Consider the following 879,444-nt stretch of genomic DNA (forward strand, 5'->3'; position numbering starts at 1 on the left):
CAAGTGAGTGGTGTGGCCAGGCACAGAAAACACAGACCAATCACGCTATTCCACGGAAATAGTTAACCAACCAGTTTAGAAATACTAAATTATAATCTTTTTCATGCTACAGCATAAACCCTGTACAGGAGCCACATGCTTGGAGGGGTGGGGATAGACAATTTCAATTTTTTTATTAATCCTTTCATTCCTTTGCTCCAAGTGCAAATGATGTGAAGACTCTTTGCAGCCCACCCATAGCACCAGTATGTGCTGCTGGCCCGCTGCACATAGACAGGATTGCTGAGGAGTGACACCTTGGGTGAAGTGCAATAAGGGTGCAAGAAAGGATTATGTAGTGCAATGGACACCAACAGAAATGGGTGAGATGACTACACTTTACTCTCTCGAGATTGCTGGCCTCCGATCTGCTAACATGGTGCTCACCTGCACTTCCATGGTTTTATCTGAACTTTGGCTGTAGTGACAATTTTCTAAGGTGTCTCATTTGTACTCCTTTATTGTGAATAAAACCCTTTGGGATTTTTCTTAATTTTTCTAACTATTATTTCAAAGAACCCAGCTGTTCCAGGCACCCACAAGTAACCAACTAGTATTTCGAAGATCTTGGATATTCCAGGTGCCCACTCGTCTGTCCTGCACAGTCTGGTGTCACATCAGTAGGCCAAGTCCCTTCCTTTAGTGCAGAAACAGTTATTTCCTTATGGCTAGTTGTCGCTACTGTTCCTTGTTGGCATGGTCAGACACATGCCACAACTTTAGGCACAGCCTGTGGCCGTACCTGGCTCGAAATAGCCAGCTGCATTCCACCACCATTGCACACACAGCACACACACACACACACACACACACACACACACACACACACACACATACATACTCACATGCCCACTGTGAGAAGGTTTTTTTCTGGCCTCCACTTCCTTCCACCCAGCCATGGCTGCTACTGGTCAGGCGCTGCTCCCTGTAACGTCACCTGTTGCTGCTGTGGTGCTGCCCAATGCCAGGCTGCAATCACTGTTGCTCTCGTTTGTTCCTGTCGTCGCTGTGAAGGTCTAGGTGTCGACGCCATCCCATCATCACTATCATCAAGCTGCCACCTGACCAAGGGTCATGGGATCCACGCTATAGTGATGCATCACTGCCGGCACTATCTCCACACAACACTACTAACGTGACTGACGCTAGCCACTGCTTTTGCATCCTGTCGCCGATCTGCTGGAGAATGTGCTTGCTTCCATAGCAGCCAGAGGTAGTAGGAAATTTTTTTCCTGCACGATCTCCCTCCTTTTTTGCTTTGGTCTATTGTTGTTTACTGTTGCCTGCTAGGAGTCCTTTTTGCTACAATGATGGTTCAAAAGGCAAGATCTAAGAAGGAAAATGTTGCTGAGAGTGATGGAGAAGACCTTGTTGTATCAATGCAGCAACAAATACAGATACTTATGGCCAAAACCGTAGAGCTGCAAGACCAGAACAGTGGTACGCGAAGACAAGCAGCTACATCCAGGGCAGACCTTAATATTCAGGTTCCTTCCAGTGGAACTAGAGGGTTGGAAACTAGCATGGCTGTTTCACAACCTACTGTTGCCAACAGATTTCCAGCAGTTAATTTTATTCCTTCATTCTCAGTAAAATTTTCAACAAAATGTCGTGGTCATCATTTTTCATGGTGGAATTGTTTTCTTTTGAATATGGCACGAGTAAAGTTGACAGGAGAAGCGTGCCTTGCTGCGGAATCAGTTCACACATTAAAGAATGCAGATGAGTTTGAAATCCTGATAAAAGGTTTAGCAGAGAAGTATTCTGATAAGTGGGATGTTAGTTACTACAGTGGCAAATAGTCCACCCCAAGACAAAGCCGGGGAGAAATTTTGAAGAATTTGCTGACCAAATAAGAACTATCTTTTTCTCTCCTGGCGACAGATAGCCATTAAAACCGAATCACTTTCGTATTGGTAGTTTGAGCACCGAAGTCATAAAGTATGCAGGTGCATATTCACTAAATTTTACAATAAATGGCAACTAGGACTGTTGATAGTTTTAAAAATATCGAGAATCGATTTTATACATATTTAAAAAAAATATTATTGTCGGCTCTCCACATATCAAGAAAAGTATGAATATATCGATGGAAAAAATTTCGACGTACCGACCTATAAAAATATCGGCTGTATATTGTGAATACACTGCCGGCGTTAGAGCTGTATATTTAAGTACTGATTTATTGTTATACATTCTGTACATCAACAGGCTATCAAACTGCCAATCCCCCCTCCCCCCTTTAGAACAAGAACTGAAAGGAAATCGATCCAAGTTCGCACTTAGGCAATAACCGCTTTGCTGACACTGGTCACTCCAGGTGAGTAGTTCCAACGATCGGTTTCGTCACATGTTGGATTTGTCTGGAACACTTAATGTCGACTTACCAGGTTTTTTTTTCATTTCTGCCAATGACAGCGACCTAGAAGATGTAATATCAAAATTGCATGGTGAAGCTAAACCTTGCCACTTCTGTTGGAAGCGCCGAGCGCCGCCTACATCAGTATTCCCTCTCACATGTCTCTGTCCACCACAAAAACCAATCGGATTGTCATTTAGATTTTTGTTTATCATTTCCAGTAACAGTTTCTGAAGAATGCCGATGTGAAGAAATAGCACACTAGTTACATTAAAAATCATTTTTAGCACAACTGATGTGGCATTTCTTCACATTGGAGATCGTGTTATTACATTCACGCCGCCATCCCCCTTTTCAATTGGGCTTCGTCCTTTGTGCCATCTACACTTGCTTCACACAGTCAAAGTGAAAGACCTAATGTGATGATAGCTCAAAAAGCAGTAATACTTCTTTGCGTAGCGAAAGTAAAATTATGGTATACTACAATTTCAAAATAACAGCTTCAAATATTTACAGAAAATTGTGAAAAAATATAACATAAAATAAAAATATCGGCGCTCGATATTACCATATTGATATCGATATATTGTGGGAAATTTTCCCCAATATATATCTATATTTTTTGAAAGAATACGTCGATATTCTCCCAGCAGCCTTAACGGAAACTTTTATGTGTTAGAAAAATGGATGCTGCTACCAGCGTATAATTGACTGTAGGATGCAGTCTGTTGGATTTGGTGCTGCACATAATTGTTTGAATGGCAGCTGCACCATGAGAAACATGGGAAAAAAAGCCTATTTCTCGAGTTCCGAATAAACTGCGTACTATGGCATTGAAAACCAACGCCCCTGTGACAATCATTGCTGGTAATGGAAAGTTTCTCTGGCTGACCATCAAATCCAAGATCTGTTCATCTAAAATGATATTCTCCATAGAATTCAGGAGCATATAACAAGAAGTTTGTGCACAACTGAAACTGGAGGGATGAAAGTGTGTATCTCACTGAGTGCAGATAATTTTGATGTGTGAGACGTAGTAATATCGTCAGGAACTATACTGGTCAATGTACAGAAAATAAGTGAGGCTGAGGAACTCTGTGCTGAAAGGACAATTAAGAGAAAATGCCAACAAAAGCCATTACCTATCCGAGAAGCCTACAGAGTGATGCTAGCTCTCAAACGACAGTTGCAAAGTAAGCTGTCACATATTACTGAGTTTGAGTGGAATCCATTGTATCTGGTTTTGATGGTACATTCATGGTTGTTTGAGGAAATGCTGTACTTCCCCTCTACTGATCTCATTTACAGTAAAATATCTACTGGAAACAACAGACCCTAGTGCAGAAACCATACCAAATTCCATATCAATTTCAGTCTGTTGTGAAAGAGACAATCCAGCAACAGCTTGATGCAGGAACAATTCAGCCATCTGCTAGTATATATAAAAACTCAATCAATGGTGAGGAGATCTATTGTCTATGTGTAGGCATGAAGGCAGTAAGCAAGGTTATTACAGTTGATACTTTCCCCTTGCCACAAATTGGTGAAACACTGAACAGCTTGGAGAACTGCAAATTTTTCGTTTCTCTTTATATGCTATCAAGCTACCACCAAATTAAAATAGCCTCCAAAGACTGCCCAGATTTGGGTTGTAAGTCGGCCATACCCTTTCAAAGGAACCATCCCGGCATTTGCCTGGAGCGATTTAGGGAAATCACGGAAAACATAAATCAGGATGGCCAGATGCAGGATTGAACCTTTGTCCTCCCGAATGCGAGTCCAGCGTGCTAACCACTGGGCCACCTCGCTCGGTGACTGTCCAGAGACAGATTTTGCTATACCCTCAGATTTATATGAATTCTTAAGGATGGATTTGTGGCTGAGATATGCACCTGCCATATTCCAGAGATTTGCTGATTTGTTATTATGATGCTTGAAATCCATCACCTGTTCAGTACACTGAGATCACATGACAGTGTTCTCTCAAAGTATGAAAGAGCATGCTGCACGACTAATAAATGTATTGGCAGTGTTTCAGAATGCTCTCTTAATTTTGATGTTGAAAAATGCTCATTTGTAGAGTCACAATTTCAGCATTTGGGATAAATTTTTAGTTTTGCTGGAATAAAGGCAGTTCTGTGGCTGACAGAATCTGTAGACAACTTTCTTACCACTACAAATGTAAAATAATTACGGAGTTTTCTGGGGCTGACAAATAACTGCCTTGACTTTCTAAAAGACAATGCTACTGTGACTAAACCTTTGATGAGGAGCAACTTATGAAGGGTCCACTGAGTGTGAAACTGTGACAAGGCAAGACAATGAGATACTAACAAGTTCGCCTTTGCTCGGGTACTCTGACCTTGAAAATCCATTTATAGTATCATGCAATGCCTCTGATTTCTCATAGGCTACATTCTGAGTCAAGACTACACTGGCGAGGAAAAACCTATTGGTTATGCTTTTCACTAGCTCAATGAGGCTGAAGTTAACTACAGCACCACAGAAAAAGAGTTGCTCACTTTGATGTTTGGTGTTAACTATTTTAAATGTTACTTACACAGCAAGAAAACTACCACAGTAACTACTCACAATGCCCTCTTATGGCTTTTCAATATAAAAGACCCCAGTAGCCACCTGATGTGTTGGGCTTGAAAATTAGCTGAGTATGACTATGAAGTGCGCCATAACCTGGTAAACCACATCAGACTGCAGATGACCTAAGTAGAAGGCCCAAGTGATACAAGCAGATGAAGTACTTATAGCAACATTAAAAGACATTCAGAGAAAAAATACAGATTACAAACAATATACTACACAGCCTGATTATATGTCTGAAGACAGTGTCTTAAACTGCCATACTCCTTTTGGTTATGGGTAACTAACACAGGAGTTGCTCCAGACTCATATAATCTCCTAGTGTCATTATAGTATCCAAGCTTGTTACAGTGGCAAACAGGCCACAGATGCCCATGCTACTATTCACTGTTGGTGGCCAGATCGGCTCTGTGACATCAACAAATATATACACATGTGCTTGTCATGCACACAGCAGACACAACAGATATGTCCATGAATTCTGTTGCAAATCATATCTGAAGGCTCTAGACCCTTTGGGATTGTGGCAACAGACATAACAGGACCATTCTCCCAGACAAAACAGGAAAACGAATATATCTTGTCAGTTATTGATTACTTTTTCCATTACCTAGTGCTAGTAGCACTTGCTGATTTCATGGCGGAAACTGCAGTAAAGTCATTTGTCAACCACATAATACTACCTTCTGGCAGTCCTGATGTTATATTAACAGATCAGGGAACAAATGTTATGTTTTCATTATTTGTAGAAGTGTGTAGACTACTCAGAATCAAAAACTGGAGGACTATGCCCTTCCACCCAGAGATGAATGGCTGTTCGACTGGGCCATCAAAATATCATTTGTAAGTTATTGTATTATGTGAATAAATCACTTTCTGATTGGCACCAGTATATTGTATATGCCCAATCTGCTAGCAGTAGCAGAATTCATGAGGCAACTGGATACATCCACTATGAGGTGGCCTATAGTCGTACTATGAGATTACACTTTGAGGTAGACAACCTGCATCCAAGTGTGGATTCCAAGGATATAAGAAACTTGGCACATGGAGCCAAAATGATGTGGAAATGAGTTCAGTGAAATACGCTGAATGGCCAAAGAAACTGCCTAATATCATGTAGGGCCTCACGACCATACAGAAGTGCAGCAACACAACATGGTATGGACTCAAACAATGGCTGAAATAGTGCTGGAGGAAACTGACACCATGAATCCTGCAGGGCTGCCATTAAATATATAAGAGTATGAGAGGATGAAGATCTCTTCTGAACAGCACGTTGCAAGGCATCTCAGATATGCCCAATAATGTTCATGTCTGGGGACTTTAGTGGTCAGCGGAAGAGTCTGAACTTAGAAGAGTGGTCCTGGAGCCAATCTACAGCAATTCTGGATTTGTGAAGTGTCGCATTGTCCTGCTGGAATTGCTCAAGTCTGTCGGAATACACAAAGGGCATCAATGGATGCAGGTGATCAGACAGGATGCTTACGTATGTGTCACCTATCAGGGGTCCCATATCACTCCAACTGCACATGCCCCACAACATTATGAGCCTCCACCAGCTGAACAGTCCCCTGCTGACATGCAGGGTCCACTGATTCATGAGGTTGTTTCCATACCCATACATGTCCATCTGCTCAATAAAATTTGAAACGAGACTTGTCTGACCAGGCAACATGTTTCCAGTCATCAACAGCCCAATGTCGGTGTTGACGGCCCCAGACGAGGTGCAAAATTTGTGTTGTGCAGTCGTCAAGGATGCATGAGTGGGCGTTCAGCTCCAAAAGCCTATATTGACGATGTTTCGTTGAATGGTTTACATGCTGACACTTATTGATGGTCTAGCTCTGAAATCTGCAGCAATTTGCGGAAGGGTTGCTCTTCTATCACATTGACGCTTTTTTCAGTTGTCATTGGTACCATTCTTACAGGATCTATTTCCAGCCGCAGCAATGTTGGAGGTTTCATGTTTTACCAGATTTCTGATATTCTTGGTATATTCGTGAAATGGTCGTACAGGAAAATCCCCATTTCACCACAACAACGGAGATTCTGTCTCCCATCGCTCATACACCGACTACAGCACCATGTTCAAACTCATTTAAATCTTGATAACTTGCCATTCTAGCAGCAGTAACCAATCTAACAACTGCGACAGACAATTGTCTTATATGCGGGTTGCCGACCGTATTGCCGTATTCTGCCTTTTTACATATCTCTGTATTTGAATACGGATGCCTATACCAGTTTCTTTGGCGATTCAGTGTAATACTAAACTCATAATCAAGTAAGTACAGGGAGTAAATAAAAGAACAGTATTATCCTCTTTATTAACAGAATGACTGGGTACTGATGCGAAACACAGTATTCAATAATGGAAAGACAAAGAAATTTATTCCTACTTATGAAAATTCTTATCAAATTATGCTTTTAACATCTCCTGTCAAATCAGAGATACAATCAGCTGACCACTCCATGGTAGTTCTTTTTGACAGTTGAATAGCTTATCAGGGGAACACAGTGCTAACCCTGCCTGATGGCATAATAGAGCCACCAAGAGACAAACTGCACATTGATAAAGCAGTGTTGAAGAGGAAAAGATCAGCACCCCTGTCATGACCAAGATATCCTCTGCATTGAGAGTATCCTTATGCACGATGATCACACAGTTAGCAGCAGTCTATTGCTCCCATTAAGAAGGTTCAGAGCCATTATTTTCTAGGAACTCTTGCATTTTGCATTAAAAAAATTTGGCTCTCATTTAATTATATGGCCAAAGGGTCAGCCATCAGGAATTGTGAAGTGAACCCTGTTGTAAAGTACTGGATGCCACAAAGGGCGCAGATTCACTAGGAGATTGGGTAACTCACAGACGTCTATTGTCTATTGAGACCTAAGCACTGTAATGTACGAGTGAGACAGATGAGAACCTACATCATAGGGAAACCCAGTAGAAGGCTTTGTGGTCAAGGAGTCGTAGCAGTGTTAAATAAGGCGGACCTAAGATCGGCCATAAAGGGAAACATTTATGACAACTGCTTAATTCTGTAGTAGTCCAGGGAATTAAGCCACAGTTATTTTAATCTACCATCCTTCATAAATTTCATGGTGATCCCAATAAAACTTAAATTTTGATCGTCTCTATAATAGTTAAAAAGTGAAGTTAACAAGCCTTTTCAACAAAGGCCTGAATGCTAAAATCTGAACACTTTAGTCGATATTAACGATCGACATTTCATACAGAAGCGCGTCATCAAAATAACGATGTTGTAAATATGATCATTGTTCCTTCATTTGTTTAAAATATATACTAAATTAAAATTATCAGTATTTTCAGTTAAGCATCAGATAATCATTTCCTCCACACAAAACACATTGAATGGTGACAGCATGACACCTTATTGAATCATTACGTAACAGAATATTTGTTGTAAAGTTTAGTGCATAATAGTTACTTTTGTTCTTTATTTATTTATCAGAAAGCACGTTGGTGCAAGGCTACTGGCCGTGACATTCAAAGTTAAGAAGGAAATTGTATGGTTTTATGTAGAAGAATTTAACGTTTATTATGTAATGGATATTCTTGTTACTTTATTTGGAACTTGAAAGTGATCAAGCTTTGATTATTTAAGTACGTTAAAATGTAAAACAATGTAGAATAAGTTGTAGCCAATCAGATGAACGGCTTCAGGAAAGGGAACTGCCCTAGTCAATTGAGCGGATATTCTGCGCGCAGGAAACGCGGCTGGGGACGAGCCGAGGAAGTACTGGAGGAGACGCGAAAATGGACAGACGGTCGGTCTTTGGGAAGTAAGTGAAACGACTTAGAAAATTTCGCGTTTTGTGGTATCGCGGGACCTAGTCTTTGAGCGGTGAGCAGCCGCAAACCTGGTGTGAACTCTGACTTTTCGTGTAGCTAAGGAGCCGGAGTATTGAACTTGTGTTTAGCGATGAGATTGTAAATGATTGAACTGTGTCAAATGGATATGCGCTCGAGTGTAACAGTAACTCTAAATACGATCACTTTCGCTGTTAGTTTACTTTCTGAATAAACATTACTCTAACCAAATCGCAGCTGTGCGGCCTAAATCATTTATGGGTCGTTAATTTAGTTCCCGATATTCTTATTACTGTTATTATCCGTAATATTAGCTTTGTATTTCGCAAAATTTCCGTCAGCCAGACAATTTAACCAAAGGGTCACAAGTGTCTAATTTAATGTGTGTAATGAACCACGTGCGGATCAACCCCTACACGAGTTTGAGCCAAGATATTTCGACAAAGAGGAACCGCATGTGACCCCGAACATCTCTGGGATGTTAGCTCGTAAGATGTAGCTGACGTTCACTGAATACTCCTACCTGGTTATAACAGTATTTCCTTTTATTTTTTTGTTGTGACCTTTCATACCACCTGTTATCCCTCCCCTGGTGTTGTTTCAGCGGAGGCCTTCACCTTGGCGATATGATCTCACAAACCCCTTGATCAGTTGCAGTGGATGATGATGTGTTATGTTATTATGTTTATGGGTCGCCATACTCCAACTATCGGTACTTGCTGATATGCTTCTCTGCTGCCTGGACCAGCTGCTTGTTTTCCTTTTTCAGGGATGGATCAATGTGATGTCGTCATATGTCTTACATTGCTATGTTGTGCTGCACTGTGCCACTCACATGTGGGATATGGACACCTTAAGATTGTATATAATTTCGGTTGCAGGTTTTATGCAATGTTTTTTGGACTAAAAATGTTAGTAGAACAGTCTCGATCACAACCGATGTTTATTTTGGTTGTCATCCAGTTTTGGTCTATAATTTAGACCATCTTCAGGTTGTAGGACCCATGATGGAAGTTGTAGGCGGTAGATAGAGCAAGATCATAAGAGCGCGAACGTCAACTGCTCAATGTGATTACGTAGGCTTTCGCGGCGTAATAAGTCTATATAGGACGTCGATTTGCAACCTGGCGTCAGTTTTCAGCGCGACTCATCAGCAGAAGCAGAATTTTTCTGAAGATGGCGACCAGTTGGATCGCCGAAACATCGAGTCAAGTTGATTTTAGGATCCGGCAGCAAACCCGAAGAGACTTTCAAGAGGTTAACTGCTCATGTTACCACCATCATGGTGTCTGAGGCCCGAAGATGGTCTAAGTTATAGACCAAAACCAGTTTCCAACCAAAATAAACATCTGTAGTGCTCAAGACTGTTTCACTAATATTTTAAAAATATTCACACCGATCACTGTTCATTTTCCACTGAAAAAATGCTTTCTAAAACTTCGATCAGTTGTTGTCTTTGTTTATTCTAAGGAAGTAAAAGTGAACTGTTTGCTGTTTTGAAATGTTGTCCTCCCTAATGTGAAATGTTATGTTGTAACTGTGGGGACAGTAAGTTCTATGACAAGATTATAAGTATTGCTAGTCTTCTACAGGAACTGATAACACCTCACCAAGCACGTCTTCATGCACCAACTTGTAAGCCATTAGTATGGCTAGTTACTACCATTTGTAGGGTGAATATGTGCCAGTTATACTGTGCTGGCTTTATTTGTGAATTTTTCTCAGACAAAAGTGGATATAAATGTTACATCATTAACATGATTAATTTCCCCCCTTATAGCTCTGTAATAAACTTGTCAACAAATATTTTCTTTGCTGAAGTTTAAAGGTTTTGAATGCGGAAGTAATCTGAGTAATGAACATTTACAAGATATTTCACTTAAGCTAGAGACCAGGTTGGAGCTACAGTTCGAGGAAGTTTTGTTTTCAAAAGATAAATTTCATATATGCCACTAAGTATGATAAAGAATAACACAGCATGACTGAGGACTCTACTGACAGCCTTGTGCTCTAAACAACAATAAACTTCATTATATATATTTTTTAGTGTTTCTGAAAAGGTGTTATCCAGCACCCACTGAGATTCAAAGTTAAATATGTGGCCCTCGTGGTGTAATAATTTGCTAACTCCTACACTAACTAATACATCTGCCTCTTCCTTCTGGCACTACTGTATGCAAAGACGATCAGTGTTATTGTTAGTGTGTTTATATTAACCAATGTCTGGGTGTATCGGTACTTACTCGAATGAAGGCTTCACCCTTTAACTTTAATGTTGCCCGAAGTCCCCCCATCAAGCGCATTTCAAATGCATTTTCTTGCGTATTTTCCTGAAAGGTGAGAAGACTGCTGTGAAGTAGCATTACGAAATAGTATTGGAATTGTATGTGGCTGGAAATTACACTACTGGCCATTAAAACTGCTACACCACGAAGATGACGTGCTACAGACTCTAAATTTAACCGACAGGAAGAAGATGCTGTGATATGCAAATGATAAGCTTATCAAAGCATTCACACAAGGTTGGCGCGGATGGCGACATCTACAACATGCTGACATGAGGAAAGTTTCCAACCGATTTCTCATACACAAACAGCAGTTGACCGGCGTTGCCTGGTGAAACGATGTTGTGATGCCTCGTGTAAGGAGGAGAAATGCGTGCCATCACGTTTCCGACTTTGATCAAGGTCGAATTGTAGCCTATCGCGATTGCGGTTTATCGTATCGCGACATTGCTGCTCGCGTTGGTCGGGATCCAATGACTGTTAGCAGAATACGGTATCGGTGGGTTCAGGAGGGTAATACGGAACGTCCTGCTAGACCCCAACGGCCTCGTAACACCAGCAGTCGAGATGACAGGCATCTTATCCGCATGGCTGTAACGGATCGTGCAGCCACGACTCGATCCCTGAATCATCAGACGGGGATGTTTGCAAGACAACAGCCATTTGCATGAACAGTTCGACGACGTTTGCAGCAGCATGGACAATCAGCTCAGACACCATGGCTGCGGTTACCCTTGACGCTGCATCACAGATAGGAGCGCCTGCGATGGAATACTCAACGACGAACCTGGATGGACGAATGTCAAAACGTCATTTTTTCGGATGAATCCAGGTTCTGTTTACCGCATCATGATGGTCGCATCCGTGTTTGGCGACATCCATGCACATGGGGAGCGTGTATTCGTCATCGCTATACTGGCGTATCGCCCGGCGTGATGGTGTGGGGTGCCATTGGTTACATGTCTCGGTCACCTCTTGTTCGCATTGACGGCACTTTGAACAGTGGACGTTACACTTCAGATGTGTTACGACCCATGGCTCTACCCTTCGTTCGATCCCTGCCAAACCCCACATTTCAGCAGGATAATGCACGACCACTTGTTGCAGGTTCTGTAGGGCCTCTCTGGATACAGAAAATGTACGACTGCTGCCCTGTCCAGCACATTCTCCAGATCTCTCACCAATTGAAAACATCTGGTCAATGGTGGCCGAGCAACTCGCTCATCACAATATGCCAGTCACTACTCTTGATGAACTGTGGTATCGTGTTGAAGCTGCTCCTCATTAGTTATGTGATCTACCCATCTTATCTTCAGCATTCTTCTGTAGCACCACATTTCGAAAGCTTCTATTCTCTTCTTGTCCAAACTATTTATCGTCCATGTTTCACTTCCATACATGGCTACACTCCATACAAATACTTTCAGTAATGACTTCCTGACACTTAAATCAATACTCAATGCTAACAAATTTCTCTTCTTCAGAAACGCTTTCCTTGCCATTGCCAGTCTACATTTTATATCCTCTCTACTTCGACCATCATCAGTTATTTTGCTCCCCAAATAGCAAAACTCCTTTACTACTTTAAGTGTCTCATTTCCTAATCTAATTCCTTCGGCATCACCCGACTTAATTCGACTACATTCCATTATCCTCGTTTTGCTTTTGTTGATGTTCATTTTATATCCTCCTTTCAAGACACTATCCATTCCGTTCAACTGCTCTTCCAAGTCCTTTGCTGTCTCTGACAAAATTACGATGTCATCGGCGAACCTCAACATTTTTATTTCTTCTCCATGGACTTTAATACCTACTCCAAATTTTTCTTTTGTATCCTTTACTGCTTGCTCAATATACGGATTGAATAATATTGGGGACAGGCTACAATCCCGTCTTACTCCCTTCCCAACCGCTGCTTCTCTTTCATGCCCCTCGACTCTTACAACTGTCATCTGGTTTCTGAACAAATTGTAAATAGCCTTTCGCTCCCTGTATTTTACCCCTGCCACCTTCGTAATTTGAAAGAGAGTATTCCAGTCAACATTGTCAAAAGCTTTCTCTAAGTCTAGAAATGCTAGAAATGTAGGTTTGCCTTTCCTTAATCTATTTTCTAAGATAAGTCATAGGGTCAGTATTGCCTCACATGTTGCAACATTTCTGTGGAATCCAAACTGATCTTCGCCGAGGTTGGCTTCTACCAATTTTTCCATTTGTCTGTAAAGAATTCGAATTAGTATTTTGCAGCTGTGACTTATTAAACTGATAGTTTGGTAATTTTCACATCTGTCAACACCTGCTTTCTTTAGGATTGGAATTATTATATTCTTCTTGAAGTCTGAGAGTATTTCGCCTGTCTCATACACCTTGCTCATATGATGGTAGAGTTTTGTCAGGACTGGCTCTCCCAAGGCCATCAGTAGTTCCAGTGGAATGTTGTCTACTCCAGGGGCCTTGTTTTGACTCAGATCTTTCAGTGCTCTGTCAGTATCGTATCTCCCATTTCATCTTCATCTACATCCTCTTCCATTTCCATAATATTGTCCTCAAGTACATCACCCTTGGATAAACCCTCTATATACTCCTTCCACTATTGTGCTTTCCCTTCTTTGCTTAGAACTGAGTTTCCATCTGAGCTCTTGATATTCATACAAGTGGTTCTCTTTTCTGCAAAGGTCTGTAGGCATTTTCCTGTAGGCAGAATCTATCTTACCCCTAGTGAGATAAGCCTCTACATCCTTACATTTGTCCTCTAGCCATCCCTGCATAGCCATTTTGCACTTCCTGTCGATCTCATTTTTCAGACGTTTGTATTCCTTTTTGCCTGCTTCATGTACTGCATTTTTATATTTTCTACTTTCATCAATTAAATTCAATATTTCTTCTGTTACCCAAGGATTCCTACTAGCCCTCGTCTTTTTACCTACTTGATCCTCTGCTGCCTTCACTACTTCATCCCTCAGAGCTACCCATTCTTCTTCTAATGTATTTCCTTCCCCGTTCCTGTCAATTGTTCCCTTATGCTCTCCCTGAAACTCTGTACAACCTCTGGTTTAGTCAGTTAATCCAGGTCCCATTTCCTTAAATTCCAACCTTTTTGCAGTTTCTTCAGTTTTAATCTACAGTTCATAACCAATAAATTGTGGTCAGAGTCCACACCTGCCCCTGGAAATGTCTTACAATTTAAAACCTGGGTCCTAAATCTCTGTGTTACCATTATATAATCTATCTGATACCTTATAGTATGTCCAGGATTCTTCCAAATATACAACCTTCTTTTATGATCCTTGAACTAAGTGTTAGCTATGATTAAGTTATGCTCTGTGCAATATTCTACCAGACAGCTTTCTCTTTCATTCCTCTCCTCCAATCCATATTCACCCACTATGTTTCCTTCTGTCCCTTTTCCTACTCTCGAATTCCAGTCACCCATGACTATTAAATTTTCGTCTCCCTTCATTACCTGAATAATTTCTTTTATCTCATCATACATTTCATCAATTTCTTCATCATCTGCAGAACTAGTTGCCAGATAAACTTGTACTCCTGTAGTGGGCATGGGTTTCGTGTCTATCTTGGCCACAATAATGTGTTAACTATGCTGTTGGTAGTAGCTTACCTTCACTCCTATTTTTTTTCTCATTATTAAACCTAATCCTGCATTACCCCTATTTGATTTTGTATTTATAACCCTGTATTCACCTGACCAAAAGTCTTGTTCCTCCTGCCACCAAACGTCACTAATTCCCACTATATCTAACTAGAACCTATCCATTTCCCTTTTTAAATATTCTAACCTACCTGCCCGATTAAGGGATCTCACATTCCAGGCTCCGATCCGTAGAACACCAGTTTTCTTTCTCCTGATAACGAAGTCCTCTTGAGTAGTTCCCGCCCGGAGATCCAAATGGGGGACTATTTTACCTCCAGAATATTTTACCCAAGAGGACGCCATCATCATTTAACCATACAGTAAAGCTGCATGCCCTCGGGAAAAATTACGGCTGTAGTTTCCCCTTGCTTTCAGCCGTTCGCAGTACCAGCACAGCAAGGCCATTTTGGTTAGTGTTGCAATGCCAGATCAGTCAATCATCCAGACTGTTGCCCCTGCAACTACTGAAAAGGCTGCTGCCCCTCTTCAGGAACTACATGTTTGTCTGGCCTCTCAACAAATACCCCTCTGTTGTGGTTGCACCTACGGTACGGCCATCTGTATCGCTGAGGCACACAAGCCTTTCCACCAACATCAAGGTCCATGGCCTTGTTCCTACTGGGCACTGAAACGAAACCAGCCTTTGCTCTTTTCACTTCATCTGAAGTTTTGTACAGTCCGCTGTTAACAGGCTGTGTGTGCAGTACAGACCCTGACCACCTTATTCTTTTCTGATGAATCCCATTAGTGTTAGCTACATTTTTCTTGAGCAACTGGATTTGTTTCACACATGAAATCACTTGTTGCAGTGCATCACACACCATTCATCAGTAATGCCATCACTGTATAGGTGGAGCCACCCCACCACACACTCCACTGCGATGTAGTCAGTAGTGAAGCAAGGCACATGGTTAGTAACTGACATCCTCCATTTATGTCATCCCAACCTCTGTTGCACATCTTATAGACTACACCTCAAACAATAGAAACTCCAGGTATGAATATCAACAATGTAGGAAAAGACACATTATCTGCTCACTGTATAGAAGATAGGTAAAGTAGCAGACAGGCACAATTAAAAAACACTCACATAAAGCTTTCGGCCAAAGCCTTCGTCAATAAAAATTGCCATTCCAGCCTGAGATGCTGAAGTTGGCAGTCATGTGTGCGTGGGGAATGCTTGTGTGTGTGTGTGTGTGTGTGTGTGTGTGTGTGTGTGTGTGTGTGTGTGTGTGTGTGTGTGTGTCTCTTTTTACTGTGTGTGTGTGTGTGTGTGTGTGTGTGTGTGTGTGTGTGTGTGTGTGTGTGTGTGTGTGTGGTTGTCTCTCTTTTTACTGACTAAGGCTGTGGCCAAAAGCTATGTGTGAATGTTTTTAAGTTGTGCCTGTCTGTAATTTGGCAAGTGTCAATTTGCAATTTGTCTTTTGCTGCATTGTTAACATTACAGGCTATACCTGTCATTCATACTATTCACAGTCCTTGGTACTTGCACTATGCTAGGACAATGTGTAAGCCCAAGAGGACTGAGATCAGCCCGGAATACCAGGGTCAGCTCCAAAGTAGCCTACCATCAGTAAAAGAAAACTTATAATAAATTCCCAAATTTGTCCATTGAACTCTACTATCTTCCCCAAGGCTAATAACCTGGGGACATTAAGTCTGGAAGTGGTAATGTGAATCAGACACAGTACCTGTGCAGCTACATTCACAAGTTTATTACACAAGATGAATAAGGTGTTATCAACCATGTTGATGACACCCTCTCCACTACACCGGTTAATCATGGGTGGAACTATCAGCCACTCTGAAGGTCAATATGCAGTGACTATTCTGGGTTTAGACCATGCACCTAACGTGAGTGTCATTAAGAGTTGTTCAAGTGTGCACACGTTGTACCTATACGGAGAGAGGCATCCTACAGAACCATGTCCAGGAAAGCTGTTTACTGGAATACATTATAGTGATGTATACACTTTGATCACTCGTTACTGCATTTGATAAAGACAAACAAATTAAATAAAAAAGTGCTTAAACATTTTACCCTTTTTCCTTTGGACTTCTCATCATGTGACAAAGCAAGCTGTGATATTTTACTTCCCCTCTTGTTTTGCCATCTGATTCCTTAAAATTCAGTTTTCCATGTCTGACTAATTACTATTAACATACTTGAGTATAAGATGCATTTTCATAAAAGAGAAAGTTTGGCCCTCAATTTTAAAGAATATAACACCAGATCTAATTTTGTGCTTAATTTTAGGTATGTAATTGATTTTCTAATTTATTTCGACTATTCCTAGTTAATATCTTTTGTTATAGGGTGAAATAAATAATTGTTTAGTACTTAAATTCTATTGTTGACTTATAAACAGATATGAATTCTGTATTAATTATAAACATTGGGAGGACAAAACAATAGCATTGTTAAAGTATTTATTTGGCTCTATTCGAATACATGTTAGCAAAACCAGCCCTAAATTAATTCGAAATTAATTACCAGTTTTATCAAAAAGTATTGTTTGCGTAACTATATCTGTTAATTTCATCTTTTAAACAAAGAATTCAGCTTAAGCCTCTCGGTAAAAGAAACTGTTAAAAAGAACCAATTTTTCGATGTATTCAGTTAATTTAATGAGTGATGTTTTAATTGTAATTTCTGTAAATTAAACATCAGTGTAAATTAAACATCGTGTATAGTTTCAGTACCTATTATTGTGATGATATACAAAGGCCCGAAGTTTGGTCTTGATATAATCATTTAAGGCCGTCAGTGTTGATCTTCCACCCCCCTCCCCATTTTTCAGCCAGTATAGCAATGCAGGGCGTCGACACCAAGGACAATCAATGAGAAAATAAAGCATGCAAACGTCAGAACCAGATAACTTTTTACGTGGGGCCTGAGCTGTCATGTGGCCCACTATACATTACACTGGTACTGAACAAATAAATAAACACTGTTTGCTACACACTACAGATCTTGCTATTACACATAAGTAATGGTTTTTAAATATCAGGTAAGTTTCTTAGCCTTTTATTTAACATATCCAATCTTTCATAACCAAGGGTATGTTGCTAATGTCAATGTATACCTCGAGAGACATGTGGATGAGAAAATCAGACCTCCTCGAATGACTACTGTATTTTGCTGCTATTTAGAAGTCATGGCTTTAATACTGGTTATGCTATAGTGAAGTGAGCTATTTCCTTGACGTTAACTTAGTCAGTTTTAAGAAGGCCACTGATTCAACCAATCCAGATGCATTCCAAGCCCCACTCTTCTATTGGAGTTAGTAAACATGTGTGACACCCGTGTTTGTGGGGGTGAGCAAAAGAGGTAGCAGTACGTGAGCCCACAATGGGTCTCACCTTTCTCCCTGCCATTCATGTGTGTTGGAATCCTAGCCCAGGCCAAGTATTTTGGTATCTTATCACCCCCTCCTGCCAGGTTACTACCTTCAGTAGAGGGAGCCTGCCTGCTGGGTCTCCTGCCAGACATTTTCACGTTGCCTGTACGTCCTAGAACGATCCACAGACATCTCAATTAACACAATTTTACCTATATATATGCAAACAGTATTTACCACTACAGTTGTGATTTAAGCTATCACCATGTTTTCACCTAGCAGCATTGGGATCACTGTGGAAGTGAACTCTGGGTGCATAAAGAATGCCACTTCTAGTAACACTTCATGCATTGCACATATAATTTTACATCTGGTGTGCGTGCCAAATAAATGTGATATTGACAAATTGGTGCAGGCCATATCTGGGCCTATGGTCATGATCAAAACTGTCCCTGTTACTACTCTCCTGTTAATGGTAATGATATACTTTATGCCACAGAAAGCACTTTATCTATTTGGCCTTACCATTAAAGTTACTTAACGTATGCATAATTATGTGCATCTCTGGATAATTTTAGTCTTGCTGGTCTTAGTCTCAAACATTTTAATGATGCCACCATCAAACAGCACTGGAAAGTATGACTGGAATTTCTACAGTGTTTTTGGCTCTTTTGGCTACTACTATTTCATATATTTTCCACGAGAGCTATTCCACGAATTTTGTTCTCTGCATGTTATGGTATGAATACCTTCTTTATATTGTCTTTTGTAACAATGTTATAAATATAGTCCTCTGTCACCTGAGCAGTGCCTCTTTTGTTCTACAGTGTGTTTTACAAGACAATATTTATATATTCATACCTATACAGAGAATATATGTGTGATGAACTGTACATCTTAATTACAAGACAGCTGTGAAAAACACATCCACAAGTTCTCAGTACATTTCATATGCTTCCATGGTTTCTCTACTTAGGGGCATTGTATTGATTATCAATCCACCACAGTTTCCTGCATTAGCCAGAGTCACTCACACTGTGTTCAGTTCAGCAGCAAACTCAACCAATCACTGTCTCTATTTCCTTCCTTCGTAGATAAGTGGAAACTTAAGGTTCGAGTTTATCTAGCTCCTAATATATCAGCTATGGAGCATTGTTCCAGTCTGAGCTGTCAAATTCACCTTAGTCATAACCTTCTAAATGATATTATACATCCAGATATAAAATTTAGATCCTGGTGCAACTGCATTAGATATAACTGCACCATTAAATGTTGATTTTCCCCGCCATGGCTCTGCTGCATCTATCCTTATGCCAATAGGTAGACTGTGTGTACTGGTTAGAATTTTTAGCAGCTAGCACACTGAATATGAGCTTTAACACTCTATGCAATGTGCAGTTAATACTGACTCAGTGATCATTTCATAACTTTATTTAATTTGGACCACTCTTATGTGCAAAATACAAAGAAACATCCATAAGATAGACAACACTGTACTCTCTTTACTCTTATTTGGACACTCCTTTCTATCCAGAGGTGAATTGCTTTTAGAACTTACAAAGGTGAGATTTACATCTACCTTGGGATGGTTTAGCTATGCCAGTTGGACTAGGTACTGAGCCATGGAATGAGCTGTCAGCAACCACACTGCATGTGAGCGTGCACCACTGCGTGGCAGCCTCATCTCTTACCGTTGCTATGTAGCCGTGACATGAAAAATTACTATGCTCTGTCCTAAAGACTTCTGTATTTGTCCAGTCTTTTAGAACAACTTCATATAAGCCACTTATTCTCTTTTCTTTATTCTATGGTGACTTATGTCCTGAAGGTTTCACAGAAATGTCTTGATATCCCCTTTAGCTTCTCTGCATATGTTGAAATGAAAGGCCACCCCAAGCAAAGTGATCCACAATAAATGGCGACTGTTCTAACTCCACCATATTTCTGGCTGCCAGCTTTTCCATTTGATCTAGTAGTATTGGCCTGGCTGCCTGCTACCAGAGCTGTTCCCGCTTTCATTATGGATTAGGGTATACTTTACCAGGAAGAAGTAGGCCAGCTGATAGCTAAGATGGTTTATATTTATATGTGTAGTGTCCAATAGCACAGATACCACTCACGAGCCTGCAGCCATATATACATGATGAAAGAATAATTCTGAAATAAGCTGCAATCTGGCAAAGAAATAAATCAAGTGGTGACAAGTGAAAATTTGCGCCGGACAAGGACCCTAGTCTGAATTTCCCGCTTATTGCGAGTGGTGGTCTTGACCACCTTGGCTATCTGAACACACTTCCTATCCGACCCAATGGCTCAGTACCTAGTCCAGCTGGCGTAGCTACACCATCCCAAGCCAGGTGTACATCTAACCTTTGTTTGTTCTTAAATCAGTTCACTACTGTATTAAAAGGAGTGTCCAAATAAGAATAAAGAGAGTACAGTGTCAGCTGTCCATTATCCTCATTGTTTTCAGCCTCACATGATGTCCACTATCCACACAGATGGTATCACTACTTGATGTTAAGGTGCATATATTTATATGAGTGGTGTCTGTTCTTTTGGACATGTTTGGAAGAACAGACTCCATTCATGATCCAGCAGCCATATATACATGATGAAACAGAAATTCTGATCTCAGCTGCAATTGGGGACTGAAATAAATCTAATGGCGACAAGTGAAAATTTGTGCTGGTCTGGGACTTGAACCCAGGTTTCCCACTTACCACAAGTTGGGACCTTAACAATCTGAGCATGCTTCCTATCTGATCCAAATTCTCATATGTTACACACTACATATCTTCACTGTTCACAGTGTCACCTGATTCTTGCTAGAGGTCTAACAAAGAGTGCATCCACACAGAAGGTATCATTATTTGCCATCATGGCACATGTATTTATATGTGTGGTGTCTGTTCTTTCTGACAAGTCTGCTGAAAACGGAGGAAGATGTCTGTGATTAAGTATGAGGACACCTAAAATTTGCCTATTATTACTCTTTGATTTCTTATGAAGATATGCTAACATCAGTCAGCTAACGAGCAGTGGCAAAAGAAGCCCCTACATGGACTTCCACCAACGCATAAGTAATGTATTGGCGATAGCCTAGCTAATTTCATGATTATCAGATGTTATATGCTTGCCGTTTACAGTGTTAATACTTTGCACATATTATATAAACCTCCATTTCTAGTTAACCGTCTTCTTCTGAAACAGTTTAAGGGGACATGCTCGTGAAAATTATAAAAAATTTGAAAAACTTTTCTTGGTCTATAGAAAAGGGAATTTCATGCAGACTTCAAAAAGGTATAGTTTATGGGCATTATCATGTTCTGTTCATTCTAAAACTGAGGTTGAACGTAATGTTGCACCGGGGCCACACCCGTCTGTCAGTTTGAAGTGCATCAGAATACGTGATGCACTATTTTATTTTTCCGTTTTTTCCATTGCTAGTAATTGATCGTTAACACAGGTGTACTCTAGAATGCGCTGACTCCTGGAACCAAAGTACAGGCATGTCTAGAAGGCTAGGTTCGAATGTAAACAAAAATCTGAGAATATACGATTTCGGAATTTCATATGCGTTTGGTTTTGTAGTTATTGTGTCTTCCTGTGCGTGTTTCCTGTGCTACAAATGCCGAGGGTAAAGAAATTTAGCCCCAAACGAAAGTTTCGCGGCACCAGTTCCAAACACAACTGAAAAATACACATCAGTTGCTTCAAAAGTGGCCCACTGAAACTATGTCTACAGGCGTAAACTTTCGCTTTCTGAATGTAATAAGAACGATCCTAGTAGAATTGTGAGCAGCAATAACGAAGGAAATGTTATTGTGAACCTAAATATGCTGTCAAGACTATTGAAGAGTGCTGTGAAATTTAATTACTGCAATTGTGAAGATAGTATTGACGTTCCTGAGGACACTTCAGCAAGGCAGGGCCTTTCAAATCGGTTTGTGATTGCCGGTAACCCCTATAAGATGCACAGTGGTACTATGACATCGCCAGTAACTGACAGTCGACATTATAGCTTGCTTAATCAATGCAATGTATTGGAAGGGGAAGGAGAGCTGCCCTGACTTTTTGTGCAGTGATGTATTTGACTCCACCTCCACTGCGGTTTGACAGACACAATAAATTAATACATAATATTTTATGCGGTGTAGGCGAACATTCAATGAAAAGAGCAGCAGAAGAAGCAATAGCCTTGTCTGAGAATACAGACATTGGAGCAGCATTTGATGTGTAGTAACCTATTTCTGACAATCCATCCTTGCTACTGTACCCACTGACAGAACTGTACACGATTCTGGAAATCATTGCCATGCGATTCTTGATGTAAGTGTACATGGTAAGGATGATACCGGTGACGTGTAAGAATACGATGTACACTGGTTTTCGGAGTGGCAATCTCATGTTCCAGCTGTCGTGTGCTCACATGTGGATTCGTAGCAACGGAAGCGAGAACAGTAACTTCGGCAGCTATGTCTGTGCGAGTGCTACGACGATTGCGTCGGCGTGGGTTGAAACTTCCCGTTTCCTAAAGCCTCGCAGAAGACGAGAAAACATCTGTCGGGGAGGTGGGTTCTTGTCAGGGTATCGCTCTATGTACAGTTCCGCTGCCTGCATAGCATTTCGCCTACCTTCAAATGGCTCTGAGCACTATGTGACTTGACATCTGAGGTCATCAGTCGCCTAGAACTTAGAACTACTTAAACCTAACTAAACTAAGGACATCACACACATCCATGTCCGAGGCAGGATTCGAACGTGCGACCGTAGCGGTCGCTCGGCTCCATACTGTAGCGCCTAGAACCGCACGGCCACTCCAGCCGGCTCGCCTACCTTCAACAACAACAATAATAACAGAAACCTTATGTCGATGCAGTTTGCAGGAAGGGCAACCTTTATTGTTTGCCTACTCTACACACAACTGTATTTAAAAGGACTAAACTGCTGTACTAAAATTACCTGTATATAAGGAAACAGTATTGCAGTTACTGTACTGCTAACTTACATTCCCCAAAGATGAGTAGCATTTCTACCTTCTCTTCGTTGGTGTACATTCTACTCACACAAACCTTCAACTGACGACGATTGACGGAATGACAGGTGTGCATTCGACATTCGATGTTTAACATTTGTCCTCTGTCACCGTCAGCACGTGGATGTGTTCCATTACCCTGAGCACCTGCACTAAGCACTGGGAGCGTCAACGTCAGTGTTGTGTTATGTAATTAATAACGTTGTGTTTCAGTGAATGGTACACTGTGATACATTTTTGCATCGGTCTTTAGGAGAGGAAATGAATTTCCGAATAAGAAATACAGGGTGCCATTTAAAAAAGTCATACCACTGTTCATATCTTTGTAAAAAACAAAGCTACAACGAAGGCAGTCAGCATGAGTGACGTCCCCTTGACGGCTAAAGAACATTTGCTTGAAACATTTTGTAATTTCCGTCTGGACAAACAGTTATTTAGGGTGGTCAAGATAAATGTGACACCCCGTGTATAGGGATCTGGGAAATAAAAATCTACTAAGGTAATATATCTCAGAATGCAAATTCAAGGTTCAACAGCTGTGTGTATGTGAGAGAGAATACCCAAAACTGTATTTGTTGGACTGACAGTGCTGAAGATTGGTGTAATAGATGCAATAATAACATTCAGTGATGGTGCAATGTCAAGGATCAATGTTATAGCTCTTTGGAGCAGGGTGTTTTTCCCGATAGACTGAAATATGCCATTGTAAAACCATCGCATAAAAAGGAGGATACGTCAGATGTCAACAACTATTGCCCAATTTCTCTTCTGACAGCTCTATCAAAAAATTTTGAGAAAGCAATGTATTCAAGAGTAGTCTCCCATGTTGTTGTTGTTGTTGTTGTTGTTGTTGTCTTCAGTCCTGAGACTGGTTTGATGCAGCTCTCCATGCTACTCTATCCTGTGCAAGCTGCTTCATCTCCCAGTACCTACTGCAACCTACATCCTTCTGAATCTGCTTAGTGTACTCATCTCTCGGTCTCCCTCTACGATTTTTACCCTCCACGCTGCCCTCCAATGCTAAATTTGTGATCCCTTGATGCCTCAAAACATGTCCTACCAACCGATCGCTTCTTCTAGTCAAGTTGTGCCACAAACTTCTCTTCTCCCCAATCCTATTCAATACCTCCTCATTAGTTACGTGCTCTATCCACCTTATCTTCAGTATTCTTCTGTAGCACCACATTTCGAAAGCTTCTATTCTCTTCTTGTCCAAACTAGTTATCGTCCATGTTTCACTTCCATACATGGCTACACTCCAAACAAATACTTTCAGAAACGACTTCCTGATACATAAATCTATATTCGATGTTAACAAATTTCTCTTCTTCAGAAACGCTTTCCTTGCCATTGCCAGTCTACATTTTATATCCTCTCTACTTCGACCATCATCAGTTATTTTACTTCCTAAATAGCAAAACTCCTTTACTACTTTAAGTGTCTCATTTCCTAATCTAATTCCCTCAGCATCACCCGATTTAATTTGACTACATTCCATTATTCTCGTTTTGCTTTTGTTAATGTTCATCTTATATCCTCCTTTCAAGACACTGTCCATTCCATTCAACTGCTCTTCCAAGTCCTTTGCCGTCTCTGACAGAATTACAATGTCTCCCATATTTGTAAAAATAAAGTAGTACCAAAATGTCAGTTTGGTTTTCAGAAAGACTTTTCAACAGAAAATCCTATATACGCTTTCACTGATCAAATATTAAATGCTCTGAATAACTGGACATCACCCATTGGTATTTTTTGTGATCTCTCAATGGCCTTTGATTGTGTAAATCATAGAATTCTTTTAGATAAGCTAAATCATTATGGTTTGAGGGGGGCAGTGCACAAATGGTTTAATTCATACTTAATTGGAAGAATGTAGAAAGTTGAAATAAGTGGTTCATGTCATGTTAAAACAACAGCTGACTCCTCAAACTGGGGGGGGGGGGGGGGAGGGCTATCAAGTATGGGGTCCCACAGGGTTTGGTCTTAGGTCCTTTACTGTTCTTGATATACATTAATGACTTACCATTCCATATTGATGAAGATGCAAAGTTAGTTCTTTTTGCTGATTATACAAGTATAGTAATAACATCCAAAAACCAAGAACTAAGTTATGTAATTGTAAATGATGTTTTTCACAAAATTATTAAGTGGTTCTCAGCAAACAGACTCTCTTTAAATTTTGATAAAACACAGTATATACAGTTAATGCCACAACTCCAGTAATAAATATAGACTTTGACCAGAAGTCTATAGCTAAGGTAGAATTTTCAAAATTTTAAGGTGTGTCCACTGATGAGAGGTTAAACTGGAAGCAACACATTGATGGTCTGCTGAAATGTCTGAGTTCAGCAACGTATGCTATTAGGGTTATTGCAAATTTTGGTGATAAGAATCTCAGAAAATTAGCTTACTATGCGTACTTTCATTCACTGCTTTCGTATGGTATAATATTCTGGGGTAATTCATCGTTGAATAGAAAAGTATTCATTGCTCAAAAAACGTGTAATCAGAATAATTGCTGGAGCCCACCCACAGTCATCCTGCAGACATCTATTTAAGGATCTAGGGATCCTCACAGTATGCTCACAGTATATATATTCACTTATGAAATTTGTTGTTAATAATCCAACCCAGTTCAAAAGTAATAGCAGTGTGCATAGCTGTAACACCAGGAGAAAGGATGATCTTCACTATGCAGGGTTAAATCTGCCTTTGGCATAGAAAGGGGTAAATTATGCTGCCACAAAAGTCTTTGGTCACCTACCAAACAGCATCAAAAGCCTGACAGATAGTCAACCAACATTTAAAAATAAATTAAAAGAATTTCTAGATGACAACTCCTTCTACTCATTGGCTGAATTTTTAGATATAAATTAAGAGAGGGAAAAATCTAACTTAAACATTAGTGTCATGCAATATTTTGTGTAATGTAATATCTTGTACAGACATCTTTCATTAACCTGACACGTTTCACATCATTACGAAGTGTCGTATTCATGATCTATGGAACAAGTATTAATCTCATCTAATCTAATCTATGAAGAAATTGAACATCCAGACGATAAGGAATATGGCTTCAGGACTAACTGCTATTGGTAAACGGCGGGTAACCAAAGTAGAGGCAGCTGTAGAAGCTCTTACCAAGGAGTCAAGGATAAAGGAAAGAATGAAGTGAAACATTATGGAGGATAAGGAAATGGAAAGGCAACTGGTGTATGCAGCTGGAATTTTCTAAACGAGCATAGTGATCAGTTAATAAATCTGTAAATCTTCTTTTGCGATGTACCGAAAACTTGAATTTTCGTCAGTCAGGCACACTTTTCTCCTAAATGACTGAAGTTAAAGTCACAAAAATTGGTACAGATACTTAGAATGACCTCCTCTAACTCCCTTGCCTACTGTTTCCTGAAAACTTTTTAACATGAAGATAATGTCGGTGATACTTGAGCTACATTTTTAATATTTTTGTTGTGGCACAATAAATTACTTGTCTTTTTCACAGTCCGGCATCAGGAAAGAAAATTGGAGGCATAAAACACTTATGTGAATGTTGTCTGTACTCTGACTCTTTTTCCAAGCCATGCAGTCAGTTGTTCCAAAGAAAATGGTACCACAGTGAAATAGTGTTCCATTTTTATACTATTATAAATATTGTCGTCAGTATCAAAATGTAACAAATATATCAAAGATTTTGTGGGAAATACTTTGACTAAAGTCTGCCCCCGGTAGCTGCAGGCGTCAGTGCGACAGACTGTCAATCGTAAGGGCCCAAGTTCGATTCCCGGCTGGGTCGGAGATTTTCTCTGCTCATGGACTGGGTGTTGTGTTGTCCTTATCATCATCATGCCATCCCCATCGACGGGCAAGTCGCCGAAGTGGCGTCAACTCGAAAGACTTGCACCAGGCGAGCGATCTACCAGATGGGAGGCCTTCGTTACACGCCATTCACTTTGACTAATGACCCTGACTGTGTGTGTAAGAGTTTTGAGCTATCTCTCATTTATACACTACGTGATCAAAAGTAAATGGACTCCTGACTGAAAAGCCGTGCGGGATTAGCCGAGCGCACTTGGGTGCGGCAGCCATGGACTGTGCTGCTGGTCCCAGTGGAGGTTCGAGTCCTCTCTTGGGCATGGGTGTGTGTGTTTGTCCTTAGAATAATTTAGGTTATGTAGTGTGTAAGCTTAGGGACTGATGACCTTAGCAGTTAAGTCCCATAAGATTTCACACACATTTGAACATTTTGAACACCTGGGTGAAAATAACTTACAACTTCGTGGCGCCCTGCATCGGCAATGCTGGAATTCAATATGGTGTTGGACCATCCTTAGCCCTGAAGAAAGCTTCCACTCTCACACGCATACGTTCAGTCAGGAGCTGGAAGGTTTCTTGGTGAATGGCAGCCCATTCTTCACGGAGTTCTGCACCGAGGAGAGGTATCAATGTCGGTCGGTGTGGCCTGGCACGAAGTAGGAGCTCCAAAACATCCCAAAGGTATTCTGTAGGATTCAGGACAGGACTCTATGCAGGCCAGTCCATTACAGGGATGTTATTGTCGTGTAACCACTCCGCCACAGACCGTACTTTATGAACAGGTGCTCGATCGTGATGGGAAATGCAGTTGCCATCCCCGAATTGCTCTTCCATGGTGGAAAGCAAGAAGGTGCTTAAAACATCAATGTAGGCCTGTGCTGTGATAGTGCCACACAAAACAACAAGGGGTGCAAGCCCCATCCATAAAAAACACGACCACACCATAACACCACCGCCTCCAAATTTTACTGTTGGCACTACACACGCTGGCCGATGACGTTCAACAAGCATTCGCCATACCCACACCATGGCATCGGATCGCCACATTGTGTACCGGATTCGTCACTCCGCACAACGTTTTCCTACTATTCAATCGCCCAATGTTTACATCCCTTACACCAAGCGAGGCTTCGTTTGGCATTTACTGGCGTGATTTGTGGCTTATGAGCAGCTGCTCGACCATGAAATCCATGTTTTCTCAACTCCCTCCTAACTGTCATAACACTTGCAGTGGATGCTGATTCAGTTTGGAATTCCTGTGTGATGGTCTGGGTAGATGTCTGCCTATTGCACATTACGATCCTCTTCAACTGTTGGCGGTTTCTGTCAGTCAACAGACGAGGTCGGCCTTTACGATTTTGTGCTGTATGTGTCTCCTCACGTTTCCACTTAACTATCACATGGGAAACACTGGACCTAGGGATGTTTAGGAGTGTGGAAATCTCGCGTATAGACGTATGACACAAGTGACACCCAGTCACCTGAACACGTTCGAAGTCCGTGAGTTCCACGGAGCGGCCCATTCTGTTCTCTCTCGATGTCTAATGACTACTGAGGTCGCTGATATGGAGTGCCTGTCAGTAGGTGCACAACGGACTTAATACGAAAAACGTATGTTTTTGAGGGTGGCCGAATACCTTTGATCATGTATTGTAGATCAGTTGCACTATGAGGGTGAAGATAATTCTAAAAATACAGCCCACTCAGGGGCGTGTCCCCTTACGTACTTCCGTGTTATGGATGACTATTGTATGTTCATGCCCGTATACTGCCTGTTCCACTTAACTTTCCAGATCCCTGCCATCTATGGTGCCTGCTTTTCCCATGCAACTCGCACATGGTTTACTACAGTGCTCAGCCAGTACAGGGATTTAATCCGATCTACACTTGAGTGAATGTAATCCCTGAAGTAGCAAGCGACCTTTTTCTGCCTGTTTTTAAAGACATTTTAGGCTACACTGTTTCTATACTGTAACAAGATGTTCAGTTTCAGTGACCAATTGTAAACTCTAACTAAGCAGACAAAGGGGTTTCACTATCTGTGTGAATTTAATCATTAGCTTACAGAACATGTACATCTTATATTTTCCAGCCGAACTGAGTATCTGTATATTAAAGGATAACATCCTAAAGGCTTCCTCACACTGCTCTACTGGCTACACTACATACACTCTCGTTTGGCACCAGTCAAACAAAAGGCTATTTGCATAATCTGAAGGAATCTGCAGAGTAATTTGGACTGTATATGATAAACATCGAATACTCTTAATCTGATACTGCCTATGCACAACCATTTTTACACACCCATGTTGCGTACATCTTGCAAGAATATAATGGAGGAATTCTCCTCCATCATTCATTTTGAATTATACCACATTGGTTAGCCATGTAACATAGGGTACACACACTAGCAAATGTGACTGTCAGAATCTGCTGGCCTTTTGTGTTACCGCTATGAGAAACGAGTAAACTGGGAGGCTGAAGAACAACAGAAGAGACTGGCTATGATGTACTTTTGGTGACCCAGTATCTTCCTCTACCAAGGGGGCACGATCACAGTAGTAGTAGGGCAAGGTTCGTGTCACCCCACTCTCCATTGTTGCCAAACTTATTCAAGATGGCGGCGATAACGTCATTCAAGATGGCGGCATGTAGACTTGGCAACAGCACATGACGTCATCCAAAATGGCGGCTTTTGGCCGGAAAATAGGCCAATCGTGTTATGTCCACTAACCTAACCACAAAAAAATGGCGGGAATTTTGAATTTTGGCGGGAAAATAGACCACACATCTTTGATATCGCAGTGCAGTCGCCACGACGTCCGCGCTCCAACTGAATTAGTTCAAATCGTCGCCACCCCCTGGCCCCGGCAGCCAGCGTGGACCCACTGCCGACGCCTGTCGCCTGGGGCGGCCGCTCGCGCTGGACTGCTGGTGCGCTGGGGGCCCAGCGATCGCTCCCACGTCGTAAACACGTTTTCGCTGGACACGCTGGAACTTGCCGAGTTTTTATGTCACAATGATCCCTTGTCCGCTCAGCACGAGTATTCGTCGCCTCCGCACGTTTTGCGCCTCGGAGCTGAATCACACAACGGTCGGCTGTTCCCTGACACGCTTTTGGCGCCAAAGTTGTTTTCGTGGGCACATTCAAACCTGTCGATGCCGACCGCTCACCGTCCACCATGTGTCCTTGTACGATCGAGAATGCAGTGCCACAATTTTGGCGCCGAAGTTTGCTCAACAGTGGAATCCGCCATGACTGTATGACAGCACGTTTGGTCTCCACTAGAACGCTCGCTAATTGACTCTCTCTCGCACGCACGTTATAACTGGACACTGGCCACGTCGTTACCTCTCTTACATCACACACCCTCCATACAAGTGATAGACATAGTCTTCTATAAATATGCTAACTCTCACATCGCTCATCTAACCTATCAATTAACTAAGTACTTAATTCCATTTCAGTTTTAATCATATTAAATAACTCAATTTACAATTTCAAATATGTATGAAAAAGTGTTCAACTACCTAATTTCAGCTGGCAGGTGCGGCCGAGCGGTTCTAGGTGCTTCAGTCTGGAACTGCGCAACAGCTATGGTTTTCAGGTTCGAATGCTGCCTCAGGCACGGATGTGTGTGATGTCCTTAGGTTAGTTAGGTTTAAGTAGTTCTACGTTCTGGGGGACTTATGGCATCAGATGTTGAGTCCCATAGTGCTCAGAGTCATTTGAACCTAATTTCAACAACTTTTCGAGGACCAGACAGCCACCTCTTCCTAGGAACCAGCGCCGAGTTTGAATTCTGGCAGTAAAGAAAGGTCACTTCTGCTTTCTCTACCATCCTAAGAAAATTGTTGAAAAGAAAGGGCACTTGTACTAACCTCAGCCACCTGACCTCCACTTCCTCCTAGGAACCAGCGCCAAGTTTGAAATCTGCCAGTAAACAAAGCTCACTTGCACTTCCGCAACCTAAGAAAATTGTTGCAAACAAAGCTCATCACCACTAAACTAAGCCACCAGGACTCAACCTCTTCCTACACGTTTCGGGTAAAAGGACTCACCCTGCACAAGGCCCATGGATGGAGAAACGAATTTACTTTATTTAGTAATGGAGTATACGTATCACAGCGACATGTCCCACACAATACAAACCTGCAAAACACTCCTACATAACTCATTTCTAATGCTCCAGACACCCGATTGCTAAATGTAAACAGTTAAAAATAACGCATAGCACAGATTACAGACATGCCCTGAACCCTATCTTGAGGCTCATATATCACCCCACAAACCATGTCCATCAATCAGTTTACGATTCTCATCCCCTCTTTTCGAATTATAAATATAGCCTCTATCTAAACACCAATCAACTCATCTTTCTCGCACTTTCAACAGTAAAATTAATTTTACACACACCCAGAAATACCGAACGCAATTAAAGAGTCCACCTTATATACAGAGCATCAAGCACATACGACACTCACACCAATATTCAAAGCCTGGTCCATATTTACTACCTCCACATTGAATTAAATATTATAACCATTGACGCAACATTCTGCCAGCACTCGATTTAGACCTATTTTTCCGCTCTTAACTGTTGGCACTAGCAGTCGAATATCACTATCTATTGCAATAAATTTCCACATAAAAAAATCTCGCGCCGCCATTTAGAGACTCCTATATCCGAACACATAGCATCATTCAACAACTATCACTTGCTCTTATCTAATAACTCATCCATCAGGTCTGGGGGCAAGGTCACTCCTTTCTTTCTTTCTTTCAGCAGCAGACAGATATTTTTTACAGTGGTAGCTAAATTGCGCTATCAACTTAACATCACCAATCGCAAAACATATCTTCAAATATGTAAAAACTCTTACTCAATTACACAGCGTTCCCGCTGAGGACATGACCTTCAATATTACAGTTCTTAATCCAATAAGCACCAAAACAAGTACTAAATGCTCCAACTAATCCCATAGCGCATTACAAGGGAATCCAACGTCATTCACCCTTCGCTGACAATTTCCACTCACAAATCTTAAACATTCGCATATATAAAACCATATTCACTCCTGCCAAAACTCACTTAATAATTAAAAAAAAACATAATCCCTTTCTAAGCGTAGATGAGTATGCATTTATCTTCACCCATCTGATCTCTGCAGTTTAAATCGGAGAAAGACATATCTATTACGTCCTGCAGCCTGCCGGCAGTACTGGCCGAGCGGTTCTAAGCGCTAAAGTCTGGAACCACGCTACCGTTACGGTCGCAGGTTCGAATCCTGCCTCGGGCATGGATGTGTGTGATGTCCTTAGGTTAGTTAGGTTTAAGTAGTTCTAAGTTCTAGGGGACTGATGACCTCAGAAGTTAAGTCCCATAGTGCTCAGAGCCTTTGAACCATTTTTTTTTCTGCAGCCTGTCCATAAACAGAACGACCTCAGGTACTTCAACAGGACCTTGTTTTGACCACTCGCCGGTAACGCGCGCAATGTTGTAAGCCTCAAACTAGATACAAGTACAACAGATCCTCAACAACGTATCATCTTTATTCACTACCATCAAACAGTGAAAAAAATTACCAGCTATTAAAAACTATTCATATTTACAAGCCACGAAGGCACCAATGCGATCCACCTCCAGCGTGGACAAACGAAATTCACAATACTCTCCCCGGATAACTGAGAGTGCGACCATCCAAGAATTCCTAACAGCTCGCCAAGTCCTACACGTCAAACTGCAGATGCCTATATGAACAAGATCATATTAAATATACACACGCTGCAGAGACCACTTTAAAGTTCGATCACCCATTCTCTAAGCGAATGAGAAGCTACCTCTGACCCTTGTTCTAACAGTGTTTTCTAACACGTTTTTGCACACTGACGAACATTTCGTCTTTCTGCCGCGACTTCGAAGTCAGTGTCTGATTGTAAACAGACATTAATACGGACTGATGCACGGCCTCTGGCAGGAAACTATACCTTGCACCTTGTAAATCGTATTCTTACAGTCGATAGCATAACACTGAATGATTTTAAATAAAGGACAGCCACAATACAAGGAAACTAGAAGAGCCTGGTGGCGTTGTGGCGACTTTCCAAACTACCCCTCGAAAGTGATCGACCGCCTCTACATTTAAACTCATATGTTGCAATGTCCGAATAGTTGATAACTCTGCGTTCGAGTTCTAGTGATTGGTCATTTTTGCACACATGTACTGGAGCACCGTTTTCGGTGCTAGCAACCCCGGAAATTGCGGTCCAACAACCAAAATTTGTTCCCCAACTCAAACAAGCATTGTCAGTCAATCATTTTGTCGTACCCAATGCACGGATAGGATGGATAAGACACCACCGATCTACTGTAATATTATCCATCACAGCTGATATCGCGAAAAATTTTACAGTAAGTCCAACACTGGCCAATCATGTGACAGCTTGTTTTCCTAATTTCAGTATCATAGCTAAACCATACGTCCTCTACTTTGCAAGAATCATTGCGAACATTCATAGATGACTGCTCAGCACGTCCATTCACACTTAATTCTCGAACACATAAAAACGATCAAAGTATACCAGACAAAGCTATACATATTTCTAAGACCTCGCACATAGTACTCGATCAATCTCTCTGCGTATGGCGGTCACAGACCAATCTCGCCCTCTTACGTTAAAAGACCATCCTCACCTCGGCATTGACCAACCTACCCCGCAACATCGCTACCCAGTTATTCCTCAACCAAGCAGCACTCCACCTCTCTTGACTGAATAGACCTTTCCTAGTCCTAACCCCTCCAAGTACACCACTTTTCTCGAAATGTAACCAAGTGTTGGAGCTTAGCACACCATATTGATCTATAATAACAGATCTCAAAGTGCCTTAATTTAATAGAATACAGTTAAGAAGAACAAGAATAGAGTGATATTTATACACAACGTAGTTCGACGCATTTTTACCTAAATCGTCCAATCTATCATGTGTAAAGTATTGTTCTAGAGCTGGGATCGGTGCACCGATGGTTCTGGTAAGAGAGAAAGAGAGAGAGAACATAAACACACACACTCCTAAGACTAGAACGTTCAGCACATAAAACGAGCGATAATCTTAGATCACCTACTTTTCCGTCCTGTCAGACATACATCCTTCTTCCTGGTTCCCCTACGCTGAGCTATCTCTCCCCCAATAGTAAAACCTTTCCTTTCTATGATACGAGCCCGATATAGCCCTGCGGACACGTCTAGTGCCCACTGCTCACATCCGATCACGAGTCATAAATTACACTATTACTCCATCAGGTCTATATAAAAATGATAGTTAATATCAGGTGGTACATCCTACAAGCAAACAGATACGCATCACAGCAGCGTCCAACATATGAAAATTACTAGTCATCCTGTCACCAACTCTGTAAACAGCCCATCTGTCGGGTGTGTATACTATGATTACAGCCTTTCACAAATACCCACAGCTAACTTAGTTAAGGCGCTAAAGTCTCGATTATACACCAAGCATGCGACAGGGTGGGGATCGCGTAAATCAACGTGCGTTTAGAGGAATGTGTCTACTTTCATCACACATGAGATGGAAGTCCTCTGATGACCGACGGATTCACCGTTAACGATCGCAAGTAGACAGTGCTTTAAACCACATACGGAACACGTAGCTGCGTACGACTAGAGCGCAGGCTATATCACGTGACTAAAGCATCCAAATAGAAAACTGGAAGAAATTGACCTTCAGCAACTTGTCCTTCTCTAGAATAAATGAGTCATCGTTTAAATTCTACCTAGTTACAACTCTATCTCAATCGATGATCCCGTACTCTCTCTGTTATCCTTTAACACAGATGTGAGTAAGTTTAGACGTGAATGATGCTCTGTCGTCCTGAAAAGCATCAAATACAGTATTCAACTCCCCTGTATCGCTGCTACCTCAGTAGACATACACTATAATACGAAGTCAACGAGAAAAAATTGACTGCCTCCTTGATTCCGCTCGCTTCGATGTAATCGTTTTCCTACATTCCTCTTGTTACCGCATACTTGACTCCACGTACAAATTGCTCCATGCGAACCAGAAAATAAGCAAGTACGTCCTCATTTTCACCGCATTTCGGTGTATATTAGGTTATTTTATACGTATGCGCTAATCAGTTTTCGCATTTCTTTCTATTGTATGCCATATCCATGCATGCACTGGCTACATAACCTATCGTTCTGTGTTCTAAAATTGCGTGTAAATGTACAAGAAAGAAAGAAAGAAAGAAAGGAGTGACCTTGTGCTTGATGCTCTGTATAAAAGGTTGACTCTTTAATTGCGTTCGGTATTTCGGGGTGTGTGTAAAATTAATTTTACTGTTGAAAGTGCGAGAAAGATGAGTTGATTGGTGTTTAGATAGAGGCTACGTTTGTAATTCGAAAAGAGGGGATGAGGATCGTAAATTGAGTGATGGACATGGTTTGTGGGGTGATATATGAGCCTCAAGAAAGGGTTGAGGGCGTTTGCGTATGTTGATGGTGGGACAGGTTTGAGGTTAGGTGCGGTGGGAGGAGTAAATTAAATTTTGATTTGCAAAAAAAATGTAAAGGAAGAATAATATTGAGAAGGTTTTGGATGGTGTTCACGCGGCGACGAGGCGAGAGCAGGGATGTGTAGTTATGATTAGTTAAAGGGCTGTGTAATGTCGTGTTAGGAGAAATGCGCAGTGCGCTATTGTGTCATAGGAGGTAAAGACATGTGCTGCTATGATGTGTCTAGCGTATGGAGCCTGCGCTTTGGAATTATGCTACGCTGATATAAAGCTGACTTTCACCCGCGTTTGGTGGTCGCGGCTCGGGATTTCGGTCCTGGACGGACGTATGTGTGTGCTTTGACCGCTGACGAGCGCGTTGACTGCGCCAACTCACGCTTGAGGAAGCCGAGCAGGTGCTGTGCGAGGTCTGAATTCAGACGGATGCGTGACTTCACGATCCTGTAGGCAGGGTGCGGAGAAGGGTACCTGCGCACGTCTGCTGAGTTATTTTGCGAGCGGATCTGCAGGCTCTGCTATGCGTTATCAGGATAGTTTACGAGTACTGAGCGTATCTACACATCTGTGTGAAGAATTATTTAGTAGCAGTTTGCTATTGTGTGTAGTGAAATTATGATTGAGTGTGTGTGTGTGTGGGCTCCGGGGCATTAGAAACGTGCGGAGGCGACGAATACTCGTGGTGAGCGGACAAGGGATTATTGTGACGCCAAACTCGGCAAGTTCCAGCGTGTCCAGCGAAAACGTGTTTACGACGTGGGAGCGATCGCTGGGCCCCCAGCGCGCCGGCAGTCCAGCGCGAGCCGCCGCCTCACGTGACAGGCGTCGGCAGTGGGTCCGCGCTGGCTGGCGGGGCCAGGGGGTGGCAACGATTTGAACTAATTCAGTTGGAGCGCGGACGTCGTGGCGACTGCACTCCGATATCAAAGATGTGTGTGCTGGCTGTGTTGGAGAACAAGTGATGACCGTCGTGCTTGAAATAAAGTCTTCAGTCCCTCCCCCCCTGCAAAATCAAATGACGTAACTTAGGTTACTATAAGTGCACTTCATTATTTGACGGGATTCTGATAGGTTACCAGTGAAAAAAGATATGTGACGGAGAAAGTTCGTATGTGTGGTCGATTATGGTGTTGGGATTTGAACTTGTGATATAATAATAAATGATAATGAATGATAATAAATGAAGATGAATAATAATAAACAAAAGTAAGGTTTTGCAGCCATTATTGTGCTGGAATTTGAATTTGGAGGGAATTTTTTAGTGGAGGTAGGTCAATAATAATAAACGATATTAAACGATAATAAATGATAATGAATAATAGTAAATGATAATGAATGATAATAAATGAAAATAAATTATGATAAATTATAATAAATGATGATAAAGACAAGTACAGATTTGCATGTGTTATCCTGCTGGTATTTGTATTTCGCGCCTATTTTTTCTGGACGCTTAGGTTAGTGGATGCAGCCCAATTGGTCTATTTTCCCGCCAAAATTCAAAATTCCCGCCATTTTTTCTGGAGGTGAGGTTAGTGGACATAGCACGATTAGCCTATTTTCGCGCCAAAAGCCACCATCTTGGATGACGTCATGTGCTGTTATCCAAGTCTACATGCCGCCGCCATCTTGAATGAATTTGGCAGCAGTGGAGAGTGGGGTGACACGAACCTTGCCCTACTACTCACAGGTGCCTGTTCAGCCAGTCTGTGTCTTCGATTAAGCTCGGCGGGCGAGTGCCGTTGGATGTTACCTGGTTTTTTTTTGCTGCCACTTTTTAATTCTTACTCTCCTGCTGAGCTACACATGCTATACTTTATTTGGTGAAGGAGAGTAGTTTTGACTCTCTCTCTCAACTGGGGCGGTTTGCTATCCCATCTGTTCCAGCCAATTACGTCTTCCCTCTTATTGTGTCAAGTTCTGTCGTGAGTAGTGAACTGTCGCCAAATGCTCCTGTTTGGTATGCAATTCGTACCATTACTTTGTGCCCAAGCTCTCATTAACTTTGAGCTAACACTCTGCTGTGGTCTGCACATTGCCACTCATGTATATCCTCCACAAAATAATTGTATAGGGAAACTATTGAATACCTCAAGAAATTTCTGTCACCTCCACGGTGCCCAGATAAGTAGCTGTTTCAGACGAAAGGAAGAGGACCCTTGGATCAGAAATCTAGCCTTGTAATGTCGGGAGCTATCCCACACTCAGCGTTGTATTATGTCAACTGTTGCCACTTTGTTGCTAAAGACTTTTGCTTCTTCAACACCCACTTCCATTGGGACAAAACGTTCTGGCACACTTCTCATTTCGTGCATTTGTGTCGCCATCTGCATCCGCCACTGTTTCCGATTTGCAGTGAGAAACTTTCGCTGCACTGCTATCCTCCGTCGGCTGCTGTGGCCGTGCGGTTATAGGATCTACAGTCTGGAGCCGAGCGACCGCTACGGTCGCAGATTCGTATACTGCCTCGGGCATGGATGTGTATCATGTCCTTAGGTTAGTTAGGTTTCATTAGTTCTAAGTTCTAGGCGACTGATGACCACAGAAGCTAAGTCGCATAGTGCTCAGAGCCATTTGAACCATTTTAGCTATCCTCCCATGCCACATTCACCCACAGGAAGCTAGTATATCCATTCTAACTTGCACTTGTCTTGTCAATTCCTGCTTCCGGACCAGTGCGACTCAGTAATGTCTCATAGATCACATCATGTAGATTGACTGGGAAGCTTTGGTTTGGATGAGACGTTACCTATTTTCGCCCTATTCAAAAACGGTTTCTTCTAATTACCAGTGCAACCCTCCACAAGCAAATTCCTAGCCTCACCTTGCCCTAAGTTTAGTGTGAAATCAGCCAACCCAACTTTCAGTCAAGTATATGGTAGCTGTTATTTTGTGTTTTACTTCTTTCCGTGTCAACCAGTAATAATGGAAATTAAAATCTGCACTGTAATGATTTCAGGTTACGAATGCCGATTCTGGTTTCTTGCAAGAGCTGCTGACACTCCAATCCAGTCTCACTGCACTAAAGCGTCCTCTTACGTCCTCCACGCCATAGAAAAATCGGTGAGTTGATGCCCAACAGCAGTTCCAAACTAACAGTTCTTCTGAGCAGAGAACTTTGTTTGCTTACACCTCCAAGAACTCAACACCATTGATCAATGGTTGACCGTCAGTCTGCGCCGCCATCTAGCTGCTAAAAGTCAATCCCCGCCACACCTACCGACGCATATAGGTGATTACACACGCCTGTTTCCAATATGGGATTACATAATGTGCGTTATCCACTTCATATTGGGCCACAACATAAATCTCGTCCTCCTAAGTGGTTGTGTCTATCGTCAGCTTCACTGACTGCATTCCCTGTCTTTTGGTCTCCTCATCAATTTACTGACAGCTATGTGGGACTCAATTTTTTCTGCCCTTTTTAACGCATGAACTGCCTTACCAGTGCATCATATCGAAGTGTGATATTTTGTTTCTTTTTCTGACCGCCATCGTCGTAGTGCCAGCATTCCACGTCCAGTATCAGATCAGGTGTATCATTTGAACATACAAGCAACCTGCTGCATACACCTCGCCATGCTATAATTTTTGGAAAACTGAAGTATTCACTGCCCAATAACGAAGAAAATAATTTTCAATGTGCAAACGAGAAGCTGATAAAATGTGAGTCTGTCATAATGCAACCTGAAACTCTTTGGGCCTTACAAAATCTGATCACAATGTTCATTAACTGCAAACAGTTATAGGGCATCGCTGATGACATTCCATCGTCTCGAGTGGTGGTTCAGTGCTGGAGGATCAATTTTTAAAACTCTGTTTGTAACACATACTCATGCAGACGCAAGTTGATGGTATATATCCATCTTTCATCCGCCTCTCTTGCAGCTAATAGCCACGAAGTTCTCGTCCGCCAGCACTTGAGGCTGTCCCATTTATATTTCGTGAACAATGGCGGTCGAGTTTAGTCTTGTCCTGCACACCTACCCCACGCTTTTTGCGACAGCCAATGAGCATTCTGCGGATTGTGGTGTGAACGTTGTAGCCAATGCGAGCATTAAACGTAATCGTAGCGAGTAATTTAGAGAATTTTAATTCCATTTGTTGCGAGTTGGCATTGCTGTTGGTATTGTTATGCGACGAACTATACACAAGCAAGCGAGAGACTTAATTTGTAAGATACTCTCATTCTTCAAGCTCAGAGCATGTATGCGCAACTGTGGGCGTCCACATAAACTTTTCCAAGAGGGGACAAGATTCAGAACTTGCCAGTCTGATATAACCGTCTCGGAGAGTTTGCAAACGAGTCGTGCCCCAAGAACTAAAAGTGACAAGAAGTCCACAAAACTTATTGTATCTGAAGAAAATCTACTTAGCACTTTTAAGGTAGATTATCTTGGTACCTAAACGATAAGCACATTTCAGTTGCACACCTTTTTACGTTATTGATGTGAATGTGGATGACACTTCTTGATTCAACGATCTGAAATTACATCCTCATATTAAATCCAGAACATCCGGAGAGCAATGAAATACAGCTAGAAAATATTCACAAAGATTATTTGTTCATATCCTAATAATGTTAGGCTGGAATTGCAAATTAAAAATCTCAAATAGCAAGGGGGGGGGGGGAAATAACTAAATGAGAAAATACTGTTGGATGTCAATAAAAATGCCACGTTAACACCCTTCGAACTAGAGAAAACTTTTATGAAGGCTTATACCATTTTGGCACTTTCTGTAAGACTTCTTTTGCTCACAAAACTTAACGTGTGTCACGCTAAGATTGTTACTGCATTGTGACAACTAAAAATGAGTGGAGACACAGACAATAGCTACTAGAAATTCGAGAGAAATCTATCATGAATGAAAAATCTGTACCCATATTCCAGGAGGGGGAAGTGCCCCCCCCCCCCCCCCCCCCCCTTACCACCAGTTGCGGGCTTCTGTAACCAAAGAAGCCGAAGTATCTGGTGTTTCAAGAGGCACTGTATCGGAGATTTATGCCGCTCACAGGGAAAGCCGAAAAACGTCATCCGTTAAGTTACAATGTGTTAAGTGATAGCGGCTCTGAGCACTATGGGATTTAACAGCTGTGGTCATCAGTCCCCTAGAACTTAGAACTAATTAAACTTAACTAACCTAAGGACATCACATACATCCATGGCCGAGGCAGGATTCGAACCTGCGACCGTAGCAGTCGCACAGCTCCGGACTGTGCGCCTAGAACCGCAAGACCACCGCGGCCGGCTAAGTGATAGCGACAGAGAGTCGTTGAAGGAGATTGTGGCGAAAAATAAGAGGACGACAGCTGAAAAAGTCACTGCTGAGCTGAATGTCGCACTTGTGAACCCTGCCAGCACCAGAACAATATGAAGGGAGCTCCTTGAACTGGGAATTGCAGGGCAAACTGGAATCCCACAACCTCTCATCAGTGATGCAAATTTACATAACAGGGAAAAGTTGTGCTGAAGCCATAAAACCTGGGCTATGGGGCAATGGAAGGAAACAATTTCGTCAGATGAGTCTTGTTTCATACTGTTTCTAACTTCTAGCTGAGTTTACGTCCCGAGAGTGAAACATGGCGTGGGTCCAATGATGACTTGGACTGCCATATCATAGTATGTCAAAGGCTCATGCTTGCTCTGCAGAATGGCGTTACATATGACCATCTTAGCTGACCAGGTCCATCCCATGAAACAATGTTTGTTCCCCAGTAATGATGCTATGTTCCGAGACGACTGCCCCATATTCACAGAGTTCACCTTGTCCAGGACTGATCTTGTGAGCACAAGGATGAATTGTCGCATATGTCCTGCCCACTACAGTCACCAGATCTCAATATTGGTGAGCATTTGTGGTCTACTTAGGGAAGAAGGGTGCGTGATCGCTGTCCACCTCCATCATCATGACCAGAACTTTCCGCTATTTTGCAGCAAGAATTATATAATATTCCCTTCAAAATCATACAGAGCCCGTATTTATACATTCAGAGATGACTAGTAGGTCTTTTGAATAGTCACAGTTTTCGTACACAGCGCTGGGTATGACAATGTGTTGTCTTTTTCGCTGTTTCCATATTTCTGTACATCCTCTTTTACGCTGATTCAGGAATTGGACTTGTATACAGCAAGGTAAGTATCTTAAAGGACAGTGTGGCCATGTCTGGAGCACCAGAGACAGTCAGCAGGCAACCACTCTTGCAGCTTCCCATTGTCACAGCAGCACTGAGAAGCACGCTCAGAATGCTGTGACCAAATTCAGGAATTGTGCTTGTATACAGCAAGGCAAGTATCTAAAAGGACAGTGTGGCCATGTCTGGAGAACCAGAGAAATTAATGTCTTATTCAAGAGAAAGAGCTTCACAAAATGAACTAGTCAACAATGCATTGGCCAGCAATGGCTCTTTGGTAAGCAGTTATTCGGCAGGGCACCGACTGATATAGTTTTTGGATGTACTCCTGGGGGACATCGTACCAAACTATGTGCAGCTGTCGTGATAGACCGTCACAATCCAGAGATGTTTGGAGGGATCGGCACATAATGCTCCAGATACGTTTTCCCTGGGCATTGGGGCTCAATTCGAAGCGGCACTCATCATTCAAGACGATTCTTCTCCAGTCAATGAGAGTATAGGCCGAAGCCGTATCTGGAGACGCCGAAGACAACGGTGGGGTACCAACCTGAATGACGCCCGCCATACGGCCTCACAGACAGGAATGATGGTATGGAATGCCACCAATTCATTTTACTGCAGGACCGCCTTGGTAATCGTGCACCGCACCATTAGATAACAACGATATTCTGTGCCCTTTTATGTTGCCCTACATGGCAAGCCATCCTGACCTTACATTTTAGCATGATAATGCCCGCCCGCCCGCACACGGCGAGAGTTACTACTGATCGTCTTTGTATTTGCCAAACCCTAGCTTGCACAGGAAGGTTCCCGGATCTCTCTACAATTGAGCACGTTTGGAGCATTATGGCAGATCCCTCCAACCATCTCGGGATTTTGACGACAATTGGACAGAATTTGACAGTGTATCTCTCAGGAGGACATCCAACAACTCTTTCAACCAATGTCAAGCCGAATAATTGCTTGCATAAGGGCCATATGTGGACCAACGCATTAGTGACGTTTTCAATTGCTGAAGTTGTTTCTTTTGAATAAATCATCCAATTTATTTGAATTTGTAGTCATTTGTCTGTCTGAATGTGTTCGTCACATCTCCGAATTCCTTCATTGGGTGTCCTTTTCTTTGTCTTAGAGTGTATTTTTCGAGATAGAAATTGTAATGAACCTTAAGAATGTCCTCTGAGAGCTTCTCATACAATATTTATGCGTGGATTAAAATACTGATGATAAAATTCACTTTAGACGCCAGCGACAGTTTAAGACCAATGGTATTGTAGGTGACTGCAAGGTAGGTCCACATTTTCTCCTGGCAGATCATGAAGTCACTGTCCATAAGGACTTCATTCAGCACACTCATCCAGAGTTACTACAGGGTGCGTCCCGCAAGTAAGACGGAGTGTGTTCATAAATAATGGAGATACAACACGTTTCAGCGGCACTGTCCGATATGCACTATTTCGGCTATGGTAGGTGGGTAGGTGGATGGGTGGACACGTAGGAAAGGGCCAGTTCCATGACCTGCACATTCCTCAGACCTTGTTTCTTTTAACTGTTAACTGTGGTACCAAATGGTTTGCGCAGAAGAGACTTCGAATTTAGAGCCTCCAACACAGTGTCATGGAGGTCTGCGAAACCTTTTGAAACCATCTGAGAATGATTTAAGAAGTGTGCAATCTATGATTCAAATACTGCATGCCTGCATAAATGCAAGCGGTAGACGTTTTGAACATTTATTGTCGTTTTATACTTGAAAACTTTGTGAAATGTTATTTCATTAACAACTCAAAACGAAAGATGTTCTGATATATATATAGAATACGTTTCATTGTTTTGGGGTGAGAAGTTCTCTCACAAAGATAGTAAAGGTGTCTTTGGTGCACACTATATATCCTCCGGCACGTAATCTGACATCACAGACAGGGTGTTCAGAGCGCTCTGGAGAGTTGCAAATACGAACGGGATTTTACAAGTGTCTCGCCACGCATTAAGCCTGTATAAATATTGTCGGTAAGAATTACTCTGTCAACGAATACAGCCGAAAACATTGTTCCCAAAAACTCAAATACGTAAAAGTAGTGTGTTTCATCATATTTCTTACCTGAAGTTATTTGCCAGCGTAAAACAACCGATTATGGAACTCAAAGACGGTGAATGACGATCTTCATGTGGCGAACTCGCACGCATATTAATATTTCAAGGGTGTGTGTCACGCGACTGGCTTTCGGTAAGAACCTGGGGAATTTTTAAGATTTAATGCGTACTGCGCAGCGTAGCGTCTTCTCTTTGTCTTCCAAACGGACGGAAAAAATTCATTACACAACACACGTGTTAGGCACGAGAACACTCCCGTCTTCATTTTGCATAAGACTAATGTGATCCGCTCGATGTTTCACTGTCCTGCGTTTTCCAGTGACGAGGAGAAAAAAGCAAAAGATAGCAATTTAATATTCCTGTACAGTGTAAAAAAGGACAGCTATATTTCCCCCTGAGAAATAAAAATGATTCGCTATTATCTTCTAAAATTAACTGGAAAATATTTCATACAAGAAACAATTATTTTAAAAATGAAAGCAAACAAATAATATTTAATTATTCAAATTTTATCTGATATAGTTGTAATCTTGTAGTTCACGTCCATATTGTTTTACAAGTGTTGTGTTGGAGTTTCAGGTATTACACTGAAGAGCCGAAGAAACTGCTACAACTGCCTAATGTTGTGTAGAGCCCCAGCGAGCACGCAGAAGTGCCGCAACACGACGTGGCATGGACTCGACTAACGTCTGAAGTAGTGCTGGAGGGAAATGACACCTTGAATCCTGCAGGGCTGTCCATAAATTCGTAAGAGTACAAGGGGCTGGAGACCTCTTCTGAACAGCACGTTGCAAGGCATCTCAGATATGCTCGATAATGTTCATGTCTAGGGAATTAGGTGGCCAGCGGAAGTGTTTAAACTCAGAAGAGTGTACCTGGAGCCACTCTGTAACAATTCTGGACGTATGGGGTGTCGCATTGTCCTGTTGGAATTGCCCAAGTCCAAAGAATGCACACAATGGACATGAATGGATGCAGGTGATCAGACAGAATGCTTACGTACATGTCACCTGTCAGAGTCGTATCTAGACGTATCAGGGGTCCCATATCACTCCAACTGAACACGCCTACACCATTACAGAGCCTCCACCAGCATGAACAGTCACTTGTTCACGTGCATGGTCCATGGATTCATAAGGATGTCTCCATACCCGTATACGTCAATCAGCTCGATACAATTTGAAACGAGACTCTTGAGACCAGGCAACATGTTTCCATTCATCAGCTGTCCAGTGTTGGTGTTAGCGGGCCGAGGCGAGAAGTAAAGCTTCGTGTCGTGCAGTCACCAAGGGTACACGAGTGGCCCTTCGGCTCTGAAAGCCCATAGCGATGGTGTTTCGTTGAATAGTTTACACACTGACATTTGTTGATGGTCCAGCACTGAAATCTGCAGCAATTTCCGAAAGAGTTGCACTTCTGTCACGTTGAACGAGTCTCTTCAGTTGTCGTTGGTCGCGTTCTTGCAAGATCTGTTTCCCGTCGCAGCGATGTCGAAGCTTTGATGTTTTCGCGGATTCCTGATATTCACGGTACACTCGTGAAATAGTTGTACGGGAAAATCCACACTACATCGATCCCTCGGAGATGCTGTGTCCCACCGCTCGTGCACCTACTATAACACCACGTTCAAACTCACTTAAATCTTGATAATCTGCCATTGTAGCAGCAGTCATCGATCTAGCAGCTGCGCCCGATACTTGCTGTCTTATATAGGCGTTACCGACTGCAGCTCCGTATTCTGCCTGTTTACATACTTTTGTATCTGAATACGCATGTCTATACTAGATTCTTTGGCGGTTCAGTGCATAATTTTAATAATCCCTTCATTGTACACTACGTGATGAAAAGTACCCAAACATCCCCAAAAACATACATTTTTCACATTAAGTGCAATGTGCTGCCACCTGCTGCCAGGTACTCCATATCAGCAACCTCAGTATACATTAGCAGAATGGAGCGCCCCACGGAACTCACGGACATCGAACGTGGTCAGGTGATTGGGTGTCACTTGTGTCATACGTCTGTATGCGAGATTTACACACTCCTGAACATCCTTAGGTTCACTTTTTCCAATGTGGTGGTGAAGTGGAAACGTGAAGAGAGATGTACAGCACAAAAGCGTACAGGCCGACCTCGTCTGTTAACTGACACAGACCGCCGACAGTTCAAGAGGGTCGTAATGTATAGTAGGGACATCTATCCAGACCATCACACAGGAATTGCTAACTGCATCAGGATCCAGTGCAAGTACTATTACAGTTGGTGGGAGGTGAGGAAAGTTGGATTTCATGGTAGAGCGCCTGCTCATAAGCCACACATCACGCCAGTAAATGCCAAACGACGCCTCGCTTTGTGTAAGGAACGTAAACATTGGACGACTGAACAGTCGAAAAACGTTGAGTGGAGTGACGAATCATGGTACACAATGTGGCGATCCGATGGCAGGGTGTGGGTATGGCGAATGCTCGGTGAACGTCATCTGCCTGTGTGTGTAGTGCCAACAGTAAAAATTTCGGAGGTGGTGGTGTTATGGTGTGGTCGTGATTTTCATGGAGGGGGGGGGGGGAGCTTGCACCCCTTGTTGTTTTGCGTGGCACTATTAGAGCACAAGCCTACATTGATGTTTTAAGGACTTTCTTGCTTCCCACTGTTGAAGAGCAGTTAGGGGATGGCGATTGCATCTTTCAACATGATCGAGCGCATGAGCATAATGCACAGCCTCTGGCGAAGCTCTTACATAACATCTCTGTAATGGACTGGCCTGCACAGAGTCCTGACCTGAATCCTATAGAACACCTTTGGGATGTTTTGGAACGTGGACTTCGTGCCAGGCCTCACGATCGACATTAATACCTCTCCTCAGTGCAGCACTCTATAAAGAATGGGCTGCCATTTCCCAAGAAACCTCCCAGCACCTGACTGAACGTATGCCTGCGAGAGTGGAAGCTGTCATCAAGGCTAAGGGTGGGCCAACACCATTTCGAATTCCAGCATTGCCGATGGAGGGCTGCACGAACTTGTATGTCATTTTCAGCCTGGTGTCATACTTTTGATCACATAGTTTATGTCTTACCTATTATTACAAATTTCTGTATGCTAATTGCACTAGGTGTAATTAATATTTGATTATACCAAACAGATAACTCTATATCTACATACCGAGCGAGGTGGCGCGTTGGTTAGCTGACTGGACTGGCATTCAGGAGGATGACCGTTCCAACCCGCGTCCGAACATCCTGATTTAGATTTTCCGTGATTTGCCTAAGGCAAATGCCAGGATGGCTTCTTCGAAAGGACATGGTCGTTTTTCTTCTCTGTCCTTTCGCAGTCCGAGTTTGTGCTACGTCTGTAATGACGTCGATGTCAATGGGACATTAAATACCAATCTCCTCCTCTTCCTATACTACACTGGTGTACAAAATGAAGGGCGGTGACCTAACTACACGGTGGAAATGAATGAAAGTGCAAGAGTGTGTTGCCAGAGGTCTCACGACTCACAGAAAGCTGTACGTCACATGGCGTGAACTCAGCGAGACTATGGCGCCAAATGCGGCTGGCGCCGCCAATGGAGGCAGTTGAAGAAACGGAGAGAGGGAGCGCGTGTCAAAGAGCGAGCTGTTACGGTCCGCGGTGGTGGTGTTCTTCGTTACATCGTGGCTCTGGGACAACATTTGGATGATTCAACACGGGGAAGAACCATTGGGAAGATGGGAGAAGGGCGAAGTGTGAGGAGTGTAGCCCTGGAGTTTGGCGTTGCTGACAGCATAGTTTCACGTGCACGGGGAGAGTTCCATTCGACAGACACTGCTGCCAGAAGAAGAGGAGGTGATCGATCACGGTCGACTACAGCAGCAGATGACCGCCACAGGTGCTACAGGCATTAAGGCACCCACGCCAAACAGCCGAGGCACGCAATCTCACGCTCCACAGTGGCAGGGAGACTGTGTGGGGGTGGTCTCTTTGCCCAACGTTGTACTCCCTTGACACCCGCTCATCAGTGGTATAGTTTGCGATGATGCGAAGGGCACAGGGATTGAGCCAACGAGCATTGCGGTCTTTTGCTCTTCTCTGATGAGAACAGATTCAGTCTGTGCAGTGATTCTGGACGTACCTTCATACGAGGAGAGGTGCGAACACTTAATGCACCCATAACATTATCGGACATGATCTTTTTGCTGATACAGATGTTACGGTGTTGGGAGACATAAGGCTGCATAGACTTACTGACCTCCACGCCTTTGAACACGTTACACTTAACGGTCAACATTACTGGACACTGTACTCCTTCCTCATGTGCGTCTTTTCAGCGGTACGTTCGTCCTGACTTCATTTTCTTGCACGGCAATGCGCGACGCGATCGAACACCGCAGGTGGAGGATCTCTTGGAACGAGAGGCTCTTCGGCGAATGGACTGGTCTGCCGGTTCTACCGATTTAGATGCCAACGATCATCAATCACGTGCGGGATGCGGCGGGACGTGCATATGCGCCAACGAGCATCCAGCAGTTGCCAACCGCTTTGGTGCAGGAATGGGACCACCTACAGCAAAAACTGCGTACCAGCCTTGCGGCCGCCGTGGCACAGCGTTGCACTATTAAGAACCACCGCGCCCTTTTTACGAGGCGTATTTTTTAAGTAAGTACCGTTTTGAAATTAAAAAAAGACGTGCTAAGATATCTCAATTATTTTATTTTTACATGAAAGCCTATACCTTAATCTACTTTTCTACATAATTTCCGTCAATACTGAGGCACTTGTCATAACGTTGTACCAGTTTTTGAATACCCTCCTTATAGAAGTCTGACGCCTGACTTGTTAACCACTGCATCACCACTGTTTTGAATTCGTCGCCGCCTTGAAGACGCTGACCACTCAGGTGTTTCTCCAAGTGCAGGAACAGATGGTAGTCACTGGGCGCAAGATCGGGGCTGTACGGAGGACGATCTAGAGTTTTCCGTCGAAAAGATGTGATGAGATCTTTGGGCTAATTCGCCACATGCGGACGGTCATTGTATTGCAGCAAAATGATGCCCTTGCTCAACTACCATGGAGTGTTGCTGTGATTCTATTGTGACGTAGGCCACCTATGTTTCATCGCCCATAACAATTTGGCTAAGAAATCATCGTCGTTGTGGTACCGCACAAGGAAAGTCAATGCACTGTCGAAACGTTTGGTTTTGTGCACATCGCCGGCCGCTGTGGTCTAGCGGTTCTAGGCGCTTCAGTCCGGAACCGCGCTGCTGCTACGGTCGCAGGTTCGAATCCTGCCCCGGGCATGGATGTGTATGATGTCCTTACGTTAGTTAGGTTTATGTAGTTCTAAGTCTAGGGGACTGATGACCTCAGATGTTAAGTCTCATAGTGCTTAGAGCCATTTGAGCCATTTTTGTGCACATCCGTCAACATTTTCGGTACCCAACATGAACACAATTTTCGGTAATTCAAGTGCTCGGTCACAACAACATACAAAACACTACGAGAAACATTAGGGAAGTCATCCTTCAAGGAGGAAATCGTAAAGCGTCTGTTTTCTCTCACCTTATTGTCCACTTCCTGCGGCAAACTTTCATTAACGACCGAAGGGCGCCCACTCCGTTGTTCATCATGCACATTTGTGCGGCCATCTTTAAATGCTCTCACCCACTTTCTTAGCATTCAATCACTCACAATGTTTTCTCCGTAAACTGCACAGATCTCACGATGAATATCGATCGCTTTTAGGCCTTTAGCACTAAGAAATCTTATAACAGCCCGTACTTCAAAGTCGGCAGGACACAACGATTATCACCGAGCGAGGTGGCGCAGTGGTTAGCACACTGGACTCGCATTTGGGAGGACGACAGTTCAATCCCGTCTCCGGCCATCCTGATTTGGGCTCTCCATGATTTCCCTAAATCGTTTCAGGCAAATACCGGGATGGTTCCTTTGAAAGGGCACGGCCGATTTCCTTCCCAATCCTTCCCTAACCCGAGCTTGCGCTCCGTCTCTGATGACCTCGTTGTCGACGGGACGTTAAACACTAACCACCACCACCACCACCATCAACGATTATCGGAGGCAACTTAAACACTAAGTACACAACGTAAACAAGGAAGAAACAGACTGTAATGGCGGCAGCGCGTAGATTAAGGTACAGCCTTTCATGTAAAAATAAAATTGAGATATCTTAGGACGTCTTTTTTTTCAATTTCAAAACTGTACTTACTTAAAAAAAAAAAACACGCCTCGTACAATGTCAAGGGACATAGTAAATCACGGTGGCTTCAGTGTAACTATTGTCTTTGAATAACGGTGTCATTTCTGTTCATCTCATTGCGTGTTTGTTTTAGTTACTTTGGGGGCTGTACTGTAGCACTTCTTTCTGTGCACGGTCCGAGTTTCATCGAGCTATGCTGCATACCAGTGACACATCATGCAAAAGTTACTTTTGTCCTTAAGTTGACACCCGCACATCAGCGCCACAGTTTGCGATGGTATTAACAAATGAAGAGAATAATAAGATTTTTGTTATTTTCATACACGGCGTTATTTTATTTATAGAAAAATGTTTCCAGAATGAAATTTTCACTCTGCGGAGGAGTGTGCGCTGGTATGAAACTTCCTGGCAGATTAAAACTGTGTACCGGACCAAAACTCGAATTCGGAACCTTCGCCTTTCGCCGTCAAGTGCTCTACCATCTGAACTACCCAACCACGACATTTTTTAATTGAAAAACGTGTTTGTAAAGTAGAAATTAATTTCATCAAACTGTATTTGAAATAAAATGCAGGACCTAAGTATATAAATTACTGTAATACACTCCTGGAAATGGAAAAAAGAACACATTGACACCGGTGTGTCAGATCCATCATACTTGCTCCGGACACTGCGAGAGGGCTGTACAAGCAATGATCACACGCACGGCACAGCGGACACACCAGGAACCGCGGTGTTGGCCGTCGAATGGCGCTAGCTGCGCAGCATTTGTGCACCGCCGCCGTCAGTGTCAGCCAGTTTGCCGTGGCATACGGAGCTCCATCGCAGTCTTTAACACTGGTAGCATGCCGCGACAGCGTGGACGTGAACCGTATGTGCAGTTGACGGACTTTGAGCGAGGGCGTATAGTGGGCATGCGGGAGGCCGGGTGGACGTACCGCCGAATTGCTCAACACGTGGGGCGTGAGGTCTCCACAGTACATCGATGTTGTCGCCAGTGGTCGGCGGAAGGTGCACGTGCCCGTCGACCTGGGACCGGACCGCAGCGACGCACGGATGCACGCCAAGACCGTAGGATCCTACGCAGTGCCGTAGGGGACCGCACCGCCACTTGCCAGCAAATTAGAGACACTGTTGCTCCTGGGGTATCGGCGAGGACCATTCGCAACCGTCTCCATGAAGCTGGGCTACGGTCCCGCACACCGTGAGGCCGTCTTCCGCTCACGCCCCAACATCGTGCAGCCCGCCTCCAGTGGTGTCGCGACAGGCATGAATGGAGGGACGAATGAAGACGTGTCGTCTTCAGCGATGAGAGTCGCTTCTGCCTTGGTGCCAATGATGGTCGTATGGGTGTTTGGCGCCGTGCAGGTGAGCGCCACAATCAGGACGACCGAGGCACACAGGGCCAACACCCGGCATCGTGGTGTGGGGAGCGATCTCCTACACTGGCCGTACACCTCTGGTGATCGTCGAGGGGACACTGAATAGTGCACGGTACATCCAAACCGTCATCGAACCCATCGTTCTACCATTCCTAGACCGGCAAGGGAACTTGCTGTTCCAACAGGACAATGCACGTCCGCATGTATCCCGTGCCACCCAACGTGCTCTAGAAGGTGTAAGTCAACTACCCTGGCCAGCAAGATCTCCGGATCTGTCCCCCATTGAGCATGTTTGGGACTGGATGAAGCGTCGTCTCACGCGGTCTGCACGTCCAGCACGAACGCTGGTCCAACTGAGGCGCCAGGTGGAAATGGCATGGCAAGCCGTTCCACAGGACTACATCCAGCATCTCTACGATCGTCTCCATGGGAGAATAGCAGCCTGCATTGCTGCGAAAGGTGGATATACACTGTACTAGTGCCGACATTGTGCATGCTCTGTTGCCTGTGTCTATGTGCCTGCGTTTCTGTCAGTGTGATCATGTGATGTATCTGACCCCAGGAATGTGTCAATAAAGTTTCCCCTTCCTGGGACAATGAATTCACGGTGTTCTTATTTCAATTTCCAGGAGTGTAGTTATACAGAAAGCGCCGAATATCCCGTTAGAAGTCGACAACATTCAGTATACTATCAGACACGCGTAAACAGTCCAGAAACTATTCTTTTTTTTCGTGTTAGAACAAATTTTCTACGTTTGTCCACAGTACGTTACCGCTGAGAAAAGAGCATACCACCACAGGTTAGGGACGTTTTTGTTAGTAATAGGTCGCCTTCAGTCACGATATTTTATTTTGCCCTTTTAGTCTGTATGACACTGACTCCTTTAATAATCGTAGAGTCTCAAATTAAATCGTGTCATTTGAATGATATCGTACAGCAATAGATCTGTCATATCGTTTAAAGTGTAAGCGCAAATACAGTGGCTTTTCACCGAAGAAGAAATGAACATTTCGTGGCCAAATGAACGATTAATAATACCATAGTAATTTCGTTTATCTTGTTTGAGCCTTTTTTTAAAGTAACATTAACACGTATGTCGTTCATTTACTGCTAGGTAACAAACTGATAAATATGTAACACCAAAAGAACACTAATATAGGTCTCCCAGATCTAAAACTCTTTGAAAATAAACTGTTGTGAGTGAAAACAGCATATTACTAAGAAATTTTCCTGACCTGTAAGTTACAGTCACTGACAGAAATGTAGGGTCCCCCTGAATAGGCCAGGCGTGCACTACACGCAGGAAGCGACTGCAAGGGTGGCGGAGTTCATGTGGAGAGCACGTGTAGGTTTTTTAGGTTAGAGAATTCCCTCCCTAGGCCCAACAAGACTCCTCTTGAGACGCGACAAGGTAGCAGTAGGCAAAACGCAACAGGGAAGACAATATTAATGTGGTAAAAGTAAACTGCAGGAGGATCAATAGAAAGGTCCCAGAACTGCTCTCAATAATAAACGGCCACGATGCCCACATGGTACTAGGGACGGAAGGTTGGCTGAAACCACATGTAAACAGTAACGAAATTCTAAACTCAGATTGGAATGTATACCGCAGAGACACGATGTAAAGTGAAGGGGAAGGAGTATTTATAGCGATAAAAAGTGCAATAGTATCGAAGGAAATTGACGGGGATCCGAAATGTGAAATAATTTGGGTGAAGGTCACGGTTAAAGCAGGCTCAAACATGGTAATTGGATGTCTCTATAGGCTCCCTGGCTCAGCAGCTGTTGTGGCAGAACACCTGAAGGAAAATTTGGAAAATATTTCTAGTAGATTTCCCGACCGTGTTATAGTTCTGGGTGGAGATTTTAATTTACCAGATGTAGACTGAGAGACTCAAATGTTTATAACGGGTGGCAAGGACAAAGAATCCAGTGAAATTTTTGTAACTGCATTATCTGATAACTACCTTGAGTAGTTAAACAGAGAACCGACTCGTGGCGATAACATATTAGACCTTCTGCTGACAAACAGACTAGAACTATTTGAAACAGTTAACGCAGAACAGGGAATCAGCGATCATGAAGCGGTTAGAGCATCGGTGATTTCAGCCGTAAATAGAAATATCAAAAAAGGTAGGAAGATTTTTCTGTTTAGCAAACGTGACAAAAAGCAAACTTCAGAGTACTTGACGGCTCAACATAAAATTTTTATCTCACGTACAGATAGTATTGAGGATCAGTGGACAAAGTTCAAAACCATGGTGCAAATATGCATTAGATGAGTATGTGCCAAGCAAGATCGTAAGAGATGGAAAAGAGCCACCGTGGTACAACAACCGAGTTAGAAAACTGCTACGGAAGCAAAGGGAACTTCACAGTAAACATAAACATATCCAAAGCCTTGCAGACAAACAGAAATTACATGAAGCGAAATGTAGTGTGAGGAGAGCTATGCGAGAGGCGTTCAACGAATTCGAAAGTAAAGTTCTACGTACTGACTCGGCAGGAAATCCTAAGAAATTTCGGTCTTTTGTCAAAGCGGTAGGTGGATCAAAACAAAATGTCCAGACACTCTGTGACCAAAATGGTACTGAAACAAAGGATGACAGACTAAAGGCCGAAATACTAAATGTCTTCTTCCAAAGCTGTTTCGCAGAGGAAGACTGCACTGTAGTTTCTTCTCTAGATTGTCGCACAGATGACAAAATGGTAGATATCGAAATAGATGAAGAGGGATAGAAAAACAATTAAAATTCCTCCAAAGAGGAAAGGCAGCTGGACCTGATGGGATGCTATTTCGATTTTACACAGAGTACGCGAAGGAACTTGCCTCCCTTCTTGCAGCGGTGTACCGTAAGTCTCTAGAAGAGCGTAGCGTTCCAAAAGATTGGAAAAGGGCACAGGTTATCCCCATTTCAAGAAGGGACGTCGAACAGATGTGCAGAACTATAGACCTACATCTCTAACGTCGATCAGTTGTAGAATTTTGGAACACGTACTATGTTCGAGTATAATGACTTTTCTGGAGACTTGAAATCTACTCTGTAGGAATCAGCATGGGTTTCGAAAAAGACGATCCTGAGGAACCCAGCTCGCGCTATTCGTCCACGAGACTCAGAGGGCCACAGACACGGGTTTGCAGGCAGATGCCGTGTTTCTTGACTTCCGCAAGGCATTTGATACAGTTCCTCACAGTCGTTTAATGAACAAAGTAGGAGCATTCTGTACAGCAGAATAGGCGGCGATTAGTAGCGTATCTGACGACAGAGTACAATGCTGGTGCCGGCAGAAGTGTTTGCAAGCACACCATTCAGGTCCACAGCAGATGCCTCTACATGTTGCCATGTTGGCCCAACGGAATCATCATTTGAGTGCAGTGGGCATGTGATCATAGAGAATGGATCTTGGATCAATGGAGACATATCACGTACTGGATGAACCACATCTCTTGTTACACCAAGTTGATGGTTATACCCAGATACGCTGTTGGCGAACAGCTAGTCAAAATATGCAACACGTCACAGACACAGGCCGATGGGGGCAGTATTATGCTATAGAGGAAAGTCACCTGGATTTTCATGGGACCCCTGGGGATAACCAAAAGTATCGCGAAAGCTGTGGACTATGTGAACATTACTACCAATCAACTGCGACGACATCTTCCAGCAGAATAACTGCCCATGTCAAAAGGCCGGGATCACGCTAAAATGGTCTGAAAAGAATGGCAGTGGACGCACATTTATGTTTCCCACAAAATTCATTTGATCTGGACATGATGTGACACTTCAGACATGCTATCTGGCGCAAGCTCTAGGTCCACAAATCACCAGTTTGCGATTTACGGGAATTGTGTGACGTGCGTGGACACACTTCTGGAAACGTACCAAGTATTTATCGAATCGACGCCACGCAGAATCTCTGCTGTATTTCATTCCAAAGGTGGACCAACTCGCCATTAAGCGGCTGATCACCATGGTTTGGCTCATTAGTGTATGCACTGAGGTGACAAATTCCATGGGATAGCGATATGCAAGTATACATGTCGCAGTAGTATCGTATACTCAAGGTATAAAAGGGTGGCGCTTTTACAGAGTTGTCAGGTGCACTAAGGCGATTCGTGCCAAACGGTTCCGGCGTGATCATTGCCGCACGACGGGAATTAAGAGCGTTTGAAAGCGGAATGGTAGTTCAACTAGATGTATGGAACATTCCAATCCGGGAATCGTTAGGGAGTTCAATATTCCAAGATACACAGTGTCAACAGTGTGCCGAGAATAACAAATTTCAGACATTACCTCTCAGCACGGACGAGGCAGTGGCCGACGTCCTTCACTTAAGGACCGAGAGCAGCAATGTTTCCATAGATTTATCAATGCTAATAGATAAGAAAACTGCGTAAAACAATTGCCGAAATCAGTGTGGGATGTACGAGAAACAAGTACGTTAGGAAAGTGCGGCAAAATTTGACGTTAATGGGCTATGGCAGCAGACTATCCATGCAAGTTGAAATTACAATGAAATGAATACCCTTAGCTGCATGCAGGCGTTAATATAAGTCAATGGGGACAGCTGAAAATGTGTGCCCCGACAGGGACTCAAACTTTGGATCTCCTGCTTACATGGCAGACGCTCTATCCATCTGAGCCACCGAGGACAAAGTGGATAGTGCGACTGTAGGGACTTATCTCTGGCACACCTCCCGTGAGACACACACTCGCAGCTTATTGTCCCACACTATATTCATACTGCCCCTGCCCGAAGATGATCAAATGACCGGTGAGCCATATATAATGAAAGAAACTTCCACATGGGAAAAATATATTAAAAACAAAGATTCCAAGACTTACCAAGCGGGAAAGCGCCGGTAGACAGGCACAATAAATAAAATACACAAACACACACACAAAATTTCTAGCTTTCGCAACCGACGGTTGCTTCTTCAGAAAAGAGGGAAGGAAAGGGGAAGACGAAAGGATGTGGGTTTTAAGGGAGAGGGTAAGGAGTCATTCCAATCCCGGGAGCGGAAAGACTTACCTTAGGGGAAAAAAAGGACAGGTGTACACTCTCGCACACACACACACACACACACACACACACATATCCATCCGCACATACACAGACACAAGCAGACATTTGTAAAGGCCTGTGTATAACTTTACAATCATTCATAGTTGAGTCTCGTTCTATTTTCTACAGATTCTTCTACACGTATTTGTTGTTGCTCCAGAGAGGGAGAGAGAGAGAGAGAGAGAGAGAGAGAGAGAGAGAGAGAAACAACATGGATTGATTCTGTGATAATTACACTACTGGCCATTAAAATTGGTACACCAAGAAGAAATGCAGATGATAAACGGGTATTCATTGGATAAATGTATTATACTAGTACTGACATGTGATTACATTTTCACGCAATTTGGGTGCATAGATCCTTAGAAATCAGTACCGAGAACAACCACCTCTGGCCGTAATAACGGCCTTGGTACGCCTGGGCATTGAGTCAAACAGAGCTTGGATGGCGTGTACAGCTGCCCATGCAGTTTCAACACGATACCAGAGTACATGAAGAGTAGTGACTGGCGTATTGCGACAAGCCAGTTGCTCGGCCACCATTGACCAGACGTTTTCAATTGGTGAGAGATCTGGAGAATGTGCTGGGCACGGCAAGAGTCTAACATTTTCTGTGTCTAGAAAGGCCCGTACAGCACCTGCAACATGGGGTCGTGCCTTATCCTGCTGAAATGCAGGGTTTTGCAGGGATCGAATGAAGGGTAGAGCCACGGGTCGTAACACATCTGAAATGTAACGCCCACTGTTCAAAGTGCCGTCAATATGAACAAGAGGTGACCGAGTCGTGTAACCAATGGCACCCCATACCATCATGCCGGGTGATACGCCAGTATGGCGATGACGAATACATGATTCCAATCAGGGTTCACCGCGATGTCGCCAAACTCGGATGCGACCATCATGATGCTGTAAACAGAAAGTGCATTCATCCGAAAAAATGACGTTGTGTCATTCGTGCACCCAGGTTCGTCATTGAGTACACCATCGCAGGCACTCCTGTCTGTGATGCAGCTTCAAGGGTAACCGCAGCTATGGTCTCTGAGATGATAGTCCATGCTGCTGCAAACGTCGTCGAACTGTACGTGCAGATGGCTGTTGTCTTGCAAACGTCCCCATCTGTTGACTCAGGGATCGAGACGTGGCTGCACGATCCATTACAGCCATGCGGATAAGATGCCTGTCATCTCGACTGCTAGTGATACGAGGCCCTCCTGAACCCATCGATTCCATATTCTTTTAACAGTCATTGGATCTCGACCAATGCGAGCAGCAATGTCGCGATACGATAAACCGCAATCGCGTGAGGCTACAATCCGACCTCTATCAGAGTCGGAAACGTGATGGTACGCATTTTTCCTCCTTACACGAGGCATCACAATAACGTTTCACCAGGCAACGCCGGTCAGCTGCTGTTTGTGTATGAGAAATCGGTTGGAAACTTTCCTCATGTCAGCACGTTGTAGGTGTCGCCACCGGCGCCAACCTTGTGTGAATGCTCTGAAAAGCTAATCATTTGCTTATCACATCATCTTCTTCCTGTCGGTTAAATTTCGCATCTGTAGCATGTCATCTTCGTGGTGTAGGAATTTTAATGGGCAGTAGTGTATCTCTTGAAGAAGGCTTGTAGCCTGAAAAAGCAAAATCTACTTTTACTCTAGAGGCGTGGTAGAAACTCGGGATATTCGAGCGATGCCACTAGAATGACATGGAACTTTGGTCACACCGCTCCAGTGACGTTACTTTATTGCTTGTATCGCATTAAATACAGTAGAACTGACCAACTTCTCAGTAAATATGAGTGTGCAAGATAGCTGTTTGGGACATAATGGTTAATGTGCAGTTATGAACCACTAATGACTTCAGTATAAAATATTGTTCTAGTTAGTAGGAATCTGCTTGCTCAATCAGATTTCTACTAACTAGAACAATATTTTATACTGAAGTCATTAGTGGTTCATAACTGCACATTAACCATTATGTCGCAAACAGCTAGCTTGCACACTCATATTTACTGAGAAGTTGGTCAGTTCTGCTGTATTTAATGCGATACAAGCAATAAAGCAAGCAGTAAAGGAAACAAAAGAAAAATTTGGAGTAGGTATTAAAATCCATGGAGAAGAAATAAAAACTTCGAGGTTCGCCGATGACATCGTAATTTTGTCAGAGACAGCAAAGGACTTGGAAGAGCAGTTGAACGGAATGGATAGTGTCTTGAAAGGAGGATATAAAATGAACATCAACAAAAGCAAAACGAGGATAATGGAATGTAGTCGAATTAAGTCGGGTGATGCCGAAGGAATTAGATTAGGAAATGAGACACTTAAAGTAGTAAAGGAGTTTTGCTATTTGGGGAGCAAAATAACTGATGATGGTCGAAGTAGAGAAGATATAAAATGTAGACTGGCAATGGCAAGGAAAGCGTTTCTGAAGAAGAGTAATTTGTTAACATCGAGTATTGATTTAAGTGTCAGGAAGTCATTACTGAAAGTATTTGTATGGAGTGTAGCCATGTATGGCAGTGAAACATGGACGATAAATAGTTTGGACAAGAAGAGAATAGAAGCTTTCGAAATGTGGTGCTACAGAAGAATGCTGAAGATTAGATGGCTAGATCACATAACTAATGATGAAGTATTGAATAAGATTGGGGAGAAGAGAAGTTTGTGGCACAACTTGACTAGATCTACATCTACATCTACATCTACATCTACATCCATACTCCGCAAGCCACCTGACGGTGTGTGGCGGAGGGTACCCTGAGTACCTCTATCGGTTCTCCCTTCTATTCCAGTCTCGTATTGTACGTGGAAAGAAGGATTGTCGGTATGCTTCTGTGTGGGCTCTAATCTCTCTGATTTTATCCTCATGGTCTCTTTGCGAGACATACGTAGGAGGGAGCAATATACTGCTTGACTCTTCGGTGAAGGTATGTTCTCGGAGCTTTAACAAAAGCCCGTACCGAGCTACTGAGCGTCTCTCCTGCAGAGTCTTCCACTGGAGTTTATCTATCATCTCCGTAACGCTTTCGCAATTACTAAATGATCCTGTAACGAAGCGCAGTGCTCTCCGTTGGATCTTCTCTATCTCTTCTATCAACCCTACCTGGTGCGGATCCCACACTGCTGAGCAGTATTCAAGCATTGGGCGAACAAGCGTACTGTAACCTACTTCCTTTGTTGTCGGATTGCATTTCCTTAGGATTCTTCCAATGAATCTCAGTCTGGCATCTGCTTTACCGACGATCAACTTTATATGATCATTCCATTTTAAATCACTCCTAATGCGTACTCCCAGATAATTTATGGAATTAACTGCTTCCAGTTGTTGACCTGCTATTTTGTAGCTAAATGATAAGGGACCTATCTTTCTATGTATTCGCATCACATTACACTTGTCTACATTGAGATTCAATTGCCATTCCGTGCACCATGCGTCAATTCGCTGCAGATCCTCCTGCATTTCAGTTCAATTTTCCATTGTTGCAACCTCTCGATACACCACAGCATCATCTGCAAAAAGCCTCAGTGAACTTCCGATGTCATCCACCAGGTCATTTATGTATATTGTGAATAGCAACGGTCCTATGACACTCCCCTGCGGCACACCTGAAATCACTCTTACTTCAGAAGACTTCTCTCCATTGAGAATGACATGCTGCGTTCTGTTACCTGGGAACTCTTCAATCCAATCACACAATTGATCTGATAGTCCATATGCTCTTACTTTGTTCATTAAACGACTGTGCGGAACTGTGTCAAACGCCTTGCGGAAGTCAAGAAACACGGCATCTACCTGTGAACCCGTGTCTAAGGCCCTCTGAGTCTCGTGGACGAATAGCGCGAGCTGGGTTTCACACGACCGTCTTTTTCGAAACCCATGCTGATTCCTACAGAGTAGATTTCTAGTCTCCAGAAAAGACATTATACTCGAACATAATACGTGTTCCAAAATTCTACAACTGATCGACGTTAGAGATATAGGTCTATAGTTCTGCACATCTGTTCGACGTCCCTTCTTGAAAACGGGTATGACCTGTGCCCTTTTCCAATCCTTTGGAACGCTTCGCTCTTCTAGAGACCTACGGTACACCGCTGCAAGAAGGGGGGCAAGTTCCTTCGCGTACTCTGTGTAAAATCGAACTGGTATCCCATCAGGACTAGCGGCCTTTCCTCTTTTGAGCGATTTTAATTGTTTCTCTATCCCTCTGTCGTCTACTTCGATATCTACCATTTTGTGAACTGTGCGACAATCTAGAGAAGGAAGCACAGTGCAGTCTTCCTCTGTGAAACAGCTTTGGAAGAAGACATTTAGTATTTCGGCCTTTAGTCTGTCATCCTCTGTTTCAGTACCATTTTGGTCACAGAGTGTCTGGACATTTTGTTTTGATCCACCTACCGCTTTGACATAGGACCAAAATTTCTTAGGATTTTCTGCCAAGTCAGTACATAGAACTTTACTTTCGAATTCATTGAAAGCCTCTCGCATAACCCTCCTCACACTACATTTCGCTTCGCGTAATTTTTGTTTGTCTGCAAGGCTTTGGCTATGTTTATGTTTGCTGTGAAGTTCCCTTTGCTTCCGCAGCAGTTTTCTAACTCGGTTGTTGTACCACGGTGGCTCTTTCCCATCTCTTACGATCTTGCTTGGCACATACTCATCTAACGCGTATTGTACCATGGTTTTTAACTTTGTCCACTGATCCTCAACACTATCTGCACTTGAGACAAAACTTTTGTGTTGAGCCGTCAGGTACTCTGTAATCTGCTTTTTGTCACTTTTGCTAAACAGAAAAATCTTCCTACCTTTTTTAATATTTCTATTTACGGCTGAAATCATCGATGCAGTAACCGCTTTATGATCGCTGATTCCCTGTTCTGCATTAACTGATTCAAATAGTTCGGGTCTGTTTGTCACCAGAAGGTCTAATATGTTATCGCCACGAGTCGGTTTTCTGTTTAACTGCTCAAGGTAGTTTTCAGATAAAGCACTTAAAAATATTTCACTGGATTCTTTGTCCCTGCCACCCGTTATGAACGTTTGAGTATCCCAGTCTATATCCGGCAAATTAAAATCTCCACCCAGAACTATAACATGGTGGGGAAATCTACTCGAAATATTTTCCAAATTATTCTTCAGGTGCTGAGCCACAACAGCTGCTGAGCCAAGGGGGCCTTTAGAGACATCCAATTACCATGTCTGAGCCTGCTTTAACCGTGACCTTCACCCAGATCATTTCACAATTCGAATCTCCGTCAATTTCCTTCGATACTATTGCACTTCTTATCGCTATAAACACGCCTCCCCCTTCACTGTCCAGCCTATCTCTGCGGTATACATTCCAATCAGAGTTTAGGATTTCATTACTGTTTACGTCTGGTTTCAGCCAACTTTCTGTTCCTATATGGGCGTTGTGACCGTTTATTAATGAGAGCAGTTCTGGGACCTTTCTATAGACGCTCCTGCAGTTTACTATTAGCACATTAATATTGTTATTCCTTGTTGCATTTTGCCTACTCCTGCCTTGCCGCGTCTCAGGAGGCGTCTTGTCGGGCCTAGGGAGGGAATTCTCTAACCTAAAAAAAACCCATGTGCACTCCACACGTACTCCGCTACCCTCGTAGCCGCTTCCGGCGTGTAGTGCACGCCTGACCTATTCAGGGGGACCCTACATTTCTCCACCCGATAGCGGAGGTCGAGAAATTTGCACCCCAGCTCTCCGCAGAATCGTCTGAGCCTCTGGTTTAAGCCTTCCACTCGGCTCCAAACCAGAGGACCGTGATCGGTTCTGGGAACGATACTACAAATAGTTAGCTCTGATTCCACCCCGCGAGCGAGGCTTTCCGCCTTCACCAACTCCGCCAACCGCCTGTACGAACTGAGGATGACCTCTGAACCCAGACGGCAGACGTCATTGGTGCCGACATGAGCAACAATTTGCAGTCAGGTGAACCCAGTGCTCTCCATCGCCGCCGGCAGGGCCTCCTCCACATCTCGGATGAGACCCCCCGGCAAGCAGACAGAGTGAACACTGGCCTTCTTCCCCGACCTTTCCGCTATTTCCCTAAGGGGCTCCATCACCCGCCTAACGTTGGAGCTCCCAATAACTAATAAACCCCTCCCCCCGTGTGCCTGCTCGGACCTTGCTGAAGGAGCAGCCACATGTCCACTCACAGGCAGAGCGGGCGATGCCACACGGCCAGCCTCCACATTGACCCTCCGCCTCGTGCGCCGCGAACGCCGCTGAACCCGCCACTCCCCTTGGGGAGAAGGTGGCCCAACCGCGCCCGGTACCCGCGAAGATGTCTCGACAGCAGGGACAGTGGGTGAAGCATGTAACACCTGGGGTGTACCTTGCGACGCACCAGACTCCCCACTGCCGCTACACTCCGAGGCAGCAGCCTGAAGACGGCTGACCGCGGCCATCAACACGCTCAGCTGTTCGCGAGGGATAGGTTGGTAGGACATGTTCTGAGGCATCAAGGGATCGCCAATTTAGTATTGGAGGGCAGCGTAGAGGGTAAAAATCGTAGAGGGAGACCAAGAGATGACTACACTAAGCAGATTCAGAAGGATGTGGGTTGCAGTGGGCACTGGGAGATGAAGAAGCTTTCACAGGATAGAGTAGCATGGAGAGCTGCATCAAGCCAGTCTCAGAACTGAAGACCACAACAACACAACAGTAGAAATCTATTTGAAGTGCAGACTTTTGCATCAAGTTCTCATCTAATTGGGCTCAAATTTCACCCATGGCCCATCTCAACAACAAATCTACACTACTTGAGCACGTTATAATTTATTTTGTAGTCGTGCCTGTTTAGGACGTGTTCCCCGAATCGTCCCCGTATTTGAATACGAATCCACTGCTACAGTTCTCCAACCGTATCGACAGCAGTGCTGTCCAATTCATTTTTATACCATCCCAGAAAGACGTCGTGCGATCTCCGAAGCCAAGAGGCAATCCCTACTGGACCCATCTACCTTGGAGTATAATGGTGCTTCAGATTTCGTCCTAGACCAACACTAAAATGTATCGGTGTTCCACACTGCATTTACTACATCTACATACACACTACACAAGGCACTTTTCCTGATCCATTCGCTAATAGATCGTAGGAAAAATGAACATCTACATGCCACCATAAGGGCCTGAATTTATTTAATCTTATCTTAGTGCTCCTTACGCGAAATGTACGTTGGCAGCAATAGAAACGTTCTACAGTCGACTTCAAATGCCGACTCTCTACGTTTTTTCAAAAGCCTTTTGCGAAAAGAACGTCGTCTTCAGTCCAGGAATTCCCACTTAATTTCACGAAACATCTCAGTAATACTTGCATGTTGCTCTAACCTACGAGGATCACTCCAAAAGAAATGCACACTATTTTTTTAAAAAATCCATCCTTTATTCTACATGTTTGAAAGTTTTATAGTGTGTAGATACATCCTTTAGGAACAATATTTTCATTTCTCCACATAATTTCCATCCCTCTCAACTGCCTTACGCTATCTTGGACACGCCCCTGTTTACCCGCACGGTAAAATTCTGGTCCAACCTGTTGGAGCCACTGTCTGGCAGCGTGCACAAGAGAGTCGTCATCTTCAAACTTTGTTCCACGATGAGAGTCTTTCAGTTTCCCAAAGAGATGATAGTCACACGGAGCCAGGTCAGGACTGTAAGGCGGGTGTTTCAGTGTTGTCCATCCGAGTTTTGTGATAGCTTCCATGATTTTTTGACTGACATGTAGCCGTGCATTGTAGTGCAACAGCAAAACATCCTGCTTTTGCCAATGTGGTTGAACACGACTCAGTCGAGCTTGAAGTTTCTTCAGTGTCGTTACATATGCATCAGAATTTATAGTGGTTCAACTTGGCGTGATGTCCACAAGCAAGAGTCCTTCGGAATAGAAAAACACTGTAGCCATAACTTCCCCAGCAGGAGGTGTGGTTTTGAATTTTTTTTCTTGGATGAATTTGCATGATGCCATTCCTCTGATTACCTCTTCGTCTCTGGTGAAAAATGATGGAGCCATGTTTCATCACCTGTCACAATTATTCCAAGAAATTCATCTCCACCATTCTCGTACTGTTCCAAAAGTTCGCTGCATACTGTTTTTCTTGTTACTTTGTGAGCCACTGTCAACATCCTGGGAACCCACCTGGCACAAACCTTCTTAACGCCAACACTTTCAGTATTCTGGAAACACTTCCTTCCCCTATCCCAACGTAGCGCGGCAATTCGTTCACTGTGCTGCGTCTGTCAGCAGTCACCAATTCGTTAACTCTCTGCACATTATCTGGAGTGTGTGCAGTACGGGGCCTGCCACTGCGAGGACAATCCTCAATATTGCCGTGCCCGCTTTCATCACGTAACCTGCTTGCCAACCGACTAACTGTACTGCAATCGACAGCAGCATCTCCATACAACTTCTTCAACTTCTTGTGGATGTTTCCCACTCTCTCGTTTTCACAGCACAGGGATTCTATGACAGCACGTTGCTTCTGACGAACGTCAACTGTAGCAGCCATCTTGAAGACATGCTGTGACGGCGCCACTCACAGGAACAGGTAGAACTAAGTTTGAAAACAAGCGGGAACGATGTATCTACATACTGTAAAACAGACTTTTGAACTGCTTCGATGTCTTCCTTTATTCGTACCAGGATGAGGGGGGGGGGGGGGGGGGGGAGGCTGCCAAACACTCGAACAGCACTAGCAGCGTTACATACGAGTACGAGTCTCCTTTACAGATAAGCTACGCCTTCCTAAAATTTTCCCAATAAACCGAAGTCGACCATTCGTCTTTCCTAATGCTGGTTCCATTTCACATTACTTTGCAATGTTACAACCACATATTAAATGACGTGACACTGCCAAGCAGCACACTGCTAACGCTGTATTCAAGCATCACTAGTTTCTTTCTCCTACTCATCTACGTTTATTTACATTTTTCTGTGATTAGAGCAAGCTGTCATTCATTACACCGACTAGAATTTTACTCGAAGTTATCTTCTATTCTCCTACAGTCGCTCAACAACGACACCGCCCCGTATGCTATAGCCTCATTGGCAAACAGCCACATGTTGCTCCTCACCCCATCTGTCATATCGTTGATATAGACAATTTTTACTACATTTTGCAACCATGGACCATGAGTGAAATTTTAATCCAGTTAGATGGCGACTCAAAGGAAAAGTTTCTGTTTCAAATACAGTTCTGCTAACCACGCAGTCCAGTCACATTAATCTTACCACCACATATGTTCGAGATCAGCCGGCCGCTGTGGCTGAGCGGTTCTAGGTGCTTCAGTCTGGAACCGCGCTGCTGCTACGGTCACAGGTTCGAATCCTGCCTCGGGTATGGATGTGCTTGATGTCCTTAGGTTAGTTAGGTTTAAGTAGTTCAAAGTCCAGGGGACTGATGACCTCAGATGTTAAGTCCCATAGTGGTTATAGCCATTTTAACAATTTTTTTTGTTCGACGTCAATATACCGGTACAATAACCACGCACACAGGGCAGGTGGAAGCACTAGCAGTGGAGGGATTATAAGGTGCTGCATTGTCGGAACAAGACACAGCCAGGGAAAAAGCACCACAGGCGCAAAGATGCCAAAGTGCCATAAGGACTCGCCACTTGGGCGAGTTCTGCCAGCGCCACAGGCGGCGCTGAGGATGAAGATACCGACCTGGCCTCGGCCAATTGCCGACCGAGTACAATCCACCAATGACCGGATGACAACGGGCAGAAGCCTACTCGGAAGACAGAAGAGCAGCTCTCACCCACTTGGTTATAGATCATCGTCCAGGGCTGACTTAAGACAAGGAACGTCGTTTAGTGAACTCTCAGAAGTGAACTGACAGTTGTTATAAATTGTATTTTCTATGTACAGAGAAGTTTACCTTTGATTATTTGCACTTTGCCACGGAGGGCCTTTTCTGTGTTATATTACATGCGGTGTTACAGACTTCATTATTCAACAAATCACTAAGATAAGTAAACCTTTTTAACTAATCTCTGTGACTTTGTTACTAATTTGTTGGAGTGTTGTAGAACCTTCGTTCTCCTATACCCCTTACTTGACCCTGGGGCAGAGCTGTGTAATACTAACAGGGAGAAGTTGTCTTAGCGGTGTACTGCACCAGAAGCCGTTTCACGAACTCACACTCGGCCTACCCTAACAACAGTGGCAACTCGGCCTCCCCAGCAGTAGCGACGAGGCCTTTACAAAACACGGCGTTTCAAAGGAGATGAGGATAACAATACAATCATTGTGATGTGGAAACAGAGTGATTTATGTCACGTCCAAAAGGGCATGATCATCACCTTTTGGGCCTATGGTGGAAGCATTTCCGAAACAGCTAAGTTTGTAAACTATCTGCAGCTGCCGCGGTTAAAGTACCCCATCCATGGCAAAATGCCACTATTCAGAACCAGTGCTAAGGCAACTGCAGTGCACCACGGTCCATAGATGACAAGGGTGAACGACAGCTGCAGAGATGTGTATGGGCGAACAGATGTGCAACTGTTTAGCAACTGAACGCCCAGATGAACCAGGGGGCTACCAGCAATGTCTCGTCAATGACCATTCAACGAATGGTGCTGTGTATGGGCCTCTGCAGCAGGTGCCCGGTTCAGACACCCATGTTGGTTGCTGTTCATCGGAATTTCCACACCAGTGCCACTACTGAACGTCCACTGAGCGCCGACTTATAACCTTTTCAGGCGAATCAATTTTTATGCTCCAGCGGACAGATGGACGACACTCTGCAACAATCGTCAAATGGTCCAAGATGAAGGAGGGAACACTGCCGTCTATGGAATGTTTTCGTGGTATTCCCTCGGTAATATCGTCGTTATGGAAGGCACAATGGGTCAACACAAATATGCATTTATCCTTATGGACAATATGCTCCCCTACATGTAAGTTTTCCTCAGCACGATGGAACTACTAGCATGACAATGCAATGAGTCACACAGCTCACAGTGCACGTGTGTGGTTCAATGAGCACCAGGATGAGTTTACCGTACCCCCCTGGCCCCCAGGCTCCCCATATTTAAACCCAGTTGAGAATCTACGGGACCACTTCGATCGGGCTGTATGTGCAATGGATCCTAAACTGATGGACCTAGTGCAGCTGTCCACACTACTAGAGTTGTCATGTCTCCACATCCTTGTCTGTACCTTCCAGAACCTCACTAACTCTCTTCCTGCACGTCTTGCAGCGGTCTGCTTCAGGCTTTTGATAGGTGATTACATTAATGTGACTGGACAGGGTAAAATAGTACATCATACCGAATTCATAAGTGGCTAGTAAATGCTTATTTGGAGACAAACGTTTGCTGGAATGTTGTTGTCTATTAACGTATTCTTTGGCCTGTGTCAGTTTCCTCTGTTAATTTCGATTCATCCTGTATTTACACGTGGAAACTTGGCTGATAGCAAAAACACACTGATGAGCGCAAAACATTACGACCACCTGCTTAATAGCGTGTTGCTGCAACTTTGAAATGCTATCACAACAGCAATGACTGTGTGTGGCACGGATTCGACAAGATGGCGCCAGATATTTTACACACAGTTCATGCAGTTCCCCTAAACTACAGGCCGGTGGCTTATGAAAGTGGAGCTTGCGCTCGATATCATCCCAGATGTGTTCGATCAGTCTCAAATCACACGAATCTGGTGACCACGACATCAACGAAATTTCAGTGACATGCTCCTCAAAGCATTGTAGTACGATTCTGACCTCGAGACACGGACAGTTATCCTGCTGCAAGATACCACCGCCATTGGAGAGACATCAAGCATACAGAGATGCAGATGGACTGCCATAATGTTCTCGTAGTTCATCGATTACTACCGCAGATCTCAAGGATGCTCAATAACTGTTTCAAGCAGTCATTCGCCTGGATGACTGCATATCAGGAAACGAGCATAGACATGGTACAACAAGAAAAGTGACTCGTTCGACGTGATTCAGGAGACACGTTTCCCTTAATCTGTAGTCAATCACGACGATCCTGTGCCACCTGCAATCATAACTGACGTTATCACTGGTTAACATGTAGCCTGCATTGTCGCCACGGTAACCCCTTATTAGTATCTCTTCCCCTGAAACACTCTCCTCACAGCACTACACGCTCACAGTGTTACCAGGAGGCCAAACATTCAACTATTGCTGGCCGGGTATGGCCTGCCTTAAGTCTGCTGGAGGTACTCCAATAAAGGTCACCCGCAAAAAGACGTCTCAACACACTGTCCTTGTCAGCCGTCTTCAATCTTACATAATAACAACTTTTATCCTCCTGATAAACATGCAGGTTATGGTTGCCCATTGGTCTGCCTGTGCTGCTTTTGATCAGCACTAGTGTTCAAATAACATACTCATCTTTCGGAACAACTTCTTATGCTTTCCTGAACAATTATTACTTATGTGATTTCCCTGTAAATTGGGGAGACCCATGTGTTACTATTTTCGTTATTAGCGAGATAACTAGAGGATGTAACAGAAAGGTAGAGCAAAAGTTTCGGGAGACTTAATTCGTATATATAAGTGGAAAATATGTTAAACACGTGATATGGGGAAGGGAGGCAGCTAAGACAATGCTCGACACAATTTGCGATGTTCAAGCAGTGACCGTCGGCTGTGGTCGAGCGGTTCTAGGCGCTTCAGTTCGGAACCGCGCAACTGATACGCTCGCAGGTTCGAATGCTGCCTTGGGCATGGATGCGTGTGATCCTTAGGCTAGTTAGGTTTAAGTAGCTATAACTACAGCTGTTACGGCGCCTTCCATGACCATCAGCGCGTACGTCGGCCTCACATAATGCCACCCCAAAACAGCAGGGAACCTCCACCTTGCTGCACTCGCTGGGCAGTGTGTTTAAGGCGTCCAGCCTGACCGTGTTGCCTCCAAACACGTCTCCGATGATTGTCTAGTTGAAGGCATATGCGACACTCATCGGTGAAGCGAACGTGATGCCAGTCTTGAGCAGTCCATTTGGCATGTTGTTGGGCCCATCTGTACTGCTTTGAATGGTGTTGTGGTTTCAAAGATGGACCTTGCCATGGATGTCGGGAGTGAAGTTGCACATCATGCAGCCTATTGCGCACAAATTGAGTCGTAACACGACGTCCTGTGGCTGCACGAAAAACATCGTTTAACATGGTGACGTTGCTGCCAGGGTTCCTCCGAGCCATAAACCATAGGTAGAGGTCGTCCAATGCAGTAGTAGCCTTTGGGCGGCCTGAGCGAGGCATGTCATCGACATTCCTTTCTCTCTGTATCTCCTCCCTGTCGGAACAACATTGTTTTGGTTCACTCCGAGACGTATGGACACTTCCCTTGTTGAGAGCCCTTCCTGGCACAAAGTAACAATGCGGACGCGATCGAACCTTCATATTGTCCGTCTAAGCATGGTTGAACTACAGACAACACGAGCCGTGTACCTCCTTCCTTCCTCGTACAATGACTGGAACTGATCGGTTGTCGGACCCCCTCCGTCTAATAGGCGCTGTTCACGCATGGTTGTTTACATCTTTGGGCGGGTTTAGTGACATCTCTGAACAGTCAAAGGGACTGTGTCTGTTATACAACAACCACAGTAAACGTCTATCTTCAAGAGTTCTGGGAACTGGGGTGGGGCAAAACTATTTTTGATGTGTGTATTTAATTAATGAAAAGTAGATTTGTGGTTTTACAACAGCTCACTCAGTTCTAAAAAAAATTGAATATTAACGCAATGCTTTCAGTAGATACAACAGATATTCAGAATCTAGAACATGCCCTTAGGATTTGGAAAAGAACGTAATACGATTTTTGGTGGCAGTGTTATTTCACATTCAGTGTAGCTTTTAATAAAGTAAATCAACAGCACCACAGTCTTTTTATGGTACTTGCACGAAGCGTAACTCCAAAATTCGATATAAAGTAAATTAAAACTTTCGTAGCATTTGAGATGCAAATGTGAAAATATTAGCTTCTAAATTAGTATTTAGGGCATCATGAGTAGTATCTAACATAGCACACAAAACTTTGAAACTACTTTTCAGAACACGATATAGGCCTAACCATCGTAAAGATGTCCACATTGAAGTGTCACTTATAGTTTTACTTGAGCCAGAATTGCATCTTTAATGTGAGTATCTGATTTGTTAATAGAGCTCAAATCACAAGCCTGGGCAAGCACTCGGAATCTGTTTTGCTGAATTTATTAGAAGTTGTGGAGACATACATCAGTTAATCTTCGATGACTGTCATTCAGCATATGTGTGAAAGACATAGTCTGGAGTAAGATACCCTTAACATCGAAATCACTGTAAAGAGGAAACACAGGTGTATAGCACATTTACAAACTGCTTCATGGAACAGAATAACCAACCTACTGGCATAAAAATACCAGTAAGTAGAAACAATAATTTGTAGACATCTAATGTCCACCTACCATCACTCAAAAAAATCCACTAAAGCAACTTTAATCATAAAATACGCCATCTTCGACACTTGAACAAATTATTTTTCGAGTTTATAATCCACACCTAAAATTTCTGATAAGGATTTTGCCTGCTTGTGGTTTGCCATACACCTGCGGTTTCAGTCCATAGATTCCAAACTATATCCTAATCATATTTTTCATTTTCAGGATGCCACAGACCATGCCTTTGAGTTAACTTATCAGTTACTCACAGTCCATGCTTCGTGTCATGTTGGCAATTATGACCGTAAAAAACAAACTGATTCAAATTTCACCGATTGTCATCCGAAATATGTACGTTCGGCGATGAGATTGGCTACATTGTCACTGCGCCCGCAGTGACGTACTGATTCGAAAAGATCGGCCGTATTCGGACGGTGTCGGTCGTCGGCGGAATCCACCGATATCAGGGCGACTGTGACCGCAGACTAACGGTAGGTCACGACACTAACACGCTACAAACAATGCAAATCCAACAGCGCACAGTCTGAACACGATTCCCACAAAGTTGGGTACCCATATGGTAAACAGTTCTTCATCTACACTGCCTTAGGTAGTGAACGGATAATTATAGCCATCTAGTACGTCATAACAAAATCTTTAACACAGTCCAAGCATCCTGCCTTGGGCATGGATGTGTGTGATGTCCTTAGGTTAGTTAGGTTTAAGTAGTTCTAAGTTCTAGGGGACTGATGACCTAAGATGTTAAGTCCCATAGTGCTCAGAGCCATTTTTGAACAGTCCAAGCCTAAAAAATTTTTCTCATCAACACGTTTCTCATTCTAACATTACCTGAAAACAGGCTTCACCGCTAAAAATATCACTTTTGCCACTCTCCAGTAGCATATAGTACGGTCTTGTTGTATTAGTATTCCGAGAACAACCTCAGTACTGTAAGACTGTTCTCAGTATTTAATGCACAATTATAATTAACTTGACACTTGCGTTACAACCAGTGTGTTACAACCAGTATTGACTACTGATTAATCTTGAGACTTCTTCTACAACAGGGTCACACATGGGTGACAAAAATAGCAATCACATGATCTTTTTCTGCCAGGCAAAGTTTCATAAGCACAACTGACCTGTAATTAGCCCCATATGTTTCCCTTTGTCAGCAATCTGTCATTTTCATATAATCGCTAATTTGCTTAATGCATATGGATAACTGAAAGATCAAAGTCATGGAAAGTACACGAATTTTACAGCTGTTAATATGCAACAATATTCCACTCAAGCAGCTGTTCCAAATCAGCTGTTCATCTGTTGTTGCTGCCAGGTGTGTACAGGCAGCAAATCACATAATGCAGGTATTCTATCTGAAATGTCAACACAGCAAAGCTTTTTACTGGCGCGAGACACTCTCGCTAAAGGACCTGTGGGAACAGGAACATCGCTGATCAGCAACAGCGACTGTGTGGATCCTCTCAGGCTGTTTGGTGCGTGCAGTCATATCCGGGTGTTCTGTATAACTTTGTGTCAATAAAATCATTACTACTCTGTATAGGTATTGCTTACGCCTACAACGTGTATTCGAACATCGCCCAAGGCCGACAATGCAGTGCAGCTTTGGTTTTTCACCCTATTATCAGCGCCCAGGAAATGGCCCACCTGGAAATATCTACTTAATGTGTTCAATGCTTTGCCGTGACGCACCAGCAGTTTCTGTGGGGGCAAATATCCAGATACGGAATGTCAGTGCATTGCTAGAGAGTCTCATACTACCCAACTACTTGGGCAGCACACACGAAACGACGCCTGTGCCACATCCGTGTCACGCTTGTTTAACCAGTTTTCTCCACGATAGTATTTCTCAGCCTGCTGAAGAGCACTCACCCTACTATTTCATGCAGTCGAAGCTTAAACTCGCACAATTTCATTCAACCATCACCACCCTTGACACCCTCGCTTTGATGCCATCCCAGCTGACCGAGGTATCACAATTTCGCCTAACAAGTGACGAAGAAGCCGGTAGTCCCTCTCCAACTTAACAGCTGTCTGTGACATACGTCCCCACCCGGTGACACCAAGACGGCATGACATAACTCAGCTCGATTGTCGCAGATCAGGAGGTTGCCACTTCTCAGCAGCAACCTTTCGTGCAGGGGACACTAATTCTCTGCAGTTACGTACAAGTCTATGTTGGTTCCACCTGCACTTTGGCCTCTCCACAAGGAAGGACCGGCAGCTGTGCACACTCCACCAATGTCATGCCATCTGCACCGAATGACAGATGCAATTCAGGACATCCACCTACTAAACTAAACAACTACTGACACACGGATGTAAACAAGTCACAATAATGATGTACTGCAGCGATTACGTCCCCTAGAGAACCATGACACAGCTTTAGTAAACTTAGTTCCACTATGTGATGGTTATACCACTGCAGTAAATGAGATATTTAACCTCCAAGATGGGACTCATACCTACGAGAAATAGTTCATCTGTGCTTGGTGCCTACCCCAGCCATGACACGGTTGATCAGAAGAGAATCACACCTATGAGAAACAGTCCAGCCACACCTGGTTCCTACCCCAACAATAGCACATTTGGTCTGGCACACCTGCGCAAAGACAACGACTCATCAGCAGAGTCTCTCCCCCACCTGGGAACAGCAACAACGCTGACCAGCGAGATTGACTGTGTGGGCTCACTCTGTTTAGTGTACACTGTGCCTTGTTCATATCTGGATGCTCTGTGTATTCTTAGGTCAATAAAATTATTAATACTTTATATACCGGTCACGTAGTGTGTATTCTAGCCTATCCATATCCGAATTCGCTTAGATGGTTCAATATTTACCGACTGAGTTACATTATCCTAAATGTTACTACTTTGAAATAGGAAACCTGTAAAAAGAAAAGACAACACCTACACACAACTTATGGCAGTGGCAGTGGCAGTGGCAGTGTGGGGATGTTGCCAACAACTGACCATGATGTAAATAATTAACACAGTTCCTGCTCTACAGTTGACAGGTTTTTGCATGTACTCTTGTCGGCTCAGTAAATTAATTATCCTCACAAAGCGAACATTTCATAACAGAATGTTTGTGTTAATATGAATGTCAAGTAATTCCCAGCATTCAGCAGACATGGCCAACATCTGTACACTATGCTGCTGCTGTAAGTAAAATTTAACTGTTATATTTGCTTATACACTCCTGGAAATTGAAATAAGAACACCGTGAATTTATTGTCCCAGGAAGGGGAAACTTTATTGACACATTCCTGGGGTCAGATACATCACATGATTACACTGACAGAACCACAGGCACATAGGCACAGGCAACAGAGCATGCACAATGTCGGCACTAGTACAGTGTATATCCACCTTTCGCAGCAATGCAGGCTGCTATTCTCCCATGGAGACGATCGTAGAGATGCTGGATGTAGTCCTGTGGAACGGCTTGCCATGCCATTTCCACCTGGCGCCTCAGTTGGACCAGCATTCGTGCTGGACGTGCAGACCGCGTGAGACGACGCTTCATCCAGTCCCAAACATGCTCAATGGGGGACACATCCGGAGATCTTGCTGGCCAGGGTAGTTGACTTACACCTTCTAGAGCACGTTGGGTGGCACGGGATACATGCGGACGTGCATTGTCCTGTTGGAACAGCAAGTTCCCTTGCCGGTCTAGGAATGGGAGAACGATGGGTTCGATGACAGTTTGGATGTACCGTGCACTATTCAGTGTGCCCTCGACGATCACCAAAGGTGTACGGCCAGTGTAGGAGATCGCTCCCCACACCATGATGCCGGGTGTTAGCCCTGTGTGCCTCGGTCGTATGCAGTCCTGATTGTGGCGCTTACCTGCACGGGGCCAAACACGCATACGACCATCATTGGCAGCAAGGCAGAAGCGACTCTCATCGCTGAAGACGACATGTCTCCATTCGTCCCTCCATTCACGCCTGTCGCGACACCACTGGAGGCGGGCTGCACGATGTTGGGGCGTGAGCGGAAGACGGCCTAACGGTGTGCGGGACCGTAGCCCAGCTTCATGGAGACGGTTGCGAATGGTCCTCGCCGATACCCCAGGAGCAACAGTGTCCCTAATTTGCTGGGAAGTGGTGGTGCGGTCCCCTACGGCACTGCGTAGGATCCTACGGTCTTGGCGTGCATCCGTGCGTCACTGCGGTCCGGTCCCAGGTCGACGGGCACGTGCACCTTCCGCCGACCACTGGCGACAACATCGATGGACTGTGGAGACCTCACGCCCCACGTGTTGAGCAATTCTGCGGTACGTCCACCCGGCCTCCTGCATGCCCACTATACGCCCTCCTCAAAGTCCGTCAACTGCACATACGGTTCACGTCCACGCTGTCGCGGCATGCAACCAGTTAAAGACTGCGATGGAGCTCCGTATGCCATGGCAAACTGGCTGACACTGACGGCGGCGGTGCACAAATGCTGCGTAGCTAGCGCCATTCGACGGCCAACACCGCGGTTCCTGGTGTGTCCGCTGTGCCGTGCGTGTGATCATTGCTTGTACAGCCCTCTCGCAGTGTCCGGAGCAAGTATGGTGGGTCTGACACACCGGTGTCAATGTGTTCTTTTTTCCATTTCCAGGAGTGTATGAATATATCTCACTTTTGAGTGTGTGTGGCATTCAGACATTATTATGGGAGTACTCTCACTGGTGAATAGATTGTAAACTGCAGAATTTAATATTGCATCTTTCTATTTGCTGTTATGGCGGCGATGAAATCCACACCAACACAATGGATCCATCTTTGAACTAAGCTAAGCTTATCCTTGGCCTCTTCCGCCATAGCCAGTTCTTTGTGAGCCTTGCTTGTCTAAAGTGGCGAATAAATGAACTACTGCTAAATGGGGGTTGTTAGGTGTAACTAACCCGAACTTTCCCCTCACTTGTGACCCCAACATGATAACGTCTTCCGTTTTCGCCGTTTCACTGTGTCTGCGGCCTCTGCGTCGGTTAGTTTCGTGTGTGTTACATCGACACAGCATTCGAAAAATGACTTCGGCACACCGCCTAACGTCGGATTTTTTGATCGACATGCATCGTGTTGCGCGCGATGTACACCCGCAAGGACTGCAACACAATGCCTCTCACTCGACGATTACGTCGATTTCGCCGGACGTTTTCGAGCCTGCAACAATAAGTGAGGTTAGGAGTGTGCATGACTCCAGATATCAAACGCCTTTGTTCCCACCACATGTGCCCTCCCTCATCGACTGTTCAGTTACCTCTTATGGATCCCTGTGCAGTGCGGGACCAATGACGTTGTTTGCAAATGCTTCGTTCGACAACCTACCACTGCCAGGACAACAATTTGCCTCGTCGCAATCCATGCAGTACCACACAGATACCTGCCACATGGCTGGAACTGCTTCGTTCACAGGTCAACCTCCTCAGCATCCGACTACGCCCGCATCTGCCTCGGTTCAGCATCAGCACATGGCTTCCTATTTCAATACCTAGGCCCGCAAAAGGAACAATAACTTGTTATCTGTGCCTGACCTCCACCTCCATCCCACTGCTACACCTCAGTATTTTGTACCACGAAATTCATCTTATCAGCACACTTTTGAGTGGAGTGACTATGAACAGTGAACATTCGCACATTCTGTCCCATGTTCGACATCATTTCCCACACTGTGCTTTTGGACAGCCCGCATCTCTGCAGCCTCCCTGCAACACATGTGGCCCTGGCTCTGACCATACCTGACTAACACGCGTTCTCAAACTTTGAACTTTTTCTCACCTGTCATCCTCGCACCAGCTCCAGTCGAGCTTCTGCTACCATTCTCAGCACATCTCGGTGCCTCATCCACATCAGTCTTCTGCGACGCACCAATCCGAACAAACCCACAAAGTGTTGAGCTTTCACAACCGCAATCGACACATTAGGTGTCTCACCTGCGTCTGCCTCCCGCGTTGCGGCAGATCGTGCTCAACCACAACGTGTCACCTTCAAGCTGTCACCTGAACAGCCATTGTTGCCATATCCCCTAGAGGCACACTCTCCTGGAATACTGCAGCAACAATGGCTCGTTTCAGGCAGTGCTCCGACGAACTCAACTCAACCTGTTCTTTCAAACATTCTCCAATGCTTACTGACGCTGCCGCCTTTTAATCCCGACAGAGCAACAACCTGGTTCAAAACTGTGGACGAAGTGTTTGACCATTACAAACTCGACTAGTCAACTAGGTTTCTGTGCCTCATCACCAACCTGCACGACCAGGAGAACTTGATTGCTGACCTGGTCGACGCCCCGGACTCACCTACCCGGTACACGCGGGCTTGCACGCTTAACTGAGGCAGCAATACGGCAAGTGCTCCACGTCGAGCACCTAGGCAACGACAAACCTTTCCAGCTCTGGAGACGGCTATGTGCCCTAGTTAGCGCTCCTGTGCGCCGCCGTGTGACCACCACTGACAACACAAACAGTGCACTTGCGCCAAATGTTTCGACTGTGACCTTGCTGCTGCAGGCCGTGCCCTCGGACAATGGCTCTATCGAGCTCACTTGACCATGGTGCCACTGCTTCGGCCCAGCGGCCATCTTGTCTCGTTGACTCCTGGGACATTTCACTCCCTCGGCTCCCATCGGAATCGCCAAGTGGCTCCGAACACCACGACCACGCCTCGCCTGCCCCACATGTCAAACATTGTAAACAAACTGCCTCCGATGCCGCCGGCAACATTTCCGTCATCACCAACGGCACGGTTCATAAGCTTCGCCACATGCCAGTTCCCCCGATCTTCAGTAAACCACGTCGACTTTGTCCCGAGCACCTCTCCAACCTTAAAAAAAGATTTCTGAACTACTAAGCTCCGGCGTCACTGAACCTTCTGCCAGTAGCTGGTCTACGCAAATACATATGGCACTCAAGAAAGACAGGTCCTCGTGCATGTGCGGAGACTACCATTGACTAAACACACGAACAATTATGGTCACCTACCCCATACCCAACATTGCCGACTTTGCCAGTTCCCTCGCAGGTGCGACCATGTTCTCTGTCACTGATTGCATAGGGCCTACCACCAGACCCCCATGGCGCCTGAAGACATAGAGAAGACAGCAATCACCACCCCGGTTGGGTAATTTCAGTTTCGATTCATGCCCTTCGGCCTGAAAAATTCAACCCAGACCTGGCAGCGCTTCATCAACGAAGTGCTATTCGACCTGAAATTCTTCTTTGCATATCTTGAGGACATTCTTGTGTTCAGCTCCTCAGTCGAGGACAACATTTGACATGTGCAAACTGTTATGAACGCTCTCACGTCAGCAGGCATCGAGACCATCCAAGACAAATTGCAGCTACATCAACCCGCCGTCACTTTTGTTGGTTTTCGGGTCTCTGCCGACGGCATTTCACCACCCTCTGAGAAAGTACAAACAATACTAAACCTACCCAGACCTTCGTCATTCAAAGAGCTGGGGATCGTTAATTATTATCACCGACATCTACCTTGGGCTACGGAGATTCAGGCTCCACTGACGGACGCCTTGGCATGCACCAACACTTTTGGATCTTAGCCCATTCGATGGATCCCTGCTATGACTAACTCGTTCACTGCCTCAACAATCTTCTTGCCGAGGCCTGCACCATAGCGCATCCTGATCCCAGTGCGCAGTTTTTCATCACCACAGATGCGAGCGATACTGCCATTGGGGCTGTCCTTAGCCAGACAATCGATGCAGTCTACAAAGTGATTAGCCATTTTAAGACTAACGTTGAGGGAAGTCCTTTCTATGTTTTAACGGACCACAAACCCCTGGCTGTGGTCATTACAAACCTGCCAGCTGACCTGCCTCCTCGCCACTTCAGATACATGGACTTCATATCTCAGTTCACCACCGATGTCAGACACATAAATGGTGCTGACAATGTAGTTGCTGATTTCCTTACACGAGTCGACGCTGTCCACTCGCTGTTAGACCTCTCTGAACTGCCTAACCTCCAACCTGCTGACGAGGAAACACAAAACCTGATTTCAAACCCTACTTCTTCACTACACTTTGTCCGCACCACCTTCCCTGGCATTTCTGGTGAGATCTGGTGCAACGACAGTATGGGCACATTACGCCTCCTCATCCCAACCATGCTCCGTGCTGTCTTCAATGCATTGCATAATTTAGCCCACCCCGCTGTGTGTGCGTCTGCCCGGCTCGCAGCAGAGCGCTTTGTGTGGAGAAATGTCAACAAGGACTGCCAGCAATGGGCACGCTCCTGTGTCACGTGCCAATGTTGCAAAGTATACAAGAATACCTCACCCCCACTTAGCGCCTTTTCCATCCCTCATGGGTGTTTCCAGCATATTCATATTGACATTGTTGGCCATCTCTCCCCCTCTAACAGCTTTCGTTATGTTCTCTCGTCTATCGACTGAACAACTCGCTGGGTCGAAGCTGTTCCCCTCCCCAATAATATGGCAGAAACTGTTGCTCGAGCTTCCGTCGAGTCATGGGTATCGCGTTTTGGAGGTCCATCTATCATCACGACTGACTAGGGCAGACAATTTGAGTCACATTTGTAACATCTGGCGCATCCATACCACAGCATATCACCCACTAAGTAACGGGCTAGTCGAGTGCTGGCACCGCACTTTCAAGGTGGCTCTTTGATGCCACGACACTCTATGGACGGAGGCCCTTCCCCTTGTGCTACTCGGCATTCGTGCGATCTATAAGGAAGACCTCAAAGGCGCAATAGCTGAGTTCGTTTATGGCCAGAACATTGTTCTCCCTGCCGAACTTGTGAACCCTTCTGCTTCTCTCCCTCAGGCTGAATGTGAAGAATGCCAAGTCGCACTGTGGTTGTTAAACTGTAGTTCCAACTATAATTTGCTGGGTAAATCAGCTCAAGAGGTCAGAGGAAGGCAAGACCATACCACTTCCAGTATGACCATGTCAAATAAAGCATTGTGGCGTTGAACACAGCCTTCTGTGTGAGGACACATTTACTATTTGACTTACATAAATTACACAGCATGAAGACAAGTATACTCTAAGTGATAACAAAAGGCCAACAGTAGCTTCCCAGCATCATAGTTCATTCGATAACACCAGAAAATTATGGGTCAACAATTAAAGAAAACCTGTAGTTACTGTTCAGATCCTGATAATGACAGCATGAAGAGGCAACTAGGAGTGAAAATCGAACTCTCAGCAGATCCTTCTGAAGATTACAGCACAATGATTTTGGTGTGACCTAAGCTCCCTTTATATGGACACTAAAGTCCATAAAAGTCAGCTGCTTGTATTATTGTGCACTTAACGACATAATTAATGAGTGTGGTTCTGCTTTTCTGTGAAGCATGGCAGCTCAAAATCATGTATGGGATAAAGAAGGAAACTTAGTGTTTGTCAATGGATATGGTATCTCTCTGTGATTTTACTGCATGATTGATTATTATACTCAATATTAGTGTTTTCTAGGCATCTCATTTAAGCTGCACTGTGATACAAATGGTAAGTGATATGATTTCAGTTGAAGCCACACTGAAAACAGCAACATCATAAATTTGTTTGGCATCTAGAAATAGAATCTCGTGGTGACAATTTGGTCTGAGCCTTCATGCCACTTGTTGTGGTGTCACTGCAATTGTATTTGGGAATGAAGCCTTATGCAACTGAAGAGCAAGCTGTGAATACATCTGATCTCACATTTCTTGTTTTACAATGTTGAAGATAATAGCAGTGGTTATTAAACTGTGGCCTGTGGGCCAGATTTGGCATGAAAAGAGTATACATGTGGCCCCCAGATCTTGGCCATACTTTATAATAATATATGCATCTAGCAATTAACAGCTTTCCTGCTAAGTAACGAACAAAAATACTTACACTCACAGTAATGTTTTAAGATGTGCTTAATTTTAACTGATGTTGGCGAATTTGGTCATAAACAAGCTAGCCATTTACCTCAAGAGAGACAGTATATAGCATAGCCAATGTGGGGTTAGAGGACATGAGACAAGGAATGTTTTATTGTTTGTATTCCAATACTGGCAACTTGTAGAGTTGTGTGAATCTTGCTGATCAGGTCCTATGGTATGCACACTATGAAGATGAGCAAGGTGTATGAAACTAAATTAAGGTGGTTGTAATACAAAGCAATGAATAGCCAAAAAATAAAAATAGGCTTTCAAAATATTTAGTAAATATTTGTGATCATGCCTCCTATTCTATAATCTATTTAAATATAGGGCAATTACTGTTATTATCGCTCACCCACTCACACAGGCAACACAGCAGCACATTGTCAGGTAAGGTACTTAGTGTCACAACATTAGAGTTGCTGAAAATATCTGGAACAGACACCAGCCGACAGAATTCCTTTGAATGGTGCTGCCTTTTAACAATATATATTTGGGGCTGGCAGCCAACTGATTGTGTCTTTAATATAGCTAGTTTATTTGGAGGTCATAACACACTCATTTATGTAAGTTACCATTCAATAATAAGAGCAATATATATGCAGCTTTAGGTCCTAACCCACAATGGCTCTTGATCAAAAAAAGTTTGATAACCACTGATCTGTTGCATCAGATTTGTCATTCTGACGTGTACAAGATCTAATTTCATGCTTTGTGTTAGGTATGAAATTGATTTTCTAATTTACTTTGGTGATTACTTGTAAGTCTTTTGTTATAGTGTGAAAACAGTAACTGTTTTGTAAGTTAAATTCTTTTGTTGACTTATAAACAAATATAAATTCTGTACTAATTATAAACATTTGAAGGACGAACTTGCAGTATTCTTAAAGTATTTATTTGGCTCTATTCAAAAACATGTCAGCAAAGGTGGCTCTTAATTAATTCCAAACTAATTAACAGTTTTATTAAAAGTATTTCTTGCGTAATTTTTGGTTACGAGACAGTCAGTCCACGGGTGAGTGTCAGATGAGGAACCTGTGTTGGTTAGAACGACAACAATGCATCAAGTTAACAGTGTAATAAGTGTTACACAATTAGGCCATGTGTTAAAACAGTGACAGTGTCTGCTCCATATGTAACTTTGTTCTTCAAGAACTGTGAACTTTGTGGTTAGGTTTTTACTGCTCGTAGATGTTTAATAGTAAACTATTGTATCAGTATGTGGAGGTCTGCCTGCAAACTATTAATGAGGCTTATCGAAAGTTAAACAATAATGCACTGGCCATATAACTGTGTGTTATTAGGAGGTTGTGAACAGTGAAATTAAAGTACTGTGAAATGCAACTGTGCACCTGTCTGCTACATTATTTACAGTAGTCAGTGTCGAAATCATTGCTAGTCCAAAATTATTCTCTAACGTCCAGCAGGTAAAACTCAGCTTTAAAATCATACACCAGAATCTTAGTGGTCTTGGAAATAAGCATAATGATCTAGATGTAATTTCACGGATTGACAAACCCGATATATTAGTTCTAACTGAACATTGGTACAATGAAGCTCTAATAAGCATTAATCAACCAATGTGTATGAAATATCACAAGACTGGGGGAGGTGTAGCAATTTTCACTGTAAATGAAAGTAATTTTAATGTTATTGATGTGAGTGCCTTTTGCTTGGAAGGAGTCTCAGAATTTACTGCAATAAACATAAAATGGGGTAGAGATAACATAACAGTTATCAGTGTTTACAGGCCACCTGCAGCTAATACAGATACTTTTTTTGTAAATCTTTCTGACTTTCTGAGCCAAATGGTCATGTAAATATTATAGTTATAGGGGACATAAATATAGATTTATTAACAAATGATGTCAGCACCAAAACGTTACATCGCCTGAGTGATGAATTTAACCTGACCCCACTCATTCGGAAACCCACTAGAGAAATTGGCAATAGTAAAACATGTCTTGACAACATAATAACAAACATGATCCACCTATCCCACAGTGCATCTGTTTTAAAACTAGCCATCTCAGATCACCATGCAGTACAGCTTAAACTGGACCTCTATGAGTCCCCCCTCTATCACCACAAAGCAACAGTTTGTAACTAAAAGAATAATTTATAATGATAACATAAATAGACTAAACTGCATGCTAACACATAGAAAATAGTTTGAAAATAATAGCTTTTCATATGATAGCTTTGCTGCTGACTTCTATTACTGCTTTGATACCACATGCCCAGTTGTAATCACAAAAATGAAACAAACAAAAATATAAACAAAAATATTTGGGTAAATAGTAATGTCACTGAAGCTAGGGAAACATTAAAACTACTCCATAGTGCAATGCTGAATAATAGAGAGATTCCTGAGCTAAAGGAAGCCTTCAAAATATATCAAGCACACTATAAGGACTTACTCACACAGACCAGGAGCAACTATGTTGCAAATAAGCTTCAAAACTCACACAACGTAGCTGCTAGCATCTGAGCAGTCAAACAGTTTTTAGAACCTCCAATGACAAATCCTGTATGGACTTTACTATTAACCACAATGGCATGCTCATAAAAGACCAACTGGAAATTACAAATATTTTTAATGAATATTTTTCTTCCGTAGGGGAAACCATAAATGACAAACATAAAAACATGCACTACAGTTTTAAAGATAATACACGTGACCACAGTATGTATCTAGCCCCCAAAAACTGTGTAGAAATAATGGGCATCATAAGCTCTCTAAAACCCTCTAATTCAGCTGGGCATGATGGCCTAAATATTAATGTTTTAAAAGCCTGTAGCCAAAATGTCTCTGTATCTCTGTCTGTAGCAGTCAACAATATAGTAGAATCAGGCACCAGACAGACTAAAAATAGCACAGGTAACACCCATATTTAAGAAATGTGACAACAACAAAATAGAAAACTACAGACCAGTCTGTTTCTTTGTACATGTGCAGTGTACCATTTGATGTTGAATAAAGCTATTATTATTATTATTATTATTATTATTATTATTATTATTATTATTATTATTATTATTTTTTATTATTATTATTATATTTTCAATTATTCCCATTTAAGAGAGCATTTGAACTTGAATACCTTTGTGATGATTGTTTATGTTTCTTCTGAGCCCAAATTTTCTTCATGTGTTCACTGTGTTGTTTCTTTCTCTCTGCTGTCCATTTGCATCCTGGTCTCTTCTGTGTCGTGGTATCAAATTTATGTTTTTTTTGATGATGTTCCTGAATTCAGTTCTATTTTCTGCATCATTTACTGTTACGTGTGCTTGTCTGAGGTCCTCTTCAACTTCTTTTATCCATTTTGTTTTTCCCTTGCCTGAGTAGATGACTTTAAGAATTTGCTTTGAAATTCTGTTTTCATTCATCCTGTGGATATGTCCGTAGAACTGCGTTCTTCTTTTCCTTATTGTATCTGTAATCTTGTCTGTGTATTTATATAATTCTGATGCTGGTCTCTTCTTCTAGACTCCTTGCTCTTGTATCGGGCCAAAAATTTTCCTGAGAATTATCCTTTCTTGTTTCTCTATTTCTTTGATTTTAGTTTGCCCACCTATTTGTGTTGTTTCAGATGCATACAGTGCCTCCGGAAGTACGGCAGTGTTGTAGTGCCTCAATTTTGCGTTAATGGATATGGACTTTTTGTTATAATAGTTCCACGTGAGTTTATATGTTTTCTGTAGTTTTTTTTATTCTTTCCTCGTTGGCCTTTAGGTTGATCCCTGATGGCTGGATGATTTCTTCCAGGTACTTAAAATGTGGTACTTTTATGATTTTTCCCATGGGTTGTCACAATAGGCAATTTATCTTGTGGCACTCTTTCTATGTACTGGGTTTTCTCATATGACATTTGCAGGCCAGCTCTTTGTGCAATTTCATGTAACTTCTCTATGGCGTTAGTGGCTTCTTTTCTATTACTTGTGAGGATTGCAAGGTCATCCGCAAAATCTAAACACTTGTATTATTATTATTATTATTATTATTATTATTATTATTATTAAATCCACAACCCATTTTTCAGCCCATGTAGCAATGCAGTACATCGACACCAAGGGCACCAAATGTAGAAAATAAAGCAGGCAAAACCACTGCAAGGTACATGAACCACTCCCCACTGATGCAGTCAAATTATGCTCTTCTGAGGATCTTTGTTTCAGTGACATCTCTATTTATGTTCAAATGGCTCTAAGCACTATGGGACTTAACATCTGAGGTCATCAGTCCACTAGCCTTAGAACTGCTTAAACCTAACTAACCTAAGGGTATGACACACATCCATGCCCAAGGTGGTGTAGAACTGCTGCCAGATAGTCATGTGACCCTCACTGCTGGTATAAATCTCAGCAGTGAAGCAGCAGGTTTATGCTAGTCGCTTATGTGGGTAGCTGATCCTAGGGGTGGAAGGGTGACTACTATGTCAGGATTCAGGATGGCAGACACCGGAGGCTGAGACAGGGTAGTAGACGGGTGAAGGCCCAGAAAGATACTACTGTCAAAATTAATATTTTATTTTCTACTCATACATTAGCACTGCATCAGTGGGGGATAGTGACAACACCCCCACTCCATGGGAAGAGGACTGGGCAGTGTGCAAGATGTCAGCCAATGTCAGCAAGATGTAGCAGCCAACCGAGACAGACGCAGCAACAGGGTAGTAACAGCTTTTGTGACATTTACGAGTTCCTAACCAGGAGTGAATTTCATTATATCATCTGCGTGTTTTAATAGTTTAGTTTCTTGAGTTTCTGTGTGTAAATTTAATATCTAATATCCACAGTTCTCACATTTCCTCTGCATTGGAAAGTAAACCAATTTTGTGACATATTTCAAGTTCCTAATCAGGGGCAAATTATTTAGTTTCACCTGAGTGCTTCAGTAGTTAGGTTTTTGAATATCTGCGTATTACTAGACACAGTTCATGAGTTTTTGTCAGGGTCTACAGTAGAGTTGTGCAACAGATGCCGATATTCCGTTTATCTGCATAGTTCAGTTTTCCACGGTCTTTAGTATGGACAGGGACTGTGATGGGTAGGGGTAGGTGTGGAGGAGGGTAAATGGGCGGGGCTTGTGCAAATGTCCGGGGTTGTCGCTAACGTTTCCTCAAGAAAGAATCAATGCCTTGTCTGCACGATAGCAATGGAAATACTATCAAATACAGTGCTGCCAAAGCAGAGTTACTAAACACACCCTTCCGAAATGCCTTCACAAAAGAAGACGAAGTAAATATTTCAGAATTCGAATCGAGAACACCTGCCAACATGAGTAACGTAGAAGTAAATATCCTCGGAGTAGTGAGGCAACTTGAATCACTTAATAAAAGCAAGTCTTCTGGTCCTTACTGTATACCAGTTAGGTTCCTTTCGGAGTATGCTGATGCATTAGCTCCATACTGAACAATCATATACAAACGTTCGCTCGACAAAATATCTGTACCTAAAGACAGGAAAGTTGCACAGGTCACACCAATATTCAAGAAAGGTAGGAGGAGTAATCTACTAAATTACAGGCCCATATTGTTAACATCAATATGCAACAGAATTTTGGAACGTATATTGTGTTCAAACATTATGAATTACCTCGAAGAAAACGTTCTATTGAGACGCAGTCAACATGGGTTTAGAAAACATCGTTCCTGTGAAATACAACTAGCTCTTTCTTCACATGAAGTGCTGAGTGCTATTGACAAGGGATTTCAGATCAATTCTGTATTTCTGGATTACTGGAAGGTTTTTGACATTGTACCATGCAAGTGGCTCGCAGTGAAATTGCGTGCTTGTGAAATATCATCTCAGTTATGTGACTGGATTTGTGATTTCCTGTCAGAGAGGTCACAGTTTGTGGTAATTGACGGAAAGTCATCAAGTAAAACAGAAGTGATTTCTGGCGTTCCCCAAATTTTTATCAATTAAACGGCATATTAATTAAATGCCCGCACTTCAGTTATGTATAAACAAGCATGAATTTCGAAATAAACTAACACTAATTATGAATTAAACGCCATATTAAATAAGTGCCTGCATTTCAGTTATGCATAAACAGTTTTTTGGACAAGAAATAAAATTTTTAAATGCGCTTTCACTGATGTACGATTTTGTAAGCACTTCTTGTGCCACCCACTGAGCGCTATGTCGCCTTCTTGTTCTAGTTTTTTCTGTCACACTACACATACTCACATGGATTTTCGCACAAAGTACTGATCAACTCATATCAGTCTTTTGACCAAGTGCCAAGAAATCGTGTCTGCCTCTGAATTCTGAGTTCCACCGTTTATCGTGACATATCAGTCTACAACAAAAACCAAAAGTAGAAACCCGAAAACAAACCATTTCCCAAACCCAACCATGATCCTGGCTAAAGGTTCACTCCAGCAGAAAATGATACGTTAGGAACAAAGTCACAAGGCAAATAACTGAATAACAGTAAGCTCAAATTCCCACAAGTTCTATTTGATTGACTTTAATAAATCCTTCCTACCTCCATGCACCAAATATTGCATGCACATACAATTACTATTTTAATACCCTTCAAATTAACCACTAAATTCTTTCCCACACTGATACAAAGCATAAATCAATACTTTTTTCCTTAAATCCATGAGGTCACTGACCTCCATGCACCCTCAGTGCCTAAACTTCCCCTTTTGCACACGCACAGAGTGACAATAAACTACCAAATTACTAATGTATCCCCAAATAAGCATATAAATTTACCCCTCCAAAATTACTACCACTAATTACAAATTAGAACAGCTTTTCATTTCTTCCATTGCTGTATATACAGCCTCAACTCCATCACATTTCTTAGATCCAAAGGTTTTCCTGAGACAGGGTATTTTAAACAGTATGCATTTGGGTGAGGGCACTCTGCCACAACAAATGGTCCATAGCATAACTCGAATAATTTCTTAATCTCCCCGTCCACTTTGCTAGAATGCTATTTGGTGCATACAAGCACTTTGTCCTCCACTCTGTACTTCATTGGGTGTATCACCCATTGTCGTCGTCTTTCTTTTCAGCGGCTAACTTTTTCATGTGGGCTGTTACTGCCTGCTCTCTTTCAGCAGCCAATTCAGCTTTTGGTGGCAGGAATTCTACTGTTTCTGTGAGTAGGAACTTAAGTTTCACCCCGGTCATGATTTCCAAAGGTGAGTACCCCGTAGCATTACTTTTTACGTCCTCAAATGCACCCACGTACTCCACCCACTTGGAATGATGATTGATCCTACATAAACGTCCTACTTCCAGCATATACCATTCACATGGCTTGCTTGCTGGGTGGTAGACGGATATGTTGCATGCTCTGGCCATTCATGAACATGTTCCAATCATTCAAAGTAAACTGTGATCTGTTTTCAGACAAAAGCCTTACTGGTTTTATAATATGCTTGAAGAAATCCTTCTCCAGTTTGGCAATCAGAGTTTTATTATTCGTTTTCTGTATTGGATACAGTTTAATGAACTTAGAGAATACGTCCACCACGACAAAGATGTACTTCATGCTACCGCGTCCTGTGGGTAGTGGGCCAAAATTGCCCACAACCAGTAACTCGCCCACTTTAGTAGGTATAATGTTTTGTATTTCCCCCCGTTGCGCAGTCCTGCAGTATTGGACCCGTTGGCAATGGTCACACACTGCCAGCTACACGTGGACCCGTCTGGACAGGTTATTTACATGGCCGATGATTTCGGTGCACTTTTTTGGCCCCGTAATGTCTGACTTAAATGCATCTAGTCTATTAACTGCTTCACATACCTATTGGGAAAACACAATCTCCATTTGTCCATCTCTTCATCCTTCCACCGGAATAAGACTTCCTTGTGTACCTTAAAATATTTTGGTACTGTCTTGTATCCCTTGCCGTCGAAATTCATCTTAATGTGTTTTAGCTCAGGATCATCATTTTGTGCTCACCGCATATCTTTTTACACCGCACATTCACAGGAGCTCAGTCCGTCAGTTCACCTGATGATGGCGACATGTTTGATCGCCGAAATATTGTGCCCGGTGGACACTATAGACCGGCAGTACACCCGTGGATATTTTGAATTTAAATCACTTTTTATCTGTTTGCAATTCATTTTCACTAGTGATACTGGACTCTTATTTTATGTTTAATTTTGCCCACTTCTTTCTCCCCCTCATCTACACGAATGTAAATGTCACTAATTGCTATGTTTATATCACTTATGAGCATCTTGCACTTTTATACAATCGCTTACCTTACCCCCCAATTTCTGTCGGTTTCTTATCCATTTTTTTCCCCAAGATATTTTTCCACTGATTTGATTTTAGATTTTGCTATTACAACTTTGTAATTTTCCCCGGATTCACTCAGACACATTTTAATTTATCATCAATTGCTTTTTCAAGGTTACTCATAATTTTTTCAACTTTCTCTTTCATAGCAGAACTTATTTCAGTTTGCATTGTACCCATCTCAGTCCGAATTGTATCTATAACTGTTTGCAATGTGCCCATACCTGTTCACAATGTACCCATATCTGAACTGCACTGATAATATTTGACATTCCCTGGATCATTTGCATTAGGTGAGACATATCTCTCCCACATTCATTCCCCTTGCCTGAATTCCTACTAGTTATACTTTCAGACTAACCAGTTCACTTTTGTGTCCAGAATTGCACAAACTAGGTGACTGTTTTATATTTGTGAGATCTATAAGTGGAGCTTGAACTTCAGAGATAAACACTATCTCACTATTTGCATACACACTTATCTGATCTGAGATGGTTCCCTCTGCCATGGTGATGCCGTTGGTTGTAGTGGAAGATGACAGTGAAGACTGCCCTGGAGTACTTGAAGACGCTGCCATGGTACTGCTGTTGAACTGCGTCTGGCTCTGGAGAAGTCGCTTGATGAAGTCGCTTGATGTAGTTGTAGCTGCTGCCGGTTACCGTGTGTGCCATCTGTCTCTGATACCTCTGTCCATTAAATGCACTAACCGCTACTGTTCCCTACACTCAACCTACTTAGACTGAGCCCCATGCAAATTGCCTTTAACATGATAGATTAGGACCTCTACGGATGGTGTGTGTTAGTTGGGAAAATTACAGTGTAATTTCACTATTTCCAGAAACCTACAGAAATCCAGAAATCTCTACTAGGTTTGCAAAGGTTTTTACATTTCACATAGTACGCTGACTAACAGAGAGCAAAGGAATTACCACTTCACAGTACACAAATCCTGAATGAGCCCCAATTCTAATAAAAAGAATGTAATGAAATGTGGTATGGCCCTCAAGTACGTACCCTCAGAGTTGAAATATTAAAAGGTATCGGCTGGTTTCATTGTCTAGGGGATTGGGATATGTAGCTGCCGCATTACAAGCTAAATACTGCTGAGTCTACAGTATACAATGTGAATATACACAGGAATCAAATGGTTGAAGGGTCCTATCACTCAGCAATTGCGAATTTTGAAAGTTATATAGAAATTTATAAATGAAAGATTGAAATTAAATAAAATCTGCAGGTACTATTTTAATGACTTTAAATGAGGAGTACAATAGCAGAAGTACCTTTAAGAATGCTTTATTACTGTATAACACTTACTGGTGTCCATGGTCCAGCAATTAAATAAAATATAATTTGAATAACAGGGAAACAATAGATTCCTACTTCATGTAATTAGTTATGAACAACAACATAGTTCATGAGATATTCACTTCTAAACGCATACTACGTCTTCACTGCAGAAGCCACGGAAATCTCACAAATGCACAAGTCGGACTATGAAACATTTCTATCTCCCACAAACTGCTATACTCTTCGACTCTTTCCCGTGACCATGTGTCCATCACACTGTACTCTCCAGGATTCTCTCCCGTCCTCTCCCGAACTGTCCCTCGTGCCGCACTGTTCGAACTGCCTCATGTCCTCCCCGGAAACGATGCTCCTCCCAAACCTCCATACGTCTCTTCACGTGTCCTTTTTGAAAATGATCACTGTCACTGGCTAGAGTGCTCCCGTCCTGTCTTCAAGCCAACATACACTCACAAACATAATGAAACACATTCAAAATACTGGATTTACATTTCAATAACTTGAAATTAAATAAATGTGCCTACAGCTGGACCATAAACACGCTCTAACACACAATATTAATAGGTAAAAAAATTAAACATATATCAAAGGAACAGAACAGAAGTAAGCCAGTAGCCTATTGTCTCTGTGCTTTCTAAAATACAGTAAATAATTGACCAATTTCTTCACGAATTTTATATATCAGATATAAACAAAGACATGGATGAATAAATATATTTATAAGCATGCTACTACTGTTTTTTCGCGTAACTGTGGAGTACTTATGGCCTGATGCGATTGTTAGTAATCGGTCACTTTGACTTCCCGTAACTCGTACTATTCAGGTGACGTGCCTGTAATTTATACCAATTTAGGTTTACACTAAAAGCTTTCTAAAGACACACCAATCAAGAAAATCAGATGACCTGTTTAGATTTTGGAAATTCATTGCTGGGTGTTACTTGTATAATTTACCATCAGATACTAAACTTTAAAATAATAAAGATATTTAAAATCTTATTACACCATGAGAATCGTCATGCAAATAATAGTAACATTCATGTTTCTTTTTGAGGTATCATGAATCAGCTGGCTAATATTAATTCCTATACGAACTGTGAAATGTCTGCCATTAAGGTTTCACAAAGTCCACCATCTCTGGCACTCCTGGCATGTGTCCTTCATCGACACAGTGTCACCATGGAATTCCAAGCCACACGTCGGCTGGACCATGTGCTGGGGCTAGCCCTCTTGCTCAGCTAATGTTCGGCACCACATGGTTGCTGCCAGGCCCCGGCTTGCCAAGCAGCCATGCCAACTCCAAACTTAGAATATTTTAAGTGCACCACAATTTGCCCGTTACCTCACATGTCACTCACATCATTATTTAATTACTTTTGATTTGTTGAAGACATGACAAAATTTATATCTGGTAGCAACTGTCAGCACACTGGCACGTGCAGACAAGTTTATCAGATTGTCACTCAGCTGCCATGTAATCATGACTGACTTAGTTTCATTACTGAAAAAATCCTCCACTCACACTTGTTGATGCAAACATGGATATCACTTCTGTAGCCGTATCATGGAGATGTAGAAACTCTTCCAAAGAAAAACCATCTTAGAACTCTTGGACAGTTTTAATGTAAAAGAATTTATCTTTTAATCAGGAATTACACTGTAGACCCATCAGCTCAATCTGCAAATGAACAGGTGGGCACTATCAACTGTTATGGCAAATGGACTCAAAAAGCCTCAAAAACAGATGTGTGAGGTTGGCACTGTCCTGAAAATTATTCGAAAACTGTTCCTGTGTTTATTATGAACTGTCCAAAAATTCACATTTTCTTGAACATTGGAAAACTTAGAGAAATAGATGGTGTACTTTTTCATAACTTGTCTCTTTCACAATGTGATTTTCATTTTAAATGTACCCACCTTTCCTATTAAATCACATACTGATTGCTTCTTACCTTGTTCCATATTATTGAGTGTGTTCAAGTGTGCAGTCATGTCAATGACAAATGCGAGGTCTGCAATCCATTCTGTAACTTCTAACATTTGTTTCTGCTTTTCTTTTTACTTCACAAATTGAACAGCAGCAGGACTTGACTCAAAATCATTCCAGGCATGGCCTTGGCATAAAAAGTACGTCACAGTAGCAATTTGCATGTACATACTGTTCCTGCAGTTCCATCATAAATTATTTAAACTGATGATGTAATAATCTATGTGACTTTATCATTGGTTGATCGTTGTAGCTTTTTGCGTAACAATGCTATGAGCCCTATTTGTGTACACACATAACTAGCACTCCTTTGCCAGTAGTAAGTGAGATCAACATGTTCTAATTCCAGCCAATGACTTCAACTGACTCTTCAACTATTTTTACCATATCAATCCCTGTAGTTGCGTCTTTCATTGGCACCAGATTTAACAGTTTTGTCACATGCAAATTGCTGTCAACTCCAAGAATGTAAATCACAAGTTGTACCATGTCCAAAATGTTGATCAACACGTCCAAAGCAACCGAGAATGCAATTAACTTGCTGGGCTTAATTAACACCTGCTGCCTTAACAGCTGTAACATGAGTTATTGTTTGTTGCAAAAGACTGATTTCGGAAACCTTCTGCACCTCCAAAGGTGTCATGAATTTCACTGCCCCCAACCATTCACTCTTTAATGAGCTTGCCATTGCTGAAAGGCTTATTAGATCTGGCAAATTTCAGCTTTATTTTGTAGTTTGCATTTAATGATGAGCTGCTACAGTTTTCTGCTGGTTAAAAATAAAGAAAGTAAAGACAGTAAAAAACACAGGATTTCTGCAAGCAAATGGGTATAAAACAGAAACTAATGATCACACTGAGAAAGGCTTGCTGCGCTGCACTGCACCTTTTTAGATCTTTGAATTCTTTGGTTGGTTTGTTAGTTGGATGATTGACGGGACCAAACTACTAGGTCATCAGTCCCTTTTTCCTCGAACACAGAGGTCTATATGACTGTAGATAGAGAGAGCATACCACGTAAAACCCAGGGGAAGAAAACCCCAAGGTCTACCAAAGGTCAGCACAGCTGAGGCAAGAGACAAAAAGAAGAAAGGGAGTCAGAGGAAGTGCCTCACACAGCGAGCACCCGGAAGCCTGAAAACAGTGCAATGATGATATACATCCCCAGTCCTTGCCATTTACCAGAGACACTCCACTCAGAGATTGGCTTGGAAAGACTAGCAACACAGACACGACAAGAGAAGCTCAGAGACAAAAAAATGAATGAGTCCAACAAAGTATGTGGGAGGGGGAGGGAGGGAAGAAAACTGAAATAGCAGGTAGAGTGAGGACAGGTGGACCACCAAGCCCTATCTGGGCAGAGGAGGCAACAGAGTTCTGTGAAAACCTCAATGAGCTGGTAAGATTAAGTGCACCTCTCTTAAAGGGAGTGGTCAAATCCCGTTTCACGAATGAAACTTAAAACTAAATCAGCTGCTGAGCCATCATCTCCTAACACCAGGGGCAGTGAGTCAGGGAAATTAAGAGTCCGCTGCAGGGCAGGCAGGTTGGGACAGTCCAGCACAATGAGGCCTAACTCCAAATGGGAACGACAACAACAGTGGTGTGGGTCCTCACTATGGAGATGAACTAGAGACGGCCAAGTATGGCCGATGCGGAGCTGGCAAAGGATGGTAGACTCCTTGCCTGCACGGAGGACTTCCATAGATTCCCAATCTCCTTTAACACCCGTAGTTAGTATGGTGAAGTTAGAGGGAACCATTCTGTATTCCAGGCACCTACAACTACAATCAGGTTTGTTTCCAGAATACCGATCTCAAGAGTCAGCTTACAGGTAGCCAGTTTGACCAGGCTATCAGCGAGTTCATTCTCGGGAATCCTGTCATGGCCTGGACCCCAGATGAAGGTCACTGAGCATCCACACTGTTAGAGGGCACATAGGGAATCCTGGATAGCAATGACCAAGGGATGGTGAGCGTACACTGGTCGAGAGCTTGCAAGCTGCTCGAGGAGTAACTGGAAACGAGAAAGGACCCACCAATGCAGGAAGGAATATGCTCAAGAGCACGAGAGAGAGCTAGCAACTCCACAGTGAAAACACTGCAGCCCTCTGGCAAGGAGCACAGCTCTATGTCCCCTGTGAGTATAAGCAAAGCTTACATGACCAGCAACCATGGAGCCATCAGTGTAGACTACTTTTGATCCCTACGATTCACCAAGGATGGAGAAAAATTGGTGGTGGAGGACCTTGGGATGAACCAAGTCTTTCGGACCTTGTGATAGGTCAAGACGAAGCTGTGGCCGCTAAACGCACCATGGAGTTGTATGGGAATACATCTTGAGGAGAGGTGGAAGACAAAAACAACAGAAGTTCAGAGAGGATAGACCAGATGTGGGTTGCAATCCTAGGCCCTGATCTTGGCCATTGCTACAGGAGCTGGAGTACATCTACATCTACATCTACATGACTACTCTGCAATTCACATTTAAGTGCTTGGCAGAGGGTTCATCGAACCACAATCATACTATCTCTCTACTATTCCACTCCCGAACAGCGAGCGGGAAAAACGAACACCTAAACCTTTCTGTTCGAGCTCTGATTTCTCTTATTTTATTTTGATGATCATTCCTACCTATGTAGGTTGGGCTCAACAAAATATTTTCGCATTCGGAAGAGAAAGTTGGTGACTGAAATTTCGTAAAAAGGTCTCGCCGCGACGAAAAACGTCTATGCTGTAATGACTTCCATCCCAACTCGTGTATCATATCTGCCACACTCTCTCCCCTATAACGCGATAATACAAAACGAGCTGCCCTTCTTTGCACCCTCTCGATGTCCTCCGTCAATCCCACCTGGTAAGGATCCCACACCGCGCAGCAATATTCTAACAGAGGACGAACGAGTGTAGTGTAAGCTGTCTCTTTAGTGGACTTGTTGCATCTTCTAAGTGTCCTGCCAATGAAACGCAACCTTTGGCTCGCCTTCCCGACAATATTATCTATGTGGTCCTTCCAACTGAAGTTGTTTGTAATTTTAACACCCAGGTACTTAGTTGAATTGACAGCCTTGAGAATTGTACTATTTATCGAGTAATCGAATTCCAACGGATTTCTTTTGGAACTCATGTGGATCATCTCACACTTTTCGTTATTTAGCGTCAACTGCCACCTGACACACCATACAGCAATCTTTTCTAAATCGCTTTGCAGCTGATACTGGTCTTCGGATGACCTTACTAGACGGTAAATTACAGCATCATCTGCGAACAGTCTAAGAGAACTGCTCAGATTGTCACCCAGGTCATTTATATAGATCAGGAACAGTAGAGGTCCCAGGACGCTTCCCTGGGGAACACCTGATATCACTTCAGTTTTACTCGATGATTTGCCGTCTATTACTACGAACTGCGACCTTCCTGACAGGAAATCACGAATCCAGTCGCACAACTGACACGATACCCCATAGCTCCGCAGCTTGATTAGAAGTCGCTTGTGAGGAACGGTGTCAAAAGCTTTCCGGAAATCTAGAAATACGGAATCAACTTGAGATCCCCTGTCGATAGCGGCCATTACTTCGTGCGAATAAAGAGCTAGCTGCGTTGCACAAGAGCGATGTTTTCTGAAGCCATGCTGATTACGTGTCAATAGATCGTTCCCTTCGAGGTGATTCATAATGTTTGAATACAGTATATGCTCCAAAACCCTACTGCAAACCGACGTCAATGATATAGGTCTGTAGTTAAATGGATTACTCCTACTACCCTTCTTGAACACTGGTGCGACCTGCGCAATTTTCCAATCTGTAGGTACAGATCTATCGGTGAGCGAGCGGTTGTATATGAGTGCTAAGTAGGGAGCTATAGTATCAGCGTAATCTGAAAGGAACCTAATCGGTATACAATCTGGACCTGAAGACTTGCCCGTATCAAGCGATTTGAGTTGCTTCGCAACCCCTAAGGTATCTACTTCTAAGAAACTCATGCTAGCAGATGTTCGTGTTTCAAATTCTGGAATATTCCATTCGTCTTCCCTGGTGAAGGAATTTCGGAAAACTGCGTTCAATAACTCCGCTTTAGCGGCGCAGTCGTCGATAACAGTACCATCGGCACTGCGCAGCGAAGGTATTGACTGCGTCTTGCCGCTTGTGTACTTTACATACGACCAGAATTTCTTCGGATTTTCTACCAAATTTCGAGACAATGTTTCGTTGTGGAACCTATTAAAGGCATCTCGCATCGAAGTACGTGCCAAATTTCGCGCGTCTGTAAATTTTAGCCCATCTTCAGGATTTCGCGTTCTTCTGAACTTCGCATGCTTTTTCCGTTGCCTCTGCAACAGCGTTCGGACCTTTTTTGTGTACCACAGGGGATCCGTTCCATCTCTTACCAATTTATGAGGTATGAATATCTCAATTGCTGTTGCTACTATATCTTTGAATTTGAGCCACATCTCGTCTACATTCGCATAGTCAGTTCGGAAGGAATGGAAATTGTCTTTTAGGAAGGCTTCTAGTGGTACTTTATCCGCTTTTTTAAATAAAATTATTTTGCGTTTGTTTCTGATGGATTTGGAAGAAATGGTATTGAGCCTAGCTACAATGACCTTGTGATCACTAATCCCTGTATCAGCCATGATGCTCTCTATCAGCTCTGGATTGTTTGTGGCCAAGAGGTCAAGTGTGTTTTCGCAACCATTTACAATTCGCGTGGGTTCGTGGACTAACTGCTCTAAATAATTTTCGGAGAATGCATTTAGGACAATCTCGGAAGACGTTTTGTGCCTACCACCGGTTTTGAACAAGTATTTTTGCCAACATACCGAGGGTAGGTTGAAGTCCCCACCAACTATAACCGTATGAGTGGGGTATTTATTTGTTACGAGACTCAAACTTTCTCTGAACTGTTCCGCAACTGTATCATCGGAGTCTGGGGGTCGGTAGAAGGAGCCAATTATTAACTTAATTCGGCTGTTAAGTATAACCTCCACCCACACCAATTCGCACAGAGTATCTACTTCGACTTCACTACAAGATAAACCACTACTGACAGACACCAACACTCCACCACCAATTCTGCCTAATCTATCTTTCCTGAACACCGTCTGAGACTTCGTAAAAATTTCTGCAGAACTTATTTCAGGCTTTAGCCAGCTTTCTGTACCTATAACGATATCAGCTTCTGTGCTTTCTATTAGCGCTTGAAGCTCAGGGACTTTTCCAGCGCAACTACAACAATTTACAACTATAATTCCGACTGTTCCTTGATCCAAGTACGTCCTGTAATTGCCAAGCACCCTTTGACATTGCAGCCCATCCCGCACTTTCCCGAGGCCTTCTAACCTAAAAAACCGCCCAGTCCACGCCACACAGCCTCCGCTACCCGTGTAGCCGCCAGCTGAGTGTAGTGAACTCCTGACCTATTCAGCGGAACCCGAAACCCCACCACCCTATGGCGCAAGTCAAGGAATCTGCAGCCAATACGGTCGCAAAACCGTCTGAGCCTCTGATTCAGACCCTCCACCCGGCTCTGCACCAAAGGTCCGCAGTCGGTTCTGTCGACGATGCTGCAGATGGTGAGCTCTGCCTTCATCTCGTAAGCAAGACCGGCAGCCTTCACCAAATCAGATAGCCGCTGGAATCCAGAGAGAATTTCCTCAGATCCAAAGCGACACACGTCATTAGTGCCGACATGTGCCACCACCTGCAGCTGGCTGCACCCTGTGCTCTTCATGGCATCCGGAAGGACCCTTTCGACATCAGGAATGACTCCTCCCGGAATGCACACGGAGTGCACACTGGATTTCTTCCCCTCCTTAGCCGCCATATCCCTAAGGGGCCCCTTTACGCGCCTAACATTGGAGCTCCCAACTACCAGTAAGCCCAACCTCTGCGATTGCCCGGACCTTGAAGGCTGAGAATGATCCTCTGAAACAGGGCAGGCAGCTGCATCTGGCTCAGCCAGAGACAGTGCCTGAAACCGGTTTGTCAGACGCACCGGGGAGGCTTTCTGGTCAGCTTCCGGGGACGCCTTTCGCTGCCTGCCACGCTTTGGAACGACCTCCCAATCAACCACAGGCGAGGGCTCAGCCCCACTGCGGGCAGCAACCGGGGCAACCACAGCGGCAGACCGATCTGGGGACAGACGGGATGAGGTTGACATCCCCGTGATACCCGAGTCCGGCTCCCCACAGTGGTGCCCATTGGCAACAGCCTCAAGCTGCGCGACCGAAGTCAGCGCCGATTGCAGCTGTGAGCGAAGGGATGCCAAGTCAGCCCTCATCCGAACACAGCAATCGCAGTCCCTGTCCATTCTAATCGATGTTTAACAACAGTTACTGAAACACGAGTCGGTGCCTAGATAACGCAAGCGGAACACGCAAAGAATGTATCAACTAACCTGTACAAATGCCTACAATCTGCTGAATTTACGATTACAGTAACTAAAACTCGAAATTGCACCTCCTATACGAAACTCACACGCAATTTGAATAAGAATCTACGAAGTAAACACTAAAGCGCGATGCTACAACTGTCAAATACTATAATACGCCCGAAATATATGAATTAAACAATGCAAGTACCCAAAAACACGCAAAGAAATTAATTAAACTATGTAACAAATAAGTAAGCTAGGGTTATACGACTTGCTGCTGCAGCTGCTTATCCAACGGCGGCAGGGAGCACACTGACTGGCCAACCGACTCTGGCCGTTCACAACAAAAACAGAAGACAGACGACTACGCAAATTTGCACTATTCAGGTACTAAGGCGCGATGCTACAACCCTCAAATACTATAATACGCCCGAAATATACGAATTAAACAATGCAAGTACCCAAAAACACGCAAAGAAATTAATTAAACTATGTAACAAATAAGTAAGCTAGGGTTATACGACTTGCTGCTGCAGCTGCTTATCCAACGGCGGCAGGGAGCACACTGACTGGCCAACCGACTCTGGCCGTTCACAACAAAAACAGAAGACAGACGACTACGCAAATTTGCACTATTCAGGTACTAAGGCGCGATGCTACAACCCTCAAATACTATAATACGCCCGAAATATACGAATTAAACAATGCAAGTACCCAAAAACACGCAAAGAAATTAATTAAACTATGTAACAAATAAGTAAGCTAGGGTTATACGACTTGCTGCTGCAGCTGCTTATCCAACGGCGGCAGGGAGCACACTGACTGGCCAACCGACTCTGGCCGTTCACAACAAAAACAGAAGACAGACGACTACGCAAATTTGCACTATTCAGGTACTAAGGCGCGATGCTACAACCCTCAAATACTATAATACGCCCGAAATATACGAATTAAACAATGCAAGTACTGTGTTTGGAAAGAGGAAAAGGTAGTTTGGATGCTTAAGGGAGATGTGAACATGGGTAGCACATCTGAAAAGCTGTTGTTGGCACCTGATTCACAATGGAAGGACCCCGGCCTCCACATGTGAGCTGTTCACATGGCTAGTTCGATAACTTCTTGTCACAAGTTGAAGGTAGTAGTGGTGTATCAGATCCAGTATCTGCAATGCTGAGAGTGATGTCGAATCATGTGCCAGACTCCTCCAATCAGGTCATTGTAAAGGGGTAGTGCTATCTGCACCTTGGCTGGCATTATTCCGGCAGCAGAGTATATTAAGGTGCAGCCAGCAATGTTGCTGAAGCTGGTGAAGATTGGTCCACATCAATTGAAAATCTAAGAGCAGTCCTAAGAAGTGATAGGTCTCCATCACACTGAGCAGTTGCTTGTTGATGGCAAGTTCTAGTTGTGGGTGAATGGTACTATGTCAACAGAAGTGCGCGATGCAAATTTTGGCACCTGAAAAAGGGATCATGCCTTGCACTTGACATTCAGCAATTCCCACACTGGAGGAACAATAGTAGAGGCGAAAGTCATCAGCATACAAGAAGAGTGATACTGAGGATCCCCACAGCTGCTGCTAGACCACTGATGGCTACTAGAAAAAGAGGGACACTCAGTATAGATCCCTGCAGGACCCCATTCTCTTGGACATTGGGAGGGGGGAAGATGTTTTTACTGTGGGAAGCACTAACTTGAACACTGGAACACATGGTGTGATAGGCAGTTCCATATGAAAATCTGAAATGGGCCCTCGAGACCCCACTCAGGTAAGGTAGCAAGGATGTGGTGTTACCATGTGGTGTCTTAAGCCATTTGCAGGTCGATGAACATGACTACAAGGTGTTTAGGTTGTGCAACGGTTATCTGGGTGACACACTAGAGATAAACTGGATTATTAGTAGTAGAACGGCCCTGACATAAACCACCCTGGGATGGAGCCAGAAGACTCCGAGACTTGAGGAGCCAACACAGCTGCCAGCTCACCATGTGTTCAAGCTACTTACAGAAATCAGTGACGAGACTTATTGGGTGATAATTGTCCACCTCTAGAGGGTGCTTACCTGGTTTCAGTACTGGAACAATGATGCTTTCTCGCCATGCTATGGGAACTCGTCCTCCCTCCATGTGCAGTTAAAGATGGCAAGAATATGACACTGACAGTCTACTGGTAGGTGCTTGATTATTTGGTAGTGGATACAGTCTGGCCCTGGGGCTGTATCAGCACAATGGTCTAGGACACTGACGAATTCCCACTCACTGAATGGAGCATTATATGGCTCCAGGTGGTGTGTTGTAAACAATAATTGCTTCCATTCTACCTGCTGTTTTCAAACACGAAAGAGAGGTTGATAATCTCAGATGCTGGGGCTTGAGCACAGTGCAGAGCAAAATGTTCAGTGACAGTAGCTGGGTCAGTGTAGACAGTGCCATTCAAGTTAATACCAGGTACACCTGCAGGTGTCTTATCTCTAGAGATGTCTGATCTTAGCCCAAACCTGCTAAGAAGTACACAGTCTGATGGTTGAAGTGTACCATTTGAAGCATTCTTGCTTCAGTCTGTTTATTGGGTGGTTAATCTGGGCACAGAGTCATATAAAGGCAATGAGGTGCTCCAATGATGGGTGGCACCTATGGTGTTCAAGAGCCTGCCTACAATCTCTGATGGCCTCTGCGATTTCTGAAGACCAGCCAGGTACTGTCTTCTGTTGGAATGGGTCCAGCGAACAGGACATCACTAAATCAGCTGCTGAAAGAATGGAAATAATTGTACTCTAGACTGCCTCACTGATATCTCCATGCGGCGGGGAACCAAGATCAACAGCAGAGGCTAAAGCAATCCAGTCAGCACTGTTGGGAGCCCATGTGGGCAGGCGCCCACAGGAGTGACACTGAGGGAGGGCAGGAAGATAGCGAAGTGGTCAAAAACACACAGGCCATTGTGGACCCTCCAGTGGGCGGTTGGGTGGGTGTATGGTTGGGCAGATGGATAGGAGAAGAAAAAAGCTGCAAATGGAATAATCAAAGGCCAAGTAAGTTCTGTGTGCCACACTGAAGAGTGTGGTGGTACCAGTATTCAAATGCAAAGGTCACATTGAGCCAGTAAATTTTCAAGGTCTCTATCATGGCCAGTGATCATGGTTATACCACACAGATTGTTATGGTGGACACTGAACTCATCCACGATCAGGAAAGATTTGGGGGGAGGGGGGGCGGGGGCGGAGCTGAGAAACGAATACGAACAGTATGTTTTGACACACTTCACCATCGGAGGGAGGTAAACATTGCAGATGGTAATATCCTGAAATGCCTTTACCTGAACAGCTAAAGCTTCTGAAGGAGTATTAAGAGGCATAAATTCACTATATATTGTGTCTACAACATATGTGCAAACTCCACCCGATATCCCATCATAGGTAGCATGATTCTTATAGTATTCCAAGTATCCAAGGGAGCCTGGAAAGTGTGTGCTTGAAACCAGGTCTCCTGAAGGGCAAGGCAGAAGGCAAGGAAAAAGATTAAAAGATGATGTAGCTCAGCCAGGTGGTGGGAAAAAACCTGTACAATTCCACCGGAGAATAATGTTGTTGATTTACAGTGTGGTCTCCTCTGTCGGGAAAACAGTGCAATCTCGTGAGCAGGGTGTTTTCCACAGTTGACAGATGGGGAAAGGGCACAAGGTGCATTCACATGTAGCAGTTGTGCACAATCTCTACAGATTGGGCTACCCTTGCAACACACTGACATGTGCCTCAATTTCAGACACATGGAACACCACACGGGGGTGAACATGCAGTTTCACATCGCTTCAGTATACCACCACCTTTACCTTTTCAGGGAATTAATTGTCCTCAAAGTCCAAGATGAAGGCATTGGTAGTGACCCTATTGTCCTTTGGCCCCCTATGTACACGATGGACAAAGCATATAACCTGTCACTCCAAGTTAGCGTGTAGCTCATCAGATTGTTAGAGTGGTTCTGTGTAGAAAATGATGGTCTGAACCAAATTTAGACTATTATTGGGAGTAAGGGTCACCAGCAGGAGACAACTTCATCTACTTCATTTGCAGCTCATGCATCATGGTGCCACCCACTCCAAACAGGGGATCTCCCCATGGGTACCACATAGCCTCAGCAACAGCTACTCAGTTGCTTGGAGTACCCGTGCCCAAGTCATGACGGGCACATACTCCTTAGCATACATGTGGAGCTTCCAGCTCACACGCCAACAGTGCAATCCCAGCATGGTCACGGGGCTACCACCTTGCAGGTAGTAGGTACTTGATCCCCACCTCAACAGATGGTTCCTGTGCTGGATTTTAGTTATATTACTGTATTAAAGGGAAGGGTGAAAAATGGAAAGGCACAAAGGTGGGGCATAAACTGCATTCGGCGACCTTCCCTACACAATCCGTATTTCTAGAGAATTTTGAAAATTGGTGGCATGTCAAACCCAACAATGGGGACCAAATGTCTGTTTCATGAAAATTTGTAGAATACGCTGGAAATGAAATCTCAAGATCCAATCATAAACCGGATCTAAGCAGAGCTGGCACCAAGAAAACCATCCAATGGAGGGGCAGAGGGGAAAGGGATATTGGAACTACAAGCTTGCAGCACAGAAAAGAAGTAATGCTGCAAAGCCTGGAGCCCTGTGATAGCCAAGCACATTCTCACAAAAGAGTTGTGAGCCGCATTGAGGAGAAGGAGAGGGGGGGGGGGGGCGGCGGCGGTTAAATTTTTGTACATTGTGGGGTATTGCCATTCTATACCACATCTGCAGTATTTGGCAGTTATGCAGCTGAGTAACAGACACTGAGAACTTTCATCCTTTCCTTCAAGAAAGTACTGTAGCTCCCACTTATACTTAAATGGATGTGACAATATGTCACTAGACTGCCTCTTTTTGAGTGTATGGGCCATTGTAACAACAACTGTTATTTTACATTTCCTTTAAACCACAATGAAAAGCGAGGAATACACAGCGATGACACTTCGAAAAATAAAGCAGCAATGCCAGAAGAAAAAGGGCTGCATTTCTCTACTACATGAGATGTCACATTGTACTGAGTACTTCTACAAAGGACCAAGCAAGGCCGAGACACTCCGAGCCTTGGCCTACACATCATGCGCATGTGCAGTCCAGTACACTTTGGTTGGCCCTGGTTTACACAGAGATAAAAATTTAATGGATAATAAAATTAACTTCAGATACAAATTGTAATCATCCTGTGTGTCAACTTCTTATTCTCCACAGCAGAACTTCTGAATGTGTAGGTGCTGTAGCAAGAGCATCATTCCATGTCAAATCGCCTAATTTTTTAGAACATTTCCTGCTCGACCATCAAAGATTTCAATGAAATTGTGTGATTGTTTGCACATATCCATGATGAACACTCATGAAATTTAATGTTTGTCAAAGCAATACTGGACAAGATATAGTAAATTGTTTGACTCCATGCACAACTTTATCCAAAGTGAGTGTAAATTTCTGGCAACTTTTGGCTGTTGTATCTCAGGCAGAATTTTGTTGGAACAGATAAAATTTGGAATTCTTGTACAATTGTAAACGGTCTCAAGACTAAAAATGAGTAACTTTACAAGCCACATTAAGACAAAATTTTAGACAAAATCACCCTAAAAATTTGAAAGCTACTGGGGCTACAGGTCCTGCGAATGTCAAAATTGACATTTAGTAAACTAACAAAACTAGAACTTGGGACCTTTGCCTTTTGTGAGCAAGTGCTCTAACAACTGAGCTACCCAAGCACAACTCATGACCCATCCTCACAGCTTCAACTCTGCCAGTACATGATCTCCTACATTCCAAACTTCACAGAAGCTCTTCTGCGAACCTGTGAAGTTTGGGAGGTAGGAGACGAGGTACTGGCAGAGTTGAAGTTGTGAGGACGGGTCGTGAGTTGTGCTTGGGTAGTTCAGTTGGTAGAGCACTTGCCTGCGAAAGGCAGAGGTCCCAAGTTCGAGGCTCGGTCTGGCATACAGTTTTAATCTGCCAAGAAATTTCATATCAGCACACACTGCAGAGAGAAAATCTCATTCTGGAACCTAACACAAGGTTCTCAGACATAAGGGTTCATTTATGTACCACATTCCAATACTGAGTAAATTAAATGCAAAGTTGAAGATTTTGTAAAGGTCAAAAATGCACTATTTTTGGCCCGACTTTGCAAAAAAACTGTTCAATAAAACTCTCCAAACTGAGCTCATTAGAAAGGCAATGGTTTTAACTACCTATGAAACTAATTATCCAGCACGACACATACCAGATAATTTGAATCAAAGTTGGGCATGAAAATTGCAGCACAAAAATGTAAACTTTGGATTCTTATATCTCAAAGAGTAAACGTATGCTGAACATGAAACTTAATATGCGATAGCTCAGAGGCAGGATGTGGACTACAAAACTTCATGTACTGTTTTCCAATAATTAGCAAATTCATTGAAAAGATTGAAGATTTTTGTAGTAAGGTGAAAATAATGTATAATCAATACTTCTGTTACAAATACTGTTTTATATTAAAACCTCAAAACCAGTCTCATTTGAAACCACTTACAAGGGGATGCCATCATGTTTGGAACGGAGAATTACTGTAAACTTCGAACACACTTAATACTCCATTAGGACAACAAAATGTGCAAGCAGTAGCGCGCACTTCTTAAGCGTTATTTAGGAAACCTCAAGATAATTTGGTTCATCAAATACCACCAAACATATACCTGAAACTTCCTGGCAGATTAAAACTGTGTGCCAGACAGACTCGAACTCGGGACCTTTGCTTTTCACGGGCAAGTGCAGGAGAGCTTCTGTGAAGTTTGGAAGGTAAGAGATGAGGTACTGGCAGAATTAAAGCTGTGAGGACGGGGCATGGGTCATGCTTGGGTAGCTCAGTCGGTAGAGCACTTGCCTGTGAAAGGCAAAGGTCCCGAGTTCGAGTCACAGTCCGGCACACAGTTTTAATCTGCCAGGAAGTTTCATATCAGCGCACACTCTGCTGTAGACTGAAAATTTCATTCTACAAATATATAACTGTGTGTGGCCGTTTTTACCATGAAGCGTCGGTAGTCGAGTGGTTAGTGTTCAAGCCCCATAATCGCTGGATCGAGTCCTGCTCGTCAGTTTTTTTTAATTTCTAACACACTCATTTTCTTTCCTATTTATATTACAATTGATGTAATGGGGAAAAATATGTAATCGGATGAACTTTTATTAAATTTACAATGTTATTCGGCAGTCTACAAATTCTTATCACCACAAATAATGTAATATTCATAACTACCGACTATTAAATGGCCAAATGCATAAAGTGATACTGAAAATGTATGCTTGTCCGTGATTTGAGAAATCCATTATGTCTGGAAGGAACCCAAAACAACTTGTTACCTCCAAGTTTTCACCAGCACATACTGCTTCCGAAATATGTACAATTAATTGTCGCTCTCGACATTACGAGTACAAGTTGCGGGATGATATTTTACATAAAAACACAACAAACAAAGTTAAATGGCACCAGCTGCATTGAATAAATGCTATGTTTCTGCACACGTAAGGTCTCTTGTGGTTTTCCGTGGAAACCTCTCTTTCAGCCGATAATTTGGAAGCAAGCTATGCATAACGCAGCATTTCCTTAAATATCGATGCTGATCATTGGTCATGCAGTATCGAGTGTGTTTAAATAGTGTCTTCACAACAAGCAATTTCTCTTTCTCTTTCGATTTTCGATTAAATATGAACAATTTTGAAGGCATGGACACGCATACATTATCAGTATCAATTCATGCATTTGGTCATTTACTAGTCAGTAGTTATGATTATAATATTATATTATTTGTGACAACAAAAATTTGTAGACTGCCAAATAACATTGTAAACTTAATAAAAGTTCATCTGATTACACGTATTTTTCCCATTACATCAATTGTAATATAAATACTAAAGAAAATGACAGTTAAAAAAAATCCCACCTGACGAGCGGGACTCAATCCAGTGATTACGGGGCTTTAACGCTAACCACTCGGCTGCTGACGCTTCATGGTAAAAATTGCCACGCATAGGTATATATTTGACGACCCAAATTATCTTGCGATTTCCTCAATAACACTTGAGAAGTACGTGCTACTGCTTACAAATTTTGTTGTCCCAATGGAGTACTACGAGTGTACGAAGTTTACAGTAAATCTGCATTCCAAATGTCATGGCCTCCCCTTGTTAGTATAAGCCTCCAGAACTCTGGGTGTAATTTCCAAGATGGGTTACAGTGCAACATAAATTGAGGCAAACTAGATGGAAAAATGATGCAGTGAATAAAGATTTACGTTTAGCTTCTTGTAACTCACAAGAACAGGTAATATTTAGATTGTTTTTAGAAAATTGTTTTCCATAAGTTATTTCAGACTAAGCACAGTTAGAAACAGCATGTTCTCAAGCATTAAAAAATTCTGTACAATTTTCGAGTGTCTTCTAACAATACATGAAAATAAATTTGAGGGAACATAATACAGCAACAGGCTGTGTTTCAGCAACCTGTTGTTTGTGTTTTGTTACATTTATTTTATTTTTAAACTGACAAGTAATATTTTACTATACTGCACTGATCAGTGGTAACATTGGTATTACCAGTTCAAGAACAGGAACTGGCAGCCCATTTCCATGAGGTTAAACCTGATATCTTCATCCCAATTCCCAAGCCTCTAATTTATTTCTTAATTTAGGTTCTGAAGCCTTGTGGTGGTAATTTTGATTTTAAACTTCTCAACACTACAACATCACTGACATAGCAATGGAACAAAAGGATGCATCTCAACACCTGGCCAATTTGTTTTACTGTTTCTAGACACAGGATGATTGTTGAGTATCAGAACAACCCCTATTTCCACATTTTCTGTCCTTTGAATATTTTCATCTGGTTGACAGTATTAATTTCCAGAAGATAAAAATTAGAAAAATGTAAATTGCAAGATTACAAAGTTTAAAATAAAAATTGATATTTTTGGCTAGCCACCTACGTGCGATACTCTTACAGATTGGATAATCAAAGATAAGGTATTTAGTAAATGGCCTAGTAAGCAGTCAGGTACCACCACAGGTTTTTTTTTTTACTTAAATTAAGGAATCAAATTACAGACTTGGAGACCTCAATGAAGAAACCCACCCATGGCCGATACTGCACAGCTATTAGGCATGACCCCTATGGCGTGGTTTGTTTTGTTTTGTTTTAAGGCACAAAAACAACTATGGCCATACACAACCATGTCAGAACAGAAACTTGTTAAGCCCAAACTGACTGGAGGAAAGACAGTTAAAAACAGGGATTTGGAGAACGGACCATGAAACACGTCATAGACAAACAGACGTTATGAACTAAAGATTCAATGTTCTTTGCCATATTGCTATAACAGATAAAACATTTTAAGGCATTCTGTCAGGAAACGGCAAACTGTCAGAGGTTGACAACTAAACAGAAAGTGCCCAATACGCAACCTACCTTAAATTTATCTCCCCATGGTGAAAGGGCCAAGAGATGGTCATCCAAGCCAAAGGGAGACGCTTCATTGCCCGGAGCTTGTTTCCATGAAGGAAGGACAAATGGTGATGCCTAAGTGACACCACCTTCTGACAGTTCGCAACACCTAGTTGATCGGAGGAAGTGGAACAACTAGTGGGCCACAGTACAAGGACTGCAGCCTTGGCAGCAGAGTCAGCAGTCTCATTTCCCATTAGACCGGTGTGACCAGTGACCCACATAAATATCACAGTGGCTTCATCAAGAGTGAGCAAGTGACAGCTTTCCTGGACCCCCTGCGCTAAGCGCCAGACTGTGTACAGCACACACGGGCCCTGAAGGGGCACAGAGAGTTAGAGCAGGTGACAATTGAAAAGCCTGTGTTGTTGGGTGTACTGCGTGGCCTGATACAGGGCCAAGAGCTCTGCTGTAAATACTGAGCAGAGTTCTGGAAGCCAATACGGAAAAACATCAGTACCAATTAAGATGTACAACCGATACCAGAGTCAGAGCCATCAGTGTACAAAAATGTACTATGGTGAAGTTCCCTGCGAAGGTCATGAAACTTGTGGCGATAGAGCGAGTCTGGAGTAGTTGGTTGGTTGGTTTAAAAGGTGACACGTACCTCTCCCAACACCCCTGTTTCTGTTGTTTTATAAGCAGGTGAATGCAGGCACGGAGCTGCTTAAAGGCTATTAGGTGCTCTACAGAAAGGTGCCTCTTGTGTTGCTGCAGAGATTGCCGATGCTCTTTAATTGCCACAGCGATTTACGGTAACCACCAGGAGACTGTCTTTCATCAGGGGCACCTTAGAGAACAAGGGATCGCATTTTCCGCCACAGAAATTACCATTGTAGTAACCTGTTCAACCACAACATCAGTGGTACAACATGGGGGAGATTGAACTGTGACAGCAGAGGTGAAGGCTACCCAGTCTGTCTTGTTTAAACCCCGTCTGGGTAGCCATCTGTGGGCAAGGCACTGGAGGAGTGAAAGGAAGATGGGGAAGTGGTCACTGCTACACATGTCGTCATGTGCTCTCCAGTGGATAAATAGGAGGAGTCCTGGGCTGCAAAATTGATAAATCAATGGCTGAGTAGCTACCATGAGCCACACTGGAATGTGTGGCGACCCCAGTATTTAAGAGGCAGAGGTCAAGTTAGAAAAGTAAATTTTTGACGTCTCTGCCATGGCCAGTAAGCATGGTGCTACCCCACAAGGGGTTATGGGTGTTAAAAATCTCCGAAAAGTAGGAAAGGTTTAGGGAGTTGATCAATCGGTGCAGCCAGTATGTTCAGGGGTACCGCATCATCTGGAGGGAGATATAGGTTGCAGTCAGTTTATTTCCTGCATCATCCATATCCTGACAGCCACAGCTTCAAGAGGAGTTTAAAGGGTCACAGGTTCACTGCATACCAAGTTCAGGATATAGTTGCAAACTCCACCTGACACTATTATATTCACTATGGTTCTTTTAATATCCCCTATAGCCGTGAAGGGCAGGGGGGTCTGCATTGCCGGGAACCAGGTTTCCTGGAGGGCAATGCAGAAAGAGGGAGTACAGCTTAACAGTTGCCTTAGCTCAATCAGGTGGTGGAAAAAACCGTTGAAATTCCACTGGAGGATGACGTGATCATTTGACTGGGAAGGCATGAAACACTCAATTAGGTAGCTTCAGGGTCATCTGCTGCCGCCAACTTATTTCCTGAACAGGCTATATCCATTGTGTGAGGGTCTGGCAAGCTCTAGGTCTTCAGCAGATCCCAGAATCCTCACCTATCCTCAGATGCAGAGCTCGTAGGCAGCAGTGGTGTGGGTGCCCCAGCTATTCTCTTGGTCTTGGGGGTCTTCTTTCTGGATTTCTCTTGCTGACCATTTGGTTTCTCTGGCTGGGAGGGCTTCACTGATTCAGTCTGCAGGAATGAGGATGATCGTGAAGCCCTACAACCAGCTGCAGTGCTGGGCACTTGAGCCACTGACGGTGTCATCTTTCCCACTAGCAGAAAGGTTGGTTGGTTTAAAGGAAGGGGGGGGGGGAGACCAAACTATGAGGTCATTGGTTCCTTGTTACCAGTGAAATAATTACACATGGGAAAGAATAAACGAAAGGAGATGTACAGCACAATGAAAGGAGAATTGGAAAAACCAAAACAACAACAGAAGGACAACCAACAATACTATGGGCAAAACAGGAAAAGAAATGCAGGTAACGAGGTTTCCTGGAAAAGGCAATGCAGAAAGCAGCTGTGAAGCTAAACAGTTGCCATAGCTCAGCCAGGCAGTGGAAGAAACTGCCACAATTCTACTGGCGGATGACATGATCGTGAGACTGGGAAGGCATGGCAGTTTATGCCTCAGGGTCACCTGCTGCCACCGACTTATTGCCTGAGCATTCTACATCCATTGCATCTGAGGGTCCGGTGAGATCTAGGTCCTTAGTGGATGCCAGGATCTCCACTTCATCCGCAGATGCAGAGCTTGTAGGTAGCAGTGGTGTGGGTGCCACCACAATTCCCTTGGTCTTGGCCATCTTTATAGATTTCTCTCACTGCTCCTTGGGTTTCACTGGCTGGGAGGTCTTCACTTGTTCTGTTTCTGGGACTGAGGATGGGCATTAAGCACTATAACCAGCTGCTTTTGGGCTCTTCAGCCAATGGCAGGTGTGATCTTTCCCACTTTCAGAAACCTGGGAAGGGAGTGACCCAGGGGACCACTTCCTAGTGAGAGGAGGCGAAGAAGACTTGCACTTCTCTGGCACAGAAGTGGGGACAGATATCCCTGATGGTTGAAGGGGGGGGGGGGTGTTACTCCTGAAGCAGGTGGTGCAGGAGCAACAAGGATGGAAGTGAACTCCCACCATCAAGGGGGCAGGTATAGTCTTCCTGCTCTGAGAGGTGACTGGGGTTGGCGGAGCTGATGCGGCTAGAACTGTTGTAGAGGCGGCGTAAGACGATGTCATACATACAGGATGTATGTGTTCAAATTTCGTCTTAGCCTCAATGTAGGTCAGTCGGTCCAGGGTCTTGTAATCCACGATTTTCCTTTTTTTCTGGAGAATTCTGCAGTCAGGTGAGCAAGGCAAATGGTGCTCTCCGCAGTTGACACAGATGGGAGGCGGCGCACATGGAGTATTGGGATGTGACGGGCATCCACAATCTTGACATGTGATGCTGGAAGTACAGCGGGAAGACACATGGCCAAACTTCCAGCACTTAAGAGAACCGCATTTGGGGAGGGATATAGGGCTTTCATCACAGTGGTAGACCATGAAGGCACTGGTGGCAACCTGATTATCCCTCGGACCCCGGTGGACACACCAAACGAAATGTACACCTTGCCACTTATTGTCAGACTGCAAAAGAAGGTCCCTGTGAAATATGATATCCTGGACCGTATTTAAGCTATTAAGGGGCGTGACGGTAACAGAAACATCCCACAGCTTGTCACAATGTGAGTAACGCCCTTGACTGGGCAGAGGATGCTGTTTTGATTGAGTGACTCAGATCTCATTTTGGACAAGCCCTCCACCTCCTCAAACTTGTCCTCTAAATGCTCAACAAAAAACTGAGGCTTCATTGTCATGAAAGATTCTCCATCAGCTCTCTAACATACAAGGTACCGGGGTGAATAAGAGCCACTCCCATCCTTAGCCTGAGATTCCTCCCATGGTGTGGCCAGGGAGGGGAACAATTTGAGGTCGTACTTCTGTGCATCGAATTGAGCCCATGAACGCATAGGGACTGCTGGTGTTTGACCACCAGCAAGAGATGATGTACTACGCTTTATCGAGAGTCATCCACCCTGATGCCATCCACTCAGAACAGGGGCCCTTCCCACAGGTGCCACCCAGCCGCAGCAAAGGCCACCTGGCAGGATGGCTGTTGCCAGGAGTCCTGATGCCACAGGGTGACAGGCACCTACTGCTCGGCATACGTGGAGAGTTAACGGTGCAGGTATCAGCTGAGCGATCCCTGTGTGGTCAGGGGGCTACAACCAACAAGGTACATGGCAACCCCACCACAATGGACTGGCTTCCATGCTGGATATCAGGTGCAACCAAGCAAACGAGTCCATTATCATCGTCAGTGTAGAAAACTATACTGCACAGTAGATGGAAAAATACGCACCCAGGAGGGTAACCTCACCCAACAGTTGGAGTACGAGCAGAAGTACAGATCCACATCGAGGAAGGATGTGATAGATCTCAGTGCGTGATGGACACGATGCGCCATGTAAGGCACCCTTCACCAATTGGCTCGCTCTTCAGGAAAATTTTTAAAATGGTCAAACCCTACAGAGAACCAACACACAAACGTGTGAGACTCTTTTTGGTTGCCTCTTACGACAGGCAAGAATACCTTGGACCTATTCTAACCCCCGGGCCCGCAGGGGGTGGCGGGAGTAGTCTCTTTATGAAGTGAATCGAGGCCAAGATGAACATAGGCCAACACATGAAGCGAAAGTGGAGAAGGGCTCACAACCATCAGGAAAATGGCAGGTTGTGTAAAGTTAAGGTGCTGCAGCAAGAGCCAAAAATGAACTCCAGGAGGTAACAGTGGATGGGTAGCCAGGTATGGTAGACGAATGACATGCCTACCTGTTGAGGAGGAAGTCAAAGTAGTATGACAGCGGTAGTTTGGCAATTTCTGCATACAGACTCAACCGAGCTAGTGTAAAAGGCACCAATGGCCAAACGGATACCATGACGGCAGACAGTATTGAGATAGTGCAAGAGGGATGGATGGACAGATGCGTAAACGAAACACCCACAGTCTAGTTTTGAATGGACAAGGGACTGGTACAAATGGATGAGGGCAGTCTGATCCCTCGCCAGGAAATACCTTTGAGGACATGCTGGACATTGAGGCACTGAGGACATGCTGGACATTGAGGGACCGCGTTCAGCAGGTGGCTAGGAAGGGTTTCCTATCAAGCATGAGCCCTAGGAATTTTGTAGTGTCAACAAATGGAAGAAGAACAGGCACAAGATGTACAGACAGTAGGAAAAACCAATTGAGCCACCTGAAATTCCCACAAACAGTTTTGTCAGTGGAAAAGTGAAAGCTATTGTCGATGCTCCACGAGTAAAGATTGAGACATCACTGAAGGTACCGCCCAAGGAGACAAGTTGGTGGAGAAGTGCAACAGATTCCAAAATTGTTAATGAAGAGGGAGCTTGAGACGCCCAGTGGGAGACAGGCCATAGAAGGGTTATTGGTGATAGAAAAGTGGATGACGCTCAAGCTGGAAACGTGAGCATGCTGTTTTCCTGGATAGAGGTGTCCAAAAGGCAGAACCCACACATAGCTTGAAAGCTCAGTCTTAAGAATTCCTACAGGAAATGGGGCATTCTCCTATGAAAGCCAAATCCATAGAAAATATGGAGGCTATTAGTCCTCCAGCAGGTGTCTTACACTTTTTCCAAATCTAAAAACACAGCCACAGTCTTATTTCCGCAGAAAACCATTCATGATATGGGTTGACAAAGTGACGAGATGGTCAACCGCAGGCTGGCATGCAGTAAATCCACACAGTGCAGTGGTTAGTAAATGGCAAAACTCGAGCCACCAAACCAGCTGGGAATGAACCCTATGTTTCATCGCCTTGCAAATACAGCTCGTGCGAGAAATGGGGCAATAGCTAGAAGGATGGCATTTGTCCTTACCGGGCGAAGGTATGGGCATGGCAGTGGCTTTACACCAGCCCTCTGCACAGATGTGACTGTATATATGAAGGAGAAAGTGCAGGCCTGAAAGAGAGAGATTCGGGAACATCATCTGGCCCTGGAATGGAGGATTGGAAAGCAATGAGAGCATCCTCTAGCTCCCTCATAGTAAAGGTGGCATTGTAACACTCTTGATTCTGGGAAGAGAAGGGTATCACACGAGTCGTCTCCACTCATTTCCGATGGAGGAAGGCAGGGTGATAGTGGGTGGAGCTCAAAATCTCTGCAAAATAGCCATCCAAGAAGTAGCAGATAGCAGTGGTCCACAATGACATCTGCTACTATCAGGCTGGAAAGTGGGGAATGTACCTTTATCCCAGACAACCATCAGAGGTTGGTCCATGTGACTGAAGACTGTGTGTAACTGTTAAAAGAACTAGTAAAGGAAATCCAGCTAGCTTTTCTGCTATCCTGAAGAACATGATGACACTATGCATGCAACTGTTTGTTACTAATGCAGTTGGCCATCACAGGATGACTGTTAAAAAGATGAAGACAACATCTCCGTGCACAAATTGCTTCGCAGCACACCTCAGTATACCAAGGGACCAGGAAACAGCGGAAGTGCAAGGAATGGAACATTTTGTGGCTGTAAGATATTCTATCTGGCCATCGCAGTTGGGGAAATGTTGCTTGTTGTAGGTCACCAGGAGGAGTAAAACCTTCAGTTGGCCTTTGAAAGCTGCCATTTGGGTATGCACACTTAGGTGGAATATGAGTTGGCAATTGGATAGCACACGGGAAATCGTTGCTCAAGCACATGTCAGGAAGAACGGACCACTCAAGATGATGGGCAAGCTGGGCAGTGCAGAAGCAGAGGTCAAAGTGGGAATAGGTGTGAGTGGAGTCAAAGGAATGTGGGTGTTCCAAAAGAGTTTAAGTTGACTGAGGCCAGCCAAGAGGTCACCTCTCTGACAGGTTCTGGGTGAGCCCAAAAGGGGTTGGTGCACATTAAAAACATCGAGCAGCAGAAAGGGATAATGGAGTTGCCCCAGAAGCTGGAGGAAGTCTGCCCTGGTGACACTGAATGACTGAGGGATATAAACAGTACAAAGAGAAAAGGTCAAGTGAGGAAGGAAAATGTGGACTGCAACAGCTTGAAGGCGTGTAGTCAGGGAGATGGGTTGACTATTAATGTCATCCCAGATGTGCAGCCCGATTCCCTCTTGAGATGGGATGCTGTTCTCGAGAGGAAGGTAAAAACGGACTGTGAAGAAATACAAGAGCTTATAGCGGTTGTGAGGACAGTTTAATTTCCTGGAGGCAGACAACAAATGGACACTGCAATTCTAAGAGCAGACCAAAGTCCTCTTTGTTGGACTGAAGGCCACATATGTTCCAGTAGAGGAAACTTCTAACAAGGAAAGGGAGCAGGGAAAAAAATGAAGGGGTCTCACCTCTGCGGCTGCCGAGAGCCAGCCTTTGAAGACTCACTCCTACAGGGCGCAGAGGCTGGAGGATTCTGGTTCATGAGATCGACAGAGGAGTCAGCAATCTCTGTCAATCTGCGGAGTCCAGGGCAAAAAAAAAAAAAAAAAAAAAAACTCTGGTGTGCACCGACAACATGGAGGTTGGCCAGGCAAGGGTATCATGTGATGACACCGTCAAAGAGGATCTCCGAAGATTGTTTGCCTTTGTTTGACTTCTTGGAGCCTTTCCAGATGGCAGAGAAAGACTCAGATGTTTCTTGGCTGGACGGGCATAGGAAGTCTGACAGAATACTGCTTCTGTCCCCTTTGGCCCACTGGTTGTGTAGCAGGTGAGTTTACCCCATGAGGTGCAAGTTTGGTGGCTTGTTGCACAGCTGGAGGAGGATACATGGATGCTACCATGACACTGGACAATTTCACAACCACAATATTGAATCTGAGGTCGCATGGCCATGTCCTTCGGGGAGAGGTGTAGCAAGAACAATACTGTAAGTGCCGGATGCTAAAATGCAGCGTTTCTGACTAGCCAACAACTTGTGAGCAACTGGTTAAGGTAGTTTTTCCTTCACCTGTATCTCCTGGATGGCCCACTCATCAAAATACATGGGACAATATTAGGAGAGCTGGCATTGTTGCCATTGCAGTTGATACAGCAGGGAGAAGGAGGTGGGCATTCTCCCTCGTCAGCTCACTGTGAGCACGGACAATGGCGTTTTGTTTATGGCTGATTTCTCTTTGCAATGTGATGGACATGGCTTTTATTCATGGATCTGCAGTATTTCACACGTTTCATTCTTTGCATAACTGCAGCCAACCAGAAGCCTGTGTTGTGCCCTAGTGTGGCCAGAGAAAGCACTTATGTTCACAGTGACAATTCTTGCTTGTGTGAATGTGTGTGCACAAATTCATTCTAAAGAAGGCTGTGACCAAAAGCTCAGTGTGTAACAAACATTCTTTTCATACAACTCAGTGTGTCTTTACTGAAGTAGCAACCTATCCTTTTCATAACACTGTTGATATTCCAACCTGGACTTCTCATTGTTAAAATAAGAACAATATTTACCTTCTGAGCTGCTCCAAATGCCACAGCCATCCACATCTTACATACTTCAATTATTAACATCTCAGCAAAATTCTCAGACGTACTGCATGCTGAACACCACCACACTAGATGAATATTTTCTTGCAAATGCCTTTCACAAGCACTACAGTGACAAGATTCAAAATGAATTCACATTAAACGTTTTCTGTATGTAGTAGACAGGTATTGCTGTGAATATTGCTCACATAGGACAACTGTAACTATACCTGCAGTTCAGTCTTGCCATATGCTGATGTATGCTGCCTCAAGTAGGAAGCAGCCTAGGTAGATTGCAGGTACAACTAAATGGGTGTGTATAATAAATATTTGTGATTTTATACAATGCTCATATTTAAAGTACCTGTAATAGCAAGTTACAATCAAAGTTGACACATCGTCATTTATAGCAAGCTAAGTCTAACTGGCACACTTACCCATACAGAAAGAAGATGTAGGTTTGCACTGAGCCACTATTAAATGAAAGCAATATTTTCTAACATATTTCCAAAGGATTGAAGACTTCCAGCAATTGACCTTCCAAAAATTACATTTGTGATTGTAGCTCCCAGAAGTAAAGAACAAGTTAAAAATAAATAAAAATGAAAAAGAAAAAAAGAAATAATTTTGCTAATTTTTATGAATGTGTGGTGAAAATTTGAAATTTGTGCCACCCCAGGACACACACACGTCCTGCTCACAGGGATCAGTTCACTATTCCATTTCAGTGGATTTAATTCATTTCACATGCTACTTTTACTTTACATGTTCATGAACTTCAGGGATGACAAACTAACAGATTCTCTTCCACGTACATGGTTTTTATTTACAAAAGAAAAGAAAATGAAAATATCTCTTAAATGTTTCCATATACGGTATATTCTTGGGGGAAGTATACAGCTTATAACATTATTAATGTTATACAAAAGCCAATATACTTACGGTATGGTACGTGTCACAACAAATTTCTAAGGTTTCAGAATATTTGATACTTTTGCATCATTAGGATCCTTCAATTGTAGACACACACACACACACACACACACACACACACACACACACACACACACACACACACACACACACACACAGCTTTACATCATATTCAAAAGCAGGTCTACATCCTTAAAATTCATGATGGAACCTGAGTATCGACAGTCCATTTTGTCATTACAATATTTTACAGATAGCACTGCTATAATGTCAAGTTTAATTACAGAGTCTCACAAACAGAAGAGCATCACCATACTTCTCAGCACGTACTGAGTGTCAAAATTTAAATATTTATCTTATACAGCTATATTGTTGAAAAGCTACAGTCGTAAAATTGCCACACTGCTCAACACCAGTCCCCCTACATTCTACAGGAGAGTGTATTTTTATCTGACGCATATGAGTGTCCCGTCCATTCTGGTGATTGCTAATCACTGCTATCTGTATCATAAAAGTCCGTATAGGTTCATCATTAATGTCTTTGATTGGAATCAGAACCCACCCAGTAGGCTCATTCAAGTCAACTACTTCCACTTCTTGGAGATCGTTGAAGTTGGTTCCAGCTCGTATTGAAATCCTGAAATAAAAAAAAAAGTGAACACTTACACTTTCAAGTAGTAAATTACTGATATGCTCTCTGTTAAGTAAAAAACTTAGCGAATGATGCAAGGGATAAAATAACGAACACTGATATTTGTTGTTATAACAATGATCAAGTATCACTATTTGAGATGTAGACCTATTCAATTTTGCAGCTTCACACTTCACACACAATACTATTTTCACCTAAATCTGTTTCTAGTTTCAGCCTTCACACACCTATCTCTAATCACCTTTCTGCAGTTTCAAGAAGAATAACTACTTTCAGTAAAAAGAATTGTATTGTGCAGTAGGGAAAGGGGGGGGGGGGGGGAGAAAAAGTTCACAGCAAGCAACATACTAAGCTCATGTGTTGCAGCATATGTGCTATCCATGCTTCCATTATCATACGCAGTTTAACTGATCTTTTTACTTCATTGCCATATAGTTTACAATTCTTAATAGACTGGTAATGTTCTGCAAAAAATACCATTGATAAAGTGTTAATTCTATCAAACTAACACACAAAAACCCCATCTCAAGATGGAGATTTGATTTGCCTTTAGAACTGACTAACTCATTTCCATGAGAGTTTAATTTACTGGGTAAATGGAACAGAACCCCCTGAATAATGCATATTGTTTCACAGTTTTAGTTGGATGATAACTGAACACCTCCCATCTGTGGAGTCACTTCATCTAAATTGCAACTCTTAAATTATCATTATGTTAAAGTAATCTCAAAGCCACTACAAAAACCTGTTGTTCTTGGCTCAGTTCTGGGTTTGCTGAGGGCTGGAGACTATAGAGTACCATAATAATGTGGCAAAGCCTATACTGGCCACACTCCATGCATACTTCACGAAAGAAGTGTGGAACATGATGGCCACACTCATTTTGAAGACCAGTAAGTCAATCATAGCTGATTATTTTATCAGCACAGAATGTGCTGTGGATTATTCTGCCACAAAAAATACTGGTCATGATGTGATCTTTCTGGGATTAATCTTTTTAAGGAATTTGTCAAAATAAATTTGATAAAATTTTATGTGATGGTGATTTCCAAGCGGACCAGGTTTGGGAGCCACTACTAACATCTTCAGGAAGGCAAAATTTTATGCTTAATGATTTGTAACGATTTTATTATTTTGGTAACTAAATTTTAACCCAGTAGGCCTACAAAAACAGAGGGTGTGCAGTATCATTTGGGGTGCGCAAGTGCACTTCAGACGGAGCAATATTCAAGAAGGGTTGCTGAACTTTAAAGAGTGTAGCCTTGCAACAGAAGCCTATGTGTATGCTCCACCACGCCAACTTTTGACTAGCGCCAGCAACATCCATTGTTCTGGGAAAATTCAAGAATAAGGAACTAATGAAAGTTAAAAGAAAAACACCAAGTGGTAGCACACCAATATTCAAAACTTCTATTTATTACAGCACATCTAATTTCAATTGAGTGATGTTTTCTCCTAACACATTTCAAGATAAAACGAATTTAACCTCTCACAATTAGTAAATTGCAAGTATGATGTATTAATGATTTACAGAATTATCCTTTCAAAAATTAGATTTTTTGAATGAATATCCCAAAATCTAAATACCATTTAAAAATGAACAGTTTCTAACAGTCACCACTCCACTGTTTTTTGTATACCCATTCACATATTGAAGTGGTATTAAACTTTAACCACTTCCCTATTCAACACAGTTTTTCTATTTTTAGATGGAAAGAACATAAAAATAGCTCTTGACTGATTCTATATACTTGTATTCTTGGCTAAGTCAATATTTGTTTACATTATTAATGCCTTACAAACCCCAACTGGAAATGCACCTAGGACAAACAGGAACAGATAGCAAAACACCATGGGGACAAGAGACTTTCGGTTTTTAAGGATGGGGTACACATCACAGGAACATATCTTATTGCTCTCTGACAAGAGGCGACAGAGAAACTGGAGTTCAGAGTAGATGCTGCATGCAAACTGTGACTGAATTCATTCCTGAGCCTCTTTTGTGGGAGGTGGATCTCCCTACCAGGAAAAACGACATACTACTTCGGATGCTTCAGGGAGCAGTGAATGTGTGTCACATAGATGAGCAGGAGTAGTTGGTCGTTGATTTGTAGAGAAGGGTCCCCTGCCTCTGCAAGTAGGCTGTTCACAGGGCTGGTCTGAAAGGCACCTGTCTAGTCTGATCTCATGATCGTGTATCAGCTCCACCATACACAATGCTGAAGGTGATGCTCAGACACATATCAGACTCCTGTAATCAAGGTGGGACAGGATCAGAGCTTTTGTAAATGGTGGATATGGTGTTATGGGCACTCAACAGTGTAGTCTTTAGCGCCCGAACGGTAATAACGGACGAGTGTCACTAAAACGCAGCAAGTGCAAAAATACAACTAAAATTAAAGGTGAAGTCTACATAGACAGTGTGCACGTCAACAGTAGCCAAGTGGAAAGCAGCACATAAAGAGAAGAACTGCAAGAGAACATAGGGGAAGGGGTTAAAATGAAACACATAGCACATGTTTGGAACTGGCCTATTACAAGAATAAAAAGGAGTGGTCAGCCACTCGGCAACACACTAAAACTTCCAACCTAAAATTTTAGGCTGAAGCCCAGAAACATCACAGTACCTTAAAACTTTCTTGACACTCGCCACGTCATCGGCTAAAATCGATGGCAGACCCCCACTAATATTAACTTCCGCCCTAACAGAACGATATAAAGCACACTAAACTAAAATGTGGCGTACAGTGATTTGTATGCCACAGGCATCACACAGCGAGGGTTCCTCTCGCTGTAGTACGAAGGCATGTGTAAGAGGACAGTGCCCTATGCGAACAGGTGTAAGGGTCACTTCGTCACGCCTAGGTAACCGGCAGGACGAACACCACGGTTGGATGGTGGGTTTCACCAACCGCAGCTTATTTTCCCTCACCGCCAGCCATTCCTCCTCCCACAATTGCATATACTTCCGCCACAGCACAGAAACAACACCTTGCAAAGGAATAGAACAGTGTGTCACCTAGGGTAATCTGCAGGCGTCCTTGGCAGCTCTATCCGCTTGTTCATTTCCCCGTATGCCCACATGCCCTGGCACCCAGCAAATGACACTTGCTTGCCCTGTCGTTGGAGGATGTACAGTTGGTCGTAAATCAGCTGTTCCAACTTCTACGCTGGATACAGGTTCTGCAGTGACTAATGCGCTAAGTGAGTCAGAGCAAATTAGGAAGTGTTTGCCCCGAGTACACCGTATCTGCTCCAATGCTTTCAGGATCGCGTGAAGTTCTGCGGAAAAAACACCATATTCTCGGGGAAGGTGAATCTTGATGACACGTTCGGGGAACACTACTGAGCAGCCAAGAAAATCCCCCTGTTGGGATCCATCAGTGTATACTACTGTAAAATCATGATGCCTATCTAAAATGTTAAAAAACAAAAATTTGAAAGTAAAATCTGATGTACTGTCTTTCTTAAAATTTGCCAAATCTAAAATCAGTCTCGGCCTCTGGAGGAGCCAAGGTGGATATCTGCTCCAACCTTGACGTGAAACATTAAAACCGGCCACACCCATCTCTAAAATGCAATCCTTTGCACAAATCCCATAGGGCCTTGTTGCTCGTTGCCGGTTGCGCTAAAGCCTTTCCAGTGGAGGCTGAGCAACAGTGTGGTATGCAGGTGAGTATGGTGTGGATTATGTTTGATAGGCCTGGTGCACAATTAGTAGATGCCGCCGGAGGTGAAGTGGCGGTTCACCTGCCTCTGCACAGAGGCTCGGTATGGGGCTCGTTCTGAACTCCCCAGTGGCCAACCGAATCCCCTCATGGTGCACCACATACAACAGCTTCAAGTAAGTGGGTCTTGCAGACCCATACACCATGCATCCATAATCAAGCCGGGACCACACGAAGGCTCTGTAAAACCGGAGCAGACAAGTCCTGTCTGCTCCCCATGTGTGGTGACTAAGACATTTTAAAATAGACAGCACCTTAAGAGACCGTTTTTTCAGTTCCTTAATGTGTGGCAGCCACGTAAGCTTAGAATCAAAAGTGAGGCCCAGAAACTTCACCGTGTCTTTAAAATTCAGAATGATGTCCCTCATCCTCAACTCAGGCAAGTAAAAAATGGAACGAGAATGGTTAAAAAGAACACACACACACACACCGACTTATGAGTTGAAAACTTAAAACCACTCTTCTGTGCCCATTCATCCAAACGTCGCAGAGTGAGTTGCAACTGACGAGTTGTCGTTGCAAGGCTTGAAGAAGAGCAAAATACAGATAAATCATCCACAAACAAGGAACACTGCACAGGACCTTTCACAACAGACATAATACTATTAATAGCAATAGCAAAGACCGTCACACTTAAAACACTACCTTGAGGGACACCGTTCTCTTGTTCAAAGCGGCTAGACAGTACGTCTCCGACTCGGTACGGAAAATAACTTGGCGACAGGAAGGACCGAATAAAATTGGGAAGACATCCACGAAAACTCCATTCGTGGAGCTGCCTGATAAATGCCTCCAAGTAGTGTTGTATGCCTTTTCAATGTCAAAAAATATTCCCAAAAGGTGATGCTGGTGCCTCCAGGAGGGCCAGGTTATCAAAGGTGGAACGATACCTCCTGAACCCACACTGAAAGTGACTAAGGAGTTGTCTGAATTCTAACATCCAGACAAGGCAGCGGTTGACCATCTGCTTCAAGGTCTTTACCACGCTGCTAGTGAGGGCAACCCTACGGAAACTACCCGGGCACGTGCGAACTTTCCCAGGTTTTAAAAGAGGAATTAAAATTGCTTCACGCCACGAGTCAGGGAAGTCACCGGACATCCAAACTAGATTAAAAAGTCTGAGGAGGATTTCTTTATTTCTCCCTGTGAGGTGCCGCAGCATGCTATAGTGGAGTCTATCCTGACCAGGGGATGTCTCATGAGCCCCAAACAATGCAGAATCCAGTTCCCACATGGAAAACGGGCAGTTGTACTCTTCTGTATTGGGTGAGCGGAAGTCAAAACTGCTCCTCTCAGCAGCCACTCTGTGGGCCTGGAAAGCTGGATTCTGACTGGCGGTTGCAGTAATAGCTGCAAAATGAGCCGCCGTAGACTGGGCAATATCTTTTGGGGTCATGTGGAGAGTACCATTCCACATTATAGCAGCCATAGGGCACCTCCCACCTCTCCCATAAATCCTCCTTTTTGTCTCCCATACAATGCAACTTCATGTAGAATGATTAATGGTGTTCAGGAACTGCTGCCACGACCTCCTCTTGCTCTCTCGTACAATCCGACGACACTTTGCCCTCGCCACCTGAAAGGCTGCAAGGTTCTCTACAGTTGGCCGGCATTTGAACCTATGCAGAACTGCCCACCTAGCCCTGACTGCAGAGCAGCATTCGTCACTCCACCAAGGGACAGGCTGCTGCTTCGGTTGTCCCGTGGACTGTGGGATGGACGCTTCAATGGCGCGGTGGATCACTTCAGTAATATGATCCACCCATTCCTGGACACTGACCCGATGTTCAAACTTGGCGAGTTGACTATACAGTGCCCAGTTGGCTCTACCGAGCACCCATCGAGGCAGTTTCCTTTCTGGTTCCACTGCATGTGGCAGGTGAATCCGGATGAGGAAGTGATCGCTGCCATGTAAGTCATCAACCACTTCCCATGCAGCAGTGTGGGCGATGACTGGAGAGCAAAGCGATAGATCAATGGCAGAGAACGACCCAGTTGCAATGCAAAAATGCGTGCTTTGACCTGTCTTTAGCAAATGGGCACTGGTAGACAGAAGAAGCCTCTCAATTGCTCTACTCCTGGGGCAAGTACTCACAGAGCCCCAAAGCATATTGTGTGCATTAAAATCACCACAGAGGATAGAGGGTGAGGGAGCTGCGTAAGAAGATCACTGAGAGCCTCTTCATCGAGCACATCATGTGGGGGCAGGTAAAGCGAACATACTGTTAGCATATGACGCACATGTACTAATATTGCAACTGCCTGTAAATTCGTTGTGAGGAGGAGAGGTGAGGAGTGGTAGTTGGTGTTGATGAAGATACCTACTTCTCCTTGAGCTCTGTCAACTCAGGTCTTCCTTTTTGTGGATGACATAACCACGTAGCTCAGGGGTGTATGTTTCACTGAAATTTGTCTCTTACTCTCTCTCTCTCTCTCTCTCTCTCTCTCTCTCTCTCTCTCTCTCTCTCTCTCTCTCTTTCACACACACACACACACACACACACACACACACACACACACACAGACAGACAGACAGACAGACAGACACACACACAGGCAGACAGACAGACACACAGACACACACACAGACAGACAGACAGACAGACAGAGAGAGAGAGAGAGAGAGAGAGAGAGAGAGAGAGAGAGAGAGAGAGAGACAGAGAGAGAGATCTATTCTGAACCAATAGATGTAGTTCCTCCACATGTGTCCTGAACCCTTGCAGGTTCCATTGTAATATGGGAGCCATCACGGTGGTTGTATTTTCTGCCTCTCTTTCCGCAGAGGTGGGGAGACTGCAGTGGGTGGAGGCTCAGTCTTCGGGCGAGATGATTGCCCCATATTCTCAGACTCCATCAGCTCTGGGGAAGAGTGTGATGAATCATCTAGTGGAACCACATTAACATGATCCGAGGGTTTATCAGCCGATTTAATCTGTTGGTGGTGCTTGATGTATGCTTTCCTTTGTTTAGGGGGCTTTGCTGTAACTGGAGCTGGGGTGTTTATGACCATGCTGGGCTTTGGAACAGCCTCAGCAATCAGATGCCTGGGGCTCTTCAATGTTAGCTACTGTACCTTACTCTGCTGTTCGAGGAGGGGCTACAGGCTCTGATACACTTGCTGCCTTGCAAGTGCACTGACATGTGCATGTGTTCGTGCCAACACTAACAACCTCCGTCTGTGTAGATGCATCGACTTTTGGAGGCGGCTTCTGAACAATGGAAGCAAAAGACTTAACGAATGTGGGGGAGCTGCATGGTCTTTAAGATCTTTTTGGCTTCCTGTAGGGGATACACTTAGTTGTTTTTATTTCTTGTATTTTACGTTCCTCTAGGAAGATTCTAGAGTCCCTACTACAAACAGGGTGGCTTTCAGAACAGTTTATACATCTGACAGGCAACGAACAGTCAATTCTGTCATGGGAGGCCTTACTACAGTTGCCACACATCGCTTCTCCTTTACACCCGAGAGTTGTATGCCCAAAACGCTGGCACTTAGAACATCGCATTGGGTTTGGGACATTCAACTGTACGTTTAGGCGAAGAATTCCTGCCTTGACGTGTTCTGGGAGTTTGGGGGTATTGGAAGTAAGAATGAAGGAGTCAGATTTCACCAGGTTCCCATCCACCCTTTTCATGATGTTCTGAACGTCAACAATTCCCTCCTGAGCCCACTCTTTAATTCTGCTACAGGAATGTCAACGAGATCCCTACAGGTAATAACACCCTTACTGGAGTTCAGGGTGCTGTGAAGCTCTGTATCGATTGTGTATTCCCCAAGCTTTTAGCTGTTTGAAGGTTAACTGCTTGCTGAGAAGTTGATGTTTCAACAAGCAGTGTCCCATTCCGTAAACGCTTCACTTATTTTAAAGTTCCAGCTATTCCTTCTAGACCCTTTTGGATATAGAATGGCGAAACCTTTTCAAAGGAACCCTCTTTTCTTTTTATTATTAAAAACACATTCTGGTTGTCAGTATGTGCTGTATTACTCTGAACTGCTGTACGTTTGCTGACGCCCAAGTCAGGAGGACTGGCTAACCAAACCCTCTTGTTGGATTGGGCGGTAGTGCCTACCAGTGGTCCACCCATCCCACTGGCCAGCGAAAAATTAGGAGGAGGAAAAGAGGAAGAATTCGTGGTATCCATGGTCGTCCCACGAGCAGCTAGGGAAACTTATGTCCATCCAGGCAGAGTCCCGCATGCCTGGATAAGCCTTGTACAAATGAGATGCGGCAGGTTCCCCAGAGGTTGCCCGCTAGCGACTGTTCCACCTCAACAGCCATGCATCTTATCATCGCGCAGCACACCTTAAGATTGAAGGGGTTTTATAGAGGTATGTACCGTCCTCGTGATCCAGGCAATCAAGCCAAGATCCCCAGTCCCTACAACAACGTTCCACAACTGCGCTACACGGTGGTCGCTGAAGCATGCCCAGAGCTTATGGTATCAGCAGACTGGCGTCGCACACCAGTCCACAGCTCGAGGACCCCGGGTTCGCCAAGCCCGTACCCAGCAAACAAATGCTGAGCCTCCTGAGGGAAGAGCTTTGTAAAGTTGCACAACTTTTGAACCAAGCATCACAGAACAGCAGCAAAAAGCAATGAGACTATAGCACATTGAGCAATTTGTTTGCATGGTAGAGTTTTGGTGGTAGATGAACAGTGTGGTGGTGACAGAAGTGTGTAACGTATGGCTTGGCAGCTAGAAACCAGAAGCCACTGGTGAGAGTCCAGGACTGCACCTTCCATATGGAACCCTGTAGTCAGTGTTCAGCAACAGCCACAGTGGAGGAGCAATAGCAAATACAGAAACAGTCAACATACATGAGCAGTAACACAGCAGGTCCCCACACACAATACAAAGCCCTGTGGGATCCTATTCTCTTGCATATGGATGATACTGCAGGAAGTACCAACTTGAACCAAGAATGTATCGTGTGACAAGAAGTCCCAGAAAAAAATCTGTCGTGGTCCCCAGAAACCCAATGCATGTAGGTGGGCAAAAGCTGACCATACGGCAGACTTTAGACACTACATTCTAACCTACAGAACAGCCTTGGCAAAAGCCACCCTGGGAGAAAGCCAAAAGACCCCGAGTCTCAAGGTACCAACATAGCCACCTGCTCACTATAAATTCGTGCACCTTGCAAAGAATATTAATAAGACTAACTGGGCAATAGCTCTATATCAAGGGGGTGTTTACCCAGTTTCAGTATGACTATGCTTTCTCACCATTACGATGGGTACTCACCCTCACTCCAGATACAGTTGGAATGTCAATGACATGCTGTTGGTACTCCAACAATAAGTGTCTGAGCATTTGGTTGTGGATGAGGTCTAGCCCTGGAGAGCAAAGGGCTAAGGTACTGAGGAACAAGCAGCACTTGTGTGCAACTGATGTCCTTGATCTCTACAGATGGAGTTCATGATACTGCACAAAGACGTGCACCTGAATCTCACACATTTGTAGCACCACATGGGAATGGGAACATACACTTTCACATTCCATTAATATGCCATCACCTTGTCTTTCTCTGGCATCAAGTTACCTTCAGGGGCCAAGATGAAGGCCCCAGTATCAAGCCTACTGTCATTTGGTACCTGCTCACCATGGCAGACATAATGCACACCTCACTGTTCCAAACTGGCAGGTAACTCACCTGTAGGTAGAGGACATGGTGGAAGAAGATACCTTGTACCAACTAAGACTGGTATGGTGGTAATCATTACCAGAATGTCACCCAGCTTGTCAAAGGCAAGCAGTGCTTGTGACAGCACGGAGTGCTGTTTAAATCATAAATAAACCACTTTTCATTTCTGAAATCGCTGCTACTTCCCAAACATGTTCTCAAGGTGCCAAACAAAAGAAAAACAATGACTTTCTGGTCCAAAAGTGATTTCTGTAGTTATAGAGCAAAGTAAGTATTGTATTTTTCCCTTGCCTCTAGCCCTGTGTTCCTCCCACAGCATAGTCAAGGAAGGGAATGTGGTGGTGGTATGTTCTCCACGTTTTAACTGTCCTTTCCTTCAGGAGATACTGTTGGAGCCTCCAGTAGAAGAAAGTTTGATATGCTTCATTTGCATAGTAGTCCCTTGAATCGCTAAGGAAACAAATGTCAACTCAGAGACAGCCACATGTGTGAGCAAGCCACACAACACTGGGGGCAGCAGACGCCTCAAAAGTTTCCCAGTGACGACTGTTTTTCCTCAACAGCTACTCATATCATCAACACATAGCACAGGTAGGTTTTTTAAAAGAGGCATGTATCTTCTTTGCAGTGCAGGCAGTGAAGCCAAGGCCCCCATTCTCTGCAAACACCTAATGTCCCATCACTAATGATGGTATCTGAAGTATGCCCAAACTTTATAATAGAAGAGGTAAGGTGTCACTAGCCAACCTCCAGCCTAAGAAACAGCCTGGGTCACTGCACATGTTCACAACCATTGCTGATTGAGCTCCCTGGGAAAAACAAAGCCTTCTGTTCCCTAAAATAAACTAGTCTCCAAAATCATAAACCAAACTGAAATATGGTCAACACCAAGAAGACCGTTCAATGGAAAGGCAGAGGGGGGAAAGTAACTGTAGAAGGATAGACTTGCAGCACACAAATGTGCAAGGGCTGGGGCCCTGTTTTCATCAAGCATGCACTCACAAAGGCTATGTGAGCTCCCTGAGGGAGGGGCAGTGTGGGGGGGGGGGGGGGGGGTGGTGGTTTACGGGGTGATTCTATATTAAGTGGTCTTAGGTAGCCCACTAACAATTCAGATTTTAGCCAAATTTTGTGTATGTATTTGTTACACAAAGAAAGTTTTAGAAATTTCTGGCTCCAAAATTTCAATACTTCATGAGTAGGGATCTCTAAAGTGGGGGTTATGCAAAAGCTGCAGTGGCATTTCAAAAATTTCAGCTGTGGTCAAACTGCACCATGGTGGTGCAGTGTATTTGAAATGGACCGTTTATGCAGAAGGTGCTTGAGTACACGATGGTAGTCTATTGTGGGACGTTTATGTTTCCAAACTGTATGCGAGTGCTGTTAGTGATGCACTTGTCTTCAGTGCTGTTTGATTTTGGCAGTTATAGGCAACAGATTCATTTTCAGGTTTGGGATTATTAGTGTGGAGTGTTTTTTCTGGTTGAAGATTAGATCTAATTTTGTGTGTTGTGTTTTTATTTGTTATAGATACGACAATAAAGCTCGACAGTAGCTCCCAGCATGCTGCCATGTTGACCACTGAGACAGAAGTTGGTAACTTGCTAACTTCTTTCTTTCACCACCACCACCACAACCACAACCACCACCAATACAAACATTGTTTTTAAGCTTTGTTGTATGAGAAATTAAAAAAATTAATCTTAATACTTATGTGTACATATCTTGTAAACTCACTTTTCACACTTCAATAAAACAATCATTCAAATGATGTATGGAACACAACTAAAAAAACTACTTTTGATACATATGCACAGGAAATATGTAATATGTGCATAAATATTTTTAAGTATTGCTTAGATAAAGTTCCATTTAAATTTATTATCCAGTTGTGTACACTGAACATGCTGATTATAATTACATAATTACTTCTACCGGAAACTGTATTAATTAAAAGTTTTGCTGCAATACACATGGGAAAACATTGTGAGCTAACCAGCATATGAATATAAAATGACACTATTATTAAGACTAGCATGCCACATTAACAATAACATTTTATTTTGTTATAAACTAATTAACTTCTGAGGAAACTAACACTAAAGTTTGTAATTAGCTACCTCTTTCATGACAGGTTCTGCCTATATGCTTCTTATATTTTGAACTTTGACAACGCACGTTTGTTACCTTTTTTTTAAAAATCAGACGAAACCCTTCAATATTTAATTAAGTCACTAATTAAGATTTTGGATAATTTAACATACCGGTAATATAAAGTTATTTTCAGGTTTGAGGCCATACATGTAAGCACGCTATTCCCAATGGGGAAGCATACTGGTTCAGCATACTTTTATAATTTACTAATCTTCAACAATTTTCATATACCAGCAAACAGTTATGTATCATAGACCATTCAAAATAGCGTCATTCCATACCAAGTGGTCTAGTGGCCACCAAGGTGAATAGATTTTTTATCTATCCAATTAAATAAGTTTGTCAAAAATTTTTTGTTTTTGTTGTGACAAAAGTTTCACGATCACTAAATCAATACGTCCAGAGTAATAGTCATTTGTTTGACCTCAACAGTGCACCCACGAGTTTTCACAACTTTTGCACATAATGTAACTTGAAATAAAAGGTGCGATTCAGAAGTTTCAAGATAGATTCATTTCTGATTAGTGGACCAGTTGCGCTGGATGGAAGTAGTGGGGGGTCTCAGGGAATGAACTGATGCTACAACAGTTTCCTCAACCCTGGATCATGTGCATCACTTTTAGCATGAGTATGTATCATTGACCTCAGGCAAAAAGCGGAGGGAGAGGCAAAAAGCGGAGGGAGAGGCAAAAATGGAGCAGCGTTATGCGATTAATTTTTATGTGCAACTGAACAAAACAGCCACAGAGACTCTCGTTATGATTCAAGAGGCCTTTAAGGAAGAAGTTGTGTCCTATGCAATGTTTTTCATGTGGTACAAATATTTCAAAGATGGCTGTGGGAATGTTGAAGACTACCACTCTGGGAAGCCATCATCAAGCCAAACAGATCAAATGGCGGAGAGAGTGCGAGAACTTTTAAACAATGACCATCGTCTTAGAACTAGATTAACTGCCGATGAACTGGGACTCAGAGTACGGTGTGGAGGATTGTGACGGAGAATTTGATGATGTGAAAAGCGTGTGCCAAACTGGTGCCAAATGTTTTGTCGGTGGATCAGAAAGAACGGCGCATGCATGTTTGCCACGAAATGCTCAAACAATTTAATGTTGATCCAAACCTTCTGGAGAAAGTGGTTACTGGTGATGAGACATGGGTCTACAAGTACGATTCTGAGTCGAAGCGTCAAAGCTCAGAATGGCATGCTGCTTCCTTGCTGAAGCACAAGAAAGCTTGTATGAGCAAGTCTTGTGTGAAGTGCATGCTGATAGTTTTTATGGTAAAGGAGTGATTCACAAGGAGTTAGATGCTCGTGGACAGATTGTCAGAGGTGACTCTTCCGCTGGAGTGCTCCATCACTTGAGGGATTGAGTTCACCACGTCCGCCCAGTGATCAACTGCAATTGGATTCTCCACGACGACAACACGTTCACTCACATGTTGCGCACCGTCACCAAAGTTTTGGTAAAGTTCAATGTGACAACACTACCGCAGCCACCCTACAGCCTTGAATTGGCTCCAAGTGACTTTCCTCTTCCCCCGACTCAAGACAGGCCTAAAAGGCAAGCGATTCAACTCCATCGACGCCACCCAGCAGGCTTTGACGAGAGCCCTTGACAGCATGAAACCCGAGGCCTTCCAGAAGTGCTACGAAAAGTGGAAGACATGCTAGCAGTGCTGTGTTGATGCTGAAGGATCATATTTTGAAGAATTTTAGTCTGCTGGGCTTAAATGTCCAATAACTTTCCAGTTCTGAGTCAAGTCTTGAAACTTTTGAATCACACCCTGTATTCTCTTAAGAGAAACAAAACTATGGCATCCTCTAGAACTTTTTGCACTCGCTTAAGCAAAGTAATAATAAAAAATTCCCTGAGCCATTTTCATGTGGATAACGTGAAGCACAGTTGGTTGGAAAAAAAAAAAAAAAGAAAAAAGAAAAGATCAAGAAAGAGGTGTCCTGTCACAACTCCTCATGACTTTTTGTCTAGAATAAAATTGGGTATAAACGTTGCACTTCACATTTCATTACCAAGTCAGTGAGAACCACGGTAGTGAAACTATTGCATAACAGCTGAATCAAATCATCTAAATAGCCTTCAGGTTTTACATCATTGTCACATCGTGTAAATGTTGGTGACATTCATAGCAGTCTTTCTTACATACTTTGGAACAGAATCATGTTATATTTATTAGTATGTCTATTGTGTAATGCTATTGAAATGCTAGATTAATTCTGGTTCAAGGTGCAGGGTGCTTCAGGTTAGTGCAGTTTGTTGTTTATGTGGGACATTAGGTACCGATGAATTGTATAAATGTGTTTTGTGGTCCATGGAGGCATAAGCACTATTACTTTCTTTTAAAATGAGAAAACTAGTATCCCCATTACCACAGGGGCCACACCTGATAGCTGTGCAACAGCAGCCGTGGGTGGGTTTCTTTACCAGAAGTTCGCCTATCTGATGAGGGTTTCTTTACACAGGATCCCACACCTGGCGATACATCTATTTAAGAGTCAGAGGCCAAAGCTTATGTTTGCTTCAAGCAATTCAATTTTTTACAGGTTTCATTTATTTGTTGTAGAATGTCATGAGGAAATCTGTACAGCCAGCCAGATGTCACTGAGGGGATTGTTTGGGAAGAAATTTTGATAAGACACACTCAAAAAATTACTTTTTACCCATGACCGTTTAAAATTAATAGAGCCACAAAAAGTCTTGTTTTTTTTTACTGGAACCCTTATTCCATTTCATTTTTTATAAAAAGAATTTTGTAGAGCTGAATGCTGTAGAGATGTCTAAAAAGAGACTACTTATCTGCAGTTTTTCTGACTCATGATCATTTCTTAGTCATCAAGACTTCCAATACTATCTTCCACAGATAGTACTAAACACTTGCACATGTGTGTGTGTGTGTGTGTGTGTGTGTGTGTGTGTGTGTGTGTGTGTGTGTGTGTGTGTGTGGACGAAGGCCTTAATGGTCGAAAGCTTGCTTTACTTTATTTGTGACAGTCTTTTTGTTGTGCCTATCTGCGACTGCATCTCCACCATATGGTGAGTAGCAACTTTCCTTTTCATAACATTGTTATCCATCCTGGTATTTTTATGAGTTGGTCAATTCCAACAGTGACCCATTGACTTTAAGTCAAAGGAGACAACATTTTTGTTGTCATGTGAAGTGCACAATTTTACATTTCTGAACATTGAGAGCAAAGCTGTCAATTTCTGCACCACATTCAAATCTCATTGAGACAGACTGAATACTTATATGGCTCCTTTCAGATATTACTTTATTATCGATAACAGCATCATCTGCAAAAATCCTGATTTTACTATTAATATTGTCTGCACGGTCATTAATATACAATATCACTAGCTAGGGTCCCAAACAGTTTCCTGAGGTGCCTGAAGTTAATTCTACATCTAACAATGACTGTCCATCCAAGATAACGTGCTCTGTCCTCCTTACCAAGTTTTCAGCCCAGTCGTAAATTTCACTTGATACCCCATACGATTGAACTTTTGAGAATGAAGATGGGTGCAGTAGTGAGTCAAATGCTTTTCGGAAATCAAAAAATACTGCATCTACCTGGTTGCCGTTAATCCAAAGGTCAATGTCAAATGAGAAGAGTGTGAACTGGGTTTCACGTGATCTATATTTTCAAAATCCATGCTGGTTGGCATTGAGAAGATCATTCTGTTCAAGATACCTCATGTTTGAGCTCAGAATATGTTCCAAGATTCTACAACAAATCAATGTCAAGAATATTGGACGGTGGTTTTGTGTATCACTTCTTTTGTAAACCTTCGTCACCAGTATTGCAAAGGCCTCTTTGCTACTGCTTTGGAGGTTGAGTTGTCAGTGTTGTTACATTAGGCAGAGTTTGTGAAATGGCTTCTGGTGCAGTACACCGCTAAGACAGTTTCTCTCTGCCACTATTACACAGCTATGCCCCAGGGTCAGGTAACATGACAAAAGAACGAAGTTTCTACAACACTTCAACAAACCAATAATAAAGCCACACAAACGAGTTAAAAGGTTTACTTATTTTTGTGACTGGTTGAACTGTGAAGTCTGCAGCACTGCTTGTAATATAGCACAGAAAAGGTCCTCATTGGCTAAGTGTAGGCGTAAATAATTGTTGGTACACTTCACATTACATAGCAAATGCAATTTACAACAACTGTCTGTTCACTTCTACGAGTTCATTAAACAATGTTCCCTGTCTATGTGATCCCTGGACGATCATCTATACCCTAGTGCATGAGAGCTGCCCTTCTGTCTTCCGAGCAGGCTTCTGTCTGTTGTTTAGTCAATGGCAGTTTGTACTTGGCCCTCAACTGGCCGAGGCAAAGTCGATATATTCATCCTCAGTGTGCCTGTGGCACTGGCGGAACTCATCCAGGTACTGAATCTCTATGGTACTGGCACAAGTTCATATATTAAACACCTGTAGTGTTTTTGTCCTGGCTGTGTCTTGTTTGAATGACACAGCAACTTTTACTACACTTCCTGTAGACAGCTGTGACCCGTGCCCTTTTCAAAGAACTGGGAAGATACAAAAGGAACTAAATCAGCCACAAATTCAGTATAGAATCTGACAGGGATCCCATCAGAGCCTTGAGCTTTGTTCAATTTTAACAATTTCAGTTGTTTCTCAACACCACTTACACTAATACTTATTTCATTCATCTTGTCACTGGTACAACAATTAAATTGGGGCAATTCTCCTAGGTTGTCCTTTGTAAAGGAACATTTCATTCCAGCTTTTGTTTTGCAACCCTCAATTTCAGGTCCTGTCTCATTTGCCAGGGACTGGACACCACATTAGTCTCACTAACAGCTTTACATATGACCCGAATTTCTTTGGGTCCTGTGAAAGATCACTTGACAGTATTCTGCTATGGTAGCTGTTGAAGGTATCTGGATGGTCATGCAGGAAATTTATTCGAAATTAGGCCACTCTGTATGGAATGATCCAACAGTGAAACCTAACCTAGCCAATCCTAAAAACATTACGTAGTTTCCAAGATCAACCTGCATGCTTGTCTAAACAAACCTACTCACCCCAAAATTGCCAATCTGTGTCTCAACATTAAACTCCTAACTACGTATCTAGAAGCCTGCCGCACGCACAGACAAACCAACTATGTTGGTGGGTATGAGAAAGTCTGCATGGTCCAGTCATCATGTTAACATATGCACTAAACTCAGGGTTCAGATAGCAACCATGTAACAATGCATCTTCCATACACTGGCACAATACTAAACAAGCAATATCCGAATGGAACTCTTCAATAAACCTACTTACTGGATATGTCAATTTTAATAACTGCTTTCTATACAACAATAATGTGTGCACTTTTTTGTGGTTTTAGGGCACATAACTACAGTCGTCATTAGTACCCAGACTAAATTATGAATGCACTGCGAGGCACAATGTTAAAACAGCAACTAAAAAGGACAACACTATAAAAGGCACATAAACAGGCAAGGGAATAAAAGAAAACAGCATAATCTAATGTCCTTAGACAGGTTTGTCAAGTGGATAAAACGAAGAACACGAGCAACTGCTCCTGGGTCATCCGCTAAAATTTCATCCAGAGTACATGGCAGGCCAAGATCAATGCGCAGTGTATTAAAATTCGGACAGGAAGTTAAAATGTGGCGCACCGTCAGCAATTGCCCACATGGACAGAACTGTGCCGGCACAGCCGTCAGCAGATGCTGGTGGCTGAACCAGCAATGTCCGATCCGTAACTGGGCCAAAACATGCTCCTCCTGCCAAGAAGGGCATGAAGAGGTCGTCCAAGCCATGGGGAGAGATTTCAAGGACCGAAGCTTGTTTTCAGTAAATGTAGACCAATCGGCATGCCACAGCGATAAAATGCGCTGACAAATGACCCTGCTAAAATCCGATGAACGTACATAACAAGAAGCTGTCCGAGGCTGGAGGACCGCAGCCTTGGCTGCGGCATCTGCAGCTTCGTTCCCAGGGATACCGGCATGGCCAGGAACCCACATAAAGGTAATTGGCTAACTGTCGTCCACCAGCTGCTGAAGAGAGCGTTGGATCCGGTGCATGAAAGGGTGAACCAGATATGGATCACTGAGGCTCTGGACGGCACTCAGGGAACCAGAGCAGATGACATAAGCAGAATGTTGGTGGTGGCGTATGTAAAGAACAGCCTGATAGAGGGCAAATAGCTCAGCTGTGAAGACCGAATAATGGCCATGGAGCCGGTATTTGAAACTGTGTACCCCAATAATAAAAGAACACCCTACACCATCATTGGTCTTAGAGCCATCTGTATAAATGAAGATCAAATTAATGAACTTCGAACGAAGTTTGACAATCCGCGAGCAGTATACCGAAGCTGCGGTAACCTCCTTTGGGAGCGAGCTGAGGTCAAGGTGAACGCGAACCTGAGGCTGGAGCCAAGGTGGCGTTTGGCTCTCGCCCACTCTAAAGGTTGCAGGGAGTGGAAAATCAAGTTGCCGAAGGAGGCGACGGAAGCAAACTCTAGGGGGCAGCAGGGCAGATACATACATCCAGTATTGACGGTTGAGAGAGGCGTTAAAAAATTAACGATAAGCCGGGTGATCGGGCATTGATAATAGCCGACAGGCATACCAACAAAGCAGTAAATCACACTGGAAGATGAGTAGCAATTCACTGGCTTCAGCATGAAGACTCTCGACGGGACTGGTATAGAATGCTCCGATCACAAGACGTAATCCCCGATGATGTGTACAGTTGAGGCGGCATAAGATGGACGGCCGTGCAGAGGAGTATACAAAGCTCTCATAATCCAGCTTTGAGCGGATAATCGACCGATATAGGCGAAGTAGGACGGTTCGAATCACTCCTCACGACATACCACTGAGAACACAGAGGACATTTAGGGAACGGGTACAATGGGCAGCCAAATACGACATGTGGAGATTAGCCAAGTTTCCTGTCAAATGTAAGACCTAAAATTTTTGTTGGCTCATCGAATGGGAGAGCAACGGGACCGAGATGTAAGGACGGTGGGAGAAACTCTTTGTAGCACCAGAAGTTAATACAGACCGTCTTCTCGGCAGAAAAACTGAAGCCATTGGCGACACTCCAGGAGTAAAGACAGTCAAAGACAACGCTGGAGACAGCACTCCAGGAAACGTACGCTGTGCGCTGCAGTAGATGGTAACATCGTCCACGAAAAAGGAGCCTGATACATCAGCTGGGAGGCAATCCATTATTGGATTGATCACTATGTTGAAGAGAGCGACGCTCAAAATTGAGCCCTGTGGGACCCCATTCTCCTGGTGAAAAGCCGTCGGACAGGACAGAACCCCACATGTACCCTGAACTTTTGGTCCATTAAAAATGCACGAATAAAAGGAGGGAAGTGAGCACGAAGGCCCCATGTATGCATGGTGCAGATAATGCCCGCCCTCCAACAGGTGTCTTACGCCTTCTCCAAATCAAAGAACACATCTACTGTCTGGCGCTTCCAAGGTCAACAAGGTAACCAGATGGTCAACAGCAGAGCAGCGCCTACGATATCCACATTGTACATTGATAAGTAGGCGTCGAGATTCAAGCAGTCAAACCAAATGAGAGCACCGCTGCCGCTATCAGTAGGTGGAGAGTCATTGCCCATTTTTTCAATACATTCGTCGGCCACCATGTTAACATGGTCGGGAGGAGGAGCTTCCTCCGCCGGTGAATGGCCAGATGTTCGGCTACCAGCAGTGTGGCCAGGCGAAACGGATGACGGCCTGGGGCGGCAAGCACTGGGTGGCGCAGGAGAAGAAACGCGCCGTGGCACAGAAGGAGAACTTTTCTTCCAATGAGCCTTCTTGGAAGGTCGTTTAGTCGAAGTACTGGTCGATGGCTGGGAGTTCGGGGTACATAAGAAGTCTTCACGGGACGGTTCCTTCTTGAATGCCCATGCATCTGACTTCTGGGTCTTAGTCTTTGCAGAAGCTGATGAAGGTGCTTGGATCTTAGAGGTGACGGGAGGAAGAGGAGATGTTGACCAGGCGATCTTAGCACTGGCCGAACGGACGACCGTAGCGCTAAAGGTCAGATCGCTTGTCGGCGTCGATACCACCCTGGTGGGCAGAGGAGAGGTGAGGATAGTACTGCATTTCCCCGCTGGGAGAAGTGTGGGCTTTCTACTAGCAAAAAGCTTGCGAGCAGCCGAGATGGACACTTTCTCTTTGACGCGAATTTCCTGTATACTGCATTCATCCTTGTAGATGGGACAGTCAAGAGGATGCTGCATGGTCACCCTGACAGTTCACGCAACGAGAAGACGGAGGTGGACAGTCACCCTCATGGGCATCCCTGCCGCCACAAGAAATGCATTTAGCCGCATCAAAACAAGACTGGCAGGTGTGGTTAAAATGCTGACACTAGTAGCAGTGCATAGGTGTCGGGACATAGGGGCAAACAGAAATAACCTCATAGCCCACTTTGAGGCCCAACGGAAGCTGAACACTATCAAAGGTTAAGAAACGTGTCCAGGTCAGTACAAGGTAATTGTCGACCTTTTTCATGACCCTATGGACAGCTGTCTCGCCCCGCTCAGTGAGGAAAGAATCTCCTCGTCATTCAATCTGTCGAGTGATCTAGTAGATACCACACTATGCGATAAATTCATAGTGCAGTGAGCCTCCACCCAGACAGGGAATGTGTACAGGAGTGTGGCCCGAAAGAGTTTTTGTGCCTGAAAGGCACCCTCAGTTTCCAACAACAAGGTATTTTTACGTATCCTGGTACAAGACTTGACAGGTCCGACTATGGCATCTAAGCCCTTCTGAATAACGAAAGGGTTGACAGATGAAAAATCCTTTGTCCTTAGATCTAGAAACTATAAGGAACTTTAGGAGCAGGCAGTAGTACTTTTGTCATTGGTAGGTGGTAGGTGGTCAAGTTTCCGTTTTTGGGCAGAAGTCGAGAGAGAAGGAGATAAATACATTGCGGGTGAATCCCCTATGATTGCCAGCGTCTCCGATGGTGCGCTCCTTCCTTGTGGGGACTCTCTCAGAGGGCGCTCCCGCCTCTGATGAATGTTTACACCTCAGGTCACACCTCCCGAGAAACGGACGGAGGGACCAATCGGCATCGTCGGAAGGTGTCAGCTTGGGCAATCACCCCTCCCTGGGCCTGGCCTTTACCAGGGGGTACGCACGGGCCCTACTTGTCTACCCATGGCGGGGAATTAAGCTTTACCCCGTCACCGGCTATGCGTGCGAACACATGGGTCGGCCTTCAGGCACGCACAGGGAGGAAAGAAGAATAGGAAAAATGAAAAATGGAGGAGAGAGAGAGAGAGAGAGAGAGAGAGAGAGAGAGAGAGAGAGAGAGAGAGAGAGAGAGAGAGAGAGAGAGAGAGAGAGAGAACAGACTGTCTCAAATGCCGAGACGGAGACCATAGGGTGGACAAGAAGGCAAGGAGAAGGAGGTAAGGTAAGAAGTACAGAAGACAGTGAGAGAGGGAGAAGGACAAGAAAAGGAACAAAGGAAGGAAGAAACCAGATTAAGCAAAAAACGAAAATGACCACAAATGTAAGTTGCTGAACTGTCCGTCTCCGGACCCAGGTGCAAACTATCCCCTTGAGGGGGAGGGACTCCTTTTAGTCGCCTCTTACGACAGGCAGGAGTACCCTGGGCCTCTTCATACCCTGGACCCACAGCAGGAAATGCATGCACTGTGTTTGTGATTAAGTACTGCCACTACACCAGGTGTTTGTGATGTCCAAAGAGCAGTGTGTTATGGAATTAAAACCAAGTTATTGTTGAGAAGTTTATGATAGGATATGCATAATTTTCTTTTCCTGTAACAATCATTTATTGTATAGTTTGAAATGGCCATCAACATTTTCTGAGTGCAATAAAGTGGGAAAGAAAGACTTAATTTCAGTTACAGTACTTTATAGATCATTTGGCACTACACTTTCTATTCAGGATATCACACCAAGATACGAGACTTCAAGATGAGTAGAACTAAGTGCACAGCAGATATCGGAAAGGTCGCACCATGATTAAATTTCTGTAGTTAATTGGTTTAGTTGCTGAGTATGAAGTGTTGCACCAGCGACCAGTGTATAGGGTGTTGTCAACTGGACAACATCTGTAGGCCCTAACTGTATCCCCAAAGGTTCCTGGTTTGAGAATTCTACGCTGGTAGTTCGAGAGACTGTGTTTATGATGATTTTGTATCACTCGATTTGTGTGTTGGCTGACTTGTTGATAAATATGTTTTATGGTTTCATTTTTTATTGCGTGTATGGTATGTGAGTTTAAGTGCATAATTGTGTGTTTTTGTATAAAGAAATTGGTGTTAACGCGATTCACAAGTTTTTAGGTTGTTTCATTAGTTCTTGGTAAACATGATTGGCAGGTATTGTGGAGCTTGCATTACCTACACTGGTGAGGATAGGGCAGTTTTGGGATTGTTGTAGCACAGAATGTTTAAGCTACAAACATCAAGTTACCTGTTCGATACCAGACTGTCAAACTGTGTGCAATTTTGTGTTATCGTGGATTTCATTTGTTTTATACAGGTGAAATGAAGTTTCCAATACGAGTTTTTCAATTTTGTTTTTAATGACTATCTTGAGGATTCTAGTTGCCTCATTTTTGCATTAGTATTATTTTGGCATGTCTTCATTATTAGGGTATCACTGAATTGGTTTGTCTCCTCAAATTACCTAATACACACAATAGTCCCATTAGTTTGAGATTATTTCTGCAATTAAAAATTTTTCAAATTATTTGTGTCTGTTTACGTGAGTAAGGAGCGATGTCACGGTTACCATATCGTAGAACCTTCAAATAAGAGTATGTGCCATCTTGGCGACTTAGGTCAAACCCACGAGGGTGATAACACAATGTTTGATTTTGCTAGATAACCATTCAATGTTTGGAAAACTCTCCTAAATTCTCCAGAGGCTTGGGAACCTGTTTAAGAAATCTACAAAAGGCTTGACAACCTTTATAAATCAACCCTTCAGCAAGCTTGGAAATATGGATAAAGTCTCCCACCCACAGCTGGACTTGCCTGGGTATCAGGCATTCCTTAGTTATCTGATGTGGCAAGAAGCCAAAATGCACCAACTCACATTTAATTGAGGCACTGAGAACCACAAGGGCCCAAGACAGACACACAAAGTCTTGAGAAAAGTAAATGTTTGTAACAATTAAAAATGGATGCAAACCACCAGTCTAAGGATTTGAACTTTTTCAAAAAAACCATGTCAATTTCCTATATTTCTGATGAAAGAATGACAGGACATGCATACGCACTACAATTTCAAAACTTATGAGGTGTCCCCGTTCGGTTCTCAGCACCTCAAATTGTGACATAACTAGGCCTAATTTGAAAAATCTTATGGTTTCTGATACTCCAAAACAGTGACTTGCATGATAAACTTTACTGACTTTTTGCACATCTTCAAAGATAAAAGCATTCATGGAAATTTGCTATCTGGAAGAAGGATACTCTTTTAAATGGCCATTAATGCAAGTATGGTTTAGCTATCCTGCAATACAAATCAAAATGACTAACTTTGGCAGTAAATTTGCTTGTGGGGCAACTGAACTCTTGTCTCTCAAAAACTAAGCCCAAAAGTGGTAAAACTTGTTGGGCTATTAAACACACTGCAAGGCAGTGAGATCACAAAAGATGTTTACAAACCAACTACGTGGAGAAGTACAGCTACTTCACCTAAGGAGAAACTTTGTTGTGGCAAATTTCTTCGACAACTTCGAGGAAAAATAGTGAGCTAAATGACATAAAACTTACAGAATATGCAAAACGTAAACTGTTCAGTTATCTTGACATGTTTTGCGGCTTTACCACAACTATCCACTAATACAGAGCACTATGAAAATAGCTTAAAATGTTTGCCAATGCCACCATGTCATTTGCATATTCTTCCCTTAAGTTGACTCTATATGGAAAGTAGCAAAATTGTGAATCTTCCTTTGGTCATATAGTACATATGCACATCAAATTTGAACAAGATCTGAAAAAGGTGAATGGGGACCATCTTTGAAACAATTTTATTATGCAGAAACACTGATGGTCAACTGTCATTTGCTACAGGCCTACAGTATTACTGTAGTCCCCAATTACCAGCAAGAGAGAGGAACCAATCTGCCAGTGCATATTTGATAATGTTGATTACAACAAGCTGCAATTATTTCTATTACCCTATTTGTTAGAGACAATTTTTATTTCGTATGGGCAGAAACAAAGATCAGGAGTATATTATTGACTGCATGTCTCAGCGAGACTTTTCCGTAAACTATTTCAATCACACCTGAGCAAAAGTGGAACCCCCCACCATACAACACTGGAGTCTACTAAAGATACTAGGTTCACCTCCTTCCTCTACTTCTAGCTTTAATAGTGACATGCTTAGATATGATGTAGGAATTTATATAGTTAATATGGATATATCCTGAACTTACTTTACATTTTTAACTAAAAAAAAAATAAAATAAAAAAAATAATTCAGTTCATATGGAGGGAACATACACCATTAGGCAATTTTACAGGATTGGCCTTTTACCACAATCTTTATTTAGCCAACATGTGTAGACTTCACCAAATCAAACCCAAGGTGTTAAAATTAGGTAGGGAAGGATCTTCTCATTATTCATAGTTTATATACATATGCGGGTAGGTATATTACGTCCACAAAAATACTCTGCCAACCAATATCTAATACAGGTTTTCTGAACTCATCTCTCAGTTTGTTCTTATAGCTAAGAGCTCATTGAATATGGTGCGAATGTACACATTCTGGCAACCTTACAGATAAATTACAACATTTCACACATGCATCTGACAGCTCCATCAATTTGCTACAAAATAATCACCTTTCAACCTATCCTAGATTCTGGGCTACATTACTGATCAACTTGTCACCACAACCAAGATTTGAAGGAGAGTTCACAACTAGACTCTAGACCAAATAGCAACTGCACAACCGAAATTAGACCTAGGGTTATATAACATTTGTGTCACCGTAACCAAGATTCCAGATGGGGATAATTATCAGAACCTAATGATACTACATACTGCATATACAAAAACTTGTTTGCAACTATCACTTTAATTCTGTTAACAGGTACCTTCAGTTGTTGAACTGAGACAATCAGCCACACACACTAGTTTCACTAAAAATGATCTTTTGTACCTTTCTTAACACACGCTTACATTACAAAGATTGGTCTGCACCGTGGCTCTCCCCTCCGTTTACTCATTCAATGTGAAAATGCTGTAACAGTTGTAACATACTGATACGAATTGTAACCAATGGTTTATTTTCGCTCCATATTCATCATGCCTTTTAGTTACAAACAATTTTAAAAATAAATACGCAGTATTGTGGTGCATATTATGCACATATATCTTACACAAACGATCAAAAATAAAAAAGCCAAAAGGTGTATTGCGGGGGGACTGGGGGCGCTTTGCGGTACTACGCAACTCTTACCATTTACTTTATTTTCAAATTACCTGCTTGGAGTGTAGCTCTCATCAAGTTTGTAATCTGTAAAAATACAGATATCACGGACAGTTGTTTTGCGGCGAAACTGTATGTTCACAAGATGTGGTAACTGTCCATCAGACTGCCAGTAAGTGTCCATGCAGTCATCACGAAGCTGGTCGACACCGAAACCTTGAATGTTGGGAAGAAAAGAAAGATATATGTATGGATTATTACGGCAGTCCTATTTACTGGCAGACAATTTAGGATCAACATACAAACTGCCGAAACTTCTCTTCGAAGATGATATATTACCGAACTAAAGTACGACAAAATGACAACGGCATTTGTCCGCGTAACTATAGCAACGAAACACAAATGGGGCAAAAACGACATGACAAAAAATCATTGTTGTATGCGTTTTAAACTGAACATAATCTATACCTGGTTTGCAAGACGACAGACTCCAAATTGCCTGTGACCCAACTTCCCTCACTTTCCCTGCACGTTCTTCTTTTATGGGGTCAACAGTTTCTGCTCCAGTTCTGGTGGACATGGCGCAGAAAACTATATAAACCCAAATTGCTAACACTACTCACGAACATAAGAAACACACCCCAACAAATCACCTTCGCGCTGATCGCAGCTGTACTACATACATCTATGGCCAACGATGATTATTTGCCAAAGATATGATCTCCAACTCATGGAAAGTAATTGGAAAGTAATCATCATGGAGGTAAAAATGGTAATTATGGCCGCATGGAATAGGGAGTTTCTTGCGCCAGTAAAACGCCTGGCTGCACTGATGTTTTGGACTGGTAATTAACATCAATTGACCTTGCATACGGTAGTTATCTAGATTTCGCTTTTAGAATGAATAAATCTTAATAGTTTTAGCTTCGCTCGGCCGATGATGTCAATGATCCATCTCCAACAGTGATACAGACGCCTAGAAAAATGATTTTCGTGACACACACCAAATATTAACAGAGAACTGATTATGAAATATGAACGTTGTTTATTTGGTTTAGACAATTGTACAACGTTAAAGTAATTTATAGGCATAGACATCTCTATAAATTATTGACTATTGTGTAATCGAGAGTCGACTCTTACAAAGGAGTCACACACATGTTCCAAAAATTGCAGACACATGCTTTTTGTCTGATGAAACTTCTTAAGTACAACTAAAATGTAAGTAGCAACGTATTTTCCCTTTTAATAGCAGTCAGCTATTTAAATATACTCACAAATTTTTTTAGTGCATATCCATAACTGAGGAACCAAAAGGAGCAGAAGTGCGTAAATTATATATATATATATATATATATATATATATATATATATATATACAACAATATTCAATTCGAACATAAAGGTCCGAGTCAGTTGTTCACCTGTCATTGCAGCCACGCGTGTACAGCAGCTAGTGACGTGATGCCTGTTTCTGGTCCGAGACGTCAGCGCAGCCAGTTATTTTACTGGCGCTAGAGACTCCTCCACGGAGTATGTGGCTGGAGTAATTCATTTCTGTACCCTGTGAAGATCTGACAAACGATACTGGACATGTGTAGGTCCCTTAAATTAGATTCAGAATACAACTTAGTAGTGATACTAAGTTTTCTCAACAAAAAAGCCGATCCACATACCACAATTTATCTTGACATGTCTCATGAGAGCAAACAAATTGCAGTGTGAGGATGGTAAATTCGCACAGCTTTTAAGCGTGCAGAAATCCGAAAGTTGGATTTGCAAATCTGAACAAAAATAACTCAAACCTCTTGGCACAGAACACGTGGAACGGAAATCATCGCAAATCTGACTCTTTAAACATGTGTAATTCAAGTATTTGTTCCGTCTAATGTTTCTCGTCGTTACGTGGTCTTATACACGTGAGTGCTGTAGAGAGAGCTAAGAGTTTAATTTATTGAAATATTAACGTCGTTTCTCTCTTGCTGGAACGGGCTGTGAGAACATTGCACAACTAATTTCAAGTGGCAGCATTCACATAGGCACTCAGTGGAATGGAACAAGGGGGAACAGAATGGTATGTCAAGGTTTCTCGAGAAGAAAGTTTTGACGGTGGTGGGAATGGCATCGTCGCCGACTACCAGCAGAAGTTAACCTTTTTTCGCTGCTCATCTTATATTAGTGGATTTTGAGCTTTTGCATTGTCTTAGCCGTTATTATTTTGTTTCCATGACACAGTGCAAATGTTCCATGATATCGGGAAGTAAACCTTTATTTAGAGCTTACACAGCAAAACCGAAAAGGCCTACACTATGTACAAATAAGAACATTAATCGATAAATTAATTTTCATTAAATAATTTTAAATAGAGAAAAAGTCAGGTATCTTGAACCAGAAAATATAGTTATTTGGTATTTAGGAAAAAGGATACACAATATGTAACGTAAACAGGATTTTTGTATTAGTTCATAAATTTCATTTGACGTGTTTGTAAGTATAAAGGCCTATTTTGGGGAAGAAAATAAATGTCGATGTTTGAAATGTCTGGATGATACTTTTGCTGTTGATTCCTTCAAAACAGTTTATCACACGAGCTTACGATCTGAGCGCTTCATTATTGGTCTTCCAGGCTTATTGTTCGCTTTTGGTTGTAATATATATTGTGTATATTACCCGTCTTTCCCTGTAGCTTACCTTTATTTCTCTAAGAATTTCGAATATCTTGCAGTATGTGACATTGTCAACACTGGTTGTGCGATAATTTTCGCATTTATAGGGTGTTCCTATCTTCAGAATTGTGTAGATGACATTTTTTTACAAAAGACTGATGGTATATCGCCAGTCTCACATATTTTACATACCAGTGTGAACAGTCATTTGTTGTCATTTCCCCGAATGATTTCAGACATTCCGGTGGAATGTTATCTATCCATTCTGCCTTATTTCATCTCAAGTCGTCCAAAGCTCTTTTAAACTCTGATTCTAATACTGGACTGTCTATTTCTTCCCTGTTGACTCCAGTTTCTTCTTCCATCACGTCATCAGACAAGTCATTCCTGTCATGGAGACTTAATGTATTCTTTCCACCAACCCCTCTTTCATCTGCATTTAACAGTGGAATTCCCATTACACTCTTAATGTTACTGGCCTTCCTTTTGATTTCACTGGAGGTAGTTGTGACTTTTCTGTATGCTGAATCAGTCCTTCTGACAATCATTTTTCCCCATTTCTTCACATTTTTCATGCAGCCTTTTCACCTTAGCTTTCCTGCACTTTCTATTTTTTTCTTTCCTAAATGACTTGTATTGCTGTATTCATGAATTTCCTTGAACATTTTTTCTTCCTTCTTTCATCGGTCAATAGAAGTATTTATTCTGTTACCTGTGGTTTCTTCACAGTTACCTTCATTGTAACTATGTTTCTCTTTCCAACTTCTGTAATTGTCCTTTTTAGAGAAGTCCATTCCTCTTCAGCTGAAATGCCTACTGAGCCACTCGGTATTGCAGTATCTATAACCTCAGAGAACTTCAAGCGATTATCTGCATTCCTTACTACTTCCATATCCCACCCTTCACAGACTCATTCTTCTTAACTAGTGTCTTAAACTTCAACCTACTCTTCTTTGTTACTACATTATGATCTGAGCCTGTATCTGCTCTAGGGTACACCTTACAATCCAGTATCAGATTTAGGAATGTCAACCTGACCATGATGTATCCTACCTGGAATCTTCCAGAATTTCTCTTTTAATTCTTGAATGGAGTATTTACAATTACTAGCTGTGATTTATTGCAAGACTCAGTTAGCCTACTATGGAACCAATTTTCTCGGGTAACCCTCTTTTCTGTTCCTTTCCTTATAATCACATTCCAATCCCCCATGATTATTAGATTTCTGACTCTCCTTTTTCATCAACCTTATGCATTGCTACTTTGTGTAATTTCCATAGACAGTCCTATGTCAGTCATAAAAAACATTGGAATTGACGAAAAGTCGAAACGCCTAAGGTCCATTAAAAATAAAAGTGTGCTCAAGACATAAATAAAAATATTAAAAGTGCATCCAGATGGCCACATAGTCTCACAGCATTTTCATGCAAATTGCAGCAGATACATCACAGAAGTGTGTGCTATATTAAGACCATTGTGGGCGCACCAATGTCATGTAGGCCAAGACACCTTGCCCCTGATCGTTCTGCTATTGCCAAGGCATAATTCAATACTGTGCTGAAGGAAGGCTTCATGCGCCCTTCTATTATCCTGTGGTTGTCGCCTCTAAACTTGAGCTCCGAAAAGTGTGGCGTGTGGCACCCATGCAGTGATTACTGCGCCCTTAACGCTAGAACGATACCAGGTCGTTATTCTGTACCCCTGTTGCAAGGCTTTAACTACGCTTAATGTTGCACAACTACATTTAGCGCGCTAGACCGTGCTAACACCTACACACAAATTCCTGTGGCTGATTAGGACGTACTAAATACGGCGATACCATTTAGCCCCTTCCAGAGTCTTAACATGATGTTCAGTTTATGCAGAGCGCCACAGACTTCGCAGACATATATAGAGTCACAAGGAATGCCTTGATTGCGAGGTCACAAAGCACCAATGATGGTATTCAACACTGGCTGCTAATGGCAACAGGTTGAGGGACTAGATAAATAATGGCATGATAGAAGGCTGGCACCATTCGTTAAAAGCCACACTCATGTGTCACCATTCATATTGGATAACAGCTTTACCATTGGTCTTGCTCGGTTTGCAAAGAAATTTTACATCCGACCTGGGCTCTTCGTCTGCCTAGCTCATTTATGGCGATGGGCAGAAATTCTCTGGCGAGGTTATTGACCTGCAATACAGATGGATGAGACCAATCGAGCAGATTTCATTTCTCACCAGAAGGAACGGATGACGCAAGTCCAGCCTTATCAGGCACTGAGGCATGGAATTCCCCACTCCCCTTTTTGCACTGAGAGCTACAGTCATGAACAAATGTTATGCTGTGCACAGATGGAATGAAACTTGTACTAACAACTCCAGACATGGGCCCTCGTCGTGTCTACGAAGAAGCCTACATGTATGGGCACACCAAATCCAACTGCCACCCAGTACAGAAGAACTCGATCATCTGTTCTCTGGCTATCTGCACTCAGTGCCCATGTGATGCTCACAACATAACACCTGGGCTCAAAATATTGTGAATAAAGTTCTTGGCCAATGGTATAGACATAACTCGATTCACACAGCTATGACAAAGAACAAAAGAAAGCAAGATAGGCAGGAAAATGACAAATTACAGCCAGCAGCGCACTTATCCTACATGAATAATGTCACTGACCACATTGGTAAACGCCTTTGCTGCATTTATGTCCAATCTGTGTCAGCTGCAAGATCGAGGATATGCTAGGCTATACCAAGGACAATGTAGATGCTACACTCGCTGATGTAGTGTAGAATGTGGATAGTGTGGAGAAGTATATATTGCTGGGACCAGCAGACTTGTACCTACAGGGTGACAATTATTGAACTATACGAAAAAAACCTAAATTAGTTACAAAATACGGTGTGCACACAATCTATTCAACATGTAAACGTCACAACAGATCATCGTATTTAGGTTATGACATAGTCGATGTGCATGGCATCATTGGCGATGATGTAGCGCAGACGAATAGCGAAATTCTGCATGACCCGCTGAAGGGTCGGAACATGGATGCTGTCGATGACCTCCTGGATAACTGTTATCAGCTCAGCAGTGGTTTTGGGGATATTGCTGTACAACGCGTCTTTAATGTAGCGCCACAAAAAGGAGTCGCATGTGTTCAGATCTGGAGAATATGGCGGCCAATCGAGGCCCAAGCCAGTGGCCTCTGGGAACCCCAGAGTCAGAATGCAGTCCCCAAAGTCCAGGACATCAAACACCCTCCTGCTTCGACGGGGTCGAGCTCCGTTTTGTCTAAATCGGAGTCTCTTTGGATAATCGGGATGAAATCATCTTCCAGAACCTTCACAAACCGTCCGGTAATCACCATGCCATCAAGGAATATCACATCGATTATGCTGTGACTGGACATTGCACACCACACAGTCACCCACTGAGAGTGAAAAGACTTCTCGATCAAGAAATACGGTTTCTTGGTGCCCAAAATGCACCAATTTTGGTTATTGAAGAACCCATCCAAATAAAAGTGGGCTTCATTGCTAAACCAAATTATACAACTCCATACAATTCCCATCATGCCCTGTGCCCAACCATGCAGTTTGAACGTCCTAACGCAAACCATTCACAATTTATAACGATTATATTTCATATAGTTGAATAACTAGCACCCTGTACAAGCATATGTGAGCATAAACAATGCACTCATCTTGGGCAGCTCAGGAAATCTGCAGTGGCTGAATACAGGAAGACTGTGGCAAGGAAATAAACTTAACCTGCATACTTGCCAAGTGGCTGGGTATGGTGAAACTCAAGATCACAGAAATCACTGAAATATTAAAATACCAAAATAGCATAAATAGTGAGGATGGACACAGGCTTCCATCAGAGCAAGCGATATCAGCGAATAGCTGCAGCCATGGGGCCTGTATCCCCCAGGAGGAAAACAGTAGCTGACATCTCATTCACCAATGATTGGCAACCATGTCACACTCCAACAACCAACAGTAGACCCACACGCCTTTCACCACAGCAATCTATTACAATACAGTTACCAATCTTACCGCTTCAAGAGACCAATGACATCAACCTTTTTTCGAAATTATGATATAATGTCACTCTCAGTGAGCAATCCTGACAAAATACAAGTGAGTGTGGGCAGCAAAAATACACCAGCAGACACAAGAAGGCACTTAACTGTTGTCGAAACATTGGTTTCATCTCTAATACTTTTTTACAGAATGGAGTGGCGCATATACAGATAACTTTTATATCAATATGTACCGCATGTATAATTGGTCATAACCACCTGTATGTGTTCTGTAGCACTGGATAACAAATATTAAAAGTTTTAGTTCTGCTAACCTCACACCGATGTCTGCAGTCACCTCACTTCGGGACCTGGTGCTGGTGGATGCAGTTAGCAGCCAGCCACTCTTCCCAGAGATCCATTGTTCGCTTGTACAGCCCATTAAGAGAACATTGCTCCTTACCTGAATCGAAATTCATAGAGAGCGTGAACTTATGGATCTCAAAAAATCGGCAGCGCTATACCATAAATATTGTATAACTTCACATTTGTGACATCAAGGTAAAAAAGAACGTCGTGTTGACCTTTATTTGCAAACACTGAAGTCGATATAGTTGCGGATATTCCAGACGGGACAACTTTTCCGCCTCTGACTAGTTTGTGAACGCGTTGTTTTTGGCTGTGAAAATGTGTGTTTGATAGGCGATGCATAGAGTGCAGCACCTGTACACACAGCGGAGTCTGGTTTGCCCTTGATCACTTTGTCATCAAATGGGGACATTCTTGTGTTTGACAAACTGCCAATTGGCCTCTGTCTCGGGTTCTTCGGTCACTCGTGCTGGCAAAACGTCAGTAAAATCATTAGATGAACGTCGGTCGAAGAACCCAAGACAGAAGCCAATAGGCAGTTGGTCAACAAGTGGCCACGAAAGCCTCAACATTTTTGTATTCTTGTGTTTGTTACTGTGTGGAGCGGACAGGAAATGGAGCGCTGTTCTTGGGAGGAAAGAGCAAACATACACTATGCTTATGGGGAGGAGGATGAAAATGCTCACACTGCCCAACGTTTGTACGTTCGGCGGTTTACAAAACGTCGAGTGCCAGATCCACTCACGTTTACGGTCATCCACGAGAGACTGGTTCACTCTTGAAGTACGTTTTCCACTGGAACGTTCTCGTTAGTGGTACAAGTGCCTGCTTCGGAACCCAGTGTATTTATTTTGTCTTACAAGTGCGAATACCTGGTGGATGCGTTCGCCAACGCACATGTGTATACCAAGGCTTGAAGAGGAGGTGTTAGCACTGTTGAAAAACTCACCCTCAACAAGCTGTCGGCGTGTTGCACGGGAAGTGGGTGTAAACCATTCGACAATTTGGCGTCTGTGACATGAAGATGATTCGCACTCATACCGCCTTCGGAAGGCTCAAGCGTTTAACTCAAACGATTTTCCATGTCGAATTGAAGTCTTTCAGTGGTTTTTGCGAAAGCGTCCCATTCTACCTGACTTTCCTAATCGTGTACTTTCTATGGATGAGGTATCCTTTACACGAGAGAGTATCTTCAACAGCTATAATCAAGACATGTGGGCACGGGAAAATTCTCACACGGCCTTTGTTCGTGGTCACCAAGATCGCTTCACTGTCAACATCTGCGCCAGCTTGGTCGGGGATAATCTGATACGTCCATACTTATTCCCCCAGCGGTTGAATGCAAGCAGATACTTAATCTTTTCACGAGAAACTTTTGACAGAATTGTTGGAACACGCCCCACTCAACGTGCGACAGCGTATGGAGTGCCAATAACGATGGTGCACTTCGCACATGTAGTGCGAATGCACTTGTATGAAACCTTCAGTGAGAACTGGGTAGGGTTCAGTGGGCCAGTGGTGTGGCCTGCACGTTGCCCCGACTAGATGCCCTTTAATTTTTTCTTCTGGGGCCACCTGAAATCTGTTGTCTACGAAATACCCATTGAGACAGATGAAGAGGTGATAGCGCTCATTATGGCATCCACCAATGAAATTTAGATTTTGCCAGGAGTGTTTGAAAGAGTGTGACACCACTCCTGCATTGTTGCACGGAATGCATTTCAGTAGGAGGGCGTAATTTCGAGTACTTGTGTAACTGTTTTCAAATAAGTGTCCAAGATGAGGCAGGTCATATTTATAGCACATAAGAACTATGTATTTTTGGTGGGTTGGCCTTCTTCCATTGGAAAATCAGACAATAGCGGAATGCTATGGGAGTCAAGAGGAGACTGAGACTTTTTGAGTGAAGAGCTCAAGGGAGCGATTCTGGGCACTTTTACGTGAATTCTGAAAGGAGGCAGACCTGCCTGCAGCTACAAGTGGTATTCGGTCGTAGACATGTTTAATTCTGGGCAGTGAACGGGTGCTACCATTCTTTAACTGCCTAAAGGACTTCATATTTTGAGAGGTCTGAAAGTGCTCCAGAGTATGACACTAAGTTTTCCTCCTTGTATTTCGGAACTGAGGATAGATAAAGTATGAGATACTATTCTTTGTATCGAATGTGTTAATTTGTGAATCATCATGTTGAACTCTGAACTATTTTGAGCAGGCGAATATATTGTATATTGTGACCATGAAATGGACTTAGCTTTCGCACACCCTTGATGAGTATTTATTTTGAGGATTTTTCTACCATTCTCACGATGGTCTCAACATAACTTTAGTGCATTTAATAAGGGTATTTTCTGTCAATTTTAAATGAATATCGTAAGACCACTACTCTTTTATGTGAGATGTCCTTTCTTGAATAAACATTATTCAACATAATTCTCAGCTGTATACATCAATTACAGATGTTAAAATAGAATCGTTATTATTGAATCATTCATTTGACTTTTATTTTGTATTTATGTGTATTTTATTAACCTGCAATCGTAGCCATTTCATAGATTATTTGGCTGCAGTATCACAGCTACAGGCTATTATTTGCAGTGAATTAGCGGTGGGTCATGAAAGCAGACGTGCTCAGCTAGACCCTATGAATAAAACAATCTATTATTTTTAAACGCAGAGTTGTGCATAGACCAAGTATCTAAAGCACGGGTAACCACAGGTAAAGGCGCAACTGGTTTGCTCTGTGAGATGCTGTTAGGAAGAGCAACTCAGCAACAGTAACCATTAGGTACTATTGCACTGTCTTAGAAGTAAAAGGGGGTTGACAACCCCCTTCAGTCTTATTTTTGGAGGTCTTAGGTTCAAGACGTTTTAGTTAGTTCCATTTATGTTACAGAATCCATCATTTCCCTCTTTTTTTAAGAAGTTTCCTACACTAAACCACAGGCAAGGATTTGTCATTGATCTGTTCCAACCTTTCAACGACAATTTCCACTTCTTGCACTGGACGATCGACCAATACAGTTGTTGAAACAGCTTCCATCAGTTCCAGCCTGAAGCTTAGGTGCTTGAGATTTCATCAAGTCCCTCAGGTTTTGTTTTGTTCTGTTTTCACCATTTTTGTCTCATGAGAATTGAGAATTTATTTTATCAACACCACAGAACCCCAAGCAGCGCAAGGATAATTACTGAGGGAAGTTGCCTTGTACCCTGAGGCTCCATCAGTGACAAATCTTCCCATATACCATGCACCCCTCAGTATGGATCACACCACATCTTGAGTTGGGTGTCAGTGGAAGGAGTAAGGGCTATTGGTGCGGATATGGAGGAGATTGAGCGGTTTTGGACACCCTTCATCTGGTTCTACCACTAGGACTGTCTGGCATGGGAGACCCCGCCAACAGCACAGTTACAGCTGACATAGCTCTCAGCCTGATGTGAACACACAAGTCTCTTCGCCCTCAGGGTCAATATTTTGACAGGATGGTGCCCCTCCCTCCCTCCCCCCTCCGCAGAGACGAATTTGTGGTACAACTTGATTAAAAGAAGGGATCAGTTGAGAGTACACATTCGGAGGCATAAAGGAATCGTCAGTTTGGTAATGGAGAGAAGTGCTGGGGTAAAAATTGTAGTGGGAGACCTAAGGATGAATACAGTAAGCAAGTTCAAATGTAACTAGACTGAACTCGTTATTGGGAGGCAAAATGGCTTGTTCATGGTAGGGTAGCCTGGAGAGCTGCGTCAAACCAGTCAGAAGACTGCAACAACAATAACATTATGTGGAAAGATTCTGAATTTAAAAAACAACACACCTTCTGTCATATATTCTGGAGGTTGAAAATCTTCAAAATAAAATGTTAACATTAACAAAGATATGGTGATATACGTTTACTTTGCCAGTGATAACACCTAAAGGTGTGGACGTTGTCCATTGATATAACACAAGGTGCCAAGCCAATGGAGTGTTACAGTACATGTCAGAGACAGCTCCCTATCCAATACTATACTTCTGGCCATTCAAAATGCATCGCCGAGGAGGGAAACAAATACACATATTTTATTTTACTGAATGTATACATCTGTCAGGAATAGTGTCTTTAGTTTGGCTGGGCATCGAGATGAACTGATGTTGGATGAGAGATGTGGATATGTCATTCGATGCTGCTTCTTTGCCAGAGTTCATCAATCACAGTGGTTATGAGTTGTGGCCTGCCAGTCTCCTGGGAACCCATACCCACGATTTTGGTGAAGGAGAGATTTGGAGAACTTTGTTGGCAAGGGCAAGAGTCGAACACCCTTTGTATCAAAACAGATCTGGACAGTATAGGCAACATGCAGTCTTTGTGTTGTCTTGTTGAAAGATAATGTCGTAGAGACTTCAGACATAGGGTACATCTGGGGGCCTTAACACATCTGGAATGTAATGGCTGCTGTCCAAATTACCAGCATACTGTGGAAAATTTAAATATTGAAGACACTGTATGTTGGGAAAAATTGTAAGATAGCGAGGGTGGTAAATTAAAAAAAAATGTAAGTGGTTCTGACAGGAAATATTTTTCAACTAATAAAAGTTTAAGATGGTGGTAGCAGGAAAAATTCTACAGCCACTTGCAGTGCAGTATATATATATCATATGTATAAAGCAGAGTGTATATGTGTATACCTGTTATCTCCTACTACACCCCTGGATCAATTCCAAAATCGCACAGAAATGGCAGGCTTCATGAATAACAGCACTGTAGTGTTATAAGCTCCCAGTTCGAATAGGGGTGGAGGTATGACCAAACTCGTAATTTTCCCCAATTTGTGGTTTATAGACTGCCCTGCACGACAGGCATGTTGTGTAGAAACAGTACTCGGCTACCAAATCAACTTATTTTGCAGGGCAGCCTACATGTCAGGGGAAAGAAATGATATCCAGGTTATATATGTAGGCTGCCCTGCATGGCAGGCATATTGTGTTGGGGTGGTACAGGCCTGCTTTATCGACCTGCTTTGCATGGCGGCCTGTACACCGGGAGCAAATAAATGTTTTTCAATGCCTAATATGTAGCCTGCCCTGCATGACAGGCATCCTGTGAGCGTATTATTGGCCTGCTTTATTGAAATCTATTGCAGGGGCTACACATGGTGATGGGCATCACTAGGGTCATGTTGAGATAGAGAGAGGAGAGGGTGGACAGAGGAGGAGGAAATGGGAGGAGGAGGAGGAGATGTATGAGACAGGTAGAATATGGAGAGAAGTGGTGGTCTGATGGAAAAGGAGAAAGGGGAGCCAGAGATGGAAAGAGAGGGGGAAGCAGTATATGTTCAAGTGGAAGGTGGAGAAAGATATGGGCAGACAGAGAGGTGGAGGAAATTTATGTAGAGAGGAGTAGAGGAGATGAACAGAGAGTGTTCACTACTGCGAAACACATCTACTCTAGTGAACAAGTTCTCATAGTTCTTAAGGTATGCATTTTAGAGCCCACGTTTCCTAGATATTTTTTTCTTACTTTTTTCCTTACATTTTAGACCGTCCCATACTGCCGTTTAATGAAAAAAAAGCTTACGGAGTATCGGAGAAGACCTGCGATTGGACTCAAGACTTTCTTGCAGACAGAACTCAACACGTTGCTCTTACCGGAACTAAATCGACAGATGTGAAGGTAATATCCGGAGTACCACAGGGAAGTGTGATAGGACCGCTGCTGTTTACAATACGTGTAAATGATCTTGTAGAAAGCGTCGGATTCTCTTTAAGGCTGTTTGCAAATGATGCAGTTGTCTATACCAAGGTAGCAACGCCAGAAGATAGTTAGACTTTGCAGAACGACCTGCAGAGAATTGATGAATAGTGCAGACTCTGATAGCTGACCCTGAGTGTAAATAAATGTAACACATTGCACATACATAGGAAAAGAAATCCACTACTGTACAGCTACACTATTGATGACAAACAGTCGGAGACAGCGTCTACAGTAAAACGTCTAGGCGTAACTCTCCAGAGCGACCTTAAGTGGAATGACCATAGATAGTGGGAAAAGGAAGACACCAGACTCAGATTTATCGGAAGAATCTTAAGGAAACGTAAATCATCCACGAAAGAAGTGGCTTATAAGGCGCTTGTTTGCCCAATTCTTGAGCATTGTTCAGCTATCTGGGATCACTATCAGATGCGACTGACAGAGTAGATAGAGAAGATCTAACGAAGAGCGTCGCGTTTCGTCACGGGATCATGTAGCTGGTGACAGACCGTTACTGAGATGCTAAACAAACTCCACTGGCATACGTTACAAGAGAGGCGTTGTGCATCACAGAGACCTACTACTGAAATTTCAGGACAGCGCTTTTCAGGAAGAGTCGGACAACATATTACTTCTCTTCCACATACATCTCGCGTATTGACCACGAGGAGAAAATTCTAGAAATTAGAGCCAATACAGAGGCTTACCGACAGTCGCTCTTCCCACGTACTATTCGCGAGTGGAATAAGGTTGGAGGGATCAGATAGTGGTACCGAAAATACCCTCCTTCGCACACAATTAGGTGGCTTGCGGAGTGTTATGTATATGTAGATGTAGTGACTACACAAGAATGACAATATGTGAGATATACGTCTTGTATGCATTAGCTGTTGACATTTGGAGAATGTGATGTTCTGCGAAGCATCTGCATAATGAAATAGATGTAAAAGATGCCATAGATCAATAAATAAAATACATACAGATATGTATCTTTCAGAGATGATATCTATAGTGCAACCCTATCATCTGAGATACTGTTTTTTGAAATCGCATGAAGCTATTAAAAGATGTCAATTCAGAGGTTCCTTGCGCATATGTTTATTCATTGTGAAATACCGTATTAATTTCTGTAGTTTTAAAGATATTGAAATAGTATTGTGTTACTGGATGCATCTCATTTATCTAATTCAAATTTACATAAACATGTAACTGTGATTTATTGCCGAAGTTTAGAGATCGGTAAGTTAGCCATCTTTAAGAGTATCTGACACTCTGCCATTTCTTGATGCGTTGACTGTCATCCTAAGCGATTGTCCGCTGACAAAATTCCCCGCACTGGGGTTAAGCCATATCTGGTGGTTTGCTGACGCACCTGGCTCCCTGGAGCGGCCGTGGCGTCCCGGCCTGAGCCCGGGGCCCACTAGCATTCAGCCGCACATCAAACACACCTTACTTCGTCACAATTCTGGGGGGCCGCCTACATACGTTACTACAGGGACTAACCAAGTCTTACGCTAAACGGACCAAGAAAAAGCTGAGGAAAGAAATGGGGAAACAGACCTATAGTACTGCAGTCTCGGGTTGTAGGATGGCAGTTATCCAACAGGGATATCCACTGATCAGCGTAGCCTCACAACAGGTGGAGCTTGTTCAGACTGTTCGCTTTGAGACTACTGGGGCGGGCGGAAATCCGGACATCAAGTTCAGGAATGACTATCTGGACAGATATGCTCACATCTTCGTCTGTGAGGGACTGGTACAGTGTTTTGGCTTAAGGAGATGGTGCTCAAGATATCTCCGTGGGAGGAGGAGAAATTACTGGTCATAGAAACGGCTGATTCTGCAAGACCGGAAACATGTCAATTTGGGTATCAAAACTTCTTAAGGATGTTCCTCTTAATACTCTGTTCGGGAAAGAACGGGTGTAGGACCAAAAGGCCGTGACAGAGCACTGGAAGGAAATCAATTGAAAGGCCGTATTTGACGGCCAGTCTCTTATGGTGGAAGTCAGTGAAAAATCCCTGACGGCAGTGCGGGAACAGCACATGAAATTGTACTTAGGTTCTCGCAGGTTGCCGGCAGGATAATCAGACATCAGTAGCGACAATGTCACTATGGGACTTAGCATCTGAGGTCGTCAGTCCCCTAGACTTAGAACTACTTAAACGTAACTGAAGTAAGGACATCACACACATACATGACCGAGGCAGGTAGAAACTGCGCGGTTCCGGACTGAAGCGCCTGGAACCGCTCATCCACAACGGCCAGCTTTGCAGATAAACCTGCAACACAGTAAACGGGCAACTGCCACCCTGAGTTGTCTTCTGGGAAGACAGGAGGCGCCTTCTGCTCCAAGGACTTAGTGACTATCAGAATGAAACAATGTGAGTAAGAACGATATCAACCCCGTGTTCCTAATAAACTGTGGAAAACACGTAAAGCCCCGCCTGGCCAGATTCTTCAACTGGTAAACTACCCAGAGAGCTCAAACGAAGAAACATAATAGCCATCCTAAAACCAGGGAAAGCAGCAAACTACTCGTATCTGAAAGCTACATGCCTATTACATTATTATCAGTAACATAAAAGTTACTTGAAAAACTCATCTACAACAGAATTTCTCACAAAATATTTGCTGTAATACCAATCGAACAGGCAGGTTTCAGACCAGAACAAAGCTGCGCTGACCAATTCTCTCGCTTTCACCTTATAGTGAAGCGAGATTGCGAAGAAAGCTCATTGATTTATCAGCCGCCTACGAGAAGGCATGAGGTATGAATTACTTTCTGTGATCCATTGTAAACTAAAAGTTCGTTTGCTAAATGACATGCTGAATAACAGAACTTTTCAGGTTATCATAAGACTCGACGCGAGCTCACCAAGAAAACTCAAGAACAGCCTGTCAGAAGGATCGGTATTTGCACCACTCATTTTCAGCCTATATATCGCAGACATGCCAGAGACGAGATCTAACAAGGACGGCTACGCTGGTGACTGGGTTCTTGCAACCAGATGTAGCTTATTTTAAAAATCAGAGAAAGCCCTTACAGCTGACATAGAGAATTTGGAAAGGTACTTCTGAAAATGGCGCCTCCAACCAAGCGCCAGCAAAACAAAGGTTACATGGTTTCATCTGAAGAACAAATTTGCCAAAAGGGAGCTTAGAATATAGTTTGAGAACACATGGTTTACTCACAAAACACCACAATATCTGGGTGTGACACTCGATAGAACTTCACATTTAAAGAACATTTAACACAACTAGCAGAGAAATTAAAATCCAGGAACAATATTATACAAAAACTCTGTGGAAGAACATGGGGAGCATCAGCTTCTGTACGCTCATCTTCTCTGAGCCTTAACTTACCAACTGCTGGAAATTGTGCGCCCGTGTGACTTAACAGTCCTCATAGTTGTAAAACTGAAGCTCAATTCAATAACACTATGAGAATGACCGTAGGAGTCATCAAATAGTGGTTCCCGGTGGTGAGCCATGCACCACCGCCAAATCTGCGTCGTATAAACCCACTCATGAGAAAGTTCAAGAAGATCTCGAGCAACTATAACCTACCAGTACACGAGGACACTGAATACGCCACCCATATCGCCTTTGATATACACAATGTGATCAAACATATCCGGACGCTTGGCTGAAAAAGACTTACAAGTTCGTGGCGCTCTCATTCGGTAACAATGGAAATCTATATGGTGTTGGCTCACCCTTAGCCTTGATGACAGCTTCCACTCTCGCAGGCAATCACGTGCTGGAAGCTTTCTTGGGGAATGGCAGCCCATTCTTCCGGAGTGCTGCACTGGGGTGAGGTATCGATGTCGGTCGATGAGGTCTGGCACGAAGTCGGCGTTCCAATACATCCCAAAGGACTCAGGTGAGGGCTAGGTGCAGGTCAGTCCACTAAGGGATGTTACTGTCGTGCAACCACTCCGCCACAGGCCGTGCATTATGAACACGTACTCTGTCGTGTTGAAAGATGCAATCGCCATCGCCATCGCCAAATTGCTCTTCACCAGTGGGAAGCAAGAAGGTGCTTAAAACATCAGTTTACGGCTGTAATGTAATAGTGCCACACAAAACAACAAGGGGAGCAAGCCCCCTCAATTAAAAACACGACCACACCACAACACTGTCGCCTCCGAATTTTACTGTTGGCACTACACGCACTGGCAGTTGATGACCAGGCATTCGCCATGGATGCACCCTGCCGTCGGATCGCCCCATTGTGTACCGTGATTCGTCACTTCACACAACGTTTTTCCACTGTTCAGTCGTCCATTGTTTACACTCCTTACACCAAGCGAAGAGTCGTTTGGCATTTACAGGCGTGATGTGTGGCTTATGAGCAGCTGCTCGACCATAAAATCCAAGTTTTCTCACCTCCCGCCTAAGTCTCATAGTACTTGTAGTAGATCCTGATGCAGTATGGAATTCCTGTGTGATGGTCTGGATAGATGTCTGCCTATTACACATTACGATCCTCTTCAACTGTTGGCGGTCTCTGTCAGTCAACAAACGAGTTTGGCCATTACGCTTTTGTGTTTTATGTGTCCCTTCACATTTCAACTTCACTATCACATCGGAAACAGTGGACCTAGGGATGTTTAGGGGTGTTGAAATCTCGCGTACAGACGTGTGACACAAGTGACACACAATCACCTGACCTCGTTCGAAGTCCGTGAGTTTCGCGGAGCGCTCTATTCTGCTCTCTCACGATGTTTAATGACTACTGAGGTAGCTGATAAGGAGTTCTTGACAGTAGGTAGCAGCACAATGCACCTAATATGAAAAATAAATGTTTCTGGTGGTATTCGGATCTTTTGATCACATTGTAGGTGTGGTGTGCATACTGTAAGATCTTCGGTGCACACACCATCAGATTATTTGACTTGTCGCTCTAACGAAGTAGGCGAGTGTCAGCAATATGTCTCTTGGTCTTATCGTGGCGTGTTTGTCTTCTGCTGTTAGGTCAGAGGATAGAAATGCCACTTGCACGCTTAGAGTAGCAGATTGATGGTGACAAACTTTAAACAGAACTTGATTAATTTTCACACACATTTATTAAAATAATAACAAGCATAAAAATAACTTAACTTGGTTCTGGATGCTATTTACAATTGACAATCTGAAGTTCCTTTGGTCTTGATACGTTAATCTTATTCTCACATATCTCTGATACTTGACAAAGTGTCTATTCATTTATCTTCATGGCTACATACAGGAATATGATAATCTTATTAGGCGCAGACTGAAACTTGACTATCGAGTGGTACAGACAAATGCAGACTAATGCAAACTGACCAATCGGAGGTCTGTACACTCGTTATAATACCTCGCGCATTCAGGTATCACTGCGTGAGTGTGATCCTGATCTGCGAGGAGAAAAGGTTCTATGTTAGCAGCAATCTCATTGGCTGCATTACATATTAATACGCAGATCGGTGGAAGCAGAATTTGGTCCGTCTCTAAGGCAGCGCCATCTCGTAGTGCGGAGACGGACGAGTGCTGCGCCTGCGCTGTTGTGCTTAGCGGGCGCGCTCTATTGGGAAAGTTGTGTATGCGCTGACCACGTGGCACTATGTTCACAACAGTAAGGAAGCAGCCTACTCACGCCATATAGAATTCATATGCTTTCCATTGTGTCCCAGCCTAGTCCGCTGTAACTGACTAGTCACAAATGTTGTGCAATACCTTAAAAGTAAAGTAAATAATCTGAAAAGTTAATAGGATGGCAGGAATGATGCTAGAATGGTAATGTGTTAAGTTTCAGATTTGTAACTTTAACAGTTTTCGAAATTTGGACATATTACACAAAAATCATCGGCGCAACAGGAAGGAGCTAGAAACTTTAAAATTTATATTCGGATTCCTTTTTCATTGTAAATCCTCAGAGTAATGAACGTCAATGATCAATAACTTTATTTCTCTATCAAAGTGGGCACAGTGAACTTTATAGGCTTTTTTTTTGTTAGTCACTTTCTGGTTGCCAACATTGCAGTTAGAGAGATTGTGTTGAGAAGGGCAACAATACAATGTAATATAAATTTTCCACCCACCGCCCCGCAACATAGTGTAGAAAGACCCGATCGAAACGGTAATTGCAGCCACAGAGGAAAAATTCAGCTTGAGTAAAGCTTGAAAATGGACCACAAAGCAGAGTAACTAAATTTCATGTATTACCCAAAAGCCTCCGGGTTTTGAGTCGCCGCTAAAAACTCTGAACAGAATACGGATTCAGCTTGGTAGATGTGCTTATTTCCTGCAGAAATGGGGCAAGAAATCGACGTCCTTCTGCGAATGTGGTGAAATCCAAATCATGAAAAACATCATAGAATAACGCCCTCAGACCGTTTATGAAGAGAGAGCTGAAGATCTCCTGATGGCAACTACAGAAGCAATATCTTATTTAACTATGTTACATGTTTGTTTATAATTATTTCCGTTTTAAGTAACTGCATTGTTATTTGTCTCTCACTGCCATACGGTAAATGAATAACGTGAATAAAGAAGGACGAGTGAAGCTGTGTTGACCTCTGTTTAACTTCCTTGAGAGGACGGTATTCCTCGTTCATAGGAAGTGAGGTGACTGATAGAGAGCTGCCTACAGCAGAATAAATAACTTGGTTGCTTGTCATGCCCGTGTCCGCAACCTGGTGTAGGAAGCAGTGACAACGACAGTAGGAATGAGCACTTATTCGAATATCTACTAGAGGCCGGCCGCGGTGGCCGAGTGGTTCTAGGCACTTCAGTCCGGTACCGCGTGACTGCTACGGTCGCAGGTTCGAATCCTGCCTCGGGCTTGGATGTGTGTGATGTCCTTAGGTTAGTTAGATTTAAGTAGTTCTAAGTTCTAAGGGACTGATGACCTTAGATGTTAAGTCCCATAGCGCTCAGAGCCGTTTGAGCCATTTGAATCTACTAGAGGATAATTTCGGAATATTCAACAGGAGTAACGAATCTGCCTTCAGGAACAGAGGGGGAGAAGCAATTGACCTAATTTTGGATGCACTATAATGAATAGTTACGTCAAACAGTGACACTTGGCGTAGACGAAATCTTTATCTAACCATATCTAAATTAAATTTGAGGTACAAGTGGGTGTTAAACAGACCAGGGCTTATAGGAATCCAGGAAAACAGACCGAGACTAATTTAAGGTAGATCCAAATTCACGCTCATGTGAAGTCAGAACTCTGATTAGGAATTCAGTAATTTTGAGGAAATGACAGATACAGTGAATCTGCCATTACGACCTCATACTTAGGAAACTGAACAGACATCATAAATGTACAAGCAGAAATGTACCTTGTTGGAACAACAGTCTGGAACTGCAAAGATACGGCGACTGTCCAATCTTGTAAGAAAGAAAGACCAGTGGGCAAAGCTGAACCTAGCGATCAAGCAAGCGAAGCTGTCATCCTGGAAGGTATTCTGGGAGGAAGTGGAAGGTACAGTTACCTGCGCTAGAATTCATAAAACCATCATTAGAATACCAACGACATCCATTAAAGATGCAAGTGGCCATAGTAACATAATTTCATTTCTCTGTCACAACGTTAACAAAATCCTCAATATATTATGGGCGTAAAATTCCTTGAAGTCTGAAATTAAACAAAATTATTCCAAAAACGTACAAACAACTGTAGTTCTTCAATGCCAAACAAAGTTCCTGACTCCCAAAACAAATAATTAAGTTGCTAAACACATAGAATTAATCACAACACACTTTAAAAGTTAGCCAGATATTGAAATGTGTATACAGTTAAGCTTGGCAGCAAGCAAGTTCCTAAGTTTTTGTGCTTAAAAACTAAGTTCGCACTCTACTGTAGGTCGCGGAAACAAAATACTTGAGAAAAATCGTACGGTAGTACTTCACAGAAGGTGCAACGACAGTTAAACAGTTTAGGAAAATTTATATGTTCAGGAATAGTATACACACAAAGTAGCGTCTTGGCACTATCATGTCTGTGAAGAAAACAAAGAGCAGAAATTATACCAAGTCTCAGGTAGCACGTCACCAATTACACTCCAGGTGGAGGAGGTGGTATGGTGGTGGAGTCCAGAGCGAGGCGCAGGCATCTTCTGGTCGCTTGCTAGCAGCGACGGAACTGCACTATTAGGCAGCCACCTTTCTTCTTGAGGATATTTTCTTCTTTCTTCGTCGGTTGTTGCAGCTCGAATGTGAAGTTACTCCTGCAGACATTCTTTGGAAAAGTACATGACTATCCATATACATTCACTTTTTCGTTGACTACTTTTATTTTGTTGCATGATTTTTATTTATTCTGTGCTTTTTCAATGAATTTTTTTTACACAGACATTCAAACAATCATTATTTGGGTAATGCACTTCTGGAGTAGGGAATATTTGCAGCGGGATTTATAAAAACTATTGAGTTGTCTCATTAGTTCGTTCGTTTTGCTATCGCGTTCCATCTATAGCGCCTCCACCTGCCGTGCACTCCAGGGTAACACAGTTGCCTTCCAAGATGCTACTCCCGGCGGATGTAAAATGAATGTGCGCAACAGAAAACACTGAACGCGAAAATGAAGATTTGGCCCTGTCTGACTACCCCCTGAAGTAGACCTTAGGACCTCGAAATAGTGATATTATCTCCTCCTTCTTGCTCTTAAACATATGAATTACAACATCAACATAAATGAATAATTAAGGGAACCAGTAACTGCAAATGATAAATGCTGTTTCTGCTTATACATTTATTGTGGATTAAAAACCCTTTATATATTACAAATGTTTTTATATCAATGTCCAATGGACATAAAGTGATACAAATGGATTTCCTAACTAATATGATTGATCAGTTGCCCAAATCTGCCCCTTTTTATGGCTACGCTATATAACATAAAAAATGCGAGATGACTGACATCACCTACGTACCAAACACTAGAAGACACTACTTTAAAAGATGATCTACAGCGGCGTGCAACCTCATTGGAAACGTGAGTAAAGGCAGAATAGTGCTCTCAATAACTAAACGCTGCGTGCTCAACGACGATTCTCTAGCAGAAGTTGAAGTCCAGAATCGTATAAATTCGCAACAGTACAGTGCCTGATCGTTCTAACTATAAAATCTCCTGAGAGCAAAGGCAGCAAGTGCGTCTGTACTAACAAAAGCTGATGCTGTGCGACTGTCAAACACAGGCGCTCAAAACGGAAGAGCTCTTTCTCTTCACCACTGGCTTCCCAGCAAAGCTCGGCTCCCCTCCCTTGTAACCGCAGAAGGCGAATCATCTTCTCGAAACCACGGAATAATCTACCTCTGCAGATTCTTCCGAACGTCGAGCAACCATATTTTAGTCTTTTGTCGTCCAGCGTGGAAAGTTTGCTAGGAAATACCTATCCTCGTTAATTAGGAATACATGCAATTCTACGCTTCTCAGAGTAAAAATCCTCGGAAATAACCCAGTCTGCGTGATTTCCGACGTAATGCTTCCTCGTTCCTCTCTGCTGGGTCCAAGATTCTCAGAGTTTCGGATGAATTATCTAGGTATGCTTCAGGCCCCAGTACAAAACCAGCCGACCGCTGCTGTATTGTGCTTCAGCGCTCAGGTGCCCCGACCGTCCGCCTCGGCTACTTCCTGTGTTAAGTAGGACCAACACACCTGTGCGGTCTTTTCCACCCAGGGCTTGAGTTACACCTGCTGGTTCATTTCCACCGGCGTTCCAACTTCTACTAGTATAGGCAATCTTTCATTACGCCGTGTTGATGATAAAGGCACTCCGTCACCTTTCATGCAATAATCGTTAACAACTATTTACAAAGTGTACGTAACAATGTCAGTCTTTTTTAAGTATTCATATATAAGATGTGCCACCTATCAAATGATACCTAACTCCAGTTGTAAATCACGGCCAAGTATGCAGATGAGTGCTTGTAAGGTTCGAAATTATAGCCACCTTACAGTACTCTCACCTAATGAACTATTTTGTACTAGGATGGGGTAATTCTTATAGTATTATCTCATCCAGTACAAAATAATATAACCATCAATTGTGTGTACTAGTGAACTACTAATAATATGAGGCAGAGACAATTGAATCATGATATGTTCCCTACAGTCATTCTGCATTCATTCATGGGCTTACTGCCGTAAATTTATTTACTTCAGATTTGTTATTTAATCTGTCTGCTCCTTATGTTCAGCACAATTTTTCAACACATGATGTTATCAAAAATAATTTAACTAACATTAAAAAGTTTTATGCTCTTTCTAAAATGGCAATTCCCATCTTTCTTTAGACTTAAGGCTCATGCTCTCTGTCGTTCACCCATCCCTATGATATAGGTTCAGGCAAGAAATAGTAAAGTAGCCTAATCTTCAAAGTGGTCGTCCAATAAATAGCCATTAATATGCAAAACAAGCAATGTAATTTATTCTAGAGGTTATCTATTGGTCATTATATAATTATATAAAATTCTGTGAAACATCCTGCATAATTTTACTTGGTCATATTTATGATCTTGGCTTGCATTAAAAAAAATCACTTCAGAAACTGATTGACCAAGAGTAGTGTTTCCATAACATGTATACTCTTTAAACATTTCAAAAATCTTATGTTCTGAAGCGTTCTTTGACAAACTGCACTTACATTTACTTTGAGAACTAGTATTTGTAATAAGAGTTTGGATCAACCACCAATTTTAACTAATGTTCTTGTTCACAGTGTATAAAAATGTAATACATAAAACGTTAAAACCCATAGCATCATTATCAAAGGAAATCACAAAGAATAATTTTACATAAATAAATACACAAATATTTAAAAACAGTGAAGCACATACCATAATTATCAAAGAGAATGACAAACAATAATTTTACATGAATATATACATAAACATTTTTTAAGGTTACCATGAAAAATAAGTACAAGATGTTTTCAAAATGATAAATATATCGGAAGCTGTTAGTTTGTGGGTGTAACTGTTCAGTATTCATCAAATTATACACCCTTTTTATCAAGATGCGGATTTCACAACACACTTTCATCTTCATTTGTGTACAGGTATGGAAGCTACAGTTTTTGTGAAATTTAGGAAGCGATGATTTGTTCAACAACTTGTTTGAGATCGGTCATGGTGACTTTGCAAGTCAGTCTTTGGACACTCAGCCCATTGTTGATCCTGTCAGGTTACAAGTCTCTCACAGAGTTGATGATGTGGAAGGATCCTCAGAATATACAGCAAGGGAAGTGGTTGTTTTGAAACAGCCAAGTTTTAGTATGAGAGAGGCATAGTCAGGTAGGATCTTTAGAGGTCACCTAAAATTCTTCAGCGTCAGCTAAGAGAAGTGTAATGGTATCTAGTCTTCAATTCTTCATTTTTTTCTTTTTACTATGTCTGTGTTCCTGCTCTTCTGTTCATCATGTTGCTTCTTACTCTTAATATAAATATTGTATTTTGGAAAAGGATATCGGTATTGTGGGCAGGTAATTTATGTGTTTGGTGACATTATGTATGGAACGTGAGTCATTGTGTGTGACTCAGATTACTCAGAAGCACTGCCAGGTGGCTGACTGCTACAGATTATGATGTTTATCACTCTCTATCTGGCAGAGAACAGCAGAAGGAAAAGCAAATAGAGTTCACAGTTCCGTACGGCTATTAGCAGTTGTACTGTAGGATTAACTGACTGTATCATGTGTGCAATTTGCTTATCTTGTCTCCATTGTGTAGTGCAACAGTGGAGACAAGTCATTAGTGGCAGTTCAAACACCCATTTTGACCCTACCCATCAGGTCTACCGTGGATTGCCACACTACCTGCTCAGTCGTTGCCTGCCGGCTGAGGTCTTCAGAGAGCCGCATTTAAATTGGCCTGCCGTTTGCTCACGTCCGTGACATGGCTTTGGCATATAGAGGGTGTCCCTTGCTTCTGCTTTTCTATGCAGCTGTGCCGTTAGCCTCTCGTTCCATCCGCGCATCGCTTTGTTGCTTCCGGTGTGCCTCGCAGAACTTTTTTTCAATACAATTAGTTTCTGATTTACACAAATACTATAAAATACATAACACAAAATTATTGACATGTTTCTGTTACGAAATATTTTTTTTTAGATGTGCTAACCAGTGAGGTCATTTATCTTTACACTTATTATTGTTCTAGTTGTACAATCAGGCAACATGCTGACTTATTTACTCTTGTTATTCTGATCAAAATTTCATGTACAAAGTTAACGTCAATTATAAAACAACATATTCCTCAACCTATATAATTTAATTATTAAATATCTGTCGGCACCTGTATACCTATGAAAAAAATGCCCATAACAGTAGAATTATGATCATCACCAGATCCCAATGTTTATATTTGCAAATTCTACTTGTTAAACTATTGGCCAGTAGGACGTTTATACTAGTCTACCTACAACCATATTCAAAGTACTACACTGTCGTTGGGTATCACAAGATCGTCAAATCTCATGGCTCTTTGTTTCATCATGGATGTTGTCATAAATATCTGTGAACAAGAGAGTGTACATCTGCACAAACATACACAAATGAATGATTAGGTGGGCCTCTTCTTTATTTCATGCTTCAGCTTGCTTTCTGTGGATAATCATAAACTACATAGCAAGTTTAGTACAAAATTACTGATAGCTTCTTTAATCACACTGTCACCCACCATCTTTCATGTTTTTGCTCAGTACTACCTTCTCTGTCGCTGTCCTTTTTCCAGAGCTGCTGCTATTACCTTTATCTGTCATTAACTCTTCCTTTTATGTTAATAAAGCTACATTTTATTTTGTATGGTATCTTAATCGGGGGCCTAGAAACAAGCTCCATCCCCGCCGCAGCCGCAGTGGTCCACAACCTCACGACGGCTACTGCAGTCCATTTCACCCCTTTGCCACCACACACGGAACCACTCTTTCAATGTTATTGTGCGGTTCAGCCCCCAGTGGACTGCCCCCCCCCCCCCCCCCGGAACGTCTCACACCAGACGAGTGTGACCCCTTACATTTGGGTGGTAGAGTAATGGTGGTGTATGCGTACGTGGAGAACTTGTTTACACAGCAATCGCTGACATAGTGTAGCTGTGGCGGAATAAGGGAAGGGTAACCAGCCCGCATTCGCTGAGACAGATGGAAAACCGCCTAAAATCCATCCACAGATTGGATGGCCCACCGGATCTCGACACAACTCCACTGGGCGGATTCGTGCCGGGTACCAAACGCTCCTTCCCAATCCGGAAAGCAGTGAGTTAGACCGCATGGCTAACCGGGCGGGCTTACATTTTATTTTACTAGTGGTACCTGCAAATATATAGATTTTAGTGCCTCTTATAAAATCACTGCTTATCAACATGACTGCCTGCCCTTATGTATTACCAATGATGTCACATGCTTTGAACGTATAGCATTTCTTAGTTTCCTTTATTAATTTTTATGTGTCTATGTCTCCTTATTACTTCCATTTCATGTCGTTATAACACTCAAACAATATTTCGGTGCGCTCATACGTTGTTCTGCAGAACTGGCCAACATGTACATAATTTTGGTATCTTTCTGAACAGACATAAATACAACACTTCATATACAAATAACGGTGCTCTCTCGCTTAGGCATAAGGAGCTGGTCACCTAGTGAACTTTCGTTTCTCTGAATGGAGACAAATCACTTGGACGACACACCTGCCAGTTACTGCAAAGCATTACTAGAAAATCACTAATTTGGGATCCCATTGCTAAACATGGAAAATAAGCGCTGATTTCATAAACTAACTCTACAAATGCTGACATTGTTTGCTAATACGTTCCACATCAGTTGGATAACAAACTTACCTGTTCACACATCTTTACAACATCTGTTTTATTCCTTTTTTTTCAGTACCATACGTTTCTCATTTTTACTTTATTCCTTCATGGATAGATAGCACATCATAAACTCCAAATAATTTTAAATTTCATGCCCAGCCTGCTGTGTAGATACACTCCTGGAAATTGAAATAAGAACACCGTGAATTCATTGTCCCAGGAAGGGGAAACTTTATTGACACATTCCTGGGGTCAGATTCATCACATGATCACACTGACAGAAATACAGGCACATAGACACAGGCAACAGAGCATGCACAATGTCGGCACTAGTACAGTGTATATCCACCTTTCGCAGCAATGCAGGCTGATATTCTCCCATGGAGACGATCGTAGAGATGCTGGATGTAGTCCTGTGGAACGGCTTGCCATGCCATTTCCACCTGGCGCCTCAGTTGGACCAGCGTTCGTGCTGGACGTGCAGACCGCGTGAGACGACGCTTCATCCAGTCCCAAACATGCTCAATGGGGGACGGATCCGGAGATCTTGCTGGCCAGGGTAGTTGACTTACACCTTCTAGAGCACGTTGGGTGGCACGGGATACATGCGGACGTGCATTGTCCTGTTGGAACAGAAAGTTCCCTTGCCGGTCTAGGAATGGTAGAACGATGGGTTCGATGACGGTTTGGATGTACCGTGCACTATTCAGTGTCCCCTCGACGATCACCAGAGGTGTACGGCCAGTGTAGGAGATCGCTCCCCACACCATGATGCCAGGTGTTGGCCCTGTGTGCCTCGGTCGTATGCAGTCCTGATTGTGGCGCTCACCTGCACGGCGCCAAACACGCATACGACCATCATTGGCACCAAGGCAGAAGCGACTCTCATCGCTGAAGACGACACGTCTCCATTCGTCCCTCCATTCACGCCTGTCGCGACACCACTGGAGGCGGGCTGCACGATGTTGGGGCGTGAGCGGAAGACGGCCTAACGGTGTGCGGGACTGTAGCCCAGCTTCATGGAGACGGTTGCGAATGGTCCTCGCCGATACCCCAGGAGCAACAGTGTCCCTAATTTGCTGGGAAGTGGCGGTGCGGTCCCCTACGGCACTGCGTAGGATCCTACGGTCTTGGCGTGCATCCGTGCGTCACTGCGGTTCGGTCCCAGGTCGACGGGCACGTGCACCTTCCGCCGACCACTGGCGACAACATCGATGTACTGTGGAGACCTCACGCCCCACGTGTTGAGCAATTCGGCGGTACGTCCACCCGGCCTCCCGCATGCCCACTATACGCCTTCGCTCAAAGTCCGTCAGCTGCACATACGGTTCACGTCCACGCTGTCGCGGCATGCTACCAGTGTTAAAGACTGCGATGGAGCTCCGTATGCCACGGCAAACTGGCTGACACTGACGGCGGCGGTGCACAAATGCTGCGCAGCTAGCGCCATTCGACGGCCAACACCGCGGTTCCTGGTGTGTCCGCTGTGCCGTGCGTGTGATCATTGCTTGTACAGCCCTCTCGCAGTGTCCGGAGCAAGTATGGTGGGTCTGACACACCGGTGTCAATGTGTTCTTTTTTCCATTTCCAGGAGTGTACTTTACTTTCGCCATAAAAGTTCACTTTAATTCTTCCTACTTATTCTATAAAGGGCTTGAGATGACTCACATGGTGGAGACCCAAAGATTTATCTGATGTCGCAGACTCAATTTCAACCGCATTTGCGTGTACGAGTCTTCTTATACGTACAGGGCCGCTGTATCTCTTGAAGAACTTTTGACATAGCTTCATTTGTTTATTGGACAACCTATAAGACTTAACTAAGACTTTTTGTCCAACTTCAAATTAAGTTGCATGCGCCTTTTGGTCCGCACACACCTTGCGCTTCTCTCCAGCTACCCAAATATTGCCCAAAGCCTCCTCCACTATGACTTTATGTTGTCGACGCGTCCTATGTGGAAAATCGATCAGTCCTCGAATTTTATCTGGAGGGTCCCTATTCTTCAGAACCATCATAGGTGGAGCTCGTTTATCACGTCCTGAAAATCTAAGAAATACATTCCAGCTAGCATGATTCTTTCCACAGGAAAGTCTACATAAATTGCCCAAATCTTTCATAGTTCTCTCCGCGTGGTTCAAAATCAGATGAAATCTACTAATAAATATGGGCTTTATTTTATACCTTCTTAGTGTTCTTTTCCATACCTCAGATTTGTATTAAGGTCCATTATCTGAGATAACACAGTCTACAGTTCCCACTTGGTTTATGAACTCCCTGCACAAGACTCTACTCACAGTTGCATCAGTTGCCCTTTTTAGTGGTGTCAGCATCACAAATTTGCATATCAGCTCCAATACTACCAATATACACTCCTGGAAATGGAAAAAAGAACACATTGACACCGGTGTGTCGAACCCACCATACTTGCTCCGGACACTGCGAGAGGGCCGTACAAGCAATGATCACACACACGGCACAGCGGACACACCAGGAACCGCGGTGTTGGCCGTCGAATGGCGCTAGCTGCGCAGCATTTGTGCACCGCTGCCGTCAGTGTCAGCCAGTTTGCCGTGGCATACGGAGCTCCATCGCAGTCTTTAACACTGGTAGCATGCCGCGACAGCGTGGACGTGAACCGTATGTGCAGTTGACGGACTTTGAGCGAGGGCGTATAGTGGGCATGCGGGAGGCCGGGTGGACGTACCGCCGAATTGCTCAACACGTGGGGCGTGAGGTCTCCACAGTACATCGATGTTGTCGCCAGTGGTCGGCAGAAGGTGCACGTGCCCGTCGACCTGGGACCGGACCGCAGCGACGCACGGATGCACGCCAAGACCGTAGGATCCTACGCAGTGCCGTAGGGGACCGCACCGCCACTTCCCAGCAAATTAGGGACACTGTTGCTCCTGGGGTATCGGCGAGGACTATTCGCAACCGTCTCCATGAAGCTGGGCTACGGTCCCACACACCATTAGGCCGTTTTCCGCTCACGCCCCAACATCGTGCAGCCCGCCTCCAGTGGTGTCGCGACCGTCGTGAATGGAGGGACGAATGGAGACGTGTCGTCTTCAGCGATGAGAGTCGCTTCTGCCTTGGTGCCGATGATGGCCGTATGCGTGTTTGGCGCCATGCAGGTGAGCGCCACAATCAGGACTGCATACGACCGAGGCACACAGGGCCAACACCCAGCATCATGGTGTGGGGAGCGATCTCCTACACTGGCCATACACCTCTGGTGATCGTCGAGGGGACACTGAATAGTGCACGGTACATCCAAATCGTCATCGAACCCATCGTTCTACCATTCCTAGACCGGCAAGGGAACTTGCTGTTCCAACAGGACAATGCACGTCCGCATGTATCCCGTGCCACCCAACGTGCTCTAGAAGGTGTGAGTGAACTACCCTGGCCAGCAAGATCTCCGGATCTGTCCCCCACTGAGCATGTTTGGGACTGGATGAAGCGTCGTCTCACGCGGTCTGCACGTCCAGCACGAACGCTGGTCCAACTGAGGCGCCAGGTGGAAATGGCATGGCAAGCCGTTCCACAGGACTACATCCAGCATCTCTACTATCGTCTCCATGGAAGAATAGCAGCCTGCATTGCTGCGAAAGGTGGATATACACTGTACTAGTGCCGACATTGTGCATGCTCTGTTGCCTGTGTCTATGTGTCTGTGGTTCTGTCAATGTGATCATGTGATGTATCTGACCCCAGGAATGTGTCAATAAAGTTTCCCCTTTCTGGGACAATGAATTCACGGTGTTCTTATTTCAATTTCCAGGAGTGTATATTGATAGCCCCTTGGTGTGTTGGATAATGGTACCATTAAATCCGTGAAAGTCGCGAGCTCTACCTTCTTATCTCGTGTTTTCTACTGAAAATCTCGTGCTTGTACTCTTGTTAACTTTACTATTACAGAGATCGCCAACACATTATTTTTTTTTAATTGGTCCTGTGCGCAACAAATAACTTACTTGATCTTTCTGCTACCACTGCTTGATCTGCTGCATTCCATTATTTAACAAAAACATAAAAAAACCTATTATTCATGCTGAGTGCAATGCATGTTCTGTATGGCGGCTGCTGCTGTTGCTGCGGCTGCTGCTGCTTACTACAACTACATATAATTCAAGAGAAAGGCTTTGGTCAAATCTGAACTCGATAAATGATAACCCAAACAAAAAACTATATTCTGAAAGCAATTCTTTCTCATTCAATTAACGAAACGCTAGAAGCTCTTTGAACAATCGCTTCGTTTGTAAATCTGCCTCCAGTGGCATTAAAGTAATATTACAAATTAATCAAACTCTTGAGACAGACTGAAATACTTCTCAGTTGAACATATAGTGAAACAATTCCCTGACAATTACAAAAGAAATAAATGACAAAAATCAATACTTAATCTAACAATGGTTCCCCCTTACGAATTCAACTCCTATAATTATCAAAATTACCGTCTGCTGCTACGCACATACACAAACCCTTTTCTTTAAATTAATAAGCGATCTGAAAATTATAAAAAATATCAACTAAATACCAAATCCTGTGTTGCTGCTGGCGGACACGGCAGTACGGCAGCTCGGCGACGACCCCTCGCCCAACACACGTGCGCGCCACACCAGGTGGGCTCCTACACTGGCTTCAAAACTGCCACTAGTTAATCCGTGCGCTGCGAGGCTCGACATCAATATCTTAGATTCCAGAGCTTGTGTATGCACGCTGTAGCCAACCTTTACATCCCACGAGAGTATTGCCAACTCTCATCCGTCGCTGCCATATGCCTTAGTTTCTCAGGAATAATTGATTATAAAGGAGTCTGGGTCCCTACTGTTGCGGATTTCGCCTTTTGGCAGTTTTTGCAGATGGCCAGTACTTTCCTTATACGTTTCTCCATGTTTTTAAAAATAGCAGACACTCCTCATTTTCATAAAACATTTTCGGGGACCGAAATGTGATTAACTTTCGTGTTTATTCCATATAAGCTTATTTATTCATTCATTTGGTACGCACACCACCCACAACGAATCATTGACGTTGGCCTATAAAACAGAATCCCTTTTCTCAAGAGGTTGTGCTGTCTTATGCAGGCCTGCTTCCGATCCTTCCATTTTTCCTTTATTTTGACTAAATCTGAGTCCTTATACTGCATATTCTGGATATTGCGCATCGTTACAGAGACGAAGTTTTCAAATGCAACCCCTTTGAGGTAGAACAACGAAAAGTGCTCTTGATCTAATGCTTCAGCCATCTCTTCTGTTATCCCAACAGGTGACCGGGACTGTGCGTCAGCAATGACGTTTTCGGACCAGGAACATAGACTGTTGAAAACTGGTGTTCTTGAAGCACAGCTACCCATGTTGCTAGTCTTCCACGTGGAAGTTTTGCGGTTAGGAGAAATTTAGGACCCTATGGCCCGTATAGAGTTTTCTTTTTCTGCCGAACAGAAAGTATCCAAACTTTTTAAGTCCCCATACTATTTCAAGGGCTTCAAGTTCGGTAACAGAGTAATTCCTTTCACTTCTGGATAGTACTCTGGAACCGAAGGCGATTGTTCTGTGTGCTAATTTGCTGTCTAATTCACATTCCTGAAACAGCATAACTCCCAAACCGGTCTTAGCGCTGTCAGTGGCCATACAAAAACCCTGTGATAAGTCAGGATGTGATAAAATATGAGCATTGACGAGTGCCGCCTTCCAATTATCAAATTCTCGGTCCGCACACTCATCCCACACCTAGGGCGTTCCTTTTCCCTTCAGTTGGCAGAGTCGGGGACTAGCTAATGTTTCCACATAGATAAACTTTTTATAAAGATTTATTATCCCTAGGAGCCCTCTCAGTATTTTTCTGGTCGTAGGAGTGGCAAACTTTGCAACTGCTGCCATCCTCTCTGTGTCGGGACAAATCCCTTCTGTTATCACGTTTCCCAGAAAGCTAACCTTAATGCTCCCAAAACAAGACTTATCAATATTTGCAGTCACCCCTCACTTTTTCAAACTGCTTCACACTTCCTCTACGAGTTTGTTATGTACCTCCCAGGTATTTTCTGCTCTCAATATATCGTCTACATAGCACGTGATCTTCTCTTTCAATTCCTCATTCAACATTTTACTAAAACCCCTGATAAATGCACCCGAAGGTATATTCAATCCATAAGGGAGCCTTCTGAATTAAAAACACCTTCCGAAGTCAATACAGGCCCTGTATCTTCTGAAGTCAGGACCGAGCTCTATCTGCCAAAAGCTCGATCGCAAATCAAGTGAGGAAAACACCGGAACCCCGTGAACTCTTCGAAGCAGTTCCTCAAGCCTTTCAGGTGATCCGTCTCTGGCACAGTAATGGTATTTATTTGGCGTGAGTCTAATATCAGTCGAATTCCACCGTCCTTTTTGTCTGCTATGGGTAGTGGACTATTATACTCAGATCTCGCGGCCTAAATTACGCCTTCGTCCTCCATTCTTCGTAGTTCACCGAGGACCCTTTCCCACTATGACCATGGAATGGCATAAGGAGGTAGCCGAAATGGTCTGTTTCTTTACTTCAAATTTATGTTGATACCCCTTAATGCATCCGGTTTTAGGTAAGAAGATCTCTGCGTTATATTTGAGTGCAATCTTCTACCCTTTCCTGTCCATATTATACATGTTTTCCAGATTCTCGAGTTTCAAATCAATCTTGCTGTTAATTTCATTAATCTGCTTACGTCCTGACTGCTCTATTCTCATTATGTTTTTTTGCGCTCTACCCCCTGAACTGTATGTTGTTCCGTGAATAGTAGTTTTAAACAGCTAGCTAGAATTTGAGCTTTATTGCCTTCTCATCAAAACTTGATTTTTATTGTATTCTCTTTCCCTAACGTTAACTCCCGTCTACCTAGCTTTCTGCGCCGAAAGAAAATCTACACCGATTGTTGTACCAGCTGTTAGTTTCGGTATTATGAACAGATTTTCAGTCATATGGTGTCCTTGGCATTCAAACTCTAGACGTGTGTGTTGACATATTTCCATATCCTTCCCAACTAACGCACCTTGTACCTTTGTTTTTTGTACTATGAGCATCGGAGAGTTAACTGAATCCTTGCATTTAGCGAACAGTCTATCTGAAAAAGCTGAGAGTTCGCTTACACTATCTATTACAGCAGTACCCATAATACCTCCAATTTGTACTTTTAACAACGGGTCAATTTTCTGTTTGGGGAACGCTTTCTTTTCTTCAAATGATATCTATCTCATGTCCTCAAATTCTATAATATTTATGTTATTTCTACCGAGACGGTTTACGGGTGCATTTTCACTAGTGCCCGTCGTCTGGTCTAGTCATTGCTCACTTTCCATATCATTTTGGCGTACTCTCCCAGGGTTAGGAGGTCTAATTTCAATTGATTGTTCCCGGTTTCTGTTGTTATTCATTCCATCCCATCCTTGGTCAAACCGTTGACGAGTTTCTTCACTGTCGCTCCATGATGCGCCATTATTTTGTGGCTCCCATCTGCGTTCATTCTGTTGCCTATATGCCATAGTTCTTCCACTGTACATTGTTCCCACTACGATATTTATGGTCCACGATTTGGTGAGGCGGCCGATTTACGTTGTTTTGCCAATTGTGGCCTCTATTATTCCCTCCGTTGTTCTCCCTTCTTTCACTTTGCACTTCTCTCTGATTATGTTTTTCTCACGTCTGCTGCTCGTTGAAGGCGAACTCCAACTCTCTTAGGATATCCTTGAACCCTTCTACATCACTTCCACATCTGCCGACGAGCGTTTGCTGGTAGGAAATTGGTAACTCCATGTAACACAATCTTATAATCTCAGCCGATGTTCATGGATCGTCCAAATACTGATTTTTCTTGGTCAAGTTTTCGAAATACTTCACCGGGTGACGGAAACCAGAACTCTCCAAGTCTCTGCTCATCATTCTTTCGTGCTTGATCCTGTCCTGTGTCCCGTTGGACCAGTATTTGTTTAAAAATGCGTCACGAAATCTTCGTTTGATGTGCACGTTTTTGCAATGTTCCGCATGCATTCGGCCGATGTTCCCTCGACATATGAACATACGAGGTCCAGTTTGTACATCAGAGGCCAGTCGGGAGGTAACGGTAAAACAAATTGTCCAATAAAAGTTTTTGAGTGTAAAATATTACCCTCGTCTTTGTAATGCTGGAATTTTCGTACAGAGATAAAATGCTTAAAATTGAAAATTTCATTAGAATTTCTTCCGGCTCGGCCTTCCACATTCTCACTTGCCGCTAGCGTTTCCTGTCTACCGTTACCCTGGGAGTCCTCTCTTCTGCTCCCTATCGCGTTTTCATCACTGGAAAAATATTCCATGGTGCGCATTATCGGGTAACAATTGTGCATACGAAATATCTCATTGCTGTTCTCCGTATTCGCAATTTGCGACCCAGTCGTGCCCTGGGTAGATGCGGGGGTCATATCTCTAGCGATATTACGTTGCTGGAGTTGACAAGCAACTCTTACATTCGAGCACATTCTAGTATCGTCTGGGCTTGGACATGATCGCGCTGAGTTTGAACTGGCTCTTTCGGTTTCTGTTACTTCCAAATTGCCTACTATTTCTTTTCTGAGATATAATTTTTGACTAGGATTCGACCTGAATTCCTGAGATAATTGTTTAATTTCGCTTTCTGTGTTTTGTTTAAATTGTGAGAGCTCCTTATTTGGCGTAGTTTCTGTCTTTTGCAGCTGCGTTGTTTCTACTTGTTTCACGCGCCTCTGCAACTTCGTTGATGCACCTCTACCTATCTTTGTCGTATTTTCTGTCTCCTCTAATGTTGCGATCCTCACCAGTAATCGTGCCTCGTTCGCGGTTCTTGTAACTTCCGCAGTCTCTCGTTCTAGTTTTGTTCGCAGCGTCACTACCTCATTTTTCACTTTCCTCGTTTCATGTTTTATCGACTGAATCTCGACACTAACGTTTTGACTTTTAATTTCCATTTCAGCACTAATGTTTTGAATTTTACTTCCCATTTCAGAGCGTACTTCATCAGTCCCCTTTTCTACTTGGCTTGCCAATTCAGAGTTGACCATTTGAATTTTACTTCTTACTTTACTTCCCAGTTCAGAGCTGACCTATTGAATTTCATTTCCCATTTCACTTCCAGTTGCTTTTAGGTATACAAGGATGTCCTGTACACCTGTGTTATCTAAATCTTCTCTTCTACTGTGACTTTTTCTTTTCTGCTCTGAGGTAATCTTCTTCCATTTTCCCTTTCTATTTCTTGGTATTCAAAAAAGTCATCACCGCGCGCTTCTGATGTGCTGCCTAGTGGCGATGTCACTGACGGCGATCTACCACGATTCTTAGTTGTTCCGCGGTCACTTGGACTCCCTACATTATAGTTCCGTATATTTACGATTGCCTCAGTGTGTCTCTGTTCCTCATCTTCGCTATCAGATTGCTCACCACTGGCTTGAATGTGTACATCATACTCAAAAAGTTCCCTTGGATCGGTATTCCCCTCACTCGTGCCTTGTGCTGCTAACAAAGCTAACTCTTTCTCATCCCATAGGCTTTCTTGACTGCCCCGTGTATCAGCCATTTCTATATTGTTACAACTACTGATCTGTTGTGCTACTAAGCGCGCTTTCGCCCTAGTTATCATGGAGTGATCCCTGATAACAGTTCTCTCTTAAAAGTACACACAGTTTACACTACTCACATTTATTATGTAACGGGAATGTAACATAAAATATCTACAACAAACAAGCTAAACTAATGGCAACCTCGTGAACGAGTAGTGTTGCTACAATACAAACAAAATACAACGACAAATGACATAGCATAAGTATAAAATAAATTGCGGCCAGTGGGCTGAAGCGCAACACATCTGAAAAGAAATACAATAAAAGACATTAATATTATTTTTAATGTTATCGCGTGACTTTACCACTGCAGACTACACGCGCGAGCTGGTAATCACTATCAATGACACCTAAACATTATAAATCGGAAAAAAAAATTTTGAAAATTTCTGAGGTTTCAAACCACTTTATGACTACTACTAGAAAACTCTAAGAAGGATCCTGGCAGGGTAAGCCATATCCAAGATCTACTCCAGGCTGGTGTAAAATGAATGTGCGCAACAGAAAATACAGAACTCGAAAATGAAGATTAGGCCGTGTCTGACTTCTCCCTGAAGCATCTCTTAGGACCTCTTAATGGAGATTATCTCCTCCTTCTTGCACTTTAACATATAAATTACAAGATAAAATAAATGAATGATTGAGGGACCTAGTAACTACCAAATGATAAATGCTGTTTCCGCTTATACATTCACTGTAGATTAAAACCGCTCTATGTATTACATAAGTTTATATATCAATGTCCAATGGACATTAAGAGATACAAATGGATTTTCTAACTAATATGATTGATCAGTTGCCCAAATCTACCCCTTTTTATGCCCACGCAGTCTAATATAAATAGCGCGAGACGACTGGCATCATCTAGGTACCAAACACTAGAAGACACTACTATCAAAGACGATCTATAGTGGTGTGCAACCTCAGTGGAAATAAAATATACGTGGTCACAGGTGTTAAGCTTTATAGACCTAATAAGCCGAAGCAATATCACCGTATGTACTACATCTGGTGCGTCTGCTACGACGAAAAAACTCCAGCCACAAAATATATTAAAAAACTCATTCAAACACTAGGACGGCACAAGACGATCCTCTGACCAGTATAATCTAATACTGTGTTCTCCTCTCTGTGTTCTACAGACAAGAAACGCGAACTCGCAGCCACAACGGACTTCAGACAACATCTCAACGTGAGTATAGGCAGAAGAAGTAGTCTCAATCACTGAACGCTGCATACTCAACGACGACTCCCAACGAAGTCCAGAATCGTATAAGTTCGAAACAGTATAGTGCCTAACCGTTCTAACTATAAAATCTCCTGAGAGCAAAGGCAGCAAGTCGTCTGTACCAACAAAAGCTGATACTGTGCGACATCAAACAAGGGCGCTCAAAACGGAAGATCTCTTTCGCCCCGATGGCTTCACATCAAAGCTCCGATCCCCTCCCTCGTAACTGCAGAAGACCAATCAACTTCTCGAAACCACGGAATATTCTCTCTCTCTACAGATTCTTCTGAACCAGACCAACCATATTTTAGTCGTTTGTCGGCCAGCGTGGAAAGTTGACAAGGAAATACCTACCCTCATTAATTAGGAATACATACAATGGTACGCTTCTCAGAGTAAAAATCCTCGGATATAACCAAGCCTGCGTGATTTCTTAGGTAACGCTTCCTCGTTCCTCTATGCTGCGTCCAAGATTCATAGAGGTTTCGAAGTATTATCCGATTATCCTGCCGACCCCGCTACAAAACCTGCCGGACACCGCTGTATTGTGCTTCAGTGCTCAGGTGCCCCGACCGCCGTCTTGGCTACTTTCTGTGTTAAGCAGGACCAACACACCTGTGCGGGCTTTTTCACCCAGGGCTTGAGTTACGCTTGCTGGTTCATTTCCACTTGCGTTCCAACCTCTACTAGTATAGGCAATCTTTCATTACGCCGTGTTGATAATAAAGACACTCCATCACCTTTCATGCAATAAGCGTTAACAACTATTTACAAGGTGTTCATGACAATGTCAGTCTTCTTTAAATATTCATATATACGATGTACAACCTATCAAATGATACCTAATTCCGGTTGTAAATCATAGCAAAGTATGTAGATGAGTGCTTGTAAGGTACGAAATTATAGCCACCTTACAGCCTGACCGCCCCTACGATGTAGATGTCGATAACGTGGTGGGCCATTGAATGTTTCAGCGTGTGTTTGTGCCATTCATTGGATTGAACCGCGTGAACGTGTGTTTAGAAGCTGTGAAAAGCAAGAAGAAACGTTTCCGACATCTCATGCCGTTTTACCATCGCAAGGGGGAAACCGCTTCACAATTCTATATACGGGGATCCAGTAACGGCTGCTACTGTAGCTACTGCAGCCAGGAACTTGAAGAAGGTGGGTCCGTTAATATTCGCGAAGAATGAGTTCCTCACGAACTGAGTGAAGCGAATTTGATTCGGTGCATGTCCATCTGTAACTCCTTATTGTGACGCAACCGAAAGTTCCTTTTCTGGAGCGGCTGGTAACTGGAGCTGAGAAGTGAGAAGAAATGTGGCGCAAGACAGGGCTACCACCACTATCGCTTCCTAAGCCAGGGCTGCATCCGAGAAAGTTTCTGCTATGGGTATGGTGGGATTGCAAATGCGTCCTGTCTTACGAACGTCTTCCTAACGAGACTATCACTTTTTAGACATACTAATCGCAGTTGTATCGCTCAAGGCAGCCACTGATGTGAAACGACCGAGTTTGAGGTACGATGTCGTCTTTCACCATGACAACGCTAGGCCACATACCTCTTTGGTGACCTGTCAAAAGCTCCATTCTTTTGCGTGGTATGTACTACCCCAACCACCATTTTCGTCACACATTGTCCCTTCCGACTTTCATCCCGTTCCCTGCATAACTTCCCGAATGCAAACGCCTCGCGTTCTTGGAGGACTGCAGACTGAACCTTGACGAGTTAACCAACCTGAAAACCCCCACATTTTTGAAGGATGGGGCTTATAAACGTCCAGAGAAATGGCAATATATTGTCGACAATAATGGTTCATACAGCATGAAATAAATAGTTTGTTTACAGAACCGACTCGCCAGGCGCTCTTCATGATTGAACTGTAACGAAAAGCGAACTAACTTAGGAGACAACCGAATATTTGCATTCAGGGGGTGGATTTGGAATAGTTAGTATTCTTGGGAGAGGTGGGTGTTGTCTGCACCGTCTTCTGAGCTCAGAAGCTCTGGCCACCGTATGTAGTACTGACGGTTGTCAAGGTCGGCTTTGAGTGGGTTGGTTGCTCCTTGGATCTTCTTGTAAAAGGTTTGTGATGTTTGTCAGCTCATGGAGCCCGGTGGTTGGTAAGTTCCAAAGCAGGTGGAGGGCACACTTCGGCGCGGTTCTGGACTTGTTGTAGCTGTTCTATGTTTTCTTGTCTCTGCAGCGTATTCAAGGACAGGCTGCACCAGTGCGAGGTAAAATGTGATTCCTTACTCTTATGGGAGTACGAAGCTGGGACTGAGGAGCGGTTAGAGTTTCTACTGTCTGCCCATGGCCTTCTTGTGGACGTTATCGACGTGTTTTTCGTGAAGTATCGATCTAGCGTTATCTCTAGGTAGAGTACGATTTTTCGCTGGGACACTGGGGTGCCGCGGATATCTATGCATGGGAGGTGCTCGGGGAACTTCCTACTTCAGAAAGTAATGATTTGCGTCTTGGCTTTATTGAGAGCCAGGCGTCATTTCGTTGCCCAGTTGCAGAAGTTGTTGGCGGCTCTCTGCAGTCTGTGTTGGACGTGTCTTGCACTTCTGCTCCTGGTGTGTAGAGTCGTATCGTCTGCATAGAGTGCAGATTGAACTTTTGGTGATGTGGGGAGCTTGCTAGTGTCGAGAGTATACAAGATAGGGCCAAGAACACACTCTTGTGGGACTCTAGCTCAGATGCAGCATCACGACGATTCTCCCTTCTGTATCCGCACGTGGAAGATGCGTCCATTCAGTTCTGATTTCAGTAATTCTGCTTGTGACACAATTTGCATATGAGGCCGTCGTGCCATACTGAGTCAAACGCTCTTGGTATATCTAGGAAGACCGCTGCCAGGAATTGCCGACGAATTGCTCTGTTGAGCTCGTGCGCCAGCCTAAATAGGTGCTTAGGGGAATAACACATGCGGACCTGTTTACGGCTCATGACCCCTGTGCCGTCGCCTTGCACGTCGCCTGATGGCCTGGCTGGAATACTGTTGTCACCACCTGCTGGTCCGGTCGCGGAGTCTGTTTCGTTGGAGGCGAAGCTCGCGGCAACCCAAACGACTTAGAAGTTGTGCGGGCTGCCGTCGGCGCCTAATGTCTTCGGTGCCACGGCATACTTTAAATAAGGAGGATAATGGGTATACAAGGAGAGCGTGTGAGATGCTGTATGTGCTCCTCAGACTCATTTCCACCCATGCCCTATGGCAGTTTACATCAGCATCTACATGTAGAAGAAGAAGCCCCTAAGTGTACGAGGCGAGGAGTATGAAACCGCACCACACCTAATCGTAAAATGCAAAGCATTGATATCAAAAGACGCATTAAGTCCTGAAGAAATCGTGTATAATAAACAACCAGTAAAGAGTCTCCTACTACTCTTACGGCACCGATTGGTTTGACTAGAACCACAGGGAGTGAAACGGCACAATAAACTCAGTTTCGGAGCTGGCAACAGTGGCCTAAGACCACTCTTTTATATATATGCTATTTCGGACATGTCCTAGAGAACAGCTAACATCTTCACATAAATAAGGAAGTTAAGTCCCATAGTGCTCAGAGCCATTTATTACGGGAATCCGTTGATTGACTGCCTCGAGTAATGAGTATAGTGGGCAGGGACACTACAAATGTAGTGTGTGGACAGTAATTTGGAAATGTGGGTCTCACGTGGAACGTGCTAGAGACAAGTCCCTGCAAATCGCAATATCCACTGTGTCCTGTGGGTCAGTTGGACATAGTGCCTGCCATGTAAGCAGGAGATTCCGGTCGGGGCACACATATTCAGCTGTCCCCGTTGGTATTTATCAACGCCTGTAAGCAGCTAATGGTTTGGATTTCATTGTAATTTCGCTCTTGTTTTTGTCCCTCTGCGCTAATCAAACCAAATCAAATCAATGTGCCTCAAATTATTTTTTCCCCAGTCCGATTCAGTACCTTCTTATTAGTTATGCGATCTACCCGTTTACACTTAGGCATTCTTCTGTAGTACCATATTTCAAGAGGTTTGACTCTATTCTTGTTTGAATTATTTACTGTTGACTGTTTCACTTCTGCAAAAGTCTACACTCTAGATAAATACTTTCAGGAAAGACTACGAACATCTAAATTTAGTTTAGACATGAAAAAAATCATCTTTTTCAGAAATTCTTTTCGTACTGCAGCCAGTCTGCATTTTACATCCTCTCTATTTCAGCTATCAGCAGTTATACTGCTGCTAAAATAAGAAAATTCTACTATTTCTAGTGTTTCGTATCCTAATTTAATTACCTCAGCATTACCTGATTCAACTGGTTGCATTCCATTACTCTTTTATTGATGTTCATCTTGTACCCTGTTTTCAAGACACTATTCATTCTATTCGACTGTTTCAAATCCATTACTGTTTCTGTCAGGATTACAGTGTCGTCGGCAAATCTCAAAGTTTTTGTTTAATTTTCTCTGAACTTTAATTCCTTCTCCAAATTATTCCTCGATTTTTTCTCTGAACTTTAATTTCCTCTTCAGATTACTCCTTGATTTCTTTTACTGCTTCCATAAGAAAAGAAAATAAGTTAGGGGAAAGGCTATAGCCCCGTCTCACTCACTGCTTCTCTTTCATGTCCTTCGACTCCTATAACTACAGTATGGTTTCTAAAAGAGTTGTAGAGAGCGCTTCAAAGAGTATGTTCCAGTCAGCACTGTTATAACCTTTCTCTAAATATACAAATGTTATAAACGTAGGTTTTTGTTTCTTTAACCTATCTTTTAATATAATTCGTAGCATTAGTATGGCTTTGCGCGCTCGTACATTTCTGTGGAACCCAAACTGTTCATCCCCAAGGTTGAATTGTATGAGTTTTTCAACTCTTCTGTAAATAATTCGTGTCAGTATTTTGTGTACATGACTTATTAATGTGATAGTGCTGTAATAGTCACATCTTTGAGCACCTGTCTTGAAGTTCGTTTCCCTTGTACACCCCTTCTACAGATTCCTTCTACCTTTCAACTTCACCTTCTTTGCTCAGTACTGGCTTTCTGAGCTCTTGATATTCACACAGCTGCTTCTGTCTTCTTCAAAAGTCTCTTTAATTTTCCTAAAGATCGAATTTTCCTGTAGATTGTATTTATCTTTGCCCTAATTATGCTTTTCACTAGAGTTACATTTGTCTTCTTCATTTGTTAAACATATCTCCCAGTCTAGTGGTTTGCGAGAAACCCCAGGTCGTGTATTGGGCCTTGAAAACATTCACAACAAATTCTGAAAGAATGAAATGTTCATTCTGCAGCGGAGTGTGTGTTGATGTTTGTACTTGTGCATTTACATTTTGTATGGTTTACTTCGACAGTTGGATATTAGGAATCCTTTAGATGGAGACGCATTAGCTGTACTAACTCGTGTGACAAATGTATTGTGTGTGTTGCTTATGGTAACCCGACTAAATAAACCTTCAGAAGTTGGTTGATATGGCTGTCTTAACTGCTCTTCTATTCACTGACGAGTCGAAATATTACGACCACTGTTAACCACGCAACTGAATGCGTCTGGAGGCAGCGTGGGCACATGACACGACGAAGCATGTGTATAAGCGGAACACGAATGGAAAATCATTCTAGCGACGATACGGCAACGAACGAGGTAATCATCTGACGTAACTGACTTTGACAAAGAGTGGGTTGAAAAGGCCCATCATCCGAGAACGAGGGTCTTTGGGACGGCGAAGCTAGTCTGCTGTCCGCGTGCTACTGTCGTGAGCATCCACGGAAAATGGGGATGAACGACAGCGAAACCTCGAGTGTTCGGCAAGGTCCATACCTCACCACAGGACGCAGAGGTCGGAGGCTTGGCCACTCCGTAAAACAGGATAGGTGGCGATCTGTGGCAGGATACAACGCTGGTGCAGTAAAATTGTTTCAGAGCACACCGTTCAGGGCTCAGTGTTGAACTTGGGGACGCCCCCTACATGTTCCCACGTTGATTAAACGACATCGTCAGTTTACGACTGCAGTGGGCACAGTGTGATGTGAATTAGCATTTCCATGGCCCGCTCGAATTTCCGTCTTCCCCTAGCAGTTGCAAAGGCACTGCTCATGTTTCCTGACGTTCCAGAAGGCGCGCATATCTGATAGTCGCCAACTGCATCACGTTGGGGAGGTGGAAGTGGTGTGCCGTCGGCACGAACCTCACTCTCATGCACGTAACGGGAAGTGCAGCTTCACCTACGACCAGCGTTGGGCCACTGTGTGTAGCGGCTGACAAGACTTCGGTGTGTCGCTACGGCCATGCGTGATGCAACGGCTGGGGCTGTTTGGGTATCGGCGTTGACAGCCCAGAAGTCTAAGCATCAGCATGGTTTCATACAGACGCAGGACAGGCGGCCGCTATCGCCAAAGGGAATAGGTATCAGCGAAGGTGTCAGTGAAGCAGAGGGACTTGGAATCGGCTAGCAAAAGTGGAAACAGGTAGTACGTTGGAGCTGGAGAGAGGCCACCGTGAAATGATGCTGGACATGTAGCAGAGCAGCAAAGCAGTTGGGCTGATGGGTGATCGACACCGGGTGAGGATTGTTGTCAACAGGAAGCATTGCTCCATTTGGCACAGCAGGCAGTGTTTGCCGTATACGTGCAGGGGACATGGTGCAGCTGGGAGTGAGGAATTGTTAGCTAAGTGTGACTGCCATTACGACAAGTGGAAGGCGGTTTGTAGAGGTGACTTGTGCTATCCTGCTCTATAAACCATTGAGCCTCTGCTAGAGTAATTAGGTAACTAAAATTATGCGTTGGTGAAACGTGGTAAGACCGCTGCTTGGCCTGGAATTTGTAGAGTAGCGCTGGAATTTGCAGAATAGTGCTTTATCTCATTAATTTGTATTTTGTGTTAATTTGGCTGTTATCGATGTTGTTTTTCTTTGTGTCCTTGCTGTATGAGGTACATCCTTTTACGTATTACTGCAGACTGGGTTTCTTTGTGTAGTTTGAATGGGATTTGCTTAAGGTTATCAGTCTTGACTGGGTGCATATTAAGACTAGGTTCTCGAAAAGAGCTATGCTTGTGTGTCTTTGTCTTTGCCTGTTGAAACGTGCATTGTTATTTTATGTGATAATTAGTGTCTACTTTGAAAATTCCTGGCAGATTAAAACTGTGTGCCTGAACGAGACTCGAACTCGGGACCTTTGCCTTTCCCGGGCAAGTGCTCTACCAACTGAGCTACCCAAGTGTGACCCACGTGCCGTCCTCACAACTTTACTTCTGCCAGTATCTCGTCTCCTACCTTCCAAAATTTACAGAAGCTGTGAGTACTGAGCGTGAGTCGCGCTTCGGTAGCTCAGATGGTAGAGCACTTGCCCGCGAAAGGCAAAGGTCCCGAGTTCGAGTCTTGGTCCGGCACACAGTTTTAATCTGCCAGGAAGTTTCATACCAGCGCACACTCCGCTGCAGAGTGAAAATCTCATTCAGTGTCTCCTTTATTCTAAGGTCTTCATCTCAGAAGGGCGAAATATTGATTTCGATATTGTATATTAGGTTAAGGCTTTCTGATTTCGCATGTGTGTCTGTACCACTTTTCTAAAGTTGATTATTTCCATAGGACAACAGCTTTGTAGAATATTATTTTATTATGCTAGGCATCGACATCATGTGATAAATTGAGCGTTAGTTCTTGGTTTGTGTTTTCTCGCTGATTCACTCTGAATTATTTAACGACTCACATTGTTTAATAAAACTGACTACCAACTGGGAAAGCGTCTACTCCCACTGTTCTCCTGTGCCACAACTGGTAGCAGTGCGTGGTTGTGAGTTGATTTGCCATGGTGATAGTGGTAGTATGAAGATTCTGATATCTTTTTGTGTGTCCTTGCAGTCTTTTGTTGTAGTGTTTCTGGAATTGTAGCTAGGGAAGTCCCAGACACCTGTCGGCTGAATAAGGACGAGTTGGCGTATGAAGCCTCCATTCCCAGGCAGGTCTCTGCAGGTGCTTTGTCCGAGTCAACCCAACAGCTTCACCAGGTGACAGGAGGGGCCATTGTGGCTAATGCAGGACGCGATTAATGAGTTCGCTACCATACAGTCAGGTCTGAAATACTTTTATGAGCAAAGTTAAGAAGTTTGCAGGTAAGGGTGACCCATTACATGAACCAGTTGAGTAATTGGAAGGTTTTAAGTAAGGAGGGCATAAATAATGATGGGAGGGATGAATTGCAGACCAGGGCTGATGAGATAGATGTAATAATAGGTGATATGTTTTCGGTTACATTATAACAAGGTAGCAGAGTGAATCCAAACATAATGCAGGACAGGGGTAGCAATCACGTGAGGCAATAAGGAGCTCCAAATGTTGAGATTTGATACTAGGGTAAACAATTCGCCTCGTTACCTCATCCTCAGTTAGGGATGATGAATGAGCGAGAGTTTTCTGTGGATTCGACGTCGGATGTGGAGAAATACTTGGTAGATTTGTATGGTCAGAAAGACGTTTTCAGCATAGGAGGAATAGAAACCAGTATCGCTAGTTGGCTGTTTTATTAGGGCACTGTGGAGGATGTTTGTTCAGTCGTTGCCCTAGGCATCAGCAAGGCAGTTCCTGGCTCCTGGCCAGCGCCCCCCCCCCCCCCCCCCCATTAAGCCGGTATTTAAGCACACTGAGAAGTTTGTTTTGTTCTACGCCTCGGTATTAGGCACTAAGGCATTGGTATTTTCTCGTACTATGTTCGTTGCATCATACATTGTTTTTTAACCGCAACTGTTTGCAGTGCCGCTGCACCCCTTTGTATGGTAGCGGTGGTGGTCAGTTTTGTGTGTACGTGGGGGGTGGGAGAGGAGTATCTTCCATGAATTAGCAACCCCCATCCGGCCTAGTAGTTGCACCAGAACTGCTAATGCTTTCCTGATACAATGGAAGATACGCTTACCTGCTAGGCATCGCGCTTACTGCTGCATCGAGGCGAGAAGCGATGTACTTGCGTTTTGTGGGAACTACGTTTCAGATTCTAGCAGCACAAACGCGTTCCAATCCCCCAAAGATGCCTGGAAGTCACACACTTCGAATCTAGGCATTTTATTTCAGCAGTTACGCCAAGTGATTGTATTCCTTCCAGAAAATGATTTTTCCTCCATATGGAGCCACAGTCATATGAAACTTACGGCAAGATATTACCGCCGTTTGTCTGTATGACATACTTTATTACACGATCCAGCTTTCAGCCTGTGACCATCTTCAAATATTACAAATGGCAAAAGTCACTTGACTTGTGTATAACACAAGTCATCGTAAAAGTATATTTGTCTTCGGTTGTACAAACATGATGTTTTATAAGCTAAAGTGAGAGCATTTTTCTGACACGTTAATTGGCTGGCGACTTGCGTGACTTATTGACAGGGTAAGGCTGTGATTTGGCCATCCGTTTTATTTCACATCCTTATCCTGTTAATAAGTCACGCAGGTCGCAAGCTAATTAACATGTCACAAAAATGTTCTCACTTTTACTTACGAAACATCAGGTTCGTATAGCCGAAGATACATATTGTAGCTACTGTACCCCACCTAAGTTCTACATTCCCCTCCAGACGTTCGGACGCAATGATTTCTGCATTGCTTCCCGCATCGGCTTACCTTCCCCTACAAGGATCCTTCGCAATCTCATCAAATTCCCACCTCTCCTCACTCACTCTGAACACCTCCGAATAACTTGCACCAACTGCAAACTCCACTCCAGCAACGTTATTGTGTCTCCTCTCCTTTCCAATCCTGGTGTGGTGTCGTGTCTCTGCCTACACATCCCACCAACCCTCCACCTGCACACCGTTCGCGTCCTCTCCAAAGAAATTTCACCCTTCCTCCGGACCACGAAATACGCCTCAAAATACACCTATCCCACCAATTCTGAGTCCACACCATCTTATCCTCCCCCCCCCCTCCCCTCCCCACCCTGCCGAGCGAGGTGGCGCAGTGGCTAGCACACTGGACTCGCATTCAGGACGACGGTTCAATCTCGCGTCCGCCCATCCTGATTAAGGTTTTCCGTGATTTCCCTAAACCGCTTCAGGCAAATTCCGGGATGGTTCTTTTGAAAGGATACGGCCGACTTCCTTCCCCATTGTTCCCTAATCCGATGGGACCGATGACCTCGCTGTTTGGTCGCTTCCCCCGAATCAACACCCCCCCCCCCGTGGACTCCCTCCTCGTCCTCCCCCCAAGCCAGACCTCCTTTTTCACTTCCCTGTCGCTCCCCACCAACTTTTCCTTTCAGATTTACAGATTCCAATGCCAGCTCCTCTTTCTCCCTGTCCTTCACAGTCGCCCCTGTCTTCACTGCCAGTCCTTAATTTTCATCATCACCACTCTCCTATCCTTCTCTATACCGATCTTCGTTTTCATCAACAGTCAACCACGTCAGAGCAGGTCCTTTTCCAGTTTCAGTGAAAGTCCACCGCTTTTAATGATCCTTACCTCATCTCTCGTGTTCAGTGTTTTTCAAGTATTTAGTGTACTTCCAGCGATTTTCAGGAGTTCGTAACTGTGCTGTGCATCCACATTTTTGTCACTGTATCACTGTTTTTAAACTATTCACGAAGACAACTTCATTTCTTGCATTCTCCCCACTACATCATCATTTTTAAAAAATATTGAATTGATGGTAAATGTGCGTCTTGTTTTGTGTTTAGCATTTAAGTTAGTGAATAATGTCTACCGGCTCAAGAGTGGGTTGATTTTACCGCTGCCAGTCCGACATTCCTGTCTCCCACCCACATAACAAAAAACGAAAAAATTAACTATGACTTGTCTTCTACTTAAGTCAGATGATTTTTGACATTTGTAACACTCGAAAATGGCCTAAGGCTACATCGTGTAATAAAGCATATCATGTCACTGGTGGGTATATCCTTCCACAAGGTTCGTGAAGTGCGTGGTATGTCCGCGTCATCATCTGTGTTGCCTCATTTCGGCCCGTCGTTGACTGTGCCTTTGCTCTCCCGATTAGGTTTGATGAAATAATACTGTATGCTGCTGCTACAGAATAGGTTTTAATTTTAATTTTACTCTTTCGTCTTTGATTTATTTTCATAATCTGTTGACGAATATGAGGCACATTTAGATATAGTAAATTTCCAAGAGTCTCAATCGTTCCAATGTTATCGACTAGTCCTTCTAAGTAGACATTGTAAGAACTGCAGTCGGTTATTCTATTTAGCCGGCGCTGTCGTGCGTCAGTACTAGTACTCAAATTCCGTATTTAGTGGATCATTAAGCGCGTGCATAAATTATGATCTAGCAGACACTTTAGTGTTTCCCCTTCCAGGGCATTATTTGGCATTTCTGACTGTCAATCTCTTATCTGCATTCAGATTTGTTTCCATGTCACCTAGCCTTTTTCTGGCCATGCTGGTGTGAAAGAAAAGACTTTTTGCTTTGAGATGAAAGTAGTGTAGTTTATCATTAACAGCATCTGCTTATGATATATCTGATACACAGCGATTTTTGAAAGTAAAGAAGTACACATCGATGGACCATGTAAAATGTATACCGATGAATAAAACATCTAACATGTATACCGATAAATAAGAAGACTGTATATGTGCCGAATAACTAACTTAGGTGACAATAGTTGAATCTATTAAAAGCAATTTTATTTTCCAGTTACCGCTGTTTGCAAATCTTCACTGAAATAAACCTCGAAAGTTTATGTTAGTGCAAGGCATTTGATGCAGACTCATACTATTTCACAAGACTAACAAAACTATATCTTCCTCTTGAATGAAGACCAAACCTCTTGCCAAATTTTATCCTATGCATAGACAGTTCTTTTTTTTAACAGGCGACAGTTAACAGAATACATCTACTTGAAAAATGCAGCACACATTATGCTTTCTTGCTCACATTCATTTATTACGACAGGTTTCGGTCTTACCGCAGTATCACTTGCCGTAGATAGAGCCACTTTGCTTTAGTACTGGGCACTTACGACGATGAGCCAAAACATTGTGACTACTGTCCACCGCAACGTCGGATGCCGCTCGTGGCGTTGTGAATACGTGACGCCGTAACAAAAGTGTAAAAGCGAAGCAGACACGGACGGGTCATCACCCTAGCGAAGACATGTGCTGCAAATGGGGAAATCCATTAAGATAAGCTACTTCGACAAAGGGGACAGTTGAACTACCGATAGACGCTGAATGATTGGACGTCCACGACTCCACTCTTCACAGAACGTGGAGTTCGGAGACTTGTCTGCTCTGTAAGTAGGATAGGTGGTGATGTGTGGCTTCTCTGCGGGGAAGAGCACAATGCTGGTGCATGTACAAGTGTTTCGGTGCACACCGTTCATCGTACATTGTTGACCACGGAGCTCCACAGCATTGTTGACCCAACGACATCGACAATTACGATTGCAGTGAGCACGGGGACGACGGGGATTCGACCGTCGATCGACGGAAACGTGTCGGCTCTTCGGCCGAATCACATTTTTGGTACACTAGGTCGATGGTCGTCTTCACAAACGCCGTCATCGAGGTGAGCGGTGGCTCGAAACGTGCAGCGCGCCAAGGAAGCAGGCTGGCGGGATCAGTTTTATGCTATGGGAGACATTCTCCTGCGCCTGCATAGGACCTGTGGTAGTAATCGAAGACACGCTGACAGCTGCGAACCATCTGCATCCTTTCATGTTTGATGTCTTCCTCGACGGCGATGTGATCTTCCGTGTCTCGGAGCCAGAACCGTGCTCCTGGGTCTGAGTACCACTGATGTCTGGGCGACCAAATTCGCCTGATGTAAATCCTATGGAACCCATCTGGGTCGCTGTCGGGAGTCATCACCGCGTACGCAAATCAGCGGCCTGTTATTTACGCGAATTACGTGACCTGTGCATAGACAGCTAATGCCACATACGTCCTTCAGAATCAGTGATGTATTTCGTTCCAGAGACAGGCAAACATGCTATTAAGCTGGTGATCATAATATTTTGGCTCGTCAGTAAATGATCATTATTTCACATATTTTGACTATGCTCAATTTATTTTTCGTGTGTGAAGATATGTTTGACTTCCTATGTTGTGACTTAATTTTTCCTATCGTGAAGATGGTCAGTGAACGCGTTGTGGCGTAGCTATCTGACCAGTAACACATCACCTCATTTCGACTGCGGCAGTTTCGTCTCAGGAACAACTACACAAGAAAGAGTCCAAGTGTAAGAACCATTTACTTGAGCACCAAATCTCGTAAGAACGGAACACAGTGAACGAATTTGTAACAGGTTCCTTAGCATCTAAGTACAACAATGGTGGGAGGAAATACTCCGAGAGAGTCCAACGTTAAGTCCATAGCTACCACGCAAACTTTCGAGCGGACGTCCGGAAGAACCTCGGCAGTGACGCTCGATGTAACTCCGGCTGCAGACCCACTGAATACTGCCCCGTAGGCCCAGCGAGGCCGGTTATAATAAATAGCACGTGGAAGGATACACTCGCCCAGCGGGATTAGCCGAGCGGTCTAAGGCGCTGCAGTCATGGACTGTGTGGCTGGTCCCGGCGGAGATTCGAGTCCTCCCTCGGGCATGGGTGTGTGTGTTTGTCCTTAGGATAATTTAGGTTAAGTAGTGTGTAAGCTTAGGGACTGATGACCTTAGCAGTTAAGTCCCATAAGATTTTACACATTTTTTAAAACTAAAACTATGTGCACAGCAAGCTGAGCATGCAATTTAAAAACCCACATTTGAACTTTTTTTTATATACACTCGCTCTGCGTGACTGGCTACTGCTGCTCTCTAATTGGCTCACGAGGTGAGATGATGTCATCTCCCATTTGACTAGTATATTAGAAGGACATGGTAAAGTAGTTCCCCCGTCTGTAGAGCCCTCTGTAGGAGGCCGTGGATCCCTTCTTCGATGAGTGGCCGCGCCTTAGAGGTAGGCCACTGGTGGTAATCTGACGTGCACAGGGATGACGTCCGACAGGGACTGGAGAACGTAACAGACCGAAACTAAACATACAAATATTTTCAAGCTCGTCGCACACTTTTGCGAGTATGTCTGTAGTTACTGCATTCACAGAAGTAGCTATGCAGCGTCGGAGTTAAGCTTAGGTTACTGGGAGGAGAGGAGTGTTCTACAGCCCCCCCCCCCCCAAAAAAAAAAACGTGATATGAGGTAACCTTGATCCATGCACCCTTTACGCTGCAAGACAGGCTGTTTCACTCGAGTTCCCACACGGGGCCAGCATGATGCCCACGGGCACAGGTGGCAGGGTGAGGAAAACAGTTGATGCGTGTGCACTCTTGCTGTTGGTCACGGCGTGCATGCGGGCTGGAATGGCCAAGTTGCTCAAATGGTTCAAATGGCTCTGAGCACTATGGGACTTAACAGCTGAGGCCATCAGTCCCCTAGAACTTAGAACTACTTAAACCTAACTAACCTAAGGACATCACACACATCCATGCCCGAGGCAGGATCGAACCTGCGACCGTAGCGGTCGCGCGGTTCCTGACTGAAGCACCTAGAACCGTTCGGCCACCCCGGCCGGCCCAAGCGACTCGCTCATGCGCAGAACAGTATCTGCGCCTGCCCATGAGCATGCTAGTGCACCGAGAGTAACACTTGCCAAAGAGGGCAGCAATGGAGAGGCCTGGCTGTGTTCTCATCGAAAATTATGGCAGTGTAGCCTTAACTGAAATGCACCTGTTGAAACTGAGAACGCCAGATGCCTTTTGTTTCCGTGATACTGGCGCCTTGACTCAACATATGCTCGGTGATGAACTAGCTAGTGAGCCAACTTGCTAGACTGGAAAGCTGCCTACAGTATACCCTATGAGATGGCAACTAACAACTGGTGCACAGGTAAACGTTATGATGAGATGTGTAAGATAAAAACCGTCGTAAGTTCCTATCCCAACATGTGCTGTTCTGCTAGTCGATGGACAACACTATGAAAACACCAAGAACACAACACGTTATCCTCTATGATTTTCAGACAAATGTTATACCGTTCTTCCTGCCACGTAGTGGCAAGTTCTGGTAACGATGATGGAGATGGATAGCTATCACGTACCCTTCTCTCTGCAGTAGGCCATGAAGGATCAATAATATTGAGACCTGGTGACTGTGGTCGCCAGGGCAGATGCGGCAATTCATCCTGGTGCTCGGAAAACCACTCCTGGACGAACTCCTGAGTGAACAGAGGATCTGTCGGCTTGGAACACAGCAACCCCATTGGGGAAGAAATAGCGAAGCACGGGATGGACATGGTAAGCCAAGACGGACACATAATCCTTGACAGTAAGAGTAGCTTGCAGAGTAACCAAGGGGCCCATGGAATGCCGCGTTATGGCTGCCCAAAGCATCGCCGAAACTCCGCCACGTCTTACTCTTGGCAACGAGAAGCAGTCTGCATCGTAGTCTTGGGACGGCGTACACCAGAAGTTGGAAATAGTGTGCAGCGAGACTCATCCGACCAAATGGTCCTCTTCCATTGCTCCAGAGTTCTGGTTTTACGGCTTCGGCACCACGTTGTGCTGTTAAGGACATTTGCGTCACTGAAGGGTGATTTTCGGATGCGAGCTTGCCCAGCAAGTCTCAGATTACGGAGCACTTTTCGCATTTCAGTTAACAACTGAATTTCCGTGAGTCCATGCGTTGTTTTGTATATCTTGTGCAGAAGGCACTGTTTCTTAAGATACTTGTTGATATTGCCTTTAAACTAACATTGACATCTAATCTGCCGGGTATACATTACCCTAGAGCTTGGACGACCATTTATTTGAACATCAATTAGAATTTCCCTACGTATTCTCTGACAGAGACAGTTTCTAACTACAGCTTTCTGCTCCTTCCAGCATTTTATGTTTTCTTTTCTATTCCTTTGTTCTCTGGTGCCGATTGTTCCTAAAAATACATCCCAGTATCTGTACAAATATCCCTTAAGAGATCGGATCTATCTGTTGCCAATAAGTGTGGTATTTAAAATTATCCCGTCGCATAGATTATTCTGTGAAATTTTGGAAGACTGACATCTAGCACTTCTCCCGAAATTTCGGGGAACAGGTCCATTGACTTTTCATTGTGGGTAGAGAGGCATACCGTTTGTTGTAGGTCATTTCCAGGGACACACTTTATTACTGTTTCGCAGAGGATTTCTCTCCTCCACCATTTATGAAGATGTAACGTCAAAAACCTCCTCCAGCTATTACATAACTGCTCGGGAACATAAGAAATACAGAACGGGCATTTTCTCTGAAGATATCACTGATTACGGTGTCCCATAGGATGACGCAACTTCAGCTTTCATCTCAACAGGGACTGTTATACGTACACAAAACATTTTGGATAGAGACTGAGGTTCTATGTGAGCTGATCTAAGATTCAATCATTATTTTGTTAGTAAACACTGCTGTGGCACTGAGACAAATGGTTTTTGGAAGTTAAGAGTACTGCGTCTACCTTTTTTCTTTCGGCCACGGTTTTCGTGATGTAATGTGAGACGCGTTCTGACCCTACGACCTATTTAAAAGATATGGTAAAGAAAGACAAACTTACGTTTTGGAAACTGTGGATTTAGAGAAAGCTTTTGACACTATGAATTGGAATACACTCCTTTAAAATTCTGAAGGAGGCGAGGATAAAATAGAAGGAGCTAAATGCTATTTACAACTTTTACAGAAACCAGACTGAAGTTATAAAAGTCGAATGACGTGAAAGAGAATCAGAGATAGAAAAGGGAGTGAGACAGTGTTGTAGTCATTCTCGAAGCTTTTCCAGCTGTACATTGAACAAACAGTAAAGGAAACTAAGGAAAAATTTGGAATAGGAATTAAAGTTCAGGGAGAAGAAATAAAAACTTAGATTTATGATGCAAAATTCCCGAATTAACTGCCCACCACGAAGCTTCTTGCACTCAAATTATTCTCGAGTCCGAGAGATGGTTGAAACCCTAAGAACAAAGCTCCAAGATATTTAGCGATTCATTGATCGTACACCGTAAAGACAAATGAGACGCCATGGGTGTGTTAATTGCAGTTGACAAAAATATTGTCTCTGCTTAGGTCGAATATGAATCTGACAGTGAAGTTATCTGGTGGAGTATAACAGGTATAGATGAAATCAAATTAACTGTCAGATGTTTTTACCGGTCACCCGAGTCGGTTGTGAAGGTTTAAAGTCATTGACAGAAAGTCTATGGTAAGTAGTGCAGAAATAGCCAGGCCATTCATTATTAGTTGGAGGCGACTTTAACCTACCGAATACGGGAATATGGACGACTATCGATTCATTGCAGGGGGTACAGACAGACAGTCTTGCAAACTTCTTTTGAATACGTTTTCCGAAAACTGTCTTGAGCAGACAGTTCGACAGCCCACACGCTATGGAAATAATTAAGATCGCATACCTACAAACATGCCTGATCTAACCGACGGCGTCAGTATAGATGCAGCGATTAGTGACCATGACGTCATTATAACAGTTTGGTTAATAAAGTTAATAAATCAATCAAGAAGTCTGGGACAGTATTTCCGCTAGTAAGAGCAGATAGATAGTTAAAATCCTACATAGACAATGACCTGACATCATTTAGTTCCAGTACGATGGACGTAAAGGAACTGTTGTCATGGTTTAACGCATTGTAAATCATACTCTGAAGAAGTATGTACCGAATAAGTGGATTAAGGAAGGAAAAGCCTCATCGTGGCTTAACAAAGAAATTCGAAAAAAGCTCAGGAAGCAAAGGCTGTTGCACTCCCAGTTGAAAAGTTATTGCCGGCTGCGGTGGTCTCGCGGTTAAGGCGCTCAGTCCGGAACCGCGTGACTGCTACGGTCGCAGGTTCGAATCCTGCCTCGGGCATGGATGTGTGTGATGTCCTTAGGTTAGTTAGGTTTAAGTAGTTCTAAGTTCTAGGGGACTGATGACCACAGATGTTAAGTCCCATAGTGCTCAGAGCCATTTGAACCATTTTGAAAAGTTATTACTGTGAAGGACATAGTAACAAGCATCGCTGGTGCAGAGAAACATCTGAAATAGTTGAAAGCAAATAAGTCACCACGTCCTGATGGAATCGCAGTTCGGTTTTACAAAGATTACTCAGCAGCCCCTTACTTAACTTGATTTTGTTGCGAATTTCTCGTGCAACTCAAAGTCCCAAGCGACTGTAATAAATAAATAAATAAAACCGCAGGTGACTCATATATACAGGGTGTCACACTTACCTTGACCACCCTAGATAACTGTTTGTCCATATGCAAGTTACAAAATGTTTCAAGAAAATGTTCTTTAGCCGTCAGGGGAACATCAATCATGCTTTCATGCTGATTGCCTTCGTTGTAGCTTTCTTTCTTTTTTTTTTTTACAAAGATATGAACAGCGGTATGACTTTTTGAAATGGCACCCTGTATTTTTTATTCGGTAATTGATTTCCTCTCCTAAAGACCTATTCAAAAATGTGTCACAGTGTACCATTGACTGAAACACAACGTTATTAATTGCATAACACAACACTGACGTTGACGCTCCCAGTACTCGGGGTAATGGAACACATCCAAGTGCTGACGTTGACAGAGGACAAACGCAAACACAAGTAGAATGCACACCCGTCATTCCGTCAACCATCACCAGTTGAAGAGTTGTGTGAGAAGAATGTACAACAACGAAGAGAAGGTGGAAGTGCTACTCATCTATGGGGAATGTAAGCTAGCAGAACAGTAATTGCAATACTATTTTCTTATGTATGGGTACATTTAATACAGTAGTTTAGCCCTTTTAAATGCTGTTGTGTACAGTAGGCATACAGTAAAGGCTGTCCTCCCTACAAACTGCATCGACATAACGTTTCTTTTATTGTTGTTGTTGAAGGTAGGCGAAATGCTGCGCAGGAAGCGGAACTGTACACAGAGCGATATCCTTACAAGAACCCATCTTCCCGACGGATGTTTTCTCGTCTTCTTGTGACGCTTCACGAAACGGGAAGCTTCAACCCATGGCAACACAATCGTCGTAGCACTCGCACAGACGAAGCTGCCGAAGTTACTGTCCTCGCTGCCATTGCTATGACTCCACAAGTGAGCACACGGCAGCTTGAACACGAGATTGGCATTCCTGAAGCCAGTGTACATGGTATTTTTGCACGTTACCGGTCCCATTCTTAACATGTACACCTACATCAAGATTTGCATGCGAATGATTTCCAGAATCGTGTACAGTTCTGTCAGTGGGCACAGCAGCAAATCATCGCCAACCCGAACTTCAACAATGTTCTACACTCCTGGAAATGGAAAAAAGAACACATTGACACCGGTGTGTTAGACCCACCATACTTGCTCCGGACACTGCGAGAGGGCTGTACAAGCAATGATCACACGCACGGCACAGAGGACACACCAGGAACCGCGGTGTTGGCCGTCGAATGGCGCTAGCTGCGCAGCATTTGTGCACCGCCGCCGTCAGTGTCAGCCAGTTTTCCGTGGCATACGAAGCTCCAACGCAGTCTTTAACACTGGTAGCATGCCGCGACAGCGTGGACGTGAACCGTATGTGCAGTTGACGGACTTTGAGCGAGGGCGTATAGTGGTCATGCGGGAGGCCGGGTGGACTTACCGCCGAATTGCTCAACACGTGGGGCGTGAGGTCTCCACAGTACATCGATGTTGTCGCCAGTGGTCGGCGGAAGGTGTACGTGCCCGTCGACCTGGGACCGGACCGCAACGACGCACGGATGCACGTCAAGACCGTAGGATCCTACGCAGTGCCGTAGGGGACCGCACCGCCACTTCCCAGCAAATTAGGGACACTGTTGCTCCTGGGGTATCGGTGAGGACCATTTGCAACCGTCTCCATGAAGCTGGGCAACGGTCCCGCACACCGTAAGGCCGTCTTCCGGTCACGCCCCAACATCGTGCAGCCCGCCTCCAGTGGTGTCGCGACAGGCGTGAATGGAGGGACGTGTCGTCTTCAGTGACGAGAGTCGCTTCTGCCTTGGTGCCAATGATGGTCGTATGCGTGTTTGGCGCCGTGCAGGTGAGCGCCACAATCAGGACTGCGTACGACCGAGGCACACAGGGCCAACACCCGGCATCATGGTGTGGGGAGCGATCTCCTACACTGGCCGTACACCTCTGGTGATCGTCGAGGGGACACTGAATAGTGCACGGTACATCCAAACCGTCATCGAACCCATCGTTCTACCATTCCTAGACCGGCAAGGGAACTTGCTGTTCCAACAGGACAATGCACGTCCCCCTGTATCCCGTGCCACCCAACGTGCTCTAGAAGGTGTAAGTCAACTACCCTGTCCAGCAAGATCTCCGGATCAGTCCCCCATTGAGCATGTTTGGGACTGGATGAAGCGTCGTCTCACGCGGTCTGCACGTCCAGCACGAACGCTGGTCCAACTGAGGCGCCAGATGGAAATGGCATGGCAAGCCTTTCCACAGGACTACATCCAGCATCTCTAAGATCGTCTCCATGGGAGAATAGCAGCCTGCATTGCTGAAAAAGGTGGATATACACTGTACTAGTGCCGACATTGTGCATGCTCTGTTGCCTGTGTCTATGTGCCTGTGGTTCTGTCAGTGTGATCATGTGATGTATCTGACCCCAGGAATGTGTCAATAAAGTTTCCCCTTCCTGGGACAATGAATTCACGGTGTTCTTATTTCAATTTCCAGGAGTGTATTTACCGATGAACGTTTCTTCTCAAACAAAGGACAGGTATATACAAGGAACTTGCGTTATTGGTCCAGCGACAACCCACGATGGAACATGACAGGTGGAATATCAGCGTCAACGGAGAGTTAACGTTGGTATGGGATGTTTGGTACTACAATTATTGGCCCTTATTTCATCAATGGTAGTCTAAGCGACACAGCGTATGCCAACTTCCTCAGACAAATTCTTCTTCCTCTTCTGGATGAAGTGCCACTAAGAACCAGAGTGCATGTAGTATCAACACGATGGATGTCCAGCACATAAAGCCTTGCGTGCAGGTCGTGTTCTGAACCGAAAGTAGCCTACCAGATGGATTGGAAGAGGAGGAACAGTTACTTGCCCTGCTAGGTCTCTTGATTTAAATCTTCTGGACTTTTTTCTTTGGGGATGCATTAAAGACGTATTCTAACAACTAAAGAGGAAATGCAGGAACGTATCGTGCTTGCTCGTAATTCTCTTCAGCAGGCAACACTGTAAGCAGTATATAATTCTTTTATTCAACAAGTGCACCAGTGTATCTGGACAAACAGTTATTAGGGTGGTCAAGATAAATGGGACACTTTGTATAAGAGATGTAAAAGAGTGGACCAGCAAAATTACAGATCAGTATGCTTTAACGACAGTTCCCTGCAGAATCCTTGAAAGTTTTCTCAGATATTCAAAAAAAGTCCTGGAGAGGGAAAAGCTTCTGTCCACATATCAGCGGCGTATTAGAAAACATCTCTCGTACGAAACTCAGCTTGCCCTTTTATCCTGCGAACCAGGAGAGTTGCGTGAAGCATTTGACACGATGGCACATTTTCGATTTTTAACGGAGGTACAAGCATACGGAGGAGGTTCCCAGATATGTGAGTTACTAGAAGACTTGTTAAGTAACAGAAGCCAGTATGTTGTCCTCGACGGCCAGTGTTCACCAGTGCAAGGGCATCGTTAGGAGTGCCCCGGGGAGAGTGATAGAACCGCTGTTACTCTATATGTACATAAACGATCTGACGGACCAGGTAAGTAACAATCTGCTGTTGTGTACGGGAACCTCTAGTTGTTGACTGACTGTAGGAGAATAACGTAAATAAAATTTATGGTTGGTGTAATTAATCGCAGCTAGCTCTAAATGTAGTGGAATGTAAGTTACGCAGACGAGTAGGTAAAACTCGTGATGTCCTAATACGGCGTTAGTAGAGTGCTACTTGACACAGTCCAGATAGGTTAAATACGTAGGCTTAACGCTGCATAGCAGTATGAAATGGAACGAGCGTGCAAAGGTTGTAGTGGGGAAGGCGATTCGTCGACTTGAGCTCATGGAAGAGTTTTAGGAAAGTGTTTTTCATCTGTACAGGAGACCGCATATAGGCTGGAAGCCAAGTGCGACCCATTCTTGGGTGCTGCTCTAGTGGCTGGAATCCCCACCAGAACAGATTGAAGGAAAACATCGAAGAAATTAAAAAGGCGGCCTGCTAGATTTGGTACCGGTAGGTTCGATCAACGTACAAGTGTTACGGCGATGCTTCAGGACTTCAAATGGAAATCCCTGGAGGAAAGCCGACGTTCTTTTCGACGAGCAGTATTCAGAGAATTTAGAGAACCGGCATTTGACTTGACTGCAGAACGATTCTAATGACGCCAACATACATTTCGTGTAAGGACGATGAAAATTTGATTAGAGAGACTGGGGCTTGTAAGGAGGCGTGTAGACAGGAAAGGAAATGCTTAGTAGTGGTACAGGGTATCCTCCGCCACGTACCTAACGGGGGCTGGCGGAGTAACTATGTAGATGTTGATGTACGGTAATTCTGCCAGAGACAGCAAAGGACTTGGAGTAGTGGTTGAACGGAATACAAAGTATGTTGAGAAGGGGGGTTAGAAGATGAGATAAACAAATTAGAACATGGCTAATAGCGTGATGTCAATGTCCATTATGAAGAAATCAGTGTGGAAAATGAGAGTCTCGCCATTTCCGCAGCAAGGTAAAAGATGACAGCCGAAATAGAAACGACATAAATCGCCGATTGACCACGGCGGGGAAAGCATTTCTGAGAAAGCGGTAGTTTGTTAGCATTTAATATAAAGTGTTAAGAAATCTTTTCTGAAGGTATTTGTGAGTGTAGCCTTGTATATAACTGAATCTTGAACGATAACTAGTTCAGTCAAGAAGTGAATATTTTCAAATGGATTAAAAACAGTCTTGATAGCAATAAAATTGTTTGAGCAGTTGGCGTTCATTGAGCGACAACACCTGCTCCGTTCACACCCATTGCCTGTCAACGTGTGATAATTGTTCTGAAGATGGCACATTCTGAACGAAACCGGTTACCATAGCAAATAAATATTTTATTGCGGTCAAGATTGTTTTCAATCCATTTTAAAGTATTTTAGCTAGACCGATGGTTTTCTCTACAGAAAAATTTCTCAAAAATTACTTAAGAAGATAATACGAAATTGGAGTGCCTGTGATATTCCGAATTACGAAGCAATGTTCCTTCGGACATGAATGTGCGACAGGAAATCGAGCCAGGATTTCCCGTTTATCGCGAGCGGCCGCCTTTCCATTAGGCTATCCGAACAGGACTCACGGCCAGACCCAAACTTCCCTACGTGTGTGTGTCCCAAGGAACAGTGCATCGTAATTTGAAATAACACAGGCACTGGAGTATCGTATATATCCACCGATACGGGTAAGAGACTTTCAAGTAAAATGTCTTCTTTATACGGGAATAACGGATGTACGAGTACATGTTATAGACACCTGGGTGACGACATGTGGAAGTTTGCTTGACTAAAAGAGGTGATTGGCAGATAGGGCACATCCTGAGGCCACAAAGAATCGTCAGTTCAGAAATGGAAGTCTGAGACGGTAAAAACTGTAGAGGAGGAAGATCAAAGTTAATTGCAGTACGCAGTTTCAAACGTGTATAGGTATCAGTATTATAAAATGGCTCTGAGCACTATGGGACTTAACTTCTGAGGTCATCAGTCCCCTAGAACTTAGAACTACTTAAATCTAACTAACCTAAGAACATCACACACAACCATGCACGAGGCAGGATTCGAACCTGAGACCGTAGCGGTCGCGCTGTTCCAGACTGTAGCGCCTAGAACCGCACGGCCACACCGGCCGGCTATCAGTATTATAACTCTGGATTCGGTGAGGGTCAGAGGTGGGATGAGTGGACTACTGTAGCCTGTTGTGATGTTGTGTACCACTGCGGGCTACGGCGAGGACGAAGCCTCTCCATCGTTTCTAGGTCCCCAGTTTGTAATGGTTCTTTATTTACGGGACCATTACAGCACTCCAACCCCAGTTCTCGATACCAGTAATATCGTACTACTTTTCTGCGAAGTACAGACATATTTTTGTGACAATATTAACATTTGGTTTTATTAATGTATAGGTGCTCCGATGTATCGATATATTACAGTGATATTGTTCTTGTGTGTACCCATTTCTGTGAGACTGTCATAATCTTTGACTTACTTGTAACCGTTTTGGCGCGAATGCGCACAGAGCAGTCTTTATATCGCTTTGCAGAAGTTAAGTTGCTATTTCCCTTTGTAAAAGAACAGTCAAGTCTTGGGTTTGGTTAAAGTGGAAATTAAATATATGAAAATTGATACAAAACTGTTTTCTTGATTATGTGACAATTAAGAAGAAGTATATATCAATTTACAAGAAGTTTAATAAAAATGTGGATCGTGAACACCAAGTCAAAAATTATTTCTACCATACCATTGTTCTGATCTAGGATTGTTTGATCATTAACAATTTCCTGAAAAACGCATTTGTTAGGTCTTCAAATATTGGTAAAATACAGATCTGGACCTTCCAGCAGTCAAAGTGGAATCACCCTAGAATCAACAAGATGAGCCATAACAACTTCGACGAAATCTACGTGGGAATCCATTCAAGATAAGGGCCAAAATTAATGACTTTTTTTTTACAGTGACTTCATTATTTCCATTCTGACGGTACCATTCACAGTCAATAACTTTCTTGTTGCCCGATAAAACGAACATATGCCGCATGAGCAACATTATTAATCTGATTTCTAACCTACTTTGCAAGTGGTGGTACTGTTAGAAGTTCCATACAATACAATACAATGTATCGGTATTTATAAAGGGATGAAGAACCTTGTACAGGAAAGATAAAGTACAGTGGAGAGCTGCAGCAAACCAGACTCCGGACGGCTAGCAACATGTGATCGATCTTTACTCATTCGCATTGAGTGGGACGAACGAACTTTCCCACCGCGCTGGCGAAGCAGTAATCGAGCGAGAATAACTGTGGCAAATGTGTTGAGGCTGATAACGCGTGTGGACCAGTTCTCGTAGACGCGGAGCTACAGCGTGGGAGCGGTGCGCAGAGAAGCGCGCGCTACGTAAACAGGCGACTGCGCACGCGCGAGGCGGTCGTTTCGAGCTCAGTGGCGTCGGCATCGGGCCGGCCGGTCAGTCGGCTGCCGGCGATGGAGGCGCCCGCAGCTACGCCGGCGCTGCCCGACGCGGGGGCGGCGGCGCCGCCCGCCTGCCGGCTGTACGCGCGCCGCTGGCTCATGCTGGCCATCTTCGTGCTCTGCTCGCTGTCCAACTCCATCCAGTGGATCCAGTACTCCGTCATCACCAACATCGTCACCGAGTACTACCGCGTCGACAGCAACGCCGTCAACTGGACCGCGATGCTGTACGAGGTGCTCTACATACCGCTCATCTTCCCCGCCTCGTGGATTCTCGAGAAAACAGTAAGTCCATTAGCAACCCTACTGGATACCCTACAAAACAATTGGGATCATCCTATCCCCTTAAAAACATAGTTCGCAAAATGTTGCTTCAGTACGATATAATTTGTCGAAAACGTAGCATATGGTAAATGTTGTTTTGGTTATCAACCATAAGGTTCGTCGATGCGCTTCACCAGTGTTGGCACTTGCTAGGCATCCCTCGATTTCAGTGTTACATGCAAGGTAACCTATGTTTTATTGTAAACTTCAGATCGCGTTTGTTTCTGTTTATGTATTTCAGTTTTTGCCTGCATAAAGCTATAGCCTGTTCTTTTTTCTTGCGTCCCAAAGTATAAAAATCTGGAATTATTTAACTGGAATTCGAGATTGTATCTGATTCTGAGCATTCTTCAACTTTCTCCTATAATATTCAATTTTATTCTTATGCTATCTCTCTCAAACAAAAATACGAGACCCTGATTTAATAAATATAATTGATCGGTGTTTCCTGTTGAACATAAAGCAAAGTGTTTTTCTCGATCTAGTTTGACTACCTCGCAAGTTGGAAACAACCCATATCGAACAGTGACTCCGTCTGTTAACTGTAAACAGCGAAACAGAAACAGCTCCTTTCTCCACTTCAATTAATACAGGAGGAATTGTGAGCATTATGGTTGCATCCTCGTGACAAGTAGATAATAGGTGTGTCGAGCACCATTTCCTGTTAGCTACTTCCAATAAAGCCGAGAAAGGAAATGTGAAATGCATTCATTCACACATTCCATACGAATCATGTGGCGACCGCTCAAACAGGTGGTTCCTTGCGATGCTGCTTCATGTCACGGAAGGCGCAATCTAGTACTTACAGAAAATTGCGTAGAACCTACAAAAGGTCGAGTACAACAGAGTAAATTACGATGCCAGATTAAGTAATATGAAACTGTTGTTTCCATTTTAGGGATTGCCTGCTGATATGATGGCCTGAAAAAGTGTTAAAGTGCGCGATTTAAAACCGTTGTATACTCGGTAAGGAACTGCTGAAAACTGTGTTTATGAATACCGTTACTTCAATTTCAGAAATATTTCTGGGTAGTACTAAAGAAAATGTGTTGTAATGCGATTACATTAGGTACTCTTATTCGTTTATAAATTATGTGATATTCTTATATGTTGAATGTTTCCCTTGTTTTACTTTAACAGTAATTACAAAACCCTCATAAAATTTACGATTGCAGCAAGGTATAAAACAGTACATTACCTACTTAATTTCGTATGTAGCATACCACTGGCGACAAATAATTGTAATTAATAATGTGTAGCCTACAAATTATACTTACTCTCAATAAAATGTGGAGTAGTAAACTTTACGATTGTTTAGTAGCAACCTAACATTCTTCTCCTTTCAGTGTTCCATAGTTAATACATCGCTGTTGAAGCTTATACTGCATTTTGATATTTAGAAATTACCAATTTGATATGTCTTCTTCACTCATTTCTCTAGAAGAAGATTATTGCAGGTACACTACAGCGATCGCTAAGCAGAATTTAAACTACGTAGTTAGAAGTGCTTGTTAATTAAACATAGCAATTTCTTATGCGTAGCTTCAGGTGGAAGGCTTTTTAAAAAAATCTTGTCATCTCATTGTCATACTGCTTTTTGTTACCATGACGTTTCGGAGGCTACGTTGCATCTTCAGGCAGTGTAAATTTAACAACTCAAGCACGAGTTTATCTGTTTCTGATCGGCAACTACAGAAGCTCTAGTTGTGAGACAGCGGCCTTCCATTCGAAATAATTCCATCGCTTTCCTTCTTACTCGGGAAAGATTAAATTTTCTTCCTCGTGTTGCAAGATATATTGTTGGTTGATGGCTTACTAGTGCACATCTTACGTCAAAGGGGTGCACTGGGTGCACCCGACTGCAAATTGTTGCTCATGTCGGCACCAATGACTCTTGCCGTCTGGGTTCAGAGGTCATCCTCAGTTCGTACAGGCGGTTGGCGGAGTTGGTGAAGGTGGAAAGCCTCGCTCGCGGGGTGGAATCAGAGCTAACTATTTGTAGTATCGTTCCGAGAACCGATCGCGGTCCTCTGGTTTGGAGCCGAGTGGAAGGCTTAAACCAGAGGCTCAGACGATTCTGCGGAGAGCTGGGGTGCAAATTTCTCGACCTCCGCTATCGGGTGGAGAAATGTAGGGTCCCCCTGAATAGGTCAGGCGTGCACTACACGCCGGAAGCGGCTACGAGGGTAGCGGAGTACGTGTGGAGTGCACATGGGGTTTTTTTAGGTTAGAGAATACCCTCCCTAGGCCCGACAAGACGCCTCCTGAGACGCGGCAAGGCAGGAGTAGGCAAAATGCAACAAGGAATAACAATATTAATGTGCTAATAGTAAACTGCAGAAGCGTCTATAGAAAGGTCCCAGAACTGCTCTCATTAATAAACGGTCACAACGCCCATATAGTACTAGGAACAGAAAGTTGGCTGAAACCAGACGTAAACAGTAATGAAATCCTAAACTCTGATTGGAATGTATACCGCAGAGATAGGCTGGACAGTGAAGGGGGAGGCGTGTTTATAGCGATAAGAAGTGCAATAGTATCGAAGGAAATTGACGGAGATTCGAATTGTGAAATGATTTGGGTGAAGGTCACGGTTAAAGCAGGCTCAGACATGGTAATTGGATGTCTCTATAGGCCCCCGGGCTCAGCAGCTGTGGTGGCTCAGCACCTGAAGAATAATTTGGAAAATATTTCGAGTAGATTTCCCCACCATGTTATAGTTCTGGGTGGAGATTTTAATTTGCCGGATATAGACTGGGAGACTCAAACGTTCATAACGGGTGGCAGGGACAAAGAATCCAGTGAAATATTTTTAAGTGCTTTATCTGAAAACTACCTTGAGCAGTTAAACAGAAAACCGACTCGTGGCGATAATATATTAGACCTTCTGGTGACAAACAGACCCGAACTATTTGAATCAGTTAATGCAGAACAGGGAATCAGCGATCATAAAGCGGTTACTGCGTCGATGATTTCAGCCGTAAATAGAAATATTAAAAAAGGTAGGAAGATTTTTCTGTTTAGCAAAAGTGACAAAAAGCAGATTACAGAGTACCTGACGGCTCAACACAAAAGTTTTGTCTCAAGTGCAGATAGTGTTGAGGATCAGTGGACAAAGTTCAAAACCATGGTACAATATGCGTTAGATGAGTATGTGCCAAGCAAGATCGTAAGAGATGGAAAAGAGCCACCGTGGTACAACAACCGAGTTAGAAAACTGCTGCGGAAGCAAAGGGAACTTCACAGCAAACATAAACATAGCCAAAGCCTTGCAGACAAACAAAAATTACGCGAAGCGAAATGTAGTGTGAGGAGGGCTATGCGAGAGGCTTTCAATGAATTCGAAAGTAACGTTCTATGTACTGACTTGGCAGAAAATCCTAAGAAATTTTGGTCCTATGTCAAAGCGGTAGGTGGATCAAAACAAAATGTCCAGACACTCTGTGACCAAAATGGTACTGAAACAGGGGATGACAGACTAAAGGCCGAATTACTAAATGTCTTCTTCCAAAGCTGTTTCACAGAGGAAGACTGCACTGTGCTTCCTTCTCTAGATTGTCGCACAGTTGACAAAGTGGTAGATATCGAAGTAGACGACAGAGGGATAGAGAAACAATTAAAATCGCTCAAAAGAGGAAAGGCCGCTGGTCCTGATGGGATACCAGTTCGATTTTACACAGAGTACGCGAAGGAACTTGCCCCCCTTCTTGCAGCGGTGTACCGTAGGTCTCTAGAAGAGCGAAGCGTTCCAAAGGATTGGAAAAGGGCACAGGTCATCCCCGTTCTCAAGAAGGGACGTCGAACAGATGTGCAGAACTATAGACCTATATCTCTAACGTCGATCAGTTGTAGAATTTTGGAACACGTATTATGTTCGAGTATAATGTCTTTTCTGGAGACTAGAAATCTACTCTGTAGGAATCAGCATGGGTTTCGAAAAAGACGATCGTGTGAAACCCAGCTCGCGCTATTCGTCCACGAGACTCAGAGGGCCTTAGACACGGGTTCACAGGTAGATGCCGTGTTTCTTGACTTCCGCAAGGCGTTTGACACAGTTCCCCATAGTCGTTTAATGAACAAAGTAAGAGCATACGGACTATCAGATCAATTGTGTGATTGGATTGAGGAGTTCCTAGATAACAGAACGCAGCACGTCATTCTCAATGGAGAGAAGTCTTCCGAAGTAAGAGTGATTTCAGGTGTGCCGCAGGGGAGTGTCATAGGACCGTTGCTATTCACAATATACATAAATGACCTGGTGGATGACATCGGAAGTTCACTGAGGCTTTTTGCAGATGATGCTGTGGTGTATCGAGAGGTTGCAACAATGGAAAATTGTACTGAAATGCAGGAGGATCTGCAGCGAATTGACGCATGGTGCACGGAATGGCAATTGAATCTCAATGTAGCGAAGTGTAATGTGATGCGAATACATAGAAAGATAGGTCCCTTATCATTTAGCTACAAAATAGCAGGTCAGCAACTGGAAGCAGTTAATTCCATAAATTATCTGGGAGTACGCATTAGGAGTGATTTAAAATGGAATGATCATATAAAGTTGATCGTCGGTAAAGCAGATGCCAGACTGAGATTCATTGGAAGAATCCTAAGGAAATGCAATCCGACAACAAAGGAAGTAGGTTACAGTACGCTTGTTCGCCCAATGCTTGAATACTGCTCAGCAGTGTGGGATCCGCACCAGGTAGGGTTGATAGAAGAGATAGAGAAGATCCAACGGAGAGCAGCGCGCTTCGTTACAGGATCATTTAGTAATTGCGAAAGCGTTACGGAGATGATAGATAAACTCCAGTGGAAGACTCTGCAGGAGAGACGCTCAGTAGCTCGGTATGGGCTTTTGTTGAAGTTTCGAGAACATACCTTCACCGAAGAGTCAAGCAGTATATTGCTCCCTCCTACGTATATCTCGCGAAGAGACCATGAGGATAAAATCAGAGAGATTAGAGCCCACACAGAAGCATACCGACAATCCTTCTTTCCACGTACAATACGAGACTGGAATAGAAGGGAGAACCGATAGAGGTACTCAGGGTACCCTCCGCCACACACCGTCAGGTGGCTTGCGGAGTACGGATGTAGATGTAGATGTAGAGAAGAGACGAATTTCGAACTGCCCAACCGTACGATTTTAAGTTCATGATACACAACTTCCGGGCAGTTGCGGTGAATTTAATACACTGACAAGCGGCAATATCTATAATGAAATTTTAACTCTACAGCGGAGTGTGCGCTGATATGAAACTTCCTGGCACATTAAAAATGTGTGTCGGACCGAGACTCGAACTCGGGACCTTTGCCTGGAAGGTAGGAGACGAGGTACTGGCGGAATTAAAGCTGTGAGGACGGGGCGTGAGTCGTGCTTGGGTAGGTCAGATGGTAGAGCACTTGCCCGCAAAAGGCAAAGGTCCCGAGTTCGAGTCTCGGTCCGGCACACAGTTTTAATCTGCCAGGAAGTTTCAAGCGGCAATATGTTTAAATCTGCAGACTGGCCGTGGACTACGAAACCACTGATAAGTTGAGTGGCAGTCACTGGTTGCTGTTCTATTCTGCTCAAACGGTTGTGGTTTAGACACGGACTCTGATTACAGAGAACTGCAGCTTATTTTAAAGGTTCCTAGAAGATTAATACTGTGTGCTCGACCGAAACTCGAACCTCATTTAAGAACAATCCTCTTCAGGCTGCGGTAAACCGTGTCTTGGCAGTATCCTATCTTCTACAAGTGCTAGTTTCGCAAGGCATGCAGGAGAGCTTGTTTGGAAGGTAGTAGATGACGTACTGGCGAGTGTGAAACTGTGAGAGTGAGTCGTATTTGGACAGTTGAGGCGATAAAGCACTTCCCCGTGAAAGGCAAAGCTCCCAGGTTCGAGTTCAGGTCCGGCACAGTATTAATCTCTTTTATTATTATAACTGTTTATTGACAAATTTAAAGTTCACCGATAAGTTCTAACAGTTTCTGGGCGCTGTCCCAAGTTCTTCCTATCAGTTTTTCTCTAGCGACTGTGGATAACCGACTGACAAGCATTCCAATCAGGTATTTGTTCATAAATACCTTCATTTTAATGTTTTGACAGATAGAGATGCTATTCCTGTAACCCTCCGCGTCCTTTTGTATATGCCTTGCTGCAGTAACTGCAACCTTAGTCTCTTCTGTCCACCCTCCGGCCAAAATGTTGACTTAAACTCAATTTTAAACTTCTCGTAATACTCGTATCTGTCTATGGTCAACAGCCCCCACTGTAATGCACTGTCACAAAACGTATCTTTCTTCTGTAGCCCAGATACGTATCCACAAAAGGCTTTCAGTAAAGGTCCTACTAACCAAATAGGTTTTCTGCTTCTCTTCTGAACGTCTCCCCCTTTACGCCACAAGTTGTGCGAAGATCGAAACTAAGTGGTGCAGTTCCCCCGACTATTCATGGACTTCCAGACATCCATAAGAAATATGTTCCTATGAGCCTAACAGTGAGTAACATTGGCTCTTCAACCTATGACTGTGCGAAACACTTCCGCCTCTTGCGGGAAAATGAGCTCATCACAAACGCCACTGCGCGGACCTCATTGTCAAGGTAAAGTCGCTGAAACTGAACAGTTCTGATGTGTTAGCCGGCTCCAGTGTCGTGTTTTTATTCACAAACGTTCCACTTTCATAATTATTTCTTACTGGAACAGTTTTCATAAAGATATTTTAGTTTTTTTCAAATATGTAGTGACCTTGTCATACTTTTGATCCAACAACGAATTTTTTAAACATACTGACGGTGCCATCGTGGTTAGTCTCTTGTCACCTCTGATGGCCAATTTATTTACGAAGTATTTCGACGAAAAGATTCTGAAATCTGCTGTCTTAAAACCCACAGTATTTTGGAGATGTATTGACGATACGTTTGTTGTGTACCTCCGTGGGGAAGATAAATTAAAAGAATTTTTGAACCTTCTGAATTCGATCCATGCACAAATCCCTTTTACAGTGGGAACTGAAAAGAAGGGATGCTTTTCATTTAAAGACGTTTCGGTTCGGCACAAAGTTGCCACCTTGTGAAGTACAGTATATCGGAAACTGACGCATACAGTCTTGTATTTACGTGCAAGTGGCTGCTAACAGTTTGAGCGTTCTCAGACCTTTGGTTCATAGAGCACCCATCACTGTTGCAGGATGAGCTATTGTAGGTGTGTGTGTGTGTGTGTGTGTGTGTGTGTGTGTGTGTGTGTGTGTGTGTGTGTTTGTTTAGCGCCCGTAAACCTCAAACACACACACACACACACACACACACACACACACACACACCTACACCTACAATTAAAGAGTTTTTGAAGCCAAGGAGTAATCTCCAATATAGATATGTAAGGAGCTACGATTGAAAACAAAGGTGGACACATCTTATGTAAGACAAAGATTTGAATTGCTTTCTCGCCATATGTGGGAAGCCTATCGTCAGAAATAGGACGGATCCTAAGCAAGCACAGAGTAAAAGTGATCTTTCGTCCTCCACTGAAGACAGCAGCCCTCTTGGGTTCCGTTAAAGATGGTTTGAAGCTCCAGAAGGCTGGAGTTCACTAGATGACATGTGAATAATACCTTTCATGCATCGGACAGACGACTTGTACAATCCATGAAAGATGTACGGAACGTAGCGGGTACATCTACGTCTACGTAATCTTTCTGGGACTCGGTAGTGAAAGAGGCAACTGAAATTCGTTTGGCGATGGATTTAATTAATAGAGATAGCGGCTTCAGTTTGCATAAGTCACGGAAACCGGCGCTTTCTGCAATAAACTTACAAAGACGTCGCGGCAGTGCAGCTCAGAGTGATACATAGACATCCCAGCGTGGACTGACTGCGCAGTCACAGATATAATTAATGCACAATGTACTACTTTGCCGGCGATCAACGTCTCTGGCGCCTTGTCCATCAATGGTCGCATGCGCAGTGGCGCGGTCCGCTGGTTTAAAAAGGACGGAGCGAGTGCTGAAGCGTCAGTGTCTCGGCTCACTCTGAAGATGGCTGAACTATATACAGCCGAAATATTAGAAGTTGAATGTATGTAACTGCACAGCCGAAAGATGAAGCAGTTATTGCGCCGCGAAAACATGGAGATGGTTCCCTACTTGTCTAATCGTCTATTGTAACAGGTTACGAACATCTTAAAGGAATGGGTATCTCACCACTACCCTGAGCGTTCTTCCTTTTTCCACTCTGCCCACAAACATCCACATTTGTCACACTCACGCTATCCATAGATAAATAACATTCTCTCCTTCTTTACTAAGCAATTTCTGCAACTCTGAAAAATCATTCAGTTAGTTCTCTAACAATTATAGCCCTCCTCGGACACTTTTATTCTCAAGTTCCCTAGTCCAGTGTTGTAATTTTTAAGTCCCTCCTGTCTTCTTTCACGATTCGTTGCGATACCGTCTCATTCAAATACTCCACTTGATTATTGATTTTATCTATCTGTTTCAAAATGATACTGCACAGCTTGCTTAAACTCTTCTTTACATTTCTACGATTCAACAGGTAGTTCTCTTTTTAAGTTATCCACCAACATTCCTTTCTACTCTTCGTGTTTTGTCAAATCTCTTTTTACATTATCTAATAACTTTTAATATTTTGCCAGCAAACGGTTAAAAAATCTCTTTTTCATCGTCCCTGGCCATTTTGTTGAAACTGAAAAATCACTCGCAGATACAGAAAATAGCATTATTAAATAAAATAAATATTTCTAGTTCTACCAGAGCCATAGTATTACGGGAATACTATTTGAAAATACATAGCTTAAAATGATATTTTGTGTCTCAAAGTTAAAAAGAAAGTTAATGTATCTGAACTTGAAAACTACTACAGTGACTAGCGGAGGCCAACAGATGTACCAATAACGTTTACTCTTCACAACAACACTCTGACTACGGTCAGCACATCCATATGCAAAAAGAATATTATTTTTCTTCGAACACTTTATCTTAGGCCGTAGCTCCTTATTGTAGTCACTCTCTGGAAAACGGTTATTAGTTAATCTCCGCCAGGCAGTCCCTTTCCTTTTTCACCGACGACGACGTTATGAGTCCCTCGTCAGTCCTCAGTACAAACGTATCCAAAATATATTTGTCAGCTAGAGGTATCACATTCACCTGCAAACAGGTTACTTACGACAGTATGGATAGTAAAATAGTAAATTCTCTTTTCGTAACTAGATTGGAAACTGCCCAGTTACTTTTATAGATTTGATAGGACGAAATTAATTTTGTCCTAACGGTAGCCAAAAATACTAGTGCACAAAATGACAACGTACAACGGAGTACGTCCGTGAGGCGACCGACATGTTTTAAGTACTGTGTACTTAAATTTGATCGTAAGGATACCGATTGAAAACCTGTATGCAAAGTAAATGAAGGTGGTTTGCTGTTGTAACGTAATGTGAGAGAAAGTTAAGACATGGGTTTCATGGAATAGGTGATATTTAGTTTTTATAACTGCAAAAAAATATTCAAATGTGGGTGAAATCTTATGGGACTTAACTGCTAAGGTCATCAGCCCCTAAGCTTACACACCACTTAACCTAATTTATCCTAAGGAAAACACACACACACACACACACACACACACACACACACACACACACACACACACACACGAGGGAGGACCCGAACCTCCGCCGGTATCAGCCGATCCTTTGAAAGTATGTTGCAGTTCCAACGTTATCGCGGATATGTCTAATCAAAATCATCCGGCTAGAACGTCCTCTCGCTGTTGAACTCATAATCATACAAGGGAAATAGAACGCAATCATACATAATGTGAATTACTCTTGTGCAATGAGTTTCTAGTTTTACCTACTCGAGCAGATATCGTACCGCGCTTCTGTCTGAAAATAAAGATGTAACCGCTCTCATGTGTCTGATTCACAACAGCTTAAGATAGCTCTCCTCCCGAACAGGCCATGAAGGCCCAACGGCACCGACCGGCCACCGTGTCGTCCTCACCCCATAGGCGTCACTGGATGCGAATATGGAGAGGCAGGTGGTAAGCACACCGCTGTCTCAGCCGTATGTCAGTTTCCAAGACCGGAGCCGCTACTTCTCAATCAAGTCGCTCCTTAGTTTGCCTCACAAAGGCTGAGTGCACATCGCTTACCAACAGCGCTCGGCAGACCGGAAGGTCATCCATGCAGGTGCTAGCCCAGCCCGACTCAGCTTAAGATACTTTATAGGCAAATCTCTCTTGTACTGATTGATAAAAACTAAAAGCTTGCCATTCAATTTTTGCAAGAGAAACAGTCTGCAATCTCATTAATGAAAGGAAAGAAATATTACTTACATCACATTTTAACATTCCAGTTAATCAGCATACATTCGTTATTAGCATTGTCTCGAAAGTTTTAGATGTTTAGTTCTTTCCTTCTTAAAATCTCACAAAAAATTCCCTTTTCGGTGTCCATAATCTCACAGATATTTTTAATTATTACTCCAGAAGGAGAGAGTAAGTTTCCTTACTCCATTCAAGAAGCAAGAACGTTCTTGAGGATAATTGTAATTCTCTCTCTCCCCCCCCCCCCCTCCCACCCCGTCTCCCTCTTCATCGTTTGCGGCGTGAGTACAGAAATAAAAGCCATTTTAACTACTAGTTCCTCTTTACCTACTTTTATTTAAAACACTTTACTTAAATTATATTTCATTTGGGCTCTACGAGAAATTATGCATTGCTAGTGAATGAAACTCAAATGAAAATACTTCGCCTACCTCAGTTACGAAAGACCCCACCATACGAGCACCAACAATCTGCCCTCATAGGAGTTCACGTACTTCAGACATAACGCACTCACAGCTACACAGAACGCTGCTATGACTACGGCTGAGTCTTGAACCGTATCGAGGACATTCTATTCGTGGTGATATACAACAGCACACCTTGCAGTGATGGCTACCATCTGCATTTATGTTCAACTTTCATTTCTTGCGGCGTTTCACGAAATGAGACAGTTAAAGATAACGACGGAGTTCTGCTGTTTGGCCAGAAAAATAGGTGACAATGGTCGAAGTATATAAGATGTAATGTGCAGACTGGCTATAGCATGTGTTTCTAAAAAGGATAAATTTGTTAACATGTAATATAAAGTATTAAGTTGTCTTTTCTGAAGGTACTTGGCTAGTGTTAAGCCTTTTACGGAAGTAAAACGTAGACAATAAGGATTTCAGACAAAAACAGAATAGAAGCTTTTGATATGTAATGATACATAAGAATGCTGAAGATTAGGTGGGTTGGTATAATAACTAACGAAGCAGTATTGAGACGAACTGGGGCACACATTGACTGAAAGGATTCTGAGGCATCAAGAATCGCCAGTTTGGTAATGAAAGAAAGTATGGGGTGCCTAATAACTGCAGAGGGAGACGAAGGCTTGTGAGCAGTGATGAGCCATGCATAGAATAGACTAGCTCGGAAGACAATGAACAGAAGAAAATAGAAATGCTAACGCCACTTCATTGCTTCAGGGCATCGACTGCTAATACTAAACAGGATGGTGCAGTGGGAAAAGTCACAATCTTAAGGAAGGGATCCAAACCTCAGTCTTGGCGTGCTGATTTAGATTTTCCGTGGTACCTCTGGGTCACGCCAGACTACCGGCAACCGGTTCCCTTCCCCAATGTCAACTGCTGTCGATGGCTTGTTGAACTCTGAACCTTTTATCAACGAATAGCTGCGAGTAAAAAAAAAAAAAAAGTAACTTAGTTGACAAAGCCAGCAGCTGACTCAAATCCTATGGCTGCCTAGGCCTCTGCAGACTGACCATCTGTCGTTACATCTACAAACACTGGGAGTCTTCCATTAAAAAAGAAGAGGCCTATATTTTTACAAATGACAGGTAAACCGGAAAAATGTACAATAAAAATATGGCAGAGAGAGACATAAGCTCACTAGACAAAAAATTACTCACCTCTAGAGCAATCATTACGAATACATTTTTCTACTGTGTAGTTCCGGCCGCTGACTTAATAACTACCTGGATTCGGTTAGGAAGTGAACCCACAAAGTTGTACAGGAACGTTGCATGCAGATTAAGACACTCGCTGAGGATCTGATCTTGCAGTTCCACCAGATTGCGGGGATGCTGATGTCGGCGTTTTACCCACTGTTCTAACTTTCTGTGGGGTTCAAATCATATGATTCTGCAGGCCAGTCGAGATGTTAAAGGCTGGGGGAGAGTTCACAAAACTAGTCAGTTATTCTTCCAGCCCTATGATCTCTGCTGTTGTCTTGAAAAATAGGGGTACCATCAGCATACTCATCATGCAGATGTTGAGTGAAAGGCAACACTCCAACGTTCAGAATGTTTAAATAAGTATGCTGGCTCATGTTAGTGGCCACCTCAGTGAGCGGACCCAAATTCATGATAAGAAAAATACCCCCAAAACGTCGCCCACATTCAGGATAAAATGCCTGATTTGCCCTGCACTAGCCGATGTGCGTCATTTGTGAAGACCGGCGACGACGTGATTCGTCAGACCACATTACGTTCCGCCAGTCAGCTACTGTCCACGTTCCATTATTTCTAGCCGACTGAAGCATAGCTTTGTGTGTTTGTTGTAAGTAGGCTGTTTAGGTTTTTTTATTGGTAACGCCGCCGCCACGTAGCGCTCTGTATGAAAATCACTGGCTGTGCCGTGTGCAGTCTGTGGCTGGTTTGCATTGTTGTCTGCCATTGTAGTGTTGGGCAGCGGCAGCTGGATGCTAACAGCGCGTAGCGTTGCGCAGTTGGAGGTGAGCCGCCAGCAGTGGTGGACGTGGGGAGAGAGAGATGGCGGAGTTTTGTAATTTGTAAGACTGGATGTCATGAACTATCATATATGTTTTGACTATTAAGTAAATACAGTTTGTTCTCTATTAAAATCTTTCATTTGCTAACTATACCGATCAGTAGTTAGTGACTTCCGTAGTTTGAAGCTTTTAGTTAGCTGGCAGTAGTGGCGCTCGCTGTATTGCAGTAGTTCGAGTAACGAAGATTTTTGTGAGGTAAGTGATTTGTGAAACATACAGGTTAATGTTAGTAAGGGCCATTCTCTTGTAGGGATTACTGAAAGTCAGATTGCGTTGCGCTAAAAAAAAAAATATTGTGTGTCAGTTTAAGCACAATCATGTACAATTTTTCTAAGGGGACGTTTCACTGTCTGAGCAAAGGGCATTTGCGAGGTGACACTTCAAATACAGGGTGCCCAGAAAGTAAGTATCAATTTTCATTTTCCAGATGTGCTAAGACAAAATAAACATATTTAGAGAGAGAGTAGCTAATACTGTTCAACATGTCCGCCTTCATTGGCAACACACTGTTCCCATCGCCTTGTGGTTGCATAGAAAGCGCGCTGTAGCATTTGCGGGGTTATTAGCAAGCACGCATCTCGTATTTGCCATTTCAGTTAATTCAATGTGGCACCCTGGTATCATAAACTCGGCTTTTGATGAAACCCCACGCAAAGAAGTCCAGGGGAGCAAGGTCGGGGGAGCGAGCAGCCTACATGCGACCTGCAGCTCTTCCTATCCACCTGTTAGGAAAGGTTCCGTTCAGGTAGTCCTGGACAATGTTAGCGTAGTGAGGTGGTGCCCCATCTTGTTGGTACATGACAGAGGCAAGAATACCATCCCGTTGCAACTGTGGCTCCAAGAACAACTGCAGCATGTCCAGGTAGGTTGCTCCGGTAATTGTCTTTTCAGCACACATAAACGGCCCACAGATCCTATCTTTTATGAGAGCAACCCACACATCGGCTTTGGGAGAGTCCCTTTGCCAGCCAGTGAATTCATGGGGATGCTCCTCAGCCCAGATCCGGCAATTATGTTTGTTGACGATGGAGCAGACATGAAATGTCACTTCGTCGTTGAACACATGATTCATCAGGTTGTTCTCGGCTACAGCCTCCAACAGATCGTGACACACGGCTGCTCGTGCCGCATCGTCTTCATACTCTGGCTGGTGAAGCACCTGGATATGATATGCCTTCTTTTTTATGGGTGTAGTGAAGCACTTTCCACACCGTCGATTTCGGCATGTATAGTGTAAACGATGTTCCAGAATTGTTATTCGTTCGGCAATTGTTAACATTGTGATGTCTCTTCACGGTACGTGTAGCAGAAATAGCCCACATCTAAGTTTTCCGCAAAATTGATAGTTACTTTATGGGCACCCTGTATTCATTGCAATAATTTCTCGCTGACTGGTGGGGATGGACCTTCATTCACTGCCTGCATCAATACCTGTCGGGTTTGGAAGCGATTTTGATTCACAAGACGTGAAACGCGTCACCGGTCCGTCAGGGTCAGCATCTTTTTAGGCAACAGTTGTGACATCTTTAGTGGCTACGTGTGTTACACTGCTGGTTGTAGACACGTTGGAGCAGTTCTCCGCAGAACACCAAGAACTCCAGCAACTTCACACACAATTGACGACTCTGCCACGTCCTTAAATTTTCCAACGTCTACCTACAATGTCGGCTTGAAACAAAAATATCACGCCTAATGCTCTCGTAGAGGCAGTGCTGGCACTGATCAGCACACGTGAGTCGATCGCTGCCCCATCTGTAATGGCCTAACGACTTACCTGCGCCTGCGCACAGGGGTGACTAATTTTTCGTACGGTAAGCTTACTTGTTGAGGTAAGGGTCGTTCTGTATTATCATAGTCTTTTAGCACTACAGGAAGTTCGCGGAGTGCTTTCCAATCGTCTTTACACATCCCAACCTACCATCTCAAAGCATCATGAACTTGTGCGAACACACTTGGATGTCTTCCGATTTCTTCAGAAGCATGCAAACTATAGACCTATATCTCTGACGTCGATCTGTTGTAGAATTTTAGAACACGTCTTTTGCTCGCGTATCATGTCGTTTCTGGAAACCCAGAATCTACTCTGTGGGAATCAACATGGGTTCGGGAAACAGCGATCGTGTGAGACCCAACTCGCTTTATTTGTTAATGAGACCCAGAAAATATTAGATACAAGCTCCCGGGTAGATGCCATTTTCCTTGACTTCCGGAAGGCGTTCGATACAGTTCCGCACTGTCGCCTGATTAACAAAGTAAGAGCCTACGGAATATCAGACCAGCTGTGTGGTTGGGTTGAAGAGTTTTTAGCACACAGCATGTTGTCCTCAATGGAGAGACGTCTACAGGCGTTAAAGTAACCTCCGGGGTGCCACAGGGGAGTGTTATGGGTCCATTGCTTTTCACAGGATATATAAATGACCTAGTAGATAGTGTCGGAAGTTCCATGCGGCTTTTCGCGGATGATGATGTAGTATACAGAGAAGTTGCAGCATTAGAAAATTGCAGCGAAATGCAGGAAGATCTGCAGCGGATAGGCACTTGGTGCAGGGAGAGTGGCAACTGGCCCTCAACATAGACAAATGTAATGTATTGCGAATACATAGAAAGAAGGATCCTTTATTGTATGATTATATGATAACGGAATGAACACTGGTAGCAGTTACTTCTGTAAAATATCTGGGAGTATGCGTGCGGAACAATTTGAAGTGGAATGATCATATAAAATTAATTGATGGTAATGCGAGTACCAGGTTGAGATTCATTGGGAGAGTCCTTAGAAAATGTAATCCATCAACAAAGGAGGTGGCTCACAAAACACTCGTTCGACCTATACTTAAGCATTGCTCATCAGTGTGGGATCCGTACCAGGTCGCGTTGACGGAGGAGATAGAGAAGATCCAAAGAAGAGCGGCGCGTTTCGTCACAGGGTTATTTGGTAACCGTGATAGCGTTACGGAGATGTTTAGCAAACTCAAGTGGCAGACTTTGCAAGAGAAGCGCTCTGCTTCGCGGTGTAGCTTGCTGTCCAGGTTTCGAGAGGGTGCGTTTCTGGATGAGGTATCGAATATATTGCTTCCTCCTACTTATACCTCCCGAGGAGATCACGAATGTAAAATTAAAGAGATTAGAGCGCGCACGGAGGCTTTCCGGCAGTCGTTGTTCCCGCGAACCATTTGCGACTGGAACTGGAAAGGGAGGTAATGACAGTGGCAAGTAAAGTGCCCTCCGCCACACACCATTGGGTGGCTTCCGGAGTATACATGTAGATGCAGATGCTACACTCGCTACCAAATCGTGTATACGTTGTCGATGGGTATGGAAACATCTGTGCAAGTAAATGGCACCAAGAGACTTGATAAAGTAAGTTAAAAATGGCGTTCCTCGCCAAGACCATTGACCAAGGGCACCATTGTCAGACTGAGTTCTGCTGCGGTACGCATAACAGTTGTCTGACAGTGTGAAATAGCTCGGGAACTGGAAAAAATGCTTAGGTTTAAATACACGGGACAGTAAGATTCTTGTGGAAAAACTTCTAAATCGCACACAGATTCATTGTGAAATTCGGGCGGCAGGTGGACCAAATGCAATGACGCGTCCAGCTGTAGGGAAATGGTGCCAACAGTTTGACAAAGCCCGCTCAGACAGAATGATGCCGATTGGAAATGAAGGCCATCGACAAAAGACAATAGCCAGGCAACCGAGGAACTGATTCGCAGCAGTCGCACGGTGATTATCGCGGTCATTGTCCAGTAGATGCGTATCACAACATGCAGTGCTCGTTCCATCGTCCTGGATCGTCTGCAGCATATTGAACTGCGCTCACTCTAGGTTCCGCGATCACTGTCTCACATGCAAAGGCGCAAGATTTACGGCGTCTCTGGATTTCGTAGAGTGTTCCTCTGTAGAGGGCAATGATTTCGCGTACGTGGAATGGAGATACATCACCTCGCCTTTGTGAAGTGGCGCCATCAGCAATTGAGGTCGTGATCACCACTTTCGTCAACTGTGCACACACAGTTTACGACAGAGGCCACAACAATTAATGCACGTTAGTACAGTACTACACTGTCTCAGCTGCAAAAACTCTATGCAGAGCGAGGGGAGTTGAAAACTAAGCAGAGACATTTTTCTTCGCACGACAGTGCAACACCCGATAGGGCGCCCAAAGCGCAAGCTTTGCTCCAGCGTTTTCTGTGGGAAGTTTCGAAGTATCCATAATACAGTCCAGATCTTGCACCAAACGATTTCTATCTTTTCGGCAACCCGGAAGAATATTGGAGGGGAGGGGGGCCGGGACTGCCTAACAATGACGACGTTCGGACAGCGGTTCTAGAATAGCTCTGATATTGGGAGGCATCGAGCCACCATACATTTGGTAATGGAGGGGAGTGTTTCGATAAAAATTGGAGAATGACGATCGAATACAGTAATCAGGTTAAAGAGGTGGACAATATAATTTGAACACCTGACAAACACACAATTTTTATTTTATTACTAAGGAGTTGGGCCACTACTGGCTTTGAGAATGGCTGAAGTTGTTCACGGAATAAGTTCGTAGAGTATCTGAATTGTTCCCAACGAAATGTTATAGCTTTCTTGTACCAAACCATCCACCAACTGCTTCAGAGATGTTGGAGCTTTGTGTGTGTGTGTGTGTGTGTGTGTGTGTGTGTGTGTGTGTGTGTGTGTGTGTGTGTGCGCAAAAAAGTTAAGTCATTTTGAGAGCTGGCGATTGTGCAGGCGGCCGCCCGCGATGGCCGAGCGGTTCTAGGCACTTCAGTCCGGGGCCTACCCTACTGCTAGGGTCGCAGGTTCGAGTCCTGCCTCGGGCATGGATGTGTGAGATGTCCTTAGGTTAGTTAGGTTCAAGTAGTTCTAAGTTCTAGTGGACTTATGACCTAAGATGTTAAGTTCCATAGTGCTCAGAGCCATTTGAACAATTTTTGATTGTGCTGGCCAGGGGACGTATCTGAAAATATTCTGATGCTCCACAAACTACGCCTGAACATTTTTGCCTGTGTGTAAGGACCCTTCCTCATCTTGGAATATGGCAGCAAAATGTTAGTCATAGACGCACCTAATTTTCAAGGATGTCTAGATATTCATTCACAGTAATCCGGCTAGAGAGGATAACGAAAGGACCAGCTGAATACCACAATATACCCCCCAAAATCATAACGGAACCTCCCTCATGATTGACTGCAAGAAGTAGGAAGGGCTGATCGTAGACTTCATTTGGGGTTCTCCATACATAAACCAGGCTGTTTGTAGGAAATAAAGTAAACGATGATTCATTGGACCCTATCTCATTCTTTCAGTCATGAAGTCTTCAGGTTTTATGATCGTAGCACCATGCCTTCGGCAGCTTTGCATTGGCTTCCGTTATCAAGTACTGCGCAACTGCAGCCCTCCCATGGATGTTGGCCTTGTGAAGCTGCCGCCGTTTTTCTCGACACAGTATTGCTAAAGTGAGTGTACATTTCTGTAGTCACTTCTGCCGCGGAAATTTTGTCTGTCCACAGTCATTTTTTAAAGCTTGTCGGTGAAGAGTCCACCCTACTGTTTTTCTCGATAGAGCATTATTCACGTGAGTGTAGAGTTCCGGAGTCACTTTTGCCGCGGAAATTTTGTCTGGTCGTCGGTCTCTGTCAGTTAACTTCACCTTTCGCCCACTAACCGTCATCGCTGATGAATTGCCATGTTTTTTGTATGCTGTCATTACCGTGGATACTGTTGCTCGTGAAGCGATAAACAATTCAAATGTTTTCGTCACAAATGCACCGATAACCGCGCACCAACAAGTTGCCCTATTTGCAATTCTAAGAGACCACACATTTCACCGATCACTTGTGTTGAAGGTCGCAGTACAATGCGTATGATAAACTGAAAGATAACCTACAAGACCTGGAACGTTAGCTACGCACTGCAGCCGCGTCGCTGTATTTACACGCACGCGGTGGTGCCACCTTCCAGCAAGATGCACTGTACTCCATGGTGTTCATTTTAGTTTGTCCATACCCTGTAGTCTGCAATAATTACGCAGGGATGGAGGGAACTGCACAGACTAGACTAGCGTGGAGAGCTGCATCAAACCAGTCTTCGGACTGAAGACCACAACGTTCATCAGGGCTCGAACTGGCGACTTCAGAGATGAGTGCGTACGGTAGTGACCTCCGCTATGAAGCGTGGTTGGTTAATCACCAACTGCTTAACGAAGAATGTGAATCGTCATAAAACTACGAATTAGTTATTGCCTCATGTACTATTCTTTTATTACTTTCCGATTTTTACTCGTTCTTACTTTTATTTCTAGAGTTCCGTATCTCAGTCGGTAAAAACAGAAACCTTATAATATCACGTTGTTGTCCGTCCGTGTGTGTATCTGTGTATTTGTCAGTTGGGCCGACTGTTGAGAACCCTTTCCCTCTGGAACGGGTAGAAGTATCAAGTTGAAATTTGTCTCTCTAGGTCTACGGTCCCTTACCGGTGTACATAATTATAGCTTATAAGCCACTGACATCAGATACGGCCATTTATTTCACACATTTTGGTACTCGCAAACTCACTCATTAAAACCTATAGCGTACTTCCAGTCACCTAGAATGATGAATTCTGCCAGGAAGCAAGGATTCACGGTACACGTAAAGGAAAAAGTCAGAGAAATGTTTGTTTGTAATTACATACACGAAATTGTTTGTCATTTGTTGACCGTCGGCCTGTCCGTTAGTCTTTTAAGACTCCTTTTTCTTAGGAACACGTAGGAGTATAAAGTTCAGATGTATGTCACGTACTAACGGCTACAGTCCCTTGGTGTGTAAAACATCTAAGCTAATACAATTTAAAAAAATGGTTCAACTGGCTCTGAGCACTATCGGACTTAACTTCTGAGGTCATCAGTCTCCTAGAACGTAGAACTACTTAAACCTAACTAACCTAAGGACATCACACACATCCATGCCCGAGGCAGGATTCGAGCCTGCGACCTTAGCGGTTGCGCGGTTCCAGACTGTAGCGCCTAGAACCGTTCGGCCACACCGGCCGGCTACAATCAAATGATACGGCCAATAATGTCTCATGTTTTGAAACTCAGACTCGTTCATTAAAACCTATAGTGTACTTCCCGTGAACTAGATTCATGAAATTCGCAAAGAAGCGCGGTTTCATAGTAAAAGTAAAGGAAACAGTCCGAAAATTGTCATTATATTAAACACAACTATCTTTTTGCCAATAGAAATTACATTGAGTTAATCATCCGTCAAAATCACAATAGAAAACATTAGTAAGAAGTCAGTTCCATACAAACCTAATTATAAATACACGGAACCCTCAGACTGCAAGTCGCTCTTAGCCAGTTTTCATTATTACTATCTCTTTGTTTTGTGAGGTGGTGTTGGTTTTAGGGATTTATTTGGAGATGGTTGTTAAAGCGCCTTAACTGAGACTTTATTTTCCAAGATACTGGTTGTATGTAAAGTACGCTAGCGACAAGACGCAATCAATGCCTTCCCTGCGCGATGGAAATGCTATCGACGACAATGCTGCTAGAGGAGAGTTACTAAACACAGCCTCCCGTAATTCGTTCACCAAACAAGACGAAGTAAATATTTCAGAATTCGAATCAAGAACAACTGCCAATAAGAATGACTTAGAAGTAGACATCCTCGCAGTAGTGAAGCAACTGAAATCACTTAATAAAAGCGAGCCTCCTAGTCCAAACTGCATATCGGCTACGTTCCTTTCAGTGTATGCTGACTCAATAGCTCCGTACTTAACAATCATACACAACCGCTCGCTCGCCGAAAGGTCCGTACCCAAATCCTGGAAAGTTGCACAGGTCACACACACATTCGAGAAAGGCTGCCGGAGTAATCCACCAAATGGCTGACCCGATATGCAGCAGAGTTTTGGAACATACACTGTGTGCGAACACTATCTGTTACCTCGAAGAGAACCGTCTCTTGACACACAGTCAACATGGACTTAGAAAACATCATTCTTGTCAAATTTTACTCACACGGTGTTGAGTGCTATCGACAAGGGATTTCCAATTTATTCCTCATTTCTAAATTTACAGAACGCTTTTGGCGGCTTACCTCACAAACGGCATATGATCATATTGCGTGCTTAAGTAATATCGGTTCAGTTTCACTACTGGATTCGCGATTTCCTGTCAGGTGACAGTAGTAGCTGGCTGAAAGCTATGAAATAAAACAGAATTAATTTCTGGCGTTCCCCAAGGTAGTGAAACAGGCCCTCTGCTGTTCCTTATCTTTATAAACGATTTAGGAGACACTTTCAGCAGCCGTCTTAGGCTGTTTACAGATGATGCGATTGTTTATCGTCTACTAAAGTCATCAGAAGATCAAAAACAATTGCAAAACGATTTGGGTGATATTTCTGTATGGTGCGATATTCGGCAACTGATCCTAAATAAAGAAGAGTGTGAGGTCATCACGAGTGCTAAAAGGAATCCGTTAAACTTCGGTTACACGATAAATCAACTAAATACCGAGGCATTACGAACAACTTAACTTGGAAAGAACACACACAAAATGTTGTGGGGAAGGCAAACCAAAGACTGCGTTCCATTGGCAGAACACTTAGAAGAGGCAACAGATCTAGTAAAAAAAGACTGCCTACGCCACGCTTATCCGTCCTCTTTTGGAGCACTGCTGCGTGGTGTGGGTTCCTTCCCAGATAGGACTCACAGAGAACCTCAAGAAATTTGAAAGAAGGGAGCACGTTTTGTATTATCGAGAAATAGGGTAAAGAATGTCATGGACATGATGCAGGATTTGGATTGGAAATCATTAAAATGAAGGTGTTTTTCGTTGCGGTGGGATCTTCTCGCGATATTTCAATCACAAGTTTTCTGCTCCGAATGCGAATGTACTTTGTTGACGCCGACATTCATAGTTAGAAAGTATCACCATAACAAAAAAGGAAATTAGAGCTCGCACGGAAGGTATAGGTATTCTTTTTCCAGCTCTCTGTTCCAGAGTGGAGTAATAGAGTTAGCAACACAACCTGAGGAAGGCGTCTTGCAACAGACGCCGAAACGTTGGAATTTTATAAATGACAATGCGGTCTCTAACCCAGAAGAATTTTAGTGACAATAGAGAATTACTGTGAAAGTGGTTCGATGAACCCTTTGTCAGCCGCTTCAGCGTGATTTGCAGAGTAACCGTGCAGATGTAAATGAACGAGTGCAGACTAGCCTGTACCACCGGATATTTTCTAGAAGTCTCAGGACATTTGTAGAGCCAGTGGTAATGCAAGAACAAGCGGGTTTCAGACCAGGAAAACGCTGTACATCTCGGTTCCTTAATCTCACGCAATTTATTGAGGGTGGCTTTGAAATGCGGAAAATTACAAGAGTAGCTTTTATCGATATGACGGTTGCTTATGACACTGTAAATCGCCGTGTACTGTCACAGATGGACTGCGGGATAACAAGAGATGGTTTTACCAAACTTTTCAGAGTTTACTCCAAAACAGGAGATACTATTTGAACTTCGACGTAGTCGATGGAGAGATCAAAGAAACGGCTTACCACAAGTAAGTGTTCTTTCGCCACAGTTGTTAAGCATTTGTACCAATGAGCAAACACTTCCGGCGTACAAATTTAGTTTCCTCCCAGTCAATGGTCTTTTATTAGTTAGTCAAAGGGAATGTTTTGATGTTGAAACTCACCTGACAGGTCCATTGAGAGAGTTGAGTGTCTGTTACACTGAAAATCAACTTCGTCCAAACCAAGCGAAAAACCCAGCTGTGTGCATCTCGTCTAGGAAGAATCAGACATGTCACAAACTTAGGGTCACATATTAGTAAATATGAATCATTCGAAATATTTCCATAGTCAGTCTAGTCGCATTCTGAAACATTCAGAGATATAAAAAAGCCAAGGGCGTCGTTGCATTAGTCCGGTCAAAAATGTACTGCAGAGAGACTTCTTATTCTTTTGCAGAGACACGTAAACCTGCAGAATAAGGCGCTGCGGTCGGCAACGCCTATATAAGACAACTCGTGCCTGGCGCAGTTGTTAGATCTGTTACTGCTGCTACAGTGGGGGGTTCAAATGGCTCTGAGCACTATGGGACTTAACTTCTAAGGCCATCAGTCCCCTAGAACTTAGAACTACTTAAACCTAACTAACCTAAGGACATCACACACATCCATGCCCGAGGCAAAATTCGAACCTGCGACCGCAGCGGTCACGCGGATCCAGACTGTAGCGCCTAGAACCGCTCGGCCACCCTGGCCGGCTACAGTGAGGGGTGTGAACACGGAGTCACAGTCGGCGCACGAGCGATGGGGCACAGCATCTCCGAACCAGCACAGAAGTCGAGATTTTTCCCGTACGACCTTTTCACGACTGTACCGTGAATATCAGGAATCCGGTAAAACATCAAAGCTCCGACGTTGCTGTGACCGGAAACAGATCCTGCAAGAATGGGACCAACAGCAACTGAAGAGACTTGCTGCATATTTCAGTGCTGGGCTATCAACAAGTGTCAGTGTGCAAACTATTAAATGTATCATCATCATCATCATCATCATCATCATCATGGGTTTTTAGAACCTAAGGCCCAATCGTGTATCGTTGTTGACAGCACCACACAAACCTTTATGCGTCGCCTGGGCCCGTCAACACAGTCATTCGACTACTGATGACTGGAAACACGTTGCCTGGTAGGACGAGTCTCGTTTTAAATGGTATCGAGCGGTTGGATGTGTACTGGAATGGAGATAACCCGATGAATCCATGGACGCCGCATGTTAGCAGGGGACTGTTCAAGCTGGTGGAGGCTCTGTAATGGTGCAGTTGGAGTGATATGGGACCCTGATGTGTCTAGATACAACTCTAACAGGTGACATGTACCTAAGCATCCTGTCTGATCATCTGCAGTCGTTAATGTCCATTGTGCATTTAGACGGACTTGGGCTGTTCCAGCAGGACCATGCGACACCTCACACATCGAAAATTGTTACAGATTGGCCCCAGGAAAGCTCTCCTGAGTTTAAACACTTCCACTGGCCACCAAACTCCCCAGATATGAAAATTATTGAACATATCTGCGACGCTTGCAACGTTCTGTTCAGAATAGATCTCCACGCCTCGTACTCTTACGGATTTATGGACAGCCCTGCAGGATTCATGGTGTCAGTTCCCTCCAGCACTACTTCAGACATTAGTCGAGTCATGCCACGTCGTGTTGCGTCACTTCTGCATGTTCGCGGGGCCCTACCCCATATTAGGTAGGTGTACCAGTTTCTTTGGCTTCACAGTGTATCAATGCAGGAAATAAAGTCCTTAAAGGAGAACCTTCATTGACGGAGTTCCTTGAACGGGTACCAGTAATCTAGGGATCAGTTCTGTCTCGTCAGTCATAGCAGTCGGTCACACTGTTATTTACTTGCGTGCTCTACTCTGTGTCTACAGGATACAGCCAGATTTTCTTAGGAGCAGGAATTTTTAATCGCGTGGTAAGTAATGTACCTGGCTTTTGTCCCCTCAGCGGTGACAAAATAGTGATCATGTTTTCCGACAGAACGCAGTGCGTAGCGCTTCACGTCAGCCGTGATGCGTTCTACGGTGCGTTCTGATGAAGCAATTGCTGCAAGCCAGCTAACGTTCATGTGCGGTGTGACTACAGAAAAAGTACTAATAATCCGCAAATTTGTTTCAGTACTGAGGAACTGTTTGTTGATGCGATTTCAAAAACATATTGCTGACTTTTCCTCTGCGCTTTGTAGTGCGAAGGACCGAGTGTAAGAAGTAATTGTGGTGAAGCGGTCAGCGTTCGTGCGTTGCAAGAAGATCGTGAGTGAAGCGACGGTTGGAATCCCGTTAACATTTTTTAATCTATATTTTTTCATCACTTGTCACATTATTTAATTTGTGACATTTGAAAGGAGGAAGCTATTGTCTGTTCTAAAAGATTATGGAATAGGAGGCAAACTTTCGCAAGCAATTAAAGGTCTTTACATGGATAGTCAGGCAGCAGTTAGAGTTGACGGTAAATTGAGTTCATGGTTCAGAGTAGTTTCAGGGGTAAGACAAGGCTGCAACCTGTCTCCACTGTTGTTCATATTATTTATGGATCATATGTTGAAAACAATAGACTGGCTGGGTGAGATTAAGATATGTGAACACAAAATAAGCAGTCTCGCATATGCGGATGACTTAGTTGTGATGGCAGATTAGATTGAAAGTTTGCAAAGTAATATTTCAGAGCTAGATCAGAAATGTAAGGACAATGGTATGAAGATTAGCATCTCCAAAACGAAAGTAACGTCAGTGGGAAAGAGATATAAACGGATTGAGTGCCAAATAGGAGGAACAAAGTTAGAACAGGTGGACGGTTTCAAGTACTTAGGATGCATATTCTCACAGGATGGCAACATAGTGAAAGAATTGGAAGCGAGGCGTAGCAAAGCTAATGCAGTGAGCGCTCAGCTACGATCTACTCTCTTCTGCAAGAAGGAAGTCAGTACCAAGACTAAGTTATCTGTGCACCGTTCAATCTTTCGAACAACTTTGTTGTATGGGAGCGAAAGCTGGGTGGATTCAGATTACCTTACCAACAAGGTTGAGGTTACGGATATGAAAGTAGCTAGGATGATTGCAGGTACTAGTAGATGGGAACAATGGCAGGAGGGTGTCCACAATGAGGAAATCAAAGAAAAGCTGGTAATGAACTCTATAGATGTAGCAGTCAGGGCGAACAGGCTTAGATGGTTGGGTCATGTTACACGCATGGGAGAAGCAAGGTTACCCGAGAGACTCATGGGTTCAGCAGTAGAGGGTAGGAGGAGTCGGGGCAGACCAAGGAGAAGGTACCTGGATTCGGTTAAGAATGATTTTGAAGTCATAGGTTTCACATCAGAAGAGGCACCAATGTTAGCACTGAATAGGGATCATGGAGGAATTTTATAAAGGGGCTATGCTCCAGATTGAACGCTGAAAGTCATAATTAGTCTTAAATGATGATGATGATGATGATGATGATGATGATGATGATGATGATGATGATGATGATGATGATGATGATGATGATGAAAAAGACCACGGGCATTTTCATGAAATTGTAGTGATTTTCATATTTTGTTTGACTGTTTATTATTCGTAATTCGAGGGACAGGCTTGGAAAGCTCAAGTGAAACCTCGATATGCGAATGACGTTATTCACAATCAGTAATACAGAAAGTCACGAGGTACCACACCAAAAGAGTAATATGCAATAACTCGTCGGATGTGCTCTCGATATCACACGTTGCAAGATGCTATTTATCATACAGATATGGGAAACGTAAGTTGAAACTTGATGCAAATACTTAATGCAAATACACGTTTTTTTTCATTATATTACCTGGGAAATATCATATAAAATAAATACGTCCAGTGATGAAAAAATGGATTAATAGTTAAGTGGGAGTCGAACCGTCGCCTCATACACGTTCATTTTACGAAGCTCAAACACCAGTCACTTGAGGAGCATGAATTCTAACGATCGGCACCTACGCACAGATACATCAGTTACATAACAGAGGCGTAAAACTTCTCTTGAGATTTTCACCGATTTGCTTGAGTAGTGCACCTTACTACCAGCACACTATGTAGTTTTAATGGCCTACTAAAGGTCTTCAAAGTTTGAAGTAAATCCGTGATCCCAGCGTCGTGGACTCCCCTTGCAAGTTTTGTGTGCCTGCTGACACAGAATGCCCCATCTGCACGTGCGGCGCAAAATAGCTGCTCCTAGGAAGACCCGGATTTCGTTGTTACTCAGTCTCGCGTAGCTTCTGTTACAGAGCAGCATTACACGAAAAGTGTTAGTCTTTACACTTTCTCACATGTGCGAAAATGTTCCAGACACAACTATGTAAACGTAGTCGCGGGAGAAAACCGTGGGCCACGACAACGAGCGGCCAACATCTCTAGAAATTCACAACTCGGTAACTATCCATGTGAAAATAACGAGAGGTCGAACAGATAGTGAGCAACGTACATCTAACGAGTCGGCCTACTACATCAAACTTTGCCCTTAGCGTTTGAGCGAGTAATCCACGCGTATTCCGGTAGCTTTCAGTTAACGTCATCGACAGGCTCTGTCTTGAAGTTTGCCGCCAATCCAGTAAAAAGCAATTTGACAGATCTAAGTTTTTTACGTTTCAAATTTCTCGCTCCGTGGTACGCACACTGCAGAGAGAAATGAGTTATCATCTGTGTGCTCTACAGGAGCCCATAGCATGGGCAGTGTTCCGAATATGTGTTCTGTTATTCTCGGATATTTGCCGAATAACGTCCTCTTCAAAGTCAAGAGCACGAAGCGTCCGTAGAGCACCAGTCAAACTTCGTGGTTGCGAACGTATCAGCTTCTAGCGGGCGTTATCGTAATAGGATGAAAATTGTATGTCGTGTCGTAATTACTGAAGACAGCGCCCGCCTTCTTCTCAGCCAGCGCGCGTACCGTGAAGCGGAAGATGTAAAAGTGATCTGATCTCCAAACTTCCCTCATACCGAACATGGGATCCTCACCAAAACTAACCACCAAGCATCCCCTGAGCCAGCGCGCTTACTGTGAAGCGGAAGATGCAAAAGTGATCTGATGACCAAACTTCCCTCATACCGAGCATGGGATCCTCACCAAAACTAACCACCAAGCATCCCCTGAGCCAGCGCGCTTACCGTGAAGTGGAAGATGCAAAAGTGATCTGATCTCCAAACTTCCCTCATACCGAACATGGGATCCTCACCAAAACTAACCACCAAGCATCCCCTGAGCCAGCGCGCTTACCGTGAAGTGGAAGATGCAAAAGTGATCTGATCTCCAAACTTCCCTCATACCGAACATGGGCTCCTCACCAAAACTAACCACCAAGCATCCCCTGAGCCAGCGCGCTTACCGTGAAGTGGAAGATGCAAAAGTGATCTGATCTCCAAACTTCCCTCATACCGAACATGGGCTCCTCACCAAAACTAACCACCAAGCATCCCCTGAGCCAGCGCGCTTACCGTGAAGTGGAAGATGCAAAAGTGATCTGATCTCCAGACTTCCCTCGTACCGAACATGGGCTCCTCACCAAAACTAACCACCAAGCATCCCCTGAGCCAGCGCGCTTACCGTGAAGTGGAAGATGCAAAAGTGATCTGATCTCCAAACTTCCCTCATACCGAACATGGGCTCTTCACCAAAACTAACCACCAAGCATCCCCTGAGCCAGCGCGCTTACCGTGAAGTGGAAGATGCAAAAGTGATCTGATCTCCAAACTTCCCTCATACCGAACATGGGCTCCTCACCAAAACTAACCACCAAGCATCCCCTGAGCCAGCGCGCTTACCGTGAAGTGGAAGATGCAAAAGTGATCTGATCTCCAAACTTCCCTCATACCGAAAATGGGCTCTTCACCAAAACTAAGCACCAAGCATCCCCTGCAGCCCTGTAACAGTAATTGTGAAACACTCTGTCTATAATATATATTGTACTGTACATGTGTGAACGTAGTTGTGCGCGTCCTACTGCGTAAAATATTTATACAGGATGGTTATAATTAACCTAACACTATTTCAACCAGCGTGGAAGGTAAACTATTTTCCTGTGGATACCCACCTTCCAGCAATGATGCTCAGAATGTGTGCTGCACTATTTGTGTTGTTAGCCGTGCTGCTCATGACTTGACGTTAGGCGTCGGTACTGGAACAGCGAAGTAGGGTAGAAACATGAAGTCAGTGCACATTACAATTGCAGACAGTCAAAATGGGTCTGGACAAAGTGGGCAGGGCTTGACTTTTAAAGCTGTTTTATGTGTATAAAAAAGGCAATGGTGCTGTTGATTTTGGTGAGTATTGTGAGTTAACGAGCATTGCGCTCTCATTTAAATATATGGCCGAAAGAGTTAGCCTTCAGGAATTGTGAAACGAGCCCTGTCGTCCAGGACCAGATGCCACAAAGTGTGCAGATTCCCCAAGAGATGGGGAAACTCACAGGCGTCTGTTGTCTATTGAGGCCTAAGCACTGTTATGTGCGAGTGAGACAGACAAGAACCTAAGTCATGGGGAAAGCCAGTTGAAGGCTTTTGTGGCCAAGGAGACGTAGCAGTGTTAAATATGGTGGACGTAAGATCTGCCATAAAGGGAAACATTTATAAAAACTACTTAATTCTGTACTAATCCAGGGAATCAAGAAACAGTTATTTATACCTGCCATACTCCATAAATTTTCATCGTGATACCAATAAAACTTGAATATTGGTCACATATTTAATAGTTTAGGATTTACTGTTAAAGTGAAATTCACAAGTTTTGTAACAAAGATCAGAATGCTAAAATCTGAACGCTTTGGTTGATCTTAACGATCGACATTTCATATAGGAGCGCATCATTAAAATGACAAACATTGTAAATATCAACTCTGTAACTTTATTTGTTTAAAAGATACAGTAAATTTAAATTATCAGTATTTTCAGTTAGGCATCAGAGCGTCAATTCCTCTACACAAAACACACTGAACGATGATAGCATGACACCTTATTGAATTTAGGTAATAGAATATTTGTTGCAAAGTTTAGTGCATAATAGTTAATCTTGTTCTTTATTTATCAGGAAGCACAATGGTGCAAGTCTACTGGCCGTGACATTCAACAACAACAAGAATCCAACATTTATAATGTAATGGATATTATTACTTTATTTAGAACGTGAAAATGGCCAAGCTTTGATTATTTAAATATGTTAAAATGTAAAGTAACGTAGAAAAAGCTGTAGCCAATCAGATGGACGGCTTCAGGAATGGGAAGTGCGCTAGTCATTTGAGCGAAGGCGTGTGGCGCGCGGAAAAAGCGGTCGGAGACGGGCAGAGGGCAGTTCTGGTCGAGACACCCAAGGGGACAGTTCGGATTGAGAGGTGAAAGCGGAAAGTCGGCCTATAGGCAGCTAGGAGGTGAAACGACTTAGAGAATTTCGCGTTGTGTGGTATCACGGGACTTAGTCTCTGAGCGGAGAGTAGCCGTGCACCAGGAATGAGCTCTAACTTTCGTGTAAATATCGAGACGGAGTATTGTGTTTCGCGATGAGATAGTGAATGATCGAAATGTCAAATGGACATGCATTCGAGTGTAACAGTAACTATAAATGTGACCACTTTCGCTATTAGTTTGCTTTCTGAATAAACATTATTCTAACCAAATCGCAACTGTGTGGCCTACATCATTTATGGTTCGTTAATTTAGTTCCCGATATTATGATCACTATTATATGTTATGTTAATTTTGTATTTCCTTAACTTGTCATCAGCCAGACAATTGAACCAAAGGATCACAAGTGTGTAATTTAGGCAGTGTAATGCGACACGTGCGGTTCAACCCCTACACGAGTTTGAGTCAAGACATTTCGACGAAGAGGTACTGCATGTGAGCCCGAACATCTTTGCGATGTTAGCTCGCAGTATCGGTTCGTTAAAGGAATACGGAAAAGCCCTCTTTCTGCAGTGGGGTTGAAAAACGTGATTTGGAAGTTCGAATTAACTGGCGCTTTGGAAATTGCTTATGGTAAGGGCCGAACGGCCAATTGCACCACGTTTTGTTGAAGAAGTTGTAAGGAGTGTGTCAGAACTCTCCATTACATTGAAAACAATAGTGTTAACTTAACGCTATTCTTTGCATTGTATAAGCACTAAGATATCTATAGTAACAATCTGAGGGCGAACCATGGGAGTGCGATTGTAAGCGCTGTTGTGATATGAGGTCTGTCTGCGAGAGTGGAAGTAGTTGTGTCGGTCGAGAGCTCAGAGACAGAAGGCGTGTCATGCTGTCCTCACGTTGGTGATGGCAGATCTTACCACACCCAAGGTCTGATTTCATTTATATAGCCAGGAGAGATTTAGATGGCTTAACTACGCTTGAAGATGGAATTCAAGGTAAAATTCGCAAGCATAGTGCAAAAGTAATTGCAGGGTTAGGCTCATGATTGTTAGTTTGCAATAATCCCATGTTTTCCTTGTTAGTTAAAGACGACCTCATTATTCTGCAAATAATAATTATTCTCCACATCTAAATAATATGATGTGGTTACTAAATATTAATGTAATTGTGACATCGCAATAATTGGTTAATCTGACACTCAGTCATTATTGACACATATGTCATTGTTATTATTAATACTTGCTTATGATGATTCTGAAGTTTTAAGTAGGCTGAATTAATGATATCCCTCCTCAAGTCATTTAGTAGTTAACAGGACCGAAGCAAACTCCTTTTTATTAAATTCATTCTTAGTAACAATAAGCTTTAGCCGCTGCTGCAGCATGCTGCTGCGAATTGCTGTAAACCACATGGAAAGAGGCAGTCATTTAAAGAAGTGAATGCAAAACTTAGGACCAAAACAGAGGCACTGAGACACCACAACATGTCATGTTCTCTAGTCCAGTAAATTCCGTTGCACAAGTCAGATCCTGTATCACTTGTAAATTTTTGTTCAAATACGCAGTCAGATAGCTTACCCAAATGTAAGTTTTAAGTATTTCAAGTAACGATCTGTTGAGAGCTTAAATGATAGTGAAATTGACACTCATACAACACGCACACAGTGTTATGCAGGTTAGATTTCGTTTACGGATAGTTCAGGTTGCTTATCGAGTCCAGTTTCATAGACTAACATAGGTACACTTGTTGTAGCTAAGCTACGGAGTTGGTCGTAGCTACGTTACATATTAGTTGCATATACGTTACTAAGTTATCGTTGCCATGGCTGAGAATTCTGGACGCAGTGTGCGATCTACAAGCAGTGTACGAGCCGTGTCACGACATCTGAACCGTCCACCGTTCGGGAAGTGCTGCGAACAGTTGCGGAAGGGTATCTCTGGTGCGGTTCCACGCTGTCTTGGATGCATACGGTCGTCACATTGAACAACGTTTGTAACCTGGTCGTAAAAATGGTACCCAATTAAGAAATTTTATCCTCTCACGTGGAAATTAGAATATTCCTTTCAATGGTTTATTCGTTACGTCTCTTCCACAAGCCCTCACATATGTTTCAAGGTCCTATGATCACCCGTTTTTCATAGGGGCCCTCTAAACTAGCGAAAGTCCAATTATAACCACCCTGCATATCTATTACATCATGCATTGAGAATGACGGTTTCAAATCCATTTGAAAATGAACTGGACGTGATGGACGAAACTGGTCATCGACTTAGGTAAAGATCATGTTAGCAACCGGAGCGGTTATAAATTAAGTATACAGGTACGAAGCAATAGCAGTCTCTAAACAGGTAGAAACTGGTAATTTCTATTTTGTTAATTGCTAAACTGATAAATAAATGTTGAGTGACTTGCACCCTGCTTCGTATTACTTATCAATTTCGCTGGTTTTAGGTCTATGTAAATAAAAGCGACCAACATGGAACATTGTACAAGGGAGTGATGAAAAGCAGTGCCTCAGAATTTGTCAAAAATCTTAAAGCTTTTTAAATAAAACGTTATTAACATTCTACATATTGATTCTTCACATCTAGACATTTATTTGTCAAGATAGTCACCCTGGAAACAAACTAGTTTCTCTCAGCGAGAAACCAGTTTGTTGACATCATCCCTACAGAATTTTTGAATATGTTGACGGAGCCAAAACCTCGCCCTTACTTGCATAGCTGCATCACTATCAAAGTGACCCCCTCGAAGATGGTGTTTAAGTTACGGAAACGGATGAAACTCGGATGGGGCCAAGTCGGGACTGAATGTAAAGGATCAATGACAGCGAAACCCAAGGTGACGGTGTCTGTCTGTCATTGTCCTGTTGAAGGAGTGAGAGCTCCATGTATGGACGAATTCTTCGCCTTCGAAACTCTGTTACAGAGAGCTTCTCCTCAGGCACCGACATAGTTTCATTACGAGCTACAGTTCGGAGCCATCTAGCGGCAGAATATGTAGACATTAAGAATAAAGACGTAAAAAGTATAAATGTAAGGACAGGTCTGGCGCAAAGTGTGTCACCAATAACGCATTGTGTGCCAGAACTGCCTAATCCTCCAAATGTGGTGTTAAATAAAGGCACAATTGTTCGTCCTACACAGTTTACACTTTAACTTAAGATTCTGTTGACCAAACATAAACAACTGTTTAACCAAGGGGAACTATTTAACTTTGAATGGAAATGCACAGTGCCCTGACTGTTGTAAATAGCCCTACAGGTCCCTTTGTCCTAACATCTCGGGTTCTGGCGTCATGGTACAGCTGCGCCAGTATCCCACATATCGGTTTCTGACGTCATAAGGCTGCACTCGTATGCCCTGGTCGTCACGATCGATCGCTATCTTGTATTTCAGGCCGACCATCTTCGATTCTCATGTCATACTAAGTCTGCGCCAGTGTCCCAGGTCTCGGATTCTGACGCCGTAGAACTGCGCCAGTATTCCAGGTCAGCCAGCATGATAATGTTCCACCTTTGATTTCCGATCAGTTTTTACTTAGGACCACAACCCTGCTTCCACAGGAGTGCGAGAACACACTAGATAAATTGGGGTATTTTTTGAATTTCCGAACACTTTTTAATTTCCTGCCAAAATTAGGATTTCCCACCAATTTATACACAAGCAAATTAGCCTTTGTTACATGGGGAGGGGAGAGGGGTGGAAAAAACCTATGACTCATTGATGACGTCATTAATGACACACTTTGAGCCAGAGCTCTCTTTATGTATCTACTGTAGTACGTTAATAACATTTTCTTTATTTAAAAAGCTTTAGGAGTTTTCTCATGAAAGCTGGTAGACATTACTTTTAAGCGCGCCATCCTATTGACAAATGAAGGGTTCCATTGGCATGATACTGATATCGCCAGCTACCTGACGGAGTGGATTTCACACCGAACAGTGTATCGCCAAACAGATGGCTAGTTGGCAACGAGTGTAATTGCAGGACAGAGGCAAGCGGCATATAGATTATAACACTTATCTTGCAGCTGCTAGAGCAAGAATCATATCGACTTTCGGGCACCCAGATCTGGATTTCCTCTATGTCACTTAAGGGGAGTAAGAGGTCAAACTAGCTGACTTGGAGCAGGAGAGGCACAACAGGACACTTTAATTTCCACTGTCTATACATTTACAAATACATTTATAAAACGTTGTCAGCATGACCAGGAAGGATTCAGGATTTTCACTCATAGCAGCGTAAGTTTCAAATCATAACAATTCTTTACGTGTGAAATTTCATCATTTTTTAACTTACTATTGGCTGCATTTGTTGCTATAGGTACACTTTTCTTCATTAGTAAGAGATTCTACGATGAATTTTGCACAGCACACAAAAGATACTTAAAAGTGTATTAAACCGATTAAATAAATTTCTATAAGAATATACAGCCTACAGTTGCAGGTTAACTTTATCGTTTACCTAGATGTCAACGTTAGTAATAATGTCTTCTTCAGAACCCGCAAAAAAGTTAATACTATAATGGGCTAGTAAATTATATCAGATATGGTCATCCTACAGGATGCAATGTGTAGTAATTCCATAAAATATTATTTCAATGTTTGCCTAAAACAAGCCATGTCGTAAGTCAACTTTGTAAAACTTGATGCATAACCATAAGGTTTCGTCACTTCTATTAAACAAGCTGTGGCAAATTCACTTTAAGCCCGTTGTGTGGGCCTCGTCGTGTGACTAGACTGCGGACCGCGAAGGCTTCGCGGTCTGCCTCGCAGAGGCGGCGCTCATGCTCGACACTTACAGAATCAAACTCTTTATTACGCACGCGTCAGATAACATTTTTACCATGAATTAATTTTATACTTCACTACTGTAAGTTAAAGTATCCAGTATGACTACGTTTTACACTCTACTACAGAGCCTTATAAACTGACCAACCAATTTCGTATGAACATCTGCAGGAAAGGTTCTATAATTACAGAAACTGTAGTGGTTATATGTATTATGAATTACTGTAAACCTAATACAGGCTGGAAGCTTTCGAAGTATGCCCAAATTTTTAGATATAGTTGATCGTTCAGTAGATTGCCTCTATCTGTAATTAGGTGTGCATAAATTTGTAGTTCCTCAAGGGTGTCGAGTGTGTATCCCTTAACTTCATGATGTAGTAGCTCTGTCACGTAAAGGTTTAGGTGTATGAGCCATTTGCACCAGATGTTTCGCAGAGGCTGACCCCGTGTTCTTACGCCCTTTATTGGAAGATGTTCTTTAAGCCTTACTGCTATAGCCCTGGCTGTTTGACCTATGTAATAACATGCGCAATCATCACACATAATCTTATATACGCCTGATTTCGCTGACTTATCAGTATTTCTCAAGGGAATGATCCAAATTTTGCTTTAAACTATTACTCGTCGAGAAGGAAATTTTAAAACCTGAATTTTTCAACAGGCGCCATATCTTGTAGGAGCCATTACCTATATAAGGAACCGACAACCATTTCTTGGTCTGATCTTGGGTTTGAGTATTTGTGTTTACTAAAGTTGTTGTCCTTTTTCGGATTTTCTTGTGATATAACTGCCTCACTATCTTTGTATCATAGCCATTATTCTGTGTAATACTCTCGAGAATTTAATTCTTTTTCGAGGTTGACATCTGACAACGGAATAGAAATCGCCCTATGGATACTAAGAAAAACACCATTTCATGCGCTAGGGGGTGGGTTGCATCGGCCGGGATGATGATGTCTGAATAAGTTGCCTTCTGGAATATGTTGAACTCTGTTTTAGCATCTTTAGTAGTCAACGTTAAATAAAGATAATTTAGTGATCTATCAGCTGATTCCAACTCTTGTGTGAATTTTATTTTTTCGTGTAGACTGTTAAACGTTGCGAAAATTTGCTTTATTCCTTCTGGAGAATTATTAACCAGTAGAAGAATGTCATCCACGTATCTCGCATAAACGATGATGATGTCCACTAATTCCGGGTAATTTCGAAAAAAAAAAACAATTCCAGAGAATTTATAACAATTTCAGACATGATACACGCAAGTGGACTCCCCATAGCTAGGCCACATGTCTGTGAATATAATCCTTTATTGAATGAAAAATAATTGTATTTAAGAGTCGTTATAAGAAGTAACATTAGCTCATAAATTTCTATGGTGGATAATTTTTTGTGGTACTTTAAGTTTTGTTCCAGTGGATCAGACTTTGAACATTATAGAACAAACAGTAACACCGGAACCTGCCTTTATGTATTCTTGTTGTTGTCTTCAGTCCTGAGACTGGTTTGATGCAGCTCTCCATGCTACTCTATCCTGTGCAAGCTGCTTCATCTCCCAGTACCTACTGCAACCTACATCCTTCTGAATCTGCTTAGTGTACTCAACTCTCGGTCTCCCTCTACGATTTTTACCCTCCACGCTGCCCTCCAATCCTAAATTTGTGATCCCTTGATGCCTCAAAACATATCCTACCAACCAATCCCTTCTTCTAGTCAAGTTGTGCCACAAACTTCTCTTCTCCCCAATCCTATTCAATACCTCCTCATTAGTTACGTGATCTATCCACCTTATCTTCAGTACTCTTCTGTAGCACCACATTTCGAAAGCTTCTATTCTCTTCTTGTCCAAACTAGTAATCGTCCATGTTTCACTTCCATACATGGCTACACTCCAAACAAATACTTTCAGAAACGACTTCCTGATACATAAATCTATATTCGATGTTAACAAATTTCTCTTCTTCAGAAACGCTTTCCTTGCCATTGCCAGTCTACATTTATATCCTCTCTACTGCGACCATCATGAGTTATTATACTTCCTAAATAGCAAAACTCCTTTACTACTTTAAGTGTCTCATTTCCTAATCTAATTCCCTCAGCATCACCCAATTTAATTTGACTACATTCCATTATCCTCGTTTTGCTTTTGTTAATTTTCATCTTATATCCTCCTTTCAAGACACTGTCCATTCCGTTCAACTGCTCTTCCAAGTCCTTTGCCGTCTCTGACAGAATTACAATGTCATCGGCGAACCTCAAAGTTTTTACTTCGTCTCCATGAATTTTAATACCTACTCCAAATTTTTCTTTTGTTTCCTTTATTGCTTGCTCAATATACAGATTGAATAACATCGGGGAGAGGCTACAACCCTGTCTCACTCCTTTCCCAACCACTGCTTCCCTTTCATGCCCCTCGACTCTTATTACTGCCATCTGGTTTCTGTACAAATTGTAAGTAGCCTTTCGCTCCCTGTATTTTACCCCTGCCACCTTTAGAATTTGAAAAAGAGTATTCCAGTCAACATTGTCAAAAGCTTTCTCTAAGTCTACAAATGCTAGAAACGTAGGTTTGCCTTTTCTTAATCTTTCTTCTAAGATAAGTCGTAAGGTCAGTATTGCCTCACGTGTTCCAACATTTCGACGGAATCCAAACTGATCCTCCCCGAGGTCTGCATCTACCAGTTTTTCCATTCGTCTGTAAAGAATTCGCGTTAGTATTTTGCAGCTGTGACTTATTAAACTGATAGTTCGGTAATTTTCACATCTGTCAGCACCTGCTTTCTTTGGGATTGGAATTATTATATTCTTCTTGAAGTCTGAGGGTATTTCGCCTGTCTCATACATCTTGCTCACCAGCTGGTAGAGTTTTGTCATTACTGGCTCTCCCAAGGCCGTCAGTAGTTCTAATGGAATGTTGTCTACTCCGGGGGCCTTGTTTCGACTCAGGTCTTTCAGTGCTCTGTCAAACTCTTCACGCAGTATCGTATCTCCCATTTCGTCTTCATCTACATCCTCTTCTATTTCCATAATATTGTCCTCAAGTACATCACCCTTGTATAAACCTTCTATATACTCCTTCCACCTTTCTGCCTTCCCTTCTTTGCTTAGAACTGGGTTGCCATCTGAGCTCTTGATATTCATACACGTGGTTCTCTTCTCTCCAAAGGTCTCTTTAATTTTCCTGTAGGCAGTATCTATCTTACCCCTAGTGAGATAAGCTTCTACATCGTTACATATGTCCTCTAGCCATCCCTGTTTAGCCATTTTGCACTTCCTGTCGATCTCATTTTTGAGACGTTTGTATTCCTTTTTGCCTGCTTCATTTACTGCATTTTTATATTTTCTCCTTTCATCAATTAAATTCAATATTTCTTCTGTTACCCAAGGATTTCTAGCAGCCCTCGTCTTTGTACCTACTTTATCCTCTGCTGCCTTCACTACTACATCCCTCAGAGCTACCCATTCTTCTTCTACTGTATTTCTTTCCCCTATTCCTGTCAATTGTTCCCTTATGCTCTCTCTGAAACTCTGTACAACCTCTGGTTCTTTCAGTTTATCCAGGTCCCATCTCCTTAATTTCCCACATTTTTGCAGTTTCTTCAGTTTTAATCTACAGGTCATAACCAATAGATTGTGGTCAGAGTCCACATCTGCCCCTGGAAATGTCTTACAACTTAAAACCTGGTTCCTAAATCTCTGTCTTACCATTATATAATCTATCTGATACCTTTTAGTATCTCCATGGTTCTTCCACGTATACAACCTTCTTTCATGATTCTTAAACCAAGTGTTAGCTATGATTAAGTTGTGCTCTGTGCAAAATTCTACTAGGCGGCTTCCTCTTTCATTTCTTAGCCCCAATCCATATTCACCTACTATGTTTCCTTCTCTCCCTTTTCCTACACTCGAATTCCAGTCACCCATTACTATTAAATTTTCGTCTCCCTTCACTGTCTGAATAATTTCTTTTATTTCATCGTACATTTCTTCAATTTCTTCATCATCTGCAGAGCTAGTTGGCATATAAACTTGTACTACTGTAGTAGGTGTGGGCTTCGTATCTATCTTGGCCACAATAATGTGTTCACTATGCTGTTTGTAGTAGCTTACCCGCATTCCTATTTTCCTATTCATTATTAAACCTACTCCTGCATTACCCCTATTTGATTTTGTGTTTATAACCCTGTAGTCACCTGACCAGAAGTCTTGTTCCTCCTGCCACCGGACTTCACTAATTCCCACTATATCTAACTTTAACCTATCCATTTCCCTTTTTAAATTTTCTAACCTACCTGCCCGATTAAGGGATCTGACATTCCACGCTCCGATCCGTAGGACGCCAGTTACCTTTCTCCTGATAACGACATCCTCCTGAGTAGTCCCCGCCCGGAGATCCGAAAGGGAGACTATTTTACCTCCGGAATATTTTACCCAAGAGGATGCCATCATCATTTAATCATACAGTAAAGCTGCATGTCCTCGGGAAAAATTACGGCTGTAGTTTCCCCTTGCTTTCAGCCGTTTGCAGTACCAGCACAGCAAGGCCGTTTTGGTTAATGTTGCAAGGCCAGATCAGTCAATCATCCAGACTGTTGCCCCTGCAACTAATGAAAAGGCTGCTGCCCCTCTTCAGGAACCACACGTTTCTCTGGCCTCTCAACAGATACCCCTCCGTTGTGGTTGCACCTACGGTACGGCCATCTGTATCGCTGAGGCACGCAAGCCTCCCCACCAACGGCAAGGTCCATGGTTCCTAAAACTTGATAATTTTTAGTGTCAACTCAAAACATGATCTGTCAACAACCAGCTGGTTGGCTTGAAAAGCATAGAAGTTTTAAAGATCCTGCTCTAGTGGAAATCATACGGCATACATCTCCCCAGAAATGAGAATTGTAAGAGGGAAGGGTGTGATACGTCGTCTTCTGACATGTGAGCAGCACTTCCACTTGTGCGTAAGCTCTACATCCCCCCCTTCTCTCTCTCTCTCTCTCTCTCTCTCTCTCTCTCTCTCTCTCACACACACACACACACACACACACACACACACACACACACACACACACAATCCCGCGCAAGCACACATGAAAAGAACATGTAACCAAATGGGTCAACTCATTGGTTAACGCACTGAACACTCGCATGTGGGAGGACGTCAGGTATATCGCTGGAGACAAATTCCGGGATGGTTCCCCCGACGAAGGCGCGACCCATTTGCTTCCCCATCCTTTTATAATCAGCTCCTGTGCTGCGTTCCTAATAACCTCGCTTATTGACGTCTACTCTTCCTTCCTTTTTAACAAAGCATATCCTATAGAATCTTAAATCTAGGGTTTACAAAAAACTGCTGCAAACAATATGTACTGTAAAACATGTAGGAGTAACCATCCGGAGCAACCGTAACAATTATTCGTCCCAAGCGCTATTCGCTGGTGGAACAGGGTTGGAGGGCTCAGTTAGTGGTAGAAAACTACCCTCTGCCACACACCATTAGGTGGATTGTGTAGTATGATGTAGACGTAAGTGAAATGACTATATGAAACAAATAATGGGAAAAGCAGATGCTAGAGGAAGAATCTTAAGGAAGTGTAACTCATCCACGAAGGAAGTTACAAAACATGTGTGCGACCGAGTCTTGAGTATTGCTTGTTACTCTGGGACGCTTACGAAGTGGAACCATTAGGAGGGAAGATCCAACGAAGAGCAGTGCGTTTCGTCACAGGGTCGTTTAGTCGGTGAGAGAGCGGTACAGAGATGCTCAAGAAACTCTGCGCTTCAAGGGAGGCGTCGTGCATCACGTATTGGTTTCCTTTTGAAATGCCGAGATCGTTCTTTCCGGAAGGTATTACTTCCTCCCAGATGTGTCGCGAAATGACACTGACGACGACCACGACCACGAGACAATTCGAGGTATTGGAGATGAAACAGAGGTTCACCAGCAATACTTGTCAGCACATGCCACTTGCGAATCGAAGGGGGAATCGGATAGTGATACCAGGACTATCCTCCGCTACACACCGTCAGGTGGCTTGCGGAGTATTGATGTAGACGCAGGTTTAAAAAAATGAAATGTACATCCACGTGATACTCTGCAATTCACACTTAAGCCAAGACAGATAGTTCATCGAACCACTTCCACTCTATTTTTCTGCCGTTCCACTCCTGAACCGCGCTCGGGAAAAACGAATACTTCAGTCTTTCCGTGCGAGATCTGACTTCTCTTATTTTGTGGAAGTTATCATTTCTCCCTATGTAGGTGGGTGCCAATAAAATATTTTCGTATTCGGAGGAGAACGTCGGAGATTGAAATTCTGTGAAAAGATCTTGCCGCTGCCTAAAACATCTTTGTTTCAATGACGGCCACCTCAACTGGCGTATGATATCCGTGACACTTTCTCCACTATTGCTCAATAACAGAAAACGAGCCGCCCTTCTTTGAACTTTTTCGATGTGTCCCGTCAGTCCTACGTGCTAAGAATCTCATAGCGCACAGCAATACTCTAGCAGAATACGGGCAAGAGAAGTGTGGGCAGTCTCTTTATTTATTCCTGTTGCATAGACCTGTTGCATCTTCTAAGTGTCCTGGCAATAAAACGCACTTCTTGGTTTGGCTTCCTCACAACTTTAAAATTATATCGTCCTCTGCCCGGGCCTGAAACGATGAAAGTGATTAGTTGCTAATGGCGTATTTACACTGCTGTCCACACTTCAGCAGAACCTGTAGCAAACGAGTTGTTACGGCAGAGGACGGCCGATGATGACGTAGTTAAGTGTCTCCGGCGCTGCGCTCGTACAGATGTGATTCAGACCATTGCAGCCGATGAAGGTGCTGTTACGCCACCCATGCGTGTCGGGGGACATTCTGACGTAGTACTTCATATGATAAGTGCTTCAGTCATACCACGGCCGTGATGGCATTGTTCTGGACTTGTATCCGCATAATGCCGTTCCTTTCGCTATAAAAGAAGCAGTAAGCAGTTCCAACTGGCTCTTTCTTTGCCCCACTGCGTACTGCCCCCTTCGCAACTGTGTTGAGAAACTCCATGCTCTTATGCCGCTTTGCTCCGTCTACCATCTCACAAATGGTCTTTTTACAACGAAGTAATTCTGCCGCTTGTTCTACAGAGCGGCTCACGAAAAACCGATCCGGGAACGAGACTGGTAATTGTCGCCCGCCAGTTGTCGTCCACTGTTTTGAAGCTGTTGCGACTACGTTTCGTATCGTCAGTACGAAAGATGTTGAAACTTGGTTAAGACGTCTGAAGCAAATATCTCAGCGAAATGTATCCTCTTCAATGGAGAATCGCAATAGTGGAGGCGTACGTGTCTACAGGTTCATTTAAGGAAACGGGGAGACAGTTTTGCAAATAAATTCCCTGGCGTTTCCATACCGGCAAAGAGCAGTATGCAGGATTTGGTAACTAAGCCCCGTTCGTTGGTACACGCGGTGTGATCGCTATTATTCGAGCACGGATGATCCATAGTCCAAAGAAGTTGACAAGTAAATTGTTTCAACAAGCCAATGTTTCGTAGAAGTCTTGCAAACCTGTTTTACAGCATACAGGGATGAAGCTCTACAAAATGTCATGTGTCAAAGACCTGAAGAAGGCAAAACGTGCGAATTACTGTACCTGGCTGCGTCAAACAGTTAAGAGTGGAATGTTTGATCCACTGCTGTATTTCTTGAGTGCAGCATCTCACAGGACACGTGAGCTCGCAGAACATCAGACAGTGGTCAGCAAACAGTCTCTGCACGATTAATGACGAATCTCTTCACGCTGGAAAAAGTCGGATTAAGGTGTGTCGTATCAGCAAGTGCGATTGTGGGTCCCATATTTTTTGAAACTACAATAAACATCGCCGTGTGTATACGAGTCTTTGGGGAATTTTACGCCCTGTTGACCCCACAATGAAAGTACGTATGCTGTCTTTTAACAGGATCGGGGTGACCTATCACACTTCACGCGATTCAGTCTCACGAATTTGAGGAATATTCGCGGAAGAAAGGACTGTCAGCAAAAGACAGCGGCTGCTGCGTTCGCCATACCTAACAACTTGCGACTTTTACCTGTTGGGCCGTAGAGGGAATGTCATCCGCGTGTTTACTCGACTCATCCGATCTGTTTCCGAAAGCACCTGCGCCCTAATCTAATCTTATCGTCCGTTCCCGCTGCCCGGTCCTAGTGCAGGTGGCAGGCATAGTTGCTACGATTTTTACGAAATGTCTGAATAATATGAGTACACAGGGCATTTCTAAGTTTATACAACACGAAGGAAATAAAACTAGGGTTTAACGTCCCGCCGACGAGGAGGTCATTAGTCAAAGCACTTGCTACGAGAGCATGAACAAAACTCGCCTATCCTGTTCTGCGGAACCAGACGTGCATTTGGCTTAAGCGATTTATGGAGAGCACGGAAAACCTAATCTGGTTGGTTGTAAGGAGATTTTAAAGCCAGTCCTACTTAATGAGAGTCCACGGACTTACCACAGCGTCACCTCGCTCGTTTTTGTGTAACTCACTTTGAGGGCTTCTAGTTAAGTCCAGAAAAGTGCTGTTTCCATACGATGAGAACAATCAATCAAGGTACTTCACTTTCCCACGTTCTATGGGTAAAATAGCAATAGCAGTCAAGTGTAAATCAGTTGGTCACAGGTGTAACAATTAACAAAAAGCAGTACAGTAACATCCATCTGCCCTCCTCTGATATGTCAGACTTGCCCACATATTCACGACAACTGCACAAATATAGTTTGCAGTTGCGATTAAAATGTGCACCTACGGTGGCAAAGCAAGACATGAACAACATGTGTGTAGCGTCTTCCTTCGTGCCGACCTCCAGGAGGAACACCCGTGCGTCCCCGCTCGAAACACACAAGTGTTTATCGCAGTGCCATTGATCTCGTGCAAGGTGCCGGCCAGGCCGTAAGCACTGAAGGATATTCTGATCATATCTCGCTCGCTAATCAACACTTCAGAAATGCGGAAGGACATGAAAGTTCATCTTATCGGGATGCATGTGACAGCATGAGTAAATATTTTGTTCCAAAACGCTATGTACAAAAACAGTTCTTTCCGGTGCCCATACCTCGGGTTCCGTAAGTGATAAAAGGATAGGGACGGTGTTTTGGAGAGCCCATGGGCTAGGGATCATTTGTATACCCAACAAGAGGGCTTGTCTTAGTGTCACCATCATATAGCACATGGTCAAAGTATGAACACTATACTACTGGCCATTAAAATTGCTACACCAAGAATGAAGGCAGGTGACAAACGGGTATTCATTGAACAGATATATTATACTAGAACTGACTAGTGATGACATTTTCACGCAATTTGGCTGCATAGATTCTGAGAAATCAGTATCCAGAGCAACCAAAAATGGTTCCAATGGCTCTGAGCACTATGGGACTTAACTTCTGAAGTCATCAGTCCCCTAGAACGTAGAACTACTTAAACCTAGCTAACCTAAGGACATAACACACATCCATGCCCGAGGCAGGATTCGAACCTGCGACCGTAGCGGTCTCGCGGCTCCAGACTGTAGCGCCTCGAACCGCTCGACCACTCCGGCTGACGCGACCAGCAATGTCGCGATACGATAAACGTCAATCGCGATAGGCTACAATCTGACCTTTATCAAAGTCGGAAAGGCGATGGTATGCATTTCTCCTCCTTACACTAGGTATCACAACGACGTTTCACCAGGCAACGCCGGTCAACTGCTGTTTGTGTATGAGAAATCGGTTGGAAGCTTTCCTCATGTCAGCACGTTGTAGGTGTCGCCACCGGCGCCAACCTTGTGAGAGCCAATGATAGTGAGAGAAAGTGACAACAATGAATGGAGAGACAGGGCAGTGAGAAGAGACAGAAGTGGCAGTAGGAAGGAAGGAACTACACAGCTGCAATGAGAGAGAGCAAGAGGGAGACAATGACAGTGAGAGGAGACTTCTTCAGAAACGCTTTCCTTGCCATTTTACTTTTCATATCCTCTCTACTTCGACCATCTTCAGTTATTTTGCTCATCAAATAGTAAGTCATATGTTACTTTGCCTCATGTCCTAATCTAATTCCCTCAGCATCATCTCATTTAATTCGACTACATTCGATTATCCTCTATTTGATTTTGTTGACGTTCGTCGTATATCTTCCTATGTCCATTCCGTTCAACAGCTCTTCCAGGTCATTTTTGAGCTCTGACAGAATTACAATGTCTTCAGCAAACGTCAAAGTTTTATTTTTCCCCGTGTATTTCAGTTCCTACTCCAAATTTTTCTTTTGTTGCCTTCCCTGCTTGCTCAATATACAAACCGAATAACATCGGCGATTACGCTACAACCCTGTCTCACTCCCTTCCTAGCCACTGCTCCTCTTTTGTACCCCGTGACTTTTGTAACTGGCATCTCGTTCCCGTACAAATTTAAATAGCCTTTCGCTCCCTGTATTTGACCCCTGCCATCTTCATATTTGAAAGAGAGTATTCCAATCAACATTGTCAAACGCTTTCTCTAAGTCTACAAATGCTATAAACGTAGGTTAGCCTTTCCTTAATCTATTTTCTAAGATAAATCGTAGGGTCAGTATTGCCTCACGTGTTCTAACATCAAACTGGTCTTCCCCGAGGTCAGCTTCTACCACTTTGTCCATTCGTCTGTAAAGAATTCGTGTTAGTATCTTGCAGCCATGACTTATTAACCTGATAGTTCTGTAATTTTCACACCTGTAGACACCTGCTTTCTTTGGGATTGGATCACACATCTTGCTCTCCAGATGGTAGAGTTTTGTCGTGGCTTGCTCTCCCAAGGCTATCAGTTGTTCTTTTGCAATGTTGTCTACTCCTGGGGCCATTTTTTACCTTAGGTCTTTCAGTGCTCTGTCAAACTATTCATGCAGTATCATATTTCTCCATTTCATCTTTATCTACGTTGTCTTCCATTTCCATTATATTGTCTTTAAGCACATCGCCCTTTTATAGGCCCTCTATATATTCCTTCCCTCTTTCTGCTTTCCCTAAGACTGGGTTTCCATCTGCGCTCTTCATATTCATATAGGTGGTCCTCTTTTCTCCAAAGGTCGTCTTAATTTTCCTGTTGGCAGCACCTATCTTACTCCTAGTGATATATGCCTCTACAGCCTTACATTTATCCTGTAGCCATCCTTGCTTAACCAATTTGCACTTTCTGTCGATCTTATTTTTAGACGTTTGTATTCCTTTTGCTTGCTTCATTCACTGGATTTTTAAATCCTCTCCTTGCATCAGTTAATTTCAATATCTCTCTTGTTGGCCAAGGAGTCCTCCTGTCCCTCGTATTTTTACCTACTTGATCTTCTGCTGGCTTCACTATTTCATCTCTCAAAGCTACCCATTCTTCTTCTACTGTATTTCTTCAGCTATATTTGTCAGTCGTTCGCTAATGATTTCTCTGAAACTTTCTACAGCCTCTGGTTTATCCAGGTTCCATCTGCTTAAATGCCTACCTTTTTACAGTTTCTTAAGTTTTAGTCTACAGTTCATAACCAATAAATTGTGGTCAGAGTCCAAATCTGCCACTGAAAATGTCTTACAATTTAAAACCTGGTTCCTAAATCTATCTTACCATTGTATAATCTATCTGAAGTCTTCCAGTGTCTCCAGGCCTCTTTCGCGTATGCAACGTTTTTTCATCATTAATAAACCAAGTGTTAGTTATGATTAAATTATGCTCTGTGCAAATCTCTACCAGGCGGCTTCCTCTTCAATCCTCACCCCCATTCCATATTCACCTACTACTTTTCCTTCTCTTCCTTTTCCTACCATCAACAAGCTCTATTAAGAAAATAATGGTAATTTTCTTGGTTTGATCGAAATGATAGCAGAATTTGACCGTTTTGTAGCAACATTTAAGGCGGCTAAAAACTCAAATTCATGATCGTTGTCTTCGGAAAAAACATTAAAATTAACTCATAAATTTGTTTGCCAATAAAGTGAAAAAAGTATTGTTAATTTTATAAAAGAAAGTAAATATTTTTGTCAAACTTATTTGTAGTCCCGATACAAGCCACAATGAACAAACTAAATTGATATTTAGTTTTGTAAATTTATCAGAAGACGCAGTGACTGTAGAAGGACTAAGAAAGTTTGACTGAATCATTTTTGTCGAAACCAGATCAACTAGGACTCGTATTCTTGAATTGCAGAGGTCAAAGTTACACGATAATGGTGCAAGTATGAAAGGTTTCGAAGTGGTACATTTTATATACATGTGCCGGCAACAGTCTTAATATTGTGTTATCAGGTGCTGCAAAATCAACAGCAAATGCGCTCATATTTTTTGGTGTAATTTAAAGAATATATATTGTTTCCAGTGCATTGATTCAGAGGTGGGAAATCTTTGATCAAGGTACAACTTTGACAATGAAGAAGCTTTCAGATACTCGATGAGTAAGTGTGGTGGGGAGTGACAAAGCTATAAGGTACCAGACAAGATGACAGATGCCGTTTTTGAGGTGAGCAACTGCGGTGTTTAATCGAAAACAAAAAGCGAAGCACACTCGCTAACTGTGAACGATTTAGAAAGCTTCAAGTTTATTGCAGGCATTGTCATATGGTATGACCTTCTCTTTGCCATTAACGCAGCAAGTAATACACTTAAAGTAGGAGACATGGAAATGAAAGTAGCAACTAAATCCCTCGAAAGTATAGTGAAGTTTACTGAGAAGTTCTGTGAAGAAGGTTTTGTTACTGTGCAGATAACAGCGAAAGGAAAGAGGTAGCTGAAAATTTACAGAGTGAACCAAAATTTGGAGAAAATAGAACTGGCATGAAGGCGAACCTATTTGATTATGAAGGTGACGACATGGTTTGCAGAGCTCAACCTGCAGAGGAGAAACACAAAATCTATCTTTTCTACCCTGCCGTTGACAGTGTCAAAATGTTTGAAAGAAAGATTTGGCCAACTGGCTAAGTATTCCAAAACATTCCGCTTTTTCTTTTCTGCACAAAGCTTAAAATACATACTTGTCGAAGAACTTGAAAAGCTGTGTAAAAAAAAAAAAAAAAAAAAAAAAAAAAAAAGAGAGAAAGTGCTAAGTGGAAACATAAATGATGAATATTCGAAAGACACTGTTGCATTCGGCGTTTTGATAGAAATTAAAGTGTTCAGAGAAATCGTGCCCGGGCATGTGATAACCCCCTACGGTAATATTGCAGTACCTGAATTACTTTGGAAACCCATTTCCCAACATTTATATTGCCTACAGAATTTTGTTAATCATTCCAATTTCTGTCACCTGCACTGAAAAAAGCTTTTCACGCTTGAAGCTTGTTCACGCTTGAAGCTTGTTCACGCTTTGAAGCTTGTTCACGCTTTGAAGCTTGTTCACGCTTGAAGCTTGTTCACGCTTGAAGCTTGTTCACGCTTGAAGCTTGTTCACGCTTGAAGCTTGTTCACGCTTGAAGCTTGTTCACGCTTGAAGCTTGTTCACGCTTGAAGCTTGTCAAGAATAATTTCAGAAGCAGCATCTCGCAAGAACGCCTTTCTTCTCTTCCCATGCTGTCAGTGGAATATGACTTGGTTTCAGAATTGAGTTTTGGAAATATTATTGATGAGTTTGATCGTCAAAAAGCAAGGATGTTTCCCATAAATTATGTAGAGCAGAAAACCCTTAGTATTTATAATCTACAATTTATTTAATTTCCTGTAAATATAGAGAACAGTCAAGTGACGAAAACACATAAGTGTATATCCTGAACACCACGTGTGAACCTTACTTGATTTTGAATTTCATTAAATTAGGAGGATCCCTATAGCTAAATTAGTTTTTATTGTTAACATTTTGTTAATTACCATACCTACTGAGATTCTTTCTCTGATTATTTTCGTATCACACCAGTAGTCCTGCTGTAGTAACAGTTTTTTGATACATTGGTAGTACGTCAATGACGAAACTTAGAATTCCTTTGAACGTGACGAAGGTGTGCAATCTGTGTTAGAGATGCGGTTGAGAGGGGCGGGGGGGGGGGGGGGGGAGGGGAGGAGAGATATAGCCCTGCGTGGAAGCTTTGTACATGGCCCCCCGCGCCAGCTAAGGCCGGGCCTGGTAAAACAGCGTGCGCAGACTCTGGTATGATGTAATACGGTGTCTGTTTATTCTCTGTCCTACTTTGGTTAGTCATAGCGTGAGCTGATATTTAGTGACCATGTGTCGGGCATCACATTCCCTGTAATTCGTAAAGTAACTAGAAAGGAAACCAAGAAAAATAGGCGGTCTTATGATTCTGTTCTAAGATTTTGTAACATACCCGTATTTACCTGTACACATGTCACGGGCAGCTGCGCCTTATCGAATCTGGCTCAGAAGCTGGTGTTGTGGACAATCTACTACTACTACTACTACTACTACTACTAATAATAATAATAAAATAATAATAATAATAATAATAATATGGTCCACACAGGGCTTGTAGAGTACATACTTTAATTGGCCTTGGATGTTGACTGAACAACTATTTATGGCCAGATAGTCTCGTCTATTATAACTTATAAACAGTTAACCACTTACTACACTCAACTGATGTTATATGTTGTGACTGTTAGAGTACAGTGACGTAACACAGTTGTAATTAAACAGAAACATTAAAATGTGGAAAATAAATCATTAATATAAGTACCGAATAAAGTTCTCAAATGTTCTTGAAATCATAGTCATACAAATAGGAAAACGATGTGCACAGCAAGTAACTTTTAAAAACAACACTGTTAATATTTTCGCTTCTACTGTCCCAGCAGAAGGCATTACTGAAGATGAACACAGTTCATGAAATTAATTAGGGAAATGTGGGGTAAAGTAGCCAGGATGGTAAGAGTGGCCATAGGACATTTTTTGCCTTCAGCAGTGGTGGTGCCTACCGAGAAGTGGTCAAACTAATTCTAATATGCATCGTTACTGCTGTTAGTGAGTTTGACAAAGGAAGTTATTCCGTTATATTTTAGTAAAAACTTTTCTGATTTTCAATAGTCTAATGCAATATAAGAGCGTTATACTTGTTACCTCGATTATATTTCAGTAATAGTTTTAAAAAATATAAATTTTAAATAAAGTCTTTTGGGCTACAAATGTAGTTCCTTGTGGTTTGTTTGCGTTTGATAGTTTCATCTGTGATCCATTAATGCCGGCATGGTGTCCGATAGGGAAAAGCGGCCAACTTGTTTACCCTGGTAAGCGTCAGCATATAACATGCATAATATTTCAAGTCACACTTACTTCGAACTCATTTTATACAAAAAGCTATCTTCTGTCACACTGTCTCCTGAATTAATTCATATTATTTTAATCTCTCTCCGTTCTATTATATGTAGCGTAATACAAAAATCCGATTGAAGACGATGTGGCCAATATGCGTCGTATTGTCTCAGATATTTAGAAATAAAGATATGTAAATATTATGGCCGAAAGTCAGACCAACAAACATGGGATCCTATTGCAATGGAACTGACAACATTAACAGCCCAGTTAAGGAAAAGTGGCCACTTCGAAAGCCTTCAGTCATACAGCTCCAACATATTGTTTTCGTTTTTACTTACAAATATTTGGTATGGTATCTTCTAACATTCTGCTTGGTGTCTGTTTGTTCTAAGTCGTGTCTCCCTACCACTTTCGCGCAACGACGCTCTGAGCGTGGTTTTTAGGGAATTGACTAGTTTGAACCTGGGACCTGTTGCTGGTAAAGAGACGCCAGACCACACATGACATGTAGAATTCAGAAGAGTTCAGTGAGACTAGCGATGATATAACCAAATACTTAATGATCTCAGCGTCAGCTCCACGGCACTCCCTGTAAAAGAATCTTAACACTAACTAAATTTAGTGGAAGGGGTTAAAGTATTTCGTATTTTTAGTTAGCTGGTAAAATAATATCGAAAAAGCAGTTAAGTTTACCATTGGAAATTTTATTCTACTCAGAAAACATTGTTTATAAATTCCACTATTGATAAAAGGAAATATTTTAATACAGGATGATAAAAACCAACTGCATGTCACAAAAATGTGAACGAATATTCCCTGAGTGGGTTTCCAAGTTCTACAATGGATCGAAGGATGACCTATGCCATATCACATCAAAGTGGTTCAAATGGCTCTGAGCACTATGGGACTTAACATCTGTGGTCATCAGTCCCCTAGAACTTAGAACTACTTAACCCTAACTAACCTAAGGACATCACACACACCCATGCCCGAGGCAGGATTCGAACCTGCGACCGTAGCAGTCGCGCGGTTCCGGACCGAGCGCCTGAACCGCTAGACCACCGCGGCCGGCCATATCAAATCTATAACCTAGATTTAAGTTAAGTTTCATAAAAGAGAAAACTATCAAAATGGTCTAAAGTGACCCTCAATTATCTATAATTACTTATCTATCTTGTCGTAAATTACAGTGGCTGATGTGGCTTCTTAATAACCATATAACAGAAAAATCATCGCGTTTCAGATTTTTAATTCAAGTGGTAAATGTGAACACCATGAGATTTAATTGACGATCGACACTAGTATTACGTAAAAAGGGGATGTAACAGATGAGACTTCTGCAGTTCTGGTGAAGCTTTATACGTGTTTATGCAGCATCGCGTGCGTTCATTACCTTGTCGGTGGTTGGTTAGCGTCAGGGAGCGGCGGTCGGCACAGCTCCACGCATCTCGCCGTCTCGGAAGCAACTCCCCCCTAACTTCTGCTTACTACAATTTACCGAAGTTGGTTTAAAAAAAAAAAAAAAAAAAAAAACTGTCTGGCTGTGTTTTCACCTGACCAGTCAGGGTCTCAATGTTAACCTTAAGCTCCGCCTACAAAAATTCTGTCTACCCAATGAGAAACGTTATACTTTTCGTGGTGGGGCAATGTTTTTAACGTTTGCAACGTAACAGTGACGCGAAAAAGTCTCACGATAAAACTTGCGGCTGGTGTGGCCCTTTTAGTGTTATCGTAAGATCTATACTGTTCTTCTGGAGGGCTCTAGCTTTTAACATGGGCTGGGGGTGGTCCTAGTGGCTAGCTGGACTCGTGGGTGTCCGTCGCTTATCGTAGGACCTTCTAGCTTAACACGGTTCTGTTCTCTGCTTCTGTTCTTGTTTCTCCACTCGGAACTGCGTCTGTCTCACGGTGGGAAGGTATGACATGCATTTAGGCATTCTTGCGTTAGTCTGTGGTATTTCATTTGCTTACTCGTTACTCATATTATTTTGGTTAATTTAATGTCACGATTTATTCGGAGCTATGTGACATACTACTGGATTTGCTTATCATGTCAGGGTTTTCATGGAAGGTGTTGGATTTGCCTGACACACCTTACAATATGTAAATTCAAAAAGTGTAGGCGTTGAGCTTCTATTGATAACCACCGCTTGGTGAAAATTCAATTTAGAATGGCCACTTTACTCACCCCCTCCCCCCCGTCCCCCCATTCTCCTACCAGTTCAGTAATTAAAAACAGTCAATGAATAAACTCTCGGACACGAAATTTTGATCAAAAACAATTCATTCTCCGACTTAACTTACGCTAAAGAGTTTGCGGTACATTTCCACAATTTGGTGCACACAGATCTTGCACCTCTCACAATCTTCCGCAGACTGACTAAAATAGCTTCTGATGAACCTGATTTTGATGGCCTTAGCTGTTGTTTGCTGGCTTTTCACAAATTGCCATTAGAGTTAGATATTTGTATCCCAGACTGATTGAACAGTGAAGAAATACACGTTTTGGCTATCCGACGGTACCTAACGATTACTGCTAGTGTAGTTGTTTTCCTATACAGCACGAGCATCCCGTCGTGTGTTTACCTGCAGTTACTCGTACTTTAGGTACATGGGCTACGCACAGTTCTGTTTAAAAGACTTAGCTCCTTGTAGTCACCAGGTCGAGGCACACAGGTCTGCTTTCATGCCTTGCAACTAACTCGCTGCATATAATAATCTATAGCTGTAACTCTGCAGTCAAATGGTCTATGCATCGGCTAGAATTACAGATTAATAAAATATACAGGAATACATCAAATAAATGTTTGAAGAATAATTCAATGAAAAGGGTTCCATTCTAATGCCTGTAACTGATGTAGAAAGCGGAGAATTATGTTGAACAATATTTATTCAAGGAATGATGTCTCAAACAGGAAGTGCTCCTACGATATTCAATTAAAATAGAGATAGGAAATACCCTTATCAAATGCAATAAGGCAACATCCAGAGCGTTATGAGAATGGTAGCAAAATCCCCAAAGTAAATACTTCTTAAAGATATATGAAAACTAAATCCATTTCATAATCGTAATACACGAAATACTCATCAGCTCAAAACAGTTCAGAGTACAGCATGATGATTCACAATCTGACACAGGTGATACAAAGAACAGTAACTCGTGCTCTGCCTATCCTCATTTCTGTAACACAAACAGAAAAAATTAGTCCTACACTGGGGCATATTTGGACCTCTCAAAGTACAAAAGCCCTTCACAAGATAAAAGCATGGTCACGGGCATTCACTGCCCAGCATCGATCACCCACTCTTTCAAAGAACCCATGATACCACAGACAGGTCTGTCTTCTTCCAGCATAAACGTAAAGGTGTTCAGAATGATTCCCTTAAGCTCCCCATTCTAAAAGTCAGTCTGCAGTTGATCAAGTAGTGTTCCGCTACTGTCCGCTTTTCCATTGATTGAAGGCTGTCCCCTACCAGAAATACATCGTTCTCAAGCTCTGCAGACATGATTTGACTCAACATGGCCACTTCTCAGACCAAACTAATGTACTGAAACAATATTTAAGGTCAGAAATTTAATGAATATTCGGTTACACTTCGCAAATAAATAAGCCAGTATTCTTGTGAAAGCGCATTCACCTTAAAGGACGACAAATTGTCGTTAGATTTTGTTTAAAACATTATTTATGCCTTCTTGACAGAAGAGTCTTTTGGTTCCCTTTTCAATTGTGGTGTCTGCTGACATATGCGATCGACAATTTTTAAATTACAGCAATTTTTTAAAACCACTTGCAATTAACATTGGAATGTGTAGAAGATATGGGACGGCAGACTTTGTGAACAACATCCTACAGGCATAAACCGCCCACATCACCGTCCACCTCGCTCACGGACAAGTTCACTTTTCAAGAGGGAGAAAAAAATGCCAAAGATCAAATAGACCAGCAGTCTACCACCAACTAGTGGCTGTGAGAGCCACAGGCTTCCGTTTGTAGAAGAGGATGATTCTCTGCCGTCCCAGAAGCCAGGACAGGATAATCCCCCCAGATACAGAAACCTGAGACAAAATGGAAAAACTGAAACTGAAACCACACTCTGCACTGCTGGTGGAAAAAATCTCCATCTCAGCGTTGAACTTGATATTATTGTGCACATGTTCACATGATAAATTAACAGATGAAACTTCTTATCCATGTGGCCAGATCACAAATGTGTGAGAACATAATGAAAGTAGAAAAACGGACTAAGGGAAGGTGAAGCGTGTTCTTTGAAATGCTCCGTATAGAAATCAGTCACCGCCGGAGGCAACTGACAACCCATGGCTGTTCCTTCAGTTGTATCATAAAATGTACCACTATACAAAAAGTTGGTGGTTATAAAGTAAGGTGAAACAGTCCGATCATCTTGGGAAGAAAGTGGTCGTGTAATATGTATCCTAATCAGGGACTTCCGTGAACAAGGATATCAGATCCAAATTGACCATAATTCCTTTGCAGTAGTTCTGATTTATTAAATTCTATCAATGGCTATTCGTATGCTTTGATATGATGTTCGCAGTAACTGGTGGCAGTAAGTTGGTTAGAAACTTAGCTAGCCAGTAGGTTGGATACGATTGATAACACAATAGCTAGTAGGAGACAGCTTTCGCAGATTCTTTATCACATTCAATGGAGTGCCAGAATTCTTCAGTAGTTTCGCCGGCTTCTATTTAGAGACGACGTAGGACCAGGTGACAAAGCTTTGTAGGTATTATCTTCCAAAAGTAAGGACACATTATATTGTTGAATTAAGGGTGAGCGTGGCACTTCCCCTCTCAGCGGGGAGCACTGTAAGATCTTCGTCTCTCCACAGAACACGCTATCTTTCACTCTCTGCTGTACCAGTATTATACTTAGGAAAAAAATATGTGTGAAATCTTTTGGGACTTAACTGCTCAGGTCATCAGTCCCTAAGCTTACACACTACTTAACCTAAATTATCCTAAGGACACACACACACACACACACACACACACACACACACCCAAGCCCGAGGTAGGACTCGAACCTCCGCCGGGACAAGCCGCACAGTCTCGGAGACCGTTCGGCTAATCCCGCGCGGCTATACTGTGGAGGCTTGGCTGTTGATAATATGTGACCTATAGAGAGTCTCATGGCATTGGCAATGTCCTACGAGAGATTCCGTCCTTCCTGTTCCACTCGAATGATGATATCCACAAGGGGTAGTGCGCGTGGAGCCTCTGGGACGTCTGGTCAGGGCTAGGATGGTCCCTTAGGCAAGATTCTTTTTGATAAGCTCTCGACCGTGCATGCTGATTCGCTAAGTAACACTCAGCATGGCGCTCAGATTTATTTGTTTTGCTGTAGTTTTCTGAGATTAGCTCCTTCCTGGGCTGCCGTGCTTATATCAACCCATTACCAGTCGGAACCTGAGAGGCTTGTAAATAGAAAGAGATGACAAATATATAAATTTCCGGCATTAAAATCCAGTAAGTTTTTCAGGCATGATCTACACCTTGGTGTATTGGAACGAAAAGTACAACCAACCTAATGCAATTTCTCGTAGTCATTATCAGCTGCTAGACTAGTTTTCGCGAAACATTGTTTAATCTAGCAGACTAAATAATGTTTTGCAAACACACGAATCAATCTCCTCACATTTTGCGTCTTTACACTGAGTAATATCTTATGGGATAATTTGCTGCAGTAACTCATCACTTCGAAAGTGTGTATTGCACAAAAGCGAGCAGTAAGAATAATACTTGTGGTATGTGGCGTTCACTCGTAATCATCTTGAAGAGATAGGTATTGTAACTGCATATTCACTACAGACATAACATTTCTTCCCAAATTGTAAAATTCGATATAAATAATCCATAGCAGTCTGGAAAGAATAGTGAATGTCCATACCTTCATCAATACAATACACATTATTAAAACTGTCAGTGGTTCAGAAAAGGTTTCATTGTCCACCAACAAACATTTCTGGTCATTTGCACGATAACATAAAATGTCTGACATGTGGCACAGCAAGTTTTGAATCTGGCCTAAAATCATTACTTCTGGGCAGCTGGACAGCTCACTGTATTCCAAATACGAATTTTTATTTTGAGACTGGTAGTCTGTAGGAGAAGAAAAGGAAATTTCTTGATGTATGGGAAGAGCTGAAAAGAAATATATCCATAAGTGTTAAAACTAATCACGTATATGCATCCCTTAAACAGAGTTATTTCACATTTCAATTTAAAAAATCGTGCAGATGATCTGTGGAACATGTAACTAACTAACTAACTAACTAACTAATGACAGAAAACTTGGACACCACGCCAACCCGAACTGATGACCTCAGATGTTAAGTCCCATCGTGCTCAGAGCCATTTGAACCACGCCGACCTCTACATCGTCGCAGGAATACCAAATTGCTCCACAGGTAAGAATGGTTTGCGAGCAGCTTCTTTTAGAAGACGTACTTTGCTTTCAACGCCCTCCTTACAGAGGAAAATAATGCGAGAACGTAGTTTTTAGCGCTGACATTATGGGATAAATGTTATCCGGTGTTCTTGCCGCTTCAGACTGGTTTTGCATATTCAGGATTTCGACATCTTCCTCTGTCGTCGTCGTCAGCAGCCTCGTACTAATAGCAAAATCATCTACTTTCAGCGTTTCATTTCCTAACCTAATTCCCTGATGGTTGCCTGAATTACTTTGACTGCACTCCAATACCTTGTTTTGATTTTGTTGATGTTCATCTAACAACCTCTTTTGGAGACAGCATCGATTCCGTTCAAGTAACCTTCCAGATATTTTACAGTGCCATGCAGAACTAGTTTCAACACGGACTTTTATTTCTTCTCCTTGAACTTTATTTCCTTAGCCAAATTTTCTTTGAATTGCTTTCAATGCTTTCTCTGTGTACAGTATGTGTAATTATGGCTGATAGGTTACAAGCCTGTCTCATTTCCTCCGCAATTAGTGCCATTCTTTGGTGGTCTTCTGCTCTTATTGCTGCAGTCTTGTTTCTGAGCAAGTTGTAGACAGTCTTTCGCTTCCTGTACAATACGCGAACGCAAAAACTTGTCCCCTAATAGTGAAACAGGTCACTAAGTACGTGCTTAGCATTGCTAGAAAAGCTTGCGAAAGCGTTAATCTCAACTCAACCGGGGTTATCTACTGGAAATCTGGGTCAAAACCTTATGCCGAGATCAGAGTGGCGGACAGAAATCGAAGTTCGAGGTCAGTAAACCTCTAGTGCCAGCAGGGAAGCGCTTGATTCGGGGCCCGCTGACTTGGGCCGCGCCAGCTCAATAAATCAGTATCTGCTCGTCGGCGACCTCGGTAGTGGCGGGGAACTGTGTGAAGTCCCGCACTGACCACGACACATGGCTGCTGGCACCTGCCTGTGTTTAGCGAAACGTCGCGCTCGTTTTTTTGCAGCATCGCCGTGAGACTGATGTCATGTGGAGATTGCGAGGTACATCGCAAGATAATTACGAGAAAAGGCAAGGTCACTCGTAGCGGACGGTTCAGGATCTAACGGTAGGCGGAAAACGTTCGCTTCTTTTCCGCTAATCACTGTAATCCAAAGGTGTCCGGCCGGTTCTGAAGTCAAGCTATCGTGACGTCATCTGCTTACGAGCGTTAATCCGCCGGTATAAAAACCGGAACTGGCACATTGAACCTTTGAGGTAGCTCGCGAAGCGCTTTCGCATTGCTCAGTTGGAAGAGCGTTGATAGCGAAGCAAAGGTGGGTTAGAGTTCCGCTGCGGTGAGGCAGCCAGTGGTGAACCTTCGGGGAAGTGTGAAGTGTTCCGCAGCGTGAGTGGAAACACTACCTAGTCGTGGACGTCGGGTATTTATGAGGTCAGCTCACGAGGTGTACACAAGGATGAACCTTCTACGCTCTCACGCGACATAGCAATACTGCTGTTACTCACAAGTCTAACATGTGGTAGGAATACTTACCACATCGGAGCTATGTAGGCAGCGCAGTGGTTAAGGCACCTGTAACAAACTAGGTGGATTCCACCCAGATGTTCCGTTTTTCTTACCACCGAAATTACTTTCCTGTGTGAACATCTGCGATATGGTCATTTATATGGGATGTGTACAGTACCAAAACTCTTGAAGGCTTAGCAAACTTAACTTTACTATCTGTTACGTTCTTCTGGTAAATTTTGATCCATAAGAGTTGTTAATTTACCTAAAAACCGTGTTAGTTGCAAACAGCAGTAATTTTAAATGTCGATGTCGTTGTTCATTGTAAACATGTATGCAACTACTAACTTCCTGTTAAAGTAGACGAGAAAAATAGGTAAATAACTATTCCATTTATACAGCTAATGCTGAAAAAATGTTAGCAATATATTACCTCTCACCACGGACAACGCACTAGCCGACGACCTTCGCCTTACAACTGATAGCAATGGTGTTTGCTTGGAGTAGTCAGTGCTTCAGAAAAGCAACATTGCGTGAAATAACCACAGGAATTTCAAATACGGAGAAATACTGTTTCTGCGTGAATACCTTGACCCATAGCGTTGAGAAAATGAGGTGAAAAAACTGGGAGTTGGATTTCACGTGGTCGATGTTTTCGGAATCCATGCTGCTTGATACGGAGGAGCTACAGCATTACATTTGAGATCAGAAAATGTGGTAAAATTCTACAACAAATAGATCTTGAGGATAGTGGCCGTTAGTTTTATGGTTCAGTTTTCTTACGCTTCTTGTGTATGGCTGTAAGCTGTGCTTTCTTTCAACCACTGGGCACTGTTTTTGTTCGAGGGATCTATGACGGATTATGGTTACAAGGAGGGCTAACTCAGACGGAAATATGGTATAGAATTTAATACATATTGCATAGGGTGCTGAAGCTTTGTCAAATTTTAATGGTTTTAGCTATTCCTCAACACCCCTAATTTTTCTATCGTTTATCTTTGCGGTAGTGCGACAATTCTGCAGGAGCAATAACCTTGCACAATTCTGCAGATCATTATCGTTATTACTAAGTGGAAGATACATTTCCATTACAAAATTCTGTATTAAGTAAGATTCACTAAAAGAGTAGTAGTCACAACTTATGTAAGACCATAACTTACGTAACAAAAGAACAGTTATTTTTCAAGGTGACAAAGCATAACGATTTTTCATATTAGGACAGAGTATGCACTGTATGTTACTGATGACAGTGCCATTAAAGGGGAGTCACTAATTCTGGTTTTCCGAAATTTACCAAATTCACCAAAGAAGGCGAAGTAAATATTCCAGAATTCGAATCAAGAAAAGCTGCAAACTTGAATAACTTCGAAGGAAATATCCTCGGTGTAGCGAAGCAGCTCAAATCACTTAATAAAGGCGAGTCTTCCGACCAAGGTTGTATACGAATTAGGTGGTTTTCAGAGTATGCTGATGTAATAGCTCCACTTTTAGCAATCATAAATAACGACTCGTTCGACGAAAAATCCGTATAAAAATCCGGAAGTTGTTACACAGGTCTCACCAATACCCAGGAAAGTAGACAGGAGTAATCCATTGAATTACAAACACGTCACAGACGTCAATTTACAGTAGGATTTTGGAACGTAATTATAATTTATTTTATGTATAGAGGCTGAAGTGGTGAGTGGAAATTTGTACCAAGGTCAGGAATATAACTCAGGTGTCCTGCTAACTAGGTAGGTGCGTTGGCCACTAAAAATCATATCTGTATGATACACCAAGAGGAGTCGTGCCAGGGTAATTCTTGCAGTTGTATGAACTGCTGTGGATCGATATTTGCGTCAGTTTCCCAGCCAAAATAAATAAAGTACAGTAACCTAACCTTCCTCTTCCGCATCTGAACAGTTTTCATGTGTTAGGGGGTGCACTCGGACTTTCCATCCAGGAGCACCAGGGTTAAAGTCCCAGGAAGGGCACTGCCATTTTTAATTTCCCATCCACTCAAAGTGCCTCTGGTTTGTGTTAGAGGGCTGCACTTGGACTTTACGCCCAGGAGGACTAGGGTTTGAGTCGCTGATACATTGTGTTTTTTAATGTGCACACAGTTTTTGTGCACTATATTATTTTCAGGTGTTTAAGTGTTGTGAGTGTGTTTGTATAGCCTTACACACACATTATTTCGGTATTTACGAGTTATTTGCGAGTCTGAAGTAGTTTGCAGGTCTGTAGACTATTTACTGCGACCTTAAGCGTGTCGGGTGAGTGTTTTGTGAAATCCGTCCTGAATAAACTTTTCAAAAATAAATAAAGTACACTCCTTCTTTACAGCAGCCCAGAACAGGCTGAGCCCTTTTCCCACCATTTTTACCTTCGACTGTCAGCTTGAATTATGTCACAGGAGGGATGGTGGCGCCCTCTAATGGCAATTCTCCTATTGGCTGAACTGCAAAATCACGTGACCTATCGTGGCGCCCTCTAGCAGTGAACTCGCAAACAAGCTCAGTTCTTTGGTCTGCTGGATTGGAGGCAGTGGCTCTTTTGGCGTGGGAACTTATATATAGGATTTAGAAATGACAGACAGTTCCAGCAAAGACAGATGTTTCTATTCATTGTGCAATGCGTCGTTAATGCATCTCGATGCAAAGCATTTATTTGCAGGATAGTATTCTTCCTCTTCATACATTCAAGCATTAATGCTCACTTCCATTCTTCATGCAGTGAGCTGTTGATGCAACCCTCTGCTGAATGAGTGCATACGATGGGGGATCTAAAAGTAACCGGAATCGTAATGCTGCACATCGTGTACTTGTAGTAGCAGGTTGCGCCGCCAGAAGGTTGTAGTAGGAGCTCTTCTGAGTCATTCTGCCACGCGGCGTCACCCAACATTGGGAAGTGTGGTTTCTTTGGCAATTCTTTGAGTGTGCGTACAATGCAGACGTGACACGAGGAAATGGCTAGTTCTTACAAGCAACGTGCGGCAATGGGTTTTGTTTCTTGCTCAGCAAGTGGTTGAAGATCAGCTCCGTTCCGGTCGACCTTCAACTGCGAAGACAATATCGACGAAATCCGTGATCTCACCAGTGAAGATCGACGCAGGACAATCGACCAACTCGAGAACTTGTCCGGGTTGTCCTGGAGCATCTCGACCATCGGTTTGGTGATGCGAAGAGTGGCAGCAAAATTCGTGCCGATGCTTCTTACTGGAGATCAAAGGCACCTGTCTCGAAATGAAGGACGCATTGAAAGATGATCCACATTTTTTCAACAAAATCATTACAGGTGATGAGTCATGGTGCTATGGGTACGATCCAGAAAGTAAACAACAGTTATCACAATGGAAGTCACCTGGCTCACTTCGACCAAAAAAGCTTGACAAGTGAAATCTAATGTGAAAACGATGTTGATCTACTTTTTTGACATCAAATGGATCGTACACTCTGAATTTGTCCCTGAAGACCAGACAGTAAACCAACAATTCTATTTGGAGGCTATGAAACGGCTTCACAAAAGTTTGTCGCGAAAGTCTTGGTTACTTGCACCAGTTGCGAATGGACTAGGGGAGGCGGTCAATCACAATGCTAACAGATATACCCTCCTCAGCACGTCAGTTTGTGACTGACTTGTGGAGTGTACATGTAGAATCCTGTAAGGCCTACACACAAGACAGATTTCCTTTTTTTTTATTCATTAGAAATGATAGATGAAAGCCTGCGACTATTAGAAGAGCAACGTGTTTGTTTATGAAACAAGTTTCTGCTACCAATAATCATTTTATTTTTATTATATTTTGAGCGAGGCATTTTGGAAAACTATTCCCATTCCCAGGTGCATTTTTCGTGTGCTACGCAGTTTGCGCACCTGTGTCGTTATGTTTTCGATGTGTGAGGTACTTACTGCCTTGTTTTGCTGAATTACTGTAGCAACAAGCAATTTTTAATTAATGATTGAGCTTCATCTAAAGTTAACGGTGACTTAGAAAATGACTTCTACTTACAGCTTTCTTGTATTCATTCGTACAGAAACTCACGCATACAATAACAAAGCAGCGATAAATGCTATTTACATGTAGTCAAGAATATACGCAGCAGAAATTGGCAGACTGTTCCGTACCAGGTACACACAACAGCAGCAATAGCTACACACGTAAACAATACAGGACACCCATTGGGAAAAAGTAGAGCAAAATGTCAGAGTGCTCCAACGACGAAATAGAGATCATAACATGGATTTGTTGAAAGAACTGGAGATGCATCCACATAAAAAAAATTTGAAAACCTAAAAATAAAAACAGTAAAGTGAATCAGTGAATATATAATCACTTTATTAAGCTAAAAATCCTCCGTACAAAAGAATAGTATACACTATGTGACCAAAAGTATCCGGGCACCTGCCCGAAAATGACTTGAAAGTTCGTGGCGCCCTCCATCGGTAATGCTGGAATTCAATATGGTGTTGCCCCACACTTAACCTTGGTGACAGCTTCCACTCTCGCAGGTATACGTTCAATCAGGTGCTGAAAGGTTTCTTGGGGAATGGCAGCCCAGTCTCATCGGAGTACTGCACTGAGGAGACGTATCGATGTTGGTCGGAGGGGCCTGGTACGAAATCGGCGTTCCAAAACATCCCAAAGGTGTTCTATAGGATGCAGGCCAGTCCATTACAGGTATGTTATTGTAGTGTAACCACTCCGCCACAGGCCCTGCGTTATGAACAGGTGCTCTTCAACAGTGTGAAGCAAGGAGATGCTTAAAACATCAATGTAGGCCTGTGCTGTGATAGTGCCACGCAAAACAAAAATGGGTGCAAGCCCCCTCCACTAGAAACACTACCACACCGTAACACCACCCGCCTCCGAATTCTACTGTTTGCGCTACAGACGCTGGCAGATGACGTTCACCGAACATTCGCCATACCCACACTCTGCCATGGGATCGCCATATTGTGTACCGTGAATCGTCACTCCACATAAAGTTTTTCCGATATTCAGTCGTCCAATGTTTACACTCCTTACACCAAACGTGGCGTCTTTTGGCATTTACTGGGGTGATGTGTGGCCTATGAGCAGCCGCTCGATCATGAAATCAAAGTTTTCTCACCTCCCCCTAACTGTCATAGTACTTGCAGTGGATCCTGATGCAATTTGGAATTCCCGTGGGAAGTCTACCTATTACACATTACGACCCTCTTCAACTGTCAGCGGTCTCTGTCAGTCAACAGACGAGGTCGGCCCGTACGCTTTTGTGCTGTACGTGTCCCTTCACGTTTCCACTTCACAAACGCATCGGAAACAGTGGACCTAGGGATGTTTAGGAGTGTGGAAATCTCGCGTAAAGATGTATGACGCAAGAGACACAATCACCTTGACTACGTTCGAAGTCCGTGAGTTCCGCCGAGCGCCCCATTCTGCTCTCTCACGATGTCTAAGGACTACGGAGGTCACTGATACGGAGTACCTGTCAGTAGGTGGCAGCACAATGCACCTAATATGAAAAGCGTATGGTTTTGGAGGTGTGCGGGTACTTTTGATCACATAGTGTATGTACTCTCTCGACCACCTCTAGCGTTATCCCTGTTAAACTGCGCATGTTTTTACAAGGTATCATCTCGCGTATCAAAATGAAGGGTGTCAGTATTCACGGGTGAGACAGGAACTATTATTCAAAGCAAAAAGTCTAGATAATGTGGTTTCTAAAACGCATATCTCAAGAGATACGAACACTTCTTCAGGAGAAGAGACGTTTCACAGCAGCGAAGATCAACAATTACTGATAGTTCTTAAGGTATGCACTTGACAATCAGTGTTTCCTTGACATTTCTTGGGCTGATCCATTCCACCCCCTCTCAAAATGTTTAAAGCAAAGATCATGCAGTAGAAGACATTTGTTTCACGTTATCGAAGAGGAGGAGCTGATTACAGCTCTGAAGTATATATTTCACAGCCCATGTTCACTACAAGTTTTTGCTTCGAATGACTGATAATATTACAGGTCTGAGTATTGACCTCTCCACCTGGGACACTCTGTACGATAAAAAGGAAATCGTGACAAGGAGCAGAAAAAGTTATTTTATAAACAAAGAAGTCAGTTTGAGGAATAGAAATAATCAGTCGTCAGCTGCAAATTTTTTTAGTTAATTTTTAACTTCTTGAGTAGTTTCGGTAAATTAATTTGCCATGCTCAGATCATCATACACTTAAGCTTACATTGCAAAGCAATCGTTAAGCAAACTCTTGAAATAGGCCTTCGTTAATTTTTTTTTTTTTGCATAGTACTGTCAAGCACTTACAAAGTAACGTAAAAAAATGCGAATAGGGGACCGTATCTCATTTGTGCAGCTGACGACTGACTATTTCTGTTCTCAAAACGTGCCTCACAGCTGCTGATTGACAGCCAAGAATAAAATTTAGTAAAGTTTATTTTGTTCGTGACGATATACCTAAGAAAATGACCGGGCACTTCCTAACGCCGAATTCTCGAATTCGCCACAACGGCGTGCGATTGGGAACGCGCTTCCAGCGGACCCCATCAGCGGAGGAGGGATCCACGGCCGGGGTTATCTGCTGTCCAGACCACCGCACTCAGCCACGCGATAACCGCTAGTGGGATGGCGAGGTGGTGGGGGTAGGCTAGGCTGAGCAGAGAAGCAGGGGGGCGCATGCGATACAGTGTGTGGGCAAGCAAACGGCAGGGGCCCGTGTCCTCTGGCCACTAGCTGCCTTGTGTGACAGGAGCAGCTTAGCCGTGGCGGCGCTGCACGTTCTGCAGGCGGCGTGAGCATGAGTTGTAGTCCGTATGCACCACTGAGTGTTTCAGAATGCCACTCAAGACGGAAGTCGTCGTCCAAGGTCGAATCGTTTAAACTTTAAAAAAAGCCATATTAAAATACGAAAAGTATCTCTTCTACACAGATCAAGGTCTCTCATCTTTATAATTCTGCATTTGGGTGCAAACGACTTTGAAGTTTAAAGAATCTCCGAACTACATGTCGTTGAGGAAACAGTACCATATAATAAGCAGTTGTGTGCAACAGATTCACAAGAAGTTTTATGCGCCAAAAGCTATACATTTGCTTGAAACAATATATGTTAACATATGCAGCATTTATAGTCATAGTCCCTTTGGTACGGTATTTCCTTTGTCTTCATGACAATACAAATGTGGACATTCAGTGAAGGTGAGCATAACAATGATTCTTTGCTCAGTTATCATTAATACTCAAAAAGACTAATAATCAATAGAAAAAAGCCGGACAATTGCGAGGGCAACTCGGCTCGTATATACGGTATATGTATTGATCGGGAGTTTGCAAATATCAAAATATGTGACATACCACACACCGGCAAGGACACCATATTTGTTTACGAAATAGTATACATGTGATGTGTTACGATAGTGAAAGGAACATGTGACCATTGGAGACAGTGCCACAAGTTTCTACAAAACGTCGTAAAACACACACACACACACACACACACACACACACACACACACACACACACGCACACACGCACGCGCGCGCGCGTCATAATAACAAATGTAAATCCACCTGATATAACAGTAAACTTGATGTTTCATTTAATGTGACGCAAGTCGAAAAACGGCATTTTTATTACTTGTCACTGAAAAATAAGTCTTAAGTGTCCCAAATGCACGAAAAATATAATGGAAATTACTGCCAATAATTATATCGATTTAGGAGCTGAAACGTTTAACATCCCAGAATATTCGACGTAGGTTTCTACTTAATATCTCTACCTGTTTTTGAGAAAATGGTGTCATGGCATACAGCTAACAAAGTGATCTTGTGAGGCTTCCGTTTTCACTGATGAGGAGCAGAAACCTGTAAATGACCTGATATTGGACAAAAATAGCAATAAAACCTTTCAATGTACATATTATGCAGAACTCATATATTCAAAGAACTGTGACTGACGGCCGAACAACGACTGACATGCATTAAACTAGAAAATAGTGCATTGACAATGGCTACGCACTAGACGAAGTCTAGATCTGCCAAATAAAACCTGAAAAAAAAGGAAGACTGATTGGTGCGCTCTATAATTTATAAGTAATGAATACAGTTAATTTCTTTAAATGGCAGTCTGCTGCTAATCTCGCTCGAAGAAAAGATGATAGGTGTTCAAAACAAGTACTAAACTGAGGGACAATTTAGCAAAATGGACCGGACAGTTGGGACAGAGGCTTAAGAAGGCGGCCTAAATTGGATTGGCAACAGGAAGCTCAAGGCAGGCAGAAATGGAAGAACTTGCAGATATCCTATGTTGCGCGCCGACTCAGGGGCCACATCATCAAGTGACCTAACTGGCTAATGATCATGGTATTCACAATTATCATGATGATTCCTTCCAAAGAGCAAGCGGCGTCCCTCACTGGTATGACAATACACTAAGACGGCAGCTCCAGCTCTAGTCTGGCCTTCCAGATTTGGGTTTCCGTGATTTTACTAACTCATTTAAAGTGAGTGCTTCTCTTCTGATGTCTTGGCAGATTTCTTTCCCCATCCTTCGTCATTATGAACTAGCACTCCGTCTCTAACCTACATTACTGGCCATTAAAATTGCTACACCAACAAGAAATGCAGATGATAAACGGGTATTCATTGGACAAATATCTCATACTAGAACTGACATGTGATAAAATTTTTACGTAATTTGGGTGCATAGATCCTGAGAAATCAATACCCAGAACAACCATCTCTGGCCGTAATAACGGCCTTGATACGCCTGGGCATTGAGTCAAACAGAGCTTGGATGGCGTGTACAGGTACAGCAGCCCATGCAGCTTCAACACGAAACCACAGTTCTTATAGAGTAGTGACTGGCGTATTGTGACGAGCCAGTTGCTCGGCCACCATTGACAAGGCGTTTTCAATTGGTGAGAGATCTGGCGAATGTGCTGGCCAGCGCAGCAGTCGAACATTTTCTGTATCCAGAAAGGCCCGTACAGGACCTGCAACATGCGGTCGTGCATTATCCTGTTGAAATGTAGGGTTTCGCAGGGATCGAATGAAGGGTAGAGCCACGGGTCGTATCACATCTGAAATGTAACTTCCACTGTTCAAAGTGCCGCGAATGCGAACAAGAGGTGACCGAGACGTGTAACCAATCTCACCCCATACCATCACGCCGGGTGATACGCCTGTATGGCGATGACGAATACACGGTTCCAATGTGCGTTCACCAAACACGGATGCGGCCATCATGATGCTATAAACAGAACCTGGATTCATCCGAAAAAGTGACGTGTTGCCATTCGTGCACCCAGGTTCGTTGTCGAGTACACCATCGCAGGCGTTCCTGTCTGTGATGCAGCGTCAAGGGTAACCACAGCCATTGTCTCCGGACTGATAGTCCATGCTGCTGCAAACGTCGTCGAACTGTTCGTGCAGATGGTTGTTGTCATGCAAACGTCCCCATCTGTTGACTCAGGGATCGAGACGTGGCTGTTCGATCCGTTACAGCCACGTGGATAAGATGCCTGTCATCTCGACTGCTAGTGATACGGGGCTGTAGGGATCCAGAACGGCGTTCCGCATTACCCTCCTGAACCCACCGATTCATTGGATCTCGACAAAAGCGAGCAGCAATGTCGCGATACGATAAACAACAATCGCGATAGGCTACAATCCGACCTTTATCAAAGTCTGAAACGTGATGGTACGCATTTCTCCTCCTTACAGGAAGCATCACAACTATGTTTCACCAGGCAACGCCGGTCAACTGCTGTTTGTGTATGAGAAATCGGTTGGAAGCTTTCCTCATGTTAGCACGTTGTAGGTGTCGCCACCGGCGCCAACCTTATGTGAATGCTCTGAAAAGCTAATAATTTGCATATCACAGCATCCTCTTCCTGTCAGTTAAATTCCGCGTCTATAGTAAGTCATCTTCGTGGTGTAGCAATTTTAATGGCCAATAGCGTGTATTCGGGTCACCGCTTCATTCGCGCCCATGTCACAGCTTGTGTAATTCATAATGTTCTAACGAAATGTATGTGAGTGTATGTGAATTCCTAAGGTACCTATCTGCTGAGGTCATCGGCCCCTAGACTTACACACTACTGATACTAACTTACGCTAAAAAGAACACGCACACCCATGCCTGAGGGTGGGCTTGAACGTCCGGCTGGAGGAGCCGCGCAAGGAAATGTATGTTCCAATATGCTGCTCCATATCGATATTAATGATGTGGGCCTGTGGTTTACTGGATTACTCCTAATACCTCTCTTGAATATTGGTGTCACCTGTGCAACTTTCCAGTCTTTGGTTACGGATTATTCACCGAGTGAGCGGTTGTATATGATTAAGTATGGAGCTATTGCATCAGCTTACTTTGAAAGTAACCTAATTGGCATATAGTCTGAACCGGAACACTTGATTCTATTAACCGATTTAAGTTGCTTCACTACTTCGAGGATATCTACTTTTCAGTAATTCATGTTAGCAGCTGTTCTTGATTATAATTTTGGAATATTTACTTCGTCCTCTTTGTTGAAGGAACTTCGGAAGGCTATTTTTAGTAACTCTGCTTTGACAGCACTAAATATAATTTGAATACATAATTGTTGCGACTTCAGCATGCATGCCCCGAATGAATTAGTATGCGCATTCATGGTTTGGTTTACAGATGAAGCTCAGTTTAATTTGGATGAGTTCGTCATAAAACAAAACTGGGGCATTTGGGGGATTGAGAAACAGCATTTCGCGATCGTGAAGTCTCTTCACCCTTAAAGTTTGACTGTGTGGTGTGCAATGCCCAGTCACGAAATAGTCGGTGCCATATTTCTTGATGGTATGGTGGCAACTGAACGGTACGCGAAGGTTTTGGAAGATGATTTCGTCCCGATTATGCACAATGACCCTGCTTTCGACAAGATGTGGACCATGGAAGACGGAGCTCCACCCCCATGGAAGCAGGAGAGTGTTCGATGTCCCGGAGGAGCACTTTGGGGACCGCATTCTGGATCTAGATACCCAGAGGCCACTGACATGGGCTTCGATTAGCTGCCATAGTCTCCGGATCTGAGCACATGTACAGCAATAACCTCAAAACCATTGCTGAGCAGAAAACAGCCATTTAGGAAGTCATCGATAACATCGGGTCATGCACAATTTCTTTATTCGTATGCGCCACATCATCGCCAATGATGGCAGGCACATCGAACGTGTCATAACCTAAACCCGAATATCTGTAGTTACGTTTATGTGTTGAATAAAGTGTGTGTCCGCCGTAGTTTGTGTGGTGTGCGTACTGTAAGACCTTCGGTACACACACCATAAGATTATTTAACTTGTCGCTCTAACGAAGTGGGCGAGTGTCAGCAATATGTCTTGTGGTCTTATCGTGGCGTGTTTATCTTCTGCTGTTAGGTCAGACGATAGAAATGCCACTTGCACGCTTAGAGTAGCAGATTGACGGTGACCAACTTTAAATAGAACTTGATTAATTTTCACACACATTTACTAAAATAATAAAAAGCGTAGACATTACGTAACTTGATTCTGGATGCTGTTTACAATTGACAATCTGAAGTTCCTTTGCTCTTGGTACGTTGATCTTATTCTCACATATCTCTGATACTTGACAAAGTGTCTATTCATTTATCTTCATGGCTATCTACAGGAATATGATAATCTTCTTAGGTGCAGACTGAAACTTGACTATAGACTGGTACAGACTAATGCAGACTGGTACAGACTGACTAATTGGAGGTCAGTACACTCGTTTAATATCTCGTGCATTCAAGGTATCACTGCGTGAGTGTGATTCGCGAGAAGAAAAAGTTCTATGTTAGCAGCAATCTCATTGGCTGTGTTACATATTAATACGCAGATCGACGGAAGCAGAATTTGGTCCGTCTCTAAGGCAGCGCCATCTCGTAGTGCAGAGATGGACGAGCGCTGCGCCAGCGCTGTTGTGCTTAGCGGGGCGCTCTCTAGTGGGAAAGTTGTGTACACGCTGACTATGTCACCCTGTACATACTCTGCAAGGAACCATATGATGCGTGGCGCAGGGTACCCTGTACCACAACTAGTCATTGCCTTTTCTGTTCTACTCGAAAATAAAGCGAGGAGAAAAACGACTGTCTATGTGTCTCTGTAAGAACCCTAATCTCTCTAATCTTATCTTCATGGTCCTTACGCGAAATTGCGTTGGCGGCATTAGAATCGTTCTGCAGTCAGCATCAAATGCCGGTTCTCTACATTTTCTCAGTAGTGCTCAACGAAAAGAACGTCGCCTTCCCTCCACGGATTTTCGTTTAAGTTATCCGTAATACTTATATGCTTTTCGAATCTACCAGCAACAAAACTAGGAGCCCGCCACTGAAATGCTTCGATATCTTTCTTTGATCCGACGTGGTGCTGATCGTAAACACTCGAAAGGCACTCAGCAATGCGTCGCACCAGCGTCCTATACGTGGCCTCCTGTACAGATGAACTACACTTTCCTACAATCCTCTCAATAAACCGAAGTAAACTATCGTTCCCTTCTACAATCCGCAAATGCTCGTTACATTTCATGTGACTTTGCATCGTTACGCTCAGACACTTATGAGACGTGACTGTGTCAAGCATCACTCTACTAATACTGTTTTCGAACAACACGGGTTTGATTTTTCCTACTCAACTGCCTTTACGTACATTTTTCTTTATTTAGAGATAGCCGCTATTCATCAGGCGGTCCTATCACACTTCCGTGGGCACTCCTGACGATATCCTTTTCTCTGATCATCAGACCTAGTCGTGGACGGGTGATATGACTTCATATCGTGTTAGTTAGGTGTGAAGACATTGGACACAATTTTGCATTGCTTAAACGTACGATCAAGGTCCCTTATATTTTCCGTTGCGCTGTGAAAATCCTACGTACTCCGATTACCTCACAAAACGAATTCAGGTCTAGTTAATATTCATTTATAGATCAAAAGCTTCTATACGAGGGAAGTACATTCAGGGCATGGATGTTGAAGTCGCAACAATTATGTATTCAAATTAAATTTAGTGCTGTGAAAGCAGAGTTACTAAACACATCCATCCGAAATTCCTTCACGAAAGAAGATGAAGTAAATAATTTCAGAATTATAATCAAGAACAGCTGCTAACATGAATAACTTAAAGGTAAATACTCTAGGAGTAGTGAAACAGCTTAAATCACTTAATAGAAGAAAGTGTTCCGGTTCAGACTGTATACCAATTAGTTCCTTTCAAAGTATGTTGATGCAATAGCTCCATACTTAACAATCAAATACAACCGCTCACTCGGCGAATAATCCGTATCCAAAGACTGGAAAGTTGCACAGGTGACACCAATATTAAAGAAAAGTATTAGGAGTAATCCAGTAAAGCACAGGCCCACATCATTAACATCGACATGGAGCAGGATATTGGAACATATATTTCCTTGCGCGGCCCCTCCCGCCGAAGTTTCGAGTATGGGTGTGCGTGTTGTTCTTAGCATAAGTTAGTTTAAGTAGTGTGTAAGTCTATGGGCCGATTATCTCTGCAGTTTCGTCCCTTAGAATTTCACATACACACATATACATTTCCGTCGAAAATTATGGATTACACAAGCTGCGACATGGTAGTGAATAAAACTGTGAACCGTGTATAAAATTTTATTATGAATTACCTTGAAGAGGACGGTTTAATGACACACAGTCAACACGGATCGAGAAAACATCGTTCTTGTGAAACACAACTAGCTCTTGATTCTCACGAAATTTTGAATGCTATTTTAAATTGATTTCGTATTTCTAGATTTGCAAAAGGGTTTAAACTCAGTACCACACAAACGGATTGTAGTGAAGTTGAGTGCTTATAGAATATCGTCTCATTTATGTGACTGGATTCATGATTTCCTGTCAGAGTGATCACAGTTCGTAGTAATTAACGGAAAGTCATTGAGTACAACAGAAATTTCTGGGGTTCCCAAGGTAGTGTTCTAGGCCCCCTGCTGTTCCTTATCTATATAAACGATTTAGGAGACAATCTGAGCAACTGCCTTAGGTTGTTTGCAGATGATTCTGTCGTTTATCGTCTAATAAAGTCATCAGAAGATCAAAACAAATTCTAAACCGATTCAGAAAAGATTTGTATGGTGCAAAAATTTGCAATTTATCGTAAATAACGAAAAGTATGAGAATCCACATGAGTGCTACAAGGAATCCGTTAAACTACGGTTACACAATAAATCAGTCAAATCTAAAGACTGTAAAATCAACGAAATACCTAGGAATTACAATTAGGAACAGCTTAAATTGGAAAGAACACACAGAAAATGTTGATGGGGAAGGCTAAACAAATATTGCGTTTTGTTGCCAGAACACTTACAAGATGTAATAGATCTACTACAGAGACTGCCTGCACTACACTTGACCGTCCTATTTTGGAATACTGCTGCGAGGTGTGGGATTCTTACCAGTTCAGAGAAGGACAACACGTTTTGTATTATCGAGAAACAGGGGCGAGTGTGTCACGGACACGATGCTGGATTTAGGGTGGACATCATTAAAGCAAATGCGTTGTTCGTTGTGATGGAATCTTCTCAAGAAATTTCAAAATAAGTTTTCTCCTTCGAATGCGAAGATATTTTGTTGACACCGACCTGCTTTGGACGAAACGATCATCATAATGAAATCGGGGAAATCAGAGCTAGTTTTTTTCCGCGCACTGTTCGAGATGGGAATGATAGTGTTATTGTGAAGATGGTTCAATGAACCCTCTGCCTGGCACTTAATGTAATTTGCAGAGTAGCCATGTAGATGAAAGTTGAGGAGGAGTAGGAAGCTTTCAGCTTAGCGGCTTACGGTTGGTGTAGCTTAATCTCAGGCACTCCATTTGATCATAGAACCACCCCAGGGGGCTCACGGTTCTTTTGTGAGCTCGTGCGTGGCGCACACCGGGCCCCGAGCTATTGCAGCTCATTCTTCAAGCCCTAGCTGAAATTCCTTTACTCTGTCCCCCCTCCCTCCCTATCCCCGCTCCTTCCCCATTGCCACCTTCTTCCCCTCTCTCGGTGTTCTATGTCGACCTGACTATTCCACTCGTTTCCTGTATTAGTTGCAATTTTGTTCCTTTTGCCTGCTCTTTCGCCCTTTTGGCGTTTCGGGCCCCACTTGAGATTTGACCTCCACTTCAAAATTTTCTCTTTTTAGTGTGAGCCATAAGAGGAACTCCCTCCATAGCCACTCCCGTTCCCTCTCCTTTCTCCACTGTAGTCTCCTTCCACCCTGCTAGGTCACCAGCACGTGTAGCGAGTCCGTGTGGTGGTCCTGTTATGTACCCATATGGCTGAGCCCCTTGACAACACAGGGATCATAGTACTGATACCTGAGCTGTTCTCTCCCCGTGTGTTCCAATGAGCGGTTGCTTATCTTCTTGGAGCATCGGAACGCTCAGCAACGGCCGCCGTGCCAGATGGCCCTTGCTGAAGCTGGGTGGCGTCTGTGGGGAGAGCCCCTGGTCCGAGTGGGTGGTATCAGGGCGGATGCTTGGCTCATGAGCGTATCAAGCTGTTCAGATCTGGCCGTTCTCACATGGCCATCTCTTCGAATGATGAAGGATCTTTAAATGCTGCCTCATATGACCTGGCAGCCTTCCTTTCCCTGGTTACACCATGGGAGAAGGGCCAGACTCGCCGTCTTGGGCTGAAACCCTTTCCTCATTGCCTCGTCTGTAGTAGGACAGATGGGAGTACTAGAACAAGTTTGGTGAAGTGGAGTCTATTAGTAAGATGCGGTCGGCCTCCCTGTTCTGCCACCCAATCCGCAGCTCTTCGTGCCTATAATCGTCTTGGCAACGTTCCAGCGTCCATCACTCGTCATCAATCTCTGAAAATGGTCCAGGTGGTCATTTTTCACAGGGACCTCATCCCGCAAACTGGTGCGGAACTGTGGGCTAATCTGGAGTGGCGTGGCGTTGATTTTGTGCAGAAGGCTCACAAAGAAAACTGCACCGATATTGGCGCCTTCATTCTGGCTTCTGAGAGGGATACCCTCCAAGAGTAGGTCAAGGTTATGTGCTACAGATGTGGCGTGAAGCCATACATCCTTCTCCCTATGTGGTACTTTCGGTGCTTGCGTTTTGGGCACATGTCCTCCCGCTGTATGGTGGACACTTTGTGTAGTGACTGTGGCCACCCAGCCCATGAGGGAAGCCCTTGTGTTCCGCCGCCTGTGTGTGTCAATTGTGCTGAAAGCAATTCCTCTCGTTCGCCGGATTGCGTTACAAGAGAGAAAATAAGGTACAAGAATAAGTCTCTGGATCACCTGTCTTACACTGAGGCTCACCAAAAGTGTGAGAGACTCCAGCCGGTGTCACTATATTCAGCTTTTGTATCTGTTACTTCCTTTCCCCTCCTCCTCCTCCCATCCCTACCCCTACCCCAGCCCCACTCCACTATCTCATTCACCGCCCCTGCAGCTCCATGACCTCCCATCAGGGAGTCAGTCCCCCTCCACTGGCTCCCCTTCTTCAGCATCTGCCAGTGATTGGGCTCCCTCCCAGGACCCCTTTCCCCAGCGTCTCTCAGGTCAGAAAACACTCACCACCACTTGGCCACAAGGCGCACCATCTGTGAGCCCCAAGGTCGCCCACACTCTTTCGGTTCCCGATCTTGCACACACCTGAACTCCTCTCGTGTCATGCCCCTCTCCACCTAAGAAACAGAAGAAAAAGAAACATAAATCCCAAGAGAAGGCGCCCTTGGAGGTGCAAACTCCTTCCTTGCAAACTGTCTGACATCTATAGATGTCACCCCACACTTGTCAGTGATGACTACTGGCCAAGTGACTTGACCTCCTCTTTGGCTCCTTCATGCCTAACGTGGACTCATGCCACACTATCATCCAGTGGAACTGCAATGGATACTGTCGTCACATACTGGAAATTCAATGTCTTGTCTCCTCTTAGTCTGCGTTCTGCCTTTTTCTCCAAGAAAAGCATTTCTGTGATGACACTCTCACACTATACGTGGTTATCAGGCATTCTGTTGGAACCATGCTGGCCCCGGAATAGTATCTGGTGGGGGGTCTCTGCTTTGGTTCACTCCGATGTCCTCAGTGACTGGGTCCCCCTATGTACCACCTTGGAAGTGATAGCAGTTAGAGCGAAAACAACTCTGGCAATAACCATTTGCAATGTCTACCTCCCATCAAGTAGGCCACTTGCTTGTGTTGCACTATCTACCTTAATCCATCAACTCCCCCTATTTCTCCTCCTTAGGGTTTTCAGTGCCCACCATCGACTGTTGGGGAGTGTCACTTCACTGGGTGGGGTATCCTAACCGACCAACTTATCACAGACTTTGTGTCTCTTCAACGATGGTTCCTCTAACCACTTCAGTGCTGTTCATGGCACCTTCTCAAGATCTCCTCCCCTGCCCTCGTTGTTTCCCTACATTGGTCATCCCATCATGACCTTCGTGACAGTGACCCCTTTCAAGTGACAGTATCGTTCCCCAGCTGTCGCCAGGCAGGCAGGCCCCCACATTGGGCATTGTGCAGGGCTAATTGACCTTTGTACATTTCTGCTGTTCGCTTTGACACCTCCCTCTCGAATTCCATTGATGTAGTTGTGTAAGGCACCTCTGACACTCTTCTTCATTTCGCTGGCCCTGCTGTCCCTCTATCCACAGACACCTCCCCCCCCCCCCCATCCGCCGGCCGGGGTGGCCAAGCGGCAAGCAGTTCTAGGCGCTACAGTCTGGAACCGCCTGATCGCTACGGTCGCAGGTTCGAATCCTGCCTCGGGCATGGGTGTGTGTGATGTCCTTAGGTTAGTTAGGTTTAAGTAGTTCTAAGTTCTAGGGCACTGATGACCTCAGAATTTAAGTCCCATAGTGCTCAGAGCCATTTGAACCAATTTTGACCCTCCCTCATCCCCGTCATCGGATGGTACCATGGTGGACCAAGGACGTCGCAGTCGCTGTCCAGGACCGCCGACAGGCGCTGCAGCAATTTAAGCGACACCCCTCCCAGACCAACCTCCTCACTTTTAAGTGTCTCCATGCTAAGGATTGTTATCTTATTAAGAAGATTAAAAAAGGAATGCTGGGAGCCCTACGTTTCCTCCCTGGGGACGTATGCCTCTTCACGGCCAGCAACAGTAAACTGTCTTGGGTCTGAACCTCTAAGGGGCATTGTGCACTGATCAATTGATCGTTGCAGAACACCTTGCGACACATTTTGTGATGGCATTGTTGTCTGCTTCCTACCCTCTTCCTCCAGCAGAAACGCAGAGTTGAACAGACCCCTCCATTTCATCCTGCACCATATTGAGCCCTATAATGCACCTTTCGCTAAATGGGAACTGGTGCAGGCTCTTAGCTCTTCACAGCCACAGGGCCAGATTCCATTCGCAATCAGAAGATCCAACACTTGGACGTTCCCCAGAGGCAAAAGCTCCTCAGGGCCTTCAATCACATCTGGCTCACGGGTGATTTTCCATCACAATGGCAAGACAGTATAGTTATCCCCGTCCTTATGCCCAGGAATAACCCCATGTCTCTAGACAGCTACCGCCCCAGTAGCCTTACAAATGTACTTTTTAAACTGCTCGAAAGTATGGTAAACTTGAGATTGTGTTGGGTACTAGAATCTCGGGGCCTTTTGTCACCATATCAATGTGCCTTGCGGGCAGGGCGATCTCCAACTGACTATTTACTCAGATCGAAATGGGCCATCCGACAGGCTTTTACTCACCACCAGCACCTTGTCGCAGTTTTCTTTGGCCTACATAAGGCGTATGAGGCGGATTGGCTTCAACACATTTTAGTTACCCTCCATGACTGAGGCTTCCGTGGTCTTCCGATTTTTATCCGCTTGTTTTAATCTTACTGGCTCTTCCGTGTTAGAGTTGGCACTTCACTCAGCACCCCGCAGAGTCACGAGAATTGTATCCCACAGGGTCGTCCGCTAAGTGTCAAACTCTTCCTCATTGCCATAAATGGGCTTGTGACTTCTGTTGGCCCTCTGGTTACCCTGGCGTTGTACATTGACAGATTTTTGGATCTAGTGCAGCTCGCACTCGCAGACATATGCTGAGCGCCAGCTCCAAGGCTTCATCCAACTGGCCTCTGCGTTGGCCACAGCCCATGGCTTCAAATTCTCTCCCTCCAAAACGCGGCTTATGCGTTTTTGTCGTCGACCCACAGTACACCCCAATCCAGAACTTTATTTAGGCAAGAAGCTCCTCAGTGTTGTTGCATAGTCCCGTTTCTAGGGCCTTATTTTTTATAACTAGCTGACATGGCTATCCCACATTCACCACCTAAAGACTACAACATGCATGTGGAAGCTTAACACCCTCCACCTCCTGGCTCACACATCTTGGGGAGCAGACTGTTCCACTCTTCTCTTCTCTTCCTTACCGTGCTCTGGTCTTGTCCAGACTAGATTATGGTATTCAGGTTAATGACTGTGCAGCTCCTTCCACTATGAAACTCCCTGACCCTGTTCATCATTGTGGGGTGGGTCTGGCTATTGTTGCCTTTCGCACTAGTCATGTTGTAGTCTTCTTATAGAAGTAGGGATTCCCCCTCTACACGTCCGACAGAGCCAACTCATTGTTTCTTACACAGTCGCTATTCGCCAATTCCCTGACCATCTGGTGTACCCCGAGCTCTTCGCAAATGAGGGGTGTCTCCCACCTACCACCTGCCCATTGGTGGGTCTACTGGTTGGCATGTGTCTCACTACCCTCTGCTCGGATCTCGATCTGCACTCACTGGACTGCACGCTGTATCATTCCTCCCATACCCCCACTTCCCCCCTCCCCCCTGGATGGTTGGATGATGCCTAGACCACAGATTAGGACTGCTCTCTTCCAGGGTCCTAAGGTCTCTGTTGCTCCTATGGTTTACCAGCGTCTTTTATGTGCCATCCTTGAAGAGACCAGGGTGCCACCATCTTTGACACTGATGGTTCTAAGACTACTGATAGGGTGGGATACGCTTTCACATGTCCTACCGTCATCGAGCACCATTTGTTGTCAAGATCATGTAGTGTATTTACAGCAGAGCTTCTAGCTATTCACAGGGCCCTCCTTTTTGTTTCTCAGGCTTCCCTCAACAGCGTTTTAATTTGTTCCGACTCATGAGCAGCCTGCAGGCTATCGACCGATGCTACTCTCGTCACCCCTTGGTCTCTGCATGTTCAGACGTCTTTCTCTGGGTCCCAAGTCATGTGGTAATCCCAGGGAATGAATTGGCTGACCGTTTGGCTAGACACTCAGGTACTTACCCTATTTCCTTTCACGATTCCAGCTGCGGATATGCGGATCTACGTCAAATCTCTCTCAGTGGAATGCCATCTGGAGCGCTACTGCCCATAGTAATATTACTCCGCACAATCAAGGAGTCTACTGCAGTTTGGCGCACTTCTTTTTGCCCCTCTCGTAACGAGTGCACCGCCGTTTACGCACTGACCATACCAGGCTCAGCCATTATTTCCTCCTACGTAACGACCCATCCTCACAGTGTGGTTGTGGCGCCAGACTGACGATATCTCTCATATTGGTGGCCTCTCCCCTTCTTTCGGCCCTTCGTGTTAAGTATAGTCTTCCTGCTCGCTTAAATTTACTATTGGCAGACGATCCACGGATGGTTGACCTGATCTTCGATTTCGTCAGTGAAAGTCGTTTTTATTTCCAGATTTAAGGTTCTCCTTTAGTCTTGGAGCAGGGGCGGGTTGGTTGTGATTGGGACTCCTTTGGCAGTCTTCACGGTCTGTGACCCCATGACCGCCCCCATTTTTTCCAGTTTTTAGATTTGGTCTCAGCATTTATGCTTTTATTGTGTGTGTTTAGTGTTCATTCTTTTACAATTTGACTCCCCTGACTGAATCCGTCCACTTTTAGCAGACCCTCTTTCTCCCATAACCCACTTTGGAATCGTGGGACTAATGATCTTGGTCCCATACTCTCTCAATCAATCAATCAATTTTATCATAGGAGAACTGTCGCTATGCACAGACAAATATCAGCTGTTTGAAGCGCAGCAGGCGTTTGTGTCGCGCGGTAACACCTAAGCCCACAGATCTGTTCCAGCAGGGAGAGTGTTTGGGCTGGCGTTTAGCTGCGGGCCCCGGCGGAGCGCGTGAATTGCGGCGGCCTTGGGTCGGCTCCTCCCGCAGCTAGCCTGCCGTGTCCCGTGGCTTCGCGCTCATACAGAATTCAGGCCGCGTGCGGCGACCACTCGACCGTCTCCGTGGTGTCAGCTCGGCGCGGTGCGGCGCGGCGCGGCGGAGCGTCTCACGTATTCCTGTACGTCCCGTCGGTCGGCAGGAGACCGGTCTCTTAATTACAGCAACACACAGCCAGCAGGCACCAGTATCAAACGTTCTGCATAATCAGTGAATGAGACCATATTTCTCGACAGTAAGTCCCAAAAATAATAGAACGAGGTACGGCTTAACCATACGCTATTAGGTACCTAGTGGTTCTCAACTTTCTAATGTAAACAGATATAAACCTGAAAGAAACTATGTTTAACCAAAATAACATTTTCGTCTATATCAGTACGAGTCGTCGTCGAACTAGGGCCCGCAGGACGCATGCCGGCGGAACAAAGTATTTCTGTGACCAGCGGTTCTCAGCAATATTTTAGAATTACCACTGCCCCGCCATCTTACCCACGTTTAACAATTACCTATAAAAAACGGCAGATTATGTATTTATTCCAATCTTTTATTAGTCCACCTTCTCCACCACGCCCACACTGTCCTCATCTCCTCCTCCTCCTCCTCCCCCCCTCCCCCTCCCCCTCCTCCCCCCGTGTCTGTTGTTACCCTGATTTCCCATCACTCTGTCCATCTCCTCCCTTTTTCTTTCTCTGTCCATCTTTTATTGTTTTCTTTCTCTGTCCATCTTTTATTGTTTTCTATCTCTGTCCATCTTTTATTGTTTTCTATCTCTGTCCATCTTTTATTGTTTTCTATCTCTGTCCATCTTTTATTGTTTTCTATCTCTGTCCATCTTTTATTGTTTTCTATCTCTGTCCATCTTTTATTGTTTTCTATCTCTGTCCATCTTTTATTGTTTTCTATCTCTGTCCATCTTTTATTGTTTTCTATCTCTGTCCATCTTTTATTGTTTTCTATCTCTGTCCATCTTTTATTGTTTTCTATCTCTGTCCATCTTTTATTGTTTTCTATCTCTGTCCATCTTTTATTGTTTTCTATCTCTGTCCATCTTTTATTGTTTTCTATCTCTGTCCATCTTTTATTGTTTTCTATCTCTGTCCATCTTTTATTGTTTTCTATCTCTGTCCATCTTTTATTGTTTTCTATCTCTGTCCATCTTTTATTGTTTTCTTCCTCTGTCCATCTTTTATTGTTTTCTATCTCTGTCCATCTTTTATTGTTTTCTTTCTCTGTCCATCTTTTATTGTTTTCTTTCTCTGTCCATCTTTTATTGTTTTCTTTCTCTGTCCATCTTTTATTGTTTTCTTTCTCTGTCCATCTTTTATTGTTTTATTTCTCTGTCCATCTTTTATTGTTTTATTTCTCTGTCCATCTTTTATTGTTTTATTTCTCTGTCCATCTTTTATTGTTTTATTTCTCTGTCCATCTTCTATTCTTTACTTTTTCTTCCCATCTCCTACGCTTTCCTTTCTCGGTATATCATCTCTTTTTTCTTCTCTGTCCGTCTCCTCGATCCCTTTCGCTCTCGAAGTCATCACCTACACCGTAATAGGAATCTAGTGATTTTTACACTCCAGTATTACTTTCCAGATCGTAATTAACGTGTACCAAATTTGGCTGGATGAGTTCTTTACCTGCAGTTTAGACTGCATACGAATGTCACATACACTGTGATCAAAAGTATTCAGACACCGCCCAAAAACCTACCTTTTTCATGTTAAGTGCATTGTGCTGCCACCTGCTGCTAGGTACTCCATATCAGCGATCTCTGTAGTTCAAGCGGCTCTAAGCACTATCGGACTTCACATCTAGGTCATCAGTCCCCTAGAGTTAGAACTACTTAAACCTAAGGATATCACACACATTCATGCCCGACTGTTTAAGTGGAGCCGGCCCCGGTGGTCTCGCGGTTCTAGGCGCGCAGTCCGGAACCGTGCGACTGCTACGGTCACAGGTTCGAATCCTGCCTCGGCCATGGATGTGTGTGATGTCCTTAAGTTAGTTAGGTTTCAGTAGTTCTAAGTTCTAGGGGACTTGTGACCTAAGATGTTAAGTCCCATAGTGCTCAGAGCCATTTGAACCATTTTGATGTGATATGGCATAGGTCATCCTTTTTAGTTTAAGTGTATCGTAATGTATAGTAGGGACATCTATCCAGACCATCACACAAAATGGTTCAAATGGCTCTGAGCACTATGGGACTTAACATCTATGGTCATCAGTCTCCTAGAACTTAGAACTACTTAAACCTAACTAACCTAAGGACAACACACAACACCCAACCATCACGAGGCAGAGAAAACCCCTGACCTCGCCGGGAATCGAACACGAGAACCCGGGCGCGGGAAGCGAGAACGCTACCGCACGACCACGAGATGTGGGCGACCTTCACACAGAAATTCCTAATTGCATTAGGATCCAGAGCAAGTACTATGACAAGGATTTCATGGTCGAGCGGCTGCTCATAAGCCACACATAACGCCCGTAAGTGCCAAACGACGCCTCGCTTGGTGTAAGGAGCGTAAACATTGGACGATTGAGCAGTGGGAAATCGTTGTCTGGGGTGACGAATCACGGTACACAATATGGCGATCCGAGGGTAGGGTGTGGGTATGGCGAATGCTCGGTTAACATCATCTGCCAGCGTGTGTGGCGCCAACAGTAATATTCGGAGGCGGTGGTGTTATGGTATGGTGGTGTTTTTCATGGAGGGGGCTTGCAAGCGTTGTTTTGCGTGGCACTATCACAGCACAGGCCTACATTGATATTTTAAGCACCTTCTTGCTCCCCACTGTTGAAAAGAAATTGGGGGATGGCGATTGCATCTTTCAACACGATCGAGCACCTGTTCATAATGCACGGCCTGTGGCGGAGTGGTTACTCGACAATAACATCCCTGTAATGAACTCGCCAGCACAGAGTCATGATCTGAATTCTATATAACACCTTTGGGATGTTTCGGAAAGCCGATTTGGTGCCAGGCCTCACCGACCGACATCGATACCTCTCCTCAGTGCAGTACTCCGTGAAGAATGGGCTGCCATTCACCAAGATACCTTACAGCACCTGATAGAACATATGCCTGAAGAGTGGAAGCTGTCATCAAGGCTAAGGGTGGACCAACATCATACTGAATTTCAGCATTACCGATGGAGGGCGCCACGAAGATGTAAGTCATTTTCAGCTAGGTGTCCGGATACTTTCGATCACATAATGTATCATGTGTATGTAATATGTTTCACACTTATTTGTAAACATACTTCATCTACATCTCCAGCGAATTCCGGCATGCAGTTTCGTTTTCATGCAGCTCGATGTTGATGACGTCCATACCACCCCACGGGCGTCACTAAGTTGGTGACGGTAACGAAAGTTTAAAAAAAAATGGTTCAAATGGCTCTGAGCACTATGGGACTCAACTGCTGTGGTCATCAGTCCCCCTAGAACTTAGAACTACTTAAACCTAACTAACCTAAGGACGTCACACACATCCATGCCCGAGGCAGGATTCGAACCTGCGACCGTAGCAGTCGCACGGTTCCGGACTGCGCGCCTAGAACCGCGAGACCACCGCGGCCGGCTCGAAAGTTTCTTTTAAACGCCAACAGCAAGGGGATCTGCTGGATCCCACTATGCGCGCCCGCCGAGCCACACCTGCAGCAGCTATGGACTGCCGCCGCGATGTAGGACGGCCGGCAGTGGAGGCCACTGAGCCCAACCACGATTTGAGCCTCGTCTCTGACACCACAGCTCTTGCTTCGTACAGCGTCCTTCATCCTAGTTGCTATTGTATGAGCTGAACCCTAATTCTTGGTGCAATATTTCTAATGAGTCTTCACACACTTGGAGAAATACAATTTAAGTAAATATTCTTTTTACTGTGTTATCTTACTCACTAATAGTATCTGATACTGTCCAAGTTTCCTACGAAGACATTTACTGTACCACCCCGTGGCTCACATACCCTTGCCGTTGTGTACAAAGACATACACAACACGTACTTCCTGAACTGTGTGTCGTACAATGATATAATTTTTCTAGTACGTTCTGTGTTATATGTGAATATTGTCCACAAAATGTGTTGCGAATGCAGTCGCTAGTAAAGAAGTAATAAGTTGAAACGTCATACTTTATGCAGCAGTTTTACTGCATGAAGAGGGAAATGTGTTCCAAGCGATAAACTTTTCTATTTTCAACATTTTGTGGCGATTGTTACCAAGAAAATGTTTCGTAATGGCTTGAAGTTACTCATAAAGTTCGTTGCAAAGTCCCGAAGTGCTTTGATTCTAAAAGAAACTGGATGAACACGTAATTGGCATTCTCTCCTCGCGGCTACACATCATTTTCACATCTCCACCTTTCATAGGTAGGTATAAATAAGAGCTTATACCTTGAATTAACACACAAGCTATCTACACTCCAAATTTCATCCAAGTCCGTCCAGCCATTTCAGCGCGAAGGACACACACTTTCCCATTTCTTGTGTATAATATGCTTCTAGCTACTAACAGCTGAATGTAAAAACGTCAACTAACGTTAAGAGATTCTTAAGAGCGTATGCTCACGCTCAGTAAGAAACAAAGGTAATTGCAGCTGAGAAAATATTTTAAGATGTGGTTAATTGTAATCGACGTTGCTCAGTTTGGCGCATCCGGTTATCCTGATTTAGCTTTTCCGTGATTTCCCTAAATCGCTTCAAGGAAATGCCGGGTGGTTCCTTTGAAAGGGCACGGTAGACTTCCTTCACTAATCCGATGGAACCGATAACCTCGCTGTTTGGTCCCCTCCCCCAAATCAACCGCCCATCAAATTGCCCGTGAGCTGAGTGAAGTTCGCCGCAATGGGGTAGACGGTTCTGCAGCATGACCATTGTGTGGTTAGAGGATGTGAGAGGGGGAATGTTTTGTGGTTTGCCTTCCATTGCTGACAACTCACGGGCGAGTGTGCATCACATCAGCCAGCTGCTATGGTATAAATTTTGACACAGAAGCAACAAGTAGTCATAAATACACATTACACAGACGGTCGTATTCAAATGTGGTACTTATCTGTAGCAGGGAATAGTAAATTAATTAACGCTGTTGTAATATAATGCAGTGAGTAGAAAAAAAACTGGAATGCAAATAATTTATCAAACTTTTGTTGTGGTGTCTCAAACTCAAAAGATAACCTAAATACAAGTACAGATACTATTATTAATCACATAAACAATTCTTCACCAGGCAACTAAGTGTCACAACAGTTACATCGCTGAACTTCGCAGCAATCGAAAAGTCATTAAGTAAAACAGTGTTTTCTGGTGTTCCCTGGGTTGGTGTTATAGGTCCTCTGCTGTTCCTAATAAAGTCGCCAGAAGATCAAAACAAGTTGCAAAACGATTTAGAAGAGATATCTGTATGGTGCGAAAATTGATAGCTGAACCTAAATAATGAAAAGTGTGAGCTCATCCACATCAGTGCTAAAAGGAATACGTTAAACTTCGGTTACACGGTAAATCAATCAAATCTGAAGACCTACGAATTACAATTACCAACAACTTGAATTGCAAAGATTACACAGAAAATGTTAGGAAGCAGAACCAAAGACTACGTTTTATTGGCAAGACTCTAGGAAGATGCAACAGATCTGCTAAAGAGATTGCCCGGACTATGCTTCTCCGTCCTCTTCGATGGTGCTGCTACACGGCGTGGGATCCTTGCCAGATAGAATTAACAGAGGACATCGAGAAAGTTCAGAGGAGGACAGCACGTTTTGTACAATTGAGAAACAGGGGAGAGCGCGTCACGGACGTAATACAGGACTTCGGTGTACGTCATTAAAACAAAGGCGTTTCACGTTGCAGCGGGATATACTCACGAAATTTCAGTCACGAACTTTTTTCGTCAAATGCGGAAATATTTTGTTGACGGCGAGCACAGGACGAGACGATCATCGTAGTACAATAAGGGGAATCAGAACTCGCACGGAAAGATATAGCTTTCATTTTTTGCCGCGCACCATTCTGTTGTTGCTGTTGCTGCTGCTATTGTTGCATAGTGAGGGCGCTCAAACCGCGGCGAACAGCACCCGTACGTTGACTGTAACAGTGCTAGAGCACACAGAACAAGAACGGCCTAAAAACAACGTAAGACCACAGATGCTACCCTTGTACTCTTTTTTCCCATGAACACTCACGACACCTCTTAACAATATGACGGAGTAAGCGAGTCAAAGCAAATCATTAAGAAACAATGATATCAAATCTGAACGGCCACTAAGAGAAACATGAAAATTGTAACTCGATAAGCCAGTCGTTCTCTAGTACACTAAAAGCTTCGTCCTAAGAGCTTAGGTAGAAGGGAAGACAAAACACAAAATCGTGAATCACATCTACATCTACATGGTTACTCTGCGATTCACATTTAAGTGCCTGGCAGAGGGTTCATCGAACCATTTTCACACCACTTCTCTACCATTCCACTCTCGAATGGCGCATGGGAAAAAGGAACACACAAATCTTTCGTTCGAGCTCTGATTTTATTATGATGGCCATTTCTCCCTACGTAGGTGGGTGTCAACAAAATATTTTTGCATTCGCAAGAGAAAGTTGGTGATTGAAATATCGTAAATAGATCTCGTCGCAAAGAAAACCACCATTGTATCACTGACTGCTACCCCAACTCGCGTATCATATCAGTGACACACTCTCCCCTATTGAGAGATAACACGAAACGAGCCGTCCTTCTTTGTACTTTTTCGATGTCCTCCATCAATCCTACCTGATAAGGATCCCACACCGCGCAGCAATTCTCCAGCAGAGAACGGACAAGTGTAATGTAGGCTCTCTCTTTAGTGGGTTTGTTGAATTTTCTAAGAAAATTATTGTGAAGGTTGTTCGATGAGCCCTTAAGTGTGATTTGTAGAGTACTCATGTAGACGTAGACGTAGATGTAGAATCTGAAACAGATCACAGTGACGCGTGGGAATGCCACGTGGCCTTGGGCGCCTTGCCACGGTTCGCGTGGATGTCCCCGTCGGAGATTAGAATCCTCCCTCGGGCATGGATGTGTGTGTTGTCCTTAGCGTAAGGTAGTTTGTTAGATTAAGTAGTGCGTAAGCCTAGAGACCGACGACCTCAGCTGTTTGGTCGCATAGGGACCACAAATTTCAGATTTCCTACAGATCAGTCAACAAGGACACAGAGCGAGATGGCGCAGTGATTAGCGCACTTGACTCGCATTCGGGCTGGACGATGGTTCAAACCCACCTCCGCCCATCCTGATTTAGATTTTCTGTGATTTCCCTCAATCATTTCAGGCATATGCTGGGATGGTTCCTTTTAAAGGGCATGGCCGATTCCCTTCCCTAATCTGAGCTTGTTCTCCGTCTGTAATGACCTCGTTGTCGACGGGACGTTGAATACTCATCTCCTCCTCCACCTCCTCCTCAGTCAAAAAGATGTGTTCCAAGTGGTGCCGACTATTAACGATCAGCACTTAGTCACCAATAGCCAAGTTACTGCGCCCTTAGCATAGCTAGCCTATTGGAGGCTCACATGACGCTACCATGTAGGCTACCAATTAATAATAAGATACACATTTGCAGCCCGAAATGCCACCCACTGTGTTAATATTGGCTCTCGAGCAAGAGTGACAACCGCTAATCTACACTCTGCAAGCCATCTGCAGTGTTCACAGCCACGCCGGTACACAGCGACCGCACCAGAGTGTGCACCGAGCAGGCGGCCTTCAAGCCCAGTGTCACTCAGTTCCGTTCTGTCGCCACCCAGATGGCACTCGTAAACTGGAACCAATTTACCCAGACACCACGAGACATTGCAATAGCAGACTCCGTAGGCCTAGAGTGATCTCACTCGCCACAGAGGACGTCGACAAACAACGAGATCGTAATATTATTCTACCCGTCTCGTATAAATGCGGACGCACCACACACACTGGGTTTATCGCTTGGTTTTGTTTGTTTTTTTATATCTCCTGATTAGGTTTTTTAACTTTCCTGTAGGCTGCAGAGCCTGGGGGATGGGGAAACGAAATCCAATAAAGAAAAAAAAATACATGGGGCCAGTCCCTGGCGCAATTCCAGTGGCTGGTAGTTACAGTCTACTTCCATCGTCTGCCAACACAGATCAGTTGTCGCCATTATAGCCAAGCTGTATAAACGAGTGTTCGTCGGATAGTAAACGCAGAGCTTACTGTGTGTAAGCGACGTTCAGATCAGTGACAGACTTATGGACTGTTAGATACAGCACTCAAGGCTGTAGTTATATACATCAGATAGTTCTGTTCCTCTCAGTTAGGTTAGTTTAGCGTATAGTATATCAGCTACTCACTCATGCGTTCTCCATCACTCAAAGCTGAGTATTTCATTCTGTGTAAATTCTTTTAATAAATATCAATATTGCGTGTTTTATTCTCTGGTGCTCATATTGCGTATGTTTTAGATATCACACTACCGTGCAAGCCAGCTACCGTAAAATTGGATGAATACAAACGGTTTCACATTTAAAAGTAAAAATTGATAGTTTTAAAAAGAAATACGACAAACAAAATTACATGAAATGTTAGATGTTGTGCCTAATTTTAAACTTGTAATTAAATCTGGTACCTAGTTAATGTTTCCACAACATTAAAAAAATTAAAATAATTACGTGGTGTTTCCATTCATTCCACAGTGAAGCGTGAACAAAAACTACAATGTCACTCGTATTATCTATTATTGGTACTTGGGGTGAAATAGGGACATGTCAAAGTTTTGTTTTGGATTAGGAGAATGAAAAAATTTACCTACTTAAAAAACTAAAATTGTTCATAAGAATATTGCAATAACTCTGGGCACTTATTCTCTTTTGCAAATAAAAATCGTTATATCTGTAATTACTTTATTGCAACATTAAATTGATAAACTTGATAAGTGTGGTATTACATTAAGTCTCTGACATCACGCTTAAAAAGGACGTCTTCGAATCCACAAGTCGTCTCATCAGAAGTAACTAACAGCTTTCGAACATCTCCTTGACTAAAAGAATGACTCCTAATTTTGATTTTTATAGTATAAATTTTGTTATATTTCTGAAGGATTCTATCCAGTATTTTACTAATGAGATATGTAGGACTGTCTGTACTGGCTATAATTATAAAGCAATGCATTACACCTATGACAGGATACGAAAAAAGCATGTGTGGTAACGAACCCAAAAATACTCAGACTACGTGGAAACCCAAAATTAGGTACACCTTACCTTCATTTACAACCTTGCCGGTTGTGGATAATATAGACAGTCACACATATTAAAAAAAAAGAAACGCAACATAACCTTTGCCTTCCAAATAACAAATTTTACATGCATACAATCTAAATGACTGTTTACTTTTTGCAGAGTCTTTAATCACAGCATAATATGAGTTGAGAACAGTGGCGGATCGTTTTTCCTTTCCGTCAAACTACTCGTCCTCTTCTCAAGAAACACTGAAAATTGTTTCTTCTCACGACACAGTCCGAAAACACAATCCTAAACTGTTGGTTAATGAAACGGCATTGCAGATTTACTTACTACTTACTTAAACAACACCGTTTAAATTGATACTTACAAATAAAGTTCAAAGGTCGGTCATGGAGTGCACAAAAGTCATCTGATAGTGTCGCCAACCTTGAAATTCCTAATTTAACTGAGAGATTGGTTCATTACCAACCTACATAAACTAATCTTAGCATGATATTCCCATTTGTCTACCGACACGATAGCACAGATCTTTTTTACAAGTATCGTTTCTGTTCACCCCAGTTTGCGGTACCATGATGTACAGCATCATGTTGTCCGTAGTAGAAGACTGGCTCCCCGCTGTCTTGGATGATGGACGTAAGAGCTGTTTTCGAGAATACACCACCACGTTACGTGGTGTGTAGTGGAAGCCACCTAATTTTCCAGTCATCTGCATTGCCTCTCCCCCTCTCCACCCCCCTCCCACTCCCCTATCCCCTTACCTGTTCTGCTCGCGAAAGGAGCGTGGGAAGAAGGACTGTTCGCCAGCCTTCATACATTCTCGCGATGTGCAGAGTGAGACAGTTAACGCATGCCACCCAAATTATACCCAAATGGAGTTCATGTATGGAGGCCTGGTCTTGGCAGAGCTACAGCGAATAGCGCATCGAATTTTCCGATGTACGCAAAAAACTTTTAACGTTTATGGCTACCGAATTACGAAACGGACGTAGTTTTTTTCAATGGAGCTGTACATCCGTTTTCTGTGGAAAGCGAATTCGAAGAACATTTCAACACCGTAAATGAAACCTGATCAAATAATCCATACAAATCATAAAAATGCATGCACATACATATGTATGTTCCACATCTCCTAAATCACTGTAACGCTTTCTACTAACTTGGTACACACAACATTCGCGTATAGAAAGAATCGCTGTGGGCGTAATAACGACCCACCTATCAAAGGGGTGAAACAGCAGTGTAGCCCACGACACGAAAATACAAAACACTTCAGTGATCCAGTATTTGTGAATGAAAGCACTTAGAGACTTCCAACAAACTTCACGCATAATTTTAACCCTCTACGAATATTTTTCTCGCTGACGACACCCACATATTAATGAAAGGAAAAAGTTTATTGCGTGCTACATTTTCGCTGTGCATACAGTAAAACTGCCACATGAAGCATGATGTTTTAATTTATTACGTCTTTACTACTAAGTGCAATCATGACACATTTAGCAGACAGTATTCACATATGCTACTGAATGTACCAGAAAAATTACATCATTGTACGTCACTTAGCCCAGAAGGTGAGACGTCATAAACACTGACTGCATGAAAAACTACTGCATTGTGCAAGGCGTTTAAATTCATTGCTACGTTTTTACTAACTTTATTCGCAACACTTCTCAGAGTATTCACACATGCAGCTGAAAATACATCATTGTACGACAGTACAATGATGTTTTTTAAGACGACATGTCTTAAACATTGAGATGAATGAAAAACTGCCGTATCACGCATGTCTTCTTAATTCATTATTTTTCTACTAACGCTATTCACAACACAGTTTGCACACGGTAGACACATGTAGCACTCGAGGTATCTGCAAAACTATATAATTGTACAGCACATACTTTTGGAGATACTGCGTCATGAATATTGAGCTGCATGAAAATGTAACTGCAGGGCGCAATTCGGTAAACATACAGGTGAAATATGTGAACAAATACGCATGAAATTTATAAAATGTGTGTGAAATTATTTGACATGTGAGTGTGCGAGTAAATCCACATGTAAGAAGCTCATCCTAAACCCTTTGAACGATTTCAGACAAATTTCGTCATATGTTGGTTGCAATCTGGAAACAAAAGACTATGGGAGTAAGAACCTCCAGCCTCCTATTGGGATGAGTGTGATAATATGTAGAGAGAAGGGAGGATGAGGAGGTAGATACACAGCGATGGAGGAGGAGGAGGAGGAGGAGGAGGAGGAGGAGGAGGAGGAGGAGGAGGATATAGGAGTTAGGCGAGAGGGAAATCAACAGTGAGAGGGGAGAGGAGGAGATGGACAGATAAATTGGAAAGGAGAAGATATATAGCAAGGAAAGGGGAAGAGGTGAGGAGACAGTGAGGGAGGGGATGGGTGGGGACAGTGAGGGAGGGGATGGGTGGGGACAGTGAGGGAGGGGATGGGTGGGGACAGTGAGGGAGGGTATGGGTGGGGACAGCGAGGGAGGGGATGGGTGGGGACAGCAAGGGAGGGGATGGGTGGGGACAGCGAGGGAGGGGATGGGTGGGGACAGCGAGGGAGGGGATGGGTGGGGACAGCGAGGGAGGGGATGGGTGGGGACAGCGAGGGAGGGGATGGGTGGGGACAGCGAGGGAGGGTATGGGTGGGGACAGTGAGGGAGGGTATGGGTGGGGACAGCGAGGGAGGGTATGGGTGGGGACAGCGAGGGAGGGTATGGGTGGGGACAGTGAGGGAGGGTATGGGTGGGGACAGCGAGGGAGGGGATGGGTGGGGACAGTGAGGGAGGGTATGGGTGGGGACAGCGAGGGAGGGGATGGGTGGGGACAGCGAGGGAGGGGATGGGTGGGGACAGTGAGGGAGGGTATGGGTGGGGACAGCGAGGGAGGGGATGGGTGGGGACAGCGAGGGAGGGGATGGGTGGGGACAGCGAGGGAGGGGATGGGTGGGGACAGTGAGGGAGGGGATGGGTGGGGACAGTGAGGGAGGGTATGGGTGGGGACAGCGAGGGAGGGGATGGGTGGGGACAGTGAGGGAGGGTATGGGTGGGGACAGCGAGGGAGGGGATGGGTGGGGACAGTGAGGGAGGGGATGGGTGGGGACAGCGAGGGAGGGGATGGGTGGGGATGGGCAGAGAGAGCAGAAGGTAGGTAGAGGCAGGAGAAGCAAGCTGACAGGGGGAAGGAGGGGGGAGGAGATGGACACAGAGTGGGAATCTGAGGAGGTGGACAGAATGTGGGGTAGTGGGGAAGGCAGTGAGAAGAGGGAGGAGATGGACTAAGAGAAGACTGGAATAGAGAGAGACCTAGGCAACGCCAGCTTTGTCACCGAGTAACAAGATAAAAGCGCTGCTAACCATAGTCGCGCCGTAAGGAAGAGAGGTCCCTCAAACGTGTAACTGAGGCGAAGTTCGTATCTTTATTATAATTACCGTCATATCAGGTGTTCGAAATGATTAGTGATACGAACGATTCTGCATAGACAGTACTGCACGTTTAGTTTTGTCTCAACTTCTCACAACACACACCCGTATTATACGGCATATGCCATCTAGGGTGTTGCTGGTGATTCCTTGTAGACGTCTTGTTATAATCTTCCCCACATATAACAGCTCGGAGATGTTAAGTCTGGCAAGGCGCAGATCAATTTGTGTTTCGCAGATGACCAATGGAACGAGCTAGAAATTTTCGTTAAAATCTATAATTATCTGTGCATCTTCGACGGGACATCCGTCATATCAGTGCCAGCGAACTGCCTTAAGTCCAGTGGAATGTCTCAATAACTGCAGCAGCATACATGTTTATGATCTTTACATACCTGGGGCTATGTAACACTACCATCAATTACCAACGGATCAACATGCAGTTCCTGAAAAGACCGCCCACGTAATGTCAGACTAATGTCTTGTTTATCTATTTCTCTCATCCAGCGCTATCAACTGACGAGCAGTGCATATTGCCGTCGATTTGGAAAGGCCATTCATTCGTAAACAAATGCTGCATAGAAACGTCATCACTTCAAACTAGTATAGTCTTAGGAAGATCGGACAATGAATTAATAAAAGGTTCTAGCCAATTCTGTGTCACTAAACTTTCAGATGTAGGTGCTTTTTTCCGTCCATAGTCAAATCGTTATGACTGGCTGTAACAGGATACGTTCGAACATAGAACCGCACTGCTGCTCTAAAAGTCTGAAGACATTCACCAAATCGAATACCATTTCGACTGTGAAAGTCTGAATAACTTCAAGAGCAAGTTGTCTGACGGCCACAAAGCAGAGCTCGGATTCATACACTACTGGCCATTAAAATTGTTACAGCACGAAGGTGACGTGCTACAGACGCGAAATTTAACCGACAGGAAGAAGATGCCGTGATATGCAAATGACTAGCTTTTCAAACCATTCACACAAGGTTGGCGCCGGTGGTGACCCCTACAACGTGCTGACATGAGGAAAGTTTCCAACAGATTTCTCATACACAAACAGCAGTTGACCAGCGTTGCCTGGTAAACGTTGTTGTGATGCCTCGTGTAAGGAGGAGAAATGCGTACCATCACGTTTCCGACTTTGATAAAGGTCGGATTGTAGCCTATCGCGATTGCGGTTTATCGTATCGCGACATTGCTGCTCCCGTTGGTCGAGATCCATTGACTGTTCGCAGAATATGGAGTCGGTGGGTTCAGGAGGGTAATACGTAACGCCGTGCTGGATCCCAACGGCCTCGTATTACTAGCACTCGAGATGACAGGCATCTTATCCGCATGGCTGTAACGGATCGTGCAGCCAAGTCTCGATCCCTAAGTCAAGAGATGGGGGCGGTTGCAATACAACAACCATCTGCACGAACCGTGCAACGACATTTGCAGCAGCATGGACTATCAGCTCGGAGACCATGGCTGTGGTTACCCTTGACGCTGCATCACAGACAGGAGTGCCTGCGATGGTGTGCTCAACGACGAACCTGGGTGCACGAATGGCAAAACGTCATTTTTTCGGATGAATCCAAGTTCTGTTTACAGCATCATGATGGTCGCATCCGTGTTTGGTGAACTCATATTGGAAGCGTGTATTCGTCATCGCCATACTGGCGTATCACCCGGCGTGATGGTATGGGGTGCCATTGGTTACACGTCTCTGTCACCTCTTGTTCGCATTCGTGGCACTTTAACCAGTGGACGTTACATTTCAGATATGTTACGACCCGTAGCTCTACCCTTCATTCGATCCATGCGAAACCCTACATTTCAGCAGGATAATGCACGACCGCATGTTGCATGTCCTGTACGGGGCTTCCTGGATACAATGTTCGACTGCTGCCCTGGTCACCACATTCTCCCGATCTCTCACCAGTTGAAAATTGCCGGGTCAATGGTGGTCGAGCAACTGGCTACTCACAATACGCCAGTAACTACTCTTGATGAACTGTGGTATCATGTTGAAGCTGCATGGACAGCTGTACCTGTACACGCCATCCAAGCTCTGTTTGACTCAATGCCCAGGTGTATCAAGGCCGTTATTACGGCCAGAGGTGGTTGTTCTGGGTACTGATATCTCAGGATCTATGCACCCAAATTGCGTCAAAATGTAATCACATATCTAGTATAATATATTTGTCCAATTAATACCCGCTTATCATCTGCATTTCTTCTTGGTGTATCAATTTTAATGCACAGTAGTGTATGTTCTAAGCTCATAGTTACACACACGAACCGGACCTATGTCACGTGTGTTTTTACGTGAGAGTCAGTCAGGGCGGGACAGTGCTCTCCCGAGCTACCTTGTTACTATTCGACTAAGTTCCACACATATATCGTTCGCGTTCTTTTCGATCGCTCTTGCAAATATCACAGAAAATAAGAGTTCCTTCAAAAACTGATGTCATAATTCGGCAGCTGTAAATGATAAAATTGCTTGTGTACCTCATAAAATTTGCTATAATATACTGAAAACGACATACAGATATATTTATTGGTTTTGGACATACTTTGAGTCGCCAGTCTTAGCTGGCTCTCTCAGAAAATGAAACAGGAAAAACAGGGTGATCCATTTGAGCTGTCGATTAATTACTTCTTCCATAGTTAGCTGAATGATTAGTGTAAACATTAATCAGCACACTATAGTATTTTTTAGTCCTGCTCGTGCAACTATCCCTAAAAATAAGGCGGCATTTTTTCTTCAAGCTACCAGCTATAAAATGGGAATTCGTCCATAGAAGTAATTGCTCAGGAGAAGCTATTTTAAGCTTTGATTTAAAACTTCTTTGCTACTTATCAGACATTTTATGTTATTGCGTAACAGGTAAAAAAATTTTCTTACTGCATGATGATGTCTTTTTTGAGCCGCTGATAGCTTTAATAATGGGTAGTATGTCATTTTTCCTCTAGTTCTGTAGGTGTGGGTATCATTTCTAGCCTCAAATCGTGATGGATTATTTACGACGAATTTCACTAGCGAATATATATTGTGGCGGTGTTGTTGAAGAGCAACAAACGTGACGACAGCCGGTGAACACAATTATGTTGACTTCTCGAGTTTGTGCAATCAATACTTGCTTTCTAAATACCGTTCGCAGCTTGTGGTTTTGGGGTAGCATTCTCGCTTCCCGCGCACGGGGTCCCGGGTTCGGTTCCCCGTGCGGTCAGGAATTTTTCCTGCCTCGAGATGACTGGATGTTGTTGTCGTCTTCATCATCATTCAACCCCATTACGGTCGGAGGAAGGCAATGGCAAACCACCTCCAATAGGACCTTGCCTAGTACGGCGGTGCGGCTCTCTCGCACCGTCCCCTACGCTCCTCGGAGTATGGGACCTCCTCATTATTCTAAATACCGAGCTGCCGCAGGAAATTATTCAATAACATTATTGAGCCGAAATATGTAAAATATCTAAGTTGATTCGTTTATTTCTAAGACTAGTAATTGTACAAAGAGTAAAAGTAGCCGACCTTAATTGTCTGAGAAGTTTAGTAATGTGCTTCTTCAAATTCAAGATTTCATCAATGTATTCACCCAAAAATTTGAAGTTTTCTACCTTCTTTACTGACTCCTGTTGATGTGCTACATTAATTTTTAGTACGATTATTTGTTGTACAGAACTGAATCTAGCATGTTTGTCAGAATTTAGGGACAGTCCGTTTTCTGGGAACAACTTAATAATTCTTAAAAAAAGAATTTACAATTCTTTTGTGGCTTTTTCCTTAATGGGACTTAAAATAAAAATATTATCTCCAAAAAGTACCAATTTTGATTGCTTAATCTCAAGTGGAAGATCATTCACATCCATAAGAAATAAGAATGGACACCAAATTGAACCCTGTGGGACTCCGTTTGTAATTTTTACCCAGTCACTAAAATTTTCTACACATCCTGCAGTTTTTAATTATCTAGCACAACTTTCTGCTTATTGTTTAAGAGAGTAAAAGGATCTGCAGAATCAGCGCAATCACAAAAAAATATCAACTGGCGATATTTTATTAATTGAGGCTTGTAATATTTTGTGAGAGAATCTATGAATAGCATTCTCAGTCAAGCTACTCCCTTGGAATCCAAACTGTAATATGCTAAGTAAATTGTTTCTACTTCAACGTGAGAGAACTCTTGAGTAGACTAGTTATTCAAATAGTCTGGAGAAGGTTGTCACGTTTGTCGTGAAATGGCTTAACAACTGCATATTTTAATCTGTCCAAAAATTCCCTATCCCAATGATGCATTAAATATATCACGAAGGTCAGTACTGAATAAGTTAAAGCAACTTTTCAGAATTCTGTTTGAAATTCCACCAACTAGGAGCTTTTCTTTGTCTCCGATACTTCGCGAACCGCTTAACATTCCGTACTTCTGTTTTTCACCCTCATGAATTGCGAAATAATCCTCGCTGAAAAGGCGCATACTCTCGTTTCATAGTTACCTTAGTTATAGAGATATCTGTATCAACTTTGCTTTTTACAGTGAACTACAGTTATATATTGAATTTTTGTCTATAATGGACGCAGCTGAACTCCATGGCTGTTCTTCTGTAGAGTATAGAACAGTAACCACTACCAGTGACAGAGGAAGGACATTTTATTTCATGCATGTCCGGTTGCGGGCTTGTACCCATCTTTAGGTGATTTACATTCGATTACATGTTTCAGAGCTCAATGTTGGAGATCACAGTTTAAATAAAAAACAAATAATGTGACGACTAAATAGATCCAACTACAACATTTGGAAGTTGGTAAGCGACTTGCGTATTAAAGTATTAAAATAATTACGTACTGATGGAGTATCCATGTCGTTTCAACATCACATACACCTCATACATCAGAAAAAATCTGGAGAAAACTTTGATTTGAAACCAGAGCTTTGAAAGACAGGTACGGCACGTCGAAACCGAATGGACCTCTAAAACTGAGAACTGATGTACTGGGTACCTATAATTAAACTTTCCCTATTTAATACATTATAATACGGAAACGACTTACCGTACGAGGACCAAACTGGGTAGCATTAATGTCAAGGACAAGGAGAACAAAAATAATGCAGAATTAATTCAGTTCAAACACTTTTAATGTGCTGCTACGGTACATCTTAACATTACAGAGTGCTACAAAAGGGGGTCAATATGGCCGCCATCAGTGTCCAGAGGAGTCCGCAAGCACAGGATTGCATTCTGCACAGCAGAACGAAGCATGTCCTAGGTATGCTGGTTACGTCTCTTGATACGCTGCGCTTCAGATAAGTACATGTGTGAATGAGTGTTCCCCTGTAAACCCTGTCCTTCAGGTAGCCTCACAACCAGAAATCGCAGGGAGTGAGTTTAGGTGATCGTGCTGGCCAAGCATTTGGAAACGATCAGCTGATAATTCGATCGTTTCCAAATGTCTTTCGGAGAAACAGCGATGTGTGGTAGGGCCCCATTTTGTATAAAAACTGTTGTGTTCAATGCGTCTCTCCACTGTCGGGCGGGTATGAGATGCTGGCAAAGCATATATCAGTAACGCTGGCAGTCACAGTGTAAGTCTTTGGTCCTTCAGCGCCAATCTTTTCAAAAAAGAATGGGCCAAAGGTGAACGTAACCGTGAAGCCACACCATACGGCGACACGTTCGCCATGCAGAACAACTTCATTCACATTGACTGGAAGTGAAGACCGCCACGCTCGGCAAACGTGTGTGTTCAACTCACCCGTCAGAGGAAAGTGAGCTTCGTCTCTCGATAGGATGATACAGGGCCAGCCCTCGTCAACTTTAATCCTTGCGAGAAAGTTTAGAGCGAAGTCAACACGCGGTTGTGCGTCCTATGGTGCAAGCTGCTCTACGATATGGATCTTTTACGGATACCATTTGAGAATGGTTCGAAACACTTTCCGTACAGTGGGCCACCGGATGTTCAACGGTCGTGGGCCACGGGATGTTCAACTGTCGTGACACAGCACACGCGCTCCTTGACGATCGGGAATTGCGCGCAGCGTTGTCTGCCATAACAAGAGCGATTTAGTCAACTGCCTGTGGTGCAACCCGTCGTTGCTCTCTTCCCGGAACGACGACCAGTTCTCCAGTTGATTCGAACTACTTCAGCATGATCCGAATAGCAGGTAGAGAAAGAGGACCCCCTCTGTAATCCAGCCAGCCGGCGAGATTCTCTGAGTCTTTTGATAATAGAGCTTCACCAATAATTCGCTGCTCTTTTCGTCCAAGCTTATGTTGACACGGCAAGTGCACTGCTACTGGTCAGGTGTGCGTGACTATGAATCACGATGACTGATCACGGCACCTGTTGGCTATAGTTGGAACTGAACGGTGGCGCTGCGACACCTGAAAATCATGCACCCCAAACTCTGGACATTAATGACACAAAGTTTGGTGCTTGTACGGCAATTAGTTTTCGTGTTACAAAGTTCCAAACAGGAAAAGTTTAATTATAACCACTCGGTATAAACACTGTTAACAAATAGCTTCGCAATCATAAGTTTAATGACCAGATACACACTTACATTGCAAAACTATATCAGTGTCCGAAATGGCCAGCGCCTACTGCAGTAACCGTTTGCAATCGCAGGTGCTAGGACTTGCGGACAGAGTAAAGAGATTCCTTCCTATCAATACCTATGCTGCGAAAATCTCTGGTCGTAGGAAATTATACATAGACTTCATCTTTGAGTTTACACTAGAGAAAGAAGTCCAACGGCGTGAAATCGTGCGAACGTGAAGGCCAACAGCTGATAAAAGTTCCATACAGCTACTAGGAAAGACCTGGGTGAGCGCTTTCCTAGCGAGTAGTAGTAAAGCTAGCACCCGCCACGCTGTACCACGTACATTTACGTACTTCAATCGCTGTTTTCTCTAGAAGATCCGGTAGCACTCCGTACAAAATTATATGTTTTACCCATTAAGATTTCTTCATTGATAGAAGACCAATCACATAGTCTCCACAGATGCTACGTCAATCGTTCACATTCTACTAGCGCTGATATCAACTTGCCTCAACCACTGCGCATTCTCAGCGATCCAATAGTGAATATTTTTTACATTCAGCTTTCCATAATTTTAAAGGTAGCTTCATCGATAGCGACAGTCATTTGAAGAAAGATTCTATTGTCTTGATGTCATGTCAGAACCGATCGACAGATTTTCAAGCATCTTCTGCAATGCCATTGTCCAATCAGCTGGTGAAGTGACACGTGGTAGTGGTGGAAGCTGTTTGGACGTAAAATGTGAACAACATTGGGGAAACTTACTCCACACACACTTGAAGTTTCTGTGTAATTAACATGTGGATTATCACCAACAGCTGTCTTAACGTTTGTTTCATTGACTCGGCATGTTGTAAGCTTGCTCGTTACCCTCTGGGTAATAAAGTCGTGAAATTAAAACTACAGTAAAAATTTGGTGAAGCTTTCCACAGATGTGTTGCACTGTGTCCCTAGTACGCTTGTATATCGTGTCATGTCACACTTACCCGTTCTAAGCCCAATGTGAGCACGTAAAAAATGCCTGCAAAGTAGTGACTCTCGCCAAGTTTGAAGTTTTGCTGATGGGTTTCGCCTGATTTCATGCAAACCACATAACGAAGCTGTCACGCGTTTCCCCCTCCCTGAAAATTCTCGGCTACGTACTGCAGGTGCAACTAAGACGCTCCTGTAAGGTTTTCGATGGCAAGTGATTGAGCACCCAACATACTGTCTGGACTTTGTTCCGTCCGATTTTCAGATCTTCATTCACATAAACGGCTGGTCACGAGGACAGCGTTTTGGCACAGACAACGAGCTATGGACCAGCGAAAGGAATTCGCGAAAGTCACAGGCAGCTGCCTTCTGTTACAAGGGTACTGTAAAGTTGGTACCATGGCAACTGTGTAGAGAAGTAGTTGGAAGGTGTAGCTTAATGTTGCAGATGAAACGTTTTTGATTACCACTGTGGTTTCTATTACGCGAGTGATCCGAGCTTGGAAAAAAAGTCCATCATACTTCAGTTCTCTTCCAATTATAGTTTTTTAGAACATTCACTGAGTAGCTGTTCTTGCTGGTGGACCGAGAGAATAGTCTATTGAATTAACGTACACAGTGCATTTAGTACTGATAGACATTCATCTTTTACAGCTCTCCACTGCTGGGACAGAAGGTATCATGCGTGGAACTAATTCTACAGATATGACTCTTGTGTGCCAAGTAGACAAAGACGGACCCCAAGACACTGAGCCGTGTGATACGACACCTATATCTTTCAGTGCAAGCTCTGATTTCGTTTATACACTCCTGGAAATTGAAATAAGAACACCGTGAATTCATTGTCCCAGGAAGGGGAAACTTTATTGACACATCCCTGGGGTCAGATACATCACATGATCACACTGACAGAGCCACAGGCACATAGACACAGGCAAGAGAGCATGCACAATGTCGGCACTAGTACAGTGTATATCCACCTTTCGCAGCAATGCAGGCTGCTATTCTCCCATGGAGACGATCGTAGAGATGCTGGATGTAGTCCGGTGGAATGGCTTGCCATGCCATTTCCACCTGGCGCCTCAGTTGGACCAGCGTTCGTGCTGGACGTGCAGACCGCGTGAGACGACGCTTCATCCAGTCCCAAACATGCTCAATGGGGGACAGATCCGGAGATCTTGCTGGCCAGGGTAGTTGACTTACACCTTCTAGAGCACGTTGGGTGGCACGGGATACATGCGGACGTGAATTGTCCTGTTGGACCAGCAAGTTGCCTTGCCGGTCTAGGAATGGTAGAACGATGGGTTCGATGACGGTTTGGATGTACCGTGCACTATTCAGTGTCCCCTCGACGATCACCAGAGGTGTACGGCCAGTGTAGGAGATCGCTCCCCACACCATGATGCCGGGTGTTGGCCCTGTGTGCCTCGGTCGTATGCAGTCCTGATTGTGGCGCTCACCTGCACGGCGCCAAACACGCATACGACCATCATTGGCACCAAGGCAGAAGCGACTCTCATCGCTGAAGACGACACGTCTCCATTCGTCCCTCCATTCACGCCTGTCGCGACACCACTGGAGGCAGGCTGCACGATGTTGGGGCGTGAGCGGAAGACGGACTAACGGTGTGCGGGACGGTAGCCCAGCTTCATGGAGACGGTTGCGAATGGTCCTCGCCGATACCCCAGGAGCAACAGTGTCCCTAATTTGCTGGGAAGTGGCGGTGCGGTCCCCTACGGCACTGCATAGGATCCTACGGTCTTGGCGTGCATCCGTTTGTCGCTGTGCTCCGGTCCCAGGTCGACGGGCACGTGCACCTTCCGCCGACCACTGGCGACAACATCGATGTACTGTGAAGACCTCACGCCCCACGTGTTGAGCAATTCGGCGGTACGTCCACCCGACCTCCCGCATGCCCACTATACGCCCTCGCTCAAAGTCCGTCAACTGCACATACGGTTCACGTCCACGCTGTCGCGGCATGCTACCAGTGTTAAAGACTGCGATGGAGCTCCGTATGCCACGTCAAACTGGCTGACACTGACGGCGGCGGTGCACAAATGCTGCGCAGCTAGCGCCATTCGAAGGCCAACACCGCGGTTCCAGGTGTGTCCGCTGTGCCGTGCGTGTGATCATTGCTTGTACAGCCCTCTCGCAGTGTCCGGAGCAAGTATTGTGGTTCTGACACACCGGTGTCAATGTGTTCTTTTTTCCATTTCCAGGAGTGTATTATTATGATGACCGTTCCTCTCTATGTAGGTCGATGTCAACAAAATATTTTCGCATTTGAAGGAAAAAGCTGGTGATTGAAATTTCGTGAGAAGATTCCGCCACAAGCAGGAACGCCTTTGTTTTAATTATTTCCACCCCAAATCCTGTATCTTGTCTGTGACACTCGCCGCTGTTTCTCCATAGTACAAAACGTGCTGCCCTCCTTTGAACTGTTGATACTGTCTGGTAAGGATCCCACTCCACGCAGCACTACAAAAGTGGACGGACAAGGGTAGTGTAGGCTGTCTCTTCAGCAAATCTGTTACATTTTTAAGTGCTCTCCCAATAAAACGCTATCTTTGATTCGCTTTCCCCACTACATATTCTACGTGTTATTTCCAATTAAAGTCGTACAGAAGTGTAATTGCTAGGTATTTAGTTGAATTTACAGCGTTTAGATTTGACTGGTTAATCTGTAACCAAAGTTTCACGGATTCATTTTAGTACTCGTGTTGATGACCTCGCACTTTTCATTGTTTAGGGTTAGTTGTCTATTTTCGCACCATTTCGTAGGATGTTCTGAGGCATCAAGGGTTCACCAATTTAGTATTGGAGGGCAGCGTGGAGGGTAAAAATCGTAGAGGGAAACCAAGAGATGAATACACCAAGCAGATTCAGAAGGATGTAGGATGCAGTAGGTACTGGGAGATGAAGAAGCTTGCATAGTATAGAGTAACATGGAGAGATGCATCAAACATGTCTCAGGACTGAAGACCACTACTACCACCACCACAACAACGATGATATCTTATCCAAATGGGCTTGGAATTTCTTTCGATCTTCTAATGACTTTATAGATGATGAACTATAGCATCATCTACAACAATCTAAGACGTCTATCAAATTGTCTCCTTAAACTTGACGGGCCTACAACACTACGTTGGGGAACGCCAAAAATCACTTCTGTCGCTCTGTCACTTTTTGTCAGTTACGACGAACTGTGACCTCTGACAGGAAATCACGGATCCAGTCACATAACTGATACGATATTCCATAAGTACGCAATTTTACGACAAGCCGCTTCTGTGATACAGTGTCAAGAGCCTTACGGAAATCTATAAATACGGAATTAATTTGAAATCCCTTGTCAATAGCACTCAACACTTCATGCGAATAAAGAGCTAATTATGTTTCAGAAGAACGATGTTTTTTAAATCCTTATTGAACATGTGCCTCTTTATTTGCTCTGCCCTAAAAGATACACAAAGCCAATAAAAATCGACGAGTGCCCCCTCGGCTAGGTTTACTTGTCAGGACACTGGGTCACATACCGGTCGCGATGCCACCGTCTGCCAGTGCTGACCGCTATTTCGAGCGACAGCGCTGGTTGAAGGTAACTGGCTGGGTTTCCGCTAATCCGGCTAATGGGTGCTGGCCTGGTGCGGCTGGGTGGTCTTACGAAGTGATTGTGTTTCCTACAGAATGGCTGGCGTTTCCTAGCACCCTTTGTGAAACAGACTTCTCAAAGTGTCGGAAAGCAGGAGAACTTTGCGTACGTGCTCTGTGCATTGTCTGTAAATGGCCAATCGTAGTGACTACATTCTGCTCTAGAGGCCGATTGGTCGAAATGTAAGCATGCGAAAATAATGTCTTACAGCTGTGGAGTCGGCGGGTGGCAGCAGTCGGGTGCAGGAGGCGAGTTGAGACCTCTGGGGCAGAGGTGGTTTGGAGGCGTATTTCGAAAGTCAGGGCCCAGTAAGGCTATCCTCCAGATGTGGGAAGTTCAGATGTGTTCGTAAGTGTGATCCCCTTCGCACGCATGAGGAACGTCTTAATCTTTTGCTGGTTTTGTAGGAGGGTGTTGGTGTCACCGAGCGTACACTGACTGTCAAGTAAGAGGTCGCCTAACAGTTTGTGGAGCAACTCGATAGCTGGAGGCGTAGTGTACCGCACGAAGCGGACTAGGCGAGGGTTACTAGGAGAAGATTAAACTGAGTTTTACTCCAAGTGTGGAGTTCTTGTGTATGTCGTTACCCTCTTTATATTTAGACCAGTTGTCGCTAAACTTTTATACTCAAGAGCCAATACTGACATTGTGGGACGGCATCGGGCAACATATATACCGATCTCATTATTAGTTGGTGAGATCCCGTGCTATACCCGCAGGACCGGAAATGTAGTTTAATTTGTGGAAAGGGGCCAAAATGAGTGGCTGTCAGTTGCGCTCGAACACACTACTTCATTAATTTGACAAACATTACAAGAGTACAAAAATTAAAAACAAAGCAAGCCAAACGTTAATTTTTGAACTTCATTGTCGGCTAAATGCGCCATTGAATCTCACGCCTCAAGGGCAAAACAATTTTAACTTAAGAGACCGGCCTTCAGCCGGTTTTAAGACTCAAAACAAGAATTTGAATTTTTAAAGGCAGAAGGCCTCATGTTAAAACATTTATCTAAATTAGGCTGAAGGCCCAAACAATCTCTCGCCTTAAGGGCAAAACAACTTTAATTTAAAATCGTCTAGAAGCCATACATAAACCAAAAACAAGGACATATAAGGAAAGGCAGCACATTAAACGGCGCTCAAAAGTTTCCAAGGGTCACTCTGGAATTCAAACACTAACGCTCGCTTAGGTGAGACAGGCAGTTGGCCCAACAATTCTCAATCCGACTGCAACCCAACCGACAGTATACCTTCTATTCCACCCGACCAGCACACAACAGGGAGTTAATGGAACAACGCAGAAGGTATCTGCGCCCACAACGAAATACACATTCAGCTGTAAAACTACACGCCGTGCTGGACAGCCACAACACGACGAGGAAAATAGACTGCCTGAGATTCCGTCAACAGCCAGGGCAGGTAACCGGAACGTTAACGGCCACAAGGCAAAAGATTCCGCTGAAGCACTTCAATTAAAAAATAATCAAGTCAACTCTGCAGGAGGGCGGCTAGAATTTCGGCAACTTGAAGACACACGTTGTTGCTCGCGGGAATGTCCCAACAGCCCACAACGAAATTCAAACTACACAATTTGAACAGTTGGGGCTGGCTGGTAGATCAAGTGAAGACTCGTGTCCGGGATCGGTGAGCCACGGACCTTGCAACAATGGGAACAGCGCCTCACACTCCGAACGCGCGTGGACGCTGCCAGTGGCCCTCGGCTAGACACGCGCCACGGAGACTCCTCGCTGCTCCACGCCAACCGACCAACTGCACGGACACGGCACAGCCGGAAAATACAGTACTAAGGCAACAATAAGGATTACAGCTGCCCCTGTACGCACTAGTTGCCTTTGTACATCCTTCTTTCCAACCAGATCTTCCTCATTTCCTAGTATTCTTAGCTGATGCAGTCCCCTTAAATTTCCTTTCCTCAACTCGTATCAAAAAACATCTATTGTTGTACACCTAAAAATTCTTTTATCTCCCACTATCATTTTTGTTATTACTGTTAATATTATTATTATTGACTATTCAGACACACAAATCATTTTTATACTACTTTCATATTAAAATCGTTATTTCTTAGGTAAGTATGATGTAGAAAAGATACGGTTTGTATGAAACTATGATCCGATGTGAGAGAGGGCCTGATGGTTCTAATCACATCAGGTAAAATAAATAAATGAATAAATAAATGAATATGAACAACAATGTCCCGACTTTTGTAATAACCTCGGAATCTATCATAAACCGCGGTGTTCTAAGCGTAATTATTGTCTTTGAATAAACGTGTCATTTCTGTTTGTCTCTCTGCGTATATCTTTCATTTACCTTTCATTCTGCACTGTAGCAATTCTTTGTATATATCGTCCATGATTCATCGAACTGTTACATGGCAGTTACATATCATGTGGAAATGACTTTCGTCCTTACCTTTGCACACCAGTGAAGTCAAACCGGAAAATGAAACTATTTCTGTGCCTTCACGCTGAAAATACATTAAAAGAAAACAGTTTTGCTTCAGAATATACAAAACGAGAAGAGGCAGTTCCAGTAGCCTCTGCGACAGCGGTTCAGACAACTTATAGCTCGAAAAACGATGTTTAGCGGACTCTTTCGAGCACTGCAGATTTGACAACCATTCCCAGACGTCTAATGATGTCTGTTTCGAAGAAATCGTCACCAGCGCTCTTTGTATCGCGGCAAAAGACAGCTATATTAAGCATCGTGAGGTAAAGGAGTGGGTACCAGCATCACATATGAAGATATGCATTATTCCTGTGCAATATCCTGAACGTAGTTCTTCTATTGAATAAGATTAATGAATGGTGGGTGCCACATTCGTTCACTACTTACCATACCCACGTGAAGACAGCGTTTGTAAATGGAGTTGGTAAGAGCTGAGAAATATTCCGAAAGGTTTGTCTTTATTGCGTGACTGTATTACACTCTAGGCCCTATAACCTCACGGAGACAAAACTGCAGGCTGGCAAACAGGATAGTCCTCCTGAAACTAGAAAAAGAAGAGTTTCGTCGATGAGAAATCCGTGAAGTATCTTTCGTCGTCCCGTACCCCTACCCCCTGCGCCATCCCCCCCCCCTCCTCCTCTTTCATCGTCTCTCTCTCTCTCTCTCTCTCTCTCTCTCTCTCTCTCTCTCTCTCTTAAAGAAATGGCCAGATACATCATGCAAAGAAAGTGCTCCGGCATCTCCCGAATTTTCATAGCCAAACAAGCAGCGAAATATGGACAAATGAGGGGTAAATGAAGTGTCAAACTGAATCACAGCATAATTTGAAACTTCTCTGCTTCCTCTTGATATGTATACTCTTAATGATAATAGAATACCGATCGATATTTAAAGATATCATATTTCATGCTTTGTGATCAAACTATAAAATAAAAGATAAAAAAATTCAGTTGGTCTTCTCCTTAGGTTACTGACGTTTCAGCATCTCAGTTGCTGCAAATGATTCCGAGCATCATGCAGAGGGGTGTCAAATGTTTTTCAAATGTGTTTTATGTTTTACTTTGAAACAAAACGCTTTTCAAAATATTGGAACATCTTTTCTTCCCTATCTGCCGTCCTCACGATTGGGTTCAAAGAAATTTTTCTTTAGATTCTGTTAATTTTTTTTATTAGGCTCATTGGCGCTGGTTTATTTCTAGAAAACGTTATATTTTTCAACAGAACGTAAAGTGATGCACATGAGCCTGCAAAAAGTACTATGATCAGCTCTTCAGTAACAACGCTGTTGATGCGAGGGGCACTTGTCGCTATGTAGTCGTTTTCTATTGACATTTGCGTCTTGTACGGTATAGCACAGCCAAAATATCGTGGAGAGCAATGCAACTAATACCGGTTAAAGGTTATCGGTCTCGTGTCGAGGCCTGACACGAGCTAGGCAGGTCACTGCCACGAACCACGTGGTGCGCAGAAACCACGTGCGTGTGACGATAAGCTGAAGGCCGAAAACACAGTTTCGAGCGAATACAAGGTAATGACTGCATGTACCGTCGCATCAAATCAGGTTGGATGAACAAAGCCAGAATGTTTGTAGACAGCAACTCGTACAGTCACAGTTAAAATTCAACACAATCAGAGTTACAATTGAGGAGCTGGAAGAAAAAGCGATACAAGTGCCATTTCAGAAGCAGCTGATACAAACGCACATTTGAATAGGTGAAGTGTGTATCTCTTCCGAGTAAAAGATTATTAGCACGGACTGTGGCACTACGCAGGAGGCCTAAGCCGAAAGCTGGACTGTATTTAGAATACAACTCGTGCAAGTGAAAGTGCAGACAAGAGGAGATTTGTTGCTATCTTTGATAAAGGTTTTTTTTAAAGAACAGCATTAGTCTAATGTGTACGCCTTTAAGAGTGCTTATCGTTATATTTAATGCATTTTTGAAGAGGTCGTATTTTCAAGTACCGTTTGTACATCTTGAGGCAAAAACAGCATTTTGACACAATAGCCCATAAGGTCATTGCATCTGACAATACACGTATGGAATCTGATAAAGATTTTGATCTTTCTGAAAAGGCAAAGAGGTACTCCAAACACGTACTTGTTCCCCAAGATAGGACGGAAGCAGTGAAGCAGGTCAGCAAAATATTTTCCGTAGTGGAAATGCAGTCGTTGCGCCAAGATGAGTTTGAAATAAAATTTGAGAAACAGAAAAATGTTCAGGAGATAATGATCTAGATCCCTTTACTTTATAATGAATTCTATAGCAAAATATATCTCATTCCCTGACGGCAGTTTCCACAGGTGTATGAGGAAGGACTGGCCAAACAAGAGTATCATCGAACTAGAGGACGAGGAACACTGAAAACTGCACCGTGCAATGGTACAGCATCACTAATCATCTCCAAGAAGAACGTGATTCACATTCTACCGGCACTGACTGAGTGGATTATAGGAAGCGGCTATGAATAATATCTCGCCTGTGTTGGAACTACATCAATATATTTTCGTTTGGGTATTTTACTTTTATTTGCTATTCACTTACTGTTTTTCACCTTGTCATACACTGAAGAGCCAAAGAAACTGGTGTACCTGCCTAGTATCGCGTAGGGCCCTCGCGAATACGCAGAAGTGCCGCAACACGACGTGGCGTGTACTCTACTAATGTCTCGAGTAGTGCTGAAGGGAATTGACTCCATGAATGCTGCACGGCTGTCCACAAATCCGTAAGGGTACGAGAAGGGGAGATCTCCTCTGAACAGCACGTTGCAAGGCATCCCAGATGTGCTCAATAATGTTCATGTCTGGGGAGTTTGGTGGCCAGTGGAAGTGTTTAAATTGAGAAGGGTGTTCCTGTAGCCACTCTGTAGCAATTCTGGAAGTGTGGGGTGTCGCATTGTCCTGCTGGAATTGCCATAGTCCGTCGTAATGCAGAATGAACATGAATGGATGTAGGTGATCAGACAGGATGCTTACGTACGTGCCACCTGTCAGTCTTATGTAGACGTATCAGGGGTCCCATATGACTTCAACTGCATACGCCCCACACCATTACAGAGCCTCCACGAGCTTTAACAGTCCCCTGCAGGGTCAATGGATTCATGAGCCTGTATCCATACCCGTACACGTTCATACGCTCGATACAACTTGAAACGAGACTCGTCCGATCGGGAAACGTGTTTCCAGTCATCAACAGTCCAGTGTCGGTGAGGACAGGCCCAGGCTTTACGCCTAAGCTTTGTGTCGTGCAGCCATCAAGGGTACATAAGTGGGATTCTGAAAGCCCATATCGATGATGTTTAGCTGAATGGTTCGCACGCTGACACTTGCTGATGACCCAGCATTGAAATCTGCAGCAGATTGCAGAAGGGTTCGTCTTCTGTAAAGTTAAACGATTCTCTTTAGTCGTCGTTGGTCCCGTGCTTGCAGAATCTTTTTCCGGCCGCAGCGATGTCGGAGATTTGATGTTTTACTGGTTTCCTGATATTCACCGTACACTCGTGAAATGGTCGTAAGGGAAAATCCCCTCTTCATCGCCACCTCGGAGATGCTGAGTCACATCGCTTGTGCGCCAACTATAACACCCCATTCAAGCTCACTTAACTCTTGATAACCAGCCATAGTAGCAGCAGTAACCGATTTAACAACTGCGCCAGACACTTGTTGTCTCATGTAGGCGCTGCCGACCGCAGTGCCGTATTCTGCCTGTTTACATATTTCTGTATTTGAATACACATGCCTATACCAGTTTCTTTCGCATTTCAGCACGTTAACTTCGCCTTAATTACACCAATATCCTTGCTTTTGTAATGAACATCTATTGTATCATGTATCTCATCTCTGCAGTACCGTAAAATCTTCAAAATACGTAATTTTCTAAATAGAAATTGGCAGTCATTTACTCAGTTTACTTCAGCATCACTGGTACTCTCGGCCTCTCAGCTCAAAGTGAAGGTAGAGAAAGTGAGATATCAGAGTGCCGATGCGTCAGTGGCGAAATACCAACTACTGGTTCACCCGATGGGGACGGGTATTCACTTCCTCCTATAGAGGACCAACGGCCATCCCATGGATCCTGTTAGTCGCTACCCCTGAAGCAGCAGAAGCTGAAACCAGAACTACATGCCTCGAAAATAGAAACATCCCTACCTCTCTGAGTCTGTCCTCATATCGCTGGAGTGGCGGGATGTTAAGACCTGTTGGAGTGACGCCACAGTTCTGTGATGCCAGATATTGAGAAGTAAGTGGTCTAAGACTTCATTATCTACAGTAATTTATACGAAAATATTGCTGCGACCTGTGCTGCAAGTCTGTGGCGTAGCGGCTAGCTCCGTAGGCTGGAGTACTGTGGGTCTACTGTTCAAACCTGGCCACCAGCAATTATTAATTATTTAGTATTTATCATTTCTGGAAGGTTCTCGAACTTATTTATGTTTATTATGTTTGCATATTCTGGAACATTCGATGTTTGTGCAAACAGCAGCACTCTGTCCAGAAGTTCAGATTTCTTATGGTTGTACACTGGTGTTACTTAAAAATGGTTCAAATGGCTCTGAGCAGTATGGGACTTAACTTCTGAGGTCATCAGCCCCTAGAACTTAGAACTCCTTAACCTAACTAACCTAAGGACATCACACACATCCATGCCCGAGGCAGGATTCGAACCTGCGAACCTGCGACCGTAGCGGTCGCGTGGTTCCAGACTGTAGGTGTTGCTTAAAAACGTGCTTTCAGAGCTGAGTGTTGTGCTCCGTTGACGGCTCGGCTTCCTGGTTTGGACATGACTGTGGAAACTGGTAGAGGTAACTGCCAGATACTTCACAGCGTCTACATCGCTGTGACTCCAATTAGTCAAAATGAGTAATTTTCTACAGGGATAGGAACCTGAATACCAACAGCACATCGCCCCCCCCCCCCCCTCCACACACACACACACACACACACACACACACACACACACACACACACACACACACACACACATATATACACATATCCGTATACTCAGTTGACCAGTGAATTTCGAAGCAGCAAGTCAGCTGCACGTTAGGCAGCCATTAATATTTTGTGGAAACGATGGTCAGTAAACGATGAAACGGCTGCAACGAATCGACTGGTTTGCCAGATACAAAAGGAGTGATGGCATGACGTGTTTGGCAAATGTATTTTCTTGCACGACACAGTAAAGAAGAGTAGTTCTGTAGCTGTGGCAAATACTACGCCGAACTGAAGATAACGTTTAGAGCCAAGTAGCAGCAAGTCCATTTTGCGCGCCTGTTGTTTGTTACATTTTTTCTCTACTGTAAGGGCGATGACGACAAAAAAGAAAAAAATTGTGGCCATAGACGTGAAGTAAAGGAAATTTATTCTATATTCCGATGACTGTTCAATTCGCGACCATGTAGCAGCTTGTGAAAATATGGACATGCAGACAGACTACTGGAAGACCAATGTTTACAAGACTGCCTTCATATCTCTCGATGGCCTCTGAGTTCAAAGTTATGCCGTTTAGACATTGTGACACGTTAGCGGCCGTCGAATATACGACAGAAAAACTGCTTGGATATCTCAAATGGTCAACATGTCCTTGCTATCCGGATGATTTTTTTTAAAGACTGGAGAATATCTAAGCTGCCTGAAGTGTGTTCAGACTTCAGGACGCCCATTGAATTTGAAAAAGTGCTTGTTCGCCATTGAAGAAATAAAACTCTTAGAGCCCCCTAGTGAATGGTGTTGGTCTGTCCCGATCGAGAGAAAATAAGACCAGCCACAGATTTTCTGACTCCCTAGCACATTTATGACGTGATTTATTTTCTTGTAATGTGCTCATATTATCAGCGATTCATAATGAACGTCTGCACTAAGGCATGCTCCTTGTATGAAATACTGCCAGGAGGTGCCAATTTTTCCTGGACCAAGGTGCAAGAAATATCTTTCCTTGTCCTTGAGAAGGTGCTAACAGCGTCCCCAGTCCCAGCAATGTATGATAAGAAAGCTGAACACAACACCTATGATAGTGGTTATGAGGTAGGTGCAGTTCTGGTACTCATTTAGGACAGGACGGTGCTGCAAAGGTGATGGCTTTTGTTGCCAGAATATTCTCCAAGTCCAAGAGGCCTAATCATTATCGTGATGCACCACCATACTGTATGGTGGCTGAGTATCCTGAAAGATCCTTCGGGTCGACTGGCACTGAGGGCACTAAGACCTCACGTGTATGAGGTCACAGTGGCACACAGGAATGGAGGCAAACACAAAGATTCTAACTATATTTCAAGAAATCCTTTGGCAGAACACAGCAGCTTGGTCGAAAACTCTGGTATCACTGCTTTGAATGCCTTTGCTGCTTAACAGAGAGAAGATCCAGATATAGAAAGAAGCCTTGAAGAATGAGGAAAATTTTTATTAGTAAGTGGAACCTTGTATAAAGGGAACTATGATCTGATGACATCTCAGCTCATCTATGGCCAGTCATCCTGAAGCTTTCTCATGACGCTCAAAATCTGGCCATTTAGGATTCATGAAAACTATATACAGAATGAGATACAGGTATCACTGGGCAGGTCCTTACTGATGTATTAGACAGTATGAAAGCCACTGTAAAGAATGCTAGTTATGAAAGCACATGCCACAATTACCTCCGGGTATCTGGTAGCAATTCCACCAACAGCTGTATCATTCCACCAAATTGGAATCGACCTCTTCGGGAGGTTTCCAGAGTCAGCAGATGGGAATCGATAGATAACTCAACTGACACCTCACCTGTCACATCAAAGCTGCACAGGCCCCTTGTAGAAGACATCATTTCGAAGCACAGCACCATAAGTGATGATCGCTGATCATAGAAAAGTTTTCCAGTCTAGACTAGCATCACCGGCGATTTTACATTTCAACATTATAGACAAGTTGACAACTGCGTACCATACATAGACAAATGACCTCACAGAACACTTTAGTCAGACGTTGACTTACGCGCTCTCGATGTGCACTGATGTCGAGCACAGACATTGGGAAAGAATACTGCCTTTCATGACATTCATATACAACACAAAGAGGCAAGACACTACAGGCGTCACATCATTGCTTCCGGTTTTCGGTTGTGAGGACTAGACGACAATGAATAGATTGTTGCTGTCTCAATTGGATGATTGAATGATTTCATGAAGAATCCGATACAAGGGCTGAAGAAGCAAGACAACTGGCTGGCGTATGGACCCTAGACGCCCAGGAAAAAGACCAAGAGTGTCACAATGCCAAGAACCAGCCAGTGAGATAGAGCCTGGGAGACTTTGTATGGACTTTTGTGCGTGTGCGGAAAATGGGACCATGGGAAATGTTAGTAGGTCTCTAGTTTGGACCATGTCATATCCTTCATCACTTGTCGAATGTCACATAGGCTGTCGAGAATTAACACTTCACCAAGGAGACAAAATCGTAGAGACATTGTCCATGGCCTCTGTATGAAGCCCAACTACGGTATTGAAGTGAAAATCGATGATGGGGAGCTTCTCGTTCAAGGAAACTGAAGATGTACTCGACGATCGCATTGCTCCGATGTGAGGACCTACCTTCGCTGCTCGTCATAGTGAAGAGGATGTGACAATACGGCCAAAATGAGACTACCCTCCAGTGCTGGCATGCACAGGACCACTGACAACATCTAGATCTAGTTTACTGTAGTCAGTTCCAGGAAGAACTTGGGAAACGCCGGATCGCTGTTCCTTTAAGAGAGGAAGCAATTTCTCAAGCTGTGCTGCATGAAGTGACGTTTCGGTTAACAGTGCTTGTTGACTTGCTGCAGTTCGTCAATTCAAACCAGTCCACTGCCAATCATTCCTTATTTAGTTCATTTAGGATATTTCTTTTGTGGAAGTTTTTCGAAATTTATTATATTTACGATGTTTATGTATTTTGAAGTATCCGTCTGTCCTGGCTGTACGTTGGTGTTCGTAATAAATGTGCTTTCAGTGCCAAGTGTTGTATGAGTACTTTATTGACGACCTTGTTTTCAGATTTGGATTTGATTGTGCATACAACGTGACGTTTTTTGGTGGAGACGTTGGCTACTTCAAAACTTGTACATCACATGCTAACTTTCGTACATATGTACATGAACAAGTGTAAGATCGATCTGTAGCTACTCATTACAAGATTATGAACGTTGACGACCGTGCTACGCACAAATAGGCATGGCGTGTGATATTTTGACGAGATGAGGACTTCGTATCCAGACCTGTTGTTGTAGAAGCACGTGAAAGTGAGCCACGCCCGAAATCATCAGTGCGAAGTAAAGTATTTTAAAATACAGCCCAGTAGAATAATTTCTTCCATCAAATTTATCGAGGCTGTGGTACCCACCCAGAGAAAATGGGCTTAGATTTATATGTAATGTTAACTGCTTTCTCTCTTTCAGAAACGCTATTATGGCTGGCGTCAGTCGGTATTTAATGCTCTCTTTACTTCGGTCATTGTAAGTAATTTTGCTGTCGAAAAACAAGTCATCTAATGCGTTTAATGGGTCAATACTAGTACTGTACTTTTAAATATATCGGGAGTCTGATACATCGATATTTAAAAAGCATCATTACCGGCGCTCGACATATCGAAGAAAGAATCGATTTTCGACGAAAAGATATCGACGTACTGACCTATGAAAATATCGACTTCATATTGTAAATATTCTGCTGGTTTTAGATCTTTGTATTTGAGTATAGATTTATTATTAGATATTCTGAACATCAACGAGCTAGCTGCCTGCTTACACCCCCCCCCCCCCCCTTTCTCCTTACAGCAAGAATTGAAAGGAAAACGATGCACGTTCATGCTTGGCGATAACCACTTTGCTAACAATGGTAACTGCATGTAAGTGGCACAATAAAAGGTGTCTCATGGGTCCATCGTTTGGTTTCGTCACATTTCGGATTTGTCTGGAAGACTTAATGCGAACTTCTGTTTCTTCACTTCTGCAAACGCCAGCGACCTAATAGCTGTAGTGTCAAAATTACGTGGTGAAGCTAAACGTTGCAGTTTGTTGGTAGCCCCGAGTGCCGATAACGTCAGCATTTCCCCCTCATACGTCTGCGCCTGCCGCAAACACCAGTCTCGCCATTTAGATTATGGTCATCTTTCTTCAGCAACTGTTTTTGAAGATTGCCGATGTGAAGGAATATCACACTACCTGCGTTAAAAAATGTGGTGCCTTTTTTACGCGACTGGTGGGCCATTTCTCCATACCGGAAATCACTAATGGGAGCTAAACCGCATTCACGATGTAGAAGTAAAAATACGTTCCACTGCAATTTCAAAAGAACAGTTTCATGTATTTATTGAAAATTGGGAGCTAAACCGCATTCACGATGTAGAAGTAAAAATACGTTCTACTGCAATTTCAAAAGAACAGTTTCATGTATTTATTGAAAATTGCGAAAAAATATAAAATAAAATATAGGCACTCGATATTGTCATTTCGAATCGATATATCGGGGTAAAAAACATTTCCTACGTATATCGAAAAGTTTTGAAAAAATATCAATGTATCGACGTTTTATCAACAGCCGTTGTCAATACATAATATAATTCCCTCAACATCACCCGGTTTAATAAGACATCAGTCCATTACTCTCGTTTTATTTTGATTGCTGTTCATTTTATAACCTCTCTTGAAGATACAATCCATTCCGTTTCACTAAACTTCCAAATTCTTTGACGATTCTGCGAGAATTATACGTCTTCAGCAAACCTTGAATTTTTTGTTTCTTCTCCATGTGAGTCAGTTTCGCTTACAGCCTTTTGTTTGGTTTCCTTTACTGCTTGATCAATGTACAGGTTACAACCCGGTCTCACTCCTCAATTGCTGCATCCCTTCCATATCCTTCCGACTCTTACAACTGCAGTCTGGTTTCCGTACAAGTTCTCGATAACTTGTCACTCCCAACGTTTTATCCCTACTACCTTCAGAACTTCAAAGGGGGTATCTCATTCAGCATTGTCAATAGCTTTGTCTACATCTAGGGATGCTATACAAATAGATTTGTGTTCTACTTTTTTTCCAAATGGTTGTTATTGCCTTGCGTGACATTTATTTATCGTGGACCCCTACTGATCTTCTCAGATAAATCTGTACCAGTCGGTCTATCCTTTTATAAATAAAGTGTTCGTATTTTGCAACGGTGACTTAATATTGCTGTTAAACACACCGGTAGAGCAGGAAAGTTTACCAAAATAAATTGTACACTTCGATTACTGTCTTATAAAGTGAAAAGTGGGCATTCTCGCTTTGGAAACAATTACAGGAGGACTAAATTAGGCATAGCGGCTAATAGTACGCGTATTTATAATTTGTTTGAGGCAATAGAGAGCATTGTCCCACAAATTAAATAAAATAGCTGCAATCTCCCGGTTCCGATCATGGTTTTGGGAGGTTTTTCTTGGTTGTCAGTTAAATGGCGAAACTGGTAAGCGCCTCCCATTTACTGCCAATTGGGAACTCTCTCTGCCTCATTACCAGCAACTGGCTGAAAAGAGCCGCAACGCCATAATGGGCCGGATCTAAAACAGACCGCTCTTTTTCTTAGAGTGAAGAACGAAAAGTGACAGCCAAAGTACGGCGTGGCAGCACAGGCAAGGCTAACTTACGTAGACCAATATATCTCAGTACTTCTCTATGTCTGTCCCTTGTATGACTTGGCGATAAGGAGAAATTTATCAAACATGAGAGAACACGCTCGTTAGGAAACGATGGATGGATGAGGGGATGGCTCTGAGAATAATGAAGACTGTATTCCAGCAGAAGCAACGCCGAAGATGTGCGATATGCGTGGACAGTGTCTCTTCTGATCTTACCGAACTGGATATCAGAGGATGAATGAGGAAAACACGAGAACAGAAATCGTGAAGGCTGGTAGTTGAGGAGGCCAAGATCCGTAAAGGAATGTTGTGTAAAACAGAGAAAATTTTCAGGTGTTTTTTGTCTTCGGTGCTACTTCAGTGTAGTAAGGTTAGTCTTCAGAACCGCTAAGATGCGGCACGTGTCCTACCAATTCCCAAGCTGAAATGCTGGATACGCTCTCGATACACAGTTATTGGATACATTTGTATCGGCTTTCGCACTGATGGATTGTATTAAATACTTACAGTACGTGGGCAGTCATTTCGGCGTCCCATTTCTAAAGCTATAAATTTTCCAAAGCACTCTCTCAGCCATGATGATGACGATGACGATGTTATCGAGCCTCGATCACTAGAACTCTGGCAGTGAAGGAATAATTTTATGAACTTACTTTCCCCACAATCTGCAGGGTGAATTCGATGTCCATCGACAAAATTTCGGAGGTTCTTCAGCGACATTTTCTGAGTACTTTGATACTACAGAATCTTCTTACCGGTGGCTCGTTACAGAGCACTCACCAAATTATATTTATTTGGTTTGTTACTTGAATTACTTCTGTTACTTTGAAGATTCGTACACAGTAGCGAAAAGCCTGTCGTATGCTATCAACAAAACATAAAGCACAAAACACACAGTAATCCAGACCAATCGATTGTTCTGAAAACCATGCATCAGAGCGGTCAATAACATAGAGTGCAAAGTGAGCTGATGCTCCGTCATGCTGGAGCAATATAAGCTATTTGAATTCTCAGTGACACTTGTTATTCTAGGAACGGTGTGAGTACATGTTGGAGGAGCGTTTTGTATAAGACCTCTTTCAGTTCATCGGGAAGTACGGAGTTCGAATAACATGATTGCTGAAACACCATCCGGCAAATGCAGAGCGAACGCATATTGATAGGAGCGACAAACCAGTGCGTCTGGGTTGTCGTGAAGGTATAAGTAGCTATTCCTACTGTTCTACTCACCCCCTCTTGTAAACATGGTCTAGTTTCGAGGAAAAAGAATCAGGATGTTTGCGGTTTCCTACCCACTGCTGTGTATCAGCATACTCTGAAAGAAGCTTAATTGATTCACACATGACCATGCGGTGCATTTGACCTGCGGTCGTCGCACGGTGGCACTGGAAGCAGCCCACATGCGCAGAGGTGTGTGTTGGTGCATTTCAGAATTCGGTGCAGCGAGTAAGTGTGCAGACGTTTTCACACGTGCTAATGGTGACTGTGTGTTGAAAATGGCTCAAAGAACACATTTTGATGACGTTATGAGGGGTAGAATACTAGGGCGACTGGAGGCTGGTCAAACACAGCAGGTCGTAGCATGGGCCCTCCGTGGGCCACAAAGTGTGATCTCAAGATTATGGCAGACAGGAAACTTATCCTGGCGCTACAGTACGGACGTCCGCAGTGTACACCATCACATCTCACCATCAGAGCCCGCAGCCGGCCGCGGAGTACTGCAGGTTGCCGTGCTTAGGACCTTACCGCAGCCACTGGAACAGTGTTAAAGACGACTGAACAGACATGGTTTATTCGCCCAGAGACCTGCAAGGTGCATTCCACTGACGTCTGGTCACAGGAGAGCCCGTGAAGCCTGGTGTCAAGAACATAGCCTGGGACCTCTGTTCCAATGACCATGTACTATGTTCACGGACAAGTACAGGTATAGTCTGAATAATTCTCGTCTGTTTTTCATCTCTCGTGAACCAGATATCAACCTCTTAATGTTCTTGAAAAGGACCTGCATCGAGGTCGTGGTTTGATGGTGTGGGGTGGGATTATAATTGTTGCACGTACACCACTGCATGCGTTTGACAAAGAAACTGTAACAGGTCAGGTGTATCGGGACGTCATTTTGCACCAGTGTGTCTGCCTTTTCAGGGGTGCACCGGGTTCCCACCTCCCTCTTAATGGATGATAACGCACGTTCCAACCGAGCTGCCATCGTGGAGGAGTACCTTGAAACAGAAGATATCAGGCGAATGGAGTGGCCTGCCTGTTCCCCTGACCTAAACCCCATCGAGCACGTCTGGAATGCTCTCGGTCGACGTATCGCTGCATTTCTTCAAACCACTACGACACTTCAGGAGCTCCGACAGGCACTGGTGCAAGAATGGAAGCCTATATCCCAGCAGCTGCTCGACCACCTGATCCAGAGTATGCCAACCCGTTGTGCGGCCTATGTACGTGTGCACGGTGATCATATCCCATATTGAGGTCGGGGTACATGTGCAGCAAAGAGTGACGTTTTGTAGCATATGCATTTCGGGACTGTTTTCTCAACTTATGACCAATACCGTGGACTTACAGATTTGTGTCGTGTGTGACCCCCATGTGCCTATGCTGTTAGCGCCAGTTTTGGGTAGTGCCACGTTGTGTGGCACCACACTCTGCAAGTATCCTTAATTTATGAGCATCAGCGTATTTGCATGTGGGACCGCAACTTCATAGGCATTATTTTCAGACTTAGCGCTGCAGGATTTGTCTTGTTAGTAGTTTTGGTGTCACGAGTTGCAGTAATGGCCGTTGCTGGTACGGCGACGGAGGAGGAACTCTTACGCCCCAGGACCAAGGACATGCACCGTGAGGGGCATACGCTACTGTGATCCGCTTCTCCAACGTGTGAGCCCTGCTCTACGGAAGAGAGGTGCTTTTGACTCATCTGTTTTGATGCACTTGGTGACCTCACTTAGTTATTTCGTAACGCTTTTGGAGAAAACCGAACCATTAGCGTGGCCACCTAGATCACCAGCTTTGAAGCAGAGTGATTTCTGGCTGTGGAGTTTTCTGAAGGACAGATTTTATCAACAGGACACTAACACACGTTGGAGGATGAAGATGAGCATAGAGGAGGAGGTAGTAAACATGCCACCTGAGATGTTTCGGCTAGCACTAAAGCATTCTCTACGGTTTCAGGATGTATTGTATGCAGGTGGTCGTCACACTGAGTAAAGTTTGTAGCCTGGGACATATATGGTACGCAATTAACAAATGTTACTCCCTGGCATGGAAATCAAATTGTATTTCTTTCAGTGGTTTAGTCGTTATTTCTCTTCCGCGTGTCTTTACAAATATTTCCACAAAGGTTCACCTTCCTACTATCTCTCGGTTTTCATGGCTGCCCTCTCAGGCAGAGGAAGTTTAATTACAACCACCCTGTACAATATATACCGGAACACTTGCCTTTATAACAGACTTCAGTAGTTTCCCTACACATGGGTCATCTACTTCTAAGCTACTCATTATCGCAGCTCTTCTTGATACAAATTCTGTGATATTTTCTTTTTATTTGATGAAGTAACTTCGGAAAGCCGTGTTTAGTAACTCCCTTTTAGTGGCACTCTCATAAGCAACATTACCACAGCTACTGCGCAGCGAAGGTATTGTCTCCTGCGTCTTGTTGCTGGTGTAATTTACATACGACCAAAATTTCTTTCGATTTTCTGCCAGAGATCGAGACAGTATTTCGTTGTGGAAACCAGTGAAAGCATCTTGCACTGAAGTCCGCGCTAAATTTCGAACTTCTGTACAACTTTGACAATCTACTCGACGGTCGAGCAAGGGAAGGTTCTGACATACGGGTCACCGATTTTGATCAAATTTTGCAAGACCTTATATACAGAAAATAGAGAGACGTATTTCGTTGTTTTGCTAGACTCTCCTGGTTTTGGAAAAAAAGAAAAAGGTCAAAGTTGATGACGGAAAATCGTGTTTTCAATACTATAAATCGACAGATCGTCTAAAAACGAACATTTTTTGTTAATACAAGATGGATTCGAAACTTGATAACGTTAGAGTTATTACAGTTTTTGTGTTCTTACACTACGCTGTACCTTGGGTGTGTGTCATTCAGTGTGTCCAAAGGAGTGAGGCCAGTGGTCGTGCAGTCAGGGAATCAATCCGCCAGACAGCTGGTCCGTGTTAGATTCTTGTTCGTGGCATTTTTTTCGTTGGATTTTTTTCGGTGCATCTGATAATATTCTGATAATCGAAATACTTTTCCTTCCTTTTTTCTGAAGTAAAATTTCGATAAGTGGCCCACTTAAACAATTCAGCGGAAATATCTCTGGCCCAACAACAGATACTGGAAAAGGACTTTCACAGGTATGAGAGTCAGGCAGAAGCTCATAAAAGTAAATACTATGAGACATTCTAAAACTAAGCAAATAAGTTTCAACACAAACTTATGCTTTTTTTAAATAGATACCCTTCATTATTTCTTATGCAATCAACAGCAAGAAAAACGACAAAAAGAACTGCGTTGGTTGCATCGCAATACGAAAAGTACCGCCGGAGAAATTTGCAAACTGAAGCTGACGCTTGAACTAAATGAAACGCGCCGCTGTTGCACGTCCCGAGTCGCAAGCGTGATCCCCACGTATCAGTGTTTGTTTCAGGAAGCCCTATTACTTTCGGCTCCCGCGACGAGTAAGATTACGTACGTCAATCACATCGCGGTTATGAGCAACGTGGTGTTCACGCCTGCACCTCGAAATGGGCAATAGAGGCGCATTTCGTTTGTTTCAAGCTTCATATCCGCTGTACCATTTCTCGGAATGTAACTGGCGTATTGCGATGCAGCCAACGCCACTCTTTTTGTGATTTTCCGTGTTATTGATTGCATTAGGAAAAAAGTTTGTATTGAAACTAATATTTGCTTACGTTTTAGATTGTCTGATAGTGTTCATTTTCATGAGCTCCTGTTTTACATTCATTCCAGTGAAAGTCGTTTTTCGATATCTGTTTTTGTTCCAGAGATATTTTCGCTGAAACATGTAACTGGACTACCATGTGTTTTGTAATGTATTGATAGTTACTTTTCATCGTGATACGTAGTAAAAAAATACACAAAGTATATTACTGCGTAGTCCTAACTGATCGTCCATACGCGAGGGTTTTCGCCATCAGCGCTGTCAAACGAATCGCAGACGCATGTCAAACGTAAACTAGTTCTGACACCGTCCGCAGCACACGAACGAAATTTCGCCGTTTTGACACTTGCTTTCCGGGACATTATTCGTAGAAAACATTTGTGATTCACTTTGCTAAAAACAGAGCTAACAAATATCACCTGTGATACATACAAAGTGTAGAAAAGCAGCTGTGGACAATTGGTTATAGAGCAACGCATGAATCTTAACGATATCCCTCTATCTCTTAATTATACACTCTACTGTAATGTAGCAAGATTTTGAAGTCGCGCAATGAAATCCTTTACCTGCCAGAAAAAGTAAACGTCACACGACTGACAAAGAGACGTACATTCCGATGGCATCCCTTTCACGATGAAAATAACTGTCACGACATTATTTATATTTTTCGATTATTAGTCTCACCTCCCGATATTTTACTTCAATTAAAGGAATGAAATGTATTCCAATGTCAGTATACTATTAGATACGTCGAAAAAAAATCGAAAGAAAGGCATGGCTAAGAATCGAGCACAAAGCAGCAGTTTGTTAGTCTCATGCTTTGACCGTCCGACTCGTGACTTCGCTCTGCTAGACACACAGAATGAGGGTAGCCAAGCTACAGCAGGAAAACACAAAAAGGTTAATAACTCGAATGTTATTAACGTTGGACCCCATATTATATTGAGAACTGTTAAGATTGCAGCGCGTCAGCAATCGTGAATAATTTAATGATTATAAAGAATCCGCCTCGAGTTTACTTAGAGTTTCCCTGAGAGCCCGCGGCCCACCGAACGTTGACTGGGGTGAGGAAGCACGCTTCTGATGTTTGAGGTAAGTACAGCTATTGACATGGTACGCGCGTACCGTTTAATTTAGATTTCATGCGAGTCTTTTGATCTTTTGGGCGTTCTGTATTAATGTTGGACCATGCATCTTTAGGCAGTTTGTAGTTTTAGTGTGTTCCGAAAGGCGTGGCTATTCGCGACGAAACCTAGATCAAAATCCAGTTTCAATTTGCAATCGAGGCAGATTCTTAATAATCATCAAATTACATTAATTAAAAATGTTTGTTTTTAGGCGATCTTTTGAAGTGTAACACTGAAAATACGATTTTTCTTAATCACCTTTGATGATTTTTTCAAAGTTAGGAAGTGTGTAGCAAAATTCAGAAATACGTGTCTCTTTTTTTCGGTACTGAACGTCCTGCAAAACTTGACCAAAACGGGTGTCCACATGTCAGATGCTCCACTTGTGAGCTCTGCTGAGCGCCCTCGGGCTAAGACGGCTTCTCCAGCTGAGTCCGCTGGTCGCAGCCTCGGCAGCGCCGTATCAGCGGATGCGGAAGCGGCTGACGTCGCAGATAGCCGCCTCACGGCCCAGGAATGCGGGCGCGATCGGCCAGGCTGCAGGAGCGGCGGCCAGAGGAGGGCGTGTCGGCACTTGGAGGGTCGCTCTCCCTCCAAACCAGCCACCGACCCTCGAGTCTGGTGTAGAGCTCCAGTGACAGAACATCGGGGGTTGTTCAGGGAAATTTTCTGAACATTCTGGTATAAGGGTCCCGAGTTCTACTGTGGCCCATTACAAAGTGACAGCATTTCGTTCGAGTTTTCACCTCCCATGTAATGCGGGATTGAGCACTACATCTCACAAGAGTTAGCACCGCAAGTACACTACTGGACATTAAAATTGCTACAGCACGAAGATTACGTGCTACAGACGCGAAATTTAACCGTCTGGAAGAAGATGCTGTGGTATGTAAATGATCACCTTTTCAGAGCATTCACACAAGGTTGGCGCCGATGGCGACACATACAACGTGCTGACATGAGGAAAGTTTCCAACCGATTTCTCATCCACAAGGAGCAGTTGACCAGCGTTGCCTGGTGAAACGTTGTTGTGATGCCTCGTGTAAGAAGCAGAAATGCGGAACATCAAGTTTCCGACTTTGATAAAGGTCGGATTGTAGCCTATCGCGATTGCAGTTTATCGTATCGCGACATCGCTGCTCGCGTTGGTCGAGATCCAATGACTGTTAGCAGAATATGGAATCGGTGGGTTCAGGAGGGCATTACGGAACGCCGTGCTGGATCCCAACGGCCTCGTATTACTAGCAGTCGAGTTGACAGCCATCTTATCCGCATGGCTGTAACGGATCGTGCAGCCACGTCTCGATCCCTGAGTCAACAGATGGGGACAACAACCATCTGCACGAACAGTTAGACGACGTTTTCAGCAGCATGGACTATCAGCTCGGAGACCATGGCTCATGGCTGCGGTTACCCTTGACGCTGCCTCACACACAGGAGTACCTGCGATGGTGTACTCAACGACAAACTTGGGTGCACGAATGGAAAAACGTCATTTTCTGGTCAGGTTCTGTTAACAGCATCATGATAGTCGCATCTGTTTTCGGCGACATCGCGGTGAACGCACATTGGTAGCGTGTATTCGTCATCGCCATACTGGCGAATCATCCGGCGTGATGGTATGGGGTGCCATTGGTTACACGTCTCGGTCACCTCTTGTTCACATTGACGGCACTTTGAACAGTGGAAGTAACATTTCATATGTGTTACGACCCGTGGCTCTACCCTTCATTCGATCCCTGCGAAACCCTACATTTCAGAAGGATAATGCACAACCGCATGTTGAATGTCCTGTACGGGCCTTTCTGGATACAGAAAATGTTAGACTGCTGCCCTGGCCTGCACATTCTCCAGATCTTTCACCAACTGAAAACGTCTGGACAATGGTGGCCGAGCAACTGGCTCGCCACAAGACGCCAGTAACTACTCTCGATGAACCGTGGTATCGTGTTGAAGTTGCATGGGCAGTTGTACCTGTACACGCCATCCGAGCCCTGTTTGACTCAATGCCCAGGCGCATCAAGGCCGTTATTATGGCCAGAGGTGGTTGTTCGGGCTACAGATATCTCAGGATCTATGCACCCAAACTGCATGAAAATGTAATCACATGTCAGTTCTAGTATAAATTTGTCCAATGAATACCGGTTTATTATCTGCATTTCTGCTTGGTGTAGCAATTTTAATGGCCAGTAGCGTATAAAAGGAGGAGCGGAAAATGTTGCCTGTAGAACGAAAAACCAATCAAAGTTATAAATTTTTACTTTTTGTTCATTCGCTGACTGGTTTTGACCCGAGACCCATTTTCAAATTTGTTGTAATGGTTTGAAAGTGGGTCTCGGGCCGAAACTAGTCATCGAATGAAAAAAAAGTAAAAATTTGCAGCTTGGACTGGTTTTTCGTTCTACTGATTAACAGAAGTTGCTGACTCAAGCTACTCTAACATGGTGGAAGTTTGGAAATAGTGTTGACTTGCTGTTACGAGAGGACGTCATAAATCATCTAGCCAGGAATGAAGAGGAACAGCGTCCAGAAATGCGTAGACTCCTGTACCTCAGACCAAGGATGTGGTGTTATATAGCTGTGGAGCAAGCTGTTGTTTCGGAGTATGTGTTATTAGGGTTATGTTTACTTTTTTATACTAGTTACTTTTAAGAGTTATTTACAACTTTCACTTCCTTTTACTGCCGAATTGCAGCACGAGGGTATAGCTCAATAACTAACTAGGTAGGATCCATCAGTCTATCAGCATAATTAAAACTGCGGGTATAGAGAACTGGCAGGAACGTCGGCTGAATAGCTAATCAGTTACCCATTACATTTCAGTTGATGTTTGAAGGATTATCGGCGTTTCATGTTACATGTATATTGACCGAATTTTCTCATGCTGAAAAATTAGGAGCGCTCTGTTTTACTTGATAAAGTCAAGATGGCACAAATATTTCTTTATCTGGAAGCAGCCGGTCAACAACAATTGTCTGCAAGACAACTTGCCGCGAGGTCTGACTCAAAATGAACACATTTTATAACATAAATTTTTGAAGATTTGAAATTACAGCAAAGTTTGTCGAAACCGGTTGCTTGCAAATAAATAAATATTAACGCGATCCTAGCTTTATTAAGCTTTTAATGTGTACATTGATTATGGGTCGCTGTTAAATATAATTCTCACAGCTCTTACAGAAACTATACTAAATTTGGCCACAGCGCTAATAACAGTGAAATGTTAAAGATGTACTTTTGCAAACTCAACTAATATGTAAGCCGTATATTAGTTTAATTTCTGGTGCTTTTCGCTTAGTGCAATAAGTGTAGGGCAATGAAATTCAAAACAATAGTAACAATAGTAAGCGTGACTTGATACATTCGTTTACTCTAGTACAAAATATTCCATTTGAGAAAACTGAGAGAAAGGTAACAAAGTTTTATGTGAGATTGGAAAAAACTTCTCGATATGTGCAACGTTTCTTCAGATACTGACGTGGTCTCTAGCAGTTTTTAGTGTGAGAATGACTGATTACATTTCCACAAGCCTTGCGATTGTCGTGTATCTATAACGTTTAGTTTTGTGTATAACATCGCTTTACAACGTACTGAAAAGTACAAAACAACTGCTTCATGCAGATTCCTAATCCCGTACATACAGTCCTGAAAATTTGTTCTTGTCCTTTTTACTAACGCTAACAGTACTTGTACAAATAAAACAAAAAACTTGGGACGTAAGTAATATTTCATATGCCTCAGGTTTTCCGTTTGAAATTTTTACTAGTCCTGTCATAGTTATTAAACATTCACAAGCGCATATTTTTAGGACTATCGTTGAGGATTTAGGAAACTGTAGAGTCCAGAGAAATTATTCAATACTTTTCAGTTTCTCTTCCTCTGAGTTATCTAATATATTGCGTCGTATTACACACATGTCACGAAAAGACCGTGCAGGTAAAAATTAGATATTCCACGTCACATGGACGCTTGCGAGCAGTCGTTCTTACCGCCAGTATTCGTGACTGGAGCTAAAAAAGGGAGGAATAGCAGTGGTCCACATACTACCTGCAACTACATACCACACAAGAAGGAGGGCTCATATTGCACTGTCGTCTGGTTCTGAGCTATGATGAAAGTTTCAAGTCTCTTGATAATTCAGAAGTCAGTTTATAATCGATTTCTACCAAACATCAGAAAGAAAAACAAAGTTCCCTCCGCCGCCCGTAACACAAGAAGGAAAGTTCCTACGTACTGCGTAGTCATCCGTTTCTGAGCTATGTAGAAAGTTTCAGGTCTCTATCTCATCGGGAAGTTAATTTGAAATCAACTCTGTGGAAACCCCTTACGACTGACGGTAATTTCGTAGAACAACGAAAATACTTGCTTCACGCCAGCATCTGTCGTCTCTGGAAATATCACCGTCTGCTACGACCTGCTGGAGTCCGGCACACAGTTATCGACTCAGAGGTTACCTATAGTGACAAGTCACAGAGGGAAGGAACTGCGAGCCAAAGTAACTGCCATAGAAAAATAATTTATAGGTATTTTCATCTACTGAAGTTTATTCCCATTGAAGGCACGCAGTGTAACAACTATAGCTGCCACAGAAAAATAACGTATACTCATCTGCTGACGGTTATTTCCATAGTGGCACGAATTCCGTATGGGCATTCTACGTAGTAAGATAGCACGAAACCGAGATACACACTTCGATCAACAGATGGCGTCCGTGTCTGACATTTATTTCCATAAGCTATCGAACACCTCGCCAATGGCCTTGCAGCAGCGGCAACGCCGGTTCCCGTCAGATCACCGAAGTTAAGCGCTGTCGTTCTGGGCTAGCACTTGGATGGGTGACCATCCCGTCTGCCGAGCGCTGTTGGCAAGCGGGGTGCACTCAGCTCTTGTGAAGCAAACTCTGAGGAGCTACTTCTCTGAGAAGTAGCGGCTCCGGTCTCGTAAACTGACATACGGCCGAGAGAGCGCATCCCCCTCCATATCCGCATCCGGGGACGACTGTGGGCTGAGGATGATACGGCGGCCGGTCGGTACAATTGGGCCTTCGTGGCCAGTTCGGGCGGAGTTCAGTTTTGTAGAACATCTTACAGATGGTCCGTCCCTCTGCTCTCTTCAGTTATCCGTTGTCAGATCTCAGATGACGCGAAAGCGCAGTACTCGCGTCCGTAAACAGATGGCGCCACTCACTACTGACAGTTATTAAAACATCTCCCAGTAACATATGAGAGGTTATTATAACCTCTACATACCAGTACCTGGTAATTTCTAACAGCTAAGTTATTTTTTATCTTCAGAGAAGCAGTACCAGCAAAATGAGTCAACCAGCAGAGCTCAGTGACTTCCGGCGTGGAGGAATTATTGGATGTCCCTTGAGTAACGAATCAGTCAGGGGATACGTCGACTCTCCTAAATCTGTGCAAGTCGACCTTCAGTGAGGTAATTGTGAAGTGGAAACACGGAGCCCCGAAAACTGTTTAACCAAGACTAGACAGACATCATGAGTCAGCAGACAGGGACCGTCGAGCACTTCGAAGGTGTTGCAAAGCACTGCATGAAGTCAGCGGAAGGAATCCCTCTTGAGGTTCCAAAGTGCTCCAGCAGTCCAGCTAGCACAGTGACTGGGCGCAGGGAAATTAAGAAAATTGGTTACAATGGTCAGTCAGTTCCTCATAAGCAACACATTGTTTGTGGGCAGCAGCATTCCTGAAATACACTGAGCTGCCCTGGGGTGGCGACCTGAACTCCACTGCACCATGGAACACCTATGGGGTGAGGTAGGACGCTGACGTCCCTCCAGAACCCAGCGTCCAACGTCAAAAGCTTCTTCGGTTTCGGCGCATGAGGGGAAAGTTGACTGCCGTTCCATGATAGACATTGACACTGAAAGAGCACCAAACAAATTTAAGGCCATCATAAAGGCGAAGGTTAGACACGCGCCTTTTAAATGTCCACTAGAATGTATCCCGATACTTTGATCATATACGACATCTGTTCTCCCGAACCGGGCGTGTCGCCGAACGGTTCTAGGCACTACAGTCGAGAACCACGTGACCGCTACGGTCGCACGTTCGAATACTGCCTCGAGCATGGATGTGTGTGATGTCCTTAGGTTAGTTAGGTTTAAGTAGTTCTAAGTTCTAGGGGACTGATAACCTCAGTAGTTAAGTCTCATAGTGCTCAGAGCCATTTCAAACTTTTTTTTTCGAAACTCTGGCTACAACATTTTTCTACCCTTACCTTTCGCTTACTGTGCATTCTATCCTTCGAAATACTCTCCTCAACAATCAGTACTCAGCTCCCAACGACGTTTCCACTTCCGAAGCAGTCTTGGTTCGCCTGTTGCTGGATCGCGATTGTTGTACCTCCTCTGTCGCTGCAAATCATCTACTTTTAACGGGGTCTCCAACTTTGGGAATAAGAAAAAGTTCGAAGGGGCCAGGTCTGTAGAGTACGGTGGAGGGGCAGCACAGTGATTACGTTTTTTTTTTTTTTTTTTTTTTTTTTTTTTTTTTTTTTTTTTTTTTTTTGCAGGTGTCACGCACCGACAGGGATAAATGCGCGGGTGCGTTATCATGATGCAAGAGGCAAGAATTGTCTCGCCACGTTTCAGGTCGTCTCGCATTTTCTCGCAGGCGTCGCAACACGTCCCGATAGTACCATAAGTAACAGTATACCCCTGTGACAAAAATTAATGATTAAATAATTCTTCAAAGTCAAAGAGAGCTATCAGAATGGCTTTGACATTTGAACTGACCTGACGAACCTTTTTTCCCGACCCATTACGAAGATTGAGCCTTGGTCCCAATATCACAATCGTAGACCCACGTCTCACCAGTTATGATTGTCTTGAGTATCACCTCGTTCTCATTTGCGCGATCGAGGCGAAGGTCTTTCTGATCTCGGCTCATCATTCGTGGGATGAACTTGGTATCAACAGGATGCATTCCAAGATGACGTCAGAATTTCGTCGTGGCTCCAACTGAAACGTTACATTCTTCTGCAGTCTGTCGGGCAGTCTGTCTTCGATTGGCGCACACACAATTTCACAGACGTTTCTCACTTGAGCGTCGCCGGTAGATGTTGAAGGGTGTCCTGAACGAGGGTCATCTTAAATTTCCGTCCCTCCATTTGTAAAACGTATGAACAGTTCGTAACACCGAGTAGAACATTCACCACCGTAGACTTCCTGCGTCATTTGGTGTGTCTCTGAAAATATTTTCTTGAGTGTCACTCAAAATTTAATACAGACGCTTTGTTCCTCTAACTCTGCCATCTCGAAAGTTGCGAACTGTGCGACACAACGTTCTTCTCAATACAGCACTGAACAATAACTAATGGACATATACAATGAAACTTCCGTTTGTTACACATTAAACACAGACGTGTGCAGGAATGCTAACCGCATTCCGCCCCAACACACCACTGGCGCGAAATTACGGATGTTGTGGAACTTCTTGAGCAAATCTCGCAGCGTATGACTGACATTTAACAGTATGCAAGATATAACATGTAAAACGGCTTCATTTCACTTCCCAATGTTAAGGAAACATTCTACAGGACTTTTCATAAAACCCGTGTAATTAATTACGGCAGAAATTCGTAACGTACTGAACTTATCAAGAACATGTCAGACTAAGTTGTATTAAAATGCAGTCATGTTCGTCTTCTACGTTCTCAGTCAGTGGGTTATAATTAAGAGTCCGACTTCAAAAGGTGAAAATGTATAACAGGGTGCAGTCATATCGTCACTTCTACCGAACAGATTGCAGTGATGTACAAAATTAGAATATCTAGTCCTGCAGAGATGTTCAGTTCTCCCGTAAAGAAGCATTATGGGCTACTGAAAATGAAGTGTCGGAATCGTTGTAGCCAATAAACAATCTTTGTGTGAATGTTTGACTGATGGCATTCTTAGTCAGTCTACTAGGGATCCTCGGATTCTTTGTAGGAGGAAAATGAAGTTAATGTTCCCTGAATTGAAGAGAAATAAGGCTTTTGCTAGAAACTGAAACTGCTTACATTTTAGATGGATTAAGTTTCAAAACCTATATTTTGTGCCGAGTGTGATAAGGCAAGTATTTCATCATTTACGTGCCCGATGGCTATAATAATAATAATAATAATAATAATAATAATAATAATGAGACATGAGGAGCAAAGCCTGTATCACGCATACCATGAAGAAGTAAACCCAAAGTTACTTCGTTCCCCGTGGATGAATTAAGAGTTTACCGGCCTACATGTTCTCGACCCAATATAAAGTTTTTTTCCGTAATATGTGCGAATTTATTTTGTTAGTAGCTAACGGAGCTGTAGTGAATCGAAACCTTTTGTGAAAGTCTATGAACACGGAATCCACAGGCTACTTCAGTCTATTACTCTTTGGGATATCGAGTGCCCTGTCGATGCGTCCCCTTGCTCAGAGAGTCACACGAGCGCAGCTCCAGCTGCGATACACATCTTAGGTCCTGCGGCTCCGCTGTTTCCGACTACCTGCTACACAAAGGCGCTTTCTGCGGCACAGGGAAGCTTGAGCAACCCCCGACCACCCAGGCAAAGCCACGTGTAGCCGCCTGGCTTCTTCCAGCAAAACCTGTTGCACTGCTGTGCACGTGCGCACCAGTGGCCAGTTGAGGATCTTCGCAGTTGCAATGCTCGTCTTGTTTCCTTCATAGCTGATCGACCGCGTGGAGTTGTCATCGCAGAACTTACTTTTCTTTTACAGGAGAAAGGACATTTAACTTCTCCTCTACTTGTGCAAACAAGGTGGTTATAATGAAACTATGGCTACTTGACTGGGCCCCCAAGAAAAACGAGTGATAGTAGGGCAATGAAACATTGTGGAAACGTTTGTAAGTCTATGTGGAAGAGATGCAACGAATAAACCATTGAAAGAAAGACATTTTACTTCCAGCATCAGAGGGTAACATTGGTCAGTTGCGTACCTTGCTTAGGTTCCATGTTACAAACGTTGCTCAATGTGACGACCATCTGCATCAACGAGAATCAGCAACCGCGCTTGATATACCACAACTGTTCGTAGCACTTTTCGAACGGTGGACCGTGGAATATTCCCTTGTCGTGACACAGGTAGTGTACTGCTTAAAGATCGCACATTTTTCAACAATTTGTGGCGCTCTAGGACGCCGGTTTCTCCCAGGAGAAATTCACAAATCGTCAGTTAATTCTAACTTCAAATCATATTATTCATTTCCGGCATGAAAAGAGGACGTCCCGGCATTCCTTTAATGCGGCCATACTCGGGGAGATGTAATAAATCTCGCCTCCTTACAAATTATCGATTCCCTATAAATTTCGGCCTGACTTGAGTTAATTTTTAAATTATATATTCCAGACTAAAAAATGATTTTGCGTATATTTGATCACCAAAAAACTATTTTCTGAGAATATAATTTTACTTTTCATATCGATCCATTTAGGAACATCGACCTTGGAACATGAGAATTTACCGAGCGAGGTGGCGCAGTGGTTAGCACACTGCACTCGCATTCGGGAGGACGGCGGTTCAATCCTGCGTCTGGCCATCCTGATTTAGGTTTTCCGTGATTTCCCTAAATCCCTCCAGGCAAATGCCGGGGATGGTTCCTTTGAAAGGGCACTGCGGACGTCCTTCCCCGTCCTTCCGTAATCCGATGAGACCGATGACCTCGCAGTTTGGTCTCTTCCCCCAAACAACCCAACCCCAACCCATGAGAATTAGTAATAACAATCGTTAAATGAGTCAAAAATCACTTTACGGTGGAACTAATATTATTATACTTTAGTTTCCTTGTAAACAAAATTTCTGTTTTCAGTTTGCATTTTTCGAATCTTACCATCAATATTTCAGTCTACTACTATTAAAAGACAAGAAGGTTATAAAACTTCCTGGCAGATTAAAACTGTGTGCCCGACCGAGACTCGAACTCGGGACCTTTGCCTTTCACGGGCAAGTGCTCTAGCAACTGAGCTACCGAAGCACGACTCACGCCCGGTACTCACAGCTTTACGTCTGCCAGTATCCGTCTCCTACCTTCCAAACTTTACAGAAGCTCTCCTGCGAAACATGCAGAACTAGCACTCCTGAAAGAAAGGATATTGCGGAGACATGGCTTAGCCACAGCCTGGGGGTTGTTTCTAGAATGAAATGTTCACTCTACAGCGGAGTGTTAGCTGATATGAAACTTCCTGGCAGATTAAAACTGTGGAGCACTTGCCCGCGAAAGGCAAAGGTCCCGAGTTCGAGTCTCGGCCCGACACACAGTTTTCATCTGACAGGAAGCTTTTGGCATTAACCTACATTGCAAATAACACGGCAACCGTTCTCGCTTCCCTCGCCCGGGTTCCTTTCTTTCAGGAGTGCTAGTTCTGCATGTTTCTCAGGAGAGCTTCTGTAAAGTTTGGAAGGTAGGAGACGGATACTGGCAGAAGTAAAGCTGTGAGTACCGGGCGTGAGTCGTGCTTCGGTAGCTCAGTTGGTAGAGCACTTGCCCGCGAAAGGCAAAGGTCCCGAGTTCGAGTCTCGGTCGGGCACACAGTTTTAATCTGCCAGGAAGTTTCATATCAGCGCACACTCCGCTGCAGAGTGAAAATCTCATTCTGGAAGAAGATTATAGTTTTTATACTGTCTAAATTTGTAACCTTCAGTATTTATTATTAGAAGCATACATCTTTATATAAGTAATTACTCCCAGAAAACGTTATGTAAATTGTACCTGAAAAGTAATTTCAATTAGGACAGTCATAAAATTAATTTGAGCTACATCTTGTTCTAGAAGTATCTGGAAGTTATGAACGTAATACTTCAAGAAATTTTAGATGCCATGCGCACTATAATAGCTTCAGTTGTTGAGATTGGTCAACTTAACTACCAAGTTCCATGTGTTCTGCTGAAATGTTCCACAATGCATTTACTGAACAAGTGGTGGTGTAGAAAGTGTCAAGTACTTATGAATAAATCTTGATGTCAAAAAGCAGCAGTACTCTAGCTACTTTTACTCAAACAAAAACCTTTGGACGTATTAAAAGGGTAAATAGGAAGCGACACCCTACACATCGAGACAGCCGTAGCAAGATAAGTAACTTTTATCTACTTATATAATGTTTCCGCACTTACGAAATTATATAAACGTTGACAACACTAGAATAGTTAGGTCAACGAAGGATTTTCACTTCCTGTATATCTACGAACATTTCGATAGTAAGGGACATGTAACAATACAAAGATGAGCAGCACTATAACTGTTTTGAAAAAAAAACAGCTTTACGAGTAAAGTGGTGTTCGCCTTGTCAAAAACCATGTTCACTGTCTGCAGCTGTGGTCTACACAGGTGTTTTCGTTTTAACACTACGTCACCTTACCAGTACTGACATCTGACGAAAGATCATGGCACTCACACTACCAACAACATAAATCCTGCAGCGCCCGGGTACCCACACTACAAATAGTTTTCCATCTACACTGGTTCAAGTATCGGAAGTTCAGTTATAACCACACAGTACAGCACTCCGCAAGCCACCTGACAGTTTATGGGGACGGCTGCTCTTGGCGCGTGGAAAGAATGACTGGTAGCCACTGTGTTAGCCCCATGTTATCGAATTTTCTCCACTTTTCCAGGAACGAAGTTTCCATCGGAATTTCAACGTCCTTGTCACAGCGTCTGCCACTGGAGCTTGAGTATTTCTGTTAACTCTCTCGCGCCGACTAAACGATCCCGTGGCTAAAAGCGTCCATCTTCTTTGGATATTGTCTCTCTCTTCTATTAATCCAACTTGGACAAAGAAATAAGTCATCTACGAAATTAGTATATACCACTAATTTCGTAGATGAGTTACATTTCTTTAAGATTCTTCCCAAGAATTTCTCTCGCATCTCTTTTCCTTCTGTTTGTTTTATGTGGTCATTCTACTTCAGATCTCTTAATCCTAGGTTTTGTTTGCTCCAAGTGAATAAATATTAACGCACTGCTAAAGTTAATGTGATATCAATACATATTATAAAAACATGAAGCAGCCCTCTAACTTCTTCTGTCTGTATGTGAATCATCGTCTCAGGAGCTACAGTAGGGAATATAATTGGGGTTTTCACTAAAATATAAACAGGAGAGGAAGATTAGCGTACGTAATTTATATATTATTCGTGCATGCTGGTTGAAATGTGGTGAATTTGTCTCCCGCCACGTTTTTTTGTCCGTATGTCAAGGGTAACACGAATAACTACTGCAGGGATTTTGTTACAGTTTTCTCTAATACACGTACTGATTTACGTAGAAGGTTTGTGTACGTAATTTATCACCGCTATTCCAGAAGAGTCATCCGACCATAAGTAATTACTGCTATACGTGCAAACCAGACTGGCCAGGTAGTACTCTCTTCTTAAGGTGTTTAAGCAGTATGAAACACGTGGCTGCGAATGTGAAAATCCTAATCCAATCTACGTCTGTTTTACTGTCCATGATAAATCCCATCTACCCCTGTTCACCGTCGCAGATAAATCCAACATATGTCTGTTTACACTACCAGATAAAACCTTTTTAATGTTGCTGTAGGAGAGAAAAACAATGTTCAATAACTAATCCGTTTCTGCACAGCCACAAATTGAATGTTCATCTTCTAGGTCCTTAATTTCTCATTTTTTAAATTTTTTTTATCGGACGTTACCAAAGCGATAAGAGACCAATAGCAGTACACAGCGTGAGGCAACGAAGTCCAACCACCTCAAATTTATCCACAACGTATTTCGATATTCTATAGAAGATGTGCGGCGAATCTTATGACATAAGCGAGTAATTCTCAACGTATGTAGGTGCCGAAATATGACATAGACTTTCTTTCTATAACCGTATACGTTTTCCTGTGGCAATGGGAGACTACTACTACGAGAGCATTCTTCCGGTCATAACCTATAGAATATAACAAGTACCATCATGAAAGTATAACTAAGAAACGAACAATAACTACATCGGTTAATATATACATTTCGAAATAAAACTCTGTTTGGGTTCATATTTAGGTTAGTTTGCGAACTAATCCATGATATTTAAAATCATGCCCCAGCTTATGCCAAACAAGTATTCGCCTAGTAAACAACGCTTCCGCACTGACACACACTCCTCTCCCTCTCCTTGTGCAGTTGTTCGAAGTCTACTTTAGCGAATAGTTTCCTCTCTGTTTTCGAAGGCTATGAGTGGTATTTAAGTAATATAGGTCGAAAACGTCGCGAAACTACAAAAGAAGGAAGATAATTATGATTCAGGTTGTTTCGAAAATGCTACGGTCGCAGGTTCGAATCTTGCCTCGGGAATGGATGTGTGTGATGTCCTTAGGTTATTTAGGTTTAAGTAGTTCTAAGTTCTAGGGGACTTACGGCCTCCGCAGTGGAGTCCCATAGTGCTCAGAGCCATTTGAACCATTTTGTTTTGTTTCGAAAAGCTAAATCTTTTGAAGAAATCGGAGAAACCAAAGGCAGACATACCAGTACAGTGAAGACAATTTTATAACTTGCCACCGCACTTTAAACGCATACAGGGCAGAACGTTTCATCACAGATTGTAAGAAATGTGCTTCACGAAACTGAGTATAGAGGCCGAGCAACCCATATAAAACGATACATCGTTAAAATCAGCAGAAGAAAGTGAGCTGCATTTGCAAGAGAACATAAATCCGATGGATTTGATTTCTGGAGGAAGGTTGTATTTGACTAGAGTCGATAGGAACTGTTCAATCGCAGGTTACTAAACACCCATAAAATATAAGACTGCAATTGGCACCAGTTCACAGTTGCCGCCAATCTGGTATTATTAGTATAGGCTGTAAGACAGGACATACACTACTTACTTCGTATGTGTCATACCGTTGCAGATCTTATACTCTTAATTAACTAATGCATGAACTGTGAGTTACGACTTCCTTTGAATAAAACGTTGTTGTCTTCAGTCCAGAGACTGGTTTGATGCAGCCCTCCAGGCTACTCAATCCTGTGCAAGCTTCTTCATCTACGAATAACTACTGAAACCATTCTTCTGAATCTGCTTAGTGTATTCATCTCTTGGTCTCCCTCTACGATTTTTACCCTCCACGCTTCCCTCAAATACTAAATTGGTGATCCCTTGATGCCTCAGAATGTGCCCTATCAACCGATGCCTCCTACTAGTCAAGTTGTGCCACAAATTCCTCTTCTTCCCAATTCTATTCAGCACCACCTCATTAGTTACGTGATCTACACATCTAAGCATCAGCACTCTGTAGAAATAGATTTCGAAAGCGTCTATTCTCTTCTTGTCCAAACTATTTATCGTCCACGTTTCACTTCCGTACATGGCTCCACTCCATACAAATACTTTCTGAAAAGACTTACTCACACTATCTATACTCGATGTTAACAAATTTCTCTTCTTCAGAAACGCTTTCCTTGGCATTGCCAGTCTACATTTTATGTCCTCTCTACTTCAGCCATCGTCAGCTATTTTGCTTCTCAAATAGCAAAACTCCTTTACTACTTAAGGTGTCTGATTTCCTGCTGTAATTCCCTCAGCGTTGCCCCACTTAATTCGACTACATTCCATTATCCTCGTTTTGCCTTTGTTGTTGATCATCTTATATTCTCCTTTCAAGACACTGTCCATTCCATTTAACTGCTCTTCCAAGTCCTTTGCTGTCTCTGACAGAATTACAATGTCATCGGCAAACCTCAAAGTTTTTATTTCTTCTCCCTGGATTTTAATACCTACTCCAAATTTTTCTTTTGTTTCCTTTACTGCTTGCTCAATATACAGATCGAATAACATCGGGGAGAGGCTACAACCCTGTCTCACTCCCTTCCCAACCACTGCTTCCCTTTCATGTCCCTCTACTCTTATAACTACCATCTGCTTTCTGTACAAATTGTAAATAGCCTTTCGCTCCTTGTATTTTACTCCTGCCACCTTCAGAATTTTAGAGAGAGTATTCCAATCAGCATTGTCAAAAGCTTTCTCTAAGTCCACAAACGCTAGAAATGTAGGTTTGCCTTTCCGTATCTATTTTCTAAGATAAGTCGCTGGGTCAGTGTTGCCTCACCTGCTCCAGCATTTCTACGGATTCCAAAGTGAACCTCCCCGAGGTCGGCTTCTACCAGTTTTCCATTCGTCTGTAAAGAATTTGTGTTACTACTTACAGCCGTAACTCATTAAACTGATAGTTTGTCAATTTTCACACCTGTTAACACCTGCTCTTTGGTATTGTAATTATTATATTCTTCTTGAAGTCTGAGGACATTTCGCCTGTCTCATACAGCTTGCTCACCATATGATAGAATTTTGTCAGGGCTTGCTCTCCCAAGGCTGTTAGTAGTTCTAATGGAATCTTCTCTTCATCCGGGGCCTTGTTTCGACTTAGATCTTTCAGTGCTCTGTCAAATTGTTCACGCATTATCATATCTCCCATTTCACCTTCATCCAGGTCCTCTTCCATTCCAATATTATTTCCCTCAAGTATTCCGCCCTTCTATAGACCCTCTGTATACTTCCTCCACCTTTCTGCCTTCCCTTCTTTGCTTAGAACTGGTTTTCCATCTGAGCTTTCGATATTAATACAAGTGGTTCTCTTTTATCGAAAAGTCTCTTTAAATTTCCTGTAAGCAGTATCTATCTGACCCTCTCATCCCTAGTGATATATGCCTCTACATCCTTACATTTGTCCTGAAGCCATCCCTGCTTATCCATTTTGCATTTCCTGTTGATCTCATTTTTGAGACTCCTTTTTGCCTGCTTCATTTACTGCACTTGTATCTTTTATCTTTTCGTCAATTAAATTCAATATTTCTTCTGTTACCCAAGGATTTCTACTAGCCCTCGTCGTTTTACCTACTTGATCCTCTGCTGCCTTCACTATTTCATCTTTCAAAGCTACTCATTCTTCTTTTACTGTATTTCTTTCCCCCGTTCTTGTCAACTGTTCACTAATGCTTTCTCTGAAACACACTAAAACCTCTGGTTCTTTCCTTTTGTCCGGCTCCCATGCCCTTAAATTCCCACCTTTTTGCAGTTTCTTCAGTTTTAATCTACAGTTCACAACCAATAGATTGTGGTCAGAGTCCACATCTGCCCCTGGAAATATCTTACAATTTAAAACCTGTTTCCTAAATCTCCGTCTTACCATTATATAATCTATCTGAAACTTTACAGTATCTACAGGTCTCTTCCATGTATACAACCTCTCATGATTCTTGAACCAAGTGTTAGCTATGATTACGTTATGCTCTGTGCAATATTCTACCAGGCGGCTTCCTCTTTCATTCCTTATCCCCATTCGATATTCATTTACTACTTTTCCTTCTCTTCCTTTTCCTACTATCGAATTCCAGTCTTCTATGACTATCAAATTTTCGTCTCCCTTCACTATCTGAATAATTTCTTTTATCTCAGAATACAGTTCTTCAATCTCTTAGCCATCAGCGGAGCTAGTTGGCAAATAAACTTGCACTACTGTGCGAGGCGTGGGCTTCGTGTCTATCTTGGCTACAATAATGCGGTCACTATGCTGTTCGTAGTAGCTTACCCGCACTATTATTTTTTTTAAATTCAGTATTAATCCTACTACTGCATTACCCCTATTTGATTTTATATTTATAACTCTGTATTCACTTGACCAGAAGTCTTGTTCCTCCTGCCAGCGAACTGCACGAAAGAAGGATGGGTGGGGGAGGGGGGGGGGGAGGGGGCAGGGGGGGTGTGGTTCAAATGGTTCATATGGCTCTGAGCACTATGGTACTCAACTACTGTGGTCATCAGTCACCTAGAACTTAGAACTACTTAAACCTAACTAACCTAAGGACATCACACACACCCATGCCCGAGGCAGGATTCGAACCTACGACCGTAGCAGCAGCGCGGCTCCGGACTGGAGCACCTAGAACCGCACGGCCACCGCTGTCGGCCCGAACTGCACTAATTCAAATTATATCTAACTGTAACCTATCCATTTCCCTTTTTAAATTTTCTAACCTACCTGTCCGATTAAGGGATCTGAAAGTCGATGCTCCGATCCGTAGAACGCCAGTTTTATTTCTCCTGATAACTACGTCCTCCTGAGTAGTCCCCGCCTGGGAATCCGAAAGGGGGACCGGTTTACCTCCGGGATATTTTACCCAAGATGATGCCATCATTATTTAACCATACAGTAAAGTTGCATGCCCTCGGGAAAAATTACGGCTGTAGTTTCATCTTGGTTCCAACTATTCGCAGTACCACCACACCAAGGCCGTTTTGGTTAACGTTACAAGGCCAGATCAGTCAATCATGCAGTCTGTTGCTCCTGCAACTACTGAAAAGGCTGTTGCCGGTCTTCAGGAACCACATGTTTGTCTGGCCTCCCAACAGATACCCGCAGCTATGGTTGCACCTGAGGCACGCAAGCCTCCCCGCCAACGGCAAGGTCCATGGTTCGTGGGAGGAGGTTGAACAAAATATGGAATAGTAAAATTTTGATTGTTTATTGGCAATGTAACATTTTTTCTCCTTCAGTGTTGTAGAGTTAAGTCACATGAGCGATTAATAGTGTGGATAAAAAGGAACTGTGAACTTAGAAAAATAAGAGCCTTAGTTAATCGTGGAGTAGGTTCAGTAGTTGTCTGGAACTGCACGAGTATAAATGTTGTAAGGGATTTGTATTTTAGTGATGAAACTGTGGGTCAAGAGGTTTACATAACCATCGTAAAAACACATCTATCCAGAAGTGTGAATAATGTGTGTCTCTCTGGAGAATTATATTTTGAAACAAGAAAACTGTCCAAAACATGCAGCTCTTGATGTAAGGCTGTTGCTGTTGTATAACACTCCCCGCTGGATGCCGACACCACTGAAATCCCCAGACATTAATCCAATACCGAATTTATGGAATGTTCTCGACAGAAATATGAGGAAACAGCGGAAGCTCAATAGCAGCGACCTAAAGAACACTCTACTAGAGGAGAGATTTAAAATTACAGTGCAAATAACAGAATCTCTGGTAAAACTCGTGCTAAAGAGAATGGAAAAGATCATAAAGAGGAAATGAGGGCCTACTAACCGTAAAATTACATGTTCAGAGTATCATTTTCAGTATTGCAGACGAATACTTATTTTGCATCATAAATCGCCTATGTTTACTTTGAATGTTTAACTGCGTTCACGTAAATAGAAAGGTAAGTCTCTTTATTGTATTCTTGTTTTCACCGATTAATAAAAAAACTCCGTGTCTCTGCTGTACTTTGTTCTGACAATTTTTCACTATCTGTTCCCCATTAAACATAAACTCATGTATTAGGGGGATATTTTTTGAATAACTGTAACTTGTGTGGCACTATGAGACAGAAACAAGAAAATAGCGCCACAAACAGTTGTTGCGCCGTCAGAAGATGAGATGAGGTCCCACTATCGTCTACGACAATGTACCAACTGTAAGCAAACATGAGACGCAGGTATGGTTCGTGTGTTTATCCGCGCGCTTGAAGGCTGGCAGTCGACCAAATGACATACAAGTCAAACTATTCAGACTTTCACACTGTATAGTGTCGAAAATATCGATATGACTTTCTTTCGCAGGGAATGTCGTCAAAGTGATGGAGTAGCGGGACGGCTGTAAATACTCATTGCGGCGCAGGTGCAAGTACATAACGTCCAGGGCTCCCTCCCCGTCTTGCACGTCTACCGCTATCCCACCCCATGTACGACTGATACAGCCAGCCCCACATCCCACTACTGAGCGAGGTGGCGCAGTGGTTAGTACACTGGGAGAACGACGGTTCAATCCCGCGTCCGGCCATCCTGATTCAGGTTTTCCGTGATTTCCCTAAATCGCTCCACGCAAATTCCGGGATGATTGCATTGAAAGGGCACTGCCGACTTCCTTCCCCGTCCTTCCCTAATCCAATGAGACCGATGACCTCGCTGTTTAGTCTTTTCCCCCCACACATCCCACTAATCCCTCACATTACACCACTCCCGGCAGCTCTCCTCCCATTTGAATCTTGAAGTGAAATGAGAGAGGTAAATTAAAAAAGAAAAAGCGTCATAAAACGCAGGCTACCGCCGTCGGAATTTGGCTTGTTGCTGCTATTTATTTTAAGGGCATTAGGCGGTGCTCCAAGGCGTAATTCTCTGCCTAACGTTCCTTCTTCAGTTGCTAGAGACATCAACATGGGATTTAACGATTCAGAAAGCACATACTCAGTTGCTTCATGGACTGCGACCTAATGCCCGTAAAACAAATATTAGCAATAACTGTGAAGCGAAATATAATCTTAACAAGTTTTCACTTGTCTATCAATACGTAAAACAGGTATTTGTCCCTGCTCGTAATAAATATGACACACTACCCCAGCGGCATTTTAATTAAATGCAAAATCAAATTGTTTTTATGGGTCTCCGTATCTCACTAAGACAATCTTTTTACGTTCAAAATAAAAAGACACTAAAATAGTATTAATCAGCCCCGAATAATGTGAAATAATACTCAATACTTCATTATTCTCGGCCATAATGGCTTTGTTTGTGAACCGTGACTGTATGGGATAATCATTTATTTGTAATTTCTGCTAACAGCCACTTTTTTAAGTATCTGGTAGCAGAAATTAGAAATACTCAGTACTTTAGCGCAAGATGAAACAAGAACGAATAGATAACTTCAGCAAAAAAGATATGGTTGAGTATTTGTTTGGAAACGTAAATTGCAATTGAAATCTCGGTGCTTAGTGATCTAAGTTCTCGTCTTACTTCAGTGATCACACAATGCAGACTTTAAAGGGCTGTCATTTGCGTCATCCGTGATTTCTGTTTTGTGGGCATTACACTAGGGTCTAAAGCCTGTTCTGTGCCCAACGTTTAGTTCCCTAATGCTAGAGACACCATTGGAAGCTGTAAACGCCCAGATAACAGTTTGAAGCTGAACCAACCTCAGAGAGCGCCTGCTTAGATAGCTGTTGGGTCAGCGCGGGAGATTGTAAACGGAATGAGCCAGAGTTCGATTCCCGGCCAGGTTGCAGATCGTGTCCGTTCGAGGGGTGGGTGTTGTGTTGCCCTTATCTACGTACCGCCATAACTGACACGAACGTCGCCTACACGGCTTCACATGACAACTCTAAGCATATTTAGTTTCATACAAGGGTACGTCTTAATCCTCATGAATATTCTGAATTGTTGAGACACACTGCCGGATCTTCCACTGTGAAGATAGTCGACAGTCAGTGAACCGAACTGTTCTAATGTATCCGCGTAAGTGGTGGTCCGTTCCAGACGTCATTAGACGGCTGCCTTAAATCGTGTTGTCGCGCCGGCCTGTGTGGTGGGTATTGGAGTGCCGAAGAGTTCCCACTTTTTTTTTAAATTTAGAACTAGGGCCGACAAAACATTTTCACTCCAGTCTTTCCACTTTCCTTTTCAGTTGCTTTTTTGTTTTTCAAGGATTCTCTAGGTCAACATCTACGTTGTTATTCTGCAAATCACACTTAAGTGCCTGGCAGAGGGTTAATCGAACCATTTTCATACTACTTCTCAACCATTCTACTCTCGAATGGCGCGTGGGAAAAATCTTTCCGTTCGAGCTCTGATTTCTCTTATTTTATTATGATCATTTCACCCAGCGTAGGTTTGTGTCAACAAAATATTTTCGCATCCGGAAGAGAAAGTTGGTGATTGAAATTTCGTAAATAGATCTCGTCGCAAAGACAGCTTTTGTATCAGTGACTGCCACCCCAACTCGCGTATCTTATCAGTGACACTCTCACCCCTTTTGCACGATAACACGAAACGAGCTGCCCTTCTTTGCACTTTTTCGATGTACTCCGTGAATACTACCTCTTAAGGATCTCACACCGAGCGGCAATATTCCAGCAGAGGACGGACAAATGTAATGTAGGTTGTCTCTTTAGTGGGTTTGTCGCATCTTCTAAGTGTTCTGCCAACAAAGCGCAGTCAACAAAGCGCAGTCCTTGTTTTGCCTTCCCCACAATATTATCTATGTGATCTTTCCGATATAAGTTGCTCTTAATTGTAATTCCTAGGTATTTAGTCGAACTGACAGACCTTAGATTTGTGCGAATTATCGTATACCCAAAATTGATCGGATTTCTTTTAGTATCCACGTGAATCACCTCGCACTTTTCTTTGTTTAGTGCCAACTGCCACTTTCCGTACCACACAGAAATTCTCTCTAGATGATTTTGTAATTGGAATTGATCGTCTGATTTTCATAGACGGTAAATTACAGCATCATCTGCAAACAATCTAAGGGGCTGCTCAGATTATCACCTAAGTAATTTTTGTAAATCAGGAACAGCAGAGGGCCTATGACACTACCTTGCGGGAACGCCAGATATCACTTCTGTTGCACTCGATAATTTACCGTCTATCACTAATGTGACCCCTCTGAGAGGAAATCACGAATCCAGCCACACAACTGAGGCAATATTCCATAGGCATGCAATTTGATTAACAGTTGCTTGTCAGGAACTGTATCAAAAGCCTTATGGAAATCGAGGAATAGGGAATCAATCTGAGATCCCTTGTTGACAGCACTCATTGCTTCATGGGAATAAAGAGCTAGCTGCGTTGCACAAGAAACATATTTTCTGAATCCCGTTGCACCACCGTTCCTCGTGGTCTCACGTACTGAAGGTGGTCAGTCCTTTGTCACGGTAAATCCGTTTATTATTCTAAAAGGTGTTGATGCAGTTGCTGGTCCTGTGAAATCCTGCTTTCGTTTATGGAATGACACTTTGCTTTTAGAGACCTCATCTGATTCTCGACCCCAACAAATTCTTAACCGAGGCCGAAATGCAATCTTACCTCTCTGATCCGGGTGACATTGCTGTCTATCGTGTAACGAAGAAGGTAGATTCCACCTTAGTGCCCACCCACATTCTCTCACCTTTGATAGAGTGGTGCATTCGTCCAAGATCAAAGCAGGCTATGAACTTATCATAGTACGGCCGTACATTCCGAACCTGATGCGCTGCTACCAGTATCGTCGTTTCAACCACAATAGTGTGTCTTGTCGACATCCGGCCAAATGTGTCACCTGTGATAGGAATGAGTCCGACGGCGATTACCTATCTTCTCCTCCCTGCTGTGTCAACTGCAATGGCAGTCATACTCCCTCCTCTCGGAATTGTCCCATGTATCTTGATGAGTGAGCTGCCCAAGAGATCTGGGTAAAGGAAAAAGTGCCTTACCCAGTCGCTCGCAAATTACTGTCTAGTCGCAAACCCTCCGTTCTCCCATCTGGTTCTATTGTTCTGTTCTTGTTACCCCTCGCTCCATGAAGGACATTTCCACGCAGCCATTCGACCTCCAATTAAACTCTGAGGCTGTGAAATCGCACACTGTCAAGGTAGCATCGCCATCCCCCCATCCAGCTGTGCAGCAAGCTGTCAAACTCTCGCCTCAAGGGGCGAAGCCACCAGCCACACAACCGGTAGGCTGGAAAGGATAGGAGTACTCCCATGAAGACTTCCTCCATCCCTCAAGCCAAAGAACACCGGAATCGTCTTCTAACCGGAAAGGCTCGAAGAAGTCCACCAAAGGCAAATGGTCTTCTCCTTCGCCAACTCTAAGATCCTCTTCGGTGGTGTCGCCATGTGATACCTTGACCTGTCCGGCCTCTGTGTCGCTGGTGTGCACCAACAACCGTTTTTCAGCGTTGGACGCCACAGACAGACCGCAAAAGCAAGCTGATGCTTCTATGGACCCCATGGAGCATGATCCTCCCGCTTCTGTGCCTCTTTCCCGACTGTCACTCGGCAGCTGCCACAGTAACATCCCTACATCTCTTCCTCACAGTGACTCTCCTCCAATGGAATGTTCGCGGCCTTCGGTCCTACGAAGAGGATTTACGGCTGCTTTTAGCATCGCAGCGTCCCCATGAACTCTGCCTTCATGAAACGAAATTGCGCCACCATGACTGCTTTGAGTTTTCACATTTCCTACCGCTTCGTCTTGACCTTCCCCCTGAGGTCGGCATTCCATCTCATGGGGCATCACGCTGCTCAAACAGGATGATATTCATAGTAAACCCATCTCTCTGACAACCCACCTTCAAGCTGTTGCAGTTCACCTTCTCCTTCCCCACCTGACTTTTTCCCTTTGTACCATTTATGTCCCTCTGTCATTTGATGTCACCAGGGCAGACATCTTTCAGCTTATCTGTTTGCTGACTCCTACCCCATCTGCGTGAATGCCCAAATGGCTGCAACTTTACTCCTCCCTGGCGACCTTAGAAGAAAAAGATTTCCCCAGTTGTGATGACCAGGTGGAATATCTCAAAAACGTTATCCTTCCTTCTGCAGAACGTTCCATTCCCCGCACTTCCCCTTTACCACGTCATGTCCCAGTCCCTTGGTGGACTGAGGGATGCCGCGACGCATTTAAGGCACGGAGACGTGCTCTCGTCGTTTTTAACCGCAATCCTACGATGGAAAACTGAATTCATTGTAAACAGATCCGTGCTAAGTGTCGTTGCGTCGTTCGGGATAGCAAAGAGCTCGCTGGATTTCAGTTACTAGTTATATTAACAGTTTTACCCTTCCTCTGTCGTGTGGGCCAACCTCCAACTGCTCTCTGGGACATCGATCCATTCCCTCATTTCCTGCCTGACAGTAGCTGACGATATCATCGTGGACCCTATTGCTATCTCCAACACCTTGTGCCTCCCTCTTGCGGAAGTTTTGAGCTCTTTCCACTATCACCCTGCCTTCATCCATCGGAAACGAGAGGAGGCGGCTCTGGCGATACCCTTCTCTTTTCCGAATCGTGAGTGCTACAATGCCACCTTTGCTATGAGGAAGCTCTGTTTATCCCGATCCTCCGCGCCAGCGACAGACGCCGTCCACATTCAGATGTTGCAGCACCTTTCTCTTGCGGACAAGCCTCTCTCCTTAACATGTTGAGCCGTGTTGGAGTCATGTTACGGGTTGGTTTAAACCTTGGTTCCTATTGTGTTTGGTTTCCCGTGGTTATCGCGATTATGCTGCTGTTCGCTCTCTCCGTGAGAGGCAGTAGCTGTGTGTATCGATATTCGCACCTTGCACTGTCTTTGGTCTGGTGCTTATAGTTTCCAGCCGTACTGTGTGCGAGGAGTCTGTCGGTTGGCGTGGAGCAGCGAGGAAATCTCCGAGGGCGCGTAGTTTGGCCAGGCCCACTGGCGATCTGTACGCAGTGTCGGAGTGTGTGGGGCTGTTCCCATTGCTGTGTGGTCCGTGGCGCACCGAACTGGGACATGAAAATTGAGTTTGGATTTAATTTACCAGCAAGTCAAGACTGTTCATATCGTGCCGTTTGGTTCCCGTTAGCTGTTTGGACGTTCGCGCGAGCAACAACGTGTGTGTTAGAGTTTTCGAAGCTTTAGCCACCGTGGAGTCCAACTGTATTTGTTTATTTGCAATTGAAGTGCACCAGCGGGAAGTTCTGCCTTGTGGGCCGTCAACGTTCTGGTTACCTGCCCTGGCCGTTGACGTAAATTTAGGCAGTGTCCTTTCCTCACCATGTTGTCGCTGTCCAGCACAGTGTGTAGTTACACAGCTTAATGTATGCTTGGTTACGGGCGTCCATGCCTTTTTAGGTTTTGCATTTAGCTCCCAGTTGTGTGCTGGTCGAGTGGAGTTAGTGTTACCTTTGAAACGTCCCCTTAGAACAATTGTGCAAAACTTTGCTTAAACTGACACACAATATTTTTAGCGCAACGCAATCTTTCAATAATCCCTACAAAAGAATGGTCCTGACTAACATTAATCTATACCTTTCACAAATCACTTACCTGACCAAAAATCTTCGTTACTCGAACTACTGCAATACAGCGAGCGCCACTACTGCCAGCTAAATAAAAGATTCAAACTACAGAAGTCACTAACTACTGATAGGCACAGTTAGCAAATGAAAGATTTTAATAGAGAACAATCAGTTTATTTACCTTAATAGTCATGTATATCAGTTCATGACATCCATTCTTACAAATTTCAAAACTCCGCCATCTCTCTCCCCACGTCCACCTCTGCTGGCGGCTCACCTCCAACTGCGCAGCGCTGTTAGCATCCAGCTGCCGCTGCCCAACACTACAATGGCAGACAACAATGCAAACCAGCCACAGACTGCACATGGCACAGCCAGTGATTTTCATACAGAGCTCTACGTGGCGGCGGCGTTACCAATAAAAAAACCTAAACAGCCTACTTACACCTTGTTGGTGGGACCCACTATCTGTTGTTGGGTTGTCGTCGGATCGAGAATGGTTCGGCCGACTGCCTGCGTCACCTAAGTGAACGTTAGTATTTAAAGTGCTGGCCGACCCCCGAAACTTCTAAGCGCCTTCAGCTGCACTTCTTTTCTTATTTTCTGTTGTGTGTATTTGTGTGGCTCATAGCTGATGGTTTCGAATCAAAGTTGAATTGTTTTTAGTGGTATTTTTAAGTCATAGCGCCTTCAACCGTTTTTAAATTAAGGAACCTTGTCTTTCGAGCATCAGACTGCTTGGGGTCTTCAGCCTAATTGAAGATAAGGCCTTGAGCCTTGTACTATTTATTTAATTTTAACTTGAGTCTTAAATCATCGGCCTTCAGCCGTCTTTAAATGGAGGTTGTTGCTTTTCAAGTGTTAGATTTTTGGGCCTTCAGCCAAATTATAGAACTTTCTTAACGCTAGGCCTTCTGCCTTCTAAATGTTCTTTTTGGCGTCTGAATTTTGAGTTAGTGGCTTTTAGCCTTTTTTTAAAAAAATGAAAGTGCTTGTGCTCTAAAGGTATAAGATAGTGTGGCGTATTCAGCCGATAACTTTTGAAGAATTTGTACTGTAATGTTTGGTCAAATAAATAAAGTTCGAGTGTAACTGACAGCCGCTCATTTTGACCCATTTCCACAATTCTAACTACCTGTCCTGTCCTGCTGGCTTAGCAGGGAGTTTCACACGTACAGCTTCATCTGGGCAGAGGACACATTTCCCAGACGCTGTAGTGAAGCCACCGTCTTACCTATACCTATGCCCAGTAAGGACAAAAACCTTCCTTCTAACTACCGCCCCCATCTCTCTTACCAGCTGCATTTGCAAGTTGATGGAACGTGTAATTCATGCCAGGCAGGTATGGTGGCTCGAGTCTCGCAATTTACCGAAGAATGCACAGTGTGGATTTTGACGCGGCGTTCTGCAGTTGACCATCTCGTTACTTTGTCCACTCATGTCATGAATGGATTTCTGCGGAATTCCCAGACTGCGGCCGTGTTTTTCGATTTTGGATTAGGCCTACGACACCTGTTGAACTGGTATCCTCAGTACTCTTTACATGTAGGGCTTCCATGGGCGCCTGCTCTGTTTCCTTCAGGCATTTGTAAAATACCGAGTTTTCATGGTGTGTGGGGGTTCTACCTTGTCAGACATCTTTATCAAGGAAAATGGTGTGCCTCAGGGTTCCGTCCTGAGCATCGTCCTCTTTGCTATCGCCATGAACCTTATAATAGCCTGTCTCCCGCCGGGCATCTCTGGCTCTCATTTTGTTGACGATTTTGCTATCTATTGCAGTTCTCCACGGACCTATCTCACTGAGCGGTGTCTTCAGCACTGTACTGATCGTCTTTACTCCTAGAGCATCGACAATGGCTTTCGCTTTTCCCCTGACAAAACCGTCTGTATGAATTTCTGGCGGCGCAAATGGTTTCTCCCACTGTCTCTACATCTTGGGCCTGTTGCCCTTCCGTTCATTCGAAATACGAAACTTCTTGGGCTGATGCTCGATAGGAGACATGTGTCGTACCTGGCAGACCACTGTAAGTGGTCCCTCAGTCTCCTGTGTGTCCTCGATGGTGCTTTATCGGGTGCCGATCGAACCACTCTCCTTTGTTTGTACCGGTCCCTTGTTCGCTCGCAAACTCGACTACGGGTGTTTCGTTCATGCGTCTGTACCCCCATCCCTCTTACGCCGTCTCAACACTACCCACCATCGTGGCATCCGTTCAGCCACAGGCGCCTTTTACACCAGTCCAGTTGACAGTCTGTATGCTGAAGCTGATGAACTACCACTGTCCTACCGCCGTGAGTTTCTCCTCAGCAGGTATGCATGCCGTTTGTCTGCCATGCATGGCCACTCCTGCTATGCCTCCGTCCTTCATGATTCCTTTGATCGTCAATTTGGGGCTCGTCTCTCTCTTCTCTGTTACTTCCTGGAGTCCGCTTTCGCCACTTGCTGCGATGGCTTAACTTCACGCTACCTGCAATACTCCCAGTGGGTGTCAACCCTTCACCATCCTGGCTTCGTGAAGCGGCCTATGTTAACCTTACCGTTTATTCGCTTCATAAGGACACTACTACAGCCTAGGTATATCCCCTTCAGTTTCAAGACCTGCACATGGAACTTCGCAATAGTGCCTTTGTCTACACTGATGACTCGTGGACTGACCATGGGATCAGGTGTGCCTTCGTCATTGGCACCCGTGTCTTTCGATATCAGCTTCCGGCACACTGCTCAGTATTTACAGCCGAACTCTTCGCCTTGTATCAGGCCACAGGGTACATCTAGCGACACAGCCTTTCCAATTGTTGACATCTGCTCAGACACACTCAGTGCCTTCCAAAGTCTGTGTGCGCTGTATACTGCTCATCCTTTAGTGCAACGGGTCCAGGAAAATTGTCACTTGCCCACTCTTCGTGGACCCGGTGTCATGTTTCTGTGGGGCCCTGGTCACGCCGGTCTTCCAGGAAACGAGGCTTCTGACGCCACTGCCGAGGGTGCAGTCCCCGTACGTCAGCCCGCGAGTACCTATATTCCCTCCGATGATCTCTGCGTTGTCGTCTGTCATGGGGTAGTGTCCCTTTGGCATCACCAAAGGGACACCACGAGAATAGGCTTCGGCTGATTAAGCCTCTCCCAGAGTCTTGGACGACCTCCTCTCGGGCCGGCAAGGGTGGCAGAGAGGTTCTAGGCGCTACAGTCTGGAACCGTGCGACCGCTCCGATCGCAGGTTCGAATCCTGCCTCGGGCATGGCTGTGTGTGATGTCCTTAGATTAGTTAGGTTTAATTAGTTTTAAGTTCAAGGGGACAGATGACCTCAGAAGTCAAGAGCCATTTGAACCTCCTCTCGGCCCTTCCGCCGGGAGGAGATTATTTTACCTTGGCTGCGTATAGGATATTGCCTATTTAGCCATCCTCATTTGAAAAGAGGCGCTACCTCAACACTTTGTTCACATTGCACCCAAGTTTTAACTGTCCGCCACTTCCTGCTGGAATTCCCGTTTATTAACAATTGACGTTCCAGCTTGGGTTTGCCTTCTGAGTTATCGGCTGTTTTAGCAAATGACGTGCGGGCTGCGTTTGCTTTTTATACGCCAAAGCAATGTGACGAAGCCCATTCAATTTTTAGTTTTGGATCTCAGTTTCAGTATGGTGCCTTTTTTAGCTCTTTCTGCACGTGCCTGTTTTTAGCTGTCTTCGTTTATGTCAATAGGGACTTACGTATAGTCGTTTCTTACCTCTTCTCTGTGTTCGTGTTCCATAGTTTTTACTTGGCGCGTATGACTCCAGTTGTTTTTTGAGCCCTTAAGAAAACCAAAATCAAAATCTAGGTCCTGTATTATGTCCATGACACACTCTTCCCTATTTCTCGATAATACAGAACTGCTGCCTTTCTCTGAATTTAGTTGATGTACTCCGTAAATCCTTCCTTGTAATGATCCCACACCGCGCAGCAGTGCTCCAAAATAGGACGGTCAAGTGTAGACTAAGCAGTCACTGTAGAAGATCTTTTAGCTCTTCTAAGTGTTCTGGCAATAAAACGCAATCTTTGTTTTGCCTTCCCCGCAACATTTTCTGTGTGTTCTTTCCAACTTCAGTTGTTCGTCATTGTAATTCCTAGGTATTTATTTGAATCTGCCTCCTTTAGATTTTACAACCAGATTCCATTTGACACTCACTGGGATGACCTTACACTTTTCATTATTTAGGCTCAATTGACAATTTTCCCACCATGCAGATATAATATCTAAGTTGTTTTGCAATTTATTTTGATCTTATGATGATTTTGCTAAACGTTAAAAGACAGCCAAGTGCGAGAACTTAAGACGGCTGCTCAGATTGTCTCCTAAATTATTTATATAGATAAGGAACAACAGAGGACCTATGACACTACATTGGAGAACGCCAGAAATCACTTTTGTTTTACTCCCCCACTGAGACGATATTCCATAATCATTCAGTTTCACTATAAGCTGCTTGTGTGGTACTGTCAAAACCTTTCGGAAATCTACAAATACGGAAACCTTGTCAATAGCACTCAACACTTCGCGTGTGTAACACACGTAGTGTGTGTTCTCTTCGATGTGATTCATAATGTTCGAACACAATATATGTCCCACAATTTTGCTGCATATTGACGTTAATGATACGGGCTTGTAATTTAGATTACTCCTATTGATTTTCGCATATATTGATGTGACCTGTGCAACTTTCCAAACTTTGGGAACGGATCTTTCTCGAGCGAGCAGTTGTATATGATTAAGTATGGAGCTATTGCATCAGCACACTCTGAAATGAGTGTATTTGGTATGCAGTTTGGACCAGATGACATGCTTTTATTAAGTGATTTAAGTTGCTTCACTACTCCGATATGTACTAAGTTTACCGTTAAATCTGTTTTTGTGCTCCCTGAAGGTTTCAAAGTATACAACTTGTGTGTGGGCTTAGTGCTAATTAAAGCAAACAGCGCCAGTTAGTCCGCATTACAGGCTCCTTAACACAAGTCGACGTGACTACGTGAGCATAAGCAGTTCGGCTGTGTGAGCTTGTTTAAGTTTGAAACTGTTGTGTGAGTGTTTACAGCCTGTGACGGTGTCTCCAGCAAAGGAAGACAAAAAAGTCCACAGAAATATACCTAAGACCATGTCCTGACGACCATGAAACTATAATCATGTAAATGAATTTTTTCCCATTCTTGAATGTACAAAATTGTCGATCTATATACATACAAATGTAAATGTTCGGTCGTTCAAAACCTTGTATCTCTGAAAATTGTTAACTGAATGCTTAGAAATTTTGACGCAACGTTCATTCTAATACGGGCTTCGTTTTAGGTACCTGATTCCTTAATTATGCATATTTTTAACATTTTATATTTTTAACATTTTATACTTTTATAAATGGAAAACATTCTTACCAAAAATTTCAAAATGTACCAATCTGGTTTACTTTAAATTTTTACACTTTACTGTAATAAACGTTTATCCACACATACATATGCACCTTTTACTATATAAATAAATATTCAAAATATTCAGCACTGAAACGTTAGCAAACAGGAAAGTTGTATTTATGGATTACTGGTTTATGACATTAGAATATGAATTTGAAGTAACAATAAAAAAAAGCTCAACGTCAGAGAGGGGGCTGGGGGGAGACCTGATGAGCAGAAGTGGGAGGAAATGGACACAGAAAACGGGAAGTAGGAGATGGCAGAGAGAGGAGCGAGGAGGAGGAGAAGATGGGGAGAGAGAGAGAGAGAGAGAGAGAGAGAGAGAGAGAGACAGGAGAGGAGGAGGTGGAAGAGGAGGAAGGGGGAGAGATACAATATACAAAGAAAGGAGGGGGTGAGACGGACATGGACAGGGGGGAAGAGGAGGTTAGGACGTATATCCAATTCCCGTACATGTTAGCAACGTGCATTTTGTCTTTCGTTTCTTTTCCATTTAAGCATAAAGCTAAGCATGGCCGGTTACAGTTAGTGTTTTATAAAAATCTGTATTTCGTGCTCTTTCTGTTTCTATATAAATTTACCCACCAGCATCACCTTTACTGTGCGTGGCAAAGGACACTTATTACTGAACTATATAGTAAAGCCCGTTGCTCTTCCATTCGCGAATAATGCATGTAAATAATGACTGCTTCTACGCCTGGTATCATTTGCACGATCGCCACGGCGCTCTTGCGTAAGGGGCTGAATATCTGTGGTTTGTTTGCTGGGACATGGGTCTTGGAGTTTTCCAAGCATCTTCTTGAGGGATTTCCGGCGTCTTGCTTAGAGTTCGACGAGCAAGTTAGGATTTTTTACCATTTCTCTTAAGCCGTCCTCCTCCTTCTGAAACTACTTACAAACTCGACAAGCATTCATCATTCATTATAAAATCTAAATATTAAAAAAAGAAGTTGGAAAAAGGATGGTCAACCTTTACAACAGCCGTGGTCTCTGTAAGACATGGGACGTCAGTTATTAAAGTTTCAGGTTCGAACCGCTGTAGAAAGAGAACCACTGCTCAGAATGACGTCAAATTTCAACAGCATATTATTGGCTCGGGGGGAAAACGTCATGGATTAAAAAAGATAATTTTGCCAATAGATGCGCTGTAAGCGTCTTAAAACGAATGAGGTCGGCTAGAAATGACAGATGAATCGCTATGCGACAGCTGTGGTTTGTTGTGGATTTCGCCACCCGCACTAATCAATGTGCACGAGTTCCACTGTCAACAGTTGGGGCACTCTTAGTTGGGTAAGCTCATCCACCACGGCAAGGTCGAACAATATCGTATGGGAAAAAATCTGTTTTTAACTGTCCTGAGGCCAAAAATTGCATACAAAGCAAAATGACTTCAGTTTTTAATCATTACAGGGCCAAAAACTGAATAGAAAAGAAAATGTAATAGGTTTTCATTAGTCCTGGAGCAACAATCCGCATAAAAATCAAAATGAAATCGGTTTCTAACTTTCGTGAGACAGCTGCATGACATGTTTAACATGCTGTCCACCGTTTTCTGCCACAAACTGAAATCGAAAACCAGTATGTTCCACAATAAATCGGAGTGTCTCGGGAGTCACGTTCAAATGCGTTGCGCATTGCGTGTCTTGCATTCATCTAGGTTCGTAATTGGAGCGTTGAACACGGCATCCTTCCGATAACTCCACTGCCTGAAATCACACGGATCAAGATCAGGTGATCAGGATGTAACATTTCCGCAATGCCTCTGCAATCGCTTCACTGGTTTTACGATGTACGGAGGAGCGCCATCTTGCATAAAAATGATCCTATCGACACAACCGCAATGCTGATGGGTTGGAGTGAGGATGGCACGCAAAAAAGACTACCACGGCGCTTACCAGTGACGGTACAGGTAACAGGATTCATCTCCTCGAAAACATACGGCCCTACCGTAAACAATGCCGTAAAACCGCACAGCCACCTTTGCAGAATGAAGCTGTACAGACATCGAACCAGTTCCTTTTATCCTGCCTTTCAGGGTGCGGAACTTCTGCAAGGCGACTGGCGCACAGCGATCGTTCTCGTGAGAGAGTTTCGTCAGCAGCGCACGGTCCTTCATAGCGACAGTCATGCTGGCGTTTCGGGCGCAAACTGAGGAACAGCCGGGTGCCGCTCGTCTGTTGGTGTGCGTATTCTGACGTTTACAGCGCTATCCTTCAGTCAGATCTTCTTTTTCTCCCCCATGATGATCTCCCCTGCTCCAATAATACTCTGTTCAAATAATACTCTGTCTGTTCAAATAATACTCTGTCTGTTCAAATAATACTCTGTCTGTTCAAATAATACTCTGTTTAAATTTGAGCTCCTTGTGAGCTGATAATCTCTTTCTGCAGCGTATTGAAACTGGAAATTTTAATTGTAGGTACTCTGTAGATCAGGACAGCTTTAACCCCCACAATAGCAGGGCGGAGGGCTGGGGAAGGTGTACCTTATGCCCAACTTTTGAAGATATTGTAATCTTTTCAATTACTTTATATTGTAAAACTTTAAAAAAATATATATATTTTTTAATGAATTTTTCTACCAGATTCTATAAATGAATTAAATTTTTTATTTGAACTTAAAAGTTTACATCTTAGTGGTAGATGCCACTTCCTCATCTTAAATATTTTCAGGTTGAGTACCTTACGTACAAATAAACATATTTTTTGATAGTGTATTGAGTAAAAGTCAACAACAATTAACAATTTTTGGTTTTTAATTTTTTAGTGTTAGCATAAAGTGTCCCTGTCAACGGCCTTTCCACGGTGGATACACCGGTTCCCGTGAGATTACCGAAGTTAAGCGCTGTCGGGCGTGGCCGGCACTTGGATGGGTGACCACCCAGACGCCATGCGCTGTTGCCATTTTTCGGGGTGCACTCAACCTCGTGATGCCAAATGAGGAGCTACTCGAAAGAACAGTAGCGGCTCCGGTCAAAGAAAACCATCATAACGACCAGGAGAGCGGTGTGCTGACTACTTGACCCTCTTATCCGCATCCTCTCCTCAGGATGACACGGCGATCGGATGGTCCCGATGGGCCACTTGTGGCCTGAAGACAGAGTGCTTATAAAGTATCCCAACCCTTGAAAATACGTGTTATGGAAATAGTCTTTATTTTAAAGTCTTTATCACCAGCAGCTGTGGTGCGAACAGAGGAGAAATGTTCTGAGGAAATGTCATTGAAAAATTTTTGTGCTTTATTTTCGAGAGCTTAGTCACAGGCAGTATTACAACGTAAACGTTTATACGATACATCATTCCTTATCCAGATACTTACTGGCGAATAAGTGTTGCCAATCACAAGTTATTACTACAGGCCCCTTCAACGGGATCTGTCTGCCCCTCGCCCTCTTAACAACGCTTCTCGAAGTGATTCGCGGCTGCTGTTATTCGTTTGTTAGACAATTTGCATTCAGCGGCCCACATTTCACAGACGTAGAAACATTCGTCGAGAGGATGCTACTTTGATAACAGCTATTTCTGTCCGACGTAGTTTTTGCGTGGTTTACGCCAAATCACTTGAGTCAAATGCCGGGATAGTTCCTTTGAAAAGGATACGGTAGACTTCCTCAGCACCTATCCTTTACCTACCGGAGTTCAAGCCCCGTCTCTAATGACCTCGTCGACGGGGCCTTAAACCCTGATATCCCACCACGCTACAGTTAGTTCGTCACATTCCTTACTCGTAGGAATCAAGTTTGTCGGAGCCTTAATAACGTAAATTAATCTCCCTTTCCTTGTATATGTTCAATTAACTGAAATTCTTACTCTAATGCTGATTTATCTTTGACCTCAGTAAAAGAGGTAAATTGTAGTTACCATATCGTTACATTAGAATGGTTTAAATGATAATCTTTCATTATTTTAGCTCAATGAAAGACTTCTCTTGACTGACCGAGGAGACTAATATTAGTACTTTTCCTTCCCATCTTAATCTTTTCCCTCTTTTTTTTCAGAGGCGCCTTATCCAGGGGGTATTGCCCAAATCGTCAAAGATTGTTTACTCCCCATTTATTATCGCTAGATAGTCTCCATAATTGTGTGGTGATTTTTTTTTTCCGCATATCCTCTTCCAAAAAACCACAAGGCAACCGGATATTTGTAATTTTTTAAAATTTAAGTTCGTCGGGTTCAAAACTCAAAATACGTCTTGCAAAGCAGTTAAATGCACTTCTTAAAAACTCGAGAAAATCAAATCAAATATTCCCACAATTTTTAACATGTTGAACGAAGGTGGTTTTCCTGCAGCAAGCAGTGTGGCTATGTGGTAGAGTGCTTACTTGACGCCTGGGGGGCCTGGGTTCGAAACCCAGCTGAAATTTTTTTTAAGCAGACTTACATGTTGCATGAGCATTTACCTGAAGCGTAAAATTCAGAAAGATAGGAATAAATATAAACTACATTTTTTAAGTTAAATTTTAAATTGTTAAAATTGTAATCTTGATTATCAGTCTTTTATAGAAAAGATTAAGAATTTTTATTTGCAACGAAAATTGGATTTTGTGTGAAAAATATAATTAAAAATATAACTACAAGTACTTTCGTAAAAAGTCAATAGGATGTATCAACTGGCATATATTTGATGAATTTTCTAGTGAATGATGTAGGGATTCGAACGGAACGAAAAAAGACAAAATTGTGATCGAAATGAGACTCGACCTGATGATTGCCAGTCTCGTGCTTTATGTATCCTACGCTTCACAAAAATGCTCATAGAAAATGCACTTTTGTTTAAAAAATTGATTCAAACTGAAATCGAAACTTTTTCTCCAAGATAATGGTGTATCTTTTGTTTATTATAGTAACGTAAATTGCTTATGGAAGTATCGTTGGCACGTCAGCACGGTATCAAGAAAAGAGGGCTGACGGGTGTAGGGAAATAGGTGGAAAGGAAAAACAATGGAATGAGTTAACAGCATCTTTTTTCATATAACAGAAAATTTATTTGTTAAATAAACGCAACAAAGAGCAAGGAGAAAAATTCACAATACATTTAGTTACCATTTGTTGTTGAAAACTTTCTTTCGCATTTTTTTGTTTCTTCTCCCCCCGTGAACCATAGACCTTGCCGTTGGTGGGGAGGCTTGAGTGCCTCAGCGATACAGATAGCCGTATCGTAGGTGCAACCACAACGGAGGGGTATCTGTTGAGAGGCCAGACAAACGTATGGTTCCTGAGGAGTGGCAGCAGCCTTTTCAGTAGTTACAGGGGCAACAATCTGGATGATTGACTGATCTGGCCTTGTAACACTAACCAAAACGGCCTTGCTGTGCTGGTACTGCGAACGGCTGAAAGCAAGGGGAAACTACGGCCGTAATTTTTCTCGAGGGCAGATCTCTTGGGTAAAATATTCCGCAGGTAAAATAGTCCCCCATTCGGATCTCCGGGTGGGGACTACTCAGGGGGACGTCGTTATCAGGAGAAAGAAAACTGGTGTTCAAGGGATCGGAGGGTGGAATGTCAGATCCCTTAATCGGGCAGGTAGGTTAGAAAATTAGAAAAGGGAAATGGATAGGTTAAAGTTCGATATTGTAGGAATTCAATACTTTCAGCATTTTGCGGCCCTGTCAGCAACTGTATAAATATTAAATTCAAAATTAACAGCCTCAGTTGCGGAGTTACCTAGATTTACCTAGGTTTCAATTGGGATAACCCAACCTTCTTCAAAATTACACTTACTAATGTTTGTATTTTTAGTTTGACAATGTCCATTATGGACAAACATTAGTAAGTGTAATTCTGAAGTAGGTTGGGTTATCCCAATTGAAACCTAGGTAAATCTAGGTAACTCCGTAACTGAGGCTGTTAATTTTGAATTTAATTGTAGGAATTAGTGAAGTTCGGTGGCAGGAGGAACAAGACTTTTGGTCAGGTGAATACAGGGTTATAAATACAAAATCAAATAGGGGTAATGCAGGAGTCGGTTTAATTATGAATAAAGCAATAGGGATGCTGGTAAGCTTCTACAAACAGACAGCGAACCCATTGTTGTGGCCAAGATAGACACAAAGCCCATGCCTACGACAGTAGTACAAGTGTATATGCCAACTATCTCTGCAGATGACGAAGAAATAGAATAATTGTATGATGAAAGAAAAGAAATTATTCAGATAGTGAAGGGAGACGAAAATTTAATAGTCATGGGTGACTGGAATTCGGTAGTAGGAAAAGGGAGAGTAGGAAACGTAGTAGGTGAATATGGATTGGGGGTAAGAAATGAAAGAGGAAGCCGTCCGGTGGAATTTTGCACAGAGCACAACTTAATCATAGCTAACACTTGGTTTAAGAATCATGAAAGAAGGTTGTAATCATGAAAAAAGGTTGTAATCATGAAAAAAAGCCTGGAGATACTAAAAGGTATCAGATAGGTTATATAATGGTAAGACAGAGATTTAGGAATCAGGTTTTAAATTGTAAGACATTTCCAGGGGCGGATGTGGACTCTGACCACAATCTATTGGTTATGAACTGTAGATTGAAACTCAAGAAACTGCAAAAAGGTGGGAATTTAAGGCGACGGGACCTGGATAAACTGACTAAACCAGAAGTTGCACAGAGTTTCAGGGAGAGCATAAGGGAATAATTGACAAGAGTGGGGGAAAGAAATACAGCAGAAGAATGGGTAGCTTTGAGGGATGAAGTAGTGAAGGCAGCAGAGGATCAAGTAGGTAAAAAGACGAGGGCTAGTAGAAATCCTTGGGTAACAGAAGAAATATTAAATTTAATTGATGAAAGGAGAAAATACAAAAATGCAGTAAATGAAGCAGGCAAAAAGGAATACAAACGTCTCAAAAATGAAATCGACAGGAAGTGCAAACTGGCTAAGCCGGCATGGCTAGAGGACAAATGTAAGGATGTAGAGGCTTATCTCACTAGGGGTAAGATAGATACTGCCTACAGGAAAATTAAAGAGACCTTTGGAGAAGAGAGAACGACTTGTATGAATATCAAAAGCTCAGATGGGAACCCAGTTCTAAGCAAAGAAGGGAAAGCAGAAAGATGGATGGAGTATATAGAGGGTCTATACAAGGGCGATGTACTTGAGGGTAATGTTATAGAAACGGAAGAGGATGTAGATGAAGATGAAATGGGAGATATGATACTGCGTGAAGAGCTTGATAGAGCACTGAAAGACCTAAGTCGAAACAAGGCCCCGGGAGTAGACAACATTCCATCAGAACTACTGACATCCTCAGGAGAGCCAGTCCTGACAAAACAATACCATCTGGTGAACAAAATGTATGAGACAGGAGAAATACCCTCAGACTTCAAGAAGAATATAATAATTCCAATCCCAAAGAAATCAGGCGTTGACAGATGTGAAAATTACCGAACTATCAGTTTAATAAGTCACGGCTGCAAAATACTAACGCGAATTCTTTACAGACGAATGGAAAAACTTGTAGAAGCCGACCTTGGGGAACATCAGTTTAGATTCCGTAGAAATATGGGAACCCGTGAGGGAATACTGACTCTACGACTTATCTTAGAAGATAGATTAAGAAAAGCCAAACCTACGTTTCTAGCATTTGTAGACTTAGATAAAGCTTTTGACAATGTTGACTGGAATACTCTTTCTAATTCTGAAGGTGGCAGGGCTAAAATAGAAGGAGCGAAAGGCTATTTACAATTTGTACAGAAACTAGATGGCAGTTATAAGAGTCGAGGGACATGAAAGGGAAACAGTGGTTGGAAAGGGAGTGAGACAGGATTGTAGCCTCTCCCCGATGGTATTCAATCTGTATATTGAGCAAGCAGTAAAGGAAACAAAAGAAAAATTCGAAGTAGGTATTAAAATCCATGGAGAAAAAATAAAAACTTTGAGGTTCGCCGATGACATTGTAATTGTGACAGAGACAGCAAAGGACTTAGAAGAGCAGTTGAACGGAATGGACAGTGTCTTGAAAGGAGGATATAAGATGAACATCAACAAAATCAAAACGAGGGTAATGGAATGTAGTCGAATTAAGTCAGGTAATGCTGGGGGAATTGATTAGAAAATGAGACACTTAAAGTTGTAAAGGAGTTCTGCTATTTTGGTCGAAGTAGAGAGGATATAAAATGTAGACTGCCAATGGCAAGGAAAGCGATTCTGAAGAAGAGAAGTTTGTTAACATCGAGTATAGATTTAAGTGTCATGAAGTCATTTCTGAAAGTATTTGTTTGGAGTGTAGCCATGTATGGGAGTGAAACATGGACGATAAATAGTTTGGACAAGAAGAGAATAGAAGCTTTCGAAATGTGGTGCTACAGAAGAATGCTGAAGATTAGACAGGTAGATCACATAACTAAAGAGGAAGTAATGAATAGGATGGGGGAGAAGAGAAGTTTGTGGCACAACTTGATTAGAAGAAGGGATTGGTTGGTAGGATATTTTCTGAGGCATCAAGGGATCACCAATTTAGTATTGGAGGGCAGCGTGGAGGGTAAAAATCGTAGAGGGAGACCAAGAGATGAATACACGAAGCAGATTCAGAAGGATGTAGGTTGCAGTAGGTACTGGGAGATGAAGAAACTTGCACAGGATAGGGTAGCACGGAGAGCTGCATCAAACCAGTCTCAGGAGTGAACACCACAACTACTTTTTTTCATTTTTATGATAAAAATCCGTTTTGATTGTCTTCTGGTTGTCTATTTCAGGTTCACTTCAGTCGAGACTTACATGAACGGCCCAGTGTTTATGTGCTTGTTTTGCTACCAACAATATCAACAGGAACGTTGTTATACCACTAGACATCCACAAAAAAGAAAATTTTAATAAACACAGTAAAGATGAAAAATATAAGTATTTGGCTGACTATATACAATATTGAGAGTTTGTGGTGGTAGATTAAATGATTTGTAGTTTACACACATACATAAATTATGAAGATGGAATCCAAAATTTTTCGTGGAGCAGACAGAAAGGAGACAGATATTACATAGACAATTTTAAAACAAACAGTTGAAGCAAGTGGAGCTGTTGTATTGCAGGGTACAATAAATTATTAAAAATTACCAGGACATTCAATAAGCATAACACTAATATAAGGAAAGACAGGGCACATAAAACTGGGACACATTAAATCGACATATCAAACATGAAAATAAGGCAGTCAATTAATGTGCAAAGCTGGTTGGATAACAATAGGTAAAATAATATTTAACAAGATCTACACTCCTGGAAATTGAAATAAGAACACCGTGAAATCATTGTCCCAGGAAGGGGAAACTTTATTCACACATTCCTGGGGTCAGATACATCACATGATCACACTGACAGAACCACAGGCACATAGACACAGGCAACAGAGCATGCACAATGTCGGCACTAGTACAGTGTATATCCACCTTTCGCAGCAATGCAGGCTGATATTCTCCCATGGAGACGATCGTAGAGATGCTGGATGTAGTCCTGTGGAACGGCTTGCCACGCCATTTCCACCTGGCGCCTCAGTTGGACCAGCGTTCGTGCTGGACGTGCAGACCGCGTGAGACGACGCTTCATCCAGTCCCAAAAATGCTCAATGGGGGACAGATCCGGAGATCTTGATGGCCAGGGCAGTTGACTTACACCTTCTAGAGCACGTTGGGTGGCACGGGATACATGCGGACGTGCATTGTCCTGTTGGAACAGCAAGTTCCCTTGCCGGTCTAGGCATGGTAGAACGATGGGTTCGGTGACGGTTTGGATGTACCATGCACTATTCAGTGTCCCCTCGACGATCACCAGAGGTGTACGGCCAGTGTAGGAGATCGCTCCCCACACCATGATGCCGGGTGTTGGCCCTGTGTGCCTCGGTCGTATGCAGTCCTGATTGTGGCGTTCACCTGCACAGCGCCAAACACGCATACGACCATCATTGGCACCAAGGCAGAAGCGACTCTCATCGCTGAAGACGACACGTCTCCATTTGTCCCTCCATTCACGCCTGTCGCGACACCACTGGAGGCGGGCTGCACGATGTTGGGGCGTGAGCGGAAGACGGCCTAACGGTGTGTGGGACCGTAGCCCAGCTTCATGGAGACGGTTGCGAATGGACCTCGCCGATACCCCAGGAGCAACAGTGTCCCTAATTTGCTGGGAAGTGGCGGTGCGGTCCCCTACGGCACTGCGTAGGATCCTACGGTGTTGGCGTGCATCCGTGCGTCGCTGCGGTCCGGTCCCAGGTCGACGGGCACGTGCACCTTCCGCCGACCACTGGCGACAACATCGATGTACTGTGGAGACCTCACGCCCCACGTGTTGAGCAATTCGGCGGTACGTCCACCCGGCCTCCCGCATGCCCACTATACGCCCTCGCTCAAAGTCCGTCAACTGCACAAACTGTTCACGTCCACGCTGTCGCGGCATGCTACCAGTGTTAAAGACTGCGATGGAGCTCCGCATGCCACGGCAAACTGGCTGACACTGACGGCGGCGGTGCACAAATGCTGCGCAGCTAGCGCCATTCGACGGCCAACACCGCGGTTCCTGGTGTGTCCGCTGTGCCGTGCGTGTGATCATTGCTTGTACAGCCCTCTCGCAGTGTCCGGAGCAGGTATGGTGGGTCTGACACACCGGTGTCAATGTGTTCTTTTTTCCATTTCCAGGAGTGTAATTTAATAATTAAATGAAGCCCAGTTTTCGATGGGAAAATGTCGGTGAGACGAACACTTAACGAAACAGAGAGAGAGAGAAAAATTTTCGGGTCCCTCAAACAGCGAGCGGGGACCATATCACAGAGCTGTACTGCTCCTTATATTAGTGTACTAAACGTGGCTGGAAAACTTCGAAGTCGATTTTATCGAGAATTTTGTAGCATTATATCGAAGTGTTTTGGAAATGACTTCAAGGGCTATAAACAAGGAAAACTACAAAAATCCGATTGGCGTGTGGTCGGTCCGTTTTCTTGGAGTAAGCAAACATATGACGGTACGCAGTTGTCAACAATACGGGGATCCCTGCAGTGGACCACGTCGTTGCTCGGCGACAGTTTCAGACGGGGCGACTGGTGCGTAACATGAACGTATCAATTCCCAGGCAGCACAGTACTAAGAAACCCGTGAAAAGCAGCAAGAACATGGGGCACCGATCGCAAGCAGGAGGTAAGCCATCTACAAACATCAGCGTTCCGCCAATGTGTACCAATCCAAACACGTGTGTGGAATCGACTGCAGCTTGACGTATGACATATATTCTGATCTCTCAATGTTTCCCGGCGCAATTAACTGTGCGCTTCCGTGTGTTTTTTCCCGGTTGTTGTTTCCATTTTATGCACTTCTCAATTTTATGGAAACAAGAAGTCGGCAGAACAGTCGGTAGCCCATTATAAAAAATGGCCCTGAGCACTATGGGACTTAACATCTGAGGTGATTAGTCCCCTAGACTTAGAACTACTTAAACCTAACTAACCTAAGGACATCACACACATCCATGCCCGAGGCAGGATTCGAACCTGTGACCGTAGCAGCAGCACGGTTCCGGACTGAAGCGCCTAGACCGGCTCGGTCACAGCGGCCGCCTAGCCCATTATCAAATATGAATTCTCACACCGTGTACGTTTATTGAATACGGATAAAATTCCACGCTGGTTTTCAAAATCAAATTACCATGAATATAACTCGTCATACAGACTGTTTATCAGGGTCTATCAGAGGCACTTTCTGTTTCAGAAGAGTTAATTTTACAAATCTTGTAATTACAGGAAAATCGGAATACTATAAATTATATTGAGAAAGACAGCTGTCTATATGCCTCCGTACCAGCTCTTATTTCTCGTATCTTATCTTCGGGATCATTACGCGAAATCTATGTAGGCGGCATTGGAATCGTTCTGCCGCCACCTTCGAATGCCGGTTATCTAAATTTTCTCAACAGAGTTTCGCGAAAAGAACGTCTTCTTCCCTACTGCGATTTCCACTTGAGTTCGCGAAGCATCTCCGTAATACTCGCTTGCTGACTGAACCTACAAGGCCGGTCGGTTTTGGCCGAGCGGTTCTAGGTGCTACAGTCTTGAACTGCATCAGTCCCGAACTGCGCGACCGCTACGGTCGCAGGTTTGAATCTTGCCTCGGGCATGGGTGTGTGTGTGATACCCTTAGGTTAGTTAGGTTTAAGTAGTTCTAAGTTCTAGTGGACTGATGACCTCAGATGTTAGGTCCCATAGTGTTCAGAGCCATTTGAACCATTTTTTTGAACGTACAGGTAACAAATCTAGCAGAATGTATCTGGTTTGCTTCGATGTCTTCCTTTAATCCGACCTGGTGTGGCTACACCCAATCTTTGGTGCTGGTTCCATTGTACATCGCTTTGAAACGTAGCCTACATCTAGATATTTTAGCGACGCGACAGTGTCGATCAGTATTCTAATAATGCTGCATTCGAACATTACGGATTTTCTTCTCCTACCCGTCTGTATAAACTTACATTTGTCTACATTTAGAGTAAGCTGCAAATCACTGCACCTACTAGAAACTTTGTCATCTTGTATCCTCCTACAACGAAAACCAACTTCCTGTCCGCCACAGCATCATTAGCAAACAGCCGTAAATGACTGCGCACCCTGTCCTTCAGCTTATTTATGTACATATAGAATAAGAGCAGTTCTAAGAACATCCATGGGGCAGTCCTGACGAGACCCTTGCCTCTGCTGAAGACTTGCCGTCGATGATAACGTACTAGTTGGTAATTTTCAAGGATGCCTATAACGAATCACATCGAACGTGCGATCGTAAATCGATCATGCGACGCTGGTGGCAGGCGTTGTGAGTATTTTTACGTTGGTCACTACATCAACGACAAAAGAAGAGGGTTAAGAAAATACTTGCAATTACAAAGGAGACGACTCACATTACTCGTCGTCGGTGTTGCCATGTGAAAGTCCATTACGGTGGTCTGGATGGATAATTTGGAAGAGTCGAAACATGTATTCTTCTTGATATTCGTTCATTTTCCGCACTGTTCGCAATAAAAGTGTAACGGAATTTCAGCATCGAAACTGCTCTTACGAAGTTTTACACACTTCGCACCACCACGGTCTACACAGTGCCTTCTTTCCTCGTCCGATAGTACTACATATTTGCGACGAAAAGTCGAACAATTTTATACGCTGGATAAACAAGGAATTAGATTCTTCCATGTGAGACAATCTGGCGAAGAAACGTCGAGAACACTAGACATCCCACTCACTAACGTCTGGGTTTCCCTAGCAACTTAGCAATAATTCGGGGAGGTATGTAATTTAGAGCAACTAAGAGAACGAGGAAAACAGATAAAAATGACGATCACAAATAACTGATCACAACGCCCGCCACCGGAGTCACATGCTCGATTTACGATGGCACGTTCGATACGCATCGTTTGGACCCAGCGGCATCGATACGCAATCATTCTTGGAAATTACCTACTAGTTTCTACTACTTGAGAAGTCTAGCAGCCATTCGCATATTTAGGAACCTATTCCGTATGCTCGTACCTTCATTAAAAGTGTGCAGTTGGACACCGTGTTAAAGCTTTAAAGAAATCCAGCACCACGGAATCTGCCTGTTGCTCTTCATCCGTAGTTCGTAGTGTATCATGTGAGAAAAGGGCAACCTGAGTTTCGCACGAGCGATGCTTTCTAAAACCGTGCTGATTCTTGGACATAAGCTTCTCGCTCTCAAGAAAACTTATTGTATTCTAACTGACAATATGTTCAACGATTTTGCAGCGAACTGACGTTAAGGGTATAGGTCTGTAATTCTGCGGATCCGTTCTTTTACACTTCTTACATACAGGAGTTACCTGCGCGTTTTTTTCCATTCGCTTGAGACTTTGCGCTGGCAAGGGATTCCCGATAAGTGCAAGTTAAGTAAGGAGCCAATGCCATATAGTGCCCTTTGTAAAACTGAAATGACATTTCATCCACAACTGGCGATTTATTTGTATTCAACCCTTTCAATTGCTTCTCTACGCCGGGGATGCATATTACTATGTCCTCCACACCGGAGTCTGTATAATGTCAAATGACGGTAGGTTTGTCCGATCCTCCTGCGTGAATGATTTCTTAAAAGTGCGGTTTAAAACTTCAGCTTTCCTCCTCCTCTCTTTTACAGCCACACCAGACAGGTCAACGAGTGACTGGATGGAAGCCTTGGAACCACTTAGTGATTTTATGTAGGAACAGAATTTTCTCGGGTTCTCGGCAAGATCTTTTCCTAAGGTGGCAGTCGTTATGTTTCGCGCATCATTCTTTTTACAGATGCACGAATTTCTACTAACGTTTGACTGTCGTCATTTGATAATTCTTTTCAGCCGACAGTGCTACAGTCTCTGCTTCCTCAGCAATTTCCAAATTTTGTAACGAAAACAGGGTGGGTCTTTCCCGCCCTTAACCCACTTACTCGGCACGCATGTCTACCAGACGTTTTATTTCGATGGGTAGACCGTCAAATGGTTTTATAAGTGCATGTTTCTCGCCTTTCTGTACAAAAACCAGATTCATTACAGGGTATTGCAAATCATTTTTCCTACTAGAGTTGTACTAGTGAATTTCTGTTACTTTTTAGCTCAGATGAGTTTTTGACAACCAATTTCATAAGCGAAGAAGATCGTGTAAAAAGATGTCTGCAAGGTATTGGTGTGTCCATCACTCTGATAACTCTAATTGCCTAAGTGAGAGTTAGCCTAGAATGTTATCATGCAAGGCATCAGTCAATGAAAATATGACATTTAAATATAATTTTGCATTAATTTGGTCACAAAAACATTTTCCTGGCAATATAATTTTATTCTTCATATCGATTGATTTAACTACATCGATCTTGAACCATGAAAATTATTGATCACAATTGTAGATTCAAATGACTCAAAAACCACTTTTATTATGCTTTAGTTTTCATGTAAAAAAATTCTTTTCATTTTTAACTTTTCTGACTTTTGATATCAATAATTCGATCGACAATTATTCAAAGACAGGAAGCTGACAGTACTTATATTGTCAAAATTTGCAACCTTCATTATTTATTATTAGTCTCATAAATTTTTATACAAAATAATTATTTCCAGAAAACATTATGTAAAGTATATCCAAAAAGTAATTTCATTTAAGACAGTCATGATAAAATTCATTTGAACTACACTCTGTTCTAGAATTATCTAGACGCCATGTACAGAAATTTTAGAGGCAAACACGCCAGAATAGTTTGTTGTTTATGAGATTTGTCAATATAAGTATCAAGATCTTTGTGTTGAAATGTTGCACAATGCATTTACTTAACAAGTGGTGTTGCAGAAAGTGTCAAGTAATTGTGAATAAATGTTGATTATGTCAGAAAGCACCAATATTCCATGGACTTTAACTGTAACAAAAAGCCTTGGACCCATTTATTGGAAAGCATCAACATGAGCCGACACCCTAGACCACGGGACAGCCATAGCAAGATAAGTGACATTATCTGCTAATATAAGGTTTCTGTCCTTACGAAATTATGGAAACTTCGACAACACTAGAAAGACAAGAGTACTACAAGAAGTTCCTACTCGACGATCGGTTATCAACACGACGAGGAAATCTACAGATGACGTGACTGTGTACGTATTGGCAAGTGGTCTTAATTTTGCTTCTACATGGGTCACTAGTGGATTTTGTCAGTTCCATCGAAGATGATGTGCGACGTCTTACAACAGAGGCAGCAGAAATAAATGGTCCGAAATCTTCCCGTGTCCTGACGAGAGCCGCACCATCGAAGAGCAACGTAACTTAGGAATAGCCATGGATGCGGTAGTACTGAAGTCAGATAAGGGTAATGCTACAGTCCTTATGCCACCGAAGGACTATATTAATAAGATCAAACCTTTGTTGTGTGACCCAAATCGATAAGGATCCTGCTAACCGTGTGATGCGAAAAACAGTAGAACTTTAGACGAAAGTTTTCTTGCAAAGGACTCCATTAAGCGACTGAGACCGAATAGTTCAGTTCCACCTAGGTTGTATGGACTGTCCAAAATCTATAAAGGTCTGTCTTTACGTCATATAGTGAGCAATATTGGAGTAGCCACCCTCTGATTTCGCCAAATACTTGGCGTCTTTACTACGAGAACCCATTGTAGGCAAGTGGCCACATCATATAAGAAATTCGAGTGATTTATCAGCAGAGTCCAGTCATTCAAACTCAAGAGCACCGATTTGTTGGTCAGTTTTGACGTCGTTTTGCTTTTTACAATGTGCCTTTGGTGGACTCATATCTCATAGCGAGAGGTCTGAGGCTGACATTACTGCGCTGTTTAAGCATACTCTCTCCTCGACGTTCTTTTTATTCAACAACGGATTTTTTGAACAATCGGCTGACAGTGTCGCCATGGGAGTCCTTTGTCTCCCCTAGTTGCCAACTTTCTCATGGAAGAATTTGCCGAGCGAGCACTCGACTCAGCTATTATGAAACCAACAGTATTTGGCGATAGCTGATGACACTCCTTTAATTTGGTCTTATGGTGTGAACAGTCTGCAACATCTGAATTCCATACATGAAAAAATAAAATGTACTGTGGAGGCGGATAGAGATGGTTGCTTGCCGTTTTTAGACGTCTTTGTGCGACGTAAGAGCGATGACACAGTGGGCATCCAGTGTTTCGAAATACCATTCATACTGACCTGTATTTACAGTCTGCCAGTTGCCACAGTCCTGCACAAACGATAGGTGTTTTAAAGAGCTTGACCCACAACGCCGATTCGATCTCAGATGCCGATAGCCTGCAAACTTAAGTGGGACACCTGCAAAGTGTGTTCCTGAACAACGGACACCCGTATCAGCAAGTTCAGAGTCTCTAAAGACGTACAAATGACAGACCAAGAAAGATGTTGAGGCCTTCAAAACAGCAGAATATTAAGAAGACAAAGAGTAATCTTTCGACCTCCTTCAAAAATATCAGCACTTTTGAGATCTATTAAAGACGATTTAGAGTTAAGCAAAGCTGCTGTATACAGGATTCCGTCTGAATGCGGAAAATCTTATACAGGGCAAACAACACGCACTGTGCACGATTGCATTATAGAACATCGGTGACAAAGTCGCCTTCTCCAAGCAAATAAGTCAGCTACCGCTGAACGCTGTACGTGTACTTACATTAAACATTCGACGAAATATAATGTAACAAAAATTGTGGTCCATGTTTCAAAATTTTGGAGCTCAATCAATCAATCAATCGATCAGTGGAAATACGACTCTCTGAATCCATTACGGATCGAGATGGCGGTTTCCAAGTAACTTCTGCATGGGACCCGAGTATAGGAAAAACTTCGTGCTCTGCGTAATCGGCGCCACCCTACGATCTTACTGCACGAAGACAATCGTTCTGATATCGAAGAGGCGAGCTATTACGGCGGAGGGCGCGCAGAACAGCACACAGACTTAGAGCACAACCGCATATGCTCAGGCAACGCATACGCAGTGCCAACTAGGACACCTCGCATGTGTCAGTTGGATGTTAAACAGGGGACCTCAGTGCGTTACTCGTCAGTATTCACCTGAAGATGGCCAGAAGACTCTGCGCCGAAATATCGTACCAGCATGTCACAGAAATCCGGCAGTTCTCCCGAAATTTCTCAGGACAAGCTAGAACAGCTAGTTCAACTTAAAATGTCATTTGGGTGGTAAGGGATATGTAAAGCGATGCGTGGAAGAGATTGAGTATCTCGTTCACTTCCTCAGTGCTTCGTTCCCGTGAAAGCGCAAGCTACGATTTTCGCAGAACACTCCGTTTTTATGTATCCTGTGGCAACACCCATGCTTTTCGCACGTGGATGATCAATTTTATGAAACTTCGATATTACATAAAATGAAAGAAAAACAGCAGACGTAGTGAAACGGAAATTTAATATTACACTTTTCGTGTGACTCTTGTGCATAAAATCATGTAAAACTGTTACAATAGGCACTGAAAGAATCCTACAATTTTCAAGCTATTTTATATCATTTAACATGACAGTAACACGTTCGCTAATGTCGCTACACTTACACAATATTATAACAAGAAGCGCTTAAAAGTGACATCTAATCGCCTGTTGCTGTTTGACTATATTCCATTAATCTTGTTTGAGTTTTGTTCATGTGTAGAAGGTGTGTTCAAATTAAATGGAGATTATAGTTACATGTACAGAAATTCTAATAGCAATATTGTAATTACAGTTAATGTGGGACAGTATAACTATACATAAGTGCCATTGACAATGGTATGCCGATCCCTGTGCGTAGGAAGGAAATACATCGCTTCAGTGCAGAAACGCTTAGGTTACTGACTGTTCCAGTTGTCCATGTTGGTCTACACTTCCTTGTCACAGGAGAACTTCTAACATTTCAGAGACCGTTTTTAGGGGCCGAAGGTACGAGAGTCACGTGGCAGACACGTGGCATGTTCCCAGACCTGCCATCGAGATACTTGAAGCACTTAGAGGGTCTTCTAGGACGCATGTGGGCTAGCATCGTCCTGGGGAAGCACTATCGAATTCGAGAGTTTGCCTCTGCACTTGTTCTTGATGTTCTGTTTGAACCTCGGCAATGTGTCGCGTTATTGATCAGCGTTAACGGTTGCGCCCCCTGGAAGCCAATCTAAGAGGAGAGGTCACTCTTCGTGCAAAAAGAAACCGAGGATCACCTTTCGGAATCCGGGGCCGAGTAGGCCTTTTTTGGACAAGGGGAATCATGGTGAGGACCCTTCACGCTCATCCGTTTGGAGGTAGTAAAAAATGGCTCTGAGCACTGTGGGACTTAACGTCTGAGGTCATCAGTCCCCTAGGACTTAGAACTACTTAAACCTAACGAACCTACCAGGCAGAATTCGAACCTGCGACCGTAGTGGTCGCGCGCTTCCGGACTGAAGCGCCTAGAACCGCTCGGCCACAGCGGCCGGCAAGGTAGAGTCGATGTGGTGACACCACGTTTCATCAAATGCCACAATTTGAGCAATGATGGGTCAGTCAAACACCCGTTCTCACAGACTGCTGGTTCTCTGTAAGATATGGGCGCAAAGAAATTGGAAGACCGCTCTTTGTGCTGACCGAGTGGAGTCCACCATGCTAGGAAATACGAGAACAACTCTTCAGAAATGAGGAAGTTGCCGCAAAACCTTTAAACCTGCTTGTGCAACTGGAAAATACTACCATACCATCTCTCGGCAGACACATTCGTGGGATCGCTTGCGACGCCATTACAGCGAAGGTCTTCTTCTCAGTTGGGCATAACTTACATACAGGATGATTATTATTAACTTACCGAACGACCGAACGAGGTGGCTCAGTGGTTACCACACTGGACTCGCGTTCGGGAGGACGACGGTTCAAACCAGCGTCCGGCCATCCTGATTAAGATTTTACGTGATTTCCCTAAATCGCTCTCAGCAAATGTCGGTATAGTGCCTTGTGAAAGAGCACGGCCAACTTCCTTCCCCATCATTCCTAATCGAGGACCCATAACCTCGCTGTTTGGTCCCCTCCCCCCCCCCCCCCCCTCACAAAAAATCAATCAATCAATCAACCAACCAACCTCATTAACCCACGAAGCGAAATAGATGAAACTGAGATAATTAATTTAATGTAAGACATATCTGGCAGCAAATGTCGGGAAATGAGTGACAAATGTTTTATATGTGACGTCACCAGATATTGTACCTTGCTCCACATGCAGCGGTGGAGCCTATCGAGCCGTTGCACCTGTTTATTCCAACGCAGCCTAAGTATCGACGTCGATGTGGGTCTGGGCCTACGAGCGCGGCTTTATCCCTGGGGCTCGGGGTTCGTCTGGCAAGCAGTACTTTTTTCCATTGCGTTAGACAATTATGTCTTTACATTGAAGTAAGGTACATTATCTTATTTACCGGTCTCACCGTCTCCGCTGTGTTATTGCAAAGTATAGTATAGTATAGTACAGTACAGTACAGTACAACAAAAACCTACCGTATTGCGCCACAAGTTAATGGGAATGAGCTTCCGAACTGAGTCGTAATCAGTAAATGTCCTATGTTTTCTTTAAAAATTACTCCATTCCAGTGTGGCAGGATCCTACAGCAACGAATTCCGAATTATTCTAGAATAAAAACAATCCTGGCTGCGGAATTACTTAATATCAATGACGCGTTTCACCCTTTTGGGACATCACCAGATTGTGTAAAAGTAGCTGCTTACGTAACTCATTCGTCACACGGTCATATAAAATGGACACTACAATAACTGGATATGTAATCCATCTTCATCGAAACGATTAAAATGCAACATAGACTTTCAGCACACCAGGTGACTCCTCCATTGCAGTACAAAAAATTTCCATCTTGCCGTTTGTGCTTTTTATGACGGATGGATAACACACAGAGTTACTGTTGCGTCTGTTTTCGATTTTATATGGCTTCGAGGCGGATGGTTTATATATCAAGCTACTTTTTACACACACTAATGATGTCCCTAAAGGGTGAAACGAGTCATTGATACTAAACAATTTCGCAGCGAAGACTGTTCTTACTCTGTAATACCTTATCTTTACAATATAAAATTTACGAACAAGAAAAGAACGGACAAAAAGAGAGAAATACAAAATAAGAACAGGCGTTGCTTCGTTACAGCGAAGACAATGATAGTAATTTCTACGTCAATATGTGTTAGTAATTTGCACCGTTCGCTCAGATGCCAATATAGAAACATGTTATCATCGCTTCATGGCCGGCCGGTGTGGCCGAGCGGTTCTAGGGGCTTCAGTCTGGAACTGCGTGACCGCTACGGTCACAGGTTCGAATCCTGCTTCGGGCATGGATGTCTGTCATGTCCTTAGGTTAGTTAGGTTTAAGTAGTTCTAAGTTCTAGGGGACTGATAACCTCCGATGTTAAGTCCCATACTCCTCAGAGCCATTTGAACCATCCCTTCATGGACGAGTTCGAAAGTATCCTCCGTAGTTTTGATCACCGCAGCAGTAACAGCTAAGCGGGCTATGAGGCTCATTCGGGACTGTACTGGAGCGCTGCAAACTAGCTCTCCCCCCCCCCCCCCGCCCCCCCCCCCCCCCAAAGAAAAACAAGGTAGTGGTGTTAAATCGGGCAATCTTTCTGGCTATCGAATTAGACCGCGTCGACCAATCCACCTATCTCGATACACCTGATTTAACTAATATCTTATTGCGATGGCACGCTATGGCGGCTGAAGCCACGTGTTTGCTCTTACTTCCTGAGGAAAATCTTAAATTAGCATCGAGTCAGCAAATGTTACTTTTGGCGTCGAAGATTCTTTCTTCATCAAACGTCACTTCGTCGGGGAGCATAACCACGAAATTAAAGTTACGGTGCTGTTGTTGTCGCGTACGAAACCATTCACAAAATTAAATACCGAGCGAGGTGGTTAGCACAGTGGACTCGCATTCAGGAGGTCGACAGCTCAAATCCGTGTCAGGCCATTCTGATTTAGGTTTTCCATGATTTCCGTAAATCGCTTCAGGAAATGCCAGGAGGGTCCTTTGAAAGAGCACGGCCGACTTCCTTCCCCATCCCTTCCAAATCCGATGGGACCATCCAACCAGCCAATGAACGAAATTCACTATGAGAACATAATCTCTTACGTACAACTTGCGCACTTTAGCCCTGCGGTACCCTAACGTGCCTTCTCCGTTCTACACATGCTATACTGTTGACTGCGAAACACGCAACTGGTCCGTAACCTGTGGTGTACTCGTTACAGGGTCCTGCTGCACTCGAGTCAAAGCAGCTTCCGCAAGGGCGAGGCACAGCAATACCGGCATGTCTGAGACCCTGGAAAGGTGGTGGTTCAAATGGCTCCAAGCACTATGGGACTTAACATCTGAGGTCATCAGTCCCCTAGACTTATAACTACTTAAACCCAAGGACATCACACACATCCATGCCCTAGGCAGGATTCGAACCTGCGACCATGTGATTCGGGACGGAAGCGACTAGAACCGCTCGATCACAGTGGCCGGCTCTGGAAAGGTGAAATTAACAATAAACGTCCACGTGCGACGGTAACATCTTGAATAACGTACAGTATGAATGTAAAAGTTGCGATGAGTTTAATGTTTCAATACCAGAGACAAAAACAGGGTTTTTAAGCTACTAATTTACAGAACAGGGTGTCATAGTGTAACGTAAAAACCTATAAAACAAATAACGACAAAGTATAAATAATTTCATACGTTAGATCTTCTCTGACAATCTTGATTTCCGTGCCTGATTATTGAGTTATCATCCCTCAATACACTTTTTGCCTACAGTGTCTACCTAAGCGCAGCATCCCTGTTTCACTCATTCGACTAGCCACAGTGGCAGACAATATGTCAGAACGTAAAACGCGCTGTGGGAAAATTTGTGTGTAAATGCGTAGAGCTGGTAGCGCATTGAACTTAGCTGAACCCTAAAAGAGATGCATGTCTGCAGGCTCATTAAGTGTAAACGGAATCATCGTAGCCTTGTATTGCCACTGCTGCAAGCACTACCACACTGGAAAGTGCAAGAAGGAAAACAGAGTAGCCTATAAGGGCGGTGTGTAGCACTGACCGCTACCGGCGAGGGTGAGACCGACAAGTCCAACTCATTATATGTAAACCGAAGGTGGACAGGGCGAGACAAGAGAGGAAAGGGAGGGGATCGCTCCTGTCAGCTGCATCGGGACATTACACGAAATCAGCGGCGACGAGTGAAAGTGTGGAGCGGACCGGGATTCGAACCCGGGATCTCCGGCTTACTAATCATGGGCGTGAAACCACTTCTCCAACCGCGACACTGCGCGGACCCTCTTGACACACTTAAGGCCGATCTACATTCCCATCGATCGCCACCTATCCGCAGTCTCTGTGCATTTCCTCAAAGTTCGCTACTCTGAGATTCCCACAGGATGTCGGACGTATTTGTACATCCGCACTGAAGAAGGTGGATACATTGCCAAGCTACGCGTATCAGTTATACGAAAGCATGTTGTACTCCGAAAGAACAGACAGCATGCATTCAAAAATGGTTCAAATGGCTCTGAGCACTATGCGGCTTAACTTCTGAGGTCATCAGTCGCCTAGAACTTAGAACTACTTAAAACTAACTAACCTAAGGACATCACACACATCCATGCCCGAGGCAGGATTCGAACCCGCGACCTTAGCAGTCACGCGGTTCCAGACTGTAGCGACTAGAACCACACGGCCACGCCGGCCGGCAGCATGGATTCGAATAAACACAACCCCTATGCTTGGGGGCTAGTTACGGATGTGATGAGGTCACATGTTCTACATTGCTCATCGAAGTTTGGGTAATTTCCCGACATTTGCGGCCCCATGTGTCCCATGTTAAATTACTTGTCTCAGTACCATCTACGTCGTTTCGGTTTTTTTAAGCATCAGTAATGCGTGATAACGTTACCATACATGTAAGATATTTTCGGTGTTAGTTCATGCTGTTATTTACGGTACTGGCCATTAAAATTGCTACACGGAGAAGGAATGCGGATGATAAACGGGTATTCATTCGACAAATATATTATAGTAGAACTGACATGTGATTACATTTTCACGCATTTTGGGTACATAGATCCTGAGAAATCAGTACCCAGAACAACCACCTCTGGCCGTAATAACGGCCTTGATACGCCTGGGCATTAGAGCTTGGATGGCGTGTACAGGTACAGATGCAAATGGAGCTTCAACACCATAACACAGTTCATCAAGAGAAGTGACTGGCCTATTGTGACGAGCCAGTTGTTCGGCCACCATTGTCCAGACGTTTTCAGTTGGTGAGAAATCTGGAGAATGTGCTGGCCAGGGCACCAGTCGAACATTTTCTGTATCCAGAAAGGCTCGTACAGGACCTGCAACATGCGGTTGTGCATTATCCTGCTGAAATGTAGGGTTTCGCAGGGACCGAATGAAGGGTAGAGCCACAGGTCGTAACACATCTGCAATGTAACGTCGACTGTTCAAAGTGCCGCCAATGCGAACAAGAGGTGACCGAGACGTGTAACCAATGGCGCCTCATACCGCCACTCCGGGTGATACGCCAGTATGGCGATGACGAATACGCGCTTCCAATGTGCGTTCACCGTGGCGTCGCGAAACGCGGGTGCGAACATCATGATTCTCTAAACAGAACCTGGATTCATCCGCAGAAATGAAATTTTTCCATTCGTGCACCCAGGTTCGTCTTTGAGTACACCAGCGCGAGCGCTCCTGTATGTGATGCAGCGTCAAGGGTAACCGCAGCCATGGTCTCAGAGCTGATAGTCCATGCTGCGACAAACGTCGTCGAACTGTTCGTGCAGATAGTTGTTGTCTTGTAAGCGTCCCCATCTGTTGACTCAGGGATCAAGACGAGACTGCACCATTCGTTACAGCCACGCGGATAAGCTGCCTGTCATCTCGACTGCTAGTGATACGAGGCCGTTGGGATCCAGCACGGTGGTCCGTATTACCCTCCTGAATCCACTGTTTCCATATTTTGCTAACAGTCATGGGATCTCGACCAACGCGAACAGCAATGTCGCGATACGATAAACCGCAATCGGGATAGGTTACAATCTGACCTTTATCGAAGTCGGAAACTTGACTATACACATTTCTCCTCCTAACACGAGGCATCACAAAAACGTTTCACCAGGCAACGCCGGTCAACTGCTGTTTCTGTATGAGAAATCGGTTGGAATCTTTCCTCATGTCAGCGCGTTGTAGGTGCCGCTACCGGCGCCAATCTTGTGTGAATGCTCTGAAAACTAATCATTTTCATACCACAACATCTTCTTCCTGTCGGTGTTATTTCGCGTCTGTAGCCCGTCATATTCGTGGCGTAGCAAGTAGTGTAGTTAAGATACCATCCGATAATGTTTAATTTACAGATGTCCCGCCATAATTCAAGTTATGCCTGTACGACATTGGGACAGGTAGTAGCAGACAGCCAGTTGCGAGGTGTGTACAGCACGTGTGGTGTTCCGCAGGGCCTGCGCGTGTGCCTGCTGGCGGGCATCTTGGGCACGGCCTTGGGCGCCTGGGTGAAGGTGTTCTCGGTGGGCCGACACCTCTTCTGGGTGGGCTTCGCCGGCCAGAGCATCGTCGGCGGCTCGCAGATCTTCATCCTGAGCCTGCCCGCGCGCATCGGCGCCGTCTGGTTCGGCCCCGACGAGGTCTCCACCGCCGTCTCCATCGGCGTCTTCGGCAACCAGGTCAGTTCGCGCGCAGACCAGCTGCTACCTGCCTACAGCGATGGTGGTGTTCTGCCTTGTTCGTCGAAGCTGCTCTGCTGTTCCGAAAGCGCGAGGACACAGTTCGTTTATTTACAACCTGATATGAGTGCAGATCAAAACCTGGTTCCTTCTGTAAAATTGAAAATTTGTGGTAAGTTCCTGTGAGACCAAACTGCTGAGGTCATCGGCGCCTAGGCTTTCACATTATCTAATCTAGTTTAAACTAACTTATTCTATGGACAAGACACACACCCATGCCCGAGGGAGCACTCGAACCTCCGACAGGGGTGAGCCGAGTTTACCGTTCTAAGGCGCCTCGACCGCGCGGCTACTCCGCGCGGCGCTCCTTCTGTCCAGGGAATTCGGACGGTAAATAGTTAGACAAGGAAACGTCCACAGAAAGGTTCACAGCGTTGGGGCCCGACTCTTCAAAACCATCTATACGACGATCTAGGTTAACACTGTGGTGCCGGCCGATGTTGCCGACCAGTTCTAGGCGCTAGGCGTATGTCCACATTTTCTGGGGTGCAGTGGGACCCACCTTCCTCCTGATGGATGATAACTCAAGGCCCCACCGAGCTGCCATCGAGGAGAAGTACCTTGAAAAAGAAGATATTACGCGACTGGAGTGGCCTACCTGTTCTCCAGACCTAAACCCCATCGAGCACGTCTGGGATGCTCTCGATCGACGTATCGCTGCACGTCTTCAAACCCCTAGGACACTTCAGGTGCTCCGACATGCACTGGAGCAAGAATGGAAGGCTATACCCCAGCAGCTGCTCGACCACCTGATCCACAGTATGCCAACCCGTTGTGCGGCCTGCGAACGTGTGTATGGTGATCATACCCCATATTGATGTTGGGGTACATGAGCAGGAAACAGTGGCGTTTTGTTGCAGTTGTTTCGGAACGGTTTTCTCAACTTATCAATACCGTGGACATACAGATCCGTGTCGTGTGTGTTCCCTATGTGCCTATGCTATTAACACCGCCACGTGGTGTGGCACCACATTCTGCAATTATCCTTAATTTATGAGCATGACTGTATTTTGACAGGTACATAAAAATAAATTCAAGCTCACAAAGATTCAAAGTGGAAAAAGAATGATAGAAAGGAAAATGAGAGCAATTGAAAAAGTTAATGCATTTTCAAAATGATGTGACAAAAAAATAGAAACAAAAATAACTACATTTAAACGTATTAATTGAATAAAAATAACGATCAGAGTGCCGACCGGAGTGGCCGAGAGGTTCTAGGCGCTACAGTCTAGAACCGCGCAACCGCTACGGTCGCAGGTTCGAATCCTGCCTGGGGCTTTGATGTGTGTGATGTCCTTAGGTTAGTTAGGTTTAAGTAGTTCTAAGTTCTAGGGGACTGATGACCTCAGATGTTAAGTCCCATAGTGCTCATAGCCATTTGAACGATCAGAGTCATTAAAAAAAAAATGCAACTGAAACGTTCGAGCCCGCGTCCTTTTGCATGTGAGGACTTCACCTTAACCATTACGCTGCACAACCAGTATGTATAAGGCTCCTTTTTTAAAGCTACAGAGCGTCATGTGAAATTCCTATTTATTTTTCTCGTCGATTAGTCAGAAATGAGGGCCCACCAGGGTGAATGGTCACTGGGTGTGATACCTAGGACCTTAACTTATATCGCCACATAAACTGTCTTAAAAAGTAGATTCCACCGCCCGGGACATCTCCGTATTCGGTAAGTTCCGGCGTCTACTCAGATCCATCCCAGTCTTATTAAAATGGTCAGTTTGCGTTTGGAGTCCAACAGGGAAGGCTATTTCTTATGCATCCAGCCAATGGCACTGAGTTGGCCACTTGTCGGCCGTCACTGCAGGTGGAGCCAACGTCCGTGGAGAGAGAGCGGGGCGAAGCGGGGTGTTTCGATAGATGTGCGGAGTGTGATCTGAGTGCAGGTGGAATGTATTGACATTTGTACGGAACCTGCGAAATTTCAGGTAATGGACTTCGGAACAGGCTGTTTCAGAAGTAAGAGTACGATATACTGGCCCGTCCGCCGCTGCCTGCGACGTGTTACTGGAAAAGGTAGCTTCAAGCAACCAGTTTGGACAGTACTCTACACTTCACGCAAGCGATTCTTAACCTGTCTGTCCCCCTACCATCCAGGGGGGGGGGGGGCGTGGTAAGACTAAATGAGGGGCGCGACCACGGTTTTCCTCATCAGCTAGGTGAATACTGGGCTGGTCCCCACGTTCCGCCTCAGTTCCACAACTCTCAGACGTCCGCACTATTTCATGGCTTACACCAGACGCAAGCAGCTGGGGTACACTCCTTACGTCCCGGGGCGTTCGGGGTGGTGGCAGGAAGGGCATCCAGCCACTCTCTGCAACTAACGCTGCCAAATCCGTACCAACAAGGCCGACCCCCCCCCCCCCCCCCCCCCGCGTGACCTGAGACAAGGCCCAAAGAAAAAAGAAAGAAAGAAAACTGGTTTTTTCCGAGAAGGAGCTAGCAAAGCCGAGAAGGCCAAAACTTAAGCCGCACGCCGCCCGCACACACGGCACGCGTGAAGTTAATCACGCCGAGGCCGACGCCTGTACAGATAATAAAGTTTGTGCGGAGTAGTCAGAAGTTGCTTTCGTTTCGCATCATACTTCCAGAGCCACACAGCCGTGACGGAGAGCCGCAGCCCAGCCTAGGTGGCAGCAGCTGCTGCACGAACGGCCGTTGGTCGTGGAGGTACTAGTGTGCCATCGCTGCGCGGCTGGTCGTAGCGTTCTTCTGCAGTTTGCTTCTCGCCGGTGGCTGTGGGTAATGGCACGCCTTTACCGCCACTCACGACGGAGCCGAGGAATTCATACTTTGCGATAAAACTAGCCGCTAGAGCTATAAGGGAATAGAACTTTACCTCCAGCCTACAGCTTTACAATCCAGCGGTAGCCCGTTCTTGTACATAGGGGCAGTCGGAGAGCGGATTGCTTTCTTCGTGTTACCTCTGTGTTCGCGTCAGGTGGTGTCTACTTAAGCTAAGCTAAGCGTCAGAAACAAATGGGAAACGTTCTAAATGCCAAATCTGGCATTTCACAGGACAATGAAAAGGTAGTGTATCTGTTTCTACAAAATTGATTTGTATCCAAACAATTGAAAAATTATTCCGATGTTGCACAGCTATGCTGCTCTCCGTATCATGCAAAAAAAAGGAAAAGCAATATTTTTTAAGAATGTTCTAAATTCCACTCCAGGAAACGGACTGGTGAAAGCTGTTAATGAGAGAGATTTTACAAATCCATTCTCCCAAAGAAGAAGACCAACCACTACCAACAGCGCTATTTATTTACACAAATTTCTCCGGCGCCGGTTTCTAACTGACAGGTTCATCTTCAGTCAGCTCATCACGTTTATATTGTTTGTTGCTGTTTACTTTAGTTGCTGACTACGTTTATCCGACAACTAACGTAAACAACAATGATAATATAAATGTGAACAACAGTCTGAAGATGAAACTGTCGGTTCGAAACCTGAGACGGCACTATTTGTGTAAATAACTAGGATTGGTAACAGTTGCTGGTTGCTGTTTCCTTCTTTGTAAGAATCAACATGTACTTCGTAGACAACAACGGTCTCAAAAATATCAATATTCGACAAAAAGCAGGAAGGATGTTTTGTTCCAAGTGCCAGTAATGCTGAGGCACTATGTTTTATTTGTGATTATACAAGTACAGAAATATGTAGCATACTAGTGAAGAAAATCCAGTTCTGACATATTTCAAATTTTGAAATTGCAGGTGGAAAAAGGTTGGCGCGAAGACTACTCGTATGAGCCGTGTGATAACGAATCTCTGAACGACTTTATCCGCCGTCTGTCACTTGCATCAAGTCTAGGAACATGAAACAGAGCACCGAGAACACAGCAGCACTGAAAACACGTTTTGTAGGAAAAAAAACTCACTCAAAACGTTTCCCATTTCCACTCGCCAATTAATTCCTGACCTAATGGGTAATGTAACACACACCGTGTTCTACTTGCAGGCAAAGGTGTTTTATGGATTCGTTTGCCATCTCATTATATCCGAGGAAGCTATACGCAACTATAAGAAGTGAAAACAAACAGGAAGATTGGTCATTACTTTTGTGTTGGTAGAAGAGCCAACACCGTGTTACGAGTGGAGGCCGAAATTAGCACGCGTTTTAGCTCACGCAGGCTGGCGTTAAGAGGGAAGAAGTATACTGACGTGAGGTCTGGAACATGACAAGGAATGAGAATTCAGAAAGCGGACGTAATTAGTTCGATACTTACCTTTAATCCCTTAATGATGAACTTCGCCCTGGACGCTACATGATTCACATTATCTGTTCAGAATACATTCTTCAAGTAGCTGTAGTAACTGAATATGGCGCCTTGCTAGGTCGTAGCAAATGACGTAGCTGAAGGCTATGCTAAACTGTCGCATCTGCAAATGAGAGCGTCTGTAGACAGTGAACCATCGATAGCAATGTCGGCTGTACAACTGGGTCGAGTGCTAGGGAGTCTCTCTAGACTAGACCTGCCGTGTGGCGACGCTCGGTCTGCAATCACTGACAGTAGCGACACGCGGGTCCGACGTATACTAACGGACCGCGGCTGATTTAAAGGCTACCACCTAGCAAGTGTGGTGTCAGGCTGTGACACCACAATTACAGCTGATCAGTATGTTCTCTTTACAGTTCCGCATCTCAGTCACTAAAAACGGAACCCTTGTAGGATCGCTTTGCCATCTGTCTCTACCTGTCAGACTGTTAGAAACCCTGCTTCTCAGATGCAGACAGACGCATCAAGTTGAAAGTTATGTCGTACTAAGGTTTATGGTCCCATAGAGGTGTAAAAAATTTAAACTTGTACATCAATGCAATCAAAAAATACCGCCATTTACATCACATATTTTGATAGTCGGAAAGTCTCTCATCAAAACCAATAGGGTACTTCCCGTTGATCTGGAACGCTGAAATTCTACAATAAGCAACGTTTTCATAGTATAAGTAAGAGAAACAACAATCCGAAAATTGTTACCAGACGAAAAATTTGTTTTGGTCATTTGTTAACCTAATGCCTGTGTGTCCGTCTGTTAACACCTTTTTTCCTCAGAAAAGGGTGGACATTTATGATACTAAGGTCTATAGTCCCTTGGCAGTGCAAACAATTTAAGCTTCTATGTCAGTGCAATCAAATGTTATGGCCATTTTTGTCAACTAATTTGATATCTTTGTAGTATCGATATCAATAGTCTTTCAACAAAAATGACTGAAATACTGGATTCCCGTGATGGATATCTACGTACATACATAATTGAGTTTGTGCGGAACCTTGGATTCGCGAGCTGTGCTCGCACTTATCCCGATTTATTTTTGTACAATCTCGATCTGTAGTACTAAAATGCAGGCTAAGGTTCTAGAAATCTGATATTAGAAACAAAGATTTTTCTCGCATACAAATGGTGGTATTGAAGCTCAAGATTTGTCTGCGCCTTGATGGTCGGAGAAAAAGACTTGGACAATGAACGTAGATAATTCCAAATTTCTACGGATCGAGGGAGAGGGAGGTCGACATGAGAGGAGAGAAAGCCAAAACCGTCAGTGATCAGCTGGTGTACGGGCGACGACAGCCTGCTGTCTGATGAAGCGTCCGGAGGCTCTTCGCTGCAAGCAGTGCCTATATACAACTGGTACCTACCTCTGCGTAGTTGGCGATTGAATTTCTGCAACCTTGTTGGTCAGAAGATGGTCTCAGACAGAGCGGCATTCAGTTAATATATCGGGAAACTCGGCTACAATGGCTGTACTAAAAGGAATACTCCTACGATGTTCTTATTCGATGAAAATACGGCACCGTGGTCCGGCGTTTGAGAAGACAAGAACTGCTATATCTTGGAGAGAAGAGACTACTTTGTGCTGGCAGTCTCCTCGGTAGGTGCTGGGAACTCCGCTCCGTAGTAAGTCAACCGACCGCCAAGATTGTCTTCTATAGTGTCTGGAGGCTGCTGAAGGCATGCCTGCCACAACGTTCCCGTTCAAAGCATCCTTCTGCGAAAATCATAGTAGTAAACATATCGAACAGGGCGACGACGACTTAACGGCTGGCATACTTCTTAACTAGAGGATGAATTAACAACGATTACTGTGTTTTGAAGTCGACACTCTGTGATGACCTCAACCCACAGGAAATATAATTATCAAAATCTGAACTGTGAAGTCATCCAAAATTATAGTTGGAAAACCACACTCTTTGTTATACTTTTCAATTGGTCACGATCCCGCTTTGTTTATGAACCGAAAACTCTAATATTCACGAGAAACTGCTCTGAAATTAACCTGAACCGACAAAATTGTGTAATATATTCTCTGAAACTTCAAAACATGTAAGACAATAACTGAAAGGAATTAGAAACAGTGACAAAATTTCGTGAATCACACACAATGCTTTTAATAAGTACATGAACATGGGGAGGTTCACCATACATCTACCCACTTTTGAGTATAACCAGTGTGTCTTAGTACTACGACTCGTTGCAATACAATATCAAAAACCTTTTATTACTGGGTAAACAGTCCATACGTGATTTGTCAGCTAACATTTATAATTCATGCTCACGTCAGGGAATGCACCAAATATGGGAATAGCAGCTTTTACGTTATTGGTCAGAACGCAAGCAATTATGACGGTCGCCGTAATTTTGACGCGACGTCATATTTCGCGACAAAATACTCTTCCACTGTCATATATCTTGTCCCATAACAATACATAAAACTACATAAAATAACTACAATAATTTTGACATAAAAGGAGAATTAGTTCTAATGAGAGGAAGAAGTTTATATTTACTGGTGTTTCAACAATGACTACCAGACAACGTTGAATTCACTGATTGTAATTTTATTTTCGTTAGCAGAAAGCAAACATAAACTAAACAAAGAATTTATTTGAATAGAGTCTGTAATTCTTATACTTTTAATAGAGAAAGTAAGTTTCTATGTCAGGGGATAGCGTTCGGCGAAATCTCTTAACTTTTTGTTGCATACGAAGCGTTGTGTTGGGCAGCACGATGTCAGAGGGTTACGATGATGAGAGCAGGATACAGGCTGTTCCGCTGGTTAATCTTCTCCGGCGAAACGCAAATAAATTTCCGGCACAGCTGTATCATTAACCCCGTGGTGATTAACAAACCACAAGACGCCAGTATACGACCGTTGTTGACATGTCCTCTCTTTCAAAGTACATTAAGTAGATTTCGCTCGTTTTTACACTTAATGCACTGTCCGTGACGCTATCGTCCATAGTTACATAGTTCGTCACATTCATATAGTCTTAGCCACAAATACACAGGTCATAGAATTGTTCTTGTGTGTGAAACACACCGTAAACAATGTCCACTCTGTTCTCGCATCTCAAACTTCGACAACGTCACTGAAAGTCATTTATGTTGCACAGTTAATTAGTCTTCACTTTCACGGCTTGATAGAATGTTATAGACAACCCTTCCACCACCCAAAACCAATACCAGCGCAGTTCATTCGCATAAAAGCATTGTTCGTGTCGGCCACAACAAAGTATTGTTAGCGGCACTTTCACAGTCCGGTTTATTTGCTCTTAAAGTTCGCTGGCGATGGCATTACATACCGCAGTGGTTAACAATCTATCACTATCGCTGTCCCCTGTCTATAGATGTTGCATCGTTATCGTAAATTACATAAATCTTTATAAATGTTATTGACTGCATTTTTCACAATTAATAATATTCCAAAAGAGAACTTTACAAACTTCTCCACAGGTACAAAGCAAGAAAAATATTTATCCATTGGCAAACGAAATAATCACAATTACATTTATACATTTAAAAACCACAGTAGAATGGTACATAATCACAATTAGAAATGCCCATATGAACAAAAGAAAATGAAAGAAATCTAAAGAATATCACGAAAATTTTATATGCGTAAATAGCAATGCCTTCACAACACACAGTCACTACAGTATGTATGGGTCACAATAGTTACACTCATTGCTCTCTCCTAGATCGAGAAGATACATTTCTGCGACAAAAAATTTAGAGTTAAGAAAACTGAACTATGCAAAATCCAGATACTACTATAAATGTTGATTAATGCCCATTACATTTGACACAATCTGCGTAAAGGTTATTGTTCTTGGCCGGAGACAATAAAATGTATTGAACCCTTTCTTTTCGTATGCATGAAATCTGTAGGATCCAGTGACATTAAGGCGAACATGTGTCAAGAACCTAAATAACCACCTTGTGCAGCATGGACGTGGAGGAAGCGTGTCAGTGATGTTCTAGAAGGTACTGGTCGTGGAGCCATGCCGACTTCAGTATCGTATGCAACTGTGCTAGGTTGCACGTTTGACGATCCATGGCCCGATGGAGGTGGTCCCAGATTCTTGATTCTGTTTAAGTTGGGGCAATTTGGTGGGCGGCGAGTACGGTCAACTGGCTCACGCACGAACACTGCAAGCTGTATTACACGTTTCATTGTTTCGTTGTCCTGCTAGTAGTTGTCGTCATGCGAAGAAGAAGAAGAAGAAGAAGAAGAAGAAGAAGAAGAAGAAGGGAAAAAAAGAAGCTGCAAGTAGGAGCGTACATGGTCGCCAAGGACAGATGAATACTTTTGTTGATCTATTGCACCTTCCAGAATGACGAAATCAGCCAGGGAGAGGCACGAAAACATTCTTCAGACCATAAGGCCTCTCCTCCGACCTGTATCCTTCCGACGATTGTTACAGGGCCGTAAACATCAACGACAATCTGTCCAATGCCGCATAAAATGTGATTTATCAGAAAAGGACATGTCTCGCCATTCAGCGGACTCCCAGCTGCGGCACTGGCGTGCAAATTCCAGCCTTCGTCACCAATGAACAGCATTCAGCATGGGTGCACGACCCAGGCTCCTGCTGCGGAGACCTACACGCAGCAAAGGTCATTGAGGAGACACTCATGGTAGCCCTTATGGTCGTCTGGGCGGTCAGCTGCTCAACAGTTGCACGTCTATTCACCCGTAGACATCTCCGCGGCCCCGACGTCGGAGGTTCGAGTCCTCCCTCGGGCATGGGTGTGAGTGTTGTCCATAGCGTAGGTTGGTTTAAGTTGGATTAAGTAGTGTGTAGGCTTCGGGACCGATGACCTCAGCAGTTTGATCCCTAAGCCACAAACTTTCCACATCTCCGCAGCCGTCGTTCACCTCTGTCATCGGTGGCCCGAGGTGCACAACAGGAACTTAGGCGCCGGTTTTCGACAGCGCCTTTTTGCCACGCACAGTATGCTTTAACCACGGTGGAACGCGATCATTTTACAAACGTAGCCGGGTGGGAAATGCTTCCACACTTGGTCCGAAAGCCAATGATCTTGCCCTTTTGGACTACAGACAAATCGCTCCGTTTCCGCGTTAGAGCGGTTCCACTGTTTCGCGCTTGCCCCCGACACACTTTATACAGGGTAGTCCATTGATAGTGACAGGGCCAAATATCTCACGAAATAAACGTCAAATGAAAAAAATACCTAGAACGAAACTTGTCTAACTTGAAGGGGGGAATCAGATGGCGCTATGGTTGGCCCGTTAGACGGCGCTGCCGTAGGTCAAACGGATGTCAGCTGCGTTTCTTCAAATAGGAACCCCCATTTTTTATTACATATTCGTGTAGTACGTAAAGAAATATGAATGTTGTAGTTGGATCACTTTTTTTCCTTTTGTGATAGATGGCGCTGTAATAGTCACATGGCTCACAATTTTAGATGAATAGTTGGTAACAGGTAGGTTTTTTAAATTAAAATACAGAATGTGGGTACGTTTGAACACTTTATTTCGGTTATTCCAATGTGATACATGTACCTTTATGAACTCATCATTTCTGGAAACGCATACTGTTAGAGCGTGATTACCTGTAAATACCACATTTATGCAATAAATTCTCAAAATGATGTCCGACAACCTCAGTGCATTTGGCAATACGTGTAACGACATTCCTCTCAACAGCGAGTAGTTCGCCTTCCGTAATGTTCGCACACGCATTGACAATGCGCTGACGCATGTTGTCAGGCGTTGGCGGTGGATCACGATAGCAAATATCCTTCAACTTTCCCCACAGAAAGAAATCCGGGGACGTCACATCCGGTGAACTTGCGGGCCATGGTATGATGGTTCGACGACCAATACACCTCTCATGAAATATGCTGTTCAATACCGCTTCAACCGCACGCGAGCTATGTGCCGGACATCCATCATGTTGGAAGTGCATCGTCATTCTGTCATGCAGTAAAACATCTGGTAGTAACATCGGTAGAGAATTACGTAGGAAATCAGCATACATTGCGCGATTTAGATTGCCATCGACAAAATGGGGGCCAATTATTCTTCTTCCCATAATGCCGCACCACACATTAACCCGCCAAGGTCGCTGATATTCCACTTGTTGCAGCCATCGTGGATTTTCCGTTGTCCAGTAGTGCATATTATGCCGGTTTACGTTACCGCTGTTTGTGGATGACGCTTCGTCGCTAAATAGAACACGTGCAAAGAATCTGCCATCGTCCCGTAATTTCTCTTGTGCCCTGTGGCACAGCTGTAAAAGACGTTCAAAGTCGTCGCTATGAAATTCCTGATACATAGAAATATGGTACGGGGGAAATCGATGTTGATGTAGCATTCTCAACAACGACGTTTTTGAGATTTCTGATTCTCGCGCAGTTTGTCTGCTACTGATTAGCCGCGGTAACAGCGAAAACACCTACTTGGGCGTCATAATTTGTTGCAGGTCGTGGTTGACTTTTCACTTGTGGCTGAACGCTTCCTGTTCCGTTAAATAACGTAACTATCCGGTGAACGGTCCGGACACTTGGATGATGTCGTCCAGGATACCGAGCAGCATACATAGCACATAGCCGTTGGGCATTTTGATCACAATAGCCATACATCAACACGATATCGACCTTTTCCGCAATTGGTAAACGGTCCATTTTAAGACGGGTAATGCATCATAAAGCAAATACCGTGCGCATTGGCACGTTTGTGACTATTACAGCGCCATCTATCACAAAGCGAAGAAACTGGTCCAACTAAAACATTCATACTTCTTTACGTACTACACGAATATGTAATAAAAGTGAGGGTTCCCATTAAAAAAAAATGTTGATATCCGTTTGACCTATGGTTTCCCCCTCAAGCTAGACGAGTATCGTTCTTTGTAGTTTTTTTCGTTTGACGCTTATTTCGTGAGATATTTGGCCCGATCACTATCAATGAACCATCTTGTATACCCTTCACCACTACTGCTGCCACGTGCCGTCCGTGAGTGATTACTGCACGTTGACATCGAACACAGGAGGTGATGGCATTAATGTGGCTGCACCGTGTTTAAGATAATTGGTGTTTGTCTCGATGGTTTCCTCTGTGGTTGCATATCTAGATGGTCTTTCTCGTGGTTCATACGCGGGAGAGGTTCGGCCATGTTTCCATTCATATCTCTAATCCTTCATTGTTTAAACTTAAAGAACAAACACCTTATAAAACGTCTGCAACAATGATCAATTTTCCTTTGTTGATAACTACTGAAAACTTTAAGAGAAACACACACACACGTCTCAAAAACAATAAGAACAGAACTTTCCCACAGTTAAGCTGATCCATGATTTATGCTACCGTCAACTTTTTACTGCAAGCAAAATATCTATACGGCGAAAGATTGCACAACAGCACTTCAGGTCGAATTCTTTAGAACAGTCTTCTTACCACAGCCAAGCAACAAAAATAGCAACAATCAATATACAAGGGGTATCTGTTCGAACAGACAAGTCTTAAGTTCAGTTTTTAAATGAAGCAAAATGGTCGGTAGATGTTTCAAAATTATTTCTCGCTGTAGTATTTTTATCCTGGTTTTTAATTTCTTTCTATCTATTCACGGTGTTTTTTTTTGTTTGATTTTTATGACCGACTGAGTCCCAGATCCAAATTGTTTGCAAGTTAGTCAGACACCGAGAAATATGAAACAGACGCGTTTGAAAGCGTGCATATTATTTTTTATAGGACAGCCAGCTACAGTGGGATTTTAATGCTACAAATCGTTTCCGCTTCGCTCTGAGCTTATTTTTGCTGAAAGGCAGTTCCAGACTAGGAGTGTAATGGAATGACAATAAACATCGCGGAATACGGTACCCCTGTTGACATAACTCTCTCTACAGGACGCAAGACTCGGTCTTCAGAAAAACAGTTCCACAGCGATTAGTACGAACGGAAACTATGTTGACGTGACTCACAGCAGGGGAAAGAGCTAATATAAGGCAACCACTAACATCAGGATCTCTACTGTACGTAACTAGCCCCGAGATCGACGTATTCAGACAGTTACTAATCTTGTTTGCACACGGCTTCACAGCCTTGATATATTTTTCAAAAAGAAAAAGAAAAAAAGATTGTCCATTGCGGGCTGCACAGTTCCCATGTGATTTGTTATTGGTCAATTTTGACTGTATAATCGTTATCAAACAATGTACAGATCATCTCTATACCAAATGCCGCACAGGTGCGACATATAAATTACTCCATCAGCTCACATTTGGAAACACAGACATTAACAGGAAGTTTATCATGTGTGTGGGAAGACTGTATATAATAGTAGTTATGTACGTATTTGACATCCATCCTCTGAACATCCAGCTTCTTCCATAAACGAGCCTCATCTTATTCTTTCGAAAGTTCTTTATGTGTGTATTAGCAGTTCTGGTTTATGGTGGCGAGACGTAGTTTTAATACGAAAGCAGTTAAACGACTTCAGTATTGTTCAGCTAGCAATGGAGAGATATATCTTAAAAGACTAGGAAATACATGAAGACAAACTAGGGGATCAGGGGAGCAAATGGAGGAAAAGACTACAATGGATAGGATATGTAGCCAAGTCCACAGGTGGCAGATGGACCGAGAAAGCTGTTGGCTGCATATTAAGACATAAGAAAAGGCGAGACGTCTATCTGAATGATATTAGGAAACGTGCAACAGCAAAGTAGGTACCTATACTTGAAGTCTGTAATGCATGGAAACCTCTATCGGAGGCATTTATCCAGCAGTGCATGTCAAATAGCCAATGATGATAACCGTGACGAATCTTCTTGTGTACTCGCTGCAGTAAAAAAAAAAAAAGCGTCAGCAGCGATCTGTGGTTGCTTGCTGATGACGCGGTGGTGTACGGGAAGAGTTGATGTCGTTGAGTGATTGTAGGATGATATGACTCACAGAACATTTTTAGGCGCTGTGATGATTGGCAGCTAGCTCTAAATGTAGAAAAATATAAGTTAATGCAGATGAGAGAAAAAATCTAACCCGTAAGTCGAATACAGCATTGCGTTCTGCTTGACACCGTCAGTTCGATTAAATATCCAGCGCAACGTTACAGAGCGATATAAAATGGAAAGAGCATGTAAGAACTGTAGTAGCGAATGTGAATCGTCGACTTGGATTTATCGGGAGAACTTCAGAAGAGTGTGGTTCATATGTAAAGGAGACCGCATTTAGAACACTAATACGACCTGTTCTTGAGTACTGCTCAAGTTTTTGTTCTCCCCACAATGTCGGATTAAAGGAAGATATCGAAGCAACTCAGAGGGTGACTGCTAGATTTGTTACAGGTAGGTTTGAACAATACGAAAGTATTACGGAGACCGTCGGAGGTTCAAGCTCTCCCGCGTGTGTGTGTGTGTGTGTGTGTGTGTGTGTGTGTGTGTGTGTGTGTGTGTTGGTAGATCTACTGTGTAAGTTTAGGGACCGATGACCTCATCAGTTTGGTCCTATAAGACCTTACCTCAAAGTTCCGTCTTTTTTTAGGGAGATGCTTCGGGAACTCATATGGGAATTCCTGGAGGGAAAGCGACGTCCTTTTCGAGGAACACTACTGAAAAAATTTAGAGACATGGCATTTGGAGCTGAATGCAGAACAGTTCTACTGCTGCCAACGTACATTTAGCATAAGGATCAGGAAGATAAAACAAATTAGGGCATACAAACAGTTCTTTTTCCCTCTCTCTATTTGCGAGGGGAACACGAAAGAAAATGACTAGCAGTGGTACAGAGTATTCGCCGCCACGCACCGTACTGTGGCGGAGTATGTATATAGACACAGACTTAGATGTTTTTTCCAGTTCTGAATATAATTTTTGATTCGTTCGTTTTTAAATTCCTTCAACACGTCTTCATTCCTTTTGTATCCCATTCTATGTAACCTGCTGTTCATGTCAAGAATCTCTTTTCACAGGCTGTTAGTATTTTGCATATTTTGTCCTTATTGTCCATCGCAGCACAGGTGTCGCTAAGTACTTAAAAAGGTGTAGTCTGCTGTGCTTCTTGACTAGTGGAAGTTTCATTACATTATTTATGACTTAATTGTTTATATATACTTGAGGCTTTTCCAGCTGTCTATTTCTTTTAGAAAAGGCACTTTATAGCCCAAATATGTGAATATGTCTTGAACTTTTTCAAATAGATCTTACTTTGTATTGGTTATTTTCGGCAGAAGGCTGTAGGTATTTTTTTATCATTCTTTTATTATTACTGGTGTAAATAGTGCATTTGTCGGATACTACATGAGAATTGTGTGCAGGCTATCCTCTGAACATGCTAAAAGAGCTAAATCATCTGCAGAAATAAGAGCATCTAGTTCTGTGTTTCTGTTGATCTGAATGAGACCAAACGGCATTTATCTGCATTCGTGGATGATTTTATTCCTATCACCCACCTTCCGACTGCAGTGATAAATCTCCCATGTTTAAGAGTCTTAGTTAGACCTGTGACATATACCCGTAACAACTGGGAGATTATTCAAGTTTGAAGGTTACAGAATGGTGTTACTTACTACAACACTACATTATACAGCCTGGGGTTGTCGTCAGCATCACATTACCCGGAGACTTGATAGTGCAAGAGGAAAAGCTCGTCTTGCCAAAATATTTCCTAAAAATTCAGCCTACAGTCGTTGAAGACCTTATTGTCGACGGCAGACTGAACGCGACTCCTGCTGATTACCTTGTTTTGGTTTGGCCCAGGATTCCCAGTGCTGGTCATGTCTTTAGTTCGGAGTCGGCCCCACTGCTCACCTCACAGCTTGTCCTTGGTGTTTGTCGCACCACTCTAGACCGTGTTTACCCACTCGTAGAGCTGGCATTTAGCCCAACACTTCCAGCTGTGGCGTTTAGACGACTGACGTGCAATTTCACACAGTTTAACATCTTCACCAGTTGAGCTCCTGGCTGAGACGTTCTAATGGAGGTGCTACAGCAGCGGTAGACACATCACGCTACTTCGGGTACTGGCGCTCGGTCAGTGGTACAGCGACGAGAGGTATTGGCAGACAGAACGCGACACGAACGTTTGGGGAGCCCGCCAACAGTGTATTACACGCACGCTACTGTCTGCAGTATATATATATATATATATATATATATATATATATATATATATATATATAATATGCAGTAGTCGGAAACTTATCAGTCAAAAGAGAGAAATCTAAACAGTACAAAGATTGAAATTTCTCTTAAGAGGCAGTTTTTTTAACTGAAACTTATTACGTAGGTAGGTACGCTGTTAATAACAGAATTACAATACTCCTAAGCTAGCCTGTGCTGAAAACCACCTTTATCTGATTGTGGTACTTTGGCTGAAGTTGAGTGCTTCTGACTCCCTTCATCCACATTCACGTTGTCTAGCTCTATCGTCTATCTCCTTCAGATCGCAGTCTCCATACAATATGTCCAAACCATCTCAACACACCTTTCTCAATGCTCAATACCACACCTCCTTTTACTGCACAACGTACCCTAGAATTAACATAATAAACATAACTTACAATTTTAAGTCTTAGCCAAACTACAGGTACATTGAATAAAACTTGGTGTGATACCTAATTAACGATAAAAAAAATGTTTTTCTGCCGATTATATGAGTCAGCAACACTATTTCAGGCCTAGAAAATAAACGTATTTTGCTTCTCGAAGTATTTCTAAGCCGATCACTTTCGCTGTGAACGTAGTTCACATTTGTTTTGCTACAATATTTCCATTTCGAGCACCACAATTCTATGTTTTTTAAGTCCATCAAGTGCAGTTTTTTTGAAAGTGTAGCTTTACTTCCCTGTTTCTGAATTTCTGAAAGCTGTTGTGAAAAGCTTCACTTACATTCGAAAATGTTGTTTCGAAATATAAAATGTCAAAATCAAAATTATGTTCATAGCGATGTTTCAACAAGCTTGGAAAGTGAATTACTGTTCTTCATTGAAAAACCTTAGCAGAAAGAGAGAATTAGTTTTCGAATGAAAAAAAAAATGTTTCCTTGGTCCTGTAGCTTACGATTAAGCTGATAGAGATGAAACGTAAAGTCTAGCCTGAAATAAAATTTTTTGATTCACTGATCGTTCCTTAGTTTTGGATATTGAAGACACTCTTCAAGGAGAAATGCTTTAATTTCTGTTAAAGAGAAAGTGAAACGTTCCAAAACGTTTTCTATTCATAACCAACTTACCTTGTTATGTAGCAGAACACCTGCGTCTCACTCGCAATTTCAACTATTTTTTTTTAAATTGTCGATGATTAAGAGCTTTGTTTATAGTGAAACTGGTAATCTTAATCCACAATTCTAGAATTTCGCAAATTTATTCTGGAAATATGTCTAAAAAGCGCTTCTTGATGAATGCCGTTATGGTAAGTAAGTATCTCACGATTAATTTGTTTCTTTCAAAATTGTAACAATCCAATATGTCACGCCAATCATACTTTTCTCCCTGTCTGTTAAAACTGACCATGAGGCAATATCATACAGTGTATTACGATGCTTTTCAATGCACTGAGTTTCAGTATTTCCTATTTCCTCTCCAAATGTTTCACCTTTGAGTGACTATCCCTTTCTCCTTTAACACCTGCATATGAAATTGTCCAAAAAGTGAAACTTGCAACGTATAATTTGTCACAAAACTCGTCATCTCCTATTGATGAAGCTGAAACGAATTTAAAATCTTCAACTTGCTCTTTGGTTACACTCGAAGACATCTTGTCCATTCTATCGTTCATCGCTTTATCAGACAATGAGAACCACTGAACTTTTTTTTTTGGTAGAATATCTGCTTAGTTTTTAAAATCCTGAAATAGCTCTTCAGATGCATTAGTAAAGCAACTTTCATGTATTCTACGTCTGTATATTATTTTCCTCTCTTCGTAGTCTCTCTACTAACTTCAAAACTTCAGTTATTGACATTCTTGGAAGATTGTATCAAGCAATTAAATACAGAACTTGATTTTTCTTGATTCTTCTGAAGTTCCTTTCCTGCTTTTTTCCTTGTGTTACCGACAGTACATATAGCATTGAATTCCATGTATTTGATTGCAAAGTGACACTCCAAATTTGATTTTTTGTAATGAGCCAATTTTTGCCGATAAGTAAGACGGGTCGGGAGGACATTTAAGTTACGAATAATAGCGAATGTCTCGGTTCATTCAACTTTAAATTCGTGGTTTCCGTCTTCTTTTTTTCTTTCTTTGCTTTGTAGCCATGTCTAACAAGGCACTTAAAATGTTTCATTTCATAATAATAGTCAACACAAAATAATTACAATCTGATGACAAAAATACCTGTAGTATTTTCAGCTAGTTGGAAAAAGTAGGGACTGGCTCACCCAACTCTTACTCGAATCCCAAGCGCCTCCTCCGAGCATACAGGCCGACTGAAGTTTCGTGGCCCTTAAATGTGAAGAACAACAGCGAATGAAGGGGAAAGTGCCGCTGGTGGGTCAACGTTGGAGGGAAAGCAAATAGTTTCGGACAGAGGCAGGTGAAATTCCCAAGCGCGTGGGGTGCTGATATTGACTACAATAGTACTCCTTTGGGCATGGACGCAGGCGTTTTAATCAGACTGTACATGCGCCCCCGCACTTCGTTATTTTGTTGCAGAGCCAGTATAAAGGGCCCAAAGAGCCGCTTGTGGCTCGCTAACCGCGGTTTGCCGACCGCTGATCTAGTGGATGACGTGGAAACTCCATGAGGCTGTTCGTGAGATGACGCTGTTGTTTGTAAGGCTGCAGCAACGGTAGAGAGCAATAGTGAAATGCAGGAAGACTGGCAGACAACCGGTGATATCTGCTTGGTCTGGTAATTGACCCTTAATGTGAGCAAATATAACAAATTGCACATAGACTCTTAGATTGCGCTGCTGATGAAAAATCACTGCACTCAGTGACACCCGCAAAATACCCAGTAATGACTGAATGAGGTGACGCGGTGTTTAGCATACTGGACTAGCATTCAAACCCGCGTCCAGCCATCCTGAAATACGTTCAGTCATTTCCCTAAATAGCTTAAGGCAAATGCCGGGATGGTTTTTTTCTAGGGCAAGACCGACTTCCTTCCTCATTCACCCCTAATCCGAAGGGACCGTTAACATCGCTGTTTGGTCCCCTCCCCAAAATCAATCAACCCAGAGATGACCGTCCAGGGAAGCCTAATGTTGAACGACCACACGCAACAAATTTTAGGAAAAGTAAATGTCAACTAGATTTTCACTGCAGGAATCTTAAGGAAGTGCAATTAGTACACGATAATTGTGATTGACAAAAAACTTCAGACAGAACTTGAATATTGCTCATTAATCGGAACTTTATCAGGTTGACTTAATAGAAATGATAGAGGAGATCCAACGAAGAACGGCACGTTTCGTCACGAGATGGTCTAGTAAGAATGAGAGCGTTAATGCGATGCTCAAGAAAATCCACTGGTTAAAAGAGGGACGTTCTCTATAATCAAGAGGTTTTGCTGTTGATATTCCGAGAGCGTACTTTCCAAGAAAATTAGGCCACTAGAGATCAGAAGTGAGCTCCGTGAACCCTCTCTAAACTATCCCGCGGATACAGTGACGTCATATCCGAACTCTCCTGGTGAATCCCCGCCGCTGGTTGTTTAACTGTTGGCCGGCCGCTGTGACCGAGTGGCTCTAGGCGCTTCAGTCCGGAACGGCGCAACTGCTACGGTCGCAGGTTCGTATCCTGCCTTGGGCATGGATGTGTGTGATGTCTTAGGTCAGTTAGGTTTAAGTAGTTCTAACAAGGGAACATCCCCATCGCACCCCCCTCAAATTTAGTTATAAGTTGGCACAGTGGATAGGCCTTGAAAAATTGATCACAGATCAATACAGAAAACAGGAAGAAGTTGTGTGGAACTATGAAAGAAATAAACAAAACATACAAACTGAGTAGTCCATACGCAAGATAGGCAACATCAAAGACAATGTGAGCTCAGGAGCGCCGTGGTCCCGTGGTTAGCGTGAGCAGCTGCGGAATGAGAGGTCCTTGGTTCAAGTCTTCCCTCGTGTAAAAAGTTTAATTTTTTATTTTCAGACAATTATTATCTGTCCGTCCGTCCGTCTGTCCGATGCGAGGTAACTGCGCCGTAGTATATGGACGCTACACCTAAACAGACATCCAAACAAAACATATGTTTTGACAGATCACAGTTAAAACTGTGTGACTGTGAAACTGTTGTATTCATTTGTTGCAGTTTGTGTGTCTTATGTTTTCATCACTTTTTTGGGAGTGATTATCACATCCACAAGAAAACCTAAATAGGGCAAGGTAGAAGAATCTTTTTACCCAATCGCCAAATGTGCAAGTTAGGTGGGTCGACAACATATTCCTGTCATGTGACGCACATGCCGTCACCAGTTTCGTATAGAATATATCAGACGTGTTTTCCTGTGGAGGAATCGGTTGAACTATGACCTTGCGATTAAATTCTTTCGGTTCCTATTGGAGAGGCACTTCCTTTTGTCTACTAATCGCACGGTTTTGCGGTGCGGTCGCAAAACAGACACTAAACTTACAACAGTGAACAGAGACGTCAATGAACGAACGGAGAGATCATAACTTTGCGAAAATAAAGTAAATTTTTCACTCGAGGGAAGGCTTGAACCAAGGACCTCTCATTCCGCCGCTGCTCACGCTAACCACGGGACCACGACGCTCCCGAACTCTCACCTTCATTGATGTTGCCTATCATGCGCATGAACTACTCGTCAGTTCGTATATTTTGCTTATTTTTTTCATAGTTCCACACAACCTCTTCCTGTTTTCTCGATGATCTGTGCTCAGTTTTTCAAGGCCTATCCGCTGTGCCAACTTGTAACTAAATCTGAGGGGGTTGCGATGGGGAGGTTCCCTTGTAAGTTCTATGGGCATGATGACCTCAGACGTTAAGTCCCATAGTGCCATTTGAACCATTTTGTTTAACTGTAGACTCGTTGTTCGAGGCTGTTCTGGGTGCAAGTGGAGTATACCGGCGCGGAAAGGAGTGCGAGTGCACGAGTTCGCAAGTATAAAAGAGGATTCGTGACATTTTCGCTACAATAGCGCCTGTTGGGCATGACGATCATTGTGTACCATTACAGTGAGTGATAGATTGACACTTATGTGCGACTGGACCATATCGGATCACACAAAGCTATTAAGTTTTAATCTACGAACTTTCCAAACATCTCTCATTTAATATCCGTGGATTATTATTCTTTCTCCAGCCCACTTTATCCCTCTCCGCTGCTGAGTAGATTCTCTGGCAGTACTTACGTTTGTCAGTTCTTTGTCGATATATGTTTCTGCTGAAATGTCTGATAAATATGTCTGATAAATATGTCTGATACATGAGCCTTTTCTGAATCCTCTTCTAGGTGGTTCAGTCTGGAACCGCGCTACAGCTATGGTCGCAGGTTCGAATCCTGCCTCGGGCCTCGATGTGTAAAATGTGCTTAGGTTAGTTAGGTTTAAGTAGTTCTAAGTCTAGAGGACTGATGACCTCAGATGTTAAGTCCCGTAGTGCTTAGCCCCATTTGAACCATTCTCTTCGCCCTTCGATCCATTATGTGGTTGTAATACCACTTTATATTCTACTAATTATCCCTGCACAATTCTATGAGTGAATTACGTTTCCTTCTTGACCATCTATATACTCGCAGAATCGATGCTCAAAGTAGTACAGTACTATCACTATTCCATGAGCGCATAATTCTCTTTGTAATATTCTCTCTGATGTGTTGAGGGGACTTCTAGGATCTTCTCCGTGCCGAATAGCCGCATTGAATAATTGTAATTTTGCTATCGAGATTACTAAAGAAAGAAATTGAAAATATATTGTATGGTACTGAAGAAAATATATATACTGAGCATTTACATCAAAGGTGTGTAAGGAATTTCATTATATATGTACTCTTTAATTGGAAATTTGCACGGAGGTGGCGTTTCGTTGGCAATCAGAAGGGAACTTCCGATGAATTGGAAACGAACCTCCAATTATTAGATCCAAGAGCTCCACTATTTCATCGGATAATTAAACTCAATCAAAGCAAACTTTCCGCTATACCTGAGGTTTCCGGACTGACTACCCAACGTAAGAAAACCAAAACATTTTATTTACACAGCATTGCAGATCCCTTCGAATCACCGAGACTGCGGACAAGGAGAGTCATCGTCCGTTTCTGATTAAACATGTAAAGCTTAATTATAACTTTCTTGAGCGACTGTGATGGCTGTGATACGGCTGCTTAAGAATGAAATCATTAATAAAATACTAATAACTAACTTTCCTGCTTACCAGCAACCAGTATAAACACAATATTAATTAAAATTATATGGTTTTGATTGTATATTTGTAGTGCATATTTATTACTTGTGCACATCCCCGTCTCCCCGTCTCTCTCCCAACATAACCCAGTCTGTGTATAAGAAAACACTACAAAAGCACCGGCCGCGGTGGTCTCGCAGTTCTAGGCGCGCAGTCTGGAACCGTGCGACCGCTACGGTCGCAATTCGAATCCTGCCTCGGGCATGGATGTGTGTGATGTCCTTAGGTTAGTTAGGTTTAAGTAGTTCTAAGTTCTAGGGGACTAATGACCACAGCAGTTGAGTCCCATAGTGCTCAGAGCCAAACTACAAAAGCATGAAATGTGTTCAATTACTAAAAATTTCAATTACTAGAAAAAAATATAACACCACCTTCAAAACAGTTACAGCAATTAATAATAAGCTACATAACTTACTATTAGCCCATAAACATAAGCTGCCATGACGAAACAAATACTATCCGAAGAGGACTTGAAGCTCCATCGGTACGGACCAGCAGTCATACCATCCTCAGCCCTTGGTGACACCAGTGCGGATATGGAGGGACATGAGGTCAGCACACGGCTCTCCAGGCTGTTGACAGTTTCCGTGACTGGAGATGCTGCTGCTCAGTCAAGTAGCTCCTGAACTGGCCTCACAAGGGCTCAATGCACCCCACTCACCAACGGCACTCGGCAGACCTGGATGGTGACCCACCCAAGTGCTAGCCAAGCTCGGCAGCGCTTAACTTCGGTGATTTAACAGGAATTCATGTTACCACTGCGGCAACGCCGATGGCTGCCAGGACCGAGAGAACACACAGATACTCACTTTTTGGTCGTAGGGGCATAACAGTGACAGTGCTCTCACCCTGTCTTTGATGAAGGTTATATGTTTGATCATGGTCAAGGTGGAAGAAACAAGAATACAACCACATTGTTTCTTTTGAACGAACTTAGTATGTTGTTAGTCTGAAGCGTAGTCTGGATCATCGAACCTTCTCCAGACATTATTCTTTCTGTAATTGGGCACATCGGCAATCGTATACACTGCATCATTTAATTTTTCTATTGCATTCTCTACAGCCTCACAAAACACAGCTTTGTTAGAGGCCAACTGACACCAACAATCGGTGCTACGTTAGTACAGTAAGATTGTGCACTCAACTTCAGTACTAGGTCACAACTTGTCTTACACACCACCACGGTTCAGTAAGAGAGAAAACTACACGAGAAGAAAGCGATCGCGGTGCCAGCGTCTTCAGACTCGCCATATTCACAGAGATACGGTGGGGAGGAAGGAAGCCAGCAGAGTCCTAACTTAAGAGTGGCGCCTTGATTTGTAAAGTACGAGGGTCGGTCAAAAAGTAATGCCTCCCATTTTTTTCTACTTAAAAAAATTAAGTTAAGTGAAAAATTTGAATTTGGCGCCATTCCTCAAACCTTCTTCTGCAATCCACTGCAGTAGTAACTTTCTGTGTCAACAGGTGGCAGCACAGCAGAAGTTTGTAGGATGGCCGACATCGATGTTCGTTTGAGACAGCGTTGTGTGATTGAATTCTTGAATGCAGAAGGTGAAACGCCCATACGCATTCATGAAAGACTGAAGAAGGTGTATGGTGTTGTGACAGTGGATGTCAGCACTGTTAGACGATGGGTTCGTCGTTGTAAGGAAGCTGAAGGGCAAACACCGTTGACTGACGAAAAGCAGAGCGGCAGGCCGGTGAGTGCAGTGACTCCACACAACATTCAGCAAGTTGATGACATCATTCGTGGTGACCGTTGGGTGACTGCAGATGAAGTGTGTCGCATTATTTCTCTTAGTAAAGGCAGTGTGATATTAAACAATTGGGGTACTCAAAAGTTTGTGCACGGTGGGTTCCAAGAATGTTAACCGATCAGAATAAAGAGGCAAGGAAAACAATAGCCTCCCAACACTTGCAGCGATTCCGTTTGGAGGGAGATGAGTTTCTGAAAAAAATTGTGACCGGGGACGAAACATGGGTGCATTTTTTGAACCCGAATCAAAGAGGCAGTCAATGGAGTGGCGTCACACAAGCTCGCCGAGGAAGAAAAAATTCAAAACTGTGCGATCGGCAGGGAAAGTTATGGCAACAGTTTTCTGGGATACAGAGGGTGTGATTCTGGTTGATTTTTTGGAGCAGGGATGCACAATAAATTCTGTTCAATACGTCACAACCCTCAAAAAACTTAAAGCACGTCTTCAGCGAGTTCGCCCAACAAAATCAATGGCAGATCTTCTTCTTTTGCATGACAATGCAAGACCACACACCAGTCGTCACACCTCTGACGAGATTGTCAAAATTGGATGGGAAGTTTTGCTTCATCCCCCATACAGCCCTGACCTGGCACCATCAGACTTCCATCTGTTCGGGCCACTAAAAGAAGTTCATCGTGGGATTCATTTTGAAGATGAGGAGGCCGTCAAAACATCCGTGCGTCAATGGCTTAGGAAGCAGAGCTGTGATTTTTACTGTGCTGGGATACATGCCCTTGTTCAAAGATGGACCAAAACTGTAGAGATGGGCGGAGATTACATTGAAAAATGACAAAATGATCCTCAATGTTGTGGTTTTCAACCTATGTAATTGCATTTAAATTTCCTGACAATTAAATGTAGAAAAAAAAATAGGAGGCATTACTTTTTGACTGACCCTCGTATGCAACCCTCAACAGAAGTCTCGGGATGTGCTTCATTTCTGGTCTCTGTTGGTCGCTTTATTCCTCTTCTCACAACTATCTTGTGAAATGACCTTCACAAGAAAATCAAGGAAATCAGAGCTCATATCGCTGTTTATCAAAGCAGTCTTCCCTTGATACACTTTTAAATGAAAAACAGGGGGGGTGGGGTGGCTATATCACCCTCTGCTACATACCGTAAACTATCTTGTAGAGTCGGCAGCTCGTGGTCTCGCGGTAGTGTTCTCGCTTCCAGAGCACAGGGTCCGAGGTTCGATTCCCGGCGGGGTCAGGGATTTTCACGTGCCTCGAGACGACTGGGTGCTTGTGTTGTCCTCATCATTTCATCATCATTCATGAAAGTGGCGAGATTGGGCTGAGCAAGGACTGGGAATTTTCATGGGCGCTGATAACCGCGCAGTTGAGCGCCCCACAAACCAAACATCGTCATCATATCTTGTGGAATATAGATGCCAAAGTGGATGGCGTAGACCTGTTGAATGGAAGGAATAGTTCATAGAGTACAAAATATGGATTAGCAGCCAACAAAAAGAGAGAAAAATATCGAGAAGTAGCAGAAATGTGCTTAGGACTAAACTGGATGTAATTAGAGGGACAGTTTGGTAGACAAAGTGAAGTCTTAATTTTGTGGAATATGCATGCAGCTCAACTGTTCAGACACCGCATGAATTTTATACGCTGCTTGACTTAAGAAAGCGCAAAACCATACAGTCGAATGGCAACACTGATCGAGATTCAATACATTGTATCTGATGTGGCAAAATTCTATTTAGACATTTACTCAAAAAAATTAAGTCCCTGAAAAATGTAAGAATTTGGAATTTATTATTATCTAGGAAGGTCTGATCTCTGACAGTATGTATGCCTCCCCAGAATCCTAAGACGTTTCGAGGGCCCTGCCCATAAAGCTCCAAACGTTCTCAATTGACCAGAGATCCGGCGACCTTGCTGGCCAAAGTAGGGTTTGTCACGCACGAAGACAAGCAGTGGGATCTCTGGGCGTGTGCGAGCGGACATTATCTCACTGAAATGTAAGCCCAGGATGCCTTGGCATGGAGGGCAACAAAACGCGTCGTCGAATGTCGTAGACTTACCGCCATGCTTGACATAGAAATAGGCCCTGCTCTGAAATGAAATGCACCCCAGGTCATCAGTCCTGATTCTCGGGCCACACGGCGGACTACAATCACTCTGATATCCAACCGCTGGTCAGGGCCTCGCCTTCGCTGGTTATCGGAACTCGTCACCGAAGACAATTCTACTCCACTCAATGAGATTCCAGGCCGCAGACGTGTCTCAAGACCCCGGATAGCGGTGAGACACCGACCTGATTATCGCTCGCCATACGTACAACCCGACAACCAGGAGTGATTCTCTACCGTGCCATTCCTTCTTATAGCAGAACCGCTTTGGTTGTCAATTGTGTCCCTTAAAGCACAGAGGTATGTCGACGATATTCTATGCCCCATTCTGTTGCCCATCATGGCAACCAATCCTGAGCTTACATTTTAGCAAGGTAATTCCCACCCGCACACATCGGAAGTTACTATAGCTTGTCTTTGTGCTTGAAAAATCCTGCCTTAGACTGCAAGGTCGCCGGATCTCTCCCCAATTGATAAGGTTTGGAGCATTTGGGCAGGGCTCTCCAATTAGCTCGGATTTTTATGGTCCAACACAGCAGTTGGAAAGAATTTCGCACGATAACCCTCTGGAGGCCATTCGATAACTCCATCAATCAAGGCCAAGCCGAATAACTGCTTGCATAAGGGCGACAGGTCGACCAACACGTTATTGACTGGCTCCACTTGTGTATCTTTCTCTTGAAGAAATCAACCAGTTTTTCTGAAATTTTAATTATTTATTTGTCTGTACATGTACATCACATTTGCTGATTTCCGTCCCATTCAGGTAATTCCTTCGTGGTGTGTCGTGCTATTTTTGTCTTAGTGTATATGTCCAATTTGAAAAACACCCTTACCAATGCAACTAACGTTAGAAATATATATGGCTGAAAGCCGTTGAAGCGTGCCGTGATAGTTAAATTAGTCAACAGTAACTGACACAGAAAACCGAGTTTCACTTACTCAAACAAAAACACATTATTCGTTAACTGTACTAATGCACAGGTTATTACCAAGGCACGCTTATGCAATCCCAAACAGTAGTTCCAAAAACTGACATACTTTACAGCTCTAATGTAAAAGCAGCTTATCTATTTTACTTCTTACTTTGGATGTGCTGAGAACAACGAATGTATTGAATGATAACTTACAGACTTCGAGCTCTTGAAGGAACGCGGTTCGCACACTCAACACTTACCGGACTTTGTCGCTATGAGGATCAAATATTCTGAAACTCATCCTTCTACAATATTTCCTGTGTTGGTAGTAACATCATTTCACCTCATTCGTTACTGACTAGTAACTTCACTTTCAGAAGAGTACCTCACAAGAGAAAAATAATAATAAGAAAGATTTTGTTAGTAAGAGTTCAACTAGACTATCTGTTTTGATCAGAATGTGAAGGAAAGAGCAAAATATGAACCATAAAAATATTTGACCACCTCCTTTGTGAATTAATGATGCTGGTAGATAACAAAAGTCTTACAAATAAACGGAAATCTTTTCTGTTTGACAGATGGTTCTGTATGAATTTCTGAGTCGATAGTATCATATTTAAAACATGCAGTTATTTATGTGTGAAGCATGTATCCACGTTTCAACAGATGTATGTACCTTACCTGTAACATTATTTACAAGTTACATGCAAGTTGCCGCGAATATGTTCCACATACCATGCACAGAACTAAAGCAAAATAGTACATGGATTCACGGGAGCAAATTTCCACTTCAAAGTTACGAAAACAAAAAGTAAAAACATATACAAAATTATACGCAAATAGTTTTCAAAATAAAAATGTGGTCATTGTTCAGATGCGAAAGTTATTTATTTTTGCCTAACTTAATTTTCAGTGAGAAAGTTCTTCCTTTTCCGGCCTCTTGTTGTACTCCATACGCAATTCTTCTGATCTGGAATTCACTTCTCTCGAACCTCTGTGTCCTGAAGTTACAACAAATGCTGATCAGTTTCCTTGACTTTATCAAGCTACAGGTAAGTTGTCACGTTTATAATGAGACTTCTGTCTGTGGATCGGGAAAGTGAATGAGCCGTCTGAAAGATTCGTTGTAAGTATAGCGCAGAGTGGAAACGACGCGCATTGTCGGACGTTCTTTTGCTATACTTCTTACCTGAATATACATAAATCATCTGGAGTAATAATCACAAAAATAGGTCAAGACTTCTCGCGTCGATACCAACTGATAGGAATTCGTAACCAGAGTACACATCCACGCAAGACGACCGCCTACAACAACGCTACCTCTGCCACTCACCTCGTCCTAAAGCTGCTCTCTAGCCTTTAATCCTTGTTCCATCTCCTACTGACAGAAAACTGGGCAACAACGTGTATCCTTCAAGCCAGCGTTTCTGGAACACGGACGTTACCTCATCTTCCATGCCTTTGATTTTGGGCCTCTTTAATAAATTCTGTATTGCGTGTTGCGTTTACGTGGTCGACCCGTTAACCGCTTCTGTATTATACAAGACGAACAGCTACCTCTCAGCGGGAGTAAAGCCGTAACACGTATTCTGATGGTACATACGAATGAGTGTGCATTACACTCGTATCGTAGCGCCTGGTACAGTTGAGATTCGTACAATAACTGTAGACTTACACGCTGGTAAGCACCCAGATGGAGTGTTTAAACGATCATGTAATAATACGTAATAAAATTCCGCATTACTCTCGCTTGTAAAGCTATGGACCCATCACTCCTAGTGATGAGAATATGACGTCACTGTTCACCTTGATGCCGGCCGGTGTGGCCGAGCGGTTCTAGGCGCTTCAGTCTGGAACCGCGCGATCGCTATGATCGCAGGTACGAATCGTGCCTCGGGCATGGATGTGTGTGATGTCTCTAGGTTAGTTAGGTTTAAGTAATTCAAAGTTCTAGAGGACTGATGACGTCAGATGTTAAATCCCATAGGCTCAGAGCTATTTTGTTCACATTGACAGCTTCCATTCCGCCAGCCAGCTAATCTCCCTTTGTCGTTTGTTTACTTTGCCCAACACTGGGTTGTCCTGCCGTCACACCAGTAACACAGTGTCACCTGACACATTCCACACAGTATAACATGTATGGTGCCACGACTAATTATGTTAGCAATGACAATTTTTAACAGCCAACCCGGCCTCTTTTAAAAACTTTCAGCGCTCTCTCACTATAATTTTTTTTCTTTTTTTTCTTTGTAGATACAGGCTAATTTTAAAGCTTGGCTCTGTAACTGCAAGTAGCACCTACCAGTAATTTGTCCTAAATGAATGGAGCACGTCTTAGTTACCTTTCGTTCCCCATATTGTTGAAAATATTCACTGAATAGTAAATTTTGACTAAGAGCGATGGATGGGCCTATGATCGTTCAACGTTGTCAATATATTTTAGACATTCCTTTATTAATCTTAATATCCACAAAATGTGGTGACGGCCGGCCGCGGTGGCCATGCGGTTCTAGGCGCTCAGTCCGGAACCGCGCGACTGCTACGGTCACAGGTTCGAATCCTACCACGGGCATGGATGTGTGTGATATCCTTAGGTTAGTTAGGTTTAAGTAGTCCAAAGTTCTAGGGGACTGATGACCACAGATGTTATCTCCCATAGTGCTCAAGCAATTTGAACCATTTGAATGTGGTGACACTGTACTTCTCTTTTTACGATGTAGGCTGCTCCATGTGATGAGGCTTTAGACCGCGAAACCGCTGGCATTTTAATAAACAACAATTTAACAGCTGTTAGCGGAATTCTTCCGAACCTCCTTTTGGCTGGCGTCGTGCAGAAACTCGACGCAGCACCGACTCAACAAGTCGTTGGAAGTCCCCTGCGGAAATGGTGAGTCATGCTGTCGCTATAGCCATCCATAGCTGCGAAAGTGTTGCCGGTGCAGGATTTTATGCATGAACTGACCTCTGGATTACGCCCCACTAATCTTCGATTAGACTCAGCTGGGCATTTTGGAGGACAAATCATTCGCTCGAACTATCAAGAATGTTCTTCAAACCAATAGCGAACAATTGTGGACCGGTGACATGGTGCATTGTCATCCATAAAAAATCCATCGTTGTTTGGGAGCATAATATCAATGAACGACTGCAAATGGTGTCCAAGCAGACGAACATAACCACTTCCAACCAGTGATCGGTTTAGTTGGACCACATCATTCCATATAAAGACAGCCCACACCATTATGGAGCGACCACCAGCCGGAGCAGTGCCTCGTTGGTAATTTTGGTCAGTGGCTTCCTGGGGTCTGTGTCACACTGGAATCCTATCATCAGCTCTTACCAAATGAAATCGGGACTATACTGAACAGACCACGGTTTTCAAGTCTTCTAGGGTCCAATCAATATGTCTAGAGGCGATGCCGACGATGTCGTGCTGTTAGCAACGGCATTAGTGTCGGTCATCTACTCCATAGCTCATTAACGCCAAATTTCAGTGCACTGTCCTAATGGATATATTGATTTCTGCGGTTGTTTCACGCAGTGTTGCTTGTCCTCGACCACTGCGCTCTCCGTGGTGAGAGGTAGTAACTGAAATTTTGTATTCTCGGCACACTCTTGACGGTGTCTATCTCGGAAAATTGAATTCTCTAACGATTTCCGAAATGCTAAGTCCCATGCTACTAGCTCCAACTACCATTCCTCGTTCAAAGTCTGATGATTCTCATTGTGCGGCCATAGTCGCGTAGGAAACCTTTTCACATGAATTGCCCGAGTTCAAATGACAGCTCCGCTAATACACTGCCCGTTTATACCTAGTGTAAACTATACTACCTCCATCCGTCTATCTGCATATTCCCATCTCATGACTTTTGTGATCTCAGTCTATGTATTTAAGAGTAAATCTCGTATCAGGCTCCAGTTAGGCGAGAGTTCTGCTGGCGTCATAACTCTAGAACGAAGTGCCGAATTCTGTTAGATAAAAAACTTCACTCTGCATCTACATCTGTACTCTCAGAACCGCTTAGAAGTGCATGGCAGATGGTATGTCCGATTGTCCAGTTGTTAGAGCTTTTTCCCGTTCCATTCTCCTAAGGAACGCAGGGAGAATGTCGATTAAATGCCTTTTTGCATGCTGTATTTAATCTAGTCAGTCATCATTGAAAGTTTAAGGAACAAAGTTTGTTAGTAGACTTCCTCGGGATATCTTCAGTCTATCTTCCAGAGTCACTAATTCAGTTCTTCAAACATCTGTGTGACTCTAGTACGGGTCAAATAAACCTATGATCATTAGTTTTGCCCTTCTCTGTTTACGTTCAATATCCTCTGTTGGTCTTACTTAATAGCGGCCTGCCGCACGGAATGGCCGTGCGGTTTGATGCGTCATGTCACGGACTACGCGGTCCCTCGCACCGGAGGTTCGAGTCCTCCCTCGGGCATGGGTGTGTGTTTTGTTCTTAGCATAGGTTAGTGTAAGTAGTGTGTAAGTCTAGGGACCCATGACCTAAACAGTTTGGGCCCTTAGGAATTCACACATTAATATGATTTAAGATTCTATAACACCTTTCTTTCTTTCTTTCCTTTTTTTTCCTATAGAGACGCACGATATATCATAGTTCACACAGGGGCTAACTCCAGCTACATACCAGATATTCCTTAAGTCCTGTTTTTTTTTCGCGTACCACGTGATGGTGCAAAAATGTAAAATGTTCATCGTGAACGGCCTTCTGAAATGGAGCACAAACAGAGCGAGTGGAGTTTCAACGAACCGGCGCGCCAACTTTGTGTTGGATCAACGTAGTTGAAGTCCGATCTTCCGATTAGTCCTAATACGCTATCACGAAACATCGCCAATAACTGTAAAACATATTGGCATCAGTTATATAGGTCTGTAGTTCTCCTCATCTGGCCTTCCCATTAATCCGGTCAAGCTGTGCCTTTTCCCACTCACAGAGAACTCTCTGTTGTTCCAGAAATCAATGTACGCGAAACAGTTTCTAGATAAAGGGCCAGGTCTTTCTTAAATTCGGTGTGGAATCAGACTACCAACCGTTAGGTTCAGTAGTCTTCCTTCTATTTAGCAACGTCACTTAATTTTCGATTTCTGAACAATTTACATCTATTTCTGACATTATTTCTACAACTACATCTACTTACATACTCCGCAAATCAAAATTAAGTGCCTGGCAGAGGGCTCATCGAACCATCTTCAGAATAATTCTCTGTTATTTAAATCTCGAACAGCGCGCAGGAAAAACGAACACCTGTATCTTTCCTCACGAGCTCTGATTTTCCATAACATGTTGATGATCAACAAAATATATTTGCATTCGGAGGAGAAAGTTGTTGTTAAGATTTCGTGAGAAGATCCCGCCCTAACGAAAAAGCCTTTGTTTTCATGACGTCCACCACAAATCCTATCTATGTCAGTGACACTCCCTCCCCTATTTACCGATAATACAAAATGTGCTGCTCTAATTTGATCTTTCTCAATGTACTCTGTTACTTCTATCTGGTAAGGATTCCATACCACGCAGCAGTACTCTAAAAGAAGACAGACAAGCGTACTGCAGGCAGTCTCTTTACTACGTGTTACATTTCCTAAGTGTCCTACCAATAAAACGTAGTCTTTGGTTTCCCTTTCCCACAATATTCTGTGTTCCTTCCAATTCAAATTGTTCTAACTATAGCTCCAAGGTATTTAGGTGAATTTACGGCCTTCAGATTTGATTGATTTATGGTGTAACCCAAGTTTAACGATTTACTTTCAGCACTCATGTGGATGACATCCCACTTTTAATTATTTAGCTTCAATTGCCAGTTTTCGCACCATACAGATAATTTTTCTAAATCGTGTTGCAATTTGTTTTCAAAAATGGCTCTGAGCACTATGGGACTTAACATCTGAGGTCATCAGTCCCCTAGAACTTAGAACTACTTAAACCTAATTAACCTAAGGACATTACACACATCCATGCCAGAGGCAGGATTGGAACCTGCGACCGTAGCGGTCGCGCGGTTCCAGACTGTAGCGCCTAGAATCGCTCGGCTACTACGGCCGGCAATTTGTTTTCATCTTATGATGATTTTACTGGGCGATAAACGACATCATAAATTGCAAACAACCTAACACTGCTGCTCAGATCGTCTCCTAAATCGTTTATATGCAGGTTGGGTCACTAACTATTGCCACCTAGAATAACTCCGAAAGTATGTTAGGAGCTGAAAAGTTTGTGGGGCAAATGTTGCATGGGACAACGGGGAGAACAAAATATAGGTTAGGTTTCGACACACATGGTCAAGCACAGTGGCCCCATATAAAGACGCTACTGTATATTATCGCACATATTGTGCTAAATGCATATTTTGTTTCATATATTAACATACTACACATTATACCTACAACATTTTCAACGGAACAGACCTTGGTCCTATTTACAAAAATTCTCGCAGATGGCAGGACTATCTAGGGATGAGAGCAGGTGGGGTTCAGTTGAAGCCACTACGTCAGTCGGATGAGGAAAAACTAAAAGGCTAGGTGGACTCAAACGAAGCCATTATGCCTCACAGGGATACAAGCAGAAAACCGTGCCACCAGCTCCGGCAGTCAGTGGTTTTTACTGCTCACGACGATGGCGGAGATAGCCTTCGTAAGCTCGGGTGTTTCATTCCAAATGACATGGCCTGAAAACCTAAAAGATATTATTCAGCCACGTCGCCGCGAAAGACTCACAGGACACAAATCTTCGTCATGTTGAAAGAACGTTGACGAGATCCACAGCTACTTTTTCACATTCTTCGCTATCGCCACGATTGTAATAACCCGTTCTTCCATAAACAATACCGAGCGAGGTGGCGCAGTGGCTAGCACACTGGCCTCTCTTTCGGGAGGACAAGGTTCAATCCCGCGTCCAGCCATCCTGATTTAATTTAGGTTTTCCGTGATTTCCCTAAATCGCTGCAGGCAAATTTCTTTGAAAGAGCACGGGCGACATCCTTCCCCGTCCTTCCCTAATCCGATAAGACCGATGACCTCGCTGTCTCGTCTCCTCCCCGGAACTCCCCAATCCCTTCCATAATCAAAGCCTTCACTTCTCTAGCGTGTCACAACCCGATACGTCACAGAGAGAGACCATCCATCATTTTGTTCTTCGTCAGTTGGACTTGTCTGACCACATGACCACTATGGAAGCGTCTGCGCAACCTCACCACTGTATCATACGATGATTTGGGCACCAGCCCAAGACAGACAACTGCAACGTCACTCCCGTTAACATGCAGAAAACGAATTACTGCATGAGACTCAACTTCATCAGTGGACTTTCGTCTTATCCGTCTAGCTACAGTACTGTGCAGTGCGTCGTACTTAATCGTGTACCTGGACTGCATATATGCATTTGCAAAGAAACCGTAGATTAATTGACTTCGTTCTTCAAGATGGTAATTAAAATGTTTTGTCTTCTACATCGTACTGTTCCTTTCTTTTGTGTTTCGGTCACCTCATTGTAGATCTATATTTGGACTTCCATAACGCAAAAGGGAATAACTTACGTTAACACAGCAACTTCTTTTTTGAGAATTATGACTCTACGTATATCGTGTGTCAACTTACGTTGTTTTGAAAGCAATCTGCAGAAGGAGCTGGTTTGAACTGTGAAATAAAAAGGTACAAGCGCTGCCCTCTCTAACAGCTTAGTACGCAATATTCCACACAAAATTTGGCCACTGCACACGGTACTAACACCATAACATTGAAACAACACCGCAGTGTATCCCTAATTACATTTGTTAAATAAGAGTTGCATGATTATGCGAGAAGTTGTAGGAAGTAGAGTTCACAAATGCCGGTAGACTTACGTTATCAAACTTTTTTCAAATAAAATTAAAAAAAAAAAATGAACTCTTGTTGCCAAGATACTCTTGGGAAAAAAAAAAACGCGGAAGACTATCATGAAAACCTCACGCTAATTATGTGGGACTATGAATTTCACTCTCAGGAAGGCTGAAAGTAGAATAAAACCAGAGTTTCTCATTTGCACAATTTAACACGAGAAATAACCCAGTTACCTCCGAGGCCAAGACGCACAAAGCTCCAGTTACATTTGAGCTGCTCAGAGTGCGGACTCAGAAATGTGAAATTAACGCCTCACGCCACGAGCAAAGGCGACACTGCAGAGTCAGCACGGGACGACAGCCGGGAAGCGAATGATAAGACTTCAAAGTCCCCTGTCCTCAGCTCAGAGTCCACTGGACCCGGACGGGAGCCACAGCACGCGCACCGACGACACACAGGACGCTACAAGTCTGTGTTGTCAGTTGCTATGTTGCTGACAAACACACACGAGCGTGTCGGCTTTTGGCCTCAGTACTTGCCTGGACAACATCTGTGATAGGCATTGTCTGTTGTTTGGCATAGGCCTACAACCACAGTTCATCAAGAGTAGTGACTGGCGTATTGTGACGAACCAGTTGCTCGAACGCCATTGACCAGACTTTTCAATTGGTGAGAGATCTGGAGAATGTGCTGGCCAGGGCAGCAGTCGAACATTTTCTCTATCCAGAAAGGCACGTACAGGACCTGCAACATGTGGTCGTGCATTATCCTGCTGAAATGTAGGGTTCGCCGGGACCGAATCAAGGGTAGATTCACGGGTCGTAGCAAATCTGAAATGTAACGTCCACTGTTCAGAGTGCCGTCAATGCCAACAAGAGGTGACCAGACGTGTAACCAATGGCACCCCATACCATCACGCCGAGTGATATGCCAGTGTGGCGATGACGAATACACGCTTCCAATATGCGTTCACCGCGATGTCGCCAAACACGGATGCGACCATCATGATGCTGTAAACAGAACCTGAATTCATCCGAAAAAATGACGTTTTGCCATTCGTGCACCCAGGTTCGTCGTTGAGTTAATCATCGCAGGCGCTCCTGTCCGTGATGCAGCGTCAAGGGTAAGTGCAGCCATGGTCTCCGAGCTGATAGTCCATGTTGCTGCAAACCTCCAACTGTCCGTGCATATGGTTGTTGTCTTGCAAACGTCCCCATCTGTTGACTCAGGGATCGAGACGTGGCTGCACGATCCGTTACAGCCATGCGGATAAGAAGCCTGTCATCTCGACTGCTAGTGATACGAGGCCGTTGGGATCCAGCACGGCGTTCCGTATTACCCTCCTGAACCCACCGATTCCATATTCTGCTAACAGTCATTGGATCCCGACCAACACGAGCAGCAATGTCGCGATACGATAAACCGCAATCGCGATAGGCTGCAATCCGACCTTTATCAAATCGGAAACGTGATGGTCCGCATTTCTCCTCCTTAGACGAGCCATCACAACATGTCGCCAGCTAACGCCGGTCAACTGCCGTTTGTGTATGAGAAATCGGTTGGAAACTTTCGTCATGTCAGCAGGTTGTAGGTGTCGCCACCGGCGCCAACCTTGTGTAAATGCTCTGAAAAGCTAATCATTTGCATATGACAGCATCTTGTTTCTGTCGGTTAAATTTCGTGTCTGTAGCACGTTATCTTCGTGGTGTAGCAATTTTAATGGCAGAATTTGGAATCGATGGGTTCAGGAGGGTAATACGGAACGCCGTGCTGCATCCCAACGGCCTCGTATCACTAGCACTCGAGATGACAGGCATCTTATCCGCGTGGCTGTAACGGATCGTGCAGCCACGTCCCGATCCCTGAGTCAACAGATGGCGACGTCTGCAAGACAGCAACCATCTACACGTACAGTTCGACGACGTTTGCAGCAGCATGGACTATCAGCGCGGAGACCATGGCTGCGGTTACCATTGACGCTGCATCACAGACCGGAGCGCCTGCGATCGTGTACTCAGCGACGAAACTGGGCTCACGAATGGCAAAACGTCATTTGTTCGGATGAATCCAGGTTCTGCTTACAGCATCATGATGGTCGCATTCGCGTTTTGGTGACATCGCGATGAACGCACATTGGAAGCGTGTATTCGTCATCGCCATACTGGCGTATCACCCGGCGTGATGGTATGGGGTGCCATTGGTTACACGTCTTGGTCACCTCTTCGTCGCATTGACTGCACTTTGAACAGTGGACGTTACATTTCAGATGTGTTACGACCCGTGGCTCTACCCTTGATTCGGTCCCTGCGAAACCCTACATTTCAGCAGGACAATGCATGACTGCAAATCGCAGGTCCTGTACGGGCGTTTCTGGATACAGAACATGTTCGACTGCTGTCCTGGCCAGCACTTCTCCAGATCTCTCACCAACTGAAAACGTCTGGTCAATGATGGCCAAGCAACTGGCTCGTCACAATACGCCAGTCTATACTCTTGATGAACTGTGGTATCGTGTTGAAGCTGCATGGGCAGTTGTACCTGTACGTGCCATCCAAGCTCTGCTTGACTCAATGCCCAGGCCTATCAAGGCCGTTATTACGGCCAGAGATGGTTGTTCTGGGTACTGATTTCTCAGGATCGATGCACCCTATTTGCGTGAAAATGTAATCACATGTGAGTTCTAGTATAATATATTTGTCCGATGAATAGCCGTATATCATCTGCATTTCTTCTTGGTGTAGCAATTTTAATGGCCAGTAGTGTATATACTTGTATACTGTTCTGCAAGATAATGACCGACTCTTTGGATCTACTTATCGTAATTGTGTGTCACACGCCACTGATTCTTCAGCCGCTTATATTTTTGCAGTCTTTAAGTTCGTTAGCCTTAAAAAAAATTACGTATTTTTACACAAAAATGACCTTGATGACTGCAAAACTTAAATTTCCGTATTTTAATATTTTTTCGGTTTCAGGCGTTCGTTCTGCAGAGTACAGTCCTTGTAAGAAGCAATAAAAATACAATAAAAACTAAAATTCAGTATTAAAGGCAGCGAATGTAAGACTCAGATTTGTTGGCAACTATCTAAGAAACTGCTGTGCTGCTGTCAGCCAAACTGAATGTACATGCCACTAACTGAATGCACATGCCACTAACTGGAGGCTACTACTCCGCCATAAGGAGTCCTTAGCAAGCAGATGCGGCAACAGAAATCTGTATCAGAAACAGAAACTCCGTCCGAAAAGGCTTTGAATGCCTAATGGTACCTACCGACCATCATGTCATCCTCAGCCAACAACCGTCATTGGATGCGGTTATGGAGGGGCATGTGTGGCCAGCACACCGCTCTCCCCCCATTGTCAGTTTTTGTGACCTGCAGCCGCTACTTGTCAGTCATCTAGCTCCTCAGATCGCCTCACAATGGCTGAGCACATCCCGCTTGCCAACAGTGCTCTGCAGACCCGGACGGTCACTCATGCAAGTGTTAACCAAGCCCGACAGCGCTTAATCTCGGTGATCTGACGGGAACCGGTGTTACCACTGCGGCAGGATCGTTGACTGTATCACAGACAGGGCGCTGGAATAGTAGGCAGGCTGTACACGAAAATGTGACAGTTTGTGTACCATGGAACTGTATCGGGGAATTTTAGAGAAATGGTATTCGATGAAGCCTGAGCAGCAGTTCTGCTTCCATCTACTGAATATCTGACGTAGAAATCATGAAAACGTGGTAGGACACAGTGGGGCGCGTACCAAGGGATACACACTGCCTGAGAAAAAAGTGAAGTCCTAGGAGGCATAGGTGGGTGTCAATGTAACTTCGTACACGCTCACAACGGCTACGAACTGTAGTTGATTAGAGTCATAATTCTTTGTGACAAACGGAATGACTATCAACGTTCATTAGTGTTTTTCGTGTTTAGTGTTGTCACGAGGCTTGGTAGGATGTATAACGGTCATGAACTGCATCAGATGTTGAGTGATCACCGTGGTGAGCACGGGGCTCCTGGGTACTCCTGTGAGACTGCGTTATCAGCATGCGTACAAGTTCGGAAGCGCCCTCATTGTGGGTCTTCATTGGCCGGCAGGTCACATCGCGCAATATACAGATGTGTGGGGCATTCGGATGTGACAGTGGCTCGAGGTTGGACTGCATCGAAACGTCTGCAAAGCTCTGGTCGAACACGTGCGACCACAACAAGGAAGGCTCGCGGTATTGTGGGCCTGAGCACGCTGTAACCCCTTCACATTTGGATCTGGCATCCTTGAGAAAGAACAGATTCCCTGCAACGTACCACTTCATTCCGCACTAATGGTCGGAGAATAGTAGCAGTCAGACTAGGAAATTGCCGTCCCATGCCTAGCTTGCTGTTACCATAACACAAAAGGTTCCGTTTGGAGGGCGGCATAGCCTATAACGCATGGACTCCAGATACAGAGGCTTACTGACAACCATTCTTCCAACACGCCATTCGCTGATGGAACAGGGAAGGGGCGTTCAGGTAGTGGTACCAGAAGTACCCTCCGCCACACATCGAGAGGTGGTTTGCGGAATATTGATGTAGTGTAGGTGAATGGAATCATATGTTCAGTGATGAATAGTGATCTACACAACTCTGGCTGATCATAGTCAGCGAGTATAACGGGTATCTAGGAAGAGATCGCTTTCGCCCAGTGTTTTGGAGAGGCGGTGCTGCGACTCCTCCCGTCAAGGTCTGGGGAGCCTTTGGGAGTGGCTTCAGGGTTCGGCTGTTCGTGGCTCACGACGCTCTGGCAGCTCAACGGTGCGTCACGTACATCTTGCGTCCTCATCTTCATCTCTCATCCTACATTGTATTGGTGCCATTTTCAGCAGAACAATGTACTGCGTGTGTGATGTTGAGCTACTCCCGCGGCCAGCAAGATGCTCAGACCAGTCCCCGACAGAACGTCTTCGAGACCAGCCCGGATGTGAACTCGGTCACAGTGACAGTATCCTGGATCTCGAGGACCAGTTAAAACAGTTGCGCACCAGTTTCCCCGGAGAGTGGATACAGAGGCGGTACGGTAATCTTTCCAACCGCATCAGTGCGTGTATATATGTCAGAGAGCGGTGCAACGTCATATTGAAAAGTGGGTCCATACTGCCAAGGTCTTTGTAAATTCCACTTTTTCCGGGTAATGTAGATAGTCATCTTTCGTTCGCACAATATGCGAAATATACTGTATGTAGATATAGGTGCAGAATTGCTTTTCTGTATGTCATGTGTGTCCATATGTATAGCTGTCGTCTTGATGTTGTAGACAAAAGTGACATTTAGACCGCACTGTTGTTAAATTCCGTGCAGGGTGGAAAACATTTGGACACGAATGGTCATGAGCTAACCCAAATTTCATGCTCCGTTGTCATGTGGACAGCAGCAGTTATTTTCCTGTCTTCTCAGCGACTAATCTTGGATTTTCCTCACTATATTAAGCTTTTTGACAAAACCACATTTTCCTATTCCACATGTTACGTTATACGGGAATATGTGCACACACGCTAATTTCGCTTCCATTCTCGTAACCATCCAGTATCGGTGTTACCAATTTTCGTTTCTCTAAAGCAACGTTTGTATCATAATTTGCTGATGTGTGCGTTGTCTTCAGCGCTCTGTAAGAACATCCTTGATGAGGGAGGTGATAGGGTTTGCACAATCGAAACATATCAAATGATATCGAGTAATATTTTGTGCTTGCTGATAGCTGTGAACCACAGCTAGTAAATGTCATGGTGAGTAGTGCGTCTACATCTGAGAAAACAGAAGCGATGCGCTGAGTTACGGATATCTGCAAATACTGTGCAGAATTCAGTTTGAAATCACCTCGTTTATGTGTACGATAGAGGGATTAAACAGTGCTGTGTGACAGGTAAAGTTGGTAGCGACGCAAAACAGTCATTTTCGGTCAGGGTAATTAGATTTCTATCGAATTATCTGTTCCGAACAGAAACACCACAGAGCGTCTCATTAAACGAGCTCGGTCAGTTTCCACCGTACTTTCATAAACAGTTACTGCCTGTTATTCCCGTGATCACAAGCTTCATTTCATTGAATTGTTGCTGATAATAGTTATATACACAATGTTAGTTCTATAACAGCAACAATTAATTTACACTGCTGAATGTTTGCGATCAATAGTGTGTATGTATTGGGTACAGTTGAACAGTACTGGGTAATTACGAGGTGTAATGACAGTTTACGCTGTGCTGAAATTCAATAGTTTGCATTGCATGGAGATGAAGTTGATGTTAGTGAAGAAACAAGATGAAGAAATATTTTACCGGTCAATCTTTTTCAGATGATTCGACACCAAATTAATGTAAAAGTGTGAAGCGAGAACACTGTATCCAAACTACACTTTAGCGATAGACTGAGGCCAAAGACTGTAAAAGCAGATTGTAGATGCTCAGCACACTGTCAAGTCAAGAAAGTCGTGACAAGTGGCTCATTGAAATGTCTTTTATTGCAGTTTACTCACTAAGATAGCCGGTTTCGCTCGTTCGGTCCTGGTAAACATTTTTCACAGGTCTGCTGAGGGTGGTTGTGCATAGCTACGTGTGGACGGAATTAGTTACGTATGACCACGCTTGGCACGTCTGTTATTTATTTTTATAGATCCACAGCTGTTGTGTAATCGCACGGAACCGATTATCATTGTGAAAAAGTGCAACGGTAGTCTGAAATACAATATATGTAAGCGGAAATTGATTTCTACAGATGAGTAAATCTTTGACGGCAAAGTGGCAGTATCCTGTGTTATTTAAGAGTAATGCAGGTCAACGTTGAAATGCTGTGTATTCTCCTCTGTATTCAGTATCTAACATTTTGCAAGAGAAGTATTCTATTCCTTGTCGATAGAGACTGTAACACTTCGAACTCTGTAAATAATTTCTCGTGGTCACGTTGCGGCTAGCGGTTACTTTCACGCTTTGAAAAGTCACGTCTTCTGCTTCTGTCGATAAATTAGTTGAAAACTAGTTGATAATGACCTAAACTGTGAGTTGAAGTGTGGAGTGCACATACTGTGACTTCAGAGACGATCTAATTTAAAAAATAGGAATGTCACATCCTATAGAAGGGACCGAAGTGGAAAGTTGTCACGTTTCGCAGAGAAATGGCTAGAGTACGGTTCCAGTGACAAAGAAGACAGTAGACACCAGATAGCACTACTACTGCTATCGTGAGCAATAACGACAGACACGTTATTGGTAGTATTACCCTTGTACTTGTATACCTGGTACAGGGTGTTTCAAAAATGACCGGTATATTTGAAACGGCAATAAAAACTAAACGAACAGCGATAGAAATACACCGTTTGTTGCAATATGCTTGGGACAACAGTACATTTTCAGGCCGAAAAACTTTCGAAATTACAGTAGTTACAATTTTCAACAACAGATGGCGCTGCAAGTGATGTGAAAGATATAGAAGACAACGCAGTCTGTGGGTGCGCCATTCTGTACGTCGTATTTCTGCTGTAAGCGTGTGCTGTTCACAACGTGCAAGTGTGCTGTGGACAACATGGTTTATTCCTTAGAACAGAGGATTTTTCTGGTGTTGGAATTCCACCGCGTAGAACACAGTGTTGTTGCAACAAGACGAAGGTTTTAACGGAGGTTTAATGTAACCAAAGGACCTAAAAGCGATACAATAAAGGATCTGTTTAAAAAATTTCAACGGACTGGGAACGTGACGGATGAACGTGCTGGAAAGGTAGAGCGACCGCGTACGGCAACCACAGAGGGCAACGCGCAGTTAGTGCAGCAGGTGATCCAACAGCGGCCTCGGGTTTCCGTTCGCCGTGGTGCAGCTGCGGACCAAATGACGCCAACGTCCACGTATCGTCTCATGCGCCAGAGTTTACACCTCTATCCATACAAAATTCAACCCCTCAGCGCCGCTACGATTACTGCACGAGAGACATTCGCTAACGATATAGTGCACAGGATTGATGACAGCGATATGCATGTGGGCAGCATTTGGTTTACTGACGAAGCTTATTTTTACCTGGACGGCTTCGTCAATAAACAGAACTGGCGCATATGGGGAACCGAAAAGCCCCATGTTGCAGTCCCATCGTCTCTGCATCCTCAAAAAGTACTGGTCTGGGCCGCCATTTCTTCCAAAGGAATCATTGGCCCATTTTTCAGATCCGAAACGATTACTGCATCACGCTATCTGGACATTCTTCGTGAATTTGTGGCGGTACAAACGGCCTTAGACGACACTGCGAACACATCGTGGTTTATGCAAGATGGTGCCCGGCCACTTCGCACGGCCGACGTCTTTAATTTCCTGAATGAATATTTCGAAAATCGTGTGATTGCTTTGGGCTACCCGAAACATACAGGAGGCGGCGTGGATTGGCCTCCCTATTCGCCAGAGAGGACACTTGAAAGACCAGGTGTACCGCCTGAATCCAGAAACAATTGAACAGCTGAAGCAGTACATCCCATCTGCATGTGAAGCCATTCCGCCAGACACGTTGTCAAAGGTTTCGGGTAATTTCATTCAGAGACTACGCCGTATTATTGCTACGCATGGTGGATATGTGGAAAATATCGTACTATAGAGTTTCCCAGACCGCAGCGCCATCTGTTGTTGACAATTGTAACTACTGTAATTTCGAAAGTTTGTCCGCCTGAAAATGTACTGTTGTCCCAAGCATATTGCAACAAACGGTGTATTTCTATCGCTGCTCGTTTAGTTTGTATTGCCGTTTCAAATATACCCGTTATTTTTGAAACACCCTGTATCTACCGTTGTTCCATCCCTCCCACTGCGCTCTCTCTTTCAGGTTGTCTTTACTATGTTAAAACAATGATGTTATCACTTTATCTTCTTCTTGCTCCTCAATCGGAAAACTGGTTGACATCATTTCTCCTACTCCACCCCTCTGTTCCCTGTTACTCTTCACTTCCTTGGGAGTAGAATGATTGTATTTCATTAAGAGAAGCTAAATTTAGCATTTAAGGTACCTTAGAATGTGATGAGACCTACTTCGTCCCCTGTGACTGTGGTGCAAACAATTCTGGTTTATGGCGGACAAGACACATTCCGCTAGAGCAGTTCTGTAGGGCAGTCATGAAAATAATACAGCGGAGTATTTGTTTTAACTGTGGATTTCTTTTTGCCCAATTGGATGCATACAATAGACTATAAATGGCGCAAAATGACGAGATTACTGACACTGTAGAGAGGCAACGTACGGAACGTTAGATCGTGACCCAGACGACATAAATCTGAGCTAGTGAACTGTGATATACAGTAGTTTTGCGTTGCCAGCAAGTGCCTGGCGGCGCTGTAACTGAACCCCCTTTCGGATGGTCGCCAGTTCAAATAGCCTGTCTAGCTTTACAGATATAGTTTTTTTGAGTCGTCAGTTCCGACTCGTTTGATGCGGCCCACCACGAATTTCTCTCCTGTTCCGGCCTTTTCATTTCAGAGTAGAACTTGCGACCTACGTCCTCAATTATTTGCTGGATGTATTCCATTCTCTGGTCTTCCACGGAAATTTTCACCCTCTACATTTCCCTCTAGTGTCAGGGAAGTCACTCCCTGATTTCTTAAGATTTCCTATCATCAGTGCTTTGCACACATTCCCTACCTCGCAGATTCTGTGTAGGCCCTCATTCCCTACCTTATCAGTCAACCTAGTTTTTAACATTCGTGTAGCTCCGCATCTCAAATGCTTCGATTCTCTTCTGTTCTGGTTTTCCCAAAGTCCAGGTTTTCACTACCATATCCAGTTGGATATCCTCAGAAATTTGTTCCTCAAGTAAAGACATACGTGTGAGACTTCTAGACCTCTCTTGGCTAGGAACGCCGCCTTTGCAAACGCTAGTCTGTTTTTTATGCGCTCATTGCTCCGTCTGTCTTGGATTATTTTGCTGCCCAAGTGGCAGAATTCCTTAACTTTATTTACATCGTGATCACCATTTTGGACGTTAAGTTTCAAGGTATTCTTATTTCTGCTACTCCTTGCTTTCTTCGATTTACTCTCAATGCATATTCTGTACCCATGAGACTGTTCATTTCATTCAACGGATCCTGTATTTATTCCTCACTTTCACCGAGTGTAGCAGTGCCATCACCGGATCTTATAATTGATATCCCTTCACTTTGCATTTTGATCCCACTCTTGAATCTTTAGTTTCGTTCCGTCAGTGCTTCTTCGAGTACAGATTCAATAGTAGGGGCGTAAGATTACTCCCTTGTCTTACACCCTTTTTAATCCGAGCACTTCATTCTTGGTCTTCCACTCTCGTTATTCTCTCTTGGTTCTTGTACGTATTATACGTCACCCGTATTTTCCTACCAGCAAATGATTCATGGAATATTTATTTTGTCATCTCGTCACAGCAGTTACTTTGATGAAAAAGTGGAGGGAAGTAACATAGGGTCCATATTTTCATTGCGTGAGTGCTCTTGTTGCTGGCTCCTTTCTCTGGAATATTCACGTACTTCAAAAATTCACCGAAAACTTTTTGTAATTTATAGCAGTAAGAATATTGTATAGTTGTCTCGGCAAATAGTGCTGCTTGCTACAATTCAGTTTTTATTTCGTCTTTAAAGGTGAAATATAGAAATTATGGTAAAAGTCACAGTCGTAAACCATAACATAAATGTCCATTCTCTATTTTGCAGTAAGTTCATTAGCGCTCGTTGTGTGATGCGATATTCGTCTTGATTCCTGAAATTGCGCAAGTGGTGTTAATGCTTCGATCGCAGCTAAATATTTGTTATAAACAACACACAGTCGGAAATCGGGACATAGTCGGAATAAGCAGTGAAGTATTTCTGACAAGCAACGCGAGAAATATGTGTGCTGATTGTTTTACTCCAGCAATTTAAGCTCAATCTGTTATAAATGCGAAAATGAAAAAAAGAAAAAATGAATCTTGCAGGATGCGAAGCTGCTTCCTCCGACACCATAAACACAAGACTACGCCTTTCACATACTGTATAAGTTTGGCCTTAGTATCGATCTCCAAAAGACTTTTTATCGCTGATGTTGTAGGAATGGGAAAACCCGACCAGATGTCTTGGTTTGTCTTTGGTCTCGGTTATAAAAGGTATTTTTATGTTTACTAATAACAGGGTAAGAAAAAGAAAACCGGAATATCAATGAGGCATAGCGGCAATGCTAAATTTTTCCGTTATTAAATAAACTTTTTCGAAAGAACTAGTAATATTTTATTGTAAAATGTACATTGCTATCTTAATACCAATGCCGACAAAAAGGAGAAACAAACAAGTGGCATAAGAAATGGTACAGCACTGCTGCGACAATACTGTACCTGTTAACATGTCAGATGGCCTGTTAGACGGTGAGACTTGCCCCCACCTGGTCTGTAAAATTAGTAGTTCCTCTGTTTTGTCGTCAGATGTCGGTTGCATTACAGAAAGGCAATATCTCTACTCTGAAAGTATTTTAGAAGTGCTTTGTTAACAAAGTACAATGCTTAATTTGCTTTAAAAGATTAAAAGCAGGAGGAGGCACCGCCAAACTTCAGACACAATACGGAGAAATCTTATAACTTAACAGTTCATTCGTAGTTTACATCAAAAGAAGCAAACATCTGATCTGCTGCCAGTGACTGTACATCATGCCTTTATCGACTCGTAGCCCTTGAAAATGAATAAATGAACACGAAAAACAATTCTTCACTATCGGTTTTCACCCTTCAGCACTGACTATTCGTAATGTCCCGAATAGAGGTGTGAGCCCCGATAACGAAGACAGGGTTTTTGAGCAGAATTTCGAAAAATTAGAATCAGTACAAGAATATTGGTGATTTGTTGTGGTAGTTAAGCACGTATCAGTTTCCTAGAAAAATGACGAAATGCCCATGGACTAAGTTTTCTTTCATTTGTATATTTAATTTAACATTTTAATTCCGTGTTTCTTGAAACCGAGGGAATCATAATTTTTGAATTCTTGTTCCATTTCTACCTTCATTACAGGAAATAACAGGAACAAAAAAAGACTTGTTTCAGAAATGTTTTTTTTAAGCGGCTTTAACAGTCCGGCTAAACTGGCGTTGAAAAAAGTCGATTAACCGAAAACCGGTTGTTTCAGCGATAACCTCCATCCCTGCGATGTCGCCTTAACTTATATTTAATTGTAATAAATCGTAAAGGAGTGACATTTGTGATAATTCTTAATGGGCCATTGCCTTGAAACGGCATACTGTCGTAACACGCAAGTTACAACACAGTAACAAATGACAACGAAATCCAAAATGGAGTCTGCGAAGTAGCAAGGGAACGACGTCACGAGGGCCGACCCGAATGGTATTGGTTATTCTTGTTCCGGGCCGAGCTGCGTACTTCCACCTGCGAGCGGACACTGGCGGCGCGACACAGCAGGTGTCGCCGGCAAGGCCAGTCCACGTGGGCGCTGAATACCAAGCGAGCTGCTGCAAGACCCGCCACTCACTCTGCGTCGTCTCTCTCTCCGAATTCCCTCGCTGTCTCACGGTCTGTGGCCCTGTTGTGATTAGAGCTCGCTAAAGCCAACGTAGGCGTAACACTTCCCACAGGGTGAGGACAAAAATATCGAACTACCACAAACGCAACACATTACTGTGCCTGATACATTGGAGGAAACCTGCTCCCATTCAAAACAACTTCGACTAATCTCGGAATGGACAAATACAGGTCCTGTATAGTTTTCAGTGGAATTTTACACCATTTTTCGTGCACAGTAGTGGCTACTTCAGTTAAAAAAAGAAAAAAAAGCGTTGTATGGTAGCAACGGCTGCGAGACCCCGAAGTACACGTTCAGCCCCCACAGGCACCTTTCCTTCCGGAAACATGAAAGTTGCGCAAGTGTGTCTGTTAAGTGTAGATGAATACAATGATTTGTGTGTCGTGTTCACCTTAGAGAGGGGACTAGGGAGATGGCAGAGAGCGAAACCTGGTGTCAGAATATTGCTTACTCCTGCCGAAAAGCACCAAGTTGGCCACAGAGCTTAACTTCTCCATCCAATGGTTAGTCCAGGTAACGACCATGTATATGGATAGAGATCATGTAACCTTCTCTCCAAATTAGGCCACAAAGATGCAATAATACTGTGATTTGGTAACTCTTGTGACAAAGGGAGATGCGACAGTTACTCTTCATGCTCATAAAATCAGTCCTGCACAATGCGAGCTGTGTAGAGAATCGTCCTGTCGTCTTGTAACACAGCTTCGCTACTAGGAAACAGGTATTACACCATGGGATGGGCCTGGAATGGTGACATAATCCTTGCCAGAAATGCGATCTTGAACACTAGCCAAGGGGCCTAGGAGTACCGCTATGTGGCTGCACAAATCATCACTGAACTCCTGCCATGTTTCGCTCCTCGGATGTCAAATCTATTTGAAGCTGGAAACAGTGTGAAATAAGGGACTGCAGATTTCCAAGGCGAAATTCGATGATGAAGTCTTCTCGGGTTATTAGCGGAGTCAAGGCGTCTTTCTTGGGGAACGTCTTGACAAGAAAAATAAAAGCATAAAAAAGACGACGATCAAGAAGAATACACACAGCGTCTAGTGTTCGTTCCGTGCTTGGACCATCCACTGCCACGATTGCCAGGATACTGGAGAACAACATTAAAACCATTTCCCGCTCATCGACAAAAATCAACAAAGTGCGTGGCTCAGTGAAAGACAAACCAGGGCTACGAACACTAGGAGTGTACAGCATCAGTCGCAGATTTGGCAAGCAGGATATCGGCCAGACGCAAAATGTTGCTCAGAGCATGTCTGAAACGTTCGCCTCGGCGAAGCTGACAAATCTGCAGTGGCTGAGCACAGAGTGGACAAAGCTCATGTGTCTGATTTTCAACAGACAGAGGTGTTGTGCCGGATGAAGTGGTTCTGGGACTCGATTGTCAAAGAGGCAATCGAGATACGGGTCGATGATGATGTTGTAAACCGAGATAGCCGTTTCCAACTGAAAGCTCCGCATCGCAAGTGACACTAGCAACAATACGTGAAGAGCGCTCTGATGTGGAAGTGGTGAAGGCAGCTGTTGGAATAGACAGGCAGCACCAGGACCCTACGCCAGGAGCTTCTAACAGGCCACGAGATGTTCCCACCATCGTCCACGACACATTTTCCGTAAGCGCGCGATTGGCCCAGCCTTTGTGGACGATGCAGAGCAGCCTGCGGTCCAGCGTCTGTAAAGATACGCGAACTGTACATGGACCCGCAACTCGCGTGAAGCTGACAAGTAGGAAACTTGTCGAAACGTTGCCGCAGAAAGACCCCTCGACTCATGTGATAACCCTAGAATACTTAATCAGTCTGAAATAAGACTCAACTGGCCAAACTATATTCCTCCATTCCTCCATTGCTACACTACTAGCCACTAAAATTGCTACACCAAGAAGAAATGCAGATGATAAATGGGTATTCATTGGACAAATATGTTATACTGGAACTGACATATGATAACATTTTCACGCAATTTGAGTGGATAGATTCAGAGAAATCAGTACCCAGAACAACACCCTCTGGCCGTAACAACGGCCTTGATACACCTGGGCCTTGAGTCAAACAGAGCTTGGATGGCGTGTACAGGAACAACTGCCCATGCAGCTTCAACACGATACCACTGTTCATAAAGAGCAGTGACTGGCGTATTGTGACGAGCCAGTTGCTCGGCCACCATTGACCAGGCGTTTTCAATTGGTGAGAGATCTGGAGAACGTGCTGGCAGGGCAGCAGTCGAACATTTTCTGTATCCAGAAAGGCCCGTACAGGACCTGCTACATGCGGTCGTGTATTATCCTGCTGAAATGTAGTGTTTTGCAAGGATCGAATGAAGGGTGTAGCCGCGGGTCGTATGTTGTTGTTGTTGTTGTTGTTGTTGTTGTTGTTGTTGTTGTGGTCTTCAGCACTGAGACTGGTTTGATGCAGCTCTCCCTGCTACTCTATCCTGTGCAAACTTCTTCATCTCCCAGTACCTACTGCAACTTACATCCTTCTGAATCTGCTTAGTGTATTCATCTCTTGGTCTGCTTCTACGATTTTTACCCTCCACGTTGCCCTTCCTTGATGCCTCAGAACATGTCCTACCAACAGATCCCTTCTTCTGGTGAAGTTGTGCCACAAACTTCTCTTCTCCCCAATCCTATTCAACACTTCCTCATTAGTTATGTGATCTACCCATCTAATCTTCAGCATTCTTCTGTAGCACCACATTTCGAAAGCTTTTCTTCACTTCTTGTCCAAACTATTTATCGTCCATGTTTCACTTCCATACATGGCTATACTCCATACAAATACTTTCAGAAATGACTTCCTGACACTTAAATCTATACTCGATGTTAACAAATTTCTCTTCTTCAGAAACGCTTTCCTTGCCATTGACAGTCTACATTTTATATCCTCTCTACTTCGACCATCGTCAGTTATTTTGCTCCCCAAATAGAAAAACTCCTTTACTACTTTATGTGTCTTATTTCCTAATCTAATTCCCTCAGCATCACCCGACATAATTCGACTGCATTCCATTATCCTCGTTTTGCTTTTGTTGATGTTCATCTTATATCTTCGTTTCAAGACCCTATCTATTCCGTTCAACTGCTCTTCCAAGTCCTTTGCTGTCTGACAGAATTACAATGTCATCGTCGAACCTCAAAGATTTTATTTCTTCTCCATGGATTTTAATACCTACTCCGAATTTTTCTTTTGTTTATTTTACTGCTTGCTCAATATACAGATTGAATAACATCGGGGATAGACTACAGCTCTGTCTCACTCCCTTCCCAACCACTGCTTCCCTTTCATGTCCCTCGACTCTTATAACTGCCATCTGGTTTCTGTACAAATTTTAAATAGCCTTTCGCCCTCTGTATTTTACCCCGGCCACCTTCAGAATTTGAAAGAGAGTATTCCAGTCAACATCGTCAAAAGCTTTCTCTAAGTCTACAAATGCTAGAAACGTAGGTTTGCCCTTCCTTAATCTAGCTTCTAAGATAAGTCGTAGGGTCAGTATTGCCTCACATGTTCCAATATTTCTACGGAATCCAAACTGATCCTCCCCGAGGTCTGCTTCTATTAGTTTTTCCATTCATCTGTAAAGAATTCGCGTTAGTATTTTGCAGCTGTGACTTATTAAACTGATAGTTCGGTAATTTTCACATCTGTCAACACCTGCTTTCTTTGGGATTGGAATAATTGTATTCTTGTTGAAGTCTGGGGGTATTTCACCTGTTTCATACATCTTGCTCACCAGATGGCAGAGTTTTGTCAGGACTGGCTCTTCCAAGGCCGTCAGTAGTTCCAATGGAATGTTTTCTACTCCGGGGGCCTTGTTTCGACTCAGGTCTTTCAGTGCTCTGTCAAACTCTTCAAGCAGTATCGCATCCCCAATTCATCTACATCTACATCCTCTTCCATTTCCATAATATTGTCCTCAAGTACATCGCCCTTGTATAGACCCTCTATATAGTCCTTCCACCTTTCTGCTTTCCCTGCTTTGCTTAGAACTGGGTTTCCATCTCAGCTCTTGATATTCATACAAGTGGTTCTCTTATCTCCAAATGTCTTTAATTTTCCTGTAGGCAGTATCTATCTCACCCCTAGTGAGAGAAGCCTCTACATCCTTACATTTGTCCTCTAGCCATGCCAGCTTAGCCATTTTGCACTTCCTGTCGATCTCATTTTTGAGACGTTTGTATTCCTGTTCGCCTGCTTCATTTAGTGCATTTTCATAATTTCTCCTTTCATCATTTAAATTCAATAGTTTTTCTGTTACCCAAGGATTTCTACTAGCCCTCGTCTTTTTACCTACTTGATCCTCTGCTGCTTTCAGTACTTCATCCCTCATAGCTACCCATTCTTCTTCTACTGTATTTCTTTCCCCAATTCCTGTCAATTGTTTCCTTATGCTCTCCCTGAAACTCTGTACAACCGCTGGTTCTTTCAGTTTATCCAGGTCCCATCTCATTAAATTCCCACCTTTTTGCAGTTTCTTCAGTTTTAATCTGCAGGTCATAACCAATAGATTGTGGTCAGAGTCCACATCTGCCCCTGGAAATGTCTTACAATTTAATACCTGGTTCCTAAATCTCTGTCGTACCCTTATATAATCTATCTGAAACCTGTCAGTATCTCCAGGCTCCTTCCATGTAAACAGCCTTCTTTTATGATTCTTGAAACAAGTGTTAGCTATGATTATGTTATGCTCTGCGCAAAATTCTACCAGGCGCCTTCCTCTTTCATTTCTTAGCCCCAATCCGTATACACCTACTACGTTTCCTTCTCTCCCTTTTCATACTACCGAATTCCAGTCACCCATGACTATTAAATTACCGTCACACTTCACTATGTGAATAATTTCTTTTATTTCAGCATACATTTCTTAAATTTCTTCGTCATCTGCAGAGCTAGTTGGCATATAAACTTGTACTATTGTAGTCGGTGTGGGCTTCGTATCTATCTTGGTGTTCAGTATGCTGTTTGTAGTAGCTTACCCGCATTCATATTTTCCTATTCACTATTAAACCTACTCCTGCATTACCCCTATTTGATTCTGTGTTTATAACCCTGTAGTCACCTGACCAGAAGTCTTGTTCCTCCTGCCACCGAACTTCACTAATTCCCACTATATCTAACTTTAACCTATCCATTTCCCTTTTTAAATTTTCTAACCTACCTGCCCGATTAAGGGATCTGACATTCCACGCTCCGATTCGTAGAACGCCAGTTTTCTTTCTCCTGATAACGGCATCCTCTTGAGTAGTCCCCGCCCGGAGATAAGAGGACGCCATCATCATTTAATCATACAGTAAAGCTGCATCCCCTCGGGAAAAATTACGGCTGTAGTTTCCCCTTGCTTTCAGCCGTTCGCAGTACCAGCACAGCCAGGCCAAGGCTGCTGCCCCTCTTCAGGAACCACACGTTTGTCTGGCCTCTCAACAGATACCCCTCCGTTGTGGTTGCACCTACGGTATGGCTATCTGTATCGCTGAGGCACGCAAGCCTCCCCACCAAAGGCAAGGTCCATGGTTCATGGGGGGTCGTAACACATTGGAAATGTAACGTACACTGTTCAAAGTGCCGTCAAGGCGAACAAGAGGTGACCGAGACGTGTAACCAATGGCACCCCATACCGTCACGCCGGGTGATACGCCAGTATGGCGATGACGAATACATGCTTCCTATGTGTGTTCACCGCGATGTCTCCAAACACAGATGCGACCATCAAATTGCTGTAAACATAACCTGGATTCATCCGAACAAATGACGTTTTGCCATTCGTGCACCCAGTTTCGTCGTTGAGCACGCCATCGCAGGCGCTCCTGTCTGTGATGTAGCGTAAAGGGTAACCGCAGCCATGGTCTCCGAGCTGATAGTCCATGCTGTTGCAAACGTCGTCGAACTGTTCGTGCAGATAGTTGTTGTCTTGCAGATGTCCCCATCTATTGACTAAGTGATCGAGTCGTGGCTGCACGATCCGTTACAGCCATGAGGAGAAGATGGCTGTAATCTCGACTGCTAGTGATACGAGGCCGTTGGGATCCAGCACGGCGTTCCGTATTACCCTCCTGAACCCACTGATTCCATATTCTGCTAACAGTCATTGGATCTCGACCAAGGCGAGCAGCAATGTCGCGATACGATGAGCTGCAATCGCGAAAGGCTACAATCCGACGTTTACCAAAGTCAGAAACGTGATGGTACGCTTTTCTCCCCCTTATACAAGGCATCACAACAACGTTTCACCAGGCAACGCCGGTCAACTGCTGTTTGTGTATGAGAAATCGGTTGGAAACTTTCCTCCTGTCAGCAGTGTCGCCACCGGCTCTAGTCTTGTGTGAATGCTCCGAAAAGCCAATCATTTACATATCGCAGCAACTTCTTCGTGTCGGTTAAATTTCGTGTGTGTAGCACGTCATCTTCGTGGTGTAGCAAGTTTAATGGCCAGTAGTGTACATAGTGTAGGTTTTATGCCTCCGGCACGACACGACATTTGCATCACTTACGAGTGGCTTTGGAATTCCAGCTCGCCCCGGAATTCACTGCTTGTGGACCTCCGTTAGTGTTACTTTGGTTCTGACAAGATAAGGGAGTGCTATATGCAGTTTTGCAGTGACATTTCGATATGTCTTCTTCATCACAGTCTTGGTCAAAAGCCGTCCGTCCGTCACTGTCACTCAAAATATTCTTTCGGTCACGTTGTGTCTTTGCGAACCATGTTTCTTCCCGTTTCACTGTTTGCGGTACAAACCTTCGATACCGTGCCTCTGAAACGCCGAATACTTAGACCTCCTTGATTACGGAAGCACGTAACGCACTAGTACCTACAATTTACCCACGTTCGAATTGACTGAGCTCCGGCATAATGGTTTTACAGCTGCACAGAGTACATTCGTGAGCGTGACGGATACTTATAACTTTATCAGGAAATTGCAAATATGCGTTCGGTATCAAATACAACAGGGCAGTTCAGGCTTGGCCAATATCTGCATGTATGCTTAAGCACGCCTTCCTCGCGGTGTTTACGTATTTTTATCCAACCCCTGGATGTGCCAATACCTTATGGCTGTCCGGTTATATAAGGCGTCCATGCAACTTTTTCATCGCATCTAACGAAACTAGGTGTTCAAAAGTATCGGACTCCACCAAAAACATACGTTTTTCATATTAGGTGCATTGTACTGCCAGGTACTCCATATCAGCGACCTGAGTAGTCATTAGACATCGTGAGAGAGCAGAATGGGGCACTCCGCGGAACTCACGGACTTCGGACGTGGTCAGCTGATGGGGTGTCACTTGTCATACATCTGTAAGTGAGATTAACACACTCCTGAACATCCCTAGATCCACTGTTTCCGATGTCATAGTGAAGCAGAAACTTGATAGGACTCGAACAGCACAAAGCGTACAGGCCCACCTCGTGTGTTAACTGATAGAGAGGGTCGTAATGTGTAACAGGAAGACATCTATCGTGAGCATCACACAGGAATTCCAAACTGCATCAAGATCCACTGCAACTACTATGAAAGTGAGGCGGGAGGTGAGAAAACTTGGATTTTATGGTCGAGCGGCTGCTAATAAGCCACACATCATACCGGTTAATGCCAAACGCCGCCTCGCTTGGTGCGAGGAGCGTAAACACTGGACGATTGTACAGTGTAAAAACGTTGTGTGAAATGACGAATCACGGTACACAATGTGGCGATCCGATGGCAGGGTACGGGTATGGCGAACTCCCGGTGAACGGCATCTGCCAGCGTGTTTAGTGCCAACAGTAAAATTAGGAGGTGGTGGGGTTATGGTGCGGTTTAGTGCCACAGTAACATTCGGAGGTAGTGGTGTTATGGTGTGGTCGTGTTTTTCGTGGAGGGGGCTTGCACCCCTTGCTGTATAGCGTGGCACTATCTCAGCACAGGCCTACACTGATGTTTCAAGCACCATCTTGCTTCCCACTGTTGAAGAGCAATTCGGGGATGGCGACTCCATATTTCAACACGAACACGCAGCTCGCTGTATTCGTCTATAATGAGCGCCGTAGACGAAGGCGCTCAGGTTGGTACCGTGTTTCTTGACCTCCGGAAGGCGCACGACCCAGTTCGACACTGTACTTCAGCGGAAAAAATACGAGCTTGTAAGGTGTCAGGCAAATCCAACACCTTCCGTGAAAACCCTGACATGATAAGAAAATCCAGTAGTATGTCACATAGCTCCGAATAAATCGTGACATTAAATTAACCAAAGTAATACGAGTAACGAGTGAGCAAATGGAATACCACAGACTAACACAAGAGTGCCTAAATGCATGTCGTACCTTCCCACCGTGAGACAGACGCAGTTCCTAGGGGAGAAACGAGAACAGAAGCTGAGAGCAGAACCGTGTTAAGTTAGAAGGCCGTACGATAAGGGACGGGCACCCACGTCGCCAGCCTACCGCTAAGACCACACCACCCGCACGTTTTAGCGTGAGACTTTTTCGCGTCTCTGTTACGTTGCAAACTTTAAAAACATTGCCCCACCACGAAAAGTATAACGTTTCTCATTGGATAGACAGAATTTTTGTAGGCGGAGCTTAAGGTTAACATTGGGACCCTGATTGGTCGGGTGAAAACACAGCCAGATAGTTTTTTTAAACCAACTTCGGTAAATGGTAGTAAGGAGAAGGTAGGAGAAGAGAGTTAGTTCCGAGACGGCGAGCTGGATGGCTGCAGCGCCTGCCGCTGCCCCCGGAAGCTGCCTAACCGACGACAAGGTACTGAACGCACGCGATGCCGCATAACAGCGCATAAAGCTTCACTCAGAACTGCAGAAGTCTCATCTGTTACACCCCCTTTTTTTGCGTAATACTAGTGTCGATCGTAAATTAAAGCTCATGGTGTTCACATTTGCCACTTGAAGTAAAAATCTCAAACGCGATGATTTTTCTGTTAAATAGTTATTGAGAAGCCACATCAGCCACTGTAATTTACACAAGTTAGATAAGTTATTAAAGATAATTGAGGGCCACTGTAGACCATTTTGATAGTTTTCTCTTTTGTGAAACTTAATTTAAACCTAGATTATAGATGTGATATGGCATAGGTCATCCTTTGATTCATTGTAGAACTTCGAAACCCATTCAGGGAACATTCGTTCACATTTTTATTTAACGCAGTTGGTTTTTACCATCCTGTATTAAAACATTTCCTTTTATCAATAGTGCAATTTATAAACAATGTTTTATGAGTAGAATGAAATTTCCAATGGTAAACTTAACTGCTTTTTCGACGTTATTTTACCAGCTAACTAAAAATAGGAAAGCCTTGAACCCCTTCCACTAAATTTAGTTAGTATTAATATTCTTTTACAGGGAGTGCAGTGGAGCTGACGCTGAGATCATTTAGTATTTGGTTATATCATCGCTAGTCTCACTGAACTCTTCTGAATTCTACATGTCATGTGTGGTCTGGCGTCTCCTTACCAGTAACAGGTCCCAGGTTCAAACTTGTCAATTCCCTAAAAAACACGCTTAGATCGTCGTTGCGCGAAAGTGGTAGGGAGACACGATATAGTACAATCAGACACCACCATGAATGTTTAAAAGCTTACCCAGTACCCAACCAGATCTGGGACTGGACGCAAAACCTTCTAAGGGATGCAATTCAATCTACAGTGAAATAATTGTTTATGGATTACCCGAAGAGAGTGGTATAGGACTGTTACTCTTTTCAGTATGTAATGACCTGATGAATAAGGTCGGAATATCTACAACGGTTTTTTGGTATGTTACTTTTGTCTCCAGGAAGCTTGCAACGTAAGAAGACTAATGCTATGCAGAAGCTCGTGCAGACGAGCAACGATTAGTGCAGGGATTGGCAATGTTTCCTGACTATAAATAAACGTACCATACTGCACATAAACAAGCGAAAACATTCACTACAGTACAGTTACACGGTTGGTGAGACCGTTACAGAGATTCTCGACAAACTCAAGTGGCATACAGTACGGGAGAACACCGGGTGATAACACTATTGCACAAATAATGAAAAAGCATGCCAAATTTAAATGTACGCAAAATCTCCGACGTTGGCGACCTTCTACATAAGCTTGACTTGAATGCGAGATGCTTATAATAGCACAACGAAACTTCATCTCGAAACCTGGCAGAATATCCAAAGAGATAATGGTCGGATGCGATGTATGCTAGCGGTAAGTTAGTCACTGCCTTCTCTGCGCGATAGAAATGGAAATACTATACACAAGAGTGCTGCCAAATCATAGCTATTAAACACAGCGTTCCAAAATTCCTTCGTCAAGGAAGACGAAGTACAAATTCCAGAATTCGCATCAAGAACAGATGCCAACATGAGTAACATAGAAATAGGTTCCTCGGAGAGGTGAAGCAACTTAAATCACCTAATAAAAGCAGGTCTTCCAGTCCAAACTGTGTACCAGTTAAGTTACTTAAGAGTATGCTGATAGAATAGCTCCATACTTAACATTCATATACAACCGTCCGCTCGACGAGACATCTGTTCCCAAGGACTGGAAAGTTGCACAGGTCACACCAATATTCAAGAAAGGTAGTAGGAGTAATTCATTAAATTACAGGCCAGTATCATTAACGTCGATGTGCATCAGGATTTTGCAACACATATTGCGTTCGAACATTATGAATTATTTGGAATAGAATGGTCTATTAACACAGTCAAGACGGATATAGAAAACACTGTTCTTGTGAAACATTACTAGCTCGTCACTCACATGAAGTGTTGAGGGCTATTGACAAGGGATTTCAGATTTATTCTGTATTTCTAGATTTCCAGAAAGCTTTTGACACTGTACCATACAAGCGGCGTGCTTTTGGAATATTGTCTCAGTTGCGTGACTGGATTCTTGATTTCCTGTCAGAGAGGTCACAGTTCGTAGTAATTGTCAACAAGTCATCTGGTAAAACAGAATTCTGGCGTTGCCCAAGGTAGTGTTACAGGCCCTTTGCAGTTCCATGACACAAACTGAGCAGCCATCCTAGTGTATTTGCAGATGACACTGTCATTTATCGACTACTAAAGTCATCAGAAGATAAAAAAAAATTGCAAAACGATTTAGAAGAGTTATCTGTATGGTGTAGAAATAGACAATTGACCATCAGTAATGAAAAGTGAGGTGACTCATTAGTGTTAAATGGAATCCGTTAAACTTCCGTTACATGATAAATCAGTCAAATCTAAAGACCGTAAATTCAGCTAAATACCTAGGAGTTACAACTATGGCCAACTTAAATTGGAAGGAACACACAGAAAATGTTATGGGCGAAGCTAACCAAAGACTGCGCCTTATTGGCTGGCCACTCAGGAAATGTAACAGATCTACTTAAGATACTAACTACCTACACTGCTCTTGTCCGTCCTCCTTTACAATACTACTGGACAGTGTGGGATCCTTACCAGATAGTGTTGATCGAGTACATCGAGAAAATTCAAAGAAGGGCAGCACATTTTGTATTATCGCGAAATAGAGAACAGAGAGTCACTGAAATGAAAAAGGATTTGGGGTGGACATCATTAACACAAAGGCGTTTCTCGCTGCGACACAATCTTCTCAGGAAATTTCAGTCACCAATTTTCCCCATCAAATGCGAAAATATTTTGTTGACGCCGACATACATAGGGAGTGCTGTGGCGGGTTCTGCCACCGAATGTAGATGTAGAAGACACCAAATGTAATGGGTGGGTGAGAGGAGGTGCCATATTAAAACTCGGCGAGAGGTTTCCAAATGATTTCTTTGCTTCACTACAGTGCTCCGTTCACCTCGTTTCTGCGTCACAGGGGCCCGCAATGCTGAGGAAGCACCCCAGCGGCCTGTGCAATGCAACGCTGTGTCGTGCTGGCCTTGGCTATCCCGCTGAGTTCCGATCATGTTTGGATGGCCACGCCAGCAGATGACTCAGTGGCCACCACCCCTGTTGACTCCGCACTGCCCTGCTGGGAGCTGTAGTCCGACACCACTGCTGCTTCTTCCTTGCTGGTGTAGCTGAGAATGCGGTGGCAACGACTGCCTGCGATCCAGCGTCCGAATCTGTGGCCCTCACCTCGGAAGTTGGTGGTATGTGTCGGGAGCTGAGACGACTGCCCGCGGTCAGCTGAAGAGTGGCCCCCTGCTGGCTGGCTGCGGACCCCGCATCAGCCTCAGAGGGTCGAACCAATGACCCACTATGGGCTGGGACGCTGGCCCCCCATCTGTTGCTGCGTGCAGCCCGGTGGTGTGATAAGCCCCGCCATCCAGGAGAGCTGCCACGCTTTAATGAATCTCGTTAGAAAGCTGCACCTATTTATACTCGGTTGTGTGCCTCTGTTTGTCAAGCAAGCTGCTGTGCGTCACGTATGCATAAAACTTAGGTTGGCCAGTGGCCCTCTTCTGCCGGTGACTTGGGCCATGGGAACTGCTGGGTGCACCCTCTACTCCCCCGTGGCGTCTATTTGCCTTCACAATTGCTGGTATGCGTAACTTACTGCAATCTGGCCCGCACCTGGCTGTAACTCGTGCTCTGAATATCGCATGAAACTAACTTTCCCTATCCTAAACTGTGGTGCCACATGAGGGAGAAACTATCATAATACTAAAATAAAGGAAATTAGAGCTCGCACAGAAAAACAAGTGTTGGTTTTTTTTTCATGCACTGTAAGAGATGAATAATAGAGAATTATTGTGAAGGCAGTTCAACGAACCCTCTTCCTGCCAATTAAATGTGATTTGCAGAGCACCCATTTAGACATAGACGTAGATGCAGATGTAAAAGTAGAGGCGGTGTGCTCCATTGAGATGGTTATGCTGCTGAAATTCCTAGAGCATGCATTCAAAGACGACTCTAGCAATATACTGGGTGGTTATAACTAAAGTGCAGCTGATCTTGGATGACCAGTGTGTACTATAGGTACCGTATAGCAGCAAAAGTCGCTAGATACGATAATACCATGTGGTATGGTTACCAATTTTGGCCATCAGGTGCCAAGCTGGCGCTGTAAAGCATCTCGTCAATGTGTCCTTTGTTCATGCTGAACAAATTGTGTAAGCGTTGGTTAATAATAAAATAAAAAATATGCCTCTCTAACTTGGTTGACCACCGTGGTTCGAAATTTCCTGCCCACGTCCTGTTCCTAATCCATTACATATGGAAAAATTTCTATACGTCTTTCTTGCATTCACAGCGACAGATTAGAAAATGGTGGCAAAAATTGGAACTAATTGTTTTCCAGCATAAATTGGTTCCACATGAGGCATTAGACTAAGTTCTACGTTTTGCTGTCATATGGTAATAACGGCCAATTCTGCAAATTCGTGAGTAGCTGCACCTTTATTCCTGCCGCACATGTCTCGTGAAATGTCCACAGACAAAGAAAATCGGAGAAATTATCACTCATACGGAAGTTCATCGACAGTCGTTCTATACAGGCATCATCGAACATGGAAGGGGAGAAATTACAATGGAACCAGAGGTGCTCTTTGCCACTCAACGCAAGGTGGATTGCCCGTATAGAAGTAGTGCCAGATGTAGATGTACAATTATTAATGCTATTTGTGATTAATAACCTGAGGCAATTCAGGATGAAATCTGTAGTTTTGGTCTCTCTCGGCGTGATTGGTTAATAGTCTGCTACCAGATGTTGGAGAGAGTTACTGCTTCCAGTCATAGGCACGATATTTTGACGCCAGACCATTTTGTCTTCTTTAGATACTGCGCGAACTGTATTGTTTGTGCACTCGTTGCCAGGACTCCAATAAGAATGTGGACTATTGCTGGTGCAGCAGCGGTGTTTATAGCTGAGCTCAACTACGCCCTTCGATGCCCATTAATTTTCCGCAGCCCGCACTGATATTCAGCGAAACGCACGTTATCGCGCCGTTTTCCGACTAAAGCGACCAACTATATCTGCCACCGCCGAGCACTGCTTCGAACATAATCACGGCAGGAAATATGGCGAGACCGGTGTCGTGTTGCGAACGCTAACTTTGTGGAACAGCGTAATTAAGGAGTCCACCCAAATGAAGATGTTGGAAAAGCCAACAAACCGGGATGGAGGTCTCAATTTAATCAAGACTTGCAGTCAGGCACTCAATTTATTACGATCTCACCGGCCATCTCGTCCATCACTGTAATGAAATCTGTACAGTTGAGGTCCCACAACTCTACTTTCGTGTAAGCCCAGAACTTTACCGGTGTACAAAACTAAAGGACGAGGACACCTTTCGCGTGACGTATCACTCACTGCTCGATGGACGATGTACAGGGTGGTCCATTGATCGAGACTGGGACAAATATTTCACGAAATAAGCGTCAAACGAAAAAACTACAAAGGGGGAAACCAGATGGCGCTATGGTTGGCCCGCTAGATGGCACTGCCATAGGTCAAACGGATATCAACTGCGTTTTTAAAAATGGGAACCCCCAGTTTTTATTACATATTCGTGTAGTACGTAAAGAAGTATGAATGTTTTAGTTGGACCACTTTTTTCGCCTTGTGACAGATGACGCTGTAATAGTCACAAACATGTGGCTCACAATTGTAGACGAACAATTGGTAACAGGTAGGTTTTTCAAATTAAAATTAAAAACGTTTGAACATTTTACTTCGGTTGTTCCAGTGTGATACATGTACCTTTGTGAACTTATCATTCCTGAGAACGCATTCTGTTACAGTGTGATTACCTGTAAATACCACATTAATGCAGTAAATGCTAAAAATGATGTCCGTCAACCTCAATGCATTTGGCAATACGTGTAACGGCATTCCTCTCAATAGCGAGTAGTTCGTCTTCCGTAATGTTCGCACACGCATTGACAACGCGCTGACGAATGTTGTCAGGCGTTGGCGGTGGATCACGATAGCAAATATCCTTCAACTTTCCCCACAGAAAGAAATCCGGGGACGCAGATCCGGTGAACGTGCGGGCCATGGTATGGTGCTTCGACGACCAATCTACCGGTCATGAAATATGCTGTTCAATACCGCTTCAACCGCACGCGAGCTATGTGCCGGAGATCGATCATGTTGGAAGTACATCACCATTCTGTCATGCAGTGAAACATCTTGTAGTAACATCGGTAGAACATTACATTTAGATTGCCATCCTCACATAATGCCGCACCATGCATTAGCCCGCCAAGGTCGCTGATGTTCCACTTGTCGCAGCCATCGTGGATTTACCGTTGCCCAATAGTGCATATTATGCCGGTTTACGTCACCGCTGTCTTCGTCGCTAAATAGAACGCGTGAAAAAAGTCTGTCATCGTCCCGTAATTTCTCTTGTGCCCAGTGGCAGAACTGTACACGACGTTCAAAGTCGTCGCCATGCATTTCCTTGTGCATAGAAATATGGTACGGGTGCAATCGATGTTGATGTAGCATTCTCGTCACCGACGTTTTTGCGATTCTCGATTTTTGTGCCATTTGTCTGCTACTGATGTGCGGATTAGCCGCGACAGCAGCTAAAACATCTACTTGGGCATTATCATTTCTTGCAGGTCGTGGTTGACGTTTCACATGTGGCTGAACACTTCTTGTTTCTTTAAATAATGTAACTATCCGGCGAACGGTCCGGACACTTGGATGATCTCGTCCAGGATACGGAGCAGCATACATAGCACACGCCTGTCGGGCATTTTGATCACAATAGCCATACATCAACACGATATCGACCTTTCCGCAATTGGTAAACGGTCCATTTTAACACGGGTAATGTATCACGAAGCAAATACACTGAAGTCATCGCAATTCATGGTGGTCCCCTGGACGCTGTAAAAGGCGGGTCATGCTTCTCAATACGGCACGTGGTCACCACGAGCAGGAACGCGTGCTGTGCATCGCCCACCCATGCTGGCCTCTAGTTGGTAGGGAGTTCTTGTGATAGGGGCGTTCCATTGCTCCTCCTCCACGGTTGACAACTGCTGTAGGGTCACTGGCGCACGTGGACACGGTGAAATACGTTTCTCCAACGCATCCCATCTGCATCTACATCGATACTCTGCAGATCACACTTAAGTGCCTGGCAGAGGCTTCACCGAACCACCTTCACAATAATTATCTACTATTCCAATCTCGCACAGCCCGCGGATAAAAACGAACGTCTGTATCTTTCCGTTGGAGCTCTGATTTCCTTTATATTAATATGATGATCGTTTCTCCCTAAGTAGATCGGCTTTAACAAAAGATTTTCGAAATCGGAGGAGAAATTTGTTGATGGAAATTTGGTGAGAAGCTTTGTTTCAGTGGTGTCCACCTGAAATCCTGTATCATGTCATTGATACACTCTCCCCTATTTCGCGATAATACAAAACCTGGTCTTTGAACTTACTCGATGAACTCCGCTAATCATATCTGGTAAGACTCCCAGACCGCGCAGCAGTACTCTAAGAGAAGACGGACTAACTGTTTTGCCAACAAAACACTGTTCTTGGTTTGCTTTCTCCACAACATTTTATATGTCCTTTCCCATTGAAATTGTTCATAATTGTAGTTCCTGGGTATTTAGTTGAACTTACAGCCTTTAGATTTGATTGATTTAACATGCAACCGAAATTTAACAGACCTCACACTTTTCATTTTTGCTCATTTTCGCACCATTCACACATCTTCTCTAAATCGTTTTGCAATTTGTTTTAATTTTCTGATGACTTTACTAGACTATAAACGACAGCATCATCCGCAAACAACATAAGACGGCTGTTCAGATTGTCTCTTACATCTTTTATATAGATAAGGAATAGCAAACGGCCTGTAACACAACGTCAGAAATTACTTCTGTTTTACTAGATGACTTCCCGTCAGTTACTACGAACTTTCGCCCTTCTGACAGGAAATCACGAAATCCAGTCACATAACTGAGGCGATATTCCATAATCACGTAATTTCACTATAAGCCGCTTATGTAGTATAGTGTTAAAAGCGTTCTGGAAATCTAGAAATGCGCAATCAATTTGAAATCCCTTGTCGATGGCACTCAACACTTCGTGCGAGTGAAGAGTTACTGTGTTTCACAGGAACGATGTTTTCTAAATCCATGTTGACTGTCTGTCAACAGAACGTTGACTTCCGGGTAATTCAAAATGTTAGAACGCAATGTATGTCCCAAAATAATGCTGCATATCGACTACCATCCTTGAATATTGGTGTGACCTGTTCGACTTTCCACACGTGATCCATGTTTCTCTCGGTGGAACGGGCAGGTCAGAGCGTTCGCCGAATGCCCTCTCGTTAGAAGATCTACAGCGACAGTTTTCTGCTATATTAGCCTATATTGCCTCCATTTCGTACTATCCATTGCTTCCTTCTTAATGCTGATGTATGTGCTGTCGTCCATCACATCATCCAGAATCTGAAATCTCTTCATCCTTTCCAAGTACCCCTCCAAGACTGTTCCTGTAAACCCTTCCTTCTTTCTTAATATATGTCCTGTCCAGCTTCTCTTCCTTCGTTTTATTACATTAATTAATTGCCTTTGCTCTCCCATTCTCCTAGGTACCGTCTTATTATCTACTCCATCCAGCCAACTTATTCTTCCCATCCCCCGCCATGTCCATATCTCAAAAGCCTACAGCCTTGCTCTATGTGTCTTCCACACGGCCCAAGATCCAGCACGATACAGGAGCACACTCCATACCAAACATTTCATTAGTCTTTTCCATGCATCTTTTTCCATAATGACGCAGAAAATTCTAATTTATTAGTAATTAATTTTTAAAGTAAAAACACCAACCAGTAACTGTTAAATACTCTGTTCAAAAAATACTTCCGTAACCAGTTTCGAGTAAATTGGTTAATCCTACGTCCATATAAGCTTCATTTTTTGGCTTTTCTGTTTACAGTAACATATTAGCGGTTTACTGTCGTGGCGAAAATTTCCTGGAGAGTCATTGTTGTTTAAAATCCTATGTCATTTCTCAGCCTTTGATCTCTGTGGCGAGGATGTACTAAACAGGGTGAAAATTATGTAAAACGACAAACTCTAGGAGACTGCATAGGACACCAAACCAAACATTTTTCTCTTATGTCATAATTATCTGTAACCATTTTTTAATCTTATAGACCTGGAACATTGTCAAATGCATCCTAAATTTCCGTACTGTCCGTTGTTTACAGATAAAGCTCAAATGGTTCAAATGTCTCTATGCACTATCGGATTTAACATCTGAGGTCGTCAGTCCCCTAGACTCAGAACTACTTAAACGTAACCAACCTCAGGACATCACACACATCCATACCCGAGGCAGGATTCAAATTTGCGACCGTAGCAGCGCGGTTCCGGACTGAAGCCTTAAGAACCACGTTAGCGATTGAGCGAGGGGGGCGGGGGGGGGGGGGGGGGGTAGGGGCTTCAACATCCATAAATCACATTTTATGAGTGAGGTTAATCCACCTGCCACAATTACTCGCGCTAATCAGTTGCAGTTCTCCTTGAATGTGTGGGCAGATGTTGCTGACTGTTTAACTGGGTCATATCTCCCACCTAGACCATAAAATGACAGACACCATTACAATTTCCTCGCCAGAGTTGCTGGGTGACGTGCCACTCGCTACAAGATAACGCATGTGGTTCTACTATGACGGGGCGCCCGCATATTTTCCTGTGCGTCGATTTTTTGAAGAGACAGTTTCAAGAAAACGTGGACTGGTATAGGTGGTCCTGTACCACGGTCTACTCGATCCTCTGATTTGATCGTCTGGGCTTTTTTTGTGTCGGAAGAGATGCGCAACCTTGTTTACAAGATCAAGGTTTTCAGGTCTGGTTTCCCGGTTAGCAGCAACAGGAAAAATTAAGGACTGGACCGTGTTAGATAGCACATGACCCACAGGTGAAACCTCTGTAAGTCGGTGTAGACATTTTTGAGCCTCTGCTGTCACTGAAGTAATTGCATTGTGGTAATGTTGTTGTCGCTTGCCAATAAATAATTAAAACTTGTTTGTGTTATTTTTTTGTCCTCACAAGAAAACACATTCGAAAAAGTGTTTTCATTTTCCCGTTAAATCTCCAAGAGTTTGTTAGATTAACTAATTTTTATCCAGAAAAAGCTCCCTCTACTGGTATAAGTAACCCTCACAGGAATATATGACATTGGGGGTAATATTTGTTTCAGTCTCGTGTGCAACCTCCCAGGGCGTGGCGGTTTAAGTAATTTTGACGCTGTATGTTGCACAGAAATGCAAACTAAAAATTCTAGTTTTCTCTAGCACTGTCGAAAACACATTTTGTGTAGATTCTAACAGATGTCTCAATACTCCAATTCACTGCAGTCGATGAATGTGGAACAAAAGTAGTTAATAGAGGCTGATTGCTGTTTTAACTTTCAGGAAGGAACCGCTTGTATTTTCAACAGCCACGTTGTAGTCAGAACCCATTCAGCCTGACTGTAATAGCTCGTCACTGGAATTTTGCTGCGTTCGCCTAATGGGTCGCACAAAATGTCATCAGTCACTATCAGCTGACACGGCAATGCTGGGTTAGTTGACCGTCGCCTCATGCATATTCAAACGCAGCTCTATGGACTCAGCAGCGCGTTGCATTGTCTCGCTGCCGTACTAGTCACGCTTCCGGTTGTAGCCATATTACACTTAAGTCAGTAAAGTACGCGTAGGATGAGTCTGTTATTAGTGATGATGACTAATCTAGTGAGTAATTCACTAAATTGAGATCATAGGGAGTGCTGCCAAAGGTACATGTTGGTGTGCCAAAAATTAGCAAAATTGTAATCTGTCCAACACATTTGATCCTGTAGAGAACATTTTTCCACACAAGCAACTCTTAATTTGCCCCTTCCCCCCTATGCCTAACCCGACATCTAAAAGTCAATTTTTACTGCTATTTGGGATACACAATGAACACAAATCCTGCACTCTCAACTTGACACCCCAAGTGGCCGCTACTATACTCTGATCGTCGTAAGAATAAACTTGATGTAAACATTACACCAAGTATTCTTCCGCGTTTGATTGAATCTCATTGCATTTCGTTTCACGTGAAGCAGAAGCCAAACTGTCTCCAGTACAGTCAAGTACGATCGTAAGGATACGTTGTATGCTGAGTTACACGCGCATAGATCTGAGCGATAACGCGAGACAACAGATTTAGCGGCGCATTAATCTCGGACAGCACAGGCCAGCCAACTGTCCAAGTAACCTTCAGTGGTGTGAGCAGTTGCAATTCAGAGGTAAAAAGAGACGAGCAAAGAAACATATATCTTCGAATGTCATTTAATTTTGAAAGAGAATGGAATAATATTCGGAGAAACTCCAGCACTACCGCGGGATTCTAAGGTGACTAGACGGAAGGCATGAAATGCACTCGTTCTCACCTGACATGGTATTGTAACTGCAAACAAGACTGATGAAAATTCCTAACTTAAACACAGGGTAATTTTTCTGAGGAAGCTGCTATGATGCATAAAGCATATTGCAGGCATTTCACCGTATTGATGAATACTGAAGCCACTGACTGTATTAATTACAGTCAGTCGTCTGGTAATCTCTCAGCTCCTTCCTTATCCGAATCCGAGAAATACCTTTCACTTCTGGAGCTGTTGATAATGAGTCGATCAACAACAGAATCCATGAAGCTACCCAGACGTCGCATTTTCCGCTCTTCTTTGATGACGTGCCTTTCTACATCCAGCCATCTTTCGGCAGTGACATGTGAAGAGGCTGCGTGCGTTAGTTCCAATACTTCTGGCAGCTTAACAGTCTTGTTATTTCTCGTGACAAATCCCTTAACTTGCCTAAGATCCGATCTGTTAGGTTCACATCGTAATGCTACAGTGGCAAATGTAAGAAATGCAGCATCTGTATAGTGTGCTCGATGCCGTGAAATAGATTGTTTTTCGTGTTTCTATGACGCTTTCCGCTCTGGTACGTGTGAGACTAAATCTCTGATGTAAAACAATGGACATAGTCCAAAGAAAAGAGTATTTGGTGTTTAATTTTGTCTTAAATAATGAAATTTTTATATTTTATTAATTTAAGCAATGTTTGATAACAATCTGTCATAAAATTGTGGATAATTAAGAATTTGAAATGAAAAGAGGAGTTTCACTTGCAATGTGTAATTCGAAACAAGAGGACGTGCACTGTTCATAAAAATGATTGTGAATTTTACAATTACGAGATGTAGGTATTACAAATGGAAAGAAAATAAATGACTAACTTGAGACTTCATCCAGCGATCCATGAACTGCATCAGGTTATGAACAGACTGCGCTACCGATTCCGCTATATATCCAATGTGCTTTTGTATCTCAACTGTATTAAATAAAGTCCCTCGAAAAACTTCAAAGCCGATTTTTATTTTAAATTTATGAAAACATCAGAAAAACCTTTTTCTGGGCACTTTTTTACTATGTTCCAAACGCGTGTTTCACTACGGAGCAGAAAGCAGTCTCAGCCATTTTCATACTGCGTACTCTCAGCGTGACGATCGGATTACAAGAGTACAAAGATTGTGACTGTACACGATTTCTTAAATAAAAACTACGTAGTTAAAGCATGATTAAGGATAGCGTTGATAGCTGTCAATGCATTATAATATGTTAAAGTTTCATTTAACGCAACTAAGGAATATGATATCTAATACTTCCAAGAGCGTAACAACGCAATGTATATGTGCTACGGCTTCTGCTCAGTCATGGCGTTCAAGTTTGTTTACATCAGGTTTATTGTTATGATGAGCAGAGTATAACTGTGATACGTTCCGCAGAGAAATTTTACAGCCATGGCGGTAGCTTTTGTCGCTTGGGCCTTAAACCTGTTCTGAGATCATGGCGCTAGGTATAACAGACAGCCAACCAGTTGCAATAATTGGGGTTTTCACATAACCTTCACCATGGTTTCGAATGATTTAAACCCGTCGTCCTCAAACGGGCAAACTAACTTCGCATTAGAAAGCAGTCAGAAAAGCTGTCTCCATATGACATGTATCGGCAGCTGTCTGTATGCCCATATATAAAAATTAAGGTCCCTGTAACCAAGGGTTTGTCACATCAGTAAACGCAATCTTTTAAAGTAACAGACCATTCTAGTAGCTTCATGCTGACTTCAGCATCTTTAGCATTTATTGCAACTGGTTGGCTGTCTGTTATATCTGCTGTTCCTTAACCGTTGTTGTAGTGCAGCCATTGTTCAAAACATTCATCATGACACTGTTTAAAAAAGTATTACCAATTCTGGAGCTATATCTGTTACAAACACTGATTTAAATGATAATTAACAAAAACAAAAATAACCCAAAAAGTTGTGCTAAATCATTCAAACAATTCACTGACATGAGAGAAATAGCGAGTGGAGTGCAACGGAGCTCAATCGTGAACGTATGCGTATACGTCACATAAATGAATAACTTTCCCATTAAGATACATAACGCTGTTTCCGTATGTTCTGGAGATGCCATATATGTTACAATTAATCAAGTCACAGAAAAAAAAATTAATAACGTTTCTCAAAGAATTAAAAGCTATTATCTGCAAATAGACTCCCTCTTCTTCTGGGAAAAACACGCGAAATTCAGTTATGTTCAACGAGTAGAATAATGCCAACAATTAAAGCAATACATGAATGGCAATTGCTAACTAGAGTAGAATATTCCAAATTATTGGATGAGTACTAGAAAATTTGAGATGTAACGAAGATGTTACTGTGTTTCTGAAACGGTTGAGTTCAGCAACTTTACATGCGCTTTACTGCAGTTTTTAAAATACGTTTTAGTAAATGGCTCTGAGCACTATGGGACTTAACTTCTAAGGTCATCAGTCCCCTAGAACTTGGAACTACTTAAACCTAACTAACCTAAGGACAACACACACATCCATACCCGAGGCAGGATTCGAACCTGCGACCGTAGCGGTCACGCAGTTCCAGACTGTAGCGCCTTTAACCGCTTGGCCACCCCGGCCGGCAGTAAATTTAGTATTTGTCCACCCATTACGGACTTGGAACTTAGGTTTCTGAAGTACTAAAACGAATCCCTTAAATTTCAGTGGCACGATAAATAATACAAATTTAAAGATTGTCGATTCAACTAAATACCGAGGGATTACAATTACGAACAGTTGAAATTGGAACCATTGTATAGAAAACACTATGGGGAACGCGAAGCAAAGATTGAATTTTATTTTCAGAACTCTTAGAACAAGCGGCGAACCTACTGAAAAGTCTGCCCACGCTACGCTTGTCCGTTCTCTGCCAGAGTATTGCTCTGCGGCATAAGATCCTTACCAAAAAGGTTTGGCAGAGAGCATCGTAAAGTTCGAAGAAGATAGCGGAGAGTGTTGCGGATGTGATGCGTGAGTTGGTGTGGCCATTGATAAAACAAAGGCATTTTTCGTTGCGGCGAGATCTTTTCACAAAATTTGAGTCACCATCTTTACCCTCCGAATGCGGAAATACTTTGACTTCCATCTACGTAAGGGAAAACCGCATCGTGATAAAATACACTCCAGGAAATGGAAAAAAGAACACATTGACACCGGTGTGTCAGACTCACCATACTTGCTCCGGACACTGCGAGAGGGCTGTACAAGCAATGATCACACGCACGGCATAGCGGACACACCTGGAACCGCGGTGTTGGCCGTCGAATGGCGCTAGCTGCGCAGCATTTGTGCACTGCCGCCGTCAGTGTCAGCCAGTTTGCCGTGGCATACGGAGCTCCATCGCAGTCTTTAACACTGGTAGCATGCCGCGACAGCGTGGACGTGAACCGTATGTGCAGTTGACAGGCTTTGAGCGAGGGCGTATAGTGGGCATGCGGGAGGTCGGGTGGACGTACCGCCGAATTGCTCAACACGTGGGGCGTGAGGTCTCCACAGTACATCGATGTTGTCGCCAGTGGTCGGCGGAAGGTGCACGTGCCCGTCGACCTGGGACCGGACCGCAGCGACGCACGGATGCACGCCAAGACCGTAGGATCCTACGCAGTGCCGTAGGGAACCGCACCGCCACTTCCCAGCAAATTAGGGACACTGTTGCTCCTGGGGTATCGGCGAGGACCATTCGCAACCGTCTCCATGAAGCTGGGCTACGGTCCAGCACACCGTGAGGCCGTCTTCCGCTCACGCCCCAACATCGTGCAGCCCGCCTCCAGTGGTGTCGCGACAGGCGTGAATGGAGGGACGAATGGAGACGTGTCGTCTTCAGCGATGACAGTCGCTTCTGCCTTGGTGCCAATGATGGTCGTATGCGTGTTTGGCGCCGTGCAGGTGAGCGCCACAATCAGGACTGCATACGACCGAGGCACACAGGGCCAACACCCGGCATCATGGTGTGGGGAGCGATCTCCTACACTGGCCGTACACCTCTGGTGATCGTCGAGGGTACACTGAATAGTGCACGGTACATCCAAACCGTCATCGAACCCATCGTTCTACCATTCCTAGACCGGCAAGGCAAGTTGCTGTTCCAACAAGACAATGCACGTCCGCATGTATCCCGTGCCACCCAACGTGCTCTTGAAGGTGTAAGTCAACTACCCTGGCCAGTAAGATCTCCGGATCTGTCCCCCATTGAGCATGTTTGGGACTGGATGAAGCGTCGTCTCACGCGGTCTGCACGTCCAGCACGAACGCTGGTCCAACTGAGGCGCCAGGTGGAATTGGCATGGCAAGCCGTTCCACAGGGCTACATCCAGCATCTCTACGATCGTCTCCATGGGAGAATAGCAGCCTGCATTGCTGCGAAAGGTGGATATACACTGTACTAGTGCCGACATTGTGCATGCTCTGTTGCCTGTGTCTATGTGCCTGTGGTTCTGTCAGTGTAATCATGTGATGTATCTGACCCCAGGAATGTGTCAATAAAGTTTCCCCTTCCTGGGACAATGAATTCACGGTGTTCTTATTTCAATTTCCAGGAGTGTAAATCAGAGCTCGCACGGGAATATTTAGGTGTTCATTTTTCCCACGTATAATTAGAGCGTGGAAGCGACGAGAAACGGTCTGCGGTTATGTGAACCCTCTGCCGAGCAGCTGTATGTGAATTGCAGAGCATAAATGTAAACGTAGATGTAGCTGTGGAACACGTCATTTAAAAGGAAAGTAGTGATTGCAGAAAAGCGTGCACTAAAAATAAGAGTGGTTTTAATAATTACCTAGAAAAAATATAATTACGTGATTAATTTTTCGTTAGTTTACGGGTTCGAGACTGTAGACGGATTACACGCGAAATGCCCGAGCCATAGTGCTGTACATGTAGCAAGAGTAGCGAAAAATGATGCAGTCCTTTGATAAAGTGCGATCTCGTACGGTAATTCGTTTCTGCTTCTGTTAAAAACAATTTGAGTAATATTTAAAAGATTAGCGTCTTGTCATACCCAAAAATAAATAGTTTCGTCATGACGTGCACGCTGGCTAGTTCCACGTCTTTACGACAAAAATCATACAAATTATCAGCTAACTGTATTCTCTAATTTGTTTTTCTAGAATATTGTCGCGTATTGTATGAATGCAGCGTCTTGCGGCGATAACATTCAATAAAATGTTCTCGGGTTTCCAACATCGTCAATTGCTTAAAACTACACGAGCTTTCGGCCAAGCACTCCTTGGCCATTGTCAAGTGGTATGACTGCCAGTGGGCTGCTGGTGCGCCCTTATATACTCTAGATGCCGGCTGTGACGTCAGTGGTGCCCGTGACATTGCCGTACATGGGCATGTTTTGAGTCGGCGTTCGATGGGCGCTCTTCAACCACGCGATCGCTGGATCCCACGCAGCGCTGAGCTGCAAGCCACCGTCTCTGTTCGGTGTGTTTGCGGTAATTTTTATTTCAATAGCTTCCTTTATTAAACTGTCCCGCTGGCCGGTGTGGCCGTGCGGTTCTAGGCGCTACATCCTGGAACCACGCGACCGTTACGGTGGCAGATTCGAATTTTGCCTCGGGCATGGATGTGTGTGATATCCTTAGGTTAGTTAGGTTTAAGTAGTTCTACGTTCTTAGGTACTGATGACCTTAGAAGTTAAGTCCCATAGTGTTCAGAGCCATTTGAACCATATAAACTGTCCCAGAAGCCGTTAGTGCGAGCCACGACAGAGGTATCGCCAAATGTTATGTGGTGACCGTTTTCTAACGCATGCTCAGCTAACGCAGATTTCTCTGGATAGCGTACGCGATAATACCTCTCACGTTCTTTCCTGTGCGCACTGCCTGTCCGATGTACTTCTGACCACACTCACAAGGTATTTCGTAGACTCCAGGTGTTCTGAGACCTACTGCGTCTTTAACAGTGTGCCCTGTGGAACAACGCAGGAAAGAACATGAGAAGTATTATCGCCTACGCTATCCAGAGAATTCTGCGTTAGAAAACGGTCACCACATAAAATTTGACGATGCCTCTGTCGTGGCATGCATCAACGGCTTCTGGGACAGTTTAATGAAGGAAGCTATTGAAACAAAAACTACCGCAAACACCCTGGCTTGCAGCTCAGCGCTGCGTGGGATCCAGCGATCGCGCGGTTGAAGAGAGCACGTCGAACGCCGACTCAAAACATGCCCATATATGGCAGTGTCACGGGCACCAATGACGTCACAACAGGCAGCTAGCGTGTATAAAGGCGCACCAACAGCCCACTGACAGTAATTTCACTTGACAATGGCCAAGGAGTGTTTGGCCGAAAGCTCGTGTAGTTTTAAGCAATTGACGCGCTTGGAAACCCGAGAAAATTTTATTCATTGTCAGGTATTTCCCCACTATTCGAATCTGCCTTCGGCCATTCTGACCAACTCCAAGAACGTCTCAGACGCTAAAATACGAAGTAAAAGAGCCTTTGAAAGCTTAAAGTATTTACGCAATAAAGATGATCTTAGCTATCATACAGATTGATAGTAATCTTTGACACTGATATTTTAATAATAAACTGGAACCTCTGTCGTGCGTAAACACAGTATTTAATGATGGGGAACCAGACAACTTTGAGAAATATTACTATAAGGCAAAGAAAGCATATTAAGTTGAAGACAGTCTGCTAATAGAAGCAAATAACTGCATTCGTGACATTTAGTTTCTGTTGTGTTCACTATCTATATTTTTCAGAAGTGTGTGGATAATATGTAGAATAAGGGGAAAATATAACATGTCCGTGAAAAATATATATAAGTTAACTCTGGCACGAAGCATTAAGCCCAGTTAATGAACAGGGGAACACAACTGGAAATGGCCACGTTCACGTTGGCGCAGAAGTACCTCTACAGTGAGTTAGTCACGAAATGTCGAAAACGATAGACGATTGTGTTAAGGCCATCCTGTATTATTAATGGTTACAAAACCTGATAAATATTTAATGTGCCGATGAAGGGCTGAAAAGTTAAAAATACTAAAATGTTAACCTAGAAACTCTGTTTTCCATATATTTAGAGTCTACATCTACACCTATACTCTAAAAGCCACCTTATGGCGTGTGCTGTCACTGCAACAAGTGGCAGTATTAGTAGCATTATTACTCACAAAACATGTCTGTCTCAGTATTAAAAAGATTACTGGAACTTAATTTCAAAATAGCTGAAATGGCTCTGAGCACTATGGGACTTCACATCTGAGGTCATCAGTCCCCTAGAACTTAGAACTACCTAACTAAGCTAAGAACAGCACACACATTCATGCCCGAGGCAGGATTCGAACCTGCGACCGTAGCTGACGCGCGGTTCCAGACTAAAGCGCCTATAACCGCTCGGCCACACCGGCCGGCCCTTAATTTCACTTCAGTAAATAAAACAATGACAACGCAGTTGCGATGAAACATGTTTAAGGCATGAAAAATACGCCGAATAACTCTCTTTTGTATAGGATGACGTTTACCAATACACACATTTTATCCTGGCTGTTTAAAGTCGTCTATAATTAACACCTTCTCCACCTACATCTCTTGAAAGTTTGACCAGGCTTTGGAAAATAAATTTAATCTCAGAAGGTCTCTATAACCTCATTTTGCTATAGTGTTAAAAGTACGGAAGTTGAGCGGTTATTGGTACTACCACCCATGGTGTGGTGTGTATCAAAGTTATGAGAAATACTTCTAATATAAATCCTGATCTGTATGCAGAAGTGTGTGTCGCGTAGAATGAAATAGAGGCAGCATGTTCTCTCAGTATTCCTCTGGCAGCACAGCATGGGAAAAAAATACGGGGTTGTCGGTACCGACAACAATCACTGAACAATTTTTACCGAATTAGTGGACTTCTCCGTAGCTCCAGGTAGAGCAATCATATTCTACGACATATTCTAATACATCATGATTTCATAATATGCCACAGTGTCGTTTGGGTAAGGTGCGACATTAGGAAAGTACTGGTTACTATCTTGCACTTGTGTACTGCTAGGAAGACTCCGGCCCATTGTTTTTGTAGGAAGGAGCCAGCCAGCACAAAAACCAGGCGTCAGGTCTCACTTGGCACCGTTGCTGCCCCGGTTTCTCACGTGCCCGGCTTAAAACCGTCTCGTGGCGTCCTGAAAACACTGTCTAACACAAAGCGCGGAAACGAGATGGCAAGCATAGCATACTTCACATCAAACTATGAGACAGTACGAGCAGCACCTTCAGGCGTACGTAAATCGAACAACACTCGCTCAACTCCCACAAGTAACTACATTAATGGCCCTTAAAATTGCTGCACCAACAAGAAATGCAGATGATAAACGGGTGTTCATTGGACAAATATATTATACTAGAACTGACATGTGATTACATTTACACGCAATTTGGGTGCCTATATCCTGAGAAATCAATACCCAGAACAACCACCACTGGCCGTAATACAGGCCTTGATACGCCTGGGCATTCAGTCAAACAGATCTTGGATGGCGTATACAGGTACAGCTGCCCACGCAGCTTCAATACCACAGTTCATCGAGAGTAGTGACTGGCGTACTGTGACGAGCCAGATGCTCGGCCACCATTGACCAGACGTTTTCAATTGGTGAGAGATCTGGAGAATGTGCTGGCCAGGGCAGCAGTCGAACATTTTCTGTATCCAGAAAGGTCCGTACAGAACCTGCAACATGCGGTCGTGCATTATAGTGCTGAAATGTAGGATTTCGCTGGGATCGAATGAAGGGTAGAGCCACGGGTCGTAACACATCTTAAATGCAACGTCAACTGTTCAAAGTGCTGTTCAAAGTGCCGTCAATGCGAAAAAGAGGTGACAGAGACGTGTAACCAGTGGCACCCCATACCATCACGCCGGGTGATACGCCAGTATGGCGATGACGCATTCACGCTTCCAATATGCGTTCACCGCGATGTCGCCAAACACGGATGCGACCATCAAGATGCGGTAAACAGAACCAGGATTCTTCCGAAAAAATGACGTTTTGCCATTCGTGCACCCAGGTTCGTCGTTGAGTACACCATCGCAGGCGCTCATGTCTGTGATGCAGCGTTAAGGGTAACCGCTGCCATGGTCTCCGAGCTGATAGTCCATGCTGCTGCAAACGTCGTCGAACTGTTCGTGCAGATGGTTGTTGTCTTGCAAACGTCCCCGTCTGTTGACTCAGGGGTAGAGATGTGGCGATAAGTTACAGCCATGCGGATAAGCTGCCTGTCCTCTCGACTGCTAGTGATACGAGGCCGTTGTGATCCAGCACGGCGTTCCGTATTACCCACCTGAACCCACCGATTCCATATTCTGATAACAATCATTGCATCGCGACCAACGCGAGCAGCAATGTAACGATACGATAAACCGCAATCGCGAAAGGCTATAATCCGACCTTTATCAAAGTCGGAAACGTGATGGTACGCATTTCTCCTCCTTACACGAGGCATCACAACAACGTTTCACCAGGCAATGCCTGTCAACTGCTGTTTGTGTATGAAGAATCGGTTGGAAACTTCCCTCATGTCAGCACGTTGTATGTGTCGCCACAGGCGTCAACCTTGTGTGAATGCTGTGAAAAGCTAATCATTTGCAGATCACAGCATCTTCTTCCTCTCAGTTAAATTTCGCGTCTGTAGCACGTAATCTTCGTGGTGTAATAAGTTTAATGGCCTCTAGTGTAGATATGACTGCTTCGGTATGTGTTCACCCAAGGTAGTCATATGTCTACTACCTGAACGTACATTCTTCAAGGTATTGAATCTTCCAGGGATTTATTATGAACCTCTACTTGAAATTACAGAGCAGTGACACTAAGTGTTCTGTTTCGTTTATAGTAGTAAGCTTTGGGATCAATCATTGGTTCTACAATAAATTTTGATAAAAGAAGTCAATGCCCATAAGATGAATTTTATATTTCTTAAATTTTCATGGTCAATTAATTTAGTATCATATCGATGCCCATAAGTCGTGCGTAATTAGCCGAACGGTCTGAGGCGCTGCAGCCCCGGACTGTGCGACTGGTCTCGGAGGAGGTTCAAGTCCTCCCTCGGGAATGTGTGTGTGTGCGTGTCGTTAGGATAATTTAAGTTAAGTAGTGTGTAAGCTAAGGGACTGATGACCTTAGCAGTTAAGTCCCATAAGATTTCACACACATTTCCACATTTTTGATGCCCATGAAACAAACTTCCCTCGTAAACCCCATAAAAGTGGTCTAGTAATGAATTGAGGATTTTCTGCGGGACAAAAACAACGCGTTAACGCGAACAGACACACACCAACATACAATGTAGTAGTTTCGAGATCTTCCGGGGAAGTGTGACAGACGCTTTACTGTTTATAATGATCTGAAATATCTGGCAGATTAGCAGAACCATTATCTAGACAGGGTAGCTATCAAACGTGTACATCACACTGAGTGAATCGTCATTGTAGAAAAAGTACGATCGTTTATTGCTAAGCAAGATTTGGTACAAAAGGACATTAATAACCTGGAGAGCAATTAAGTAATTTCAAGAACAGACTGAATACCAGGAATCTACGAATATCTTGCGGTTTTCCGCCTAGCTGTGCTGTGGTTCTTGTTAATGAAAAACCGAAATCTACAAGCAAGTACGCGCAGTAAGTCTTCGCAGTCAAAGTTAGTGATAGGCCTGTGAAAGGATCATTGTTATACAATGGATATACCTCAACCTGACATGAAAAGAAAATTGTAGTTGAAGCTGAGAAGGGAGAGAGACTGTGTTGTGTGTGTTACCCAATCTGTACGTCTGAGCAATCTGTAAGGCAAACCAAGGGAAAATTTGAAAGTTAAGACAGAACAAAAATAAAAATAAAAATAAAAAACTCTGAGATTTGCCGATGGCCTACTTCACACAGAGTGGCAAAGAACTTGGAAGAGCAGTTGGACGGAACGGGCACGGTCTTGAAAATACATTGTAAGATGAACATAAAAAAAAAAAAAACAAGTCTTGACTGGCCCTAGCATCAGTAAGTTTCCCATGAAGTCATTGCAAACACCTGCAGAGATCATGAGGTAAACGATATGAGACAGCTTGAAGTACAAATGTACCTGAATACAGAAGAAGAGCAAACAACAACAATAGGAATGTTTATTTAGGTTAAAAAATATCACCCTCTAAACACACCATTGCCTGAACAACTGTGAGTTTATCTTCGGAATCTTCCCGGACTCGTGAATGCTGGTGCCGGGTTTTACTGAGTTGATTTGTTAGTTGTGTAACAGTAACGGCTCTTTTTCACAGTTCAGTTTTTTTCTAGAATGAACTGCATCCTTGCTGTCTATCCAGAGACAGTCGTGGTTACATTCCATTAGAGCGATAAACTTGTTTGTCCAAGTGAAAAATAAAGTGTTTACATTTGGGTGCCGTTCGGACTACGGTGCTTTAAATTAATACTTTTCTCTGGGTAGTGCAAAACTCCTTGTATGAGACCAGCTAATTATTACATGGAGATGGCAAATAGTCTCCAGCTTCCTGTCCGGCGATCAGATAAGAGTTTTCGGAGTGCAATGAACTATCGACAGAGCTCCTAAAATAACACTTCCGGGTGCATAGCAGGTTAGAGCGAGGCTGGATACCCATATTTAAAGTACAATTACTTAATTACTTTAATATTCAGAGAGAGACAGATTAGATAAACAAATAAAATTTTATCGTCTGTCGTCAGTGGTGTAAGGAAGGCAGATGCGAAAAGTGCGCTCCGTATCATCTGCTCTAGGTAGACGACAAGACCCAATCTCCTTTAACAAAAGGGCGCAAAATATCATTACACGTTTTGGGCTCAACAGATATATGTAAGAGAGCTACAGGATTCGTGTTCATAATTTTTCTGAGTTGTCCCTTGCTATCGGCCAACATGGATGTGCCTCGTGTTTTGGTGCCATTTCGGAAAACTACATTTCGCTTTAGAAATTCGCATGAGCGTGGTTATGGGCGATTAACTGAAACAGCTACCTTCACATTGGAATGCCAAGGAAGAAATTTAAACAAGGTAAATACGCCTGTATTCCATTGCGGTGTGTGACATAAATGGTGTTTAAGGAATTCCACGATTATATTTCAAAACAAGCTGCGGAAAGCTGTCGTACGAATCATTCATCATCAGGGAGAGTGGGAGAGGGAGGCGATTTTCAAATTTTTAGTAGAGTTAAATGAGTGTGCTACTGTATTGTAAAAAGGGATTAATTAGTAACGGGCGTGAGAGATCGTTCGAGTTTAGTGGGAGATTAAGTGCAAAACAGTCGCGTTTAAGCGTTTTACCTCAACAGTTTCCGGGGAAATCCGTCTTCTTGCTAATTCCCTATCACCTTACAAACCCCTTACGTATCACCCCCCTATCCAAAAGATCAAAGCACTCTGTAAAGAGCACAATCTAGAATTCTGAGCCAGATGCACTAAGTAGAGGTTTTGCCATAGCCATGAACCTCCTAGAAAGATAGAAAATGTGTATCAAACATCAGTAAACCAAATTCTTGCGGGTAGTGATCATACAAGCTGAGCTATCCAAGCAGCACTTGCGACCCTATCCCGTATTCTATATTCTGATAGTACGTCACTCCTTTCCAAACTTACAAATACTCTAGTGCGTATCCTGGTGGATGATTGTTCCCGGAAGACAGGCTTAGGGACAGATTGTTGTCAGAATGAACGTTCCAATCTGCAGCGGAATGTGCGCTCTTGTGTAACATCCAGAGAGATTAAAGCTGCGTGTCCGAGATATTCCTCCATTGTGATTCACATCAGCGCTCGCTCTGGGGCAGAGTGAAACATCCACTCCGATGCAGCTGCTAGTGTCTTCCGACTGTTTGCTTTGCAATACGACAGATATTATTTCTGGATACTTCACATGCGTACACCCAACAGAGTCCTCATTTATTTTATGTATCGTGTCTTCTAAAGCTTTTATACCGAACGAGGAGAATCTGGGTTTTCGCTACGAAGCCATTAAAGCGATTTCAGAAAACTTGAGATCGCATACTTAGTGTTTTAAGGATGGGTGGTTGTATAAAGTGGTCCGCTACGACGCTGAAGCGCCTAAGAAACTGGTACAGGCATGAGTATTCAAACACAGAGATACGTAAACAGGCAGACTACGGCTATGCGGTCGGCAAGGCCTATATAAGACAAGAAGGGTCTGGCGGAGTTGTTAGATCGGTTACTGCTGCCTCGGTGGAAGATTATCAAGCGGTGAGTGAGTCTGAACGTGGCGTTATAGTCGTCGCATGAGCCGTGGAACACACCATCTCCGAGGTATCGATGAAGTGGGGATTTTCCCATACGACCATTTCACGAGTGTGCCGTGAATATCAAGAATCCGGTGAAACAAGGGATCTCAGACATCGCAGCTACCGGAAAACGATCCTGCAAGAAAGGGATTAACGACGACTGAAGAGAATCGTTCAACGTGACAAAAGTGTAAGCCTTCCACAATTTGCTGCAGATTTCAATGCAGGGCCGTCAGTAAGTGTCAGCGAGCGAACCACTCAACGAAACATCATCCATACGTGCTTTCGGAGCCGAAGGCCAACTCGTGTACCCTTGATGACTGCACGACACAAAGCTTTACGCTTTGCCTGGGCCCGTCAATAGCGACATTGGACTGTTGATGACTGGAAACATGTTGCCTGGTCCGACGAGTCTCGTTCAAATGGCATTGAGCGGATGGACATGTACGGGTACGGAGACAACCTCATGAATCTATGGACCCTGCGTGTCAGCAGGGGACTGTTCAAGCTGACGGAGGCTTGTAAGAGTCTGGGGCATGTGCAGTTCGAGTGATATGGGACCCCTGATACGTCTAGATACGACTGTGACAGGTGACACGTACATAAGCAACCTGTCTCATTACCTGCATCCATTCATGTCAATTGTGCATTCCGACTGACTTGGGCAATTCCAGCAGGACAATGCGACATCTTACACGTCCAGAATTGCTGCAGAGTGACTCTAGGAACACTCTTCTGACTTTAAACACTTCCGATGGCCAACAAACTCCTCACACATGGATATTAGTGAGCATATCTGGGATGCTTTGCAACGCGCTGTTCAGAAGAGATCTCCACCCCCTCGCACTCTTAAGGATTTATGGACAGCCCTGGGTCAGTTCCCTCCAGCACTACTACAGGTATTAGACGACTCCATGCCACTCTGCATGCTCGCGGAAACTCTACACAATATTTGCCTGGTGTACCAGTTTCTTTGGCTCTTCAGTGCATATCTATCGAGGACAGATATGGAATCTTTCTGCCACAGGGGTAGCTCAAGATCTTGAAGACACATGTCATGCTTGGACGAGCATTGTCCTGTTGAAAAATGGCACTACAGTACCGTCGAATGAGAGGTAGCACATGTGGACACAGTATGTTCTCGACGTACCGTTGTGCCGATAGATTTCCCACAGCCGTGAAATGAACTCATACTCGATGGCTTCCCACAGCCTGACGCGAAGAATAACATCGCTCTACTTCCCCAAAACATTAGAAGAGTGGGCCGTACCTCCAGGCCCTCGCCATACTTGCCGACGATGGCCAACCAGGGTAGAGTAGAACCGCGATTCATCGCTGAATGCAATGCGACGCCTTTCATCGGGAATTCATGCTTGACGGTCACGGCACCGCTCCAAACGCACCCAAATCTTACGATTTTAACGACTGCCTGTGCATGGTGCGCTATTTCTCTTGTCCGGCTCCTTCAGTTCTCTGATTAACTATGTAGGATGACAGAGAATGCTGTAAAGTGTCAATCACTTGCTGCCTGTCGTAGGCGTAGATGTGAAGGAGTTGTGTTTGGTGCACAATGCGGCGATCTTCCCTTGTGGTCGTGAGATGTGCTGGGTCGGAACTTTGACGGTGTGTATGCCTGCCCTCCCGTTCCCATGCAAGGTGACGAGTAGGGAACTTGTCGAAACGTTGCCGCAGAACGACGTCTTGGCCGAGAAAACTTCATCATCGAAATTCGCCGAGAAAGGCTGCATTCCCATAAGTCTCACATGATTTGACATTCAGCAGCTGCATGAATAATTATTCCAAATTATTCGCTGAATAATGAGAATTTCGTAACATCAACTGCAATGGGTATAGATAAATTACTCAGTTGTGAAATATGAAAATTTGTGCCGGACCGAGACTTGTTCCCGGGTTTCCGCCTTATCGCGAACGCTCGCCTTAACCGTTTCGGCTATCCGCGCACGCTCCCAGGCCCGATCCAGACCTCCATATGTCACTGTCCACTCCCTTACACTGTAATTTAATGTACGTCTCTTTTTCAGCTCGCAACATTTCTTCATTCCCGTTCAGAGAGAATGACACTACCACAAGGAATGGAGACCATTTCTCTGTCGCATTCTCCTTCAGGACTTGTAACGGTTACATCCGATTTGACGATCATAAGACGAGACAGGGCATACGACGATAAAAAATTGTTTTGATGCATTGTGGTAGAGTTGTTGTGACGAGGCAAAACTACTATCGACCGGGCAAAACTATGGGTTCTTCTATTTCTCTGGGAGAAGGCTCATCATACCAGAAGGGTTCTTCGATTTCTCTGGGAGAAGGCTCATCATACCAGAACACGTAAAATATTAGTTCACTTTATTACGTAAATGAATGGAGGATTTATTTAACATTGACAAACTCCTTTGCATGATGATAATGATGATGATGATGATGATGATGATGATGATTGGTTTGTGGGGCGCTCAACTGCGCGGTTATCAGCGCCCGTACAAATTCCCAACCTTTTCTCAGTCCAGTCTGCCACTTTCATGAATGATGATAGAATGATGACAACTCAAACACCCAGTCATCTCGAACAGGTGAACATCCCTGACCCCGCGGGACCCCGTGCTCGGGAAGCGAGACCGCAACGCCACAGGAGTACTGGATAATTCACAACCGTCTCGGACTAGCAAAGCATCACTTGATGCACTAACAAACTGGTCTCTTACGGTACAATGTTCCACGTGTAAATAAATAAGTCCATCATAAACTTTAACTGTCACGTTCGTCTTAAACTATGATGCTGACTCCTTCAGACTGACCTCAGTACGAGGGCGCTGCTGTGCTGAGATGAAAGGTGTGGTGGTGTTCAGGAGTATCTTACCTACGTAGCTGCGGATTGCAGCGAGCCCTCGTTAATTTCTGTGGTATCGATTCGCGTTGCCAACTTTGGTGTGGCAAAGCGATCTCTCTAGGATACCACAGATGTCATTCCCCCTAAGTAGGACTCAAGCAATGTTTCGAGCTTAAAAGGAGACGTACATAAGACTACGATATAAAGAAGTGGACTGTCACATACAGAGGTTACGTACGGGGGGAAGTGTGCCCGGATAGCCGAATGGTTGCCGACACGGTAGCTCAGCGTGTCCGGCGAGAGGGTTAGCTGCTCTCTGTTATAAAAAAAAATAAAAATAAAAAATAAACTGAGTAAACGGATGAACCATGAACTTGAACGGATGATGGGACGTCCGCTTCACACAACTGCAACGAAAGAGAACGAACAAAATATGATCAAAAAAAGTTTTTTTAAAAAAAAAGGGGTTAAGGTGAGCGCTCGCGATATGCGGGAAATGCGGGTTTGACTCCCGGGCCCGCACAATTTTTAATATTTCACGGATGAATTGATACATCTATTCATACTGTAGCTGATGTTCTGAAATTCGCATTCAGCGAATAATTTGGAATGGCCAAAACATTATGTTTCGTTTACATAGTGCTCGTTTGCACGACTAACAAGTCAACTTGTAACCAGATGTGAGACCTGAGAGCTGTCTCTGGTCTGTGAACCGTTCAACAATGAGCACTAATATAAATCGGATTTCTTATTCCTGCCTGCTGTACGCGTGGAGTCAATCTCACTCGTCCTTAGAATGAGATTCTGTCGTCATTCCTCTTCCCGAGAACATAAAGCACAAGAAGTTAAAGAGCTGTAGCACCCTTTGGCTGGAATCCAAAGGTATTACTTCTTTTTTTTGTGTCAAGTGGACAGTTTTACACTGCTGAACAGCGTAACTCTTCTTAACAAAAATGTTTGCCGGGTTCGAGCTGCCGCGCTGTTAGAAGCGCCATGTCACGGATTGCGCGGCCCCTGCCGCCGGAGGTTCGAGTCCTCCCTCGGGCATGGGTGTGTGTATATTGTTCTTAGCACATGTTAGTTCAAGTAGTGTCTAAGTCTATGGACCGGTGACCTCAGCAGTTTGGTCTCTTAGGAATTTATACACATCTGAACATTTTTTATTAAATGTTTATTGGTTGTGAACTAAACGTGGGCTGGCTTCCTATCTTACAATGAGTCTGTCTTGAACTCCTGAACAATGCAAGGGGTGTAGTTAGGAAACGCTATCTGATAAAGATGAGTTCACCAAACTATCTGAAACTGTATAACTGTATTTTAATAAATTACGAGAAATAAATTGAAAAGGCAAACATGAAAATTAAATACGCTGTCCAGCGAGATTTAGTGTTGTGTAATGCAGTGCTACAATGCATGAGGGTCATAATACGTGACCTGCAATTCCAACACACAAAGCTAACAGAAAAAAATGCAGCATAAAATTACTAATATATTTTGAGACAATAAATCATCCAAATATTGCTATAAAATGCCCTGTGAATTTACGTACACTATCCAACTGAACAAAATTGCAAACATTCAATAATTGACACAGAAATATATACTGCACTGCGAAAATACAACTGTCAGCATAAGAAATTAAAACTTAATTGCATTTTGCTTAAACTGACCTGATAATGACATTTGAAAAACAACACCTGCTCTGAATGATCTCATTATGTTCTGACTGTATTTCAACTTACCGTAACAATTTTTTGTGGCTTATCTCTGGAAACTGAAACTTAGTACTGCTCGAAGCTATGAACATAAAATATGCATCGCAGCAGCAGAGAAGCTAAATAGGAAAGAAAGGCCTTGAGGAGAGGAATGCAAAGACGTGCAGCTACGCTAAGTAGGTCATGCTTCACCTTTTAGGCAACTGTGTTGCACTCCGTGCAATGCGGCGACACACGTAATCAGAAAAAAGACATTCTTTCGTGAGGCGTCGGAGGTGGAATTTCAACTTACTGAATCACGTTTCTCCTTCAAAAAACGGTATTGCGAAAACTAAAACTCTTTATCTGCCTATCACAACCATCTTTGTAAAAATTTTCTTTCCTAACAAAATTTACTCTACCAAGTCATTAATTACTAAAAATGGTAAAGAAGCGGAAAAATATATAACCTCTGAATGCAACCACGTGAATAGAAAACTTTACTTACTCTCGTCTGAGCAGTGAAACCAACTAACCCAAACCAGTAAAGAGAAGTTGCACTGAAGCCTTCACACACATTATATTTACGCGCAAGTAAGCAACGCAGCAACAAGTGTACCTGGACATCTTCACTCCCGAAGTTACTCTTTACCAAATCATGCTTGAGACTCCATCCTTTTCTGTATCTCTCTCTCTGTCCTCCGCTAGCTATTTCAAGACACCTCAGTAGCGCAGCCATCACCGGACTTCCTCATTGGTTTCTGTTAGGAGGCTTACTGCAACTACAATACTAGTGATAGTCAAAGATCACACTACTTGTACTCAGAATCTCTGTGGCGTAACATCTCGGCTATCGAAAATTATTGTTTGGAAAATGTCCGGTGTACAGATGTGAATTATGACACGTCAAATGAAAACATAAGGCTCACATCACTTTTCTTGAATACAGAAAATAAACTTGAAACGTAACAACAGTTTCCAAACTTTGCACCAGTTTGAAATTTTATAAATATGTGACGAATATGTGATTACTTCATTACAGACAACTGCATCACATGTGAAGAATGTGACGTTAGTACTAATGATGTCCACAGGTCATTAACGTACAGCAGGAACAGCAAGTATTCCGACACATTTCCCTGGCTTAGGTTTAAGTAGTTCTAAGTTCTAGGGGACTGATGACCTCAGAAGTTAAGTACCATAGTGCTCAGAGCCATTTGAACCATTTTTTAAGCCTCTGAGATCTAATTCAGCACAGAGAAGAGGGAGGGGCTTCGATTACTTCGGAGAGATAAAGATCTTGTCGTACTACCAGCTGACAAAGGAAATGCTACCGTCGTTCTATACTACCGAATATCACAGCAAAATGACATCACTGTTGGAGGACAATACGCACAAATGTCTTAAACGGGACCCAAATTTGACGTGCAGCAGAAAAAAAAACCATGGAGCTACTGAAGATGATGATATGAAAAATGTCACAGTTAGAGCGACTAGACCTCCCAGATTGTATGGACTACTGAAGATGCACAAGGATGATGATCCCTTGAGACCTATTGTCGGTGCAATTGGTTCTCCTACCTTCAAGCTGGCCAAATACCTAACAAAGTTACCGACTCCTATAGTCGGTCGGTGTGAATATCACATCAAAAACTCCCAGATGTTCATTGAGAAAATCAAGCAGGTTACAGTTGGTCCAAATGACGTTTTAGTCAGCCTGTGTGTTGTAACGCTGTTGACAAAATTTCCTGTGGAGGACAATTTGAAAATGCAGGCGGATCTTTTTCCTCCTGAAATTATAAGGTGAGTCTGGTTTGTGAAGACGACCACCTGTTTTTGTATGGCAATAAATTTTGTGAAATGACGGATGGTATGGCGGTGGGCTCTCCGTTGTCTCCATCATTGGCTAACTTTTTTATGGAGAATTTTGAGGAACGTGCATTAAATTCCGCTCCCCACCACCCCCCGGGTCCATCCTTATTTTACCGTTATGTTGACGATACATTCATGGTCTGGCCACACGGCGCAGAAGCTCTCGAAAAATTCATGGAACATATGAACAGCATATATCCGAACATCCGGTTCACTGTTGAGATGCAGAAGGAAGAAAGGACGGTTGACATTCTTAGACGTTTTCGTACGACAGGCGGACGGGCGCTTCGGCCACTCTGTGTACCGTAAGCCAACGCATACCGATTTATACCTAAATGCACAGTGTTTCCATCATCCTGCTCAGAAGACGGCCGTTTTGAACACGTTGGTATATAGAGCAAAAACTTTCTGACTAGGACTACTTGATATTCGACATTAACCATCTGAAGTATGTGTTCCGAAAGAATGGCTGTGGTGCACGCGATATAAAGGCAGCGTTCTCCAAGAAAAGGAAACGTGAAAACGCTGCACAATCACAGGATGAAACACCGATTGCGATTCTTTCTTTTTTGTGGCGCTACATCCAGCAAAGACCGATTTTTCGTCGTCCTAAGAAAATTAAGGAGATGATGCGCCCTGTTAAGGACAGTCTGGGTCCTGGAATTTATAATATCTCCTGTGAATGTGAAAGCAGTTACATAGGTCAGACCATTCGTACCGTTTCCAACCGCTGTGCAGAATACTAACGACATATTAAAAATAGTGAACTGGAGAATTCGACAGTTGCGATGCACAACTTCACGAACAAACATAAAATACTCTTCGACGAAACAAAAATTTTGTCCCATGCCTCCACATACTGGGATTCTGTTATTAAGGAAGCTGTTGAAATAAGAATGATCCGTGCATGGAAACAGGCGTTCGATGCAAAGAAGCAGCAGAGACACTCCTTGCAGGATTTAAGTTTTCACGGAAGCTGTATCACCACCAACGCAGATACTGACGCCGTCTGCGACATCAGTACGTAATCACCGACCAGTCCCAAGCCGACCAATCAGAAGCCGCCCACAGACTATATAAGGCCATCACAGCAGCAGTGAAAACAGTCAGTTGCTCCTGACGATGACAATGGAGGTTGTCGTCGAAAGCTTGAGATTTTGTTCCGAATTGATGTGGCAAGAAAAGCGAGAATGTTATAAATACCAGAAGAAATCATTTCAACAATTTTGCTACATCTGAGCTACGAACGGCAAGGATCTTGAACACATATGCTTTTCAAGCTGAAGCAATTAAATTTACAAAAAATATTTGTGTTTTCAAAAGTTCAGTGAAGTATGAGAGAGGTCGACTTGTTAGAATCAATAAAAAAAATTTTAAGTGTTATGGAAAGTGCCTACGATAATAACGCAAATAATGTTCTTCTCGTGCATAAAATGTGTGTTTACATTCTCTTGATTTCAGCGGAGTAAAACGCAAATACAAATATTCGAAAGCATTTCTTCATGAATAAGTTGTAGCTTATGTCACAGAATCAGAGTAGTTCGGCTATTTTCAGATGGATTTAATGATACGTCATGGTTCAAATGATTCAAATGGCTCTGAGCACAATGGGACTTAACATCTGAGGTCATCAGTTCCCTAGAGCTTAAAACTACTTAAACCTAACTAACCTAAGGACATCACACACATCCATGCCCGAGGCAGGATTCGAACCTGCGATCTTACCGGTCGCGCGTTTCCAGACTGAAGTGCCTAGAACCGCTCGGCTATACTGGCCGGCGATACGTAATGTCTGTTGATAACTTACTAACGTAGGGAACGCAAGAATATAATAACTGTTTCGTTAATAAAGTAGAAAGTAATTTTAAAAAATCATCCTTAGGACGCATGTGAATGCCTGCTTTCTCACAGCTTGGAGCTCCAGCTGTCAAACTATAACAACTTTCGCACCAGAGAGTGTTGTGATTGTGTTTATCAGACTTCAACGCTACTGAGCAGTCTTGAAATAGGTTCGGGAGTGCAGAGATATACAGAGAAGAACGAATTCAGAAATATGATATGGTAAAGACTGATTTGAGAAGTGTGAAGATATTCATGTAGTGTTGTTGCTGTACTGCTTACTTGTGCGTGATTTATGTAGTGTTTGGAAGGGGAGGGCTTTTAGTGGAATTTTTTTTTATTGGTTCTGTGGAGACAGTATCAAGTAAAGCTATCTATTTACATGTCTTTTACTCAGAAGTTATAGGTTTACCATTCCTGCACGATTCTGTTAACTCGTTTAATAGCACAGTTACATTTTTTTGTAATAAAAAAGAGTGATTTTGTAAAGATGATAGCAATTAATGAGAAAACAGAGTTTTCATATAGGTTTAAACGGTAGTCAGTTTTCAGTCATTCAGCAAATGCAGTATCTTCCACCTTCTCCTCACGAAAATCTAGTTTTCTAGCAGGGTATCGCCACACTGCACTTTGCGGAACACCGTGGCTAAAGCCAAAGCGTAATGTGCTCAGTACAGCTGCACTTCCTGGCAGTGTAGTGTGCAAGGCTTTTGTTTCTTTTAGCTGGTTTGCTGCTGCACTATATTATTAATGTTCATCACTTTCGAGCAGTACAGTGTTTCCGTTACCACAGGCAAGCGATGGAAATTAGTAGGGCCTCTTTTATATTACAGTGAGGAAACAATAAGATCATTCACTTTTAAATTTTGCATGTCAAAATTATCGGGTTTAGTGCAGGTAAAGTTCAATTTAGATCTCATTTATTATGCAGACAGTGCAATGTTACATTTGTATCTCCATCATGTGATTTTGCAATTTTATTTTATAAGTTTTAGTACGTAAATTAACAGGGAATTTTAAAAGGATATTGGACATTTATTCTTTCAAAATTAAATTTTCGATTTATACTGAATTTTTATTCTGTTAGCTCGGAATGTTGGAACTGCATACGACGCATTATGATGTCCGCTCTGTAGTACTGGTCATTTCCCTGCTCAAGATAGACTTTCACAGGACAGCTTTTAAGGTTTTCTGATTAATTTGGATGAAGTTAATTGCAATACAGTTGTACGGTTTCAGACAGGCGCGCCGACTTGGCGTTTTCTTCAAATGAAACACAACAATACGCCCACTCCATTCTTCAACAATTGTTTTAAAATGAGTAATGTTGACATTGAGCAATAACAAAGCATAGACCGAAACACAAGGAAGCGGATTGCGACCTACTAACCCAGTACTGTAGTTGATTGTTTTCTTCTTCTGTTTCAACCAGATAAGGGCTGTGTGGTTTACGATTTCAGCTAAGTTGTTTTCGTAAACGATAATCTGGATTGCTATCGTTTTGCTTGTTCTCAGAGACAAAATAGTTTGGAAGGCACAATAGCTTTACAGACAAAAGAGATGTTACCGTGGTAATAGTACAAAGGAGAAGGTCTATTGACCGGATACGTGGATCGAAAGCTCTTCCGCGAGCAAAAGTTTTCCAAAGTGGCACTATAAGAAAACGCGTATTATTTGTTTAATGCACTTTCGAATTCGAACACTACGTTTGGTAGTCGCTGTGGGTAAACTCGCCGTAGGTTTGTCTTCATTACAGGGTGGGAAGTACTACTAACTCTGAACATAGTGAGAACCACGCTCAGTGAACAAATAAGAATCGCGAGAATGTGCCTTCTGCCAGTTCCTGTAGTAAATTAGTAACAAACAAAAAAAATTGATCATTAAAAAAAATATCGAGGCCGCCCTGAATGCGCATAACTCGTTTCGCAATCGATATGCACCCACAGAAATTTCGGAATGTCGGCGCTCATGGTGTCGCGTAGTCTTGGTGACTCCTCTTATCTGATAGCGTTTACGTAATTACTCCACTCTAATTGTCCTGGATTACCCCCCCCCCCCCCCCCCCCCCACACACACACACACACACTCGAATGTAAGAACTGGGAACCAGTCCAGTTCAGTTTACAACAACAAACTTTTTAACCCAAGTTACAGTTATCCCAAGCACAACGCAAATTCACTATCAGATAACCTATGTATCAGCTACATTTAGTTCGTACTCAACATATTTCTCTCAATTTCGCTCGTAAATATCTGATCTGTTTTGCAGCAGACACACTAAACACATATACAAGTGTGAATATCTGTGAATGAGTTTATTATACATGTCCGCTATTCAGTTATGTGTACGCACTAAATGACACTAACATTAAAGCGAAGCCAGAAAAACAAAGAGCATAGTGACATAGTAGGCTAATTTACAGGGGTCTGCTTCCTGTCACTGATGTTTCACACCTGATGTGTGGTCTGCGTTGGTCATGTTGCACCATCATGATCACATCAGGTATCAGAGTGGCCTTTGGAGTGCACACAACGCAGGGTGTGAAACTACCTCGGTACAGGCAACCGAATGCGAGTAATACTTTATTTTAATTAGTAATGAATTAATTCATAAAGCCACTCTGAGTTATTAATTACCTCGTGTTCGTACACAAAAGGAAGATGTTAAAAATAGAAGCCATCTTTAGGCACAAAATCCAAGTGAAGACATGCACCAGAAAATTATTTTTACAGGTCTTTATTTCAGAGGACAAGTAGCGGCATTTTATTTTTAAACGGTACCCATATTGTATTCTTTAAAATCCAGTTAAATTAAAAGTATTATAAAGAGTGATTCCAGATCGAGGTACCTGCCATTCCGCGGGGAGTTACATACAAAATTGTACTGTTGTTACCTCCATTCGAATCTGGTCTTCAGCAGGAAACAGTGATAAGTAATATGCCCTTACTTCGTAACTGATCACGTAAAAACAGTTATCTTTCAAAAATGGTTCAAATGGCTCTGAGCACTTTGGGACTTAACATCTTAGGTCATCAATCCCCTAGTTCTTAGAACTACTTAAACCTAACTAACCTAAGGACATCACACACATCCATGCCCGAGGCAGGATTCGAACCTGTGACCGTAGCAGTCCTGCGGTTCCGGACTGCAGCGCCTAGAACCGCACGGCCACCCCGGCCAGCTAGTTATCTTCAACGGAAGAACTTTGCACAGAAATGGCACCAGACGTGTATCAGCTATCACCTGCTACCGGATAATTTATCTTGGTTATTAGGTATTGGTGTTTTATTAACTACGTTGCCTTGTGTTGACAGTATGTTGTTAGTGTTTACGAAATAAAATCTTATGAAATTGTATTACTTCAATTAGTGATTTAAAGGCCAATAATCGAGTAATTCTCCAAACTGTCAACATGAGGACATTCCGCACTACATAATGTAAACGAGCGCATGCTAAATATTTTAATTCATGTTCAAACGGGCATTCCAGTATTTGTAGCCAGATACACGTCCACTCTCGCAACTAATGAAATGCTTTCCATTGCCTTCGGTTTGCGTGCTCATTCGAAGCTGTCAATTCTCTCTTTCTGTATTGACAGCACAGTTCCGATTTGCGGGGAAAAAATATTGATAGCAATTTACAGCGAGTCTCTCTCTTCTCATGTTCTCCTTTCCTTGAATGTCTTGGACACTACTGTCTCTCTTCCACTCAAAAGAGGAGTGACTACGTACAAATCGAGGGTCTCGTGATACCACTGTTGGGTAGCCGAGGTTACTGACGCCCATGACTGTACAGGTGTTCGCTCGGAATACCTTCGGCTTGGTTGCTCGCGGCCCTGTTGGCTCATCGCAGGCGCCGAAGTTCCAGTCTGGCTCTTCGGATTTAGTACTCTGCTGGAAATATCTAAATGGACACGCTAGTTTCCACAGTCTCGTGCGTCAGCCACACCACGCCAGGGGACATCCGGTGAGTGTGAAGGTGGCCTCTGATGTTGGAAACGTTGCGTAAGTCGCCAGACGCATGCGGGACCCCAGCCAAATGACGCAGCGTAGGCGAGCTGGGTTCCTCCACCGCCAGAAGTTATTAAGTCCACCTGACTTCAGTTTTTCCCCGGACGTGTGTGACAGTATACCTACGTCCGTCACTGATAGCTGTTTCTTTTCACGCTTTTCTGATCGACCACCAGGTGGCTTGCTGTAGTCACTCTCTGGTAGAGATTCCTCAGCTAGTCGTATCAGCTCCCTAGAAGTGCTGGTTTCTGATCAGCTGATCAATGAATTTCAGCCGAGGTCCCTTGTCAGTTTTTCTTTCCGTATTCCCCTTAAAGTTGTCTTCATAAAAGCTTCATGGCTAAATGCGCCCAATCCATGTGCACCTTCTAGTAGATGAAATGTTCCATATTGCACGTGTAGTTTCAATACAGATTAGATTAGATTAGATTAATACTTGTTCCATAGATCATGAATACGACACTTCGTAATGATGTGGAACGTGTCAGGTTAATAAAAGATGTCTGTACAAGAAATTACATTACACAAAATATTGCATGACACTAATTATTAAGTTTTTTTTAACTTAGTTTATATCTAAAAATTCAGCCAATGAGTAGAAGGAGTTGTCATCTAGAAATTCTTTTAATTTATTTTTAAATGTTAGTTGGCTATCTGTCAGGCTTTTGATGCTGTTTGGTAGGTGCCCAAAGACTTATGTGGCAGCATAATTTACCCCTTTCTGTGCAAAAGAAGTAATAAGAGTAATATTTCGTTCTCGATAGCCAACCATGAGCAAAAAGTAAATACAAATCAGAAACACTAAACAAATATTTGACAATCAACTTCAAAATAGGGAACGAATAGCTGAAACGTGTGAAGGACATTATACACGGCCCGTCCATAAATCTCAGAGACTGATTTTATTGCTGGCGTATAAGCGACGGCAGCGCACTAACTACGGCGGCAACTTCAACTAACAAATGTAAACAACAGATGTGCATTCAACGAGTCAGTTGTGAGCAGGTAGTCTTGAGAAGTGGATATGTGGCGATAGTATATCAATGTTGTTGTGTCACAAATTGCTGTGCAGAAACATCTCTAAATCACTTGTTTAAGATATTCACCACTATATTTTGAAGAATAGGGAAGTGTTTTGGACCGCACACCTAGTCTCTCAAACAACAAACTAGGACGGGGGACGCCTGCTGCGACTGGATTGAAATGCAAGAAGGGTACTTCTTCTGGAAAAGTCTTCATAGGTGAAGAGAGTTTACCATTACCAGAACGAACCTACCACCGGCGATAGTGGCCGAGCGCTTCTAGGCGCTACAGTCTGGAACCGCGTGACCGCTACGGTCGCAGGTTCGAATCCTGCCTCGGCATGGATGTGTGTTGATGTCCTTAGGTTAGTTAGGTTTACGTAGTTCTAAGTTGTAGGTTACAAAGAGCTGACCTTTCATGTGAATTTCTGCAGTTTGTAATTTAGTGGTAGCTGCACTTTGTAATTTAGTGGCAGAAACTACCACTAAATTACAAAGTGCAGAAATTCACATGAAGGGTCAGCTCTTTGTAACCGTTATTCAGGTCTATGTGATGCGCGAGTTCAAGAACTCTGACGGTTTCGCGTGGTTGAATGAGCTTTCTATGCGTTGAACTCAAGAGGAGGAAGACTATGTAGAACATCGGACTCATTAAAATATCCGCCTTAGCCTTCCCCATTTTCTGTTAATCCAGTCCCGAAACTTCCTGCGCGCAGCATTTTATTTCTTCTAGACAGGATCGTTAACTGTGTCTGGGAGACATAAAAGGCAAGCTATAATACACGTCTATCACTTTTTTCAGAGAGAAAATGTTTCTTTCCTAAAAACAGATGAAGGAATTCTCTTATTTGGGTGTGTAATAGATTCTTTAAAGGAAAAGAAAAAAAATTCTGTGTGGAATAAATATGCCGAGTAGCGGCAAAGAGTTAATTTATGTACATGTGACAGGCGTAAGAGATAATATCTCATATAATTTTTATTTGCAAAACGAAGTCAAAATTATTATTATTATTATTATTATTATTATTATTATTATTATTATTATTATTATTAATGTTTTCTCTGTAAGAGTCTTGAAGAAAAGTCTTAGCGTAATCCACCGGACACTGCATAATTATTGAGTTGATGAAGTAAGTCATCAAAAGTGCCTCTGTTTTACTTAAAATGACAGTATACCGAACCTAATTGCTTCTTTAATAAACAATTTGAGTAGTAACATTTCTCAACAATCAGCACGAAGATACTTGATGGAAGCATAACGGTCGTTAACTATCATTTTATTAGTGGTCTTGTATCATATGTGTCCTTTCATACCAGCAACCAATAGCTTTTAAATATCGAAGTCAGATGTTTCATTGTCAAGTAACTGTAGAAATTCCATTTGAGAGACCGTAACTCAAATCTGTAATACGAATATTTTTTCATTTTATAAATGAGACAAGCTTTAGGTGAAACACTGACTGATGGTAGAGCGGAACGAATAACAAAAAACAGTCACAACAAACAAACATGTCTTTAGAAACAAAAATAATCTATATGCACGGAAAGAAGGAAAATTGTCAAGATGTTTTTTTGATTGTTTTATGCTACAATTCTCAATCGTGGACTCTTGAAAAATGGGAATGGGAATGGAATCAAAAAAGATGTGGATATGGAGGAGAATAAAAAATAAAAAAAATGGAAAATGTGTCTGAGTGAGAGAGTACAATCGCATAGCATATAATAAGTACTCGTGCACAGGCTTACATTAGCAGGGCGTCATTTGTCCATACATGGTTCCAGAAACAACTGATAATATTGCCAGGACAAAATCTAAGGCACACAATTCATTTAGGGAAGACAATGTAAAAAAGTTCAAATACCGTATCTCATTAATGCAAAATAATTCTTGATGAAATGTATCCTTATACCTACGTCCAATATTATACAAAAAATGGTGCGCATTTTTGAAACAATGCGGAACAGGGAAGATGACGTTCTGAAACCCAACTTTATAGAGAATGAAGTTAAATCTTCTTTCGCATCCATCTAATCCGTAGGTATAAACGACGCCAACGATGGTTAATTGTATCTGTTTCAAATAAATATCTCTCATAAATTTCATCATTCATAACAGAAAAACACTTAGCATAATATCGTTGGCGTCGTTCATAATTTTTTCACGTCCGGCACCAACATGTTTGGAAATTTTCGGACGACAGAGAGAAACGGAAATCTTTCTTCGGATGATGACAGCGTTCCCTGCCCAGTTCAGTATCTGCCATCTATGCTTACACACCAGAACAGTTCCTGTTCCACTCGGAGATGTTAGGCGGGTAGAAAATCTGTCGATACCCTCTTGTATGAGACCGAACTCAATTATGACGTCGTGGCCGTTAAGTGAGATATACCCCTTCTGTCTAAAAAGTTTCGATACTTACTAATAAAAATAGAAAAAGTTAAGATGATGATTTAAAACTTCATGTGTTATATATCTTCTCACCTCCTCTCCTCCCCCCCCCCCCCCCCAAAAAAAAAAAAAATCACCCATCCGCACCTCCCACATGAGTACAGCTTACAGAACTCTCACACATCCACGTCAATCAGTACGAAAAGTCCTTCTTTGGGATGTTTTTCAACTCGTGCATCACTTCGCACATTCTATGGTCTTGACGAAAAATCAAAGACCGATTCTGCACTTTATCGTTTTGTGGTAGGTTCTTATTGATAACACAAAATATCGTCTCGCTTCACGATTCTTTCCAGGTAAAATTGTCCACGTCTTGCATTTCAATCAAGTTCATGCGTCGTTCTTCTTATTCGTGGGTCTAAGTGTGTGGAACAATCCTTGCCCACGCTTTTCTCTCCTTCAAAACAGTCTGGAGAATGTTTTGAACAGTGGATTTAGAGATATTTCTCCATTTCCGTTTGTTACAAAACAACGTTGACACACGACGGTCGCATGTCCACTACTTAACAATGCCTGCTCGTAACTGACTGGCCTAAAGCACGTCTATTGTTTACGATTATTGTTACAAGCCGCCACAGTAGTCAATGCGTTGACGTCGCTTATTCACCGGGAATAAAACCAGCCTCAGAACTTTATGGACGGACGGCGTATGTTGGAGAAAACAGTATGTGTCTTGAGCCATTAATAAACTCTCGGAATTTTGTGTTCAGGGTATCCACTGCACACACAACCTTTTTTTGTAACGGCTCCAAGTGCAGTGCATTGAGAAAATATCTGACAATCGACACTGAACATCAAAGCCATAACGGACAGTGCAGCACCCCCTTCGAATCTTTGGTATCGCTTCCATTAACACAACTTAGCAGACAAGTATTATTACCGAATTGGTCGTCAACGGTTTTGTAAGGGACGTCTTTCATACGTGAATTGCTTTGTCCCAAGATTCTTCCGTTGAATATGAATCTGGCTTCTAAACTCTGCGTAGGAACTCAGATATTAGAAGGTTGTGGCTGATCGCCGACCTCCCAGTCAAACTAAATGGCAACCTTTCGTCTATTTAGTGCCTTACACAACATTTATACACGTTGAGTGCCACCCTGCGAGTCCTTGCAGTAGACACTGGTCGTTTGCAAGGCAGTGTGCATAAAGTAGCCAGTTGGTAGCGATGTTACTTCCCTGTACACTACTGGACCTGTATGTGAATAGTTTCATGGGAATACCGTGAAATCTTCTTAGGCACTTGTGGGTTTTATTGTTGTTCTGAAGAAGGTGTAGTTATCTACCCCGAAACCTGGGTTAACACTTAACACTAGGTACTTTTTTCGCAATCGAGGCGGGTTTTTAGTTTTTTAATATATTAACCAACGATTGCTGACGTGCTGCTATGTTGAAGGTTCTTAGATCCGTCAGGTCATTAACACACTGTTTAGCCACAACGTTATGAGCACCTGTTTAAGACCGTGATAGTGCACTCTTGGAACTCATAACAACAATTATGTGTGCCGTGGGTTCGACAGGTCTTTCGTAGGTTTCTGGAGGTATACATATATACTCGGCAAAACACTATGAAGTGCATGGTGGAGAGTCACGCCATTGTAAGAGTTGTTTGGGCTTTTTCCTGTTCCATTCACGTATGATGCGCACGAAGAATGACAGCTTGAATATCTCTGTGCGTACAGTAATTAATCTAATCTTGTCCTCACGATTCCTATTTGAGAATTACGTAGGGGGTTGTAGTATAGTAGTATATTCCTAGAATAGTCATTTAATTCCGGTTCTTGAAACTTCGTTGATAGGCTCTCTCGGGATAGCTTCCGTCTACCTTCATGGAGTCCCCGCGGCTCAAACAAACCTTTGGGGCAAATCGTCCTGTCCTTCCCTGTATACGTTCAATATCCCCTGTTAGCCGTATTTTCTACGGATCCCACGCACTTGAGCAATATTCTAGGATGGGCGACGTGAGTGATTTGTAAGAATCTCGTTTGTGGCCTGATTGTGTTGCCTTAATACTCTACCAGCAAACCGAACCCTGTTACCTGCTGTATCCATAACTGAGGGTATGTAATCGTTTCATGTCTCAATAAGGTGTTGCACCAAAGTATTGTATGAGTTAACCGACTGATTCCTTCTGTGACTCGTTGTAGTGTAATAGCAGGTTGCAAGGAGTTCTACCGTGTTGTAAAATGGACTGTTTTACATTTACGGACATTTAAAGAAGGTTGCCAATGATTGTGGCACTTTGAAATCTTGTCATCGTCTGAGTATTTGTGCAGATTCGTTCAGACTGTACTTATTGCAAATAACTGCGGCATCTACGAAAGTCTGAGGTTACTACTAATGTTATCCGCGAAGTCATTAATGTATAACATGAACAGTAAGGTACCCAACACCCGAAGTTGCTTCTACATCTGTTGATGATTCCATCCAAGACAGGCCGTGCGGTTCTAGGCGCTGCAGTCTGGAACCGCGAGACCGCTACGGTCGCAGGTTCGAATCTTGCCTCGGGCATGGATGTGTGTGATGTCCTTAGGTTAGTTAGGTTTAACTAGTTCTAAGTTCTAGGGGACTAATGACCTCAGAAGTTGAGTCCCATAGTGCTCAGAGCCATTTGAACCATTTTGAACCATCCAAGACATAACGCTTTTTCTCCCGTACCAAGAAATCATCCATCCAATCACAAATTTCACGTACTATCTCATAGCATCGTACTTTTGGTAATAATCGCAGGTGTGGTACTGAGTCATACTTTTTTTGGAACCGAGAAATACGGCACGTACTTGACGTTTTGCTCTATTTTTTTTCTTTTCAGGATGTCACGTGAGAAAACTACGAGTTGAGTTTCACATGACTGATGTTTTCGCAATCCATTCTGGTTACCATGGCTGTTCGGGATATCTCATTTGTCTGAGGTCGGAATATTTTCTAAGATTCTACAACAATTGGGTGTCAAAGACACTCGATGGTAGTTTCGTGGACAACTTCTGCTACCCTCGTTGTAGATAGGCACGACCTATGGTTCTTTCAGCTGTTGGACACGGTTTTTTGTTCGATCTAAGATAGATTTGAGTCAAAAAAAGGGATAACTCAGACGCAGATTGCGTGTAGAATCTGACGGGCATGCCATCAGGCCGTGGGGCGTTCAGTTTTAACAAGTTCAGCTGTTTCTCAGCTCCACTGACAATGGGACCAGATTTCTACGCCCAGGTCCCGCAACCAAGTAAATTAGGGACCGTTGGGTGCGGACGAGGAACTGTCGCCGGACATCGTCGGAGATGTGTACCATCAGGTGCAGGTCATGCGAATTTGCTGGGCAAGACATTAAATGTGACTTCACTGTCATCCCCTTCAAACCACTGTACCACGATTCTGGCCATTTGACACAGACAATTCTCCTGCCGGAAGATGCCACCGTCGTCGGGGAAGACGTGAAGCACTGAAGGATACAGGTGGACGCTAATAATATTGACGCAATCCACTGCTGTCATGATGCCTTAGATTACTATCAGAGGTCCCATGGAAGTCTCGGCAAATGTCCCACTATAGCAAACTGTTTCTAGCAGCCATTCAACAGGGAGGCTGCGTTTGCAGACACTACCGTCGACCTGGTGTAACAAAAAACGCGATTCATCCGACCAGGACGCATGTTTCCATCTATTCACTCTCTTATCTCGATGATGTTCCCAGTGCAGTCGTAACTGATTTCCGCAGGCCTGTTTGGTAACATGTATACGTCGTCTGCTGCGGAGCTCCACGTTTAACAATGTGCACTGAGCGGTGTGCTCCCAAACACTTGCATCCTACACCAGCATTACATTCCCTTCAGATCTGCCCCATATCGCCACCTATCTTGTTTCACAGAGTGGTTAAGCATCGGACTGTGATGAGGTGTGGACGTCCAGCACCTCGTCGCCAATTCGTAGTTTCACAGTCCTTGAGCCACTTTCCATAGACTCTCAAGAAAGTACCAGGTCAACAGCCGACCACCTTCGTCGTTTCCGTAATGACCATTCCCAGGCGCCAGAAAAAAACAATCTGCCATTTGCTGAAGTCGCTGATGAGACTGGACTTCACCATCTGCGAACCGCGTCAGTTTTATGTTTACCCGTGCGTCTCTCTTCCGCGTGCACAACTCGTTACCTTGTCACGTGACCGCAACGCTTCCAGTAGCTATTCAGTTTCATAGCGGACTGAAGTCAAACTCTCCATCTACATGACTATTCTGCAGTTCAGAATAGTGCCTCGCAGAGGGCTCATCGAACCACTTTCACACGAACACTTCAATCTTTCCGTGCGAGTTCTGATTGCTCTTATTTTTATATGATGATCATTTCTCCCTACGTAGGAATGCACCAACAAAATATTTTCGGATTCGGGGGAGAAAATTGAAGATTTAAATTTCCTCCTCAACAAAAAATGGATTAGTTTTAATGATTCCCACCTCTGCTCTTGCATCATATTCGAGAAACTCTGTCCTATTTCGCCGGCCGAGGTGGCCGAGCGGTTCTAGGCGCTACAGTCTGGAACCGCGTGACCGCTGCGGTCGCAGGTTCGAATCCTGACTCGGGCCTGGATGTTTGTGATGTCCTTAGGTTAGTTAGGTTTAAGTAGTTCAAAGTTCTAGGGGACTGATAACCTTAGAAGTTAAGTCCCATAGTGCTCAGAGCCATTTGAACCATTTTCTGTCCTATTTCGCGATAACACAAAACAAGCTGCCCTTCTTCGAACTTTTTCGATACGCTCCGTCTGGTAAGGAACCCATGCTGCGCAACAATACTCCAAAATGTAGTTTAGCCAGTCTCATTAGTAAATCTTATTGCATCTTATAAGTGTTCTGCAACTAAATCGCAATCTTTGGTTCGCCTTTCAGATAAAATTATCTTTGTAATCATTCCAGCTTAAGTTGTACGTAACTATTATCCCGGGGTATTTAGCTGAACTGATAGGCTATAGATCTGTATGATTTATCGTGTAAGCGTAATTTAGCGGATTCCTTTTAGAACTGGATGATTTGATATATTTCATTATTTAGAATCAATTGTCGCTTTTCACACTGTGCACATATCTCGTTTGTCACTCGTAAAATCATGTTATGACTTTACTGGACAGTAAATGATAGCATCATATGCAAACAATCCAACAAGGCTGCACAGATTGTCTCCTTAATCGTTTGTATAGATTAGCTACTGTAGAGCGTCTATAACACATTCTTGGGAACATCGGATATCACTTCTGTTTTGCTGGATTATTTACCGTTAATTATTACTTACACCTTTGACAGGAAATCACGAATCCAGTGGCATAGCTGGTATGATACGTGATAGGAACGCCATTTGATTAGAAGCCACTGTGAGGGATGGTACCGGAAGCCTTCTGAGTATCCAGAAATATGGAACCAATTTGAGACCCCCCAGACGATAGCACTCATTATTTCCTGAGAATAAAGAGTACTTGCATTGCAAAACGACGAAACTGTTTGAATCCGTGCTGGTTGTGTGTCAATAGGTAATTCATAATGTTCGAACACAGCATATGTTCCAAAATGTACTGCAAATGGATGTCACTGATATGAATCTGTAATTTGGCGGGTTACTCCTATTTCCTTTCTGGAGTATTAGCGTGGCCTGTGAAAATTTCTGGTCTTTGTGGGTGGATATGATTGCTAAGTACAGAGTTACTGTGTCAGCATACTCCGAAGAGAACCTAATTGGTATACAATTAGGACCGGAGGATTTGCTTTCTTTTTTTTGTTAAGTTTAATAAGCTGCTTCGCTAGACCGAAGATACCTTCTTTTAAGTTAGTCATGTTCGCAGTTCTTAATTCAAGTTCTGGAATATTTACTTTGTTTTATTTGGCGATAGTTTCTGAAAATTATGTTTAGTAAGTCCGCTTTACTGGAGCTGTCATCGCTAACACTGCCATCGCTATCGCTCTGTGAAGATTTTGAGTGTATCTGGCCACTAGTGTGCTTTAATATATTTGAGTGGTCTCTGTTCTGCTGGACATGTCCGACAGAACAGGCACCATTCATATACATCGCAATGGATCCTTAACGTTTGCCTCAGTGCGGATGCCGTGATATTGTCCTAACTCTTACAGGAAACAATAATATGTAAGTAGGAAGTAACGGACAAGGGACGCTGCATTGCAGTGTGCGATAAGCTGGAAATTTGAGTCGGTTAAGGCAACCCTTCGCGAGTGCGGTAAATCCGGGTTGCGTCCTGGTACTACATAAATTTTAAACTTACGTCATTGCATTACCACAATGCCCTGTGCTGCTGGAAGTCACGAATTCTCACACATCCCTTCCCTTTCTTTCCCCATATCTATATCATGTAAATAGGCTGGTGTCCAAAATAAAAACACTGGTGTCCAAAATTAAAGCAACGAACAGAAATCTTGCAAGTTTGCGTTTCTTTTGCCCCAAAACAATTATAAACAGGTGATGGTAAAGTAGGAACAGTGTAAAGAATACAGAACGTAATTAAATGCAACATGTGTAACGGTGGACAATTGTTTTTCGTTTTTTTGCAACTTGGCGGATTTGCACACACACAGGTTCTGACAACTTGTTAATGTTCTCGGTATGAGGTACGATCATCTCTGTCACCAATACAGGCCTGACAAAGACGGGACACTGTGAATGACGTCATCAATCTCATGTTGATGCAATAACGCCCATTCTTCCTGTAAAACTGCTCACAAGTCTAGCAGAGTGATTGGTGGATGCTGACGTGATGCAACGCTTCTCCCTAGTGCCCTCCAGACATGCTCTACGGGACTCAAATCGGAAGAGCGATCAGGCCACGACATGCGTGCAATATCTTCCGTTAAAAAAAAAAAAAAACTAATCCATGCTCTATGACGTAGAACATTGCCTACCATCAATACGAAGTCTGGGTCCACAGCACCTCGCAACTACCGCGCATGACATACCAAGATCTCCTCACGGTACATGGCAGCAGTTAAATCTTGCTAATCCAATTGTATAATTTCATGAAGAGGTGTTAGAGTGGTCACATAATCCCTGCCTACACCACTATGGATCCTCCTTGATATCGGTGTCTTTCCACAATGTTTGGGTCCCGGAATTATGTTCCACGCGCCCTCCATATGCGAATTCGTCGAGAATCACTCTCCAGAGAAAATCGTGACTTATCTGTGAAAAGAACACTGTTCGACCGTCCAGGTGGCATGCTGACGGATCCGCTCTGGGCGTTCCCTTCTGTAAACATACGCCAGAGGTAAACAGACAGCAGGTCTCCAACAATAAAGGCCTCTCTGCTGAAGTCTTATGTACACCGTTTGCCTCGATACACGTCCTCCAGGGGATGCTGCGAGGGCAGCTGCCAGTTGCAGCATAGTACTAAGGTGATACTATCGTGCTCTCACAGCCAAATAACCGTCCACTCTTTCTGATGTCACATATGGTCGGTATTTTCCTGATCACTGAGATACAGTTTCGGTCTCTACAAACTGTCGCCTCATCCGAGAAACAACACAACGATTCACATTAGACCATCGAGCCACATCAGTTTGCACCTATCCTGTTTTCGTTCTTTCAACGGCTCTCCACGGCAGACTGTCTTTAGGCGTCTTTTCTGTGCCGTCTGTGACTGTGCAAATAGCGATTACGAATGTGGGACTACGCTGCAACACTACCCCGCTTAATAGATTCCCTTACGTTATTACTGCCGCGGTTGTCCTTTGATTGGATTGTCGTCTTCCTTGATGAAAACGACCGTAACGATGTCTGTTGATAGTTTGTATGATTATATCGTGAGTTAGACACAGGACGGGAAAATAGCAGTTTGTTGCTTTAATTTTGGACACGAGTGTACTTAACATACGACCAGAATGTCTTTGGACCTTCTGCCATGTATCGAGACAGGTTTTGTTGTGGAAACCATTAACAGCATCTCACTAGGTTTCGCCAATTTTGGCTCATCAGTTTGTAACACGTTGCCACACTTCCAATTTCTCTCCGTATCAGTGGACGATTGATTTAATAGCTGGTTTTCTGGAAGTCAAGAAAAATAGCATCGATGTGAACTCCGTTGTTTACTGATATCCGGATCTCGTATACGAAGAGGGAAAGCTGAGAACAGCACGACTGGAGCTTATGGAAACCGACTCCCTACATGGGATGTGCAGAGATAAAATTTCTATGGGATGTATGTATTACACTTGACAAAATGTACATTGTCCACTTTCAAGAAATGTTCACAACAAATAACTTGCACCATCAACACCGAATGAAAAATGGCACACCACAGTGGTCAGAAAAATTCGCACCATCAAGATCGAAGGCGAACTTTTTGGGAGTTACAAAACGTGAAGGACGTTCAGCTGAGTATAAACTCTTCAAGAATGCATATAGGAGCATGTTGGTGTAAAGGGGTGATGAGAACTGATGAAATGTGACGAGATAAATCCGAATGCGAAACAGTGGGTCGTGGAGCTTATAGTGAAACTGGCTATCCTTTAAGGCGTAGCTGCTGATAGTGCGATAATATGTTATACAGTAAAAAAAAAAAAAAAAAAAGATCGAATTTGTCCAGTGCTTTCAGGTTGTATGAAGTGTAATGTGACACACTTTTTAGGAGGGATACTTTGCTGTAAAGGAGTATGATTTTTATACGCAGACCAGGAATGAAGAAAATAAAGTGGGGCATGATAAAAGAATGGCTGAAGGCAGAATATCGAGGCGGGCTCATAAATGACAGTACGAAGCAAGAGACGTAGAGAGAGACCGGAAACAAATAGGTCGCTGGAGTGAAATATGTAAAGAGGAGAGGAGTTTAGGGACAGGATGGAGGAGGAAACTTCGTTGGAGGTCTACAGGGAAGTCTTCCTACAGAGTCATTAGCCGGTGCACGCAGCCGATTTCCGGGGCGGCAGCCGTCAGACAGACAGCAGAGGCGATAACGAAGTGGAGTGCCTCAGCTGTGGAGTGCAGACTGCAGAGCTAGCGGCGTGGGCAGGCCGCCAGGTGCACGTGTTGGGAGTCTGCCAGGCGTGGGAGTCTGCCGGCTGAGTGTCTCCCCTCCATTCTCCCGCTGCTGCTGCCATTCATCTGCAGGCGACGTGTCTCTCGCTGCTCTGACCCCCCGTGGCTCTCCCCACCTCTCGTCTGCCCGAAGGGGCAGCCAGACCCATTGCTCTGTGTTGCCTTGCTTACACTGGCGATCGGGGCGGCCTGTCCTGGTGCGAACCACGGCCATTCAGTACACACTGAGGTGACGAAAGTCATGCAGAACCTCCTAGTAGTCCGTAGCTCGTGGTCGTGCGGTAGCGTTCTCGCTTCCCGCGCCCGAGTTCCCGGGTTCGATTCCCGGCGGTGTCAGGGATTTTCTCTGCATCTTGATGACTGGGTGTTGTGTGATGTCCTTAGGTTAGTTAGGTTTAAGTAGTTCTAAGTTCTAGGGGACTGATGACCGTAGATGTTAAGTCCCATAGTGCACAGAGCCATTTGAACCTCCTGGTATCGTATCGGATCGGACCTCCTTTCGCCCGACGTAGTACAACAACTCGACATGGCATGGTCACAACAAGTCGTTGCAAGTCCCCTGCAGAAATCATGATCTATGCCACCTTTTTACTCGTCCATAACTGCGAATCTGTTGCCGATGCAGTATATTGTGCACGAACTGACCTCTAGATTATGTCCCATGAATTTTGATGGGAATCATGTCGGGCGATCTCGATGGCCAATCAATCGCTCTAACTCCCCAGAATGTTCTTCAAACTAATCGCAAACAGCAGTGGGCCAGTGACACCTATGAAAATTGCATCGTTGTTTGGCACATGACGTGCGTAAATGGCTGCAAATGGTCTCCAAGCAGCCGAACACAACCATTTACTGGTAATGCTAGGTTCAGTTGGAACAGAGGACCCCCGTCCATACCATGTGAACACAGCACATTCCATTACGGAGCCACCACCAGCTTGCACAGTGCCTTGTTCAATAGCTGGGCCCATGGCTTCGTGGGGTCTCCGCCACACTCGAACCCATCATCAGCTCTTATCAACCGAAGTCGGGGTCACCAGACTTGGCCACGGTTTCCAGTCTTCTAGGGTCCAACAGGTGTGGTCACGGACCCAGGAGAGGCGCTGCAGGCGAAGTGCTGTTACCAAAGGCACTCGCGTCGGTCGTTGCCAAAGCTCATTAACGCCAAATTTCAAAATGGCTCTGAGCACTATGGGACTTAACAGCTGTCACTAGTCCCTTAGAACTTAGAACTACTTAAACCTAACTATCCTAAGGACATGTCACACATCCATGCCCGAGGTAGGATTCGAATTGTGACCGTAGCGGTCGCCCGGTTCCAGACTGAAGCGCCTAGAACCGCACGGCCACCTCGGCCGGCGCCAAATTTCGCCACACTGCCTAACGGAAACGTTCGTTACGTCCCACATCGAATTCTGTTGTTGTTTAACGCGATTTGGCTGTCTGTTAGCACTGCCAAGTCTACGCGAAGCACGCTGCTCTCTGTCCTTAATCGAAGGCCGTCGGGCACTGCGTGGTGAGAGGTAATGCCTGAAATTTGGTATTCTCGGCACACGATTGACACCGTGGATCTCGGAATATCGAATCTCCTATCGATTTCCGAAGCAGAGTGGCCCAAGAATCTAGTTCTAACTATCATTCCCCGTTCATAGTCTGTTAATCCCAATATGCATCCTTAATCACGTCGGAAATCTTCACACACGAATCACCTGATTACAAATGACAGCTACGTCAATGCACTACCCTTTTGTAAACTGTACATGATACTACAGCCATCTGTGTATGTGCACATCGCTGTCCCAGGACTATTGTCACATCAGTGTAAGTATAATGGTTAGTCAAGGCAGCATCTTCTACAGCTTCCAGCCCATGTCTCGGTCTCTCTTCAACATAAGTCTCTCCATCTCTTCATGACCTCCAACCCAGTAACCGCCTCCATCCTGTCCCTAACGTCTCCTCTCCTCCTTACATATTTAACTTCAGTCACCTATTTGTTTCCGGTCTTTCTCTTTCCTCTACATCTCTTGCTTCGTACTGTCATTTCATGAGCCCGCTTCGGTATTCTGCCTTCACCCATTGTTTTTTCATGCCCAACTTCATTTTGCTTCATTCCTGGTCTGCGTGTAAAAATTATACTCATTTACAGCAAAGTATCTCTCCTAAAAAGTGTCACATTGCAGTTCATACAACCTGAAACGAGTCTCCGTCTGGCACACAGTTTTAATCTGCCAGGAAGTTTCATATCAGCACACACTCCGCTGCAGAGTGAAAATCTCATTCTGGAACCTGAAAGCACTCAATAAATTCCATCTCTGTTTTTTTTTTTTTTTTTTAAGCATATTATCGCACTGTCAGCAGCTACGCCTTAAAGGATAGCCAGTTTCACTATAAGTTTCACGACCCACTGTTTCGCATTTGGATTTATCTCGTCACATTCCATCAGTTCTCATCACCCCTTTACACCAACATGCTTCTATGTGCATTCTTTAAGAGCTGACGCTTAGCTGAACGTCCTTCACATTTCGTAACTCTCAGAGTTCTCCTTCGATCTTGATGGTGCGAATCTTTGTGATCACTGTGGCGCGCTATTTTTCATTCAGTATTGATGGTGTAAGTTGATGGTTTGTTTTGAACATTTCTTGAAAGTAAACAATGTACATTTTGTCAAGTGTAATGCATACAGCCCATAGAAATTTGATCTCTGCACCTCCCAGGCACTCATTTTCTTTCACACCCCTGATGGATGTGGTGAATCATTAGCAACTGGTAATTTTCCTGTCTTAAATATTACACAACGCTTTCAAATGAGCCTCACTAAAGATTGAACTTGCAACCTCGCACTAAAGGGTCTCCTCGTCAGACAAGTTTTGTGCTACCGTGGGTGTTCGGACTGAATTAATTGTAGCATTTGGGTCCTGCACTCACAACAACGTCCTACCAGCTTCTTGTCAAAGTCTTACATACGTTAAATTCATCGCCGATTCGACAGAGAATTTCATTCCTTATCAGTCCACCTAATTTTTAATATCATTCTAATGCACCACATTTCAAACGCGTCCATTTTCTTCTTTTACGGTTTTCCGACAGTCCATGTTTCACCACCATACAATGCTGTTCTCCGAACGTACATACCAAGAACTTTTTTTCTCTAATTAAAGTCGATATTTTTTACTAGCCGATTTCTTTTGGCCATTAATTCCCCTTTTCTCCAGTGCTAGTCCGGTTCTCATGTCGTCTTTGCTCCTTGTTTCATGGGTTTGCCGACTAGGTAACATAATTCCTTCACATCGTCTATTCCGTGAGCACAAATTTTGTTACGCTGCTTCTCATTACTTTCGTCTTTCTTTGATTTACTTTGAATCCAAATTCTGTAGTCATTAGACAGTTCGTTCCATTTAACACATCCTGTAATTTCTCTTCACACTCACCGAGAATAGCAATGTCACCAGTGAATCTTATCAGTGATTTCTTTTCATCCTGAATCTCTTTATTTCCGTCATTGCTTATTCGACGAGTATGTATACAGTGAGCACGTGGGGCAGAAGACTACACCCCTGTATTATACCCATTCTAAGCCGAGCACTTCGTGGATGGACTTCTACTCTTGTTGAGAGATATAGCCGTTCAAATACTTGTCCAGTCATGCAGATGTTTTCCGTGGTTTCCATAAATCGCTTAAGGTGAATTCCGAGACGTTCCCTTTGAAAAGCACACGGCCTATTTCTCTCCGCATCCCTTCCCATAAACCCTAACCTACGTTCGTTTATATTTGTAACAACTACTGCCAGCGCATCTCGTGTGGGACCGAAGCAATGTACATCAGTGCGCTACGGCGTCGATAAATACAACGGAAGCTTGTTGAGCAGGAGTCGATAGATCACCGTGTCACTATTTGTTCTGACCGCCTCTGCTCTCGGCTTGATATTCAGCTGGCGCGGAAGCAGCATTCAGAGCACTCTGCTGCTGCTTCCAAACGACGCACTTCTGCCTGTGCACCTTCATCCTTTATGCTGTTATTTTGTATTTTTTCGACTACAGGACTATTCTCTCTATTTTTGGCCCACTTTGCAATTGAAATTTAACTCTCGAGTCTTCGAAGCATTAATGCGTTACTCTACAAAATTACTTTCATTTTCATCGAGTTCGTGTAATCCGTCTGCGAACGGGATTTTCCCCGTGACGCAGTCTAAATTTTAAAACAGATTACAAGTGGTTTTCTCTTTCATGGAAGTGGATGCATAGGTCTTGCCTCAAAATTGAAGCGAGTCTCCTCTAGAGACTCCGAAACTGAAACACACCCTCCTTAAAATTTGTTTTTTTCTCCACACGTCGCTGTACGTTATATGACGGGAGAGCACTATAGCTCACTCACTGTCCAGTTCACGTATAGTGTGAGGGGAACATGTCTAGAGGAAGTCGAAAACACCATGATATCTCTCGCCTTATTTTCGTGGTCGTTACGACAGAAGCAGGGCAGTTTTTTGTAGCCTATTAGAACGTCTCTCGCTACGTTGGCCTGATGCGACTTTTTTTATTGTTATTATTCAGCGCAAGTGTTAGAGGGAAAAACTATTATTTTTTGAATATTTGCTTTGAACCAGGTTTGAATATTATTGTATTATTTATTATTTTCATGGCGCCGAGTTTAATTCAGCCTTCTCGTAAGCTTTTGCAATCACGACTATAGGCCGAAGCTGTTCGCCGATATACGAATTGGGAAGCGTAATAACGGTTACTCTTCTACGAAATTATTGTTCAATTTGGCATTTCTGTCTCTCTACCTCAGGGTGCGGAGGTTCTACGTCAAAACTAAGAAAGTTTGAATTGAGTGCGTAACGGCGACGTATTGTTGAGCTTCCAACTACGACAGTGGGGAGGCTGTTAATATTGGCCGTAATTAGTTCTGATGTTCTGCAGTGATTATTTATTTGACATGACAGAGTTCCTCCAGTATTACCTACGAGGTGTGTGAAAACAGTAATGAAACTGATCTTTTTATCTATCGAAGTTTTTTTTTTTTTTTTCCTCCAAACATGAACATTGGCCCCTTCAAAGCGGTTCCCTTCGGCAGCTATACATAGGTGCACTCGTTGTTGCCAGTCTTGGTAGCAGTCCTGAAAGGCTTCACCTAATAGCGCCTTTAAAATGTCGGTCACATTTTTTTGAATGTTCTCCAGAGTTGCAAAATGACGTCCTTTTAAGGCATTTTTCAAATAAGGGAAAAGAAAAAGTCACAAGGACTCTTTTCGAATCATCGGGTGAATAGGGGCGCTGTGGAACAACAGGAATGCCTTTTGAGGTCAAAATTCCGTGATAGAAGCGGCCGTTATACACGATTCGTTGTCATGATGGAGTATTCACTTTTCCTCAGTGTGTGATCTCACTCGATTCACACTTTTTCTGAGCGTATCAAAGACATCTTTGTAAAACACTTGGTTGGAAATTTGTTTTGGAGGACAAAAATTGTTCACGCACGCTCACATTCGACATTTTCAGCCGGCCCTAGTGACCGAGCGGTTCTAGGCGCTACAGTCTGGAACCGCGCGACCGCTACGGACGCAGTTTCGAATCCTGCCTAGGGTATGGATGTGTGTCATGTCCTTAGGTTAGTTACGTTTAAGTAGTTCTAAGTTCTAGGGGACTGATGACATCAGAAGTTATGTCCCATAGTGCTCAGAGCCATTTGAACCATCTGGACATTTTCGTCGGTTTTTGAAGTTGAACTTGTCGCTGAGAGAGGTTCATCTTCAACGGTTTCACGGCCTTCCAAAAATGGTTGTGCCAGCGAAAAACTTGTGCTCTTGATAAAAAATGTTTCCCATAGGACTGTTCATCTTTTCAAAGGCCATACAAGCAGATTCCTGAAGTTTAACACAGCACGTAAAGGCTTAACGTTGCTCTAAATTCCGCAGTTCCATTTTCGTAACGTACAACAAAAACACAAGTTCACTGACGATGCTCTCAAAAATCACGTGGTGGCTGTGAAGAGGTGAAACTCCAACTGAGCATCATGGAGGGGATGAACACACCGGTCTACACAAGCAGAACAATACAGCGTTGCCAGATCGCTCGCAGTGTTGTTAGCGTTATTACTTTTCTCACACACCTCCTAAACAACTCGTTTAATTCGCATATTCACATTAATACAATTATTACAGACCTTTACATACTATCAGCGTACACTGCAACCATATACTTCAGTCCAGAGAAGAAGTGCTCTGCATTGTTCTCCTAACGAAGTAGACAAACGATATTACACATAATCTATTTTACAGATTACTGAGTTTTGATCTATTCTGTGTTGGCGAATCAAAACATATTTAAATACTCACTGAAGAACGCTTTTATTCATATCATATGTTCGTACACCGTAAAATTGCGTACTGTTTTTATTTGAGTTATTTCCTCCATTACTTCCTTTCCCAAGATTTTTTTAAAATAATCATAATTCTATTCCATACGCTTAAGAGACATCGATGTTTTCTATCAAATCTATCTTGGAATAATCTGTCCTAATGATTTCAAGGATTCTTTTCATATCATAATAGTTATATGTAACTCTCAAGACAATTAAAAGATGTAGCAATGTCAAAGAATCATAATGGAATCTGATGCTAACGAACGTGGGAAAACAATAACAAAGTATGGTCTACTTTGGTCTTCACATGTAAGGTCAGTAATGGAATTGTGGGATTTTTAAGTTTAGAATTTTTAAATTGTGTGAATGCTCGGAATTTTCGTGCCTTACTGCATTATTTTCCCGTGTATTATAGTTCTGGCGGATACTCAGTGCTAGTGTATCGATCTGTAGGTGACGTTACAATGTGAACACGTGCGTAAGTCGTTGGCTTGCGTCTGAAGATTAAGTCGCTTATCTAAGGCGCCGACTCAGAGCAAACATGTGCTCTTAGGCAACAGAACTCGTGTTTAAACACACCGATACTGCCTTTGTCGTAAATCAGACGTGGTGAAATACATACATTGTTTCAAAGGAAAATCTGTCAGTTGTCTCCAACACGTTACCAGTCCCTTCTTTCTGCCAAAGGCGAAAACGTTGCATCCTGCCTTTCAGAGCAGTTGTACACATCAAAAAAAGTTTTGCAACCTCGGTTCCGGAAACCTGTACAGAAAATTGGAATATATATCAGCATAAAAATTACTTACGATCTTTTTAGTGCTCGTCAAAACCACACATTGCATGTTGTAACACCATGCAGCGAGACCTTCAGAGGTGGTAGTCCAGATTACAGTACACACCGGTACCTCTAATACCCAGTAGCACGTCTTCTTGCATTGATGCATAGCTGTATTCGTCGTGGCATACTATCCACAAGCTAATCAAGGCACTGTTGGTCCAGATTGTCCCACTCCTCAACGGCGATTCGCTGTAGATCCTTCAGAGTGGTTGGTGGGTCACGCCGTTCATAAACAGCCCTTTTAAATCTGTCCCAGGCATGTTCGATAGGGTTCATTTCTGGAGAACATGCTGGCCACTCTGCTCGAGCGATTTCGTTATCCTGACAAAAGACGTGCACGATGGGGGCGCGAATTGTCGCCTATGAAGACGAACGCCTTGCCTATATGCTGCCGATATGGTTGCATTATCGGCCGGAGGATGGCATTCACGTATCGTACAGCAGCTACGGCGCCTTCCATGACCACCAGCGGCGTACGTCGACCTCACATAATGCTACCCCAAAACAGCAGGGAGCCTCCACCTTGCTGCACTAGCTGGACCCTGTGTCTAAGGGGTTTTCAGCCTGACCGTGTTACCTCCAAACACGTTTACGACTATTGTTTGGTTGAAGGCATATGCGACACTCATCGGTGAAGAGAACGTGGTGCCCATTCGGCACGTTGTTGGGCCTATCTGTACCGCTGCATTGCGTCGTGGTTGCAAAGATGTACCTCGCCATGGATGTCAGGAGTGAAATTGCGCATCATGTAGCCTATTGCGCACAGTTTGAGTCGTAACACGATATCCTGTGGGTGCACGAAAAGCATTATTTACCATGATGGCGTTGCTGTCAGGGTTCCTCCGAGCCATAATCCGTAGGTATCGGTAATCCACTGCGGGAGTAGCCCTTGGGCAGCCTGAAGGAGGCATGTAATCGACATTTCCTATCTCTCCGTATCTCCTCCATGTCCGAACAACATCGCTTTGGTTCACTCCGAGACGCCTGGACATTTCCCTTGTTGAGAGCCCTTCCTGGCAGTGATAAAATATCCACAGTCAACGTCTTTCGGGGAAAGGAGTGACGTATACATTTCTTATGTATTTGATCCGTGCTATGCCAACTTCTTCCATATGTACTTTATTACTGCATCTTTGTCTTCTGTAGCAGTACTCTCGGATAAACTCGCAATGCAGAATAACAAGACAGTAATTAAAAGAGGTCTCGAGTAACATTTGAAACATCCCCTTAGAAAAATTAAGAATGACAATGCTGGAAACCTCTTATGTTATTTGATTTTCAAACAGCTGAGCAAAACAGAACATATTCGGACATTTCTCTCTTTACTTACTCTGATCAACAGTAAACTGATACACAATATTTTTAGCGCAACGAAATCTGACTTTCAATTATTCCTATAAAAGAATGGCCCTGACTAACAATAACCTATACCTTTCATGAATCACTTACCTCACAAAAATCTTCGTTACTCGAACTACTGCAGTACAGCGAGCGCTAATACTGCCAGCTAAATAAAAGATTCCAACTACGAATGGCACTAACTACTGATAGGCATAGTCAGCAATTGAAAGTTTTTGATAGAGAGTAAACAATGTTGCTGTTGTTGTGGTCTTCAGTCCTGAGACTGGTTTGATGCAGCTCTACATGCTCCTTTATCCTGTGCAAGCTTCTTGATCTCCCAGTACTTACTGCAACCTACATACTTCTGAATCTGCTTAGTGTATTCATCTTTTGGTCTCCCTCTGCGATTTTTACCCTCCACGCCGCTCTCCAATGCTAAATTTGTGATCCCTTGATGCCTCAGAACATGTCCTACCAACCGATCCCTTCTTCTGGTCAAGTTGTGCCACAAACTTCCCTTCTCCCCAATCCTATTCAATACTTCCTCATTAGTTATGTGATCTACCCATCTAATCTTCAGCATTCTTCTGTAGCACCACATTTCGAAAGCTTCTATTCTCGTCTTGTCCCAACTATATATCGTCCATGTTTCACTTCCATACATGGCTACTCTCCATACAAATACTTTCAGAAACGACTTCCTGACACTTAAATCTGTACTCGATGTTAACAAATTTCTCTTCTTCAGAAACACTTTCCTTGCGTTTGCCAGTCTACATTTTATATCCTCTCCACTTCGATCGTCATCAGTTATTTTGCTCCCAAAATAGCAGAACTCCTTTACTACTTTAAGAGCCTCATTTCCTAATTAATTCCCTCAGCATCACCCGACCTAATTCGACTACATTGCATTATCCTCGTATCGTATTTACCTTAATAACGTTCAAAAGTCATTATATATATATATATAATCAGTTCATGACATCCGGTCTTACAAATTTCCTTTTTCTGCCGGACACAAGTCCAGATCGTCAACTCTCAAAATTCTGCCATCTCTCTCCCCACATCCACCACTGTTGGCAGCTCACCTCCAACTGCACAACGCTACGCGTTGTTCACATCCAACCGCCCAACACTACAATATCGAATATTCCCACAATTCCAACCATCCACAGACTCACACAGCACAGCTAGTGATTTTCATACAGAGTGCTACTAACGTTACCAACATAAAAACCTAAACATCCTACTTACACATTATGAATAACAAGCAAATTCGGCAGTGTGTCACTACTGCTAAATATATATGGGTATTGGATATACTGGACATCCTGATCTCCTCGTGCCCCGTATATATATCACGTCTTCCCCCACCCTCCTACACATTTCCACCTCCACTCTTTCTCACCATCTTTTCCTTCCCATCTCTCCGTCCATCTCCTCCTCTGTCCCGTTCTGTCCGTCTCGCCTTGTCCTTCTCTCTGACACTGAGTCATGTTTGTTGTTATCGCAAACGAAACATCGCCTGGGAATTGAAGTCGCTCTAAAAAAATCGCTAAATCGGTTGGGCTCAATGGTTACAGGGCATGAGAGTAACCTCTCCAGTTGCTGGATCCGTGAAGATGCAAGCTTCAATGACAATATTTCACACAGATTTAATCTACGAATAGGCAAGATTACAAAGATAGCCATAAATGTAACTTACCTGTTTTCTGTTACATCCGACTGCGAGGAAGAAAACAATACAGCACATTGGCATGTATATAATCTTTGTGTAAAGAAGGGAGAATATATTTTAGGGAAGCGATTTGTGTAATGGTTTAAATGTTCTGCTCTCGTGGTTAAAACAACTGTCTGCGAGAAACAAAACGAAAGTCCACGTTTTCCGCAGCAAAACATTTTATTTCTCGCAGTCGTTTTCAACAGAAAACATAAACATTGTTGTTTAAAAAATTTTTGCCAATGTGCATCTCAATTTTCGTTCGAGCATCATGTAAAGATTTGATGTAAATACGTCAAGAATACTTAAAGATTTTTGCTAAAAGTATTTCCCCTTTATATTATATAGTTAAAATATTTATGCCGTATTTCTGTTGAATGTTTTTGAGAGCATTGTGTAAAGCTACCAATGTTCACTTTTATATTTATATATATCAACATATACACGTATTTAAATACATATATATGTAATTATGTCGTATATATTAAAAATATGTGGTCTCTCTGCCAGAACGGTAATAAGTGTATCGTGTAAAAACTTGACATAAATCGGTCAAGAACTTGTTGAGATATTCGCTAACATCTTTTCTCTGTTGACTGTGTCCGTCTGAACATTTGTCATAGTACCGTGCAAATTTTTGAAGAAAATAAATCAAGAACATTTCGAGATTTCTGCTAACAACTTTACTGTATTATATATTTATGTACTTGTATACTATATGTATTAAAATACGTAGCCTATGCTCATCCAAACGTTTATTAGAGTATCGTGTATGAATTTGAAGTAAATCAGTGAATTATAGGAGACTTATTTAATCAGCTTTCCGCTATTTCATGTTGTTTACATAAAATGTATATGTAAAATATTTAGCCTATGTCTGCCTGCAAGTTAATTACGGTATTGTGTAAAGATATTAAATAAATTTGTCAGTAACTTGTTGAAGTACTCGATAACTACTTTTCCCTACATATTCACTTTTATTTTAAAACAGTACACTGATCAGCGAGAACATTGTGACTACCGACCTACATCTGATGTAAAACTGTCCAGGTGATAGCAGCGTCACCTGGCGAAGAATGGCTGCTAGTCAGACACACGCATAGTGCATGAAGAATCAGTGATAGTGCCGTCCGTGTGTAGAATGGGGAAGGCGCGCGATCTATCTGAGTTTGACCGATGGCTGTTTCTGATAGCCCGGAGGCTCGGCACGAGCATTTCGGAAATTGGACGATTTGTCAGGTGTTCGAAACCAAGGTGAAACCACGTCCAGACGTCGTGAGATTGGGTGGCCACCACTCATTACACACAACTCACGCCGGAAGTCGTAACTTGAGCAGACTGGTAAAACGGGACAGGCGGAGAACTGCGTTAGAACCAACATCAGAGCTGTTCAGAGTACAAGTGTGACTGAACACACATTGAAACAAACACTCCTAACGATGGACCTCAATGGACGACCATCAATGCATGTGCCAACGTTGACACCACGACATCGATAACTACAGCTGAAATGGGCACGTGACCATGGGCACTGGGAGTTGCAGCAGTGTCAGAGCGATGACTGCTGTGGTGAATTCAGATACCTTATTAGCCGCCCGCCATGGCCGAGCTGTTATAGGCGCTTCAGTCTGGAACCGCGCTGCTGCTACGGTCGTAGGTTCGAATTCTGGCTCGGGCATGGATGTGTGTGATGTCCTCATGTTAGTTAGATTTAATTAGTTTAAGCTTTAGGGCACTGATGACCTCAAATGTTATGTCACATAGTGCTTAGAGCCATTTGAACTATTTGGAAAGGTACCTTCTTCATTATGCCAATGGGAGGGCGCCAATCCGTGGTCTTTCAGGGGAACAGCTCCTTGACACATGTACTGTGGGACGGCGGCGGCTCCATTACGCTCTGGGGAACATTCATGTGGGCATCCATAGTTCCAGTGGAGCTCGTACAAGACACCCTGACGACTAATGTCTTACACTGGTTGCAGGCCACATACACCCCTTCACGACGATGATATTTTTCGGCGACAGTCGCATTTTGCAAGAAGATAATGTGCCGTGTCAGAAGGCCAGGAGTGTGATGGAGTGGTTCAAGGAACACGGTGGCGAGTTCCAGTCGACGTGCTGGCCCGACAACTCGTCAGATCCGAACCCAGTCGAACACATCTGGAATGTGATTGAACATGGCGTCAGAGCTTATCGGCACCCTCCTCGAAATTCACGAGAATTTGGTGACGCGTGTGTGTGTGTGTGTGTGTGTGTGTGTGTGTGTGTGTGTGTGTGTGTGTGCAGATGTCGTTCCAACTCCCTCCAGCGTCCTACCAAAGCCTCATTGGCTCCGTGCCACGACGCGTCACCACTGTTACCCGTGCCAAAGGTGGCCATACTGGCTATTAGGTATGTGGTCATAATGTTGTGGCTGATCAGTACACGTATCCTGTATTCCTCCGAACGTTTGTCGCAGTATCGTGTAAAAATTTTAAGTTAATTGGTCAAGAATGTTTCGACATTTTTGGTAACGAAGTTAAACAACAATTTGTCTTTATATGGTAGTACAGATAAAGTTCTTTGTCCTGTTATTCTTCCGGATGTCAGGTGGCTGTCTCTTCCCGCTTGTCCTCCTATCTACATACTTGGTTCTGCGTTAGTTGGTTAGGTAATGCTTGGTCTTGCATAACTGAAGTTGGAATTTCCATATTTATGTTAATTTCTGCAGTTTGTCACTTGGAGCACAATTTCTTATGCTGTAACTTTTGTTACTGCTTGTGTCAGAACCGAGATGTGTATTCTAACTACTTGCAAACATTTAAAAGGCGTTACTGTCGTCCTTGATTTGATATTTTCATACTGTATTTTTTATGGAATTTGCTTTTGAAATTTTACTTTTTATGATTAATAACTTGATTGTTTGCAAATGTAACGCGTTGGCATACGTAACTCTAATTCAGTTAATTTGTTTTTGCGTATTTGGTTATTTTTATTTAATGTGATGGTGGTAGTGCTTTCAGAGTGTGGAAGATGTGTAGAGGATGGTCTGTTCTTTGACCAAAAGGTTTTTATTTTTACTTAATATGGTAACATAGAACTAAGTAAGATATGCTGTAACACTGGTAATCTTAACATAGACATCTCTCATATAAGGTGCCCTTTTCCCTTGTGTCAAGGAGTTTACATTCCACAAGAACGTATCATGCTGCCTCAATGTTAAGTCACAGATCTATATGAGCCTGCAAATGCATGCGGGCTCACCCATAACTATATAAATAGCAACATCCACATGAGAAAGTTAATGTGTGTGATGCCTGCTTGAAGTCTAAACTTCATCAGCGTATGTTGAAATGTTATGTAAATACTAATCGTCTCTGTGGAATCGAAATTTGAACGTTAAAGCAGACCAATGTAAGACAATTACAGCCTCTGAATTTGGAGTTTCACAGAAGTTGGTGAGTAGGACAAACTAGCAACAACGAAGTATTGCTATGGGCAGACTGGAAGAGAAAGTTGCTGCAAGGTGTGGCGTGTCCTCGAGAATTAAACTCTCTGAGCCATCCGGTGTTTTTTTTTTCTGAACATGAGTATATAACCGACAAAAAATATTATATAATAATTTGTCTAAAATAACGCAACAAGATGCAAGGTGTCAATCTGGTGTTCAGGCAGTCATACGAAACGATTTCACTATCAAAATACAAATTAAATGGATTTTACGTTCTAAAATTCTTTGGTAAACTCTCGGGTTTTTGTGCAGTCAGTGCTGACCGATGCTTGAGTTGCTGTAAGGTGCAACGTCACGGGACGGTGTGTGACTGGAAACGAGTGATTTAGAGTGAAGAGTCACGCTGTACACAATGGCTATCTCGTGGAAGCGTTTGGGTTTGGTGAAGGTCTGGTGATGGTTAGCTGCCATCGTGAGTTGCGACAACAGCATAAGTATCAAGGAGGCGGTGTTGCGGTATTGGGGATTTTTGCGTCCTTAGGATGAGATCTCCTTCCTACGCTTTAGAAAACGCTAAACCTAGAACGGTATGAACAGGTTTTATAGCATTGTGTATTGTGTACGGTTGAGCAATGGTCCGAACACGATGATCATATCATGATGACATTGCACCCTGTGAAAAAATCAGCATTTGTGCGACAGTGGTTTATGTCCAACAACATTCCTGAAATAGACAGACGTACCCAGAGTCCCGATCTGAACTCAACTCAATGGCAGACCTATGGAGTGAGTCAGTAAGCCGGCTTCGCTCGAGACCCCAGCGTCCAAACAATACTACGTTCTCTGGCTTCGGCTCTTGAGGAAGAATGGGCTGCCATTCCTCGAGAGACATTCAGACACGTCACTGAAAGTGTGCACAGTAGAGCACAAGCCGTCCTATAGGTGATGGGCAGACACAGCCCAAATCAGTGTCCACTAATAGGTGTCCAGGTGCTGTAAATCAGGCGTATTTTTATAAACACGCTGTATAAACGTGGCATGTACAAGAAGTACGACGTTACGTTTGCGCGCGGCTTTAGTTAAATATGGGGAGGGATAGTTTTGCTTAATTTGGGAGACAGCAGCTTGCGCCATTTGTTATTTATTCACCTAAGTAAGGCAGAGCTTGAATGCTTACCTCCGTTTGTTTGGTCACTAGTGTGAGCTACCTCGCATCCGGTTCATGCTGACCTTCACCCCAACGGCGAGAAAATTTCTCGCACATCATACATCATCCAGATCGTAAATCATAGGGCTCATAAAAAGCTTGGCTCTTCGCGAGCCAGGGCGATCTGTCAGAATCAGAGAGCGAGCTGCTGTGTTTCGCTACTGAATGAGCGTGGCAGCTGCATTTAATGTTCGTCAGCCCTTCTCCTTCGCTCGCATTTTTTTTTTTACGGCCGTCCTCTGATTTACGCCGTTGCACCCGGCCGTATTTCACGCCGTCCGTGGACTACCAACACTCACTGACGCGCCGCTGCTGCAGCCGATATTCGCTCCGTGAGGAGCGCAGAGAGGCACAGAAAAGAATGGATTTCGCAGAGATCTGGACTTAGGACGAAAGCGCTACTCCAAGCAAACTTTGTCAATACCACAAGAGAGTATTACAGTACCAGTAGTGCTCACGATATGCTTAAATTACATACTGAATAGTATTTGTGGCCCCGTAAGCGTATTCGCAGAAGATACTTTTTTGTAAAGGAAAATTGGAAGGCTAGAAAGCTACAGCGACATACAAAGGTAACATGCAAAGAATCAATGACTGTTGCAGTCACCGGCAAGATGAATAAAAATTTCTGATGTGGATAAATAGAAGGAAGGAATAATTGCCGTTCGATTACAGAATTTACGGTAATATTCTTAGAAAAGTACGGTGAAAACCTTAAAATATCTAGCAGCAGCCGATAGTGGAATGATAACATAATAATTTACAGTGACATGACGAAACTCATGGGGTATCTCCTGACATCGTGCAGAACCTCGTTTTCCCTGCATAGTGCAGCAAATTGACGTGACAATGACTCAGAAAGACGTCCCAAGCCCCTCGGAAATACTGAGCCATGCTGCCTCTACAGGGTGTTACAAAAAGGTACGGCCAAACTTTCAGGAAACATTCCTCACACACAAAGAAAGAAAATATGTTATGTGGACATGAGTCTGGAAACGCTTAATTTCCATGTTAGAGTTTATTTTATTCGTCAGTATGTACTGTACTTCCTCGATTCACCGCCAGTTGGCCCAATTGAAGGAAGGTAATGTTGAGTTCGGCGCTTGTGTTGACATGCGACTCATTGCTCTACAGTACTAGCATTAAGAACATCAGTACGTAGCATCAACAGGTTAGTGTTCATCATGAACGTGGTTTTGCAGTCAGTGCAATGTTTACAAATGTGAGGTTGGCAGATGCCCATTTGATGTATGGATTAGCCCGGGGCAATAGCCATGGCGCGGTACGTTTGTATCGAGACAGATTTCCAGAACGAAGGTGTCCCGACAGGAAGACGTTCGAAGCAATTGATCGGCGCCTAGGGAGCACGGAACATTCCAGCCTATGACTCGCGACTGGGGAAGACCTAGAACGACGAGGACACCTGAAATGGACGAGGCAATTCTTCGTGCAGTAGACGATAACCGTAATGTCAGTTTCAGAGAAGTTGTTGCTGTACGTTGACCACGTCACTGTATGGAGAGCGCTACGGGAGAATCAGTTGTTTCCGTACCATGTACAGCGTGTGCAGGCACTATCAGCAGCTGATTGGCCTCCACGGGTACACTTCTGCAAATGGTTCATCCGACAATGTGTCAATCCTCATTTCAGTGCAAATGTTCTCTTTACGGATGAGGCTTCATTCCAACGTGATCAAATTGTAAATTTTCACAATCAACATGTGTGGGCTGACGAGAATCCGCACGCACTTGGGCAATCACGTCATCAACACAGATTTTCTGTGAACGTTAGGGCAGGCATTGTTGGTGATGTCTTGATTGGGCCCATTGTTCTTCCACCTACGCTCAATGGAGCACTTTATCATGATTTCATACGGGATGCTCTACCTGTGCTGCTAGAACATGTGCCTCTGCAAGTACGACAGAATATGTGGTTGATGTACAACGGAGCTCCTGCACATTTCAGTCGAAGTGTTCGTACGCTTCTCAACAACAGATTAGGTGACCGATGGATTGGTAGAGGCGGACCAATTCTTGTCTACGCAACCCCGGTACCAAATGTAGAGACTCTTCGTACTCGTATTGTGGACGGCTGTGATAGAATGCGCCATTCTCCAGAGCTGCATCAGCGCATCACGGATTCCATGCGACGGAGGGTGGATCCCTGTATCCTCGCTAACGGAGGACAGTTTGAACATTTCCTGTAACAAAGTGTTTGAAGTCACGCTTGCACGTTCTGTTGCTGTGTGTTTCCATTTCATGATTAATGTGATTTGAAGAGAAGTAATAAAATGAGCTCTAACATGGAAAGTTAGCGTTTCCGGACACATGTCCACATAACATATTTTCTTTCTTTGTGTGTGAGGAATGTTTCCTGGAAGTTTGGCCGTATCTTTTTGTAACACCCTGTATAGCCAAACAGATACCGGTGCAGAATTTTTTGCACGAAATCGCCTCCCAATTACGTCCCATAAATATTCAATGGTACTCACGTCGGCCGATCTGGGTGCCCAGAAGATTGACTCGAATCGTACGAAATATTCTTGAATGACGTGTTGTCATCCATAAAAATTCCATAGTTGTTGGGAACATGAGGTCCAATAATGGCTGCAAATGGTCTCCAAGTATCCGAACATAACCATTCCCGGTCAAAACGCGGCTTAGGTGTACCAGATGACCCAGTCTGCTCCATGTGAACACAACCCACACCATTAGGAGGCCACCACAAGTTTGCATATTGCCTTGTTGGCAGCATGGGTCCATGACATCGTGGGATCCGCACCACACTAGAATCCTACGATCAGCTCTTCGCAACTGAAATCTGGGCTTTTCTGACTGGGGCACGGTTTTCCAGTTATCCAGCGTCCAGGCGACATGGTCTCGAGCCCAAAAGAGGCGTTGGAGGCGATGACGTGCTGTCAGCAAAGACACTCACGTCGGTCGTCTGCTGCCATAGCCCATTAACGCCAAATTTCGCATCCACTGTCGTAACAGATAAGTTTGTCATACGTCCGACGTTCATTTCTATGGTTACTCTAGGCAGTGCTGTTTGTTAACAAGAGTTGCGTAGAGTTGTCAGTGCTAAGTGAGGGCTGTCGGCTACTGTGTTTTCCATGGTGAGAGTTAGTGTCTGAAATTCGGTATTCTCGGCACGCTCTTGACACTGTGGATTTCTGAATACTGAATTCCCCAGAGATCTTAGAAATGGAATGTCCCGTACTTGTAGCTTCAACTACCATTTCGCGTTCAAAGCATATCAATTCCCGTCGCGCGGCCATAACTAGGTCGGAAACCTTTTCACACGAGTCACCTTAGTACAAATGACAGCTCAGCCAGTACACTGCCCTTTTATACATTGTGTACGCTGTACTGCCGCCCTTTATGTAAGTGCATATCGCAGTTACATTATTTTTGTCACTTCAGTGTATAGTTTTGTTGACTGAGCCCAAAGTTAGATTATCCGTATGTAAAGGAGGAAGATTTAGGATGCTGTTGACTAAGATCATCATGGCGGGAGCGCAAGCTCAATACGGACCAGGATGGGTAAGGGAGCGGATCGTACCTTTGCTGAAGGCTGCCACAGTGACGTTGAATTCACGTCGTACATCGAAGGAGGGAACATCAGTATTTAACGGCCCACCGACATCGAGATCGTTAGAGACGCGGAACAAGCTCGGAATGTGTCATGGAGAGGAAAAGTAATCAACCGTGCCCGTTCAAAGGAACCATCCCGGTGGTTCCCTGGAGAGATTTGGGGAAATGATGGAAAACCGAAATTTACGTGGTTGGAGGCGCGTTTGAACCGTCGTCCTCCCGAATGCGGGTCCAGTGTACCAAGCATTGCGCCAGCTCGCTGGGTGTCGTATATGGCGCCGGTTGGGATGCGATGTTGCTTTCGTCACGTTTAATTCTGTCTAGGCTGGTGACTAGTTAAGCTGGCCGATACAGGGAATCAGTTGCTGGCACTGAATTCCTTATCGATAAGGTCCTGCAATCTGTTACTTCCTGGCAGGCTTGATTACTGCACTTTCGCACTTATCTATCTGTTTATACAGGGTGGGCAAAGCACAGGAAAATACGATCTAAGAATGGAATAAAAACGACGGACCACGAAGGAGTTGTGCAAATTGGTATTCACACAGGTATCGACGGCAAAGCAAAATTGTGAACTTTGGCGGCCAATGGATGAACGTGTGACGCTGCAGTGGAGTTTGACCGTGCAGCTCGCAAGGATAGAGAACGGGGTCGGTACCAGGGCATAAAGTACTTGCGAATTTCAGTTGGACAGTGACTATGCCTCGCAGACAGGTGCGTGAACAATACACGGAGACGTTGGCGTTTTAGAGAGTTCCTGTAGTTGGGATCAGAGGAGCGGTTTGAGTATTTGGCGAATCACTAGACATTTGAATTAGAGATGGGTCGTTCGCGAACTAACGGGTCCAAAGAAACGCTTCACCAAGATGAATGGGACGAGCGAGGAACGAATTCTAAGGAACTGTCTTTCATAGTTCACTTCGGTCACGGCTTTCTACTTATAGTTCCCGGGAACGGGGAACGATCGCTCTCGTTCTCGCAATGGCATATCGGCCGGTCTCGTTCCAACCTTGGTCCCGTTTCCGTCCATCTCGGTCTGCCTCGGCCGGACTCGTCTTTCCTCGTTCGGCCAGTAGGCGCAGTCCGCTGCAGACGGCTCATAGTTCAGAATCGAGTTGTTGTTCGTTTCGTTCGCTGTGCACGCCTATTCTACATCTGTTTCAAACATTTTTTGCACTCTGAAGTTCTGGTTCTTTTCGTGTTCTATTTACCGTCCACAACTGGTAATTAAAACTTATTTTATAATTAAGTGAATTACATAAAAATTACGTGATATGTAATACCTACATTTTTTCAGGTAACAAAACGGCGTATCAACTTACTTCACTATTTCGATAAACAGCTGAAGAAATACTTATAAAATACAAGACTTTTTTTGTTATTACACATGCGAAGGAAGTCGGCACGGCACACACGAATGGCCATTTATAGTCTTTTTTTGATCCAAGGTAAAAGAGCATGTTCATTGTTATGGTAGGCAGACATACTTGCAACCGAATGAAGCCCGAGCTCCATAATGGAGTGCCTGGTGTTATATTTTGTAAAGAGAATATGATAACTTCTACAAAACTATTTCAGTGGTACAGGCCTCGAGTACCAGACTGCTCATTGTCACCCAGAAATCGTCATGTATTGTTTCGAAGTTGTTGTTTACATAGATTAGTCTGCTATTTCTTGACTGCCTAATTATTACATGTTTATCTATTCCGCTTGTAGCGGTCAACAAATCGTGCGTAATTGGCGAGCAGTCTGTACTCGAGGCCGGTTTTCTGTGCACCACCTTACATGATTTCATTGCGATCAGCCATATAACGGTACAGTTGGATAAACAAGAGGTTGGGCAGAATCACGAAAATTGCAAGTCTATGAGAATTCTGTTATGAATAAAAACTCTGTACTCCAGGGGGGAGGCAAGTTCCCCCTCTTGGCGCCTTCCATCTATAGTCACCTATACCACTAATTTTCATTTTTTTAAGAACCATGTACCAAGTCCAAATCAACGGTGAACGAGTAAAAATGAACGGTTCCCAAAAAAAGAGCGATCACCAGTGAACTAGTTCCCAAGGATGAACGAGTTTGTCCATCTCTAATTTGAATAGGAGTGATGACACTATTCGACGACGTTGGCAGGAATGGGTGAACCACGGCCGAACGCAGCGTCAAGAAGGAAGCGGCTGACATGGAGAGACGACACACCAAGCGAGGTGGTGGAGTGGTTAGCACTCTGGACTCGCATTTGGGAGGCTGACGGTTCAGACCCGCGTCAAGCTATCCAGGTTTAGGTTTTCCGTGATTTCCGTAAATCGCTTGAGCAAATGCCTGGGCATTTCGAAAGGGCCGATTTCCTTCCCCATCGTCCCCTATTCCGAACTTGTGCTCCATCTCTAACGACATAGTTGTCGATGGGATTTGTAACACTGATCTCCTCCTCCTCCTCCTCCTCCACCACCACCACCACCACCACCACCACCACCACCCCCTAGACAGACGACAGGGCATGAGAAACGGAGGATCATCAGAGAGGCACTGGATTCTTCATCATCATCGATCCTACGTACAACTGCTGCTTCAGTGACTACAAGCACCGCCAATTGGCGGATTGACCTCTGTAGATGAAGAAGCCCGTTTGCAGTGATGTCGGGCACATTTGGCCTGCAATCACATTAACTGCAGTAGAAATGTTTTCAGTGATGACTCCTGCTCCGAACTGAGAGCCGATGACCACCTAATACGTGTGTGGAGTCGCCGCGGACAGAAATGGGATATCGATCTGACTGCCACCCACTATACGTCCCGGTAACCAAGCCGGTAGTGTGGGCTGTAATTTCTTCACATAGCAGGATCGCTTTGGTTGCCATGCACAGCAACTTTATAGCACAGCGGCACATCAACGATATTTTACGCCCCGTTTTGTTGCCCTTCATGGCAACCCATCTTGCGCTTATATTTCAGCAGGATCATGCCCTCCCACCCACTGCGGGAGTTTGTTTTTTTTTTTTTTTTTGCCAAACACATCTCGGCCAGCAAGATCGCCGGATCTCTCCTCAACTGAGAACGTGTGCAACGTTATGGGCAGTGCCCTCCAAACAACTCGGGATTTTGACGATGTGGTCAGAATTTCGCACGATATCCCTCAGGACGACAACTCAAACAATGAATGTTAAGCTGAATAAGTGCTTGCATAAAGCCCAGAGGTGGACGAACGTGTTCTTCACTTGTTCAATTAGTGAAGCTTTTCCTCTTCAATGAATAATCCAATTTTTATGAAATTGTAATCTTTTGTTTGTCTGCACATATGCATCACATTTACCGATTTCCCTCTCATTTGGATAATTTCTTCGTGGTGTATTTTATGCATCTTAAGACAGACAAACCAACTAACATCGTTCGCCTAAGGTGCAGGAGAGTCACTAGCATGCAAGCAGGATGTCCCATTTAATTTGATCACCGCAAAGAGCTTCTTGTCCAGAAGGAAACTAGGTGTATCAAGAATCTGTTGTTTTCAAAATAGGGGAACATTAACGAACATGATTATCTTTCTTAGTTATTGGTAAAAAACAGTCTTGGTTGCAATTTTAGTTTTTATTTTTCAACGACGTGTTTCGCCTTATTTAGGCATCTTCAGGTTATCTTTTCAAGATGGACGCGAGAGACACCAAGATCTGAGCCACCATCTTATTCTGTTACTCGCTCCTGTGAACGCGAACACGTTATGAAGATCTTGGTGTCTCTCGCGTCCATTTTGAAAAGATAACCTGAAGATGCCTGAATAAGGCGAAAGTAATAATGCCAATCCCAAAGAAAGCAGGTGTTGACAGATGTGAAAATTACACAACTATCAGTTTAATAAGTCACAGCTGCAAAATACTAATGCGAATTCTTTACAGACGAAAGGAAAAACTAGTAGAAGATCAGTTTGGATTCTGTAGAAATGTTGGAACACGTGAGGCAATACTGATCCTACGACTTATCTTAGAAGCTAGATTAAGGAAGGGCAAACCTACGTTTCTAGCATTTGTAGACTTAGAGAAAGCTTTTGACAATGTTGATTGGAATACTCTTTTTCAAATTCTAAAGGTGGCAGGGGTAAAATACAGGGAGCGAAAGGCGATTTACAATTAGTACAGAAACCAGATGGCAGTTATAAGAGTCGAGGGACATGAAAGGGAAGCAGTGGTTGGGAAGGGAGTGAGACAGGGTTGTAGCCTCTCCCCGATGTTATTCAATCTGTATATTGAGCAAGCAGTAAAGGAAACAAAAGAAAAATTTGGAGTAGGTATTAAAATCCATGGAGAAGAAATAAAAACTTTGAGGTTCGCCGATGACATTGTAATTCTGTCAGAGACAGCAAAGGACTTGGAAGAACAGTTGAATGGCATGGGTAGTGTCTTGAAAGGAGGATATAAGATGATCATCAACAAAAGCAAAACGAGGATAATGGAATGTAGTCGAATTAAGTCGGGTGGTGCTGAGGGAATTAGATTAGGAAATGAGACACTTAAAGTAGTAAAGAAGTTTTGCTATTTGGGGAGCAAAATAACTGATGATGGTAGAAGTAGAGAGGTTTACAATGTAGACTGGCAATGGCAAGGAAAGCGTTTCTGAAGAAGAGAAATTTGTTGAAATCGAGCATAGATTTAAGTGTCAGGAAGTCATTTCTGAAAGTATTTGTATGGAGTGTAGCCATGTATGGAAGTGAAACATGGACGATAAATAGTTAGGACAAGAAGAGAATAGAAGCTTTCGGAATGTGGTGCTACAGAAGAATGCTGAAGATTAGATGGGTAGATCACATAACTAATGAGGAAGTATTGAATAGGATTGGGGAGAAGAGAAGTTTGTGGCGTAACTTGACCAGAAGAAGGGATCGGTTGGTAGGACATGTTCTGAGGCATCAAGGAATCACCAAATGAGTATTGGAGGGCAGTGTGGAGGGTAAAAATCGTAGAGGGAGACCAAGAGATGACTACACTCAGCAGATTCAGAAGGATGTGGGTTGCAGTGGGTACTGGGAGATGAAGAAGCTTGCACAGGATAGAGTAGCATGGAGAGCTGCATCAAACCAGTCTGCGGACTGAAGACCACAACAAAACAACAACAACTGTTAAGCACTGGTTTGCTGTATGCCACATATGGACTGGAAGAATTTATATTGTCTTCCTTGTATATTTGTTCGTTGCAGAAATATAAACAGCAGTATCCACTATTTTTTATTCGGTGATACTTTCTCTCTTCAAAACCTGGTCGGAAACGTATGACAGTTTACATGCATCTAAATACGACATTATTATAAACGTAACACAAAACTAACTTTCACTCTGCTGTAAAAGAACACCGCCGAAGTACTCGTGGTAACTTAACTTGTCCACTTGACACAGTAAACAAATGGAAGCGCAATGAAAATTCACATCCCTTACTGTAGTTATTGTTCTGCTAACTTACATTCACCATAGACGAGTAGAATTTCTACCTGCTCCTATTCGGTGTACATTGCACTCACATAAATCTTCAACTGAAGATAGTGACTAAATAACTGGAGTGTGTTTTCCTTGTGTTTCCTTCGTTCATCGTAGATGCAGCGAGTGGACGAGCTACACTCTTATCGGCAACACAATATATCATATATAGAAATGTAGAAAAAAATTATAAAAATGAAAGGAGTATATTGACGAAGCGATCGATGTTGTACGATTCAGCGTGCAAGAAGAATGCAGAAAGGCGACGAAGGAAATTGGTGGCATTGCGGAGTCAGCCCAAGCAGCCAGCTAATAGTTAGAGAGGAAAAGAAAAGAGAGAGAGAGAGACTGAAACAAAAAGAGGAAAGACGACGTACACGTTCCGTACCATCGATATATCACGTGCAAGAGGGAAAAATGACAGATCTTTAGGAAATATACTGAAGTAGGATGTCTGACAGATAGGGTCGACGAGTGGATGTGCGGTAGGAAAGCGCCTGTCATATCGTTATCTACCTTAATCGGCTCTCAGCTGGCGATGAAGCAGCTATATGGGTTGATGATCTTAACGAGTACGGTTGTTTATCCGAAAGAACTAAAGCTATCTCTTCAGTAGAAGCCGATAAAACAGTAATAGCAGATTCTTAGGAGCACGGCGGAGAGCTACCACGTGTGCTGACGGCCCGTGGCTGTCGGTGCTCCACAGGAGTGCGTGCACGTGTTCCTCGTTCTCAACCCGGCGGAGGTGCATGCAGCAGACACACAAGACTGTAATGGTCACAGACCCACGCCATCACCGATTTATCATCAAATGCGCTTCTAGTAACACAGAAAAATTAGTTAAAGGTTATTTGGGAGGACGAATAATTTTTCGCGTGATCAAAAAAATTAGGTGCCTATGCCAGGTCGTATTGCCAGCGTCCAAGACAAAAACTGGCTGTACCACCGGGAAGCTTGGAAATAATTTTGGCAGTATACAGGGAGACTTTCCGATCTGTACGAGAAATAAATGAAACGCCCCTTTCCGTCTAACTCACACCCCCGACGGGTTTATTAATATTACAATCATGATTATTGTTATTTTCTGCCGGACTTGGCCTTTTGACTTGCTTGCAAACGAACCGCGAAGATGGTGCACGTTCTGCGCTACGTATTCCTCTTGATTACACTGGTAGCAGATCGCGGCACCTGCAACTCAGTTTTATCAAGGCGAAAGCACTGGGCCGTGCCAGCTCAGTGGTCGTGGTTACTGAGTAGTGTCGGCGATCTGCTGGGCATGACTGTTCGTAAAAGAGTATATGACGATGTCGTACCAAATACTATTAGTAATCGCCTGTCTATGTGTAGTAATTTCGTATTAAATATATACGAGGAGAGTTCAATAAGTAATAAACCACTTTTTTTCTAGACCAATTTTCATTCAAAGAAATTGGGGATTTGTTGCGGGAGATGGTGTAACATTCCCGCTTCAGGGCCTATAGTGTAATGGAGTTCCGCTAGTTGGCGGAGTTATGCGTAGCTTTCAAAATAGCATCTGAAACGGAAATTCGTTCCAAACAGAAACCTGTAACTGAGTTTCTTTCGGCGGAAAACCAGTGCATCGCAGATAATAGGTGGAATGTTTACGGAGACCTGACAGTGAACGAAACCAATGTGAAACTTCCTGGCAGATTAAAACTGTGGGCCGGATCGAGACTCGACCTCGGGATCTTTGCCTTTCACGGGCAAATGCTCTACCAACTTTCTTTTTTTTCTATCTCATTTGGTTCGTTTTCGTTGGTTATATCTTCTCGGCGCGGACGTCGCAAGACACCCGTTTCAGTTCGTCGTTGATCCACTAACTCAGTTTTTTTTGTTACGGAGGGCAGTTATCCCTCTGACCGAACACGCTGAGCTACCGTGCCGGCAACCATCAGAGCTACCCAAGCACGACTCACGCCCCGTTCTCACAGCTTTATCTCCGCCAGTACCTCGTCTCTCTAAAGCTGTGAGGAAGGGGCGTGAGTCGTGCTTGGGTAGCTCAGTTGGTAGAGCACTTGCCCGTGAAAGGCAAAGGTCCCCGTGTTCAAGTCTCGGTCCGGGTCACAGCTTTAAACTGCCAGGAAGTTTCATATCAGCGCACACTCCGCTGCAGAGAGAAGATTTCATTCTGAAAACCAATGTGAGTTGTCGAGCGAGGCGTCTGTCCCCATCACAGCAAGGTCGCGTAAGCCTGTTCAGTTTCCCGCGTGCTAGCCAGCAGCACACAGTTGTGACTCCTGCTGTGTTGGAACGTACGAACACTCTCTTTCGAGGTGATCGACGTATCACAAACAAATACCTCGCTACAAGACTAGACGAAGCTGTTGGTAGTGCTAACACACACGAGTTGGTGTACTCTAAGGTGTGTACCCGCTGGGATTCTCGCCATCTAACAGAAGGCCACAAAGAGAAACAAAGGACCACCTGTGCGAAATTGCTTGCACGTTACGAGGCTGATTGTGACAATTCTTTGTCGCATATCGTCACAGGCGATGAAACGTGGGTACATAATTTCCAACCGGAAAAAAACGGCAATCCATGAAATGGCGGCACACTACCTCTCCACCGACTAAAAGGTTCAGAGCCGTAGCCTCAGCCGGTAGTCATGGCTACTGTCTCCTCGGACTCTGAAGGAGTTACTCTCTTTGTTGTCCTCCCTCATGGTGCAATCAGAAACTTTGAGTGTACTTTGCTACCATCAGGAAACTGAAGAAACGTCAGCGTGTTCGTCACCACAAAAATGCAAAGTAATTTCTCGTCCATGGCAACACAAGGCCTCATCCAAGTCTGGGCACCCGAGAGCAGCTCACAGAACTTCGCGGAGTTGTTCTTTCTTATCCACTCTACAGCCCGGATCCTGTACTTCCGATTTCCACCTCTTTGGCTCAATGAAGGATGGTCTCCGCAGGAAGCAGTACGTGGATGACTGTAACTGCACATGCACCTCTGGCATTAATTTTCCTCATCAGTAGTTGTCGATACCAGTGTTATTTTTCGAATTTTGGACGGTTCAATATTATCTGCCGGTCGGAGTGGCCGTGCGGTTCTAGGCGCTACAGTCTGGAGCCGAGCTACCGCTACTGTCGCAGGTTTCAATCCTGCCTCGGGCATGGATGTGTGTGATGTCCTTAGGTTAGTTAGGTTTAATTAGTTCTAGGCAACTGATGACCTCAGAAGTTAAGTCTCATAGTGCTCAGAGCCATTTGAACCAATATTATCTCAGTTTCTTTCCTGAAAAGTTTCATATAATTTTATACGCAGTATGATACACTTCAAACTAAAAATTATGAAAAGGAATTACGTTATTTTCGATATTATCGATAAGCAACAGCTCTGAATGTACACTTAAAATTATTTTTTTAGCATTTTTCGAAATTGCGAAATACTTGCACACTTAAAATTTCTATTATTAATTACGCAATCCTGCACTGCTTACTATATTTACTTATGAATTCATTCATTATATAATAATCGAAGTTAATAATGTAACACAAATCCATTTATTCAGAAAAATTGTGCACCCTTTGGAATAGTGCTATTTCTGCTTTGTGTGTGAGTCGTAAGTATTCCTCTGATGTGATCGAACGCATTTTTGTGCGAAAAATGTAATTTCGGCTTTGATAACATGGAAAAATAAAAAAAGTGTATGATATATTAATATGTGATGAAATATATTTACATAAAAACAGAAATTCGGCAACAACAATCTTCAAATTTATTTAGTTCAATTCAACCGTGAGGACCTAAAACGTCAGGATTTCAGCTTCAAGAAGAAGAACTGGGGCCAGCTCAACATGACAAGCTAAGTAAACTAGAAAGTTTATTGCAATATTCGCTCTTCTCAAAGTTTTCATAAAAGAACGTTATTGATGCAGCAGGAGGTTGATTATGGCGTCGACCAGTGAAGCGCTGCCACGTGAGCGTATAGGCCCTCCTGTCAATGACGTGGGGTAAGGCCGTCTCATTGGACGAAAATTAACGCTAAAATTGGGGTTTCGTAGCCAAAAGAGTGGGTAATGATATGGTGTATTGGAATCCTGAATAAAACCAATCTCCTTTCAGAAAAAAAGTGCTGGATACCTTATTGAACGTTTCTCGTACTAACACGAATGTGCGAATTGCTGCTTACTGTATAACTTTAGCCGTGAACCGATATGGTTGTGTGCTTGTGCTGTCATTCCTTTTTGTAAATGTTGTTATGGGACAGCTTTTGATGTACTTTAGCTTTGTTCTATGCAGCTCTAACAGAAGATCAGATTCGTTCTCTGTTAGACAGTTCTGATTTGAGTCGCATGTGACAGTATTTATCGCTTTAATTTTATCCATATTTCGCAGCTCCAAAAGTGACTGTATTCAGTACACTAGAGGCATGAATTAAAAAACGCCTCCAGTCACAACTTTTCGTGTTTTATTAAATACACGATGCATTTCGGACCCTGTGGGTGCATCAAGTGTAATTTCTCTTCATATATTTTTTATTTCTTATTTTGAATGAGGTGAAATGCATATTTCACGTAATTCAAGAAAAGCGTTTTTAACGGTTTAGCATATGCGAACATTCTTTTCTCCGTCGTTTTGGTACAGGTCACTTCATTGAAAAGGCTCATTTACATACACATGTTTGGAAACACTTCACAGTTGTGACTGAATGCGTTTTCTAATTCATACCTCCAGTATTTACTGCACTTCATACATCTTTGAGTTGTCAACTGCTGGTACAGTGTGTCTGGCCGTGAAAACTATACTATGCAAAATTTTAGAGTCTCTGGCAGAAGCTCTTGTGTCTTGGCCGGGCAGAAAGAACAGGGTAGAAGAGAGTGAGTCGCTGGTGCAGGATGAGTTACGCACTTCAAAAAAGTCAAGATCAGATCTGGACAGGCGACACGTTGGGTATGATCACATTTTGTGACCGCGAACGTATCAATAAGAGCACTGCAATAGCAGAATAAAACAAAGTGCATAAGATGCAACCAGTGCTTTTTTCTTTCAAAGAGAAGGGTTCGTTTCAAACTCTTTCACAAAACATGAAGCAACCTGCACCACGTCTTTGTAATTACAAAAGTTCTAAATTTGTTGTTATTGTTACATATATGACGTCATAAAAATGACTTCTAAGCCGCCTATCATTTTACTAGCATTTCAATAAAATAAAAATAAGCTGTCATTCCTTACATAATATCTGATGTATTGGAATAAGTTAAATGAAAATGTTGCAGAAATAAACCCACATCGGCACGATCGTAGTGTTCTTCCCATTACGTTTATAGTGAAAGAATTTTTACTGCTTTTTATCATATAATATGCCATTTATTCAGAGAATTCGAGTAACTGATTGTCTTCATAAAATGTCTAGTACGGAAAGGGGTACACAAATGTTGAAAAAAAATCGAAAAGTCATGCACTGTTTTTTACGCAAACCAATATTAGCGGAGTTAACGCTACGTTTCTATAGATCGCTAACGACTATTCGAAAGAACCTAAGACATCAGGTTACAAAGGTGACATAGAGCTGCTTTATTTAAACAGTGCATGTTGGTCGCAAAATGTACGAATATTTCCAATAGCGAACCGAGCGGAAGAAGATATTAAGTCTGGAAACACCGTATTTCCTCTGTGCTATGCCGGCTGCACTGTTGGGCGACTGTTGTAGACGGGGTGTGCCACACGTTTCCTTCTATAACTTCACCGCGTACACACGAACCAGGAAATTTCCAGCGTAGCTGCTTGTGAAGGCATCTGAATGTGACAGCCCGTCGTGGGCAGACAGAAAAAAGGAGATGAGTTTTTGGCTGAATATTATCTGCTTCTTTTTGAGAGTACAATTTTATAGCCGTCGAAATAAAAGATAGGGTCAATAACACGCAGATTATTTATTGACGAGACTCTGGCTGCAGACAGATGTCTTCTCTGGACCTTATGCCCTGGTATCAACATGTCCCCTGCTACTATTCCTTCCGGCTGCGACGTATACCTGCGCTGCGGAGTCACACATTTATCCGTCGGCAGCCAAATTTCACAGTTCTGTATTTTCCGTCGATACCTGTTCGAATATCAATTTGTGGCAAATTAGCACACCTCCTTCGAGGTGTGTAGGTTTCTATTTTTATTTGTCTTTCGCTGGGCACCGTCTGACACACCACCTTCATCCAGCTGTGGTATACGTAAGTGGATCTGCTGGCAAGGTGCTGGGGGAAGACGAGACGGAGTCCTCTGCAGGGCCTGGGACGCTGCTGATATGGTAAAGGTTAGTCTATGTGGTGTGATCTGAGCTGCACAGATGGCATGAAAACTTAGAGCACGACTCAGGCGCCGGCAGCACACTTCCCCCTTCACCTCGCCAATAGAGCTGCCCGTGGGTGCTACACACACGACACAGACAGCCAGAGAGCGGGGTGTACGGTATAAGACGGCGCCTAGAAGAAGAAAAATCACTAATTCCCACCATACAACCGGTACTGAGGAAGAATCGTTGCACAAGCGATCCACTACCAAGACTATCCAGCAAGAACCATTCAGCCATAGCCAGTTCAAACTCGCTTATTTCTAGATACCGAAAGAGTGTTCGATAAGATATGACACAATGGGCTGCTGATGGAACTACATAAATGATACGAATTATTAAAGGACAAATCAGTGGTATGTAGTGCAAAGTGCATATGGGAAAGAAAACTCCAGATTTCTCCTCACCACAAACCGGCGTATCACGTACATGCATTTTGTCCCCACTGTTGTACACAACAGGTAAGCCAACCGCAGATAACAAGGAAGCAGTAGCACCATATGGAGGTAATACGCGTAATAGGTCTCAGACAATCGAACAACTGTACAAAGGGAAGCAAAGAGTTATCTTGCCAAATTAGAAACATGGATGGGCACCAGTAGAATCAAGCTCAACTCAGATAAAATAGAGATGGTACTCTTCTGTCACCGGACCTTAGCCAAACGGAAGAACCAAGATGAAGAGATGTATAGCTCAACACCTTTGGATACACAGATGTACCTGAGAAACGCATCGTGTTGCCTTGGCGTATGCTACAGCAGATACCTAAACTGACACACTCGCCAAAAAGAAATACTAAATAGAGTATGAAAAAGAGTAGGATTAGTCCGTCAACTACAGTGCAGACGGGAAGAATGCAGCACTCAAACAGCTGCAAAAACATAAAAGGCCTATTTTAGACCACTGTTAGAATACTGCGTCCCAGCAATGGCAGGGATGTCGGTTAGGTCTACAGTCACCAATTAAATTTGTTCCACCGACACAACACTGCTATGTAGCTGTATGAAAAAGGACAGCGGAATACCGAGCAACGAAGTCCACGGAAACCCACGGATAGCCTCACTGCAAACACAGCTAATCAGCCTAAGAGCAAGATACAGTAGACAAATACTTCATATCAGCTTCGTTGGTGCAGATGGACTTCATGTCTTTGCTCTCAGGAGAGTTTATAGTTAACACAGTTACGCACTGTACTGTTGCGAACCTATACGATTCTGGTCTTCATCTCTGGGTTGGAAGTCGTCGTTGAGTTCGCAGCGTTCATCAATTGAGAGCACTTTCTTCTGCCTATACTTACGTTCAGACGTTATCTGAACTCCGTCCTTGTGGCTGGGAGTTCTGTAGAACACGGAGAGGAGAAGACAGTATTAGAGTATTTTAGTTAGAGGACCGCCTTCTTCCGTCCTAGTGTTTGAAAGAGTGTATTTGTTGCTGGGGTTCTTCCATCGTCGCAGACGAGTACGAGAATCATCACTTCGACGCTCGGGACGCAGTACATACGGTGATATCGCAAATTGCTTCGGCTTATTAGGGCTATAGAAGCTAAACAGCTGTGATCACGTTAGTTTACTTCCACAGAGGTTCCACACCACCGTAGATCATCTTTGAAAGTAGTGTCTTCTAGTGTTTGGTACGCGGACGATGTCAGTCATTTCGCGTTACTGATATTAGATCGCGCAGTCATAATAAGGGGCAGAGTTGGGCAATTTATTAGTAATTTTCTTAGGAAATGTAAACTTTGTAATATAAAGCTTTTTAAAGTCTACTATAAATATATAAGCAGGTACGTTTATCATTTAGTAGGATTAGTTACCTTCATCATTCATTTATGTTTAGATTTTAATTTATAGAATTAAGAGATCCATGATCTGCTTCAGGGGGTAGTCAGACAGGGCTAAATCTTAATTTTATCGTTTATTATTTTCCGTTGCGCACATTCATTTTACACCCGCCTGGAGTAGCATCTTAGAACATGATAGGCAGACAACAAGCATAGCACAATGAAATATTATGATACAAATCAGTACAAATTTTGCAGTAACCAGTCACTGCACACATCAGTGGGATCTGTAGATAGTAATGTAAAGCTCAACAACAAAATCAAATTATCGAACTTAAACTTCTCATTAGTCCATCGGTTATCAATAAGATGTATAAGTTACTATATCATTATTTTATCAATAAAATATATAAAGACGTAAGTTTATAAAATGTAGTAGAAATAAAGTGCACATAAATAAATGAGGAAACCATAAGGCCGAATAGAGCATAAAGGAGGTCTCAAGCGGAGTGCAATGCCGTCCCCCCACCCCCCCTCTTGGGAAGCGTGACGTATCCTATTGCTATCTACTGCCACCTCCACGATCAATGAAAGTGTAACATCCTTTTTCTATGCCCAGCCAGTATTCTTCACCCCGTCGAGATACGTGAAAGCGAGGCGACACAACACTGTTATTGCAGCCAATATTTGCTGATCATATCCGCTTTTTGCACTAACTTGAGTCAGACTCATTCGCTAATAAGTTTAGATTCTAATTACTACTATCGGCTAGCTGCGTTGTTTAGCGGTTGCCGCCAAAGATGGTTATTAACAGTAACTAGGCAACCGATTCGCTTTATAAAATGAACTGATATCTTTGATTTTCGTAGCACATGTCCATCCAATTAATTACTTTAAAACTCACAGGGTTCATTTAACACAGCACAATGTTTTGTCCACTAAAAAGTATCCCCTTTAATACTAAAGCAGAATAAACTATTCTTCTTCTTCTTATTATTATTATTGTTATTATTATTTTCTTTCTTATCTCAGACGTTAGGTCTGGTCAAAAGTAGAAAGTGACGCGGACCTTGATCAAGCGTGACTTCCTTTTAACTGTATGGTATATGTTATATTGCATTTAGGAACTTTCGGGTAATTGAACATGTATCAATAATTACGGATTTCTGTAGTTGTATATATAAGTTTGGATGTAGCTGTATTGCATTGATGTACTGGTGGATATTGTGTGGTATGACTCCTGTAGTTGACAGTATAATTGGTATAATGTCAACTTTATCCTGATGCCACATATCCTTGACTTCCTCAGCCAGTTGGATGTATTTTTCAATGTTCTCTCCTGTTTTCTTTTGTATATTTGTTGCATTGGGTATGGATATTTCGATTAGTTGTGTTAATTTCTTCTTTTTATTGGTGAGTATGATGTCAGGTATGTTATGTGGTGTTGTTTTATCTGTTATAATGGTTCTGTTCCAGTATAATTTGTATTCATCATTCTCCAGTACATTTTGTGGTGCATACTTGTATGTAGGAACGTGTTGTTTTATAAGTTTATGTTGTAAGGCAAGCTGTTGATGTATTATTTTTGCTACATTGTCATGTCTTCTGGGGTATTCTGCATTTGCTAGTATTATACGTCCGCTTGTGATGTGATCTACTGTTTCTATTTGTTGTTTGCAAAGTCTGCATTTATCTGTTGTGGTATTGGGATCTTTAATAATATGCTGGTGTTTGTTTAATCCTGTATTGCAATCATGAATCCTTCCATCTCACTGTATATATTGCCTTTTCTTAGCCATGTGTTGGATGCGTCTTGATCGATGTGTGGCTGTGTTAGGTGATATGGGTGCTTGCCATGTAGTGTTTTCTTTTTCCCATTTACTTTCTTCGTATCTGTTGATATGTGATCTAAAGGGTTGTAGAAGTGGTTATGAAATTGCAGTGGTGTAGCCGATGTATTTATATGAGTGATTGCTTTGTGTATTTTGCTAGTTTCTGCTCGTTCTAGAAAGAATTTTCTTAAATTGTGTACCTGTCCATGATGTAGGTTTTTTATGTCGATAAATCCCCTTCCTCCTTCCTTTCTACTTAATGTGAATCTTTCTGTTGCTGAATGTATGTGATGTATTCTATATTTGTGGCATTGTGATCGTGTAAGTGTATTGAGTGCTTCTAGGTCTGTGTTACTCCATTTCACTACTCCAAATGAGTAGGTCAATATTGGTATAGCATAAGTATTTATAGCTTTTGTTTTGTTTCTTGCTATCAATTCTGTTTTCAGTATTTTTGTTCGTCTTTGTATTTTTCTTTTAGTTCTTCTTTAATATTTGTATTATCTATTCCTATTTTTTGTCTGTATTCTAGATATTTATAGGTATCTGTTTTTTCCATCGCTTCTATGCAGTCGCTGTGGTTATCCAATATGTAATCTTCTTGTTTAGTGTGTTTTCTCTTGACTATGCTATTTTTCTTACATTTGTCTGTTCCAAAAGCCATATTTATATCATTGCTGAATACTTCTGTTATCTTTAGTAATTGGTTGAGTTGTTGATTTGTTGCTGCCAGTAGTTTTAGATCATCCATGTATAGCAAATGTATGATTTTGTGTGGGTATGTTCCAGTAATATTGTATCCATATTTTGTATTATTTAGCATGTTGGATAGTGGGTTCAGAGCAAGGCAGAACCAGAAAGGACTAAATGAATCTCTTTGGTATATTCCACGCTTAATCTGTATTGGATGTGATGTGATGTTATTTGAATTTGTTTGGATATTAAGTGTGGTTTTCCAATTTTTCATTACTATGTTTAGGAACTGTATCAATTTAGGATCTACTTTGTATATTTCCAATATTTGTAGTAACCGTGAGTGGGGTACACTATCAAAAGCTTTTCAGTAATCAATGTATGCGTAGTGTAGCGACCTTTGTTTAGTTTTAGCTTGATATATTACCTCTGCATCTATTATCAGTTGCTCTTTACCTCCTCGTGCTCCTTTGCAACAGCCTTTTTGTTCTTCATTTATGATTTTGTTCTGTGTTGTATGTGTCATTAATTTCTATGTAATGACTGAAGTTAATACTTTGTATATTGTTGGTAGGCATGTTATGGGGCGGTATTTAGCTGGGTTTGCTGTGTCTGCTTGATCTTTAGGTTTCATATAAGTTATTCCATGTGTAAGTGTATCAGGGAATGTGTATTGGTCTGCAATGTAAATGTTAAATAATTTAGTTAGATGTGAATGTGTTGAGGTGAACTTCTTTAGCCAGAAATTTGCTATTTTATCTTTTACAGGGGCTTTCTAATTGTGAGTAGAATTAATTGCTTTGATGACTTCATGTTGCAAAATTATCACTTCAGGCATTTGTGGTATCATCTTTTATGTGTTTGTTTCTGTAGAATTAATTGCTTTGATGACTTCATGTTGCAAAATTATCACTTCAGGCATTTGTGGTATCATCTTTTATGTGTTTGTTTCTGTAGAATTAATTGCTTTGATGACTTCATGTTGCAAAATTATCACTTCAGGCATTTGTGGTATCATCTTTTATGTGTTTGTTTCTGCTTCTATCCACCGTGCATGCCTGTTATGTTGTACTGGGTTTTACCATATGTTGCTCCAGAAGTGTTCCATGTCTGTAATGTTTGGTGGATTGTGTATTTTAATGTGTGTGTTATCTATTGTCCGGTAAAATTTCTTTTGGTTTGTGTTGAATGTTTGGTTTTGTTTCCTTCTATTTTCACTTTTTCTGTATCTTCGAAGTCATTTGGCCAATGCTTGTAATTTCTGCTTCTTTTCATCTAATTGCTCTATCACTTCTTGTTGTGAGATTTTACCTAACCTTTTTCGTTTTATGTCTGATATTTCTTTTCTTATAAATTGTGTTAGCTGCCCAATGTCTTTTCTCAGTTTTTCTATTCTGATCTGTAGCCTGTGTTGCCATGCTGGTTTTGTGGGTTTCTTCTGTGTGTTGGTTGGTTCTGATCTCTGCCTAGTGTGTATATTTAGTGTAGTGAGTGCTCCTATATAAACCAGTAGTTGTAACTCTTCCATAGTTGTGTTTTCATTTATTTTGTTGTGTTGATAGTTTTTATTGTTGTTTCGACTTGTGGGTTATTTGGCGGTCTATGCAAGAATGGTCTAATTTCTGTATTTGTGTCTTTGTATTCTATATATGTCAGCTGAAATTTTTCTTCTATATCTAGCATGTGTGTCACTTCGTGTTCTATTTGTACTTGTTCTGGTGGCAGTCTTAAGATTTCGTTTTCCTCTGTTTGTTTAATTGATGTGTGTCGTTCTTTGTTTGTTTGCTCCGGGATGTGTGAGTCCATTGCTGTATTTTCTTCTTCTTCTGATTGCACATTATTTTGTTCCAGTATTTGTTGTACTTGTTTGATGTTTTCTAGTTCTGAGTGGGGTATCCTGTTATTTTTGATTATTACACGGATCTGATCAGCTAGTCGTTGTTCTGTTAAAAATTTTAATTCTGGGTATCTGGTAATAAATGTTGTGTATACTTGTGATCTGTATCCTGTTGTGTTGGTTCCTAGGTTTGTTGCTTGGTAATAACAGAACATGAGGTGTCGATTAACTTCATCTGACCATCTCATCCTCTGTCTTTGTTTTCCTTCTAGGGTGGTTGCAGGAAGCATATCCTGCAAAACACCTCTATTTGGATTTAAATCATTTTCCAGTTGGCTGGCAGTGTCGTTACCATTGTCGGCGGGAATAGGGTTCAAGCGTCGTTCCCGACCATGACGGCGCTTGTCCGAGGCTTCTTTAGTTGTGTCCTGAACCAACTAATCACACTAAAAGGGGGGTTAGCCCTATTAGTGGTTTGTTCTTTTCGTCGCCTTTTACGACTGGCAGAACATATTACTATTGTTATTATTATTGCTCAGATATATTCTACGACACGGCTCACTTCTCGTGATATTCTGGTCGAAATCGCAGGATACTATAGTTTTTCCCTTAAGTCGATTTTTATTAATATAGTTTCACTTATATGATTAACTACTGAAAGGCATAATCAGTCTTAAATGATGATGATTGTTCACTACTATGAATGACCACACTTTAGCTCGGCAATAATTGTACCAACAGGGTCTATAATCGAAAGTTAAGTTGCGAGCGATGTTTGAATAGTGACTTCGGCTACAACTGAAGTTCTTAATTGGAATTAATGATATAGAGCTCCTATTGATTGAGATATTAGCTGAATGTTAGCGTCCCCAGTTCTGTCATTTTCCGTACGTTTGACAATGAACATAGATTTACTTTTAATTAGCCCAGGTTCAAATGAAGTTAAATATTTCACACAGTGGCCCATGTACTTAAGAGTTGCGAATACTCAGGACTCAAATGCTAAAAGCTCAGAGACAGGCCACAGACTCCCAGATGCTAGAAAATCCCAAACGCTGAATACGTTAGCAAAACGTGCGTTGAGTTTATATAATAGTTGTGACGAAAAAGCAACGCTTTTTAGAAACTCTTTGAATAAAGCCCATCGCTACTTTACATATAATATTCTATCTCATTGTCTCCTATCAAACTTCTGTTTAATTTTCCCTACTTTAAAACGGGAATTCGAGATTTTATATGAAATATGGGAATTGTTCATGGCCAGTTCGAATAAATTTGTGTTAAAAAGAAAGACCAGGTATGTAACGGAAGGTTTCAGAAGGTAGTAAAAGATAAGAAAGAGAAAACAAACCAGTAATCAGCACCGCCAAAAGTTGGCAATAAGCAGATACTAAAATATCGCACCATTTGGATGATTCCACTAAAAATCATTATACACAGGGAGCGAGTAAAATCAAAACTTGTGTCTCGTGCTTCTTGTGTCATAACAATATTGCTGTTACTTTGATCTCAGTCGCATTGAGACCTTACTGCTTCAAACAAGTACATCCACTTAGACAACGAAATTTATTAATGTTCTGATAGGTACCAAGCAAGTTTTACACAAAATTCACTGTGCTTAAACTGGAGGTTCTATTCACAAGATAACATGACATTTTGGCTATTTTTTTCCTGTGCACATTTTTAATGCTACCAAACCCCAGACAAACACTTAAGTAACTGAAGACATTGCTATATAATTACATCTAGAACACCTCGACCCACCTATATAAACTTCTCGGCCTTCCTTTTTAGTCACAGGACGTCAGGGAGTCCCGACTGAACGACGCGAAATCTTCTCCTCCAGGGAAACAACTGTGTTGACAAGGCGCTTGTTATACCGATTCTTGAGATCCGATCATCAATCTGGGATCCTTACCAGGTAGGACTGATATGAGAGATAGAGAAGATCCAACGAAGACCGGCGCGTTTCGTCGCGGGATCGTGTAGTCGGTGCGAGAGCGTTACAGAGACGCTCAACAAACATTACAGGAGTCGTTCTGGGTCACAGACAGGTTTATTACCGAAATTTTGAGAGATCACTTTCCGGGAAGAGTTGGACAACATATTCGTTCCTCCCACAACCATTTCGTGAAATGACCCTCGAGAAGTTCGGCTTCCCTTCAGTCGTTTTTCTCTTGCGCCATTCGCTAGTGGAACAGTGTAAGTGGGGGGGGGGGGGGGGGGGGGGGGTAGAATACTTCAGTCAATATAGGTCAAGGGGAAACAGAAAGACATCGGTGCAGTACACCCACGCGCGGTTTCAGCGGGGAGGTGGTGGGATTCACGACGCTCCACCCTCAGAAAAAAGTCTGTAGAAGCATTTATATTTTTACGCATATATCTACTTTCAAATTTCACAATGACCTTTCGAAGACTAAAACACCTTGAAAACTGAGCGTCTAGAATTTATCAAGCAATTGTAGATATTATAAACTGTGTTCAACACATGATAGTTTACGGCTACTTACATTGGGAGTCTGCACACGTGCGTATGCTTGCTGCTTGACCTACCCGCTGCCAATAACAGTTTCTACACGGTTCGTTAACAGACTGGTGAAACTGGAAAAGTCACGGAAAGAGGATTAAAGAAAGACCGAAAGCAAAAGAACTTCAGCTAAGCATAAATAATGGAAAAACTGACTACCTAAAGGTGGAAAACTTGCAAGAAACAGCAATCGCTTCACTGAAGAGCTCATATAGCCATAGTTGGCGAACCAATATTCACCATCGTAGTGTTTAGTGAATTATTCATAATAGTGCGTGTACAATTCGATTTCATGTGGTGTAAATGATAATGTTGCCAAAGTTGTTGCTATTACAGTTCTCAAATTACTTGCTGGACACACGTACTCGTACCTTCCAAGTTCTCAGATGGAGAACACTGACAAAAAAAGATTATAGGACATACGTCAAGACACCACGGATTACCTTCCAAGGTGCTTCAGACCGTTGGGTGCAAGTGCTACCTGCAGATGAAGAGGTATATATGCAAGGAACGTCCAGTACTGAAGGCAGGTTGGTTTTATTCAGGATTCTAATAAACCATACTATTCCCTACCCTTTTTGCTACAAAGCTCATTTTTTCAACATAATCTCCGTTCAATGCGACGGTCTTAAGCTACCTTACTTTGAGGGCCTGTACGCCCACATGGTACCAATCTATTGGCCGACGTCGGAGCCAACATCCTGCTACATCAGTAACTCAAACAGCACCTCATCATCCACGTACTGCTTCCCGCGGAGTGCATTCTTCGTTGAGCGAAACATATGGAAGTCAGAATATCCGAGATCCGGGCTCAAGGGTCGATGAGGAAGAACAGTTCAACGAAGTGCCGTGACCACCTCTCGGGTGCGCAGACTTTGCTGAGGCCATGCGTTCCGAAAGAGAATTGAATTTCTGTGGCGACGAGCACACTGCAGTCGTCTCTTCAATTTACTGAGGGCAGCACAACGCGTCCTAGAGCCGATCGTTACATCATGACGGAGGACCACAGATAGAATAACCCCCGTCAGAGTCCCAGAAGACCGGCTGAGGGTGCGGCTTTGAACGTTTTCTTCGGAGGAGAGGTGGTGTGACGCCACTTCTTGGATTGCCGTTTTGTTTCCAGTTCGAAGTGATAACGAATCTTTCGTCGCCTGTGACGATGTTCGACAAAAATTTGCCATGATCAGCCACGCAACACGCAAACAATTCTGCACAGATGGTCCTTCGTTAGTGTTTATGGCATTCTTTTAGGTGTCAAGGGACCCAGCAGGCACATACCTTTGAGTACCCTGACTGATGGATGAATGCGTCTGCACGTTCCAACATTGCAGGAGTCACAGCTGTGTGTGGTCGGCCGATACGCGGGAGATCGGACGCGTTTGCGTGACACTTGTTGCGATCATGACAGACGCCTCGCCTTGTTGGCATTTTAATCACCCCCCTCCTGTGTGCTGGCCGCGGTGGCCTAGCGGTTCTAGGCGCTCAGTCCGGAACCGCGCGACTGCTACGGTCGCAGGTTCGAATCCTGCCTCGGGCATGGATGTGTGTGATGTCCTTAGGTTAGTTAGGTTCAAGTAGTTCTAAGTTCTAGGGGAGTGATGACCACAGATGTTAAGTCCCATAGTGCTCAGAGCCATTTGAACCATTTGAACCACCCCCCTCCCCCCCATCCTTCTTTCTTCCAGCTATTGTCCACTTGAAACAAACCCAGTCCAAGTAATTAAGATACAAAGTCTCTATGAAGATTTTGAGAAGGGGCGAATATTATAATAAACTTGAAAGTTTACTTAATTGAGATGGCTCCAGTTCTTCTTGTCTTGGGGTGTTATTACTGAAACTGGAAAAGTCACATCAGGGCCTCACGGTTGGTTTGAACTAAATAAATTTGAAGATTGTTATTGCACAAATTTTTACGTAAACATATTTCCTCACATTTTGGTATACGATACAATCTTTCCATTTTTTTGCGTTAACAAAGCCGAAATTACATTGTTCACACATGTTATACAAAAATACGTCCGATTACATCAGAGGCAAACTTCCTAGTCTCTCACACCGCGAAAAAAAAAAAAAAAAATGAAAAAAAATCCAGAGGTTTACAATTTTTCTTAACAAATGAATTCCTACTAACTTTCTTTCCATCATTAACTTCGATTATTATTTTATAAATGAATCCAGAAATAAACATAGTAAACAGTACAATATTGCGTAATTAATAATAGGAATTTTAAGTGTGCAAATATTTCTTAATTTCAAATGTTTCTAAAAAACAAAAATTTTGCTGTACATTCAGGACTAGTTCTTACCGATTATAACATCGAAACTAAAATATTTTGTAAGTTAATTCCTTTTCATAAATTTTACCTTGAAATATAACATACTGTGCATAAAATTATATGAAAGTTTCCAGAAAAGCAGCTGATATAATATTCACCTGTCCAAAATTCGAAAAATGATACTGGTATCGACAACTACTGTTGAGGAAAAGTAATGCTAGTGGAGGATGTCTCGCTATAGCATCCAAGTCTCCGTAGACGTTTTGCAAGCGCCTAAGAATATCTGAATGGTCTGGTTTTCCCCCAAAACGAACTCGATGACAGCTCTTTGCTTGGGACGCACCTCCACTGCAGGCGCCATTTTGAAAACTACGTATTGAGCTGCCACCTATAGAAACCTCAGGGAACTGTAGGTTCTGAAACGAGAATACTCCACGATGTCACCCACAGTAAATTTCGAATTTTTTAAACCAAAATTCCCCAAAAAAGTGTTGTGTTACTTCTTGAGCGCCTCTAGTGTGTACAGCTGAAAGTGGTGGTGAAGGCACATTCGGGCGGGGGGAATAACAAACTCTGATGACTCCCATCCCTAGAACAGAACGCTCAATCCGTATCTGAGTATACACAGTTCAGAGAGTTGGTTTCTGAAGTGAAATGTTGGAACCATGTTGTCCATTCCGTTTTACGTGTCTTTCTTCAGACTCGACAAGACAGCGACGAGTACCCATACGGGCGGAGACTGACGTAACTGGTAAAGCGGTTAGTGGCCTACGGCCTCCTGCGGAGCAGTTGTTACCGTGTGGTCCGGCGCTGTGTGTGGCTCCCTGGCTTGCTCATCCCACCACTCTGGCTGCAGCTGATAAGCGCCAGCGCCTTGTCACGGACCCGCTAAGCACGCCGGCCAGCGTATTACGTAAGGCCGATGCGTCCACATGGCCGCCTCTGTAGCCCCGCAGCTTGCATAATGGAACATGTGCGGCAGCTCATTATGTCGTGTAAATATCACAGGCTGCACAGGAGTAGGGAGGGACACGGTATCGAGCGAAAACTATAGACTACTTACCCATGAACAATACGGTAAGAAAAGAATTATATTCATAAAAGTATTGAATGGTAAGTACGGAGGCCTTCAGGTAACGTTATATATCTTTAGAGTGGATACTCTTTCGAATACAATGTGTTCTCTTTTGTCTATAAAATTTGTCTATGATACACTACTGGCCATTAAAATTGCTACACCAACAAGAAATGCAGATGATAATTATACTAGAACTGACATGTGATTACATTTCCACGCAATTTGGGTGCATAGATCCTGAGAAATCAGTACCCAGAACAATCACCTCTGGCCGTAATAACGGCCTTGAAACGCCTGGGCATTGAGTCAAACAGAGCTTGGATGGCGTGTACAGGTACAGCTGCCCATGCAGCTTCAACACGATACCACAGTACATCAAGAGTAATGACTGGCGTATTGTGACGAGCCAGTTGCTCGGCCACCATTAACCAGACGCTTTCAATTAGTGAGAGATCTGGAGAATGCTAGACTGGGCAGCAGTCGAACATTTTCTGTACACAGAAAGGCCCGTACAGGACCTGCAACATGCGGTCGTGCATTATCTTGCTGAAATGTAGGGTTTCGCAGGGATCGAATGAAGGGTAGAGCCACGGGTCGTAACACATCGGAAATGTAACGTCCACTATTCAAAGTGCCGTCAACGAGAACAAGAGGTGACCGAGACGTATAACCAATCGCACCCCATACCATCACGCCGGGTGATACGCCAGTATGGCGATGACGAATACACGCTTCCAATGTGCGTTCACCGCGATGTCGCCAAACACGGTTGCGACCATCATGATGCTATAAACAGTACCTGGATTGATCTGAAAAAATGACGTTTTGCCATGCGTGCACCTAGGTTCGTCGCCGAGTACACCATCGCAGACGCTCCTGTCTGTGATGCCGCGTCGGCTGCAAACGTCGTCGAACTGTTCGTGCAGATGGTTGTCTTGCGAACGTCCCCATCTGTTGACTTAGTGATCGAGACTTGGCTGCACGATCCGTTACAGCCATGCGGATAAGATGCCTGTCATCTCGAGTGCTAGTGATACGAGGCCGTTGGGATCCAACACGGCGTTCCGTATTAAGCTCCTGAACTCACCGATTCCATATTCTGCTAACAGTCATTTTATCTCTACCAACGAAAGCAGCAATGTGGCGATACGATAAACCGCAATCATGATATGCCACAATCTGATTTTTATCAATGTCGGAAACGTGATGATACTTACTTCTCCTCCTTACACGAGGCATCACAACAACGTTTTACCAGGCAAAGCCTGCCAACTGCTGTTTGTGTATGAGGAATCTGTTGGAAACTTTCCTCATGTCAGCATGTTGTAGGCGTCGCCACCGGCGCCAACCTTCTACATCTACATCCATACTCCGCAAGCCACCTGGCGGTGTGTGGTGGAGGGTACTTTGAGTACCTCTATCGGTTCTTCGTTCTATTCCAGTCTCGTATTGTTCGTGGAAAGAAAGACTGTCGGTATGCCTCTGTGAGGGCTCCAATCCCTCTGATTTTATCCTCATTGTCTCTTCGCGAGATATACGTAGGAGGGAGCAAAATGTATGTTCTCTAAACTTCAACAAAAGCCCGTACCGAGCTACTGAGCTTCTCTCCTGCAAAGTCTTCCACTGGAGTTCATCTATCATCTCCGTAACGCTTTCGCGATTACCAAATGATCGTGTAACGAAGCGCACCGCTCTCCGTTGGATCTTCTCTATCTCCTCTATCAACCCTATCTGGTACGGATCCCACACTGGTGAACAATATTCAAGCAGCGGGTGAACAAGTGTACTGTAACCTCCTTCCTTTGTTTCCGGATTGCATTTCCTTAGGATTCTTCCAGTGAATCTCAGTCTGGCATCTGCTTTACCTACGATCAACTTTATATGATCATTCCATTTTAAACCACTCCTAATGCCTACTCCCAGATAATTTATGGAATTAACTGCTTCCAGTTGCTGACCTGCGGTATTGTAGCTAAATGATAAGGGATCTTTCTTTCTATGTATTCGCAGCACATTACACTTCTCTACATTGAGATTCAATTGCCTTCCCTGCACCATGCGTCAATTCGTTGCAGATCCTCCTGCATTTCAGTACAATTTTCCATTGTTACAACCTCTCGATATACCACAGCATCATCTGCAAAAAGCCTCAGTGAACTTCGGATGTCATCCACCAGGTCATTTATATATAATGCGAATAGCAGCGGTCCTACGACACTCCCCTGTGGCACACCTGAAATCACTCTTACTTCGGAAGTCTTCTCTCCATTGAGAATGACATGCTGCGTTCTGTTATCTAGCAACTCTTCAATCCAATCACACATTTGGTCTGATAGTCCATATGCTCTTACTTTGTTTATTAAACGACTGTGGGGAACTGTGTCAAACGCCTTGCGGAAGTCAAGAAACACGGCATCTACTTGGGAACCCGTGTCTATGGCCCTCTGAGTCTCGTGGACGAATAGCACGAGCTGGGTTTCACACGATCGTCTTTTTCGAAACCCATGCTGATTCCTACAGAGTAGATTTCTAGTCTCCAGAAAAGTCATTGTACTCGAACATAATACGTGTTCCAAAATTCTACAACTGATCGACGTTAGAGATATAGGTCTATAGTTCTGCACATCTGTTCGACGTCCCTTCTTAAAAATGGGAATGACCTGTGCCCTTTTCCAATCCTTTGGAATTCTACGCTCTTCTAGAGACCTACGGTACACCGCTGTAAGAAGGGTGGGGGGGATCAAGTTCTTTCACGTACTCTGTGTAAAATTGAACTGGTATCGCATCAGGTCTAGCGGCCTTTCCTCTTTTGAACGATTGTAATTGTTCCTCTACCCCTCTGTCGTATATTTCGATATCTACCATTTTGTCATCTGTGCGTCAATCTAGAGATGGAACTACAGTGCAGTCTTCCTCTGTGAAACAGCTTCGGAAAAAGTCATTTAGTATTTCGGCCTTTACTCTGTCATCCTCTGTTTCAGCACCATTTTGGTCACAGAGTGTCTGGACATTTTGTTTTGATCCACCTACCGCTTTGACATAAGACCAAAATTTCTTAGGATTTTCTGCCAAGTCTGTACATAGAACTTTACTTTCGAATTCATTGAACGCCTCTCGCATAGCCCTCCTCACATAACATTTCGCTTCGACTAATTTTTGTTTGTATTCAGGGCTTTGGCTATGTTTATGTTTGCTGTGACGTTCCTTTTGCTTCTGCTGCAGTTTTCTAACTCGGTTGTTGTACCACGGTGGTTCTTTTCCATCTCCTATGATCTTGCTTGACACATACTCATCTAATGCATATTGTACGATGGTTTTGAACTTTGTTCACTGATCCTCAACGCTATCTGTACTTGACACAAAACTTTTGTGTTGAGCCGTCAGGTTCTCTGAAATCTGCTTTTTGTCACTTTTTCTAAACAGAAAAATCTTCCTACCTTTTTTAATATTTCTGTTTACGGCTGAATGATCGATGCAGTAACCGTTTTATCTACATCTACATCTACATTTATACTCCGCAAGCCACCCAACGGTGTGTGGCAGAGGGCACTTTACGTGCCACTGTCCATTACCTCCCTTTTCTGTTCCACTCGCGTATGGTTCGCGGGAAGAACAACTGTCTGAAGGCCTCCATGCGCGCTCGAATCTCTCTAATTTTACATTCGTGATCTCCTCTGGAGGCATAAGTAGGGGGAAGCAATATATTCGATACCTCATCCAAAAACGTACCCTCTCGAAACCTGGCGAGCAAGCTACACCGCGATGCAGAGCGCCTCTCTTGCAGAGTTTGCCACTTGAGTTTGTTAAACATCTCCGTAACGCTATCACGATTACCAAATAACCCTGTGACGAAACGCGCCGCTCTTCTTTGGATCTTCTCTATCTCTTCCGTCAACCCGATCTGGTACGGATCCCACACTGATGAGCAATACTCAAGTATAGGTCGAACGAGTGCTTTGTAAGCCACCTCGCTAATACCCTGTTCTGCGTTAACTGTTTCAAACTGTTCGGGTCCGTTTGTCACCAGGAGGTATAATATGCTCTGAATTGCTCTGAAAAGCTGATCATTTGGATATCACATCATCATCTTTCTGTCGGTTAAATTTCTCGTCTGTAGTACGTCACCTTCGTGGTGTATTAATTTTAATGGCCAGCAGTGTAGAAAGTCTGTTGAGTTGTGGTCAACTACACAGGAAGGGATTTGCAAGCGACCAATTATCAGCTGCCGTCACCGATGGATTAAATCTGAGTCGTTGGGTGCGCACAGGGCCTAAGCGTCTCAAGAATATACGTCCCATTTCAGGAGAGTACGACCGAAGGTAGAAACTTTGGGTGAGCTTTAACGTATGCACATATGGAGACTATTTTTAAATTTTTTCAGCCTCCAATGTTTGCGTAATTGAAACCAGATTGAAAATCCGAAAAATTCGGTGAATTTGTGCAGTACCACTAGTATGCCGAACTATCGTGTCATGTCGCCCGTTTTAGTTCTGGGTGCACAGTGAGCGCGTAAAGACGCCTAGAAAGTAAGTCTCCCACCAAGTGGGAAGCGCCTGCTGAGGGCTCCGGCTGATTTAATGTAGCGCACGTAACGTAACTAACATTTGTTTCCTTCTTGATGACAAAAAACGGTTCAAATGTCTCTAAGCACTATGGGACTTAACATCTGAGGCCATTAGTCCTCCGTAACTTAGAACTAGTTAAACCTAACTAACCTAAGGACATCACACACATCCATGCCCGGAGCAGGATTCGAACCTGCGACCGTAGCGGTCGCGAGGTTCCAGACTTAAGCGCCTAGAACCGCTCGGCCACACAGGCCGGCCCTTTATGACAGTTCGGTCCCACACAGCAACTGCAACGAAGACGCTCCTGCAGTATTTTGGATGGGAAGTGGTTGATCATCCATCGTTCTGCTCGGACTAGGCTCTTTCTGATTTTTATCTCTTCGCTCACATGAACCGCTGGAAAAAAGGACAGCGTTTTGGCAGACAACGAGCTGCAGACCAGCGTAGGGAATTGGCGGCAATGACAGGCCGGTAACTTCGGTGACGAGGGTACTGGAAACGTGGCACCATGGTGCAACAAATATCTGAGTCCGAGAGTCGACAGTGTAGAGCAGAAGCTGGGAAATGAAGATAAATGTTGCAAATGAAACACGTTTGATGTTCACTGCAGTTTGCATTTCTCGATCGATCGGCCGTTGACAAAAATAGCCCAAGCGCAAACTCGCAGTACTTAATACAATTACATTTTACAGTCTCACTTACGTTTCCCACATTTTCAATTTGACCTCCACCAGACGCAAGATAAACATCCAGATAATAGTCGAACTAGTGTCTCACATTTTTTTCGAGCACGTCTGGAGTTACCTCATTCACTACTGTTACTTAAGCAACCAGCGTCTTAGAACTGCTGGTGCAAGCACGGAATGCTTTCAGCTGCGGGAGGTGCAGCGCCATATTCTTAGCGAAAATCACGTCGCACGGCTCTAACTGCATTTCATCCGTTGAAAAGCAGACATCAAAACGCCTTTCGTTGCTGTGGTATCACCAAGTCTACTCGGTGTACATTCGGTAATGAACGAGCTAACTCCACTAGGAAAACCATTGCTGGTCTTCACATGAACCGCCAGCTTTCAGCGACCGCCAATGTAAATTTCTAGTTCCTATGCGAAAGTTAAAAATTCACTCCAAGTTTCTACATTCATATAGAAAATAAAAGAAATTATTCAGATAGTGAAGGGTGACGAAAATTTAATAGTCATGGGTGACTGGAATTCGGTAGTAGGAAAAGGGAGAGAAGGAAACGTAATAGGTGAATATGGAATGGGGCAAAGAAATGAAAGAGGAAGGCGCCTGGCAGAATTTTGCACAGAGCACAACTTAATCATAGGTAACACTTGGTTCAAGAATCATAAAAGAAGGCTGTATACATGGAAGAAGCCTGGAGATACTGACAGGTTTCAGATAGATTATATAATGGTACGACAGAGATTTAGGAACCAGGTTTTAAATTGTAAGACATTTCCAGGGGCAGATGTGGACTCTGACCACAATCTGTTGGTTATGACCTGTATATTAAAACTGAAGAAACTGCAAAAAGGTGGGAATTTAAAGAGATGGGACCTGGATAAACTAAAAGAACCAGAGGTTGTACGGAGTTTCAAGGAGAGCATAAGGGAGCAATTGACAGGAATGGGGGAAAGAAATAAAATAGAAGAAGAATGGGTAGCTTTGAGGCATAAAGTAGTGAAGGCAGCAGAGGATTAAGTAGGTACAAAGACGTGGGCTAGTAGAAATCCTAGGGTAACAGAAGAAATATTGAATTTAATTAATGAAAGGAGAAAATATAAAAATGCAGTAAATGAAGCAGGCAAAAAGGAATACAAACGTATCAAAAAAGACATCGACAGGAAGTGCAAAATGGCTAAGCAGGGATGGCTAGAGGACAAATGTAAGGATGTAGAGGCTTATCTCACTAGGGATAAGATAGATACTGCCTACAGGAAAATTAAAGAGACCTTTGGGGATAAGAGAACCACTTTTATGAACATCAAGACCTCAGATGCAAACCCAGTTCTTAGCAAAGAAGGAAAAGCAGAAAGTTGGAGGGAGTATATAGAGGGTCTATACAAGGGCGATGTACTTGATGACAATATTATGGAAATGGAAGAGGATGTAGATGAAGATAAAATGGGATATACGATACTGCGTGAAGAGTTTGACAGAGCATTTAAAGACCTGAGTCGAAACAAGGCCCCTGGAGTAGACAACATTCCATTGGAACTACTGACGGCCTTGGGAGAGCCAGTCCTGACAAAACTCTACCATCTGGTGAGAAAGATGTATGAGACAGGCGAAATACCCTCAGACTTCAAGAAGAATATAATAATTCCAATCCCAAAGAAAGCAGGTGTTGACAGATGTGAAAATTACCGAACTATCAGTTTAATAAGTCACAGCTGCAAAATACTAACGCGAGTTCTTTACAGACGAATGGAAAAACTAGTAGAAGCCTACCTCGGGGAAGATCAGTTTGGATTCCGTAGAAATGTTGGAACACATGAGGCAATACTGACCCTACGACTTATCTTAGAAGCTAGATTAAGGAAGTGCAAACCTACGTTTCTAGCATTTGTAGACGTAGAGAAAGCTTTTGACAATGTTGACTGGAATACTCTTTTTTCAATTTCTGAAGGTGGCAGGGGTAAAATACAGGGACCGAAAGGCTATTTACAATTTGTACAGAAACCTAATGGCAGTTACGAGAGTCGAGGGACATGAAAGGGAAGCAGTGGTTGGGAAGGTTGTGAGACAGGGCTGTAGTCTATCCCCGATGTTATTCAATCTGTGTATTGAGCAAGCAGTGAAGGAAACAAAAGAAAAATTCGGAGTAGGTATTAAAGTCCATGGAGAAGAAATAAAAACTTTGAGGTTCGCCGATGACAACGTAATTCTGTCAGAGACAGCAAAGGACTTGGAAGAGCAGTTGAATGGAATGGATAGTGTCTTGAGAGGAGTATATAAGATGAACATCAACAAAAGCAAAACGAGGATAATGGAATTTAGTCGAATTAAGTAGGGTGATGCTGAGGGAATTATATCAGGAAATGAGACACTTAAAGTAGTAAAGGAGTTTTGCTATTTGGGGAGCAAAATAACTGATGATAGTCAAAGTAGAGAGGATATAAAATGTAGACTGGCAACGGCAAGGAAAGCGTTTCTGAAGAAGAGTAATTTGTTAACATCGAGTATAGATTTAAGTGTCAGGAAGTCATTTCTGAAAGTATTTGTATGGAGTGTAGCCATGTATGGAAGTGAAACATGGACGATAAATAGTTTGGACAAGAAGAGAATAGAAGCTTTCGAAATGTGGTGCTACAGAAGAATGCTGAAGATTAGATGGGTAGATCACATAACTAATACGGAGGTATTAATCGGATTGGGAAGAAGAGAAGTTTGTGGCACAACTTGACTAGAAGAAGGGATCGGTTGGTAGGACATGTTCTGAGGCATCAAGGGATCACCAATTTAGTATTGGAGGGCAGCGTGGAGGGTAAAAATCGTAGAGGGAGACCAAGAGATGACTACACTAAGCAGATTCAGAAGGATGTAGGTTGCAGTAGGTACTGGGAGATGAAGAAGCTTGCACAGGATAGAGTAGCATGGAGAGCTGCACCAAACCAGTTTCAGGACTGAAGACCACAACAACAACAACAACAACATAGAAGACGGCGTCTTGTGAGATCCAATGAATCTTTTTGAAACATACTGACGACACCTATGACGTCCGGTACTGTTTCTCAGGACATGGGTCTCGAGAACAGCAACAGAATTCCTCTGATCGTGTTTCGTTTTTTGTGGAATTCAGGTGCTTAAGTGTTTCCTGGTTACAAGAGTCCCGAGTAAAGAACATTGTCGTGTAGCTGGATGTAGCCACGACGCACTGTTTCGGCATAAGATCGTTGAACGACAATGCTCTGTATAGGGACGAATTGTAACATACTTAAGTCGCACAACGGTGCTCGCAAAGTACGCTCTCTAACTATCCTTGCAGATAGAACTCAATACTTCATTCTTAACAAAACCGACAGGTGCAAATGTAGTTTATATGGCCGTTACTGTTTAGAATATACATAATGTGCAAAAAAAAAAAAAAAAGGCCCAGAAGAAATTTTCGGGTGTATATGTAACTTTGGTCACGTACACACTATCGACGGGTGTGTAAATGATTGGGAGTTAGGTTTCTTTGCGATAGGTAAGTAACAAGAGTGGATTAGTGTTGCTCGTGTTTCGTGTCGTTACCATGCCCGATAGGGTATATAAGGTTCAAAATGGCTCTGAGCACTATGGGACTTAACAGCTATGGTCATCAGTCCCCTAGAACTTAGAACTACTTAAACCTAACTAACCTAAGGACATCACACAACACCCAGTCATGACGAGGCAGAGAAAATCCCTGACCCCGCCGGGAATCGAACCTGGGAACCCGGGCGCAGGAAGCGAGAACGCTACCGCACGACCACGAGTTGCGGACGGTGTATAAGGGTCGTTAACGTTGCATGCTGAGTGATAACTGTGAGACATCTTTATCAGCGTCTCACAGCGTTTGAAAGGTGTTTCATTGTTAGTCCTCATTTGGCCAGCTGATTGAATCGTCCAGGCCTTATAAATCTAAGGCGTCCGGATGCGACAGTTGACCGATTTTCGCTGGACGGTAACGTGATGGCAGCCATACTCATCCTCTAGTTTCTGGTCGACCACTTCTGACCGCCATAAGGGAGGATGCCGTAATGTGCAGAAAGCTCGTGGCAACTATTTGACGTTTACGCCTGCCATCGGAGAACGAGTAATAAACCCTGTCACATTCTGTGTTATCCTACGCCTTTGGTGGAAGACTAGAAGTAGCCAGACTAGGAAATTACCGTCGCATGCGTCCGCTACCGTCAACACCACATCATAAACGGCAGTATTTGGTGTGGTGCTGTCTCTAGGAAGCATAGGCTACTGATTGGTGGCGTCGCATTGCGTTCATCGATGAATCACGGTTCTGCACTTACCCGGATGAAAATCGTCGGCGACTATAACTGCAACTTCTGAAGAAATTCAATTCTTCCAATGTTCTAGAGAGATCTGTACTCTTACTTCTGGCTTCGTGGTGAGGGGAAGCGCCAGGTATGATTTCAGGTCACAACTGGTAGTGCATGAGGGAACTGTGACGGCACAACTGCGGCGCTCAGTGGCCGTGCGGTTTGAGACGCCATGTCACGGATTGCGTAGCCACCCACGCCGGAGGTTCGAGTCGTCTCTCGGTCTCGTGTGTGTGTGTGTGTGTGTGTGTGTGTGTGTGTGTGTGTGTGTGTGTGTGTGTGTAAGTTTAGTTTAGGTAGTGTGTGAGTCTAGGGACCGATGACCTCAGCAGTCTATGAACCACCTACGTGTTGTTGAGGTTTTTTGTGGACATGAAGATCCAGCTACCTATACCCGACAGACAATGTGTGGAACCAGCACTGACGTAACTCCTTCTCAGTGGCAATATTAAGGATATCAAAGACAAGTTACAACAATTTTCAGACGGCTTATCTCATGAGAGGATTCAACAGCTTTGTAACACAATTACCAAACGAGTCAGTAAACCTGTCCAGGCCAGAGGGGGCACACCCAGCTCCATACTTATAAATGGGGGCACCGAGCGAGGTGGCACAGCTGTTAGCGTAGTGGACTCGCATTCGGTAGGACGTCAGTTCAGCGACCGCTACGGTCGCAGGTTCGAATCCTGCCTTGGGCATGGATGTTTGTGTTGTCCTTGGGTTAGTTAAGTTTAAGTAACTCTAAGTTATAGGGGACAGATGACCTCAGAAGTTAAGTCCCATAGTGCTCAGAGCCATTTGAACCATTTTAACGTCAGTTCAGATCCGCGCCTGGCCATCCAGAGGTTTTTCCTCTGTTATTCACCGCAAAATTGCTTGTGAAGTTTTTATGAAGATGGAGTTAATAGGGCTATGATAAGAGACAGTAAGTTGTGTAGTGAGGACTTTGTTACAATTGATCTGCCTGAAAACAAAACTGCGATAGCTTAATGTCGCAGGAAGTATTTGAGATCAACACCTTAGGTGAATCAGTCTTTATAAAGCAGTGCGCTTGTTTATTGTGTTCTGTCGTCAGAAAGAAGCATTTTCTGATGATATATTAAATTTATGACAGATATTGTACTTCGTAAATCAACTTTCATTGACATGCATAAAATTTTCAGGGAGATTCTACATGAACTACTGTGATCTCGTATCGGTTTTTAACTGACTGTGACTTTGACAGCAGATGTAACAGTGTTACTTGCGACTCTCTTTATGTTTACGATGATAACATCCTGTATTTATCTGACAATGTATATTACCTCTTTTCAATATTAGATCTACTAGTCTAATATTTTACCCTTTTTTAAGGGTTTGTATGTTTCCGAAGCTGTAGGGACCGATGACCTCGCTCTTTGGTCTGCTCCCCCGAATCAACCAACAAACCAACCAAAGCTGTAACACCGTTCGTGAATGTTGCGTCGAGAATATTGAAAAGCAGGAGTTAATGGCAATTAGCGCTTCGATCGACCTCGAAAAGACTCCAAAATAGCACTCTAAAGCTTTCATGGCAGCCATTTGGCATACTAGCTGGTAGGACTCACACCAGCTTAACGCCCCGTTACTCTCAGGTAATTACCGTACGTCACGGCTCACCTATGTGGACTAATTATAGAACTAGGTTTTTTGATGTATGACGCATGCACCAGGAATATCTTTCCCTTGGCTTAAGGATTACACCATTACACCCTCTCTACTCGTATTGGATATGTTTGGAAGAGGTAACCTGATAAAAGTTTTAGCCTTCACTGACTACTTGTAGTTAATTCACACAAAATGTACTACCTCTTCTTTAGACATTTCATACAACCGCGTAAGAGCGTTTTGGACGTATCTGAGTATTGATATGTTTGTTGCTCAAAAACTAATAAAACGAAGTCTGTTAATACGAGACATTGATTATATTCTGCATCAAGTTACATTTACTAGTCTTGTATTCAGCAATATTATAATGAAGATTGAAGATTTGTAAACTTAATAATTGTCAATCGTAAATTTTGAATATCATAAAATAATAATTTCTGCTGCCAGTCAGGATTTTCCTTTATTTTCTGCAAGATACATTTAGAAAACCTCACTAGTTAATGGAAATTATTTCATAGAACGCGCCCTACAGAAAATATCTAAAGGAAATTTCTAACTGACAGCAGATCAAGTTGCTTTCTAACAAATAAAATAATTGCTTTTACATTCACAAGCTCTCATCAACCATTTTTGATGGATAAAAATGGAAAAACTGTGCACTGAAATTAAAGTAAGAATTTGGTCGAAACGCCGAGAAAAATGATGTAGAAAACAAGCCATTAAAACGTTCACAATGTAGAGTGCTATACATGACCATCGCAGAGCTTCCGTTTTTCAAGTCCGATATCGATTACAACTAACATGATACGACCTACATTTTCTATAGCACAACTATTATTACTTTACTGCGCAGCACTAAATTCATTTTTTAATTTCGATCGCCCTCTAGTAGCTCACTATTTAGATGTATCGCGAGTCACCGGCAAGTACCCAAGTCTTGCTCGCTTTCTGTCTACCACCGTGTAGCGAAGGGAAAGACGCGCCTAGTATATTGAATGAAATCTTACTCCCAATTTACACTATGTTATCAAAAGTATGCGGGCGCCTCTATGTAACGGGAAACTGACCGCTAGGCATCACCAGAAGCGGACCTGCCAATTTGAAAGGAGACATGGAATATTCTGTTGTCAGAAGAGAAGCGGTAACAGCGAAAGTTGTTAATTTTATACACTGAAGCGCAAAAGCAACTGGTATAGGCATGCGTATTCAAATAGAGAGATATTCTAAACAGGCAGAATACGCCGCTGCGGTCGGCAACACCTATATAAGACAAAAAGTGTCTGGCGCAGTTGTTAGATCAGTTACTGCTGCTACAATGGCAGGTTATCAAGATTTAAGCGAGTTTAAACGTCGTATTAGTAGGCGCACAAACGACGGGACATAGCACCTCCGCGGTAGTGATGAAGTGGGGATTTTCCCGTACGCTCATTTCACGAGTGTACCACGAACATCAGGAATCCGGTAAAACATCAAATCGCCATATCGATGCAACTAGAGACATTCTCAAGGACGGGACCAACGACGACTGAAGAGAATCGTTCAACGCGACAGAAAAGAATCGTTCAACCCTTCCACAAACTGGTGCAGATTTCAATCCCGGGCCACCAGCAAGTGTCAGCATGCGAATCATTCAACGAAACATCATCGATATAAGCTTTCGGAGCCGAAGGCCCATTCGTGTACCCTTGATGACTACACGACACAAAGCTTTATGCCTCGCCTGAGTCCGTCAATACTGTTAATGACTGGAAACATGTTGCCTGGTCGGACGAGTCTCGTTTCAAATGGCACTGAGCGGATGGACGTATACGGATATGGAGACAACCTCATGAATACATGGGCACTGCATGTCATTAGGGACTGTTCAAGCAGATGGAGGCTGTGTAATGCCGTGGCGTGTGCAGTTAGTGATATGGGACCCCTGATAAGTCGAGATACGACCGTGAGAGGTGACTCTTACGTAAGTATCCTGTCTGATCACCTGCATCCGATCATGTCAACTGTGCATCCCGACGGACTTGGACAATTCCAGCATTACAATGCGACAACCCAGACGGCCAGAATTGCTACATAGTCGTCCAGCAACACACTTCTGACTTAAAACACTTCCGCTGGCCACCGAACTCCCCAGACATGGACGTTATTGAGCACATCCGGCATGCTTTGCAACGTGCTGTTCAGAAGAGATCTCCACCCCCTTGTACTCTTACGGATTTATGGACAGCACTGCAGGATTCATGGAGTCAGTTCTCTCCAGCACTACTTCAGACATTAGTCGATTCTAAGCCACGTCGTGTTGCAGCAGTACTGCGTGCTCACGAGGACCCTACACGATATTAGGCAGGTGTACCAGTTTCTTTAGCCGTTCAGTGTAGTTCATCAGTATATGCATGTAATTATTATTTGTTCTGTTGAAAGGCGTACGGAAGCATGTGAAGTTCAATGTCAGACAATAATATTATTCTAACTGAAAACAAAGTAATTAATTACTCTCCTTACAAATCATGAAAAATTAATTCTCTGGAATCTGAATCTGACTGAGTTTTAAAATATTCTCTAACGTCTTCTGACTGTACGGCAATGCTCCTATACGCAACAGACAACCTACCTGCCGCTGCAATTGAATTGGTTCAAATGGCTCTGAGCACTATGCGACTTAACTTCTGAGGTCATCAGTCGCCTAGAACTTAGAACTAATTAAACCTAACCAACCTAAGGACATCACACACATTCATACCCGAGGCAGGATTCGAACCTGAGACCGTAGCGGTCGCCCAGCTCCAGACTGTAGCGCTTAAAACCGCACGGCCACTCCGGCCGGCTGCAACTGAGTGACCTGCAACATGCCAAAATAATTTAAAAGAAATACTAAGATCCATGAAGCGTGCAATCCATGCCTTAAGCGGTGTAAAAGATTAAAGAAACCAATAAATTCTTTTAATTTGCTATATTCAGAAAATTGATGATCTAATCACTGACAAAGTTTGCACAGAATCTTCTATTTCTTCGACAGTACCATTATCAACAACTTGAATTATTCCACAATGTCTATAATCAATAATCGCGTATCTGGTCAGAACAAAGATACCAATATTACTCTCAATGTATGCATACACAAATCTGACGATCCTTGCAGTGCGCAAGCCACTACTACGTGCAGCAAAAAGGTAAATTACCAACAATATTTCAATCAATACCGAAGTCTCCTCCGGCACTGCTAGCACAATCACGGCAGGCTGCGACCTCTAACGTCACGTAGCTTCTCTCCGACGAATTCCGACTCCTCTGAACAACTGTTCGCTCTCTGCCACTGTCGATAATAGTACCTAACACTCAGAGTTTATGTGTGCAGACCACAGCAGAAACAGTGGCCAACATTCCAAAGAAATATTAACGTCCAACTTCCAACAGACAAATGCGTCGTTCACCAGAGCTCATTCCCTTCGAATGTGGACTGGTGATTGAATGTCACCTGAGTAACAGATCAGTCACAGATATTTGAGAGCTTCTACAGCTGCTCAACTCGACTGTCGTGATTGTGAAGTGGAAACGCTAAGGAACAACTATAACTAAGTCGAGCATTGCTGAGGGTGGATATAAAAAATCGCATGAAATCAGCGTTAGGAATCACTCGTGAGGTCGAAAGCCTACATCAGTCCAGCCAGCTAGGACAGCGGCTTTGCGTAAGGAGTGCAATGGGCGAGCTTTTATGTATGGCGTCAGCGTTGAAGTACGAAGGTGGTGATGTCGCAGCATGGGGGTGTTTTTGGTGCTTTGGGATGTGGTCCTCTTATTGCGCTGGGTGCAGCCCCGAATCCTGCCGAAACCAGGTAGGTAAGCAGGTAACAGGACCGAATCCTCCCAAACTGACACATTGTATGTTGTGTTATAGACAATTATATAAGTTCCAGAATGAGATTTTCACTCTGCAGCGGAGTGTGCGCTGATATGAAACTTCCTGGCAGATTAAAACTGTGTGCCGGACCGAGACTCGAACTCGGGACCTTTGCCTTTCGCGGGCAAGTGCTCTACCAACTGAGCTACCCAAGCACGACTTACGCTCCGTCCTCACAGCTTTACTTCTGCCAGTACCTCGTCTCCTACCTTCCATACTTTACAGAAGCTCTCCTGCGAGCCTTGCAGAAGTAGCGCTCCGGAAAGAAAGGATATTGCGGAGACATGGCTTAGCCACAGGAGACGAGGTACTGGCAGAATTAAACATGTGAGGACATGGCTCCAGATCCCAGCGTCCAACATCACTACCTCCTCTGGTATCGGGTCTCGACCAAGAAAGGACTGTCATTCCTCCACAGGCATTGAGACACCTTGTTGGAAGTGTCCCCGGAGGAGCTCAAGCAGTCATAAAGGCGAAGCGTCGACACAGCCCTTATAAATGTGCACTAGTAGCTGTCTTTTCATCAGATATGTATCATTAGCCTCTGGAGCGATCCGACACCACCACCATTCCTCAGCAAGACACCTATTTCTAACAACATTTTTATGCTGACTTTGGTAGATACACTACGTCTCAAACTTTTAGGGTGAAAATTACACGGTCTGTTTCGAATGCTAAACTGTGAACTTTGAGGGAAGGAACGAATAATCGGAAATGTTAATTTCAAGCGGCACGGTATCTAGAATGAGCAAACGTTTTTTATTTCTTCTCCGTGGATTTTTCTTTTGTTTCCTTTACTGCTTGCTCAATATACAGATTGAATAACATCGAGGAGAGACTACAACCCTGTCTCAATCCCTTTCCAACCACTGCTTCCCTATCATGTCTCTCGACTTTTATAACTGCCATCTGGTTTCCGTACAAATTGTAAATAGCCTTTCGCTCCCTGTATTTTACGCCTGCCACCTTCAGAATTTGAAAGAGAGTATTCCAGTCAACATCGTCAAAAGCTTTCTCTAAGTCTACAAATGCTAGAAACGTAGGTTTGCCTTTCCTTAATCTTTCTTCTAAGATAAGTCGTAAGGTCAGTATTGCCTCACGTGTTCCAGTATTTCTACGGAATCCAAACTGATCTTCCCCGAGGTCGGCTTCTACTAGTTTTTCCATTCGTCTGTAAAGAATTCGAGTTAGTATTTTGCAGCTGTGGCTTATTAAACTGATTGTTCGGTAATTTTCACATCTGTCAACACCTGCTTTCTTTGGGATTGTAATAATTATATTCTTGTTGAAGTCTGGGGGTATTTCGCCTGTTTCATACATCTTGCTCACCAGATGGTACAGTTTTGTCAGGACTGGCTCTCCGAAGGCCGTCAGTAGTTCCAATGGTATGAACAACTATATTCTGAGACGATTAAAGGAAATTCGCAGGTTGCACTGTTTACAGTCTAATTCAGAAGTGTTATCCCAATTAATGGATGATTAAGAGTCCACACTATTTTCGGACGAGCGTGCGCGTAACCGTCGCGGCGCGGCTGATTGTTGATAATGCGAAAACGCGATGATCGAACGCACATTCTCACACTCGCTACAAATCATTGGCACTTGACTTTTATGGTAACTAATTTCTACTGATTCACATCAGTTCATTCTGGGAGACCGAACACTGCGCGGATGTCTGATACTGTACGGTACGACACGCAACGAGAGGATAAGAATATACTTTGTCAGCAGCACTGCTCATTTTTAAATTACTTCTTGATGCATTTTCTTCTGAATCATTTACTTATTTTTATCGCTTTACTGTAATAGCACTTGTAGCAATACTTCAACTTCCATACTAACAACGCCTTTCACATGCAGAGCTACACACTACACAACATATCAGTTCCGTGTCCCGTGCTCGACTCGACAGACGCGGCTGCCCGCAAAGGTACTCCGCAACCAAGCCAGCGATATGACACTACGCTTAGAGTATTCACAGGTTTCTACTCGCTGGATTCCTCGAAGCCTAACTGAAAATCGTAAAGAGGATTCACCACTCTGCATCTGAAACAAAATGGCTAACTATTGCGTGGCACCTCACAATGTCTCTTTCGAAAACGAAATTCAAAACACTACAAACAGCTGATACTCGTACCTACAGCCTCCTGGGACTCTGAGAGGCTTATTCTGCTCGATGTCCTCCCTCGTCGCCAAACGATCAGCTTCTAAGTCTGCTGTGAGTGTCGTCGGAAACTGAAGAAACAATTACTGTGCAATATCACCTCTGATCATCACTCCTGGGTCTCGGGCCATATGACGGGCGACAGTGGCGTTGGTATCTACCACTGTCCGGGGCTCACGAGACACGTCATAGCCCTCGAATTCCATTGAGCGTAATAGAATTGCCTTCAGCAGTGATAAGTTTCATTTCGAACTGAACCCCGACGACCAGCGAAGACGTGTCTGGGGACGCCCTAGACACTGGTCGGGTATCGACCTGCCTGTCGCCGGCTTCGACAGCCATGAGTCTGGGGTGGCAATTCATTTCACAGCAGCACCCATTTGGAAGTCATTCACAGCCCCTCACAGCACAAGGGTACGCAGACGTTTTGTTGCCCTTTGCGGCAAGCCATCCTGGGCTTACATTTCAGCAAGATAACGCCTACCCGTATAGGCGTGAGTTTTTACTTCTTGTCTTGGTGCTTACCAAACCCCAACTTGGCCAGCAAGGTCGCCTGATCTCTCCCCAGTTGAGAACCTTTGTTTATGGATAGGGGCTTCCAAACAGGTCGGAATTTTGACGATGTAACGCGCCTGTTGGACAGAACCTGGCGTGATATCCCTCGGTAGGACATCCAACACTCAGTGCCGAGCTGAACAACCGCTTGTATAAGGGACAGAGGTAGACCAACGCATTGCTGACGTCCCCAATTCATGAAACTCATTCTCTTGAATAGTTCACTTTTTTAAAAAATTGTAATCATTTTTTGCCTGTACATCATTGCACCCACCAATTTCCGTCCTATTCGGATAATTTCTTCGTCGTGCATCGTTTTTTCTTTTTTTGTCTTAAAGTGTATTTGTTTCCTGAAATGAGTTTACAGGTCCTTTTTCTCTATTACAGGCCTGTGATATCTACATTTACATACATACTCCGCAATCCACCATACGGTGCGTGGCGGAGGATACCTCATACCACAACTAGCATCTTCCCACCCTGTTCCACTCCCAAACAGAACGAGGGAAAAATGACTGCCTATATGCCTCTGTACGAGCCCTAATCTCTCTTACCTTTGTGGTCTTTCCACGAAATGTAAGTTGGCGGCAGTAAAATTGTACTGTAGTTAGCCTCAAATGCTGGTTCTCTAAATTTCCTCAGTAGCGATTCACGGAAAAAACGCCTCCTTTCCTCTACAGGCTCCCACCCGTGTTCCTGAAGCATTTCCATAACACGTGTGTGATGATCAAACCTACCAGTAACAAATCTAGCAGCCCGCCTCTAAACTGCTTCTATGTCCTCCCTCAATCCGACCTGATAGGGATCCCAAACGCTCGAGCAGTACTCAAAAATAGGTCGTATTAGTGTTTTATAAGCGGTCTCCTTTACAGATGAACCACACCTTCCCAAAATTCTACCAGTGAACCGAAGACTGCTATCCGCCTTCCCCACAACTGCCATTACATGTTTGTCCCACTTCATATGCTCTGCAACGTTACGCCCAAATATTTAATCGACGTGACTGTGTCAAGCGCTACAATACTAACGTAGTATTCAAACACTACAGGATTCTTTTTCCTATTCATCTGCATTAATTTACATTTATCTACACTCCTAGAAATGGAAAAAAGAACACATTGATACCGGTGTGTCAGACCCACCATACTTGCTCCGGACACTGCGAGAGGGCTGTACAAACAATGATCACACGCACGGCACAGCGGACACACCAGGAACCGCGGTGTTGGCTGTCGAATGGCGCTAACTGCGCAGCATTTGTGCACCGCCGCCGTCAGTGTCAGCCAGTTTGCCATGGCATACGGAGCTCCATCGCAGTCTTTAACACTGGTAGCATGCCGCGACAGCGTGGACGTGAACCGTATGTGCAGCTGACGGACTTTGAGCGAGGGCATATAGTGGGCATGCGGGAGGCCGGATGGACGTACCGCCGAATTACTCAACACGTGGGGCGTGAGGTCTCCACAGTACATCGATGTTGTCGCCAGTGGTCGGCGGAAGGTGCACGTGCCCGTCGACCTGGGACCGGACCGCAGCGACGCACGGATGCACGCCAAGACCGCAGGATCCTACGCAGTGCCGTAGGGGACCGCACCGCCACTTCCCAGCAAATTAGGGACACTGTTGCTCCTGGGGTATCGGCGAGGACCATTCGCAACCGTCTCCATGAAGCTGGGCTACGGTCCCGCACACCGTTAGGCCGTCTTCCGCTCACGCCCCAACATCGTGCAGCCCGCATCCAGTGGCGTCGCAACAGGCGTGAATGGAGGGACGAATGGAGACGTGTCGTCTTCAGCGATGAGAGTCGCTTCTGCCTTGGTGCCAATGATGGTCATATGCGTGTTTGGCGCCATGCAGGTGAGCGCCAGAATCAGGACTGCATACGACCGAGGCACACAGGGCCAACACCCGGCATCATGGTGTGGGGAGCGATCTCCTACACTGGCCGTACACCTCTGGTGATCGTCGAGGGGACACTGAATAGTGCACGGTACATCCAAACCGTCATCGAACCCATCGTTCTACCATTCCTAGACCGGCAAGTGAACTTGCTGTTCCAACAGGACAATGTACGTCCGCATGTATCCCGTGCCACCCAACGTGCTCTAGAAGGTGTACGTCAACTACCCTGGCCAGCAAGATCTCCGGATCTGTCCCCCATTGAGCATATTTGGGACTGGATGAAGCGTCGTCTCACGCGGTCTGCACGTCCAGCACGAACGCTGGTCCAACTGAGGCGCCAGGTGGAAATGGCATGGCAAGCCGTTCCACAGGACTACATCCAGCATCTCTACGATCGTCTCCATGGGAGAATAGCAGCCTGCATTGCTGCGAAAGGTGAATATACACTGTACTAGTGCCGACATTGTGCATGCTCTGTTGCCTGTGTCTATGTGCCTGTGGTTCTGTCAGTGTGATCATGTGATGTATCTGACCCCAGGAATGTGTCAATAAAGTTTCCCCTTCCTGGGACAATGAATTCACGGTGTTCTTATTTCAATTTCCAGGAGTGTATATTTAGAGTTTGCTGCCATTCTTTACACCAATCACAAATCCTGTCCAAGTCATCTTGTATCCTCCTACAGTCACTCAAAGACGACACCTTCCCGTACACCACAGCATCATCAGCAAACAGCCGCACATTACTATCCTCCCTATCCAAAAGATCATTTATGTAGATAGAAAACAACAGCGGACCTACCACACTTCCCTGGGGCACTCCAGATGATATCTCTCCAGATGATATCTCTCCAGATGATATCTCTCCAGATGATATCTCTCCAGATGATATCTCTCCAGATGATATCTCTCCAGATGATATCTCTCCAGATGATATCTCTCCAGATGATATCTCTCCAGATGATATCTCTCCAGATGATATCTCTCCAGATGTTACCTCTCCAGATGTTACCTCTCCAGATGATATCTCTCCAGATGATATCTCTCCAGATGATATCTCTCCAGATGATATCTCTCCAGATGATATCTCTCCAGATGATATCTCTCCAGATGATATCTCTCGTAAGAATGTGGAACACTTTCTTAAACACTTCATACATTGTGTTAGTGTTCTCGCCTTGGACGTAGGAAGAGTCTGCATACCTTAGTTTTTTCCTTGATTTTTACGCCTCTATATGTGGTCGATGACAGTGTAACATGTATACATTTTATCCACTTTCGTAAGTTGGTCCGATTTCAGTACCATACTGTTCTGCATATGAGCGTTAACCAACCAACAATATTGCCAATACAGGTCAGAGGCCACTCAATATGCTTTGTCCCCTGCCCGGAAACGTATTCTCTTCCAGAGTACCGAGCAATTCCATCCCTTGTCTGCGGCCTGCTGACCTCCGCATTTCGAACGTTCTCATTGCTTTCTCTCGAACAGTCAGGCACGTGAGATTATATGCAGTGCCATTACATTTATAAGAACTGTGAGGCAAACGAGAGAGCAAAAATCTCATTAAAATGTATGCTTGAGCGGCTGGCAGAAACCGCTAGATATTCCAATTGCACAATAAAGGGAATAAATAAGAAGGGTGAGAGCATAGCGTAAAGTACTCACGAACGATATGGACGAAAGAAAATATTTATATTTAGGTGATATTGATGAACAGGTTGTCAGGGGACTGACACACAGTTTACATGTGACACACATTTTTCATTTTACGTCGCCAGTTCACGGTATGTGACGTTATGTGTTCCACTATGTTTGCCTCAGAGATTTTCTTCTGGCAGTGTATAGTCGGACTTGTTTTGCTTTCGTCGAAGCTCTGTCACTGCGTCTCTTCATTTCGTTATTTGATGGAGAAATACATCCTTGATAGAAGCAGGCGACAATGCAGACTTGTCACAACTCTGAAATATGGAAAACTTTGAGCTCCATCTGGGCTAACGCAAACGATTCTGTTATGTCATTTATTACACGCTCGTCGATTTTAGTATTACTACATTTAGTGATATTTACGTAACATCTTACTTAGTGATGGTTGTAAACTTATTCCTTCACAACTTGTATTTTATTTATTATCTATATTGGTTTTATGTTCATATTGTACCACACCAGTTATTGGTTGCAAATGCCTTATGTTTTGATTGTTGACTGAGCACTACCTCTGCAACGTTCTTTACGATGTAACCTAAAGACGCACGTTTTACGCTGTTAGTATGAGTTTCTCTTCCATAAAAAAAGCATAAATGTTTTTGTCAAGTTGTTCACGAGATGTTGATATGTATTGAATCGCAGTCTATAGAAGTTTGAAAGCTACTCTTTGACTTGCTTTCTGTGGTCAATTCTAGCGTCACCTACTGGCCTTAGTTTGCCTATTTGATAGTTCAATCGCCACACACAGTTTGGAACTCGTTCTATTCGAATAGACAAAGGCACTTTCAAATATGCCTACAAGAGATGAGAAGTGTATCATATTCAGTCTATATGCTCACTTTCGTGAGCTTTGTACTTAAGTTTGATTTTTATAAAAGTACGACGGTACCGGTATTCGAAATTTTCTGTATAATGAAACACCTAGGCGCCCACTTATGTATACATTTCCTGTCATTAATTTCTTGTACACTTCATTCCACAGCTTCACTCTCATAATGAAATTTCGAAATGAGTAACGCTTAATAAAGAATTGTGCAATCAAGACCTTTGTATATTTCGAAGTTGGTCGCCTCCCCTACCATGGCAGTATTCCTACATCAAGGAATGGAAATATGGAAAAATCTTGATGGCACAGTTCTTTACTAAGTTTACAAGTGTCAAAATTTTATCGCCAGATGGAAGTTGTGGGATGAAGGGTATAAAGGGTACAAAGGTATTAACGATAACAAATACAGATGTAGAAACGTAGGTACGCGTGTTAGTAACTCATACACATAATTTTCAGTTAGTATCAAACATTTAAATCGAACGTTCCAATCGTACGTTCTAATCGAACATTAGCAAAAGGACCACCAAAGTTAGCATAAGATTGAATATAATACAGATCTCATTTCTTATAGGAGTATTTGACAGTGCCGCTGTCTATTCGAACAGAACTAGTGCGAAACTGGCTGTGGCGATTAAACTGCCTAAGAAGTAAACGAAGGCAAGTAAAGGCGCTAGCTTCGATCGTACAAATAAAAACAAAGAGTAGATTTACTAAGAAAACACACACAGCGACGAACTACGTGTCAGGACATCTTGGACAACTTGACAAAGATCCATTTATCCTACTAATGAAGAGAAGAAAACCATACTGATATTAGATAGAATTTACATAGCCTGAAATCGGCACCATAGGGCAAAATCGTGAAAACGTTATGGAGATACTCGTTAATCAATAATCGAAACAGAAGACATATTTGCAACCATTAACTGGTGCAATAAAACATAAAATATAAGTTGTGAAAGAATAAGTTTACAACCACCACAAAGTGTTAAGTATGAGCACCTGTAGCCACATTACACAGATCGAACATACAATAGCTAACATACAACGGTATCATTTTAGGTAAGCCTAGACGAATGGCAGCAACTTGAATTACATTTCACAACTTATATTTTATTCTATTTTGCGATCTTATGTTTTATGTTTACATTGCCCTACACCGGTAAACGGTTGCAAACATGTCTTACGTTTTAATTATTGACCAACGAATATCGCTGTTTCATCTTTCATGATGTTACCTTACGACAACATTTCATGCTATTAAAATTTATCTGATGTCAGTATGAGTTTCTTCTCTATGTAAGTTGAATAAATGTATCTGTATCAATTCGTCCACTATATTCTGACTTGTAGGTCGTCGATGTGTATGGTTTCTTCCTAAAGTTACTCTTTGATTTCCTTTGTGTAGTCAACGGTAGCACCCCCTACCAGCCTTCGTTTACTTCTTAGGCAGCTTAATCGCCACAATCAGTTTGGCACTGTTGTCTTCGGATAGACAACGGTACTGTCGAAATGGCTATAACAGAGGAGAGCTGTGTTCGCTTTCGGGAGCCTTTTACTAAAGTTTGATTTAAATGTATATGTGATGTTAATTGAAAGTTCTGTGTAGGCTCACTAATATGCGTACTTACGTTAGCACGTCTATATTTGTTATCGTTAATTACTTTGTACGCTTTATCCCACAGCTTCTATCTGGTGATGAAATTTTGCAACGCACAACGCTTAATGAAGAATGGTGCCATGAAGACCTTCTCATGTTGTATCTCAAAGTTGTGCAAGACTATTGCTTTTTTTGTACTCTAGCGAGAAAACCTGTGTATGTCTAATTATTGATCGTGCTCGTGTAACCTGTAAACATGGACATCTGTAAACTCAGGTGTTGCAGATTGCAAGGTAAGCGAGCTTCATGTTTGTGCGTAGGATTCAGAGATCAAACTGCACCTCCCTCAAACGCGCGGCGGCCGTCGACAGCATAGTCTGTGTCTACTCCCCTATCTGCACATGTGCACACACTACTCATTCGAGCTTAATTCGATCCCATCGGGAAATTGTCAAGTTCAAGCCATTTAGAGGCACGTATACTTCTGAGCGCAAAGTTTAGTTTACTGACTGCTCCTAACTGCTGGATACATTTGTCTTAAGGCTTAAGTCATTGTGTTAAGTTGGCTCCACACCGGTTCTCGTGGTTTTCTCCGGTCTGCTCTTACTTTCAACTGGGCGCTACTCTATTACTTCCGCTACGCTTTCTGCTCTACGAATTACGCGTGAGAGCTCTGTTTCCCGCCTGATGCCCCATGACGCATTCAGCAGGTCACCTTTGTTTGCTGGCAGTTTCAGCTGCTGGACGATGAAGACGCACATCAACGCTCTGCGTGGCTTTCCAAACAGACGAGTGTGATTGCATGCCGGAATGAGAACTACATCTGTTCCTGGGTACGTGTAGCGTTCCAAAAGCCGGAGGGGCTCCGGCAATATGTGTTTGCCTACTCCGCCAGCCGTGTATCTGCACGACTGTCATTAACTACTGTGTACGAGGGGTCCGCTCTCTCTCATCTCTGCGGCCGACGATGTGTGCTGGCTGATGACATGTTGCGTCGTGTCGTACGAACTGCAGACACGTACTCCGCTACAAGCGGTATCACTCTGGTACTGCTCCTCTCTGCAACTGTTCTCCAAATTTTGTAGAGGAAAAGAATCCACCAAGCAGCAACAAATTTTATTTTTCCCCCGAAACAGATTTCTGATTATTGAACAACGAATATCGCTGTTTCATCTTTCATGATGTTTCCATAGTACACACATTTCATGCTATATGAAATATATGTGATGTCAATGAGTTCCTTGTCTATATAAGTTGAATAAATGTATCTTTGTCAAGTCGTCCACGATATTCTGACATGTAGTTCATCGATGTGATTTCCACTCTCAATACTGTACAAAGAAATAAAATATTGTTACAGTCGACTCTTTGTAATGCGTCCTCTTATATTATTATGTTTTACTATTGTTATTGCTAGAAAAATCTTTATTCAGTCGGTCGTCGAAATTTTGAAATAAAAGTTATTGTGGATGTCGCGTAATAAATATTTCGCGTGAAGCGCTGTTGCGACACAGGCAAAGATCAATTGTGGAAACAAAGCCACTGAAAATTACAAATAATATTATTAAAAAAATACAGTCGACTGACTACATCAAATAAGAGGGCACGTACATTCGCGAATGGGGGGGGGGGGGGGGTCATAAATAAAATAAGCGTCAATACTGTGTAGGAAATAAGGCTTAAATATAGTTACGCTTGTACACACTCAAATGTATGCGAACATATGAGCGGGATAGAGGCACGTACATTTTGAGTTCAACCATCCCCCGTGGCCTGGATAAAAAGAATTACAGTTAAATGAATTTATTCATCTTAGAACGTAAATGCGCGGACTTCGAAATTAAATGAAAAGAAAGAATGCAGGTCCTGAATGTCGCGGCAAATATATTGAAATTGACTGTAGTGGCCACGAAAGGAAGAAGATGAACACATTCACGTACCTCTGTTGTTGAGCAGCGTCGCCGTACTCTGCATAAAATTAAACTATCAGCAATAATTTTCCAGAATTTCAGGAGCTGGGACCCATGGTATCACAAAAGACGAAAGACTGCTTCAAAATCACTTTCATTATTTAACCCAATTTTATCAGTAAGAAATGGCGCAACACGTCTTAACACTAGAACAGGATAAGAGCGAAAGGTAACTTACTCTAAAACTAATAAACGAAGAGCGTAAAGCTTCTTTTGTTCGGCAAATGATCTACGTATTAATCTCTGTTAATTGAACTGGTGTCTAAAAATATTATATATATTTCCTTTACATCTTGCTAATTCGAAACGCAGTAAATCGAATTTCCACATAAATCGAAATAGTTGTTCAATCTCTTGGAAAACTGTCATAAATTTAAGAAATGGCGTGTGTTTCGGTGTACTCGATAAATAGAAACAATTCCCATGACAGGACGCCCGCAAATACTTTGTAATTCTAAGTTAGCGGCTGCGTAATACCCTGTAATTCTAAATGTTCCGTCAGTTGTTTCCGTACTTATTTCTTCATTCAGCTAACAACGTCATTCCTTTGTTTATCCTACAATGCATTATGTACCGCAGCACATAAAGCAATCTGTCTTCGGAAGGAAAGTATGTAGCGAGAAATCTATGTCAACTCTGTTGACATTTCTGAAGCAGAAAGATCTGAGTGCTTAAAACGTAACATACGGAGGAAGGAAGCGGATCTGGAAAGCTGAAAAAGACGTAACTTCGTTTCTGAGATTATTTGTAGAGAAAGTCTGCAAGGCACAGAAAAATTAATTGGGCAGTTACGAAGTCTGCTGGGGAGCTGTTCAGTCTTGACGAACTGGGACACTGACTCCAAACCAGAGAAAGTTGTCGAGAATGAAATTTTCACTCTGCAGTGGAGTGTGCGCTGATGTGAAAACTTCCTGCCAGATAACAGTTTTAATCTGCCAGGGAGTTTCAGAGAAAGTTGTCGTTGGAAACGTTGCGCAAGTGTAAAGATTGAAGAGAAGTAGACGATTATGTACTTACGGCTTTACTCACAATAGAAAATGCGCCTGGTCAAGCGCTCTGGAAATAATTAAAGAGCCGGCCGAAGTGGCCAAGCGGTTCTAGGCGCTACAGTCTGGAACCGCGAGACCGCTACGGTCGCAGGTTCGAATCCTGTCTCGGGCATGGATGTGTGTGATGTCCTTAGGTTAGTTAGGTTTAAGTAGTTCTAAGTTCCAGGGGACTGGTGATCTCCGAAGTTAAGTCCCATAGTGCTCAGAGCCATTTGAACCATTTTTGAATAATTAAAGAGAACAAGTTTACGGATTTCATTGCAAAATAAAGTTTAAGTTTCCTTTTGTATGTTCAGGAATTTATTTGCGCCATTTGTTTGAAATGGTAAAGTAAATTAAAAACAACAAAACTGGAAAAAATTAATTTTATTTTTAGTTCTAGCTACTGTTTTGTAAAGGAATACAAATTTTATTGGAACCACAGTAAAATTTTTAACTTTATATTTAATGTGATCCTTTTAGCTCTACTTTTCCTTGATTCCTTTATGATCAGTAAACCTTTCGTTGGATAGAACTTAGATTTACATACTTTCTATGAGGTATCCTTAATTTCGAAACTTCGACAGTGGACTGAGCGTCATTATTAATAAGTTAAAAAATGTACGTATAAGAAATTTTTAACTTTTCTTTGTAACGAAAAATAAGCATATGGATGGCAATTACACCATAGCCTAAATAAGTTTTACCGCGAACAAACCACGATACATGATTAAATTTAGAAGTCATCGCAAATCAGATACTCAAATGTTAAGCAATATCTCAAATTACAGTAAAATTGCTGAACAGACAAACATGAAAAACATTAGTTCCACATTTCAGGTGATACTTGAATATGTAGTACAGTTCATGGCAAATAATTACTGTAAAAGGCTGTGTACATCGATCGTACGATGGTTTCCCAGAAAGTAATGCACCGCATTATTTTTCTTCAACAATTCTTTATTGAACATAATGGGAATTACATACATGAAAGAAGAGTACGTACCCTACTTTCCCACATGATCTCCATCCCGATCTATGGCCTCCTTCCAACGCGAAAGAAGGGCGTGTATGCCCTGTCGGTACCAATCCTTGTCCTCTTGGCGGGGCCCGTGCTTCACTGAGTGAATCACCTCCTCATTGTTCTCAAAAGTCTTCCATGAATGGCATTCTTTAACGGTGCAAAAAAGTGGAAGTCCGAGGGGACTAGGTCAGGGCTGTAGGGTGGATGGAGTAGCACTGTCCAACCGTTTTGCTGTGTGCAGCAGTCCTCAGAATTGTGTGGGGCCGAGCGTTATGAAGTTTGCAGCAAAACATCCCCTGGGTTGGTGTGGCGCCGAAGTTGCCGGGAGCGCATCTTGAGTTTTGTTTATGTGTTGACATATGCTTCTGAATTAATGGTACCGCCTCTTGGCATCACATCTATGGGAAACACACCTTTACAGTCCCAGAACACAGTGATCATCACCTTACCGGCGGAAGCAGTTGCTTTGAATTTTATCTTCTATGGGGAGTGGAAATGGCGCCATTCCATCGACTGTCGTTTTGCTTCGGGCCCAAAATGGTGAACCCAGGTTTCATCACATGTCACCATCTGGGACAAGAAGGGCCTCCCTCTCAGCTTCAAAACGTTGCAACAAATCAAGACAAATGTTTTTTCTCTGCGATTTGTGATCCACCGTTAGACACCGCAGGACCCATCTTGCGAACACTTTTTAATATCCAAGAGTGCAAATAATTGCGTCCACATTACCTTTGCTGATTGACAGATACAGCGCCAACTACCGAGTCGTAAAGCGTCAGTCCTCGCGAATGTCGACATCAACTCGCTGCACCATGTTACGCTTGACAACCGTGGATGGTGTCCCCGGGCGCTGCAAATCGCGGAGCTCTGCCGTCCCCCTTCTGATGACCTCACCCTCAATGCCCAGCGACTAAGTGTACGTCTGTCGATAGCAGATGCTCCATACACTTTCCACAAGCGTTTGTGAATATTCTCCATGGTTTCTTTCTCTGCAATGAGAAATTCAATGCGCCATTTTGAAACTGTCCTGCTGCTACGCTATCTTTCGGAAGCGACAGAAACTTGGAGCACTCACTCAGGAGACTTCAGATTCGTAGCATTGTCTTTGGCTGAGAAGAATAATTTCTTTCTGAGCAATCGTCGTAGTAAGATGGTATTCTACTACCAATTAGCACAAGGTATCATAATTACATAAACTAAGAAAGGTTTGGATTCGTTAATATTATATAAAATGATCAGCGTATTTAACGAAAAACGGGTATTAACTGTATGTAAATGTAGGCTTTCCCGGTGTATACTGCTGATGAAATCTTCTCGGGCTTCCATCCGGGTAGCTGCGTCGAAAATCCGCGACGTTTCGATGAGAGTCATTTTCATCATCTTCGGGCTAGGTATCGATGAACTGCGGCCGTCATCTATATATAGCTCGTCAGCAGCCGTCCCTGCAGACTCCTCAGCTGACCAGCTATATACAGGGTGGTCCACTGATCGTGACCGGGCCAAATATCTCACGAAATAAGCGTCAAACGAAAAAACTACAAAGAACGAAACTCGTCTAGCTTGAAGGGGGAAACTAGATGCCGTTATGGTTGGCCCGCTAGATGGCTCTGCCATAGTTCAAACTGATATCAACTGCGTTTTTAAAAATAGGCAACATTTTTTATTACATATTCGTGCAGTACGTAAAGAAATATGAATGTTTTAGTTGGACCACTTTTTCTCGCTTTGTGATATATGGCGCTGTAATAGTCACAAACATATGGCCCACAATTTTAGACGAACAGTTGGTAACAGGTAGGTTTTTTAAATTAAAATATAGAACGCAGGTACGTTTGAACATTTTATTTCGGTTGTTCCAACGTGATACATGTACCTTTGTGAACTTAGCATTTCTGAGAAGGCATGCTGTTACAGCGTGATTACCTGTAAATACCACATTAATGCAATAAATGCTTAAAACCTCAATGTATCTGGCAAAACGTGTAACGAGATTCCTCTCAACAGTGAGTAGTTCGCCTTCCGGAATGTTCGCACATGCATTGACAATGCGCTGACGCATGTTGTTAGGCGTTGTCGGCGAATCACGATAGCAAATATCCTTCAACTTTCCCCACAGAAAGAAATCCGAGGACGTCAGATCTGGTGAACGTGAGGGCCACGGTATGGTGCTTCGATGACCAATCCACCTGTCATCAAATACGCTATTCAATACCACTTCAACAACACGCGAGCTATGTGCCGGACATCCATCATGTTGGAAGTACATCGCCATTCTGTCATGCAGTGAAACATCTTGTAGTAACATCGGTAGAACATTACGTAGGAAATCAGCATACATTGCACCATTTAGATTGCCATCGATAAAATGGGGGCAATTATCCTTCCTCCCATAATGCTGCACCATACATTAACCCGCCAAGGTCGCTGATGTTCCACTTGTCGCAGCCATCGTGATTTTTCCGTTGCCCAATAGTGCATATTATGAATGTTTACGTTACCGCTGTTGGTGAATGACGCTTCGTCGGTAAACAGAACGCGTGGAAAAAATCTGCCATCGTCCCGTAATTTCTCTTGTGCCCAGTGGCAGAACTGTACACGACGTTCAAAATCGTCGCCATGCAATTCCTGGTGAACAGAAATTTGATATTGGGGCAATAGATGTTGATGTAGCATTCTCATCACTGCCGTTTTTGAGATTCCCGATTCTCGCGCGATTTGTTTGCTACTGATGAGCGGATTAGCCGCGACAGCAGATAAAACACCTACTTGGTCATCATCATTTGTTGCAGGTCGTGGTTGACGTTTCACACGTGGCTGAACACTTCCTGTCTCTGTAAATAACGTAACTATCCGGCGAACGGTCCGGATACTTGAATGTCGTCGTCCAGGATACCGAGCAGCCTGTTGGGCATTTTGATCACAATAGCCTTACATCAACACGATATACACCTTTTCCGCAATTGATAAACGGTCCATTTTAACACGGGTAATCTATCACGAAGCCAATACCGTCCGCACTGACGGAATGTTACGTGATACCACGTAGTTATATGTATGTGACTATTACAGCGCCATCTATCACAAAGCGAAAAAAGTGGTCCAACTAAACCATTCAGAATTCTTTACGTATTGCACAAATATGTAATAAAAAATGGGGGTTCCTGTTTAAAAAAACGCAGTTGATATCCGTTTGACCTTTGGCATCGCCATCTAGCGGGCCAATAATAGCGCCATCTGGTTTCCCCCTTCAAGCTAGACAAGTTTCGTTCTTTGTAGTTTTTTTCGTTTGATGCTTATTTCGTGGGATATTTGGCCCGGTCACTATCAGTGGACCACGCTGTACATACGACGGCTGCAGTCCATTGACACTTCGCCATAAGATGATGTAAATGACACTCATTGAAACGTCGTCACCGATTTTCGACGCAGCTACAGGGTCGGAAGCCCACAAAGATTTCATCAGCGTGTATTAACTGGTTTGCTGGAATACAGCACCATATCATACCAAAATGGAAATATTGTGGCTGAGCAAGCTGATACATTGACAATTATTACGTATTTTATTAAAGAGGAAGTAGACTGCGAAGAGCTTCTGTAAAATTTGGAAGGTAGGAGACGAGGTACTGGCAGAAGTAAAGCTGTGAGGACGGGGCGTGGGTCGTGCTTGGGTAGCTCAGATGGTAGAGCACTTGCCCGCGAAAGGCAAAGGTCCAGACTTCAGTCGGGCTCACAGTTTTAATCTGCCAGGGAGTTTCAAAGACTTTATGATTTGCCCTCGTAACAGCTGACCGGTCGAATGCCTCTTTGTTGTTCACAGTTGTTAGTTCAGGCTGCCATCGTAGTTACAGCTCTGGCACCGCTTATATGCCAGGAATAAAACCAGTGTAACAGAAAAACAGCCAGAGTTGCAAATTTCTGTTTTATTTCCTTGATGATAAGTTTCTGGTCGGGACCCATTTTCAAATCATCGTACAGGGCAGAAAACCAAAATCAAAATTAAAATCACGTACATCTTTTTTTTTCGTAGTACTGATTAACACAAGTTGTTGCGCTGCGATTGCTCCAGCATGCTCGAAGTTCGTAAATAAAATGTGTCTCTGAACTTTTTAGACGGACGGCGTATATTCTTGTAGCACCGTCTTGTGCCTGAACCCCCACATCCATTACGCCCCTAGGAATGAGGGAACTGCGCTACTTGCGACGAAGCGCCAGTTCTGCCCGTGTACTCCGGCACAGCTTCCGGACGTTGTATCGGGGTGGAATGCAAACTCGCAGAGACGCAACTTCAAGTTCGGTGCGTTGCGCGAGGTTTCTCCCGAAATACCTGGTCAGAGCTAAGGAGGCGACGGAATTACTTGAGGCCGCCCTGGAATCTGTCCAGCAGCCAGATATACGACGCACCTGTCGCTGCAACTGGAAAGGCGTTTCCCACTCTGTCGTGTCGACCAGTGGCGGAGTTAACTACGTGGCTGCAGCAGCAAAAATCGTGGGCAGCTGCTTGAAAAAAAAAAAAGGTTTAAAAATAAGTGCATCTGTGAAATATATTTTTTTACAAAATAATGCTAGGTACTGTTAAGTTTTTTACACGTCGACGTTAGGTTACCAAACTCGTTTCGTGAAACAAGTATCACGCATATGGTTTTGTTTATGGCTGCAGACACAGCGGCAGTGGTGTACAAGTCAGGTTCGTTTCGTGAGCTCCGCAGTCGTGTCCGAAATGAAAGCTTCGGCCGCTGCACGAGGTATCACTTAATTTAAGCTTTTCTGCATGAAATCGCTGCATAAGAAAAGAAACAATAAGAAACGTGCTTGGATTCGTGATTGTATAAAGAAAAGACGTGACCTCGGTTGCTCAAAGACCTTGCTGTAAAACTGTTGTGGAAGCTAAGCAATTGGCAAATTTAGCACTGTTGTTTTCACAGTTGTAGACAGCAACTACTGTTTCACCTATGTTGATGTAGACGAAGCAAGATGGGTATCTAGAGGTGGTAGTTTTGCAAGTGGTACTCTAACAGCGGCAATAGAGTTAAGAAATCTCTGCCTGCCAGAAGATGCAGTTTCAGCTGGTGATTAAGCTTCACCTGTAGCAATACATTTGATTCCATATTTATATATTTCCAGATGGTTTTTGATACCGTTCCTCACAAGCGTCTTCTAGTCAGACTGCGTTCCTGCGAGGTATTGTCACAGTTGTGGGACTGGATTCGTGATTTCTTGATGGGAAGGTCACAGTTAGTAGTAACTGGCGGAAAGTCATCGAATAAAACGGAAGAGAGGTCTGGCGCTCAATAAGGAAGTGTTAAAGGTTATGTGTAGTTACTAGTCTACACAGGCTCACTTTTTCCATCGTGTAGAAACTCTAGGGACTAATCAATGGCCGGCCGGACTGGCCGAGCGGTTCTAGGCGCTACAGTCTGGAACTGCGCAACCGCTACGGTCGCAGGTTCGAAATATGCCTCGAGCATGGATGTGTATGATGTCCTTAGGTTAGTTACGTTTAAGTAGTTCTAAGTTCTAGGGGACTGATGATCTCAGAAGTTAAGTACCATAATGCTCAGAGCCATCTGAACCTTTTTTGAACTAATCAATGAGAGAACACAGTACAAAAATGATCCAATAAACTTATGTATGGAAATGCGTGGTTTCCATGCTAAACACCATTTATTCAATCATATATTGTTACAGAGACTGCTGACTAATACATGCAAAATAGCACTGGCAAAAGCGCTCCCGATGTGGAAAGTCTGTTGCAAGTAAGCTCTGCGCACGTTGTAAGCGTAAGTAGTAAAGTTTGTAACAATTCTCATGAAGAATGTTACACACGGTCGTCTGTCTTATCCTGTACTGGCGGGTAAACTTCCTAATACTTACATGGCGCTCACTTTCCACAGCGTTACTCACATTTTCCTCCAAGTCTGGTGTCCGAACATTTCGTTACGTTCTGCATGATTTCTTGCTTCCTGTGACGACCCTGCCTCAGGCAAACGGTGAAACACTGTTGCACACTTTGAATGCCGTGGTTGTTGTCAGCGGGTATAGGGCTCCTGATACAACCTTGCTGCCCGCCGCCTTTTGCAGTTTGCCTTTCCGTAAGTAAACACCATGTCGGCAATTTCTCGATTCGAATACGGAACCATTGTGTACAAAGCTCTAACACATGCACTACAATGTGAGTCAGCAAGACTAGTGAATCAGACACAACATTGTCAGTTACTATGGCAGGAGAGGGCGCTAGGGCATGACGTATGAGGTAAACTACCACCATCAAGGAGTTAACCTTGCATACCGAAACTGTGACTCCATGGTACAGCGCGTACTGGACCGCACTCTTTCTGACGAAGTATGATTGAATAAACGGCCTCTAGAATGGAAACCATGCATTTCCGGACATAAGCTCATTAAACCTTTTTTGTTCCATGTCTTCTCATCGATCAATCCCTAGTGTTTCTACACAGTGGAAAAAATCACCTTGTAGAAAGGATGTAAGAGACGATCTTAGCAGTCCTCTTAGATTATTTGCAGATGATGCTGCCTAGAAAAGTCATCACAAAGTCAAAATCATCTGCAAAATGATTAGATAAGACTTCACACTGAGTATAAAAAAGTTAAATATCGGCTAGACGATAAATTACACACATCTACAGGCTGTCAATTCAAGTGAGCACCTAGACACTAAAATTACCAACAACTTAAACTGGGACGATCACATTATGCTGTGTGGAAAGCAAACCAAAAACTGCATTTTATTGGTAGAACACTTACAAGATGCCACCAGTCTACTAAAGGGACTGCCTACACCGCGTACGTCCATCCTGTGCTAGAGTATCCCTGTGCCGTATGGGACTCTTACCAGATTGGAAAGCTGGAGGAAATCGAAAAAATTCATACAAGGGCAACTCGTTTTATACTATCTCGAAATAGGGGTGAAAGTATAAGGAATGTGGCAGTCATTAAAACAAAGCCGTATTCCATAGCGGCGAGATCTTTTCATAAAAATCTTGTTCCATTGGATGAGGAAATATTTTGTTCATGCCAACCTACATCGGGAGAGATGATAATCGTAATAAAATAAAATAAATCAGAGTTCACAAGGGAAGATTTAAGTGTTCGTTTCTTCCTAGCACTGTTCAAGAGCAGAAAGGTAGAGAAAAAGTGTGAACGTGGTTGAATGAGCCCTCTGCCAGGCACTTACGTGCGGATTGCGTAGAATACACATAGACGTAGATGAAGTGACGCGTTTTTCGAAGCCTGGACTGCTGAGATACAGCGAAAGAATATTCATGTGAAGACTGGCGAAAGCTCCCAGTGCTGTGGAAAATGGGTTTGGAGTTCTGGTTTCCAAATTTCCTATGAACGATTTTTCTTAAAAAAGAAACAGTTAACTTGAACCACAGGATTTTAGTCTTGTAGACGTGAGCTATTCCACAGACAGATATTTTGTTTGCTTGTAGTTTTTTAATTCGTTTGAGTATGTACTCACAACTGAATGAAATAAGCTGCGCAGCTCAGACATTGTCAACCCATCCATGTTCAGATCTCATAGGACGGCCTCAAGAGCAGCAACACGTTCGCTGCTTGTTTTTGAAGTCAATAGTCATCCCACAAAGACCTATGAATGACACACGTATCGAAAAAGCGTTATGCACTTCATATTTCACTTCGCCATTCTACAGACACGACGCCGTAGCTCAAAACATGTGCGAGTAGTGTCGCCAAGGTTGCAACAAGCCAGAGCTGTTCAGTATAACCACCGAGTTGCGCAAATGCGGAACGCGCATGCGCGGTGTCCAGTAGCGCAGTTGCGCGCAAGCTAGCTTCGCCTAGTAATTTAGACTATAATGCTTTAACTTCATTTAAAATTTTAATGTGAATGTAATTTCTCTTTTTCTCTGACATGTGTTCCACTTTCGAGTAGGGTGTTACTATTTGCATTTCGCGTTACCTTTGCTGGCTGACTGACCACCCCCATGTAGCATTGCCTTTCGGTGGTGGTCAAGCGAGTGTTTTCTTAATTAATAAAAGCTATTAATAGCTATTAATAGTCATGGGCGACTGGAATGCAGTTGTAGGGGTTGGAGTAGAAGAAAACGTTACAGGAGAATATGAGCTTGGGACAAGGAATGAAAGAGGAGAAAGACTAATTGAGTTCTGTAACAAGTTTCAGCTAGTAATAGCGAATACCCTGTTCAAGAATCACAAGAGGAGGAGGTATACTTGGAAAAGGCCGGGAAATACGAGAAGATTTCAATTAGATTACATCATGGTCAGACAGAGATTCCGAAATCCGAATTGTAAGGCGTACCCAGGAGCAGATATAGACTCAGATCACAATATAGTAGTGATGAAGAGTAGGCTGAAGTTCAAGACATTAGTCAGGAAGAATCAATACGCTAAGAAGTGGGACACGGAAGTTCTCAGGAATGACGAGATACGTTTGAAGTTCTCTAACGCTATAGATACAGCAATAAGGAATAGCGCAGTAGGTAGCACAGTTGAAGAGGAATGGACATCTCTCAAATGGGCCATCACAGAAGTTGGGAAGGAAAACATAGGTACAAAGAAGGTAGCTGCGAAGAAACCATGGGTAACAGAAGCAATACTTCAGTTGATTGATGAAAGGAGGAAGTACAAACATGTTCCGGGAAAATCAGGAATACAGAAATACAAGTCGCTGAGGAATGAAATAAATAGGAAGTGCAGGGAAGCTAAGACAAAATGGCTGCAGGAAAAATGTGAAGACATCGAAAAAGATATGATTGTCGGAAGGACAGACTCAGCATACAGGAAAGTCAAAACAACCTTTGGTGACATTAAACGCAACGGTGGTAACATTAAGAGTGCAACGGGAATTCCACTGTTAAATGCAAAGGAGAGAGCAGATAGGTGGAAATAATACATTGAAAGCCTCTATGAGGGTGAAGATTTGTCTGATGTGATAGAAGAAGAAACAGGAGTCGATTTAGCGGAGATTGGGGATCCAGTATTAGAATCGGAATTTAAAAGAGCTTTGGAGGACTTACGGTCAAATAAGGCAGAAGGGATAGATAACATCCCATCAGAATTTCTAAAATCATTAGGGGAAGTGGCAACAAAACGACTATTCACGTTGGTGTGTAGAATATATGAGTCTGGCGACATACCATCTGACTTTCGGAAAAGGATCATCCACACAATTCCGAAAAGTGCAAGAGCTGACAAGTGCGAGAATTATCGCACAATCAGCTTAACAGCTCATGCATCGAAGCTGCTTACAAGAATAATATACAGAAGAATGGAAAAGAAAATTGAGAATGCGCTAGGTGACGATCGGTTTGGCTTTAGGAAAAGTAAAGGCACGAGAGAGGCAATTCTGACGTTACGGCTAATTATGGAAGCAAGACTAAAGAGAAATCAAGACAAGTTCATAGGATTTATCGACCTGGAAAAAGCGTTCGACAATATAAAATGGTGCAAGCTGTTCGAGATTCTGAAAAAAGTAGGGGTAAGCTATAGGGAGAGATGGATCATATACAATATGTACAACAACCAAGAGGGAATAATAAGAGTGGACGATCAAGAACGAAGTGGTCGTATTAATAAGGGAGTAAGACAAGGCTGTAGCCTTTCGCCCCTACTCTTCAATCTGTACATCGAGGAAGCAATGATGGAAATAAAAGAAAGGTTCAGGAGTGGAATTAAAATACAAGGTGAAAGGATATCAATGATACGATTCGCTGATGACATTGCTATCCTGAGTGAAAGTGAAGAAGAATTAAATGATCTGCTCAACGGAATGAACAGTCTAATGAGTACACAGTATGGTTTGAGAGTAAATCGGAGAAAGACGAAGGTAATGAGAAGTAGTAGAAATGAGAACAGCGAGAAACTTAACATCAGGATTGATGGTCACGAAGTCAATGAAGTTGAGGAATTCTGCTACCTAGGCAGTAAAATAACCAATGATGGACGGAGCAAGGAGGACATCAAAAGCAGACTCGGTATGGCAAAAAAGGCATTTCTGGCCAAGAGAAGTCTACTAATATCAAATACCGGCGTTAATTTGAGGAAGACATTTCTGAGGATGTACGTCTGGAGTACAGCATTGTATGGTAGTGAAACATGGACTGTGGGAAAACCGGAACAGAAGAGAATCGAAGCATTTGAGATGTGGTGCTATAGACGAATGTTGAAAATTAGGTGGACTGATAAGGTAAGGAATGAGGAGGTTCTACGTAGAATCGGAGAGGAAAGGAATATGTGGAAAACACTGATAAGGAGAAGGGACAGGATGATAGGACATCTGCTAAGACGTGAGAGAATGACTTCCGTGGTACTAGAGGGAGCTGTAGAGGGCAAAAACTGTAGAGGAAGATAGAGATTTGAATACGTCAAGCAAATAATTGAGGACGAAGGTTGCAAGTGCTACTCTGAGATGAAGAGGTTAGCACAGGAAAGGTATACGTGGCGCCCCCCCCCCCCTTTCCCCCAAGGGAGTAGGACGTGGTGGACTATAAACAATACAGAGAAGAAGATGATAGAGGATTTTCTACATACATCTCCATCTAGATCTCCGTAGACTGCATACTCCACAAGCCATCGTGTGATGTATGGCGGAGGGTACCTTCTCCCACTACTAGTTGTTTTCCTTCCTGTTCCACTCGTAAATAGAGAAAAGTAAAAACCACTGCCTCTACGCCTCCGTACGAGCCCTAATTTCTCGTATCTTATCTCCATAGTCGTTACATGAAATGAATGTTGGCAGCAGCAGAATCGATCTACAGTCAGCTTCAAGTGCCGGTTCTCTATATTTTCTCAATAGTGTTCTTCGGGGAGACGTCGCCTGCCCTCCAGTAACTAACATTTGAGTTTCCCAAGCATCCGCGTACTACTCGCATGTTGTTAGACTGTACCGCCAAAAAATCTAGCAGTCAGCCTCTGAACTGCTGCGATGCCTCCCTTTAATCCGATCTAATGGGGATCCCAAATACCCGCGCAACACTCCAGAATGGGTCCCACTAGTGTTCTACACTGAAGCTCCAAAGAAACAGGTATCGGCACGCGTATTCAAATACAGAGGTGTGTAAACAGGCAGAATACGGCGTTGCGGTCGACATCGCCTATGTAAGACAAGTGTGTGGCGCAGTTGTTAGATCGGCTACTGCTGCTACAATGGCAGGTTATCAATATTTAAGTGAGTTTGCACGGGGTGTTACAGTCGGCGCACGACCGGTGGGGCGCAGCATCTCCGAGGTAGCGACGAAGTGGGGATTTTCCCGTACGACCGTTTCACGAGTGTGCCGTGAACATCAGGAATCCGGTAAAACATCTAGTCTCCGACATCGCTGAGGTCGAAAAGAATCCTGCAAGAAGGGGACCAACGACGACTGAAGAGAATCGTTCAGCGTGACAGAAGTGCAACCCTTCTGCAAACTGCTGCAGAGATCAATGCTAGGCCATCAGCAAGTGTCAGTGTGCGAACCACTCAACGAAACATTGTCGATACTGGCTTTCAGATCTTAAGGCCTACTCGTGTACCCTTGATCACTGCACGATACGAAGCTTTACCCCTCGCCTGACCCGTCAGCACCGACATTGTACTATTGATGCCTGGAAACACGATGCCTGGTCGGACAAGTGTCGTTTCAAATTGTATGTAACGTATGGACGTGTACGGGTATGGAGACACCCTCATGCATTCATGGGCCCTGCATGTCAGGAGGGGACTATTAGAGGTGTTGGAGGCTCTGTAACGGTGTAGCCCGCGTGCAGTTGGAGTGATATGGAACCCCTGATACGCCTAGATAGGACTTTGACAGGTGACACGTACGTAACCATCCCTTGTGATGACCTGCATCCATTCATGTCCATTGTGCGTTCCGATGGACCTGCGCAGTTCCAGCAGGACAATGCGACACCCCACACGTATAAAGTGCTGCAGGAACACTCTACTGAGATTAACCACTTCCACTGGCTACCAAACTTGGCCCACATGAATATTATTTAGCATATCTGGGATGAATTGCAACATGTTGCACCTCGTCGTACCCTTACGGATTTGTGGACAGCCCTGCAGGATCCATGGTGTCAGATCCCTCCAGCACTACTTCAGACATTAGTCGAGACCATGCCACGCCGTGTTTCGGCACTTTTGTGTGCTCGCGGGGGTCCTACAGGATATTTGGCAGATGCACCAGTGTAACCCAACAAATCGAAGTGGACCATTCGCCGTCGCTGCTGCAATATTTACGTGTTCGTTCCGTTTCATAGCACTTTCAAACGTTATGCCTAAATATTTAAGCGTCATGACTGTGCCAAGCAGTACTCTACTAATGCTGTACTCGAATACTATTGGATTCTTTTTAATACTCACCTACATTAACTTACATATTTTTTTACGTTTAGTGCTAGTTGCTATTCATCACAGCGACCAGAAATCATGTCTCACTGAAATACACCACCTTCCAGTTCACTACAGCGTCATCTGGGAACAGCCGCAGATTACTGTTCACCATGCCCGTCATATCATTTATGGCCGGCCGCTGTGACCGAGTGGTTCTAGGCGCTTCGATCCGGAACCTCGCGACCGCTAAGGTCGCAGGTTCGAATCCTTCCTCGGGCATGGATGTGTCTGATGTCCTTAGGTTAGTTAGGTAGTAGTTAGTAGGGAACTGATGACCTCAGCACTCCCATAGTGCTCAGAGCTATTTGAACCAATTCTCACTTTGATAGTGGAGGGAAGTGTGGAGAGAGAAAAAAAAATGAGAACGGAGACCAAAAACCAAGGAGATTCAACTGGATGTAGGATGCAGTAGAGATTTGTGCAGGACTGAGTACCGTGGAAATTGGAAATTTGTGGTTGGTTCCTATGGGACCAAACTGCTGAGGTCATCGGTCTCTAAGCTTAGACACAACTTAATCTAACTTAAACTGACTTACGCTGAGGACAAAATACGAGCAAGCGCGCTCACGCCCGAGGGAGAAGCCGAACCTCCGACGGGGCAAGCCTCGCAAACCGTGGCAAGGCTCCCAGACCGTGCGGCTATCCCGCGTGGTGACCAACGTGGATCTTAAATCGCCGCTGTCGGGACGGGGAGGTGCCCAGGCCCCGGATATAATTTGCCCGGCAGATTAGCGACGAGGGTCAGTGTGCCGACCAGCCAGGATGTGGTCTTCAGGCTGTTTCCCACACCCCACTAGGTGAATACCGGGTTGGTACCCACGTCTCGCCTAAGTTACACGATTTACCAACATTTAGAAAACTGTCGCTCAGTTTCATGTGACATTTCACCTTTCGCAGACAACTTGGATACACACGTTCCGTCCCGGAGAGTACCAGGCGACACGAAGGGCATCCGGCCAACCCTTAAACTAACCATGCTACATTTGTTAATAGTGCCGGCCCTGCGCCAATGGGGAGGGGGGGAGGGGGGACGAGAAGGGCTCAAGAAAAAGAACAAAAAAGAATCAATTGTTGTTATAGCATCGTGCGCTAAATAAGTTACTGTACCACGTGCATTCTGATCTAAAAACAACGCATTGCTGCATTCGCGAATACGGTCGACCACAGCGGTGTCGCATGACGTCATTCGAATTGCTTCATTCAAGTTGGTGAGTCAACTATATTCCCCAATTGGTACACAAGACATAACAGTGATAGATGACGGTATGCAGCAAAAGTTCATGTTCTGTTTTAAGCTATACGCTGAGGCTGCCGGACGTCACTTTCAACAGTTGATGTGAGGTTAACTTAATTACTTCAGGGTTAAAGTCCGTAGTAAAAAAAAAAAAAAAAAAAAAAAAAAAAGGTTCAAATGTGTGGGAAATCTTATGGGACTTAACTGCTAAGGTCATCAGTCCCTAAGTTTACATACTACTTAACCTAAATTATCGTAAAGACAATCACGCACACCCATGCCCGAGGGAGGACTCGAACCTCCTCCGGGACGAGCAGCACAGTCCATGACTGCAGCGCCTCAGACCGCTCGGCTAACCCAGCGCGGTCCGTAGTACCAGTAAAATATTAAGTACCATTATTTACTTATCCGAAAGAACCCTTACCACCTGTACAACGTTTAATCTAACGGCTTGGATCATCCAGTATATCAATTTAGTTTAATGAACTTGAGCTACGTCTGATGCGTGGTGATGCTCCACAGTGGTCGGCCGAGAGGACGTCACGTGACTAGAGCGACCAGCTGGCTTCTCGGACTGGAATCCTCTTAAACGTGTGTGGCGCTCTCTAGGTCGAACGAATGGAGCTCCAGGACTGTACTGACCTCCTGAGGCCAACGGAACAAAACCGTGAGACGGGAAGGTAATTCCGGAGTACCCAGGAAAATGTGATTGGGCCGTTACTGTTTACAATGTATATAAATGATCTAGTAGAAAACGTCGGAACCCCTTTAAGACAGTTCGCAGGTGGTGCGGTTGTCTATAAGAACGTGGCAACGCCAGTAGACAGTGTCGATTTGCAATGGCGAAGGACATTTACTCTTTGGTTCGGGACCTGCGCCGTATATGAGGCGTATTTTGTGGACCTGTCTCCGCGAGGAAATTACAAGCCTCTATGGCCGAGTGGTTCTAGGCGTTTCAGTCAGAACCGTGCGGCTGCTACGTTCGAAGGTTCGAATCCTGCCTTGGGCATCGATGTGTGTGATGTCCTGAGATTAGTTAGGTTTAAGTAGTTCTAAGTACCAGGGGACTGTTGACCTCAGATGTTAAGTCCCATACTGCTCAGAGTCATTTGAATCCACGAGGAAATCCTTGTTATCACCTCGCTTTCGTTTCGTCGATTGGGCTTCACGTATACTCGCTTTTAAGTTTTTTCACTTCTTGATGATCTAAGGTTATGACGTGGGCGCTTATGACCTTAGTTGTTTTTGCGTCTTAAGACAAACAAAATAGAATTTATGAATGGTGCAGGCTCTGGCAGATGACCTTGAACGTAAATAAACGTATCATACTGCGCATACGTAGGAAAAGAAATCAACTACTGTACGCTGTTGGTGGCAAACTGTTAGAAACAGCATTTATCGTAAAACATGTAGGAGTAACTATCCAGAGCGATCATACGTGGAATGAACAAATAAAAAAAATAGTACGAAAAGCAGACGCCAGACTGAGATTCATAGAAAGGATCTTAAGGAAACGTAACGCATCCACGAAAGTTGTGGCTTATCACACACTTCTTCGCCAGATTCTTGAGTATTGTTCACCAATCTGGGATACTTACCAGACAGTACTGATAGGAAGGAGGAAAACATATATATAACGCAACGAGGAGCGGTGAATTTCGTGACGGGATCCATTTTTCGGCGACAGAGCGCTACAGGGATGATCAACAGATTTCAGTGGCAGAAACTACATGAGAACCGTTTGGTTCACTACTGAAATTTGGAGAGAGTACTATCCGGGAAGAGTCGGACAACACATTACTTCTTCCTACATACGTCTCGCGAAATGATATAACGAGAAAATCTAGAAATTAGGACCGAATAGTGTTCATAAATTATTTTTAAAACTTAAGACATTAAAATACTTTAAAACTGTACTAGATATTATTAAATGCCTTTCAACATGTGATAATACAACTCGTAAAATTTTCTTTCCTCATTCATACAAATCAATGTATGCACCCTTAGTGGTACGGATAGTGCCTAGGCGGAATTCTATTTTACTCGATGTGCGGTTCAAGATCTCCACAGTGACAAGTTCAGATGCATTGTGAATGCTTTCCCCCAAGTCATGTAGGTCTCTAACCTCGGTTTCATACACCAGATTCTTTGCAAAACCCCACAGTAAGAAGTCTAGTGGTGCAACGTCAAAGGATCATGTCATCTGTATGAACTACGCTACGCACTGAGCTTTCTGCTGTGGCTTCCCTATTTTATCTGATTGTCAAGTTCAATTTTATATCAAAGTTGCGCACCTGGAAGGTAATAAAAACACTTTACGAGTTATCTTATCAGATATTCCAAACCTTTTGTTAATATCTAGTGTAGACTTGTTGTTGTTGATGTTGTGGTCTTCAGTCCTGAGACTGGTTTGATGCAGCTCTCCATGCTACTCTATCCTGTGCAAGCTTCTTCGTCTCCCAGTACTTACTGCAACCTACATCCTTCAGAAACTTCTTAGTGTATTCATCTCTTGGTCTCACTCTACGATTTTTACTCTCCACGCTGCCCTCCAATGCTAAATTTGTGATCTCTTGATGCATCAGAACATGTCCTACCAACCGGTCCCTTCTTCTTGTCAAGTGGTGCCACAACCTCCTCCCCAATTCTACTCAATACCTCCTCATTAGTTATGTGATCTACCCATCTAATCTTCAGCATTCTTCTGTAGCACCACATTTCGAAAGCTTCTATTCTCTTCTTGTCCAAACTATTTATCGTCCATGTTTCACTTCCATACATGGCTACACTCCATACAAATACTTCCAGAAATGACTTCCTGACTTTTAAATCTATACTCGATGTTAACAAATTTCTCTTCTTCAGAAACGCTCTCCTGGCCATTGCCAGTCTACATTTTATATCCTCTCTACTTCGACCATCATCAGTTATTTTGCTCTCAAAATAGCAAAAGTTCTTTACTACTTTAAGTGTTTCATTTCCTAATCTAATTCCCTCAGCATCACCCGATGTAATTCGACTACATTCCATTATCCTTGTTTTGCTTTTGTTCATGATCATCTTATACCCTCCTTTCAAGACACTTTCCATTGCGTTCAACTGCTCTTCCTAGTCCTTCGCTGTCTCTGACAGAATTACCATGTCATGGGCGAACCTCAAATTTTTTATTTATTCTCCATGGATTTTAATACCTACTCCGAATTTTTCTTTTGTTTCCTTTACCTCTTGCTCAATATACAGACTGAATAACATCGGGGAGAAGCTACAACCCTGTCTCACTCCCTTCCCAACCGCTGCTTCCCATTCGTGCCCCTCGACTCTTATAACTGCCATCTGTTTAAGTGTAGACTTAATGTTATTAAAGACTTAAGTTGTAAATATAATTCATGGACACACTGCCTTACAGAGGCTTACCGATAATCATCGTTCCAACGCGCCATTCGCAAGTTGATCAGGGAAGGGGGGACTGGGTAATAGTACCAGAAGTACCCTTCACCACACACCATCAGGTGCCTTTGGGAGTACTGACGTAGATACAGTGGTATGCGTTCCACATCACTCTTCCTTTGAAGTATTCGAAGCTCGTATCCTTATTCACACGCCAAAAGAACTTCCAACTGCAACGCAGTGAGGAGATTTTCAGTGAATCTCTCACTTGCTGTAGACAGAAGGGGCCAGTGCGTCTCACGGCTGGTGGATTGGTGACGTCACTGCCTCCAGCTCGTTTCCTGCGGCCGGGGTGCAGAAGAGGGGTGGAGCAGCAGCGCACGGCCCAAACCGCCGCTGAAGCCTGCCCTCCGGCCGCAGGCAGAGCGCGCACGCGCAGCTGTGGAATCCAGACAAACACTGGACAATGACTCTTTTCCTAGTGTATTCTGTTCACATGTCACTGAATCACACGTTACAATATTTCAGTGAGTAACTGACGTCACCCGCAATTGAGCACCGAAACATTTCGTTGACGGAAATTGAAAATTTGTGCCGGACCGGGACTCGAACCCGTATTTCCCGATTTACGCTGTTAAGTTTTACGGCAGCCTTTTCAAAAATAGTAGCGTCTGTTCTGTATGACACACATAGTGTATCTGCAGGTTTGACTACAATGATACCGTTGGTGAGGATGCAATATTGGGTGCGAACCTCTTGAGGGAGTGTAGGAAACGCTACGAGCAAATTAGGTAAATGGAGAGAAATGTTACTTTGTTCGATAATTTGAGAATTTGGGTCGGACAGCAAGCGCGCTCGGATAGCTGAAGCGGTTAACGCAACCGCTACCGTAAAGAGGGAAATCCCGGTCCGACACGAATATTCAACTTCCACCATTGAATTACGAGTGTCGTTCAATAAAAAATGCCACACATTTTTTTTTCAAAAGCCGTAAATATACGTGGACACAAGTCATTGTTGGAGCTTCACATTTGACGTTTTTTTCCTGTGAGCCGATGAAGTTTCGGATCGTTCTGGCAGATGGCAGAGCCGTAGTACAGCGTCAGAAAGATGTTTACAGACGACTCACGTTACAAGTAGCGCATTGTTACTGAATTCTTGTATGCAGAAAAAGAAACCGTGGTGAACATCCATAAACGTTTGTGTCTAATGTAGGGCAATGCTGCAGTTGATAGTACAGTTTGGCGGTGGGTAAAGGAAGGTAGAGCCTCAGGAAACGCAGAAACAGAGATCCATGATCAGCCACGCTCGGGACGTCCTGTAGCAGCCACTGCTCCGGACATGCTGAATAGTACAGATGCCATTATTCGTGCAGAGAGGCGCGTCAGAATTCGACAGTTGGCTCTGCAGTTGTGGTCAGCATTGGAAGTGCGCCTGCAACTATAGAGACTCTCGGATACCCTAGGAGGTGCTCCTGATGGGTTCCACGAATGCTCACAGCGGACCACAAACGGTTCAAATGGCTCTGAGCACTATGAGGCATAACATCTGAGGCCACCAACCCCCTAGAACTTAGAACTACTTCAACGTAACTAACCTAATGGCATCACGCACATCCATGCCAGAGGCACGATGCGAACCTGCGACCGTAGCGGTCGCGGGGTTCCAGACGGAAGCGCCTAGAACCGCTCAGCCACAACGGACGACACAGCGGACCACAAGATCAAGGAAAGACCATTTCATCTAACCTCTCCTCTTAAAGATTCTCTATGGGAAACACACTTTGTAGATGACGAGAGTGTCAGTCATGCAGTGAAAACGTGGCTACACTTACAGGACAAGAACTTTTACCAGCATGGAATACATGATCTTTCAAAAAGTTGGCGTACGGCCGTAAAACGCGATGAAGACTATGTAGAAAAATATGACATGGACACGACATGTTGATGTATGTAGTCAACAAGTTCTGTCTCTTAACAATAAATATGTTCTGAGAGAAAAAAGTGGTGCATTACTTATTGAACGACCCTCATATTTCGATGCCCAACTACTGCTGACGACGTTACCTCCCTGAATCACTGATATTTACGGCCGCTGTATCAAAAATGGTGTCCAACAGAACCGACACCAAGCCTGTATAGTATATATTACAAATTTGGTACACACACAATCGCTGTGTTTCGTGTTACGTCGACGATCTTGAAGATGCAGAAAGTTACAGGCACGATTATACTCGCACCAAAGAATCAACCTCACGTGTGCCAGCAAATATCCGTGGAGACAGAGGAGGTATCGAAAGACATATTGTGGTGGACGTACCAATATAAATCTCTCGCTACTTGTTGAAACAGAAGACGAAGTGATGTCATAAATTAGAGCGCCCGCTGCCTCTACAACGAGCGTTGAGGCACAAAGAGCACGTGACAAACAGCGTCAGTCTTCGTCGCGCTCTGTTTTTTAATAACGCAGCTCGATAATGATTTCCGCTCGCCTGCGCCTCTTAATGAGGTTTTACGGCGGCTCATACGGCTGGCGAATGTGCCCTATAGCCGTTCTCCTTGTCCTCTTCCCAGTTCTCCAACCGGGTCGGCGTTCCGCACCATGTCTCCGCGATACGAAATAGAACACACGAACGTCTATACAACATACCCAAGGGGGGGCAAGACTCCAAAAGCGCCATTTTTATATAAGTGGTTAGCTGGGTTTGAGAACCTGTCGGACCCAAGAAAAAAATTAGGCACTAATCACGATAAGATAATTGTATCTCAAACGTTGACAGTTATCCAATATTTTTATGAAGGTAGGTTACTATTATATCATGATGATAAGCTCACACTAGTATATTCAAAGTACCGGGTGATAAAAAAAAAGTGGTTCAAATGACTCTGAGCACTATGGGACTTAACGTCTAAGGTCATCAGTCCCCTAGAACTTAGAACTACTTAAACCTAACTAACCTAAGGACATCACACACATCCATGCCCGAGGCAGGATTCGAACCTGTGACCGTAGCGGTCTCGCGGTTCCAGACTGTCGCACCTAGAACCGCACGGCCACACCGGCCGGCGGTGATCAAAAGGTCAGTATAAATTTGAAAACTTAATAAACCACGGAACAATGTAGATAGAGAGGTAAAAATTGACACACATGCTTGGAATGACATGGGGTTTTATTACAACAACAACAAAAAAAACACACCTCATATTTCTAGACGCGTGAAAGATCTCTTGCGCGCGTCGTTTGGTGATGATCGTGTGCTGAGCCGCCACTTTCGTCATGCTTGGCCTCCCAGGTCCCCAGACCTCAGTCCGTGCGATTATTGGCTTTGGGGTTACCTGAAGTCGCAAGTGTATAGTTATCGACCGACATCTCTAGGGATGCTGATAGATAACATCCGACGCCAATTCCTCACCATAACTCCGGAAATGCTTTACAGTGCTGTTCACAACATTATTCCTCGACTACAGCTGTTGTTGAGGAATGATGGTGGACACATTGAGCATTTCCTGTAAAGAACATCATCTTTGCTTTGTCTTACTTTGTTATGCTAATTATTGCTATTCTGATCAGATGAAGCGCCATCTGTCTGACATTTTTTGAACGTTTGCATTTTTTTTCGTTCTAATAAAACCCCATGTCATTCCAAGCATGTGTGTCAATTTGTACCTCTCTACCTACATGATTCCGTGATTTATTCAGTTTTCAAATTTATACTGACTTTTTGATCACCCGGTACATCATTTCATATAATAGTAAACAATACAGCCATCAAATTGAACAGTAGAACAAACTCTTAAAAGTCTTGGACAGCACCAAAATGGCCCTTGAATCTATGGTTTCGTAGGTAATTGTGTAGCCAAGGCAGTTGGGCTGCATAACTCATAGTTCTATTTCCTAATGTCACATTGGGTTACACACCATATGGTTTAAGAACCACATACGATTCACAACAAAATTAAAGGATCACTTTTCGAAACCCTGTACCGTCTCCACATTGCGAAGCATAAGTTTGAAATTAGGCTCAAAGGTGCCTACAAGTTCCCTCTGTAATGGCGCAAAAGCGTGGCGCACTGCTGCGTCACCCTCGGACCCGGCGACGCTCCAGAGAGCAGGATGCCGCACATGAGAAGGAAGGTCGCAGCTCTCATAAATCCATGTAAGCTGTAAGGAGGTTTAATTACGTCACATTTTTAGTAAATTTCACGCCCCTCAGAAACTGTGCTGGCGTAAGCTGTTTCCAGCACACCATTCGGCAAAGAGGTTGCAAGGAGATCGATGGCAGGCGCTGAATCAAGCGCGCCTATCAGGGAAGAGGCCAAAGACAGACTCGCAAGCAACGCGCCACCAACGCCCTCTTGACAGCCATTATTTAGATCGCCGCTGCGGACTGGAGGGCCCAGTGAGTCACGGTCAATCTGTCTCAGTCCCAGGCAGTCACTATTCTAATTGTCAGTTCACATCACTGGCTACAAAGAGTAGTGTAAACAGCAGGACTTGTTCGCCACCTGCAGTGAGGCTAACGTGGACTGTTACGAAAGAGCTTGTACCATGACAACTTGTTTAAAGGAAAGTGGCCTTTTGTTCCGGTAAATAAAGAATCCTGTTAATACATGTGTGCATTTGTGTTGTAGGAAGAGGGTACCAGCTACCGAACAACATCCACTCCCTTACTGCCCCTGGCGAAAGACACAATAGTGTTAACGAGACGACACTAAATAAATGCACCTTCAGAAATTTCGACTCCAAACAGTCTGCAGCTGCTCTAGCGCCTGGGGTTTAGTCAACCCCTTCTGCACTCTTTGCATGGGGCTTACCTACTTTCAGGCGCTAGAGTAGTCAGCAGGCTGAATTGGTGTCCAAGATTTTGACATGTAATCGTAGTTTTTGATTGACTTCTAAAATATCTTTCTCGTCTTAGTAACTCTCATTCTTATGGTTTCCTTTTTGAAAATAACTTATTTTCGTCGCCCTCGATGTGAGCTTTTACCCCTACACGTTTGATACAAAGAATTTAAAGGAATGCTTGAAGGTCTCTCGGGCATGCAGCCGGGTTGGCTGGTCGTTGTTGAACGAATTTTCGACGGCATAACGTGCCATCATCATCAGGTTACTCCTGTTGACTGACCCAGTCGGACAGGAAAGAAAGGTGCATTAGAGCGCTCAAAGAGGTACATAGATAGGCATTTTTCCACCTCTCTCAACACGCAAAAGGAATGAACAGGGTGCCAGAGGTATAAGTGCACATATTGTGAACATCGGTACCTTAATATGTACCCGCTTCAGTGCGTTAGTTGTTTTCACTCTCTACCTGAGTCTTCCTGTAAACACGTCTCAGATTTTCTACCTGATTTTTTTCTGCATAGTTGTAACTGCGCCACTAAGTGGGCCACGCTTGTCAGTGTAGACTAACGGTTTGCACCCACCCCTTCAGATTTGGACACGTGACCTCTGCCCGCCTCAGTAGCTGCGCTGTCAGCGCGGTGGATTGCTAACCGAAAAATCTTTGTTTGATTTCCACCCGGATGGGAGATTTTCTCCGCTTGGAGACTGAGTGTTCTATTGTCATTACGTTCGTATCGTCAAAAATATCATTCCACTGTTGAGATGGCTGTATTGACACGTCCTAAAAGCCAATAACTTAAAAAAAAACCTGCCTTGCTGTCCAGAAGAAAATAAACATCAATAGCTTGCTCTTGTCACATGTACTTGGAGGTACTAACGAACCTAAAACCATACTGCTCTTAATAGTTACAATTATTAGTCCGCAGATGAAGTAAATACAGATTTAACGTTGTTCAGTACACTATCCTCAGTCACCAATAAAAGTATCTGCACTTAACAACCCTAACTCCCTGTACATGTTGGTGTAGATATCAAAGAAACGTATTATGTCAAAAAACCAACATATACCACTACCCGTTGTGAAGATATTTCGAATTTTTAAGAAGGTATTAGTTTTTCAGCACTCGTTCGACCTATACTTGAGTATTGCTCATCAGTGTGGGATCCGTAGTAGATCGGGTTGACAGAGGAGATCGAGAAGATCCAAAGAAGAGCGGCGCAAGGTTATTTGGTAAGCGTGATAGCGTTACGCTTTCTCAATATACAGATTGAAAAACATCGGGGAGGGGCTACAACCCTGTCTTACTCCCTTCCCAACCACTGCTTCTCTTTCATGTCCCTCACCTCTTATAACTGCCATCTGGTTTCTGTACAAATTGTAAATAGCTTTTCGCTCCCTGTATTTTATCCCTGCCACCTTTAGAATTTGAAAGAGAGTATTTCTGTCAACATTGTCAAAAGCTTTCTCTAAGTATACAAATGCTAGGAACGTAGGTTTGCCTTTCCTTAATCTTTCCTCTAAGATAAGTCGTAAGGTCAGTATTGCCTCACGTGTTCCAGTATTTCTACGGAATCCAAACTGATCTTCCCCGAGGTCGGCTTCTACTAGTCCCGTTGACAGAGAACCATGAAATATGGCAAGTGTAAGATTTCGCAGTGAAGATTAAGTGAAAATCCTAAAATTTTTAATATGTCATTAAATCACATAAAAATGTCTTTCGTAATTTGTTATTCGACTTGAAAAATTAGAATACTCTCGAAAGTGTCAGAATTCCCGGGACCGACGTCTTTACAGTATCAATGTCACTAACAGGAAAAATTCGTAGAGTTTCTCGGTTTTTGGGATGATTAAGTTTGTCCGGAGCCCTCAGTGCGCAGGTCGTACTCGCACCTATTTTTTTACTCTGAAACGTAAGTTAGTTTCTGAATAGCCCTAGTATTTGTTCGAATTACCCTCAGCAACGGACTACAGGCTAGTTTGCAGAGCTCACGTGTACGAAGTGTATTCGGAAAACAAGACTCGTTCGGTTATATTATTTAATTGTTGGTGTCTTCAGAACAGAAATTACACTAATGCAGTGCCATCTATTTATTCTTTAAGAATCCACAAACATCATTGTTTTGATTCAGTTGCTTTTCGATTGAGGGTGAAAGAAACAACAGTAGCTTTCAAAATTGTTGTTCCCATCATGTGCGAAGTGCGTGCTGTAGGTAGATTTTTGTGTACGAAACTATCTACAGAATCCAAAATTCATTAGTAGTTGTGGGTAATTAAAGGGCTAGCAGTAATGAGCGAAATGAAGTTCAAAAACTGGTCAGGACTTCGAGAGGCTCGGTGTTCGGGCCGATAAAGTCGCGAAACAAGTGGACTGAAAATTACGATCTGTTCAGGACTGTCGATTGATTGTATGGGCAAGGAGTTTCCTCATGTTGGACGAGCCATTATTTACACGGTTCTCATGGATATCACAGAATGTGTGCATTTACATGTGTACACATTACTGCCCTACCAGCGACAAGAGACGGTGATTATTACTATTCCTTTCTCGTGGAATTATGCCTTGACTGACAATGACGAGTAGCTCTGAACCACGATTATAGACTTATTGAGTTCCCACGTGGAGATATTATATGCAGAAGCGTTAAAGAACCTAGTGTAACGATGCAAAAAGTGCTTAAAAGTGAAATACGATTGTATGTAAGTTCGTAGGAAACGACCAGTGAAAGCTTTTCTGACGAATGTATATATATATATATATACAGGGTGTAACACAAAGGTAAGGCCAAACTTTCAGGAAACATTCCTCACACACATATAAAGAAAAGATGTTATATGGACATGTGTCCGGAAACGCTTAATTTCCATGTTAGAGCTGATTTTAGTTTCGTCAGTATGTACTGTACTTCCACGATTCACCGCCAGTTGGCCCAATTGAAGGAAGGTAATGTTGACTTCGGTGCTTGTGTTGACGGGGCAATAACCGTGGCGCGGTACGTTTGTATCGAGACAGATTTACAGAACGAAGGTGTCCCGACAGGAAGACGTTCGAAGCAATTGGTCGGCGTCTTAGGGAGCACGGAAGATTCCAACCTATGACTCGCGACTGGGGAAGACCTAGAACGACGAGGACACCTGCAGTGGACGAGGCAATTCTTCGTGCAGTTGACGATAACCCTAATGTCAGCTGTTGCTGCTGTACAAGGTAACGTTGACCACGTCACTGTATGGAGAGTGCTACGGGAGAACCAGTTGTTTCCGTACCATGTACAGCGTGTGCAGGCACTATCAGCAGCTGATTGGCCTCCACGGATACACTTCTGTGAATGGTTCATCCAAAAATGTGTCAATCCTCATTTCAGTGCACATCTTCTCTTTACGGATGAGGTTTCATTTAACGTGATCAAATTGTAAATTTTCACAATCACCATGTGTGGGCTGACGACAATCCGGACGCAATTGTGCAATCAACATACATTTTCTGTTTGGGCAGGCATTGTTGGTGATGTCTTGATTGGGCCCCACCTACGCTCAATTGAGCACGTTATCATGATTTCATACGGGATACTCTACCTGTGCTGCTAGAACATGTGCCTCTGCAAGTACGACACAACATGTGGTTCCTGCACGATGGAGCTCCTGCACATTTCAGTCGAACTGTTCGTACGCTTCTCAACAACAGATTCGGTGACCGATGGATTGGTAGAGGCGGACCAATTCCATGGCCTCCACGCTCTTCTGGCCTCAACTCTCTTGACTTTCATTTGTAGGGGCATTTGAAAGCTCTTGTCTACGCAACCCCGGTACCAAATGCAGAGACTCTTCGTGCTCGTATTGTGGACGGCCGTGATACAATACGCCATTCTCCAGGGCTGCATCAGCGCATCAGGAATTGCATGCGACTGAGGGTGGATGCATATATCGTCGCTAACGGAGGACATTTTGAACATTTCCTGTAACAAAGTGTTTGAAGTCACGCTGGTACGCTCTGTTGCTGTGTGTTTCCATTCCATGATTAATGTGATTTGAAGAGAAATAATAAAATGAGGTCTAACATGGAAAGTAAGTGATTCCGGACACATGTCCACATAACATATTTTCTTTCTTTGTGTGTGAGGGATGTTTCCTGAAAGTTTTGCCGTACCTTTTTGTAACACCCTGTATACATATTTTTTTTATGAACGAAGGGCCCTTGCTTCTGGAATATCCCTCGTAGCTGCAGAGTTATTTTGTGCTGTTGACTGGCTCGCCCCAGGGAAGTGGGTCCTTGAGCGGGCAGCCCCGGCTGACTATACAGAGGAGAGCAGACGGACCGGGTCAGCTGGGGACCGTAATGTGTGTCAACTAGGTCGCGGGGTGGCGCAGATTGGATGATTGCGTCCATCTGGCGGCTTCCTGTCGCCGCTCGCCATCCTGCAGGGTGTCACCCCAGCCCAGCCCAGCCCAGGCCGGACCAGAATACTTCAGCCGGCTCTCGTGGCGGACTGACCGCGTCCACAGGATGTCCCCTGCTCGACCGCCCTGTGAGGCAAGACGCCAGTACCCGACAGTCGACAATTGAGACTGACGGTGTTGCAACGCCTACTCATTCTTAGTCGACAGCCTTTCCGCGGGCCAGATGAATTCCATTTCGCAGAATCCGTGGGCAAGGTTTTGGTTTGGAGCTCTGGTTAGGTCGTCATCAAAAGTTATTGTGCTCGTTTCTGAGCATCCTGATCGCATGAACCAAACGTAACCATCCTGGACGGTTGCCAGCTCCTCTTAGCGCCTGCTGAAGAGGTAGACTGGAGATATTGTTTTGATCTATCCATCTGCTCGCTCTTCTTCCTCTTGGTCTCGTGTCCTCGATCTTTCCTTGCAAGGTTCTTTTCTCTAATTTTTTTCTATTTCTTCTCACAATAGCGCCAAACAACTGGAGAATCGGAAAAATGGCGTCTGGAGATATCGAGTCGCTTAATAGTGGACACCTTTGTTCTTCTTCCGGTCCATTTTATACGTGGCATCCTACGCCAGCACCAAAGTTCAAATGTATCAATGTGCTGTTTGCCTCTGGCCTTAAGTGTCCATGTTTCTCAACCATAAAAGAAGACAGAAAACATGAGTGTTTCGACTAGCCGTATCTTTGTACTGTTCGTTATTGCTTTGCTCTGCTAGAACATGGTACATTGTTTTAATTTGTCAGGAAGATTGAAAACAACGCACATTTCGCTGCAAACTGAAAGATTCGTTCTGGTTGGCATTATAAATTATAATTTTCCCCTTGATTGTGCCCACATTTAATCGTCATCATCTTTCTTGTACTATTCCTCCTCTTCTCTAACGCTTCATTTAGTTACTCGCTGAATACTCGGCTTTATGCAGCTTTTTGTTTATTCCCTCCTCCACCTCTCGCCTCATATCCTCTCTGTCTTCCATTTCCCTCCTCCCGTCCTCTCTGTCTGTCAGCTGCCTTCACAGATCCTCTTCCTTTTCCAAGTGCCCTCTACTCCTTTCCATATTCCACCTACCTCCTACATCTCCCACTCCTCCCGTTTCTCTCTGTCCATATCCTCCTCCCCTTTTGTCTTCCCATCTCCTCCTTCTCTCCTTCCTCCCCCACTCCCCCTCTCTCTTCTCTCTGTACCCCCCCTCTCTCTACCCCCCCTCTCTCTCTAACCCCCTCTCTCTCTAACCCCCTCTCTCTCTAACCCCCTCTCTCTCTAACCCCCATCTCTCTCTACCCCCTCTCTCTCTACCCCCTCTCTCTCTTCCCCCCTCTCTCTCTTCCCCCCTCTCTCTCTTCCCCCCTCTCTCTCTTCCCCCCTCTCTCTCTTCCCCCCTCTCTCTCTTCCCCCCTCTCTCTCTTCCCCCCTCTCTCTCTTCCCCCCTCTCTCTCTTCCCCCCTCTCTCTCTTCCCCCCTCTCTCTCTTCCCCCCTCTCTCTCTTCCCCCCTCTCTCTCTTCCCCCCTCTCTCTCTCTACCCCCCTCTCTCTCTACCCCCCTCTCTCTCTACCCCCCCTCTCTCTCTACCGCCCCCTCTCTCTCTACCCCCCTCTCTCTACCCCCCTCTCTCTACCCCCCTCTCTCTCTACCCCCCCTCTCTCTACCCCCCCTCTCTCTCTACCCCCCTCTCTCTCTACCCCCCTCTCTCTCTACCCCCCTCTCTCTCTACCCCCCTCTCTCTCTACCCCCCCTCTCTCTCTACCCCCCCTCTCTCTCTACCCCCCCTCTCTCTCTACCCCCCCTCTCTCTCTACCCCCCCTCTCTCTCTACCCCCCCTCTCTCTCTACCCCCCCTCTCTCTCTACCCCCTCTCTCTCTCTACCCCCCTCCCTCTTTCTCTAACCCCCCCCCTCTCTCTCTCTCTCTCTCTCTCTCTCTCTCTCTCTCTCTCTCTACTCCCCTATCCCCCCCTCTCTGTCTCTCTCTCTGTCTCTCCTCTTTATCTACATCTTCTTCTCTTTCTAGCTATTTTATACTAGTGCAAAGAATAGTCAGCCTTTGTTCAAGGAAAAGACAGTTCTACCAACTTACATGATGTTCATTATGTTCATTAAATGAGGGTAAATGCTTTCATTGCACTAATTTGAGAATAAGTTCATCATAGAGTCCTCGCACCATGACAAAGGAAAACAGTGACATGCTGAACACTAATCTTTCGAGTATATACTGTAAACATGTGTACAGTTACTGCGCCTTGTGGTAGTTACCTATTGCTTCTATGACCCTGAAGCAGTGTTGAGTTCCATTAGTCTGACCTGATGAAGCAAGGATTTACGAGGGTATAGTGGAAAGTAGGGAATCCTATTTTCTTACTCTGTTTTCAATATCGAGTGAGGTAATAGGTGTCTTGCGTATAACTCATTCGGCTTTCCCGCTTCGCTGACGCTAGAGGACTCCGAATTGTAGCCTGTAACATGGCAGTGTGTAATGTAACTATCTCTGTGCGTGAGGAACAGCGTGCTGTAATCCTTCAGAAAAACGTCTAGCACGAATTCGTTGATTTTGTCCACACGTGGAGCACCCTCTCCTCCAGTGTGGCAATGCCAGACTGCACACGAGCGCTGTGACATCTGCAACAGTCCGACGGCTTGGGTTCACTGACATCGATCATCCTCCGTACATAAGAACGTAGGCTTCCGCGGCCGGTGTCATAGTGATTAAAATTCTTCTGGGTAATATGCCGCGTCATTTCTAAAAAACTAACAACAATAATAAATTAAGACCGGCGTTTCGGCCGAATTGCAACGGCCTTCCTCAGGGCACGACTCGTGCCCTGAGGAAGGCCGTTGCAATTCGGCCGAAACGTCGGTCTTAATTTATTATTGTTGTTAGTTTTTTAGAAATGACGCGGCATATTACCCAGAAGAATTTTAATCACTATCCTCCGTACAGTTCCGACTTGGACCCATCCGATTTTCATCTGTTTCCAAAACTTAAAGAACACCTTCGAGAGATCAGAATTGTAGCGTGTACTTCATTTTGGTAGTGATAAAGTGGTGCAAGTAGAGTTGAGGTTGCAGCTCCGTCAACAAAGCCATACATTCTACAGTTACGGTATCAACAAACTGGTGTCTCATTGGGAGAAATGCGTCCATCGTCAGGGCGATTACGTTGAGAAAGAAATTGGTAGAAATGAAGAATAAAGATGAAGAAAGTTAATACGTTTGTTTTGCTCCAAAAGCCTTCCGAGTTTTCACATAACTAATTCGAAGGTACTACTTTTCAGCACGCCCTCTTATGTATACTACAGAGACTAAACAGGGTGATTCAGCTGCCCCTGCCTATGGATTTTATGAAACCCACAACACCTTCAAATACCACATGCAAGATTTTCATAGTCTCTCACTTGATACATACAGAAAAAATGAACAGGACCTTTTTGTAGGAAATTTTATACTATTAAATTTTGTCGAGGGATGCATTATTCAAGAAAAACTTATAAAAGTGACCTTCAAACGCGTTTTTCTTGAATAATGCGGAAACTTTGGCCTCTCTGGAAAAACGTATTCCAGTACAAAATTTGACTTCATTTACTTTCCTACAAAAAGGGTCCTGTTCATTTTTTCTGTACGACTAATAGTTTGTACATGGAGAGCGAGATAATAAGACAATCTCGCGCATAGTTTTTGAATCCTTGCGGGATGCATAAAGCCTTTCGGCAGGGGGCAGCTGAGTCACCACAATATATGCTACATATTATAATACAATACTGTATACAATATATGGCAACACTTCTGAGCACGCCCTCATACCAAATGTTGCAAAAAATTAATAATATGATTATCCCTCACTAGCAGTCCTAATTCCATCGCCCAGCAAACAGTTTCAATGGATCTCTTTAGTATCAAGTTATTAGCTAACACTTTGCCATAGGATAGAATGTTAACTACCATGAATATAATCGGACCGTTGTTGGTTTTTATAACATCAGTAGGATTACGACACGTATGTAAAATTTGCTCATTTTTGTGGCTCATAAACTTGCTTTAACATTTTTAACATTAATAACGTGATATCTACCCGCCAAGGTAGCCGAGAGCGCTAATGTGCTGCTTCCTGGACTCGGGTAGGCGTGTAGACCCTGGATGGAATCCGTCCAGTGGATTAACGATGAGGACCAGTATGCCAGCCAGCCGGAATATGGTTTTTAGGCGGTTTTCCACATCCCACTAGGTGAATAACGGGCTGGTCCCCACGTTCCGCCTCAGTTACACGACTGACAGACATTTGAAAACGTTCGCACTATTCCATTGCTTACACTCAATGCAGACAGATGGGGTACATTAATTCCATTCTGGAGGGTTTCGGGATGGTGGTAGGATGGGCATCCGACCACCCTCTGCGACTAACACTGCCAAATCAATAGTAACATGGCCGATCCCGCGTGACAAAGGCCCCAAGAAAGAAAGAGTGATATCGGAAATTAGTTAATTCAGCTGTTATTGCTGTTAAACTGGTACTCAAAAACGCGAATTGAATGAAACAAAACTCTCGTAGCTGAAACATAGTTTTTTTTTCATTTTGATCAGCATACTCAGTCCTCACAATACATTCTTTAATAGATAAAACCATTGTCTGTAGAAGATCTTAAAGTTCCACAAACCACCATTGCACTCTGCTAATGAATATTTCACATAAAGAAGTCTTACAATATTTCCATGTTTTGGAAGCATTTTCTACAGAATTATCGCCGGGAGTATCATTTCTCTACTTCATGCGACTCACTGATAACAGAAAGCCGTATTGGCGAAAAAATTTTCAGCTCTCGTGTTCTATTCTTACAGTATGCAGGAACTTCGCGCTTAAAGCAACGATAATTCTTCAAACGACCAACCGTACTTCCTCCTACAGCAGAAAACACACTTGAGTTTGTCAGGCATAAGGTATTGTATTGGTTTAGTTTCTACTGCGTTTACAGGTTTATACGGCGGTAACGGTTCCACACGACTGGTTTGTTCATACTCTTCCTCGCTTTATAAACAAGTACACAACTGCGCGCCATATCAGATTTTTAGCAGACAGTGTGGCTTGTTTATCCTGCCTCCCTTGGGTATTGGTGGGAGAGCTTAGCGTCCGTGCGTCCGTCGCGGGTTTATCCTATCCCACCCCCCTCCCGCCGGCCCAAGGAAAAGGAAGATAAAACTGCAGGCTTTCCTGATCCACCGAGTATGAGAGATCTCTGCAGTTCTGCTCGAGGATGCTGGCTGGGCGGTGTCCCGGCTAGGTACATGTTTCATGCTAACCACTGACAAAATGGAAATAATCAATTATTCGACGGCATTGTTGTCGAACACCAAAGGCAACCAGTTATACATTCGGCAATCAAGATGTGCCACATGTGCTGCGTAGATGCTGTGGGAGGCACCACACGATTCAGTCGTGCATCTGGCTGTATTTGAAAAAGTCTCGGATCTGCATCTGGCGTGCTTGCCTCCATTACGTGTGATTTTAAGGCGCCTGTTGTGCCTGTGATGCAAACAATTCTGTGTAATCAAAGCGAAACTACATCCTTTTATGAGGTTAGTTTTCTGGCCAACATTTGATTTACCAAATAAAAATAAAAAAGATAACAATGTTTTATGACTATCTTGTTTTCCTTACAGTGCAGTCTTTTTTACATGTGCTTTTAAGGAAGCAATTACGTAAAAAAATATTCTTTCGCCTGTTACAGACTCAAATCGTTGAATAAAACATTGGTCTCTTGAGGAAAGTGTTTGGGGCCTTTGATGTTTACGCTGTATATCAATGACTTTGCAGAAAATATTAAAAGTAGCCTCAGACTTCTCCAATAAGTAGAGTTACCTATAATATAAAGTATATAGTGCAAAAGTGCAGGCAAAATGCTGTGGCCACTAGATGCACAGTCGACTGGGGAAGCTTGGGGAGAGCGGCAGTGGTGGGGGGTCGCTCAGAACACTGTAGGGGAAATGCCGAGGGCTGGAGGGGAAATGTCATACTAAACAGAAGCATATACGTGGTGACTGTTAAAAAGGTCTATCTCTTCAGCTTTCATTAGCATCTAACAAGAATTCCTCAGAAAAATGTAACAATTTATTTTCGCCTGGTTTGTTAACCATTTGTAACGTTCATAGAACTGTCACAAGTGCCCAATTGTGGGTAAAATCTACACATTTCTCTGGTTGCCAAGTCAAAGTTTGCTTCTTTTGCCAAAACACAGCAGAATTTACACTGTCACACCTCATTATCATGTTCTGCTGACACAATTGTGAGAGAATTCTGCAACAGTGGTTTATTAAGTAGGAACTGAGGAAGAGTAAAGCCAGTAGCTTATAAAAAAGCACATCCTCGGTACAAAAAAAGTGTGATATCTTCATATATGTTGTTACAAAACCCAAGCAGTTGACCGGCGTTGCCTGGTGAAACGTTGTTGTGATGCCTCGTGTAAGGAGGAGAAATGCGTAACATCACGTTTACGACTTTGATAAAGGTCGGATTGTAGCCTATCGCAATTGCGGTTCATCGTATCGCGATATTGCTGCTCGCGTTGATCGAGATCCAATGACTGTTGGCAGAATATGGAATCAGTGGGTTCAGGAGGGTAATACGGAACGCCGTGCTGGATCCCAAAGGCCCCGTATCACTAGCAGTGGAGATGACAGGCATCTTATCCGCATGGCTGTAATGGATCGTGCAGCCGCGTCTCGATCCGTGAGTCAACAGATGGGGACGTTTGCAAGACAACAAACATCTGCACAAACAGTTCGACGAAGTTTGCAGCAGCATGGACTATCAGATCGGAGACCACAACTGCGGTTACCCTTGACGCTGCATCACAGTCAGGACCGCCTGCGATGGTGTACTCAACGACGAACCTGGGTGAATGAATGGCAAAGCGTCATTTTTTCGGATGAATCCAGGATCTGTTTACAGCACCATGATGCTCGGATCCGTGTTTGGCGACATCGCGGTGAACGCACATTGGAAGCGTGTATTCGTCATAGCCATACGGGCGTATCACCCGGCGTGATGGTGTGGGGTGCCATTGGTTACGCGTCTCGGTCACCTCTTGTTCGTATGGACGGCACTTTGAACAGTTGACGTTACATTTCAGATGTGTTACGACCCGTGGGTCTACCCTTCATTCGATCCCTGCGAAACCCTGCATTTGAGCAGGATAATACACGACCGCATGTTGCAGGTTCTGTACGGGCCTTTTTGGATACAGAAAATGTTCGACTGCTGCCCTGGCCAGCACATTCGCTAGATCTCTCACCAATTTAAAACGTCTGGGAAATGGTGGCCAAGCAACTGGCTCGTCGCAATACGCTAATCACTACTCTTGATGAACTGTGGTATCGTGTTGAAGCTGCATGGGCAGCTGTACCTGTACACGCCATCCAAGCTCTGTTGGTCTGAATGCCCAGGCGTATCGAGGCCGTTATTACGGCCAGAGGTGGTTGTTCTGGGTACTGATTTCTCAGGATCTATGCACCAAAATTGCGTGAAAATGTAATCACATGTCAGTTCTAGTATAATATATTTGTCCAATGAATACCCATTTATCATATGCATTTCTTCTTGGTGTAGCAATTTTAATGGCCAGTAGTGTAGTATCCGCATGCGGTGACGCCTAAGGTCTGAGATGACACGGCGGTTGGTCGCTACCGTTGGGCCTTCAAGGTCTGTTCGGACGGCGTGTGTTTGTTTTAGAGCAATGGTTGGTAACTTACGTTAAATGTTCCGAATGTGAAATTGTATACCGCACAAAACGAAAACACGAAATGCTGTCAGTGAAGCACAGTTGGAATCGATCGGCTTATATCAAATACCTGAATGTAACAATTTGTTGAGATATGAAATGCAGCGATTAATAATCTCAGCCAAAACGATAAAGCAGGTGGCAGACAGTGGTTAGCTGATCGAATGCAAGGAAAAACGAGGTCAGTCTACAAAGGAGACTGCACACAATGCGCTCATGCCAACCAGCCTAGAATATAGGGTGGTGAATTGATCGTGACCAGGCCAAATATCTCACGTAACAAGCGTCAAACGAAGAAACTAAAAAGAAAAAAGCTTGTCTAGCCTGAAGGGGGAAACCAGATGGCGCTATGGTTCGCCTGCTAGATGGCGCTGTTTTTAAAACAGGAACTCCCATTTTTATTACATATTTGTGTATTACGTTTTAGTTGAACCACTTTTTTCGCTTTGTGATAGATGGCACTCTAATAGTCACAAACATATGGCTCACAATTTTAGACGAACTGTTGGTAACAGGTAAATTTAGTAAATTAAAATACAGAACGTAGGTACGTTCGAACATTTTATTTCGGTTATTCCGATGTGATACATATATCTTTGTGAACTTACAAATTCTGAGAAGGCATGCTGTTACAGCGTGATTACCTGTAAATACCACATTAATGCAATAAATGCTTAAAATGATGTCCGGCAACCACAATACATTTGGCAATACGTGTAACGACATTCCTCTCAACAGCGAGTACTTCGCCTTCCGTAATGTTCGCACATGCATTGACAATGCGCTGACGCATGTTGTCAGGCGTTGTCGGTGGATCACGATGGCAAATATCCTTCAACTTTCCCCATAGAAAGATATCCGGGGACGTCAGATCCGGTGAACGTGCGTTCCACGGTATGGTGCTTCGACGACCAATGCACCTGTCATGAAATATGCTATTCAAACGCAAGCGAGCTATGTGCCGGACATCCATCATGTTGGAAGTACATCGCCATTCTGTCATGCAGTGAAACATCTTGTAGTGACATAGGTAGAACATTACATATGAAATCCGCATACATTCCACCATTTAGATTGCCATCGATAAAATGGGGCCAATTATCCTTCCTCCCATAATGCCGCACCATACATTAACCCGCCAAGGTCGCTGATGTTCCACTTGTCGCAGCCATCGTGGACTTTACGGTGTCCAATAGTGCATATTATGCCGGGTTACGTTACCGCTGTTGGTGGATGATGCTTCGTCGCTAAATAGAACACGTGCAAAATATCTGTCATCTTCCCGTAAGTTCTTTTGTGCCCAGAGGCAGAACTGTACACGACGTTCAAAGTCGTCGCCATGCAATTCCTGGTGGATAGAAATATGGTACGGGTGGAATCGATTCTGATGTAGCATTCTCAACACCGACGTTTTCGCGATGACCGATTCTCGCGCAATTTGTCTGATACTGATGTGCGGATTAGCCGCGACAGCATCTAAAACACGTACTTGGGCATCATCATTTGTTGCAGGTCGTGGTTGACGTTTCACATGTGGCTGAACTCTTCCTATTTCCTTAAATAACGTAACTATCCGGACACTTGGATGATGCCATCCAGGATACCGAGCAGCATACATAGCATATACCCGTTGAGTATTTTGATCACAATAGCCATATATCATCACTATATCGATCTTTTTCGCAACTGGTAAACGGTCCATTTATCACGAAGCAAATACCGTCCGCACTGACGGAATGTTACGTGATACGACGTACTTACACGTTTGTGACAATTACAGCGCCATCTATTACAAAGCGAAAAAAGGTGCTCCAACTAAAGCATTCATATTTGTTTACGTACTACATGAATATGTAATAAAAATGGGGGTTCCCATTTTAAAAAACAGCAGTTGATAACTGTATGAAGTATGACAGCGCCATCTAGCGGGCCAACCACAGCGCCATCTGGTTTCCCCCTTCAAGCTAGACGAGTTTCGTTCTTTGTATTTTTTTATGCTTATTTCGTCAGATATTTGGCCCGGTCACTATTAACGGACCACCCTGTATATGCTGCGTACCACAATTAAAGGAACACCTTTATGAAAGCCCGTACCAGTCTCCCATTGCGATGCAGACGTTTGAAATTTAGCTCAAAGGAGAATACAATCTTCCTGTGTAATGTTGGATTAGCGTGGGACCCTCCAACGCTACAAACAGCGAGGTGTCGGTACTGGCGGGAAAGAAAGGCCAGAGCTCAGACGTTCGTATGAGGTACAATCACAGTAGAAAAGGAATGTAGAGTGTTAGCCACTCGAGATGTACATGTCCGCCGCGTTTTGCGGCAACCTTTCAGTTTCGAACAATATAGTTTTAGCTTCATGTTTTCGCTACGCATGGGTTGTTCCATAACATTTCGGGCGTGCAGCCACATAAATTTCACAACCTCTTCTGATATTTCGGCTGTATAACGTCCAGCCATCTTCAGAGTGAGCAGAGGTGACACGTCTCACTCTGAAGATGGCTGGACGGTATACAGCCGAAATACTAGAATAAGAAGGGAAATTTATGAGCTGCACGCCCGAAATCTTTTGCAAGAATATAATATTAAACTGTTAAAACAAAACAATGTGTACTACTGTGGGGATTTCTTCTAAGCTTGGACGTGGAAAATAATTTCGTGTCGTGTTTGGCATTCAATAATGAGGCTACGTGCCATTTAAGTGCAAAAGTGAACCGCCACAGCGTGAAAGAACTGGAAACACAGCATCCATATACCATAGGCAAACACGTGAGGGATACTTCAAACATTCGAGTGCTTTACATCGTTTCGTGGTAGAAACGATACGGATCATTAATTTTTCAAGGGAAGATGGTTCCAGGAATCAAGAACCTGGTTATGATCAGAATATAGCTTGTTTCGTAATATCGACAATTTGTTTCAGGATGAAACGCCACCGCACTAGTATCTGCACCTAAGAGCTTCTCTCAACAGTCAGTAAACGGCGATTCATTAAAGCAACGAGCAGTCATCTACATCTGTCTATACTAACAACATCCTGTAAAACCGCCGTGTATGTCTGTCTGAACACGACAACCTCCAGAAGTACTAAACGAATTTTCATAGGGTTTTACGCAGGTAACTTGAACATAGCTTGGGGCAACGTTTGGATCGAGAATCGAAACGAGGAAAGAAATATATCGTAATTTAAAGTCTTATCTTGAGTAGTCAGCTCAATTTAGTAGTTCGGATGCCTAATCATCACAGTGTAGTACATCAAAGAATCAACAGATGGCTCCGTTGGTTTCTTTTTTTGTTTTATAAGAACTCAGCGACGCATGAATTTTCCGAAGTGTACGTCAGCGACAGAATTAGGCTCGGCAATGTTATCTTTACGAATACAAACTGACATTGAATTCACTGGCTAGGATACACGGATTTACTGATTTGGCTATACAGGGTGTTACAAGAAAGAACATCAAACTTTAAGGTAACATTCCTCACACACAAATAAAGAAAAGATGTTATGTGGACATGTGTCCGGAAACGCTTAATTTCCATGTTAGAGCTCTTTTTCGTTTCGTTAGTGGGTACTGTTCTTCCTCGATTCACCGCCATGATTTCATACAGGATACTCTCTACCTGTGCTGCTAGAACATGTGCCTTTACAAGTACGACACAACATGTGGTTCATGCACGATGGAGCTCCTGCACATTTCAGTAGAAGTGTTCGTACGTTTCTCAACAACAGATTCGGTGACCGATGGATTGGTAGAGGCGGACCAATTCCATGGCCTCCACGCTCTCCTGACCTCAACACTCTTGACTTTCATTTATGGGGGCATTTGAAAGCTCTTGTCTACGCAACCCCGGTACCAAATGTAGAGACTCTTCGTGCTCGTATTGTGGACGGCTGTGATACAATACGCCATTCTCCAGGGCTGCACCAGGGATTCCATGCGACGGAGGGTGGATGCATGTATCCTCACTAACGGAGTACATTTTGAACATTTCCTGTAATAAAGTGTTTGAAGTCACGCTGGTACGTTCTGTTGCTGTGTGTTTCCATTCCATGATTAATGTGATTTTAAGAGAAGTAATAAAATGAGCTCTAACATGGAAAGTAAGCTTTTCCGGACACATGTCCACACAACATATTTTCTTTCTTTGTGTGTGAGGAATGTTTCCTGAAAGTTTGGCCGTACCTTTTTGTAACACCCTGTATACATTACAACTTTAACGACATTGCATTGCTTCTTTCGAAGGTTTTATTTATATTCTTTACAAGGAAAAACGAATTTATGAATTTTGCATTGCTAACTGAAAGGCGCGGGTACTATTCCGGGCCTAGTCAGAGATTTTATAGGCCACGGACTGAGTCTCATGTTATCCCTAATAACTGACACTAAAATATCCCGCGTGGCGTCACAGGACAAATCCAAGCCTATGTAACTTCGAACCAGGATATGGTTTGAACCTAACGCATATTCTGAATTGTCCTAAAACGATTTGTATCGTCTTCCCAATGTCGAGGTGGCTGTTTTGAAACATCCCAAAAGCCAATACATAAGAAAGTATTTGTCTTGTGATTTGGATGCTTACTCATTACATTTTGGTTTCGTTTTTTTTATTTTTTTTACACCAAAGTGTACAAAAAATAGGTCTCATCAAAGGAGGCAAAGAATGAAAAATCTAGCAGCAGAGCTCAACGAAAAATAGAAATAAAAAATAGAAATAAAATCTAGTGATTTGATACTTCTACATGGAATTTCGTTGTACCCCTCATTTATTCGCTTGTTTGTCAAGCTAAGCACGAAGTACAAGCATAAATTGTTCTCATCTGGCAGTACGTAATTTAAAACCATAACTTTATTCTTTCTTTTGCTCAGATATTAAGTGGTAGTCTAATAATTGTTGTAATTTGTCGTTATTTACTTACTAACTACAAATGTATACGTACCTGTTTACATAACTCATGAAAGTAAGAGATAGTCCAATGATTAAAACTCTGCATATACCTTAACATATCAATCAGGGACATCCACGTAGTAGTCAAGCATAATATTACATGTTCTTACTTATAAACACTAAATGATGATGATGATGATGATGATGATGGTTGGTTTGTGGGCAGCTCCACTACGCGGCCATCAGCGTCCGTACAAAGTCCCAGTTTTTTCACAGTCCAATCTAGCCATTGTCACGAATGATGAGAGTGGTGATGAAATGAGGAGAACAACACAAACACCCATTGCCTGGCTAGAGAAAAATCCCCAAACTGGCCGGAAATCTAACCTGGGGCCCCATTATCGGGAGGCAGTACACTAATTGACAAAATCTTTATTACTTACTCTGTGTACAGAATTGCAGATAATATTACTCAGTTATTGTATTTCTACAACATCAGCAGACCATCATGTAATCATAAATTTTCATTAGTAAGTGCTCGTTTTAAGTCCATGCTATGTAATACTGTAAGTTATATCTTCTAGGTAGACCGCAGTACATCGTCTGGTAATTATAAAGACTGAAGTCTCTTTGCTCTCTTGATTACATTACCAACAAAAATGGTTTACAGCCTCCGTTTGTTAACATTAGATGGTTACTTATATAATATACTAGAGAGAGATCCTCATATCAACCCCGCAGTACTTGGTTCTATATTTTTATCAGTATGTGGTGAAAAGCTTGCTTGAAGCTATATTGTTGAAACGGAATAATTTCTAAAAAGGGCTGTAAATGAACAATGTTTGTTGTTTACTGATCATGATTTCAGACTAGAGTACTCATATTTATTTTGTCAGTTGACACGGTTAAACTTAGGTCTATATAGGTGTTTGTTACGCATTACTTAGTCATTCAGACACCTGAGACCGTCAATATTTATATTTTAACTGATATGGACAGATAATTTTACCAATTCTGCATGAAACTGTATCTGTTTTATTAGATCATCATTTCGTAAAAAAACCTTACACGCTTGTTTACATGTCCATTATTTAAATTCCACTACTTATGGAAAGTCGATCCATTCGTCGCTTCCCAGTATTCCATGCTCTCGACCAACCTGCACCTAAATACTTATTTGGGCCATCTCATCTGACTCTGATTCCGTTTTACGAACTTATCCTGAAAGTAACAGTGGTTGTACACGTACCCTTACCCACCACAGAAAGTCTGTATCTTCTGGATAACAGCAGTTAGCCATCAATGTAATCTAGTTAATTACAAAATATTATTAACATTCATTTAGAAGAACAAAGGTAAGGCATCACAGAGACAACCTCGGACGCTAGTCACTTCAAAATAGTTAAAAATTACTCATTCACTTTTATTTTACCCTAGTTGTGCCATAATTTGAAAGCACTCAGTGGAGCCTAAATGAACAAATAATAAATACGGAGTATGACCTTATATAAAGAATTTTAATTTCGTAACCTCATTGCTCAGTTTCTACTCCTATATTGGGTGAACGTATTTCTTAATATCTCTGTATGAATAAAGTTCTTTAATCTTTTTGGTAGTGAGTTATAGTAACAAGTAATTGACTTACATTATTCTACCATCTCTGGTGGTTCGTTGTTTGTTTAATGTTTCATGTTCAGTGTATTGTGTCATCATCTGGGGGACGTTAAAGATTTCGGTTTGCGTCAATGTGCATGGCCGACCGCGCTGTGCATGGCGAATGTAACGTAGTAGCCGCGTCATCGCTTGCGTCACAGAAGTGACGTCTCCATCTCGCGACGTAGCACGCCGACAAAACTTTCCATGCAGCTGCGAGAAATAAATCGCACTGCAACTATTATTGTACTTTTTGTCATTGCTATTATTGCTGCTTGTCATCAAGGTAAAATTTTGAAGCAGTTTGTGTGTTAGTAGGCTTTCTTCTTACATAACAGAAGAAAAAGTGGCCTCCGTCCCCATACTCCTGTTTCTATGGTTTTATGGCAACCGATTACAACAGTGTGTGCCATCAACATCAGTATTTTCCTTGGATATTGGACTATGATAAACAGCATAGGTCTCAGTCACCTTAGCCTGTTGGGTCATTACAGTCCTAAACAGTCTCCTTACAGCGTTTAATTCCTTTTCTCTGTTACCTATCTGATCATTAAGGTGACTTTGGATATTTTCTTGCCATTTAGATAAATCTTGTTTTAAAGTTTCTTGCATTTCGTCTAAGTTGCTATTGATCATTTGTATAGACATGTAAACAGTTCAGATTGATCTTCATTCGGTTCGGAAACGTGTGTGTCCTGACCAGTTAAATCATTGTATTCGTTGACCAAATTGGCTTGCTTCTGAATTACAGTATGGTTGTAAAGTCATAATTATTCTGTCTTGTTTTTGTACTGTTTTATCACACTTTTCAGTCATGTTATTAGTTTGTTGTTCAGTGCTACCATTTCTTTGAATCATAATTCTCTTTATCGCGTTCGTACACTCTTGCCTTCGATCAGTATCACCAAATTTTTTATTCATAGAAGTCAATCCAAACATAGTCTCTAGTTTCTGTAACATTACTTTGTGCCATGCACCTGTAGCAATATACTTAGCAAGAGTTCCAAACGTAGCCGGTAATGTGACTTTACTCGTCGGAGCTGTAACGTTACTTCAACCTCCAGTGGTAAATTCGGCTTCTGGTATCTGATAAAACCCATTGTGTGAAGAAGGCATCATTCGAAATTGTTGATTACTGGAGTGATCCAACAGTGTCAGCTTCGAATATTTTAAGTGCGCCAGTACTGTTTGCAGTAACAAATCGGACTTCGTAAAATTAAATAGCAATCAGGTCCTGAATAATTCTATAATTCGTAGCGATCTCAGTCAGAGAGCTTAACAGACAGCGCTCAAGCCGGTTATTTACCTTCATAGAAACAAACTCACTCGCACTTCCACTGTAAAACCTGTCAATAACATACCAAAGGTGTCAGTGATACGAAATAAAAGAATGACTCAATGTTTGAACAAACGTAAGTAATTATTCTCACTTAAAGAAACTTACATTGATATATGCTTCTTAAAAGATCGCGGCTAAGAGGAGAAAAGGTGGCGGGGGAATTAACAAGTGAAATATGTCAGAGAAAAGATGGATATTTCTTTACAAAGGTAACTTATTTACTAGACTGATCACTCCAGACTTCACACACTCTGACTGTATGTTTCATATACATAAGTAACACGTTTATAGCCAGTAGATTGTATTTGCTCTAAAAATAATTTAATAAAACAAGAAAAAAGAAATTTCTAATATATTGTTATAACCTGTAGTGTTACATTACCTATGTCTATGCATTACTTCTACTCAGTCTGTTTTGTGGGTTATATGTTATTCAGTAATCTGTGAAGAAATCACACATAGTTTTTGTCAGTCGATGCGGGTGTTGATAATTTTTGCTTCGACTGTGGAATAGCGTAATTACGTGACGTAATCTGTATGGTTTCGTGGACTTTCCGACAGTCAGCTTCGCAATCCGTGACGTCAACATGGTATTTCCGATCACAAATATTCTAGGCGTTGATTTTTCGATGGTCAAGGGGAGCTGCAACAGTGGGGGAGGTTCTGATCGGAAATGTCACCGTGCAAAAGTGGTAGGTGCTACGCTACCAGCACACCTACAAGAGGGTCGGAAACACCCCGTGCGGGAAGTCGTCGGATCCATTTGTTTCCCGCCTCTAGAAGTCTAGAGTCTCAGCTATCAGGCGTAGTGAGAATGGAATATTGTTATAATTATGGCCTGACTTTCTCTATCTAATGATTGGTGGTATCTAATTTTAGCCACTAATGTTTGCTTAAATTAATTGTTGGAAATCTATGATCCATTTACATCTTACCAGGCGCATTAAAGTTATTTTGGAAACTTACGACTGTGGCACGAAATTAGGGTTTAGAAATTTTCTTATTCCCGTTCTCTTCTACCAGGAAGTAGGAAAACGGAATGCATTCCCTTTTGTATCATATCAGCATAAATCAAGTCTGGCGAATAATTCCGAAAATACGTCTTCGTGCGTTGCGAAGAAATATTATCAGAGTTGTAAAACGGCCCGTCGTTCTGAACAAAACACAGCCGCTTCAGGGCTGCCAACGCTATCGCATGTTCCGCTGGTCGCTAAGTAACGAGAGCGTATGAATAGCGGCGCCGGAGTGATTACTTCTCCCACTCAGCGCTTCAGCCGTCCCAGCGTTAACGCCGACACTCAGAATGGCGCCATTGTAATACGATCTCTACCGCCAGCTCTGCCTCGGTATCGGAAGCACGTCGGTGAATACGCAAACGCTCGCCCGCGGTTGGAAATTGGCAAGTGCATTCGCTGCGGCACAGCTATTATTCCCATATCAGAGTGTACGTGCGTATGTGCGCGGCTCTGTGTGTGTGTGTGTGTGTGTGTGTGTGTGTGTGTGTGTGAGAGAGAGAGAGAGAGAGAGAGAGAGAGAGAGAGAGAGAGAGATAGCATCGGTAATGAACAGTAAAATAAAGTCGCAAAGACAGCATTGTTTTTAATAGAGATGAATGTACACGCTACGTGAATCAGTTCTGTCACACTCGTTATGGGCTAGCCTGAGAAGACTATCAAGTTTCTTACTTCTCTCTTACATTATTTCCACTTATACACCACGTTTGAACAACTAAATCAGTTTCATGCTTACTCTGATACTCTCTCATTAGCTTATTGTTTTTGTCTCTTTTACTGTCCATTTTCTTTCTTCCCACATCCCAATTTTATTCTGTATGTTGTTAAAGTTCTTCTTATTCTTCTTTAATAAAGGTTAAGCTGACCTGAACACGATAAAAAATAACATATTTTGTCCGTATTTTTGAAAGGAAAAGAGTAGCTGCTAGGAAAAAAACTATAATTGTTAGAAAGTACAAGCTGCTTTCAAATAAAACTGTATGTAATTTTTTAAATTTGCAAATGTAGACTAGAAAAAATAAAAACAGTGCATCATTTATTGGACTGAAACTCTTATTTATGATACGCCTCGTCAAAAATATCATGCACATGTGATTTTGGGATGTACTTTATGGATAGAAAAAATGGCTCTGAGTACTATGGTACTTAACTTCTAAGGTCATTAGTCCCCTAGAACACAGAAATAATTAAACCTAACTAACCTAAGGACGTCACACACAGCCATGCCCGAGGCAGGATTCGTACCTGCAACTGTAGCGGTCGCGCGGTTCCAGACTGTAGCGCCTAGAACCGCTCGGCAACACGGGCCCGCTATGGATAGAAGGTGAGGTCTTAGAAATGAGAGTGAACCTACAAAGCGATACATACTTATAACTGGAAATTTACTGTGTGGGATACTGCTAGGATATTTATGGCATGAAAAAAGAAATAAGTCTGAAATTACTTGTTTTTCTTCCTGTTTTTTAATACTATGAAATAAACTACCAGTGCGTGGGAATCTTCAAAATTATACTTAATAAATTGACACTAATACAAAATTAAGAGATACGCAAAAGAGAATCACTCTCTCATATTTTTTCATGAACATCAACAGGACTGTTAAACACAAAGCAGATTCCTCGTTTGATATTTCCCATCCCAGTAGCGGCATGAGGAATTTACATTTCTTATTCACATCACTCCTCACTCCACATCAATATTATGAAGAAGAGAAACACGTTTTTCCTTGGACATAGACTATAGTGGCATAGTTTCTAGGTCATTTCACAGTACTTCCTGTATGGAGCAGTCATATCTTTAGCTGCTTTTTCCTTCTCGAAATCTAGCGAAGGCATAATATCGTCCACTTACATGTGCTGGATCTGTCTTTACGATAGGATCTGGTGAGCGTTCTCCAAAGGAATCGAAACTCATCAAAGATATGTCTGAATCAGAGTCGGTATCCTCAACTGCCTTTATTTTTCACTTACTTACCACAGATTTGTTCACAGGCATAGTTTTCTCACTTTCCTGGTGTTGGCCTATTCCTGTTTTGTTTGGAGGCTTTTCCGACCAGCAATGAATTTGCTGCTAGAGGTGTGATCGGCAGTTGTGTTTCTGGCGTATGAGAAGAGCAGCAACCCGCAGTACACCATTGTGTGGCCTGTAGCTGCGACGCAGGCGACAGTTTATTACTTTTGGAATCCTGTATCACATGGAATGTACCATATTGAAGGATTATATTGACTGCTTAATATTTATCTCGGCGACGGCCTTGCCGCAGTGGATACACGGGTTCCCGCCAGATTACTGAAGTTAAACGCTTTTGGGCATGGCTGGCACTTGGATGGGTGACCATCCGGGCCGCCATGTGCTGTTGCCATTTTTCGGGGTGCACTCAGCCTCGTGATGTCAATTGAGGAGCTACTCGACCGAATAGTAGCGGCTCCGGTCAAAGAAAACCATCATAACGACCGGGAGAGCCTTGTGCTGAATACACCCCCCTCCTATCCACATCCTCAGTCGAAGATGACACGGCGGTCGGATGGTCCACTTGTGGCCTGAAGATTGAGCGCATTAATATTTATCTCGATACAAAAAGATGTGACTATAATGAATAATGTGGCAGGTAGAGAAAAGTATTCTGTGTATTTAACACAAATTTGTTGGATAGAAAGTCAATACTTGCGTAAATGTTATAGAACTGTATGCACACTTATTTTCAGTCCAAAGTTAAATTTCTGATAGAAAGTCCAATTACGACTGGCTATTCTTAAACAACGGCAGCATAACTGAAAGTAGGAACATTTTTCATAGGTATGGTTTGCTTAAGAACCGCCTGCGTGTATCAATTATTTGAAAGTTTTGCCTGTATCAGCTTTAGAATATATTACCCTCACTGTCTTAAACAAGATTCGATTCGGCACTGTTTCATTTTCTCCGTTTTTAGGCACTTCCTTAATATGCTTCTAACTTCGTCCATTTTTAATGTACTCTAGTATGCCAAGTCATTTTACTTCGCTCTCATCACAGCAATCTTTAATTTTTTTTAATTAATCTCGTTGCAGGGGATTCCTTCTTAGTGTACGACTGAGCTAAGGTGTTTTCCTCAATCTTATCATTCCCACGAGTTTTCTTTCCTCTCCTGTTCTGAGAAGTACTTCATTTGTCATTCTGTCATTAATTTTCACTTCAAGCATTCTTCTCCTCAATCACATTTCAAAATCATCCAAGTATTTTTCCTCCTCCTGGCTGCTCAGGATTAGCTGCCACACAACATTACACCCTAGGCAAGACGTTATGTGAATATCTTTCTTGATTCTAAGAGGATTCTTCTTGCTGTCAACAGAACTTACATCTTTTGGAAAACTTTTCTGCCCATAAAATTTTACTTATTTCCTCCGATGGGTATGAAAGATTTTACAGAGTCTTTCCTTACAGTGATATTTTGCTGGAACTTTCATGATTACTCTTTCTCATCACTTTAGTCTTCCTTCGAGTCAATACTCTTTTCCTTTCACGAACCTCTTCCTTCTCTGATTGTTCATACTAATTGAAACTTTGTAAGCTGGCTTTCGCCGGAATAGTTTGTGTCTATGTTAAGCTTTTTCAGCATGCCTGTAACGCTGTCACGTGGGCCGAACATAAAAGTGACCACTCTTGTTGCCCTTCTTAGTCCTTTTTGGCGCGAGTCACACGCACTTCAGCAATATTCTAGGATAGGTCGACGACTATTTTGTAAGCAAACTGCTATATTGACTGACTGGATCATCCTAGTATCTTAGCCATGAACTGAACTCCAGCACCTGCTCTGCCTTCGACTGAGCCCATGTGATCATTTCACATCACTACAGATTGTTATATCCAGGTATTTTTGTGTTTTCAAACATTTAAAGCAAGCTGTCGGTCGTTCCACACTTCAAATCCTATCGCGATCTGGCTGAATATTTGTGCAGCTTTCTACAGACTGTATTTCATTGTACAGTGTAAACGACAACTGTTCACAAAGTACCACGGTAGTAAAGGTCAAGTCGAGGCGAACAATTTGATAGAGGACACTTGTGATCCATCAAATCGGAAATTACTTCAGATCGACCTACAAAAATCAACTAAGCTATTGTGCAGGAGTGATCCGCGAGGTTTCCAATGTATTCTCGCTCTCTTGGCCCAAACTATGGGTCACGGAGAAGAAAATGAATAGCACCTTTTTCATAGGAAATTCAGTGTAGGTTACATTTTTGGGATACCTTTACACGGCAGTTTTCGAGTTATTCGATAATAACGTACAAAAATGACCTTCAAATGTAGCCGCCCCCCCCCCACCCCTCATCCAGGTAGGGCTTTTAGTATGTTCATACCGAAAATGAGTCGTTACGTTGCTTGGGGGTACTGACCCCCAAATCTGCGAACACAGCACGCACACCGGTCAACATGATGCACTGTACTGCTTCCTTATGTGCGTCTTTACAGCGGTGCATTCGAACCTGAGTTAATTTTTGTAGATTACTATGCGCGACCACATCGGACCGCGCACGTGGAAGAGCTCTTAGAGCTGGAAGATATTCAGCGAATGGACCGATCTGCCCGTTCTGCCAACTTAAACCCTTCGAACACGTGTGCGATGCTATTGGGAAACGTAATGCAGCACAAACGACAACCCAGCAGTTTTGAAACGCGTTGATGAAGGAATAGAGCACCTCATCACCTTACCAGCCTTGTCGGCAGCTTGGGAGCACATAGGAGAGCATCCATTGCGATTCGTGGTGATCGCACATTCTATTAAGAACCATATTCCTTCTTTCGTTATGTTCCGGACCATCATAAATCGCGGCGAGTTTAATGTAATTACTGTCTTGAATAAAGGAGCATTTCTTTTCGTCTCATAGCGTATTTCTTTAAGCTACCTTCTGTTTTATGCTATAGTGTACTGTTGCACTTTTACCATGTGTGGTCCACGTTCCATCGAGCTATGTTACTTAGCACTGTCACATGATTCGAAAGTTGCTTTCGTTTTTGCGTTCTGTGCAACAGTGTACAATGAGGTGACAACGTCCTCGGATATATCCTTATATGGCGTCGGAACTCCTTTTGCCCGGCGTAGTGTAGCAACCCCGACGTGGCACGGACCCAACAAGTCGTTGGAAGACCCCTACGGAAATATTAAGCTGTGCTGCCTCTACAGCCACCTATAATTGAAAAAGTGTTGCCAGCGCAAGATTTCGTGTACGAACTGACGGCTCGATTATGTCCCATAAATGTTTGATGGAATTCATATCGATCGATCTGAGAGGCCAAACCGTTCGCCCGTACTGTCCAGAATGTTCTTCAAATCAATAGCGAACCACTGTGGCCCAGTGGCACGGCGTATTGCCCTCCATAAAAATTCCAACATACTTAAAGAAAAAGAATGGCTGCAGGTGGTCTCCAGATAGCAGTGCATAACCATTTCCGATCAATCATCGCTTCAGTTGGACCAGGAGAGCCAGTCTATTCCATCTAAACACAGTTCTCACTATCATGGAGCCACCACCAGCTTGCACAGTGCGTTGATGACATCCTGGGTACCATGGCTTCGTGGGGTCTGCGCCACACTCGAACCCTACCATCAGCTCTTAGCAACTGATATCGGGACTCATCTGATCAGGTCACGGTTTTCCGCTCGTCTGGGGTCCAACCGATAGGGTCATGAGCCCAGGAAAGCCCTGTAGAGGGTGTCTTGCTGTTAGCAAAGGCATTCACGTCGGTCGCCTGCTGCCATACCCCATTAACACCAGATTTCGCCGCACTATCATAACCGTCCCACATTGAATCCTGCGGTTATTTCACACAGTGTTGCTTGTCTGTTAGCACTGACAACTCTGCGCAAACGCCGCCGCTCTCGGTCGTTACGTAAAGGTCATCGGCCACTGCGTTGTCTGTGGAGACAGGTAATGTGACTACGAAGGCTTTCCCGGCGTAATAATTGATAATATTCTTCTCGGGTATGCAGCCGGATCATAACGTCTTCATGACACAATATTTCCGCTGTCCAACTGGCCGCCATCTTCAGGTGAGAGTGTTGGTGCACGACCTCGCCGGAACTGAGATCGTGCACCAGCACTCTCACCTGAAGATGGCGGCCAGTTGGACCGCGGAAATATTGTGTCATGAAGACGTTATGATCCGGCTGCATACCCGAGAAGAATATTATCGAGACAGGTAATGCCTGTAGATGGGTGTTCTCGAGACACTCTTGACGCTGTGGATCTCGGAATATTGAATTCCCTTGAGAGAGGACAACTTACTCTATCACCTATTTTTCATAAGGATTTTGTTACAACGTTATGCAACCTGTGCGAGACTCCAGAAAGTAAGCAGCCTGAGTGGGCGTTGATGGAGATAAAAGCATGAGGTATTATGGTGTCCGCCGAAACTGCAAAGGGGCCTATGACCCACTTCCATCGGCCACCTTGGTCGTAGAGGAAACGATGGCGTCTGGGAAACGTTTAAAGATAGAATCTTTTACACCTCATAGCTAGTACTAACTTGCCCCAAGGCCCAGGCAATTAAGATAAAGATCTGTAAGACTGTATCTGTTCGCTTGTTGCCGTGGGAAGCGACATGACTTTGCAGAAAAACATCTGCTCCCACCGCGAAAATGTCTGTAATTGGCGGTTTCCTTTTTCCTGAGACGCCCATCTCTTAACTCTTGCGCTGGTTCGTCGGGAGTTTGTGCTGGCGTGTGGGAGGGGAAATTTAGCGCCTCTAAGGCTCTGTGGTTGGTTCAAGTCGAAATGGAAGGCGTTTTCATTCGTGTACTGTGCGGAAAAATGGGAATTTCTATTTATCCTGAGAGGTGCGAGGCTCTCTGGCTCGGGACTTTGGTCTGGAAGCAACTTCAAGTCGAAGCTCTTGCAGGTGTGGTTTTTACTTGGGTCCTGTCTTAAAACTGACTCAATTTGCGAGGTGTTAGACTGAGGTGTCTATGATGAAGTTTTCACTGTACTGACAGTGTGACTTCAATCGTCTCGGACTACTCGTTTGCCGAGGGCACACTTATTCGATTTGGTTTACCAGTCTCGACGTTCGACATCCTTATACGCTCTGCCGTATAAGTGAGCTGAGTTGGTCCTTGGTACGACCAGCGAACAGGTGCGTCGCACACTGAAATCTTCCGTGATTTTAGGATTCTAGCAGGGAGTAAATTGCGATCCGTCTGTCTGATTGCTAGATCTTGGGATTTTTCATTCTTTAGTGGCGCGATTGATTGACAGGTGCTACCTTACGACACGCCACTGCCGCACACGGCTCGCCAGATGCAAGTCACATCGCTGCACGAAGCAAACAGGGTAAAGTACTGCTGCTCCAGCCTTATCTAGGCGTACAAACCCCAATCGGCACTTGCTCTCAGCTGCATCCACATAGCCTAATGTACATTGAACAGTCAAAGTCTGCTCAGCGTCAGAACAATTTAAGATCGCGTTATCCACTTTTTTCCAGTGTATTTAACTCACCTTTGCCACCCAGGATCGTTGTCCACTGCAGTCTTATACCACCTGTTAGCTGTTTAAGATATCCGAAAATAATCTGTTTAGGTTTAATTAGACCTGTCTTTGTTTATTTTGTTTTTGTGAGTTTGGAAAACTAAATATTGTCAGTAAACTAAATTTTGCCTGCCTTCTCAATCAAATCATCACTTTAGTATAGTCACCCCAAGGGTTAATTTCATTGTGTACGACTCTGCTAGGATACTATACATTTTACCGTCAGCTGCCAAGATTAAATATTCCATTTAGCGTACCCGGTCAAAAAAAAAAAATTCGTAAGTATTCCATTTAGCGTATGCTGTCAGAAGGATAAAATTTCGTAACCACTCCATTTAGCGCACCCTGCAAGGATAACTTTAATTTTAGCGTTCCCTGTCAAGTGTTATCTTGCAATTAGCGTCCCCTGCTAGGATCTCTTACTTTATTAACGTTATCTTTCACCCTTACGATTTCGGATATGAAATGCCCCATGCGTCTAGCTTGCGCTATTATTCTGCGTTCAGAGTCTGTTAATTCCCGTCTTGCAGTTATAACCACGTCGGAGACCTTTTCGCATGAATCTCCAGAGCGCAAATGACAGCTCCGCCAATGCACTGTCCTTTTACACCTACTGCCCGAGATACTACCGCTATCGACTTGAAGTTGCTTCCAGACCAAAGTCCCGAGCCAGAGAGCCTCGCAGCTCTCCAGATAAATAGAAATTCCCATTTTCCCGCACAGTACACGAATGAAAACGCCTTCCATTTCGACTTGAACCAACCACAGAGCCTTAGAGGCGCTAAATTTCCCCTCCTACAAGCCAGCACAAACTCCCGACGAACCAGCGCAAGAGTTAAGAGACGTGCGTCTCAGGAAAAAGGAAACCGCCAATTACAGACATTTTCGCGGTGGGAGCACATGTTTTTCTCCAAAGTCGTGTCGCTTCCCACGGCAACAAGCGAACAGATACAGTCTTACAGATCTCTATACGTGCATATCGCTATTTTTTTTCACCTCACTGTAAATTCGTGCTTTCGCTAGCGAGCGTAGGTGGCGGTACTCAGACCAGGGCAGCAAGCGAGCGTCAGGGAGTGGCCGGGATCAGGTGACTGGTGGTGGTGGTGGTGGTGGTGGCGGCGGCCGCTGTAGCGAGTCCAGCTGTTGCTGGGTGGGTGGGCGGGCACCTGTGGCGTCCCAGGCTTAGCGGAGCTCAGCTCTCCCCTGGGGCCGCGACGGGACGCTCTTTCGGCGAATATTGATTTGGCGGCTGGAATGTGGCCAACGGCTCCAGGGTGCTGGAGGGCTCTAGGGCTCTACACGGGCAGGCTATGTCCAGACCCCCCTCGTGCGTGGCTACCCCACCGTTGTCTGCAGCTCCCGCATATATCCATCAACACCCGGGTAGGGCGAGGACTGTGCTCCTCTGACAATACGGGCGGGTCAGTTTTAGCGTGAAATCTGTAATGCATCGTTTGCGTGGTTCGTGGGTGCAGATTTTAATAACAGAAAAACCATCAATCCAGATTTTATTCTGGAGACTGATTTTATGTACTCAAATGAAGTTCATGATGCCGTAGCAATATAGAAGTAATCTCTTATCATTCGTACTCCAGCCGCCGTGACACGTATGCAGTCTACTTCGAGATGATTAAATTGAAAGCTGTACCATGAAATATTTGTTAATGAGACAAAAGCGAATCTGTCCGTAAAGTAATGTGACTTGACTTAGTCTGAATGTCTAACAACGTTCTAGAACAGTTCCAGACAACGAGAGTCGTTGGATCTAATGTGATTTTGTGATGCCTGTGCTAGACATTCTGGAATGATTAAATCATGGAATTATTAGGTAAATGAATAAAGAAAGGAATAAATAAATAAAGGAAAAATAAATATGTAAAGGAAGGAATAAATGATTTAAGGAACGAATGAACTGGTAGATGAAGGAATTAGCACTGGAATGAATGAGCCAGTAGAGGAGGGGGAGGATGATGACGATGATTAGTGTTGTTGCGTATAAACAGTGAGCTCATCAGTGCCCTGAATGGTTAAAAGACTGACTAAATGATTTCATAAAGAAGTGAATTGGGTGGAGGAATTAATGAATGAATAAGGAATGAATGTAGGTATGAAGGAAAGAATTAAGACTACTTGTTTTTTCGTCGACTATTTTAACTTATTGCTGGGTAATACAGCCCCAGTCAAAAATATGTACCCCTATTGTATGTTCAGGGTGTCCAGAAAGTATCTTCCCAGTTTCTGACTTTAATAAATTCAGTAACTTCAAATTTATTTTAGATTATTTATAAGTGATATTCAACATACGACAAGATAACTCATACAGTTTTGTTTCCTCACTCGTACACGTCAGTGTGTAAACCACTGGTGCACGAACGATTATCAGTCAGTATTCGTAAAACGCTGTTGAGAAAATTTAGAGAACAGCATTTGAAGCTGGCTGTCAAAGATTATATTGCCGCCAACGTATAAATAATGCTCAAAAACATTATGTAACTTGCAATAAATAAGGTAGTATAAAAAGTATATTTCAAAAAACGATCAGTAAAAATGTAATAATGTGCCACTCTGTTTGTGTAACCATGCTATTCTCTGCATGTTCTAGACTAAAAAAGCCCACTGATGATGGTGATATTTGTCGCCGAAACTAGTTTGGGGAAAATAAAGAAATTAAACATATAACAAGGTGTTTTGCATCAAGGCGGACTCAACTTCTGATATTGTTGTTCTGATATTGTTGTTTTACATTTCATGTAGTAACCACGAAGATCATATGTGTGAAGTTTGGCCTCTTACAGTGACGTAGAGGCATTCGCTCTGTTTGCGAGTGGAACATGAAAGTAAATGACTAGTAGTACAAGGTACCCTCCGCCACGCTCCATACCGTGGCTTGTGGAGTATTTACGTACATGTACATTCAATTTTTGTCCATGTAAGCACAGGCAATCCACGGCGACGTGTTGAGACGCATTGCGGTTGCATTTTTCCTATTCTGTAAGACTGTAACTTTTGTTTGATGCACCTGATCCCTCAAAAAATCCCAAAGGGAAAAAAATCTAGTGATGTGATGTCAGATTATTGTGGTAACCACGGAATCGCACCGTCTCGGCCAATAAATCTATCAACAAACTTTTCACCCGGTAACTGACAGACATTCAAGGATCAGTGTGGTGGTATCCATACTGCTGGAATATGACATCAGATTGTAGGTACTCCAATTGTGGCACATCAAACTCTTACAATACGTCCACGCAAACATAATGCTCTCGATAACCTCGTTAAGAGTGGGCCAAAGATGCAACTGTACATAAGTCTGGAGCAGACGTTGATCTTGGGACTGCTTCTTTCCATTTCATATGAAATTATAAGACGCTCTGATCCCCATATACGGACGGTTTGACGATGCAGTCTGCAGGTAAATGTAAAAAATTTGCTCATCAGAGAACCAAATCTTCCCCAAAAGTCAGTCAGTATCCAGTCCAGTGACATAAATGTGACCATCGCCTATATTCGAAGTCAACTTGCAATAATGACTCACAGACAGCAAATTGCAGCAGTAGCAATCGACGGTATTTAAAGCGAGTGTGTCGGAGGATGCGGAAAACAGTGCACTTCTTGTTACAATGCGGAAACGGTGCGATGTATTTGATGTCCAAAAGGGCATGATCATTGGCTCGCGGGTCAACGGTGGCAGCATTTCCAAAACGCTTAGCAAACAATTTGCGTGCCGCAATGATTAAAGTGCACTACGCACGGCAAAATGGCGCTATCCAAAAGCGGCACCGAGGCAACTGGGGTGCATCACAGGTGGCAGATAACAGCTGCGGAGATGTGTATGGGGAACAGACGTGTAACTGTTGAGCAGCTGACCTCCCAGATGGAACAAGGGTCTACGGATAGTGTTACCTCAACAACTGTTCAGCGAACGTTGGTGCGTATGGGCCTCTACAGCAGGCGCCTGGTTCAAGCATCCATGCGGACTGCTGATCATCGAGGATGAAGGCTGGAATTTGCATACCAGTGCCACAAATGCACGTCCACTGACTGCCGACAGGTGGCCTTTTCAGATGCATCACGTTTTGTGCCCCATCCGACAGATGGCCGTTGGCGTGTACGGCCCTGCAATAATCGTCAGAAAGGTCCAAGCCGAAAGAGGGAGCATTATAGTCTGGGGAATGTTTTCGTAGAGTTCCCTTGGTGATATCTTCATTCTGGAAGGCACAATGGATCAAAACAGGCATGCATCTATCCTTGGGGACTCTGTCCACCCCTACATGCAGTTTGCTGTTTCTTCGGCATGGCATCTACCATAAGGGCGAAGTAACATGTGACACAGGTCGCGGTGCACGTGTACGGTTCAAAAAGCACGACGATGAGTTTATAGTGCTCTCGTAGCCTCCAAACTAACCGGATTTAAATCCAATCGAGCACGTTTGGGACCACCTTGTTCGGACTGTTCGTACGATGGATCCTCAGCAGAGAAACCTAGTGCCTCTGGCCACGGCAATGGAGTCGGCATGGTTCCCTATCCCTGTTGGTACCTCAAGAACATCGTTGACTGTCCTCGTGCACGTCTGCCCTGCAAAAAGTGTTACTTACGCTTTCGAGAGGTCGACATATTAATGACACTGGACCGTGTATATCTACAGGAAAAATGTTTATATTTGCGTAAGTCTATCGGCTTTAGTGCCTGAAGCAGCTGCAGCTTGTTGACATTAAGGCGTAACCTGTCATGCAAGGCTTGTACAATAGTGATCGTGGCATTTCCAACTGTCTGGCAGCTGTATAAATTGTTCTGTTCTTGAAAATTTGTCCTCGTTGATGTCCGTAACACATGAACGACCTGTCCATTGCATGCGGAGGACACTATCTGTTAGCCGGCCGCCGCGGCAGGGCGGTTCTAGGCGTTTCAGTCCGAAACCGCGCGACTGCTACGGCCGCAGGTTCGAATCTTGCTTCAGGAATGGATGTGTGTAATGTCCTTAGGTTAGTTAGGTTCAAGTAGTTCTAAGTTCTAGGGGACTAATGACCTCATATGGCAAGTCCCATAGTGCTCAGAGCCATTTGAACCAACACTACCTGTTTACATAAACGACATATGCTAAGCCCGGATAGGCGGTCGGAACTGTAGTTTCATTCCGTACTGTGTCTAAAAATTTCATGTCACTGACTTCGTCTCTGTCAACCAGCTACGCAGTGAGATTTCATCTGTGGCGAACTCATTTTTCGTTAGATATGAGGCACTTCGAAAATTTAAAAAAATGGTTTGAGGTATCTTCGTCACATGTTAATAACCAGTTGTCATCTGTTATAAGGGGCGATCAAAAAGCTTCCGTCGAAGGCCGTGCCGTCCAGAATCGGTGTGCCAATCAGGCGAAATAGCAGTGAGTATTGAAGCAATCATTCCGCCGACACACCTGGTTGATGATACCCGTTTGGTAAACCAGCGTGTCCTGCTGCGTGAAGAAGTCCGTTACTGCCTGCCGCACATCTTCATCCGATAGGAATCGTCGACCCTTCAAGGCCTTTTTAAGGCAGCGGAGGAGTGATAATCAGGTAGGGAAAGATCAGGACTTTAAGGCGTGTCCTCTAGTGACTCCCGCTTGAGATGGCGTAACTTATGCATTGCGACATTTCCGATATATCATGAAGCAGTAGCGGCTTAAGTGCATGTCGTAATTTCTCCAGCGTTGCGCAATACCGTTCCCCAGTGGTGGAAACACCGGGTTCCTTGAAATCAGTAAGCAACGGTTCCACCAAGAAGAGAATAACAGGTTGGGCTGCGCGTCACCTTTGCAACAGATGACTGGCTCCTGAACCTCTTACGACGAGGGGACGGTGGATGACACCGCTGGATCGTCGACGTATTCTACTCCTTTTACCAGTGGTGGCGACAACTTTCGTCGACTGCAAGAATGCGTTCAAGCAACGTGTAGCAGGCGCATCAGGCAAATAACTGTCCGGTTTGTTTTTGTTCGGCACTGAACGCTCGGGGAATCCACTGGATGCAGACCTTATGGTAGCCTAACTCCTGCCGAATAATGTGTTGCGCGCAACCAAATCTGAGGTCGAGATCTTTTTCTAGTGCATGAATGGTTAGAGGAAGGAAAGCTCTAAGCACATCATGAACCGCCGGTTGTTGTTGTGCATGACAGATGAGACTGGCCTCCGACATCGACTGGCGTCTTTTGTAGAATCAAGACCAGCACGTAACTTGGCACACCATTCCACAGCGGTGGATTTCGACAGACAAGCTGCCCAATACACATTCTTCATTATCCGATGGATATCTACCGGTGTTTGCCCTTCGGCAATCAAAAGAGGAGAATAATAGTACGTTGGTCCTGTTTGGAAGCATTTGGTAATGACGGCGCCGTAGTTCACATTTCGTAATTTACCGCATGCGTGTCGGAAAGACACGAATGCCACACTGATTTCTTGCCGGCATAACGCTGCTTACATACCCTCTTCGAAGTCGCGCCACGTTGCATACATGCTGCAGCAGCACCTTCAAACGGAAACTTTTTTATTTCCCCTGATACCAGGTGTTTATAACTAAAGCGAAACTATCCAAAAAGTGTGGGCTGTAATCATTGTATGGCAGCGACACTTGGCGGATGTTCTAATGAGTTAATGAGGAACCAATTTACGCTGGAACAGTTTTAGTTCCAGTTTTGACCACCAGGTGCAAACCTGGCGTTGTGCATGGAAGAAAGACGTACAGAAATGTTTCTGTATGTAATGGATTAGGAACGGGACCTGGGCAGAAAACGTCAGACAAGTCAGAAAGGCATGATGTTCATTTTATTGCTAATTGCCGCTTCAGATCAGGTAGAGGCTAAACATGTACCTGGTGAACGTGTTACTTTAAATACTCCCAGAGCGAAAAGTCACATGCATTCAGGTCAGGCGACCTTGCAGGCGACGCACTGGGAAACCTCTGGGGATAACACGTTCGTGGAAGGTTGCATTAAGTAGATCTTGCGAGCGACATGAGATGTTGCCCCACCTCAAATGAAAACAGTGGTTTCCACACAACTCCGACCATCCAAAGCAGTAATCACATGCTGTGCAATGAGGTGCCGGCCGCGGTGGTCTTGCGGTTCTAGGCGCTGCAGTCCGGAACCGCGGGACTGCTACGGTCGCAGGTTCGAATCCTGCCTGGGGCATAGATGTGTGTGATGTCCTTGGGTTAGTTAGGTTTAAGTAGTTCTAAGTTCTAGGGGACTGATGACCTAAGATGTTAAGTCCCATAGTGCTCAGAGCCATTTGAACCATTTTTTTGCAATGAGGTCTCGATAACGTGAAGACATCGTGGTACACCTGACAGACTCTTTGGGTGTATTCTCTTCAAGAATGAACGGACCAAGAGTAAAAGTCTTGTGAATCGGCACCAGACATTCATACATATGACCAAATGCAATGGCTCTTAGTGTAAAACACGTCTTTTAATGTTACCCTAAATTCGAGAGTTCTGTGTGTTCACTGCTTCCTGTTGTGTAAAATGTGTCTTGACACTCCAGAGAATATTGCCAGGTCACATGTCATCAAATCTGACCGGTGCCAGAAACCGAAGCGCAAATTCGGAACGTTGCTGTAGATTACGAGGTTTCCACTGCTGTACCGTCTGGACCTGTGTGGGTACCATTGGAAATTAGGCAGCAAAACTGTCGGTGCTGTTGACCATGGGATGGACAATTCTCGTGACACTATACGAGTACAAACTCTACTCGGGGCACGTGGTGCTGCATCGTCAGTTACCACTACTTCCATCGTTATAGGATGCCTTTGTCTTTCAGATGCCACGCGTAGCTCACCCGTGTTTTCGAATTTCATTATCTTCTTCTTCAAACCATTAAATGACATCGCGCCTCTCTCTCTATCCAGGACTGTAACTGAATCTGTTTTTGTAAAATATTCTCACTAAAAACAGTGCACGGTGTCTGTTCTCGATAGCCGTACTGTTCACACACGTTATGGATTGTAAAATTACAGCGTGAGTGTAACAACACCATACAAACAGTTTACAGCAACAGATATGCACCTGGTGGCCAAAAAAGGAACTAGTTCTTTTCGACGGTAAATAGATTCCGCATTAACGCATCAACACGTCTACCAAGTTTCACTGCCATACGATAATTACAGCCCGCACTGGACCTGCATTTTAACTACATTGATGAGCCGAAACATTGTGACCACTGCCCACCACGACGTTGGACGCCGTCTCGTGGCGTTGCGGGCACATGACGCGGTAACAAATGTAAGAGGAGAACACACGGACGAGGGATCCCCCTAGTGAAGATATGGGCAGCAAAAGGGGAAATCCACTGAATAAGCGACTCTGACAAAGGGCAGATTATTAATACTCAGAGCCTGTGAACGAGTATCACCAAAACGGCGAAGCTGGACGAATGTTCACGTTTTACTGTCGTGAGCAGCTGCGAAAAGAAGTAGGATAGTGAAACTATCAATAAGCGAAAGATGGTTGGACGTCCAGGACTCTGAACAGAAGGTGGGGTTAGGAGGCTTGTCTTCGCTGTAAAGTAGGATAGATGGTGATCTGTGGCATGTCTGCCGAAAGAACACATTGCTGAGGTGTGTTTAGAGCACACCGTTCGTCGTACATTGTTGAACATGGTGCTCCGCAACAGTCCAACCCCTACGTGTTCACATGTTCACCCAATGACATCGTCAATTACGGCAGTAGTGGGCGCAGGGCCATCGGGAATCGACCATCGATCAATAGAAATCCGTCAGCTCTTCAGGTGAACCGTATTTTTGCTACACTAAGTCGATGGTCTTCGCCACAAACGACGTCATCGAGGTGAACGCCGGTTCGACATGTGCAGCGCGCCACGGATGCAGGCTGGTGGCAGCAGTATGATGCTCTGAGAGACATTCTCCTGCGGTTCCACAACACTTGTGGTAGTAATCGATGACGTGCTGACACCTGCGAAGCACTTGCATCCTTTCGCACTTGATGCCTTCCCCGATAGCGGTGTCATGTTTGGGCAGTATAATTGACCGTTTCTCGGACCCAGGAGTGTGCTACAGTGGTTTTGAAGAGCGTTACACTGAATTGACGTTGATTTCTCGGCGACCAAATTCTCCTGATGTAAATCCTATGGAACCCATCCGGGTCGCTAGCTGGCGCCATCATCGCGTACGTAAATCGGCGGTCCGTTATTTACGCGAATTACATAACATGCGCGCAGACATCTAATGCCACGTACCTCCACAAACCTCGGATGCTTGATACGCACAATCAGCGACGTATTTCATTTCAAAGACTGACACATAAGCTACATTACTTGCCATTAAAATTTCTACACCAAAAAGAAATACACATGATAAACGGGTATTCATTGGACAGATATATTATACTAGAACTGACATGTGATTACATTTTCACGCAATTTTGGTGCATAGACCCTGAGAAATCAGTACCCAGAACAACCACCTCTGGCCGTAATAACGGCCTTGACACGCCTGGGCATTGAGTAAAACAGAGCTTGGATGGCGTGTACAGGTACATCTGCCCATGCAGCTTCAACACGATACCACAGTTCATCAAGAGTAGTGACTGGCGTATCGTGACGAGCCTGTTGCTCGGCCGCCATTGACCAGATGTTTTCAATTGGTGATAGAACTGGAGAATGTGCTGGCCAGGGCAGCAGTCGAACATTTTCTGTATCCAGAAAGGCCTGTACAGGACCTGCAACATGCGATCGTGCATTATCCTGCTGAAATGTAGGGTTTCGCAGGGATCGAATGAAGGGTAGAACCACGGGTCGTAACATGTGAAATGTAACGTCTACTGTTCCAAATGCCGTCAATACGAACAAGAGGTGACAGAGACGTGTAACCTATGGCACCCCATACCATCAGGCCGGGTGATACGCCAGTACGGCGATGACGAATACACGCTTCCAATGTGCGGTCATCACGATGTCGCCAAACACGGATGCGACCATCATTATGCTGTAAACAGAATCTGGATTCATCCGAAAAAATGACGTTTTGCCATTTGTGCACCCAGGGTCGTCGTTGAATACACCATCGCAGGCGCCCCAGTCTGCGATGCAGCGGCAAGGGTAACCGCAGCCACGGTCTCCGAGCTGATAGTCCATGCTGCTGAAAACGTCGTCGAACTGTTCGTGCAGATGGTTGTTATCTTGCAAACGTTTCCATCTTTTAACTCGGGGATCGAGTCGTGGCTGCACGATCCGTTACAGCCGTGCAGATATGATGCCTGTCATCTCGACTGCTACTGATACGAGGCCGTTGTGATCCACTACGGCGTTCCTTATTACCCTCCTGAACCCACCGATTCCATATTCTGCTGACAGTCATTGGATCTCGACCAACGTGAGCAGCAATGTCGCGATACGATAAACCGCAATCGCGGTAGGCTACAATCCGACCTTTATCAAAGTCGTAAACTTGATGGTACGCATTTATCGTCCTTACACGAGGCATCACAGCAACGTTTCAGCAGGCAACGCCCTTTAACTGCCGTTTGTGTATGAGAAATCGGTTGAAGACTTTCCTCATGTCAGCACGTTGTACGTGTCGCCACCCTCGCCAACCTTGTGTGAATTCTCTAAAAAGATAATAATTTTCCTATCACAGCATCTTCTTCCTATCGGTTAAATTTGGCGTCCGTGGTGTAGCAATTTTAATGGCCAGTAGTGTATTAAGGAGGTATTAAGAAGGTGATCATACCGTTTTGGCTCATCACTGCAGATATGCAACCGGTAGTTTTGTTTTACAATTATTGAAGCCTATTGTTGTTAAGGTAGTTTATGGACACGCAGTACGTTTGCGTATTTTCGTGGGTAAACTGCACGCAGCGCGCGACGCGTTACCGCGTTACAGCCGCCGGCCTCAGCAGAAATGTCCCTTGTTGTTCGCAGCTGGGCGTGGCCCTGGGGTTCCTGCTGCCGCCGCTGATCGTCAAGTACCACGAGGGCGACATGGAGGCGAGCGGGAGCGAGTTCGCGCTCATGTTCTACCTGATGGCCGGCTTCTGCACCGTGCTGCTCGTCGTCGTGGTTGCGCGTGAGTACGTCCCTCTCCCAGTGCACGCCTCCATCTCGGGGCTCCCGCTTCGCAGGAGTGGTAGTTGTGGGTTACTCGGTGGCCAGCAAATGTGCCGTGGGGACTGTTACTTTTTAAAGCTTTCCCGTTTGTGAGTATCTTGTCTTAAATTTCCTGTATGTTTTCCCTGTTCATAGTGACTCACAATCGTTTCATGTAAGTTCTTATATGCCTAATCTGTTCAGAATGGATCCAGTGTTTTCTCTTTTCCGAGTTTTTACAATGTTCTACTGTATATTCTGTATCCCATTTGAAGTTCCCAATTCTTTGAAATGTTTCTTATTCTGCGCAATATTTTAGTATTACAGGAGCGTATGAAGCAGGCAAAAAGGAATACAAACGTCTCAGAAATGATATCTACAGGAAGTTCGAAACTGCTAAGCAGGGATGGCTAGAGGACAAATGTAAGGATGTTGAGGCTTATCTCACTAGGGGTAAGATAGATACTGCCAACAGGAAAATTAAAGAGACCTTCGGAGAAAGGAGAACCACTTGCATTAATATCAAGAGCTTTGATTTAAACTCAGTTCTAAGCAAAGAAGGGAAAGCAGAAAGGTGGAAGGAGTATGTAGAGGGTCTATACAAGGGCGATGTACTTGAGGACAATATTATGGAAATGGAAGAGGATGTAGATGAAGATGAAATGGGAGATACGATACTGCATAAAGAGTTTGACAGAGCACTGAAAGACCTCAGTCGAAACCAAGGCCCCCCGGAGTAGACAACATTCCATTGGAACTACTGACGGACTTGGGAGAGCCAGTCCTGACAAAACTCTAGCATCTGGTGAGCAAGATGTATGAGACAGGCGAAATACCCTCAGGCTTCAAGAAGAATATAATAATTCCAATCCTAACGAAAGCAGGTGTTGACAGATGTGAAAATTTCCGAACTATCAGTTTAATAACTCACAGCTGCAAAATACTAAAGCGAATTCTTTTAAGACGAATGGCATGAAAGGGAAGCACTGGTTGGGAAGGGAGTGAGACAGGATTGTAGCCTCTCCCCGACGTTATTCAGTCTGTATATTGAGCAAAGGAAACAAATGAAAAATTCGGAGTAGTTATTAAAATCCATGGAGAAGAAATAAAAACTTTGAGGTTCGCCGATGACATTATAATTCTGTCAGAAACAGCAAAGGACTTGGAAGAGCAGTTGAACGGAATGGGCAGTGTCTTGAATGGGGGGTATAAGATGATCGTGAACAAAAACAAAACAAGGATAATGAAATGTAGTCGAATTAAATCGGGTGATGCTGAGGGAATTGGATTAGGAAATGAGACACTTAAGGTAGTAAAGGAGTTTTGCTATTTGGGGATCAAAATAACTGATGATGGTCGAAGTAGGGAGGATATAAAATGTAGACTGGCAATGGCCAGGAAAGCGTTTCTGAAGAAGAGGGATTTGTTAACATCGAGTATTGATTGAAGTGCCAGGAAGTCGTTTCTGAAAGTTTTTGTGTGGAGTGTAGCCATGTATGGAAGTGGAACATGGACAATAAATAGTTTGGACAAGAAGAGAATAAAAGCTTTCAAATGTGTTGTTACAGAAGAATGCTGAAGATTAGGTGGGTAAATCTTGTAACTAATGAGGAGGTATTGATTAAGGTTGGGGAGAAGAGAAGTTTGTGGCACAACTTGACTAGAAGAAGGGATCGATTGGTAGGACATGTCCTGAGGCATCAAGGGATCACAAATTTAGCATTGGAGGGCAGCGTGGAGGGTAAAAATTGTAGAGGGAGACCAAGAGATGAATACACTAAGCAGATTCAGAGGATCTAGGTTGTAGTAGGTAGTGGGAGATGAAGAAGCTTGCACAGGGTAGATTATCATTTAGAGCTGCATCAAACCAGTCTCAGGTCTGAAGACAACAACAACAACAACAGCATGAGGCACTTTGTATCGCGAGTAGGTTTGCTTTCTGTGCTGTCTCACATGCAGTTATTTTATGTCGTGGTCTTCTGTTATTGTGCAAGGTCTTGTGGACATGCAGCCTGTACATTCCTTTCTCGTATACATACAAGGGCCATTCGGAAATTACGGTAATGGAAACCACAGTGAAAATCAAAACTGTTTTATTTGCAATGGTTAGCTACACTTTCCAGTTACTTCTCTATACAGTCGCAGCTCTGACTTAGACATTTGTGGTAGCGTTGTACCTGCTTTTCAGTTCCCTCGTTATAGAAGACAGCCTTCAGTGCTTTTCGACAATTTTCTACTCTGGACTGCAGCTCGTTGTCTGTGTCAAAATATTCTCTTCGTAGCCAGCGGTTCATTTGAGCAGAGATGAATCTCAGAGGTAGCCAGTTACGGGCTGTATTGTGAGTGATAAAACACCTTCCATCGAAAACGCTGCAGGAGCATCTTCATTGACCCTCAAATTGCGATCGAGAATTATCATGTAGAATGAACCGCATGACAGTTGTGTTATGTGGATTGCATAGCTTCAGGCGAAATCTTTCGTCAGACCCTCATACTGGGCGGGAGACGCTAATTTCCAGCCATCTTTACGTTCTCATAACTGAAAAGAGTGACATGGTGCGTCCGATGGGCGTAGTAGACACAGTGCCCAACGCATCTGTGCAAAGCTTCATAGAATTTCACTGTATTACTTCGCGACCGAACGTTCCTTGCTTTCCGAATAACCGTCGTATTTGCTTTTGTTTAGTTTCTCTACCATACCTATTTTATTTGTAAACACGCCCACTGCAATAGCAGCATAACCAGACTATTCACATGGTCAAAGTACTAAGCCACTGTAGTATTCATTATGGGTTGCATAAAGCATACACTTGAAGTATTATGCCAAGAAGCGACGAGTATAATTTTCTGAGGCTATACACGGACCAGACCACATTAATGTGACCTCATGTTAAAATCTTGAATGACCACTTTCTGCCGGCCGCGGTGGTCTCGCGGTTCTAGGAGCGCAGTCCGGAACCGTGCGGCTGCTACGGTCGCAGGTTCGAATCCTGCCTTGGGCATGGATGTGTGTGATGTCCTTAGGTTAGTTAGGTTTAAGTAGTTCTAAGTTCTAGGGGACTGATGACCACAGCAGTTGAGTCCCATAGTGCTCAGAGCCATTTGAACCATTTTTGAACCACTTTCTGCAGCGCGGACCACTGCGAGACGTGAAGTAAGAGTGTCAGTGAGGTTCTGGAAGAGGCTGATTGGGCTGTGGAGCCATGCCGACTCCAGTGCAATAGCCAGATGTGCTGGGTTTCTCAGCTGACTCGTACAGCCTGATCGAAGTGGTCCACAGATTCTCGAATGAGCTCGAATCCAGTGACTAGTGGCTACGATAAACTCAATCTGGTGCTGTTTGAAGAACACCTGTACACTGCGAGCTGACTGACACGTTGAATTTTCCTGCTGGGAGTTACCGTCGTGTCGAGGAGAAAGAAACTGATTGTAGGGGTACACATGGTATCCAGGGATGGATGCGTACTTCCGCTGATCCGTTGTGCCTTTCAGAATGAAGATACCGCCCAGAGAATTCCACAAAAACATTTCCCATGCTAGAGCGCTCCCACCTCTGACCTGGACACTTCCGACTATTGTCGCAGGGCTGTACACTCCAATGGCAATGTGTCCGATTGAGCATTAAACGTGATTCAACTGAAAAGGACACCTGTCGCCACTCAGTGGACGTTCACTTGCGGTACTCACGTGCAAATTCCAGCCTTCATCGACGGTGAACAGTAGTTGGCTTTGGCGCATGAACCAGGCGCCTGCTGCAGAAGCCCACATGCTGAAACGTTCGCCGAACGGTCATTGAAGACACACTGTTGGAAGCCCCACGTTTCATGTGTGTGGCCAGTTGCTCTATAGTTGCACATCTATTCGCCCATACACATCTCCGCTGCCGTCGTTCACACGTCATATATAGCCCACGATGCACCAGAGTTGCTTCGGTGCGAGTTTTGGATCGCCATTTAACCATGCACGGTGTACTTTAACCACGGTGGCACACCAACAGCTTACAGACTTAACCGTTTCGCAAATGTTTCCACCCTTGGCCCGAAAACCAAAGATTATGGCTTTTTGGACGTCAGGTAAATCTCTCTGTTTCCGCATTACGACAGCGGCTTCACTTTATTCCGCATTCCGCTCGATACGCTTTATGTACCTTCCAGTGCTAGCGCTGCCACCTTTAGTTTGTGAGTGGTTATCTCGCAGCATTGACGTCGAACAAGGGTGCTGGTCACATTAACGTAACTGGACCACGTAAAAATCCTCTTGGAAGAGTCAGAAGAAGAACAGGGCCCAATGTGGAGCTCACCCCAGCGTGCTGGCCGGAGTGGCCGAGCAGTTCTAGGCGCTACAGTCTGGAACCGCGCGACCGCTACGGTCGCAGGTTCGAATCCTGCCTCGGGCATGGATGTGCGTGATGTCCTTAGGTTAGTTAGGTTTAAGTAGTTCTAAGTTCTAGGGGACTGATGACCTCAGAAGTTAAGTCCCATAGTGCTCAGAGCCATTTTTGAATATGTTGGGTCCATGGCTTCGTGGTGTCTGAGCCACACTCGGTCCCTACCGTCAGCTCTTACCAACTGATACAGGGACTCATCGAACCAGGCCACAGTTTTCCACTCGTATGGGGTCCGACCGATGTGGTCACGAGCCCAGGAAAGCCGCTGTAGACGATGTCTTGCTGTTAGCAAAGGCATTCGCGTGGGTCGTCTGCTGCCATACACCATTAACGCCAGATTTCGCCCCACTATCGTAACCGATACGTTCGTCCTACCTCCCACATTGAATCCTGCGGTTATGTCATACAGTGTTGCGTGTCTGTTAGCACTGACAACTCTGTGCAAACGCCGCTGTTCTCGGCCGTTACGTGATGGTCATCGGCCACTGCGTTGTCCGTGGAGACAGGTAATGCCTGTAATTGGGTGTTCTCGACACACCCTTGACACTGTGGATCTCGGAATATTAAATTCCCTTATGATTTCGGAAATGAAAGGCCCCATGCGTCTAAGCCCCATAGTGCTTAGATCCATTTGAACCATTTTTTAATCCTATACACGCCACAATTCCAAAATTTGTTATGTTTGTCACCTATCATACCTATTTTTAGTGTGTTATTTATCTGAAAACCGCACGTCATACCATCCGGAAAAATATCTTCTTACTATTTCCTGTGGTCCTGAACATTTGAATTGCTCTTTTTTCTTTATTTTGTTGTATGGACGTGTGGCATCCTAGATCTTTCTCGTAGATGACTTCTTGGAATGCTCGCCGTGCGCCTGCCTTTTTTATCTTTTGACATGCTAGTGTTATTTAACTTCATTTTACTACATATTTCACATGTTTATTTGCAGTTACCTTTTATAATTTAAACTAATATTTCTCTTTGTACCCATGTTAAAACTCTAGCTCTTTCTTAAAGGGTATTTCAATGTATCCGATTTAGTTTTATGCAGAATGCCTGAGATCATGTTTCTGACCTTGCATCACGACGTTACAAACTCGATTCGACTACGCAAATCATCTGCGGTAGTTGGAGCTTCATCGTATACTGCATCTTTCATTGCTCTCCCTACAGAAATAAATAAAGAGGAGTCAAACTGAGAGACATGGAGAGCCATTGTACTGCTGCATTCCGTCCTACCCAAGGGTCAGGAAACTTTTCATTCAGTATTTACTTTTCAACATGGGGAGAGTGAGGTGGTCAGCCACATATACTGTCACTCAACCAGTGGTACAACTTCTAGAAAAGACATGATGTTTGTAACCAAGTGTGCATACGTATTTCTATTTACCATCCCTGGCATGAGGTATGTCCCGCAATGGAATTTCCCATGATGCTGCACCACAGGTTTGCGCTTCACGGTCGTTGCTGTTGTGCCTGGCAAAGTCAGCGTGAATTTTCAGTTGCCCAGTAGTGCATGTTACTTAAATTTACATTACCGTGGTTCGTAAACGTTGCTGCTTCGGCAAAGACAATAGTTGGAAAAACGTAGTGTCATCTTCCAAGAGATGCAGATCAACCCGGCAAAATGTTATACCATTTTCGAAATCTCGTCCTCTAAATGGTGGCTGATTTAGTGATAAATGTTAAGGGCGTAAATTATGTCGATGCAAGAAGCGAATGATAATCTTCTGCGTGATCCTTGACAATGTGTCTCTTGCACTATTCGCTGTATAAAAAGAGCATTTTTGACTATGTCTGCATGCGAGGAATGTTAAAGCAGAAAACACCTGCCGATAGACAACAAGTCTCCTGCTAGTTCTGCAGTGCACACAAGTGAACAGTCGAAAGGCTGGACACAATGCCGTAGTCTGGCATGAGCGTGTTTACAACCCAATAGCCGATTCCGGCCGATTTGGCTTTCAGTTTCAATATATTTCCCGGATTCTTTTGGGAACAGTTTTAGCCTCAACAGTAACAAGCATTATATGATTGTGCTCGTCTTTTCGGGCGCTTTCGAGGGTCATTAAAAAGGATATCGTTCTATTTTTAAAAAATTGTGCTTGCTTTAGTATGCCGATCGATACAAGAGTTAAAACTTTGACTTCTTTTCACATACCGAAGTACGTGCCCTTTAGCGTTTTTTGTCGAAAACCTCGTTTCGTATATGGACTGTCCACGAAATAAGACTGTTTATACGTCTTACGTGACTCTTGCAGTAAAGTTTTACGCCATAAAGATGTGCATATTTCGGTGTTGTTACGCCATTAAAATCCGGCTCTACTCGCTAGTGTGTCGATAGTCTTTTTTTCCGTCACTCAGTACACGAATGGAGTAGGAAGAAAAATCAGTAACAATGGTAAGATGTACCCTATGCCGTACACCAATACAGTAGCTTGTGGAGTGTGTACGTAAATGTAGACACTGCAGTCAAATTGTGGCCTCTAAAAATATTTGATGAAACTCGTAAATAACAAATGGCGTGTAAAACATACTATAGTGTGAACCACCATACAAGTAATATGCTTCGCTAAGCCTGAATACACCAGGCTAGTGTAGACCAGTCAGTCCCTGCGAAGAAAGTCGACTTAAGCATTAATAAATCATGTCGAATAACAACAGGATGTACGAAACCCACGCCCCTACCAAAACTTTACAGAATTGCTGATCTTGCGGGTCGCAGCTCCCGAAGAACGACTCCCGAATTCACAGATAGGCTCAGAGAAACCATCGATGATCGACATCCTCTCTTTGGCACTGAGTGTGAGCATGGACGGCTGAGATCCCGTAGGCTTCTGAACACGGCCATTGAAGACCCACCATCCAAAGCACAGGCAGTGCGTAGCGGCTGCACAACAACATGGAAAACGTGAACCGCATAAGAACAGAGTGGCCCCGGTGAAAACAAATATGATCAGGTGGGGATCATGGTCATGTATATGACGACAAATGAGACTATGGTTCTGGGCAAGATAGTGGCCCCCTCTTGGCTTGTTCGTACTATCACTACAGATGAAAACTCTACGACTTATGGCTGGACGACTAAGGAGGTCTGTGACCCAGTACGGGGCTGAAAGACTATGATTTGTTTTCCGGACACGGTTGGTGGGTTGGTTTTGGAGAGTGGACCAAACAGCGAGATCATCGGTCCCATCGGATTAGGGAAGGATGGGGAAGGAAATCGGCCTTGCCTTTCAAGGGTACCATCCCGGCATTTGCCTGAAGCGATTTAGGAAACTCACGGAAAATCTGAATCAGGATAGCCGGACAGGGTTTGAACCTCATCGGACACGAAAAAGTAAAGTAAAGTAAGACTTTTCAGTGGTAATGAACTTTTATTCATCGTTGTCCGCTGCAACAGTTTTTAAGGCTTCACAAATATCAGGCACTCTTAGCTGCAACAGCTTATAAGACTTGTCAAACTCCAAAACATAAGGCACTTCGTAATGACATTCGGTATGGTCAAACTGGCTGAGACATCCTTGACTTTGTCATGCAAGGTAGTTCAAGAATATCAAATTCCATATTCTTGAACGAGTGTGCCGACAATTTGTAGGCTTGTAGAATCTGCCTTATGTAGGGCGACATGAAGCAAATCAGTCACAAGTTCCTGGAAGAGTTCACTGTCCTAAATTGGAACTAGTCTCAAGGACGTAGCCGAAGGGGGTTCCAGGGGTCCGACCCCTGCTCCCCCCTCCCCCCCATCCATACCACATAGGGAAAATGAAAGATATTTTGGTTTTCAATCATAGGACGAAAACGGGATACGCCCTATCGATAGTCAACAAGACCAATAGCACAGTCGGCTACCGCCCGTGCATACTTTAACCCGATCAAATACTGTGCATTTCTGGTCTTACTTGAGCTCAGTTTTTGTTCTGTTAATCACTTCAGTTCAGTTCTTACCTGCAGTTGAATTTAACTTGCGTGTTGCCGTTTATTGGTTTTGTGCTGCGTGCTGTTGTGATAATTTTTAATTGTGGGTAAGTTAGTAACAAGAAAGAAGACGAAAATCGATTGCAATTCGTCCGCTAGCGTTATGATAATTTAAAAATAGGTACCCACTACTAATGGAAAAGGATTTATTCTTCTTCATATAATTTCTTCAATTATTTTATATAGTATCTGGTTTCCAAGGTTTATTTGGTCATTGAGCAAACTGTTTGTGTTAATGCTTTGTGTATGTGGAAATGTTCTCGGAAAGGGCGGAGGTGGCTGTCTTTACTGATTCTTAAGATGATCATATCCTTTGTAGTATTGCTCGGTCTATGGTGCTCTTGTTTTAGATGATCCGATAATGTTGAATGTTTTGTACCGCAAAAAACTTTGATGTGTTCTTGATATCTTGTGTCGAATTCCTTGCTATACGTTGCTTTTTGAAGACCACACGTATTACTCTGGGAAATGAAGAGCTGATGTCTGCAAGTCAACACAAATGTATATATATAAATGTGTACTTGACGTTTTCATAGCACCCTCAGTCAAATGGCTCTGAGCACTATGGGACTTAACATCTGAGTTCATCAGTCCCATAGAACGATTTTTTTTTTTTTTTTTTTTTTTTTTTTTTTTTTTTTTTTTTTTTTTTGTCATCGGTCCACTGACTGGTTTGATGCGGCCCGCCACGTATTCCTTTCCTGTGCTAACCTCTTCGTCTCAGAGTAGCACTTGCAACCTACGTCCTCAATTATTTGCTTGACATATTCCAAACTCTGTCTTCCTCTACAGTTTTTGCCCTCTACAGCTCCCTCTAGTACCAAGGCTAGTCAGTCCCTCAAGTCTTAGCAGACGTCCTATCATCCTGTCCCTTCTCCTTATCAGTGTTTTCCACATATTCCTTTCCTCTCCGATTCTGTGTAGAACCTCTTCATTCCTTACCTTATCAGTCCACCTAATTTTCAACATTCGTCTATAGCACCACATCTCAAATGCTTCGATTCTCTTCTGTTCCGGTTTTCCCAGAGTCCATGTTTTACTACCATACAATACTGTACTCCAGACGTACATCCTCAGAAATTTCTTCCTCAAATTAAGGCCGGTATTTGATATTAGTAGACTTCTCTTGGCCAGAAATGCCATTTTTGCCATAGCGAGTCTGCTTTTGATGTCTTCCTTGCTCCGTCCGTCATTGGTTATTTTACTGCCTAGGTAGCAGAATTCCTTAACCTCATTGACTTCGTGAGCATCAATCCTGATGTTAAGTTTCTCGCTGTTCTCATTTCTACTACTTCTCATTACCTTCGTTTTTTTCCGATTTACTCTCAGACCATACTGTGTACTCATTAGACTGTTCATTCCGTTCAGCAGATCATTTAATTCTTCTTCACTTTCACTCAGGATAGCAATGTCATCAGCGAATCGTACCATTGATATCCTTTCACCTTGTATTTTAATTCCACTCCTGAACCTTTCTTTTATTTCCATCATTGCTTCCTCGATGTATAGATTGAAGAGTAGGGGCGAAAGGCTACAGCCTTGTCTTACTCCCTTCTTAATACGAGCACTTCGTTCTTGATCATCCACTCTTACTATTCCCTCTTGGTTGTTGTACATATTGTATATGACCCGTTTCTCCCTACAGCTTACCCCTACTTCTTTCAGTATTTCGAACAGCTTGCACCATTTTATATTGTCGAACGCTTTTTCCAGGTCGACAAATCCTATGAACGTGTCTTGATTTTTCTTTAGCCTTGCTTCCATTACTAGCCGTAACGTCAGAATTGCCTCTCTAGTGCCTTTACTTTTCCTAAAGCCAAACTGATCGTCACCTAATGCATTCTCAATTTTCTTTTCCATTCTTCTGTATATTATTCTTGTAAGCAGCTTCGATGCATGAGCTGTTAAGCTGATTGTGCGATAATTCTCGCACTTGTCAGCTCTTGCCGTCTTCGGAATTGTGTGGATGATGCTTTTCCGAAAGTCAGAAGTTATGTCGCCAGACTCATATATTCTACACGCCAACGTGAATAGTCGTTTTGTTGCCACTTCCCCTAATGATTTTAGAAATTCTGATGGAATGTTATCTATCACTTCTGCCTTATTTGACCGTAAGTCCTCCAAAGCTCTTTTAAATTCCGATTCTAATACTGGATCCCCTATCTCTTCTAAATCGACTCCTGTTTCTTTTTCTATCACATCAGACAAATCTTCACCCTCATAGAGGCTTTCAATGTATTCTTTCCACCTATCTGCTCTGTCCTCTGCATTTAACAGTGGAATTCCCATTGCACTCTTAATGTTACCACCGTTGCTTTTAATGTCACCAAAGGTTGTTTTGACTTTCCTGTATGCTGAGACTGTCCTTCCGACAATCATATGTTTTTCGATGTCTTCACATTTTTCCTGCAGCCATTTCGTCTTAGCTTCCCTGCACTTCCTATTTATTTCATTCCTCAGCGACTTGTATTTCTGTATTCCTGATTTTCCCGGAACATGTTTGTCCTTCCTCCTTTAATCAATGAGCTGAAGTATTTCTTCTGTTACCCATGGTTTCTTCGCAGCTACCTTCTTTGTACCTATGTTTTCCTTCCCAACTTCTGTGATGGCCCTTTTTAGAGATTTCCATTCCTCTTCAACTGTACTGCCTACTGCGCTATTCCTTATTGCTGTATCTATAGAGTTAGAGAACTTCAAACGTATCTCGTCATTCCTTAGAACTTCCGTATCCCACTTCTTAGCGTATTGTTTCTTCCAGACTAATGTCTTGAACTTCAGCCTACTCTTCATCACTACTATGTTGTGATCTGAGTCTATATCTGCTCCTGGGTAAGCCTTACAATCCAATATCTGATTTCGGAATCTAATTGAAATCTTCCCGTATCTCCCGGCCTTTTCCAAGTATACCTCCTCCTCTTGTGATTCTTCAACAGGATATTCGCTATTACTAGCTGAAACTTGTTACAGAACTCAATTAGTCTTTCTCCTCTTTCATTCCTTGTCCCAAGCCCATATTCTCCTGTAACCTTTTCTTCCACTCCTTCCCCTACAACTACATTCCAATCGAGCATGACTATTAGATTTTCGTCCCCCTTTACATACTGCATTACCCTTTCAATATCCTCATACACTTTCTCTATCTGTTCATCTTCAGCTTGCGACGTCGGCATGTATACCTGAACTATCGTTGTCGGTGTTGGTCTGCTGTCGATTCTGATTAGAACAACCCGGTCACTGAACTGTTCACAGTAACACACCCTCTGCCCTACCTTCCTATTCATAACGAATCCTACACCTGTTATACCATTTTCTGCTGCTGTTGATATTACCCGATACTTATCTGACCAGAAATCCTTGTCTTCATTCCACTTCACTTCACTGACCCCTACTATATCTAGATTGAGCCTTTTATATTTCCCTTTTCAGATTTTCTAGTTTCCCTACCACGTTCAAGCTTCTGACATTCCACGCCCCGACTCGTAGAACTACTTACACCTAACCAACCAAACGACATCACAAACATCCATTCCCGAGGCAGGATTCGAACCTGCGAGCGTAGCGGTCGCGCGGTTCCAGACTGAAGCGCTTAGAACCGATCGGCCACCATGGCCGGCCCCTGAGCAGGGAAGAAGTATCATCAGACCCTGACAGAATAACTTAAACCTAACGGTTGTACGAAAACGGTGGGTCCGTGATGAGGCGAAGGCGATCTGAGGTTACCTGCTGCAAAAAGCGCTTGTTCAAGGAAGCTTTTCAATCTTGTTGCTGAAAGTGTGGCCACATTACACAAATTTACTCTCCTCTACATTTCTCCCTCTCCCCCTCCCCCTCCCCCCCCCCCCCCCCCTCTCTCTCTCTCTCTCTCTCTCTCTCTCTCTCTCTCTCTCTCTCTCTCTCTCTCTCTCTCTCTCTGTGTGTGTGTGTGTGTGTGTGTGTGTGTGTGTGTGTGTGTGTGTGTGTGTGTGTGTGTGTGTGTGTGTGTGTGGAGATTTAGAGTGTTAGAATTAGATGGGTGGAGATGAATGACCAACAATATAAGTTTGTGATAGTGGGTGGGATGGAAGAAACGAAGCATAACTCAAAACTGTAGACATTCTTCGTTTACTTATGAGTAATGACGAAACATGGCGATGCCACGACCTTGTAAAAATTACCTTCTTCTTAGAAACTAGTCAAGAGTAAGGTAGTATAGTTTGCATGAGATTTTAGATATTATTTTGGTAAAGGGTAAGTGACATTCATATACATGCGTACACTTTCTGTTTTCGCAGTTTAGTTGTTTTAGACATAGCTGATAACACGAGAAGAAGAAAGAGGCATCGTAAATTGCTATTGGAAGCTTGCAGAACTCAGATCCATCAGGTATTTTTAGGACCAGGGAGAATAGCGGCGAATGAAGATGTAGTTTTCAGATTTTGCTACGAATGGCTCTGTGAGCACTTGGTGCTACACAACATCCATTACACGTTCTGGTGTAATCGTAATGACAGTAAACAGCGATCTGACACTGAGGTCTAGAAAGTCTGCTATAATGCCTAACGAAGAAGTTGCAGGCCCTAGAAGTTTGAGAAGATTTGCAACACAAGTTTAACGGAGAGAAGTAGCGCAGTGGTCAGCACACAGGACTCGCATTCGGAAGACGACAATTCGAATCCCCTTCCTCAACACAAGTGGCGGGGTGGTTCGTTTGAAAAGCGCCAGCCCGATTTCCTTCCCCATCGTTAACCAGTCCGAGTTTTTGCTCCGTCTCTCGTGATACCGGTGTCAGCACGACGTTTAGCTTTTGTCTTCCTTCATTCCTTCCTTCCTAACCCGTGATTTCCAGATGGAGCGCTTATCATTGTAAAGACCTTGGAATTTAGTTTATTCTGTTACGCTTACAGATTTTTCTTTCTTAGATTTAGGGAATGAGACAGGGTTGTAGCCTATCCCCGATGCTATTCAATCTGTGTATTGAGCAAGCAGTGAAGGAAACAAAAGAAAAATTCAGAGTAGGTATTAAAATCCACGGAGAAGAAATAAAAAACTTTGAGGTTCGCCGATGACAACGTAATTTTGTCAGAAACAAAGGACTTGGAAGAGCAGTTGAACGGAGTGGATAGTGTCTTGAAAGGAGGATATAAGATGAATATCAACAAAAGCAAAACGAGGATAATGGAATGTAGTCTAATTAAGTCGGAAGATGCTGAGGGTATTAGATTAGGAAATGAGACACTTAGAGTAGTAGATGAGTTTTGCTATTTAGGGAGCAAAATAACTGATGATGGTCGAAGTAGAGAGGATATAAAATGCAGACTCTCAACGGCAAAGAAAGCATTTCTGAAGAAGAGAAATTTGTTAACATCGAGTATAGATTTAAGTGTCAGGAAGTCATATCTGAATGTATTTTTTTGGAGTTTAGCCATGTATAGAAGTGAAACGTGCACGGTAAATAGTTAAGACAAGAAGAAAATAGAAGCTTTCGAAATGTGGTGCTACAGAAGAATGCTGAAGATTAGATGGGTAGATCACATAACTAATGAGGAGGTATTGAATAGGACTGGGGAGACTTTTGTGGCACAACTTGACTAGAAGAAGGGATCAGTTGGTAGGACATGTTCTGAGACATCAAGGGATCCCCAATTTAGTATTGGAGGGCAGCGTGTAGGGTAAAAGTCGTAGAGGGAGACCAAGAGATGAACATACCAAGCAGATTTAGAAGGATGCAGGTTGCGGTAGGTACTGAGAGATGAAGCAGCTTGCACAGGATAGAGTAGCATGGCGAGCTGCATCAAACCAGTCTCAGGACTGAAGACGAAAACAACAACAACAACATTATTTCTGGGAGTGTGACCAAGCCTTGAACACTTCAGAATTCATGTGCGAAAGGTAATCATGAAGTTTTGACTATCACTTCGAAATAATATTTCTAAAAAAGCATTACATTTGGTCATGGTGTCATTCCTTCGGTATATACTTACCTCTCAATTCGAGACATTTTCTCGCGACTTCTGGAAAAAGTTGTGGCAGGTGCTTGCGGAGCTTGGTGTCCCACGAAACTTGACTCCACTGATAAGAATTCTATACAATAACTGCCTCGCAGCTGTGAAGAAAAGTGGTGGCACTCCAGATTTCTTCAATATATCAAACGTTGCATGGTAGGGTTGTGTTCTATCTCCCCCAACTGTACAACATATATACAGATGTCATCTGAAACCGGGAAGCCAGCAGCAAAGATGAATTTGATGAGCTCGTCAAGATGTTCAAATGTGTGTGAAATCTTATGGGACTTAACTGCCATGGTCATCAGTCCCTAAGCTTACACATTACTTAACCTAAATTGTCCTAAGGACAAACACACACAACCATGCCCGAGGGAGGACTCGCACCTCCGCCGGGACCAGCCGCACAGTCGACGACTGTAGCGGTTCAGACCGATCGGCTAATCCCGCGCGGAGATGAGCTACTAACAAAAGTAATGGACATTATTGTACCATGTGGATAAGACATCAATCTCAGTAAGTCCAAACACATGGTAATTGACCTAGGAGCACAGGTTTCAGCTCACAGGTTTATTAAAGGAACTGGAATTCGCGCATTCATTCATCTATCTTAGGTCAACCATTTGCGATAGGACGAGATAAGACGGCGGATCATGCTACGCTGAGAGGCCATGAAGAAGCTCACCAAGATCTGGCGGAACAGAGCGATAACGAACACCGCAGAGGTCTGGCTTCTTAAAACATTTCAGTTTTCCGTCTTCCTTTATGCTTGCAAAACATGGGCCCTTGAGGCCAGAGGCAAGCAGCTTATTGATGAATTTGAGGTGTGGTGCTGATGGAGAATGGTGCCCATAAAATAATCTGACAGAAGAACGAATGTGATCATTATTGAGCAACTCAGCATCTCCAGGAGCCTTTATTCTCATGTCAAACAAAATTCTTGTTTTCTGGACAAAATGTGAGAAGAGCTGTATAAAACAGAGAGAAAATAACTACTGAAGAGAGTACCGAGGGCAAGAGACTGGTGGGAACAGCAACGAACAGGTGGATGGAACAAATGAAGGTAAGCACTAGTCTGCCTCTTCAGTAAGATCTAGCAGAACCTGGTAACCACCCGGGATGAAGATGGATGGTTCATGACGTCACAATGCTCAGCAATGAGCACAACGCTCAGCAGTGACGCTGACGATGATGACGTCGCTGACGATGATGACGACGCTGACGATGATGACGACGCTGACGACGATGCCGATGACGATTTGGTGGAGCCCTTTGTTGCAGAAGTCTCCATTTCGGCTGTTTTGGGAAGTTACACCTCGAAGATCACGTTGTCATTATGAAAATGTCTGCCACGCAACGGCTTCTTCATCCGAGTAGAGAAGTAGTAGTCATTGGGCGCCATTTCAGAAGATTACGGGTTGTGAGGCGAAATTTGATAGCCGAAAGGAGCAGCACTTGTGTCTTTGTGCTGTGTAAAATGAGCTGGTCGTTGTAGGGGAGCAGAAAAACTCCACTTTACAGCCTCCCGCCACGCTTAAGCTTGACAAACTCCTGTGAAGTTTAGGCCCTTACTAGCACAATCTTCCAGCACCACACCATGACAAACGAAAAAGCAGCCCGATGGTTGCTGGGTCTTCGGCTTCTTCAGTTCTCCTGAATCCACATGCCTGCATTGCTCGCGCTGCCCCTTAAATGTCATACAAGACGCTGAGAACTGATCCATAACTCAATTTCATTTTCCAACCACAATGTCGTCCGTGACACTGCAAACTTCGAGCAGTAGGGTATTCACTCCAATTACGATTCTCCGTTCTTCACAGGCAAGGATGATCCGCCACTTCTTCTTCATCCTATGAACTGATCGCATCTTTTTGTCAAATCATTTCACAAATGTTTCTCCCCAATTCTGTTAAGTAGTTACTCATTAGTTACGTAGTCTACCTATCTAAACTTCAACATTCTTCTGTAGCAGCACATTTCAAAGGCTTCTGTTTCCTTCTTGAATGAACTGCTTATCGTCGTCGGTTTACCTCCGCACAAAGCTACACACCAGACAAGTGCCCTCAGAAATATGGGAAAGCCGTGTGGCTAGGGCCTCCCGTCGGGTAGACCCTTCGCCTGGTGCAGGTCTTTCGAGTTGACGCAACTGCGGCGACTTGCGTGTCGATGAGGATGAAATGATGATGATAAGCACAACACAATACCCAGTCTATGGGCGGAGAAAATCTCCGACCCAGCCGGAAATCGAACCCGGGCCGTTAGGTATGACATTCCATCGCGATGTCCACTCAGCTACCAGGGGCGGACCCCTCAGACAAGACTTCATAGCATTTAAATTTATAATCGACGTTAAAAAATTTCTCTTCTTCAGAAACGCTTTTCTTGCCATTGTTTGACTACCCTCCTCAATCCCAACCCCTGCTCTCTACTACGGCCATCATCAGTTATTTTTGTGCTCAACCAACAGACTTCGAGTCTCATTTCCTAATGTAATTCCCTCAATACCGCATGATTTAATTCGACTACATTCCATTATCCTTGTTTCACTTTTGTTGATGTTCATCTTATATCCTACTTTCAAGAAGCTGTCCATTCAGTTCAATAGCTCATCCAAGTGTTTTTCTGTCTCTGACAGAATTATAATGCCGTTGACAAACCGCGAAGTTATTTTTCTTGAACTTCAATTCCTTCTCCGTATTTTTCTTTGATTTGATTTGGTGCTTTACTCAGCGTATATTTCAAAACAACATCGGGAACAGGTTGCAACTGTGTCTCGTTTCTGTACAAGTTTGATATACCCTTTTAACCGCTGTATTTTACCCCAAGCTACCTTCAGCGTTTCAAGGAGTGTATTCCTGTCAACATTGTCAAAAGCTTTCTCTAAGTCTGCAAATGCTATAAACGTAAGTTTGTGTTTCTATAGCTTATGATATAATAATTAATCCAGAGCCCAAACTGATCTTCGCGGAGATTGGCTTCTACCAGTCTTTCCATTCGTTTCTAGATAACGGGAAATATAATTTTTAATTGTGCCATGCATTTCATTCTTCGCCACTGCGACTCGCTTGATCACACTAGAAGCGTCTGTACCACGAAGTACTTCGTAAAAACTTCAGCGGACAAAAAATTACTCACCTCTGGAGAAATAGTAACAGGCTGCATTTAATATCGTGTAATTGTACCTCTGGACTTAATAACCGTCTGGATTCGTAGTGAAATGAGTCCATAATTTTGTGCAGGTATATCGCATCCACGTTACGCCACTCCCTCAGTACTCGATCGCACAGTTCAACCAAATTGCGGGGATGGTGGTGTGAGCGTTTTACCCGTTTTTACAGCATGTCCCACAGATTTTCTGTGCGTTAAAGTCAGGTGATTTTTCAGGCAATCGGTGTGTAATAGGGAGGGGGAGTGTTCGGGAAAGCAGTCACGTATTCTTCTAGCCCGATGAACTTCGCTGTTTTCGTCTTGAAAAATAGGAGTATCAGTATCTTATTCATCTTGCAGATGTTCACAGCAACTCAGAATCTGATCATTCAGAATGTTTGAATAAACATGCTAGTTCATGCCAGTGGTCACTTCAGTGGGTGTGGCCGTTCCATGTTACGAAATACACCCGCGAAGCACCGCAGACCCACCTCTGGCGTGAGCCTGACCTTGCACACATTCTGATTGAAATGCTTCAGTTGGCCTTCGGTGCACTCGGCGAAGAGCGTCATTTGTGAATATGAGCAAAAACGTCATTTGTGAGACCACATGACGCTCTGCCACTCAGCTGCTGTCACGTTCGATGTTTTCTAGACCACTGAAGACGCACAGCTTTATATATCTGTGAGAGCAATGGCGTCTTGCGAGATGACCGATGAGAGGCGTTCATTTCATGCAGTTCCCCTCGCAATATAGCTTTGCTGTCTCTGGGTCATGGGGCCCGAGCTCAATTCCCAGTCGCGTAGGGGATTTTCCCCGCTTGGGGACTGGGTTTTCGTGTTGTTCTCATCATTATTTCAAGAAGCGGCGAGATTGGAAACGGAAAGGTTGGGAAGTCGTACAGGCACTGATGACCACGATGTTGAGCGCTCCACAAACCATCATCATCATCATCATCATCATCATCACCGTCGCAATATTCCCACGCTGACAGGTTGGAATGGCCCTTCATTCACTGCCTGCAGAAATTCCTGTTGGGCTTGGAAGTGATTTGGATTCACAATCCGTGAAATGTGTCTCCGGTCCGTCTGTCAGCATCTTTTGCCGACCACAATTACGTGACGACATGTTTTGTGGCCACGTGCTTTACACAATAGGGTGTTTGAATGTTTTCTGGAAATCATCTTAAATGGTGAATTATGTCATTTTATGTTCATAATATGCCTTTTTTTCCTCCTGGGTTTCAGTATTTTAGAAAACAAGCGGAAATGAAATTCAATTAATTTGAAAGCCCTCTAAAACGCTCCATTTGTGTCATGTGATGTGTATGACGTCACTGGCTCGCACGCTGCTCCTACTATCGTAAAGCTCATTCACAGTGATACCTTGTTTCGGAATTCACGTTTCGTAAATGGATTGCAAACGTTGTGTAGTACCACTCTGTACAAATAAGTCTTTAAAACTCACGAAAAATTGTTTTTGAGTGTTCGAAAGATTCAGGGGATACGTAAAATATGGCTGCAGCTCGCTCGTAAGGATCAAAATGATATAGTGGACATTAAACGTGTTTATTTCTGAGGCTATCATTGTAAATAAACAAGCCATATGAACCCGTTGGCCCATCGCTGTGGCCGAGTGGTTCTAGGCGCTTCAGCCGGGAACCACGCTACTGCTACGACGCCGGGTCGAATCCTGCCTCGGGCATGGATGTGTGTCACGTCCTTAGGGTAGTTAGGTTTAAGTAGTTCTATATCTAGGGGACTGATGAGCTCAGATGTTAAGTCCCCTCGTTGGTGGTTGTAGCGTAATACACTCCTGGAAATGGAAAAAAGAACACATTGACACCGGTGTGTCACACCCACCATACTTGCTCCAGACACTGCGAGAGGGCTGTACAAACAATGATCACACGCACGGCACAGCGGACACACCAGGAACCGCGGTGTTGGCCGTCGAATGGCGCTAGCTGCGCAGCATTTGTGCACCGCCGCCGTCAGTGTCAGCCAGTTTGCCGTGGCATACGGAGCTCCATCGCAGTCTTTAACATTGGTAGCATGCCGCGACAGCGTGGACGTGAACCGTATGTGCAGTTGACGGACTTTGAGCGAGGGCGTATAGTGGGCATGCGGGAGGCCGGGTGGACGTACCGCCGAATTGCTCAACACATGGGGCGTGAGGTCTCCACAGTACATCGATGTTGTCGCCAGTGGTCGGCGGAAGGTGCACGTGCCCGTCGACCTGGGACCGGACCGCAGCGACGCACGGATGCACGCCAAGACCGTAGGATCCTACGCAGTGCCGTAGGGGACCGCACCGCCACTTCCCAGCAAATTAGGGACACTGTTGCTCCTGGGGTATCGGCGAGGACCATTCGCAACCGTCTCCATGAAGCTGGGCTACGGTCCCGCACACCGTTAGGCCGTCTTCCGCTCATGCTCCAACATCGTGCAGCCCGCCTCCAGTGGTGTCGCGACAGGCGTGAATGGAGGGACGAATGGAGACGTGTCGTCTTCAGCGATGAGGGTCGCTTCTGCCTTGGTGCCAATGATGGTCGTATGCGTGTTTGGCGCCGTGCAGGTGAGAGCCACAATCAGGACTGCATACGACCGAGGCACACAGGGCCAACAACCGGCATTATGGTGTGGGGAGCGATCTCCTACACTGGCCGTACACCTCTGGTGATCGTCAAGGGGACACTGAATAGTGCACGGTACATCCAAACCGTCATCGAACCCATCGTTCTACCATTCCTAGACCGGCAAGGGAACTTGCTGTTCCAACAGGACAATGCACGTTCGCATGTATCCCGTGCCACCCAACGTGCTCTAGAAGGTGTAAGTCAACTACCCTGGCCAGCAAGATCTCCGGATCTGTCCCCCATTGAGCATGTTTGGGACTGGATGAAGCGTCGTCTCACGCGGTCTGCACGTCCAGCACGAACGCTGGTCCAACTGAGGCGCCAGGTGGAAATGGCATGGCAAGCCGTTCCACAGGACTACATCCAGCATCTTTACGATCGTCTCCATTGGAGAATAGCAGCCTGCATTGCTGCGAAAGGTGGATATACACTGTACTAGTGCCGACATTGTGCATGCTCTGTTGCCTGTGTTTATGTGCCTGTGGTTCTGTCAGTGTGATCATGTGATGTATCTGACCCCAGGAATGTGTCAATAAAGTTTCCCCTTCCTGGGACAATGAATTCACGGTGTTCTTATTTCAATTTCCAGGAGTGTAGATAGCGTGTCGAATTGTTAAAGAAGGCCTCAAATTTAATTATCTTTCAGAGAAACTATTTTTTTATTTCTTCCTATTCTTAAGTTTACCCTATTCGTAAAACATTTATGTCAGAGCTTTAAAATGTTTATTATACTACATTTTAATATCCATTTTCATTTATTAGCTTCAGTTTACACTTGATCAATTTGAAATGAATCACAAGGATGGTGTTAAGAACTGTATTTCATGCCTTATGTAGCTCTTTTGATGAAGAATCTGAGAAATATTTAACAATTTGCGACCACGTCATTCTTCCCAAACAAGTCGTTGAAGGCAATAATTTGCTACTTCAAACAATCGCCATTGACCATGTTGTAAAGCTGTACGATTCTGACAAAGAGGAAACCTAAATATTGCATGGAACCTACAAGGAAATGTGGTATGAGCAGGCCATTACGTTATAATGAAAGTTAGTTCTGTTAAAGCAGAAGTGTTTCAGGAGCAGTTAATTATGCAGTAAAACAACAGATAATTTTAGGTTTAGCTGGCGCAAATTTAATAGACATATCGCTCTGGTGGTTTTAATTAATAACCTGGAGGGACAGAGAAACGGCAATGCGTAAAGTCGAAGACAAACACGACCATGGTGTGCAGCTCCAGACGAGTGCTAGTACGCTGTCTGAAAATATGAAAATTGGGAAAAGGGGTGTCGGAAAAAGTTAGTAGTTCTGGCAACAACCACAGCAATTACTCACTTTTAAGACAGTTCTGCAACTTCTTACTGTCACAGTACTTCCGTCCCAGTCGCCGTGCAATGTTGTTTTCACGTTTCTTATTTCCAAAACATAAAAATCTGGGCTGTTTTTGAAGAACGAAGAGACCATAAACGCACTGACACTGTCAAGGTTTCCACTACCATCCTTCACAAACTTCCTTTCCACTGCTAAGAGCTGCAAATGCGTTTTCCGTCACAAAATAACTAAAGTTTTTGCAAAAAAAAAAATACTGATTGTTGGTCTCCCTCCACGATTTTTACCCTCCACACTGCCCTCCAATACTAAATTGGTGATTCCTTGATGCCTCAGAACATGTCCTACCAACCGATCCCTTCTTCTGGTCAAGTTATGCCACAAACTTCTCTTCTCCCCAATCCTATTCAATACTTCCTAATTAGTTATGTGATCTACCCTCCTAATCTTCAGCATTCTTCTGTAGCACCACATTTCGAAAGCTTGTATTCTCTACTTGTCCTAACTATTTATCGTCCATGTTTCACTTCCATACATGGCTACACTCCATACAAACACTTTCAGAAATGACTTCCTGACACTTAAATCTATACTCGATGTTAACAAATTTCTCTTCTTCAGAAATGCATTCTTTGCCGTTGAGAGTCTGCATTTTATATCCTCTCTACTTCGACCATGATCAGGTATTTTGCTCCCCAAATAGCAAAACTCCTTTACTACTTTAAGTGTCTCATTTCCTAATCTAATTCGCTCAGCGTCACCCGACTTAATTCGACTACATTCCATTATCCTCGTTTTGCTTTTGTTGATGTTCGTCTTATACCCTCCTTTCAAGACACTATCCATTCTGTTCAACTGCTCTTCCAAGTCCTTTGCTGTCTCTGACAGAATTACAATGTCATCGGCGAACCTCAAAGTTTTTATTTCTTCTCCATGGATTTTAATACCTACTCCGAATTATTCTTTTGTTTCCTTTACTGCTTGCTCAATATACAGATTGAATAACATTGGGGACAGGCTACAACCCTGTCTCGCTCCCTTCGCAACCGCTACTTCCCTTTCATGCCCCTCGAGACTTATAACTGCCATCTGATTTCTGTACAAATTGTAAACAGCCTTTCGCTTCCTGTATTTTACCCCTGCCTCCATTAGATTTTGAAAGAGAGTATTCCAGTCAATATTGTCAAAAGCTTTCTCTAAGTCTACAAACGCTAGAAACGTAGGTTTGCCCTTCCTTAATCTAGCTTCTAAGATAAGTCGTAGGGTCATTATGGCCTCACGTGTTCCAACATTTCTATGGAATTCGCGTTAGTATTTTGCAGCCGTGACTTATTAAACTGACAGTTCGGTAATTTTCACACCTGTCAACACCTGCTTTCTTTGGAATTGGAACTATTATATTCTTCTTGAAGTCTGAGGGTAATTCGCCTGTTTCATACATCTTGCTCACCAGATATTACGGTTTTGTCAGGACTGGCTCTCCCAAGGCCGTCAGTAGTTCCAATGGAATGTTGTCTACTCCGGGGGCCTTGTTTCTACTCAGGTCTTTCAGTGCTCTGTCAAACTCTTCACGCAGTATCGTATCTCCCATTTCGTCTTCATCTACATCCTCTTCCATTTCCATAATATTGTCCTCAAGTACATCGCCCTTGTATAGACCCTCTATGTACTCCTTACACCTTTCTGCTTTCCCTTCTTTGTTTAGAACTGGGTTTCCATCTGAGCTGTTGATGTTCATACAAGTTGTTCTCTTATCTCCAAAGGTCTCTTTAATTTTCCTGTAGGCAGTATCTATCTTTCCCCTGGTGAGATAAGCCTCTACATCCTTACATTTGTCCTTTAGCCATCCCTGCTTAGCCATTTTGCACTTTCTGTCGATCTCATTTTTGAGACGTCTGTATTCCTTTTTGCCTGCTTCATGTACTGCATTTTTATAACTTTAGCTAAAACACTCCCGTAACACACATATAGCTTCGTAGTACTCCCGGCGTGTGACGTCACCAGAGCTTCGGCCGGTAACAGAACGTCTTCCTTCGCGTGACTAATGTTTGAAATGTAGTGATTTTTAACTCTTAATTACTTAAAAATAACAGATATTTTGTGGGATTATTAACCGAAAATGCTATTTGAATGTTACAATAATTCATAATTACAATAATCCACACCTTATTTGTAACATAGGACATTAGCTGATTTCTTGTACACACGTTTGAAGAGTCCCTCACGAAACACCAACAAATCCAGCAACTTCACATACGGTATGGCCATGGGCATGTGCAAGCTCCATTGCTCATTTTTGTCACACACTGTTACACCTTTACGTGTACCCATTGTTACGTACAATGGCCACTTGAAACATAACTGTCTCACTGATCGCTACTGCCCACGTGGAGGCAGTGCGCGCCCAGGTGAGCAAGTGACTCTATCACTACGCCATCTGTAAAGGCTTAACAGTTCATCTGTGCGTGTCCACTGGTGGGACAAATTTATTGTCCGGTGAGCTTATGATGGTGCGTCGTTGCAAAACACTTCCACCAACCCAGCACAGATTGCCGCAGCATAGTCCCCCTTCAACTACTGCAACCGAATTATCGTACGCACTCCACTTCACGAATTGGCTGTGTCATTTGGTTTTGGGTCCTCTAGCATCGGACCTACAGACATATATGTTGTTGTTGCACCTTCAGTCCAGAGACGGGTTTGCTGCAGCTCTCAATGCTACTCTATCCTGTGCAAGCTTCATCATCTCCGAGTAACTTCTGAATCTGCTTAGTGTATTCACGTCTTGGTCTCCAGCCAGCTGGTGTGGCCGAACGGTTCTAGGCGCTACAGTCTAGAACCGCGGGGCCGCTACCGTCGCAGATTCGAATCCCCTCGGGCATGGATGTGTGTGATGTCCTTAGGTTTAAGTAGTTCTAAATTCTAGGGGACTGATGACCTTTGAAGTTAAGTCCCATAGAGCTCAGAGCCATTTCAACCATTTTGAATTACGTAGTTTTTATTTTTTGAGGATGATGGGTAAGACTTTACGAGTGGGCTCCGTAATGAGCGTTCCTAGACTGACGGCCGTGTGTGCACCCGCCAGTGTTCCGGGCGGCGCCGCCCACACCCCCGAGCCCGGCGCAGGCGGCGCAGAAGGAGGCGGCGGCCGACGAGGGCGGCGGCGGGGGCGGCAGCTTCCTGTCCTCGACGTGGCGCCTCGTCACCAACCCCGGTTTCGCGCTGCTGCTCGTCGCCTACGGTATCAACGTCGGCGACTTCTACGCCATCTCCACACTGCTCAACCAGGTCGTCCTGCAGTACTTCCCGGTGAGTCGCCAATCTCTCTTTATCTACTGTACTGCTGGAGCCAATCAAACAGCTGCAGGCTTCCGAAATAATACAGGGTGTTCAACAAGCTATACAAATAATTCGAGAAAAATGGCCAAGTAATAAAAGTTTACCTCACCCATTAGATAATGTATTCAGTGCTATTCTATAAATAAAAATCGTTATTTAACTTTGTTACCAAAAATCTCGAAAAGTACTTGAGCGATTTACTTAGTTTTTGCACAGTTCTCTGATAAACATTTTGGAAAGTATAGGCCTCTCTCTCTCTCTCTCTCTCTCTCTCTCTCTCTCTCTCTCTCTCTCTCTCTCTCTCACTCACTCACTCACTCACTCACTATGTACACACATCAAAAAAAGTTTTGCCTCATCTCGGTTCAGAGACTTCCCGAACCTGTACAGGAACCTGGAATGGAGATCAACATAAACATCATTTCCGCCCTTTTTATTAATCATTAAAACCACACATTGCCTGTTGTACCACCATACAGCGAGACCTTCAGACGTTGTGGTCCAGACTGTTGTACACACCCGTACCTCTAATACCCAGTAGCGCGTCCTCTTGCATTTATACATTCGTCGTGGCATACTATCCTCAAGTTCTTCAAGGCACTGTTGGTCCAGATTGTCCCTCTCCTCAACGTCGATTCGGCGTAGATGCCTCAGAGTGGTTGGTGGATCTAGTCGTCCATAAACAGCCCTTTTCAATCTATCCCAGGCATGTTCGATAGGGTTCATATCTGGCCACTCTAGTCGAGCGATGTCGTTATCCTGAAGAAAGTCATTAACAAATGTGTACGATCGGGGCGTGAATTGTCGTCCATGAAGACGAATACCTCGACAATATACTACCGATATGGTTGCACTATTGGTCGGAGGATGACATTCACGTATAGTATAGTCGTTACGGCGCCTTTCATGACCACCAGCGGCGTACGTCGGCCCCACATAATGCCACCCCAAAAAAGATGGAAACTTCCACCTTGCTGCACTCGCTGGAGAGTGTGTCTAAGGCGCTCAGTCAGACCGGGTTGCCTCCAAACACGTGTCCAACGATTGTCTGGTTGAATGGATATGTGACACTCATCGGTGAAGAGACCGTGGTGCCAAACCTGAGCGGTCCATTCGGCATGTTGTTGGGCCCATCTGTACCGCGCTGCATGGTGTCATGGTTGCAAAGATGGACCTCGCCATGGAGTGAAGTTGCGCATCATGCAGCCTATTGCGCACAGTTTCAGTCGTAACACGACGTCCTGTGGCTGCACGAAAAGCATTATTCAACATGGTGGCGTTGCTGTTAGGGTTCCTCGGCGCCTTAATCCTTAGGTAGCTGTCATCCACTGCAGTAATAGCCCTTTGGCGGCCTGAGCGAGGCATCTCATCGATAGTTCCTGTCTCTCTGAATCTCCTCCATGTCCGAACTACATCGCTTTGGTTCACTTCGAGTCGCCTGGACACTTAACTTGTTCAGAGCCATTCCTGGCACAAAGTAACAATGCGAACGCGATCGAACCGCGTTATTGACCGTCTAGGTACAGTCGATCAACAGACAACACGAAGTGTGTACCTCCTTCCTGGTGGAATGACGAACTGATCGGCTGCTCGACGCCTTCCGTCTAATAGGCGCTGCTCATGCCTGCTTGTTTAAATCTTTGGGCGGGTTTAGTGACATCTCTGAACAGTTCAAATGTGTGTGAAATCGTATGGGACTTAACTGCTAAGGTCATCAGTCCCTAATCTTACACACTACTTAACCTAAATTATCCTAAGGATAAACACACACACCCGTGCCCGAGGGAGGACTCGAACCTCCGTCGGGACCAGCCGAATAGTCCATGACTGCAGCGCCTTAGATCTAACATTTTCAAAGCGTGTTTTAAATGCGATAGCAGGACCTTTAAACCGTTAGGCAAGTGGTTTTTCTCAAACATATTCTTTCTCATTATACAAAATTTTAAATAAAAACTGTATATGCAACAGTGTGCTGGTTTGTTTTCGTCCTCGCAATTGGCCTTAACAGAGAACAGGAATCTAGTTTCTATGTTTTATAGACCTACGTTTGGAATACATTGTAATCTTTCCCGCCCGCAAATTAAAGCTATGCAAAATACCATCATTGAAGCTGTTATCCTCACAGACCCAGCAGCAGGAGAGAGCTCTCTCATAGCCAGCATGACAGTGAGACCAACCATTATCCCATTCATTTTAAGCGAATTCAGCTCCCTATTACGGTTTTGTTCGCGATAACAATAAACAAGTCTTAAGGTCAGAGAGAGGGTCGAAGAGGAGATGGACAGAAAGCTGGAGGAGGAAATGATGATAATGATGATGATGATGATGATGATGTTTAGTTTGCGGGGCGCTCAACTGCACGGTTATCAGCGCCCACACAAATTCCCAACCTTTGCTCAGCCCAATCTCGCCACTTTCATGAATGGTGATGAAATTATGAGGACAACACAAACACACAGTCATCTCGAGGCAAGTGAAAGGAGGAGGAGATGAGCAAAAAGAGAAGAGGAGGAGGAAATGGACAGAGGTACGGAGGAGAAGGTTACGAGGAGATACAGATCAGGGATGAGGATGAAATGGGCAAAGAGATGGGTGGCAGGAGATGGACAGAGCGAGGGAGCAGAAGGAGATAACGACGGGTACCACATTTACATACATATTTAGCATTACTGTTTTCGCTAATATTAGATACACACTGCTTGTCAAAAAAAAGAGCGAGAGAGAGAGAGAGACGAGCATATGAGAAGAAAAAACTAAATTGAACTTTACAGGGCGGGAGAGAATGTGCTGCTTTCCCAGTGATTACAAAATCGAGTCAAATTTGCGAAGAACTTGCCTGTATGGGCCCACTCATGATGTTGCCTCTGGCTACGTTGCATGCACTGATTCGGTTGCAAGGGATGCCAGACAGCCGCTGTTCCCACTGCTGAGACAGTTACTGTTGTAACTGGTCCTTGATGTTTTCGATACCGGCACTGGGACAGAGTTGGCGTCCGATATGGTTCCACGCATGTAGTGGGGGGGGGGGGGGGGGGGGAGGGGGGGGCACACCTACGATATTGCCTGCCGCGGGTATAACTCAACCTCAACATCACGCCGACAGTTCAGACACGTGCCATGTGTGGACGAGCATTGTCGTGTTGAAAAATGGCATCTTGATTACTTGATAGGTGACGTATGAGGACAACGGATGTCCGTCACGAACCGCTGTGCTGTCAAGAGTTCTCTCTGTCACCACCAGCCGTGACCTAAAGTCTACTCGATGGCTCCCCAAGGATTTAGGCAGGAGTAACACTGCTGTGCCTCGCCGTTGGAAGGGTGAGACCTCACGGCACGTCGCCCACAATGGTCATCCAAGGTAGTGCGACTAGTCACAGAACATTCATCAACAGGCTACGCTTCCTGGTTACTGTAACACCTCAAACGCAGCCGTTTCTGATGCATTGACAGCAGCCTACACTAATTTCCCAGTCCGGCTTCCAGTAGACTCCGACCAGTGATGTGGGAGGAAACAGAATGTTGCGAGGAGTCCATTGCTTGTTCGCGTACGGCAGGAGAAGATGTGAAGGGATTTCAGACGTGCTTGGTGCACAGTGCGGCCATGCTCCCTTGTGCTAGTCCGGCGTGTGTGGTCGACCGGGATGTTCACGACGAGTGTGCCTGTCCATGCAGTCCAGTATCAGGGCACTGGCCCATCCGAATGCCCCACTAATCTGGGTACTGTAATCTGTCAACTGGAGACTAACAGTCAGGTCCCTTTCAAGCTGTGTCAGACACAGATGGCGCTGTCTCACGCGACTACGCGGCATATCCGTATCCTTGACAGTGATTACTCAACATCTGATGCAGCTCACGGCCATTATACACGCCAACAGGCTGGATGATATCACTAAACACGAACAACACTAATGCGCTCTGGTGCTGGTCTGCCTGTCACTGAGTAGTGCCACTCTATCATTTACGTATCCGACAATGTCTTCTGGGTGCTTCTTTTTGTACATCGCTGACGGAAGGACGGTCACGACGAAATCTGCAAACCGGTTGTGCACATTATTTTCTAAAGTGTTTAACTTCTTTCCCCACTAAACTCAAGTTAAATTATTATGACTGAATAATATCTACTACTTGGCTGGAAACTTTTGGGCGAGAGACGTGGCTTCCCCAATATTTTAGCAAAACTGTCTCCCACACTCCCAGGTATAAAGTTAATTCCTGTTTGGATTCTCATGTCTGTAAAACAAAATAATTCGGAAATTACAGTTCGTAATCGTACTGTGTCGGCCTCTCGATGTCACAGTCAGCACCTGTGGCTCTGCAGAATTCCGGCGATCTTAGACACTGAAAATTTTTAAAATAGTCAGAGGCACAACCGTACGTCATGGACGCTATGACATACTCACTCTGCAGCATCGTAATCAGTTTCCAAGTTGTGTATTAATTTCGATTAAAGTCCAGAAATTAATCCCTCGATATAGAGCATAAACTGCCGTGGTGCAGGACACGTAGTTCCCTACGAGTTATGACACACCAAATAATGTTTCGAGTCACAGACGAGGCAGAAGTTAAAATACCCAAAGAATTAAACGGACCTTTTCGATTCAGGAAATTATATTTTTCCGCAAATGATCTTCATAGCTATATTTCAGGATACATTAACCTCTTGTACGAGATAAAATGTTGATATAATCAACAAAATTACATTCTGTGTTCAAAATGGCAGCTTCCAACAATGCCGCTAATTACAGTTCCGCTGCGATCACACTCTCCAAAACTGCTAAATCAGAAGTAAATCAGTTCCTAGTAAACGTAATGTTCCACATTACATCCACAGAGTTTCTGCATCACGAATCGGAGATAATCTCTCTCTCTCTCTCTCTCTCTCTCTCTCTCTCTCTCTCTCTCTCTCTCTCTCTCTCTCTGTCTGTCTGTCTGTCTGTCTCTCTCTCTCTCTCGCACGCACACACACACACACACACACACACACACACACACAGAGAGAGAGAGAGAGAGAGAGAGAGAGAGAGAGAGAGAGAGAGAGAGAGTCGTAATGAGTGTTTGATCTATATACTGGGTGATCAAAAAGTTAGTATAAATTTGAAAACTAAGTAAATCACGGAATAATGTAGATAGAGAGGTGCAAATTGACACACATGCTTCGAATGACATCGGGTTTTATTAGAACCAAAAAAATACAAAAGTTCAAAAAATGTCCGACAGATGGCGCTTCATCTGATTAGAATAGCAATAATTAGCATAACAAAATAAGATAAAGCAAAGATGATGTTCTTTACAGGAAATTCTCAATATGTCCACCATCCTTCCTCAACAATAGCTGTAGTCGAGGAATCATGTTGTGAACAGCACTGTAAAGCATGTCCGGAGTTATGGAGAGGCATTGGCGTCGGATGTTGTCTTTCACTATCCCTAGAGATGTCGGTCGATCACGATACACTTGCGACTTCAGGTAACCCCAAAGCCAATAATCGCACGGACTGAGGTCTGGGCACCTGGGAGGCCAAGCATGACTAAAGTGGCGGCTGAGCACACGATCATCACCAAACGACGCGCGCAAGAGATCTTTCACGCGTCTAGCAATACTTTCTTTTTTGGTACTAATAAAACCCCATGTCATTCCAAGCATGTGTGTCAATTTTTACCTCTCTATCTACATTATTCCGTGGTTTATTAAGTTTTCAAATTTATACTGACTTTTTGATCACCGGTAGATCAATTGCACAGATACTTACAAACATTTGCGCTGAAAGAGAAGAAGTAGTAGGAAACGGGTGATATTATATAGTGTGCCTGCCTCACACTCCATTGGCACATCCGTAAGCCCCATAAATTTGGATATTGTAAGGCATCAAATTGAGACCAACACTGAGATCTCTTTCAAGCTGTGTGAGGCACTGATTACGTTGTCTCAAGCGACTACGTAGTATATCCGTACACTTGACACTGGTGATTCAACATCTGATGTAGTTTACAGCCTTTAGATACCCCAACAGACCCGGCAACAATACTAAACACTAACAACACTAACGAGCTCTGATGCTGTTCCACCTGTCACAGAGAATTGCAGCCGTAATCATCTACGCATTCGACAATGTCTTCTGGGTACTTAACTTTTTTGTCAGGCATTGTACATCGCTGACGGAAGGACGTTTACGACGATATTCTACAAACCAATTGCACACATTATTTTCTAAACTTGATTGCTTTCCAAAAGTGGAACGAAACGGTTCGAGGCACGTTGTTGAGTTCGGCCTTGACGAACGTCTTAAAAATGTGGTCTTCACTCGACATCTCCACTTTTAGCAGTACTGTTCATTTAAATCCTCATTATAAACAAACTACTAACAGCTTCAGCGTTGCCATATTTAACAATAGCAAACGACAAATTTTGAAACAGCTATAACGTTTCTTCTCAGTAGCGTCATCCATCCGTCGTGTGTGGAAACCTGAAAGGGCGACACTTGATAAATTCAATAGATCCGTTTGTCAAAGGGGTGTCTTTCAGATTCACAGCTCATTTATAAAAACTTGACAGTGTCATGACTTCTGTCTCTATGCTGTTCATTTTTGGAACACAACCTACGATCAGCTTAGAGACATAAGTGATGACACTTTCTGCAGGACTTGACCATCATTTTACAAGACAATGCTCAAGGTGTTACTGATTTGTTTTATTGATGGGGCTGCTAAGTGCTATACCACCTTTTGAACTCCCCTGACTTAAGCCCTCGTGAGTTCAACTAGATTTCTAGGAAACCCTTCACGGCCCTCGCTTCAGAACTGCTACAAATTCGTCGGGCAATAGACCGAACCGCCCGAAGTGTCAACACAACTGGCACTGCTAAGAGTATCCTACGACTTCCACATCGCTGGCAACGGGTTATACCCAATGCTTGTGACTACTTTTGGTCAGTAACACTTTGAAACACGTACCTATTTTGTAGGAGCTGAAAATAAGTAGTTGCCACTATTAAAGTTCCAGCCCTCGTAGTATGTTTCATTTTTCTCAGAATTTCTGTATTTAAATCGTACACCAAGAACAAGATCTTCCCGTTCAGGATGGCATTGTTTAAATAATTTTGCAACTTACTGTTTAGGTTATAATAAATAAAATATCAGAAGCGGTACTCTTCCCCACCGGTCTGCATGTCCTCACATGTGTTACATTACACTTCTATTACTCTTGGCCTCTGCAAGTATTTATCACGGCAGTTGACTTGACTTCCACCTCTAGTAATGCTTTATGCATTAAAGAGTGCAACGTTGTGCCCTATGTAGATGACTGAGCAAACTAATTCTCATACTGGATAAAGACAAGGGCGTACAACCTCCGAAAAGGCCATTTCTAAGAAAGCACTAGGGTGTATAAAACAACATTCCGATAGACGAAACATTTGACTAAGTTTTTTTCTAATTAATGGTTCAAGAATCATGAAAGGAGGTAGTATACATGGAAGAACCCTGCAGATACTAGAAGATATCAGATAAATTATATAATGGTAAGACAGAGATTTAGGAACCAGGATTTAAATTGTAAGACATTTCCAGGGGCAGATGTCGACTTTGACCACAATCTATTGGTTATCAACTGTAGATTAAATAAAACTGAAGAAACTGCAAAAAGGTGGGAATTTAAGGAGATGGGACCTGGATAAACTGAAGGAACCAGAGGTTGTAGAGAGTTTCAGGAAGAGCATAAAGGAACAATGGACAAGAATGGGGGAAAGAAATACAGTAGAAGAAGAATGGATAGCTTTGAGGCAGCAGAAAATCAAGTAGGTAAAAAGACGATGGCTAGTAGAAATCCTTGGGTGACAGAATAAATACTGAATTTAATTGATGAAAGGAGAAATTATAAAAATGCAGTAAATGAAGCAGGCAAAAAGTAATACAAACGTCTCAAAAATGAGATCGACAGGAAGTGCAAAATGGCTAAGCAGGCATGGCTAGAGGACAAATGTAAGGATGTAGAGGCTTACCTCACTAGGGGTAAGATAGATACTGCCTACAGGAAAATTAAAGAGACCTTTGGAGAACAGAGAACCACTTGTATGAATATCAAGAGCTCAGATGGAAACCCGGTTCTAAGCAAAGAAGGGAAAGCAAAAAGGTGGAGGGAGTATATAGAGGGCCTATACAAGGGCAATGTTCTTGAGGACAATAATATGGAAGTGGAAGAGGATGTAGATGTAGATGAAGATGAAATGGGAGATATGATACTGCGTGAAGAGTTTGATAGAGGACTGAAAGACCTAAGTCGAAACAAGGCCCCGGGAGTAGACAACATTCCATTAGAACTACTGACAGCCTTGGGAGAGCCAGTCCTGACAAAACTCTACCATCTGGTGAGCAAAATGTATGAGACAGGCGAATTACCCTCAGACTTCAAGAAGAATATAATAATTCCAATCCCAAAGAAAGCAGGCGTTGACAGATGTGAAAATTACCGAACTGTCAGTTTAATAAGTCACGGCTGCAAAATACTAACCCGAATTCTGTTCAGACGAATGGAAAAACTGGTAGAAGCCGACCTCGGGGAAGGTCAGTTTGGATTCCGTAGAAATATAAGAACACGCGAGGCGATACTGACCCACGACTTATCTTAGAAGATAGAGTAAGAAAAGGCAAACCTATGTTTCTAGCATTTGTAGACTTGGAGAAAGCTTTCAACAATGTTGACTGGAATAATCTCTTTCAAATTCTGAAGGTGGTAATGGTAAAATACAGGGAACGAAAGGCTATTTACAATTTGTACAGTAACCAGATGTCAGTAATAAGAGTCGAAGGACATGAAAAGGAAGCAGTGGTTGGGAAGGGAGTGAGACAGGATTGTAGCCACTCCCCGATGTTATTCAATCTGTATATTGAGCAAGCAGTAAAGGAAACAAAAGAAAAGTTTGGAGTAGGTATTAAAATCCCCGGAGAAGAAATAAAAACTTTAAGGTTCGCCGATGACATTGTATTTCTGTCAGAGACAGCAAAGGACTTGGAAGAGCAGTTGAACGGAATGGACAGTGTCTTGAAGGGAAGATACAAGATGAACATCAACAATAGCTAAACGAGAATAATGGAATGTAGTCGAATTAAGTCGGGCGATACTGAGGGAATTATATTAGGAAATGAGACACTTAAAGTAGTAATGAGTTTTGCTATTTGGCGAGCAAAGTAACTGATGATGGTTGAAGTAGAGAGGATATAAAATGTAGACTGGCAATGGCAAGGAAAGCGTTTCTGAAGAAGAGAAATTTGTTAACATCGAGTATAGATTTAAATGTCAGGAAGTCGTTTCTGAAAGTATTTGTATGGAGTGTAGCCATGTATGGAAGTGAAACATAGACGATAAATAGTTTGGACAAGAAGAGAATAGAAGCCTTTGAAATGTGGTGTTACAGAAGAACGCTGAAGATTCTAATGAGGAAGTATTGAATAGGATTGGGGAGAAGAGGAGTTGGTTGTACATGTTCTGAGGCATCAAGGAATCACCAATTTAGTATTGGAGGGCAGCGTGGAGAGTAAACATCGTAGAGGGATACCAAGAGATGAATACACTAAACAGATGCAGAAGGATGTAGGCTGCAGTACGTATTGGGAGATGAAGAAGCTTGCACAGGATGGAGTAGCATCGATAGCTGCATCAAACCAGTCTCAGGACTGAAGACCACAACAACAACAAATTAATGTCATAATAAAGTGTAACTCATTTTCTGTTCTGCTACACAGTAAGTAAATTGCTGTCGTCTCTAAATCAGCCAAACTGTGTCACCTTTGTGTGCATTACCTGTTTCGGTGAAGTGGCACACGTTTTTCGTATCAGCGCCTGAGGACTTTGAAGATGAGCGGCGCAAAAGTTGTTAGACTCCGGTTACCCTCATTAACTACGGCCCCCGGCTCAAAACGCAGCAGCGTGGTAACGTATATTAGACGCCATTACCTCCAGCGGGCTCAGGTAGCGACGGGTAATCTGCTTACCTTCGCGGGACGCAACGATGCTTGTGTAACGTTCAACAAATGCCGAAAGCAGCGCCCATTTACAAGGCTAAACATTTGCGGAGCGCTTCATCTTCCCTACCAAGCAGTAAATCTCATCGTCCACTTAGTTCCAATTTATGCAGCTGCTCTGTCCATTTTACGTTTGCTCTGTCAACATTTCTTCTCCTCTGTGGGAATGGCTCGCTGTTATACATGACTTTTCTTCGAATATCCTCTGTACAGAGTACCGCCTTTACTACAGTCGTCAAAATATTTACTGGTATAATATCGTGACCACCTGCAAAGGTGGCAGTAAAATTGTTTGCAACAATTTCGATATGGGGATTGACTAGGTTTACAATAGTCTTGCTTTCTCTAATTGCGTTGTCAAAATGGAAGAAGGAAAGAAAAAACTAACTCCCAAGCCTCCATATGCCACACACTCAGATCGTTACCAAACGTTGTCTGTTGAGTGAGTATCAATGAAAACTTACATTTTGTTCGCACTATGTGCTGTTGTCCAACAGAACGGGCGTATACGTTAATTAAAAGTAACAACAGATTTACGGAGCACAGGAAAAGAGTAACTGTGACAAATGTAGCTTCTGTGAGGAAGTTGGTAAAGCATTATATCTTCGTACCAAACGTCTTGGGTTCAAACCCCAATAACGACAAATAATTGTACTATATTAAGCGTGAAAACGTTATATGGGACAACGTGTTTGTCATGTAAAACGACTGCTTGGAGTTTACAGCAGTGTTCTCTTGGCAGTCCGATTTAGTTTCATAGAATATACAAGCGAAACAGAAAATAAGGAAAAAATTGAATCACACGTGCAAAAATAATAATAATAATAATAATAATAATAATAATAATAATAATAATAGAATAGTAATAATAATAAAAAAGTAATACGATCAATAAAGGGTACATAACGTTCAACTAACGGAGCAAAAATAGACTGCCAAAAGAACATTGCCACAAACTCCGAAAAGTTCTTTTACACGTCAGGAAAATGTTCTACTGCATAACAGTTTTACACGTAAACAGTTTTAAAAAATGTCATCAGTGAGGTCTGAATGTGGGGCCTTTTTATACGACGACCACACGCTCTACAAACTCACCCACGTCAAATCTACGAAACAATCACTCACAGATACGCTTCTCCTGTGCTTCTTAGTTATGGTGTTACATGTAATTGACCACTACGCTTGGTCTACTGGACGGCAGCACATAGCATGAACTAAATCGATGTTTAGTTGATACTCGATGGACATACAACGTTTGGTACCGATCTGAGCGTCTAACATGTGGAGGTTTGGGTGTAAGCAAGATCAGTGTCGACGGCGAAGTCAGTAGAGAGACTGATAATGACTTCGGATGAGGTGGTCAGGAAAACAATGCGGCATTTAAGTTAAGCGATTATTAAACACCGTGGAAGACCAAGTGGATGGTGGGAATGTAGAACCGAACTTCCGTTGCCTAATTTCGAATCCAATGCTCCACATTGTCCGATGGTATTGTCGAGATATAAATTTAGAAGCCTGGGAGAATAGTCATACACTTGAGAAGCATAAAGAACGGGAAGAGTTGGAGCTGACTGCCGTTAAATTCTCACTTCCGACATCCAGGTTTAGGTCCTTAGCGGTTTCTCAAAATCGCCTAAAATGAATGCATGGATGCTTTCCTTTGAAAATACCACAGCCGTTCTCGTTCCCCACCTTGTTCCCCTTTTCTGATATCATCGTCGACGAGACGTCCTACGCTGATATCCTTCCTGTTTTGCTATTCTGATGAAACACTGGATCAAAAGAAAATACTTGGCGTAATTAATTCCTTACCTAATGTATCTGTTCCCATAATTTGCAGTACCTCTTCTGGAAACCATTTCCTTTTCTTTTAATAGACAGATTGCTATTATTTACGTGTAACTATCGAACCTGTTTCATCCATATTTCCAACTCGTGCTCCATTGTATATTTAGGGCAACAGAAATTTTCTGCATTCACTGACTAAGGTGGTTGTTAGCCACTCTTTTAAATCACATCGTCGCCTCTAATTTCCGTGACTTTCCAGATGAAATAAGCATCTTTCAAACGTATGGATCCTACAGGAAATTTCTATTCTGAAATTTCTGTCGCACAAGCGTCCCCATAGGGTTGCCTGTGGCCACTGTCTGTTTTGTTGCAAAATTTACTGACTTTTGGTTAAAGGGATTTCCCTTAACATGATCCTCTGCTACTCTTTGTTCGTTTTTCTCGGCTAAATCCTGACAGCGATTTGTGAGTCTGGTGGCAGAAACTCATTGTAACTAAACAGTTGTGTACAATAACAATAATGTACACTACTGGCCATTAAAATTGCTACACCTAGAAGAAATGCAGATCATCAACGGGTATTCATTGGACAAATATATTATACTAGAACTGACATGTGATTACATTTTCACACAATTTGGGTGCATAGATCCTGAGAAATCAGTACCCAGAACCACCTCTGGCCGTAATAACGGCCTTGATACGCCTGGGCGTTGAGTCAAACAGAGCTTGGATGCCGTGTACAAGTATAGTTGCCCACGCAGCTTCAACAAGATACCACAGTTCATCAAGAGTATTTACTGGCGTATTGTGACGAGCCAGCTGCTCGGCCACCATTGACCAGACGTTTTCCACTCGTGAGAGATCTGGAGAATGTGCTGGCGAGGGCCGCAGTCGAACATTTTCTGTATCCAGAAAGGCCCGCACAGGACCTGCAACATGCGGTCGTGCATTATCCTGCCGAAATGTGGGGTTTCACAGGGATCGAATGAAGGGTAGAGCCACGGGTGGTAACACGTCTTAAATGCAACGTCCACTGTTCAAAGTGCTGTTCAAAGCGCCGTCAATGCGAAAAAGAGGCGACAGAGACGTGTAACTAATCGCACCCCATACCATCACGCCGGGTGATACGGCAGTATGGCGATGACGAATACACGCTTCCAATGTGCATTCACTGCGATGTCGCCAAACACGGATGCTACCATCATGATGCTGTAAACAGAACCTGGATTCACCCGAAAAAGTGACGTTTTGACATTCGTGCACCCAGGTTCGTCGTTGAGCATACCATCGCAGGCGCTCCTGTCTGTGATGCAGCGCCAGGGGTAACTACAGCCATGGTCTCCCAGCTGATAGTCCATGCTGCTGCAAACGTCGTCGAACTGTTCGTGCAGATGGTTGTTGTCTTGCAAACGTCCCCATCTGTTGACTCACGGATCGAGACGCGGCTGCACGATCCGTTACAGCCATGCGGATAAGATGCCTGTCATCTCGACTGGTAGTGGTACGAGGCCGTTGGGGCCCAGTACGGCGTCCCGCATTACCATCCTGAACCCACCGATTCCATATTCTGCTAACAGTCATTGGATCTCGACCAACGCGAGCAGCAATGTCGCCATACGATAAACCGCAATCGCGATATGCTACAATCCGACCTTTATCAAAGTTGGAAACGTGATGGTACGCATTTCTCCTCCTTACACGAGACACAACGTTTCACACGGCAACGCAGGCCAACTGCTGTTTGTGTATGAGAAATCCGTTGGAAACTTTCCTAATGTCAGCACATTGTAGGTGTCGCCACTGGCGCCAACCTTGTGTGAATGCTCTGAAAAGCTAATCATTTGCATATCAGAGCATCTTCTTCCTGTCGCTTAAATTTCGCGTCTGTAGCTCGTCATTTTCGTGGTGTAGGTATTTTAATGGCCAGTAGTGTATGTTTACTGAAAGTCTGAATTCATACAAGGCTGAATTAATTTGAGATGGAACATTAAAAAACTGATAAACTCACTAATTCCAGCAAACAATGCGGTTCTGTTCGGGGCGCGTCATGCCGTTAGAGAATGGTTGTGAAATTCCGTTGGTCTTACAGGCGGTGATAAATTGACTCAGTAGACTGCCAGCTGATTCTCAAGGTAACTGAACATAGGTCAATTCGTGTCTTCTTCTTCTTAGTGTTTATCCCTGTCTAGCAGGGCGCACTTGTTGATACATCTGCCTCCATTTGCGTCTGTCAAGGGCATCTTCATAGGTGCCAATAATGAATTCCATATCCTTCTTGATACGATCCATCCATCGTATCTTGGGCCTGCCACGAGGTCGTCGGCCTTTGTCCAGGTGCATAGCTATTCTTGCTACCGAGTCTGATTCACTGCGCATGACTTGTCCCTACCATCTTAACCTGCTTTTTCGTAGTTTGTCGGTGATGGTTGCAACTCCAAGTCGCTGAACGTTGACGTTTGTTACCTGGTCAAATCGAGTAAGCCTAAGGGACAATTGGAGCATTCGCATTTCCATTGCGTGGAGAGCCTGCTTATGCGTCGTTGTAATTGGCCAACACTCTGACCCATAAAGTGCTACTGGGCGTACTGCTGTGCTATAAACCTTTTGACTTACGGCGTAAAGGCATATGGCGATCACACAGGACGCCGTTCACCTGGCGACATTTCTTCCAGGCTGTGTTAACACGGGCTCGGACATCTGGTAGACTTTCACCATGACGGCATATGTCTGAGCAAAGACATTAGAGTTGCTTCACTTCCTTCCGCTCTTCTCCTCCGACTCTAATTGTCACATCGGTGTGAATAGCTAGGTGTGACCAGGGAGAAGGGGGGTGGGTGTGGCTGTAGGTGTAACTAGGTGAAAAGACCCGTATCGTGGAAAAGACGTGTCAGTCAAGAATAATTGCAGTCGCTTTTGACCCATAAGTATTTTTGTATGGGGCGATTTACTGCTTGAGAAAAAGGGAAAAAAAAGAAGCACGGTGAAAACACGGTGGGATGACATTGTTGTACACGTTTACACAATTGGCGGATATTTAAATGATCAGTTGCTGTCTTCTGTGACATGGGCAACAGCCAACAGAGCACATGAATGTTATTCGTATTTAATGTTGTTACCATGACTGTTAGATTACATAAAGGACGTGAGCAGCATCAAGTGTTGAGTGGTCGCTATGAAGGACAGGGAGATGCCCGAGTACTCGTGTCGGACAACATTATCAGCAGCTGATACAATATGAAAGAAGCCTCTCTGTGGGTCTCCATTGGGCTAGTTGGTCGCATCGTGCAGTGTGCAGGTCTGTGGGGCAGTGACGGTGACCCGGCGATGGGCTGCATAGGGAGCTGAGGGCATGCATACTCATCGTCAATGGTCCGGTAGACCAAGTATAGCCACCACGAGACAGAATCGCCGTGCCGGCCGGGGTGGCCGAGTGGTTCTACGCGCCACAGTCTGGAACTGCGCGACCGCTACGGTCGCAGGTTCGAATCCTGCCTCGGGGATGGATGTGTGTGAGGTCCTTAGGTTAGGTAGTTCCAAGTTCTAGGGGACTGATGACCACAGATGTTAAGTCCCATAGTGCTCAGAGCCATTTTGAACAGGACAAAGAACAGGAAAACACAAACACAGAAAATCACTACCCCATCACACACAGAAAAATCACTTCCCCTTCACATACAGAGACGTAAGTAAGGAACAACAGTTGTCAGAACTCCCGCTACAATTTTCAGTATGCGATACACTTTTCTCGACATGCGCGAACGTAAAGATGGCGTAATGTTTTGGATCACGAACAAGACGTGAAAGTTACGTCTAAAACTAGCACCAAACAGCCCAACGAACATGAGTACATAACATATTACGTAAAAACCTAGGACAAGCCAAAATTGTATGCACAACACACCGCAATCCCATTTGCGTAACGGTGACATACATAAGTCCACGTTTTTCTACTTTTTTTTTTACTGACACAGTTGCAGATGACATCATGTATGCCGCGAAAAGCGGCAACAAAAGACGCAGAAAATTTTCCGGAAACAGTAGCAACAATTGTGAAAATCATACTGTGAGTTACAGCAAACAAGATATTATGAAATAATTTACAGAAAATAATATTTAGAACAGTACACATATAATAATGTTATACAGTGGTTTAGAAGTATGCTATTTCTATATGTTTTAGAATCAAAGAACCCACTAATGATGGAGATATTTGTCGCTGAAAGTAGTTTGGGGGAATAAATAAATAAATAATCAATTAATTAATTAATTGTTTTGCATTAGGGTGGACCCACAATCCCATATTTTTGTTTTTGACAGTGTAACGCCTTCACATTTGCACCTGCCATTAGAGGACAAGTTACGTACTCCCTACAATATTCTGTGTGACCCCGCCCTATTTGTGAGAGAAGAGTTGCAACCGGACTACGGAACAACCGTCCGATGCGTAGGCTGCCGTCGACCCTGCCACTCAAACGGCTGTGTTTGGAGTGGTGCCGTGACTGGAAAGCATGAACTGCTGACGAATGGCGTCGCATTGTGTTGAGTGATGAATTGCGATTCTGCACTGTCCTGGATGATCGTCGTAGGTGAGAACGGTAGCGACGTGGGGAGAGACTCCAGTCTTCCAACGTTTAGGAGAGACGCAGCGGTGTTAGTCCTTGCGTCGTCACGTCGGGCGCCATCGGGGATGACTTCAGCTCTCAGCTGGTAGCGATGGAGGGTGCTCTGGTTGGTTGGTTTGGAGGAAAGGACCAAACAGCGATGTCATCCGTCCCATCGGATAAGGGAAGGATGGGGAATCCAGTCGGCAGTGCCCTTTCAAAGGGACCATTCCGGAATTTGCCTGAAGGGATTTGGGGAAATCACGGAAAATCTAAATCATGATGGCCGGACGCAGGTTTGAACCGTCGTCCTCCCGAATGCGAGTCCAGTGTGCTGACAACTGCGTCACCTCTCTCGGTAAGGGCACTCCGAGAGCAGCACGGTTTCTCATGGAGATGCAGCGTCGTCACGAGCTGCCTCTCATCTGACCGTATTGTGTTGCCATTTTTCAGCTTGACGCTGCTCGTCCACAAGTGGCACGTTTCTCTATCAGCAGTTTGTGTGAAGCGCCGTTTCTTCCAGGCCAGATGGGGCGAAACGTCGCACTGATACATGAGCTCATATTGCCAGTTTCTTTGTAAATATGACTCACTGTTCTAATCACTGAAACAAAATCACTAGGTCTCAATCTGTGAGGTTTCATTTCGTTTCCGCCTCCTCTTTGAAATGGAACCACCTTTCCAATTCTATCCTTCCCATTACTATGTGCAGATCTTAGTGTCTACTTTCGTTTTTATGCAACTTACGTGCATATCTTAATTACGCATTTTACTATGTGCAGATATTAATGTCTACTTTCAGATTTACGCCAATTGTTAATCAAATCTTATCATGCATTTTCTAGTGTCAGAATTATCGTTATTAATTTTTGTGGTTACATCATTAATCTTCCATTTCCAAAGATATTAATGTCTTGTCAATTGTTTGTTCTTTGGAGGAGATGCGTCTTGGAGGGACGTTCTAACGGCAGTTGAATGCACGTGGCTAGTGTGGATGGAACTATCGGAAAATTTCATGAATAAACATCCATGACTCAATAATTCTGCAGTTTATTATTGAAACATACACATATAGGATTCTCTTTCCTAGCGGAGAAACCTACATCCAAAGCAATTTAGGTTAAGTATTCCTTAACCATCAACAAAGAACCGTGTGCTTAATTCGGTAAGTACCGATATTACTATTTGATGCAATCCTTAACATCGATAGCAATTGGAATGATTCCCAAGATAGCAGGAACATTTCATCTTGCGGGTGCTTCACTTTCTTTGCCAGGCAGTGTAATTCTTTACAAGAGTAAGACAGATGATCGATTGATATTCATTATGATGGTCCTAAGGTAGTATAAATCACACAATAAAAGAGTTTCTTAAATAAAAAATAAACCTACCGCGACAGAACGTGTGACATCGTTCCTCAGTTCAGTAACCTTAAGAAGTTGGATTAATGCAGGAGAGGTTTGAAAGAAGAGTTGAGCGATTCGTCATGGGTTCGCTCAGGTAGCTCGAGTCCATCACAGAAAGGCTCAACGAACTGCGGTGGTGTTTCATACGAGATAGTCCTGCTGCTTCCTGTAAAGCAGTGTTTTCCGATCTGCACTGTTACCACCTGGGAGTAAAATAAAATTTTCCGAGAGGTGAAAAGAAAGAGATTCTAAATACTATTTAGTGGCGGCTCAAAATCGTTTGAAATAAATGCTGTAGTTCCACTTCGTCAGCAGTTGATGTGGCTACTGTGACTTAGGTACGTTGGCGTCATCCTGCAAGGTGCGGCTGATACGTCTGTGCGAATAGGGGCTCTACACAGTGTCAGACAAGCGTATACATAAACACTGCAACTTCCGATATAGATAAACAAACTGCAAAATAGCGGAAAGTTCAGGTATCGATGATGGAGGTGGATAGCGATCATTCACCCTTTTCTCGAAAGTATATCACAACGGGTCAATTATATTGAGATCTGGTGGCTGTGGTGGGCAAGGAACGTCCGGACATAAATATTCGTGCACACGAAACCAGTTCTGGAGGAGGCGTACTACGTGAACATAATCCCTGTCACACTGAATATAGCATCAGCATCAGGGAACAAACATTGTACCATGGGATGGACCTGATTAGCCAAAATGGCCACACAATTACTGTCATTAACGTGACCTTCGAAAGTAATCATAGACCCGTGGAACAACGCCAATTGGCCGCCCAAATCATCACCGAACCCCTGTGATGTTTCACTCTCTGTCAGGAGTTGGAAACAGAGTGAAAAAGAATTCATCCGCGCAAATAACTTTGTTTCATTGCACCGTAGTCCAGTTGTTATGGCTTCAGCACCACATTTCCTGTTACGAGCATTTGCATCACTGACGAGTGGTCCTGGAAGTCCAGTTCATTCCTTGATTATGGAAGGGTTACGACTGCGACTTTTAGCTCTGCAGTGACTTTTGAAGCTGTCGTCCTCTTATTTTTTGTAAATATTCTCTTCAATGACCGTCTGTCATTACCACTCAAAGCACACATTCGTCCGCGTCATGTCTTAGGGAACGATGTTTTTTCTCTTTCGCTGTATGCGGTATAAATCGTCGTCGCTGTGCTTCTTGAAACACCAAACGCTTCTGCTATGTTGTTTAGGGAAGCACCAGCCATACGACCGCCATCCGTTCTCCCGGGTTCGAGTGCCCTGAGCTCCACCATACTACAAATGGTTCAAATGGCTCTGAGCACTATGGGACTCAACTGCTGTGGTTATCAGTCCCCTAGAACTTAGAACTACTTAAACCTAACTAGCCTAAGGACATCACACACATCCATGCCCGAGGCAGGATTCGAACCTGCGACCGTAGCAGCCGCACGGTTCCGGACTGCGCGCCTAGAACCGCGAGACCACCGCGGCCAGCCAGCATACTACACTCTCAGTTGCACACAGCACTGTTCTTGCCGCGACGGACAGTTACGGTCAGAAACAACAGCGCAGCTGAAGAATTGGCTTAGCGTCTGCATTTACGATAAAGCATTGGCATCACGTCGTGTCTCCATACTGTGATTCAGTTCCTGTGTCTTCTTTGCGGCGTAGACATTGCCCGCGGTGATATCTTGCGTTGTCGCTGAGCTGCTCGTATCCGGCCGGTAACATCGTCAGATGCACGGAGATTCGTTCGGCGATGAGGTCGATGTTCATCTACAGATGGGCTGCAGTGGAACCGCTGAGGCCTGTGGTTTTGGAACTGCCTGTTAATTCACGGAACGCTCCTCGCATCCTGATCTGCACTGTGCTGTGAAACAGTGGAACTGCGCAATACTTGCTCCGTGTCACCGCTGACGTGCCACAGTTCCTGCTCGTTGCTGTTACGCCCTCTGTTATAAGCCTCTCGAATTGCTACCGTCTCGCTCCGCCTGCAGTGCACGCTGCCCCGTGTAACCTATGTAGGTAGAGGGAGGACTAGCTTGCAGTCGAATTGCGAGCACTCGACTGGCAGTTTATGCTATCGCTATTATAACAAAGACTGCGTTTTATTCGCAAAACACTTAGAAAATGTACGTAAGATATCTGCCAAAGAGACTGCCTACACTACGCTTGTCGTCCTCTTTAGGAGTACTGCTGCGCGGTATGGGATCCTTACCAAATAGGATTAAAGGAGTACATCGAGAAAGTTCAAGCAACAGCAGCACATTTTGTATTATCGCGAAATAGGGGAGAGAGTGTCGGCACATGATACAGGATTTCCGGTGGACGTCATTGAAACAAAGCCGTTTTTCTATGCGGCGGAATCTTCTCATAAATTTTGAATCGCCGACTTTCTCCTCTGAACGCGAATATACAGGGTGATTCAAAAAGAATACCACAACTTTAGGAATTTAAAACTCTGCAACGACAAAAGGCAGAGCTAAGCACTATCTGTCGGCGAATTAAGGGAGCTATAAAGTTTCATTTAGTTGTACATTTGTTCGCTTGAGGCGCTGTTGACTAGGCGTCAGCGTCAGTTGATGCTAAGATGGCGACCGCTCAACAGAAAGCTTTTTGTGTTATTGAGTACGGCAGAAGTGAATCGACGACAGTTGTTCAGCGTGCATTTCGAACGAAGTATGGTGTTAAACCTCCTGATAGGTGGTGTATTAAACGTTGGTATAAACAGTTTACAGAGAATGGGTGTTTGTGCAAAGGGAAAAGTTCTGGATGGCCTCCAAGAAGCCCTGATCTTACCCCCTGCGATTTTTTCTTATGGGGGTATGTTAAGGATATGGTGTTTCGGCCACCTCTCCCAGCCACCATTGATGTTTTGAAACGAGAAATAACAGCAGCTATCCAAACTGTTACACCTGATATGCTACAGAGAGTGTCGAACGAGTTGGAGTATCGGGTTGATATTGCTCGAGTGTCTGGAGGGGGCCATATTGAACATCTCTGAACTTGTTTTTGAGTGAAAAAAAAAACCTTTTTAAATACTCTTTGTAATGATGTATAACAGAAGGTTATATTATGTTTCTTTCATTAAATACACATTTTTAAAGTTCTGGTATTCTTTTTGAATCACCCTGTATTATACTGACGCCGACCTACATAGGGAGGAACTATCATCATAATAAAATAAAGGAAATCAGAGATTGCACGGAAAGACATAAATGTTCTTTTTTCCCACACGCTGTTAGAGATTGAAATATTAGAGAATTAATGTGAAGGCGGTTCGATGAACTCTCTGCTATCCACTTAAGTCTGATATGAAGAGTATTTATGTAGATGTGCGTGTGAGGCGCTCTGCGCTACATGCTTACTTAAAAATAACAGTGCTTTAAATACTTTTTTTTAATTATGTGAACAGCGGTGCAATATAATGATTCGGGAATTTCGACATCGCCATTACTGCAAGGAACTTTCGCCATGAGGGGTAAAATACAACCAACGGTTAATGTAAAGAACAATAAATGTAATTCAAACACGAACTGTCGTCTGAAGAAGAACCTGACGGTTTGAGACCAGTAACGGCGCTATTTGTGTAAGTAAACAGCATTCTTAACAGTGGGTAGTTACTGTTTTTCCTTTCTTTTCAAACCAAGGTCTAGAAACTTCGGTTTTGGCAAGATAACATATTTTTATTTTGCTTCTGGAAAAAAAACGTTATCTAGACTTTTCGAGATTGTGTACAGCAACGGGACGAGCGACGAGCCTCGCACAGAGCTCCTGTATAACAGGCCGAACCGTTCGCCGTGTTTTCCCCATCTCTGAGAATTCAGTGGTGTTTACCTTGCCGGTGGTTAACCTATTAACGCAACATTTTACAGCATTTCTTACAAAACGTTTCATATTATCTGCACCAAACAGTAACTAATGTTTATAGAGATATTTAAAATGCCGTTTTCATATAACAGAAAAGCTTGGAATGTAATATGACAGCTATAGAAATGCAGGCTCGGAATTTGTGCTATAGTTCGTAAATATTAAATTAATCAGTTAATAACTCGGAACAAGTGTCTTCAAATATGAATGTTATGCAGAGACAACCTGCGGCTATTCATTAGTTTTATCTGTATACACCAACTTATTTTTTAATTAGAAGGATGTACTTTAAGAAATGCCACACTTTTATTGTACAGAGGTGGGGGAATGTATAGTTTCAACTTAAAGTGAAACGAATTTTTATTAATAGTTTCATCTACCATTTAACCAGTATTCATTTTAAGTGATTCATTGCAGGTTTGTTGCATGTTGAGTTGTAAAAGCTTCATGCCTAAATAAAGAATGCGGTAAAGTATTATTAAATTTGTGTATGTGCGCTTATGATAAAACGTCAAAAATATTCCTCGCCATTTCTCCAATTGCGGAAATATCTCCGGAATCGAAAAATTTTGGGTCGAACTGCTTCAGCACAGTTTTCGACTGGGAAGAAACGCAGTTCATAGAGCTGGTTTCATGTTTGTAACTACACTGAATAGCCAAAGAAACTGGTACACCTGCCTAAATCATGCAGGGTCCCCGCGAGCACGCAGAAGTGCCGCAACACGACGCGGAATGAACTCGACTAATGTCTGAAGCAGTGCTGGATGGAACTGACACCATGAATCTTGCAGGGCTGTCAATAATTCCGTAAGAGTACGAGGGAGTGGAGATCTCTTCAGAACAGCACGTTCCAAGGCATCCCAGATATGCTTAATAATGTTCATCTCCGAGGCGTTTGGTGGCCAGCGGAAGTGTTCAAAATCGGAAGAGTGTTCCTGTAACCACTCTGTAGCAATTCTGTACCTGTGGGGTGACGCATTGTCCTGCTGATATTGCCCAAGTCCGTCGGAATGCACAGTAGACGTGGATGAGTGCACGTGATCAGACAGGATGCTTACGTACGCGTCACCTGTCAGAGGAGTTTCTAGATGTATCAGGGGTCCCATATCACTCCAATTGCTCATGCCACAGAATATTACAGAACCTCCATCAGCTTAAACAGTCCCCTGCTGACATGCAGGGTCCATGGATTCATGAGGTTGTTTCCATAGCCGTACAAGTTCAACCACTCGATACAATTTGAAACGAGACTCGTCCGACCAGGCAACATGTTTCCAGTCATCAACAGTCCAATGTCGGTGTTGACAGGCACAAGTGAGGCGGTCATCAAGGGTACACGAGAGGGCCCTCCGCTCCGAAAGCCCATATCGATGATATTTCGTTGAATGGTTCGCAGGCTGACTCTTGTTGACGGCCCAACATTAAAATCTGCAGAAATTTGCGGAAGGCTTGCACTTCTGTCACGTTAACGATTTTCTTCAGTCGTCGTTGGTCCCGTTCTTGCACGATATTTTACCGGCCGCAGCGATGTCGGAGATTTGATGTTTTATCTGATTTCTGATATTCACAGTTCACTCGTAAAATGGTCGTAAGCAGAAAATCCCCACTTCATCGTTACCTCGGAGATGCTGTGTCCCATCGCTTGTGCGCCGACTATAACACCATGTTCAGCCTCTCTTAAATCTTAACAACTTGCCATTGTAGCAGCAGTAACCTATCTAACAAATTCGCCAAACACTTGCTGTCTTATATAGGCGTTGGCGATCGCAGTGTCGTATTCTGCCTGTTTACATGTCTATGTACACTACTGGCCATTAAAATTGCTACACCACGATGATGACGTGCTATAGACGCGAAATTTAGCCGACAGGAAGAAGATGCTGTCATATGCAAATGATTAGCTTTTCAGAGCATTCACATAAGGTTGGGGCTGGTGGCGACACCTACAACGTGCTGACATGACGGAAGTTTCCAACCGATTTCTCATACACAAACAGCAGTTGACGGGTCTTGCCTGGTCAAGCGTTGTTGCAATGCCTCGTGTAAGGAGGAGAAATGCGCGTTTCCGACTTTGATAAAGGTCGGATTGTAGGCTATCGCGATTGCGGTTTATCGTATGGCGACATTGCTGCTCGCGTTGGTCGAGATCCATTGACTGTTAACAGAATATGGAATCGGTGGGTTCAGGAATGTAATACGGAACGCCGTGCTGGATACCAATGGCCTCGTATCACTAGCAGTCGAGATGACAGGCATCTTATCCGCATGGCTGTAACGGATCGCGCAGCCACGTCTCGATCCCTGAGTCAACAGATGGGGACGCTTGCAAGACAACAACCATCTGTACGAACAGTTCGACGACGTTTGCAGCAGCATGGACTATCAGCTCGGAGACCGTGGCTGCGGTTACCCTTCACGTAGCATCACAGACAGGAGCTCCTGCGATAATGTACTCAACGACAAACCTGGGTGCTCGATTGGTAAAACGTCATTTTTTCGGATGAATCCAGGTTCTGTTTACAGCATCATGATGGTCGCATCCGTGTTTGGCGACATCGCGGTGAACGCACATTGGAAGCGTGTATTCGCTATCGCCATACTGGCGTACCACCCGGCTTGATGGTATGGGGTGCCACTGGTTACACGTGTCGGTCACCTCTTATTCACATTGACGGCACTTTGATCAGTGGACGTTACATTTCAGATGTGTTACGACCCGTGGTTCTACCCCTCATTGGATCCCTGCGATACCCTACATTTCAGCAGGATAATGCACGACCGCATGTTGCAGGTCCTGTACGGGCCTTTCTGGTTACAGAAAATGTTCGACTGCTCCCCTGGCCAGCAAATTCATCTGATCTCTCACCAATTGAAAACGTCTGGTCAATGGTGGCCGAGTAACTGGCTCGTTACAATACGCCAGTTACTGCTCTTGATGAAGTGTGGTATCGTGTTGAAGCTGCATGGGCAGCTGTACTTGCACACGCCATCCAAGCTCTGTTTGACTCAATGCCGAGGCGTATCAAGGCCGTTATTAAGGCCAAATGTGGTTGTGCTGGGTATTGATTTCTCAGGGTGTATGCACCCAAACTGCGTGAAAATGTAATAACATGCCAGTTCTAGTATAATATATTTGTCCAATGAATACCCGTTTATCATCTGCATTTCTTTTTGGTGTAGCAATTTTAATGGCCAGTAGTGCGTTTGAATACTCATGCCTATACCAGCTTCGGTGTTTACAATACACAACTGAGACCCGGGTCTTACCCAATTTCCTCTCAGGAAGTCTCTGTCTCATGTTTTCTTCACTCAGGGTCACTAGGAAATCGTAAACGTGCTATAGTTACTGCTGTTCGCAGCTGAGCAGCCACCCACACTTACGACGAGTTCTTCCGTGCATTTGATTACAAAGCTCCACTCGCATCGTGACTCGTACGTAAGCAAGTACGAATATGCTATATTTTGGGGAAACCATGGCGGCCAGTTACAGGTGTATTAGCCTTACGGGACTGCGGCTGGGACGAGGCGCTCTGCGGCCGCTCCGGGCGCGACCTGTGCAGGTGACGGCGGCTCTGCGACACGCCGGCGGCCTCCACCGCGGCGAGGCCGGCAGCGCCCTGCCACTCCCGGCGCCTGGCCTTCTGCAGCGGCCAGCCCGGAGAGCCCGTCTTTTGTCTCGCGGCGAGTCCCGCCCTGGCTTAAAGGCGACGCGCCCGCCCACCTGGCGTTTCCGCTTTTGTTTCCTCCGGGAAACAATTCCACAGGCGCCGCGAGGAGCACGCCGGACTGTCGGTTCTCGCTCGAGTCTCCACCTCTTTTTGTTTCAGTCCATCCGTAAAAAAAAGTCTGAGACCTCCTTGTCGTAGCGCTCTCGGGCATCACCACACCTTCACCGTCCGAAACGGCCAGTGAAGCACATTTACCGGTTGCACCAGCGCCTGCACTTAATCGCCTCACGACCTGAATTTCTCTCCGCGGCGTTTAAGTATGAGTAGTTCTCATGCCACGTCGACAGCGAGGAGTTTTCGTCGGACGCGTGACCTCCAGTCTTCCACGCCTATTACGAAAGAACATTGTAATCGGATACTCATCTTCGATTGGAGCTCACTTCTTTTCTATATTTCCTTTCAATTAAGTACTTACGAAAATAAAGTTCTGCCTTGAGAAGACAGAAATTATTCTTGTGTGGCACCTAAATAAGCTGATAAACATCACGGGATGGATGGGAAGAGACAAGAAGGGACTTTAAGAAAACGTCACAAATAACACAGTACAGAACAGGGAACATTCCAAGCTTCTGATCAATATTGCAAAACGGTTCTAGGTGCTTCAGTCTGGAACCGCGCGAGCGCTACGGTCGCAGGTTCGAATCCTGCCTCGGGCATCGATGTGTGTAATGTCCTTAGGTTAGTTAGGTTTAAGTAGTTCTAAATTCTAGGGGACTGATGGCCTGATGTTGAACCAATATTGCAAAGTTTCCTGTCCAACATTAAAATTCATATTATTTTCACCAGTTTTTGTTGGTAAACACAGCAGATGTTCCAGATGTTCTCGTAAATTACACTGTAGGGAGTATTGCAACCAGCAACAAGTATTTTTAAAAAATGATTTTGTTGTATCATTTTTAGTTGCGGGTGTGTATTTAGTTCAGTTCATTGACCAGTATGGACTGTAAAAGAAAATCAAACCTTTGTCTTATAGTATGTAAAGGTGGGCTTTCCAGGTCGATACAGGTGTAAAACATGCTAAGAAGTCAACACTAATATCTGACGATGGGCTCAGGCCCGAAACTAGTAATGGTACAATACAATAAATTCAGAAAAAACTTGTGGCTGATTACAGTATTTCCTACAGTGTAATTCACAAAGTTCACAATCTAGGAGAGTGACGTCAAATGTACAGTGGTAGGTTCAAATGGCTCTGAGCACTACGGTACTCAACAGCAGAGGTCATAAGTCCCCTAGAACTTAGAACTACTTAAACCTAAATAACCTTAGAACTTATTGATTAGCGACTCCATGGACTGCTGTGTGCACAACGACCATATATGTTAAATTAAAAGGAAGGTCAGCGTTGGCCGTAATATTGACGTTTTATTGATAGCAGGATCGATTTTCGATCTCATAGTGATCATCTTCGGTGCCGTACAAATTAAACTCAGACACTGGTATCAAGTTATCAATAACTTAAACTTTTGGTTATTGATAACTTGATACCAGTGTCTGAGTTCAATTTGTGCAGCACCGAAGATGATCACTATGTGACCGAAAATCGATTCTGCTATCAATAAAACATCAATATTACTGCCAACACTGACCTACCTTTTTAATTTAACCTAAGGGCATCACACACATCCATGCCCGAGGCACGATTCGAACTTGCGACCGTAGCGGTCGCTCGGCTCCAGACTGAGGCGCCCAGAACCGCTCGGCCTCCCCGGTCGGCACAGTGGTAGGCCATCAGCCAACCCATGAAGTAGTTCTGGGAAGATAAGAAGAAAAAAATTGTACCTTAGTCTCAGGTTTTAAGCGGTCTACAATTGGCCAAATTCTGTACTTCGGAAAAACGGAAAAAAAGGAAACTCTTACGCTGAAGTTTCATCATCGTCATTGGATTCGTTTCTTTTCTTAGTATAACGTATTGATGTTTGTGTGGCTGTCTGATATTCGGACATTTGCAGTACAGCTGATATTTTGCTCCCGCTTCTCATTTCTTTTGTTGATTCCCCTTTTTCATGTCTCTACACTGTTATACCATCTGATCAGAAGTATCCGGACATCTATTGGTGGACATTAACATGATGTCTGTGCTCACCCTTCGGTTTTACGACTGCTTGTTTTCTGCTGCAGTTACTTTCAGTGAGATATCTGTCTCTGGATGAATGGTGACCCACTCATCGACAAGTGCCGAAACCATAGAACGCAGTGATGTTGGACGCTTGGGTATACCATGACGTCTACGTTCTGACTTACTGCAAAGGTCTTCCACTTGTTCCAGGCCTGCAGTCTGTACAGGGCAATCCTTTTCAGAAATGTCATAGTTCAGAAAACATTGGTTCCCAGGAGATGCTTTATGACAGGGTTCACCGCCATTCTGATACAGTCATGGTCTCTGCAATGTTCGTCTGCTATATACAGTACACAATACTGCAAAATATGGCCATATCCATCCGCATTCAGTGTTATCTTTAGCGGATTGAAGGGGACCTCATTCTGACCATAAAAAACACCCCCTTAACGCAATACTACCTCTGCCGAACTTCACTGTTGGCACTACACATGATGGCGGGTAACATTCTCCAAATTTTCGCCAGACCCAAACTCTTCCATCAGTGAGTCATGCACCACTACGAATCATTTACCGAGCGAGGTGTCTCAGTGGTTAGCACACTGGACTCGCATTCGGAAGAACGACAGTTCAAACCCGCGCCCAGCCATCCTGACTTAGGTTTTCCGTTATTTCCCTTCATCGCTTCTGCCGAATGTCAGGACGGTTCCTTTGGAAGGGCATGACCAACTTCCTTCCTCATCCTTCCCTAATCCGATGGGACCGATGACCTTGCTTCTTGGTCCCTTCCTCAAAGTCAGCCAACTAACCAACGAACCAACCAAATCAGTCTTTTCCATTGATCCACCGCCCCGTGGCGTCGCTCTTGACACCACCTAAAGCGTTGCTTTGCATTGACTACGTACGTGTGTGCTTATAAGGAGCTGCTCGATTATAGCATTCGATTGTTTTCAACTCCCTAAGCACATTCACTGTGCTAACTGGACTGCTGCCAGCGCTCTGGAACTCAAGAGTGATTCCTTCCTCTGATTTCATGCGATGTTTTACAACCTGCCGCAGTAGTTTTCGACGGACCCTGTCCTTCAATACAAGAGATCTGCCAAGTCTTGGTCTATCTGTGGTTTTTCCTTTAGGTTTCCACTTCACAATCAAACCTCCAACAATCGTTTTTGGCAGCTTTAGAGGGCTGAACTGTTCAAAATGGTTCAAATGGCTCTGAGCACTATGGGACTTAACATCTGTGATCATCAGTCCCCTATAACTTAGAACTACTTAAACCTAACTAACCTAAGGACATCACACACATCCATGCCCGAGGCAGGATTCGAACCTGCGACCGGAGCAGCCGCGCGGTTCCGGACTGCGCGCCTAGAACCGCTAGACCACTGCGGCCGGCAGGGCTGAACTGTCCCTGATGAATTTATTACTCAGGTGACATCGAATGACCAGTTTACCTTCAAAATCTCTGAGCTCTTCTGGCCAACACACGCTGTTGTCACTGTTTCTCTACCCATCTCCTCTTACGCCGATGAGTCAGCGTCTCGTGACACTTAGTGACAAACTCCTCATTATGTAAGGGTATACGGATACTTCTGTTCAGTTAGTGTATGTAAACTCTGCTTTCTAAGAGGCACTGGTCACTGTTTGTCACATGGAATTGGTGAATTTGCCTATTGAACATCATATATAGAATATGAGAGGTATTTCCGGCTATGGTATAGTGAGGAATCATTCGTAGCAGAGCATTCTCTGCAAAACAGACACCGAATTGCATTCGACGAAACCTCTGTTACTAATTGGACAAATAGTTACTGGTACAGCATCATGACAGAACAGACTAAGATAAAAATTTCTGAAAACACACACAGTAAGGAAGGCGGCGTGCGTCTTAGTACATATTGAGAACGAGCCATCAGAAAGTTGAAGCAGGCGTGCCTGCTACACAACAGAAACGTTACCATGTACTAATCTGATGGAATTACGTTTTCCTTGAAACATATGAGTCTCTCAAATTTATCATTGACAGAATCTGAAGAAATGAATTAAAATTTATGCCACAGCCGGGGCTTAACCTTGGTCTCCTGCTTATTGCTGTGCTAACCATTACACTACCTTAGCAGTATGGCTAACACTCTAGCATGAATTGGAATTCGGGAGAGGATTGCACAGGGATAGTCGATGCAGTTGTGTTAGCCATACTGCTAAAATGGTACAATAATTAGCACATAAACCAAGTAAGCAGGAGACCTGGGTTCAAGTCCTGCCCATAGCACAAATTTTAATTAATTTCTTCAGCTTCTCTCATTACGGTATAAGTTACTAGTATGAGCAGGGAAGGCAGAGCGGCTATGCGATGAGGACACCAACAGTCAGTCACTGCTTGAAAATAGGCGTGGAGCGATAGGCCGAAAGGATGAGGATTTTAAACCACTTGACATGTGCGTGGAGGTCGAGAAAATTCTATTAGCATACATCGCCGTCAAAACATGCATTGTAGATTAACCGTGTTTGTTGACAGTTATTGCAGCCCAGGGTGTCGACTACGATAGTGAAGGCAGTCCATGAAACACCACACTGCAGGCAGTACCGGGCGCTTCAGTTGCAGTGATATGGGACCGCTGATACATCTAGAAACGACTCTGACGGGTGACACGTACGTAAGCATCCTGTCTGATCACCTGCGTCCATTCATGTCCATTGTGCATTCCGACGGTCAATCCCAGCAGGACGATGCCCCACACGTCCAGAACTGCAATAGAGTGGCTTCAGGCGGACCTGTCGTGAAACACCTCACTGTTATCTGGCCTTGTTCTTTCGTACCACAAATATCGTATTTAACTAGACTTACATTTTTTATTAGTTTATTCGGTCTTCAGGGTATGTCATCTGTTTAGCTATCTTACGCACACGTTTACAGAACTATTCAGAGAAAATATACTGAAGAGCCAAAGAAATTAGTACACCTGCCTAATATCGTGTAGGGCATCCGCGATCACGCAGTAGTGCCGCAACACGACATGGCATTGACTCGAATAATGTCTGAAGTACTGCTGCAGTGAATCCTGCATGACTGTCCATAAATTCGTAAGAGTACGAGGGGGTGGAGGTCTCTTCTGAACAACACGTTCCAAGGCATCCCAGATTTGCTTAATAATGTTCATGTCTGGGGATTTTTAGTGTTTAAACTCAGAAGTGTGTTCCTGGAACCACTCTGTAGCACGTCTGGGCGTGTGGGGTGTCTCATTGTCCTGCTGGAATCGACCAAGTCCGTCGGAATGCATAGTAGACGTGAATGGATGCAGGTGATCAGACAGGATGGTTTCGTACGTGTCATCTATCAGAGTTGTATCTAGATGTATCAGCGGTCCCATATCACTCCCGTTGCTTACGCCCCACATCATTACGGAGCCTCCACCAGCTTGAGCAGTCCCCTGCTGACATGCAGGGTCCATGGATTCATGAGGTTGTCCCCATACCCGTATAAGTCCATCCGCTCGATACAATTTGAAACGACCAGGCAACATGTTTCCTGTCTTCAACAGTCCAATGTCGGTGTTGACGGACCCGGGCGAGGCGTAAGGCTTCGTGACGTGCAGTCATCAAGGGTACACTAGTGGGCCTTCGGCTCCGAAAGCCCATATCGACAACGTTTCGTTGAATGTTCCGCACGCTGACACTTGTTGATGGCCCAACATTGAAATTTGCTGCAATTTAATGGAAGGGTTGCACTGCTGCCACGTTGAACGATTCTCTTCAGTCGACGTTGGTCCCCTTCTTGCAGGATCTTTTTCCTGCCGCACTGACGTCGGAGATATGACGTTTCAGAGGGTTCCTGATATTCGGGGTACACTCGTGAAATGGTAGTTCTGGAAAATCCCCACTTCATCGCTGTCTCGAAGAAGCTGTATCCCATCGCTCGTGCGCCGACTATAACATCACGTTCAGACTGACTTAAATCTTGATAATTTGCCATTGTAGCAGCAGCAACCGATCTAACAACTGCGCCAGACACTTGTTGTCTTATATAGGCGTTGCCGACCGCAGTGCCATATTCTGTCTGTTTACATACATCTGTATTTGAATGCGCAAGCCTATACCAGTTTCTTTTGCGCTTCAATGTGCATAAATGCATATTTACAGAACTGAAAGCTCAAGCCATCACAGTTTTTTCCCCACAACCAATTTTTAACAAAATGCGTAATAACTAAAGTGTTTGTGTTGCCAGTTCACACCATGCCTATAATTTAATCACAAGCACGACTTACAAATACAACCATTAATACCAATGATACCAACATATTTTTCTCTGTACTCTTAAGAAAATTAGCAATCGCTTTACACAGGCGAATATCTTTTGTAACCAAAGGAGAAGTTCTTTGTGTGAGGAGGTATCCCATGTTCATCAAAGTCTTCAAAAAGTCCCATCGATCGCAGTCAAATTTGGGACTCGTGAACAATATGGGGTTTATATCAGTTTCTGACATAAAATCGCACACACATGCTGGGGAAATCGCAAATGTTGATTCTGTGTAGATGTAGCGGTGAAAGAGATTTAGTAAAAGCGGAATCAGGTGATGCTGGAAACATTATGTTGATAGTTATTACTTTAGATCCGTCAAATTACAATTGAAAAAACAAATTCTTCTTTCCACATACGTTTCGCTTTTATTGTCTCCGAGGAATCTTCAGTGGTCTGTAATGTATCGATATTTGTATATAGCAACTGAGGCGGACACGGAAACAAATAGTTAATGTTGGTGGAAGTTGTTGATTGTTCCTGACGCGTCCTTGTAAGTCACAGCTTTGAAGGAATTTGAGTTCTTTCTATCTGTGTATCTATCTATCGATTGAGCCTTTCCTCGCAGTTACGAAGGGTCAGCCATCGTTAATCGGATTTGACATGTTAATGTTGAAGGGGTGGCCGGATTCCCTTCCTGTCGCCACCCCGTCCTCCCTTGGACGGAATTAGTGTACCCCAACTGCCTGCTTCGAGTGTAATCCATGAAATAGTGCGAAAGTGTTCAGATGTCTGCGAGCCGTGTAACTGAGACGTATCATGGGGAACAGCCCAGTATTCACCTAGTGGGATGTGGAAAACTGCGGAGACATGGCTTAGCCACAGCCTGGGCGATGTTTCCAGAATGAGATTTTCACTCTGCAGCGGAGTGTGCGCTGATATGTTTCCGCAATATCCTTTCTTTCAGGAGTGCTGGTTCTGCAGGGTTCGCAGGAGAGCTCCTGTAAAGTTTGGAAGGTAGGAGGCGAGGTACTGGCAGAAGTAAAGCTGCGAGGACGGGGCGTGAGTCGTGCTTGGGTAGCTCAGTTGGTAGAGCACTTGCCCGCGAAAGGCAAAGGTCCCGAGTTCGAGTCTCGGTCCGGCACACAGTTTTAATCTGCCACGGAGTTTCATATGTCCTCAGCTGTTTGCTGGATGTCTTCCTTTACAGTTACGCCCTCTATAGCTCCCTGTAGTATTATGGAAGTCATTCCCTCATGTCTTAATAGATGTCCTATCATCCTGTCCCTTCTCCTTATCAGTGTTTTTCACATATTCCTTTCCTCTCTGATTCTGCGCAGAACCTCATTCCTTACCTTATCATTCCACTTAATTTTGAACATGCGTCTGTAACACCACATCTCAAATGCTTCGACTCTTCTGTTCCGGTTTTCCCACAGTCCAGATTTCACTACCATACAGTGCTGTATTTTTGACGTACATTCTCAGAAATTTCTTCCTCAAATTAAGGCTGATATTTGATATTAGTAGACTTCTCTTGGCCAGGAATGCCCTTTTTGCCATTGCTATTCTGCTTTTGAGTTCCTCCTTGCTCCGTCCGTCATTACTGGCTAGGCAGCAGAATTCCTTAACTTCATCTACTTCGTGACCTTGATGTTAAGTTTTTCGCTGTTACCATTTCTGCTACTTCTCATTACCTTCGTTTTTCTTCGATTAACTCTCAATCCATACTCCTTACTCATTAGACTGTTGATTCCATTCAGCAGATCATGTAATTCTTCTTCACTTTCACTCAGGATAACAATCCCATCAGTGAATCTTATCACTGATATTCTTTCACTTTGAATTTTAATTCCACACCTGAACCTTTCTTTCATTTCCATCATTGCTTCCCCGATGTACAGACTGAACAGTAGGGGCGAAAGGCTACACCCTTTTTAATAGGAGCACTTTGTTTTATGGTCGTCCTTTCTTATTATTCCCTCTTGGTTGTTGTACGTATTGTATATGACCCGTCTCTCCCTATAATATCTTGCACCATTTTACATTGTCGAAAGCATTTTCCAGGTCGACATATTCTTTGAACGTGTCTTGATTTTTTCTTTAGTCTTGCTTCCATTATTAACCGCAACGTCAGAATTGCCCCTCTAGTGCCTTTACTTTTCCTAAAGCCAAACTGATCGTCATCTAGCGCATCCTCAATTTCCTTTTCCATTCTTCTGTATATTATTCTTGTGAGCAACTTGGATGCATGAGCTGTTAAGCTGATTGTGCGAAAATTCTCCCACTTGTCAGCTCTTGCCGTCTTCGGAATTGTGTGGATGATGCTTTTCCGAAAGTCAGATGGTACGTCACCAGAGTCATACATTCTAAACACCAACGTGAATAGGCATATTGTTGCCACTTCCGCCAATGATTTTAGAAATTCTGATGGAATGTTACGTATCCCTATTGCGCGAACATAAAAGACAAATATTTTGTAATTATTTCACAAGTTGTTATTGATAAAAACCCCTTAATTATGGTTTAAAAAGAAATACATACCTTACGTCTCTCAGACAGAAGTGCGGACGAAAATTCTATCACACTACATGCTATGTAAGCAGCAGCACCACGTCACCATGGCAGCTATCATCGGATTCGCCAACAGTGAACAATAAAAAATTCCCATCATGTCTCCCTGTAATAGCGTCTGATAGTCCTCCCATCTTGACCCGTTCAGGTAGTAAAAATATATTATGCTACATAAATGTCCAGCCATTTTCAAATAATAAACGTAAAGTAGCGATTTCAAGCCGCAAGTGGTCATCCTGATGGCCGGTGTCCGCAATAGCCAGCCGACACACTGATAGTTTTACGACGTGGTCACACACCGACAGGGATTTTATCCAAATGGACTCCAGTCATGAAAGGTTGCGCTCTTACGCACAGTGAGGTACTACATGTCTGAAGTGATGTCTCAGGTCGACACGATATGCAAGTCATAAGATCATGGAAGGTTAACGCTACAGTATGCGCGCAAGCTGCAATGGACTACACCAGCAAAAGCGCCAAGTCGCGGAATACTCGTTAGTATTCAGCTACACTGACTCCTACGCTGCAAAGCCGCGTCTGCGGGTCTATTAATAGAGTGCCAGTCGCTTTTTAATGAGGGTCTTGCGTGTACCTCTACGTTATTTATACGTCGCAGCAAGACTTGGAATATCCCTCTTTACATTCATTGGCTGCAAGGAGACCCGGCAGTAGCTGCTTGCGAAATATCCTCGCCAGACGTCGTGTGACGCATTCCTCAGCAAGGCAGGAAGAAAATTATTCTGCAAACCGCTGTATGTAAATCCAGCAAGTCATTGTGCAGTAAAAGATCACATCACACTACTTGATTCAAAGAGAGAACGCATTCTCATATGCTGGTTAACCAAAACTTTACGACCAACTGCTGAACTTTATTTAGATCAGTGTCAGGTTACAGACAGACCGCAATGAAAGAAATTAGAGCTGAATAGTCCACAATACATATAACAGTTTCCAGAATAATGAAATTAATTTGTCTCGTAAGAACATTAGGAGGCTAAAAAACAAAGTACATGAGTTTCATGTATGTTTAGAAGATGTGGACAATTCTGAACTGATAGATGGTCTGTGCTTCTCTTAACACCACATAACCACAAGGACGGAAGAAGTTAGATATAATAGATTATAGACTCGCAACTTCTCCTTTTTCCATAATATTTCTACACGAAAATGATGCAACATACGTCAAAGTTGACACAAAATCAAAAATATTTAAATAAGCAGTTCATCAGAACCTGGAAGCATGTGAGTTGTTATTTCAGAATACTTCTCTAATAATTGTATTAGTTTACAAGTTTAAATGGTTCAAATGGCTCTGAGCACTATGGGACTTAACTTCTGAGGTCATCAGTCCCCCTGGAACTTAGAACTACTTAAACCTAACTAACGTAAGGACATCACATACATCTATGCCCAAGGGAGGATCCGAACCTGCGACCGTAGCGGTCGCGCGGTTCCAGACTGTAGCGCCTAGAACCGCTCGTCTATCCCGGCCGGTTATTACTTTACAGATCCCCCTCTAGAAACTTCTAACTATTTATGAGAAAACTAGATGCATTATTATGAAGCAAGACAGTAGGAAGCTGATAACATGTTAACAGACGTTGATCAGGCTGAAACGACTAACGTGTACCCAATTGATAATGGCCAATCTGATCAAATTCCACGATTAATGGAAATAAACGATGTGGAACCTTACAATTCTGACTCATCTTCATACAAAGCAGTGATTCTTATTAATGATAACATAATCCAGTGTCTTAGGAGAATGTTAAAAGGGATAGTATGGGACAGAGGTACTTAAGGAGAGATGCCAATGTCAAATTCAATTTAACTCATATTAAATTTGTGTCAATATTTGTATTTTGCTTCTCTAAAAAAAAATTCCAGCAGATCCATTAAAGAAAACAATTAAGTGAATTAAAATCTCTAGTGGTGTTTATAGAATTCTGAAAAGTTGTTGCGTCTTAATAAGTTATGACCTTTGTGAAGCATGTGAATTTAAATATCTTCAACATTTCGCGGCCCTGTCAGCAACTGTATAAATATTAATTTTAATTTTAATAATGAACAGCCTCAGTTGCACCGTTTACCTAGAATTTACCTAGGTTTCAGTCGGGATAACCCAGCCTTCTTCAGAATAACAGTATCTATCGTTTGTCCGTAGCGGACATCGTCAAGCTAAAACTACAAATTCATAAATTATCGTCAGACTGTAAAACTGATCTGGCACTGCCTCGGCCCCTCTTCGCGTCCGCGATGCGGCAGCCACGAGTGCTGTACTGGAACTGACCGTAGCGTCATGAGGTACGCCTAGACGGACACAATACCTTGCGCCTGCGCATAAACTGTATGATAGTTACTTGTTGGGACAAGACGCGAACTTAACTCCTGACCTTGAACTTACTAGTAAAGTGAAATAAAAGGTATAGCTGAGGAAAAGGGAATAACCTGTACAGAACGTACTTAGATCGACTTTCTTAACATTTATGAAGTATTCATTGGTCATGATATGAGGAGGACATCACGTGTTTACAAGGTATCGCCTATCTAGGATCATTGATCATTTTAAGTCATTCATAAATTTCATTTTTATGAATAACAATGTTACCGGGTCACAGTTGTCCACTATTGTTTTGAAGAAATTCGTAGACAGTTCGAGCGAATGATTTAGTCTCTCACATCGCCGACATGAATCCCATCGAATACTTATAGGACATAACGGAGATGTCAGTTCATTTACAAATTCCTGCACCAGCAGTACTTTCACAATTATGGACAGCTCTAGAGGCAACGTGACTCAGTATTCCTGTAGAGAACTTCCAACTATTTGTTGAGTCCAAGATACGTCGGGTTTCTGCACTACGCTTTCAAGAGGAGGTCAAACACGATATAGGAGGTATCCCATGATCTTTATAACCTCAGTCCACAACTGATAATATATTTAGAATAAGAAATAACACTGTTTGTTATGTATCAATGGTTTTTCCCAGATTTAGTTCGTGAGAGGTATCATTGTACCTATCGCATCCTCAATTTTTTTTAGTTCTACAGGATAAATACCGTCTATTGCGGCATTAAAAAAAGTCTTGTAGAGACCAAATCATTTTCGCTTTATTTTCATGCATCTGCAGTGGACATCGTAACAGTACAGCTTTTCCTATAATTTTGTTCGCTAGGGTCATGAACAGTTTTCATGCTTTGACTTACTACTGTAAACAGTATGGAGTTTCTCCACCGTAGATTTATTCTCACTTCCGCAAAGTCCATTCTTCATCGCCCAAAAGACTCACTGCCAACAGCACGCACAAACGTAGCAGCAGGGCACCCTTGGCTTTTAGAACGTATGAATTCATTTGAGGCGAAAAGCAGACAGTTACGATGTCGCACTGCAGAAATTTCAGCCTTATTTCTTCCATAGTGCTGTAAGTTATCAGAGCAGAATATATTACGAAGAATAAGTAGAAGCCCATTGATGAACCAAACTTACGAAGTTCCATCACTTTTCTGAATTTTCGTTCTATTTCCTACACTAGCCGAACACGTCGAAAATTGGTACAGTACGTCCAGGAAATCGGTTGATTTAAAAATGCACTGGAAGTGGAGTATTTCTCAAAAAACTTAACTTTGACCACTATAACTCCACACATTAGAAAGCAATCACAACTATTTTTACAGCTGCCGAGTGAGTCTTTCCATAATAAATTAGGACACTCGGAATTAAAGTCGCTAGGGTAGGATTCCTGTCCAGGTTTGTGATTTGGAATTATCATGGGTGTAACATAGAGTTTGTAGCAACACCACGGTTAGTATTAAAATCAACCAAGTTTCACAAATACCTGGTCCATTTACAGAGTGCCAAATATTAACAATATAGTGGAAGGTTGGCGGCACTGGTGGCGTAATTTTTAGTGGCTGTTAACTTGGTGGCGATGCAGTCATGGAGGTACTGTTGGCCTCGCTCTGTTACAGTTCTTCTTGGCGTCGGAATTACATTTTTTTCAGGGCCAGAAACCATGCCATGATAATAGCATCACCAAACGCAGCATCCAAGGTCCATACATACCGCTCTTAAGCTCATCTGGCTACAAAACGCCAAGAATATGAGCCACAATGATCCGCTAGTGCTAGCGAGATGTTAACAACAGCACTGCTCAGACTACTTACACGTCACGCGCCAACCACATCTTTTCAACTCTGCCAAGTTGCTTCCGTAGCTGCGGGGCTTCCCCACAGCTTTTGCTTTTACATCCAACTCTATGTCCCTAACTATGGACCACGTCATTTACAGTACGTTATATAACAATTATTCCTGTTGTTATCAAAATCCACAAGCACAGTTTAAACAACATCGTTCAAGAAGTTCACATAAATGAAACATGTACACATAGTCAAAGAATGTCCATTAAAGATGTAACACTCTACATAAACAACACTAAAAATTTACATACAAATATCGATAAAGATGCCAAATAGGTTGAAAATAGGTATAACATTACTTCTCTTCAATAAACCAGACCACAAATTGTGCCTTTTTCTGTCCAGACTCCATTCTTAGATTGACTTACGGGCCCCCTAACACCATGCAACGAGAAAGACTAAACTTTTTTTCAGTTCTATTGCTCTTGTCACCTTGGAAGATAAAACATTTAGTCATTATCTTGCATTTAAAAAATTTCTGAAGTGGTTTATCGGACAAACTTTTCTTTTGTTCTCTAAATTAATTACAAGTCGTCTTTCGACACTGGAGTTGTAACGTGTAACGTTGTAACATACTGTATACGGTTTTGAAGCTCCTGCGGAAATCTACACCTTCGCGATCAGACTATGTGTCCGCCGAACAAGGGCTTGCTGAGGTTGTCTGCCGTTCCAGTTTTCACTTCCTGACCAATATATGCTCGAAGGTGAAGTTACGCGCAATTTTGATATTGAGTATAAGAATAATTCACTCACTTTTTCTAGTTATTTAGCACTTAACGTACGGCAAACCTAGAGATAAATGTGAAGTAAAAGGTCTGTGGTAGGGGACTACAGGCAGAGGACAACTTTTCTTCGCCGCGGGACTAGGAAGGGGAGGGTAGCGGGGCATCCACGCCGCGTTCTACCATCGGAAAACATTCCTGGCAGTCATATGACAGCAGGTTGAGTTCACCTGGGACAGTCCTGCAAGGACCACTATCCCACTATCTGAGATAGAAGCCGGAGCCTCAAGGGGCGGAATACTTTGTCCGCTAGACCACCACGGTCATACAGATAAGGGTCACACATCTTCTGATGACAAGTAGAACACTTACTGAACGTCACTGGACGTCGACCAGTTAGCTCGGCTGATGTCTCGTGAATAATCCATCACTGAAATTCGCCGAGTAAGCTTACAATGACAACCACAATTACTGTTGCGGTCATCACGTTAAATACCTTTACTTTCTACTTGGTCTTACTGGAGAATAAATTTGTCAGATGATCATTGTATGACATTTTGGAGAAATAACGTTTGCTTTGATACTTCGCTTGGTGAGACTAGACTTTCTTAGGGCAATTTCGTGCCAGTGAAAGGAAAATATATTTATCAAGTTGTTACATAAGCTCGGAGCCTTTTCGTTTTACGTGTTGGGATTAAGATTGCTATGGGTTTAATTATAGATTGTCATCTTTTATTTATACTTCACTGTGCCTATCTGAGTTTTCATGTTGTCATTCGGAGATAGTGAGTGGAGAAATCGGAACATTTCCGCCATACTCTCCTGTTTGAGATCTATAGGGAGTGACAGCAGCGGAGGCAATTAGAAACATTTGCACCGTGTATGAGGATAATGTCATTGGACGGAGCATGGCAAGAAAATGTTTTCTGGTTTTAATAAAGATCGTTTTGACATTAATGTCTCTCCGCGCTTAGGAAGACCTTCGGTGTTTGTTGAAAATCATTTAAACGTATTAATTCGCAATGACTCACGACATTGTACTCGAGAACTGGCAACAGTGATCATTCCACAATCGTCAGATGTTTACACCCAGTGGGGAAGGTTCAATACTTGGGTGTATGCGTGCTCTAAGCCAAAATCACAAAAATCAGCGGATGGCCATATGCGCATCTCTGACGGGCTAGTCATCAGTTGGCTTGTGAACAAGGGTGACCATACACTGCATCGTTACTGGCAACGATAAATGTTGTCTTTATGCTACCGTAAGGGAAAAAAGGAATGCAGACAAGTTCACAACAATCCGTGATATTTTCAACAAAGTGAAATATTACTACAGACCAATTCTACACATCGGTGGATTTGGTGGAAGAGTTATACCAAGACTACAAAGTTACTATAGTAGGAACTCTCCAGTCAGACAGGAAGCATATTCCAGACATAATGAACACGTCAAATCGAAAGCTATATTCATGAATGTTCTTGTTCACAGACCCATCAGCACGTAGGCCTCCAGTAACCTTGGTGTCCTACATAGCAAAAACGAAACCAAGTAAAAACTTACTGATGTTGTCAACAATGCAGCAAGATAAAAGCACTGTTGGAGGAGAGAAGAATAAAACTGAGACAAATGCATATTACAATTCCACTAAAGGTGGAATTGATACCATTGATCAAATGGCGCGTATGTACACCTACAAGAGGGGAACAAAGAGGTGGCCTCAATCTGTATTTTACTCTCTCATCGACATTTGTGCTATCAATGCAACCACCATATTCATCCAGCAACATCCAAGATGGAATGAAAAGAAACACAACAAACAGAGACTTTATCTTCTGCAAGCTGGGATGGAACTAGTGAAATTGCAGGTAGAAGAAAGAAGTGCCAATGCAAGAGGGTTATCTAACCAAATTGTTCAATCAGTGCAGACTATTCTACAATGAAAATCAAAGAAGTGACAACAGAAGCATGTCAGCCTTCTGCAAGGAAAGGTCGGTGCCATATTTGTGTAAGAGAAGCTAAAACAAAGAAGCAGAAGTACAACAATCTAAGTAAACCAAAACAGTATTGTGGACAGTGTCATAAACATGTGTGTAACATACATTCAGAAAAAACTGTGAAGTGTGTCTCTTGCCTTGAAGTTGAGGACTCAGCGTAGTCTTTTGTATATGAACACATCTGTATTTTCTATTGTAGTATGTCAATTTTTTATTCACTCAATCCAATATTTATAACAATTAACAACATTTATAAACCGATGCCTTAGTTAAAATACATAAACCATTTTGAAAGTTGTAATTTTTCGTCAGTAAACTAATTTAATACCTGTGGGCACCCCGAAATCCCCCTCCCCCTTTAGGCAACCAAGTTAGAAAAAAGGGGTTGGGCGCCATAGGGTATTAACGTGTGGAAGGGATCCACCATTGTCAACAATCGCATCACAGTGGTAACCGCTTTCCGATAGACCCCTAAATAACATCACTGTACCCACGAAGTCAGACTGAAGTCGGCTTCATTCAGAACGAACACTCTTGCGAACTTAGGCTTAAATCAAAACAAAGTACGTTGTTTTAGTTGGTACTGCACAAGTCTGTTATCTGCGCATGCACCTGAAAGTCTTTTAAGTGCCTCTGCATCCACAGATATTCAAATTTTGTAAGCCACTTTAAACAATTCGACAGCTAGAGCAGTGGCTGAATGACTGCTCCTAGCCTGAGTTTTCGTCTGCCGAAGTTGGACCTCGTAATTAACACTTCATTTGAAAGCCAGTAATTATCTCTTAACTTCAGCCTGTGAATTCATAAGACGCTATGGCCTCGGTTTTAATCCTCTTAAACGAAATCTAACCCATGACTCAACAACAACGTAGTAGTATCATTAACTACCTTCTATGTTATAGTGACCAGGAAATCTCTCTTAATTCAACGGAATAATGAAAGGGGGATATAATATAAGTTGAGCTAACATAACTAAAAACCATAAGCTTTGTAAAAAAGAATTCGTATATTTACTCTCTATAATTGTGATAATCCTTTCTTGTAGGAGATGTTCATGCGATGCCAATAGAATCCTACAACACCGAATAAAATGAATATGAGCTCCTAAGGTAGTTAAATATAGAAGTCCGTGTCACTGCAAGCAAATGCCTTGAAGCTCCACTGCGTCACGTACTTAACTTGTTAGCTGAAAACTGCGCCGAATAGTAAAATAATCTCTCTGCTGAAAGCAGATCATTCACTTCGTCGTGAAATATAAAGAATCTGGATCTAACATTCTCATGATCGAGGTTCTTAAGGAACACCTTTGGAGATGCAAGCAAAGATCAAAGGAGTGGAAATTGGCTTCGTAAAAGTCACAAATTATGTAAAAACAAAGTAAGCATACACTGGGTGAATCACTTAAAACTTACACCCCAGATATTGCAGAAATGGAAAGAGCTACTGATGTGCGCTTGTCACAGACTGGACAGGTCGTCAGGGGCTCGTATTGTTAGCCAATAAACAGATTGCGATAGTGCTTATAAAATGAATATTTTGTGCAAACACACTTTTTTAAATCTAACAGTGCCTATTGACTTTAGAAAACTAAAAGTAGAGTATATCAGAACGTCAAGGGTGTTGCAGGATTGTAGTAAGAGTCGTATAAGAAATACGGTATTTTTAAAAGATTCCACAGCGACACTTCGTTGTGTCATTCAACCAGCGAAGTTGTTAGGTACGATGTTGCTATGTTTGCTTTCAGTGTGCTTTTATGTTGCTTGAGGGCACTGCGACTTGTTAGTCAGTTAGTGTTTGACAGTCCGAGCAGTAGGTCACGAGTGGAAGAAGGAATTTACCAATACACAAAAAGTCAGCATGCTCATTGTGTATGGAGATTGTAGGAACAATGCAGTTCGTTCTTGTACAATGTATGCGGCAAGATATCCCAACAAATATTAACCATCTCGGCAATTATTTATCATTATCTTCAACCAGTTACGCGAAAGTGGTGGGGTAACACCTAGACGACGTAACAGAAGGAAACAAGTGACGACATTAGAGGGAAAAATTAATTGCTGCTGTTGCAGCTGACCCGCACGTTAGCTACCGCGCAGTCGCACAAGGTGGTGGCGTAAGTTGGGCAAGTGTCCCACACATCGTCCGTCGACATATGTTCCGTCCCTATCACATCTCTCTCCATCAAAGATGATCCGAAGCGATTATGAAAATTGTGTTAGCTTCTGTACATGGGCATTAAGAGAGAATGACGTGCAATGTATCTTGTGTAGTGATGAAGCAACATTTACCAATCGTGACGAGCTAAACTGCCGAAACATGCGCTATTGATCTGTTGACAATTCCCGTTGGCTTCGTCGGATGGAATGTCAGTGTCCATGAAGTGGAAACGTGTGGTGTGGGGAAGTCAACCATCAGCTCATAGACTCGTGTTTCATAGATGGAACACTGAACGCGCACAAGTATCGCAGCCGAACAGACTACCGGCCGCAGTGGCCGAGCGGTTCTAGGAGCTGCTGTCCGGAACCGCGGGACTGCTACGGTCGCAGGTTCGAATCCTGCCTCGGGCATGGATATATGTGATGTCCTTAGGTTAGTTAGGTTTAAGTAGTTCTAAGTTCTAAGGGACTGATGACCTCAGATTTTAAGTCCCATAGTGCTCAGAGCCATTTTAACCATTTGTCCCTAGGAGGAACTTGGGAGTCCAACATGATGGCTGTCCAGCCCATTGCGCACGAAGTACAAGGGTCACTCCGAAAGAAATGCACACTTTTTTTTTTGAGCCATCTTTTATTCTAAATGTTTGAAAGTTTTACAGTGTGCAGATCCGTCCTTTAGGAACAATATTTTCATTTCTCCGCATAATTTCCATCCCTCTCAACTGACTTACGCTATCTTGGAACCAGCACCTGTATACCGCACGGTAAAATTCTGGACCAACCTGTTGGAGCCACTTTTTGGCAGCGTGCACAAACCTTGTTCCATGAAGAGAGTCTTTCAGTTTCCCAAAGAGATGATAGTCACACGGAGCCAGGTCAGGACTGTAAGGCCGGTATTTCAGAGTTGTCCATCCGAGTTTCATGATCGCTTCCATGGTTCTTTGACTGACATGTGGCCGTGCATTGTTGTGCAACACCAAAACATCCTGCTTTTGCCGATGTGGTCGAACACGACTCAGCCGAGCCTGAAGTTTCTTCAGTGTCGTCACATATGCATCAGAATTTATGGTGGTTCCACTTGGCATGATGTCCATAACCAAGAGTCATTCGGAATCGAAAAACACCGTAGCCATCACTTTTCCAGCAGAAAGTGTGGTTTTAAATTTTTTTTTTCTTGGGTGAATTTGCAAGATGCTACTCCATTGATTGCCTCTTCGTCTCTGGTGAAAAATAATGGAACCATGTTACCTGTTACATATCTTCCAAGAAATTCATCTCTCGTACTGTTCCAAAAGTTCTCTGCATACCGTTTTTCTTGTTTCTTTGTGAGACACAGTCAACATCCTGGGAACCCACCTGGCACAAACCTTTATTATCGCCAGCACTTTCAGTATTCTGCAAACATTTCCTTCCCCTATCCCAGCGTAGCGTGACAATTCGTTCACTCTGATGCGTCTGTCAGCAGTCACCAATTCGTTCACTCTCTGCACATTGTCTGGAGTGTGTGCAGTACGAGGCCTGCCGCTGCGAGGACAATCCTTAATATTTCCGTGCCCGCTCTCATCACATAATCTGCTTGCCCACCGACTAACTGTACTGCGATCGACAGCGGTATCTCCATAGACCTTTTTCAACCTCTTGTAGATGTTTCCCTCAGTCTCGTTTTCACAGCACAGGAATTCTATTACAGCACGTTGCTTCTGACGAACGTCAAGTGTAGCAAATGGTTCAAATGGCTCTGAGCGCTATGGGACTTAACATCTATGGTCATCAATCCCCTAGAACTTCGAACTAATTAAACCTAACTAACCTAAGGACATCACACAAGTGTAGCAGCCATCTTGAAGACATACTGCGACGGCGCCACTCACGGGAACAGGTTGAACTAAGTTTGAAAACAAGTGGGAAGGATGTATCTACACACTGTAAAACTTTCACACATGCAGAATGAAAAATGTATTTTTACAAAAAATAGTGTGCATTTCTTTTGGAGTGGACCTCGTACTTCAGGATGTCCTCACGAATTGTTTCCAAATCATTGGACTGGACACAGAGAGTACATTGACTGATCGGCTCTCCTAATTTGACTCCTGTAGATTTCTTTTCTGTGGGAGAGATGAAAGATGCTGTCTACAAAGAAATATAACTACACCCGATGATAGTTAATGACGTATTATTGCAACCTACTCGGACATCGTCACTGAAATGCCAGCCGTGTGCAGCAATCAGTCGATACGAGTCTGGAAGTGTGTGTTGCCGCTGCCTGTGGTCATTATGAACACAATCTGTGATGGTCAGTTATCTCGTTACTGGTCAGAATCGATATAACTAGGGTATGCACTTGTCCTGGTCTACCGTATGTGTTACCAGAGGTATTTTACAGGTGTCGGTGTGGGTACTTATCAGAATACGATATCCTGTAAACAACTCGCGCTAGAAACCTGCAACAAACACCAATGACATTCTAATTTAATCTACATTTAGTTTATTAATGTCAACAGGCATTGTTCAATTTCTAAAAGTGTCTGTCTGCACAAAAATACACTTCCTAAGTATTATTACAATCTCGTTATTGGCTAACAATGCTAACCCCTGACTACCAATCAATTCTGAGAAAACGCACATCCATATCACTTCCCACATCAGCAATATATGCGGTCAAGTTTCAGGTGATTCTCCGCGTCTACCGGATCTGCTTCCTTCGAGACGTCAGGGGAATGTTCTCTAGTGTAGCTGGAGTCAGCCAAAACAAACGCCGCTCAACACATATTTCGCGCGAAGTCGAGTGTCGATGGGAAGCGTCGATTTTTTTCCCGTTATTAACAAAATTATTTTTTAAAGCGCAGTTCTATGTGTTCATTCGATAGCGCGGTCCCAAAATAGTCTAGTGCGATATTCGTTTTATCCATATGAATTAACAGGAACAGTGAATTGGGAAGGATAATCAGCACTCCAGCAGCAACTGAGCAGCGGTGCAGTCTCTCCAAGTGTATTGGTTATTCTTCTGGTTTTACTGTCCCTGTTAACTCGTGTCGGTAAAATGAATACAGTAGTAAACTAATCTGGGACCGCTCTATCGAATGGGCATGTAAAATTCTGCTGCAAAAATAATTTGGGCGACGCATGAAAGACGTGATGAGCAGTACGTGTCTGAGCTGACTCCAACTACACACCGCAAAAAGTAATTCGCAAGCATCTGCTCAAACACCAGAGAACAGGCGCCTGACGACTCTAAGGAGGGACATCCTGTATATACGCTGAAGAGCCAAACAAACGGATACACCTGTCTATTATCGTGTAGGGTCCCCACGATCAACGTTAAAGTGCCGCAACACGACGTGGCACGGACTCCATTAATGTCTGAAGTATTGCTCAATGGAATGTGCACCATGAATTCTGCATAACTGACCATTAAGCCGTAAGAGTACAAGGGGGTGGAAAACCCTTCTGAACAGCACATTTCAAGCCATCCGAAGTATGCTCAATAAAGTTCACATCTGGGGTTTTGATGGCCAGCCAAACTGTTAAATCTCAGATGAGTGTTCGTGGAGCCACTATGTAGCAGTTCTGGATGTGTGGGGTATCGCATTGTCCTGCTGGAATTGACCAAGTCCGTCGGAATGCACAATGGGCGTGAATGGATGAAAGTGATCAGACAGGATGGTTACGTACGTGTCATATGTCAGAGTCGTATCTAGACGTATAAGGGGGCTCATATCACTCCAACTGCACGCGCCCCACATCATTACACGGCCTTGAACAGCCCCCTGCTGACATGCAGGGTCCACGGATTCATGAGGTTGTCTCCATACCCGTACACGTCCATCCGCTCGATAAAATTTGAAAAGAGGCTCGTCCGACCAGGCAACATGTTTCTAGTCATTAACAGTCCAGTGTCGGTGCTGACGGGCCAAGGCGTGGTGTAAAGCTTTGTGTCGTATAGTCATCAAGGATACACGAGTGGGCCTTCGGCTTTGAAAGCCCATATCGATGATGTTTCGTTGAATGGTTCGTACGCTGGCACTTGTTGGTGACCCAGGATTGAAATTAGCACCAATTTCTGGAAGGGTTTCACTACTACCAAGTTGAACGGTTCTCCCCAGTCATCGTTTGTCCCCTTCTTGCAGGATCTTTCTCCGTCACAGAAATGTCGGAGATTTGATGTTTTACCTGATTCCTGACATTCACGGTACACTCGTGAAATGGTTGTACGGGAAAATTCCCATTTCATCGCTACCTCGGAGATGCTATGTCCCATCGCTCGTGCGCCGCTATAACAACACGTGCAAACTCTCTTAAACCTTGATAACCTGCCGTAATAGTAGCAGTATCTCACAACTACACCAGACACTTGTCTTATATAGCAGCTGCCGACCGCAGCGCTGTATTCTGCCTGTTAACATATCTCTTAATTGGATATGCATGCCTGTACCAGTTTGTTTGGTGCTTGAATGTATTATGCGGAAAAGGAATACAGCCTCATGTCTTAACTTCCTTTTTTCTTTTTTTTGCACATCTACTTCCGTAGGACCAAATTGCGGAGTAAATCTCCATGGTCATGATACGTATCATTGCAACAGGAAAGTAGTAACAGATAAGGTAACATGTTTATGAATCCAAAGAGTCGTCAAGCTCTATGTTTATACAAACGATCAGCATTGTAGCACAGGAATTAGTTTAATTTTACAAGACACTCCTCGACAGATCAGAAGGATTTCTCTCTTGAGTTTGGACTTGAAAGAGCGTAGAATACTGCTAAGATTTTTTCTTATACTAGCTTACTGAAAATGGATGCAGCAGAATACTGAACGCTTTTCTGCACAAGAATCAAGGAGGTCCGGTCCAAATGAAAATTGGATTCCTGCGTAGTACTAACTGAGTGAAAGCTGCTAATTCTTGGGAATAAGCTGACATTGTTAAATAGAAACTACATTAAAGAAGATTATGTATATATTATTTTATTTATTTTTCTGAGAGGTCAATGTTAGAATACTCAGACTAATGAACAGGAATCGACAAGTAATTTGCGTACGTACGCCACTCACTGCCCGAACCGCCCTTCTATGAACCAACTATACATTTTTAGAATATGGTCAGCTACCACAAAATACATCATACGCTATAAGCGAATGGAAATAGGGAAAGTAGACAACTTTTCGTTGCAAACCATCACTTACTTCAGATACTGTTCTAATAGTACAAATGGCAGTGTTAAGTCTTTGAACAAGAACCTGAAAATGGGCTTCCACGATGGTTCACTATCTATCTGAACACCTAGAAATCTGAACTGTTCAATCTCATTAACCATAAAACTGTCCTTCAAACAATCACGTGACTTAACATCACCACACATCAGATAAGTCATGAAAACAGTCCTATATTCATAGTGACGCCATTAATGTTGGTTAATGAGTGGAAGAGCAATGGGATGAATTACTTGCAGACTCGGATGAATGAGCATAAAAATGATATCGATCCCATGTGCTACAACTAAGTTGTGAAACAAAACAAAGCAGCTAACGTCGTTCACATGAAAAAGGAGTTCAAAAGTACGTCGCTTCTGTGTGCCTATTTCAGCATCACAAGACAGCATCTGAGTTCGACACATCGAACAAACAAGAAGGCAGAGCGTGTTGGTGGCAGCCGCGCGGGGCCTCCGTTAACAAACTTCAACGCGAAGCAATACTATTGGCCAGCTCAACTCACAGCTTAAGTACCGGCTTAACACGTGCCTCTGCGGTTCTCAACCAAAGATGAAGCTCCTCTAGCAGCTGAAAGACTGACTCTAATGCTCGTTGGGACATTCAAGTGCTTATCGATACGCTTGTGAATACATAGTGTGAAAGCTTCTTATAGCAGACGTCTTTCACGTTGACAAACAAATTAGAGGCCGATCACGCACACGTTCTAGCACACGTTGTTGTTACATTTTGTAAATTAAAAATTTCTGTCGTAATTAGTGAAATGGATTTTGTACAGTTTCCAGCGAGACATTTGCTCAACATTGGGATGTGAGCCGAAGATATTTTGTCATGGCATATTGTATACCACCAAAGTTTTGTAATGAACTTGTTTATGAAATGTGCGTTAGTTCAGCATAATTTAAGTCATGCTAACGTGCTTCACTTATCATTGTAATACGCGTTGCATCGTGTACTTTTAAATGTATTTAAGAGAAATGTTTACAGATTCGATGATTTTCTGCCAAACGTTACTTGTCTGTGGCACAAAAACGGGAGGTAGACGATGAAGTGAAGATTCCTCTGGATGGAGTGTCACTGAACAGCAGCTTTCGGTAATTGCATAACTGTCCTCTGCTACTGAAAACGAAACATGGGGCTACGACGAAAATGATGTAGATGTTATTGTGTGTCAAATTAGCAAAAGGACTTATTAAGTCTTGAGATATTAATAATTTTATTATCGATCCCAATTAATTGATGGAAATCGCAATACTCTTACTGTCCTTTAATTTTTAACCTGAAAGTAAATATTATTGAAAAAAATCTCATCATAAAACACTCGTAACAGCCAGGGAGAAACCTCTCTGAAACTGTGGAAGAAAATTCAAGTCTACACGTCCGCCGAACTCTCACCCCTCAGAGAGAAATCCATTTACGAGCGAGGTGAACCCGCACGCAGCAGTAACGCAATTTTTGTCGCTCGTCGTCCTTTCATTGGGCGAGCAGCGGATGAAATTGTCACGCGGCAGCAAAAGGATCACGACTCTTTTCCGCTATGCGTCCGTGTGCTCCCTTTCTACGTCAGGGACGATGTGATGTTGGATCAGCTTTATTAAGTGGAGTTCACTCTCTTAACGAGCCTTCGATACACTTAGAAAACATCCATGTTGGTATTCTGTGAACCATAATGTTGTAATACTCATTTCACATACACCGAAAGCGATTTACTCCTTGAGTGCTTACAATGCGAGGGGAGGTACTTCTACCAGCTGGTTACAATTAACATGCAGCTATTGACGTAAGTCCATTGTGGGCTGTAAGTGTCGTATGACAGCGAACTTGGTAGAGATGCTAATGCATTAGTGCGGAACCAATTTACACTGGAAAAAAACCACGTGCAAATCTGGCGCTGTGCGCTGTTTGTATGATGGTACGACGTAAACGCTGCTACGTGACAAGCCATAGCGTGAGTCAACAGTGTTGCTGTCGAGAGGAGAGACTGTGCATTGTTGGTGAAAGTATTTTGTGTGAACGGTGGCAATTGCAGTGCTTCATTGATAGTGTCGCCGTCTGAAAGGTCTGAGGAGAGACCCGATATCATTAAGAGGTTTGAAGAAAATGCTAATAAAATTCGGAAACATGGGAGAGCTTGGTGTGGCATCTGGAAGAAGAAGGCACACTATCCCTATCCCGGTGGAGGTTATTGACGAGGTTGCTGTCCTGTTGCTGTAACTGACAATGCAGCTCTTGCCTAGGATAGCGGTAGTGTTCATGCAGTGTCACGAAACTGGTTCAAATGGCTCTGAGCACTATGGGACTTAACATCTGTGGTCAGCAGTCCCCTAGAACTTAGAGCTACTTAAACCTAACAAACCTAACGACATCACACACATTCATGCCCGAGGCAGGATTCGTACCTGCGACAGTAGCGGCCACACGGTTCCACACTGAAGCGCCTAGAACCGCACGGCCACACCGGCCGACAGTCACGAAACTGTCTACCCCATGGTAAATACTGTCTACCCCATGGTAAAGAGAGTGAAAAGCTTTGCGGTATATTTTATATTGCGACCCGTAACAGATCCAGACGATGCAGCAACAGGAACCTCATGATCCGCAACTATGTTCTGAATTTGTTCTTCGGCTTCTGGTTCAGAAGTAGATGACATGTGGCTGGGCAATATTCTATGCAGTGACGAGGCATCTCCTACACTGCAGGGTGCAGTGAATACACAATAGTGCCGAATTAGGGGTACTGTTAAACCGCGTATTTGGCACGAAGAGCCACTGCACTCGCCATGTGTGACTGTGTGGTGTGGATTCGGTAGCACCTTTATTCTCGCTCCGCTCTTCTTTGAAGAGAACATCCTCAGAGGGCCTGTCAGGTGTACCATGACATCTGCACGTTATCGAGACCACCTTGTTCAGCATGTGAGTCTTGTTTTCGAAGAGTGCAATTGTATAGAAAACATTGTTTAATACAAGATGGGGCGACATATCCTGTCTCTCGCCCAGTGAAAGACATGATTAAAGCAACCTTCCGCCATCGTGTATCTCCAAAGGTTTTCCAGATGCATATCCTGCAAAGTCACCTGATCTGAATCCCTGTGGTTTTCGGCCCTAGGGATATCTAAAACAAAGCGTTTTCCAGGGACACGTTTGGTCTCTACCCGATCAGAAGCCCAGCACACAGGAACACTTTGTTCAGATTCCACCGAAAATGCTGCTAGCAACTGTGGATGCAGCATGTCATCGGCGTCTCCGGTGCTCATACTGAACAAGTTGTGTAAGCGACGGTTCATAATAAAATCAACATTTGCCTTTCAGACTTGTTTGACCTTGAAATAATAATTAAATCAAGGCCCTACCTTGCCGACAGGCGTTTATACACATCAACGGGGACAGTTGAAAATGTGTGCCCCGACCGGGACTCGAACCCGGGATCTCCTGCTTACATGACAGATGCTGTATCCATCTGAGCCACCGAGAACACAGAGGATAGTGCGACTGGAGGAACATATCCTTGCACGCTCTCCGTGAGACCCACACTCCCAACTTGATGTCCACACACTGCATTCGTAGTGTCCCTGCCCATTACACTCATTACTCGCGACAGACAATCTTACCGAGTCCCGTAAGAGTTAGGGCAATGCGTGTGCATCCAGCACAGAAGAAGAAAGTCAATGGCCGGCTAGCCTTAACTATATGAAGATGGTATCTGTTCTTTTGGACATGCATTATTTGACCTTGTCTGCCCACGTCCTGTTCCTAATCCACTACATATGGAAACATTTACATACGTCTTTCTTACTCGATTTCTAAAGTGAAGGAAACACTTCACGGCATTCGCTTCAGAACTGCTAACAATTTGTGGGGCAATAGACCACACTACTCGACCTGTCAACACAACTGGCACTGCTAAGAGTATCCTAAAACTTCCACATCGCTAGCAAAGTGTTATACACAATGCTGGTGACCACTTTGAAGGTCAGTAAAACTTGGAAACACGTATCTATTTTGGACACTGTGAATAGTTGCCACTATTAAACTTCCTACCCTCGTATCTGTCAGTTCCGGGTTTGCATTTTCGAACACCATATATTTACTGGGAGAAAGATTTGTCACCCCATTGAAAGAGAAACGCTGTAGATGGTACAGAACTGGTACAGATTATGTGGACCTCCACTGGTGACGAAAGTCAGGCTGGGAAGCGGTTTGTATGTGATAGCCCAATGTATGGAATCAGACCGATAAGATACGTCAGCGTGGAGACGCGACAGAGTGGCAGAAACTATTTATCGTGCTTTGTTTCTGTGCAATAACACTGACTGCCGAACATATGCATGCAAATGTCGCCTGGCATTGTTGGCTGGCATATGCCAAAGGGTGGGTTCACCTGTCTATCGGAAACGGTTTCCTTCCTTCCTTCCTCCGCGTAGATTGGTCCGTTCCCTTGTGTATATGCGACAGTTGTGTCATACGTGAGTTTGTGAAATGTAGTTGAGTATAATGGATCCGTGTACAGTGCAATGATACGTTTTTGTTGCATGTTGTTGTTGCTGCTGTTGTCGTTGTCGTCGTCGTCGTTGTTGTTGTTGTTGTTGTTGATGATGATGATGATGATGATGATGATGATGATGATGATGATGATGATGACGATGACGATGACGATGACGATGACGATGACGATGACGATGAAGGGAGAAGGGAGAGGCTGAAATCCGGTGCCGGCACATAGGCTGGTTTTCTTGAGGGTGTAAAGAAACTGGTTCTCTACTTCTGAAAAAAAAAAACCTTTTAAATAATAAAACATGACCTCTACAAGGAATCTGACTACCTCTTTTAGTCATGCACGGAAAAAGAAATTGGCGTAGTCTGTCTCAGAACTTGCAGAATCTTATGTGGGGCCAATAAGACGTCAGTTTTAATATAAATATGATATGCCAATGTTTACGTAATAAAAAATAAATTAGGTAATTCAGTACACCTATTATACAGATGCGACAAATCACTTTTAAAAAATGGTGCAAATGACTCTGAGCACTATGGGACTCAACTGCTGTGGTCATCAGTCCCCTAGAACTGAGAACTACTTAAACCTAACTAACCTAAGGACATCACACACATCCATGCCCGAGACAGGATTCGAACCTGCGACCGTAGGACAAATCACTTTAACGGGGGCCAAATGAACAATCAAAATCAATATAATCCCAGTAAACTTGCAAAAGTAAAAAAATTATTGTAGGGGCCTACGTAGACAACGCGCATCTGCTAGGTGCCCACGAAACTTTGTTTTGAAGCTGACAGTCAATGAGAAAATAGGTGCAGTTTTCAAGCAGTAATGGCGGAGAGCATCAGCTGGTAATATACGTAATTTTATAGCAGCTAATTTTACTACACAAAAAAATTAAATATGTATTCCCTCGAAAAGAAGTTACAATCAAACATTAAAATAAAATTATAATGAGCAGCAAAACGTCTGAGAAGAATTTTGAAAGAAAATTGTTAATTGAACTTTAATTTGGCGGTCTTTCAACAATGTAAACAAGACGAAGTAATGGAAAGGATATTTATTGGAAGTAAACAAAGGTGAGATATTATGACAGTATTTTTAAAATAGTTAATTTAACTGCAGTTGTCTTTAATTTTGAAATGTGAGAGAGCGTAATAATTTTCTTTTAATGTCTTAACTGTTGCTGCAGGCAATGCGATGACGTCAGCGGTGGTCCATGCGAACGATTTGTGAAGTAAATCTATGTTCGTGGCGTGAATATAATGATGGATCCTCCTATTTCATTAATATTCCAGTTACGGCGGTGGTCCACGTCTCCGCTGTAGTCGGATCAGCTGGCAGCACTGGCGCGATAATAATAGTGCGTTGTCGTTAGGCGCGCGACGTTAATCACGCGGTGCGGGCAGGTAGTAATTATGCAATGTCTTTAGTATTTACGATATATAGCCGCTTAATGCCAATACTTCGCACAGTTCTTTCATCGTGTTGCCACAGGAAAGTAGTCACATGTGTGTATAACAGTCCGTTAAACATCAATTTACGTCGTCGTCTTTAAGACAGTTTGGACGATATAGTAACTGTTTCTTGATCAAATCACAGAACTGTTCTTTTACTTAACATTTTGGTTTGTTCCACTTTCACGCAATTCTAACAGTTAGCGTGTCCACACGACAATGATGTCTCATTCATTGCTAATTGTCACAAGTTCATACAGTTTGTAAAATCGTCACGGCAAACACTCGATGTATTTTCAGGTTTTACTGTTCACTTAATACTGCACGATTTCCTATTAACACAGCGGACGCACTGTAATTAATCGTTCCTCCGCGTATCACCGTCTTTCACGCCGAACTTTGCCACGTTTTTCCACCCGCGAACCGGCCACGTACCACAGTCGTTCGCTCTCTCTGACACAGTACTTCTCCTAGCCTAACCAAAGATTTACAAAGCAAATAGAACCAGAACATTCATATTCCTACAATATAAAATATAAAACAGCAGCAAAATGAATGAAGAGACAATGTGACGTATTAACAAATCAAAAATAAATGATACATATGGAGTAGACAATATTCCATTGGAACTACTGACGGCCTTGGGAGAGCCAGTCGTGACAAAACTCTACCATCCGGTGAGCAAGATGTATGAGACAGGCGAAATACCCTCAGACTTTAAGAAGAATATAATAATTCCAATCCCAAAGAAAGCAGGTGTTGACAGATGTGAAAATTACCGAACTATTAGTTTAATAAGTCACAGCTGCAAAATACTAACGCGAATTCTTTACAGACGAATGGAAAAACTAGTAGAAGCCGACCTCGGGGAGGATCAGTTTGGATTCCGTAGAAATGTTGGAACACGTGAGGCAATACTGACTCTACGACTTATCTTAGAAGCTACATTAAGGAAGGGCAAACCTACGTTTCTAGCATTTGTAGACTTGGAGAAAGCTTTTGACAATGTTGGCTGGAATAATCTCTTTCAAATTCTGAAGGTGGTAGGGGTAAAATACAGGGAGCGAAAGGCTATTTACAATTTGTACAGTAACCAGATGACAGTAAGAGTCGAAGGACATGAAAGGGAAGCAGTGGTTGGGAAGGGAGTGAGACAGGGCTGTAGTCTCTCCCCGATGTTATTCAATCTGTATATTGAGCAAGCAGTGAACGAAACAATAGAAAAATTCGGATTAGGTATTAAAGTCCATGGAAAAGAAATAAAAACTTTGAGGTTCGCCGATGACATTTTAATTCTGTCCGAGACAGCAAAGGACTTGGAAGAGCAGTTGAACGGAATGGATAGTGTCTTGAAAGAAGGATGTAAGATGGTCATCAACAAAAGCAAAACGAGAATAATGGAATGTAGTCGAATTAAGTCGGGTGATGCTGAGGGAATTAGATTAGGAAGTGAGACACTTAATGTAGTAAAGGAGTTTTGCTATTTGGGGAACAAAATAACTGATGATGGTCGAAGTAGAGAGGATATAAAATGTAGACTGGCAATGGCAAGGAAAGCGTTTCTGAAGAAGAGAAATTTGTTAACATCGAGTATAGATTTAAGTGTCAGGAAGTCATTTCTGAAAGTATTTGTTTGGAGTGTAGCCATGTATGAAAGTGAATCATGGACGATAAATAGTTTGGACAGGAAGAGAATAGAAGCTTTCGAAATGTGGTGCTACAGAAGAATGCTGAAGATTAGATGGGTAGATAATGTAACTAATGAGGAAGTATTGAATCGGATTGGGGAGAAGAGAAGTTTGTGGCACAACTTGACTAGAAGAAGGGATCGGTTGGTAGGACATGTTATGAGGCATCAAGGGATCACCAATTTCGTATTGGAGGGCAGCGTAGAGGGTAAAACTCGTAGAGGGAGACCAAGAGATGACTACACAAGCAGATTCAGAAGGATGTAGGTTGCAGTAGGTACTGGGAGATGAAGTTTGCACAGGATAGAGTAGCATGGAGAGCTGCATCAAACCAGTCTGAGGACTGAAGACCACAACAACAACAACATGTACTATGACAAGGTGATGCACAAAAGGAAAAAAAATATATTATTGACTTTCGGGGAAAGCAATGTCTTTACAAGCGGCACCAGAGGGACCGCTGAGCTTAGCGTCCCCATCAGACGGATGGGTCACTATCAATAGTATCACATGCTTTCTTCATGAAAGACTGCTGACAAGTTTTAAATTTCGTCCAGGGCATGGGCGCAAAGTCTGCTGATCACGAAGTTCACACCAACACCTTTCCTGCCATTGCCAGCGGCATACTGCCAGTGGAAATGCCATCCGCCACCAGAATTCCTGCCGGCTTACGCCCGAGTCGAGCTCCACTGGACAGCAGTGCGCTGGTAACCTCGGCTACGGACGTCGGCGTCGAGCATGTCTACACGAAATGGTGTATCACTGCAACGCTGTAACACGGTGAAGGATCAGTAGTCGTAACAAGTTCACAATCCAAAGGAATTGGTGGCGAGTGTAGACGCCTTGAGTAAGGCAATCGGTTTCAAACCTGACTGCAGTGGCTGCTGTCAATAACTCAGGATCATCTCAACAAGCTTACGAACGAACAATGCGATGACAGTTACATGCAACAGTCGTTTGGAGCCGGGTACCTGAGTAAAAGGGCGTCCTCACAGAGGCACATAAAGGTGCACGTCTTCCATGGGCCAAACCGTAAAGAAACAGTACGTCTTTTTTCCCACCATATGTCCGTTGCTGCCTACTTTCAACGAACTTCGATCGTTTTATTCTACGTCTGCGTGACGCCTGCAAGTTAGCTCGACAATTCAACGAAAGATAAGTATTACTTGTTATTACAGTTTAAGTATAGTGTAGTGGTTTTGAGTTTATTGCAAGAGTTGCGTCATGTGTGACCAATGTGGATCTTGCTGTAGGTTAAGCGGTACGGAAGAAACATGTCAGGACTGCGGAGAAAATTCAGCGGGAAGGCTAAAAGAGTGTCAGATGAGGCTCTTCCATGGAGTCGTAGATCATGTAGTCGAGACAAGAAGATCGTGGAGCACGGGAAAAAAAGATTTGTGCCCTCCAGGCAGGATTAGAAATGGCATATTTTCGATCAGATGGGTTTAAGGATGAGCAGAACGAGCTGAGTGAGTTGCCATTCACAGAAACAGTCTCATGTCTGTGGCGTGCTTGTTCCTGCGATTAGGAAAATGGCTCTGAGCACTATGGGACTTCACATCTGTGGCCATCAGTCCCCTAGAACTTAGAACTACTTAAACTTAACTAACCTAAGGACATGACACACATCCATGCCCGAGGCAAGATTCGAACCTGCGACCGTAGCATTCACGCGGTTCCGGATTGAGCGCCTTAACCGCGAGACCACCGCGGCCGGCCTGCGATTAGGACATGGGAATACACTAATCATGGCCTGCACCTTAATAGGAGGCGACACGAAAGATTAACTTAACGCCTTGCAGCAAGTGCAAGGAGAGCCAGAAGCGCACAAGACAAAATCCCTGTGATTACTGGAATCAAGCAGGCACATGGTTTAGATTAGAGTCAGATTACAGACCGAGAGTACTGAAAGCAATTAGAATAGTACAACGCCATGATATGTGTAACAGTATCCAGAAAAAAAAGAGTTTCAAAATGTTCAAATGTGTGTGAACTTCTAAGGGAACAAACTGCTGAGGTCATCGATCCCTAGACTTACAAACTACTTAAAGTAACTGAAAGTAACTTATGCTAAGAACAACACACACAAACATGCCACAGGGAGGACTCGAATCTCCGGCAGGAGGGGCCGCGCAGTCCGTGACATGGCGCCTCTAACCGCGTGGCTGAATTGTTTTATCAGAGCATTAGCGGATTAAAAACAGGATATATGAGTTTATTGTATGCCTAGACGATGTGGAAAATTCTGAAGGGATACATGTTCTGTCCTTTTAAAACACTACGTAACCACAGGGATAGAGAAGTTCAATTTCAGGGATTGTAGAGCTGTATTTTTTCATGGGGAGGTAACATAGAATAAGAAGGAATTGCAAGATATGTAAAAGCTGGATGCAAAGTCAGAAATATTGAAACAAACAGCTTTACTGTAGATCAGAATCTTGAAGCATGTGCTTGTTAGTTGTTACTGCAGAATACTTCATCTGAATACTATAATAATCTACAGATCCCCTCTGGAAACTTTCAGCTGCTTGTGAGAAACCTAGATGCATTAATGAGCTACTTGTCAGACCAGAAGAAACTGATAACGGTTTGTGGAGATTGCACGGTAGGTTTCTTAAAAGATACGAACAGGATTAGGAACTATAATTACTATTTTGGTGGTTCAATCGAATTTCAGTAGTCAGTTTTCCACTTCATACGGAGCGAAATAATAGGACTGATAATTCAAAGGTGCAAGTAACTTTAACAGTCACTTTCTAAACCTAGAAGCAAATAGAAGATTAAATGGTTCATTGAAGAACCAAGAGAATATACACTACTGGCAATTAAAATTGCTACACCAAGAAGAAACGCAGATGATGAACGGGTATTCATTGGACAGATATATTACACTGGAACTGACATTTGACTACATTTGCACGCAGTTTGGGTGCATAGATCCTGAGGAATCAGTACCCAGAACAACCACCTCTGGCCGTAACAACGGCCTTGATACGCCTCGGCATTGAGTCAAACAGAGCTTGGATGCCGTTACAGGTACAGCTGCCCATGCAGCTTCAACACTATACAACAGCTCATCAAGAGTACTGACTGGCGGATTTTGACGAGCCAGTTGCTCAGCCACCATTGACCAGACGTTTTCAATTAGTGAGAGATTTGGAGAATGTGCCAACCAGGGCAGCAGTCGAGCATTTTCTGTATCCAGAAAGGACCGTACAGGACCTGCAGCATGCGGTCGTGCATTATCCTGCTGAAATGTAGGGTTTCGCAGGGATCGAATGAAGGGTAGAGCCACGGGTACTAACACATCTGAAATGTGACATCCACTGTTCAAAGTGCCGTCGATACGAACAAGAGGTTACCGAGTCGTGTAACCAATGGCACCCCATACCGTCACGCCGGGTGATACGCCACTATGGCGATGACGAATACACGCGATATCACCAAACACGGATGCGCCATCATGATGCTGTAAACAGAACCTGGATTCATCCGAAAAAATGACGTTTTGCCATTCGTACACTTATGTTCGTCGTCGAGTACACCATGGCAGGCGCTCCTGTCTGTGATGCAGCGTCAAGGGTAACCGCAGCCATGGTCTCAGAGTTGATAGTCCATGCTGCTGCAAACGTCGTCGAACTGTTCGCGCAGATGGTTGTTGTCTTGCAGACGTCCCCATCTGTTGACTCAGGGATGGAGACGTGGCTGCACGATCCGTTACAGCCATGCGGATAACATGCCTGTCATCTGGACTGCTAGTGATACGAGGCCGTTGGGATCCAGCACGGCGTTCCGTATTACCCCCCCCCCCCCCCCCCCCCCGTCGGAACCCACCGATTCCATATTCTGCTAACAGTCATTGGCTCTCGACCAACGCGAGCAGCAATGTCGCGACACGATAAACCGCCATCGCGATAGGCTACAATCCGACCTTTATCAAGTCGGAAACGTGATGGTACGCATTTCTCCTCCTTACACGACGCATCACAACAATGTTTCAGCAGGCAACGCCGGTCAACTGCTGTTTGATGAATCGGTTGGAAACTTTCGTCATGTCAGCACGTTGTAGGTGTCGCCACCGGCGACAACATTGTGTGAATACTCTGAAAAGCTAATAATTTGCATATCACAGCATCTTCTTCCTGTCGGTTAAATTTCGCGTCTGCAGCACGTCATCTTCGTGGTGTAGCAATTTTAATGGCCAGTAGTGTAGTTTGTGGAGATTGCAGGGTATGTTTCTTAAAAGATACGAACAGGAAAAATAAACTGGAATTATTGTTTGGGGGTTTCAGTCTAATTTCAGTAGTCAGGTTTTCACTTCATATGGAGCAAAATACTAGGACTGATAATTCAAAGGTGCAAGTACTTTTAACACTCACTTTCTAAACCTATCAGTAAATAGAGGATTCAATGGTTCATTGAAGAACCAAGAGAATATATTAAAAACGTCACTCCACAAAACTTTAAACAACTAGAAGTATCTCCGGCATCCTTAGCTGAATTCCTAAAACTCTAAAAAAACAAAAGCTCTTGTGAGGTTGTTGTAGTTTCAAACAGAATTCTGAAAAGCTGTTCCAACTCAGTAAGTAATGTCCTTACTAAAATGTGCAATGCATCACCGATACAGGAAATTTTCTCCATACACGTTAAAATACGCAATTATTACACCACTTCATAAGAAACGTGACAAGACAGACTTAAACAATTAGCATCCAGTTTCCTTATAGACATCCTTTTCCAAAATATTCGAAAAAGTAGTAGTCAAGAATAGTCGCACACTTAAGCGGAAAAAAATTACTTAGCTTATCACAGTTTGGGTTCCAGAAAGGTTTCCCAACTGTCACCTACTATGAGCGATTCCGATGAAGTGCTAATCATTCGCTCATCCAATCATTCATCGGCGGAGAGTACCTTACAACACTACCAGGCATTTAATTTTCTGTTTCACTCGTAAATAGAGCGAGGGAAAAACGACTGTCTATATACCTCCGTATAAGCCGTAATGTCTCTAATCTCTTCTTCACGGCCCGTACCCGAAATGTACGTTGGCGACAGTAGAATCGCTCGGCAGTTGCACTCAAGTCCTAGTTCTCTCTCTAAAAGAACGTCACATTCCTTCCAAAGATTCCCATTTTAGTTCCTGAAACATCCCCGCAACACTCGCATATTGTTCTAACCTACCGGTAACAAATCTTGCATCCCGCCTCTGAATTGCTTCGATGTCGTCCTTAGTCCGATCTGGTGCACTCTCCACTGGGTCACACGTGTGTCCTATATGTGGTCTCCTATACAGGTGGACCACTCGTTCCTAATATTCTACCAATAAAACGGAGTGGGCCATTCACCTTCCCTATCACAATCCTCACATACTCGTTCCATTTCAAACATGGCCTACACCTCAACAGGAAAGGGAAGGGTAAACTGGCTGGGCTGATAGCAGGAAATTTAAAGGGGGGAGGAACTACATCTCATGGTGGAAACTCTTTTTTAGTGTAAGATCAGTGTCCAGTGGGAAACTCAGCCATGCAAGTACTAAAGATGTCAAAAAAGTTCAAGATAGTTGCAAAAGTAAAATGAAAAATGTTAGTATATTTCATCAAAATATTGGGGGATTGAACAATAAAATTGATGAGCTTCTGCTTTGTTTAGAAGATATAGAAACTGAGAATGCAATAGATGTACTATGCCTGTCTGAGCATCACATTGTCACTGATATGCAAAAGGTTAGCATCAATGGGTACAAATTAGCTGCACATGTAAGTAGAGATAATATGATGAGAGGAGGAGTTGCCATATATGTCAAAAGCTTCCACAGTGCAAAAAATTTAGAAACTAAAAAATTTTGTGTAGAGCAACATATGGAAGCATGTGCCACTGAACTTAAACTAAAGGATGGCACTTTCATAATTGTAACAGTGTATAGGTCCCCCTCAGGGAATTTCCAGCTATTTCTGGAAAACTTGGATGCTTTGTTGTGCTATCTGTCAGACAGGGGGAAGCAAATTATCATTTGTGGGGATTTCAATGTTGATTCCCTGAAAGAGTGTAATAGGAAGAATGACCTTTTAGTATTACTCAGTTCTTTCAATTTGAGCTCCGTCATTGATTTTCCTACTCGGATAACAAAGAACAGCAGTACATTGATAGATAACTTTTTTATAGACCAAGATAAGTTTAAGGACATAAATGCTTATCCTGTTGAGAATGGTCTTTCAGATCATAGTGCACAGCTTGTTACAGTACATGACATAGCTCCATGCAGTATAATAAATCAGACTTTCAAAGCAGTGCGTTCAATTAACAATATAAATATTGCAAACTTTAGGGAAAGCCTACAGCAGCTAGACTGGGATGAAGTGTATAAGGAACCCGATGCAAACTTGAAATATAACTTATTTCACAATACATTTTTAAGGGTATTTGAAAATTGTTTTCCCAAGAAAATAGTTAAACATAATTCCAAGAAAACATATAAAAAACCTTGGCTAACTAAAGGAATAAGAATATCTTGCAACCGCAAAAGAGAACTGTATCTAACAGCAAGATGGAGTACTGACCCCGAAATTGTTCAATATTATAAAAACTATTGTGCGGTACTAAGAAAAGTTATTAAAAAGTCCAGAAGCATGTGTATCATGACTGAGATCAGTAACTCTGATAATAAAATTAAAGCAATTTGGAATATTATTGAAAGGGAAACAGGGCAACCAAGAGCACAGGAAGACTTTAGTGCAATAAAATTGAATGACAAGTGCACTAACAAACAATCAGAAATTGAAAATATTTTGAATAATCATTTTTTAAATGTTGTGGAGAAAATAGGATCTAGATCTTCACTAGAAGAGGCAAGGCTATTAATAGAAGAGGCCATACCTGCACAGTTTGAAACAGCTGTAATTCCACCAACCTCTCCCTCTGAAATCAGTAAAATAATAAACTCACTGAAAAGTAAAAGCTCTTACGGAATTGATGGCATTTCCAGCAAAGTACTTAAAGCTTGTTCCCCACAGATAAGTAGAATTCTCAGCCACGTATGTAATAGCTCTTTGGAGCAGGGTGTTTTCCCTGATAGACTGAAATATGCCATTGTAAAACCATTGCATAAAAAGGGGGATACGTCGGATGTCAACAACTACCGCCCAATCTCTCTTCTGACAGCTCTATCAAAAATTTTTGAGAAAGTAATGTATTCAAGAGTAGCCTCCCATATTTGTAAAAATAAAGTACTAACAAAATGTCAGTTTGGTTTTCAGAAAGGCTTTTCAACAGAAAATGCTATATATGCTTTCACTGATCAAATATTAAATGCTCTGAATAACCGGACATCACCCATTGGTATTTTTTGTGATCTCTCAAAGGCCTTTGATTGTGTAAATCATGGAATTCTTTTAGATAAGCTAAATCATTATGGTTTGAGTGGGGCAGTGCACAAATGGTTTAATTCATACTTAACTGGAAGAATGCAGAAAGTTGAAATAAGTGGTTCGTGTAATGTTAAAACAGCTGATTCCTCAAACTGGGGTGCTATCAAGCACGGGGTCCCACAGGGTTCGGTCTTAGGTCCTTTACTGTTCTTGATATACATTAATGACTTACCATTCCACATTGATGAAGATGCAAAGTTAGTTCTTTTTGCTGCTGATACAAGTATAGTAATAACATCCAAAAACCAAGAACTAAGTGATGTAATTGTAAATGATGTTTTTCACAAAATTATTAAGTGGTTCTCAGCAAACGGACTCTCTTTAAATTTTGATAAAACACAGTATATACAGTTCCGTACAGTAAATGGCAAAACTCCAGTAATAAATATAGAATTTGAACAGAAGTCTGTAGCTAAGGTAGAATTTTCAAAATTTTTAGGTGTGTCCATTGATGAGAGGTTAAACTGGAAGCAACACATTGATGGTCTGCTGAAACGTCTGAGTTCAGCTACGTATGCTATTAGGGTTATTGCAAATTTTGGTGATAAGAATCTCAGTAAATTAGCTTACTATGCCTACTTTCATTCACTGCTTTCGTATGGCATCATATTCTGGGGTAATTCATCGTTGAGTAGAAAAGTATTCATTGCACAAAAACGTGTAATCAGAATAATTGCTGGAGCCCACCCACGGTCATCCTGCAGACATCTATTTAAGGATCTAGGGATCCTCACAGTAACCTCACAGTATATATATTCCCTTATGAAATTTGTTGATAATAATCCAACCCAATTCAAAAGTAATAGCAGTGTGCATACCTATAACACCAGGAGAAAGGATGATCTTCACTATGCAGGGTTAAATCTGACTTTGGCACAGAAAGGGGTAAATTATGCTGCCACAAAAGTCTTTGGGCACCTACCAAACAGCATCAAAAGCCTGACAGATAGCCAACTAACATTTAAAAATAAATTAAAAGAATTTCTAGATGACAACTCCTTCTACTCATTGGCTGAATTTTTAGATATAAAGTAAGTAAAAAAAAAAAAAAAAAAACTTAATCATTAGTGTCATGCAATATTTTGTGTAATGTAATTTCTTGTACAGACATCTTTTATTAACCTGACACGTTCCACATCATTACGAAGTGTCGTATTCATGATCTATGGAACAAGTATTAATCTAATCTAATCTAATCTAATCTACTGCTTTGCAACGTTATGACCAGATATTTAAGCAACGTGACTGTGTCAAGCGCCGACCTGTGTGACGGGCGGTTCTAGGAGCTTCAGTCTGGAACCGCGCGACCGCTACAGTCACAGGTTCGAATCCTGCCTCGGGCATGGATGTGTGTGATGTCCTTAGGTTAGTTATGTTTAAGTAGTTCTAAGGTCTAGGGGACTGATGACCTCGGATGTTAAGTCCCATAGTGATCAGAGCCATTTGAGCCACTTTTTAAACTGTGTCCAGCAGCACACTGCTAATACTGTATTCTAACATCATGGGTTCGTTTTTCCTATTCATCCGCGTTAAACTTAGATTTTTCATTTATAGTTAGTTGCCACTCATCATACTAACTACAAATTTTGACTAAGTCATCTCGTATCTTCCTACAGACAGTCAACTTTGACACCTTCCGGCACTCCACGGTATCATCAACAAACAAGTGCAGATTTCTGGCCACCCTGTCCGCCAAATCATGAATGTGGAGAATAACAGCAGTGCTGTCAACTTCACTGGGGCACTCGTGACGACACCTTTGTCTCTGATAAACACTCGCAGTCGAGGACAACATACCGTGTTATATAACTTAAGAAGTCTTCAGCCAATCACTTTCATCGGAACCTGTTCCGCATACTTGCACCTTCGTTAACGGTCTACAGTGTGGCTCTGTGTCAAATCATTTACGGATTTCTAGGAATGTGGAAACCGCCTGTTGCCCTTCATCTAAGGTTTGCAGGATATCATATGAGAAAAGGGCAAGCTGTGTTTCGCACGAGAGATGATTTCCAAAACAGTGCTGATTTATGGACAGAGGTTTCCCCTCTCAAGGAAATTTATCATATTCGAAATGAGAATATGCCCTGAGCATTATGAGACTTAACATCTGTGGTCATCAGTCCTCTAGAACTTAGAACTACTTAAACCTAACTAACCTAAGGACATCACACACATCCATGTCCGAGGCAGGATTCGAACCTGCGACCGTAGCAGTCCTGCAGTTCCGGACTGAGCGCCTAGAACCGCTAGACCACCGTGGCCGGCATGAGAATATGTTTAAGTTTTCCGCAGCGAACCGATATTAAAGATATAGGTTTTTAATTTTGCAGGTCCGTTCATTTAACCTTCTTATATAAAGGAGTCACCTGAACGTTTTTCCGGTCAGTTCGACTTTGTTCTGGGTGAGAGATTCGCGATAAAGGCAAGCTAAGTAAGAGACCAGTGATTTTATTCATTTATTAACACACCAAGTTCCGTAGTACCAAATTGAGGAGCAAATCTCCAAGGTCATGGAACGTGTCAGTACATGAAATTACAACATAAAAGTAATAACAGTTAAAAATAAAATGTTTATGAACCCGAAAAAGACAGCCATAAGTTTAAGTAAACGGGCACAACAATACAACAAGAATCAGCTTAACTTTTCAAGGAACTCCACGACAGAATAGGAGTGACCCATGAGGAAACTCTTCAGTTTCGATTTGAAAGCTTGTGGATTATTGCCAAGATTTTTGAATTCGAGCGGTAGACTATTGAAAATGGATGCAGCAGTGTACTACACACCTTTCTGCACAAGACTTAAGGAAGTCTGATCCAAATTCAGGTTAGATTTCTGCCGAGTATTAACGGAGTGAAAGCTGCTTATTCTTGGGAGTAAGTTAATATTGTTAACAAGAAATGACAGTTAAGGAATATAGAGGCCAATGTAAATGTACCCAGTCTCGTGAACAGGGGTGGACAAGAGCTTCGTGAACTTACGCCACTTATTGCCCGAACCGCCCGTTTATGAGCCGAAAATATCCTTTTAGAATATAACCACTAAATATAATAAAATATGACCTAAGCGAACGAAAATAAGCAAAGTAAACTAATTTTCGTGTCGAACGATCACTCACTCCAGATATCGTTCGAATAGTAAAAATGGCAGCATCAAGTCTTTGAACAAGACCCTGAACGTGTGCTTTCCACGGCAATTTACTATCTATCGGAACACCTAGAAATTTGAATTGTTCAATTTCACTAATCATATGCCCATTCTGTGAGATTAAAACGTCAGGTTTTGTTGAATTGTGTGTCAGAAATTGTAAAAACTGAGTCTTACTGTGATTCAGCGTTAGTTTATTTTCTACAAGCCATGAACTTAGGTCATGAACTGCATTATTTGAAACCGGGCCAAAGTTTTTCACAGCATCCTTTACTACCAAGCTAGTGTCGTCAGCAAACAGAAAAATTTAGTTACCCGTAATGCTTTAAAGTACTCTTTGTAAAATCGAATTGGGATTCCATCAGGAGCAGGCGACTTATTTGACTTCAACTGTTTCAGGTGTCTTTACACCAGTCGTGTTCATTGTTATGTCCTCGATACAGAGTCTCTACAATGGTCAAACGACAGTGTTTCCACGATTCAACTGCGTGAACGATTTCTTAAATGTGAAGTTTAAAACTTCCGCTTTACTTTTGCTACCTTCTGCTGCAACACCAGATAGGTCGGAGAGTGATTGTCTAGCAGTCTGAGTTGGGACCCAGTTAGAGATTTTGCATGGAACTAGAATTTTCTCGGGTTCTCTGCAAGATCTATTTCCAAGGTGTGGCGACGGTAGCTGTTGTAAGCTTCGCTCATCGATCTTTTTACAGACGCACGGATTTCTATTAACTTTTGCGTGTCGTCATAGGCACGTTCTGTTTTGAAACTAGAATGATACAGCCTTTTGCTTGCTCAGCATTTTTCCAATTTCATTATTAAACAACTGTAGGTATTTTCCATCCCTAATCCATTTACTCGGCAAATGCCTATTCATGGTATGATTTAAATCTGTTTAACCTTTTCCCATAATTCCTCTACTTCCATCGTACTGGAACTAAATGATGTCAGTTCATTGCCCAAGTGAGATGGTAACAATTGTCTGTGTCCTCTTCCTAGCAGAAATACTCTCCTAGCCCTCTTGATGGCTTTATTAACTTTAGTAACCAAAGTCGCTATGCTGACATGGCCACTAAGCCCTGTCTTTGTACTAACGTTTGTTGGATGCTGTCATCATATTTCTATTTAAAAGAATAGCATCATATCAGATCTTAGTTCATCTTTGGATTATCCCTCACTGGAAACTGTCAAGCTACTGTAGATTGTTTGGTACTCAAACAGGACACGGGCTAGTCATACGTCGCTGTTATCAGTTGAGTTCGAGAGACACTCAGTGAGCTATCAGCGCTTCTGTCTCGAGTATTCCAAATGCCTTTTATCCCCTGAAGTGTTTACTCGTCTAGATTTCATTATCCGACAGGAAACAAGACAGTTATCGAAGAAGTGGCCGCTTCGCTACGAGTCTTAATTTCGCCACGGTTGCTGACAATTGTGAAAGATCGATGCGAAGCAAGAGTTTGTAGGGAAAGAGGTACTACTTCGCATGTTTTGAACATTCTATCTAAAGTAAACGTCGCAAAAGAAATGTTCGTGAATGTTTCCATTACAACGCTTCTTAATAAACTTACTGTCATACAGTGATACTTAGGAATGAGCAGAGGATTTCTTGGTAGAATGGGTGCTTCGTGTTATTTTGAATGGAGAGTGGATGTTAGGACCCTTGCTCTTCATGTTATTTTGTTAACGCGTTTCCAGAGGATATTACTGGTAACATAAGACTTTTTCCAGATAATGCAGTTATGTAGAATCAAATAACGTCTGAAAAAATTTGCGCAAATGTACAGTCAATTCTTGGTAAGCTTTCTTACTGATACATGGATTATCAATGTACTCTAAATATTCAGAAATGTGAATTGTGCATTTCCCAAATCGGAAAAAAGTAGTTTCTCATATTAGTTTCCACTGTGCAATCTTCGCATCTGCGTGTCTACTGCAGGTGGTATGCTCTTACACTTACTTCCTGTAGTCACACATTGGGCAGCGGCGCAGCGCATTGCGAAATGCAGAAAGTTCCACTCATCTCGTGGTGAATCTCTTCTAACACGCACGCCTCCTTGAAATTACTGACACTCAGTTATCAGCAGCAAAAAGCTATATAAAAACAGCTGCACACATCGTAGCTACAAGTCGCACTAAAATTGTTTTATTGGTGCTGAAACGTCCCCTTAGAAAAACTGTGCATGACTGTGCTTAAGCTGACACACAATATTTTTTAGCGCAACGCAATCTGACTTTCAATAATCCCTACAAAAGAATGGCCCTGACTAACATTAACCTATACTTTTCACAAATCACTTACCTCACAAAAATCTTCGTTCCTCGAACTAATGCAATACAGCGAGCACCACTACTGGCAGCTAAGATTCAAACTACTGAAGGCATTAACTACTGATAAGCACAGTTAGCAAAAGAAAGATTTTAATAGAGAACAAACAATGTATTTACCTTAATAGTCATAATATATATAGCAGTTCATGACATCCATTCTTACAAATTTCAAAACTCCGCCATCTCTCTCCCCACATCCACCACTGCTGGCGGCTCACCTCCACAACTGCACAACGCTACGCGCTGTTAACATCCAGCTGCCCAACGCTACAATGGCAGACAACAATGAAAACTAGCCACAGACTGCACACAGCACAGCCAGTGATCTTCATACAGAGCGCTACGTGGCGTTACCAATAAGAAAACTTAAACAGCCCACTTACAGTGCAAGTGACTATTAAATAAAAGTATTTACGTGCATGATATTCCTCTCTATTACGACAAACTTGCATACACCAGTCACTACCAAACCTCATAATCTACACTGTACAAAGTGTGGAAAGTCCACACGCACACACAGTTCATAACAATAGCCATTTTATGATAATTATCAATGATACTCTCCAAAAACTTTACAGACAGGTTGTTTCTTTTAGAATAACTCGCTCAATTGTTGCTATAATCGGTCTCACGTAACGCAATGTTGACGTTCGCTAGTAAGCAAGTGGCCAAGCTTAATTTAGTTATTTTAAACGTTACCAAAATTTCTGAACTTCACCCCGTACATTAACTAGAACTCTCTTCCACGCTTACGCCACTTATCAAACATTTTTGAAGTGAAGCATAACGATATTAACAATTTACAACGGAGCACACATCAATAGGTCTTATCACCATGAGATCCAAGCCCCGACTCTGCTATTACCTCTACACAAAAGAAGTTTCCAATTCCCCAAACAACGCGCAGATATGCTGATTGCCAGAGAAACATCACAGCCAATCGGAAAGCAGAATCAAGCCCTCTCAACCCCGCAGATTCAAAATTTGTCACTGAACCAGAACAGTAAATTATCATAAATAAATTTAGAGGACCCACAAGTATAACATTAATTCCCTCTTAACAAAACTACTTTAACGAAATCACAATCTCATTTCCCCGGTACCATAAACTGAAGAAATAGGTTATAACAAATTACCTGGTACGAATGCCTAACACACACGTCGTTCTCGAACATCCCTCACGTGACCAATTACTGCACCGTATAGTATAAAAACTTTACATGAAACAGTATGTCACATTATACATTTCATTTACTCTCACAGCTAAGCGCAATTATAGTAATAGTTAATAAAGTTAGAAAATTAAACAGACAGAACTTGAAATGAAATTGACAGTATTCTGACTGCAGTTCAAGCAGTGTCCGTCAGCTAGTGACCTCTATCAGATCGTATAGAAACTACATACACTCGAAGAATCTGATGTCACTTGTTCTCCCCGTGATTCGTACTGCACGTCTGATCACTGTCGTAACGTCCCATCTAAATATGTAAGATGCAGAGGCGCTACGCTTCACTTGGTCTCCTTCTACAAGTTTAACTATCACGCTTCCACAGATTGCTAAATGTCATTTTAGCAAATACTGGTACGAAAGTTACGAAATCAGTTAAGGAAGTATGTGAGCGTATCTCCTAGAAAGAGCAGATAAGCACTCGTTAGCATCTTATTTAGACAGTGAATTGACATCGCTTAGTTCCAGAAATATGGACGTAAAGTAATTACGGGAAGAGTTTAAGCAGATTGTAAATCGTGGTTTGGAGAATTATACGCCTGGTAAGTGGATCTAGGACGAAAAAGACTCACGGTGGTTTAACAACACTCTCGGTTCAAAGTAGAACGCGAAAATGACGACAGACAAAATTTAATAGGAACCCGTTCGTCTGTGAAAAGGTCGATGCGCGAACCTTACATCTACCACCGGCATAACTCAGAGATAGAGCTTGCAGAGAACCCGAGATAATTCTCGTCGTACGTAAAATCGGTATCTGGGTCTGAAGGTTCTGTCCAGTCTCTTATTCACCAGTCTGGTGTGGCAGTTGCAGATAGCAAAATGAAATCCAGTGTTTTAAATTTCCTCTTTAGGAAGTCGTTCAAGCATGAGAAACGTCGTTTGACCATCAAAAAAATGGTTCAAATGGCTCTGAGCACTATGGGACTCAACTGCTGTGGTCATTAGTCCCCTAGAACTTAGAACTACTTAAACCTAACTAACCTAAGGACATCACACACATCCATGCCCGAGGCAGGATTCGAACCTGCGACCGTAGCAGTCGCACGGTTCCGGACTGCGCGCCTAGAACCGCGAGACCATCGCGGCCGGCGTTTGACCATCGCACAGTCCCGTATCAGTGACATAGTAATAAGTACTCCAAGCACAGGGAAGCCAACTTAAAGGTTCGAAAACAAGTAAGTTACCAGGTCCCACAGATCTCGATGGAATCCTAATTCGGTTTATTAAAGAGTGCTCCAAGAAAGGACAGGTGGCTCCTATACAAAAGAAGGGCAACAGACCGCTCCCTCAAAATTACATACCGATATCCCTAAAATCGGTTTGTTGCAGAAACCTTGAACATATTCTCAATTCGTATACAACAATTTTTTTTTTTGAGACCGAGAAGCTTATGACCACGAATCAGAATGGTTTTAGAAAGATTACCCTTTTCTCACATGATATACTGCGACTTATGAATGAAGGGCGACAGGCAGATTCCATATTTGTAGATTTCAGGAAAGAGCTCGACACGCTGCTCCATTGTAGGCTGTTACAGAGGGTAGGAGCATATGGAACAGGTTCACAGATATATGAGTGGCTCGAAGACTTCCCAAGTTACAGAACCCAGTATGTTATTCATAGACAAAGGTATCATCAGGAGTGCTCAAGAGAACTGTGATACGACCACTGATATTCTGTATATACATAAATTATTTGCCGGACAGCGTGGACAGAAATCTGCGGTTGTTTGCTGATGATGCTGCACTGGTGTACGGGAATGTCCAAGTTTAGTGACCTTAGGAGGATACAAAGTGATTTTGACAACATTTCTAGTTGTTGTGATCGACGGCGGCTAGTTCTGAAGGTAGCAAAAGGCACGTTAATGCGGTTGAATAGGAAAAATAAAACCATAATGTTCGAATACAGCATTCATTGTGCCCTGCCTGACCAAGTGACGCCTTTTAAATGTCTGGTTGCAAGGAGATACGAAATGAACGAACATGTCAGGGGCGACGAATGGTCGACTTCAGTTTATTGGGAGAATTTTAGGAAAACGTTGTTAATCTGTAAAGGAGGCAGCATATGTGGCACTAATGCGACCTATTCTTGGGTCCTGCTCGAGTGTTTGGGATCAGTACTGATCGGATTGCAGAATACATCGAAGCAATCCAGAGGCGGGTTGCTGCATTTGTTGCTGGGAGGTACGAACAACACAAAAGTGTTACGGAGATGCTTCAGGAACTCAGATGGGAATCCTTGAATGGAAGGCGACATTCTTTCCGAGGAGCACTATTGATAAAATGTAGAGAACCGACATCAGCATTTGAAGCTGACTGCGGAACGACTCTACTGCCTCCAATATACATTGCCCGTTAGGACCACGAAGATAACATACGAGAAATTAGGCCTCATACGGAGGCATATAGACAGTTGTTTTCCCCTCGTTCTATTCGCGAGTTGAACGGGAAGGAAATGATTAGTAGTGGTAAGGGTACCCCTCCCCTCCCCTCCCTTCGCCGCCCCTCCCCCTCTGCCCCCCCCCTTACGTTGCATATGGTGGATTGCACAGTGTCCTTTAAATATAGATGCAAATTAACCGTTCCTTGATGCCTCAGTCAACCTATACCTTCATTTAGGCAATTTGTCCCGTAAATGTTTAGAACATTTCTATTTTGCCTATTACTGATTTTATTTAGTAGAAAGTACACTGAATTATCAGTTAGTACTTGCTGATTTGTTGTAATGTTTCTTACTGAAGAAACTGAAGATATGATTTCCAAAACGTGGTCTCATCTGGAACGATCTTCCCGGTATATGTATGCAAATATTTTTTTTGCAATATGTTTGGTTCAAATGGCTCTGAGCAGTAGAGGACTTAACATCTGAGGTCATCAGTCCCCTAGAACTTAGAACTACTTAAACCTAACTAACCTAAGGACATAACACACGTCCATGCCCGAGGCAGGATTCGAACCTGCGACCGTAGTGATCGCGCGGTTCCAGACTGAAGCGCCTAGATCCATTTGGCCACACAATATGTTTGCTAAGCTTCGAAAGACAAATACCACATGCCACAAATGTCTTTGTCTTTGTCTATGAATTTGAATTTGAAGAAGCCATTGCGTCGCCAATGCATTGTTGACACTCTACCGTTACTACATTGTAGTTTCTTATCCTTCTGATGTTTTGTGCTAGCTATATGCTGCGTAACACGATAACGTTGGTGTTTTTCATCCGTTGTTTTTAATATGTCATAAACACTTAATGTCAGAACAAACCCGTCGCTCTGAATACCATCCGCACTAAAGTGCTTAGCAATGTCACGTATTTTCTCCAGATTTCACTTGCTCTTTCGGCATCCTTGATGATGCTGGCAACACAGGAAAGTGGCAAATCCACACACAATCAAAGCATATTCTGAAACGCCACCTACATGACAGTGACGAGGCCTGTAGGCTTATAGTTCAACAATCATTCATCAGAGTCGTACATAGATCCGCATTTGTACAGTATCAGGGGCCTACGATGTTAGCAGCGAACTGAGGCACTAGGTAGAACTAAGATTTGCAGAGGAAAACGTCTGCATTTCCTAACCTTTATAGTAATTTTCATTTCTTTCTTTTCGTTTCTTTAGGAATAATATGTGTCAAAAGAGCGAATGAAAGTATTAAAGAAGTGGGGAAGTGTTGACACTAAGAAAATGTACAAAAAGGTACTTGCATTGAGAAAAGATTGAAATTGTCCAACCAAACCTAATTTATGAATTTTTATTTAATGTTTTCTTTGTGAGACAAGCCAATCTCGGAATTTTAAGAGCAAACTCAAATCAAGGTGCAGCACGAAAGATGGCCAGCACTGCTCATAAGGCAAACATTGCTGTAGTGAGTGCTAACTAACGCTTTAGATGGTGTAAACAGCGACTTCATTGGGTGCTGGATGACTGGAAATCAATGATTTGGAGTGATGATAACCCCGCGGAAGGCTTTGAGTTTGGTGAAAGTCTGGAGAACGTTCTCTGTCATCGTGTGCAGTGCCGTCAGTGAAGTACGGTGGGGATAATCTTACTGTACGGGGTGTTTTTCGTTTTTAGGGTGCGGTCTCCTTACTCCGGGTAAGAAAACACTAAATGCGGAAGGAAATAAACAAGTTCTGCAGCATTGTAAACTGCGTGCAACAGAGGAAAAGTTCGAAGACGACGACTTTTATCAGCACAACAATGAACCCTGTCATTAAGCAGCAACTGTGAGGCAATGTTTTGTGGACAACAGTATTCCTGAAATGAACTTTTCTGCGCAAAATCTCTACCTGGACCCAATTAAGCACGTTTCAGATGCGTTAGGACGTCTACTTTACTCCAGAACCAAGTGCCTATCAGCACCCTGTCTGGTTTCGGCTCTTGAGGGGAAAATAGAGTGCTGTTCCTCCTCAGACATTCGGTGACTGCATCAAATAAGTTTCTTCCATAACGTCCTCTGCATGAGGAAGTATAGTTTGCTACCCACAGTTCTTTTAGTGTTTGTTTTAAGGTTCACAGTCACATAATAAGATTGATCGACAGGGTGCAATGTAATCACATTGAAACAACAACAGGGGTTCACTGTGGTACGAATAACGATCTGCAATCTTTGTTAATTATTAGAAAAGTCACGTCTGTGAGTGGTTTTCCATCGATGCAGAAAAAAGGCTCATGAGGGAAGCAATACGTTACTTGAACAGCGGTTCTCAACTCAGCTTTGCTGGACGACAGGAAAGTGAGTGCAAGGAGAACAATAAGAGAAGCGTTCAATGAATTTGAAAGTCATAATTTGCCCACTGATCTGAACGTAAGTTCTAAGTAGTTTTGGTCTTACGTAAAGTCAGGAATCGCATCGAAATTATCTATTCAGTCGTACTGTGATCATACTGGCACGCCCGGCGGTGTGGCCGAGAGGTTCTAGGCGCTTCAGTCTGGAACCGCGCGACCGCTACGGTCGCAGGTTCGAATCTAGCCTCGGGCATGGATGTGTGTGATGTCCTTTGGTTAGTTAGGTTTGAGTAGTTCTACGTTCTAGGGGACTGATGACTTCAGATTATAAGTCCCATAGTGCTCAGAGCCATTTGAACCATTTCATACTGGCACGAAGCTGAATATGAAGGAGGGATGATCGAAATACCAAATCCAGTCTTTCGAAAGTGTGGAAGATCATAACGAAGTTTCTCCTTTAAACCGTCGCATGAACGTCGAAACTGAAGATTCTTTGATATGTGATTGTGGAATAGCAAAACAACTAAAGCTGCTCAAGAGTAGAAAGATATCTGGATTGGACTGGAAGAGATACCTTTAAACCTTTCAGTACCAGTGCTTGCTACGTGCACTTTATATGCACTATTCGATCAAAAGCATCCGGACACCTGGCCGAAAATGATTTAAAAGTTCGTGACGCCCTCTATCGGTACTGCTGGAATTCAGTATGGTGTTGGCCCACCCTTTGACTTGATGACAGCTTCCATTCTCGCAGACATACGTTCAGTCAGGTGCTGGAAGGTTTCTTGGGGAATGGCAGCCCGTTCTTCACGGAGTGCTGCACTGATGAGAGGTGTCGATGTAGGTCGGTGAGGCAGGGCACGAAGGTGGCGTTCCAAACCATCCCAAAGGTGTTCTATAGGATTCCGGTCAGGAGTCTGTGGAGGCCAGACCATTACAGGGTTGTTACTGTCGTGTAATCACTCCGCCACAGGCCGTGCATTATGAACAGCTGTTCGATCGTGTTCAAAGATGCTGTCGCCATCCCCGAATTGCTCTTCAACAGTGGGAAGCAAGAAGATGTTTAAAACATCAATGTAGGCCTGTGCTGTGATAGTACCACGCAAAACAACAAAGGATGCAAGCCCACTTCACGAAAAACACGACCACACCATAACATCACCGCCTCCGAATTTTACTGTTGGCACTACACATGCTGACAAATGACGTTCACCGGGAATTCGTCATACCCTACCCCGCTATCGGATCGCCACATTGTGCACCGTGATTCGTCACTCCACACAACGTTTTTCCACTGTTCAATCATTCCATGTTTACGCTCCTTACACCAAGCGAGGCGATGTTTGGAATTTACCGGCTTGATGTGTGGCTTATTAGTAGCCGCTCGACAATGAAATCCAAGTTTTCTGACATCCCGCCTAACTGTCATAGTACTTGCAGTGTATCCTGATGCAGGTTGGAATTCTTGTGTGATGTCTGCCTATTACACATTGCTACCCTCTTCAACTGTCGGCGGTCTCTGTTACTCAGTAGATGAGGTCGTCATGTACGCTTCTGTGTTGTACGTATTCCTTAACGTTTTCATTTTACTACCACGTAGGAAACAGTGGACCTAGGGATGTTTAGGAGTGTGGAAATCTCGCATACAGACGTATGACAAAACTGACAGTCAATCACCTGACCATGTTCGAAGTCCGTCAGTTCCGCGGAGCTCCCCATTCTGCTCTAAAAAATGATTCAAATGGCTCTGAGTACTATGGGACTTAACATCTGTGGTCATCAGTCCCCTAGAACGTAGAACTACTTAAACCTAACTAACCTAAGGACATCACACACATCCATGCCCGAGGCAGGATTCGAACCTGCCACCGTAGCGGTCACGCGGTTCCAGACTGAAGCGCCTAGAACCGCACGGCCACACCGGCCGGCCCCATTCTGCTCTCTCACGATGTATAATGACTACTGAGGTCGCTGATATGGAGTACCTGGCAGTAGGTGGCAGCACAATGAACCTAACATGAAAAAGGTATGTTTTTGGGGGTGTCAGGACACCTTTCATCACATAGTGTATATATATTCTAGTGCCTTTGACATGAAACCACCAATACTGTTGCAAGACAGACACATCTAGTGGTAGATTGAGGTATTTCTCCAAATGTAGTGCATTGTAGCAGTCACAGTGTTCAAAGCAGGAGTCAACGTGTAGATTGTGTCACGTGATTGTTGGAGATAGTGAAGTGTTTCTTTCATAGTTACCATATTGAGGTGGCCAGTGACAGTTATGTCTTCCTTTGCACGCTGTGCGGTTCTTTAGTGGATGCAGGAGCGAGGAACAGAAACTGTTCATGAATAGACAATTCAGATATTAATTTATTCTACATCTAAGATCAAATAGTAATAATAAGACATAACTTTGTTGCTGAAGTCGCAGCGTCAGTTGCTAACTGTAGATTTGAATGAAGAAATATGTGCAGACGCAAAAGATTTATAAATCTGTCAAACACCTATGCAAAGTATAGGTGAATGTTCAATCTTAAGTACACGCGTCGCTGGAGGTCCGAAGAGGGGAAGCTCGCATCTCATTAGCAGCTGCGTAATTGCTGGTGGCAGCGCCCTGTGCCACGGTGGCGGTTGCAGGAAACGCGGCGGAGTAACTGGCGGCGCGCGTATTAGAATGTGCGGCCGACAGAAGTACGTCTAAAGTTACTGTAACGTAAATTTCAGATTGTACTACTGAAGTTATAAGTGGTTTGGAAATGAAAGCAATCGAGCAGTATGTGCTTTTGATACAAATGTATTAAATTTTAGCCCCAGTTTTGCTTGTTATTTAGGACTATAATTTTTTTGTTCATTATGAGTTCATGGAAGTTTAGAGATGCGGGATTGTGTATGGGAAAAAGCGAATTTGATTTCAAATATACAAATATAACACAAGAAATTATAAGTGATTGAAAACTGTATTTTCTAGTTGTTCCAAAGTCAAACTACCTTCTTAAAACAACTGATTGTTTACTTTTTGCCAGTTTATTCTTGGTTTCGTTGCTTACTATGATGATGACTGTAACTTTTGTGAAAAATTTGAAACTATTTTTTTTCATTTTGTTGGGACTCAGAGGGTTACGATTCCACTGAAATACTGCAAGAGAAGTTGCTCTCCTTCTAGCAGTATTTTATCGCTCGTCGCTGAAGCAGCAAAGAATACGAAGCGATGGAAAAACATGCAGATCAATGCAGTTTTGAAGAAGGGTCGTCGAACTGATGTGCATAATTATCGACATAGATCTCTGACTCAGTCTTTTGTAGAATTGTCGAACGTTTTAACCCTCTCAGGCCGGTTTTTTTTCTTTTTTTTTGAGAAAGGAAAATTTTCCTTTTATGTGGAAATGCTCTTAAGTGATTTTTTAATTATTTTACATGAAAGGTTTATTCAAAAATCTGTACTCTTTTTCAAAACGTACTTTGTACACTTGGCTTCGTTTTTGGACTAAAATAACTAATCACGAAATATTCTTTATTGTAATAAACAGTAAAGTGGTCATTCAACAATTTCCATACAAAATAACAATAACAATACTCAGTTATGTAGTGGAATAGAGCGAACCAAACGCATCCGTGTACTCTGAGGATCACAAGGTGCTGCGCACTGCTTACTTTACTTGTGTCGTGCTGTCAGTAGAGAAGCAATAAAAGCTGAGTGGGTCGGTCGGAACATTCAGTCACTTCAGAAGTGCACTGGTCATTGGATGTGATCTGAGTAACAAACCCGTCATGGACATTTCAGGTAATTATTAATCTGGCAGACCCGACTATGATATCTGATGATCAATTCCGATTTGCGTCGGGGTGTTCAGATGCTTTAGATCCGCTAGAGTATACTATATTCTGTAAATTGTATACGGCATAAGTAGCATGTGTCTATATGATTTTCGACAAAGGAAACCAACATGTCGCCGGCCGTGGTGGCCGTGCCATTCTGCCGCTGCAGTCCGGAACCGCGGGGAAGCTACGGTCGCAGGTTCGAATTCTGCCTCGGGCATGGGTGTGTGTGATGTCCTTAGGTTAGTTAGGTTTAAGTAGTTCTAAGTTCTAGGGGACTTATGACCTAAGATGTTGAGTCCCATAGTGCTCAGAGCCATTTTTTTAAACCAACATGTCAACTAGTGTGATGTGGTGAAACGCCTTGTCCCATATCTTGTTACTCTTAGTCCATGAATTAAATACATGAAACGTATTTGAAATTACTAATATGGACAAGCATCAGCTGTATAATGGAATGACGACAGTGAAAATTTGTGCCTTACCGGGACTCTAAATCTGATTTCTCGCTTTACGCGTATAGTTGCCTTAACCGCTTCGGCCATCCGTGCACGACCACTGCCAGACCCAAACTTCTGTTCGTCGTCGTTCATGCGGCACAGCCTGACCTCGTACACATTATGTAATTCCCTTCCGAAGGAACATCGCTTCATACTTCTTAAACTGCAATATCGTATTTACCGGCGAATTTCAACTAAAATGTCTCCCCTGTACGGGAATATACATAATGCGCACGAGTGCAGATTGTGACGCATGAACGACGACGTATGGAAGTCTGGTTATGGCCGTGAGTTCTGCGCTGATAGCCAAAACGGTTAAGGCAGGGCCGGCCAAACGCTGCACATTGTGCAGACGTGCGGAAGTGCTGCACATGTGCGCACGTGTGCGACAGCGGGCGACAGCGACATCTGTTATTAGACATGTATCCTAAATGAACGGCGGCGGCTCCACTTCCCTGTTTATGTGGTACAAGCAAGAGCGCAACATACCCAGTCTCGTTTACCCCTAGTAACCGTAACCTTCCCAGAGAAGTACTGAGAAATGGCAGGTACTGTGAAAAAGCAAAGGACGGGAGATCTATGTTCTCAATCGTTTAAAAATGACTGGGAACTGCAGTTCTTTTTTGTAGCCGCTGGTGAAAACTCAGTGTTTGCTATGTCGCCGAATAATAGGCGGCCAGCGTAAGTTTTCAATTGAAAGACACTACAATACATATCACAAAGACGATTGCAGTGTACTCAAGAGTGAAGAACGGCAAGCAAAATTAAATGCCCTTAAGAAAATGGATGAGACACATCAACTCGATTATCATTTCTCATGACCAGTGATAAACGTGTTTGGATTTATTCCTTCCATAATTAAAAATTATTGTTTACTAACTGTGCATCGGCGCCTCATTCTGCTCCATGTTACATTATTATCAGATTACATTTACCGCTTTTTTTTTAATGTGTGAAGGGCTCAGCTCAGCTGAAGTCGAAAAAACGTAACATTCATCTAATTGTCGGTTATTATGCAGATTTCAGACGGAGATGATGAAAGATGTAGCAATAATGGTATTGAAATATCAGGTGATCATTGAGAGATCTGCGGTTATCATTCTGTTCAGAGGTCAGTGAGACTGAAATTATGTGGGTGTAACTGAGGGCATCGAAAATTAGTTATAGGAAACCTTGCATTAGTTTAATGTTATTTAAAATCATGAATAAGGTTCGTTGGAAGTCGCTAAGTGCTCTCTTTCTTAAATACAAGATCAAAAACATTACGCGTATTTACGTGCCGTCAGTCAAGCTGCCTTAATAAAAAAAAAAAGTAATAAAAAAAACATGGTTGTCAACTGTATTACTTGTCTTACTGGGTTAAACTGATAGCATAAAAGTAGATGTTTCAATGAGCAGACTGACAGTATTTTAAATGTTTAATACGTGAAATACCTTCCCACGGTTGGTTTGCAAGCTGTGGGAAGAGCACTAGAATGCGCCGGTACAGAGTATCCCAGCAAGTGGATAAAGCGTCATCTGTGGGTAGAAACATGCACTACATGAACGCTGACGGCTGCGGCGTGCACGCTGTGACCCGGAAGTTGCACATGTGCAGGAGCACCGCACGCGTGCAGAATTTCTGGCCGGCCCTGGGTTAAGGCGACCGCTCGCGCAAAGCAGGGAATCCGGGTTCGAGTCCCGGTGAGGCACAAATTTTCATTGTCGCCATTCCACTACACAGCTGATGGTAGCTGGTATTCTCAACTGCGAATACATTTAATAATTTCAACAATTACTGTAGTCATCCAGTGTCTGTTTCCTCAGACATCCGTGCATGTCCGAAGGAACATTGCATAGTACTTCGTAACAACACAGACCATGCTACTTCGACTAAATTGAGTGTAACCTATTCCGCATGTGCATCTAATCGTTGCTTTTGTACGCTAGTAAACAACGGAATATTCCAAACTATCAAGCTCACAATTGTTTTAATCAAATAACATAATAAGTTTTTATTTACGAGCATATTTGGACATGATTTATATATTTCCTAATATTACCACCAGTGCCATGATCTCTGTGACTAACTGCATGTGATACATATTAAGCTTCTGTAAATGTATTCATCTAATGAATACCTGTAATGGGTCGAAAGCAAGCCAGTAGCATACAATAGATTAAAAAACGACTGGTCGAAGTTCTCACATAAATTACCTGCTGAATAACAGTTGAGGACTCGCTAAATTGACTGACGTCTTTTGGTTACATCACACTACTCATTCAACTGGTAACGTGCTGTGACACGGTCCTATAAATAAAACACATTTAGGCACCTGCCTAGGGCAACGAATTCGATCTGACGGCAGTCAGCCCGCTTGTACGTCAATACCGCCACTTATTGATGCGAACGACTTGTGCTTAGTAGACAGAACCCGCCAGAACATTGATTCAATGGCGTGCCACTCTGAGAGAGGTGCGTTTTGTGTCATTATGCTTTGCACGCAGGCAGGTGGGGCATCCTACTGTCTGGTCGACTGCCCCTGATTTGTTTTGGATAGCGTACATACAAAGTTACTGAAAAGTGTGGAATTCTGTGACGTAAGGACTCGTTCTTAAACAGGTAGGAGGCTACAGTGTATTACAGAGGAGACGGCGCAACTTATTCCTTAATACTGACTGTCTCGTGAAACACCATTCCTCTTAAATTTTTAGGTGCATTTGCTCGATATTAGCAGCATACCTCTGCACATTTCTGTTTGTCCGTTGCAGTACGCCAGCGCGTGCTGTTACTCGTAACTGGTCAGCGCCTGACTTTAGGCAAACCTTCGGGGAGGTCAGCAGCGCTGGCAGCTGCACCGCAGGCGTACGGAACCTGCGCGGCAGCCGATAGCTCTCTCTCTTGAACTTTTTGATGGGTCCCTAACGTGCCTTTCACATGCTGTCTGTTTAAAGTGTCACTATCGTTAATCAACAGTACTTCTTGAAGGGACGGAAGTAGTCCTGTAACGTGATGCTGCCTTCCAGAATGTGCCAGTGCAGACGCGTAACAAAGGTGATCAACATTCTTTTTTCAAGCTTTTTAAATAGGCTTTCTTGTCTGTCTGTCATTCGATACAAGTTTTCCGGTAGATATTAAACTAATCTCCCGATGAGGTGGAGACTTTCAACATAGCTCAGAACTGCATGACAACGCAATATTAATTCACTTTCTTGTCTGGTCTTCGGCCGAGGTTACTTTGTGTACCGCTACCATTTCCTCATTTCCTGTTCCACTTTCCTGTTGCCTCCGTGAGAGCTTAAAGCTTGATGATTTTTACCTTCGCGGTCTTTTCGCGAGATATACATGGCGGGAAGCAATATATTGGTTGAATCAGATGAAGAGAAACTGAAATTTACCACAAGTATATGTTGAAATCTCATCAAAACGTTTGAAATAAACTGAAAAATTACACAGACACACACACACACACACACACACACACACACACACACACACACACACACACACACACACACACACGAGATTAACAAGCAGAAAACAATTACTAATGAAATACAGTTTTAAATACCATGCTTTTGAATCAGGACCCCGTAAAGACAGTCCCGAAAATTTGTGAGTGTGTTTTTAATAACTGTAAAATTATTTTTATTACCATTCTAAAAACGCTGCTAGGATGCAAAAAGTATTCACTAGTGTTAACGGTACTCCTTTATTTTTTTAAATGTATGAGAAACGCGTTATGAATATAAAGGAATTCCTAAGCGTCTTCCGAAAGGATAGGCTAAAGACGGTTGGCGGTGGCGTGTTTGTTGCTGTTAGAAATAGTTTAACTTGCGTGAATTGAAGTACATACTTCCTGTGAGTTAGTATGGGCAGAGGTCATTGTTGGAAACCGGAATAAAATAATAATTGGGTCCTTTTACCGACCTCCCAATTCAGATGATACAGTTGCTCAAAAGTTCAAAGAAAACATGAGTTTTATTTCAAACACGTACCCGACTCATACGATAGTAGTGGATGGTGACTTTAATTTACCCTCGATATGTTGGAGAAAACACTTAATTTAATTCCGGAGATACGCATAAAATATCAGCCGAAATTGTGCTAAACACATTCTCTGAAAATTATTTCGAGCAGTTAGTTTATGAGCCCATGCAAATAGTAAACGGCTGTGAAAACACAGGTGACCTCTTAGCAACAAATAATCCCGAGTTTATAACGAGCATCAAAACCGATACAGGGATTAGTGAACACAGAGTTGTCGTAGCGAGATTGAATACTGTGATCCCCAAATCCTCCAAAAATAAGCAAAAAGTATACCTATTGAGAAAAGGCAGATAAAAATTCACTTGACGCCTTCCTGAGAGACAATCTCCACTCATTCCAAATTAATAACATAAGTGTAGACCAGATGTCGCTTCAATTCAAAGAAATAGCATCGGCAACAATTGACAAACGACGGAACTGATTCTCCTTTGTACAGAAAACAGGTTATAACACTGTTGCAGAAACAACGAAACAAACATGACAAATTTAAACAGACCCAAAATCCCCAAGATTGGCGATCTTTTACGGATGCTCGAAATTTAGTGCGAACTTCAATGCGAGATGCTTATAACAGTTTCCACAACGAAACTTCGTCTCGGAACCTGGTAGAAAAATCTAAAGAGATTCTGGTCGTATGTGAAGTATGTTAGCGGCAAGAAACAATCAATGCCCTCTCTGCGCGATAGCAATGGAGATACTATCAACGACTGTGTTGCCAAAGTGGAGTTACTAAACACAGCCTTCCGAAAAGCCTTCACAAAAGAAGACGAAGTAAATATTCCAGAATTCGAATCGACAACAACTGCCAACATGAGTAACGTAGAAGTAAATATCCTCGGAGTAGTGAAGCAAGTTAAATCACTTAATTAAAGCAAGTCTTCTGGTCAAGACTATACAGGGTGTTACAAAAAGGTACGGCCAAACTTTCAGGAAACATTCCTCACACACAAAGAAAGAAAGTATGTTATGTAGACACGTGTCCGGAAACGCTTACTTTCCATGTTAGAGCTCATTTTATTACTTCTCTTCAAATCACATTAATCATTGAATGGAAACACACAGCAACAGAACGTACAAGCGTGACTTCAAACACTTTGTTACAGGAAATGTTCAAAATGTCCTCCGTTAGCGAGGATACATGCGTCCACCCTCCGTCGCATGGAATCCCTGATGCTCTGATGCAGCCCTGGAGAATGGCGTATTGTATCACAGCCGTCCACAATACGAGCACGAAGATTCTCTGCATTTGGTACCGGAGTTGCGTAGACAAGAGCTTTCAAATGCCCCCATAAATGAAAGTCAAGAGGGTTGAGGTCAGAGCGTGGAGACCATGGAATTGGTCAGCCTCTACAAATCCATCGGTCACGGAATCTGTTGTTGAGAAGCGTACGAACACTTCGACTGAAATGTGCAGGAGCTCCATCGTGCATGAACCACATGTTGTGTCGTACTTGTAAAGGCACATGTTCTAGCAGCGCAAGTAGAGTATCCCGCATGAAATCATAACGTGCTCCATTGAGCGTAGGTGGAAGAACATGGGGCCCAATCAAGACATCACCAACCATACCTGCCCAAACGTTCACAGAAAATCTGTGTTGATGACGTGATTGCAAAATTGCGTGCGGAATCTCGTCAGCCCACACATGTTTATTGTGAAAATTTATAATTTGATCACGTTGGAATGAAGCCTGACGAAACTAAAATGAACTCTAACATCGAAATTAAGCGTTTCCGGACATATGTCCACATAACATCTTATCTTTATTTGTGTGTGAGGAATGTTTCCTGAAAGTTTGGCCGCACCTTTTTGTAACACCCTGTATACCAATTAGGTTCCTTTCGGAGTATGCTGATGCAGTAGATCCATACTTAACAATCATGTTCAACCGTTCGCTCGACGAAAGATCCGTAACCAAAGACTGGAAAGTTGCACAGGTCATACCAGTATTCAAGAAAGGTAGTAGGAGTAATCCACTAAATTACAGGCCCATATCGTTAACGTCGATATGCAGCAGGATTTTGGAACATATATTGTGTTCGAACATTATGAATTACCTCGAAGAAAACTGTCTATTGACACACAGTCAACATGTGTTTAGAAAACATCGTTCCTGTGAAACACAACTAGCTCTTTATACACATGAAGTGTTGAGTGCTATTGACAAGGGCTTTCAGATCGATTACGTATTTCTGGATTTTCGGAAGGCTTTTGACACGGGTACCACACAAGCGTTTTTAGTGAAATTGCCTGCTTATGGAATATAGTCTCAGTTATGGGACTGGATTTATGATTTCCTGTCAGAGAGGTCACAGTTCGTAGTAACTGATGGAAAGTCATCGAGTAAAACAGAAATTTCTGGCGTTCCCCAAGGTAGTGTTATAGGCCCTTTGCTGTTCCTTAACTATATAAACGATTTAGGAGTAAATCTGAGCAGCTGTTTGAGGTTGTTTGCAGATGATGATGACGTTTACCATCTAGTAAAGTCTTAAGAAGATGAAAACAAATTGTAAAGCAATTTAGAAAAGATATCGGAATGGTGCGAGAATTGGTAGTTGACCCTAAATAACGAAAAGTGACATCATCCACATGAGTGCTAAAAGGAATTCGCTATATATCGGCTACACGATAAATCAGTCTAATCTAAAACCCTTAAATTCAACTAAATACCTAGGTATTATAATTACGAACAATTTAAATTGGAAGGAACACATAGAAAATGTTGTGGGGAAGGCTAACCAAAGACTGCGTTTTATTGGCAGGACACTTAGAATATGTAACAGATCTACTAAGAAGACTGCCGACAACATGCTTGTCCGTCCTCTTTTAGAATACTGCTGAGCGGTGTGGAATCCTTACCAGATAGGACTGACGGAGTACATCGAAAAAGTTCAAAGAAGGGCAGCACGTTTTGTATTATCGCGAAATAAGGGACAGAGCGTCACAGAAATGATACAGGATTTGGGGTGGACATCACTAAAAGAAAGGCGTTTTTCGTTGCGACGGAATCTTCTCACGAAATTCCAATCACCAACTTTCTCCTCCGAATGCGAAAATATTGACACCGACCTACATAGGGAGAAACGATCACCACGATAAAATAAGGGAAATCAGAGCTTGTACGGAAAGATACAGGTGTTCGTTCTTTCCGCTCGCTATACGAGATTGGAATAACAGAGAATTGTGAAGGTGGTTCGATGAACCCTCTGCCAGGCACTTAAATGTGATTTGCAGGGTATCCATTTAGATGTAGATCTATTTACTACTTTTTGTGACCTATTAGATATTTTTAATCATAATTACTATCACTATAAATAGTCTCAAGGCTCATTCATGATTTTCGGTCGTACTTGCAACTGTTAAAATACACTGAGATGGCAAAAGTCATGGGATATCTGCTAAAAATCCGGTCGGACCTCCTTTTGCCCTGAGTAGTGCAGCAATTCGACGTGGCATAGACTCAACAAGACGTTACAATTACTCTGCAGATATATTGAGCCACGCTCCCATTATAGCCACTCATGAATGAGAAAGGGTTTTGTGCACTAACTGACCTCTTGTTTACGTGCCATAAATTTACGGGGGGATTCGCATCGGGCGATCTGTCGAATTGTCTAAAATGTTCTTCAAACCAATCGCGAACAATCGTGGCCCAGTGGCAGTGATCATTCTCATCCAGAAAAATTCCATCGTTTTTGGGAACATTAAGTTGTTAGTGGTTGAAAATGGTCTCCAAGAAGCCGAGCATAACCATTTCCAACCGATGACTAGTTCGGTTGGATTAGAGGACTCAGACCATTCCATCTTCCAGCGTGCACAGAACCTTGTTGACAGTTTGGGCCCTTGCTTTCGTGGGATCTGCGCCACACTCGTTCCCTGCCATCAGCTCTTAACAACTTAGATTGGGTCTCGTCTGATCAGACAACGGATTTCCAGTCTTCTAGGATCCAACAAGAGTGGTCACGAGCGCAGGAGAGGCGCTGCAGGCGATGTCGTGCTGTTAGCAAGGGCTCTCGCGTCGGTCGTCCGCTGCCATGTCCGCCTAATTTCAGCCTCGCTGTCTTAACTGATACGTCCGACGTACGTCCCACATTGATTTCTACGGTCATTTCGCCCAGTATTGCTTGTCTGTTCGCAGTGACAACGCTACGCAAACCCCTCTTCTTTCGGTCGGTAAGTGAAGGCCGGCGGCCACTCCGTGGTCCGTGGTGAGAGGTAATGACTGAAATTTGGTATTCTCGTCACACTGCTGACACTGTGTATCTCGAAATATTTAATTTCCTAACGAGTACTGAAATGCGTGTAGCTCCAATTATTATTCCGCGCTCAAAGTCTGTTAATTCCCGTCATGTGGCCATAATCATGGCGGAAACCTTTTCACATGTATCACCTGAAAACAAGTGGCAGCTCAGCGAATTAGCTGTCCTTTTATACCTTGTGTACGCAATACTACCGCCATCTGTATAAGTGAATGACACTTATGACGTCAGTGTACTTGCAACATTTAGAACGAAAAACGCATACCAGCCATAGAGAGCGTTAAGGAGGTGAACTATACATGCAGTAACTATGTGTTGCATTCGTCTCACAGTCTTAGTTTTAAATTTTACACGTATTTGCATAGAGATTAAAAATTCACAATCATTAATTGTCTGAATTATCTGTATGGGGCTTAGAATCTATATAGAGCTAGGAGAAATTTATACTTTTCAGTTCGATTTAATGTAGTGGTAAGTTAAAAAATTGATTTGCATTTAAACGATTATTTTTGTAGTTTCTTTATTTTAACTTCATTCAGAACAAGAATACAGTTAATTTTAATATTATCTTATTGACATTGCTGTATATGAGCTTAATTCTTTTGAATTAGCAGACCCCGCTGAGACCCTGATTCTCAAAGAAAGGAGACTTTTTTTAATTACGACACTTATTTATGCCAGCAAATCACTTTACTTCGAAGTTTATTCTCTTTAAAAACCAGTACTGTAATACTCACACGGAAGCCATGTACCAGGAAAACGTCTTTCGTCATTGTTTGCTGGCTTGAGATTGTAAAGATTTATACAGGATTAAAAGCCGACTTGATCTCAAAAATACATGCGTTACGTGCCAAATATCACAACGTAACACCACCCAACTTCAGTCGCTTGTAGTGAATAAAATTTGAGATATGTGAAGACCACTAATATTTACCTAACGCACTGTTTCGAGTTATTTTAATAACGTCTGTGTAACAGAAAAGGGGCACTTATTCAATTAATTTTACTTTTCTTGCTGGCAAGATACGCGTATAAAATTATATAGGCTTGTAACTTTGGCTATGTTACGACGTACTAATTAAATGAAACAAATCTGGTGAACAAGAAAGCGTACGTTTAATCAAAAGTCGGTTATAAGCTTCCATAACAACAAATTATCTTCGCTTTGATCAGCAGAGTTGGAACAGACTTCAGGTTGCGTTTTGTTTACGCAGCTCATTAGTGAGAAGTCTGATTTCGATATTCGGACGTATCTGTACGCCTCACGAAGTCAATCTCTTTTTCCTCCCTCACCCAAAACAGAAAGGATGCTGGAAAACGAAAGAGAAACTTTATACCTTTCTGAATTTCTTTTTGATATGATTTGTATATTTTGTGATACTTCAGGTTTATCCGGTAGAAGTGGTGAACGTACGGTTTCTTCTTCTGCCGCTGAATCAAGTTCCGTAAACGTCTCTACATTTCATCGAGACAACTTAGTCATGTAGTTGTTTATTCATACAGAGATCATTTTACAATATTAGACAACTCAACCGAATGTTAAGTACAACATAATATAAATGAAAATATACAAGAATGCAGGTGTATTTTTGAAGCTTCCTGGTAGATTAAAACAATAGGTCGAGCCGAGACTCGAACTCGGAACCTTTCCCGTCGGCGGTCAAGTGCTGTGCTGTGGAACTGAAGCTGTAAGGACGCGCCATGAGACGTGCTTGGGTAGCTCAGTCAGTTTAGCTGCCCTCTGCAATAAAATAAAAAAAAATAAAACTCAGCGAAGGATCAAAGATGAAACTGATCGCCTGTCATGTGGACGTCCGCCCCGAACAAATGCAACATTAATGAACAAAATGAGATCAATTAAAAAAAGAGAGTCGGTAGAGCACTTTCCCGCGGAAGGTAAAGGTCCCGAGTTCGAGTCTCGGTCCGGCGCACAGTTTTAATCTTCCGGGAAGCTTCATATCAGCGCTCACACCGCTGCAGAGTGAAAACTTCATTTCAGGTGTATTTTTGCATGCATGTGTCATCAGTTCAAAAACTAGTGTCGTGCACGCCCGCATCTCGTGGTCCTGCGGTAGCGTTCTCGCTTCCCACGCCCGGGTTCTCTGGTTCGATTCCCGGCGGGGTCAGGGAATTTCTCTGCCTCGTGACGGCTGGGTGTTGTGTGCTGTCCTTAGGTTCTAGGGGACTGATGACCATAGACGTTAAGTCCCATAGTGCTCAGAGCCATTAGCGTCGCACACACACACACACACACACACACACACACACACACACACACACACACATACTTTCTCACACATATACACACAAAAGCGCACAGGAACATTTTAGTGATCGAAATAAAATTGTTTAACTCTAATTTATCATTTTCTGGCGATCTAATGCACTGAATGAACCGTCTGAAAGAGAAATCAAAATAAATGCCGTTGTGCTGCTGTTCGTTACTGACTCTGGTGCTGGGTGTGTGCTCGTTCTTTTTTGTTGTTTTTGTTGTTTCTACATCAGCCTGCATAAGCGTATGAACATTTGTGTTAAGTGCCACGAGAGTGCGCCATAAGGCGTGGCACATCGCACGGGCGACCTGGCAGGTAGGTTTCTGGCCGCTGCCAGGTAGTGCTCGATTCGTCGCCCTTCTCATGGGCACGCCCGTTTTGTTTACATAGTACTCAGAAGTTATCTCACAGATTTAATTTTCATTTTTTTTGTTAGTTCAATTAACTCACGTTTGAAAGAAATGGAAGGGGTACGTTGCTATGTACGGAACTCTCTATATGGTTCAGAAATTGTTCAGTGTGGATTCTGTTCTGTAATAATAGTTATACAAGTTTCAGCCTCTGCTTTCTAATTTGCGAGAACTGTTGCTTATCAAACAGTTGGGCCCTCAATGATATACATATATCGAACTTGCGACTCGACGTCGGCCACTCGATTCCTGTTGCTCTAGCTATCGATACTGTTTACAGCGTACACTAGACAAAAGACGGAAGGTTACTTACAGTAAATTTGAAATGAAAGTAGTAACTTTACTTTCTAACTTCTCAGCCATGTCTTCTTCATGCACTATTCCTCGTGTTTTACAAGCGGCCGGCAACTATCCATTCTTTTCCAAAACTCTTGCTATGTCAGTGAGAAATATCGGAAGAGTTCCAGAAGAGTCAATTTTTCCACGCAACATGAAGTCGCCCTCGGCTGAATACAGGGATAGGCTAGATAGGAATGTACTCGTATATAAAGCGGATGGCTGATGATTTGGGATCTGTATCTACATACATATTTCCCAAGCCACCATACGGTGCATGGCGGAGTGTATCTTTCCTATTCCACTTGTAAATGAAGCTGGGGAAAAACGATTGTCTAGATGCCTTCGTATGGGCTCTACTTTCTCTTATCTTGTCTTCGTAGTCCTTAAATGAAACGTTAAGTTGACGGCAGTTGGCTCGTTCTGTCGTCACCTACAAAATCTGGTTCTCTAAATTTCAGTAGCCTTTCGTTGAAACAACGTAGACATCCTGCAGGCATTCCCATTTGAGTTCACAAAGCATCTCCGTAATAATTGTGGTGATATGACCGGGCAGTTACAAATCTAGCAGGACGCAACTGGATTACTTCCAAGTCTTCCTTTAGTACGTCCTGGTGGGATTTCAAACTCTTGAGCCGCACTCGAGGATCATTCTCATATATGAGCCATACTTTCCTAAAAGTCTCCCAATAAACGGAAGTCGACCATTCGCCTGCTGGCTTTGCGTGCTCCGTTCCACGTCGTATCGTTTTGCTGTGTTACGCCCAGATATTTGCACGATGTGACTGTGTCAATCTCACATTACCAATGATGTATTCGAACATTACTGGATTGCAGTTCCCACGAGTCTTCTGTTTTTCTACATTTAGAGCTAGCTGCCATTCATTGTACAAAATAGAAATTTTGGCTAAGTCATTTTGTGTTCCCCTACAGTCGCTCAACGACGACACTTTGCAGTACACCACAGCAAATAGTCGCACATTGCTGCTCAACCTGTGCGTCAAATCATTCATGTAAACAGAGGGTAAGCGATCCTATCGCACTTGTCTGAGGCACTCGTGACAATACCCCTGTTCTCTGAAGAACACTCACCGTCGAAGAGAACGTACTGGGTCCTATTAGTTAAGATATCTTCGAGCCACTCACATATCTGAGAACCTACACAATATGGTGGTACCTTCGTTAAAATTCTGTAGGAGGTGCCGTGTCAAAAGTTTTTCTGAAATGCACACATATTCTAAAAATGTATGTTGCATATACATATACATGTTCCACGTCTGCTTTTAAATCACTGACCGATTTCAGCCAAACTTGGTACACATACTACATACTGTCTCAAAAGAATCTTTGCGGGGGAATACCAAACACCTACAAAATGATGAAAAGAAAAAAGAAAGTTCATTTCTTCCTACATTTCGATGTTCGTACAGTAAAACTGAGACACGAAGCATGACGTTTTAATTTATTCCTTCTTTATTGCTTATTGTATTCGCGACACATTTTGCAGACGCTATTCACGTATATCACTAAATGTGCCAGTAGGATTATATCATCGTACGATTGTATACTATTGGATGTGCCTGCAAAATTATATCATTGTACGACACCATGTTGTGATAAATACTCAGCTGCTTGGAAATGGAACTGCATGGCGTGTTCCGCTGGACAGACAGTTGAAATATTCGTGTTACATACGTTAAATGTGCAAACCCCCGGTCAAAAAACTCATCGTACACCCCTGGAACTATTGCTACAAAATTTGGTACATACACATAATTGTTACGGTATGGAAAGAAATGCTATGAGCGTAAGAGCCACAAGCCTTCTATTGAGGTGATAACGATAATGTGTAGAGATGGACAGAGACAGGAATAGGGAGGAGATGGACAGAGAAAGGAAAGAGGAGGAGGAAATTGACAGAGGGGGGGAGAGGAGGAGGTGAAGAGTGAGGGGGGTACAGAGTGTGCGAGGAGTAGAAGATGAGCAGAGAGAGGGGAAAGAGTAGATGGACAAAGAAAAATGGAGGAGATTAACACCGAGAGAGGGAAGGAGAAGATTGTCAGGGGGAGCGACAGGAGGAGATGGACAGAGATGGGGGGGGGGAGGGCGGAGGGGGGCGGAGGTGGTGGGCAGAAAGAGTGGAAAGGAGGAGATGGACTAATAGGAGAAATCTGCCTGTTGCCTTTCTTCCATAGTTCGTAGGATATCATGTGAAAAGTGAATCTTAGGAGCCAACTCAATTTTCAGCATCCTTCTGTAACACTACACCTTAAATACTTCGGTTCTCATTTTTTTAGTTATACAATGTTGGTAAAAGTTTGGCCCTTTTTAGGACTATCGTTTTTCTTTAGATGAAAAGATAGTGCTCGGTATCACGTAGTGGACGAAGCTACTTCTACTGTCCACTAGTAGAGTGAAGAAATTGATCCAGGGGATACAAACATCCAAAGGATACAGCCAAATTTACCAAGGAAGCGAGATAACCATGACGAGCTACGTGAAGTCCTGAGACAAATAGAAAATACTGTAGAAACGCCAAAGGGCTTGAGAGAGCTCACACAGAGTTACTAACATATGTAGGACCACTGCTAGACTAAAATTATTGAAAGTATTGAATACTTGCTAGAAAACAATGGTAATACCACATACCTGGACAACAGCTGAAGTAATATCGTTCTGTAAGACAGGAGATCGTAATAACTGCGAAAACGACCATAAATAAGTCATCCTATTAACTTTTATAAGCTATACGCACGATTAAGCAACAGTCATTTAGAAAACATAGACGAGTCACTATTATTAGAAGAGCAGAATGGCTGTAGGAAGCGAAGAGACCGTCTTTTGGTACAATCTGATTGGATAATAGTAATAAAAGAATCTAAGAAACGCAATGTCTATTCTTCAATGTTGACTACCATTTTCTTGATTTTCCAAATGGCTCTTGATCTGCCCTCCATATCGAAAGTAATGGTTTTGGGAGCATGTCAACAGGGTGAGCTGTTTTGTTGTGCATCACGGTGCCGAAACCTGGCTAGGGATATCGCTACTGTCATGGTGTCGTCACTGTAAACCATAAACGTGGCATTTGTGGGAAGATGATTACGTTAAATTAGAAACGTATCATTGTACTCGTTTTTTGTTATTATTAATCACCTACACTCTTAACACCAAGTGTGAATGTACAGAGCTAATACCGATTACCCTATCTTCGTCAATCAACTAGACACTATGGCGAACGCTGCAATGACCACAGTACTTTGCCTATTATTCACTCATAATGCTCGAGCCTTTCTTGCGCCTTCAACCTGAATTTCACATTCGATAAATTTTGTCTGTTCTGCCGTAACTGCTCACCATTCTCTCTTCCTCTCCTCTGTGACCACTGTCGACACCCAACCCTACCGGACGGCGAGTTCTGGAACTGCCGGGCTGGCGCCTCTTCAGCACGGTGTCTCCGCCTGCGTGTCACACTCTGATCACGTAAACACATACTACGAGGTCACACAGTAGCAAAATATGCGTTTCTCACGTGATAGTCTGAGGAGAACAACACTTTTCTCAACAATTCTCTTTTTTTACAAAACTTTTGTAACCGAAAAATGAAATCAAATGGGCACTGAGTCTAGGGGGCAAATTCATATATTAATTTTCGTGTTAGAAATTAAACAAAAATTGTATTAATAACATGCGAGGTGACATTTAAGGTTTCAGAGGATACTGTCACTTGGCGCAGTTACTTTTTGCAAGTTTAGTCCTTCTCGTTACAGGAGTTTATTCCAGTTTTCAAGTGCTCCGTCAGTCCGCACACAGTACTCATGTAAATTGCCTCAGCAGTTAAATTCCTGAAAAACGACGTGCTATGCATGAAAAAACATAATTGTCGCAATATTTTACTATCTGAATCACTATTTTTGGTTAGATGATTGAGCGGAGGAGACCCCCTAATGCTATGTCCAATGGCTATTGACAGAAAAAACGTTCAGAGTCTTCCACGATACATTGATGACTATGTTCCGACAACGCTAACTCCTACTCGGTTCGGAACCCGCTTCACACGTCCGTTCCGCGGGTGACCGGTGTGGCAGGCACGCACCATAGAGGCATTAGCTAGATATTACGCAGTGGATATTCGTCTGAATTTTCATAGAAAAACTAAGAGCGAGGAAAGGCCAGTTGGGTTATCAAATTGACCACCTGATTTATGGGTTTTTTTGGCAAAAACGGGTTTATCTTTTAAAAATAATCACAGTAATGAAGAAAAACTTAATTTTCATAGACAAAAGAAAAATGGAAATTGACGGATTGGGCGTAAAATTAAACAGCGTGATGTCTAGTTTCGCAAAAAAAAAAGTTACATGGAAGAAAATCGGATAATTAACAACAAATTAGTTATTAATCTGAGAGAAAATTGCACAATCGATTTTGTTCGATTTTTCATAGCCAAACGACGAGTAGGAAATTCACAAATGTCGTATCAAACTTACCAGCGTCAGGTCTAATTTTGAAAAAAAAAGTAACTGGTTCAGCTGTGCTCATCTGGGGCAGACGAATATTCGTTGCCAGTCAAGACTACTGTCTTCATGGTTTCAAGACATGAGGCTGTATATATTACGCGTTCTGTATATTGAAGCCTAGTAACGTATATTAAACCTATTTTACGCAAATTGTTACTTCTTCAGTTGCAGAGTTTTATGGTGGGTAAAATGTTGTATATTTTTAAAACCAGTCACATGACGTGTGAGTGGTTAAGCCATACTTAGTGAGCCGCGAATCATCTTGTTCCTTGGACAGGAAGGTCTCTTTACCAAGGAATAAGTAATATTTGCAAATGAACTGAGAATCTTTAACATGTTCAAATTTTTCGCTTTTTAGTAAATGGACATTTGTGTTAGCTGCCAATAGCTCCTATTTCAAAATACAGACAGTATTGATGGGATTTCTCCGTTGTAACACTTTTAAATATGAATAGAATATATGTTCCTAGGTACATGACCATGTTTTTCAGTTTTTCACGTTTGGAAAAACCTTACTTTTCATGAGCAGTTTTTGTAATTTCAGGAAAAGACTGCAGAACGCATAAAGTTAATGATATCATTTCAGAAAGTAGTAATAAATTATATTAAACTTCTACTACAGGGTTAGCTAGAGGTGGAAGTGTGAGAAGTTTTCCAAGGTACAGCACTCTCGCCTGCCCTTTAGAATCCAAAATTAAACACTGAACATTAAATTCCCAGTCGGCACTTCATTTGGTGCACGTGAGTCCGAACATCATTCGAATGAACTTCAAATGTTTCTCTAATCTGTTTTATTTCTTACTTTTAGCTAGTCATTGCACAAAGCATTTGACCTTTTTGCCTTATTTTTTAAAATCAGTTTTCTACGTTTGCAGCTACACAGATACTCCGCAAACCACCGTACGGCACGCGGCAGAGGGTACTCCGTAGCACTACTAATCATTTCCTTTCGTCTTCCACTGGCAAATACAGTTAGGGAAATGGACTGTCTATACGCCTCCGTATGAGCCTTAACTTCTCGTATCTTACGTTTGTGGTCTTTACGCACAATGTGTGTTGGAAACCGTAAATGGTTCTGCAATCAGCTTCAAACGCGGGTTCTCTAAATTTTCTCAGCAGTGTTCCTCGAAAAGAATGTCGCCTTCACTCCAGGGATTCCATTTGAGTCCCCGAACCATGTCCGTGACACTTGCGTGTTGTTCGAACCTATCAGTAACAAATCTAGGAGCCCGCCTCTGAACTGCTTCGATGTCTTCCTTTAATCCGACCTGGTACGGATCCCAAACACTCTAGCGGTACTCAATAATTGGTCGTACTTGTGTCCTACATGCGGTCTCCTTTACAGATGAACCACACTTTCTTATAAATCTCTCAATAAACCTTAGTAGACCATTCACCTTCTATAGCACAATCCTCACATTCTCCTTCCGTTTCATATCGCTTTTCAGCGTTATGCTCGCGTATTTAAACGTCTTAATTTTGTGAAGTATGTCATTTACTAATGCTGTAGCCGCTCGGGATTAGCCGAGCGGTCTGAGGTGCTGTGGTCATGGACTGTGCGGTTGGTCCCGGTGGAAGTTCGAGTCCTACCTCGGACATGGGTGTGTGTGTTTGTCCTTAGGATAATTTATGTTAAGTAGTGTGTAAGCTTAGGGACTGATGACCTTAGCAGTTAAGTCCCATGAGATTTCACACACATTTGAACATTTTTTTAACTAATGCTGTATCCAAACCCTACTCGGTTGTTTTTCCTGTTCCTCCGCATTAACTTACATTTTCCAACAATTAATAGCTAGTTGCCGTTCATTACATGATTTGTCGAAATCATCTTGTATCCCTACACAGTCACTCAACTTCGACACCTTACCGCATACCGTATCATCTTCAACAAACAACCGCAGATTGTTACGCATCCTGTCCGCCAAATCATTCATGCATATAAAGAATAATATCGGTCCTATCATACTTCTCTGGGGCAATCCTAACGACACACTTACCTCTGAAAAACACTCGGTGTCAAGAACCCTATAACAGGGTCTATTTCTTAAGAAGTCTTCGAGCCACTCACATATATTGGACCTATTCCAAATGCTCGTATGTTCTTTAACAGCCTAGAACGGGACACCGTGTCAAACGGTTTCCGGAAATCTAGAAATACGGAATCTGCCTGTTGCCCTTCAATTATAATTCGCAGTATACCACGTGAGAAAAGAGCAAGCGGGGTTTCGCATGAGCGATGCTTTCTAAATTCCTCCTGATTCGTGGACATAAGATTCTCAATCTCAAGAAAATCTATTATATTAGAACTGACACTGTGTTGAAGGATTCTACGGCAAACGGATGTTAGGGATCTTGGTCTGCAATTTTGCGAGTCCGTTCTTTTACCCTTCTTGTATACAGGAGTTACTTGTTGTTTTTCCCAGTGGCTTGGGAGTTTGCGTTTGGCGAGAGACTCACGATAAATGCAAGCTCTGTAACGGGCAAATGATTTAGAGTTCTCTTTGAAATATTGGATTGGGATTCCATCCGGATCTGATGACTTATTTGTTTTCAACTCTTTCAGTTGTTCCTCTACGCCATGGATGCTTATTACTATATCATAAACACGGGAGTATGTATTATGGTCATATGTCGGTATGTATGTACGATTCTTCTGCGTGAACGACTTCTTAAACAAGAAATTTAGAACTTCGCCTTTCGATTTTCTATCTTCAGCTGCCACTCCAGACTGGTCAACGAGCAACTGAACGAAAGCCTAAGACCCAATTGGTGACTTCAAGTAGGAGCAGAATTTTCTCGGGTTCTGTGCCAGACCTTTTGCTAAGGTATGACGGTGGTATTTGCTTTATGCTTCGCGCATAGATCATTTCACAGACGCACGAGTCTCTACTAACCCTTGCCTGTCATCATTTGGGCGTCCTCTTTTGAACCGAGAGTGCAACAGCCTCTGCTTCGTCACCATTTTCCGAATCTCGTTTTTAAACCACGGAGGGTCTTTCCCGTCCTTGATCCACTTACCAGGCACATAATTATCCAGATTACGATTTAAAATGTGCTTAAACTAAGCCTATAATTTCTCTACGTCGATCTTAAAGGAAGTAAGTGATCTCAGTGTACCAAGTGAGATGCTAGCAATTGATTAGCTGCTGTTTCTAGTAGACACACTTTCCTAGTGTAATTCTAGAAAGGTTTTTACTAACATAATAATAAGAAATTATATTCGCCGTATAGTTGAACGTTATTTGCAGTTCGGGCTTTTGTACACGAAATGCCAACAGTTTATGCCCTCGTAGTTATAAGAAATATAGCATTACAACATTGTTATACGAATTCCTAAGTAAAATTTTTCATGTCACAGTAAGGAAGATTCCTTCATAATCGCGACGCTGCCCTCTTCACATAACAGAAGTTTTTCGGTCAAGAGCTTGATGTTCCTGAGTTACAGGGAAAATATGATCCTTTATGTGTGTTGTTAATGTAATGTAGCCTCTGCGTAAACAAAGATTACTTTTAGTATTTTGACAGAAGATGAGAGTTGCTGCGTCAATTCTGGAACATACTTGGTAGTCTTCAGTCCGATACATCTAAAGTTTACTGAAATTCTGTTACATCTTGTTAGTAGTACTTGCGTAATAACTCGTGAATAACGATGTAGTTTTTCTCTGAATAATTTGTCCACTGCGGCCGTATTTAAACAGATTAGTAATCCACACAGTAATGAATGCCAAAATGAAAATATCCGTATGAAATTAATTCTGCAAATACCAGATAAAGGGTTTTAATGTTGACACAAATAAAATCATATACCGCTTTAACAAACATAAGTCGTATTTTAAAGATAACAAATACGTAATTTCCAGCAGTACACACATTTTATCAACCGAGCAAAATAACAGCATCACGATTCAACACCCTATGTATCACTAAGACCCAAAGAAGAATGAGCACAAAGTAGTAGTTTCTACGCTACAAATGAAACAACTGTCTCTAATCATTCTTTGGTTTGGTCGTATTGTAGATACGACTTTTAAATCCATTTGCAAACTCCGATAAAATTCCTTTGTTCCGTGTCTGTAGTTTTTTTACATCATTTTTACACAGTTCGCTTATATTTTGCACCAAGTTTTTCCAGGAGACGTTACACTTGGTTTGTTAACTGATTTATTATGTACCGTAACCATAGCTGATATAATGACATCACGGTCGATAATCCCCGTTTCTATCCTGACGTTGCCGATAAGGTCCGCCCTGTTTGTAGCTACAAGGTCTAAGGTATTTCCAATGCGTGTGGACTGCAGAACTAGCTGCTAAAGACAGTTCCACAAAACGTGTTTCAAAGTACTTCGCAGCACTGTCTGTAACCCCCGCAATGAATCCATAAACATCGCAGTCTATACTCGGTAGGTTAACATCTTCTCCAACTAGTACTGCATCATTTGAATGCACTTCAAATGTTTCTTTGATCTGTTTTATGTCTTACTTTTATACAGTCATTTCACAAAAAATTGACCTTTTTCCTATTTTTTTTAAAATCAGCCATGTGAACTCCTTCCATGCGTGTTGTCAGTTTTGAAGTGGTTCTAACATTCTGCGTGGTGTCTGTTTGTTCTAAGTCGTGTCTCCTTACCACTTTCGCGCAACGACGCTCTGAGCGTGTTTTTTAGGGAATTGACTAGTTTGAACCTGGGACCTGTTGCTGGTAAGGAGACGCCAGTGAGTCTTGCGTGATATAATCAAATACTTAATGATTTAAGCGTCAGCTCCACTGAACTCCCTGTAAAAGAATCTTAATACTAACTAAATTTAGTGGAAGGAGTTCAAGGCTTTCCTATTTTTAGTTAGCTGGCAAAATAACGTCGAAAAAGCAGTTAAGTTTACCACTGAAAATTTTATTCTACTCACAAAACATTGTTTATAAATTGCACTATTGATAAAAGGAAATATTTTAATACAGGATGATAAAAACCAACTGCGTTCAACAAAACTGTGAACGAATATTCCCTGAATGGGTTACCAAGTTCTAGAATGGATCTAAGGATGACCTATGGCATATCACATCTATAATCTAGGTTTAAATTAAGTTTCACAAAAGAGAAAACCATCAAAATGGTCCACAGTGGCCTTCAATTATCTTTAATTACTTGTTTAACTTGTCGTAAATTACAGCATCTGATGTGGCTTCTCAATGATTATATAACAGAAAAATCATCGAGTTTCAGATTTTAACTTACGTAGCAAATGTGAATACCATGAGCTTTAATTGACGATCGACACTAGTATTAAGTAAAAAGGGGGTGTAACGGTTGAGACTTCTGCAGTTCTGAGTGAAGCTTTATGCGCTGTTATGCGGCATTACATGCGTTCATTACCTTGTCGTTGGTTAGGCAGCTTCAGGGGGCGGCGGGCGGCGGAGCTCCACACCTCGCCGTCTCGGAAGCAACTCTCTCCTAACTTCTCCTTACTACAATTTACCGAAGTTGGTTTTAGAAAAGCTATCTGGCTGTGTTTTCAACTGACCAATCAGGGTCTCAAATTTAACCTTAAGCTCCACCTACAAAACTTCTGTCTGTCTAATGAAAAACGTTATGCTTTTCATGGTCGGCCAATGTTTTTAATGTTTGCTACGTCACAGAGACGTGAAAAGGTCGCACGCTAAAACTTGTAGCTGGTGTGGCCCTTTTAGTGTTATCGTAAGATCTATACTGTTCTTCTGGAGGGCTCCATCTTTTAACATGGGCTGGGGGGTGGTTTTGGCGGTCGGCTGGCGACGTGGGTGTCCGTCCCTTACCGTAGGGCCGCCTAGCCTACACGATTCTGCTCTCGGCTTCTGTTCTCGTTTCTCCCCTCAGAACTGCGTCTGTTTCACGGTGGGAAGGTATGACATGCTTTTAGGCGTTCTTGTGTTAGTCTGTGGTATTCCATTTGCTCACTCGTTGATCGTATTACTTTGGTCAATTTAATGTCAGGATTTATTCTGAACCATGTGACATACAGTCGGATTTGCTATCGTGTCAGAGTTTTCATGGAAGGTGTTGGGTTTTCCTGACACCTTACATGGTTTGCAGCTTTTCACGGTGGTGACGGGTAGAGCCCGCCCCAGACGCCTGCCCCTGTGTTGTCCTGACCTCGTGGCGGCAGCCACACGTTGTGCCGTGCCACGTCGTGTCGGCTCAGGCAGCAGCCAAGTCCTGAGGATCCTCGAGGCGGGCCCGGCTGCGTTACCGCATTGTCCGCCCACGCACAATGGCGCAGCACACACCCCCAGCCCTTAATTGGACGACCAATTACGGCCCTCACAACCTGCTGGCAGTGGGCACACACCTCGAGGTGGAGGTCTAACAAACTCCAGACACTGCCAGGTGGCGCGCCGAGGTCAGAGACTTGCTGGCTTATCTGCGTACTGACGGCGGTTATCACTGACACAGCCGGTTTTCCGTTATATCGTTGTTTTTTCACGCCTGTTTAACCTGACTATTAAAACCTCTCGAAATAACAGGTTTCTAAAATAACCAATTTTCGGTTATTTATTCATATCATTTCTGTGTAGTAAGAGTAAAAATTGAGACAAGACTGAAAAATATCGACTTCCTCAGTTTCAAGATACAAAGACTCAAAGTACGGGTTGAGGCAAAAAGGACTTTACAACTTTGGAATGATAGAGAAGTTTATTGAGATAACTTACAGATCATAAATTTAGGCAAAATATTATCTGTGGAGCGATCTTGTGCTATACTTAGGTTAAAATCAACAATCGAGATCGCAATAATATTTGTTTACTTACAGGTTTCGGCTTATGTTGAAGCCGTTCTCACAATTTTTGCGCCCCATATGGATGGTGCTGGCGTCACCACGGTTTTTCACATCGTACCGCGATCGACAGTATACTAACCTAACTTACAGAATCGCTATAAGTGTCATTTTTCAGCAAATCACCTCAGTTTTCACATAAAAGTGTCAAGAATCGCTTTGGTTCCATGAAACTAACATATGTGACGCGGCAAACATCCCACCAACAATCAGTTTTTTCTCCACACTCCTTGCAGCAAATCTGGAATAACTTGCGCAATGGCGGCGTAGATTCGACTTTTTAGGTCGTCTAAATTGTTTGGTACGAGAGATACATACACACGGTTTTTAATGAAACGTCAGAGAAAGATCACCAGTGATGCCAAATTGGGGTGCGAGGTGGCCAAGTGATTGGCCCTTCATTGCCAACCCACCGAGCTGGGAAGACATTATCGAGAAACCCTCCGTCTTCCGTGAGGAATGACGTGGTGCATCTTCTTGCTCGTAGTAAACCATCACATCTCGGTCATCTTCATCGGTCTGTGGAACTGAAAAGTTTTCAAGCATATCCAGATTCACAATACCGGTGAAAGTAGCCATCTTAACTGTGTCCTACGCTGGCGCTCCTGATGGCGGAATGGAGTACTGATGCACTACGTTAATGTTGAGGTAGTTTGCTACAAAACGACATACGTACTGATTCTGTAAGTTATCTCAATAAATTTCTATATCCTATCTGCATCATGTCCTTTTTGATTCACCCTGTATCAAATTAAATAAAAAATAACAGAAAACTTTAGTCCATCAAACACCCGCTGCTTTTCTCGAAAAGTGATAAGTGGATGAATACTACAAAAAATCGCCAGCATTCGCGTATTGATATTAATTTCGTAAAACTCTCCTCAGAAAACATGTTGTAACCGGGTATCATATCAGAGTTTGGGCGTTATAGTCAGATTTAAAGGATACAAACGGAAGTTCAAGAACGCAATTTGCTCGTTTGTCTGTTTTCAAAAGCTGCATGCAGATAAAGGCACATTGTGTAGACACTGGCAGGAAATGAGCTAATTTCTGTTTTTATTCTGTCCTATGAATGAACTGTTGTTAAGTTTTTAATTCATTTGTGTTCCATAATTTCCTTCCCCTTTCATTATCTCATAGAAATGGCAGAGAAATATTTAACGAAGCGTTGTGCTTTATTGCTATGTCACTTCATAAAAATGTTTCTTGGCTAGGGTAGGTGGCATTCTGCCGTACAATGGATATCCAGCGACGACAGCGAGAATCAACCTTACAGACGAGGTGGGGCAAGTCTTGCAAGCGCACTTCAACCCACAACGATAAGTACGTTACTGTCTCGGCTACGCTGTACCAGTTCTTATCCCATTCGTTTATTACTCGTTTCTGTTGGCATGGGTATTAAAATAGCCCTGACTGTTTTTTTTAATTTTCTATTTTAACGGAATATTTTAAGAAAATGCAAATATTACGAATACAAATTAAGCCTTTTTTTTAAAAAAGGTTCCTCCAAAAATGAAAAATTTTATCACTGCTACTGTAGAAAATCGATATTTTGGATGTTTTACTTGGTTATTATTAAAAATTAACACCTGTAATGACCGAGACCAAACAAGTGCCGGAAAATATCGGTTATTCTGAACTAAAATAATGATATCTGTTTTAAATGGTCGGATTTTCCAATCCGTAATATACAACAGAGACCACGCCGGCGACAGTAGTAAGCAATTATTTGTCGTACTGGAGTTAGTATATCTGTCGAAAGCGAAACGCGGATAGATAACAGTTCAGACAATAAGAGAAGCGTTTCATATACGGCGCTACAGAATGCTGAAGAGTAGATGAGCAGAACGAATTACCAATGGTGAGGTATTAATCGCACTGTTGAGAGAACAAGTTGCTATAGGAAGTCGCTTACCTGTTCCTTTACTTCATTCCTAGCTGAAAAAATCATTTTCCGGGTATTCATTTTGCCAATTTGTAATTAGAAACCAAAAAAAAAGAGCTGTGTTTGTAATGTAATATCGAAAAATTTCATTTCCATGTATTCGTGAAAACACCTTTGAAATTATGAAACAGTCGTACAAAGAAACATGCATAATGTACAAAGGCATAAGTACAGTATCTCGGATGTTTCAGCTCCCTGCGTCTCCGCTGCGATTTTGTAAATTTTTCTATGGTAACGCCTCTTCATAGCTCTACAGACGGCTATTGTTTTCGTCTACAACTATTTGCACTTAGCAGTTGAAAGCTGTCAAAAGCCCTGCCAGGTGTCAGGAAGTTCCGTAGAGTAATAAAGAATAAATGTAATAAAACTTCATGCATGATGTGACATTTTTTTTACACTAATCAGTGTTTACGATGTGATATCTCTTGAATCGTGTCTAGTACAGTGATATAATTTTGTAGGTACATTCAGCTGTAGATGTGAATAATGTCTGCGAAATATGTTGCGAATAGAGTGAGTAGCATTAACGTCGATATGAAACAGAATTTTGGAACATACATTGTGTTGGAACATTATGATTTACCCCTAAGAGAACGTCCATTGACACGTAGCCAACACGGATGTAGAAAACATAGTTGTTGTGAAACACAATTATCTCTTTAATAACAATAAGAGTTCAGTGCTATTGACAAAAGATTTAAAATTGATTCCGTACTCAGTTCTCCAGAAGGCTTTTGAAACCGTACCTCATCCAGTGGCTTCTAAGCAAATTGTGTGCTTATGGTACAGTCCTCAGTTACGCAACTGAATTCATGATTTCCTGTCAGGTTACTCTCAGTTCCTAGTAACTGACGGAAGGTCATCGAGTAAAACAGAAGTGATTTCTGCCGTTCCCCAAGGTGGTGTAACAGGCCCTCAACTGTTCCAGATCCATATAAACGATGTAGGAGACAGTATGAGCAGTCATTTTAGGGTGTTTCCAGACGACGTTATCGTTTATCGTCTAGTAAAGTCATCAGAAGAGCTATACCAATTACAAAACGATTTACATAAGCTACCCATATGGTGCAACCACATGAGTGCTAAAAGGAGTCCGTTAAACTTCGGTTACACTATAAATCAGTCAAATCTAAAGGCCGTAAATTCAAGTAAATTCTAGGAATTACAATTGCGAACAACTTAAATTGGAAAGAAAACATAGAAAACGTTGTGGAGGAGACTGCGTTTTATTGGCAGATCAGTACTAAAACGACTGCCAACACTACGGTCTGTCCTCTTCTGGAGTACTGCTGTGCAGTGCGGGATCCTTACCATGTAGGATTAAAGGAGTACATCGAGAAAGTTGAAAAACAGGCAGCATGTTTTTTGTTATCGAGAAATAGGGGATAGAGTGTTACGGTTATGGTAAAGGATTTGGGATGGACATCACAAAACAAAAGCGTTGGTCGCTGCGGCGGGATCTTCTCACGAAAGTTCAACGACCAACTTTCTCCTCCGAATGCGAAAACATTTTATTGACCCCGACCTACATAGGAAGAAACTATCATAATAGTAAAATAACGGAAATCGGACCTCAGAGACGTTCGTTTTTCCACGCACTGTATGGCAGTGGAATTATTGTGAAGGTGGTTCGAAAAACCGTCTGCCAGGCACTTCAGTGTGATTTACAGAGTATCCATGTAGATGCAGATGTAGATGTAGCAAAGAAGTAATAAATTTAATCGTCATGCATGGTTTGGCAGTTTTTCATCCGTCTCAGTGTTTATGACGTCATACTCGTATATCCTGAACTATGATTGGTAGGTGTTTCTTAGTACTTCGACAACAATTGTCGCCCGACAGTGAGGGATATGTTTACCAAATCGGTCCTGTGGTTTAGGAGGAGGTGCAGAACATACATAGATCCATTTTTATAATATGTATGGACTTATTAATCCTTGGGCATTATCAAGATACGTCATAACAAAAACTGTTATCGTTAGAGCATGTTATACGAGGTGTGTTCAGAGAGTATCCAACTTTCTTCTTCCCTGCATATACCTATGAAGCATCGGTGACTTTCTTCGGCGGAGATGTGGTGGAGGACACTCATGCACAGTCGTGACGTTTTTCCCCATCAGCAGAAACAGTGGCAGGCAGTCGATCCTATCAGTGAGGTCACGTTCGAGCGCTCCTCGGATTCTAACAAGTTGTAAAATGACAGAACAAACTGAGTTGACGAAACGGCATCAAATTTTTCCAGAAACTTGGCTACACCCAAACAGAAACTATTGATAAGCTTCAAAATACTGTATGGGACGATGCCATGAGCAACTCGTAGATAAAGGAGTGGTAGAACCTCTTCAGAGAAGACCGCACATCAGTGGACAGCGAACAGCCTTCAGGCAAACTCTCGACAAACCGAAAGGACAATATTAATTGAGCAAGTGCGGACTTTGATTACGGAAGACCGTCGTATCACAGACGAGAACTTGCGAATGAGGTAGAGGTAAGCATGGATCGTTCGATTCAGCTTTGAGACACGACTTGTTCAAACAAATTGGAAGGCGTTGAAAAGCTCAAATTTGTGGTTTCGACGATAGACAAACAAAATCAGAGACAAGCAGAAGTGCAAATGAAACAGCAGAATACTAACAGAGCCTTCAGTCCCATTAAAAGCTTCTACAGTCTGAACAACTGACAAATAAAACTAAATTGAAGCTACATATCACAGCCTTCAGACCAGTTCTAAACTATGAACCATATACTTCGAGTTAGACTAAAACCGATGCCCACCACCTACAAGTACTTGAAAACAGTTCATGGGAAAACGTTTGGTCCATACCACGCTAATGATACACAAAGATGGGAAAGAAGACACAACACAGAAATCGATATGCTATTAAAACAAGGAATAATAGTGAGCATAATAAATTTCAGATGATTTCAATGGGCGGGCCATATAATGTGAATGAAAGAGGACCGAATAGTTTAAAGTCATTTGGTAAAAGATCGAAGGAGAGACTCAGGAGTACATAGCTGAATGAAATTAAAACAACACTCAACAAGGTGGCCCTAAATAATTGGCAAGAAATAGCACAAGATAGAATGCCTTTGGAGGCAACACATGAGATCAACGCTGGATCTTAGAGACTCTTAGAAGCGAAGAAGAAGAAGAAGAAGAAATGAACCAGGAGGACGTCCGCGAAATTCGTACCGAAACCGCTGACAATGGAGTTGAAGCAAAGCCGTCTCGAAATCGTACAGAACATTCTTAACGATGAAAATAGTGACCCCAACTTTCTTTCTGAACACTGTGATTAGAAGCGATGATCTTCCATTCCACACATCAGTGTTGGTGAAAAGGAAAACGTGATGACGTCCCTAACACGAATTTCTAACAATCACAGCAGGTGCTGGCACAAGTTCACGTGAAAACATAGATGGTGTGGTCAGCGCCTTACCATTTTAGCCATTTTAGTATTTTAAGGCGCAGATTAGCCGGATGGAACCCTAGCCATGTGTAGGACCCGACCCTTTGGTGAAACAATGAAATACCAAAAGAAATCTTCGTAAAAGGCCGCAAGTTCGTCGTAAGCAAATGTTTCACACTCTAGCGCCGGCCGGAGTGGCCGAGCGGTTCTAGACGCTACAGTCTGGAACAGCGCGACCGCTACGGTCGCAGGTTCGAATCCTGCCTCGGGCATGGATGTGTGTGATGTCCTTAGGTTAGTTAGGTTTAAGTAGTTCTAAGTTCACGGGGACTGATGACCAAAGTAGTAAAGTCCCATAGTGCTCAGAGCCATTTGAACCATTTGAGCCATACACTCCAGCACAGAAAGCCGGTGGCACGAGCAAAAGACTGTCTGCGCAAGAGAGAGACTCCGATGTTTTCGCATGTCTTGAACGGCTCGAGCAGCTTATGTGACAGCTCGGAAAATATCGGGCAATATAAAGGCATATATACTGAAGCACCAAGGAAACTGGTTTAGGCATCCGTATTCAAATAAAAAGATAGTAAACAGGCAGAATACGGCACTACGGTCCGTAACGCCTATTTAAGGCAACTGTTTGGTTTAATTGTCAGTACGGTTACTGCTACTACAATGACAGTTTATCAAAATTTAAGTAAGTTCGAACGTGGTGTTATAGGGATGGGACATAGCGTCTCCGAGTTAGCGATGAAGTTGTGATTTTGTCCTTACGACCATTTCACGAGTGTACCGTGAATATCAGGAATCCGGTAAAACATCAAATCTCAGACATTGCTGCGGCCGGAAAAAGATCCAAGTACGGGACCAACGATGACTGAAGAGAACCGTTCAACGTGACAGAAGTGCAACATTTCCGAAAATTGCTGCAGGTTTCTATGCTGGGCCATCAACAAATGTCCGCGAGCGAACCGTTCAACGAAACATCATTGATATGGGCTTTCGGAGTCAAAGGCCCCCTCTTGTACCCTTGATGACTGCACAACACAAAGTTTTACGCGTCACCTGGGCCTGTCAACACCGATATTGGAGTGTTGTTGACTGGAAACATCTTACCTGTTCGGACGAGTCTCGTTTCAAATTGTATCGAGCGGATGAACGTGTACGGTTATGGAGACAACCTCATGAATCCACGGGCCCTGCATATCAGCAGGGGACTATTCAAGCTGATGGAGGCTCTGTAATGGTGTGGTGCGTGTGCAGTTTCTTTGATATGGGACCCCTGATATATCTAGATATGGCTCTGACAGGTAACACATACGTAAGCATCCTGTCTGGTCGCCTGCATCCATTCATGTCCATTGTGCATTTCGACAGACTTGGGCAATTTCAGCAGGACAATGCGATAGCCCACACGTCCAGAATTGCTCCAGGAACACTCTTCTGAGTTTGAAAACTTCCACTGGCCACGCAATTCGCCAGTCATGAAAATTACTGAGCACGTCTTGGATGCCTTGCAAATGCCGTATGTCCACCCCCTCGTACTCTTACGGATTTATGGACAGCCCTGCAGGATTCGTGGTGTCATTTCCCTCCAGCACTACTTCAGACATTATTCGAGGCCATGCCACGTCGTGTTTCACCACTCTTGCTTGCTTGCGTGGACCTTACACGATATTAGACAGGTTTACCAGTTTCTTTGGCTCTTCAGTGTAAATCCACGGCGGGTCGCACCTTCGCAATTTATTTTTGAGATTGCGACTGTAACCGAGTCCAAATCTATCTCTGACTTCAGTTTATCTTAAATTTTCTTCTTTATTCAACCAAATATTCTACTTGTAGGCCCTATGTTACAGATGCCCTAGATCAACCGTGTGCGTAAGTTGATAGCCACAGAGACTACCTTCTACGACAAATAAACAATGTTTTAGAAGTGCTCTTAAATTTACAGGTATGACCTTTAGGGAACAGACTACTTCCAGTTGGTGGATGTGATAAGTCAAAACTGTTTCTCTCATGTTCACTTATAAATAGGGGCCTCATCAGCTCTAAGATAGACATCGCTGACAGGAAATCAAAATGGAACTATTCAAAGATTTATCGAGGTCTGCATCTAGATACGAAATTAAATAAACAAAAAAAATTCAAAGAAAAAACAGTAAAATATTTTGTGAAATAGTTTGTCAAAAAGTAAGAAATAAAATACATTACAGAACCGTTTACAGCACCTCTGAATGATTCTCGAAATCATGCGCAACAAAATGAGGAGCCGATTGAGAGTTTAAAGTTCAATGGTTAACTAAGAAAACTGGAATTTTAAAGACTACCGGAGATATTTGTCTGGTGTAATTTGACTCGGTGGTCTCCCTACGCCACAAACGTATCTCAGCTGCTGTACATGATTTATGGCTTGTTTTAATAGACGCGTCAAATGTTCCTCTAATATGTTTTTATTCGTACTTTTAGACAAGTCATTTCACAAACCATTTGACAGTTTCTTACAATTATATTTTATTTTCAAGTATTGTTAATAAGGCATGAAATACTTGCCTAATTCATCTAAATGTCGATCGCTATTCTACTACTATTAAGAGTATATTGCTTAAGAGAAAGCTGGAAGTTTCAATTTATGCAACGATTTGATAATTTTTGACACTTCATATAGATAGCTAGGAGGAGCTGTTTGTGAAACATTTCAATTTTCATTCAAATCACCAGTAAGGTTTTGCGTAATTACCCGGATTACTTTGTAGCCTTTAAATCTTTCTTTGCAAAACTAGACCTAACACTGGCCCATTTGCTACCCCCACTTGTCCATATCCCTCTCTTCATTTGGTCATGAAAATTCGAAAAACCATTCACTGCCTAATTTCTAGGAAGTCTTGCTTTTTCTCCGCTCAATCATTTGATCAATTAACTTTCACCCGAAAATTAACAAACCTCAAAGTAAACGTTGCACTCCCTGATGTATCTAGTGTTTAAGGCTTTGGTGGTCAACAGCGTTAATTAATCTACCTCTGATCGCATTACCCACAGAGACGAGTGAATAAGAGGCATGTACCATAGAGGAGCGCACGGAATCTGTAGTACAGTATGTAGCCAACGGCTAAAAATCACACACACACACACACACACACACACACACACACACACACACTAGAGACTTTTTAAGCGTACGTCCATCTACGAATACGTAAGGAAAGCAACATAATATCTCCATGACACAGCTTTTGTTTCAGATGGGAATCTCATTCATTGTGTACACAAGCCCTCACCCTTCGGACAACAGACACATCAGTTTGCTCATTAGGCAATTTAGCTGATAACACTGCAGGCAAAATTCCTTTGGATATCCCACCACACTGGCCTTTAAAGAAGCCACCTTCGAAACTCATTGGTCTAAGCTAGATGTCGAATGAACAAAATGCAGTGGTACTTCTGCAACGGAAACCTCGGCTATTAAAGGCGTTTTACAAAATCCTCGGAAGTTACAAGTATCCAAGAAACATAAAAATTTCTCTCGTCTCGAATCAAAGGTGCAGACAAAATTACTGTTGTTAATTAAAAGTCAGCGGAGATAATAGCTTCAGTCACATACCGGTGACACAGGGAATATGACTTCATAACAACCTAACAGGTCTGAGAGGCAGCAGTACTTACGGAAGGGCAGACGTTTTAGCAAAAACCGGCCGTGCGACGCACGCCGCACTATATGTTACTCGATTCTCGTCACACAGCTGACGTAGCAGCCTGACCATTATATCAACAGCACGTAGGCGTGATGTTTGCGTACACAGAAATGCGCTAAAGAGAAAAGGGTCAGGATGCACAGTTAATGCGTTTTTGAAGTTTCATTTGGCAATTTATGATATGATTTGATTCCTGAACGGTACCTGGCATTTCTGTCAGTAAAAATTTGAAACTGAAGTAACCTCATTTGTATTTCATTGAGGTCGGTCAGTGACGAATTTCGTCACATTCGTTAACGTCTATTTCTAGCAGATAACCATACAAAGGAATTAAACACATTGGATGAGAGTGGGGAAAGTTAAAAATTTGTGCCAGACTGGGATATGAACCCGGGTCTCCTGCATACGAGGCAGATGCTCTGACCACTACGCCATCCAGACACAGTCATCACCGCCGCTATCCTAGCACGTCTCCCGTCAGACCCATACTTTTAACTTAGCCCCACACTATTAATGTAATGATCTTACCCATTGTCCACATTAATCGCAGCATTTCACCGATTCCTGGAAGACTTCGAATCTGATGTGCAGCTACACTGAAGGGATAATTGGCCGTCCTCGCCTTAATTAGAGATTTGTCGTGTCTGTTCCTTCAGACATGTCCGAAAGAACAGCCACCACATATAAATAATGGATAAATCTAAATTCTGTTTACTTGTTTATTAACTTTTAGTTTTTGATTGTCCTTGCCATTTCTTATACAAACGAGCTGGTCAGGTTCGACACGTGTCATGACACAAGAATTGAAATTTATAGGTGACACAAAAAATTATTGTATTCCAGAGAATTGTTGGTTATCCAGTCTTTCTCGAAAGTGAAAAATGCAGCTGCACTGAAAAAACAGCGTAATTTTCCAAAAGCAACATGACAACCAAACAAACATAAGTTATACAGCAGCTGCTAAACCCACGATCAGTCACAATTGGCTAGACGAGAATTTTGCCGGAATCACGGGAAATCACTTCAAGAAGCCTATGAGAATTCTTTAATGAATCAAAACTCTGTGCTCCATATTCACGGGGGAAGGCGGGGCAACTGTTCTTCGTGCCACCAATTGGCGAATCGAAGAGGAGGCTGCTGTAAAACGTGATTTTGTCTAACGGAATCACCTGTCACAGAATTCAACTCAAGAATGTGGATCTCAATAAACAATTAGCTCCGAAACCAATGTCCACAGACCTTTGAATAAAAAATGACTGTAAGTGAGAGGCAACAGAAAGGGACCACATTATTTATCTGTTCTAGGCAATACAGTGGAGAATTTAAAGACATTACGCTGTTCAATGAACTTAAAGATTCAGTTTTTGAACTATCATCTTCAAGCAGAGAGAGAGAGAGAGAGAGAGAGAGAGAGAGAGAGAGAGATAGAGAGAGAGAGAGAGAGAGAAACGAAATGTGTGCCGATAGTCAGGTAATTACAGTGAAATAAAGACGAGTTTTCTTATTTGCACTTCAATAAAACATTTGTTCATATATTGAAAAATTAAATTACTTTTGATACCGGTTTCATAAATTTTACTGTTTTACAGTTTAGAAAAAAAGTCACATTGCGACAAAACTGATGTTAGGCATTGATTCAGTGCTCAAAGAACCATAATATTAGCTATTTCTATCGCTGCATAAATGCACCTGCCGTCATGACTGTACCAGAGGCATTGTTTTGTATTTTAACACTTTGAATTAACACTACGACATTCATTCTTTCTTCTTAAGGTTTGCTTACCACTTCGCAACAGAATTCAAGAACCACTTTTTCAGAACCCCGTAATAGCCTCCGACTACGACGCATAACTGTGAAATTTGCTTCACAAAAATCTTCCTGTGTAATGATGCAAACGCGCGGTGCCCTGCGACGCCACCCTGGGGTTCTATGGCGCTTCAAACAGCAAAAATGTCGGCACATGCGAAAAAAGGCCACAGCTCAATTCATGTGATGTGTAAGGTGCGTTAACGATGTCACAATGGCGCCAAATTTCAGTTCTGTCACACGATGGGAAGATCGCCATAGACCCTCTTACTGACATTTCATCCCTTCTTTGACGCCTCTGCGATGGTCAGAACCGCGACACCCAGCACTGAGTCACACCGCTTGTTTATGAGTCGCCGAGGAAAACATTCCAGACTCGCCACCGCTCAGAACCGGCATGAAAAAGCTTCAGGGGGTGGCATAAATGGCGTCAATGAAACCATCCTTTTCTCTGGTACATTGATTCCCACACATATCATGAACCGCAGCGCCACCGCCATTTTTGCTCCCGTGTACAGGTTGGAAGCATTGTGGACTCATCAAAACCATTCCACGAAATTTAAACCGTGCTTATAGCACTTATTAGAGTGAGCGACGGGGTGAGAGGTGGGGGAGGGGAGTGGGTAAGGGGAGGGAAAGCGAAATTGACAGATGTGTGAATACGAGGGCTATTCAGAAAGTGAGGAATGACTGGTCGCCAAATGGAAACCACTGTGAAAATCCGACGAGGCTTTCCACAGAAGTATCTCTAGCATGCCCGTCGATTTCATCAAGACGCTCTTTCCAGTTGTGAGCACACTGTGAGCGAGTAAAGGTGCCTAAAACAACGATGTCACCCATCAAGTAGGAAGGCCCGCAGGGAGGCTCCGCCTTAATGAATGCAGCCCATCTAACACGACTGCCACGCGCTTCATGTCATTCTCACCTGCACTCTGTAGGGGCAATGGAGACACTCCTGCAGCCTTTTCGATGGGAAGTGTTTGATCACCGATAACACAGCCCTAATTGGCTCGATCTGAGCATCATTTCTGTTCAAATGAAGCGCTGGATACGAAGAGAACACTTGGGCGCAGCTACGTGCTATAGACCACCGTAGAGAATCATCGGAAAGCGCAGGCGGCTGCTTTCTATGACGATGGTGTTGGAAATTTGGTATAACGCTCCGACAAATGTCAGAGCGGCGACTATGTAGAGAAGTACCTGGAAGGCGTAGCTAAATGTGCAAAGAAATCAGTTTTGATTTCGCGACCAATCGTTCCTCACTTTCCGAACAACCCTCGTAAAACAGCAAAGGGACGCGCTGACAGGCGCCAACAGGCAGGCAATTGGAATCTCAAGGGCTGTCAAGGGTGTCCTACCTGCAGACGCCTCGGAGTACTTTACAGGTTCTTTCTGTACTATATCATTTTTAAGGGGGTAGGACGTCAAACGGGCCTACTTGGAGCAGGAGAGGCAGCACAGGACATTTCAATTTCCAGTGTCTATACCTTTACAAATAAATCCATAAAACTTTGTTAGCACGACCAGGAAGGATTCAGAATTCACACTAATAGCAGTGGAAGTTCTAAAACATAACGAAGTAATTTTTTTTACGTGTGAAATTTCATCATTTTTTTCACTTACTAATGGCAGCATTTGTTGCTATAGGTACACTTTTCTTCATAAGTAAGAGAGATTCTTCGACGAATTTTGCACAGATTCAGAAGGATGTAGGTTGCAGTAGCTACTGGGGAATGAAGAAGCTTACACAGGATAGAGTAGCATGGAGAGCTGCATCAAACCAGTCTCAGGACTGAAGACGACAAAAACAACAACAAACAATATTTAAAGGTGTAAGAAACTCTAGAATTTTCCAAATCTATTAAAAACTGTGGCAAAAGTTGAGGTAATTAACTATAAAATTTGCGTTTCTTCTAAACATGAAGTTTAAAATATAACAGTTCATTCGTTTTTTCATAAATTAAATAAATTCTAGAGTTTCATACACCGGTGAGTATGGTATGTATGATGTGCAAAATCCATCGAACAGTCTCACTTACTTATGAAGAAAAGTGTACCTATAGCAACAAATGCAGCCATTAGAAAGTGAAAAAATGATGAAATTTCACACGTAAAAAAATTATTTTGTTATGTTTTCGAACTTCCACTGCAATGAGTGTGAATCCTGAATCCTTCGTGGTGATGCTGACAAAGTTTTATGAATTTATTTGTAAAAGTATAGACACGGAAATTAAAATGTCGTGAGATGCTTCTCCTGCTCCATGTCGGCCCGTTTGACGTCCTACCCCCATTAAGACTCTCAATAAAAGTGGGTGAGTGCCAGCCAGGGTTTTGCCGAACTGAGAGGTCTTAGAAGGAACCTTTGTTATTTTATTCAAGCGTGTGTCAATACCGCACGCGCCTCCTGCCCCCTCCCGCCATAGCAGGACGCGAAATAAGAGCGACGTAACCCAACATGTGAGCTGGACTCGACAGTGAAAATTGCGACCGCGCTGTGCACCAAAGGGGTGCTACCACGCTCAGTGAGAATCCTCATAAAACGGTTGAAACGCTAGAGGGTGTCAGCAGTGTCAAAGTTGTCAGGAACGTCTTCCTGCTGCTCATCACACTGACAGTTGTAGTTTTCGACAGAAAAATGTGTGGGAGTCAACGCCCAGGGAAAGGAGTGGTTTTATTGAAGCCGTTTACGCTACTCCCTCGGGCCTTTTCGGGCCACTTACGAGCGGTGGTGTGTCTGGAACGTTTTGCTCGACCACCGATAAGAATATTGCGTGATTTCAGTGCTGCACGTCGCGGTTCTGACCTTCATCGCAGAGGCACGATCTTCTCTTCGTCTACGTCCACGGTGGCGTTGGGCAGAGCTGTGGTGAAATTGGGTGCCAATGTGACGTCGTTAGCACAGCTTGAACGTCACATTAACGTCCGACCTGTGGCCTTTTTTCGTATGTGTCGGCATACTGCTGTTTTGAAGCTTCGTCGAGCCCAAGGATGATATCGCATGGGGTCATGCTTTTGCATCATTACAAAGGAAGGTTGTAGTCACCTTTGAGCCAAATTTCGCTATGTGACGCTATAACAGGGCTTCGAGAAAGTGATCCTTTAATTCTGTAGTGCAGTGTAATTTGTCTTAGCCTTCCGCATTGATTGTGTTAGTGGTAAATGAGTTTAGCTTTCGCGCTCCCTCTTGAACAGCGCAGAGTGGCGGAGAATGGTAAGCATTGGGTGTGGTGTCGTGGTGTGTTCCAGGGTCGTGAGGTGGACGTGGGCCGGCTGGGTCTGGTGATGGTACTGGCCGGGATGGTGGGCAGTGTCTGCTGCGGCGTCGTGCTCGACAAGACGCACAAGTACAAGTGAGTACCCTGCGTCACATCACGCTCAAGTGTCACTCAACGGCCGCCATCACTAGATGTATGAGTACACGTGAGTACCTGACACTATGTAATGTTGTTGCATTGATTTGTTCTGGAAGCGGTGCTGATATTCAAGACCATAAAAGCGGGTTAATAGCTGTGAGCAGGAAGTTAACCTCGCATTACTGAGCAACTGTTTCACCAGGTATCCAGTCTAGCTTGCCAAATTCCCAACCAGACTAACATAGCGGTGATATATATGACAATTTAAATATAAAGAAATAAATAAATTTATATTTGGACATTTATTATAACATTGATCATTGTTCCGTTAAAATTTCAGCATATTAAACTTGATTCATAACTAAACTGGTGCCTCATTTAGGATTGTGAAAATGTGAGTTTGTAATCTTATGGGAAACATCAAATATGGAACCAAGATTGGGAGACTGCATACAACACTGCACTCACAAAATAACACACGAAGAATGTTGAAACATATGCAAGAGGAAATTAACCACAACCAACCGATTCAATTTTCACCCAAAGAAGTTACGTTCATAGCCCAATACTGTCCATCATGAAATTACCACACACACTGGTATACTAAATTCATATTAACTCTCTGTGAAATCTTCCCGAAAAGGATAGCTGAGGGCTAGTTTGATGATTACACTACATGCTTCACGTGGTCAACTTGGTTTACACAAAGAGTGCAACCCCACAGTAATTTAGATAATTAACATAAATTACATCGAAACACAAATTACGAAATAAAAACCTCAGACTGGTTACTATCGTCTTACTATTAACCTGATGTGTCAAACAATTGTATAAGCACGTGGTACTGGTCTCACAAAGTACACCCCACGTGCGTTCAACATACAGAAAAGTTGCTATATTGAAAAATATTGTCAAGCCGAGACATTATAATCTCACGCACATTTGCATTTAAGAGTGATGATCTTAGTTAGAGTTACGGATAATCCACACGTGGTTCCACTTTACTCACAAACTAGTGGCAAAGCAACCACTGGAAGATATTCTGAACTTCACACTCGAATTACACTGCATTGCAATTTAAGATAACATTAGATATTTTAGATCTAAACCTGAAATAAAGGTGATTAAATTTTCAGTTAGGCTGAACTTAAGAAATCCATTGTCCTACGGACTTAGCAGAGACACGCTTAGCTGGTGATCTTACCACTTCAGACGCTCGCCGCGGACAGACTGCCTGGGCCCCTACCGAGGGTGCTTAACAAATACCAATGGAAGTGACCAGAGAGGCAGCTTCCTATACCAACATGACAAGGGACGGACAGGACCATACCAAGAATAGAAACCTCTTTGCTTTTAGAAAGCGTAGCTACCTGATCCGACGTTGGTCCTACTGTTCTCTAGCAGACAGGCTTGTCTGCTACCATCAAGCACGCAACTAGAAATACATTCGCTCATTCATCCTTTCACATAGAAGGGAAGGGGGATGACAGTATCTTATCATATACAGTATATAAAAGAAAGCGGATGTAGGTTCCGTATGAGACTGTGTGACATAAATTACATATAAACTGTGTTTTAAAGTGTAGTAGTGTGACAGATCGTTCTTGATTATATGTAAAAGTAACACGTACCACAGCTCAGTCTCCTCCCAGATAGTCAGAAACACCGCAGTAAATTTAGAAGCGGAATGTATGCCGTAAATGACAACGGTTTTAAAAAATTAACATGAAAGGCAACCAACAGAGACCTTTCAACTGTAAGACACATGAGTACAAGTGAGTAATCGATACTTCAAGTCATACATGTACAGGTGAGTACCCAGCACCATTGGACACAAGAGTGCAGCAGAGTAGCTGACATACCAAAAGGCATGAGTACACCACAGTACAAGTGAGTAGGCAACACCATAAGACTCACTAATACAAGTGAGTAGCCAACACCATAAGATGCACAAGTAAGTATCTGATATAAAGAAAAGATGCACAAGTGAGTACCCGACATTCGAAGTCACACGCATACAATTGAGTATCTGAGTAGCCAACATAGCAAAAGCAGAGTGCAAGTGAGTACCTGACACGGTGCAAGTGAGTAGCTAACAACACAGTACAAATGAGTAGCTGACACCTCGGGATGCACAAGTAAACTTGAGTATCCAACATGAGTACTCAACACCATAAAACGCATGAGTGCAAGTGAGTACCTAATACCACAGTACAAGTGAATAGCCAACACCACAAGACGCACGAGTACATGTAAGTATGCGGCATCACAAGAACCGTGAGTATAAGTAGGTAGCCCACATGACAAGACTCACGAGTATAAGTACACTAAAATACACTAAAGTAAAAGTGAGTACCAAACATCACGAGTATGAATGAGTACCTGACCCACAACATTTAGATTATATACGCTACATGTTCCATTCTTCTGCAGCGACGAAATCTTTAGAAAAAATAACACACACTAAAATCAAGACATATGAAATGTTCCATCCATAGATCCCAACTGAACTGGTACTCATGAATGTGGATAAGTCGAAAAATCTAAAGCATATATTTCTTTAATAGGTCTTTAGAAACATGTAAGTGTACATACAGTGAGATACATAAGATAATAATTAGGCTACTGTAGCTACAAGTCATCAAGTAGTAGTTTAATTTACACTACCTTTTTCCATTGATCACAATACTGGAGAAAAGATGTACAGAAGTCATATTTTATTTGACTATTTTAACAATATATGGGTCAACGGGTCATGTTCAGTGGGGTAGACGCAGTTTGGCATCCTTGTAATCTTTAGGCTCATCTTAAAGTGCACAGTTTCTAAACTTATTTATGGTTGCTAGGGAGTTACTTAAAACGTATGTTCATGAATAATAGACCTTTTTATACCAAAGTATGTGACTACAAATCTTTGTTAAGATTTTCCACGTCTCGTACTGATTCCTTGAACTGAGCTGTTGGTCTGAAAAAGAAACACTTTTCTATGACAAATTTTATTATGGAATAAATATATTAGGAAGCAGTAAATGGTATCCCCAGTTCTCTGAACAGGATTCCGCAGAAAATTCTTGAGTTTACCTAGCAATTAATTCACGTTAGACGGTTTTGGACTGTAAACTTTAGTTTGGATTGATGTTTTACCCCAAAAATGGTAGCTTTTTTATTTGCCGATGGGGAGACATGTCCCAAACGTTTAATGTTGGTTGCTTCGTCACACTGGTCCTTGTTGTGCGCAGTTTCGGTGGTTGTGGCTGGATACGTGACTATGTTGTCACACGCTGTCTGTTATAAATCAATTTCTTAGCCACCAGACTCGTCACTGCATCACCTGTCACACCGTATATTTCATCACCACACAAAACCTGAAACTCTAGGTATCGAGGCTGTATCTGCACTGAAGTGACAAAAGTCATGGGATAGCGATATGCACATATATAGATGGCATTAGTATCGGGAATACAGGGTATAAAAGGGCAGTGCATTGGCAGTGCTATCGTCTGTACTCAGGTGAGTCATGTGAAAAGGTTTCGTGCGTGATTATGCCAGCACGACGGTAACTAACAGACTTTGAAAGTGGAATGGTCATTGGAGTTAGACGAGTCGGACATTCCATTTCGGAAATCGTTAGGGAATTCAATATTCCGAGATCCACAGTGTGAAGGGCGTGCCGAATATAAAATTTCAGATGTGACCTCTCAGCAACCCAGTACTGCAACGCTTCGTTAGGAGATGAACTAAAATTTTACAATTTATCGTGGATTGTTTACATGCAGACAGTAGTGGGATGGTTAGTGCTTCATAAATATTCCGTGTGGTTTTTACATTTACTGTCTACATCCAGCAGGAAATTCACATGCATTTGTGAAATCATCCCTGAAATCCATTATATATCATCTTCAATATGTATCTCTACCGTCCAAATAAACCAAACTCAGTACACAGAGGTGTAAATAACATACCTAAAACCTCATTACTTCATATCCTGTTGAGAGAAATACATTGTCGAATTTACGTGGCTTGTTTATTTACCAGCATATATATGCTGACAGGTAGGGGGCCATTTCAGGTGCAAAGTGAGTATAAATGTGTTCAAATGGCTCTGAGCACTATTGGACTTAACATCTGAGGTCATCAGTCCCGTAGAATTTAGAACTATTTAAACCTCACTAACATAAGGACATCACACACATCCATGCCCGAGGCAGGATTCGAACCTGCGACCGTAGCAGTGGCGAGGTGGCGCGGTTCCGGTCTGAAGCCCCTAGAACCACTCGGCCACCGCGGTCGGCTTAGAAATGTGTGTCGCTTAAGACTCCAAAGTAGATGCCCCTTGCACACAATTTGAACTTAATGAGTGCTTGCTTAGTTCATTTGGAAAATGTTGTTATCAGTAGTGCCATGTGTGAGTAAGGAATGTCAAGTTTGTTCAAGAGATTTCTACTTTGCTTCCAACATATTATCTTACGAATTACAAAATACACGTACTTTAAGGTTTTGCTAATTTCGTGCGCAATACGCTCAAACACAAAAATAGCGACGCACCACTGAGGAAATGTGCAAATCGGAGGCCGAAAATTGATGTTCATACAAGTAAAATTTTCTCGGGCTTCCAGACACGTCCAGTGGTTTAAAATCCACGAACTTTCGGCCGAGTTCTCCAAGGCCTTTGTGATGCATTCGGATATTCATACAGATACCGACTCAAAATCCAAAATTACTAAACTTTGATGGTCAGTGGATGGGTATGCATTACTACAGCGCAGTTTCACGCATAGCTGGCAAGGACAGTAAACAGGGGACATGTCGATACCAGGGCATAAAGTCTCTGCGAATTTAATTGCGTGTACTCAGTTGAACAGCAACAATGCCTCGCAGACAGGAGCGTGAGCAATATACGCAGACGTCAGCATTTGAGAGAGGATGCATAGTTGGGCTCAAAGATGCCAGTTGAAGTAATCGATAAATCGTCCGACATCTGAATAGGATCAATGGCACTACTCGACGTTGATGGCAGAAATGGGTGAACCATGGCCGAAGACAGCGTCCAGAAGGAAGCGGTCCACCCAGAGAGACGACAGAGCGTGAGGACCGAGCAATTCCGAGAGAGGTATTCAGAGTCCCAGATTTAACATTATCGTCGATCCGACTTGCAGCTGGTACTTCAGTGGTTGCACTGCGGAATAAGCGCCGAGGTGTAGTTTGGCATTTACCGGCGTGATGTGTGGCTTAGCATCTCGTAGTCGTGCGGTAGTGTTCTCGCTTCCCACGCCCGGGTTCGATTCCCGGCGGGATCAGGGATTTTCTCTGCCTCGTGATGGCTGGGTGTTGTGTGATGTCCTTAGGTTAGTTAGGTTTAAGTAGTTCTAAGTTCTAGGGGACTGATGACCATGGATATTTAAGTCCCATAGTGTTCAGAGCCATGTGAACCATTTTTTGTGTGGCTTATGAGTAGCCCTTCACCATAAAATCCAAGTTTTCTCGCCTCCCGCCTACCTGTCATAGTACTTGTAGTGGATCCTGATGCAGTTTGGAATTCTTGTGTGATGGTCTGAATAGGTGTCCGCCTATTACACTTTACGACCCTCATCAACTGTCGGCGGTCCCTGTCAGTGATCAGACGAGGTCGTCTTGTACGCTTTTGTGCTGTACGTGTCCCTTAAAGTTCCCACTTCACTATCACATCGGAAACAGTGGACCTAGAGATATTTAGGAGTGTGGAAATCTCGCGTACAAACATGTGACACAAGTGACACCCAATCACCCGCGAGTTCCGCGGAACGTCCCATTCTACTCTCTCACGATGTCTAATGACTACTGAGGTCGCTGATAAGGAGTACCTGGCAGTAGGTGGCAGCACACTGCACCTAATATGAAAAACATGTTTTTTGGGGTGTCCGCATACTTTTTATCACACAGTGTATAAGCACCCGTACCTGTTCGTCAACAGTGCCAACATCATGATAAATTTCCCGGCGCTAGTAATCTAAAGATCTTGCTATTCAAAATGCCAAAAGAAGGCCAAAGCCCAATTAAATGACTACATTTCCACGTGCTACTCAGCAGACTATGTAACGCTCAGCATTAAATGTATGTCACTTTCTACTTCCCATATATATGTGTGTGAATACTGCGGTATCTGTACGTGTGGCTGTAATACACAAATGTAACAATCCCGAGTAGCAGATGGGCGCAATAAAAAGACTGTCGGAAAGTGACCTTTCGGCCTACAAGGCCTTCGTAGAACACACACACACACACACACACACACACACACACACACACACACACACACACACACGGAAGCTGAAGCCAAACTGGCTCTGTGTGTGTATGTTGTCCATTTTCGACAAAGGCCTTGTTAGCCGAAAGCTCACTTTCCGACAGTCTTTTTGTAGTGCCCGTCTGCAACTCAGCATATCCGCTATAGGATGAGCAGCAACTGTCCTTTTCATAATATTGGTACAGTCCAACCCGGATTTTCCATTGTTTGTAATACACAGATGTGGTTCTTCTAAACCGCTCTCATGTTATTTCTAGATGGTACTTACAGATCTGGAGAAATATTCAATTCTCTATCCGCAGCTTTTGAAACAATTCTTACAAGATATATAAAGAACATTTTTTGTTAATTTAGACATATAGTCATTAATATGGACCGAATTGGGAATGACGATTTATCATTTCCTATCAGTAGGATTTTAATAGCATATTACCAGTGTGTGTCTTGTGTTATACTTTAGTCTTGTTTACTCGTTTTAGTATACACTGACTGTGTAACTTGTTTTAAGTCGAATCAGACCTTCGTTAAGCCTCTGTAACTTCGTCCCAGACTACGACTTAAACTAATGTCTACCGTTCATTGTCGAAATAAATGTTAATATAATATTTCCTGTGTTGACATGGCTGTATGGACAAGTTCCGAAAGACAATATATTTTTTAAAAAAAGTTGGTCGGTATCACTTTGTTACATTCTGTATACTGAGCAGATTTTCTGAATACTGTTGCAGAACAGCCATGTGGTAACACGGTGATCTTGATATTGGCTTATTTTTAATGATAATCACCTGCGGCTAAATTTAAGGTGCAAGCTTCCTGTCTGCATCCTTCCAAACAGTAACGTAGAAGGACATCTGTCCTCTGCTACCTGTCAGTGCGTGTGCTACATCTTGTGTGTCGTCTGTCCGTTCCAGAGAGGTGACGCTGGCCATCTACTTTATGTCTCTGGTGGGCCTCGTCATCTACACCTTCACCCTAAACTGCGGCTACATCGAAGTCGTCTACTTCACCATCATCTTCCTCGGGTGAGTCACATCACCGCTACCGCTGTCTGGTCGCCTCGTTAGATTTCGTGCAGCAAAGATTGCGCAGCGCTGCTAAGAATTTCTCCTTCTGCCTTGATATGTAGCTTGCCATTACGTGCACACTGCATGCTCGTAACAGTACTTTCCGCATGAGCTCCGGGTGTGACTGTACACCGGTCCCTTCGCATTCACCAAGCTAGATGACTGATGGCGATTACAAAGGATTCGCATTCGAGAGTAAAGGGGTCAGAACCTCCGTCCAGCACACACATTTAGGTTTCAGTGACTTCACTAAATCGCTTAATAGGCCAAGCATTATGGAGAATGACTCGATCCAAGGTGGCGAAATTGCCGAAAAACATCAGCAAAATTGCAAACAATAGTCTTTCGTAAATGAGTAACAAACTGTAGCTCGGATCGGAAAATATTAAAGACAAAGCTGTCGGGCTTAAAAAGATCTTTTTATAAGTACTGATTTCTTTCTAACGGTCCCAGATGATCGAAAAACCGTTCAAAACTGGGTTCTCTTTAACTCGTTGACATTCACGTCCCCATACTTGCATTTATAGTACGTATATTCCGTGGTAAGACAAAAAAGTACTTGTTTGAAGAATTTAAAAAATGTTAATTATTTTTAGACATCGATATTTCGAAAAATATCTACTCTCGATAACTGGCTAGATCTTCTCAGCAGAAGGCCTTTCACTAACGGTTTGAGGCTTTTTTTTTTTCTTCAAAAGGTGTTGTGCTACCACTCACTTAAAGCCTTCATCTCGTGGTCGCGCGGTAGCGTTCTCGCTTCCCGGGTTCGATTCCCAGCGGGGTCAGGGATTTTCTCTGCCTCGTGATGGCTGGGTATTGTGTGTTGTCCTGATGTTAGTTAGGTTTAAGTAGTTCTAAGTTCTAGGGGACTGATGACCATAGATGTTAAGTCCCATAGTGCTCAGAGCCATTTGAACCATTTGAACTCACTTAAATAATTGTTACAATATTATTAATTGTAAGGATCCAAAAGTGGCTTCGAACAACTTGGCCCTCATTTCTCTCTCTTCTTGAGTCAAGTATCTCAATTTTTATTATATGAAATAACTTTCAATGAAAGAAACTGCTGACATTTTTCCACAAACTAAAAAAAAATTTTCTTTCGACCTTCTGCTGTGTAGATAACTACTTTTTTTTCAAATCTATAAAATGTTAATTGCGTCTACTGGATTTTTTAAAAAAGAAAGTTATATCTGCACCAGGTCGCCGTAGAAATAATTTCTTTTTGAATTCTAGAAAATATGTTAGCCGTTTCTTTACTTAAAACTTATTTTCATGTAGAAGAAATTGAGATAGTTAGTTAAAAAAAAGACCTCTGACGAAAGTGCAAGTTCGTGGAAATCATTTTTGATCCGTACAGTACAAATAATTTGGTAGAATGGTAGCACAACTTTTTGCGAAGGAAATAACCGTAAAACTGTTTCTATAGGTCCATCCGCAGAGAAGATCTAACCATTTATAGAGGGAGTGTTTTCCGTAGAAAAATCGATACATTTCAAAAATAATTACTTTTTTAATATTTCAAATTTGAATTACCGCGGGCGATACAGTAAATAGCATATACGGAAACATGAATTTTAAAGAGCTATAGGGAAACCAGCTTATAACGATGTTTAGATATACCTCAGGCAGTATGAAAGCCATCGATATTTATAAAAAAGGAATCGACAAATCATTTTAAACTCTAAAAGCATTCTCTTGAACGTTTATCGATCGGAGCTATAGTTCTATATTCGTTTAAGGAAAACAGACTCTTGAAACTTCCCAGATATTTTTGGCTATCTTGGATCGAATTTCAAGAAAAGGAATCTCTATTTAAAATTTGACTTCCTATACGCTCATACTTTGTTCCCAGGTAACAATTTTAAGCAAATTTAACATTGGGTCGTCACAGAATGATTGCACTGCGAGACGAATGGTGGGATGGTCCCTTTGACGAAAGACACGATCTAGTTTTCACTCGTACAGTAGGAGCTTGTTCTTCGTTTTCAGAGACTTCCATGTACTGTCCAAATCATTGCGAAGTGTATGGCACAGGGTACTTTCTGATGTACTGTTTGTTATGTTTCATTCCCGTTACATTTGCGTATGGAGCTTTGCACTTAGTCTAACATCGTCATCGCCATAACTACGGGAGTGTCATTTAGGGGGCAGAAGTATATTCCTAGACTCCTCACTTAATACTGGTTCTTGACTCTTTATAAGTAGGTTTTTGCTAGATAATGAATGTCTTTCTTCGTATCTACCAGTTCAGGTCCTTTAAAATACCCATGACGCTTGTTCCACGAGTCACACAAACCTGCGCACATTCACGGAGTGCTTCATTGTATACGTCCAAAGGTTCAAAGTCGCTGATAATCCTACTTGCTACAGGTCCCACGCACTTGAACAATAATCGAGAATGGATCACACCATGTTTTGTAAGCAATCTTCTTGCACTATTAGAGCATCCTACGAATGAACCGAAGACTGTCACTTACTCCATATGAGCATATGTAATCTTTCTAATTCATATCTATACTAACTGTTACACCTAAGTATCTGTATGAGCTGACTGATTCCAACGGTGAATCAAAGGACATAACATTTCATTTTTTCTTCATTTTTTTAAGTGAAAAATATTTTATTTCTGAACATTTAAAACAAATTGCCCTTCCTTACACCACTCTGAAACCTTATTAGGATTTCACTGAATATCTGTGCAGCTGTTCTCAGACAGTACTGCAAAACGTCTCAGATTACTACTGATACTGTCTTGCAAGATCGTTATTACCCAATACGATTAGCAAGAATACGAACACACTTACACTTCCCCGAAGGTTGCTCTTCATCCCAGGTTTGCAATCTGCGCCTCCCCCCCCCCCCCCCCCCCCCCCCGCCACCCCCCTACCAAGAAATCCTCAGTGCAGTCATTAACGTTGCTTAATACTCCACATAGTCGTGGTTTCATTAGGACCGAGATTTACGTAATGTATGCTGGTTGGCATGAAGCAGGACATTGTATTCAAAATACCTCATTTTTACTTCAATTTATACTTTAAGCTTGTTTAGTTTCCGGTCTTTATCTGTCGCTGCAGAGAGACACAAGGATGGGACTAGTCTCTCGGAAAAAAATAACAGCACCAGTTGCAGTTTTACTTTCTATTTAGAAAGTAAAATCTCTTTAGAAAATAAAGTTGCAACTGGCATCGTTACTTGCTTCCAAGCAGTTACTGCAGTTGCGGACCCTGCACTATCATGTTCGTCAAACTGGTCAGTTCGTCAAACTAGTCAGTCTCATCTTTGAGTTACAAGTATGACTGGATTCATGATTTCCTGCGACCACTTTCATGTCTACTTATGCGATGCGTCCTGCTACAGTATTTCGCCTTCTGTATGTGTATTTAAGTGTCAGTGTTAGATTAACCTTTCCTATTTGTATCTGATTGTCTCACGAGGGAATGAACGCATATGCTGCTAGCTAACCACAGCAGTGTCTGTTGAGTGGGGGCCACCATTGTCACCTTCTGCGATGCGGAACAAGGAGTTGTGCTGTGCCCGATCATGCCACTTTCACAGATTCGGCGTACAGTGACTGTCGTGTAGCAGAATTCTTTTATCAGTATCGGATCACACAAACACTATCATAATCGGTTTTGTACTTCTTAGTAAAGCGATACGTATACGACAGTGTACGATACCTAATACGTTCCAAAACTCCTCGTACAAAAACGAGATTCTTCCCGTACTAGTACCTCGGTTTCTATAGGTGATAGAAAGATAGGGTCAAGTGTTTTGGATAGCGCTTTGGCTAGGGACCATTTGTATACCGAAAATAAGGATAGTCCTAGTGATACTATCCTACAGCACAGTACAATACAGGGTCAAAGTATGAATGTTTGACACTTCCCCCTCCTTAGGCAAATGGAGCAAATCGGTCTGTTCTTCTTTCATTTGATGTGGTCTACGATGGGTCTTGAGCGGCTTATAGAGGCACCATTAGTTCATGGGAGATTCCTTAGAAAATCCCAAAAAAGGGTTTTCTTTTTACCTTTTTTTTCCCTACCAAAAGCGAGTCGCCCATTCCTAGATGACTATGCACAGAACATGGCTGAAAGTTTGACGGTATATTCCTACGATACCGCCGGCCGCGGTGGTCTCGCGGTTCTAGGCGCGCAGTCCGGAACCGTGCGACTGCTACGGTCGCAGGTTCGAATCCTGCCTCGGGCATGGATGTGTGTGATGTCCTTAGGTTAGTTAGGTTTAAGTAGTTCTAAGTTCTAGGGGACTAATGACCACAGCAGTTGAGTCCCATAGTGCTCAGAGCCATTTTTTTTCCTACGATACCGTTCTCGAACAACCTGGAAAATTTTCTTGATATCTTCATCTGTTTCCTAGATGCAGAGATTCAAATTTACCATTCTTGTACACGTAAAGGGTGCCTGTAAAATCCAGTGTGACGCAGAAATGTTGCTTATAGAGAGGCGTAGCACAGAGAAATATGCTGAAAAGTGTCTCCATTATCATCACAAGGGTTCTGGAAACCCTATGTCGCAGTATTCAAGCATATGCAAAATCTCTATGCACGTAAAAGCCGGTCTGACTCGTAAAATGATTTTTGCTTTATTTCAATTTTACATAAGTAAACTATGAAAATTTTACTGACCCATAAAGTTCTTTTCATATGAGTGACATTCCCTGCTGCGGCAGGAAAAAGAGACACCAGTGAAGAAATGCTCTTATCGGAGCACAAAAAATGCGAATATGCTGGGGTTTAAAAGACCCTGACTGAAAAGTGCTGTGGTACCCACCTCATTCTACCTTTCTCAGCGCCTTTAAAAATTTTCCCCAGAATTTGCGAACATGTTAGCCCTTGTTTATTCTGAGAGAAGAGGACACAGTGGAAGTCGAAAAGGAACGGGAAAGTAATAAATACTGGAAGATAGTAGATGGATGTCGTATACAAAGAGCAAAGGCCACAATGGCAGTGTGAGAGAAAGAGGAGGACACAGGGGCAGAGAAACGTAGTTGACAGTTTCAGGAATAAAGAGGAGGAAGAAATGGAAGTGAGAGGGAGTCAGTTATAATGAGAAGCAATCTATCACAAAGACAACGAGGAGGAGAGAGGTAGTGACAGTGAGGAGAGACAGAAATGCAGTGACTGACAATTCGCGGTTTTTCACAAACACAACTTTTATTTACGTACGTTTACAAGTTTGGTGACTGAACAACAAAAGTAAAAGTTTCCTAATTCAGGCAAACAAAAATTAACTTCTAATTTTACACACACACACACACACACACACACACACACACACACACACACACACACACACACACACACACACACACACACACACACAGCGGTCGAAGTCCACGAGATCGGCATCTGTAGTGAACTGAAACTGAACTTAGGGGCTGGTTGTAGCTCCTAAATAGCTGTCTCCAGCCAATCACGCTTTGGCGTAGTGATACTTCCTGCAGACAGTGGCTCGAGCTCTCCCTGAAGGAATTAGTGCTCGGAATGTCTGTCTGCATTATCTTGTATGTAAGTAGCCGGTGTTTACCATGGTGCTTTTGGTACGCCTTGGACAGAGACAACCCTTTCTTCTGTGGTGTAATATGGGTTGCCGGCCCTCAGGGGCTACCTTGGCTCTGGCATAACAAGAATCAGCTGTAAGGCATGAATGGGATACTAGCCGTGTGTGTGTGTGAGAGAGAGAGAGAGAGAGAGAGAGAGAGAGAGAGAGAGAGTGAAAATTAGTAGTAGTAGTAGTAGTAGTAGTAGTAGTAGGACAGGAGACCGTGTCTGTGGGACGGGAGAAGTGGCAATTGAAGAGACACACATAATGACAATGAGTTGTGCTGAATGAGCGTGTAAGAATGGGCAGGTGGAAGTGAATGAGTATGAGTAACTCACAGTGTTGGGCTATTGGTTGTGAGCGAGTTACAGTGAGGAGAACTTGTGGTAGTCTGAGATGAGTTGCATACAAAAAGAGCACGAATATGTTCGGTTGCCAAGAGTTTTGGGAAAAGTTTCAAAGGTGCTGAGGAAGGTACAATGAGGCAGTTGGTATCCCAATTTTCAGTCATCGTCTTTTAAATGGGTGCATATTCAATTACTTTTTTTTCTACAATTGGTAAGCAGAAACTTGTAAACTCAAGAGAACAAGCGAGCCATACCTGTCTAATGGCGCGAGGCATACCTGTCTAAAGGCGAAAGATAACATTCAAAATGTAATGGTATTTTCACATCAGGAAAAAACTCTTTACAGAATTGCAGTAATTACTTGTTCCAGGTATATTTTTCGTAACAGCTTCCACAGTACTTCTTTTATAGTGTAAAAACAGTGATTTCGAATTTACTTAACCCTCTGACTGCTACATACTATACTTGGTGGCCGTGCTTTTGCAGCTGGATACTTCCAATGCGCACCCTATTTGTAAGCGTTTTACGGTGGACCTTCAATAAGCAATTCAACACATCTCTTTCCGAAAGCCGGTTGCTTTTAACGGGATTTCAATACACCATATTATTTCCCAATCTTTTGACTAGAAAACCCTATTTTTCAACATTATCTCCACCAATAATCTTCCCATCACCCACGTACTACTTCCCGCAAAGCGCATCGTTCATTGGGTCGAACACATGCAAGTCGTTAAGTGCGAGGTTCGGGCCGTAGGTTGGATGAGGAAGAACAGTCCAATAAAGTTTTGTGAGCTCCTGTCGGGTGCGCAGATTAGTATGAGGCTTTGCGTTGTCATGGAGAAGGAGAAGTTCGTTTGCATTTTTGTGGCGAAGGACACATTGCAAGTGTCACAGCTATGTACAGCTGGCCGACACCCAGGAGATTGGTTTGCGCTACCTTGTTGCGATGATGCCAGACCCCTTTCCCAACGACTCCCCGTGCTTTTGTTCACTGGAACTCCGTAAACCTTCTGTAAGCGCCTATGAATATTTGCAATGTTGTGGTTTACCACAAAAAAAAATCAGTGACAGCTGGCTGCTTGGAACATACGTCCGTTACAGACGCCATTTTCAAAGCTACATGTAGCGCCGCCACTTACCTTCATTAACCTATAGAGGCTGAAGCGGGAATATTCCCACATGTTTTCAACCTCAATTGGCTGAGATAACAAATTTGTTGCATTATTTATTAAATCCACTCATGGTATTTACCTCCATTTTGACACTATTTACGGCCGCGGTGGTCTAGCGGTTAAGGCGCTCAGTCCGGAACCGCGCGACTGCTACGGTCGCAGGTCGAATCCTGTCTCGGGCTTGGATGTGTGTGATGTCCTTAGGTTAGTTAGGTTTAAGTAGTTCTAAGTTCTAGGGGACTGATGACCACAGCAGTTAAGTCCCATAGTGCTCAGAGCCATTTGACACTATTTACATTGATTTCTGGTGGACCCAGACGAGCTAGAATACAGAAACCACTGGCTTAACAGCCTGTTGGTAGACCTTTGGAATGCAATACAAGACCGATACTGGGTGACGTGGTTCTGACAACTCTTCGTACGTTAGGGGAACTATGGATCGCCAGATGTCCCTGCACAGGTCACACAATTCCCGTAAATCACGGGCTACCGATTTGTGGGTCCGGAGCTGATGACCATAACGTTCCAGATGTGCTCCATTGGATTCAGTTTGAAGATGCCATAGCCGTTGGGCAAGACATCTCCCATGAAGGAATGCATGTGGTCAGCAATCACATCTACGTAGCCCACAGCTGTCGTGGCGCCTTCGATTATTACCACGGGTTCCATGGAAACCCAGGTGAATGTACCCAAAAGTGTAATGTTGCCAATGGTTCGCGTTCGTGGCGCGACGCGGCGCTTGTTTCAAGCAGTCATCTGCCTGGATGACGTCGTATCCAGACATGAACATCGGCCTGGGGTAACAAGAAAAGTCATTCATCCGACCAGGCGACACATTTACATCGATCCACGGCCCAACATCCATGATACCGTGCCCACCATAATCATGACTGACTATGTCGTTCGGTCGATATGGGAACTGCATGGGCTGTCTACTGCGGATCCTCATGTTCAAATACGTACACTGAACGGTGCGCTCAGAACTACCAGTGCCTACAACAGAATTGTACTCTGCAGTCAAGATATGGGAGAGATAGTCCTCTACCCAGTCTTACGGAGCAGGCAAGCCTCCAACCTACAAGTTCTATGTTGAAGCATGGATGTTCAACACGTTGCTGCTTACTCGTGGTTCTATATCATTCAGCCACTTTCCACAGGTGTTCGCGACTCCAGCACTCAGTGAACTCACTGTTTCTGGGGTTCCCGCTCCTACACGCTGGACACTAAATATGTACTCCTTGTTAAGGCCGCTTATGCCAGTAGATTTCCCTATGGCTCGTGTCGTCGATACAATTATTCCTCATCCGCCTCTGGTCCGCTTACACACGAGTACTTGCCTTACCTGCTCGCAGACCCATCCATAGTCAAATCCGAAATCTGGAAAGATAATTTCCTGTACCACAAACAAGATTGCCTCGTACTTTCCACTTTGGTCAACCAGTCCTGTTGATTTATAATGGACGATCAAAAAGTTACAGTTTCAAGACGTTGGTGCACTTTTGTATGCAACATAGCGCGACTCCCATCCAGGTATATAATAAGCACAGCCATGTAAGGAAGGAAATAGTGTGAGATTTCTGTCTTTCCGACGAGCGGACGGTAAATGCGGGAGCGGGAACCATAGTAACATTATTACCGAATGTTTCGAAACAGGACAAAAGTGCTTTTAGTCTTTTCTTGGCTGCCGAAGGACAAACATCGGTGGACATCTACCAGCAAGTCTGTCACAAAAGACCGTTGTGGAATGTTACGCGAATGGTGCTTTGTGACGACGCACGCCCCCTCATCAAAAATGTCGTAACACAGAAGTTACACCAACTGAAATGGGAGATACTCGAGCTCGCGCCCTGTAATCCTGCTCTCTTTCCACGATTATTACGCACTGAGACCCTTAAAAACGGCCTTGAATGGTCGACGATTCCTGCAGTAGGCAGTTACGGACCTCTTCACGCAGCAGAACACCATGATTTACCAAACGGTGCGTCGGCGGGATAATTGCGTCAATGCTCACGGCGATTTCGCCTGATTGGCCTACCAATTCTGGACTGTACGGTCTTCGAACGGAAACTTTGCGATCGTCCCTTACATTATAATCAACTACCACTATGTACTGTGTTTGAGTTTCATATCGCTAGTCTCTTCCATGTGGGCACTGCAATAGTAATTACAGATCGTGAGGCCAAAGAGTCAACATGAGTGAATCGCAAGCCTAATCTCATATATATAAAAGGAAATGTCCTGACATTGACTGACTCATCATCGCCCCGGTAGACCCGCTGATTCAGCTCATCCATTGTTTACTGCGGCTCCAACGCTGTGGCAAGTAGGTGGTCTTTTGCTGGATACCTGGCCTCGTTGGGATACAGGAAAACGACATGGCTGGTAAAGCTGCCAAGGAAGCACGTTGGGATGGTGCTTTACATCAGTGTCCCATCCCGTTGCATGCCATTATCTCATTTTGTGACAGGTGCATCACGCATCAGTGGCAGACTGAATGGTTGCATGTGTCGGACAACAAACTGCGGTCGCTCAAACCGACCACAAAGGCTAGGCGGACTTCGTATCAGCCTCGCCGCTGGAAGGAGGTTTTCCTTACCAGACTGCTCATCGGCCATAGCCCTTTCACACCTGGCTTCCTCCTCCGGGGGGAGGATCCACCTTTCTGTGAAGTTTGTAGCGTGTCGCTTTCAGTTCAACATATTGTGGCTAAGTGTGTCCTGTGTACTGATATTAGGGCAGCCCTTGGTCTCGCTGTAGATCTGCCCACCGTCCTCGCAGATACCGATACCAGTTTTAAGAGAGTGGTGAAATTTTGTGAACTATCAGGCCTCATCCCTAAGCTGGTGGGGAAGGGTGGCAGACTTCAGTACGTTATAAACTGCTTTGCATGTGGGGACAGCCTTCGTCTCCACTCATGAGATTTCATGTTGACTTTTCGTCAGGGCGCTGATGACCGTGATGTCGAGCGCCCCCTCAACCCAATTCATCATCATCATCATCATCATCATCATCATCGCCCAGACCAAACTGCTGAGGATAGAAACTTGAAATTTCTAGTTGTGGATCTTACACTATAGGCGCCGCCTAAGAAGGGATTGCCCGAGATTTCACTTCTAAAGGGGGTGAAAGGGGGGATGAAAGGCTTTTCGAATGTATGTCGCTATTAAGGGAATTCTGAAGCTATAACTGCGAAAATGATATTCGGATCACTGTCAGAAAATTAAAAAAAATCGTGCTTCAGCATTTTTGGAAGTTCAGTCAGTAAGGGGGTAAAAAAGTAGGTGAAATTATTTTAAATAAATAATTACTAAGGAACTACTAAAGAATTTTCAAGGCTGTATCTATGACAATTTGTATGTGACTTCTCAGTTAGAAACAAAAAAATTGTTTCATTGTTTCTGGAAATTCAGCCCCTAAAGGAGTGAAATAGGGGATGAAAATTTTAAAGAAAATATAACGTTACGTTAAAAAATTTTAAATATAAATTTATGAAAATTGGTGTTTCGCTTCTGGCTTGAATACAAAGAAACATTTGTTAGAGGATGCAAGTTGCTACGAAAATATCTCCACAAGAACGCAAAAGGCATGATTAACAAAAATTTTGGGCTCTGGCTAGCAGAATCGCTTTTTGATCAGAAGTAAATTGGGCCTGTATGGCCTAAATTAACGTGAAAAGCTTAGAAGGTGTTACAATTTGTGAACAACATAAAAAATTCGATTAAATAAAAACAAAAATCTCTGCAGGCCATACAGTCTACGTGAGCGAAACAGCAGGCGCTAACCTAATCATTTATAAAAGAACCTTCTTTTTCCGAAATTGCCTATCCTGATAAAGGAAGCAGTTCTTCGGCATTACTCTCCACTAACATCTGATACGGTCAGGTGAAGACACGCTGAAGAATAATAAAGGTGAAATAACATTTCGAGCATAAAAAAATCAAGAAATCTAGTCGCTTTCAAAGGCAGCATAAGAAGCATGTTAGGAGACTGTCGGCATTTTGCAAACCTGGAATGCTTGTCGCTCCTCACGACCTTTCTACACATCATGACGCATTATAAGCAGCTCTGCAACATAACGAACATCGTATTCCATCACAGCTATTAGATAAACATTCCCATGTCTAAAAACGTGCTCAAAGCGTTCGCACTTTATGTAAGGGCACGTCGGCGCTGAACCGATGTGGCGGTCGAAAGCGCTCAGGGCAATACGCACTTCGACCGCTGCACAGTCCCACACAATCAGCGGACTGATAACAAGTAATAAGACGAGCAGCGTACTGCATACAGCCACGTACACAAAACAAATGTTTATGCGGAATAAGTGCTGTATTAAAAAAGTAATGGGAATATTGTTACTGAGCATCTCGTAATAATCGCTTTGTCGTCATTTTTTCGTTGTCGCGTTGGTAAACATGCCTGAAAATTACCTGTACAGTGTTAGCCATATCGCATGTTTAGTGCGCCACCATCTCAGTCACATGTGTTTTGCCAGCATCTACGAATATTTATTTTGTATACATATTAAATCATCCGATAATAAAGTAATTCAGTGCAGCACACTTTTAGAAATGTTAAATATTGCTTTTTCTGAGTCTTCTATGAGTAAAACAAGGCTTTAAGTGCGATATAAACGTTTCGGAGAACGTCGTGAAGACAATGAGGACGTCGAATGCCTTGGGCGCCGCAGCACACCACAACCGATGAAATCGTGGGAAAAAGTGAAACAAATGATTACGAAAGATTGCTGAAATACAGTCAGAGAAATCGCTGGTGATACTGGTAAATCAGTTGACTCATGTCACGAAATTTTTCGAATGTTTTGGGACTGAAACACGAGACGGGGAATTTCGTTCAAAAATTGTTGAAAATGGAACGAAAACAGCGGCAAATCAAAGTTCCTGAGAGTCGTGTAGATGAAACCAACAACGATGCAGAACTACCCAAACAGTTGACGATACATGTGGAAACTAAGGCTCAATCGTCCGAGTGAAAGCATTCTGAATCACGGATAACGGACAAAGCTCGTTAAGTGCGGCCAAGGTCACCTTCGCTATGTTCCTCAATTTTATTGACATGGCGAACCACGAGTTCCTTCCACAAGGTCACGTGACGAATAAGTTGCAAGTTCAGTGCCGTTTACTTCAACTCGATGGTCAAGGAAGCCGCTTATCGTGACCGGAATTGTGCGTGGCACGAGTCCCAGAGCCATGACAGTCGCCACTTGGCGAGCATATGATGGAACGTCTCTTCCCGGCTATGGTTCACCTCTGTGACACTTGTAGACGTAGGATGACCTCTCACGCGCATGAGGCTGGGACACGGGTGTTGCCCCTCCGACACATACCGGTTGAAAGTCGTCTCCTCTGGACAGTATGGAGGTTGCAGATCTGAACCACGTCATATTGTCGTGTATCAAGTACTCGGTCCCGCAGGAAGTCTTGCACAAGAAACTGGTTGCGAGGTGCTGCCCCCTCCCAACGACTGCTTTACTCCAGCGGTTCGATATACAGGGTGTTTCAAAAATGACCGGTATATTTGAAACAGCAATACAAACTAAACGAGCAGCGATAGAAATACACCGTTTGTTGCAATATGCTTGGGACAACAGTACATTTTCAGGCGGACAAACTTTCGAAATTACAGTAGTTACAATTGTCAACAACAGATGGCGCTGCGGTCTGGGAAACTCTATAGTACGATATTTTCTACATATCCACCACGCGTAGCAATAATATCGCGTAGTCTCTGAATGAAATTACCCGAAATCTTTGACAACGTGCCTGGCGGAATGGCTTCACATGCAGATGAGATGTACTGCTTCTGCTGTTCAATTGTTTCTGGATTCTGGCGGTACACCAGGTCTTTCAAGTGTCCCCACAGAAAGAAGTCACAGGGGTTCATGTCTGGCGAATAGGGAGGCCTATCCACGCCGCCTCCTGTATGTTTCGGATAGCCTAAAGCAATCACACGATCATCGAAATATTCATTCCGGAAATTAAAGACGTCGGCCGTGCGTTGTGGCCGGGCACCATCTTGCATAAACCACGAGGTGTTTGCAGTGTCGCCTAAGGCAGTTTGTACCGCCACAAATTCACGAAGAATGTGCAGATAGCGTGATGCAGTAATCGTTTCGGATCTGAAAAATGGGCCAATGATTCCTTTGGAAGAAATGGCGGCCCAGACAAGTACTTTTTGAGGATGCAGGGACGATGTGACTGCAACATGGGGCTTTTCGGTTCCCCATATGCGCCAGTTCTGTTTATTGACGAAGCCGTCCAGGTAAACATAAGCTTCGTCAGTAAACCAAATGCTGCCCACATGCATATCGCCGTCATCAATTCTGTGCACTATATCGTTAGCGGATGTCTCTCGTGCAGCAATGGTAGCGGCGCTGAGGGGTTGCCACGTTTGAATTTTGTATGGATAGAGGTGTAAACTCTGGCGCATGAGACGATACGTGGACGTTGGCGTCATTTGGACCGCAGCTGCAACACGGCGAACGGAAACCCGAGGCCGCTGTTCGATCACCTGCTGCACTAGCTGCGCGTTGCCCTCTGTGGTTGCCGTACGCGGTCGCCCTACCTTTCCAGCACGTTCATCCGTCACGTTCCCAGTCCGTTGAAATTTTTCAAACAGATCCTTTTTTGTATCGCTTTTCGGTCCTTTTGTTACATTAAACCTCCGTTGAAAACTTCGTCTTGTTGCAACAACACTGTGTTCTAGGCGGTGGAATTCCAACACCAGAAAAATCCTCTGTTCTAAGGAATAAACCATGTTGTCCACAGCACACTTGCACGTTGTAAACAGCACACGCTTACAGCAGAAAGACGACGTACAGAATGGCGCACCCACAGATTGCGTTGTCTTCTATATCTTTCACATCACTTGCAGCGACATCTGTTGTTGAAAATTGTAACTACTGTAATTTCGAAATTTTGTCCGCCTGAAAATGTACTGTTGTCCCAAGCATATTGCAACAAACGGTGTATTTCTATCGCTGCTCGTTTAGTTTTTATTGCCGTTTCAAATATACCGGTCATTTTTGAAACACCCTGTATATAGGTACTCTATGTATCAATTGTATAAAAGAGGCCGATACCCAGCTTTGACCTATAAGATGTGTGGATCTTGTCCTCTTATGGAAACAGCGCGATTCGAAAACTAGTAGGCCTATTAGTGTTTTAACTTTGCATTAAGAACTTACCTTTATAAACAGTGCCGTTATTCTGCAGTGTGTGTCACTTCCGTTTGGAACCGTACCGGTTCGAACCATGGGTAGGACTCTGTATTCTTTAATTTGTATAATGAATTTATCTTTGTACGTTACATTCTTTTCATTGTCCTGTTGTGAAAATTGCAATGGTGTTAACTTGTTACTGTGGTAACTACTGCTGGCTGCTTGGTGTTACTCTTTTACGTATTTTTTTAGGACTTATATTTATCCATCGAAATCTATTTTTCGTTCTACTGCGCAAATACAATTCTGTTAGTACGGCACATGTATATCGATTGTTGGCTGTATGGTCTTTGCTGCCCAAAGTCAAAATAAATAAGTAAATAACACCGTTTGCGTGAAGCAATGCGGAAAATAGACCCGAATTCGTTGCGAAACAATTCACGGTTTTTGCAGAACGATAACAGACCTACTCACCACACTTCGTTGCTTCTTCGTGAATTTGTGGCCAAATCAATACTGTAATGATGCCGCAGCCTCGACATTCGACAGGCGTGGCCCTGTGCGACTTTCTTCCGTTTCGAAAAGTAATTGAAATCTTTTAGGACCATCTTTTTACAAGCATAAGTGAGATTAGAAACGCATGGCTGAGTTACAAGATATCCCAAAAAAGCACCAGAACTATTTCAGGACTTGGAAAAAGCGCTGGCATAAGGGTATAATACTTAATGAGTATTCTTTTGAAGGGACTAACATTGCTGAATAGTAATAAACAAAATTCGTGTTATTACATGCATACAACCGGTTCAGTTAACAAGAATGCACACGGAATGTACACAGGATGTTAAAAAATTTCCATTATTTCGATAGAGCGCAGTATGGACCCGAACAAGACAAGAGTGGCCGGTAAATACGGGATTTAAAACGCATAGCTCAAGAGGGTCTATACAAGGGTGATGTACTTGGGGACAATATTATGGAAATGTAAGAGGATGTAGATAAGGATGAAATGGGAGATACGATACTGCGTGAAGAGTTTGACAGAGTACTGAAAGACCTGAGTCGAAACAAGGCCCCCGGAGTAGACAACATTCCATTGGAACTACTGACGGCCTTGGGAGAGCCAGTCCTGACAAAACTCTACCATCTGGTGAGCAAGATGTATGAAACAGGCGAAATACCCTCAGACTTCAAGAAGAATATAATAATTCCAATCCCAAAGAAAGCAGGTGTTGACAGATGTGAAAATTACCGAACTATCAGTTCAATAAGCCATAGCTGCAAAATACTAACACGAATTCTTTACAGACGAATGGAAAAGCTAGTAGAAGCCGACCTCGAGGAAGATCAGTTTGGATTCCGTAGAAATACTGGAACACGTGAGGCAATAGAGACCTTACGACTTATCTTAGAAGAAAGATTAAGGAAAGGCAAACCTACGTTTCTAGCATTTGTTGACTTAGAGAAAGCTTTTGACAATGTTGACTTGAATAGTCTCTTTCAAATTCTGAAGATGGCAGGGGTAAAATACAGGGAGCGAGAGGCTATTTACAATTTGTACAGAAACCAGATGGCAGTTACAAGAGTCGAGGGGCATGAAAGGGAAGCAGTGGTTGGGAAGGGAGTGAGACAGGGTTGTAGCCTCTCCCCGATGTTGTTCAATCTGTATATTGAGCAAGCAGTGAAGGAAACAAAAGAAAAATTTAGAATAGGTATTAAAACCCATGGAGAAGAAATAAAAACTTTGAGGTTCGCCGATGACACTGTAATTCTGTCAGAGACAGCAAAGGACTTGGAAGAGCAGTTGAATGGAATGGATAGTGTCTTGAAAGGAGGATATAAGATGACCATCAACAAAAGCAAAACGAGGATAATGGAATGTAGTCGAATAAAGTCGGGTGATGCTGAGGGAATTAGATTAGGAAGTGAGACACTTAAAGTAGTAAAGGAGTTTTGCTATTTGGGGAGCAAAATAACTGATGATGGTCGAAGTAGAGAGGATATAAAATGTAGACTGGCAATGGCAAGGGAAGCGTTTCTGAAGAAGAGAAATTTGTTAACATCGAGTATAGATTTAATTGTCAGGAAGTCTTTTCTGAAAGTATTTGTATGAAGTGTAGCCATGTATGGAAGTGAAACATGGACGATAAATAGTTTAGACAAGAAGAGAATAGAGGCTTTCGAAATGTGGTGCTACAGAAGAATGCTGAAGATTAGATGGGTAGATCACGTAACTAATGAGGAAGTATTGAATAGGATTGGGGAGAAGAGAATTTTGTGGCACAACTTGACCAGAAGAAGGGATCGGTTGGTCGGACATTTTCTGAGGCATCAAGGGATCTCCAATTTAGTATTGGAGGGCAGCGTGGAGGGTATAAATATATAGAGGGAGACCAAGAGATTAATACACTAAGCATTTTCAGAAGGATGTAGGTTGCAGTAGGTACTGGGAGATGAAGAAGCTTGCACAGGATAGAGTAGCATGGAGAGCTGCATCAAACCAGTCTTGGGACTGAAGACCACAACAACAACAACCACCTCAAGAGCTACAAGCACTTATTTGTCTTCGGTATTCTGAAAATCTTCCCTTCTACCGCAAGCACTTTGCTATTAGAACGGTGTACAGAGCGCAGTAAACAAATGACGAAACATTATTCTGTTACTGTGAAACAGAACTTCTAAAGTAACCTGCTTGCTATTACTGCGACCTGTACTTGCGAGGGGGTTCGGTAGGGTCTCCATTCATAATAAGCTATGCTTCTGCCTGACGTCTTAGAGACTCACGCAAGCTCTAAAATACTCCACCGATACACTGGTGGACATTTACGACTTTTTCCTGTAGTGATAGTACATTATTAATGGAGTTTCTTCATCTAAACTTACATTGTTACTCTTCAGTTCACAATTAAGTGCCAGGCAGAGGTTTATCGATCCACCTTCAAGTTGTTACTTTGCAGCTCCATTCTCGAACAGTGCGTGGGAAAGGAGAACACTTAAATTTTTCCGTGCCAGCTCTGATTTCTCTTACTTTGTTACAATGATCGCATCTTCCTAAGTAGGTGGGCGCCAACAAAATATTTTCGCATTCAGACCCCCAACCTGCTGGTCTGGGGTTTAGAATAGCCCCAAGGTATTCCTGCCTGTCGTAAGAGGCGACTTAAGTCCAGGTCCCATTTCATGGTTTGATCTGCCACTTTCCAAATTCTACAGAAGTGCGGCCCATATGGGGAAGGTCGCTTACATGGTGCCCAGTTCTCCATAGTGCTGTGAGATTCGATCTCCCGAGCTTCTTTTCGTCATGGCTTTGCATCTCCAGCTGCAATTCAACTACACTCCTGGAAATGGAAAAAAGAACACATTGACACCGGTGTGTCAGACCCACCATACTTGCTCCGGACACTGCGAGAGGGCTGTACAAGCAATGATCACACGCACGGCACAGCGGACACACCAGGAACCGCGGTGTTGGCCGTCGAATGCCGCTAGCTGCGCAGCATTTGTGCACCGCCGCCGTCAGTGTCAGCCAGTTTGCCGTGGCATACGGAGCTCCATCGCAGTCTTTAACACTGGTAGCATGCCGCGACAGCGTGGACGTGAACCGTATGTGCAGTTGACGGACTTTGAGCGACGGCGTATAGTGGGGATGCGGGAGGCCGGGTGGACGTACCGCCGAATTGCTCAACACGTGGGGCGTGAGGTCTCCACAGTACATCGATGTTGTCGCCAGTGGTCGGCGGAAGGTGCACGTGCCCGTCGACCTGCCACCGGACCGCAGCGACGCGCGGATGCACGCCAAGACCGTAGGATCCTACGCAGTGCCGTAGGGGACCGCACCGCCACTTCCCAGCAAATTAGGGACACTGTTGCTCTTGGGGTATCGGCGAGGACCATTCGCAACCGTCTCCATGAAGCTGGGCTACGGTCCCGCACACCGTTAGGCCGTCTTCCGCTCACGCCCCAACATCGTGCAGCCCGCCTCCAGTGGTGCCGCGACAGGCGTGAATGGAGGGACGAATGGAGACGTGTCGTCTTCAGCGATGAGAGTCGCTTCTGCCTTGGTGCCAATGATGGTCGTATGCGTGTTTGGCGCCGTGCAGGTGAGCGCCACAATCAGGACTGCATACGACCGAGGCACACAGTGCCAACACCCGGCATCATGGTGTGGGGAGCGATCTCCTACACTGGTGTACACATCTGGTGATCGTCGAGGGGACACTGAATAGTGCACGGTACATCCAAACCGTCATCGAACCCATCGTTCTACCATTCCTAGACCGGCAAGGGAACTTGCTGTTCCAACAGGACAATGCACGTCCGCATGTATCCCGTGCCACCCAACGTGCTCTAGAAGGTGTAAGTCAACTACCCTGGCCAGCAAGATCTCCGGATCTGTCCCCCATTGAGCATGTTTGGGACTGGATGAAGCGTCGTCTCACGCGGTCTGCATGTCCAGCACGAACGCTGGTCCAACTGAGGCGCCAGGTGGAAATGGCATGGCAAGCCGTTCCACAGGACTACATCCAGCATCTCTACGATCGGCCCCATGGGAGAATAGCAGCCTGCATTGCTGCGAAAGGTAGATATACACTGTACTAGTGCCGACATTGTGCATGCTCTGTTGCCTGTGTCTATGTGTCTGTGGTTCTGTCAGTGTGATCATGTGATGTATCTGACCCCAGGAATGTGTCAATAAAGTTTCCCCTTCCTGGGACAATGAATTCACGGTGTTCTTATTTCAGTTTCCAGGAGTGTATTTGGGTGACGACACTTTCTGGGGCACGTCATCTTCTTCCGTTGTCTCCTGCTCTCTTTCGCTCCATGATGTTACTGGATTTCTCTGTGCCAAACATCGAGCATTGCAGCTAGTTCGTTGTGACGGGGCCGTCATGTACCCATTTGGTGGCAGCCCCCTGACAACACAGGGATCGCACTGCTGATGCCTGAGCTGTGCACTCCCCACGTATGCCAAGGAGTAGATGCCTGTCTCCCTGGGGCATCAGGACTCCCGCCAGTGACCGTCACACCAGGTGGTCTTTGCTGTGGCTGGGTGCCCCCCGTGGGGAGAGCCCCTGATCAGAGTGGGTGACATCAGGGCGGATGACCCGCAATGAAGGGGAGTAAGTCGTCTTTTGCTGGGGACCGAATGGCCCCAGCGGTCTCTAAGAAAGGAAAGGCTGATTTCAGTGCTAACAGGTATGACCCTAATTCGTTCCACTCACGCCTTGGGTGGAACGTAGAGCTTCAGAGAGACAGGATCCGTATTTGCCACGTTACTTAGTGTGCAGCTGAACTGATGGGTACTCCTTTCTGGAAACGAAGACTCTGTTTCTCGTCGAGCGCCTGGAGGATAAGTTTGGTGAAGTGACAGCGCTATCCAAAACGCGAAATGGGTCGGTTCTGACACCATCCCCAACCCAGTCACTAGCGTTACTCACCTGTGACAAGCTGGGTGATATTCTTGTTTCGGTCACTCCCCACAAAAGCCTCAAAATGTTTCAGGGAATTATTTTTCCATCGCAACCTCCTGTTACAGTCTGATGACGCGCTATGTGCCAATTTAAAATGGCAGAGTGTTCATTTCGTCTGGCACTTTTACAGGGAAGCCAAAGACAATAGTGTTGCTACCAGTGCCTTCATCTTGGCCATTACCTGGAAAGGTAAAGATGATGGTATACTGATGTGATCTCAAACCCTATGTCCCTCCCTCTATTCGGTGCTTTAAGTGCTGGAAATTCGGGCACATGTCTTCCCAGTGCACTTCCAGCGCCACATGTAGAGACTGCAGATATTTGCTACACCCAAGTACTCCATGTGCGCTTCCTCCCACCACCTGTGTGAACTGTGGACAGCATCACTCCCCCTGCTCACCAGACTGCCCAGTACTCGAAAAGGAGCACAAATTATGCAGTACAAGAGCCTGGACAGGCTGTCTTACCACGAGGTTAAACTCAAAAATAAAAGACTTAACCCTGTTCCCATGCGATCTTCTTATGCTGTCGCTCCGACAGCGTCACCATCGATGATGCCGTTACACCCATCATCTCAGGTTACTCTAGTGGACCCTCATGGCCAGCCATCTTCCGCCCCCCCCCCCCCCCCTCTGGGCCGGAGGCATGTCTTCTTCTGATGCTCTCATAGCTTCTACTTTGAGAGCATCACACTCCCAACATGCCGTCGGCCCCCTCCTCCCAGCTGGAGAATCAATGGCTTCCTCAAAGAAGTAATACACTAAGAAATGGGAGCCTCCAGTGCCCCCTACACCAGCACTCCCCCACAGCTCTGCATCTGAGGACGAGGTGGAGATTCTGGCATCCCCTGAGGACCTAGACCTTTCTCGGATGCCATGGTACTGGATGCCAACACTCAACCAGTGGCAACAGGTGATGCTGCGGCCTAATTTGCCACCTTGGTCACTCCATGTCACCCCAGACGACAGAAAGCGCCATTCTCCAGTGGAACTGCAGCGGTTTTTTCTCCCATCTGGTTGAGTTACGTCAACTTTTAAGCAGTATCCCAGCTTTTGGCATTGTCCTTAAAGAGACCTGGTTTCCCACAATGCGGAACTTCGCCCTTCATGGCTATCAAAGGGTAATACAAAAACCGTCTGCCTATGACAGACTGTCAGGTGGAGTATGTATTTTAGGCCTTACTTCGGTCTATAGCGGACCTGAGCCCCTTCAAACACCTTTAGAAGCTGTGGCTGTCAGGGTGAGGACAATGCAGGAAATTACCATCTGTAACATCTATCTCCCTTCAGATGGTGAAGCACCACCCCATGTTTTGCCTGCACTCATTTCACAACTCCCCCCCACCTTTTCTCCTTCTGGGTGATTTTGACGCACATAACCCTTTGTCGGGTGGAGCCAAGGTTTATGGCTATGGCAAAGATGTTGAGGACCTACTCACTCGCCTCGAACTTTGCCTCCTCAATACAGTGTGACACATGGCATATATTAGGCCATTGAGTTCTCGGTTTGCAGTCCTGGTCTTCTCCTATCTATCCACTGGAGAGAATATGATGACCTGTGTCGTAGTGACCACTTCCCCCATCTTCGTGTCACTGCCCCGGCGTCAGGCCCACGGATGCCTGCCCAGATGGGCTTTACACAAGACTGGGATACCTTCACCTCTGCTTTCACCGTTGAATCTCCCCCACATGGTAAGATCGATGTGGTGGTTGAGCAGGTCATTACAACGATCGTTTCTGCTGCGGAAAACGCGATCCCTTGTTCCTTAGGGTGCCCCCAGCGAAATTGCTAAGGCTATTAAAGAGAGTAGGCGGGCTCCACAGCGACATAAGCGGCACCCTTTCCTGGAGCAAGTAATAGCTTTTAAACGGCTCCGTGCCCGCGTTCGTCAGCTTATAGAAACACGGATACAGGAGTGTTGGGAGAGTTTACGTCACGACCGTTAGGTGTCATACGTCATCTCAAATCTGGACAAAGATCTTACTTGTTTTTGAGTACCTCCCAACAGGTATCCCTGGCGTTAACATCAATGACGTGTTATCTACCGACACAGACGCGATTGCCGAGCACTTTGCTGAAAACTATTCTCGAGCCCCTGCGTCGGACAATTACCCCCCAACCTTTCGCACCCTCAACGGCGGATGGAAAGTCCTCTCGCTCACTGCATGCCACAGTGAACCCTATAACGCCCTATTTACAGACTGGGAGCTCATCAGCGCCCTTGCACACTGTCCCAACACAGCTCCTGGGCAAGATCGTATCCACAGTCAGATGGTTAAACATCTGTCGCACAACTACTAGCGACATCTCCTCATCATATTCAACTGGAGCTGGTGCGATGGCGTCTTTCCATCGCAATGACGGGAGAGCACCCGCTTGATGTGGATAGCTATCGGCCCTTCAGCCACACCAACGTACTTTGTAAGCTGTTAGAACGTATGGTGTGCCGGCGGTTGGGTTGAGTCCTGGAGTCACGTGACCTACTGACTTCGTGCCAGGGCTGTTTCCGCCAGGGTTGCCCTAACACTGATGATCTTGTGTCCATCGAGTCTGCCATCCGAGAAGCCTTTTCCAGACGGCAACACCTGATTGCCGTCTTTTTTGATTTATGGAAAGCTTACGACACGACCTGGTGACATCATATCCTTGCCACATTATATAAGTAGGGTCTCCGGGGCCTGTTCTCGATTTTTATCCAAAATTTCCTGTCGCTCCGTATTTTGCGTATCCAAGTTTGTGACTCCCTTAGTTCTCCCCCATATCCAGGAGAATGAGGTCCTGCAGGACTTTGTATTGAGTGTATCTGTATTTCTAGTGGCCATTAACTTTCTAGCAGCAACTGCAGGGCCGTCCGTCTCATCTTCTCTGTATGCAGACGACTTGTGCATCTCGTACTGCTCCACCAGTACTGGTGTTGCTGAGCGGTGGCTACAGGGAGCCATCCGCAAGGCGCAGTCATGGGCTCTGTCCCACTGCTTCGTTTTCAGCTGCAAAGTCGTGTGCCATGCATTTCTGTCGCCGTGGTACCGTTCATCCGGAACCAGAACTTTATCTTAATGACGATCCACTCACTTTAGGGGAGACATTCCGATTCTTAGGACTGGTTTTCGACGCCCGGTTGACTTGGCATCCTCACCTTCGTCACCTTAAGCGGAATTTCTGGCAGCACCTCAACGCCCTCCGCTGCCTGAGCAACACCAGATCGCCCTACGCTGCTACAGCTCTACAGAACCCTTGTTCAATCCCGCCTTGACTATGGGATTCTGGTTTATGGCCCGGCGGCGCCCTCGGCGTTGCGTTACCTAGACCCAGTGCACTGCTGTGGCGTTCGACTGGCAGTGGGAGCTTTTTAGGACGAGTCTAGTGACCAGCGTCCTGGTGGAGATTGGAGTCCCCGCACTGAAGGTTAAGCGTGCACAACTGCTGGCCAGTTACGTTGAACGCATTCGTAGTTTGCCCGAGTATCCAAATTACCATCTCCTTTACCCACCCATGGCGGTTCATATGCTGCATCAGTGGCTCAGGTCAGGACTTAAGATTGCGGTTCACGTCGGATCTCTTCTGTCTGAAGTGGAGTCCTTGCCTTTACAACATACACTCGAGGTCCATTCACATACACCCCCGTGGCGTACACCTAGGCGAAGCTTCGCCTGGACCTTTCAAATGGCTCTAAGGACTCAGTTACAGCCGCAGCTCTCCGCTGTCACTCTAGTTTCTTGACATGTACCAGGGCCATCTAGTGGTTTACACCGTCGGCTCGATGGCTCATGGTCGTGTTGGTTCTGCGTGTGTTCAGGGAGGACATGTTGAACAGCACTCCTTGCCAGATGGCTGCAGTGTTTTCACTGCAGAGGTGCCGGACATTTAGCGTGCTCTTGAGCGCATCTGCTCATGCCCTGGCAAGTCGTTTCTTGTCTGTACTGATTCCTTGAGCAGCCTACAAGCTATCGACCAGTGCTACCTCGCTATCCTTTGGTAGCGACCATCCAAGAGTCCATCTATGCCCTGGAATGGCCCAGTCGTGCTGTGGTGCTTGTGTGGACCCCAGGCCACGTCGGAATCCCAGGAAATGAACTTGACGACAGGCTACATGGAAACCGCTTCTGGAGATCAGCATCCCTGTAACTGACCTGCGATCATTATTACGTCGCAAGGTTTTTCGGCTTTGGGAGACAGATTAGCGCAATCTCAGTACGCACAATAAACTGCGTGCCATTAAGGAGACTATTAATGTGTGGAGGTCCTCCACGTGGGCCTCTCACAGGGACTCTGTCGTTCTCTGCCAGCTTCGCATTGGCCATACGTGGCCAACATACGGTTACGCCCTCCATCGTAACGACCCACCTAGGTGTCGCTGAGGCTCATAAATGACGTCCACCTCTTACTGAACTGCACACTTCTAGCCGCTCTGCGATGGACTTTCTTTCCCAGCACCCTACCTTCGGTGGTTAGCGACACTACCTCAACAGTAGCTTTAGTTTTACGTTTTATTCCTGAGGAGGGTTTTTATCTTATTATCTAAGCGTGGACGTTTGGCCGTCTCTGTTGAGGCTTCCACCCTCTCTCCATTTTAACTCTCTGTCACCCTTTCTTTCCATTTGCTTGCCGGCCGCGGTGGTCTCGCGGTTAAGGCGCTCAGTCCGGAACCGGGTGACTGCTATGGTCGCAGGTTCGAATCCCGCCTCGGGCATGGATGTGTGTGATGTCCTTAGGTTAGTTAGGTTTAAGTAGTTCTAAGTTCTAGGGGACTGATGACCACAGATGTTAAGTCCCATAGTGCTCAGAGCCATCTGAACCATTTTTTTTTTTTGCATTTGTTTGTCCTGGTGTTCGCCCTTTCCCTTTATCTGTTCATTGTGCCTTGTCTTTGGGATTGGACATTTTAGAGTGTCTGGCTCATGCTCTTTTATTCTTGTGATCAGCCTGCCCAGACCTTCTGTTCTATGGTTTTAATACCTTCTTCTCCTTTTTCTAGCGGCGTGCGTTTTCCCCGTTGTTTGTTCGTTCCATTCGTTTTCTTTTTAGGTGTGGTTGGACATTCCTTTTCCCACTTTTACTTTCACAAACGTACTTTGGATGTTGTTTTACGGTGAACATTGTTTGCGTCAGAAAAAAGGGACTGATGATGCTGTAGTTTGGTCCCTTCATACGTTCGGGCATGGATGTGTGTGATGTCCTTAGGTTAGTTAGGTTTAATTAGTTCTAAGTTCTAGGCGACTGATGACCTGAGAAGTTTAGTCGCATAGTGCTCAGAGCCATTTGAGCCTTCATACGTCAAACCAACCAACCAACCATCGCATTCAGAGGAAAAGTTAGCGATTGAAATTTCATGAGAAGGTCCTGCAATGATGAAAAGCGTCATTGTTTAAAGATGTCCACACCAAATCCTGTATCATGTCCGTGACACTCTCTCCCCTATTTCTCGATAATACAAAACGTGTTGCCCTTCTTTGAACTTTCTCGATGTACTACGTTAATCCTATCTGGTAAGGATCCCATACCGTCAATCATTACTCCGAAAGAGGGGCGGCAAGAGTATTGTAAGCAGTCTCTTTAGTAGAACTGTTGCATCTTCTCAGTGTTCTGCCAACGCAGTCTTTGGTTTGCCTTCCCCACAACATTATCTATGTGATCGTTCCGATTTAAGTTATTCGCAATAGTAATCCCTAAGCATTTAGATGAACTTTGTGATTTAAGCTGCAACCGAAATTTAATGGATTTCTTTTAGTACTCATGTGGGTAACTTCACGCTTTCCATTATTTAGACTCAGTTGCCACCTCTCGTACCACACTAATACTCATTTTGCAATTGGTTTTGATCATCAGATGACTTTACGAGACGTTAAACGTCAGCATCATGTGCGAAGAATCTAAAGGGGCTATTCAGATTGTCTCGTACATCGTTTATATGGGTTTGGAACAGCTGAAGGCCTATAAGACTTCGTTTGGGAACTCCAGGTCTGTTTTACTCAATGAATTTTCTTCAATTACTACCAACTGTGGCCTTTCTGATAGGAAATCGCGGGTATCTTCGTACAACTGAGACGATACTCCGCAGGAACGCAATCCTATTACAATTCGCTTGTGTGGAACGGTGTCAAAAACCTCCTGCAAAATCTAAAAAAATATGGAATCAATTTGAGATCCCCTGTCGATAGCACTCATCACTAAATGTGAATAAAGAGGTAGCTGTGTGTGTGTCAAGAACGATATTTTCTGAATCCATATTGGCTGTTTGTCAATAAATCGTTGTCTTCTAAGTAACCCGTAATGTTCGAACACAGTATATGTTTCAAAATCCCACTCTAAATCAACGTTAGCGGTATGGGTGCGTAACAGTGGATTACTCCTATTGCCTTTCTTGAGTCTTTAGATACGGATCTTTCGTCGAGCAAGCGGTTGTATGAGATTGCTAACTATGCATCTACTGTATCAGAATACTGTGAAATAAAACCAACTGGTATACTATCTGGACCGGAGGCCTTGTCTTTATCACGTGCATACATCGAAGATTTCAAGTCTCCAAAACCACAAATCCAAGGGATTAATTTCGGGGAAATGAGCTGGCCAAGGCACTGGATCTGTCCATTAAATGTATGTGTGAGATTTCTTGGACATTCCGGAGAAATTGGTCTGGTGACCCATCATGCATGAAGCACATCACCAGCGACTATTGGAATTACATCTCCTGTAGCAGACCAAGCTACTCGTTTGATCATAACTGACAATCTCTTGTACCAGTCAACCTGTTTCGTAATGCGTAAGGTGCTATTAGTCTGTCGTCTATAATAATACTTGCCCATACAATGATTGAAATTCGATGCTAATGTCTTTGGTTCGTCAACGACGAGTGGATTTGCATAAACCCGCACATGTTGCTTATGAAAACTGACAATCCCAGCCGACCGCAGTGGCCGAGCGGTTCTAGGCGCTTCAGTCCGGAGCCGCGCTGTTGCTACGGTCGCAGGTTCGAATCCTGCCTCGGGCATGGATGTGTGTGATGTCCTTAGGTTAGTTAGGTTTAAGTAGTTCTAAATCTAGGGGACTGATGACCTCAGATGTTATCTCCCATAGTGCTTAGAGCCATTTGAACCATTTTGACAATCCCATGTCGCATGAAACCAGCCTCGTGTGTGAACATTATCTTTTTTATTAAAAGCAGGTGGACACGATATCCTTGCAACAGCCATTAGCAGCAATACATCCCGGTAGGCTGTTCTTCTGGCAGAAGGGCTTGGACACACCGTAAATGTTAGGTATAGTGGATGGCTAACCCCGATAGACGCTCAGACTCTACGTACTCCAGTTCCAGGATCACATTCCAGTAGTTACAATATTGGCCCTCCGCAACAGGAGTCTGAATGGTCTGTCACGGTCCACCGTTGTTGGAGCTACGGACCCAGAGTCTGTTACTCGCTGGAAAAGACGGCTAAATAACTGGTACCCTGCGTTCTGAATATTTTTCAGCGCACAGGACACGGGCTCGGCGGATGTTTCCATTCGCCATTGCCCGTGTTGTATAATAGGCTTCTGTTATGCTGGTAATTGCATAGATAAACCTAGTAAAGTAAAAGCATTTCGCAAACTTATCATAACATAATTTATTTCGATTTGAACTAATGAACGCGCTGCATTTACTCAGAACAGTGAATATGATTTGCAGTAACAACGCTAACAGGTGCTCATTACAGGCTATATCCATGGACAATAACGGAGAAATGTGTCCTCATCTTCTTACTGCGTTCTTTAGTAGGGATGGGAGAAACCAACCAGTTAAAACCGTTAACGGTAATTTGCATCTGAATAACCGGAATGCCCGCATCTCGTGGTCGTGCGGTAGCGTTCTCGCTTCCCACGCCCGGGTTCCCGGGTTCGATTCCCGGCGGGGTCAGGGATTTTCTCTGCCTCGTGATGGCTGGGTGTTGTGTGTTGCCCTTAGGTTAGTCAGGTTTAAGTAGTTCTAAGTTCTAGGGGACTGATGACCATAGATGTTACGTCCCATAGTGCTCAGAGCCAGCCAATAACCGGAATTTTTGGGTATTTGCTTGGCCTTCGTTGGTTATAACAGGTGTTTTTTTTTTTAATTCTGCTAATAACCAAGTAAAAATCCAAAATATCACTTAGCTGTAGCAGCGGTGATAAAAGTTTTCATTTTTAAATAAACTTTTTTTAAAAAAAGGATTCACTTTGGTTTGTAAAAATTGCACTGGTTTGAAATATTCCGTTATTATAGAAAATGGGAAAAGCGATCAGTGCTATTTTAATAACAATACCGGAAGAAACAAGCAACACACATATGACATAAGAATTGGTACAGCATTGCACAGACATTGATGAGCCTAGCACCCTGTCTCGTAGCTAAGGCACACGTGTATGGGCATTGAGCAAGACTTTACCCTATCTAGTCTATGCGGGAGTTTCTCGCTGTCGTCGCCGGACATCTGATGTATTGGTGAAAGTGACGTTGCAATCAAGTACAACGCTTCATTTGCTTTGAAAGATTAAAGATTTTTCTGCCATTTCTGTGAAGTACGAGTAAGAAAAGGAAGGAAATCACGGTAACAACAACAAATTGAAAATTTAAAAAGAATTCATTCACTGTAGACAATAAAAACTTTAAGTATCTGTTCTGCTGCATGTGCTTACATAATATGTCTCTGTCTCCTTGTAGCCCTTGAAAATGGACAAATTATGACGAAAGGAAGAGTCTTTCAACTTCAGTTTTCCCCCCTAAAGCACTGACTATTGGTAATGCTCAAATAGTAGTATGGTCCCTGATTACAACATGAGTTTTGAGCAGAGTTTTAAAATATTAGAACCAATAGAATAGGGTGTTTTTTCGTTTTATTCAACCACTTCCCTCTTTTCAGTAAAAGTAGCGAACGGTGGACAAACTAAGTTATCTTTTATTTGCATATTTAATTTAATATTTTGTGTATCTTCAAAGCGAGTCAAAAATTTTCAATCTCTGTTCGATTTTTAAGTTTATTACAGAAAAGAACAGGAGTATAAACCAACAAATCGGTTTCTTCAGAAACGGGTAATTTTGAGCGGCTTTAATAGTCAGAAGTCAGATTAAACTGGTGCGGAAAAAAACCGACATAGTCGGACAACAGTTGTTTCGTAAATAACTGCCATCCCTATTCTGTAGGCCGTTCATAATAACAAAAACCGTGCAGCAGAAGACATACGTTTCACAGTAGCGACGATGAACAATTGTTTTTAGAATGAGATTTTCACTCTGCAGCGGAGTGTGCGCTGATATGAAACTGCTTGACAGATTAAAACTGTGTGCCAGCCGAGACTCGAACTCGGGACCTTTGCCTTTCGCGGACAAGTGTTCTACCAACTGAAGGAGATACCCAAGCAAAATTCTCGCCCCGTCCTCACAGCCTCACTTCTACCAGTACCTCGTCTCCTACCTTCCAAACTTTACAGAAGCTCTCCTGCGAACCTTGCAGAACTAGCTCTCCTGAAAGAAAGGATATTGCGGAGACAGGGCTTAGCCACAGGCTGGGGGTTGTTTCCAGGTGGTAGAGCACTTACCCGCGAAAGGCAAAGGTCCCGAATTCGAAACTCGGCCTGGCACACAGTTTCAATCTGTCAGAAAGTTTCAGCTGTTTTTAGCTCTGAAGGTACGCATTTCACAGCCAGTGTACACTGGACATTTTTTTTCTCTCTCTTGTTAGGTACATACTAGCAATTCTACCATTTTCAACACCCTGGACAAGCGTGTGTAGTGTTGTTATGCCACGCTCTCTACGGCAGTTCCAGACGGACCTCAGCGACTGCTCTGCCGCGACGCCGTTTCCCCTTTAAGCGTCACAGCTGGCGGCTGCGCACGCAGCCCCTCCCCCTCCCCCCGCACGCCCCCACCACGCAGCCCCGCGTGCGTGGGCGGGCCTCCCCGCGCTACGCCACGTAGCGTCGCGTAGCGTCGGGACGCCGGCCTGGCGCTGTGCCCGCGTGCCGCCTAATAGCTGCACAGCGACGCGAAGAGCACCATCGATTTGGCAGCCACGAGCGTCGGGTCCAGCGTAATCCAGCGAGCGCACCTGTGGACCGGTTTATATTAGTCGCCAGTCGGAGCTCGTCGTCTGCAAGTTGCGTAGTTACAGCGACGAGCACTATCTGCATGCAGCCGCTGCAGCGGGAAAAAAATCGCGAGAAAAAGTTCCTTTTAAAGTCTCCGTCACCTACAAAGGTCACGTAAAATATCTGTAATTCACGTACAGTATACACTGAAGCGCCAACGAAACTACACTACTGGCCATTAAAATTGCTACACTAAGAAGAAATGCTGATGATAAACGGGTATTCATTAGACACATATATTATACTAGAACTCACATGTGATTACATTTTCACGCAATTTGGGTGCATAGATCCTGAGAAAGCAGTACCCAGAACAACCACCTCTGGCGTAATAACGGCCTTGATACGCCTGGGCATGGAGTGAAACAGATCTTGGATGACGTGTACAGTTACAGTTCCTCATGCACCTTCGACACGATACCACAGTTCATCAAGAGTAGTGACTGGCGTACTGTGACGAGCCAGTTGCTCGGCCACCATTGACGGACGTTTCCACTTGGTGAGAGATCTGGAGAATGTGCTGGTCATGGCAGCAGTCTTAACATTTTCTGTATCCAGAAAGGCCCGTACAGGACCAGGAACATGCGGTAGTGCATTATTCTGCTGAAATGTACGGTTTCGCAGGGATCGAATGAAGAGTAGAGCCACGGGTCGTAACACATCTGAAATGTAACGTCCAATGTTCAAAGTGCCGTCAATGCGAACAAGAGGTGACCGAGACGTATAACCAATGGCACTCCATACCATCACACCGGGTGATACGCCAGTATGGCGATGACGAATACACGCTTCCAATGTACGTTCACCGCGATGTCGCCAAACAGGGATGCGACCATCATGATGCTGTAAACAGAACCTGGATTCACCAAAAAAATGATGTTTCGCCATTCGTGCACCCAGGTTCGTCGTTGAGTACACCATCGCAGGCGCTCCTGCCTGTGATGCAGCGTCAAGGGTAACCGCAGCCACGGTCTCCGAGCTGATAATCGATGCTGCTGCAAACGTCGTCGAACTGTTCGTGCAGATGGTTGTTGTCTTGCAAACTTCCCCATCTGTTGACTCAGGGATCGAGAAGTAGCTGCGCGATCCGTTACAGCCATGCGGATAAGATGCCCGTCATCTCGATTGATAGTGGTACGAGGCCGTTGGGATGCAGCACGGCGTTCCGTATTACACTCCTGAACCCACCATATTCTGCTAATAGTCATTGGATCTCGACCAACGCGAGCAGCAATGTCGCCATACGATAAACCGCAGTCGCGATAGGCTACAAGCCGGCCTTTATCAAAGTCGGAAAAGTGATGGTACGCATTTCTCCTCCTTACACAAGGCATCACAACAACGTTTCACCAGGTACGCCGGTCAACTGATGTTGGTGCATGAGAAATCGGTTGGAAAATTTCGTTATGTCAGCACGTTGTAGGTGTCGCCACCGTCGCTAACCTTGTGTGAATGCTCTGAAAAGTTAACCATTTGCATATCACAGCATCTTCTTCCTGTCGGTTAAATTTCGCGTCTGTAGCACGTCATCTTCGTGGTGTAGCAATTTTAATGGCCAGTAGTGTAGTATAGGCTTGCGTACTCAGAGAGATATGTAAACAGGCAGAATACGGCGCTGCGGTCGGCAACGCCTATATAAGACAAGAAGTCTCCGGCGCAGTTGTTAGTTCGGTTAGTGCTGCTACAATGGCAAGATTTAAGTGATTTTGAATTTGGTGTTATATTCGGTGCACGAGCAATGGGACACAGCATCTCCGAGGTAGCAATGAAGTGGGGATTCTCCCGTACGACCATTTCACGACTGTATCGTGAATATCAGGAATCCGGCGAAATATCAAATCTCCAACATCGCTGCGGCTGGAGAAGCATCCTGGAGGAACGGGACCAACGACGATTGAAGAGAATCGTTCAGCGTGAGAGAAGCGCAACCCTTCCGCAGTTGCAGGACCATCAACGAGTCTCAACGTGCGAACTATTCAACGAAACGTCATCCATTTGGGCTTCTGCGTGGAAGGCTGACTCTTGTACTATTGATGACAACACGACACAAAGCTTTACGTCTTGCCTGGGCCTGTCAACACCGACATTGGACTGTTGATGATTTAAAACTTGTTGCCTGGTCGGACGAGTCTCGTTTCAAATTGTATCGAGCGGACAGACGTGTACGGGTATGGGGACAACCTCAAGAATCCACGATCCCCGTATGTCACCATGGGACTGGTCAAGCTGGTAGAGACTACGTAATGATGTAGGGCATGTGCAGTTGGAGTCATATGCGACCCCTGATACCTGCAGATACGACTCTGACAGGTGACATGTACGTAAGCATACTGTCTGATCAGCTGTATCCATCCATGTCCATTGTTCACTCCGACGGACATGGGAAATCCCAGGAGGAAAATTCGACTCCCACACGTCCAGAACTGCTACAGAGTGGCTCCAGGATCACTCTTCGGAGTTTAAACACTTCCGCTGGCCATCAGACATGAAATTTATTGAGCATATCTGGGATGCCTTGCAACGTGTTGTTCAGAAGAGATCTTCACCCACCCATACTCTTACGGATTTATGGGAAGCCCTGCAGGATTCACGGTGTCAGTTCCCTCCAGCACCACTTCAGACATTAGTCGAGTCATGCCACGTCGTGTTGCGGCACTTCTGCGTGGTCCCGGGGGCACTGCGCGATATTAGGCAGGTGTACCAGTTTCTTTGGCTCTTCAGTGTAGATCTGCTGGGTGGTTGTAATTAAACTGGCGATGTTCCAAGTGCTGCAGTGCGGGCTGCGTACATCGCAGGAAGCCGAAATGTCGTCGTAGGTCTGTTCGTTAATTCCTCGCGCTCGTGGAGAATGCTGGGAAAAAATAGTTCTGCTTCCTGCCACAAGGTGCAAGTGGCTCTGTAAGCAGTCAGAATGCGAATCGTCTCCTATTTCGCCGTTAGTGTGCTGTCTGTCGCTTGTCGTTGCGTGTTGTTTTATTTTGTGGAGTGACTGTTGCTTGAATCTTTCCGTACGAAAGACAACGGCTATTGAGACCGAAGATAGAATACTGCTGGTAAAGCTGTTTTATCAGGACACCAAAAATAGCGGCGCTGCGTTGTGGGCATATCGCCGACAGAAACAACAGCAAGAGGCGCCATGTCAATACATGGGCTAAAGAGCATAAATTTCAAGAAACAGGTGAATTAGGCGGTGCAGCACGGGGAGAGAGGCGACCCATTACCATGGTGGTTGACGAAGTTGCTGTAGCTATAGCCGACTGTGCAGAAAATGCCTCAAATTTTTCCGCCACTGCTCGAGCAGTCTCACGGGAATTGATCCTCCCCTACTCAACAGTCTAAAAGGTGTTGCGGCCCATTTTACACTGGTATCCCTACAAGGCTCGGAAAGTGCACCACATGAAGCCCCAAATAAATTACGACGCCATGACTTTGCTATTCGTTTTTTTGGCACCCATGGAAATGGATGACATGTGGCCTGAAATATTCTTTGGATGGATGAGCCACATTTTATGTTGCATGGCGCCGGGAATGCACAGAACTGTTGCATATGGAGTTTATTCCACCACAAGTGCAGGAACGTCCAATTTCATGACTGTGGGGTGTTTCACAAATTCCTTTATTCTCTGTCCGTTTTTCTTCGAGGACATGACACCTCGTCGTTCTGTTAGATGTACAGTGACATCTGCACACTATAAAGACCTCTTCGTGCGACACGTGAGTCCGGCTTCGCAAAAGCTCAACTGTGTCTACACCGCTATTTCACGCAAGATTGGGTGCACCACATATCACCTGCCAAGTGAAAGTGTTTCTTCGAGAAACCTTCGGTAACGACCTCATCATCTTATAACACTACCTCCTACTCTTAAATTAGTAATGTGCCGATAGTGTTATTCCTATGAAAGGATACTACTTTGCGTAATGGAATGATATATGACTACTTTTGTTTCCCTAAAGACTTCTATTGAAAGGAAGCAGTAGCAAAACAAACGGGAATCGAAAAAGGTTCTATTAGTAGTCACGTAAACTGTAATTACGTAAAAGGAAATGGTAGCCAGCCTAATTAGGCAAAGTTGTGCCCAGTAATAGCATGCTTCAGACAGGAACTTAGCTACTGGGATTGCCTTTCCTTGATACTGGACTTCTGTTTTGTTCAAAAAAATGTGTGTGAAATCTTATGGGACTTAACTGCTAAGGTCATCAGTCCCTAAGCTTACACACCACTTAACCTAAATTATCCTAAGGACAAACATACACACCCATGCCCGAGGGAAGACTCGAACCTCCGCCGGGACCAACCGCACAGTTCATGACTACAGAGCCTTAGACCGCTCGGCTTATCCCACGCGGCTTCTGTTTTGTTGATAAGATGCAAGCAGTAGTACAATTTAGCAATTAATGTTACGGTGATTTGACAGAATGACTATGCATACGTTTAGGTAACAACTGCTCTCAATAACATTTACTGTCCGTAAATTACAGTAGGAAGATAAGGATAATTAATGGTTACTAATGGTGGAGCAGTACTGACTTGGACGAGAGTTTCTGTTGTCAGTTCCGTTATAGGAAATTAATACTACTGAAATTGTTATGAAGTAATTGTATCTTTTATACTGATTATTATCTACATTCTCAAGGAACATTGACTTCCTTCCATTATTTTCCTCAAGTGGAAGATGTGACACCTGGATCTAGTATAGCTTGCATTTTGTAGCCAGGTGCTTACTCTTAACTTAACTCCGTCCGAACAGGCCTTAGAAGGCCCAACGATACCGACCGGCCGCCGTGTCATCCTCAACCATAGGCGTCACCGGATGCGGATATGGAGGGGCATGTGGTCACATGGACGTATGGACCATTCCGAATGGTTTCCGAAGTAAAACACATTTAATGTACATTGTTATTTATTTTCTGCATTATTCAGCACATTCTCATGCTTACACATGAAAACATGTACAACAGATCGCAAACGTTACAAAATATTTTTTACACAGTGTTAGTTGAAAAATACGTATTTTTAACACGTTCACCTCCAAGCATTATCGTACACATCACCTTACAGCTGTTCTACAGTTAACAATAAATGTTCGAATAACCCACCATCAACTGGAATGCATTTGTGCGTTCTTGGGAGAACATGTTGTGTTGTTTGTGTCTGACTTCTTCCGCTCCTTCCCTAATGGAGAGGCAGCAGCGTCCATGATGTGACCAAGCAGTTAATATCGCGTATTCACCTTTCGTTTGTACATCTCAGACTTATCGAGCCCCATAAACAAAAATCTAAAGGCGTAAGATCTGGTAATCTTTGTAGCCATTTAACTGTACCACCACGATAAATTCAGCGATTATGGCAAGGGAAGGAAAGGGAAGCGGTAGTAGAGGGAATGACGCAGGGTTGTAGGCTATCCCTGATGTTGTTCAGTCTTTATGTAGAGCAAGCAGTAAAGGAAACGAACAGTTCATTATAGGAGGTGAGCCTCCATCGATAAAGTAAAGATAAATAGCAACTTCTCCATAATTGGTGTAAAACAAAGCATCGCGCCATATACACTCCTGGAAATGGAAAAAAGAACACATTGACAACGGTGTGTCAGACCCACCATACTTGCTCCGGACACTGCGAGAGGGCTGTACAAGCAATGATCACACGCACGGCACAGCGGACACACCAGGAACCGCGGTGTTGGCCGTCGAATGGCGAAAGCTGAGCAGCATTTTTGCACCGCCGCCGTCAGTGTCAGCCAGTTTGCCATGGCATACGGAGCTCCATCGCAGTCTTTAACACTGGTAGCATGCCGTGACAGCGTGGACGTGAACCGTATGTGCAGTTGACAGACTTTGAGCGAGGGCGTATAGTGGGCATGCGGGAGGCCGGGTAGACGTACCGCCGAATTGCTCAACACGTGAGGCGTGAGGTCTCCACAGTACATCGATGTTGTCGCCTGTGGTCAGCGGAAGGTGCACGTGCCCGTCGACCTGGGACCGGACCGCAGGGACGCACGGATGCACGCCAAGACCGTAGGATCCTACGCAGTGCCGTAGGGGACCGCATCGCCACTTCCCAGCAAATTAGGGACACTGTTGCTCCTGGGGTATCGGCGAGGACCATTCGCAACCGTCTCCATGAAGCTGGGCTACGGTCCCGCACACCGTTAGGCCGTCTTCCGCTCATGCCCCAACATCGTGCAGCCCGCCTCCAGTGGTGTCGCGACAGGCGTGAATGGAGGGACGAATGGAGACATGTCGTCTTCAGCGATGAGAGTCGCTTCTGCCTTGGTGCCAATGATGGTCGTATGCGTGTTTGGCGCCGTGCAGGTGAGCGCCACAATCAGGACTGCATACGACTGAGGCACACAGGGCCAACACCCGGCATCGTGGTGTCTGGAGCGATCTCCTACACTGGCCGTACACCTCTGGTGATCGTCGAGGGGACACTGAATAGTGCACGGTACATCCAAACCGTCATCGAACCCATCGTTCTACCATTCCTAGACCGGCAAGGGAACTTGCTGTTCCAACAGGACAATGCACATCCGCATGTATCCCGTGCCACCCAACGTGCTCTAGAAGGTGTAAGTCAACTACCCTGGCCAGCAAGATCTCCGGATCTGTCCCCCATTGAGCATGTTATGACTGGATGAAGCGTCGTCTCACGCAGTCTGCACGTCCAGTACGAACGCTGGTCCAACTGAGGCGCCAGGTGGAAATGGCATGGCAAGCCGTTCCACAGGACTACATCCAGCATCTCTACGATCGTCTCCACGGGAGAATAGCAGCCTGCATTGCTGCGAAAGGTGGATATACACTGTACTAGTGCCGACATTGTGAATGCTCTGTTGCCTGTGTCTATGTGCCTGTGGTTCTGTCAGTGTGATCATGTGATGTATCTGACCCCAGGAATTTGTCAATAAAGTTTCCCCTTCCTGGGACAATGAATTCACGGTGTTCTTATTTCAATTTCCAGGAGTGTATATAGACAGACAGAATTGACTGCATTTGGCTGTCTAGGGGGCGAAGTCTTCTGTGAGCACCTCAGCAGTATCGTATAGGGAGATTTCTCACAAAAACCCTGAGAAATTATGTTCATATATAAAGTCTGTCAGCAGCACCAAATTAAGTGTCCAGTCACTCGGGAATGGGACAGCTTCCGATACTTCAGGTATCGAAGCAAAAGCAGAAGTATTGAATTCAGTTTTCAGACGTTCCTTTGTAAGATTGATAAAATGTTCTGTCCCAATTTACTTCTCACACCCCTCCTAAGATTGATGTAGGTATTAATATAGTGACGTTAAGAAACAGTAGAAACTGCTCAAATTAAACAAAGCTCCAGTGTCAGGTGGACAGTAGAATTAACCACTCTGTTAGCGATAATATAGCGTAGATCCCTCAAACAAAAAACGTTTACCAGAAGTTGGAAGAAGCACAGGTCACACCAAGCAACAAGTAGCGTAGCACAAAGTGATCCACAAAACATGGTCGAATAGCCTTGTGATCCATACGTTGTAGAACCTTAGATCGTAATGTGAGCTCAAAGATAATGAGGTATCTCGAATACAATGATCTCCTCCACGCCAATCAGCATGGATACCGAATCATGTGAAACCAAAGTATCTATTTTCTCACATGACATCCTGAAAGCTATGAGTGAAAACAGTCATGTAGATGTGGTATTTCTCGACATCCGAACATCATTTGACTTGGTACTACACAAGTGCGTTGTTGACGAAAGTATGATCAACAAACGAAATTTGAAATTGGACTGAGGATTTTTTGGTATTGTCTGAAAAAAAAAGTTGTGCGAATATTTAGACAGCTCCTAATAACATTTGCAGCGGCGTAAAAATTTTAAGTTGCTTTAAATGTTCAGAAAAGTAATATTTTGCGCAACACAAAACGTAATAATTACTATATCAATACGTTGTATGTGGAGTCAGTCACTTCGTACTTGGGTGTAACGGTTTGTAGGAATGTGAAATGGATTGATCATATAGGTTCAGTTGTAGGTAAAGCACGTGGCAGAACATAGATTACCACGGCAATAAGAGTAGATTAATTACGGTACGTACGGTGATATTTAAGTAGTCTTTATTCCCGAGGCACACACGTAAAGGAGCGGTAGGAATCCGTACTACGTGGTACAATGGCATGTATGATCTGCAGTGTGCTTCGCAGTGGTTGTAGAACATAGACCTAGATTTACATGAAGTTGTTCTTGCTGGTGTGGTGTTCAGTCCGAAGTCTGCTTTGATGCAGCTCTCTACACTACTCTGTCCCATGCAAGCCTCTCCATCTCCGAATAACTACTGCAGCACAAACCCATTTGAAACTTCTCACTGTACACGTCTCTTCGTCTCCCTCTGCAGCGTTCACTTCCATATATCTCTCCCACCTCCAATACTAATTTGAAGATACCTTGGTGTCGCAGAATGCCTCCTATGCCTTCTTTGCGTCATGCTTCAACTTTTTTTCTCCCCAGTTCAATAGCTCCTCATAGTTACATGGTGTACCCATCTAATCTTCAGCTCTGTTGCACAGCATTTACACTACTGGACATTAAAATTGCTACACCACGAAGATGACGTGCTACAGGCGCGAAATTTAGCCGACAGGAAGAAGATGCTCTGATATGCAAATGATAAGCTTTACAGAGCATTCACACAAGGTTGGCCCAGGTGGCGACACCTACAACGTGCTGACACGAGGAAAGTTTCCAACCGATTTCTCATACACAAACAGCAGTTGACCAGCGTTGCCTGGTGAAACGTTGTTGTGATACCTCGTGTAAGGAGGAGATATGCGTAGCCTATCGCGAAAGCGGTTTATCGTATCGCGACATTGCTGCTCGCGTTGGTCGAGATACAGAATATGGAATCAGTGCGTCCAGGAGGGTAATACGGAACGCCGTGTTGGATTCTAACAGCCTCGTATCACTAGCAGTCGAAATGACAGGCAGCTTATCCGTATGGCTGTAACGGATCTTGCAGCCACGTCTTGATCCCTGAGTCAACAGATGGGGACGTTTGCAAGACAACAACCATCTGCACGAACAGTTCGACGACGTTAGCAACAGCACGGACTATCAGCTCGGAGACCGTGGCTGCGATTACCCTTGACGCTGCATCACAGACAGCAGCGCCCGCGATGGTGTACTCAACGACGAACCTGGGTGCACTAATGGCGAAACGTCATTTTTTCGGATGAATCCAGGTTGTATTTACAGCGTCGCATCCGTGTTTGGCGACATCGCGGTGAACGCACATTGGAAGCGTGTATTCGTCATCGCCATACTGGCGTATCACCCGGCGTGACAGTGTGGGGTGCCATTGGTTACACGTCTCGGTCACCTCTTGTTCCAACTGACGGCACTTTGAACAGTGGACGTTACATTTCAGATGTGTTACGACCCGTAGCTCTGTCCTTCATTCGATCCTTGTAAAACCCTATATTTCAGCAGGATAATGCACGATCGCATGTTGCAGGTCTTGTACCGGCCTTTCTGGATACAGAAAATGTTCGACTGCTGCCATTCATAGCACATCCAGATATCTCACCAATTTAAAACGTCTGGTCAATGGTGGCCGAGTAACTGGCTCGTCACAATACGCCAGTTAGTTCTCTGATGAACTATGGTATCGTGTTGAAGCTGCATGGGCAGCTGTACCTGTAAACGCCATCCAAGCTCTGTTTGACTCAATGCCCAGGCGTATCAAGGCCGTTATTACGACCAGTGGTGGTTGTTCTGGGTACTGATTTCTCAGGATCTATGCACCCAAATTGCGTGAAAATGTAATCACATGTCAGTTCTAGTATAATATATTTGTCCAATGAATGCCCTTTTATCATCTGCATTTCTTCTTGGTTTAGCAATTTTAAAGGTCAGTAGTATAGAAAGCTTTTATTCCCTTCTAGTCTGAAATGTTCATCGTCCTTGTTTCACCTCCGTACAAGGCTGCACTCTAGACAAATACCTTCAGATAAGATTTCCGTACACTTAAATGTTTTCTATATTAACAGATTTCTTTTTCCCAGAAACGCTTTTCTTGCCACAGTCAATCTACAATTTATATCCACCCTACTTCGCCCATTGTCACTGCCCAAATAGTAAGTATCATCTGCCACTTTTAATGTCTCATTTCCTAATCTGATTCCTTCAGCACCGCCATATTTAATTTGAATATATTCCACTATCCTTCTCTTGCTTCTGTTGATATTCATCTCATGTCCTCCTTTCAAGACACTGTCCATTCTGCTCAGGTGCACTTCCAAGTTCTTTGCTGTCTCTGACATAATTACAGTGCCATCGGCAAACCTCAGAGTTTTTATTTCTTTTCCCTGAGCTTCTATTCCCTTTCCAACAAGGAATCACGGTCTAGTGTGCCATTTATTTTCATTGCAGCCCCCTTTTGTTATCATCCGCAGCACCCTTACAGCACAGCGGTACGTCGACGATATCCTACGTCCAACTTTGTTTTTCTTCATGGTAAGCTATTCTGGGCTTACATTTCATCAGGATAATGCCCGCCTGCACATGGCGAGAATTTCTACTACTACTTGTCTGCCTGCATACCATACGCCACCCTGGCCAGCAAGTTCACCAGATCTCTCCTCAATTTTGAACGTTCAGAGCATTATGGGTAAGTCCCCTCAACCATCTCGGTGGATTTTAGCAGGATATCCCTCACGAGGACTTCCAACAACTCTATTAATGCCAAGCTGAATAACTGCTTGCGTAAGAGTTATAGTCGGACCGAGGCGTTATTGACTTGCCCAATTTGTGACGCCCATTCACTTCAATAGATCATCCTATGTTTCTAAGATTGCAATCGTATGTTTGTTTGTACATGTACATCATATCCACCGATTTCCGTCCCATTCGGAAATTCCTTCGGGATGAACCTTCTTTTCGCTTAGTGCATGTCCATCATCACTGGGTTACTTTGTAGAGTACAGAAATGCCGTGTACTCGTGTGAGACAGCGTTGTCAGCATCTGACAGAGTTTGAGAGGGGCCTAGTCGTGCGTTTCCATTTGGCCAACTGGTCGAATGGTGCAGTATTCAAATGCGTAAAAGATTCAGATGGGTCAGTGGCCTGGTATTGGTCGACAGGAGAGACGAGAACAGGGTAACCTGTCTCATGGTTGCAATCGAACAGCGCAAGCGAGGATCGTCGCATCGAGCACGAAGCACATTGTAAACTCTTCATATTTGCTCCTGCCATCTGAGAACAAGTAGTGGGCTCCCAGTATCATTTGTCACAGGCAAACAACAGTTGGACTATACCACAACACTAACGGCTGCGTCTGGAGTGGTGCCGGGAATGTGAAGAATCTACTGCTGCTGAATGTCGTTGCATTGGGTTTACCGATGAGGTGCGGTTTTGCAGCACCACGCCCCATATTGCTGTCGTCTACGAGTATGACGGCGACCAGGGCTGAAATATCATTCTTCCAATGTTTTGGACAGGCACAGCGGTGGTACCCCTGGTGTTACGGTGTGGAGAGCCATCAGGTTTGATTTCAGGTCATGGTTTGTAGTGACTGAGGGAAGTCTAACGGCACGACAGCAGCTCACGGGCAACCCGATCGTCATGTGTTACCTCTACTATCATAGTGCCGTTTTCCAACTAGACAATGCTTGACCTCACATGCTTGTGCCAGTGAGCTGTATGGGCGAGTCAATAAACTTCTTCTGGGGTCTGTGACTGCATTGTCAGTGTGTAAGACTCCCGATATTTCAGCAACTATTGGACTCGACTTTCCTCAAGGTGGTCTTTTTTTTTCCCTAATGGCGGTTTACACATGGAAAATTCGGTCACACAGGCACAGAAGACTGTTATTGTCCGTGAAAGTCTACTCTTACATGATTAAGTGACGCTGAGGTACTCTAGTGGCCAGAATGATTTCCAGATCTGTCACTCTGTGGGACCAGCTTTGACACCAAGCCTCCCCAGTGCCACGATCCAGGATATCAAGGACCAATTACAACAGTTGTGGGCCAATATCCGCCAAGAGAGGCTACAACGGCTTTGACACATCAAGGAGGCAGGACGTGCAACGTCATGCTGATAAGTAGACTCATAGTGCTAAGTTCTTTGTGAAATGGGCTCGATTTTGTTGACTTCGGAATAAGATCACATATCCTTTTAACTCGTGAAGTTTCGTTTCGTTTCATTTCCTCCTTCCCTTTTGGGTATTTTTGATAGTTTCGTACCTCAAAAGGAAACCCTTATAAAATCAATGTGTTGTCTCTTTTGTCTTAGTTGCGACTGTCTGTCTATCTGACTGTTGAAAAAACTTTCTCTCAAGAACTGGTGGTTGTACCAAGTTCAAATTTATGCCACATACTAAGTTCTACGGTCCCTTAGCAGTGTAAAAGATTGAAGCTTCTAAGTCACTGAAATCAAAAGATACGGCCATTTATATTTTGATACAATCTCATTCATCAAATATGTTACGTGAATGCGTGATTTCTGTTCTTTTGAAATTTCAGGAGGATTCACCTAGATGGACAATACATCCATCATCTTCAGCGTGGATACACATTTACGTTTGACTCAAGCGGGAATCTAAAATTAACGAGCTTGGAGGACATGGACATGGACGGGGATTGCGGACAGGTGGCGCTGGATGGGAGTGTGAGTCGTCTGAGGAACGTAACGAGGCAGTCCGCGCAAGTGCGATAAATACTGTGTCCGGGTGGTGCTGTGGTTGACGCAACTGCCTAGTAAGCAGGAGGTCCCGGGTTCGAGTCCCGGTCCGGCACACAATTTCCGTCGTCACCTCTAATTGTGCTCACAGTTCGGATCAGCTGTTACCATTAATTCCTTTCCCTTCTGTTCCCTCCACCTTCAGTTACATGACCACTCCTTAAAACCTATAGGTTACTTCCCATTGACCCAGAATCATGAAATTTGGCAAGGAGCAAGGTTTCACAGTACAAGTAAATAAAAAAACCTAAGAACATTAATTTGTAATTATGTCACACAAAAATATTTCTTTTGTCATTTGTTATCCAACTTCAAACTTAAGATTAAAAAGTTCTTCAAGGTTTTGCTTTCCCGGGACCAGTAACCTGTTAGTATCATTGTCGTGAACAGGCAAAAGCCCTCGATATTTTCGATTCCAACTGTTTATACACATATTTAAGTTCACGAGCTCTGTCCAAAAAATTGCGTAACATTTGTAATTTCTCGCCAATAGTGTGTTGGAGTGAAATACGGTCGGCATCCCTGCACGCACCTGTCTTTAATATGTAACTGCCGAAAGTTTCATTGTTGTATGTCTTTTAGTTATTGTTCAGGGCTGTATTGAGTAGAACGTTGTGTCGCACTGTTTGCAAATTTCGAGATGGTATAGTTAGAGGAGAAACGCGTCTGCATTAGATTTTGTGTGAAACTCGAGGAAACCTTTACAGATACACAACAAATGATGCAGATGTGAGGAGTGCATAAACTGTACTCGGTATTACGAATGGTTCACAAGTTATAAAGATGGTCCTCGTTCAGGACGCCCTTCCACGTTTACCGACAACACTCATGTCAGGAACGTCAACGAAACACTGCGTGTCAACCGAAGACTGAGTGTTCGAGAGATTGCAGAAGAATGTAACATTTCAGTTGGATCATGTCATGAAATCCTGGCGCAGCATTGTGAAAACCATCGTATTGCCTCCATGTTCGTACCACGACTCATGAGTCAAGACCAGAAAGACCTTCGCCCTGTAATCTTCGAAGAGCTTTTGGATCGCGCAAATGAGGACGACGTTTCAGATAATCATAACTGGTGATGACACGTGGGTCTACGGTTATGATGTTGAGACCAAGGTTCAGCCTTCAAAATGGGTCGGGAAAGGTTCTCCAAGACCAAAAAGAGATCGTCAGGTCAGATGGTTTTCTTTGACTTTGAAGTACACTACTGGCCATTAAAATTGCTACACAACGAAGATGACGTGCTACAGACGCGAAATTTAACCGACAGGAAGAAGATGCTGTTATGTGCAAATGATTAACTTTTCGCAGCATTCAAACAAGGTTGGCGCCGGTGGCTACACCTACAACGTGCTGACATGAGGAAAGTTACCAACCGATTTCTCATACACAAATAGCAGTTGACCGGCGTTGCCTGGTGAAACGTTGTTGTGATGCCTTGTACAAGGAGGAGAAACGCGTAGCATAACGTTTCCGACTTTGATAAAGGTCGGATTGTGGCCATCACGATAATGGTTTATATCGTATCGCGACAATGCTGCTCGCGTTGTTCGAGATCCAATGACTGTTAGCAGAATATGGAATCGGTGGGTTCAGGGGGGGGGGGGGGGGTAATACGGAACGCCGTGCTGGATCCCAACGGCCTCGTATCACTAGCAGTCGAGATGACAGGCATGTTATCCGCCGGACATCACCCATTGGTATTTTTTGTGATCTCTCAAAGGCCTTTGATTGTGTAAATCATGGAATTCTTTTAGATAAGCTAAATCATTATGGTTTGAGTGGGGCAGTGCACAAATGGTTTAATTCATACTTAACTGGAAGAATGCAGAAAGTTGAAATAAGTGGTTCGTGTAATGTTAAAACAGCTGATTACTCAAACTGGGGTGCTGTCAAGCACGGGGTCCCACAGGGTTCGGTCTTAGGTCCTTTACTGTTCTTGATATACATTAATGACTTACCATTCCACATTGATGAAGATGCAAAGTTAGTTCTTTTTGCTGATGATACAAGTATAGTAATAACATCCAAAAACCAAGAACTAAGTGATGTAATTGTAAATGATGTTTTTCACAAAATTATTAAGTGGTTCTCAGCAAACGGACTCTCTTTAAATTTTGATAAAACACAGTATATACAGTTCCGTACAGTAAATGGCACAACTCCAGTAATAAATATAGAATTTGAACAGAAGTCTGTAGCTAAGGAAGAATTTTCAAAATTTTTAGGTGTATCCATTGATGAGAGGTTAAACTGGAAGCAACACATTGATGGTCTGCTGAAACGTCTGAGTTCAGCTACGTATGCTATTAGGGTTATTGCAAATTTTGGTGATAAGAATCTCAGTAAATTAGCTTACTATGCCTACTTTCATTCACTGCTTTCGTATGGCATCATATTCTGGGGTAATTCATCGTTGAGTAGAAAAGTATTCATTGCACAAAAACGTGTAATCAGAATAATTGCTGGAGCCCACCCACGGTCATCCTGCAGACATCTATTTAAGGATCTAGGGATCCTCACAGTAACCTCACAGTATATATATTCCCTTATGAAATTTGTTGATAATAATCCAACCCGATTCAAAAGTAATAGCAGTGTGCATACCTATAACACCAGGAGAAAGGATGATCTTCACTATGCAGGGTTAAATCTGACTTTGGCACAGAAAGGGGTAAATTATGCTGCCACAAAAGTCTTTGGGCACCTACCAAACAGCATCAAAAGCCTGACAGATAGCCAACTAACATTTAAAAATAAATTAAAAGAATTTCTAGATGACAACTCCTTCTACTCATTGGCTGAATTTTTAGATATAAAGTAAGTAAAAAAAAAAAAAAAAAAAAAAAAAAAAAAAAAAAAAACTTAATCATTAGTGTCATGCAATATTTTGTGTAATGTAATTTCTTGTACAGACATCTTTTATTAACCTGACACGTTCCACATCATTACGAAGTGTCGTATTCATGATCTATGGAACAAGTATTAATCTAATCTAATCTAATCTAATCATGGCTGGAACGGATCGTGCAGCCACGTCTCGATTCCTGAGTCAACAGATGGGGACGTTTACAAGACAACAACCATCTGCACGAACAGTTCGACGACATTTACAGCAGCATGGACTAACAGCTCGGAAACCATGGCTGCGGTTACCCTTGACGCTGCATCACAGACAGCAGCGCCCGCGATGGTGTACTCAACGACGAACCTATGTGCACGTATGGCAAAACGTCATTTTTTTTTATGAATCCAGGTCCTGCTTACAGCATCATGATTGTCACATCCGTGTTTGGCGACATCGCGGTGAACGCACATTGGAAGCGTGTATGCGTCATCTCCATACTGACGTATCACCCGGCGTGATGGGGTGAGGTGCCATTGGTTAAACGTCTCGGTGACCTCTGGTTCGCATTGACGGCACTTTGAACAGTGGACGTGACATTTCAGATGTGTTACGGCCCGTGGCTCTACCCTTCATTCGATCCCTGCGAATCCCTACATTTCAGCAGGATAATGCACGACCGCATCTTGCAGGTCCTGTACGGGCCTCTCTGGTCAGCTGCCCTGGCCAGCACATTCTCCAGATCTCACACTATTTGAAAACGTCTGGTCAATGGTGGCCGAGCAACTGGCTCGTCGCAATACGCCAGTCACTACTGTTGATGAACTGTGGTATCGTGTTGAAGCTGCATGGGCAGCTGTACCTCTACATCATCCAATCTCTGTTTGACTCGATGCCCAGGAGTATCAAGGCCGTTATTACGGCCAGGGTTGGTTGTTCTGGGTGCTGATTTCTCCGGATATATGCACTCAAATTACATGAAAATGTAATCACATGTCAGTTCTAGTATAATATATTTGTCCAATGAATACCCGTTTATCATCTGCATTTCTTCTTGGTCTAGCAATTTTATTGGTCAGTAGTGTATTAGTTCATCATGAATTCGTACCACAGCGACAAACCATTAATAGATGCTACTATCGAGACGTGTTGCGACGCCTGCGAGAAAATGTGAGAAGGAAACGGCCTGAAATGTGGCAAGACACTTAATAGCTTTTGCATCACGATAACGCACCCGTACATTCATCCCTGTTGGAGCGTGACTATTGCACGGAAAACGAAATCACTGTGCTGCCTCATCTTCCGTACTCTCCAGACCTGGCCCCTGCGGACATGCTTCATGACTGCTTCACAAACCGAAGTTCTGATTTTGGCTACCGCATTTGCAGTAGCGTAGTTACAACTGAGGTGGTTAGCCCCAGAGGACGTAATCAGGCTGCCCCACTGGGACCAGACGCCTTTTGTGGTCGCTCCATTGGAGTACAGACGCCACTCTGTTGTGAGAAGGTTCATCCGCCTTGATGACCGTTGGGATTCGCCAAATCTTCTTTTGAAATGACTTGCCATCTTCTTCCGCCCCTCATGCTGTTGACCTTTCCACGCTTCAATTTTCATTGATAATGATAAGGGAAAAGGATAGGCTTGGGATAGAATAGGATAGGGTACAGGATATCGATAGGTCGTTGTAGGACACACTTTGTCTGGCTCCTCCCCTTTGGCCTGTCCGGCTTAGGTGACCCTTCTCGTAGCTAGGCTACCGCCGGCATAGTCCTCCAGATCCAGAGCACGCAAAACTTCCTCGCCCGCACGATAGTGCTACGTTAAGGCGGTGTCCCGTGAGGAGGAAACGTTAAGCGTCACTAATGACAAGATCAGGAATCGCAGTACGCTGTCAGACAGTTTCGAAATGAAAACAAAAGTCCGGCAAGGTGATGGACTGTTACCAATTTTATTTAACCTGGTTTTGGACGAAGTAGTGAGACAGTTGAGACAACTAAGTAGATTTTTATACACCTACTTTTTGCGTATTGTGCATGGTCTCCTTCGAAATACTCTCCTCCACAATGGATAAACCGCTCCAACGCCGTTTCCACTTCCGGAAGATCAAAGGTGTGCAAATAGGGTACAAGATCAAACATAATGCAACAGTGGACTGCCTGGCATTCGCAGATGACGTGGCACTCCTTTAAAGAAACAGGACAAGAGGCAAAGACAACACTAAAAAATCTAGCCGAAACAGCAGAAAAGATCTGACTGAAGATTGCATATAAGAAAATGTTCAAATGAGTGTGAAATCTTATGGGACTTAACTGATAAGACAATCAGTCCCTAAACTTACACACTACGCAACCTAAATTATCCTAAGGACAAACACACACACCCATGCCCGAGGGAGGACTCGAACCTCAACCGGGACCAGGTGCACAGTCCATGACTGCAGCGCCCTAGACCGCTCGGCGCATATAAGAAGACAAAGACATTGAACACAGTCTGACTGAAAGATAAATGGCCGAGTGGTTGAGAAAGTCAACAGTTTTCGTTATTTGGGGAGAAGATAACTGGTGGTATACGGAGAAACAGTAGCGAAGTAGATAGGGCACAGCTTTTGCAGAAGCTGAGATATGCGGTGAAAACAACGTGTGGCAAGAAAAATCTGTCATTTAATGCCAAATTGCGACGTTACACAGCAACTGTAAATAAGATACGGAATGCAGCATGTCATACGGGAAACAAAGTCAGAGATGACTGGAAGGCTGTAGGAATAAAAGAAAGGAACTTTCAGGCAGTTGTACAGGACAGGGAGAGGTATAAAGGGTTGGTGGATGGTCATAAGCGACCGGGCACCAAAATCAGAGTTGTGTTAACAGAAGAAGAAAGAAACAAAAGAAGCGAGAGAATGAAGAGGTACTGGGAAGAAAGAAAACGCGCCGAAGAAGCCACACGTCATCCTGAAAGGTCCTAACGAAGAAGAAGAAGAAAACAACCTTGTTGAAAGGACGAAGATTTGCAACGACTGACGAGAGAACAAAAAAATTCACAGACGCGATCCAGTAAGAGGCGTACCGAGTCTGCTTCCGGAAGTGGAAATGGTGTTGGAGCGGTTTATCAATTGTGGAGGAGAGTATTTCGAAGGAGACCATGCACAATAAGCAAAAAGTAGGTGTATAAAAATTTTGTGGACAAACTTTCGGAAATTTTTGAACAGACCTCGCATACTGAACGCTTAGAGCACGAGTGCTGTCGGACAATGTATGTTCATAACTCCACAGAAAGAGTAACTATTGTTTGACTTATATTTCTTTCACTTATTATGTTGTAAGTTGCATTGAAAACACATTATGTAAAACACCATGTATCTATCAAATAAGATTTAAATATAATGTTTTACAATGAAACTATTTTTACGTATTTCATGTAGTCACAAGGGTTGCCAACAGATGGCAACACACTCATTGGGTACGGCAATGCTATGAATAGCTCGTAACGGCAACAAAAATATTACTTCTGTACTACCGGACGTCACAGGACACGCCGAATGTTACTCGTCACGTTTCTTGTGGACGCCACATGCTACTATGCGGCAAGTGCTGCGTCAGGGGCGCCCACTTTCGCTGATCGTGCGGCGGAACGCAGACGAACTAATCCCGCTGAGTCACGCCTGTGCCAGACCGGCTGCTCTCGGCGCCGTCTGCGGATCGATCCCCGTCGGGCTCGGAGTGGCGCGATCTGAGCCCGCCTATGGCGCGCCGTCTCGTCCACGCTGGGCTGTCAGCCGAGGTCTCCCAGATGGCTGATGGCTCTAGCGGGTCGCGCGCGCGCCGTTCAAAGTCACCTGCATAAATATTGAGCCATCCTAACTCTATAACCGTCCATAACTACGAAAGTGTTGCCGCTTCTGACCCCTCGATTATGTCCCATAAATGTTCGTGGGATTCATGTCGGGCGACCTGGGTGGCCAAATCATTCGCTGGAATTGTCCTGGATGTTTTTTAAACCAATCACGAACAATTGTGGCTCAGTGAATTAGTGCATTGTCAACCATAAAAATTTCATAGTTATTTGGGAACATGAAGTCTATGAAATGCTTTAAATGGTCTCCAAGTAACCGAACATAACCATTTCCAGTCAATGATCGACTCAGCTGGACCAGAGTACCCAGTCCATTCCACGTAAACACAGCCTACACCAGTATGGAGCAACCACCAGGTTGCACATTGCCATAGCTTCCTGGGATCCGATCCACTCTCGGATCCTACCATCAGATTTTAACAACCGATATCGGGACCCATCTGATTAGAACACGGTTGTGCAGTCGTCTGGGGTGCAACCTATACGGTCACGAGCCTAGGAGAGGCACTGCAGGCGATGTAGTGCTGTTAGCAAAGGCTCTCGAGTCGGTCGTCTGCTCCCATAGGCCATTAACGCTCATTTCGCCACAGTCTCCTGTCAGATGCATTCGCCGTACGTTCACACTGGTTTCTGCTGCTTCTTAACGCTGTGGTGCTTGCCAGTTAGCACAGAAAACTTTACGCAAGCGCCGCTGCTCTCGTTCGTTAAGTGAAGGCCGTCGGTCACCGCGTTGTCTATGGGGAGAGATAATGCCTGAAATTCAATATTCTCGGCCCACTCTTGACACTGTTGATCTGGGAATATTTAATTCCCTAACGATTTCGGAAATGGAATGTCCCATGCTTCTAGCTCCAACTCCCATTCCGGTTCCAACATTTATTAACTCTCGACGAGCGGCGATACTCAAGTCGAAAACCTTTTCACATGAATCCAACAGATCCGCGAATGCACTGCCGTTTCATACCTAGTGTATGCGATACTACCGCCATTTCTATATGTGCATATCGCTATTCCATGACTTTTGCCACCTCAGTGTAAGACCGTCACCTGATTACTTCGGCTTAAGGAATTGTTGAAAGTTACTAACACGTTGACTAAAGTTTTGCATCACACCTATACTTCGAATTTCATGGCACAGAAAGTAAAAAATGGCTAGACGGCGCTTGTATATATTCATTTGTAATGCGCCCAGATCACCGAATCAAATAAACAAATTTATTCACAACACTCCTGAGCCACGTCAATACGTGGTGGAACGTCCCCTTCCTCGGATTCTGCCGTGAAGCAGTTGTAGCGAACCAGCTCATCAAGCCAGCCCTAGTCCAGACTGTTCCCCTTTTTTAATGGTGATCCTGCGTAAGTTGCGGAGAATTCTTGGTCATTGTCAACTTCCAAAAATATCTCGTTTCAGTCTATTCCATACATGTCCGATTGTGTTCATGCCCGGGGAACAGGCATGTGACTGCAGTCTGGTAACTCTCGCATGTTAAAGCAGCGTACTGCAAGATGAATACGAGAGTTATCATCCACGAGATGAAATTGTCACCAAAATGTTAGTGATATTGGTTACAGAATCTCGTCCCTGCACCGTGCGTCAGTGAGGTTGCCCTCAACAACGACGAGAAGTGCACGGTTGTCTCATGTAAAGCCACCCCATAACATCACTCCACAAGACCTCACTGAAATGGGAGTCGTGGTGTTGGAGGCATTTGATATTACCACGTTGTCTCCAAATACGTTATCAGTGATTGTTACGTGTAACTATCATGTTTTATGTTTTTCTGCTATGTTGTAATTGTAAATTACTCTGGTTTCCCATTCTTAAACTCTAGTGTATACGTGTTTTGAATGTGAGCCGGCCGCTGTAGCTGAGCGCTTCTAGGCGCTTCAGTCCGGAATCGCGCGACTGCTACGGTCGCAGGTTCGAATCCTGCCTCGGGCATGGATGAGTGTGATGTCCTTAGGTTAGTTAGGTTTACGTAGGTCTAAGTTCTAGGGGACTGATGACCTCAGATGTTAAGTCCCATAGGGCTCATAGCCATTCGAACCATTTGATTTGAATGTGAACCTGAACAATGCAGGTGTTTTTACGAGAAAGCTGTCTGATGAAAGAGTCATCGAATCAGCCTGAAACTGTATAACTATACTGCAAATAACTTTTATGTATATAAAAAAATGCCGCGCTGTCTGATGCGTCCTGTCACGGTCCTCGCGGCTTCCCCCGTCGGAGGTTCGATTCCTCCCTCGCGCAAGGGTGTTTGTGTTGTCCTTAGCGTAAGTTTAAGTTAGATTAAGTAGTGTGTAAACTTAGGGACCTATGACCTCAATAGTTTGGTCCCATAAGAACTTACCACAAATTTCCAAATTTTTAAAAAAATTAGAAAACGTGAAACTGTATACTCAAAAAACAGTCCTGTAAAGTTCTTTATCGTGCAGTCCAGTGAACAGAGCTACAATGCTTGACGTCACATAACTAACGTAATGAACATTACACAGAAAATTACAAATCTAAAGAATTAATTTCCAAAATGCTTTCAATAATTGCCCTGGAAATTAATGTACGCAAAGGACTTCATAAAATTCCAAACATTAAATGGCACTCAACGGATGTAACACTTCACTGTAAGAATGAGAATTTCTGCACAACAAATAAAATCTGAACAAACTTTGCCTACATTTTTAAATTCAACGCTTTACTTCGAGTGATCTTACTCTGCCCAGACTGCGACGTTAAACTGGCTCTAACAAATTTTGTGGCTTACCTTGTGGCAACGGAAATTTGGTACTGCTCGAAAGCCATGAAAATAAAAAATGCAGCGCAACAACGAACCAACTAAAGAAAAGAAACCTTGTCCAGCGTAATTCCTGGAAAAGCAGCTGTGCATAGCACCGTATTTCGCTCAGTGCAATGCGGCAGCACACAATTACAAAAGAAAATTTTCATGGGAAGACATGAGTAGAAACTCGACTTAGTAAATGATTGAAAAGAGACTAGCGTTCAAAAATTGTATTGTAAAAAATCAAACTCATTCCTTGACAACTGCAACCATTCTTACAAAAATCGCTTCTTATTAAGAGACATACACACATCAACAAAAGTTTTGCATCACCCCCAGTTCCCAGAACTCCTGAAGATAGTTGTTGACTGTGGATATTGTTATCACAGACACAGTCCCTTTGACTGTTCAGAGATGTCACTAAACCCGCCCAAAGATGTAAACAACCATGCATGAGCAGCGCCTCTTAGACGGAGGGGGTCTGACAGCCGATCAGTTACAGTCATTCCGCCAGGAAGGAGGTACACGGCTCGTGTTGTTGTAGTTTAACCGTGCCTACACGGTCATTGCCGCGGTTCGATCGCGTCCGTATTGTTACTTTGTGCCAGGAAGGGCCCTCAACAAGGGAAGTGTACTGAATGCTACTGACAACCAAAGATCATACTGCTTGTACTCAGAACTTCTGTGGCGTAAAATTTCGGTCATTGAAGACTTCTGTTTGAAAAATATCCAGTATACAAATATGAAGTACGACACATCGATTAAAAATAGAGCTCAAATCACTTACATCGATACCAAAAAATAAACTAGTAACCTTACACATGGTACAAATAGATGTGAGTTTCGTCAGTAAAGAGCATGCGGCGCCAATCCTGGGTCGTTCATTCTGCACGTTTTCCTGCCCATCTGTAACGGAGTCCAAGGTGACGACGAAGGTGATCGCCATGGTCGTCGGGAATGGAGATTCGCATCATGCAGTCATCTCCTGACAGTTTGATGTGTTATGTGGCGCCTTGTAGCTTCTTCTAACGCCGAATTAAGTTCTGGAGCACTCAGCCTACAGTTCGTTTGATTCATAAGTCGTAGATATCGATCATCCTGTGAACCTGTCAAAGGTGGACGGCTTATACGGTGTAAGTCTTCAACACTACTTGTCAGTAGGAAGCGACTTCGTGTCCGCACCATATCCGTGCACACGTTGAGCAAGTTCCCTGGTTGACAAACATTATAAGCACAACGTGATAAAGTGGACCCAATCATTGGGCGCGATTGTCCTTAGTTGCGTGATTGAATTTCGCTCCACTCTTCCACAGATGCCTGTCATCTGTCTGTGCTGGTGCTTTAGTTCAGTTGAAATGCTCCAGTCCATTAGAGTGCGGCGTTCAACTCATAGGAACCACCCGACCGCAACATTGTTGCACTTGGCCTCCCGTGCCTGTTCTCGGAAACACACGTTGACGTTACAGTAAAGAAGTACAGTGTTGATAAGCAGAACGCTCCACACTGTGAATGGTTTCGAGACTGTTGTACATATACACTGAAGCGCCAAAGAAACTCGTGTAGGCATGTGTATTCAAACACAGAGATATGTAAACAGGCAGAACACGGCGCTGCGGTCGGCAACGCCTATATAAGAGGAGAAGTGTCTGGCGCAGTTGTTAGTTCAGTTACTGCTGCTACAACGGCAAGATTTAAGGTATTTTGGACGTGGTGTTACAGTCGGTGCACGAAAGATGGGACACAGCATCTCCGAGGTGGCAATTCACGACCATTTCACGAGTGTACCGTGAATATCAGGAATCCGGTAAAACATCAAATCTCCGGCATCGCTGTGGTCGGAAAAAGATCCTGCAAGAACGGGACTGACAACTGAAGAGAATCGTTCAACGTGACAGAAGTGCAATCCTTCCGCAGATTGCTGTAGATTTCAATGCTAGGCCATCAGTAAGTGTCAGCATGTGAACCATTCAATGAAACATCATCGATATGGGCTTTCGGAGCTGAAGGCCCATTCGTGTATCCTTGGTGACTGCGTAACACACAGCCTTACGCCTCGCCTGGGCCCGTCAACACCGACAAGGGACTGTTTGGAAACACGTTGCCTGGTCGGACGTGTCTCTCTTAAAATTGTATGGAACGGATGGTCGTCTACGGGTATGGAGACAGCGTCATGGATCCATGGACCCTGCATGTGAGCAGTGGACTGTTCAAGCTGGTGGAGGCTCTGTAATGGAGAGAGGTGTGTGGCATTTGAGTGATATGTGCACCTGATACGTCTAGATACGACTGACAGGTGACAGGTACGTAAGCATTCTGTCTGAGCACCTACATCCATTCGTGTTCATTGAGGATTCCGACGGACTTGGGCAGTTCCAGTAGGACAATGCAATGCCCCATACGTCCAGAATTACTACTGAGTGGCTCCAGGGACAGTGTTCTAACTTTAAACACTTCCGCTGGTCACCAAAATCCCCAAGCACGAACATCATTGACCATACCTGGGATGCCTTCCAACGTGCTGTTCAGAAGAGAGCTCCAACCCTCTTACCCTTACAGATTTATGGACAGCCCTGCAGGATTCAAGGTGTCAGTTCCCTACTTCAGACATTAGTCGGAACATGCCACATCGTTGGGCCCTGCGCAGTATTATCAGGTGTACCAGTTTCTTTGGCTCTTCAGTGTACTATCAAATGGTTCAGCGTGTCATGGAGAAATTTCGCGATAAAATCTCTCTATAAGCCGACTAAAGCGCCATCATTCCCTGGCGCAGTAACGTCATGGTCAAGCAACAGCGCTCGTGGTAACTGTGTTTGTGTTCCAACACAACATCAGGGGTGACTTTTCGATAGGTCATGATAGCAGCAACACACGTGAATGATAATTAATATGATGCATAACGTTTGTTGATGGGTGTATTGCTGCCAGTACGGTCTATTTAAAGCTTGCAGATGACGCTACAATTTTGTCAGGAACAACAATTGAAGTATATCTGCTGAACGGAATGAATAGTGTCTTGAAAAAGAGGTTATAGGATGAGAATCAGCAAATATGAAACAGGCTTAATGGTATGGCGTCGAATAAAAATCTTGATAGAATCATTTTGGGAAATGAACTGTTAAGAGCGTGGGATGAGTTTTGCCATTTGAGTTAGAAAATAAACGACGTTGGCCGAAGTAGAGAGGATATAAAATGCAGATCTGCAGTTGCAAGAAAAGCGTTTCTGAATAAAAACGTTGTTAATATAAAATACAAAATTTAAATATTGGGAAGTCTTTTCTGAAGTTGTATGACTGATAGCGGCCTTGTACAGAAGTGAAACGTGGAAGAGAAACAGTTCAGACAAGAAGAAAATAGAAACTGTTGATGTGGTGTGTTTCAGAAGAATACTGAAGATTAGAAGGGTTATTCTGACCAGTTCCATGTGGCCCACCACAAATTCCTCTCCTGCACGTACCTCTGCGTTTCAGAATAGCACCCAATTATTTGTTGGATATATTCCAATTTCTGTCTTCCCCTACAATTTTTACCCTCTACAACTACCTCAACTATCGTATAGGTTATACCTTGATGTCGTAACTCATGTCATCTTGACCCTTCTTCTTATCAGTTGCTTAGAGGTGTGTGACCCGCTTTGGACAGGGTGATGGAGGACATCGAGAAAGATGAAAGAAGGGCAGCTTGTAAGATACCTCTTACGTGAGGAGGAAGACATTTTTACCAGTTTTAATAAATTATTGTCTCTTATTGATGTATTCACGATAGTTAGGAAGTGCTGTAGTCCGTAGCCGGCTATGAGTCGGAGAGCATTTCCCGCGCTAGCTGGCTAGGTGACGAAGCGACCATATGTGGCGCGTAGTGGGGTGGGGCTCGGCGCTGGACCGTAGGAACAAGCGTCAGCCTGGGAAATATACACGACGGGAAGTACCGCCATCTTGGCGCCAAAGTCACCGAGTTTGTTTATTTATATCTAATAATTAAAGTCATTTATGACAACATGAATACTAGGAGGAGCCTCTGAATGTTTAAAACTATTTATCATAATTTATCCTCGTTAAAATTCACACCCGTTCATTAACAAATGCATATCTTAGTAAGTACGAACTTTATCGGAAATCCACGAACTGTGACGAAACTAGTAAGAGATAAGGACTGTGCGCCAAAGTCGCCAGTCGGCGTTAAGAGCTCTTCCTGTCTTGTTCGATGGTAGCCATGCTCTCGGTTACGAGTAGTTTGTGACATGAGTGTTTCATTATTGCTCTAAAAGGAATAAAACTGATATTACGGCATTCTGAATGTTAATTTCGAATAAATAGATACCCTAAAGTTGATCGACAGCAATTTCAGATAATTAGCTTCCACCGACAGAGACATCCAATGCGCCAATGAACAATCTGCACGGGACGACATTTACGAGAGCTGCACCGCGCACAGGTAGGAGGAAATCCGACGACACGACCCACCAAGGCGGATCAAGAAAGGTCCGACCTACACTCGCAAATTCCGGGTGAAAATGCTGACCAGTTATACTGTACGTCACATATACCACCCTCTACGGACTCGCGGCTAAGCTGTGTAATGACAGTATCAGTTTAGAAGCGAGGGAATCTTGCAGCCGGCCGCGGTGGTCTCGCGGTTCTAGGCGCGCAGTCCGGAACCGTGCGACTGCTACGGTCGCAGGTTCGAATCCTGCCTCGGGCATGGATGTGTGTTATGTCCTTAGGTTAGTTAGGTTTAAGTAGTTCTAAGTTCTAGGCGACTAATGACCACAGCAGTTGAGTCCCATAGTGCTCAGAGCCATTTGAACCATTTTTGAATCATGCAAGCTCGTTTTGTACTATCGAGAAACAGGGGAAAGGGCGTCGCGGATATGATACACGAATTCGGGTGACAGTCATTGAAAGAAAATAGTTTTTCCCTGTGGCATTTCTCATGAAATTTCGATCACCAACTTCCACCTTAGGGTGTGAAAATTACTTATTAGCGGACACCTACATAGAGAGTAATGAACACCAAATAAGAGAAATCAGATCTCGCATGTTAAGATTTAAATGTTCGTTTTCCCCGTGCACTGTTACAGAGTGGAGCGGTAGAGAAGTAGCTTGAAGGTGATTCGATAAACCCTCTTCCAGGCACTTAATTGTGAATTGCAGAGTAATCATGTAGAATTAGATGTTATCCACAAGTGTCTCTCCTTGCTGATTCTGTCGAGAACCACCTCCTTCCTTACACTGTCAGTCAGTCCATCTAATTATCAAATTGTTTTCAGCATCACATCTCATACTCTTCGAAACTATTCTTTTACGGTTTTCCAGCCGTCTAAAAGTACAGTTTTAGAAACTCCTTTCTCAAATTAGGGGCGATGTTTCATACTAGTATACTTCTGTTTTTACGTGCTACTTGGTTCGTTCATCATGTGTCATTTGGCTTCCAACATCGTAAAATTCTTTTAATTCGTCTACTTCGTTGCCCCAATTTTGGTGTTGAGTTTATCATTAACCTAATTCCTGCTACTCCATATTACTTTCATCTCTCTTCGGTTTACTCTCAGGCCATATTCTACGCTCAGTAGTCTCTTCATTCCATTCAGAATTTCCTGTTATTCTTCTTCGCTCTTACTGAGGATAGCAATGTCAAAACCTACTCTAATCACTGATATCCTTTCACTATGAATTTTGACCCCACCATTAACCATTCTATTATTTCCGCCATTCGTTCTTAGATGTGTAGACTGAACACTAGTGGCAAAAAAGGTCATCAGTGTCTTAAACCCTTTGTTATCCGAGCGCTTCGCCCTTTCTTCCATTCTTATCTTTCCCACTTGGTTCTTTCACATATAGTGCACTGTCCAGCCACATTAATGTAACCACACGTCAAAAGCCTGAATAACAACCTTTTGCAGAGCAGACCGCTGCGAGACATGCAGGGAGACAGTCACTGAGGTTCTGAAAGGTACAGACAGGGATGTGGAGCCATGTCGACTGAGCTGCCGTGGCCAGCTGCGCTACGTCTCTCGGTTGAGGACCCGCGGCTGGAACAGGTGGTCCCACAGATTCTCCATTGGGTTTATATCCGGGGAGTTTGGTGGCTAGCGAAGTACGGTAAACTCATACAAGTGTTGTTAGAACCAAGCACATACATTATTAGCAGTGTCACACGCTGCATTGACCTGCTGGTAGATGCCATCGTGCGAAGGGAAAACAAACTTCATGTATATCTATACCTACATCTACATGGTTACTCTGCAATTCACACTTAAGTGCCTGGCAAAGAGTTCATCGAACCATTTTTAAACTAATTCTCTACCATACCACACACTAATGGCGCTTGAGAAAAAGGAACACCCAAATCTTTCCGTTCGAGCTCTGATTTCTCTTATTTTACTACGATGATCATTTCTCCCTACGTAGGTGGGTGTCAACAAGATATTTTCGCATTCGGAAGAGAAAGTTGGCGATTGAAATTTCGTAAATAGATCTCGCCGCAAAGAAAACCGCCTTTGTTTCGGTAACTGCCACCACAACTCGTGTATCACATCAGTGACACTCTCACCCCTATTGCGCGCTAACACGAAACGAGTTGCCCTTCTTTGCACTTTTTCGATGTCCTCCGTCAATCCTACTTGGTAAAGATCCCCCACCGCGCAGCAATATTCCAGCAGAGGATGGGCAAGTGTAATGTAGACTGTCTCTTTAGTGGGTTTTGTCGCATCTTCTAAGTGTTCTGCCAACAAAGCGCAGTCTTTGTTTCGCCTTCCCCACGGTATGCTAATAATTTATCAAAATGATATGATAAATTAGCATTTCATGTTACACCAATGGTGAATAAGTCACACGTCTGAAATTTTTCGTCCTCTCTCACGTAACATCTATAAATGAAAAGCTGATACTTACATAGCTTTAACATACATGTATGGTCTGTCTTTGAAAGCAACTGGTCAAATAAACGTTCAATGAATTCAGTATATGATTCCTTAATGAAAAACTAAGCTATTGATGCTTACACAGTGGTAGCTGGATCAAGAAAAATAGTGCGAAACTGGGAGGCTTCTCCTACGTGCTCGCAGAAAAAAAGTGAATACTGCGCCTTCCTTTATTTAAAAGCGAGTTTATTACAGTAAGTTAAATATCACTAGCGGACTCTTTGGTCTTCCGTCCCTTGACACAAATTTTAAACATAGCATACAGAAGATATAAAAAGAAAACTAAGTATGAGGTTCTATACTTCCTACTGCTGTAAAAAAAATTTGCAACTACACTAATTATTTACCATATACGACCCTGTCCAGTCTTCATTGACTAGACTATTACGCCACTAGCTGTCAGCTATTTCGTTAACATCATTAATTTAAACTTCTCAGAGAAGGTAATGAAACAATAAGACATTCGTAAATCTTATGCAAAAGCTAATTACGTACACTGCTCGATATGAAACTACCCTTTACAAACACAGTAGTTTCGTAGTAAGAACTCCAAACAATCAAAAGGAATTAACTGTTAATTTTATTTATGTTTTTAAAATTCACAAAATTTTGAGGCGAAATACACGCAAACGTCATATCATAATTTGAAAGTGCACTATTAAGCCGGTGGTGTAATAATCAGGACTGAAAAAGTTCGAATATGGTAAATAATTCATTTAGTTGCTAATTTTTGTCAGTAGTGCTAAGAGGAAGTGACGTGAACAACATCGTGACTATTGGGGAGTGAGTGAGGATGATGTATTTGAGAGCCACTTTTGTGCTTCTTTCTTTTCTCAGTAACTCAAACCTCTAGCGAGAACGTATCCCAGTAGAAAAGTAAACTACATTCAGTTTCCAGAATGAGATTTTCACTCTGCATTCAGTTTGCTGCAATAAAGGTCCTATTCAATTTTTTCCCTGGACAGTGTCTTTATTTCACAGTGCCTTTATAATCCGGTGCAATGTTCTTTCGTACATACAAGCATAGACGACAAGTGCCCTGTATAAAACTGTTTGTCTCGACTTTCTCTACACAACTTAGGTACATTGTAAATAGTTATCATTTACACCTTATACAGCAGAGTCCTCAAATTAGTACACCCATAGGGACAGTGGACAAGTGTAAATTCGGTGTACTTTTCGTTCCAACTCATCCATAGTGAAGAGATCCTGTGGGATGTGGAACATGTCAGAAAAAAAGAAAACACAATAAATATTTACAAAATAACAATAGATATCGCCCTTCTGGATGTGGAATCTGCGAAAGAATAAATAAATAAACAAATAAAATTAATCATATTTCCATTAAAAAGGCTATGAAACTGTTCATCAAATATTAAATGTGAAGTACATTTAGAGGCCTACAATTCAAAGGCTATTGTAGCCACACATCATCAAATAATAATGTGTTAAGTTTGTTTGGTAACTTAAACAGTTTTGAAATTTGGATGTTTTACATTAAAATCATCGGCGCAACAGGAAGGAGCTAGAAAATTCAGAATTTATATTCGGATTCCTTTTTCATTGTAATTAAATGGAAACAGCATGCTGGATCTCACAAAGTAATATTTTGGTTGAAATTCATGATTTTCTGTTTTTGTGTCCTAAAAGTTTGGAAGCAAGATAGATTAAGTAAGTAATTAGATAAAGCTAGGATGTTTAGATTTAAGTAGAATGGAGATACGCTGTAACAAAAAAGATGTGAGAAGTTTAAAAAAGGTAGCTATAAAACTATAGCTGTAGCGTCTCTCCAAAGGGAAAGTTCAGAGCTCATCTATTGCGTGAAGGACAACTAAAATAATTCTCTCGCCAAAAGTATTGAACCTAGCAACATTAAAATTGTATTATAGAATGTGTGCTGATTGCAGAATTAAATCGAGAGCTTCACTGGCCTTCAGCGAATGAAACAATAAATTATTTAGTAATTTGAAGTGGCGTTTTGCTAGCCCTGCGGCTAGACAGTAAGGCAAATTTTGTCAGCTGCGCCTTTGGCGGTCCGCACGGTGGCTATATAAATAAGAGCGTGCGAGCTAGAGTAAAGCCCCAGTTCTCTTCTAGATTCGTATCAGCACGCACTCTGTGTCGGAAGCCACATCACGCTTGTGCAGTTGCCAGGGACAGCCTTGGATGCCATATTACGTAACTCGGAATGCAATTAGCAATGAGTTCGTATTGGGCTAAAGTGTTGATAACGGAATGACCAGTGATTTAGTCTCAGTTTGCGTATGTCGCATTTTCACGTGTCGCCGCAGGATAGACTTTCTACCATTACTAGGGTGGCATTTGATGAGTATTAACATCAAATTTTGGCGAGCATTTACTTTGAACATTTACATCGATAATGATTATTGAACAGTTTCATTATCTAGGGATAATAGGATCCACGCAATAGACTCTGACCAGCTCTGGTAGTACAATAGTTGATACGGGTAATCATTTGTCTGGAATTTTACTCTTTGCTGTTTTCAGAATATATCGAAAATTGTTACAGTAAACTGCATTTTCTATTAATTGCAGAAATTTTCCTAAATCATCAGAGTAATGAACTTCAATAATCAATGAATTTTGTTCTCCATCAGAGTGGGCACAGTGAACTTTAATTGCAGGCATTGCATTTTTGCTAATCACTTTCTGGTTGCCAATATTATAGCTAGAGAGCCTGTGTTGAGAACGGCAAACAAACAATAGAAGATATATAATATAAATTTTCTACCCGCCACCCCACAAACTTACTGAAAGGTTCAGCAACACTGCACATGTCTGTTACTTCTGTACCTTTTACTCTTAATGCTATGTGCTCCTTTTCATCTCTGGGTCTACCGGTCTGTTCCTTCACTATATTCCATATTGTTTTTATTTAGCCTAATTAAAGCACGCACAGACCCATTTGAGCATTAATTCTTCCTGAGCTCCATATGCAAATGGAACCGCAAGAGACCTTGATATGGTGTGCATTGGCAAGTACTGTCTGCCATGGACATTACAGTTGCAACTTCCTGGCACAATATTAAAACTGTGTGCTGGGTCTGAACTTGTATCTAGGGACTCTACTATCTGTGGGAAAGTGCTCTAACCACGACTCACGACTTGTCCTCACAGCTTTGCTACCACCAGCACCTCTTCTCTTACTTTCCAATCTTCACAGAAGTTCTCCTGCACACTTTGTGGAAGTAGCACTCCTGGAAGAAACGGTATGGTGGAGATATTGTTTGCCACAGCCTACAGGTTGTTTCCTGAATGAATCTTCCATTATGTAGCACACAGTTTTTATCTGGCAGGAAGTTTCAAATCAGTAGACACTCTGCTGCAGTGAAAGTTCATTCTGGACACGCTTCACAGTCGTTTCCAGCATATAGATATAGACTTCAGCTTATATGGAAGTTATATCCACATGTATCTCACATAGTATCTCTAACATCCTGGACAGTGAATATTGTAAATACTGATGGGAGTGGTGCTGTGCACCCATGTGTGCAGGTTCTTCATGACGGGCTACCTACCAGTCGGCTTCGAACTGGCGGCAGAGCTGACGTACCCCGAGCCCGAGGGCACCTCCGCCGGCATGCTCAATGCGTCGGTGCAGGTATTCGGCATCGCCTTCACACTCTTCTACGCGTGGCTGTTCGAGCTGGCGGGCGACATGTGGGCCAACGGTGCGCTCTGCATCACGCTGGTGGTTGGCACGGTCATCACCGCAGTCATTCGCGCCGACCTGCGCCGCCAGAGTGCACAACGGCAGCACCTGCAGCCAGTGCCGTTGCCTGCCTGATAGGTGCACCACAGTTGGCAGCCCTGCACCAGCAACCTGGGCTCTGCCTGCAGCACACAGGGGATTCTCTCACTTGGTAATGAAGTACTGTGCTCTACCCAGTGATATATAACTAGACTGGATGTCTAACTGCAGCTGTCTGAACATTCCAAACAAGTATACTCGTATGTGATTTCTTGCCGAACTACATTATGGAGGCCATGAAATATTACTAGAATGTAAGCAAAATACCTCCAATTCTGGTTTGTCGTGAGCCTATTACATTGAATGTTACAGATTTCTGCAGAAGAATGAAATTAATTGTTTAAAAACTAGAACAAAAGGGTGACAAGTCTTCTGTATCATTTAAAAACTTTGGGCTGATTAGAAAGTTTATATGATTTATTTCACTTACCCTTTGCTCATACTTCTCTTACCATACACACAAACACCATTAAATGCAACAGAAATTGAGGAATTAAGTATGATATTATCAAAACACTTAAGAATGTGTGATTCGTAAAATCAAGTGTACTGTACGATGAAAATATTGGTTGACCGAAGTTGAGATTTTGGTGAAACATACCACTACTGATCATAATAATTACAAATGGACTAATAAGGTACTCATTAAGTGCAAACTGATATTCAAATTGCAAGCCCACTTATTTCTCAATCCAAAACGTAATGCATTGTTATGTACTCGGTGTCTGAAGAGATATATTGCCTAACAACATTTTTGTTGCCACTCAGTCTCATAGACACAAGAATGTGTTACTCTCGATGGGACATTAAATATCAATTCTTACCAGTTTCCTGTGGTATACTCACAGTAAAAATACAAACAACATAAAATGTCTCTGTAACACTATTTTCTGCTACCATTTGCACAGGGTCAGTTTAAGGAAAAATGAGAAGCCACCGCTTGGCACACCAAGATGAGAGCAACATCCAACTGCAAGATCTATATTATAGTGTGTATCACAATTATTAGTACAACAAATCGCAGGTGAAACTGTATGAAGGAGAAGAGGAGGGGAGGGGAAGGGAGGGGGGCGGCACCATATAATAAGTCACTTGTAGTGACTATCTTACGTAATGCAATCCTCATCTGCTATCACTGCTTCAGGGTGCAAATTGGACGTATACAATTTAATCCAAATTAGTGTCATTATGAACAAATGTTGGCTGTGTTATGGGAAGGACGTAGAGCAGTTGCTTATCATACAGTGGCTGGCTGAACTATAACCACAATATATCAAGAAAACATTTGTAACTTGAACCAAAATACTCACGATAAAAACAGGAAGCAGTTTATCTTCAGATAATTCTGTAGTCTATTAAATATGCTGGAACTGTAAAGCTTCTATGCCCTAGTATAGTTAATGATGCTTTCCTCTTTCTCTATGTAGGACTGATGATTGTCATGACCCAAGAATGGTTCAAGAAATGTTATGCTGCCTTCTGGAGGAGGATGGAAAGATACAATTAGATATTGTGCCAAAAAGCTGTGACATCCACCCAGAATATTTGAGATTCGTTTTTATGTATGTAAATAGTGCACTTGTTACTTGTTGACACCATTAACTTATTATACTGTATGATGTTAATGTCATTGGCAGGTTGATGAAATACATTTGACTATGTTATCACAATTATCAACTCTTACTTTTGTCATAAGCAAGTGAAAATGTGGTGTGAAGATCAAAAGCTATTGTGTGTTATAATGTATCAGTGAAATGCACATAATCATGTGTCTGAGGTTTATATCATAATTCACTGCCCTGTTTCTCCTCACTCTTTTCTGTGTCATTTTCATTGCAGCAATAAGTTATTGTTAAGTTTACTGAAATAAGTGTTTGAAATAGGCCAAGACTGCCTCCATAGGTATTAGAATTGTTGCTTATTGAAAGATGGCTTAGAGTGTAATTTTCAGTGATTGTTCTTTTTATTTATGAAACAGTGTGGCGTCTTATGTTGTTAAATGAGTAATTCTTTGTATTAGTCAGCAGTGTTGTTTTTAATCCTTTGCAACTATTTTGCTAAATCCTTTACAGCTATTTTGCTACAGTGGTGTCTAATTGAAGGTCTGAGTCTAGTATGTGCAATATAACATGTTTCTACAGCAAAATATCCACTTCTGGCATGACACACAGAAAGTATTGTTTCAAGATTAATTTTGAATCACAGTATTAGTTGTAATTTGGCAGTTTTGTATTCCATACAGCTTATATCCTACAATACCAGTAGTACTGATTTGCAAATGAATCTGACTGTAAGAGAATCTCATTTGTGATGTTCTCCAAACATCAGAACAGATGATTCATGAAACATTAAATGTCTGCAGCCTTGTCTGTTAGATCTTTCAGGCTGTACATGGTTAATTACCAGTGACATGTTCATCTTGAGAAGAGATTCCTACAATAATTTTTCACAAGGCCTATTGGCTGTATTTTCCTTGAAGGGCTAATTAAAAGATAGAGTTCACATAAACACCACATAAATATTTTAACAGCTAGTCCTTTTTGTTTCCCAAATAATCTATTGGAATACTATACACATTTATCTGCCCTCTGAAATAAAATCATGAATCACATTAAAATAAAGTTGTATCATTGACCATCAAATAATATCCTTTTATAAGAATGTTCTCTTGCAAATACCAGCGTATTTGAGCTAAACAAAAATGGTGTAAAGGATCAAATGTTCAGATTTGGAAGCTATTAACTGAAACTGGGATTCACAGTTTGAATTTTATTTTTAATACAGCACACATGCTTTCAGGCACTAATAAGAGTGAGCATGAATTACTTACATTAAATACAAAGAATTGTTTCATTTTTTTTTTTTTTTTTTTTTTTTTTTTAGCTGTCGAACATTGATTTCACTAAAATCTTGTATTAAAAGAGCGCAAATATGAATAATTATTCCTGTAAGCTTGTCAGTTTCGATCAGTGTGTTCAGTATTGTACCCCTACAGCAATTACTGGCCCTTCCTTTTATACAGTGTATCCCAGTGCAAACTGAATTGTTTCCACAAGAATGATGTTGTATATAATGCATTATGTGGTTTATTAACGTATTTTATCATAAGTGTACACATGTCTTTGACAATAAGATGTGATTCTGGTATGGTCACTTGCTAGAAAGACTCAAGCTTATATTTATAGAATAGTAATGCCGTTGTGTCTTAACTAGAGTTGTGCACATATAAGAATATTGTGCGGCGTTAAACCATAAGAATTTGTTTGGACAATATAAAACTATTTTGTAGTACATTTTCACTATTTATTCTTTATATGTATCAGTCCTGGAAGTAAGCCTATATCATAACCAATGTTAACTAGTGATGAACAAGTAATATATTTTTATGGCTATTAAATTTGTTTTCAAATTACATTAGGCTTGACATTGTCAGTTTAAATGTGGTTTTTATCATCATGACACTACAAAGTACTATATTATTCTTTTTTCTCGGTAGTAGTTTTAAGATCATCCAGAAAGTGTACATCTCCAGAACTTTAAACAGAAGCAAAACATTTGTATGTGGAAAAATGTATTGGAAGATGATGGCAACTGTAGACATATCTCAACACATTCATCTAAAGAATTGTGACATTTTTGATATTGTGGGATCAATATTTGTATTTCTGTGTCATAGACTTCTGCTGACTGCAATTGGACCCAGGGTATGCCATACAAACTTTCCTGTCCCTATAGGAAACTGTTGACTGTTCCTAATCTTTTCAGCTACACGAAAAATACCGAAGTCTATTTGCGAGCAAGATGTGAACTACAGGATTGATGGAAAACCATATCCCAGCATAATGTCAGCAGAAAATTTGTCATGTGCTGAGTTGTCTTTAAGCATTACCATGTCCTACCAAGCAACATTCAGTGAGTGATACACGCCCCTTGACCTGCATCGTATGCTGCAGTCTCCACTGTTTTTACAGTTTTGGTATGCATTCATTGTTTTGGCTCAGGACAGAAAATTGATGAGCTGAACATTTCACATTGTGAATTGTCATTAAGAGGTGGCCACTTACTCAATTCATCAATGTGGGCATATTGAGAAGATTCTGAAAATACTTGCTTGGTAGCAAGGTGCCATGTGCTCATTCCTGACCTGAAATCTACAGCTTGCTCCTGACTTCCAGTCTGTATACTAGAAATATCTGATTAATTTTGGCCAGCACTATATTCTGTCAATTCCAAAACTCCAACAGAGACCTGCACATGCAGGTTTTTGATTTACCCTCCCCCTCATACAATATAAGACCTACCAGCATTTATCATAGTGAGAAACTTACTTTTTTCTGAAATCTAATTCAACTGACTTGTTCATTATTTATGGATAATGTATACACTGTTTTTTTTCCTTTTTCTTAGAAACACAAACTGTATGGCCTAAATCCCTTCAACATAATGCGCATTACATACAAAACCTTTTCAAATATACTATCTTACCATTTACTTCTTTGTCCAAATTTTTATCAAAAACTATTGAACTAATTTTACTGTCTGGTAGACGATTGCTATCTCTGCCACTGATTCATTTACAGAATGTATGTGCAACACAACGGGGACCATAACAACATTTCAGTCACCCTTGTTCTGACCAAAGATTACCATTTCTTCAATTGTTGGTTATGGAACACAAGCAAAGTATATTTGCTTCACACACTATCTACTATATGGAATATAATGGAGAAAATGCAGCTCCTAATAGACTACCTGTGAATTTTTTCACGGCTATAATGCATACCAATACTATCCAAGTATTATTTCTTTGTGTCTGAGACTTTGACTTGTAAATTGGCAGAAGTCACCAAATTTCAACAAAATAGTATATATGCTCTATCAAGCACCAACCATTGCTATTATACAATACTTCAGTACTGTTGCAACCATAATACCAAACTCTGTGTTCCAAAATTTGTATTTTTAAGAACTACTGTTTCACAAAGACATAGGTGGAGAGAGAGAGAGAGAGAGAGAGAGAGAGAGAGAGAGAGAGAGAGAGAGAGCGGGAGGGGGGGGGGGGGATACAGAAGTAGAAGTTGACAGTGGTAACAGCCAAATTCTATGCATTTTTATTCTGACCCCCTCATTTATACTCCATTTGTAAACTTTTTATTTCTACTCACAGATTGTATTCAGATTTGGTGTTATCAGTTACGCCCTTCTACCAACTTCAACATACTATTTATTTTCCAACATTATGAGTTTGTACTGTTGCAATGTACTGTCAGCATTTCCCCACATTTTTCCAAGCACAATGGGAGTCATGTTTTCCTCTAATGTTGCAATTTATTCCCTTTGACTCTTTCAATAGTTTCAGTAAATGTTATGAGTTCTTTTCAATGTTTTTTAAGCTGCTTCAATATAAAACTATGAAGAAGATAACTACGTTACTCCATTGGGATAGCAGTCAAATGTAACTATTTTTTCATCAACACAGTATTCTTTCTGCAGAAAATGTTTCTAGAATGAGAGTTTTTAGATGGCACTAACTACTTTTCTTTTTTTTCAAAAAAATGTTCTTTGCATACAAAATGCATTATTAGGAGTAGGATTGTGCTTGGTTTTCTCCACATTTTTCTTGTCATGAAATGTATGATTATGTACATAACCTTGTACAGATTCATACCCATAGCTTATTTAATCCATATTGTTGACCCCCCTATGGAAAGGAAATGGGAATGATTAGAAATTAGTGAAAAAATTTTTAAAACTTCTTTGACTGTTGGTGAACTGGTGTGTTGGTATCCTGTGATATGTTGACAATATAAATACATTACCATTATTTTGTGAAATTTTTGAAAAATGGGTGTAGAATATGTAATGTAATTATTGTATGTACTGTGTTTGATTAGAATACAGTGCTGTAAAAGAGTGACTATGCAAAGCCTAGATAAGGTATACATAAGACAAGGCTAGTGCCTTAGAAATTGTTTGATGGCTAAGAACATCTGGGACATAAAAATTGAAAGGTAATGTGAGGATAATAAAGAATTCCACTGAAATCTACAAAATCTTAAAAAAGTTTGTGACAAAACCTCTGACCAGGCTATTTGCCTGACTGCTTGGAGAGTCCACTCTTTTTCTGGATCAGCTCTAGGAGGGAAGGGTCACCCGTCACTCAGGCCACCTTTTACTCTCGAGAAAGACTCCAGTATTTGATAGCAGGGTGAATGGACAGGGGGGTCATCCTAGAGGAAATGGAATGAGGAAAGGTCCTCATCCCTATCCAGGATTGAGCCTAGTACTCTACCCTTTAGATAACAACAGCCACATACAAAATCATATGCCAACAACATATTCTAGGTACTTATAGCAAATTTAAGAAATTAACACTATGAAAAAATAAATTTAAAAAATACAATAACCATGGCGTACCCCCTTGTTAAATAATTAATGCAGAATTTCACAGTCTCCTTTGGATCACCATAAATCTGAAAGAGCTAACACACACACACACACACACACACACACACACACACACACACACACACACACACACACACACAGCATAAAATATTAAAAAATCAATGTAATATCTCATTAGAAACGTGTGAAAATAATAAATGAAACAATCATTTCAGATTCACTCAGTTGAAAAGTAAGTGTCTACTGGAACGAGAATGAAAAGGGGGTAAAAAAATTTATGTTAGATTTAACACATAAAAAAAATTAGATGATGTATCTACATAAAAAATCTTACATGTGTTATTTTAATTTATGAAACACTTTAAACCTGAAGTTTAAGGAAATGAGAATGTCTATTTTCTCTTCGTCATCACTAACCTTTGATTTGGCACTATGTAAGTCTTACAGATTTTAAAACTGTATCATTTGTTGACACCCAATTCTTGTAAATAAATATGGTAATTATACCGTAATTTATTGGAAAATATCTGTAAGGTGGATTATGCTTAACAAAGACAATAAAAGCATCCTAGATGAAAAATACTGATAGTTAAGTAGTAAGATATAGTAATGTGCCAGTATATGTTTGGACAAAGTATCACTTGTTAGCTGAATCCTTTTGGGTCCCATCACAATTATCATAGTCTAATAGAATATAGAAATAAACGTAATAATGTAATATAATAGCGTTTTCCAGACAATATTCAACACTTTACCCTTCTGTACATTAGAAATGTGTACCTATCATTTTCTCTGAAAATGCGTAATACTTTTAAGTACTTGCACAGGTAAACAGAAATTAAAATTGTAGACCTTCGCATTCAAAACAGTTTCCAGAGGCTTAGTTGCTTCTTGACATGAACAGCAGTTCCAAAACCCAAATGTCAAGTGCTTATATTGCTAAACACATCCATAGCTTAGAAACAAACTGTTAACACATTAATCTTCATCCTAAACACAGTACTGATATTATTTTTTGTGATGCGACCTTTGTTGTTTAGCTGTAGTATCAATATGACAGTACTAGATTTTAGTTTTTAAAACAAGGCACCATTTAACTAAATTCATATTCTTCCTTACAGTTTTGTCTTGTTGATGATGGTGTATTCTAATTATCTGTTTATTATTTTATACTGAATGTTAAATAGCTGAATACATTTAGTGGTTTTCGTGTGCTACCCCTATATAGTGTTGCTATATTGTTATTTGAGGAAATTCTGACTCTGCTCCTGTATTCAAATAATGCAAATATGAGGGAAATTACTTTCTATTCTTTCATTCACAGCATGGAGCTCTTAGGCCATAGTTTCACTGTACCTCAAAACTCTGAGAAACTGGAAGAGAAATCTGAAATAGGTTTATGAATCCTTAAAAACAAATAATTAGGAATGAGAGGTTGTGCTGTGCTGTGCCCCCCCCCCCCCCCCCCCCCCCCCCCCTCTCTCTCTCTCTCTCTCTCTCTCTCTTTGCAATTATTTTTCCAGTATATTCTTTCTTTTAGTTTGAAGCAACTATCTGTACTTGTTGATATGTAATAACTGAATACACATTTTTATAATACCTACATGTGACAAACCTAGACTAGATGCTGTTTGCACGTTTTCTTGAAAAGTATATGTTAAAAAAGTTAAGGTTTTGTGAGACATAAGCCGTATGAAAGTGTATGTGAGGTGCCACTGCACATTGTTTATCTAATCAAATTACTCTCTTTTTCTTCTTTCTCTTTCTACAAATTGGCTTAAGAATTCATTTAAACAATCACTGCCATGCCAGTGATCATGTAATATTAAATTCATAAAGATATTTTTTTTTTACTTTTCATTTGGCAGTACTTAACTTTGCCTTTTTTACTCAGAAAGAGGAGCTGTTGAAGGTGATGATTAACATAGTGAACTATTTCTTCGCTCTACTAATTTCAAAAATAACATATTATGAAATATGCAACTATTCACTCTTTTCTGATAATAGAGTCCATTTCCATTCCAGAGGCCTCAGATATTTAGAACCTCTATAATCCTCCCTAGTAACATTATATGTGTAATATTTTCTAATGTGTTAATTGCATAAATTGTGTTTATTTACAAGAGCATCACTAATTAAGTGATGCTTTTACACATCATTACATTCTCATTCCACAGAGATATGGGTGCTTCTTTTTTTGGCCTCCACAGTATCTTCATCTGGGAGAGACATGTCACTTAGAAGAAAGTGAGTTGGTTTCCAAATTATAGACAGTTGATATTTCAGGCATATTCTTGTGCCTGAGAATAATGTCAGGTGCATTTTGTTGTTAATAAAGGTCATGAACTCTGTCTTACTAATTTAGATTCATTATTATTTGTACATACATATTAAGGTAATGTGCACAAGTCCATCTTCTGGCACAATATTGTCTAGGTCGTATGTGGTTGATTGACTCATGATTAAATTTCTTGAAGCATGAAGAAACCAATGCAGGTTTCACAGACTGGAAATTTTGTTGACCTGTATCCCTCACATCTGAAAGTTTTCTTATAGCATAGGCACTTACTGACAGTGTGGGACTTTTGAGTAACATGACAGTCTTTAGAAGTCTGGAAGTGCCTCCCTAGGTAAAATGAACCCAAGTATCCATACACATGATGTCTCTTTGTATGGCTTATGCAGATGAGTTCCCTTGTTCCCTAATCAATTTCACACAATTTCAAATGTCACAGTAACACTTTCAATGGGCTTTAGTGTTACTTATCTTGTTTTGTGAACAAAAAGAGGCCACATATTTTCTCCCATTACCATGTCAGTATCCCTCTCCCTTTGCCCCCTTCCAGTATCCACACTCACACACGTCCTCACACCACCCATTTCACCTGCCATGTGACTTTCTCTCTCTCTCTCCCCTTCCCTCCCTCCCTCCCTCCCTGCCTACCTCTCCCCCCCTCTCTCTCTCTCCCATTAGCTTAGGGAACAGTGCACCAATATTAGAGCAAATAAGATGACAGTGTACCTATGTATCTGATACTTGTATTACAAATGCTGCAGTGTTTCTGTGTATAGTCAATGTACAATTTTAATGTTTGTCTCAAATTTTATTCTAATCATTTCTCAGGACAAGGTCACAAATCATGAAATATTACTTTTTTTCTGTTCTACAAGGAACAGTCAAATGAAAACAGAACACCCACCGCAACAGCACCATGCAAAGGTTCCAATCAAAGTAATCACCATACATGTTAAGACATTTATCTCACTGGAATACGAGATGATCATTTCCTGTTTTGTAGAGCATAGTTAGCCACTGACAGATCCTCAGCCACACCCAGTCTTGCACTTCCTCATCTGACTGAAACCAACACTCATGCATGTCTTTCTTCAGATTGCCACAGACATGAAAATCACACAGTGAAAATTCCAGGCTGCATGGAGAATGTTGCAGTGTTTCCCAACCAAATTAGCCAATTGGCAGTGTGGGGGCAGTTATTATCATGCAACAGGACGATTCCATCCGATAGCTTGAGGGACTGATGGCCCTGTGGTTTTTACTCCCCAAACCAACCAACCATCTTACAGCATTGCTCACCATTTTATCTTTATGGCATGTCACAGTTTCTGCAAAGTATCTTCACACCACTGCACACTGATTGCAGTTCCATGCTCAAGGAACTTGACAAGCAGAGGGGCCCCAATAGTTGAAGAAGAAAGTCATTATGATTTTACCAGAAGTTGGGTGAACAGCTTTGGATTTCTTCGGCAAGGGAGAGGTGGGATGTTTCCACTGTTGGCTTTGCCATCTGCCATTGTGCTATTGGAATGCTGTTGGAGGGGAGCATCCTGTTGTATTATGATGCACACTGCCAGTAAGATGAAGACTACCCATCAGAAATTTGTTCGGGAAACAATGAAACATCCTCTGTACAGGCTGGCTCTTTCACTGTGTGATTTTAAATCTGAAGAAAATCATGTGTGGAAGTCAGTTTCAGTCAGATGAGGAATGTAAAAGGGGGTGCAGTAGTGGATCTGTCAGGAACCAACCACATTCTACAAAACAGGAACTGATCATCTCATCTCCCAATGGGATAAGTGTCTAAATGCATGTGGTAATTTTGAATGGAACCATTCCATGCTCCCATTGTGGCAGATGTTCGTTTTTCATTTCAGTGCCTCTTACATTTGAAACAGACCACATAGGCCACAACTTTACCATTTTTTTCTGCCACACAGACTCAGTTACATCCAATGCAACTAGACATGAATTAATTACAATTTATACTTGTGTGTTGTACCAAAACATAGTTCTGACACCTTGTAAGTCTAATAAAAACTTGGTGCCTGAGTCACTGGCGATGTTACAAATTTGCTACCAGGAGAATGACAATAATAAAACAGTAACTCGTGTAATAAAAAGCTGTGTTGACTCCCTTCATTTGTAAACTACTATAAGGAACTGAAACAACTGTACAAATATTTTCTTGCAAGCTAGAAATACTCTTTAGCTATCTTAATAGTTAGAGTATCATTCTATTTTATGAACTCCCTTAAGTGTGACAGTAGTGCCAAAGTATCATGGAAAGGCAGGGTAACACATAAGCATTCACTATTGTGACAATAATATTAAGAATTTATTCCTGCTAATGTGCAGCTGTTTGGAAGTCTTTCAATATTACATTAAATGTTGTTACTTTCAACAGTATTATGATAATCAATGTAAAAGTACAAATAATAATAAAAATACAATTGCTGCAACTTTGTTTCATTATTTTAGTAGTAGCAAGATTAGCAGTAGTAGAAGTAATAATGTTTTACTCATCCATAGAACACTTTCACAAGGATATTGAAGATGTCTTGTGCTACAGTACAAAAACAACAAAAATAATTTGATTCATGTATACATGCATTTTGGCCCTACATACTTCATTTGGAAAAGATGGGACAAATAATCAAGAAGAGTTTCATATCTGTTATATGCTTTGAGCCTAGAAATAAGTAGTGATAAATATTAGTTTTTCTCATTGAATTTCACCTTGAAGAAGAATACACATGCCAACAATATGGAATTCCAAATAAGATATCATACTGTATCATAGTAACTTTAAATTCCTTTTTCATACAATTCTCTATTATACTGCATAATTCGCCAAGATCATTTCTCATAGTGAAGAATTATTTATTATTGGGCACTGTGATAAATGAGAAAATGAGTATCTGAAATATATCTTAATATAGTTTTTAAAGAAAAAATGAAGAGGAGTGGACATCTCTGAAAGGGCAGTCAAAGAAGTTGAATAGAGGAGTATTTGTACAAGGAATGTAACTGGGAAGAAAACTTGGGTAACAAAAGAGATACCATACTTCAGTTGATCAATGACAGAAAGAAAAGTACATAAATGTTCAAGAAAGAACAGGAATACAATCATATAAGTCACTTAGGCATGAAATGTAGGGAAGTCAAGCCAAAATTGCAGCAGAAAAAAATGCAATGGAATCCAAAAAGAAACGATTGGGACTGATTCAGCAAATAGAAACGCCAAAATAACATTTGTGGGAATTAAAAGGAAGGATATGAACATGAAGAGTGAAAGAGCAATTCTGCTGTAAAACAAGGGTAGAGAGTGGGCAGACAAAAAGAGTACCTTGCATAGCTCTGCAAGGATTGTCTGATAGCTTTGAAAGACTTGTGTTCAAATAAGGCAGGAGGCATGGATAACATTCCTTCAGAATTTCTAAAATCACTGGAAGAATTGACAACCAAATGAGTACTTATACTAGTGTTAATCTGTAGAATCTATGAGTCTGGAGACAAACCAACAGACTCACAGAAAAACCTAATCCACACACTCCTTAAGGTAGGTAGGTTACATGAGTGTGATAACTAAAGAACAATCAGTGTAACACCTCCTGCATTCAAGTTACTAGCAAGGATAATATACAAAGAAACGAAAAGAAAACAGAGGATCTATAATAATGTACAGAAAGTTCTGATTGAGAATAATGAATTATTTAGGAATAAAGGAGACTAGTCACCAAAAGGCAGAAGTGTTGCATCATCAGCAGATACACAAACAAAATGTACAGAGTTTTGCTTTGCTAGCTTTCAGAAAGAAATTCCTTTCTTAGCTGTAGGAGAAATGTGCTCGTGCTCTCTCTCTCTCTCTCTCTCTCTCTCTCTCTCTCTCTCTCTCTCTCTCTCTCTCTTACACACACACACACACACACACACACACACTATTGTATGGGGGTGGGGGGAAAGTGAGTTACCTTAGAATTAGGCCAGGGAGGTTATGGGTGTGAAGGATGTTTGGTGGTGGTCATTCATTTTGGTTGACTGCTTCTTTGACACCAACCCCTCCAATCAAAGCCAGTCCAATCTTAACATCGAACTCTGCCTGACCCAATTTGTACCACCATCCAGCCATGACCCTCCAACACTGCTACCTAACTGTCCCCTGGTTACTTTCCAGGAATTTCTAACTTTCAAACTGGCATCACCATTCTTCCCTTGGTCCCTCCCTAAAAAGAACTGGATGAGGGCCTTCACTGTGTGACATTTTCACCTACAAGCTCTGCTGGACTGACCCCATCCCAGAAGTCCAGCATAACTTCCAACCCTTGCTGAAATCCTTAGGCCTTTCCCAGAACTTCTCCCCTGAATCCATCTCCCTCCTCACCCCAACAAATAGCCTGCACACCAACCTTCTACACACTTCCCAAAATCTGTGAACCTAACAATTCTAGACACTCCATTGTTGCTGGTTACAGTGCACACACTGAAAGAATCTCAGTCCTTGTTGACCAAAATGTGCTACCAATTGTCCAAAACATGGCCTCCCACATTAAAGATACCAACCACTTCATGCACTGGCTCTCAGCCATCCCCACACCATTTCCTCCCTGGTGTTTACTCATCACTGCAGTTGCAACCTCTTTATACACCAACATCCCCATGACCCAGCCTTGTCACAATTGAACACTACCTCTCCCAATACCCTGCAGATTCCAAACCTACAATTTCATTCCTAGTACACATAAGTGACTACATTCTTACCCTAACTACTTCACCTTTGAAGGGAATGTATACAAACAAATTTATGGCACAGCTATGGGTACCTGCATGGCACCCTCCTATGTCAACCTCTTCATGGTCCACCTAAAGGAAACATTGCTAGTTTCCAAAGCCCCAAACTCCTGGTCTGGTACAGGTTTATTGACAATGCCTTTATAATTTGAAGCCAAGACCAGGACACATATCCTCATTCCTCCACAATCTCCTTATCTCCAATTCACTTCACCTAGTCTTGCTCTACCCTTTATGTCACCTTCTTAGATGTTGATCTCCTCCTCTCAGATAGCTCCATCCCCACCTCAGTCCACATCATATCCACCAATCACCAACAGTACCCACACTCTGCACACTCTGACAGCTACCCCCCCCCCCCCCCCCCCCCCCCCTCACCATACCAAATCACTACGATACAGCCTGGTCATCTGTGGTAGAGGCATCCGCAACGATGAGGACTCCCTCGCCCAGTATGCTGAAGGCCTAAAAAAGGCCATCACAGACAGGTAATACCCCCCTCCCTCCTCCTCCCCCTACCTAATACACAAACGGATTTCCCATGCCATATCCCCACACACATCTGATGCTCACATCCATCCCAAGAACCAACCACAAAGAAGCACCCCCCTTGTCACCCAATACCACCCAGCACTGGAACGACTGAACCATGTCCTTCAGCAGGGCTTTGATTATCTATTGTCATGCCCTGAAATGAGGTTCATCCTAAATGTAAATGTAAATAATGTAAAATTAAGCAATATGTTGAATAGCAAGAGGGAAAAATAAGAATGGGAGACCAAGAACAATGTGTTCAGATTAAAAATGGTGTAAGACAAAGATGCAGTCTTTCACTCCTTCTGTTCAATCATACACTGAAGAAGAAATGATGAAATCAAAAGTAAGATTCAGGAGTGAGATAAAAATTCAGGACGAAAGGATATCAATGATAAGATTTGCTGATGCCATTCCTAGATTCTCTGAAAATGACGACGCATTGTTAAAGGACTTGTTCAGTTGAATCAACATCCTAATGAGCACACACTATGGTCTGAGAGTAAACCAAAGAAAAATAAAAGTAAAGAAGATGAACGATAAAATGACATTAGTGGTCAAGTTAACATAAAAGCTGGGGGCGACAAAGTGATGGAATTCTTTTACTTTGGAATCAAAATTGCATACAATAGATGAAGCAAGGAGGCTATAAGAAGAAGACTATCATGTTCTAAGAGGGCATTCGTTGCACAAATGGGTCCATTAGTAGGAAGACATTTCTGACAATATGTTTGAAGCACGGCATTATATGAAGTGAATCATGTATTGTGAGAAAGCTTAGGATGAGCCAATCAAAATACAGGCAGTCACCCATCATGTTGAGAGAATCACTACAAGCAGTGTGTTTCAACTTGGGCAGAAACATGGGACAATATTGCTCATGAGGAATAACACACACTCGGCCCAAGAACAGCCAGCATTGAATTAGCCTACCACTACATGTCTGTAAAACAATTAATGTGATCAATACAGACCATGGAACCTGTGCAGAAGGCGTCCATATATGGGGAAAAGCTTCATCTTCTCAATGGGGCTGTAGCACTGAACATCAGACAAACAAAAACACCATAAGAAGCTGTAGCAGATGAGCTTACTCTGGAAATCTAGGATATTCCTTTGAAGTGACAGAGGCAGCCCCTGAATGGACTTAAAAATTTATACACTAATTTGTAGATTCAGTTGTTTAATTCTATTTACTTTGTAAAATTATGCAATTCATGAATGTTTGACACAATAGAGTTTGTATTGCCATATATGGCACTAAATAAAATAAATGTGGGAAAACCAGAAACGGAATTGAAACATTTGTGGTGTGGTGCTACAGAAGGACGATGAAAATTAGGTGGAGTGATGAGATAAGAAAAGATCAGGTTCTCTACTGAATCCTCAAGGAAAGGTAAATAAGGAAAACATTGACAAGAAGAAGGGGCAGAATGACAGGACATGCGTTAAACCACGAAGGAATAATGTCCATGGTGGGATCTGTAGAGGGTAGAAACTGTAGAGGAAGGTGAGATTGGAATATATTCAACAAACAGTTGAGTGCAAGTGCCTGCTTTGAAATGATGAGGCTGGCACCAGCCACAAGACAGATGACAAAAAAAAAAATTAGTTGGTGGAATTTAAAATGCTGTTAATCTGTTTGTTAAGGGGTATAATCTTATGTTAAACGTTTAACATGATATAACAAGTATTACAGTCATTGTTAGTGATGAGGCAGCGTAACTGATGGCGTGCAAATACATGGACTTAGGCCTAATTCATCCAGAATTCGAAAATGAGAGGGCTTAGTGACTTCCAACAAACTTCACACATAGTTTCAAACCTTTCCAAATTTTTTCTCTCTGATACCCCCATAAAATGATCAAAGGAAAAAGTTAATCGCTTACTACATTTCCGCTGTTCATGGATCAGGCATGACGCTGTAATTAATTACTTCTTTATTAATTAACTTTCTTTTCAACTTGCTTCACGTACAGTATCCACATATGGTATATCTTTTGAAGTAGACCCTCCTGCAAAGTTATATCGTTGTACAAAAAAAAGTTCAAGAGATATGACGTATAAACATTGAGATGCGCAAAATACCAGCTTTTGCTTAAAATGAAGTGCAAATTATCCAGTTTATGTTTATCCAGCGCTTCATTATGAGAGCACTTAGCGCCTTCCAATGAACTTCAAGCATACTGTAATTTCAAACCTTTCCTAAACACTTTCTCGCTTTCACACTCAAAGGAATATTTAACACATTAACTCATTTGTAATATAATCAGACATAGGAATTTGATTTGGGGCTGGTAATTAATTAAAATGATAACTTTATAAGATAAGGGTACACAATGATTGTTAGGCTATTCTTCAGAATCGCCTCATTGTTGAATTACTGCCGAAATTAGTTAAATTCATAATTTATGTGCTGCTTTTTACAATTTAGTAGTTACAAATGTTTCATTTTGGATCATTTTGGGGCTACAGAAATATCAACATAACTATACTTACAAGATAATGTGTTTTATTATGAGAAAATACGTCGGAGCATCATTTTCATCAAAGGTAAGAATAGCATTTCATTTTATGAAAATATCATTAAATTTGTGCATTGTTAATCTTGAGATGCTTCAGTGCGGTATTTGACAGTTATGCAACCAAAAAGATATTATAATTTACCTCGTTTGTGTAAAGGCTGTGAAAAAATCATAACCACCATCTGTGCGTTATAAACTTACGCATGAGTTGTAAAATCATCGTAAATGAGCACTTAAGATTAAACCAGTTGCCTTTACAAATCATGTAAATTTAGTCTTACGTAAATAATTCCAATTATTTTCATAAATAAAGTTATGTTTCGTAAATAATTTTCCTTTTTTTTCTTTTATAGCATAAGGAAGCATAATTACTGGTACAGAATGTATGCCTACTTAAGACATATTTTTAAATGACCGGTACCCACTTTATGCAAATGACACTCATTTTAATTTTAAAACCATTTTGCAAAAACCCTGATTTAGAAATTTTTGGGTATTGTTTTCATGTGCACAAAGGTTTTTACCGATTAATGTCACGTTGTAAAAGTGAACTGCAAAATCATCAGGAATAACAATCAGTGGGGGGGGGGGGGGGGGGGGGGGGGGGGAGGGGGAATGTCAGAGTTATTTTCATGTGTGATGATGTTTCATTTATTTATTCATCCTTGGATCACTATCTAGAGCGATACTGGATACATCAGTATAAATTAACAATTTCAGTTATAGTGCAAACTACAATTTGAGCACATATTATGTCAGTACACATTTATGATTCCAGCTACATACAAATAACAATTTGAGCACATATATTATTATTTTATTGTTTTTTTAAATATTATTATACAATAATCTTACACATACATTAAAATAATTAATGAAAGAATTGGCAAAACAAAGTTTCTTATATCAATTTAATTTTCTACACATAGGCAATCAGTTTCGGTTTCTGCTGCAATGAATGAAACACAATGAAAAATTTTATTTTTATTTTTCGTTTAACAGTTTATGTAGCACAGTTCTCAAGTTATCGCTTTAGTACTGTAAAATCTTTCAATTACTTTTGATCTGGAAAAAAACAAGCTATCTGTAAGTACCCTCTTAGTTTTGTTTTGAAAACTGGTAGTGCTTTTATGTTTTTTAAACTGCTGTAAATATGTTGTATAATAAACACCCTACTTTAGTAGGCTGTTGATTGGATAGTTTTAGTCAGCTACTCTTGTGCTGTAATTGTGTAGTTCTCTGCTTAACATTGGTGTACTATTTTATTCAAGATACATGGTAGTTTCGAATATACAGGAAAGAAAAAATTGTGTCACGAAATTTTAACCCTGGATAGTTGATGCCAGAAGGAACCAAAATTACTGATGCTGTGTAGGTCAACAATGCACAATTTTTAAACTACATAAACTTGGCGCCACATGCTCCGATTGGCCGCAGGATTGCTCTGTTGCTGGATGCTCTGGACAATGCATGACCGCGAATGCTTTGCCTGCCGGAGACTGCGATGTATCCAAGGCAGCCCACATGGTCAGTGCTAGCTTGCCACTCTTCCACTCTGGGGGACCTGCGGCGAATCCACCAGGATTCTGACACAGCCATTGTAGTTTCATGATAAGACATACTGGGAACAAACCCATCAACAGCTGTTAGTTCGTGTACAGAAAGTCTTTTACAAATTGTGTTGGCCCTGAAATGGGCCTTTTTTGTAGCTAGGACATTGCTTGCTTAAAGCAGCTGCTTGAATTGGTTGCCCTCTGATGTGACACAAGCTTGGTAACACTGAACCATGTGTTGCTGAACTCTTTCAAAGATTCCTGACATTTCCTTGATGTGATTGGCAGTATGTTGAATGCAGTCCATCAATTCCTCTTCATTTCTATGTGGTTTGTGTCTGCGTGGGTGAACTAGAACCTTGAAGAATCCCCACAGGAAAAATACCCAGTGGTGTGAGGTCTGGTGATCGCAGGGACCATATTGTACAGGCACCTTTGCCAATTACCCGGCCATCAAAGAGTTCGTTTAAATATCCACCCACAGCAAGACTGTGATGTGCGGGCAATCCATCATGCTGCGACCACATGCATAGCTGTGTGTCCAGGAGAACATCATCCAGCAGGTCGGGTAGAATTTCTTTAAATAAGTGAAAGTAATTTGCACCAGTAAGTCGAGGAGATAGATGGACCAGCCCAATCAGATGGTCACCCTCAATGCCAGCCCAAATGTTGAATGAAAGTTGTTCCTGGTGTTTGTGGACAAACATCACATGAGGATTTCCCCTTGCTCAGTAATGAACGTTTCAAGTGTTGTAAAGGCCATCCCTGAGTACACTCGTCGGTTAATAACACCATGGTGGGGAAGTCAAGATCATGTGCAACACATCGCAGAAACCACTGGCAAAACCTTAGCCTGTGTTTGTAGTCCGCCACAGGATTTAGGTCTTGGAGAGGGTGAAAACTAAATGGATGCTGGCTGTCATCCCTCAGAATCTCCCAGACTAATCAATGAGTGACCCCCATGTTGCCTCCAATTGCTCGAGTACTTGTCGTAGGTGTTTCTTTGAAAAGCTTGAGAAGAGTCTCTTCAAATGCAACACCCTATTTTGTTTGAAGTCTTCCACCATGATATCCTGCTAACGAGCCTGTTTTGCCAAGTTTGCGGGTGTAGGTGTCATCTTGCTGGGTACCGTTCCTCATACAACCGTTGAGCTACACGTGCATTACTGTCAGCTAGTCCATAAACAAAAACCATATCTCGTTGTTCTTCAAATGAATACTGTGCCACTATGCTTACTGTATGACTAAATTGCAGGTGAAGTGTGTGCTCTGAAGCAAAGCTTACATGTGAATGCCTCTGATGTGAGTTGGAGACAAACAGCAAGACCTATTTGACACGAGTGCGTACACATTGGGGCAGTGACAGGGCGAGGGACATTTGTATGTGTGAACCAACATCCATAGCACTTCCTGTCAACCAATGAATGGCAACAGGGCAATCCCACCGCCAATCGATGTAGTATGACATACACAGCCAAAGGCTTTTGAAGAGTAAGAAATATGGCACAGACTTTCTTTTGTTCTTCCAAAGCTTTGGTCATGTGTCATGAAACTTGCTACAACAGTTTTTATAAAAACCATGCTGTGCTTTGCTTTGCTTTTCTATGAAATTATAACTCTTTTTTAATAGCTATTTCTACAATTTTTGATATGGTGGATGTGATTGTTATAGCCTTGTAGTTTCCAGGATCCCTACTACACTCTTTTGCCTACTTGGCACTACTTTACTCTTTTCAGACACACCCTTCTCCATTGCCTAGTTTGGAGTCCCTTCTCCATTACCAAATTTAATAGGAATGTCAGAGGCTTAAATGTACATTGTGAGCAGTGTTTGGTTACTTTTGCAGATATACCATTTACACTCTCTCGGTCTTTGTTTTTTCAGTGATATGATTATATCTGTAATGTCTCTTTCATGTGTTGTAAATATAAGAATAGACATTCTGTTATTTCTGGTGGCTCTACACTCTTTTTCGTCATTGCTTTATTTTGTTTCATTAGTTTCTGCAGTATATTTACATTATACTGGTTTAAAGTGGAACATATTTCACATCGGTCAGTCAGTTCTTTCCCTTGTTCTATACATACTATGTTCCCATTTCTGTCTTATAAATTAGAATTCATGTGTGACCAGAATGTCATAGAAATATTTGATGAAGTGTGTATTTAATGTTTATAATAGCTCAGTTTTGCTCGCCTTATCCTCTTGCCATATTCTCTCTTCATTTGTCTGTACATTTCACAGTCTGCTTCACTCTAATATTTCCTATATATCTCATATGAATGCCTTATATATTCTCTGGCATTCTTGATATCTCTGGTGATCCATTTCTTCCTATGTGTAACATTTATCTTTCTGTTGACCTACTATAAATAGCCTTCCAATATTCTGATCTGAGTAACATTTCTAATGTGTTGAGATTTTCAGCATTTTTCAACCTGCGCTCTGCAACTATATTTGCAGTTTCAATTCTCTTATTCTGTATCTCAATTAACTAACCATGGAAATCTTACATCTGTTACACTAATCTTGGTAAGCACAGGAATGACAAAGGCTGCCAAAAGATATCTGAAATTATAACAGCATCAGAACATGGGGAAGAAATAGACACTGAACCACCACCACCAACAACAAACACCTCTGCAGACATGGCAACGTCCTCTCCAACTTCTGTGCCAAATCGAACCTCAACAAAACCAACAACACCAACAGCAGTACCAATTGAAACTTCACCACTAGCTGAAACTTTACCAACAACAAGGTCCCCCACATCAACATCACCTACAAGAATAAAAGTCACACCTACAGCAGCAGTAACAACACCACCATCAAATACAACCACCCCAGCAACAGGAGGAAGTTCAGCAATTCTAGTGAGAAGTAGTGTGAGGCGACCATGTTATCTGCAAGATGGAGAACCAATGGAGAAAACCAACTCACATTTAAAGAAAAGAAGGAAGTTTTCCCAAATAATTTAAATTCAGGAATAAAGGTAAGTGGTCAATCAAGTACAATCAGAACAATCTTAAAATCTCATGAGGTCACTTTTCTTCATCAGAATGTACAGTAATTTAGCAAGATTCCCAGCGCTCTGACTTTATTCCTATCAAGTAAACTAAGATACATTAATATAACTTGATTAACTAAATACTGGATGAAAGAATATAAATTAAAGATAGTGAAAATAATGGATTGTGTATTAGTAACACAAACATGTAGCAGTCAGTTTACACATGGACAGAACTGAATATACATAAAGAAAGGTGTCAAATTCAATAACTTAGACAATGTTGAATCCTTAAACACTGAGAAAGATTTTGAAATATCAGGCATAGAAATTCCAGCATTCAAGGTGATTGTAATATGTTTATATAAATCTCCAGATAGTCACTTAAAAAGTTCAACACTCATATTGATACATTGCTAAATAAAGTAGTAACAAACAGGAAAACAGTTCTTGTATGTGGAGACCTAAGTGTACACTTTAATAAGCCAAGCAACTCAAAATCTGAGTTGATGAACATATTAACAGCCAACAATTTGGACATTACAATCCACTCCCCAAGATGTGAAATGAATCATTGTAGTACTACCATAGACCAAATAATAATTAGCTCCAAAACAAAATATAAACCAGTAGTAATTAAAGCTGGACTGGCAGACCACCATGCACAGGCTATAAGCTTTTGTGCAAACATTAATTCATCTCATAATTCTATGAGGTAGACCGCACTCATGGGCAGAACTTTCAGTAATGCTGCAGTACAAACATTCCAGAATTATATCCAACAAGAATGATGGGAACTAGTGTATAATACAGCAAATATTTCTGATAAGTTCCAGGCATTCATGAATATATTTAAATATTATTTTGATCTTGCTTTTCCATTGAAGGCCAAAACAACCCAAAGCATTAAATGCAACAAGTGATTACTAATGGTATAAGGAAATCTTGTGGTAGAAAACGGTACCTACACAATATTTCAAAACAACTCTGGACTTAGATTTATATTTTTTTGAAGTAACTATCAATCTTAAATAAAATAATAAAGTAAGCAAAGAAATGCGGCAATAGCAAATAGATAGAATATTCTTCAAACAGAACCAAAGCGATCTGGCAAGTTGTAGAGAAAGAAACCCACTCTGACAAAAATAGAGTTAATAATATTGTATTAAAGGTCAGCTTAGGAAACATTAATAACCCAGAGAAAAGAGCTAATATGTTTAACAACTATGTTATAAATGTAACAGTGAAAATACTACTACAGACCTCCAATAGAAAATAGCATACAGAAACAGGGGAAAAAGTCTCAAGCAAATCAATGTTCCTGTAGCCAATAAATGTAGAAGTAGTACAGCTTACAATAAAAAGTATCAAAACAAAACACGGCAGTAGGTGACGATATATTTGATTTTATTATAAAGAAGTGTGAGGACCAGATTACTGAGCCCCTAACTTACCTATGTAACCTATCATTTGATACTGGAACTTTTCCTTCATGTTTGAGAGTAGCAAAAGTAGAGCTATTGTACAAGAAAGGAAACAAAGATGATACTTTCCAATTACAGGCCATTGGCACTTGTCTGTTTTCTCAAAAATATTAGAAAGGCTCTTCAATAAGAGATTAACAGACTTATTAGAGGATAATGGCATTCTGTCAGAATCTCAACATGGATCTAGAGAAAACCATTCAACCAAATCAGCAGTTCACGCCTTTCTATTTGAGGCGCTGTTAATATTGGACAACAAAAAACTTACTGTGGGCATATTTTTAAATTTTTCAAAGGCATTTGACGCCATAAATAACAATGAACTGCTATAAATCATGATAAATCTTGGCATCAGAGGAACAGCTTGTGGGAATGTGATGGGTTACTATGCTAATATCGAACATTTCATTTGCAGGTTGATGTTTACACCACACAGCCCCCACCTCCCGCAGCATGGAGTCCTTGGGGTGGGGAGGGGGGGGGGGGGGGGGGTCAGTAGCATCTGCATCATATTCAAGGATGTCCTGGAGCCCAGAGCTGAATGATTGGTATTTCTATGTCGCCCAGTGATGAAGTCGGTGGTGGAACACGAACTGGTAGATCCATCATGCAATCTTGCATATGGCATGGTCAGGTGAGGTGAAGGCCAGTTCAAGAGAATGCTGGTGGGCCAAAGTGTGGAGAAGAACTGAAGTGCAGAGAGATGACTTGAATCCCGCCGAGAGGAGAAATGAAGGCACGTAGGAGGGGGTGGTCGCAATTTTGAGGGAGGGCAAAGCACTGTAGTACCTTGATTTTGAGATGCTTGTCTGATAATGGAGGGTTCAAGCCCATCAGAAAGACGAGGGCATGACCATTATCTGCTACAAGTGAGACGTCTTCCACGTGGTGTGGCAGAACTGAGGCGTGAAACACGATCGTAGCAGGATCAACATCAACATGGGTGGTGTGGGTTAGAAAAACCTAGAACAGAGGATCACTTGAACTGTCTGGGAAAATAGCAAAAGGAGAGTCGCTAGGGCTCGACACTGGTGAAGAACCATGGACCTGAGTGCCTTGTGCTGTGTCATTCAAGAAATTCGAAATGTGGTGGGGACCTATGTCTTAAGCTGTGCCAGGAGAGCCTGATGCCAGAGAATCAGAATCCACAAAAGCAGGTTTGACCCAATGCATTGAAACTCTCTGTGGGGTATCCTTGATGAGGATGCTACATGTTGAATCCCCACGTTGCAGAACCTTGAAGGGGTCCTGGTTAGGGGAGCTGTAAACGTTGGCATACGGTGTCATCCCCATAACATCGTGTGGGAACAGTCTCGAAGGAGACCGGTGGGGTATGGCTAACCAGTGGATAGAGGCGTATGTGCTTGAAATGCATATAGAAGTGGCTAATGAAGTCTGGGAGGAGGGAAAGCCTTCTGAGCCCTGGGCTGGACTAGTTCACCTGGCAGGACGGAGTCCTTCCTGAAAACCACCTCTGAAATGGTGCCCTGGATGTCTGGTGAGTTCATTGATCTCAACCATAAAAGTACCCAAGAGCTTCCGACCAAAGGCAGTTATGGCATCTGAGGACGGTCTTTAAAGTGCGGTGCCACCATTCCACCAAACCGTTGCTCTGTGGGTGGTATGAGGTGATGTGGATTTTATGGATACCACAAATGAGACACAGAAAAGCAAACACGGATGACTTGAATTGCCGGCCATGGTCGGTTCTGATTGTGACTGGGCAGCCAAACCTAGTGAGCCAAGAGGAGACAAAACCTTTGGCAATCGTCTCGGTTATGATGTTCCACCAAGGTATGGTTTCCTCACATCCGGACAAGCGATCAATATACGACAGGATGTATTATGATGGTGGAAGGTGGCTGATGAGATTGATATGGACATCTCTGAAATGTCCTGGAGGAATGCTAAATTTACCCGGGGGGAGGGGGTGGGGGGGAGACTGTATGTCAGCCAACTTTATTGCGAGCCTATGTCTGGCAGTTTCTTTTTATATCTTTCCAGATAAAGTGCTCGATAATGAGCCGGGTAGAGGCACAAATGCCCAGGTATGCAAGGTTTTGTAAGATATCGAAAACTTGACAGGTCGGGTCCAGAAGGAGTGTTTGGGTGCCCTCATATGTTGGGTGAAGAGTAGTTAGATTAGACAAATCGATGATGTTGGGCACTGCATTGGTGCATGAGGAAAAATCTGGCTGCAGTATTATCCATGCCCTGGATATAGTGGACGTCTGTCATAAACTGACACCAATTTAAAATAGCAGAAACGACGAGGGAGCGGGTCCTCTGGAGGGTTTCAGAAGGCATCCGCAAGTGGTTTGTGGTCCATCAGGATATAGAACATGCGTCCTTCAATATCACTGTGGAAATGTTTATCAACCTCATAGATGGCCAGGACCTCCCTGTTGAAAATGAAGTTTCTTCCTTGTGGGAGACAGTTTTTTAGAGAAGAAGTGTAGGGGTGAGATGTCACCAGAGCGTTGTTGAAGGACAGATTCCACTGCTGTGTCACTAGTGTCCAAGGTAATGAATACTTCTACTGAGGGATCCAGGTGGGTGAGTATCACAGCACAGGCCAGGGAAACCTTTAGTGCCTCAAAAGCTTTGAGCATGTGGTCGGTCCAATGGATGGGTCGGAGTCCTGAGGCTTGCTTGCCTGATGGTGCATCTGTGAGAGCAGCTTGTACTGTAGCCAATGAGGACAAGTGATGGTGATAGTAGCTGATGGTGCTGAGGAATCAGTGCAGTTCTTTGTAAGATGGAGGGGTTTGACATAGACAAGATGGCCTGCACACAAGCTTTTGGATGTTGTATACCATTGACAGATACTCTGTAGACAAGAAAGGTTACAGACATTTGCCATGATTGTAACTTATCATTGGTGACTTCTACATAGTCTGAAGTGATGCTCGTGCTCCTCGGCTATCTTACGGAAAACGAGTATATCATCCAGGTACACGAAACAAAACTCGAACTTTCGTTGGATGGAGTCAATAAATCATTGCCATGTTTGGGCTGCATTTTTAAGACTAAACAGTATGTAATGGTACTGGAACAAACTTAGTGTGTGACAATTTCAGTCTTGGATTCATCCTCTGGTGCAATGGGTATCTGGACGTAGGCCCGTTTTCAGTCAATTACACTGAAGATGGAAGCACCTGATAACATGTGGGTGAAGTCATTGATGTTCAGCAGTGGGTAATTGTTTATCATGTTCCTCGCATTTAAACGTCTGTAGTCCCCACACATGCGAAATGAGCCGTCATGTTTGGTAGTGAGGGAATAGGTGACGACCAATTATTGTCTGATGGCTGTAGTATACCTGCAGATAATTAATTTGCTGTCATGCCACCCATATTTTAATAGGGTTGAGGCAACTGACTTTGTTGGATAGGAGGTCCATCAGTAGTAACTATCTTATACACTGTCTCATCCATGATGGAGATTACAGAATGCTGCATACAAGGGGGTACCGGTTAACAAACATGTCCGTCGTGTGGGGAGTATGCCCATGGATCGAAATATGACCACTGAAACGAGTAAGGAATGGCAGTGTGAAAGTCACAAGTTGAGCTCGCATGTGTGATGTGCACGAATGCTGGGAGACTGGTAGCGAGCACAGTGAGTGACGAGCAGGAACACTTGGTGAATGTCATCTGTCACTACAGCATATGGAAGCCAGCACGGGCGCAAGCAGCGCTGAGTGAGCACAAGAAACAGAGGTGTCAGCTGAGTCATGTGGCTGGTGCAATAGAGAAGGGGATTGTTTATCAACACGTGGAGTGTCATTCCGCTTGGAGGAGGTTGGTATGTCGCGTGTGTGACGGCAGGGTTGGTATTCAGACACACTGACCGGTACATGTGACACAGGGAGGGACAGGCATGGAGTGGGTGGTATGCCTGCTGCAGAAACTGGTTTGTCACAAGCAAAATGTGTGGCCGGGCCAGAGTCAACGGAAGAAACTTGTCTTGTTGCTGGTGTCATCACTTGCAGGTTCTGCAGCTTAATGCAGTCAGAGGTGAGTTTGCTGGAGCTGAGCGAATGCAGAGTTGGAGCATGTTGTTCTCCTGATGGACTTTCATCACAAACTCACACTCCAACAGTAAAACATTCCCACTCCTCAGAATGTCACCCACAAGGGCGGTACACTCACACACCAAACAATTCACCGTAAGAATACTTGAGTGAGAAAGTGAAATGTGAGAGCACTGTATGTGTGTGTTCGTATGGTGGTGCAGCACTGTGGCCTGAACGATATTCAGAGAAAATCTGTGGTGTGACAAGAAATCCATACATAACATTGGCTTGTCTATGTCAGCTAAGTAAAAAGGCCGGGGGAAACACAAGGATTGTGTTAGATGAACTTTAACTTTGACTATGCCCGAAGTTTTTAGGATCTAAGTGTTGATTGATCAGATGAGCAAAGTCGACGGACAAGATACATTCAGAGCCGTTGGTGTGGGGATTATAGATATGTCTGCACCCGTCTTGCCCAAAAACTTGATTTTGAAGAAATGTCTGTTATGTAGAATCAGCCGTTGGGAAAAATGAGGGAATGTACAGAGTGCAGTGTAGGAGGACGCCTGTCTGATCCCCCACAGGGTTCGGCGTCTACTGTGACCTGCAGACGTTGTTTGGGTGCGGGCAAGACGAACTACACTTCTGTGCTGCGTCACTGGAGACCTTTTCAAACCAGCAGTATGGGTGAGCTGGATGTGGTGAAGATGGAGACTCAGCAAGAGGGGCCGGCTTGTCGTCATTGATTGCTTTGGGTAGGTATACTGGCATGTACGGGGTGTACGTGATCTGTGAATGTTTGGAGAGTGGGAAGTGAGAGTGGAGGCTGCCAGGCGTCGTGGAGGATGAAACGGTGGAGTGGGCTTGCCCCTACCAGCAAATGGGTGAATTTCCGGTGCAGGTGTACCAACCTGTGGCAGAGAACGCAGAGGATGGTGCTATTTCAGGAGAGAGTACAACTGATCAGCAATCCATAAGCAGGATCTGATCGAGTTTAAGGAATGTGGTAGTAGGTGCATCGGGAGGTCGGTGGGTAGCTTAGCAGACCACACTGCCCGGACCATTAAGTCTGGCATAGTTTGCTCATTGACCAGCAACTATAGGCGGTGCCAGAGTTGTGAAGGTGTCCGATCCCCAAGGTGTTCTTTGTATAAAATTTTTAGGATGAGTTGCTTGGGGGAAAATGTGAGGCACTTGATAATCATCTTCTTGGCGAAGTCATACTTTGGAGCTGCTGGCAGAGAGAGGAGCAGGTCATAGATCAGGTCTGAATGGTTGTGAAGGTGGCATGAGACACAGGAACCTGGGGTTGTCAAGGGAAACATGGTGTAGCTTGAAAATATGCTCTACCAAAGTGAACCATGACATCTGCTTTGGTAGGTGCCAAGCAGGAGAATTAGGAACTTCCAGGAACACTTACTTGTCTTTGTGAGCCATGAAATTCTGTTCCGGCCAGGAAATGAAACACGGCAGTCCGGCACGGGTGGTGCAGGCAGTCCCACAGAGGAAACGTGCGTAACAGCGGAAGGGAGTGTAGGTCCAAATACACATTTGTTACAATTGCCATGTGTGTGATCACTGAGCATACTTGTTGCATCACGGCAGGCATGGTCCAAACAATGGAAGGTATGGATGGAAGGGCAGCAGGAGCCGAAGTCCTCGAAACTGATATGCCGGCCAGGGGCACTGCGTTGAAGCCTTCAACTTTGGAGAAAACGTGGAAGGCTATCACAACGGGCACAGCCAGTTCTGTGGCTATATCAGGCAGGTTTACAGCAGGAACTGGAAGCCTCTGTGCGGGCAAGGGTGGTAGACAGGGGGTGCATTGTGAATGTGTACAACATGTCCATGACATACAGTGGCGGTGAACTTTGTTGTGCAGTGATGTAGATTGCTGGATGTGAGTTGGGGTGTGTGTCCATCTGTTGCATGACACTAGCAGCAGGTGCTGGCCGATAAACTGAACTTGCACTACTATCGTCAAACACCTGCGAAGAAGTTCTGGGGAATGCCCGTGGTGCACTATTAGTGTTGATATGTCCTTGGCCAGTATTCACAGAAGTCATAAGAGGTTTGGAGGATGGCTAATTGAAACATGTTACATGTTGTGGTAATGGTGGCGGCGCACATGGCACCACACTAATGGCCACAGGAGCACACTGTGAATGATTGTATGTTCAGCTGCAGTGGCAACCTAACCTGCGCATTTGGATTATGATCACAAGAAACACTGTTCTGAATATCGTCTAAGTTGAACTGCACATGGTGACGAACATTGTTCTGGCTGGAGGTGTAGCAAACAGGCGTTGTGGCGAGATGAACATCTCATGTGACGTGGGTGTAGTCCATGGATTGTAGTCAGCAGCAAAAAATCTAATCATGGGAAAAGTGATGAATACATCTGGAGAGTTGGTACACATGTATATACAAGAATTCACATAAACAGACTGTATCATCTCAAACTTTTTACCCAAAGAGCTCACGAGCAGAGAGTGAGTCCTTGTTTGAAGGTCGATGTTTATATTGACACCACAAGCTAACAACTGGCTTAGCTCTTACCTTAAGAACAGTTAAAAATCTGATATCACCCAATCTAGAGTTATATGGACAGACAATTATCTAAACGAGCCTATACCAAATTTCTTGGACTTCATCTACTAAATAACTGAAATGGAAAGTGCATGTTGAGCAAATGAACAAAAAATTTAGTGTTTCTTGTTTTGTGTTACACACATAAAAAATTGTACCAGCTACAACACTCTTCAGAGTGTATATTATGCACTTGTACAATCTCACTTCCAATATGGGATTATGTTCTGGGGAAATTCTGGATCATTGCCAATCATGTGACCATGTGTAACACATACAGAACATTGGTCACTTTAAATCTAAATTGAAGTTGTACTTGATTGATCACTGCTTTTAAACAGTAAATTATTATCTACAAAAATAAATTTTTCTGTGTTAACCCAATGTAGTCTCATACAGAACAACAGTTCTATATTATCTCCCTGTTATAGTGTAACAACATTTATTTAAGTTGTTGTTGTTGTTGTGGTCTTCAGTCCTGAGACTGGTTTGATGCAGCTTTCCATGCTACTCTATCATGTGCAAGCTTCTTCATCTCCCAGTACCTACTGCAACCTATATCCTTCTGAATCTGCTTAGTGTATTCATCTCTTGGTCTCCCTCTACGATTTTTACCCTCCACACTGCCCTCCAATACTAAGTTGGTGATCCCTTGATGCCTCAGAACATGTCCTACCAACCGATCCCTTCTTCTAATCAAGTTGTGCCACAAACTTCTCTTCTCCCCAATCCTATTCATTACTTCCTCATTAGTTATGTGATCTACCCATCTAATCTTCAGCATTCTTCTGTAGCACCACATTTCAAAAGCTTCTATTCTCTTCTTGTCCAAACTATTTATCGTCCATGTTTCACTTCCAAACATGGCTACACTCCATAGAAATTCTTTCAAAAATGACTTCCTGATGCTTAAATCTGTACTCGATGTTAACAAATTTCTCTTCTTCAGAAATGCTTTCCTTGGCATTGCCAGTCTACATTTTACATCCTCTCCACTTTGACCATCATCAGTTATTTTGCTCCCCAAATAGCAAAACTCCTTTACTACTTTAAGTGTCTCATTTCCTAATCTAATTCCCTCAGCATCACCCAACTTAATTTGACTACATTCCATTATCCTCATTTTGCTTTTGTTGATGTTCATCTTATATCCTCCTTTCAAGACACTGTTCATTCCGTTCAACTGCTCTTCCAAGTCCTTTGCTGTCTTGGACAGAATTACAATGTCATCGGCGAACCTCAAAGTTTTTATTTCTTCTCCATGGATTTTAATACCTACTCCGAATTTTTCTTTTGTTTCCTTCACTGCTTGCTCAATCTACAGATTGAATAACATCCAGGAGAGACTACAACCCTGTCTCACTCCCTTCCCAACCACTGCTTCCCTTTCATGTCCCTCAACTCTTGTAACTGCCATCTGGTTTCTGTATAAATTGTAAATAGCCTTTCGCTCTCTGTATTTTACTCCTGCCACCTTCAGAATTTGAAAGAGAGTATTCCAGACAACATTGTCAAAAGCTTTCTCTGAGTCTACAAATGATAGAAACATAGGTTTGCCTTTCCTTAATCTAGCTTCTAAGATAAGTCGTAGGGTCAGTATTCCCTCACGTGTTCCAACATTTCTACGGAATCCAAATTGATATTTAAGTATTCATCATTAATTGATATATTAATGTGTGTTATTTTATGTACAATGGTATAATTATATATAAAATTGTTAATATAGACATAAAATGCAAATGCAAATATCCCTTGCAGCTGTAATGAAATGGATCAACAAATCAAAATTGTGTCTGATGATTCAGTGCTCCTTGTTGGGCTATTTACGTGATACTTCATATTACAACTATTTACAAAATCATGAAAACATTTTGTACAGCTGCTTCGTTTCAATGTATTTATATGTAGGTCACCAGCTACTACATTTAAGTATGGGAATTCCTTAATAGCTCTGTGGAATAGCGCTGCAAGTTCTGTTAGGATATCTTTTATCCTAGAGCTTTGGAGAGTGATATATACCCAACACTAGACATTTGTCCTTCCAGAAAAATTTTTTTGCATTGCTGCTACTTCAAAACACATTTCTCACATTTTTTCATTGGCCATAGAACATTTATTTATATTGCTATCCTCATACAATGCTGTCCCGCGACTTTTATGTTTCATTCTGCCAAACTATGATACCACTAAAACTCTGTAAATTATACATTTTTATTTCAAACAGTGGAAAATCCAGGATGGAATGTAACAATATTATGGGAAGATAGTTGTCACTCGCCACATAGTAGAGATGCTAAGTTGCAGATAGACGCAACAAAGCTTTCAGCTAATGGCCTTTGTCAACAATAGACACACATACGTACACACGGACTCGTCCAAATGCAACTCACACACACAACTGCAGTCTGAGGCAATTTAAACCACACTTCAAGTGGTGGCACCAGTGCATGATGGGAGTAGTCGCTGGGTGGGGGTATGTAACAGGACGGGGCAGGAAGGGGGAGGGATAGTATGATGGGGATGGCGGATGATGAAGTGCTGTGTTTGGATGGCAGGCAGGGGAGAGGTAGAGAGGGGGTGTGGAAGTAGCGGAAAAGGAGAGAGATAGAAATACATAAAAAAATTAAATACATAAATAAATAAAAAAGACTGGGTGTGGTGGTGGAATGATGGCTGTATAGTGCTGCAATGGGAGCAGGGAAGGGCCAGATGGGTGAGGACAGTGACTTATGAAGGTTTAGGCCAGGAGGGTTACGGGAATGTAGGATGTATTGCAGGAAAAGTACCCACCTGCACAATTCTGAAAAGCTTCTGCTGGTGGGAAGGATCTGTGTGGCAGAGGCTGAGAAGCAGTCACGGAAATGACTGTTTGGCAGTGTGTTCGACAACAGGGTGGTCCACTTGTTTCTTGGCCACAGTTTGTCAGTTGCTGTTCATGTGGATAGACAGCTTTTTGGTTGTCATGCCTACATATAATGCAGCACAGTGGTTGCAACTTTCCTTCTCATAATACATTTTTATTTCACTTACTGTCAGTCTGTGCTGTCATTATTAAGATATTTGGTAACTCTACAGCAAGTAAAACTCCTATCTCCTCTGCCTTTTCTTTTTTTTAAGCATACTGGACCTACTGATGAAATATTCAGAACTCAAAATTGGTTTTGGTTTCTTTCCTCTGTTCTGTTCTGTTTTCTTTTTTTACTTGTTGGCATCAGGATTCCTGGTCTATCAGTAACATATCTTATTTTCAACCCTTTAAACTTAAATGCTCTTGGTACCTATTTGTTACAGGATAGTATTTGACTGAAGTATTTGTCATTGTCTGCAATAAAATCCCATTATCACAATGTTTTGGGCCATGAAGAGAATAAAGTAGATTATAGTAATGACAATGCTATATTATATGACAATTGGGAAGAATCAGAAGAAGAATTACAGTATACTGATAATTTTTACTTTATGGGCCATCTGACTACAACTGAATGAAACACAGTTTTTGTGCCATATGCATTTCGCCTTATTTTCTGCAAGGCATCTTCAGTGGCAGGTTGCATGGACAATTTTCTATGCAACCTCCGTAACAGTTACATGTTTTTCAGACCTACTGGGACCAAATCTAACAGTTCACCTCTGAATTGCTTCAATATCCTCCATCAATCTGACCTGGTATTAATTCAAAACATTCAAGCAGTATTCAAGAATAGGTCACACCAGTGTCCTATATGTGGTCTCCTTTACAGATGAACCACACTCTCCTGAGATTCTCCCAATAAACCAAAGTCAGACATTTGCCTTCCCTACCAGTCCTCACACACTCTTTCCATTTCATACAGCTTTGCAACATTATTCCTAGATATTTAAATGATGTGACTGTATCTGAACATTACAGGTTTGGTTTCTCTACTCATCTGCATTAACTTACATTTTACCATATTTAGAGCTAGCTGTTATTCAACACACCAACTAGAAATTTTGCCTAAGTCATCTTGAATCTACCTACTGTCACACAATTTCGATACCTTACGATACACCACAGCATCGTCAGCAAATAACCACAGATTTCTGCCTACCCTGTTCTTCAAATCATTTATGTATATAGGGAACAACAGTGGTCCTATCACACTTCCTTGGCACACTCCTGATGATACGCGTGCCTCTGATGAACACTTGATGTTGAGGACAATTTACTGGGCTATATTACTTAAGAAGTTTTCTAGCCACTCACATATGTGTCAACTTATTCATTATGCTCATACCTTCACTAAGAGCCTGCAATGGCAGGAAATAAAGTATTAACTTTTACAGTACATAAAGCTTTGACTTTTATTACTATATGAAAGTTTATGCATAGCAGGGTGACATACTGGGTGCTTTATTTGCAGCAAATTAGCTTTTTAATTAGATATATATCTGGGTAACAAACTGCTGTGCGAGACATATTTTCTAGAACCTCTGTGGGAATGAAGGAAAATAATGGGGGCAATAATGGAGGAAGGAAAATGAAAATGCTTTACATGAAGGAAGAGTCTGAACAGAAAAAAACAGTCTACATAAAAACTTGCACCGAAAACAAAATGATGATGAATTTTTAACATTGGTGTAGAGAGAACTGGGAAAACCAGGGGATAATAAATTACATATCTACATGGTGCCCCCACTCAGAAGAGTCCCCACAAACATGTGTAATAATTCTGCTGAAATTAAGCTGTGTAATTTGTAATGTTTGATGCAGGAACAGTCTGCAACATCGCTTGATGCAACAGTGTGTTCCCACACATCACTGTGGCTGGACCTCAGTGTTCAGTGCTTAGTGACAATATATCATATTTCTAACAAAGAGATAGAGGGGCTGGCCAGTACTTAACTCACCTCAGTACAGCCGATAGAAACACAAAAAACAACCAAAAATTTATGTTCCTAGCTTTCGGAATAAATGTTCCTTCATCAGGCAGGAGAGAGGGGAAAGAAAGGGAAGAAGGGAAAGTGGATTTAGTTACTCACGACCCAGGTTATGAAGCAGCAGGGAAAGGAAAACCAATATATCATATTTCTTTTGAAACAATATTGGATTACGGCTTCTATTAAGTAACATCAGTAAATGTTTGTTGAATGGTTTGGTGACCTGCAGATACTGTCCAAATGCTGCATACAAAAGTTCGTGAACAAGACAGAGAGCAGTGGAATAATGCTGGATCCTCATGGTGGGGGATGGCTGCCATCATCAGAAGAAAATGTGTCTGACATGAAAGAACAATTGTTGGCCTGTCCTTCAATGTCTGTTTTACCTTTATCTCGGGAATATGGGCTGTCATGGCACCCATGTCACAGAGCTATGAAAAAAGCCAGTGTGTATTAATACAGGTTTACAGTTGTTCAGGAAGTAAATGTCAATGGCAAAGACAAACACATTATGTTTTGCCATTGGTTTCAGCAACTTACTGCTCAGAGGCCAGGAATACTGCAGTACACATGGTTCAGTGATGAGGAGTGGTTCCACCTCTCTGGCTATGTAAACATCCCAACCACACCAGGCGAGCATCCCCTGCATTCATAAAAGATTGGCATGTCCTGTGCATTATGGCAGTGTTGCATCATTGGAACAATTTTTTTCTAGTCTCCTGTGGCAAGTGCAGTTCACATCAAAATGTTTTGAGAATTTGTGAACCAGTTGGATGATGAAGAACTTACCCCCAACCAGTACCAATAGAATGGCACTGCATTCCACACATATAGAGTGACCATGGCTGAGGTCGAATCATTTTTTCCTGGCAGAGTGATTTCAAAGGACTGTGAGCCCCAAGGTCACCAGATTCAAAACTACCTGACTTTTTCCTCTGGATCAGCATAAAAGGCAAGATTTACAGGAACAAACCACACAACTTGGAAATTTATGGGAGAACATCATCTGTGAAATCCAGGCAGTGACACCAGATGTTCTGGCAGTAGCATTAGAGAATCTGTAGCATCGAGTTCAATTGTGTTTACAAGTTGAGGGCAGTTTTTTCTGTGATTCACCTTTATTTTCCTATGAAAAAGGTATGACATATTCATTTCATTTCCTGTTTTTATGCATGCCTTCAAGTGCAATTTAAGCAAATTTTTGTTTTTGAGGCCTCTTTCGATTGGGACAGCCTGTATTACTGAGTATTTGAAAGGGGCACTGCTTAGGCAAAGACAGGAAGATACAGATGAGTGAAATTTGTGTTGGTCAGATGTGCATACATAAGTGCTCACGGACTAGATATGTTTAACATATGAACATTATGGGGCTCAAAAGAATTTGTAAAAGTTAATGGTGGTAGTTATTTTCAATAATATGGAAGGTGTAGGAAGATATAAGGACATGTGAGAAGTGTCACATCACGAAAGATTGAAGATTGGAAAATAAAGGCCCAATGCAACTGTAAGGCACTCTCTCTCATCATTAAGTGTGTTTTCAAGCTGATATTCTTCAGCCATCAGACTACCAGATGCAAGTGTAGGAGCTTTCTTATGAAAATAACCTGATCGTTAGTGTAGAATGAATATTTGTCTCTGATACCATTCAAATATCAAAGTTATTTAATTAGAGAAGGTAAGTGTCAGTTTGCAATGATAACAGTACAATTCAAATTACTTTTCATATGTTATTCCCTTTACATGTAACACATTTCCATAACGATGACTTCAGTCATCTGGCCTCGTTTAACAGTTTTGTTGGTTTCACATTCACACTGGAGTAACCATTGCTACACAGCATTTTGACATTAATTAAACAGGTCATCACTGATCATGGAAGCCTTTTCATGTATTTTCTACTAACAATTTGTTTTTTTATAACAATTACTGATTCTCAAACATGACACTACACAACCATAAATCTCTTAATTAATCCCGGGCACCTTTATGCAAAATAATTGAAATAATTTTCTTCTGCTAACCAACATAACACTTTTAATATTAATTCTAATTTCTACTAAATTTTGCCTACTGTGTATTTGCAGTGTGGAGTATGTGACTGTTCCATACAGACACCCTACACTGACACTCTTCCTCATGCCAAGATGGCTACTGATCAGTAGCAGTGGAGACACAATGTTGCCTCAGAGAAAGATATGCTTTGCTCTAAAAATTCCAAAAGCCAGTAATTTGTAAGGAGTACAATACTGATACATTATAAGATCAAAGACAGCATTATTCTAGTTTGGTCCATTAAAAAAAAAAAAAAAAAAAAAAAAAGCTTTGTGAGTTGGTGGTGGTGGATGGGGGTTATTTATTTTTTCGGTTGCAGTGAACATATTTTTTAAAATGTATTAAATTGTACCCTGCATTAAAGTCCACTGGCAAGGCAGTAAGGGATAAAAATGGTTGAAAATTATTTTGTGTAGGTGAACCTAAGGATATCTTGTCAGATAATGGGTCCAGATTTGTGTGTAATGTATGGAAAAATACAATGGTGCAATCCAGGGTTGAACTAAAGTACACAACAGCTTGCCATCTGGCCAGCAATCCAGTAAAATGTTATATGGGACATTTGGGGAAATTCTGTAGAACATGTTGTAACCAGCATCCTAGTTCTCAGAGAATTAATGTGAAATATTTTGAAAGTATAATGTACTGTTTAAAACATGACAATATCAGGGTCACTTCTGCTGAAATTATGACAGGGTTAAGAACAAAGAACTTCGTTGAAGAAAGTTTCCACCCAAACAAGGCACGACAATTGAGGAGAAGAGAAAACTGGTAAAGTAGTAAATAGAAAAATATATGCTAGCTAGGAAATTAAGCTATAATGTTACAGTTAGAGATTTCTAGGTCAAAATAGGAGACTTGGTATGGGTAAAGACCAATGCGATATCCACACAGAAAACATCTGGAATTTTCAAATTCTGCAGAACATCTGAGGTAGTGGACATACACCACTTGTTTTTTAATTTTTTCTAAGTCTCCTAAATTTAAGAAAAATTAAAGGTAAAATTGAACCACAGATGGTTCACTGAAGTAATGCACATCAGAAGGGTTCACATTTTTGTGAATCATATTCTTGGCAGGCACAGTGCTCTGAGTCATGAAGTGCTGTTCTCCATTTTTCTGCTGCTGTCGTGTCAATTCACTAATTCTTCTGCTATAATGGCCATCTCTCTTGTAAACAGGTGTTGACTGTATTGTAATATATTATTAATTAAGCAGATGATTTTTTCAGTATGTTACCAGCATATAGTGGATGTGGTTTCAGTCATTAAGTTTTTCAAAATGTTGGAGAACTGTTCATGAAATGTAGTGTTGATTTTATTCATGTTCTTACATATAATTCAAGACATCATATGTGGTTATTTTGTGCATGTACTTTTAAGTATTCATTTTAATTACACTTGGAAATATTTACTCACTTAGTCAGTAAATGAGCCACTGACCTCGCTGCAGTGGTAGCACTTGTTCCTGTAAGATCACTAAAGTTAAGCTCTGTCAGCTAGCAGGTGCTGTTGGCAAGAGGGGTGTACTTAACCTCTGCGTGCCAATTGAGGAGCTACTTTATTCCTAAGTAACAGCTCCAGTCATAAAAACTGACAATGGCCATGAGATTACTTTGCTAACCACATGCTGCTCCGTGTCTGTATCCTGTGATGCTATGGGCTGAGGATTACATAGTGGTCAATCAGTACCGTTGAGCTTTCATGGCCTGTTCTGATGGAGAAAAAAAATGACATACAAATTCAGTTAGTAAATAACTTAGGAATGAAGCCAAAGATTTAGAAATAAGATTAACAATTCATTTTACACATATTATTTAGGTGCTGTAGTTTGAATTTTAGAAGAGAATATGAAGTTATATATAACGGTGGAGGTAAAAATGGAAAAATTAGATTATCAGAATAATGTTACTTGACATGAAGTACATTTTGGAGAAAATTTACTCTATGTAGAACTATGGTAAAACTATGTCAGTATTAATATGCCACACATTGTGAATCTGATTATTCCAGGAGACATTAACTATTATAATTGTTTTCTGACTCCCCAAATTGGTATTTTTTTGTATATTGCAATGGAACTGCTTAATTTGCAAAATATCAAATATTCAATACATAATTATTTAAAGTTATGAATTTTGTAGTTCAATATTATAATTATGCATACTGTTTTCCATAATTATTTAAAAAGATGAAACTGACACAAAATACTTTAGTTTATGAAATATTAATTGCCTGTATCTCTCTGGTCAAGAATCACTAATTGTGTATGCACATCTTTGTATGTGAACTTTTTATATCTTTGGTTTCAAAACTAGAGTTGAAGTTGGAGAGTTACGGAGTAATATGTAATACGCATTTGGTGTCTGTCTATTGTGCACTGGGTGGTTATAGGGTGACATATTCTTGAAGTCTTTCTCCTGAAGGAGTATGGATTTCATGATCATTAAAAAGTTGGTGTGAAGAAATTAACCCTCATCATAATTTGTAGGAGCAATCATGCTACATAAACAACATGTATACAGATATTGTGCAGCAGTAAATGGACTTTGTTAGAATAACCAAAACAAAAGGACCTGTCTATCATCAGTGAATGCCAACTGAAAACAATAAACAAATAATGAAGTTTTATAAAGATACACTGTGCACAGAGCACTGTAGATCATCAAGTATGTCACTCCCACACAGTCCCTCCCCTTGAAAGTGCATAGCACAAGGGATACCAGGGTACTTAAATTTGACCTCGAATTCTGCATATATGTGAACACCGGGGAAAAGTCAGCTGGTGAATAACTCCAATGATGCCTGCAGTCCTATGGTGTGAATTTCAGGGATGACACAGCTGACTGGAGATACCAGGGTCACAGTCTTGTCACAGGAGCATGCGAGGGTGTTGGGGAAGAGCTGGTAGATGTAGAAATCACCCAATCAGGTTTGACCGTTTGATGGAGACCTGGGTTGGCCTTTCCTGGAGAAGAATATCCACTAAGTGTGTGTCTCATTGTAAAATGGGGCACAGGTTGGTGTATGGAGGCTGTAGAGGTGAGCATACAATGTCCAAGCACAGCACAATGTGGGAACAGTTTTCAAGAGACTTGTGCGTGAAAAGTAGGTGTGTACTGGGCTGTGATGCTGGAGTGGTGTGATGTTTTGCAACATGTTTCTGGAGCTGTTGTGCCAGATTGGATAACTCCTTCTTGTAACGTCTCACCAAAGATGGCTTTTGTCAAGCAGACCTGGCATTGTCTAGATGTGAAGTACCCCTATATATCACGGGTCATAGTAACGTGAGGTGAAGAAATGGCTCCCTGTTGTTATGCTGTGAGCTGTTCTGTTGTATTTCGAGCAGCTTGAAGGTTGGACTCTGCTTCTAAAATAGCAGCCTCAAGAACTTTGTCTCTCTACATAATTCATTTGATTGACACCTATTTGGTTCAGTCTTCTGCACCATGTTATAGATAGTTGGTTCCAGGTTTCTGTGATACTGCTTCCACCAGCTTCTGTTGCCCTCCTGGTTAGGGCTGCTGAGGTTGGACACTCTGCTCTGGATTTAAGAAGCCGATAGTCCACTAACACTGGGAATAATGTGGCTGTCAGTGGTATGAATGAGGTGTGCATTGTGTAAGTCCATGTTCAACACATTTCTCATAAGAACTTCAGTGTGTGCAATAGATTAGTCAATATTGACTAGCACACAGATCTGCTCACACTTGGCAGAGAGTCCAGTGTCAAACACCATCATTTTTAGTCCATATGTTTGTATAGCAGAGTTGTTGATTGTTTTAAAGGAAGTGCATTGGTGGGTTTGGTGTTGGGTAAGGTACTACCAGGCAGTGTACTGTCATCCAACCCAGTGTCAACTAAACACGTCAGCCCTGTACAGCTGTCAGAACTGAACAGTCTTTGAAATGCTGCAAATGTGTGCATTGCTGGGGAAGTCGACTCACATATTGTAGCATCATCCTTAGTTATATGTTGCTTACGTCTCCCAACAGCAGCCTGTGGAGGTAAGTGCTGCTTACAGACACAACAAACAGTTGAGCCTAAAACAGATTATGTGAGGCATTTTGGGGAGAGCAGGTGCTTTCCACTTCATAGCTTGCAAACCGCAATGTCCGTGGAACCAGCAAAACTCTGTCCAGTTAGGTTCATGATTTTCAAGTTGGAGTTGGTAGCTAGTTTCCACAATCAAGCCATCTGACACAGCATTCTGCAGTTGCAACTTCAGCAGCTGTTTAGTCAGTTTCCTGACACCACCACAGAGAGTTTAGAGATTCTCAGTGACACACATGTCCAAACGAACATTGCATCATAATTCAGAATAACACAGTATTGCAATATTGTATTTATCTGCCAAGCTTGGCAAGCGACTATCATGTACAATGTCTCCCCTGTGCAGGAATATACATAATGGATGCACTAGTACAGGTTATAGCCAAGTGGCTGACGACTTACGGAAGTTTGGGTCTAGTCATGTGTCATGCTCAGATAACCAAATGGTGAGGTGACCACTTGTGATCAGTGGGAAATGCAGGTTTGAGTCCTGGTCAGGCACAGATTTTGTCATCATCTCATTATACAGCTTACTGGTATCTGCAAATGCTAATACATTTCACGTGTTTCATGTAGTGCTGTAATTAATGTTCATAGTGTAAAAATTGGTCAAATTTATTAATAAGTAAATTTAACAAATAATAAATATGTGTGTGGTATTTGTAAATAAGACTGAGAGTCCTTCTTGTTATTGTCATACAAAATATGGTGTCGAGTTCATCAATGAACAGACACCATCCCACATACAAACTTTCAGCTTTGTGGTGATCAAGGCTGGCAAGGAGAGACTACAAAAACAGGTAAGTTCCACTGCGTACTGTAGGTCTCTGGAGGAGTGAAATGTTCATTATGATTGGAAAAATGCACAGGTTGTGGTTTCAAGAAGAATCATTGTGAAGATGTGCAAAACTATGGTCTATATTTCTGTTATTAATCTACTGTAGAATTTTGGAACATGTGTTATGCTCAAGTATTATGACATTTCTAGAGACTGAAAAAGTCCATAGTTGGAGTCAAAATTGATTCCACAAACAACAGTCATCTGAAACCTAGCTCACTCTGTTTGACCATGTGACACAGAAAGTCGTAGATACCAGCAACTTGGTAGTTGCCATGTATCTTGAAGTTTGTAATCCTATACAGTTCCACACTGCCACCTAATCAGCAAAATATAAGTGTGTGGCATATCAGACCAACTGTGAGACAGGATTCAAGAGTTTCTAGCAAACAGAACACAGCATGCCAAGAGAAGCCATCAGGTGTAAAGATAACTTTGGGTGTACTCCATGGGTGTGTTATAGGTTCATTACTTTCCACAAAGATATATGAGGGTAGTTTGAAAAGTTCTCATAATCACTACAAGAGGTCAATGCTAACACAACGAGTTGTTCACATGATATTCATTGGATTGTTGCCTGTAAACATGTGCCGCATCAGTCTTGGAAGAGAGTTGTGGGTGTGACATGGCCATGTCATTGTTCCCGCATAGAGATTTGTGAAGACAGAAAAAATCAAGATTCGAACAGTGGTTAAGTACTTTGTAAAGAAAAGTATGAAAGCAAAGGACATTCGTGCTTATGTCCAGATTACAATGGGGGAGTCTGGTCCTTCATATTCAATTGTTGCCAAGTGGACAAATGAACTTAAATTTGGGTGGGAGACCTTAGATGATGATCTGTGCAGTGGTCAGCCAAGATGTGTCTCTACTTCAGAAATCATTGCAAAAGTGAACAAAATGGTCATGGAGGATCGCTGATTGAAAGTGTGTGAAATTCCTTGCACTTGTCACATGTCATCTAAAAGAATATATCACATTTTATCTGAAGAATTATAAATGAAAGAATTGTCAGCAAGATGGGTACCATGGCTCTTGATGCTAGATCAAAAATGCATGAAACTGGATATATAAGAACAATGTTTGGCCCATTTTAGGAGAAACAAACAAGATTTTATGTGCCAGTTTTTGACCACAGATGAAACATGGTTGCAATACTATACCCCAGAGACAAAACAACAGTCAAAGCAGTGGAAACATGCAGAGTCTCCACCACCAAATGAAGCAGACATATCCTTCAGTGGGAAAGGTCATGGCTTCACTGTTCTGGGATGTGAAGAGGATTCTGTTTGTAGATTATCTCCTCACTGGGCAAACAATTACTGGAGAATACTATGCTAACCTCCTGGACAAATTGCAACAAAAGATATGTGAAATTTGCAAGGTTCAGCTAGGGACAAAGTCATCTGCCATGAAGACATTGCATGCCAGCACACATGTCATCGCCATGGCAAAATTACATGAACTAAGGAATGAATTGTTACCACACCCACCTTATTCACCTGATATGTCTCTGTCAGACTTCTATCTCTTCTCAAAAATGAAAATTTTTGCTGGGGGATGAAGATTCATTTCAAATGAAGAATTGATAGCCGGAGTGGACAACTATTTTGCAGGCCTGGAGGAAACTCATTATCAAGATGGCTTCAAGGCAGTGGAACATTGTTGGACCAAGTGCATTAATCTACAAGGAGCCTACATTGAAAAATAAAATAAAAAGTTTCAGTGATGTAAGTAATTGTTTTCTATTCCATTCCGAGAACTTTTCGAACCACCCTCTTAAATGAAATAGAAGACAAATTCAGAATTTTCATAAGGCTTTTCGCAGATGATACTGTTGTATACAGAGAAAGTGTAATGCTAGAAAATAGCATCAAAATGCAGGAAGAATGCACAGGACTGATGCTTGTTACAGACTGTGATTTACTGGAAGAAACCTCAGGAAATGTATTCTATCAACAAAGGTAGCTTATAAAATCCTCCATTCAATGAATACTTGAATTTATCATCAGCATGGGACCAGCACCAGATAAGATTGATGTAGAAAATAGAGAAACACTGGCTACTGGCTTATTTACTAAGCATGATAGCATCACAGAGATGATCAACAACCAACGATGGCAGACACTGCAAAAGAGGTATTCTGCATCACAGTGAGGTTTACTGTGAAAGTTCTGAGAATGTACATTCCTAGAATAGTCAACAAATATATTGCTCCCTATTATGTGTATCTCATAAAAAGACCATGAAAATAAAATCAGAGAGACTACTCTAAGTGTCTCATTTCCTTATCTAATTCCCTTAGCATCACCCAACTTAATTTGACTACATTCCATTATCCTTGTTTTGCTTTTGTTGATGTTCATCTTATATCCTCCTTTCAAGACACTATCCATTCCGTTCAACTGCTCTGCGAATCTCAAAGTTTTTGTTTCTTCTCCATGGATTTTAATACCTACACCGAATTTTTCTTTTGTTTCCTTTACTGCTTTCTCAATATACAGATTGAATAACATCGGGGAGAGGCTACAACCCTGTCTCACTCCCTTCCCAACCACTGCTTCCCTTTCATGTCCCTAGACTCTTATAACTGCCATCTGGTTTCTGTACAAATTGTAAATAGCCTTTTTCTCCCTGTATTTTACCCTGCCACCTTCAGAGTTTGAAAGAGAGTATTCCAGTCAACATTGTCAACAGCATTCTCTAAGTCTACAAATGCTACAAACGTAGGTTTGCCTTTCCCTAATCTTTCTTCTAAGATAAGTTGTAAGGTCAGTATTGCTCCACGTATTACGATATTTCTTTGGAATCCAAACTGATCATCCCCGAGGTCAGCTTCTACCCATTTTTCCATTCATGTGTAAAGAATTTGCATTAGTATTTTGCAGCTGTGACTTATTAAACTGATAGTTCAGTAATTTTCACATCTATCAACACCTGCTTTCTTTGGGATTGGAATTATTATATTCTTCTTGAAGTCTGAGGCTATTTCGCCTGTCTCATACATCTTGCTCACCAGATGGTAGATTTTTGTCAGGACTGGCTCCCCCAAGGCCGTCAGTAGTTCTAATTGAATGTTGTCTACTCCCGGGGCTTTGTTGTGACTCAGGTCTTTCAGTGCTCTGTCAAACTCTTTATGCAGTATTGTATCTTCCATTTCATCTTCATCTACATTCTCTTCCATTTCCATAATATTGTCCTCAAGTACATCGCCGTTGTATAGACCCTCTATATACCCGTTCCACCTTTCTGCTTTCCCTTCTTTGCTTAGAACTCGATTTCCATCTGAGCTCTTGGTATTCATACAAGTGGTTCTCCTTTCTCCAAAGGTCTCTTTAATTTTCCTGTAGGCAGTATCTATCTTACCCCTAGTGAGATAAGGCTCTACATCCTTACATATATGTCTTCTAGCCATCCCTGCTTAGCCATTTTGCACTTCCTGTCGATCTCATTTTTGAGACGTTTGTATTCCTTTTTGCCTGTTTCATTTACTGCATTTTTATATTTTCTCCTTTCATCAATTAAATTCAATATTTCTTCTGTTACCCAAGGATTTCTACTAGTCCTTGTCTTTTTACCTACTTGATCCTCTGCTGCCTTCACTACTTCATCCCTCAGAGTTACTCATTCTTCTACTGTATTTCTTGCCCCCATTCCTGTCAATTGTTCTCTGATGCTCTGAAACTCTGTACACCCTCTGGTTTAGTCAGTTTATCCAGGTTCCATTTCCTTAAATTCCCACCTTTTTGCAGTTTCTTCAGTTTTAATCTACATTTCATTACCAATAGGTTGTGGTCAGAGTCCACATCTGCCCCTGGAAATGTCTTACAATTTAAAATCTGGTTCCTAAATCTCTCTCATTACATAATCTATCTGATACCTTTTAGTATCTCCAGGATTCTTCCATTTATACAACCTTCTTTTATGAATATTGAACCAAGTGTTAGCTATGATTAATTTACGCTCTGTGCAAAATTGTACCAGACGGCTTCCTCTTTCATTTCTTACCCCCAATCCATATTCACCTACTATGTTTCCTTCTCTTCCTTTTTCTACTCTTGAATTCCAGTCACCCATGACTATTAAATTTTTGTTTCCCTTCACTACCTGAATAATTTCTTTTATTTCATCATACATTTCATCAATTTCTTCATCATCTGCAGAGCTAGTTGGCATATAAACTTTTACTACTGTAGTAGGCATAGGCTTCATGTCTATCTTGGCCACAGTAATGCATTCACTATGCTGTTTGTTGTAGCTTATCCGCATTCCTATTTTCCTATTCATTATTAAACCTACTCCTGCATTGCCCCTATTTGATGTTGTATTTATAACCCTGTAATCACCTGACCAAAAGTCTTGTTCCTCCTGCCACCGAACTTCACTAATTCCCACTATATCTAATTTTAACCTATCCATTTCCCTTTTTAAATTTTATAACCTACATACCCAATTAAGGGATCTGACATTCCACGCTCCAATCCGTAGAATGCCAGTTTTCTTTCTCCCGATAACAATGTCCTCCTGAGTAGTTCCCACCCGGAGATCCGAAAGGGGGACTATTTTACCTCCACAATATTTTACCCAAGAGGATGCCTTCATCATTTCACCACACAGTAAAGCTGCATGCCCTCATGAAAAATTATGGCTGCAGTTTCCCCTTGCTTTCAGCCGTTGGCAGTACCAGCACAGCAAGGCCATTTTGGTTAGTGTTACAAGGCCAGATCAGTCAATCATCCAGACTGTTGCCCCTGCAACTACTGAAAAGGCTGCTGCCTCTCTTCAGGAACCACACATTTGTCTGGCCTCTCAACAGATACCCCTCCGTTGTGGTTGCACCTATGGTACGGCAATCTGTATCGCTGAGGCACGTAAGCCTCCCCTCCAACAGCAAGGTCCATGGTTCATGGGGGTTAGTGTTACTATAGAGGTGGTATTTAGCTGCTATTTGTAGCTTAGTACTTACTTGATTACAGTGGTTTTTTTTTCAGAGAAAATATTTTCCTACATCTGTAAATACTGACTCCCACTCATGGTACATTACTTCTAGTCATGTAGCTTCAGAACAAACTATGTTACTTCACATGTTGCTAACCGAACATTTCATTCTCTGAATTCAGAAAATTTGCCCAAGAGTGGCTAATGAGATATGAAGTTTCTAAGTGGTAGGGGTTCCAAAATCCTTCCTTTATGCTGTATGGGAGCTTTTTAATATCTTCCCATCAGTATACATAAATTCATTCTGAACCCCATACAAGGAAAAATCTACGTCAGTGGCAACCAACCTGGTCCTCACCACCCACTAGAGGGCATTCCACCTTTCATAGTGGGTGGTAGTCATCAGAGGGTTACACATATCTGCATTAGGTTTTCATAAAATATTTTAAAAAAATATTTGCTAAGTAATTATTATTATTATTATTATTATTATTTTTTGCTTTAACTTGCTGGAACTCTGCTTGGTAAATTTTATCTACATCTACATCTACATGACTACTCTGCAATTCACATTTAAGTGCTTGGCAGAGGGTTCTTCGAACCACAATCATACTATCTCTCTACGATTCCACTCTCTAACAGCGCGCGGGAAAAACAAACACTTAAACCTTTCTGTTCGAGCTCTGATTTCTCTTATTTTATTTTGATGATCATTCCTACCTATGAAGGTTGGGCTCAACAAAATATTTTCGCATTCGGAAGAGAAAGTTGGTGACTGAAATTTCGTAAATAGATCTCGGCGCGACGAAAAATGTCTTTGCTTTAATGACTTCCATCTCAACTTCCATATCATATCTGCCACACTCTTTCCCCTATTATGTGATAATACAAAACGAGCTGCCCTTTTTTGCACCCTTTCGATGTCCTCCGTCAATCCCACCTGGTAAGGATCCCACACCGCGCAGCAATATTCTAACAGAGGACGAACGACTGTAGTGTGTCTCTTTATTGGACGTGTTGCATCTTCTAAGTGTCCTGCCTATGGAACGCAACCTTTGTCTCGCCTTCCCCACAATATTATCTATGTGGTCTTTCCAACTGAAGTTGTTCGTAATTTTAACACCCAGGTACTTAGTTGAATTGACAGCCTTGAGAATTGTAGTATTTATTGAGTAACCAAATTCTAACAGATTTCTTTTGGAACTCATGTGGATCACCTCACACTTTTCATTATTTAGCGTCAACTGACACCTGCCACAAGATACAGCAATCTTTTCTAAATCGCTTTGCAACTGATACTGGTCTTCAGATGACGTTACTAGATGGTAAATTACAGCATCATCTGCGAACAGTCTAAGAGAACTGCTCAGATTGTCACCCAGGTCATTTATATAGATCAGGAACAGCAGAGGTCTCAGGACGCTTCCCTGTGGAACACCTGATATCACTTCAGTTTTACCTGATGATTTGCCATCTGTTACTACGAACTGCGACCTTCCTGACAGGAAATCACGAATCTGGTCGCACAACTGAGGTGATACCCCATAGCCCGCAGCTTGATTAGAAGTTGCTTGTGAGGAACGGTGTCAAAAGCTTTCTGGAAATCTAGAAATACGGAATCAACTTGAGATCCCCTGTCGATAGCGGCCATTACTTCATGCGAATAAAGAGCTAGCTGCGTTGCACAAGAGCGATGTTTTCTGAAGCCATGCTGATTATGTATCAGTAGATTGTTCCCTCCGAGGTGATTCACAATGTTTGGATACAGTATATGCTCCAAAACCCTACTGTAAACCGACGTGAATGATATAGGTCTGTAGTTAGATGGATTACTCCTACTACCCTTCTTAAACACTGGTGTGACCTGTGCAATTTTCCAATCTGTAGGTACAAATCTATCGGCGAGCGAGCGGTTGTATATGAGTACTAAGTAGGGAGCTATTGTATCAGCGTAATCTGAAAGGAACCTATTCAGTATACTATCTGGACCTGAAGACTTGCCCATATCAAGCAATTTGAATTGCTTCGCAACCCCTAAGGTATCTACTTCTAAGAAACTCATGCTAGCAGAAGTTTGTGTTTCAAATTCTGGAATATTCCATTCGTCTTCCCTGGTGAATGAATTTCAGAAAAGTGCGTTCAAGAACTCCGCTTTGTCGGCACAGTTGTCGGTAACAGTACCATCAGCACTGCACAGCAAAGGTATTGACTGTGTCTTGCCACTTGTGTACTTTACATACGACCAGAATTTCTTTGGATTTTCTACCAAATTTCGAGACAATGTTTCGTTGTGGAACCTATTAAAGGCATCTCGCATCGAAGTCCGTGCCAAATTTTGCGCGTCTGTAAATTTTAGCCAATCTTCAGGATTTCGCATTCTTCTGAACTTTGCATGCTTTTTCCGTTGCCTCTGCAACAGTGTTCGGATCTGTTTTGTGTACCAAGGGGTATCCGTTCCATCTCTTTCCAATTTATGAGATATGAATCTCTCAATTGCTGTTGCTACTATATCTTTGAATTTTAGCCACATCTACATTTGCATAGTCAGTTCGGAAGGAATGGAGATTGTCTTTTAGGAATGCTTCTAGTGACACTTTATTTTTTAAATAAAATTATTTTGCGCTTGTTTCTGGTGGATTTGGAAGAAATGTTATTGAACCTAGCTCCAACGACCTTGTGATCACTAATCCCTGTATCAGTCATGATGCTCTCTATCAGCTCTGGATTGTTTGTGGCTAAGAGGTCAAGTGTGTTTTCACAACCATTTACAATTTGCATGGGTT

The 879,444-nt window shown here is 43.2% G+C and overlaps 2 protein-coding genes across 3 annotated transcripts; one reads left to right on the forward strand and one right to left on the reverse strand.

The window, feature by feature from the left end:
- Nucleotides 1-117,243: 117,243 nt before the first annotated feature.
- On the reverse strand, nt 117,244-143,661 carry LOC126281375 (anaphase-promoting complex subunit 10). The gene is made up of 3 exons (XM_049980294.1): nt 143,437-143,661; nt 143,022-143,184; nt 117,244-117,957 (listed from the first exon to the last, which is right to left on the reverse strand). Exons 1-3 carry the CDS (start codon nt 143,546-143,548, stop codon nt 117,672-117,674), a joined length of 561 nt encoding a protein of 186 aa, XP_049836251.1. The 5' UTR covers nt 143,549-143,661; the 3' UTR covers nt 117,244-117,671.
- Nucleotides 143,662-205,452: 61,791 nt separating this feature from the next.
- Nucleotides 205,453-841,845, forward strand: LOC126281398 (feline leukemia virus subgroup C receptor-related protein 2). Of its 2 annotated transcripts, XR_007551260.1 has the most exons (8): nt 205,453-205,760; nt 382,718-382,942; nt 619,512-619,656; nt 644,220-644,443; nt 760,544-760,647; nt 767,845-767,955; nt 830,424-830,791; nt 832,107-841,845. XR_007551260.1 is itself a non-coding variant. In XM_049980331.1 (7 exons), exons 1-7 carry the CDS (start codon nt 205,488-205,490, stop codon nt 830,713-830,715), a joined length of 1,374 nt encoding a protein of 457 aa, XP_049836288.1. In that variant the 5' UTR covers nt 205,479-205,487; the 3' UTR covers nt 830,716-841,845. The 2 variants fall into 2 exon arrangements, 1 of the variants encoding a protein (XP_049836288.1); XM_049980331.1 differs by having other exon boundaries at nt 205,479-205,760; nt 830,424-841,845.
- The last annotated feature ends 37,599 nt before the right edge of the window (nt 841,846-879,444 follow it).

Source organism: Schistocerca gregaria, chromosome 7 (genome assembly GCF_023897955.1).
Source record: "Schistocerca gregaria isolate iqSchGreg1 chromosome 7, iqSchGreg1.2, whole genome shotgun sequence".
Lineage (NCBI taxonomy): Eukaryota > Metazoa > Arthropoda > Insecta > Orthoptera > Acrididae > Schistocerca > Schistocerca gregaria.

Bases quoted from the DNA above. Each gene is read 5' to 3' on its own strand.
- LOC126281375 (XM_049980294.1), bottom strand. From the start codon at position 143,548: ATGTCCACCAGAACTGGAGCAGAAACTGTTGACCCCATAAAAGAAGAA. The intron at 143,185-143,436 runs GTATAGATTATG...CCAACATTCAAG, and splicing joins TCTGTCGTCTTGCAAACCAG to GTTTCGGTGTCGACCAGCTT. The intron at 117,958-143,021 runs GTAATTTGAAAA...TTTTTATTTCAG, and splicing joins GAGAGCTACACTCCAAGCAG to GATTTCAATACGAGCTGGAA.
- LOC126281398 (XM_049980331.1), top strand. From the start codon at position 205,488: ATGGAGGCGCCCGCAGCTACGCCGGCGCTGCCCGACGCGGGGGCGGCG. The intron at 644,444-760,543 runs GTGAGTCGCCAA...GGTGTGTTCCAG, and splicing joins TCGTCCTGCAGTACTTCCCG to GGTCGTGAGGTGGACGTGGG. The intron at 767,956-830,423 runs GTGAGTCACATC...CCATGTGTGCAG, and splicing joins TTCACCATCATCTTCCTCGG to GTTCTTCATGACGGGCTACC.